Raw genomic sequence first — 1,153,433 nt, forward strand, 5'->3', positions numbered from 1 at the left:
AGATTGTCCTTTAGGAAAATTCGTCCTTTGGGTGTCCTTGATATTTGTTAAAAGTTCCTGTTTTTAATATTCCCACTCCTGTTAATAATATTGGGACATCTCTACCGAGGTCCTTTGATGAGACTCATGTGATACAAATTCACTTAAGAAGGCATTTGGGCTTTAATATCGATTATGTGACTGATACAATACGTCCCGCAAAGAATATGGAAAGCTCGCATTTCTTAGTGAATATTCGTCTGTAATCTAAGCGCAAAATACAAATTAATGAGGATTTATGAATTTAATAATCAGAAAAAGTTATTTTTGTTGCATCTGCCTGGAATTGTTTTACTCAAAATATAACGTATGCGGGCCACGGGTAATAATGAATAAATCAAATTTACTGGATCGATTTGAATAATTATTTTAGTGAGTGACATAGGCATACCATTTATACCCGTGCGAAGCCGGAGTGGGCCGCTATGTTTTAATATATAACGTCCACAGTTTTTCAGTAGTGTATTGAGAATCAGCAGTGCACCCGTACGAAAATGGCTCGGGCCGCTAGTAATGCATATAATACCAATATTTATGTACATACTTTTGTCAAACCTTAGACCTTGTTGAATTTGCTCCATATTGACTGGTCCGATTGCTTTGCGCTTAAAGTAAAAAAAATGCGTGCATTATTTCCATTAAATCATCACTTTTATAACACAATATGGCTTTGCAATTTTTTCTTTTAATAAACATTAAAGGATGTGAATATTTTAATGGCAAAAGCAGTTGTTTCACAAATCTTCAACAGCAGTGAGGACAGTATAGATTGGTGAATATATTTTACGTATTCTAATCACTTAAAATTTGATGGAAATAATTCGCTGGGGATGATTCCTTTTTTTGGTTATGTTAAGTTAATTCGATTCTCTCTCCTAGGTCGATTGTGAAAAGAGGATTTCACTTGGACAGCTGTTAACTCCGGTCCGTTATGGCACTTAGAACTCCTATAAAAATTTGTCATAAAGACCTCATAAACCAACATAGCGTCCGAGATATCACTGCCGAGATATATCTGCCTCAGTCTTGTGAAAGCTGGACAATGGAGGGGAAAATGACCGCATGTTTCCACCTCATCTTCTTCCATACAACTTTTACAATTTGCGTCCGCCGACAATCTCCAGTTAAAACTCCTACGATTTATACAAGATGTACTTGGCTAAGGACAAACAGTTTAGTTGATTTCTTACGTTTTACTCTAGGCCAGAAGGATCTGGTAGTCGCACAGCCGCTGAACATCGACCAACGCCTGCAAAGCGTACGCGAGGTGCATAGGTCCAGTGCAAGAGCGCACGATGACAATGGAGATCCGATTCGTACCTACTCCGATGTGAGCAGGGTACGGGTGACTAGCTTGTCGGCTAAGCTAGTTTACAGTAATTCTACTGTGCCAAAGGCACCCAAACGAGTCTGATGATGAAGTAGCATTATGTTCCTTGACTAACATTGAGCGCAGAGTTAACGAGTTCAATGCCAATATCTGCTGTTAGATTAAATGCTTACCTCCCTGAAAGAAGCTTTCTATCAAGAATAAGCTCCAGGTATTTTACCTTAGCAACAGGTTAAGGCGTGAGCCTTGGAAATAGGGGAGATCTGGGATTTTGTACCTCCAAGTAAATAAAACCATTATATTTTTTACTTTGGTTTACAGCTAAGCCGCTTCTATCGCCTACTTGGATACCACGCTGAGGTACTCGTGAGTTAGCTCGTAGACGGTACTTAGAAGAAAGAAACTAAAAGCAACGTCGTGTTACGCAGGCTGTCACCCGACAGGCTCGTTCTTCGAGTTCCTTAAGTAATTCATTATCACCAAGAGCAATGGGAAAAGTATCCCACCATTGTGCACTACCCCACACCGCTATGACCGTTCTGTCACAGAAAAGAACGCTGAGGTTCGATTTCACCTCAAACTTTTCGAAGGCTTTGATCATTGCCTGTGAACGCACATTGCTGAATGCCCCCTCGACGTCGAAAAAGCTGCCTACAGAAAATTTCTTGTGCATATGAGCTCTCTTCTGCCATGACACTACATCGAGTAGAGGTATTTATCGATTTGAATTTGCTGTAGGCATGCTGGGCGCTTAAACGTTTACCGGTAGTTTACAATTGCGCCGGAATAATGCCATAAGTGACAGGAATCTTTAAGGGTTTCAATTGACCCAGGTGACGTTCAACCGAAAGGCCCAAGAAGGCTGAACAGTCCTCTCTAAACTCCCCCAGTGGTACTTCTTCAGCCGAGTGGTTCGACGTAAAGTGATCATCTAGGAGTAGCTTCAACGATTGCTCACTGCTCACGGTCCATTTACCATCAGCATTCCATAGATGAGCTAGTGGAGTAGCTTTTACCCAAGAATGCGCCTAAGCCGTGAGGACTAATGACAGGTACACTTTCGCAGGCTCTCTTAGCTTTCTTCACCCAATCGTCTCCAGAGTAAATTCTACGGGGTTTGTTGAAAGGTCTGCTGCTCGAACATCTGATCTCTGTTAGCTCCGATATCCATCAAAGATATTTCTTTTTCCTTTCTGAGTTTTCGAAGAACAGGAGCTCTCAAGAGTAGTCCTACACGCAAAGCCACGAAGACCTCGACGAGCCACACACGGTGATAAGATCGAGTCTCTGTTGGGTGCGGTTGGAAGAGCTGATCGAAGTTTCTTGCAATATAGGTCCCAATTTGTATTCCTGAAAGTTTTATAGGTTCTGCGTTCTGGGCGTAAAGCATCCAAACTGAATAGAGCGTCTCTGTGATCAGAGGGGGAATGATCGTCTAGAACTTTCCATTCCGAAATTAAGGGAATAATATCCATAGAGGCTAGTGTAACTTGAAGGACCTCCGTTCTGGTAGCAGTCAAAAAAGTGGGGAAGCTCTATTACAAAAAGAAAGGTTTTCACTGCATTTAAATTCAAAAAGTGGCTCACTTCTTGCATTTGTGTCCGAGCTTCCCCCGACGGAGTACCTAAAGCTGACATCTGAGTCAATTATCACGCCGGCTCTTCTTCATCTGGCCTCTACTAGAGCGCTCCTCAGAGATCCGAAGGTAGCTCCACTTCGTCGTCCTGCCGCATGTAGGCTGAGACAAGCCAGAGTTTTCCTGCATAGTTTTGCAGCTTAGTGGGAATGACATGTTCGTTGCTGAAATCAGGTAGAAGAAAGCTTTTAGTTCATTTCTGACCAACAAACAAGTACTGATTCTACCTGTATTACTGGCTGCACAGAGCTTGTGTCTCCTTGTCTTTAAATCAGAAATGCCGTTTTGCTCTTCTCTTCCGTCCCTACTGGAGGCAGCGTGTCATTAGATCTGGCTTTCGTGGGGAGTATTCTGAGGATCACTCTCTCGAAATCATAGCTTTTGGCCTCTTAGAGACACTGAGAGGAGTGAGAGATTCTTTGTTTAGGAGTTTCAGAGATTGCCGATGTGACTTTTCAGTCCTGTCCAGCCTTTTCACTTTCTGGTCTTGGGTGAGAACAGAAGGATTGCAATAACGCAACATCTCCTCGATTTCAACTGGGGTGGAGGGTTCGACTGGAAGCTAGACAAGAGCCCGAGACCGCATCGGGAGATCCGTTCATCGGCACATCTTCCATACTGATGTGCCAAGCGGAACTCTTGCACCTCGGCAGTGGCCAAGGATTTCCCCTGACCACCTTCATGAAAACAGCGGAAGTAGCAATCGCTACCCGCTTCTACTCCTCATCAGAAATGGTCCCATATTCCTTGCTGCGGTCGAAAACGCCAGGTTCTACTGAGCTGCAAGTTTAGCCAGTTCGTTAAACATTGGAGCCGCTCCAAACCGTGGCGTATTGCCGAAGGAGGATTCCTTTGGGCCCTGGTTGATTCCGCTTTTTCATCGTTCGAGCCACAAAACACCCTTTTGATCCATTCAAGTGTGCTAGCATGCTGCTCAATTCCTGTTTAGCCTGATTGCCACCGTATCACTCAAAAATCTTGGCCGCCAACCTGTTTAGCAGCGATCTATCTTCCGGTAAGGTAAGGCTATAAGATGCCAAGGTTATCTTAGTTACGAGGCCAAGGCGAGGGTTGACGCATGCAATGCATTCAGAGCCGACCACCCGAAAGGAGAAGTCATCTCTATGTATACTTACCACACCAACTTAATGATATGCATAAAAGTAAATAGTAATAAGAATATAAGCATATTAATAGAAAGTAGTCATTTGCTTAATTGTCTTCAAAGCATTAACTTGAAAAAACTGCTTTAAAAATTTTGGTGAATGCTTTTTAAAACAGAAGCGATAGGTAACCGTATATTCATTGACACCAAAATTTCTAACTAATTATCTACTCAAACATGAGCAGACAGTTGCGGTACGTAAAAAGATTAGAAGGGTGTTCTTGGTAGATACTCTAAGTACTTATAAACTTATTACTAATTTCTTATAAACATAAAATTGTGTAATATTCTGCTAATGTATCCGTAAATAAGTTACCTGAGGAGTGAAGTATTAATTTTATTGAAGAAAGCTAAATTTTTTATTTTACATAGTTTAGTCCTATTGTATTAGAACCAGACCAAGGATAAAATTTCCCTGAAAGCAGAGTAGAACTTGGGAGCATACTTTCCAAACCATGACGGACAATCCTATAACACTGTAAATGTTAAAATAATTCATTTATCTATTTTGATAAACTGTTTATAAATATTTAAGTATACCTAGACTAGGAAATTATGAAGTATGAAATTTCTTTGAGCAAACAATTTCGATAGAAACATTCAGAAAATATAAAATACAGATAATCGCGCAAATTACAGGCTTTGTTAGTTCCAAAATATGTCAGTGCGAGCAAACGAACAATTCAATAAACTCTTCAACATAGTAGCCAACGTCAAAATCCTAAAATTCGCTCAGAAGAACAATATAGGAATACTCAGTTACTTGGGTCCCGGCGGAAAAATATGTACCGTTACAGAGGAACACAACGTCGGCAGCTTAGTACGAGGGGCAAAAGGGAAGAAGTTTTGAAACAGAGACGTCGTCAGCAGAGTCAGATCCGCCTTCTTGGAGGCAATTTATTCAATCGACAAATTGAAAACGAAAGGCAGTTCCAACGAATATAAAGAATGGTCCGGCCGAAATATGTACTTGCTGTGACGGATTAAAGTTTTCATAGTACAATAAATAATAATTTCAAAACTATTGCTCAAGGTCATCCGAATGCTGCATCAGCCTCTTTTTTGATGCACAAGATAGATTTTTAGAAATACTATATTGGTTGGAGGATTTAAACCCAATTGAAGAACGGCTAATAATGCCTAGATTGTCCTTTAGGAAAATTCGTCCTTTGGGTGTCCTTGATATTTGTTAAAAGTTCCTGTTTTTAATATTCCCACTCCTGTTAATAATATTGGGACATCTCTACCGAGGTCCTTTGATGAGACTCATGTGATACAAATTCACTTAAGAAGGCATTTGGGCTTTAATATCGATTATGTGACTGATACAATACGTCCCGCAAAGAATATGGAAAGCTCGCATTTCTTAGTGAATATTCGTCTGTAATCTAAGCGCAAAATACAAATTAATGAGGATTTATGAATTTAATAATCAGAAAAAGTTATTTTTGTTGCATCTGCCTGGAATTGTTTTACTCAAAATATAACGCATGCGGGCCACGGGTAATAATGAATAAATCAAATTTACTGGATCGATTTGAATAATTATTTTAGTGAGTGACATAGGCATACCATTTATACCCGTGCGAAGCCGGAGTGGGCCGCTATGTTTTAATATATAACGTCCACAGTTTTTCAGTAGTGTATTGAGAATCAGCAGTGCACCCGTACGAAAATGGCTCGGGCCGCTAGTAATGCATATAATACCAATATTTATGTACATACTTTTGTCAAACCTTAGACCTTGTTGAATTTGCTCCATATTGACTGGTTCGATTGCTTTGCGCTTAAAGTAAAAAAAATGCGTGCATTACTTCCATTAAATCATCACTTTTATAACACAATATGGCTTTACAATTTTTTCTTTTAATAAACATTAAAGGATGTGAATATTTTAATGGCAAAAGCAGTTGTTTCACAAATCTTCAACAGCAGTGAGGACAGTATAGATTGGTGAATATATTTTACGTATTCTAATCACTTAAAATTTTTGATCGAAACTTGGTATTAAGTGAAGAACTATATCTACAATAAAATTTGATGGAAATAATTCGCTGGGGATGATTTCTTTTTTTGGTTATGTTAAGTTAATTCGATTCTCTCTCCTAGGTCGATTGTGAAAAGAGGATTTCACTTGGACAGCTATTAACTCCGGTCCGTTATGGCACTTAGAACTCCTATAAAAATTTGTCATAAAGACCTCATAAACCAACATAGCGTCCGAGATATCACTGCCGAGATATATCTGCCTCAGTCTTGTGAAAGCTGGACAATGGAGGGGAAAATGACCGCATGTTTCCACCTCATCTTCTTCCATACAACTTTTACAATTTGCGTCCGCCGACAATCTCCAGTTAGAACTCCTACGATTTATACAAGATGTACTTGGCTAAGGACAAACAGTTTAGTTGATTTCTTACGTTTTACTCTAGGCCAGAAGGATCTGGTAGTCGCACAGCCGCTGAACATCGACCAACGCCTGCAAAGCGCACGCGAGGTGCATAGGTCCAGTGCAAGAGCGCACGATGACAATGGAGATCCGATTCGTACCTACTCCGATGTGAGCAGGGTACGGGTGACTAGCTTGTCGGCTAAGCTAGTTTACAGTAATTCTACTGTGCCAAAGGCACCCAAACGAGTCTGATGATGAAGTAGCATTATGTTAATCTAAGTGAGGACAGACCCTCCTTGACTAACATTGAGCGCAGAGTTAACGAGTTCAATGCCAATATCTGCTGTTAGATTAAATGCTTACCTCCCTAAAAGAAGCTTTCTATCAAGAATAAGCTCCAGGTATTTTACCTTAGCAACAGGTTAAGGCGCGAGCCTTGGAAATAGGGGAGAGGGACGTCTGGGATTTTGTACCTCAAAGTAAATAAAACCATTATATTTTTTACTTTGGTTTACAGCTAAGCCGCTTCTATCGCCTACTTGGATACCACGCTGAGGTACTCGTGAGTTAGCTCGTAGACGGTACTTAGAAGAAAGAAACTAAAAGCAACGTCGTGTTACGCAGGCTGTCACCCGACAGGCTCGTTCTTCGAGTTCCTTAAGTAGTTCATTATCACCAAGAGCAATGGGAAAAGTATCCCACCATTGTGCACTACCCCACACCGCTATGACCGTTCTGTCACAGAAAAGAACGCTGAGGTTCGATTTCACCTCAAACTTTTCGAAGGCTTTGATCATTGCCTGTGAACGCACATTGCTGAATGCCCCCTCGACGTCGAAAAAGCTGCCTACAGAAAATTTCTTGTGCATATGAGCTCTCTTCTGCCATGACACTACATCGAGTAGAGGTATTTATCGATTTGAATTTGCTGTAGGCATGCTGGGCGCTTAAACGTTTACCGGTAGTTTACAATTGCGCCGGAATAATGCCATAAGTGACAGGAATCTTTAAGGGTTTCAATTGACCCAGGTGACGTTCAACCGAAAGGCCCAAGAAGGCTGAACAGTCCTCTCTAAACTCCCCCAGTGGTACTTCTTCAGCCGAGTGGTTCGACGTAAAGTGATCATCTAGGAGTAGCTTCAACGATTGCTCACTGCTCACGGTCCATTTACCATCAGCATTCCATAGATGAGCTAGTGGAGTAGCTTTCCGTGAGGACTAATGACAGGTACACTTTCGCAGGCTCTCTTAGCTTTCTTCACCCAATCGTCTCCAGAGTAAATTCTACGGGGTTTGTTGAAAGGTCTGCTGCTCGAACATCTGATCTCTGTTAGCTCCGATATCCATCAAAGATATTTCTTTTTCCTTTCTGAGTTTTCGAAGAACAGGAGCTCTCAAGAGTAGTCCTACACGCAAAGCCACGAAGACCTCGACGAGCCACACACGGTGATAAGATCGAGTCTCTGTTGGGTGCGGTTGGAAGAGCTGATCGAAGTTTCTTGCAATATAGGTCCCAATTTGTATTCCTGAAAGTTTTATAGGTTCTGCGTTCTGGGCGTAAAGCATCCAAACTGAATAGAGCGTCTCTGTGATCAGAGGGGGAATGATCGTCTAGAACTTGCCATTCCGAAATTAAGGGAATAATATCCATAGAGGCTAGTGTAACTTGAAGGACCTCCGTTCTGGTAGCAGTCAAAAAAGTGAGGAAGCTCTATTACAAAAAGAAAGGTTTTCACTGCATTTAAATTCAAAAAGTGGCTCACTTCTTGCATTTGTGTCCGAGCTTCCCCCGACGGAGTACCTAAAGCTGACATCCGAGTCAATTATCACGCCGGCTCTTCTTCATCTGGCCTCTACTAGAGCGCTCCTCAGAGATCCGAAGGTAGCTCCACTTCGTCGTCCTGCCGCATGTAGGCTGAGACAAGCCAGAGTTTTCCTGCATAGTTTTGCAGCTTAGTGGGAATGACATGTTCGTTGCTGAAATCAGGTAGAAGAAAGCTTTTAGTTCATTTCTGACCAACAAACAAGTACTGATTCTACCTGTATTACTGGCTGCACAGAGCTTGTGTCTCCTTGTCTTTAAATCAGAAATGCCGTTTTGCTCTTCTCTTCCGTCCCTACTGGAGGCAGCGTGTCATTAGATCTGGCTTTCGTGGGGAGTATCTGAGGATCACTCTCTCGAAATCATAGCTTTTGGCCTCTTAGAGACACTGAGAGGAGTGAGAGATTCTTTGTTTAGGAGTTTCAGAGATTGCCGATGTGACTTTTCAGTCCTGTCCAGCCTTTTCACTTTCTGGTCTTGGGTGAGAACAGAAGGATTGCAATAACGCAACATCTCCTCGATTTCAACTGGGGTGGAGGGTTCGACTGGAAGCTAGACAAGAGCCCGAGACCGCATCGGGAGATCCGTTCATCGGCACATCTTCCATACTGATGTGCCAAGCGGAACTCTTGCACTTCGGCAGTGGCCAAGGATTTCCCCTGACCACCTTCATGAAAACAGCGGAAGTAGCAATCGCTACCCGCTTCTACTCCTCATCAGAAATGGTCCCATATTCCTTGCTGCGGTCGAAAACGCCAGGTTCTACTGAGCTGCAAGTTTAGCCAGTTCGTTAAACATTGGAGCCGCTCCAAACCGTGGCGTATTGCCGAAGGAGGACTCCTTTGGGCCCTGGTTGATTCCGCTTTTTCATCGTTCGAGCCACAAAACACCCTTTTGATCCATTCAAGTGTGCTAGCATGCTGCTCAATTCCTGTTTAGCCTGATTGCCACCGTATCACTCAAAAATCTTGGCCGCCAACCTGTTTAGCAGCGATCTATCTTCCGGTAAGGTAAGGCTATAAGATGCCAAGGTTATCTTAGTTACGAGGCCAAGGCGAGGGTTGACGCATGCAATGCATTCAGAGCCGACCACCCGAAAGGAGAAGTCATCTCTATGTATACTTACCACACCAACTTAATGATATGCATAAAAGTAAATAGTAATAAGAATATAAGCATATTAATAGAAAGTAGTCATTTGCTTAATTGTCTTCAAAGCATTAACTTGAAAAAACTGCTTTAAAAATTTTGGTGAATGCTTTTTAAAACAGAAGCGATAGGTAACCGTATATTCATTGACACCAAAATTTCTAACTAATTATCTACTCAAACATGAGCAGACAGTTGCGGTACGTAAAAAGATTAGAAGGGTGTTCTTGGTAGATACTCTAAGTACTTATAAACTTATTACTAATTTCTTATAAACATAAAATTGTGTAATATTCTGCTAATGTATCCGTAAATAAGTTACCTGAGGAGTGAAGTATTAATTTTATTGAAGAAAGCTAAATTTTTTATTTTACATAGTTTAGTCCTATTGTATTAGAACCAGACCAAGGATAAAATTTCCCTGAAAGCAGAGTAGAACTTGGGAGCATACTTTCCAAACCATGACGGACAATCCTATAACACTGTAAATGTTAAAATAATTCATTTATCTATTTTGATAAACTGTTTATAAATATTTAAGTATACCTAGACTAGGAAATTATGAAGTATGAAATTTCTTTGAGCAAACAATTTCGATAGAAACATTCAGAAAATATAAAATACAGATAATCGCGCAAATTACAGGCTTTGTTAGTTCCAAAATATGTCAGTGCGAGCAAACGAACAATTCAATAAACTCTTCAACATAGTAGCCAACGTCAAAATCCTAAAATTCGCTCAGAAGAACAATATAGGAATACTCAGTTACTTGGGTCCCGGCGGAAAAATATGTACCGTTACAGAGGAACACAACGTCGGCAGCTTAGTACGAGGGGCAAAAGGGAAGAAGTTTTGAAACAGAGACGTCGTCAGCAGAGTCAGATCCGCCTTCTTGGAGGCAATTTATTCAATCGACAAATTGAAAACGAAAGGCAGTTCCAACGAATATAAAGAATGGTCCGGCCGAAATATGTACTTGCTGTGACGGATTAAAGTTTTCATAGTACAATAAATAATAATTTCAAAACTATTGCTCAAGGTCATCCGAATGCTGCATCAGCCTCTTTTTTGATGCACAAGATAGATTTTTAGAAATACTATATTGGTTGGAGGATTTAAACCCAATTGAAGAACGGCTAATAATGCCTAGATTGTCCTTTAGGAAAATTCGTCCTTTGGGTGTCCTTGATATTTGTTAAAAGTTCCTGTTTTTAATATTCCCACTCCTGTTAATAATATTGGGACATCTCTACCGAGGTCCTTTGATGAGACTCATGTGATACAAATTCACTTAAGAAGGCATTTGGGCTTTAATATCGATTATGTGACTGATACAATACGTCCCGCAAAGAATATGGAAAGCTCGCATTTCTTAGTGAATATTCGTCTGTAATCTAAGCGCAAAATACAAATTAATGAGGATTTATGAATTTAATAATCAGAAAAAGTTATTTTTGTTGCATCTGCCTGGAATTGTTTTACTCAAAATATAACGCATGCGGGCCACGGGTAATAATGAATAAATCAAATTTACTGGATCGATTTGAATAATTATTTTAGTGAGTGACATAGGCATACCATTTATACCCGTGCGAAGCCGGAGTGGGCCGCTATGTTTTAATATATAACGTCCACAGTTTTTCAGTAGTGTATTGAGAATCAGCAGTGCACCCGTACGAAAATGGCTCGGGCCGCTAGTAATGCATATAATACCAATATTTATGTACATACTTTTGTCAAACCTTAGACCTTGTTGAATTTGCTCCATATTGACTGGTTCGATTGCTTTGCGCTTAAAGTAAAAAAAATGCGTGCATTACTTCCATTAAATCATCACTTTTATAACACAATATGGCTTTACAATTTTTTCTTTTAATAAACATTAAAGGATGTGAATATTTTAATGGCAAAAGCAGTTGTTTCACAAATCTTCAACAGCAGTGAGGACAGTATAGATTGGTGAATATATTTTACGTATTCTAATCACTTAAAATTTTTGATCGAAACTTGGTATTAAGTGAAGAACTATATCTACAATAAAATTTGATGGAAATAATTCGCTGGGGATGATTTCTTTTTTTGGTTATGTTAAGTTAATTCGATTCTCTCTCCTAGGTCGATTGTGAAAAGAGGATTTCACTTGGACAGCTATTAACTCCGGTCCGTTATGGCACTTAGAACTCCTATAAAAATTTGTCATAAAGACCTCATAAACCAACATAGCGTCCGAGATATCACTGCCGAGATATATCTGCCTCAGTCTTGTGAAAGCTGGACAATGGAGGGGAAAATGACCGCATGTTTCCACCTCATCTTCTTCCATACAACTTTTACAATTTGCGTCCGCCGACAATCTCCAGTTAGAACTCCTACGATTTATACAAGATGTACTTGGCTAAGGACAAACAGTTTAGTTGATTTCTTACGTTTTACTCTAGGCCAGAAGGATCTGGTAGTCGCACAGCCGCTGAACATCGACCAACGCCTGCAAAGCGCACGCGAGGTGCATAGGTCCAGTGCAAGAGCGCACGATGACAATGGAGATCCGATTCGTACCTACTCCGATGTGAGCAGGGTACGGGTGACTAGCTTGTCGGCTAAGCTAGTTTACAGTAATTCTACTGTGCCAAAGGCACCCAAACGAGTCTGATGATGAAGTAGCATTATGTTAATCTAAGTGAGGACAGACCCTCCTTGACTAACATTGAGCGCAGAGTTAACGAGTTCAATGCCAATATCTGCTGTTAGATTAAATGCTTACCTCCCTAAAAGAAGCTTTCTATCAAGAATAAGCTCCAGGTATTTTACCTTAGCAACAGGTTAAGGCGCGAGCCTTGGAAATAGGGGAGAGGGACGTCTGGGATTTTGTACCTCAAAGTAAATAAAACCATTATATTTTTTACTTTGGTTTACAGCTAAGCCGCTTCTATCGCCTACTTGGATACCACGCTGAGGTACTCGTGAGTTAGCTCGTAGACGGTACTTAGAAGAAAGAAACTAAAAGCAACGTCGTGTTACGCAGGCTGTCACCCGACAGGCTCGTTCTTCGAGTTCCTTAAGTAGTTCATTATCACCAAGAGCAATGGGAAAAGTATCCCACCATTGTGCACTACCCCACACCGCTATGACCGTTCTGTCACAGAAAAGAACGCTGAGGTTCGATTTCACCTCAAACTTTTCGAAGGCTTTGATCATTGCCTGTGAACGCACATTGCTGAATGCCCCCTCGACGTCGAAAAAGCTGCCTACAGAAAATTTCTTGTGCATATGAGCTCTCTTCTGCCATGACACTACATCGAGTAGAGGTATTTATCGATTTGAATTTGCTGTAGGCATGCTGGGCGCTTAAACGTTTACCGGTAGTTTACAATTGCGCCGGAATAATGCCATAAGTGACAGGAATCTTTAAGGGTTTCAATTGACCCAGGTGACGTTCAACCGAAAGGCCCAAGAAGGCTGAACAGTCCTCTCTAAACTCCCCCAGTGGTACTTCTTCAGCCGAGTGGTTCGACGTAAAGTGATCATCTAGGAGTAGCTTCAACGATTGCTCACTGCTCACGGTCCATTTACCATCAGCATTCCATAGATGAGCTAGTGGAGTAGCTTTCCGTGAGGACTAATGACAGGTACACTTTCGCAGGCTCTCTTAGCTTTCTTCACCCAATCGTCTCCAGAGTAAATTCTACGGGGTTTGTTGAAAGGTCTGCTGCTCGAACATCTGATCTCTGTTAGCTCCGATATCCATCAAAGATATTTCTTTTTCCTTTCTGAGTTTTCGAAGAACAGGAGCTCTCAAGAGTAGTCCTACACGCAAAGCCACGAAGACCTCGACGAGCCACACACGGTGATAAGATCGAGTCTCTGTTGGGTGCGGTTGGAAGAGCTGATCGAAGTTTCTTGCAATATAGGTCCCAATTTGTATTCCTGAAAGTTTTATAGGTTCTGCGTTCTGGGCGTAAAGCATCCAAACTGAATAGAGCGTCTCTGTGATCAGAGGGGGAATGATCGTCTAGAACTTGCCATTCCGAAATTAAGGGAATAATATCCATAGAGGCTAGTGTAACTTGAAGGACCTCCGTTCTGGTAGCAGTCAAAAAAGTGAGGAAGCTCTATTACAAAAAGAAAGGTTTTCACTGCATTTAAATTCAAAAAGTGGCTCACTTCTTGCATTTGTGTCCGAGCTTCCCCCGACGGAGTACCTAAAGCTGACATCCGAGTCAATTATCACGCCGGCTCTTCTTCATCTGGCCTCTACTAGAGCGCTCCTCAGAGATCCGAAGGTAGCTCCACTTCGTCGTCCTGCCGCATGTAGGCTGAGACAAGCCAGAGTTTTCCTGCATAGTTTTGCAGCTTAGTGGGAATGACATGTTCGTTGCTGAAATCAGGTAGAAGAAAGCTTTTAGTTCATTTCTGACCAACAAACAAGTACTGATTCTACCTGTATTACTGGCTGCACAGAGCTTGTGTCTCCTTGTCTTTAAATCAGAAATGCCGTTTTGCTCTTCTCTTCCGTCCCTACTGGAGGCAGCGTGTCATTAGATCTGGCTTTCGTGGGGAGTATTCTGAGGATCACTCTCTCGAAATCATAGCTTTTGGCCTCTTAGAGACACTGAGAGGAGTGAGAGATTCTTTGTTTAGGAGTTTCAGAGATTGCCGATGTGACTTTTCAGTCCTGTCCAGCCTTTTCACTTTCTGGTCTTGGGTGAGAACAGAAGGATTGCAATAACGCAACATCTCCTCGATTTCAACCGGGGTGGAGGGTTCGACTGGAAGCTAGACAAGAGCCCGAGACCGCATCGGAAGATCCGTTCATCGGCACATCTTCCATACTGATGTGCCAAGCGGAACTCTTGCACCGCGGCAGTGGCCAAGGATTTCCCCTGACCACCTTCATGAAAACAGAGGAAATAGCAATGGCTACCCGCTTCTACTCCTCATCAGAAATGGTCCCATATTCCTTGTTGCGGTCGAAAACGCCAGGTTCTACTGAGCTGCAAGTTTAGCTAGTTCGTTAAACATTGGAGCCGCACCAAACCGTGGCGTATTGCCGAAGGAGGATTCCTTTGGGGCCTGGTTGATTCCGCTTTTTCATCGCTCGAGCCACAAAACACCCTTTTGATCCATTCAAGTGTGCTAGCATGCTGCTCAATTCCTGTTTAGCCTGATTGCCACCGTATCACTCAAAAATCTTGGCCGCCAACCTGTTTAGCAGCGATCTATCTTCCGGTAAGGTAAGGCTATAAGATGCCAAGGTTATCTTAGTTACGAGGCCAAGGCGAGGGTTGACACATGCAATGCATTCAGAGCCGACCACCCGAAAGGAGAAGTCATCTCTATGTATACTTACCACACCAACTTAATGATATGCATAAAAGTAAATAGTAATAAGAATATAAGCATATTAATAGAAAGTAGTCATTTGCTTAATTGTCTTCAAAGCATTAACTTGAAAAAACTGCTTTAAAAATTTTGGTGAATGCTTTTTAAAACAGAAGCGATAGGTAACCGTATATTCATTGACACCAAAATTTCTAACTAATTATCTACTCAAACATGAGCAGACAGTTGCGGTACGTAAAAAGATTAGAAGGGTGTTCTTGGTAGATACTCTAAGTACTTATAAACTTATTACTAATTTCTTATAAACATAAAATTGTGTAATATTCTGCTAATGTATCCGTAAATAAGTTACCTGAGGAGTGAAGTATTAATTTTATTGAAGAAAGCTAAATTTTTTATTTTACATAGTTTAGTCCTATTGTATTAGAACCAGACCAAGGATAAAATTTCCCTGAAAGCAGAGTAGAACTTGGGAGCATACTTTCCAAACCATGACGGACAATCCTATAACACTGTAAATGTTAAAATAATTCATTTATCTATTTTGATAAACTGTTTATAAATATTTAAGTATACCTAGACTAGGAAATTATGAAGTATGAAATTTCTTTGAGCAAACAATTTCGATAGAAACATTCAGAAAATATAAAATACAGATAATCGCGCAAATTACAGGCTTTGTTAGTTCCAAAATATGTCAGTGCGAGCAAACGAACAATTCAATAAACTCTTCAACATAGTAGTCAACGTCAAAATCCTAAAATTCGCTCAGAAGAACAATATAGGAATACTCAGTTACTTGGGTCCCGGCGGAAAAATATGTACCGTTACAGAGGAACACAACGTCGGCAGCTTAGTACGAGGGGCAAAAGGGAAGAAGTTTTGAAACAGAGACGTCGTCAGCAGAGTCAGATCCGCCTTCTTGGAGGCAATTTATTCAATCGACAAATTGAAAACGAAAGGCAGTTCCAACGAATGAGGTTAAGGAGAGAAAATAATGTAAAAAAAACTGATTAAACAGATCTCAGAAATGTTTATTTTGAAAATATAAAGAATGGTCCGGCCGAAATATGTACTTGCTGTGACGGATTAAAGTTTTCATAGTACAATAAATAATAATTTCAAAACTATTGCTCAAGGTCATCCGAATGCTGCATCAGCCTCTTTTTTGATGCACAAGATAGATAGGATTTAAACCCAATTGAAGAACGGCTAATAATGCCTAGATTGTCCTTTAGGAAAATTCGTCCTTTGGGTGTCCTTGATATTTGTTAAAAGTTCCTGTTTTTAATATTCCCACTCCTGTTAATAATATTGGGACATCTCTACCGAGGTCCTTTGATGAGACTCATGTGATACAAATTCACTTAAGAAGGCATTTGGGCTTTAATATCGATTATGTGACTGATACAATACGTCCCGCAAAGAATATGGAAAGCTCGCATTTCTTAGTGAATATTCGTCTGTAATCTAAGCGCAAAATACAAATTAATGAGGATTTATGAATTTAATAATCAGAAAAAGTTATTTTTGTTGCATCTGCCTGGAATTGTTTTACTCAAAATATAACGCATGCGGGCCACGGGTAATAATGAATAAATCAAATTTACTGGATCGATTTGAATAATTATTTTAGTGAGTGACATAGGCATACCATTTATACCCATGCGAAGCCGGAGTGGGCCGCTATGTTTTAATATATAACGTCCACAGTTTTTCAGTAGTGTATTGAGAATCAGCAGTGCACCCATACGAAAATGGCTCGGGCCGCTAGTAATGCATATAATACCAATATTTATGTACATACTTTTGTCAAACCTTAGACCTTGTTGAATTTGCTCCATATTGACTGGTTCGATTGCTTTGCGCTTAAAGTAAAAAAAATGCGTGCATTATTTCCATTAAATCATCACTTTTATAACACAATATGGCTTTACAATTTTTTCTTTTAATAAATATTAAAGGATGTGAATATTTTAATGGCAAAAGCAGTTGTTTCACAAATCTTCAACAGCAGTGAGGACAGTATAGATTGGTGAATATATTTTACGTATTCTAATCACTTAAAATTTTTGATCGAAACTTGGTATTAAGTGAAGAACTATATCTACAATAAAATTTGATGGAAATAATTCGCTGGGGATGATTTCTTTTTTTGGTTATGTTAAGTTAATTCGATTCTCTCTCCTAGGTCGATTGTGAAAAGAGGATTTCACTTGGACAGCTATTAACTCCGGTCCGTTATGGCACTTAGAACTCCTATAAAAATTTGTCATAAAGACCTCATAAACCAACATAGCGTCCGAGATATCACTGCCGAGATATATCTGCCTCAGTCTTGTGAAAGCTGGACAATGGAGGGGAAAATGACCGCATGTTTCCACCTCATCTTCTTCCATACAACTTTTACAATTTGCGTCCGCCGACAATCTCCAGTTAGAACTCCTACGATTTATACAAGATGTACTTGGCTAAGGACAAACAGTTTAGTTGATTTCTTACGTTTTACTCTAGGCCAGAAGGATCTGGTAGTCGCACAGCCGCTGAACATCGACCAACGCCTGCAAAGCGCACGCGAGGTGCATAGGTCCAGTGCAAGAGCGCACGATGACAATGGAGATCCGATTCGTACCTACTCCGATGTGAGCAGGGAACGGGTGACTAGCTTGTCGGCTAAGCTAGTTTACAGTAATTCTACTGTGCCAAAGGCACCCAAACGAGTCTGATGATGAAGTAGCATTATGTTCCTTGACTAACATTGAGCGCAGAGTTAACGAGTTCAATGCCAATATCTGCTGTTAGATTAAATGCTTACCTCCCTGAAAGAAGCTTTCTATCAAGAATAAGCTCCAGGTATTTTACCTTAGCAACAGGTTAAGGCGCGAGCCTTGGAAATAGGGGAGATCTGGGATTTTGTACCTCCAAGTAAATAAAACCATTATATTTTTTACTTTGGTTTACAGCTAAGCCGCTTCTATCGCCTACTTGGATACCACGCTGAGGTACTCGTGAGTTAGCTCGTAGACGGTACTTAGAAGAAAGAAACTAAAAGCAACGTCGTGTTACGCAGGCTGTCACCCGACAGGCTCGTTCTTCGAGTTCCTTAAGTAATTCATTATCACCAAGAGCAATGGGAAAAGTATCCCACCATTGTGCACTACCCCACACCGCTATGACCGTTCTGTCACAGAAAAGAACGCTGAGGTTCGATTTCACCTCAAACTTTTCGAAGGCTTTGATCATTGCCTGTGAATGCACATTGCTGAATGCCCCCTCGACGTCGAAAAAGCTGCCTACAGAAAATTTCTTGTGCATATGAGCTCTCTTCTGCCATGACACTACATCGAGTAGAGGTATTTATCGATTTGAATTTGCTGTAGGCATGCTGGGCGCTTAAACGTTTACCGGTAGTTTACAATTGCACCGGAATAATGCCATAAGTGACAGGAATCTTTAAGGGTTTCAATTGACCCAGGTGACGTTCAACCGAAAGGCCCAAGAAGGCTGAACAGTCCTCTCTAAACTCCCCCAGTGGTACTTCTTCAGCCGAGTGGTTCGACGTAAAGTGATCATCTAGGAGTAGCTTCAACGATTGCTCACTGCTCACGGTCCATTTACCATCAGCATTCCATAGATGAGCTAGTGGAGTAGCTTTCCGTGAGGACTAATGACAGGTACACTTTCGCAGGCTCTCTTAGCTTTCTTCACCCAATCGTCTCCAGAGTAAATTCTACGGAGTTTGTTGAAAGGTCTGCTGCTCGAACATCTGATCTCTGTTAGCTCCGATATCCATCAAAGATATTTCTTTTTCCTTTCTGAGTTTTCGAAGAACAGGAGCTCTCAAGAGTAGTCCTACACGCAAAGCCACGAAGACCTCGACGAGCCACACACGGTGATAAGATCGAGTCTCTGTTGGGTGCGGTTGGAAGAGCTGATCGAAGTTTCTTGCAATATAGGTCCCAATTTGTATTCCTGAAAGTTTTATAGGCTCTGCGTTCTGGGCGTAAAGCATCCAAACTGAATAGAGCGTCTCTGTGATCAGAGGGGGAATGATCGTCTAGAACTTTCCATTCCGAAATTAAGGGAATAATATCCATAGAGGCTAGTGTAACTTGAAGGACCTCCGTTCTGGTAGCAGTCAAAAAAGTGGGGAAGCTCTATTACAAAAAGAAAGGTTTTCACTGCATTTAAATTCAAAAAGTGGCTCACTTCTTGCATTTGTGTCCGAGCTTCCCCCGACGGAGTACCTAAAGCTGACATCCGAGTCAATTATCACGCCGGCTCTTCTTCATCTGGCCTCTTCTAGAGCGCTCCTCAGAGATCCGAAGGTAGCTCCACTTCGTCGTCCTGCCGCATGTAGGCTGAGACAAGCCAGAGTTTTCCTGCATAGTTTTGCAGCTTAGTGGGAATGACATGTACGTTGCTGAAATCAGGTAGAAGAAAGCTTTTAGTTCATTTCTGACCAACAAACAAGTACTGATTCTACCTGTATTCCTGGCTGCACAGAGCTTGTGTCTCCTTGTCTTTAAATCAGAAATGCTGTTTTGCTCTTCTCTTCCGTCCCTACTGGAGGCAGCGTGTCATTAGATCTGGCTTTCGTGGGGAGTACTCTGAGGATCACTCTCTCGAAATCATAGCTTTTAGCCTCTTAGAGACACTGAGAGGAGTGAGAGATTCTTTGTTTAGGAGTTTCAGAGATTGCCGATGTGACTTTTCAGTCCTGTCCAGCCTTTTCACTTTCTGGTCTTGGGTGAGAACAGAAGGATTGCAATAACGCAACATCTCCTCGATTTCAACCGGGGTGGAGGGTTCGACTGGAAGCTAGACAAGAGCCCGAGACCGCATCGGGAGATCCGTTCATCGGCACATCTTCCATACTGATGTGCCAAGCGGAACTCTTGCACCGCGGCAGTGGCCAAGGATTTCCCCTGACCACCTTCATGAAAACAGAGGAAATAGCAATGGCTACCCGCTTCTACCCCTCATCAGAAATAGTCCCATATTCCTTGCTGCGGTCGAAAACGCCAGGTTCTACTGAGCTGCAAGTTTAGCTAGTTCGTTAAACATTGGAGCCGCACCAAACCGTGGCGTATTGCCGAAGGAGGATTCCTTTGGGGCCTGGTTGATTCCGCTTTTTCATCGTTCGAGCCACAAAACACCCTTTTGATCCATTCAAGTGTGCTAGCATGCTGCTCAATTCCTGTTTAGCCTGATTGCCACCGTATCACTCAAAAATCTTGGCCGCCAACCTGTTTAGCAGCGATCTATCTTCCGGTAAGGTAAGGCTATAAGATGCCAAGGTTATCTTAGTTACGAGGCCAAGGCGAGGGTTGACGCATGCAATACATTCAGAGCCGACCACCCGAAAGGAGAAGTCATCTCTATGTATACTTACCACACCAACTTAATGATATGCATAAAAGTAAATAGTAATAAGAATATAAGCATATTAATAGAAAGTAGTCAAAATTTTTAAAGCAGTTTTTTCAAGTTAATGCTTTGAAGACAATTAAGCAAGTCTTCAAAGCATTAACTTGAAAAAACTGCTTTAAAAATTTTGGTGAATGCTTTTTAAAACAAAAGCGATAGGTAACCGTATATTCATTGACACCAAAATTTCTAACTAATTATCTACTCAAACATGAGCAGACAGTTGCGGTACGTAAAAAGATTAGAAGGGTGTTCTTGGTAGATACTCTAAGTACTTATAAACTTATTACTAATTTCTTATAAACATAAAATTGTGTAATATTCTGCTAATGTATCCGTAAATAAGTTACCTGAGGAGTGAAGTATTAATTTTATTGAAGAAAGCTAAATTTTTTATTTTACATAGTTTAGTCCTATTGTATTAGAACCAGACCAAGGATAAAATTTCCCTGAAAGCAGAGTAGAGCTTGGGAGCATACTTTCCAAACCATGACGGACAATCCTATAACACTGTAAATGTTAAAATAATTCATTTATCTATTTTGATAAACTGTTTAGAAATATTTAAGTATACCTAGACTAGGAAATTATGAAGTATGAAATTTCTTTGAGCAAACAATTTCGATAGAAACATTCAGAAAATATAAAATACAGAAAATCGCGCAAATTACAGGCTTTGTTAGTTCCGAAATATGTCAGTGCGAGCAAACGAACAATTCAATAAACTCTTCAACATAGTAGCCAATGTCAGAATCCTAAAATTCGCTCAGAAGGGCAATATAGGAATACTCAGTTACTTGGGTCCCGGCGGAAAAATATGTACCGTTACAGAGGAACACAACGTCGGCAGCTTAGTACGAGAGCAAAAGGGAAGAAGTTTTGAAACAGAGACGTCGTCAGCAGAGTTAGATCCGCCTTCTTAGAGGCAATTTATTCAATCGACAAATTGAAAACGAAAGGCAGTTCCAACGAATGAGGTTAAGGAGAGAAAATAATGTAAAAAAACTGATTAAACAGATCTCAGAAATGTTTATTTTGAAAATATAAAGAATGGTCCGGCCGAAATATGTACTTGCTGTGACGGATTAAAGTTTTCATAGTACAATAAATAATAATTTCAAAACTATTGCTCAAGGTCATCCGAATGCTGCATCAGCCTCTTTTTTGATGCACAAGATAGATAGGATTTAAACCCAATTGAAGAACGGCTAATAATGCCTAGATTGTCCTTTAGGAAAATTCGTCCTTTGGGTGTCCTTGATATTTGTTAAAAGTTCCTGTTTTTAATATTCCCACTCCTGTTAATAATATTGGGACATCTCTACCGAGGTCCTTTGATAAGACTCATGTGATACAAATTCACTTAAGAAGGCATTTGGGCTTTAATATCGATTATGTGACTGATACAATACGTCCCGCAAAGAATATGGAAAGCTCGCATTTCTTAGTGAATATTCGTCTGTAATCTAAGCGCAAAATACAAATTAATGAGGATTTATGAATTTAATAATCAAGAAAAAGTTATTTTTCGGAAAACGAAACAGATTTCCCATGATAATATCTCATGTAATAATGTTTTCGTTCTTTCCAAAATATTCTTATTTTCACTTATACTCATTTATTTTAACTTAACTCTCTTTATACGGTACATATTTCTTATGATAATCTTTTAGGTAATAATATTTCCATGCGACCTGTACCTGCAGAGCTATTTCAAAGACAGAGAAGAGCGGACAAAAGTCTCTTTTGGACAATATTCCTGTAAAAAACTTGGAATATAACCGTTTAGTTATAGTGCTAGGTGAAGGACAAGGACTAATTAATATACCATAAATTAAAATAATAATTGAGAAGAATTGTCATTTGGAGCAATGACAGTTGTGCAGAAATAAAGGGTGTTTTTTTTTAGAGGTATAGAACTTTAAATTGCAATAAAACAACGATGACATGAATTTTATTTATCCAAAAGATAATATTGTGGCATTACATTTTAAATATGATTTCTGGCATATGACCGCCACGGCTCGCTCGGATGTAGTCCAATCTGTCTGTAGTCTTTCAATAAATCGATTATGGCACGAGCTGTGTGACATGTTGCGCCGTGGACATCATGGTGGTTCAATTCAGGAATAAAAAAGTTAGTAATGGCTCTATATCGATCACCACTGACTGTAACGTTGTGGCCATCAACGTTTTTGAAGATGTACGAACCACTGATTCCACCAGCTCATAAAGCGCACCAAACAATCAGTTTTTCTCGATGTGACGTTGTTTCGACATACACTTGAGGATTAGCTTCACTCCAAATGCGGCAGTTTTGTTTGTTGACGTTGCCATTCAACCAGAAGTGCACTTCATCATAAAATGAACGTAGTGCTCGATACGTATTCCGCACAGAACCATTATTTTCTGCGTGAGTCTATTCATGATGAATTTCCAGGCCATACTGAGAATAAATCACTTGACAGCTGTTAAATCGGTCGCTATCTTGAACAGTAATGCCAACTTAAAGTTCTATACCTCGAAAAAAACACCCTTTTATAGTATGATAGTACGTTCTGAAATTCGCCGCTTTGACAGGAGAGACTAGATTTTAGTCTAAACCTCATATCGCTAATAAATGAATTTCTGTCCTCTGGTTAACGTTTTCCACATCAACTCAATAAACATATTTATACAATATTAAATTTATCCTTTTCGGTTGAGTTGATATCACATATATCTAATTTGAAGATGTTTTTGTAAAATTTTGGCTGACGCGAACTAAAATATGGCAGTAAAATTAAGTCAAAGCTAACTTATTCACGGCTTCTTTGAATAATGAATGCTAATTCTTTTGCAACATTTTTATACTCTCGCAACTTGTTGCTACAGAGTATAATAGTTTTGTTCACCTAACGGTTGTTTGTATCACCTAAAACTAATGGAGTAAGATATAGGGTTATATATATATAAATGATCAGGATGAAGGGACGAGTTGAAATCCGGGTGACTGTCTGTCCGTCCGTCTGTGCAAGCTGTAACTTGAGTAAAAATTGAGATATCTTTATGAAACTAAGGTTCAAAATTAGTTAGTGGGCCTGGCACCGCCCACTTTTAGGTGGAAACCCATATATTGGGATCTGCTTAACCGATTTCAACCAAATTCGGTACATAATATTCTTCTCATATTTCTATGTTATAGTACGAAAGTGGGCAAAATCGGATTACAACCACTACTATTTTCCATATAACATCATTTTAAATTCCATCTGATTTTTCAAATCAAGCAACAATGATTATATCGGCGTAAAACTTTGCGTAAATAATACGTTTAAGGCATGCCACCATGCCATGTGACCAAAAATTATCTAAATTGAACCAAAACTTTTCAAGCTCCTAGGTACTGAATATGTGGACCCCAGTGCCTATAGTTGACTTATAAAATGTTCGGTTACATCCGAACTTAGCCCTTCCTTCCTTGTTTAATATAAAGTTTTGCCAGCACCTGAAGGAATTTTCCGCGCTTTAATTATTGCAAGTTGCAAGAATATAAGATTTTCGGTTACACCCTTTCTTACTTGTTTAGTAATATTTTTGTAGCTTGCAACTGGGTGTCGCATGAGTTTCAAAGCATTTTTATTAGTCGATTTCTTACCAACACGGTTATAAAAAATTGTTCTTATTTGTTAGATGTGTTTCCGATCGTAACATTATATCGAATTACATCGATATTTTTTTTCATTTAGAAATCTAATGATCTCCAATTTATGTTGGTTAACACCGTTGGCATTCCATATACAAATATTAAATTGCGCTTTGATTAAATCTTGAATCATATTTTGCATTGTATTGTGTCATATATTAGGTAAGATTTAAAATCATATTTTAAACACTTCCGCTTGGTTGATTTTGAGGCAATTGCATTTGACCGGTATTTCCTTTCACCGCCTTTGCAAAACGTCCATGGACTACATTATTCTTAACATAACCAGGCTGTGATTCCCCCGTATGTCCAAAAAATTAGGTGAATAGTTAAAAATTAGATTGCTTTTGATAGGTGATTAATTCGAACATTTATTTAAACGTTGTGATCATTTATAAAAGAATGTTTTCTCGCTTTTGTAGATTATCATGAAAAAAATGGCGTAGCTATTGCCACTTTAATTTTCAAAACATTGGAAAATCACAACATTCCTTTGGAAGATTGCTGTGAATAGGGCTACGATAATGGTAGTAATATGAGCGGTAAATATAAAAGAACGAAAAATTACATCCAGCTTAAAAATAAGCAAGCAGTTCTTTCCCCCTATGGTGCCCATACGCTGAATTTGACTGGAGTGACTCGGCTAAATGCTGCCCTGAAGCAATAACTTTTTTTGGTGCCGTTCAAAAATGTTTCAATATTTTCGATAGCATCACATATATTTTGAAATTCTGAAATCCAAAAGCCCCAATTCATTTCCCTCCCTTTCTAATACAAGGTGGTCTACCAGAATGGTGGCCGTCAAGTCATTTGCAAAAAATGTTCCCGAGTTGATAAACGTTTTGAACGAAGTTAAAAAACTCAACCTTACAGCAGAAACTCGTCGGGACGTTGATGGAATTTTGAAATAAATGAGCAAATTAGACTGCGTTTTGAAGGCATTCATATGGTTTAACATCCTTCAGTCAGTCAATGAAAGAAACTTAGTTCTTCAAGAGATCAATGCCACCTGAAATTAGAAATAAAGAAAGCCTTCTTGTGGATTTAAAGCACGGAAATGACATACATACATGAAGAAGTGGATGGAAATTGCAGTAAAGAAGAAATTGAATTCAAAAGAAACACTCTCTATGTCATACTTGACAGCGTTGTCTCTGGAATAAAGAGAAGTTGCCCAATGAAACTATTCACCTCAGACACGTTTACGATCAAAATTTTGTAACCCGGTTTACTCCATAAAACTTATAGAATGACAACTTATTCAATGCTCGAATATTAGTAAGACTTTTCCAAAATATTTGCATCGCTTTGAGAATATTTTGCACTTCTGTGTTGTTGTTATTAAAGATATAGTATAAAAAATTTTGAGGCCTAAACTTTACCGCGATAGTTACTTTTTACGATTTTTTAAAAATTTTAATTTTTTCATTTTGGCAAGTTTTTAAAAGTTTTTTTCAAACAAATTTTTTTCTCATACCTCTAAGTGTTCTCTTAAAACGCATCAGCTTTCTCTATTTAATATACAGTAGTTTCTGATATATTGAATAGATAAACTCATAAAATCGGAAAAACAAAGAAATTTTCAGTTTTGCATAGCACTTAGGAAACATTTTTTCTTTTGGCGAAATTTCGTTTTATGATAAGACAAAACTTTGCACTATAATTGATTCGATTCGGTGGGGGTCCCGTCCAACTATTTTTAGCTACACTGTACCTAGATGTAGAATTAGCCAAGAAGTTGGATTTGCAAACTATTATGGACGCATTCACTGTTGCCAAAGCTCGAAAAGTTCATTTCTAAGTTTCAAATAATTGAAGATTGGAGTGTTTTAAACTGCATGTTCAAAATCTTATTCATGGTCAACATATTTCAAACGAATTATTTTTTCATTAATTAGATCGATAATTCATACATTCTGGTATTATCTGAAATATTTTTTTGGACTGAAAATATAGTTGGGAACTGATTTATACATAATTGATTTTCAAAATCGTACAAAACAAATTTGTTCCACCCAACATCAACAAGAAAGCAAATTTAATACAGGTGTGATGAGAGCATAAACGTTGTATTTGACTTATTCTTCAAAAAAACTCATTGAAGTAGTAAGTGAGATGATATTAGAAACATTGCTGTAGAGGGGTGTCCCCACCTTTCCATCCCTGGTCCCGGTTTTTCTCTCGGCAGACCTGCTTGTTGGGTGGTTTTTTTTGTTGGAAATATGTATCTGGCACAGAAACATCTGCGCAAGTGGCAGTCTATTGCTGCATTGGGCTCCATCTTTCGGAAGCAAGTAACGCCGAAATATTTATAAATACCTCTAATCCTACGGAACGTGTTCGAATGGTAAACCCTACAGCGGAACTTCGGAACCTTCTTTCAGGTTCCACTGAAATGTTCGTAGCTGGTATTTCAGACAATTATGTTCAGCGACCCAATCAGTTAGAATCTCTTTGCTTAGCTGATTTTGCATCAATGTACAAATTTGTTAAATCCAATAGAAGAGCTAAAACAGTGATCTTGAGGAAGAAGAGGAGGAAGATGATAATTTACCAGAAAGTAGTGTTGTTATGTTTCTTAGAGATGGTAGTAAGCTTGTTAAAAAATAATCCAAACCATTTATAATAGGGTATAAAGGTATAGAAGATTTAGCTCAGATGGAGCCAGAGTAGAGTATTTCCGCGAAATGGTTATGCTTTGCTATCCACGACGGAATTAACAGCAAGATTTTACTTAAAACGATAACGAACGGACTTGCATAATACATTATATTTTAATTGAGGAAAATCAAAATAAAAGGAATATGTCTTAGAAAGTCTTTATAATGAAACAGAATTATGACAAGGTGCGTAAGATGAACTGCCTATTGTGGAAAATGAATTCAGAATGTTAGCACTTCCGAAAAAAAAACCCAAATATAAATATGCTGGAGTTGCATGGTGAAAATTCAAGAAATAATGCGACTGAGTGCAATATGAGACTTATTAAACAACCCCTTTTAATTCCAGTAGGGAAATTATTTTCATTAGTTCAAAGTCTAAATATTAAATAAAGAATCCAGCTATTACATTTGATGCAACAGATAAAAGAAAGTGGCCGATTTTATGAGTTCGTTGGTGGCGGAGCATGTGTAGGACAGATTCGTTGGATCTCTACAATGTATCAAACCCTTGACCATCGATTCAATTATACATCTGGATCCAATCCAAGCATTTTGAAAATTATATTTTGCGCATCTCCAGGTAAATCAGCATGCACATAGACTTACACTGCACTTAATATTTGCTTTACCTGTTAATCAATTGAAGCCACTTAGCAATGATATAATCAATTCAATGTTTTTTAGACATAATTGATAAAATACCGATGGTAGGTCCTCGTATGTTTAGCTTTGTTTATGCAAGATTGAAACAAGTTTTCACAATAAACAGACCTTTCGGTTGCATACCGATCATAGTGTTTGGTAATTTGAAGCAACACTCATTTGTTGGAGATAAGAGGATATTCTCTCCCAATCCCAATGATGCATACAGCATGTTAGTTGGTTCCCCTTTGTGGGAGATGTTAAAATACTTTGAATTAACAGAAATAATGAGACAACGGATGGATCAGGCCTTTGCAATTGCATTAAACCATATCTGGTACTATGACAAATGAGGACATATCACTCATTAAAATTCAAGTTAATTTCGAGGAAGTTCCCGATGTTGTAATACATTTATTTTGGTCCAATGAAGATACAAATAATTTCAATGCCCTTAAGCTCAATCGAACCCCAACTGTAGCTATCCTTTAACTGCAAAAGGAATTGGTGTAAGTGCAAATGAGAATATTTTGGAAAGAGTTAAACTTTTCAAAACTTCTAAAACGCAATGACTGCCCTATGAATTGACCCTAAAAACAATGAATTTAAACACGTGTGATGGCTTGGTTAATAGGGCAGCTGGACATCTTGTGTTTATTTAAATTGTTTTAAATTTATTTTTTCCAGCTACTCTGTGGGTTAAATTCTTGAAAACTTCTGTTGGTTTGTTAGCGCGATCAAAAAAGCTTCATCCTCTTACAAGTTATTTTACACCAATTACAAAAGTTCTAAGATATTTTCAATATAAAGACGACATTGATCTGTGGAACAATACCCTAATATATGCAACTGACACCGCAGCCTGCAGTGACCTGAATAAAATCCCACAAGCTGCCTGAATATGTCTCTGCATCTGCTAATGGCGTAGACCTCAGTTTGAAATATGCTTGGAAAATTGAATAGTAGGCACTGACAGTTTAGTACGTGGTTCATACCAGCTCCAATCCCATCTGCCGTTTTCGAGCCGTCTGTATAGCATTGTTTTGTACTACTCCGAAGGTACTCCTTAAGAATGTTGTCTTCCCAATAACTTTTGCTGCCCAGTGAGACTTTGAATCCCTTTTCAAAGTAAATTCTCTTGGTAATGTCGTCTCTGCACTTCATCTTGCTATAAGGACAATAGCGTCCGCGTAGCCTTGGCAGTGGATACTATTTGAGGATACTGCCTGAGCCTGAATTGTTTCAACAGTTCTTGTTCTGAAAGCCACATTCACCCACCTTATGTTGGGTGGATTTACTTGTCCCCTTTACAGTGCTCGGGTTTTCCTTGTCGAGAAAGTAGTACCGCTTCCCCGTTTACAAAAGCATTCTCTACGTCAGTAACCAGACTGTACAGAGCAGTGTCCGCGGACCTACCAGCTCTGTACGCGTGCTGGTTTGGATGCAGTAGATTTCGCTCCATTCTCATTTCGTTTCTCCATTATCTTTAGTGGGAAGGAAGTAAGACTAATCGGCCTGTATGATTTGGCCAGAGAGTAGTTCCTCCACAATTTTTTCGACAACCAAAGATTTCTGTTTTTCTTCTTGGGGGCAGTCAGAGGATACCTGCCATGGAAGGCATCCAGGATGATATCTTATAGAACCTATGTTCTTCAGAGTAATATCAAGTACTTCTTCTCTAACCACAATCAGGAAGGATTGCAGCCAACATTGCTTATTTCAAGGTTGCTCTCAAAAATATATTCTAATAAAGACTCACCTCGTGTGTTCGAGATGACAGCCGAAGCTTCCATTGCTCAATGCAGGATCACCTGGGATACAGCCATGTGGGTAGTGTTAGAGAGAGGAAGTCTCTTCCCAGCACTCTTCAGTGTGCATAGCTACCGCGGATAGTCCGTCTAAGAACTCTTGGATTGTGGGCAGGGCATCTTCGGTCAACGTCTTCTATGAGAGCAACGCTCATTAGCATTCTCCTTGACCTTGTCGTTTTTATTGCGTTTTACCGCTATTCTGGTGCTTTTAAGGGCATCATAGTAACGGCCTACGTTACCTACTTGTGCACCAACTGCCGCTTGTACTGGCCCACCCCTTGGTACGGCCGCTGGTACCTCTTCCTCTCAGGTGATTTTGGCGTAATTTGCCCGCTTAGTCGCTTTTTAGCGGGCTCGGATTTTTGTGTTGCTTAGTTCTTTTAATGGAGTCGTTATCGCCTCTGTACCTGTTCAATGTCAAAGCCCTTGCTCCTTTAGGTGATTTGCCCTCCCTCAGGTGACTGAGGTACAATTCGACACTGGCTCCGCTCATACCAGCTCTCATTGAGTGATCAAAACCTCCTTTATAATCGTCCGCCGACAATGGTGCTGGTCTTTTCCTTCTCCGGCTTAATTTTTTACCCTTAGCGACGGCTTTGCACACCAGCCGCTCCTTGTTCAAGTGGCGTCCCCATTGGCTGCGTTTGATGGTGTTAACTCGCCTGCATCCTTGATTTTGTTGTTTCCTTTTTCGTTGCCGTATCCGTTGTCAATTGTTCCTGTGATTGCTTTTTGCTTTTATTACTCATGTTACTTTTTTCCTTACGACCATGCCCCGTCAAGGTGCTTGCCAATCGCATAGGAAAGAGTGAATTACAATAAAGTGGATAAGCCTAGAATGGTACGAGTTCAAGCACGTCGATCAAAAATGAACTTGAAAATGAAATTGATCCACTCCTCAGACGTAATTTTCAATCCAGTGTATCTGGAACGAGGAGTAGTCTCTTACAACCCGGAAATATATTAGAGTGCCGATAAATTTGTAATAATTGGGGATTGGGCGTTTTTGGGATGAAAACCCTCGTCCATTTGATAGACTTCAACGACCTACTATGTTAGGTCGATTTGTCTTCGACGCTGTCAGCAGTTTCAGATAATAAAGTTGTTGTGCACTAATAATGGTATCTATAATGGTAACAGGTCGACAAATCAAGTTATATTCAGTGTATGGATTTGTATATCTAACCTTTAACAATGACTTTTACAGTTCATATTCGGAATCAGATTTTGTTAAAATAACTTTACTCGTAGTATATTTCAGAACCCACCCAACAGAACAACCAAGTGCCATTAAAGTGTCATTATTTTACATGTTTTAAATCTAAATACGCGATAATCCGCCTATTACGTTTATATGTGATCGATTCCAAACTTTTATTTAATCTAGATCTATATGTAATTTTTCCAAAACTATCGAACCGATGGGACGAAATCAGTTTGTCTGGAAAAATAACAATAATAATAACATGTCCTTTTTAATATTATATATTCCTAACAACTCTCTCATATTTTATTATTTCAATACTAAAATTAATCAAAACGGCTCAGCTGCTCTGGAGTTTTAGCGAGACTAACGAACAGCAATTAATTTATATAGTTATATAAATATTTACCATAGATAACATACATATAGGTACATATATATTACGTATCATATTTTTTTCCGCGCTAAAAGCTCTTGAACCGTTTATATTTGTGTGCTAAAAATGCTTGAAAACATAATTTCCAGATACTACAATCGTCCCCAAGCTGATGTCTCTTAAATCATTCGATACTGTTTTTGTTGACGTGTAAACTTTCCTAATGAAATATTTTTTAAAGCAACCTTTTTGAATGACAACTTTAAAGTGAAAATGGTCCTATAACCAAGTATGCCATTTGAAAACATAATTTCCAGATACAACAATCGCTGCGAAGCATTCTCATGTCTTCTAAATCATTTGATACTATTGTAGCTGAAAAGGAACGTGTAAATTTTCCAATTGAAAAATTTTAAAGCAACAATTTTGAATGAAAACTTTAAAGTGAAAGTGGTCCTGTTGCCAAGCATGCCAATGATATCATCTGAATCTGCTATTGTATTCAGAAGGCTACAGTTTCCCATTCGTTGCCATGTCTATAAATACATAAGTCTTAAGACTAAACAATGTCCATTTGCTGTTTACATTTGAAAAGTTCATATTTTTCTTAGGCGTACCAGTATGAAGTGAGCGTTAAGATACAGATGTGTTGGTAAAGAATATTTGTTGCGATCAAACCTTAATATTTTTTCTGTTTGGTTGGCATGACATCTGTCAAAAATATTGGTCAAGCTCGTTCAGTTTTTTATTGATTTTTCAAAAGATGATAACTTTGTGTACGTTTTGTTCGTAAACTTTTTGCCAATGAGATGCCAACTTCATTATACCCCTCTCGTAGAAGACTGCGTCCCTATTGGCAAAAAAATCGGAGGCCAATTTTCACAGGCCTCTCTTGAGGCCTACTTTTCACTATTAAGCGCGTTCGCCATGGACAGGAAAAGATGTTTATCACTTGGTGCCAGGTCCGGACTATAAGGTGGGTGCATTAGGACCTCCCATTCGAGCTCACGGAGCTTCTGGCGCGTCACCAAAGACGTGTGTGGCCAGCCGTTGTCCTGATGGAACACAATTTAGCCTCTGTTGATCAAAGATGGAATTAATTTTTTCTGTCAATCAATCGAAAAACTGTCAAAGACAAACTTTTAGAGCGAATAAACACGTTTTCAGCGCCGTATAGTATGACAAGATGCGACACGTAATTCTAGTACTATGGCCAATAACGCCCTCTCTTAGATTGTTCATGCGACTTCTAATCCCGCGACATTTTTACAGCTAAGCTCACAACCACCGTACAACATCATACCATACACAATGCAACATCATACACCACCTACAACACACCATATCACTCACCAACACAACCATATAGAATTAACCAACCACACTATACACCCACACTGCAACCACCGTTTTTTCTACCACCCGAATGATCAAAAGGGATCAGTCAGACCGGGATGGGCTCTCTTTTCAATTTCATCCGTGACCTATAAGGTTCTACATTAAAAACGTTCCCGCAGAGTGATTTTCGTCTCATAAAATAAAAGTGAAATTATAAATTGGAAGTGTATTATAAATTATTTAAAACCACAAATATAAGAAAGTTAACTTTTTATATTATAAAGTATTATCAAAAAATATATTATATAATACTAACGTTTAAAAAATTAATTAAAGAGTTTTTCACTAAAAGTAGTGCAATAGTAAAAGTGAGTATAACACCGCACTCAAGGTGAAAAAATAAGTGAAGTCAACAAATGGTCCTTCGAGCCTCTTTGAAAGGCACCTAAAGAAAAAAAAGGAAAAACGTAAAAATTAAAGTGAAAGGTATAAAAAAAAGTTCAAAAACGAAAAGTACAAAAGTACTAATATATGTACATATATGCATACCTAAATACATACTAACAGTGGTTAAACAAAATTACTACAACGGGCGCGAAATCAATTGATATACAAAACTAACACAAAAAATCACCAAAAATTAAAAACGGGCGCGATTTAACCAAAACTAAGAGAAAAAATCAACAAAAAGCACGGGAATTAAATCCACCAAGCACGCAGAGAGGAGGACAGTAACGCACAGGAAAAATGCCGGAGACAAAAACAAAATTAAAACAGAGAAAAACGAGAATAGCATACACATTCATAAGTACCTATTACTCCCAAAAACCCTTGGCGGAAAAAAAGTGAGTCCATTCCAATTACATTTCAAAATAGAGGCATTTGATGCACATACCTATGTATGTTGATTTACAGTTTTATCGGTATTTCGTTAGAAATAAATAACCGAACAAAATAACTGAAAAAGAAAACAATATACGGTATCTGCCTCAGCTTATTTTGTGTCTCCAAACACACCGTTATATTCTTTCAAAAAAAACAATTTTTTGCAAAGTCAAGTATTCCTACTTGCAATATTTCCAGCGATACCCCTTGGGCTAATCAAGCAGCAAGCAGGATCGCCTAGAGCACATAAGCAAAGGCTAAGAAAAACAAAAAATTAAACATATTACAGAAATACATACATACGTATGTGCATACATACATATAATTTAAATACAAAATTTTTTGGGCTTTAAAACTTTGCCTTTTGCTATTAATCGCAAGTAACATATTTTCTAACATGCCTACATAATCATATGGTACATACATAAATTAACTAATTCTAAAAGTTCCAAAATAAATTACTGTTGTTCAAATACCTGCCTGCTTAATTCGTGTCTCCAAACACACCACAAGACAAAATACAAAAACAATTTTATAAGTCAAGTTCATCGACTTGCAAACTTTCCAGCGATACCCCTTGGGCCCATAAAGCAACAAGCAGGATCGCTCAGAACATATAAGCAAAGGCAGAAAGAAAAAAAAACAACAACAACATTATCGGCATTTATGTATGTACACATATTTTCTTTTCTTTTGCTCTTCTCATTTCTCTTAAAAAATATACATAAAAATTAATATATTTACAAGTATATATATATATAAATATAGGCACTCAGCAAAACTTTACAAAAACGCGTTACATGTATGCATGTACATATATGTATATGTACACATGCCAATATAACTAAAAAGTATACGGTCAAAACGGATTAGCATATATGTACAAACATATGAAAATTAAAATTAACATACATAGGTATGCAGATATATATACATTTGTTGTTAAGAACAATTTTATTTTCGCGTTCCTTTTAAACAAATGTATATAGATACATATAATAAAAACGAATATACATACATCCAAAATATACATATCCTTCGCGAGTGAAACGAATACCCAGTAAGCAATTTCGGCAATTTTTAAGATAATAATAATACGGACATACATTTTAATAAAATCTAAATTGACTTGTCCGATAAAAAACATAAAAAAAAAATTATAACAGACTAATTTTACAATCAGTTTCAACAAAAAAAAAAAATTTTTTAACTACAGTTTTGGGCAGCAAACTAAAATTTTTTACTACAACCGTATTATAGCAAATATTTAATACAAAACTATTTTAATAGCTAGCTAATAGCTTTCAATTTAATTCAAAGAGTTATAAATGCAATCTGATAAATCAAAAGAGGTTAAACCACGAACACCTCTATCATTAGAAATTCTAAAAATGGCTGATGATGATAAAGCACAAGGCACACCCGCAGAAGCTACACGCTCAAAGCAGGGTGCAAAACAAAAAAGAACCAAAGACAATTCACTGTCAAAGTTCATAACTGAAAGTGACAGTTTTATTAGATACTGCACACGGTTTTCGGCTTCGCCTATTAACGACAATACAGAATCAGTCCTAAATTTAAAAATTCAAAGCATAGATTATATTATATATTTCGTACCAAAAACAGTGTTTTTTCATTTCGAGCGCAGAAACTTTTCAACCAGCCTGTATTGTGGGTACATGAGGAACTAATCAACCAGTGAAATGCAACAGGTTTATAATATGCTTAATGGGTTTAGACAACCGTCTATATGGTCTTTATATTCTTGCAATTTGGAAAGATCAAAGCCGAGAAATTACTTTGAGGTGTTGAAAAAACTTTTTATTAGACAAGTAAGGAAGTACCTTCAGGTCTTTCCAAACCTTTATATTAAAAACTGTTGAGAAAGAATTTAACCTTCATTGTTCGTCGAAATTCTGAAAGTATTACCAGAATGTAAATGAACGAGAAAGTGCAAATTGAATTTTGTATGGCGCTAGTTAATACTTTAACCTTTAACCACAACCTTATGTTTAAGTAAACATTAAAGAAAAATCATCAAAACAACTTTATCTTAGAACAATAGAAGCGCACTATCAGTACAACAAACAATAACAACTCAAATAGTTATTTACTAGTAAACAACCAACATCTCAATAGTATGAGCAGCGACAAGCATAGCCTATATAAGCAACTGGAACAATAGTCTCGGGGTCACTTTATCATTATCGACTGCCGAGTAACAAGTTACCACTTGTAACACTTGTACAATTTAAGTGTAATATATTCAATATTAAAGTACATGTGAATACGGTGAAATATTATACAAATAAAGGATCAGTCAGAACCAATCTCATTGGCTGACTTAAAATTATATATTTATTTTATTCCTAACGAGTAAATAAATTAACTAGCGCCCAACAAAAAAGGATCATCAATAATATCCTTAGTCAGTCTGCTTGAAAGGGAAGAACCTAGTCCCTGGAAACTAAAAAAGGATTCATTTGAACCATCCAAGAAGTTTACCAGTGCATCATCCCACACAACGTCAATCAAAAGGGATTCACATAAAAATCCTAATACGACAACAAATTGAAAGTAAAGGATCAATATACCATCCAAACAACACGCTGTAATAGAAAGAATACCATATCAAGCAGCGCTCCAAGAATACAACTGGAGACCGATCTTTAGTAAAATAAATCAACAAATAAATCAGCAAGATGACAGAACAAGCTAATTTAATTGCATTAACCAACGCAGTCGCCGATCTGCAACGACAATTATCCGAACTACAATTAGGAAGAAGTGCAACCATTCCACAACGAACAGAACAAATATGTTCTTACACCAGACCAGAAGAAGTGGATCTGAATATGTTTAAATCAATAACACAATTTAATGGTGATTACAACGAATACAGGAATTGGAGGAAAGTAGCAACCACATTAATGGAAGACATACGACAATTCGAAGGACATAATATAAATGCCCAAGCATTAATAATGATCAGAGGAAAAATTGCTGGCAAAGCAGCACAGATCCTGATCAACCACAACGTAAAGAGAAACTTCCAAGACATCATCGATAGGCTAGGCGAAAATTCAACAAAAAGAACTACCACTGCATGTATATTATGACAATCTGAATCAAGCATTGAATGTAGTGCTATCCAAGATTGAGATGACACACAAGGAAGAACGAATAGTCCAAGTATTGACACAAGAAATCCAAGCTAAAGCAATCAGAACATTCGTCACTGGATTGAGAAGTGTAGCTATCAAGAATGCCATCTATACACGAGCCTGCACAACATTAGCAGATGCCTACAGTATCTCCCGTACAATGCAACATGATTCACGCCATCAGAACCTCGAGTACATTCCACGATACAATCATCATCGGAATCATAAATTCAGCAATCAATATCAAAATAATTATTCTTGTCAACAACAACCCCCAGTTGAACCAATGGATATCGATACATCCACCATATTCCGTAGACCAACGAGACAAGGTTACAACAAGAGTCAGCAACAACCACCACGAAATCCGCAGCCTCGACAGAATTATCAAAATCCATTTAGGAAAGTAGCAGGAGCATTGGGATACAAACAAGAACGGGATAATACAAGTCATGCTAATATACAACCGAAGAATCAACGGATCAACCAAATTACACACGATCAACAATCAAATACAGAATATGAACAGGAAGAATATTTTTTATTCTAAGGCATGGGTTACCAACGCTTGTAAGGACCACAGAAGAAGGTAACTCAGTGTATATTTTCATTGATAGTGGTGTAGAAGAAAATTATCTAAATCCAAAATTCCCTCACGCAAAGAAAAAACAAGCCGCTACTTTACACGGTAAATAATTAATTAAATATAAAAAGAAAGTGAATATAATAGGATTCAGTATAGAATTTTTAGAACTCGATACCTTACAAGATTTCGATTTCTTGATAGGAATTAAAGGTTTAAAGCAAATGAAAGCAATGATAGATACAGAAAGAAATATATTAATTGTGAAAAAGAATAAATTAACAAGATTAAATTATATGATAGGAGAAGAAATGTATAAAAAAGAAATACATGAATTAATGAAAAGAAATGAGCAGAGTAAAACATTACCCTACGTAACTACAGTAGAGGCAGAAATCAGAACAGAAACAAATAATCCTATTTGGGTCAGACAGTATCCATACCCCCAAGCGGATAGAGCATTTGTAGAAACTGAAATAAAAAAATTATTAGATAATGAAATATTACAGCCAAGCAAAAGCCCGTACAATTCACCCATATGGACAGTTTCTAAAAAAGGGAATGACGAGCAAGGCAACCCAAAAAGACGCATGGTTATTGACTTCCAGAAGTTAAATGCGCAAACAATCGCTGATAGATATCCCATTCCGGACATCACCATGATGCTCCAAAACTTAGGAGAAGCACAGTACTTCACGATGTTAGATTTGAATCAGGATTTCATCAAGTTAAAATAAAAAATGAAGACAGGGAAAAAACAGCATTTTCAATATATAATGCCAAATATGAATTTCTACGACTACCATTTGGACTGAAAAACGCACCGTCGATCTTTCAAAGATGCGTTAACGACATCCTGAGACCATTCAGAGGAGTATGCGCATACGTGTATATAGATGATGTCCTAATATATTCAGCTAACCCTGAACAACATATGAAAGATATCACCAATATAATACACACTTTACACGCAGCCAACATGAAAATCTCGGATGAAAAGTCAAAATTTTTTCAAAGACAGACAGAATTTTTAGGACATATAATTAAAAACGGTAGAATTACAGTAGATCCAGGAAAAATAGAAGCTATAGATAGGTACAAAACCCCTACAAATTTGAAAGACTTAAGTTCTTTCTTGGGAATGACCTCATATTATAGAAAATTTATAAAAAGATTTGCATCCATAACGAAACCATTAACACTCTACCTACGAGGAGAGAATGGTAATATTTCAAATAATAAAAGTAGCTCAGTACATGTAAAATTAGATGCCGAAGCACTTAAAGCAGTTGAAACACTAAAAAATAAACTACAAGAACAAATAGAAATATTCCAACCAGATTTTGGAAAATGATTTGATTTGACCAGACGCAAGCAATCATGCGATTGGAGCTGTATTGTCACAAGGCAAGAAACGTATAGCATTCATTTCACGTACATTAACGCGAACTGAACAAAATTACTCAACAAACGAAAAAGAAATGTTAGCAATCGTTACGGCACTCAAGAAACTTAGGAATTATCTGTATGGTCTCACTAGTAATACTACTATTTACACCGATCGTCAATCAGAATTAAAGATGTCAACGCTCCACTGAACCAATTTAAAACACAAATTGTGATAAAAAAATGTGAACAAAATGCATTAGAAAGAGCAACAATTTTGGCAAACCACGAGAGATTTTATGTTAATTAAGTCACACCACAAGACTTGATAGATACACTAACGAAAATTATCAAACCTAATATCACGACCGCATTTCACACTACACTAGAAACCTGGTATGAAATTCATGATATTATAAACTCTTCATTTAATAAAGAGAAAAAGGTTTTTTGTCAAAATCTATTAAAGGACATTACGAGTGAAGAGGATAGAGAAAATATAATTAAACATACGCATGAAAGAGCACATAGAAAAGCAAGAAATAATATATAAGAGATACTAGAAATTGTAGCATTTGTAAAGAGAACAAATACGAACGCCACCCGTTTTTGCAAAAACACCCATACCCGAAGGTATAGAAATGGACATATTTGAAATCGATGGAACAATGTATCTCTCACGCATAGATGGATACTCAAAATACGCATATATGAGAAAATTAAACGACAAAAGAGAATTCTACAAAATATTAGAGGAAGTACTCATATATATATTCCCATTTTTTAATAAACTAATGATAGATAACGAGACTACAAGTATATTTAATAGCATAGCAGCAAAAGCTCTATTCCAACGGCTATATATTGAGCATTCAATGACCGCAGCAAACCATTCAACATCGAACGCTTAAGTTGAACGACTGCATTCAGCCATTCTGGAAATTACTAGAATCCGCATTAAACAAAATAGATCAACCGCGACTGAAGAACTACTCAACGCAATCAAGAAATAAAATAGCACAATACATTCCGTTACAAAAAGGAAACCTATCGAATTATTTTTTGAAAGGAGCAAGACTGAAGTAATAAAAGAACTGATCGAAAATAAGCAGGAGTATATGCTATCATACCACAATAAAAAACGAACAACAGGAATATAAAACAGGACAAACAGTTTATGTGAAACAAAACCGACGAAATAAAACAAATCCACGCTATTTGACAAAAACAGTACAAGAGAATCGTGAGGACACAATTTTAACAACGGAGGGGAAGATTGTACACAAGGACAACCTCAGAAACAATGATGAAGATAACGCTAACATTAATCCTAGCAACATCCTTAGCTCAGGAAATAACCGACTTACAAAATCGCAAGTACGTGTTAACCGAGACTGACCCATCATTTTTGTATCAAGAACATGAGTACCTATTCCATATGACGAACTTAAGCAAAATACTTAAACCATACTACGAGATCGCCGAACATAAAGGAGAGATGCCTAGTGAAGACGCAACAGAAACAGCATTGTTCAACAGAATATCACAGGAGTCCCAGACCACGACGACCTGATTTAAATTAAAACAATACTCAACGGCATAATTGAAAATAATAACAAACAAAGACAAATTAGTTCCAACTTTGAAATAATGATAAAACATTTAATATTGAGACGATTAAACAAAAGGTTATATTGCAAGAATTATACAAGGAATTAATTTTTCGAAGAACGGAAATTTTTATTCAGCAGCAATAAATACGGACGAGATTGAAAGGATATTAGAAAAGGAACAAACTAGTATACCGGTTATTGACATAGTCGAATATGCAGACACGCATGTAGGTAGATAAGACGACACTTTCATTGTAATTTATAAATATCCAGTCATTGAAAAGAAATGCACAACATACAAAGTTACTCCATTATCCTATCTTCAAGGCATTTTGGATATGAATAAAATCGTAAATAAATGTGAAGATAAAATAGTATTAACATCTAAATGTAACTTTTAAACGAAAAATCAATTGAAGGATTGAATTTAATCCAATTTAATGAAACAATTAATATTGACTCAGAAGTATTCCACAACCAGGAACAAGCAATTAAAGATTATATTATAGCTAATGGAGACGAAAGAATTAACATTCTTGAAATATTGAAATCAGAAAACGAATATCAATTTGACAACATTAAAAAATTAAATACATTTTGAAGAAGACCCAATCAAGAATATGTTCATAACTATAGGAGTACTTGTAGTCCTAGGATTAAGTATATTTGTAATATTCAATCTATATATAATTTATCAAAACCCTGTATATCTGAGAAACTACAAAGCTACCATAGAACGTGTAGGAATGACTCATCTACTCAAGACTCAAGTATAGATCAGGAGATCTATTTTTCACAAGAGAGGGGAGAGTTAATACTTTAACCTTTAACCACAACCTTATGTTTCAGTAAACATTAAAGAAAAATCATCAAAACAACTTTATCTTAGAACAATAGAAGCGCACTATCAGTACAACAAACAATAACAAACCAAATAGTTATTTACTAGTAAACAACCAACATCTCAATAGTATGAGCAGCGATAAGCATAGCCTATATAAGCAACTGGAACAATAGTCTCGGGGTCACTTTATCATTATCGACTGCCGAGTAACAAGTTACCACTTGTAACACTTGTACAGTTTAAGTGTAATATATTCAATATTGAAGTACATATGAATATGGTGAAATATTATATAAATAAAGGATCAGTCAGAACCAATCTCATTGGCTGACTTAAAATTATATATTTATTTTATTCCTAACGAGTAAATAAATTAACTAGTTCGTGCAGCTTGCTGTCGGCGGCGACGAATCGCTATATTGTCGCTGTATATCGTTTGGAGTATCCATCCGCAGCCAATGAACCTTTTGAGGGCGAAAATAAAGGAATTAGTCGATAAGTCAGAAACTAATTCTAAATGTACTGCTTTTGAAGTGAAGCAAACGAAAACTGCGATATACGTTTTCGCGGGTGGTCGACCGCGTATTTTTAATGTAGTATATATTGAATCACAAAAATCTACGCCACATATAAGAAAGGGTCGTAGTGCTCAAAGTCTTTCGACTGGCAAATTTCCCATTATTTAGGTTTGCAACTTCGGCTTGTAATGAAAACAGTGTGTACAGTTTCTTATGGTTCTACTGTATGCTTCTCTGGCATTAATCAGCCATATATGTTCTCGAAGAAGCGCAACCAACGCTTTTGCCCCAGCGTGGTGATTTTGAAAGTGCAGGAACCGTAAATAAGTGATAACGAAGTGCGAATTTTTATTAAGTAATTATGGAAATTTGGCATCGTATGGGAGAGGTGCATTTAAAAGGCGACCTCCTACTCGGATTAATTTGAACGAAAGCGACATATCCGAGTACTCATGCAAAAACGGATTGAGTTTTTGCAATTTTGCGGGTAGCGTGGTGCCTTTAGTCAGTTTTTTGATTTCATTCGCAAATTCTGAATGTTGGACCACCTGAACAATTTTCAAAAAACTCAAGTGTAATCGTCTGATGTCAGATCCCTTCCCACAGTAAGCATTTTCGTCTAATCCACCGAAATAAATATGCGACCACACGAAGGAAATTTTGATAAGAAGAGATTTTTTCGATAAGGTCCATTATTGCATTATCTTTCACATTTGCAGCTAGTGTGAAAGTATTTTTCTTCTTCTCTAATGCTTCGTCTTCTGGAGAGAGCTGATAGTGAGTGTTAATTGGCCACAAAGCGGGGTCTTCTAGGAGGAACTGTAAACCGCCAAACCATATCGAATTATTCAATTCGTCCACGTTGCAACCCTGAGACACTTGATCCGCATGATTTTGTTTTTTGGCACTTGTCGCCAATGGACTTTGTCAGTCAATTCTTAGATTTCGGACACTCTATTTGCGACAAGGTTTGTAAGAAGATGTGCTGCTGAGATTTCGAGATGCAGAAGAGACTTGGTCTTCAGCGGAGCCACTCTAGACTTTGCAGTAAGCAGCATACATTTGACACCACTAGCAGATTGGCTTCGTTTGTATATGCAGCATCCGTACGCTCTTATTGAAGCGTCGGAGAAGCCATGTATTTGGCAGATAGCACTCGACTCTAGGTTTACGTACCAAGGAATGCTAATAGATGAGAGCTGCAGTAAGTTGGCTTTGAAATTCTGCCAGCTAGTGTCAAGGCGCAATGGAATCGACTCATCCCAATCTGGTTTTTGGATCCAAAGCTCTTGCAACAAGATTTTTGCTTTGGTGACTAGTGAGGCTAAGAATCCCAGAGGATCGAAAAGGCGAGCAGAGACTGACAATATGTTTCGTTTAGTGGCTCGCAGATCATTAAAATTGGCATCTAAACCAAATCGAAACAAGTCTCTTTTGGCAACCAATGGATTCCTAGTGTTTTAGTTGTGTTTTTGTCATTGAAGCTTAATGACTTTTCAGTACAGTCACTGTCGAATAATTTAGGGTGGTTCGAAAACCACTTCGTTAAGGTGAATCCGGCCGCGTTTAATAATTTAATTACCTCACTTCTTATAAGATCTAGAGACTCAAAATTTTCAGATCCTGTTAATATGTCATCAACTTAAAAGTCTCTTTTTATGGCCAATGAACCGAGTGGATACTTCGTTGTATTAGCGTCGCTGAGCATTTGTAAATATCGTGTTGCGAGAAATGGTGTAGGCACAGTGCCGTAAGGGACGGTGTTAAGTTGAAAAATCTGAATTTGCTCTGAGGGATACTCTCTCCACACAATAAGCTGACAGTTTCTTTCTTTTTTATGCATGATTATTTGGCGGTACATTTTAGTAATGTCTGCCGTTAAAGCGTACTTGTGTAAGCGAAAACGAGGAAGAGTTGAGTATAGGTTTGGCATAATGTGCTAGTAACAGAAGGAGGAGGACTTAGATTACTGACATATTTGCCAGACACAATCCACCCTAAAAGGGTTTTCTGTAGCGTTGGTTAATGAGGACCGTTTTTAATTTGGCCAACCGCTAACAGATCGAAAAAGGTTTCTGCACCCAATATGATATCAATCTTATTTGATTAATGGAATTCTGGATCCTTTAATTCAATATTGTGCGGAATTTTCCAGCCATTAACATTGATGTTATGGTCTGGATGATTAGCCGAAATACACCGCATTATCCAGAATTCCGCCGAAAATTCGTAATTATTTACCCGCGACTTAACAAATGCGCTTAATTTTGTCCCCACTTTCGTATGGTATTTCCAATTCCAATTATGCTTAAAGGTTTGTGTTAGCGTCGAATCCGCAACTTCTGTGCCAAGTCCTCCGTCATAAAGTTGACTTGGGAGCCTGAGTCCAGCAACGCTCTTGCAGGCAGGTATTCTCCATAACTGGTCCTCACTTGAATAACTGCTGTCGCCAACATTACCCGTACATATGAATATGGTGAAATATTATACAAATAAAGGATCAGTCAGAACCAATCTCATTGGCTGACTTAAAATTATATATTTATTTTATTCCTAACGAGTAAATAAATTAACTAGTTCGTGCAGCTTGCGGTCGGCGGCGACGAATCGCTATATTGTCGCTGTATATCGTTTGGGGTATCCATCGGCGACCAATGAACCTTTTGAGGGCGAAAAAAAAGGAATTAGTCGATAAGTCAGAAACTAATTCTAAATGTACTGCTTTTGAAGTGAAGCAAACGAAAACTGCGATATACGTTTACGCGGGTGGTCGACCGCGTATTTTTAATGTAGTATATATTGGATCACAAAAATCTACGCCACATATAAGAAAGGGTCGTAGTGCTCAAAGTCTTTCGACTGGCAAATTTCCCATTATTTAGGTTTGCAACTTCGGCTAGTAATGAAAACAGTGTGTACAGTTTCTTATGGTTCTACTGTATGCTTCTCTGGCATTAATCAGCCATATATGTTCTCGAAGAAGCGCAACCAACGCTTTTGCCCCAGCGTGGTGATTTTGAAAGTGCAGGAACCGTAAATAAGTGATAACGAAGTGCGAACTTTTATTAAGTAATTATGGAAATTTGGCATCGTATGGGAGAGGTGCATTTAAAAGGCGACCTCCTACTCGGATTAATTTGAACGAAAGCGACATATCCGAGTACTCATGCAAAAACGGATTGAGTTTTTGCAATTTTGCGGGTAGCGTGGTGCCTTTAGTCAGTTTTTTGATTTCATTCGCAAATTCTGAATGTTGGACCACCTGAACAATTTTCAAAAAACTCAAGTGTAATCGTCTGATGTCAGATCCCTTCCCACAGTAAGCATTTTCGTCTAATCCACCGAAATAAATATGCGACCACACGAAGGAAATTTTGATAAGAAGAGATTTTTTCGATACGGTCCATTATTGCATTATCTTCCACATTTGCAGCTAGTGTGAAAGTATTTTTTTTCTTCTCTAATGCTTCGTCTTCTGGAGAGAGCTGATAGTGAGTGTTAATTGGCCACAAAGCGGGGTCTTCTAGGAGGAACTGTGAATCGCCAAACCATATCGAATTATTCAATTCGTCCACGTTGCAACCCTGAGACACTTCATCCGCATGATTTTGTTTTTTGGCACTTGTCGCCAATGTACTTTGTCAGTCAATTCATAGATTTCGGACACTCTATTTGCGACAAGGTTTGTAAGAAGATGTGCTGCTGAGATTTCGAGATGCAGAAGGGACTTGGTCTTCAGCGGAGCCACTCTAGACTTTGCAGTAAGCAACATACATTTGACACCACTAGCAGATTGGCTTCGTTTGTATATGCAGCATCCGTACGCTCTTATTGAAGCGTCGGAGAAGCCATGTATTTGGCAGATAGCACTCGACTCTAGGTTTACGTACCAAGGAATGCTAATAGATGAGAGCTGCAGTAAGTTGGCTTTGAAATTCTGCCAGCTAGTGTCAAGGCGCAATGGAATCGACTCATCCCAATCTGGTTTTTGGAGCCAAAGCTCTTGCAACAAGATTTTTGCTTTGGTGACTAGTGAGGCTAAGAATCCCAGAGGATCGAAAAGGCGAGCAGAGACTGACAATATGTTTCGTTTAGTGGCTCGCAGATCATTAAAATTGGCATCTAAACCAAATCGAAACAAGTCTCTTTCGGCAACCAATGGATTCCTAGTGTTTTAGTTGTGTTTTTGTCATTGAAGCTTAATGACTTTTCAGTACAGTCACTGTCGAATAATTTAGGGTGGTTCGAAAACCACTTCGTTAAGGTGAATCTGGCCGCGTTTAATAATTTAATTACCTCACTTCTTTTAAGATCTAGAGACTCAAAATTTTCAGATCCTGTTAATATGTCATCAACTTAAAAGTCTCTTTTTATGGCCAATGAACCGAGTGGATACTTCGTTGAATTAGCGTCGCTGAGCATTTGTAAATATCGTGTTGCGAGAAATGGTGTAGGCACAGTGCCGTAAGGGACGGTATTATGTTAAAAAAATCTAAATTTGCTCTGAGGGATGCTCTCTCCACACAATAAGCTGACAGTTTCTTTCTTTTTTATGCATGATTATTTGGCGGTACATTTTAGTAATGTCTGCCGGTAAAGCGTACTTGTGTAAGCGAAAACGAGGAAGAGTTGAGTATAGGTTTGGCATAATGTGCTAGTAACAGAAGGAGGAGGACTTAGATTACTGACATATTTGCCAGACACAATCCACCCTAAAAGGGTTTTCTGTAGCGTTGGTTAATGAGGACCGTTTTTAATTTGGCCAACCGCTAACAAATCGAAAAAGGTTTCTGCACCCAATATGATATCAATCTTATTTGATTAATGGAATTCTGGATCCTTTAATTCAATATTGTGCGGAATTTTCCAGCCATTAACATTGATGTTATGGTCTGGATGATTAGCCGAAATACACCGCATTATCCAGAACTCCGCCGAAAATTCGTAATTATTTACCCGCGACTTAACAAATGCGCTTAATTTTGTCCCCACTTTCGTATGGTATTTCCAATTCCAATTATGCTTAAAGGTTGTGTTAGGTATTCTCCATAACTGGTCCTCACTTGAATAACTGCTGTCGCCAATATTACCCGATCCGGCATACTCGCTGTATGCATAGCATGTGTAGTTGTTGTTGCTTGCGGAAGAGGTGCAAAAGCAAATGAAACGGGATACTGGTGCAGTAACGTATGGTGGGATCGATTGCAGACGCAACATCGATCTGCCCTGCACTTGGAGACCGTATGTCCCTTACGCAAGCAATTTATGCATAAGGGTACCGATTTAACAAACTCAAATCTCTGTTGCACAGAGAGAGTTTTGAAAGTGGGACAGGCGGTTAAATAATGGTCCTTTGATTTGCACTGTTAACACGTTGGCTGCTTAGTATTTGCAGCAACTAAAGCTGACTTCATCCTGTCCATGTGTTGCTGCTTCATGTGATTCGAGCTGGTTGCGGCTACGGGTTTCGTCCTCGAACACGACGCTCCTTCTGCTGATAGGTGCTGGTACCGTCTGTTCAAGGTGGCTTCGCAATCCTTCCACAATGTTAGCTTGTCGTAATCCAGCTGTTCTTCCCACATTGATCGGGTGGCAGAGTCAACCTTTGTCATGACTATGTTTATAATAATGGCGTTTGTGATTTGTTTCTCATCGCCAAGAGATAGCAATGAGTCATAAACAGCAGACCCTTCATCGATCATCGCGCGCTGTGAAGGTACTGATGGCTTTGGGATAGTTGGCAGCTCAAAAAGTTTCGAAATTGTATTGAAAAATATCAATATCGATATTTGAAACGCTTTCACTGTTCCCAAAGCTTCCCCAGATAGGCAATTAACCAAGTGGTTAAATTTTTCAATATATGGGATATTTGGATCATTATGAACCAAACTCTCAAACAAACTCATGGAATTTTTAAATTCCGAATATTCTCCCTTGAATTTCGGCAAATTCATTTTTGGGAGTCTTGAGTTGTGAGACGTTACGAAAGATGTTTCGGCAATTGATGTTCTATTTTTGGCTAAAATAGTTTTAATTATTGATTTCGTTTCAACAATTATGTCCTCTAACTCCCCTCGGGCCATGTCGTCTTCATCAATCTCTTCAATTCTTAGATTGGCATTTCATTAACTTTTCACTGTGTGAATTTAATATGTCGAGCCGGCATTCCAATTCAACTGGATCTAACGACATGGTTTTTTCTAGAAGGCCCGTTTTAATACGTAAAATGCTACTTTTCGCCACCGTCCTTTGACGCTTTAACGATTTTTAGTCTGTAAACTCCCTACTTGGAGAAAAGTTGGCGATAGTTGGCTTTGGCTTGTTGAATAAAAGTCAGGATAAATTGAAAAACTTTGGCAACAGGAATAAATCTGGAAATATTGGGAATCGATTGACGAGAACGAAAAAGAATGATATCAATTCCCAATTACTCGAAAAGTCAAACGAAAGAAATAAACTCAAAATGAGCAATAGCACAATTGTAAAAATTGAAGGCGAAAAAATTTTGTTCGAGAATTAAATTTGTGAAAAACCGAGATAATCTGCGGAAAACTGACCGTATTACAAATTTTAGATTATGCAATTTACAAAAAGGTCGCACCTTAATGTAAATGAAAATGCTACCGCAATCCCAGAATCCCTTCACATTCACTTCAATACAGTATATATCTATGTATATAATATGTGTATATAGATAATAGGTATATGTATGTATATAATATTATATAATTGTATGTGAAAAAGGGAGGGCCAAAAACTGAAAGAGTGCGTTTAATTTGTGTTAATTTTATTGTTTTTTTCTTATTTGCTCCACTTTCAGTAAATCGCACCCGTTACCTAGTGCGTCGGCTGTTTGCCGGCGTTTACGTCCCTTTGCACAGGATGCAGCGGCAGCTCATTCCCACGACGGCAGCGGCATGATAGCAGCAACGCAGCGATAGCAGCACCGGCGAGATGGCAGTAGCAGCAAGATGTCAGCAGCGGAATATAGCGGCAACACAGAGATGGCAAAAAAACAAACGGTTTTTAGTTATACCGGCACTTTAAACGGCCCGTTTTTTTATGCTTAAAGTGCTGCGGTGCTTTTTTTGTTAACAGCTCTGAAAAACTGTAACTTAAACTTTTTTTAGAGCAAACACGTTTTGTGCTTTTATTTGTACACATCACTGTACTGTAAATCACTTTGCGCACTTGCACGTATGTATGTATTTTTGTATTTTCTATTTTTCGTACACTTATTCGTGGTTTCTTTAAACTGTACACCTTATGTGATCGCCTTGTTTTTCATTTTTCTTGTGTTTTAGGTATGTGTTCACTTTTATAATTTTTAACTTATTGCACCTCTTTACCACTTTGTTGTTTTTTATGTTTAACAGGATTTTAGCACACTCCACGATACTGATCATATATCAGTATATATATGTATATATGTTTGGATTTTAATCCTTTTTATAATTTTTTTTTTTTTTAACTAATGATTTCTTTTTGTCACTCTCATTGAACTACAAAAAGCCGAAAACCGAAAAGTTTAACACAGGCATTTGGTTGCGAAAACAATTTTATGTACTATTAATAGCACTTTAATGTATATATTATATTATATAATATATTAAATTTTACAATCACGCACTAGTCCCTGCTCGGGCGCCATGAAAATTCTCAAAAGTTTTTAAAAAACGAAAAGAAGTTCTTAATAGGGGTGCGCGATTATAAAAGGAAATACTAATTGCCTGCAATAATGAAAGTTAAAAAATCCGATATAAATAAATTACGTCCGCACCAGAGAACGTATATCATAGAGAAGGTTCACAGTGCGGCCATTATCAAAATATTTCATGCTTCGCAGGGGAACTGAAAAAGATGAGCGTGTTTCACCACATTTGGAAGGGGTACTGAACACGATGAGCGTGTTTCACCAAATGTCCACAATTAACAGCAAGAGCCCATATAAAGCTGGATCGAGGGGTAAATGAGAAATAATATGTTAATATATAAATCGAAAAGTATCAATGTGGACAAAGCTATTATATGTATACATAAGTAGATTTTTTCTAAGTCTAATTCACATATGTATGTTTTACTGGGGAAATTTAGCTTTTTTCTAAGCTAATGCACATATGTATCCTTTGTTGCGCCAAATTCAATTGGAACAAAGCTAATATATACATATATATGTATTTATATGCAAGTGTTTTATGGTTGGTTGGAAAAGTTCATATATACTATATGTAAGTAGTTAGATTTTTTCTACTAATACACATATGTATATTTTACTGGAGAAATTGCGCCAAATTGAAAGTTAAAGAGGGAATTCTGCTTTTGATTTAAAAAGTTCTTATGTACTATATGCAAGTCGTAACATTTTTTTCTAAGTTTAATATGTCGTTTACTGGGGAAATTGCGCCAAAAATTAAAGTTGAAGAAGAAATTTCGTCGCGGAAGGTTGAATTCGTTCTTTAATTCGATTTTTCGCTTATTAGTTTTAAAAGTTTAATAGTTATTATAATAATAAAATGGCAAGTAAGAATGTAAGAAAGTGTCGCGTTCGGGAGTGCACGACAGAATCTTGCGGAAGATTCTTTTCTTTCCCTAGGAACAAGGAGGACTACCAGAAGTGGGTGGAAAATTTGAGGATCCCACCAACGCAGGATTTACCCACCCACAATGCATTCGTTTGCATTAACCACTTCGAACGAAATGCAGTGGGTGTGAAGAAGTTGAAGGCACATGCTGTGCCCACCCTCCACCTTGGTGAGTGCTCCTTATTTTAATTTAAAAGTTGCATTAGTTATTTTGATACTTTCGCAACATGTTGCTAAGGATTATAATAGTTTTGTTAATCTAACGGTTGTTTGTATCATCTAAAACTAATCGAGTTAATATATAGTGTTATATACATATATAAATGATCAGGATGAAGAGACGAGTTCAAATCCGTGTGACTGTCCGTATGTCCGTCCGTCCGTCTGTGCAAGTTGTAACTTGAGTAAACATGAAATAATTTCCCGGGCTTTTATCCTTGCTAGTTGCGAGAGTATAAAATGTTCGGTTACACCCGAACTTAGTTCTCCCTTACTTGTTTAAATATCGCAGATAATTTAATATATGTATGTATGTGTAAGCTCTATACGTTGTATAAGTTAGTTTACGGTTTGAGGTGTCATCATATGGTGATATATGTATGTGTACGGTGTGGTTATGAGTGGTGGTCCCGGGTGTGGTAGGTAGTATTAGGGTGTGTCAGATTTTGTTCCGAGTGATGTTGTGTGATATGTATTACGGGGGTAGAGTAAACCTATATAGAATATGCAATATTATTATTATTTATATTTATTTTTTCTATACTTAATTATATTATATTATTTATATGAACAAGATAACATTTTTTTATTTTAATTGAATTATATACATACATATGGGGAATTAATTTTAAAAAAATTTTATGTATGTAATTAGGATACGAAGAACCCCCAAAGCATTTGTGGACGGTCCAAATGCCTATTAGAAGATGCTGTATTAGCAGCTGCGTTAAGAGTGCGACAACGCTTTTTAAATTTCCGCGAGAGGAAGATGTTCGACAGAGTTGGGCAAAGGCTTGCAACTTAGTCGTATCGCCTTCCGATACCCTTTTTATTTGCCGAAATCATTTTGATTCGCAGTACGTCACTAAGTACAAACTTTTGTCTGGGGCTTTTCCCTGTTTGAGATTAGAGCCAGCACTAAGTCGTAGCTCATCTAGTGCTGACTCTAGTTGGGTGTGCCCGCCCGTCACTGTCACTTATGGACGTCCTAAAGTAGCTTTAAGAAGTAGAGAAGAAGAGGACGACATAACTTTGAAGGAATTCGAAAGATATTCCATTTTAGAGGACACTAGATTAGAATTAGGACCACAAAGTAACGACGAGGGCTGTGCATTAGATAGCCGCGAACGATTTGCTCGCTCAGCACGTTACTATCAAAGTAATGCGCTTAAATTGAATAGAAAGATCGAAGAGTTAGAGGGGGTGATTAGAGATTTAAAAACTAAATATGAAGATCTTAGAAAAAGTGCAATAATTGCGGATGAATCTTCAAGCTCTGATGCTAAAACATTCGCTAGGATGATCGTCACGAAGCGCACTGTTTTTAGTGATGAGGAAAGGACATTGGCACAAAATATTAATTATATGTCCAACAAATCTTATAGTTTTATGCGTGACGATTTAGGTTTCGCTTTACCAAGCAAGAGCTCCCTTTTGCGATGGCGCCCCATTAGGTATGTTGTCCCTGGCTTCGATGCCAATGTCATGGGAAATTTGGAAAAAATTTCCAAAAAAATGTCCGTTTTAGAACGAAATTGCCTTCTGTTATTTGACGAAATAACAATAAAGTCCGACCTAACTTATAATAGAGTTAGAGATGTTATTGATGGGTTTGTGGATTTTGGGGAAGGCCATCGTGAAATGACTTTAGGTAATAAGTGTTGTTTTTTATGATAAAAGGGTTAAGTTCACATTGGAAATATGTGTTTTCATACTATATTTCCAAAAATGGACTTACTACAAAAAATTGGAAGAAATTCTCAATAAAAATATTGCAGCACTAAAGTCAATTGATCTAAATGTAAAGGCTTTAGTCTGCGATCAAGGGCCTGCAAATTCTTCACTTTTCAATTTGCTAAAAATTTGTGAAGAAACCCCCTTTTATATGCACGAAAATTCTAAGATATATTGCTTATATGATTATTGCCATCTCTTGAAGTCCGTCCGTAATACATTTATGAAATACGATATTTTAACTCCTCAAGGAATAGCCAGTTTCAAAGTTATACAAAAACTTTACTCTATCGATCAGAGCAATATGCATTTTAAAATATGTCCAAAATTGACAGAGGCCCACGTCTATCCTAGCGTTTTTGAAAAAATGTCCGTAAAACGTGCAACCCAAGTTCTGAGCAATTCGGTTGCAGCTGGCATAGAAATGGTCTATAGCCAAAGCCTATTCGGCTCCGACGAATATATATTAAAATGTGCACAGCCTACGCAGTTTTTTGTTAAAAAAATGAATGACCTTTTTGACGATTTAGATTGCAAAAATTTTGTTTCAAAAAATCCGTTCAAATATCCGCTGTTAAAGAACGACTCCGGGAAGGTCCAACGCCTCTATGATTACATAAAGTATCTTAAGTCAATGAAACTTCCGTCCAATGCTCAAGTAAAATGTATTAATGGGTTCTGTTCCACAATAATTGGAATGATAAAGTTGAGCGAAGAGCTATTTAGGGATCAAAAGGAATTAAATTATATATTCCTTGGGAAAATGAATCAAGATGCGTTGGAAAATTTTTTTTATAGAGTCCGGGCAAGTCAGGGTATCAATACCCACCCCTCTGCCTATGAAATCCAATATATTGTAGGTCGTTTAATTTCAATGAAAATTGTGAGAAAAAATTTTCAGGATAAGGAGGCTAATTGCGAGGATGATGACGATATAAAATTAGATTGGAACCTAGGCCCCGAAGATCGTCATCTAGATATAGAGGGAAACGAACCGGAATATGAGCAACTCGACTTGAAAACATTAACAATTCCAGACGAGAATTTTGTTGAAGAGGACGACAAAGCTGACGTCCAAATCAAGCGGTATTACACAGGCTATGGTATATACCAGAAAATTCTGTGTAAGATCCATTGCGAAAAATGTACTAAGGCAATGACGAAGACACAAAGCGATTTAACGCTGTATTCGGAGGCCCTAATCAGAGCGAAAAATTATAAGGATGACAGCGATTTAAGGCTAGTCAATCCTAGTGATAGGGTCTTCGAAGTGTGTCGACTGCAGATGATGTGGTACGTCAAGCTCTTCAACAAATACGCGCATTATTCAAATGTTCGGTGTCTGATGTTGTCCGCAATAAAAGAAAAAACGGAAAATGTTTTTCCCCATTGGTTTGACCCAACTGATGAGTGTTTCGCTCATAAAATGAAATTGTTAGATTACTTAGTCACGGTACTTTTGTATAAAAATTCAAAATGGTTTGTGAAGCAAGAGGTAAATAGGGAACGACATCGGAAGCGCGATGCTAAACTAAAAAAACTTAAATAAGTTGCAAGTCAAGACCCTTTGTTTAACGAACATCTTACTTTTGGGTGAGTAATAAATTTATGAAATAAATATTTACATTTTCTAATGTTTATCATTTTATTCTATTTACAGGTTTTTTTATTTACACTTTTTTCTCTACTTTCAGTTTTCTTTATGTACTTCCAGGTGTTTTTTTATTCTTTTTTTTTAGCATGACAACTGAGCCTAGCTTTTTTAAACACTAACGTTGAACTTAATCAAGATGGATTAAATTGTGTTTAAAAAAGCAGGTGAAATAAATGACTTATTTTAATTAATAAGTCGTGTGAGAAATTTCCATTGTAAATGGACAATTTCGTAATTCGGCATTATTATTATTTTATATTTTTGTTTAACATTTAATTTCATAATTTTACAAAAATTGTTTTAATTATTGTTAATTACTTTAAGTAAAAACAATTAATCAATAAAATTTGCATATATTTTCTGAAAATAATACACTTGTCTTTGATTTATACTATAGTACAAACATACATTTATTTGTATAAACATATAATACGTGTAAAAAGCATATTGGAATATACTTGTACATACATATTTACGTAGGAACATTCTCTAACAATATATTGAATATATTCTTTAAAAAGTTTTACATATATACTTAGTTATGTGTACATGTAAAGAAATATGAAAGAAAAATATTTGTAAATTTGTCTACAAACAACATATGTATGTATGTAAATATATATATAAACTAATTGCTTCATGTGCAATCTCCGTTGTCACGGACAACCAATTGCGGAAGGTCATGGTTTTTGTTTTCATGTCAAAAAGTCAATGTGTCGAAGGACTGACGCGACGACAAAGCGTCACAACATTGTGTTGTTGGTAGAAAATCCGAGCTGTGCCGAAAAAATATTAACGAACGGCCGCCGATTGTCACCGCTTCCCTTGCCGCTCTAACAGCTTTGCCTACAAACTATCGTAAATATGTATGTTTCTGTATGAGCATGCATACATATTGACGCAGATTTTTGTGAGACACGGAAAAATATTTAAATCGCTTTGTTGCCAGTTTTGTCAATTTTTTCTGTGTTTTGTGGGCTTGCGTGGTTGCAACTTTTCCCTGCTAGAGGGAATATCAGAAATTTGTTCAATTTATGATTTTTAGCTTTTGCCATCGTCGCGAAAAGATGCTTGTTGGCAAACGCATGCTCGGGGAGATGAGAGGGTGTCTTTATGAATGAAGCGAGGTTGCTTGTTGAAAGTACGCCTGCGTTCATGAATGAAAATGTTGTTGTTGTGTGATTTACTATAAATTTGGGCTTCGCCTATTTGGCTGACATATTGACTTGTGACGATTGTTGTTTTTGTAGAACAATGTTTGTAGTTTTTGCGAGTGACATATTTACGAATATATGAATGTAGGTTTGTGTATCCATTATTTGTGTAGCAATGTCATAAGCACATATGTATGTATGTACATATAGAGCAGTGCGCGCAAATGTTATTACTGATAAATGATTTAAGATATTATTTTAGTATGTTATATACTTATGTATGTATGTATATAGTAGAACATAGCAGATACATATACATACATTATAAAATTATGATTTGATTTTCTGAATCCGCACATTCAAATGTGCTTGTGCAGATATACATATGATTATATGTAAGATTAATATGATAAAAGATGTACATATGTACCTATACATATATTGTAATAAATTTAATCTCTATTAGGAAAGTACATATATTATGTAATAACTAAATAAAATCATTAAATTCCCAAATTGACTACATACATATAATAATTTTAAAATTACATAATTTAATTAGAATGTTATCAGTTTTGCATGTTTTCATAAAAATTCGCAAAATGATATTCATATCAATAAATATGATTGCATATAAGCGTATAAAAATATAAACCAAAAGAGTAACATGCGGCTCTAAAATCAACGCAAGTCCTGAGCATAATTTTTATTCAATGCTCAGCTCTGTTCACTCGCCACTGTTAAAATTTCTCCTTCCGAGCCGACTGTGGTGAAACACTCTCATCGCATTTTGTTAGGTTTTGACAATTCACACGCTGGTCCGTAGTTGGACCTTCTCTGTATTTTACGTTCTCTGTCCGCACGATTCTCCGTTTAGAATTATAATGAATCTTTATTCCGTTTCTTAGTATCGCTTAGCCTAAACTTAAACTAACGGCTTAAATTAGTGGTAATGTAAATATGTACAAAGAGGGGTAAGTAGCATATGATTGCATTTCGAACTTCCATTAATTATTGAAATAGATTAAGGTGAGTATTTTACATAGGGTTGCCAAGTAAGTACTTTTTTTTATAAAAAAAAACTTTATAATTCAATTACAATATTTTACTAATTCATTTTATATTTTAAATTAATTTAATATTTAAGTTAGTAAACACGAAGCTTGACGCAACAAACAGTATATCATTTTTCGATAAATAGTGAATTTGCACTTATATTGTTAAATTTTATATCAACTAACATGTCATTTCATATTAAATAGTGCACAAATTGCTTTAAATCATAATTAAATATTTTCTTAAATTCAAATTATTTGAAAATTATTTTAAAAAATAGAACAAGGAGTTAGGGCTTAGTACGGATGTAACCCAACATTGTATACTCTCTCCAATTTAAAGGTGTTGCAAAACTTTATTTTAAAAATGTCGCGAAACAATTTAACATGCACTATTCTCAGTGATGGATTTCCGGCTAGGCCCGTGAGGCCCCGGCCTACGGCTTGATTTAGGGGGCAGCAAACTTTCAAAACGTTAAAAGTTCAGAGCCGAAGAAATATACCAAATTTTTTTATTTCTTAATTTTGATTATATGCGATTCTAAAGAAAATTTACTATGAACTATAATTTAATTTATGAGGCATGAGTGCCTATTGGACAGTGTCCAGTGAGAACTCCTACCATAACGGCGAGATGCACTTTGCTCAGGGCGAGAAGTTCCCCCGACCTCCCCCCCGCGCTCCACTCTTGGCCAGAAGGAACTCGCGGTCGCACAGAAGTTGGTCGTCGACCAAGTCCATTGATCCAAAGCTAGAACGCAAGACGTTAACGGAGATCCAACTCGATCCCATTCCGATGTGAGCGGGGCAAGGGTGCCCCCTCTGGCTAGCTCATCGGCTTTGCAGTTTCCAGCGATTCCACTGTGACCAGACACCCAAACGAGCCTGATGTTAAAATAGCCAGATGCTATCTCCAGTAAGGACAGACACTCCTTGACTAGCTTTGAGCGCGCGAACCGTGCAATAGTATTGCCGCCCTACTATCGGAGTGGATGCTCACTTCTACAAACGAGTCTGCACTACGCAGCAGTACTTCAACCACCACCTTGATAGCAGCCACTTACGCCTGAAAAACACTATAGTGGTCTGGTAGCCTGAAGCAAAGATTGACGGAGAGCTCTTTACAGAAAACCCCCCCTCCAACTTTCCCTCCTAGCTTCGTCCCATCCGTGAAAAAACTCACCGCGCCTCTTCTCCAGCGCCTTCTTCCCATCCACATTTCCCTCGTTGGAATATGAGCGGAGAAAGAGCCTCGAGTGCCCTCAGTGACTCAGTGATCTAAATTTTCTGGAATGCAGCTGAAGGAGGAAAGAGTTTCGGAGTGTCCTTGTTCGGACCTCTTTATAAGCCCAGCTTCCCTGAGCCTTAGAGCACACTTCGCAGCGATGCACCTACCGGCAATGTCCACAGGTGCTATGTTTAAAATAGCATTAAGAGCTATTGTAGGTGTGGTCCGCAGTGCACCGGTAATTCCGATGAGCGCCGCTCTTTGGACCCGCTCAAGCTTTTTAGCCAGTGTGGACCTATCGAGCGCCCTCCACGAGACGAACACACCATAGAACATTATTGGCTTAACCACGGTTTCGTAGAGCCAGAACACCACCTTAGGTGAGAGTCCCCACCTTTTCCTTATAGCCCCTTTGCAGCAGTATAAGGCGACCGATGCCATCTTCACTCTCTCCTCAATGTTTGGCCTCCAGGAAAGTTTTCTATCGAGGATAAGCCCTAGGTATTTCACTTTATCAACAGGTTGAAGAAGTGAACCCCCGAAGGAGGGGAGAGGCATATTTGGAATCTTATACCTCCTAGTAAATAAAACCATTTCGGTTTTACTTGGGTTGACGGCCTGGCCGCTTCTATTCGCTTAGCTATATACCACGTTCAGGTACCCCTCGGTGAGCTCGTAGACGGTATTCAGGAATTTTCCCTTAACCATAAGAGCCACATCATCAGCATAGTCTGTCACCCGACAGCCTTGCGCCTCGATTTCTATAAGTAGGTCGTTTACCATCAAGATCCAGAGCAGTGGGGAGAGTACTCCCTCTTGCGGAGTTCCCCTATTCACTTTTCTGGTTTTCTTGGCACCACCCCACTCCGCTGCGACAGTTCTGTCGCAAAGAAGACTAAAATTAAGGTGCTTGAGGTTCGATTCCACCTCAAACTTTTCGAGGGCTTTAACCACTGCCTCCGGTCGCACATTGATTTCGAGAAAGGTGCCCACAGCAAATTCCTTGTGCTTGAGAGCTATCTCCAGCCATGACACTACAACATGCAAAGCAGTGTCGACCGACCTGCCTTTGATATAGGCATGCTGCGCCCGTAACAGTTTACCCCTCGGTATTCTGCTTCTGATGTACAGATCCATAAGCCTCTCCAATGTTTTCAACAGAAACGAGGATAGGCTGATGAGTCTGAAATCTTTTGCCCCGATGTGAGACCTTTTGCCGGCCTTCGGAATAAAAGTAACCTTAACCTGTCTCCAGACCTTCGAGACATGGCCCAATCTAACACAGTTCGCGTAGATGGGGGCCAGCCAGCTGCATGACATCTTAATCGTACGCTGTAATTGCGCTGGAATAATGCCATCGGGTTCCAGGGACTTAAAGGGTTTGAAGGATTTTAACGCCCAGGTAGTACAGTACAGCCTTCCTGCAGCTCCCCCAGTGGCACTTCTTCAGCAGAGTGATTTAGTGGAAAATGAACATCCAGGAGTAGTTTCAACGACTCCTCGCTGCTCGTTGTCCAACTACTATCTGCATTTTTTAGATACCCCACTGGAGAAGGATTTTTTGCAAGAATGCGCCTGAACCGTGAGGACTCACACTACCGCAGAAGGCTTTCCACGAAGCCCTCTTGGCTTTCTTCAACTCGGACTTGTATTAGCATCCGAGCCTATTAAGACTCCTTCTCCTTTGTGCTGGCCTCTTCCAGAGCCCTTCTCAGTAGGTACGGAGGTGGTGGTTGCTGAAATTAGGCAAAAGAAAAACGTTAAGTTCGTTTCTGATCAACAAGCAGGCTCTGGTTCTACCTGTGCTGTTTGCCGCCAGGAGCTTGTGGATTTTTGTCCTTATACCAGAGATACGGTTGCTGCTCAGCCACGGTTCCTGGATAAAGACAACGTCGGCTTCGTCCCGTCCTAGACGAAGCAATAGATCGGCGGAGGCCGCTTTGAGTGCTGGAGGTTAATTTGGAGGATCCTCATCCTCTAAACTCCTCTTCGAACAGGCGCTCGAGACTGAAGACGGATCCATCATCGTCTGACGATCCGCCACCCATACTCACCATATCCGAGAGGAAACCATTAAATATTAGTTACATTTACAAACTGTGAAACTCATGATAAAGATGGAATCGATAATAGAATGACTGAAGATAATTGAAAAACGGAAATGAATCAACGATTATAAAATATTGTTTTCAGTTTTACAAGTGAAAATTTTTAATATGTGGATATCATCTATATAATTGTTAAGTATTATGTATGCCGTACTCTAAGACACACAGTTCAATAAAACACGTAAGGGCTAAGTTTATACTCTCGCAAAGTCAAATGGTATACTCGTTTGAGATTTCTTTGTGGATTGACCGATATTTTCGGCCTAGGGGCTTGAACAGTTTTGGTTCGATTTAGACAATTTTGGTCACAATTTGGCATACTTTAAACGTATTATTCACGCAAAGTTTTACCCCGATTTAATCATTGTTGCTTGATTCGCATACTGGAAAGTGAAAAAATCAGATGTAATTTAAAATGGTGTTATATGGGAAATAGGCGTGGCAGATTACAATCTGATTTCGCACTATCACATAGAAATATGAAAAGGATGTTATGTACCGAACTTGGTTGAAATCGGTTAAGCTGATCCCATGATATGGGTTTTTACCAACAAATGGGCGGTTTCACGCCCTCTGGCTGAACGTGGTTCCTATAAAGTCATCTCATACCATCCTAGAGACAAAATTTAATGTCTCTGGCGTGTTTAGTGCTTGGTTTATCGCGATTTTAGTATTTTTTAACAGTACCGTTATATGGGTGTGGGCGGGGTTGTCACCTGATTTCCCCCGTTTGCACACCGTCAATAGAGATGCTAAAAATTTTTGTTCCCACTGAATTTTGTTATTATAGCTTCAGTGGTATAGGAAATATGCACATTAAACCTATTAGGGAGCGGGACCACGCCCACTTAAAAACAAAATTTTTAACTGCAGATGCTTCTCCCTAATGTGATCCTGTATACCAAATAAGAGTCTTGTATCTTGTTGTGGAGCTTAGTTATGGCAATTTCTTTGTTTTGATTAATGGCGTTTTTTAGGCGTGGTAATGGTCCGAATACGCCCTCCAAAAATACCAACCGCCTTACGGTATCAAGAAACATGTGTTCCAAATTTCATATAGATATCTCAATTTTTACTCAAGTTACAGCTTGCACAGACAGACGGACAGACAGTCACCCGGATATCAACTCGTCTCTTCATCCTGATCATTTATATATACATTGTACATAACCCTATATCTAACTCGATTAATTTTAGGTGATACAAAGGACCGTTAGGTGGACAAAACTGTTCTACTCTGTAGCAACAAGTTGCGAGAGTATAAATATTAGTTGGAGACGTAGTCTACTTTTATCATTTCCCGTTTTCCAAGATTAAGATTGATCAAGCGATTTTTATTTAAATGTCTATAATATGAAAAAAAGTTTCACTTCTACCGTGGTTTCAAAAGACCATCCTTTTTATAATGTTTGCAGTAGAAATTTATTTTGGAGATTTTAGCGTGTTCTTGACCTGATGCTGATTGTAAAGTAACGTTTTGAAATTATTTTCTATCACTTTTTGTTCATCGGTGTCCATTAACCAGAACATCTGTTATATATAGAAGCACCCCATTCTTATGGATCATTTTTCTGCCTTTTATTGTGTACAACTAAATTATGATTGTGGCTTAAATCTTCGAAGCGCTTTTCCAGTGATAATGATACAGCTTTGCATGCATCTTCAAACTTTGATAAAAGCTGACAACGATCTTTTATTCGATGAATGCGATTCGGTAATATGCACGAAGATCATATAGGTATTAGCAAGTTCCAGATAGATGTAATTACGTCCATTTTTCCTAGTGAGTCTAGGTAGATTGTAGTATTTGTAGAAAGATTGCTCACTGTTGCACTCTTTTTTTGGAAAATTGATGATTTCACGCTATGACTATTTGTTATCATAAAAAGCATTATCATAATTAAGCCTTCAAATATACTTTTATTTATTGTTTGCTTTTGTGTTAGTACCTTCTGCTCAAATATAAACGAGACTGGCTCAAACAACAAAAACGGTTAATTATTCTTCAATATTTATTTTATCCCCTTTAAAATAGTCACCATTAGAGGCGATACACATATGCCACCTTTTTTTTCCAATCTTGCTAACACTTCTGGTAGGCCGCTTTAGGTATGGCTTTCAGTTCCTTCTTCGAATTCTCTTTTATGACTTAAATCGACTGAAAATGCTTTCCACGAAGCGGCAATTTGAGTTTAGGGAAAAGAAAAAAGTCACACGGTGCTTGCGGAACAATATTTACGTTGTTTTTGGTCAAATAATCGCGTACAAGACGAGACGTATGAGCTGGATTTTGGAACAAGTCGAGCAGACACACGTCTCATGCCCAAAACATCGTGAATAATGCTATGAGCGGATCCATTTGATATGTTGAGCTCACTAGCTATCTCTCTTTCAGTCACACGACGATTTTCCAACACAATTTTCTTTACTTTTTCGACGTTTTCTTCGTTTATTGACGTTGCTGGACGACGATCATAGGGCATGCGATGTACGGCCGTCCTTGAACGACTTATACCAATCAAAAATACATGCACGTGATAGGCAAGACTCCCCATATGCCTTCTGCCACATTTTCATTGCGTCCGTCGCACTTATTCCATTGGAATAACAAAATTTCAAACAAACACTTTTTGCTCAACGTTAATTTCCATAGTAAAATTCGAAAAACACACTCGAAGTTGACTTGTTTATAGTGCCTTAAAAAAAAACTATGTGACAGATCGCGCTCAAATTTGACATGTAAACATATAACAGTCCTGCCAACCTAAGCAAAAAAAAGTATGGCCATATGTCATGTCCTTGTCGAGTTATGGATAAAGTCTCGTTTTGCGTTGAGCAGAAGGTATTATTGTTTTTACAGCAGCTTTTATTTCGCGATGACTTTTTGAATTAATTTCCCATTTATTCAACGAGGAAATGTTTAAGTCTGTTCCCGAAGAGGGGGTAGATAGTATTGGTTTACCTATTAAGAAATGTCCTGGTGTTAACGCATCTGTTCTGTTTATCAATCTATCATTGTCGGAGTATATGTGAAGACTCTTTCCTCTTCTAGCGAAAAACCTTCTTAACGCTGCTATAAAAGCATCTGTTGACAAATCACTGCTTCTAGATGTCTGGCTTTTGTTGAAAGATGTACAAAAATATATATGTTCTTGTAATTTAATAATTTATTCATTTCATCTTCTTAATAGTTGCTTCTGAGTTTCTCGAATGATCTGCAGATAAATTTACGGATTGATCATTTCCTTGCTTTTTCTCAAATCATAATATAATATATATTCTATCACTTTTTGTAGCTTCAAGCAATCATAATATCTGCTTACTATATTTTCCATAAATTCCGTTTGACTCTTCGATGGTAACAATATTCTTACTGAATCTTGTATTGAGCCATTTTGGCTCACATCACCAGATATCTACATTCGATATTTTGTCAAATGGACTTGATGCAAAATCTGCTGGGTTGTCTTTAGAGTTTACATGTTTCCACTTTACTTGTAAAGTAAGCCTTTTGATGTCTTCAACTTAACGTCTTATAAATTTGTCCTTGTTCTTTGAATTTTCAATCCAACTTAGAGTTGAACCACTCCGTGCAAAGAATTTATGACTAATGGTAATGGTTTTTATCACTTTACTAATCAGTTTAGTTAACAAATGTGCTGCACAGGGTTTTAATTTAGGAATTGTGTTTAGATTTTTTAACGGATTTACTTTTGTTTTTCCGTTAAAAGCTTAACATTGTTACCTTTTTTATGTATATTACTGCTGCGTAAGCTCTGGAGCATCACATAACCCATGTATTTGAATCTTAGAATTCATACAGGTTCCTATTTTGTTGTTTCCAGAATTTGCAATGTTTTTAGTGATGCTGTTGTTATTGTAGTTGATAACCACTTCCTGAGTTGAATTGTAAGCTCTTGAAGGTGTCATCCAATTAAAAATCTTCTTCTAATATTTTTTATGTTATTATATATTATTATATTTTTCGATCTAAAATAATGTATGCACAGCTAGATATGGTGCTGGTATCACCATCTCGCTTGGTAGTTTCCTCAAACTGCTTTAAGGTAATGTCATCTTCTTGCATATCTTCACCAGTTGGAATGCCTTCTTATTCCAAAAATCGTTCTATATTTGTTACTGCGTTTTTTTCCGTATATTTAATTATGTAATAATAAATTTTAATATTATATAAAAATTTTATTAGAAAAAGTAGTAGCAACAAACGCGTTCGTGTATGTATGTATATGTGTGTGGGTATTAAAATAGGAGTAGCGCAGCAGATTACTTTGCATTTTAGCTTACTTTGCATTTCAGCTGAATTTATGTATATCGTTTAAAAAGCGGTCAATTCATGCGTCAATTCCTATGCGCAGTTATAATGTAATATCCAGCCGAATTTTGTCGCCTGTCCAAGAACGCCGCAATTATTAGATCAATTCTATCTGATTTGTTGAATAACGGATCAGCCAGTGTGTAGTTTTCCCATATTTGAAAGTTGTAGTTAAAAGATTGATCAAGTTGTGCGCTGGCAAGAGTTGGTAAAACTACTGCATTTACTTTTTCAGTATGTTGACTTAAAAGCTTTGGTTTAACTTCCACTTGAATTGTGGACTTTGATTTGCATACTACAGCGTCACATATGATAAACTATAAATTTTGGTTTTTACTTATTCCTCGGTAGCTGCTTCTATGAGTATTGATCTGATTTGCGATCCTTGATCTATGAGTGTCCGTAGCAAGATAGATTCACCCACATGCTGTCTTTGCTCTTGATTGATTTTTTGCATTTGATGTTGCTGTTGCATTTTTCTCCCTTTTATGATTTAGACATTTGTAGCAGACATTGTTATCTTTTACATGTTTTCGTATTTCATCAATTGGTACACTTATGAAATTTCTGCATTGTGATAATACGTAACTTCTAATGTTACAATAGGTACATATCTGCTTGATTAGCTGTTTTGCATTAGTCAGTGTGTAGTTGACCTTGAACACATGTCGCTTACAATTTGTATAAACTTCTTCTTTACTAGTCACTGCTTTCAATGTTTAAAAATGTTTCCCAAAAACCCCATATGTCTGATAATTTTTGAATCTCTCGGGTGTTCTTGACTGTTTCCTCATATAATTTTACACCTTTTTTTGTCCAATTTACGAACTATTGTACGTGCAATAAATTGATCAGCTTCTTCAGTGCTTATACCTTGCGACTCTATAGCGTTAAGATACTCATTCGTAGTATCTAGCAATTGTCTTGGTTGATCCAATACTCTGTCCCACTGTATTTTAAACAGAATTCGCTTATTGTTATACCTTTGTTTTAGTAGACTCCATGCCGCTTGATAATTTTGAGGCGAAACATGCAGGTGCTGTATTAGGCGCACAGCTTCACCTTTTTAGCAAATACGAAGACGTAGCATTTTTTCCGTAATTGATAATTTCTCGTTGTTATATACCATATCTTGGAACGCATTATAAAAATTGGCTAAAGAATGGATTCGCCGTAGAACATTGAAATTAAACATTTTTGAGTGAGTGACTGAGTTTTTTTTTAATTTCAGAAGTTTTTAGCAAGAATCCTTCGTAATATCATCCACTTCTTCATTAAAATACTTTGACATTTCTGTTACATACATATTTTACCTACCTAAGAATAACGTTTCCAATTATTATTATATTAATTGGTCGCTATTGACTAATGTTTCAAAGCTAAGATTGTCCATTTTTATTTTGAATCTTTTTATTACCTTCTTAAAAATTGGAATTTACGATCCGATTCTGATTAGATATCTTTAATATGTATTAATTATTGTACTCTTTCCATTTTTCTACTTTAGCATTTTTCTGAAACGGCTTATGTGATCAATTAGAACTGCGGAATATACACCCATCTTATTGTTTTTTATTTAAATTTGCCTGTAATTTTTAAATGGCTTTTTTTGGACGAGCGATTTTTTATTCTCGAAGGACCAATTTTTATATATTGCCTATAAATATCAGGACTTTTTTGTATATTGTTGGTTTTTTTGGCAGAGCCAAATATAGAGAGCCTCGAAGGACCAATGTTTAAACTCAAGAAAATATTATTAAAATCTTACCGCTTGTGGGGGATAGAAAAGACCTGTACTTGAGTGAGAATATATTCATTCTGATTTTTATTTGGTTTTCCTCTTCCTCTTATATAATTTTTAAAATAATAATTTTTATATAAATGTGAAGAGTTTAAACCAAAAAAGAATTTTTTTGTCTTCTAAATTTACTTTAAAAGTGAGCCGTCTCTAGATGTTAAAAATTTTTTTTCCAAAAATTTTTTTTTTTATAATCTACAAATTTTACCCACAGGCTAAGAAAATAACAGAAAAAAAATTTCGCTCCACCCTAGTGTATATGTGCATGTTGTGTATATATAACGTGCACCTGCCATCGACGGCCTTATCTCACGGTGCTCAAAAGCACAGCGAATCAATACAATGCGTTGATTAGCGTCCCGAAAATGCCAGGCATTTTTCAGTACCGATTGGTAGTGTGGAATGGACACACTACACACCTTGGTGGGGTTCGAGGCCTATCTAAAACCTCTGCCGTACTTTGGGTCCGGCAGCCGGTTGCAATGCAACTCCACATTCAACTGACAAAACGTCAGTTCCTCCCGCATTTGGGTAAGAACACAACCACCACGATACTCTCCGAAGGGCCAGTCCGCATGAGCATACCCTCTAGATCCCTAATGTCCGAGTACATCGGGCACTCAACGATCAAGTGAACCCAGTCTTCACATCGCGCCCCACACAAACACCCCAACCTATCAGAAAGGTGCCTCTGAAGCAAAAATGCATTCAGAGGCCCATGCCCGTTAACAAAAAAACATAAGTCACCCGACCGTTAGGACTATTGTCCCACCTACTCCTAACCCTATCATCTAGAAGCCTCTTGCTCCCTAGAAATCCCTCCCTCTCCACGTCATCATTGGAAATCCAATCCAAGATTCCGCGGCAATGACACATTCAAGCCCCTTCTTAACCTGAATGCAACAGCTCGCTGTACAACAATCAGGTCAAAAGGGGGTGTACCTAATAAAACCTGCATCGCATCCGTTGAAAAGGTGCGACATACAGGCAAACATTCGAGCATCATGCAACGTTGCACCGAGAGAGGTTTTCGGCGACCAGAGACCGTCATCGCTGATTTCCACCATATTGCGGCTTCATAAGTGGCACAAGCCACATATAAAACGCGGTATATGGTGCGAACAGCACGGTGTCCAAAGCCCCAATCGCTCCTCAAAATGCGTATGCCAAGCACATATTTGTTGATATTCTCCCTAACAACAACTTGAACATAGAACCACGCAACCTCTACACTGCGTCCGTTCCTGGAGCCATACTGTCTATCCGATCACATACCCCGCGTTAGCTCCTGAAGCCGTTCCACCATAACTCTTTCCAGCACTTTTCCAAGTACTGGAAGGAGACTGATGCTCCGATAAGAGCGAGGATGACTCCTGATCTTATCAGGGGACTTCAGGAGAGGAACAACCTTAGCAGTCTTCCACTCACGTGGAAAATAACCCTCCCACACGCACTTGTCATAAATGGCCTCCAAGTATTCCGGAATGAACTTCCACAAGCTTTTACACATCTCCCCGTTCAAACCATCAAAACCTGGGGACCGTTGAAACCTGACCAGGCCAAAGGCGTACCCTAACTCACTATCATCTAATGGAGAGAGGGGTACCTCTTGTACCTGAACCTCCGCCCTAGGAAAGAACGCTACTAACAAATCCCGCGCACATTCTCTGCACGTTGATAACATAGTCTCACCTCCGAAAACTAAGCCGCTAAGTTCGCCCGTAATTCGTTTTACGGCAGCAATATGGCTAACCGCCCCCGACAACAACACCCCCCTTAGGAGGGGCTTTTCGGTTGCTCGCATCACCCTTGCCCGAACTCGCCTTGCTAGCGTGTGCTTTCTTCTCACCCACATCCACGCTAGCAACACCCTTCTCACCCTCGCCCGACTTTGCGGGGTGAACAGCCGCTTTTCTAGCGGTGTCACCCTTACCGCAACCGCTACAACTACCACTCCCGCCCTCTTCATCTCCCGTTTCTCCCGGCGACCCCAAATGCGCCTTCCGCAGTGGCGGAGAACTAACTGGTGGTCCTGCAGCTTCATCGCCCGACGTGGTGTCCATCGTAATGGTTGATGGCCCGGATTCGTCACTCCCAGCGAGGGATTTAACCCTCCTAATCCTTGGAGGAGGCATTCTTGCCTTCGAACGGCCTTTGATTGGCTGATCCGCCGAACTTTCCACTGACGCAGATAACACTAATTCAACAAATGCCGAAAACAGCAGCTCGCCAGGTACGTGCAACTGAACGCGCTGGAGAAGGTGTCTCTAGCGTAGACGCGCTCTATAGCAGCGACGACCCAAGAGGACGATTAATGGGTTCTCACTAGGGTACAGCCCACAACCCTAACCAAAAGGCCTGGACAGAGGTCACTAAAATTGACCGCCGAACGGATCAATGTCCCCGTAACGGCCGCGAGTCGACCGATGTGTGGATACACTCCTTCAGCACTGGACAGTCGCCGGTACTTTTTGAGCAATCCTGCTCAGCACCTACAGAAACCGGCCAACTGAACGCCAGATGCCCAACACAACACTCCAAATGGACAGTCCAGCCAGCAAATAATGCCAACAACACGGTATAATACTGGGACCATGTGAAGAGTCCACCAACAACCACGTTGCGTAAGTACACTATGTGTACTTACCGCCCAAAACACGTCCAAAAATATGCACAAGAATGTACAAATGCGCAAAAATGTGCACCTCGAAAATAACTCACGCGGTCACTAACCGAGCGACAACAGTACTCAACGCCGATCGTACCAACAAATCGCACTACCACTATAAGCACGCGCAGCAATAATAGTGCCAACTCACGCGCGTAAACAAATACCGCACAAAAGAGAATCGAAAAAATCACTAATAAATCGTGCACGCACGTCTATTCGCGTCGGAATCCAAATAACGAATGGTGTCAGTGATACAGTCAAATCCATGCCCAGTCCGAGAAGACATGATGACTGGGTGGAAAATCGGAAGAGTAGATCCATCACTGAAACCTCGGAAACCGGTCAACTAAGGGGGGGTATTGTCGTCCGACAACTCTACCTTACTCAGTTGTATAGCCACTTGAGTTCTTGTTACAACCGACTTTCACACTCCATCTAATCATAGCAGAATATTAACATGACTTCCGTAAAGTGCGTAGTACCATTATAGCACTTAGCATCATAAACGCCTTGATAATTCGTGACATAAATCAAAAACTACTCTAAGGAGAATATCCTATTTGGCGTTGATGTCTCCCATCGGCCAGATGTTTTGCTGGGATGTTTCACAGAAACCATCCTTCCTTGGAGTGAAGCCGCCTACACCGAGAATATTCCTACACTTTGTCGACAAACACCTTCCCGACCAGACTACCGACGCAACTAACTTCAGACAACTCTTGAATGCCATTCGCAGTGGAGCTATTAACATTTTCACTTACTGCATGCCAGTGAATGGGGTCCTTGAAGTTCAACCACAATCCATTGCAGAAAAAAAGAGTTGCCTCGCGAATCTAGAGTGACCCACGCGCATTGTCGTTCTGGTTACTGAAGCAGGTGACAATCCTTCTTATATAGAATCAACCCTGCCATAAGAACCGTTAGACTACTTCGATGGAAATCAATTTCCGGAATCGAACTATTTACATATCAACACAAACATGCATATATGACAGTAGACTACGTGCGACTTAATGTAAATGTCAACATCGGATCATAGTTTTTTCTACAGCTTTAGCTCTTGCGTCGTTTCGGGTAACTTTATCATTATTACGAGGTTGAAGGTCTGTAATTTTTGATTTGGGGTTGCCGTTGAACTTACAACCGCATATAATACGTAATATTTCAAAAGCATCTGGAATGCCAAAAGTATTACAATACTATGAAAAACTAAGCAAACACTATTTTTGGTAAATTCATAGTTTAAGTCCCCCAACTAAGGAGGCCTCAAAAATTCTTTTTTTTTTTTAAACCGTCTTATTTTGACGCGAATATTACAAATCCGTGAGCGGAAAGTGGATTTTTTCAATAATTTAATTTACAAATATGTATAACGCACTTATATATTTTTTAAGTTACTTAGTTGTTGTTCTTGTTGTAGCGGCAAAATTCTTCAGAATTCAGATTACTTAGCCGTCATTACCAGTTCAGCGAGTAAAACATTTTCAACAAAAAAATACTGATGAAATGTAACAGTGACAATTTCCTTTGCGCCGCACTGGCGGCCTGGTCGGTTCAACACCGGGGGGTTCATAATTCAATCGCGTCAAACCCCTTTATGTACTGGAGGCCTTCGGCCGCGCTTCAAAAAATTAACCCTAGTCGGTCCAACACTGGGGTGTTCATAGTTCAATCACGTCAAACTCCTTTCCGCACTGGCGGCCTTCGCCGCGCATCAAAAAAATAAACTTAGTCGGTCCAACACCGGGGTGTTCATAATTCAATCGCGTCAAACTCCTTTCTGTACTGGCGGCCTTCGGCTGAGCTTCAAAACAATTATCGTGGTCGGTCCAACAGCGGGCTGTTCATAGTTCTTTTGCACCAAACTCCTTTCAGCAGCGGAAATAATTAATTTTAATATATCATCTTTTTTTATTTTTAATGTATATGTATTAAAAAAACGTTTTTTTTTTTGAAAAAAATAATATAATTAATAAACAATTCACTTTCCGCTCACGGATTTGTAATATTCCCGTCAAAATACGATTTAAAAAAAATATTATTTTTGAAGCCTCCTTAGTTGGGGGACCTAAACTATACATTTACCATACTTTTCATAAAAGCGTTGAATTTAATAAATTTATTGAGTATATTGTGTATTTATTTCGAAAGGATATGGTATTTTCATATTTTTCTTTTGGGAACATGATTTTCATTTTATACTTTATACATATTTTAATTGATTCATTATTATTTATTAAATGATATTTCTTTCAAGAGCGTTCAAATTCTTTAAGCAAGATTATATACTGTCAGCATCAAAAGAAAGTGTACACCATTTTCTCATACATTTCAGTCTTTATCTCAGTATAAAAATATCTAAAAATTTTCAAATAAATTATCATTTATGAATGATTAAATATTGTTCTTACAAAAAATTAACAGCAATCCAAAAAAAAAGCCATAAATACAAAAACAATGCGAACAAAATCAAATATTCTCAGTATTTCACGCGTCAAAACAAAGTGTACAGTTACGGTAATAGGCCTCGCATACTTATTTTACGCAAAAAAATATATCGTTATCCATAGTTATTTCTTTGTAATTGCTTCATTCTAATGTTATTTAGTATCCTTGTGTAGATAGAATTTTATTTGCGTTTGGAAATTTGCCAAGAACACATCAATTTGACAATGGGTAAGCAAACTTCATTGGATGTAAGAAAACTAGTGATCAATTTTAGGAAAGACGGAAAATTTTTCCGCGAAATTGCTTCGATAATTGGAAGAAGCCATAACACAGTGAAAAAATTATTGATAAGCAAAAAAAGTTAGGAGAATTAGAAGATCCGACACGTTCGGGTAGGCCAAAGCGGCTCAGTGATACAGAAATGCGATCAGTTGTGAGAGCTAAAGATAGATCCAACGGTCAGTGCCGTAAAAATGTCTGAGGAAATGTCCAGAATATCCGAACTGAACGTAAGTACCAGCACGATCAGGCAAGCGTTGCATGCCAATGGTTTCTATGGCCGGGTACCGAGGAAAAAACCATACATCTCTACACAGAAACAAAAGCGACGATTGCAATTTCCGGAAAAATATAAAAATAAGGACAAATCGTTCTGGAATAACGTAATTTTTTACGAAAGCACGTTCGAAGGTTTCAGGAAGAAAAAAAGTACTAAAATTTGGAGAAACAAAAATCAAGAGTTTGAACAGAAAAATATTACATCCACTGTATAGCATTGTGGGGGTTCGGTGATGGTTTGGGGGTGTATGGCGGCAAGTGGAGTGTAAAGGCTGGTGTTGATTGATAGCACAATGAACTAAATAAATTATCTAAACATTTTAAAAGAAAATTTGCTCCCCAGTATTGAAAAATTGGGCTTAGATCAATCCTGGATCTTCCAACAGGATAACGATCCTAAGCATACGGCAAGAATAATAAAGGAATGGTTGCTTTACCGTACACCTAAACAGCTGGATAGTCCCCCACAATCACCGGACCTAATCCCCATTGAGCATCTGTGGGAACATTTGGACCGGAAAGTAAGAAAAAGGAGCATAACCAGTAAAAATTCTCTGAAGGACATTTTACAAGAGGAGTGGTCCAAAATTTCCCCGGAAGTAGTGTCCAACTAAGTGGAATCAATGCCAAGGAGGTTGGAAGCAGTTATCCATGCAAAGGGAAGACAAACAAAGTATTAGCTTTTGAATTTTTTAATTTTTCTTAAACTGTACACTTTGTTTTGACGCGTGAAATATTGAATATATTTGGTTTTGTATGTGTTGTTTTGTACTTGTGGATTTTATTTTGGATTGCTGTTAAGTTTTTGTAAGAACAATATTCAATAATTTATAAATGATAATTGATTTGAAAAAAATTTAATATTTTTATATTGAAATAAAGAGTGAAATGTATAAGAAAAAGGTGTACACTTTCTTTTGATGCTGACAGTATATATTATATTTAAAATATTTGTTATAGTAAGAAACAGCAATTTTGGCACTAAATGTGACTATATTATACAAAGAACTTTCTAGGATTAGAATTCAACATTTTTTCACAAAGGCAACACCATTCAACCCCATAAAAGTTTGACATATTGCTAACATTACGTTCATAGTGAGAAGTCAGAATTAAAATAGCTTGTTGAAATGGACTAAGCCCATAGCACATTTCATACAGTATGCATCCAAGAGACCAAACATCCGATTTAAATTCATATGGTTCCCCTTTCATAATTTCTGGTGCCATATAAAGGAATGTGCCTATGAGACTTTTAGTTGATTTATTACTAGAATGTATGGTTGATATACCAAAATCATCGATCTTAAAATTATTATCTCTGTCTACTAGAATATTTTCAGGCTTAAGATCTCTGTGAATTATATGACGAATACACTTGAAATGTACAACACACATTGTAAAATATAAATATCAGAGATAAGAACATATAACAATAGAAATGCACTATCAATAACAACCCAAATATAACAATAGAAACGAATAGTTCTATCTGTTAGTACACAGATAACTATGGATACAGCTCAATAGTATAAGTAGCACTAAGATTTATGTAAACTAGTTAGTCTAAAGATTATGAATAAAGAACACGCACTTCGGCGAAGTGAAAACATATTTCTTTTTTCTCATATCGTAAAAATCGATAATAACTGGGGGCTCAACCGGGATAACTCTTGACTGCTGCCAAATATCCTCAAACTAAAGGATAATAAAAATTCCACGGCTTTGAAGAAAAGCATAAATCTCTGAAAAAGTGAGATATTAAACAAATTCATAACGCGTAACAGCAGACCTTGAAATAACAGGCAGCATAAACCATTTTGAACAAATCAAATCTCTGAAAAGGCGAGATATAACAAATTAATAAACGTGTAAAAGCAAACCTTAAAATAACAGACAGCATAAACCGTTTGAACAAAACAAAAATCTCCGAAAAATTAAGAAAAAAGTGGAAAAAATTAAAACTGGATACATTACGAAGACTTAAGAATAAAAAAAGGCAGAAATCATACGACGACCACAGAAAAATAAATAACTCTACAATGGAGCAACAACTAGCCCAACTAAGCGCCCAAATGACCATGTTGATAAACCAGATGCAGCAACAAACAGCTGACTTCACGGAGAGAATAGTTTCGCTAGAACAACAAAACGCTCCGCACGAATTAGTTTTATACGACGAAGAAAAATTAAATATCAGTGACCCCAAGGATATCGACCTTGAGTTATTCAAATCTCTACCCAAATTTGACGGGATTGAATAGCAGTACAGATCATGGAGATCACAGGTTTGGACCTTCATGGAAGCTATAAAAATCTTCCAGAATCATCCAAAATATTATAGTGCGCTGGGAATATTACGAACAAAAATCACAGGACCAGCTGCTAATATTCTGACGAACCACAACACCAAATTGAATTTTTATTCAATAATTAACAGATTAGACTATACGTATGCGGACCAACGCCCATTATATGTGCTTCTCGACGAAATGAAGAGAATCACCCAGGGTAGAAAAACCCTTTGCCGAGTTTCACAGTGAGGTTTCTAAGGCCCTTAACTTAGCCTTAACAAAAATTGAGATGTCCAATGATGACAATAACGAGGGAATGAAAACATACACTAACCAGGAAGCAGTAAGAACTTTCATTCTTGGGTTAAACTCTAAATATACCAGCGGTACATTGTATAGCCATAACTCAGGAAATCTAGAATCAGCATACGCGACAGCCTGCACCATTTTTCACGACAACGTGAGAGGAACTTGAGACACAGTTCAGACCTCTAAACCAACGTCAACATCATTCAAACCAGAATCAACCACCACATAGAGAAGAGAGGGAGTATAAACCAAACCTAAGGATACAGAGGAATAATTACCAACCAACTTCATCGAGATCCAACAACAACCATCAGGGATACAATGCACGATATAGCCAAAATAATCACCCACATCGAGAAGAGAGGTACCAAAATCAGTATAGACCGAACTTCAGCATGCAGAGAAATCAACATCACCAAGTAAAACAGCTACAACCACAACCTGCACCAATACCCATGGACGTGAACGACTCCAGGCAATACATACAGACAACCAGGAATAATAATGCTGTAAATGCCAATTATAATAATAATTATAGTAATACATATAAGATAGGACACCTAACTACACTAAAACGACTTCTCCGCAAGATAGGAAATTCCAAAGGATAAATAAATTAAACAGAGAAGATCTAGAATCAGTAGTTGTATCAAATTACGAAGAACAATATGAAACAGGCAGTACTTTTTTAGGCGAGTAAACGGGTTGCCCTGCTTACAAACAAAATGCGACCTAACTGGCACACCCGTTACCTTATTAATCGACACTAACAATTACATAAATATAAATTGTAATATAGGAATATCAATTAAATTGAAACCATTTAAAACCAAAACCTTACATGGTAACTCAATCATAAATTCTAAAAAAATAATAACAATGTACGGACATCATTTAACATTTTACGAAATTAGGGAATTAAACGACTTTGAATTATACTCGGAGAACAGGAATTACGCCAAATGAAGGCAGAAATTAATTTATTTGACTATAGGTTGAAGTATAAAAAAAAGAAGACTTTAGAAGTAGAACCAAAAATTAATTACACAATAAATAATGAAAAACTTAAAGATCAAGTAGAAGAACTAATGAAAAGAAATAATAATACTAATGGAAAGTTGCCCTTTACAACCACAATACAAGCAACTATCAAGATTGAATCAGAAGACCCCATATGGACAAAACAATATCCATATCCCATGTCCGATCACGACTTTGAGAAACTTTTAAATGACGGTATAATACAACCAAGCAAAAGCCCATATAATTCACCTATATGGACTGTTCCAAAAAAGGGTACCGATGACCAAGGGAAACCCAAGCGAAGAATTGTTGTGGGTTTCCAAAAAATAAATTCCCATACGATTACTGACAGATATCCAATTCCAGATATTAATATGACAATACAAAACCTTGGAAAAGCAAAGATTTTTTCCACAAGAGACTTAGAATCAGGCTTTCATCAAATATTAATTAAAGAATCTGATCGAGAAAAAACAGCATTCTCTGTCAACGGCGCGAAGTATGAATTTATAAGAATGCCATTTGGATTAAAAAATGCATCCTCAATCTTTCAACGATGCATTGACGACATACTAAGAGAATACATTGGAAAGTTCGCATATGTTTATATTGATGATGTGTTAATTTATTCATCTACTGCAGAAGAACATATGGAACACCTTCGGATTATAATCAACGCTTTACATAATGCAAATATGGAAATTTCTGACGAAAGTCACATTTTTTCCAAGATTCAGTCGAATACCTTGGACATATTATAAAACATAATAGGATAACAGCCCGTAATTCGTTTTACGGCAGCAATATGGCTAACCGCACCGCCCCCGACAACAACACCCCCCTTAGGAGGGGCTTTTCGGTTGCTCGCACCACCCTTGCCCGAACGCGCCTTGCTAGCGTCTGCTTTCTTCTCACCCACATCCACGCTCGCAACACCCTTCTCACCCTCGCCCGACTTTGCGGGGTGAACAGCCGCTTTTCTAGCGGTGTCACCCTTACCGCAACCGCTACAACTACCACTCCCGCCCTCTTCATCTCCCGTTTCTCCCGGCGACCCCAAATGCGCCTTCCGCAGTAGCGGAGAACTAACTGGTGGTCCTGCAGCTTCATCGCCCGACGTGGTGTCCATCGTAATGGTTGATGGCCCGGATTCGTCACTCCCAGCGAGGGATTTAACCCTCCTTATCCTTGGTGGAGGCATTCTTGCCTTCGAACGGCCTTTGATTGGCTGATCCGCCGAACTTTGCACTGACGCAGATAACACTAATTCAACAAATGCCGAAAACAGCAGCTCGCCAGGTACGTGCAACTGAACGCGCTGGAGAAGGTGTCTCTAGCGTAGACGCGCTCTATAGCAGCGACGACCCAAGAGGACGATTAATGGGTTCTCACTAGGGTACAGCCCACAACCCTAACCAAAAGGCCTGGACAGAGGTCACTAAAATTGACCGCCGAACGGATCAATGTCCCCGTAACGGCCGCGAGTCGACCGATGTGTGGATACACTCCTTCAGCACTGGACAGTCGCCGGTACTTTTTGAGCAATCCTGCTCAGCACCTACAGAAACCGGCCAACTGAACGCCAGATGCCCAACACAACACTCCAAATGGACAGTCCAGCCAGCAAAAAATGCCAACAACACGGTATAATACTGGGACCATGTGAAGAGTCCACCAACAACCACGTTGCGTAAGTACCTAAAGGTACAGTACACTACAAATACACTATGTGTACTTACCGTCCAAAAATATGCACAAGAATGTACAAATGCGCAAAAATGTGCACCTCGAAAATAACTCACTAACCGAGCAACATCAGTACTCAACGCCGATCGTACCAACAAATCGCACTACCACTATAAGCACGCGCCAGGCAATAATAGTGCCAACTCACGCGCGTAAACAAATACCGCACAAAAGAGAATCGAAAAAATCACTAATAAATCGTGCACGCACGTCTATTCGCGTCGGAATCCAAACAACGAATGGTGTCAGTGATACAGTCAAATCCATGCCCAGTCCGAGAAGACATGATGACTGGGTGGAAAATCGGAAGAGTAGATCCATCTCGAAACCGGTCAACTAAGGGGGGGTATTGTCGTCCGACAACTCTACCTTACTCAGTTGTATAGCCACTTGAGTTCTTGTTACAACCGACTTTCACACTCCATCTAATCATAGCAGAATATTAACATGACTTCCGTAAAGTGCGTAGTACCATTATAGCACTTAGCATCATAAACGCCTTGATAATTCGTGACATAAATCAAAAACTACTCTAAGGAGAATATCCTATTTGCCGTTGATGTCTCCCATCGGCCAGATGTTTTGCTGGGATGTTTCACAGAAACCATCCTTCCTTGGAGTGAAGCCGCCTACACCGAGAATATTCCTACACTTTGTCGACAAACACCTTCCCGACCAGACTACCGACGCAACTAACTTCAGACAATTCTTGAATGCTATTCGCAGTGGAGCTATTAACATTTTCACTTACTGCATGCCAGTGAATGGGGTCCTTGAAGTTCAACCACAATCCATTGCAGAAAAAAAGAGTTGCCTCGCGAATCTAGAGTGACCCACGCGTATTGTCGTTCTGGTTACTGAAGCAAGTGAAAATCCTACTTATATAGAATCAACCCTGCCATAAGAACCGTTAGACTACTTCGATGGAAATCAATTTCCGGAATCGAACTATTTACATATCAACACAAACATGCATATATGACAGTAGACTACGTGCGACTTAATGTAAATGTCAACATCGGATCATAGTTTTTTCTACAGCTTTAGCTCTTGCGTCGTTTCGGGTAATTTTATCATTATTACGAGGTTGAAGGTCTGTAATTTTTGATTTGGGGTTGCCGTTGAACTTACAACCGTATATAATACGTAATATTTCAAAAGCATCTGGAATGCCAAAAGTATTACAATACTATTAAAAACTAAGCAAACACTATTTTTGGTAAATTCATAGTTTAAGTCCCCCAACTAAGGAGGCCTCAAAAATTCTTTTTTTTTTTTAAACCGTCTTATTTTGACGCGAATATTACAAATCCGTGAGCGGAAAGTGGATTTTTTCAATAATTTAATTTACAAATATGTATAACGCACTTATATACTTTTTAAGTTACTTAGTTGTTGTTCTTGTTGTAGCGGCAAAATTCTTCAGAATTCAGATTACTTAGCCGTCATTACCAGTTCAGCGAGTTAAACATTTTCAACAAAAAAATACTGATGAAATGTAACAGTCACAATTTCCTTTGCGCCGCACTGGCGGCCTGGTCGGTTCAACACCGGGGGGTTCATAATTCAATCGCGTCAAACCCCTTTATGTACTGGAGGCCTTCGGCCGCGCTTCAAAAAATTAACCCTAGTCGGTCCAACACTGGGGTGTTCATAGTTCAATCACGTCAAACTCCTTTCCGCACTGGCGGCCTTCGGCCGCGCATCAAAAAAATAAACTTAGTCGGTACAACACCGGGGTGTTCATAATTCAATCGCGTCAAACTCCTTTCTGTACTGGCGGCCTTCGGCTGAGCTTCAAAACAATTATCGTGGTCGGTCCAACAGTGGGCTGTTCATAGTTCTTTTGCACCAAACTCCTTTCAGCAACGGAAATAATTAATTTTAATATATCATCTTTTTTTATTTTTAATGCATATGTATTAAAAAAACGTTTTTTTTTTTTGAAAAAAAAAATATAATTAATAAACAATTCACTTTCCGCTCACGGATTTGTAATATTCGCGTCAAAATACGATTTAAAAAAACATTTATTTTTAAGCCTCCTTAGTTGGGGGACCTAAACTATACATTTACCATACTTTTCATAAAAGCGTTGAATTTAATAAATTTATTGAGTATATTGTGTATTTATTTTGAAAGGATATGGTATTTTCATATTTTTCTTTTGGGAACATGATTTTCATTTTATACTTTATACATATTTTAATTGATTCATTATTATTTATTAAATGATATTTCTTTCAAGAGCGTTCAAATTCTTTAAGCAAGATTATATATATATTATATTTAAAATATTTGTTATAGTAAGAAACAGCAATTTTGGCACTAAATGTGACTATATTATACAAAGAAACCCGCTTTCTAGGATTAGAATTCAACATTTTTTCACAAAGGCAACACCATTCAACCCCATAAAAGTTTGACATATTGCTAACAATACGTTCATAGTGAGAAGACAGAATTAAAATAGCTTGTTGAAATGGACTAAGCCCATAGCACATTTCATACAGTATGCATCCAAGAGACCAAACATCCGACTTAAATTCATATGGTTCCCCTTTCATAATTTCTGGTGCCATATAAAGGAATGTGCCTATGAGACTTTTAGTTGATTTATTACTAGAATGTATGGTTGATATACCAAAATCAGCGATCTTAAAATTATTATCTCTGTCTACTAGAATATTTTCAGGCTTAAGATCTCTGTGAATTATATGACGAATATGTAAATATTCAAGTCCCAATAAGATATCATATACACGAATTAAATATCTGTTTTGAAACAGCTGGGCGACGGTTACTATTCGCATTAATTATATCGCGTAAGGTTCCTTTTGAAGCAAATTCCATTACAATATTTACAGTTCCATCGAATACAAATGAGCGGACAAATCTAATAATGCTTGGATGCTTAAGTTGGGAAATTATATAAATCTGTGAAATCAAATCATTCAATAATTAGAAAAGCATTTCATATTGCTCACATATTCAATGCCTATACCTCATCCATCAACATTTTAATTTCTGATTTTGGTTTCCGAATCACAATCCGCTTTACACAAACATTCTTGTGGTCATTTGAATTAGACCTACAAAGAAACACCTGCCCAAAAGATCCTTCACCTAAAACTTTAATAGGACATAAGCTTAAATCTCCAATATCCATCGTTATTTACTTTATAATTATAGTACAGAGTGTAATGAAGTTACACTACCTTTGCAGTATTTGTTACAAAATGATTTAACATATAGGGTTGTCGTGCCTTTGATAACTAAAATAAACCAAAGTATCGTTTAAAATGGGTACTGGTTATCAAATCGGCGTATTGCTGTTAATTACGTTTACGTTGACGTAAAGAAAAACCATCATGCACACGCCAAGGAAATCGATGTGTAAAAATACCTAATAACATAATACGTATATGGCTATTTTCAGTGGCATGTCGCAAATCAGCTATTAATTCAAAGCTCGCGTTAATATCTTCAGGTGTTGATAAAATCTAATTTAAAGGAATATTGCGAAAGAATTCAATATTCATTATTCGCGAAAATATTGAAAAGATTAAAATTATGTTTGGTATCTTAATCAATTATATTATCGGTCGTACTCATCTTACTTAGCCGCATTACTATATTTGGCTTCATAACAGAGATATTGGTACTAAAATCAACATAGTTAACTCTCATGAGATATGTACATAAGTATATGTGATATAAACTCAACCAAAATGGCTAAGATAATAATATTGGGTGTATGAGGAACAAATCGCCCAGTAGAACGGAAATCATTTCACCGAACCACAGCATTTTTCCGCACGGGTTATGCATACAATATTTTTTTTCGAATTAAGAATATGAATAAAATAAAGCTCTGCATTTGCTTTTAGGTATGAAAAATAGAAAAATTCAACTCAATTAAAACACAAAAAGAGTTTATGTATAAATAATTTATTACATCATATCGATCGTCCATTTATAATTCATTCTTACAATAGACATTTTATATTAGACTCCAAATGTTTAAAAATTATTAGTTTTACTTTACCTGTCATGTATCCGCAGATGTTTCTCTTGTATTGTTTTCAATACGGTATAATGGCCTTGGTAACGTCTCTCATATTCCATTATATATTGATTAAATCGTTCTCCTTATCCTTCAGAATAAGCCCCCAAATTATCTTTATCTAAATCCATATCCCATCATAGAGAAATTTGTGATCAGCTCGTCATAATTGTCAGCCTTATGATGTCCAAAGAAATCATGCACTACTGGGAGTACATCTGCAAGAGTTACATGACACATGTCCACGCCCATTATTTTTTTTTGATTTTTAACAGGTAGATTGAAGTAAGATTGGTATGCTTCGCCAATCTTTAAGTTTTTATTTAAATTCTACCTTTTCTCTCTCTTTTTTTAAATTCGCCGCAAATATCAGCATTTCAAATTTATCAAACGTTTCCAAATTTATTCATTTGCAAGTTTTGTCACAATAGTAAACAGCTGATTCGAATATTGGTTTTGCATATTTTCGAAAAGACGAAAATCCAATCAGATTCTGTGACACCATTATAATCAGAATTGGTTTTCAATTCTGCCAACTACGCAAATCTGTCTTGGATTCCACAACACCCCTGATTATTCCTCTGCAATTTGCAAACTCATACCAGAGATAAAGAGATGCCTCTCTGCTGTAATTGGAAATGAGAGAGCAACTCACCTACCCGACTTTGACAGTTGATTGAATCGAGGAGGTTGTTTCGTAATTAGAACTACTGGAATGGCCAGATTAAAATTCTACAAAAAATATATGTGAACGGAGAGAGTTGTTGCCGCCGTTCAAGATCACAAATAAAAAATGTAAAATAATTAAAATTAAAGAAAGTGGGAAATGTATATATATTTGATGAAATGTTTTGTTATATGATGCATAATAGTCTCAATTTTCAATTGTAAATGATTAAAAACATTTTAAAATTGAGAGCTAACAAGCTTGTATCACTTTATGAAGTATTGCAAATCCAAAAGTCAGTTGTTTAATATAGCATAAAATCATAAAATAAAGGTTAAATAGTTTTTTCACATATTAAACGTCCAACATATACTAATCTTAATCGCAATAAATGTTGGATGTTTTAATTTAAAAGCCTAAAACCTATAATTTTGTACGATCTGGCTACAATGGAAAATGTTATAAAAAACGCTAATTTTGAGGCGTTGGAATAAGTTGGGCATCCCTTTATCCCTGCACATACTTTTTTACACAATGAGCATTGTATAAGCCTACAGGTAACCAAAGAATCAGCTGTTTTCCTATGTGTGGCACAGCTGGGATCACCTGATCGAATCTGCCTTTTTTAGACACAGAGATGTAAATAAAAGAAATGTAGTTAAAAAGCATATGTAAACATATCTATCAGCTAACACACTTGAAATGTACAACACACATTGTAAAATATAAATATCAGAGATAAGAACATATAACAATAGAAATGCACTATCAATAACAACCCAAATATAACAATAGAAACGAATAGTTCTATCTGTTAGTACACAGATAACTATCGATACAGCTCAATAGTATAAGTAGCACTAAGATTTATGTAAACTAGTTAGTCTAAAGATTATGAATAAAGAACACGCACTTCGGCGAAGTGAAAACATATTTCTTTTTTCTCATATCGTAAAAATCGATAATAACTGGGGCCTCAACCGGGATAACTCTTGACTGCTGCCAAATATCCTCAAACTAAAGGATAATAAAAGATTCCACGGCTTTGAAGAAAAGCATAAATCTCTGAAAAAGTGAGATATAACAAATTCATAACGCGTAAAAGCAGACCTTGAAATAACAGGCAGCATAAACCACCGAGATATAACAAATTAATAAACGTGTAAAAGCAAACCTTAAAATAACAGACAGCATAAACCGTTTGAACAAAACAAAAATCTCCGAAAAATTAAGAAAAAAGTGGAAAAAATTAAAATTGGATACATTACGAAACTTAAGAATAAAAATGCAGAAATCCTACGACGACCACAGAAAAATAAATAACTCTACAATGGAGCAACAACTAGCCCAACTAAGCGCCCAAATGACCATGTTGATAAACCAGATGCAGCAACAAACAGCTGACTTCACGGAGAGAATAGTTTCGCTAGAACAACAAAACGCTCCGCACGAATTAGTTTTATACGACGAAGAAAAACTAAATATCAGTGACCCCAAGGATATCGACCTTGAGTTATTCAAATCTCTACCCAAATTTGACGGGATTGAATAGCAGTACAGATCATGGAGATCACAGGTTTGGACCTTCATGGAAGCTATAAAAATCTTCCAGAATCATCCAAAATATTATAGTGCGCTGGGAATATTACGAACAAAAATCACAGGACCAGCTGCTAATATTCTGACGAACCACAACACCAAATTGAATTTTTATTCAATAATTAACAGATTAGACTATACGTATGCGGACCAACGCCCATTATATGTGCTTCTCGACGAAATGAAGAGAATCACCCAGGGTAGAAAAACCCTTTGCCGAGTTTCACAGTGAGGTTTCTAAGGCCCTTAACTTAGCCTTAACAAAAATTGAGATGTCCAATGATGACAATAACGAGGGAATGAAAACATACACTAACCAGGAAGCAGTAAGAACTTTCATTCTTGGGTTAAACTCTAAATATACCAGCGGTACATTGTATAGCCATAACTCAGGAAATCTAGAATCAGCATACGCGACAGCCTGCACCATTTTTCACGACAACGTGAGAGGAACTTGAGACACAGTTCAGACCTCTAAACCAACGTCAACATCATTCAAACCAGAATCAACCACCACATAGAGAAGAGAGGGAGTATAAACCAAACCTAAGGATACAGAGGAATAATTACCAACCAACTTCATCGAGATCCAACAACAACCATCAGGGATACAATGCACGATATAGCCAAAATAATCACCCACATCGAGAAGAGAGGTACCAAAATCAGTATAGACCGAACTTCAGCATGCAGAGAAATCAACATCACCAAGTAAAACAGCTACAACCACAACCTGCACCAATACCCATGGACGTGAACGACTCCAGGCAATACATACAGACAACCAGGAATAATAATGCTGTAAATGCCAATTATAATAATAATTATAGTAATACATATAAGATAGGACACCTAACTACACTAAAACGACTTCTCCGCAAGATAGGAAATTCCAAAGGATAAATAAATTAAACAGAGAAGATCTAGAATCAGTAGTTGTATCAAATTACGAAGAACAATATGAAACAGGCAGTACTTTTTTAGGCGAGTAAACGGGTTGCCCTGCTTACAAACAAAATGCGACCTAACTGGCACACCCGTTACCTTATTAATCGACACTAACAATTACATAAATATAAATTGTAATATAGGAATATCTATTAAATTGAAACCATTTAAAACCAAAACCTTACATGGTAACTCAATCATAAACTCTAAAAAAATAATAACAATGTACGGACATCATTTAACATTTTACGAAATTAGGGAATTAAACGACTTTGAATTATACTCGGAGAACAGGAATTACGCCAAATGAAGGCAGAAATTAATTTATTTGACTATAGGTTGAAGTATAAAAAAAAGAAGACTTTAGAAGTAGAACCAAAAATTAATTACACAATAAATAATGAAAAACTTAAAGATCAAGTATAAGAACTAATGAAAAGAAATAATAATACTAATGGAAAGTTGCCCTTTACAACCACAATACAAGCAACTATCAAGATTGAATCAGAAGACCCCATATGGACAAAACAATATCCATATCCCATGTCCGATCACGACTTTGAGAAACTTTTAAATGACGGTATAATACAACCAAGCAAAAGCCCATATGATTCACCTATATGGACTGTTCCAAAAAAGGGTACCGATGACCAAGGGAAACCCAAGCGAAGAATTGTTGTGGATTTCCAAAAAATAAATTCCCATACGATTACTGACAGATATCCAATTCCAGATATTAATATGACAATACAAAACCTTGGAAAAGCAAAGATTTTTTCCACAATAGACTTAGAATCAGGCTTTCATCAAATATTAATTAAAGAATCTGATCGAGAAAAAACAGCATTCTCTGTCAACGGCGCGAAGTATGAATTTATAAGAATGCCATTCGGATTAAAAAATGCATCCTCAATCTTTCAACGATGCATTGACGACATACTAAGAGAATACATTGGAAAGTTCGCATATGTTTATATTGATGATGTGTTAATTTATTCATCTACTGCAGAAGAACATATGGAACACCTTCGGATTATAATCAACGCTTTACATAATGCAAATATGGAAATTTCTGACGAAAGTCACATTTTTTCCAAGATTCAGTCGAATACCTTGGACATATTATAAAACATAATAGGATAACAGCCCGTAATTCGTTTTACGGCAGCAATATGGCTAACCGCACCGCCCCCGACAACAACACCCCCCTTAGGAGGGGCTTTTCGGTTGCTCGCACCACCCTTGCCCGAACGCGCCTTGCTAGCGTCTGCTTTCTTCTCACCCACATCCACGCTCGCAACACCCTTCTCACCCTCGCCCGACTTTGCGGGGTGAACAGCCGCTTTTCTAGCGGTGTCACCCTTACCGCAACCGCTACAACTACCACTCCCGCCCTCTTCATCTCCCGTTTCTCCCGGCGACCCCAAATGCGCCTTCCGCAGTGGCGGAGAACTAACTGGTGGTCCTGCAGCTTCATCGCCCGACGTGGTGTCCATCGTAATGGTTGATGGCCCGGATTCGTCACTCCCAGCGAGGGATTTAACCCTCCTTATCCTTGGTGGAGGCATTCTTGCCTTCGAACGGCCTTTGATTGGCTGATCCGCCGAACTTTCCACTGACGCAGATAACACTAATTCAACAAATGCCGAAAACAGCAGCTCGCCAGGTACGTGCAACTGAACGCGCTGGAGAAGGTGTCTCTAGCGTAGACGCGCTCTATAGCAGCGACGACCCAAGAGGACGATTAATGGGTTCTCACTAGGGTACAGCCCACAACCCTAACCAAAAGGCCTGGACAGAGGTCACTAAAATTGACCGCCGAACGGATCAATGTCCCCGTAACGGCCGCGAGTCGACCGATGTGTGGATACACTCCTTCAGCACTGGACAGTCGCCGGTACTTTTTGAGCAATCCTGCTCAGCACCTACAGAAACCGGCCAACTGAACGCCAGATGCCCAACACAACACTCCAAATGGACAGTCCAGCCAGCAAAAAATGCCAACAACACGGTATAATACTGGGACCATGTGAAGAGTCCACCAACAACCACGTTGCGTAAGTACCTAAAGGTACAGTACACTACAAATACACTATGTGTACTTACCGTCCAAAAATATGCACAAGAATGTACAAATGCGCAAAAATGTGCACCTCGAAAATAACTCGGTTAGTGAGCAACAACAGTACTCAACGCCGATCGTACCAACAAATCGCACTACCACTATAAGCACGCGCCAGGCAATAATAGTGCCAACTCACGCGCGTAAACAAATACCGCACAAAAGAGAATCGAAAAAATCACTAATAAATCGTGCACGCACGTCTATTCGCGTCGGAATCCAAACAACGAATGGTGTCAGTGATACAGTCAAATCCATGCCCAGTCCGAAAAGACATGATGACTGGGTGGAAAATCGGAAGAGTAGATCCATCTCGAAACCGGTCAACTAAGGGGGGGTATTGTCGTCCGACAACTCTACCTTACTCAGTTGTATAGCCACTTGAGTTCTTGTTACAACCGACTTTCACACTCCATCTAATCATAGCAGAATATTAACATGACTTCCGTAAAGTGCGTAGTACCATTATAGCACTTAGCATCATAAACGCCTTGATAATTCGTGACATAAATCAAAAACTACTCTAAGGAGAATATCCTATTTGCCGTTGATGTCTCCCATCGGCCAGATGTTTTGCTGGGATGTTTCACAGAAACCATCCTTCCTTGGAGTGAAGCCGCCTACACCGAGAATATTCCTACACTTTGTCGACAAACACCTTCCCGACCAGACTACCGACGCAACTAACTTCAGACAATTCTTGAATGCTATTCGCAGTGGAGCTATTAACATTTTCACTTACTGCATGCCAGTGAATGGGGTCCTTGAAGTTCAACCACAATCCATTGCAGAAAAAAAGAGTTGCCTCGCGAATCTAGAGTGACCCACGCGTATTGTCGTTCTGGTTACTGAAGCAAGTGAAAATCCTACTTATATAGAATCAACCCTGCCATAAGAACCGTTAGACTACTTCGATGGAAATCAATTTCCGGAATCGAACTATTTACATATCAACACAAACATGCATATATGACAGTAGACTACGTGCGACTTAATGTAAATGTCAACATCGGATCATAGTTTTTTCTACAGCTTTAGCTCTTGCGTCGTTTCGGGTAATTTTATCATTATTACGAGGTTGAAGGTCTGTAATTTTTGATTTGGGGTTGCCGTTGAACTTACAACCGTATATAATACGTAATATTTCAAAAGCATCTGGAATGCCAAAAGTATTACAATACTATTAAAAACTAAGCAAACACTATTTTTGGTAAATTCATAGTTTAAGTCCCCCAACTAAGGAGGCCTCAAAAATTCTTTTTTTTTTTTAACCGTCTTATTTTGACGCGAATATTACAAATCCGTGAGCGGAAAGTGGATTTTTTCAATAATTTAATTTACAAATATGTATAACGCACTTATATACTTTTTAAGTTACTTAGTTGTTGTTCTTGTTGTAGCGGCAAAATTCTTCAGAATTCAGATTACTTAGCCGTCATTACCAGTTCAGCGAGTTAAACATTTTCAACAAAAAAATACTGATGAAATGTAACAGTCACAATTTCCTTTGCGCCGCACTGGCGGCCTGGTCGGTTCAACACCGGGGGGTTCATAATTCAATCGCGTCAAACCCCTTTATGTACTGGAGGCCTTCGGCCGCGCTTCAAAAAATTAACCCTAGTCGGTCCAACACTGGGGTGTTCATAGTTCAATCACGTCAAACTCCTTTCCGCACTGGCGGCCTTCGGCCGCGCATCAAAAAAATAAACTTAGTCGGTCCAACACCGGGGTGTTCATAATTCAATCGCGTCAAACTCCTTTCTGTACTGGCGGCCTTCGGCTGAGCTTCAAAACAATTATCGTGGTCGGTCCAACAGTGGGCTGTTCATAGTTCTTTTGCACCAAACTCCTTTCAGCAACGGAAATAATTAATTTTAATATATCATCTTTTTTATTTTTAATGCATATGTATTAAAAAAACGTTTTTTTTTTTGTGAAAAAAATAATATAATTAATAAACAATTCACTTTCCGCTCACGGATTTGTAATATTCGCGTCAAAATACGATTTAAAAAAACATTTATTTTTAAGCCTCCTTAATTGGGGGACCTAAACTATACATTTACCATACTTTTCATAAAAGCGTTGAATTTAATAAATTTATTGAGTATATTGTGTATTTATTTTGAAAGGATATGGTATTTTCATATTTTTCTTTTGGGAACATGATTTTCATTTTATACTTTATACATATTTTAATTGATTCATTATTATTTATTAAATGATATTTCTTTCAAGAGCGTTCAAATTCTTTAAGCAAGATTATATATATATTATATTTAAAATATTTGTTATAGTAAGAAACAGCAATTTTGGCACTAAATGTGACTATATTATACAAAGAACTTTCTAGGATTAGAATTCAACATTTTTTCACAAAGGCAACACCATTCAACCCCATAAAAGTTTGACATATTGCTAACATTACGTTCATAGTGAGAAGTCAGAATTAAAAATTTTAAATCATCTAAGTTCTTAGCTTGTTGAAATGGACTAAGCCCATAGCACATTTCATACAGTATGCATCCAAGAGACCAAACATCCGATTTAAATTCATATGGTTCCCCTTTCATAATTTCTGGTGCCATATAAAGGAATGTGCCTATGAGACTTTTAGTTGATTTATTACTAGAATGTATGGTTGATATACCAAAATCAGCGATCTTAAAATTATTATCTCTGTCTACTAGAATATTTTCAGGCTTAAGATCTCTGTGAATTATATGACGAATATGTAAATATTCAAGTCCCAATAAGATATCATATATACACGAATTAAATATCTGTTTTGAAACAGCTGGGCGACGGTTACTATTCGCATTAATTATATCGCGTAAGGTTCCTTTTGAAGCAAATTCCATTACAATATTTACAGTTCCATCGAATACAAATGAGCGGACAAATCTAATAATGCTTGGATGCTTAAGTTGGGAAATTATATAAATCTGTGAAATCAAATCATTCAATAATTAGAAAAGCATTTCATATTGCTCACATATTCAATGCCTATACCTCATCCATCAACATTTTAATTTCTGATTTTGGTTTCCGAATCACAATCCGCTTTACACAAACATTCTTGTGGTCATTTGAATTAGACCTACAAAGAAACACCTGCCCAAAAGATCCTTCACCTAAAACTTTAATAGGACATAAGCTTAAATCTCCAATATCCATCGTTATTTACTTTGGAATTATAGTACAGAGTGTAATGAAGTTACACTACCTTTGCAGTATTTGTTACAAAATGATTTAACATATAAGGTTGTCGTGCCTTTGATAACTAAAAAAAACCAAAGTATCGTTTAAAATGGGTACTGGTTATCAAATCGGCGTATTGCTGTTAATTACGTTGACGTTGACGTAAAGAAAAACCATCATGCACACGCCAAGGAAATCGATGTGTAAAAATACCCAATAACATAATACGTATATGGCTATTTTCAGTGGCATGTCGCAAATCAGCTATTAATTCAAAGCTCGCGTTAATATCGCGATAAAATCTAATTTAAAGGAATATTGCGAAAGAATTCAATATTCATTATTCGCGAAAATATTGAAAAGATTAGAATTATGTTTGGTATCTTAATCAATTATATTATCGGTCGTACTCATCTTACTTAGCCGCATTACTATATTTGGCTTCATAACAGAGATATTGGTACTAAAATCAACATAGTTAACTCTCATGAGATATGTACATAAGTATATGTGATATAAACTCAACCAAAATGGCTAAGATAATAAGATTGGGTGTATGAGGAACAAATCGCCCAGTAGAACGGAAATCATTTCACCGAACCACAGCATTTTTCCGCACGGGTTATGCATACAATATTTTTTTTCGAATTAAGAATATGAATAAAATAAAGCTCTGCATTTGCTTTTACGTATGAAAAATAGAAAAATTCAACTCAATTAAAACACAAAAAGAGTTTATGTATAAATAATTTATTACATCATATCGATCGTCCATTTATAATTCATTCTTACAATAGACATTTTATATTAGACTCCAAATGTTTAAAAATTATTAGTTTTACTTTACCTGTCATGTATCCGCAGATGTTTCTCTTGTATTGTTTTCAATACGGTATAATGGCCTTGGTAACGTCTCTCATATTCCATTATATATTGATTAAATCGTTCTCCTTATCCTTCAGAATAAGCCCCCAAATTATCTTTATCTAAATCCATATCCCATCATAGAGAAATTTGTGATCAGCTCGTCATAATTGTCAGCCTTATGATGTCCAAAGAAATCATGCACTACTGGGAGTACATCTGCAAGAGTTACATGACACATGTCCACGCCCATTATTTTTTTTTGATTTTTAACAGGTAGATTGAAGTAAGATTGGTATGCTTCGTCAATCTTTAAGTTTTTATTTAAATTCTACCTTTTCTCTCTCATTTTTTAAATTCGCCGCAAATATCAGCATTTCAAATTTATCAAACGTTTCCAAATTTATTCATTTGCAAGTTTTGTCACAATAGTAAACAGCTGATTCGAATACTGGTTTTGCATATTTTCGAAAAGACGAAAATCCAATCAGATTCTGTGACACCATTATAATCAGAATTGGTTTTCAATTCTGACAACTACGCAAATCTGTCTTGGATTCCACAACACCCCTGATTATTCCTCTGCAATTTGCAAACTCATACCAGAGATAAAGAGATGCCCAACTCTGCTGTAATTGGAAATGAGAGAGCAACTCACCTACCCGACTTTGACAGTTGATTGAATCGAGGAGGTTGTTTCGTAATTAGAACTACTGGAATGGCCAGATTAAAATTCTACAAAAAATATATGTGAACGGAGAGAGTTGTTGCCGCCGTTCAAGATCACAAATAAAAAATGTAAAATAATTAAAATTAAAGAAAGTGGGAAATGTATATATATTTGATGAAATGTTTTGTTATATGATGCATAATAGTCTCAATTTTCAATTGTAAATGATTAAAAACATTTTAAAATTGAGAGCTAACAAGCTTGTATCACTTTATGAAGTATTGCAAATCCAAAAGTCAGTTGTTTAATATAGCATAAAATCATAAAATAAAGGTTAAATAGTTTTTTCACATATGAAACGTCCAACATATACTAATCTTAATCGCAATAAATGTTGGATGTTTTAATTTAAAAGCCTAAAACCTATAATTTTGTACGATCTGGCTACAATGGAAAATGTTATAAAAAACGCTAATTTTGAGGCGTTGGAATAAGTTGGGCATCCCTTTATCCCTGCACATACTTTTTTACACAATGAGCATTGTATAAGCCTACAGGTAACCAAAGAATCAGCTGTTTTCCTATGTGTGTGACACAGCTGGGATCACCTGATCGAATCTGCCTTTTTTAGACACAGAGGTGTAAATAAAAGGAATGTAGTTAAAAAGCATATGTAAACATATCTATCAGCTAACATCTTGATATGTACAACACACATTGTAAAATATTAATATCAGAGATAAGAACATCGTTTCGGGTAATTTTATCATAATTACGAGGTTGAAGGTCTGTAATTTTTGATTTGGGGTTGCCGTTGAACTTACAACCGTATATAATACGTAATATTTCAAAAGCATCTGGAATGCCAAAAGTATTACAATACTATTAAAAACTAAGCAAACACTATTTTTGGTAAATTCATAGTTTAAGTCCCCCAACTAAGGAGGCCTCAAAAATTCTTTTTTTGTTTTAAACCGTCTTATTTTGACGCGAATATTACAAATCCGTGAGCGGAAAGTGGATTTTTTCAATAATTTAATTTACAAATATGTATAACGCACTTATATATTTTTTAAGTTACTTAGTTGTTGTTCTTGTTGTAGCGGCAAAATTCTTCAGAATTCAGATCACTTAGCCGTCATTACCAGTTCAGCGAGTTAAACATTTTCAAACAAAAAAATACTGATGAAATGTAACAGTCACAATTTCGGCTTCGGCCGCGCTTCAAAAAAATAAACTTAGTCGGTCCAACACCGGGGTGTTCATAATTCAATCGCGTCAAACTCCTTTCTGTACTGGCGGCCTTCGGCTGAGCTTCAAAACAATTATCGTGGTCGGTCCAACAGTGGGCTGTTCATAGTTCTTTTGCACCAAACTCCTTTCAGCAGCGGAAATAATTAATTTTAATATATCATCTTTTTTTATTTTTAATGCATATGTATTAAAAAAACGTTTTTTTTTTTGAAAAAAATAATATAATTAATAAACAATTCACTTTCCGCTCACGGATTTGTAATATTCGCGTCAAAATACGATTTAAAAAAACATTTATTTTTAAGCCTCCTTAGTTGGGGGACCTAAACTATACATTTACCATACTTTTCATAAAAGCGTTGAATTTAATAAATTTATTGAGTATATTGTGTATTTATTTTGAAAGGATATGGTATTTTCATATTTTTCTTTTGGGAACATGATTTTCATTTTATACTTTATACATATTTTAATTGATTCATTATTATTTATTAAATGATATTTCTTTCAAGAGCGTTCAAATTCTTTAAGCAAGATTATATATATATTATATTTAAAATATTTGTTATAGTAAGAAACAGCAATTTTGGCACTAAATGTGACTATATTATACAAAGAAACCCGCTTTCTAGGATTAGAATTCAACATTTTTTCACAAAGGCAACACCATTCAACCCCATAAAAGTTTGACATATTGCTAACATTACGTTCATAGTGAGAAGTCAGAATTAAAAATTTTAAATCATCTAAGTTCTTAGCTTGTTGAAATGGACTAAGCCCATAGCACATTTCATACAGTATGCATCCAAGAGACCAAACATCCGATTTAAATTCATATGGTTCCCCTTTCATAATTTCTGGTGCCATATAAAGGAATGTGCCTATGAGACTTTTAGTTGATTTATTACTAGAATGTATGGTTGATATACCAAAATCAGCGATCTTAAAATTATTATCTCTGTCTACTAGAATATTTTCAGGCTTAAGATCTCTGTGAATTATATGACGAATATGTAAATATTCAAGTCCCAATAAGATATCATATATACACGAATTAAATATCTGTTTTGAAACAGCTGGGCGACGGTTACTATTCGCATTTATTATATCGCGTAAGGTTCCTTTTGAGGCAAATTCCATTACAATATTTACAGTTCCATCGAATACAAATGAGCGGACAAATCTAATAATGCTTGGATGCTTAAGTTGGGAAATTATATAAATCTGTGAAATAAAATCATTCAATAATTAGAAAAGCATTTCATATTGCTCACATATTCAATGCCTATACCTCATCCATCAACATTTTAATTTCTGATTTTGGTTTCCGAATCACAATCCGCTTTACACAAACATTCTTGTGGTCATTTGAATTAGACCTACAAAGAAACACCTGCCCAAAAGATCCTTCACCTAAAACTTTAATAGGACATAAGCTTAAATCTCCAATATCCATCGTTATTTACTTTGGAATTATAGTACAGAGTGTAATGAAGTTACACTACCTTTGCAGTATTTGTTACAAAATGATTTAACATATAAGGTTGTCGTGCCTTTGATAACTAAAAAAAACCAAAGTATCGTTTAAAATGGGTACTGATTATCAAATCGGCGTATTGCTGTTAATTACGTTTACGTTGACGTAAAGAAAAACCATCATGCACACGCCAAGGAAATCGATGTGTAAAAATACCCAATAACATAATACGTATATGGCTATTTTCAGTGGCATGTCGCAAATCAGCTATTAATTCAAAGCTCGCGTTAATATCTTCAGGTGTTGATAAAATCTAATTTAAAGGAATATTGCGAAAGAATTCAATATTCATTATTCGCGAAAATATTGAAAAGATTAGAATTATGTTTGGTATCTTAATCAATTATATTATCGGTCGTACTCATCTTACTTAGCCGCATTACTATATTTGGCTTCATATCAGAGATATTGGTACTAAAATCAACCTAGTTAACTCTCATGAGATATGTACATAAGTATAACTCAACCAAAATGGCTAAGATAATAATATTGGGTATATGAGGAACAAATCGCCCAGTAGAACGGAAATCATTTCACCGAACCACAGCATTTTTCCGCACGGGTTATGCATACAATATTTTTTTTCGAATTAAGAATATGAATAAAATAAAGCTCTGCATTTGCTTTTATGTAAGAAAAATGGAAAAATTCAACTCAATTAAAACACAAAAAGAGTTTATGTATAAATAATTTATTATATCATATCGATCGTCCATTTATAATTCTTTCTTACAATAGACATTTTATATTAGACTCCAAATGTTTAAAAATTATTAGTTTTACTTACCTGTCATGTATCCGCAGATGTTTCTCTTGTATTGTTTTCAATACGGTATAATGGCCTTGGTAACGTCTCTCATATTCCATTATATATTGATTCAATCGTTCTCCTTATCCTTCAGAATAAGCCCCCAAATTATCTTTATCTAAATCCATATCCCATCATAGAGAAATTTGTGATCAGCTCGTCATAATTGTCAGCCTTATGATGTCCAAATAAATCATGCACTACTGGGAGTACATCTGCAAGAGTTACATGACACATGTGGAGCCCATTATTTTTTTTTGATTTTTAACAGGTAGATTGAAGTAAGATTGGTATGCTTCGCCAATCTTTAAGTTTTTATTTAAATTCTACCTTTTCTCTCTCATTTTTTAAATTCGCCGCAAATATCAGCATTTCAAATTTATCAAACGTTTCCAAATTTATTCATTTGCAAGTTTTGTCACAATAGTAAACAGCTGATTCGAATATTGGTTTTGCATATTTTCGAAAAGACGAAAATCCAATCAGATTCTGTGACACCATTATAATCAGAATTGGTTTTCAATTCTGACAACTACGCAAATCTGTCTTGAATTCCACAACACCCCTGATTATTCCTCTGCTATTTGCAAACTCATACCAGAGATAAAGAGATGCCCAACTCTGCTGTAATTGGAAATGAGAGAGCAACTCACCTACCCGACTTTGACAGTTGATTGAATCGAGGAGGTTGTTTCGTAATTAGAACTACTGGAATGGCCAGATTAAAATTCTACAAAAAATATATGTGAACGGAGAGAGTTGTTGCCGCCGTTCAAGATCACTAATAAAAAATGTAAAATAATTAAAATTAAAGAAAGTGCGAAATGTATATATATTTGATGAAATGTTTTGTTATATGATGCATAATAGTCTCAATTTTCAATTGTAAATGATTAAAAACATTTTAAAATTGAGAGCTAACAAGCTTGTATCACTTTATGAAGTATTGCAAATCCAAAAGTCAGTTGTTTAATATAGCATAAAATCATAAAATAAAGGTTAAATAGTTTTTTCACATATGAAACGTCCAACATATACTAATCTTAATCGCAATAAATGTTGGATGTTTTAATTTAAAAGCCTAAAACCTATAATTTTGTACGATCTGGCTACAATGGAAAATGTTATAAAAAACGCTAATTTTGAGGCGTTGGAATAAGTTGGGCATCCCTTTATCCCTGCACATACTTTTTTACACAATGAGCATTGTATAAGCCTACAGGTAACCAAAGAATCAGCTGTTTTCCTATGTGTGTGACACAGCTGGGATCACCTGATCGAATCTGCCTTTTTTAGACACAGAGGTGTAAATAAAAGGAATGTAGTTAAAAAGCATATGTAAACATATCTATCAGCTAACATCTTGATATGTACAACACACATTGTAAAATATTAATATCAGAGATAAGAACATCGTTTCGGGTAATTTTATCATAATTACGAGGTTGAAGGTCTGTAATTTTTGATTTGGGGTTGCCGTTGAACTTACAACCGTATATAATACGTAATATTTCAAAAGCATCTGGAATGCCAAAAGTATTACAATACTATTAAAAACTAAGCAAACACTATTTTTGGTAAATTCATAGTTTAAGTCCCCCAACTAAGGAGGCCTCAAAAATTCTTTTTTTGTTTTAAACCGTCTTATTTTGACGCGAATATTACAAATCCGTGAGCGGAAAGTGGATTTTTTCAATAATTTAATTTACAAATATGTATAACGCACTTATATATTTTTTAAGTTACTTAGTTGTTGTTCTTGTTGTAGCGGCAAAATTCTTCAGAATTCAGATCACTTAGCCGTCATTACCAGTTCAGCGAGTTAAACATTTTCAAACAAAAAAATACTGATGAAATGTAACAGTCACAATTTCGGCTTCGGCCGCGCTTCAAAAAAATAAACTTAGTCGGTCCAACACCGGGGTGTTCATAATTCAATCGCGTCAAACTCCTTTCTGTACTGGCGGCCTTCGGCTGAGCTTCAAAACAATTATCGTGGTCGGTCCAACAGTGGGCTGTTCATAGTTCTTTTGCACCAAACTCCTTTCAGCAGCGGAAATAATTAATTTTAATATATCATCTTTTTTTATTTTTAATGCATATGTATTAAAAAAACGTTTTTTTTTTTGAAAAAAATAATATAATTAATAAACAATTCACTTTCCGCTCACGGATTTGTAATATTCGCGTCAAAATACGATTTAAAAAAACATTTATTTTTAAGCCTCCTTAGTTGGGGGACCTAAACTATACATTTACCATACTTTTCATAAAAGCGTTGAATTTAATAAATTTATTGAGTATATTGTGTATTTATTTTGAAAGGATATGGTATTTTCATATTTTTCTTTTGGGAACATGATTTTCATTTTATACTTTATACATATTTTAATTGATTCATTATTATTTATTAAATGATATTTCTTTCAAGAGCGTTCAAATTCTTTAAGCAAGATTATATATATATTATATTTAAAATATTTGTTATAGTAAGAAACAGCAATTTTGGCACTAAATGTGACTATATTATACAAAGAAACCCGCTTTCTAGGATTAGAATTCAACATTTTTTCACAAAGGCAACACCATTCAACCCCATAAAAGTTTGACATATTGCTAACATTACGTTCATAGTGAGAAGTCAGAATTAAAAATTTTAAATCATCTAAGTTCTTAGCTTGTTGAAATGGACTAAGCCCATAGCACATTTCATACAGTATGCATCCAAGAGACCAAACATCCGATTTAAATTCATATGGTTCCCCTTTCATAATTTCTGGTGCCATATAAAGGAATGTGCCTATGAGACTTTTAGTTGATTTATTACTAGAATGTATGGTTGATATACCAAAATCAGCGATCTTAAAATTATTATCTCTGTCTACTAGAATATTTTCAGGCTTAAGATCTCTGTGAATTATATGACGAATATGTAAATATTCAAGTCCCAATAAGATATCATATATACACGAATTAAATATCTGTTTTGAAACAGCTGGGCGACGGTTACTATTCGCATTTATTATATCGCGTAAGGTTCCTTTTGAGGCAAATTCCATTACAATATTTACAGTTCCATCGAATACAAATGAGCGGACAAATCTAATAATGCTTGGATGCTTAAGTTGGGAAATTATATAAATCTGTGAAATAAAATCATTCAATAATTAGAAAAGCATTTCATATTGCTCACATATTCAATGCCTATACCTCATCCATCAACATTTTAATTTCTGATTTTGGTTTCCGAATCACAATCCGCTTTACACAAACATTCTTGTGGTCATTTGAATTAGACCTACAAAGAAACACCTGCCCAAAAGATCCTTCACCTAAAACTTTAATAGGACATAAGCTTAAATCTCCAATATCCATCGTTATTTACTTTGGAATTATAGTACAGAGTGTAATGAAGTTACACTACCTTTGCAGTATTTGTTACAAAATGATTTAACATATAAGGTTGTCGTGCCTTTGATAACTAAAAAAAACCAAAGTATCGTTTAAAATGGGTACTGATTATCAAATCGGCGTATTGCTGTTAATTACGTTTACGTTGACGTAAAGAAAAACCATCATGCACACGCCAAGGAAATCGATGTGTAAAAATACCCAATAACATAATACGTATATGGCTATTTTCAGTGGCATGTCGCAAATCAGCTATTAATTCAAAGCTCGCGTTAATATCTTCAGGTGTTGATAAAATCTAATTTAAAGGAATATTGCGAAAGAATTCAATATTCATTATTCGCGAAAATATTGAAAAGATTAGAATTATGTTTGGTATCTTAATCAATTATATTATCGGTCGTACTCATCTTACTTAGCCGCATTACTATATTTGGCTTCATATCAGAGATATTGGTACTAAAATCAACCTAGTTAACTCTCATGAGATATGTACATAAGTATAACTCAACCAAAATGGCTAAGATAATAATATTGGGTATATGAGGAACAAATCGCCCAGTAGAACGGAAATCATTTCACCGAACCACAGCATTTTTCCGCACGGGTTATGCATACAATATTTTTTTTCGAATTAAGAATATGAATAAAATAAAGCTCTGCATTTGCTTTTATGTAAGAAAAATGGAAAAATTCAACTCAATTAAAACACAAAAAGAGTTTATGTATAAATAATTTATTATATCATATCGATCGTCCATTTATAATTCTTTCTTACAATAGACATTTTATATTAGACTCCAAATGTTTAAAAATTATTAGTTTTACTTACCTGTCATGTATCCGCAGATGTTTCTCTTGTATTGTTTTCAATACGGTATAATGGCCTTGGTAACGTCTCTCATATTCCATTATATATTGATTCAATCGTTCTCCTTATCCTTCAGAATAAGCCCCCAAATTATCTTTATCTAAATCCATATCCCATCATAGAGAAATTTGTGATCAGCTCGTCATAATTGTCAGCCTTATGATGTCCAAATAAATCATGCACTACTGGGAGTACATCTGCAAGAGTTACATGACACATGTGGAGCCCATTATTTTTTTTTGATTTTTAACAGGTAGATTGAAGTAAGATTGGTATGCTTCGCCAATCTTTAAGTTTTTATTTAAATTCTACCTTTTCTCTCTCATTTTTTAAATTCGCCGCAAATATCAGCATTTCAAATTTATCAAACGTTTCCAAATTTATTCATTTGCAAGTTTTGTCACAATAGTAAACAGCTGATTCGAATATTGGTTTTGCATATTTTCGAAAAGACGAAAATCCAATCAGATTCTGTGACACCATTATAATCAGAATTGGTTTTCAATTCTGACAACTACGCAAATCTGTCTTGAATTCCACAACACCCCTGATTATTCCTCTGCTATTTGCAAACTCATACCAGAGATAAAGAGATGCCCAACTCTGCTGTAATTGGAAATGAGAGAGCAACTCACCTACCCGACTTTGACAGTTGATTGAATCGAGGAGGTTGTTTCGTAATTAGAACTACTGGAATGGCCAGATTAAAATTCTACAAAAAATATATGTGAACGGAGAGAGTTGTTGCCGCCGTTCAAGATCACTAATAAAAAATGTAAAATAATTAAAATTAAAGAAAGTGCGAAATGTATATATATTTGATGAAATGTTTTGTTATATGATGCATAATAGTCTCAATTTTCAATTGTAAATGATTAAAAACATTTTAAAATTGAGAGCTAACAAGCTTGTATCACTTTATGAAGTATTGCAAATCCAAAAGTCAGTTGTTTAATATAGCATAAAATCATAAAATAAAGGTTAAATAGTTTTTTCACATATTAAACGTCCAACATATACTAATCTTAATCGCAATAAATGTTGGATGTTTTAATTTAAAAGCCTAAAACCTATAATTTTGTACGATCTGGCTACAATGGAAAATGTTATAAAAAACGCTAATTTTGAGGCGTTGGAATAAGTTGGGCATCCCTTTATCCCTGCACATACTTTTTTACACAATGAGCATTGTATAAGCCTACAGGTAACCAAAGAATCAGCTGTTTTCCTATGTGTGTGACACAGCTGGGATCACCTGATCGAATTTGCCTTTTTTAGACACAGAGGTGTAAATAAAAGGAATGTAGTTAAAAAGCATATGTAAACATATCTATCAGCTAACATCTTGAAATGTACAACACACATTGTAAAATATAAATATCAGAGATAAGAACATCGTTTCGGGTAATTTTATCATTATTACGAGGTTGAAGGTCTGTAATTTTTGATTTGGGGTTGCCGTTGAACTTACAACCGTATACAATACGTAATATTTCAAAAGCATCTGGAATGCCAAAAGTATTACAATACTATTAAAAACTAAGCAAACACTATTTTTGGTAAATTCATAGTTTAAGTCCCCCAACTAAGGAGGCCTCAAAAATTCTTTTTTTGTTTTAAACCGTCTTATTTTGACGCGAATATTACAAATCCGTGAGCGGAAAGTGGATTTTTTCAATAATTTAATTTACAAATATGTATAACGCACTTATATATTTTTTAAGTTACTTAGTTGTTGTTCTTGTTGTAGCGGCAAAATTCTTCAGAATTCAGATCACTTAGCCGTCATTACCAGTTCAGCGAGTTAAACATTTTCAAACAAAAAATACTGATGAAATGTAACAGTCACAATTTCGGCTTCGGCCGCGCTTCAAAAAATTAACCCTAGTCGGTCCAACACTGGGGTGTTCATAGTTCAATCACGTCAAACTCCTTTCCGCACTAGCGGCCTTCGGCCGCGCATCAAAAAAATAAACTTAGTCGGTCCAACACCGGGGTGTTCATAATTCAATCGCGTCAAACTCCTTTCTGTACTGGCGGCCTTCGGCTGAGCTTCAAAACAATTATCGTGGTCGGTCCAACAGTGGGCTGTTCATAGTTCTTTTGCACCAAACTCCTTTCAGCAGCGGAAATAATTAATTTTAATATATCATCTTTTTTTATTTTTAATGCATATGTATTAAAAAAACGTTTTTTTTTTGAAAAAAATAATATAATTAATAAACAATTCACTTTCCGCTCACGGATTTGTAATATTCGCGTCAAAATACGATTTAAAAAAACATTTATTTTTAAGCCTCCTTAGTTGGGGGACCTAAACTATACATTTACCATACTTTTCATAAAAGCGTTGAATTTAATAAATTTATTGAGTATATTGTGTATTTATTTTGAAAGGATATGGTATTTTCATATTTTTCTTTTGGGAACATGATTTTCATTTTATACTTTATACATATTTTAATTGATTCATTATTATTTATTAAATGATATTTCTTTCAAGAGCGTTCAAATTCTTTAAGCAAGATTATATATATATTATATTTAAAATATTTGTTATAGTAAGAAACAGCAATTTTGGCACTAAATGTGACTATATTATACAAAGAAACCCGCTTTCTAGGATTAGAATTCAACATTTTTTCACAAAGGCAACACCATTCAACCCCATAAAAGTTTGACATATTGCTAACATTACGTTCATAGTGAGAAGTCAGAATTAAAATAGCTTGTTGAAATGGACTAAGCCCATAGCACATTTCATACAGTATGCATCCAAGAGACCAAACATCCGATTTAAATTCATATGGTTCCCCTTTCATAATTTCTGGTGCCATATAAAGGAATGTGCCTATGAGACTTTTAGTTGATTTATTACTAGAATGTATGGTTGATATACCAAAATCAGCGATCTTAAAATTATTATCTCTGTCTACTAGAATATTTTCAGGCTTAAGATCTCTGTGAATTATATGACGAATATGTAAATATTCAAGTCCCAATAAGATATCATATATACACGAATTAAATATCTGTTTTGAAACAGCTGGGCGACGGTTACTATTCGCATTAATTATATCGCGTAAGGTTCCTTTTGAAGCAAATTCCATTACAATATTTACAGTTCCATCGAATACAAATGAGCGGACAAATCTAATAATGCTTGGATGCTTAAGTTGGGAAATTATATAAATCTGTGAAATCAAATCATTCAATAATTAGAAAAGCATTTCATATTGCTCACATATTCAATGCCTATACCTCATCCATCAACATTTTAATTTCTGATTTTGGTTTCCGAATCACAATCCGCTTTACACAAACATTCTTGTGGTCATTTGAATTAGACCTACAAAGAAACACCTGCCCAAAAGATCCTTCACCTAAAACTTTAATAGGACATAAGCTTAAATCTCCAATATCCATCGTTATTTACTTTGGAATTATAGTACAGAGTGTAATGAAGTTACACTACCTTTGCAGTATTTGTTACAAAATGATTTAACATATAAGGTTGTCGTGCCTTTGATAACTAAAAAAAACCAAAGTATCGTTTAAAATGGGTACTGGTTATCAAATCGGCGTATTGCTGTTAATTACGTTGACGTTGACGTAAAGAAAAACCATCATGCACACGCCAAGGAAATCGATGTGTAAAAATACCCAATAACATAATACGTATATGGCTATTTTCAGTGGCATGTCGCAAATCAGCTATTAATTCAAAGCTCGCGTTAATATCGCGATAAAATCTAATTTAAAGGAATATTGCGAAAGAATTCAATATTCATTATTCGCGAAAATATTGAAAAGATTAGAATTATGTTTGGTATCTTAATCAATTATATTATCGGTCGTACTCATCTTACTTAGCCGCATTACTATATTTGGCTTCATAACAGAGATATTGGTACTAAAATCAACATAGTTAACTCTCATGAGATATGTACATAAGTATATGTGATATAAACTCAACCAAAATGGCTAAGATAATAAGATTGGGTGTATGAGGAACAAATCGCCCAGTAGAACGGAAATCATTTCACCGAACCACAGCATTTTTCCGCACGGGTTATGCATACAATATTTTTTTTCGAATTAAGAATATGAATAAAATAAAGCTCTGCATTTGCTTTTACGTATGAAAAATAGAAAAATTCAACTCAATTAAAACACAAAAAGAGTTTATGTATAAATAATTTATTACATCATATCGATCGTCCATTTATAATTCATTCTTACAATAGACATTTTATATTAGACTCCAAATGTTTAAAAATTATTAGTTTTACTTTACCTGTCATGTATCCGCAGATGTTTCTCTTGTATTGTTTTCAATACGGTATAATGGCCTTGGTAACGTCTCTCATATTCCATTATATATTGATTAAATCGTTCTCCTTATCCTTCAGAATAAGCCCCCAAATTATCTTTATCTAAATCCATATCCCATCATAGAGAAATTTGTGATCAGCTCGTCATAATTGTCAGCCTTATGATGTCCAAAGAAATCATGCACTACTGGGAGTACATCTGCAAGAGTTACATGACACATGTCCACGCCCATTATTTTTTTTTGATTTTTAACAGGTAGATTGAAGTAAGATTGGTATGCTTCGTCAATCTTTAAGTTTTTATTTAAATTCTACCTTTTCTCTCTCATTTTTTAAATTCGCCGCAAATATCAGCATTTCAAATTTATCAAACGTTTCCAAATTTATTCATTTGCAAGTTTTGTCACAATAGTAAACAGCTGATTCGAATACTGGTTTTGCATATTTTCGAAAAGACGAAAATCCAATCAGATTCTGTGACACCATTATAATCAGAATTGGTTTTCAATTCTGACAACTACGCAAATCTGTCTTGGATTCCACAACACCCCTGATTATTCCTCTGCAATTTGCAAACTCATACCAGAGATAAAGAGATGCCCAACTCTGCTGTAATTGGAAATGAGAGAGCAACTCACCTACCCGACTTTGACAGTTGATTGAATCGAGGAGGTTGTTTCGTAATTAGAACTACTGGAATGGCCAGATTAAAATTCTACAAAAAATATATGTGAACGGAGAGAGTTGTTGCCGCCGTTCAAGATCACAAATAAAAAATGTAAAATAATTAAAATTAAAGAAAGTGGGAAATGTATATATATTTGATGAAATGTTTTGTTATATGATGCATAATAGTCTCAATTTTCAATTGTAAATGATTAAAAACATTTTAAAATTGAGAGCTAACAAGCTTGTATCACTTTATGAAGTATTGCAAATCCAAAAGTCAGTTGTTTAATATAGCATAAAATCATAAAATAAAGGTTAAATAGTTTTTTCACATATGAAACGTCCAACATATACTAATCTTAATCGCAATAAATGTTGGATGTTTTAATTTAAAAGCCTAAAACCTATAATTTTGTACGATCTGGCTACAATGGAAAATGTTATAAAAAACGCTAATTTTGAGGCGTTGGAATAAGTTGGGCATCCCTTTATCCCTGCACATACTTTTTTACACAATGAGCATTGTATAAGCCTACAGGTAACCAAAGAATCAGCTGTTTTCCTATGTGTGTGACACAGCTGGGATCACCTGATCGAATCTGCCTTTTTTAGACACAGAGGTGTAAATAAAAGGAATGTAGTTAAAAAGCATATGTAAACATATCTATCAGCTAACATCTTGATATGTACAACACACATTGTAAAATATTAATATCAGAGATAAGAACATCGTTTCGGGTAATTTTATCATAATTACGAGGTTGAAGGTCTGTAATTTTTGATTTGGGGTTGCCGTTGAACTTACAACCGTATATAATACGTAATATTTCAAAAGCATCTGGAATGCCAAAAGTATTACAATACTATTAAAAACTAAGCAAACACTATTTTTGGTAAATTCATAGTTTAAGTCCCCCAACTAAGGAGGCCTCAAAAATTCTTTTTTTGTTTTAAACCGTCTTATTTTGACGCGAATATTACAAATCCGTGAGCGGAAAGTGGATTTTTTCAATAATTTAATTTACAAATATGTATAACGCACTTATATATTTTTTAAGTTACTTAGTTGTTGTTCTTGTTGTAGCGGCAAAATTCTTCAGAATTCAGATCACTTAGCCGTCATTACCAGTTCAGCGAGTTAAACATTTTCAAACAAAAAAATACTGATGAAATGTAACAGTCACAATTTCGGCTTCGGCCGCGCTTCAAAAAAATAAACTTAGTCGGTCCAACACCGGGGTGTTCATAATTCAATCGCGTCAAACTCCTTTCTGTACTGGCGGCCTTCGGCTGAGCTTCAAAACAATTATCGTGGTCGGTCCAACAGTGGGCTGTTCATAGTTCTTTTGCACCAAACTCCTTTCAGCAGCGGAAATAATTAATTTTAATATATCATCTTTTTTTATTTTTAATGCATATGTATTAAAAAAACGTTTTTTTTTTTGAAAAAAATAATATAATTAATAAACAATTCACTTTCCGCTCACGGATTTGTAATATTCGCGTCAAAATACGATTTAAAAAAACATTTATTTTTAAGCCTCCTTAGTTGGGGGACCTAAACTATACATTTACCATACTTTTCATAAAAGCGTTGAATTTAATAAATTTATTGAGTATATTGTGTATTTATTTTGAAAGGATATGGTATTTTCATATTTTTCTTTTGGGAACATGATTTTCATTTTATACTTTATACATATTTTAATTGATTCATTATTATTTATTAAATGATATTTCTTTCAAGAGCGTTCAAATTCTTTAAGCAAGATTATATATATATTATATTTAAAATATTTGTTATAGTAAGAAACAGCAATTTTGGCACTAAATGTGACTATATTATACAAAGAAACCCGCTTTCTAGGATTAGAATTCAACATTTTTTCACAAAGGCAACACCATTCAACCCCATAAAAGTTTGACATATTGCTAACATTACGTTCATAGTGAGAAGTCAGAATTAAAAATTTTAAATCATCTAAGTTCTTAGCTTGTTGAAATGGACTAAGCCCATAGCACATTTCATACAGTATGCATCCAAGAGACCAAACATCCGATTTAAATTCATATGGTTCCCCTTTCATAATTTCTGGTGCCATATAAAGGAATGTGCCTATGAGACTTTTAGTTGATTTATTACTAGAATGTATGGTTGATATACCAAAATCAGCGATCTTAAAATTATTATCTCTGTCTACTAGAATATTTTCAGGCTTAAGATCTCTGTGAATTATATGACGAATATGTAAATATTCAAGTCCCAATAAGATATCATATATACACGAATTAAATATCTGTTTTGAAACAGCTGGGCGACGGTTACTATTCGCATTTATTATATCGCGTAAGGTTCCTTTTGAGGCAAATTCCATTACAATATTTACAGTTCCATCGAATACAAATGAGCGGACAAATCTAATAATGCTTGGATGCTTAAGTTGGGAAATTATATAAATCTGTGAAATAAAATCATTCAATAATTAGAAAAGCATTTCATATTGCTCACATATTCAATGCCTATACCTCATCCATCAACATTTTAATTTCTGATTTTGGTTTCCGAATCACAATCCGCTTTACACAAACATTCTTGTGGTCATTTGAATTAGACCTACAAAGAAACACCTGCCCAAAAGATCCTTCACCTAAAACTTTAATAGGACATAAGCTTAAATCTCCAATATCCATCGTTATTTACTTTGGAATTATAGTACAGAGTGTAATGAAGTTACACTACCTTTGCAGTATTTGTTACAAAATGATTTAACATATAAGGTTGTCGTGCCTTTGATAACTAAAAAAAACCAAAGTATCGTTTAAAATGGGTACTGATTATCAAATCGGCGTATTGCTGTTAATTACGTTTACGTTGACGTAAAGAAAAACCATCATGCACACGCCAAGGAAATCGATGTGTAAAAATACCCAATAACATAATACGTATATGGCTATTTTCAGTGGCATGTCGCAAATCAGCTATTAATTCAAAGCTCGCGTTAATATCTTCAGGTGTTGATAAAATCTAATTTAAAGGAATATTGCGAAAGAATTCAATATTCATTATTCGCGAAAATATTGAAAAGATTAGAATTATGTTTGGTATCTTAATCAATTATATTATCGGTCGTACTCATCTTACTTAGCCGCATTACTATATTTGGCTTCATATCAGAGATATTGGTACTAAAATCAACCTAGTTAACTCTCATGAGATATGTACATAAGTATAACTCAACCAAAATGGCTAAGATAATAATATTGGGTATATGAGGAACAAATCGCCCAGTAGAACGGAAATCATTTCACCGAACCACAGCATTTTTCCGCACGGGTTATGCATACAATATTTTTTTTCGAATTAAGAATATGAATAAAATAAAGCTCTGCATTTGCTTTTATGTAAGAAAAATGGAAAAATTCAACTCAATTAAAACACAAAAAGAGTTTATGTATAAATAATTTATTATATCATATCGATCGTCCATTTATAATTCTTTCTTACAATAGACATTTTATATTAGACTCCAAATGTTTAAAAATTATTAGTTTTACTTACCTGTCATGTATCCGCAGATGTTTCTCTTGTATTGTTTTCAATACGGTATAATGGCCTTGGTAACGTCTCTCATATTCCATTATATATTGATTCAATCGTTCTCCTTATCCTTCAGAATAAGCCCCCAAATTATCTTTATCTAAATCCATATCCCATCATAGAGAAATTTGTGATCAGCTCGTCATAATTGTCAGCCTTATGATGTCCAAATAAATCATGCACTACTGGGAGTACATCTGCAAGAGTTACATGACACATGTGGAGCCCATTATTTTTTTTTGATTTTTAACAGGTAGATTGAAGTAAGATTGGTATGCTTCGCCAATCTTTAAGTTTTTATTTAAATTCTACCTTTTCTCTCTCATTTTTTAAATTCGCCGCAAATATCAGCATTTCAAATTTATCAAACGTTTCCAAATTTATTCATTTGCAAGTTTTGTCACAATAGTAAACAGCTGATTCGAATATTGGTTTTGCATATTTTCGAAAAGACGAAAATCCAATCAGATTCTGTGACACCATTATAATCAGAATTGGTTTTCAATTCTGACAACTACGCAAATCTGTCTTGAATTCCACAACACCCCTGATTATTCCTCTGCTATTTGCAAACTCATACCAGAGATAAAGAGATGCCCAACTCTGCTGTAATTGGAAATGAGAGAGCAACTCACCTACCCGACTTTGACAGTTGATTGAATCGAGGAGGTTGTTTCGTAATTAGAACTACTGGAATGGCCAGATTAAAATTCTACAAAAAATATATGTGAACGGAGAGAGTTGTTGCCGCCGTTCAAGATCACTAATAAAAAATGTAAAATAATTAAAATTAAAGAAAGTGCGAAATGTATATATATTTGATGAAATGTTTTGTTATATGATGCATAATAGTCTCAATTTTCAATTGTAAATGATTAAAAACATTTTAAAATTGAGAGCTAACAAGCTTGTATCACTTTATGAAGTATTGCAAATCCAAAAGTCAGTTGTTTAATATAGCATAAAATCATAAAATAAAGGTTAAATAGTTTTTTCACATATTAAACGTCCAACATATACTAATCTTAATCGCAATAAATGTTGGATGTTTTAATTTAAAAGCCTAAAACCTATAATTTTGTACGATCTGGCTACAATGGAAAATGTTATAAAAAACGCTAATTTTGAGGCGTTGGAATAAGTTGGGCATCCCTTTATCCCTGCACATACTTTTTTACACAATGAGCATTGTATAAGCCTACAGGTAACCAAAGAATCAGCTGTTTTCCTATGTGTGTGACACAGCTGGGATCACCTGATCGAATTTGCCTTTTTTAGACACAGAGGTGTAAATAAAAGGAATGTAGTTAAAAAGCATATGTAAACATATCTATCAGCTAACATCTTGAAATGTACAACACACATTGTAAAATATAAATATCAGAGATAAGAACATCGTTTCGGGTAATTTTATCATTATTACGAGGTTGAAGGTCTGTAATTTTTGATTTGGGGTTGCCGTTGAACTTACAACCGTATACAATACGTAATATTTCAAAAGCATCTGGAATGCCAAAAGTATTACAATACTATTAAAAACTAAGCAAACACTATTTTTGGTAAATTCATAGTTTAAGTCCCCCAACTAAGGAGGCCTCAAAAATTCTTTTTTTGTTTTAAACCGTCTTATTTTGACGCGAATATTACAAATCCGTGAGCGGAAAGTGGATTTTTTCAATAATTTAATTTACAAATATGTATAACGCACTTATATATTTTTTAAGTTACTTAGTTGTTGTTCTTGTTGTAGCGGCAAAATTCTTCAGAATTCAGATCACTTAGCCGTCATTACCAGTTCAGCGAGTTAAACATTTTCAAACAAAAAATACTGATGAAATGTAACAGTCACAATTTCGGCTTCGGCCGCGCTTCAAAAAATTAACCCTAGTCGGTCCAACACTGGGGTGTTCATAGTTCAATCACGTCAAACTCCTTTCCGCACTAGCGGCCTTCGGCCGCGCATCAAAAAAATAAACTTAGTCGGTCCAACACCGGGGTGTTCATAATTCAATCGCGTCAAACTCCTTTCTGTACTGGCGGCCTTCGGCTGAGCTTCAAAACAATTATCGTGGTCGGTCCAACAGTGGGCTGTTCATAGTTCTTTTGCACCAAACTCCTTTCAGCAGCGGAAATAATTAATTTTAATATATCATCTTTTTTTATTTTTAATGCATATGTATTAAAAAAACGTTTTTTTTTTGAAAAAAATAATATAATTAATAAACAATTCACTTTCCGCTCACGGATTTGTAATATTCGCGTCAAAATACGATTTAAAAAAACATTTATTTTTAAGCCTCCTTAGTTGGGGGACCTAAACTATACATTTACCATACTTTTCATAAAAGCGTTGAATTTAATAAATTTATTGAGTATATTGTGTATTTATTTTGAAAGGATATGGTATTTTCATATTTTTCTTTTGGGAACATGATTTTCATTTTATACTTTATACATATTTTAATTGATTCATTATTATTTATTAAATGATATTTCTTTCAAGAGCGTTCAAATTCTTTAAGCAAGATTATATATATATTATATTTAAAATATTTGTTATAGTAAGAAACAGCAATTTTGGCACTAAATGTGACTATATTATACAAAGAAACCCGCTTTCTAGGATTAGAATTCAACATTTTTTCACAAAGGCAACACCATTCAACCCCATAAAAGTTTGACATATTGCTAACATTACGTTCATAGTGAGAAGTCAGAATTAAAATAGCTTGTTGAAATGGACTAAGCCCATAGCACATTTCATACAGTATGCATCCAAGAGACCAAACATCCGATTTAAATTCATATGGTTCCCCTTTCATAATTTCTGGTGCCATATAAAGGAATGTGCCTATGAGACTTTTAGTTGATTTATTACTAGAATGTATGGTTGATATACCAAAATCAGCGATCTTAAAATTATTATCTCTGTCTACTAGAATATTTTCAGGCTTAAGATCTCTGTGAATTATATGACGAATATGTAAATATTCAAGTCCCAATAAGATATCATATATACACGAATTAAATATCTGTTTTGAAACAGCTGGGCGACGGTTACTATTCGCATTTATTATATCGCGTAAATCTGTGAAATCAAATCATTCAATAATTAGAAAAGCATTTCATATTGCTCACATATTCAATGCCTATACCTCATCCATCAACATTTTAATTTCTGATTTTGGTTTCCGAATCACAATCCGCTTTACACAAACATTCTTGTGGTCATTTGAATTAGACCTACAAAGAAACACCTGCCCAAAAGATCCTTCACCTAAAACTTTAATAGGACATAAGCTTAAATCTCCAATATCCATCGTTATTTACTTTGGAATTATAGTACAGAGTGTAATGAAGTTACACTACCTTTGCAGTATTTGTTACAAAATGATTTAACATATAAGGTTGTCGTGCCTTTGATAACTAAAAAAAACCAAAGTATCGTTTAAAATGGGTACTGGTTATCAAATCGGCGTATTGCTGTTAATTACGTTTACGTTGACGTAAAGAAAAACCATCATGCACACGCCAAGGAAATCGATGTGTAAAAATACCCAATAACATAATACGTATATGGCTATTTTCAGTGGCATGTCGCAAATCAGCTATTAATTCAAAGCTCGCGTTAATATCTTCAGGTGTTGATAAAATCTAATTTAAAGGAATATTGCGAAAGAATTCAATATTCATTATTCGCGAAAATATTGAAAAGATTAGAATTATGTTTGGTATCTTAATCAATTATATTATCGGTCGTACTCATCTTACTTAGCCGCATTACTATATTTGGCTTCATATCAGAGATATTGGTACTAAAATCAACCTAGTTAACTCTAATGAGATATGTACATAAGTATAACTCAACCAAAATGGCTAAGATAATAATATTGGGTATATGAGGAACAATTCGCCCAGTAGAACGGAAATCATTTCACCGAACCACAGCATTTTTCCGCACGGGTTATGCATACAATATTTTTTTTCGAATTAAGAATATGAATAAAATAAAGCTCTGCATTTGCTTTTATGTATGAAAAATGGAAAAATTCAACTCAATTAAAACACAAAAAGAGTTTATGTATAAATAATTTATTACATCATATCGATCGTCCATTTATAATTCTTTCTTACAATAGACATTTTATATTAGACTCCAAATGTTTAAAAATTATTAGTTTTACTTACCTGTCATGTATCCGCAGATGTTTCTCTTGTATTGTTTTCAATACGGTATAATGGCCTTGGTAACGTCTCTCATATTCCATTATATATTGATTAAATCGTTCTCCTTATCCTTCAGAATAAGCCCCCAAATTATCTTTATCTAAATCCATATCCCATCATAGAGAAATTTGTGATCAGCTCGTCATAATTGTCAGCCTTATGATGTCCAAAGAAATCATGCACTACTGGGAGTACATCTGCAAGAGTTACATGACACATGTGGAGCCCATTATTTTTTTTTGATTTTTAACAGGTAGATTGAAGTAAGATTGGTATGCTTCGCCAATCTTTAAGTTTTTATTTAAATTCTACCTTTTCTCTCTCATTTTTTAAATTCGCCGCAAATATCAGCATTTCAAAATTATCAAACGTTTCCAAATTTATTCATTTGCAAGTTTTGTCACAATAGTAAACAGCTGATTCGAATATTGGTTTTGCATATTTTCGAAAAGACGAAAATCCAATCAGATTCTGTAACACCATTATAATCAGAATTGGTTTTCAATTCTGCCAACTACGCAAATCTGTCTTGAATTCCACAGCACCCCTGATTATTCCTCTGCTATTTGCAAACTCATACCAGAGATAAAGAGATGCCCAACTCTGCTGTAATTGGAAATGAGAGAGCAACTCACCTACCCGACTTTGACAGTTGATTGAATCGAGGAGGTTGTTTCGTAATTAGAACTACTGGAATGGCCAGATTAAAATTCTACAAAAAATATATGTGAACGGAGAGAGTTGTTGCCGCCGTTCAAGATCACTAATAAAAAATGTAAAATAATTAAAATTAAAGAAAGTGCGAAATGTATATATATTTGATGAAATGTTTTGTTATATGATGCATAATAGTCTCAATTTTCAATTGTAAATGATTAAAAACATTTTAAAATTGAGAGCTAACAAGCTTGTATCACTTTATGAAGTATTGCAAATCCAAAAGTCAGTTGTTTAATATAGCATAAAATCATAAAATAAAGGTTAAATAGTTTTTTCACATATTAAACGTCCAACATATACTAATCTTAATCGCAATAAATGTTGGATGTTTTAATTTAAAAGCCTAAAACCTATAATTTTGTACGATCTGGCTACAATGGAAAATGTTATAAAAAACGCTAATTTTGAGGCGTTGGAATAAGTTGGGCATCCCTTTATCCCTGCACATACTTTTTTACACAATGAGCATTGTATAAGCCTACAGGTAACCAAAGAATCAGCTGTTTTCCTATGTGTGTGACACAGCTGGGATCACCTGATCGAATCTGCCTTTTTTAGACACAGAGGTGTAAATAAAAGGAATGTAGTTAAAAAGCATATGTAAACATATCTATCAGCTAACATCTTGAAATGTACAACACACATTGTAAAATATAAATATCAGAGATAAGAACATCGTTTCGGGTAATTTTATCATTATTACGAGGTTGAAGGTCTGTAATTTTTGATTTGGGGTTGCCGTTGAACTTACAACCGTATATAATACGTAATATTTCAAAAGCATCTGGAATGCCAAAAGTATTACAATACTATTAAAAACTAAGCAAACACTATTTTTGGTAAATTCATAGTTTAAGTCCCCCAACTAAGGAGGCCTCAAAAATTCTTTTTTTGTTTTAAACCGTCTTATTTTGACGCGAATATTACAAATCCGTGAGCGGAAAGTGGATTTTTTCAATAATTTAATTTACAAATATGTATAACGCACTTATATATTTTTTAAGTTACTTAGTTGTTGTTCTTGTTGTAGCGGCAAAATTCTTTAGAATTCAGATCACTTAGCCGTCATTACCAGTTCAGCGAGTTAAACATTTTCAAACAAAAAAATACTGATGAAATGTAACAGTCACAATTTCGGCTTCGGCCGCGCTTCAAAAAATTAACCCTAGTCGGTCCAACACTGGGGTGTTCATAGTTCAATCACGTCAAACTCCTTTCCGCACTGGCGGCCTTCGGCCGCGCATCAAAAAAATAAACTTAGTCGGTCCAACACCGGGGTGTTCATAATTCAATCGCGTCAAACTCCTTTCTGTACTGGCGGCCTTCGGCTGAGCTTCAAAACAATTATCGTGGTCGGTCCAACAGTGGGCTGTTCATAGTTCTTTTGCACCAAACTCCTTTCAGCAGCGGAAATAATTAATTTTAATATATCATCTTTTTTTATTTTTAATGCATATGTATTAAAAAAACGTTTTTTTTTTTTGAAAAAAATAATATAATTAATAAACAATTCACTTTCCGCTCACGGATTTGTAATATTCGCGTCAAAATACGATTTAAAAAAACATTTATTTTTAAGCCTCCTTAGTTGGGGGACCTAAACTATACATTTACCATACTTTTCATAAAAGCGTTGAATTTAATAAATTTATTGAGTATATTGTGTATTTATTTTGAAAGGATATGGTATTTTCATATTTTTCTTTTGGGAACATGATTTTCATTTTATACTTTATACATATTTTAATTGATTCATTATTATTTATTAAATGATATTTCTTTCAAGAGCGTTCAAATTCTTTAAGCAAGATTATATATATATTATATTTAAAATATTTGTTATAGTAAGAAACAGCAATTTTGGCACTAAATGTGACTATATTATACAAAGAAACCCGCTTTCTAGGATTAGAATTCAACATTTTTTCACAAAGGCAACACCATTCAACCCCATAAAAGTTTGACATATTGCTAACATTACGTTCATAGTGAGAAGTCAGAATTAAAAATTTTAAATCATCTAAGTTCTTAGCTTGTTGAAATGGACTAAGCCCATAGCACATTTCATACAGTATGCATCCAAGAGACCAAACATCCGATTTAAATTCATATGGTTCCCCTTTCATAATTTCTGGTGCCATATAAAGGAATGTGCCTATGAGACTTTTAGTTGATTTATTACTAGAATGTATGGTTGATATACCAAAATCAGCGATCTTAAAATTATTATCTCTGTCTACTAGAATATTTTCAGGCTTAAGATCTCTGTGAGTTATATGACGAATATGTAAATATTCAAGTCCCAATAAGATATCATATATACACGAATTAAATATCTGTTTTGAAACAGCTGGGCGACGGTTACTATTCGCATTAATTATATCGCGTAAGGTTCCTTTTGAGGCAAATTCCATTACAATATTTACAGTTCCATCGAATACAAATGAGCGGACAAATCTAATAATGCTTGGATGCTTAAGTTGGGAAATTATATAAATCTGTGAAATCAAATCATTCAATAATTAGAAAAGCATTTCATACTGCTCACATATTCAATGCCTATACCTCATCCATCAACATTTTAATTTCTGATTTTGGTTTCCGAATCACAATCCGCTTTACACAAACATTCTTGTGGTCATTTGAATTAGACCTACAAAGAAAAACCTGCCCAAAAGATCCTTCACCTAAAACTTTAATAGGACATAAGCTTAAATCTCCAATATCCATCGTTATTTACTTTGGAATTATAGTACAGAGTGTAATGAAGTTACACTACCTTTGCAGTATTTGTTACAAAATGATTTAACATATAAGGTTGTCGTGCCTTTGATAACTAAAAAAAACCAAAGTATCGTTTAAAATGGGTACTGGTTATCAAATCGGCGTATTGCTGTTAATTACGTTTACGTTGACGTAAAGAAAAACCATCATGCACACGCCAAGGAAATCGATGTGTAAAAATACCCAATAACATAATACGTATATGGCTATTTTCAGTGGCATGTCGCAAATCAGCTATTAATTCAAAGCTCGCGTTAATATCTTCAGGTGTTGATAAAATCTAATTTAAAGGAATATTGCGAAAGAATTCAATATTCATTATTCGCGAAAATATTGAAAAGATTAGAATTATGTTTGGTATCTTAATCAATTATATTATCGGTCGTACTCATCTTACTTAGCCGCATTACTATATTTGGCTTCATATCAGAGATATTGGTACTAAAATCAACCTAGTTAACTCTCATGAGATATGTACATAAGTATAACTCAACCAAAATGGCTAAGATAATAATATTGGGTATATGAGGAACAAATCGCCCAGTAGAACGGAAATCATTTCACCGAACCACAGCATTTTTCCGCACGGGTTATGCATACAATATTTTTTTTCGAATTAAGAATATGAATAAAATAAAGCTCTGCATTTGCTTTTATGTATGAAAAATGGAAAAATTCAACTCAATTAAAACACAAAAAGAGTTTATGTATAAATAATTTATTATATCATATCGATCGTCCATTTATAATTCTTTCTTACAATAGACATTTTATATTAGACTCCAAATGTTTAAAAATTATTAGTTTTACTTACCTGTCATGTATCCGCAGATGTTTCTCTTGTATTGTTTTCAATACGGTATAATGGCCTTGGTAACGTCTCTCATATTCCATTATATATTGATTCAATCGTTCTCCTTATCCTTCAGAATAAGCCCCCAAATTATCTTTATCTAAATCCATATCCCATCATAGAGAAATTTGTGATCAGCTCGTCATAATTGTCAGCCTTATGATGTCCAAATAAATCATGCACTACTGGGAGTACATCTGCAAGAGTTACATGACACATGTGGAGCCCATTATTTTTTTTTGATTTTTAACAGGTAGATTGAAGTAAGATTGGTATGCTTCGCCAATCTTTAAGTTTTTATTTAAATTCTACCTTTTCTCTCTCATTTTTTAAATTCGCCGCAAATATCAGCATTTCAAATTTATCAAACGTTTCCAAATTTATTCATTTGCAAGTTTTGTCACAATAGTAAACAGCTGATTCGAATATTGGTTTTGCATATTTTCGAAAACACGAAAATCCAATCAGATTCTGTGACACCATTATAATCAGAATTGGTTTTCAATTCTGCCAACTACGCAAATCTGTCTTGAATTCCACAACACCCCTGATTATTCCTCTGCTATTTGCAAACTCATACCAGAGATAAAGAGATGCCCAACTCTGCTGTAATTGGAAATGAGAGAGCAACTCACCTACCCGACTTTGACAGTTGATTGAATCGAGGAGGTTGTTTCGTAATTAGAACTACTGGAATGGCCAGATTAAAATTCTACAAAAAATATATGTGAACGGAGAGAGTTGTTGCCGCCGTTCAAGATCACTAATAAAAAATGTAAAATAATTAAAATTAAAGAAAGTGCGAAATGTATATATATTTGATGAAATGTTTTGTTATATGATGCATAATAGTCTCAATTTTCAATTGTAAATGATTAAAAACATTTTAAAATTGAGAGCTAACAAGCTTGTATCACTTTATGAAGTATTGCAAATCCAAAAGTCAGTTGTTTAATATAGCATAAAATCATAAAATAAAGGTTAAATAGTTTTTTCACATATTAAACGTCCAACATATACTAATCTTAATCGCAATAAATGTTGGATGTTTTAATTTAAAAGCCTAAAACCTATAATTTTGTACGATCTGGCTACAATGGAAAATGTTATAAAAAACGCTAATTTTGAGGCGTTGGAATAAGTTGGGCATCCCTTTATCCCTGCACATACTTTTTTACACAATGAGCATTGTATAAGCCTACAGGTAACCAAAGAATCAGCTGTTTTCCTATGTGTGTGACACAGCTGGGATCACCTGATCGAATCTGCCTTTTTTAGACACAGAGGTGTAAATAAAAGGAATGTAGTTAAAAAGCATATGTAAACATATCTGTCAGCTAACATCTTGAAATGTACAACACACATTGTAAAATATAAATATCAGAGATAAGAACATCGTTTCGGGTAATTTTATCATTATTACGAGGTTGAAGGTCTGTAATTTTTGATTTGGGGTTGCCGTTGAGCTTACAACCGTATACAATACGTAATATTTCAAAAGCATCTGGAATGCCAAAAGTATTACAATACTATTAAAAACTAAGCAAACACTATTTTTGGTAAATTCATAGTTTAAGTCCCCCAACTAAGGAGGCCTCAAAAATTCTTTTTTTGTTTTAAACCGTCTTATTTTGACGCGAATATTACAAATCCGTGAGCGGAAAGTGGATTTTTTCAATAATTTAATTTACAAATATGTATAACGCACTTATATATTTTTTAAGTTACTTAGTTGTTGTTCTTGTTGTAGCGGCAAAATTCTTCAGAATTCAGATCACTTAGCCGTCATTACCAGTTCAGCGAGTTAAACATTTTCAAACAAAAAATACTGATGAAATGTAACAGTCACAATTTCGGCTTCGGCCGCGCTTCAAAAAATTAACCCTAGTCGGTCCAACACTGGGGTGTTCATAGTTCAATCACGTCAAACTCCTTTCCGCACTGGCGGCCTTCGGCCGCGCATCAAAAAAATAAACTTAGTCGGTCCAACACCGGGGTGTTCATAATTCAATCGCGTCAAACTCCTTTCTGTACTGGCGGCCTTCGGCTGAGCTTCAAAACAATTATCGTGGTCGGTCCAACAGTGGGCTGTTCATAGTTCTTTTGCACCAAACTCCTTTCAGCAGCGGAAATAATTAATTTTAATATATCATCTTTTTTTATTTTTAATGCATATGTATTAAAAAAACGTTTTTTTTTTTGAAAAAAATAATATAATTAATAAACAATTCACTTTCCGCTCACGGATTTGTAATATTCGCGTCAAAATACGATTTAAAAAAACATTTATTTTTAAGCCTCCTTAGTTGGGGGACCTAAACTATACATTTACCATACTTTTCATAAAAGCGTTGAATTTAATAAATTTATTGAGTATATTGTGTATTTATTTTGAAAGGATATGGTATTTTCATATTTTTCTTTTGGGAACATGATTTTCATTTTATACTTTATACATATTTTAATTGATTCATTATTATTTATTAAATGATATTTCTTTCAAGAGCGTTCAAATTCTTTAAGCAAGATTATATATATATTATATTTAAAATATTTGTTATAGTAAGAAACAGCAATTTTGGCACTAAATGTGACTATATTATACAAAGAAACCCGCTTTCTAGGATTAGAATTCAACATTTTTTCACAAAGGCAACACCATTCAACCCCATAAAAGTTTGACATATTGCTAACATTACGTTCATAGTGAGAAGTCAGAATTAAAAATTTTAAATCATCTAAGTTCTTAGCTTGTTGAAATGGACTAAGCCCATAGCACATTTCATACAGTATGCATCCAAGAGACCAAACATCCGATTTAAATTCATATGGTTCCCCTTTCATAATTTCTGGTGCCATATAAAGGAATGTGCCTATAAGACTTTTAGTTGATTTATTACTAGAATGTATGGTTGATATACCAAAATCAGCGATCTTAAAATTATTATCTCTGTCTACTAGAATATTTTCAGGCTTAAGATCTCTGTGAATTATATGACGAATATGTAAATATTCAAGTCCCAATAAGATATCATATATACACGAATTAAATATCTGTTTTGAAACAGCTGGGCGACGGTTACTATTCGCATTAATTATATCGCGTAAGGTTCCTTTTGAGGCAAATTCCATTACAATATTTACAGTTCCATCGAATACAAATGAGCGGACAAATCGAATAATGCTTGGATGCTTAAGTTGGGAAATTATATAAATCTGTGAAATAAAATCATTCAATAATTAGAAAAGCATTTCATATTGCTCACATATTCAATGCCTATACCTCATCCATCAACATTTTAATTTCTGATTTTGGTTTCCGAATCACAATCCGCTTTACACAAACATTCTTGTGGTCATTTGAATTAGACCTACAAAGAAACACCTGCCCAAAAGATCCTTCACCTAAAACTTTAATAGGACATAAGCTTAAATCTCCAATATCCATCGTTATTTACTTTGGAATTATAGTACAGAGTGTAATGAAGTTACACTACCTTTGCAGTATTTGTTACAAAATGATTTAACATATAAGGTTGTCGTGCCTTTGATAACTAAAAAAAACCAAAGTATCGTTTAAAATGGGTACTGGTTATCAAATCGGCGTATTGCTGTTAATTACGTTTACGTTGACGTAAAGAAAAACCATCATGCACACGCCAAGGAAATCGATGTGTAAAAATACCCAATAACATAATACGTATATGGCTATTTTCAGTGGCATGTCGCAAATCAGCTATTAATTCAAAGCTCGCGTTAATATCTTCAGGTGTTGATAAAATCTAATTTAAAGGAATATTGCGAAAGAATTCAATATTCATTATTCGCGAAAATATTGAAAAGATTAGAATTATGTTTGGTATCTTAATCAATTATATTATCGGTCGTACTGATCTTACTTAGCCGCATTACTATATTTGGCTTCATATCAGAGATATTGGTACTAAAATCAACCTAGTTAACTCTCATGAGATATGTACATAAGTATAACTCAACCAAAATGGCTAAGATAATAATATTGGGTATATGAGGAACAAATCGCCCAGTAGAACGGAAATCATTTCACCGAGCCACAGCATTTTTCCGCACGGGTTATGCATACAATATTTTTTTTCGAATTAAGAATATGAATAAAATAAAGCTCTGCATTTGCTTTTATGTATGAAAAATGGAAAAATTCAACTCAATTAAAACACAAAAAGAGTTTATGTATAAATAATTTATTACATCATATCGATCGTCCATTTATAATTCATTCTTACAATAGACATTTTATATTAGACTCCAAATTTTTAAAAATTATTAGTTTTACTTACCTGTCATGTATCCGCAGATGTTTCTCTTGTATTGTTTTCAATACGGTATAATGGCCTTGGTAACGTCTCTCATATTCCATTATATATTGATTAAATCGTTCTCCTTATCCTTCAGAATAAGCCCCCAAATTATCTTTATCTAAATCCATATCCCATCATAGAGAAATTTGTGATCAGCTCGTCATAATTGTCAGCCTTATGATGTCCAAATAAATCATGCACTACTGGGAGTACATCTGCAAGAGTTACATGACACATGTGGAGCCCATTATTTTTTTTTGATTTTTAACAGGTAGATTGAAGTAAGATTGGTATGCTTCGCCAATCTTTAAGTTTTTATTTAAATTCTACCTTTTCTCTCTCATTTTTTAAATTCGCCGCAAATATCAGCATTTCAAATTTATCAAACGTTTCCAAATTTATTCATTTGCAAGTTTTGTCACAATAGTAAACAGCTGATTCGAATATTTGTTTTGCATATTTTCGAAAAGACGAAAATCCAATCAGATTCTGTGACACCATTATAATCAGAATTGGTTTTCAATTCTGACAACTACGCAAATCTGTCTTGAATTCCACAACACCCCTGATTATTCCTCTGCTATTTGCAAACTCATACCAGAGATAAAGAGATGCCCAACTCTGCTGTAATTGGAAATGAGAGAGCAACTCACCTACCCGACTTTGACAGTTGATTGAATCGAGGAGGTTGTTTCGTAATTAGAACTACTGGAATGGCCAGATTAAAATTCTACAAAAAATATATGTGAACGAAGAGAGTTGTTGCCGCCGTTCAAGATCACTAATAAAAAATGTAAAATAATTAAAATTAAAGAAAGTGCGAAATGTATATATATTTGATGAAATGTTTTGTTATATGATGCATAATAGTCTCAATTTTCAATTGTAAATGATTAAAAACATTTTAAAATTGAGAGCTAACAAGCTTGTATCACTTTATGAAGTATTGCAAATCCAAAAGTCAGTTGTTTAATATAGCATAAAATCATAAAATAAAGGTTAAATAGTTTTTTCACATATTAAACGTCCAACATATACTAATCTTAATCGCAATAAATGTTGGATGTTTTAATTTAAAAGCCTAAAACCTATAATTTTGTACGATCTGGCTACAATGGAAAATGTTATAAAAAACGCTAATTTTGAGGCGTTGGAATAAGTTGGGCATCCCTTTATCCCTGCACATACTTTTTTACACAATGAGCATTGTATAAGCCTACAGGTAACCAAAGAATCAGCTGTTTTCCTATGTGTGTGACACAGCTGGGATCACCTGATCGAATCTGCCTTTTTTAGACACAGAGGTGTAAATAAAAGGAATGTAGTTAAAAAGCATATGTAAACATATCTATCAGCTAACATCTTGAAATGTACAACACACATTGTAAAATATAAATATCAGAGATAAGAACATCGTTTCGGGTAATTTTATCATTATTACGAGGTTGAAGGTCTGTAATTTTTGATTTGGGGTTGCCGTTGAACTTACAACCGTATATAATACGTAATATTTCAAAAGCATCTGGAATGCCAAAAGTATTACAATACTATTAAAAACTAAGCAAACACTATTTTTGGTAAATTCATAGTCCCCCAACTAAGGAGGCCTCAAAAATTCTTTTTTTGTTTTAAACCGTCTTATTTTGACGCGAATATTACAAATCCGTGAGCGGAAAGTGGATTTTTTCAATAATTTAATTTACAAATATGTATAACGCACTTATATATTTTTTAAGTTACTTAGTTGTTGTTCTTGTTGTAGCGGCAAAATTCTTCAGAATTCAGATCACTTAGCCGTCATTACCAGTTCAGCGAGTTAAACATTTTCAAACAAAAAAATACTGATGAAATGTAACAGTCACAATTTCGGCTTCGGCCGCGCTTCAAAAAATTAACCCTAGTCGGTCCAACACTGGGGTGTTCATAGTTCAATCACGTCAAACTCCTTTCCGCACTGGCGGCCTTCGGCCGCGCATCAAAAAAATAAACTTAGTCGGTCCAACACCAGGGTGTTCATAATTCAATCGCGTCAAACTCCTTTCTGTACTGGCGGCCTTCGGCTGAGCTTCAAAACAATTATCGTGGTCGGTCCAACAGTGGGCTGTTCATAGTTCTTTTGCACCAAACTCCTTTCAGCAGCGGAAATAATTAATTTTAATATATCATCTTTTTTTATTTTTAATGCATATGTATTAAAAAAACGTTTTTTTTTTGAAAAAAATAATATAATTAATAAACAATTCACTTTCCGCTCACGGATTTGTAATATTCGCGTCAAAATACGATTTAAAAAAACATTTATTTTTAAGTCTCCTTAGTTGGGGGACCTAAACTATACATTTACCATACTTTTCATAAAAGCGTTGAATTTAATAAATTTATTGAGTATATTATGTATTTATTTTGAAAGGATATGGTATTTTCATATTTTTCTTTTGGGAACATGATTTTCATTTTATACTTTATACATATTTTAATTGATTCATTATTATTTATTAAATGATATTTCTTTCAAGAGCGTTCAAATTCTTTAAGCAAGATTATATATATATTATATTTAAAATATTTGTTATAGTAAGAAACAGCAATTTTGGCACTAAATGTGACTATATTATACAAAGAAACCCGCTTTCTAGGATTAGAATTCAACATTTTTTCACAATGGCAACACCATTCAACCCCATAAAAGTTTGACATATTGCTAACATTACGTTCATAGTGAGAAGTCAGAATTAAAAATTTTAAATCATCTAAGTTCTTAGCTTGTTGAAATGGACATTTCATACAGTATGCATCCAAGAGACCAAACATCCGATTTAAATTCATATGGTTCCCCTTTCATAATTTCTGGTGCCATATAAAGGAATGTGCCTATAAGACTTTTAGTTGATTTATTACTAGAATGTATGGTTGATATACCAAAATCAGCGATCTTAAAATTATTATCTCTGTCTACTAGAATATTTTCAGGCTTAAGATCTCTGTGAATTATATGACGAATATGTAAATATTCAAGTCCCAATAAGATATCATATATACACGAATTAAATATCTGTTTTGAAACAGCTGGGCGACGGTTACTATTCGCATTAATTATATCGCGTAAGGTTCCTTTTGAGGCAAATTCCATTACAATATTTACAGTTCCATCGAATACAAATGAGCGGACAAATCTAATAATGCTTGGATGCTTAAGTTGGGAAATTATATAAATCTGTGAAATCAAATCATTCAATAATTAGAAAAGCATTTCATATTGCTCACATATTCAATGCCTATACCTCATCCATCAACATTTTAATTTCTGATTTTGGTTTCCGAATCACAATCCGCTTTACACAAACATTCTTGTGGTCATTTGAATTAGACCTACAAAGAAACACCTGCCCAAAAGATCCTTCACCTAAAACTTTAATAGGACCTAAGCTTAAATCTCCAATATCCATCGTTATTTACTTTGGAATTATAGTACAGAGTGTAATGAAGTTACACTACCTTTGCAGTATTTGTTACAAAATGATTTAACATATAAGGTTGTCGTGCCTTTGATAACTAAAAAAAACCAAAGTATCGTTTAAAATGGGTACTGGTTATCAAATCGGCGTATTGCTGTTAATTACGTTTACGTTGACGTAAAGAAAAACCATCATGCACACGCCAAGGAAATCGATGTGTAAAAATACCCAATAACATAATACGTATATGGCTATTTTCAGTGGCATGTCGCAAATCAGCTATTAATTCAAAGCTCGCGTTAATATCTTCAGGTGTTGATAAAATCTAATTTAAAGGAATATTGCGAAAGAATTCAATATTCATTATTCGCGAAAATATTGAAAAGATTAGAATTATGTTTGGTATCTTAATCAATTATATTATCGGTCGTACTCATCTTACTTAGCCGCATTACTATATTTGGCTTCATATCAGAGATATTGGTACTAAAATCAACCTAGTTAACTCTCATGAGATATGTACATAAGTATAACTCAACCAAAATGGCTAAGATAATAATATTGGGTATATGAGGAACAAATCGCCCAGTAGAACGGAAATCATTTCACCGAACCACAGCATTTTTCCGCACGGGTTATGCATACAATATTTTTTTTCGAATTAAGAATATGAATAAAATAAATAATTGTCAGCCTTATGATGTCCAAAGAAATCATGCACTACTGGGAGTACATCTGCAAGAGTTACATGACACATGTGGAGCCCATTATTTTTTTTTGATTTTTAACAGGTAGATTGAAGTAAGATTGGTATGCTTCGCCAATCTTTAAGTTTTTATTTAAATTCTACCTTTTCTCTCTCATTTTTTAAATTCGCCGCAAATATCAGCATTTCAAATTTATCAAACGTTTCCAAATTTATTCATTTGCAAGTTTTGTCACAATAGTAAACAGCTGATTCGAATATTGGTTTTGCATATTTTCGAAAAGACGAAAATCCAATCAGATTCTGTGACACCATTATAATCAGAATTGGTTTTCAATTCTGACAACTACGCAAATCTGTCTTGAATTCCACAACACCCCTGATTATTCCTCTGCTATTTGCAAACTCATACCAGAGATAAAGAGATGCCCAACTCTGCTGTAATTGGAAATGAGAGAGCAACTCACCTACCCGACTTTGACAGTTGATTGAATCGAGGAGGTTGTTTCGTAATTAGAACTACTGGAATGGCCAGATTAAAATTCTACAAAAAATATATGTGAACGGAGAGAGTTGTTGCCGCCGTTCAAGATCACTAATAAAAAATGTAAAATAATTAAAATTAAAGAAAGTGCGAAATGTATATATATTTGATGAAATGTTTTGTTATATGATGCATAATAGTCTCAATTTTCAATTGTAAATGATTAAAAACATTTTAAAATTGAGAGCTAACAAGCTTGTATCACTTTATGAAGTATTGCAAATCCAAAAGTCAGTTGTTTAATATAGCATAAAATCATAAAATAAAGGTTAAATAGTTTTTTCACATATTAAACGTCCAACATATACTAATCTTAATCGCAATAAATGTTGGATGTTTTAATTTAAAAGCCTAAAACCTATAATTTTGTACGATCTGGCTACAATGGAAAATGTTATAAAAAACGCTAATTTTGAGGCGTTGGAATAAGTTGGGCATCCCTTTATCCCTGCACATACTTTTTTACACAATGAGCATTGTATAAGCCTACAGGTAACCAAAGAATCAGCTGTTTTCCTATGTGTGTGACACAGCTGGGATCACCTGATCGAATCTGCCTTTTTTAGACACAGAGGTGTAAATAAAAGGAATGTAGTTAAAAAGCATATGTAAACATATCTATCAGCTAACATCTTGAAATGTACAACACACATTGTAAAATATAAATATCAGAGATAAGAACATCGTTTCGGGTAATTTTATCATTATTACGAGGTTGAAGGTCTGTAATTTTTGATTTGGGGTTGCCGTTGAACTTACAACCGTATATAATACGTAATATTTCAAAAGCATCTGGAATGCCAAAAGTATTACAATACTATTAAAAACTAAGCAAACACTATTTTTGGTAAATTCATAGTCCCCCAACTAAGGAGGCCTCAAAAATTCTTTTTTTGTTTTAAACCGTCTTATTTTGACGCGAATATTACAAATCCGTGAGCGGAAAGTGGATTTTTTCAATAATTTAATTTACAAATATGTATAACGCACTTATATATTTTTTAAGTTACTTAGTTGTTGTTCTTGTTGTAGCGGCAAAATTCTTCAGAATTCAGATCACTTAGCCGTCATTACCAGTTCAGCGAGTTAAACATTTTCAAACAAAAAAATACTGATGAAATGTAACAGTCACAATTTCGGCTTCGGCCGCGCTTCAAAAAATTAACCCTAGTCGGTCCAACACTGGGGTGTTCATAGTTCAATCACGTCAAACTCCTTTCCGCACTGGCGGCCTTCGGCCGCGCATCAAAAAAATAAACTTAGTCGGTCCAACACCAGGGTGTTCATAATTCAATCGCGTCAAACTCCTTTCTGTACTGGCGGCCTTCGGCTGAGCTTCAAAACAATTATCGTGGTCGGTCCAACAGTGGGCTGTTCATAGTTCTTTTGCACCAAACTCCTTTCAGCAGCGGAAATAATTAATTTTAATATATCATCTTTTTTTATTTTTAATGCATATGTATTAAAAAAACGTTTTTTTTTTTGAAAAAAATAATATAATTAATAAACAATTCACTTTCCGCTCACGGATTTGTAATATTCGCGTCAAAATACGATTTAAAAAAACATTTATTTTTAAGCCTCCTTAGTTGGGGGACCTAAACTATACATTTACCATACTTTTCATAAAAGCGTTGAATTTAATAAATTTATTGAGTATATTGTGTATTTATTTTGAAAGGATATGGTATTTTCATATTTTTCTTTTGGGAACATGATTTTCATTTTATACTTTATACATATTTTAATTGATTCATTATTATTTATTAAATGATATTTCTTTCAAGAGCGTTCAAATTCTTTAAGCAAGATTATATATATATTATATTTAAAATATTTGTTATAGTAAGAAACAGCAATTTTGGCACTAAATGTGACTATATTATACAAAGAAACCCGCTTTCTAGGATTAGAATTCAACATTTTTTCACAATGGCAACACCATTCAACCCCATAAAAGTTTGACATATTGCTAACATTACGTTCATAGTGAGAAGTCAGAATTAAAAATTTTAAATCATCTAAGTTCTTAGCTTGTTGAAATGGACATTTCATACAGTATGCATCCAAGAGACCAAACATCCGATTTAAATTCATATGGTTCCCCTTTCATAATTTCTGGTGCCATATAAAGGAATGTGCCTATAAGACTTTTAGTTGATTTATTACTAGAATGTATGGTTGATATACCAAAATCAGCGATCTTAAAATTATTATCTCTGTCTACTAGAATATTTTCAGGCTTAAGATCTCTGTGAATTATATGACGAATATGTAAATATTCAAGTCCCAATAAGATATCATATATACACGAATTAAATATCTGTTTTGAAACAGCTGGGCGACGGTTACTATTCGCATTAATTATATCGCGTAAGGTTCCTTTTGAGGCAAATTCCATTACAATATTTACAGTTCCATCGAATACAAATGAGCGGACAAATCTAATAATGCTTGGATGCTTAAGTTGGGAAATTATATAAATCTGTGAAATCAAATCATTCAATAATTAGAAAAGCATTTCATATTGCTCACATATTCAATGCCTATACCTCATCCATCAACATTTTAATTTCTGATTTTGGTTTCCGAATCACAATCCGCTTTACACAAACATTCTTGTGGTCATTTGAATTAGACCTACAAAGAAACACCTGCCCAAAAGATCCTTCACCTAAAACTTTAATAGGACCTAAGCTTAAATCTCCAATATCCATCGTTATTTACTTTGGAATTATAGTACAGAGTGTAATGAAGTTACACTACCTTTGCAGTATTTGTTACAAAATGATTTAACATATAAGGTTGTCGTGCCTTTGATAACTAAAAAAAACCAAAGTATCGTTTAAAATGGGTACTGGTTATCAAATCGGCGTATTGCTGTTAATTACGTTTACGTTGACGTAAAGAAAAACCATCATGCACACGCCAAGGAAATCGATGTGTAAAAATACCCAATAACATAATACGTATATGGCTATTTTCAGTGGCATGTCGCAAATCAGCTATTAATTCAAAGCTCGCGTTAATATCTTCAGGTGTTGATAAAATCTAATTTAAAGGAATATTGCGAAAGAATTCAATATTCATTATTCGCGAAAATATTGAAAAGATTAGAATTATGTTTGGTATCTTAATCAATTATATTATCGGTCGTACTCATCTTACTTAGCCGCATTACTATATTTGGCTTCATATCAGAGATATTGGTACTAAAATCAACCTAGTTAACTCTCATGAGATATGTACATAAGTATAACTCAACCAAAATGGCTAAGATAATAATATTGGGTATATGAGGAACAAATCGCCCAGTAGAACGGAAATCATTTCACCGAACCACAGCATTTTTCCGCACGGGTTATGCATACAATATTTTTTTTCGAATTAAGAATATGAATAAAATAAAGCTCTGCATTTGCTTTTATGTATGAAAAATGGAAAAATTCAACTCAATTAAAACACAAAAAGAGTTTATGTATAAAGAATTTATTACATCATATCGATCGTCCATTTATAATTCTTTCTTACAATAGACATTTTATATTAGACTCCAAATGTTTAAAAATTATTAGTTTTACTTACCTGTCATGTATCCGCAGATGTTTCTCTTGTATTGTTTTCAATACGGTATAATGGCCTTGGTAACGTCTCTCATATTCCATTATATATTGATTAAATCGTTCTCCTTATCCTTCAGAATAAGCCCCCAAATTATCTTTATCTAAATCCATATCCCATCATAGAGAAATTTGTGATCAGCTCGTCATAATTGTCAGCCTTATGATGTCCAAAGAAATCATGCACTACTGGGAGTACATCTGCAAGAGTTACATGACACATGTGGAGCCCATTATTTTTTTTTGATTTTTAACAGGTAGATTGAAGTAAGATTGGTATGCTTCGCCAATCTTTAAGTTTTTATTTAAATTCTACCTTTTCTCTCTCATTTTTTAAATTCGCCGCAAATATCAGCATTTCAAATTTATCAAACGTTTCCAAATTTATTCATTTGCAAGTTTTGTCACAATAGTAAACTGCTGATTCGAATATTGGTTTTGCATATTTTCGAAAAGACGAAAATCCAATCAGATTCTGTGACACCATTATAATCAGAATTGGTTTTCAATTCTGACAACTACGCAAATCTGTCTTGAATTCCACAACACCCCTGATTATTCCTCTGCTATTTGCAAACTCATACCAGAGATAAAGAGATGCCCAACTCTGCTGTAATTGGAAATGAGAGAGCAACTCACCTACCCGACTTTGACAGTTGATTGAATCGAGGAGGTTGTTTCGTAATTAGAACTACTGGAATGGCCAGATTAAAATTCTACAAAAAATATATGTGAACGGAGAGAGTTGTTGCCGCCGTTCAAGATCACTAATAAAAAATTTAAAATAATTAAAATTAAAGAAAGTGCGAAATGTATATATATTTGATGAAATGTTTTGTTATATGATGCATAATAGTCTCAATTTTCAATTGTAAATGATTAAAAACATTTTAAAATTGAGAGCTAACAAGCTTGTATCACTTTATGAAGTATTGCAAATCCAAAAGTCAGTTGTTTAATATAGCATAAAATCATAAAATAAAGGTTAAATAGTTTTTTCACATATTAAACGTCCAACATATACTAATCTTAATCGCAATAAATGTTGGATGTTTTAATTTAAAAGCCTAAAACCTATAATTTTGTACGATCTGGCTACAATGGAAAATGTTATAAAAAACGCTAATTTTGAGGCGTTGGAATAAGTTGGGCATCCCTTTATCCCTGCACATACTTTTTTACACAATGAGCATTGTATAAGCCTACAGGTAACCAAAGAATCAGCTGTTTTCCTATGTGTGTGACACAGCTGGGATCACCTGATCGAATCTGCCTTTTTTAGACACAGAGGTGTAAATAAAAGGAATGTAGTTAAAAAGCATATGTAAACATATCTATCAGCTAACATCTTGAAATGTACAACACACATTGTAAAATATAAATATCAGAGATAAGAACATCGTTTCGGGTAATTTTATCATTATTACGAGGTTGAAGGTCTGTAATTTTTGATTTGGGGTTGCCGTTGAACTTACAACCGTATATAATACGTAATATTTCAAAAGCATCTGGAATGCCAAAAGTATTACAATACTATTAAAAACTAAGCAAACACTATTTTTGGTAAATTCATAGTTTAAGTCCCCCAACTAAGGAGGCCTCAAAAATTCTTTTTTTGTTTTAAACCGTCTTATTTTGACGCGAATATTACAAATCCGTGAGCGAAAAGTGGATTTTTTCAATAATTTAATTTACAAATATGTATAACGCACTTATATATTTTTTAAGTTACTTAGTTGTTGTTCTTGTTGTAGCGGCAAAATTCTTCAGAATTCAGATCACTTAGCCGTCATTACCAGTTCAGCGAGTTAAACATTTTCAAACAAAAAAATACTGATGAAATGTAACAGTCACAATTTCGGCTTCGGCCGCGCTTCAAAAAATTAACCCTAGTCGGTCCAACACTGGGGTGTTCATAGTTCAATCACGTCAAACTCCTTTCCGCACTGGCGGCCTTCGTCCGCGCATCAAAAAAATAAACTTAGTCGGTCCAACACCGGGGTGTTCATAATTCAATCGCGTCAAACTCCTTTCTGTACTGGCGGCCTTCGGCTGAGCTTCAAAACAATTATCGTGGTCGGTCCAACAGTGGGCTGTTCATAGCTCTTTTGCACCAAACTCCTTTCAGCAGCGGAAATAATTAATTTTAATATATCATCTTTTTTTATTTTTAATGCATATGTATTAAAAAAACGTTTTTTTTTTTGAAAAAAATAATATAATTAATAAACAATTCACTTTCCGCTCACGGATTTGTAATATTCGCGTCAAAATACGATTTAAAAAAACATTTATTTCTAAGCCTCCTTAGTTGGGGGACCTAAACTATACATTTACCATACTTTTCATAAAAGCGTTGAATTTAATAAATTTATTGAGTATATTGTGTATTTATTTTGAAAGGATATGGTATTTTCATATTTTTCTTTTGGGAACATGATTTTCATTTTATACTTTATACATATTTTAATTGATTCATTATTATTTATTAAATGATATTTCTTTCAAGAGCGTTCAAATTCTTTAAGCAAGATTATATATATATTATATTTAAAATATTTGTTATAGTAAGAAACAGCAATTTTGGATTAGAATTCAACATTTTTTCACAAAGGCAACACCATTCAACCCCATAAAAGTTTGACATATTGCTAACATTACGTTCATAGTGAGAAGTCAGAATTAAAAATTTTAAATCATCTAAGTTCTTAGCTTGTTGAAATGGACTAAGCCCATAGCACATTTCATACAGTATGCATCCAAGAGACCAAACATCCGATTTAAATTCATATGGTTCCCCTTTCATAATTTCTGGTGCCATATAAAGGAATGTGCCTATGAGACTTTTAGTTGATTTATTACTAGAATGTATGGTTGATATACCAAAATCAGCGATCTTAAAATTATTATCTCTGTCTACTAGAATATTTTCAGGCTTAAGATCTCTGTGAATTATATGACGAATATGTAAATATTCAAGTCCCAATAAGATATCATATATACACGAATTAAATATCTGTTTTGAAACAGCTGGGCGACGGTTACTATTCGCATTAATTATATCGCGTAAGGTTCCTTTTGAGGCAAATTCCATTACAATATTTACAGTTCCATCGAATACAAATGAGCGGACAAATCTAATAATGCTTGGATGCTTAAGTTGGGAAATTATATAAATCTGTGAAATCAAATCATTCAATAATTAGAAAAGCATTTCATATTGCTCACATATTCAATGCCTATACCTCATCCATCAACATTTTAATTTCTGATTTTGGTTTCCGAATCACAATCCGCTTTACACAAACATTCTTGTGGTCATTTGAATTAGACCTACAAAGAAACACCTGCCCAAAAGATCCTTCACCTAAAACTTTAATAGGACATAAGCTTAAATCTCCAATATCCATCGTTATTTACTTTGGAATTATAGTACAGAGTGTAATGAAGTTACACTACCTTTGCAGTATTTGTTACAAAATGATTTAACATATAAGGTTGTCGTGCCTTTGATAACTAAAAAAAACCAAAGTATCGTTTAAAATGGGTACTGGTTATCAAATCGGCGTATTGCTGTTAATTACGTTTACGTTGACGTAAAGAAAAACCATCATGCACACGCCAAGGAAATCGATGTGTAAAAATACCCAATAACATAATACGTATATGGCTATTTTCAGTGGCATGTCGCAAATCAGCTATTAATTCAAAGCTCGCGTTAATATCTTCAGGTGTTGATAAAATCTAATTTAAAGGAATATTGCGAAAGAATTCAATATTCATTATTCGCGAAAATATTGAAAAGATTAGAATTATGTTTGGTATCTTAATCAATTATATTATCGGTCGTACTGATCTTACTTAGCCGCATTACTATATTTGGCTTCATATCAGAGATATTGGTACTAAAATCAACCTAGTTAACTCTCATGAGATATGTACATAAGTATAACTCAACCAAAATGGCTAAGATAATAATATTGGGTATATGAGGAACAAATCGCCCAGTAGAACGGAAATCATTTCACCGAGCCACAGCATTTTTCCGCACGGGTTATGCATACAATATTTTTTTTCGAATTAAGAATATGAATAAAATAAAGCTCTGCCTTTGCTTTTATGTATGAAAAATGGAAAAATTCAACTCAATTAAAACACAAAAAGAGTTTATGTATAAATAATTTATTACATCATATCGATCGTCCATTTATAATTCATTCTTACAATAGACATTTTATATTAGACTCCAAATTTTTAAAAATTATTAGTTTTACTTACCTGTCATGTATCCGCAGATGTTTCTCTTGTATTGTTTTCAATACGGTATAATGGCCTTGGTAACGTCTCTCATATTCCATTATATATTGATTAAATCGTTCTCCTTATCCTTCAGAATAAGCCCCCAAATTATCTTTATCTAAATCCATATCCCATCATAGAGAAATTTGTGATCAGCTCGTCATAATTGTCAGCCTTATGATGTCCAAATAAATCATGCACTACTGGGAGTACATCTGCAAGAGTTACATGACACATGTGGAGCCCATTATTTTTTTTTTTTTTTTAACAGGTAGATTGAAGTAAGATTGGTATGCTTCGCCAATCTTTAAGTTTTTATTTAAATTCTACCTTTTCTCTTTCATTTTTTAAATTCGCCGCAAATATCAGCATTTCAAATTTATCAAACGTTTCCAAATTTATTCATTTGCAAGTTTTGTCACAATAGTAAACAGCTGATTCGAATATTGGTTTTGCATATTTTCGAAAAGACGAAAATCCAATCAGATTCTGTGACACCATTATAATCAGAATTGGTTTTCAATTCTGACAACTACGCAAATCTGCCTTGAATTCCACAACACCCCTGATTATTCCTCTGCTATTTGCAAACTCATACCAGAGATAAAGAGATGCCCAACTCTGCTGTAATTGGAAATGAGAGAGCAACTCACCTACCCGACTTTGACAGTTGATTGAATCGAGGAGGTTGTTTCGTAATTAGAACTACTGGAATGGCCAGATTAAAATTCTACAAAAAATATATGTGAACGGAGAGAGTTGTTGCCGCCGTTCAAGATCACTAATAAAAAATGTAAAATAATTAAAATTAAAGAAAGTGCGAAATGTATATATATTTGATGAAATGTTTTGTTATATGATGCATAATAGTCTCAATTTTCAATTGTAAATGATTAAAAACATTTTAAAATTGAGAGCTAACAAGCTTGTATCACTTTATGAAGTATTGCAAATCCAAAAGTCAGTTGTTTAATATAGCATAAAATCATAAAATAAAGGTTAAATAGTTTTTTCACATATTAAACGTCCAACATATACTAATCTTAATCGCAATAAATGTTGGATGTTTTAATTTAAAAGCCTAAAACCTATAATTTTGTACGATCTGGCTACAATGGAAAATGTTATAAAAAACGCTAATTTTGAGGCGTTGGAATAAGTTGGGCATCCCTTTATCCCTGCACATACTTTTTTACACAATGAGCATTGTATAAGCCTACAGGTAACCAAAGAATCAGCTGTTTTCCTATGTGTGTGACACAGCTGGGATCACCTGATCGAATCTGCCTTTTTTAGACACAGAGGTGTAAATAAAAGGAATGTAGTTAAAAAGCATATGTAAACATATCTATCAGCTAACATCTTGAAATGTACAACACACATTGTAAAATATAAATATCAGAGATAAGAACATCGTTTCGGGTAATTTTATCATTATTACGAGGTTGAAGGTCTGTAATTTTTGATTTGGGGTTGCCGTTGAACTTACAACCGTATATAATACGTAATATTTCAAAAGCATCTGGAATGCCAAAAGTATTACAATACTATTAAAAACTAAGCAAACACTATTTTTGGTAAATTCATAGTTTAAGTCCCCCAACTAAGGAGGCCTCAAAAATTCTTTTTTTGTTTTAAACCGTCTTATTTTGACGCGAATATTACAAATCCGTGAGCGGAAAGTGGATTTTTTCAATAATTTAATTTACAAATATGTATAACGCACTTATATATTTTTTAAGTTACTTAGTTGTTGTTCTTGTTGTAGCGGCAAAATTCTTCAGAATTCAGATCACTTAGCCGTCATTACCAGTTCAGCGAGTTAAACATTTTCAAACAAAAAAATACTGATGAAATGTAATAGTCACAATTTCCTTTGCGCCGCACTGGCGGCCTGGTCGGTTCAACACCGGGGGGTTCATAATTCAATCGCGTCAAACCCCTTTATGTACTGGAGGCCTTCGGCCGCGCTTCAAAAAATTAACCCTAGTCGGTCCAACACTGGGGTGTTCATAGTTCAATCACGTCAAACTCCTTTCCGCACTGGCGGCCTTCGGCCGCGCATCAAAAAAATAAACTTAGTCGGTCCAACACCGGGGTGTTCATAATTCAATTGCGTCAAACTCCTTTCTGTACTGGCGGCCTTCGGCTGAGCTTCAAAACAATTATCGTGGTCGGTCCAACAGTGGGCTGTTCATAGTTCTTTTGCACCAAACTCCTTTCAGCAGCGGAAATAATTAATTTTAATATATCATCTTTTTTTATTTTTAATGCATATGTATTAAAAAACGTTTTTTTTTTTTTTTGAAAAAAATAATATAATTAATAAACAATTCACTTTTCGCTCACGGATTTATAATATTCGCGTCAAAATACGATTTAAAAAAACATTTATTTTTAAGCCTCCTTAGTTGGGGGACCTAAACTATACATTTACCATACTTTTCATAAAAGCGTTGAATTTAATAAATTTATTGAGTATATTGTGTATTTATTTTGAAAGGATATGGTATTTTCATATTTTTCTTTTGGGAACATGATTTTCATTTTATACATATTTTAATTGATTCATTATTATTTATTAAATGATATTTCTTTCAAGAGCGTTCAAATTCTTTAAGCAAGATTATATATATATTATATTTAAAATATTTGTTATAGTAAGAAACAGCAATTTTGGCACTAAATGTGACTATATTATACAAAGAAACCCGCTTTCTAGGATTAGAATTCAACATTTTTTCACAAAGGCAACACCATTCAACCCCATAAAAGTTTGACATATTGCTAACATTACGTTCATAGTGAGAAGTCAGAATTAAAAATTTTAAATCATCTAAGTTCTTAGCTTGTTGAAATGGAGTAAGCCCATAGCACATTTCATACAGTATGCATCCAAGAGACCAAACATCCGATTTAAATTCATATGGTTCCCCTTTCATAATTTCTGGTGCCATATAAAGGAATGTGCCTATGAGACTTTTAGTTGATTTATTACTAGAATGTATGGTTGATATACCAAAATCAGCGATCTTAAAATTATTATCTCTGTCTACTAGAATATTTTCAGGCTTAAGATCTCTGTGAATTATATGACGAATATGTAAATATTCAAGTCCCAATAAGATATCATATATACACGAATTAAATATCTGTTTTGAAACAGCTGGGCGACGGTTACTATTCGCATTAATTATATCGCGTAAGGTTCCTTTTGAGGCAAATTCCATTACAATATTTACAGTTCCATCGAATACAAATGAGCGGACAAATATAATAATGCTTGGATGCTTAAGTTGGGAAATTATATAAATCTGTGAAATCAAATCATTCAATAATTAGAAAAGCATTTCATATTGCTCACATATTCAATGCCTATACCTCATCCATCAACATTTTAATTTCTGATTTTGGTTTCCGAATCACAATCCGCTTTACACAAACATTCTTGTGGTCATTTGAATTAGACCTACAAAGAAACACCTGCCCAAAAGATCCTTCACCTAAAACTTTAATAGGACATAAGCTTAAATCTCCAATATCCATCGTTATTTACTTTGGAATTATAGTACAGAGTGTAATGAAGTTACACTACCTTTGCAGTATTTGTTACAAAATGATTTAACATATAAGGTTGTCGTGCCTTTGATAACTAAAAAAAACCAAAGTATCGTTTAAAATGGGTACTGGTTATCAAATCGGCGTATTGCTGTTAATTACGTTTACGTTGACGTAAAGAAAAACCATCATGCACACGCCAAGGAAATCGATGTGTAAAAATACCCAATAACATAATACGTATATGGCTATTTTCAGTGGCATGTCGCAAATCAGCTATTAATTCAAAGCTCGCGTTAATATCTTCAGGTGTTGATAAAATCTAATTTAAAGGAATATTGCGAAAGAATTCAATATTCATTATTCGCGAAAATATTGAAAAGATTAGAATTATGTTTGGTATCTTAATCAATTATATTATCGGTCGTACTGATCTTACTTAGCCGCATTACTATATTTGGCTTCATATCAGAGATATTGGTACTAAAATCAACCTAGTTAACTCTCATGAGATATGTACATAAGTATAACTCAACCAAAATGGCTAAGATAATAATATTGGGTATATGAGGAACAAATCGCCCAGTAGAACGGAAATCATTTCACCGAGCCACAGCATTTTTCCGCACGGGTTATGCATACAATATTTTTTTTCGAATTAAGAATATGAATAAAATAAAGCTCTGCATTTGCTTTTATGTATGAAAAATGGAAAAATTCAACTCAATTAAAACACAAAAAGAGTTTATGTATAAATAATTTATTACATCATATCGATCGTCCATTTATAATTCATTCTTACAATAGACATTTTATATTAGACTCCAAATTTTTAAAAATTATTAGTTTTACTTACCTGTCATGTATCCGCAGATGTTTCTCTTGTATTGTTTTCAATACGGTATAATGGCCTTGGTAACGTCTCTCATATTCCATTATATATTGATTAAATCGTTCTCCTTATCCTTCAGAATAAGCCCCCAAATTATCTTTATCTAAATCCATATCCCATCATAGAGAAATTTGTGATCAGCTCGTCATAATTGTCAGCCTTATGATGTCCAAATAAATCATGCACTACTGGGAGTACATCTGCAAGAGTTACATGACACATGTGGAGCCCATTATTTTTTTTTGATTTTTAACAGGTAGATTGAAGTAAGATTGGTATGCTTCGCCAATCTTTAAGTTTTTATTTAAATTCTACCTTTTCTCTCTCATTTTTTAAATTCGCCGCAAATATCAGCATTTCAAATTTATCAAACGTTTCCAAATTTATTCATTTGCAAGTTTTGTCACAATAGTAAACAGCTGATTCGAATATTGGTTTTGCATATTTTCGAAAAGACGAAAATCCAATCAGATTCTGTAACACCATTATAATCAGAATTGGTTTTCAATTCTGACAACTACGCAAATCTGTCTTGAATTCCACAACACCCCTGATTATTCCTCTGCTATTTGCAAACTCATACCAGAGATAAAGAGATGCCCAACTCTGCTGTAATTGGAAATGAGAGAGCAACTCACCTACCCGACTTTGACAGTTGATTGAATCGAGGAGGTTGTTTCGTAATTAGAACTACTGGAATGGCCAGATTAAAATTCTACAAAAAATATATGTGAACGGAGAGAGTTGTTGCCGCCGTTCAAGATCACTAATAAAAAATGTAAAATAATTAAAATTAAAGAAAGTGCGAAATGTATATATATTTGATGAAATGTTTTGTTATATGATGCATAATAGTCTCAATTTTCAATTGTAAATGATTAAAAACATTTTAAAATTGAGAGCTAACAAGCTTGTATCACTTTATGAAGTATTGCAAATCCAAAAGTCAGTTGTTTAATATAGCATAAAATCATAAAATAAAGGTTAAATAGTTTTTTCACATATTAAACGTCCAACATATACTAATCTTAATCGCAATAAATGTTGGATGTTTTAATTTAAAAGCCTAAAACCTATAATTTTGTACGATCTGGCTACAATGGAAAATGTTATAAAAAACGCTAATTTTGAGGTGTTGGAATAAGTTGGGCATCCCTTTATCCCTGCACATACTTTTTTACACAATGAGCATTGTATAAGCCTACAGGTAACCAAAGAATCAGCTGTTTTCCTATGTGTGTGACACAGCTGGGATCACCTGATCGAATCTGCCTTTTTTAGACACAGAGGTGTAAATAAAAGGAATGTAGTTAAAAAGCATATGTAAACATATCTATCAGCTAACATCTTGAAATGTACAACACACATTGTAAAATATAAATATCAGAGATAAGAACATCGTTTCGGGTAATTTTATCATTATTACGAGGTTGAAGGTCTGTAATTTTTGATTTGGGGTTGCCGTTGAACTTACAACCGTATATAATACGTAATATTTCAAAAGCATCTGGAATGCCAAAAGTATTACAATACTATTAAAAACTAAGCAAACACTATTTTTGGTAAATTCATAGTTTAAGTCCCCCAACTAAGGAGGCCTCAAAAATTCTTTTTTTGTTTTAAACCGTCTTATTTTGACGCGAATATTACAAATCCGTGAGCGGAAAGTGGATTTTTTCAATAATTTAATTTACAAATATGTATAACGCACTTATATATTTTTTAAGTTACTTAGTTGTTGTTCTTGTTGTAGCGGCAAAATTCTTCAGAATTCAGATCACTTAGCCGTCATTACCAGTTCAGCGAGTTAAACATTTTCAAACAAAAAAATACTGATGAAATGTAATAGTCACAATTTCCTTTGCGCCGCACTGGCGGCCTGGTCGGTTCAACACCGGGGGGTTCATAATTCAATCGCGTCAAACCCCTTTATGTACTGGAGGCCTTCGGCCGCGCTTCAAAAAATTAACCCTAGTCGGTCCAACACTGGGGTGTTCATAGTTCAATCACGTCAAACTCCTTTCCGCATTGGCGGCCTTCGGCCGCGCATCAAAAAAATAAACTTAGTCGGTCCAACACCGGGGTGTTCATAATTCAATCGCGTCAAACTCCTTTCTGTACTGGCGGCCTTCGGCTGAGCTTCAAAACAATTATCGTGGTCGGTCCAACAGTGGGCTGTTCATAGTTCTTTTGCACCAAACTCCTTTCAGCAGCGGAAATAATTAATTTTAATATATCATCTTTTTTTATTTTTAATGCATATGTATTAAAAAACGTTTTTTTTTTTTTTGAAAAAAATAATATAATTAATAAACAATTCACTTTTCGCTCACGGATTTGTAATATTCGCGTCAAAATACGATTTAAAAAAACATTTATTTTTAAGCCTCCTTAGTTGGGGGACCTAAACTATACATTTACCATACTTTTCATAAAAGCGTTGAATTTAATAAATTTATTGAGTATATTGTGTATTTATTTTGAAAGGATATGGTATTTTCATATTTTTCTTTTGGGAACATGATTTTCATTTTATACTTTATACATATTTTAATTGATTCATTATTATTTATTAAATGATATTTCTTTCAAGAGCGTTCAAATTCTTTAAGCAAGATTATATATATATTATATTTAAAATATTTGTTATAGTAAGAAACAGCAATTTTGGCACTAAATGTGACTATATTATACAAAGAAACCCGCTTTCTAGGATTAGAATTCAACATTTTTTCACAAAGGCAACACCATTCAACCCCATAAAAGTTTGACATATTGCTAACATTACGTTCATAGTGAGAAGTCAGAATTAAAAATTTTAAATCATCTAAGTTCTTAGCTTGTTGAAATGGACTAAGCCCATAGCACATTTCATACAGTATGCATCCAAGAGACCAAACATCCGATTTAAATTCATATGGTTCCCCTTTCATAATTTCTGGTGCCATATAAAGGAATGTGCCTATGAGACTTTTAGTTGATTTATTACTAGAATGTATGGTTGATATACCAAAATCAGCGATCTTAAAATTATTATCTCTGTCTACTAGAATATTTTCAGGCTTAAGATCTCTGTGAATTATATGACGAATATGTAAATATTCAAGTCCCAATAAGATATCATATATACACGAATTAAATATCTGTTTTGAAACAGCTGGGCGACGGTTACTATTCGCATTAATTATATCGCGTAAGGTTCCTTTTGAGGCAAATTCCATTACAATATTTACAGTTCCATCGAATACAAATGAGCGGACAAATATAATAATGCTTGGATGCTTAAGTTGGGAAATTATATAAATCTGTGAAATCAAATCATTCAATAATTAGAAAAGCATTTCATATTGCTCACATATTCAATGCCTATACCTCATCCATCAACATTTTAATTTCTGATTTTGGTTTCCGAATCACAATCCGCTTTACACAAACATTCTTGTGGTCATTTGAATTAGACCTACAAAGAAACACCTGCCCAAAAGATCCTTCACCTAAAACTTTAATAGGACATAAGCTTAAATCTCCAATATCCATCGTTATTTACTTTGGAATTATAGTACAGAGTGTAATGAAGTTACACTACCTTTGCAGTATTTGTTACAAAATGATTTAACATATAAGGTTGTCAGGCCTTTGATAACTAAAAAAAACCAAAGTATCGTTTAAAATGGGTACTGGTTATCAAATCGGCGTATTGCTGTTAATTACGTTTACGTTGACGTAAAGAAAAACCATCATGCACACGCCAAGGAAATCGATGTGTAAAAATACCCAATAACATAATACGTATATGGCTATTTTCAGTGGCATGTCGCAAATCAGCTATTAATTCAAAGCTCGCGTTAATATCTTCAGGTGTTGATAAAATCTAATTTAAAGGAATATTGCGAAAGAATTCAATATTGAAAAGATTAGAATTATGTTTGGTATATTAATCAATTATATTATCGGTCGTACTGATCTTACTTAGCCGCATTACTATATTTGGCTTCATATCAGAGATATTGGTACTAAAATCAACCTAGTTAACTCTCATGAGATATGTACATAAGTATAACTCAACCAAAATGGCTAAGATAATAATATTGGGTATATGAGGAACAAATCGCCCAGTAGAACGGAAATCATTTCACCGAGCCACAGCATTTTTCCGCACGGGTTATGCATACAATATTTTTTTTCGAATTAAGAATATGAATAAAATAAAGCTCTGCATTTGCTTTTATGTATGAAAAATGGAAAAATTCAACTCAATTAAAACATATGTATATTTATGTATAAATAATTTATTACATCATATCGATCGTCCATTTATAATTCATTCTTACAATAGACATTTTATATTAGACTCCAAATTTTTAAAAATTATTAGTTTTACTTACCTGTCATGTATCCGCAGATGTTTCTCTTGTATTGTTTTCAATACGGTATAATGGCCTTGGTAACGTCTCTCATATTCCATTATATATTGATTAAATCGTTCTCCTTATCCTTCAGAATAAGCCCCCAAATTATCTTTATCTAAATCCATATCCCATCATAGAGAAATTTGTGATCAGCTCGTCATAATTGTCAGCCTTATGATGTCCAAAGAAATCATGCACTACTGGGAGTACATCTGCAAGAGTTACATGACACATGTGGAGCCCATTATTTTTTTTTGATTTTTAACAGGTAGATTGAAGTAAGATTGGTATGCTTCGCCAATCTTTAAGTTTTTATTTAAATTCTACCTTTTCTCTCTCATTTTTTAAATTCGCCGCAAATATCAGCATTTCAAATTTATCAAACGTTTTCAAATTTATTCATTTGCAAGTTTTGTCACAATAGTAAACAGCTGATTCGAATATTGGTTTTGCATATTTTCGAAAAGACGAAAATCCAATCAGATTCTGTGACACCATTATAATCAGAATTGGTTTTCAATTCTGACAACTACGCAAATCTGTCTTGAATTCCACAACACCCCTGATTATTCCTCTGCTATTTGCAAACTCATACCAGAGATAAAGAGATGCCCAACTCTGCTGTAATTGGAAATGAGAGCAACTCACTACCCGACTTTGGCAGTTGATTGAATCGAGGAGGTTGTTTCGTAATTAGAACTACTGGAATGGCCAGATTAAAATTCTATAAAAAATATATGTGAACGGAGAGAGTTGTTGCCGCCGTTCAAGATCACTAATAAAAAATGTAAAATAATTAAAATTAAAGAAAGTGCGAAATGTATATATATTTGATGAAATGTTTTGTTATATGATGCATAATAGTCTCAATTTTCAATTGTAAATGATTAAAAACATTTTAAAATTGAGAGCTAACAAGCTTGTATCACTTTATGAAGTATTGCAAATCCAAAAGTCAGTTGTTTAATATAGCATAAAATCATAAAATAAAGGTTAAATAGTTTTTTCACATATTAAACGTCCAACATATACTAATCTTAATCGCAATAAATGTTGGATGTTTTAATTTAAAAGCCTAAAACCTATAATTTTGTACGATCTGGCTACAATGGAAAATGTTATAAAAAACGCTAATTTTGAGGTGTTGGAATAAGTTGGGCATCCCTTTATCCCTGCACATACTTTTTTACACAATGAGCATTGTATAAGCCTACAGATAACCAAAGAATCAGCTGTTTTCTATGTGTGTGACACAGCTGGGATCACCTGATCGAATCTGCCTTTTTTAGACACAGAGATGTAAATAAAAGGAATGTAGTTAAAAAGCATATGTAAACATATCTATCAGCTAACACACTTGAAATGTACAACACACATTGTAAAATATAAATATCAGAGATAAGAACATATAACAATAGAAATGCACTATCAATAACAACCCAAATATAACAATAGAAACGAATAGTTCTATCTGTTAGTACACAGATAACTATCGATACAGCTCAATAGTATAAGTAGCACTAAGATTTATGTAAACTAGTTAGTCTAAAGATTATGAATAAAGAACACTCACTTCGGCGTAGTGAAAACATATTTCTTTTTTCTCATATCGTAAAAATCGATAATAACTGGGGGCTCAACCGGGATAACTCTTGACTGCTGCCAAATATCCTCAAACTAAAGGATAATAAAAAATTCCACGGCTTTGAAGAAAAGCATAAATCTCTGAAAAAGTGAGATATAACAAATTCATAACGCGTAAAAGCAGACCTTGAAATAACAGGCAGCATAAACCATTTTGAACAAAACAAATCTCTGAAAAAGCGAGATGTAACAAATTAATAAACGTGTAAAAGCAAACCTTAAAATAACAGACAGCATAAACCGTTTGAACAAAACAAAAATCTCCGAAAAATTAAGAAAAAAGTGGAAAAAATTAAAATTGGATACATTACGAAACTTAAGAATAAAAAAGGCAGAAATCCTACGACGACCACAGAAAAATAAATAACTCTACAATGGAGCAACAACTAGCCCAACTAAGCGCCCAAATGACCATGTTGATAAACCAGATGCAGCAACAAACAGCTGACTTCACGGAGAATAGCTTCGCTAGAACAACAAAACGCTCCGCACGAATAAGTTTTATACGACGAAGAAAAACTAAATATCAGTGACCCCAAGGATATCGACCTTGAGTTATTCAAATCTCTACCCAAATTTGACGGGATTGAATAGCAGTACAGATCATGGAGATCACAGGTTTGGACCTTCATGGAAGCTATAAAAATCTTCCAGAATCATCCAAAATATTATAGTGCGCTGGGAATATTACGAAGAAAAATCACAGGACCAGTTGCTAATATTCTGACGAACCACAACACCAAATTGAATTTTTATTCAATAATTAACAGATTAGATTATACGTATGCGGACCAACGCCCATTATATGTGCTTCTCGACGAAATGAAGAGAATCACCCAGGGTAGAAAAACCCTTTGCCGAGTTTCACAGTGAGGTTTCTAAGGCCCTTAACTTAGCCTTAACAAAAATTGAGATGTCCAATGATGACAATAACGAGGGAATGAAAACATACACTAACCAGGAAGCAGTAAGAACTTTCATTCTTGGGTTAAACTCTAAATATACCAGCGGTACATTGTATAGCCATAACTCAGGAAATCTAGAATCAGCATACGCGACAGCCTGCACGATTTTTCACGACAACGTGAGAGGAACTTGAGACACAGTTCAGACCTCTAAACCAACGTCAACATCATTCAAACCAGAATCAACCACCACATAGAGAAGAGAGGGAGTATAAACCAAACGTAAGGATACAGAGGAATAATTACCAACCAACTTCATCGAGATCCAACAACAACCATCAGGGATACAATGCACGATATAGCCAAAATAATCACCCACATCGAGAAGAGAGGTACCAAAATCAGTATAGACCGAACTTCAGCATGCAGAGAAATCAACATCACCAAGTAAAACAGCTACAACCACAACCTGCACCAATACCCATGGACGTGGACGACTCCAGGCAATACATACAGACAACCAGGAATAATAATGCTGTAAATGCCAATTATAATAATAATTATAGTAATACATATAAGATAGGACACCTAACTACACTAAAACGACTTCTCCCCAAGATAGGAAATTCCAAAGGATAAATAAATTAAACAGAGAAGATCTAGAATCAGTAGTTGTATCAAATTACGAAGAACAATATGAAACAGGCAGTACTTTTTTAGGCGAGTAAACGGGTTGCCCTGCTTACAAACAAAATGCGACCTAACTGGCACACCCGTTACCTCATTAATCGACACTAACAATTACATAAATATAAATTGTAATATTGGAATATCTATTAAATTGAAACCATTTAAAACCAAAACCTTACATGGTAACTCAATCATAAATTCCTAAAAAAATAATAACAATGTACGGACATCATTTAACATTTTACGAAATTAGGGAATTAAACGACTTTGAATTATACTCGGAGAACAGGAATTACGCCAAATGAAGGCAGAAATTAATTTATTTGACTATAGGTTGAAGTATAAAAAAAAGAAGACTTTAGAAGTAGAACCAAAAATTAATTACACAATAAATAATGAAAAACTTAAAGATCAAGTAGAAGAACTAATGAAAAGAAATAATAATACTAATGGAAAGTTGCCCTTTACAACCACAATACAAGCAACTATCAAGATTGAATCAGAAGACCCCATATGGACAAAACAATATCCATATCCCATGTCCGATCACGACTTTGAGAATCTTTTAAATGACGGTATAATACAACCAAGCAAAAGCCCATATAATTCACCTATATGGACTGTTCCAAAAAAGGGTACCGATGACCAAGGGAAACCCAAGCGAAGAATTGTTGTTGATTTCCAAAAAATAAATTCCCATACGATTACTGACAGTTATCCAATTCCAGATATTAATATGACAACACAAAACCTTGGAAAAGCAAAGATTTTTTCCACAATAGACTTAGAATCAGGCTTTCATCAAATATTAATTAAAGAATCTGATCGAGAAAAAACAGCATTCTCTGTCAACGGCGCGAAGTATGAATTTATAAAAATGCCATTCGGATTAAAAAATGCATCCTCAATCTTTCAACGATGCATTGATGACATACTAAGAGAATACATTGGAAAGTTCGCATATGTTTATATTGATGATGTGTTAATTTATTCATCTACTGCAGAAGAACATATGGAACACCTTCGGATTATAATCAACGCTTTACATAATGCAAATATGGAAATTTGTGACGAAAGTCACATTTTTTCCAAGATACAGTCTGCCTTGGACATATTATAAAACATAATAGGATAACAGTTGATCCAAAAAAAATTGAAACAATAAAAAATTACCCACAACCAACAAATTTAAAAGAATTGAGATCTTTTCTAGGACTTGCTAGTTATTACATTTAAGAGGAGAATTAGGTATGATAAAAAAGAACCAAAGTAATAAGATACTTGTGAATTTAGACACAGCAGCTGTAGAAGCTTTACAAAAAATAAAAAATGCATTACAAGAACAGGTTGAACTTTTCCAACCAGATTTCTCTAAACCTTTTAGTTTAACAACAGATACAAGCAATGTTGCCATTGGTGCACAAAATCGTCAACCAATTGCATTTATTTCACGCACATTAAATAAAACAGAGCAAAATTATAGTACTAATGAGAAGGAATTATTAGCAATTGTATTGTCTTTACAAAAACTTAGGAATTATTTATATGGCGTGGCAGATTTAACAATCTACACTGATCATCAATCCTTAATATTTTCTATTTCCGAGAAAAACCCAAATACAAAATTGAAAAGGTGGAAAAATTTAATCGAAGAATATGGTGCTAAGTTAGTCTATAAACCTGGACACCAGAATGTCGTTGCAGATGCGCTTTCGCGTCAGCAAATCAACAATACAACAAATTGTTCCGATCACTCACTACAAAGTTCCCCTGTCGAAACTTTGAAAAAAGTTAAACAACCACTTAACTCTTTCAAAAATCAAATAATTATTTTACAAGATAATGAAAGGAATGAAGTCCTCAATCAAACAATATTTCCCGGGCAATTTAGACACACAATATTTTATAAAGATACCCCAGATTTACTATCTAAACTTAAAGATGTAGTTAATCCAAAAGTTACTAATGCGATGAAGATAGATGAGGAAATACTATTTCACTTAAAAGAAGAAATTATCTCCGCCTTCCCAAACTATAACCTGGTGCTAGCCCAAAATAAATGACGTAACTTCCATAAATGAACAAAGAGAAATCGTCACACAAACACATCAACGTGCTCACAGGAAGTACAAAAATAATAAGCAAGAAATATTGTTGTCCCATTACTGGCCCAATATTAAAGAAATGTGTATTAAACTAGTCGTAGGCTGTGAAATATGTCTACAGCACAAATACGAAAGAAAACCAAATAAACAACCTATATGAAAAACTCCAATACCAACTCCAGTAGGAGAATATATACAAATGGACATATTTCATATAAACAATATGCTGTATCTTAGCTCAATAGATAGGTACTCCAAATATTGTTATTTACGAAAACTAAATACAAAGATAGATTGCCATGAATCAATAGAATAAATATTCACACAAGTTTACCCAAATGCTAAATATCTCATGACTGATAACGAAAGTATATTTAATGGAAACATAGTAAAATCTTTATACAATGGATTAGATATAATACATTCAGTTACTCCAGTACACCATTCAACTTCCAACGCTCAAGTAGAACGGTTACATAGCACAATTATAGAACTTTGTCAAAGTTTAGCAGCTGAAAACAAAACCGCGCCTGGTGAAGAAATTTTCAACGCTGTTCGAGAATACAATAGGACTATTCACTCTTCCACAGGACACAAACCTGAAGACATATTTTTCAATAGGGAAAAATATACCAATATCAAGGATATATTGGAGCAAAAACAGGATAAACTACTAAAATATCATAACAAAAGCAGAAAAAATATAACATATAAAACAGGTTATCTTATATATAGCAAGACAGATCGACGTAATAAGCTTGCAACAAAATATAATAAACACAAAGTGAAAGAAGATCGCGGAGACACGATTTTAACAGTGAGGGGAAAGGTTATACATAAAGATAACATTAGGAAGCAAAGTACACAATGCAAAGAATAAGAGTCATTAACTTTTGCCTATTTATTTTATTGGCTTCATTTGCATTTGCTGAAAAGATAACAAACCTTTCAGGTAGAAGATATATTTTAACCGAAACGGACGACGTTTATACATATAATACCTCAGCCTACCTGTATCATATAGCCAACCTTTCGACAATATTAGCGCCTTATGAAAATATAATGAGAACAAAATACAGTAACATACAATCCCAGGAAGAAAGTATTCTCATTAATAAAATAGAAACACTGAAAACACAACTGATACCATCCGAGCATCGTATCAAACGTGCCCTTAATTTTTTAGGCTCAATTTTGAAATTTATAACAGGTACGCCAGACCACGACGACCTAATAGAAATAAAATCAGGTCTTAACCAGTTAATAGAAAATAACAACCTACAAAGACAAATTAATTCACAGTTTGAGAAAATCCTAGAAACTTTAGATCCAAAATCTATAGCAGAAACATTTATAATTAGGGAAGTATATAAAGAATTAGAATCAATAACAAACACAATTTATTTTGCGAAAACAGGTCTTTTTTATTCAGGCACTCTTAACCTTAAAGATATTAAAGAAATCATTAAAACAGAATCATATGACATTCCAATAATAAATATCTTAGAATACTCCAATATCCACGTGTGTATTTTTAATAGTGCCATTGTGACAATTTATAAATATCCAATAATAACCAATAAATGTAAAATGTATAATTTAATTCCATTAGCATTTAAACACGGAAAATATGAGCTAAAAAATAAAATTGCTAAATGTAATAATAATTTCACAAATCTATCAAATTGTAAAAATTATATAGGAACTAATATCTGCAAAATATAATTAAAAGATAAATGTACAATCCCATTATTATTGAACCAAAAAGCTCAATGTAACGTGATACAAGAAAATAATAATCCTTTACAAATATTAGATCATGGTAATATTATAGTTGATAATGTTCATATATGGAATGGGCAAAAAATAAATGGTCTACATTTAATCCACTAAGACCATAGCACCACCATTGATAATAAAACATATATAAACCATGAACAAGAAATAAAAGATATAATCCATGCTCATGAAAATGAAAAAAAAAAAAATATTGAATATATTATCTTCTGAAAGTAATTATAAATTTAGTAATATACAAAAAATTTACAAGTTCTTAATACCTATAGAAGAACACCCCTTTAAATTTATTTTATACCTTATTTTAATTAGTATAATATTAGTTTTAATCGTGTATTCATGTGTAAAAATATATATCTATCGACAAGTACAAACAAATAACCAACGTAAAAGAAATTTCGAAGAAATATTCGAAACAGAATTACGCCGACTTCAGTCATAGATGTCTCGAAATGAGGACATTTCATTTTAACACGGGGGAGAGTTAACGACATAGCCGCACACCGCATACATATGTACATACATACAAACATACACATGTACATACATACATAAATATCATAAATACTTATATATAAGTGACATAACACTTATTAGACACAAATGCATAAAACCAAAATAAGCATATGTAAACATATCTATCAGCTAACATAAATATCAGAGATAAGAACATATAACAATAGAAATGCACTATCAATAACAACCCAAATATAACAATAGAAACGAATAGTTCTATCTGTTACTAAACAGATAACTATCGATACAGCTGAATAGTATAAGTAGCAGAGAACGTATATCATAGAGAAGGTTCACAGTGCGGCCATTAGCAAAATATTTCATGCTTCGCAGGGGAACTGAAAAAGATGAGCGTGTTTCACCACATTTGGAAGGGGTACTGAAAACGATGAGCGTGTTTCACCAAATGTCCACAATTAACATCAGGGGCTGAAAAATAGCAGAATTGAGCATTTTCAATGTTAATTGAGAAAAATAATGCTAATTTCAATGTTAAGAAATGTACGCTTACAGATTCATATATTTACAATGCGCAAACGACTTTGCATATAATTTGAAGATATTCTGCCTATACAGGGTGGCTAACGAATCGTGCTACAAAATTAAACCGCAATAAATTTCTTTTTAGTAATTGCATTACATATATTTTTTTTATTGTATAGAAAATTTTATTTTATTTAAACAATTAATTATTCTTCCATACTCAACCACGCATATGCGATACCTAATTCGGGATTGCCTCAATTATCTATTTAATGGACTGCTTCAGTTCAGTCAGATTTCTGGGTTTGATTTTGTACACCTCTTGCTTGACATAACCCATAAGAAAAGACCAAGCGGTCGCAAATATTCGTTTACATTATATATGTATAATTATGTGTGCATGTAAACAAATATGAAAGTACCCATTATAATTATTAATTTGTCTACATGCAACATATGTATGTCAATATGTACACTCATTTTTTCATGGGAAATCTCCGTTGCCCTGGACAACCAATGGCCGAAGCTCACGTTTTTTGTTTTCTTGTCAATGAGTCACTGTGTCGAAGGACTGACGCGACGACAAAGCGTCACAACATTGTGTTGTTGGTAGAAAATCCGAACTATGCCGAAAAAAAATAACGAACGGCCGCCGATTGCCACCGCTTCTTGCCGCTCTAACAGCTTTGCCCACAAACTATCGTAAATATGTATGTTTCTGTATGAGCATGCATACATATTGACGCAGATTTTTGTGAGACACGGAAAAATATATAAAAATTGTAAATTTAAATTGTAAAATATTTTTAATCGACAAAAGCTTTGTTGCCAGTTTTGTCAATTTTTTATGTGTTTTGTGGGCTTGCGTGGTTGCAACTTTTCCCTGCTAGAGGGAATATCAGAAATTTGTTCAATTTATGATTTTTAGCTTTTTCCATCGTCGCGAAAAGATGCTTGTTGGCAAACGCATGCTCGGGGAGATGAGAGGGTGTCTGTTTTTATGAATGAAGTGAGGTTGCTTGTTGAAAGTACGCCTGCGTTCATGAATGAAAATGTTGTTGTTGTGTGATTTACTATAAATTTGGGCTTCGCCTATTTGGCTGACATATTGACTTGTGACCATTGTTGTTTTTGTAGAACAATGTTTGTAGTTTTTGCGGGTGACATATTTACATGTGTACGGATATTCATATGTATGTATGTTTGTTTGTGTATGCATTATTTGTTGTATATTATATTGATAAGTGATAAAATTATGATTTGAATTTCTGAATCCGTACATTAAAATGTGCATGTGCAGATATACATACATATGACTATATAAGATTAATTTGATAAAAGACGTATGTATATGTTGTAATAAATTTAATCACTATTAGTAACAATTATAATACAAAATATTTATTAAGAATGTATATTATGTAATAATTAAATAAAATTATTAAATGCCCAAATTAACTATAAATATTATTTTGAAAATTTCATTATTTAATTAGAATGTTATCAGTTTAGCATGTTTTCATAAAAATTTCGCATATTCATATCAATAAATATGATTGCATATACGCGTATAAAAATATAAGCCAAAAGAGTAACATGCGGCTGTAAAATCAACACAAGTCTCTGAGCATAATTTTTATTCAATGCTCAGCTCTGTTTACGCGCCACTGTTAAAATTTCTCCTTCCGAGCCGACTGTGGTGAAACACGCTCATCGCATTTTGTTAGGTTTTGACAATTCACACGCTGGTCCGTAGTTGGACCTTCTCTGTATTTTACGTTCTCTGTAAGTAGCACTAAGATTTATGTAAACTAGTTAGTCTAAAGATTATGAATAAAGAACACGCATTTCGGCGTAGTGAAAACATATTTCTTTTTTCTCATATCGTAAAAATCGATAATAACTAGCGCGTTACTGATATTTTTGGGTGTTCAGTTCCTCAGGAGGCCTATATAAACCCATATAAAGTATACAGTTCTAAAACAATTTACTTTTCGAACATATATAACTCGAACAGATATATACAAGTACATAATATCAGGTACATGAATCAGGCTCATGAATATTAATTACATTAACAATATAAGTTGAAATTTTCAACTTTATTGACACAAAAACGAAAATAAATATATAAAATAGATGAGGTACAATTCAGGAACAACAATAATAATAAGCAAAACAATGTACCAATTAATAAATAGCATAATAAATACTTATTAAATGTAAATTTAAGAAAACTTTGGTTAAGCATCCCACGATTTCAGGGTTAAGAGGGCTATAGTTGGATAGAGGAGATTCTCCTGATCACGAAAATATATAATTATTGCCGTTGGAAACTTATAGTTTTCAAGATATTTGCATTTTAAGTTGAAGATTTCACAAATTTTATTTTACAATTTCTCGATTTATGGTTAACTTTTCTTTTATGTTATGCATTTATTATACACTAACTCTTCACTACAATGTTTCTACATATTTATTTTATATAAAATATTTAAATATTGGCTTTAAATAAGCATTTTATTTTTACACAATTTTCGTTATATGAACAATAACAAATGGGTTTCATGTTGTCAGATAATACGTGTTGCCATATCCAAACAAATGAAAGCAATCAAAATAAATAAAAGACCCAATTACCCATCTACAAAATATTATGATCTAAATTTTCCATTTTAATAAAAGAAAAAGGCTTTATGGCTTAAACGTATGTTTTATGGCATCTGATAATTTCACAAATGGATCATGATGCTGATTTGCTATATTTTTATGCCATATGTATTCATATATCAAATTTTCCAAATCTTCACTGTTATTATAATTACCCTTAATAAAAATTGCAGTTTAAAGAGACTGATATACCCTCTTCAACATTACTTTTTTTTTTGTTTTTTGTTGGTCGGTCCAACACCGGCGCATTCATAATTCAATCGCGTCCAACATCTTTCCGCACTGGCGGCCTTCGGCCGCGTTTAAGAAAACTAACCCTGGTCCGTCCAACACCGGGGTGGTCATAATTCAATCGCGTCAAACTTCTATCCGCACTGGCGGCCTTCGGCCGCGCTTCAAAAAAATAACCCTGGTCGGTCCAACAGCGGGGTGTTCATAATTTAATCGCGTCAAACTTCTTTCCGCACTGGCGGCCTTCGGCCGCGCTTAAAAAAAATAACCCTGGACAATCCAATACCATAATTTATCAATAGAAGGGAATGAACAAAATTATAGTTCATGTATTTGGGGTATAATCCTCTTTTATTATTCATTTTCGCTCTCAAAATATAAATATATATATTATATATATATAATATAATAGATATGGCAACACTTGTTAGCTGTCAACATGGAACCCATTTGTTATTGTTCATATAACGAAAATTGTGTAAAAATTAAATGCTTATTTAAAGCAAATACTTAAATATTTAATATAAAATATATATGTAGAAACATTGAAGTGAATTGTTAGTATATAATAGGCGCATAATTATATATATTCGTGATATGGAGAATCTGCTCTATCCAACCATACCCCTCTTAACCCTGAAATCGTGGGATGCTAAAGTAAAGCCGAGCCTAAATTTAATCTTTAGGAATTTTAATAATCGGAAATCATTTGAATTTGTAATAAAAACATTCTTAAAGTTATAAATTTTAAACCATAACACGGCAACATACTGTAGCTGACTTGAGTCAACCAAGTGTGACTTTAGTAGTAGAATATAAGCAACCCGTACCAAGTGGGCCATTTTTGCGTGTGTATTAGTGAAAGTCTTAGGATTGGTTACTTGTAGATTTATACATAGACAACGAGCGATGTAAGCAACTCTATCTCCTGTACTCTTCCCTCTCTTTTGACTGCAACAGCTTACGAAAACCGACTTTATATGGGTGCGAGAATCAAAAATGGTCTAATCGCTATAACTGCTTAAAAAGTAAATATTTTCGATTTATAATCGTCCTTTTCCATATGTGTACATAAATATATTTACTCATACAGGTTGGCTCACGAATCGTGCTACCTAAACAAACCGTAACAAGAAAAAAAGTTAACTTCGGTTGCACCGAAGCTACATATAATACTTCACAGTTCCTTACAATAACTTGACTCCGTTCTAATTTCGTGAAGATACTTCGTCAAATAAAAAAGTTTTCCATGCTAGCACTTTATTCCGATCGTTCAGTTAATATGGCAGCTATATCCATTATTGCCTTAAATAATAATCCATGCCAAATTTCGTGAAGATACCTCGTAAAATGAAAGAGTTTTCCATATAAGCACGATCGTGCAGTTAAAATGGCAACTATATGCTATAGTGACCGATCTAAACAATTTCTTCGGAGATTACATTACTGCTTTAGGAAAAAACTTATACCAAATTTCGTGAAAATATTACGTCAAATAAAAAAGTTTCTCATGCAAGCACTTGATTCCGATTGTTTAGTTTGTATGGCAGCTATATGCTATAGTGGTTCGATATCGGTCGTTCCAAACAGGTTTAAGTCATCACGAATTATCCGTTGTAATGACCGTCTACTAACTCCAAGTTGCACCGATAAGTTGCGAGTCGAAACTCTTGGATTTACCTGAATTGACGGTGCAACAGCCGCGATTGTTTTTTGAACACGAACATACGGATATCTATAATACGGTCATCTTGCGATGCTTCCAGATTCGGCAAATATGTTTACCAATCTTTTAATGCACTATCTACCCGGTCGAGTGCCGCCAAAATCCCGTCTGAATTACCTTTAGACAGAAATGACGGATCGCAAACAGGCTGCAAACGCTGCACTATCCAAGCCTTCTTTTCGGTATCCTTAGCATTCCTTTTTAAAAAACTTAAATAATAACCTGACAACTAAAAAAATATATAAGTCGATTATTTACACAAAAAAAAGTTATTCTAGTTTGTTTTTGTAGAGTGATTATGTATGGTAGTAGGTATGTATTTATTTAATGCTTCACATACACCCTAACCACTGCGTGTTAAACGTTTAAATCAACCTTTTTCGAAACTCCCATTAGAAGATTCACTTCAGAAACACGAATTCAAGTACTTTACTTGCACAAATAACATAGGCATATATATATGTATATGAATATACATATAGCGAACAAAAATGAAAGCAGAGATAAAGGTAAAGAAAATCTCCTAAAGAAATACATATGTACATACATATATTTTACTTCCATAACATACATACATTCGTACATATTTACGTTATATACCAATAGTGCACATTTACGAACAGAAGTGCGCATACAGATAATTTTGTGTTTTCAATTCAGTTTATATACAAGTGTGTACTCTATATACAAACTGATTCGCTTATAGGCACTCCCTATAAGACATACGAACACAGAATGAATTAATTAAATAAATAAATCATTTTTTAATATATATGTAAATAAACGATACAACCGAGACAAATAATAAATAAATACTGTTTTATTTCCGAGATTGATAAAAACGAAAAAAAAGAAAAAATTGCACATTTTCTTAATGAACGCATATTCTAATGCATCTAAATCTACACAAAGTACCAAAAATGATTTCGGACGAAAAAAGTTCATGTTCACCTGCAGAAGCTACACGCTCAAAGCAAGTTGCTACAAAACAAAAAAATGGAAAAGACATTACATACAGTAAATTTATTGCTACGAGTGACTGTTTAATAAGACGCTGCACTCAATTTTCATCATCGGCGATTAAAGACAACTCTGAATCGGCATTAGAAATCAAAAACGGAAATCTCGCAAATTTTTGGATACGTTTCCAAGCTTCATATGACGCAATAGTATAATCTGACAACTCAGATCTACCAGAAAATTTTAAATTCTCGGCCTACGCCAAATATGAAAACTGCTTAGTCTAGTTTGATGAAAATAAAGCAATGATTACAGACTAATTAAAACTAATTACAGCAATTACACATACTCCACATGAGTAGAGCTGCCACAAGTACAAGTCGAAAGGCAAGTTGAGGTAAGTCCATCTCAAGGCGCCCGCATGAGACAATATTTCATGGAAGTTATGAATAGTGGCCGCCCTTCTGGGACATGTTTACAGCCGCTTACATCAAAAATCTAAAGCTATCAAAAGCGCAAAAATTGTATCACATCCGATACAAAAAAAAAAAAAAACGTGAAGCAGGCGTAGCAGTTCGCACTAAATGACGATAATTTTAATTTGGCTTGGGAAGCTTTGAAATCTAGATATGAAAATGAAAGAATTTTGGCCGATATGCAAGTAACGATAATAATGAACTTGTCTGGGATTTAAAGGGAAACAAGTGAAGAATTTATAAAACTAACTTCAATCCACTGTTTCTAATTGCTTGTCGGTTCTACTGACACAAAACATTCCCACAGACAACTAGGACCGTATACTGCACCGCCGCTTTATCAGAGAAATTGAGAGCAATCTCTCTCATCTCGAAAAAAATTACCAACGTGGAAACAAATGAACGACTTTCTAATTACCCAGTACGAAATCGGTACGAAAGGATAGGCAAAAAAATATCTAAACCAAAAGATATTCAATACGAAATCGAAGCTTTTACAGACCCCAACCAGTAGAAACAGCAATTTAAATAGAAGCTTCTTTAAAACACAATCGTTCTCGTCTGAACAGAGTAAATATATATCTTGTAAACTCTGTACAGGAGGGCATAAGCTCAAATCTTGCGGGAAATTCAAAAAATTGAACATTATCGACCGAAACAGTTTTGTAAAAACAGAAACACTTTGTACAAACTATTTGTCACATGCGCATGCGCTTAAAGATTGTGAAAGCAAATTTAATTGTGGTTACTGTCATAAATGGCATAATTCTATGCTTTATTATAAAAAATTTTCCAGCTCACCCCCAAACAGCGCAAATGTGAAAAGAGTTACGGGCCAAGAAGCCCTATGCTGCTCAAAGGCATTATAAACTCAAACGCTACATAGCGAAAACCAAAGTAGGATACTACTACCGACAACGATCACTTATACCGTTTAAAGCACAAAATAGGCTACAACTGGTAACCAAACAATCCAACTTGGAAATGGGAATGGGCAGAAGAGTAGTTCAAAACTCAAACAAAATCTGCATAATTACCCTAATAATCGAACGTGTTCAGAAGATTTCGAACACACTTCTGGCACAAAATACTATTTTCGGTTGGATCATAAGTGGACAAGTTATGGAACCAGTTACCACCATGACAACTCAAGTTGAGGAAATCTTTAACGAATACTCAGTTCACAATATTGAGAATTAGAAGAACTCCCTCGCTTATCGATCACAGATAATGGTAGGTAAGTCGTATGACTACCACTAAAACAATAATTTCCCAACACACTCGTCTTAGGTCCCTCTCGCGCCTCCGCAATTCGGCAGTTCCTAAGTATGGAAAAAAACCTACTTAAAAAAGGTGAGCTTAAACCAGAATATGACGATGTGTTAGAAGAATACCTTCATTTAGACCACATGGAGTAAGTAAGCGTAGGCGAAAAGATTGTAATTATAAACATCAAATACTACTAATTTTACTTGCGACATAACGCGATAAAAAAAGAAGGTAAGAGTTGTCTTAAGATCCACTAGCTCAGGGAATTCCCTAAAAGATATTCTATTTACGGGACCCACGCTCCAACCAGATTTAATGCTACTTATTTTAAATCGGCGTATATTCAAATACGTATTCAACGGAGACGTCGAAAAAATGTATAGACAAATAGTCGTACATAAAGACGATCAAGACTTTCAGCGAATTATTTTTCGAAAATAGTCGACTACGCGGCTACAAATTAAAAACAGTGATTTTCGCCGTTAACTGTGCTCTATAAACAGCCATTCAAACACTGCATGAGTTGGTTGAAAGTTCAAAATTTCCCCTGGCAACCCAGGTGTTAAAAACAGAAACCTATGTAGACGATATCCTGTCTGGAAGTCACAGCCTTCCACAAGCGTATGAGTCACTATCACAAGTGGTACAAGCCCTCAAAACTGCAGGATTTCTGTTGAAAAAGATATTACTAAATGAAAATTTGTTATATACTAATTTCCTTAAATTCTAAAAGGAAAGTACAACAAAAACTCGGATCCAATGGAATGCGATATATGACCAGTTTTCATAAAATCGAAAATTCGAAAATTCGACTCTGTACACGCAACATCTAATGATACCGACATCTTTGAGCGATTGTCATCGTTCCCCCGAACCATCAGAGTAGTTGACTACATGCTCAAATTTTTAGAGTGACTCAAAAGTAAAGTTAAGGGAGTACCTCCAATATACCCCCGATGCGATACATTGACGCACCTAGACTTACAAAAAGCAAAGAATGCTCTTATCGCATCTACTCAAGCGCCCTATTTCAGCCGAGAGATATCATTGCTAAGATAATTGAAGTCGATTGATAAAAAGAGCTCACTCTTATTACTAAACAATTTTCTGGACACAAAAGGTCTGCTTAATCATACCAGAAAAAACATGATACATGCCGAGCACCGCCTCATGCAACAAATAGTCCGCTCAGAGTTTTATCAACTTCGCTCTGCCTTTCACCATAACAGGTGTTGATTTTGCTGGGCCTTTCCACATAAAGGCTTCAGTGTTAAAGTTTCAACCTTAACGAAAGGCTATGTGGCAGTTCTTGTTTGTTTTACGACACAAGCTGTTTATCTTGAGCTGTGTGCGAAAAGATCTCACCGCCCTAAGCCCACGAGGCCGAAGAACAGCATCCTCTCCTGAGTGTCGTCCATGGCGCCAGCAATAGGCGTCGTGGTCAAAGGCCGCAACATCGCCGCCCCTCCGGGCTGAGCAACGTTGCCACAACATCCAGGGACTCTTAGGCTGAACGTTCGCCTAGAGGGAGCGGGACGGCTAAATGAGTTAAGCTTCCCGTCCTGATACACTAAAACCTTCACCGTACCAGATAACACTCAACAGGAAACAGCAGCACACACCAATACACCACATCTGGAAGCAGCAGTATACAAGCACACACACCAGTACTCGCGGGCTACCAACTCCACCGCCCAACGAGCAAAAACGTGTGTCTTCGAAGCAGACAGCCTTTTTTCACATCGACTGGTGATCCCGTTGCATCGGGAGACTTGCGCGCGCAATTTTTTAAGCAGGTTTTTAAATTATACGAGTACAAAAATAATTATAATGGGAGTACTACGTCATCGATTAGTAATACATATCCCTTTTATAATTTGTACACATTAAGCTTTCAACTCGAAACTTTACGGTATATTTTATTTTGTTTAATCTCGAGTGGTGAGTGCTCCCAGTAATTCGGTTAGTTCTTAAAACGGTTTATAAACCGAATCCATCCATTTTCACAGAGTGAGTAAGAATACTAAGACGATTTGTACTGAGCTAATTTGGTTATTATACCTTCAATGATTCAGGATATACTTATGTTACATTAAACATAGAAAAGGGCGGGACTAAACCTTTTTTTATATTTTTTAAACCATAGATTGCAATTAGTTGTACTAAGTATCAGCTCTGCGCCTTAGTTATGGCACTTTATATGTTGTCTATTAATGGCGTTCTTTGGTCATGGTAATGGTCCGAATCCACGAAACATGTGTATCAAGTTTAATGCAGATATTTTTACTCAACTTATCGTTTGCACACAGTCACTCGAAATTCAAATCGTCTCGTCATCCTGGTTAGTTATATATAATATATACAACTCCATATCTATCTCGATTAGTTTTAGGTGATACAAATAACCGTTAGGTGAACAAAATTATTACACTCTTGCAACATGTTACAAGAATATACAAACCGATATAATAAGTGCAAAATACATATATTTGTACATAGAGCATTAAATTTAATACAAAATCGCAAAGTCTATGAAACAAAATATGTTTTCAAGTATTGGGTAGCGAGAAATGAATTTTTCTATCTGATAATAAGAAAAAAATCTAAAACCGTTAGGCGGAGGACCTTCCGGTTACAATTAAAAGCTTAAATGCAGACAGACATCACCATTTCGAGGTCTTCTAATATTTTAAAGTAAAAACACAGAAAATTAAAATTTTATGGGGAATGTTTATTATCATTCGAAAGATTATTCTTTGGTATTTTTAATGACTCGTTCGAGCATTTTGACTGGTAACTAGCGAATGACACCCGTGATGTCTTGCTCTGACATCTCTACATATCCTCACAGAAAAAAGTCTAACGTGCAAAAGTCTATCACATCACACGTTTTTGGTGGCCAATCGATCGGGCCAAAATGTGAAGTTATCTACTCACCGAAGTGTTCTCTCAATAAATCTATTGAATGATAGGATTGTAATAATTGGCGTAGTCTTATTGAAACCAAATATCGCCGGGCTCACGAGGTTTAATTTTAGGCATTAAAATGTCGGTTATCATGGCGCGATAACGGTCGCCATTGACGGTTACTGGATGAAATGGCATCTCTTGAATCCCTTTAGGGTGATTTTCATCCCGAATATGGCAATTTTGCTTGTTAACTGTTGCTGCTGTTGAGGCAGAAATAAGGCTTATCGCTGTACAAAATGGCTCGAAAATGTCGGATCTTCTTAGAACTTTTCAATAGCTTATAGAGCGAAGCGATTCCGCTTGGGAAGGTCGAGCGCCTTCAGTTCTTCTACAAGCTGTATTTTGTACGCTTTCAATTTAACATCTCGACGTCAAATGTGCCAAGTCGTTCCATACGACAGTCCGAGTTGCTGCGAATGGCGCCGAATCGACTCTCCACGGTCTTCGTGTACACTCTCCGCTATGGCCACTATATTTTCATCACTACATGCAGTACGTGGTCTATTCGGTCGAATATTATCCAATAATGAATGCTGCGTCTCCAGATGGAATGGTGTTGTTGTGATGTTGACCATAATATGAGCGAAGCGCGCAAAACACATTCTTTGCAGAACGTGAATTTTCGTAATAAAGTTGAAACGTAAGTAAACGTTGTTCAGGCGTAAGTCTTTCCATGATAAAATGTCAAACAATACTGAACAAAAATAACATGACAGCTTGACACGACTAACGCGTGATTACAGCAACATGACGCAAGAGTATAAAAATTTTCCGAAAGAATTCAACATTCATAATTCGACGAAAACGTGATTAGATGACGATCAAATTTGGTATTTTATTAAGTTCTATTATAGGTAGAGCCAGCCGGAGACAATTTACCGCCCCAGGCAAATGCTAAATTTTGCACCCCTTCTAAGAATATTTTGCCTTATTTATTGTGTAAAACTTGCCAGGAGACTGAACCTTCCAAATGGGTACCAGAACTAAAGAAATATATAAGTACACTTTGATTTATTATATTCATTCGCAATTACCTATCCATTTTCGACACCAATTTGCAAATATGAATAAATATAATTTACCGTTAAAACAGCGCGCGCTAAATAAGTTTTTTGTTCTGCCGTTATTTTTGTTATTTTGGGCGGTTAGCTGTTCCTCTTTTCTTTTTTGGCTCGTGCATGATCAATCATCGAAAACAGAAGCGTTTGCTGTTCCCTTATTTTTGGTTTTGGCATTGTTAACCATACTATATTTAAGTTAGGAATTAAAGTTAGGGACTGAACGTATGTATACATCGACGGGTGTTCCCAAACAATTTTTTCGTTGAGGTTTCTATATATATAGTATTGGGCGAACACCAGATAGTCCTTTTCGAAGGATTTAAAAATTTATGAGGAGTCTGCCACTTCTGGACCAACTAAACATTGCGATACTACCGATCAAGTAAGTAAAGAGGGCCAATCGGAGGAATTACGATTACGTGCAAAGACTTGGATGAAATAACAACTCCTGAAGAAATTAGCGAAGCGTTAAAAATTACTGCGGAATCCAAAATCTGGATATATTGATGATTTGCTAAACCAGACAATCATAGAATAGAACATTGATGTCGTCATACCAAGTAAATAATACTCCCAACATCCGAAAGTACATGGATTTCAGACAAAACCGGCATGGCAGCATTATGGTCCTACAAGAGACAACCTTTTAAGACCAGCTCCAGAGAAGGGTGCTCCAACATCAGGTGACGACGCCGCCCACATGGTATCTGCTGTACGAAAGGAACTGGTCGCAGCTCTGTGAATGTGAGAATAGTGTCACATTATCTCTAAATTTTATGAAGATAACTCCCACATTGGCCGATGTATGTGGTATAAAGTCAACTAGAAGTTCAAAAATCTGTATACCAGGTATATGGGTATATTTTAATCTTTTTAACAAGGGTATATTATTATCAAAGAAACATTTTCTCCGAATTTCTATTACATATCTCACAGATTGACCGATTTTCGGCAAAAAGTCAGCCATACGCACTTGGGTCCATATATCGGTGTGCGAAGGCTTTAACAGTTATGGTCCAATTTAGACCATTTTTAGACTCGAAACAGCATACCTCAGAATCACTATTAGTGCAAAGTTTTATCCAGATACATTTTTTGTTTTTGATTTGTATACTAGAAAGTGAAAAAATCAGATAGAATTTAAAACAGTTTTATATGGGACTTAAGCGTGGTTTTTATCTGATTGTGCTTATTTTCACACTGTAATGTACAACAAAAATATGATATGATATGGATTTTCACCTAAATTTGGGCGGTGCCACGCCCATCGTACAACTTTGATACGGGCTCCTATAAAACCCTATCGTAAAATTTTATGTCTCTGATGCATTTAGTTAATGTTTTATCGCGCTTTTAGTAGTTTTTAAAAAAACCCTTATATGCGGACGGGCGGGGTTATTATCCGATTTAATTTATTTTCGTACTGTCGTTAGGGGCTATTCAGAGGTTTGTTTCAAAGGAATTTTATTATTGTAGCTTAAGTGGTTTAGGAGATATGTACATTACACCTAGTAGAGGGCGGGGCCATGCCCATTTTTTCAAAATTTTTGGCCCATAAGGGTCCTTTGCTACTGCAATCACATACACTTAATTACAGTTTTATATAAAAATTAGTGCTTAGGTATGGTGTTTTATTGATTTTCGATTAATGACGTTTGGTGGGCGTGGCAGTGGTACGATTTCGTCCATCTGCGAGCTACCAAGTTTCATTACCACATCTAAATTTTTACTCAAGTTACAGCTTGCACAGACGAACGCATAGACAGACGGATACTCACTCGGATTTCAACTAGCTTTGTCGTTCTGATCATTTATATATAAGTACGTATATAACCTTAAATCTAACTCGATTTTTTTTTTTGTGATACAAACAACCGTTAGGTGAACAATACTATTGTACTCTGTAGCAATATGTTGCAAGAGTATAAAAATTAGTTTAACAAAAATAAAAGCTATAATTGAGGTGAAAAAAGCACATATATTGGTACAAAAACAATTGTATATATTTTTCGGGCCTTTGTACAGCGCTTATACCCCTTATAAACACTTTTTTGAGACAAAGTGGCCTCACCGAATGCCACAGTCAAGCCAGAACACATTCCCTTGTTCTTCTTAAAACAGAAACAAGCAGAATTGCAAACAAAACATTTGAGCATATTATATGCTCATATATACGCACATATTATGCACTCTTATGTAGGTTAACAAAATAAAAATTTTATTACACAGTGTACTGCACTATGCTTAAAGGTGCCTTCAAAGCGAACGCTCAAATCCAAGCCGTGCGTACAGCTGACGAATGTGATATATCAGCTTTAAAGCTGTGCACGTACAGTTTCATACGAAATCGCACAGGTGTCGGAGAGTGGAATCTGAGAGTAAAGCTTATCAATGCGAAAACCCAGTTTTGGAGCGCTATTCGGCGTCGACTCGCGTGTTCATTTGCATGATTGTCTCATATTTTGCTTACAAGGAATTACCATGAATGTGGTAGAACTATATTTAGAATACCCGCTATTAATATTTTCTAAGGAAAACTTATGACGGAAATACCCTTATTCATCAGAATTTATTAAATACCTACTATTAATATTTTAAAGGCTAAATTTATGACGGGAATTTCTTAATATCTATCAAAACTATCATTAATTAAATGCATTTCTTGTTTTAAATAAAATGATATTCGAACTAAATCCTTTGCAGCTAAAATAAACTGTTACGAACAAGAAACAGAACAGAACTGAACAGAACAGTATAATAGCTACGTACGCGCGGGTTTCAGCGCTGAATCTCGCATTCACTCTGGGGTACTTAAAATAAATCACCGCTGATCGAAATCAGCTTAGCGCTTGATTCGGCTTTAAGCGTCCACTCTGCAGGCACTCGAAGAATGCTCAGGAGTGCAGGTACACAATTCGGCAAAACGCATCACCCGCTTTAGCGCTAACCACTGTAAAAGTTGTAATCTACAAATAGAGGAATTTAATCACGCCACTAACACTGTGAGTCGCTGCTGACGTCTCGCACTGAGACTTAAAATTAGTTAACTGGCGCCCAACGTGGAGCGGTTGGGTGTGCAATAATGGAAACAAGGAACATAAGTCAGCCTAAAGAAGCCAGTCGTTTTAAGAAGACCTGCTCCAAGCCGATCTTCCAGCACTGAATCTACCTTTCAATCTCTTACCCATTCATGAGGAAGAGAAGCGTGCTAAAAGTGGCAATCGGAATAACCCTAGTAAAGACCAAACGCATTGAACGGGACCCTTCTTCCAGCCATGCAAGATTTAATGTAAAACATTAATTCTAAACGTTACTTAAATTAATATTTTGTATTTGTGGAAATTTAATTATACGAAGAAGTGTTTTTAAAAGGTATCGTTTTTGATGAGAAAAGTGAAAATAGTATAAAATTTGATTTTTATAAAAAGTACATGCGAAAAATTTTATTACAACTACAACATCATTAAATAATAAAATAAGAAAAGGAACCCAAGTCCTATTAATAAATAAGGTGTTATTACTAAATTAGTTAATGTAATAAGTGATAGTGTTATACCAGTAACAAACACAAATCTAACAAGTAAAGAAGGGCTAAGTTCGGATGTAACCGAACATTTTATACTCGTTTGAGAAAAAATATATTAATACTCACTGACCGACATATTCGGCATAAAACTGGTTAGAATAACGAAAAGCATTATAAGTATTTATGGAAGTTGAGGGTAGTATTAATCCGATTTTGTAAATTTTTGCACCTACTATAATACTACTAACATGCCACAGACAAATAAAATGCTCCCACTGTTTCATTAAGGTACCTCACATACCATCACCAATCAAATGGAGTAAAGTCAGACGAATGTTGGAAAACCCTGATTTTAGTTTTATGGGGGCTAGGTACAATTTTCGCCCGATTTGATCCATTTTAGGCACATATATACTTTGTTATACGTAAAACACGCTCTCTCATTTTCATTGAAGTAACTTACATATTGTCCGATATGTGCGGTATAAAGTCACGCGGAAGCTCAAAAATGTTTGTATTAAGTCTATGAAGGCTATAGGAAGTATTGATTCGATTCAACCCATATTTGACAAAAAAACATACTATTATCGAGAGTTTAATTTATTTATTTTTTTATATGAATTTCAATTATATATCTTGCACATTGACCGATATTTTCGGTAAAAAGTCAACTATTGGCACTGGGGTCCACATATTTAATACCTAGGGTCTTAAACTGTTTTGGTTCGATTTAAACAAGTTTTGGTCACAATGTGGCATACTTTTAACGCATTATTCACTCAAAGTTTTACCCCGATACAATAATTGTTGCTTAATTTGCATAGTGAGTGGTGAAAGAATCAGACGGAAATTAAAATGCTGTTATAGGCGTGGTTGTAATCCGATTTCGCCCATTTTCGCACTATACCATAGAAATATGAGAAGAATGTTATGTACCGAATTTGGAAGATTGGTTAAGCAGATCCCAAGATATGGGTTTTCACGAAAAAGTGGGCGGCCACTATCTTATTTTGAACGCGGTTCCTATAAAGTCAATATACCATCCCAGAGATAAAATTTAATGTCTATGGCATGTTTAGTGCTTGATTTACGGCGCTTTTAGTAGTTTTTAACAGTACCGTTATTTGGGGAGTGGGCGGGGTTGTCACCCGATTTCACTTATCTTCACACTGTCGATAGAAGTGCTAAAAATATTTGTTCTCAGTGAATTTTGTTAATATAGCTTTAGCGGCTTAGGAGATATGCACATTAAACCTATTACAAAGCGGGACCACGCCTACTTTTTAAAAAAATTTAACTGAAGTTGCCTCTCCCTAATGTATACCAAACAACAGTTTTGTATCTTATTATGGAGCTTAGTTACGGCCATTTATTTGTTTTTGACGGACGGACGGACAGACAAACAGTCACCCGGATTTCAACTCGTCTCTTCACCTTGATCATTTATATATATATATAACCCTATATCTACCTCGATTAGTTTCAAGTGATACAAACAACCGTTAGGTGAACAAAAATATTATACGCTGTAGCAGCATGTTGCGAGAGTATAAAAATGTTTCTAATGTGAATCGTTTACTTAAAAAATGTTAAAAAACAAAAATTATTATATAGAAAAAACAATTTAATTTTCATAAAACTTGCACATGCGAAAAAAATTTATATTTAATATAAGAAAGCAAAATAAAAAAGGACACTATAGTACTTACAATAAAAGAGATCGGTAAACCAAACGAAAAAGAACATATAACAAAAATGTATAATAAAATAAATAAAATAAGAATGTAAAATTATTAAAAGCTTTATAAGTTAACTGAATAAATAACATCACAATATATATATTAACTATGTATTAAATAATCAAAATGACTAACCCAAACAATCTTATGCGTCCACCAATAATAAATATCCCATCCATACCCTCTCCAGCTAATAAACCAATTACTGAGCAAGTAAACGCGACAACAGAATTAGAAGCTCTGATTAGAAGAATAGTGAAAAATGTCTGCGTCTTAGAGATATCAGGCCCATTAGACATAGCGAACTTGACTGTACAGATGAAATATTTAATAGTGAGTATAGGCAAAATATATGTGAACTAGGCAAAATTCCTGAAAGAGTTCGCTGTTTCAGGGAACTCAATCGAATATAGTTCTTGGAAGACGATCGTTGATCGAATTTTAAAGTTATATGAACCTATCAAAGGAGCACGCAAATAATTTGGCATCATAAATACAATAAGAAATAAGATAACAGGAACTGATGATAATGTTTTGGAATCGTATAATACTCCACTAAACTGAAACAGCGATTCACGTGTTTGAATCTGCATTATGCACACAAGCGCGATCTCGGCAGACTTGAGTACCAAATGACTACTCTTGTTCAAGGCAACAACACGGTGGAACAATTGTACTAAACCGTGTATCAACTATTGTTTTTTTGAATTTGAATAAAATTTCGGGTATGGATATCGACAGTAAGCCCATGAATGTCTTAACATATGTGTCTCAGCTTTAGATACTTTTATTAGAGGTCTTAAATTTGACCTTATTGAGAATGAGATAACCAATAGACCAACAATAGGCTTTATATCTCTGTACAAAATTAGAGAATCAAAACTTTAGGGTTCAGTATGACAGACATACTAGTAGTTTCATTGGAAAAAGGATAGGCACATAACCACTACAATTTTTTCCTATAGTTCTTACCCCAATACACCTCATCATATACACCTCAACACATTTAACCAATAAATAAATCCCTCATCGATACTGCATCGAATAGAATTACATACAACCCAGCTTTGTTTAAAAATACATTCCTAATAAAAATAGCTTGTAATGTAACGATATAAAATTCTTCGTATTGCCATATCTTAAGTCCTTCGACGGAATATTGGGAAATGAGAGCCCAAATGAACTATGACCCATCATTCATTCGTAAGAAAACTATATGCTTATTTGCAATAACTACAAAATTAAGCAACAATCTGCAAATTCCTTAAATAATCAATAAATAATTCCTTAAATAATTCCTTCATATCAAAAGATTAGGATACGTATTGTCTTACGTGACCTTATTTGCTGACCCAGACGAAAAGCTAACATTCACAACCTCCTAAAAAGTGCAATTGGAACTACAACCGAAAAGCCAATATATTCAGCATACTAGCCATATCCCATTACCCCGAAAGATGAAGTTGAAAAACAAATACAAGAACATGTTGATGATAACATAATTCAACCTTCACGGTTCGACCTTATAACTCTATGGATAGTACCGAAGAGAGATGACGCTTCAGGAAAGGAAAAGGTCGCGTGCAGCAAAGTACACGTCATGGAAGTGAATACTTCTATACCGATTCATTAAGAGTACATATTAAAGTGATAATCAAGCATGATAGAATACAGGATTACGCCAGCCACCATGTTGTGACGAAATTCTTTTGAGTTAAGAATAAGAAACATTGACCACCATGTAAATTGTAAACAAAAACGTAAACACTTTTGTTAATTCGGAAAATAGACTTAATCTATTAGTGAAAAATTTTTGGTGAAATAAATAGAATAATGTTGTGTGAAAATACTTTGACCAATTTTTATACTCTCGCAACCTGTTGCTAGTAATAGCTTTGTTCACCTAACGGTTGTTTGTATCACCTAAAACTAATCCAGTTAAATATAGGGTTATGTATATATAAATGATCAGGATGAAGAGACGAGTTGAAATCCGGGTGACCGTCTGTCCGTCCGTCCGTCTGTCCGTCCGTCCGGGCAAGCTGTACCTTGAGTAAAAATTGAGATATCTTTATGAAACTTGGTAGACACGTTTCTTGGTACCGTGAGACGGTTGGTATTGCAAATGGGTGTAATCGGACCACTGCCACGCCCACAAAACGCCATTAATCAAAAACAAATAAATTGCCATACCTAAGCTCCGCAATAAGATACAAGACTGTTATTTGGCACACAGGATCACATTAGGGAGGGGCATCTGCAATTAAAAATTTTTTTTAAGTGGGCGTGGTCCCGCCCCTAATAGGTGTAATGTGCATATCTCCTAAACTACTAAAGCTATAATAACAAAATTCACTGGAAGCAAATGTTTTTAGCACCTTTACCTACGGTGTAAAAATGGGTGAAATCGGGTGACAACCACGCCTGTTTTCCATATGACAACACTTTAAATTTCACTTGATTCTTTCACTTTCCACTATGCAAATCAAGCAACAATGAGTATATCGGCGTAAAACTTTGCGTGAATAATACGTTTAAAGTATGCCATCTTGTGACCAAAAATTCTCTAAATCGAACCAAAACTGTTCAATCCCCTAGGTACTGAATATGTGGACCCCAGTACCTATAGTTGACCGTTTACCGTAAATATCGATAATAGTATGTCTTTGTTTCAAAAATGGGTTGAATCGGATCAATAGTTCTTCTAGCCCTCATATATCTAATATAAATATTTTTGAACTTCCGCGTGACTTTATACCGCATAAGTGAGTTATCTCAATGAAAATGAGAGAGTGTGTTTTACTCATAACAAGATCAAATTGGGTGAAAATTTTCCTTAGCCCCCATGTAACTAATATCAGGATTTTCGAACATTCGTCTGACTTTACTCCATTTGATTGGTGATGGTATGTGAGGTACCTTAATGAGACAGTGGGAGCATTTTATTAGTCTGTGGCATGTTAGTAGTATGTGGTATTGGAAAAAATTAATAAAATCGGGTTAATACTACCCTCAAATTCCATATACTACTTATAATGCTTTTCGTTATTCTAACCAGTTTTATGCCGAATATGTCGGTCAGTGAGTATTAATATTTTATTTTATATATAAAATTGCTTCAAAATATGTTCTCGAGTATAGCTGAGCAATGTCAAAATTAATATATTTTTCTATCCCCAATATATATATGATTTCCGTCTTTCCACCTGACTTTACACCGTTCCGGTTGATCAACGTGATATTTTAATGAAATTAAGTGGAAAAGATTTCTTAAAAATGGTTTGACGCTGAATTAGAATGAAATTAGTATATACTAAGTCTTAACCTCACACCTTCATATAATGAATTCCGATTCTCTGGTTGAAGTTTGCCACCTAAGCTTATAATATAAAATTTAGCCACTTTGGTGGAGTTAATATCACATTCATACTTATGTATATCTCACTTCAAGCAATAAAACTGAGACTCAGTTTATGGCCTTTAATATAAGTCAAGAAGATACCAAATTTGATTGTAATTTAATCACGATATCATTTAATAATGGATGTTTAATTCAACATTTTTTAATATACGGTTTGGAGGAATTTTCTGGTCTTTGATTTTCCCAGCTCAAATGTACTACTTATGGTATAATTTTTTCGTCAATTTGATAATTTAATGAAATTAAATGGACAGTTTTTCTTAAAAATAATGTATATCGCTGCATATGAATGAAATTGGTCTAGACTTTGTTTAAACCTTATAACCCTAATATACTGATTTCCGCTCCTCTGGTACAACAGCAACCTCATATACCCCACATATTAAATCTAACCCCTTTGGTTCAGTTTATATCACATATACCATGTTTGAGTTAAATAGCTTCTTTTTATAAAAATTAACATTTCGGAGAAAAAAATAGTATTGACACAAAATAAATCTATGATCAATAACATAAGTTAATAAGATACCAAATAATAATCGAGTAATGAATGTTGAATTCTTTCGCAACATTTTTATACTTTCGCAACATGTTGCAACAGAGCATAGTTTTGTTCACCAAAGAGTTGTTTGCATCACCTAAAGTGATAGATATAGATTTCTATATACATATATTTCTTCTAATATTTGGTGATAATCAGTGGTTAGGTATATTTTCTCAGCCATCATGCTGAACTTATTATAAAATATACCAGATAACAATGCTAAAAAAGTTTCTTAGAGTGCTGGACTTTGTATAGAGCAAAAAAATCTTTCTAGAAAAAATTGCATGAAATAAATATTAGTAATGTAGTATCAAAAGGGCTAAGGACCCTTTTTATGTGGTTATAGATAAACTGCGACCCCATCGGTTTACATGCTACTGTCTATTATTTCAGTTTTGCGACACATTTTAATATGAAGGTCATGAGGTGAACTGTAAACTCAAGAAAATTACATTTTTACCTAGCGCCGTTGGCAGCTTATGAAAGGTTTAGATATTAAGACAGAAAGAAGAAAATCTACATACCTGCTCTACATATATGTATACCATACTTAATTATATGTAAGTTATTGTTAATTTAGCCTTCATGGGTAGACCCTTCAAAATAGGTACTATAGATCCCCCTGTTTTAGAAAGCGTTTAACAAAAGTAATTTACGGAGGGGTTTTCCGAGAACTTAATTTCAATATAATGAAATAAACTACTAATTTCTGAAATATAAATATAACTAAATATTATGTATTATTATGTTAGTGAACAGCTAAGTAATATATAGGTATACAAAAGTACGTAAGCTGTACCAACATGTTGCAAGGGTATAATAAATATCAGTACACTGTGTTTGTAGTTTCAGTTTCACTAGATGTCTTTACCAGCAAAGTGCTTTATTTAACCTAATTTTATTGTTTTAGTTATATAGTGTTTAACACCAGTATACCATAGTACGTATACACGGAACAGGAAAGGAGTAATAGCAACGACTTACAAGGAATTACAGTGAAAGAGAGTTGAGTCGTATGAGAGTTCTTGGTGCAAACTCTTTATATAGAAAAAGTGAGCAGTCACAAAATACTGTAAGTCACGCTAATCGTAGATTAGATTCCGATGTACGTCTGTCCGAACAAATTATCAATACAAATCAACATAGAACTAGGCGGGAAAATCTCGAGGTACAGTCTTTTGAACAAAATTTAAATACTGTTCAACATAGAACAAGGCGGCAAGATCCGCAAATTCGCTCTGAATGGCAAATAAGAGATACTCGAGGTCATAGGTCTCGGCGTGAAGACCCCGAGGTTCGATTTGTTGAGCAAGTTGCAAATACTGTTCAACATATAACAAGGCGGCAAGATCCCCAAATTCGCTCTGAAGAGCAAATAAGAAATACTCGAGGTCATAGATCTCGGCGTGAAGACCCCCAGGTTCGATTTGTTGAGCAAGTTGCAAATAGGTGATCAAATGCAAAGGGAACATGCAAGAAGAAATCCTGAAATAAGGAGAGAGGAGCGTGATAGATAAACACAACGTCGACAGCTTAGTAGGAGGGGTATGAGGGAAGAAATTTTGAATTAGAGACGTCTTAGACAAGGTCAAGTTCGCCTTCGTAGAGATAACCCACTTAATAGACAAATTGAAAACCAAATGCAGTCCCAACGAATCCGATTAACGAGAGAAAAAAATGTTATAGAAACTGATTATAGTGGCAATTTAACAGATTTCAAAAATATTTATTTCCAAAATATAAATAAGGGCCCTACTGAAATATGTATTTGCTGCGGCGGCTTATGGTTTTCACACCAAGTTCGCAAATCAAATTTCGAAACTATTGCACAAGGTCACCCGAATGCTGCATCCGCCTTCTTTGTAATGCAAAAATTTCCTTCAGAAGATGGAAATTACGATTTTTGTGCTACTTGCAAAAATGCGATTGTTAAAAAGAACGTTCCAAAAATATGTTTAGCTAACGGTCTAGACTTTTCTGAAATACCGGATTGTTTGAAAGGTTTAACCCCAATTGAAGAACGTCTCATAATGCCTAGATTGCCTTTTATGACAATCCGTCCGTTAGGATATCAAGGTCAGAGTTTGCTCAAAGGTGCTGTTGTTAATATACCAATTTTGTTAACAATATTGTGACATCTCTACCAAGGTCCTTTGATGAGGCTCATGTTATACAAATTGACTTAAGAAGGCGTTTGAAATACAATCATGATTACATGATCGATACCATACGCCCCGCAAAGATTATGGAAGCTTTGCAGTTCTTAGTGAATACCCCTCTGTATCGTGAGCACAATATACATATTAATTAAAACTGGATTTCAGAATTTAATAACCAAGAAGAAGTTCCGTTAGTTGCATCAGCAGAGGTTTCCCAATTGTTTCAATCTTTTCATGTGGCACAAACTTCTCATGATAATCCCTTAGGTAATAATATTCCCACGGGTCTTTTACCTTCAGAGCTAAATCCAGGCGGTCAAGAAACTATTTTGGACAATATTCCTGTAGAAAACTTATACTATAACCGTTTAGTTATAGCGCCAGGTGAAGGACAAAGACCAATTGACATAATTCAAGATAATAATTCAGAAGAGTTGTCATTTGGAACAATATACGTTGGGCAGAAGCGTACATGCTCTGAAACGTTTAGCAAGATAAGACGTTCTGAAATTCGCCGTTTTGACAGAAGAGCGTGTACCATTCCAAAGTTGTTCTATGATTACAAAAAATTAGAACTGCTACAAATTAAGAATAATACATCCATTTGCCTTAGAAAGTTTTCAGGTCGCAACCGAGTTACGGCCCAAAATCTATTAAACGAAAACTTTGTTCAAAACTTGATTCAACACGATGATGGTTACAAGGTTTTGAAAGGCGTTAGATCCTCACCTGCGCACTGGGAAGCTGCGAATAAAAAGGCAATCGCTATGATTCGCCAATTTGGGCTTCCAACCTTCTTAATCACTTTATCGGCTGCAGAATCTAAGTGGGTTGAGTTTAACAAAACCCAAAATTTTTCTAAAAAGAAAATTACAGGATCGTTTTATAAACTTACAATCCTTTGATTTTGGAACTCCATAGAGCAAATATGGATATCCAATATATACTGGATGCATATGCTTGCTGTTCATATATAATTAATTATATTAACAAGTCTAACAGAGGAATTTCTAGGCTCTTAAATGATGCTGTATCAGAGGTAAATGCTGGAAATTATACTATTAAGCAAAAACTTAAACATATAGGTCACAAATTTATATCAGGCACCGAAATATCTGCACAAGAAGCAGAATATTTATAAATACCTCTCGACCTGAGGAACGTGTTAGAATGGTAAAACCTAGAGCGGAACTTCAGAACCTTCCTTTAGGTTCGACTGAAATATTCGTAGCCGGTATTTTAGACCGTTATGTTCAAAGATCCGATAAGTTAGAGACTCTTTGTTTAGCTGATTTTGCATCTAAGTATAAATACTTTAAATCTAGTAGAAGAGCACAAGACAGCGATCATGAAGAAGAAGAGAGGGAAGACGATAATTTACCAGAAAGCGGGGTTGTCATGCCTCTTAAAGACGGTAGCGGTTTTGTGAAAAAACGTACCAAACCTTGTATTATTCGGTATAGAAGGTTTAACCCAGATTTGGCCAGAGTTGAGTATTTCCGCGAAATGTTAATGCTTTACTATCCTTGGCGGAATAACAGCAAGATCTCATTGAAAACGATAATTGAGGAAAATTAAAGAAAATATGATGTTTTTGAGCAAAGAGAACTTGAAAATGTTCTAGAAAGTCTTTATAATGAAATTGACTTGGACGAAGGTGCTCAAAATGAACTACCTATCGTGGAAAATGAGTTCAGAGTGTTGGCACTTCCAGAAATAAACCGAAATATAAATTTGCTGGACTTGCATGGCGAAGGTTCAACGGATAATGGCACTGAATCTGATTGCAATATTAGACTTATTAAACTACCCCCTTTAATTCCAGTTGAGTTTTCTTTAGTTCAAAGTCTAAATACTAAGCAAAGAACCTATTTGACACATTTGATGCACCACCTAAAAACAAATCTCCCATTTTATGAGTTCATTGGCGGCGGTGCAAGTGTAGGAAAGAGTCGTTTGATATCTGCAATATATCAAGCTCTTAACCATCGTTACAATTCTACACCTGGATCCAACCCAAGTCCATTAAAAGTTCTTCTTTGCGCACCTACGGGTAAAACAGCATTCGGAATAGGAATAGGTGGAATGACACTTATTCAATATTCTCTTTACCTGTTAATCAGTTGAATAGAGAGTTGAGACCACTTAGCAATGACACAGTTAATTCATTGTATTCCAGACTTATCGATTTAAAATTAATCATAATTGATGAAATATCGATTGTAGGTGCTCGTATGTTTAGCTCTGTTGATGCGAGATTAAAAAAAATTTTCAAAACAGACAGCCCCTTCGTTGGTATACCGATCATAGTGTTTGGTGATTTGAAGCAACTCTCACCTGTTGGAGATAGGTGGATATTCTCTGCTAATCCCAATGATGCATACACCACTTTAGTGGGTTCCCCTTTGTGGGAGTTATTTAAATACTTTGAATTAACAGAGATAATGAGACAACGGGAGGAACAGGCCTTTGCTATTGCATTAAATCATATGGCATCTGGTACTATGATAAATGAGGACTCTTGAATCGGATCAATAGTTCTTCTAGCCCTCATATATCTAATATAAATATTTTTGAACTTCCGCGTGACTTTATACCGCATAAGTGAGTTATCTCAATGAAAATGAGAGAGTGTGTTTTACTCATAACAAGATCAAATTGGGTGAAAATTTTCCTTAGCCCCCATGTAACTAATATCAGGATTTTCGAACATTCGTCTGACTTTACTCCATTTGATTGGTGATGGTATGTGAGGTACCTTAATGAGACAGTGGGAGCATTTTATTAGTCTGTGGCATGTTAGTAGTATGTGGTATTGGAAAAAATTAATAAAATCGGGTTAATACTACCCTCAAATTCCATATACTACTTATAATGCTTTTCGTTATTCTAACCAGTTTTATGCCGAATATGTCGGTCAGTGAGTATTAATATTTTATTTTATATATAAAATTGCTTCAAAATATGTTCTCGAGTATAGCTGAGCAATGTCAAAATTAATATATTTTTCTATCCCCAATATATATATGATTTCCGTCTTTCCACCTGACTTTACACCGTTCCGGTTGATCAACGTGATATTTTAATGAAATTAAGTGGAAAAGATTTCTTAAAAATGGTTTGACGCTGAATTAGAATGAAATTAGTATATACTAAGTCTTAACCTCACACCTTCATATAATGAATTCCGATTCTCTGGTTGAAGTTTGCCACCTAAGCTTATAATATAAAATTTAGCCACTTTGGTGGAGTTAATATCACATTCATACTTATGTATATCTCACTTCAAGCAATAAAACTGAGACTCAGTTTATGGCCTTTAATATAAGTCAAGAAGATACCAAATTTGATTGTAATTTAATCACGATATCATTTAATAATGGATGTTTAATTCAACATTTTTTAATATACGGTTTGGAGGAATTTTCTGGTCTTTGATTTTCCCAGCTCAAATGTACTACTTATGGTATAATTTTTTCGTCAATTTGATAATTTAATGAAATTAAATGGACAGTTTTTCTTAAAAATAATGTATATCGCTGCATATGAATGAAATTGGTCTAGACTTTGTTTAAACCTTATAACCCTAATATACTGATTTCCGCTCCTCTGGTACAACAGCAACCTCATATACCCCACATATTAAATCTAACCCCTTTGGTTCAGTTTATATCACATATACCATGTTTGAGTTAAATAGCTTCTTTTTATAAAAATTAACATTTCGGAGAAAAAAATAGTATTGACACAAAATAAATCTATGATCAATAACATAAGTTAATAAGATACCAAATAATAATCGAGTAATGAATGTTGAATTCTTTCGCAACATTTTTATACTTTCGCAACATGTTGCAACAGAGCATAGTTTTGTTCACCAAAGAGTTGTTTGCATCACCTAAAGTGATAGATATAGATTTCTATATACATATATTTCTTCTAATATTTGGTGATAATCAGTGGTTAGGTATATTTTCTCAGCCATCATGCTGAACTTATTATAAAATATACCAGATAACAATGCTAAAAAAGTTTCTTAGAGTGCTGGACTTTGTATAGAGCAAAAAAATCTTTCTAGAAAAAATTGCATGAAATAAATATTAGTAATGTAGTATCAAAAGGGCTAAGGACCCTTTTTATGTGGTTATAGATAAACTGCGACCCCATCGGTTTACATGCTACTGTCTATTATTTCAGTTTTGCGACACATTTTAATATGAAGGTCATGAGGTGAACTGTAAACTCAAGAAAATTACATTTTTACCTAGCGCCGTTAGCAGCTTATGAAAGGTTTAGATATTAAGACAGAAAGAAGAAAATCTACATACCTGCTCTACATATATGTATACCATACTTAATTATATGTAAGTTATTGTTAATTTAGCCTTCATGGGTAGACCCTTCAAAATAGGTACTATAGATCCCCCTGTTTTAGAAAGCGTTTAACAAAAGTAATTTACGGAGGGGTTTTCCGAGAACTTAATTTCAATATAATGAAATAAACTACTAATTTCTGAAATATAAATATAACTAAATATTATGTATTATTATGTTAGTGAACAGCTAAGTAATATATAGGTATACAAAAGTACGTAAGCTGTACCAACATGTTGCAAGGGTATAATAAATATCAGTACACTGTGTTTGTAGTTTCAGTTTCACTAGATGTCTTTACCAGCAAAGTGCTTTATTTAACCTAATTTTATTGTTTTAGTTATATAGTGTTTAACACCAGTATACCATAGTACCTATACACGGAACAGGAAAGGAGTAATAGCAACGACTTACAAGGAATTACAGTGAAAGAGAGTTGAGTCGTATGAGAGTTCTTGGTGCAAACTCTTTATATAGAAAAAGTGAGCAGTCACAAAATACTGTAAGTCACGCTAATCGTAGATTAGATTCCGATGTACGTCTGTCCGAACAAATTATCAATACAAATCAACATAGAACTAGGCGGGAAAATCTCGAGGTACAGTCTTTTGAACAAAATTTAAATACTGTTCAACATAGAACAAGGCGGCAAGATCCGCAAATTCGCTCTGAATGGCAAATAAGAGATACTCGAGGTCATAGGTCTCGGCGTGAAGACCCCGAGGTTCGATTTGTTGAGCAAGTTGCAAATACTGTTCAACATATAACAAGGCGGCAAGATCCCCAAATTCGCTCTGAAGAGCAAATAAGAAATACTCGAGGTCATAGATCTCGGCGTGAAGACCCCCAGGTTCGATTTGTTGAGCAAGTTGCAAATAGGTGATCAAATGCAAAGGGAACATGCAAGAAGAAATCCTGAAATAAGGAGAGAGGAGCGTGATAGATAAACACAACGTCGACAGCTTAGTAGGAGGGGTATGAGGGAAGAAATTTTGAATTAGAGACGTCTTAGACAAGGTCAAGTTCGCCTTCGTAGAGATAACCCACTTAATAGACAAATTGAAAACCAAATGCAGTCCCAACGAATCCGATTAACGAGAGAAAATAATGTTATAGAAACTGATTATAGTGGCAATTTAACAGATTTCAAAAATATTTATTTCCAAAATATAAATAAGGGCCCTACTGAAATATGTATTTGCTGCGGCGGCTTATGGTTTTCACACCAAGTTCGCAAATCAAATTTCGAAACTATTGCACAAGGTCACCCGAATGCTGCATCCGCCTTCTTTGTAATGCAAAAATTTCCTTCAGAAGATGGAAATTACGATTTTTGTGCTACTTGCAAAAATGCGATTGTTAAAAAGAACGTTCCAAAAATATGTTTAGCTAACGGTCTAGACTTTTCTGAAATACCGGATTGTTTGAAAGGTTTAACCCCAATTGAAGAACGTCTCATAATGCCTAGATTGCCTTTTATGACAATCCGTCCGTTAGGATATCAAGGTCAGAGTTTGCTCAAAGGTGCTGTTGTTAATATACCAATTTTGTTAACAATATTGTGACATCTCTACCAAGGTCCTTTGATGAGGCTCATGTTATACAAATTGACTTAAGAAGGCGTTTGAAATACAATCATGATTACATGATCGATACCATACGCCCCGCAAAGATTATGGAAGCTTTGCAGTTCTTAGTGAATACCCCTCTGTATCGTGAGCACAATATACATATTAATTAAAACTGGATTTCAGAATTTAATAACCAAGAAGAAGTTCCGTTAGTTGCATCAGCAGAGGTTTCCCAATTGTTTCAATCTTTTCATGTGGCACAAACTTCTCATGATAATCCCTTAGGTAATAATATTCCCACGGGTCTTTTACCTTCAGAGCTAAATCCAGGCGGTCAAGAAACTATTTTGGACAATATTCCTGTAGAAAACTTATACTATAACCGTTTAGTTATAGCGCCAGGTGAAGGACAAAGACCAATTGACATAATTCAAGATAATAATTCAGAAGAGTTGTCATTTGGAACAATATACGTTGGGCAGAAGCGTACATGCTCTGAAACGTTTAGCAAGATAAGACGTTCTGAAATTCGCCGTTTTGACAGAAGAGCGTGTACCATTCCAAAGTTGTTCTATGATTACAAAAAATTAGAACTGCTACAAATTAAGAATAATACATCCATTTGCCTTAGAAAGTTTTCAGGTCGCAACCGAGTTACGGCCCAAAATCTATTAAACGAAAACTTTGTTCAAAACTTGATTCAACACGATGATGGTTACAAGGTTTTGAAAGGCGTTAGATCCTCACCTGCGCACTGGGAAGCTGCGAATAAAAAGGCAATCGCTATGATTCGCCAATTTGGGCTTCCAACCTTCTTAATCACTTTATCGGCTGCAGAATCTAAGTGGGTTGAGTTTAACAAAACCCAAAATTTTTCTAAAAAGAAAATTACAGGATCGTTTTATAAACTTACAATCCTTTGATTTTGGAACTCCATAGAGCAAATATGGATATCCAATATATACTGGATGCATATGCTTGCTGTTCATATATAATTAATTATATTAACAAGTCTAACAGAGGAATTTCTAGGCTCTTAAATGATGCTGTATCAGAGGTAAATGCTGGAAATTATACTATTAAGCAAAAACTTAAACATATAGGTCACAAATTTATATCAGGCACCGAAATATCTGCACAAGAAGCAGAATATTTATAAATACCTCTCGACCTGAGGAACGTGTTAGAATGGTAAAACCTAGAGCGGAACTTCAGAACCTTCCTTTAGGTTCGACTGAAATATTCGTAGCCGGTATTTTAGACCGTTATGTTCAAAGATCCGATAAGTTAGAGACTCTTTGTTTAGCTGATTTTGCATCTAAGTATAAATACTTTAAATCTAGTAGAAGAGCACAAGACAGCGATCATGAAGAAGAAGAGAGGGAAGACGATAATTTACCAGAAAGCGGGGTTGTCATGCCTCTTAAAGACGGTAGCGGTTTTGTGAAAAAACGTACCAAACCTTGTATTATTCGGTATAGAAGGTTTAACCCAGATTTGGCCAGAGTTGAGTATTTCCGCGAAATGTTAATGCTTTACTATCCTTGGCGGAATAACAGCAAGATCTCATTGAAAACGATAATTGAGGAAAATTAAAGAAAATATGATGTTTTTGAGCAAAGAGAACTTGAAAATGTTCTAGAAAGTCTTTATAATGAAATTGACTTGGACGAAGGTGCTCAAAATGAACTACCTATCGTGGAAAATGAGTTCAGAGTGTTGGCACTTCCAGAAATAAACCGAAATATAAATTTGCTGGACTTGCATGGCGAAGGTTCAACGGATAATGGCACTGAATCTGATTGCAATATTAGACTTATTAAACTACCCCCTTTAATTCCAGTTGAGTTTTCTTTAGTTCAAAGTCTAAATACTAAGCAAAGAACCTATTTGACACATTTGATGCACCACCTAAAAACAAATCTCCCATTTTATGAGTTCATTGGCGGCGGTGCAAGTGTAGGAAAGAGTCGTTTGATATCTGCAATATATCAAGCTCTTAACCATCGTTACAATTCTACACCTGGATCCAACCCAAGTCCATTAAAAGTTCTTCTTTGCGCACCTACGGGTAAAACAGCATTCGGAATAGGAATAGGTGGAATGACACTTATTCAATATTCTCTTTACCTGTTAATCAGTTGAATAGAGAGTTGAGACCACTTAGCAATGACACAGTTAATTCATTGTATTCCAGACTTATCGATTTAAAATTAATCATAATTGATGAAATATCGATTGTAGGTGCTCGTATGTTTAGCTCTGTTGATGCGAGATTAAAAAAAATTTTCAAAACAGACAGCCCCTTCGTTGGTATACCGATCATAGTGTTTGGTGATTTGAAGCAACTCTCACCTGTTGGAGATAGGTGGATATTCTCTGCTAATCCCAATGATGCATACACCACTTTAGTGGGTTCCCCTTTGTGGGAGTTATTTAAATACTTTGAATTAACAGAGATAATGAGACAACGGGAGGAACAGGCCTTTGCTATTGCATTAAATCATATGGCATCTGGTACTATGATAAATGAGGACATATCACTCATTGAAACTCGAGTAGTTAATTTAGAAGAACTTCCTGATGATGCTATACAATTATTTTGGTCCAATGAAGAAACAAATAATTTCAATGCCCTTAAGCTCAGTCGAATCCCAACAGAAGCTTTCCTTTAAACTGCAAAAGACTCAGTTAAAGGAATTGGTATAAATGAAAATGATAATATTTTGGAAAGAGTTAAACTTTTCAAAACTTCTGAAACGCAGGGACTGCCCTATGAATTGACATTAAAAACCTCCGCCAAATATATGATTACAGTGAACATAAACACGTGTGATGGCTTGGTTAATGGGGTAGCTGGACAACTTATGAAAATTGATTTCCATTGTTTTTTTCCAACAATTCTGTGGATTAAATTTTTGGAACCTTCTGTTCGTTTGATAGCACGATCAAAAAAGCCTCATCCTCTAGAAAGTTCTTGGACACCAATTGAAAAATTTCTAAAATATTTTCAATATAAAAGAAATGAACAAATTTCAATTGAAAGAAATCAGTTTCCAGTTGTTCCGGCTGAGGGAATAACTATTCATAAAAGTCAGGGTGATATATATAATAAAGTTGTAGTTCATACTCGACCCAGAATGCCTAGAGCTTCAATATATGTCGCTTGTAGTCGAGCTACTTCTGCAGAAGGTCTATTCATCATAGGAAATTTTATTCCTCCTAACAAATTTTCTGAATCGGATCCCGTATTTAGGGAACTGAGGGAATTGAACACAAATAAAGCTTTGACAACAAGTTTCAATTTTATGATTTCACGAAGATCAGGACATCAAATTTTATTCCATAATGTTCAGAATCTTCACGTTCACATTAATGATATTAAAAGCGACTGTTTGATGCTATCTTCAGATATTTATGTTTTGTAGAAACTTGGAGTTATCCTTGCGAAAGTTTTGATATACCAGGATTTACTCCAATTAACGAGCTGAGGATAGATAGCACGGAAACAACCAACAGAAATAAACGGGGCATTATAATATATGCAAAGCAATGATATAAATGATGCTTGGTTTTGTTTAAATGTTTCAATATTAATATTCTGGTTCTATATAGAAATTCAGCTTTCTCTGTCAGACAATTAATTGTAGAACTTCTGGAAGTCCTTACTTCTGAGTTAGGCAATCAAAATGTGCTAATTGTTGGAGATTTTAACATTTGTTTAATGTCTACAGGGACTGCAATAAGAAATCTGCTCCAAGATAAAAACTTTAGTTCCCTGCTTGGTGCAGAATATTCAACTACACCTGCCGGTACACAAATTGATTGGGCATTTTTAAACATGGATCCTTCCCGTGTAAATGCAATTACTTTTGAGACAGTACACAGCCATCATGACAGTATTTGAGTCTCTATTTCGAACTAAAGTTTTCAGACTTAGTGCAATAGTTCTTCATTTTTTTTCCAAATAAAATCGAATTGAAATGGTATAGGAATTTTGACAGTAGTTTTTAAGACAATTTTAAGAAAAATATGTAAAGAATCTAATTAAGAAAATTTAAATTATATATATAATTTGTTATTATATATGACATTATTGTATAAATATATGATAGAAATTAAATAGTATAAGGAAAAAAGAAATATAATTTGGATATATGTATAAGAATCTCTACAAAAATTTATGTTTAATATTGTAAATATTATATACAAATTAATATAATAATATTATATCATTGTTAAAGTTGTTAATATTTATTATTTTTAAGCTAAACATGTATAATAATATCGAATGGTATACAAATTTAATATTTTATTTATTTCTTCAATTTGTAAATTATCTTCAGTCGAAACAGGTATAGGTATAGCGGATAATATGGCTTCAGTATGAAACATATGTTCGTGATTCTAAATAGTGTAGATTTCTGAAGAATATCGCATCAATCGTTGTTCCTGATTTAGTCGTGGCATTTTCCCGGTTGTTATTCATATCTAAACCGAGTTTTTCACGAAGAAAGTGAAGTAGTAACAATGGGAGTGTATATAATCAACGAACTATGTATGAAATGCATGATATCCTCAATTTTTTTTGGTTAGGAGATATATAGATCGCTCTAATGACAATTTCAATAAAGGGTGTATATTGATTATCCTTTCAATTGGCGAATAAAATAAAGCATTTATTTATCAACAGTTTCTAAACAATTCATCGAAAGTCTTCGTCAACTGTTGTAATTATCCATAATCCATTGAAACTAGCTACACGTGACACAGCGACATATATGTTACTAAAGATTGCGACTGTTTTTTTATCATACTCATTTATAACTTCAGAATAAATATAATACTTCCTGGAGATATATGTATAGTAATTGCACAGCACAAAGTGATGGCATATGTGATCATTTCGCATGGATTCTTTTGTTAATATTGAGAGGTGTAGTAGCTGCTTTTCTACGGATTGTTACTTCTGTTTTACTTATTTGATTTGCGCTTACATACCCTGAAACTTTTTTCTAATTCTTTCACCAAATTTTAATAAATGAATGAAGAGGTCACAACCTCTAACCTGGCGATCGTGATTCCACCTGTAGCATCCCAAACAATATTGACTAGTTTCCCACGGCACCATTTGCTAAACCATCTGTCACATCAATACTTGTAGTTATCACATAAAATATACCATTAACAAACACAGTGTCATATGGTAGTCCTGCAGAATCAATGAGTGACATTTTATGGAGCTTCTGACGTACAAAGGCTTCTTGTTCTGCATATGTGCGTCCAATATATATATGTATTCCATGCGGATAACATTTGCTTCTTCAACTGTGCAAAATCTCGATTCCGATTCGTAAATTTTCGTTAAAATTGATGAAAATTGTTAATTGGCCTGCCTTATTACTTGTACTAATTTGAAAAATTTAAGACCTCTCCACAAGAGGGGTCCAACAATCTTCTGTTTCACTGGCTTGTAGATTGGTGTAGCTCTAATAGGCGGTAACTGGCGCAAATCACCAAAAAAAGATGACTACCAAACCATCGAAGATGATGTTATATTGTCCAGTAATTTGTTTTAGGCGTTCATCGATTTGTGTAAGTAATTCCGCGCCATTCATACTTACTTCGTCTACTTTAACATACTTAAATAATGCTCGATATTGACGAGCTACTTCCACACTCACTGGAAGCAATTTTGAAAGTGCCGTGTGTACAGTGGTACCATCAATAGCTACGGTAGCTTTACCAGTTGAAGCCATGTAATGTATCCAATGTAATGTCCGTCATTATTGGTGAGGCGATTATAAATGTCCATTATAAGTTTGATCACAAATGTTTTGCCGCAACCAGATGGTCCCAATAAAAATATTTGAAATGGTTTGAGATTTCCAGATAATAAATGTAAAATTACATTTCGCCATAGTTCATTTCGCTTTTCGTTCGCCATTCTCATGCGCTCACAGAAGGATGCGTTTTCATCATATATTATAATTTTAATTATGCTAGTATTTCAGCATCTTCATTGCGAAATGGATAATGTAAAGAAACCATCTCTCCCTTATAGTTATTTAAGGCTTGTCCCATGTCATATTTGCTATAACGTATAAGGGGGGGTTAGTCTGATACTTTTGTAATGAGCATAATCATGAAAACCAGGTTCTTCTCTCTGCATTGGCGATACAATTATTGTCTTTCGGCAGAGCATAAAAGGTGCTTCAAATCTGCATTGTTGAGGTCCATTTTTTATAGCATGTCAACGTATGTGTCTGTAATTTTATATTTCCTGAAGCTTCTGCGCTTGAAACCGATATTAAATTGTCACTTAATGCTACTGAAACGTTTTTATTTTTAGCGAGTGCTTTGCATGGAGCATTTGCCAGCCACAGTAAAATGTGTGCATGTGGACTCCCTCGATGTTGGAACTCGATTCTCTTGAAGTAATCAACAACATAGTAGCTGCCAAATGGGCTAAACTTATTTGACTGTAAAATACCTATTAAGATAATACTAATTTATTGAAATAAATGGCACATGTCACAGCGATGTTTCAGTTTGTATATTTTCTTGAGCAAGTCATTCCAGCCAATTTCATTAGCTCTTACTGTCAAAACTAAAGTTGGTTTGCCTAACTGTCTTATCATAGGGAAGAGGTTTTCTTTACGATTACTCCAATACCACATAGAGTTGGGAATCGATCGCAGAAACGCGAGATTAGATTCAATGCAATTGTTGATGTATTGATCATCTATCGATTTGTTGACGTGTGATTAAGGTATTTTTACCAATATGATTTTCATAGCCATATACAACAAGTCATATGGCGTTATGTTGGGACGATCCGATCTTCATAGCTCACTTGATGCCATCATAAATGGTGTCACTCTTACGTCTTCTTTGAAGATTCGAAATTGACCTAAATATGTCGATGGAAAGGAAAACTCTTCCGCATGTTTATCGAACAATAAACTTTGCGGAATATTATGTTCTACTGGCGCAATTCGTAAGTATTGGTCTTCGTTCCATAACAGCGTTTGCTGTTGAGCAGTAAGAATCTCTTCAATCTAAATATGTTCACTGACATAGAGTTGCAGGGAGAATTGTATTGTTATTGAAAAATTACTGATTGACTGTAATGGCATATATTTTATACAATGGTAGTAGTTGGTACATTTATATATATATCATCATCGATGTTGCTGGCAGACGTTTTATCATTGTATTCACTAAAACGGAAACATTTATGACTTGTCCGTGTTGACCGTTAACGTGTCGTAATCTCCTGAAGGAAATACGTGGTGAAATAGGTCTCTCAGTAACCAAATCCCGCAGTGGTAAATAATCAGGAATTTCGGGATATTTGAATCCGTTGTAGACAGACATAACTGGAATTTTTTTCCTTTTCAATGATAACGAGCAAGTGTTGCAACTTATTATATCATTCATAGACAAATTGGTTAATATTGTTAGTAAAATTTCTTCATGCTCAGGCGACGGATATTTCAGATCAGCTTTAAACCACAACCTGTCACTAACAGTGCAGATATGTCTAAATTAATTGTGAAGGAATTTTGTTCTTAATTCCATGTGAGCTTTTTTATGACGATTATAATCACTATAAGGCACGTGTGGTGCTTCAGTACATGTTTCACTAATCTCAAGATCACTAATTCTCAAGATCGCCGACGATGGTTAAAATTGTTGATTTGTGGATTGAAGGTATTTTCGCTGTGCTTTCTTGATTGAAAGGATCATTATGCACAATACATATGCCATCATTTAGCAAAGTAAGCTTTGATATTGTATTTTAGCCTTTTTTCGCATATTATATTCATATTATCAGTAAATTATTCGGGATTGTATTTTCAACAAGATGTTGTGAGGGCAAATATCACTCTTGGAGATGGATGTCAGCTTGAACAATAATTAAGCGATGATCATTTTGTAAATTTTGGGAACAATCTTGATTATGAAAATATCAACGAAACTAAAAATGACTATTGCCCATTGAAATATCATTTGTGATTGCATTTTGCTGTGATTGCATTGCATTTTGCTGTGATGCCTTCATAATCAATTCGTTGTTGTTGGTTGAAGAGCTACATGCAATCCGTGCTCCGTATTCTCGATTATGCTCCGCTATTGATTTAGCCGTTCGATCAATGAAAGTTAATTACGAATAGTATGGAACGGGTTTTTGTATGCTTCGTTCACGTAGCGTGTCTGTCACTCTCACGTATGTAGACACGTATTCCAATTATATACATAGATGCCCTGAAGACACGTACACTAAATGTAAATAGACAACTACTTTTATGTAACTAAGTCAAAAAATAAATTACTCTTTATATAATATTATAAAAATGAGGATACTTACGTTATTATTTGTTTCGAAGATTTTATAAAAGTTAAACTATCATTCATCACAAAATATTAAATTTCAAACTCAGTAAGAGTGCAATTATCGAAAAACAGTGCACGCGGTCAGCTGCCAATATGTTGTTAATTCTTCCATTCCAACGGGGGATCTCGAAAGGCAATTAAAGATTGCTAAGAATTTGAATTTCTAGCAATATTACCAATGGAGATTGCACATTGCTAATGTTTAGCCCTTAGTGGCATGATGCCAGCAAAAAAGAAATGCCAATCTTTTATATTTTGTTGTAAACTTCAATTTATCCAAGTAATATTCAAAACATAAATTTTAACAAAACATGGGAAATAGTTATTAAATACATACATACAAATATATGTATATGTATGGTTAATATTATTATGATAATTGTTAGCATATATAAATATCATTGCTCATACATGCTTGAATTAGTAACATTGTGCAACAATTATTTAAGTCTTAAAATATGAAATCTTATTTATCCAAAAAAATACGTTTGTGGAAAATAGTACAATAGATTTCTACTTTTTCATTCTCCACATAAATTTTTGTCATCATCATAAAATTTTTAAACGGTGCAAGAGGTCAAACATGCGCTATATCAACTCGCAAATACACACCCGACGTCATTTCGAGAATGATTATTTAATTATAGCAAATGCCCACATAAGAACATTGCTAACTTCAATTCGATAACAAGAATGATAGAATGCAAGATTACGAAAGAATTGTGATTGCGAAGGTTGTATTTAAATTTTTATGTATAAAATACAATATATGGATTTTGAAAAATCAAGACGACTGCACGACGGCGAAATTTTCTTTTCGGCAAATTTCGTCTTGAAGCCAGCTTCTTGAACATTTTGAAGACGGCAGCGACATATCAAACATCTTATGTACGTTGTTGCCGTACTAAAATTTTACACTCCGATGAAATTTAATATTTTGTTCTAAGTGAAATTTTTTGTGCAAAAAATAAGTAAATATGTCGATTAATTTGTTTTAAATTATCAATTTTTATTACAAATGATATATCAGTGCTATTTTATGTATTTGTTATATACTAGTGGTAACACTATAGCTGCCCATTGACGCCGGTTTAAGGCTTAATTTAGTGACTGCGACAACTATAAGGCTGTTGTTGTAAGGCAGGGATGGTGTATGATATGGTGTATTTTAATTATGCCGAGTTTAGTCCAAAAAATTTGCAAAAATGTAGTTGGGAGTGCCGAAATTAATCAAATTCGAATTATTTTTTATATAAAAGAATTTTGTTTCAACAATTCATTAACACAAAAAAATTAAACGTATTTGTACTACTTCTTATATGTATACATAAATTAACAAATAAGTCTCCCATACTTCATTATTTCCCTGCAAGCCATCTATCGGTTAAGTCATCGGTTCCTTTCTGTTAAAAGAGAAAACAGTATCGCAATATACATATATGCCCTGCACGCAATTTCATAAAAACAACTTGTTGCCTATCCTACTAAATTTCGTAATTTCGTAAGACACGAAAAATACGAAATCAGGATCTCAAAAATTCACCGTAAATTTTTTAATGTGTTCTCGACTTTATTTTACGTGAGTATATAGGAAGATACCGAATCCCATTTGTAGAATATCGAAACCATATTTCGATCTGTACAAATCACAAATGTGAATTCTTGAAAACAGAATTCGAATTCTTTGGATTTATTGTATCTCCAAATGGAGTACGAACCAACCCAAAAAAAGTAGAAGCAATAAAAAACTTTTCCTGTCAAAGAACCTTAAAAGACCTCAGGTCATATCTAGGACTGTTCGAGTTTTGTCGTCATTTCATAAAAGAGTATGCCAAGTCAGCGATATTCTTGACATCCCTTTTAAGGAAGGACGGATATCCAAGAGACTTTCTAGTAAGAAGTCCTAGCTATAATTTGCGCTCTGAAATGCTTGCGAAACTACCTGTACGGGGTTGCTCAAGTAAAGATATTTAAAGACCATTGACATACGCCTTTTCTAATAAAAACTCTAATTCTAAAATAAAGCGATGAAAAGCCTGTTTGAAAGAATACCATTACGAATTACAGTTCAAAATCGGAACTATGAATAAAGTTGCAGATGCACCTTTCGTCCACCTTACAATTCACAAATCAACCTGCCGTAGACGCAGGGACGAAAGCTTCCCAAAAACCAAATCATTCTTCATGTAGGAAATAGTACTGACCTATAATAGCAGAAGTAACTTTTGAGGAAAAAAAATTAGCAAACATCCTTAAATCATATTTGAACCCATCGGTCATTAATGGCCTCAAAACAGACGAAAGAACATTAGGTATAGTACAAAAGATGTATGCCCGTTTCAACAGCTTTAAAATACGGTTCACTAGAAAATTAGTAAGAGATTTAACAAATTCTGTCGATCGAAATTAAGCTATTAGTAACGAACACAATCCTGCCTACCAAAATAGCGAAGAAAACAAGTTGCAAATGCCAGAAAAGTTCTATTTTTCACAAATACGAACCAAGGTTGAAAAAATCGTAAAACAATGCAAAACATGTAAGCTTAATAAATATGACCGTCACCCTTGTAACCACGCTATACAAAGTACACCAATACCTGAGTACCCTTGGCTTATTGTTCACATCAATATCTACCACACTAACAAGCGAAATCTACCACACGAATGAGCTCGTACTGCCATAGATAGTTAAATTTTCGAAATACGCTCTCATAAAACTGATTAAATCACGAGGATTTAAAACCACCTCTTAGAGACATTATAATTTCATTAGGATACCAAAAGTTATTATATTCGATATTGTAAAATCTTTTAATTTCGTTTCAATCACGTTCATGCTGACTGATTCAATATAGAGATGCACAAAGCTCTACCTTACAGCTGATTAAATTTATTTTTACACTATTACCGAAATAAATACCTTAAATCAGAAAATACGCAATATTCGTTTGTGGAACTTCTAGATAAATCCATTTTTGAGTACAATAGCTCAATCCATTCTACAACTTTTACATACTTCCCGATCTCTTCTTTGGCACAATAACAATTTCAAATCCAAACAAGCGGTTACGGCCTACGAAAAAAACAATAAGTCGACTTAAAAAATAAAGCAAAACGCCGATGGCTAATTACGATATAGGTGACACAATTTATGTGAATATAAATAAAAGATTAGGAAATAAACTAACTCCACGATATAAAGAAGAAATAGTCACTAGAAATTTAACAGTACTGTCCTCACAAAATCAGGTAATACTGTCCATAAAAATTTAATTGAAATCTGTTTTAAAAAAAAAAGTTATAACGTTACGAAAATTTCAAAAACGATATGTATTTAAATTAGTAAAAGGCTAATTTGTTCTCAAAAAAAAAAAAACAAATTGAAATTTTAAAATAAAATCGTTAAACATAGCTTATGTTATTAACGGAACAAAGGCCAATATTGTAATTTCGTGGACATTAAAAAAATAAGAAACATTTAGAGTAAGCACCACTTTTAAAATCAAAATGAATGGTAAATTTGTTAATTTTTTTGTTTTAATTTAAAAATCTTAACCAATAAATCATGCATACCTATGTCTTATACATATAGTACTTAATTAGGAATTACAGTATTCATTTATAGCGTCTAGGGTACAAAATAGGCACAAACTGCGAACAAAACAAGATAATTTTGAACTTATGGGAATGAGTCCAAAACTCTAATAATCCCCCCAAGCGGATAAGCGAATTAAAAAACAAGCTATAATCTTACCGTAACTTACTAACATGCTTCCAAGGTATCACGTAAATAGCAAGCATTGGTAAAAGGTTTCCCACCTAAGGCTAGCAAGTCCTAACTGCAGCACCCCCGCTCAAATAGATATTCTATTACGCAGCGAATTGATTGAGAGGTTAAAAAATTTCAAACCCCATTCTTGCTTAAAATACAACAGTTTTCGGTTGGAAACTAAGTGGACAAATTACAGAAACAGCTTCCATGATGACAACTCAAGTTAAAGAAATTACAAATGAATACCTTTTTTATTTGTTTTTTAGTTTTGTTTATTTGATTAAAATTAATAAACTTAATTACCACAATAAACAATAGTGCATCGATAACATATACTACGTACAGTGCCTCTAGACGAGCTCTCGAGTACTCCGCTATCAATAATTAGTAACATTTTATTAACTAATGATATTATTTATATCTTAACTTAGTAGATATTATATATAGTATATACTTGTATTTGCGGCAAGGAAAAAGTAAAAAAAAAACGATGCATAGATGATTTTATAATATAAAATGGTTAAAAGAAGAACAAGAAATCAGACCAGATGTATCATGGAGTGAATTAGTTTCCAATATCACTTAATAGCCACCAGCAGTACTGTCTCGTCAAAGTGGTTTCAGTTTTGTCCCTAAACGGGATGTATGTGTCAAATCGTTTGTTTTCAGCAGTGAGTATTTTCGAAGTGACTACTTTGTTGTTAGCTCTTCTAAATATGTGATAGATTAAAGGGATGTTGTCTTCGTTTTGGATGAAGCCATTTTTGTCCAAGTAGAGAAAGGATTCTTATTAAAGTGCTATTGTCATAATATAGGCAGCGACTTATATGCTTTCTAATTAGATTTATGATGTGACAATCAATTCTGGGAACTTTTGCAGTGTCGTATAGTTTAGAGTTAGAAATAAATTTGGTGAAATTACTATTCTGTGACCTATGCAGCGATGTGCATGATCGGAGTATTCATCTCTCAAATTTTCTGAATATTTCTATATATGAAGGAGAGATATTAAACCAAATTGAACATCCATATAAAAGTATTGGTTTCACTAGTGATTGATACATGATAATTTTTAGCCTGTTATATAGCAGTTTTGAAGAAAACATTTTTTTATAAGTATAAAGAGCTCTATTTGTTTTTACGATTTGTATGTTGATATGATCATTAAAATATAAAAACTTATCGAGGTGAATACCAAGATATTTGGTTCTCTCCTTGCGCTGTATTTGGATATTTGCTACACTGGATTTTATATTAAATTCCTTCCATTCTTTTAACGTTTGAGTTACATTTATTAACGGGAGGATGAAAAAGAATACTTTCGCATTTGTTAATATTTATTTTGAGATGCCAGTTTATTGTATAATCCTCAACAGTATTGTATTTGAGTTGCAGGTTTATATTCCCGCTGTCGATCGTTCTGTCGGAGTGGTAAATGACAATGTCGTCTGCGAAGGTTGTCCATTTTTTGTACTAAGTCGAGGATGAAAAGATTAAACAGAATTGGAGCATTTACTGTCCCTTGTTGCAGACCATTTACTACGTGAAATTCGCGACTGCTTTTTGTATTATTTATATGAATTAGCTTTTTTGCCGGATATCATGTTGTAAAAAAGTGTAATCAGATGGAGAGGAAATTTCTAGCTTACCTCAACCCTTCGGTCCATACATGATCGAATGCTTTCTCAAGGTCAAAGTAGCATGCACCTGTGACATATTTCTTATTCCAGTTCCAGTTTATATCGGAGACGAGAAGTTTAATAGCATGTGTAGTCGAATGCCTGTATTTGAACCCAAATTGCTTAGGACTTATTAAGTTGTTGATTCTAGTAATTTTATTTATATTTATATTAACCAAAACTTTATTAATATTTGGTAGCAGGCTAATTGTCCGAAGGTTTTTCAAGTTATTTTTGTCCTTATCTTTCTTCGGTATCGCAATTAGTTTAGCTGTTTTCCAGTTAGCCGGGAAGTAGGCATTGTTTAACCAGAGAACTTAAAACAATGAGAAGGTGCAAATTGAATTTTGTATGATGTTCGATTGGTTGGCTGAAAATTTGAGATCAAGGAGTTCACCACTTTCTGTATAGTTTTGCTGTTATTTAACAGAAATGAGAATTTTTAACAACGTTCTCTGACAAAATACGTATCTACCAATATAAAGGGAAAAATTAAATGAAATGAATGAGAAAACAAGAAATACAAATGCCACTTCACATATGCATGATTATTTTTTGCCATATAAACGATTTTTATGATGAAAAATTGATAAATTATTATTTTTTTGCACAAATGCTACATTGAGAAAATGTGAAAGATTATGCAAAAAATGATATTTTACTATTTTCATAATTTTCAAATTTCAATTTTTACAGAATTAATAATTTATGTATGTACATCAATATGTTATATTATATAATATAATAATATATTATCAATTATCAATAAATACATGTGAGCGCACTGCTCTATATGTAAGTATGTATGTACAAATATGCATATGACCGCGCAAAATAAGTAATGCATACACAAATATACATACATTTAAGCGTACAAATGTAAGTACGTCAGCCAATAGGAAAAATACAAACATTGTTGTACAAAAACAACAATTGTCTCAAATAGCATCAGCACCAGAAATGAATATGGCAGCCAAATTGACAAATCCTAAATTTTTAGTAAATCACACACCAACAACATTTTCATTCATGAACGCTGGCGCACAAGCAATAAGCTAAGTCGTTTCATTCATAAAAGCAAACGCCTCACACATCTCCCCGAGCATGCGTTTGCCTACAAGCGTCTTTTCGCGACGATGGCAAAAGCTAAAAATCATAAATTGAACAAATTTCTGATATTCCCTCTAGAAGGGAAAAGTGACAACCCCTCAAATATGAGTATTCAAATATTTTAGAATAAAAGTGACAACATAGTAAATTTGTCGATTTACAATTCAAGAGACTTTTTAGAGAAAATATTCGATATTCCTCTGATTTATGTATACAGTAAACCCCGGTTAAGTATCACTCCTCCAATCCCTCTTATCTGCCGGTGTCTTGCTGCATCTCACTTTTTTTTCTTAATTTTTTAAAGAAAACGGTAATTTTTTTTAAATACATAGAAATAATTTTTTTTTGGTACCACTCGCTTAAGTACCACAATCGCTTATGTACTACAAAGCACAAAAAATCTGCATCTTTGGTTTTGGCACTTAACCGGGATTGACTGTATTTGTCAAAGAATTTACGTAAGTACGTTTGAATTTTTTGTACACACATTGACTTTACACTTGTCCATATGCGATGTATGTTTGTAAGAGTGTGTATGGCACATCTCGGATTTTCTACCAACAACACAATGTTGTGACGCTTTGTCGTCGCGTCAGTTCTTCGACAGATTGACTCTTTGACATAAAAGCAAAGAACGTGAGCTTCGATCATTGGTTGACCGTGTCAACGGAGATTTCACATGAAGTAATGAGTGTTCATATCTACATACATATGTTGTTTGTAGACAAATTTACAAATATTTTTACACATGATATGAAAATGCCGACGGCAAAACATAATTCTGTACTTTTATGACTCCATAATGGTGTCAAGCACTTATTTTAAGAAATACATCAAAATATGTTTAAATTATTATTAATCTCATAAGAAGGTAAAAATTAATTAACATAAAATAATTTAAAAATAATAATAAATAATAGTTCAATAAAAGGTAATATGTTTCAAATAGCATATCAATATTCCCAGTTTGACATACATACCTATATATTCTCTTCAATATTCGCCGTTTGGTTATGTTAAGAGAGCGTATGTTTACAGATTCACCGCTGTTATAAAAGCGAGAAATGTTATTTGTTTCTCGTGCATGTGAGGTGAACTCCTTGATAAAATCCTACAAATTGTTTGCTGTCGAACCTGCACCTTCTCGTTGTTTTAAGTTCTCTGGTAGAACAACTTTAGCAAATTAATAATCACATTTTACTTTTACGAAACCATGTCGATGACATTCGACAGATAATATTTTCCAGTAAACTTGAAAGAATTCCTACGGATATTCTAACAGACACAGAACTTGATTTGATAAACGATTTTGACAGTTGTACAAATATCAAAGTAGTCATAACCTTTAATAACAACAATATAGTAATAATCCTCCAAATCCCACAATATTCAGTGGAAATTTTATCAAAAGTTTAAATACTTGTAGATTCAAAAAATAATATTTACGATGTTATCATTAAAGATAACCTTAAGGAAAACCTTATACAAATATCTAATAAATGACTTTAAAATATATTAAGCTCTGAAGAAGCATACTGCGATATGCGAACATTTGGAGAATCAATTGTAACTGAAATTCTACCAGGTATATTAATATTTAAAAACTTCTATTCCAAAATTGAACATAATTGTAATAAAATTGATATCAAAATAAATGGTAACTATAATAAAAATGTAAAATTGTGAAATTAACACAGCAAACAAAACCTCTACTAATGTCAAAATAAAACATTATGACCAATTAATTCTACCTAATGCCATAACTAAAGTAAAAGAAAAATTTAATACAACTTTCGCTAATTTAAAATTAGAACCATTATTATTTTTGTTTTTTTGTATAAACATAAGTAGAACCATATACATTTTTTTTACCATCATAATGTTAATGTTTTTTGCTATTTATAAGACAAAGTGTCCATCGGTAGGGGTGTTATAGCAAAACCCTTTAACAAATATTCCACTCTAGAATTTGTTTACACATAATAAATCGGTGCAATGTAGACATAATTATTAGTATATAAGTTAAGATTTTATTTATTAAATTATTTCTAAAAAAAAAGCGGACTCGCGTCCGCGGTCTTTATTATTTTGTTGTTAATTTAAGACTAAATATACTTAATTGCTTAATTCTAAATTAAACCAAAGTCCGTACCGGGTCACGTTGCCTAAAGTTACAGCGTCCGCAGTCGATCGGACGCGCGTGTGGAGTCGTCAACTTAATATCACTGATGCAGCTTCAGCAATTGGTCGGTTTCGGTTCAAGTTACTGACCGATGGTGAGAATTGGCTGACCGTGTGAACTGCTGTGTTAACTCAGAGAACTTAAATGAACGAGAAGGTGCAAATTGAATTTTGTATGATGCTCGATTGGTTGGCTGAAAAATTGAGATCAAGGAGTTCACCATTTTCTGTAATATTTGCTGTTATTTAACAGAAATGAGATTTTATAACAACGTTCTCTGACAAATTACGTATCTCCCAACATAAAGAGAAAAATAAAGCGAAATGAATGAGAAAACAAAAAATACATATGCATGATTATTTTTTGCCATATAAACGATTTTTATGATGAAAAATTGATAAAATATGATTTTTTCGCACAAATGCTACATTGATAAAATGTGAAAGATTATGCAAGAAATGATATTTTACTATTTTCATAATTTTCTAATTTCAGTTGTTACAGAATTAATAATTTATGTATGTACATATGTATGTACATCAATATGTTATATTATATAATATACTTGTAATAATATTATATATTACCAATTATCAATGAAAACATGTGAGCGCACTGCTCTATATGTAAGTATGTATGTACAAATATGCGTACGACCGCAATGCATAACATGCATACACAAATCTACATACCTTTAGGCGTACAAATGTAAGTACGTCAGCCAATAGGCAAAATACAAACATTGTTGTACAAAAACAACAATTGTCTCAAATAGCATTAGCACCAGAAATCAATATGGCAAATTTTTAGTAAATCACACACCAACAACATTTTCATTCATGAACGCTGGCGCACAAGCAATAAGCTAAGTCGTTTCATTCATAAAAGCATACGCCTTACACATCTCCCCGAGCATGCGTTTGTCTACAAGCGTCTTTTCGCGACGATGACAAAAGCTAGAAATCATAAATTGAACAATTTTTTTATGTTCCCTCTAGAAGGGAAAAGTGACAACTCTGCAAGCCCACAAAACACAGAAAAAAGTGGCAACAAAGCTTTTGTCGATTTAAAATATTTTACAATTCTAAAATATTTTTCCGTGACAAAGCTGTTAGACCGGCAAGGGAAACGGTGACAATCGGCGAGCGTTCGTTTATTTTTCGGCACATCTCGGATTTTTTAACAACAACACAATGTTGTGACGTTTTGTCGTCGCGTCAGTCCTTCGACAGATTGACTCTTTGACATAAAAGCAAAAAACGTGTCAACGGAGATTTCACATGAAGTAATGAGTGTACATATATACATACAAATGTGCAAACGACATAATATATGTATGTCCTGTTGTACATTTGCTTCTACGCCAGTCAAATTTCTGTAGGAAAATCAACTGAAATTAATATTGAAATAAAATAGACTTTTGAGCAAGAATATATTTTTTTGGCGCAATAACTGACACTTGCTTTAATAAATACATATGTAAAATGGGCCAAAACGAAAAAGAAGTACATATTTACGTACATAATTACTTTTACACATGCATTTGAAAATAAAATTGAAGCATAAATGTAAAATGCCGACGGCAAAACACAATTCTGTACTTTTGTAACTCCATAATGGTGTCAAGTAAATGAATTATTTTAGGAAATATATCAAAATATGTTTAAATTATTATTAATAACTCACAATAAAGTAAAAATGAATTAACATAAAATAATTTAAAAATAATAATAAATAATAGTTCAATAAAAGGGAATAATTTCAATTGGCATATCAATATTCCCAGTTTTGCTTACATATTATATTCTCTTCAATATTCGTCGGTTGGCTATGTTAAGAGAGCGTATGTTTACAGATTCACCGCTGTCCTCCTCCTTGATAAATTCCTACAAATTGTTCGCTGTCGAACCTGCACCTTCTCGTTCATTTAAGTTTTTTGGTTAACTCCTCCCCGCTTAAATATGATAGTCCCCGATCATCAATAGAAAGATAAATCGATAAATTTTATATGATTTGGAAAATTGTTATTTGCTACCGGCGGGAAAACTCTTTTTTAATATTTTAATTTTTAAACTAATATTTGGCTTTTTTGACTCTTTTTCGACATAGGTTATTTTAATATTTCTTCTTCGTACCAAGGTTAGTAGTACAATGGTGGTAATTAAAGCTACCCATGTCAGACTGCCAATAGATAACGTTGCTTTCTTGAGGAAATTTATTCGTTTGATGTTAGTTAGGTGTAACTCTTTTAGAGCTCTCAATGAAAGGAATTCGATTCGTTCTTTTTCCCGTGGGGCTCGATTTTGCTAAATATTTGAATGTTAATTTTGATTGTTGAGTTGTAGAATATTACAACATGCGTTCCATTCACTTCTTGAGTTGTCCCATCCGCTTCTATTTTTCAATTGAATTGATTTAGTAGTATTATTCCTGTTTTTGTTTCTTCTATTGTTGGCATGTGATTCCCGTTTGTTAATGTACATGTGGAATTTAAACTATTTACTATTCTACTTATACATTCATCATTACTTAAATCTATTAAATTTGCTTCATTATTTCAGAAAGTGTACTATGGAAAACCTTTCAACTTGTCCGTTGCTAGTGCTACTATAGGTTGTGGTATAAACATTGATAGATATTTGGTCTTTGAGTAAGATTGATTATTATAGAATTAAGGAATTTTTCGTTATCTACTATTACTTGTTTTGGTATTCCGAATGCTATCATTAATTCTCGAATTGGGTTTTTTATATGTTCTATTGACTTAGACTATATACTTTTAACCTGTCCGTATTTGGAAAATTTAGTCTTTTTTCTGTCGAGTAAATGTCGATATGTACGATTTCTCCTGGCAACTGCGGAATGGGAGTGTTTTGTATCTGTGGTTTTGGAAGATGTTTGTCATATTTATGCTCGCGGCATGTTTTTTCGATTTTCGAATGCATGCTTGGAAAGTAAAATTTCTGTAATACAATATTTGTGTTTTATTTTCGCGATTATTTCTATGTGCTCTTGGATGTTTCCTAATAATTATTTCTTCCTGTTCTATTTCTGACACGATATCCTGTAGTAGAAATTGTGTAAATCGAGTTTTGATATTTGCAAAGTGAAGTGGATATATTTCCTGAATTTTTCCCATTAAGCTTTCTGTGTGTATAGTCCGTTGGCTAATGCTGGGTCAAGGTGTCGTTTGAATATGTCTATAATGTCTTGTGTTGAATAGTCTCGTTTGGTATTGTAATTTTGTGTCTGTGAAAACTGGAAAATGGTATTTCGAACGTCACAGAGTAGGATGAATAGCTTGTCTTTGAAGACATTTATTGGTGCTTCTGTAGCAGGGATGAGCCGATGTACGGAACTTTCGTCGCTATGGTCAGTAGTCGTTAGAGTATTAACGTCAGTCTATGGAGGTCTAGATAGCGCGTCTTCTACCATATTTGTCTTTCCTGGTTTGTCCTTCATTTCATAGTTGTACTCTTCAAGGATGCATTTTCATATTTTCATTTTTCCGTTATAGTTTTTATTACTCAATGCAAAGGTTAAGGGTGGGTGATCTGTGAAAATTATTACTTTGGGTGAATCATACAAATAACTTCTGAAACTATTAAGTGCCCATATTATAGCCAGCATTTCTTTTTCATTTGCTGCGTAATTTTCTTCGGCTTTACTTAGTGAACGGGATATGAATGCTATGGGTTTGCCTGATTGTTCTAAAACTGCTCCGAGGGCATAACAGCACAAGATGCATCGGTGGTAAGGTGGAAGTCTTGATTAAAGTCAGGATATGCCAGTATAACTTCTTTTGATACAAGTGAGGATATTTTCGAACATGGGAATTTTTGTAAAGCTTCAACTTTTGAAGTGTGTGTAAAAACACACCATTTGTTAAAATAAATAAGCCTAGAAATTCGACGTCATTTCGGAAGAATTCGTACTTTTCCAGTTGCACTTTCATATTTGCTTCTTTGAGAGTGCGAAATCTTTCGTGCGAGTGCGGCTCTCTTTGTTTTCTCCGAAAACTATTATGTCATCGATATAGCAGATTTTACCTGCAGTGAAGCAATTAAGTTTAGGTACAGAGGCATTTTCTCTAAAAAACCTCTAATTTCTTTATTTAAATTATTAAAAAGTAAATTTTTTGTTTGGTAATTCAAGTAGCGAACATATTTTAATGCATTTATTTCAAAATCAGTAACACTTTTTATAGACACAAAAAAATATAATAACAAAAACATCAAATCCATTAATTTCCCGTCAAAATAGTTTTGATACAAAAACGAGAGTGAGTTAAAAAATTATTTATACCGAAAACATATGATAATTTTAATACTTTGTTGGTCCGCCTTTAGCTTTAATTATTGCTTCCAAACGCCGATGTATGCTTTTTACTAGCACCTGAGTGTCAGACTTTGTAATTTTGGCCCATTCAATCTCTATAGCGGTTTTTAACCTGTATTGTGTTTTCGCACTCTTGGACGCAAATTTTCCTTCAGAATGTTGAGATATATATATATTTGTCCATTTTATCTGTAATAAACTTCAAATTACGCCAGATGCAGCCATACACCCCCAAACCATGATGTTTCCCCCACCATATTTGACTATAGGAATAAAGTTATTTTCTTGCATCTCTGCATTGGCACGCCTCCACGCTTTCATTACTCCGTCCGTTCCTAAAAATATTGAATTTTGATTCGTCGGTGAATACAACATTCTCCCAAAACGAATCTGGCTTATCAAGATACGCTTTAGCAAATTTTAACCGTTTTTTTCTTATTTGCTTTTGATATAAATGGTTTACGTCGCGCAGTTCGTCCGTAATAACCACAGCAGGACATTCCTCACAGTTTGAGGATTTGCACATTTTTGAAATTCAACGTTTAGATTATTCGTAATCTTTACTGCTGAAATACGAGGATTTTGTTAAACTGCAACGATGGCATTGCGTTCTTTTTCGCCGAAAGCGTCTAGTTTTTTTGGGATAACCCACACAGGTGAGTTATATGGAGAACGTGATGGTCTTATGATCCCATCTTTGAGTAAGGTTTGGATTCCTTTAGTGACAAACTCTCTCATGCCAGTAGGATATGGATAATATCTAGTGTATACGGGTGTATTTGAAAATGTTCTGATTTCGCCTACTACCGTGGTAGTGTAGGTCAGTCTTTCATTTGGATCGAAAACTAACTGAGAATATTTATTTGCAAGTTTATGAATATGAAATTTCTGAGAAGGTATCATATGTTCTGTTCTAATGTCAATATTATTTACCGTAGGAGAAAGTTTGTGTTTCTCAATGAGGCATTTGAGGCTATTGTTTCCGATAATACCATCAAAAGATTTCAGTCCTGGTAGAATATAAAATTTTAAATTCGAATTATCTATGTGGACTAGATTAAGTATAGTATGATGGGTAATTTAGATTTTTCCTGCTATGGAATTTGCAAAAAAAGGTTCTTCATTCGAAATGGGTTTTGCTAAAAGCTCTGGTTGTTTGTAGTTTTTGCTTTATTCTGTATCTATAAGTATTTTTAAAAATTTTCCGTTCTTCGTTCTAAATTCTATATATGGCAAGAATTTTTCATCCAAAAAAATTAACATCTATGTAGTCGGGTTGGTTATGTTGGGATTACTCTTGGACTAGTGATCAATCTGTTCATTGCCTAGTATTGTTTCGTATTCTTGTTCGGTTAAATTCAAATTCTGTTCGTCATGTTGGTATTGTTGATCGTATGTGGCTTGTTGGAAGTATGGACCTTCCGTACCGGTTTCTATATGAAAGTTCCTCTGTTGTTCCTCTGAACTAATGATGTCATTTAATACTCTAAGGTACCTACGTCCCTTTTATCCGCGTAATGGAGAGTAAGACATTTTGAAACAGCCTTCCACTCTAAAGGTGTGTTATATGATTCAAGAGCAATGTCTGCGTTGCCCACGATTTTGCTTCCTATAACGTTAAGGATACCATAGTATTTTGGCGATCCTCTTTGAGGCTCGTATATTTCTAGTATTCAGTCTACACTCTTCTTCCATGAATTGAATCCGCCAGGATTCCCGGAAAATTCGCGAAGGCACCTTACCACATCGGTGATTTTGTCTAGTTCGCTAATGTTGTTTGTTAATGTGGGGTCTATGGCGACGTCCGTCCCTGCTCGGGCGCCAGTTAAGTTTTTTATTTATTAAATTGTTTTTTAAAAATAAGCGGACTCGCGTCCGCGGTCTTTATTACTTTGATGTTATTTGAAGACTAAATTCAATTAATTTATTAACTCTGAATGAAACCTAAGTTAACTTAATATCGCTGATGCAATTCTGTCAGCAATTGGTCGGTTTCGTTTCATGTTACTGACCGATGGTGAGAATTGTCTGACCGTGTGAACTGCTGTATTAACTTATACAAACCACTAGTTATAAGTTACGAGTTACTTGTAAAATGATAAACAAAACAGCTAGTTGTAAGAACAGCATTTCACAAATCACTACACTGACAACCCCCTTGACACCACGCTTGGGAACACCAACACACACAGGACATCATAACACTTCACAACTCTACACGACCTAATTTGTACAAAGGGATTGTCTTCGATGGAAAGCGTTTCTTTTCGCATTGGATTTCGTCCGTGAAACCGCATCGCTCACCTTCTGCATTTGTTTTCGACCACCCCCATCATCGGCTTTAGAGCTCGTCATCAATTTGATCTCGTTTACATTGGAGCATTATTTTGAACGAAAAACAAAATACATATACAATTTAATTAAACGATTTTCGAAATCGTATTGGAAAATATGTGTTTTAATTTGAGCAAGAACAGCATTGTGTAAAGAGTTAACAGTAAGTATAATGCAAAACTGTTGAAAAAAAGTAGTTTTAGTTAATAATGACATATTTTGAAATCTTTCTTCAAAAATATGAAAGGTGTTTTTTTCTATACTACTACTTTTACTATACTTATATTATAAACATTTTAATGCAAAAATAAATATTTTATTATTTTCTTATCTTATTTTCCTTTTGCTTATTACACATATTTCAATTTTATTGACATTATTATGATTTGATTTTAAACAGTTTAAATCCAATGGGTTAGCTGCATTGTTCCGTCAATATTTCTCTGAGTATCCATGACGCTCATTTGCCGCACTAAACGTTTTATTGAAGCTCCTTCAGACCGATCGATTGCTATCGGGTATTGATTTGATGATTTGGAGTCACTACTTATTTTGGAGGAAAGGACATGAAGGTTTTCGTACGATTCTTGTTTTGATACTAATTTCCTAAAAAGAAAAATATATAATTTCATTTGTAAAGCAAAATTATTACTTATTTAAATTTTACTTAACTGTGTTGAATAACAACTGAAACATCGCTTTATTGACCAATCCTTTCCGAAACTCTCGCCCTCCTCAAGAGTCTGAGGGAGCCGTTCATGAAGGGTTTCGGGTAATCTTAAACTTGTGAGCCCGCCAATCATTGATATTATCCCCATTATGACGAGAGGAAGTTTTAGATTATCTCTTCCCTACACAGAAAAATATGTAAAAGAAAATTAAATTTGGATAACAATTGCTTGCAGATATACTTTATGTATTGAATTATTGAAAAAGAAAAATATTATTCTAAAAGAAGATGCTTAATTTTTAGTCGGGAGAAAAAAATAAAAAGAAGAGACAGATTTTTAAATATACAATACGCTTACTTCAATTAATGCTCCAACTATTTCTGAAGAAGATATTATGTCCTCACGCTTCCTCAATAATACACTTTGGTGATTTCTAAGATATGTGGATTAAACTTATAATGGGTGAGACCCACGAGACCACGCAAAAATTTTCAAACCACAGATGTCTCTTTCTACTACGACGTACGGGTGGACAGAAAGTCAACCGGAATTCAGCTTATCTCGTCATACTGATCATATAAATATATTACGGCTAGGTGAATAAAATTATAATACACTTTATCAACATGTTGCGAGAGTTAGTGAGCACCGATCAATATTGCGGAATTCACGATTATAAGGATGCACAAGTCTTCAATTCCGGCTGATATTTATAAGCTTGTATCAATGATCAAAACAATGCCAAATGTGTCATTATACATTTCTAATAAATTCGTCTTCTGTTTTTTTTCTTGCTTTTGTTTAAGAAAATATTTGTATATGAAATCTTTACTCTTCTAACCTTATACTTTTTAAAGTGAAACTACTTTGCGCTCGGTGGGCTGTAATTCCAGTATCGAATAAAACGAAAAAGCGACAGGAAAAGAGTGGGGTTGGCGCGCGTGGTGGGGCAGTAGGACAGAAGGCGACATGGGAGAGAAACGAAAACGCGACAGGATCAGAGTAGGAAATTGAAGTGAAACTTCTTTGAGCTCGTTTGGCTGTAATTCCAATATCGATTGAAACGAAAAAGCGACAGGAAAAGGGAGGGGCTGGCGCGCATGGTGGGGCAGTCGGACAGAAGGAGACATGGGAGAGAAACGAAAACGCGACAGATTCGGAGTAGGAAATTGAAGTGTAACTTCTTTGCGCTCGTTGGGCTGTAATTCTAATATCGAATGTACGAAAAACCGACAGGAAAAGAGTGGGGTTGGCGCGCGTGGTGGGGCAGTAGGACAGAAGGAGACATGGGAGAGAAACGAAAGCGCGACAGATTCGGAGAAGGAAATTGAAGTGTAACTTCTTTGCGCTCGTTGGGCTGTAATTCTAATATCGAATGTACGAAAAAACGACAGGAAAAGAGTGGGGTTGTCGCGCGTGGTGGGGCAGTAGGACAGAAGGAGACATGGGAGAGAAACGAAAGCGCGACAGATTCAGAGTAGGAAATTGAAGTGAAACTTCTTTGAGCTCGTTTGGCTGTAATTCCAATATCGATTGAAATGAAAAAGCTACAGGAAAAGGGAGGGGATGGCTCGCAAAGATTTTCGGAGTAGGAAAAAACGAGAGTAGCATCCGTGGAGGGGCATTAGGCACGGTAGGTAACTCCACAATGAAGGTACGTGTACGCACAGAATATCGTACTATTGACCCGAGTATGGCGAGTTCTTATAGGAATTTATATGGGTGTTTAAATGAGATAAGCCACCTCTACATATACACACCACTCTACTCGGGGAAAACGGGCACACCCAAATGAAACACACCACACCGCACTTAACATTTGAGAACACTACACATGATGACACCACCACACTCAACCTCTGAAGACACCAACAAAAAGGACGGGATCATCGCTAAATCAGCATTCGCTTATTAGACAGCTAATACAGCGATCCTACACATTCGCAAAGATTCGCTTATCGTCTACGAGCCTGAGCGCCACCTCACCCCTTTCGTTTTCGTTCCGCCGCGTCGACTTTCAACGATCCAATTTAATTATATTGTCAAACTCTTTTATTTTATAATTAGCTCTTAATAAAATAAGATGGTCGTTTATTAATTATTATAATGTGTTAATATCTCGGTGGTGTTCACCAAAACACTTGTAGTACATACACATTCACCAAAACCTATAAAAACGAAAAAAGAAATTAAAAATAAGTTTATATAACTAAAGTGAAGAAAAAATTGAAGTGGCTAAGCGTTAATATATACATACATATGTATATAACAAGTGACTAAAAAGTGCGGTGCAGTGAACTGACATACATATACACTTAGAAGAAAACAAAAACAAAGTGTTAAATAGAAGAAAGTGTGGAGTGACACAAACATAACGGGCGCAAAAGAAAGCTTCATACGGGCGCGAATAGGAACAAAAAACAACAAAACATAATCACCTCAAAAGGACACAATAACAAACACACCAGCGTAAATTAGCACAGCGAAGCAGAAACTGGGAGAGAGCCACAACAGAAAAAGCATCTCACAAGTATACCATACACACATATGGTATACAATATCGTCCCCAAAACCCCTTGGCGGACCCCAAAGTGAGTCGTATCGACTCCTTTTAATATTTGTATATATCCTAATATTATATGTATGTTAAAGTTTATGCTTTTGCGGGTTAATTATTACATAAGCCCGCCTTAATAAAAGCAATAACAAAAAAGAGCGGTTTCCAAACTGTTTCAATATTTCGGTTTATTTTCCGGTAAAAACCGAAATACCGCGAACAGAGAAAATAGTTTGACAAAAAATATATAATCAAATATATTGCCTAACTGCTTACCGTTGTGTTTAAATACACAACATTATCTGTACAACAAAACAATTCAAGTATTTACTTGCATCTATTTCGACAATACCTCTTATACTTTATCAAGTATAAGCAGGATTGCGTAAAATAAGCAAAAGGACAAACATATAACAAAAATTAAAAGACAAAGAAAGGGAAACAAAAAAAATACAAACATACATATTTACTAAATTACATATTTTCATACATATAAGTACATACGGGAATACCTGCACATTATCAATTCTTTTCTCGCGCTCTCTCTGCGTATTGCGAACATACGTACGAACGTTTACATAAAATAATACGGGATAGAATTTGCTTATCTCTTGATACTCTACACTGGGAATAATTACATTAAATTTTAAAATAATTTCTAAAAATATACATATAAAATTCGCAAGTAATTTAACAGCGGTAAAGTAAAAACGAATTCACTGAATCAAAATTATTAAAAACAAAACACAAAAAAAAAAAATTTCCAACAACATACTTACATACATATGTTACATGTATTGATATACACAATTTTACATATATTCCTCATAGGCAATTATCCGGCAATACCCCTTGTTCTTTGGCAAACAAAAACAAGCAGGATTGCATACAAAAAGAAGCGCATTGATCTTTAAAACGAGCTCTCAATTGCAAAAGAACATAACTGCGTACAAACACGTTCATATTAGAGTGTACCTACATTCTTTAACGTAAGGATATAAAAGGTATTAATAATTAAAAGTGCGGTTTCATGAAAAAAAATTTATATGTAATAATAACAATAATAATATTGCATGTAAATACGAAACTGTCTTCATCAACGTTTTAACAATATAATATAAGTAACAAATACTTATTTAATCTTTTATAATAGTAGAAACTGAGTCATCAGATCTATCACAAAATTTTAAAACCTCGGTTTTCGCCAATTATATAAAGTCATCAGATCTACCACAAAATTTTAAAACCTCCGCTTTCGCCAATTATGTAAACTGCTTAGACCAGTCTGAAGCTACAAAAGCTATGATCTCCGGTCAATTAAAGCTAATAAAAGCTGTTGCACCTACTCCACATTCGAGAGTAGAGCTGCCACAAATTCAAAGTCAAGAGGCAAGTTCATGCATCCATCTCGAGGTGCCCGCATGAGACACAGACATATTCAATGGAGGTTATAAAGATTATACGTCCTTCCATGTTTCAGCCGTATACATTAACCATCGAAAATAATCAAAATCGCAAAATTTTTATCACTTCCGATACAAAACTAAAGTTCAAGCAGGCGCAATAGTAAAACAGTTCGCACTAAATAAAGACAATTTCAATTTGGCATGGGAAGCTCTAAAATCCAGATATGAAAACGAGGGAATATTGGTCCATAAACAAGTAACGACACTAATAAACTTGCTTAAAATTCAAAAAGAAAAAGTGAAGAATTTATAAGACTACAATCCACTGTTTCAAATTGTTTGTCGGTTTTGTCGACACAGAATATTCCCAGACAGCGGGTCCCTATACTGGTAAACATATGCACCGCCGCATTACCAGAAAAATCGTTACTTTTATGGGAGAAATCGCTCTCATCACGAAAGAAATGACCTACGTGGCAACAAATGAAAGACTTTCTAACTATCCAGTACGAAAGGGTAGACACAAAAATTATTAAAACCAAAAACTATCGAAATTACCTCAATAGAAGCTTAGTGAACGAAATAATTTTGTCAATTGTTTCTATTGTCATCAAAGACACCACTCAATGCTTCATTACAGCACATATCCCAGCCTCAAACCTCAAAGCAGCGCTTATAAGAAAAAAACCACGGGTTTAGTTGCAACAGCAAATCCCGAAGTGCGAAATCCCGAAAATTGCCAAGAAGCACCATGTTGTTCAAACGCTTTAAAAACACAAGGGTATTACTAGCCACAGTAGTCATCTCCATCGAAGATCGCGGACAACTCTACAAACATAGAGCCCTAGTAGACCAAGGATCACAACGAACCTTCATAGCGTCTAGGGTCCAAAATAGGCTAAACTTTCCATCAAAACAATAGAATTTTATAATTACGGAAATGGGCGGAAGAGTAGTCCAAAACTCAAAAACAATCTACCCCATTACCCTAATTTCCCCCCAAGCGGAAAGGCACGTCAAAGCAGAAGTTATAGTTTTACCGCAACTTACAAATAAGCTTCTAAGCTATCATACAAATAGCAAGCATTGACAAAAGGTTTCAAACCAGAAGCTAGCAGATTCCAACTGCAATATAATAGTAGGCAGCGACCTTATACCGCAAATAATGCTTGAAGGTGTTGAAAATATTTCAACGACCCTTCTAGCCCAAAATACTATATACGGTTGGATTCTAGGTAGACTAGTTACTGAACCAGTTTCCATATCAACAACTCAAGTTGACGGAAATTCAAAATAATACCTTAATTCACGATTAAGAAAACTTGGGGAGTTAGAAAAATGCTCCCTCATATCAATTACATCCCCAGAAGATCAGTATTGTGAAAACTTCCACAAAGCCACAACTACTCTATCAAATAATGGCCGCTACGTCGTACGACTACCACTAAAGCAACAACTTTCCAACACTCCACAAATTGGCACAAAAGACCAAGTCAGAGCTGCTTCTGACAACCCCAGTGTTAAAAACACAAATATTATATATATAATTCAACCAAATGATCCAAATATATTACAAAATATTCCAAAAGAAAATTTGTTGTGCTCTAATTTCATTAAATTCGAAAAGGGCAGTACAACAAAAATGAAGGAGATCCAATGAAATGCGATATTTGACCAGTTTTCATATCTCACTGAGCCAATATCCGCGTTATCCGCAACAACAATTTCGCCCTCGCGGGATGGCTTTCGCCAATTATGACACAAGCGAAAATCCAATTCTTCTTCACTTAGAAAAATGGTCACAATTCTCAAACAATCTTAACGATATCCGAAGCTACCGATTTTTGGCCACAATCGCCCATTTCCATACATATTATCGTCCACAACATACGAGTAATTGTCCTAGAAAGTCCAAAAATCGACACCTCTCTTACTATAGTGCCGCATAGTTGCCAAAATTGTCATAATCAACTAATAATTCAAAATTACAGTTAAGGGATCAACATACTTCCAATGTGATACAGTGACGCACCCAGACTTACAAAAAGCAAAGGTCGCACTTATCGCATCTATTTAAGCACTAATCATATGGGTAGGATATGGGAAACACTTGTGAAAGTTGCAAATCTCTTCAAAAAAGTGAGCGAACATCACAAATCTCACTCTAGCAAGATCCCTCATTCTGGCCATATCTGAGCCAGGCGTGGAGTCGCTACGGTTAGCGACCGGTAAAGAAATTTTAAACAATCAATACAAATAATAAAACTATAAAAGAAACAACCGCAAATACAGTAAGTACGAAAAGCAAATACATCCTCAAAACCCGTAAAATAAAGTTACATATCTTTTGCATGCACAGCAAAATGCATACCAAATATGCCTTCTGCCCATACAGATAAATATGGATATAACTCTTTCACCAATATAAGCATATACCTGTAATACTAGGCAAAACATTCGACTAGGGGGCCCAGGATGTTTAAATGAGTTAAGCCACCTCTACATATACACAAGACTCTACTCGGGTAAAACGGGTACACCCTAATGAAACACACCACACCGCACTCAACATTTGAGAACACTAAACATGATGACACCACCACACTTAACCTCTGAGTAAAACATACACGAAGACACCTAACAAAAAGGACGGGATCATCGCTAAATCAGCATTCGCTTATTAGACAGCTAATACAGCGATCCTACACATTCGTAAAGATTCGCTTATCGTCTACGAGCCTGAGCGCCACCTCACCCTTTTCGTTTTCGTTCCGCCACGCCAACTTTCAACGATCCAATATAATTATATTGTCAAACTCTTTTATTTTATAATTTGTTATTAATAAAATTAGATGGTCATTTATTAATTATTATAATGTGTTAATATCTCAGTGGTGTTCACCAAAATAGTATATATACATTTAAATAATGGATATTAGCTATGTTGTAAAGTATCCCTAGCACGTGTCGTCAATCGTGCAGCATTTGTTGTTTATCGAGGTTTTATAGTGTTTCTAAATGTTCGAGGTTATATAGAAAAGTAAGTAGTACTATTAAATAGTGTAAATATTAATCAGAACTGTAAATCATGCCTAAATCAAATGCTCATCCGTGTAAAGAATACAGAGATCGACTGCGTGCTAAACTAAATAAAGTGAAGAAAACCCCTAAAATAGTACTGACCGTGTCCGGGATTATAGAGCAAGGAAGAGGGCTATCAATTTACAACCACCTCCGAACCTTTCACTGGCAGAAGAAATCGAACAGACCGATAATTTGGGCGATGGTAATGAGCCTTCGGCGCCGTTAAACGCTCCAATAGATGTTCCACATGTTGATGCAGACATCCCATGGATATCAACAAGGAAGGATGACGTGAGAGGCATAACAGTGAACCCTGACCTCCCTTGCAAAGACTTCACTCGATACATAAGGAATTCGATAAAAAATTCAAAAATAATTCTTTCGGTTTTCCTTGCTCCATCTGTGATCGATTGTAGTTCCAAGAGGATTTGAGAGCTCTAGACAATCAACATAGTGAGATTTTACTTTACAAATTCCTGCCCATCTTTCACCCCTCGATTTGGTATCAGCAAGACTGACGGACAATATATATATGGACAGATCTTCAACGTTCCAGTTGAAGCAGATACAGTGGGGAAACATCTTCCACGACATATTGATGACGATCATTGCATCAATGAGCACATCAGTTCAGTTATTTGAGTGCTCTCATCAACAAGAGAAAAATTAAAGATTGGCTGCAGCATCTAATAACGACACCACTATATCAACTGTATGACATCAAAGTTGATGACTAATTTTTTAACAATAGAGCCAATGAGAGCTCGAGAAGAAATCAGCGAAGACATTACCATCGAATAGAGTATGCTTGCCCAACAACAGACTTTGCTGTGGAATGATGACAAATATTTGCGAATTGCACCAGGAGAGATTAATGTTCCACAAAGTGTACTCTTTGATGAACACGCTGAAGAGCTCTCATTTCCTTCAATCTATTGTGGCCAATTCCGAACCTACAAGGAAGAAGTGCGAGTAACATCGTTCATGATAGCAACAAGTAAATTGAGGCGCTCTGATCAACGTGGAGTTACACCTTACCACCTGTTCTACATGGCTATAAAAATCATGAGAATCAGAGTCGTGATAGTTTTTGCATAAACATAACTCGCCGGCTGATTGAATCGGAAGAGTATGTAAACAATTGTATCGAGAGTAATCTCGCTTTTCTGCGTACTATCCCCGATTCTGCTTGGTATTGGGCTCAACAAAAAAGGGATATCTTCGCTATGATCCGGCAATTGGGGAACCCACCATATTCCTCCCTGTGAATGTCCACGAGATCGGGTGGGAGAAGCTATTACAACTTTTATATATATTGAAAAATAATGGGGCTTAAATACCAGCAGACATTGCTGCACAGTTGAATTTCATTGAAAAGGGTACCCTAATTAATGGGGACGCAGTGACTTGTGCTTTATACTTCAACAAATTGGTGAATGTGCTGATGACTATTTTGCAGTCTAAGAAGAATAGCCTTTTATCCAGGCCAGTATCGTGTAGTCCATTATTTTAAATCCTCATGCTCATATTTTTTTTGGCTAGACAATGCACCAGAAGATCCACTTGTGAGTGATAAAGAGAAAGCTATAGACTTGATTGACAAATTATCTTCAGTATCACTCCATCGCGAGTTTTTGTAAAAAGACAACTATCTGAAAAATGGATCAACGCGTTCAACCCCTTCATTTTCAACGTCTTGAAATCGAATATGAATATTCAATTCATGACTGATGAATATTCATGTGCACAATCTGTTGTTGAATATGTTAACAAAACCAACAGAGGGGTGAGTAATTTACAAAGGCAGATTATAACGCTCATAGATGAGCACCCGGAATTTGACATCGTAGAGATAACCAGAAAAATTAGTGTAGATGTTCTCAACACCGTTGAAATTTCGAGTCAGGAGGCTGTCTGGTATTTACTACAAGAAGCAATGTCCAACAGCTCAGCCTCAATTGTCTACATTCCATATACGAGAATGAGTCGAAGATTAAATTGATATATGGAAAGAGAACTGGTTCACTGGCCTGAAGAACTGGAAAATACAGCATTTGCTCAGTTTATCGCTAATTATACACAATCTCCCCGAGGAGGATGGATTCAAAGAAATGAGCCACACGTAATACGTTATAGGAATTATGATTATAACGAGTATAAGCGTGAGATGGTCACATTAAATCTGCCATTCAGGAATATAAATAGCAAATCCCTGCTGACATGAAATTCATCGAAATACATGATGAAGATGAACAAACGATTTGCAGCCACCCGTAAAAAAACACACTAATTGCTAAGGAAATTCGAATGTTTTTTATTTAATGGGAAGTACAATCGATACAATTAAGTTCTGAATATAACATCATTCAAATGGCCTCCACGACTTCTTTTGCAGGAACGAATTCAATGAATCCAATTTTCGAGTACTTTTTTCACTAAATCAAATCGTATGTCATGAATAGCACGTTCAATATTGCCATCTACAGCTTCAGGAGAGTCTGGTTTATTGCCAAAGGCTAATAATTTCAAATAACTTGGAGGCTATTTAATGTCACAATTTCTTGAAATTATCGAATCTCCGAACTTTTCCGGCAATAATTTGGTTGTTGCACATGCTGTGTGGCACGTAACACCGTCTTGTTGAAACCAGATCTTGTCAAGATCAACTTTGCCATAAAAAGTTGGTTATCATCGATCTATACCGCTCTCCAGATCAAAAACCATACCAAACTGTCAGTTTAGGTGAATGTAATGGGTGCTCTTTAATAATTTGTGGACTTTCTTCGCACAAGAATCGACAGTTCTGTTTATTTACCTCACGAATAGCGAGCACATTACGACCATAAAATGGCAAAAACGTAAAGTTGCAATTGGAGAACGAATATTTGATCATAAAACTGGATAATTTGTAAACGTAGTTCTTGCGTATATCTTTCCATGATGAAATTGTAAACATTAAACGGAGCGAACACAACGCAAAAAAAAATTACAGATCAGGACATAATAAAAATGACCAAAACGATACTTAGAAATCATATCATTCCTATTGGAAAACCCGATACTTGTTAGTTCCCTTTCAGTATCTAATGCAAATTTTCTTAATAAGGTTTTTTTTAAATTTGCGGTTTTTCTATGCTAGTTATTTCAGCTGATGATTCAAGGTCCACTACAAACTGTTGACAAACCTATGTTTTCTACAAAACTCTGCCCTGAATATTTTGTTTAATTCAAAGAAATCGTTCTTTTCCTTCTAAGCCAATATGACTTCAAGTCTATTAGAAACATGAAAAAATAGTCAAAAAATCGAATGTAGGCTCTTAAAACTTTTTTTCGTAAGTATTTGTCAATATATGTACAATAGTTCATTCTAGTAGATTTGGCATATGTAACACTTTGCAGATTTAGTTTCAGTTAAGACATGGTCGACTTTGCCACCACCACAGCTAGTTGCGGTATACAATCGATATATAACTTTCGGTTGGGAGCTGTTTTGAATTCAGTGGGAGTCAATTCTTGAAACAAAATATGCATTTAAGCAAGAACTTACACGTGCATACATGCACACACATATAACCAAGACAACACAAAACACTTGGTAGAAACACAAGAATAACACAGAGGGACAATTGGTGGCAGCTGAATTTAATTATATAGACCAAGAAACTATTATCTAATATTAAAAAAAAATATTTAATTTGATGGCAAACGAGGCATCACAACTTTTTGTCTAACTCAAATCAACACATTAAGAACAACTAAGGAAGGGCTAAGTTCGAGTGTAACTAAATATTTTATAGGTTAATAATTAACATACATATTTATTTGAATAAAGTTCAATCTCCTCTGTCACAATTCGATTGCTGACACATTTCCGTTTGTTCCAAATTTAATTATTTACCTTTCTCACAATATTTACTTAAAGTGCTGACGATATGTCTACATTGAATGCACCTCAAATAGCTCACGTTGCATTCAATGTGATGATTGCTGTTCGATAGTTATAATATTAAGTATTTAGTAAGTAAACATTCAATTATCAATTAACAGTCCGAATAAGAAGACATATTCTAAGCAAAAATATTTTACTATAGTAAAAATTAAGAACGTGAAAAAAAATATTTTACCAAGCAAATAAAAATTAAAATATGTGTATAGTTTTTTATTAAAACCAATTCTAAATACTATTATGGCTAATCTGAACAACCTAATAAAACCACCTGTTCTTAACACTCCTAACTCCGACCCAATCAAAAACCAAACCCATCAGTAGAGCCACACAATTTCCAAATGAATGCCGAATTATGGAATAGGATAGCTTTTATTTGTGCACAACAGTGTAGGAGTATTGTACAATCTATAATAAACCAAAACGCAGACCTAAATCAACGGAAATGACAAAACCATAGAGGAAATATATAGGGACAATTAAAACGAGTTAGACAAAATACCGGACATAGTAAGAAGTTTGAGAGAATTTTCTGGAAACCCTTCCGAGTTTAACTCCTGAAAAAAAAGTGTCGCTAGGGTACTACAAATCATCAACTCAATGAGGGGACTCCAAAATACTATGGAATTCTAAGCGTAATTAGGAATAAAGTAATAGAAAATGCAGAGATTGCATTGAAGTCGTATAATACGCCACTAAACTGGAATAGTATAGTAAGATGTTTGATATATTGTGCTGATAAACGTGACTTAGGCACACTGGAGTACCAAATGACTTCACTTATCCAAGGAAGAATATTCAAACCTTTTATCAACAAGTCTATTCGCACCTATCCTTGATTTTGAATAAAAGTGACTGCATGGAAATGGGGAAAGAGTCTTTGCAATTTTTGACTCAGACATATCGAGATAAAGCTCTTGATACTTTTATAAGAGGCTTAAACGGAGACCTACCGAGACTCCTAGGCATTCGTGAACGTGAATCATTGCTTGAAGTTGGAATACCATCAAGATAGATCAGAGTACGCGAATAAACACCAAAACCATAAACATCGTCAGCAGCCACCACTTCCTTCAATGCGTAATTTAAACACACAAAATTATAATAGACAGTTAACGATTCTAAACAAAACGAAAACCCTTGTTTTTGCCAACTCAGTCTCTGGCGACATTCAAATCACACTTCAAACATTTGCGAATCTATTTAATTTACCCCATCATCCTATTAAATTTTATATTTTACCCTTTTTAAAATCATTTCATAGTATCAAAATGAAATTTAGAACTAGTCATATGGATGAGGTTTAAAAATCTCAATTAGCAGAAATTATAATCATCCCAATTTATTCAAAGACCCTAATCAAAAACTTACATTTACTTCTCGAATCAAAGGTGAGATTCGAACCACATCTGACTCACTGATATATTGCAAATCATATCCTTACCCCATGGCAATCAAAAACGAAGTTGGAAAGCATATAAATGAACTTTTAAGCGATATATAATGCACCCGTCTGGATTGTCCCGAAAAAACTTTACGTATGCGGCTTAATAAAATTCAGAATGGTCATTGACTACAGGAAGCTGAATGCGATCACTGTAGCCGATAGATACCATATTTCGGAAATTAACATAGTTGTTGCAAATTTCGGAAAAAATTAGTACTTTTCAGTGGTACACCTAAATAGTAGTTTTCACCAAATTGCGGAAAATTTGAAATCGTCCGACTTCCATTCGGAATAAAAAACTAGCCATCAATTTTCCAACGTATTTTAGACTATGATTTAAGAGACCACATAGGTAAAATTTGCTATGTGTACATATATAACATAATTTTATTTTCCAAAACTGAAAAAAACACAAAATATTTGAAACATTAGAATCCGCAACCACCAAACTACTAAATACAGCTCGACACGAGTGAATTTTTTAAAACAGAAATTGAATTTCTACGATTTATTGTAGGAACCGAGGGAATAAAAGCTAACAAAAAAAAGGAAAAGCAATAGCCCAACTGCAACCCCCAAAAACTCTAAAAGATTTAAGAAGTTTTCTAGGCATGCCAGGTTATTATAGGCGCTTCATCCAAGATTACGCGAAACTTGCCATGCCCCTGACATCCCTTTTAAGAGGGTAGAAAGGGTGCATTTCAAAAAATGCCTCCAAAATTCAAAAATATCTTCAGACCAGAATGCTCTGGATACATTTCAAAAATTAAAAAACTCGTTAGTCTCTAGTGATATAGTTCTCTCGATGTTGTTTCGAGTTAACGACAGCTGCTTCCGACTACACAATCCGCGGAGGCTTATCGCAAAACAAAAAGCCTAAAACCTTTCTTTCGCGAACACCAAGTAAAACCGAAGAAAATTATGCCACCAATGAGAAAGAAAAGTTGGCTATAATTTGGTCGTTAAATTCGCTGGGAAATTATCTGTACGGATCCTGAAGGGTAATCATATTCATAGACCACCAACTTTGGACTCTTAGTAGTAAAAATACTAACAGCAAAATGAAGAGATGGAAAGCTTTCTTTGAAGAATATGATTATGAACTCAGATATCAACCCGGTAAAACAAACGTTGTAGCATATCTACAACCTAGACCACACCAATCGTCCTAATAAACCACAATCCCAACAGACACCAATTCCACAAAGTCCTGGAGAAATCGTCCATACATTACTCCACCGAAGGGAATCTTTCACTATCAGCAATAGACATATTCTCAATATACGCTTTAGTCAAAATTTTAAAATTTAGGGCAATAGAAGATTTTAAATAACCGTTAAAAGAATTAGTTTTAGCTTTTGATATCCCTAAGTCCATAGTCATAGATAATGCAAAATTCTTAAATTCCGTATCAATAAATTTTCTTTTTAAAGCTCAATTTCGAATCCTACACTACACCACCCTACTCTAGTTCAGTTAATGGTCAAATAGAAATTTCAATCTACTCTTTCAGAAATTATGAGATGCTTAAAACCAGACGAACTGCATACTACTTTTCATGATTTCACTCCACCACCCCAATAGGCACAAAATAAACATTTATATACCAGGAGAAAAACTTTTGTCAAAATTAACAAAAGACTAGGTTCAAAACTAACTCCAAGGTATAAAAAGGAAGTTATCAAAGAAGATAGAAACTCCACTGTTTTAACAATGACAGGCAGAACTGTTAAAAGTAATATTAAAAGGTAATAAATTACCTTTACCAATTAATAGTGGTACAGTAAAAATTAAGCAAGAAACTTTTACTATTTTACATTAAATAGATCTGCCAACGTACGCAATATCCGTATCCAATATTCATACAAGTATAACACCCACTATAAAAAAGAGCAATAAATGCCATAGATACTATTTGGAAATATGTCGCAGGATCTCCAGACCACGACGACTTCGAAATGATAGCTAGTAACATAAATGCCAGTGCCTATAGTTGTCCTTCTACCAAAAATATCAGTCACAAAGAAATCTCAAACGAGTATACCATTTGACTTTGCGAGAGTTTAAATGTTCGGTTACATCCGAACTTAGCCCTTCCTTACTTGTTATTAATCGAATTTATTTTAAAAACGATTACAAGTATAAGTATGAATTTATGTATATTTATATTTTTACGTATATTATTATTATATAATATTACGGAAATAAGTCATAAGTGCATCAGTATTTTTCAATACAAATTAAGCAAAATATTAATTATAATATATATATATTATGAGCCCTCACTTAACACGCCTCTGTACATGGTGGCAAGCCAACGAAATAACGGCGAGTTCGCGCGGACATGTGTTGTTGAAAAAAAACTAAATGACGACTTTGTCGACAAACACACATATATACAAACTGGAGATATGTCCTACAGTGACATACTGAGAGCGGTCAAAAAGGATGGAAACAGGAAACAGCTCGGAGAAAACGTGTCGAGGATAGGAAAGACTGCCAAGGGAGAGATGTTGCTCGAGCTAAGAAGAGCACAAACAGGGAGTATCCATGAATACCGGAAGGAAATAGACAGGATATTAGGAGACCAGGCGCAGACTAGAGCTGTGACTCATGAGTTAACTATTGAAATTCGCGATTTGGACGAAATCACAACGAAGGATGACATAGTCGAGGCCATTCGCTTACAAATTAAAGAAATGAATCTCTTCTGCGTCGATTCAATAAAACATGTAAAGATGGCATACGCAGGTACACAGAAGGCGGAGATAAGTATCCCAGTGCAACAGGCATGGCACCTACTAGGCGCACAAAAATTCAAGATTGGCTGGGTAGTATGTAGAGTTCGAGAAAAAGTAAACGTAAAAAAGTGTTACCGATGCTTTGAATTCGGGCATGTCGCAAAAATGTGCTCGAACCCTGATGACAGGAGTAAATGTTGCATGAAATGCGGAGAAACTGGACACTATGCGAAGGACTGTCGTAAAGAGCCACTCTGTGTCTTGTGTAAAAGCAAAGGAAGAGCGAGTACGAACCATTAAATTGGGAGCCGGAGATGTCCCATTTTCTTAGAAGCCTGCCAAAAGAAAAGGAAATGAAAATATTACAGATCAACCTAAACCACTGCGAAGCCGCACAAGAACTGTTGACGCAAACCGTGTACGAAAGGAACGTCGATGTTGTAATAATATGTGAGCAATACAAAAACCTGAGCTCTGATTCGTGGGTTTCTGATAGCACCAAAAAAGCAGCAATCTGGACCTGTGGTGATAAAATGATGCAGGACAAACCACTGACACATAAATCCTTCTACACGAGAGTAAAAATCGGCGGAATACACTTTTACAGTTGTTACTTGCCACCAAGCCTTCCACAGTCGGTTTTCGAAAAGGTTCTCGATGAGTTGGTTGGGGATGCCCATGCAACCAAACCAAACATAATAGCAGGAGACTTCAATGCATGGGCCTTAGAATGGGGAAGCAGAAGCACAAACCAGCGAGGACATGCGTTACTGAAAGCCTTCGGGCTACTTGATATTGTCCTGTTAAACACAGGGTTTAGGAACACATTCGAAAAAAATGGTCGTGGTTCCATTATTGACATAATGTTTGTCAGTAAATCTCTGGCACGAACGGAAGAGAGGCAGGTGTGTGACACGTACACACACAGTAACCATTTCGCAATTATAATAGATGTAAGCAACTGCTCCGTAAGACAAAGAAGAGGTGCACGTGTAAAAAAGGTACAAGCTAAATGGTGGAAGGAAAACACAATCGATGAGGATTTGTTCAAACTCGTATTGAATGAAGACATACCCGTTTTAGAAGACACCAACCAACAGGCTAAGTTGCTTGTTCAACATATCTGGAGAGCCTGTGACGCCGCCATGATTCGAAGGAAACAAAACCCCAAACAAAAGCCAGTATACTGGTGGAATAATGATATCCAACAATTGCGAGCTGATTGTAATAAAGCGAGGTGACAGAACCAGAGAAGTACAGGCACGGCAGGTCAAGATTGTTTACGTGAAAACTTCAAGGCCAAACGCAAGCAACTAAAAAAAGCTATTAAAAATAGCAATGCTGTGTGTTTTAAAGAGCTTTGTAATAAACTCGATGAAAATCGAGAGTACTAAAGGAAAAGCGCCAACCTACCCAGCCCTATTGAAAAGTGTTGTGGAAACACTCTTTCCAACACAGCCCACGCGAGAAGAAGAGCGGTTTCTCCCCGTAGAATCAGACCGCATAGCTATACCAGTAGTTACCGATATGGAGGTTATAAATGCTGCTACACGTTTCGGCAATGCTAAAGCACCGGGCCTGGATGGCATCCCAAATCGTGCTCTGAAGATTGCACTAAAGCAAAATCTAAAATGCTTCCCCCAGCTATATACGAAGTGCTTAACCGATGGTACTTTCCCAAAAATATAGAAAAAAAAACGTTTGGTCTTAATACAGAAGCCAAACAAAACAGTTGGGGATCCTAGTGCATATCGACCACTGTGCATGATAGACACAATTGGGAAAATTCTGGAGCGGTTGATCTGTGAACGTCTTGAAGCACACCTGGAAGAGGTTTAAGATGGCTTATCTAGCAACCAATACGGGTTTCGCAGGAAGCGCTCGACTATCGACGAAATCAAGAAGCTGACCGAAAATAGCAGATAAAGCAATTGAAGGTACTAGGTGGATGCATGGCACAAAAGAATACTGCGCAATCATCACTTTCGACGTGAAAAATGCGTTTAATGCAGCATACTGGCCACACATAATACGAGCCTTAGAGAACCTCAATACTCCGGTATATTTATTGCGGATTATAAGATGTTACTTGTCCGACAGGCTGTTGTTATACGACACTGAGGAGGGGGTGAAAAGTTATGCAGTAACTGGGGGAGTTCCACAAGGCTCTGTTTTGGGCCCAATGTTATGGAATATCTTATACGATGGAATATTGCGCCTCCCCTACCAAAAAAAGCAAAAATAATTGGATATGCGGATGACATTGCTGTGGCAATAGTAGCAAAAGAGCTGCACCAAATCCAAAGCGTTTGTGTAGCTACGTCTCAGAAAATTAAAAACTGGCTCGACGCGTCAAAACTTCAGCTGGCGGGGCAGAAGACAGAAGCAGTCCTGATCTCGAGCAGAAAAAAACTAGAGACCATTACTCTGAACATTGACGGGCATGAAATTAGAACTCAGCCATCTCTAAAGTACCTGGGTGTCATAATCGATGCGAGACTCAACTACAAGATGCATCTTTAAAAAACCTGCGAAAAAGCTTCCCGAGTGATTTCGGCACTAGCGCGAATTATGGCTAACATAGGTGGACCAAATCAAGCGAGAAGGTTACTTTTAGCAAAAGCCAGCCAATCAGTTATGTTGTATGCGGCAGCCGTATGGGCACAAGCGCTGACCCCTAAAATATTTGCCAAAATGATGATTTCAATGTTCAGACTAAGCGCCATCAGAGTAGCCAGTGCATTCCGCACAGTACGCAAGAAGCTGTTAGCATTATATCCGGTATAATGCCACCAGATATAATGGCACTTGAGCTCAAACGAATATACGATACCAGCAAAATACTCGGCAGGTCATTGGCATTAGAGGAACAAAAAGAAAAAAGACGAAAGAGTCTAAACGAGTGGCAAAACCGTTGGGACGAAACAACCAAAGGGCGGTGGACGCACCGGCTTATCAAAAATGTGAAAACCTGGGTGGAAAGAAAGCACGGACAAACGGACTTTTATATGACGCAATTATTAACTGGCCATGGCTGCTTTAGAGAGTACCTGTACAAGTATGGCCATGATAACGGAGTGACGTGTTCCTTTTCTGGTAATAGTAATCAGAATGCTCTACACATTTTTTTCTATTGCCCGCGATATAATGTGGAAAGGACCTTGCTAGAACAACAGATAGCAGAACCCGTATCACCGAATAACTTAGTACCACATATGCTGCGGTCTGAGCAGGTGTGGCGCGCCGTAAAAGACCTGGCCGCAAAAGTTCTAATAGAGCTGAGAAGAGCAGAACGGCTGCGAAAGAGAGAAATGAGAGCAATAGATAGTACACTGAGATGGAAGAGCCCATAGGCTAAGCTAACCTTGCGAAGAAATACTTTACGGTAGTCCCGTAAGGCACATACGAAGCTGACGGAATTAAGGGTTTAGCACGTAGGCGTACCGCTGCGCGAGTTCGGCATATTAAAAAATATGGACCGGGCGTGGTCCCGAAAGAGGTGCACTTACCGTACGGTATGAATCGTGCATGCTGTCACTTGTGGCAGTATCTTTCAGAAGATTCCCCCTTCCCACCCGCAAATAATACAAACATTGTTCTACAAAAACAATAATCGTCACAAGTCAATATGTCAGCCAAATAGCCGAATCCCGAATTTATAGTATATCACACAACAACGTACACATTCCCTTTGCGTATCGTGCATCTGCAGACCTGAGCCGGACAGTTCCATTTTTTCTTAGAATCTAAGGCATTTCTATACACTTTTCTTTCTGCGCTGCGTTGCAAGTGATTGTTATATTAAGTGGGTGTAAAATATACGATAATTTAATTTTATTCCATTGTTACTACACGTTATTGAAGAGTGATTGGTGAGTGCAATAATTCCAAAGGGATGGAATTTAAATATGGTCCTTCGAGCCTAAAAGAAAGGCACTATCGATTTACCAAAAAAAAAAACCCAAAATTATATATTATATATATATATGCATATACAAAAAACCAAAATGCAGTGAAACAGTGAAAAACAAGAAAAAACGTTAACTTCGGTTGCACCGAAGCTATAATACCCTTCACAAATACAAAGGCCCCTTACAAGAACTTGATTCCGAACGTTCAATTTGTATGGCAGCTATATGATATAGTGATCTGATCTGACCAATTTCTGTGGAGAATAATTTGTTGCCTTAAGCAATAACTCGTGCTTAATTTCGTGAAGATACCTCGTCAAATAAAAAAATTTTCCATGCAAGCACTTTACTCCGATCGTTCAGTTAAGATGGCAGCTATATGCTATAGTCATCCGATCTGTACAATTTATTCGGAGATTAGATTAATGCTTTAAATAATAATACATGCCAAATTTCGTGAAGATACCTCGTCAAATGAAAAAGTTTTCCATGCAAGCACTTTACTCCGATCGTTCAGTTAATATGGCAGCTATATGCTATAGTCATCCGATCTATACAATTTATTCGGAGATTATATTAATGCTTTAAATAATAATACACGCCAAATTTGATGAAGATACCTCGCCAAATGAAAGAGTTTTCCATACAAACACTTGATTCCGAATGTTCAGTTTGTATGGCAGCTATATGCTATAGTGGTCCGATATCGGCCGTTCCCACAAATGAGCAGCTTCTCTGTTAGAAAAGGACAGGTGCAAAATTTCAGATCGATAGCATAAAAACTGAGGGACTAGTTTGTATATATACAGACGGACAGACAGACTGACGGACATGGCTAAATCAACTCAGCTCATCATGCTGATGATTTATGTATATATTTTATAGGATCTCCGACGTTTCCTTCTGGGTGTTACAAACTTCGTGGCAAACTTAATATACCCTGTTCAGGGTATAAAAACAAAGCTACCTAAAGTGACAGTACAGTGCAGTGTTAAAACAAAAAAAAAAACATCCAAAGTGCTGTGCAGTGTACTAAACAATTATGCTTGCAAACATATATACAGATAGTAATATATATACATATATATATATACGGTGTTTTCCTTGAGGAAAAAAAAACCCATGTGTGCATATGACGAAACAAACAAAAAATAATTAAGACTTAAACTGGTGTGACAAACAACAAAAAAACAGGAGATAAAAACTTAAACTAATTTACATACAAATAACCACAATAAACACAAAGCGGGCGCGAAAATAAACCCAAAGTCATAGCGGGCGCGATCCTAAAACCAAATTTAAACCTACAAGTATGGTATACAAATATCACATACGGGCGCGAATTAACAAAAAAGATATACACAAACACATAGCACACCTAGCACACAAAATCAGAAACAACAGAGGACAAAGGAATTGGAAAGAAACACAGAAGCACACATAGACGTGTGTACCGTTTATTGTAATATATATGTACATTCATACACATACATTTCATATATAATATATAATAATTGACTACCTGTACATGCTTACCTTGGTGTATTCAAACACAATATACAAAAAAAAAAAACTAAAAATTTAAGTATTTTAATACTTACAAAATACCCCTTACGCTTAATTAAGCAGTAAGCAGGTTTGCGTAATATATGTGAGCAAAGGTAAAGTCAAACTTAAAGCATAAAAGGCAAAATAAATATACATACATATATACAATAAACGAAGTTAAACGAAAAAAAAAAATATATATATATATTTACGTACAAAAAGGAGTACTTTTATTTACTTCTAACGTATATATAACAATTACATATATAAAATTATATACAGCGTGCATAACTACTTATACATACATATGTATTTTAAATATTAAATATTATATACAATCCGCTTATACTTATATACCCTACATATGTACATAGGGTACAACTATAAGAAAACCAATCGGAACATTTCGCGTAAATACGGTTCGGTAAATAAAACGCGGATTATTTAATAAAAATCATACTATATTATATAAAAAATACAGAATTTTGAACAATATACATACATATTGGTTCCAACTTATTTATATTTTATATTCAAAAGTCCAGTTTGGCATATATCCCGCAATACCCCTTGCAGCAAGGAAGCAGGATTGCGTACAAAATTTTTCAGCACAAATAATTCGTGCTGACTAGTACAACGAGCTCTCAATTGCACAAGTACATATATATACATACCTCCAAGTTCACGCATTAGGGTGTACCTACATACCCCTAAATAAGGACATCACAAAAAAAAAAAATAGATAAAAAATTCTTCCATACTATAACAAATAAATCCGGGTATTTCAGTTATTTATTTCAAATTAAGAACGATAATTAACAAAAAAAAAATGTATATACGAAAATTAATATTAGTTTTGTTCAAAGTGAAAAACTCTATTCACTCAAAAGAGCTTTCGTTCACACATTTATATATACGAAGATATTTCCTAAATTTTCCATCAGTCGACACTGAGGAATTTTTAATTTATTTCATACAATTTCTAAATGAGCTCAGACTCAAAAGATTCAAAAACAACACAGTCTCTAAAAGTACCAAAAATGATTTCGGACGAAAAAAGTCCATGCACACCAGGTGAAGCTACACGCTCAAAGCAAGGTGCTATAAAATAAAAAAGGGGTAGACCTATTTCTTACACAAAATTCATTTCGGAAAGTGACAGTTAAATAAGATACTGCACTAGATTCTCATCTTCGCCGAATCAGGACAATTCTGAATCGGTATTAGAAATCAAAAAAGACAACCTTGACAATTTTTGATCACGTCTCCAAGCTGCATATGACGCAATTGTAAAATCTGACGACTCAGATCTACCAGAAAATTTCTTTACGCTAAATACGAAAACTGCTTAGACCAGTTCGAAGAAACTAAAGCAATGATTTTTGATCAACTTAAGCTAATAAAATCAAATGCATCTACTCCACATCAGCGAGTAGAGCTGCTACAAGCACAAAGTCATGAGGCAAGTTCAGGCATCCATCTCAAGGTGCACACATGTGATACAGAAATCTTTCATGGTGGTTATGAACAATGGCCGTTATTCCGGAACATGTTTACAGCCGTTTACATAAATCATCCTAAATTATGAAATGCACAAAGATTGTATCACCTCCGTCATAGTCAAACAGTTCGCACTAAATTACGATAATTTCAATCTGGGAAGCTCTAAAAGCAAGATACGAAAATGAAAGAATATTGGTCGATAAGCAAGTAACGATACTAATGAACTTGCCTAAAATTCAGAAAGAAACCAGTGATGAATTTATTAGACTACAATCCACTGTTTCAAATTGTTTGTCGGTTTTATCGACACAAAATATTCCCACAGACAGCTGGGACCCTATTCTAGTAAATATAAGCACCGTGGCATTAGCAGAAAAATCGTTACTTTTGTGGGTGCAATCGCTCTCATCTCGGAAAAAATGCCCAACGTGGCAGCAAATGAAAGAATTTCTAACTACCCAATATGAAATAGCAGAAAGGGTAGACAAAAAACTAGTTAGAACTAAAAACGTTCAAAATTACCTCAATAGAAGCTTTAAAAGACCCCAAACCAGTAGCAATAACAATTTAAACACAAGTTTTTTTTTAAAACCAATCGTTCACATCCGAACAGTATAAACAAACGTCATGCGAACTGTGAACAGGAGGGCATAAACTTAAATCTTGTGATAAATTCAAAAAATTAAATATTTTCGATAGGAACAATTTTGTGAGAACAAAAACACTTTGCACAAACTGCTTGTCACGTTCGCATACTCTAAAAGAGTGTGAAAGCAAGTTCAATTGCGTTTATTGTCCTAAACGACATCATTCTATGCTTCATATAAATAATTTTTTCAGTTCACCCCCAAACAGCGCAAATATGAAAAGAGCCACGGGTTTAGTTGCAACAGCAAATCCCGAAGTGCGAAATCCCGAAAATTGCCAAGAAGCACCATGCTGCTCAAAGGCAATAAAAACCCAAACGCTACACAGCGAAAATCAAAGTAGAGTACTACTACCCACAGCAGTCGTCTGCATCGAACACCGAGGAGAACTGTTTAAACTTAGGGCCTTAATAGACCAAAGACTACTGCCAACAAAACTAGCCAATTTTGAAATCACGGGAATGGGCGGAAGAGTAGTTCAAAACTCACATAAAATCTGCCCCACAACCCTAATTTCCCCCCATGCGGATAAGCACATACAAGCAGAAGCTATAGTCTTACCGCAACTTACAAATATGGTTCCAAGCTATCACATAAATAGCAAGCATTGGCAAAAGGTTTCAGACCTAAGCTTGCAGATCCCAACTGCAACACTGCTGCGCAAATAGATCTTCTATTAGGCAGCGATCTCATACCACAGATAATACTCGAGGGTTTGAGAAAATTTCAAATACACTATTGGCACAAAATACTATTTTTGGTTGGATCCTAAGTGGACTAGTTATGGAACCAGTTACCACCATGACCACTGAAGTTGAGGAAATCTCAAACGAATACCTCAATTCACAATTAAAGAAATTTTGGGAGTTAGAAGAGCTCCCCCCATATCAATCACAACCCCTGAAGATTAGTATTGTGAAGATTTTTACAAAGCCACAACTACTAGATCAGATAATGGTCGGTATGTCGTACGACTACCACTAAAACCATAATTTCCTAACACACTTGCCTTAGGTCACTCTCGCACCTCCGCAATACAGCAGTTTTTAAGTATGAAAAAAAACTTACTTAAAAAAGAAGAATACCTCCATGTAGACCACATGGAGGAAGTAAGCCCATGCGAAAAAACCATAAATGGCAAATATTACTCATTTTACTTGCCTCATCACGCAGTAGTAAAGCCAGACAAAAAAACCACTAAAGTAAGAGTTGTCTTTAATGCATCAAGATCCACCAGCTCGAGGAATTCACTAAATGATATCCTATTTACGGGACCCACGCTCCAACCAGATTTACTGCTACTAATTTTAAATTGGTGTATATTCAAATACGTATTTAACGGAGACGTCGAAAAAATGTATAGACAAATAGTCATACAATAAAACGATCAATATTTTCAGCGAATTATTTTCCGAAAATCTCCCAATAGTCCACTCCGCGACTATAAATTGAAAACAGTTACCTTTGGCGTCAACTGTGCTCCATATTTAGCACTGGACGAATTGGCGGAAAATACCAAGTCAGAATTTCCTCTGGCAACCCAGGTGTTAAAAACACAAACGTATGTAGACGATATCCTGCCTGGAAGTCACAGTCTTCCACAAGCATACGAATCACTATCACAAGTGGTAAAGCCCTCAAAACCGCAGAGTTTCCGTTGACCAGTTTTCATACACTACAGAGTCAATATCTGCATTATCCACCATAACGAAGCGACAAATTCTATCCTCTGTGGCCAAACTTTTCGACCCCGCAGGATAGCTTTCGCCAGTTATGATGCAAGCCAAAATCCTAATACAAAGAATTATGGTTAGATGGAACAAATCCCACGTTGGGTAAATTATGCCCCAAAGCACAAAGTCGAACTACACGGCTTCTGTGACGCTTCTAAAAAGGCATATTGCGCAACTATATATGTTCGTACACAAAGCGACACTGCGACCACAAGCCACTTATTAGTAGCAAAGGCAAAAGTTGCTCTTTTAAAAACAATAAGTCTACCACGACTTGAGATATGTGGAGCGCTATTACTAGCCAAACTAGTGTCCATCGTACAAACGCATTTAAACATGGCACAATATAAAATATCTATGGTCCGATTCCGAAATTGTATTAGCATGGTTAGAAAAATCACCACATACATGGAAGACGTATATTTCCAATCGAACGTCTCAAGTCTCTGACCTAGTAGAATCAGCCACTTGGCGAGATGTGGCCAGTGCTGATAATCCTGCTGTTTTAGGTACAAGAGGGTGCAAACCCCTGTATCTTGCCACCACCACCCTCTGGTGGAATGGCCCCTGCTGGTAAACAGAATCTAACGATTCTTGGCCACAAACGCCCATGTGCAATATAATTGCTCCAGAAAGTCGAAAAATCGACTCTTTTCATGCAACATCGGATGATACTGACATCCTTGAGCGATTCTCATCGTTCCCCGAGCCCTCAGAGTAGTTGCCTACATGATCAAATTTATAGAGCAGCTCAAAACTAAAGTTAACGAAATACCTACAATGCGATACATTAACACACCTACACTTACAAAGGCGCTCTTATCGCTACTACTCAAGCGCTCTACTTCAGCCGAGAAATATCATTGCTAAAAGATTAGAAGCCGATGGATAAAAAGAGCTCACTTTTAGTACTACAAGTACAAGTAAGTCCATTTCTGGACACAAAGGGTCTGCTTCGTGCGAATGGTCGGCTTGTCAACTCCAGCCTGACATACAACGAACGACATCCCATAATCATACCAGAAAAAGCACGGCTTGCCACATTATATCTGCATTATGTCCACATACTGATGATAAACGCCGAGCACCGCCTCATGCAACAAATAGTCTGCCAAGAGTTTTATATTCCCCATCTTAAGCCTCAAATAAAGAAGTGCATTTACATGAGCAAAGTTTGCACAACGCACAAGCAAAAAATGCGAACGCAGATAATGGCAGCACTTCCACCTGAACGCTGCAACTTTGCTCTGCCCTTCACAACAACAGGTGTCGATTTTGCTGGGCCTTTCCAGAAAAAAGATTCAATGTTAAGATCTCCCACTTTAATGAAAGGCTATGTCGCAGTTTTTGTTTGTTTTACGACAAAAGCTGTTCACCTTGAGCTATGTACAAATCTGACGACAGAGGTTTTTCTCGCGGCATTCGCTCGCTTCGTCGGACGGCGTGGTTTTCCCTCAAAAATAATGAGTGACAACGGCAAAACGTTCGTTGGAGCCAAAAGAGCCACTGAGAAACAGTTTGTGGACTTTATCAAACAAGTCTCACCTGAGATTGTACAGAAGTACGCACCCCAAGGCATTAATTGGCAGTTTATCCCCCCAAGAGCTCTTCATATGCTGTTCACCTTGAGCTATGTACAAATCTGACGACAGAGGTTTTTCTCGCGGCATTGGCTCGCTTCGTAGGACGGCGTGGTTTTCCCTCAAAAATAATGAGTGACAACGGCAAAACGTTTATTGGAGCCAAAAGAGCCACTGAGAAACAGTTTGTGGACTTTATCAAACAAGTCTCACCTGAGACCTCAGCTGTAAAAAGTTTCAAATCCCACTTCAAAAAAGTAGCTGGAAACTACAAGTTTAATTATGAAGAATTCACGACCTTATTAATTCGAATTGAAGCCGTACTCAATTCACGGCCAATCACAATCCTCTCGCAAGATCCCTCCGATTTCACCGCCCTAACTCCTGGGCATTTTCTCAAAGGAGCACCCATTCTGGCCATACCTGAGCCAGACGTGGAGTCGCTATCCTTATTAAACCGATGGGAAAGAATCAAAATTCTCCATCACAACTTAAGCCGCCGATGGAAAGAAGATTATCTAAAGGACCTCCACAAGAGGTACCGCTGGAAAGCTCCAGAAAAGGCGCCGAAGCTTGGAGATTGCGTGCTAGTACACGATGATTTTCTCCCCCCTACCGAATGGCGGCTTGCCCGCATAGAAAACCTTCACCATGGTTCCGACGGTCATATTCGAGTAGTCGATCTCCGTACGTCCTCCAATCGCTCCTCGTAGTAGCACGCGGCCACTAACCCCGTCAACATCGCTGTCTGCGGAGCAGCACCGTCTCCGATGCCCGCTATGTCGTCGCCCACACCGGTTGCAACATTGCGGCATGTTTAAAGGTATGCCACCAGTCCAACGACAGCAAATCGCCCAGGGACATGGCCACTGCCTGAATTGTCTGGCGCACACCCATGCAACAACCGCATGTAAGTCAAGGGGCCTTTGTCAGATGTGCGGTGAGCAACATCACATACTCCTTCACCGTACCGCGAGGCGTGACAGTAGTCGACTAACTGCCTCCCACCGCCGCGGCGTAGTCAGGCCGCTCCCTAGACACGCATCAGCACGACCTCGCCGATTGGCCCCCCTCCGGAGCCGCGTTCCTGGCGCCCACGCAACGAAGCAATTACGCGCCGTAGTCAGCTTCGGTCACCACCCCGCCGTGCCACTGGGCTGAGCAGCGTCGTATACACGCTGCAACAACTTCAGCGTCTGCTAGGCTAATATTCGCCTAGGGGGGCTGGGATGGCTAAATGAGCCTACGTCGTCCCGAAAACGTACACACCAACACACCTCCCACATCAACTAACACAATCTACATCACACATCAGCAAAATTCACCACATCACCTTTCGCAACATTCACCACCTCACCTCACGCAACATACACCTCACACAACGTTACTACCACCCAGGATATCCAACACACCGGCCGATCACCTCACCAACCATCAAAAAAACCAAAACATTGGAAGCGGCTGACCTCTTTTTGCGTATCAAATTCGAATCAGATACCTCGTCAACGTACAGATTCCCGTCTGTGATTGTTATATTAAGTGGGTGTAAAATATACGATAATTTAATTTTATTCCATTGTTACTACACGTTATTGAAGAGTGATTGGTGAGTGCAATAATTCCAAAGGGTTGGAATTTAAATAGGATAATTTCGGTCGGCTATGTTGTCTTGTTTGTCCATTTTGCAGAGCTTTGCTATTGAAAATTGAGTTATGCTCTTTTGAAATACTACGATTACCAATTGGACTGCATTTTAATAGCGTTATTTTTAGGTTAAATGGGCTAAATCGAAAAACTATGAAATACTGATAATAAGTAAACATATAAAAGTACTATATGCAGTGTGTTTAGAATATATAGAAGTAGTTATAGATTTCCTATGAATGGCAATTTTATATAAATTTTGTAATGTAATGCCATTAAAAGTGCATAATATGAAAAAAATTAAAATATTATTTTAACTCGCTAATAGGTCATTTTGCCAATTCTCCTTTCTGAAGTGAATATCACATAAATTCTTCAATTTCAGATTTTTAGCATCGTCGTGAGGAAGCAGCTTGTGGGCAACATACAAATGCGAGGGGAATGGTAGGATTTTCAGTGGTGGTTGTCAAATATGTAAAATAGAATTTTTCTCGTTTTACTGAAATATTCAAATTTAATTTCATTCATTATTTTATTTTACAAACTTAATTTTTCGCATTTGCATAGGAATTCTATATGAAAACCAAATGTGGTTTACCAGGCGCACAGAAAAAATAGCGTCTGTTTGTGTTGAATGTTTGATTTTTTGCGAAAGACATATTGAGGGACATACATATGTGCATATGTGTACATATATGCAAATATATTTGGACATGCGAATGCAGGAAGGCAATTTCAAGAATATTCACATATAGACATATGAACATTTAAAGCTAGTAAACAACAATAGCTGTTTGAGTTCACAGATTAGACAAAATTGCTCCAATATCGTATGTGGTGCTGCTGCTATAGCACACTTACTTATTGCAATGTGAAATATTTTGCCTAAGTTCAAATCCTATCAGATATTTTTTATACTCTTTTTTATAGCCCTTTTTTATTAAATGATATTTTAATTCTAATTTCATTATTATTTCCCTCATTATTCCTCAATTATTCTCCATTTTATTACTTTAATTTTTGTTTATGCGCATACCAAAGAACATCTGTGCATATGTAGGTATATACATTTTGCTTATAGAGTGGTGTAATTCGTTGCGTCGCCTGATAGGATGGTGAAATTTTATTTTCGAACTTGTGCGTTTTCGATGTTCCCTCATCGTAATTAATATTTTAGTACAGCTAACATTTGCGCCTTCTCTATTCATTAACATTCTCTGGTAATACTATTTGTGAGTCTGTCCAAAGAAAAATGTTAAAAGATTTGTTCGAAATTGTTGGTTTAATTTTTGCTAAAAGACGAGCAAGAAGAAGATCGTAGCAAAGTTCTAATTTGGGTAACGATTGTTTTTTGGTAGGTGCCACTCTGTACTTCGCAGTGAGTAGGCGAATGGTAGAAGTAGTGTCACATTTGTTGATAACGCGAGTATATATTGTGCAGCCATATGCACGAATCGATGCGTCACAAAATCCATGTATCTGAAGAGATTCCACATCTGTCGAAAAAAAGGACCTCGGCACTTTAATTATTGAAAGATCCGATAAGCAATTAAGAAACTTTTCCCAAGCAAATTCAATGTTCTGTGGCACAGATTCATCCCAATTCAACTTTAGTAGCCATATTTCTTGCAACAAAATTTTTGATGTTATAATAACAGGAACTAAAAGTCCAAGTGGGTCGTAAAGTGATGATGCAACAGAAAGAATGGAACGTTTTGTAAGTCGGCCAGTCAGTGCGAGTTTTGCTTCAAATGAAAAAATAAAACAATCAAATTTTGGTTCCATTTTAGTCCAAGTTAACTAGTGATGGATGTATCTACGTTTAGATCATTTATAGAGTCGTCTTTTCTGAATTGATGGTAATTGGAATGCCACTTTGTTAATTTAAACTGTCCTTACTCTAACTGTCCTTACTTTATCTGTACAAGTTCGGTTAGAGTATCAGCACCACAGAGTAGGTCGTCTACGTAGAATGATGACTTCAAGATTTTTGCGCCAATTGTAAATTGTTCTGAATGCTACTCAGCTAAATAGAACAAACTCCGTATAGCAAGATACGGTGCAGCAGCCATTCCATACGTTGCAGTATTAACTTGATACGTGCGAATATCTTCACTTGGTAAACTCCTCCACAGAATATACTGGAACTATCGATCATCATCGTGCGTTAATACTTGGCGATACATCTTGAATATGTCGGCAGTGAGTGCAAACCTGTGGAATCGAAATCGAAGAAGAAGAAGAAAAAAAAGTTCGCATAGAATTGTAGGGCCAACCATCTGAATATCGTTTAATGATTTTTGAGATGTGGTTCGACAGGAAGCGTCAAATACAACTCGAAGCTTTGTTGTTGTACTTGTTGGTTTTAGCACACAACGATGTGGTATATAATAATGCGGTTCGCTGTGATGTGGATTTTTAACAACGCTCATATGATCCAAATTCTCGTAGTCCTTCATAAATTCAACGTATTATGCTTTCAATTGGGTGATTTGTCTAATCGACGTTCTTGTGCATTGAATCGTCTCAATGCCGTAGTATATGACTCGCCCAAACACGTCGGATCATCCTTGAAGGGTAATTTGACAACTATTCTGACGCAAGGTCTTCTTGACACAGTTGAATTGTATATGTGATCGCAACTTTGTTGTTCACGAGTCCATGCCTCTGGTATGGTAGTGATTTCTTTCAATTTCCACAACTTTTCGAATTTGGCATCTAAAGATTCATTGTCTAAAAATAAAAAAGATGGTTTATATATATTTTTACTGTCCGTATTTTATCGTCCCGAAACAATCCAGCCTAAGAGTGTTTTTTGTAAGATGGTTAAATTAGATCCAAGATTGATTTGACCTACAGATAGAAGACTGAAGAACGTTTCTGTACCCAGCAACATGTCGATTTTCTTTGGTATATAAAATGCATCATCAGCGAACTCTATATTATGTGGAATATTCCATGTTGAAATATTGATTTCAGGATCTGGTTGATAAACAATGTGCGATGTAATACAAAAAGTCAATGGAAGTTCGAAGCCAGTGACTTACTTACGACTTGATGTTAGTTGAGGTTTTGAATTTAATATTTGTTGACGATGAACAGAAGCAACTGTGAACAGGAATCTAATAATACCGTACCTTCAACCGTTCTAACGCCTTCGGATAGTTTTCATTTGTCACTTGAAACGCATTTACAGTTTCTAAGGCTTGACCTTAGAGACAATTTCGCAAATGGTTGAATTTTTCAATATTAGTTAAATTGAACTCACGATCAATTATTTGCTTGAACGAGGTGATAAAATTTTGATAATTTGAATACTTGCCATCAAACGTAGGACGCTTAGGTGGTGGAAGTTTTGAACTTGATTGTACTACGCAAGTTGTGTCCGAAAGTGAAACGTTGTTATCTTCTGCCAGTTGCGATTGGATAATCAATATAGTTGTGATGTAAAGTTCTTCTAGGTCAGCACGTCCTCCATCATCAGCATCCAATCTTTCGATGTCAGTTTGAATTGAGAGAATCTGCTTAAAATAGGACTCCAGGATGCCCAAACGGCATTTGTATTCCGCAGCTGAAAGAGCCTTTCCACCTGGTCGCAAGCTGGTTCCATTCTTGGTGCTGGTACTTTGTTGTCTTAGCTCATCCAAAGACATTGCAGAACAGGATCTTGTATGTGCTTTATAGAGGCTTCAAAATTATTATTTTAAAAAACAATACTTCTACTTCTAGTGAGTAGTTAAGCAATAAGTGATTAGTTAATTTTATCGAAAAAAATGTATTAAACCAAGTTATACTTATGTATGGGTATGCAACGATCATACAAATATGAGCTGCAGGCAGTGGTTACGACAAGACTTAGCGGCGGCAAACTGGTGTGCTGTGTGCGAGTAATGCTGGTGACTCCAATGGTAAAGATTTCCAACGGTGGCGAAGTTTAATGATGACAAAGTCCAATGACGGTAATTTCCAATGATGATAATGAACAATGACGATATTGCCCAATGACGATAATGTCCAATGACAATAATGTCCAACGATGCAGTCTAATACTGACCACACTCCGAAATGATGTGCGAAACAAAAAACTCACTCGTGCCCCACGTCAGGCGCCAAAAAATGTAGGTCTACAAAGCTTTTTTTGTAACCGCGGAAATATTGAAAAAGCGAAAAGTTTAAGCGAAGTTGTAACAGCGATAAAATACAAAGGGCCGAGTAATGATGCTATGTGTGGTCAGCTATTAGACTAACTTTATTTGCAATACTCTTCTCCTTAAATAATATTCTAAGCGATATTTCAATACCGTTATATACATAGTTACGTTATACATAAGTATGTAAGTTATATACCTTTAACAGTTCATAAAAGGAGAAAAACCCAAGTACATATTTTACGCTATTGCTCCTTCGTATACTTTTATAATATATCATTGTTATTAAGAACAAGTAAGGAATGGCTAAGTTAGGATGCAACCGAACATTTTATACTCTCGCAAAAGTAAATGGTATACTCGCTTGAGATTTCTTTATATATTTTAATAATTAGAAGTAGGAACTGTTGCCTTAGTTATTTACATTCACAGTGAAAATAATTAGAGCAATTTCTAAACTAAATTTACTCAAATTATGAGAAATCGTTCTTGTGTTTTTTGTATACGCTAATAATTGATTTTATATAGAATGCATTACAACTGTTACATATATAGATATTATTATACATGTTTAGCTTAAAAATAATAAATATTAACAACTTTAAAACTTATATTATTATATTAATTTGTATATAATATTTACATTATTAAACATAAATTTTTATAGAGATTCTTATACATCTATCCAAATTATATTTCTTTTCTCCTTATACTATTTAATTTCTATCATATATTTGTACAATAATGTCATATATAATAACAAATTATATATACAATTTAAATTTCCTTAATTACAATAGATTATTTACATATTTTTCTGAAAATTGTCTTAAAAACTACTGTCCAAATTCATCAAAACTTTCGCAAGGATAACTCCAAGTTTCTACAAAACATAAAATAACTGAAGTAGCTTTTTAGAGACTCTGAACATTATGGAAAAAAATTTGATGTCCTGATGTTCGGGAAATCATAAAATTGAAACTTGTTATCAGAGCTTTATTTGTGTTCAATTCCTTCAGTTCCCTAAATACAGGATCCATTTCAGAAAATTTGTTTGGAGGAATAAAATTTCCTATGATGAATAGACCTTCTGCAGAAGTAGCTCGACTACAAGCGACATATATTGAAGCTCTAGGCATTCTGGGTCGAGTATGAACTACAACTTTATTAAATGTGGCACCCTGGCTTTTATGAATAGTTATTCCCTCAGCCGGAACAACTGGAAACTGATTTCTTTCAATTGAAATTTGTTTCTTTTGTTTTATATTGAAAAGATTTTAGAACTTTTTCAATTGGTGTCCAAGAACTTTCTAGAGGATGAGGCTTTTTTGATCGTGCTATTAAACCAACAGAAGGATCAATTTGCATAAGTTGTCCAGCTGCCCCATTAACCAAGCCGTCACACGTGTTTATATTCACTGTAAAAATATATTTGGCGGAGGTTTTTAGGTCAATTCATAGGCAGACCCTGCGTTTCAGAAGTTTTTAAAAGTTTAACTTTTTCCGAAATATTCTCATTTTCACTTATACCAATTCCGTTAACTGAGTCTTTTGCAGTTGAAAGAAAGTGGGATTCGACTGGCCTTAGGGGCATTGAAATTATTTGTCTCTTCATTGGACCAAAAGAAATGTATGACATCATCAGGAACTTCTTCGTAATTAACTACTCGAGTTTCAATGAGTGATATGTCCTCATTTGTCATAGTACCAGATGCCAAATGGTTTAATGCAATTGCAAAGGCCTTATCTCCATATTAATTCAAAGTATTTAACTCCCACAAAGGGGAACCAACTAAAGTGCTGTATGCATCATTGGGATTAGGAGAGAATATCCACCTATCTCCAATAGGTGAGAGTTGCTTCAAAGCACCAAACACTATGATCGGTATACCACCGAAGGGGCTGTCTGTTTTGAAAATTTGTTTTAATCTCGCATCAACAGAGCCAAACATACGAGCACCTACCATCGGTATTTCATCAATTAATCGATAAGTCTGGAATAAAATGAATTAACTGTGTTATCGCTAAGTGAGCTCAACTCTCTATTCAAAGAAGAACTTTTAAGGAACTTGGATTGGATCCAGGTGTAGAAATGTAACGATGGTTAAGAGCTTGATATTGCAGAAATCAAACGACTCTTTCCTACACCTGCACCGACGCCGATGAACTCATAAAATGGGCGATTTTTTTTAGCTGGTGAATCAAATGTGTCATATGGGTTCTTTGCTTAGTATTTAGACTTTGAACTTAAGAAAACTCAACTGGAATTAAAAGGGTAGTTTAATAAGTCTAATATTGCAATCAGATTCAGTGTCATTATCTATTGAATTTTCACCATGCAAGTCCAACAAATTTTTATTTGGGTTTATTTCTGGAAGTGCCAACACTCTGAAAATGTTCCACTATAGGTAGTTCATTTTGAGCACCTTCCTCCAAGTCTATTTCATTACTAAGACTTTCTAAAACATTTTCAAGTTCTCTTTGGTCAAAAATAATTATAAAACGATGATGCAAGTCTGCTCATTATCGATATCAATGAGATCTTGCTGTTTATTCCGCCATGGATAGTAAAGCATTACCAATTCGCGGAAATACTCAACTCTGGCCAAATCTGGGTTAAACCTTCTATACCGAATAATACAAGGTTTGGTACGATTTTTCACAAAACCGCTACCATCTTAAAGAGGCATGACAACCCCGCTTTTTGGTAAATTATCGTCTTCCCTCTCTTCTTCTTCGTGATCACTGTCATGTTCTCTTCTACTAGATTTAAAATATTTATACCTAGATGAAAAATAAGCCAAACAAAGAGTTTTAACTGATCGGATCTTTGAACATAACGGTCTAAAATACCGGCCACGAATATTTCAGTCGAACCTGAAGGAAGGTTCTGAAGTTCCGCTTTAGGTTTTACTATTCGAACACATTCCTCAGGTCGATAGGTATTTATAAATATTTCTGCATTACTTGCTTTCGATAGATGGAGCCCAATGCAGCAATATACTGCTTCTTGTGCAGATATTTCTGTGCCTGATTTAAATTTGTGACCTATATGTTTAAGTTTTGGCTTAATAGTATAATTTCCAGCATTTACCTCTGATATAGCTTCATTTAAGAGCCTAGAAATTCCCCTGTTAGACTTGTTTATATAATTAAATATGTATGAACAGCAAGCATATGCATCCAGTATATATTGGATATCCATATTTGCTCTATGGAGTTCCAAAATCAGAGGAGTATAAGCGTTTATAAAACGATCCTGTAATTTTCTTTTTAGAAAAATTTTGGGTTTTATTAAACTTGACCTAAGGGCTAACAAATAGTCATCAAAAGACATATTTATTCTACTATCAGACAGATAGTGTTCAAAATCGTTTAAATTAGAAATGTCTTCTGTAGTCATATTTGAATTTAAAACGTTTTGAATTTTGAAAAAGTTTTCCTTGTGTCTTTCTGAATTTTGACTTGTTTCTGTAAGAGATAACAGTATTTGCGTTGAAGGCATTGGTGGATATGGTATACCCAAACGACAAAACTGTTGTCCTCTTATTTCCCTAGTACGAGACCGACTGTGGTAATGCTTTTGATTACCCAAATAATTTTCTAAGTGGCTGATCGAACCATCTGTAGAAATATAATTGTCAATAAAACTAATGACATCAGGGAATGTCTGAGGATCTTGAAGGTTGATCCTGGGAGCATTATTAAGCCAATACATGCCATGTACATGCGGGGAACCTCTCTGTTGAAACTCCACTCTCCAGTAGAAATTTGTAACAAAATGCTCTCCAAAAATGCTGGCATTATCTTTGAAAAGTTTAAGAATTTGTCGAACGCGGTAGTCAAAATATCTAGTACAAGTAACCGCGTCTGACCGAATTAGGCGATATCTGTCTTGGGTTGTTAACCTGTTGGCTTCCTCTTCCGAAATATGTTTAGAATCAACAGTTTTAGAGAGGATGACCTAAGAGTTCAACCCACTGAGATTCTGCACCCGATAAAGTGATAAAGAAGGTTTGAAGCCCAAATTGGCGAATCATAGCGATTGCCTTTTTCTTCTCAGCTTCCCAGTGCGCAGGTGAGGATCTTACGCCTTTCAAAACCTTGTAACCATCATCGTGTTGAATCAAGTTTTGAACAAAGTTTTCGTTTAATAAATTTTAAGCCGAAACTCAGCAACGTAACCGTAAAAGCATGTACCCTTCTGCCCAACGTATAATGTTCCGAATGACAACTCTTCTGAATTATTATCTTGAATTATGTCAATTGGTCTTTGTCCTTCACCTGGTGCTATAACTAAACGCTTATAGTCTAATTTTTCTATAGGAATATTGTCTAAAAGAGTTTCTTGACCGCCTAGATTTAGTTCTGAAGGTAAAAGACCCGTGGGAATTATATTACCTGAGGGATTATCATTAGAAGTTTGTGCCGCATGAAAAGATTGAACCAATCGGGAATCCTCTGCAGATGCAACAAATGGAACTTCTTCTGGTTACTAGATTCTGAAATCCAGTTTTCATTAATATGTATATTGTGCTCATGATACAGAGGGGTATTCACGAAGAACTGCAAAGCTTCCATAATCATTGCGGGGCGTATGGTATCGATCATGTAATCATGATTGTATTCCAAACGCCTTCTTAAGTGAATTTGTATAACATGAGCCGCATCAAAGGACCTTGGTAAAGATGTCACAATATTGTTAGCAGAAATTGGTATATTAAGAACAGAACCCTTGGGCAAACTCTGACCTTGATATCCTAACGGACGGATTGTAATAAAAGGCAATCTAGGCGGTATTTCAGGAAAGTCTAGGCCGTTCGCTCAACATATTTTTAGAATGTTCTTTTTAACAATCGCATTTTTGCAAGTAGCACATAAATTGTAATTTCCATCTTCTAAAGGAAATTTTTGCATTAAAAAGAAGGCGGATGCAGCATTCGGTTGACATTGCGCAATAGTTTCGAAATTTAATTTGCAAACTTGCTGTGAAAACCATAATCCGCCGCAGCAAATACATATTTCAGTAGGGATCTGTTTTATATTTTGGAAATAATAGTTTTGAAATCTGTTAAATTTCCACTAATATCAGCTTCTATAACATTATTTTCTTTCGTTAATTGGATTCGTTGGAACTACCTTTGCTTTTCAATTTGCCTATTGAGTGGGTTATCTCTACGAAGGCGAACTTGACCTTGTCTAAGACGTCTCTGATTAAAAATTTTTTCCCTCATAGCCCTCCTACTAAACTGTCGACGTTGTGTTTCTCTATCAGGCTCGTCTCTATTTATTTCAAGATTTCTTCTTGCATGTTCCCTTTGCATTTGATCACGAGTGCGCTCTAAAGTCCTATACTCAGGAGTTCTCTATGACCCCTAGTGTTTCTACTTTGTTCATCATAACGTACCTCGGGATTTTTTCGACGAGATCAATGATCTCGAGTATTTCTTATTTGCTCTTGAAAGTGAATTTGTGGATCTTGCCGCCTTGTTCTATGTTAAACAGTATTTAAAACTTGCTCAACATATTGTACCTCGGGGTCTTCGCGCCGAGATCTATGACCTCGAGTATTTCTTATTTGCTCTTCAGAGCGAATTTGGGGATCTTGCCGCCTTGTCCTACGATGAACAGTATTGAAAACTTGCTCAACATATCGTACCTCGAGATTTTCTCGACGAGATCTATGATCTCGAGTATTTCTTATTTGCTTTTCAGAGCGAATTTGGGGATCTTGCCGCCTTGTTCTATGTTGAACAGTATTTACTACTTACTCAACACTTCGAACCTTGCGGCCTTCACGCCAAGATCTATGACCTCTAGTATTTCTTATTTGCTCTTCAGAGCGAATTTGGGGATCTTGCCGCCTTGTTCTACGATGAACAGTATTGAAAACTTGCTCAACATATCATACCTCGGGATTTTCTCGACGAGATCTATGACCTCGAGTATTTCTTATTTGCTCTTCAGAGCGAATTTTGTGGATCTTGCCGCCTATCAGATATATGTTAAACAGTATTTAAAACTTGTATAATTCAGTCCGTCCGGGTGTTAAAAGTTTGACCAAGGTGCTGCTCTCTTTCACTGTAATTCCTTGTAAAACCTTGCTATGACTCCTTTCCTGTTCGGTGTATAGGTACTATGGTATACTGGTGCGCATATATATATGTGTTTGCTCTCCACTTTATATAATAATACTTACACTATATAACTAATACACTAAAATTAGTTTGAATAAAGCACTTTGCTGGTAAAGAAATCTAGTTTAACTGAAACTACAACCACAGTGTACTGATATTTATTATACTCTTGCAACATGTTGCTTCAGAGTATAATAGTTTTGTGATGGTATATTTTTGTACACACACTTTACGTACCTTTGTATACATATATATTACTTAGCTATTCACTATACATAATATCTAGTTATATTTATAGTTTAGAAATACGTTGTTTATTTCATTGTTTTGAAATTAAGTGCTCGGGAAACCCTCAGTAAATTGCTTTTGTTTAACGCTTTATAAAACAGAGGAATCTATGGTACCTATTTTGAAAGGTCTGCCCATGTAGGCTAAATTAACAATAACTTATATATAATTGAGTATGGTATACACACATGTAGAGCAGGCATGTAGATTTTCTTAATATCTAAACCTTTCATAAGCTGCCAAAGGCGCTGGGTAAATCCCAAAATGTACTTAAATGTAATTTTCTTGAGTTTACAGTTCACCTTATGACCTTCGTATTAAAATGTGTCGCAAAACTGAAATAATAGATAATAGCATTTTAACCGATGGGGTCGCAGTTTATCTATTACCACATAGAAAAGATCTTTAGCCCTTTTGATACTACACTACTAATATTTATCTCACGCGATTTTTTCTATAAAGATATTTTTCCTCTATTCAAAGTCCAGCACTCTAAGAAACTTTTTTACATTGTTGTCTGGTACAATATATTTTGTTATAAGTTCAACATGATGGCTGAGAAAATATACTTACCCACTGATTATCACCAAATATTAGAAAAAATATATGTATATAGAAATCTTTATCTATCTCGATTAGTTTTAGGTGATGCAAACAACCGTTTGGTGAACAAAACTATACTCTGTTGCAACATGTTGCGAAAGTATAAAAATGTTGCCAAAGAATTCAACATTCATTATTCGATATTATTTGGTATCTTATTAACTTATGTTATTGATCATAGATTTATTGTATTTAGTTTCAATATTATTTTTTTCTCTGAAATGTTAACTTTAATAAAAAGAAGCTATTTAACTCAAACATAATAGGTATATGTGATATAAACTGAACCAAAGGGGTTAGATTTAATATGTGGGGTATATGAGGTTGCTGTTGTACCAAAGGAGCGCAAATCAGTATATTAGGGTTATAAGGTTTAAACAAAGGTCTAGACCAATTTCATTCATATGCAGCGATATACATTATTTTTAAGAAAAACTGTCCAATTAAATTCATTAAATTATCAAATCAACGAAAAAAATTATACCATAAGTAATAGTATACCGTTCAGGTGGAAAGACGGAAATCATAAATATATTGGGGAAAGAGAAAGATATTAATGTTGACATTGCTCAGCTATACTCGAGAACATATTTTGAAGCAATTTTGTATATAAAAAAAATAGTAATACCAGAGAATGTTAATGAATAGAGAAGGAGCAAATGTTAAATGAAATCTTTTTGAGTACTAATTTGTAATTCCACATGAGGGAACATCGAAAAATAAGACTTCGAAAGAGAAAAATACACCACACAATATGCGAAATGCTATAAATAGACACAACGAATATTCCTATATGAAAAATCGTTGCGTATACCTATTTAGATTTATGTTTTCAATTTCTATGATATGACAAATTTATAATTATGAAAAGCCTTCTGAATTAAAAGTCTGTATTACCGGTATCAGAGAATGTTAATGAATAGAGAAGGAGCAAATGTTAAATGAAATCTTTTTGAGTACTAATTTGTAGTTCCAGATGAGGGAACATCGAAAAATATTATTTCGAAAAAGAAAAATACACCACGCAATGTGCGAAATGCTATAAATAGACACAACGAATATTCCTAAATGAAAAATCGTTGCGCATACCTATTTAGATTTATGTTTTCAATTTCTATGATATGACAAATTTATAATTATGAAAAGCCTTCTGAATTAAAAATCTGTATTACGGGTGAAAACCCCAGAATTCATAATAAAATAAACATTTATTAAGCAATTTTTCCAACTTATGTATGTGCGCTGCGTGAGTGATTGCTTATTAAACAAAGGATAACAATAAAACGGTGGCTAAGCGGCCGCGTTTCCACTTTTGTGGTGGCTGAGGTCGTCAGCGGGAAGGGGTTAAGCACAATCCGAATACGAGCCTATACGTTCGAATCCTAAAACTGAAATTTTATTTAATTTTTTTATTTTATTAATTGGAGTCTAAGCATATCATAATTCAATTTCTTTAATAGCATATTTTACTTCCTGAGATAATTAAAATATATCAGGAAAATATAATATGTTCATATGTTTAGGTTTATTGAATATTTCCTTATTATGCGTATTTACACAAATGTGATAATCACACATACATTCTTAAATACACGTACGCTGATGCTTGCTTCTTCTTGCCGCGCACAAGCAATGACTTTTGTCTACGCTTTTTGCTTTTTGCGAGTTGAACGATCGCAGGCAAGGAGGGATTGGGGCGCACTGCCACATAATTATTTCAGATATATATTTTATTTATCGAATTTAGTTTAAAAACGATTATAGGTATGAATTTATTGGTATATATATATATATATATATATATAATATATATTATATTACGAAAATAATTCATAAATGCATTAGTATTTTTCAATACAAATTAAGCAACATATCAATATATTATGAGCCCTCACTTGACACGCCTATGTGCATGGTGGCAAGCCAACGAAATAACGGCGAGTTCGCGCGGACATTGTGTTGTTGAAAAAAACCAAATGACGACTTTGCCGACAAACATACATATTTATATACATACGTACAAATGAGCTCGCATACATATTGACGCCAAATTTTTCGCATCGTCGCGGAGTTGACAAAATTTGCTTCAATCGACAATTTTGCGACAATGTCGATCGGCTATGTTGTCTCGTTTGTCCTTTTTGCAGTGGTTTGCTATTGAAAGTTGACTTATGCTCTTTTGAAATATTGCGATTACCAATTGGGCTGCATTTTCATAGCGTCGTATTTAGATAAAATGGGCTAAATCGAAAAACTATGAAACAATGATCATAAGTAAACATATAAAAGTACTATATGGACTGTGCTTAGAATATATAGAAGTAGTTAATGATTTCATATGAATGTCAATTTGATATAAATTTTATAATTTAATGCCATAAATAGTGCATAATATGAAAAAATATAAATATTATTTAAACTCGCTAATAGGTCATGTTGCCAATTCTCCTTTCTGAAGTGAACATCAGACAAATTCTTCAATTTCTGATTTTTAGCAAATGTTGTGAGGAAGCAGCTTGTGGACATACAAATGCGAGGGGGATGGTAGGATTTTCAGTGGTGGCTGTCAAATTGTAAAATTGAATTTTTCTCGTTCATGGTGCTGCTTGTATAGCAGACTTGTTTATTGCAACGTGAAATATTTTGCCTAAGTTCGAATCCTATCATATTTTTATATACTATTTTTTATTTTTATAACCCTTTTTTATTAAATGATATTTAAATTCTATTTTCATATTATTTCCCTGATTATTAATATTTTCCTATCAGAAGTCAATTTCTTTCGTTTTTATTATTTCAATTTTTGTTTATGCGCATATCAAAGAACATCTGTGCATATGTATGTGTATACATTTTGCTTATAGAGTGGTGTAGTTTGTTTCGTACCCTGATAGTTGTGGTGAAATTTTATTTTCGAACTTGCGCGTTTTCGATGTTCCTTCATCGTAATTAACATTTTAGAACAGCTAACATTTGCCAGAGAACGTAAATGAATAGAGAAGGAGCAAATGTTAAATGAAATCTTTTTGAGTACTAATTTGTAGTTCCAGATGAGGGAACATCGAAAAATATAACTTCGAAAAATAAAAATACACCACGCAATGTGCGAAATGCTATAAATAGACACAACGGATATTCCTAAATGAAAAATCGTTGCGCATACCTATTTAGATTTATGTTTTCAATTTCTATGAAATGACAAATTTATAATTATGAAAAGCCTTCTTAAAAATCTGTATTACCGGTAAAAACCCCAGAATTCATAATAAAATAAACATTTAATAGGCTATTTTTCCAACTTATGTATGTATGTGCGTTATGTGAGCAATTGATTGCTTATTAAACAAAGGATAACAATAAAACGGTGGCTAAGCGGCCGCGTTTCCACTTTTGTGGTGGCTGAGGTCGTAAGCGGGAAGGGGTTAAGCACAATCCGAATACGAACCTATACGTTCGAATCCTAAAACTCATGAAACTGAAATTTTATTTAATTTTTTATTTCATTAATTGGAATCTAAGCATATCATAATTCAATTACTTTAATAGCATATTTAACTTCCTAATATAATTAAAATTTTTCAGGAAAATATGTTCATATGTTTGGGTTTATTGCATATTCCTTTATTTATGCGTATTTACACAAATGTGATAATCACGCATACATTCTTAAATACACGTACGCTGATGCTTGCTTCTTCTTGCCCCGCACAAGCAATGACTTTTGTCTACGCTTTTTGCTTTTTGCGAGTTGAACGATCGCAGGCAAGGAGGGATTGGGGCGCACTGCCACATAATTATTTCAGATATATATTTTATTTATCGAATTTAGTTTAAAAACTATTATAGGTATGAATATATGTGTATTTATAATATATATTATATTACGAAAATAATTCATAAATGCATCAGTATTTTTCAATACAAAATAAGCAACATAATAATAACTAAGAGTCTTCAGTTAGAACGCCTCTGTGTATAGTGGCAAGCCAACGAAATAACGGCGAGTTCGCGCAGACATTGTGTTGTTGAAAGTAACCAAATTACGATTTTGTCGACAAACATACATATATACATATGAGCTCGCATACATATTGACGCCGAATTTTGCGCATCGTGGCGGAGTTGACAAAATTTGTTTCAATCAACAATTTTACGACAATGTTGATCGGCTATGTTGTCTCGTTTGTCCTTTTTGCAGGGCTTTGCTGTTGAAAAATTACTTATGCTCTTTTGAAATATTGCGATTACCGATTGGGCTGCATTTTCATAGCGTCGTATTTGAATAAAATGGGCAAAATCGACAAACTATGAAATAATGATAATAAGTAAACATATAAAAGTACTATATGGACTGTGCTTAGAATATATAGAAGTAGTTAATGATTTCATATGAATGGCAATTTAATATAAATTTTGTAATTTAATGCCATAAATAGTGCATAATATGCAAAAATATAAATATTATTTAAACTCGCTAATAGGTCATGTTGCCAATTCTCCTTTCTGAAGTGAACATCAGACAAATTCTTTAATTTCTGATTTTTAGCAAATGTTGTGAGGAAGCAGCTTGTGGGCAACATACAAATGCGAGGGGGATGGTAGGATTTTCAGTGATACAAATTGTAAAATTGAAATTTTGCTGATTCTTCAATTTCATTCATTTTTATTTTTGCGCATTTGCGGTAGGAATTCTATATGAAAACCAAATGTGGTTTACCAGGCGCACAGAAAAAATAGCGCGGCGCAGAGTTATGAACGAGCGAACTTTGCTTTGAAGCAGACGCACGTTCCTTATGAATGAATTTGTTGTCGTTGTAATATGAAATACTTAGAAAATAAGCCGCGAGTTCGCTTGAATATTATTGGCCGATGGTGGTGCGTCTACGTTTTTTTGTCACTTGCGCGATTGTTTGATTTTATGCGAAAGACATATTGAGGGACATACATATGTATATGTACATATGTGTTCATATATGGAAATATATTTGGACATGCGAATGAAGGAAGGCAATTTCAAGAATATTCACATATAGACATATGAACATTGAAGCAAGTAAACAACAATAGCTGTTTGAGTTCACAGATTAGACGAAGAAGCATGAATATCGTCTGTGGTGCTGCTTGTATAGCACACTTCCTTATTGCAATGAAATGCTTTGCCTAAGTTCAAATCCTATCATATTTTTATATGCTATTTTTTATTTTTAATAACCCTTTTTTATTGAATGATATTTTAATTCTATTTTTATATTATTTCCCTCACGATTTATATTTTCTTGTCGGAAGTCAATTACTTTCGTTTTTATTATTTCAATTTTTGTTTATGCGCATATCAAAGAACATCTGTGCATATGCATGTGTATACATTTTGCTTATAGAGTGGTGTAGTTCGTTTCGTACCCTGATAGTTGTGGTGAAATTTTATTTTCCAATTTGCACGTTTTCGATGTTCCTCCATCGTAATTAACATTTTAGTACTGCTAACATTTGCTCCTTCTCTATTCATTTACGTTCTCTGGTTTCGTACCCTGATAGTTGTGGTGAAATTTTATTTTCCAATTTGCGCGTTTTCGATGTTCCTCCATCGTAATTAACATTTTAGTACTGCTAACATTTGCTCCTTCTCTATTCATTTACGTTCTCTGCATTTGCTCCTTCTCTATTCATTAACATTCTCTGGTAATACTCACTGACCGACATATTCGGCATAAAACTGGTTAGAATAACGAAAAGCATTATAAGTAGTATATGGAAGTTGAGGGCAGTGTTAACCCGATTTTATCAATTTTTGCCAATACCACATACTACTACCATGCCACAGACTAATAAAATGCTCCCACTGTTTCATTAAGGCACCTCACATACCATCCCTAATCATATGGAGTAAAGTCAGACGAATGTTCGAAAATCCTAATAAATAGTTACATGGGGGCTAAGGAAAATTTTCACCCGATTTGTTATGAGTAAAACACGCTCTCTCATTTTCATTGAGATAACTCACATATGCGGTATAAAGTCACGCGGAAGTTCAAAAATATTTATATTAGATATATGAGGGCTACAAGAACTATTGATCCGATTCAACCCATTTTTGAAACAAAGACATACTATTATCGATAGTTTCATTTATTTATTATATTATATGAATTTCAATTATATAGCTTACACAATGGCCGATATTTACGGTAAAAAGTCAACTATAGGTACTGGGGTCCACATATTCAGTACCTAGGGGCTTGAACAGTTTTGGTTCGATTTGGAGAATTTTTGGTCACAAGGTGGCATACTTTAAACGTATTATTTACGCAAAGTTTTACGCCGATATAGTCATTGTTGCTTGCTTTGCATAGTGGAAAGTGAAAGAATCAAGTGGAATATAAAATGGTGTTTTATGGCACTATAACATAGAAATATGAAAATAATGTCATGTACCGAATTTGGCTGTAATCGGTTAAGCGGATCCCAAGATATGGGTTTTCACTTAAAAGTGGGCGGTGCCACGCCCACAGACTAATTTTGAACGCGGTTCTTATAAAGTCATCTCATACCATCCTAGAGATAAAATTGAATGTCTCTGACTTGTTTAGTGCTTGGTTTATCGCGCTTTTAGTATTTTTTAACAGTACCGTTTTATAGGTATTAGGCGGGGTTGTCACCCGATTTTACCCATTTTCACACTGCGATATATTATATAAAAGAGCGAAAATTTACAAGATAAACCCATCAAGGAGAAAACTCCCGTTTGCAACATTAAAGTAAATGTGTATTTAAAAATACAAACATACATATATTACCAGAGAATGTTAATGAATAGAGAAGGAGCAAATGTTAGCTGTTCTAAAATGTTAATTACGATCAGAGAACGTAAATGAATAGAGAAGGAGCAAATGTTAGCAGTACTAAAATGTTAATTACGATGGAGGAACATCGAAAACGCGCAAATTGGAAAATAAAATTTCACCACAACTATCAGGGTACGAAACGAACTACACCACTCTATAAGCAAAATGTATATACATACATATGCACAGATGTTCATTGGTATGCGCATAGACAAAAATTGAAATAATAAAAACGAAAGTAATTGACCTCCGACAAGAAAATATAAATAATGAGGGAAATAATACTAAAATAGAATTCAAATATCATTTAATAAAAAAGAGTTATAAAAATAAAAAATAGTATAATATATAAAAATATGATAGGATTTGAACTTAGGCAAAACATTTCATTGCAATAAGGAAGTGTGCTATACAAGCAGCACCACAGATGATATTAGAACATATTTGTCTAATCTGTGAACTCAAACAACTATTGTTGTCTATATGTGAATATTCTCGAAATTGCCTTCCTTCATTCGCATGTCCAAATATATTTGCATATATGTACACATATGTACATATGTATGTCCCTCAATATGTCTTTCGCAAAGAATCAAACATTCGCGCAAGTGACAAAAAAACGTAGACGCACCATCATCGGCCAATAATATTCAAGCGAACTCGCGGCTTATTTTCTAAGTATTTCATATTATAACGACAACAAATTCATTCATAAGGAACGTGCGTCTACTTCAAAGCAAAGTGCGCTCGTTCATAACTCTGCGCCGCGCTATTTTTTCTGTGCGCCTGGTAAGCCAAATTTGGTTTTCATATAGAATTGCTACGCATATGCGAAATAAGAATGAACGAGAAAAATTCAATTTTACAATTTGACAGCCACCACTGAAAATCCTACCATCCCCTTCGCATTTGTATGTCCACAAGCTGCTTCCTCACAACATTTGCTAAAAATCAGAAATTGAAGAATTTGTCTGATGTTCACTTCAAAAAGGAGAATTGGCAACATGACCTCTTAGCGAGTTTAAATAATATTTATATTTTTGCATATTATGCACTATTTATGGCATTAAATTACAAAATTTATATTAAATTGCCATTCATATGAAATCATTAACTACTTCTATATACTCTAAGCACACTGCATATAGTACTTTTATATGTTTACTTATTATCATTGTTTCATAGTTTTTCGATTTAGCCCCCATTTTATCTAAATACGACGCTATGAAAATGCAGCCCAATTGGTAATCGCAATATTTCAAAAGAGCATAAGTCAACTTTCAATAGCAAACCACTGCAAAAAGGACAAACGAGACAACATAGCCGATCGACATTGTCGTAAAATTGTTGATTGAAACAAATTTTGTCAACTCCGCCACGATGCGCAAAATTCGGCGTCAATATGTATGCGAGCTCATATGTATATATGTATGTTTGTCGACAAAATCGTCATTTGGTTACTTTCAACAACACAATGTCTGCGCGAACTCGCCGTTATTTCGTTGGCTTGCCACTATACACAGAGGCGTTCTAACTGAGGACTCTTAGTATATTATTATGTTGCTTAATTTGTATTGAAAAATACTGATGCATTTATGAATTATTTTCGTACTATAATATATATTATACATATATATAAATACACATAAACTCATACCTATAATCGATTTTAAGCTAAATTCGATAAATAAAATATATATCTGAAATAATTATGTGGCTGTGCGCCCCAATCCCTCCTTGCCAGCGATCGTTCAACTCGCAAAAAGCAAAAAGCGTAGACAAAAGTCATTGCTTGTGCGGGGCAAGAAGAAGCAAGCATCAGCGTACGTGTATTTAAGAATGTATGTGTGATTATCACATTTGTGTAAATACGCATAATAAGGAAATATTCAATAAACCTAATCATATGAACATATTTTCCTGATAAATTTTAATTATATTAGGAAGTAAAATATGCTATTAAAGAAATTTAATTATGATATGCTTAGACTCCAATTAATAAAATAAAAAAATTAAGTAAAAATTTTAGTTTTATGTATTTTACGATTCGAACGTATATGCTCGTATTCGGATTGAGCTTAACTCCTTCACGCCTACGACCTAAGCCACTATTTAAATGGAAACGCGGCCGCTTAGCCACTGTTTTATTGTTATCTTTTGTTCAATAAGCAATTACTCACTCAACGCACATACATAAGTTGGAAAACTATGTATACGCAACGTTTTTTCATATAGGAATATTCGTTGTGTCTATTTATAGCATTTCGCATATTGTGTGGTGTATTTTTCTTTTTCGAAGTTATATATTTCGATGTTCCCTCATCTGGAACTACAAATTAGTACTCAAAAAGATTTCATTTAACATTTGCTCCTTCTCTATTCATTTACGTTCTCTGTTACGATGAAGGAACATCGAAAACGCGCAAGTTCGAAAATAAAATTTCACCACAACTATCAGGGTACGAAACAAACTACACCACTCTATAAGCAAAATGTATACACATACATATGCACAGATGTTCTTTGATATGCGCATAAACAAAAATTGAAATAATAAAAACGAAAGAAATTGACTTCTGACAGGAAAATATTAATAATCAGGGAAATAATATGAAAATAGAATTTAAATATCATTTAATAAAAAAGGGTTATAAAAATAAAAAATAGTATATAAAAATATGATAGGATTCGAGCTTAGGCAAAATATTTCACGTTGCAATAAACAAGTCTGCTATACAAGCAGCACCACAGACAATATTCAAACTCTTATGTCTAATCTGTGAACTCAAACGGCTATGGTTGTTTACTTGCTTCAATGTTCATATGTCTATATGTGAATATTCTTGAAATTGCCTTCCTTCATTCGCATGTCCAAATATATCTGCATATATGTACATATGTATGTCCCTCAATATGTCTTTCGCAAAGAATCAAACATTCGCGCAAGTGACAAAAAAACGTAGACGCACCATCATCGGCCAATAATATTCAAGCGAACTCGCGGCTTATTTTCTAAGTATTTCATATTACAACGACAACAAATTCATTCATAAGGAACGTGCGTCTACTTCAAAGCAAAGTGCGCTCGTTCATAACTCTGCGCCGCGCTATTTTTTCTGTGCGCCTGGTAAGCCAAATTTGGTTTTCATATAGAATTGCTACGCATATGCGAAATAAGAATGAACGAGAAAAATTCAATTTTACAATTTGACAGCCACCACTGAAAATCCTACCATCCCCCTCGCATTTGTATGTCCACAAGCTGCTTCCTCACAACATTTGCTAAAAATCAGAAATTGAAGAATTTGTCTGATGTTCACTTCAGAAAGGAGAATTGGCAACATGACCTATTAGCGAGTTTAAATAATATTTATATTTTTTCATATTATGCACTATTTATGGCATTAAATTATAAAATTTATATCAAATTGACATTCATATGAAATCATTAACTACTTCTATATATTCTAAGCACAGTCCATATAGTACTTTTATATGTTTACTTATTATCATTGTTTCATAGTTTTTCGATTTAGCCCATTTTATCTAAATACGACGCTATGAAAATGCAGCCCAATTGGTAATCGCAATATTTCAAAAGAGCATAAGTCAACTTTCAATAGCAAACCACTGCAAATAGGACAAACGACACAACATAGCCGATCAACATTGTCGCAAAATTGTCGATTGAAACAAATTTTGTCAACTCCGCGACGATGCGAAAAATTTGGCGTCAATATGTATGCGAGCTCATTTGTACGTATGTATATAAATATGTATGTTTGTCGGCAAAGTCGTCATTTGGTTTTTTTCAACAACACAATGTCCGCGCGAACTCGCCGTTATTTCGTTGGCTTGCCACCATGCACATAGGCGTGTCAAGTGAGGGCTCATAATATATTGATATGTTGCTTAATTTGTATTGAAAAATACTAATGCATTTATGAATTATTTTCGTAATATAATATATATTATATATATATATATATATATATACCAATAAATTCATACCTATAATCGTTTTTAAACTAAATTCGATAAATAAAATATATATCTGAAATAATTATGTGGCAGTGCGCCCCAATCCCTCCTTGCCTGCGATCGTTCAACTCGCAAAAAGCAAAAAGCGTAGACAAAAGTCATTGCTTGTGCGGGGCAAGAAGAAGCAAGCATCAGCGTACGTGTATTTAAGAATGTATGTGTGATTATCACATTTGTGTAAATACGCATAATAAGGAAATATTCAATAAACCTAAACATATGAACATATTATATTTTCCTGATATATTTTAATTATCTCAAGAAGTAAAATATGCTATTAAAGAAATTGAATTATGATATGCTTAGACTCCAATTAATAAAATAAAAAAATTAAATAAAATTTCAGTTTTAGGATTCGAACGTAGAGGCTCGTATTCGGATTGTGCTTAACCCCTTCCCGCTGACGACCTCAGCCACCACAAAAGTGGAAACGCGGCCGCTTAGCCACCGTTTTATTGTTATCCTTTGTTTAATAAGCAATTACTCACGCAGCGCACATACATAAGTTGGAAAAATTGCTTAATAAATGTTTATTTTATTATGAATTCTGGGGTTTTCACCCGTAATACAGATTTTTAATTCAGAAGGCTTTTCATAATTATAAATTTGTCATATCATAGAAATTGAAAACATAAATCTAAATAGGTATGCGCAACGATTTTTCATTTAGGAATATTCGTTGTGTCTATTTATAGCATTTCGCACATTGCGTGGTGTATTTTTCTTTTTCGAAATTATATTTTTCGATGTTCCCTCATCTGGAACTACAAATTAGTACTCAAAAAGATTTCATTTAACATTTGCTCCTTCTCTATTCATTAACATTCTCTGATATTACTAATATCTCGCTATACATACATATATTCCGCATAACTATATAACGTGACATACAAATATACTTAAATTTTAAGAAAATTAACTGCGGTAAATTATTTTCCTTTTCGCGGTCTCTTAATACTCGGAATATATATACTTGTACACACGCATTTATACATACATACGGTAAAAGAGTACTCGGTCAAACATACGAGTACACACGGAAATTGGAAACGTTCTTTTTTTTTAAATTTTATTCGAAACTCTTATTTACTTCAAAGAGTCTTCTCTACAAAACATATAACTACATACATACTAGAAGATTTGTGAAATTTCATCAGTTTACACTGATAAACTTTTTATTTAATTTAACACATCTTTTAAATGAGCTCAGTCTCCAAAGATTCTAAAACCACTCATTTGTTAAAAGTTCCAAAAATGATTTCTGACGAAAATAGTCCATATACACCTGCAGAAGCTACAGAAGCAAGGTCCACAAAACAAAACAGGATGGAAGATATTTCATACAGCAATTTCCGAAAGTGACAGCCTAATACGATACTGGACTCAATTCTCATCTTGAAGACTGAGGACAATTTTGAATCTGTCTTAGAAATGAAAAAAGAAAATCTTGACAATTTATGGACACGTCTTCAAGCTGCATATGACGCAATCGTAGAAGCTGACGAATCAGATTTACCAGAAAACTGCTTAAACCAGTTTGAAGAAACTAAAGCAATGTTCTGATCAACTAAAGCTAATTAAAGCAATTGCACCTGCTGCACATCAGCTAGTAGAACTGCCACAAGTACAAAGTCAAGAGGCAAGTTCAAGCATCCATCTCAAGGTGCCCGCAGGTGACACATAAGTCTTTCCTGGTGGTTATGAACAAAAGCCGTCCTTCCAGGACATGTTTACTGCCGTTTACATAAACCATCCTAAATTATGAAATGCACAAAAATTGTATCACCTCCGATACAAAACGAAAGGTCAAGCAGGCGGCATAGTCAAACAGTTCGTACTAAATGACGGTAATCTCAATTTGGCTTGGGAAGCTCTGAAAGCAAGATACGAAAATAAAAGAATATTGGACGATAAACAAATATCGATATTAATGAACTTCAAAAATTCAAAAGGAAACAAGTGAAGAATTTATGAAACTTCAATCCACTGTTTCAAATTGTTTGTTTGCACATGGCAACAAATGAAAGTTTTCTTAACTTCTCAATACGAAATCACAGAAAAGGTAGACAAAAAAATAGTCAGAGCGAAAAGCGTTCAACACGGCTTAAATAGAAGCTTCAATAGACCTCAAGCCAGTAGAAACAACAATTTAAATAGAAGCTTTTTTAAAAATCAGTCGGTTACATCCAAGCAATACAACAAATGTCATGCGAGCTGTCTGTACAGGAGGGCATAAGCTCAATTCTTGCGAGAAATTCAAAAAAATGAATTTTATCGAAAGAAATAATGTCATAAACGACATCATTCCACGGGAGAGAACTGTTTAAGCTTAAGACCTTATTAGAGCAAAGATCATTTATTGCGTCTAGGGCACAAAATAGGCTACAATTGTCAACTAAACTAGCTTATTTTGGAATTACGGAAATGGGAGGAAGAGTAGTCCAAAAGTCAAACCTAATCTGCCCCATTACCCTAACTTCCCCCAAAGCAGAAACACAACTAAAGAAATTTTGGGAGTTAGAAGAGCTCCCCCCCATATCAATCACAATCCCTGAATATCAGTATTGTGAAGACTTTTACAAAGCCACAACTACTATTGTAGATCAGATAATGGTGGGTACGTCGTACGACTACCACTAAAAGAACAATTTTCTAACATACTCGCTTTAGGTCACTCTTGCACCACTGCAGTACAGTAGTTTTTAAGTATGGAAAAAACTTAAATTAAACAAGTAAGGAAGGGCTAAGTTCGGTTATAACCGAACATTTTATACTTTTGCAACGTCAAATGGTATACTCGTTTGAGATTTCTTTGTGGACTGACCGATATTTTCGGTAGAAGGTCAACTATAGGCACTGGGGTTCACATATTCAGAACCTAGGGGCTTGAACAAGTTGGGGGCATACTTTAAACGTATTATTCACGCAAAGTTTTACCCCGATATACCATTGTTGCTTGATTTAAATACTGGAAAGTGAAAAAATCAGATGAAATTTAAAATTTTCATTTTCGCACCATAGCATAGTAATATAAAAATAATGTTATGTACCAAATTTAGTTGAAGCAAGTCACAAGATATAGGTTTTCATCTAAAAGTGGGCGGCGCCACGCCCACTGACTAAGTTTAAACGCGGGTCCTATAAAGTCATCTCATACCATCCTAGGGATGAAATTAAATGTCTCTGGCGTGTCTAGTGCTTTGTTTATCGCGCTTTTATTATTTTTTAACAGTATCGTTATATGGGGATTGGGCGGGGTTGTCACCTGATTTCACCAATTTTCATACTGTAGGTACAGGTGCTAAAACAATTTGCTTAACGGTTTAGAAGATATGCACATTAAACCTATTATCTTTTTAAAAAACATTGAAACTGCATATGCCCCTCCCTAATTTGATCCTGTGTACCAAATAACAGTCTTGTATCTTATTGCGGAGCTTAGTTATGACAATTTATTTGTTTTTGATTAATGGCGTTTTGTGTGCGTGACAGTGGTCCGATTCTGCCCATCTGCAATACCAACCTCTTAAGGTACCAAGAAACATGTGTACCAAGTTTCATAAAGATATCTCAATTGTTATTCAAGTTACAGCTTGCATAGGCGGACGGACAGACAGTCACCCGGATTTCAACTCGTCTCTTCCTCCTGATCATTTATATATAATATATATAACCCTATATCTAACTCGATTAGTTTTAGGTGATACAAACAACCGTTAGGTGAACATAAGTATTATACTCTGTAGCAACAGATTGCGAGAGTATAATAATAATAATAATAACCCCAACGATTACCCTCCTCCCGCCCAACCGACGCGAGGGGCGCAATCCGCATACGTGCGGAATTAGCCGAGTCAGAAAAGGCAGGAGAGTTTTTTAAGTGTTGAGATCTAAAACTGCTCAGCTACAGAAACAAAAATTTCCACAGCTAAGATCTAAAGTTACAATACAATAAATTGTTACATTTTTATTTATTAAGAGAAAACAATTAAGTCTTTTTAATTTTAAAAAGTGAGTCAGATAAGTCAAATGTGCTGGAATGAGAATTAAAATCATGACATATACGGCGCAATGGCTCGTTTAGTTCAAAATTTGATCTACAGGATTTTAGCAGTAAAGGTCTAAACTGCCTCGAAAGGCGAACTGGGATATTAAATTTAATTTCAGACAGGAGAAAAGAACTGCAAACAGTTCCATTCAAAAGTTTCACTAAGAATGTTATGCCAAGCATTTCCTTACGACTAGAAAGTGTAGGTAGATTAATAAGTTTTAAACGACTAGTGTATGGAGGTAGACTTACCCTAACATCCCATCGGAAATGCGCTAAGGCGAAAAGTAAAAATTGTTTTTGAACCGACTCTAACTTGTCAGAATGGATTTGGTAGCTAGGGTTCCATACCACAGAGCCATAATCCAATATAGGTCTAACCAAAGTTGTATAAAGTGTTTTAGTAATATACGGATCTCTAAATTCTTTAGACCAACGTTTAACAAAACAGAGGACAGCTTTTGCTTTTAAGAAGAGGGGTGCACAGATATACGGGAAAAGCACATCGTCTTACATTTATTGAGATTCAATGGCAAATCATTTCTATCACACCATGCAACCAAATTGTTTAAGTCTGTTGGCAACAGACACCTTTCCTCAGTTGAAGTGTATGACTAAAAAAGCCTTACGTCGTCAGCGTATAATAAAATTTTTGAGAATTCTATTACTGAAGAGATAACGATATCTATAAACAACAAGAACAGAATCGGGCCAAGATGACTACCTTGCGGAACACCTGAAGAAACATTAATTGTATCTGAAGGTGTATGCTCAAATATCACTCGTTGTGTTCTATTATAAAGATAGGAAGATACCCATTGACGAAATCTTGGCTGAAAGCCCAGCAGATCAAGTTTATGTATGGGAATCGAGATATTTACTTTATCGAAAGCTAAAGTCTGTTTATATAACATCCGTATGCTTATGTTCCCTAAAACATAATGATACACGGTTTACAAATTCAAGTAAGTTTGTTATAGTCGAATTCCTTTTACGAAATCCTTGCTGAGATGAGGAAATTAACGGAGAAATCGAAAAGGTTATATGGTCAGTGATGATAGCTTCAAAAAGTTTAGGTATAACTGATAGTTTTGCGATACCTCTATAGTTTTCAATGTTGGATCTAAATCCACTTTTATGCAAAGGGATTATAAATGACTGTTTCCATATAGCAGGAAATATACCGTGCTTAAGAGAGGAATTAAATATCCTTGTCAAAGGCAAGTAAATATATTTGGCACTATTTTCAAGGAAGCATGAGGGTATCATGTCTGGGCCATAACTAAAAGATGGTTTTAACTTATTTAAATTAAAAAGGTCGTCTTCTTCAGAAATAATTGGAGCGTTAATTAAAGTATTCGAACACAACACCTGCTGATAAGAAAAAGTTTTGGAAGAATTATTACAGTAGTTTGACTTGAAAAATTCTGCAAACATATTGGATATAATATCATTGTCACTTGAAATGATAGATTTGTATTTCATTGCGGACGGAAATTTGGAAATCCTGCGTTTGGAGTTGACGAAATCATAAAACGATTTTGGATTACTTACAATATTTTTTTTTACTTTATTTAAGTAATTAATATAACATTTTTTGTTTAGGTCAAAATATTGTCGACGCAGAAGAGAATATTTAGAATAGTCGACAAGTGAACCGGTTTTTTGAAAATCTTTAAAGGCTCGAGTTTTTCTGTTTTTCAATTTATATAACTCTTTCGAAAACCACGGACTTATACTTTTGCTTTTATTAACAATTACTATTGGAACATACTTTTCAAATAATTTCATAATAATGTTATTAAAATTAGAGACACTCAATTCAATGTCACCATTATAATTAGGCCATGTTATTGTAGAAAGTTCTGTATTTAATTTTTTAAATTAGCTTTTGCAAAGTTAAACCGAGTACAGAAGCACGAAGTTTGATGATTATTATCCCGTACAATACCTGAGATTTCGACAGATATTTCCAAAGCAGGATGATATGAGTCCTCTGGTAGAACAAGAGGATTACTCTGAATAACGGAACACTTTGCAGAGGTATCAACGTATACTAAATCTAAGCATTTACCAAATTTATTCGGAATCAAATTAATTTGGTTCAGACCCAACTCGGACATTTTTTCGAAAAACTCATTAAAACATGACCGATTGCAAATCGGCACGATATAGTCATCGAAAGGTTTCCACGAAGCCCACGGTAAATTGAAATCACCTAATACAATTATTGAATCTGCATTATTTGCCATCGAGGTAGCACTATTTATTAAAGAAGCATGCTGCATGTATACAGATAAGTCCGAATGGGGTGGTATATAAGATAAGGTTAAATAAATAAAGCAACTATTAACGTATACTCTAATACATTTAAATTCAAATGAGTCGGTCCCTGGAACAAGAATATTTTCAGATGGGATAGAGGAATGCACGGCAAATAGAACACCTCCACCTATTCTATTCAGTCGATCAAATTTAAAAATTTGAAATGCGCTGTTTAAAATCTCATTATCAAAAATGTGAGGTTTTAACCAAGTTTCTGTAAATCCAATTATATGGAAATTAAAATTGGAACTGTTCAAATACAAGTCAGTTAATTTTGTATTAAGACCTCTAACATTTTGATAATAAATGCTTAGCGAATTTCTACCAATCAGTTTTTTATATCGGTGGTTGCTTTTGGTAATTTAACAATGTTTTCCTCAGTTTGACTTCTAAGTTTAGGTTTAAATTCGCGTACAAAAGCCCCAGGTAGCCAGAATGAACTATCTAAGATCTTTTTGAATGTTTCAAGAGATACGTCTATTTTAAACGATGATATACTTCTATCATAATTGAAGTTAAATTTACGGATATTGATATCATCGATTTTTAAACGTGACGAAATGTAAGATTTAATGTCCTCCACCAAGGTATCTTTGGCAAGTCTCGAAATAAATATAGACTTTTTAGGTGGAATAATCAAATTATTAACTAATGCTACTATGTTATTAGGGGGAGCCTCTGGAATTGTGAGACACTTATTACTATTAGATAGAGCTTTAGGGGAATTGAGCTCTTTGGAAGTTGACGGCTTATCACCTTGAGGGCAAGGAGAAGAGAGATTTATTAGGTCATTGGGAGGAGACGTTCTTTTCTGTACAGAAGAACTAAGTGTTACTTCATCGGAAGGACGTTTACGCTTAGGAGCAGGTTTAGAGGATTCGTGAGAATCCTTCAGGCACTTAAAAGATTTGAACAATTTTTCATAGTGCTTAAATTTGTCAGTGAGGGTTACAGGATCACGACCGATCTCATTAAAGCCATTGCGTGTCTCCCTATAATCTTTAAATAGATCGATTTCAATAGATCTACAATTTAAACAGGACCAACGCAATCCCTTACAGTCGAGAATAGAATCTAAGATTCTACCAGTCAGTCCAGCGCATTTAATATGGGCAAGCCCATCACAAAGCCAGCATGAAACGTAGCGATCTGACTCGCCTTTAATGTTACAATTGGGGAAGTTACAAGTCATAATTAATAACAAGAATAAAGATCAAATAAAAGAGTAAGTAGAACAAAATTTAATAGATATATAATAAATTAGTGTGTTAACAAAATATTAATAATAATAAATTCAATTAAGAATAAACGCAAAAATAATAGCAATTTTTTTTTTTTTTATCAAAGTTTAAAACCAGTTTGACACTTTGAAAAAGCAATATAGCGAGCAGTTTTAGAAGCACTGTAACAAATAAAAAGCTAAACGCAACACAGCTGTGAATAAAGACATAAATGAAGATAAATAAAGAAAGACAATAGAATAAAATAAAACAAAATGAAACGAAACGAAAAGCTGACTCGGCACCAAAAATTAGAAAGTTTTAACTTTTTAATGCTGCACAAAACTGAAGAACATTTAATACATATCTTGCAGCTCCGAGTTAAAATCACTAAATATTGAACTAAATCACTAAAAAATCAATTAAAGTTTGAGAAATTTTGCAAAATTAGACACAATAGTTCAGAGCAAAAAAAGTACAACTTTACAGCTTGAAGTGTTGCCACACAATGAGTGATTCACATAATAAGGTGAGCTTAAACCAGAATACGATGGCGTGTTAAAAGAATACCTCCAATTAGATCACATGGAGGAACGAAGCGCAGGCGAAAAAATCATAAACGGCAAATACTACTCATTTTACTTGCCTCATCAGGCAGAAGTAAAGCCAGATAAAAAAACATCAAAAGTCAGAGTGGTCTTCAATGCTTCAGGATCCACCAGCTCAGGAAATTCCCACACTCCAACCAGATTTAATAGTCCTCATATTCAATTGTCGTATATTCAAATACGTATTCAATGGGGACGTTGAGAAAATGTATCGACAAATAGTCATACCTACATAAAGACGACCAAGATTTTCAGCGAATTATTTTCAGTGTTGACAATACTGCCAAGGTACAAGAGGGTGCAAACCGCTGCTCCTTACTACCACCACCCTCAGGTGGAATGGTCCCCGATGGTTAACAGAATCTCCCGAATCTTGGCCGCAATCGCCCATGCGCAATATAATAATATAAGAGTAGTCGCCTATATATTGTATTAAAGTTCATAGAGTGACTTAAAATTAAAATTAAGGGAGTTATCTCAGAGTACCCCCAATGCGATACATTGACGCACTTATAATTGCATAAGGCCAAAGTTGATCTAATCGCATCCACTAACTTACTTTTGCTTCACGCGGAACATCGCCTAATGCAACAAATAGTCCGTCAAGAGTTTTATATTCCAAGACTTAAGCCCAAAATAAATAATTGCATTTTCATGTGCAAGATCTGCACTATGCATAAGCAGAAGATGCGAACCTAGATTATGGCGGCACTTCCAACGGAACGCTGGAACTTCGCTCTGCCTTTCACACTTACAGGGATCGACTTTGCTAGGCCTTTTCAAATAAAGGCGTCCCTGCTAGGGTCGCCCACCATAATGAAAGGCTATGTTGCTCTCTTTGCCTGTTTTGCTACAAAAGCAGTGCACCTCCAGCTATGTAAGAATCTGACTAAGGAGGCTTTTCACGTGGCTTCTGCTCAAAACTAATGATGACAAAACTTTCAATGAAGCCCAAAGAGCCACTAAAAACCAGTTTGTGGTTTTTTTTTGAACGAGTATCACCTGAAATTGTTCAGAAGTATGCTCCTCAAGGCAGTTTATCCCCTTAAGTAGTGCTCATATGGGTGGTTTATGAAAATCAGCTGTAAAAAGCTTCAAATTCCACTTCAAAAAGGTAGCTGGTAATTACAAATTCAATTATGAAGAATTCACTACAATATTAATTCGCATTGGTCGCATGATTTCTCTGATTTCGCCCTCCGGATCGACTCGGAAGGCCAGCAGCTCCTCCTTCATTCAGACCGAGGCGAAATGAGGCATCAACGCGGCGTCGGGAGCTCAGACCATCATACCGTCGATCCACTGGCCTCAGCAGCGTTGTTGCCACGCTGCAAATGAGCGATTGCTAGGCTAGAATTCGCCTAGGGGGACCGTGATGGCTAGATGAGTTACGCCTCCCACTCCACGCACGCCACTGAGAGCCAACACACCACATCAACACAATCCACAAGACAGAAGAAGACACACAAACATACACCACGCGGACCACGCAGACCACCCACACATACACATCACATCACACCACAACTCTACACTACCCAACTATCAAAACGAACTGTCCAAGAGCGAGACCGACGCTTTTTCCTTTTGGACATCAAACCGACCACAGCGTTCGTCATAGTATCACCAGGTAGTGAACAAAATTAATAAATCTGTTTCTTTTTTTTAAATCGTTTTTCTTTCCGAAAGTTAAGTGCCGGTAAGTGGCGATTATTTATTATATTATTATTATTATTTAATAAAAATAATAATAAACAAGTGTACATAAACGAAGTTTTAATAAAAGATTAAAAAGCTTAACAGATATAGTAAATAAAATTTCAAATGTAATAAGAAAAGATGTATTATTAGAAAACTTAATAGTTATAAATTTACAAAATAGAGTAAGACTAGTTAAGGAAGAGTTTAGGAGTTTTAAAATGGAGTTGAATGGGCAAAGCTTCAAATTGTTTATTAATTAATATTAGATAAAAAAGAAAGTGAAATTGCTACAAGTAAAATTAGAAAATAAAATATTGTGTTCGTGAGTCCAATGAGGCACTCCAATTTGCCAAAGTATCATAAAAAATATTATATTTGGATAAGATTCCCTTAACAAAAAAGGAAATCTATGAAAACGTAATTTAAGACCGGTAAAAAATTAAAACTCTGTAATTAATCTAGAATTTAAGCAGATTTAAAAAAAAAAACTATATATGGTATAAAAAATGATTGTGAAAAAAACAATAACATTCGAATTTGAAAAGAAAACCAAATGTATTCCTAAGCTTACAAGTACTCAAAATTCTACATGTGTAACGAGCAACAATCATCATATCCCATTAATTGAAGAGATCGAGTCCGGGGTTAAGAAATATATCTGGAACGCTTTTTATTAAATTCCATTAATGCAGTCCGCTCCACTTGAAAGCGACCATATTAATATCTTATCACTTGAAGCTCTTAACGAATTACAGATTAATAATACGGAAGTAATTTTAACTATTCAGAAACATTTGAAAATTTTAGGATGGTCAATCTCTGTTACCCATAGTCTAATTATCATTTCCATAGCATGCTTAAAATTTTTCTTTAAAAATACAAAAAAAATAAATGTTTGGGAATCTCAAATTCCACACACTAATAACGAGCCTTAGGCGACAATAAGTGTTCAACATTGTGCTGACTCCCCTAAGCCAGTAGCATTAAAAGCTCCCGACAAACCACCAAGACTGAACAATATTCCATTTTTTTAAAAGATTGAGGACAATCAATTTGGGAAAGGAGGAGTTAATTATTAATATATTTATTTGAATAAAGCTCAATCTCCCCTATCGCAATTTAATTACTGACACATGTCCGTTTGTTCCAAATTTGATTATTTACCTTTCTCACTGGTTAACTGAGTTAAGTCACACGATACTAATACACACCACACCTGAGAACACCAACACACTCAGCAAGATGTCACCGCACGACAACACCCCACACCGCCAACCAAAAACAAGGATGGACAACAGGACAGCCTTCATCATTCGCTAAAACATTTTCGCTTATCGTGTACGGGCCTGAGCGCCACATCAACATTCGTTAGTACACTGCGTAGCGTCAATACGAACGCGATCCAGCCTCCGCGCCTACTTTCAACGATTCTGCGCGATACACGATTCAATTATAATACAAACTATTTTATTTTATAATTGATTATTTATCAAAAAACGGATGGTCATTCATTAATTATTATAACGGATGTCAATAATAAAATTTTATTGCGATTGTAAATGCGGTGTTAATATCTTTAAAGGGGTTATTATCCCGGTGGTGTTCACCAAAATAGTGGGCTCACATCTATACACTCACAATATTTACTTAAAGTGCTGATGAAATGTCTGCATTGAATGTACCCCAAATAACTAAAGTTACATTCAATGTGATAATTGCTGTTCGGTAGCTATAATATTAAGTATTTAGTAAGTAAATATTCTATTTATTAACAGTCCGAATAAGAAGACATAGTCTTCCGGCAATATTATAATTCAGAATAAAAAGACATAGAAGACATAGTCTTCTTTTTAATAAGTTAAATAAATATAGAAATAAAATAATTAATTAAAGATATAGAAGACGTAATCTACTCTTAAAAAATAAAAACAAATTAACAAGCATTTTATTAAATTATACTCTTGCAATTTGCCAGGATCAAAGCCGGGGAAGTACCTTCAGGTGTTGTCGATGTTAAAAAATGTAGCAAAAGGATTCAACTTCATTGTTTAACGAAATCGTAAATAGATTTAGTATAACATTAATTTATATTTAAGGTCATAGACTCACTTAGTTTTAATACTATATTTACCCGTCAGCAAAACCTATATTAAATTCATCCTTAAATGAAATATATGTGATATAAACTCAATATATTAGGTAAAGTAAAAAGTTCGTTCGGTTTTTTATTGATTTTGCAAAAGATGATAATTTTGTGTACATTTGTCCGATTTAAGTCAAATATGCGCCGTTTTGTTCGTAAACTTGTTGCCAACGCGATGCTAACCTCATTATACCCCTCTCGTAGAAGGCTGCGTCCCTATTGGCAAAAAACTCGGAGAGCTAATTTTCACAGGCCTCTCTTGAGGCCATTAAGCGCGAGTTTTGGTTGTTCGAGCGGAGGAAAAGTAAAAATGCCGACGATGTTACTTCTGTGACATTATATTTTATTCTGTTTCTTTTTCAAATTATGTTTTGCTTATATAACTACTAAAGTGATTACAATTTTCTTAATCTATTTCTTTGTTTTTCTCTTTTCTTATGAAATACAATATTTGTTAAATGTAATCTTATTTTCTATTGAATGCAAACAAACATGATTGTGTGGTTTACCCGATAATGTCTGGGTTATCATTACAGTCAAACATAAGGACCAAAACATGTTTGTATGCATTTGCATTATGTTCTTTATTTCTACTTGTTATCTTATTTTTTGTAATATTTACTTGTTTTTCTTTAATCTTTTATTTTGTCCAATTTACAATATTTTGTTGTGTGGTGTCTGGTTGGGATGATAGTGTACACATAACTACTCCCTCCCTTAATTGAAAACTCTCCTGAGTTTGAATAGTATTGTTATTCTTTTTTATTAATTTTACAAGATATTAAAATTATTATTATAATCACAATAAAACTTAAAATTGATATTCCAATATGAGAGATATTTTTGTGATATTTTAATCCATTAATTTCTTTTAAATTTTCTTCGTTTTTAAATACAAGGTAGTTAATTGTAATTTTGTTAGTGAAATTGTGAGTATCATTGAGAATGTTTGGTATAGGATCTTAATTGTGCAGTTATTATAATGAATCAATATAGTGTTTTTCAACTTAATTTTTCTGTTGTCGCAGTTCTGGAGTAGTTCTATGCCATTTGCATTTTTTATTAAAATAGTTTCTTCATCAATTTGTAAAATTTCTGTAATGCTATTTTTGATAAGTTCACAATTTAATAAGTAGATGCAATGATTAGAAATTTGTAGTTCATTGAGTGTTTTAGCTTCTTCGAATTTATAAGTGACATTTTTGTATTCAAAAACATTTTAATTTTCTGCTGTTATTTCTTTACCTGCTGTATTTGGTATAGGAATACTAGTTTTTAATTGTACCGATTGAAAATCTTTTGGGATTTTGACCACGAACCTTAACAAATTTTCTTTATATTCCAAGGCGCATAATTTTATATATTGAAGTTTGTTGAGGTTTATGTTGTAATTATAATTTACTTCATTTGTTAAAATGCTTGGGTGAAAAATACCACTTTTTGCTGAAATAATGTTTTCCTGAATCTGGTTTACTGCGTCTTTATCGAATGTTTATCTTTATTGTTTGTTCATGAAGAATCAACATTTTGTCTGATCTCTCTTAATACATTAAATAATTCTTTCTTTCGTCTTCAATAATTTTGTGAACGTGTTCGAAAAGAAATTATAAGTTTTTATTTGGTGGTTGAGAGCTGTAATTGAATTATGTAAATTTTCATCTACTTTCTTAAAGCGATTTTCAATATCTATTCTATCTCCATCATCAAAGTTTCAAATAGAAATTTATGTACAGAACCTATCCCGTAATTAAACCTCTCTTTTTTCTACTAACTTCTTTTCTTGGGATTAATGTTTTGATTTTACCTCTCAAGATTTCAATTTCATTAGATAAGGTGTAGTAATGTAGATGTGAATATGTTTGCGAGATTTTTGTTATATTATTTAGTATGTAAAGAATTTCACGAGGGTCAATTATCTGAATTACGAGGTCAGATGATGTAACAATCTGTTTAGTGTTGGTGATAATTTCTGCGTATCCATTGTCGGTATGTATTTGATGTACTTCCAGTTTGGCTGCATTACTAATTATTACAATTGCTATCATCAATATTATTTTGAAGATGTATTTGAAAAAATTTGTTTGGACGTTTAATATTTGTCGGGTGAATATTATCTAATGGCAATTTTCTATACCTTGGTGCGTATTTGTGCCGAACTGCTTTATAATTTTTTACGTAACCTTCTTTTTGAGTGTTATTAAACTCTTCTCTATTTCTATTTAGTTTTCCTATGCATTTTTCTTTAGTCTTCTGAATAGTGTCTTTAATCAAATTTTTATCAGTTTTTCCATTTATAACCTCAAGAGGTGTGGTTTTAATTGTAGAATGATAAGATTTGTTATACCATTCTATGCTTTGAAATACTTTTTCCGCTGTCGAAAGGCTTGTTTTTTCAATTTCTAGGACTCGAATTCTTTCGGAGAGAGTACTATGAAATCTTTTGATATCTGAATTCCCAGTATGACTGTTTGGTTTTGTAAAATGAACTTCTATTTCTTCTTTCCTAAAAAAATATGTTATGGTAATTGAGTTGAATTCATTATCTAATATTAACTTTCTGGGTCTTCCTTTGATAGAAACGAATAATCTAAGCTTTTCTATAATAGTTATACTGTTTCTATCTTCTAGCTGAAATGCCATAGCAAATTTGTCTATAAAAGTAAGGAAGTAACATTTTTTATTTATGTATATATCTGCGTGAACTATTTCATTTATATCTGATGGTGTTTTCGTTAATTGAAATTTTGGTTTTAAAGTTTTTCTATCATATTTTGCTCTATTTTAAACATCGCAATTATTTATATATCTTTGAATCAAAACTTTCAAATTTTTCCAGTATATTAGTTTTTTCAATTTTTTATAATTTTCATTAATACCTGCATGGCCTGTTTCATTTCTATGATATTGAGCAATTTGTTTATAAACTTGTTCTTCATTTTTCATATTTTTAGCATGGAATTCACATCTAAAAAACTTTACCTGTCTATTAAATATTTGGATAAGATTTTGCTGAACTATATTGTACTGATTATCGGTTAAATAAGAAAAAAAAACCTACTTTTCCACTATTTATGTGCCTACGACAAAGATCTATGAAATTATTATTTTTTATATCTTCTGCGCTAATAAAAATTTTCTTCGTGTTGCCTAGTTCTTCAGATTCCATAATTTTCATTTTTGTTAAAATGATTTGTGTTTTGAAGCGATTTACAAAAGTATGTAAAATTGGAAAATGATCATTTAGTTCCTCCTCTTGAGAGTGGATTGTAGCATTTGTGCTTATGCTGTCTTCTTCCGATAAATGAATCTCGCCTGTGTTACTATCTATTCTACTTAGAAAATCGGCTACGTTATTTTCCTTTCCTTTCACGTAATTTATATTAATATTGTATTCACCTAGTTTAATTAACCATCTTTGCAATCTTGGGTTAATGTCTTTTCCCTTGTTTTTTATTTGGAGCCACTTAAGTGGTTGGTGATCGGTTAAGAGATCAAATGCTCTGCCGTAAATGTATGGTCTATAATATCTCACTGCCCAGACAATAGCTAGTAGTTCTTTTTCTGTAGTGAAATAACTTCTTTCGTGTTTGTTAAGTGTTCGACTAGCATAGCTTATAGGATGACTGTCCTGGGTTAATACTGCGCCAATTGCAAAGTCACTTGCATCAGTTGAAATGCCAAATTTTTTGTTAAAGTCTGGATATTTCAATATTGGTGGGCTTACTAATAGATTTTTAAGTTTTTCAAAGGATGATATGTACTGAGGATCGCAAGTGTTTATTTTAATATCCTTTTTTAAATATTTTGTTAAACTATGTGCTACTTTAGCGTAATCTCTTACAAATTTTCTATAATAACCTGTTATACCTAGGAATGATTTAATTTGCTTTGATGTAGTAGGCAACTTTAGTTTTTGTATGTTTTCGATTTTGCTTAAATTTGGTTTTATCCCTTCTGTTGTTAAAGTGTGACCTAGAAATTCAGTTTTTTTCGCGAAAAATTTGCATTTATCTACCTGAATCTTTAAATTATGTTTTCTTAATGCTGAAAATATTTTGTTGATATTTTGGGTATGTTCTTCAATACTTGAACTAAAAATTAAGATGTCGTCTAAATAAACTACACATATCTTGTTGATATATTCCCTAAGAACTGAATTCATTAAACGTTGGAATGTTGCTGGTGCCTTCTTTAGTCCGAAAGGCATTCTTACAAATTCAAAGTGTCCTTGGGGTGTAGAGAAAGCTGTTTTTGGTCTATCTTCTTCTTTTATTAATACTTGATGAACGCCTTTTGCAAGATCTAATGTTGTAAAATACTGAGCTCTTCCAAGTTTGCTGAGTATTGTTTCTATATGGGGTATTGGAAATTTGTCATCTATAGTGACTTCGTTTAGCTTCCTGTAGTCAATAACTATTCTCCATTTTTTCTTCATTGAATTGTCTTGCTTTTTCGGTACAATCCAAAGAGGCGAGTTGTACGGGGAATTACTTTCTTTAATTATACCTTGGCGCAACATCTCGTTCATCTGTCTACTAATTTCTTCTTCATGAATTTGGGGATATCTATAAATTTTATTATAAGTTGGTCTACTTATTTTGTAACAATTTCATGCTGAATTTCATGAGTATGAGAAAGGTTTTTACCTTCTTGGAAAAATACATCGCTATATGCTTTTACAATGTATTCTAACTTTTGCTTTCCTTCTTCATTCATGTCACTATTTGATAAAATTTCTAGCAAATTCTCTTTACATTCTGTAAGTATATTAATATCTTCGTAATTGTAAGGGCATGAGTTTATAAATTTAATTTTGTTGCCGTTTATTTCTACATACTCCTTTTCTAAATTAATTAATGCTTTAATAGGTTTTAAAATATTCTGTCCTATTATAGCATCAAAGTTATTATTTTTTATATTGGTTAGTTTCCAATGTATATAACTTTTTCATTGAATTCGTTTGGGGTTGGGGTGTCTAACTCTTTATTTAGGGAAAAAATTTCCTTAATGGTGATAAAGTGTATTGGTTTATCAAGCTCAATGCATTCATAATCTTTTAACACATTATATTTTAATAATGATGTGTAGACCCTGTGTCAATAAGACATTTAATTTTTGAATTTTTTATGGTCACTTCTATTATTGGTAACGATTGTTTTGGGCTGGCAACCGAAAATTTGCTTGTTCTTGAACGTGATCTATTTCCATCGGTTCGGGGGGTTTTGTCTCCTTTGGTCTGAATTATATCTTCTAGATTGTTGAGAATTATTTTGCCTATTTTGCCCGAAGCTAAATTGCTGATAATTGTCATTACGAAATTCTCTCTGTTGATTTTGTCCAAATTGAAAATTATTGGAATTTTGCATATACTGTTTATTATTGAAATTGCCAAAACTGTGAGCCAAAGAATTTCTATTTAAAAAATTTCTATAATTATGTCTTTGATAATTGTTTTGTGTGTATTGTTTTATCAAATTGTATTAGCAAACCTGTCTCTTGAAGAACGCTAAAAGCCTCTCTAATGGTGCTTATATTTCTACTAATCACTACACTGCTTAAGTTGGGGTGTATCCCATTTAAAAATGTTTTTAGAATTAAACTTTCGTTGTTAATTGAAGAAAATTCTATAGGCTTTATCCTATCGAATTCATGTTTTAAATTTAGTTTATCTAAAATATCTTTTAAATTTTGAAAATATTGACTTACGTTATAGTTTCGTAGTACAATCGCCAGATTGTAAAGGGTGTGGTACGACTCCTTTACTCCAAAATTCTTCTCTCATTTGCTGCCACGTTGGTGTAGGTCCCAAAGCCCGGATGACACTTGCTGCTTTGTTTTGACGTGTCGCTGCGGTACAAATTCCAACATTGATGGGTTGGGGTTGAATATTGGAAGGATCATGTCAACTTATCTGATGAACGATGATAAATCTCTGCCGTCAAAGTCCATGATTCTTGAAGCTTCCTTCGAAATTTGCGATCCTGTCATCTGAAGTGGTTGCTGCTCGCCTGGATTCATTTGCTGATGTATCCTCTTTTGATACAACTGAACTTGTTGTTGTTGCTTTGTATGGTGCACTTCGCTCTCTCTGCGTCTTCTGTGTGTGGGGCATTAATCTTTAATCCCACTTTTCCTGGTAATGTTGACGGGCGGAATGAAGCTATTCGTCGCCTTCACAAATTGTAATCCTCGGAGTCGCTCTCCGACGTTCCAGATAACTTGTGTAGAAACTTAAGTTTCTTAAACTTTGCTATCTGTGCCGACCGACTTATATATTTATATATATATAAGAGATCTTTAATATGGGAGCTAATCTTAGGATTTGCTTCCCGTTGCTAAAGCTTACGAAACTTAAAAACTTCAGTTTTTAGTATCGCTTAACTTTGAAGTTTGTTTTTACCGACTGCGCCAGTTTTCGTTGTTTGAGCGGAGGAAAAATAAAAATGCCGACGATGTTACTTCTGTAACATTATATTTTATTCTGTTTCTTTTTCAAATTATGTTCTGCTTATATAACTACTAAAGTGATTACAATCCTCCTACCGCCCAACCGACGCGAGGGGCGCAATCCGCATACGTGCGGAATTAGCCGAGTCAGAAAAGACAAGAGAGTTTTTTAAGTGTTGAGATCTAAAACTGCTCAGCTACAGAAACAAAAATTTCAACAGCTAAGATCTAAAGTTACAATAAAATAAATTGTTACATTTTTATTTATTAAGAGAAAACAATAAAGTCTTTTAAATTTTGAAAAGTGAGTCAGATAAGTCAAATGTGCTGGAATGAGAATTAAAATCATGACATATATGGCGGAATGGCTCGTTTAGTACAAAATTTGATCTACAAAATTTTAGCAGTAAAGGTCTAAACTGCCTCGAAAGGCGAACCGGGATATTAAATTTAATTTCAGACAGGAGAAAAGAACTGCAACAGTTCCATTCAAAAGTTTCACTAAGAATGTTATGCCAAGCATTTCCCTACGACTAGAAAGTGTAGGTAGATTAATAAGTTTTAAACGACTAGTGTATGGAGGTACACTTACCCTAGCATCCCATCGGAAATGCGCTAAGGCGAAAAGTGAAAATTGTTTTTGAACCGACTCTAACTTGTCAGAATGGATTTGGTAGCTAGGGTTCCATACCACAGAGCCATATTCCAATATAGGTCTAACCAAAGTTGTATAAAGTGTTTTAGTAATATACGGATCAATATGAAGACTGAAATTAAGCTTAGGGTCCATATTAACCCCCAAATCAACATAGTTTAAAACTTGCTCTAGAATATGGTGTTTTATTACATAAGAAGAGGGGTGCACAGATATACGGGAAAAGCACATCGTCTTACATTTATTGAGATTCAATGGCAAATCATTTCTATCACACCATGCAACCAAATTGTTTAAGTCTGTTTGCAACAGACACCTTTCCTCAGTTGAAGTGTATGATTTAAAAAGCTTTACATCGTCAGCGTATAATAACATTTTTGAGAATTCTATTACTGAAGAGATAACGATATCTATAAACAACAAGAACAGAATCGGGCCAAGATGACTACCTTGCGGAACACCTGAAGAAACATTAATTGTATCCTCAAATATCACTCTTTGTGTTCTATTATAAAGATAGGAAGATACCCATTGAAGAAATCTTGGCTTAAAGCCCAGCAGATCAAGTTTATGTATGAGAATCGAGATATTTACTTTATCGAAAGCTTTGCTAAAGTCTGTGTATATAACATCCGTATGCTTATGTTCCCTAAAACCCAATGATACATGGTTTACAAGTTCAAGTAAGTTTGTTATAGTCGAGTTCCCTTTACGAAATCCATGCTGAGATGAGGAAATTAACGGAGAAATCGAAAAGGTTATATGGTCAGTGATGATAGCTTCAAAAAGTTTAGGTATAACTGATAGTTTTGCGATACCTCTATAGTTTTCAATGTTGGATCTAAATCCACTTTTATGCAAAGGGATTATAAATGACTGTTTCCATATTGAAGGAAATATACCGGGTTTAAGAGAGGAATTAAATATCCTTGTCAAAGGCAAGTAAATATATTTGGCACTATTTTTTAGGAAGCATGAGGGTATCATGTCTGGGCCATAACTAAAAGATGGTTTTAACTTATTTAAATTAAAAAGGACGTCTTCTTCAGAAATAATTGGAGCGTTAATTAAAGTATTCGAACACAACACTTGCTGATAAGAAAAAGTTTTGGAAGAATTATTACAGTAGTTTGACTTGAAAAATTCTGCAAACATATTGGATATAATATCATTGTCAGTTGAAATGATAGATTTGTATTTCATTGCGGACGGAAATTTGGAAATCCTGCGTTTGGAGTTGACGAAATCATAAAACGATTTTGGATTACTTACAATATTTTTTTTTTACTTTATTTAAGTAATTATTATAACATTTTTTGTTTATGTCAAAATATTGTCGACGCAATAGAGAATATTTAGAATAGTCGACAAGTGAACCGGTTTTTTGAAAATGTTTAAAGGCTCGAGTTTTTCTGTTTTTCAATTTATATAACTCTTTCGAAAACCACGGACTTATACTTTTGCTTTTATTAACAATTACTATTGGAACATACTTTTCAAATAATTTCATAATAATGTTATTAAAATTAGAGACACTCAATTCAATGTCACCATTATAATTAAGCCATGTTATTGTAGAAAGTTCTGTATTTAATTTTTTAAATTAGCTTTTGCAAAGTTAAACCGAGTACAGAAGCACGAAGTTTGATGATTATTATCCCGTACAATACCTGAGATTTCGACAGATATTTCCAAAGCAGGATGATATGAGTCCTCTGGTAGAACAAGAGGATTACTCTGAATAACGGAACACTTTGCAGAGGTATCAACGTATACTAAATCTAAGCATTTACCAAATTTATTCGGAATCAAATTAATTTGGTTCAGACCAACACCGATTCTGTTCAGTCGATCACATTTAAAAATTTGAAATTCGCTGTTTAAAATCTCATTATCAAAAATGTGAGGTTTTAACCAAGTTTCTGTAAATCCAATTATATGGAAATTAAAATTGGAACTGTTCAAATACAAGTCAGTTAATTTTGTATTAAGACCTCTAACATTTTGATAATAAATGCTTAGCGAATTTCTACCAATCAGTTTTTTATATCGGTGGTTGCTTTTGGTAATTTAACAATGTTTTCCTCAGTTTGACTTCTAAGTTTAGGTTTAAATTCGCGTACAAAAGCCCCAGGTGGCCAGAATGAACTATCTAAGATCTTTTTGAATGTTTCAAGAGATACGTCTATTTTAAACGATGATATACTTCTATCATAATTGAAGTTAAATTTACGGATATTGATATCATCGATTTTTAAACGTGACGAAATGTAAGATTTAATGTCCTCCACCAAGGTATCTTTGGCAAGTCTCGAAATAAATATAGACTTTTTAGGTGGAATAACTATCAAATTGTGAGACACTTATTACTATTAATTTTGATGATTTATTAGGTCATTGGGAGGAGACGTTCTTTTCTGTACAGAAGAACTAAGTGTTACTTCATCGGAAGGACGTTTACGCTTAGGAGCAGGTTTAGAGGATTCGTGAGAATCATTCAGGCACTTAAAAGATTTGAACAATTTTTCAAAGTGCCTAAATTTTTCAGTGAGGGTTACAAGATCACGACCGATTTCGTTAAAGCCATTGCGTGTCTCCCTATAAACTTTAAATAGATCGATTTCAATATATCTACAATTTAAACAGGACCAACGCAATCCCTTACAGTCGAGAATAGAATCTAAGATTCTACCAGTCAGTCCAGCACATTTACTATGGGCAAGCCCATCACAAAGCCAGAATGAAACGTAGCGATCTGACTCGCCTTTAATGTTACAATTGGGGAAGTTACAAGACATAATAAACCACAAGAATGAAGATCAAATAAAAGAGTAAGTAGAACAAAATTTAATAGATAAATAATAAATTAGTGTGTTAATAAAATATTAATAATAATAAATTCAATTAAGAACAATTTTTTTTTTATCAAAGTTTAAAACCAAGACAATTTGAAGAAGCAATATAGCGAGCAGTTTTAGAAGCACTGTAACAAATAAAAAGCTAAACGCAACACAGCTGTGAATAAAGAAGTAAATAAGATAAACAAAGAGAGAAAATAGAATAAAATAAAACAAAATGAAACAAAAGGCTGACTCGGCACCAAAAATTTGGAAAGTTTAAACTTTTTAATACCGCACAAAACAGAACATTTAATACTTATCATGAATCGTGTTTTCTTAATATATTTTTTTGTTTTTCTATTTTCTTATGAAATACAATATTTGTTAAATGTAATCTTATTTTCTATTGAATGCAAACAAACATGATTGTGTGGTTTACCCGATAATGTCTTGGTTATCATTACAGTCAAACATAAAGACCAAAACATGTTTGTATGCATTTGCATTATGTTCCTTATCTCTACTTGTTATCTTATTTTTTGTAATGTTTACTTGTTATTCTTTAATCTTTTATTTTGTCCAATTTACATTATTTTGTTGTGTGGTGTCTGGTTGGGATGATAGTGTACACATAACTCGCGTTCGCCATGGACAGGAAAATATGGTAATCACTTGGTGCCAGGTCCGGACTATAAGGTGGGTGCATTAGAACCTCCCATCCGAGCTCCCGGAGCTTCTGGCGCGTCACCAAAGACGTGTGTGGCCTGGCATTGTTCTGATGGAACACAATTCGGCCGTTGTTGATCATAGATGGCCTCTTCTGGATGAGTGCTGCCTTCAAGCGGTCTAGTTGTTGGCATTAGAGGGCTCAATTGAGCGTTTAGCCATAGGGGAGCAGCTCGTAGTAAATAATGTATAATAATAAATTTATATATATATAAGAGATCTTTAAAATGGGAGCTAATCTTAGGATTTGCTTCCCGTTGCTAAAGATTACGAAACTTAAAAAACTTCAGTTTTTAGTATCGCTTAACTTTGCAGTTTGTTTTTACCGACTGCCCAGTTTTCGTTGTTTGAGCGGAGGAAAAATAAAAATGCCGACGATGTTACTTCTGTAACATTATATTTTATTCTGTTTCTTTTTCAAATTATGTTCTGCTTATATAACTACTAAAGTGATTACAATCCTCCTACCGCCCAACCGACGCGAGGGGCGCAATCCGCATACTTGCGGAATTAGCCGAGTCAGAAAAGACAAGAGAGTTTTTTAAGTGTTGAGATCTAAAACTGCTCAACTACAGAAACAAAAATTTCAACAGCTAAGATCTAAAGTTACAATACAATAAATTGTTACATTTTTATTTATTAAGAGAAAACAATAAAGTCTTTTTAATTTTGAAAAGTGAGTCAGATAAGTCAAATGTGCTGGAATGAGAATTAAAATCATGACATATATGGCGGAATGGCTCGTTTAGTACAAAATTTGATCTACAGGATTTTAGCAGTAAAGGTCTAAACTGCCTCGAAAGGCGAACCGGGATATTAAATTTAATTTCAGACAGGAGAAAAGAATTGCAAACAGTTCCATTCAAAAGTTTCACTAAGAATGTTATGCCAAGCATTTCCCTACGACTAGAAAGTGTAGGTAGATTAATAAGTTTTAAACGACTAGTGTATGGAGGTAGACTTACCCTAGCATCCCATCGGAAATGCGCTAAGGCGCTAAGGCGAAAAGTGAAAATTGTTTTTGAACCGACTCTAACTTGTCAGAATGGATTTGGTAGCTAGGGTTCCATACCACAAAGCCATATTCCAATATAGGTCTAACCAAAGTTGTATAAAGTGTTTTAGTAATATACGGATCAATATGAAGACTGAAATTAAGCTTAGGGTTCATATTAACTCCCAAATCAACATAGTTTAAAACTTGCTCTAGAATATGGTGTTTTATTACATAAGAAGAGGGGTGCACAGATATACGGGAAAAGCACATCGTCTTACATTTATTGAGATTCAATGGCAAATCATTTCTATCACGCCATGCAACCAAATTGTTTAAGTCTGTTTGCAACAGACACCTTTCCTTAGTTGAAGTGTATGATTTAAAAAGCTTTACATCGTCAGCGTATAATAAAATTTTTGAGAATTCTATTACTGAAGAGATAACGATATCTATAAACAACAAGAACAGAATCGGGCCAAGATGACTACCTTGCTGCCTTCAAGCGATCTAGTTGTTGGCATTAGAGGGCTCAATTGAGCGTTTAGCCATAGGGGAGCAGCTCGTAGTAAATAATTTCTGGCGAATCCCACCAAACACGCAGTAAAACCTTCCTGGCCGTCTATCCGGTCTTGGCCACCGTCTGGGCCGCTTCCCCGAGCTTTGACCGTTTGCGCTCAATATTGTCGTAAGAGACCCATTTTTCATCACCAGTCACAATCCGCTTCAGAAACGGGTCGATTTTATTGCGATTCAGCAGCGATTCGCAGATGGAAATTCGGTCCATCATGTTTTTTGCGTTAGTTCGTGTGGCACCCAAACATCGAGCTTTTTTTGAATTCAAGGTTATGCAAATGGTTCCAAACGGTTTTTGGCTTATCTTTATTTCCTCAGAAATTAAATAAGTGCTCACGTGACGGTCTGTTTCCACTATTTCCATGATTTTATCGCAATTTTTGACGACAGGCCTCCCGACGCGTGGTGCATCTTTGACATCGAAATTACCGGAACGGAACTTAGCAAATCACTTTTGTGCTACACGTTCGTTTACAGTATCGGGCCCATAAACTAAATTAATTTTTTTAGCCGCTTTGGCTGCTTTTTCGCCTTGATCGAAGAAAAATTGTAAAATATAGCGAATTTTCTCTTTGTTGGTGTCCATCTTTGACGAGCGGTCACAAAGTACTGAGTCAATCAATCGAAAAACTGTTAAGGACAAACTTTTAGCGCGAATAAACACGTTTTCAGCGCCGTATATTATGACATAATGCGACGCGTAACACTAGTACTATGGACAATAACGCCATCTCTTAAATAAAAACCAAACGAGGGATTCTCTATATAATTACGCTAACAGTTTGTATTCCCTTTTTGGCGATGTTGCCGTTGACATATATGGATAAAATGTATACCGTGGGAAAGGAAAAGACGTGCATAAGTGCACATCGTTATTTTCGTTATTTCGCATATACGTCAACGGGAACACAGGTTAAAATGCGTTAGCGCAAATTTTGCGACTATAACAACCATTGGTCGATGTTATTTCTCCTTTGCGCGTCACACTTAACAGAAGTATACAGAAGTACATTTCGTCGCCGTTCTGTATAAGTTGAAAATACACATATCGGATAATTGTGGATTGTTTACGGCGGATTTGTGGTTGCTATTTTTTCCACTTTCTTTATTATTGGTTATACATTCAATTTGTAAACATAATTTATATGTTCGGTAGGTTATATATATTGCTAATCAGTCATTCATTCAATTATTTAATTTTTTTTTGAAAGTGTAGTGTCGTCGATGTGCACACATTTCTATTTCATCATGTCTTATCGTAAATCACTTACAGAGACAAAGAAATACAGCAAATACGCAATTGAGTAGAACACGAAATGTAATTAATACTACAAATTAAAATTTAATTGAAATTGATGATAATGTTGATAATAATTCAGTTCCTTTGCGAAGTTCGTTCAAATGTGCATTGGTTGATAGACCGCCTAATTTTTATTTCTTTCATATTGGTTCTATGAACTTTATTTGTAGGCATTGCTTGGCTAATCATTTTGTTTCAGAGTCTATATTGCGTGAAACAAATTCCTTCACTACACTGTAAGTAAGGCTGAGCTCAGGCTACTCTATCGGGGTCACAGTTGGCGGATAGTGGACGGCCTACGCTAAGTAGGTTAGCTGCGAATAGTAATACGCAGCCTTAGACCAAGAGCTGCAGGAGAGGAGGGCTTGGCTCAAAATGTCTCACGCGCCCAATGAACCTCCGGCGAAGAGGCGAACAGATGTCGCCTTTAAATAAGCGTCCACAACCCCCACCGAGGGAGAACCTACCCACAAAATAGAGGCAACAAAGCGACGAGGGATCAATACAGCGACAGTACCCAATGTGTACGGATGACGATGAGAACCCTGGCAAGCGCCCATCAGAATCGGGGCCAGTAAGATTCTGATTATGGTATACTGGAAATCCGGAAAGGATTAGATTGACAAAGGGCTGGTGAGAGCAGCATTCTACCACCTCAGTAGGTAAGAGTGACATCTCACCGAAATGGCTGGTAGGCTAATGCTGTCCTCATCTCCGTCTCGTTAAAACCATGGCAGGTCTTCAAGTACGTTCAATGCACGTCGCCATATATTCTTGGCCGTACAGTTTCAGTTGAGACGAGCTCCTGATTTGTGCCCGAACCTGGCTCTGAACATAAGCTCCCATAAGGACTTGTGTCAACCCTCGCGTGGCCTCCCTGCTTGCATAGATAACCACGGGGTTCATATAGGGCAACTGTTACAACGCGCGGAGATATCGGCTTGAAGCGGAGACCCATCAGAACAAAATGAAAATACCACAACAACAACAAAAACCCCAACAAAAAGAACAACAAGAAAAAACACGACAAAATAAAGATGGCCAAGACGTGGAATACGGGACCGTCTTCCGTAGGAAGTAGGATTCTTAGATCCCCTATACTTTCCACCACTCCAAAACAGCTGGATAAAACCCCGGCTACGCAAACAGGATCGGCAAAACAAGGTGAAGGGAAGCGCACCCCAGCTGCCATCATAGAAGAACTTCGGCCCACTCAAAACTCACCGAAACAGGAGTATATCACCCAAATGAGACAGGCAGAAGAGGAATTCTTAGAAAAGTGCAAGGGCATCGTGCAAATAATGAAGATGGCCAAACAGAAAAATGTCAACATGAACGTTAAGAATGGAGCGGCACAGCTAGACGAACTCTTTGACGTAATCAAGAGTTACCGCAAAAACTGGCTCATCGCTGAAGCCGAGAAAAGACGGGGACATTCAAGCAGGCGCATCACGACCCCCGAGCCAATAGCTTCGAAGCGGCGCGCGACAAGCCCTGTGGAGCCTCGAGAAACAGTGCGACCACGGAATGAAAAGGAGGGCCAGTGGCAGTAAGTTTTGCACAAAAGGACGAAGAAGACCCACGTAGAAGGGGGCAAGGTGGTGGAAGCACTCAAAACCACAGAAGAGAAGCAACAAGGGAAGAATATCGCTGCAAGTCAGAGAGCATATTATAAAGCCAAGCGACAATCAGAGGCCGTGATTATTAAGCCAACAGAAGGCAATAGCTACGCCGAGGTCCTTAAGAACATCCCTAGCAAAGTAAATATAAAAGAGGCAGACTGCAAAAGCCAACTTCTGTGAGGCACTCCAGCACACCCTTCAAAAATCCGCAACAGTGGCCGACCTTAAACCAAAGGCTACTATTGAGATTAGAGACCTCGATTCACTCACAACAAAAAACGAAGTCGCAGAGGCCGTAAAAGAAGTGGTACAGGACCCCATCGAAGACTTGACAATAAACATAACTGCACCTAACACAACAGAGCGGGTAAGGGCGTATATAACGCTTCATCAGGATAAAGCTGACACACTGATGCGAAAGACACGAATTAAAATTGGCTGGGTTAACTGCAGGCTGCGACTGAAAAGGGTCCGACAGGAGAGGGCAAGGTATTTGCATAAAATGCGGCCAACCAGGTCACAAGTTAAAAGAGTGCACAAAACCCTCCTCATGCTGCCTCTGCGAAGAGGCTAAACACGAAAAAGTCGACCATACCCCGGGTTCCGCAAAATGTACGGTATATAGGAATCATCAGAACAAATGAATATTCTACAGGGCAATATGCATAGATGCAAGGCTGCTAACGCTTTACTCTCGCAAATGGTGACGGAGAACGGTTACGACTTAATCGTCAAAAGCGAGCAATATAAAAAGTGGTATTTTCACAGTAATTAGCTGCTACCTGATGCCAAGCGACAGCATACAAGAATTTCAAGAAAAGCTCGACAATATAGAGGATACAGCCAGGTCTATTGAAGGTCAATTAATAATCGCCGGAGACCTGAATTCGAAAGCCAAGGGTATGCCAAACACAGACTCGAGAGGAAAGCGCATTCTAGAAACGGCTGCGCGGCTTAGTCTAATAGTGCTTAATACGGGAAATGCAACCACGTTTAGAAGAGCGGGTTGCGAGGAAACCACATCAGATATCACCCTGTCAACAGAACGCATGGATGGCTTAATAAAGAAATGGAGAGTCTTAGAAGATTATACTGGCAGCGATCATCAGTACATCTCTTTTGAGGTGGACACCGGAACAAACGCCCACCAGTACAGAAAAATTACTGGAGCCCGAAAATGGAACGTCTCGAAACTAAACACTTTGAAATTAATCTCCGCAATAGACGACCATACCCATCCAGCAGCTCCCCTAAAAATGCAAGAAAAGTTGTCGAGCACACAATGCTTAATATAACAAGAGCATGTCACAAATTGATGCCTAAGGCTTCCCACAGCAAACATAAAGCGGCAGTTTACTGATGGACAGAAAATATTGCTCAACTCAGACGCACATGCCTTCGCCTTCGTAGGTCGTATAAGAGATCCAGGATAAGAGCAGCCGCATCTCAAGAAGCCGAACAATATCAAGCGACGAAAAAGGAGCTGAAGCACGCCATCGATGATAGCAAAAAGAGAAAATGGAAGGAACTACGCGAGGACGTTAACAAAAACCCCTGGGGACTCGGGTACAAAATAGTAATGAAGAAACTCGGAGTTCGAGCAAAACCACCTCACTTAACCGTTAAAGAGCTGCAACTGGCCACTGGCAAGTTCAAAACTAATAAATCACTCGGCCCGGACGGGATCCCAGCAGAAACCCTTAAAAAAATCGCCGCAGAGCGACCGGCATTACTTCTGAATATGTACAACGCCTGCCTCAAAGCCGGAGTATTCCCTGAACTTTGGAAAAAACAACGGCTGGTGCTAATCAGTAAAGGAAATAGTGATCCCAACTTACCATCAGCATACCGTCCACTATGTATGCTTGACACAGCGGGAAACCTTTATAAAAGTCTACTTAAACCCAGACTCGAACCGGCCATCAGCGAAGCCGGAGGACTCTCCCCTAGACAACATGGCTTTAGACCCGGCAAGTCAACTTTAGGAGCTATAAGATGCATCATTGAAAGTGTAGAAGCCGCACAGCGTAGATGCCATAAATACAAAAGAATAGTTTTGCTGGCGACTCTAGACGTCCGAAACGCCTTCAACGGCGCTAGATGGGCGGACATGATCGAAGCTCTTGAAAAAAGTTTTAAAATCCTCAACTACCTCAGAGCTGTGGTGCAGAGCTACCTCAGCAATAGATATCTGCTGTATCAAACTAGAGAGGGATCGCGACAGATATCGGTTACGTCAGGAGCTGCACAAGGATCCATTTTAGGCCCAGACTTGTGGAACATCAACTACGACGGAATACTAAAACTCGAAATGCCAGACGAACCGTACCTAATTGGCTACACGGACGACATTGCAGCAGTAATTACAGCCCGAGACACAGAAGATGCGCGAAGAAAGCTAAACCAGGTCATGATACGGACACAAACTTGGCTTGACTCACACAACCTCCGGCTCGCTACGGAGAAAACAGAACTACTACTGCTAACAAATAAGCACATACCTCTCTAAATAAGTATGCAAACGATTACGGACACTCTAAGGACACAAAAAGCGGTGAACTACCTAGGCGTAAGACTGAACCCCAGATTAACTTTCTGGGTACAAATCCAGCACGCCGCAGGAAAAGCAGTGAAAATCACCTCTCAACTCATCAGATAAATGGCCAATATAGGGGGGCCTAGCCAAGAAAAGAGAAAGCTTCTAATGTCCACGACCATCAGCGGCCTTTTATACGGAGTAGAGATTTGGGCAGATGTGTTAAAAAAGGAAAACCGGCGGAAGGTATTGGCTAGAGTATACCGCACAGCAGCCTCAGAGTTGCATCAGCTTACCGAACGGTGTTAGGTGATGCAATATTAGTCATAAGCGGAAATGCATCAATTGACCTTCTGGCATACGAAAGGAATAAGCTGTGGGAGCTAAAGAAAATGTCTGAATACAACAAGAGCGCATTAGACCAAAATAAAGAAAGACACCATATCAGGCAACGAAGATGGGAGAATGAGAGTCGCGGCAGATGGACGGCCAGACTTATAAGAGACCTAAACTTATGGACAAGTCGTAAATTCGGAGAAGTCGACTTCTACATAACGCAGCTACTATCCGGACATGGATACTTCAAAAAGTATCTCTACAGAATGGGAAAAGTCGAAGAGCCGGCATGCCTATACAACGATGCGACCTAAAACGACGATGAACACACATTCCTTAAATGTGAGCGATGGCAAAGGGAACGTACCGCCGTAGAAGACCTGGTCGGTCCAATAAGCGCAAATAACTTAATCAGCGTCATGATGCAGAGCGAAGCAAACTGGTCTATTATCCAGAAATTCGCAGAAACTTAACGTAGCAAAAAGCGGGACCTGGACGCAAAAAGCAAAAAAAAAAAATAATTTCCTTCACTATGTGTTATCATAAGGGTAAAGTTCATCTTACACTATTAACACAAAATGGTTTTTTTTAATTCATTATGTGACGGTCTCATATCAAATGATAAAAAAAATAAAAATAATCCAAAAATTATTTCGTCAATATACGAGCTACAATTTGGCCTATGCTATGGTCAGTTCGGAAGCTAATATTTCTGGCACAGTTTTAAGAGGAATTTATCATTTCAAATTTCACGACATATTTTATCACAGAGCAAAACCCATGGTCACAGCATATGGTCGTATGGCAAATTATGCCCAGTTGTATTATATTTTAACAATTTAATGAGACGAATTTCTGTTGAATTTTATAGAATTAATCTATTTATTCGTTCCTTTCGTACAATGAAGGAACATTGTGATAGAGTATGCAATGCACAGAAAGAGATTTGTATGGCAATTACCGTGAATCGTGATACAGAGATACGAAGATACTATGATGCAACTCGAACTGATGTTGCCGTTATATTTACGACTGTAGATTGTAAACCACCATTTGACAGCGATATCATATCTTTTTCAAAAACAAATGATGTGATTAAAAATGTACCATTATTAGATTCTGCTTTAGATGCATTGTCCTATCCTTTACTATTCCCAAATGAAGATTTTGGTTGGCACGTTTAAATATCGCATACGTGCATCATAATTCTAATGGTAGACATATTCGAAATAAAGTTGCCATGTTACAATTTGCATATATCAGATTTGCAATAAGGGATCAATTTAGCATTTTACATAAATCCCAAAAGCAATTTTTACAGTACATTGTTGATATGAATGTGAGAATAGGAGGATGTCACTAGATTTTATAAGACAGAATCAAGTGAATTTTAGGGCAGATGTGTATAATAATATTACTGATTATTTGCTAACGAATCAAGTAGGAGATGTTAGCTTAGGTCGTAAAGTGATTTTGCCTTCATCCTTCACTGCGTTTCCGAGAAACAAGTATCAAATTACTTATATGCAATGTCAATTGTTCCGCACTTCGGCAAGCTATCGCTTTTTGTTACAATTACTTGCAACCCAAATTGACCGGAGATTATAATGAATCATCTCATTGTAGACCTGATAGTTTTGCGTGTATTTAAATTGAAGTTAAAAGAATTCATATCTGATATTTGGAATAAAGATTTTTTTGGCAAAGTTGAGGCTATTATATATACAACCGAATTTAAAAAAAGAGGTTTGCCTCATGCTCACATTTCGATAACTTTACGTGAAAAGAAAAAAATTGTCGGGCCGGCTGATATTGTTAAAATTGTTTGTGCAGATACCGGATACAAATTTACCGTCAAAATTACATGAATGTGTTGTCCCACGGTCCATGGGATGTTTTAAATCCAAGTAATGTATGTAAGCATGTTGGAAAATGTTCAAAATAACTTCCAAATATTTTGTACTATCAACGGAAGAATCAGTTAATGGTTATCCGTTCTATTATTTTGGCATCCTTTCGCACGTGCGTACGTGGCCACATACATATGACGAAAATTCAAATTGCCCGATTTGATTCGATTGTTCATTCAAGGTATAAGTAAGCCAAAACCAGAAACAGAACAAATGATTTCATATAAAGTTATATAGTTATACAATTTTTTTTTTAAATTTATGTTTGTAAATTGTTCTCTACAACTTTCTTTAGATTTTGTTCGCATTTTGCTCAAATCCTTCAATAAAATTTAAATACTATTGTTATTAAATTGTTTTTCTTTTGGTCGGATTTCGACCACTGGCGACCCTAGTTAATATAATTTTGTAACTTTTAAGAAAACGTGTTCACATAATTTCATTAAAATATTAGAAAATTTTGACCAACCTAAACTGTTTAAAGTCATGTGAGAAGTCAGAAATCATTATATAGAATATTATTGAGGCAAAGAAATGGAAGGTGTTTAAATGAGATAAGCCTCCCCTACACATACACGCCACTCTACTCGGCAAGAACTGGCGCACCCTAGTATAACCCACTACAATACACCACACTCATACATCACCACACGGGACAACTCAACACACCACAGCATCGCGCCCTTCAGCAATCAAATAGGATGGTCTCCGCAGCATATCCACCTCATTCGAAGTAATAGCGATCCTGCGCGCACCTCATTCGTTATCGACTACGGGCCTGAGCGCCACATCATCTTTCGCTTATTAGACCGCTAATACACCACGTGACCACATAATATTTTTCGCAAAACCAGACTTGTTCGGCAACCTTATTCAACATATCAACGATTCCGATAGACATCGTTCCACCGTAAGAGTAACCTTCGCCTTCATCAACTTCATTTTTGGATATAAACGTCACCACAACAATCCCGCGCGCTCCAATTTAATACGACACCGATGCACTACTTTGAACAATTATACACTTACTCGATACATTTACTTGTGTAAAATTAATTTCAAAAAAATTAAGTCAAATAAAGTGTATACGTCTAAAGCGCTGTCATTTTTCTTTGTGAAAGTTCAATAGGGGAATATAGTTGACACCCCAAATATTCATGGTCCTTCGAGCCTTACCGAAAGGCACCTTCGGATTTTTATAAAAAAAAAAAAAACACTTATACAAACAGTGCGGTGTGGTGATCAAATATACATAGTGAAAATAAAATACATAATTATGTATACCCATACTTAACACAAAGTTTAGTGACAGAACATATAATAAAAATAAAAAAAAACAACGAAAAGAGTGCAGTGAAACAAAACAGTTAAAAACACAAAGTGCATTTAAAAAACAAAAACTACAAAACAGTATAAGCAAACAAAAAAAAAACTAAAAGACATATCGGGCGCGAAACCTAAAAGCACTTAAACACAAAACAGAAATAAAAACAAAATAAACGGGCGCGGATTTAAACACATAAACTCAAATTGTTTAAACAACAAATAACACAACACTGCTGGAAGACATCAAAAGAAGGGGAAGGAATGAATTGGAACAAAACGCCCAGGCTCATAAACATACACATATAATATATTTTCATGGATGGAATACCAAGTGAGCGTATTCACTCCTTAAATATTTATTATACGAAAATGCCCATATGTATGTACAATTTATAGGTTTATATATAACTATATAATACCTGTAATACCAAATCCGTTTAACAATTTAATACGGTTACCAAACTGGTTCAATTTTCGGGTTTAATTTACGGGAAAACCGAAAACAGTTTGGTGTAATATATAGACACAAATATCTAATTATTTAATGCCTATCTACTAGCTTACCTTTGTGTATTCAAACACACCAACTAACAAACACAAAAAACTAATTCAAGTATATACTTGCACATTAATCCAGCAATACCCCTTATGCTTAATAAAGCAATAAGCAGGATTGCATTGAATAAGTAAGCAAAGGCAAAATATCAAACCTAAAACAAACAGAGAAAGAAATAAAAATACAACATGTATGCATATTGAATTAACGTTTACATATTATATCTATATATGTCGTTATATATATATTTACTAAACAAATATATATAGACAAAAATATATTTACAAAGTGCATAAGGGAAAATACCTGCACATTATTCACTTCGCTTTCGCGCTCTCTTCGCAGTGCGAACATACATATTTATACATACGGCATATAATCTATGCCTATGCTTATATACCCTATATACATTAGGTCAATTACACATTGAAAATTTACAAAATTACAAAGTTGTAAAATTAAATGAAAAATAAAACAATAAACGTTGTGGTAAAGATAACACTACTAGATATTTAAAAATTAAAAATAATAAATAACATATTAAAACATATACAATTATAGTTGTACATATTTTCAAAGTCCACATTGGCATACACCCCGCAATACCCCTTGTAACAAACAAGCAGGATTGCGTACATAAAAAACTAAAAGCACATTGATCTCTTCAACGAGCTCTCAATTGCATTAGAAAGTATACATACATACGCACAACCAATTGATCTCTTCAACGAGCTCTCAATTTTACGAGCACATAAATATATACTAACAAGTCCGTTTATTAGGGTGTACCTAAATACAACAATATAAGGACATAAAAAGTATTATTGAATTAAAAGTGCGATTTTTAATAATTAAATAAATTAAAGCAATACATTCAAAATAAAACCACAACAATATCATATTGCTAGCAAATACAGTTTACACTGAGAAAATTTTAATAAATTTTGACAAATATTTTAACATACAAAAAAAAAATGATGAATGTGGATAAAATTCAAATTACACCTGCAGAAGCTATACGCGCAAGACAGGTTACCACAAAGCAAACAAAAGGCAAAAGTATTTGTGCCACCACATTCATTTCTGAGAGTGACAGATTAACACGATACTGCACTCGATTTTCATCTTCACCGATTCAAGACATCTCTGAATCGTTATTGGAAATAAAAAACAAAATATTGACAATTTTTGGACTCGTCTCTAAACGGCTCATGACGCCATAGTAGATTATGACAATTCAGATCTACCACACGATTTTAAATCATCGGCTTACGCACTATACGAAAACTGCTTAGACCAGTATGAAGAAACAAAAGCTATGATTTCTGATCAATTAAAGCTAATAAAAGCGATTGCACCTACTCCGCATCCGAGAGTAGAGCTGCCACAAATTCAAAGTCAAGAGGCAAGTTCGGGCATCCATCTCGAGGTGCCCGCATGTGACACAGAAATATTTTATGGAGGTTATGAAGAATGGCCGTCCTTCCGGGACATGTCCACTGCCGTATACATCAACCATCCAAAATTATCAAAAGCGCAAAAATTGTATCACCTCCGATACAAAACTAAAGGTCAAGCAGGCGCAATAGTAAAACAGTTCGCACTAAATGACGACAATTTTAATTTGGCTTGGGAAGCTCTAAAATCCAGATATGAAAATGAAAGAATATTGGTCGATAACCAAGTAATGACACTATTAATCTTGCCTAAGATTCAAAAAGAAACCAGTGAAGAGTTTATAAGACTACAATCCACTGTTTCAAACTGTTTGTCGGTTTTATTGACACAAAATATTCCCACAGACAGCTGGGACCCTATACTGGTAAACATATGCACTGCCGCATTACCAGAAAAATCGTTACTTTTATGGGAGCAATCGCTCTCATCACGAAAGAAATGCCCCACGTGGCAACAAATGAAAGACTTTCTAACTACCCAGTACGAAATCGCTGAAAGGGTAGATAAAAAACTAATTAAAACAAAAATTGTTCAAAACGACCTAAAAAGAAGCTTCAATAGACCCCAAGCTAGTAGCAAAAACAAATTAAACAGAAGATTTTACAAAACGCAATCGTTCACATCCGAACAGAATAAGCATACGTCATGCGAACTATGCACAAGAGGGCATAAACTACAATCTTGCGAGATATTTAAAAAATTAAAAATTCACGAAAGAAACAATTTTATAAGAACAAAAAGATTATGTACAAATTGCTTGTCACATACGCATACTCATAAAAATTGTAAAAGCAAATTCAATTGCATCTACTATCGAAAAAGACATCACACAATGCTTCACTACAGCACATTTCCCAGCTCACCCCAAAAGAGTGCATATATTAGTATAAAAAGAACCACGGGTTTAGTTTCAACTACAAATCCCGAAAACCACAATACCGAAAATTGCCTAATGACACCATGTTGCTTAAAGGCACAAAACACTCAAACGCTACACAGCGAACACAAAATAGGGCATTACTACCCACAGCAGTCATCTCCATCGAACACCGAGGAGAACTGTTTAAACTTAGGGCCTTAATAGACCAAGGATCACAACGATCTTTCATAGCGTCTAGGGTACAAAATAGGCTACAACTGCCAACAAAACAAGCCAACTTTGAAATCACGGGAATGAGCGGAAGAGTAGTCCAAAACTCAAATAATATCTGCCCCATTACCCTAATTTCCCCCCAAGCGGATAAGAGAATTAAAGCAGAAGCTATAGTCTTACCGCAGCTAACAAATATGCTTCCAAGCTATCATACAAATAGCAAGCATTGGCAAAAGGTTTCACACCTGAAGCTAGCAGATCCCAACTGCAATACCCCCGCTCAAATAGATATAATAGTAGGCAGCGACCTTATACCGCAAATAATGCTTGAAGGTGTTGAAAAAATTTCAACGACCCTTCTAGCCCAAAATACTATATTCGGTTGGATTCTAAGTGGACTAGTTACTGAACCAGTTTCCACATCAACAACTCAAGTTGACGAAAATTCAAAAGAATATCTTAATTCACAATTAAGGAAATTTGAGGAGTTAGAAAAATGCCCCCTCATATCAATTACAACCCCAAAGGATCAGTATTGTGAAGACTTCCACAAAGCCACAACTACTCGATCAAATAATGGCCGGTACGTCATACGACTACCACTAAACTTCCAATGTTCCAACACTCCACTAATTGTCAGAAAAAACCAAGTTAGAGTCCCTTCTGACAAAATCAGGTTTAAAAACACAAATATGTAACTTTTCGACCCCGCAGGATGGCTTCTGCCAATAATGATACAAAAATCCTGCTTCAAAAATCTTGAGTTATGTGGCGCGCTACTACTTGCCAAAATCGCACTTAACATAACATATAACAAAATTTTCCAAAGGTTGTCGAAAAATCGACACCTCTCTTACTATAGTGCCTGATAGTTGACAACATTTTCATAATTTATAAAACTTCAAAAATAAAGTTAAGGGATCACCTTATTAACAATGTGATACAGTGACGCACCCAGACAAAAAGCAAAGGTCGCACTTATCGCAACTATCTAAGCGCTCATCAAACGGGTAGTTTATGGGAAGCACTTGTAAAAGTTGTAAATCTCACTTCAAAAAAGTGAGCGAAAATCACAAATCTCACTCTCGCAAGATCCCTCTTCAAAGGTTTCAAAGGAGCACCCATTCTGCCCATATCTGAGCCAGGCGTGGAGTCGCTATCCTTACTAAGTCATAATAAATAAATGGTAAATAACCGGCAATAAAAATTATAAACACAAAAGTTATATACTTTTACTAAAATAACAAGTCGTCAAAATAGTGAATCAAATAAACACGCAAAATAAATTTGCTTACATTAAGCGCCCTCGGCTACTCTACCAGCAGCACGCCGAAATGCTTCCAACATTTACAGCCAATATGGGTAATACCAGGTAAAATATTCGCCAGGGGGGCCCAGGATGTTTAAATGTGATAAGCCTCCACTACACATACACGCCATTCTACTCGGCAAGAACTGGCGCACCCTAGTATAACCCACTACAATACACCACACTCATACATCACCACACGGGACAACTCAACACACCACAGCATCGCGCCCTTCAGCAATCAAATAGGATGGTCTCCGCAGCATATCCACCTCATTCGAAGTAATAGCGATCCTGCGCGCACCTCATTCGTTATCGACTACGGGCCTGAGCGCCACATCATCTTTCGCTTATTAGACCGCTAATACAGCAATCCACGTTGCTGAGCACCATATGATATTTTTCGCAAAACCAGACTTGTTCGGCAACCTTATTCAACATATCAACGATTCCGATAGACATCGTTCCACCGTAAGAGTAACCTTCGCCTTCATCAACTTCATTTTTGGATATAAACGTCACCACAAAAATCCCGCGCGCTCCAATTTAATACGACACCGATGCACTACTTTGAACAATTATACACTTACTCGATACATTTACTTGTGTAAAATTAATTTCAAAAAAATTAAGTCAAATAAAGTGTATACGTCTAAAGCGCTGTCATTTTTCTTTGTGAAAGTTCAATAGGGGAATATAGTTGACACCCCAAATATTCAGAACGGCTGACTGCATTAATTTTTGACATTGCTCAGGTATACATACAGGCATACGCACTGGGGTTCACATACGCACTGGGGTTCACATATTCGGTATGTGGGGGCTTGAACAGTTATACCATATATAATATTATATTAATATTTTAAATAGTGCTTGTTTTGTATACTGGAATATACCATTTTCACAATGCAACATAGCATCGCCAGGAAAATTTTATGTACTGAATTTGGTTGAAATTGGTCGAGTAGGTTCGAAGATATGTGACTTAAATATGGGCGGTGCCACGCCCATTGTCTAAGCTTGACATCTGCTCCTATAAAGCCCTTTTGTGACATCTCGAATGTAAAATTTAATGTCTCTGACACATTTCGTTACTGATTTACCGTATTTGTAGTAATTTTTAACAAAACTCTTATCATCCGATTTCACCTTTACATGTTGTCGCAAGAGGTGTCGAAATGGTATGTTTTGTGTAAATTTTAGCGATACAGCTTGAAAAGTTCAGATCATATATACATTAAACATATTGGGGAGCGGAGCTACGCCCACTATTAAACAATTTTCAAGTCAAAGGTGCCCCTTATTATTACGATTCGTTTTACCAAATTTCAGTTTACGCTTAATGGCGTTTTGTGTCCTCTCTTATTTGCCAGGAAACACGTGTAACAAGTATCATTAAAATATATAAATTTTTACTCAAGTTATCGCTTGCACAAACGGTCAAACGGACGGACGGACAGATAGAAAATCACCCGGATTTCAACTCCTCTCATCATCCTGATCATTTATATATGCTATATATAACCCTGTTCACGTCTTTTTTAACTATGTACTTATCTCGCTTTTTTCCTTCACGAAAACGTTCACCGATTTATAAAAAATTCCAAAGGAAACTGAGAGTTAGAAAACGTCGCAAACGTTATAAATAAATTTATTCACCACGTGTATAATAGAGTTTTTTTTTAATTACAAGGTTTTAAAAAAAAATCGAAATAGACGATCGTGGAAAAAAAGCGGAACTTCAAAACGACTTCTCTGCTATCGCTTTCGAGTATAAGGAGGCCCATCGCGATCGCCCTTCCTCCTTTTGTTCATGTTGGTGTGTAGAGTTATTCTCCTGTGTGTGGGTGTATGCTGCTGCTTTCAGCTAGGTTGCCTTGGTACGTGATGTGTGAGTGTACTGCTGTTTCCAGGTGTGGTGTGCCAGTGTTGTCTTGTAAGTGGTGTGTTCTGCGGTGTTGTTGACTGCATCAGGGCGGGAAGCTGAACTCATTTACCCATCCCGGCCCCTAGGCGAATGTTCAGCGTAGTAGTCGCTGAAGCTGTTGCAACGTTGCCAGGCCTGGTAAGGCCTGTCCTGCGGCGAGTCTGCGGCCTGAAGGGTTGGTATTGCGTCGAGGTGCCATTGAGTTGACGCCAAGAACAGGGTACGGGTGGGCTTGGCAGCGGACGACGTGCTGTATCATGGCTGCGGTGTACTGAGGGCCGTGCGACAGGGCGTCTTGGGTTTCTGTGCAGCCAGGTATGATGCGGCCGGTCGCAGTGTTGGCACACGATATCGGATACGCATTCCTGCGTGTCATTCGTTTGAGCCAAACATTTCAAACAATGCCCATGTGCCTGGGCCACCTGCTGGCGTTGATTGGGTGCCATACCCTTAAAAATGGGGCAGTGCTGCAGCCGCTTAGAACGGCAACAGAGCGGGCATCGGAGGCGAGGCAGCTCCGAAACTAAAGTTGGCGTTGGGCGCATATCACTTCGTGCAGGGTCGGTGCAGTTGTTGCTGGTGTTGTTCGAGGCGCTGCTACGGGGGTAGTCCCAGGGCGCGGCACAGTGACAGTCGAACGTATGGTTGGCGCTGGTGTAACCGACATTTCATCGTCCATAACTACCTGTGTGGAGAAAAGGGCGAGTTTAGTTACGACTCAGTGATATAGATAATGGATGTCCTTTTATATGTAACCAACTTTATTTGGTTGTGGGGGTCCACCCATTATTGTATTAGTATATATGGTTGTGATTTATCATATTTGCGATTTATTTCGGTTTTAGGTTATTAGACGGATGTTTTGATTTCTGCGTTTATATATTATAGTACGAATGTTTAATTACTTGAGTTTTCGCTATTATCTGCGTTTGGTAGGAAGCATAGTTTAACGTGCGATCTGGTTAGCGTTCCGTTTTGAGTACGGAGGTCAACTACTCGTATGTGACCGTCGGAACCATGATGTAGCTTCTTTATACAACCAAGCCGGCATTCTGTAGGGGGGAGACAATCGTCATAGATTAGGACAAAATCTCCAAGCTTTGGCGCCTTTTCGGGAGTTTTTCAGCGGTACCTTTTATGAAGGTCCTTTATATACTCCTCCTTCCATCGGCGATTGAAATCATGATAGAGATTTTAATTCTTTCCCATCTATTATGTAAGGACAGTGACTCCACGCCTGGCTCAGGTATGGCCAGAATGGATGCTTCTTTTAGAAAGTGACCTGGAGTTAGGGCTGTGAGATCTGAGGGACCTTGCGAGAGTGTCGTTAGTGGCCGTGAATTGAGAACGGCTTCAATGCGAATTAATAATGTTGTAAATTCTTCAAATTGAAATTTGTAGTTTCCAGATACTTTTTTAAAGTGGGATTTGAAGCTTTTTACAGGTGATTCCCATATGAGGAGCGCTTAGATGGATGAACTGCCAGTTAATATCTTGGGGAGCGTACTTTTGTACAATCTCAGGTGCGACTTGTTTGACAAAATGCACGAACTGTTTTTCTGTGGCTATTTGAGATCCTCTAAATGTTTTGCCATTGTCGCTCATGAGTTTTGACAGAAAACCGCGTCGTCCGACGAAGTGAGCAAATGCCGCGAGAAAAGCCTCGTTTGTCAGATTCGTACATAGCTCGAGATGTACTGCTTTTGTCGTAAAACAGACAAAGATAGCCACAACATGGATGCCTTTATTTGAAAAGGCCCAGCAAAGTCGACACCAGTAATAGTGAAAGGCAGAGCGAAATTACAGCGTTCTGGTGGAAGTGCTGCCATAATTTGCGTTCGCATCTTCTGCTTATGCATAGTGCAGATCTTGCACATTAAAATGCATTTCTTTATTTTGGGCTTGAGTCTTGGAATATCAAACTCTTGACGGACTATTTGTTGCGTGAGGCGATGTTCTGCGTGTAGCAATAGCACGTGGACATAGTTAAGGAATAAGGTGGCAAGTTGGGATTTCTCTGGGATAACTATGGGATGACGTTCGTTATACGTCAGGATTGAATTGGCTAGCCGACCATTCGCACGAAGTATACTTTTCGTGTCTATGAATGAATTTAGTACTAAGAGTGAGCTCCTTTTATCAATCGGCTTCGAATCTCTTAGTAATGATACTTTCCGGCTGAAATAAACCGTTTGAATAGATGCGATAAAAGCGACTTTTGCTTTTTGTAAGTGCGTCACTGTATCGCATTGGGAATATAATGACGTTACTATCTTAAGTGTGCTCGGGGTCATAGTTTACCCATCGAGGGATTTGTATCTGTGAGATATCATTTAGATTGCTCGCAAAATGGGACCACTTTTCTAAACGAAGTGGTTTTACTTGTTCATCCCAGTCGGTCCCATCTAATTATAATTATTGTATTTAAATTTTAGCTTGTATCATAATTGGCGAAAGCCACCTTGAAGGGTCGAAAAGTTTTGCCACAGACGATAGAATTTATGGCTTTGTTATGGCGGATAATGCAGATATTGACTCTGTAGTGTATGAAAACTGGTGGTACTTTCCTTTTCGAGTTTTAGGGTATATTTTTTAGAATGTTAGGGTGGTTTGCCGTTATCTTTTTCAACGGAAACCCTGCGGATTTGTGGGCTTGTATCGCTTGTGATTGTGATTGGTATGCTTGTGGAAGACTGTGCCTTCCAGACAAGATATCGTCTACATAAGTTTGTGTTTTTAACACCTGGGTTGCCAGAGGAAATTCTGACTTGCTGTTTTCTGCCAATTCATGCAGTGTTCGATTGGCTAGATATGGAGTTGATGCCAAAGGTAACTGTTTTGAATTTATAGTCGCATAGGGGACTATTGGGGGACTTTCGGAAAATAATTCGCTGAAAATCCTGATCGTCTTTATGTACGACTATTTACCTATACGTATTTAAATATACGCCAATTTAAAATGAGTAGCATTAAATCTGGTTGGAGGGTGTGTCCCGTAAATAGGATATCAATTAGGGAATTCCCCGAGCTAGTGGATCTTGATGCATTATAGACACCACTGCATGATACGGCAAGTTAAATGTAAAAACACACCATCATATTCTGGTTTGAGTTCGCCTTTTTTAAGTAGCTTTTTTTCCATACTTTGAAACTGCTGTGTTGCAGAGGTGCGAGAGTGACTTAAGGCGATTGTGTTTGGAAATTGTTGTTCACAATACTGATCTTCTGGGATTGTAATTAAAATGGGGGTGTTCTTCTAACTCCCACAATTTTCTCAATTGTGTATTGAGGTATTCGTTTGAGATTTCCTTAACTTGAGTGGTCATGGTGGTAACTGGTTCCCTAACTAGTCCACTTAGGATCCAACCAAAAATAGTATTTTGTGCCAATAGTGAGTTTGAAATTTTCTCAACACCATCGAGTATTATCTGAGGTATGAGATCGCTGCCTAATAGAAAATCTATTTGAGCGGGGGTGTTTCAGTTGGGATCTGCTAATTTGAGGTGTGAAACCCTTTCCCAAAGCTTGCTATTTATATGATAGCTTGGTATCATATTTGTTGGCTGCGGTAACATTATAGCTTCTGCTTTAATTCTCCTATCCGCTTGGGGGGAAATTAGTGTAATGGGACAGATTTTATTAGAGTTTTGAACTACTCTTCCGCCCATTCCTGAAATTACAAAGTTGGCTTGTTTTGTTGCCAGTTGTAGCCTATTTTGTGACCTAGAGGCTATGAAGGATCGTTGTGATCCTTGGTTCTTCGGTGTTGGATGGAGACGACCGCTGTGGGTAGTAGTACGCTACTTTGGTTTTCGCTGTGTTTTTGTGTGGTTTTCTTGTTTGAGTTTTGAATGCCTTTGAGCAGCATGGTGGACGGGATTTGCTGTTGCAGCTAAACCCGTGGCTCTCTTTTAATATTTGCGCTATTTTGGGGTGAATTAAATTTGCTTTCGCACTTTTTAAGTGTATGCAGATGTGACAGGCAGTTTGTACAATGTCTTTTTGTTTTTGCGAAATTATTTCGGTCGATAATATTCAAGTTTTTGAATTTCTCGCAAGATTTGAGCTTATGCTTCCCTGTACATAGTTCGCGTGACGTTTGTTTGTACTGTTCGGATGTGAACGTTTGATTTCTGAAGAAGCTTTTATTTAAATTGTTGTTGCTACTGACTTGGGGTCTTCTATTTAGGTCGTGGTTAACGGTTTTCGTACTGTTTTAATTTGCGAACTGTTACGAATACTTTTTCGCACGATTGTACCCTATGTATTTAGGGTATACAGGCATAAGCACATTGTATACTGTATGTAAAAATGTATATGTATGTATATATGCGTATTATTTCCGAGGTGCGAATTAAGAGCAGAGAATTGATAAATCGGTATTTTACCGACTGCACTTATGTATGTATAGCTATTAGTGAATGTAGTGCGTATGCAAATGAGCAGCTGCTTTAGCTTTCGCCTTCGCTTTGCTATTTTGCACTTAGGAATTAAGTATGTATATATGTATGTATATATTGATTGTGAATATACGCGTATAATGGATATATAATATGTATATATGTATGTAAATATGTTTACTCAAATTTGTTTCTTTTGTATTTTCTTTTATTGTGTTTAAATTGTTATTTTGCCTTTGCAGACCTGCTTATTGCTTTGTTAAGCCTAAGAGGTCTATTTGAAATTTTTCGCGAGTAAATGCTTGAAATTTTTTTTTTGTATTTAGAAAATTGAAGTCTTTTAACACAATGGTAAGCTTATAGGCATTGATTTATTATGTATGTATTTGAGTTTATATATGTATTTATATACATACATAATACCAATTGTACCAAACTGATTTGCGTGATATCGGTATTTCCAGTTTTCCCGTAAAATAACCGTAAATTGAAACAGTTTGGTTCCCGTTTGTCTTGACCGTTAGCGGATATATTCCTGATTCTATATGATCTATATAAAATCGTAATTCAACATACTACATACATATGTATATACAATATAATGAGTAATATAAACCATACAACTCACTTTGCATTGCTCCAGGGGTTTTGGGGTGTAATATACAATATATTTATTAAGTATTAAGGTGAGCCTATCTGTGTTGTAGAGTTCTTTCCTCTGTGTTCCTGATTGTTGATATATTAATTGTTGTAAAATCCTTGTCTGTTTGTTTGGATGTTATGTGCTTTTATCCTTTCTGTTTTAGTTCGCGCTCGCTTAAGTTTATTGTTCATTTTGTTCTTACTTTCGCGCCCGCTTATATGGGTTATTTGGTTTTATTTCGCGCCCGCTTTGTTGTTTTTCACTTTATTTGTATTTGTTTGTTAAGGCAGCTTTGTTTGGTATGCGTTTTAAGTATCTTTTAAATATATATACGTTGCCCAAATGAAATAAAATTTTGTTAAATTATTTTTTTTTGTTTTCCCTTCACAAGGTAAAAAACCTTTGTTGCCGACCAAACGCACGAAACTTTGGACCGGTACATATGTATACCTTAATTAATTTGCTTTCTATAACTGCACTTGTTATATGTACATATGTATGTATATATGTATTTTTATTTTTTGTAAATGCACTTCACGCCGGTTTTTATTTTCCGGTACTTGTTTTTTTGGTTTTTTTTTTTGTTTTTTTTTACAATTTCACTTTACTTTGGTCAGTTTATATACATATATCTATTTTTAATTTACTGGTTTTGTCACTGTTTCACTGCATTTAGGTCATATATGTAATTTTTTGGTTTTTTGTTTTTTATAAATCGATAGTGACTTTCTTTTATATATGGGTTAATCTCACTTTTTGCCTCCACTAAAACGCTCACCGATTTATAAAAAATTCCAAAGGAAACTGGGAGTTGGAAAACGTCGCAAACAGTATTAATAAATTTATTTCAGTTTCGTAAAACTTATAACTCCACGTGTATAATAGAGTTTTTTTAAATGCAAGGTTTTAAAATAAAATCGAAATAGACGACTATTCTATTCCTTTTCGAATACTTCAAAAATTGCAACATTTTTGGTTCAATTAACCGTGGAATCTATTAACTACTCGTTTAATTAAACAATTCTTTCAATTATAGGAATCCCACTCAATTAAGCAAACTAATAAATTAAATTTAAGTATTTATTTAGTTTTTAGTGATGATATTTCAATAATATTTTTAACTTTAAGCCGAGAAAATATAAGGAACAAAGACAAGACAATGTACTTATAAATTTGGAGATCATTGTTATATATAAAAAGTAAAATAAACTTAAGGAAAAAAACAATTTATAGTATGTATAGCAGCACTTGCCTTCACACATGTATAGATCGTACTTACATTTTTGAAGTGTATTTTGTTTATCTTGTAGATTCCATATTCTCTATTTCATACTAAAATTATTTTTCTGAATAAAAATTCGCTACTAGAAGTCAATTTTCTTGTATGTATATTAAAACTTCTTCTTTCTCTTGCTTTTCAACATCAGCAAAATGGCTTCACCAATAAACGTATTGTGGTGAACATGAGTCCAGAAAAAAATATAATCGGGGATAAAAGACTAGAGTCAACTAAACAGCAAAATTCGTAGTTGCCAAAATTTCGAGTGGCGAAATTTTGTTAACAATCTACCGGATTGTGCAACAGACACAATTATAATTAGAGTGCTGCTTAGTAAAGCACTGCAGCAATAAGCTTTTAAACTCGAACAACGAGTAAAAAGTGTTAAGTTGTTAGAATTAGAATTAAAGATAAGTGTATAGCATTATATTGGAACTTTTATTTAACAATTTAGTGATCGAACTCAGGAGTGAGTTATAAGGTAGACAATTTATCGAGAAATCCGTTACAATTTGTGTCTGAAAAGTCCAATTACTTGAAAATATTTACAACATGCAGAAAGCAGCAAAATCTAGAGAAACGCATAAGAAAAATGATGATTTGGTAAAATGATTCAACTGCAGAAAAATTGGCTATATTGCATGGGCTGATTCCCGCAAGCAAATGCCCTTTAATTTCTATTTCACAAATAAGCATTAATACGAGTAGCGTTACCATTAGTATGTGTAAATGGCGAAGAAGCGCATATTGAATGTGGATACGGGCGCATCACATTCCATAATTCGATCTGATCTAGTTAATAAAGAAGTAAGACCATTAGCCAGGGCAAAGTTCTCGGAGAAGTAACGTTCGAGATCGTAATAGAAAGGCAGCCGTGTTACACAATTTTATAGTGGCAGATATCGTCGACGAAGTCATAATTGGAGTAGACTTTCTAGTGAATCAAGGAATAAGATAAACGTTTTACAGTAAGAGTACGTAATGAGTGCAAATCACCAATCAAACTCTTCAAAGGAGTTATATTATGCCAGTGTCAAGAGATAGAGGCCGTGATAAATTGCGAAATATGTCTTGAGGAAGATTCCATGGACGAAAACCACATATGGAGCGAAATTAGCGCATGGACCGCGAATCTAAAGGCAAACAATCAAAATAAGGCTAAACAACGCCTTCTCAGATACCCATATATAATATAATATATTCTATAAAGACGATTCCAAACCAGGAAGAACCAAAGTTGTGAAACATTTCATTAACACAGGTGATGCAAGACCAATCCGCCAGGTCCCTCGAAGCGTGACTTTGGCAAAATGATAATTTGTAAGACAGACCATACGTGAAATGAAAGAAAGCGGCGTTATCGAACCATCAGTCCATGAAGTTCCCCTGTGGTACTTGTGAACAGTGATCGCAACCGTACGATAATTATCGTACATATGCGATAATTTCATGCCTACGTACGATGTACGATACCATATCATTATCGTACGCAGATTTTCATTATGATGCATTAAAAATGTATCTTATTTCTACCCTCGCAGACAATTAGGCGATTTTTTTTTATAGGAAAAAAAAGGAGTTGGCGCGAGCTCTTGGCTCTTACCGCTAGCAAATATTTCCTCCGTCTTATTGCTCACAACGCCATCTACTGGTTCGTTCAACGAACAAATAATATCGATATTGTGGTTTGATTTCGATTATGTTCAGACTTCACAGACTTTGCATATTTAGTGTTCGAATGTTGGCTGTTATTCTTGTTATTGTATTGAGCTAACGTTCTCGCGTTCAAGATTTAAAATAGTAATTCGAAAAAAACTGTAACTGGAAGCTCAACGCGATTATGCTTCTATATTAAATGATTGTGTTTTTATATTAATGAGTAAGTATGTCAATCGAAAACTTTAATTCATTGGCTATAAATTATATATAAAATATCATTTTCACTCTGTAGCTGTAAAGTGAAAAATGAGTTCTTTACGTGAAGATTCCGAAGAAATTAATAATACTAAACCAACTGATGTTGATTTGGACATTACACCTCCAAGAAAAATTGCAAAAATTAGCAATAATTATAGTCATTCTTTTTAAAAGTACGATAATTTCGTTTCATGTACGATAATTCCACGCTACTGGTACGATAATCGCCTCATTTCAAGATTTGAACACTGCTTGTGAATAAGAAAGATGGCAACATGACCTACTGTGTGGACTATAGAAGATTGGATGATGTAACGGATAAAGACAGTTATCCACTACCAAGAATCTTTGACACTCTGGACTCATCAGGCACAAAATGGTTCTCTTGATATGAAAAGTGGTAATTGGCAAGTGAAGGTAAACGAAGACAAACAAAAGACGGCTTTCAGCGTTAAAAATGGTCTATGAAAATTTATCGTAATGCTCTTTGGAATATGTAACGCTGATGTTATCTTCGAGAGATTTATGAACCAGGAATTATCAATATTACACTGGAAGACCTGTTTGGTATACCTCAACGATATCATCGTGTTGAGTAAAAGCTTCGATGAACACCTTAAGAACTTGGAAGAGGTTTTTCAACGGATAGCCAGCGCTGATTTAAAGCTGAGTCAGAGGAAGTGTTCCTTTTTCAAAAAGGAAGTAAGCTACTTGCGGGCATTTGCACAGCTAATGAAAAGATAGAGACAGTGAAAGATTGGCCGACTCCTAAAAATGTACATCAATTGCGTAGATTACTTAGACTTTGTACTTATTATTCGTTCCAAACATTGTCAGCATAGCTAGTAGCCGCCATGAACTCACGAAAAATTGCAGAGATTTTGAGCGAAAAAACAACAAGAAGTGGCTTTCCAAACTCTGAAGAAACGGTTAAGTACTGCGCCAATGTTAGCATATCCCGTCTCAGGATCAGCGTTTATTCTGGATGTTAGTGGGCTTGCAGTAGGATGCGTTCTATTACCAGTCATTGATGGGCATGAGAAAGTGGTTGCGTATTACAGCCGGACAATAAGCAAGCCAGAGAGAAATTATTGTGTAACTCAGAGGGAATTACGGGCATTGGGGAAATGCATCAAACATTTTCATAAGTTCAAATGGCCAGAGTTATACGCAATTCCTCATTAATGGGCAAAAACAGTAGCTGACGTATTCATCCGCAATTGGGTATCGAGATATTTTGTTCCAATTACATTCTTACCAAGGGAACAATTTTGAATCAGCGCTAATTCAGGAGATGTGCCAGAAACTCTTTATCCGGAAAACACTGTATTAAAAACTTTACTATTGTATAATCAATTTCATGTATACCTTAGCCACAAAAACTCGTGGCCAGTTCTTCTAGTAATTTATATATGTATGTATGAGTATGTATAAAATAAGGAACATGAGTACCTACTAAGCGTCTATGTTAATCTATTAACTTACCAAATATGTTACAAAAGGGATTACAACCAAACCAAGTCCGCCAATGTAACTTGAGGCTCCGATTCCGATACCTCGAACTTGGGTGGGATACAATTCGCCAGCAAAGGGATAAATAATTAAAAACGAGGCTGAAAGTAAAGCTTTCGAAATGAGGTATATAACTAAAGTTTCATTAATTGCATCTTCTGGAATCGAAACAGTTATAACGCAAGCAGCTCCTCTAAAAATTATTAAGTTTGTGTGTAAATATATTGAATGAATTTACTTCTTACCCTAAAATCATAGACAAACTTAAAGGCCAGCGACGTCCAAAAGTGTCCATTAAATACCAGCAACATGCGTAACTTGGTAATTCGACTGCCGCGGACAAAAAGAAGCTAAAGTACTGATCATTGCCTAATGATGGACCATAATAGCTTAATCCCAAATACACGGTTTCATTAGCAAACCAACTTAATGTTATCAAAATAGTCTTTAGTCTCATGTTCGGCGTTCTATAAAAAAATTAGTTGCTTATTTATATATAATATTAAATAATAAATAAGATTATATGGAAATAAAATTATATATAATATATGCGGCTATATCGTAAAGCACCCTGAAATTATAACGAACTCTTTCATTTTGAGATTGAGATCACATAGAAAAACACAGAATAACATGTAAGGAATGGCGTTGTTCTGGAGTAACCGAACATTTTATACTCTAACAATTTTCAAACGTAAAGGTCGGGGAAATACTTTCAGGTGTTGCAAAACTTTTTATTAAAAAGTGTTGCGTATGAATACTATATGCATTATTTGAAGAAACCTTGTAATCCATTCGGTATCTTATCAATACATAGAATTAAACAAAGTCGGTCTCTTTGCCCCTATATCCCTATGTAAGTTAACAATAGTTAACTAAGTCAGTCTTTGAACTGCCAAAATTGCAACCTATGCAGTTTGGATTTCTGAATGACCGACAGCCGCAATTCAACACCTTGCAGTAGCCACCGAACGTGTGACCGGCGGATGTAACGCAATGCCTTACACAAGCTTAGGCGTCAGCAGAAACTTAGATAAGCAGCGTCAATGGCAGTAGCGGCGATAGTAATAGTAGGTTATAAATAAGAGAAACGTAATTTTAATGTGTTTATTTAAAATAACATAATTCCGTGGTAGTCGACAACACCGTCTTTTTTAAATAGTTAGTGGGTAGTCGACAACACCGTCGCTACCAATCACAACGCACATAAATATTCAAACTACTTATAGTAAAAAAAATAACTATTATTTAAATAGTTCGTGGTAGTCGACAACACCGTCGCTACCGAATAAAGGAACAATAAAAGCCAAAATATAATAAAAATATAACTTGTATGCTTAAATCTTTAAAACTACGCAACGGATTTTGATGCGGGTTTTTTTTTAATAGATAGAGTGATTGAAGAGGACTGTTTATACTTGTATGTATAATAACATCCATTAAATAGTCGGAAAATACTGTTATGTTAAAGGTTTCCCATGTGATGTCGTAAATAATAAAATTTTTTCCGCTTACATTGCAAACGCAGGCTGAACTCTACGATATTTATCAAAATAATGTACTAAGTATTGTACACATTGAAAATGTATAGAGAAAACTCCGCGATGGTATTTATCTATCTCTTCAGCATATCCCACAATAACATTTTTTTGTCATTTACTGTTTACGACAAATAATGACTAATTTTCGAAACGATTTTAACCAATACAGCATTAATCCTTATCCAATTAAATACCTTAAATACGTTGTTGATTTAAAATAGATCTACATGGCCCTCTACAAAATATGATTTAAATTAATATTTTGAGAATATTACACATTTAAAAATTACGGGAGCAGCGTTTGCGGCGGTCTTGGCCGGCCGGCCGGCGGAAGCGTGCCTTTAAATAGCGCGTCGGAGGCCGCGGGTCTCCCTATGGTACTTTGAATTTAGTAGCGATCGGACGCGTTTATTATCGAAGCTTTCTAGGAAAATAACAGTACTTGATGAAAACGTGCTTTTTAGTGCGACAACGTATCAGTAATTATAAGTAGGTTACGATAAATAACTGTATGATGAGAGTTTTAATATTGTATATAAATGATATTCTATCCTAAGGTTAATATTTAAATCGCACTTAAAGTAATTATGACTACACAAGGTTAGATAAGATTAGATTAAATAAAACCATCATTAATGGATTGGAATTTCCTATTAAGATCTTGGCTAAAGTTAAGAGTTAGATCAATTTAATATTAGGGAAATTATATTCAAAAATCGAAATTTAAGGTGAGGTATGTAAGCCCAGAAAAAGAACTTATATAATAGGTCTCTTTTGTTGTTGATGATCTTTTGTTTTTAGTCGCACGAATAGCAAACAAAATTTTTTAAGTATTTTTAATTAAACTAAAATCGTAGTTTGACTTGAGGTATTTCAGTTAAAAAAAAAATAACTTATATTTTTTTCTTAATGGTAAGTAGTTACTCACTTTGCTTTATTTTTTCCGCAATACAATTTCACTTAAATATAATATAATATTTTAAAGTATTTAATGTTAAATGCACTTGACTTTGATTTGATATAAAATTTCAAAAATTTTAAATTCTTTAAGTTTCAATACACTTTATTTTGGTTTGATATAAAATTTCACTTTTATATATAATATTACAAAATTTTAAATTCTTTTAGGTTCAATACACTTTGGGGCACTTCCGAACAAACTTCGCTGCTACTATTTTTCCTTTTCGAACTGGTGTCGAGAAACGAAAAGAAGAGAATTCTGGTCTGAACAATCCTTTTTGTTTATTTGGGTGGTGAAAAGATGATGATTGAAGTGTCGGTGTATAGTGTGGTTGGTTAGTTGTACAAGTATATGGTTGTGTTGGTGGGTGATATGGTGTGTTGTAGGTGGTGTATGATGTTGCATTGTGTTATGTTGTGTTGTATGATGTTGTACGGTGGGTTGTGAGCTTAGTTGTCGCGGGATTAGAAGTCGCATGAACATCCCGGCCCCCCTAGGCGAATTAATTGCCTAGAAGTCTCTGCAACTGTTGCAGAGTGCTCACTACGGCGTTCAATCCGGTTGCCCTTTGCCGCTGGTTGCGATGACCATAGGGTGGTGGAGGTGGCCGCGAGCGTGCCCCTCTGGATGGCTTCGGGCGATGTATTCTTTGGCGCTGGACGGGATTCCCTTGTTGTCTGTGCCGGTGACTGGTCTGCGTGGTGGACGGATTTGCTCGTCGAGGGAATCGATGGAACAGAGTATGATGCGGTCGTTGGCAATATTGGCACGATCCGTCGGTTATACACTCAAAGGTGGAGTGACTATCTGCCAAGCAAGTCATACAGTGTCCGTGGGCTCTGGCGATCTGTTGGCGTTGAGCGGGCTTCATGCTTTTGAAGATGGTGCACCTCTTCAGGACGTGAGGTCGATGGCATAGACTGCATCGTGGAGGCAGATGCTCATCAAACTGCTCCTCGTTTGCATCCCTGACTGCTGCTGCAGATGATTGGCTGTGTGGTGCCGTGGCGCTTTGCATCCTTGGTGCTGCGATGGGTGGACCAGATGCTCTAGGCGCAGCAATTACGGACCTCACAGTCTTGGGAGCGCTGTGTATATCTTCTACGTCCATTTCTATTGGAATAGGAATATATTAACATATGGTTTGGCTCATAATTTTGAATTATGATATTTGTTACTTGGCTTAAAAAAATATATATATATATATATATATATATATATATATGTATATGTGACTATATATGTTGTCGTTAATTTTTAATCGCGTTTGTTAGTGTTAGATTTGCATGTACGGATTATAAAACGGTAGTATTTCGAGTTAAACGAATTAATTGTCGGTTTTGATTTTATTTATGCGCTTGTCTTGGCGGGGTTTGTGTAATCGCTTCTTCGGTGTTCGGAAGAAAACACAATTTTACTAATGGTCGAGTTAGTATACCAGTTTGCGTTCGTACGTCTACTATTCTTATGTGACCATCTCGTCCCCGATGGACCTTTTCAATGCGGCCTAGTCGCCATTCTGTTGGAGGAAGACATTCATCATGTATGATGACGCATTCGCCCGTATTTGGTTCCTTCTGGATCGTTTTCCACCGATGTCTCTTATGGAGATCTTTAAGGTAATCTTCCTTCCATCTATGGCTGAATTCATGATGAAGTATCTTAATTTTTTCCCATCGGTCTATTAAATTGAGTGAGTCTCCTTCTGCCTCAGGTATGGCGAGAAGTGGAGCTCCTCTGAGGAAATGTCCAGGTGTAAGAGCTGTGAAATCGGAGGGATCTTGCGAGAGTGGTGAGATGGGTCTTGAATTTAGTACGGCTTCTATACGAGCGAGTAGTGTGGTAAATTCCTCATAATTGAATTTATGATTACCTGCCGTTTTCTTTAAATGGGACTTAAAGCTTTTTACAGCTGATTCCCAGAGTCCGCCCATGTGGGGAGAACAGGGGGGTATAAACTGCCAATCGATTCCTTGTGGTGCATATTTTTTAACAATTTCTGGGGAGACTTCTTTAGTAAATTTTACAAATTCTTTCTCTGTGGCTCTTTGAGCTCCGATAAAGTTTTTCCCATTGTCGCTCATAATTTTTGATGGAAATCCGCGTCGTCCGACAAAGCGTGCAAATGCTGCGAGAAAAGCCGCAGTAGACAGATCTGAACATAGCTCGAGGTGTACTGCCTTTGTTGTGAAACATACAAAGACAGCCACATACCCTTTTCTGAATGAGGAAGACCTTAACATAGAGGCCTTTATCTGGAAAGGTCCAGCAAAATCGACCCCAGTAATGGTAAAGGGAAGAGCAAAATTGCAGCGTTCAGGTGACAAAGCTGCCATGATCTGCGTGCGTATTTTGTGCTTGTACAATGTGCATTGTTTACACATAAAAATCGTTCTTTTAATTTGTGGCTTTAGGCGCGGTATATAAAATTCTAGTCGGACCATTTGTTGCATCAAGCGATGCTCACCATGTAATGTAAGTTGGTGAAGATATATTAAAAATAAATAAGTAAAACGGGATTTCTCGGGAATTATAATGGGATGTCGTTCGTTATAACTAAGGCTGGAATTCACTAGTCTTCCATGTGCCCGGATTAATCCTTTAGTGTCCAAAAAAGGATTTAAAACGAGAAGTGAGCTTCCCTTATCGAGGGGTCGTCTTTCGACTAACTTTGATTTCTCCCGCATGAAATAGCGAGTTTGTGTATATGTAATAAGGAGGACCTTGGCATGTTGCATGTCGGAATGCGTTAGTTGTACGGAAGGATCATTTGTTATTCCTTTAACCTTTTGTTTGAGTCTTTGGATAAATTTAAACATGTAAGCGACTACTCTTAGTGCTTTTGGGAATGATGAAAATCGATGTAATATATCATCTTCATCAGGAGTGATATGAAAGTTTTCAATTCTCCGAATTTCAGGAGCTATTATATTGCGAGCGGGAGACTTTGGCCAGACTTCTTGTGATTCTGTTAACCACGTAGGACCGTTCCACCAGAGTGTAGTGCTGGTGAGATGAAGTGGTTTGCAGCCTCTTGTCCCAAGATCCGCTGGATTATCTGCACTTGCAACATGTTGCCATTGTGCTGGGCCAACTAAGTCTAATATTTGAGATATACGGTTAGATACATAAGTCTTCCAGGTATATGGTGGTTTTTCTAACCATGCTAAAACTATTTCTGAATCTGACCAAAGGTACATTTTGTGATTGGTTAATTTCAGATGGGTTTGGACAATTGAGACTAGTTTTGCAAACAGAAGTGCCCCATTCAGTTCAAGCCGTGGAAGGCTTAGTGTCTTCAGCGGAGCAACTTTGGCTTTGGCTACTAAAAGACGCGAAGATATTTTGTTATCATATTCAGTGCGTACGTAAACTGTTGCACAATAGGCCTTTTCAGAGGCATCACAGAAGCCATGTAATTCGACATTATAGTCAGGTGCGAAATTTACCCATCGAGGAATTCGAATTTCCGAGATGGTATGTAGATTGTTTGCAAATTGAACCCACTTTGTTAAACGTATGGGTTTTACTTGCTCATCCCATTCAGTGCCGTCTTGCCACAGTTCTTGAATGAGGATTTTTGCTTGAATCATTATTGGCGAAAGCCATCCTGCGGGGTCGAAAAGTTTTGCCACCGAGGAAAGTATTTGACGTTTGGTTATGGCGGATATTGCAGATATTGACTCAATTGTATATGAGAATTGATCTGTTATCGCATTCCATTGAATCCCGAGAGTTTTTGTAGTACTGGCCTTTTCAAATTTAAGGAAGTTAGTATCTAATAAGTCTTCCCCTTTTATGTTTTTTATTATCTCAGGATGATTGGATGTAATTTTCTTTAGGGGGAACCCGGCTGAATTTAGTGCTTTGATCACTTGAGATAGTGATTCGCAAGCTAATGAGAGGCTGTGGCTACCTGATAGAATATCATCAACGTATGTTTGTTTTTGTAGCACAGAAGTTGCTAAAGGCAAATTTGTTTGACAGGTTTTTGCCACTTCATGTAATGTCCTAATCGCTAAATAGGGTGCACAATTGATGCCAAAGGTAACTGTTTTAAGTTTGTAGTCGCTGATTGGACTATTACTTGATTTTCCGAAGACTATCCGCTGGAAATCTTGGTCATCTTTATGTACTAAAATTTGTCTATACATTTTCTCTACATCTCCATTGAAAACATATTTAAACATGCGCCAATTTAGTATTAGCAGCATGAGATCAGGTTGTAATGTTGGCCCTGTGTATAGTACATCATTGAGTGATTTGCCTGAGCTCGTACACTTTGAGGCATTAAAAACAACTCGTACTTTTGTTGTGATTTTATCTGGTCTTATTACCCCGTGATGTGGAAGATAAAAAGATAGATATCTACCTTTAGATATTTTTTCATATGGTACAGCTTCTTACATATGATTGAGGTCAAGATATTCATCCATCACGTCATCATATGCTGATTTAAGCTCGCTTTTCTTTATCAAGCTTTTTTCCAAGCTTAGGAATTGCTGGACTGCTGATATTCTCGAGTGGCCTAGAGCTATCGTTTCTGGAAAGGTGGGCTTGAATGGGAGTCGCACAACATAACGACCATGTTCGTTTCTTGTTGTTGTGGACTGGTAATAGGCTTCGCATGCCAGGTCTTCTTCTGAAGGTTTTGTGATTTGGGGTAGTTCTTCTACTTCCCAGAATTTTTTGAGTTGATTATTTAAATATTCGTTTGAAATATTTTCAACTTGAGTTGTGAAGGAGTTAATTTTTTCTGTGACTTGGCCACTTAATATCCATCCAAAGATTGTGTTTTGGGCTAACAATTTATTAGAGATTTTCTCTATACCTTCAAGAATTATTTGAGGTATTAAGTCGCTGCCCAATAATATGTCGATTTGTGATGGGGTATGGCAGTTGGGATCTGCTAATTTGAGATATGAGCATTTTTCCCACTGTTTTTTATTTACTTCATAGCTTGGAAGCAAATTAGTGAGCTGCGGTAGAACAATGGCTTGTGCATCTATTCGTATATCCGCGTTTGGAGAGACTATGGTGATTGGGCAAACTTTATTTGAATTTTGTATTATTCTTCCGCCCATTCCCGAAATTTGAAAACTAGAATTTTGGACTGGCAATTTTAGCCGATTCTGAGCTTTTGATGATATAAAGGATCTTTGAGAGCCTTGATCTATTAATGCTCTTAATTTGAATAAATCTCCTTTATGTTCTATAGAAATGACCGCTGTGGGTAAAAGAATTTCTTTTCATTCTCAGAATGAAGCGCTTGAACTTTTGCTGCTTTTGAGCAACATGGGTGTTCCTCTTTATTTTCGGGATTCGGGATTTCGGGATTACCTGATTTGGTTGTCGCGACTAGGCCCGTAGTTTTATGTATATGATTTTGCTTCATATTTGTAAAATTGGTTATGTGAAGCAATGAGTGATGTCGTCGTTGACAGTACACACAACTGAATTTGCTTTCACAGTCTTTTGTCCCGTGAGAGTTGGACAGACAGTTGATGCAAAGTTTATGTTGTCGGACAAGATTGTTTCTATCTGAAACGGACATTTTTTTAAATTTCTCGCAAGATCTTATATTATGTCCTCCTTTACAGATTTCACATAATGATTGCCAATGGTTTGTTTGATTTGACACGAATGTTTGGCTTCTATTAACGTGTCTATTATATTGTGTGTTATTACTGACTTGGGGTTTAAAAAAGTTTTTATTTGAGTCATTTTGATGACCTTTTGGCTTAACTACCTTTTTATCTACTCGCTCAGCTATTTCGTACTGAGTTGTTAAAAATTCTTTCATTTGATGCCATTTTGGCGATTTCTTTCTTGCCACTAATGATTGCTCCCATCGTAGCAAAGCAGCATCAGGTAGTGTCGCTGCGCATATATTTACTAGGATAGGGTCCCACGATTCTGTGGATACATTTTGTGTTTCTAACACAGATAAGCAATTAGTCACTGTCGAGTATAGTTTTTGAAATTCTTGGCAGGTTTCTTGTTGAATTTTTGGTAAATTCATTAAAATAGTTATTTGGTTATCTACCAATACTCATTCGTTTTCGTATCTTTCGACCAGTGCATCCCAAGCCAGATTAAAATTTTCGTCATTCAAAGCGAAACGCTTGACAATACTGCCTGCTTCCCCTTTTGTTTTGTACCTGAGATGGTACAGCTTTTGTGCTCGTGAAAGTTTAGGATGGTTGATATACACGGCAGTGAACATGTCCCGGAAGGACGGCCATTGATCATAACCTCCATGAAAAACTTCAGTATCACAAGCTGGTACTTTTAAAAATATACCTGTATCTAGGTTTTCTTTTGAATTTGTAACTTCTCTCGGAGGAGGAGTAGTGGCTCTACATGGCCTTAATAAATTTATTTGGTCTAATATCATTGCCTTCGTAGTTTCGTATTGATCGAGGCAGTTTTCATATTTGGCTGATGCCGAAGCTTTAATGTTTTCTGGAAGTTCAGCATCGTCACTATCTAATATCGTATCGTACGCTGTCAGAACGCGTGCCCATATATTATCTATGCTTTGAATTTTTAAATTTAGGACTGATTCTGTATTGTCGTTAATGGGCGAAGCCGAAAACCGTGTGCAGTATCTAATAAAACTGTCACTTTCAGTTATGAACCTTGACAGTGAATTGTCTTTGGTTCTTTTTTGTTTTGCACCCTGCTTTGAGCGTGTAGCTTCTGCGGGTGTGCCTTGTGCTTTATCATCATCAGCCATTTTTGGAATTTCTAATGATAGAGGTGTTCGTTGTTTAACCTCTTTTGCTTTATCAGATTGCATTTATAAATCTTTGAATTAAATTAAAAGCTATTAGCTAGCTATTAAAATAGTTTTGTATTAAATATTTGCTATAATACGGTTGTAGTAAAAAATTTTAGTTTGCTACCCAAAGCTGTAGTTAAAAAAAAAAAAATTTTTTGTTTTTTTTTGTTGAAAATAATTGTAAAATTAGTCTGTTGTAATTTTTTTTTTTTTATCGGACAAGTCAATTTATTTTATTAAAATTTATGTCCGTATTATTATTATCTTAAAAATTGCCGAAATTGCTTACTGGGTATTCGTTTCACTCGCGAATAATTTGTATATTTTGTATGTATGTATATTCGTTTTTATTATATGTATCTATATACATTTGTTTAAAAGGAACGCGAAAATAAAATTGTTCTTAACAACAAATGTATATATATCTGCATACCTATGTATGTTAATTTTAATTTTCATATGTTTGTATATGCTAATCCGTTTTGACCGTATACCTTTTAGTTATATTGACATGTGTACATATACATATATGTACATGCATACATGTAACGCGTCTTTGTAAAGTTTTGCTGAGAGCGCCTATATTTATATATATATATATTTGTAAATATATTACTTTTTATGTATATTTTTTAAGAGAATATATAAGAGAAATGAAGAGCAAAAAGGTTGGGTTGCGGTATATATGTAGCGCGGGAAATATGCCAATGTTTAAGAAAATATGTGTACATACATAAATGCCGATAATGTTAGTGTTGTTTTTTTTTCTTTCTGCCTTTGCTTATATGTTCTAAGCGATCCTGCTTGTTGCTTTATCGGCCCAAGGGGTATCGCTGGAAAGTGTGCAAGTCGATGAACTTGACTTATAAAATTTTTTGTACTTTTTCTAGTGGTGTGTTTGGAGACACGAATTTAGCAGGAAGGTATTTGAACAACATTGAACTTTTAGAAGTAGTTAATTTATGTATGTACCATATGATTATGTATGCCTATATGTATGTTGTTAAAAGGATGTTACTTGCGGTTAATATTTTTCGCGGTAAAGTTTTAAAGCCCAAAAATTTTGTATTTAAATTATAGGTATTTGCACATATGTATGTATATATTTCTGTAATATATATGAGTTTTTGTTAGCCTTTGCTTATGCGTTATAAGCGATCCTGCTTGTTGCTTTATTAGCCCAAGGGGTACCGCTGAAAATATCGCAAGTAGGAATACTTGACTTTGAAATTTTTTTTTTTTTTTTTTTTAAAGAATATAACGGTGTGTTTGGAGGCACGAAATAAGCTGAGGCAGGTACCGTATAATATATATATATATATATATTTTTGTTCTTTTTCAGTTATATCGTTCGGTTATTTATTTCCACCGAAAACCGATAAAACTGTATCTAACATACATACATATGTACATATGCGCATAAAATCAAATCGGAATGGACTCACTTTTTTTTCCGCCAAGGGTTTATGGGTGGCAATACTTCCTTTCTCTTCTTTTTTTTTTATTATGGGTTTTTTGTTGTTGTCTCCGGCGTTTTTCCTGTGCGTTACTGTCCTTCTCTCTGCTTGCTTGGTGGATTTAGTTCCCGTGCTTTATGTTGATTTTGTTTCTTAGTTTGTGTTAAATCGCGCCCGTTTTTAATTTTTTGGTCTTTTTTTTTTTTTTATATATTTTAGTTGGTTTCGCGCCCGTTTGTTGTAATTTAATTTAACCACTTAGTATAGTATGTATATTAGTACTTATGTTTTGAAAAGATTTCACTTTTTTATTTTATTTTTATTTTTTTTGATAGGTGCCTTTCAAGGAGGCTCGAAGGACCATTTAGTTACTCACTTTGCTTTATTTTTTCCGCAATACAATTTCACTTAAATATAATATAATATTTTAAAGTATTTAATGTTAAATGCACTTGACTTTGATTTGATATAAAATTTCAAAAATTTTAAATTCTTTAAGTTTCAATACACTTTATTTTGGTTTGATATAAAATTTCACTTTTATATATAATATTACAAAATTTTAAATTCTTTTAGGTTCAATACACTTTGGGGCACTTCCGAACAAACTTCGCTGCTACTATTTTTCCTTTTCGAACTGGTGTCGAGAAACGAAAAGAAGAGAATTCTGGTCTGAACAATCCTTTTTGTTTATTTGGGTGGTGAAAAGATGATGATTGAAGTGTCGGTGTATAGTGTGGTTGGTTAGTTGTACAAGTATATGGTTGTGTTGGTGGGTGATATGGTGTGTTGTAGGTGGTGTATGATGTTGCATTGTGTTATGTTGTGTTGTATGATGTTGTACGGTGGGTTGTGAGCTTAGTTGTCGCGGGATTAGAAGTCGCATGAACAGTAAGTATTTATATATATTTTACTGCGAAACATAATAATAATATGGCAATTTGTGCATAGGTAATCATACATATACTTGTAGAGCTGAGTAAATTTTGTACAGAAGTTATAAAGTAATGTCGTTCGAACATAGGTCGTAGTACTGTGAATGCCAGAAGAGTACGTTCGAGATAGTTATAGAACCACAGCCGGGATCGAGATAGACATACGATTCAGAGGGACAGAGAATCGTCAGTAAAGCGTGAGGCTCGATATAGCTTCGGGCTTCGGGATAGATATAGAGTTAAGAGAGAGAAATAGGGAATCTTCAGTAGAGCGTGGGATTCGCCGCATCCGTGATAGGGATAGACATCGAATACAGAGAGCAGCACGAGTTACCAATTCATGGATAAATAAAGAAAATTCTGCAATGAATTACGGTCCTTCCATTTCTTACAAGGACGATCGTATAGTATCAATAGGTAATATGTTAGTAGTGTGTGAACATTGCTTGGCATTGAAATTCAAGGACGAATCGAAAGGCATGTGTTGCTTACAAGGAAAAATCAAATTAGAAGAAATTCTCCCTCCACCTAAACCACTTCACTCTCTTCTTACGGGTGATCATCAGAAATCCTAACAATTCATGCGCAACATACACCGTTATTATAACGCATTTCAAATGAACTTTTTTTAGGAGTAAGCAAGTCGTTGAGCGTGGGTTCATGCCTACATTTAAAATTGAAGGGCAGGTGTACCACTTAGCTGGGAGCTTGCTACCACTTCAACCCGATGATAACAAATTCCAGCAAATATATTTTATTGCAGATCCTCTGACTTTAGTAGCAGTGGTGATAGCTGGACAGCAATTTGACAAAAGAGATATTATATTGCATAGTCGTGATAATAATTTGCAAAAAGTTTTAGAGTTACACAGATCTTATAACAGTTTACAATATCTTTTGATGCTACGTAGCGGAGAAAATGGTTATATCATTAATATTTCTCATGTTGACCAAATCGGTGGTACACCTCTGCCTATAACAGTGTCATGTATGAACTACTATTGCTACCGAATAATGGCAAGACGTCACAATTTCAACACTTGCTTAGATATGGAATGTTAACAAACCAATACTTGGTAGATTAATATGCGAAAATTAAATCTGAGAGATTGGCCTACATCCGTAATAATCAAACTAAATTCAGAGCGGAAAATTACGTTCATTTTCAGGATGCTTTACAAGCAAATAAACACCGTACCGGCATTGGGCAGTTGGTTATACTGCTTTCATCATTCACAGGCGGACCTCGTGTAACTGAAAAATCACAAGACGCCATGACTTACGGGCCGATATCAGCTAATACTTCTAACTCAGATTGAACTAACAGTGCCGAACACACAAAAGAAACATCATACGATCAAACGAGACTTTTACAAAATATAGCTCAAGATGAGCCACGATTAAACGTCGATAAGAAAAAAGTATTCAATGCAATATAGGGAAATTGTACAGGAAAAACATTTTTAATCAATCTGCTTTTAAAAAGGAAGCGAGATCTAACTGTTGAACTGGAAAATTGCGTTCGCTGTTGCGTCACCCGGAATTGCCGCTACGCTTTTGGTAGGAGGCCGAGCCGCACACTCTTGAATGTAGATCTAGAGCAACCTCTAGAGAAAACATCTTTATATTGTCTAATGACAAGAAAGCTGTGAACGTTGTATATAACAACATTCTGTAATATAAGGTTGGAAGGTATCTCCCTTCCGCTTTTTTGCTCTTCATTCAATGCTTTATAAAAAGTGTTACAGTGATCGGATTTTGTTAAAATATGCGCCGTTTTGTTCGATGATCTGTCTGTCCGTCTGATTTATACGGCAACTTCATAATACCTTCCTCGTAGAAGCCCCCCTCTTTATTTGCGAAGAATTCGGACAGCCACTTTTCACAAGCCTCTTTTGAGTTCAACTTCACACCACCAAGGGCATTTGCCATGGACAGGAACAGGTGGTAATCACTTGGCGCTACGTCCGGGCTACATGGTGGATGCGATAAAACCTCCCATCCGAGCTCCCGTAGCTTCTGACGAGTCATCAACGAAGTGTGTGGTCTGGCGTTGTCCTGGTGGAACACTACACCCTTCCTGTTGGCCAATTCTGGACGCTTCTGGTCGATCGCCTGCTTCAAGCGGTCCAGTTGTTCGCAGTAGATGGTAGAATTAAGCGTTTGGCCATATGGGAGCAGCTCATAGTGGATGATTCCCTTCCAATCCCACCAGACATACAGAAAAACCTTCCTGGCCGTCAATCCCGGCTTGGCCACTGTTTGGGACGGTTCACCGGCCTTCGACCACGACCATATTGTCGTATGTGATCTATTTTTCGTCGCCAGTCACCATCCGCTTCATGAATGGGACGAGTTTGTTCCGTTTCAGCAGCATATCGCAGGCGTTGATTCGGTCCAGAAGGTTTTTTTGCGTCAAATTATGCGGCACCCAAACATCAAACTTTTTTTTGTATCCAGCCTTCTGCAGATGGTTCAAAATGGTTTGGTGACTAACTTCCATCTCCTGGTCGATGTCACGAGATGCCATATGCCGGTCTAACTCGATGTATTCCATGATTTGATCGGTATTTGTCGTCACAGGTCTTCCGCCGGCTGGCTTATCCATGGTGTCGTTTTCACCGGCTCTGAATCGTCGAAACCATTCCTCCGCGGTTCGAAGTGATAGAGTACCATCCCCAAAAACACCATTAATCTCACGGAACGTTTCTCTAGCGGATTTGCCTTTAACGAAGGAAAACTTTAAAATAGCGCGAATATCGGCGTTAGTGAACCCCATGTTTACACGTCTATAACTGTTGAACGCAATATCCAAACTTTGTAGGTTATGTCAAGACCTTTCAAATTATGTATAGTGTTGCCAGATACGAGCTCTGTAGCGCTTTGTACATAGCCGCGAAATTCAAAAGACAAAAAAGCGGAAGGGAGATACCTTCCAACCTTATATATAATTGTTGTAAAAATAAAATAAATAGGTAAAAAATGAAAAAAGTAAATAAGTAAAAATATAGGCTATTAATTTAGATATTCCAAAGATAGCAGGAAATCTTCATGGTATAGGAAAAGTGGAAATGTTTTACTCCAAAATTAACGCGTGCGGGCCACGGGCAGTAATAAATAAATCAAAACTACGGGATCGATTTTAATCATTTTTTCAGCTTTATATTTATATTCACAGTTTTTCTGTAGTGTATTTAGTATAAGCATTGCACTCGTGCAAAGCCGAGGCGGGTCGCTAGTTAATTTAAATTATTGAGGTGTAGACCAATTCAGTTATATTCGGCGCTAAACTGCACTAATTTTAAGGAAACATTCCACTTGGTGTCAATAAAATATCCAATCTTTTAAGTCAGATGGAATGTCAATATGGATGACAATCACTATATCGCGTATATTGGGGCTAGATGAAGATCTGGACTGATTTCATTAACTTTTGACATAATTCAAGTATATTTGGGTGGTTTTTTTTAAACGTGTGGTTTTTAAGAAGAAATAAAACGCATATGATTGGAAATAATGGCTTGTAATTTGTCATCAGTCCAAACGCGACTATTTTGTTTATTAACGTACCCATTCAACCAAAAGTGAGCTGAACATGATTATCTAGTGAAAATTGACGGAAAATAGACTCATTTAAGTATTGTTCGATACTCTGCTCCACAGCAGCAATAGCGTCTTCGGTGCGCACTGTACGGCGACTCTGATGATGCGCATTATGTATACAAGTAATCACTTCACCAAATGTAATACGATGCCAATCATGCCACAGAAGTATGAGAGCACTGCTGAACGTGAAGGAATCTCACAAGTCAGCATTTTCTAACAACTCTTTGACACATACATATACTACTTATTTCTAAGCTTAAAAAATCTGTGATTGAATAATAAAATTAGTCGTAAAATAGAAGTCAAAGAATGTGTTGGATTACTGTAACACTCAACTCGTCAAGCGGACGTTTAACGAGTACATATCCCGGTGGTTGAAGATACCTAGAAAACGAAAGGCTTGTTATATATCCATAACAGTAAAGCAAGTCACCACAGCAATATAATAGCGATACGTTAGGCAAATATTAGTGTCAATCAACAGCAATTACAACAGCATTTGTTTAGTCACTCAGTTATTACAGCAAAACGCTGCCCAAAATGCAACCACAGTCAGGCAAAGGGTTGAAAAAGACCTAAAGTATTTGAAACATTTTGAGGGTAACGTGACGAAGTTAGTTTCGTTTATAGAAACTATTGAAAGAATCCTGGGAGACTATAGAGAACAGGAACAAGCAGTTTTCAGTTGTATGACTTAAGAATAATTTTGTCGGCAAAAATTTGTTTGCTTTGAATCCGCCACAAAATAGGAGAGCAAGTAAAACTAAATTGAAACAACATTTTAGGCCCTCAACGGGAGGGAACTCTATAGAAAATCAAAAAAAAAACGCAGAAAATTCGAACTAAACGTGGAATTATAAAGCATTGCTTATTATCATTCGAAAGAACATTCTTTGGCATTTTCGATGACTCGTTCGAGCATTTCGACTGGTAACTGGCGAATGACACGCGTGATGTCTTGCTCCAAGACCTGAATCGAAGCGGGATTGTCCGCATAGACTTTAGACTTAACGTATCCTCACAGGAAAAAGTGTGATATCACACGACCAATCTGCCGCCCCAAAACATGAAATTATCTGCTCACCGAATTGCTCTCTCAATAAATCCATTGATTGATGCGATGTGTGGGAAGTGGCGCAGTCATGTTGAAACCAAATGTCCCCGAGATCACGAGATTCAATTTCAGTCATCAAACACTCGGTTATTATGGCGCGATAGCGGTCGCCTATGAAGGTTACGTTTTACGGCATAATTTTGAAGAACCAATGATTCCACAGGTTCACAAACCACACCAAACCGTTTTTTTTTCTGGACGAAATGGGAGCTCTTGAATCTCTTAAGGTTGCTCTTCGTTCCAAATGCGGCACTTTTTGCTTGAACAAATTTTGACTCCAAAACGTCGGATCTTCTTGGAACTTGCAAATGTTGAGCGGCTTCTGTTCTGGCACAAGTTGTATTTTGTACGCTTTCAATTTAAAATCTCGACGTAGAATGCGCCAAGGCGTTCCATTCAAATCGACTCTCCACGGTCTTCGTGTATACTCTCCGCTACGGCCGTTATATTTTCATCACTACGTGCAGAACGTGGTCTATTCGATCGAATACTATCTAATAATAAATGCTGGGTCTCAAGATGCGTGATAGTGTTGCGAATAGTACGCTCAGTAGGCCGATTATGTTGACCATAATTTGAGCGAAGCGCGCGAAACACATTCTTTACTAACCGTAAAATTTCGTAATAAAGTTGAACAATTTTTAAACGTTGTTCAGACATAAGTTTTTCATTATGAAATTCCAAACAATTTTGAACAGAAATAACATGATAGCCTGACACGACTCACGCGTGATCCGTTATGATAATCCAGTTTTTTGTGACAGCTACATATTAATTTCTGACCTCATATAGGTGTCTTTTTTTAAATAACTTCATTTATACGATTGTATAACTATTGCATTTGATTAACTACATCATGTATACGTTTGTTACATTGCAAACATGCCACAAAAGTGTTCTACCGACCTCGACAGTTTCTGTTATGTATGTGGAGAATTTTAAATTTCAGCGTCGTAATTTCACGTCATTGATTGAACAGTGTTATTTAGACTATTGTATTTTCGGTTTCCTGTTAGGAATCATGATTATTACTGGGTTTCACATAAATGTTGTGTAAAGTATATGAGACTGCTATTAGGTTTAGCTAAACAAAAACCCAGACATAAGCTTTTGCTATCCCAATGATTCGGACCGAACCAAAGGATCATGCAAGTGATTTTTGTTTTCATTTGATTTAAACAAAAGCCACTTAGTTGTAGTCCAACCACACTACCTAGTACCCAAACTTGTCTTCGGCTAACAGATCTATCTTACAAAGTGTCGCACTGGCTGCCCCAAAGCGTCTAAGTCGATTTGTATATCTGAAAGAGAAATTCCCAAACTTATAATATAATGTCATACAAAGCTTTGGGATGTAATATGTCCTTAAAAATACATATGCTGGACTCTTATCTGGATTTTTTTCTGGCAAGTTTGGGTGTTGTGAGTAACGAACAAGGCGAGAGGTTCCATCAGGACTTTTGCTTAATGGAGAAGCGCTATTAAGGGAAATGGAGCGGAGGAATGCTAACAGATTTCTGTGGGTCCTTTGATATGTCCTTAAAAATACATATGCTGGACTCTTATCTGGATTTTTTTCTGGCAAGTTTGGGTGCTGTGAGTAACGAACAAGGCGAGAGGTTCCATCAGCACTTTTGCTTAATGGAGAAGCGCTATCAAGGGAAATGGAGCGGAGGAATGCTAACAGATTTTTGTGGGAGACTTAAAAAACCTTTCAAAAGCCAAATATTCACGAAAATCATAAGTATTATACATAAATTTATCTCTAAATGTAGCTGAGGTTTGTACTTATAGATTTTGGAAATAAATAGATGATGAAAATTCAAATATAACGGTAAAGTAGGGATTTTCTCAGAAGTTTTCAAGTCGGATGACAACAAAATTTAAATGGTTCTAATAATATTATTTGGTTTTGACAACAAAATTAAGTTTATAAAATGCACAAAAAAGGGCTACGGAAATAGTAATAGAAAAAGAACTTCATTAGCAAATTTCACTTTATCATAGAAATGTTAACATATTAAATACAACCGCAAACCCGTTAAAGCTAAATTTAATCTAACTCAAACACCCACTGATAAAAAGGAAGTTATATAATACATATAGACATATTTCATCTAAACAAACATTCGCATTATTTTACCATCGCTATAATATTATATGTTCGCTAAAGATAACGTTTGTCCATCCATATTAGAAGAAACAAGTTTTCTTTAATGTTCAGTTAAACAAATTAAGGTACTTAGTAGAAACAAGTAAGAAAGGGTCAAGTTCGGGTGAAAAATAACATTTTATACTCTTGCAACTGGCATGAATCAAAGCCGGCGAAACAACGAAAATCATTTATGTAGTACATATATGGGAGTTTCAGTTAATTTTGCTTAGATATCTTACTCATGGACCAATATATACGGTATAAAGCCATGAAAGATAGAGATAGTATTGACCCGTTTTTATTTATTTTATACATTAACGTTCTAAGACTTTCTAAGGCGTTCTCTGTGTTTCATTAATAGGAGTATATAGGGAATAAAGTCAACCGGATTTTTGAAAATCATGATATTAATAATACGGGGGCTAGGGCAAGTCTCCATCTGATTAAAAAAATTTTAGGCACACAAACGCACCGTCATTAGAAAAATACGCTCTCTAATTTTCATTGAGATAGCCCACATATTGATCGGTATATGCTTACACCGCACCGGAAGTTCAAAAATCTTTATATTAGATATGTGGTTGCTAAGGGAAGTATTAAACCGATTCAATTCATTTTTGACATACAGATAATAGTAGGTAAAGTAAAAAGTTCGTTCGGTTTTTATCTAAGAGATGACGTTATTGTCCATAGTATTAGTGTTACGTGTCGCATCATGTCATACTATACGGCGCTGAAAACGTGTTTGTCTTTGACAGTTTTTCGATTGATTGACTCAGTACGTTGTGAGCGCTCTTCAAAGATGGACACCAACAAAGAGAAAATTCGCTATATTTAACAATTTTTCTTCGATCAAGGCGAAAAAGCAGCCAAAGCGACTGAAAAAATTAATTTAGTTTATGGGCCCGATACTGTAAACGAACGTGTAGCACAAAAGTGGTTTGCTAGGTTCCGTTCCGGTAATTTCGATGTCAAAGAAGCACTACCCGTCGAGAGGCCTGTCGTCGAAAATTGCGATAAAATCATGGAAATAGTGGAAACAGACCGTCACGTGAGCACTTATTTAATTGCTGACGAACTAAAGATAAGCCAGAAAACCGTTTGGAACCATTTGCATAACCTTGGATTCAAAAAGAAGCTCGATGTTTGGGTGCCACACGAACTAACGCAAAAAAACATGATGGACCGAATTTCCATCTGCGCATCGCTGCTGAATCACAACAAAATCGACCCGTTTCTGAAACGGATTGTGACTGGCGATGAAAAATGGGTCACTTACGACAACATCGAGCGCAAACGGTCGTGATCAAAGCTAGGGGAAGCGGCCCAGTCGGTGGCCAAGACCGGATTGACGGCCAGGAAGGTTTTGGTGTGTGTTTGGTGGGATTGGCAAGAAATCATCTACTACGAGCTACTCTCCTATGGCCAAACGCTCAATTCGGCCCTCTACTGCCAACAACTGGACCGCTTGAAGGCAGCACTCATCCAGAAGAGGCCATCTTTGATCAACAGAGGCCGAATTGTGCTCCATCAGGACAACGCCAGGCCACACACGTCTTTGGTGACGCGCCAGAAGCTCCGGGAGCTCGGATGGGAGGTCTTAATGCACCCACCTTATAGTCCGGACCTGGCACCAAGTGATTACCATTTTTTCCTGTCAATGGCGAACGCGCTTAATGGTGAGAAGTTGGCCTCAAGAGAGGCCTGTGAAAATTGGCTCTCCGAGTTTTTTGCCATTAGGGGCGCAGCCTTCTACGAGAGGGGTATAATGAAGTTGGCATCTCGTTGGCAACAAGTTTATGAACAAACGGCACATATTTGACTTAAATCAGACAAATGCACACAAAGTTATCATCTTTTAAAAAATCAATAAAAAACCGAACGAACTTTTTACTTTACCTAATATTATCAGGAAATGGTTCTCTATAAATTCCAACTATATATCTCATACATTAAACGGTAGTTTCGGTAAAAAATCAATCATGGACACTTGGGTCCACATCTTCGGTATATGGGAGCTTCAACAGTTATGGCGCAATTTTTTTGACTTCAGATGGCATTTCGTGAAGCAACTTTTTTGCAAAGTTTTATTTCAATATGCATTTTCATTAGTGCTTGATTTGTATACCGGAAAGTCAAAATATCAGATGGAATTTAGATTTGTGTTATAAGGGGAGTAGGCGTGATTGTAATCCGCCCATTCTTGCATTGTAACTTATAAGGATAATGTTACTTGTACTAGCCAAATTCGGTTGAAATTGTTTAAGTAGATCTGGAGATATGCATTTTCACCTAAAGGTGGGCGGTGTATTGGTTTCAATAAACCTTAATTGTACGATCCTATGTGCAAAAATTAAAGTCTATGACGTGTTTTTTCTAAGTTACCGCATTTTTAGTAGTTTTATTCAAAACCGATATATGGGGAGGGGCGGGGTTATCAGCCGATTTCACCCATTTTCATACTGTCGGTAAAAATGCTAAAAGAAATTATCCTGAGTGAATGGGGTTATAGCTTTAGTGGTTTAAGAGATATGCACTTTTAACCTATTAGAGGCCGGTGTCACGCTCATTTAAAAAAAAATTAAAACTGCAGATGCCCTTCTCTAATGCGATTCGTTGCACCAAATAACTGTCTTGTATCTTATTGTGGAGCTTAGTTATAGGTCGAGTAATCGCGTTTTGCGGGCGTTGCAGTGGCCCGATTACGTTTACTTACAATACCAAACTTTTTATGGTGCCAAGAAACATGTGTATCAAGTTTCATCAAGATATATCATTTTTTACTCAAGTTACAGCTTTCGCAGACGGACGGACGGGCAGACAGACTCGGATTTCAACACGTCGAACAAAACTATTATTTTCTCTAGCAACATGTTGCTAGAGTATAAAAATTGTATTAAGCAACTGTTTAAAGGGGTAGGGATTCCGGATTATCCCCTTATTACACACACCACTGCAAGTATTATGACAAAAAATAAAATTAACTTGTTATTTTGAATGATAATTAAAAAGCAAATTTTTGTTATTTTACATTTTACAATAAAGTATGAAAGAAAAAGGAGAATGTACTCGCTACAGGGGAAGGTACGAATGAAATAAATGACGATCGGACGAGTCAGTATTCGAATGAAACTATGTAACGTACAGGATCGCGGTCGAATTAGGTTGAACGTAGCACAGATCCGTATTGTGACCAAGTTTATAATCAAATCGAAATATTTAAGACGCCTTCGAAGCGGTGTCGAGACCCTTAAGACATTTGCGTCTCTGCGTTTTGGTATAACATTTTTAATTCATAATGCAAAAATTTCTTAAATTAATTTATAATCGTGTTTTAACATTTTAATTAATTTGTCATACATTTTTTGTTTTGTTTGGAACATTGTATAAAATATCTTGAATTGCATATCACTTCCACCCTTAAGAAACTGCGTCTCTGCAAATACTTGGTATAAAATTTTTAATTCATATTACTTAAGTATTTTAAATTTATTTATAATCGTATTTTAACATGTTTAAAATTTTTCATAACATTTTGGAATTTGTTCTTGTATTTTAAGTGCGTTTTATAGTATTTTGTTCTCCTTTTATTTGATGTGTCCACCATATAATTACCATGACCCTCATATTTTTGTAATTATTTGTATTTAGGTTTATTCTTTGCAATTTCTCTGTTAATTGGTTAATTGGTATTTGGGTTTTTAGTTAAACTGAGACTTTTTCTTCTTCGTATTTTCTAGATAAATTCTAAATCGATTCTTTGTCATAATTTTTAATTATAAAATAAATCGGCCTCATTCTTGTTGTTGAATGTATTGTGTTATTATACGAGTTAAATATTTTGAGCAGTTTGCCACTTAAACCGTTTGTCTTATTGCTTTACATGCTTCTATTATTCGAAAATATTCGTTTAATTTACCGTGTAGGCGTTCGATGTCAGAGTTACCCGTTTTGTGCCATGGGGTGGTTACATGTTAAGCAATGTTTTTCTCTTCCAAAAATAATCTTACCCTATTTTAATTGTATACGTTGCTACCAATATCCCTACCCAATTCTGTCGTTCGTGGAATGTTACATATTTTGAAAATTTATCTATTTTTATGAGATATGATGACGTTTCTGTTTGGAAACCAAATATCTATGTAAAGTACGTCGTAAAAATACTTTGGGGTTTCTGTCATTTGATTACGATATTTAACTGGATTTCTGTCGTGTTTTGCTATTTTACAAACTGAACAATTATTCATTATTTCTCTGTGATTGTTAGGAATGTGATTATTTTCTATTATAGTTAGTATATAACGAGTATACCATTTGACTTTGGGAGAGTAAAAAAGATTCGGTTACATCCGAACTCAGCCCTTCCTTACTTGTTCACTCTTATTTTATAAAATTCACCGCAAATATAGCAAAACGAGTCAGCGTAAAAAGTGAAAAAAGGCCGTTATATTAATTTTCATAACGGAATGAAATTAATTTTTAAAAATCCAGTTTTCTACAAAAAATTAAATAACTCCTTTTTCGAGGACAAAAAAAAAATTTTATAGTTTACATAAATAGACATTTTAACACTTTTCTTCCTAATACTGTGTATGTGCACCTTTGCCCAGTGACATTGTTTGCAGTCTTTTATTCATAGAAAGCACCAAATTTTGTTTATGGTTAGTTCAAGATGTATATTTGCCCATATTTCCTGAAGAGTAGCTTTAATCTAATTTTTTCTATTAACTTTGCGTTCTCGTAACTTCGGCTCCATATAGTTCCGCAGGTGTTTCACGGGGTTGAGGTCTCGACTCTGGGGGGGATGTGGTAGCACTTTTTCCACGTTGTACAACAACCATTCCTTGATTACTAAAGAATGCCTCGGGTTTAAATTGCAGTATGCGATTTTTGGAAAATATTGCTTATTTCGCGTACTCTTATTATCTTGCCCATATTTGACTACCAGAGCATGTCAATCTCTAGATGTTTGTTTATTCACCAGTTTATCTTTAAAAACTAAAAAAAAAAAAATAATTTTAAATGTAATAATAAACCTCCCATAATCAGAAAATTTTCCGGGCAGTGCGAAGAAATTCACGTTGTATTATTAGACTAGTGTAGACAATCCATACAAAACAGTGCGTTTGAACATAAGAAAGTACGTTCACACTAAATTTCGTGAAAGAAAAATAATTTTTATACAAGATAAAATGAAAAAACCCAAACACTGGGATAAATTTTGAGGTTATGTGAAAAAATTGTATACATCTTTTGATTACCTATAACAATGCTACATAACTTTTTTCTATAGGACCCGTAGTTTTGCCGAAAATCGCGATAAACCGTTTTAAATCCCTAAAAATTCAAATACGCCCTCCCTTTCTTTTCCCGATCTCAGATTGCCCGTAAATTATTTTTCCTTTAATGTTTGTCATTTTATCTATCGTTTCTGATTTCATCCAACTATTCTTTTTTTTGGTTTTCAAAAATTATCTACCCTGGGCTTTGCGCTACATCTATGCTTTTCTTTTGAGGGAACTAAAAGACTAATTTCAACCAAATTTGGTGCATGGCATTATTTGGACAACCGTTACGTTGTGAAAATTGTCGAGATCGAAGAAAAACCACGCCTAATTCCCATCTACAAGGTGGCCCTCAAATCGCGCTACAAGAACAAACCGTAATAACTGTTTTTTAATAAATGCATTACATTTATTATTGTTTTTATTGTATAGCTAATTTTATTTTGTTTTATATAATTTATTAATTTTAAAAATTATGGACCGTAAATGACCTCTATGCTCGGTCAAAATGAAAGACCGCTTAGCAAGAATAAGTGAAAGCATAATGTTGGATATGTTACAGGACCCTCCGCAATGTGTCGACTAATAATATATACCACAGTATCACGGCAATGGCAAAGCCGAGCTGGAAAAATTCGCCTCTTTTGCAGTTCGGAGTTATCTAGCTAAGGTCCAACTTTATAGGGGCTTTAGTTTTAGACCTGGGGTTTCCAATGAGTTGGTCCTTTTTAACAGCTGTTACTTGATTTATACTCAGTTTGGTTTGCAATTTCATCAAGAACAGCCGAACGACCATCAAGACCGTCGCACGTCCGGTAAATGGGTCCAAGAGGAAATGGCCACCGATCCCGATTTCACAATAAAATTTTGTTCAGCTCTCCTTTGTGATGAAACCTTTAAACCATTGGGTATGTTTTATCGACAACGTGAATCATTGGTTCATTTTTTTTCAACCAACTAAGCTGGTCAAAATGTGACAGGTACTAGGGAACGCTATAGAGCCATGATTTATGAATTTTTCTTCCCTGAATTGGACGACTTTTGATTACAACAAGACCGCGCTACATGCCATACAGCCAACGAAAAAACAAATTTATTGAAGAAAACTTTTGGTGAGTGCATTATCTCGCGTCGAGGACCTGTAGTGTGGAATCCAAGATCGTGCGATTTAAGATCACTGTACTATTCTTTGTGGAGTCGCTGATATACGGCCCCACTTACCCAAAATAAGGTATAAGATAGTCTTACTGCCGTAGCGGCCGTAGAGGCTATGCGCAACGGACCTACTTTTCCCTACACTCGAGGGTCCAGATTAAGAACAAGAACAACAAAAATATAATATTAAAGAAGTCAAGCTTTGCTGGAAAAAGCAGAGCCAGCACAAAGACAAGAGCTAAGATTGCTCTTGGTGCAAGGGCTGGTACCAACTCTGGAGCTGAGCCTAGCTCCAGGAAAGCAACAACACCAGCAGCAGTCGGAAACAAACCTTGTAGCCAAAATATGGTCAAAAAACACACCATCGTGAAGTCTTCAATAATTTTCCACTTGTATTCCATATTTAATTGACGTTAATAGCATTTTAATACTGTTCTAATATTCTTTAAATTTATGCCAAAAGAATAAGTGGAAATTTGTTTCCATTGTGTAGTATAATAGCGTTTAGACTTTTTGTTGAGCTATCAATAAATTGGCCCCATTTATTTGTATGACAGGGAATACCAACTTCTTCAAATAAACCTTTCATGTCATGACAAAATCAGAGTCCATGTTCCTTGCTGAAGAAACAAGAACATTTTTCATGTGGTGTTCTTTGTGGTAATATTCGAAAATACTCAGTAAAGCCATTGTTTTAATCGCGATACCAATAATTCTGCTTTATATTTTGAGACTTAGATATGCCTCTTATTAAATCATTGAATTGATGAGAAGTGGTATTTTTGGTTCAGATTCCAGAACGAATTCGGAATGTATACGAATACCAGTTAGTAATCGTCTTTTCAATTCAGACCAATTAGTCGTTCCTCATTCCTTTTAAAAACGTTGCAAAGAGTAATACACATAAGAAACAAACAAGGAAAACTGGCAGTTTCGCTTTTCTAAAGTAAAATTTACAGAAACAACACTAAACTCAGTGGTAGCAGAAGTTGAAAAATCTCGGGAGATAAAAAAAACCTCGTAGCCTTCCTTGACAAAAAATACGCTTTCAGTAACATACAGCCATACTGAGCGCGTTTAAAGATCTGGGCCTCTCCGAATCTCTCGCGAAATTGATTGAGCAGATGCTCATAGGCCGGTTCATAATTTCAATTCCGAAATACCATCACTACTTATGCACACAATATTAAACAACATAAATTGATGGGGCGTATCGTGTGGACTAAACGTAAATGCTTGTAAGACAGAGCTGGTATTGGAACTAGTATTGTTCACAACACAGAATTTCGGAAGATATGCCCCCATTAATAGGTGATACCAGGTTATCAATAGGAAATAAAACAAGGTACTTAGGACACATTATTGACAGGAAGCTTTCGTGTAAATCAAACTTAAACGATAGGGTAACTAATGCTTCTTATAACTCATGTTCTGATACAGTGAATCGCTGCCAGAAGGTGATAAAATACACTTCATAAATTACCGCGGATATTGCGCGGATTGTGATCAAAAGACTCATAAACCTTACATGAAAAGCCCTCCCTAATTTTTAGTACGGATTTTGACCCAGAAGGTCAAGAGTAGATCAAATTCTTTCCCTCAAACAGTCCATGGAAAAATATTACGAGTGCATTATTGATTTACATATGCTGTTAATTAATTTTAAACAACTATTCGATAGCATTAATAGGATGACTATCCCCACAACATTTCGGACGTACATAATACCAGAAAACTTATTAGAATTGTAATTATGGCTTTACGTAAAACCGTATCCAAAGTAATGAAACAATACAATAAGTCCGAATTCTTCAGAATTAAGTCTAAAGTGAGACAATTAGATACATTATCATCCACACTATTTAACACAATGTTGTGCTGAAATAGGTGACGCAAATAGAACTGGGCTCATTTTAAATAACTAACTACTAATACAAAACCATCATTCGACCAGTATTGTGATAGGAAGCAAAATCATGGACGCTACTCGAAAAGGAAAAACACCAAACTGCAAATCTTCGAAAAAAAGATTCTAAGATAATTCTTTGGAAACTTCATTACTTTAATATTGCAATCGATATTAGATGCTTACCCCAAGTGCTTTTGGATATACTTTTCAGAAATAAATACAATGCGCCAGTGATAGGGTTAAAAACATGTTGCTGCAAGTAAGAAAGATCCTAAGAAAATACTTTGGAGCAATAAACTTAATTATTAAATAAATTCTTACTGAATGTGCGTTTGGAAATTCTTTTCCAAATATTGCAAAAGAATTCAACATTCATTTTTCGACGAAAGCTTCAAGATTTTAATCATGTTTGGTATCTTATTGACTTATATTACGGGTTCTAGACTCACATGGTTTTATGTGCGAGATGATTATATTAGAACCAACCTCATCAATTCAAATGATATACATGTATGTATATCTGATATAAACTCAAAAGTAATAAAAGTAGTTACATAAAATTAATACAATAGGCATATGGAAAAAAAGTCAACCAGAGGAACGGAAATCAATATATTGGGATAAGGGACTTCGACCACGGTCTAGACCGATTTCTTTCAAATTCAGCGCTAAATCTTATTATGTTTAAGAAAGCATATCTATTTCATATCATTGAATAAATATATTAATATTATATATCATATATGATATATGCATATGTATTGAGGAATATAGACGGTTTAAAGTCAGCTGGAAAATAAGAAAACATTCTCTCGAAATCGTTAGTATAAAATTTGTCAGCAATGAAGACTTTAATTCGCGAATTGATTTTTCGCAAAAAACTTGAAAACCCAGGCATGTCTCATACCGACATAACTAGATATAGTGACTGTTTATCTTTTAAAAGAAAGGCCGGTAGTGGTATAAAACAAGGATTTGAATTTCCGATTACAGAAAAAAAGTGTCCGGTATTGCGATTCTAAAAACTATGCCTTAAAAAAGGAGCAACACTGCAGACAAACGTCAAACAAATATTAACAGCTGTTAGAAAATGACAAATGAATACCGGAAAAATATATATAAATTGTATTATTGAATTGATAAACAACATAATATGGAATTATTAGCATTGTTATAGAAACGTAATAGGGATTAAAGGATTGAGCGAAGGATTCTTAGAGACCAAAGGAACATAATGGGTAAAATGTGCTTAGAATGTGTTACTGTAGATTAATTTGTAAATTATAGCTTTTCCCAAAATATCTGGTTCTGCAAAGATGTCTTCATATCCGTGTTAAACGAAATCTCGTCCAACTTAGGGAGAATAGCACCGTCTGTTGTTGGAATTTCGACTATGTGTAAGCTCACAGGAAATTGGCAGCGATCTTCATATTGTTTGTCTCAACAGCCTATGTCGACTTGCCTAAATAAAGTATGCAGAGGCATTGATAAAACTCTGTGGCCAAAACCCATAACCTTTTAAATGACTATGCAAGACGAAAGGAATGCGAAGAGGTACTTTTCAACAATTTGGCTTTCAACACTAATTTTTTCATCGTGTTTAAATTTCCTTGATGTATAATTTGATTTTCTACCTACCTTTTAAAGATTTCGTCACGTCCGGCCAGATTGTTTACAGACAACGCCCTACTGTTGCGGACTGGCGACGTGGTGTCCTTGTGGTGAGATTTTCCTCACATACCGAATCACCTTGATCTACTGCAGCCGTCTCAGCCACAGACATGCTGTTATCCGGAGCACTATCGATGCAGTCAAACCTCTCAGAATTACTGCTTTCATTCGCCGCCTCATCAATGGACAACAGTTGCACTACTCTTTCCTCCAATGGGGAAAAATATTGGAAGGTCGATGGTCCGCCGCCCGTGCTAGAGATGCTCCCCCAAAACCATGATTTTTTCAATTCCTGGTTGAGGAAGGTTACTTCTTTATTATTTTTCCTTTAAAATAAGTAAATGAACTTGTGTTACCTACATTATTGTTTTCTTTCCGACCGTTATGCTAACGAATAAAATTCGCTTATTTTGAAAGATTTTGGCAGTTCAGAGGACCAAAAATTCGAAAACGAAATAGTTGGAAATATAGAAATTCGAAAATAGCTGATTAGAGTACCGAATGTGCGAATTCTAATATAATATTGTCAGAATCGCAATAGAGCGTATACCCCTTTATTATCGGTACGAGACGTCGCAGAAAAAGTGTCAAAAGTCCCCTACACATGTACAAGAAGTACCAAATCGCAATGATAATCAACATATTTTAATAGCTCAATAAATCCCCAAACAAATTCTTGTTTTGCCAGTGCGACTTTAAAAGCGAACCGTTTATTGGCTATGGAGGTATAATCAAGAAATTTATGTAGAAACTAAGCTTTATAAGGCCCTAGTACTCTTGTGCCCTGTTCTCGCGACATGTCATTACGGAAAACAAAGACTTTAATAAGGACTCTATGCAACCGCTTATGAAGGATGTTAAGTTAAAATTGCGATTGTTGGCATATAACAAAAACAAGTGACAATTTTTTCTAAATTTCTATAAACATATTGTATATATGAACTATATCTTGTATAATTATTTTTAAAATTTAATAATAAATATACGCTTATAATGCTATTGATACCACCAATTATTTTCATGCACATACTTTAATATATGGGAGCTGGGGTTATTTGAGAATCGATTTCATTAAACTATCATACGTACCAGTGTTATACGTTCACTTAATTTGATTGATCCGTTTTTATCAATTTTTTGTACCACGACATACTATTGCCAGAAAAAGATCTTCGTTGACTTTCGATAAGATACTTCATATATTGACCAATATATAATATAAGCAGAAAAAATAGGAGGATGTTTGAAAACCCTGATGTTAGTTATACGGGGGCTAGGGCAACCTTTCACCCCCCGTAAAAAGTCAACTATTATTCGGTTTTTTTCTGAATTTCAATAAGATATTTCTGATTGACCGATATTTTTAGTATAAAGCTAGCTATAGGCACGTGGGTCCATATAATCGGTATCATTGGCATTGGTAAGTTATACGACAATTTCGACAATTTTTAGACATGAGATGGAATACCTTAAAAGCCCAATTATAACAATTTTCAAACTAGAGATGCTTTTCTCTATTGCAATTTACTGTACTAAATTACAGTTTTATATCTTACTTTTCGGCTGTTATAGGTTTTCCATTAACGGCTTTTTATGAGCGTGGTAGTGCGCTGATTACGCCTAGCTACAATACCATGTATTACTCAAGTTGCAGATTGCATGGGAGGACGGACGGACAGACCTTAATTCAACTCGTCTCTTCATCTTGATCATTCACAATATATAATAACTTCATTTCTATTTATAAGATTATTACTACAAACCACCGTTAGTGGAAACAAAATTACAATAAACTGTAGCAATATATTGCGGAAGCATATATTGATAAATCAAACAAAAACAACAAAACAGCTATTTACGGGACAAAAAACTTCAGGAGCTCTCGGAAACGTTGGAAATTCTAGGTAAAGTTATATTTTTAATAAATCTATTCATATGAATGCATGTATTGAATGTTTTAGCTGAGAAATTGAAGACACGCCACATAAAAGGAACCAGATAGCCTAATGTTCTTTAAAGATGTTTAGCTAATTTTATATGTTTAGAGTTGTCAGCACTTCGACTCCAAATGTCTGAATCATTTCACCCGTTTTTACTAAAGAGAACAATGTAATTTTTGCTGTTACTCACATTTTTTATCTCTTTATTTTGAATAATAATCATTAAAAATAAAACAAAATTAATCCATGTAAAATTAAGTAAAATTGAAATTAAAAGAAAAGTTTTTAAAATAAAGTAAATAACATAAAATAAAAATGTAAATCTAGTTTATTATTTATTAGAGAAAATTTAATTTATAAGAATTTGCCGGACTCAACTGCCCTTCTATTAATGTGACACTTTCATTTACGTGGTCAACAAAGTGTGTGATAGAATAGGGAGCAGAAAATTAAAAAAATATTATTACAAAATTATTATTGTTGCTTTTACTATTTTATTGGCATTTTCGGGAAACACATCCAAAGAATTGTTGAGAACTCGCCATCTAGCTACCAAAATACCAAAGGCATTTTCAATTGTAAGCCGCGCTCTGGATAAACATTAATTGAAATGGTCTCTTTTTTGCTTTCAAACACTTTCCCGGATATGGCCACATGAAATGGTTTGTCGAAGGAAAAGCAGCATCTCCTAAATAATAAAATGGGAATTTTATCGCACTGCATGGGAAATTTATATTTCCTTCAGGTTTATTATTCCGTTTAGAATTTTATTGCCAAAACCAATGACTGAATGTGTATTTGCCGTCACACATGGTTAATAACATAATACTAAAATATAGCTTATAATTGTAATACATTGATCCGAATTTTCTCAAACACTTAATTTGTATGTAATTTGCCGTCAACAGCTCCTACAAGATGAGACATTCGTGACTTCAGGTAGAATGAATCGGCTTTTTCCCTTCACTCATATTCATTTCGTAACGTCAAGTATATACCGGAATTTTTATCCCAAATGGCTGCGCATGTAATGCCAGCCGACATTCTGCTGGTATATATTGGGTGACGTATATGGAATTGTATATATTTATTAAATTACAATAAGAAGTATGTTAAATTAATCCACTTCGAATCGCGTAGCCTTTGGAATTGAGCGGAGTATTTTTTTTATAGGAGTTTACAAATTGTTGAAAAATCCATGCAAGTAGTAGAAAAATGGGGATCCTACCCCACTTGGTGAAAGAAAACCATTCACTCCCATTGATGTTATGGGGATCCTACCCCACTTGGTGAAAGGAAAACTGGTGAAAGGAAAATATATTGTTTTTTGCACCAAGGTGGGGTAGGACCGCCATTCACCAGGAAAGGAAAATATTGGTTTTCTTGCACCAAGGTGGGGTAGGTCCGCCATTTATGGAATGGGGATCCTACCCCACTTGGTGAAAGGAAAACTGGTGAAAGGAAAATATATACATACACACATATATATATTCGTGACCGCAGGTGTATATTTTGTGGTTTTGTGATTTTGCGCTTTTGCGTTTTTGTAGTATTAAGAAATCGCTCGCGTTTTACCTAAACGTGTGTGTGTATGTGTGGTGGGACTTTTGTTTCGTATAGTTGTAGTATTAAGAAAGCGCTCGCGTTTTAACTGAAACAAAGTTTGGTGACAAGGTGATGCTAGAACTAGACGAAAATTTTCTTTTTCTTCCAGAATCCTACAACTCATTAAAAGATTCAACTATTGAAGCCATAAACGATAATACATTTTATATCAAATTGATTAAACCTGGTGGAAAATTTACTTCACCATTATTTCAATTTCATACAGAATAAAAAATAAATAAAAATATAATGTATCCGTGCAGTTTTTGTGAAAATATATATGTTCGGAAGAGTAGTTTAAGCAAACATATTACAATGGAACATCAAATTTCAAATAAATAATTTTTTGTGAGCAATGTAAGATTCAAGTGAAAGTAAATGTATGGACAGCACACGTGAGAACAAACATATATAAAAAAAATGTATGTATAGTGTAAATAGTAATGTTAAATGTATTAATGCCATGTTTAATAATAGTATTGAAACATACGTTTTGGATAACGATCAGCCCAATGATTAAATTGTTGAACATTTTTTTGAAAAACATGTAAATGAGTTATCTGAACTTAACCAGAAATCAATAGAAAAGCATAAAAGCATCAAATTTAACTTTGAACTATTTTGTAAATATATTCATATTAAAGAAACTATTGATGCTCCAAAACATTTTTTTAAAATTATTTTAGATGATGTTTTAGATATTTACAATCTATATTTGTGTAAACCAGTCAGAATACTTCCATTAACTGTCAACCAAATTATACGTCAAAAAGAGGATATAGTTTGTCATTTTGTGGAATGGAACTTTTATTAAATGATAGGGTAGCAGACCATTTTCATTTAAGTGGTGCATATAGAGGTCCGGCACATAGAAAATGTAATTTAGAATATCAGATAGCAAATTTTATTCCAATATTTTTTCATAATTTATCGAAAATTGATTGCCATCTATTTATAAAAAAGTTGTCGTCTGTTAAGGGGGATATAAATATAATTCCCTTAAACAAAGAATTATATATTTCGATATCAAAGAAGATATACATATGTTAATGTAAAACATATTATTGAACTTCGGTTTTTAGATTCATTTCGATTCATGCCTTCTAGTTTAGACAGTTTAGCTAAGAGTTTAAACAATAATGATATAGAAATAACAAAGGCTTTTTTCCCTAACGATCACCACTTTATATAATGCAACGTAAAGGTATTTTTCCATATGACTACTTAGATTCGGAAGAACGTCTCAACGAAACACAATTACCAGTTCGTTCACATTTCTTTAATAAATTAACAAATGAGTCATGTAGTATCGACGATTATCAGCATACACAAAATGTTTGCACAATATTTAATTGTTCCAAGTTATTAGATTATTTGTTCCTGTGCTTCTCCTCAGTGACATTTTTGAAAATTTTAGAAAGTTATGCAAAGGAATTTATTAACTAGACCCATGTCAATATTATACATCCCCGGGTTTATCTTGGGAAGCAATGCTTAAAATAACTAAAATAGAATTAGAATTATTGACTGATGAAAACATGTATAATTTTATTTTGTCTGGGATTAGGGGAGGTATTGTTCAATGTTGTAAACGACAATCAATTGAAAACAATAAATATTTAAGTGATTACGATGTGCCTAAGCTTTCAAATTATATAATTTATTTAGATATTAATAATTTATATGGCTATGCTATGTTACAATATATCCCTCATAACAATTTTGAATGGGTTGAAAACGTAGAGGAGTTTAACGTTTTTAGTATACCAGAAGATTCTTCAGTTGGTTACATATTAGAAGTAGATTTAGATTATCTCATAACCATTCACAATATTCGTAATGACTTACCATTTTGTTTTGAAAATAAAAAAGTTGGTTCAATGAAACACTCAAAGTTGTTCATTATAAAAAATTGCAACAATGTATAAAATATGAACTTATATTAAAGAAAATTCATAGAATTCTACTATTTAATCAATCGGATTGGTAAAAAAATTATATTGATTTAAATAATTATCATAGAACATTAGCTGCAAATAAGTTTGATTAAAATTTCTTTAAATTATTAAATAATGCGGTGTATGGGAAAACTATGGAGAATGTCAATAAAAGAGTAAATGTTAAATTAGTACAAGATTAGGAACATACTAATACTGGGGAAAGAGGTAGAAACAAAATAGGTGCTATAGCCTTAATAGCAATAACCAAATTTCCACAGTCTATCCAAATTTTCTGATAATTTAATAGCGATTCAAATGAAACAAGCGATAATTCTGAATGAAAAAACCGATATATATTGGTTTTATTGTTTTAGAACTTTTTAAATTGAAAATGTATAGTTTTCATTATGATTATATTAAAGAGAAATATAAAAATAATATTGCATTGAATTATATGGATACTGATTCATTCATATATGATATCCAAACTGACGACTTTTAGAATGATATTCGGGTTGACAGTTCAAAATTTTTCGATACTTCTAGGTATGATGAAGGATGAATGTAATGGAAAGTTAATAAAAGAATTTATTGGTTTAAGAGCGAAAATTCGTTTAGAATTGATAATGACATAAATGAAACTAAGAAAAATAAGGGAATAAAAAAGTGTGCAACTTCTGCACTGAATTTGAGTGATTTTAGAAAATATCTGTTGGAATATAAGCTGTATAATGAATCAATGTATACATTTAGATCTAAATTACATACGATTTCAAAATATTTATAAAGTAGCTCTAAGCAATATAGATGATAAGCGAATTGTACGGGGAAATCATATTGATACTTATGCTTATGATCATTTTGAAACATTATAGTAGTTCTTTATTATTGTAATTTAAAAAATAAATAAATAATCAATTTATATTTTTCATTATTATTTTTTATTAAATAAAAATTTTAAACATAATTGACCACATATTACTGTGTTATAATTTTGTTTCTGTTCATAATTGTAATATATTGGTGGCTTCCAAAACTATCAAAATATTCTTTATAATTTTTGTTTTTATAATATGCTACCCAATGAGTACCAGGAACATCAGCATCATATAAATTAGGAATTCCACATTCTTGAGATTTCGGTTTAATCGGTAAAGAATTTCGCATAAAAATTCCACTAAAATGTTTAAGATGTTTACAATATTTCTTTAAATCTACATCGGTTAACAGTCCTTTGGGTAGTTGTTTTATTAGTTTTTTGAATTGGGTCGTAAATATAAACCATATCCCTTTTTATATGGGTTGAGGAATTGCGATTGATTCCATATATCTCTTATGGCGGCTAGTCTTATTCAATTGTTCATTTCCATTCTTGATATCATTCAAAACTTTTGATATAGCTGATCCACCAGATGCTATACCACCAAGTGCACTTAACGCCGTTAAAATAATCCCAATTTTTGGGACTGGAGTTATTCTCGATATGTTAATTTTTTTATTTTTAAAGCTAAACTTTATAGCATCCTGAGAACTTTTATAAGCCTCATTAAATTACTGCGGCTTCTTTTTGTTAAGCATGTTGGTACCTTTTTTAACTGCCATCAAAAAAAATATGTTAGATGTCACTTTTCCTTTTTTCATCTTTTTACGTTTTTTACATTTAGATGTCTTTCTTTTCTTACTTTTAATACCCATTCCCAATTTGAGTTTTGCTTTCATTGCATTTGTAACGAACCAAGCGTTTGCTCGTTCTTTGAAATCACTGTCCTTACTTTTTCAGCTTGATGTCTGATATTTATATCTTTTGCTTAGGAATATGCATCATGTTCTCTGCAGGCTCGATCTAAAGGATTTATACCCTTATCTCCTCTTTCCAACCGTTGTCGGAATTTTGTTCCAGGACCACATAATTGATATCAGGGTAAATAAGTTCAATAGGCAAAGAATTAATCAAAGTATTTACAAAACCCTGCCCAATCGTTTTATGTATTAGTCCCATTAGGTGATTTTTTTTTCTCAATAATAATATGGATGAGTGTGGGTGAGTTATATCTAAATGATGTCTTTATTATAAAAGTGATGGTTTATATTGCTGTAAATCTAGTAAACAAAATGAAAGTAGTTAAAACATAACTAATGTTATGCTCAGTTTAATTGAAAGCCCAAACGGGCTTAAATATATACATTTATTCAAAATCATTATATCAGCCGAAATATATCTATTTAAAAAGGCTTATTGATCCGATAAAAGTAATAAATCTTTATACATTTAGTGAAAACGTTGATGTTATCAAGCCCACTGAAGCCAAAGCATACTCAATTTTTATATTTGATGATGTAATATGTGGAAAACAAAGTACAATACGAGATTATTTTTGTATGGGTCGTCATAAAAACATTGATTCCTTTTATTTATGTCAAACTTATACAAAACTTCCTAAACACTTAATTCGTGATAATGCAAACATGATTATTGTGTTCAAGCAAGATAAAATGAATCTTAAGCATATCTATAATGACCATGTTATTGGAGATATGTATGTTATACAAAACATTTGTAAAAATGTGTACCGAGTCTTGGAGAAATAAATACGGCTTTGCTGTTATAAGTAAAGATGATCCTATAAGCAATGGTCCATATCGAAAGGGTTTTGATCACTCACTCCTTAAAGACCATGTTAAATAATCAAATGACTGTATTAGCAAATATTGCTAAAACGTGGAAAGCATTAGAAGAAAATATTAAAAGAATAAAATTGGGAGAATTGGATAGAATAAGCTTGTTGGAGGATACATTTAAACCCATTTTAAAACCATTAAATGAATAAGTTGATAATTTAAAAAACCCTAATAAATATAATGTTACTAATTATAATCGTAATGATCAAATTTGGAAGGCGGACAGTCTCAAAGAAAGTGAAAACATGAAAGTTGATACATTACCAACCGTTGGCAATTATATAAATGCTTTTGATTTAGAATATTCTGCAGATAGTTCTCGGAAACAAAATGTTAAGAAGCGAAATCCTATTAATATCATTAATAAAGAATGCTTTGATAAAAAACAAAAAATAGATAAGGTTGTTAAAAATAAATTTTATGAATAACCCCGAGAGGCCAGCATCGTATACTCCAAGTAAACCAAACGATAAACAATTACTAAACAAGGTAGTAGAAAGTCAAAATCAAGCTGAAACGAATAATGATAATACTTCTCCAACTGAACATCAAATCAGAGAAATAAATGTAATTCTGAATAATAGTATTAAAAATGATGTATCAATTCTGGAGGATCTAATAGACCAACGAATAAAACGTGCATGTGGGGAAGAATTATATAATATAAACCACTATTTATTAACTATTGAGGATTATTTGATGCGTTTCGTTGTATCTAAATAACATCCTACTGAAAAAGACGTTGAAGTGCTAAAAATAAAGTTCTCTACCATAAAAGGATTAGCAAAATGAATACTAAAAGAGCTATTGTAGAAGAATTACATAAACAAGCTAGAAAAAGTTTTAAACGAAGACGTGTTATTATTAAAGGAATTATGGAAAATAAATAATGACTCGGTATTCAAATAGTAATAATCAATATCAATATCTTTTAACTTAAATCGATACATTTTCCAAAAAAGCTTGGATCAAAGCAGTTAAAAATAAAACTAAAGAAAATGTAACAAATGCAATGGCTAAGATTTTAAACTCAAGTAACCGAATACCGAAAAACCTACAAACAGATGATGGAAAGTAATTTTATAATAGTAATTTTAAGAGATTATTACAAACAAAATATATTTATCATTATTCAACATTTTCATCATTAAAAGCATCTATAATAGAGCGATTCAATAGAACATTAAAAGGAATGATGTGGAAAGAGTTTAGTTTTCGGTGAACTTATAAATAGATTGACATCAATAAAAATGTAGTCAATTATTATAATTTAATAATTCACAGAACCTTCAGAATGACTCCAAATGAGGTAAATTCCTCGAATGGACAACATTTATTGGACACTGGGTGAATGGTAATGACTTAAATTTAAAAAAAATAAATAACTATGTATGTATTATAAATAAAAAAGTGTTTTAAAAGTTATTTCAGTTAAGTATAAAATGATAACCAATCAACATGTCCATTGCATTAACAATAAATGGTAATTAATTTATACTGTTTGTGTTATCCTGTGGATAAAACAAAAATAAACACAATATCCGTTAAATGTAATATCATCAACGGCTCATATATAAACGAAATATCTACGCATACGTAGAGTTAGTCCAGGATATAAAATCTCATAAATCTAATGTTATATATTTACCAGTTAATACTCATCAAATAAGTACTCTAGTTGTTAAAGTTGTTGATCAAACGGGTGACCTGATTAATTTTCGTGGAGAAGACATATCAATAAGACTACATTTAAAACATATCTATAGAAAAAAATGATAATTTTTAATAAAAAGCAGCTGCATACAGATTTATGAATAGTTTTCAATCATCCTCAAAAGTATTGGCTACAAAAATAAAGGATCTACGCACTAAAGAGGAAAATTCTCTTATTCAACATACAATTGAGTTAACCCCATCGAATAAGGAGTTTCTAATAAGTCTAGGATTTAATTTGAAAAAATGATGATATAATAAACGTTTTATACAAGCCCAAAGGAAAAAAGAATTATAATAGCTACACCCATGCTTACAATCGTTTCAAAACAATGATGAAATTCGGATCCCCATACCAAATCAAGACCTATATGTGCTACCAAATGAAAGTATTTTATACACTGAAGGGTTCATATCAAATAGTGATTCACTAGCTTCAAAAACTGTACAGCTGCTAAAAAATTATATGTCCTATTTATTCGAGGAGATACGATATGAAATAAATGGAATAGAAATTGATCGCACTAGAAAGTAGGGTATTGCAACAGAAATGAAAAATTATATATCACTTAACACATTTGAAAGTACAAATCTAAAAAATGCAAGGTGGTGCTCTTTTGAAAATATTCCCCTAAAAACTGGTAATTTCAATTTTTGTATACCATTGAAAAATCTGCTTGGATTTTGGAATGCTGAAGATTTTGATAAAATTATTGTTAGTTGTAAACATGAATTAGTTTAAATACGAGCTAAAGAAGATGATGCTGTTATGAATACAACTACAGAAAAGAAAAGACCACCAAACCACTAAACATTTCGTTTAGAAGTTGGGATGTTTACCACATCCATTCCATTTACAAATAGGGCTAAAAATATTATTTAAAAAAAAATACATAAAAAATTACAATTTTATTCTTAACCACAACATTATAATACCTATCGCACAAAAAAAAATCAAGAAGGGCTTATTATTTTTACTATAAAATCTCAGCTCAGCTCTACTTTAAGTTCCTCAAACAACAGCGTTGAAAATGATTAGCACTCAAAACGGAAATAGGTATAATAACAATGAAGGCGATTGTTGTTAGAGCTGAGCTCGATATGAACTCATTCTCCCGTTGGCAATCTATCCTTGAGCGTACCTGAGTCAACAGCCAAAATTTTCATCTAGCAGCTTATCAATGGACTTTGAGGACATTGATTTGAGTGATACGGAGACGAGGAATATTGCGATATCCGTATCTCTTAGTGAAATATGGGAGCTATCCTTGCAAATGGTGAGCTATTCTTTTTGGAGGGAGAAATAAAATTATCTTTAGTTTATTGAAATAAAATAAAAATCAATTAAATTTATATATAAAATAAAAATTGTGTTTAAAAAAAAAAAAGAAAGTATTTACAGATGGAATTTATTTACAATGTTTACAGCGAAATTGGTTAAAAATTTTAGTATAAGTGTCCATAATGTTGTAGGCTTTCTCATCCAGCAGATGGTGCTTTAAGAATATACAATTACAAGTGTCTGGATCATCTCTACAATTAGAATTCGACCAAATGCAGTTTTCGTAATGTTCACCGAAACGATTCTTTATTTTTCTTAATTTATCTCTATAGTTTTTAAATTATCTCAAAGTTTTTTATAAAATTAAATATATCTACTGATGTCGATGACATGTCTTGGATAACTGAACTTTCATATACAATATTTGATAATAATGATCAATATTAATTATTGTTGGGTTTATATGGTATGAAGCGCGCTCTTTTAATGCATTTCGTTCATGTAATTTCTCCGTATTGTTTTTCGAATATTCAAAGCAATAGATATTTAGAGTACGCTGAACATGATTGCTATAATAAGAGTATTTAATTCGAATTTCACAATTATCGTAAACTAAATTGAAATGTCGATGGAAAACACCTCAAGAATACCTCCAATTCTGTTTTCCTTCTCAACTAAATCTTTTTAAAAGCGTCAATAGCATCGAGTACGGTGTATACACTTCTTTACGCATTATACGACTCATTTCTTTGATCGGAGTAAGTTGGTCTAAAATACCCCCAAGGACTTTTCGTTGTTGTTGTTGCTGTTTTTATTAATGATGCGTTCTGCTCAGGGTAACTTTTATCATTCATTAGAATTGTAATATTTATTTTTAAAAGTAATTAAGTGTTTGCCATATTGAATTCTAAACTAGCCTGTTTACTATTTTCAAAATTTCTAAAGCTGCTTATATTTTGATTTTGATCCATAAATAGATTATAGTAGTAGCTTGTTCCATAACTTAAAGATAACAGGTGTAGTAGTAGAATTTTTCTTAAATGAGCCAATTTCATCTTTTTTTATATACGTCTAACGTACGTTATACAATGACCATACAAGTATTATATGTTTGTCTATAGTTTTTAACATCAATTATTTCTACATTTGGTCTTTTATATGAATTATCTTGGACTAGAACCTTTTCAATGTCACCATTACTTAGAATTCGTTCAGTTTCAATTTTACGATATTCAAAGCACTTGATACTCAACAGTTTTTCAATATATACTGTCATAAGTACAACGAATCGGTATATCAAAATTATCATATTTCAATTTGAAATGTCGACAAAATGCTTGTTTTTCCCAATGATTCCTCCAATATCAGATTCCTTTTCAATAATCTTTCTACGAAATGCCTCTATAGCTTCATCTATAGTAAAAATTCTCATAGGCTTCCCTTCAGTTGTAAAGTTAACTATAGACAACACTTCAATTTCTTCTTTGGAGCCTTGATGTGAAAACAATGAAATTCTTCATTGTTGCAGACCACAGCTATTTGCTTAACAATAAATCTATCTATCTATGCTTTGAACATCTACTGTCACAAACATTATGAAAATCCTTAATAATGAAATATATTTTTAATGGAAGGCTTTTTATACGTTCAGTAAGAACTAAACAAAATAATGAAATATATTTTTAATGGTAGGTTTTTTATATGTTCGTTAGGCTTTATTTACGTTTTTTCAAAAAATTCTACTAAAATTCTCAAGTAGGTAAAATTCTCAAGAATGTTAAATTTATGGGTGGTTTCATAAAATTCTCACGAATGTAAATATTAAAAATATCAACAAAATGTGGTTTCAGAAAATTGTCATGCACTTTTACAATACGAAAAAAAAAGTCCCACCACACACACGTTTAGTTAAAACGCAAGCGCTTTCTTAATACTACAACTATACGAAAAAAAGTCCCACCACACACACACAAGTTTAGGTAAAACGCGAGCGATTTCTTAATATTACAAAACCGCAACATCACAAAACTACAAAATATACACCTGCGGTCACACATATATATATGTGTGTATGTATATATTTTCCTTTCACCAGTTTTCCTTTCACCAAGTGGGGTAGGATCCCCATTACATAAATGGCGGTCCTACCCCACCTTGGTGCAAGAAAATATATTTTCCTTTCGCCACTTTTTCTTTCCCCAAGTGGGGTAGGACCGCCATTTTTCTACTACTCATGCAGCGCTCTGTCCTGTTCGGTGCTCTTCTCTCTTCATTCAATGCGCACAAGCTCAGAAGATCAATAATTTTTTTTTTGAGCTACTAGAAGTAAAAGCAATCATTGTATTCTTGTTTTTTTTTCCACTTCCATTTCTATCTAATTTTAATTCAAAATTATATACGCTAATCAGCTGATTGTGAAAAATCACTGCACAATTATTCACAGTTTAGGAATTTGTGCAGATCTGCATGCAGAATATCTAAATGTGAATTTTAATAATATTTTAAAGGTTGTCATTATTGTTAAGACATTTTTGTCATTGTGTTGAAATATTTTGAGGATTGAAATTGAGTTAAATCAGGACTGAATTAAATAACGTTGCGTCGATAGCCCAGAAACAAAAATTTCTCAAAAATGTGTTAATTCATAATGTCAAAATCAGCTATTTTGTTTTTTATCGTTCAAAATATATTTGTCAAACATTTCAGCCAACAGACATGTGATTTTGATTGATACCTGTATACGAATATATTATAAACACATCAAAATGCAAACAAGAAAATCATTAGAAAAACAAACAAAAAATTGACATTATGGGTTAAATTTTTATTCGTAGGAGGAAGCCCGAAGTAACACAATCCGTATATAATTGAACCATGATTGGAATGGTTCCGACTTATCATTAGTCGTGCCAACTACTAGAGTAGCTCGGGACGATGCGCATTGAAATATTGCTGCCAAAGATTCCGTTCTATCTTCATCGTTGCATCAGATTTGAACATTGGAAGGTTTGTAGATGAAATCTAGGGATGACATGTGTTACATCACGTTCGTTGTCGAACTTTTATACACTACAAAATACTACAGAAATTTACAATGAGACAATGATTATGATATGTTTTTATGAGGTCAAATAAAGTATTGTCGTGTTTGGGCCTGACAGCACTAATCGTTCTTTGCAAGATGTATTTTACCATCAGTTAAAAAGAGGACAGCAGTACGATACTGAAACATTGGCCGAAAAACATTTCGCACTTGTGTTCCGGGGGTTCTGGACAAAACGATTCTCATTTCATTGCTAATGGTAAAGAGCCGATCGCAAAATGAAGTAGTTCCAGCGTTGGAAACGCAACGCCAGTTTGCAACAACGCCAAAAATAGCGCTATGGGAAGTTTTACCGGACCTTTTTAGTTATTCCTCGATCAACTGATGCTGAAGAACTAAGAATATTCATGTCTGAAATCGTCTAATTTAGGACGGCACGTAAAACGTTGGAAATCCAAATAACGACTAAGATGCGAGCGTTTCTGTAACAAGATCAAACTGTGATTGTATTTTCGAACTCAAACGGATTAACAACATTTTCCTCAGATTTCTGTCACTTTTTAGACTCGAAAAGGAAGATTATTCAGCGTTTTTTTGGACACAAAACAATAATAAATAACCATAATTGGCTGAGTGATTGAGCAATACTGGCGGCAAAAACACAAAGATGTCGACGATCTCAATACGACAATTCAGAATTTCCTCAGCTACAAACCAGGTTAACGTAGTCAACTATCCCAAAGAATTTTCAAATTCATTGGAATTGCCTGAACCATCACAACATAATTTGCAGCCTCAACTTTGCAATCGGATAAGCCTAGTTGTATGGAAGCTAAAGAATAACGTCATCGAAGCCAAGATCATACAGGGAAAATTCAAAAGAGACGATGTCTCGATCCCGCGTATGCCGATGATTTCAACGGATTTTCCAAAAATTTTAAGCGTTTTCCATTGCATCTGGCGTTTGCAACGATCATCATAAAATCGCATGTCCAGGCGTTACACGTCTTCGAAATTTGTATTATTATGACCATATTTCTCAATATAAACATACTACTGCAACGATTGTAAGACCAATTCTGCTCTACGGTGCAGTAGTGTGGTGGACAAACAGAAATCTACCTACCGAACGCCAATGGAGAGGTTCAGTAGCTCGTTGCGCTGTACATAACGGGAGCTTTGAGAATCACTTCAACTGCGGCTCTTAAACTACTGCAAAATCTGCCACCTATAGACCTCTTTGCTGAAAACTTCGAGTAAAAATCGGTTGGGCGACTACTGGCTGCAGGACACTTTACATATACAACCTTCAGGTATAGCACGATGAGTGGTGGCACGAACTACATGATCAAACTTTTCAATTGATAAAGAATTTTCAGAGAAAACATAGGAAAAGATGGTTGTCGTAAAGGCATGTTAGCTGCGCGCAACACACTGAACATTTATACGGATGGCCCGAAAATGGAGGACAAAGTTGGTGCAGGGATACACTGTTCAGAGCCATAAGTCAGCCCTTTAAGCTGGCGCACCACTGCAGTATATTTTGAGCAGAAGTTTTTGCTATTGTCCTCGTTTTGCATATCGGCCAGATCTTGGAAAGCAGGGCAGCAGAGGACATTGTCGCCCGAAGCAAGCGACTTCTCTTCTGATAGGTGCTACAAAAAAAGCTATCGAAGGCAATGAGATAGTGAACGACGGCTGGCACTCGGAAATGGGGTCAAAATTGGAAAATCCATGCATTGTCTATACGACGATCTGTACAGAAGCATGGTAAGGCAAATCCAAACACGGTGGATCGATCTACTTGGGTGCAAAACTGCAAAAGTCATGTGTAAAACGGTAGATCGGAAATACACAAAATTCCTACTGGCACATGATAGAAAGGACTGTAGGAACATGATGGGAATACTTACTATTTCGCTTACTAGTCTCGCTAAGACTCGAGAAAGTCTAAATCGATATAGCTGCTTTTGGGCTTGGAATGTTTCCAAGAAGGTTTAAAAAGCAAGAAAATATAGAAAAATTGCGAGAAAGATAATAAAAAGATAATTTTATGTGAGTTCACAACATAAATTAAAAGCAGAAAACATAAAAATTATATTTTGAAGGTTGTCATTGTATTGAAATATTTTGATGATTGGTCAAAAGTGTTTTAAGCCATAATGCCAAAATTTTACAAACATTCTAGCCAATAAATATGAGTTTTTTTGAGTGATAACTGAACACGAGTAGATTGTAAACACAACAAAATGTAAACAAAAAATTAATGAGAAAAAGAAAAACAAAAATTGGCGTTATGGGTTAAATCGTAAGAGGAAGCATGTCCGAAGTAACACAACCAATATAATATAATCATGGTCGAGAGTAAAGTTTAAAATCTCTGCATTTAGTTACTGATTGATTGCGCTTTAAGAAGTTGTTTACAGTACCAGTTGGGTCACCGATTGAGAACCACTGCATTCTACGGTTATATGTTCTAATATATTTTTTGCTATTTCGTGTTCTCTATTTATTTGTCTAATATTCAATGGAAAGCATTAGAAGTCATTCAACTCAATACAGTTAACAATTGTATTTGCATTGAGTTCCCACATCTGCTCAAATATAAACGAGACTGGCTCAAACAACAAAAACGGTTAATTATTCTTCAATATTTATTTTATCCCCTTCAAAATAGTCACCATTAGAGGCGATACACATATGCCACCTTTTTTTCCAATCTTCATAACACTTCTGGCAGGCCGCTTTAGGTATGGCTTTCAATTCCTTCTTCGAATTCTCTTTTATGACTTCAATCGACTGAAAATGCTTTCCACGAAGCGGCAATTTGAGTTTAGGGAAAAGAAAAAAGTCACACGGTGCCATGTCGGGTGAATACGGTGCTTGCGGAACAATATTTACGTTGTTTTTGGTCAAATAATCGCGTACAAGACGAGACGTATGAGCGGGATTTTGGAACAAGTCGAGCAGACACACGTCTCATGCCCAAAACATCGTGAATAATGCTATGAGCGGATCCATTTGATATGTTGAGCTCACTAGCTATCTCTCTTTCAGTCACACGACGATTTTCCAACACATTTTTCTTTACTTTTTCGACGTTTTCTTCGTTTATTGACGTTGCTTTACGACGATCATGGGGCAAGTTCTCCAGCGGTGTACGGCCGTTATGTTATGTTATGGATAAAGTCTCGTTTATATTTGAGCAGAAGGTATTTCCATGCTTCCTCTTGCTTTGTACACATATGCTTCCGTTTTCGTCCACGCAATTATATTAATATTTGTTTGTACACATTAGCGAATTCCATTTAACATGGACCAAGCTTAATCTGTAAGCAGCTTCTTACAATGCTGCGTTCCCATTTTTGACATTTCTCTTTTTCTAAATAACTACATTATATACGAAGGAGACATAGCGTAAAGTATGTACTTGGGTTATTCTCCTTTTATGAACTGTTAAAGGTATATAACTTACATACTTATGAATATACTTGTATGCACCAATACAAATCTAAACTATGTATTTAGCGGTATTGAAATATTGCTTAGAATATTATTTAAGGAGAAGAATTTTGCAAATAAAGTTAGTCTAATCACTGACCACACATAGCGTTATTACTCGCCCCTTTGTATTTTATCATTGCTGCAACTTCGCTTAAACTTTTCGCATTTTCCATATTTGCGCGATTACAAAAAGCCCTACAATACTGTCATATAAGTGGGTGGGACTATAACAGATTTCATCTATTTTTACACTGTCGGTACGGGTGCTTAAAGGATTTGTTCTGAGCGCATTTGGTTATCTAAGCTTGAATGGTTTAGGAGATATGTACATAAAACTTTTTAGAGGACGGGGCCACACCCATTTTAAAAAAAATTTTTACCCATAGGTGCCCTTACTAGTATGATATCCTGTGCCAAATTACAGTTTTATATCCTAATTCAGTGCTTAGTTATGGTAAAAACGCCATCGGTTTATTTTCAGGTGATTTCTAGTTCTCACTAGACGACGTGTCTGTGTCCCCCACCAGAGGTAAGATAATATTGTTCAGCTCGTCATCATTTGGTTCTTCGAATCGAATTAGAAGCTCAAGCCAAAAATAAAAAGTCCTGTATTAAGAAGCATACAGGCAATATTAAAGATTTGGTCTAAACGAGCCAAGAGGGCTTAAGCCAAATCTTAAGCCCTGGTATTGATACAAATACAGGCAAGAAAAATACTTTAATAAGGAAATATTTATATAATATATAAATAAAAGACCAAACAGCCTGGAAAGCTCGATTAATAAAAATATATCTGAAACAAGTAAGGAAGTGCTAAGTTCGGATGTAACCGAACATTTTATACTCTCGCATAGCAAATGGTATACTCGTTTGAGATTTCTTTGTGGATTGACCGATATTTTCGGTAGAAGGTCAACTATAGGCACTGGTGTCCACATATTCAGTACTTAGGGCTTGAACAGTTTTGGTTCAATTTAGACAATTTTCGGTCACAAGTTGGCATACTTTAAACGTATTATTCACGCAAAATTTTACCCCGATATAATCATTGTTGCTTGATATGCATAATGGAAAGTGAAAGAATCAGATGGAATTGAAAATGGTGTTATATGGAAAATAGGCGTGGTTGTAGTCCGATTTCGCCCATTTTCGCACTATAACATAGAAATATGAAAAAAAACGTTATGCACTGAATTTTGTTAAAATCGGTTAAGCAGATCCCGAGATATGGGTTTTCACCAAAAAATGGGCGGTGCCACGCCCAATGGATAATTTTGAACGCGGTTCCTATAAAGTCATCTCATACCATCCCAGTGATAAAATTTAATGTCTCTGGCGTGTTTAGTGCTTGGTTTATCGCGCTTTTAGTATTTTTAAACAGTACTGTTATATGGGAAGTAGGCGGGCTTGTCATCCGATTTCACCTATTTTACACCGTCAATAGAAGTACTAAAACCATTTGCTCCCAGTAAATTTGGTTATTATAGCTTTAGCGGTTTAGGAGGTATGCATATTAAACTTATTAGGGGGGGGACCACGCCCATCTTAAAAAAAAAAGTTAACTGCAGATGCCACTCCCTAATGTGATCCTGTATACCAAATAAGAGTCTTGTATCTTATTGCGGAGCTTAGTTATGGCATTTTTTTTTGTTTTTGATTAATGGCGTTTTGTAGGCGTGGCAGGGGCCCGATTACGCCCATCTGCAATACCAACCGTCTCACGGTACCAAGAAACATGTCTACCAAGTTTCATAAAGATATTGTACTATATTATACTCTGTAGCAACAGGTTGCGAGAGTATACCATTGACCCCTCCTTGCTTGCGATCGTTCAACTTGCTTCGTTCGCGTAAAAAGCAAAAAGTGTAGACAAAAGTAGTTGCTTGTGCGGGGCAAGGAGAAGAAAGCATCAACGTACGTGTACTTATGAATGGATGTATGATTCTCACATTTGTGTAAATAACCATCAATAAGGCAATATAAATAAAACAAAACATCTGAACATATTTTCCTGAAATATTCTTATTTTTTCAGGGAGTAAAATATGCTATTTAAGTAACTAAATAAAATAAATAAAAATAAAAATTAAGACTTATGATTTACAGGATTTGATCGTGCCTATAAGCGATGAACTGAAGAAAGGCGCGATAAGCGTAGAAGACATTACCGATGATGCTAATAGTGTGAGCACCGAAATTGCAATGAAAGAATGTGCAAACAGGAAAGAGACATATGAGGAGAAAGAGGTAGCTCAAAAGCCGGTTTTGCACAAGCTAACACAATGCCGAAAAAGCGCGAAGATGTTTTTGGTAAGCAAAATCCAAATTTCATCGCAGAACTTCTATTAATTATATAGACGATGGCTAGCAGCCAACATGTACGACACGCGAAAATGCTAAAACGGTGAATTAGGTTGATGAAAACCACTATCGCGTCTGTACCAGCAAGGAAGATCTAAACAGCCTTTTCAATGTTATCAATAAACAAACAAAAGACGATGAACTGATGGAAATATATCCGACAGTGTCCATTGCTACAACCAAAAAGAAACGTCTTCGACTTGGTGCTAGGGGTACACATGATAAACGTGAGTTAATGACCGCATTAACACGGAACCCAAACGTCAAGGAGAAGGAACGTATAAGACGTACGCCAAGCAGTGAAGAGGAGTATGGTAAGCCACAAAGGGTACAGCGCCGTCCGATGAGAAAGAAGGAAAGCCGCCAGAACACTCTTGCGACAAATATGAACAAAAAGTTACGATAAAACTATCATTAATACAACACAAAAAGGTGCATAATCATCTTGAACCGTTATGTGACATGTCAACATTTAAATGGCAGAAATATGTAGCCACCAGCTACGACGTCAAGCTACGAATACAAGCTGCGGGAGTATGTCTAAATATGAAGATATACGTTGGTGCCAATGAGCGCCGCTTAGTCAGGGCGCTTGAGCATAGGTAATATTTATTTGTTAAAATGTTAATCCTAACTATCTTACAGTCCTCTAATTGTATTTAATTATTTTGTCCTCGGCAATATGTTCAAATATCCTTGCATATGTTTATCTTCGACAATTTTGAGACAAAAAAAAAATAACATAAACAAACATATAGATGCAATACACATGCATTCAACACTTAACAATAAAAAAAAATATACCTTTTTAAAAACTTTCAGATGAACAAACATACCTTGTATATTCTATGCAATACACATGCACATGCATTTTTTGTTACTCTTTTTTTATTGAATCTTTCCTTAAGAAGTGTACAATCATATATTCAAATCTTAAGACTAGTTTTAAGAATTACAGTTAGCACCAGCGTGTCAACTTTTATGTATTCAAATCTTACAATATATCTTAATTTTCTATAACCACGGTTAGTAGATGTATCGAGCAAGGTTCAATATGTCACTTCGTTTCAACCTCTGAAGGACTTCGAATAAAAGCAAGTCCCCTGCTAGGGTGTTGGGATGAGTCGTTTGCTTACCGACGTATTTGATGGCGTATTTTTTAATTTTTTAGACGGAAATTAGACGGATTTCAGCTTAATGGTAGCTAATTTGGCCTTGATATGACGGGACAGTAATTTTATTTATTTTTGTTTGTGGGCAATCTTGTCTTCTGAGTGTGAAGGTTACATGAGCACACTTAGATGGATTTTCTTTTATTCTCCACTCTTCTAACCATTTTTCTAAATCATATATGTGATATTGCAGTTGGGTTTATGCTGCCTTCGAATCTTTGTTGACGCTTATAAATGCGGTGTCGTCTGCATATGTTGATGTGTATGTGTTAGGATTTGTGGGCATGTCTGATGTATAAATTAAATATAGGTAAAGGCCTAATATGCTTCCTTGGGGAACAAATGTAGAGATTTTTTTTGGTGAGGATAGTTCGTCTTTCAATCTGACCTTATGAGTTCTATCAGTTAAATAGCTTTTAAGAAGTTTGCGTGTGTTCTCGGGTAGCAGTCGAATTATTTTGCTGATCTGCCCGTCATGTCATACCTTATCGAATGCCTGGGATATGTCAATAAAGAAAGCTGAACAATACTGCTTGTTTTTAAAAGCCGATCTAATGATAGTAACGATTCTGTGTACCTGTTCAATAGTACCGTGATTAGCTCGAAATCCAAACTGATGTTCAGGGATTATTTATCGCTCATTGAGGAACCGAGCTAAACTTTGAAGAATAATTTTTTCTAATACTGTTGATAATATTGGTAGCAACCTCATATAGACCATTATATGATGCAATTAAGGGAATTAGCGTCTTTTCCCGACTTGGGAATCATAACAATTTTAGAATTTTTCTTCCAAGATGGTGGAAAGTAACCAATTCTTAACATTGCGTTAAAAATTAATAGTAAAATTCGTATAGCACAAGATTCATTAAGCCTGTATTGCCATGTGGCCCTGCTGACTTTTTCACGTCAAGGCTCTTAAAAGCGACCTGTACGTGAGAAAGCCGAAATTTCATAGTGCGTTAACAATATTACTTATGTTTGGTGGGCTGATATGAGCATTTATGTCGTGTGGTGTGAAGACTTTTTCCAAACTGTTTGCAAGAGCGTTAACTTTTTTACTGGGGGTTTTGGGCCCAAGAGTGGTGTGGTTTCCCAATCTCAAAAGTGATTCGTGAGTGATAGGACATTTCATGTGCCTTACGGCTTCCCAGAGACTATAATTTGTGTTCTTTGTTGTATTCAAATTCTGAAGGTACTTTGCGCGTCCATTTTCTCTTCAGCTGCAGCATGTTTCGCAGTAACGTAGTACAACTATTAAGCTGCGCCTTCAGGAGGGAAGAGCGACTGTTTTGCCACTGCTTTTTAAGAATTCTTTTTTCTCTTATAAGAGTCTGAATATCTTCACAGGATTGATAAGAATTTTTACTTAAACCAAGCTTCACCGCCGTTGCCACTTTCGCCGCCAAAGTCATTGAATAAATGTGTGTCTACTAATAATACTTTAAATAAAAGGCGATGTGTTTCGTATAAGTACGCAAAAGTTTTTTGTCCGACATCCGTTATTATAATTAATATAAATGGTAACCTTTTCTTTATAAATAATTAATTATAAAAGAAAAGAGCTTGATACAGATATCGATACAAATAGCTGCGCGCGGAGCTGTCGTATCGAATGAGGAAACATGTTCATGTGGCACTCAGGCTCGTGGACGAAAAAAAAAAAATGAGAAAAATTGAAGATCCAATCCCTATTATTGTTGATTGTGTGGGGTGTCACCGTGTGTGGTGGAAACTTGTGTGGTGACATCCTGTGTAGTGAGGTCGTGTATGCTCTGAGTATGAGTTGTGTTCCAAGATGTGTTGTATTAGGTTGTGTTATTATTTACCCTGATGGCGCGGTGTACTTGGAGCGGGGAGTTTATAGTAATTTAAAAATCCTGGGCTCCCTTGTCGAATATTTTGCCTAGTAGAACATATATGCTGAAAATGTCCCAGGTATCACGGTGCCCTGCTGGTGGAGTAGCCGCGGGCGCGGTATGCATGATAATGCAGTAGTGGTATATCCATATTTATCTGTAGGTATAACATAAGAGGCGATTTTGGTTTTATATCAAAATTTGTATTTTTATGTTGGTACTAGTGTTTAGATAAGATAGAAACTTTATTGTGCGTGAGGGGAAAAAATTGATAAACCATTAATATGAATTTTCTGGCTGGACGACTTATTATTATGTGATATTTGTATATATAATATAATACGTTATTTTTATTGGCGGTTATTTATTATTTCTGAATTATCGGCTTATAGGATAACGACTCGACGCCTGACTCAGATATGGTCGGAATGGGTGCTCCTTTCAAACTTTTGAAGAGGGATCTTGCGAGTGTACAGTGATTAGCCGTGAATTGAGAATGGCTTCATTTCGAGTTAGTTATATGGTAAATTCTTCATAGTTAGATTTGTACGCTAAATTCCCATTAGCCACCCATATAAGGAGCGCTTATATAGATGGGATAAGTACGACCTTTGCTGTTTGTAAGTCTAGGTGCGTCACTGTATCACATTGGTAGTGTAGTGATCCATTAACTTTATTTTTGAATTATTAAATACATAATTATGAAAAATAGAGGTGTCGATTTTTCGACTTTTTTCAGACAATTTGGTTACATGTTATGTTAAGTGAGTATGCACTAATTCGGCAAGTAGTAGCGCGACATATAGCTAAAGATTATTGAAGCAGGATTTTTGTATCATTATTGGCAAGAGCCATTCTGCGGGGTCGAAAAGTTACATATTTGTGTTTTTAAAACTGATTTTGTCAGAAAGGACTCTGACCTTGTTTCTTCTGCCAATTCGTGAAGTGTTGAAGTTGTATGTATGACGTACCGGCCATTATTTAATCTATTAGTTGTGGCTTTGTAGAAGTCTTCACAATACTGAATACTTTTGCCAATGCTTGCTATTTATGTGATAGCTTGGAAGCATTTTCGTAAGTTGCGATAGGACTATAGCTTCTGCTACAATTCGCTTATCCTCTTGGGGGGAAATTAGGGTAATGGGGCAGATTTTATTTGCGTTTTGGACTACTCTTCCGCCTATTCCCGTATTTTCAAAATTTGATTGATTTTTTGTCAGTTTTAGCCTATTTTGTGCCTTAGACACGATGAAGAATCGTTGTGCTCCTTGGTCTACTAGGGCTCTAAGTTTGTAGAGTTCTCCTCGATGTTCGATGGAGATGACTGCTGTGGATAGTAATACCCTACTTTAAATTTCGCTTTTAGAGTTTGTGTTTTTAAGGCCTTTGGCAGCATGGTGCTTCTGAGTCATATTCGGGATTTGCTTTTGCAATTAAACCTGTGGTTCTTTTCTTACAAGTATAAGCGCTGCTTTGAGGTAGGCCGGGAAATTTGCTGTAATGACGCATTGAGTGGTATCTTTTGTGACAATATAAGCAATTGAATTTGCTTTTGCAATTTTTATGTGTATGCGTATGTGACAGGCAGTTTGTACAAAGTCTTTTAGATCTGACAAACTTATTTCTTTCGTTAACTTTTAAGTTTTTAAACTTCTCGCAAGATTGTAATTTATGCCCTCTTGTGCATAGTTCGCATGACGAATGTTTTTTTTGTTCATATGTGAATGATTGCGTTTTATAAAAGCTTCCGTTTATATTGTTGTTGCTTCTAGCTTGGGGTCTGTGGAAGCTTCTTTTTAGGTCGTGTTGAACAAGTTTTGTTTTAATTAGTTCTTTTTCTAGCCTTTCAGCGCTTTCGTACTGGGTAGTTAGAACGTCTTTCATTTGTTTTCCCGTGGGGCATTTCTTTCGTGGTGAGAGCGATTGCTCCCATAAAAGTTACGATTTTTCTTGTAATGCGGCGGTGCATATGTTTACCAGTATAGGGTCCCAGCTGTCTTTGGGAATATTTTGTGTCGATAAAACGGACAAACAGTTTGAAACTGTGGATTGTAGTCTTATAAATTCTTCACTGGTTTCTTTTTGGAATTTTATGCAAGTTTATTAGTGTCGTTACTTGTTTATCGATCAATATTCTTTCATTTTCATATCTTGCTTTTAGAGCTTCCCAAGCCAAATTGAAATTGTCGTCATTTAGTGCGAACTATTTTACTACTGCGCCTGCTGGACCTTTAGTTTTGTATTGAGGGAGATACAATTTTTGCGCTTTTGATAATTTTGGATGGTTGATGTGGAATTTTATGCAAGTTTATTAGTGTCGTTACTTGTTTATCGATCAATATTCTTTCATTTTCATATCTTGCTTTTAGAGCTTCCCAAGCCAAATTGAAATTGTCGTCATTTAGTGCGAACTATTTTACTACTGCGCCTGCTGGACCTTTAGTTTTGTATTGAGGGAGATACAATTTTTGCGCTTTTGATAATTTTGGATGGTTGATGTGGCTGTAAACATGTCCCGGAAGGACGGCCATTCTTCATAACCTCCATAAAATGTTTCTGTGTCACATGCGACCACCTCGAAGTGGATGCCAGAATGCGTTTCTTGATTTCGTACTTGTGGCAGCTCTACTCTTGGATGTGGAGTAGGTGCAATTGCTTTTATTAGCTTTAACTGATCGGAGATCAAAGCTTTTGTAGCTTCGAACTGGTCTAAGCAGTTTTTGTATTTGGCGTAAGCTAATAATTTAAAAATTAATTTTAGATATGAATCGTCACATTCTACTATGGCGTCATGAGCCGCTTGGGGTCGTGTCCAAAAATTGTAAAGATTTTTAATTTTGATATCTAGTACCGATTCTGAGTGGTCTTAAATCGGTGAAGATGAAAATCTAGTGCAGTATCTTATTAGCCTGTCACTTTCTGAAATAAATAAAGCCACCTGTTTGGAGCGTGTAGCTAATGCAGGTGTATTTTGATTTTTATTATCATTCATTATTTGTTTTTTATATGATGTTCCAATGAATTATACGTTTTTTTTGTTGTCAGTGTAAACTGTATTTACTTGAGATATGATTTTGTTGTGGTTTTATTTTGAACGTATTGCGTTATTTAATTTAATTATTAAAAATCGCACTTTTAATTAAGCAATATTTTTTACGACCTTATGTTGATGTATTTCGGTACACCCTAATACACGGACTTGTATGTATATATTTATGTGCTCGTGCAAATGAGAGCTCGTTGAATAGATCAATACATTTTGTACATAAGTATGCACGAATTGTTTGTGCGTATGTATGGTTGTGTTTAAATGCAATTGAGAGCTCGTTGAAGAGATCAATGTTTTTTGTACGCATTCCTGCTTGTTTGTTTCAAGGGGTATTGCGGGATGTATGCCAATGTGGACCTTGAAACGATGTACAACCACAATTGTATATATTTTAATATGTATGTACGTATATTGTTCAAATTAATAATTCTTGTTTAACCGCGCTCTTTGAATTTTTATATATTTTATTATATTATATTTATTAATATTAAATTCATTATTTATTATTATTATTTTTTTTAGTTGCTAATAGTGTTAATTTTACCATAACTTTTCTTATTTAATTTTTTTTGTATTTTTATAGAATTGAATAACGCGCAGGTAATTTCCCGTATGCACGTATATTTATGTACAATTATGTTTTAGTATGTAAGTATATATATCAAAAATATATGTAGAGATAAGATGTAAGCATTAAGTAAATATGCATTAATATATGTTTTTTTTTCTCTTTTTTTTATTAGAATTTTGATTTATATTTGTGCCTTTGCTTACTTAGTTTATGTAATCCTGCTTATTGTATTTTTTTTTTTAAACATAAGGGGTATTGCTGAAGAAATGGGCAAGTATATACTTGATTTGTTTTTTATGTTTGTTAATTGGTGTGTTTGAATACACAAAGGTAAGCTAGTAGATAGGTATTACGTAATTATATTATCACCTCAATGTTATATGTATGTATAAGTATGTGGATTTTATCTTTTTTTTTGTGTTTTCACAATGTTAGATTTTGTATTTCCACAGTGCCTTTCTTTACGGCTCGAAGGACCATGAATAAATGTGTGTCTACTATCTGGGGGAACACCACCGAGATATTAACACTTAAAATCGCGTGAATACTTTAAATAAAAGGCGATGTGTTTTGTATAAGTACGCAAAAGTTTATTGTTGACATCCGTTATTATAATTAATATAAATGGAACCTCTTTTTTTAAATAATTAATTATAAAAGAAGAGTTTGAAATACGGAACGATGTCGATCGAAAAGCTGCGCGCGGAGCTGTCGTATCGAATGAGGCAAAAATTTTGATGTGGCGATGTGATGTGGTTTGATAAGGCTCGTAGTCGAAAAACGAATGAGATAAATTGAAGATCCAATCCCTATTATTGTTGATTGTGTGCGGTGTCATCGTGTGTGGTGGTAACTTGTGTGGTGACATCGTGTGTAGTGTGGTCGTGTATGCTGTGAGTGTGAGTTGTGTTCCAAGGTGTGGTGTGTTGTATTAGGGTGTGTCATTATTTACCCTAATGCCGCGGTTAACTTGGAGCGGGGAGTCATTTAAACAGTCATGGTTTCAGTGAGCTGCTCGGTAGCTGACTGAATATTTGCTGCATTTCTCAGAGTAATGTTCGGTGAGAGGTGTGAACTTATATACAATTTGTATTTTCACCAGTCCGTGTTTTTGATTGGGTAGAAATGCAACTGTTCACGTTGTATGATAACATTGTTGTGCATGGTGATAATTTTAAGTGAGTGATCAGAGGATAAGTCGTATGATGAAGTAACTGTGTACTCGTTACGTTTAATGCTTTTAACAAAAGCAATCAAACAAATAAAGTGCGTTGGCCAGTAAGTCGGTTTCCCGCAAGAGGCAACGTCGAGATTATTTGTTATTACTGTATCATACAGCTGCCTAAGTCTAGGGCTTATGAGTCTAGTATCATAAGTGTAGTAGCCTTTGATTCTAAATCAGTTTTTATCGGTAAAGTTTATTTCCGAGACCAGAAGTATATCGATACTTTCTTTGCGTGGTTTTCCAGAGTTAAAAGAACAATATAATAACCATAATTGGCTGAATGAACGAAAAATAATGGCGGCAAAAAACAAAAATGTCGTTGATCTCAATCCTTCCAAAGAGTTTAATACTTACAAATGAGTTAACACAACTACAAACCAGGTAACGGAGACAACTATCCTACAGGATTTTTAAATTCGTTGAAATTGCCTGACTACAACCAAATAATTTGCAATTAAAAGTGAGACCAGTTCTCATCATGCTGATCAACTCCGACGTTTGATGGAACGAGACTGACTCTGAGGAAGCAATGAATAACATAATCGAAGCCAAGATCATCAAGGGAATATACAAAGAAGGAGAAGTCTTGAACGCGCGTATACCGATGATTCCAATGGATTTGCTATTCGATTTTAGGCATCATAAATTCTCGTGCGTCTGGCTTTTGCAATGACCATCAATAAATCGCAAAGCCTTTACGTTTTTACTTACGCACCGTAAAAAAATAAAAAAAATGTAGTTTAAAAGAAAGCTTTAAATTAATTAACAGTACAACCAGCTACATTGTACAACAATGCATATCTTTTGGTCAATATGATAATGATAACTCCGTTGTAGACAAAAATATTGGGTTAGTTCTAAATTTTTAGTAATTGAAATTGTACGAAGCTCATAATATTAAAAATTACATATCATCAAATATCAATTTTGTAATTTATTTATTTGTTACAAACTTGAATATAAGTTTAAGTTAACATTTTATGTTCGTAGTCTTTAAATATTTGTGAAAATGAAATTGTTGTAAAGCTTTAAAATACAGCACTGAATCTGCAGGATTATGTTGTGCTGGTGGTAAAGTAAAATTACCACAAGTAGTGCCACCACCTTATCTGCACTCATTAGTTTTGGGATGGACACTTTTTGACCAAGATACAAAATATAACAGCTGCTTTCAAATAACGTCGTTTAGCGCAACGCATATTGTACAATTTCATGCCCACTTTCAAGGAAATATACCATAATTGTTCTCTCTCACATTGGAATAAGTTCTTTATCACTGCCTTCCTGGGCATTTTAAAAATAAGATTTGGATATTTCGGAATTTCGATGCGTGTTGTTGTGCTTGCATCGAAACTTCGAGTGATGCAATGTACTTATGCAAACGCATTTAAGGGTACAGGTCCCCTAACTGTTGTAACGGACAACTGCAAAGGTTGCGGATCCGGTAACGAGTCTAACGGACACCGAGGGCAGCTGAACGCAAATAGACGAGTCGACTGCAGCGTGGGAAAGCGAAGAATACAATAGTTACAGAGACAACACAAACAAAGCAAACGAAGGCTGAACAACAACAAGTAGTGTACAAGGTACAATACACGGTAAACAGTATCAGCAGCAGAGCGCAAGTAGCCAATTTGTCTGCAGAGTGGGAAAGCGAAGCCCGCAACGCAGATAAATAGAAATTCGTTATACAAATTTAAAATTATAAAAGAAATTGCTAAGCCTTGTACAGTTGTGTTGTCTTATATAAAACTAATTTTTATAAATAATAAGTAATATAAAGAAGTTGTTAATGGCGAACTACTGTAAATTAAAAATTAATTTAGAGAAAATTTAAAATATAAAAACGTAACTTTAAAGTTTTTTTTTTGGAAAATTAAAATTTTGGGAAAGTTGTAAAGGTTATAACGGAGAATGTTAAAATTGTAACGAAAGAAAATAATCTTACTTTTGATATTTTAAGAAATATACTACTTGTATACAGATGCTAAAGAATTAGCAATTCAGCTAAGCGTGCGTGAGATTAGGGTACTCTCCGCGTCATCCTAGCTTCGAGCAATGGCGCAAGAACATTGCGACAAACACATCAGCGGTACGTTGGAACGATCTACAGAAATTCATTTACGCGAAACCACTTTTGAAAAGAGGAACCAAAACTGTTTTACGAAGACAAAGCTGTTTAAAGCTGGAATTCATTAAACGTAGCAGTCCGGCAGGAATTTGGGGTTGCGACCTCCTTTTAATGGAGTTAGAAAAACCGATAGATTTAGACGACGCTTGCTTAGTCGAACACATTCCGGACTCCAAGTCAAAGAAAGTAAAAAATACCAAGCCAAAAATATTCGGGACTTGAAAGAGCAAATCAAGGTATGTGAGAAAATTCAATTCAGACAACCACAACTCACGATTGTCAACCATGAGTCATCAAACAAGGTTTTCCAGAAAGCAGATCCATCCACCAAAAAGTGTACATATCACATTTCGTCAGAAGTTCTCCACGCAAACAGAATTCTTGTTACAGTTGAGATAAAGAAGGTCATCGTGCAGCTGAAAGTAATTCAAGGGGTAAAACACCCGAATCAGAATTTTTTTTTTAATATGAAACATTTTTAAAACGATAACAATGTATAATAGCACTACAACTAGTTTTATTTAATAGCTTACAAAGATACGAAAGAAATTCGTAATTATTTAAATTTCTTGGTATTCTAACTACCAGCTGTGGTTTTTTTCTCGACATAAGCGACATCTGTCTAAGAGGAGATTTCTCGCTTCCTCATTCTCATGTTCATTAAGCCTTTTGTAGTGGGCCTCTGCCTGCAATCTTATTTCTTCGGCGACTGTATTTACTTTTAGGTCGCGCTAAATATCAGCATTTCTGATTTACCAGGAGGCCTTAACAATACTCCTTAGCGCCTTATTTTAAAAACATTGAATAATATTTATGCTTCTATCATTGGCGTAACCCCACAGTTGCGCACCATATGACCATACCGGCTTGATGATTTGTTTGTATAAAAGTAATTTGTTATGTATGGACAGGTTTGATCTGCGTCCAATTAGACATTTCATTTTTGACCATTTCAAGTTAAGTTCAATCCTTTTCATCCTAATGGGCTCTTTCCATGGTTATTTAGTATCGATCGTAAAGCAAAAATATTTGGCTGTATTGGCATATGGTATGCAAACATCAAAAAGACTTATAGGGTGATATGTGATTCTTTTGTTCGTGAAATTCACATTAACCGACTTGCCACCGTTTAGTTTTATTCTCCATGCTTTAGTTCATTTGACTGAGGAGTTGTTAGCATGTTGCAGATGTATCGCAACATTTTCATACTATGTTTTCGAAGCATGTTGTTGTTTCTGAAACCGAACTGATTCGGTGGGGTTAACTGCATTTTAGCGATGATAGATTTTAATCTTTGGAGGATTAATTTTTCAAAAAGTTTTGAGATTTGTGGAAGTAGTGAAATTGGTCATTATGTCGGCACTGTGTGTGGATGCTAGGATGATCCAGGTTTAAGAACCATGACAATTTCTGCAACTTTCCAAAGACTTAGAAAATGCGTCAGGCGAGTTGATCAATTGAAGAGATAAGTGAGCTTTAATTCACTTTTGTGTGGTAACTGCTTTAATACTTCAGCTGTTATTAAATCAAATCCGGGTGCTTTCTTAGCTTTAAGCCTTTTAATTTAATTTCGAGCTCTCAAATGGAGATTGCTGGGATGTTGCATGATATGGTTCAACATTTCGGAGGAACGTATTTTCACTACTGTAATTCGGACGAAAAGTTTTATTTAGGTGGGTTGCGAATGCATTTACTTTATCACAATCATTTCTAGCCCAGGTATTACTGTTAATTTTTAATAGCGCAACGTGGCATGTTGAACGCTTAAGATACTTCATACTTTTCCAGAGCGGGTAGTAATTTTTTTGTCAGCCGAGAGTTGAGAAAAGGACTTGTGTATTAACTCATTTTTAATATGAGTAATTTCTCGTTTTAATTCAGCTGTTGCTCTGTTAAGGTTGGTTTTGTCAAGTGGAGAGCGCGTTTGTTGCCATTTCCGTCGTAACTTTCTTTTCCTGGTTAGGAGAATTTTTATTTCTTTAGGGTAATTTGATAATTTGATCCCAAGCAGCTTGTTGAATTTCTATTGTAAACATTGAAGTACTTGTATGAACGAAGTCCAGTCCGTATTTTTGTTGTATAGTTTCAAATTTAGTTCTTTTATAATAACTGTTCCACTTAGAGTTAAATACATTGTGGAATGATGAGAGCTCTATTTCGATGAAATTTCGGGATACTTTCCTAGTAGTAAAAAAACTCCACCACATTTTTGTGGTATCCATGGGCCATTAAGTTGGTGTTCTGCTTGTTCTGGTTAGACACACACGTTCTGTTTCTTGAGCCGTAAATGTCGTTAGGCGCGACCCACAATGGACATGCAGTCATCACCGATAATATATTTGTGGGTGTGCTTGTTGAAAAGTTCGGATTACAACCACGCCTACTTCGCATATAACACCATTTTTAACTCCATCTGATTCTTTCACTCCCCACTGTTCAAATCAAGTAACAATGATTGTATCGGAGTAAAACTTTGCGTGAGTAATGCGTTTAAAGTATGCCACCTTGTGACCAAAAACTATCTAAATTGAACCAAAGCTGTTCAAGCCCCTAGGTACTGAATATGTGGACCCCAATGCCTAAAGTTGACTTTTTACCGAAAATATCGGTCAACATAGAACAAGCCGGCAAGATTCACAAAGAAATCTAAACCGAGTATACCATTTGAGTTCGCGAGAGCATAAAATATTCGGTTACATCCGAACTTAAGCCGTTCTTACTTGTTTATATAGAAAATTGATTCAAAATATGTTCTCTATGCTCGAGTACAGCTAAACAATATTAAAATTAATATCGTTCTCTATCCTCAATATATATATTATATGATTTCCGTTTTTCCACCTGATTTTAAACCGTAGCAAGCTTATAAAATAAAATTTTGCCACTTTTTTTGAGTTAATATCACATTCACACTTATGTATATCTCCCTTCAAAATGGTTTTTGTTTTAATTAATATAATTTTCGCTGACGCGAACTAAAATATAGCAATAAAACTAAGACTAAGTTTATGGCCTTTAATATAAGTCCAGAAGATATCAAATTTGATTGTTCTCTAATCACGATTTCATTTAATAATGGATGTTTAATTCTTTTTCAACATTTGTTAATATATGGTTTTGCCACACCTGAAGGAATTTCCTGCAAATTGCAAGGGTACAAAATTCTCGGTTCCGCCTTAGTACCCATTTTCGGGAATATATTGATCGTAGCTCTTTATGTAAAAAACTCTAACTTTCGTTTGGCTTTATATAAACGTAAAATATTAGAAAGACAATAGTTTAATGCCGTAAAAGGTGTGAAATCGGTCCACGAATTTCCCCAGTTCACATGTACTACTTATGGTAAAAGTTTTTTAGTTAATTTGATAATTTAATGAACTGAAATGGGCAGTTTTTCTTAAAAATAATGTAGCTTATCGCTGCATATGAATACAATTGGTCTACACCTTTGTTTAAACCTTATAACCCTAATATACTGATTTCCGCTCCTTTGGTACAAAGCAACCTCATACTCGTATACCCCACATATTAAATCTACTCTTTTGGTTCAGTTTATATCACATACTAGTATATCATGTTTGAGTTAAATAGCTTCTTTTTGTTAAAGTTAACATTTCGGTGAAAAAAAACAGTATTGACACTAAATAAATCTACGATCAATAACATAAGTTAATATGATACCAAATAATCATCGAATAATAAATGTTGAATTCTTTCGCAATATGAACTTATAACAAAATATACCAGACAACAATGTAAAAAAGTTTCTTAGAGTGCTGGACTTTGTATAGAGCAAAAATATCTTTCTAGAAAAAATCGCGTGAGATAAATATTAGTAGTGTAGTATCAAAAGGGCTAAAGACCCTTTTTCTGTGGTTATATTTCAGTTTTGCGACATGTTTTAATATGAAGAAAATGAGGTGAGCTTTAAACTCAAGAAAATTACATTTAATTACTTTTGGGGATTCACCCAGCGCCCTTGGCAGCTTATGAAAGGTTTAGATAATAAGACAGAAAGAAGAAAATCTACATACTAATACTAAATCTATGTACCATAGATCCCCCTGTTTTAAAAAGCGTAAGACAAAAGCAATTTACGTAGGGTAGTATTTCAATACAATGAAATAAACTACTAATTTCTAAAATATATTAGTAGTATTATGTATTATTATGTAAGTGAATATCTATGTAATATATAGGTATATAAAAGTACGTAAGCTGTGTGTACAAAAATATATAAATAATTGTACACTGTGTTTGTGGTTTCAGTTACACAAGATTTCTTGACCTGCAAAGTGTTTTACTCAAACTTATTTTAGTGTATTAGTAATATAGTGTTTAAATTTTATATATTAAGCTATTTATTGTTAATTAATTATGCCTAGATTAAGTAGAAAATCTGTATTACTAAGTTGCCTTCAGAATAGAAGACGTATGAGAGTACTTCGTGTAAACTCTTCATATAGAGATAGCGAGCAGTCACAAAATACTCTAAGTCACACTAATCATAGGCTAGATTCTGAAGAACGTCTGTCCGAACAAACTATCAATACAAATCAACATAGAACCAGGCGGAAAAATCTCGAGGTACGGTATTTTGAACAAAACTTAAACACTGTTCAACATAGGGCAAGACGTCTAAATCCCCAAATCCGCTCTGAAGAGCAAAGCAGAAATACCCGGAACATAGATTTCGGCGCGAAAATCCCGAGCAAGTTGTAAACACTGTTCAAAAATAGTACAAGGCGGCAAGATCCACAAATTCGCTTTGAAGAGCAAATAAGAAATACTCGAGGTCAGGTCAGTTAGATCTCGTCGAGAAAATCCCGAGGTACTTTATGATGAACAAAGTAGGAACACTAGGGATCGAAGAGAACTTTGCGCAAGAAATCCTGAGTATAGGAATTTAGAGCGCATTCGTGATCAAATTCAAAGGGAACATGCATGAAAAAATCCTGAAATTAGGAGAGAGGAGCGTGATAGAGAAACACAACGTCGACAGCTTAGTTAAGGGTATGAGGGAAAAAATTTAGAATCAGAGACGTCTTAAACAAAGTCAAGTTCGCCTTCGTACAGATAACCAGCTCAATAGGCAAAATGAAAACAACGAGAGAAAATAATGTTATAGAAACTGATAATAGTGGCAATTTAACAGATTTCAAAAACGATTATTTCCAAAATATAAAACAGATCCCTACTAAAATATGTATTTGCTGCGACGGGTTATGGTTTTCACAGCAAGGTGCTGTTGTTAATATACCAATTTCTGTTAACAATATTGTGACTTCGCTACCAAGGTCCTTTGATGAGGCTCATGTTATACAAATTCACTTAAGAAGGCGTTTGAAATACAATCATGATTACATGATCGATACCATACGCCCCGCAAAGATTATGGAAGCTTTGCATTTCTTAGTGAATACCCCTCTGTATCGTGAGCACAATATACATATTAATGAGAACTGGATTTCAGAATGTAGTAACCAAGAAGAAGTTCCGTTTGTTGCATCTGCAGCGGATTCCCGATTGGTTCAATCTTTTCATGCGGAACAAACTTCTCATGATAATCCCTCAGGTAATAATATTCCTACGACCCGTTTACCTTCAGAGCTAAATCCAGGTGGTAAAGAAACTATTTTGTACAATATTTCTGTAGAAAACTTAGACTATAACTGTTTAGTCATAGCGCCAGATGAAGGGCAAAGACCAATTGACATAATTCAAGATAATAATTCAGAAGAGTTGTCATTTGGAACAATATACGTTGGGCAGAAACGTACATGCTCTTAAACATATCGCAAGATAATACGTCTTGTAATGCGCCGTTTTGACAGAAGAGCGTGTGCCATAAATTTTTCTATGATTACAAAATATTAGAACTGCTACAAATTAAGAATAGTTCATCCATTTTCCTAAGAAAGTTTTCAGGCCGCAACCGAGTCACGGCCCAAACCTATTAAACGAAAACTTTGTTCAAAACTTGATTTAACACGATGATGGTTACAAGGTTTTGAAAGGCGTTAGATCTTCTCCTGCGCACTGGGAAGCTGAGAAGAAAAAGGCAATCGCTACGATTCGCCAATTTGGGCTTCAAACCTTCTTTATCACTTTATCGGGTGCAGAATCTCAGTGGGGCTCTTGGTCATCCTCTCTAAAACTGTTGATTCTAAAGATATTTCGGAAGAGGAAGCCAACAGTTTAACAACCCAAGATAGATATCGCTTAATTCGGTCAGACGCGGTTACTTGTGCTAGATATTTTGACTACCGCTATCGACAAATTCTTAAGCTTTTTAAAGATAACGCCGGAATTTTTGGAGTGCATTTTGTTACAAATTTCTACTGGAGAGTGGAGTTTCAACAGAGAGGTTCCCCGCATGTACATGGCATCTATTGGCTTAATAATGCTCCCAGGATCAACCTTCAAGATCCTCAGACATTCCCTGATGTCATTAGTTTTATTGACAATTATATTTCTACAGATGGTTCAGTTAGAAACTTAGAAAATTATTTGGGTTATCAAAAGCATAACCACAGTCGGTCTTGAACAAGGCAAATAAGAGGGCAACAGTTTTGTCATTTTGGTATAACATATCCACCAATGCTTTCAACGCAAATACTGTTACCTCTTACAGAAACAAGTCAAAATTCAGAAACACAAGGAAAACTTTTCTTAAAATTTAAAACGTTTTAAATTCAAATATGACTACAGAAGACATTTCTTATTCAAGAGATTTTGAACATTCCTGTCTGATAGTAGAATAAATATGTCTTTAGCTGACTATTTGTTAGCCTTAGATCAAGTTTATCAAAACCCAAATTTTTTCTAAAAAGAAAATTACGGGACCGTTTTATAAACGCTTACAATCCTCTGATTTTGGAACTCCATAGAGCAAACATGGATATCAATATATTCTGGATACATATGCTTGCTGTTCATATAGAATTAATTATATTAACAAGTCTAACAGGGGAATTTCTAGGCTCTTAAATGAAGCTTTATCCGAGGTAAATGCTGGAAATTATACATGTCCATGGTGGAATGAACAGCAAGATCTCATTGAAAACGATAATGAGCAGACTTGCATAACACATCGTATTCTAATTGAGGAAAATCAAAGAAAAGATGATCTTTTTAAGCAATGAGAACTTGAAAATGTTTTAGAAAGTTTTTATAGTAAAATAGACTTAGAGAAAGGTGCTCAAAATGAACTACCTATCGTGGAAAATGAGTTCAGAGTGTTGGCACTTCCAGAAATAAACCCAAATATAAATTTGCAGGAGTTGCATGGTGAAAATTCAATAGATAATGACACTGAATCTGATTGAAATATTGGACTTATTAAACTACCCCCTTTAATTCCAGTTGAGGAATTATTTTCCTTAGTTCAAAGTCTAAATACTAAGCAAAGAACCCATTTGACACATTTGATGCACCAGCTAAAAACAAATCGCCCATTTTATGAGTTCATTGGTGTCGGTGCAGGTGTAGGAAAGAGTCGTTTGATATCTGCAATATATCAAGCTCTAAACCATCGTTACAATTCTACACCTGGATCCAATCCAAGTTCCTTAAAAGTTATTTTTTGCGCATTTACGGGTAAAGCAGCATTGAGGTCACTTAGCAATGACACAGTTAATTCATTGTATTTCAGACTTATCGATTTCAAATTAATCATAATTGATGAAATATCGATGGTAGGTGCTCGTATGTTTAGCTCTGTTGATGCGAGATTAAAACAAATTTTCAAAACAGACAGCCCCTTCGGTGGTATACCGATCATAGTGTTTGGTGATTTGAAGCAACTCTCACCTGCTGGAGATAAATGGATATTCTCTCCTAATCCCAATGATGCATACAGCACTTTAGTTGGTTCCCCTTTGTGGGAGTTATTTAAATACTTTGAATTAACTGAAATAAGGAGACAAAGCACTTACTCCAATTAACGAGCTGATGATAGATAGCACGGAAGCAAGCAACAGAAATAAACGGGGCATTATAATATATGCAAAGCATAGTATTGCTAGCTCTACAGAACCAAAGGCTGTAAAGAAAATTTATTCAGGCCGCAAAGTTTTAGAAGCGGTTATGTTTAAATGTTTCAATGTTAATATTCTGGTTCTATACAAAAATTCAGCTTACTCTGTCAGACATTTAATTTTAGAACTTATATTATTATTATGCAATCAAAATGTGCTAATTGTTGGAGATTTTAACATTTGTTTAATGTCTACAGGGACTACAATAGGAAATCTGCTCCAAGAAAAAAGCTTTAGTTCACTGCTTTGTGCAGAATTTTCAACCAGAGAACTTAGAAGAATGGGAAGGTGCAGGTTCGACAGCGAGCATTTGTAAAATTTATCGGTGAGTTCACCTCACACGCAGGAGAAACAAATAACATTTCTCGCTTTTATAACAGCGGTGAATCTGTACGCATACGCTCTCTTAACATAACCAAACGTCGAATATTGAAGAGAATATATACATAGGTATGTATGCCAAGCTGGGAACATGAATATGCCATTTGAAATATATTCCCTTTTATTGAACTATTATTTATTATTTTTTAAATTATTTTATGTTAATTAATTTTTACTTTATTATGAGAAATATATTAAAATACTTTTATTATTACTAATAAAGTTTTATTATCACTAATAAATTATTTAACATACTTACATACTTACGCATAGAGCCGTGCACGCACATGTATTTATTGATAAGTGATAGTATCAAATATTCTATTTCTCAATGTGTGAAATTAGAAAATTACTAAAAAAGTAAAATATATTTTTTTTTGCATAATCTTTCGCATTTTATCATGCCCCATTTGTGCAAAAAAATTATATGTTATCATTTTTTATTATAAAAATCATTTATAGTATGACACAAAATAATCATGCATATGTGAAGTGGCATTTATATTTTTTGTTTTCTCATTCATTTCATTTCAATTTCCTTTTTATTTTGGGAGATCGATATTTTGCCAGAGAACGTTGTTATAAATTCTCATTTCTATTAAATAACAGCAAATACTACAGGAAATGGTAAACTCCCTGATCTCAATTTTTCAGCTCTGTTAGCTGTCCAATCGAGCATCATACAAAATTCAATTTGCACCTATACATACAAGTAAGGAAGGGCTAAGTTCGGATGTAAACGAACATTTTATACTCTCGCAAAGTTAAATGGTATATTCGTTTGAGACTTCTTTATATATTTTAATAATTAGAAGTAGGAACTGTTGCCTTAGTTATTTACTTTTCACTCACAGTGAAAATAATTAGAGCAATTTGTAAATTAAATTTACTCAAATTATGAGAAATCGTTCTTGTGCTTTTTCAATACGCTTATAATTGATTTTATATAGAATGCATTACAACTGTATTGGGAAGTAGGAAAAGAAATCGTTTTTGGACAATGAATAACATTTTTTATTTATTATATCGATATTATTATACATGTATAGCTTAAAAATAATAAATATTAACAACTTTAAAAATGATATAATATTATTATATTAATTTGTATATAATATTTACAATATTAAATATAAATTTTTGTAGAGATTCTTATACATATATCCAAATTATATTTCTTTTTTCCTTATGCTTTTTAATTTCTATCATATATTTATACAATAATGTCATATATTATATAATAACATATTATATATAATATTTAATTTAAATTTTCCTAATTAGATTATTATACTGTCAAAATTCCTATACCATTCCAATTTGATTATATTTGGAAAAAAAAAATTAAGAACTATTTAGTGCAATCTGAAAACTTTAGTACGAAATAGAGACACAAATACTGTCGTGATAGCTGTGTACTGTCTCAAAAGTAATTGCATTTACACGGGAAGGATCCATGTTTGAAAATGCCCAATCAATTTGTGTACCGGCAGGTGTAGTTGAATATTCTGCACCAAGCAGGGAACTAAAGTTTTTTTCTTGGAGCAGATTTCATATTGCAGTCCCTGTAGACATTAAACAAATGTTAAAATCTCTAACAATTAGCACATTTTGATTGCCTAACTCAAAAGTAAGGACTTCCTGAAGTTCTACAATTAATTGTCTGACAGAGAAAGCTGGATTTCTATATAGAACCAGGATATTAATATTGAAACATTTAAATAAAACCGCTTCTAAAACTTTGCGGCCTGAATAAATTTTCTTTACAGCCTTTGATTCTATAGAGCAAGCAATACTATGCTTTGCATATATTATAATGCCCCGTTTATTTCTGTTGGTTGTTTCTGTGCTATCTATCCTCAGCTCGTTAATTGGAGTAAATCTTGGTATATCAAAACTTTCGCAAGGATAACTCCAAGTTTCTACAAAACATAAAATATCTGAAGATAGCATCAAACAGTCGTTTTTTATATCATTAATGTGAGCGTGAAGACTCTGAACATTATGGAATAAAATTTGATGTCCTGATGTTCGGGAAATCATAAAATTGAAACTTGTTGTCAAAGCTTTATTTGTGTTCAATTCCCTCAGTTCCCTAAATACGGGATCCGATTCAGAAAATTTGTTAGCAGGAATAAAATTTCCTATGATGAATAGACCTTCTGCAGAAGTAGCTCGACTACAAGCGACATATATTGAAGCTCTAGGCATTCTGGGTCGAGTATGAACTACAACTTTATCATATGTGGCACCCTGACTTTTATGAATAGTTAGTCCCTCAGCCGGAACAACTGGAAACTGCTTTCTTTCAATTGAAATTTGTTCATTTCTTTTATATTGAAAAAATTTTAGAAATTTTTCAATTGGTGTCCAAGAACTTTCTAGAGGATGAGGCTTTTTTGATCGTGCTATCAAACCAACAGAAGGTTCTAAAAATTTAATCCTCAGAATAGTTGGAAAAAACTTTTAGAAAAGTTTAACTCTTTCCAAAATATTATCATTTTCATTTATACCAATTCCTTTAACTGAGTCTTTTGCAGTTGAAAGGAAAGCTTCTGTTGGGATTCGACTGAGCTTAAGGGCATTGAAATTATTTGTCTCTTCATTGGACTAAATAAATTTTTGGCATCATCGGGAACTTCTTCGAAATTAACTACTCGAGTTTCAATGAGAGATATGTCCTCATTTGCCATAGTACCAGATGCCATATTATTTAATGCAATTTCAAAGGCCTGATCCTCCCGTTGTCTCATTATCTCTGTTAATTCAAAGTATTTAAATAACTCCCACAAAGGGGAACCAACTAAAGTGCTGTATGCATCATTGGGATTAGGAGAGAATATCCACCTATCTCCAACAGGTGAGAGTTGCTGCAAATCACCAAACACTATGATCGGTATACCATCGAAGGGGCTGTCTGATTTGAAAATTTGTTTTAATCTCGCATCAACAGAGCTAAACATACGAGCACCTACCATCGATATTTCATCAATTATGATTAATTTTAAATCGATAAGTCTGCAATACAATGAATTAACTGTGTCATTGCTAAGTGGCCTCAACTCTCTATTCAACTGATTAACAGGTAAAGAGAATATTGAATGAAGGGTCATTCCACCTATTCCGAATGCTGCTTTACCCGTAGGTGCGCAAAGAAGAAATTTTAAGGAACTTGGATTGGATCAAGGTGTAGAATTGTAACGATGGTTAAGAGCTTGATATATTGCAGATATCAAACGACTTTTTCCTACACCTGCACCGCCGCCAATGAACTCATAAAATGGGAGATTTGTTTTTAGGTGGTGCATCAAATGTGTCAAATAGGTTCTTCGCTTAGTATTTAGACTTTGAACTAAAGAAAATAATTCCTCAACTGGAATTAAAGGGGGTAGTTTAATAAGTATAATATTGCAATTCAGTGCCATTATCTGTCGAATCTTCGCCATTCAAGTCCAGCAAATTTATATTTGGGTTTATTTCTGGAAGTGCCAACACTCTGAACTCATTTTCCACGATAGGTAGTTCATTTTGAGCACCTTCGTCTAAGTCTATTTCATTATCAAGACTTTCTAGAACATTTTCCAGTTCTCTTTGCTCAAAAACATCATATTTTCTTTGATTTTCCTCAATTATAATACGATGTGTTATGCAAGTCTGCTCATTATCGTTTTCAATGAGATCTTGCTGTTCATTCCGCCAAGGATAGTAAAGTATTAACATTTCGCGGAAATACTCAACTCTGGCCAAATCTGGGTTAAACCTTCTATACCGAATAATACAAGGTTTGGTACGTTTTTTCACAAAACCGCTACCGTCTTTTAGAGGCATGACAGCCCCGCTTTCTGGTAAATTATCGTCTTCCCTTTCTTCTTCTTCATGATCACTATCTTGTGCTCTTCTACTAGATTTAAAATATTTATACCTAGATGCAAAATCAGCTAAACAAAGAGTTTCTAACTGATCGGATCTTTGAACATAACGGTCTAAAATACCGGCTACGAATATTTCAGTCGAACCTGAAGGAAGGTTCTAGGTTTTACCATTCTAACACGTTCCTCAGGTCTAGGGGCTTTTATAAATATTTCTGCATCACTTGCTTCCGAGAGATGGAGCCCAATGCAGCAATATACTGCTTCTTCTGCAGATATTTCTGTGCCTGATATAAATTTGTGACCTATATGTTTGAGTTTTTGCTTAATAGTATAATTTCCAGCATTTACCTCTGATATAGCTTCATTTAAGAGCCTAGGAATTCCCTGTTAGACTTGTTAATATAATTAATTATATATGAACAGCAAGCTTATGCATCCAGTATATATTGGATATCCATATTTGCTCTATGAAGTTCCAAAGTCAGTGGATTATAAGCGTTTATATAACGATCCTGTAATTTTCTTTATAGAAAAATTTTGGGTTTTGTTAAACTTGACCTAAGGGCTAACAAATAGTCATCAAAAGACAATAAATATGTCTATCTACTATCAGACAGGAAGTGTTCAAAATCGTTTAAATTACAAATGTCTTCTGTAGTCATTTGAATTTAAAACGTTTTGAATTTTAAGAAAGCTTTCCTTGTGTCTTTCTGAATTTTGGCTTGTTTCTGTAAGAGGTAACAGTGTTTGCATGTTGCGCAAGTATAAAAATGTTGCGAAAGAATTCAACATCCATTACTCGATTATTATTTGGTATCTTATTAACTTATGTTCTTGATCATTTATTTATTTTGTGTCAATATTATTTTTTTCTCCGAAATGTTAACTTTTATAAAAAGAAGCTATTTAACTCAAACATGGTATATGTGATATAAACTGAACCGAAGGGGTTAGATCGAATATGTGGGGTATATGAGGTTGCTGTTGTACCAATTTCATTCATATGCAGCGATATACATTATTTTTAAGAAAAACTGTCCATTTAATTTCATTAAATTATCAAATTGACGAAAAAATTATACCAGAAGTAGTACATGTGAGCTGGGAAAATCAAAGACCAGAAAATTCCTCCAAACCGTATATTAAAAAATGTTGAATTAAATATCCATTATTAAATGATATCGTGATTAAATTACAATAAAATTTGGTATCTTCTTGACTTATATTAAAGACCATAAACTTAGTCTCAGTTTAATTGCTTGAAGTGAGATATACATAAGTATGAATGTGATATTAACTCCACCAAAGTGGCTAAATTTTATGTTATAAGCTTAGGTGGCAAACGTCAACCAGAGAATCGGAATTCATTATACGAAGGTGTGAGGTTTAGACTTAGTATATACTAATTTCATTCTAATTCAGCGTCAAACCACATAATTTTTAAGAAACCTTTTCCACTTAATTTCGTTAAAATATCACGTTGATCAACCGGAACGGTGTAAAGTCAGGTGAAAAGACGGAAATCATATATATATTGGGGATAGAGAAATATATTAATTTTGACATTGCTCAGCTATACTCGAGAACATATTTTGAAGCAATTTTATATACAAAAAAAAAATATTAATACTCACTGACCGACATATTCGGCATAAAACTGGTTAGAATAACGAAAAGCATTATAAGTAGAATATGGAATTTGAGGGTAGTATTAACCCGATTTTATTAATTTTTTCCAATACCACATACTACTTACATGCCACAGACTAACACACATACCATCACCAATCAAATGGAGTAAAGTCAGACGTATGTTCGAAAATCCGGATATTAGTTACATGGGGGCTAAGGAAAATTTTCACCCGATTTGATCTTGTTATGAGTAAAACACGCACTCTCATTTTCATTGAGATAGCTCACATATGTGACATAAAGTCACGCAGAAGTTCAAAAATATTTATAATAGATATATGAGGGCTACAAGAACTATTGATCCGATTCAACCCATTTTTGAAACGAAGACATACTATTATCGATATTTCCATTTATTTATTCTATTATATGAATTTCAATTATATATTTTACACAATGGCCGATATTTACGGTTAAAAGTCAACTATATGAACTGGGGTCCACATATTCAGTACCTAGGGGCTTGAACAGTTTTGGTTCGATTTGGAGAATTTTTGGTCACAAGGTGGCATACTTTAAACGTATTATTTACGCAAAGTTTTACGCCGATATAATAATTGTTGCTTGATTTGCATAGTCGAAGGTGAAAGAATCAGATGGAATTGAAAATGGTGTTATATGGAAAATAGGCGTGGTTGTAGTCCGATTTCGCCTATTTTCGCACTATAACATAGAAATATGAAAAAAACGTTATGCACTGAATTTTGTTAAAATCGGTTAAGCAGATCCCGAGATATGGGTTTTCACCTAAAAGTGGGCGGTATCACGCCCACTGTCTAATTGTGAACGCGGTTCCTATAAAGTCATCTCTAACCATCCCTGAGATAAAATTTAATGTCTCTGGCGTGTTTAGTGCTTGATCAATCGCGCTTTTAGTAATTGTTAACAGTACCGTTACATTTGGAATGGGCGGGGTTGTCACCCGATTTCACCCATCCGTATCACACCGTAGGTAGAGGTGCTAAAAACATTTGCTTCCAGTGAATTTTGTTATTATAGCTTTAGTAGTTTAGGAGATATGCACATTAAACCTATTAGGGCCGGACCACGCCCACTTAAACAAAAAAACTTTAACTGCAGATGCCCCTCCCTAATGTGATCTCGTGTACTAAACTTGTCTTGTATCTTATTGCGGATCTTAGATATGACAATTTATTTGTTTTTGATTAATGGCGTTTTGTGGACGTGGCAGTGGTCCGATTACGCCCATCTGCAATACTAACCGTCTCACGGTATCAAGAAACATGTCTACCAAGTTTCATAAAGATATCTCAATTTTTACTCAAGTGAGAGCTTGCACGGACGGACGGACAGACAGCCACCCGGATTTCAACCCGTCTCTTCATCCTCATCATTTATATATACATAACCCTATATCTAACTCGATTAGTTTTAGATGATACAAACAACCGATAGGTGAGCAAAACTATTATACTCTGTAGCAACAAGTTGCGAGAGTATAATAAGATTGCAAATATATATTATATATGTCAGCCAATAGGAAAAATACAAACATTGTTATACAAGAACAACAGTTGTCTCAAATAGCAGGAGCAGCGTCAGAAATCAATTTGGCAGCCAAATTGACAAATCCAAAATTTGTAGTAAATCACACAACAACAACGTTTTTATTCATGAATGCTGGCGCACATGCAATAATCTAAGTCGTTTCTTTTTTATGATTCCTCTAGAAGGGAAAAGTTACAACCCTGCAAGCCCACACAACACAGAAAAAACTGACAAAAGTGGCAACAAAGCTTTTGTCGATTTAAAATATTTTACAATTCTAAAATATTTTTCCGTGACTTGCAAAAATCTGCGTCAATATGTATGCAAGCTCATATCTAAACGTACAGATTTACGATGATTTGTGGGCAAAGCTATTAAAGCGGCAAGGGAAGCGGTGAGAATCGGCGACCGTTCTTTTTTTTCGGCACATCTCGGATTTTCTGCCAACAACACAATGTAGTGACGCTTTGTCGTCGCGTCAGTCCTTCGACAGATTGACTCTTTGACATAAAAGCAAAAAACGTGAGCTTCGATCATTAGTTGACTGTGTCAACGGATATTTCACATGAAGCAATGAGTGCACATATCTACATACATATGTTGTTTGTAGACAATTTTACAAATATTTTTCTTTCATATTTCTTTACATGTACACATGATATGAAAATTCCGACGGCAATTCTGTACTTTTATGACTCCATAATGGTGTCAAGTACATGAATTATTTTAAGATATATATCAAAATACTTTATTAAATTAAAATAATTTTAAGTTAAATGGTATATTCGTTTGAGACTTCTTTATATATTTTAATAATTAGAAGTAGGAACTGATGCCTTAGTCTACTTTTCGCTCACAGTGAAAATAATTAGAGCAATTTGTAAACTAAATTTACTCATATTATGAGAAATCGTTTTTGTGCTTTTTGTATACGCTTATAATTAATTTTATATAGAATGCATTACAACTGTATTGAGAAGTAGGAAAAGAAATCGTTTTTGAACAATGAATAACATTTTTTATTTATTATATCGATATTATTATACATGTATAGCTTAAAAATAATAAATATTAACAACTTTAAAAATGATATAATATTATTATATTAATTTGTATATAATATTTACAATATTAAACATAAATTTTTGTAGAGATTCTTATACATATATCCAAATTATATTTTTTTTTCCTTATACTATTTAATTTCTATCATATATTTATACAATAATGTCATATATAATAACAAATTATATATAAAATTTAAATTTTCTTAATTAGATTATTTACATATTTTTCTTAAAATTGTCTTAAAAACTACTGTCAAAATTCCTATACCATTCCAATTCGATTATATTTGGAAAAAAAATGAAGAACTATTGCACTGAGTCTGAAAACTTTAGTTCGAAATAGAGACACAAATACTGTCATGATAGCTGTGTACTGTCTCAAAAGTAATTGCATTTACACGGGAAGGATCCATGTTTGAAAATGCCCAATCAATTTGTGTACCGGCAGGTGTAGTTGAATATTCTGCACTAAGCAGGGAACTAAAGTTATTTTCTTGGAGCAGATTTCTTATTGCAGTCCCTGTAGACATTTAACAAATGTTAAAATCTCCAACAATTATCTTGTTTGATTGCCTAACTCAAAAGTAAGGACTTCCTGAAGTTCTACAATTAATTGTCTGACAGAGAAAGCTGGATTTCTATATAGAACCAGAATATTAATATTGAAACATTAAAACAAAACCGCTTCTAAAACTTTGCGGCCTGAATAAATTTTCTTTACAGCCTTTGATTCTATAGAGCAAGCAATACTATGCTTTGCATATATTATAATGCCCCGTTTATTTCTGTCGGTTGTTTCCTTGCTATCTATCCTCAGCTCGTTAATTGGAGTAAATCTTGGTATATCAAAACTTTCGCAAGGACCACTCCAAGTTTCTACAAAACATAAATATCTGAAGATAGCATCAAACAGTCGCTTTTTATATCATTAATGTGAGCATGAAGACGCTAAGCATTATGGAATAAAATTTGATGTCCTGATGTTCGGGAAATCATAAAATTGAAACTTGTTGTCAGAGCTTTATTTGTGTTCAATTCCCTCAGTTCCTTTATACAGGATCCGTTCAGAAAGTTTGTTAGGAGGAATAAAATTTCCTATGATGAATAGACCTTCTGTAGTAGTAGCTCGACTGCAAGCGACATATATTGAAGCTCTAAGCATTCTGAGTCGAGTATGAACAACAACTTTATTATATGTGTCATCCTGACTTTTATGAATAGTTATTCCCTCAGCCGGAACAACTGGAAACTGATTTCTTTCAATTGAAATTTGTTCATTTCTTTTATATTGAAAAGATTTTAGAACTTTTTCAATTGGTGTCCAAGAACTTTCTAGATGCTGAGGCTTTTTTGATCGTGCTATTAAACCAACAGAAGGTTCCAAAAATTTAATCCACAGAATTGTTGGAAAAGAAAAATGGAAATAAATTTGCTTAAGTTGTCCACCTGCCCATTAACCAAGCCATCACTCGTGTTGCATTCATTGTAATCATATATTTGGCGGTTGTTTTTAGTGTCAATTCATAGGGCAGTCCCTGCGTTTCAGAAGTTTTGAAAAGTTTAACTCTTTCCAAAATATTATAATTTTCATTTATACCAATTCCTTTAACTGAGTCTTTTGCAGTTGAAAGGAAAGCTTCTGTTGGGATTCGACTGAACTTAAGGGCATTGAAATTATTTGTCTCTTCATTGGAGCAAAATAAATGTATGGCATCATCGAAAACTTCTTCGAAATTAACTACTCGAGTTTCAATGAGTGATATGTCCCCATTTGTCATAGTACCAGATGCCATATGATTTAATGCAATTGCAAAGGGCTGATCTTCCCGTTGTCTCATTATCTCTGTTAATTCAAAGTATTTAAATAACTCCTACAAAGGGGAACCAACTAAAGTGCTGTATGCATCATTGGGATTAGGAGAGAATATCCACCTATCTCCAACAGGTGAGAGTTGCTTCAAATCACCAAACACTATGATCGGTATACCACCGAAGGGGCTGTCTGATTTGAAAATTTGTTTTAATCTCGCATCAACAGAGCTAAACATACGAGCACCTACCGCCGATATTTCATCAATTATGATTAATTTTAAATCGATAAGTCTGGAATACAATAAATTAACTGTGTCATTGCTAAGTGGCCTCAACTCTCTATTCAACTGATTAACAGGTAAAGAGAATATTGAATGAAGGGTCATTCCACCTATTCCGAATGCTGCTTTACCCGTAGGTGCGCAAAGAAGAAATTTTAAGGAACTTGGATTGGATCAAGGTGTAGAATTGTAACGATGGTTAAGAGCTTGATATATTGCAGATATCAAACGACTCTTTCCTACAACTGCACCGCCGCCAATGAACTCATAAAATGGGAGACTTGTTTTTAGGTGGTGCATCAAATGTGTCAAATAGGTTCTTTGCTTAGTATTTAGACTTTGAACTAAAGAAAATAATTCCTCAACTGGAATTAAGGGGGGTAGTTTAATAAGTCTAATATGGCAATCAGATTCAGTGCCATTATCTGTTGAATCTTCGCCATGCAAGTCCAGCAAATTAATATTTGGGTTTATTTCTGGAAGTGCCAACACTCTGAACTCATTTTCCACGATAGGTAGTTCATTTTGAGCACCTTCGTCTAAGTATATTTCATTATCAAGACTTTCTAGAACATTTCCAAGTTCTCTTTGCTCAAAAACATCATATTTTCTTTGATTTTCCTCAATTATAATACGATGTGTTATGCAAGTCTGCTCATTATCGTTTTCAATGAGATCTTGCTGTTCATTCCGCCAAGGATAGTAAAGTATTAACATTTCGCGGAAATACTCAACTCTGGCCAAATCTGGGTTAAACCTTCTATACCGAATAATACAAGGTTTGGTACGTTTTTTCACAAAACCGCTACCGTCTTTAAGAGGCATGACAACCCCGCTTTCTGGTAAATTATCGTCTTCCCTCTCTTCTTCTTCATGATCACTATCTTGTTCTCTTCTACTAGATTTAAAATATTTATACCTAGATGCAAAATCAGCTAAACAAAGAGTTTCTAACTGATCGGATATTTGAACATAACGGTCTAAAATACCGGCTACGAATATTTCAGTCGAACCTGAAGGAAGGTTCTGAAGTTCCGCTCTAGGTTTTACCATTCGAACACGCTCCTCAGGTCGAGAGATATTTTTAAATATTTCTGCATTACTTGCTTCCGAGAGATGGAGCCCAATGCAGCAATATACTGCTTCTTCTGCAGATATTTCTGTGCCTGATATAAATTTGTGACCTATATGTTTAAGTTTTTGCTTAATAGTATAATTTCCAGCATTTACCTCTGATATAGCGTCATTTAAGAGCCTAGAAATTCCCTTGTTAGACTTGTTAATATAATTAATTATATATGAACAGCAAGCATATGCATCCAGTATATATTGGATATCCATATTTGCTCTATGGAGTTCCAAAATCAGAGGATTATAAGCGTTTATAAAACGATCCTGTAATTTTCTTTTTAGAAAAATTTTGGGTTTTGTTAAACTTGACCTAAGGGCTAACAAATAGTCATCAAAAGACATATTTATTCTACTATCAGACAGGAAGTGTTCAAAATCGTTTAAATTAGAAATGTCTTCTGTAGTCATATTTGAATTTAAAACGTTTTGAATTTTAAGAAAGCTTTCCTTGTGTCTTTCTGAATTTTGACTTGTTTCTGTAAGAGGTAACAGTATTTGCGTTGAAGGCATTGGTGGATATGGTATACCAAAACGACAAAACTGTTGTCCTCTTATTTCCCTAGTACAAGACCGACTGTGGTTGTATGTATGTATGTGCATATACATATATTCTCATAAATTTAATCTCTATTAGGAAAGTATATTATGTAAAAACTAAATAAAATTATTAAATGCCCAAACTGACTATAAATATTATTTCGAAATTACATAATTTAATTAGAGTCTTATCAGTTTTGCAAGCATTCATAAAAATTCGCAAAATGATATTCATATGAATAAATATGATTGCATATAAACGTATAAGAATATAAGCCAAAAGGCTAACATGCAGCTGTAATATCAAAGCAAGTCTCTGAGAATAATATTCATTGAATTCTCAGCTCTGTTCACTCTCCACTGTTAAAATTTCTCGTTCCGAGCCAGTTTTGGTGAAATTCACTAATAAAATCTTGTTAGGTTTTGACAATTCACACGCTGGTCCGCAATTGAACCTTCTCTATGATACAGTACATACAGTGATGTACAATTTTATAAAAATCCTTCAATTGTTAGTTTTAAGTAAAAATATAAATAATAAAATTTACATATTTTATTTTAAAACAATAAAGTTGTCTTTACTTTAGAAGGAATACTCATTTTGGATTGAATTCAATTCAATGTCATGCATATGCCAATATGCCAAAAAAAACTTACATAAATTTGACCAACAGAACCATAAACACTTTTACAAATATACATCGCATATTTGCAAGTGCAAAATCAACCCCTATTCATATACAACGTGGCATGCGTAAATGGAAACAAAGTCAACAAGTCGTGTGCATATGTCTATACGGGCAGATGTGTGTACAACAAACTCGAATATTTACATACGCACATTCTTTGACAAATACAGTCAATCCCGGTTAAGTGCCAAATCCAAGGATGCAGATTTTTTGTGATTTGTAGTACATAAGCGATTGAGGTACTTAAGCGAGTGGTACCAAAAAAATAATTACCGTTTTCCTTAAAAAATTAAGAAAAAACAAGTAAGAAAGGGCTAAGTTCGGATGTAACCGAACATTTTATACTCTCGCAAAGTCAAATGGTATACTCGTTTGAGATTTCTTTGTGGATTGGCTGATATTTTCGGTAGAAGGTCAACTATAGGCACTGGAGTCCACATATTTAGTACTTAGGGACTTGAACAGTTTTGGTTCGATTTCGACAATTTTTTGTCACAAGGTGGCATACTTTAAACGTATTATTCACGCAAAGTTTTACCCCGATATAATCATTGTTGCTTGATACGCATAGTGGAAAGTGAAAGAATCACATGGAATTGAAAATGGTGTTATATGGGAAATAGGCGTGGTTGTAGTCCGATTTCGCCCCATTTATATCATAGAAATATGAAAAGAATGTTATGTACCAAATTTGGTTGAAATCGGTTAAAAAGATCCCAAGATATGAGTTTTCACCTAAAAGTGGGCTGTGCCACTCCCACTGTCTAATTTTGAACGCGGTTCCTATAACGTCATCTCATACCATCCTAGAGATAAAATTTAATGTCTCGGGCGTGTTTACTGCTTGATTTATCGCGCTTTTAGTAGTTTTTAACAGTACCGTTATATGGGGAGTGGGCGGATTTGCCACCCGATTTCAACTATTTTCACACCGTCAAAACATTTGCTTCCAGTGAATTTTGTTATAGTAGCATTAGCGGTTTAGGAGATAGGCACATTAAACCTAGTAGAGGCGGGACCACGCCCACTTTAAAAAAAAAAATTTTAACTGCAGATGCCTCTCCCTATTGTGATCGTGTATACCAAATATTACTCTTGTATCTTTTTGCGGAGCTTAGTTATTTGTTTTTGATTAATGGCGTTTTGTGGGCGTGGCAGTGGTCTGATTACGCCCATCTGCAATACCAACTGTTTCACGGTACAAAGAAACATGTCTACCAAGTTTCATAGAGATATCTCAATTTTTACTCAAGTTAGAGCTTGCACGGACGGACGGACGGACAGACAGTCACCCGGATTTCAACTCGTCTCTTCATCCTGATCATTTATATATACATAACCCTATACCTAACTCGATTAGTTTTAGGTGATACAAACAACCGTTAGGTGAACAAAACTATTATACTCTGTAGCAACAGGTTGCGAGAGTATAAAAACGTGAGATCAGCAAGACACAGGCAGATAAGAGGGATTGGAGGAGTGATACTTAACCGGGGTTTGCTGTATACATAAATCAGAGGAATATTGAATATTTTCTTTAAAAATTGCTTGAATTGTTAATCGACAAATATACTATGTTGTCACTTTTATTCTAAAATATTTTAATACTCATATTTGCGGGGTTGTCACTAATCCCTTCTAGAGGGAATATCAGAAATTAGTTCAATTTATGATTTTTAGCTTTTGCCATCGTCGTGAAAAGACACTTGTTAGCAAAAGCATGCTCGAGGGGATGTGAGGGTTCTATTTTTAAGAATGAAGCGAGGTTGCTTGTATAAGTACGCCTGCGTTCATGAATGAAAATGTTGTTGTTGTGTAATTTACTATAAATTTGGGCTTCGCCTATTTGGCTGACATATTGACTTGTGACGATTGTTGTTTTTGTAGAACAATGTTTGTAGTTTTTGCGGGTGACATATTTACATGTGTACGCATATACATGTGTATGTGTGTTGGTTTATGTATGCATTATTTGTATCGCAACATCATATATACAAGTACATATGTATATGATCATATAAATCAATGCGCGCACATATAGTGGTGTGTCTGTGGTGTGTCTTTCAAAGTAAACAGGACTTTAGAAAAAAAGACAGAACAAATGGTTTTATCGGCAAAATCAATTCAAAATAGTCTCCTTCTGTTTTAATACATCTTTTTGCCCGGTCCAAAGCATGTTGAACGAGTGTTTTAGCTCCTTCCAAGCCGTTTGAATGGTCTCCACGTCTGCATAACGCTTTCCGGTGGTGCAATAACAGGCGAATACGGGGAGTGATTGATAGTTAAAATGTGATTTTTGGTCAAATAATCGGCCACAGCCGGCGATCGATGAGACGGCGCATTATCGTACAACAAACGCCATCTTCCATCCTCGCGATATTCGGGGCGAACACGTCGAATACGGCGCACCAAACGCTTCAAAACTTCAAGTTAGAATACCGCATTAACGTTTTGGCTGGGTGGAACAAATTCTTTGTGTCAATACTCCTGGAATCATAAAAACAAATCAGTATTTTCTTCACTTTTGACTTTTTTCACGGATTTTGGTTGACCCACATGTTCTTCGTCATTTCTGTCCTCACGCAAACCACTCGTGCCCTCTGCTACGGGATAGGCAATCATCGCCATAAACTTGTTTCATCAACTGAAACGTTTCGGTAAAAGTTTTACCAATTTTAAAACAAAATTTAATGTTGGCTCTTGACAAAAACATACTGACACTTAAAACGCAATAACTTCACTTCCAATAGATGAAATATCATGAAACTTTTACTGGAAGTCGATAAAGGATAACAGATTCTAACGCACTAGTCGACATATAGATGGCGCCAATAGAGTTTACTTTGTTACTTTTTTACTGTTTACTTTGGAACGGACCTTGTACATATGATTATATAAGATTAATATGATAAAAGATGTACATATGTACATATACATATATTGTAATAAATTTAATCTCTATTATTAGAATACAAAATATTTAATGGGAAAGTATATTATGTAAAAACTAAATAAATCAATAAATTTTCAAATTGACTATAGATACTATTTTGAAAATGCCATAATTTAATTAGTCTTATCAGTTTTACATGCATTCATAAAAGCTCGCAAAATGATATACAATCAATAAATATGTTTGCATATATGTAAGCGTATTAAAATATAAGCCAAAAGAGTAATATGCACTTTACACTCGCCACTGTTAATATTTCTCCTTCCGAGCTAGCTGAGGTGAAATCCACTAATAAAATCTTGTTAGGTTTTGACAATTAACACGCTAGTTCGCAATTCAACCTTCTCTATGATATCAGTTAACACAGCCGTTCACACGGTCAGCCAATTCTCACCATCGGTCAGTAACTTGAACCGAAACCGACCAATTGCTGACGCTGCATCAGCGATATTAAGTTGATGACTCCACACTCGCGTCTGATCGACTGCTGACGCCGTAACTCTAGGCAACGTGACCTGGTACGGACTTAGGTTTAATTTAGAGTTAAGAAATTAATTGTATTTAGTCCTAAAATAATTTAAAATAATAAAGACCACGGAGGCGAATCCGCTTATTTTTAAAAAACAATTTAATAAATAAAAAACTTAACTGGCGCCTGACCAGGAATCAGCTGAAGTTTGTGTCTAAGTGCGGTGTTAGAATCGTGTTGTGATAATATCCGAATCGCCCGTGGAAGAACGGCCGAAGGAAATTCAACATAAAAATCACCCGTGGAAACGAGCTGGTTCGTCAACCACGCGTTAGGATCCAGTGGAAGAAAACGCACCCTCTATACGTGCGCAACGAGGGAGCTTTAGAAGTAAAGAACAAACGGAGGACATCCCATGCGCCAGGAGGCTAGTAATAAGTAAGCACCTAATATTAAGAAAAGAGCATTTAAATAAAACAAAGTGAGAGGAAAACTGAAAAGATTTAAATTTATTTAAAGGAAAAATTTTAAGAATTTAAACAGTATTCTGTTGAAATTTTTTAAGCATTTTAATAAAACAAAAGTAAGAAGGAAACTGAAAAGGAAAAAATATTTAAAGAAAACTTTAAGAATTTAAAAAGTATTTTGTTTTGCGACTTACTATTAATTAAATTTAAATCTAAAACTTGTATATTTACTAACCCAAGGGACCCTCCAGAGAACTATAAATTATAAATCAAAATAAAAAAGGCTTGTACAGCCAATAACTTACAAGAATAAAAAAGAGCCGCGATTCATAGCCTAACGGGGGACCCTCCGGTTCTAAATAACTACACTCCAACTCTGCGATTCACCACCAAAGGGGATTTCCAGATCATAAGAACACCTAACCAAAATAAAATAAAATCATTGCAAATATCTGTCAAAATATGCCAACCAATCCCATAAGACCTGGTGTGCTAACCGCACCCACTGCAGGCAATACTCAACCATCCCATCCTATTCCTAATCCTAACGAAATGAATTTAGAATTGACAAACATTATAAGTGGCGTAGTCACAAATATTTTAAGACAAGAGAGACGGAACCTAGTTCAGGCCACCCTTAATCCGAATACAAACTTTTCAAACACAACGGACCTCACCATAGACCCCACATTAACAAACAACATTAGTGAACTAGACAAAATCACCGATGTGGTAAGATGCCTTCGCGAATTTTCTGGGAATCCTGGTATATTCAATTCATGGAAAAAGAGTGTAGACCGAATACTAGAAATATACGAACCTCAAAAAGGATCGCCAAAATACTATGGTATCCTTAACGTTATAATAATAATAACCCAACGATTACCTCCCTCCCGCCCAACCGACGCGAGGGGCGCAATCCGCAAACATGCGGAATTAGCCGAGTCAGAAAAGGCAAGAGAGTTGTTTAAGTGTTGAGATCTAAAACTGCTCAGCTACAGAAACAAAATCGTGGGCAACGCTGACATTGCTCTTGAATCATATAACACACCTTTAGAGTGGAAGGCTATTTCAAAATGTCTTACTCTCCATTACGCGGATAAAAGGGACGTAGGTACCTTAGAGTACCAAATGACTTCATTAGTTCAGGGTAGCTATACCATTCAGGAATTCTACCAAAGGGTATATTCGAACCTATCTCTTATTCTTAATAAACTTGGTAGCATGGAAGTCAGTGCTGAATCCATGCATTTACTTACACGAACATATCGTGACAAAGCCCTTGATTTGCTTAGACTCCTTGGCATGAGGGAACTCGTAGACCTCCCTTAAGCCCTTCACTTATGCCTTAAGTTGGAGAATCAGAAATTCCGTTCGCATTACGCTATCAATAATAATTCCCATATTAAGAAAGCCCAAGACTTTAAGGCACCTCCTCCACCTATGAAAGTAACCAACGAGTTCTATCCACAAGTGGCTTATATTGCTAAACCATATTTACCTAAACAGAAATGCATGCCGCAGCAACGGCCACAGCATACTTTTAATTATCGCAATTCTCCAAATTTTCGGCCAACATATCAACCTCCTGCTAGGCCACAACACCCACGACCTTTCGGACTCCCACGTCCAGAGCCAATGGACGTAGACCGCTCTCTACATTCAAAAGTGGTTAACTACATGAATAGAAATGCACCCAATAACCAAGCATGGAAACGACCGTCAAATTCATCTCAACAGAAGCCTTTCAAACCACAGAGGAACTTTCATATAGAAACCGGTACGGAAGATTCATACTTCCAACAAGCCACATACGACCAACAATATCCATATGATCAACCAACATGACGAACAGAATTTGGATTCAACCGAACAAAAATATGAAACAATACTAGACAATGAAGATTGAACAACTAGTCCAAGAACAATCCGAACATAACCAACCCGACTACATAGAAGTTAATTTTATAGGATGAAAAGTTCTTCGTTGCCATATATAGAATTTAGAACGAAGAACGGAAAATTTTTAAAAATACTTATAGATCAATATACATATAGATAGATCAAGCAAAAATTACATACAATCAGAGCTTGTAGCAAAACCCATTCCATATGAAGAACCTTTTTTTGCAAATTCCATAGTAGGAAAAATCCAAATTACCCATCATACCATACTTAATCTAGCTCACATAGATGATTCAAATTTGAAATTTTTCATTTTACCAGGACTGAAATCTTTTGATGGTATCTTTCTCCTAAGAAATGACTCTCTTGTACATGATAAAAATTCCATTAACACTATATGCAAACATTTAAAAGAATAATTATAAGACCGGTTAAAAAAGAAAATATTGTTATAATTAAAACCGACTACAAAAAAATTCTAAAAGGAAGAAATAAAATATACGGAAATAAAAATGATTGTGAAAATATTAATGAACTAGCAATTGGTAAGGAAGAAAATTTAATAGATTTGAGTAACGATGAATGTATAAAGTAGAATAATAAATAGTTTAAATTCCACATGTACATTAACAAACGGGAATCACGTGCCAACAGTAGAAGAAACAAAAATAGGAATAATACTACTAAATCAATTTAATGGAAAGATAGAAGCAGATGGGACAACTCAAGGAGTAAATGGAACGCATGTTGTAATATTCTACAACACAACAATCAAAGCAAAATTATTTGAAGGAATTTCCACAATTTTGCAAACAGCCTCACGGGAAAAAGAACGAATCGAATTCCTTTCATTGGGAGCTCCAAAAGAGTTACACCTAACTAACATCAAACGTATGAATTTCCTCAAGAAAGCTACGTTATCTATTGGCAGTCTGACATCGGTAGCTTTAATTACCACCATTATACTACTAACCTTGGTACGAAGAAGAAATAATAAAATGAATTATATCAAAAAAAAGACCAGGAGTTTTTACGCCAGTCGCAAATAACAATTTTCCAAATCATATAAAATTTACCGATTTATCTTTCTATTATGATCGAGGACGATCATATTTAAGAGGGGAGGAGTTAACACAGAAGTTCACACGGTCAGCCAATTCTCACCATCGGTCAGTAACTTGAACCGAAACCGACCAATTGCTGACGCTGCATCAGCGATATTAAGTTGACGACTCCACACGGGCGTCCGATCGACTGCAGACGCCGTAAAATTAGGCAACGTGACCCGCTACGGACTTAGGTTTAATTTTAAGTTAAGAAATTAATTGTATTTAGTCTTAAAATAACATCAAAACAATAAAGACCGTGGACGCGAATCCGCTTATTTAAAAAAAAAAAAAAAAACAATTTAATAAATAAAAAACTTAACATATACGTTCTCTGCAAGTACTGACAAGTTCTGATACAAATCTTCACGGGTTATCGTAATCCTACTTACACCAAACTTAGTTTCTAATTGTTTCAACATGATTAAAACAAGTTAAGAGGGTATGTGTCACAAAAAAAGCTTTAATTTTTTTGGGACCCCTACTGTCCCTGTAAGCAATGACTGGAGTAAAACTTTGTTATCTAGCGAGGATGGTATTACATATGGGCGGTATCGGACTATTGCCACGCCACAAAATGCCGTTAATCGAAATCTTTAAAGTGCCATAACTAAGCCACAAATTAAGATTAAAAACTTTAAGCGGTCCTGGCGGCACCCTTTAATAGGTTCAATGATTATATCTTACAAGCCGCTAAAGCCATTTCAACGAAAATTGAGGAGTAAAAGTGTTTTTATAACGGCGATTCACATCCTATCAGTTGAAAGGTTGGTTACATCCCTCAATTGTGGCAAATGTATATATATGTATATGTACTGACATTCGAAGTGCACATTGACAAATGTTTAGCAATTTCCCGAAAAATAAGCGTACAAAACATAAAAAGCGAATACTTATTTATGTATATGCCCAAGTAGCACATGTTTCGGTTTGGAAGGTAATCCTGGATCTCACGATAGAGGATGTCCTATGAGCTATTATGTCGGATCACTCCTGGATAATCTTCAGCTTTCCCGAGTGCTGCAGAAGCTAAAAGAACCGTGTTAACCCTAGTAAAACGGAACTGATGCTTTTCACGAATAAAACCAAACTGAAATAAAACATTAACATTGAAAAAAGAACAAATAAAGCGTATATGGGTAACTACACCTGCAAAAGAATACTTAGCAGGTACTGGGTCCTTAAACCAAATATAGTTATTAAATCAGACTATATTCTCCCAGGGTTAGATTTCAATGGCCACTTCCAGGAGGGGATACCTTCTAGACGGGAATGGAGAAGAGCTTTGGGAGGATATGATCACGGCCTCTGTCTATATTGACGAGTCCAAAATGCACTGCGGTGTAAGGGTGGGTGTATACTCCGATGATCTCATGATCTCTCTATTGAATAACTATGGGAGGATACAGAAAGCAACCATATACACGGATAGTCTGCAGCACTGCTGGTCTTGGCGCTTCTTATTAATTCCAGCGTAGTTGACATTTGCCAAATGGCTTTAAGCTCACTAGCAGGTCAACTGCACACGTTCTTAATTTGGATTCCCGACAACAGGAACGTTTTCAGTAACGAAAAAGCAGACGAGTTGGGCAAACTAGGACTCTTTAGATGAATCCGAAGCGGAGTTGATACCATGTCTATTGGGAACGATCAAAAGCGAGCTTTATACTCACTTTGAACAAATAGCTCAGTGCCGATAGAAATCAATAACCAACTGCAAGATAACGAAACATATATGGTCTAGGTATGATAAGACTAGAACCAAGGATTTATTACATAGATCCAGGAGCAGTATTTTCAGACTTACAGCTATTATAACGGGGCACTGGCCGCTTGGTGAACACGCGATTAATATGGGTCTGCTCTCTAACAATATATGCCGCAGCTGCAAGCCAAAAGGGAATAAGGAAACTTGTTTCCACTTTCTTTTTGAATGCCCAGCTCTAACTCAAACTAGACACAGAATATTTGGAAAAATCAAGCACCAAATCTTGAATGGCTGTCCACAAAAAGCAAAGCGGACATAAGTAGTTTCATTGGGAGCACCAAATGGTTTGAGCGCAAAGGCGAAACGAGATATCAAGATTATAGAGGTCCGACAATAGTGCATCGAAAATCCACGTCCAGCGCTAATTAAGCCCGAAGGGGCAGCACTCCTACTAACCTACCTACCTTTAACGGATGCCACGGCATGTTTTCTGAAAGAGGTTAGAAACTTAAAGATTTTAATCCGAATCTCATACAAATAACTTGGCACACGATATAAGTTTAATCGTTTATATCATGTGGAAAAAACGTTTATGGAATTCCGCTCAGAATACAACACTAATTAATGGTTTACCCCCAGAACTGATCAAAACAAGATGAAGTCCCTGTGTTGAAGGGCGGCATCATTTTGTGCAGATAACATGTAATGAATAACAGAAGTAGGATATCAAAAGACAATATTTCAAATACAATATATTGTAGCATCGTTTGCATCGTATACATTTTAACAAGTTTTTTTTGTCTGTGGTGTAGAACTAATTCACTTTAGGTTCTCCTGGAAAATAATGGAACACCCCGATAACCCATTATTTTTGACAATAACGATATGTCTTTACTTTATTTTTATTAACAAAACAAAAAAATATAAATTTGCCTTTAAGGTGCTTCAAACATTGAAACCAGTAGATGCAGAATCTATAAAGCTATTAAAAAAGCTAATAAAAAATCCTCAACTATATCGGAGTTTGATATATACAAAATCGAATTTCTAGACATTTTCCGCAATCATAACTTTCTTGGAAACAGGTTTGCGAATTTTTTAATTAAAAAAATTTTATTTTTTAATCCCGATGTTGGGATTAAAAATAAGTTTTTAATTTTTTAATCCCGATGGAATTTTATTCAATTGTTAATTCATTTATTTTTTTAATGCATGCTTGGAAGCGAAGGGTTTGCTTAAACCAGTCACAAACGAAAATATCAATAAATATAAATTTGCTGCAATTACTTCCTGTGACGGGTGAAATAAGCTTTTCACTTACAAAATGGTTCCTAGAGAAAAACGGCAAAGTCTCTTAATTGATAATTTAGAGTAAATTATGGTTATAAATATTGTATATTATTATACCAATTATCTTGAATAGTTACCAGCTAACCATTAATAACCACTTTCTTCAGAAGTTTCAACACAATTACATATTTTTTCTTCAAGCACAAACCCAACGCACTTTTTTATTTCTTTTTTAATCAATTTCCAATTTCCCAAACAAATAGAACTTGCCATCTCACTTCATAATCTTATTGAATGAGTGCAAAATAAGAAAACATATTTGTCATTAGTGTTAATAGAGAAAAGCCAAAATGGCAACTAAAAAATTCGAATGACAGATGCAAGGCATTTGCAAAATACACTAGGAATGTAAGTAGAGAAAATTATGTGTAATTTCATAAATGTATATCTTAATTGATTCATATTTTTTAGTATAAATAAAGTAACTGTTCTATCCAACTGAGGGTCAGATAATTCTCCAGTGCTCTACATTAAAGGTTTAACAAAATTACGCTACATTGAAAATTTACGAAGAACTCAGGTCTTCGATCCATTCCTGCGTAACTGCGTATACTTTCAAACCCGCTAATCGAAATTGATTGAGGTTTGTGGCTTAGCCATGATGGTGTGCCTCCAATTATACGAAAATGAGCAGGTAAGTTTGAATGTACTACATGCTTAGCAATAAAAACACCATTTTTCTGTACCCACTTTCAGATTCGGTTAATCACTTGTTGATGTTTCAAAAAAATTATCGGAATTTTGGAGCATGTCATGACAGCGAGCCATTTAAAGCCGACAATAATCAAATGAAGGCCGCTTGTGCGCACACATTTGGTAGTTCCTTACATTTTAAAAATCGATAATCTTATGTATTATGTATCAAATAATGCTGAAAATAATATTAGGTCAACTAAAAAGTTTGTCTTTGACAGTTTTTCGATTGATTTACTCAGTTCGTTGTGAGCGCTCGTCAAAGATGGACACCAACAAAGAGAAAATTCGCTATATGCAACCGCTCAATTCGGCCCTCTACTGCCAACAACTGGACTTGAAGGCAGCACTCATCCAGAAGAGGCCATCTTTGATCAACAGAGGCCGAATTGTGTTCCATCAGTACAACGCCATGCCACACACGTTTTTGGTAACTCGCCAGAAGCTCCTGGAGCTCGGATGGGAGGTTTTAATGCACCCACCTTATAGTCCGGACCTGGCACCAAGTGATTACCATCTTTTCCTGTCCATGGCGAACGCGCTTAATGGTGAGAAGTTGGCCTCAAGAGAGGCCTGTGAAAAGTGGCTCTCCGAGTTTTTTGGCAATAGTATTATATTAATATTATATTAATTTAGTATGTAATTTTAATATTTGTAACTGAGTTTGTACGAAAAAGGTAATATAATCTCAAATTTAAAAATTTTGTTTAAAATTTAATAAATATTTTAAATAAGGATTCCGAATATGCAACCCTGCGTTAGCTTACGATTAGGGAAATTAGAGGAGTTCAGCTCTATGTTGTTTTTATGACACTAATGAATGAGTGCATCAGGAATGCTTGCTCACACGTATACGTACGTTTACCACGTTTGTCTGGCAGGGTTGTTAAGCCTTCTATGTATATTTGACGTATTATTTACTTTACTTTAATATCTGACAATTACTAATAAAATTTTAATATATTATATACCACCCCTCAGTCGCGTTTTTTTTTTATTTGTTTCAAATAAGAAATGTTTTGCATATTTTGCATATTATTTGTATAACACACACATTATGCATATACATTATGGAATTACCGTTGAAGAATCCCATAAAAGAAATGGTCCGGTACAATGCATAAATTGTCAAAAATATGGGCACTCCAAATCATATTGCACTCTACGCTGTGTTTGTGTAGTATGTGGCGATTTACTCTACGCCCGAATGAACACATAAAAAGAGCATTTAACGAAAAAATTTTGCGTTTGTGAAAGAAATGACACTGTTAACTAGAGAAGTTCTCCTGTATATAAAGGCTTGATCGAAGTTGTCGCCACCAAATGACAAACACTCCACGTAATTTTTTAATTCACTGACCAGGGGTCAAATCCTGGCAATGTTAATTAATTATGTGGTGAAAAAAAGCTATTATACCCTGTAGCACTATAATGCGAGAGTATAGATGTAATGTTATTCTCGGAAACACATTTTACAAATAAGAAGAATATATTTATACTCTCGCAACTTGTTGCTACAGAGTATAATAGTTTTGTTCACCTAACGGTTGTTTGCATCACCTAAAACGAATCGAGTTAGATATAGGGTTATATATATAAATGATTAGGATAAGAGACGGGTTGAAATCCGGGTGACTGTCTGTCCGTCCGTCCGTCCGTGCAAGCTCTAACTTGAGTAAAAATTGAGATATCTTTATGAAACTTGGTAGACATGTTTCTTGATACCGTGAGACGGTTGGTATTGTAGATGGGCGTAATCGGACCACTGCCACGCCCACAAAACGCCATTAATAAAAACAAATAAATTGCCATAACTAAGCTCCGCAATAAGATACTAGACTGTTATTTGGTACACAGGATCACATTAGGGGCGGGCATCTGCAGTTAAAATGTTTTTTTAAAGTGGGCGTGGTCCCGCAACTAATAGGTTTAATGTGCATATCTCTTAAACTGCTAATGCTATAATAACAAAATTCACTGAAAGCAAATGTTTTTAGAACTTTTACCTACACTGTGAAAATAGTTGAAATCTGGTTGCAACTCTCCCCACTCCCCATATAACGGTACTGTTAAAAACTACTAAAAGCGCGATAAATCAAGCACTAACCCACTTTTAGGCGAAAATCCGCCCACTTTTAGGCGAAACCCCATATCTTGGGATCTGCTTAACCGATTTCAACCAAATTCGGTACATGACATTCTTTTCATATCTCTATGTTATAGTGCTAAAATTAGCGAAATCGGATAACAACCACGCCTACTTCCCAAATGACACCATTTTCAATTCCATCTGATTCTTTCACTTTCCACTATGGAAATCAGGCAACAATGACTGTATCGCCATAAAACTTTGCGTGAATAATGCGATTAAAGTATGCCACCTTGTGACCAAAAATTGTCTGAATCGAACCAAAACTGTTCAAGCCCCTAAGTACTAAATATGTGGACCCCAGTGCCTATAGTTGACCTTCTACCGAAAATATCAGTCAATCCACAAAAGATCTCAAACGAGTATACCATTTGACTTTTCGATAGTATAAAATGTTCGGTATCATCTGAACTTAGCCCTTCCTTACTTGTTATACTTGACTTAAATCACTATGTTACAAATCACCCAGATGGAAAGGCGCATGGTGAAACAGCAGTGTTGGGTAGAAAAATATTAAACATCCATGCTTTAGAACCTCATGCTACAGCCGAGTTACAAGCTACAACAATATCCTTAAAAGATCGCGATAGGGATTTACAAGTGACGGCTATATACTGTCCACCTCGTTTCAAAATTACAGATAACAAATTCAAGGACATTATGCAAAGCATATGTATGTATAGGGGCACACGTCTAATAAACCCAAAAGGCAACTGTATTACAGTATTATGCTTAGGCAAAATAACCTTGAAACAAAATACAGATTGTATTGATTTTGGTGTAATCAAAAATGTAGATAGATCGCTCATAACTGCTGATACATGTACTGACTTATCTTCCGACTACTACTAATAAAGCTATAATATATGAACATGTCTTGATGGTATCACCAAAAGTACGTCTAACATCCCATAAAACGAACTGGTTGAAATACAAAAAATATGTCAGTAGCCATACCTAATAAAAAAAGAAGCAGCCTGTCATAAGAAAAATCTCAAATAGAGAAGCTAGTAGATTGAAAAAGGCGAGCTAGACGGGAATGGCAAGTAAATCGATCACCTTTTACACAGCTGTAATTGAAGGACGCTATACGTCAACTAAGAAAAGTGCTTAAGAGCCCGGAAGTAATAGCTCTGAAAATTGTATAAAGAGACCAAATTCAACCAACAATCAAAACTCCCTTTGGAAAGCCCAAAAGCATAAAAAGCTATTGGTAGATTTCCATATGCCCATTAGAGACGTTAGTAATAATTGGGTTCGAAATAATGAGGAAAGGCAACTTGCTTTGTAAATCACCTAAAGAAGGTATTTCAGTCTAATTGCCTAAAAAACGACTTTCTGCTGCCAACTTTTCCCGACACTGAACTTTTGATTGACATGATAAAATTACTCCAGAGCTGCTCAAGAAGCTACCAAATATTGCTGTTGTAATGCTCTCCTTACTTTTTAAGGCAATTTTTAGTTTCGGACATTATCCAAATTCATGAAAACGGTCGCAGATCATCACTGGCAACTTTCTACCCTGCCTTTCCAAAATATTTAAAAAAGTGTTACTATCAAAGATATCTCCTTTCCTCTATGAAAATAATACAATTCCACCGCACCAATTTGGGTTTCGTGCTGTAGAGCAAGTAAATAGAATTACTAACGAAATTAGAAAGACGTTCGAGTGCAGAATGTATTGCTCAGCCATATTTCCTGAAGATCTTTTATATAAAATTAAAACATTACTGCCCTTCGAATTGTATAAAATATTGGGGTCTTATTTAAAAAGTTGGAAATTTACTGCTAATGTGTCAGCTGATTGAAATGAATTATATATTAATATTAAAAGTAAATGATGTTACTTATCTTGGCATTCACTTGGGCAGAAGGCTCACATAGAGAAAACATATATCCAGCAAAATATCCAGCTTTGATGTCATCAGAATTTACTCATCTTAATTCTTAAAATATGCAATTATGCAAAAACCCGTTGTAATAGTATAAAATATGGTACTAATCAAATCCGAAACAAAAAACTCTTATTTACTAAAAGAGCGTTCGGCTTATCGCTCCATTCAAATCAGCTTACACTAAAAAAATTTAATCCATTTGACATACCTATACAATATTTTAACATGCTAGAAGACCCGGCCATGCGTTTTTGTGGCTACGATAAAGATTAAATTATATTAAGACGAGCCGGTAAATTGTAAAATGATTAATATAAATTTTCGTAGATCTGTGTTAAGCACAAAGCAACATAAAATGTAAAATTTTATATGTTATTAATCTAATAATCAAGTTTGTAATAAATGAGTAAATCACAAAGTTGTTAGTTCATGATATGCCACTTTTAATATAATGAATGAGGTAAGTAGGGTAGACCATTCTATATTTTTTTTCAACTGAAAAATAATAGCTTTGAATTATAAACATTTTCACTTCGAAGACCATATTCTGGCGATAAGCGTTGCTCCGATCTATTTGCCTCGCAGCAATATTCGGGAAAATATGTGAACTGGCATGGAGGATCCCAATCGCCTTCTCCGCTAACAAATTAAGAGTATCTGTTTCATAGCCGGCTACATTTTCAGCTCCTATTTCTGCCGCTGCATCATAAGCAGCTTGATCGTATTAATTTTTGTATTGGGATACATTTTTTCTTGTGTCAAATAATTCACGCTATGGCGTCTGTAATCAGACATTCTTTGAGATGCTGCCTCCCGCCAGGACACATATAGTTCCTGTGAGCCATCGAACTCTGGGACCGACTTAACTGCATCCAGCCCTTCATGACATTCGACACCATCTATAATTTTTATTGGCTCGTAGGCCTTGATTTCGGGGGCTGTCACAGTTGTGGATTGGTTTGTAAGCTGCTCTATCCTGGCTTCGAATTCTTTTCTTTGAACCTGCAGTGCGGCACTAACGGCCGCATATATAATACCTTGCAACTGCTGTTCATTCATATCTTGCCCGTGCTTGATTCGTTAGTTTAAGTCGACAGTTACACAGTCATACAGTTACAGTCAATACAAATACTACTAAAGAGTCGATATATGGCGGATATGAAAAGGGGTTTCACTTACATAATTATATTGAGATTTTCTTTTTTCTACGTTGATAGTGATCTTCTTTCTTCCTCCTTGGTTGCGATCTTCCTTCTTGCACGTTGCTTGTAATCTTTCTTCCACGTTGGAATGGCAATTTGCGGATTAATAATTCAGTACTTTTCTCGTAACGACGAATTTCATGTACTGGGATAATAACGATGGGGTTTTGTTATTATTATTTTTTTTTTTTGTGACACCACTTTTCACGAGCCTTCACGTTGGGCGCCAGTTATAATTTTATTATCAGTTTTACTGTTCCTTTATTCGGTAGCGACGGTGTTGCCGACTACCCACGAACTATTTAAATAATAGTTATTTTTTTATTATCACTACTTTCACTTTAAGTAGTTTGAATATTTATGTGCGTTGTGAGTGGTAGTGACGGTGTTGTCGACTACCCACGAACTATTTAAATGATACTACGTTTATACGATAGCGACGGTGTTGTCGACTACCACGGAATTAAGTTATATTAAATAAACACAAGTTGAGTTGCGTTCTAAAACTGTTTTATTAAAATTACATTTCTCTTATTTATAACCTACTATTACTATCGCCGCTACTGCCATTGACGCTGCTTATCTAAGTTTCTGCTGACGCCTAAGCTTGTGTAAGGCATTGCGTTACATCCGCCGGTCACACGGTCGGTGGCTACTGCAAGGTGCTGAATTGCGGCTGTCGTTCATTCAGAAATCCAGACTGCATAGCTTGCAATTTTGGCAGTTCAAGAGACTGACTTAGTTAACTATTGTTAACTTATATACTTGTATATGTATTTAACTTTGTATATGTGGGACACAGGCCTAATAGGGAACCGTGTACGTAAAAATAATATCTTAATTCCAAAATACCCAAATATTATTTTTTAAATGCCCGGAAAGGCAGGAATAATGAGATAGTTGACTTGTTCCAGTGCAGTGGGCATGAAACTGTTCTGCACAATATGCGTTGCACCAAACGACGTCCTCTGAATGAAATTGTTATATTTTTGTATGTTGGCCAAAAAGTGTTACGAGTCATTTTCCATCCCAAAAATTAATGAGTGCAAAGGATCAGGTGGTGGGACCAACTGTGGTATTTTACTTTACTACCATACAAGAAGGGATGTAGAGCAGGTTCGCCTCCGCGTGGTGCATCCTGGGTAACGCCAAATGACCTGCGGCCTTTACGGCCTTGAAACTCCTGATCTTGACCTTTGCTCGACCTGGACTTTGCTTGGACAATTAGATGGATTCGGTGGAACCCTGGGCTGGTGGTCTTGGTATTCTGTCACCTGAGTATGCAGGGGTGATACCCTGCAGAAATGGCTGATGGGCTAATGCCAAGGTCGCCTCCGTCCCGTTAAAACCATGGCAGGCCTCGGAGTACGTTCCCCTCCCGTAATCATTAAGTTGGTGTGGTAGGTGTTTGTTGAGATGACTCCTTCTTTGCGCTGGTCGGCTCTGAACGCATTGCCCCATTAGGGCGTGCGTCAACCCTCGCCTTGGCCTCGTAACTGAGACAACCTTGGGACCATAAAAGGCGACTACCTTTCCGGGAGACGGATAGCGGCTCTGAGTGGGGACCCAACAAAACAAAATGCAGACAAACAACACTAAGGACGAGGGAGGAAGCGGGTCGAAACCGACCTCCGCTGTAGTGGACGGTTCCCTGGGAGGGACACCTTCACCGAAGGGGACGAAATCGTCCCTGGTTAAGGGTGAGAATGGAAATCCAGGGGGTGCCTGGCGTACCGTCACGGGGGGCGGTAAGGTAGGGGGAGTCGGCAGGAGTCTGCCGACGGCAACCCTGGGTAGGGCGGTAGTGCGAGGCGGAATCGCCAGCACTAGCAGAGGAACCTCTGCCAAGTTCATGGGGGTCACGGGGTCCTCGGCGAGCGCTAAGGGCCCGGTGGGGAAGCGAGTGACTGCAGCTAAAAAGCTGAAGTCTGATCGTCGACTGGCTGCCAAAATTTTGGAGCGCTACGGTGGCGAGCAAGCTGATCAGAAATCTGACCAGCATGCTAGCACACTGGAGTGGGCCAAAAAGGTGCTGAGCGACGTGGGCGACGGTAAAGTGGGGCCGAGCGGACCCCAAACCTCAATAAAGCGGCAGAGATCGCAGGAGGGGGAATCCTCCCTCGGCAAAAAGCCTCGGGTCGGACCCGCACCCATGTTTAGCGATGGAGCCATCTCCCATGATGAGTGGAAGCGGGTAGCGGCTGCTATCTCCGCTGTATTTATGAAGGTGGTCAGGGGAAGCCCTGGACCACCCCCTAGATGTGAAAGTGCTGGGTGGAACCTCGGCATTCACAAGTTGATTAGGTGTGCCGACGAACGGTCGGCTCTCCTTTACAAGGAGGCGGTAGCCAGGGTAGGGGAGGTTTGGAAAGGAGCAAGGCTCGAGGCGGTGGCCAAATCGGATCTCCCGATATGGCCTCCGGCTCGGGTCTGGCTTCCGGCCGAACCTTCCACCCCGGCCGAAATTGAAGAGATGTTGCGGTACTGCAACCCATCTCTCCCCACCCAAGACTGGAGGGTGATCAGGCTGGAGAGGACCGAGGCACCATATCGGCAAGCGCTGATACTCCTGAACAAGGAGTCCCTCGCTCCTCTCAGTGTCACAAAGGGGGCCATAAGCTATGGCTTCGAGAGGGTCGTTCTCAAGACGCAGCTGTAGCTCCGGGCGTTGGGGACATGGCACGTTGGTAGCCGACCGCACAGTTGGCGTTGGAGTCATTGGCGTATCCACATCTATGTTAATCTGTATAAAAAAGTTGTTTGATTATGCAAATTTTTCCCATAAACGATATGGATGATCGTGCCACGCTATGTGGTTTGAATGGGTTGTCGTATTGATCGACCATTTTTTATTAGTTATTTGTTATATTTAACGGTTATTAACGACTTGTTCGGGTTTTTACTTCTTGATTTGATTATTTTATTGTATTGCGGTAGTATCAGCTGATTGTTTGCGATTTGCTGTCTCGCTACTATCGGCGGTTGGTAAAAATCATAGCTTCACGAGCGGTCTGGTTAGCGTTCCGCTTTGCGTACGAAGATCAACTACTCGTATGTGACTGTCGGAACCTTAATGTAGCTTTTCTATGCGCCCAAGCCGCCATTCGGTAGAAGGTAGACAATCATCATGGATGATGACACAATCTCCAAGTTTTGGCGCTTGTTCACGAGTCTTATCCTTTTTATATTCTTCTCTCCAGCGGCTGAAATCGTGATGGAGAATTTTAATTCTATCCCAGCGATTTAATAAGGATATCGACTCCACGCCTGGCTCTGGTATGGCCTGAATGGGCGTTTCTTTGAGAAAGCGCCCTGGAGTTAAGGCTGTAAAATCTGAGAGATCTTGCGAAAGGATTATGAGAGGCCTTTCTTCGTAATTGAATTTGTAATTACTAGCTGCCTTTTCAAAGTGGAATTTGAAGCTTCTTACAGCTGATTCCCATAAACAACCCATATGAAGAGTACTTGGGTAGAGACTTGTTTGATAAAATCCACAAACAGTTTTTCAGTGGCTCGTTGAGAGCCGATAAATGTCTTACCATTGTCGCTCATTATCTTCGATGGAAAGCCGCGTAGTCCGACGAAGCGAGCAAATGCCGCAAGGAAAGCCGGCATTGTCAATAGTACAAAGCTCAAGGTGCACTGCTTTTGTCGTAAAACAGACAAAGTCAGCCACATAGCCTTGCATCAGAGTGGTAGACCTTAACACGGACGCCTTTTTTTGAAAAGGCCCAACAAAATCGTCACCTGTGAGGAAGAAAAGCAGAGCAAAGTTGCAGCATTCCGGGGGAAGTGCTGCCATAATCTGTGTTCTTTTGCTTATGCGTGGTGCAGATTTTGTACAAGAAATTTATTTGGGGCTTAAGTCGGGGAATGTAAAATTCCATATGTTGCATGAGGCGATGTTCGGCATGAAGCATTAATATGTGGATATAACTGATGAGTAATGTGGCACGTCGAGACTTCTCTGGTAAAATTATGGGATGGCGTTCGTTATACTTTAGGCTTAATTTGGCAAGCCGACCATTCACACGAAGAAGACCTTTCGTGGCGAGGAATGGGTTTGGAACTAATAGGGAACTTCTCTTATCAATAGGTTTTGATTCTCTCAATAGTGATATATCGCGGTTGAAGTAGTCCGGTTGAGTATATGCGATAAGAGCGACCTTTGAGGTTACTCTCTTAAGTTTAATTTTGAGTCGCTCTATGAACTTGAGCATATAAGCGATTCCCATAAGGGCTGGGGGGTACGGGGAAAATCGCTCGAGGATGTCATTATCCTGCAATGTTGTGTGAAAGGATTCGATTTTTCGACGCTCTGGGACAATTATGTTACGCAAAGGCGATTGTGGCCAAGAATCGGTAGATTCTATCAACCATCGGGGGCCATTCCACTAGAGGGTGGTGGTGGCAAGGTGTAGGGGTTTGCACCCTCTTTTACCTAGATCAGCTGAATTGTCAGCACTGGCTACGTGTCGCCAAGTGGCTGATCCTACTAGGTCAAGTATTTAAGACGTTGCCATGTTTAAATGCATTCACACCATGGATACTAGTTTGGCTAGTAGTAGTGCTCCATATAGTTAAAATCGTGGTAGACTTATTGTTTTTAAAAGAGCTACTTTTGCTTTTGCTACTAGTAAGCTTTGTGTGCGTACGTACATAGTGGCGCAATATGCCTTTTCGAAGGCGTCGCAGAAACCTTGTAGTTCAACTTTATGCTTTGACATAGTTTACCCATCGAGGGATTTGTATTTGTGAGATATCATTTACAATAGATGGCTCACAAACTGGGACCACTTTTTTAAACGAAGTGGTTTTACTTGTTCATTCCAGTCGGTTCCATTTAACCATAACTCTTGTATTAGGATTTTGGCTTGTATTATAATTGGCGAAAGCCATCCTGCGGGGCTGAAAAGTTTTGCCACAGAGGATAAAATTTGGTGTTTTGTTATGGCGGATAATTCTGATCTTGACTCTGTAGTATATGAAAACTGGTCAGATATCGCAGTCCATTGTATCCCCACAGTTTTTGTTGTACTTTCCTTTTCGAATTTAAGGAAATTAGTGTCCAACAAATTTTCTTGTGGTATGTTTTTTAAGATACTACGGTGGTTCGTCGTAATTTAACGGAAACCCTGCTCATTTAAGGGCTTGTGTCACTTGCGCTAGTGGCTCGTATGCTTGTGAAAGACTGTGACTTCCAGACAGGATACCGTCTACATACGTTTGTGTTTTTAATACCTGGGTGGCCAGAGGAAATTCTGACTTGGTATTTTCTGCCAATTTGTGGAGTGTTCGATGTGTAAATATGGAGCAAAAAGTTGACGCCAAAGGTAACTGTTTTTAATTTATAGTCGCGGGAGAGGACTATTGGGAGATTTTCGGAAAATAATTCGCTGAAAATATTGGTCGCCGTTTATGAATTTTTCGTCTGCGCTTACTTCCTCCATGTTTATTTAAGTACGTTTTTTTCCATACTTTGAAACTGCTGTATTGCAGAGGTGCGAGAGTGACCTAAGGCGGGTGTGTTAGGAAATTGTTGTTTTAGTGGCAGTCGTACGACGTACCAACCATTATCTGATCTAGAAGTTGTGGCTTTGTAAAAGTCTTCACAATACTGATCTTCTGCGATTGTAATTGAAATAGGGGTGTTCTTCTAATACCCACAATTTTCGCAATTGTGTATTGAGGTATTCGTTTGAGATTTCCTCAACTTGAGTTGTCATGGTGGTAACTGGTTCCGTAACTAGTCCACTTAGGATCCAACTAAAAATAGTATTTTGTGCCAGAAGTATTTTCTCAATGTCTTCGAGTATTATCTGTGGTATGAGATCGCTGCCTAATAGAAGATCTATTTGAGCGGGAGTGTTGTAGTTGGGATCTGATAGCTTAAGGTGTGAAACCTTTTGCCAATTCTTTCTGTTTATTAGAAGTGGAAGTTAGGATAATGAGACAGATTTTATTAGAGTTTTGAACTACTCTTCTGCCCATTCCCGTGATTAAAAAATTGGCTAGTTTTGTTGACAGTTGTAGCCTGTTTGTGCCCTAGACGCTATGATCTTTGTGATCCTTGGTCTATTAAAGCCCTAAGTTTAAACAGTTCTCCCCGATGTTCGATGGAGACGACTGCTGTGGGTAGTGGTACCCTACTTTGGTTTTCGCTGTGAAGTGTTTGCATTTTTAATGCCTTTGAGCAGCATGGTGCTTCTTGTCGATTTTCAGGATTTCGTATTTCGGGTTTTGTTGTTGCAATTAATCCTGTATTCCTTTTAACATTAATTTGAGGAGAGCTGGAAAAATTTGTGATATGTAACACTGAATGATGTCTTTTGTGGCAATATATGCAATCGAATTTGCTTTTACACTCTTTTCGAGTATACGAACGTGACAAGGAGTTTGTGCAAAGTTTTTTTGTTCTCCCAAAATTGTTCCTATCGACAATATTTAATTTTTTGAATTTCTCGCAAGATTTGAGCTTATGCTCTCCTGTACATAGTTCGCATGACGTTTTTGAGAGCGATTGCTCCCACAAAAGCAACGATTTTTCTGGTAATGCTGCGATGCATATATTTATCAGAATAGGGTCCCAGCTGTCTGTGGGAACATTTTGTGTCGATAAAACCGACAAACAATTAGAAACAGTGGATTGTAGTCTAATAAATTATTCACTTGTTTCTTTCTGAATTTTAGGTAAGACAGCAATTGTTCAAAACCACCATGAAAAATGTCTGTGTCACATGCGGGCACCTTGAGATAAATGCGTGAATTTGATTCTTGACATTGAATTTGTGGCAGATCTACTCTCGTTTGTGGAGTAGGTGTAATTGCTTTAATTAATTTTAATTAATCCGAAATCTTTGATTTTGTTTCTTCAAACTGATCTAAGCAGTTTTCGTACTTGGCGTAAGCCGAGGATTTAAGATGTTTTCATAGTAGCATCTTGCTTTGAGTGTGTAGTTTCAGCAAGTGTACATGGACTCTTTTCTTCAGAAATCCTTTTCTGTACTTTTAGAGACTGTGTTGTTTTGGATTCTTTTGAATTTGAGCTCATTGAGAAAAGATTGAAATAAATTTAAAATTCCTCAGTGTCGACCGATGAAATTCAAGCTATATGCTTGTATATAACGAAACTCTTTTAAGTTAATAGATTTCTTTTCCGACAAAATTAATTTTAACTTCCGTATATGTGTATTACCGCAAACTCTTTTAGTTAATAAGAGTTTTTAATTCGAATTAGGTTTCTTAAATACGCGGATTGAGTTTTTTATTATTATCGGTCGTATTTATTTTTTAATTTATTAACAATCGAAGTTGTATTTATTTATCATTTTTATGTCTTTATGTAGGGGTATGTAGGTACACCCTAATGCGTGGACTTGTAGATATGTTTTTATGTACTTGTGCAATTGAGAGCTTGTTTAAGAGATCAATGCACTTTGTACCTAGGTATACAAAAATTATTGTGCTAAAATGTATGTTCGCAATCCTGCTTGTTTTTGTTTGCCAAAGAACAAGGGGTACTGCGGGATATATGCCAAAATGGACTTTGAAGAGATTTTTATTTGAGTAATTTTTTATTGTTGTTTTTAGCTTTATTTTGGCATTTTTTTTTTATTATGGAATATCTTATTTTTGTGTTTTTATTATTTAACCGCACCGTTAATTTAGTTTCAAAATAACCGATTTTTAAATGATGAAATGAAATAAAACTGTGAAATTGTACCCACTGTATATGGGGTATGTGAGCATAGGCCGATCGTATGCCGTATGTACAAGTGTGTATATGTATGACTGTGCGCGCGTGATATTTTTCGGCGTGAGAGAAGAATGTGGAGAAAAAAATAAAAATTGTAATACGCAGGTATTTTACCGACTGCGGTTATGTTAATATACTCGGGTATAATTATATATTGTATTTAAATATATAAATGAATGTTTAGTTATAAGATTTATCGGTAAAGGCAATTTGCATATTGTTTGCCGATTAAATGTATATGTATGTACCTTCTGCTCAACGCAAAACGAGACTTTATCCATAACTCGACAAGGACATGACATATGGCCATACGTTTTTTTGCTTAGGTTGGCAGGACTGTTATAGGTTTACATGTCAAATTTGAGCGCGATCTGTCACATAGTTTTTTTTAAAGCACTATAAACAAGTCAACCTCGAGTGTGTTTTTCGAATTTTACTATGGAAATTAACGTTGGGCAAAAAGTGTTTGTTTGAAATTTTGTTATTCCAATGGAATAAGTGCGACGGACGCAATGAAAATGTTGCAGAAGGCATATGGGGAGTCTTGCCTATCACGTGCACGTATTTTTGATTGGTATAAGTCGTTCAAGGACGGCCGTACATTGCTGGAGAACTTGCCCCATGATCGTCGTCCAGCAACGTCAATAAACGAAGAAAAAGTCGAAAAAGTAAAGAAAATTGTGTTGGAAAATCGTCGTGTGACTGAAAAAGAGATAGCTAGTGAGATCAACATATCAAATGGATCCGCTCATAGCATTATTCACGATGTTTTGGGCATGAGACGTGTGTCTGCTCGACTTGTTCCAAAATCCAGCTCATACGCGATTATTTGACCAAAAACAAAGTAAATATTGTTCCGCAAGCACCGTATTCACCCTACATGGCACCGTGTGACTGTTTTCTTTTCCCTAAACTCAAATTGCCGCTTCGTGGAAAGCATTTTCAGTCGATTGAAGTCATAAAAGAGAATTCGAAGAAGGAACTGAAAGCCATATCTAAAGCGGCCTACCAGAAGTGTTAGGTAGATTGGAAAAAAAGGTGGCATATGTGTATCGCCTCTAATAGTGACTATTTTGAAGGGGATAAAATAAATATTGAAGAATAATTAACCGTTTTTGTTGTTTGAGCCAGTCTCGTTTATATTTGAGCAGTGGATGTGAATTGGTGTAGTGTGACAGTGTCTTTCGGTGCGGGGGGATTGAGTGGTCATTTAGCCATCCCGGCCCCCCTAGGCAAATTTTTAGCCTAGTAGTCGCTGCAGCTGTTGTAACGTTTCCACAACGCTGCTCAGACCATTGGAACGACGTGGTGGCGGTCTAGGCTGTCGACGCCGTGGTGTTACATTCCGCGGGTGTACCGCACGAGTTGAGGGTCGAGGTCCTGTTGCGCGGCTTCGCAGAGTAGGTGGCCGACCAACGTCGCGCCTCGAGATGCGATGAAGTAGTGTGTGATGTGGTCTGCTGCAAATGTGGCACAGACCCGTGGACACACACTCTTGAGTCCCATGCGTGTGCGATAGGCAGTTTAGATAGTGCCCGTGTGCCTGGGCAACTTGCTGTCGTTGCCATGGTCGCATACTTCTGAAAATCCCACAATGTTGCAGGCGATGTGGGCGCCGACAAACAATATATATATTATACATGGCGTGGTTTTCGGAAGAAGCGTACAGTAGCGCCGAGAAGTTGTTGCAGCGTTGAAATTGTCGAAATCGCTTAGCCAAAAGTTGAGTTGGTGCTAAACCAACTGTCGTGTTGTTGGAGTTGCTAAGCAAAAGTCGCTGGTTGTTTTTGGTAAGCGGCTAAGCGGCGTCAGTTTCTAAAGAATAACGGACCTACCTCAGTATTTTTCCAAGGCGTCGGTGGACAAAATATTACCGTTGGAGCGCGAACGCAGATGAGTACAATTAGAAAGAAGTAGAATATATAATATGTATGTCAAATTACGTTTTTTCCATATAAAAAACTAAAACAATACTTAAAAATAACGGTCACCAAACTGTTTAATTTACGGAAACTGTTTAAAAAGCGGAAAATAGTTTGGTATATATTATTTATATATACAATATATCCACATATTTGTATATATAGATATATATACGTATATCGAAAAAACATATTACATAAAGTGATTGCCTTATATGCTTACATTTGTGTATTCAAAACACACTTTACGTTTCCAACAATATACCAAAAAATTTCAAGTATTTGCTTGCACACTTTTCCGGCAATACCCCTTATGCTTAACAAAGCAATAAGCAGGATTGCGTCAAAACAAGTAAACTAAGGCAAATTAAGAATTTAACAGAAAAGAAAAAAAGAAGAGAGATATTTATTTACAAAAAACATATACATATGTACATAAATTCAATTTTTATCTATTTTAATACTTGTACAATATTATAAATTGATACATATAGACATCAGTGCATACGGTAAAATATCGGCATAATAACAACTTCAATTTCTCGCTCTCTCCGCACTGCGAACATTGTCGAAATCGCTTAGATCGCATACATATATACGGATATTTCGAAATGCATAAAACAGAAAATCTGTCTATCGCTTAATACCCTACATAGGGTACAATTAAAAAAAAAACCAAAAAAATGTAATAAAAAATTTAAAAAAATCTATAAATGGTGCGGTAAATTACATACGGATTATTAATAACAAAAGTTAAAACTAATATATAATATTATAATCATTTTGTAAATCATATACATATATACACATTGGTTCATATATTGTATAATATACGTTTAGTCCAGTCATTATAGTAAGTTCACCTCGGAATTCAGATACCCAGCTGTAAGTCTGTAAATACTTGTATATTGACACCCTAAAAGTTGTCTCAAAACCTACATATGGTAGGGTGTACGCAACTATTAAATTTCAAGGTAAAAGGTCACAAAAATCGGGTTTTTGCGCTTTTTTTTGTAAATATCTCATTTCCTATGGGTTTTTTGCTGTTGGTATTTATTATCAATATTGTAGAATACAAAATTCTCTACAAATTTTGTTTAAAATTTTTTTTTATACGGTGAACCGTTTTCGAGATAGAGGGCTTAGAGCGCGCGGTCACAGCATCACTTCAGGTCAACTGGTGCCTCCGATTAAAAACGCGCCATATGAAGTTGATGAACTATCGATAAATCAATGATTATAAATATTTGTCAATTTTTTATTAACTTTGTGTCAGAAGTGGGGCGCGCACTTACATACGCATACTATAAGTCGAGGTACAAGTAGTCTGGTGCGTCGAAGGAACTGTGGCGTCAGTGCAACCGTACATTTCATTGAAAAACTGCTGCGTATGTTATATACACATGTGTATATATGTACTTAGAGGTATTCGATCACCGCGTCGCAAGCACACAGCCAACAAAAGTTCACCCTGCCAAATACCGACCATTGGCATTTAAATACCAATGTACAGTTGCGTTTAAAAGTTTTGGGCTGCTCAACCAAACGTTTGTATCGGTAGCAGAACGGCGTTTGTATATATATATGTATATATTATATTATATATATATACATATATACCTTCTGCTCAACGCAAAACGAGACTTTATCCATAACTCGACAAGGACATGACATATGGCCATACTTTTTTTTTTGCTTACGTTGGCAGGACTGTTATATGTTTACATGTCAAATTTGAGCGCGATCTGTCACATAGTTTTTTTGTTTTTAGGCACTATAAACAAGTCAACCTCGAGTGTGTTTTTCGAATTTTACTCTGGAAATTAACGTTGAGCAAAAAGTGTTTTTTTAGGGTTTTTTGGTTTTCCCTTTTTTCCTTAACGCCAGCTTTTCCGATGCCTGTTGTGCAGCTCTCTCCCTGTGTTTTTGCTGCTGTATATATATTTTGTTATATATATATACTAATATTTTCCTTATGTACACATATAACATATATATATATGTATATATTTCTTTATGTTACACTGCACTGTTTTCTTTTTTTCCAATAACTGTCACTGCACCTTTTTGGTTTTGTTCACTTTTTGTCACCGCACCTGTTTATTTTTTTTCCAATAAATGCACCGGTTTTTTTCAACTGTTTGTTCATTTTTTGGCACATAATTTTTTTTTTCTTTTATGTTTAATAACCCATAGTGCTAGGGCTCGAAGGACCATAAATAACCAATTACGATATTAATTTTGATTCCACTCATCGCTAGTGATAAAAACGAGGTGAATTTAGGGTAGGGTAGTTCTCGAACCGAAAGATGTTCCGTCGTAAGCGAATCGATGCTAAAAAGAAGCGTACAGGATCCTTTTTTAGCCCCTTATATATCTATTGATGTCTTCATGGTAGTGTGATCGTGGTGATGTTGTATTTGTGTGCATGTTGGTGCATGGTGTAGTGATGTGGAATGTATGGTAAGGAGGTGTGGTGATGTGGATGTGAATTGATGTGGTGAATGTGCTGTGACAGTGTCTTACGGTGAGGGGGACTGAGTGGTCATTTAGCCAATACGAAACTATTAACACGATCTTAGCAGAAGCTTCCTAGTAACAAAAATCATTTAAACAGAAGCTTTTGCAAAATGCAATCGTTCACATCCGAACAGAAGCATAAAATCTTTTGAGACGTTTAAACAATTTAAAATTAACGAAAGAAAGAATTTCATCAGAACAAAAAGACTTTTTACAATAGCTTGTTCCGTGCACATACTTATAAAGATAGTAAAAGCAAATTCAATTGCATCTATTGTCAAAAAAGACATCATTCAATGTTCCATTACAGAAAATTTCTCAGCTCACCCTAAAGCTGCGCTTATAATAAAAGCAAACATAAGATCCTCTTAATCTACACTAACAAAAGGTCGCTCTTATCGCATCTATCTAAGCGCTCCTCATATGGGTGATTTATGGAAATTCATCCCTAAAATTCCGCTTCAAAAACGTTGCTGGAAATTACCGCATTACTAACTCGAAATGAAGGCGTTCTAAATTCATGGAAAATCACTGTACTCTCGCAAGATCCCTCCGATTTCATAGCCCTAACCACAGGGCCTGTTCTGAAAGTGGCACTCATTCTAGCCATATCGGATCCTATCCTTAAAAAGATGATTGTAAAAAAAATTTTAAATAAACAATAAAAATAATGAACAGATAAAAGAAAAACAAACGCAAATACAATGAGTGGAAAAAGTAAACACAATTTCAAAAAATCCGTTAAATAAAGTTGATTAATTTGTGCACCTGCATGCATACCAAATATGTTTTAAAACAAAAGCCCTTTTCTACACATACAGTTATATATGGACATATTTCAACTCCATCATCAAATAATCCTCCGGCTTCCATGTGTGCCGTGCCTCGGCTTTTTTTTTTTTTTTTGTTTTTTTTATAGTAGGGGGAAGCATCGAAAGCCGAAGTGCGGAACTTTAATCCGCTAAACCTAACCTACTCCTAACCCAAATCTCTCCCACGGAACCACTGGACAAAGTATTACTTCATGGGAGAGAAGAAGACATTTAAGTCTCCTCTACGGTACGGACTAACTGACTCCTAATCTGTTGTAAGTGTCTCAATCTTGTCATTATCACAGCTGACGCTTCGCTGACTGCTTTCCATTCAACTCGCACATAAGTGCTGTCAAATTTTCCACATAGAAACTACCGCCAAGTGTGGTTTTCAGATTTTCTCTTATACTGGAGAACCGAGGGCAATGGTAAAAAACATGTTCAGAGTCTTCAATACATTCTGTACACGTCGGACAGTACGGACTGTAGTCATGATGAAATTTGTAAAGGTAGCTTCTAAAGCACCCATGTCCACTTAGCATTTGGGTCAGGTGGAAATCCAGGTCCCCATGCTGTCTATCTATCCACGGTCTGATGTCTGGTATCAGTCTGTGAGTCCACCGTCCTTTGGATGAGGTTTGCCACCGTTGCTGCCACAGCGTAATGCTCTTGGTTCTTTCCTCTCTTTTTGTTGCTGTAGAGATATCCGATTGCTGGTATAAGCGCGCGAATTCATTTCCTTGGATGTCGATGGGCACCATACTGGCTAATACTTCCGCAGCGTCGGTTGATACGGTTCGGAAAGCACTTATCACGCGTATTGCAGAAAGCCTATGCACTGTGATTATTGGTTTAGCATATGATTTTGTGTCTAGCGCCTGGATCCATATTGGAGCCGCATGCAGTATAACGGATCTCATTGCCTTAGCTATTAGAAATCGTCGGCTGGAACGCACACAGCCTCTATTTGCCATCATTCTAGATAAATAATTATAAATTTAATTTGCTTTACTCGTCGTGTTTTCCAAGTGCTCTTTAAATTTTAGCCTTGAGTCCAATATAACGCCAAAATACTTTAGCTGTGGCTGTGAAGTTATCTGACATTCTCCTATGGTTAGCGATAGTTTTTCTTCAATTTTCCTGGAGCTAATGAGCAAGACCTCTGTTTTCTGCTCAGCCAACTCTAGACTCATGGTTGCGAACCACCGTCGTATACCATTTATGCAATCATTGCATATGACCCGGAGGTCATCTAGATGTTTCGCTACTGCTACCACTATGAGGTCATCCGCATAGGCAATTAGTTTCACGGATTGTTGTTGATGTAGTCTTAGCACCCCGTCGTACATCAGGTTCCAAAGAAGGGGGCCTAAGACCGAACCTTGTGGTACTCCACTCGAGATAGAGTAGCTCTTGGTACCCTCATCTGTGTCGAAAAGCAGCCTTCTGTTCTCAAAATAATATTTATAAGGTATTGGGGAGCGCGTATTTCGTGCAGGGCCTTGATGATATTTGCCCATTTCGCAGAATTGAATGCATTCTTCACATCCAGGGTAATTAGCGCGCAATATTCTTTGGTGCCACCTTTCCATCTTTTGCCACTTATTGCACATTTCGCAATAGCAACGACTTCACTTAGTGCGTCAATAGTGGACCTCTTTTTTATAAAGCCGTATTGTCTCTCTGATAATCCGCCGGCTGTTTGGATTGCTAACTCCAAGCGGTTTCTTACTATGCTTTCGTACACTTTACCAATCGTGTCGAGCATGCACAGAGGTCGATATGATGAAGGTTCTTCAGGTGGCTTTTTCGGTTTTGGAAGTAGAACCAGACGCTGCACCTTCCACGGGTCGGGAAACACGCCTTCCAGTATACACGCATTGTACATTTTAACGAACAAACTGGGTCTCAGAGTCATGGCTTCTTTTAGGGCTCTATTTGGTATACCATCTATTCCAGGCGCTTTGGAGTTTTTAATTCTTTTCGCAATGGCCAGTAGTTCTTCTTGTGTAACTAATAGAGGGGGCTCTGTAACATCGTTACGCATAGCATAGGACATGGTCTCATGTGATGGAAATAATACGTCGACGACTTTCCTCATAAATGATGCGTTCTTAGGTTGCTGCGGCATATTTTTAAATTTTGACATACATATTTTGTACGCGGTTCCCCAGGGGTCTATGTTTGCTTCTTCACAAAGCTTTTCGAAACAACCTCTTTTGCTACGAGTGATTGCTGACCTCAGGAGCTTTTTTTGGCGTTTAAATGCTTCTCTGAGTCGATTTCCATTCTCCCCTCCTTGATTACGCTGGAAGCGACGTCTAGCTGAGTGACAGAGCTTTCTCAGCGTGGCGATTTCTTCGTTCCACCAGTACACTGGTTTTCGCTTGTTATTGTATCTCGTCCTGCGCATAGTTGCGTCGCATGCTGCAACTAGTTCCTTCTGCACAGCGGATACCAAGTGGGCGGCGTCGCCGCCTGGTGCCTTTGCCGTACCCCAGATGATATCGAAAACGTCGGTATCGAACTCCTTTTGTCTCCAACTTCGTTTTCGAGAGGTATTTCTACTGAGGGGTTCCGTTTCTTGGGAGAACAAAACTTCAGCAATTATGGCCATGTGGTCACTATTTGTGTATATGTCTGACACCCCCCACTTAATGTGCCTGCTAAGCGCGTCGTTAGCGAACATTAGGTCTATTACGGAACCATTATTGCCCTTTTGAAAGGTATTTTGCGTGCCACTGTTTATTACTGTAAGGTTCGTTTGACTCAAGAATTCTAGGACCAATCGTCCACGATGATTTGTGCTTCTGCTACCCCAAGCAGTAGACCAGGCATTAAAATCTCCCGCTATTATTACCGGAGATTTGCTTCTTATCATTAGAGACAGCTGCAGGAGAAAGTGTTCGAACTCATTTATTGACGCACTAGGGCGAGCATAGCAACTTACAAGATATATTCCATGTATATTCGCCCATGTGAAGCCGTTTTGGGCATCTCTGGAGCACGATGTGAAGGCTTGTCCTTTGCAAGACCATATTGCTGCCTTGCCACTTATATCTTTAATCCAAGTGCTTTCCGAACGCTGAGTATATTGTTCGCTTGTGTGCCTCGGCTACTATGTACTAATTGCAGTAAATATGTGTATGAGCAAGCCTCCACCTACATATGTTCTACACATCACTTTACTCGGTAAATACTGGTGCACCCTAATATAACACAACACAATATACCACACATCTATATCACCACACAGGAAAATACAACACACCACAAAACCGCATCTGTGCACCACTCACACAACCAAAAGAATAGACCACCCGATCCGAAAAATATTCGATGAGGCCTTCGACTACGACAACTGCATGCTACTTTATTATTTGAAAATATTGAAAAATCTGAGCGTAACAGTTTTAAACTAAAATTAAATAGTGAAAAATTTTTTATTTTGCTTTTGATTTCCTAATATGACCAACATATTAGCAACATTTAACCAATCGCAAGGGTGATTTACAATTATTGCCAAAATTTTACCAGAGATCGTGATGCTATGTCATAAAAGTAAACACTGCGGTAATTTTTTTCTACCTACATGAAGAATGGGATGAAAATAGCAGTAAAGAAGTAATTGAGTTCAAAAGAAATACTTTCTACGTCATACTTGACAGCGCTATCTGTGTAACGAAGAGAAGATTCGTCGCAGTGAGTGACATAAACGAATCGTTCTAATAGAAATGGCAGTTCCATGATATCACAGAAGATGAACTCAACGCAGCTGCAAGAAATTTTGCAAAAAAAATATTCCGTTGATGCATCTGAAAAGTTGCCTTCAGAAACGTTTATGATGCAAACTTTGAAACTAGTCTTACTCCATACAAGTTATTGAATGCCATCAATGCTCGAAAATTAGGAATTTTCCTAAATATTTACATCGCTTTGAAAATAGTTTGCACTTTTGCCGTTGCAGTTTCAAGTGATGAGCGTTCGTTTAGTGCTTTAGCAAGGATCAAAAATTTTCATCGATCATGCTCGTCACAGGGCAGGATTTCAGGACTAGCTACATTGTTCTAGAGGCAGAATTTGCCAATAAGTTGGATTTTTAGACTATTATCGACGAATTCGCTGCCGCCAAAGCTCACTTCTAAGTTCCACAAAATTGAAGATTGGAGGATTTTAAACTGCATGTTGAAAAACTTAGTCATGATAGTCAACAGATTTAGAACTTAGCCTTTCCTTACATGTTTAATATAAAGTTTTGCCAACAAAAAGCACGCGAAAAGCCAGTTGTTAATTTAGATCAAATTTCGGTTATTGCAGTAGTTATGTCAATGCATTTTCGATCCTTATCAATTGTCTTCTAAAGTTTAACGAAAGCACTAACCCCTTTAATATTGCTTAACTCGAGACTCCGCGGAGACTCCGAACAACTTGATTGTCTTCACTTAAAAGTTTTTAAGGGAACCATCATTTATGTCATAGAGTCTTACCGTATTGTAATATTCAATCATGTTTAACATTGTGGTGGCACACCCTCACCGTGCTGCCTTCATACTGTTTAGCGACTGAATTGTATCTTTCTGAACCCTGAAACTCAAATCCAGCCCTATCTATCCACTACACATTAATCACATTACACCAAAACTTTAAAGGCTTAAAGAGTTGCGTTCGCTTTGCTTCCATCACTTTACACACGACGTAGGTGTTTATGTTAATTTCTTTTCATATTCAGTTCATTTAGTGTAGCAATAAAGTCGATCGAAGTTGCTGCAATCTTTATTGGATTTATTGTGGGATTAACTGTGCTATTAATCTCCTGCATTATCTTTCTCGTCTCTCTCTTTGAATAGTTTCAACAGAGAAGTAAATGATGTTCTAGTTATAGATGGAAACAATATGGACGATAACGAACAAATATTAAGATATACAACAATTTAATAATAAAGCGAATGTTTTATCACAGAAACTGTTCCCTAAGATTATTTTATTTTTAACTTATTCTTAAATTACAATTTGTGTTGTACTAAACTAAGAATTTTTCGTTCCTATTTTGTTTTTTTATTTAAACTTTAGTTGTTACTGGCGCAACAAATGTCAAAAAATGTATGAAATATATTCGTTTATACCAAATAAATGTGCAATATATGTATGTAGATATTTTGGGTAGAGATATATTTTCTTTTAAATTTTTGTATCCCGAAAGAAAAACGATAGAGTTGATTTATATAAAACTGAAGTTGCTATTAAACGGTTTTGAACACTGTACATATTTTGTCCCCCTAAACCTTGTTGATCTCCTGTACATTTCGCTTCGCACGCCTAGTATTCTTGTATATCGGATGGACGGTCCGAGAATTTAATGAAGATTTTCTCCATGTCTTGAGCGTAATCTGAGGTTACACTAATTACGACTAACTAATATGTTGTTTTATGACGGGGAGTGGCAATTGGTATCTGCTAAATTAAATTAAGAAAATTTTATGGTATACTCTCAAAACATTTGCTTCACTTGTAATATGTAGTTTGGTTCATTTAGCGGTTGTTTGTATCACTTAAAATAATCGAGGTTGATATTGAGTTATATATTTGTAAATAATTATGATAACAAGACGAGTTGAATTCCGAGTGACTGTCTGTCATATATAATATGTATAAACAAAGTACCAATGAAAATATCGAGATAAAACTATATACAGAGAGTGCCTTGGGGACATGCCATCCTATATCAAAAATGGTCGAAATCGGACAGCTTAGATTTCGAATATGTGGACTAAAAACTTTTCTGTCTGAAAAAATGTTATTGCAATTCAAAGAGTGTCATTTCCCGATTATATTGCTCATTTGCCCAGAAGTGGATAACACTGGTTATTGGTTAACATTGGATTCCTCTTGCCCCTGTATACCTAACATAATAATTTTCGAACTTTTGGTTGACTTTATACTGTATATATCGGTTAATATGTGAGGTATCTTTGTAAAACTCAGCAATCTCAAATCTCTTTGTAATAACTATGTATTCTTGTGCTTAAAATGTATAAAATCTGGTAATCTTTCTCGATCTCTACATATACCCAATATGAGGATTTTCAAACGTCTGGTTGACTTTATGTCTTGTTCGGTTGACTTATATCTTATTGGTCAATATGTGTAATAGTATGTCATGACGCCAAAAATTAATAAAATCAAATTAACGTATAACCCAGGATTTATAATAGTTTAAAGTCGAAATGTGTGAAATCGATCAACTATTATAAATAGGAAAGATTTGTGTGTATGTTTGTAATAAATAAGCTCACAAACTCTATTGCCGATTTCAAAATTCCTTTCACCATTGGAAAGCTACATTCTACCTGAGTAATATACAATATTTATTGCTAGAAAAAGCTCAGGATCCTTACTAAAACTTAAGTAACGTAACCCAAGGTGTAAAAAAGAGACTTAAAATGTCTTTCGTCCCATGAGTTGCGGAAGCTATTGATGAGAGAATGAAAATATGTTCTACAATATTAAAGAACATATCAATCATATCGAGTAATCCAAATCTTCATTATCACTATCCAATTTGATTATATCAGGACTTTTATCCATTGTAAATAAAAAAAATACACAAATAAGCTTTTAATGAAAGTAAACTGCAATGAAAATGAGTTCGAGTTATGGAAACGAAGTGAAATCAGAGCAGCACAAGAAAGAGAAAAAATATAACAGTAGGAAATTGAGAATGTTACATTTTTACATATGTTTAAAAATATACTTGTAATAGTCACCCTTAAAGTTGGTTTAGTAAACTTTTTATCATATATTAGTAATTAGTAGTAATAACAATATTATGCTAGTATTGAAGGCTTCAATGTGTATATGTCAGTGTTGAGGAAAAATTCAATCATAATTTGGGACGAGTATATAATGACTCACAAATACTCTCGAAGCATTGCACAGAAAACTGCGAGACGATTAATTCAAGATTGAAGTTTAAACAATAGTTCTTATGGTGAAGTGTTGAGACGATTTGATAGACCATATATATGCGTATGCAATTACAAATTAATTAACCAGAACAAATATTTTCCGAACAATTGCTAAAAATTGGGAATGGTATAAAATAACTGCAACCAAATAATCAATGCTTTAAATTGCCAGACAATTTCTGCACTCCTGTTCATGACAAAAATTTATTAATTGAGAGTATTTTCCTGAAAATAAAATTTAATTACTTGGATCATAACAGGATCAGTATTCAAGCAGCACCAAATGTAGATGTTGATGAAATTTATTTCTAGATACAACAGTTTTTGCCAGGTGATCTGATGTATTTTAAATCAGTCGCTAATTTTGTTGACAATGAAAATGAAATAAAAAATGTCAAATTGTGTTTCTTAATTCTCTAGATATACCCGTAATGGCATTATACGGTCAAAAGTTAGTTGAATCCATTTATAATATGTAACGGTACACGTTTGATTATCAAAGAGATTACAGAAGTTTTTAATGAAGTAACCACTATGACTTGGAAAATGAATGGAATAATGGTCCTGTTCTCACTTATTCCAATGGTACTGTACAGCATATAACGTTTTCGTCTTTATTCATCAATACCATTTACTATATTGAATAGTTTATAATAATATTGTATAATTTAATATATACATAAGCTACATCAGTGGGTGGTCGGGTCTTCTACAAGAACGAAAAGTGCCCTTTAGGTATATCATCTCTAGTCTTAAAATTGTCAAAGTCGGACTATAACTTTACAAAGCTCAAGACACTGAATACACTCAAATGTGTATGGTTGACATTCGCATCCGCATTAGAAAACAAAAAGTAATGTACACGAAAAGTAATACATTTGTCAACCAGATCAACATCAAGATTTATTCCAGATGACCTTCACATGAAAGCCCCTTGTAGGTTAACTGGTCATCTTTCGACAACACATTTTAAGCAAATTGGGCTCAACAGATTCAAGTGGCTTCTTCAGTGACAAGCAGTCAGCGGACATGACAGTATTCTGTTTACTCGATAGTTTAAAAAATACTATCGAAATTAGCGATAGTTTAACCCCTTAAAATCTACTTACTTTTCACTGATTTAAATTAAGAGACTTTGGCTTTGTTCACTTCATTTTCATAAAACAATCTTTTGATTTATTTACAAAAAAAACATGAACAATAACGTAAAGTACAAAAAAGAGGTAATAAAGTTACATATACAATTTTTCATTTTATTTAATATATTATTTTTCATTAAATTTCTGATATATTTACTAATTTAATATGGGGCCAAGAAATTTATACTTAAAATACGTTTCGGTAAAATACTTTATTCCTCAATGATCCACTTGGATTTGTATGAGAAAAAGCAATTTTTCTTTCAATTTTAATTTCATTCTTCAAACCCAGGAGTACTAAATAGAATGAAGGTTTCTTTATTCTGATTGGCGGCTGCATGTATGAATAACTGGGGTTATGTGCAGCCTGCTTCTCAAAACATTAGAAGTTTTTATCTAACGCTGCAGTTACACGATCAAGAACTTGTTGTCAAGTTGATCATACAGACAACTTGTCAAAATTGATTTAAATTGACAGCCGTAACGAATGTTAGGCTACAAGCAACTTGATAATCAATTAGTTTCAAGATGCCGTTGTCATAGACTTGAATGAGAAAATTGATATTATAACGGATTTCTATCGATAAATCGTCTATCTTGTAACTCACTCTTGAGTTTGATCACTGGATTGTTAAATTAAAGTCCCAATTTAATGCTATACACTTGTATTTATTTCTAATTCCAACAACTTAACACGTATTGCTCGTTATTCGAGTTTACAACTTATTGCTCTTTACACGGCAACACTCTAATTAGAACTGTGGGTGTTGCACAATCCGACAGCCATTATATAGTAAATCTTTAACAAAAGCTCCCTACTAGAATATTCTGCCAACTGGGAATTCGCTGTCCAGTTGCTTCTGGCAATTTATCGGCGGTTCGAATTTGTTCTATCATCCGTGTTCGTCACAATATCAAGACGGAATATGGTAAATTCGACGTAGCTAATTTTCTATTGTAATTTCCAGCCACGTATGAACCTCTTTTGGTGGGAGACTAAGCGGTTTTAAAGGAAGTACTCTTTCTTTTGCTACTAGTAAGTGGCGTGTGGTCGCGGCATCGTTTTGGGTGCGCACATAGATAGTTGCGTAATATGCGACCGCTTTAGACCATTTTTCTAAAATGATATAAGTTGTTCGTTCCAGTCTGTTCCGTCTCGCCAAAATTCTTGAACCAGGATTTATGCTTCTATCATAATTTGCGAAAGAAATTTGTTGGAATTTCCAAGAAATTATAATCTTTTGAACTATTTTTATCATATTTGGGTGATGTGTCGTAATCTTTCAGTTCACCTTTTTTAAGTAGGTTTTTTCCGTACTTAAGATCTGCTGTATTACAGAGGTACGAGAATTACCCAAGGCGAGTGTGTTTGGAAATTGTGGCTTTAGTGGTAGTCGTGTTAGTCGTACGACATGCCGGCTTTTATCTGATCGAGTAGTTGTGCCTTATAGAAGTTTTCATAATACGAATTTTCTGAGGGAGCATTTGATATGTGATGGATGGATCAAACTTCCAAAATTTCTTTAATTGTGAATTAAAGTAACCGTATCCAACCAAAAATCGCATTTAGAGTTTGTATGAAAGTTTTTGAAAATCTTTATTATTTGCGGTATAAGATTTCTTTCCAACTGCGGAGGAATCTGCTAGCTTTAGGTGTGAAACCTTTTGCCAATGCTAACTTATTTTTAAGTTGCGGTAGGACTATAGCTACCTCGGCTGGGGGGAAAATTAGGGTAATGGAAAAGATTTTCTTTGAGTTTTGGTCTACTCTTCCGTCCATTCTCGTAATTTCAATATTTGATTTGGTAAATATGTGTACTTAGTCTTAGTAAATTATTGTACTCTATGGTTTTTTAAATAACTCACTTAAACTATGGTCTATATAGTCCGTACTATAGTTGCAAGAAACCATTAAAATTATGTCGGGTTGTGGAATGTAATATAATGGATTTTTTGACACAATCACATGATTTCTGGCATTTAACAAAAAAATCAAATTTCCAAATTAAAGTGAAAATTAAAAAACCAAAGGTTTATAAAAATTTCGTTTCAAACCACATTCGTTTTAAAACAATCTTCCTCATTTTTAATGCTAATAGAACTCGTGTTACATATATATGTATGTGGTATTAGCGAAAATTGATAAAATTGGGTTAATACAACCCCCAACTCCCATATAAATACTACTTATTAATATTTTCGTTCTTTTAACAAGCTTTATGCCAATCACTGAATATAATTTATATTGTATATAGAAACTTGAAACTAAGCTCTCGAGTATACATGAGCAAGTCAAAATTAATGCAATCATCCCGTCCCTTTATCTATCTCTAATATACCCCCTAAAATTATTTCCGTCATACCAGTATTAACTCAATATATAATAAATTTGGCCTCTTTGGTCGATTTAAATCACATACGCACATACATATATATCATTTTAAGTTGTTTTCAATATAATTTTTATTTAATTTCACGATTTCATCCAATAATGGATTTTTAATTCTTTCGCAACATTTTTTAATACAAAGTTTTGCCAGCACCTAAAGGAATTTCCCGGGCTTTGTTTCTTATAAGTTGCAAGAGTATAAAACATTCGGTTACACCCGAAATTCGCCTTCCTTATGAAGAATGAGACAGTTATTTTATTTCAGCGGTTAAATACCATAGTTGGAGGCTTAATTTCTGTAAAGTATCTTTCGAGACCTGTGTATCGATTTTTTCATAAGTGTTCATCGACTTCAAAAAGCACAAATCCTAGTAAGGTGCTTTTACAGCCAAAATTCATTGGAACTATGGCTAAACGTAGGATGTCACATTCGATTTCAGTTGAGCTCTCCCCATCCACTTGGCTTGGTCCATGGTACCTGGAGGTCGACGTTAAATTTTCGAGTTTTATCTTCAAGAACATGAATGGTGTATTTCATAATTTAGTGACACATCTCTTGCGCCGCTACTGAGGCGTGTCCTCATTTGTTTTTATTAAGTGCAGCAAATTGTCGAAGTTTCTGACAACACTTGTCGCTGCGGTCTTGGGCTTTTTGTGTTCTTTTTTGGAAATCCCTCCAAATTTTATAAAAATTCACAAATTTCTTCACAAAATTAGGTAATTAGGTTTTATAGTTATCCGAGCATGCAAATGAGTGCAAGAAATGCACTCGCGAATGCTGAGATTTGCCTATTCATTTATATTTAAAATCACTTGACGAATGTTGTAGAATAACACTACTAAAACATGTTTATTTTTATGTTTTGCATGACCAACAAAAATCTTGAAGTGATTATATTACATTAAATCTGTTGACTAATTTAGACTGTCCAAACTGCCTTTGGAGATTTATGAAACAGCGGTCTTTTAGATTAAAAAAATCATGCCGTTTAATGTTTATTAAAAGAATACATAGTAATGTCGTATTTTGTTATAAAAGTCGTCTTCTTTTGAATATTTTCCATTTAATTGAAATTAACGCATTTTTTGATTTGGTAAGTTGATTGCCAGGTGAATTTTACTTTTTTTATTTGCTTGTTTTTAATTTATTTATTTGTTAACATCTTTTTTCTCTTTGTAGTGTCTAAATCAACTGTGATAATGTGACGGATTTCCCTACTGACAAACGGATGGCGCTAAGAGATAATAAGGTAAACAAGTGTCAGTTTTGTATGGCGAAATTTTGCTTAATCTAGTGAGATAATATACTTTACAGCTAAAATCTCGTGATTAAGCGTCTGTCGGCACTTGGTATTAAAAATATATAGTTATACTTATACTTGTAAACAAATAAATAACAAGGAAAAATTTAAGTAAGGGCTAAGTTCGGGTGCAAGCGAACATTTTATACTCTTGCAACTTGTATGTTAAGAATGAAAGCCCGGCAAATTCCTTTAAGTGCTGGCCAAACTTTATATTAAACATGTAAGGAAGGGCTACTCGTTTGCGATTTCTTTGTGGGTTGACTGATATTTTCGGTAGAAGGTCAACTATAGGCACTGGGGTCCATATATTCAGTATTTAGGGGCTTGAACAGTTTTGGTTCGATTTAGACAATTTTTGGTCACAAGGTGGCATACATTAAACGCATTATTCGCGCAAAGTTTTACCCCAATACAATCATTGTTGCTTGATATGCATAGTAGAAAGTGAAAGAATCAGATGGAATTGAAAATGGTGTTATATGGGAAATAGGCGTGGTTGTAGTCATAGTTCGCCCCTTTTCGCACTATAACATTGAAATATGAAAAGAACGTTATGCACCGAATTTGGTTGAAATCGGTTAAAAAGATCGCAAGATATGGGTTTTCACCTACAAGTGGGCGGTGTCACGCAGACTGTCTAATTTTAAACGCGGTTCCTATAAAGTCATCTCATACCATCCCAGAGATAAAATTTGATGTCTCTGGCGTGCTTAGTGCTTGATTTATCGCGCTTTTAGTAGTTTTTAACAGTACCGTCATATGGGGAGTGGGCGGAGTTGCCAATCGATTTCACTCATTTTCACATTGTAGGTAGAGGTTCTAAAAATATTTGCTTCCACGCCTACTTTAAAAACTGCAGATGCCCCTCCCTATTGTGATCCTGTATACCAAATAAGAGTCTTGTATCTTGTTGTGGAGCTTAGTTATGGCAATTTATTTGTTTTTGAATAATGGCGTTTTGTGGGCGTGGAAGTGGTCCGATTACGCCCATCTGCAATACCAACCGTCTCACGATACCAAAAAACATGTCTACCAAGTTTCATAAAGATATCTCAATTTTTACTCAAGTTAGAGCTTTCACGGACGGACGGACAGACAGTCACCCGGATTTCAACTCGCCTCTTCATCCTGATCATTTATATATTATATATATAACCCTATATCTAACTCGATTAGTTTTAGGTGATACAAACAACCGTTAGGTGAACAAAACTATTATACTCTGTAGCAACAGGTTGCGAGAGTATAAAAATGTTGCGAAATAATTAAAGATCTATTATTAGATGAAATCGTGAATAAATCGCAATCAAATTTGGTATCTTTTTGATTTATATTGAGGGTAATTAACTTAGACTTAGTTTTATTGCTATATTTTAGTTCGTGTCAGCTAAACCATAATATTATATATTAAAAATATCTGAAAATGATATGAAACATATATACTTGTATGTATGTGATATTAACTCGACCGAAGAGGCAGAATTTATTATATAAGACCTATATTGAGTTGATATAATGGAAATAATTTTAGGGTTTATATTAGGGATATGTTATATAATATAACGAGACGGGATTGATTTTGACATTGCTCAGGTATACTCGCGAACTCAGTTTCAAGTAATTTTATATAATATATAATTTATACTCACTGATTGGCATAAAACTTGTTATAATAACGAAAATATTTATAAATAAGTAGTATGTAGATGGGATTTGGGGGTAGTATTGACCCAATTTTTACATCATACCACAGACTAATAAAATGCTGTCAGGGTTTCATTAAAGTACCTCACATACCATCACCAATTATATGTAATAAAGTCAGCCGATTGTTTGAAAATTTTGATATTAGTTATATGGGGCAGGGGTCAAGTTTTAGTCCAATTTTATCATATTGGCCGATATATGCGGTATAAAGTCACCCGGAAGTTGAAAATCTTTGTATTAGGTATATGGGCGAAGTGAAATATTTACCCGATTCAACCAATTTTTGACATTTAGAGTAGTAGTAGTATTATCAGGTATTCTCTTTGAAAGTCATTATATATTTTGCACATTGGCCGCTATTTTCGGTAAAAAAGTCAACTATATTCATTGCTGTCTAAATATTCGGTACCTAGGGCCTTGAACAGTTTTGGTTTGATTTGAACAACTTTTGGTCATAACGTGGCATACTAAAATGAAATCCTATATCTCAGACCCTACTTAACCGATATCAACTAAAATATGTAAATAAGATTATCCTGACATTCCTATATTACTACTTCCTATATACAACAATTTTTAATTCCATATGATCCACTTTTACACTTTACAATATATAAATCAAGTACGAATGAATGTATCGGAGTAAAACTTTGCCCAGATATTGCAAGTCTAAAAAATAAAAAAATCGGCTTATGTTTCTTAATGAAACTCATATAGCATCTTTTCCTGGTAATAATATATCGTAATATCAAAAATGGATAAAATCCTTTATCCCCATATACCAAATACAAGAATTTCAAACTTCTGGCGTCCTTTATAACGTATATATCGGTCAATATGGGATATATTTATCTTGGAAAAATTTAGTGAACGTATTATATTGGATTTATTATTGTTTTAAATCAGAAATTTTTTTTATATGCCCAATATATTAAATTTAGCCTCTATGATTAAGTTTATATCACATCATCTAACTTGAGAGTAAGTGAGTCTGCGATCTGTATTATAAGTTAATAAGATACCAAACATAATTAAAATATTTTCACGGTCAGATTTTGCGCAGCGTGTTCGCACATATTATTGTACAGTAAAAATTTATTTGCGCGGCGTGGCATTTTAGTTTTGGATAATATAGTATAGTATAGAAAAAAATAAAAAACACAACACGAAACTCGCAAATGAAATATAAAAAAATAGCAACAACAAAATAGCGACCAACGAAAAGGCAGAGGCAACAGAGATTGCAGCATAGCTATTGCGAAGTTGTAGTAAAAAATTATTTACAGCAACAAAAAGAGACAACTTAAGCACAGCATAGCACGAGCGAGACAGAAGCAGCGTTGTCGGCGACGTCAACTTCGTTTCGGTAGAAGGCGGACGCGCTTCTCCTCGCTTTGCATTGTTTTGTACTACATTTTGCTTTGCGTTTGTTGTGCCAATGTTGCTTAAGACACTCTTGTTGTTGTTATGCTCACAATTTTTTTACAATGTATTTTTGTTTTCTGATTTATGGCTATTTGATTGAAATGGACGCGAGCTTTTTTTTATTAGAATTAACGACGCAGTGAGATTGTCCTGGTTATGCGCAGTTTTACAGACGTCAGCGCCGTCACGTACATCTCCCATGCATGCATACGTGGAATCATTGCGGTGCGGTATATAAAGTATTTATATTTTATAACTACAATTGCAAATTTATTTTATTATTATTATTATTATTATTATTATACTTAAACTTATCACTACAAACTTATTCAATCATAATTCCATATACGACAAGGCGAGCAGCAGAGGTAGCGAAACTCTTGCAGCCCAACCGCGGACACGTACAACGCAAAATATAATATAATACATGGTTTAATTTTTGGGTTGTAAACGGAAATAATATATGGAATTTTACTATACACCATACGTTTTCCCGTCTGTGAAGCCATATTTGGTTATTGTGGCTTAAATAGCGGCTGCGTTATAGCTCATTTTGTTATTCAAAATAACGTCATTTTGTGGGTGGGGCCATAATTCGTTTCCGCTCATTAGCAAAACTAAGGGACATGTAGAGAAACATCAGGAAATAAATTTGCCCTTTTCATTTTATCATTTCGATATATTATATATAACACTATAGTAAGTTATATGTATAAACTTTATCAATCTGTAAATCCACTTCAAAATGTTCACAAAACGTCATGTATTGTAAGTACATACATGCTGTCCATTATAAACACAAAAATATTAATGACGGTTGTTATTGTAATTATTATTTATTATATTTATTAAGAAATTACCTGAATAAGTCAATTACTCCCACATTGACGGTATTCTTATTCGAATCTTTTTTTTGAGCTATTTTCGCTTCCAAATTAGTTTTAATTTTGTTTGGTAGTTTTCTGCCGTTTATTTTTGCCATGTTTTCTAAGACTTTAAGTGCTTCTTCTAAACGACCCCGCATTAATAACCATCGAGGTGATTCCGGCATTATAAAAATGTATAAAAAATATAAAGTAAACGGTACGGAAGTGTACAAAGAAAGTTTCACCCAATCGCGTTCCATGTAAGTAATTAATGACAATAACATAATGCCTGTTGTATAAAAAGTACAAGTCATTACAGTCACAAACGATCTATAATTTTCTCCCACGAGTTCCAATGCTGAAAAATTAAAAATGTGAATTAAAAAAAAATAAATGTTTATTACCATTGCACCTAAAATTCACATTTTTTACCTACTGTACATATATGTATGTATATACGATATATTGACTCTTATACCTTCGCAACTTGAGACATTTTGAATAGATATAGAGTTATTTATAACAAAATTATGGCTCCTATGGATTTCCGGAAATTGGCGTATGTACTACGCAATTGATTTTGTTTTATTCAATAGAGTGTGAATGTTTTTTTTTTTTTATTTCAAGTTAACTATGAAAAGTAAAAATAAAATATTGTCGAAGCCTATTTGTCCAAAGACCGACACTTATACATGTTTTAAATCTTAAAGAAACTTATAAACTAGAAAGCAGCTGTCTATTAATTGTTTTTAAACAAATATATAGACATTAAACAGCTGCACAAGTCGACTTACAGCGCACTGCAAGTCATTCGTTTGTTTGTTTTGTTCTGAACAAGCAATTCAATTCATGTAAGTACTGAGAGCAGCAAATGCAATATCATGCATGACAATTTTCTTTCCAAGCACTGTTGTTTCAAAGCTGGCTAAATGACCACTCAGTCCCCCCTCAACATAAGACACTGCCACACCACATTCACCACATCAATTCACATCCACATCACCACACCATTCACCAACACGCACACAAATTCAACATCACCAAGATCACATGAAATGAAGACATCAATAGATATATAAGGGGAAAAAAAGGATCCCGTACGCTTCTTTTTAGCATTCGATTCGCTTACGATCACATCTTTCGGTTGGAGCACCCACCTAAATTCACTTCGTTTTTTTTTGTTCTTTATCAACTGATTTTACGAACGGTGAGCGAAATTAAAACTAATTTCGTACTTGGTTACTTATGGGCCTTCGAGCCCTAGTGGACGGCACTATGAGTTATTAAACAAAAATCAAAAGTATTAAAATAATAACGTGAACAAAAAAATTGTAAATTGAACAAAAAATATTGTGCCAAAAAATGAACAAAAAGTGAAAAAACAACCAAAACGGTGCATTTATTGAAACAAAGAGCAAACAAAAAAGAGTGCACTGTACCATATAAAGACAAGTATATGAACATATATATACATACATACGTACATATGCATAAATTAGAGGATATGACATAAAAGTGAAAAAGCGGCAAAACAGTTTAATGTGCCAAAACACATAAAATCAAAAGTACTTAAACACAAAAACAAACGGGCACGAAACCAAAAACAAAACAAAAATCAAAACCGGCGCGGATCACAAAAAACAATAATAATTAAAATCGGACAACAACAATCGGATTAACAACAAAAATATATACCTATATAGCAGCTAAAACACAGACAGGTAGCTGCACAACAGGCAGCGTAACAGCTGGCGTTCAGGAAAAAAAGGGAAAACCCTCAAAAACACTCACATACATTCTCCCCACAACCCCCTTGAAGCGAGACAAAGTAAGTGTATCGTTTTCATTTTTTTTTTATTATATATGTATGTTTGTAAATCCTATATACTGTTAAAACTAGGAAAATCCGTTTTAACAGGTTGAAAAAACGAATACAGGAAACGTTAAGGGAAAATATATAAAAAAAAGGAACTGACAATTTGAGGACTATATACTTATAGTTTTCCTAACGTTAACGGAAATTATAAAAAACCGATTTACAAAAAAAAATCGGGTGAATATACTTATATACATATATACTTATATTTACATATATTGTATATGTATATATATAATATATATATTATATTAACAAATTATTGCTTGCCTCAACTTATGCGCTTAAATTTGTTTATTTATATATACACAACAACCACAAAATAAAAATAGAAATTCAAGTATTTACTTGCAAAGAATTTCCGGCAGTACCCCATAGACATAATAAAACAATAAGCAGGACTGCATAACACTAAGTAAGCTAAAGGCGCATTAACAATTAAAGCTAGAATCTACAGCAAAAGGACAAAAATACAAACATACATACATATACATTTAATCGGCAAACAATATGCAAATTGCCTTTACCGATAAATCTTATAACTAAACATTCCTTTATATATTTAAATACAATATATAATTATACCCGAGTATATTAACATAACCGCAGTTGGTAAAATACCTGCGTATTACAATTTTTATACTCTCGCAACCTGTTGCTACAGAGTATAATATATCTCAATTTTTACTCAAGTTATAGCTTGCACGGACGGACAGACGGACGGACGGACAGACAGTCACTCGGATTTTAACTCGTCTCTTCATCCTGATCATTTATATATTATATATATAACCCTATATCTAACTCGATTAGTTTTAGGTGATACAAACAACCGTTAGGTGAACAAAACTATTATACTCTGTAGCAACAGGTTGCGAGAGTATAATAGTTTTGTTCACCTAACGGTTGTTTGTATCACCTAAAACTAATCGAGTTAGATATAGGGTTATATATATAATATATAAATGATCAGGATGAAGAGACGAGTTAAAATCCGGGTGACTGTCTGTCCGTCTGTCCGTCCGTGCAAGCTGTAACTTGAGTAAAAATTGAGATATCTTTATGAAACTTGGTACACATGTTTCTTGGTACAGTAAGACGGTTGGTATTGCAGATGGGCGTAATCGGACCACTGCCACGCCCACAAAACGCCATTAATCAAGAACAAGTAAGGAAGGGCTAAGTTCGGATGTAACCGAACATTTTATACTCTCGCAAAGTCAAATGGTATACTCGTTTGAGATTTCTTTGTGGATTGGCTGATATTTTCGGTACAAGGTCAACTATAGGCACTGGGGTCCACATATTTAGTACTTAGGGTCTTGAACAGTTTTGGTTCGATTTAGACAATTTTTGGTCACAAGGTGGCATACTTTAAACGTATTATTCACGCAAAGTTTTACCCCGATATAATCATTGTTGCTTGAAGTGCATAGTAGAAAGTGAAAGAATCAGATGGAATTGAAAATGGTGTTATATGGGAAATTGGCGTGGTTGTAGTCATAGTTCGCCCCTTTTCGCACTATAACATAGAAATATGAAAAGAACGTTATGCACCGAGTTTTCATCTAAAAGTGGGCTGTGTCACGCCCACTGTCTAACTTTGAACGCGGTTCCTATAAAGTCATCTCATACCATCCCAGAGATAAAAATTTAATGTCTCTGGCGTGTTTAGTGCTTGAATTATCGCGCTTTTAGTAGTTTTTAACAGTACCGTTATATAGGGAGCGGGCGGTGTTGCCGTAGCCGTACCGTAGGCAAAGGTGCTAAAAACATTTGCTTCCAGTGAATTTTGTTATTATAGCATTAGCGGTTTAGGAGATATGCACATTAAACCTATTAGAGGCGGGACCACGAATTAATACTTAATCAGGTGGTTCCGTGGGAGGGATATGCGGTGGGAATAGGTAAAGTTTAGCGGATTAAAGTTCCGCACTTCGGCTTTCGATGCTTCCCCCTACTTAAAAAAAAAAAAAGGCGGGACCACGCCTACTTTATAAAAAAAAATTTTAACTGCAAATGCCCCTCCTTAATGTGATCCTGTGTACCAAATAACAGTCTTGTACCTTATTGCGGAGCTTAGTTATGGCAATTTATTTGTTTTTGATTAATGGCGTTTTGTGGGCGTGGCAGTGGTCCGATTAGGCCCATCTGCAATACCAACCGTCTCACGGTACCAAAAAAAATGTCTACCAAGTTTCATAAAGATATCTCAATTTTTACTCAAGTTACAGCTTGCACGGACGGACAGAAGGACGGACGGACAGACAGTCACCCGGATTTCAACTCGTCTCTTCATCCTGATCATTTATATATATATAACCCTATATCTAACTCGATTAGTTTTAGGTGATACAAACAACCGTTAGGTGAACAAAACTATTATACTCTGTAGCAACAGGTTGCGAGAGTATAACAAATAAATTGTCATAACTAAGCTCCGGAATAACATACAAGACTATTGTTTGGTCCACGAGATCACATTAGGGAGGGGCATCTGCAGTTCAATTTTTTTTTAAGTGGGCGTGGTCCCGCCTCTAATAGGTTTAATGTGAATATCTTCTAAACTACTAAAGCTGTAATAACAAAATTCACTGGAAGCAAATGTTTTTAGCACCTCTACCTACGGTGTGAAAATGGGTGAAATCGGGTGAAAACCCCGCTCACTCCCCATGTAACGGTACTGTCAAAAGCTGCTAAAAGCGCGATAGATCAAGCACTAAACACCCCAGAGACATTAAATTTTATCTCAGGGATGGTATGAGATGACTTTATAGGAACCGCGTTTAAAATTAGACAGTCTGCGTGACACCGCCCACTTGTAGGTGAAAACCCATATCTTGCGATCTTTTTAACCGATTTCAACCAAATTTGGTACATAACATTCTTTTCATGTTTCTATGTGATAGTGCGAAAATGGGCGAAATCGGACTACAACCACGCTTACTTCCCATGTAACACCATTTTCAATTCCATCTGATTCTTTCACTTTCCACTATGCAAAGCAAGCAACAATGACTATATCGGCGTAAAACTTTGCGTGAATAATACGTTTAAAGTATGCCACCTTGTGACCGAAAATTCTCCAAATTGAACCAAAACTGTTCAAGCCCCTAGGTACTGCATATGTGGCCTATAGTTGACTTTTTACCGTAAATATCGGCCATTGTGTAAGATATATAATTGAAATTCATATAATAGAATAAATAAATAAAACTATCAATAATAGTATGTCTTTGTTTCAAAAATGGGTTGAAGCGGATCAATAGTTCTTGTAGCCCTCATATATCTAACATAAATATTTTTGAACTTCCGCGTGACTTTATACCACATATGTGAGTAATCTCAATGAAAATGAGAGAGCGTGTTTTACTCATAACAAGATCAAATCGGGTGAAAATTTCCCTTAGCCCCCATGTAACTAATATCAGGATTTTCGAACATACGTCTGACTTTACTCCATTTGATTGGTGATGGTATGTGAGGTACCTTAATGAAACAGTGGGAGCATTTTATTAGTCTGTGGCATGTTAGTAGTATGTGGTATTGGAAAAAATTAATAAAATCGGGTTAATACTACCCTCAAATTACATATACTACTTATAATGCTTTTCGTTATTCTAACCAGTTGTATGCCGAATATGTCGGTCAGTGAGTATTAATATTTTTTTTTGTATATAAAATTGCTTCAAAATATGTTCTCGAGTATAGCTGAGCAATGTCAAAATTAATATATTTCTCTATCCCCAATATATATATGATTTCCGTCTTTTCACCTGACTTTACACCGTTCCGGTTGATCAACGTGATATTTTAACGAAATTAAGTGAAAAAGATTTCTTAAAAATTATGTGGTTTGACGATGAATTAGAATGAAATTAGTATATACTAAGTCTAAACCTGACACTTTCATATAATGAATTCCGATTCTCTGCTTGCCGTTTGCCACCTAAGCTTATAATATAAAATTAAGCCACTTTGGTGGAGTAAATATCACATTCATACTTATGTGTATCTCACTTCAAGCAATAAAACTGAGACTCAGTTTATGGTCTTTAATATAAGTCAAGCAGATACCAAATTTTATTGTAATTTAATCACGATATCATTTAATAATGGATGTTTAATTCAACATTTTTTAATATACGGTTTGGAGGAATTTTCTGGTCTTTGATTTTCCCAGCTCACATGTACTACTTATGGTATAATTTTTTTCGTCAATTTAATAATTTAATGAAATTAAATGGAAAGTTTTTCTTAAAAATAATGTATATCGCTGCATATGAATGAAATTGGTCTAGACTTTGTTTAAACCTTATAACCCTAATATACTGATTTCCGCTCCTCTGGTACAACAGCAACCTCATATACCCCACATTTTAAATCTAACCCCTTTGGTTCAGTTTATATTACATATACCATGTTTGAGTTAAATAGCTTCTTTTAATAAAAATTAACATTTCGGAGAAAAAAATAGTATTGACACAAAATAAATCGATGATCAATAACATAAGTTAATAAGACACCAAATAATAATCGAGTAATGAATGTTGAATTCTTTCGCAACATTTTTATACTTTCGCAACATGTTGCAACAGAGTATAGTTTTGTTCACCAAAGAGTTGTTTGCAGCGCCTAAAGTGATAGATATATGTCATCATGTTGAACTTATTATAAAATATACCAGTCAACAATGCTAAAAAAGTTTCTTAGAGTGCTGGACTTTGTTTAGGTCATTTTGCGTATTGTCGACGTAATAGAGAATATTTAGAATAGTCGACAAGTGAACCGGTTTTTTTAAAATGTTTAAAGGCTCGAGGTTTTCTGTTTTTCAATTTATATAACTCTTTCGAAAACCACGGACTTATACTTTTGCTTTTATTAACAATTACTATTGGAACATACTTTTCAAATAATTTCATAATAATGTTATTTAAATAAGAGACACACAATTCAATGTCACCATTATAATTAGGCCATGTTATTGTAGAAAGTTGTGTATTGAACTTTTTAAAATTAGCTTTTGCAAAGTTAAACCGAGTACAGAAGCACGAAGTTTGATGATTATTATCCCGTACATTGCCTGAGATTTCGACAGATATTTCCAAAGCAGGATGATATGAGTCCTCTGGTAGAACAAGAGGATTACTCTGAATAACGGAACACTTTGCAGAGGTATCAACGTATACTAAATCTAAGCATTTACCAAATTTATTCGGAATCAAATTAATTTGGTTCAGACTCAACTCGAACATTTTTTCGAAAAACTCATTAAAACACGACCGATTGCAAATCGGCACGATATATTCATCGAAAGGTTTCCACGAAGCACACGGTAAATTGAAATCACCTAATACAATTATTGAATCTGCATTATTTGCCATCGAGGTAGCACTATTTATTAAAGAAGCATGCTGCATGTGTACAGATCCGAATGGGGTGGTATATAAGATAGGGTTAAATAAATAAAGCAACTACTAACGTATACTCTAATACATTTAAATTCAAATGAGTCGGTCCCTGGAACAAAAATATTTTCAGATGGGGTAGAGGAATACACGGCAAATAGAATATAGAGCAAAAAAATCTTTCTTGAAAAAATTGCATGAAATAAATATTAGTAATGTAGTATCAAAATGGCTAAAGACCCTTTTTATGTGGTTATAGATAAACTGCGACAATCGGTGTACATGCCACTGTCTATTATTTTAGTTTTGCGACATATTTTAATATGAAGGTCATGAGGTGAACTGTAAATTCAAGAAAATTACATTTTTATCTAGCGCCGTTGGCAGTTTATGAAAGGTTTAGATATTAAGACAGAAAGAAGAAAATCTACATACCTGCTCTACATATGTGTATACCATACTTAATTATATGTAAGTTATTGTTAATTTAGCCTTCATGGGTAGACCCTTCAAAATAGGTACCATAAATCCCCCTGTTTTAGAAAGCGTTTAACAAAAGTAATTTACGGAGGGTTTTTCCGAGAACTTAATTTCGATACAATTAAATAAACTACTAATTTCTAAAATATAAATATTTATAACTAAATATTATGTATTATTATGTTAGTGAATAGCTAAATAATAGGTATACAAAAGTACGTAAGTTGTACCAACATGTTGCAAGAGTATAATAAATATCAGTACACTGTGTTTGTTGTTTCAGTTTCACAGATGTCTTTATAAGCAAAGTGCTTTATTCAATTTAATTTTACTGAATTACACAGTATGGTGTATAGTGACGAGCAATAGCATAGCAAGGACTTACAAGGAATTACAGTGAAAGAGAGCAGCACCTAGGATCCAACTTTTAACACCCGGACGGACTGAATTATATATATATATATATAAAATCCTGAGTATAGGAATTTAGAGCGCATTCGTGATCAAATGCAAAGGGAACATGCAAGAAGAAATCCTGAAATAAGGAGAGAGGAGCGTGAAAGAGAAACACCACGTCGACAGCTTAGTAGGAGGGGTATAAGAGAAGAAATTTTGAATCAGAGACGTCTTAGACAAAGTCAAGTTCGCCTTCGTAGAGATAACCCACTCAATAGACAAATTGAAAACCAAAGGCAGTCCCAACGAATCCGATTAACGAGAGAAAATAATGTTATAGAAACTGATAATAGTGGCAATTTAACAGATTTCAAAAACATTTATTTTTAAAATATAAATAAGGGCCCTACTGAAATATGTATTTACTGAGGCGGCTTATGGTTTTCACACCAAGTTCGCAAATTAAATTTCGAAACTATTGCGCAAGGTCACCCGAATGCTGCATCCGCCTTCTTTTTAATGCAAAAATGGAAATTACAATTTTTGTGCTACTTGCAAAAATGCGATTGTTAAAAAGAACGCTCCAAAAATATGTTAAGCTAACGGTCTAGACTTTCCTGAAATACCGGATTGTTTGAAAGGTTTAACCCCAATTGAATAACGTCTCATAATGCCTAAATTGCCTTTTATAACAATTCGTCCGTTAGGATATCAAGGTCAGAGTTTGCTCAAAGGTGCTGTTGTTAATATACCAATTTCTTTTAACAATATTGTGACATCTCTACCAAGGTCCTTTGATGAGGCTCATGTGATACAAATTCACTTAAGAAGGCGTTTGGAATACAATCATGATTACATGATCGATACCATACGCCCCGCAAAGATTATGGAAGCTTTGCAGTTCTTAGTGAATACCCTTTGTATCGTGAGCACCATATACATATTAATGAAAACTGGATTTCAGAATTTAATAACCAAGAAGAAATTCCGTTTGTTGCATCTGCAGAGGATTCCCGATTGGTACAATCTTTTCATGCGGCACAAACTTCTCATGATAATCCCTCAGGTAATAATATTCCCACGGTTCTTTTACCTTCAGAACTAAATCCAGGCGGTCAAAAAACTCTTTTGGACAATATTCCTGTAGTAAACTTAGACTATAACCGTTTAGTTATAGCACTAGGTGAAGGATAAAGACCAATTGACATAATTCAAAATAATTATTCAGAAGAGTTTTCATTTGGAACAATATACATTAGGCAGAAGCGTACATGCTCTGAAACGTATAGCAAGATAATACGTTCTGAAGTTCGCCGTTTTGACAGAAGAGCTTGTACCATTCCAAAGTTGTTCTATGATTGCAAAAAATTAGAACTGCTACAAATTAAGAATAGTACATCCATTTGCCTTAGAAAGTTTTCAGGTCGCAACCGAGTTACGGCCCAAAATCTATTAAACGAAAACTTTGTTCAAAACTTGATTCAACACGATGATGGTTACAAGGTTTTGAAAGGCGTTAGATCCTACCCTGCGCACTGGGCAGCTGATAAGAAAAAGGCAATCGCTATGATTCGCCAATTTGGGCTTAAAACCTTCTTTATCACTTTATCGGCTGCAGAATCTCAGTGGGTTGAGCTTTTGGTCATCCTCTCTAAAACTGTTGATTCTAAAGATATTTCGGAAGAGGAAGCCAACAGTTTAACAACCCAAGATAGATATCGCTTAATTCGGTCAGACGCGGTTACTTGTGCCAGATATTTTGACTACCGCTATCGACAAATTCTTAAGCTTTTTAAAGATAACGCCGACATTTTTGGAGAGCATTTTGTTACAAATTTCTACTGGAGAGTGGAGTTTCAACAGAGAGGTTCCCCGCATGTACATGGCATGTATTGGCTTAATAATGCTCCCAGGATCAACCTTCAAGATCCTCAGACATTCCCTGATGTCATTAGTTTTATTGACAATTATATTTCTACCGATAGTTATATTAGCCACTTAGAAAATTATTTGGGTTATCAAAAGCATAACCACAGTCGGTCTTGTACTAGGGGAATAAGAGGACAACATTTTTGTCGTTTTGGTATACCATATCCACCAATGCCTTCAACGCAAATACTGTTACCTCTTACAGAAACAAGTCAAAATTCAGAAAGACACAAGGAAAACTTTTTCAAAATTCAAAACGTTTTAAATTCAAATATGACTACAGAAGACATTTCTAATTTAAACGATTTTGAACACTTCCTGTCTGATAGTAGAATAAATATGTCTTTTGATGACTATTTGTTAGCCCTTAAGTCAAGTTTAACAAAACCCAAAATTTTTCTAAAAAGAAAATTACAGGATCGTTTTATTAACGCTTATGATCCTCCGATTTTGGAACTCCATAGAGCAAATATGGATATCCAATATATACTGGATGCATATGCTTGCTGTTCATATATAATTAATTATATTAACAAGTCTAACAAGGGAATTTCTAGGCTCTTAAGTGAAGCTATATCAGAGGTAAATGCTGGAAATTATACTATTAAGCAAAAACTTAAACATATAGGTCACAAATTTATATCAGGCACAGAAATATCTGCACAAGAAGCAGTATGTGCTGCATTGGGCTCCATCTTTCGGAAGCAAGTAATGCAGAAATATTTATATATACCTCTCGACCTGAGGAACTAGGTATAAATATTTTAAATCTAGTAGAAGAGCACAAGATAGTGATCATGAAGAAGAAGAAAGGGAAAACGATAATTTACCAGAAAGCGGGGTTGTCATGCCTCTAAAAGACGGTGGCGGTTTTGTGAAAAACGTACCAAACCTTGTATTATTCGGTATAGAAGGTTTAACCCAGATTTGGCCAGGGTTGAGTATTTTCGTGAAATGTTAATGCTTTACTATCCTTCGCGGAATGAACAGCAAGATCACATTGAAAACGATAATGAGCAGACTTGCATAACATATCGTATTATAATTGAAAAAAAATGAACTACCTATCGTGGAAAATGAGTTCAGAGTGTTGGTACTTCCTGAAATGAACCCAAATATAAATTTGCTGGACTTGCATGGCGAAGATTCAACAGATAATGGGACTGAATCTGATTGCAACATTAGACTTATTAAACTACCCCTTTTAATTCCAGTTGAGGAATTATTTTCTTTAGTTCAAAGTCTAAATACTAAGCAAAGAACCTATTTGACGCATTTGATGCACCACCTAAAAACAAATCTCCCATTTTATGAGTTCATTGGCGGCGGTGCAGGTGTAGGAAAGAGTCGTTTGATATCTGCAATATATCAAGCTCTTAACCATCGGTACAATTCTACACCTGGATACAATCCAAGTTCCTTAAAAGTTCTTTTTTGCGCACCTACGGTTAAAGCAGCATTCGGAATAGGTGGAATGACCCTTCATTCATTATTCTCTTTACCTGTTAATCAGTTGAATAGAGAGTTGAGGCCACTTAGCAATGACACAGTGAATTCATTGTATTCCAGACTTATCGATTTAAAATTAATCATAATTAATGAAATATCGATAGTAGGTGTTCGTATGTTTAGCTTTGTTAATGCGAGATTAAAACAAATTTTCAAAACAGATAGCCCCTTCGGTGGTATACCGATCATAGTGTTTGGTAATTTGAAGCAACTCTCACCTGTTGGAGATAGGTGGATATTCTCTCCTAATCCCAATGATGCATACAGCACTTTAGTTGGTTCCCCTTTGTAGGAGTTATTTAAATACTTTGAATTAACAGAGATAATGAGACAACGGGAGGATCAGGCCTGTGCAATTGCATTAAATCGTATGGCATCTGGTACTATGACAAATGAGGACATATCACTCATTGAAACTCGAGTAGTTAATTTCGAAGAAGTTCCCGATGATGCCATACATTTATTTTGGTCCAATGAAGAGACAAATAATTTCAATGCCCTTAAGCTCAGTCGAATCCCAACAGAAGCTTTCCTTTCAACTGCAAAAGACTCAGTTAAAGGAATTGGTATAAGTGAAAATGATAATATTTTGGAAAGAGTTAAACTTTTCAAAACTTCTGAAACGCAAGGACTGCCCTATGAATTGACACTAAAAACCTCCGCCAAATATATGATTACAGTGAACTTAAACACGTGTGATGGCTTGGTTAATGGGGCAGCTGGACAACTTATGCAAATTGATTTCCATTGTTCTTTTCCAACAATTCTGTGGATTAAATTTTTGGAACCTTCTGTTGGTTTGATAGTATGATCAAAAAAGCCTGATCCTCAAGAAGGTCTTTAGGACACCAATTGAAAAAGTTCTAAAACCTTTTCAATATAAAAGAAATAAACAAATTTCAATTGAAAAAAATCAGTTTCCAGTTATTCCGGCTGAGGGAATAACTATTCATAATATAATAAAGTTGTAGTTCATACTCGACTCAGAATGCTTAGAGCTTCAATATATGTCGCTTGCAGTCGAGCTACTTCTGCAGAAGGTCTATTCATCATAGGAAATTTTATTCCTCCTAACAAATTTTCTGAATCGGATCCCGTATTTAGGGAACTGAGGGAATTGAACACAAATAAAGCTTTGACAACAAGTTTCAATTTTATGATTTCCCGAACATCAGGACATCAAATTTTATTCCATAATGTTCAGAGTCTTCACGCTCACATTAATGATATAAAAAGCGACTGTTTGATGCTATCTTCAGATATTTTATGTTTTGTAGAAACTTGGAGTTATCCTTGCGAAAGTTTTGATATACCAGGATTTACTCCAATTAACGAGCTGAGGATAGATAGCACGGAAACAAACAACAGAAATAAACGGGGCATTATAATATATGCAACGCATAGTATTGCTTGCTCTATAGATTCAAAGGCTGTAAAGAAAATTTATTCAGGCCGCAAAGTTTTGGAAGCGGTTTTGTTTAAATGTTTCAATATTAATATTCTGGTTCTATATAGAAATTCAGCTTTTTTTGTTAGACAATTAATTGTAGAACTACAGGAAGTTCTCACTTCTGAGTTAGGCAATCAAAATGTGCTAATTGTTGGAGATTTTAACATTTGTTTAATGTCTACAGGGACTACAATAAGAAATCTGCTCCAAGAAAAAAACTTTAGTTCCCTGCTTGGTGTAGAATATTCAACTACACCTGCCGGTACACAAATTGATTGGGCATTTTCAAACATGGATCCTTCCCGTGTAAATGCCATTACTTTTGAGACAGTACACAGCTATCATGACAGTATTTGTGTCTCTATTTCGAACTAAAGTTTTCAGACTAAGTGCAATAGTTCTTAATTTTTTTTTTTCCAAATATAATCGAATTGGAATAGTAAAGGAATTTTTTTAACTATAAATGACATTTGTTATTAATAGATTAGTACTTAATTATAATAAACTAATATTACCAGGCCTATGTACAGGTGTTTTTTAACACCTCTATAGGTGCATACTTTGTATGTAATATGTACTTTGTATCCTGGAATAAATAAATAAATAAATACAAAAAGCACAAGAACGATTTTTCATAATTTGAGTAAATTTAGTTTACAAATTGCTCTAATTATTTTCACTGTGAGTGAAAGGTAAATAACTAAGGCAACAGTTCCTACTTCTAATTATTAAAATATATAAAGAAGTCTCAAACGAATATACCATTAACCTTTGCGAGATTATAAAATGTTCGGTTACATCCGAACTTAGCCCTTCGTTACTTGTTTTTCTCCACATTCTTCTCCCACGCCAAAAAATATCACGCGTGCACAGTCATACATATACACACTTGTACATACGGCATACGATCTGCCTATGCTCACATACCCTATATACAGTGGGTACAATTTCACAGTTTTATTTCATTTAATCATTTAAAAGTCGGTTATTTGGAAACTAACTTAACGGTGCGGTTAAATAATAAAAACAAATAAATAAGTTATTCCATAATAATGAAAAAAAACTCAAATACAAATCTCTTCAAAGTCCATTTTGGCATATATCCCGCAATACCCCTTGTTCTTTGGCAAACAAAAACAAGCAGGATTGCGAACATACATTTTGGTACAATACATCCAGTGGCGATAGCCGGAGACTTCCTGAGCAGTATACTGGGGTAGCCAGCAAACTAAGGCACGAGGTAAAGTACTACTAGAAGCTTTTACTGCACTAAATGTAGTTTTACTCAACAGTGGTGACGCGCCAACTTACACCAAAGGCGAAGCAAATTCTATTATAGAAATTACCTTCGTCAGCAGCAGCCTTGCCAGAAGCAACTACAACTGGAGAGTGATGGACATCTACACTGCCAGTGACCACAATGCGATTCTCTGGGAAATATCAAACTACTATACTAGCAGTTCCCAACTGCAACACCCCCTGTGAAATAGATATTCTAATAGGCAGCGACCTTATACCGCAAATAATACTTAAAGACATTGAGAAAATTTCAAACACATTTCTGGCACTGTTCATGCGACTTCTAATCCCGCGACATTTTACAACTACACCGTACACACCATATCATTCACCAACACAACCATATACAATTAACCAACCACACTCTACATCTACACTATACACCCACACTGCAACCACCGTCTTTTCCACCACCCGAATGATCAAAAGGGACCAGTCAGACCAGAATGGCTCTCTTTTTCGCTTTCATCCGTGACCTATAAGGTTCTAACTAAAAACGTTCCCGCAGTGTGATTTTCGTAGCCTAAAGTAAAAGTGAAATTATAAATTGTATTCCAAATTATTTAAAACCCAAAATATAAAAAAAGTGAAAGTATAAATTGTATTACAAATTATTTAAAACCCAAAACATAAAAAATGAAATTTATATTATAAAGTATTTTCGAAGCGTGAGATTAATTAAAGAGTTTTAAAAGAAATTAATTAAAGTCTTTTTAATTAAAAGGAGTGCTATAGTGCAAGTGAGGATAACACCGCACCCAAGGTGAAAAAATAAGTGAAGTCAACAAATGGTCCTTCGAGCCTCTTTGAAAGGCACCTAAAGAAAAAAAAAAAGGAAAATCGGAAAAATTAAAGTGAGAAACTAAGAATTATATTATATATAAGTGAAATTTTATTTCGGAAAGAATAAAAGCAAAGTGAGTAACCAAATGGTGAAAAGTACAAAAAAAAAAGTTCAAAAACGAAAAGTACAAAAGTACTAATATATGTACATATATGAATACCTAAATATATACTAACAGTGGTTAAACAAAATTACTACAACGGGCGCGAAATCAATGGATATACAAACTAACACAAAAATCACCAAAAATTAAAAACGGGCGCGATTTAACCAAAACTAAGAGAAAAAATCAACAAAAAGCACGGGAATTAAATCCACCAAGCACGCAGAGAGGAGGACAATAACGCACAGGAAAAACGCCGGAGACAAAATTAAAACAGAGAAAAACGAGAAGAAGCATACAAATTTATAAGTATTACTCCCAAAAACCCTTGGCGGAAAAAAAAGTGAGTCCATTCCAATTACATTTTAAAATAGAGGCATTTTATGCACATATGTATGTTGATTTACAGTTTTATCGGTATTTCGTTAGAAATAAATAACCGAACAAAATAACTGAAAAAGAAAACAATATACGGTATCTGCCTCAGCTTATTTTGTGTCTCCAAACACACCGTTATATTCTCTCAAACAAAAATAATAAAAAAATTTTTACAAAGTCAAGTATTCCTACTTGCAATATTTCCAGCGATACCCCTTGGGCTAATCAAGCAACAAGCAGGATCGCCTATAGCACACAAGCAAAGGCTAAGAAAAACAAAAAATTAAACATATTACAGAAATACATACATACATACCTATGTGCATATACTTATAATTTAAATACAAAATTTTGGGCTTTAAAACTTTGCCGCGAAATATTATATATTAACCGCAAGCAACATCTTTTCTAATTTGCCTACATAATCATATGGTACGTACATAAATTAACTAATTCTAAAAGTATCAAAAAAAATTACTGTTGTTCAAATACCTGCCTGCTTAATTCGTGTCTCCAAACACACCACAAGACAAAATACAAAAACAATTTTATAAGTCAAGTTCATCGACTTGCAAACTTTCCAGCGATACCCCTTGGGCCCATAAAGCAACAAGCAGGATCGCTCAGAACATATAAGCAAAGGCAGAAAGAAAAAAAAAAAAAACAATACAATTATCGGCATTTATGTATGTACACATATTTTCTTAAACATTGGCACATTTCCCGCGCTATATATATACCGCAACCCAACCTTTTTGCTCTTCTCATTTCTCTTATATATGCTCTTAAAAAAGAAAAAAAATATATATACATATAAAATAATATAGTTACAAATATATATATATAATAATAATACAAGGCACTCTCAGCGAAACTTTACAAAACGCGTTAGATGTATGCATGTACATATATATTTACAAATATATAAATATATAACTAAAAATATACGGTCAAAACGGATAATCATAACCACACATATGAAAATTAAAATTTACATACATATGTATGCTAATATATATACACATATATATACATTTGTTTTTTAGAACAATTTTATTTTCGAGTTCCTTTTATACAAATGTATATAGATACATATAATAAAAGCGAATATTACCTACATACAAAATATACAAATTATTCACGAATACCCAGTAAGCAATTTCGGCAATTTTTAAAATAATAATAATACGGACATAAATTTTAATAAAATAAATTGACTTGTCCGATAAAAAAAAAAAATTACAAAAGACTAATTTCACAATCATTTTCAAAAAAAAAAAATTGTTTTTTAACTACAGCTTTGGGCAGCAAACTAAAATTTTTTTTACTACAACCGTATTATAGCAAATATTTAATACAAAACTATTTTAATAGCTATCTAATAGCTTTCAATTTAATTCAAAGAGTTATAAATGCAATCTGATAAATCAAAAGAGGTTAAACCACGAACACCTCTATCATTAGAAATTCCAAAAATGGCTGATGATGATAAATCACAAAGCACACCCGCAGAAGCTACACGCTCAAAGCAGGGTGCAAAACAAAAAAGAACCAAAGACAATTCACTGTCAAGGTTCATAACTGAAAGTGACAGTTTTATTAGATACTGCACACGGTTTTCGGCTTCGCCTATTAACGACAATACAGAATCAGTCCTAAATTTAAAAATTCAAAGCATAGATAATATATGGGCACGCGTTCTGACAGCGTACGATACAATATTAGATACTGACGACGCTGAACTTCCAGAAAACATTAAAGCTTCGGCGTCAGCCAAATATGAAAACTGCCTCGATCAGTACGAAACTACGAATTCAATGATATTAGACTAAATAAATTTATTAAGGCCATGTAGAGCCACTACTCCTCCTCCGAGAGTAGTTACAAATTCAAAAGAAAACCTAGATACAGGTATATTTTTAAAAGTACCAGCTTGTGATACTGAAGTTTTTCATGGAGGTTTTGATCAATGGCCGTCCTTCCGGGACATGTTCACTGCCGTGTATATCAACCATCCTAAACTTTCACGAGCACAAAAGCTGTACCATCTCAGGTACAAAACAAAAGGGGAAGCAGGCAGTATTGTCAAGCGTTTCGCTTTGAATGACGAAAATTTTAATCTGGCTTGGGATGCACTGGTCGAAAGATACGAAAACGAAAGAGTATTGGTAGATAACCAAATAACTATTTTAATGAATTTACCAAAAATTCAACAAGAAACCAGCCAAGAATTTCAAAAACTATACTCGACAGTGACTAATTGCTTATCTGTGTTAGAAACACAAAATGTATCCACAGAATCGTGGGACCCTATCCTAGTAAATATTTGCGCAGCGACACTACCTGATGCTGCTTTGCTACGATGGGAGCAATCACTAGTGGCAAGAAAGAAATCGCCAAAATGGCATCAAATGAAAGAATTTTTAACAACTCAGTACGAAATAGCTGAGCGAGTAGATAAAAAGGCAGTTAAGCTAAAAGGTCATCAAAATGACTCAAATAAAAACTTTTTTAAACCCCAAGTCAGTAATAACACACAATATAATAGACACGTTAATAGAAGCCAAACATTCGTGTCAAATCAAACAAACCATTGGCAATCATTATGTGAAATCTGTAAAGGAGGACATAATATAAGATCTTGCGTGAAATTTAAAAAAATGTCCGTTTCAGATAGAAACAATCTTGTCCGACAACATAAACTTTGCATCAACTGTCTGTCCAACTCTCACGGGACAAAAGACTGTGAAAGCAAATTCAGTTGTGTGTACTGTCAACGACGACATACTCATTGCTTTACATAACCAATTTTACAAATATGAAGCAAAATCATATACATAAAACCACGGGCCTAGTCGCGACAACCAAATCAGGTAATCCCGAAATCCCGAATCCCGAAAATAAAGAGGAACACCCATGTTGCTCAAAAGCAGCAAAAGTTCAAGCGCTTCATTCAGAGAATGAAAGCAAAATCCTTTTACCCACAGCGGTCATTGCTAGAGAACATAAAGGAGATTTATTCAAATTAAGAGCATTAATAGATCAAGGCTCTCAAAGATCCTTTATATCATCAAAAGCTCAGAATCGGCTAAAATTGCCAGTCAAAAATTCTAGTTTCCAAATTTCGGGAATGGGCGGAAGAATTATACAAAATTCAAATAAAGTTTGCCCAATCACCATAGTTTCTCCAAACGCGGATATACGAATAGATGCACAAGCCATTGTTCTACCGCAGCTCACTAATTTGCTTCCAAGCTATGAAGTAAATAAAAAACAGTGGGAAAAATGCTCATATCTCAAATTAGCAGATCCCAACTGCCATACCCCATCACAAATCGACATATTATTGGGCAGCGACTTAATACCTCAAATAATTCTTGAAGGTATAGAGAAAATCTCTAATAAATTGTTAGCCCAAAACACAATCTTTGGATGGATATTAAGTGGCCAAGTCACAGAAAAAATTAACTCCTTCACAACTCAAGTTGAAAACATTTCAAACGAATATTTAAATAATCAACTCAAAAAATTCTGGGAAGTAGAAGAACTACCTCAAATCACAAAACCTTCAGAAGAAGACCTGGCATGCGAAGCCTATTACCAGTCCACAACAACAAGAAACGAACATGGTCGTTATGTTGTGCGACTCCAATTCAAGCCCACCTTTCCAGAAACGATAGCTCTAGACCACTCGAGAATATCAGCAGTCCAGCAATTCCTAAGCTTGGAAAAAAGCTTGATAAAGAAAAGCGAGCTTAAATCAGCATATGATGACGTGATGGATGAATATCTTGACCTCAATCATATGGAAGAAGCTGTACCATATGAAAAAATATCTAAAGGTAGATATTTATCTTTTTATCTTCCGCATCTCGGGGTAATAAGACCAGATAAAATCACAACAAAAGTACGAGTTGTTTTTAATGCTTCAAAGTGTACGAGCTCAGGCAAATCACTCAATGATGTACTATACACAGGGCCAACATTACAACCTGATCTCATGCTGCTAATACTAAATTGGCGCATGTTTAAATATGTTTTCAATGGAGATGTAGAGAAATGTATAGGCAAATTTTAGTACATAACGATGACCAAGATTTCCAGCGGATAGTCTTCGGAAAATCAAGTAATAGTCCAATCAGCGACTACAAACTTAAAACAGTCACCTTTGGCATCAATTGTGCACCCTATTTAGCCATTAGGACATTACATGAAGTGGCAAAAACCTGTCAAACAAATTTGCCTTTAGCAACTTCTGTGCTACAAAAACAAACATACGTTGATGATATTCTATCAGGTAGCCGCAGTCTCTCATTAGCTTGCGAATCACTATCTCAAGTGATCAAAGCATTAAATTCAGCCGGGTTCCCCCTAAAGAAAATTACATCAAATCATCCGGAGATAATAAAAAACATAAAAGGGGAAGACTTATTAGATACTAACTTCCTTAAATTTGAAAAGGCCAGTACTACAAAAACTCTCGGGATTCAATGGAATGCGATAACAGATCAATTCTCATATACAATTGAGTCAATATCTGCAATATCCGCCATAACCAAACGTCAAATACTTTCCTCGGTGGCAAAACTTTTCGACCCCGCAGGATGGCTTTCGCCAATAATGATTCAAGCACAAATCCTCATTCAAGAACTGTGGCAAGACGGCACTGAATGGGATGAGCAAGTAAAACCCATACGTTTAACAAAGTGGGTTCAATTTGCAAACAATCTACATACCATCTCGGAAATTCGAATTCCTCGATGGGTAAATTTCGCACCTGACTATAATGTAGAATTACATGGCTTCTGTGATGCCTCTGAAAAGGCCTATTGTGCAACAGTTTACGTACGCACTGATTATGATAACAAAATATCTTCACGTCTTTTAGTAGCCAAAGCCAAAGTTGCTCCGCTGAAGACACTAAGCCTGCCACGGCTCGAACTGAATGGTGCACTTCTGTTAGCAAAACTAGTCTCAATTGTCCAAACCCATCTGAAATTAACCAATCACAAAATGTACCTTTGGTCAGATTCAGAAATAGTTTTAGCATGGTTAGAAAAACCACCATATACCTGGAAGACTTATGTATCTAACCGTATATCTCAAATATTAGACTTAGTTGGCCCAGCACAATGGCAACATGTTGCAAGTGCAGATAATCCAGCGGATCTTGGGACAAGAGGCTGCAAACCACTTCATCTCACCAGCACTACACTCTGGTACCTACGTGGTTAACAAAATCACAAGAAGTCTGGCCAAAGTCTCCCGCTCGCAATATAATAGCTCCTGAAATTCGGAGAATTGAAAACTTTCATATCACTCCTGATGAAGATGATATATTACATCGATTTTCATCATTCCCAAAAGCACTAAGAGTAGTCGCTTACATGTTTAAATTTATCCAAAGACTCAAACAAAAGGTTAAAGGAATAACAAATGATCCTTCCGTACAACTAACGCATTCCGACATGCAACATGCCAAGGTCATCCTTATTACATATACACAAACTCGCTATTTCATGCGGGAGAAATCAAAGTTAGTCGAAAGACGACCCCTCGATAAGGGAAGCTCACTTCTCGTTTTAAATCCTTTTTTGGACACTAAAGGATTAATCCGGGCACATGGAAGACTAGTGAATTCCAGCCTTAGTTATAACGAACGACATCCCATTATAATTCCCGAGAAATCCCGTTTTACTTATTTATTTTAAATATATCTTCACCAACTTACATTACATGGTGAGCATCGCTTGATGCAACAAATGGTCCGACTAGAATTTTATATACCGCGACTAAAGCCACAAATTAAAAGAACAATTTTTATGTGTAAACAATGCACATTGTACAAGCACAAAATACGCACGCAGATCATGGCAGCTTTGTCACCTGAACGCTGCAATTTTGCTCTTCCCTTTACCATTACTGGGGTCGATTTTGCTGGACCTTTCCAGATAAAGGCCTCTATGTTAAGGTCTTCCTCATTCAGAAAAGGGTATGTGGCTGTCTTTGTATGTTTCACAACAAAGGCAGTACACCTCGAGCTATGTTCAGATCTGTCTACTGCGGCTTTTCTCGCAGCATTTGCACGCTTTGTCGGACGACGCGGATTTCCATCAAAAATGATGAGCGACAATGGGAAAAACTTTATCGGAGCTCAAAGAGCCACAGAGAAAGAATTTGTAAAATTTACTAAAGAAGTCTCCCCAGAAATTGTTAAAAAATATGCACCACAAGGAATTGATTGGCAGTTTATACCCCCCTGTTTTCCCCACATGGGCGGACTCTGGGAATCAGTTGTAAAAAGCTTTAAGTCCCATTTAAAGAAAACGGCAGGTAATCATAAATTCAATTATGAGGAATTTACCACTATACTCGCTCGTATAGAGGCCGTACTAAATTCAAGACCCATCTCACCACTCTCGCAAGATCCCTCCGATTTCACAGCTTTCACACCTGGACATTTCCTCAGAGGAGCTCCACTTCTCGCCATACCTGAGGCAGAGGGAGACTCACTCAATTTAATAGACCGATGGGAAAAAATTAAGATACTTTATCATGAATTCAGCCATCGATGGAAGGAAGATTACCTTAAAGATCTCCATAAGAGACATCGGTGGAAAACGATCCAGAAGGAACCAAATACGGGCGAATGCGTCATCATACATGATGAATGCCTTCCTCCAACAGAATGGCGACTAGGCCGCATTGAAAAGGTCCATCGGGGACGAGATGGTCACATAAGAATAGTAGACGTACGAACACAAACTGGTATACTAACTCGACCATTAGTAAAATTGTGTTTTCTTCCGAACACCGAAGAAACGATTACACAAACCCCGCCAAGACAAGCGCATAAATAAATCAAAACCGACAATTAATTCGTTTAACTCGAAATACTACCGTTTTATAATCCGTACATGCAAATCTAACACTAACAAACGCGATTAAAAATTAACCACAACATATATAGTCACATATACATATATATATATATATATATATATATATAAGCAACAAATATCATAATTCAAAATTATGAGCCAAACCATATTTTAATATATTCCTATTCCAATAGAAATGGACGTAGAGGATATACACAGCGCTCCCAAGACTGTGAGGTCCGTAATTGCTGCGCCTAGAGCATCTGGTCCACCCATCGCAGCACCAAGGATGCAAAGCGCCATGGCACGACACAGCCAATCATCTGCAGCAGCTGTCAGGGATGCAAACGAGGAGCAGTTTGATGAGCATCTGCCTCCACGATGCAGTCTATGCCATCGACCTCACGTCCTGAAGAGGTGCACCATTTTCAAAAGCATGAAGCCCGCTCAACGCCAACAGATCGCCAGAGCCCACGGACACTGTATGACTTGCTTGGCAGATAGTCACTCAACTTTTGAGTGTATAACCGACGGATCGTGTCAATATTGTCAACGACCGCATCATACTTTGTTCCATCGATTCCCTCGACGAGCAAATCCGTCCACAACACAAACCAGTCACCGGCACAGACAACAAGGGAATCCCGTCCAGCGCCAACGAGTACATCGGCCGAAACCATCCAGAGAAGCACGCTCACGGCCACCTCCACCACCCTATGGTCATCGCAACCAGCGGCAAAGGGCAACCGGATTGAACGCCGTAGTAAGCACTCTGCAACAGTTGCAGAGACTTTTAGGCAATTAATTCGCTTAGGGGGGCCGGGATGTTCATGCGACTTCTAATCCCGCGACATTTTACAACTAAGCTCACAACTCACCCTACAACATCATACAATACAACATAACCAACGCAACATCATACACCACCTACAACACACCATATCACTCACCAACACAACCATATACAATTAACCAACCACACTCTACATCTACACTATACACCCACACTGCAACCACCGTCTTTTCCACCACCCGAATGATCAAAAGGGACCAGTCAGACCAGAATGGCTCTCTTTTTCGCTTTCATCCGGGACCTATAAGGTTCTAACTAAAAACGTTCCCGCAGTGTGATTTTCGTAGCCTAAAGTAAAAGTGAAATTATAAATTGTATTCCAAATTATTTAAAACCCAAAATATAAAAAAAGTGAAAGTATAAATTGTATTACAAATTATTTAAAACCCAAAACATAAAAAAGTGAAATTTATATTATAAAGTATTTTCGAAGCGTGAGATTAATTAAAGAGTTTTAAAAGCAATTAATTAAAGTCTTTTTAATTAAAAGGAGTGCTATAGTGCAAGTGAGGATAACACCGCACCCAAGGTGAAAAAATAAGTGAAGTCAACAGGCACAAAATACTATTTTTAGTTGGATCCTAAGTGGACTAGTTATGGAACTAGTTACCACCATGACATGTATGCATCATTGGGATTAGGAGAGAATATCCACCTATCTCCAACAGGTGAGAATTGCTTCAAATCACCAAACACTATGATCGGTATACCACCGAACGGGCTGTCTGTTTTGAAAATTTGTTTTAATCTCGCATCAACGGAGCTAAACATACGAGCACCTACCATCGATATTTCATCAATTATGATTAATTTTAAATCTAAAATACCGGCTACGAATATTTCAGTCGAACCTGAAGGAAGGTTCTGAAGTTTCGCTCTAGGTTTTACCATTCGAACACGTTCCTCAGGTCGAGAGGTATTTATAAATATATCTGCATTGCTTGCTTCCGAAAGATGGAGCCCAATGCAGCAGTATACTGCTTCTTGTGCAGATATTTCTGTGCCTGATATAAATTTGTGACCTACATGTTTAAGTTTTTGCTTAATAGTATAATTTCCAGCATTTACCTCTGATATAGCTTCATTTAAGAGCCTAGAAATTCCCTTGTTAGACTTGTTAATATAATTAATTATATATGAACAGCAAGCATATGCATTCAGTATATATTGGATATCCATATTTGCTCTATGGAGTTCCAAAATCAGGGGATTATAAGCGTTTATAAAACGAACCTGTAATTTTCTTTTTAGAAAAATTTTGGGTTTTGTTAAACTTGACCTAAGGGCTAACAAATAGTCATCAAAAGACATATTTATTCTACTATCAGACAGGAAGTGTTCAAAATCGTTTAAATTAGAAATGTCTTCTGTAGTCATATTTGAATTTAAAACGTTTTGAATTTTGAAAAAGCTTTCCTTGTGTCTTTCTGAATTTTGACTTGTTTCTGTAAGAGGTAACAGTATTTGCGTCGAAGGCATTGGTGGATATGGTATACCAAAACGACAAAACTGTTGTCCTCTTATTTCCCTAGTACAAGACCGACTGTGGTTATGCTTTTGATAACCCAAATAACTTTCAAAGTGGCTGATCGAACCATCGGTAGAAATATAATTGTCAATAAAACTAATGACATCAGGGAATGTCTGAGGATCTTAAAGGTTGATCCTGGGAGCATTATTAAGCCAATACATGCCATGTACATGCGGGGAACCTCTTTGTTGAAACTCCACTCTCCAGTAGAAATTTGTAACAAAATGCTCTCCAAAAATGCCGGCGTTATCTTTAGAAAGCTTAAGAATTTGTCGATAGCGGTAGTCAAAATATCTAGCACAAGTAACCGCGTCTGACCGAATTAAGCGATATCTATCTTGGGTTGTTAAACTGTTGGCTTCCTCTTCCGAAATATCTTTAGAATCAACAGTTTTAGAGAGGATGACCAAAAGCTCAACCCACTGAGATTCTGCAGCCGATAAAGTGATAAAGAAGGCTGGAAGCCAAAATTGGCGAATCATAGCGATTGCCTTTTTCTTATCAGCTTCCCAGTGCGCAGGTGAGGTTTTAACGCCTTTCAAAACTTTGTAACCATCATCGTGTTGAATCAAGTTTTGAACAAAGTTTTCGTTTAATAGATTTTGGGCCGTAACTCGGTTGCGACCTGAAAACTTTCTAAGGCAAATGGACGTACTATTCTTAATTTGTAGCAGTTCTAATTTTTTGTAATCATAGAACAACTTTGGAATGGTACACGCTCTTCTGTTAAAACGGCGAATTTCAGAACGTATTATCTTGCTATACGTTTCAGAGCATGTACGCTTCTGCCCAACGTTCACCTGGCGCTATAACTAAACGGTTATAGTCTAAGTTTTCTGCAGAAATATTGTCCAAAAGAGTTTCTTGACCGCCTGGACTAAGCTCTGGAGGTAAAAGACCCGTTGGAATATTATTACCTGAGGGATTATCATGAGAAGTTTGTGCCGCATGAAAAGATTGAACCAAGCGGGAATCCTCTGCAGATGCAACAAACGGAACTTCTTCTTGGTTATTAAATTATGAAATCCAGTTTTCATTAATATGTATATGGTGCTCACGATACAGAGGGGTATTCACTAAGAACTGCAAAGCTTCCATAATCTTTGCAGGGCGTACTAAGTTTCATAAAGATATCTTAATTTTTACTCAAGTTACAGCTTGCACGGGCGGACGGACAGACGGACGGACGGACAGACCGTCACCCGGATTTCAACTCGTTTCTTCATCCAGATCATTTATATATACATAACCCTATATCTAACTCGATTAGTTTTAGGTGATACAAACAACCGCTAGGTGAACAAAACTATTATACTCTGTAGCAACATGTTGCGAGAGTATAAAAATAAACTCACTAATAATAAGGAAAGTAATGGGATAATTTTTGAGATAATATTAGGGATTGAGAAAAGGTCATTGCTGAGGTATACTAGAGAACGTATTTTCGAAAAATTTTATGTTCTATATATATTATACTCACTGATTGGCATACTTGTAAAACTTGTTTGGATAACAAAAATATAATATATATAATTTGTTTATGGGAGTTGGCGGTATTATTGACCCTACTAACATGCCACAGAATAATAAAATGCTCTCAGGGTTTCAAAAACTTCCCACACATATCATCACCAATCAAATGGATTTATTAGTAAAAAACTATGCTCATTTTCATTGGAAGTTCGAAAATCTTTATTAAGGTATATGGTTTCAACGTATTTTTAACATTTCAACATACTATTATCAGGAAAGGTATTATTACTTAGATTTTCGGTAAAAAGCTCTGGGGTCCACTTCGGTACCTAAAGGCTTGAACAGTTTTGATTCCATGTGAACAACTTTTGGTCATAAGATGGCATACTTTAAAGGAATTATTCATGCAAAATTTTATCCTGATACATTTAGTGGGGCTCGATTTGAATACTGGAAAGTGAAAGGTTGTAGTCCGAGAAATGTGATTTCACCTAGAAGTGGGCGGTGCAACGCCCATTGTCCAACTGTGAGCGGGACTCCTATAAAGGCCGCTCATACCATCTCGAGAGTAAGATTTAGTATTTCTGACGTATTTACTTATTGATTTATTGCGCTTTAAGTAGTTTTTAAAAATACTGGGGAGTGGGCGGGACTATTAATAGAGTTCATCCATTTTTACACAGTCGGTAGGGGTGCTTAGGGATTTGTTCTGAACGAATTCGGTTATTTAAGCTTGAATTGTTTAGGAGACATGTACATTAAACCTCTTATAGGGTTTTTCTAAATTTATTACTCACAGGTGCCATTCCGATCTTCTGGCATAAATTACGGTTTTATATATTAATTTAGTGCTTACCATAGTTATGGAACTTTATTATTTCGTGATTAATGTCGTTTTGTAGTCGTGGCAGTGGTCCGATTACCCCCATCTACCAACTGGCCCTTTCTTTTTTGCCAAGGAAGACGTGTGTCAAGTTTCATCACGATATCTCAAGTTTTACTCAAGTTACAGCTTGCACAGACAGACGGACGGACGGACATTAGGATTTTAACTCGTCACGTCATTTAGATCATTTACCATATACTCGTATTTATATAACTTTATATCTAACTAAATTATTTTTGCATGATACAAACAACCGTTAAGTAAAAACACTTTTACACTCGGTGGCAACAGGTTGCAATAGTATAAAAATAAACCAGAAATTTTCAAGATTTAATAAATTTCAATTCACAATTTATGCGTTTCAGTGTTTTAACTGTTAACAATATTTTTATAAAAAATACTTCCGCGGTCGGAAAGCAGTAGCGACGATGTAATAGAAGATAAAAATTGCAAGATGAAAGTTGCCGCCAAAAACTTCCGCCGATGTTGGACGATCGCAATTCGATGAAAAAAGGGGCTGTCTGCTTCGTGGACAGAGGTTTTGGCTTGCTGGACGGTGAAAACTTATGGGTTGGTATTGGTGTCGGTGTGTACTGCTGTTTGCAGATGTGGTGTATGTGCCAGAGTTGCGTTGTAAGTAGTGTGTTGTTGTCACAACGTTGCTCAGCCTGGAGCTGCGAGATATTGCGGTCTTTGACGTTGACGCCTTGTCGGTGCTGCGTTTGTGAGGGTACAGTTCTTCGATGGCGTGCGACACGATTGGTTTGCAGAGGTCATTTTTTGCCGCGGATGCGTGGGACAGGTGGCCGACCGACCTCGCGTCTCAGGATGTGGTGAAGTATGGTGCTGCCTGTCATATAGTTGGCACAGACCCACGGACTCACATTCTTGAATCACATGCGTATGCGCCAGCGAATTGAGGCTATGCTGTTGTGTTGGCGACATACCCTTGTTCGGGCTGCTGCTGTTAGAGTAGTTCCAAAACGAGATTCATTGATGGCGTTGGAATTGAAACCATCTCTGGATGCATATCTACCTGTATATAGGAAAGGGCGAGTTTTGTTTCAATTAAATTGTATATATTATGGACATTGTGCTTCACGTAACCAATTTTATTTGGTTTGTGGAGGTCGTACAAATATACCCATTATTTAATACTTGCCTTTGTGACGTATTGTATTTGGGTTTTCGATTATTAGACAGATGTTTCAATTTTTTCGTGTCGGTATCATTCTACGGATTGTTTGTTACTTGCATTTTCTCTATTATCTTCGGTTGGCAGAAAGCATAGTTTAACGAGCTGTCTGGTTAGCGTTCCACTTTGAGTACGGAGGTCAACTACTCGTATATTACCGTCGGAGCCATAACGTAGCTTCTCTATGCGACCAAGCCGCCATTTGGTAGGGAGAAGACAATCGTCATAGAATATAACAAAACACGTTCACTTCCTTTAATTAAGATAACTCACATATTGACCGCTTCAACCAATTTTTGTCATACAGAAATATTATTATCATGAAAGGATTATCTCATAATTTCAATTATATATCTCACACATTGACCGTTATTTTCAGTAAAACGTCAGCCAAAGGCTTTGGGGTACACACTTCCGGTATCTGATCCGCCCATGAGAATAATCATAATCATCAACTCTGACAGATTGACTGAGCTCAACGAGACACTTGCAACGGACACTAACGGACGACAGCAGAACAGAAGACAAAAATCATCAGTTTTTTCAGTTTTAAAATAGCAGCCGCCGAGAATATCGGCTAAATACAAATTAAAATGTGTAAATTGAATTTAAAACTATTGTTAAACTTAAAACTATTGATTAAGTGTAAATTAAAACTAATAAATACAAATTAAAATGTGTTAAATAAATTGAATTTAAATTTATCAAAGTTAAACTTAAAACTATTGTTAAACTTAAAACTATTAGTTGAGTGTAAATTTAGTATATGAGTTCAACAAAAGAAACCGAATAAACGTTTAAAAAAGTAAGAACAAACGAATGGTGGTTACATTTTCTATAAAATTGGTGTCAGAAACGAATGGTGGTTATATTTTCTACAAAATTGGTGTCAAAAGTGGGGCGCGCACTTACATACGCATACTATAAGTCGAGGTACAAGTAGTCTGGTGCGTCGAAGGAACTGTGGCGTCAGTGCAACCGTACATTTCATTGAAAAACTGCTGCGTATGTTATATACACATGTGTATACATGTACTTAGAGGTATTCGATCACCGCGTCGCAAGCACACAGCCAACAAAAGTTCACCTTGCCAAATACCGACCATTGGCATTTAAATACCAATGTACAGTTGCGTTTAAAAGTTTTGGGCTGCTCAACCAAACGCTTGTATCGGTAGCAGAACGGCGTTTGTATATATATATGTATATATTATATTATATATATATACATATATACCTTCTGCTCAACGCAAAACGAGACTTTATCCATAACTCGACAAGGACATGACATATGGCCATACTTTTTTTTTTCTTAGGTTGGCAGGACTGTTATATGTTTACATGTCAAATTTGAGCGCGATCTGTCACATAGTTTTTTTTCTAAGGCACTATAAACAAGTCAACCTCGAGTGTGTTTTTCGAATTTTACTATGGAAATTAACGTTGAGCAAAAAGTGTTTGTGTGAAATTTTGTTATTCCAATGGAATAAGTGCGACGGACGCAATGAAAATGTTGCAGAAGGCATATGGGGAGTCTTGCCTATCACGTGCACGTATTTTTGATTGGTATAAGTCGTTCAAGGACGGCCGTACATCGCTGGAGAACTTGCCCCATGATCGTCGTCCAGCAACGTCAATAAACGAAGAAAAAGTCGAAAAAGTAAAGAAAATTTTGTTGGAAAATCGTCGTGTGACTGAAAAAGAGATAGCTAGTGAGATCAACATATCAAATGGATCCGCTCATAGCATTATTCACGATGTTTTGGGCATGAGACGTGTGTCTGCTCGACTTGTTCCAAAATCCAGCTCATACGTCTCGTCTTGTACGCGATTATTTGACCAAAAACAAAGTAAATATTGTTCCGCAAGCACCGTATTCACCCTACATGGCACCGTGTGACTTTTTTCTTTTCCCTAAACTCAAATTGCCGCTTCGTGGAAAGCATTTTCATTCGACTGAAGTCATAAAAGAGAATTCGAAGAAGGAACTGAAAGCCATATCTAAAGCGGCCTACCAGAAGTGTTAGGAAGATTGGAAAAAAAGGTGGCATATGTGTATCGCCTCTAATGGTGACTATTTTGAAGGGGATAAAATAAATAAATAAGAATAATTAACCGTTTTTGTTGTTTGAGCCAGTCTCGTTTATATTTGAGCAGTGGATGTGAATTGGTGTAGTGTGACAGTGTCTTACGGTGCGGGGGGATTGAGTGGTCATTTAGCCATCCCGGCCCCCCTAGGCAAATTTTTAGCCTAGTAGTCGCTGCAGCTGTTGTAACGTTTCCACAACGCTGCTCAGACCATTGGAACGACGTGGTGGCGGTCTTGGCTGTCGACGCCGTGGTGTTACATTCCGCGGGTGTACCGCACGAGTTGAGGGTCGAGGTCCTGTTGCGCGGCTTCGCAGAGTAGGTGGCCGACCAACGTCGCGCCTCGAGATGCGATGAAGTAGTGTGTGATGTGGTCTGCTGCAAATGTGGCACAGACCCGTGGACACACACTCTTGAGTCCCATGCGTGTGCGATAGGCAGTTTAGATAGTGCCCGTGTGCCTGGGCAACTTGCTGTCGTTGCAATGGTCGCATACTTCTGAAAATCCCACAATGTTGCAGGCGATGTGGGCGCCGACAAACAATATATATATTATACATGGCGTGGTTTTCGGAAGAAGCGTACAGTAGCGCCGAGAAGTTGTTGCAGCGTTGAAATTGTCGAAATCGCTTAGCCAAAAGTTGAGTTGTTGCTAAACCAACTGTCGTGTTGTTGGAGTTGCTAAGCAAAAGTCGCTGGTTGTTTTTGGTAAGCGGCTAAGCGGCGTCAGTTTCTAAAGAATAACGGACCTACCTCAGTATTTTTCCAAGGCGTCGGTGGACAAAATATTACCGTTGGAGCGCGAACGCAGATGAGTACAATTAGAAAGAAGTAGAATATATAATATGTATGTCAAATTACGTTTTTTCCATATAAAAAACTAAAACAATACTTAAAAATAACGGTCACCAAACTGTTTAATTTACGGAAACTGTTTAAAAAGCGGAAAATAGTTTGGTATATATTATTTATATATACAATATATCCACATATTTGTATATATAGATATATATACGTATATCGAAAAAACATATTACATAAAGTGATTGCCTTATATGCTTACATTTGTGTATTCAAAACACACTTTACGTTTCCAACAATATACCAAAAAATTTCAAGTATTTGCTTGCACACTTTTCCGGCAATACCCCTTATGCTTAACAAAGCAATAAGCAGGATTGCGTCAAAACAAGTAAGCTAAGGCAAATTAAGAATTTAACAGAAAAGAAAAAAAGAAGAGAGATATTTATTTACAAAAAACATATACATATGTACATAAATTCAATTTTTATCTATTTTAATACTTGTACAATATTATAAATTGATACATATAGACATCAGTGCATACGGTAAAATATCGGCATAATAACAACTTCAATTTCTCGCTCTCTCCGCACTGCGAACATACATATATACGGATATTTCGAAATGCATAAAACAGAAAATCTGTCTTTTGCTTAATACCCTACATAGGGTACAGTTAAAAAAAACACCAAAAAAATGTAATAAAAAATTTAAAAAAATCTATAAACGGTGCGGTAAATTACATACGGATTATTAATAACAAAAGTTAAAACTAATATATAATATTATAATCATTTTGTAAATCATATACATATATACACATTGGTTCATATATTGTATAATATACGTTTAGTCCAGTCATTATAGTAAGTTCACCTCGGAATTCAGATACCCAGTTGTAAGTCTGTAAATACTTGTATATTGACACCCTAAAAGTTGTCTCAAAACCTACATATGGTAGGGTGTACGCAACTATTAAATTTCAAGGTCAAAGGTCACAAAAATCGGGTTTTTGCGCTTTTTTTGTAAATATCTCATTTCCTATGGGTTTTTTGCTGTTGGTATTTATTATCAATATTGTAGAATACAAAATTCTCTACAAATTTTGTTTAAAAATTTTTTTCATACGGTCAACCGTTTTCGAGATAGAGGGCTTAGAGCGCGCGGTCACAGCATCACTTCAGGTCAACTGGTGCCTCCGATCAAAAACGCGCCATATATAGTTGATGAACTATCGATAAATCAATGATTATAAATATTTGTCAATTTTTATTAACTATTATATTATATTTTATCATTTTTTCCTAACCTATCCACTTTTTATTCAGTATTAATTTATTTAACAACACTTACCTGCCCATGAAATTGCAGAATTGTTAATGAAAATATAGGAATTATATTTGAATTTAAACCTTATTAATATTAATAACTTCTTACATGATAAAAAAAAAATAAAAAAAATTTATTAAAAAATATCATTCAATACATTTATTTTTATTAGAAGTAAAAAAATGGAATAAAGGGTAAAAAACTACAATTTATAATTTTAATCATCTTCTTCCTCTTCATCGTCGTCTTCCGGCTGCTGGTAAACTTCAAACTGGTCTTCATTATCGTCTTCAACGACATTTGTTTCAAGTTCTTCCATGATTTCGGGGTCAAAAGTTCCATATTCGTTAATGTCGCTCTGATATGGTAGAGCATTGAGACAAGCTTGCCCATTACATTGGCCACAAGCTAAAGAGCATTGCAAGCCCGCTTTCCTGCATCCGCATCGCGAACCACAACCACTCTTGCAGTTGCAGAAAATTGTATTTAGCAAATGTTCTGGAACAGGTGGTAAAATTGTCATGAATGGATCCAGAAAATCGTTTCGCATTGCCCAACCCCATACCTGGGGTTCCAAATCATGACCTAACCAAGTTTGAACTTGATAATATATACGTTCGAAATGTTGATGAGCAGCTGCACTTGTTGGTGGAATATTTGAAAGCTGCACAGGTTTATTAAGTTTTGTAGACTTGACGTAATGCATATAACGAAGATGATCGAGACTTTTCACAGATTTCGGAGCATTATAGACTGCCAATAAGGTTTGAGTTCCACTCTCTAATAATCTCTGGGCCGAACAATTTTCTTCCTCAAATGCTGCAGCTAGTTCATCCAAATTGGTCAGTTTCTCAAAAACTTTTAAAAATGTTTTTTTTCCCTTTTTAAAAAGCGCAGAAGTTGTTTCACATCCACTTAATGCGTGCAGAAATAAAATATGTGTTTTGGAATGAGGATAATTATCAAAACTTTTAGTGGAGTATATCTCCGTTTTTACATTGCCTTTCCCAACTTTTTTAAAGAAAATTTCTTGTTCGTAAGACAGTGTACGCCCAATTAAAATGATGAGTAAATCAATATCTTGTCCTATTATTTACAAATTTACAGATTTTAAAGAAGATGCACTTAATTATTTTATAATTAAAATGTCATTAGTGTTAATGGGAATATAATTATAGTAAGATTTAAGTTTTTCCCTTCATTATTTTTTAATTTTAGGAAACGGTGATCAGTATTATTGAATAGATAAAGATTTAAGGCATGAAGAAAATGATACAATATAATATAATAGTTAATAAAAATTGACAAATATTTATAATCATTGATTTATCGATAGTTCATCTACTATATATGGCGCGTTTTTGATCGGAGGCACCGGTTGACCTGAAGTGATGCTGTGACCGGGCGCTCTAAGCCCTCTATCTCGAAAACGGTTCACCGTATGAAAAAAATTTTGAAACAAAATTTGTAGAGAATTTTGTATTCCACAATATTGATAATAAATACCAATAGCAAAAAACCCATAGGAAATGAGATATTTACAAAAAAAAGCGCAAAAAACCGATTTTTGTGACCTTTGACCTTGAAATTTAAGAGTTGCAACACCCTACCATATGTAGGTTTTGAGACAACTTTTAGGGTGTCAATATACAAGTATTTACAGATTTACAGCTGGGTATCTGAATTCCGAGATTCTTACCTAATTTAAGCTTAAATGGCTGGACTAGTTTGTACTTTTTACATTCAAAGTCCATATTGGCATACATCCCGCAATACCCCTTGTCCTTTGGAAAACAAGAACAAATAAGATTGCGTATATTATTCGGCAATACCCCGTGCATCGTATGAAGTGCACAAGTACGGACGTGTTTTGTGAGTGCACTTTTACACAGGGATTCAAAAGAGTCTGATTTTTTTCAAATTTTCTTTTGGTGTCGCTCTGGGCATTCACACGGTCAAAAAGAGTCCAGCAACTCGAGTCTAGTTTTTCTGCATCCCTTTTCACAAAATGTTCGTAAATATTTGTGCGGTTCGACTGCGCAACACTGCGTGCTGCGTATTTCATTTGTATGTTGAGATGATGGACACACATTTTGCTTGCAATGAATTACCAAGAATATGGTAGAACAATATGCATAATACAAGTACCTATCCGCTAAATAGTTTCAAAAAAATACTAAAGACGGGAATTCCCTAATCCACAAGAATGTATTGAATATCCGCTACTAATATTTTCAAGGCCAAATTTATAATAGGAATTTCCTAATCTTTAAGTATTAAAAACTCATAATTTCTTTACTCCATAATCTATATTTTAATTTTCTCCTTATTTACAATTTGTCATAATATTTCTATTATTCTATGCATACATATTTGCATATTACATACAAAAATAGATAAAAGAACTCTAATTTGCGATCGAATTCATTTGAAACCGAGCGCTCTTGCAACCATTCAAAGAATTTGAAAGTGAAAAGGAATGCTGAAAAGGGTAGCAGCGAGCTGTTACGAACAAGAACACAAAGCGTGCCACCCGAACACGAGTGGCACGGTCCCTTCGTCTTTCCTCGTCGTCCCCTCGCCCACAATAAACTGGTTTGAGACTCTTTTGAATCCCTGTGTGAAAGTGCATTAAGTGTCCCAACCTAAGTTTACAAAAGTTTTTAAAGTACGCAAGTGCGCGAAAAAGTAGAGTGCAAACGCAACTAGCAAACCGTTACTAAATCCAATCGACAGTAAAGTCGTACAAGCGGTGAGTGCTATTTCTATTTAAAAATATTAATTTATTTCGGGTAAAGGTCCGCACAAAAGTGAATACGCAAAGAGCGCCTTCTCAGCTGCTCATATTGCCGTCTCTCTTTTTTAATTCTTTTCACACCCTCTTGAAACCCACAATCCACATTGAGAGAAATTCCTGAGGTCTGATCCTGAGAAATTTCTGCTCAACATCAGCGCTAGAGGATTTCTGTTTATGTAGCTACAAAAATGTCAACTAAAGCGTAAACAGCAACTACCATAGTCGACAACAAGGAGAAAAGTGAAATTAATGGTTGGAGTTAGTCCATTTACACGGAGCAGAAAAACTGCCCGATCACACGAGCGACGGGAAATAACACCCGGCACACAATCGGTCAACGCTGCAACGCTAACTGCGCTTGATATGATCCCTTCCAATAAACCAAAGCGAACAGCTGATAACTTGATCGTAGTCACTGCATTGGGAGTGCTCATAGATGAACTAATCGCTCTCACACATGGCCAAAAACCAAGACATATGAACCAGAATATGAAATAGATAGGATATCGCAGCTACAAAAACGAGAACTAGCTGAATTCAAAGAGTCAATAACTCACTCAATCATTCAGCAAAAAGAGACCGCACTATGAACACTGATGAACCAATAGCAGATGAGCACACTCAGCAACAAATTAAGCGAACATGCACAAACTCACCATAAACTCGCGCGAATACAAGTTTGATTGGTCAAGCTAAGCGATCAATAATAACAAATGACCGCGCTATACCTCACACTTTTGAAGGCGCTGTAAATCCATCATCAACGAGACCCAAGGAAACCCAACAAAATATAGATAATAGCTCAAATGACCCTCAAAGTCCAAAACACTGGTGTGGAATATTGAAGCTAGAAAAGCTAAACCACAAACCGCAAATCCCCCAAAAACAAAACCCCAGGCGATATTAATTTCTAAGAATGGAAATCTTACTTATGCCGAAATTCTTAGGAAAATTAAGTCCGATTCCACTCTCAGCGAGTTCGAAAATTGTAATGCTGCCGAAACTAATTGGTTCAGCAATGTCAGCCGACTCGTAGGAAATAATAAGAAAATGCCTTGGTGACCAAGCAAATATAAAAGTTCTGACCCATGAGACATTTATAGAGTGTAAAGACTACAACCAAGGAAGAAGTACTTTATGCTCTACAGAGAGAGTTGGGTAACAACGATATGACGATCTCAGCTATTAAGAGCCTAAGAAAGTCCTACAAAGGCAACCAAACAGCGCTTATTACACTCCCAGTTGAGAATGCCAGGAAACTGTTTCAATCCAAGGAATTAAAAATAGGGTGGGTAATATCAGAGAATACAGGCAGCCACAACGGTGCTACTGATGCCTCGATTATGGCCACACAGCGAAAAGCTGCGAAAGCGAGGGCAGGTCTAAACTATGTAGAAGATGTGGTGAGGGTGAACACCAAGCTACGGACTGTATATACCAATAAGCCAAAATGCTTGCTTTGCTTGAAAGTAGGCTCTGGTGAAACTGATCACTTTACTGGGAGCGTCAGATGCCCGGTACACAAGAAAGCGGCTCAAACTCGAAAATTAATATGAGGTATTTAAAACTTCACCTAAACCACTGTCAAGCAGCACATGACCTATTAAAATAGTTTGTGCTTGAGAAGCAGATCGATGTGGTCTTACTCAGTGAACCCTATAAAATCATTGAAGGTGCCAACTGGAAGTGCGATTCGAGGAATAAAGCGGCTATATGGAAATGCAACCCTAACTTTCCACAGCTGGAAAACCCTTACTCTTCTAATGGCTTTGTTCGAGTACCAATTAGTGATGTTAATATCTATAGTACCTATTTGCCTCCCAGTATCAATGACGAAGAATTTGAGAACATCATCGACCGTCTAGTGACTGATGCCAGAAGTAAAACTAATCTAGTAATAGCCGGCGACTTTAATGCCTGGGCTATTGAATGGGATGCAAAAGAACTAATAGTAGGGGTAAAGCCTTACTAGAAGCCTTTTCTTCGCTTGACCTTGTGCTCTTAAACACCAACCAACCCACATTCAACAAAGATGGGCGGCAGACGGTGATAGATCTGACTTTCGTCAAATCAAATCTTGTCAAGCAAGATCCACCATCGACGCGGTGACTCGAGTAAAGACACTGGCCGAAAAGGGAATTCCCTAATCCACAAGAATGTATTGAATATCCGCTACTAATATTTTCAAGGCCAAATTTATAATAGGAATTTCCTAATCTTTAAGTATTAAAAACTCATAATTTCTTTACTCCATAATCTATATCTTAATTTTCTCCTTATTTACAATTTGTCATAATATTTCTATTATTCTATGCATACATATTTGCATATTACATACAAAAATAGATAACAGAACTCTAATTTGCGATCGAATTCATTTGAAACCGAGCGCTCTTGCAACCATTCAAAGAATTTGAAAGTGAAAAGGAATGCTGAAAAGGGTAGCAGCGAGCTGTTACGAACAAGAACACAAAGCGTGCCACCCGAACACGAGTGGCACGGTCCCTTCGTCTTTCCTCGTCGTCCCCTCGCCCACAATAAACTGGTTTGAGACTCTTTTGAATCCCTGTGTGAAAGTGCATTAAGTGTCCCAACCTAAGTTTACAAAAGTTTTTAAAGTACGCAAGTGCGCGAAAAAGTAGAGTGCAAACGCAACTAGCAAACCGTTACTAAATCCAATCGACAGTAAAGTCGTACAAGCGGTGAGTGCTATTTCTATTTAAAAATATTAATTTATTTCGGGTAAAGGTCCGCACAAAAGTGAATACGCAAAGAGCGCCTTCTCAGCTGCTCATATTGCCGTCTCTCCTTTTTGATTCTTTTCACACCCTCTTGAAACCCACAATCCACATTGAGAGAAATTCCTGAGGCCTGATCCTGAGAAATTTCTGCTCAACACCAGCGCTAGAGGATTTCTGTTTATGTAGCTACAAAAATGTTAACTAAAGCGTAAACAGCAACTACCATAGTCGACACCAAGGAGAAAAGTGAAATTAATGGTTGGAGTTAGTCCATTTACACGGAGCAGAAAAACTGCCCGATCACACGAGCGACGGGAAATAACACCCGGCACACAATCGGTCAACGCTGCAACGCTAACTGCGCTTGATATGATCCCTTCCAATAAACCAAAGCGAACAGCTGATAACTTGATCGTAGTCACTGCATTGGGAGTGCTCATAGATGAACTAATCGCTCTCACACATGGCCAAAAACCAAGACATATGAACCAGAATATGAAATAGATAGGATATCGCAGCTACAAAAACAAGAACTAGCTGAATTCAAAGAGTCAATAACTCACTCAATCATTCAGCAAAAAGAGACCGCACTATGAACACTGATGAACCAATAGCAGATGAGCACACTCAGCAACAAATTAAGCGAACATGCACAAACTCACCATAAACTCGCGCGAATACAAATTTGATTGGTCAAGCTAAGCGATCAATAATAACAAATGACCGCGCTATACCTCACACTTTTGAAGGCGCTGTAAATCCATCATCAACGAGACCCAAGGAAACCCAACAAAATAAAGATAATAGCTCAAATGACCCTCAAAGTCCAAAACACTGGTGTGGAATATTGAAGCTAGAAAAGCTAAACCACAAACCGCAAATCCCCCAAAAACAAAACCCCAGGCGATATTAATTTCTAAGAATGGAAATCTTACTTATGCCGAAATTCTTAGGAAAATTAAGTCCGATTCCACTCTCAGCGAGTTCGAAAATTGTAATGCTGCCGCAACTAATTGGTTCAGCAATGTCAGCCGACTCGTAGGAAATAATAAGAAAATGCCTTGGTGACCAAGCAAATATAAAAGTTCTGACCCATGAGACATTTATAGAGTGTAAAGACTACAACCAAGGAAGAAGTATTTTATGCTCTACAGAGAGAGTTGGGTAACAACGATATGACGATCTCAGCTATTAAGAGCCTAAGAAAGTCCTACAAAGGCAACCAAACAGCGCTTATTACACTCCCAGTTGAGAATGGCAGGAAACTGTTTCAATCCAAGGAATTAAAAATAGGGTGGGTAATATCAGAGAATACAGGCAGCCACAACGGTGCTACTGATGCCTCGATTATGGCCACACAGCGAAAAGCTGCGAAAGCGAGGGCAGGTCTAAACTATGTAGAAGATGTGGTGAGGGTGAACACCAAGCTACGGACTGTACCAATAAGCCAAAATGCTTGCTTTGCTTGAAAGTAGGCTCTGGTGAAACTGATCACTTTACTGGGAGCGTCAGATGCCCGGTACACAAGAAAGCGGCTCAAACTCGAAAATTAATATGAGGTATTTAAAACTTCACCTAAACCACTGTCAAGCAGCACATGACCTATTAAAACAGTCAGTGCTTGAGAAGCAGATCGATGTGGTCTTACTCAGTGAACCCTATAAAATCATTGAAGGTGCCAACTGGACGTGCGATTCGAGGAATAAAGCGGCTATATGGAAATGCAACCCTAACTTTCCACAGCTGGAAAACTCTTACTCTTCTAATGGCTTTGTTCGAGTAACAATTAGTGATGTTAATATCTATAGTAGCTATTTGCCTCCCAGTATCAATGACGAAGAATTTGAGAACATCATCGACCGTCTAGTGACTGATGCCAGAAGTAAAACTAATCTAGTAATAGCCGGCGACTTTAATGCCTGGGCTATTGAATGGGATGCAAAAGAACTAATAGTAGGGGTAAAGCCTTACTAGAAGCCTTTTCTTCGCTTGACCTTGTGCTCTTAAACACCAACCAACCCACATTCAACAAAGATGGGCGGCAGACGGTGATAGATCTGACTTTCGTCAAATCAAATCTTGTCAAGCAAGATCCACCATCGACGCGGTGACTCGAGTAAAGACACTGGCCGAAAAGGCAATTAGTGTAAAAAGATGGAGGGGCAGCACAGTACAATATAGCATGGTCGTAACACTCGACGTTAAAAATTCTTTTAACTCAGCATCCTGGTATAGCATATTATCTGCCCTAAAAAGTTTCTCCGCGCCCCCATACCTTTACAACATAATCGTAAGCTACTTTAATGAAAGAATTCTGAGCTACTACACAAGCAACGGCTATATGGAATATAAAGTCACATTTGGTGTACCACAAGGATCTCTACTGGGATCATGTACGACGGAGTACTGCGACTAAAGGTACCCAAAATTTTCACATAATAGGATTTGCAGATGACATTGCTGTTGTGGTGACAGCTAGGCACATAGAAGATATTGTTGAAATCACCAGAGCAAAACGGAAGCCGTGCTTATTACTGGCAGAAAAACCCGAGCGACTGCTACATTCAGACTAAAAGGTGTGTGTATAACTACACAACCAGCGCTGAAATACTTAAGAATTTCTCTTGATGCAAGACTTTCTTTTAAAGAACACCGCGAAAAAGCTTCGAAAATATGTAGAGCCTTAACCCGAATGATGCTTAATACCCATGGACTGAGGCAAAATAGGAGAAGACACCTGGCTGGAGTTCTGAAGTCCGTCACACTCTATTACCGACGTGACCTTTTTTCCATTTATGTAATTTGCGCACTCAGAGTATGCTCAGCTTTTCGTACTGTGTCAGAAGATATTGCCCTTATAATTGCGGGCTTACATCCATTAGATCTCTTAGCCAAAGGGACTAAAAAGCTTGTAACGGACTTACCACCCAGAACCGTAAAATTAAATGCTCGAGCGGATACGGTGGAGAGTTGGCAGAGACGATGGTAAGTCAGTAAAAAAGGACGTTGGACGTTTCGACTGATTCCTAACATTGACCAATGGCTGAAAAGACCACACGGCGAGGTAGAATTTTATTTAACTCAAATTCTCACAGGGCATAGCTGTTTCAAAGCTTATTTAAAACGCTTTCATCACAAAAATTATGATATATGCGATAAATGCGGTGGCGAGACAATTGAGAATGTAGAGCATACGTTGTTCCATTGTCCGCAATACGAGCAAGAGAGACGATTCCTCAAGAGTACATTCAGTATAGACCCAACCCCTGAAAACTTAGTAGACCAAATGGTTGAATCAAAAGCTAAGTAAAATGCGGTGTGCGAAATAGCCGCCAAAATCATGCAAATTTAATAGCCCGAGAGAAAGCGGACCAAACAAACGCATTAAAACAAAGGTGTAAAATCATAAGAGAAGGGTTTGGCGACAAACATTGCACGAGGGTTAAATACCAACAGAGGTGGGGCCAAGTAAATGCAACTTGTAACTGAATGCATTGAGACTACTACAAACGTATGACCACTGCTCAACCATCCTCCCGACGGAATACTTAATGTTGGCACCGGGGGGAAAGGTACATGACGGTAGGAGATTTAGTTGGATTAAAGTTCCATACTGACATGGGGTTCAGGCTTTCGATGCTTCCTCCTCGTAAAAAAACAAAAAACAAACCCTTGCAAAATCAAGCAGGGTTGCGTACAAACACCAAAGTACAAACAATTTGTGCATACATAGATATGAAGTGCATTGATCTCTTCAACGAGCTTAAGACTGCACAAGCACATAAATACATACCTACAGGTCCACGTATATAAGGACATAAAAAATATTAATACATAAAAAGTTCGGGTTAGTAACTAAATTACATACAAGCGGGAGATATTAAAAAAAAAAATTCTAATAATAACAAGTAAGGAAGGGCTAAGTTCGGATGTAACCGAACATTTTATACTCTCGCAAAGTCAAATGGTATACTCGTTTTAGATTTCTTTGTGGATCTTGCCGCCTTGTTCTATGTTGACCGATATTTTCGGTAAAAAGTCAGCTATAGGCACTGAGGTCCACATATTCATTACCTAGGGGCTTGAATAGTTTCTACTCGATTTAGACAATTTTTGGTCACAAGGTGGCATACTTCAAACCCATTATTCACGCAAAGTTTTACGCCGATATAATCATTCTTGCTTGATTTGCATACTGGAAAGTGAAAACATCAGATGGAATTTAAAATGCTATTATATGGGAATAAGGCGTGGTTGTAATCCATTTTCGCACAATAGCATAAAAATATGAGAAGAACATTATGTACCGAATTTGGTTGAAATCGGTACAGCAGATCCCAAGATATAGGTTTTCACCTAAAAGTGGGCGGTGCCTAATTTGAACGCGGTTCCTACAAAGTCATCTCATACCATCCCTGAGATAAAATTTAATGTCTCTGGCGTGTTTAGTGCTTGATTTATCGCGCTTTTAGTAGTCTTTAACAGTACCGTTATATGGGGAGTGGGCGGAGTTGCCACCCGATTTCAATTATTTACACACTGTAGGTAGAGGTTCTAAAACCATTTGCTTCCAGTGAATTTTGTTAGTATAGTTTTAGGTGAAACAAACAACCGTTAGGTGAACAAAACTATTATACTCTGTAGCAACATGTTGCGAGAGTATAAAAATAAATAAAAACAAGTAAGGAAAGGCTAAGTTCGGATGTAACCGAACATTTTATACTCTCGCAAAGTTAAATGGTATATTCGTTTGAGACTTCTTTATATATTTTAAAAATTAGAAGAAGGAACTGTTGCCTTAGTTATTTACTTTTCACTCACAGTGAAAATAATTTGAGCAATTTGTAAACTAAATTTACTCAAATTATGAGAAATCGTTCTTGTGCTTTTTGTATACGCTTATAATTGATTTTATATAGAATGCATTACAACTGTATTGAGAAGTAGGAAAAGAAATCGTTTTTGAACAATGAATAACATTTTTTATTTATTATATCGATATTATTATACATGTATAGCTTAAAAATAATAAATATTAACAACTTTAAAAATGATATAATATTATTATATTAATTTGTATATAATATTTACAATATTAAACATAAATTTTTGTAGAGATTCTTATACATATATCAAAATTATATTTCTTTTTTCCTTATACTATTTAATTTCTATCATATATTTATACAATAATGTCATATATAATAACAAATTATATATATAATTTAAATTTTCTTAATTAGATTATTTACATATTTTTCTTAAAATTGTCTTAAAAACTACTGTCAAAATTGCTATACCATTCTAATTCCATTATATTTGAACAAAAAAAATGAACAACTATTGCACTAAGTTTGAAAACTTTAGTTCGAAATAGAGACACAAATACGGTCATGATAGCTGTGTACTGTCTCAAAAGTAGTTAAGTTAACACGGGAAGGATCCATGTTTGAAAATGCCCAATCAATTTGTGTAAGGGCAGGTGTAGTTGAATATTCTGCAATAAGCAGGGAACTAAAGTTTTTTTCTTGGAGCAGGTTTCCTATTGTAGTCCCTGTAGACATTAAACAAATGTTGAAATCTCCAACAATTACCTCTTTTTTATTGCATAACTCAGAAGTAAGGACTTCCTGAAGTTCTACAATTAAATGTCTGACAGAGAAAGCTGAATTTCTGTATAGAACCAGAATATTAATATTAAAACATTTAAACAAAACAGCTTATAAAACTTTGCGGCCTGATTGAATTTTCTTCACAGCCTTTGGTTCTATAGAGCCAACCATCCTATGCTTTGCATATATTATAATGCCCCGTTTATTTCTGTTGCTTGTTTCCGTGCTATCTATCCTCTGCTTGTTAATTGGAGTAAATCCTGGTATATCAAAATTTTCGCAAGGATAACTCCAAGTTTCTACAAAAAATAAGATATCTAAGATAGCATCAAAAAGTCTGCTTTTTATATCATTAACGTGAGCGTGAAGACGCTAAACATTATGGAATAAAATTTGATGTCTTGATGTTCAGGAAATCATAAAATTGAAACTTGGTGACAGAGCATTATTTGTATTCAATTCCCTCAGTTCCTTAATACAGGATCCGTTCAGAAAATTTGTTAGGAGGAATAAAATGTCCTATGATGAATAGACCTTCTGCAGTAGTAGCTCGGCTGCAAGCGACATATATTGAAGCTCTAGGCATTCAGGGTCGAGCATGAACGACAACTTTATTATATATAGCACCCTGACTTTTATGAATAGTTATTCCCTCAACCGGAACAACTGGAAACTGATTTCTTTCAATTGAAATTTGTTCATTTCTTTTATACTGAAAATATAATATTTTAGAACTTTTTCAATTGGTGTCCAAGAATTTTCTAGAGGATGATGCTTTTTTGATCGTGCTATTAAACCAACAGAAGGTTCCAAAAATTTAATCCACAGAATTGTTGGAAAAGAACAATGGAAATCAATTTGCATAAGTTGTCCACCTGTCCATTAACCAAGCCATCAGGAGGTTTTTAGTGTCAATTCATAGGGCAGTCCCTGCGTTTTAGAAGTTTTGAAATGTTTAACTCTTTCCAAAATATTCTCATTTTCACTTATACCAATTCCTTTAACTGAGTCTTTTGCAGTTGAAAGAATAGCTTCAGTTGGGATTCCACTGAGATTATGGGCATTGAAATTATTTGTCTCTTCATTGGACCAAATAAATGTATGGCATCATCGGGAACTGCCTCGAAATTAACTACTCGAGTTTCAACGGGTGATATGTCCTCATTTGTCATAGTACCAGATGCCATATGATTTAATGCAATTGCAAAGGCCTGATACTCCCGTTGTCTCATTATCTCTGTTAATTAAAAGTATTTAAATAACTCCCACAAAGGGGAACCAACTAAAGTGCTGTATGCATCATTGGGATTAGGGGAGAATATCCACCTATCTCCAACAGGTGAGAGTTGCTTCAAATTCCCAAACACTATGATCGGTATACCACCGAACGGGCTGTGTGTTTTGAAAATTTTTTTTAATCTCGCATTAAAAGAGCTAAACATACGAGCACCTACCATCGATATTTCATCAATTATGATTAATTTTAAATCGATAAGTCTGGAATACAATGAATTAACTGTGTCATTGCTAAGTGGCCTCAACTCTCTATTCAACTGATTAACAGGTAAAGAGAATATTGAATGAAGGGTCATTCCACCTATTCCGAATGCTGCTTTACCCGTAGGTGCGCAAACAAGAACTTTTAAGGAACTTGGATTGGACCCAGGTGTAGAATTGTAACGATGGTTAAGAGCTTGATATATTGCAGATATCAAACGACTCTTTCCTACACCTGCACCGCCGCCAATGAACTCATAAAATGGGAGATTTGTTTTTAGGTGGTGCATCAAATGTGTCAAATAGGTTCTTTGCTTAGGATTTAGACTTTGAACTAAAGAAAATAATTCCGCAACTGGAATTAAAGGGGGTAGTTTAATAAGTCTAATAATGCAATCAGATTCAGTGCCATTATCTGTTGAATCTTCGCCATACAAGTCCAGCAAATTTATATTTGGGTTCATTTCTGAAAGTGCCAGCACTCTGAACTCATTTTCCACGATAGGTAGTTCATTTTGAGCACCTTCGTCCAAGTCTATTTCATTATAAAGACTTTCTGGAATATTTTCAAGTTCTTTTTGCTCAAAATATCATATTTTCTTCGATTTTCCTCAGTTAGAATACGATGTGTTATGCAAGTCTGCTCATTATCGTTTTCAATGAGATCTTGCTGTTCATTCCGCCAAGGATAGTAAAGCATTAACATTTCGCGGAAATACTCAACTCTGGCCAAATCTGGGTTAAACCTTCTACACCGAATAATACAAGGTTTGGTACGTTTTTTCACAAAACCGCTACCGTCTTTAAGAGGCATGACAACCCCGCTTTCTGGTAAATTATCATCTTCCCTCTCTTCTTCTTCATGATCACTATCTTGTGCTCTTCTACTAGATTTAACATATTTATACCTAGATGCAAAATCAGCTAAACCAAGAGTTTCTAACTGATCGGATCTTTAAACATAACGGTCTAAGATACCGGCTACGAATATTTCAGTCAAACCTGAAGGAAGGTTCTGAAGTTCCGCTCTAGGTTTTACCATTCGAACACGCTCCTCAGGTCGAGAGGTATTTATAAATATTTCTGCATTACTTGCTTCCGAAAGATGGAGCCCAATGCAGCAATATACTGCTTCTTGTGCAGATATTTCTGTGCCTGATATAAATTTGTGACCTATATGTTTAAGTTTTTGCTTAATAGTATAATTTCCAGCATTTACCTCTGATATAGCTTCATTTAAGAGCCTAGAAATTCCCTTGTTAGACTTGTTAATATAATTAATTATATATTAACAGCAAGCATATGCATCCAGTATATATTGGATATCCATATTTGCTCTATGGAGTTCCAAAATCAGAGGATTATAAGCGTTTATAAAACGATCCTGTAATTTTCTTTTTAGAAAAATTTTGGGTTTTGTTATACTTGACCTAAGGTCTAACAAATAGTCATCAAAACACATATTTATTCTACTATCAGACAGGAAGTGTTCAAAATCGTTTAAATTAGAAATGTCTTCTGTAGTCATATTTGAATTTAAAACGTTTTGATTTTTGAAAAAGTTTTCCTTGTGTCTTTCTGAATTTTGACTTGTTTCTGTAAGAGGTAACAGTATTTGCGTTGAAGGCATTGGTGGATATGGTATACCAAAACGACAAAACTGTTGTCCTCTTATTTCCCTAGTACAAGACCGACTGTGGTTATGCTTTTGATAACCCAAATAATTTTCTAAGTGGCTGATCGAACCATCTGTAGAAATATAATTGTCAATAAAACTAATGAAATCAGGGAATGTCTGAGGATCTTGAAGGTTGATCCTGGGAGCATTATTAAGCCAACACATTCCATGTACATGCGGGGAACCTCTCTGTTGAAAATCTACTCTCCAGAAATTTTTAAAAAAATGCTTTCCAAAAATGCCGGCGTTATCTTTAAAAAGCTTAAGAATTGGTCAAACTATCTAGCACAAGTAACCGCGTCTGACCGAATTAAGCGATATCTATCTTGGGTTGTTGGCTTCCTCTTCCGAAATATGTTTAGAATCAAGTGTTTTAGAGAGGATGACCAAAAGCTCAACCCACTGAGATTCGGCAGCCGATAAAGTGATAAAGAAGGTTTTAAGTCCAAATTGGCAAATCATAGCGTTTGCCTTTTTCTTATCAGCTTCCCAGTGCGCAGGTGATGATATAACGCCTTTCAAAACCTTGTAACCATCATCGTGTTAAATCAAGTTTTGAACAAAGTTTGCGTTTAATAAATTTTAGGCCGCAACTCGGTTGCGACCTGAAAACTTTCTAAGGCAAATGGATGTACTATTCTTAATTTGTAGCAGTTCTATTTTTTTGTAATCATAGAACAACTTTTCTGTTAAAACGGCGAATTTCAGAACGTATTATCTTGCTATACGTTTCAGAGCATGTACGCTTCTACCCAACGTATATTGTTCCAAATGACAACTCTTCTGAATTATTATCTTGAATTATGTCAATTGATCTTTGTCCTTCACCTGGCGCTATGAGTAAACGGTTATAGTCCAAATTTTCTGCAGGAATATTGTCCAAAAGAGTTTCTTGACCGCCTGGATTTAGCTCTGAAGGTAAAAGATCCGTGGGAATATTCTTCTTGGTTATTAAATTCTGAAATCCAGTTTTCATTAATATGTATATTGTGCTCACGATACAGAGGGGTATTCACTAAGAATTGCAAAGCTTCCATAATCTTTGCGGGGCGTATGGTATCGATCATGTAATCATGATCGTATTCCAAACGCCTTCTTAAGTGAATTTGTATCACATGAGCCTCATCAAAGGACCTTGGTAGAGATGTCACAATATTGTTAACAGAAATTGGTATATTAACAACAGCACCTTTGAGCAAACTCTGACCTTGATATCCTAGCGGACGGATTGTTATAAAAGGCAATTTAGGCATTATGAGACGTTCTTCAATTGTGGTTAAACCTTTCAAACAATCCGGTATTTCAGGAAAGTCTAGACCGTTAGCTATATTAGAACGTTCTTTTTAACAATCATCATCAAAACATTTTTTTGGAACGTTCTTTTTAACAATCGCACTTTTGCAAGTAGCACAAAGATTGTAATTTCCATCTTCTGAAGGAAATTTTTGCATTAAAAAGAAGGCGGATGCACCATTCAGGTGACCTTGCGCAATAATTTCGAAATATTATATAATTTGCGAACTTGGTGTGAAAACCATAATCCGCCGCAGCAAATACATATTTCAGTAGGGCCCTTATTTATATTTTTGAAATAAATGTTTTTGAAATCTGTTAAATTGCCACTATTATCAGTTTCTATAACATTATTTTCTCTTGTCAATCGGATTCGTTGGGACTGCCTATGGTTTTCAATTTTCCTACTGAATGGGTTATCTCTACGAAGGCGAACTTGACCTTGTCTAAGACGTCTCTGATTCAAAATTTCTTCCCTCATACCCCTCCTACTAAGCTGGCGACGTTGTATTTCTCTAGCATGCTCCTCTCTCCTTATTTCAGCATTTCTTCATGCATGTTCCCTTTGCATTTGATCACAAATGCGCTATAAATTCCTATACGCGAAGTTCTCTATGGTCCCTAGTGTTCGTACTTTGTTCATCATAACGTACCTCGGGATTTTCTCGACAAGATATATGACCTCAAGTATTTCTTATTTGCTCTTCAGAGCGAATTTGTGGACCTTGCCGCCTTGTTCTATGTGGAACAGTGTTTAAAATTTGCTAGGGATTTTCGCGCCGAAATCTATGTCCCCGAGTATTTCTGCATAGCTCTTCAGAGCGGATTTGGGGATTTAGGCGTCTTGCCCTATATTGAACAGTATTTCAAACTTGCTCAACCTTTGAACTCGAGTATTTCTTATTTACTCTTCAGAGCGAATTTGGGGATCTTGCCGCCTTGTTCGATGTTGAGCAGTATTTAAATTTTGTTCAAAAGACCGTACCTCGAGATTTTCCTGCCTGGTTCTATGTTGATTTGTATTGATAATTTGTTCGGACAGACGTACATCGGAGTCCAATTTTACGATTAGCGTAACTTACAGTATCTTGTGACTGCTCACTATCTCTACATGAAGAGTTTGCACTTAGTAATACAGATTTTCTACTTAATTTAGGCATAATTAATTAATAATAAATGGAATAATATACATAATATTCATAGATAATACTTATATAATTAAGTCCGTCCGGGTGTTAAAAGTTGGTTCCTAGGTGCTGCTCTCTTTCACTGTAATTCCTTGTAAGTCCTTGCTATGACTCCTTTCCTGTTCGGTGTATAGGTCCTATGGTATACTGGTGCCCTTTGTATATGTGTTTGCTCTGCACTGTATACAATAATACTTTAAACACTATATAACCAATACACTAAAATTAGTTTGAATAAAGCACTTTGCTGTTAAAAAAAACTAGTGTAACTGAAACTACAACCACAGTGTACTGATATTTATTATACTCTTGCAACATGTTGCTACAGTGTATAATAGTTTTGTGATGGTATATTTTTGTACACACAGCTTACGTACTTTTGTATACCTATATATTACTTAGCTATTCACTATACATAATATTTAGTTATATTTATATTTTAGAAATTAGTAGTTTATTTCATTGTTTTGAAATTAAGTGCTCGGAAAACCGTCAGTAAATTGCTTTTGTTTAACGCTTTTTAAAACAGGTGGATCTATGGTACCTATTTTGAAGGGTCTGTCCATGAAGGCTAAATTAACAATAACTTACATATAATTAATACACATATGTAGAGCAGGTATGTAGATTTTCTTAATATCTAAACCTTTCATAATCTGACAAAGGCGCTGGGTAAATCCCAAAATGTACTTAAATGTAATTTTCTTGAGTTTACAGTTCACCTTATGACCTTCGTATTAAAATGTGTCGCAAAACTGAAATAATAGATAATAGCTTTTTAACCGATGGGGTCGCAGTTTATCTTTTTCCACATAAAAAGGATATTTAGCCCTTTTGATACTACACTACTAATATTTATCTCACGCGATTTTTTCTAGAAAGATATTTTTGCTCTATTTAAAGTCCAGCACTCTAAGAAACTTTTTTACTTTTTGTCTGGTATATTTTGTTATAAGTTCAACATGATGGCTGAGAAAATATACTTACCCACTGATTATCACGAAATATTAGAAGAAATATTTGTATATAGAAATCTATATCTATCTCGATTAGTTTTAGGTGTGCAAACAACCCAATTTTACACAAATTATGAGAAATCGCTATGATATAGATATATACATTCCAGTTAAAAATTTGGCCTTGAAATATTAATAGCGGGTATTCAATACATTCTGGTGGATTAGGGAATTCCCGTCTGAAGTATTTCCTCGAAACTATTAAGCGGGTAGGTATTATGCATATTGTTCTACCACATTCATGCTAATTCACTGCAAGCAAAATGTGAGACCATCATCCCAACATACAAATGAAATATGCAACACACTCTAAGTGTTGCGTTGCCGAACCGCTATACCTGCAGCGCTATACCGGCAGCGCTGACCGCAGGTCATAAAATTTTTTTTTTGCTTAATCTAATCGCGATCAGTCAAATTTTTTTGCGGATTTCGTTACTTTAATGTTTATTGCAAAATACTAAAAAAAAATTTTTAATTTTTTGAGGGAGAAGTCATGAAAATTTTCATTTCTTAACTTAAAAGTTAATTAAGAATTTGAAAAAAAAAAATTATTTAAATTCATACATATTTTTTCAAAGTAAAAGTTTTAAACTATAACTTCTGAAAATTTCATTAAAAAACCACCAATAGTTTTCTAGTTATTAATTTTTTAATTAAAAGTAGAAAAACTTTCAATTAAAAAAAAATTGTTGTTAAAATTAAAATTTTAAAAAACTGAGCGGGGGACTACTTGCTCATGATGACTACTTTATGAAAAAATACTCACATTCAAATTCGATGATCAAGTGGAAAATGGGGGGTCCACTTGACGTGTTTTTACTTAGAGATAATATATTTATTTTGTCCTTATACAAGTACTATTTAATTTCTATCATATATGATAACAAATTAAACATATAACTTAAATTTTCTTATTTAGATCAGTTACATATTTTACTTAAAATTGTCTTAAAAACTATTGTCAAAATTGCTATACCATTTCTTTATATATATTTATAAAAAAATGAAGAACTATTGCAATAAGTCTGAAAACTTTAGTTGGAAATAGAGACACAAATACTGTCATGATAGATGTGTACTGTCTCAAAAGTAATTGCATTAACATGGGAAGGATCCATGTTTGAAAATACCCAATCAATTTGTGTACCGGCAGGTGTAGTACAATATTCTACATCAAGCAGGGAACTAAAGTTTTTTTCTTGGAGCAGATTTCCTATTGTAGTCCCTGTAGACATTAAACAAATGTTGAAATCTCCAACAATTACCACTTTTTTATGGCATAACTCAGAAGTAAGGACTTCCTGAAGTTCTACAATTAATTGTCTGACAGAGAAAGCTGAATTTCTGTATAGAACCAGAATAATAATATTCAAACATTTAAACAAAACCGCTTCTAAAACTTTGCGGCCTGAATAAATTTTCTTTACAGCCTTTGGTTCTATAGATCTAGCAATACTATGCTTTGCATATATTATAATGCCATGTTTATTTCTGTTGCTTGTTTCCGTGCCATCTATCCTCAGTCCGTTAATTGAAGTAAATCCTGGTATATCAAAACTTTCGCAAGGATAACTCCAAGTTTTTACAAAACATAAAATATCTGAAGATAGCCTCAAACAGTCGCTTTTTATATCATTAATGTGAGCATGAAGACGCTAAGCATTATGGAATAAAATTTGATGTCCTGATGTTCGGGAAATCATAAAATTGAAACTTGTTGTCAGAGCTTTATTTGTGTTCAATTCCCTCAGTTCCTTTATACAGGATCCGTTCAGAAAGTTTGTTAGGAGGAATAAAATTTCCTATGATGAATAGACCTTCTGTAGTAGTAGCTCGACTGCAAGCGACATATATTGAAGCTCTAAGCATTCTGAGTCGAGTATGAACAACAACTTTATTATATGTGTCATCCTGACTTTTATGAATAGTTATTCCCTCAGCCGGAACAACTGGAAACTGATTTCTTTCAATTGAAATTTGTTCTTTTCTTTTATATCGAAAAGATTTTAGAACTTTTTCAATTGGTGTCCAAGAACTTTCTAGATGCTGAGGCTTTTTTGATCGTGCTATTAAACCAACAGAAGGTTCCAAAAATTTAATCCACAGAATTGTTGGAAAAGAAAAATGGAAATAAATTTGCTTAAGTTGTCCACCTGCCCATTAACCAAGCCATCGCTCGTGTTGCATTCATTGTAATCATATATTTGGCGGTTGTTTTTAGTGTCAATTCATAGGGCAGTCCCTGCGTTTCAGAAGTTTTGAAATGTTTAACTCTTTCCAAAATATTCTCATTTTCACTTATACCAATTCCTTTAACTGAGTCTTTTGCAGTTGAAAGTATTCAGTTGGGATTCCACTGAGATTATGGGCAATGAAATTATTTGTCTCTTCATTGGACCAAATAAATGTATGGCATCATCGGGAACTGCCTCGAAATTAACTACTCGAGTTTCAACGGGTGATATGTCCTCATTTGTCATAGTACCAGATGCCATATGATTTAATGCAATTGCAAAGGCCTGATCCTCCCGTTGTCTCATTATTTCTGTTAATTCAAAGTATTTAAATAACTCCCACAAAGGGGAAACAACTAAAGTGCTGTAGGCATCATTGGGATTAGGAGAGAATATCTACCTATCTCCAACAGGTGAGAGTTGCTTCAAATCACCAAACACTATGATCGATATAGCACCGAAGGGGCTGTCTGTTTTGAAAATTTGTTTTAATCTCGCGTAAATAGAACTAAACATACGAGCACTTACCATCGATATTTCATCAATTATGATTAATTTTAAATCGATAAGTCTGGAATACAATGAATTAACTATGTCATTGCTAAGTGGCCTCAACTCTCTATTCAACTGATTAACAAGTAAAAAGAACATTGAATGAAGGGTCATTCTACCTATTCAAAATGCTGCTTTACCCGCAGGTGCGCAAAGAATAACTTTTAGGGAACTTGGATTGGATCCAGGTGTAGAATTGTAACGATGGTTAAGAGCTTGGTATATTGCAGATATCAAACGACTTTTTCCTACACCTGCACCGCCGCCACTGGTGCATCAAATGTAGTAGTTAATAAGTCTAATATTGCAATCAGATTCAGGGCCATTATCTGTTGAATCTTCACCATGCATCTCCAACAAGTTTATATTTGGGTTTATTTCTGAAAGTGCCAACACTCTGAACTCATTTTCCACAATAGGTAGTTCATTTTGAGCACCTTCCTCTAAGTCTATTTCATTATAAAGACTTTCTAGAACATTTTCAAGTTCTTTTTGCTCAAAAACATCATATTTTCTTTGATTTTCCTCAATTAGTATACGATGTGTTATGCAATTCTGCTCATTATCGTTTTCAATGAGATCTTGCTGTTTAGTCCGCCAAGGATAGTAAAACATTACCATTTTGCGGAAATACTCAACTCTGAACAAATCTGGGTTAAACCTTCTATACCGAATAATACAAGGTTTGGTCCTTTTTTTCACAAAACCGCTACCGTCTTTAAGTGGCATGACAACCCCGCTTTCTGGTAAATTATCGTCTTCCCTCTCTTCTACTTCATAATCACTGTCTTGTGCTCTTCTACTAGATTTAAAGTATTTATACTTAGATGCAGAATCAGCTAAACAAAGAGTCTCTAACTTATCGGATCTTTGAACATAACGGTCTAAAATACCGGCTACGAATATTTCAGTCGAACCTGAAGGAAGGTTCTGAAGTTCCGCTCAAGGTTTTTCTATTCGTTCCTCACGTTCCTCCTTTCTACACGTTCCTCAGGTCGACTGGTATTTACAAATATTTCTGCATTACTTGCTTCCGAAAGATGGAGCCCAATGCCCGATGTAAATATGTGACCAATATGTTTAAGTTTTTGCTTAAAAGTATAATTTCCAGCATTTACCTTTAACATAGCTTCATTTAAGAGCTTAGAAATTCCCCTGTTAGACTTGCTATTATAATTAATTATATATGAACAGCAAGCATATGCATCCAGTATATATTGGATATCCATATTTGCTCTATGGAGTTCCAAAATCAGAGGAGTTTAAGCGTTAATAAAACGACCCTGTAATTTTCTTTTAAGAAAAATTTTGGGTTTTGTTAATCTTGACCTAACGGCTAACAAATAGTCATCAAAATCGTTTAAATTAGAAATATCTTCTGTAGTCATATTTGAATTTAAAACGTTTTGAATTTTTAAAAAGTTTTGCTTGTGTCTTTCTGAATTTTGACTTGTTTCTGTAAGAGGTAACAGTATTTGCGTTGAAGGCATTGGTGGATATGGTATACCAAAACGACAAAACTGTTGTAGTCTTATTTCCCTAGTACAAGACCGACTGTGGTAATGCTTTTGATTACCTAATAATTTTCTAAGTGGCTGATCGAACCATTTGTAGAAATATAATTGTCAATAAAAGTAATGAAATCAGGGAATGTCTGAGGATCTTGAAGGTTGATCCTGGGAGAATTATTAAGCCAACTCATTCCATGTACATGCGGGGAACCTCTCTGTTGAAACTCCACTCTCCAGAAATTTTTAACAAAATGCTTTCCAAAAATACCGGCGTTATCTTTAAAAAGCTTAAGAATTTGTCGATAGCGGTAGTCAAAATATCTAGCACAAGTAACCGCGTCTGACCGAATTAAGCGATATCTATCTTGGGTTGTTAAACTGTTGGCTTCCTCTTCCGAAATATGTTTAAAATCAAGAGTTTTAGAGAGGACGACCAAAAGCTCAACTCACTGAGATTCTGCAGCCGATAAACTGATAAAGAAACCTTGTAACCATCATCGTGTTGAATCAAGTTTTGAACAAAGTTTGCTTTTAATAGATTTAGGGCCGTAACTCGGTTCTAATTTTTGTAATCATAGAACAACTTTGGAATGGTACACGCTCTTGAATGGAATGGTACACGCTCTGAAATCAAGTTCCCAATAATATGTATATTGTGCTCACGATACAGAGGGGTTTTCACTAAGAATTGCAAAGCTTCCATAATCTTTGCGAGGCGTACGGTATCGATCATGTAATCATGATCGTATTCCAAACGCCTTCTTAAGTGAATTTGTATCACATGAGCCTCATCAAAGGACCTTGGTAGAGATGTCACAATATTGTTAACAGAAATTGGTATATTAACAACGGCACCTTTGAGCAAACTCTGACCTTGATATACTAGCGGACGGATTGTCATAAAAGGAAATCTAGGCATTATGAAACGTTCTTCAATTGGGGTTAAATCTTTCCGACAATCCGGTATTTCAGGAATGTCTAGACCGTTAGCTATATTAGAACGTTCTTTTTAACAATCATCATCAAAACATATTTTTGAAACGTTCTTTTTAACAATCGCACAAATATTGTAATTTCCATCTTCTGAAGGAAATTTTTGCATTAAAAAGAAGGCGGGTGCAGCATTCGGGTGACCTTGCGCAAGAGTTTCGAAATATTATATAATTTGCGAACTTGGTGTGAAAACCATAACCCGCCGCAGCAAATACACCTCCCAGTAGGGCCCTTATTTATATTTTGGAAATAAATGTTTTTGCAATCTGTTAAAATGCCACTATTATCAGTTTCTATAACTATATTTTCTCTCGTCAATCGGATTCGTTGGGACTGCCTATGGTTTTCAATTTGCCTATTGAATGGGTTATCTCTACAAAGGCGAACTTGACCTTGTCTTAGACGTCTCTGATTCAAAATTTCTTTCCTCATACACCTCCTACTAAGCTGTCGACGTTGTATTTCTCTAGCATGCTCCTCTCTCCTTATTTCAGGATTTCTTCATGCATGTTCCCTTTGAATTTGATCACAAATGCGCTATAAATTCCTATACTTAGAATTTCTTGCGCGAAGTTCTCTATGGTCCCTTGTGTTCCTACTTTGTTCATCATAACGTACCTCGGGATTTTCTCGGCAAGATATATGACCTCAAGTATTTCTTATTTACTCTTCAGAGCGAATTTGTGGATCTTGCCGCCTTGTTCTATGTGGAACAGTGTTTAAAATTTACTCGGGATTTTCGCGCCGAAATTTATGTCCCCGAGTATTTCTGCATAGCTCTTCAGAGCGGATTTGGGGATTTAGGCGTCTTGCCCTATATTGAACAGTATTTCCAACTTGCTCAACCTTTGAACTCGAGTATTTCTTATTTACTCTTCAGAGCGAATTTGGGGATCTTGCCGCCTTGTTCGATGTTGAGCAGTATTTAAAACTTGCTCAAGAAATTCTCGACGAGATTTGCGACATCGAGTATTTCTTATTTGCTTCTCTTTTGCAATTCCTTGTAAGTCCTTGCTATGACTCCTTTCCTGTTCGGTGTATAGGTACTATGGTATACTGGTGCCTTTTGTATATGTGTTTGCTCTCCACTGTATATAATAATACTTTAAACACTATATAACTAATACACTAAAATTAGTTTGAATAAAGCATTTTGCTGTTAAAAAAACTAGTGTAACTGAAACTACAACCACAGTGTACTGATATTTATTATACTCTTGCAAGATGTTGCTACAGAGCATAATAGTTTTGTGATGGTATATTTTTGTACACACAGCTTACGTACTTTTGTATACCTATATATTACTTAGCTATTCACTATACATAATATTTAGTTATATTTATATTTTAGAAATTAGTAGTTTATTTCATTGTTTTGAAATTAAGTGCTCGGAAAACCGTCAGTAAATTGCTTTTGTTTAACGCTTTTTAAAACAGGGGGATCTATGGTACCTATTTTGAAGGGTCTGCCCATGAAAGCTAAATTAACAATAACTTACATATAATTAAGTATGGTATACACATATGTAGAGCAGGTATGTAGGTTTTCTTAATATCTAAACCTTTCATAAGCTGCCAAAGGCGCTGGGTAAATCCCAAAATGTACTTAAATGTAATTTTCTTGAGTTTACAGTTCACCTTATGACCTTCGTATTAAAATGTGTCGCAAAACTGAAATAATAGATAATAGCATTTTAACCGATGGGGTCGCAGTTTATCTATTACCACATAGAAAAGATCTTTAGCCCTTTTGATACTACACTACTAATATTTATCTCACGCGATTTTTTCTATAAAGATATTTTTCCTCTATTCAAAGTCCAGCACTCTAAGAAACTTTTTTACATTGTTGTCTGGTACAATATATTTTGTTATAAGTTCAACATGATAGCTGAGAAAATATACTTACCCACTGATTATCACCAAATATTTGAAGAAATATTTGTATATAGAAATCTATATCTATCTCGATTAGTTTTAGGTGTGCAAACAACCGTTTGGTGAACAAAACTATACTTTGTTGCAGCATGTTGCGAAAGTATAAAAATGTTGCGAAAGAATTCAATATTTATTATTCGATTATTATTTGGAATCTTATTAACTTATGTTATTGATCATAGATTTACTATTTAAGATAGATACCGAAATGTTAACTTTAACAAAAATGGTATGTGATATAAACTCAACCAAAGGGGTTAGATTTAATATGTGGGGTATATGAGGTTGCTGTTGTACGAAAGGAGCGGAAATCAGTATATTAGGGTTATAAGGCTTAAACAAAGGTCCAGACCAAATTTATTCATATGCAGCGATATACATTATTTTTAAGAAAAACTGTCCATTTAATTTCATTAAATTATCAAATTGACGAAAAAAATTATACCATAAGTAGTACATGTGAGCTGGGAAAATTCGTGGACCGTCAAACGGAAGTTTTAATTTTTTACATCAAATATGTTGGAGCTATCCCTAATAATGGGTACTATTGTAATTCACAAGAATCAAAGGACACGAAATTCCTTCAAACCTTATATTAAAAAATGTTGGGAAAGAATTAAACATCCATTATTAAATGATATCGTGATTAAATTACAATCAAATTTGGTATCTTCTTGACTTATATTAAAGGCCATAAACTTAGTGGCTAAATTTTATATTATAAGCTTAGGTAGCAAACGTCAACCAGAGAATCGGAATTCATTATATGAAGGTGTAAGGTTTAAACTTAGTATATACTATATTTCATTATTTCAGCGTCAAACCACTTAATTTTTAAGCATAAAGTCACGCGGAAGTTCAAAACTATTTATATTAAATATATGAGGGCTATAAGAACTATTGATCCGATTCAACCCATTTTTGACACAAAGCCATTCTATTATCTATGGTTTCATTTATTTATTCTATTATATGAATTTCAATTATATATCTTACACATTGACTGACTCATTTACGGTAAAAAGTCAACTGTAGGTACTGGGGTCCACATATTCAGTACCTAGGGGCTTGAACAGTTTTGCTTCAATTTAGACAATTTTAAGTCACAAGGTGGCATACCTTAAACGCATCACTCACGCAAAGTTTTACCTCGATACAGTCATTGTTGCTTGATTTGCATAGTGGAAAGTGAAAGAATCAAGTGGAATTTAAAATGGTGTCATATGATAAATAGGCGTGGTTGTAATGTAATGCGGGCGTGGCAATGGTCTGATTACGCCCATCTGCAATACCAACCGTCTTACGGTACCAAGAAACATATGTACCAAGTTTCATAAGGATATCTCAATTTTTACTCAAGTTACAGCATGCACAGACGGACAGACAGACAGGAACCCTGATTTTAACTCGTCTCTTAATCCTGATCATTTATATATATATAAACATATATATAAATCGATTAGTTTTAGGTGATACAAAGAACTGTTAGGTGAAGAAAACTGTTATACTCTGTAGCAAGAGTACAAAAATTGTTTTTATTTGCTTCTATGTACACATAGCCAACAAAGTCTGCGTTCACCAGACACATTTTTTTAAGTGAAGTAAAAACACAATGTAAATAGGTAATTCCGTTCAAATTTTCTGCATGAATATCTTCTTTATATTCCTAAGTTCATAATGCAAAAACAAAAATGTACAATAATGATAACGGGATTTTAGTGTAAGAACAAGTAAACATAGGCACCATTAAGTCTGCGTTCAATTAGTTTGAATTGGAAATACCGTTACTTCTCATGAATGGTCGTTTAAAGAGCTCGTGACGAGTTTTAATAATTTTTTAAGAAATGGAAACCAAAGGAAAAGAAATTAGTCTGTCGGAAAAAAAAATTATCATTAAGTTTTGAAAAGATGGCGAAAGTTTCAAAAAAATCGGGCAAACTATTGGAAGAACGTATTCTTCTGTCTTAATGGTAGAGTCGCTCGAAAGAAACCATATATTTCACTTGTAAACAGGTGAAAGCGCATTGAGTTTACTCATAATTATACAAATAAGTCGCCGGAATTCTGGAGACAAGTAGTATTTTCGATTTATTGAATCCAGAATGGATAAATGGGGTTATTGGAACATTTTAAAAAACAATTTGAAACAAAGTATAGAGAATCTTGGATTATCTTCGACGATTTTTCCAACAAGATAATGACCCGAAGCATACTGCGGTATAGTTAGACTTTAGCTCTTAGCATACATATACAAGTAAAGAGGCTTTGCGAAGTGTTATGAAAGAAGAATGGTCCCAGATTACAGCTGAGGAAACAGATACGTGTGTAAAATCAATGCCAAATCGATTGAGCGAGGTTTTAAAATAACGCGGCTATCCAACAAAATATTGAATTAAATTTTTCTTTATCATTTTTAATACTTTTGTAACTAATTTTAAAGCTGAACGCAGACTAAATGGTGCCTATGTTTACTCCTCCTTACACTAAAATCCCGTTATCACAAAAATGAAAATAGGAATATACATTTTTGTTTTTGCATTTTGAACTTAAAAATATAAAGAAATACATGTAGGAAATTTGAACTGAATTACCTATTTACATTGTGTTTTTACTTCAATTAAAAAAATAGTGTCGGGTGAACGCAGACTTTATTGGCTATGTGTGTGTATAAAAAACGAATATATTCAATTCAATATCAAGGAAATAAGAGCAAAGTTCGGGTGCAACCGAACATTTTATATTATTAAACCTTCAAAGAGCTAAAACATTGATTTTTCGATGAAGTCGTGCTGGATTGCAATTAAATTTCTATCATATTAACTCATAGGTCATAGACTAAATTAGTTTCAAACATTTCGGCAATTTACCACGCAGCAGTGTGGAAAAGTCTTTGCACTTTTCCAACAACACCAATCAAAAATCTTTAAGCTGAATCTTGACTCCTTGAACTTAAAGATCGCACCACCCATGGTACCGCCCGACTTAATTCAAAGCTTTTTGTGTCTAATATCCGAATATTGAACAACGATATAAAAAGGGCCCTGAACAGGAAACCAATCCTAAGGCGGCCATCAACAATATGTAGAATCTCTCTGCTATCCAAAGACGCCGAAATTCCGTTAAAACCAACTCTGATCAGAGTATCTCGATTGCCACCTTGGAAGCTTCCAACGTCATCTTTTATAAATACAATACTTTCTCATTCAAAACACAACACTTCATCTTTGATATACCAAAAAAACTTTTTCCAAATCAGAAGTAATTTGACAGCGCTCGGATGGAAATTTATTTATACTGATGGATCCAAATACAGTGACACTGTTTCATTTGCCATAGTGTCCGAAGAAGGTAACACAATTAGGACCGGATTACTCTTTCGACATTGTTCTATTTTTACTGCCGAAGTCCTAGCTATAAGCCACGCTACAGAATATGCAGCCACATCCAAAGGTAAATATGTTATTTGCTCGGATAGTAAATCGGCAGTAGAAGGACTACAAAATATAAAAAACCACGAACCTTTGATCCAAAGGATACGTGACAAATTAATACAACAAAGCTCCAAAATAAAAATGTTGTGGACCCCTGGCTACTGTGGAATTTCTGGTAATAAATATGCTGATGTAGCAGCCAAACAAACTTTCCATTCCCTAAGCGAAACTGTTGCCATCTATGTTGGATCAGACATTCGAAAATCTGTCGAAAACTGCATAAAAAGAAAGTCAGCGGAAATCTGGTCAACATATAAGCACGCTTGCACACAAATATGGCATCGCACCCTCTATTCCAATTAGATCTTCTACAGAGCAAATAAAAATATTCACTAGGTTACGTCTACGACACACAGCAATCACACATCAACATCTCCTAAGTGGCTCTGCTGCTCCATTTTTCCAAGCATGCAATTGTCCTCTGACAATCAACCACATCCTTGCAGAAAGTACTCAAACGCGAGGAACAGGATATTCCAGAACAAAACTCCATCAAATCTGCTAACAGAATTTTCTTTAGATAATGTAAAAGATTTGCGTAAGTTTATATACCAAACTAGATTACTGTATCATATTTAAGTTATATTTATCATACTGACAGACATCTTGTAACTCAAGGACCTTCCTTTTAGATCTTTATCCTTTTTTTTACCTAGTTAATTACCCAATATATATTATATTATCGTCAGGCCGATAGCCTTCGTTGCTAGTGCCTTTAAACTGTAATATAATTATTTATAATTATCTTTCTGTTAAATAAACAAATAAATAAATAAATTAGTTTAATACCTATATATTAATTCATGTCAACGAAAAGTATATTGAAATCATCGTCAAATAAGACATTCAACCCATTTTTGGCATACGGGAATACTATTAATAGAAAAGGATTTTCTCCAAATTTCTTTAATATATCCCACAGATTAACCGATATTTTCGATAAAAACTTCACAACAGGAACTGTGGTTCACATATTGGGTATCTGGGGCTTGAATATTTTTAGTCCAACTTTGCACGAATAGTGCCTAAACAATTTTTGATCATCAAGTGGCACATCATAAAGGCACTAACTATTCGTGCAAAGTTTTATCCCGATACATTGATTGGTTCTTCATTCGTATACTGAAAAGTGAAAGAATCAGATGGATTTTAAAACTGTGTTATATGAAAAATAAGCGTAGTTTTTGTACGATTTCACGCACTGTAATATAAGAATGTGAGGATAATAAAACCAACCAAATGTGGTTGATATCGGTCAAGTACGTCCCGAAATATGGGTTTTCCCCAAATTTGGACGGTGGCTCGCCCATATATTTACCGCACTTTTAGTAATTTTTAACAAAACCGTTATAATGGGAGAGGGCTGGGTTAAAATCCGATTTCAACCATTTTCGCGCTGTCGGTAGGGGTTCTTAAAGAATTTGCCCTGAGTGAATTTGGATATTCTAGCTTAAGTGGTTTAAGTTGTAATCCACATGTTCACCGTTCTACTGCGATCCCCTGTACCACTTTACAGTTTTATATCTTAATTAAGTGCTCAGTTATTTTATAAGTATTCAATTAATGGCGTATTGTGGGCATTGCAGTGCTGCGATTACGCATATCTACGAACTCGTCTTTTCTTTTTTGCAACGAAACACGTGCACAAAGTTTCATTACGATATTTCAATTTTTATTCAAGTTATCGCTTGAACAGACGGACGGACTCACACTCGGAATTCAACTCGTCTCGTTATCCTGATCAGTTTTATATGTATCCATGTCCCACTCGATTAGTTTTAGGTGATACAAAGAACCGCTAGGTAAACAAAACTATTATACTCTACAGCAACATGTTGCGAAAGAACTCAACATTAATTTTTCAATGAAACCGTGGCTGGATTACCATCAGTTTTGGTATTTTATTAACTTATATTGAAGGTCAAAAAATCACTTAGTTTTATTATTATATTTTACTTCGTTTCAACGAAAATAAAATTAAATACACCCTTTAATGAGCTTTCAATAATGATGATGATGTCAAATCGTACCTGCTTCAGTTTTTTTGCTGATAAAAATCAGAAGTTTTATGAACGTGGGATTATGATGCTGCTTGAATGATGGTAAAAGGTCATTAATCAAAATGGGCAATACATTACAGAATAAAGTTATTTACTTCCATGAAAAAATTGTCTTTGATTTTTTTAAAAATCCGCAATTACTTAGTTGCCAACCCAATAATATTATATAATGAGTTGATGTGAAAACGTCAACCAACCAACAATTAAATATCTTACGCATATAAGGTTTACACCAAAGTCTGGACCGATTTCCTTCATATTCAGCGGTAAACCACAGAATTTTTAAGAAAACTTGTTCATTTAATTTTATTGAAGTATACCATATCAGGTGGAAAGTCGGAAATTTTTATATAGGCTATCAGAAAAGGGGATTGAATTAATTTTGACATTGAGAATTTATTTTCAAGCAATTTTATAAATATATAACTCTCACATTGAACGAATAGTTTGTTAGAATAACGAAAATCAATACATATATATATTTAGTATGGTACCATATATGGGAGTGAGGATAAATTCACATATTTTCGGGATTAAACTGCGGTATGTCCAATATTATACGTTTAGTTAAATTTGCAAAGATATCTTACATATTGATGCTATTTATGGTATAAGACCAACCGGAAGTTTGAAAATCTTATATTAGTTATATGGGGGCTAGGGCAAGTTTTCACTTCGATTTTACTCATTTTAGACACAAAGATGCACCATTAACCAAAAACACACCCACTTATTTTTATTAAGATAGCTTGCATATTGACCGATATATGCGGTATAAAGTAAACCGGACGTTCGAAAATATTTCAATTAGGTTTACGGGGGCTAAGGGAAATATTGACCCGATTCAATCCATTTTCCATATACAGACATACGATTATCAGAAAGTGACTATCTCCTAATTGCAGTAATATATCTCACAGATAGACCGTTCTTTCCGGTAAAATATTAGCACCAGGAACGGGGGTTCCCATATTCAGTAACTGGAGGCTTAAGCAGTTATGACCCGATTTTGACATTTTTTAAACGTGAGATTGTATTTCGCAAAGGCATCATTTCAGCAAAGTTGTATCCCGATATATTCATTGGCTCTTGATTTGTATACTGGAAAGTGAAAGAATCAGATGAAATTTAAAATTGTGCTTTATTAGAAGTAGATGTGAATGTAGTCCGATTTCACCAATTTTTACACCGTACACCGTACCACTCGAATGTTACAATAATTTTATGTATCGAATTTGCTTGAAATTGGTTTATCGAACTTTTAGTAGTTTTTAACAAAATCGTTTAATGGGGAGTGGGCGGAGTGACGTACATTTACAACACCAAACTTATTTTGGTGCCAAGGAACATGTGTACTAAATTTCATCTTCATATTTACTCAAGTTACAGCTTGCACAGACAGTCAACCAGATTTCAACCTCGTCATCCTGATCATTTAGGTATATAACGCTATATCTATCCCGATTAGGTTTAGGTGATAACTATAACCGTTAGGTGAACAAAACTATTATACTCTGTAGCAACATGCTGAAAGGGTATAAAAATACACAAACATTTTACATACAAATAATTTATTAAAAGATACTGATCATCTTACAATGAGTATAGTAGTATTTTACAATGAGCATATAAAATTGACTCCAAATATTTAAAAATTAACAATTTTACTATTCCTGTCATGTTCCGTAGAAGTTTCTCTTATTTACCCCCAAATATAGTTCCCCATCATGCTTTCAATATACTGGCCATGGTAACGTCTTTTAAATTTCATTATATCTGTTAGAGGGCGGGGCCTGGACTCGTCACGTTCTCCTTGTTCTTCTGAATAAACTCCCATATTATCTTATATTTATCTAAATTAGAATGTAACATGTGCATCTTTAGAGACTTTCTACATCCGATAATAGAGAAATTCGTAATCAAGTCAGGGATCAGCTCGTCATAATTATCAGCACAATAGTTTCCAAGGAAACAATGCACTACTGGCTTAAAAATGTTCCATGTATCACAATCTATACTTTTTTTATTTAAGACATTCCCACAAAGGTGACAGATTTTATTTTCGCCTCTAAAAGCTTTGGAAAAAATTCTTCAAATATTTGAAAGTTTCGGACTCATGATTAATACAGTTTTAAGATCGACAGTTGTTTCCCATTTAATATTGGCAAAGATAATAGGACTATTTAGTATACCTAAGTTACAATCCAGTCAAAAAACACACCATCTTGAAGTCTCCAATTACTTCCACTTGTATTCCATATATTATATTTAATTGACGTTAATATCATTTTTATACTGTCGTAATTTTCTTTAAGATATACGGAAGGTGTCAATGGAATAGATAGAAATTTGTTCCCATTGTGTAGTATAACATCTTTTTTACTTTTTGTTGAGCTATCAATAAAAAGGCGCCATTCAATTTTATGACAAGGAATACCAATTTCTTTAAATTGACATTTCACGTCATGACAAAAACAGAGTCCATCTTCCGTATCGAAGAAACAAGAACATTTTTAATGTCGTTTACGTTGATGGGATATTCGAACATTATAATTTAGTAAATTCCATTGTTTTAATCCCGATATCAATATCTCTGATTTAATTTTTGACAGCTTTAAGTCTTTTATTAAATCATTGAAGTCTTCAGAGTTGATGAGAGGTGGTATTTTTGGTTCAGATTCCAGAACAAATTCGGGATGTAGACGAAGACCGAGATTATATGAAAGCGAAAAGCAAATATGATCAAATCGCTCTAATTGTACAATATAAAAAGGAAATATTTACAATTAGTAATCGTTCTTTCCTATAAACATTTGCTTATATAACCAGAATGTGTTAAGTAAAACCCATGCGCACAAAAAATTAAATTGTGTTGACCTATGTTATTCACTTCCACTGTTCATGAAATTATAAATGTGTAAGAATGTTTTAATTGTACTATTACAAATTACTATTTTGATTTCTTTTGCTATTTTTCATACATAGATCATGCGCTTTTAGAAGTAAGTACATGGTGCAGTATTGTCTTTTAGCTAGGCAATGAAGGCAATGTTTTACATTGCATTGCCTTTCAAGGATCAAAACAAAGTATAGTATTATGTTACTGTTCGTTGCTATGTATTGTTATGTGTATCCCGGTTGGTCTTGTGATGTAAAGTAAAATTTAATAGAAATTTAAATATTAAAAATAAATAGCATCGAGCACATAAATAATCACAAGAAAATTACGCTTTACAAATCTTCGAAACTATGACTATATGCATATAATATATCAATGCATCGGTAAATATGCGTTATTTGTTAAACGGTTCGCGAATAGGGATACAAATCAATTGGGCAATTCACAAGCTTCGTCTTTCAATAGTCTCAAAAATATGACGCTTGTGAGTTGAGGTTTCTTGATCATAACTTTATTGAATAATGTATAAAAAATTTAAATGTATGGCTTTTATACAAAAATTTGTTGACTTACTCATTCATAAATTTGTATGTAAACATTAAACTTCACCACTTCAAATTACTTTGTAAACAAAAAAATAATGGTAGCAACAATGTTGCAGCACAAATTGATTTGTAACATTGTTGTGACAAAGAATAATTCGAAATGCAATTAAACATGATATCAATACAATAACCAATGAAATTTGAGATTGGCAACAACAAAGATGCAAACAAAAAATATGAACTACGGTGATTGCTTTGCGATATACATATGTATTGCTGAGTGGTATTTTTATTCATAAAAGGAACTTAGTGACATATTGCCCTATATTTCATGTTTAAAATAACTTGCAGTGGATTGCATTGTTATAATAGGTTGAGTCTCTGACGATAGTAAAATATCATCAAACATTAATTTTTAATTTTGTATCTTTATTTCATTAACATCATAAATATTTTGTATAGTTTGTATGAAAATGTTATTATTATTTTTCCAGACTTTATTTTCTATATCAATTGAACAATTAGTAAATGATATTATAATTTCCAGTTAAGTTATTTGTGTTTTTATTACATGTATTATTTTTTTGATTGTGTTTACAATTTTTTAATAAAAATATAACATCATTAATTTCAAAAACATCTGTTAAATTGTTAAATATATATATGCAATTATTTTTGTATAAACAGTTTTCCGTTGGCACTAATTTTCGTAAATCTTTATTTTCTTCATAAAATAAAGTCTAATTTTTATACTTTACAACTTTTAATGGTTCAAACATTAATTATCTATTCTTATTGTTTGTTAAGGGCATAATCATTGAAATCGGTAATTTTATTGTATGTTTTGGGATTCATATAACAAATATGATGTTTTCATTACTTGTAAGTAGTGTTCCAATTTTTATATTTTCTAATTTATTTATATCGATATTGTAATAATCAATTTCTTCATTTGGTAGCATATTACTAAAAAGCAATCCTATTCTGGCAGCTGCAATATTATCTTGAATGTGTTCCACATTGTCTTGTAAAACTTTTAATTCAATATTCATTTTCAAATTCAATCTTTCAGAAAAAAAATTGTCAACCGCTCTGACTTTTTATCAGCGAAGTTGATGTTGAAAACGCCACTGAAGATGAGTGGAAATTTGTTACCATTGAAATTCTGATTGAAATACCTAATTTCAATTGTATTGTTCAATTCAAACGAGATACAATTTAAACGATATTCCAAAAGGTGGGGTACCTATTTACCAAATAATAACGTTACTAATATTATGAATCCGAATATTGAATAATTTATTTTTTATTAAATTCCATATTTTGATCTGCCATTAAAAAAATGTATCTTTAATATTATTATTTTTGTTCTGTCTGTTCAGTTGATTTGTTCCGTTTGAGATGTCAAAATATGCTTAAAAGTATGCAAACATTTTGAGCATACTTTGTAATCGTGTTAGGTTTAGTTTGGTTAAGGCTAACGTAAGAAAGTTATTCAATAGCTTAAAAAAAATTGTTTGAGACAATCATGACATGAAAATAAAAATTTTTATGCAAAATCCTTTGTTTTCAATATTTATTGAAAGTAAGATAAGTGTTGCGATGGCTATCGAACAACTATCACTTAATATACAATAAATATAGTTTAAAAAAACTAAAGACACACGCTTTTAAAGAATATCGAACTAAAAAGTTTAACATAATTTTAAAAATTAATTTAAAAAAATTTTATATAAAAAATCCTAGTATAATTGAGGAAAAAGGTTGGGACGCTTTGTGCCATATTTTTCGTATATCGAGCGCTTCACGCCTTTCCTCAATTATACTAGTCTTTTTTATATACTATTTTTTTTAAGTTAATTTTTAATTAACACCCTTCTATTAGCTTCACTTGTATGTCTTTCTGTCAGTTTGTAACTCGCTTTTGGACTTAGAGTGAGTGGGGGTAAAGTGAAAGGCGCTTGACAGAGCAACATGATTAATTAATCATGAATGCTTCAAACAAATCATGAAAGAAATTTACAAATTAAAAAACAATATGCAATTTGCTTCAACCGAGCCATTTCAGAAGGACCTTAAATTATTGGTTGATACAATCAAAAATGAAATTTAATAAGAATTGTAAAATAGATTGAAGAGGTTAAGAAGCCGCTGGAAGTTGTCGGGATAATACAGGCAAAATTTTACTTTTTCATGTAATCGCTAAGATATTTTTAAATTCAGAAAAAAGTCACCAAGGAACAGCACATAACAAAACTGAGATCTATAAATTTATTGGTGGGTAATGATATTCATAAAATTACGTAATATGAATTGACCAATTGTACGTAACGAATTTGAACTGACGAAATCATTAGATACTTAAATATTTTCAATAATAGAATACTAAATATAGTTTAAAAAAACTAAACAAACACGCTTTTCAAGAAAAACTAAAGACACACGCTTTTAAAGAATTTTTTTTTTTTTATTTTGTAAAAACACCCCTTTGGAGAATTTATTTTATAGCAATCTATTAAATTAATACTAATAAACTATTTGTTTCTGACTTAAATTTATACGGTTTTAAAATTACAAAATGCTTATCCTATGATATTCATTTCAGATGTTAAACTTATACATATGTATGTATTATAGTCACTATTTTAGTGAGACCTGAACAATTATTATTTTATTTTATAGTTAATTTTTTTTTTTTTTTTTTTTGTTACACAAGTTCGAAAGGTTTTACTCGCTTTAATCTTCTGGTAAGGCCATCATTATTAAGGAGCTGGAGAGCCTCAATGTTGATATGTTGTTGAAGTCGTTGTGCATGACTTTGAGCATACTTTTTGATGACGGTGTCAACAGTTTCTACATTCAGATCCGTATGCAAGTTGTCATTGCGAATGTACCAGGGTGCATTAACAATACCACGAAGTACTTTGTTTTGAAATCTTTGGATAATTAATCTGTTGCTTTGACTGGTACATCCCCAGAGTTGAATACCATAAGTCCAGATCGGTTTAAGGACTTGTTGATACAAGAGTAGCTTGTTGTATATTGACAAGGCAGAATATCTGCCTAATAGCCAGTACATTTTTCTGTACTTAAGTTTTAATTCTTCTCGTTTTTTTTTGACATGTGATTTCCACCTAAGTTTAGTATCAAGGGTCATACCAAGATATTTTGCTGTATTCTCATACGGAACTATTTTTTGGTTCATAAATATTGGTTTGTGCTGTATACGTTTATTGGTGAAATCGATATGCACTGATTTGGTTTCATTCAGCTTAATGCGCCAAGTAGTTGTCCAGCGTTGTACTTCTGCAATGGCTTTTTGTAATTTTTCTGTTGACTCAATATTATTGTTGCCAACGGCTAAAATTGCAGTATCATCAGCAAATGTAGCAACAATATTTTCGTTAAATGTTGGTAGGTCACTAGTATATAAGAGATAAAGAACCCAATACACTACCTTGCGGAACTCCCGCTTGGATTTTTTTTAGGACAGAAAAAGCGTCCTCTTGTTTTATTCTGAAATAGCGTTCTGATATATATGATTTCAGAATTTTCGAGAATTGTGTTGGAAGTAACATTTTAAGTTTATAGTTCAATCCTGCATGCCAAACTTTATCGAAAGCTTGTGCTACATCAAGGAATATTGCTGAGCACACTTTTTTTTCTTCTAATGTTTTTTCAATTGTATCAGTTATTCGATGAACCTGATCAATCGTAGAGTGTTGATTCCGAAAACCAAATTGGTTTTAATCTTTTCAATAAAAGTTTTTCAAACAATTTGGACATAACCGGAAGCAGAGAAATTGGTCGGTATGATGTGGTTTCTTGGGGTGGCTTTCCAGGTTTGGGTATCATAATAACTTCAGCCACTTTCCATAATGACGGTACATATTGTAGTCTGAATAATGCATTAATCAGATTGGTTATTTTAAGTAATGCTTTCCTTGGTAGTTCTCTAAGTATCTGGCCGGTGATCAGGTCGAAACCAGGAGCTTTTTTAGGGTTCATGGTATTTTTAATTTCTTTTTTGATTTCAGCTAGAGTGACCCGTGGTATTTCCATATTTTCTTGTGCAATAATGTTTGGTAACAGTGTAGTGTCATCCATCGTGTTGGGTTGAAAAATCGTTTCAAGGTGTTCAGCAAATCTGGATGCTTTCTCATAGTTATTTCTAGCCCAGCTACCATCAATGTTTTTAATTGGAGGGGTTTACATAATTGGTCTTTTTAGTCTTTTGGTAGACTTTCAAAGTGAATATTCAGTACTTGAGTCATTTGTAAGTTCACATAGAAACGCACTCATGGTATCGTTCTTAAATTGTTTAATTTCGTTTCTCAATTGAGACGTTAAGTTATTCAGTCTAGTTTTATCTAGTGGGACTCTGGATTGTTGCCATTTTTTCCTCGCTTTTCTTTTTAAAAATTAGTTCCAATATTTCTTTAGGATAATTGTTACCTTTTGGTCTTAAACAAACTTCAGATGTATTTTGCCACGCTGAATACTGGATATCATTGGTCAGTTTTTCTACATCCAGATTTAACTGTTCTTCAGATTGTAATGGAACTGCTAATTCAATTCTTTGGTCAAGTAAAATTCTAAAGCTTTCCCAATCAGTCCATTTGTTAGTCAGATATGGGTTAGCTGGCTTCATTATAATGTTTTCACTTAAAGTTAGAACAATCGGCGAATGATCTGAATTTAAATCGAAAAGATCTTCTATTTTCATGTAATTGCTTCAAACATCTTTTATGATAAAGAAATCAATAAGATCAGGAACCTTGTTTGAGTCGGTAGGCCAGTATGTGGGTTTGCCCGTTGATAAGGTTTCACACCCATATATTTGAACCGCTTTTAATAACTCCCTTCCTTTAGTTGTGATGAGCCTCGATCCCCAGTGCGTGTGTTTAGCTTTAAAATCACCACCAATGATGAATCGTTTTCCTATGTTTTTGAAGAACTCTTCATATTTATCACACTTAATATTGTGTTTCGGGGGGCTGTACAAGCTAACTACCGTAATGTTACCATTCTTTGTTTTAATGTTTATTGCCGTTGCTTGTATATCTTCCGCTTCCAGTTTCATTTGCTCATTATGGTTGAGATTTTCATTGATTATTACCGCACTTCCTCCCCTTGCTGCATTTTCCGGATGTATAGTGTGGTAGACTTTATATCCTTTAAATCTAATGAAAGATTGTTTAGTAAAGTGCGTTTCTGATATCAGGCACACGTCTAGTTTATTTATGTCCAGGATTGCCTGTACTTCTTGGTGATGGTTGAGCAACCCATTTGCATTCCATGACATAATTTTAATTGTTTTAGCCATCAAGACCTTCTTTTTTGATTAGGTGCAGTCTTTTTAGTACTGCCCTCAAGTTTATTAACCCTTTTATTGATTTTAGAAAAAGAGTCTTCTAGGTTGGTCATTTTATCAAGAATGAGTTGAAGGGTTTGGCTAATATCCCCTTTTTTGGTATCAATACCTTGCATTTCAGTACCTGATACAGCTACAGAGGCATAGGTTGGTTTTTTTTTGAACGTTGTCCGTTTTATTTTGAACGCTGGCAGCTTTATTTATTTCTGATGCATCTTTTACAATATTTTTTGGGATATGTTTGTTCAAATTAGGATTATCAATCTTTTTATTTTTGATTTTTTGCAGTTCTTTGGCTACAACGCATCCCCTGTAATTCGCTGGATGTGGCTCGCCACAATTGACGCATTTTACTCTTTGCACATCTTGGCCCTTTGCAGCAATAATTTTGCGTGTGACCAAAGGCCTGGCATTTTTTACATTGGGGGATTAGTTTATTTCCTTTCATTGGTTGGATTTCCACTTTACACCCAAGTATATGACTTATTTTCATTATTTTTTCTATGTTTTCTTCGTTGCTAAATGTCAACATAAACATATTCAATGGCTTTTTTTCTTTCCATGACAATTTATTGATAGCAGAGATAATTTTAAACCCTTTTTCAGCTAAAAATGATCCAACAACGATAGGATTACATGAGTGGTGCAGCTTTTTAGCCATTACCCTTACTGGTCTTTTTTGTTTATTTTCATATGAATAAAAATCCAAATTATTTTCTTTAAGTAGCTTAATTGCTTCTTTATAATCATTTGACTCTCTACAATTCATTTTGACTGTTGAGTCGTTGATTAATTTCATTTGAAAGGAACTTTCATTTATATGTTCTTTCATCAAGCAGTATAAGGTTTCATACGATTTGATTCCATTTACAACAATAGGCGGTGGTAATGGCTCTTTTTTAGTTTTTTTGGGAGTTTGCATATTTTTCTTTATAGTGGTTGGTGAGGGTGTTGTATTTATTTTTCGTTTTTTATTTTTATGTTTTTCTCTAATCCATTCTGTTTCTTTAGCCAGCTCATCTTCATCCGTCCCATATTCAGTATCACATTCTTTTACTGGAGCTGGTGTACTAGCTCTAGAGGATGCAGGAGTTCCGGTTCTCGAGGCACTTAGAAAAGGCCTTCCTTTAGGTAGATTTGCCTTGAGCATATCAATTTGTTTTTGCATGTCCATAAGTTGGGAATTAAGACGAGCAATTTCGCTATCTGCATGTTGCCATCGACTTGAGGCATATTGCCATTGATTAAACAACTGATGTTCATTTTGGGTGCGTTGTTGATCCTCTTGGAACAGTACTTGGTTTTGCTGGATGAGTATGTACTCATTTGATGTAGTGGCTGTTTTATTATTGAGACTCATGTCACATAGTAAAATATGATTTATCCCACACAGAACTCTTTTCTAGCCACTCTTGTGATATTACATATTTATTTGTATTCATAGATTTTTATAGCAGGCTTTTAGGCTTGACCTTAATAAAAGCTCTACTGGTTTGTGTCCGTGCTTACACGATCTTTTATATAAAAGCTTTTATAGGGGTATTTTACAATTTAAAAAGATCAAAGTCCACTGCTCGTTTGACAGCTCTGAATAGGATTCCCTGGGCTTGTTTGTTTCTTTTTGTTCACTTATTATATGTTTATGTTTATTTTTATTATTATTTGAATAATGTTTTGTTTTAGTTTACACTTTGTGACAACTGTTATTTGTTTTTTGTATCACTTGTTTGTGTTTTTATTTATTTGATCGGTTTTGTTTAAACATTCACGGAGCGAATTAAATACACGTCCGCACTCTTTGACACACAGTTTAAAACAAGAATGTCGAACCAAAAAGTTGAAAATAATTTGAAAAATTAACTTAAAACAAGTAAGGAGGGGCTAAGTTCGGATGTAACCGAACATTTTATACTCTCGCATTGTCAAATGGTATACTCGTTTGAGATTTCTTTATATATTTTAATAATTAGAAGTAAAAACCGTTGCCTTAGTTATTTACATTCACAGTAAAAATAATTAGAGCAATTTGTAAACTAAATTTACTCAAATTATGAGCAATCGTTCTTGTGTTTTTTGTATACGCTCATAATTGATTTTATATAGAATGCATTACAACTGTAGTCAGGAGTACGAAAAAAAATCCTTTTCTGACATATAATAACATTTTTATTTTTTATATCGATATTATTATACATGTTTAGCTTAAAAATAATAAATATTAACAACTTTAAAATTTATATTATTATATTAATTTGTTTTAACATAACCTTTTATAGAGATTCTTATACATATATCCAAATTATATCTGTTTTCTCCTTATACTATTTAATTTCTATCATATATTTATACAATAATGTCATATATAATAACAAATCATGCATATAATTTTAAATTTTCTTAATTAAATTATTTACATATTTTTCTTTAAATTTGTCTTAAAAACTACTGTCCAAATTCCTATACCATTCTAATTCCATTATATTTGAAAAAACAAATGAACAACTATTGCACTAAGTCTGAAAACTTTAGCTCGAAATAGAGACACAAATACTGTCATGATAGCTGTGTACTGTCTCAAAAGTAGTTGCATTAACACATGAAGGATCCATGTTTGAAAATGCCCAATCAATTTGTGTAAAGGCAGGTGTAGTTGAATATTCTGCACTAAGCAGGGAACTAAAGTTTTTTTCTTTGAGCAGATTTCTTATTGCAGTGCCTGTAGACATTAAACAAATGTTAAAATCTCCAACAATCAGCACATTTTATTGCCTAACTGAGAAGTAAGGACTTCCTGAAGTTCTAAAATATCCAAGAATTTTCTAGAGGATGAGGCTTTTTTGATTGTGCTATTAAACCAACAGAAGGTTCCAAAAATTTAATCCACAGAATTGTTGGAAAAGAACAATGGAAATCAATTTGCATAAGTCCACCTGCCCATTAACCAAGCCATCACTTGTGTTGCATTCATTGTAATCATATATTTGGCGGTTGTTTTTAGGGTCAATTCATAGGGCAGTCCCTGCGTTTCAGAAGTTTTTTAATGTTTAACTCTTTCCAAACTATTCTCATATTCACTTATACCAATTCCTTTAACTGAGTCTTTTGTAGTTGAAAGGATAGCTTCAGTTTCAACTGAGATTATGGGCATTGAAATTATTTGTCTCTTCATTGGACCAAAATAAATGTATGGCATCATTGGGAACTTCCTCAAAATTAACTCCTGGAGTTTCAATGAGTGATATGTCCTCATTTGTGATAGTACCAGATGACATATGGTTTAATGCAATTGCAAAGGCCTGATCCCCCCGTTGTCTCATTATTTCTGTTAATTAAAAGTATTTAAATAACTCCCACAAAGGGGAACCAACTAAAGTGCTGTATGCATCATTGGGATTAGGAGAGAATATCTACCTATCTCCAATAGGTGAGATTTGCTTCAAATCACCAAACACTATGATCGATATAGAACCGAAGAGGCTATCTGTTTTGAAAATTTGTTTTAATCTCGCATCAACAGAACTAAACATACGAGTACCTACCATCGATCTTTCATCAATTATGAATAATTTTATATTGATAAGTCTGGAAAACAATAAATTTACTGTGTCATTGCTAAGTGGCCTCAACTCTCTATTCAACTGATTAACAGGTATAGAGAAAATTGAATAAAGGGTCACTCTACCTATTCTAAATGCTGCTTTACCCGTAGGTGCGCAAAGAAGAACTTTTAAGGAACTTGGATTGGATTCAGGTGTAGAATTATAACGATGGTAAAGAGCTTGATATATTGCAGATATCAAACGACTCTTTCCTACACCTGCACCGCCGCCACTGGTGCACCAAATGTAGTAGTTAATAAGTCTAATATTGCATTCAGATCCAGGGCCATTATCTGTTGAATCTTCACCATGCAACTCCAATTAATTTATATTTGGGTTTATTTCTGGAAGTGCCAACACTCTGAACTCATTTTACACGATAGGTAGTTAATTTTGAGCACCTTCCTCCAAGTCTGTTTCATTATAAAGACTTTCTAGAACATTTTCAAGTTCTCTTTGCTCAAAAACATCATATCAGCAAAATCAGCTAAAGAAAGAGTTTCTAACTGGTCGGATCTTTGAACATAACGGTCTAAAATACCAGCTGCGAATATTTCAGTCGAACCTGAAGGAGGGTTCTGAAGTTCCGCTCTAGGTTTTACCATTCGAACACGCTCCTCAGGTCAAGAGGTATTTATAAATATTTCTGCATTACTTGCTTCCGAAAGATGGAGCCCAATGCAGCAATATACTGCTTCCTGTGCAGATATTTCTGTGCCCGATATAAATTTGTGACCTATATGTTTAAGTTTTTGCTTAATAGTATAATTTCCAGCATTTATCTCTGATATAGCTTCATTTAAGAGCCTAGAAATACCCTTGTTAGACTTGTTAATATAATTAATTATATATGAACAGCAAGCATATGCATCCAGTATATATTGGATATCCATATTTGCTTAATGGAGTTCCAAAGTCAGAGGATTATAAGCATTTATAAAACGATCCTGTAATTTCCTTTTTGAAAAATTTTGGGTTTTGTTAAACTTGATCTAAGGGCTAACAAATAGTCATCAAAAGACATATTTATTCTACTATCAGACAGGAAGTGTTCAAAATCGTTTAAATTAGAAATGTCTTCTGTAGTCATATTTGAATTTAAAACGTTTCGAATTTTGAAAAAGTTTTCCATGTGTCTTTCTGAATTTTGACTTGTTTCTGTAAGAGATAACAGTATTTGCGTTGAAGGCATTGGTGGATATGGTATACCAAAACGACAAAACTGTTGTCCTCTTATTTCCCTAGTACAAGACCGACTGTGGTTATGCTTTTGATAACCCAAATAATTTTCTAAGTGGCTGATCGAACCATCTGTAGAAATATAATTGTCAATAAAACTAATGAAATCAGGGAATGTCTGAGGATCTTGAAGGTTGATCCTGGGAGCATTATTAAGCCAACACATTCCATGTACATGCGAGGAACCTCTCTGTTGAAACTCTACTCTCCAGAAATTTAAAAAAAAATGCTTTCCAAAAATACCGGCATTATCTTTAAAAAGCTTAGGAATTAGCGATATCTATCTTGGGTTGTTAAACTGTTGGCTTCCTCTTTCGAAATATGTTAAGAATCAACAGTTTTATAGAGGATGACCAAAAGCTCGACCCACTGAGATGCTGCAGTCGATAAAGTGATAAAGAAGGTTGGAAGCCCAAATTGGCGATTCATAGCGATTGCCTTTTTCCTCTCAACTTCCCAGTGCGCAGGTGAGGATCTAACGCCTTTCAAAACCTTGCAACCATCATCGTGTTGAATCAAGTTTTGAACAAAGTTTTCGTTTAATAGATTTTGGGCCGTAACTCGGTTGCGACCTGAAAATTTTCTAAGGCAAATGGATGTACTATTCTTAATTTGTAGCAGTTCTAATTTTTTGTAATCATAGAACAACTTTGGAATGGTACACGCTCTTCTGTTAAAACGGCGAATTTCAGAACGTATTATCTTGCTATACGTTTCAGAGCATGTACGCTTCTGGCCAACGTATATTGTTCCAAATGACAACTCTTCTGAATTACTATCTTGAATTATGTCAATTAGTCTTTGTCCTTCACCTGGCGCTATAACTAAATGGTTATAGTCTAAGTTTTCTAGAGGAATATTGTCCAAAAGAGTTTCTTGACTGAATGGATTTAGCTCTGAAGGTGAAAGACCCGTGTCAATATTATTACCTGAGGGATTATCATGAGAAGTTTGTGCCATACGAAAAGATTGAACCTATCGGGAATTCTCTCCAGAGGCAACAAACGGAACTTTTTCTTGGTTATTAAATGCTGAAATCCAGTTTTCATTAATATGTATATTGTGCTCACAATACAGAGGGGTATTCACTAAGAACTGCAAAGCTTCCATAATCTTTGCGCGGCGTATGGTATCGATCATGTAATCGTGATTGTATTCCAAACGCCTTCTTAAGTGAATTTGTATAACATGAGCCTCATCAAAGGATCTTGGTAGAGATTTCACAATATTGTTAACAGAAATTGGTATATTAACAACAGCACCTTTGAGCAAACTCTGACCTTGATGTCCTAACGGACGGATTGTCAAAAAAGGCAGTCTAGGCATTATGAGACGTTCTTCAATTGGGGTTAAACCTTTCAACCAATCCGGTATTTCAGGAAAGTCTAGACCGTTAGCTTAACATATTTTTGGAACGTTCTTTTTAACAATTGCATTTTTGCAAGTAGCACAAAAATTGTAATTTCCATCTTCTGAAGGAAATGTTTGCATTAAAAAGAAGGCGAAGAGTTTCAAAATTTAATTTGCGAACTTGGTGTGAAAACCATAAGCCGCCGCAGCAAATACATATTTCAGTAGGGCCCTTATTTATATTTTGGAAATAAATGTTTCTGAAATCTGTTAAATTGCCACTATAATCAGTTTCTATAACCTTATTTTTTCTCGTTAATCGGATTCGTTGGGACTGCCTTTGGTTTTCAATTTGACTATTGAGTGGGTTATCTCTACGAAGGCGAACTTGACCTTGTCTAAGACGTCTCTGATTCAAAATTTCTTCCCTCATACCCTCCTACTAAGCTTTCGACGTGGTGTTTCTCTTTCACGCTCCTCTCTCCTTTATTCAGGATTTCTTCTTGCATGTTCCCTTTGCATTTGATCCCGAATGCGCTCTAAATTCCTATACTCAGGATTTCTTGCGCGAAATTCTCTATGATCCCAAGTGTTCCACTTTGTTCATCAGGACTTTCTCGGCGAGATCAATAACCTCGAGTAGTTCTAATTTGCTCTTCAGAGCGAATTTGTGGATCTTGCCGCCTTGTTCTATGTTAAACAGTATTTGCAACTTGCTCAAAAGATCGAACCTCGGGGCCTTCACGCCGAGGCCTATGACCTCGAGTATCTCTTATTTGCTCTTCAGAGCGAATTTGCGGATCTTGCCGCCTTGTTCTATGTTGAACAGTATTTAAATTTTGTTCAACAGATCGAACCTCGGGGTCTTCACGACGAGATCTATGACCTCGAGTATTTCTTATTTGCTCTTCAGAGCGAATTTGGGGATCTTGCCGCCTTGTTCTATGTTGAACAGTATTTGCTACTTGCTCAACAGATCGAACCTCGGGGTCTTCACGCCGAGACCTATGACCTCAAGTACCTCTTATTTGCTCTTCAGGGCGAATTTGCGGATCTTGCCGCCTTGTTCTATGTCGAACAGTATTTAAATTTTGTTCAAAAGACCGTATCTCGAGATTTTCCCGCCTGGTTCTATGTTGATTTGTATTGATAGTTTGTTCGGACAGACGTACTTCAGAATCTAGCCTATGATTAGCGTGACACGTATTTTGTGACTGCTCACTATCTCTATATAAAGAGTTTGCACGAAGAACTCTCATACTCTCATCTTCTATTCTGAAGACGACTTAGTAATATAGATTTTCTACTTAATCTAGGCATAATCAACTAATAATAAATGGATTAATATACATAATATTCATAGATAATACTTATATAATTCAGTCCGTCCGGGTGTTAAAAGTTGGACCCTTAGTGCTGCTCTCTTTCACTGTAATTCCTTGTAAGTCCTTGCTATGACTCCTTTCCTGTCCCGTGTATAGGTACTATGGTATACTGGTGCACATATGTATATGTGTTTGCTCGCCACTGTATATAATACGGTTTTGCTCGTCACTGTATATAATAATACTTTAAACACTATATAACTAATACACTAGAATTGCTGGTAAAGACATCTAGTGAAACTGAAACTACGAACACAGTGTACTGATATTTATAATACTCTTGCAACATGTTGGTACAGCTTACGTACTTTTGTATACCTATATATTACTTAGCTATTCACTAACATAATAATACATAATATTTAGTTATATTTATATTTTAGAAATTAGTAGTTTATTTCATTGTATTGAAATTAAGTTCTCGGAAAACCCCTCCGTAAATTACTTTTGTTAAACGCTTTCTAAAACAGGGGGATCTATGGAACCTATTTTGAAGGGTCTACCGATGAAGGCTAAATTAACAATAACTTACATATACCTAATTAAGTATGGTAAACACATGTGTAGAACAGGTATGTAGATTTTCTTCTTTCTGTCTTAATATCGAAACCTTTCATAAGCTGCCAACGGCGCTAGGTAAAAATGTAATTTTCTTCAGTTTACAGTTCACCTCATGATATTAAATATGTGTCGCAAAATTGAAATAATAGACAGTAGCATGTAAGCCGATGGGGTCGCAGTTTATTTATAACCACATAAAAAGGGTCTTTAGCCCTTTTGATACTACATTATTAATATTTATTTCTTGCAATTTTTTCTAGAAAGATTTTTTTGCTCTATACAAAGTCCAGGACTCTAAGAAACTTTTTTAGCATTGTTGTCTGGTATATTTTATAATAAGTTCAACATGATGGCTGAGAAAATATACCTAACCACTGATTATCACCAAATATTTGAAGAAATATATGTATATAGAAATCTATATCTATCACTTTAGGTGATGCAAACAACTCTTTGGTGAAAAAACTATACTCTGTTCCAACATGTTGCGAAAGAATTCAACATTCATTACTCGATTATTATTTGGTATCTTATTAACTTATGTTATTGATCATAGATTTATTTTGTGTCAATACTATTTTTTTCTCCGAAGTGATAACTTTTATAAAAATAAGCTATTTAACTCAAACATGGTATATGTGATATAAACTGAACCAAAGGGGTTAGATTTAAAATGTGGGGTATATGAGGTTGCTGTTGTACCAGAGGAGCGGAAATCAGTATATTAGGGTTATAAGGTTTAAACAAAGTCTAGACCAATTTCATTCATATGCAGCGATATACATTATTTTTAAGAAAAACTGTCCATCTAATTTCATTAAATTATCAAATTGACGAAAAAAATTATACCATAAGTAGTACATGTGAGCTGGGAAAATCAAAGACCAGAAAATTCCTCCAAACCGTATATTAAAAAATGTTGAATTAAACATCCATTATTAAATGATATCGTGATTGAATTACAATCAAATTTGGTCTCTTCTTGAGTTATATTAAAGGCCATAAACTTAGTCTCAGTTTTATTGCTTGAAGTGAGATATACATAAGTATGAATGTGATATTAACTCCACCAAAATGGCTATTCTTTTATATTATAAGCTTAGGTGGCAAACGTCAACCAGAGATTGGTTCGATCGTCATTATATGAAGGTGTGAGGTTTAGACTTAGTATATACTAATTTCATTCTAATTCAGCGCCAAACCACATAATTTTTAAGAAATCTTTTCCACTTAATTTCGTTAAAATATCACGTTGATCAACCGGAACGGTTTAAAGTCAGGTGGAAAGACGGAAATCATATATATATTGGGGATAGAGAAATATATTAATTTTGACATTGCTCAGCTATAGCTAGAAAATATTTTGAAGCAATTCGGCATAAAACTGGTAAGAATAACGAAAAGCATTATAAGTAGTATATGGAATTTGAGGGTAGAATTAACCCGATTTTATTAATTTTTTCCAATACCACATACTACTAACATGCTACAGACCAATAAAATGCTCCCACTGTTTCATTAAGGTACCTCTCATACCATCACCAATCAAATGGAGTAAAGTCAGACGAATGTTCGAAAATCCTGATATTAGTTACATGGGGGCTAAGGAAAATTTTCACCCAATTTGATCTTGTTATGAGTAAAACACACTCTCTCATTTTCATTGAGATAACTCACATATGCGGCATAAAGTCACGCGGAAGTTCAAAAATATTTATATTTGATATATGAGGGCTACAAGAACTATTGATCCGCTTCAACCCATTTTTGAAACAAAGACATACTATTATCGATAGTTTCATTTATTTATTCTATTATATGAATTTCAATTATATAGCTTACACAATGGCCGATATTTACGGTAAAAAGTCAACTATAGGTACTGGGGTCCACATATTCAGTACCTAGGGGCTTGAACAGTTTTGGTTCGATTTGGAGAATTTTTGGTCACAAGGTGGCATACTTTAAACGTATTATTCACGCAAAGTTTTACGCCGATATAGTCATAGTGGCTTGATTTGCATAGTGGAAAGTGAAAGTATCAAGTGGAATATAAAATGGTGTCATATAGAAAATAGGCGTGGTTGTAATCCGATTTCGCCCATTTTCGCACCATAACATAGAAATATCAAAAGAATGTGATTGAAATCGGTTAAAAAGATCCCAAGATATGGGTTTTCACCTAAAAGCGTACGGTGTCACGCCCACTGTCTAATTTTGAACGCGGTTCCTATAAAGTCATCTCATGCCATCCCTAAGATAAAATTTAATGTCTCTGGCGTGTTTAGTGCTTGATTTATCGCGCTTTTAGTAGTTTTTGACAGTACCGTTACATGGGAAGTGGGCGGAGTTGCCACCCGCTGTCAACTATTTTCACACCGTCAATAGAAGTGCTAAAAACATTTGCTTCTTGTGAATTTTGTTATTATAGCATTAGCGGTTTAGGAGATATGCACATTAAACCTATTAGAGGCGGGACCACGCCCACTTTTTAAAAAAAAGTTTTAACTACAGATGCCCCTCCCTAATGTGATCCTGTGTACCAAATAACAGTCTTGTATCTTATTGCGGGGCTTAGTTATGGCAAGTTATTTGTTTTTGATTAATGGCATTTTGTGGGCGTGGCAGTGGTCCGATTACGCCCATCTGCAATACCAACCGTCTCACGGTACCAAGAAACATGTCTACCAAGTTTCATAAAGATATCTCAATTTTTACTCAAGTTAGAGCTTGCACGGACGGACAGATGGACGGACGGACGGACAGACAGTCACACGGATTTCAACTCGTCTCTTCATCCTGATCATTTATATATATATAACCCTATATCTAACTCGATTAGTTTTAGGTGATACAAACAACCGTTAGGTGAACAAAACTATTATACTCTGTAGCAACAGGTTGCGAGAGTATAATAAAGAAAGTAATGAGATAATTTTTGAGATAAAATTAGGGATTGAGAAAGGGTCATTGCTGAGGTATACTAGAGAACGTATTTTCGAAAAATTTTATGTTGTATATAAATTATACTCATTGATTGGCATACTTGTAAAACTTGTTTGGATAACGAAAATATAATATATATAATTTGTATATGGGAGTTGGCGGTATTATTGACCGTACTAACATGCCAAAGAATAATAAAATGCTCTCTGGGTTTCACAAAGTTCTCTCACATATCATCACCAATCATATGGATTTATTTAAGCTGTCCAAGTGTGATCCTTCTTAGGATCGACCCTCTAACCTAACCTAACCTAACAAATTTTGGTCATAAGATGGCATACTTTAAAGGAATTATTCATGCATAAATTTTATCCTGATACATTTAGTGGTGCTCGATTTGCATACTGGAAAGTGAAAGGTTGTAGTCCGAGAAATGTGATTTCACCTAGAAGTGAGCGGTGCAACGCCCATGGTCCAACTGTGAGCGCGACTCCTATAAAGGCCGCTCATACCATCTCGAGAGTAAGATTTATTTATTATTTACTTATTGATTATAGTAGTTTTTAATAATACTGGGGAGTGGGCGGGACTATTATCAGAGTTCATCCATTTTTACACAGTCGGTAGGGGTGCTTAGGGATTTGTTCTGAGCGAATTCGGTTATTTAAGCTTGAATTGTTTAGGAGACATGTACATTAAACCTCTTATAGGGTTTTTCTAAATTTATTACTCACAGGTGCCATTCCGATCTTCTGGCATAAATTAAGGTTTTATATATTAATTTAGTGCTTACCATAGTTATGGAACTTTATTATTTCGTGATTAATGTCGTTTTGTAGTCGTGGCAGTGGTCCGATTACCCCCATCTACTAACTGGCCCTTTCTTTTTTGCCAAGGAAGACGTGTGTCAAGTTTCATCACGATATCTCAAGTTTTACTCAAGTTACAGCTTGCACAGACAGACGGACGGACGGACATTAGGATTTTAACTCGTCACGTCATTTAGATCATTTACCATATACTCGTATTTATATAACTTTATATCTAACTAAATTACTTTTGCATGATACAAACAACCGTTAAGTAAAAACACTTTTACACTCGGTGGCAACAGGTTGCAATAGTATAAAAATAAACCAGAAAGGTTCAAGATTTAATAAATTTCAATTCACAATTTATGCGTTTCAGTGTTTTAACTGTTAACAATATTTTTATAAAAAATACTTCCGCGGTCGGAAAGCAGTAGCGACGATGTAATAGAAGATAAAAATTGCAAGATGAAAGTTGCCGCCAAAAACTTCCGCCGATGTTGAACGATCGCAATTCGATGAAAAAAGGGGTGACACGATTGGTTTGCAGAGGTCATTTTTTGCCGCGGATGCGTGGGACAGGTGGCCGACCGACCTCGCGTCTCAGGATGTGGTGAAGTAGCGTATGGTGCTGCCTGTCATATATTTGGCACAGACCCACGGACTCACATTCTTGAATCACATGCGTATGCGCCAGCAAATTGAGGCTATGCTGTTGTGTTGGCGACATACCCTTGTTCGGGCTGCTGCCGTTAGAGTAGTTCCAAGACGAGATTTATTGTTGGCGTTGGAATTGAAATCATCTCTGGATGCATATCTACCTGTATATAGGAAAGGGCGAGTTTTGTTTCAATTAAATTGTATATATTATGGATATTGTGCTTCATGTAACCAATTTTATTTGGTTTGTGGTGGTCGTACAAATATACCCATTATTTAATACTTGCCTTTGTGAAGTATTGTATTTGGGTTTTCGATTATTAGACGGATGTTACTTTCAAAAAACCAATTTTTTTTTCTTATCTTTTCTCTTTTCTTATTGTTTAACATTTCAAGAATATGTCCTTAAAATTTTAGGTCGATAGAAATAATACTCTTGAAGTTATTGTCTTAATAATCTCCTGGCCTTTAACGCTCCAACCAATAGTTCATAAACTTTAGACGCGTTTTTCTCAAAACTACTTTTTCAAAGTCCGTGTTCACTGTCATTTCAAAACTTCTTGACCAATTCATTTCAAACTTTATACACATTTTCGCTCCCCTACGTTTAGTAAAAAATTTTTTATATTAAGGGTGTTTTCCACCCCCAAAATGGCGAAATTTTTAAGTTGAAAATAACAGTTTACACTTTAAATAGCCGCCAAAAAAAGTGAAAAAACAAATTATCAGAGAACGTAGGGGGGAAGATTTGATCATAAATTAATTTTTCTTCTTTTTTTTTCTTTCGGATAATTTCCAGCCGAGTTATGGTGAACACCGCAAATTTTTTTTTCTCAAGACGTTCTGGTGGAAGCTCCGTTATAGTGTGCAAATGGATGAAATCTGATGACAGCCCCGCCCACTGCCCATATAACGGTACAGTTAAAAACTACTTAACGCGTGATAAAGCAATAACTAAATACGCCAGAGGCGTTAAATTCTATCCCCGAGATGGTATGAGAGGAGTTTAATTGGAAAATGTAAAAAAATGAACGATGGGCTTGGCACGATCCAGTTTTAGGTGATGTCTCGGGATCTACTCAATCGATTCCAATCAAAATCGGTACATAATATGCTTCTGAAATTTCTATGATTTAGTGCGAAAATGTGCGAAATCGGAGTCTTGAATTGTTCAAATGTACTATGTATATGTGTGCGCGTACCTTTTTCTCACTTTTTTAGCGAGCCGTTGGTGTTTCATTACAGCGTCGATTTAAAAATGAATTATTTAATGACATTTTTATATATGTACATTGACGTATGCAATCATATGTATGTATATATTTTCATTGACACATATACGCCCAGGTATATATACTGATACACCACTATTAAGGTAGCAAATTATTTAAATTTGATTCATTCTATTTTATATGAAGAAGAAATTACACGAGCCAGACGAGACAATAAAGGTCGCGAACGCGTAATGCAAATGATGTGGCACTACTAGCACGATCACAGACTACAGATGAACGCACACAAGCTAATGCATCGCAACGTGAACGTAATGCACGAAATAGATCTGTTAACCCTGTACCTGCACTTGCACGGCGATCACGAATACGTCGTGCTGTTTTGACTTAAATGATGCGTGCTGTTTTTATTTAAAACAGTCAGATTGATTATAGATTATAGTCAGATTGTGTATAGTATGTATGATACATTGGAATGATGGACGCAATATGTCCACCTTGTGATGCTCTCCAGGTGAAACGCCCGGCATGTGTTGTACTAATGCCAAATTGAGATTGCCAGCATTAGGAACAAAGAAGAGCAACCGCTGGGGATCCAGGCATAGAATTTTCCAAACAGATGCAATTAGGAGAATATATACAGAATATCCAAATAATGCTGAGTGTTTTTATTTGCGATGGTTATTAGTTAACGTCAATGGTCCAAAATCATTTCAAGAATTGAGAACAGTCAACGGTCATTTGGGTCGAACATATCGTGAAGCATATCTACACTTACATTTGGAGGATGATGCACATTGGGATTCAACAATTCATGATTCGTCTACTACAGCACATCCACAACAAATACGAATGCTATTTGCAATTATATTATCAACATGTATGCAATCAAATCTACGCAAGAAATCCTGATTTGTTGATTAACTTGGAAATGTACAACGAGGTTTTGATAATAATTGAAGATATGTGTCTAACGATTGAAAATAAAGCATTATGACCGCACCAAATCGTGAGATGCATGATTTGTTTGATCGTGAATTGCAACGAGAGCAGGAATTCAATTCTAATGATTTGCGTGTATTTGTACAATCGAATATAACCAAATTGAATATTCAGCAAAACATGTATATGACACAATCATGCAAGCCGTTACCAATAGTGCAGGTATCAATGTCATTATTTTGAAATTCAAGCGAAATGCCAGTTGTAGTCACGACATATAAATCAATTAACAGTGTTATGATTCAAGATGAGGCAATGAATTTCCAATTAAATTTTTAGATTCATTGGAACCCGCTGGTATGCCACCGCATTGCTTGAATCTGAAAGTTGGTTCTTTGATTATATTATTGCGAAATATTAAGCCACCAAAACTGTGTAATGGCACCAGATTGGCATTGATAAAGTTAATTCCTCTCTTAAACACGGTATATTTCCTTCAATATGGAAACAGTCATTTATAATCCCTTTGCATAAAAGTTGATTTAGATCCAACATTAAAAACTATAGAGGTATCGCAAAACTATCAGTTATACCTAAACTTTTTGAAGCTATCATCATTGACTATATACTCTTTTCGATTTCTCCGTTAATTTCCTCATCTCAGCATGGATTTCGTAAAGGGAACTCGACTATATCAAACTTACTTGAATTTGTAAACCATGTATCATTGGGTTTTAGGGAGCATAAGCATACGGATGTTATATACACAGACTTTAGCAAAGCTTTCGATAAAGTAAACCTCTCGATTCTCATACATAAACTTGATCTACTGGGCTTTCAGCCAAGATTCCTTCAATGGGTATCTTCCTATCTTTATAATAGAACACAACGAGTGATATTTGAGGATACACCTTCAGATACAATTAATGTTTTTTCTGGTGTTCCGCAAGGTAGTCATCTTGGCCCGATTCTGTTCTTGTTGTTTATTAACGATATCTCTTCAGTAATAGAATTCTCAAAAATTTTATAATACGCTGACGATGTAAAGCTTTTTAAATCATACACTTCAACTGAGGAAAGGTGTCTGTTGCAAACAGACTTAAACAATTTGGTTGCATGGTGTGATAGAAATGATTTGCCATTGAATCTCAATAAATGTAAGACGATGTGCTTTTCCCGTAGATCTGTGCACCCCTCTTCTTATGTAATAAAACACCATATTCTAAAGCAAGTTTTAAACTATGTTGATTTGGGAGTTAATATGGACCCTAAGCTAATTTTAGTCTTCATATTGATACCATGGTCTTGAAAGCAAAAGCTGTCCTCAGTTTTGTTAAACGTTGGTCTAAAGAATTTAGAGATCCGTATATTACTAAAACACTTTATACAACTTTGGTTAGACCTATATTGGAATATGACTCTGTGGTATGGAACCCTAGCTACCAAATCCATTCTGACAAGTTAGAGTCGGTTCAAAAACAATTTTTACTTTTCGCCTTAGCGCATTTCCGATGGGATTCTAGGGTAAGTCTACCTCCATACACTAGTCGTAGGGAAATGCTTGGCATAATATTCTTAGTGAAACTTTTGAATGGAACTGTTTGCAGTTCTTTTCTCCTGTCTGAAATTAAATTTAATATCCCGGTTCGTCTTTCGAGGCAGTTTAGACCTTTACTGCTAAAATCCTGTAGATCAAATTTTGAACTAAACGAGCCATTCCGCCGTATATGTCATGATTTTAATTCTCATTCCAGCACATTTGACTTATCTGACTCACTTTTCAAAATTAAAAAGACTTTATTGTTTTCTTTTAATAAATGAAAATGTAACAATTTATTATATTGTAACTTTAGATCTTAGCTGTTGAAATTTTTGTTTCTGTAGCTGAGCAGTTTTAGATCTCAACACTTAAAAAACTCTTTGGCTTTTCTGACTCGGCTAATTCCGCACGCATGCGGATTGCGCCCCTCGCGTTGGTTGGGCGGGAGGACGGTAATCGTTGGGTTATTATTATTATTATAGCCCTCATATGCCTAAGATGAGCGTGTTTTACTCATAACAAGGTATCTTTGTGCCTAAAATGGATGAAATCGGGTGAAAATTTCACCTAGCCCCCATGTTACTAATATCAGGATTTTCGAACATTCATCTGACTTTACTCCATATGATTGGTGATGGTACTGAGGTACCTAAATGAAACAGTGGGAGCATTTTATTAGTCTGTGGCATGTTAGTATTGTAGTATGTGGTATTGGCAAAAATTGATAATATCGGGTTAATACTACCCTCTACTTCCATATACCAATTATAATACTTTTCGTTATTCTAACCAGTTTTATGCCGAATATTTCGGTTAGTGAGTATTAAGATTTTTTCTACAATCTCGCAACATGTTTATTTTTAAAATTGATTAAAAATATGTTCTCTATGCTCGAGTATAGCTGAGCAATAAAATTAATAGTCTCTATCCTCAATATATATATGATTTCCGTTTTTCCACCTGACTTTAATTCGTAACAAGCTTATTATATAAAATTTAGCCTCTTTGGTCGAGTTAATATCACATTCATACTTATATATATCTTACTTCAATATGTTTTTTTGTTTTTTTTTTTAAATAAAATTTTCGCTGACGCGAACTCAAATATAAAAATAAAACTGAGACTAAGTTTATGGCCTTTAATATAAGTCAAGAAGATACCAAGTTTTATTATGATTTAAACACGATTTCATTTAATAATGGATGTTTAATTCTTTCTCAACATTTTTTAATATAAGGTTTTGCCACACCTGAAGGAATTTCATGGCCTTTGATTCTTGCAAATTGCAAGAGTACTAAATTCTCGGTTCAGCCTTATCGGGGATATATTGACCCTACTACCCTACCTACTCTACATACTTTATGTAAAAAATTCCAACTTCCATTTGGCTTTATATAAACGTAAAATATTAGATATTCAATAGTTTAATGCCGAAAATGTGTGAAATCGGTCCACGAATTTCCCCAGATCACATGTACTACTTATGGTATAATTGTTTTCGTTAATTTGATAATTTAAAGAAATTAAATGGACAGTTTTCCTTTAAAAATAATGTAGTTTATCGCAGCATATGAATAAAATTGGTCTAGACCTTTGTTTAATCCGTATAACCCTAACATACTGATTTTCACTCCTCTTGTACAACAGCAACCTCATATACCCGACAAATTAAATCTAACGTCTTTGTTTCAGTTTATATCACATGTAGGATGTTTGAGTTAAATAGCTTCTCTTCGTTGAAGTTAATATAATGGTTGTTTGTATCCCCTCTAACTAATCGGGATAGGTACAGATTTCTATATACAAATATTTCTTCTAATATTTATTAATAATCAGTGAATAAGTATATTTTTTCTGCTATCATGTTGAACTTATAACAAAAAATACCAGAAAACAATGTAAAAAAGTTTCTTAGAGTGCTGGACTTTGTATAGAGCAAAAATATCTTTCTAGAAAAAAACGCGTGAAATAAATATTAGTAGTGTAGTACAAAAGGGATAAAGATCGTTTTTATGTGGTAATAAATAAACTGCAACCCCATCTGTTTAAATGCTATTGTCTATTATTTCAGTTTTGCGACACATTTTTATATGGAGGTCCTGAGGTTACATTTAAGTACTTTTTGGCATGTACCCAGCGTCGTTGGCAGCTTATGAAAGATTTAGATATTAAGACAGCAAGAAGAAAATTTACATTCCTGCTCTACATCTGCGTATACCATACTTAATTTTATGTCAGTTATTGTTATTTTAGCCTTCATGAACAGACCTATTATCTATAAGAATTTTATATTAAGCCAACAAAATACTGAATTCACGCTAATTAAAGGTTAGATTCTGATGTATGTACGTCTGTCCGAACAAATTATCAATACAAATCAACATAGAACCAGGCGGGAAAATCTCGAGGTACGGTCTTTTGAACATAACGTAAATAATGTTCAACATAGCGCAAGACGTCTAAAACCCCAAATCTGCTCTGAAGAGCAAAGTAAATACTCGGGGACATAGATATCAGCGCGAAAATCCAGAGGTTTAATCTGTTGAGCAAGTTGAAAATAATGTTCAACATAATCCCTCAGGTAATAATATTGCCACGGCTCTTTCATCTTCAGAGCTAAATCCAGGCGGTCAAGAAACTCTTTGGACAATATTAATGTAGAAATGTCTATAAACGTTTAGTCATAGCACCAGGTGAAGGACAAAGAACAATTGTCATAATTCAAGATAATAATTCAGAAGAGTTGTCATTTGGAACAATATACGATGAACAGAAGCGTATATGCTCTGAATTACATAGCAAGATAATACGTTTTAAAATTCGCCGGAAGAGCGTGTACCATTCCAAAGTTATTCTATAATTACAAAATTAGAACTGCTACAAATTAAGAATAGTACATTAATTTGTTTTCAGGTCGCAATCGAGTTCCCAAAATTTATTAAACGAAAGCTTTGTTCAACACGATGATGTTTACAAAGTTTTGAAAGGCGTTAGATCGTGTCCTGCGCACTGGGAAGCTGAGAAGAAAAAGGCAATCGCTATCATTCGATAATTGGGGCTTCCTTTCTTCTTTATCACTTTATCGGCTGCCGAATCTCAGTGGGTTGAGCTTTTGGTCATCCTCTCTAAAACTGTTGATTTTAAAGATATTTCGGAAGAGGAACCCAACAGTTTAGCAATCCAAGATAGATATTGCTTAATTTGGCCAGACGCGGTTACTTGTGCTAGATATATTGACTACCGCTATCGAAAAGTTCTTAAGCTTTTTAAAGGTATTTCCGGCGTTTTTGGAGAGCATTTTGCCACATATTTCTACTGCAGAGTGGAGTTTCAACAGAGAGGTTCCCCGCATGTACATGGAATGTGTTGGCTGAATAATGCTCCCAGGATCAACCTTCAAGATCCTCAGACATTCCCTCATGTCATTAGTTTTATTGACAGTTATATTTCTACCGATGGTTCGATCAGCCACTTTGAAAGTTATTTGGGTTATCAAAAGCATAACCAAAGTCGGTCTTGTACTAGGGAAATAAGAGGACAACAGTTTTGTCGTTTTGGTATACCATATCCACCAATGCCTTCAACGCAAATACTGTTACCTCTTACAGAAACAAGTCAAAATTCAGAAAGACACAAGGAAAGCTTTTTCAAAATTCAAAACTTTTTAAATTCAAATATGACTACAGAAGACATTTCTAATTCAAGAGATTTTTGTTAGCCCTTAGATCAAAATTTTTCTAAAAAGAAAATTACAGGATCGTTTTATAAACGCAAATATGGATATCCAATATATACTGGATGCATATGCTTGCTGCTCATATATAATTAATTATATTAGCAAGTCTAACAGGGGAATTTCTTGGCTCTTAAATGAAGCTATATCAGAGGTAAATGCTGGAAATTATACATGTCCATGGTGCAATGAACAGCAAGATCTCATTGAAAACGATAATGAGCAGACTTTTATAACACATCGTATTCTAATTGAGGAAAATCAAAGAAAATATGATGTTTTTAAGCAATGAGAACTTGAAATTGTTTTAGAAAGTTTTTATAGTAAAATAGACTTAGAGAAAGGTGCTCAAAATGAACTACCTATTGTGGAAAATGAGTTTAGAGTGTTGGCACTTCCAGAAATAAACCCTAATATAAATTTATTGGAGTTTCATGGTAAATATTCAACAGATAATGGTCCTGAATGTGATTGCTGTATTAGACTTATTAACTACTACATTTAGTGCACCAGTGGCGGCGGTGCAGATGTAGGAAAAAGTCGTTTGATATCTGCAATATATCAAGCTCTTAACAATCGTTACAATTCAACACCTGGATCCAATCTAAGTTCCTTAAATATTCTTCTTTGCGCACCTACGGGTAAAGCAGCATTTGGAATAGGTAGAATGACCCTTCATTCAATATTCCCTTTACTTGTCAATCAGTTGAATAGAGAGTTGAGGCCACTTAGCAATGACACAGTTAATTCATTGTATTCCAGACTGATCGATTCAAAATTAATCATAATTGATGAGATATCGATGGTAGGTGCGCGTATATTCTCTGTTGCTCTGTTGATGCGAGATTAAAACATATTTTCAAAACAGACTGCCCTTTCGGTGGTATACCGATCATAGTGTTTGGTGATTTAAAGCAACTCTTGGCATCTGGTACTATGATAAATGAGGACATATCACTCATTGAAACTCGAATAGTTAATTTCGAAGAAGTTTCCGATGATGCTATACATTTATTTTGGTCCAATGAAGAGACAAATAATTTCAATGCCCATAATCTCAGTGGAATCCCAACTGAAGCTATCCTTTCAACTGCAAAAGACTCAGTTAAAGGAATTGATATAAGTTAAAATGAGAATATTTTGGGAAGAGTTAAACTTTTCAAAACTTCTGAAACGCAGGGACTGCCCTATGAATTGACACTAATAACCTCCGCCAAATATATGATTACAGTGAATATAAACAGGTGTGATGGCTTGGTTAATGGGGTAGCTGGAAAACGTATGCAAATTGATTTCCATTGTTCTTTTCCACCAATTCTATGTATTAAATTTTTGGAACCTGCTGTTGGTTTAATAGCACGATCAAAAAAGCATCATCCTCTCTCTGAAAAAGTTCTAAAATATTATATTTTCAGTATAAAAAATATGAACAAATTTCAATTGAAAGAAGTCAGTTTCCAGTTGTTCCGGCTGAGGGAATAACTATTCATAAAAGTCAGGGTGCTATATATAATAAAGTTGTCGTTCATGCTCGACCCAGAATGCCTAGAGCTTCAATATATGTCGCTTGCAGCCGAGCTACTACTGCAGAAGGTCTATTCATCATAGGACATTTTATTCCTCCTAACAAATTTTCTGAACGGATCCTGTATTAAGGAACTGAGGGAATTGAATACAAATAATGCTCTGTCACCAAGTTTCAATTTTATGATTTCCTGAACATCAAGACATCAAATTTTATTCCATAATGTTTAGCGTCTTCACGCTCACATTAATGATATAAAAAGCAGACTTTTTGATGCTATCTTAGATATCTTATTTTTTGTAGAAACTTGGAGTTATCCTTGCGAAAATTTTGATATACCAGGATTTACTCCAATTAACAAGCAGAGGATAGATAGCACGGAAACAAGCAACAGAAATAAACGGGGCATTATAATATATGCAAAGCATAGGATGGTTGGCTCTATAGAACCAAAGGCTGTGAAGAAAATTCAATCAGGCCGCAAAGTTTTATAAGCTGTTTTGTTTAAATGTTTCAATATTAATATTCCGGTTCTATACAGAAATTCAGCTTACTCTGTCAGACATTAAATTTTTGAACTTCTGGAAGTCCTTACTTCTGAGTTATGCAATCAAAATCTGCTAATTGTTAGAGACATTTGTTTAATGTCCACAGGTACTGCAATAAGAAATCTAGTCATAGAAAAAAACTTTAGTTCCCTGCTTATTGCAGAATATTCAACTACACCTGCCCTTACACAAATTGATTGGGTATTTTCAAACATGGATCCTTCCCGTGTTAACTTAACTACTTTTGAGAAAGTACACAGCTATCATGACCGTATTTGTGTCTCTATTTCGAACTAAAGTTTTCAAACTTAGTGCAATAGTTGTTCATTTTTTTGTTCAAATATAATGGAATTAGAATGGCATAGCAATTTTGACAGTAGTTTTTAAGACAATTTTAAAAAAAATATGTAAATAATCTAATTAAGAAAATTTAAATTATATATATAATTTGTTATTATATATGACATTATTGTATAAATATATGATAGAAATTAAATAGTATAAGGAAAAAAGAAATATAATTTGGATATATGTATTTATTACATGTTATGTTTAATATTGTAAATATTATATACAAATTAATATAATAATATTATATCATTTTTAAAGTTGTTAATATTTATTATTTTTAAGCTATACATGTATAATAATATCGATATAATAAATAAAAAATGTTATTCATTGTTCAAAAACGATTTCTTTTCCTACTTCTCAATACAGTTGTAATGCATTCAATATAAAATTAATTATAAGCGTATACAAAAAGCACAAAAACGATTTACAAATTGTTCTCAATAGGCACTGGGGTCCACATATGCAGTACCTAGGGGCTTGAACAGTTTTGGTTCGATTTAGACCATTTTTGGTCAAAAGGTGGAACACTTGTTTTTAATTTGATTTATTATTTTTTACATGAAGCAGACGAGCAAATATAGGTCGGCGAACGCGTAATGCAAATGATGTGGCATTACTAGGACGATCACAGAATGCAGATGAATGCGCACAAGCTAATGCATCGCAACGTGAAAGTCATGCACGAAATAGGTCTGTTAACCCTGTACCTGTACTTGCACGGCGATCAGGAATACGTCGTGCAATTTTGATTAAAATGATGCGTACTGTTTTTAACAGTCAGATTGATTATAGATTATAGTCAGATTGTGTATAGTATGTATGATACATTGGAATGATGGACGCAATATGTCCACCTTTTGATGCGGCTAACTTTGCAGGTGAAACGCCCGGCATGTGTTGTGCTAATGCCGAAGTGAGATTGCCAGCATTAGAAACAAGGAACAGTAATCGATAGGGATCCAGGCATAGAATCTTGCAAGCAGATTCAATTGGGAGAATATTTACAGTAAATCCAAATAATGCTGAGTGTTTTTTTTCGCGATTGTTATTAGTTAACGTCAATGGCCCAAAATCATTTCAAGAATTGAGAACAGTCAACGGTCATTTGGGTCAAACATATCGTGAAGCATATCTACACTTGCATTTGCTGGAGGAGGATGTACTTTGAGATTCGTATACTTCAGCACATCCACAACAAATACGAATATTTGCAATAATATTATCAACATGTATGCAATCAAATCCACGCAAGAAATCTTGATTTGTTGATTACCTTGGAAATGTACAACGAGGCTTAGATAATAATTGAAGATATGTGTCTAACGATTTAAAATAAAGCATTATGACCGCGACAAATCGTGAGATGCATGATTTGTTTGATCGTGAATTGCAACGAGAGCAGGAATTCAATTCTAATGATTTGCGAGTATGTGTACAATCGAATATAACCAAATTGACTATTCAGCAAAACATGTATATGACACAATCATGCAAGCCGTTTCCAATAGTGCAGGTGGATTATATTTCTTGGATGCACCTGGTGGTACCGGCAAAACGTTCGTTAACTCATTGAGTTTAGCGACTATTCGATCGGAACAGAAAATTGCATTGGCACTTGCATCTTCGGGGATCGCTGCTACATTACTGGAAGGTAGTCGGACCGCACACTCTGTATTAAAATAAAGTGATTGAAATTGCCATCGTCAATCAATCTCCTGCCAATCCCACCAAACACAGAGCAAAATCTTCTTGACAAACAATCTTGGTTGAACTTAATTATATTCTAATTGCTTAATTCAACGGTAAAGCCACTTATTCAAAGGAAAACAATCAAATAGTTGGCACACTATCCTATCACAAGGATAAATAAACCGTGACTTAAACGAAATTTAATGTCTTAAGCAAAATTCCAAATGCATCAATCAGGTATACCAAAAAGAGCAGGATGTACGAAATTTGTAGTAGCAAAGAGCATTAAAAATTCCACAAGTATTTTTCAGGGTTTAGGTTGCTGGTCTGTGATAAAGTGAAAAAAAGTGATATTTTCGAAGAATACAAAAATTATGTAAGCTTTTGTTCTCGATATCCAGCTTGATTGCTAACTTTTTTCTATTCGCCATTTCTCTGCTCATTCGCCATCTTCTACAGAATTACAGATATCATGATTGGTTGAGAGGACGCGAAGACCGTGGAGAGTCCATTTGGTGCCGTTCGCAGCAACACGAACTGACATATGGAACGACTTGGCGCATTTAACGTCGAGATCTTAAATTGAAAGCGTACAAAATACAGATTGTGCAAGAACGGAAGTCGCTCGACCTTCACAAGCGACATCGCTTCACTGTCGGTGCTCTTGAGAAGTTCCAAGATGATCCGACGTTTTCGGGCCAATTTTGTTCAGAGATGAGACACATTTCTGGCTTAATGGATATGTAAACAAGCTAAATTGCCGCATTTGGGACGAAGGAAAATCTGAACAGATTCAATAGCTGCAATTTCATCCAGAAAAATAACGGTTTGGTGAGGTTTGTGGGCCGGTGGAATCATCGTATATACCAAAATTAATGCAATCAGCTCGTCCCTTTCTCCGTCCTCAATATTTGTATAAAATGATTTCCGCTTTGCCACCTGCCTTTTATCCGTTTAAGTTGGTCAAATGGTGTGATATTTAAATGAAGCAATTGGTCAAGTTTTGTTTTAATTATGTGATTTAGCGCTGAATTAGAATGACAATATCTTAGTCTAAACCTTATATCCTTAATCTAATAAATTCCAAACCACTGGTTGATGTTTTCCACATAAGCTTAATCTATTAAGCCTCTTCGATCGAGTTATTATCACTACATACATATGTATATCTAACATGAAGATGTTTTTATTATAATTTTAGCTGACACGAACTAAAATATAGCAATAAAACTGAGTCTATATTGACGATTTCTTCGAATAATGGATGTTTAATCCTTTCGCATATTTTTATACTCTCGCAACCTGTTGCTACAGAGTATAATAGTTTTGTTCACCTAACGGTTGTTTTTATCAACAAAACTAATCGATTTAGATATAGGGTTATATATATAATATATAAATGATCAGGATGAAGAGACGAGTTGAAATCCGGGTGACTGTCTATCTACTACTAAAAGCGCGATAAATCAAGCACTAAACACGCCAGAGACATTTAATTTTATCTCTGGGATGGTATGAGATGACTTTATAGGAACCGCGTTCAAAATTAGACAGTGGGCGTGGCACAGCCCACTTTTAGATGAAACCCCATATCTTGAGATCTGCTCAACCGATTTCAACCAAATTCGGTGCATAACGTTTTCATGTTTCTATGTCATAGTGCGAAAATGGGCGAAATCGGACTACAACCACGCCCACTTCCCATATAACACCATTTTAAATTCCATCTGATTCTTTCACTTTCCTCTATGCAAATCAGGCAACAATGACTGTATCGGGATAGAACTTTGCGTGAATAATACGTTTAAAGTATGCCACCTTGTGACCAAAAATTGTCTAAATCGAACCAAAACTGTTCAAGCCCCTAAGTACTAAATATGTGGACTCCAGTGCCTATAGTTGACCTTCTACCGAAAATATCAGTCAATCCACAAAGAAATCTCAAACGAGTATACTATTTGACTTTCCGAGAGTATAAAATTTTCGGTTACATCCGAAGTTAGCCCTTCCTTACTTGTTTAATTATATCTCTTAGCAGAAGCATTGAATACTTTCGTAAGGTTGTTCGAAATACTATGTCGTATGAGTTTCAGATTATCCGTAGAAATTAGTGGTTCGGTTTTTAATGAGTCTAGCTTTCTAATTAATGGATAATCTTTTGCATTGTGGATAATCACTTGGCCTAGAAGAGAACAATAAGGACTAAAACCAATTATTTGATGATAAGAGCTATGTACGAATTCTGCTATCGCGGGTATATAATGGTCCCAATTGGTTTATTATTATATTTAGAATCATAGGTACTTACAGAGGTTATTATTGAACGATTAACTCTTTCGCGTTAGCGCGTGTACTATAAAGCGCTGTATAGACGTGGTTCATGTTTCTGTTATTGAACCGAGAGCATTTAATTTGTTTAACGTTGTCACTTAAAATAACTCCAGGTGTTCAAAAAATAGTAATTACTTGCTCACGTATATGTCTTATTATTAATAATGAATTTAGCTTCTTCAATGGAATTAAAAATAGAAACTTAGTCATATGGTCAACTATATTAAGCATACCTATATTTCCGGCTTTCGTTCTTAGATATGGGCCTAATAAGTCCATATAGATATAACATTTCGAATTAGCGAGGAACTTGTAATCTGTTCGTCATTGGAGGTCTAAGCACGGTATTTGGCTAAGATTGCAGCTAAGTATTCTAGTTCGGTTACACTGTAGCTAGGTAAAATTTGCACCCGATTTAATCCATTTTAGGCACAAAGATACGTTGTTATGAGTAAAAATATTTATATTAGGAAGTATTGATCCGACTCAACCCAATTTTGACACAAAAATATACCATTATCGATAGTTTGATTTATTTTTTTATTTTATAAATTTCAATTATGTAACTTACACATTGACTGATATTTTCGGTAAAAAGTCAACTATAGGCACTGGGGTCCACATATTCAGTACCTAGGGGCTTGAACAGTTTTGGTTCGATTTAGACAATTTTTGGTCACAAGGTGGCACACGATAACGCATTATTAACCCCCGATGCAATCATTGTTGCTTGATTTGCATAGTGGAAAGTGAAAGAATGAGATGGAATTTAAAATGATGTTATCTGGGTAAAAGGCGCGGTTGTAATTCGATTTCGCCCATTTTCGCACTATAACATAGAAATATGAGAAGAATGTTATGTACGGAATTTGGTTCAAATCGGTGGTAGACGGTGCCACGCCCATTATATAATTTTGAACGCTTAATATAAAGTCATCTCATGCCATCCTAAAGATAAAATTTAATGTTTCTGGCGTGTTTAGTGCTTGATTTATCGCACTTTTAGTAGTTTTTAACAGTAACGTTATATGGGGATTGGGTGGGGTTGTCACCTGATTTCACACTGTCGATAGAGGTGCCAAAAACATTTTTCCTTAGTGAATTTGGTTAATATAGCTTTAGCGGTTTTATGCACATTAAACCTATTAAGGTGCAGGACCACGTGTACTTTTTAAACAAATTTTAAACTGCAGATGCACCTCCCTAATGTGATCCTGTTCCAATTACGATTACGCCCATCTGCAATACCAACCGTATTATGGTACCAAGAAACATATGACATGTGTGTGTATTTTTTGCTTATATTGAAGGTCATTAACTTAGACCTAGTTTAATTCCTATATTTTAGTTCGTGTTAGCTAAAATATATTGAAAACATCTTCAAATGAGATATATGTATGTATGTGATATTAACTCGATCGAAGAGGTAAAATTTATTATATATTAAGTTGATATGACGGAAATAATTTAGAAATAGAGAAAGGGACTGGCTGATTGCATTAAATCTGACATTGCTCAGGTATAATCGAGAATTTATTTTCAAGCAATTTTATATTGTTATTATACTGTATATATATATATATACTTATATTGTTATACTCACTGATTGGCATAAAACTTGTTAGAATAACGAAAATAATTATAAGTAGTATACTACTAACATACCACAGACTAATAAAATGCTCTCAGGGTTTCAATAAGGTACGTCACATACCATCACCAATCGAATGGAATAAAGTCAGCCGGATGTTCGAAAATCGTGATATTTGTTATATGAGGGCGAGGTCAATTATATATCTCGCATACTGATTGTTCCGGTAAAAAGTCAACGATAGGCAGTGAGGTAGTTAGACCTAGAAGCTTGAACAGTTTCGGTTCGATTTGAAAAATTTGTGGTCATAAGATGGCATACTTTAAATGCATTATTCGTGCAAAATTTTATCGCGATTTATTCAGTGGTGCTTGATTTGCATACTGGAAAGTGAAAGAATCATATGGAATTTAAAATTGTGTTTTATGGGAAGTAGGGGTGGTTGTAGTCCGATTTCGCCCAGGGGAATGTCAAAAGACTGTTATGCTCCGAATTTGGTTGAGATATGTTATTGCACTTAAAACTTAATGAACTTGGTATAACGTAAGATTTTCAATTTAAATTTCATCACTTTCGCGATAAGAGTTGGCGTTATAGAATAGCGCCATCTGTACTTCATCTCTTGATATTGAAACAGATAAAAATCATACAAGTATGCTCTTAATACTTCTAGACTTTCTATTATTCTATTGTTATTTTCGTTGACCGGAGATTTTCCTGTTATTTGGACTTTTGAAAATATACGTCATTTGATTATATACTAAATATTTTTTCTAACATGTCTGTATATTTACATCCACTGTTATTTAAAGCAGGGGTAGAAGGTTTCTCAAATAAAACACCTAAGGTTTGTCAACAAGAGTCAAACTTGTGCTGGAAAACCAACAACAAAATATTTTGCAGTGACAACAGTGCTTTTGGAAAATTTATATCTCAGAAAATAAATGATTTGATACAACTTGCGGCTGCAGTTGTACTGAATTTCTGCATACTTATTTCATTATAATATTACTGTTTTAATGTTATTTCCAAGTCATTATTGTCAATCAAATTCTATTCATTATACTTTCAAGTTGTGCAAATTTTGGTTTGTGTTATAAACTATAATCTAAATCACTTTTTACAGCAAAATGTGTCTAGTGGACCTTTTGCTTTGATGGATAAAAACTTTACAGATTCCTCTGTGGCATTATGCACTAGATAAGTAGATAAAGCACACGAACTGATACCAAAAGAGACAGTTCCTGATAAATCACAATCAACATCTGATTCCACTCCAGCACAAGATGCCATTGAACAAAAAAATTCATTGATAGAAATTGAGTTGAATACCAGTCTTTTATGTCCGGATTCGGGTCTTGTAGCGCTACAGATTATTCAAGAAATAACTAAATTGCAAAAAAATCTTGATGGATCGAGAAAACTACTTAGAAGCAAAAAATGAAACGCTGAATATAAAAAAAAAATTTTAGAAAAAAAAGACAGTATCAAGGATCCAGTAGTAAAACAACAATTAAATGTGCACAAGACAGTTGGTCGCCCCCGTTTGGAAGACTCTCAACCTGAGTTGTTGAAAGTTTTAGCAGAAATTGCAATCTTTGGACGTGGTGCAGATGAGAGACGTCGGACTGAAATGGTAAGAAGCTATCGAACTTTAGATTACTTGGTTAAAGAACTACAAGCGACTGGATATAATTTATCACGAAGTGCTACGTATCTTTTACCTAGATACTTTACTCCAGATGGTAAATTTTGCACTGCTTCGATTCGGGCTATCGAGTCTCTCGCTTCAATGCCTGGACCTGCTCAGGTTTTCTTCTTATCACAGGACGACAAAGAACGTATTATAATCGGTAAAACTGTTGTAGAAAAACAAACACCCTTTCTGATGCACATGGAATATCGAGTGCGGCTACCAGAACAAAATTGGGTCGTGGCAGAAATATATAAATTAATACCTTCAGTATATACTGGTATTGAAATTACTGTTGATGGAATGGGCAGGCCTAAAGCAGTGACATACAGTGGACCTACATACATTTCAATCAGATCTGGGAAATATTCAGCATCATCAGTATGCTCTCATAGCATTGATTTAGAGCATCTCATGGAACTAAAAGAATTACAATCACTGGCCAAAACGGAAGATAATGGTGGAAAAGCAGTTATGATCACGACTGTTGACGGAGGACCTGATGAAAATCCACGCTTTCCTTAAGTTATCTCTCAGGCCGTGTCTCAATTTGAGCTTGATGCTCTGTCACGAATGCTCCAGGGAGAAGTTGTTTTAATTAAGAAGAGTATAGAATGGCTCCATTTAGTCATCAATTATCGGGACTTGTGTTACCGTATAATTCTTTTGGTAATCATCTTGATGATCAACGACGTACAGTTGATATGAATTCCTGTTTGAACCGCTCTTTCTCTCTTTTTTTCACTATAAATTCCAAAATTATGCGAACATTTATCTAGATTATTGCAGCGATAGTCTAACTTGATACTCAAATTTGCTCCTATAGTCTGACAATTTGTTAGCATAGTTTGCACAATTTCTTCATAATTTGGTATTTTAAGGTTACCTATAAAATTTTCGGCTCTCAACATAAAACTTTTACACGATTCACTTTCCAGAACAGTCATTTAAAAAAATTTGCATCTTTCATTATCTACTGTATTTGAAGAACATCAAGTATTCCACCTCTCAGTTTTTATTTACTAAGCTTTGGAAATTTTCCATAAACCTAATTAACATAACATCCTTCCACGTCCAACGGTTTGACAAATTGTTTTATATTTCCTAACTTGATCACGTACTAAAACACTGAGTTGATTTTGAGAATATGACTTTGGCGTAGATGTTTCAGATCCCTCCCTGTCACTTCCCCTGATAGATTATACCGATTTCACCGAATTTGGCGACATCATTGCTTCTGAGCGCATGGTAATTACTTTTGAAAAGCAAATGGAGAACTTATTTGAGTAAAAGTGGGCATTTAGTAGACTTTAGCTTTAGATATGTCCATGTTTGGATATTAATAAAATCTGCAAACCCTTCGCTTAATTTATCGCATATTTTCGGTAAAGAGCTCGAGAGTAGGGATAACGAGAGCTTTTATGAGCGAAAAATGGGCGACGAAGCCTAATCATGACTGGAAAAATAAATTTTATTACTAATATGCCTATAATTGGTCAAATATAAGAAGTGCCGTAATTATAAACACAAGAGCACATTCAATACTTTCTTGAATAAATTCGTTATCTGGACACTTGAAACCATCGAAATTTGCAAAATTATCCAGTTCAACAAGAAAGTATATGTTTTTTGTAGAGCTGTGTTATTGATGATAGACCAGTCATTACTGAATACATAGATCCGGAACGTGATAATGTTGATGTAAGCTCAGCAGAATGGACTTCTGATTGGTACTGTAGGCACGTGCGAGAGTCTCAGTATTTGCTGCAAAATAGCAAATGCACAAAATTAAAATGCTTTGAAAAATTAAGAAGTATTTTGCAAATGATTTTATTAGATGGATTTATTCCACCACCTCATTCTCTTCGACATGCGCAAACTTTAGATATTCCCCTTCGTGAAGACCAATAAATTACTAATTTTTGTCTTTTATTTGCGCAGTTATCTCTACGCATTCAGATTCCTAGCCGTCCAAACTTCATTTTAACATCCACATAACGATTTTTATTGTCCTACAGTTCAAACATAGTTGATCGCACGTACATGTCCGACGTGTGGATTCTACTTCGCAACAAATAAAAATATGAGAACTTATCGTCAATCAGCTCATAAGTATCAGTGTGCTCGCACTGAGAATGTTCAACTGATTAAATTATTACGTCGTCAAGCTCAACGTAGCCACATCGTACAACAATAATACTCATGATATAGAATGGTATGACAATGAAGATGTTGATATCGAAAAGTTAGAAGAGTCTATAGAAGAACAAAAAGAATCCGTCATTTCGGTAATCGAATCAATATCAGACTGGTTAGTTAGCCCGTGGGTAAATAACAATTTAATTTTTAAATTGTTTTCTATTTTATTCAACATCTTAGGTTTTACTGAACTAATTCTGGTCAAAACTGTGATAGATTGATAAAAAAATTGTTATTGCAGTAAGTAAAGGATATCTGGTTGATAGATTGTAATAAAAGATGTCTTCATAATAAACTGAGTTATATTTTATTAGTATGACCTTTTCTTACGAAAAATTCTTATAAAAGGGAGGAGGGAAAAATTGTCATCTTATGATGTCTCACAGTAGGAGGGGAGAGGGCTAAATCATTTTTCAAAATGCCTTACTTAATTTATGAACGGCCTTAAGCCCTGTGCCTTTTGATTGCCGATACCACATCCACATGTACTTAGCATGAGCGTACATACATATATAATATATGCTTTTTGTATTACTATAAATGTATATATGTAAATACTTGTATATGTATGTCCAGTGAGATGAATTCACTAAGCTCACAAGCAAGAGGAATAAAGTAGTAATTATTACAGATGGGAAGAATTTTAAATTAAATTGAAACAGCATTTTTGATCAACAAAGGACCAAATGGAAATTACAAATGAAATTTTCAATTTTAGAGTATGAAGTATTAATGAATTGAAGAAGAGAGTTCTATTAATTTTTTTATTATAACTTCATTGGATTCGATCATGCGTTTCTTAACCCAATATACAAAAAAAAAAAGAATGTACTAGTGAGCACATTGAATGGAAACGTAAAAAGTGCAAATGAAAGGGTTAAAACCCCATGCCCTTTAGAATTTAAATATGGTGATAATGCCAAGATGAAATGGTTGAAGATGGATTTCAGAAAACCATATGATCTCCTACTATGGAATGATTTTACAATATATCTAATAATTTTAGGATAATCGATGTTGAAATGGAAGAAATTGAAATTAAATATGGTGTTAAAATTCCGTTTTATTGAAAAACATGTCAAGAATAGGTTTATGCATTGAAGTCAAGCAGAATGCAAAAGATTCAATTGAATCATCTAAAATCAGGTGAACGCAAAGGAGTTGAGAAATTGCTTAAGCAATATGAAAAATTAATATACATAGAAGGAGACACTTTAACAAATATGAAAACGGTAGTTCATGAAATAAAAACCACTACAAGCCAACAAATCAACTCAAGGATATATAGGTTACCTCACAAGCATGAGGAAGAAGCAGTCAAACAAATTAGGAAACTAGAAAGGAAAGGTATAATTCGAAAAAGCAGGAGTAAATATAGTTCACCCATAATGATAGTAGCTCAAGGTGGCAACACTTTAAAAAATCTGTAATTTTTTGCTGTGAACTTTTGTGTCTTTTATACATTGAATACTTAGGGATTTGATTCTGAGTTGCAAGCTAAGTATAAATATTCCAAGTTTTGTTTAGTTTAGAAGTATATCATCGTTTAAAATACACGTATCTCTTGAAACATTCAAAAATATCTTAGATAGCTCATTCTGGCCACCTGGGGCTTTTGTACGCGAATTTTAGCCTAAACTCAGAAATCATACTGAGGAAAACATTGTTAAATTACCAAAAGCAACCACCGATATAAAAAACTTGTTGGTAGAAATTCGCTAAGCGTTTATTATCAAAATGTTAGAGGTCTTAAGACAAAATTAACCGACTTGTACTTAAACAGTCCCAATTTTAATTTCCATATAATTGTAAAACCTCACATTTTTGATAATGAGATTTTAAACATCGAATTTCAAATATTTAGATGTGATCGACTGAACAGAATCTGATTTGCAATCGGTCATGTTTTAATGATTTTTTTGAAAAAATGTCCGAGTTGGCTCTTAACCAAATTAATTTGATTCCGAATAAATTTGGTAAATGATTAGATTTAGTATACGTTGACACCTCTTCAAAGTGTTCCGTTATTCAGAGTAATCATCTTGTTCTACCAGAGGACTCGTTACATCCTGCTTTGAAAATATCTGTCGAAATCATAGGCAATACACTTCAAACATCATCAAATACCTAGCATCTGTAAAAAGCTTAATAGAGAACTTTCTACAATAACATGGCCTAATTATAATGGTGATATTGACTTGAGTGTAAAGTAAAAAAGAATATTGTAATTAATTCAAAATCGTTTTATGATTTCGTCAACTCCAAACGCAGGATTTTTAAATTATCGTCCGCGATGAAATACAAATCTATTATTTCTAGTAACAATGATATTATATCCAATATGTTTGCAGAATTTTTCAAGTCAAACTACTGTAATAATTCTTCCGAAACTTTTTCTTATCAGCACGTGCTGTGTTCGAATACTTTAATTAACGCTCCAATTATTTCTGAAGAAGACGTCCTACTTAAATTAAATAAGTTAAAACCGTCTTTTAGTTACGGCCCAGACATGATACCCTCATGCTTCCTAAAAAATAGTGCCAAATACTTGTATACTTACTTGCCCTTGACAAGGATATATAATTCATCTCTTAAACACGGTATATTTCCTTCAATATGGAAACAGTCATTTATATTCCTTTGCATAAAAGTGGATTTAGATCCAACATTGAAAACTATAGAGGTATCGCAAAACTATCAGTTATACCTAAACTTTTTGAAGCTATCATCATTGACCATATAACCTTTTCGATTTCTCCGTTAATTTCCTCATCTCAGTATGGATTTCGTAAAGGGAAATCGACTCTAACAAACTTGCTTGAATTTGTAAATCATGTATCATTGAGTTTTAGGGAACATAAGCATACGGATGTTATATACACAGACTTTAGCAAAGCTTTCGATAAAGTAAACCTCTCGATTCTCATACATAAACTTGATCTACTGGGCTTTCAGCCAAGATTTCTTCAATGGGTAGCTTCCTGTCTTTATAATAGAACACAACGAGTGATATTTGTGGATACACCTTCAGATACAATTAATAATTTCTTCAGGTGTTCCGCAAGGTAGTCATCTTGGCCCGATTCTGTTCTTGTAGTTTATTAACGATATCTCTTCAGTAATTGAATTCTCAAAAATTTTATTATACGCTGACGACGTAAAGTTTTTTTAATCATACACTTCAACTGAGGAGAGGTGTCTGTTGCAAACAGACTTAAACAATTTGGTTGCATGGTGTGATAGAAATGATTTGCCATTGAATCTCAATAAATGTAAGACGATGTGCTTTTCCCGTAGATCTGTGCACCGCTCTCCTTATGTAATACATCACCATAGTCTAGAGCAAGTTTTTAACTTGATTTGGGAGTTAATATGGACCCTAAGCTTAATTTTTGTCTTCATATTGACACCATGGTCTTGAAAGCAAAAGCTGTCCTTAGTTTTATTAATCGTTGTTCTAAAGAATTTGGAGATCCCGATATTACTAAAACACTTTATACAACTTTGGTTAGACCTATATTGGAATATGGCTCTGTTGTATGGAACCCTAACTACCAAATCCATTCTGACAAGTTAGAGTCTGTTCAAAAACAATTTTTACTTTTCGCCTTAGCGTATTTCCTATGGGATTCTAGGGTAAGTCTACTTCCATACACTAGTCGTTTAAAACTTGTTAATCTACCTACACTTTCTATCCTGATTCGATTTTCGAGGCAGTTTAGACCTTTACTGTTAAAATCCTGTAGCTCAAATTTTGAACTAAACGAGCCATTTCGCCGTATATGTCATGATTTTAATTCTCATTCCAGCACATTTGACTTATCTGACTCACTTTTCAAAATAAAAAAGACTTTATTGTTTTCTCTTGTAACAATTTATTATATTGTAACTATAAATCTTAGCTGTTGAAATTTTTGTTTCTGTAGCTGAGTAGTTTTAGATCTCAACACTTAAAAATCTCTCTTGTCTTTTCTGACTTGGCTAATTCCGCACGTATGCGGATTGCGCCCCTCGTAACGGTTGGGCGGGAGGAGGGTAATCGTTGGGTTATTATTATTATTATTATAAATAATATGCGATGTACATACCTACATCAACGGGGTCGGAGCGAAGCGCTTTCCTCGTTGCTGTCGAGATGAGGCTGTAGGTTTTAAAAAGGTTATATTTATACAAATTTCTGCTCTTTTTTTTTCCCCTTTTGTTTTTGAAGTGAAACTTCGGGAAAAGGTTACGTTAAACGTTTAAGATGCAGTGGTTAGAGCAGAGAACTTAAAACAATGAGAAGGTGCAGGTTCGACAGCGAACAATTTGTAGGAATTTATCAAGGAGTTCACCACAGATGCACGAGAAACAAATAACATTTTTCGCTTTTATAACAGCGGTGAATCTGTAAACATACGCTCTCTTAACATTACCAAACGGCGAATATTGAAGAGAATATACTATGTATGCCAAACTGGGAATATTGATATGCTATTTGAAACATATTCCTTTTATTGAACTATTATTTATTATTTTTTAAATTATTTTATGTTAATTCATTTTTACTTTATTATGAGAAATATATCAAAATACTTTTAAATTATTACTAATAAAGTATTTTGATATATTTCTTAAAATAATTCATTAATTGTACTTGACACCATTATGGAGTCATAAAAGTACAGAATTGTGTTTTGCCGTCGGTATTTCACATTCATGCTTCAATTTTTCTTTTCAAATGCATGTGTAAACATATGTAACAGGACATACATATATTATGTCGTTTACACATTTGTATGTATTTTTATGTAGATATGTACACTCATTACTTCATGTGAAATCTCCGTTGACACATTTTTTGCTTTTATGTCAAAGAGTCAATCTGTCGAAGAACTGACGCGACGACAAGGCGTCACAACATTGTGTTGTTGGTAGAAAATCCGAGATGTGCCATACACACTCTTACAAACATACATCGCATATGGGCAAGTGTAAAGTCAATGTGTGTACAAAAAATTCAAACGTACTTACGTAAATTCTTTGACAAATACAGTCAATCCCGGTTAAGTGCCAAAACCAAAGATGCAGATTTTTTGTGCTTTGTAGTACATAAGCGATTGTGGTACTTAAGCGAGTGGTACCAAAAAAAATTATTTCTATGTATTTAAAAAAAATTACCGTTTTCTTTAAAAAATTAAGAAAAAAAAGTGAGATGCAGCAAGACACCGGCAGATAAGAGGGATTGGAGGAGTGATACTTAACCGGGGTTTACTGTATACATAAATCAGAGGAATATCGAATATTTTCTCTAAAAAGTCTCTTGAATTGTAAATCGACAAATTTACTATGTTGTCACTTTTATTCTAAAATATTTGAATACTCATATTTGAGGGGTTGTCACTTTTCCCTTCTAGAGGGAATATCAGAAATTTGTTCAATTTATGATTTTTAGCTTTTGCCATCGTCGCGAAAAGACGCTTGTAGGCAAACGCATGCTCGGGGAGATGTGTGAGGCGTGTGCTTGTGCGCCAGCATTCATGAATGAAAATGTTGTTGGTGTGTGATTTACTACAAATTTAGGATTTGTCAATTTGGCTGCCATATTGATTTCTGGTGCTGATGCTATTTGAGACAATTGTTGTTTTTGTACAACAATGTTTGTATTTTTCTTATTGGCTGACGTACTTACATTTGTACGCTTAAATGTATGTAGATTTGTGTATGCATTACTTATTTTGCGCGGTCATATGCATATTTGTACATACATACTTACATATAGAGCAGTGCGCTCACATGTATTTATTGATAATTGATAATATATTATTATATTATATAATATAACATATTGATGTACATACATAAATTATTAATTCTGTAAATATTGAAATTAGAAAATTATGAAAACAGTAAAATAACATTTTTTGCATAATCTTTCACATTTTATCAATGTAGCATTTGTGCAAAATATTAATAATTTATCAATTTTTCATCATAAAAATCGTTTATATGGCAAAAAATAATCATGCATATGTGAAGTGGCATTTGTATTTCTTGTTTTCTCATTCATTTCATTTCATTTTTCTCTTTATATTGGTAGATACGTATTTTGTCAGAGAACGTTGTTAAAAATTCTCATTTCTGTTAAATAACAGCAAAACTATACAGAAAGTGGTGAACTCCTTGATCTCAAATTTTCAGCCAACCAATCGAGCATCATACAAAATTCAATTTGCACCTTCTCATTGTTTTAAGTTCTCTGTTTGTACATACATACTTACATATAGAGCAGTGCGCTCACATGTATTTATTGATAATTGATAATATATTATTATATTATATAATATAACATATTGATGTACATACATAAATTATTAATTCTGTAAATATTGAAATTAGAAAATTATGAAAACAGTAAAATAACATTTTTTGCATAATCTTTCACATTTTATCAATGTAGCATTTGTGCAAAATATTAATAATTTATCAATTTTTCATCATAAAAATCGTTTATGTGGCAAAAAATAATCATGCATATGTGAAGTGGCATTTGTATTTCTTGTTTTCTCATTCATTTCATTTCATTTTTCTCTTTATATTGGTAGATATGTATTTTGTCAGAGAACGTTGTTAAAAATTCTCATTTCTGTTAAATAACAGCAAAACTATACAGAAAGTGGTGAACTCCTTGATCTCAAATTTTCAGCCAACCAATCGAGCATCATACAAAATTCAATTTGCACCTTCTCATTGTTTTAAGTTCTCTGTTTGTACATACATACTTACATATAGAGCAGTGCGCTCACATGTATTTATTGATAATTGATAATATATTATTATATTATATAATATAACATATTGATGTACATACATAAATTATTAATTCTGTAAATATTGAAATTAGAAAATTATGAAAACAGTAAAATAACATTTTTTGCATAATCTTTCACATTTTATCAATGTAGCATTTGTGCAAAATATTAATAATTTATCAATTTTTCATCATAAAAATCGTTTATATGGCAAAAAATAATCATGCATATGTGAAGAAGTGAATGAGAAAACAAGATATACAAATGCCACTTCACATATGCATGATTATTTTTTGCCATATAAACGATTTCTATGATGAAAAATTGATAAATTATTAATATTTTGCACAAATGCTACATTGATAAAATGTGAAAGATTATGCAAAAAATGTTATTTTACTGTTTTCATAATTTTCTAATTTCAATATTTACAGAATTAATAATTTATGTATGTACATCAATATGTTATATTATATAATATAATAATATATTATCAATTATCAATAAATACATGTGAACGCACTGCTCTATATGTAAGTATGTATGTACAAACAGAGAACTTAAAACAATGAGATGGTGCAAATTGAATTTTGTATGATGCTCGATTGGTTGGCTGAAAATTTGAGATCAAGGAGTTCACCACTTTCTGTATAGTTTTGCTGTTATTTAACAGAAATGAGAATTTTTAACAACGTTCTCTGACAAAATACGTATCTACCAATATAAAGAGAAAAATGAAATGAAATGAATGAGAAAACAAGAAATACAAATGCCACTTCACATATGCATGATTATTTTTTGCCATATAAACGATTTTTATGATGAAAAATTGATAAATTATTAATATTTTGCACAAATGCTACATTGATAAAATGTGAAAGATTATGCAAAAAATGTTATTTTACTGTTTTCATAATTTTCTAATTTCAATATTTACAGAATTAATAATTTATGTATGTACATCAATATGTTATATTATATAATATAATAATATATTATCAATTATCAATAAATACATGTGAGCGCACTGCTCTATATGTAGGTATGTATGTACAAACAGAGAACTTAAAACAATGAGAAGGTGCAAATTGAATTTTGTATGATGCTCGATTGGTTGGCTGAAAATTTGAGATCAAGGAGTTTACCACTTTCTGTATAGTTTTGCTGTTATTTAACAGAAATGAGAATTTTTAACAACGTTCCCTGACAAAATACGTATCTACCAATATAAAGAGAAAAATGAAATGAAATGAATGAGAAAACAAGAAATACAAATGCCACTTCACATATGCATGATTATTTTTTGCCATATAAACGATTTTTATGATGAAAAATTGATAAATTATTAATATTTTGCACAAATGCTACATTGATAAAATGTGAAAGATTATGCAAAAAATGTTATTTTACTGTTTTCATAATTTTCTAATTTCAATATTTACAGAATTAATAATTTATGTATGTACATCAATATGTTATATTATATAATATAATAATATATTATCAATTATCAATAAATACATGTGAGCGCACTGCTCTATATGTAAGTATGTATGTACAAACAGAGAACTTAAAACAATGAGAAGGTGCAAATTGAATTTTGTATGATGCTCGATTGGTTGGCTGAAAATTTGAGATCAAGGAGTTCACCACTTTCTGTATAGTTTTGCTGTTATTTAACAGAAATGAGAATTTTTAACAACGTTCTCTGACAAAATACGTATCTACCAATATAAAGAGAAAAATGAAATGAAATGAATGAGAAAACAAGAAATACAAATGCCACTTCACATATGCATGATTATTTTTTGCCATATAAACGATTTTTATGATGAAAAATTGATAAATTATTAATATTTTGCACAAATGCTACATTGATAAAATGTGAAAGATTATGCAAAAAATGTTATTTTACTGTTTTCATAATTTTCTAATTTCAATATTTACAGAATTAATAATTTATGTATGTACATCAATATGTTATATTATATAATATAATAATATATTATCAATTATCAATACATACATGTGAGCGCACTGCTCTATATGTAAGTATGTATGTACAAACAGAGAACTTAAAACAATGAGATGGTGCAAATTGAATTTTGTATGATGCTCGATTGGTTGGCTGAAAATTTGAGATCAAGGAGTTCACCACTTTCTGTATAGTTTTGCTGTTATTTAACAGAAATGAGAATTTTTAACAACGTTCTCTGACAAAATACGTATCTACCAATATAAAGAGAAAAATGAAATGAAATGAATGAGAAAACAAGAAATACAAATGCCACTTTACATATGCATGATTATTTTTTGCCATATAAACGATTTTTATGATGAAAAATTGATAAATTATTAATATTTTGCACAAATGCTACATTGATAAAATGTGAAAGATTATGCAAAAAATGTTATTTTACTGTTTTCATAATTTTCTAATTTCAATATTTACAGAATTAATAATTTATGTATGTACATCAATATGTTATATTATATAATATAATAATATATTATCAATTATCAATAAATACATGTGAGCGCACTGCTCTATATGTAGGTATGTATGTACATCAATATGTTATATTATATAATATAATAATATATTATCAATTATCAATAAATACATGTGAGCGCAATGCTCTATATGTAAGTATGTATGTACAAACAGAGAACTTAAAACAATGAGAAGGTGCAAATTGAATTTTGTATGATGCTCGATTGGTTGGCTGAAAATTTGAGATCAAGGAGTTCACCACTTTCTGTATAGTTTTGCTGTTATTTAACAGAAATGAGAATTTTTAACAACGTTCTCTGACAAAATACGTATCTACCAATATAAAGAGAAAAATGAAATGAAATGAATGAGAAAACAAGAAATACAAATGCCACTTCACATATGCATGATTATTTTTTGCCATATAAACGATTTTTATGATGAAAAATTGATAAGTTATTAATATTTTGCACAAATGCTACATTGATAAAATGTGAAAGATTATGCAAAAAATGTTATTTTACTGTTTTCATAATTTTCTAATTTCAATATTTACAGAATTAATAATTTATGTATGTACATCAATATGTTATATTATATAATATAATAATATATTATCAATTATCAATAAATACATGTGAGCGCACTGCTCTATATGTAAGTATGTATGTACAAACAGAGAACTTAAAACAATGAGAAGGTGCAAATTGAATTTTGTATGATGCTCGATTGGTTGGCTGAAAATTTGAGATCAAGGAGTTCACCACTTTCTGTATAGTTTTGCTGTTAATTAACAGAAATGAGAATTTTTAACAACGTTCCCTGACAAAATACGTATCTACCAATATAAAGAGAAAAATGAAATGAAATGAATGAGAAAACAAGAAATACAAATGCCACTTCACATATGCATGATTATTTTTTGCCATATAAACGATTTTTATGATGAAAAATTGATAAATTATTAATATTTTGCACAAATGCTACATTGATAAAATGTGAAAGATTATGCAAAAAATGTTATTTTACTGTTTTCATAATTTTCTAATTTCAATATTTACAGAATTAATAATTTATGTATGTACATCAATATGTTATATTATATAATATAATAATATATTATCAATTATCAATAAATACATGTGAGCGCACTGCTCTATATGTAAGTATGTATGTACAAACAGAGAACTTAAAACAATGAGAAGGTGCAAATTGAATTTTGTATGATGCTCGATTGGTTGGCTGAAAATTTGAGATCAAGGAGTTCACCACTTTCTGTATAGTTTTGCTGTTATTTAACAGAAATGAGAATTTTTAACAACGTTCTCTGACAAAATACGTATCTACCAATATAAAGAGAAAAATGAAATGAAATGAATGAGAAAACAAGAAATACAAATGCCACTTCACATATGCATGATTATTTTTTGCCATATAAACGATTTTTATGATGAAAAATTGATAAATTATTAATATTTTGCACAAATGCTACATTGATAAAATGTGAAAGATTATGCAAAAAATGTTATTTTACTGTTTTCATAATTTTCTAATTTCAATATTTACAGAATTAATAATTTATGTATGTACATCAATATGTTATATTATATAATATAATAATATATTATCAATTATCAATAAATACATGTGAGCGCACTGCTCTATATGTAGGTATGTATGTACAAACAGAGAACTTAAAACAATGAGAAGGTGCAAATTGAATTTTGTATGATGCTCGATTGGTTGGCTGAAAATTTGAGATCAAGGAGTTTACCACTTTCTGTATAGTTTTGCTGTTATTTAACAGAAATGAGAATTTTTAACAACGTTCCCTGACAAAATACGTATCTACCAATATAAAGAGAAAAATGAAATGAAATGAATGAGAAAACAAGAAATACAAATGCCACTTCACATATGCATGATTATTTTTTGCCATATAAACGATTTTTATGATGAAAAATTGATAAATTATTAATATTTTGCACAAATGCTACATTGATAAAATGTGAAAGATTATGCAAAAAATGTTATTTTACTGTTTTCATAATTTTCTAATTTCAATATTTACAGAATTAATAATTTATGTATGTACATCAATATGTTATATTATATAATATAATAATATATTATCAATTATCAATAAATACATGTGAGCGCACTGCTCTATATGTAAGTATGTATGTACAAACAGAGAACTTAAAACAATGAGAAGGTGCAAATTGAATTTTGTATGATGCTCGATTGGTTGGCTGAAAATTTGAGATCAAGGAGTTCACCACTTTCTGTATAGTTTTGCTGTTATTTAACAGAAATGAGAATTTTTAACAACGTTCTCTGACAAAATACGTATCTACCAATATAAAGAGAAAAATGAAATGAAATGAATGAGAAAACAAGAAATACAAATGCCACTTCACATATGCATGATTATTTTTTGCCATATAAACGATTTTTATGATGAAAAATTGATAAATTATTAATATTTTGCACAAATGCTACATTGATAAAATGTGAAAGATTATGCAAAAAATGTTATTTTACTGTTTTCATAATTTTCTAATTTCAATATTTACAGAATTAATAATTTATGTATGTACATCAATATGTTATATTATATAATATAATAATATATTATCAATTATCAATAAATACATGTGAGCGCACTGCTCTATATGTAAGTATGTATGTACAAACAGAGAACTTAAAACAATGAGAAGGTGCAAATTGAATTTTGTATGATGCTCGATTGGTTGGCTGAAAATTTGAGATCAAGGAGTTCACCACTTTCTGTATAGTTTTGCTGTTATTTAACAGAAATGAGAATTTTTAACAACGTTCTCTGACAAAATACGTATCTACCAATATAAAGAGAAAAATGAAATGAAATGAATGAGAAAACAAGAAATACAAATGCCACTTCACATATGCATGATTATTTTTTGCCATATAAACGATTTGTATGATGAAAAATTGATAAATTATTAATATTTTGCACAAATGCTACATTGATAAAATGTGAAAGATTATGCAAAAAATGTTATTTTACTGTTTTCATAATTTTCTAATTTCAATATTTACAGAATTAATAATTTATGTATGTACATCAATATGTTATATTATATAATATAATAATATATTATCAATTATCAATAAATACATGTGAGCGCACTGCTCTATATGTAAGTATGTATGTACAAACAGAGAACTTAAAACAATGAGAAGGTGCAAATTGAATTTTGTATGATGCTCGATTGGTTGGCTGAAAATTTGAGATCAAGGAGTTCACCACTTTCTGTATAGTTTTGCTGTTATTTAACAGAAATGAGAATTTTTAACAACGTTCTCTGACAAAATACGTATCTACCAATATAAAGAGAAAAATGAAATGAAATGAATGAGAAAACAAGAAATACAAATGCCACTTCACATATGCATGATTATTTTTTGCCATATAAACGATTTTTATGATGAAAAATTGATAAATTATTAATATTTTGCACAAATGCTACATTGATAAAATGTGAAAGATTATGCAAAAAATGTTATTTTACTGTTTTCATAATTTTCTAATTTCAATATTTACAGAATTAATAATTTATGTATGTACATCAATATGTTATATTATATAATATAATAATATATTATCAATTATCAATAAATACATGTGAGCGCACTGCTCTATATGTAAGTATGTATGTACAAACAGAGAACTTAAAACAATGAGAAGGTGCAAATTGAATTTTGTATGATGCTCGATTGGTTGGCTGAAAATTTGAGATCAAGGAGTTCACCACTTTCTGTATAGTTTTGCTGTTATTTAACAGAAATGAGAATTTTTAACAACGTTCTCTGACAAAATACGTATCTACCAATATAAAGAGAAAAATGAAATGAAATGAATGAGAAAACAAGAAATACAAATGCCACTTTACATATGCATGATTATTTTTTGCCATATAAACGATTTTTATGATGAAAAATTGATAAATTATTAATATTTTGCACAAATGCTACATTGATAAAATGTGAAAGATTATGCAAAAAATGTTATTTTACTGTTTTCATAATTTTCTAATTTCAATATTTACAGAATTAATAATTTATGTATGTACATCAATATGTTATATTATATAATATAATAATATATTATCAATTATCAATAAATACATGTGAGCGCACTGCTCTATATGTAGGTATGTATGTACATCAATATGTTATATTATATAATATAATAATATATTATCAATTATCAATAAATACATGTGAGCGCAATGCTCTATATGTAAGTATGTATGTACAAACAGAGAACTTAAAACAATGAGAAGGTGCAAATTGAATTTTGTATGATGCTCGATTGGTTGGCTGAAAATTTGAGATCAAGGAGTTCACCACTTTCTGTATAGTTTTGCTGTTATTTAACAGAAATGAGAATTTTTAACAACGTTCTCTGACAAAATACGTATCTACCAATATAAAGAGAAAAATGAAATGAAATGAATGAGAAAACAAGAAATACAAATGCCACTTCACATATGCATGATTATTTTTTGCCATATAAACGATTTTTATGATGAAAAATTGATAAATTATTAATATTTTGCACAAATGCTACATTGATAAAATGTGAAAGATTATGCAAAAAATGTTATTTTACTGTTTTCATAATTTTCTAATTTCAATATTTACAGAATTAATAATTTATGTATGTACATCAATATGTTATATTATATAATATAATAATATATTATCAATTATCAATAAATACATGTGAGCGCACTGCTCTATATGTAAGTATGTATGTACAAACAGAGAACTTAAAACAATGAGAAGGTGCAAATTGAATTTTGTATGATGCTCGATTGGTTGGCTGAAAATTTGAGATCAAGGAGTTCACCACTTTCTGTATAGTTTTGCTGTTAATTAACAGAAATGAGAATTTTTAACAACGTTCCCTGACAAAATACGTATCTACCAATATAAAGAGAAAAATGAAATGAAATGAATGAGAAAACAAGAAATACAAATGCCACTTCACATATGCATGATTATTTTTTGCCATATAAACGATTTTTATGATGAAAAATTGATAAATTATTAATATTTTGCACAAATGCTACATTGATAAAATGTGAAAGATTATGCAAAAAATGTTATTTTACTGTTTTCATAATTTTCTAATTTCAATATTTACAGAATTAATAATTTATGTATGTACATCAATATGTTATATTATATAATATAATAATATATTATCAATTATCAATAAATACATGTGAGCGCACTGCTCTATATGTAAGTATGTATGTACAAACAGAGAACTTAAAACAATGAGAAGGTGCAAATTGAATTTTGTATGATGCTTAATTGGTTGGCTGAAAATTTGAGATCAAGGAGTTCACCACTTTCTGTATAGTTTTGCTGTTATTTAACAGAAATGAGAATTTTTAACAACGTTCTCTGACAAAATACGTATCTACCAATATAAAGAGAAAAATGAAATGAAATGAATGAGAAAACAAGAAATACAAATGCCACTTCACATATGCATGATTATTTTTTGCCATATAAACGATTTTTATGATGAAAAATTGATAAATTATTAATATTTTGCACAAATGCTACATTGATAAAATGTGAAAGATTATGCAAAAAATGTTATTTTACTGTTTTCATAATTTTCTAATTTCAATATTTACAGAATTAATAATTTATGTATGTACATCAATATGTTATATTATATAATATAATAATATATTATCAATTATCAATAAATACATGTGAGCGCACTGCTCTATATGTAGGTATGTATGTACAAACAGAGAACTTAAAACAATGAGAAGGTGCAAATTGAATTTTGTATGATGCTCGATTGGTTGGCTGAAAATTTGAGATCAAGGAGTTTACCACTTTCTGTATAGTTTTGCTGTTATTTAACAGAAATGAGAATTTTTAACAACGTTCCCTGACAAAATACGTATCTACCAATATAAAGAGAAAAATGAAATGAAATGAATGAGAAAACAAGAAATACAAATGCCACTTCACATATGCATGATTATTTTTTGCCATATAAACGATTTTTATGATGAAAAATTGATAAATTATTAATATTTTGCACAAATGCTACATTGATAAAATGTGAAAGATTATGCAAAAAATGTTATTTTACTGTTTTCATAATTTTCTAATTTCAATATTTACAGAATTAATAATTTATGTATGTACATCAATATGTTATATTATATAATATAATAATATATTATCAATTATCAATAAATACATGTGAGCGCACTGCTCTATATGTAAGTATGTATGTACAAACAGAGAACTTAAAACAATGAGAAGGTGCAAATTGAATTTTGTATGATGCTCGATTGGTTGGCTGAAAATTTGAGATCAAGGAGTTCACCACTTTCTGTATAGTTTTGCTGTTATTTAACAGAAATGAGAATTTTTAACAACGTTCTCTGACAAAATACGTATCTACCAATATAAAGAGAAAAATGAAATGAAATGAATGAGAAAACAAGAAATACAAATGCCACTTCACATATGCATGATTATTTTTTGCCATATAAACGATTTTTATGATGAAAAATTGATAAATTATTAATATTTTGCACAAATGCTACATTGATAAAATGTGAAAGATTATGCAAAAAATGTTATTTTACTGTTTTCATAATTTTCTAATTTCAATATTTACAGAATTAATAATTTATGTATGTACATCAATATGTTATATTATATAATATAATAATATATTATCAATTATCAATAAATACATGTGAGCGCACTGCTCTATATGTAAGTATGTATGTACAAACAGAGAACTTAAAACAATGAGAAGGTGCAAATTGAATTTTGTATGATGCTCGATTGGTTGGCTGAAAATTTGAGATCAAGGAGTTCACCACTTTCTGTATAGTTTTGCTGTTATTTAACAGAAATGAGAATTTTTAACAACGTTCTCTGACAAAATACGTATCTACCAATATAAAGAGAAAAATGAAATGAAATGAATGAGAAAACAAGAAATACAAATGCCACTTCACATATGCATGATTATTTTTTGCCATATAAACGATTTGTATGATGAAAAATTGATAAATTATTAATATTTTGCACAAATGCTACATTGATAAAATGTGAAAGATTATGCAAAAAATGTTATTTTACTGTTTTCATAATTTTCTAATTTCAATATTTACAGAATTAATAATTTATGTATGTACATCAATATGTTATATTATATAATATAATAATATATTATCAATTATCAATAAATACATGTGAGCGCACTGCTCTATATGTAAGTATGTATGTACAAACAGAGAACTTAAAACAATGAGAAGGTGCAAATTGAATTTTGTATGATGCTCGATTGGTTGGCTGAAAATTTGAGATCAAGGAGTTCACCACTTTCTGTATAGTTTTGCTGTTATTTAACAGAAATGAGAATTTTTAACAACGTTCTCTGACAAAATACGTATCTACCAATATAAAGAGAAAAATGAAATGAAATGAATGAGAAAACAAGAAATACAAATGCCACTTCACATATGCATGATTATTTTTTGCCATATAAACGATTTTTATGATGAAAAATTGATAAATTATTAATATTTTGCACAAATGCTACATTGATAAAATGTGAAAGATTATGCAAAAAATGTTATTTTACTGTTTTCATAATTTTCTAATTTCAATATTTACAGAATTAATAATTTATGTATGTACATCAATATGTTATATTATATAATATAATAATATATTATCAATTATCAATAAATACATGTGAGCGCACTGCTCTATATGTAAGTATGTATGTACAAACAGAGAACTTAAAACAATGAGAAGGTGCAAATTGAATTTTGTATGATGCTCGATTGGTTGGCTGAAAATTTGAGATCAAGGAGTTCACCACTTTCTGTATAGTTTTGCTGTTATTTAACAGAAATGAGAATTTTTAACAACGTTCTCTGACAAAATACGTATCTACCAATATAAAGAGAAAAATGAAATGAAATGAATGAGAAAACAAGAAATACAAATGCCACTTCACATATGCATGATTATTTTTTGCCATATAAACGATTTTTATGATGAAAAATTGATAAATTATTAATATTTTGCACAAATGCTACATTGATAAAATGTGAAAGATTATGCAAAAAATGTTATTTTACTGTTTTCATAATTTTCTAATTTCAATATTTACAGAATTAATAATTTATGTATGTACATCAATATGTTATATTATATAATATAATAATATATTATCAATTATCAATAAATACAGGTGAGCGCACTGCTCTATATGTAAGTATGTATGTACAAACAGAGAACTTAAAACAATGAGAAGGTGCAAATTGAATTTTGTATGATGCTCGATTGGTTGGCTGAAAATTTGAGATCAAGGAGTTCACCACTTTCTATATAGTTTTGCTGTTATTTAACAGAAATGAGAATTTTTAACAACGTTCTCTGACAAAATACGTATCTACCAATATAAAGAGAAAAATGAAATGAAATGAATGAGAAAACAAGAAATACAAATGCCACTTCACATATGCATGATTATTTTTTGCCATATAAACGATTTTTATGATGAAAAATTGATAAATTATTAATATTTTGCACAAATGCTACATTGATAAAATGTGAAAGATTATGCAAAAAATGTTATTTTACTGTTTTCATAATTTTCTAATTTCAATATTTACAGAATTAATAATTTATATATGTACATCAATATGTTATATTATATAATATAATAATATATTATCAATTATCAATAAATACATGTGAGCGCACTGCTCTATATGTAAGTATGTATGTACAAACAGAGAACTTAAAACAATGAGAAGGTGCAAATTGAATTTTGTATGATGCTCGATTGGTTGGCTGAAAATTTGAGATCAAGGAGTTCACCACTTTCTGTATAGTTTTGCTGTTATTTAACAGAAATGAGAATTTTTAACAACGTTCTCTGACAAAATACGTATCTACCAATATAAAGAGAAAAATGAAATGAAATGAATGAGAAAACAAGAAATACAAATGCCACTTCACATATGCATGATTATTTTTTGCCATATAAACGATTTTTATGATGAAAAATTAATAAATTATTAATATTTTGCACAAATGCTACATTGATAAAATGTGAAAGATTATGCAAAAAATGTTATTTTACTGTTTTCATAATTTTCTTATTTCAATATTTACAGAATTAATAATTTATGTATGTACATCAATATGTTATATTATATAATATAATAATATATTATCAATTATCAATAAATACATGTGAGCGCGCTGCTCTATATGTAAGTATGTATGTACAAACAGAGAACTTAAAACAATGAGAAGGTGCAAATTGAATTTTGTATGATGCTCGATTGGTTGGCTGAAAATTTGAGATCAAGGAGTTCACCACTTTCTGTATAGTTTTGCTGTTATTTAACAGAAATGAGAATTTTTAACAACGTTCTCTGACAAAATACGTATCTACCAATTTAAAGAGAAAAATGAAATGAAATGAATGAGAAAACAAGAAATACAAATGCCACTTCACATATGCATGATTATTTTTTGCCATATAAACGATTTTTATGATGAAAAATTGATAAATTATTAATATTTTGCACAAATGCTACATTGATAAAATGTGAAAGATTATGCAAAAAATGTTATTTTACTGTTTTCATAATTTTCTAATTTCAATATTTACAGAATTAATAATTTATGTATGTACATCAATATGTTATATTATATAATATAATAATATATTATCAATTATCAATAAATACATGTGAGCGCACTGCTCTATATGTAAGTATGTATGTACAAACAGAGAACTTAAAACAATGAGAAGGTGCAAATTGAATTTTGTATGATGCTCGATTGGTTGGCTGAAAATTTGAGATCAAGGAGTTCACCACTTTCTGTATAGTTTTGCTGTTATTTAACAGAAATGAGAATTTTTAACAACGTTCTCTGACAAAATACGTATCTACCAATATAAAGAGAAAAATGAAATGAAATGAATGAGAAAACAAAAAATACAAATGCCACTTCACATATGCATGATTATTTTTTGCCATATAAACGATTTTTATGATGAAAAATTGATAAATTATTAATATTTTGCACAAATGCTACATTGATAAAATGTGAAAGATTATGCAAAAAATGTTATTTTACTGTTTTCATAATTTTCTAATTTCAATATTTACAGAATTAATAATTTATGTATGTACATCAATATGTTATATTATATAATATAATAATATATTATCAATTATCAATAAATACATGTGAGCGCACTGCTCTATATGTAAGTATGTATGTACAAACAGAGAACTTAAAACAATGAGAAGGTGCAAATTGAATTTTGTATGATGCTCGATTGGTTGGCTGAAAATTTGAGATCAAGGAGTTCACCACTTTCTGTATAGTTTTGCTGTTATTTAACAGAAATGAGAATTTTTAACAACGTTCTCTGACAAAATACGTATCTACCAATATAAAGAGAAAAATGAAATGAAATGAATGAGAAAACAAGAAATACAAATGCCACTTCACATATGCATGATTATTTTTTGCCATATAAACGATTTTTATGATGAAAAATTGATAAATTATTAATATTTTGCACAAATGCTACATTGATAAAATGTGAAAGATTATGCAAAAAATGTTATTTTACTGTTTTCATAATTTTCTAATTTCAATATTTACAGAATTAATAATTTATGTATGTACATCAATATGTTATATTATATAATATAATAATATATTATCAATTATCAATAAATACATGTGAGCGCACTGCTCTATATGTAAGTATGTATGTACAAACAGAGAACTTAAAACAATGAGAAGGTGCAAATTGAATTTTGAATGATGCTCGATTGGTTGGCTGAAAATTTGAGATCAAGGAGTTCACCACTTTCTGTATAGTTTTGCTGTTATTTAACAGAAATGAGAATTTTTAACAACGTTCTCTGACAAAATACGTATCTACCAATATAAAGAGAAAAATGAAATGAAATGAATGAGAAAACAAGAAATACAAATGCCACTTCACATATGCATGATTATTTTTTGCCATATAAACGATTTTTATGATGAAAAATTGATAAATTATTAATATTTTGCACAAATGCTACATTGATAAAATGTGAAAGATTATGCAAAAAATGTTATTTTACTGTTTTCATAATTTTCTAATTTCAATATTTACAGAATTAATAATTTATGTATGTACATCAATATGTTATATTATATAATATAATAATATATTATCAATTATCAATAAATACATGTGAGCGCACTGCTCTATATGTAAGTATGTATGTACAAACAGAGAACTTAAAACAATGAGAAGGTGCAAATTGAATTTTGTATGATGCTCGATTGGTTGGCTGAAAATTTGAGATCAAGGAGTTCACCACTTTCTGTATAGTTTTGCTGTTATTTAACAGAAATGAGAATTTTTAACAACGTTCTCTGACAAAATACGTATCTACCAATATAAAGAGAAAAATGAAATGAAATGAATGAGAAAACAAGAAATACAAATGCCACTTCACATATGCATGATTATTTTTTGCCATATAAACGATTTTTATGATGAAAAATTGATAAATTATTAATATTTTGCACAAATGCTACATTGATAAAATGTGAAAGATTATGCAAAAAATGTTATTTTACTGTTTTCATAATTTTCTAATTTCAATATTTACAGAATTAATAATTTATATATGTACATCAATATGTTATATTATATAATATAATAATATATTATCAATTATCAATAAATACATGTGAGCGCACTGCTCTATATGTAAGTATGTATGTACAAACAGAGAACTTAAAACAATGAGAAGGTGCAAATTGAATTTTGTATGATGCTCGATTGGTTGGCTGAAAATTTGAGATCAAGGAGTTCACCACTTTCTGTATAGTTTTGCTGTTATTTAACAGAAATGAGAATTTTTAACAACGTTCTCTGACAAAATACGTATCTACCAATATAAAGAGAAAAATGAAATGAAATGAATGAGAAAACAAGAAATACAAATGCCACTTCACATATGCATGATTATTTTTTGCCATATAAACGATTTTTATGATGAAAAATTAATAAATTATTAATATTTTGCACAAATGCTACATTGATAAAATGTGAAAGATTATGCAAAAAATGTTATTTTACTGTTTTCATAATTTTCTTATTTCAATATTTACAGAATTAATAATTTATGTATGTACATCAATATGTTATATTATATAATATAATAATATATTATCAATTATCAATAAATACATGTGAGCGCGCTGCTCTATATGTAAGTATGTATGTACAAACAGAGAACTTAAAACAATGAGAAGGTGCAAATTGAATTTTGTATGATGCTCGATTGGTTGGCTGAAAATTTGAGATCAAGGAGTTCACCACTTTCTGTATAGTTTTGCTGTTATTTAACAGAAATGAGAATTTTTAACAACGTTCTCTGACAAAATACGTATCTACCAATTTAAAGAGAAAAATGAAATGAAATGAATGAGAAAACAAGAAATACAAATGCCACTTCACATATGCATGATTATTTTTTGCCATATAAACGATTTTTATGATGAAAAATTGATAAATTATTAATATTTTGCACAAATGCTACATTGATAAAATGTGAAAGATTATGCAAAAAATGTTATTTTACTGTTTTCATAATTTTCTAATTTCAATATTTACAGAATTAATAATTTATGTATGTACATCAATATGTTATATTATATAATATAATAATATATTATCAATTATCAATAAATACATGTGAGCGCACTGCTCTATATGTAAGTATGTATGTACAAACAGAGAACTTAAAACAATGAGAAGGTGCAAATTGAATTTTGTATGATGCTCGATTGGTTGGCTGAAAATTTGAGATCAAGGAGTTCACCACTTTCTGTATAGTTTTGCTGTTATTTAACAGAAATGAGAATTTTTAACAACGTTCTCTGACAAAATACGTATCTACCAATATAAAGAGAAAAATGAAATGAAATGAATGAGAAAACAAAAAATACAAATGCCACTTCACATATGCATGATTATTTTTTGCCATATAAACGATTTTTATGATGAAAAATTGATAAATTATTAATATTTTGCACAAATGCTACATTGATAAAATGTGAAAGATTATGCAAAAAATGTTATTTTACTGTTTTCATAATTTTCTAATTTCAATATTTACAGAATTAATAATTTATGTATGTACATCAATATGTTATATTATATAATATAATAATATATTATCAATTATCAATAAATACATGTGAGCGCACTGCTCTATATGTAAGTATGTATGTACAAACAGAGAACTTAAAACAATGAGAAGGTGCAAATTGAATTTTGTATGATGCTCGATTGGTTGGCTGAAAATTTGAGATCAAGGAGTTCACCACTTTCTGTATAGTTTTGCTGTTATTTAACAGAAATGAGAATTTTTAACAACGTTCTCTGACAAAATACGTATCTACCAATATAAAGAGAAAAATGAAATGAAATGAATGAGAAAACAAGAAATACAAATGCCACTTCACATATGCATGATTATTTTTTGCCATATAAACGATTTTTATGATGAAAAATTGATAAATTATTAATATTTTGCACAAATGCTACATTGATAAAATGTGAAAGATTATGCAAAAAATGTTATTTTACTGTTTTCATAATTTTCTAATTTCAATATTTACAGAATTAATAATTTATGTATGTACATCAATATGTTATATTATATAATATAATAATATATTATCAATTATCAATAAATACATGTGAGCGCACTGCTCTATATGTAAGTATGTATGTACAAACAGAGAACTTAAAACAATGAGAAGGTGCAAATTGAATTTTGTATGATGCTCGATTGGTTGGCTGAAAATTTGAGATCAAGGAGTTCACCACTTTCTGTATAGTTTTGCTGTTATTTAACAGAAATGAGAATTTTTAACAACGTTCTCTGACAAAATACGTATCTACCAATATAAAGAGAAAAATGAAATGAAATGAATGAGAAAACAAGAAATACAAATGCCACTTCACATATGCATGATTATTTTTTGCCATATAAACGATTTTTATGATGAAAAATTGATAAATTATTAATATTTTGCACAAATGCTACATTGATAAAATGTGAAAGATTATGCAAAAAATGTTATTTTACTGTTTTCATAATTTTCTAATTTCAATATTTACAGAATTAATAATTTATGTATGTACATCAATATGTTATATTATATAATATAATAATATATTATCAATTATCAATAAATACATGTGAGCGCACTGCTCTATATGTAAGTATGTATGTACAAACAGAGAACTTAAAACAATGAGAAGGTGCAAATTGAATTTTGTATGATGCTCGATTGGTTGGCTGAAAATTTGAGATCAAGGAGTTCACCACTTTCTGTATAGTTTTGCTGTTATTTAACAGAAATGAGAATTTTTAACAACGTTCTCTGACAAAATACGTATCTACCAATATAAAGAGAAATATGAAATGAAATGAATGAGAAAACAAGAAATACAAATGCCACTTCACATATGCATGATTATTTTTTGCCATATAAACGATTTTTATGATGAAAAATTGATAAATTATTAATATTTTGCACAAATGCTACATTGATAAAATGTGAAAGATTATGCAAAAAATGTTATTTTACTGTTTTCATAATTTTCTAATTTCAATATTTACAGAATTAATAATTTATGTATGTACATCAATATGTTATATTATATAATATAATAATATATTATCAATTATCAATAAATACATGTGAACGCACTGCTCTATATGTAAGTATGTATGTACAAGCAGAGAACTTAAAACAATGAGAAGGTGCAAATTGAATTTTGTATGATGCTCGATTGGTTGGCTGAAAATTTGAGATCAAGGAGTTCACCACTTTCTGTATAGTTTTGCTGTTATTTAACAGAAATGAGAATTTTTAGCAACGTTCTCTGACAAAATACGTATCTACCAATATAAAGAGAAAAATGAAATGAAATGAAATGAATGAGAAAACAAGAAATACAAATGCCACTTCACATATGCATGATTATTTTTTGCCATATAAACGATTTTTATGATGAAAAATTGATAAATTATTAATATTTTGCACAAATGCTACATTGATAAAATGTGAAAGATTATGCAAAAAATGTTATTTTACTGTTTTCATAATTTTCTAATTTCAATATTTACAGAATTAATAATTTATGTATGTACATCAATATGTTATATTATATAATATAATAATATATTATCAATTATCAATAAATACATGTGAGCGCACTGCTCTATATGTAAGTATGTATGTACAAACAGAGAACTTAAAACAATGAGAAGGTGCAAATTGAATTTTGTATGATGCTCGATTGGTTGGCTGAAAATTTGAGATCAAGGAGTTCACCACTTTCTGTATAGTTTTGCTGTTATTTAACAGAAATGAGAATTTTTAACAACGTTCTCTGACAAAATACGTATCTACCAATATAAAGAGAAAAATGAAATGAAATGAATGAGAAAACAAGAAATACAAATGCCACTTCACATATGCATGATTATTTTTTGCCATATAAACGATTTGTATGATGAAAAATTGATAAATTATTAATATTTTGCACAAATGCTACATTGATAAAATGTGAAAGATTATGCAAAAAATGTTATTTTACTGTTTTCATAATTTTCTAATTTCAATATTTACAGAATTAATAATTTATGTATGTACATCAATATGTTATATTATATAATATAATAATATATTATCAATTATCAATAAATACATGTGAGCGCACTGCTCTATATGTAAGTATGTATGTACAAACAGAGAACTTAAAACAATGAGAAGGTGCAAATTGAATTTTGTATGATGCTCGATTGGTTGGCTGAAAATTTGAGATCAAGGAGTTCACCACTTTCTGTATAGTTTTGCTGTTATTTAACAGAAATGAGAATTTTTAACAACGTTCTCTGACAAAATACGTATCTACCAATATAAAGAGAAAAATGAAATGAAATGAATGAGAAAACAAGAAATACAAATGCCACTTCACATATGCATGATTATTTTTTGCCATATAAACGATTTTTATGATGAAAAATTGATAAATTATTAATATTTTGCACAAATGCTACATTGATAAAATGTGAAAGATTATGCAAAAAATGTTATTTTACTGTTTTCATAATTTTCTAATTTCAATATTTACAGAATTAATAATTTATGTATGTACATCAATATGTTATTGTTAGTTATAGTTGGCATCACTGAAAGAGCAAACCAAATACCAAGTATATGTACATAATTTACTTTCTTATGTATTACAACTGTTACTCTATACTATTGTTATTTTTACATACTAAGTACAGTTTTTGTTCACTTCAATAAAACATTTTGTATCGAACGGACGTCTTTGAATTAAATATTCTAACAAGGTTATGGGCCCAGACCCAACACGTGTTTCGATATAGTCGCTTCAGTCAGAAAAAAATCGGTCGATATAATTAATATCGTGTATTTTTTATGTAATTGTTTTATTGAAAATAAAAATGAGCGGATCGGTTTTAAATATTGAAAAATTAAATGGTGAAAATTATGAGAGCTGGGCTATGCAAATGAAAAGCCTCTTAATTACCATGGATTATTGGGAAACAGTCATGTCACCTGTACCAGAGGATACATCTGGAGAAGTTAAGATTAAGTGGTTGGCAAACGATCAAAAAGCGCTGGCAACTATTACGTTGTGTTTGAAACCGTCGGAACTCATTCATGTGAAAAATTGCGTACATGCTGCAGAAGCATGGATTAAGTTGAAAGAAATATATCGTGCAAAAACACCATCAAGAAAAGTTAATTTATTTAAAAGTCTGTTTCGATTCCAAATTAAAAATGACGAAAAAATGGCAGTTCAAATTAATAATTTTTGTAGCATCGCGGAAAGTCTGAAAGAAATGGACATTGCTGTACCAGAGGATCTGCTATGTGTTTTGTTGTTGTGCAGTTTGCCAGACGATTTGGAGAGCTTTGTTGTTGCTATTGAAAGTCGCGATGATTTACCTTCATTAGGTCAACTCAAGGTGAAAATATTGGAAGAGGAGCAGCGTCGAGGAAGTCGGGTAGACAGCAGTGGAGCTGAAAAAGTGTTTGCAGCGAAAATAGAAAAAAAGAGAAGCGAGAACGCTGGAAGGTCAAACTACACCGGTGACAGCGGCAACAACTTAAGCATCAGCAGCAGTACGAGCGGTAATTACAACGGCAGAAACAATGAAATTCGAAAGAGAAACATTCAATGCTATGCATGTGGGCGGCGCGGTCATATTAGGTCAGAATGCAACAGTAGATCTGCACAAGCAAAAGTAATGAGTGTATTTGGAATAAAATTTAGCACAAACAAAAACGTGTGGATTTTAGACAGTGGTGCTTCTTCTCACTTGTGTTGTAACGGGGAATTATTTAATAAATTAGAAAAGAGCACACAATCCGTACTATTGGCATCGGGTGAAAGTGTAAATGCTCAAGGCGTAGGTGATGTATTTCTACAGTCGGGAAATACGGAGATCACTCTGCGTAATGTACTTTTTGTGCCGGACTTACATTCTAATATTTTGTCGGTCAGCAAAATAATTAGTTATGGACATTGTGTGACATTTGGTAAAAATACAGCGCGTGTGGTAGATAGCTACGGTAAAGATTGTTTTGAAGCTAAATTAATTGCTGGTATATTTTGTGTTAATATGAAAAAAAGGCAAGAACGTGTATTAACAGTAATTCAACTTGAAGAGAATAAACGTTGGCACTCACGATTTGGTCATTTAAACTTTCATGATTTGGCAACATTATCAAAACAAAATATTGTGCGCGGTATGAAATTGAATTTTAGTAACGAAATTTCCTGTGTTATATGTGCGGAGTGTAAAATAAAGGTTAATCAATTCAAAACTAATAAAACTATTTACACTAAAAATTGCTTAGAACTTATTCACTCCGACATTTGTGGACCGATGCGTATATCGTCCCAGAGCGGTTCAAGGTACTTTATAACGTTTATTGACGATTTTTCTAGGTACATTTCTACCTATTTCTTAAAAAATAAGTCAGAAGCGCTGCGTGCTTTTAAAGATTTTGTAACGCGATCAGAAAACCGAACCGGGCAAAAAGTGAAGAATATCCGCAGCGACAATGGGCGCGAATATTTGAGTGGCGAATTTGAAAGTTTTTTAAAAGAAAAAGGTATCAATCATCAACTTACAACCAGTTATACGCCACAGCAAAACGGAATTGCAGAGCGGGCTAATAGGACTTTAGTGGAGATGGCTAGATGTATGCTAGCTGAATCAAAATTGCCGCAGTGTCTGTGGACAGAAGCTGTCAATACAGCTACGTACTTGCGCAACAGATCTCCTACAAAGCTGCTAAAGAAAACTCCATACGAATGCTGGTTCAATAAAAAGCCAAATGTTTTACACTTGAAAGTTTTTGGGTGCGATGTCGTGTATTTAGACAAAAAACCGGGTAAATCGAAATTTCTTCCAAAGGGTAAAAAATGTTCATTTGTCGGTTATTCAGAGCATTCAAAGGCGTATAGATTATACAATAAAATTGATAAATCTATAACTATTTCTCGCGACGTTATTTTTTTTGAAAAATCATTTTCATATCACAATGTAGCTGGTGAAACTGGTGAAGAGTTCGTAAGTTTTAACGTTAAAGCAGGTGATACCAGCTCGGGTGCATATACTAACACAAGCAAACAAGCTAATTCTGAGCCAAGTATAGTGGGAAGTGATGCAGATTCAGTTTCAAGTTATGAAGAAGCTTATGTTCCAACAGCTAATGTTAAACGCAAGAGAGGGCGTCCAAAACTTATGAGAGAGGGAAAAGTCGGAAGGCCGCGAAAAAAGTATGCGAGTGAACAGTCACTAGAGTTGTTAAGTCAGGTAACAACTTGTGCACGTGATCCGAAAACTGTGGCAGAAGCAATGTCAGATGGCTGTTCTCAGTTTTGGAAAGACGCGATGAAGTTGGAATATGATTCTTTAAAAAAAAACAATACGTGGGAGTTGGTAAATATACCTGAATCGAAGAATATTATTGGGAGCAAGTGGGTGTTCAGTACAAAACGGCACGCTGATGGAACTGTGGAGAAACACAAAGCGCGTTTAGTTGCCCAAGGCTGTGCCCAAAAATACAAAGTTGACTATAGTAATACTTACTCACCAGTAGCACGGTACTCTACAATCAGGCTAATTTTGGCGTTATCAGCGCAGCATAAATTATTCGTCAACCACATTGATATTGTGGCAGCGTATCTCAACGGGGAACTAGAAGAAGAAGTTTTTATGCGGCAGCCGGAGATGTTTGTAGATAAAGCTAATCCACACAAAGTATGTAAGCTCAAAAAAGCGTTGTACGGACTAAAACAAGCAGGGCGGGAATGGAATCGTAAAATCGACGACATTTTACGGAGCATTGGGTTTGAAAGAAGTTTCACCGATGGTTGCGTATATCATCGTATAAAAGCTGATAACATCGCCGTTATAGTATTATACGTTGATGACATGTTGGTAGCATGCTCTTCAGAAAAGCTGATAGAAGGCATAGTATCCGATCTCAATGCAAATGTGGAAGCCATAGATCGAGGCCCAATCCAGTATTTTTTAGGCATGGAAATTTCGAGAGACTCTCCATGCGGAAATATTCAGCTTCATCAATCTCGTTTTACAGAGGATCTATTGAAAGAATGGGGTATGTTCGATTGTAAATCGTCATCAACTCCGTTGACATGTGGAACAGTCTTGATTAAGTGCGAAAATAAAAACTGCAGTGAATTTTTCGACACACAGACATATCAGAGTCTCATTGGATCATTGACTTACTTAGCCATGATATCTAGACCTGATATCGCTCACACTGTTTCAAAATTGTCTCAAATTAATTCACATCCCCACAATGAGCATTTTGTAGCAGCAAAGCATGTACTTCGTTATCTAAAAAGCACAACGAAAGGTATATTGCCCTATATTTCCAATAATGATTGTTTAGTTTGTTTCACAGATGCCGATTGGGGGTCCGATGCTACGGATCGAAAATCATATAGCGGCTATGCAGTCTTCTGTGCTGGTAGTCCGGTAGCGTGGGAGTCAAAGAAACAAACGGTAGTATCATTGAGTTCAATGGAAGCAGAATATGTAGCCATGTGCCAGGGATCCAAGGAAGTTGCCTTCTTAAGGAGTCTATTAAAGGAAATTGGCTTCCTTTCATATGTAAATTCTGCTACTAAATTTTTCTCGGACAACCAAGGTGCGCAATTTGCAGTGAAGAATCCAATAGTCCACAAAAGAAGCAAACATATGGATATCAAGTTCCACCATATACGAGAGAAATTCAACAACAGAGAAATTGACATTCAATATATCTCGACTGCAGAAAATGTAGCTGATATTTTCACGAAATCTCTTCCAAAAGAGAAACATAAACGTTTTTGTAAATTGCTCAACATAAGGTTCTGTTAAATACCTATGTAATTAGAGTTTGTTATTCTCATATGTAATTAATAATGTGGATTCAAATGTTAAATGAATATTATTTTTTTTTGTTTGAAGATAATTTGGTTTGAGTCGGAGTATGTTAGTTATAGTTGGCATCACTGAAAGAGCAAACCAAATACCAAGTATATGTACATAATTTACTTTCTTATGTATTACAACTGTTACTCTATACTATTGTTATTTTTACATACTAAGTACAGTTTTTGTTCACTTCAATAAAACATTTTGTATCGAACGGACGTCTTTGAATTAAATATTCTAACAGTTATATTATATAATATAATAATATATTATCAATTATCAATAAATACATGTGAGCGCACTGCTCTATATGTAAGTATGTATGTACAAACAGAGAACTTAAAACAATGAGAAGGTGCAAATTGAATTTTGTATGATGCTCGATTGGTTGGCTGAAAATTTGAGATCAAGGAGTTCACCACTTTCTGTATAGTTTTGCTGTTATTTAACAGAAATGAGAATTTTTAACAACGTTCTCTGACAAAATACGTATCTACCAATATAAAGAGAAAAATGAAATGAAATGAATGAGAAAACAAGAAATACAAATGCCACTTCACATATGCATGATTATTTTTTGCCATATAAACGATTTTTATGATGAAAAATTGATAAATTATTAATATTTTGCACAAATGCTACATTGATAAAATGTGAAAGATTATGCAAAAAATGTTATTTTACTGTTTTCATAATTTTCTAATTTCAATATTTACAGAATTAATAATTTATGTATGTACATCAATATGTTATATTATATAATATAATAATATATTATCAATTATCAATAAATACAGGTGAGCGCACTGCTCTATATGTAAGTATGTATGTACAAACAGAGAACTTAAAACAATGAGAAGGTGCAAATTGAATTTTGTATGATGCTCGATTGGTTGGCTGAAAATTTGAGATCAAGGAGTTCACCACTTTCTGTATAGTTTTGCTGTTATTTAACAGAAATGAGAATTTTTAACAACGTTCTCTGACAAAATACGTATCTACCAATATAAAGAGAAAAATGAAATGAAATGAATGAGAAAACAAGAAATACAAATGCCACTTCACATATGCATGATTATTTTTTGCCATATAAACGATTTTTATGATGAAAAATTGATAAATTATTAATATTTTGCACAAATGCTACATTGATAAAATTTGAAAGATTATGCAAAAAATGTTATTTTACTGTTTTCATAATTTTCTAATTTCAATATTTACAGAATTAATAATTTATATATGTACATCAATATGTTATATTATATAATATAATAATATATTATCAATTATCAATAAATACATGTGAGCGCACTGCTCTATATGTAAGTATGTATGTACAAACAGAGAACTTAAAACAATGAGAAGGTGCAAATTGAATTTTGTATGATGCTCGATTGGTTGGCTGAAAATTTGAGATCAAGGAGTTCACCACTTTCTGTATAGTTTTGCTGTTATTTAACAGAAATGAGAATTTTTAACAACGTTCTCTGACAAAATACGTATCTACCAATATAAAGAGAAAAATGAAATGAAATGAAATGAATGAGAAAACAAGAAATACAAATGCCACTTCACATATGCATGATTATTTTTTGCCATATAAACGATTTTTATGATGAAAAATTAATAAATTATTAATATTTTGCACAAATGCTACATTGATAAAATGTGAAAGATTATGCAAAAAATGTTATTTTACTGTTTTCATAATTTTCTTATTTCAATATTTACAGAATTAATAATTTATGTATGTACATCAATATGTTATATTATATAATATAATAATATATTATCAATTATCAATAAATACATGTGAGCGCGCTGCTCTATATGTAAGTATGTATGTACAAACAGAGAACTTAAAACAATGAGAAGGTGCAAATTGAATTTTGTATGATGCTCGATTGGTTGGCTGAAAATTTGAGATCAAGGAGTTCACCACTTTCTGTATAGTTTTGCTGTTATTTAACAGAAATGAGAATTTTTAACAACGTTCTCTGACAAAATACGTATCTACCAATTTAAAGAGAAAAATGAAATGAAATGAATGAGAAAACAAGAAATACAAATGCCACTTCACATATGCATGATTATTTTTTGCCATATAAACGATTTTTATGATGAAAAATTGATAAATTATTAATATTTTGCACAAATGCTACATTGATAAAATGTGAAAGATTATGCAAAAAATGTTATTTTACTGTTTTCATAATTTTCTAATTTCAATATTTACAGAATTAATAATTTATGTATGTACATCAATATGTTATATTATATAATATAATAATATATTATCAATTATCAATAAATACATGTGAGCGCACTGCTCTATATGTAAGTATGTATGTACAAACAGAGAACTTAAAACAATGAGAAGGTGCAAATTGAATTTTGTATGATGCTCGATTGGTTGGCTGAAAATTTGAGATCAAGGAGTTCACCACTTTCTGTATAGTTTTGCTGTTATTTAACAGAAATGAGAATTTTTAACAACGTTCTCTGACAAAATACGTATCTACCAATATAAAGAGAAAAATGAAATGAAATGAATGAGAAAACAAGAAATACAAATGCCACTTCACATATGCATGATTATTTTTTGCCATATAAACGATTTTTATGATGAAAAATTGATAAATTATTAATATTTTGCACAAATGCTACATTGATAAAATGTGAAAGATTATGCAAAAAATGTTATTTTACTGTTTTCATAATTTTCTAATTTCAATATTTACAGAATTAATAATTTATGTATGTACATCAATATGTTATATTATATAATATAATAATATATTATCAATTATCAATAAATACATGTGAGCGCACTGCTCTATATGTAAGTATGTATGTACAAACAGAGAACTTAAAACAATGAGAAGGTGCAAATTGAATTTTGTATGATGCTCGATTGGTTGGCTGAAAATTTGAGATCAAGGAGTTCACCACTTTCTGTATAGTTTTGCTGTTATTTAACAGAAATGAGAATTTTTAACAACGTTCTCTGACAAAATACGTATCTACCAATATAAAGAGAAAAATGAAATGAAATGAATGAGAAAACAAGAAATACAAATGCCACTTCACATATGCATGATTATTTTTTGCCATATAAACGATTTTTATGATGAAAAATTGATAAATTATTAATATTTTGCACAAATGCTACATTGATAAAATGTGAAAGATTATGCAAAAAATGTTATTTTACTGTTTTCATAATTTTCTAATTTCAATATTTACAGAATTAATAATTTATGTATGTACATCAATATGTTATATTATATAATATAATAATATATTATCAATTATCAATAAATACATGTGAGCGCACTGCTCTATATGTAAGTATGTATGTACAAACAGAGAACTTAAAACAATGAGAAGGTGCAAATTGAATTTTGTATGATGCTCGATTGGTTGGCTGAAAATTTGAGATCAAGGAGTTCACCACTTGCTGTATAGTTTTGCTGTTATTTAACAGAAATGAGAATTTTTAACAACGTTCTCTGACAAAATACGTATCTACCAATATAAAGAGAAAAATGAAATGAAATGAATGAGAAAACAAGAAATACAAATGCCACTTCACATATGCATGATTATTTTTTGCCATATAAACGATTTTTATGATGAAAAATTGATAAATTATTAATATTTTGCACAAATGCTACATTGATAAAATGTGAAAGATTATGCAAAAAATGTTATTTTACTGTTTTCATAATTTTCTAATTTCAATATTTACAGAATTAATAATTTATGTATGTACATCAATATGTTATATTATATAATATAATAATATATTATCAATTATCAATAAATACATGTGAGCGCACTGCTCTATATGTAAGTATGTATGTACAAACAGAGAACTTAAAACAATGAGAAGGTGCAAATTGAATTTTGTATGATGCTCGATTGGTTGGCTGAAAATTTGAGATCAAGGAGTTCACCACTTTCTGTATAGTTTTGCTGTTATTTAACAGAAATGAGAATTTTTAACAACGTTCTCTGACAAAATACGTATCTACCAATATAAAGAGAAATATGAAATGAAATGAATGAGAAAACAAGAAATACAAATGCCACTTCACATATGCATGATTATTTTTTGCCATATAAACGATTTTTATGATGAAAAATTGATAAATTATTAATATTTTGCACAAATGCTACATTGATAAAATGTGAAAGATTATGCAAAAAATGTTATTTTACTGTTTTCATAATTTTCTAATTTCAATATTTACAGAATTAATAATTTATGTATGTACATCAATATGTTATATTATATAATATAATAATATATTATCAATTATCAATAAATACATGTGAACGCACTGCTCTATATGTAAGTATGTATGTACAAACAGAGAACTTAAAACAATGAGAAGGTGCAAATTGAATTTTGTATGATGCTCGATTGGTTGGCTGAAAATTTGAGATCAAGGAGTTCACCACTTTCTGTATAGTTTTGCTGTTATTTAACAGAAATGAGAATTTTTAGCAACGTTCTCTGACAAAATACGTATCTACCAATATAAAGAGAAAAATGAAATGAAATGAAATGAATGAGAAAACAAGAAATACAAATGCCACTTCACATATGCATGATTATTTTTTGCCATATAAACGATTTTTATGATGAAAAATTGATAAATTATTAATATTTTGCACAAATGCTACATTGATAAAATGTGAAAGATTATGCAAAAAATGTTATTTTACTGTTTTCATAATTTTCTAATTTCAATATTTACAGAATTAATAATTTATGTATGTACATCAATATGTTATATTATATAATATAATAATATATTATCAATTATCAATAAATACATGTGAGCGCACTGCTCTATATGTAAGTATGTATGTACAAACAGAGAACTTAAAACAATGAGAAGGTGCAAATTGAATTTTGTATGATGCTCGATTGGTTGGCTGAAAATTTGAGATCAAGGAGTTCACCACTTTCTGTATAGTTTTGCTGTTATTTAACAGAAATGAGAATTTTTAACAACGTTCCCTGACAAAATACGTATCTACCAATATAAAGAGAAAAATGAAATGAAATGAATGAGAAAACAAGAAATACAAATGCCACTTCACATATGCATGATTATTTTTTGCCATATAAACGATTTTTATGATGAAAAATTGATAAATTATTAATATTTTGCACAAATGCTACATTGATAAAATGTGAAAGATTATGCAAAAAATGTTATTTTACTGTTTTCATAATTTTCTAATTTCAATATTTACAGAATTAATAATTTATGTATGTACATCAATATGTTATATTATATAATATAATAATATATTATCAATTATCAATAAATACATGTGAGCGCACTGCTCTATATGTAAGTATGTATGTACAAACAGAGAACTTAAAACAATGAGAAGGTGCAAATTGAATTTTGTATGATGCTCGATTGGTTGGCTGAAAATTTGAGATCAAGGAGTTCACCACTTTCTGTATAGTTTTGCTGTTATTTAACAGAAATGAGAATTTTTAACAACGTTCCCTGACAAAATACGTATCTACCAATATAAAGAGAAAAATGAAATGAAATGAATGAGAAAACAAGAAATACAAATGCCACTTCACATATGCATGATTATTTTTTGCCATATAAACGATTTTTATGATGAAAAATTGATAAATTATTAATATTTTGCACAAATGCTACATTGATAAAATGTGAAAGATTATGCAAAAAATGTTATTTTACTGTTTTCATAATTTTCTAATTTCAATATTTACAGAATTAATAATTTATGTATGTACATCAATATGTTATATTATATAATATAATAATATATTATCAATTATCAATAAATACATGTGAGCGCACTGCTCTATATGTAAGTATGTATGTACAAACAGAGAACTTAAAACAATGAGAAGGTGCAAATTGAATTTTGTATGATGCTCGATTGGTTGGCTGAAAATTTGAGATCAAGGAGTTCACCACTTTCTGTATAGTTTTGCTGTTATTTAACAGAAATGAGAATTTTTAACAACGTTCTCTGACAAAATACGTATCTACCAATATAAAGAGAAAAATGAAATGAAATGAATGAGAAAACAAAAAATACAAATGCCACTTCACATATGCATGATTATTTTTTGCCATATAAACGATTTTTATGATGAAAAATTGATAAATTATTAATATTTTGCACAAATGCTACATTGATAAAATGTGAAAGATTATGCAAAAAATGTTATTTTACTGTTTTCATAATTTTCTAATTTCAATATTTACAGAATTAATAATTTATGTATGTACATCAATATGTTATATTATATAATATAATAATATATTATCAATTATCAATAAATACATGTGAGCGCACTGCTCTATATGTAAGTATGTATGTACAAACAGAGAACTTAAAACAATGAGAAGGTGCAAATTGAATTTTGTATGATGCTCGATTGGTTGGCTGAAAATTTGAGATCAAGGAGTTCACCACTTTCTGTATAGTTTTGCTGTTATTTAACAGAAATGAGAATTTTTAACAACGTTCTCTGACAAAATACGTATCTACCAATATAAAGAGAAAAATGAAATGAAATGAATGAGAAAACAAGAAATACAAATGCCACTTCACATATGCATGATTATTTTTTGCCATATAAACGATTTGTATGATGAAAAATTGATAAATTATTAATATTTTGCACAAATGCTACATTGATAAAATGTGAAAGATTATGCAAAAAATGTTATTTTACTGTTTTCATAATTTTCTAATTTCAATATTTACAGAATTAATAATTTATGTATGTACATCAATATGTTATATTATATAATATAATAATATATTATCAATTATCAATAAATACATGTGAGCGCACTGCTCTATATGTAAGTATGTATGTACAAACAGAGAACTTAAAACAATGAGAAGGTGCAAATTGAATTTTGTATGATGCTCGATTGGTTGGCTGAAAATTTGAGATCAAGGAGTTCACCACTTTCTGTATAGTTTTGCTGTTATTTAACAGAAATGAGAATTTTTAACAACGTTCTCTGACAAAATACGTATCTACCAATATAAAGAGAAAAATGAAATGAAATGAATGAGAAAACAAGAAATACAAATGCCACTTCACATATGCATGATTATTTTTTGCCATATAAACGATTTTTATGATGAAAAATTGATAAATTATTAATATTTTGCACAAATGCTACATTGATAAAATGTGAAAGATTATGCAAAAAATGTTATTTTACTGTTTTCATAATTTTCTAATTTCAATATTTACAGAATTAATAATTTATGTATGTACATCAATATGTTATATTATATAATATAATAATATATTATCAATTATCAATAAATACATGTGAGCGCACTGCTCTATATGTAAGTATGTATGTACAAACAGAGAACTTAAAACAATGAGAAGGTGCAAATTGAATTTTGTATGATGCTCGATTGGTTGGCTGAAAATTTGAGATCAAGGAGTTCACCACTTTCTGTATAGTTTTGCTGTTATTTAACAGAAATGAGAATTTTTAACAACGTTCTCTGACAAAATACGTATCTACCAATATAAAGAGAAAAATGAAATAAAATGAATGAGAAAACAAGAAATACAAATGCCACTTCACATATGCATGATTATTTTTTGCCATATAAACGATTTTTATGATGAAAAATTGATAAATTATTAATATTTTGCACAAATGCTACATTGATAATATGTGAAAGATTATGCAAAAAATGTTATTTTACTGTTTTCATAATTTTCTAATTTCAATATTTACAGAATTAATAATTTATGTATGTACATCAATATGTTATATTATATAATATAATAATATATTATCAATTATCAATAAATACATGTGAGCGCACTGCTCTATATGTAAGTATGTATGTACAAACAGAGAACTTAAAACAATGAGAAGGTGCAAATTGAATTTTGTATGATGCTCGATTGGTTGGCTGAAAATTTGAGATCAAGGAGTTCACCACTTTCTGTATAGTTTTGCTGTTATTTAACAGAAATGAGAATTTTTAACAACGTTCTCTGACAAAAAACGTATCTACCAATATAAAGAGAAAAATGAAATGAAATGAATGAGAAAACAAGAAATACAAATGCCACTTCACATATGCATGATTATTTTTTGCCATATAAACGATTTTTATGATGAAAAATTGATAAATTATTAATATTTTGCACAAATGCTACATTGATAAAATGTGAAAGATTATGCAAAAAATGTTATTTTACTGTTTTCATAATTTTCTAATTTCAATATTTACAGAATTAATAATTTATGTATGTACATCAATATGTTATATTATATAATATAATAATATATTATCAATTATCAATAAATACATGTGAGCGCACTGCTCTTTATGTAAGTATGTATGTACAAACAGAGAACTTAAAACAATGAGAAGGTGCAAATTGAATTTTGTATGATGCTCGATTGGTTGGCTGAAAATTTGAGATCAAGGAGTTCACCACTTTCTGTATAGTTTTGCTGTTATTTAACAGAAATGAGAATTTTTAACAACGTTCTCTGACAAAATACGTATCTACCAATATAAAGAGAAAAATGAAATGAAATGAATGAGAAAACAAGAAATACAAATGCCACTTCACATATGCATGATTATTTTTTGCCATATAAACGATTTTTATGATGAAAAATTGATAAATTATTAATATTTTGCACAAATGCTACATTGATAAAATGTGAAAGATTATGCAAAAAATGTTATTTTACTGTTTTCATAATTTTCTAATTTCAATATTTACAGAATTAATAATTTATGTATGTACATCAATATGTTATATTATATAATATAATAATATATTATCAATTATCAATAAATACATGTGAGCGCACTGCTCTATATGTAAGTATGTATGTACAAACAGAGAACTTAAAACAATGAGAAGGTGCAAATTGAATTTTGTATGATGCTCGATTGGTTGGCTGAAAATTTGAGATCAAGGAGTTCACCACTTTCTGTATAGTTTTGCTGTTATTTAACAGAAATGAGAATTTTTAACAACGTTCTCTGACAAAAAACGTATCTACCAATATAAAGAGAAAAATGAAATGAAATGAATGAGAAAACAAGAAATACAAATGCCACTTCACATATGCATGATTATTTTTTGCCATATAAACGATTTTTATGATGAAAAATTGATAAATTATTAATATTTTGCACAAATGCTACATTGATAAAATGTGAAAGATTATGCAAAAAATGTTATTTTACTGTTTTCATAATTTTCTAATTTCAATATTTACAGAATTAATAATTTATGTATGTACATCAATATGTTATATTATATAATATAATAATATATTATCAATTATCAATAAATACATGTGAGCGCACTGCTCTATATGTAAGTATGTATGTACAAACAGAGAACTTAAAACAATGAGAAGGTGCAAATTGAATTTTGTATGATGCTCGATTGGTTGGCTGAAAATTTGAGATCAAGGAGTTCACCACTTTCTGTATAGTTTTGCTGTTATTTAACAGAAATGAGAATTTTTAACAACGTTCTCTGACAAAATACGTATCTACCAATATAAAGAGAAAAATGAAATGAAATGAATGAGAAAACAAGAAATACAAATGCCACTTCACATATGCATGATTATTTTTTGCCATATAAACGATTTTTATGATGAAAAATTGATAAATTATTAATATTTTGCACAAATGCTACATTGATAAAATGTGAAAGATTATGCAAAAAATGTTATTTTACTGTTTTCATAATTTTCTAATTTCAATATTTACAGAATTAATAATTTATGTATGTACATCAATATGTTATATTATATAATATAATAATATATTATCAATTATCAATAAATACATGTGAGCGCACTGCTCTATATGTAAGTATGTATGTACAAACAGAGAACTTAAAACAATGAGAAGGTGCAAATTGAATTTTGTATGATGCTCGATTGGTTGGCTGAAAATTTGAGATCAAGGAGTTCACCACTTTCTGTATAGTTTTGCTGTTATTTAACAGAAATGAGAATTTTTAACAACGTTCTCTGACAAAATACGTATCTACCAATATAAAGAGAAAAATGAAATGAAATGAATGAGAAAACAAGAAATACAAATGCCACTTCACATATGCATGATTATTTTTTGCCATATAAACGATTTTTATGATGAAAAATTGATAAATTATTAATATTTTGCACAAATGCTACATTGATAAAATGTGAAAGATTATGCAAAAAATGTTATTTTACTGTTTTCATAATTTTCTAATTTCAATATTTACAGAATTAATAATTTATGTATGTACATCAATATGTTATATTATATAATATAATAATATATTATCAATTATCAATAAATATATGTGAGCGCACTGCTCTATATGTAAGTATGTATGTACAAACAGAGAACTTAAAACAATGAGAAGGTGCAAATTGAATTTTGTATGATGTTCGATTGGTTGGCTGAAAATTTGAGATCAAGGAGTTCACCACTTTCTGTATAGTTTTGCTGTTATTTAACAGAAATGAGAATTTTTAACAACGTTCTCTGACAATATACGTATCTACCAATATAAAGAGAAAAATGAAATGAAATGAATGAGAAAACAAGAAATACAGATGCCACTTCACATATGCATGATTATTTTTTGCCATATAAACGATTTTTATGATGAAAAATTGATAAATTATTAATATTTTGCACAAATGCTACATTGATAAAATGTGAAAGATTATGCAAAAAATGTTATTTTACTGTTTTCATAATTTTCTAATTTCAATATTTACAGAATTAATAATTTATGTATGTACATCAATATGTTATATTATATAATATAATAATATATTATCAATTATCAATAAATACATGTGAGCGCACTGCTCTATATGTAAGTATGTATGTACAAACAGAGAACTTAAAACAATGAGAAGGTGCAAATTGAATTTTGTATGATGCTCGATTGGTTGGCTGAAAATTTGAGATCAAGGAGTTCACCACTTTCTGTATAGTTTTGCTGTTATTTAACAGAAATGAGAATTTTTAACAACGTTCTCTGACAAAATACGTATCTACCAATATAAAGAGAAAAATGAAATGAAATGAATGAGAAAACAAGAAATACAAATGCCACTTCACATATGCATGATTATTTTTTGCCATATAAACGATTTTTATGATGAAAAATTGATAAATTATTAATATTTTGCACAAATGCTACATTGATAAAATGTGAAAGATTATGCAAAAAATGTTATTTTACTGTTTTCATAATTTTCTAATTTCAATATTTACAGAATTAATAATTTATGTATGTACATCAATATGTTATATTATATAATATAATAATATATTATCAATTATCAATAAATACATGTGAGCGCACTGCTCTATATGTAAGTATGTATGTACAAACAGAGAACTTAAAACAATGAGAAGGTGCAAATTGAATTTTGTATGATGCTCGATTGGTTGGCTGAAAATTTGAGATCAAGGAGTTCACCACTTTCTGTATAGTTTTGCTGTTATTTAAGAGAAATGGGAATTTTTAACAACGTTCTCTGACAAAATACGTATCTACCAATATAAAGAGAAAAATGAAATGAAATGAATGAGAAAACAAGAAATACAAATGCCACTTCACATATGCATGATTATTTTTTGCCATATAAACGATTTTTATGATGAAAAATTGATAAATTATTAATATTTTGCACAAATGCTACATTGATAATATGTGAAAGATTATGCAAAAAATGTTATTTTACTGTTTTCATAATTTTCTAATTTCAATATTTACAGAATTAATAATTTATGTATGTACATCAATATGTTATATTATATAATATAATAATATATTATCAATTATCAATAAATACATGTGAGCGCACTGCTCTATATGTAAGTATGTATGTACAAACAGAGAACTTAAAACAATGAGAAGGTGCAAATTGAATTTTGTATGATGCTCGATTGGTTGGCTGAAAATTTGAGATCAAGGAGTTCACCACTTTCTGTATAGTTTTGCTGTTATTTAACAGAAATGAGAATTTTTAACAACGTTCTCTGACAAAAAACGTATCTACCAATATAAAGAGAAAAATGAAATGAAATGAATGAGAAAACAAGAAATACAAATGCCACTTCACATATGCATGATTATTTTTTGCCATATAAACGATTTTTATGATGAAAAATTGATAAATTATTAATATTTTGCACAAATGCTACATTAATAAAATGTGAAAGATTATGCAAAAAATGTTATTTTACTGTTTTCATAATTTTCTAATTTCAATATTTACAGAATTAATAATTTATGTATGTACATCAATATGTTATATTATATAATATAATAATATATTATCAATTATCAATAAATACATGTGAGCGCACTGCTCTTTATGTAAGTATGTATGTACAAACAGAGAACTTAAAACAATGAGAAGGTGCAAATTGAATTTTGTATGATGCTCGATTGGTTGGCTGAAAATTTGAGATCAAGGAGTTCACCACTTTCTGTATAGTTTTGCTGTTATTTAACAGAAATGAGAATTTTTAACAACGTTCTCTGACAAAATACGTATCTACCAATATAAAGAGAAAAATGAAATGAAATGAATGAGAAAACAAGAAATACAAATGCCACTTCACATATGCATGATTATTTTTTGCCATATAAACGATTTTTATGATGAAAAATTGATAAATTATTAATATTTTGCACAAATGCTACATTGATAAAATGTGAAAGATTATGCAAAAAATGTTATTTTACTGTTTTCATAATTTTCTAATTTCAATATTTACAGAATTAATAATTTATGTATGTACATCAATATGTTATATTATATAATATAATAATATATTATCAATTATCAATAAATACATGTGAGCGCACTGCTCTATATGTAAGTATGTATGTACAAACAGAGAACTTAAAACAATGAGAAGGTGCAAATTGAATTTTGTATGATGCTCGATTGGTTGGCTGAAAATTTGAGATCAAGGAGTTCACCACTTTCTGTATAGTTTTGCTGTTATTTAACAGAAATGAGAATTTTTAACAACGTTCTCTGACAAAAAACGTATCTACCAATATAAAGAGAAAAATGAAATGAAATGAATGAGAAAACAAGAAATACAAATGCCACTTCACATATGCATGATTATTTTTTGCCATATAAACGATTTTTATGATGAAAAATTGATAAATTATTAATATTTTGCACAAATGCTACATTGATAAAATGTGAAAGATTATGCAAAAAATGTTATTTTACTGTTTTCATAATTTTCTAATTTCAATATTTACAGAATTAATAATTTATGTATGTACATCAATATGTTATATTATATAATATAATAATATATTATCAATTATCAATAAATACATGTGAGCGCACTGCTCTATATGTAAGTATGTATGTACAAACAGAGAACTTAAAACAATGAGAAGGTGCAAATTGAATTTTGTATGATGCTCGATTGGTTGGCTGAAAATTTGAGATCAAGGAGTTCACCACTTTCTGTATAGTTTTGCTGTTATTTAACAGAAATGAGAATTTTTAACAACGTTCTCTGACAAAATACGTATCTACCAATATAAAGAGAAAAATGAAATGAAATGAATGAGAAAACAAGAAATACAAATGCCACTTCACATATGCATGATTATTTTTTGCCATATAAACGATTTTTATGATGAAAAATTGATAAATTATTAATATTTTGCACAAATGCTACATTGATAAAATGTGAAAGATTATGCAAAAAATGTTATTTTACTGTTTTCATAATTTTCTAATTTCAATATTTACAGAATTAATAATTTATGTATGTACATCAATATGTTATATTATATAATATAATAATATATTATCAATTATCAATAAATATATGTGAGCGCACTGCTCTATATGTAAGTATGTATGTACAAACAGAGAACTTAAAACAATGAGAAGGTGCAAATTGAATTTTGTATGATGTTCGATTGGTTGGCTGAAAATTTGAGATCAAGGAGTTCACCACTTTCTGTATAGTTTTGCTGTTATTTAACAGAAATGAGAATTTTTAACAACGTTCTCTGACAATATACGTATCTACCAATATAAAGAGAAAAATGAAATGAAATGAATGAGAAAACAAGAAATACAGATGCCACTTCACATATGCATGATTATTTTTTGCCATATAAACGATTTTTATGATGAAAAATTGATAAATTATTAATATTTTGCACAAATGCTACATTGATAAAATGTGAAAGATTATGCAAAAAATGTTATTTTACTGTTTTCATAATTTTCTAATTTCAATATTTACAGAATTAATCATTTATGTATGTACATCAATATGTTATATTATATAATATAATAATATATTATCAATTATCAATAAATACATGTGAGCGCACTGCTCTTTATGTAAGTATGTATGTACAAACAGAGAACTTAAAACAATGAGAAGGTGCAAATTGAATTTTGTATGATGCTCGATTGGTTGGCTGAAAATTTGAGATCAAGGAGTTCACCACTTTCTGTATAGTTTTGCTGTTATTTAACAGAAATGAGAATTTTTAACAACGTTCTCTGACAAAATACGTATCTACCAATATAAAGAGAAAAATGAAATGAAATGAATGAGAAAACAAGAAATACAAATGCCACTTCACATATGCATGATTATTTTTTGCCATATAAACGATTTTTATGATGAAAAATTGATAAATTATTAATATTTTGCACAAATGCTACATTGATAAAATGTGAAAGATTATGCAAAAAATGTTATTTTACTGTTTTCATAATTTTCTAATTTCAATATTTACAGAATTAATAATTTATGTATGTACATCAATATGTTATATTATATAATATAATAATATATTATCAATTATCAATAAATACATGTGAGCGCACTGCTCTATATGTAAGTATGTATGTACAAACAGAGAACTTAAAACAATGAGAAGGTGCAAATTGAATTTTGTATGATGCTCGATTGGTTGGCTGAAAATTTGAGATCAAGGAGTTCACCACTTTCTGTATAGTTTTGTTGTTATTTAACAGAAATGAGAATTTTTAACAACGTTCTCTGACAAAATACGTATCTACCAATATAAAGAGAAAAATGAAATGAAATGAATGAGAAAACAAGAAATACAAATGCCACTTCACATATGCATGATTATTTTTTGCCATATAAACGATTTTTATGATGAAAAATTGATAAATTATTAATATTTTGCACAAATGCTACATTGATAAAATGTGAAAGATTATGCAAAAAATGTTATTTTACTGTTTTCATAATTTTCTAATTTCAATATTTACAGAATTAATAATTTATGTATGTACATCAATATGTTATATTATATAATATAATAATATATTATGAATTATCAATAACTACATGTGAGCGCACTGCTCTATATGTAAGTATGTATGTACAAACAGAGAACTTAAAACAATGAGAAGGTGCAAATTGAATTTTGTATGATACTCGATTGGTTGGCTGAAAATTTGAGATCAAGGAGTTCACCACTTTCTGTATAGTTTTGCTGTTATTTAACAGAAATGAGAATTTTTAACAACGTTCTCTGACAAAATACGTATCTACCAATATAAAGAGAAAAATGAAATGAAATGAATGAGAAAACAAGAAATACAAATGCCACTTCACATATGCATGATTATTTTTTGCCATATAAACGATTTTTATGATGAAAAATTGATAAATTATTAATATTTTGCACAAATGCTACATTGATAAAATGTGAAAGATTATGCAAAAAATGTTATTTTACTGTTTTCATAATTTTCTAATTTCAATATTTACAGAATTAATAATTTATGTATGTACATCAATATGTTATATTATATAATATAATAATATATTATCAATTATCAATAAATACATGTGAGCGCACTGCTCTATATGTAAGTATGTATGTACAAACAGAGAACTTAAAACAATGAGAAGGTGCAAATTGAATTTTGTATGATGCTCGATTGGTTGGCTGAAAATTTGAGATCAAGGAGTTCACCACTTTCTGTATAGTTTTGCTGTTATTTAACAGAAATGAGAATTTTTAACAACGTTCTCTGACAAAATACGTATCTACCAATATAAAGAGAAAAATGAAATGAAATGAATGAGAAAACAAGAAATACAAATGCCACTTCACATATGCATGATTATTTTTTGCCATATAAACGATTTTTATGATGAAAAATTGATAAATTATTAATATTTTGCACAAATGCTACATTGATAAAATGTGAAAGATTATGCAAAAAATGTTATTTTACTGTTTTCATAATTTTCTAATTTCAATATTTACAGAATTAATAATTTATGTATGTACATCAATATGTTATATTATATAATATAATAATATATTATCAATTATCAATAAATACATGTGAGCGCACTGCTCTATATGTAAGTATGTATGTACAAACAGAGAACTTAAAACAATGAGAAGGTGCAAATTGAATTTTGTATGATGCTCGATTGGTTGGCTGAAAATTTGAGATCAAGGAGTTCACCACTTTCTGTATAGTTTTGCTGTTATTTAACAGAAATGAGAATTTTTAACAACGTTCTCTGACAAAAAACGTATCTACCAATATAAAGAGAAAAATGAAATGAAATGAATGAGAAAACAAGAAATACAAATGCCACTTCACATATGCATGATTATTTTTTGCCATATAAACGATTTTTATGATGAAAAATTGATAAATTATTAATATTTTGCACAAATGCTACATTGATAAAATGTGAAAGATTATGCAAAAAATGTTATTTTACTGTTTTCATAATTTTCTAATTTCAATATTTACAGAATTAATAATTTATGTATGTACATCAATATGTTATATTATATAATATAATAATATATTATCAATTATCAATAAATACATGTGAGCGCACTGCTCTATATGTAAGTATGTATGTACAAACAGAGAACTTAAAACAATGAGAAGGTGCAAATTGAATTTTGTATGATGCTCGATTGGTTGGCTGAAAATTTGAGATCAAGGAGTTCACCACTTTCTGTATAGTTTTGCTGTTATTTAACAGAAATGAGAATTTTTAACAACGTTCTCTGACAAAATACGTATCTACCAATATAAAGAGAAAAATGAAATGAAATGAATGAGAAAACAAGAAATACAAATGCCACTTCACATATGCATGATTATTTTTTGCCATATAAACGATTTTTATGATGAAAAATTGATAAATTATTAATATTTTGCACAAATGCTACATTGATAAAATGTGAAAGATTATGCAAAAAATGTTATTTTACTGTTTTCATAATTTTCTAATTTCAATATTTACAGAATTAATAATTTATGTATGTACATCAATATGTTATATTATATAATATAATAATATATTATCAATTATCAATAAATATATGTGAGCGCACTGCTCTATATGTAAGTATGTATGTACAAACAGAGAACTTAAAACAATGAGAAGGTGCAAATTGAATTTTGTATGATGTTCGATTGGTTGGCTGAAAATTTGAGATCAAGGAGTTCACCACTTTCTGTATAGTTTTGCTGTTATTTAACAGAAATGAGAATTTTTAACAACGTTCTCTGACAATATACGTATCTACCAATATAAAGAGAAAAATGAAATGAAATGAATGAGAAAACAAGAAATACAGATGCCACTTCACATATGCATGATTATTTTTTGCCATATAAACGATTTTTATGATGAAAAATTGATAAATTATTAATATTTTGCACAAATGCTACATTGATAAAATGTGAAAGATTATGCAAAAAATGTTATTTTACTGTTTTCATAATTTTCTAATTTCAATATTTACAGAATTAATAATTTATGTATGTACATCAATATGTTATATTATATAATATAATAATATATTATCAATTATCAATAAATACATGTGAGCGCACTGCTCTTTATGTAAGTATGTATGTACAAACAGAGAACTTAAAACAATGAGAAGGTGCAAATTGAATTTTGTATGATGCTCGATTGGTTGGCTGAAAATTTGAGATCAAGGAGTTCACCACTTTCTGTATAGTTTTGCTGTTATTTAACAGAAATGAGAATTTTTAACAACGTTCTCTGACAAAATACGTATCTACCAATATAAAGAGAAAAATGAAATGAAATGAATGAGAAAACAAGAAATACAAATGCCACTTCACATATGCATGATTATTTTTTGCCATATAAACGATTTTTATGATGAAAAATTGATAAATTATTAATATTTTGCACAAATGCTACATTGATAAAATGTGAAAGATTATGCAAAAAATGTTATTTTACTGTTTTCATAATTTTCTAATTTCAATATTTACAGAATTAATAATTTATGTATGTACATCAATATGTTATATTATATAATATAATAATATATTATCAATTATCAATAAATACATGTGAGCGCACTGCTCTATATGTAAGTATGTATGTACAAACAGAGAACTTAAAACAATGAGAAGGTGCAAATTGAATTTTGTATGATGCTCGATTGGTTGGCTGAAAATTTGAGATCAAGGAGTTCACCACTTTCTGTATAGTTTTGTTGTTATTTAACAGAAATGAGAATTTTTAACAACGTTCTCTGACAAAATACGTATCTACCAATATAAAGAGAAAAATGAAATGAAATGAATGAGAAAACAAGAAATACAAATGCCACTTCACATATGCATGATTATTTTTTGCCATATAAACGATTTTTATGATGAAAAATTGATAAATTATTAATATTTTGCACAAATGCTACATTGATAAAATGTGAAAGATTATGCAAAAAATGTTATTTTACTGTTTTCATAATTTTCTAATTTCAATATTTACAGAATTAATAATTTATGTATGTACATCAATATGTTATATTATATAATATAATAATATATTATCAATTATCAATAAATACATGTGAGCGCACTGCTCTATATGTAAGTATGTATGTACAAACAGAGAACTTAAAACAATGAGAAGGTGCAAATTGAATTTTGTATGATGCTCGATTGGTTGGCTGAAAATTTGAGATCAAGGAGTTCACCACTTTCTGTATAGTTTTGCTGTTATTTAACAGAAATGAGAATTTTTAACAACGTTCTCTGACAAAATACGTATCTACCAATATAAAGAGAAAAATGAAATGAAATGAATGAGAAAACAAGAAATACAAATGCCACTTCACATATGCATGATTATTTTTTGCCATATAAACGATTTTTATGATGAAAAATTGATAAATTATTAATATTTTGCACAAATGCTACATTAATAAAATGTGAAAGATTATGCAAAAAATGTTATTTTACTGTTTTCATAATTTTCTAATTTCAATATTTACAGAATTAATAATTTATGTATGTACATCAATATGTTATATTATATAATATAATAATATATTATCAATTATCAATAAATACATGTGAGCGCACTGCTCTATATGTAAGTATGTATGTACAAACAGAGAACTTAAAACAATGAGAAGGTGCAAATTGAATTTTGTATGATGCTCGATTGGTTGGCTGAAAATTTGAGATCAAGGAGTTCACCACTTTCTGTATAGTTTTGCTGTTATTTAACAGAAATGAGAATTTTTAACAACGTTCTCTGACAAAATACGTATCTACCAATATAAAGAGAAAAATGAAATGAAATGAATGAGAAAACAAGAAATACAAATGCCACTTCACATATGCATGATTATTTTTTGCCATATAAACGATTTTTATGATGAAAAATTGATAAATTATTAATATTTTGCACAAATGCTACATTGATAAAATGTGAAAGATTATGCAAAAAATGTTATTTTACTGTTTTCATAATTTTCTAATTTCAATATTTACAGAATTAATAATTTATGTATGTACATCAATATGTTATATTATATAATATAATAATATATTATCAATTATCAATAAATACATGTGAGCGCACTGCTCTATATGTAAGTATGTATGTACAAACAGAGAACTTAAAACAATGAGAAGGTGCAAATTGAATTTTGTATGATGCTCGATTGGTTGGCTGAAAATTTGAGATCAAGGAGTTCACCACTTTCTGTATAGTTTTGCTGTTATTTAACAGAAATGAGAATTTTTAACAACGTTCCCTGACAAAATACGTATCTACCAATATAAAGAGAAAAATGAAATGAAATGAATGAGAAAACAAGAAATACAAATGCCACTTCACATATGCATGATTATTTTTTGCCATATAAACGATTTTTATGATGAAAAATTGATAAATTATTAATATTTTGCACAAATGCTACATTGATAAAATGTGAAAGATTATGCAAAAAATGTTATTTTACTGTTTTCATAATTTTCTAATTTCAATATTTACAGAATTAATAATTTATGTATGTACATCAATATGTTATATTATATAATATAATAATATATTATCAATTATCAATAAATACATGTGAGCGCACTGCTCTTTATGTAAGTATGTATGTACAAACAGAGAACTTAAAACAATGAGAAGGTGCAAATTGAATTTTATATGATGCTCGATTGGTTGGCTGAAAATTTGAGATCAAGGAGTTCACCACTTTCTGTATAGTTTTGCTGTTATTTAACAGAAATGAGAATTTTTAACAACGTTCTCTGACAAAATACGTATCTACCAATATAAAGAGAAAAATGAAATGAAATGAATGAGAAAACAAGAAATACAAATGCCACTTCACATATGCATGATTATTTTTTGCCATATAAACGATTTTTATGATGAAAAATTGATAAATTATTAATATTTTGCACAAATGCTACATTGATAAAATGTGAAAGATTATGCAAAAAATGTTATTTTACTGTTTTCATAATTTTCTAATTTCAATATTTACAGAATTAATAATTTATGTATGTACATCAATATGTTATATTATATAATATAATAATATATTATCAATTATCAATAAATACATGTGAGCGCACTGCTCTATATGTAAGTATGTATGTACAAACAGAGAACTTAAAACAATGAGAAGGTGCAAATTGAATTTTGTATGATGCTCGATTGGTTGGCTGAAAATTTGAGATCAAGGAGTTCACCACTTTCTGTATAGTTTTGTTGTTATTTAACAGAAATGAGAATTTTTAACAACGTTCTCTGACAAAATACGTATCTACCAATATAAAGAGAAAAATGAAATGAAATGAATGAGAAAACAAGAAATACAAATGCCACTTCACATATGCATGATTATTTTTTGCCATATAAACGATTTTTATGATGAAAAATTGATAAATTATTAATATTTTGCACAAATGCTACATTGATAAAATGTGAAAGATTATGCAAAAAATGTTATTTTACTGTTTTCATAATTTTCTAATTTCAATATTTACAGAATTAATAATTTATGTATGTACATCAATATGTTATATTATATAATATAATAATATATTATCAATTATCAATAAATACATGTGAGCGCACTGCTCTATATGTAAGTATGTATGTACAAACAGAGAACTTAAAACAATGAGAAGGTGCAAATTGAATTTTGTATGATGCTCGATTGGTTGGCTGAAAATTTGAGATCAAGGAGTTCACCACTTTCTGTATAGTTTTGCTGTTATTTAACAGAAATGAGAATTTTTAACAACGTTCTCTGACAAAATACGTATCTACCAATATAAAGAGAAAAATGAAATGAAATGAATGAGAAAACAAGAAATACAAATGCCACTTCACATATGCATGATTATTTTTTGCCATATAAACGATTTTTATGATGAAAAATTGATAAATTATTAATATTTTGCACAAATGCTACATTAATAAAATGTGAAAGATTATGCAAAAAATGTTATTTTACTGTTTTCATAATTTTCTAATTTCAATATTTACAGAATTAATAATTTATGTATGTACATCAATATGTTATATTATATAATATAATAATATATTATCAATTATCAATAAATACATGTGAGCGCACTGCTCTATATGTAAGTATGTATGTACAAACAGAGAACTTAAAACAATGAGAAGGTGCAAATTGAATTTTGTATGATGCTCGATTGGTTGGCTGAAAATTTGAGATCAAGGAGTTCACCACTTTCTGTATAGTTTTGCTGTTATTTAACAGAAATGAGAATTTTTAACAACGTTCTCTGACAAAATACGTATCTACCAATATAAAGAGAAAAATGAAATGAAATGAATGAGAAAACAAGAAATACAAATGCCACTTCACATATGCATGATTATTTTTTGCCATATAAACGATTTTTATGATGAAAAATTGATAAATTATTAATATTTTGCACAAATGCTACATTGATAAAATGTGAAAGATTATGCAAAAAATGTTATTTTACTGTTTTCATAATTTTCTAATTTCAATATTTACAGAATTAATAATTTATGTATGTACATCAATATGTTATATTATATAATATAATAATATATTATCAATTATCAATAAATACATGTGAGCGCACTGCTCTATATGTAAGTATGTATGTACAAACAGAGAACTTAAAACAATGAGAAGGTGCAAATTGAATTTTGTATGATGCTCGATTGGTTGGCTGAAAATTTGAGATCAAGGAGTTCACCACTTTCTGTATAGTTTTGCTGTTATTTAACAGAAATGAGAATTTTTAACAACGTTCTCTGACAAAATACGTATCTACCAATATAAAGAGAAAAATGAAATGAAATGAATGAGAAAACAAGAAATACAAATGCCACTTCACATATGCATGATTATTTTTTGCCATATAAACGATTTTTATGATGAAAAATTGATAAATTATTAATATTTTGCACAAATGCTACATTGATAAAATGTGAAAGATTATGCAAAAAATGTTATTTTACTGTTTTCATAATTTTCTAATTTCAATATTTACAGAATTAATAATTTATGTATGTACATCAATATGTTATATTATATAATATAATAATATATTATCAATTATCAATAAATACATGTGAGCGCACTGCTCTATATGTAAGTATGTATGTACAAACAGAGAACTTAAAACAATGAGAAGGTGCAAATTGAATTTTGTATGATGCTCGATTGGTTGGCTGAAAATTTGAGATCAAGGAGTTCACCACTTTCTGTATAGTTTTGCTGTTATTTAACAGAAATGAGAATTTTTAACAACGTTCTCTGACAAAATACGTATCTACCAATATAAAGAGAAAAATGAAATGAAATGAATGAGAAAACAAGAAATACAAATGCCACTTCACATATGCATGATTATTTTTTGCCATATAAACGATTTTTATGATGAAAAATTGATAAATTATTAATATTTTGAACAAATGCTACATTGATAAAATGTGAAAGATTATGCAAAAAATGTTATTTTACTGTTTTCATAATTTTCTAATTTCAATATTTACAGAATTAATAATTTATGTATGTACATCAATATGTTATATTATATAATATAATAATATATTATCAATTATCAATAAATACATGTGAGCGCACTGCTCTATATGTAAGTATGTATGTACAAACAGAGAACTTAAAACAATGAGAAGGTGCAAATTGAATTTTGTATGATGCTCGATTGGTTGGCTGAAAATTTGAGATCAAGGAGTTCACCACTTTCTGTATACTTTTGCTGTTATTTAAAAGAAATGAGAATTTTTAACAACGTTCTCTGACAAAATACGTATCTACCAATATAAAGAGAAAAATGAAATGAAATGAATGAGAAAACAAGAAATACAAATGCCACTTCACATATGCATGATTATTTTTTGCCATATAAACGATTTTTATGATGAAAAATTGATAAATTATTAATATTTTGCACAAATGCTACATTGATAAAATGTGAAAGATTATGCAAAAAATGTTATTTTACTGTTTTCATAATTTTCTAATTTCAATATTTACAGAATTAATAATTTATGTATGTACATCAATATGTTATATTATATAATATAATAATATATTATCAATTATCAATAAATACATGTGAGCGCACTGCTCTATATGTAAGTATGTATGTACAAACAGAGAACTTAAAACAATGAGAAGGTGCAAATTGAATTTTGTATGATGCTCGATTGGTTGGCTGAAAATTTGAGATCAAGGAGTTCACCACTTTCTGTATAGTTTTGCTGTTATTTAACAGAAATGAGAATTTTTAACAACGTTCTCTGAAAAAATACGTATCTACCAATATAAAGAGAAAAATGAAATGAAATGAATGAGAAAACAAGAAATACAAATGCCACTTCACATATGCATGATTATTTTTTGCCATATAAACGATTTTTATGATGAAAAATTGATAAATTATTAATATTTTGCACAAATGCTACATTGATAAAATGTGAAAGATTATGCAAAAAATGTTATTTTACTGTTTTCATAATTTTCTAATTTCAATATTTACAGAATTAATAATTTATGTATGTACATCAATATGTTATATTATATAATATAATAATATATTATCAATTATCAATAAATACATGTGAGCGCACTGCTCTATATGTAAGTATGTATGTACAAACAGAGAACTTAAAACAATGAGAAGGTGCAAATTGAATTTTGTATGATGCTCGATTGGTTGGCTGAAAATTTGAGATCAAGGAGTTCACCACTTTCTGTATAGTTTTGCTGTTATTTAACAGAAATGAGAATTTTTAACAACGTTCTCTGACAAAATACGTATCTACCAATATAAAGAGAAAAATGAAATGAAATGAATGAGAAAACAAGAAATACAAATGCCACTTCACATATGCATGATTATTTTTTGCCATATAAACGATTTTTATGATGAAAAATTGATAAATTATTAATATTTTGCACAAATGCTACATTGATAAAATGTGAAAGATTATGCAAAAAATGTTATTTTACTGTTTTCATAATTTTCTAATTTCAATATTTACAGAATTAATAATTTATGTATGTACATCAATATGTTATATTATATAATATAATAATATATTATCAATTATCAATAAATACATGTGAGCGCACTGCTCTATATGTAAGTATGTATGTACAAACAGAGAACTTAAAACAATGAGAAGGTGCAAATTGAATTTTGTATGATGCTCGATTGGTTGGCTGAAAATTTGAGATCAAGGAGTTCACCACTTTCTGTATAGTTTTGCTGTTATTTAACAGAAATGAGAATTTTTAACAACGTTCTCTGACAAAATACGTATCTACCAATATAAAGAGAAAAATGAAATGAAATGAATGAGAAAACAAGAAATACAAATGCCACTTCACATATGCATGATTATTTTTTGCCATATAAACGATTTTTATGATGAAAAATTGATAAATTATTAATATTTTGCACAAATGCTACATTGATAAAATGTGAAAGATTATGCAAAAAATGTTATTTTACTGTTTTCATAATTTTCTAATTTCAATATTTACAGAATTAATAATTTATGTATGTACATCAATATGTTATATTATATAATATAATAATATATTATCAATTATCAATAAATACATGTGAGCGCACTGCTCTATATGTAAGTATGTATGTACAAACAGAGAACTTAAAACAATGAGAAGGTGCAAATTGAATTTTGTATGATGCTCGATTGGTTGGCTGAAAATTTGAGATCAAGGAGTTCACCACTTTCTGTATAGTTTTGCTGTTATTTAACAGAAATGAGAATTTTTAACAACGTTCTCTGACAAAATACGTATCTACTAATATAAAGAGAAAAATGAAATGAAATGAATGAGAAAACAAGAAATACAAATGCCACTTCACATATGCATGATTATTTTTTGCCATATAAACGATTTTTATGATGAAAAATTGATAAATTATTAATATTTTGCACAAATGCTACATTGATAAAATGTGAAAGATTATGCAAAAAATGTTATTTTACTGTTTTCATAATTTTCTAATTTCAATATTTACAGAATTAATAATTTATGTATGTACATCAATATGTTATATTATATAATATAATAATATATTATCAATTATCAATAAATACATGTGAGCGCACTGCTCTATATGTAAGTATGTATGTACAAACAGAGAACTTAAAACAATGAGAAGGTGCAAATTGAATTTTGTATGATGCTCGATTGGTTGGCTGAAAATTTGAGATCAAGGAGTTCACCACTTTCTGTATAGTTTTGCTGTTATTTAACAGAAATGAGAATTTTTAACAACGTTCTCTGACAAAATACGTATCTACCAATATAAAGAGAAAAATGAAATGAAATGAATGAGAAAACAAGAAATACAAATGCCACTTCACATATGCATGATTATTTTTTGCCATATAAACGATTTTTATGATGAAAAATTGATAAATTATTAATATTTTGCACAAATGCTACATTGATAAAATGTGAAAGATTATGCAAAAAATGTTATTTTACTGTTTTCATAATTTTCTAATTTCAATATTTACAGAATTAATAATTTATGTATGTACATCAATATGTTATATTATATAATATAATAATATATTATCAACTATCAATAAATACATGTGAGCGCACTGCTCTATATGTAAGTATGTATGTACAAACAGAGAACTTAAAACAATGAGAAGGTGCAAATTGAATTTTGTATGATGCTCGATTGGTTGGCTGAAAATTTGAGATCAAGGAGTTCACCACTTTCTGTATAGTTTTGCTGTTATTTAACAGAAATGAGAATTTTTAACAACGTTCTCTGACAAAATACGTATCTACCAATATAAAGAGAAAAATGAAATGAAATGAATGAGAAAACAAGAAATACAAATGCCACTTCACATATGCATGATTATTTTTTGCCATATAAACGATTTTTATGATGAAAAATTGATAAATTATTAATATTTTGCACAAATGCTACATTGATAAAATGTGAAAGATTATGCAAAAAATGTTATTTTACTGTTTTCATAATTTTCTAATTTCAATATTTACAGAATTAATAATTTATGTATGTACATCAATATGTTATATTATATAATATAATAATATATTATCAATTATCAATAAATACATGTGAGCGTACTGCTCTATATGTAAGTATGTATGTACAAACAGAGAACTTAAAACAATGAGAAGGTGCAAATTGAATTTTGTATGATGCTCGATTGGTTGGCTGAAAATTTGAGATCAAGGAGTTCACCACTTTCTGTATAGTTTTGCTGTTATTTAACAGAAATGAGAATTTTTAACAACGTTCTCTGACAAAATACGTATCTACTAATATAAAGAGAAAAATGAAATGAAATGAATGAGAAAACAAGAAATACAAATGCCACTTCACATATGCATGATTATTTTTTGCCATATAAACGATTTTTATGATGAAAAATTGATAAATTATTAATATTTTGCACAAATGCTACATTGATAAAATGTGAAAGATTATGCAAAAAATGTTATTTTACTGTTTTCATAATTTTCTAATTTCAATATTTACAGAATTAATAATTTATGTATGTACATCAATATGTTATATTATATAATATAATAATATATTATCAATTATCAATAAATACATGTGAGCGCACTGCTCTATATGTAAGTATGTATGTACAAATATGCATATGACCGCGCAAAATAAGTAATGCATACACAAATCTACATACATTTAAGCGTACAAATGTAAGTACGTCAGCCAATAAGAAAAATACAAACATTGTTGTACAAAAACAACAATTGTCTCAAATAGCATCAGCACCAGAAATCAATATGGCAGCCAAATTGACAAATCCTAAATTTGTAGTAAATCACACACCAACAACATTTTCATTCATGAATGCTGGCGCACAAGCAATAAGCTAAGTCGTTTCATTCATAAAAGCAAACGCCTCACACATCTCCCCGAGCATGCGTTTGCCTACAAGCGTCTTTTCGCGACGATGGCAAAAGCTAAAAATCATAAATTGAACAAATTTCTGATATTCCCTCTAGAAGGGAAAAGTGACAACCCCTCAAATATGAGTATTCAAATATTTTAGAATAAAAGTGACAACATAGTAAATTTGTCGATTTACAATTCAAGAGACTTTTTAGAGAAAATATTCAATATTCCTCTGATTTATGTATACAGTAAACCCCGGTTAAGTATCACTCCTCCAATCCCTCTTATCTGCCGGTGTCTTGCTGCATCTCACTATTTTTTTCTTAATTTTTTAAAGAAAACGGTAATTTTTTTTAAATACATAGAAATAATTTTTTTTGGTACCACTCGCTTAAGTACCACAATCGCTTATGTACTACAAAGCACAAAAAATCTGCATCTTTGGTTTTGGCACTTAACCGGGATTGACTGTATTTGTCAAAGAATTTACGTAAGTACGTTTGATTTTTTTGTACACACATTGACTTTACACTTGCCCATATGCGATGTATGTTTGTAAGAGTGTGTATGGCACATCTCGGATTTTCTACCAACAACACAATGTTGTGACGCTTTGTCGTCGCGTCAGTTCTTCGACAGATTGACTCTTTGACATAAAAGCAAAAAATGTGTCAACGGAGATTTCACATGAAGTAATGAGTGTACATATCTACATAAAAATACATACAAATGTGTAAACGACATAATATATGTATGTCCTGTTACATATGTTTACACATGCATTTGAAAAGAAAAATTGAAGCATGAATGTGAAATACCGACGGCAAAACACAATTCTGTACTTTTATGACTCCATAATGGTGTCAAGTACAATTAATGAATTATTTTAAGAAATATATCAAAATACTTTATTAGTAATAGTTTAAAAGTATTTTGATATATTTCTCATAATAAAGTAAAAATGAATTAACATAAAATAATTTAAAAAATAATAAATAATAGTTCAATAAAAGGAATATGTTTCAAATAGCATATCAATATTCCCAGTTTGGCATACATAGTATATTCTCTTCAATATTCGCCGTTTGGTAATGTTAAGAGAGCGTATGTTTACAGATTCACCGCTGTTATAAAAGCGAAAAATGTTATTTGTTTCTCGTGCATCTGTGGTGAACTCCTTGATAAATTCCTACAAATTGTTCGCTGTCGAACCTGCACCTTCTCATTGTTTTAAGTTCTCTGGTTGAACAGTCACTGACATTCCTCCTTTCCGTATGCAACGTTCTCCTTTGTTTTCATTTCACCAATGTTGCCATTGTTCTATTAGTATAAACGATTTTTCACATATTTAGTTTTTTAGTTATCATAACGTAAAAGCTTAAATCCAAATTACAACTATAAAAAGTAGTTTAAGAATATTTCAAATATATTCAAGTGCGTTGCAAGAGCTCACTCGTTTATGAGGAAAAAATCCAATTTTCGCAGATATCCTACCATACGGTCTGTAGAAGCGTTGGGGAGTGTTAATTTACATCATAAGATAGCTCGTATCAGCTGATTCACGGTTTTTTGTCGGTGACATGCTTGAACTATTAGCCATTGCACATCGGCTGTAATTTTTGGTAGCTGGGAATGGTGTTCGCGCTGTCTTGACTTATAAATACAACTTGTGTGGCTTTGGAAGAGGAAGAATGCCAAATAACGCTAAACAACGACTAATTTTACTACAAACTATTCATCACTTAACATAACAGCAACTTTAACCATTGTTCATATTCCTGACGGCCCAGCTGGATGTGGAAATCCTTCGTGATCCATCTCATCATTGAAATCTATAACTAATATGGTTTGTCGTTATCAACCAGTACTGGTAGTGATTTCAGTTCTGAGGCAATACAGTAATTCTGATCACTGTTTTAACACAATCGCTTGATTTTGATTGGCGAAGTTAGTATGGTTGGCGCGAAGCTCTAAGAAAGAATCGATAGAAGATTACTAAGAACAGGCAAATCAGATACGTGTTTTGTCGAGCTTGACGTTATTCTAGTTGTAGATTTGAGGTAACTTCAACCTGTTAAAGCTACGTGAAAATGATGAGCAACTTGAAAGCGCACGTAAAGTAAACGTTGAAAAGGAAAAATTATCAGCTGACACCGATGGATTACTACAACGATTAACACTTGTCATGGGGAAGTATTACATCATAACTACAAATATCGCAGTTGCTGATGGATTAGCAAACGATGCCATAGGAAAATTGAATTACGTTGAAAGAAGTGATAATGGAGAGGTTACGTCGGTATGGCTGATATTTCCCAATAGCGATAAAACTGGAGTAAAAGCTCGTTTAGAGGCACGTGCATTCGTAACAAACACAAGAAATTTTACTATGAATACGGTAGTAACGATCGCTCGTGCGTTGCTTTGCAGTATGAGATGATCAAATTGATGAACAAGTATTCGACTTTATTAACTCGAAAATTTACATTGCGAATAGTAGTTAATTGTCAAAATCAAAGTGCACACGCCAATGATTTTACCCATCGATTCTTCCAAAATACGAATATTTTGATGTTATCACGAAATTCGAAATTCAGGTGTTTCCATCTATCGTAATGAAAAGCACAGATATTACGTTTTTACTCCTCATTTGCGAATAAAAGCTTCTTACTTAAGTGTGCCTTATGTCACGGTATCTACCTCAGCAATAACAATAGTAAGAAATTAATTCAGATAGTTTTTTTTATCTATCACCATATGCTTCATATGCAATTCCCTAAAGAGAAATTCTTTTTATAAATGGTTAATGGTAGGAATAATCCAACGACAAACGGGGGACCACTATTGATGCAGCTTTCGCCAGAAAAATTAATAAAATAGAAATTAAACATTTCATATCGTATTTTAGCTCATAATCATAATACACTTGTAAATGCTATTAATATAATTACAGCGCCCGTTGAAAGTGAGAATTAAATTACAAAAATTTGTATGTCAAGTAGGTGATTCGTTTAATAATTCTTCCTAATAATTTCGGGGCCGAGTTTAGTTGAAATATCACTATTTTAAAAAAATGGTAAGGGATTCCTTTAATAATTCTTTTGAATTATTTCGCGACCGACTGCGACAGTAAAAGAAATGACTAGTTGTGGTTTCTTGATTATTACTTTATTGAATAATGTATAAAAGATTTAAATGTATGGCTTTTATACAAAAATTTTCTTAACTTACTCATTCATAAATTTTTATGTAAACATTAAAATAATGGTAGCAACAATGTTTCAACACAAATTGATATGTAACATTGTTGTGACAAAGAATAATTCGAAATAAGCAATGAAACATGATATCAATACAATAACCAATGAAATAAAATTAACCAATTTGCGATATAAATATGTATTGCTGAGTGGTCTTTCTAATCATAAAAGAAACTTAGTAACATATTGACCTATATTTCATATTTAAAATAATTTGGATTACATTGTTATAATAGGTGGAGTCTCTGACATAACTCCCGCGCTTAGCCGTACAAAGCTCAACAATTGCAATTTTAATAACTATGTTTACCCAAGAGAGTGTATACTGATGTATGTTGGTCTAAAGAATTTAGTGATCCGTATATTACTAAAACATTTTTTACAACTTTGGCTAGACCTATATTGCAATATGGATCTGTTGTATGGACTACAAAAATCCATTCAGAAAAATTAAAGTCTGTTCAAAAACAATATTTACTTTTCGCCTTAGGGCATTTCCGATGGGTTCTTAGGATAAGTCTATCTCCGTGCACTATTCGCTTAAAACTTGTAAATCTACCTACACTTACTAGTCGTAGGGAAATGCATGGCGTAATAGTCTTGAATGGAACAGCTTGCAGTTCCTTTCCCCTGTATGAAATTATATTTAATATCCCAGTTTACTTTTCGAAGCAGTTTATACCCTTACTGTTAAAATCTTATAGATCAAATTTCGAACTAAGCGAACTTCCGGCGTATATGTCATGATTTTAATTCTCATTTCTGCAAATTTTATTTATCTGCTGTCCGAGTTTCGCGGATAATGGCATATTGACTCAGTACTATATGAAAACTTTAAACTCATATATTGCTTTGCTTTTCGAATTTAAAGTAATATTTTTTAAGGAGAACCCTGTGGTTTTAAGTGCTTTTATGACCTGTGATTGGACTCGTATGCTTGTACTTTTCGGGCCGAAGGTCGTCTACATACGTTTGTGTTCTTAACATCCTGCTTGCCAGAAATTCAGACTTTGTGTGTTCTATCAATTAGTGGTATGTTCGAATGGCTAAAAATGGCGCGCAGTTGGCGCCGAAGGTCAATATTTTAAATTTATAGTCGCGTAGTGGAAGTCTTTCGGAAAATAATTCGTTGGAAATCTTTTATGTTCGGATTTGAGTTCACCTTTTTAAGTAGATTTTTTCCATAGTTAAAATCTGCTGTATTGCAGAATTTAGAGATTAACTGTCGCCTCAAAATGTTTGTTTTCAGAAATTATGGTAGTACTACGATGTACCGACCATTATCTGGTCGAGGAAATTTGTCTTTGTAGAAGTACTCACAATACTGATCTTCTGGGGTTGTATTTGTATTATATAACCCAAAAATTAACCTAGCTGTGAATTATATAATTCATTTGAAATTTAGTCACTTTGCGTTTTAACGGGGAAACGTTTCTATAACTTGTTCACTTACGTTCAAAATCAAATCGAAAATAATATTTTAAGTTAGAAATGTGTTTGACATTTTTTTAAAACCTTTAAGTTTTATTTAAGGTATAATGTCGCTACTTAACAGAATGTATATTTGAAGTGAAATGTTACGGTTAGGATCTGTTAGCTTTAGGTGGGAAAAATTTTTTTTGTTTTATTGGTACCCTTTTGTACATATTTGCTTTCGATATTAAATGTTTAATTTGTATTTTACTATAGAAATAAGTAGGAATAGTAATTAAATTAATTATTGAAATCGATAACTAATAATATATTTATATATTTTCGAATCTTCTATAGGGTACGCATTTTATGAACATAGGCTATGCTTTTAATGTTTGTATGCAATCGTTCGTGTTTTTGTTTGTTAAAATACAAGGGGTATTGCTGAATATATGACAATATAAGTTAAAAATGTTGTGTTCAGAATTCAAGTCGATGGGACAATATTGACGAGGTCATAAGTATTTTTATGCCTGTCTTATTAACGTTTTACATCAGATATCCAAAGTTAAAAGCATTTATTTCCAACTCACGTGTTCAACGTCGATGCCTATGATTACGAATTTACGAGGTAACGCTGGAAAGCGTTTTTTTTTTCCAATTTGTTAATGTCTCTTATTTTACAATAACAAATTAACCGATCTTATTGCAACAAACAAATTTTTTCTTCAAAGTGTTCCTAAAACGTGCAAAATTTAAATTCGGCAAACCTCCCAGCGATACTTGGGTAAAGCGATTATCTAATGATTTAATTATAATTTTTATATTCTTGCAACATGTTGCTACAGAGTATAATAGTTTTGTTCAACTAACGGTAGTTTGTATACCTAAAACTAATAGAGATAGATATGGAGTTATACAAGTACATATAATGCCAGTTGGCAGTTCTTTTCTCCTGTCTGAAATTAAATTTAATATCCCGGTTCGCTTTTCGAGGCAGTTTATTACCTTACTGTTAAAATAATGTAGATCAAATTTCGAACTAAACGAATCATTCCACCGAATATGTCACGATTTTAATTCTCATTCCTGCAAATTTGATTTATCTGTTGTCTGAGTTTCGCGGGCTTTGATTCTTACAAGTTGCAAGAGAGAACTTAACCCTTACTTATTAAAATATATTTTAAATGTTTTATAAAATACAAGTAAGGAAGAGCTAAGTTCGAGTGTTACCGAACTTTTTATACCCTCGAAATTTCAAAAGATCAATGGCAGGGAAATACTTTCAGGTTTTGGCAGTACTTAATATTAAATAAGAAGGAAGAGCTAAGTTCGGGTGTAACCGAACATATTGTATTCTCGCAAGTTGCAAAATAACCAAATTATAAAATCAAGCGGATGTTTGAAAATCCGAATATAATATACTTTTAGTATATTGGGGAATATTGCCGTTCCCCTCGTTCCAATGGGTAAATGTCAAAACGTACCCGATTCAGTCAACTTTTAAAGTCGGGTAGATGAGTTGCTCTCTCTTGGTTTCTTTATCTCTGTTATTAACTTAGGTATATCATGAGTCATTGATTACTTGGTTTCATTAATACATTTTGCATGACTGAAATATTAATAAAGGGTGATCCAAGTAGAGGTACTATTTCCAACAGACTTTTCTTGACAGATCACTGCTTCTGTAAAGAATGTGTTTCGCGCGCTTCGCTCAACTTATGGCCAACATAATCGGACTACTGAGCGTACTATTCGCAACACCATGACCCATTTGAGACCCAGCATTCATTACTGGATAATATTCGACCGAATAGACCGATATATACGGTATAAAGCTAACCGAAAGCTTGAGATACTTATGTAATTCTTATAAATTTTTGTTATTTTAGGTAGATGGGAGTAGGGAATATTTTGACCGATTTTTTCCAGTTTTAGTATTTCGACATATCATTACCAGAAATAGAGATAGAAATAATTAAAGTATAAAATGAAGCGGATGTTTAAAAATTCGTATATAAGGTATATGGGATTAGGGAAGGGGATACTCTGTTATAGAAAGATATTCTTTCTGATTTTAATTTTGTGTTGGCTAATAGATGCGATACAGGGTAAGCGATATGTACATAAAATAAAATAGTGGGTATGTGCGGGCAACGGGGAGTATTGACCCTATTTTACTTATATTTGGCACAAGGGCATGTCATCAAAAAATATTATCCTCGAATTTCAATAACAGACATCACAAATTGGTCGATATGTTCTTTTAAAAATTACCCATATTCACTGTGGACCACATATTTGGTATGTATTGTAAAGTGAAAAAGTCAGAGAGAATGTAAAAGTCATTTCAATACTATACCTCACTGATTGGCCGTATTCACTGTGGACAACATATTTGGTGTCTGGGTCCTTGAAAAGTTATTGTCAGATTTCGGCAATTTTTAGGAAAGCATGACGTCACTATTTGTGAAAAGTTGTAGTCTGATAACCTCATTGATGCTTAATTTATGGTATGTACTGTAAAGTTAAAGAGTCAGAGGGAATTTAAAAGTTGGTAATATGGGAAGTAGACATGGTTGTCATCCGATTTCGGGCATTTCTACAGGGTATGATAGGAATGTTTTGTGTAACCTCACGTTCCAAATTTGGGTAAAATTGTGCAAGTAGTTCCTGAGATTTAGGATTTGACCTAAAAGTGGACGGTATCATGCTCATTGTTCAATTTTTACACGAGCTCCTATAAATCAGTAAAGTTAATGCTTATGGGGCATTTGTTCATTCGCACTTCTAGTAGTTTTCAATGTAACCGTTAAATGGCGAGTGCTCGTGGTTATTATCTAATTTTACAAATTTTCACAGCATAGAAATGCTAAAATGACTTATTCTCAGCAAGTTCGGTTGAGTAAGCCTTAGAGGTATGGAAAATATGCATATTTAACCACTTAGGTGCGGGATCATGCCACTTTTAAAAAGTTTTTACCCCAATGGTATCCCTCGTTACTGCAATCCCCTGTATCAAATTACCGTTTTGTTTCTTATTTTAGTGCTTTATAGATTTTCATCTCATCTCATCTGCAATTCCGAAATCTCTTTGTTGCCAAAGAATATATGTAAAAAGATCACCAAGTTATCTAATTTTTGCTCAAGTTATCGCTTGCTCGGACACACGGACGGTCGGACAGTCCCCCGGATTTCAACTCGTCTCGTCATCCTGATCATTTATGTATACATAAATCCATATTTGTCTTGGGAGGCAAACAACCCATAGCTGAAGAAATGTGCTGTAATCTGTAGCAACATGTTGCGAGAGTATAAAAATTTTGCGAAAGAATTCAACATTCATTATTCGATGGAAGAGGAGTGCAATCATATATGTACATAATTAATTTATGCTATAGTTAGTGTACTCACATAGTTTCAATACTACATTCTGCTTCGTGTCCTAAAAGTTAATATTCAAATCAACTTAATTAACTCAAATATTGTATGTATGTATGTATGTGCATTAACCTTTGATAATTCGGCTACACCCGCAAACATGTTTCAACGGGATTTTGTGAGGATAACTCACACGCTGTTTGGCATATTCGACAATAAGTATGCTGTAATAAAGATAAGTATATGTCGAATATGGGAGTGGCGTAATTTGTGGATCAATTTTACACATTTTGTGCATTAAACTTTTGCATATATATTATTATATGTTCTCTTGGTTTTTCTAAACTGACTGATATATAGGGTATAGAGCCCACTGTAGGGCTGAAATTCTTGTATTATGTATCTACATACATATCTATTCCGAGTAGGTTTAGTATCGTCCCGATTTTATCAATCTTTGGCATCACGACATACAATTACCAAAAAACGATGCCCGCAAACTTTTACTAAGATATCTCACATCTTGACCAATATACAAATAAGGCATAAGAATAACCGAACGTCTGAATATTTATACGGAGGCTAGGGAAAGTATTCACCCGACCTGATCCATTTTAATCACCAAGAAACAATGTTATTAGAAAAAGACTCTCTATTAGTTTTATTAAGACAACTCACTTTTTGACCGATATTCGGTATAAAGTCAACCTGAAGTTCGATAATCTTTATATGAAGTATATGGGGCCTTGGGGAAGTTTTGACCCGATTTCACAAATTTTTGGGACGAGGGCACATTATTATCAGAATTTTTTTTTTAAATTTCAATAAGATATTCAAGATATGTATCTATAATTAAAGCAAAATAAGTGTTATAAGCACTGAGGTCAACATATGCTGTAGCTGGTTCGAAAAGTTATGGTCCGATTTCGACAATTTCTAGACGTCAGATGCCTCACACCTAGGACAATTTTTGTAAAAAGTTTTATTCAAAAAGGTCTGTGCTGATTGCATTATTTTTTGGCATTGCTCAGGCATTCCAATGTGTTTTCAGAATCTTTCAAGTCAAACTACTGTAATAATTCTCCTAAAACGTTTTCTTATCAGCACGTGCTGTGTCCGAATACTTTAATTAACGCTCCAATTATCTTCGAGGAAGACGTCCAACTTAACTTAAATAAATTAAAACCATCTTTGAATTACGGCGCAGACATGATACTCTCATGCTCTCTGAATAATAGTGCCAAATATATTTACTTACCTTGAGAACATCTAGTTCCTCTACTAAAAACCCTGTATATTTCTTTCAATATGAAAACAGTTATTATTGATCCCTTTGCATAAAAAGGGATTTAGGTCCAACATTGAAAACTATATGGGTATTGCAAAACTATCAGTTATACCTAAACTTTTTGAAGCTATCATCGCAGACCATATAACCTTTTCGATTTCTCCGTTAATTTCTTCTTCTCAGCATGGATTTCGCAAAAGGAAATCGAAACCGATTTACTTGAATTTGTAAAAAATGTGTTAATTGTAGGGTTTAGATCTCAACGCTTAAAAAACTCTCTTGCCTTTACTGACTCAGTTAATTCGGCACGTGTGAGGATTGCGACCCTCGCGTCGGTTGGGCGGAAGGAGTATAATCCTGGATTCATATTATACTCGAGAACATATTTTCTAGCAATTTTATTAATATCAGGATTTTCAAACTTCCAGTTGACTTCACTCAGAGAGCATCTTTTTCTGTTAACAATAACGCCAAAATAAATAAAATCGGGTCATTAATACCCCCATCTCCCATTTACCTACATACATATAAAAGATTTCAATTTTGTGGCTTTATAATAAAAAAAAGTAAGGAAGAGCTAAGTTCGGATGTAACCGACCATATTTAACTCTCGCAAAGTCAAATGGTATACTCGTTTGAAATTTCTTTGTGGATTGACCGATATTTTCGGTAGAAGGTCAACTATAGGCACTGGGGTCCACATATTTAGTACTTAGGGGCTTGAACAGTTTTGGTTCGATTTAGACAATTTTTGGTCACAAGGTGGCATACTTTAAACTTATTATTCACGCAAAGTTTTACCCCGATATAGTCATTGTTGCTTGATATGCATAGTGGAAAGGGAAAGAATCAGATGGAATTGAAAATGGTGTTATATTGGAAATAGGTTTGGTTGTAGTCCGATTTCGCCCATTTTCGCACTATGACATAGAAATATAAAAAGAACGTTATGGACCGAATGTGGTTGAAATCGGTTAAGCAGATCCGAAGATATGGGTTTTCACCTAAAAGTGGGCTGTGACACGCCCACTGTCTAATTTTGAACGCGGTTCGTATAAAGTCATCTCATACTATCCCAGAGATAAAATTTAATGTCTCTGGCGGTTTAGTGCTTGATTTATCGCGCTTTTAGTAGTTTTTAACATTACCGTTATGTGCGAATTGTTCGGAGTTGTAACCCGATTTCAACTATTTTCACACTGTAGGTAGAAGTTCTAAAAACATTTGCTTCCAGTGAACTTTGTTATTATAGCTTTAGCAGTTTAGGAGATATGCCCCTTCTTAATGTGATCCTGTCTACCAAATAACAGTCTTGCGGAGCTTAGTTATGGCAATTTATTTGTTTTTGATTAATGGCGTTTTGTGGGCGTGGCAGTGGTCCGATTACGCCCATCTGCAATCCCAACCGTCTCACGGTACCAAGAAACATGTCTATCAAGTTTCATAAAGATATCTCAATTTTTACTCAAGTTAGAGCTTGCACGGGCGGACGGACAGACAGTCACCCGGATTTCAACTCGTCTCTTCATCCTGATCCTGATGATGATATATATATAACTTTATATGTAACTCGATTAATTTTAGGTGATACAAACAACCGTTAGGTGAACAAAACTATTACACTCTGTAGCAACAGGTTTCGAGAGTATACAAATTTAATTGGAATATTAAATTAATTTATTCACATAAAAATATTTTATTAATTGCTAGATATCCAAAATATTTGGATAATAAATATTTTTTGTTTTTCCATTTTGAGCATGAACAAACAAGCGGCAGGGGGTACCGACTTAGCCCTTGGGCCTTGTTGCTGGACAGCGCAAATGATAAACACACAGAATATTGTATTGTTTGAACCAAAATGGCATATCAGTTGGAATCATAGGAATACGCGGTATCAAACAAACTTCTCCTTTTGATTTAGCAGTTAAGATTGTAGCTTGAATCCAATTTGGAATAACTTTTTCAATGGCAATCTGGTGCTATTACACAGTTTTGGTGGATTAATATTTCGCAATGATATAATCAAAGAACCAACTTTCAGATTCAAGCAATGCGGTGTCATACCAGCCGGTTCCAATGAATCTAAAAATTTAATTGGATAATCCATTGCCTCATCTTGAATCATAACACTGTCAATTGATTTATATGTCGTGATTACACCTGGCAGTTTCGCTTGAATTTGAAAAATAATAACATTGATATGAATGTTCATGATTTCTGTAATTCTGTTGAATAACACATTAAATCAATTTATTTTAATGCAGAGTGTGCCGTCCGACTACCTTCCAATAATGTAGCAGCAATTCCCGAAGAGGCAAGTGCCAATGCAATTTTCTGTTCCGATCGAATAGTCGCTAAACTCAATGAGTTAACGAACGGTTTACCTTGATCAAACAAATCATGCATCTCTTGATTTGGTGCGGTCATAAGGCTTTATTTTGAATCGTTAGACACATATCTTCAATTATTATCAAAGCCTCGTTGTACATTTCCAAGTTAATCAACAAATCAGGATTTCTTGCGCGGATTAGATTGCATACATTTTGATAATATAATTGCAAATATATTCCGTATTTGTTGTGGATGCGCTGAAGTACATGAATCATGAAGTGTTGAATCCTAATGTGCATCATCCTCCAACAAATGCAAGCGTTGAAATGCTTCTCGATATATTTGACAGAAATGAACGTTGCCTATTTTCTATTCTTGAAATGATTTTGGGCCATTGACATTAACTAATAGTAATCGTAAATAAAAACACTCAGCATAATTTGGATGTACTGTATACATTCTCCCAATTGCATATGTTTAGAAAATTCTATGCCTGGATGCCCATTATCTGGTGTTCCTTGTTTCTAATGCCGGCAATCTCACTTTGACATTAGCACAACACATGCCGCGCGTTTCACCTACAAAGTTAGCCGCATCACATGATCGACATATTGCGTCCATCATTCCAATGTTTGCATTACGCGTTCGCCGACCTATACTTGGTCGTCTGGCTCGTGTAATTTTTTCCTCATATAAAAAAGAATAAATCAAATTAAAAACAAATTGATGTATTAATAGTGGTGTATTAATATTTATATATGTGCGTATATGTATGAATGGAAATAAATATGACTGCGTACGTCAATGTATATAAGAATGTCATTAGATAATTCATTTTTAAATCGACGCTGTAATGAAACATCGACGGCTCGCTAAAAAAGTGAGAAAAGAACACGCACACATATACATAGCACATTTGAACAATTCAAAACTCACCGTTTGTATGAATGCGCTCAACAACATGTGTAAAAATATATATATAATATAAAGCAACTTCTGACTATTTGAAATATATTGTGCTGTTATTATATTTTACGAGCAGTCTATCAAATTAATGCCCACTATAAGTGTGTAAGTTATATATTTTTAAAATTTCTTGAAAATATGTTCCCAATTATGGTATACTTTGGCAGTGTCAAAAATGAATGCAATCAGCCAAGACCGTTCTATGCTTCCAGTATACCTATATAGTGTTTTTCGACTTTCCACCTGACATTAATCCTTCAGGTTGCTCAAAATATGTGATATGTATATAGTATAAAGGAAATTAAGTAGGCATGTTTTCTTAGAAATTATGTGGTATAGCTCTGAATATTAATGAAATTGGTCTGGACTTTTCTCCAAATGTCATATCCCTAATACAATATAATGAATTCTGATCCTTTGGTTGACGTTTTGCACATCATTTCAAAATATTAAATATAACCTCTTCGGTTAAGTTTATATCACATATATCTCATTTGAGGATGGTTTTAATATACTTTTCGCTGACGGGAAGTAAAATATAGCCATAAATCTAAGTGTGCATATATAAGTGCGGGGTATGCTGTTTTATAAAATATTTCATAAGAAGAACCATTTTACACATTTTTTATAAACTTATAATCAGAGCTGTGTTAATAGATTCACTCGTTATGAATGTATAATTTCACTAGGCATGACATACTACATAATGTGAGTTATACTATCCACTTCCACTATTCATGAAATTCTGCCCACAGGCACCGTTCACTTGTGGGATCCTCTATACTAAATTCGCCAATTAAGATTATCCACAATACAGTCCTCCCGACATGTTTTATAACAATTTCTTAATTTTTACTTACTTGCACAGAGAGACGAATAGATGGACAGACAGACACCCGTATTTCAACTCGTCTCGTCATCGTGATCATTTATATTATATATACACATATATAACTCCATATTTAACTTTACGATTAGATTTAGGTGATACAAAAACCTTTAGGTGAACAAAACTGTTATACTCTGTAGAAACATGTTGCAAGAATATAAAACAAATGTACGGAGAGACGTTATACTCGTAACTATTTGTTGGTTGAATTGATTCCTGATAAATTATTAGTTCCATTATTTAAGTTTTGTTGTGTATATTGATATTTCCTGGTTTATAAAAAATGTTTGAAGCATATTTTTCAATAATGGAATGCCACCTTTTAATTTTTACATTAGGATTTCTCGAAGAGACAGCTAGTTGTGTAGGTTGATGATCTGTATGTATACCTTAATCTGATAATTTTTTAAAGTTTTAAAGTTTTTTAATGCATGATTCTTTTACGTGGAATTCAATGTTTAGCCTAATACGCCTTTTAACGTATTATTTGAGGCATCGGTTGTAAATATAAATTTTATATTAAAGTCGGGTAGAGTTTATTCTTCTTGGTTGGTTAGTAATTGTTTTAATTTGTTGAAAGCATAAGTTGCATCCTGCTCAAATAGAACTTATAATTTATTAAACATACTTATGCTGAGGCACATGTCATTTTCTCCAGATAAATGTTTGTTAAATGCCTTCGCTGCAAAATCTTTGATCGTCTAAATTGGTCGTGGTTATTTTTACGTAGGTTGTATTTTATAATTCAGGATTTGGCAACCAAAAACTTTTTTGTAAAGTTTGGCATTGAACATCAAGCGCTATTTGTGTTGTTAACAGTAACTTAAAATATTTATCTTGGTCAAAAAAATTGCATCAATGAACTTAATTCAAATTTGGCGAAGAAGCTCCATCAAAGACCAGTGATTCTCGATGGTATGGTGAATTCAATCGAGGTCGTAGATCACTTCAAAACGTATTTCGTGAAGATCGTCCAAAAATAGTTGTTGTTCCGGAAACTATTGATGCTGTGCGCAAATAGGCATTAGTGGGACCAGCGTATATTCGATATAGCAGCAACATTTGACTGTAAAAAACAAATCGCTCAAAAAAGGCTCGTGCCGATTAGTAGAGAATAATGTTAAAAAAAATACGTTAGCTCTGCTTCGAAACACATCTACGACATCGTGACAGATAACAGATCGTGGATTCACGCGCTTTAGTCCGAAAGTCGACAGCAGTCGATGCTTTGACAATTGGCGATTTTCGATGTTTTTGTGCTTTAATACCGAAATATAAATGGCAAACCGTAGTGAATTGTCGGAGTACATGTTGGCTAGTACTTCAGACAAACATTCCCCCAAAAATCTTTGTTGGGTGCTTTAGGAACTTTTTGTTCCAAAGGATTTAAGAACCTTTAATATAATTTACTTTTTTTTCTAATTCGTTTTTAAAATTATTGTTGGAATATAATTCGCTAAGGCTTCAAAGGGTCTTTCCTTCAAAAAAATTTTATTTAAATAGTTTTCCTTATTGTCGGTATATACATTAGACCGGGTTATTTTACAGGGAGCCAAAACATCGGAAAAATCGCGTATGCGGGAAATACATATTCGTCGGTTCGATCTGAACAACTTTGCCTAAGAGAATATGGGACTAAACCCGGTTTCGAAAATATTACATTTCGACCAGCCTGAATGATTTAAAGTCAGGTGGAAGGACAGAAAAAATTATATGAGTAATATTGGGGGCAGATACATTTTATAAAATAAACCAACAATTAATATATAGGGATAAAACTTTCCACTAATTGTGCCTTTGAAGTGACCAAACCACATCGAACCAAAACTACTCCAGCCCTTAGGTACCGAATATGTGAACCCTTCTGCCTATAGTTAACTTTTTCACGAAAATACCGGTCGATGTGTGTATTTAAATTTCATTTTTAAATTTTATGTAATTAAAATTCAGAAAGAAACCTTTCCTGATAATACTATGTCTGAATATCAGAAATGAATCGTGTTAATACTTCCCTTAGACCCTATATACCTAATATAAAGACTTTTGAACTTCCAGGTCACTTATATTGTATCTTTGTGCCTAAAATTGATAAAATTTGTGAAAAAAGTGATAACTCTTAAAATAAACAAACCAAAGGCTTTAAATTTTACACATAGCTTAGTCGGAGAAAAAACAAAAATTGGACAATGGCCCAGCTTTAGGTGAAAACCCATATCTCGGGATCTACTTGACCGACTTCAACCAAAATTGGTAAGAAACATCTTCCTGGCATGCCTATGTTACGGTGTGAAAATGGAATCGGATTACAACCGCGCCTACTTCCCATGTAACACAAATTTAAACTACATCTGATTTCTTGACTTTCCAGTGTACAAATGAATATATCGAAATAAAACTGTGCAAAAAGAGTACTCTTAAGATATGCCATCTCAACACTAAAAATTGTTACAATCCGGCTATAACTTTAAACCGCCGATATACCGAAGATGTGAACCACAGTATTGATGGTTGAATTTTTACCGAATTAATTTTATATAATTTTATATAATTTATTTTGATAATATAATATTATGTCTGTACGTCAAAAATGGGTTAAATCGGATCAATACTTCTCTTAGCCCTCATATACCTAATAGAAAGATTTTCGAACTTCCGCCTAACTTTATACCACATATATCGGCCACTATGTAAATTATCCTAATAAAGTGAGTGGACGTGCTTTTCTAATAACGGTGCATTTGTGTGCCTAAAATGGATAAAATCGGATGATAACTTACCCTAGCCCCCTTATCACTCAAATCAGGATTTTCAAGCTTTCGGTTGACCTTACTCTTTAATATTTTTGAAGGTATGTGAGGTACCTGAATGAAACTCATTCTTTCTCATTTCAATCTCAATGATAAATAGATAAAATTGGATACCTTGGGTGAAAATTGAGATATCCTACTGAAATTTCGTACACGTAGAAATGTGTACCGTATGCGCATAACTAAGCACTTAATTAAGATACAAAATGTAATTTAGTACAGGGGTTCGCATTAGCAAGGACACACTAATGTGTGCATATCAATGTACATATCTCCCAAACTATTTAATCTAAAATAACCAAATTTGTTCCCATCCCCATATTACAGTACTGTTAAAAACTACTTAAAGCGCTATAAATCAATAACAAAATTGGACAATGAGCGTGGCACCGCCCACATATCGGTGAAAACCCATTTTTCACGACCTATGGATTAAATCGAGCGAACACTTGCCTTAGCCCCACATAACTGATATACACGACTGTGAAACATCCGGCTGACACTACTCCACATATATACAAGTATTATAAATTTCTTGAAAACAAGCTCTCAAGTATATTTGAGCAATGTCAAAAATTAATGCAGTCAGCCCTTCCTTTTCTCTGCTATATTAATGTCCTTTATAATCTGACTCTTCACTTCAATTTAAACCATTTAGTTTGCTCAAAATGTGTAATATCTTTATGAAATCAAGTGAACACATGTCTTAAAAGTTATAAAAGGATATTATTTTTAAAATAAAGAACTTCAATCCTTTGGTTGACGTTGTCCACATCAATTCAATATATTAAATTCAGCATCTACGGTTGAGTTGAGGTTGGGAGAAAATAGAGCTAACCACTCTGCAAAACCTAGTAGGGTCCATGCCACGAAAACTGTTGTTGGGTCACCGATTGAAAACCAATGATAGAAGACCATTATACGGTTAGAGAATGTTAATGAATAGAGAAGGAGCAAATGTTAGCTGTTCTAAAATATTAATTACGATGAAGGAACATCGAAAACGCGCAAGTTCGAAAATAAAATTTCACCACAACTATCAGGGTACGAAACAAACTACACCACTCTATAAGCAAAATGTATACACATACATATGCACAGATGTTCTTTGATATGCGCGTAAACAAAAATTGAACTAATAAAAACGAAAGAAATTGACTTCTGACAGGAAAATATTAATAATCAGGGAAATAATATGAAAATAGAATTTAAATATCATTTAATAAAAAAGGGTTATAAAAATAAAAAATAGTATATAAAAATATGATAGGATTCGAACTTAGGCAAAATATTTCACGTTGCAATAAACAAGTCTGCTATACAAGCAGCACCACAGACAATATCCAAACTCTTATGTCTAATCTGTGAACTCAAACGGCTATGGTTGTTTACTTGCTTCAATGTTCATATGTCTATATGTGAATATTCTTGAAATTGCCTTCCTTCATTCGCATGTCCAAATATATCTGCATATATGTACACATATGTACATATGTATGTCCCTCAATATGTCTTTCGCAAAGAATCAAACATTCGCGCAAGTGACAAAAAAACGTAGACGCACCATCATCGGCCAATAATATTCAAGCGAACTCGCGGCTTATTTTCTAAGTATTTCATATTACAACGACAACAAATTAATTCATAAGGAACGTGCGTCTACTTCAAAGCAAAGTGCGCTCGTTCATAACTCTGCGCCGCGCTATTTTTTCTGTGCGCCTGGTAAGCCACATTTGGTTTTCATATAGAATTGTCGATTGAAACAAATTTTGTCAACTCCGCGACGATGCGCACAATTTGGCGTCAATATGTATGCGAGCTCATTTGTACGTATGTATATAAATATGTATGTTTGTCGGCAAAGTCGTCATTTGGTTTTTTTCAACAACACAATGTCCGCGCGAACTATTTCGTTGGCTTGCCACCATGCACATAGGCGTGTCAAGTGAGGGCTCATAATATATTGATATGTTGCTTAATTTGTATTGAAAAATACTAATGCATTTATGAATTATTTTCGTAATATAATATATATATATTTCAGATATCTGAAATAATTATGTGGCAGTGCGCCCCAATCCCTCCTTGCCAGCGATCGTTCAACTCGCAAAAAGCAAAAAGCGTAGACAAAATTCATTGCTTGTGCGGGGCAAGAAGAAGCAAGCATCAGCGTACGTGTATTTAAGAATGTATGTGTGATTATCACATTTGTGTAAATACGCATAATAAGGAAATATTCAATAAACCTAAACATATGAACATATTATATTTTCCTGATATATTTTAATTATCTCAAGAAGTAAAATATGCTATTAAAGAAATTGAATTATGATATGCTTAGACTCCAATTAATAAAATAAAAAAATTAAATAAAATTTCAGTTTTATGATTCGAACGTATAGGTTCGTATTCGGATTGTGCTTAACCCCTTCCCGCTTACGACCTCAGCCACCTCAAAAGTGGAAATGTGGCCGCTTAGCCACCGTTTTATTGTTATCCTTTGTTTAATAAGCAATTGCTCACATAACGCACATACATAAGTTGGAAAAATAGCCTATTAAATGTTTATTTTATTATGAATTCTGGGGTTTTCACCGGTAATACAGATTTTTAATTCAGAAGGCTTTTCATGATTATAAATTTGTCATATCATAGAAATTGAAAACATAAATCTAAATAGGTATGCGCAACGATTTTTCATATAGGAATTCGCATATTGTGTGGTGTATTTTTATTTTTCGAAGTTATATTTTTCGATGTTCCTTCATCTGGAACTACAAATTAGTACTCAAAAAGTTTTCAGTTAACTTTTGCTCCTTCTCTATTCATTTACGTTCTCTGACATAAGCTAGTCCCATTAAACATGTACTAAGCTTAATATGTAAGCAGCCTCTTGCAATGCTGCGTTCCCATTTTTTATATTTCTCTTTTTCTTAACAACAATAATATATAATATTATATACGAAGAAGCAATAGCGTAAAATATGTACTTGGGTTATTCTCCTTTTATGAACTGTTAAAGGTATATAACTTACATACTTATGTATATATGCATTAATACAAAACGAAACTATGTATTTAACGGTATTGAAATATTGCTTAGAATATTATTTAAGGAGAAGAATTTTGCAAATAAAGTTAGTCTAATAGCTGACCACACATAGCATCATTACTCGGCCCTTTGTATTTTATCGCTGTTACAACTTCGCATAAACTTTTCGCTTTCTCGTTATTTGCGCGGTTACAAAAAAAGCTTTGTAGCCCTACAACTGTGTATGGTATAAGTACATAAGAGTAATACTATTAGGTACTGAAAATATTTAAAATTTTAATGACTTAAAGTTAATTTCACCATATACTTGCTATAATAATATTTTATATGAATTTAAAGGAATTTTGCAGAAATAATTATTTTCTATGCAATTTAAGCAATATATAATATGTTTTGTTATAAAAAATGCAAATATAATTTGAAAAAAGCCAGAAGTATTGTTTTCCATCCGATCGTCAAAAAATTTTAACCGCTCTTTCAGATTCTTGTCGGACAATGCAGGCTTTTTTTGCTTGATAGCTGAGACTAAAAAAATTCGTCAAAGGCCTTTGACTAACACTCTTGTTAATTCGTTTTTCAGCTTATTTGGATGTTTTGGAATCGCGACGTCTAATTATTCGATCCATAACTCGAGCATCTTCTGCCGTAAGTAACATACGGCGGTCTCTACTATTCGAAGCGGGTTTCTCATTTCGTCTTTTTTGTGCGCATAAGACCGTACACGTACATACGTGCGTAGGGTATCGACATATTTTTAATTTCTTTGCAATTTCTTGTGATGAATGCCCATCTTTTGTCAATCTACAAATTTTTAATTCCATCGATATTTTCCGCATTTTTCTATGTTTTACAGAAACTGTGGACGTACTGTGGACTACGTACGATTAAATCGCCCTCAGTACACTTTCACAACAGATGCTCTGTAAACATAACACAATACAACGAGATACGGATTGAACACTTACAAATTATCCGGTAACTGTAAAAAAACGCTCTTAACGAAATGCACATTCTGCTTTAAAATTTTCACTAATACTGCAAATAAACGATTAACCTGTATGCAACATCACTGAAAACAGCGCAATGACGAAGATTCTCCAAACAAAAAAACTCTTGTCTGACTGTTCCAGTTATCCCCGATCACTTGACGAACTAATCGTTTGCCGTGACGGCGTATATGACGGCCGACTTTGATCCTTGCAAGTGTCAAGTATAAAATGTTCGGTTACACCCGAACTTAGAACTTCCTTACTTGTTTTATTTGCTATTTAATTTCGAGCCCGATTATTATATTAAGGTATGCTGGTATTTTTGTTAAAAAATTCGCCCCCGTTTGTTTTGTTTGAGATGTTTTCTACATAGGTTTCTCGACCGATTTTCGCAATGTTTTGTATTTCAATTTGTTGTTGGGTTTTGCCACTTAATCTAACTTTTTTGCCAATATAATATGTGGATGTGTGTGCCACTCAGTAACTGCACTTGTTATAAATCTATATACAATATCCCAAGTAAGGAAGAAAGTCGGCGAAATACTTATGCGATAGGTGTTCGAAAACTTTATTTAAAAAAAATAAAATGTTATCATCGGTTGCACCGAATCTATAATATAATACCCTTCACATATACCAGGTTTTACAATAAGAGTTTTGTGATTTCTTTTCAAAAAAAACACACTGATTGTTAAGAAAATTCAAATGTTTTTTATTTAGTATGAAGTACAATCGATACAATTATGTTTTGAATATAACATCAATCAATTCGCATTCACGATTTCTTTTGCAGGCTTTAAATAACCCCACAAGAAAAAGCCTAATGGTGTTAAATCACAGAACTTAGAAAAACGAGAAGGTGCAAATTGAAATTTGTATCATGCTCGATTGGACGGCTAACAGAGCTGAAAAATTAAGATCAGGGAGTTCTCCATTTCCTGTAGTATTTGCTGTTATTTAAAAGAAATGAGAGTTTATAACAACGTTCTCTTGCAGAAATACGTATCTCCCAACATAAAGAGAAAAATGAAATACTTTAAACAAAAAATACAAAGCCACTTCACATATGCATGATTATTTTTTGTCATATAAACTATTTTTATGATAAAAATTGATAATATATGATTTTTTTTTTGCACAAATGAGGCATGATAATATGCGAAAGATTATGCAAAAAAAAAATTCACTTTTTTAATATTTTCTAATTTTAATTGTTACATAATTAATAATTTATGTATGTACATCTGTACATCAATATGTTTGTTTAAATAGGTAAGCGCATACCACTGTAAAGTTTTGATGTGGCACTTACACTCGCAGTTAATTTGACAAATGAAAAGCAGATTTCTTTCTGATCCGAAATAAGTAATTTATTTATTGTTAACGATATTTAATTAATTTATTACTTAAATATATTATTTAAGTAATTTATATATCGAACAAAATGATGGCAGTTGACGGTTACAGGATCGAAGCGAATTATAGCGCACTTGATCGATTTCGTATTGATGTGTTAATAAAACGAAACGAATGTGTTTTAGCGAATGAAGGTAGCCCGCTGGATCGCGTTCGTAATGAAGGTGTTGTTTACGCGGCGCAGTGTGCTAACGAAAGTAGATTTAGCGATAATCCCGTCATTTTTATACTCTCGCAACCTGTTGCTACAGAGTATAATAGTTTTGTTCACCTAACGGTTGTTTGTATCACCTAACACTAATCGAGTTAGATATAGGGTTATGTATATATAAATGATCAGGATGAAGAGACGAGTTGAAATCCGGGTGACTGTCTGTCCGTCCGTCCGTCTGTCCGCCTGTCCGTCCGTGCAAGCTGTAACTTGAGTAAAAATTGAGATATCTTTATGAAACTTGGTAGACATGTTTCTTGGTACCGTTAAACGGTTGGTATTGCAGATGGGCGTAATCGGACCACTGCCACGCCCACAAAACGCCATTAATCAAAAACAAATAATTTGCCATAACTAAGCTCCGCAATAAGATACAAGACTGTAATTTGGTACACAAGATCACTTTAGGGAGGGGCATCTGCAGTTAAAACTTTTTTTAAAGTGGGCGTGGTCCCGCCTCTAATAGGTTTAATGTTCATATTTCCTAAACCGCTAATGCTATAATAACAAAATTCACTGGAAGCAAATGTTTTTAGAACCTCTACCTATAGTATGAACCTCTACCTAAATAATAGAAATCGGGTGGCAACTCCGCCCACTTCCCATATAACGGTACTGTTAAAAACTACTAAAAGCGCGATAAATCAAGCACTAAACACGCCAGAGACATTAAATTTTATCTCTGGGATGGTATGAGATTACTTTATAGGAACCGCGTTCAAAATTAGACAGTGGGCGTGGCACAGCCCACTTTTAGGTGAAAACCCATATCTTCGGATCTGCTTAACCGATTTCAACCAAATTCGGTGCATAACGTTCTTTTCATGTTTCTAAGTCATAGTGCGCAAATGGGCGAAATCGGACTACAACCACGCCTACTTCCCATATAACACCATTTTCAATCCCATCTGATTCTTGCACTTTCCACTATGCATATCAAGCAATAATTTTTATATCGGGGTAAAACTTTGCGTGAATAATACGTTTAATGTATGCCACCTTGTGACCAAAAATTAATTAATTAAGTACTAAATATGTGGACCCTAGTGCCTATAGTTGACCTTCTACCGAAAATATCAGCCAATCCACAAAGAAATCTCAAACGAGTATACCATTTGACTTTGCGAGAGTATAAAATGTTCGGTTACATTCGAACTTAGCCCTTCCTTACTTGTTTTTGTTATATGTTCGTGCCTTTGTTTACTTATTTTAGGCAATCCTGCTTACTGCTTTATTTAGCATAAGGGGTATTGCCGGACAAATTTGCAGGTAAATACTTGAATAACATTTTTTCGGTTTTTTGTGTTTGCGGAATGGATGTGTTTGTATAAATAAAGATAAGCATAAGGGCAGCCGATAATTATTTATTTTTAATTGTATATATATTTGGATATATATTGTACCAAACTGTTTTCGGTTTTTCTTATAAATTAAGCCCGAAAGTTTGACAGTTTGGTAACCGTTCTATATGTTGTTAAAACGGCTTTTTGTTAAGAGTTTTTTAGTCAGTAAGCATACATATTTACATATAATAAATAAAAGGTGAAATCAATACGCTCACTCTGTTTTGACTGTATATATGTATGTGCGAGTGGTAAAATTCCTATGCTTCTCTCTGCAATGTGTCCACCTGATATTCCTGTAGTTTTTGTTGTTTGTATTTTTGCGGATAAATTTTTTCGCACCCGAATATGTGTTTTTGTTTAGGTTTTGTTGTATGGTGCTTTAGTTTCACGCTCACTTTATGTATGCTTTTAGTTTAATTTTTTTTTTGTTGTTTTAGGTTCCGCGCCCGCTTGTGTGGATTTTTGTTTGTTTTTATTACATATCCATATGTATGTAACATATAATGGTAGGTTTGTATTATTTTTGTATTTCTTTTCACAATTTAAACATTTTGTTCTAGCTCTTCTCTATTGCTTTTGCTCTTCTTTAGTATTTACATCTTTTTGGTAATTTTGGCTACATGCATGTATGTGTGAATATATTATATTTTTCGAGTCACTGCACTTTCTTTGTTTTTAACTCCACTGCACTCTTTTGGGTTTTTTTTTCACAAAACTGTTTTAATTTTTTCCTAGGACGTAAAATTATAGTGGCTTTCGTTTAAGCTCGAAGGACCATGTTTAAATAGGTAAGCGCATACCACTGTAAAGTTTTGATGTGGCACTTACACCAGAGAACGTATATCATAGAGAAGGTTCAATTGCGGACCAGCGTGTGAATTGTCAAAACCTAACAAGATTTAAAACCTAACAAGATTTTATTAGTGAATTTCACCACATCTGGCTCGGAAGGAGAAATTTTAACAGTAGCGAGTGAACAGAGCTGAGCATTCAATGAAAATTACGCTCAGAGACTTGCTTTGATATTACAGCTGCATGTCAGCCTTTTGGCTTAAATTCTTATACGCTTATATGCAAACATATTTATTGATATGAATATTATTTTGCGAATTTTTATGAATGCATGCAAACCTGATAAATCTATTAAATTATGGAATTTCGAAATAATATTTATAGTCAATTTGGGCATTTAATAATTTTATTTAGTTTTTACCTAATTAACATTCCTAATAAATATTTTGTATTATAATAATAGAGATTAAATTTATTACCCCTAAGTCACAGCGACTCATCTAGCCCCAGCATATTGATGAACTCTAATATGCTGCTAGGTGCTAATGAGGTGATGCGATCCCTGTTTGGAAACATGGATCCCAGGGCCTTGACTCTACGTCTGCAGACTGCTGTACAGTCCACAAGTAGATGTTCTGGGGTTTCCGACTCCATGTCGCAGAACCGGCAGTTTGCAGAGGAGACCAAGCCCATGTTAAATAAATGCTTGTTAAGCCTGCAGTGTCCGATTGATTACGGTTTTAAACCGTCTGAGGTTATAACCCCTCATTAGCAACTTGGCATGGCGCATGCCTTGGAGATGTTTCCAATGTCTCTCCTTGCCTGTTCTTTCCTCTTTACGGAGCAGCAATTTAAGGGTATGTGGACCAACTGCTTCGCACGGTTCTAGTAGTACCATATTTGTAGAGGCTGCAGAGCGGGCCAACTCGTCAGCAAGTTCATTTCCTGCTATACCCCTGTGACCAGGCACCCAGATGAGGTGCACTCTGTTGAGACTTGATAGGCTGTTCAACCGTTCTATACACTCCTGCACTAGTAGCGATTTGACCTCAAAAGCCGAGATCGCTTTAAGTGCTGCCTGACTATCGCTGAGTATGGCGATGCTTTTATTGCGGTAGTCGCGTTGGAGGTTTATCTCTACACACCGACTTATAGCATATACTTCCGCCTGGATTATGCTAGGAAAACTGAACTTCCTAGTGAAGCTTACTGTTTTGGTAGTGCTGTCCCTTGGAAGAAGGGCCAGTGGCATTGCGTCACTTAGGGCCTTCATCTACTGGGACGAGATTTCCTTCGCTTTGCCAACCCCTTCTGCTGACATTTGAAGCAAGGTCTGTTTGGCCGTCTGCTCGATTACTATATGTAACAGTGTTAGCTCCAGCATTACTTCCAGTGCTGCAGTCGGACACGTACGCATCGCGCCCGACGCGCAGATGCAGGCAAGTCGTTGAAGCCTCGATAGTCGAAGTCCTACCGAGGTCTACAATGCTTTGGAACCCCAGGCCACCGCTCCATATGTTATGATCGGTCTCACAATCATGGTGTACAACCATCTGATAATCCTGGGGTTGCAGCCCCATGATTTCCCAGCAAGTCGATTGCACACCATGAGCGCTTAGGTCCACATGCTGCTTCCACCGTAAAGTGGAGTCTAGCGTGAGGCCCAGGTACTTTACCGTGCTGACCATCTGCAGCTCCGTACCGCCTAGGGATATGTTTCTGAGGCCTGGCAGCAACCTGCGTCTGGTAAACGGTATGATTGTAGTTTTGGAGGGGTTGATGTTAAGGCCAACCCTACTACACCATTTCTTTTGCCAGCCTCAATCCCCTTTGTACAATAACGCAGAGAGTGTCTGCGAATTTACCCCTAGCTAATATAACAATATCGTCCGCATATCCCTGACAGCGGTTTCCGTTGCTAGTTAGCAGCTCGAGAAGATCGTCCACAACTAGTCTCCAAAGTAGGGAGGATAGCACTCCACCCTGTGGACAGCCTCTTGTTGTGCCAAGACGAATTCTAGTGTCACCTACTGTGGTTTCGGCAATCCTGGTACACAGTACTGCTTCAAGCCATCTGCGCACCGGCACCGCCCCACCCTTTTCTCTAGTGCACCTTCGATCTTATTTTGTGGTCAATGATCTTTGCCATACTTTTCAGTAGGAACGAAGTTAGACTTATTGGCCTGAAGGAGTTTGCCAACGAATAGTCTTTCCTTCCTACCTTGGGTATGAAGATCACCTTTGCAGTGCTAGGTTAACAATAAATAAATTACCACTTATTTCGGATCAGAAAGAAATCTGCTTTTCTTTTGTCACATTAACCGCGAGTGTAAACAGAGAACGTATATCATAGAGAAGATTCATGGTGTGCCGATTGTCAAAATGTTCCTCTTGACGGAGGGTTACTCGCCAAGACTAGAGCATTTCACCACAAACAAATTATAAGCTGAATAAGTTTCTTTTTTTATCAATTTTTTTCGTATTGTATGGAAACCTTTAATTTTATTTTATACAATTAATTATTCCTTCATGCTCAACCACGCATATGCGACACCTAATTAGAAAATTAATGCGGGCTGAAGGGTTGAAGTCGGGATTGCCTCAAATATGTATTTAATGGGCTGCTTCAGTTCAGTCAGATTTCTGGGTTTGATTTTGTTCACCTCTTGCTTGACAACCCGATAAGAAAAGACCAAGCGGTCGCAAATGTTATTATACACAGATATATATATAATTATGTGTGCATGTAAACAAATATGAAAGTACCCATTATATTTGTTAGTTTGTCTACATACACCATATGTATAGAAATATGTACACTCATTGTTTCATGGGAAATCAGAACCATACACACTCTTACAAACATACATCAAACATGGCAAGTGCAAAATCAACCCCTATTCATATACAATGTGGCATGCGTAAATGGAAACAAAGTCAACAAGTCGTGTGCATATATACGGGCAGATGTGTGTACAAAAAATTCAAATATTTACATACGCACTTATCTTATCTTGGGTTGTTAAACTGTTGGCTTCCTCATCCGAAACATCCTTAGAATCAACAGTTTTAGAGAGGATCACCAAATTGGCGAATCATAGCGATTGCCTTTTCCTTCTCAGCTTCCCAGTGCGCAGGTGAGGATCTAACGCCTTTCAAAACCTTGTAACCATCATCGCGTTGAATCAAGTTTTGAACAAAGTTTTCGTTTAATGGATTTTGGGCCGTAACTTTGTTGAGGACTGAAAACTTTCTAAGGCAAATGGATGTACTATTCTTAATTTGTAGCAGTTCTAATTTTTTGTAATCATAGAACAACTTTGGAATGGTACACGCTCTTCTGTCAAAACGGCGATATTCAAAGCGTATTATTTTGCTATACGTTTCAGAGCATGTACGTTGCTGCCCAGCGTATATTGTCCCATATGACAACTCTTCGGAATTATTGTCTTGAAGTATGTCAATTGATCTTTGTCCTTCACCTGGCGCTATGACTAAACGGTTATAGTCCAAGTTTTTTACAGGAATATTGTCCAAAAGGGTTTCTTGACCGCCTGGATTTAGCTCTGAAGGTAAAAGACCCGTGTTAATATTATTACCTGAGGGATTATCATGAGAAGTTTGTGCCGTACGAAAAGATTGAACCAATCGGGAATTCTCTGCAGATGCAACAAACGGAACTTCTTCATGGTTATTAAATTCTGAAATCCAGTTCTCATTAATATGTATATTGTGCTCACGATACAGAGGGGTATTCACTAAGAATTGCAAAGCTTCCATAATCTTTGCGGGGTGTATGGTATCGATCATGTAATCATGATTGTATTCCAAACGCCTTCTTAAGTGAATTTGTATAACATAAGCCTCATCAAAGGACCTTGGTAGAGATGTCACAATATTGTTAACAGAAATTGGTATATTAACAACAGCACCTTTGAGCAAACTCTGACCTTGATATCCTAACGGACGGATTGTCATAACAGGCAATCTAGGCATTATGAGACGTTCTTCAATTGGGGTTAAACCTTTCAAACAATCCGGTATATCAGAAAAGTCTAGACCGTTAGCTAAACCTATTTTTGGAACGTTCTTTTTAACATTCGCATTTTTGCAAGTAGCACAAAATTTGTAATTTCCATCTTCTGAAGGAAATTTTTGCATTAAAAAGAAGGCGGATGCAGCATTCGGGTGATCTTGCGCAATAGTTTCGAAATTTAATTTTCGAACTTAGTGTGAAAACCATAAGTCGCCGCAGCAAATACATATTTCAGTAGGGCCCTTATTTATATTTTGGAAATAAATGTTTTTGAAATCTGTTAAATTGCCACTATTATCAGTTTCTTTAACATTATTTTCTCTCGTTAATCGGATTCGTTGGGACAGCCTTTCGTTTTCAGTTTGCCTATTGACCGGGTTAACTCTAAAAAGACGAACTTGACTTTGTCTAAAACGTCTCTGATTCAAAATTTCTTTCCTCATACCCCTCCTACTAAGCTGCCGACGTTGTGTTTCTCTATCACGCTCCCCTCTCCTTATTTCAGGATTTCTTCTTGCATGTTATTTTTGCATTTGATCACAAATGCGCTCTAAATTCCTATACTCAGGATTTCTTGCGCGAAATTCTCTATGATCCCTAATGTTCCACTTTGTTCATCAGGACTTTCTCGGCGAGATCTATGACCTCGAGTATTTATTATTTGCTCTTCAGAGCGAATTTGTGGATCTTGCCGCCTTGTTCTATGTTGAACAGTATTTGCAACTTGCGCAATAGATCAAACCTCGGGGTCTTTTCGCCGAGATCTATGACCTCAAGTATTTCTTATTTGCTCTTCAGAGCGGATTTGGGGATGTAGACGTCTTGCCCTATGTCGAACAGTATTTAAATTTTGTTCAAAAGACTGTACCTCGAGATTTTCCCGCCTCGTTCTATGTTGATTTGTATTCATAATTTGTTCGGACAGACGTACATCGGAATCTAATCTACGATTTGCGTGACTCACAGTATCTTATGACTGCTCACTATCTCTATATAAAGAGTTTGCACGAAGAACTCTCATACGTCTTCTATTCTGAGGCATAATTAAGAAATAATAAATGGCTTAATATATAAAATACTTATATATAATACTTTTATAATTCCGTGTGTCCGGGTCTGAAAAGTTGGATCCTAGGTGCTGCTCTCTTTCACTGTAATTGAATCCTTGCTATGACTCCTTTCATGTTCGGTGTATAGGTACTATGGTATACTGGTGCACATATGTTTATGTGGTTGCTCGCCACTGTATATAATACGGTTTTTCTTGCCACTGTATATAACAATAGTTTAAACACTATATAACTAATACACTGAAATTAGTTTGAATACAGCACTTTGCTGGTCAAGAAATCTAGTGTAACTGAAACCAGAGAACGTATATCATAGAGAACGTATATCATAGAGAAGGTTCATGGTGTGCCGATTGTCAAAATTTTCCTCTTGACGGAGGGGTACTCGCCATCTTAAGAGGATCTCACTTACGTTAATGAGAAAAATAATGCTAAATTCAATGTTAAGAAATGTACGCCAACAGATTCGTATATTTACAATGCCCAAACGATTTTGGATATAATTTTGAGATATTCTGCATATACAGGGCGGCTCACGAATCGTGCTACAAAAATAAACCATAATAAGTTTATTTTTTATCAATGCATTACATTAATTTTTTTTGTATTGTATAGAAAATTTTATTTTATACAATTAATTATTCCTCCATGTTCAGCCACGCATATGCGACAAATAATAAGAAAATTAATGAAGTCGGGATTGCCACAATTATCTATTTAATGGACTGCTTCAGTTCAGTTAGATTTCTGGGTTTGATTTTGTACACCTCTTGCTTGACATAACCGCATAAGAAAAGACCAAGCGGTCCCAATTGTTATTATACACAGATATATATATAATTATGTGTGCATGTAAACAAATATGAAAGTACCCATTATATTTGTTAGTTTGTCTACATACACCATATGTATAGAAATATGTACACTCATTGTTTCTTGGGAAATCAGAACCATACACACTTTTACAAACATCGCATATGGCAAGTGCAAAATCAACCCCTTTTCATATAGAACGTGGCATGCGTAAATGGAAATAAAGTCAACAAGTCGTGTGCATATATACGGGCAAATGTGTGAACAAAAAATTCAAATATTTACATACGCACTTACGTACATTTTTTGACAAATACAGTCAATCCCGGTTAAGTGCCAAAACCAAAGTTGGAGATTTTTTGTGCTTTGTAGTACATAAGCGATTGTGGTACTTAAGCGAGTGGTACCAAAAAAATTATTTCTATGTATTTAAAAAAAATTACCGTTTTCCTTAAAAAATTAAGAAAAAAAAACGTGAGATGCAGCAAGACACAGGCAGATAAGCGGGATTGGAGGAGTGATACTTAACCGGGGTTTACTGTACACATAAATCAGAGGAATATTGAATATTTTCTTTAAAAAGTTTCTTGAATTGTAAATCGACAAATATACTATGTTGTCACTTTTATTCTAAAATATGTTAATACCCATATTGGCGGGGTTGTCACTTTTCCCTTCTAGAGGGAATATCAGTAATTTGTTCAATTTAAGATTTTTAGCTTTTGCCATCGTCGTGAAAAGACGCTTGTAGGCAAAAGCATGCTCGGGGGGATGTGAGGGTATCTGTTTTTATGAATGAAGCGAGGTTGCTTGTTAAATGTACGCCTGTGTTCATGAATGAAAATGTTGCTGTTGTGTAATGTACTATTAATATATACATATTGACTTGTGACGATTGTTGTTTTTGTAGAACAACGTTTGTAGTTTTTGCGTACGCATGTACATATGTATGTATGTTGGTTTGTGTATGCATTATTTGTTCGGCAATGTTATATATACAATCATATATATGTTGACATATAAATCAATAATAGACCTAATGTTTACAAATGACACATTGAGCAGACGCATTAAGTGGGAAGTGTCAGATATCTACACAAATAGCGATCACTCGGCTATAATTGCTGAAGTTCTGTTCTCTAGGGAAGCGTTTCCCCCCCCCCAGAAATTCTTCACAGAGGCAAAGCTGGAGACAAAAAGATTTCGATAAAGACGTTTTCGAGGTAGTCTGGAGTGCGGCAAAGACACAAGGTGAAGACGCCGCCCACTTGGTATCCGCAGTGCGGAAAGAACTGGTCGCAACATGCGACGCAACTATACGTAGGACAACACAACGGAATAAACGAAGGCCAGTATATTGGTGGAACGAGGAAATAGCCACGCTTAGGAAACTTTGTCACTCAGCCAGACGTCGCCTACAGCGTAACCAGAATGGCACAAACGATATTGAGTTCAGGGAAACGTTTAAAAGACATAAGAAGCTCCTGAAGTCAGCAATTACCCGCAGCAAAATAAATAGTTTCGAAAAGCTTTGTAATGAAGCGAACATAGACCCATGGGGAACTGCGTACAAAATTTGCATGCCCAAATTTAAAAATAAGTCCCAGCAGCCTAATAGCGCATCTTTTATGAGAAGAGTAGTCGGGTCACTATTTCCGACACATCACCCTATCTCCTACGCTAAGCTACGAAACGATGATGCAGAGCCACCTTTGTTGGTCACTGAAGATGAAATATTGACCATAGCTAAAAGAATAAAAACCAACAAAGCGCCTGGAATAGATGGCATACCCAACAGAGCCCTAAGGGAAGCCATGACCATAAATCCCAGTTTGTTTGTAAAAATGTACAATGCGTGTATAACAGAGGAGGTGTTCCCCGACCCCTGGAAGATACAACGTTTGGTACTGCTCCCAAAGCCAAAAAAGCCACCGGAAGAACCTTCATCTTATCGACCATTGTGCATGCTCGACACGGTTGGTAAAGTGTACGAAAGCATTGTAAGAAACCGCTTGGAGCTAGTCATCCAAAAAGCCGGCGGATTATCAGAAAGACAATACGGCTTTACAAAAAAGAGGTCCACTATTGACGCACTAAGAGAAGTCGTTGATACTGCGAAATGTGCAGTAAGTGGCAAAAGATGGAAAGGTGGCATAAAACAGTATTGCGCGCTAATTACTCTGGATGTTAAGAATGCGTTCAACTCCAAATATAATCAAAGCTCTATACGACATACGCGCTGCCCAATATCTCGTGAACATTATAACGAGCTATTTTAAAAATCGCATTTTGCTATTCGACACCGACGAGGCCACTCAGAGCTACACTATCTCGGGTGGAGTACCGCAAGGTTCGGTCTTAGGCCCCCTACTATGGAACTTGATGTACGACGGGGTACTAAGAATACATCAACCAAAAAACGTGAGAACAACAGCGTATGCGGATGATCTCATAGTGGTAGCAGTGGCTAAACATTTAGACGATCTCAGGATCAAATGCAACGATTGCATAAATGGTCTGCGCCAATGGTTTGCTACCATGAGCTTAGAGCTGGCCGAGCAGAAAACGGAAGTTTTGCTCATAAGCACAAGGAAGGTGGAAGAAAGACTGTCACTCACCATAGGGGAGTGTGAGATTACTTCACAGCCGCAGATGAAGTATCTGGGAGTAATAATTGACTCCAAATTAAAATTTAAAGAACACCTGGCGCATACTTCCGGTAAAGCGAATAAAATCTATAATGCTCTATTGAGAATGATGGCTGCGTGCGCTCCAGCCGGCGGTTTTTAATAGCAAAAGCAATGAGTTCGGTGATATTATATGCAGCACCAATATGGATACAAGCGCTAGACATAAAATCATATGCTAGACAAATAAACGCAGTGCATAGGCTTTCTGCAATTCGGATAATAAGTGCTTTCCGAACGATATCAAGTGATGCTGCTGAAGTATTAGCCAGCATGCCGTCTATTGACATCCAGGGGGACGAATTCGCGCGACTGTACCAGCGCTCAGTGCCGTCTTCAGGAGTAAAAAAAGAAGAGAGAACCAAGAGCCTAACAATGTGGCAACTGCCACCGTTGCTCATCTAAGGGACGATGGACCCACAGACTAATTCCGGACATTCATTCGTGGATAGACAGACGATACGGGGACTTAAATTTCCACCTAACCCAAATACTGAGTGGGCATGGATGCTTTAGAAAGTATCTATTCCAATTTCATCATGATGTTAGTTCGTTTTGTCCGACGTGTACAGAGTGCATAGAAGACTCTGAACACGTATTTTTTCAGTGCCCCCGTTTTTTGAACATTAGGGAAAAGTTAAAATCTACACTCGGTAGTCTAACGGTGGAAACCTTGACAGCACATATGTGTCAGTCCTCTGATAAATGGAAAGCTGTCAGCAAATCGTCAGCTTTAATTAAGACAAAACTGAGATACTTACAACAGATTAGGAGTCAGTCAGTCCGTACGGTAGAGGAGACTTAAATGTCCTTTTCTTTCCCATGAAGTAATACTTAATCCGGTGGTTCCGTGGGAGAGATATGAGATGGGAGTAGGTTAGGTTTAGCGGATTAAAGTTCCGCACTTCGGCTTTCGATGCTTCCCCCTACTATAAAAAAAAAAAAAATATATATATATAAATCAATGTGCGCACATATAGCAGAGAATGTTAATATATGAATATTTATGTATTTACTAACATTCTCTGCATATAGTGTATTGATAACTGATAAAATTATAATTTGAATTTCTGAATGCGTACATTCAAATGCGCATGTTCAGATAAATGTACATATGACTATATAAGATTAATATGATAAAAGATATACAATTATATAGGAATTCATATTATGTAAAAACTATATAATATTATTAAATGCCCAAATTGACTATAAATATTATTTCGAAATTCCATAATTTAATAGATTTTTATCAGTTTTGCATGCATTCATAAAAATTTGCAAAATGATATTCATATCAATTAATATGTTTGCATATAAGTGTATAAGAATGTAAGCCAAAAGGCTAACATACAGCTGTAATATCAAAGCAAGTCTCTGAACATAATTTTCATTGAATGCTCAGCTCTGTTCACTCGCTACTGTTGAAATGTCTCCTTCCGAGCCAGATGTGGTGAAATTCACTAATAAAATCTTGTTATGTTTTGACAATTCACACGCTGGTCCGCAATTGAACCTTTTCTATGATATACGTTCTCTGACAAAACACAGAAAAAAGTGACAAAAGTGGCAACAAAGCTTTTGTCGACTTAAAATATTTTACAATTCTAAAATATTTTTCCGTGACTCGCAAAAATCTGTGTCAATATATATGCATGTTCATATTTAAACATATGTACATATTTACAATGATTTGTTGGCAAAGCTGTTAGAGCGGGAAGGGAAGCGATGACAATCGGCGAGCGTTCGTTTATTTTTAGGCACATCTCGGATTTTCTACCAACAACACAATGTGGTGACGCTTTGCCGTCGCGTCAGTCCTTCGACAGATTGACTCTTTGACATGAAAGCAAAAAACGTGAGCTTCGGTCATTGGTTGACCGTGTACATATCTGCATGTGTACATATGTATGTGATTTTTAGACAAATTTACAAACATTTTTCTTTCATATTTCTTTAAATGTACACATGATATGAAAATGCCGACGGCAAAACACAATTCTCTACTTTTGTGACTCCATAATGGTGTCAAGTACATGAATTATTTTAAGAAATATATCAAAATATTTTTAAATTATTACTAATAACTCACAATAAATTAAAAACAAATTAGCATAAAATAATTCAAACAACTAAGGAAGGGGTAAGTTCGGATGTAACCGAACATTTTATACTTTCGCTAAGTCAAATGATATACTCGTTTTAGATTTCTTTGTGGATCTTGCCGCCTTGTTCTGTGTTGACCGATATTTTCGGTAAAAAGTCAACTATAGGCACTGGGGTCCACATATTCAGTACCTAGGGGCTTGAACAGTTTTGGTTCAATTTAGATAATTTATAGTCACAAGGTGGCATACTTTAAACGTATTCTTCACGCAAAGTTTTACGCTATACGATATAATCATTGTTGCTTGATTTTTATACTGAAAAGTGAAAACATCAGATGGAATTTAAAATGATGTCATATAAGAAATAGGCGAGGTTGTAATCCGATTTCGCCCATTTTCGTACTATAACATAAGAATATTATGTACCGAATTTGGGTGAAATCGGTTAAGCAAATCTCAAGATATGGGTTTTCACCTTAAAGTAGGCGGTGCCACGTTTACTGCCTAATTTTGAACGTGGTTCCTATAAAATCATCTTATACCATCCCAGAGATAAAATTTAATGTCTCTGGCTTGTTTAGTGCTTAATTTTCCGCGATTTTAGAAGTTTTTAACAGTACCGTTATATGGGGATTGGGCGAGGTTGTCTCCACTGTAGGTAGAGGTGCTAAAAACATTTGCTTCCAGTGAATTTTGTTATTATGGCCTCAGTGGTATAGAAGATATGCACATTAAACCTATTATGGGGCGGGACCACGCACGTATACCAAATAAGAGTCTTGTATCTTGTTGTGGAGCTTAGTTATGGCAATTTATTTGTTTTTGATTAATGGCGTTTTGTGGGCGTGGTAGTAGTCCGATTACGCCCATCTGTAACACCAACCGTCTTACGGTAACAAGAAACATGTCTACCAAGTTTCATAAAGATATCTCAATTTTTACTCAAGTTAGAACTTGCACGGGCGGACGGACAGACAGTCATCCGGATTTCAACTCGTCTCTTCATCCTGATCATTTCTATATACATAACTCTATATATAACTCAATTAGTTTTAGGTGATACAAACAACCGTTAGGTGAACAAAACTATTATATTCTGTAGCAACAAGTTGCGAGAGTATAAAAAAATTAGTTCAATAAAAGGGAATATATTTCAAATGGCATATCAATATTCCCAGTTTGGCATACATATTATATTCTCTTCAATATTCACCTTCGGGAATGTTAAGAGAGATATATGTGTACAGATTCACCGCTGTTATACAACCGAGAAATGTTATTTGTTTCTACTGCGTGTGAGGTGAACTCCCCGATAAAATTTTACAAATGTCCGCTGTTGAACCTGCACCTTCTCATTATTCTACGTTCTTTGGTTAAATCACAGCTTCGTGAAGGCCATTCACTATACCGCTATCTATTGACAGTAAGGGTATCACCACCTTCATTTCAAATAACGTACTGATGATTCCACCAAAACAAAAATCACACCAAACTGTCAATTAAACTAGAAGAATGTAATGCTTGTTCATAAGTAGTTTGTGGACCACTCCGGCTACCATAAAATGGCAAAAGCGCACGAAAAGTTGCAATTGGAGAACGATAATTTTGATAATAAAATTGAATACTTTGTAAACGTTGTTCTTGCGTATATCTTTCCACGATGAAATTGTAAACATTACTAAATACAATGAAAAAAATTAGAGATAATTTAGTGAAGATACTTCGTCAGCTAATGCTATAGTCACCCGATCTATACAATTTCTTCTGAGATTGCATTATTGCCCTAAATCCATGCCAAATTTCGTGAAGATACCTCGTCGAATGAAAGAGTTTCCCATACAAGTACTTTATTCCGACTGTTCAGTTTGTATGGGAGCTATAGGCTATAGTGGTCCGATGTCAACCGTTCCGACAAATGAACAGCTTCTTAGTGAGAATTTCAGATCGATAGCTTAAAAACTTAGGGACTGTGCATATTTACAGACAGATGGACATGACTAAATCAACTCAGCTCATCATGCTGATCATTTAAGTATATATTTTATAGGGTCTCCGACGTTTCTTTCTGGGTGTTTCAAACTTCGTGGCAAACTTAATATACCCTGTTCAGGGTATAAAACTGTTGCGAAAGAATTCAATATTCATTAAATTTGGTATCTTGTTAACTTATATTGAAGGTCATTAAATTTATTTGCTTCAACGAAAATTAAATTAAACTCATCCTTAAATAAAAATTGTGTGATATAAACTCAACCGAAGATGCTAAATTTAATATTGTATATTGAATTGATGTGGAAAACGACAACCAGAGGATCGAATTGTTTATCATGTGCTTGCATTAGGAGCCGTTTAATTTGTGTTCTTGGCAACAGAAAAGGTTAGCACATTTTTGTGCGCTTTTGATTTTTGGACATAAAACGTGTGGCAGCGAAATTTATTCCGAAATTCCCAAATTTTGAGCCAAAGCTATGTCGCATTAGTATCGTTTAGGAGTTGTTGAATGACGTCAAAAGCGATCCGGGTTTGCTCAAACGGGTCATAACTGATGACAAAGTGTGGCTATATGGTTATGACGTCAAAATTAAGACCCAATCCTCCCAATGGAAGCTGCCAGATAAGCCAAGACCGAAAAAGGCACGCCAAGTTCGATCAAATGTGTAGGTTATGCTCACTGTTTTCTTTGATTACAATGGTGTGGTGCATCATGAGTTCCTGCCAATAGGTTCTAGAGTTAATAAGGAATACTACAAGGAAATTATGCAATGTTGGCGTGAAACTATACGACTCTAACGATCGGAATTATGAAAAAGAAATGGTGGATTCTGCATCACGATAATGCACCAGCTCACATATCAATGCTTATTCGTGTTTTTTTTGGTCAAAAACAAAACTTTAATGATGCCTCAATCACCAGATTTGGCTCCATGCGACTTTTTCTTATTCTCAAAACTGAAGAAACCAATGAAAAGAAAGCGTTCTGCCACAATTGATGAGATCAAGTCAGAATCGAAGAAAGAGCTGATGGCACCACAGTGCTTCGAGGATTGGAAAAAGCGTTGGCACAAGGGTATTATATCCGAGGGGGATAACTTTGAAAGGGACAAAATAGATATTGATAAATAAATAAGTACTTTTCAAAAAAATTCAAAATTCACCTTTTCCTTTGAACACACCTCGTATATGCTAAATTTGTGGCAGAGAAAGTGAGGGCTGCTTGCATAAATTTTTACATTGCTCAGGTCTACATGAGAACTTATTTTCAAGCAATTTAAAAATATATAACTCACACACTGAACGACATATTCGTTATAAGGCTTGTTAGAAAAACGTTAGGTATATGGGGTCTAAGGGATGTATTGGCCCGATTTTGTCAATGGCATGTGGCATGATATTAGCATCGCATATATAGTATTAATAATATGCTCTCTGGTTTTATTAAAGTACACTTACTATCACCATTATATATGGAGCAAAGTCAGCTCAATGTTCAAAAATCGTGATATTAGTTATATAGAGGCTAGGTTAAAGTTTTCACCCTATTTTATTCATTTCTTGCATGAATAATGCGTTTAACGTATGCCTTCTTGTGACCAACAATTGTCTAAATCGAACATCTCCTAGGTACTGAATATGTGGACCCCAGTGCCAATAGTTGATTTTTTATCGAAAATATCGGTCAATGTGTAAGATATAGCTATAATTTAAATTTATATAATAAAATAAATAAATAAAACTGTCGATAATAGTATGTCTTTGTGTCAAAAATGGGTTGAATCGGATCAATACTTCCTTTAATATAAAATTTTGAACACCTGAAGTAATTTAATTCTTTGATCCTTGCAAGTTGCGAGAGTATAAAATGTTCAGTTACACCCCAACTTAGAACTTCCTTACTTGTTTATTGTTATCGTTGTTACGTAAAAACCCAAATACTGTGGGGTTTGAGCTTGAGGAGTGGTTTATTTCTATTGCATTTATAACAAACTAAAAACTAGTAAATACCAAAAATATAGGCCGATTGAAACTCGAACTAAGTGTGTTACCAAATTTAAGATTGGTGATTCGGCCTCGGGGTTAGTAAAACATTTAGGTTGTATGTAAAGTGATCGACTTTTCCGAAATTCACAAGACGAGACGCCTCCAAATTTATCTTTTATTAAACCCATAAAAGTTCAGAATTAAAAATAATAATATTTATTATTTTATTTCATTCATTTCTTTACCATACTCAATACTATTGTAAAAAAATGTTTTTAAATTGAATATGACCTTTCGAATGGTTTTTGCGCTATTGTCATACAAAAACACGCGTTAACTTAGGTTGCACCGAAGCTATATTACTCTCCACAATACAAAAAATACCTTAAAAGAACTAGATTTCGATCGGCCAATTTGTATGACAGTAATATGGTGAATAATGCCCAATTTCGTCAAATGAAAAAATTTTCCATGCGAGCACTTGATTCCGATCGTCCAGTTTGTATAAACTATTATCTATATTATCTTACTATCATTAAAGGATTTTTTCGAACATCGATATTATATCTCACAGATTGACCGACAATTTCGATAAAAAGTTCACAATATTAACTGGGGTCCTCATATTCGGCATCTAGGGGCTGGAACAGATTTAGTCCGATCTTGACAGTTCTTGGTTATAAGGTGGCACACCTTAAAGACACTATTCCAAATTTGGTTAAAATTAGTCGAGTGGGTTCTGAGATATGATTTTTCACCTAAATATAGGCAATGCCACACCCATTGTTAATTTTGGTACCGGCTCTTATAAAGCTTTTTTGTATCACCTCGGGTGCGAAATTTGGTGTCTCTAACGCTATTATTTTTTGAGTTATCGCAATTTTAGTAAAAGGTATACCGTTGTTAGTTCATTGGCATAAGACTTTGATTTAACACACACCCAGAGATCTACATCACACCCAAATAATCTACAGGCGTTAAATCGCGGGGAACCGAAGCCTCCGACTACCCCGGCCGGCCGGTACCGCTGCGTCCCGCATTTTTAAATATGTAATACCTTCGAAAATATTCATTTAAATCATATTATGTAGAGGCCCATATAGATCTATATTAAATCAACGACGTATTTAAGGTATTTAATTGGATAAGGATTAATGCTGTATTGGTTAAAATCGCTTCGAAAATTAGCCATTATTTGTCGTAAACAGTAAATAACAAAAAAATGTTCTAATGGAGTTTTCTCTAGACCTTTTCACCAAACATTAATCACTGAAGCATTTATGTAGAAAAATAATATTATTGATATAATTAAGGAAAAGTTTAGTAAATTGAAACAATGAACACAGTTCAAGAGCGAGACAGTGGTTGGAGTCTAAGTGAAATATTCATCTAGAAGTTAACATAAATTATAACCAACCAATTAGAGGCTCGTTATATACTTGTATACCACTACCAAAAATAATTGCAAATAAAAAACCATGTGTTAATATTGTCAATAATATAATTAAATCATAATTTCAGAGAAAGATTCTCTTCATATAACAAGAGAAATATCCAAATTCCATTATAACTTTAAATAATGACAAAGTAGTCAACTTTGAAAATTTAAAATTTCCATTACAAATAAAAGTTTTTAAATATTTGAATCAAATAATCGAAATATAAGTGGAAAAGAGTTTGGTATAGAGGACAATTTAGTAGTAGCCCTTTTTTATTTAACAAAAGAAGGAAAATCGCATCACGTTAATTTTATTTCTTTATATAGTGATGATTTTATTGAAAGTCATTATGTTTCGATAAAAAATTTAAATAAGTTACTTAGGTCTCAAGTTACAAGACATAAGAAAAATTTATATATTTGTAATACGTGTCTAATACGATTTTATAAGAAAGAAGAATTATTGCTTCATAAAATGCATTGTAGAAAAATTGTAACACGTATGCCTAAACCTGAAAAAAAAAAAATTAAAATTTGAAATTTTCAAAAAACAAATGGATGTACCATTTGTTATACATGCAGATTTTGAATGTATTCTAAAGCCAATAGATATTCAAAATTCTATTACAACTCAAGATGTACAAGAACACATTCCTTATGCTTATTGTTATTTTATTAAGTGTTCGTATAATAACCAAATCGTTTTAAAATATATAGCGGTATTAATGCTCCAAAATATTTTTTTAAAAGCATTTTAGATGATGTTTTAGATATTTACAATCTATATTTGAGTCAACCAGTCAGAATACTTCCATTAACTGTCAAACAACTTAGACGTCAAAAAGATGATATAGTTTGTCAATTTGTGGAATAGAACTTTTATTAAATGAAAGGGTAGCAAACTATTGTCATTTAACTGGTGAATATAGAGGCCCGTCGCATAGAAAATGTAATTTAGAATATCAGATAGCAAAATTTTATTCCAATATTTCTTCATAATTTATCGTAATATGTGTTTTAATTGTTCCAATTTATTAGATTATTTGATTTTATATTTAAAAGTAGATGTGCTACTCCTCAGTGACATCTTTGAAAACTGTAGAAATTCATGTAAAAGAATTTATCACTAGACCCATGTCAATATTATACATCTACAGGTTTATCTTCTGGGATTAGGGGAGGTATTGTTCAATGTTGTAAACGGTTTTCAATTGCTAGCAATAAATATTTAAGTGATTACGATGCGATTAAGCTTTCAAATTATATAATTTATTTAGATGGTAATAAGTTATATGGCTATGCTATGTTACAATATATCCCTCATAATAATTTTGAATTGGTGGAAAAGAGGAGGTCTAACGTTTTCAATATACCAGAAGATTCTTTAGTTGGCCACATATTAGAAGTAGATCCCACAACAATTCACAATATTCACAATTACTTACCATTTTGTTTTGAAAAAAAAAGTGGTTCAATGAAACACTCAAAGTGTACATTATTCAATATAAAAATTTACAATAATGTATAAAACATGGTCTTATATTAAAGAAAATTCATAGAAGTCTACAATTTAATCAATCGGATTGGTTAAAAAAATATATTGATTTAAATAATTATCATAGAACATTAGCAGCAAATAAGTTTGACGAAAATTTCTTTAAGTCATTAAATAATGCGGTGTATGGGAAAACTATGCAGAATGTAGATAAAAGAGTTAATGTTAAATTAGTACAAGATTGGGAAAATACTAGTATTGGGAGAAGCGGTAGAAAAAATTAGGTGCTAGAGCCTTAATAGCAAAACCAAATTTCCACAGTCTAAGCAAATTTTCTGATAATTTAATAGCGATTTAAATGAAACGAGTGTCAATTCTGTACAATAAACCGATGTATAATATATTGGTTTTACCGTTTTAGAACTTTTTAAATTTAAAATGTATAGTTTCCATTATGATTATATTAAAGAGAAATATAAGAACAATATTGCCTTGAATTATATGGATACTGATTAATTTATCTGTTAACGGCCCTTTGGGAAGCTTTTTAATTGGTTTTTTGGATAGAATCGTAAATATAAATCATATCCTTTTTATATGGCTTGGGGAATGAACCTCTCCCCATAGCGATTGATTCCATATATCTATTATGGCGGCTAGCCTCAGCCAACTGCTCCTTTCCATTCCTGACGTCATTCAAAACTTTTGCTATAGCTGATCCACCAGATGCTATACCACCAAGTGCACCTAACGCCGTTAAAATAGGAAGTAGTGGTAAAATTCCACCAGTTTTTGGGATTGGACTTATTCTAGGTATGTTAATTTTTTTATTTTCAAAGCTATACTTTATAGTATCCTGAGAAATTTTAAAAGCCTCATTAAATGACTGCGGCTTCTTTTTGTTAAGCATGTTGATACTTTTTTTAACCGCCATCAAAAAAAAATTTGTTAGATGATTCTTTTTCGTTTTTCATCATTTTACTTTTAGCGCTCAAAAAATATATTATATGAATAATTGTGAACGATCAGAACCATATATTCCTAGTAAACCAAACGATGAACAATTACTAAAAAAGGGTTGTAGAAAACCAAAATCAGGATTCAAATGGTCGATGGCGATTTGAACTCAAACCATTAAAACTTAATTCTAAAGATGTTACACAGATCGGAAAGGATAAATGGAAAATAACACCAGGTCTGTTTGAGTTAATATTTCATAAAAACCCACAACATTATAAAAAGTGTGATTTGAAGATTTATCCACAGATTTTATTAGTACAAGTGCTCACAAACGTAATTATAACCCAAATTGTCAAATTAAGGGAACCAAATCATTTAAACATCTATATATTATCAGGAAATTATTCGATTATAATTCACAATATTGGGATTACCCTAATGAGTTGGTGGATTGATTGAGATTGATTTTATCTTCAACAAGTACCGGTCATAACAACCATCAAAACGAGATTATATCAATTATTGAAGAGTTGCGAGAAGCAAATATTATTAAATATTATGAGTATAAATAAATTTGGACATTTCTCATTTAACAATAATAGGTCAAAAAAGAAAACAATTCTAGACCTAAACAAAAATCTAAATTCAACAAGAAAATAATAGTATTAAAAATTTGTATCAATTCTTGAGGATCTAATAGACCAACGAATAAAAGGTGCATATGGGAAAGAATTGTATAATATAACCAACTATTTATCAACTATGGAGGATTATTTGATACGTTTTGTTGTGTTGAAACAACATCCTACTGAAAAAGACGTTGAAGTGCTAAAAATAAAGTTCCCTACTATAAAAGGATTAGCAAAATGAATAACAAAAGAGCTATTGTAGAAGAATTACATAAACAAGCTTGAAAAAGTTTTAAACGAAGACGTGTTGTTAGTAAAGGATTCGATGATCAGTAATCAAATAGTAATAATCAATATCAATATCTTTTAACTTAAATCGATACATTTTCCAAAAAAGCTTGGGTCGAAGCAATTAAAAATAAAACTTTAGAAAATGCAACTTATGCAATGGCAAAGATTTTAAACTCAAGTAACCGAATACCGAAAAACCTACAAACAGATGACGAAAAGGAATTTTATTATACTAACTTTAAGAGATTATTACAAACAAAAAATATCAATTATTATTTAACATTTTCATCATTAAAAGCATCTATAATAGAGCGACATTAAAAGGAATAATGTGGAAAGTTTTCGGGGAACTAATAAATGGATTGATATCTATAAAAATTTAGTCAATTATTATAATATAATAATTCACAGAATCTTCAGAATGACTCCAAATGAGGTAAATTCCTCGAATGGACAACATTTATTGGACACTGCATACAACAATTTAAAAGTGAACCAAAATTTAATATAAACGATGAGGTTAGAATAAGTAAATATAAACGTGTATTTGAAAAGGGGTATACACCAAATTGGACAACAGAAGTTTTTAAAATAAAATCAACTAAAAACACAAATCCGACAACATATATACTTCAAGACTATCTAAGTAATACTATTAAGGGGGGATTTTACGAATATGAACTAATGAAAACTAAGCTCCCTCATGTATATTTATGTTAGGAGTTTCTTCTGAACACAATTCCTGAGTGAATGTTAATGACTTAAATTTAAAAAAATGAATAAATAAATAAATATATATGTATTATACAATAAATAAAAAAGTGTTTTAAGAATAATTTCAGTTCAGTATTTTATGATAGCCTAGCAACAAGTCGATTACATTAACAGTAAATGGTAATTCATCTATACTGGTTGCAAATTATTTCTCTCCCATAGAACTCAAACAAGATTTTGTTTGTGGGTTAATAAGTTTTGACTCGTATTATACAATTCGAAATGTAGACACAGAAAATAATTTGTTTCACATTGGATCGAGTGTTATTGAAATACCTACATATTGGAACATATGAACTGGATGATATAGTTGAGAAAATTACCAACACATATGAACCTTTGAATCTCGAGTTTATTGATATAGGTACAAGCTAATCCTAATACATTTCGATCCGAAATTATGAGGAATTACGAAGAAGTTAATTTTGAGAAAAATTTCTCAATTGGTCCATTGCTAGGTTTCAGTAAAAGAATATTGGAGCCAGGGATTGTTCATTACTCTGACAATCCAGTGGATATAACAGAAATAAAAACAATATCCGTTGAATGTAATATCACAACGGCTCGTATATAAACGAATAATTTATGCATACAATACATCAACTTCATTTTCTTTATAATAATGCGTTAAAAGAGGCTCACTTTGTTTAAGTAATAACAATGAAATATTTATTTGTAAAATATCATTACTACTCGGTAATATTAAATTAAATTAAATATTTTTTGAGTTGATATTTATTATCTAGTTTTTCCCACAATGGTGCACAATAGGCAGCTTTGAAAGCAAGTAATAATGAAATATAAAGCTTAAATTCAATTGTGTCATATCCCTTAGTCCACGACAATTTAAAATGAGGTTGATATTTAAAACAAAAATTTATTTATATACTTACTTTTCTTCTTAGCAAAAAACACTAAGCTTAAAATTTCTAATTTTACTTAATTTCATTATAACTTAAATTACTATCGAGTATGTACTTGAACAAAATATATGCCCTTTTTAAAAAACAACGAATTTGTAGCCGGTTGATTTTCGTAATAGAATCATTATGAAAATGATACTGACAACGCACAACATCTGGATGTAAACTCAATAATCTAGAAAGATTCATTCCATTACATTCTGTACTCTCCGCTTCCATGTTAATCACTGGCTTTTGAAGGAACTCCGCTATCCACTGTTGCTTTTCTTGCCCCTTAACATAAACTTTTAAGTTTTTTAACGCTGATATCAAATAGTTCCTTACAACTTTAAAACTATCATCCATAGGATAAAAATAAATTAGGTGGTGTAATATTAACCAATTAGCTTGCCGTTGATTATCCTTACTTAGGTCTGAAAACTCAAACGGAGCTTTGATGTGGAAACAGTGAAATTCTTCATTGTTGAAGACGACAGCTATTTCCCTAACAATAAATTTATTATTACAGGCTTTGAAGCTTCATTTTAATAATGAAATATATTTTTAATGGTGGGTTTTTTATACGTTCTTAATAATAACAAGTAAGGAAGGGCTAAGTTCGGTTGTAACCGAACATTTTATACTCTCGCAAAGTTAAATGGTATATTCGTTTGTGACTTCTTTATATATTTTAATAATTAGAAGAAGGAACTGTTGCCTTAGTTATTTACTTTTCCCTCACAGTGAAAATAATTAGAGCAATTTGTAAACTAAATTTACTCAAATTATGAGAAATCGTTCTTGTGCTTTTTGTATACGCTTATAATTGATTTATGCATTCTATAGCATTACAACTGTATTGAGAAGTATGAAAAGAAATCGTTTTTGGACAGTGAATAACATTTTTTATTTATTATATCGATATTATTACACATGTTTAGCTTAAAAATAATAAATATTAACAACTTTAAAAATGATATAATATTATTATATTATATTATATAATATTTACAATATTAAACATACATTTTTGTAGAGATTCTTATACATATATCCAAATTATATTTCTTTTCTCCCTATACTATTTAATTTCTATCATATATTTATACAATAATGTCATATATAATAACAAATTATATATATAATTTAAATTTTCTTAATTAGATTGATTAAATATTTTTCTTAAAATTGTCTTAGAAACTACTGTCAAAATTCCTATACCATTCCAATTCGATTATATTATATTTGAAAAAAAAAATGAAGAACTATTGCAGTAAGTCTGAAAACTTTAGTTCGAAATAGAGACACAAATACTGTCATGATAGCTGTGTACTGTCTCCAAAGTAATTGCATTTACACGGGAAGGATCCATGTTTGAAGATGCCCAATCAATTTGTGTACCGGCAGGTGTAGTTGAATATTCTGCACCAAGTATGGAACTAAAGATTTTTTCTTGGAGGAGATTTCTTAATGTAGTCCCTGTAGACATTAAACAAATGTAAATCTCCAACAATTCGCACATTTTGATTGCCTAACTCAGAAGTAAGGACTTCCTGAAGTTCTACAATTAAATGTCTGACAGAGAAAGCTGAATTTCTGTATAGAACCAGAATATTAATATTGAAACATTTAAACAAAACCGCTTCTAAAACTTTGCGGCCTGAATAAATTTTCTTTACAGCCTTTGGTTCTATAGATCTAGCAATACTATGCTTTGCATATATTATAATGCCATGTTTATTTCTGTTGCTTGTTTCCGTGCCATCTATCCTCAGCTTGTTAATTGGAGTAAATCCTGGTATATCAAAACTTTCGCAAGGATAACTCCAAGTTTCTACAAAACATAAAATATCTGAAGATAGCATCAAACCGTCCCTTTTTTTATCATTAATGTGAGCGTGAAGACTCTGAACATTATGGAATAAAATTTGATGTCCTGATGTTCGGGAAATCATAAAATTGAAACTTGTTGTTAAAGCTTTATTTGTGTTCAATTCTCTCAGTTCCTTAAATACGGGATCCGACTCAGAAAATTTGCTAGAAGGAATAAAATTTCCTATGATGAATAGACCTTCTGCAGAAGTAGCTCGACTACAAGCGACATATATTGAAGCTCTAGGCATTCTGGGTCGAGTATGAACTACAACTTTATTATATGTGGCACCCTGACTTTTATGAATAGTTATTTCCTCAGCTGGAACAACTGGAAACTGATTTCTGTTTTTTCCAATTGAAATTTGTTCATTTCTTTTATATTGAAAAGATTTTAGAAATTTTTCAATTGGTGTCCAAGAACTTTCTAGAGGATGAGGCTTTTTTGATCGTGCTATCAAACCAACAGAAGGTTCCAAAAATTTAATCCACAGAACTGTTGGAAAAGAACAATGGAAATCAATTTGCATAAGTTGTCCAGCTGCCCCATTAACCAAGCCATCACACGTGTTTATGTTTACTGTAATCATATATTTGGCGGAGGTTTTTAGTGTCAATTCATAGGGCAGTCCCTGCGGTTCAGAAATTTTAAAAAGTTTAACTCTTTCCAAAATATTATCATTTTCATTTATACCAATTCCTTTAACTGAGTCTTTTGCAGTTGAAAGGAAAGCTTCTGTTGGGATTTGACTGAGCTTAAGGGCATTGAAATTATTTGTCTCTTCATTGAACCAAAATAATGTATGGCATCATCGGGAACTTCTTCGAAATTAACTACTCGAGTTTCAATGAGTGATATGTCCTCATTTGTCATAGTACCAGATGCCATATGATTTAATGCAATTGCAAAGGCCTGATCCTCCCGTTGTCTCATTATCTCTATTAATTCAAAGTATTTAAATAACTCCCACACAGGGGAACCAACTAAAGTTCTGTATGCATCATTGGGATTAGGAGAGAATATCCACCTATCTCCAACAGGTGACAGTAGCTTCAAATCACCAAACACTATGATCGGTATACCACCGAACGGGCTGTCTGTTTTGAAAATTTGTTTTAATCTCGCATCAACAGAGCTAAACATACGAGCACCTACCATCGATATTTCATCAATTAAGATTAATTTTAAATCGATAAGTCTGGAATACAATGAATTCACTGTGTCATTGCTAAGTGGCCTCAACTCTCTATTCAACTGATTAACAGGTAAAGAGAATATTGAATGAAGGGTCATTCCAACTATTTCGAACGCTGCTTTACCCGTAGGTGCGCAAAGAAGAACTTGTAAGGAACTTGGATTGGATCCAGGTGTTGAATTGTAACGATGGTTAAGAGCTTGATATATTGCAGATATCAAACGACTCTTTCCTACACCTGCACCGCCGCCAATGAACTCATAAAATGGGAGATTTGTTTTTAGGTGGTGCATCAAATGTGTCAAATAGGTTCTTTGCTTAGTATTTAGACTTTGAACTAAAGAAAATAATTCCTCAACTGGAATTAAAAGGGGTAGTTTCATAAGTCTAATATTGCAATCAGATTCAGTGCCATTATCTGTTGAATCTTCGCCATGCAAGTCCAGCAAATTTATATTTGGGTTTATTTCTGGATGTGCCAACACTCTGAACTCATTTTCCACGATAGGTAGTTCATTCTGAGCACCTTCGGCCAAGTCTATTTCATTATAAAGACTTTCTAGAACATTTTCAAGTTCTCTTTTCATCATTTCATTTTCCACGATAGGTAGTTCATTTTGAGCGCCTTCGTCCAAGTCTATTTCATTATAAAGACTTTCTAGAACATTTTCAAGTTCCTATTGCTCAAAAACATCATATTTTCTTTGATTTTCCTCAATTACCTATAATACGATGTGTTATGCAAGTCTGCTCATTATCGTTCTCAATGACATCTTGCCGTTCATTCCGCCAAGGATAGCAAAGCATTAACATTTCGCGAAAATACTCAACTCTGGCCAAATCTGGGTTAAACCTTCTATACCGAATAATACAAGTTTTGGTACATTTTTTCACAAAACCGCTACCGTCTTTAAGAGGCATGACAACCCCGCTTTCTGGTAAATTATCGTCTTCCCTCTCTTCTTCTTCATGATCACTATCTTGTGCTCTTCTACTAGATTTAACATATTTATACCTAGATGCAAAATCAGCTAAACCAAGAGTTTCTAACTGATCGGAACTTTAAACATAACGGTGTAAAATACCGGCTACGAATATTTCAGTCAAACCTGAAGGAAGGTTCTGAAGTTCCGCTCTAGATTTTACCAATCGAACATGTTCCTCAGGTCGAGAGGTATTTATAAATATTTCTGCATTACTTGCTTCCGAAAGATATTGGGCTCCATATAGCAATATACTGCTTCTTGTGCAAATATTTCTGTGCCTGATATAAATTTTTGACCTATATGTTTAAGTTTTTGCTTAATAGTATAATTTCCAGCATTTACCTCTGATATAGCTTCATTTAAGAGCCTAGAAATTCCCCTGTTAGACTTGTTAATATAATTAATTATATATGAACAGCAAGCATATGCATCCAGTATATATTGGATATCCATATTTGCTCTATGGAGTTCCAGAGGATTATAAGCGTTTATAAAACGATCCTGTAAGTTTCTTTTTAGAAAAATTTTGGGTTTTGTTAAACTTGACCTAACGGCAAACAAATAGTCTTCAAAAGACATATTTATTCTACAGGAAGTCAGTTCAGACAGGAAGTGTTCAAAATCGTTTAAATTAGAAATGTCTTCTGTAGTCATATTTGAATTTAAAACGTTTCCCTTGTGTCTTTCTGAATTTTGACTTGTGTCTGTAAGAGGTAACAGTATTTGCGTTGAAGGCATTGATGGATATGGTATACCAAAACGACAAAACTGTTGTCCTCTTATTTCCCTAGTACAAGATCGACTGTGGTTATGCTTTTGATAACCCAAATAATTTTCTAAGTGGCTGATCGAACCATCGGTAGAAATATAATTGTCAATAAAACTAATGACATCAGAGAATGTCTGAGGATCTTGAAGGTTGATCCTGGGAGCATTATTAAGCCAATACATGCCATGCACGTGCGGGGAACCTCTCCACTCTACAGTAGAAATTTGTAACAAAATGCTCTCCAAAAATGCCGGCACTATCTTTAAAAAGCTTAAGAATTTGTCGATAACTGTAGCCAAAATATCTAACACAAGTAACCGCGTCTGACCGAATTAAGCGATATCTTTCTTGGGTTGTTAAACTGTTGGGTTCCTCTTCCCAAATATGTTTAGAATCAACAGTTTTAGAGAGGATGACCAAAAGCTCAACCCACAGCCTATAAAGTGATAAATAAGGTTGGAAGCCCAAATTGGCGAATCATAGCGATTGCCTTTTTTTCTCAGCTTTCCAGGGCGCAGGTGAGGATCTAACGCCTTTCAAAACCTTGAAACCATCATCGTGTTAAATCAAGTTTTGAACAAAGTTTTCGTTTAATAGATTTTGGGCCGTAACTCGGTTGCGACCTGAAAACTTTCTAAGGCAAATGGCTGTACTATTCTTAATTTATAGCAGTTCTAATTTTTTGTAATCATAGAACAACTTTGGAATGGTACACGCTCTTCTGTCAAAACGGCGAATTTCAGAACGTATTATCTTGCTATACGTTTCAGAGCATGTACGCTTCTGGCCAACGTATATTGTTCCAAATGACAACTCTTCTGAATTATTATCTTGAATTATGTCAATTGGTCTTTGTCCTTCACCTGGCACTATATCTAAACGGTTATAGTCTAAGTTTTCTGCAGAAATATTGTCCAACAGAGTTTCTTGACCGCCTGGATTTAGCTCTGAAGGTAAAATACCCGTGGGAATATTATTACCTGAGGGATTATCATGAGAAGTTTGTGCCGCATGAAAAGATTGAACCACTCGGGAATCCTCTGCAGATGCAACAAACGGAACTTCTTCTTGGTTATTAAATTCTGAAATCCAGTTTTCATTAATATGTATATTGTGCTCACGATACAGAGGGGTATTCACTAAGAACTGCAAAGCTTCCATAATCTTTGCGGGGCGTAAGGTAGCGATCATGTAATCATGATTGTATTCCAAACGCCTTCTTAAGTGAATTTGCATAACATAAGCCTCATCAAAGGACCTTGGTAGAGATGTCACAATATTGTTAACAGAAATTGGTATATTAACAACAGCACCTTTGAGCAAACTCTGACCTTGATATCCTAACGAACGGATTGTCGTAAAAGGCAATCTAGGCATTATGAGACGTTCTTCAATTGGGGTTAAACCTTTCAAACAATCCGGTATTTCAGGAAAGTCTAGACCGTTAGCTAAACATTTTTCTGGAACGTTCTTTTTAACAATCGCATTTTTGCAAGTAGCACAAAAATTGTAATTTCCATCTTCTGAAGGAAATTTTTGCATTAAAAAGAAGGCGGATGCAGCATTCGAGTGACCTTGCGCAATAGCTTCGAAATTTAATTTTCGAACTTGGTGTGAAAACAATAAGCCGCCGCAGCAAATACATATTTCAGTAGGGCCCTTATTTATATTTTGGAAATAAATGTTTTTGAAATCTGTTAAATTGCCACTATTATCAGTTTCTATAACTATATTTTCTGTCGTCAATCGGATTCGTTGGGACTGCCTTTGGTTTTCAATTTGCCTATTGAGTGGGTTATCTCTACGAAGGCGAACTTGACCTTGTCTAAGACGTCTCTGATTCAACATTTCTTCCCTCATACCCCTCCTACTAAGCTGTCGACGTTGGGTTTCTCGATCACGCTCCTCTCTCCTTATATCAGGATTTCTTCTTGCATGTTCCCTTTGCATTTGATCACGAATGCGCTCTAAATTCCTATACCCAGGATTTCTTGCTCGAAATTCTCTATGATCCCTAGTGTTCCGCTTTGTTCATCATAACGTACCTCAGGATTTTCTCGACGAGATCTATGACCTCGAGTATTTCTCTTCAGAGCGAATTTGTGGATCTTGCTGCCTTGTTCTATGTTGAACAGTATTTGCAGCTTGCTCAACAGTTCGAACCTCGGGGTCTTCACGCCGAGACCTATGACCTCGAGTATCTCTTTTTTGCTCTTCAGAGCGAATTTGGGGATCTTGCCGCCTTGTTCTATGTTGAACAGTATTTGCAACTTGCTCAACAGATCGAACCGCGGGGTCTTCACGCCGAGACCTATGACCTCAAGTATCTCTGTTTTGCTCTTCAGAGCGAATTTGGGGATCTTGCCGCCTTGTTCTATGTTGAACAGTATTTGCAACATGCTCAACAGATCGATCCTCGGGGTCTTCACGCCAAAACCTATGACCTCGAGTATATCTTATTTGCTCTTCAGAGCGAATTTGCTGATCTTGCCGCCTTGTTCTATGTTAAACAGTATTTGCAACATGCTCAACAGATCGATCCTCGGGGTCTTCACGCCAAAACCTATGACCTCGAGTATCTCTTATTTGCTCTTCAGAGCGAATTTGCTGATCTTGTCGCCTTGTTCTATGTTGAACAGTATTTAAATTTTATTCAAAAGACCGTACCTCGAGATTTTTCCCGCCTGGTTTTATGTTGATTTGTATTGATAATTTGTTCGGACAGACGTACATCGGAATCCAATCTACGATTAGCGTGACTTACAGTATTTTGTGACTGCTCACTATCTCTATATAAAGAGTTTGCACGAAGAACTCTCATACGTCTTCTATTCTGAAGACGACTTAGTAATATAGATTTTCTACTTAATCTAGGCATTAATAACCGACAAAAATAAAACCTTAAAAAAAAAATATTATAACAACTTTTTTGAACTTTAATAAACGCAAACTTACCAATCTTCAATTTAATTGAAAAAACTTTTTTTTATTTTTAATCACAAACACGTTGTCGGCTTCTCTAATCAGATGCGTTTAAACGAATATGTGCCTGTTTTTGCTATTTGATTTAAAATGCAACGATTTAAATATAACAACAACAACAAAAGTGGGGGTTTGCACTCAATACGAATTTCCGTTAGTTTAACAAACAATATGAAAGAGAATTTGTTGTAATTAGTGCAATGCAAAGAAAGAGAGAAGTTAGCAAAATTAAAATTAAAAGTGCGTTTATACGTATATGTGGCACTGTATATATTACTTAGCTATTCACTAACATAATAATACATAATATTTAGTTATATTTATATTTTAGAAAGTAGCAGTTTATTTCATTGTATTGAAATTAAGTTCTCGGAAAACCCATCCGTAAATTACTTTTGTTAAACGCTTTCTAAAACAGGGGGATCTATGGTACCTATTTTGAAGGGTCTACCCATGAAGGCTAAATTAACAATAACTTACATATAATTAAGTATGGTATACACATATGTAGAGCAGGTATGTAGATTTTCTTCTTTCTGTCTTAATATCTAAACCTTTCATAAGCTGCCAACGGTGCTAGGTAAAAATGTAATTTTCTTGAGTTTACAGTTCACCTCATGATATTAAATATGTGTCGCAAAATTGAAATAATAGACAGTAGCATGTAAGCCGATGGGGTCGCAGTTTATTTATAACCACATAAAAAGGGTCTTTAGCCCTTTTGATACTACATTATTAATATTTATTTCTTGCAATTTTTTCTAGAAAGATTTTTTTGCTCTATACAAAGTCCAGGACTCTAAGAAACTTTTTTAGCATTGTTGTCTGGTATATTTTATAATAAGTTCAACATGATGGCTGAGAAAATATACCTAACCACTGATTATCACCAAATATTAGAAGAAATATATGTATATAGAAATCTATATCTATCACTTTAGGTGATGCAAACCGCTCTTTGGTGAACAAAACTATACTCCGTTGCAACATGTTGCGAAAGTATAAAAATGTTGCGAATGAATTCAACATTTATTACTCGATTATTATTTGGTATCTTATTAACTTATGTTATTGATCATAGATTTATTTTGTGTCAATACTGTTTTTTTCTGCGAAATGTTAACTTTTATAAAAAAAAGCCATTTAACTCAAACATGGTATATTTGATATAAACTGAACCAAAGGGGTTAGATTTAAAATGTGGGGTATATGAGATTGCTGTTGTACCAGAGGAGCGGAAATCAGTATATTAGGGTTATAAGGTTGACGAAAACAATTATACCATAAGTAGTACATGTGAGCTAAGAAAATCAAAGACCAGAAAATTCCTCCATACCGTATATTAAAAAATGTTGAATTAAACATCCATTATTAAATGATATCGTGATTGAATTACAATCAAATTTGGTCTCTTCTTGACTTATATTAAAGGCCATAAACTTAGTCTCAGTTTTATTGCTTGAAGTGAGATATACATAAGTATGAATGTGATATTACCTCCACCAAAGTGGCTAAATTTTATATTATAAGCTTAGGTGGCAAACGTCAACCAGAGAATCGGAATTCATTATATGAAGGTGTGAGGTTTAGACTTAGTATATACTAATTTCATTCTAATTCAGCGTCAAACCACATAATTTTTAAGAAATCAACCGGAACGGTGTAAAGTCAGGTGGAAAGACGGAAATCATATATATATTGGGGATAGAAAAATATAATACTTACTGACCGACACATTCGGCATAAAACTGGTTAGAATAACGAAAAGCATTATAAGTAGTATATGGAATTTGAGGGTAGTATTAACCCTATTTTATTAATTTTTTCCAATACCACATACTACTAACATGCTACAGACTAATAAAATGCTCCCACTGTTTCATTAAGGTACCTCACATACCATCACCAATCAAATGGAGTAAAGTCAGACGAATGTTCGAAAATCCTGATATGAGTTACATGGGGGCTAAGGAAAATTTTCACCCGATTTGATCTTGTTATGAGTAAAACACGCTCTCTCATTTTCATTGAGGTAACTCACATATGCGGTATAAAGTCACGCGGAAGTTCAAAAATATTCATATTAGATATATGAGGGCTACAAGAACTATTGATCCGATTCAACCCATTTTTGAAACAAAGACATACTATTATCGATAATTTCATTTATTTATTCTATTATATGAATTTCAATTATATATCTTACACAATGGCCGATATTTACGGTAAAAAGTCAACTATAGGTACTGAGATCCACATATTCAGTACCAAGGGGCTTGAACAGTTTCGGTCCGATTTAGACAATTTTTTGTCACAAGGTGGCATACTTTAAACGTATTATTCACGGAAAGTTTTACGCCGATATAATCATTGTTGCTTGATTTGCATAGTGGAAAGTGAAAGAATCAAGTGGAATTTAAAATGGTGTCATATGGAAAATAGGCGTGGTTGTAATTCGATTTCGCCCATAACATAGAAATATAAATGTTATGTACCAAATTTGGTTGAAATCGGTTAAAAACATCCCAAGATATGGGTTTTCACCTAAAAGTAGGCGGTGTCACGCCCACTGTCTAATTTTGCACGCGGTTCCTATAAAGTCGTCTCATACCATCCCTGAGATAAAATTTAATGTCTCTGGCGTGTTTAGTGCTTGATTTATCGCGCTTTTGGTAGTTTTTAACAGTACCTTTACATGGGGAGTGGGCGGGGTTGTCACCCGATTTCACCCATTTTCACACCGTAGATAGAAGTGCTAAGAACATTTGCTTTCAGGGAATTTTGTTATTATAGCTTTAGTAGTTTAGGAGATATGCACATTAAACCTATTAGGGGCGGGACCACGCCCACTTAAAAAAAAATACACTGCAGATGGCTCTCCCTAATGTGATCTCGTGTACCAAATAACAGTCTTGTATCTTATTGCGGAGCTTAGTTATGACAATTTATTTGTTTTTGATTAATGGCGTTTTGTCGGCGTGGCAGTGGTCCGATTACGCCATCTGCAATACCAACCGTCATACTGTACCAAGAAACATGTGTACCAAGTTTCATAAAGATATCTCAATTTGTACTCAAGTTACAGCTAGCACGGACGGACGCACAGACGGACGGACAGACAGTCACCCGGATTTCAACTCGTCTCTTCATCCTGATCATTTATATATACATAACCCTATATCTAACTCGATTAGTATTAGGTGATACAAACAACCGTTAGGTGAACAAAACTATTATACTCTGTAGCAACATGTTGCGAGAGTATAAAAATACTTTTAATGAAACAAAACAATATCAGCAATCTTCAATATGTGGTTTTAAAAACTTACACTTAAATTAAAAATATCAACAAAATGTGCTTTCAAAAAGTTCTCATGCACTTTTACCATGCGAAAAGAAAAAAGTCCCACCACACACACACACACGCCGAAAAGAACTTAAAGCAGCAATTAGGAAAAGCAAATCCACATGCTTTAAAGAGCTCTGTGACAAACTAGATGAAAACCCATGGGGTGAAGCGCGTAAGGCTGTAATGTCAAAAATTAGAGGCGATAAAGGGCAAATGCCCACCTGCCCTGTATTATTAAAGTCTGTATTAGAAACCCTGTTTCCAGCACAACAAACGCAAGCAAGGGGAGGACAACCCTCTGACAACCTAGAACCCCCCGTTTTTCTACCAGTCGATGATAATGAGGTAGTGCAAGCATCGGAACGTTTTCCGAATATATGGAAACGACAACGTTTGGTTCTGCTATCAAAACCAAACAAGCCACCAGGAAACCCAAGTTCGTACAGGCCACTTTGTATGATCGAACGGATCATAAGTGATCGGGTAGAAAAAAACCTTGAAGAAGTAGAGGGCCAATCTGACTATCAATACGGTTTTCGCAGAAGACGCTCGACAATTGACGTGATAAAAAAACTGACCGAAATAACAGGCAAAGCCATTGACGGTACTGGGTGGTTGTATGACTCCAAGAAATACTGAGCAGTCGTTACCTTGGATGTTAAAAATGCGTTCAATTCTGCGTGTTGGGCCCACACACCATAAGCTTTAGAGACCCTTACAACGCCATTGTATATCCTGCGGATTATAAATAGTTATTTATATAATAGAGTGTTGCTATATGACACAGATGACGGTATCAAGCGGTACAAAGTGACTGGTGGAGTACCACAAGGATCGGTACTGGGTACATATTATACGACGGAATCCTTCGCCTTCCAATGCCGAAAGAAGTGAAAATAATTGGGTATTCTGACGATATTGCGGTGACAATCGTGGCAAAAGAACTACACCAAATTGAGCGCATATGCAATACTGTTGCGCTGAAAATTAAAGTATGGCTAACAACAGCGAATTTGCAACTGGCAGGGCAAAAAACAGAAGCTTTATTAATTTCAAGCAGGAAGAAAATGGAAGCCATCACCCTAAATATTAACAGACATAGCATCACGTCACAGCCAAGTCCTAAATATTTAGGCGTAATAATTAACGCGAATAAGCTATAAAACAAATGTCGAGAAAGCTTGCTAAAAAGCTGTAGGCCGTGTTTAAGTCGAATAATGGCTAACATAGGCGGACCTAGTCAGAACAGAAGGCTACTATTGACAAAAGTAACCAAATCAATAGTAATGTATGCAGCGTCTGTGTAGGCCAACGCTCTAAAGCAAAAATCATACGCCAAACCAGTTAGATCCTTGTTCAAGTTAAGTGCACTTAGGGTTGCCAGCGCTTTCCGCACAGTCTCGCACGAAGCCGCTGGAGTGATATCTGGTATAATGCCACCTGACATAGTGGCTCTGGAGTATAAGAGAGCTTACGATAAAAGTAAAAATCTAGGCAGGCCTCTAACAGCTAAAGGAAGAAGAAAGACAGCAGAGTGTAAATGAATGGCAAGCAAATTTTTGAGTGACTGATGTCAGCAAATCTGGTTCTACACATGCAACGGTCAAAACAGGTAGACCAACAAACGCTGGCGGCTTAGCCCCGAATCAATTTGGATTCAGAAAAGCAAGATCCACCATCGACGCTGTGACCCTAGTAAAGACACTGGCCGAAAAGGCAATTAGGTGAAAACAATGAAAGAGTGGCATAATACAATATTGCATGGTTGTAACTCGACGTTAAAAATGCTTTTAACTCAGCATCCAGGCATAGCATATTAACTGCCCTAAAAAGTTTCTCCGTGCCTTCATACCTTTACAACATAATCGTAAGCTACTTTAATGAAAGAATTCTGAGCTACCACACAAGCCACGGCTATAAGGAATATAAAGTCACCGGTGGTGTACCACAAGGATTTGTACTCGGACCGTTCTCTGGAACATCATCTACGACGGAGTACGGCGACTCAAGGTATCCAAAAATGTTCACATCATAGGATTTGCAGATGACATTGCTGTTGTAGTGAAAGATAAGAACATCTTTAATTAGTGAAGCAGAGAGGAGAATGGAAGCCGTGCTTATTACTGGCAGAAAAACCCGAGAGACTGCTACATTTGGAATAAAAGGTACGTGTATAACTACACAATCAGCGCTGAAATACTTAGGAATTGTTCTTGATGCTAGACTTTCCTTTAAAGAACACTTAGCCTACACCTGCGGAAAGCTTCAAAAACATGTAGAGCCTTAACCGAATAATGCTCAATACCCGTGGACCGAAGCAAAATAGAAGAAGGGTCCTGGCTGGAATTCGTCACTCTATATAGCGCCGAGGTATGGGGAAAAACCATCGAAACAAAATCTTACCGACGTGGTCTTTTTTCCATTTATGCCATTTGCGCACTCAGAGCTCAGTTCAGATTTTCGTAAAGTGTAAGAAGATGCTGCCCTTGTAATTGCGGGCTTACACCCATTAGATCTCTTAGCCAAAAAGACTATAAAGCCTGTAACGAACTTACCACCCAGAATCGTAAAATGAAATGCTCGAGCGCAGACGGTGGAGTGGAGTTGGCAGAGACGATGGCAAATCAGCCAAAAAGGATATTTGACGTTCCGACTGATTCCCAACATTGATCCATGGCTAAAAAGGCCACACGGCGAGGTAGACTTTTATCTAACTCAAATTCTCACAGGCCATAGCTGTTTCAAAGCATATTTAAAACGCTTTCAAGACGAGAATGATGATATATGCGATAAATGAGGTGGCGAGACAATTGAGAATGTAGAGCATACGTTGCTCCATTGTCCGCAATACGAGCAAGAAAGACGATTCCTCAAGAGTGCATTCAGTATAGGCCCAACCCCTGAAAACTTAGTAGACCAAATGGCTGAATTAAAAGCTAAGTGGAATGCGGTGTGCTAAATAGCCGCCAAAATCATGAAAATTTAATAGCCCGAGAGAAAGCGGACCAAACAAACGCATTAAAACAAAGGTGTAAAATCATAAGAGAAGGGTTGGGCGACAAACATTGCACGAGGCGGGTTCAAGACCCACCTCTGTTGGACAAAGTAAATGCAACTTGTAACTGAATGCATTGAGACTACTACAAACGTTTGAGCACTGCACAACCATTCTCCCGACGGAATACCTGACGGTGGTACCGGGGGGAAAGGTACATGACGGTAGAAGGTTTAGTTGGATTAAAGTTCCACACTGACGTGGGGTTCCGGCTTTTGATGCTTCCTCCTCGACAAGAAAAAAAAACAAAGCACACTTTACGAACTACAAAACCGCAAAAAAACAGTCCCGCCACACACACACACACACTTTACAAACCACAAAACCCTGCTGGCGAACGGTTTTCTTTTACCAAATGGGGTAGGATCCCAATTTTTATACTACTGTCCAAGAACTGATGCGATGACAAAGCGTCACAACATTGTGTTGTTGGTAGAAAATCCGAGCTGTGTCGAAAAAAAACAAACGAACGATCGCCGATTGTCACCGCTTTTTTGACAATAAACCATCGTTAATATGTATGTTTATGTAGGACACGAAAAAAGTTTGAAGACCGAACTGCATGCAATATTGGATGACGATGATACTTTGGGTCAAAAGCAAATGGCAGCCATGTTAAATGGTGCACAACAAACAATTTCAGACCATTTGAAAGCTGCTGCTGGTGCCCCATGAATTGAATGATAGACAAATGGAAAACCGAAAAGAGCTTGTGAAATTTTGCTTCAAAGACCCGAAAGAAAATCAGTTTTGCATCGAATTGATTCGAGAAAATCAAGCGCTAATCCCAGACAACTATCAGCATCGACTGCAAAAACAGTTCGATTCGGTAATAAGGTGCTCTGTATTTGGTGGGATCAAAAGGGTGTGGTATATCATGAGCTTCTAAAACCTAGTGAAACTGTTAATAATGATCGTTAAAGACAACAAATGATCACTTTGAATCATGCATTGATCGAAAACATCGCACCAGCACGCAAAATCGGTTCAGGATACAATCAAAGTACTTGGCTGGGTGCTGCCATCGCACCCGCCATGTTCACCAGACTTAGCACCTTCCGATTACCATCTTTTTTCATCGATGTGAAACGCATTGGCTGAGCAGCACTTCGATTCCTACGCAGAAGTCGAAAATTGGGTGTCTGATTGGTTTGCTTCAAAAGACGAACATGGTATCCACAAATTATTTTTTACTTTCCCATTCAAAATTAGTTTTTCATTTTCACAATCGTCAATACTTTTTATACATTTTTGTTTGCTTTTAGATTCAAAATTGGTATTTAATTTGAAGGAATGACATATTTAAATAAGTCAAATCCGTTAAAAAATTTGTAAATTCGTGGCGGCTGCACATTGTTTATAAAAAATTAACATGAAAGTCGATTTCTGAAGTGGTAGATCCTTAAATTTTGCAAAAATCGCTTTTAAAATACGAAACGAGGATGAAGTGTACAGTGGGATGTTCTTAACAATGTTATGGACAAATGAATGTTATAAAGAAATTTAAAAATCAGTATTTCCCACAATTCAAATATATATTTTTTGAGATTTCCTAGAAATAATAATTTTAAAAAGCGTTGGGTTATCTTTTACGCCGCAAAGGTTAGTCAAAATTTAAGAATTTGCTGCAATCATTTTAAAGTGGATGATTTCGAAAGAGAGATCCAATTCAAATTGGGAAAGGTCGTTTTACATATGTATGTATGTAGTTGTGTTTATCTTATGCCAAAGCCAGACATATAGTACATATTGTAGTATGCTACAGAAACCATATGTCTGTCAACCGTATTTTCAATTTTCGTTCCAAAGCAAATGGAGTTCTGTACTATAAGTGCTCAAAAAACCATTGAAGTTATGTGGTGTTCTGTTATGTACTACAATGGATTACACTGAACACACCCAAAGCTCTAAGCTCTTCTACCACTTTTTCCTAACTCTTTGTAAATGAAGTAAGTTCACCGTCCTACATTAGTAATCGCAAAACATAACAGCCTGACGTGAGGTAGCATCATATTTTATAGCTATCTATGATATACTACTAAAATGGTGAACAATATCTAAATGACAATGCTGGAACGGTGAGAAGTGTTATTTATATATTAGAATTACATAAGAACCCTTTTGATTTTTTTTCCTAAAAACACTCAGAACCAGAACAAGAATAATAACATTATTATCTGACCAAAATCCAACAATGGCCATTTCAACAGGTAAATTGAGGAAAGGGAAAGAGGAAAAAATAATCGGTTGACTATTTGGTGTGAATCTTTTTAACAAGTAGTACAGAACCAGTAAGTTTAACTACATGTTATCATTTACGAGTAAGTATGTAGTCAACATATTTTTTTAATGACTTTCATCGCAAAATTTATCGATGAATGAAAATGATTTTTACTATAAAAAATACTGTTTACACTCAAACCAATTGCCGGCACTCATTTTATCTTCGAACGCATATTTCCGGCGTAACTAAAACGTGTCTCTGCCGGAACTATGGCGGAACGAATAGTTGACATTTGCACTGTCCGCTGCCATAGCAAGGATGCCTCAGCTACCGCCGTTGGCGAATAGCGGTTTTCTTTTAATGCACGAGCTACACTAGTGTTTTCGTTGCACACCTCGTGACACGCTTCACCAGCAAAATGTCACCAAAATTTTAGAGTGTGTATAATGGCTTTGATGGATTAAAATCATATGTTTTCTGTTACTTTGAGATACATAACAATTAAAATTCAAAATGAACGAATAAATTAATATTAAAAAAAAAAGAAAAAATGTTGTTGCAAAGCCTTTTTCTTTCATTATCAATCTTTTATATTGCTTGGTCCTTTTTTAAGCACGTAGAGATAGAGTAAAATATTTCCTTTCCCGCCTCAAGTAATAAAATATTTTAAGATTTTTTGCAGTTATAAGCAACTTGGCTTAATGGTCCTTCTTTATATTTATTTTCATTTAGTTGATTTTAAATTTTTTGCATCAGCTGATGAGTATTAAACTCATATAATACGATATGTGTCTCACTATGCTGGTACATGATTTCCTGGACTTTTATTGTAGTACTAATTGTAGTACGGAAACCATATGACTGTCTTTAACATAAATGTGCAAAGACGAAGTAAGAGTTAATTATTTTTTATGTCGAAAAGTTTTAATTTAAGTTGAAATCATAAAAAGAAAAACAAGAATTTAAAATAAATTTCGTCTTCGTACCTTTTCGGTAATAATGTGCATCATTAACTGATTGCGAAAAAGGGGAAGGTGACGAAATACTCGATTTAAAAAGGACAAGCTTGCCTCTTACTGGTGGGTATAAGCTTCAGTTAGATTATTAGCAAATATGCATGACTTCATTGTATCAGATAGAGGTATACTATTACGAAACCTGCTAGTTGAAATCCCTAAGGAATCAAATGTTGACAAGGATTTATTGTATCTCGAATTCGACGATCTAGAGCATCTGGTGGGACATATATGTAAACATTTAAAAACTGAAGTTTTTGAGTGTTCAGGGAAGAATAAATATATTTATTATATATATTTAACAGAATAAGTAGAGTATACGTGGGTTAATCACATAAACGAGGGCGAACGGTGTAAAAACAGATAAATGGCAATCAATTTTAATACCAAAAAATTGCATCCGATAACTTTTGAAATAATCTAATTGCCTAGAATGCAGTTATAAAATTATATGTTAACTTTTGATAATTTATGTAAATATTTTGATATTTCTCTTCGTACATTAGATAATGCGTTGAACAAAAAATGCAAAAATAAAATAACATAATTTATGTTATTTTTCTAAATTGTTGATGTTGGTTCAATGGCGTCAACGGTTATCGTAACCTTGCAACGTTCATAGAATACAAGGTTCCGACAATCATATGTTTGTTGATGAAATTGGTTCAAAATGGTTGGTTGACACAGTCTTTTTGACATGTTTATGTTTTATCTTTGAAACCGCTTGAAACATTAATCACAAAAAGCTATAAACTGATATTTTACTTGTAAATAATTCATAATAAATAATTTGTATCAGTGATGTTATAAAGTAGTTTTGCATTTAAAAAACTTATTTTAGTCTTCAAAAATATTTCAATTTAAAATGAAGTTTTAATTTTTTATAAAAAATTTATACCCATAGCAACTCTAATTGCCTGATGACGTTTGAAAGAATGACATATGTATTTATATAAGTCAAATCCGTGTTTGTATTGTTTATGAAAAACGAAATTTTCTACAAATTTTTTTATAAGATCAAGTGCGTTTGTGAAATGGTAGAGCCTTACATTTTGCAAAAATTGCTTTTAACAAATCGAATCGAGGTTGAAGTGTACAGTGGGTTGTTGTTAACAAAAATATGGATAAAAATCGTGTGATCGTGAATATGAATGTTATGAAGAAATTTAAATATTAAAATTTCGCATAACTTTGCGAAACATAAGGCGGACGAAACTACCATAATGTAAAATTTTGAATAATAGGATAAAACAGTGTCATTTTTGTATCAGTATATTACAGAAATACTTTTTCCTCTTACATTTCTTAAGATTTCGCATAAACGATAGTTTGAAAAAGCTTTGGGTTGTCTATTGCGACGCAGAGCGTAGTCAAAATTCAAGATTTTGTTCCAATTATTTTAAATTGGATGATTTCAAAGAAATCATACTATTCAAATTGGGTAAGCTTCATATACATAGTTGTGTTTAATTCTATCATAATGCGTATAGATATAATATATAACGCAAAAATTAAAAACAGTAAAAGAACCAATGCTTTTTTTTCAAATTCGTCTCACTGTAGGTATGACGATGTTGGTTCAATGACGTCAATATTATCGTAAACTTGTTTTCTTGGAACGATGGGTTGTGTTACTACAGTGTTCGTGCTTTCTCTTACGGAAAAATTTTCATCGATAATGTCAAAAATACTTTTTATTTGTTTTTCTTATTAATTTCTGGTTTACATTTTAATGTCAATTTACAATCATGCAAATATTTCAATATAATGCCAAATTGCATTAGCAACAATGATAACCTTTAACATATGTATGTTTTATAAAAAGTTTTTGCAATTTTTTCATATTTTCTCACCGTTTAAACCTTCCATCGACTTCCACAATATTTCAAGACTAAAATTAGCCAAATCGGGAGACTAACGAACAGAAAATAATTTGTATGCTCTCGCAACATGTTACTACAAAGTATAATACTTTTGTTTCCCTAACGGTTGTTTGTAATAAATCGAGATAGATATAGAGTTATTATTAAATAAATGAAGGCGTAATCGGATCACTGCCACGCCCACAAATGGTTAATACTACTTGCGTTTTCGCTATTATTAGAGATTGGCAGGAAGCAGAGTTTAAGGAGCGGTCTACTACTCGTATATGACCGTCGGAACCATGATGTAGCTTCTCTATGCAAGCAAGCCGCCATTCTGTAGGGGGGAGACAATCGTCATGGATTAGAACAACATTCCCAAGCTTTGATGCCTAGTTTTCCAGCGGTACTTTTTATGTAGGTCCTTTATATACTCCTCCTTAAGTCAGCGGAGGATGTAAGGATAGTGACTTCACGCCTGGCCCATTTATGGCCAGAATGGGTGCTCCTTTAAGAAAGTGCCCTGGAGTTAGGTAGTGGTAAGGTGCAGCGGTTTGCACCCACTAGTCCAATTTCAAAATCGGACCAGGGATACAATCTATATTTTTTCATGTTTAAATGGGTCTGCACCATGGAAGTTGATTTTTCGAGTAGTAACGCGCTACAGAGCTTCGAGGTAGACTTAACATTTTTAGAGGAGCCATCTTTGCTCCTAATAAGTGGCTTGTGGTCGCGGTATCGCTTTGTGTGCGCACATAGATAGTGGCACAATATGCCTTCTCAGAGGTATCACAGAATGCGTGTATTTCGACTTTGTGTTCGGAGAACCAGTTTACCCATCGTGGGATTTGTATCTCGGAAATGTCTCCCAGATTATTTGTTAACTGGGACCATTTTTCTAAGCGAAGTGGTTTCACCTGTTCGTCCCAGTCGGTTCCGTCTACCATAAATCTTGTATCAAGATTTTCGCTTGTATCATAATTGGCGAAAGCCAGGATGGGGTCGAAAAGTTTTGCCACAGAGTATAAAATTTGGCGTTTTGTTATGGCGGATAATGCTTATATTGACTCTTTAGTGTATGAAAACTGATCAGATATCGCATTCCATTGGATCCCCAGAGCTTTTGTTGTACTTTCCTTGTCCAATTTAAGGAAATTGGTGTGCAACTAATTTTCTTTTGATATATCGTATTTCTTTCTATATTTGGGTGATTTGCAGTAATTTTATTTAAAATAAACCCTGCGGTTTTGAGGGATGCTATAACCTGAGATACGGATTCGTATGCTTGCGGAAGACTGTGACTTCTAAACAAGATATCGTCTACATATGTTTGAGTTTTTACCACTCCGGTTGCCAGAGGAAATTCAGACTTTGTGTTTTCTGCCAATTAGTGGGGTGTTCGAATGATTAAATATGGAGCACAGTTGACGCCACAGGTCACTGTTTTTAATTTGTAGTCGCATAGCGGACTATTGGGTAATTTTCGGAAAATAATTCGCTAAACATGTTGGTCGTCTTTACGTCCGACTATTTGTCGATACATTTATTCGAGGTCGCCATTAAATATATATTAGAGTAAACGACAATTTAATATGAGGAGCCTTAAATCTGGTTGGAGAGTGGGTCCTGTAAATAGAATATTATTTAGGGAATTTCATGGGCTAGTGAATCTCGATGCTTTAAAGACAACTCTGACTTTTGTTGTTTTTTCGGCTTTACTACTGCATGACGAGGCTAGTAAAATGAGTATTACTGGCCGTTTATGATTTTTTCGCCTGCGCTTACTTGTTCTACGTGGTCTAAATGGAGGTGTTCTTTTAACACGCCATCGTATTCTAGCTTAAGCTCACCTTTGTAAGTAGGTATTTTTCCATACTTTGAAACTGCTGTATTGCAGAGTTATGAGAATAATTAAAGGCGATTGTGTTGAGAAATTGATGTTGTAGTGGTAGTCGTACGACGTACCAACCATTATCTAGTAGTAGCTTTGAAAAAGTCTTCACAATACTGATCTTCTAGGGTTGTAATTGAAATAGGGGGAAGTTCTTCTAAAAAAAAAATTGCAAAATTTTCTCAATTGTGAATTGAGGTATTCGTTTGAGATTTCTTCAACTTGAATTGTCATGGTGGTAACTGGATCCGTAACTAGTCCACTTAGGATCCAACCGAAAATAATATTTTGCGCCAATAGTGTGTTTGAAATTTTCTTAATACCTTGGAGTATAATTGAGTATTATTGTGCTATGAAAGATCGTTGTGATCCTTGGTCTATTTAGGACCTAAGTTTAAACAGTTCTCCTCGGTGTTCGATGGAGACGACTGCTGTGGGTAGTAGTACTCTACTTTGGTTTTCGATATGTAGCGTTTGAGTTTTTAATGCCATAGAGCAGCTTGGATCTTCTTGGCAATTTTCGAGATTTCGCACTTCGGTATTTGTGCTGTTTGGTTGTTATCACATAATTATAAAAGTTAATTAGAATGATTTTCAATTATTTTTTCTCATATTTAAACGATTAATTTATTATTTTCAGTCAAATGCCACCGAAAAAATCTAACCTCAACACCGCGAGCACCAGAGAGGCACGACGCAAACGTGTTAAAAGAGCCCATCAGTTGGCAGAACAAATTGAATCAAGAAATCCAGCTCAAAGAATCAGGACAGCAGAAGGTCATGCACAAGAATCTCAAGAACAGTGTAACGAACGTCTTCAAGAGAATATCATGAGAACAAGAGCAGCAGGAGAACGAGACATAGCCACAGTAGGAGTACAGGAACAATAATTTCAATTTATACATGTAAGTAATATCACATAGTTTTATAAAAGTTAATTAATATATCAATGAGAAAATGGCACAAAGCTCCCCACACTTTTATAATAATTGTACAAAAATTTTATATTATTTTTATATAACCTCCATTGAAAATTATTTTGCACTTATTATTTCAATGCGCTATGATAACATATTTTTCAGTTCCTCTTTCTAATATTTAAACGCTTAAATTATTATTTTCAGTCAAATGCCACCGAAAAAATCTAACCTCAACAACGCGAGCAGCAAAGGGTCACGACGCAAACGTGTTGAAAGAGCTCAGCAATTACCAGAACAAATCGAAACAAGAAATGCAGCTCAAAGAATCAGGACTGCAAAAAGTCGTGCACAAGAATCTCAAGAACAGCGTGACGAACGTCTGCAACAGAATATTACGAGAACAAGAGCGGCACGAAAACGAAACATAGCTACAGTACGAGTACTAGATCGGCTTGCCTTTGAATATGCACCAGATATTAACTACTGAGCGCATTCAAAAATTGCTATCGGTGGAATGGATAAAGTATGTCAATATTGTCGGGCATTGAAATTTCGGAATGAAGCAGCCGGCATGTGCCTTCTTACTGGCAATTCAGATGATTCCAAATTATTTTTGCGTATGATACGCAAATTTAATTCTTGCTTCCAAATGACGTCATTTGGGGCAACTAAAATTTGCGATCGTGCATCCGATGGACGTAATTTTGAAACTACATTCAAAATTCAAGGCCAGGTGTACCATAAAATCGGATCACTGATGCCAATGCCTGATAACAATCCGAAATTTCTTCAAATTTATTTTATGGGCGATTGTGAAGAGCGCGTGACGACTTGGTGCCTGTATAATTTTATTGAAAAAGCAGAGGAAAGAGCAATTGTGATATTATTGGAAAATTTTTTAGAAGATCACAATCAACTAATTCATTTGATCAAAAGAGTTTTGCCACGACTGCAAAATGACAATTAGGTGAACATGCTGGTAGATTCAACGCTCCAACTGTTGATGAGGTTGCTGTTATCATGGTTGGTGATCCAGTTGACAAAAGATCTATAAAAATGACACGGCGAGACAATACTGTCAGTACGATTTCGGATCTACATCCGAATTCCGATTCCGTTCATATGACGCACTACAATATCCATTGATATTTTGGCAAGGACAAGATGAATATCACCTTAATATCAAACAGTATGATCCAAATACCGGTAAATTTGACAATTATCTATTTACTTTCTTACTGTATGTATAGATTTTAATTTCGTATTGCATTTTATTTTTTATTTTTTTAGGTGATTACAGAAATAAAAAAGTTAGCTCAATGAACTACAACGCACACCGAATATTGGTTAGACAACATCAAAACAATTATATCCTTCGATATCGTCAGCTATTCCATCAATACATTGTTGATATGTATGCTAAGGTCGAAAGCGAACGCTTGCGATTCCTTCGATTCAACCAGGCAAAACTACGATCGAAAGAATATATTCACTTACGACATGCTGTTGCTGGAAACATCGATGGAAATTTAAATCCCAAGGACATCGGTAATGCTTTCACTTTACCTTCAAGCTACATCGGCAGTCCACGGAACATGCAGGAATACATACAAGATGCGATGACTTACGTACGTCATTACGGCCGACCGGATTTATTTATTACATTCACATGTAATCCGAATTGGGAAGAGATACAAACTTTACTATTGCCAGGACAACAAGCCATTCATCGTCATGATTTAACTGCACGTGTGTTTAAACAAAAATTGAAATCCTTAATTGATTTTATTGTTAAATATTCAATTTTTGGCACACACGTTGTTGGCTGTATACGATAGAGTGGCAAAAGCGAGGGTTGCCTCATGCCCACATTTTGGTTTGGCTTAAAGATAGAATCCGTCCTGAAAAAATCGATGAAATAGTTTTAGCCGAAATTCCAGACCCATTAATTGATCAAGAATTATTATATTTATTATTATACGTCACCGTGCATGGAAAATGGAAAATGTAAAAAAAACTTCCCAAAGCCGCATACGAATGACAAGATCACGGATATTGATTATTATCCAATGTATCGCCGCAGAAGTACTGAGAATGGTGGCCACACATTTGCAATGCGACTGCCGAACTTTCCAAATCAAGTTGAGTTTGATAATCAGTGGGTGGTACCATACTCACCACTACTTTCAAAAACTTACAAAGCTCATATCAATGTTCAGCTTTGCAGTTCTGTTAAATCAATTAAGTATATTTGTAAATATGTAAACAAAGGCAGTGATTTGGCCATATATGAAGTACAAAACGTAAATAAAAACAAGTAAGGAAGGGCTAAGTTCGGATGTAACCGAACATTTTATACTCTCGCAAAGTCAAATGGTATACTCGTTTGAGATTTCTTTGTGGATTGACTGATATTTTCGCTAGAAGGTCAACTATAGGCACTGGGGCCCACATATTTAGTACTTAGGGGCTTGAACAGTTTTGGTTCGATTTAGAAAATTTTTGGTCACAAGGTGGCATACTTTAAACGTATTATTCACGCAAAGTTTTACGCCGATATAATCATTGTTGCTTGATTTGCATAGTGGAAAGTGAAAGAATCAAGTGGTATTTAAAATGGTGTCATATGGAAAATAGGCGTGGTTGTAATCCGATTTCGCCCATTTTCGCACTATGACATAGAAACATGAAAACGTTATGCACCGAATTTTGTTGAAATCGGTTAAGCAGATCTCAAGATATGGGTTTTCACCTAAAAGTGGGCTGTGCCACGCCCACTGTCTAATTTTGAACGCGGTTCCTATAAAGTCATCTTATACCATCTCAGAGATAAAATTTAATGTCTCTGGCGTGTTTAGTGCTTGATTTATCGCGCTTTTAGTAGTTTTTAACAGTACCGTTATATGGGGAGTGGGCGGAGTTGCCACCCGATTTCAACTATTTTCACACCGTCAATAGAAGTGCTAAAAACATTTGCTTCTAGTGAATTTTGTTATTATAGCATAAGCGGTTTAGGAGATATGCACATTAAACCTACTAGAGGCGGGACCACGCCCACTTTTTAAAAAAAAATTTTAACTGCAGATGCCCCTCCCTAATGTGATCCTGTGTACCAAATAACAGTCTTGTATCTTATTGCGGAGCTTAGTTATGGCAAGTTATTTGTTTTTGATTAATGGCGTTTTGTGGGCGTGGCAGTGGTCCGATTACGCCCATCTGCAATACCAACCGTCTCACGGTACCATGAAACATGTCTACCAAGTTTCATAAAGATATCTCAATTTTTACTCAAGTTAGAGCTTGCACGGACGGACGGACAGACGGACAGACGGACGGACGGACAGACAGTCACCCGGATTTCAACTCGTCTCTTCATCCTGATCATTTATAATTATATAACCCTATATCTAACTCGATTAATTTTAGGTGATACAAACAACCGTTAGGTGAACAAAACTATTATACTCTGTAGCAACAGGTTGCGAGAGTATAATGACGAAATAGCACGATACCAAATGGGCAGATACATTAGCAGCAATGAAGCTATTTGGTATATTCTCAGCTTTCCCATTCACGAAAGAGATCCTGCTGTCTAACATCTGGCAATACATCTTGAAAACGGTCAACATGTATACTTCACTGAAGAAAATGTTCTCTAAAGAGCGTTCGAAGCTCCGAAAACGACTCTAACTGAGTTGTTTACATTGTGTCAAAAACCTGATTTGTTTGGCCAATTCGCGAAGACATTGGTGTATGGTGATGTTCCACGTTATTTCACATGGAACAAATCCAGTAAAAAATGGGAGCCACGGAAACAAGGAAAACCACATCCTTCCATTACAGGCATATTCAAAGCTAAGACATTGGGGAGACTTTACACGGTACCTCCAAAGCAACGTGAGTGCTTCTATTTACGTTTGTTATTGGTGAATGTTCCCGGACCAACGTCTTTTAAATTTTTACGAACAGTTAATGGTCGAGTATTCAATACATACCAGGATGCATGTCGTGAACTGCAATTGCTAGAAGACGATAACCATTGGGACTTAACGCTTGCTGATGCTGCGTTGACATCAACACCGAATAACATTCGTCAGTTGTTTGCAATTATTTTGACGACATGTTATCCCTCGCAAGCACAAACTTTGTGGGAAAATTATAAAAATTGTATGACAGAAGACATCTTGCACCGAATTAGAGAAACAAATCAATGCCAAAACATAGATTATACACCAGAGATGTACAATGAAGTATTGGTCTTGATCGAGGATTTATGTGTTCTTATTTCAAATTTACCACTTAATCATTATGGTATGTCATCACCTAATCGTCCAGCCACCGACTTAGTCAATACCGATTTACAACGAGAAAAGCAATATGACCATGGAAGTTTAGCAACAATTACCATGAGCAGTGAACCATTACTGACAGCAGAACAAAAAATTATTTATAATCGGATTATGCTGGTTGTTGCTGCTGAACAAGGCGGCTTTTTTTCTTGGATGCACCCGGTGGAACCGGTAAGACGTTTTTAATATCGTTGATTCTTGCCAAAATACGGTCGCAACAAAAAATCGCATTAGCAGTATCATCGTCAGGCATTGCGGCTACTTTACTGGATGGTGGGCGAACAGCACATTCAACATTCAAGCTGCCATTGGACGTTCATAATAAACCAGATGCAATGTGTAACATCAAAAAGAATAGTGGAATAGCTGCAGTGTTGCGGAAGAGTTCTATAATAATTTGGGATGAGTGCACAATGGCACACAAATATTCACGTGAAGCATTAAACAGAACTATGCAAGATTTAAACAGCAATAATAAACTTTTCGGTGGTGCTATCTTACTTTTGTCTGGTGACTTCCGGCAGACCTTACCGGTTATACCTCAATTGCAAAATGATCCATCAGCACAAATATTTTCCCAACAACTACTAGATATTGGGAACGGTAAAATAGAACTGCAACCAAATACGCAATGCATTAAACTACCAGACAATTTTTGCACTGTTGTTCAGGATAAAAATGAATTGATTCAGAGTATTTTCCCGGATATACAGAATAATTATTTGAATCATGAATGGCTTAGATTTTGGCAGCCAAAAACGTTGATGTTGACGAAATTAACTTCCAAATACAACAGTTGTTACCAGGCGATCTGATGTTTTTTAAATCAATCGATACTGTTGTTGATGAAAATGAAAGTGTAAATTTTCCGATTGAATTTTTAAATTCATTAGATATCCCTGGAATGCCACCACATAATCTTCGATTAAAGATTGGTTCCCCTATTATTCTCCTCCGTAATTTGAATCCACCTCAATTATGTAACGGTACGCGTTTGGTCATCAAAAAGATCACCGGAAACATTCTTGAAGCAACCATTTTGGCTGGGAAGTTTAAAGGAAAAGTGGTCCTGCTGCCACGTATTCCGATGATACCATCAGATTCTACCATACCCTTCAAAAGGCTACAGTTTCCAATTCGTTTAGCTTTCGCCATGTCTATAAATAAATCTCAAGGTCAAAAAATGTCCGTTTGTGGTTTAGATTTGGAAAATCCATGTTTTTCTCATGGGCAACTATATGTTGCGGGTTCACGTGTTGGGAAACCGTCGAATCTATTTGTGTTAGCTAAAGACAGGTTAACCAAAAACATTGTGCACCGATTGGTGTTAAATTAAATTGAAATTGAAAGTATTTATAATTCAAAAAAATAGATATTAATGTTTAAAAGTTTAAGACTGTCTGCCTTGCCTACCTCATTCATGAGTTTAAGCGTAACATGTTATTTACTGTATTATACTGTAATATACTTATTTGTTATAAAATTAAATGGAAATAATAAATCTGATAAATTTTTACTTTGTATGGATTTCTGCTAAATATCAAGTGTAAGAACATTTTAATTAATTGTGTTCAACGTACTTCCCTCTTCAAATCTCAATCCAGGGAATTTGTATACCAACACCAACATTTTCGTCTTTGTTCGTAAAGCATTTCACTGTACTAAAGGGTTATAGTAGTAGAAAGTCAAATAAGGAGATCACCATATTTTTTTACAAATACCATCTGTGTGAAAAAGCATAGTGGACTCCGTGACTGGTGTTCTCTTATTGTTCCTCTTAGATTGTTTACTATAATGTAATATAACAAAAACTTTAGCCACAGCACACGTAGCCAGGTCAGCTAGTATATATATAAATGATCAGGATGAAGAGACGAGTTGAAATCTGGGTGACTGTCTGTCCGTCCGTCCGTCCGTGCAAGCTCTAACTTGAGTAAAAACTTAGATATCTTTATGAAACTTGGTAGACATGTTTCTTGGTTTCGTGAGACGGTTGGTATTGCAGATGGGCGTAATCGGACCACTGCCCCGCCCACAAAACGCCATTATTCAAAAACAAATAAATTGCCATAACTAAGCACCACAACAAGATACAAGACTTTTATTTGGTATACAGGATCACAACAGGGAGGAGCATCTGCAGTTAACATTTTTTTTGAAAGTGGGCGTGGTCCCGCCCCTAATAGGTTTAATGTGCATATCTCCTAAACCGCGAAGCAAATATTTTAGAACCTCTACCTACAGTGTGAAAATGGGTGAAATCGGGTGGCAACTCCGCCCACTCCCCATATAACGGTACTGTTAAAAACTACTAAAAGCACGATAAATCGAGCACTAAACACTCCAGGGACATTATATTTTATCTCTGGAATGGTATGAGATGACTTTATAGGAACCGCGTTCAAAATTAAACAGTGGGCGTGGCACAGCCCACTTTTAGGTGAAAACCCATATCTTGAGATCTGCTTAACCAATTTCAACAAAATTCGGTACATAACGTTCTTTTTACATTTCTATGTTATAGTGCGAAAAAAGGCGAAATCGGTTTACAATCACGCCTATTTCCCATATAACACTATTTTAAATTCTATTTGATTCTTTCACTTTCCAGTATGCAAATCAAGCAACAATGATTATATCGGCGTAAAACTTTCCGTGAATAATACGTTTAAAGTATGCCACCTTGTGACAAAAAATTGTCTAAATCGAACCAAAACTGTTCAAGCCCCTTGGTACTGAATATGTGGATCTCAGTACCTATAGTTGACTTTTTACCGTAAATATCGGCCATTGTGTAGGATATATAATTGAAATTCATATAATAGAACAAATAAATGAAATTATCGATAATAGTATGTCTTTGTTTCAAAAATGGGTTGAATCGGATCAATAGTTCTTGTAGCCCTTATATATCTAATATGAATATTTTTGAACTTCCGCGTGACTTTATACCGCATATGTGAGTTATCTCAATGAAAATGAGAGAGCGTGTTTTACTCATAACAAGATCAAATCGGGTGAAAATTTTCCTTAGCCCCCATGTAACTTATATCAGGATTTTCGAACATTCGTCTGACTTTACTCCATTTGATTGGTGATGGTATGTGAAGTACCTTAATGAAACAGTGGGAGCATTTTATTAGTCTGTAGCATGTTAGTAGTATGTGGTATTGGAAAAAATTAATAAAATAGGGTTAATACCCTCTGCTTCCACATACTACTTATAATGCTTTTCGTTATTTTAACCAGTTTTATGCCGAATATGTCGGTCAGTGAGTATTAATGTTTTTTTATATATAAAATTGCTTCAAAATATGTTCTCGAGTATAGCTGAGCAATGTCAAAATTAATATCTTTCTCTATTCCCAATATATATATGATTTCCGTCTTTCCACCTGACTTTAAACCGTTCCGGGTGATCAGTGGATAAGATTTCGTAAAAATTATGTGGTTTGACGCTGAATTAGAATGAAGTTAGTGGCCTAAACCTCACATCTTCATATAATGAATTCCGTTTCTCTGGTAGACGTTTGCCACATAAGCTTTTATAAAATTTAGCCACTTTGGTAGAGTAAATTTCACATTCATACTTATGCATATCTCACTTCAAGCAATAAACCTGAGACTAAGTTTATGGCCTTTTATATAAGTCAAGAAGATACCAAATTTCATTGTAATTCACTATTTCATTTAATAATGCATGTTTAATACTTTCTCAACATTTTTTTAATATAGAATTTCCTGGCCGTTGAACCTATCTTTAACATATTTTATGTAAAAAATTAAAACTTCCGTTTGGCGAAATTGGTCCACGAATTTTCCAGCTCACATAGGTATACTACTTGAGGTATAATTTTTTTCGTTAATTTGATAATTCAATGAATTTAAATGGACAGTTTTTCTTAAAAATAATGTGGTATATCACTCCATGTGAATGAAATTGGTCTAGACCTTTGTTTAAACCATATAACCCTAATATACTGTTTCCGCTCCTCTGGTACAACAGCAACCTCATATACCGCACATATTAAATCTTACCCCTTTGGTTCAGTTTATATCACATATATAATATAATGTTTGAGTTAAATAGCTTTTTTTATTAAAGTTAACATATTGACACTAAAAAAATCTATGATCAATAATATAAGTTAATAAGATACCAAATAATAATCGAATAATGAATGTTGAATTCTTTCGCAACATTTTTATACTTTCGCAACATGTTGCAACAGAGTATAGTTTTGTTCACCAATTCGGTTGTTTGCATCATTTGATACTACACAAAGTGCTAAAGACCCTGTGGTTATAGATAAACTGCGACCCGATCGGTTTAAATGCTATTGTCTATTATTTCAGTTTTACATCGCATTTTAATATGAAGGTCATGAGGTGAACTGTAAACTCAAGAAAATTACATTTTTACCCAGCGCCGTTGGCAGCTTATGAAAGGTTTAGATATTAAGACAGAAAGAAGAAAATCTACATACCTCCTCTACATATATGTATACCATACTTAATTATATGTAAATTATTGTTAATTTAGTCTTCATGGGCAGACCCTTCAAAATAGGTGCTGTTTTAAAAGTGTTAGACACAAGCAATTTAAGGAAGGTTTTCCGAGTACTTAAGTTCAATACAATGAAATAAACTACTAATTTCTAAAATATAAATATAACTAAATATTATGTATTTTATGTTAGTGAATATAAAAGTAATATATAGGTATACAAAATTACGTAAGCTGTGTTTACAAAAATATAACATCACAAAACTATTATACTCTGTAGCAATATGTTGCAAGAGTATAATAAATATCAGTACACTGTGTTTGTAGTTTCAATTACACCAGATTTCTTTACCAGTAAAGTGCTTTATTCAAACTAATTTTAGTGTATTAGTTATACAGTGTTTAAAGTATTATTATATACAGTGGTGAGCAAACACATATACATATGTGCACCAGTATACGAGAGTACCTATACACCGAACAGGAAAGGAGTCATAACAAGGACTTACAAGGAATTACAGTGAAAGAGGGCAGCACCTAGGATCCAACTTTTCACACCAGGACATACTGAATTATATATGTATTATCTATAAGTATTTTATACATTAATTCATTTTATATTAATTAATTATGCCTAGATTAAGTAGAATATCTGTATTCCTAAGTCGTCTTCAGAATAGAAAGACGTTGTTCGTGCAAATTCTTTATATAGAGATAGTGAGCAGTCACAAAATACTGTAAGTCACGCTAATCGTAGGTTAGATTCCGATGTTCGTCTGTCCGAACAAATTATCAATACAAATCAACATAGAACCAGGCGGAAAAATCTCGAGGTACGGTCTTTTGAACAAAATTTAAATACTGTTCCACATAGGACAAGACGTCTAAATCACCAAATCCGCTCTGAAGAGCAATGCAGAAATACTCGGGGACATAGATTTCGGCGCGAAAATCTCGAGGTTCGATCTGTTGAGCAAGTTGCAAATACTGTATAACATAGAACAAGGCGGCAAGATCTACAAATTCGCTCTGAAGAGCAAATAAGAGATACTCGAGGTCATAGATCTCGGCGTGAAGATCCCGAGGTTCGATCTGTTGAGCAAGTAGTAAATACTGTTCAAGAGAGCAAATAAGAAATACTCGAGGTCATAGATCTCGTCGACCAAATTCCGAGGTACGATCTGTTGAGCAAGTTGCAAATACTGTTCAACATAGAACAAATCGGCAAGATCCACAAATTCGCTCTGAAGAGCAAATAAGAGATACTCGAGGTCATAGATCTCGGCGTGAAGATCCCGAGGTTCGATCTGTTGAGCAAGTAGTAAATACTGTTCAACATAGAACAAGACGGCAAGATTCCCAAATTCGCTCTAAAGAGCAAATAAGAAATACTCGAGGTCATAGATCTCGGCGTGAAGATCCCGAGGTTCGATCTGTTAAGCAAGTAGTAAATACTGTTCAACATAGAACAAGGCGGCAAGATCCCCAAATTCGCTCTGAAGAGCAAATAAGAAATACTGGAGGTCATAGATCTCGGCGTGGAGACCCCGAGGTTCGATCTGTTGAGCAAGCAGTAAATACTGTTTAAGAGAGCAAATAAGAAATACTCGAGGTCACCGAGGTACAATCTGTTAAGCAAGTAGTAAATACTGTTCAACATAGAACAAGGCGGCAAGATTCCCAAATTCGCTCTGAAGAGCAAATAAGAAATACTCGAGATCATAGATCTCGTCGAGAAAATCCCGAGGTACGTTATGATGAACAAAGTAGGAACACTAGGGATCATAGAGAACTTCGCGCAAGAAATCCTGAGTATAGGACTTAAGAGCGCATTCGCGATCAAATGCAAAGGGAACATGAAAAAGAAAAAATCCTGAAATAAGGAGAGAGGTGCGTGATAGAAAAACACTACGTCGACAGTTTAGTAGGAGGGAAGAAATTTTGAATCAGAGACGTCTTAGACAAGGTCAAGTTCGCCTTCGTAGAGATAACCCACTCAATAGGCAAATTGAAAACCACATGCAGTCCCAACGATTCCGATTAACGAGAGAAAATAATGTTACAGAAACTCATAATAGTATTTATTTCCAAAATATAAATAGGGGCCCTACTGAAATATGTATTTGCTGCGGCGGCTTATGGTTTTCACACCAAGTTCGCAAATTAATTTCGAAACTCTTGCGCAAGGTCATCCGAATGCTGCATCCGCCTTCTTTTTAATGCAAAAATTTCCTTCAGAAGATGGAAATTACAATTTTTGTGCTACTTGCAAAAATGCGATTGTTAAAAAGAACGTTCCAAAAATATGTTTAGCTAACGGTCTAGACTTTCCTGAAATACCGGATTGTTTTATGACAATCCGTCCGTTAGGATATCAAGGTCAGAGTTTGCTCATAGATGCTGTTGTTAATATACCAATTTCTGTTAACTATGTTGTGACATCTCTACCAAGGTCCTTTGATGAGGCTCATGTTATACAAATTCATTTAAGAAGGCGTTTGGAATACTATCGTGATTACATGATCGATACCAAATGCCCCGAAAGATTATGGAAGCTTTGCAGTTCTTCGTGAATACCCCTCTGTATCGTGAGCACAATATACATATTAATGAGAACTGGGTTTCAGAATTTGATGACCAAGAACAAGTTGTGTTTGTTGCATCTGTAGAGGATTCTAGATTGGTTCAATCGTTTCATGCTGCACAAACTTCTCATGATAATCCCTCAGGTAATAATATTCCCACAGGTCTTTTACCTTCAGAGCTAAATCCAGGCGGTCAAGAAACTCTTTTGGATAATATTCCAGTAGAAAACTTAGACTATAACCGTTTAGTTATAGCGCCAGGTGAAGGACAAAGATCAATTGACATAATTCAAGATAATAATTCACAAGAGTTGTCATTTGGAACAATAAACGTTGGGCAGAAGCGTACATGCTCTGAAACGTATAGCAAGATAATACGTTCTGAAATTCGCCGTTTTGACAAAACAGCGTGTACCATTCCAAAGTTGTTCTATGATTACAAAAAATTAGAACTGCTACAAATTAAGAATAGTACATCCATTTGCCTTAGAAAGGTTTTAGGTCGCAACCGAGTTACGGCCCAAAATCTATTAAACGAAAACTTTGTTCAAAACTTGATTGAACACGATGATGGTAACAAAGTTTTGAAAGGCGTTAAAACCTCACCTGCACACTGGGAAGCTGAGAAAAAAAGGCAATCGCCATGATTCGCCAATTTTGGCTTCCAACCTTCTTTATTACTTTATCGGCTGCAGAATCTCAGTGAGTGAGCTTTTGGTCATCCTCTCTAAAACTGTTGATTCTAAAGATATTTCGGAAGAGGAAGCCAACAGTTTACCAACCCAAGATAGATATCGCTTAATTCCGTCAGACGCGGTTACTTGTGCTAGACATTTTGACTACTGCTATCGACAAATTCTTAAGCCTTTTAAAGATAACGCCGGCATTTTTGGAGCGCATTTTGTTACAAATTTCTACTGGAGAGTGGAGTTTCAACAGAGAGGTTCCCCGCATGTACACGGAATCTATTGGCTTAATAAGGATCCCGGAATCAACCTTTAAGATCCTCAGACATTCCCTGATGTCATTAGCCACTTAGAAAATTATTTGGATTATCAAAAGCGTAACCACAGTCGGTCCTGTACCAGTGAAATAAGAGGACAACAGTTTTGTCGTTTTGGTATACCATATCCACCAATGCCAACGCAAATACTGTTACCTCTTACAGAAACAAGTCAAAATTCAGAAAGACACAAGGTAAACTTTTTCAAAATTCAAAACGTTTTAAATTCAAATATGACTACAGAGGAAGTTTCTAATTTAAACGATTTTGAACACTTTCTGTCTGAACTGACTTCCTGTAGAATAAATATGTCTTTTGAAAACTATTTGTTAGCCGTTAGGTCAAGTTTAACAAAACCCAAAATTTTTCTAAAATGAAAATTACAGGATTGTTTTATAAACGCTTATAATCCTCTGATTTTGGAACTCCATTAAGCAAATATGGATATCCAATATATACTGGATGCATATGCTTGCTGTTCATATATAATTAATTATATTAACAATGTCTAACAGGGGAATTTCTAGGCTCTTAAATGAAGCTATATCAGAGGTAAATGCTGGAAATTATACTATTAAGCAAAAACTTAAACTAATAGGTCACAAATTTATATCAGGCACAGAAATATCTGCACAAGAAGCAGTATACTGCTGCATTGGGCTCCATCTTTCGGAAGCAAGCAATGCAGATATATTTATAAATACCTCTCGACCTGAGGAACGTGTTCAAATGGTAAAACCTAGAGCGGAAGTTCAGAACCTTCCTTCAGGTTCGACTGAAATATTCATAGCCGGTATTTTAAACCGTTATGTTCCAAGATCCAATCAGGTAGAAACTCTTTGTTTAGCTGATTTTGCATCTAGGTATAAATATTTTAAATCTAGTAGAAGAGCACAAGATAGTGATCATGAAGAAGAAGAGAGGGAAGACGATAATTTACCAGAAAGCGGGGTTGTCATGCCTCTTAAAGACAATAGCGGTTTTGTGAAAAAACGTACCAAACCTTGTATTATTCGGAGATTTGGCCAGAGTTGAGTAATTTCGCGATATGTTAATGCTTTACTATCCTTGGCGGAATGAACAGCAAGACCTCATTGAAAATGATAATGAGCAGACTTGCATACCACATCGTATTATAATTGAGGAAAATTAAAGAAAATATGATGTTTTTGAGCAAAGAGAACATGAAAATGTTCTAGAAAGTCTTTATAATAAAATAGACTTTGAGGAAGGTGCTCAAAATGAACTACCTATCGAGGAAAATGAGTTCAGAGTGTTGGCACTTCCAGAAATAAACCCAAATATAAATTTGCTGGACTTGCATGACGAAGATTCAACATATAATGGCACTGAATCTGATTGCAATATTAGACTTATTAAACTACTCCCTTTAATTCCAGCTGAGGAATTATTTTCTTTAGTTCAAATTCTAAATACTAAGCAAAGAACCTATTTGACACATTTGATGCACCAGCTAAAAACAAATCGCCCATTTTATGAGTTCATTGGCGGCGGTGCAGGTGTAGGAAATAGTCGTTTGATATCTGCAATATATCAAGCTCTTAACCATCGTTCCAATTCTACACCTGGATCCAATCCAAGTTCCTTAAAAGTTCTTCTTTGCGCACCTACGGGTAAAGCAGCATTTGGAATAGGTGGAATGACCCTTCATTCAATTTTCCCTTTACTTGTCAACCAGTTGAATAGAGAGTTGAGGCCACTTAGCAATGACACAGTTAATTCATTGTATTCCAGACTTATCGATTTAAAATTAATCATAATTGATGAAATATCGATGGTAGGTGCTCTTACGTTTAGCTCTGTTGATGCGAGATTAAAACTAATTTTTAATACAGACAGCCCCTTCGGTGGTATACCGATCATCGTGTTTGTATTTGAAGCAACTCTTACCTGTTGGAGATAGGTGGATATTCTCTCCTAATCCCAATGATGCATACAGCACTTTAGTTGGACCCCCTTTGTGGGAGTTATTTAAATACTTTGAATTAACAGAAATAATGAGACAACTGGAGGATCATTCCTTTGCAATTGCATTAAACCATATGGCATCTGGTACTATGACAAATGAGGACATATCACTCATTGAAACTCGAACAGTTAATTTCGAAGAAGTTCCCGATGATGCCATACATTTATTTTGGTCCAATGAAGAGACAAATAATTTAAATGCCCTTAAGCTCAGTCGAATCCCAACTGAAGCTATCCTTTCAACTGCAAAAGACTCAGTAAAGGAATTGGTATAAGTGAAAATGAGAATATTTTGGAAAGAGTTAAACTTTTTAAAATTTCTGAAACGCAGGGACTGCCCTATGAATTGACAATAAAAACCTCCGCCAAATATATGATTACAGTGAATATAAACACGTGTGATGGCTTGGTTAATGGGGCAGCTGGACAACTTATGAAAATTGATTTCCATTGTTCTTTTCCAACAATTCTGTGGATTAAATTTTTGGAACCTTCTGTTGGTTTGATAGCACGATCAAAAAAGCCTCATCCTTTAGAAAGTTCTTGGACACCAATTGAAAAAGTTCTAAAATCTTTTCAATATAAAAAAAAAAAAAAAATTTCAATTGAAAGAAATAAGTTTCCAGTTGTTTCGGCTGAGGGAATAACTATTCATAAAAGTCAGGGTGCCACATATAATAAAGTTGTAGTTCATACTCGACCCAGAATGCCAGAGCTTCAATATATGTCGCTTGTAGTCGAGCTACTTCTGCAGAAGGTCTATTCATCATAGGAAATTTTATTCCTCCTAACAAATTTTCTGAATCGGATGCTGTATTTAGGGAACTGAGAAAATTGAACACAAATAAAGCTCTGACAACAAATTTCAATTTTATGATTTCCCGAACATCAGGACATCAAATTTTATTCCATAATGTTCAGAGTCTTCACGCTCACCTTAATGATATAAAAAGCGACTGTTTGTTTCTTCAGATATTTTATGTTTTGTAGAAACTTGTCCTTGCGAAAATTTTGACATACCAGGATTTACTCCAATTAACGAGCTGAGAATAGATAGCACGGAAACAAGCAACAGGAATAAACGGGGCATATGCAAAGCATAGTATTGCTTGCTCTATAGAATCAAAGGCTGTAAAGAAAATTTATTCAGGCCGCAAAGTTTTAGAAACGGTTTTGTTTAAATGGGTCAATATTAATATTCTGGTCCTATACAGAAATTCAGCTTTCTCTGTCAGACATTTAATTGTAGAACTTCAGGAACTCCTTACTTCTAAGTTAGGCAATCAAAATGTGCTAATTACTGGAGATTTTAATATATGTTTAATGTCTACAGGGACTGCAATAAGAAATCTGCTCCAAGAAAAAAACTTTAGTTTCCTGCTTATATATATGAAATTTGTTATTATATAATAATAGATGAATGGTAAAGTACTTAAATATTTATATACATATACCTACAATATATATCAAATATTTGTTTATATAATTTGGAATATTTTGTGTTTAAATACACGAAGGTTAGCATTCATAGACAATAAAAAATATGTGTATATTTAGATATATATATACATATATGTATATTATCTTAATATATATAAATCTCTTGTCACAATGTTTGTGCTCAATGGACTCCTAAACCACTTAACCGATTATAATCAAATTCGCACACCATGTGCAGTTTGATCCAACTTGAGAGATAGGATAGTTTAAATCTCAAATTATAATCGCAATTTTAATTTATTGCTAATAATAATTGTCTGTTATTATTTGACTTATATATTATTATTTGAGTAAGTAATCAATAGATGGCGCTGCTATGGTAAATCTACGAACGTGTCATATAAGCTACATTTTAACAGCATAATTACCACGTGTTGTTGACGCTATAAAATTAATTAAATTTATTTTGTAGTGAACGAAATGCCGTATAATTCAATTATTTCCACTTTTTAAATTTTTGGTGTTAGCATAGCAGGCCACGTGTTACTTAGACTAAAGTGTAAATTGAATTCATATTATAATGAAGATAATACAGTGAAATTAATCCTGTTTTTTACTTATTTGTGCTTCATTGATCAAAATTTTATAATTTAATTTGAATATATATATGTAAGCATTATCACATAATTATAAAATTTAATTAAAACGTCAATGAAAACATGATACACAATTTCCTACACTTTTTCAATAGTTGTACAAATATTTTTTTTTATTGTTTTTATTTAACCTCTATTAAAAATTATTTAGCACTTATTATTTCAATGTGCTATGATAACAAGTTTTTCAGATTTTTTTTCTTATATTTAAACGAATAAATTAGTATTTCAATTCTTACTGAAATTATTATTTAAACTCTATAATTTAAATATGTATATGTCAGAATAATCACATAATTATAAAAGTTAATTAGAATGATTTTCAATTATTTTTTCTCATATTTAAACGATTAATTTATTATTTTCAGTCAAATGCCCATCAGTTGGCAGAACAAATTGAATCAAGAAATCCAGCTCAAAGAATCAGGACAGCAGAAGGTCATGCACAAGAATCTCAAGAACAGTGTAACGAACGTCTTCAAGAGAATATCATGAGAACAAGAGCAGCAGGAGAACGAGACATAGCCACAGTAGGAGTACAGGAACAATAATTTCAATTTATACATGTAAGTAATATCACATAGTTTTATAAAAGTTAATTAATATATCAATGAGAAAATGGCACAAAGCTCCCCACACTTTTATAATAATTGTACAAAAATTTTATATTATTTTTATTTAACCTCCGTTGAAAATTATTTTGCACTTATTATTTCAATGTGCTATGATAACATGTTTTTCAGTTCCTCTTTCTAATATTTAAACGATTAAATTATTATTTTCAGTCAAATGCCACCGAAAAAATCTAACCTCAATAACGCGAGCAGCAAAGGGTCACGACGCAAACGTGTTGAAAGAGCTCAGCAATTACCAGAACAAATCGAAACAAGAAATGCAGCTCAAAGAATCAGGACTGCAAAAAGTCGTGCACAAGAATCTCAAGAACAGCGTGACGAACGTCTGCAACAGAATATTACGAGAACAAGAGCGGCACGAAAACGAAACATAGCTACAGTACGAGTACTAGATCGGCTTGCCTTTGAATATGCACCAGATATTAACTACTGAGCGCATTCAAAAATTGCTATCGGTGGAATGGATAAAGTATGTCAATATTGTCGGGCATTGAAATTTCGGAATGAAGCAGCCGGCATGTGCCTTCTTACTGGCAATTCAGATGATTCCAAATTATTTTTGCGTATGATACGCAAATTTAATTCTTGCTTCCAAATGACGTCATTTGGGGCAACTAAAATTTGCGATCGTGCATCCGATGGACGTAATTTTGAAACTACATTCAAAATTCAAGGCCAGGTGTACCATAAAATCGGATCACTGATGCCAATGCCTGATAACAATCCGAAATTTCTTCAAATTTATTTTATGGGCGATTGTGAAGAGCGCGTGACGACTTGGTGCCTGTATAATTTTATTGAAAAAGCAGAGGAAAGAGCAATTGTGATATTATTGGAAAATTTTTTAGAAGATCACAATCAACTAATTCATTTGATCAAAAGAGTTTTGCCACGACTGCAAAATGACAATTATCAAATCGTTATAAAGGCCGACAAAGTACCATTAGGTGAACATGCTGGTAGATTCAACGCTCCAACTGTTGATGAGGTTGCTGTTATCATGGTTGGTGATCCAGTTGACAAAAGATCTATAAAAATGACACGGCGAGACAATACTGTCAGTACGATTTCGGATCTACACCGTTCATATGACGCACTACAATATCCATTGATATTTTGGCAAGGACAAGATGAATATCACCTTAATATCAAACAGTATGATCCAAATACCGGTAAATTTGACAATTATCTATTTACTTTCTTACTGTATGTATAGATTTTAATTTCGTATTGCATTTTATTTTTTATTTTTTTAGGTGATTACAGAAATAAAAAAGTTAGCTCAATGAACTACTACGCACACCGAATAATGGTTAGACAACATCAAGACAATTATATCCTTCGATATCGTCAGCTGTTCCATCAATACATTGTTGATATGTATGCTAAGGTCGAAAGCGAACGCTTGCGATTCCTTCGATTCAACCAGGCAAAACTACGATCGAAAGAATATATTCACTTACGAGATGCTGTTGCTGGAAACATCGATGGAAATTTAAATCCCAAGGACATCGGTAATGCTTTCACTTTACCTTCAAGCTACATCGGCAGTCCACGGAACATGCAGGAATACATACAAGATGCGATGACTTACGTACGTCATTACGGCCGACCGGATTTATTTATTACATTCACATGTAATCCGAATTGGGAAGAGATACAAACTTTACTATTGCCAGGACAACAAGCCATTCATCGTCATGATTTAACTGCACGTGTGTTTAAACAAAAATTGAAATCCTTAATTGATTTTATTGTTAAATATTCAATTTTTGGCACACACGTTGTTGGCTGTATACGATAGAGTGGCAAAAGCGAGGTTTGCCTCATGCCCACATTTTGGTTTGGCTTAAAGATAGAATCCGTCCTGAAAAAATCGATCAAATAGTTTTAGCCGAAATTCCAGACCCATTAATTGATCAAGAATTATTTGATATTGTCACCAAACACATGATCCATGGGCCATGCGGTGACGTCACCGTGCATGGAAAATGGAAAATGTAAAAAAAACTTCCTAAAGCCGCATACGAATGACAAGACCACGGATATTGATGATTATCCAATGTATCGCCGCAGAAGTACTGAGAATGGTGGCCACACATTTACAATGCGACTGCCGAACTTTCCAAATCAAGTTGAGTTTGATAATCAGTGGGTGGTACCACACTCACCACTACTTTCAAAAACTTACAAAGCTCATATCAATGTTGAGCTTTGCAGTTCTGTTAAATCAATTAAGGATATTTGTAAATATGTAAACAAAGGCAGTGATTTGGCCATATATGAAGTACAAAACGTAAATAAAAATGACGAAATAGCACGATACCAAATGGGCAGATACATTAGCAGCAATGAAGCTATTTGGCATATTCTCAGCTTTCCCATCCACGAAAGAGATCCTGCTGTCTAACATCTGTCAATACATCTTGAAAACGGTCAACATGTATACTTCACTGAAGAAAATGTTCTCTAAAGAGCGTTCGAAGCTCCGAAAACGACTCTAACTGAGTTTTTTACATTGTGTCAAAAACCTGATGTGTTTGGCCAATTCGCGAAGACATTGGTGTATGGTGATGTTCCACGTTATTTCACATGGAACAAATCCAGTAAAAAATGGGAGCCACGGAAACAAGGAAAACCACATCCTTCCTTTACAGGCATATTCAAAGCTAAGACATTGGGGAGACTTTACACGGTACATCCAAAGCAACGTGAGTGCTTCTATTTACGTTTGTTATTGGTGAATGTTCCCGGACCAACGTCTTTTAAATTTTTACGAACAGTTAATGGTCGAGTATTCAATACATACCAGGATGCATGTCGTGAACTGCAATTGCTAGAAGACGATAACCATTGGGACTTAACGCTTGCTGATACTGCGTTGACATCAACACCGAATAACATTCGTCAGTTGTTTGCAATTATTTTGACGACATGTTATCCCTCGCAAGCACAAACTTTGTGGGAAAAATATAAAAATTGTATGACAGAAGACATCTTGCACCGAATTAGAGAAACAAATCAATGCCAAAACATAGATTATACACCAGAGATGTACAATGAAGTATTGGTCTTGATCGAGGATTTATGTGTTCTTATTTCAAATTTACCACTTAATCATTATGGTATGCCATCACCTAATCGTCCAGCCACCGACTTAGTCAATATCGATTTACAACGAGAAAAGCAATATGACCATGGAAGTTTAGCAACAATTACCATGAGCAGTGAACCATTACTGACAGCAGAACAAAAAATTATTTATAATCGGATTATGCTGGTTGTTGCTGCTGAACAAGGCGGTTTTTTTTCTTGGATGCACCCGGTGGAAAATACGGTCGCAACAAAAAATCGCATTAGCAGTATCATCGTCAGGCATTGCGTCTACTTTACTGGATGGTGGGCGAACAGCACATTCAACATTCAAGCTGCCATTGGACGTTCATAATAAACCAGATGCAATGTGTAACATCAAAAAGAATAGTGGAATAGCTGCAGTGTTGCGGAAGAGTTCTATAATAATTTGGGATGAGTGCACAATGGCACACAAATATTCACTTGAAGCATTAAACAGAACTATGCAAGATTTAAACAGCAATAATAAACTTTTCGGTGGTGCTATCTTACTTTTGTCTGGTGACTTCCGGCAGACCTTACCGGTTATACCTCGCTCTACTTTCGCGGATGAGATTAATGCATGTTTGAAACAATCATTCTTATGGCGTAGTGTTGACCATAAATATGCGAGTACAATTGCAAAATGATCCATCAGCACAAATATTTTCCCAACAACTACTAGATATTGGGAACGGTAAAATAGAACTGCAACCAAATACGCAATGCATTAAACTACCAGACAATTTTTGCACTGTTGTTCAGGATAAAAATGAATTGATTCAGAGTATTTTCCCGGATATACAGAATATTTATTTGAATCATGAATGGCTTAGTCAACGGGCGATTTTGGCAGCCAAAAACGTTGATGTTGACGAAATTAACTTCCAGATACAACAGTTGTTACCAGCCGATCTGATGTTTTTTAAATCAATCGATACTGTTGTTGATGAAAATGAAAGTGTAAATTTTCCGATTGAATTTTTAAATTCATTAGATATCCCTGGAATGCCACCACATAATCTTCGATTAAAGATTGGTTCCCCTATTATTCTCCTCCGTAATTTGAATCCACCTCAATTATGTAACGGTACGCGTTTGGTCATCAAAAAGATCACCGGAAACATTCTTGAAGCAACCATTTTGGCTGGGAAGTTTAAAGGAAAAGTGGTCCTGCTGCCACGTATTCCGATGATACCATCAGATTCTACCATACCCTTCAAAAGGCTACAGTTTCCAATTCGTTTAGCTTTCGTAGATATTAATGTTTAAAAGTTTAAGACTGTCTGCCTTGCCTACCTTATTCATGAGTTTAAGCGTCACATGTTATTTACTGTATTATACTGTAATATACTTATTTGTTATAAAATTAAATGGAAATAATAAATCTGATAAATTTTTACTTTGTATGGATTTCTGCCAAATATCAAGTGTAAGAACATTTTAATTAATTGTGTTCAACGTACTTCCCCCTTCAAATCTCAATCCAGTGAATTTGTATACCAACACCAACATTTTCGTCTTTGTTCGTAAATAATTTCACTGTACTAAAAGGTTATAGTAGTAGAAAGTCAAATAAGGAGATCACCATATTTTTTTACAAATACCATCTGTGTGAAAAAGCATAGTGGACTCCGTGACTGGTGTTCTCTTATTGTTCCTCTTAGATTGTTTACTATAATGTAATATAACAAAAACTTTAGCCACAGCAACGCGTGGCCGGGTCAGCTAGTATGTATTATATATTATGCCAAACTGTTGTATTTGAGGTATTTGGGTTTTTACTGAAATTAAAACTTATAACCGTTATTTTTTTTGTTTTCTTTGTTATCCAAACGGGTTTGAGATTAAATGTAAATCGTAATAAATATATATATACCCTGCAGAAATAAAATACAAAACGGAATCGATACGACTCATTTGAATATCCATCAAAAGGTTTTGGGGACTATAGTTTGTGTATGTGTGTAGGCGTCCTGTGGGTGCGGGATGTTGTGCTTTTTGCTGTTTTAACTTCGCGCCCGTTTTATGTGTTATTATGTATATACAAGGTGCGTTCCAAAATAAGCAGTAAAAAAGTAACAAAGTAAACTCTAGTGGCGCCATTTATAGCCGACTAGTGCGTTAGAATCTGCTATCCTTTATTCCAGTAAAAATTTCATGACATTTCATCTATTGGAAGTGAAGTTATTGCGTTTTAAGTGTCAGTATGTTTTTGTCATCGGTGCGAAAATGAGCTTCGAACAAAAAGCCAACATTAAATTTTGTTTTAAAATTGGTAAAAATTCAATTGATGAAACAAGTTTATGGCGATGAATGCCTATCCCGTAGCAGAGTGCACGAGTGGTTTCAACGTTTTCAAAGTGGTCGTGAGGACATAAATGAGAAATGAGCCGAAACCCAAAAAATCGCGCCTGGAGAAGTCAAAAGTGAAGACAAAGCTGATTTGTTTTTATCAATTATCGCGAAGATGGAAATTGGCGTTTGTTGCACGATAATGCGCCGTCTCATCGATCGACGCTTGTGGCCGATTATTTCACCAAAAATCACATTTTAACAATCAACCACTACCCGTATTCACCTGATTTGTTACTTTTGTACTGTTTACTTTGGAACGCACCTTGTATATATACTTATATATTTATTTTTGTTGTTGTCACTGCACTATTTTGTCTTCTGCTTTTTTTTGTCACCGCACTTTATGTACACAACATTATTGCGTTTTTTTTTCAATGCAGTAAACTTTGCTGTTGGGCTTCTCACCAACACACAGGTATTGTTTAATTTTTTTTTTAGATATATGTATGTAATACACTGTTCAATCTCTTGTGAGCACTTTTAATATTTTTTTTATTTGTTTGTAACCAAATTTTGTTTTAGTTTAACACTTAATATGTTACAACTTTACTTTCTTTTTATGTTTAAATTTTCAAGTTTTTCACCATTATTATTATTATTATTTTCTTGTTTCCCACAATAGGGCCATTCAGAATGACTCGAAGGACCTTTTGTTAACACCACTACTTACTTGTTGCAATAACTACGCGTATGTGGATATGAGATTAAAATTAAAATGGTTTTTTCTTTAAAAAGTTCACAAAATTTATATTTTCTATTTATACAAAAGTTGATTTTAAGAAGTCACTCGCTGGTCGTATACCAATGGAGAGGTGAAAGGTATGTAGTATAAGTAAATGAAAAAATAGGAAAAGACGAGATGAGTCGCGCGCCAAGTGTCTGCTTCGTGGACAGATGTTTTGTTCGCTGGGCTGTGTAGAGATCCTACTGTGTGTGTGTGCGTATGCGGCTAGTGTTGCATTGGTGTGTAGGTGTACTGCGGTTTCCAGGTGTGGTGTGTGTGGCAGTGCTGCCAGTGAATGGTGTGTTGTGCGGTGTAGTTGAGTTCTTTAGTGCGGGAAGCTTAACTCATTTAGCCACGGCTCATGTTCCATTCCTGCCACGTTTGCCGGCTACACAAGAGGCCAGAGGCATAAGAATTCCCTTTTTTCAGAGGATAATTGTAGAGTGATGCCTATTCTGCCTAGTTGATCTGCTTCGCAGTTACCAGGGATATCACAATGCTCTGAAACCCATTGCAGGTTTTTCGTGAAGTAGGATGTTAAATCCTCTAGACAATATTTCACCAACTTTAATGAGACCATAGGAGACTTGAGTGATTACGAGGCCGCTTGGCTATCCGTGAAAATATATATGCTTTGTTCCAGCCCAAAAATAAATGAATGTCCAATTTTAAATTTATTTAATTTTATTTTATTTCCATTCCACTCTTCATGTACAAATCATAGAAAATCGTAACATATGTAAGAATTTGTGTGCATATGCATAAGCGGTGTTCTTACAGAGGTGAATAGCCTAACTCATGGTCACGGTCATCCGATTTTGCACAGTGTCATACTTCTGACCAAACATGCTCCCCCCTGCCGCTTCAACCACTTGGAGCGTTGTTGTAGGATAAGAATATAGCCGTGTGCTCATAGGTCCCAGAAACGCTGCTTCAAATACGTCAACCGTTGCCATTGCATTAACGAAGATACAGTGTTGATATTGATGGCTTTGTCTGGCATCGACAGTAATGACGTTCCGATCAATAGATGAGCTGGGGTTAACACTTCGCCATCATTAGGATCATTTGAAAGAGGTGTCAGCGGGCGAGAGTTTAAGATATCTTCAACTTCAACCACAACGGTCTGCAGTTCTTCATACGTCAGGTGTGCATTTGACATGTTTTTTATCAAAATGGATTTCATCGATTTTGCTGCCGCCTCCCATAAACCTCCAGAATGCGGATCCCAAGGCGAAATGAAACGAAACTCGAAACCAGTATTGGTGCTATAATTAGTGATGTCATCAGTAACCGCATTATTGAAGAACTGTTGATGAAGATCCTTCAATTTGGCTTGAGCACCGACGAAATTTGTGGCGTTGTCGCAGTAAATGCGTTGAGGTATTCCGCGTCTTCCTATAAAACGCTTTAGACAAAGTATAAAATTATTAGTAGACAAATCGGATACTAATTCTGCATGTATGGCTTTAGATGCAAAGCATACGAATATCGCTATGTATGTTTTGTTTGGAGCTCTTCCACGAAAACGATGGGTCGTACTGAAAGGGCGACAAAAGTCGACACCGCTAACTAGAAATGGGCGTTGCATTTGCAAGCGATTAGCAAGAAGATCCCTAGTGATTTGATTCATTAGTTTAGGTTTGTAATGGAAACAAGGCACGCAATTTCGAACAATTTTTCTTACGATTTCGAGGGCATTTATAACCAATACTCGCTGACGCAACATGTAAATGCTTTCGGTGAAGATACTCTATGTACAATGATGTAAATCTATGATCTTTCGAAGTGCGGGAAATTTTGCATCAAAAGGAATGGGTGCTTTTGACAAACGGCCACCGACTCTGAGCACTGAAACTGCCACTCCGTTAGGATTCATTTGATGTAGAAAAGGAGTCAGCTTCTATATGAACGATGTAACTTGTTGTTGTCTTTGAAGTCTTTCAATTTCATCCGCGAATTCGATCTGTTGAATAGCGATGATGATTCTCCACCAAGTCTGATCAAGTTCCTCTACCGGTAGATGAAGTATCATTGCTGGCGTGAGTTGCTTGTTGACAGCATTTTTGTTGAAAACACGACAAATACATGTAACTGTGCGAAGTAATCGGTGGTACGATGAACAGCGGTTAATAATGACGTTGATAACATTTCCCTCGTTGCTGTTTTGCTTCACTTCAGGTTGATTCCTTTTCGCTGTTCCATGTCGTGCATTTTAATGTTAGCTTCCTTCTTGCTTACAGGCCATTCTTACGAATTTTTCATTAGAAACTCTGGGCCAGAGAACCAAATTGTCCCTACAAGATTTTGAGCGCTGCACTCACGTGAAACAATGTCTGCAAGATTATGTTTCCAGTTAATGCCAGATGAAATTTAAGGTGGCCGCATGAGTGAGCCGCATGAGTGAGCCACTTCAGCACTATTTCTGAGTCAGTCCAAAAATAAACAAGGAAGCGATTGTGCTTTAATAGGGGCTACTTTAGATTTCGCAATAAGTAATGTTGTATTGTAGGTGTGATTTATCTTAGAACGTACATAAATGCAACACCCATACGCGCGCGTTGATGCGTCAGCGAAACCATGAAATTTACAATCAGAATTTGATGTTGTTTATACATAGCGGGGAACTTCGATTTTATTAATGAATTTTAAATTGGCTTTTATCTGCAACCAAATGTTATGTAGATCCGAGGATATCAAATATTTTGGAGATAATAGATAAGACAGATCGCTTAGTGACTGACTGCATATCTGGTAACTCATAGCGATAACAAAGGGTGTCAGCTAAAAGTTTCCACGACGTACCTAGAGCTTTGGTAATGTTTTCTTCAGTTGTTTTAATTCTGACTTCCTTATGAGATGCGTCAGATAATTGTGTAGAATTCGAGTGCCATTTAGTAAGAAAAAGACCATGAGAACGAAAAACTTCTATAATTTCAATTTTTAATTTTTGTAAATTGTCTATGCTTTCTGCACCAATTAACAAATCGTCAACATAAAAACTTTCACGAATAGCTGACGATGCAAGTGGAAAGGCATCTATATTAAACTGCGAATCGCGAGGAATGGTATGGAATGGCTCATAGGGTTCGTTTCTCCATAAAATTAGTTGATATCGTTGATCTTGTCCGTCAATCAAAAATTGCCGATACATTTTTGATATATCGGCGGTTAATACGTAAGGATACAAGCGAAATGACAATAAGGTCATGATTAGTTCTGGTTGACCATAAATATTTCATTTAATGAGCGATCAAAAGTAGTGCGCGCAGAGGCGTCGAATACAACCCGAAGCTTGGTCGTAGTACTATGTGGACGGAGTATACAATGATGTGGAATTATATAGTGTGAACTATTTAAATCAAAGTTTTTTATAGCAACCATGTGCCCAAGTTAAATGTTTTCTTTTATAAAATCTGCATACATATTTTTTAATAATTTGTTGTTAGATAGACGTCATTCAAGAGCGAGAAATCTCTTCCTGGCATTGTGGAAAGAGTTGCCTAATATTGTAGGCGAAACCTTAAATGGTAACCGAACTTGTACACGTCCATCAATTTTCACTTGAACGTTTTGAATGAAATGTTGTTCACATAATCGTTCTTCTTCGGGCAATGTTGATGTTTTTTCAGTGAAATTTTCAATTTCCTAAAATCGTTGAAGAATCGAGTCGATGTTAGATGGATTTGAATTTAATGTGATATTACAAATGGATAGCCGAGAATTCGAAAGCGTTTCAAAATTACCACCTACAATCCACCCTAATTTCTTGAAGGCTTTCAAAAAATATTTCTGCATTAAGCAATAAATCTATACGTTGCGGTTTGTAGAAGTAAGGATCCGCAAGCTGAAGGTTTACAGGAATATCCCATTTAGAAGTGTTAATAAAACTACTTGGTAGTTGTGTCGTGATCTGTTTAGTTATAGCAAATTGCGATATACAAGTAAAATCTCCGATTCGAGATTTGATTTTCGCATTTACTGCATACTTTGAATTAGAACGAATTTCTGAAATACCTGAGATTTCCTGATGTGAGAAAATCCTTTTAAGCTGCAACCGTTTCGCTGTTTCCTCGCTGATGAAATTTAATTCGGAACATGAATCCAATAATGCACGAGCTGTCTGCATCACTCCAAATTTGTCCTGTATATAAATTAAGGCTGTTGGTATTATCGCTCTTTTGCGTGTGCATGCGATGAGTGAAACTGATGGATTGGTTGGTGAATGATGCGATGGATTCGACGAAGTAAATGGCACAGGTGTTTGGTCTTTCTCTTTAGGTTCTAACTTTTGTACAAATGGATAATTTGTAGCTCCAACGGTGGCGAAATGTAGATGAGAGTGGTGCGATTGATGACATATACGGCAACGAGACTTCGATGGGCATTTAGATACTGTATGTCCTTTGCGTAAGCAATTGATGCAAGCACTTGTTTGCTTCATCCAATCAAAACGCATTTTAGCTGATAACTGTAGAAATGAAGGACAATTGTTTAGGCTATATTCTGCATTATTGCAATGTATGCAATTTGACATCGCGTTAATGAATGAAGTTGCATTTTTCTTACCGAGTAGCTAACAATCTCGCTGCGTTACCTTTGAGTTTTCCCCGTTTGAACATGTTTCTAATACTGACAGTGCCGATTTAACCAGTTGTAGCAATCGTCCCATGATGGCAAGTAATCAAACTCTTGCTTTTGATTGTATGCCGATTTTGAATCAGAATCAATTTTAGTTAAGACGATATGAATTAGCATTAAAATCATTATATCGCCTTCTGAGTCCAACAAGAGTAACGAACCTCGCAGTGCTGCAACATTGTCAATGATATTACGTAGACTTGCTGCGTCAGATCTTTTCATAACTGCAGTATTGAAAAGCGATATAATGTGATCTTGAAAAATCAATACGTTATTGTCGTATCGTTCTTTGAGCCATTGTATAGCCTTCGGATAATTTTCTTCGGTTACCTGAAAGGGTTCGATTACGCAAAGGGCTGCTCCTGAAAGACAGTTCATAAGATAATTAAATTTGTCCACCTTTGGCATTGTTGGGTCATCGTGCACCATGCTGCAAAAGGTGCGGAAAAAGCGTTTATATTCCGCATATTTGCCATCAAATTTTGGCAATTTTGAATATGCTAGTGTTCAACTCAGAAACGCGGTTTCTGGGGTTGATTAACGAAAGTATTTTAGATTTTGTTGAAATGTACGTTTCTTCAACTTCTGCTCTTGATTTGTCTGACGGAGAAAGAGCTTCAATATTGTTCTGAACGTCGCAAATATGTTGAAATTAGGACTCAACAATTTGTAATCGACATTCGAGAAAATGCGTATCACTGTCGACTTCTTCACAAGCAATTCGTTGCTTTATACTATGTAGGTTGCGAAGAATCGTTGAACGTGTTTAAATTAGCGAGGACAAAGGTAATTGTTCCTCATCAGCCATGTTAGGCATAATGGCTTTACTGTTATTAGGCATTTGAAGGCAAAAATAAAATATAATATATACGAGTACCTGAGCTATGAAAAATATGATGATGTTGATGTAGCAAAAGCAGATCTGCAATCCGATGAAACTGTACTGTAAAAAGTCCCGTATGCTGGCACTGTGACTTTGACGAGTTGACTAACTGTCGGTAACTTCGACAGATGTTGATGAAAAGAAGGTCTCGAATGAATGTTGAAAACCACGTGTAATCTGTATGTACGTTTACAGTGGATACTACTATGATATGTGGCAAGAGTTGCTATCTGAGCTTACACAGAATGTTGCCCGGGCACAACCATCCGAATGATCCGTTGATTCAGGTTGTTGGATTCCGCTACACTGCTACAGACGATAGATAGTGTAGGCGAATATCGTATGGTTGAACAAACGCAGAGCCAGCTCTTCCCAGTATTCACACTATTGGCTTTCTTTGATCGAAATATTAAATTTAGAACACATAGTCCTGTCACGGTCGCCAAATTATGTTCCAGCCCAAGAATAAATGAATGTCCAATTATGAATTAATTTTATTTTATTTTCCACTCTTCACTCCTAATGCTCTATTAATAATGTATTTAATCTTATGCTAGCACGGGTTTTTATCCCATCTTGTGCTTATTTTCTTATTACCTACGTACATATGTAAGCATATATGCTTATGGGGGCGTAGGTATGAAAATATGTATTTTTTGTGTGTATGTATATATGTACCGACTTACAAATTGCAAAACAAAAAGTGAGAACATAAAAAATGCAATTATGTACAAATCATAGGAAATCGTAACATATGTATATGAATGTAAGAATTTGTGTGCATTTGCATAAGCGGTGCTCTCACAGAAGTGAATAGCCTAATTCATGGTCACGGTTATCCGATTTTGCACAGTGTCATAGTTCTGACCAAACAATCAGTACTGTGACGACTTCTACAAAGCCACAACTACTAGATCAAATAATGGATGGTACGTCATACGACTACCACTAAATTCACTATCTTCCAACACTCCACGAATTGGCAAAAAATAAAGTTAGAGTACCTTCTGACAAGATCAGGTTTAAAAACACAACTATGTAACTTTTCGACCCCGCAGGATAGCTCTTGCCACTAATGATACAAAAATTTTGCGTCAAAAATCTTGAGTTATGTGGCGCGCTACTACTTACTAAATTAGTACATACGCATTTAACATACCATATAACAAAATTATCCTAAGAAAGTTGAAAAATCGAAACCTCACATACAAAAGTGCCTCATAGTTGTCAAAATTGTCATAAGTATAAAATAATTCAAAAATCAAGTTAGAGGATCACCATACTCCCAATGTGATACAGTGACGCACCTAGACATATAAATAGCAAAGGTGGCACTTATCGCATCTATCTAAGCGCTCCTAATATGGGTGGTTTATGGGAATCAGCTTTAAAAAGCTTCAAATCCTACTTCGAAAAAGTAGATAGATATTACAAATATAAATATATCAAATTTAACACATTACTTCCTCTAGAAAAAATCATTTTCCATTCACGGCTAATCACTGTACTCCCGCAAGATCCCTCTTCAAAGGTTTGAAAGGAGCACTCATTCTGGTCATATCTGAGCCAGGCGTGGAGTCGCTATCCAATAAGCCGATAAAAAATAAATAATGAATAACCGCCAATAAAAATAACATATATACAAGTATCACATAATAATAAGTCGTCAAGCCAGAAAATTCATACTAAGGGTATATGACCCCCTCACGCACAATAAAGTTGCTTATCTTATCAAAGCACTTGTACCAACATAAAAATACAAATTTTGATATAAAACCAAAATCATCTCTTATGTTATATCTACAGATAAAATTGGCTTAAACAATTCGTTTCTTCAACAGGCCTGAGCGCCAAGTCAATATTCGATGCGATAGCTCCCGCGCGCTACTACTTCGTCACAACACCGCACGTTCCGCACTCGTTGACGCTACCAGAGAACGTAAATGAATAGAGAAGGAGCAAATGTTAGCAGTACTAAAATGTTAATTACGATGGAAGAACATCGAAAACGCGCTAGTTCGAAAATAAAATGTCACCACACCTGTCAATTTACGCAACGAACTACACCACTCTATAAGCAAAATGTATATACATACATATGCAGAGATGTTCTTTGATATGCGCATAAACAAAAATTGAAATAATAAAAACGAAAGTAATTGACCTCCGACAAGAAAATATAAATAATGAGGGAAATAATATGAAAATAGAATTAAAATATCATTTAATAAAAAATATCATTTAATAATAAGGGAAATAATATTAAAATAGAATTCAAATATCATTTAATAAAAAAGGATTATAAAAATAAAAAAACAGTATACAAAAATATCTGATAGGATTTGAACTTAGGCAAAATATTTCACGTTGCAATAAACAAGTCTGCTATACAAGCAGCACCACAAACAATACTGAGGCTGTTTTGTCTAATCTGTGAACTCAAACAGCTATTGTTGTTTACTTGCTTCAATGTTCATATGTCTATATGTGAATATTCTTGAAATTGCCTTCCTTCATTCGCATGTCCAAATATATTTGCATATATGTACACATATGTACATATACATATGTATGTCCCTCAATATGTCTTTCGCAAAAAATTTAACATTCGGGCAAGTGACAAAAAAACGTAGACGCACCACCATCGGCCAATAATATTCAAGCGAACTCGCGGCTTATTTTCTAAGTATTTCATATTACAACGACAACAAATTCATTCATAAGGAACGTGCGTCTGCTTCATAGCAAAGTGCGTTCGTTCATAACTCTGCGCCGCGCTATTTTTTCTGTACGCCTGGTAAACCACATTTGGTTTGCATATAGAATTCCTACGCAAAAGTTTATAAAAAATGAATGAATGAAATTGAATTTTAAATGTCTTCAGTAAAATTGAAGAAGTTTCAATTTTACAACTGATCCTACCATTCCCCTCGCATTTGTATGTTGCCCACAAGCTGCTGCCTCCCAACATTTGCTAAAAATCAGAAATTGAAGAATTTGTCTGGTGTTCCCTTCAGAAAGGAGAATTGGCAACATGACCTCTTAGCGATTTGAAATATTATTTTAATTTGTTTCATATTATGCACTATTTATGGCATTAAATTATAAAATTTATATAAAATTGCCATTCATATGAAATCATTAACTACTTCTATATATTCTAAGCACCCTCCATATAGTACTTTTATATGTTTACTTATTATCATTATCTCATAGTTTGTCGATTTAGCCCATTTTATCTAAATACGACGCTATGAAAATGCAGCCCAATCGGTAATCGCAATATTTCAAAAGAGCATAGGTCAATTTTCAACAGCAAAGCCCTGCAAAAAGGACAAACGAGACAACATAGCCGATCGACATTGTCGATTGAAACAAATTGTCAACTCCGCCACGATGCGGAAAATTCGGCGTCAATATGTATGCGAGCTCATATGTATATATGTATATTTGTCGACAAAATCGTCATTTGGTTACTTTCAACAACACAATGTCTGCGCGAACTCGCCGTTATTTCGTTGGCTTGCCACTATACACAGAGGCGTTCTAACTGAGGACTCTTAGTATATTATTATGTTGCTTAATTTGTATTGAAAAATACTGATGCATTTATGAACTATTTTCGTACTATAATATATATTATATCATACCTATAATCGTTTTTAAACTAAATTCGATAAATAAAATATATATCTGAAATAATTATGTGGCAGTGCGCCCCAATCCCTCCTTGCCTGCGATCGTTCAACCCGCAAAAAGCAAAAAGCGTAGACAAAAGTCATTGTTTGTGCGGGGCAAGAAGAAGCAAGCATCTGCGTACGTGTATTTAAGAATGTATCATTTGTGTAAATACGCATAATAAGAAAATATTCAATAAACCTAATCATATGAACATATTTTCCTGATATATTTTAATTATATTAGGAAGTAAAACATGCTATTAAAGAAATTGAATTATGATATGCTTAGACTCCAGTTAATAAAATAAAAAAATTAAATAAAATTTCAATTTTACGTATTTTACGATTCGAACGTATATGCTCGTATTCGGATTGAGCTTAACTCCTTCACGCCTACGACCTAAGCCACTATATAAATGGAAACGCGCGCGCTTAGCCACTGTTTTATTGTTATCTTTTGTTCAATAAGCAATTACTCACTCAACGCACATACTTAAATTGGAAAAATTGCCTATTAAATGTTTATTTTATTATGAATTCTGGGGTTTTTACCGGTAATACAGATTTTTAATTCAGAAGGCTTTTCATAATTATAAATTTGTCATTTCATAGAAATTGAAAACATAAATCTAAATAGGTATGCGCAACGATTTTTCATTTAGGAATATTCGTTGTGTCTATTTATAGCATTTCGCACATTGCGTGGTGTATTTTTATTTTTTGAAGTTATATTTTTCGATGTTCCCTCATCTGGAACTACAAATTAGTACTCAACATTTGCTCCTTCTCGATTCATTTACGTTCTCTGCTATTATCTTCTGTACCATCATGTTGCAAGAGTAAAAAATGTTGCGAAAATGTTTAGCCTCCATTATAACACAATAATATTTGGTATCTACTTTACTTCTATTAAAGGCCATAAACTTAGACTTATTGCTATTTTTTAGTTCGCATCAGCTAAACTTATATTAAAAACATCTTCAAATAATCTCTATGTATATGATATTAACTCGAGTAAACTTAATATATTAAGTTGATGTGGAGAACGTCAACCAGAGGATTGGAATTCATTACATTAGGGATATAAGGCTTAGACCAAGGTACAGATACATTCCAATTTAATTTAGCGCTTAACCACATACTTTTCTAGAAAACGTGTCCATTTAGTTTTATTAAAATATCACACATGTTGACCAACCTAAAGAGTTTAAATGCAGGTGGAAAGATAGAAACAATTTTATCAGGTATATTGTGGATAGAGAAAGGAACGTGTTGATTGCATTATTTTTACATTGCTCAGGCATACCTGAGAGCATATTTTGAAGCAATTTTATATATAAATAATACTAACTGACCGACATATTCGTCATATAATTTGTTCGTAAATCATTATACGTAGTATATGTGAGTTAAGGATAGTATTAACCCAATTTTATAAATTTTTGCCAATATCGCATACTACTAACATGCCAGAGACTAATAAAATGCTCCCACTGTTTCAGTAAGGTACCTCACATACCATCACTAAAAGTCAGTCGAATGTTCGAAAATCCTGATAGTAGTTACATGGGGGATAGGTAAAATTTTCATTTGGGCAAAAAAATACCTTGTTATGAGTAAAATAAACTCTCTCATTTTCATTGAGATAACTCACATATTATGCGGTATAAAAACACGCGGAAGTTCAAAAATCTTTATACAAGTATTAGGTATATGAGGGCTATTGGAAGTATAGATCCGATTTAACCCAAAACATACTATTATCGAAAAGTTCATTTATTTATTTTATTATTGACCAATATTTTCGTTAAAAAGTCAACTGAAGGTACTGGGGTCTAAGGGGCTGGAATAGTTTTAGTTCGATTTGGACAATTTTTGATCATGAGGTGGCATACTTTAAACGCATTATTCACGCAAAGGTTTACCCCGATACAATCATTGTTGCTTGATTTGCATAGTGGAAAGTGAAAGAATCAGTTTTCAATCAATTTTCGCACCATAATATGGAAATATGGGAAGAATATTATGTACCGAATTTTGTTGAGATCGGTTTAGCAGATCCCAAAATATGGGATTTTACCTAAAAGTGGGCGGCAACTGTTTAATTTTGAACGCGGTTAATACAAAGCATCATTATATGGGGAGTGGGCGGAGTTGTCACCCGAGTTCACCTATTTTTACACTGTCGATAGAGGTGTTTTCAGTGAATTTTGTAATTATAGCTTTAGCGGCTTAGGAGATATGCTTATTAAATTTATTAGGGGGCGCGACCACACCCACTTAAAAAAAATTTACGCTGCGGATGCTCCTAATTAATATGATCTTGTATACCATATAACTGTCTTGTATATAGTAGAGCTTAGTTATGGCAATTTATTTGTTTTTGATTAATAGAGTTTTGCGGGCGTGACAGTGGCCCAATTACGCTCATCTGCAACACCAACCGTCCTACGGTACCAAGAAACATGTGCAGCAAGTTTCATAACGATATCTTAATTTTTACTCAAGTTACTGCTTGCACAGACGGACGGACGAACGGACAGACAGACAGTCACCCGGGTTTCAACTCGTCTCTTCATCCTGATCGTTTATAAATGCATAACTCCATATCTAACTTGATTAGTTTTAGGTGATACAAACAACTGTTAGATAAACAAAACTATTATGCTCTGTAGGAACATGTTGCGAGAGTATAAAATTATTGATCACGACATATCAAAAATGGCCAAAACGACACTTAGAAATCATATCATCCTTATTGGAAAACCCGATATATATTTTTATCTATCTAATTATTTGGAACACTCCTCCAAGTTATTAAATGTTACTAACATGGTAACTAAAAACAGTAATTTTGCAATGTTTCTTCAGTGTTGGTCGCCTTGTCGTGGAGTAGGGGCTTAAGTAATAGTAATTTCTCGGATGGAACTGCACATTCTGAAAATTCAAATGTTTTATTCCACTCACTATCGCACTGAATATGTTAGGGAAAATCTCCAAGTATTTATATTATTATTTATATGTATTTTCGCATAATTACAATATTATTCAGTAACACAATTATTATAAACTTGATGTCGAAAGATATCCGGGATTGCTTTTATGAAACGATGTGACGTGTCGGTCCAATCGCCGGTGTATCTGGAAACGCTGCCGGTGTATCGGATGCCTGCTCTAGTTAGACGCGTGCGGTGGGATGCTGTATCGAATGATGTTGATGTGGCTCTCAGGCCCGTAGACGATAAGAGAATGAAATGGTATGTTGTGTTGTCCTGTGTGGTGTCATCTGGTGCGGTGTCATCTGGTGTGGGGTGAAATTCCTTGAGTGTTCACAGGTGTGGTGAGTTTCATTAAGGTGTGTCAGTTTTTCCCGAGTAGAGCGGTGCACTTGGAGGAGGCAGTTAAAACTCATTTAAACATCCTGGGCCCCCTAGGCGAATATTTTGCCTAGTATTACACGTATATGCTTATATTGCATGTATTTCGGCGTACTGCTGGTTGAGTAGCCGAGGACGCGGCATACATGGTGATAAAGTTATATCCATATATATGTACCTGTATGGGCAGAACGCATATTCGGTATGCATTTTGCTGTGCGTGCAAAAGATATATAACTTAATTTTGCGGGTTTTGAGGTTGTATGTGCTTTTCATACTTATTGTATTGCGGTTGTTTCTTTTATAATTTTATTATCTGTATTGTTTGTTTAAAATTTCTTTACCATCGGTTTATTACGGTTAGCGACTCCACGCCTGGCTCAGATATGGCCAGAATGAATGCTCCTTTTAAACCTTGAAAAGGGATCTTGCGAGAGTGAGATTTGTGATTTTCACTCAGTTTTTTGAAGTGAGATATACAACTTTTACAAGTGTTTCCCATAAACTACCCGTTTGATGAGCGCTTAGATAGTTGCGATAAGTGCGGCATTTGCTTTTTGTAAGTCTGGGTGCGACACTGTGTCACATTATAAATATGGTGATCCCTTAACTTTATTTTTGAAGTTTTATACATTATAAAAATGTTGTCAACTATCAGGCACTATAGAGGTGTCGATTTTTCGGCTTTCTTAGGACAATTTTGTTATATGTTATGTTAAGTGCGATTTTAGCAAGTAGTAGCGCGCCACATAACTCAAGATTTTTGAAGCAGGATTTTTGTATCATTATTGGCTGGAGCCATCCTGCGGAGTCGAAAAGTTACATATTTGTGTTTTTAAACCTGATCTTTTCAGAAAGGACTCTGACTTGATTTTTTCTGTCAGAACGTTGTGTTGGAACGTTGGGAATTTAGTGGTAGTCGTATGACGAACCGGCCATTATTTGATCGAGTAGTTGTGGCTTTGTAGAAGTCTTTACAATACTGATCTTCTGGGGTTGTAATTGATATCAGGGGGCGTTTTTCTAACTCCCGAAGTTTCCTTAATTGTGAATGAAGGTATTCTTTAGAGTATTCGTCAACTTGAGTTGTTATTGTGGAAACTAGTTCTGTAACTAGTCCACTTAGGATCCAGCCGAAAATAGTATTTTGTGCCAACAGTTTGTTTGAAATTTTCTCAACACCTTCGAGTATTATCTGAGGTATGAGATCGCTGCCTAATATAATGTCTATTTGAGCGGCGGTGTTGCAGTTGGGATCTGCTAGCTTTAGGTGTGAAACCTTTTGCCAATGCTTGCTATTTATGTGATAGCTTGGAAGCATATTTGTAAGTTGCGGTAAGACTATAGCTTCTGCTTGTATGTGCTTATCCGCTTGGGGGGAAATTAGGGTAATGGGGCAGATTTTATTTGAGTTTTCGACTACTCTTCCGCCCATTCCCGTGATTTCAAAATTGGCTAGTTTTGTTGGCAGTTGTAGCCTATTTTGAGCCCTAGACGCTATGAAAGATCGTTGTGATCCTTGGTCTATTAAGGCCCTAAGTTTAAACAGTTCTCCTCGGTATTTGATGGAAATGACTGCTGTGGGTAGTAATACCCTATTTTGTATTTCGCTGTGTAGCGTTTGAGTTTTTTGTGCCTTTGAGCAACATGGTGTCTTTTGGCAATTTTTGGGATTTCGGTTTTTGGGAGTTGTTGTTACCACTAAACCTGTGGTTATTTTTGTATAAGCACTTCTTTGGGGTGATATGGGAAATTTGAAGCATTGAGTGGTGTCTTTTGTGACAATATAAGCAATTGAACTTGCTTTTGCAATTTTTATACTTATGCGCATGTGACAAGCAATTTGTAGAAAGTCTTTTTGATCTGACCAAATTATTTCGTTCGTTAACTTTTAAGTTTTTAAACTTCTCGCAAGATTGTAGTTTATGCCCTCTCGTGCATAGTTCACATGACGTATGATTATTCGGATGTGAACGATTGAGATTTGTAAAAGCTTCTGTTTAATTTATTTTTGCTACTAGCTTGGGGTCTATTGAAGCTTCTTTTTTGGTCGTGTTGTACATTTTTTGTTTTAATTAGCTTTTTGTCTACCCTTTCAGCGATTTCGTACTGGGTAGTTAGAAAGTCTTTCATTTGTAGCCACGTGGGGCATTTCTTTCGTGATGAGAGCGATTGCTCCCATAAAAGTAACGATTTTTCTGGTAATGCGGCAGTGCATATGTTTACCAGTATAGGGTCCCAGCTGTCTGTGGGAATATTTTGTGTCGATAAAACCGACAAACAGTTTGAAACAGTGGATTGTAGTCTTATAAACTCTTCACTGGTTTCTTTTTGAATCTTAGGCAAGGTTATTAGTGTCGTTACTTGGATATTGACCAATATTCTTTCATTTTCATATCTTGCTTTTTGAGCTTCCCAAGCCAAATTGAAATTGTCGTCATTCAGTGCGAACTGTTTGACTATTACGCCTGCTTGACCTTGCGTTTTGTATCGGAGGTGATACAATTTTTGCGCTTTTGATAATTTTGGATGGTTGATGTAAACGGCACCTCGAGATGGATGCCTGAACTTGCCTCTTGATTTTGTACTTGTGGCAGCTCTACTCTCGGATGTGGAGTAGGTGCAATAGCTTTTATTAGCTTTAATTGATCAGAAATCATAGCTTTTGTTTCTTCGTACTGGTCTAAGCAGTTTACGTATAGTGCGTAAGCCGACGATTTAAAATCGTGTGGTAGATCTGAATTGTCATAATCTACTATGGCGTCATGAGCCGTTTGGAGACGAGTCCAAAAATTGGCAATATTTTGTTTTTTTATTTCCAATAACGATTCAGAGATCGTAGATCAGTATCGTGTTAATCTGTCACTCTCAGAAATGAATTTGGTGGCACACATATTTTTGCCTTTTATTTGCTTTGTGGTAACCTGTCTTGCGCGTGTACCTTCTGCAGGTGTAATTTGTAATTGTAATTAATTAAAATTGTCTCAGTGTTAACTGATTTAAACGCAGCAATAAATGATAATTAATACCGAATACTCTTTTACGTATACTTGTATACGAGTTTTTTTCGGACTAGATAAATATTTAAATGCGAAATAAATTTTTTAATTTGTAAATTATTTTAAATATTTTGTTGTGAGTGTAATTTAAATTTTCTTAATTTTATTATTAAGAATCGCTCTTTTAATTTAACAATATTTTTTATGTCCTTATTGTTGATGTATTTAGGTACACCCTAATACACGGACTTGTTAGTATATATTTATGTGCTCGTGAAATTGAGAGCTCGTTGAAGAGATCAATACACTTTGTACATAAGTATGCACGGATTGTTTGTGCGTATGTATGTATATTTTCTAATGCAATTGAGAGCTCGTTGTAGAGATCAATTTGCTTTTACTTTTGTGTACGCAATCCTGCTTGTTTGTTACAAGGGGTCTTGCGGGATGTATGCCAATTGTATACTTTGAAAATATGTACAATTATAATTGTATATGTTTTAATATGTACATATATATATTTAAATATTATTTTTGTTTGTGTGTAATTGAGAGCTCGTTAGAGAGATCAATGCAATCCTGCTTGCTTGTGTTTTAACAAGAGCAAGAGGTTTTGTTGAATAGATGTACATATGCGTATGTACTTTAGTTCTTGTTAAAAGAATATTTTATGTATTTATATATATATATTTTTTTTTATTTTAAGTTTTTTTTTATGAGTTTGTTTGCTTTAAAAAAAAAAATTAAGGAAATTTTATTTTACTTTGTTTATTTATTCGCAATTTGAAAATCACTTTTTAGTGAATGTTTAAAATTTTAATAATTTAATATTACCCAATGGTGAGTATGGTATAAAAATATAGGTAGATTGTATGCCGTATGTATGTATAAACTGGGCTTCTATATTTTGCAATAGAAAGAGAGCGTGAACAAGGAATTCATAATGTGCAGGTATTCTCCGTATGCACATATATGGATGTAAATATGTACTTGGTTTTTGAAAATATATAAATATGTCGTTTGTATTTATTTTGTTTCTCTTTCTTTGTCTTTAAATTTTTGTTATATGTTTATGCCTTTGCTTACTTATTTTAGGCAATCCTGCTTACTGTTTTTGTTAAAAATAAGGGGTATTGATGGAAAATATTGCAAGTAAATACTTGAATTCTGTTTTTGTGTTTGTGAAATATGTGTGTTTGAAAACACAAAGGTAAGCTTATAGGCATACATCAATTATTTACATAATATTTATTTGTATATATATATTGTACCAAACTGATTTAATGTCAGCGGTATTTCGATTTTTACCGTGATCTACACCAGTTTGGTAATCTTTTTTATATTAGTATATAAAATAATAAGTGAAATAAATACGCTCACTTTGGTTTTCCTCAAGGGGCTTTTGGAGGGCGTATATCTGTATATACAAGTATACGTGCTTGTGCGTTTGTCCCAGTGTCTGTTCTCTTCGGCATCCAGCTGGCTAGCTCCTTATGCGTGTTTGTTGTTTGTATTTTTGTGGATAAATTTGCGCCCGTTTGCTTTGTTTTTATTTATGTTATTGTCTATACTGTGTTTTTAAGTTTCGCGCCCGTTAATTGCTTTTGTCTTTTGGTTTCGCGCCCGATTGTGTTGTTTTTTATTTGTTTAAGATGTTTAGCAAATTTTGCACTGTATATTTATGTATTTGTTATTTTCACCGCACTTATTTTTGTCACAGCACTTCAACCTTTTCGATAAGTTATATAGGTATGTATGTTTATGTTTATTTTGTTTGGTTCGTATTTGGTCACCGCACTGTGTATATGTAACTAAATTTTTTTTTTTTTAATGTTTTTTTACTCCATAGTGCCTCTCACTATGGCTCGAAGGACCATGAATAATTGGGGACCCAATTTATTGGAAAACTTCTCAATATATTTCAAATGTTTTATTCCACTCACTATCGCACTGAATATGTTAGGGAAAATCTCCAAGTATTTATATTATTATTTATATGTATTTTCGCATAATTACAATATTATTCAGTAACACAATTATTATAAACTTGATGTCGAAAGATATCCGGGATTGCTTTTATGAAACGATGTGACGTGTCGGTCCAATCGCCGGTGTATCTGGAAACGCTGCCAGTGTATCGGATGCCTGCTCTAGTTAGACGCGTGGGGTGGGATGCTGTATCGAATGATGTTGATGTGGCTCTCAGGCCCGTAGACGATAAGAGAATGAAATGGTATGTTGTGTTGTCCTGTGTGGTGTCATCTGGTGCGGTGTCATCTGGTGTGGGGTGAAATTCCTTGAGTGTTCACAGGTGTGGTGAGTTTCATTAAGGTGTGTCAGTTTTTCACTAGTAGAGCGGTGCACTTGGAGGAGGCAGTTAAAACTCATTTAAACACATTCCTTTTACGAACTAATGGGGATACTTCATAAATCTCGTAATGGGGACAAAGAGAAACAAACCTTCGGTTTCACGCCCATCTGCTATTGTGGAAGTGTGAGGATACATGCATCAATTCTCTAAGCAAATGTGTCGAGCTACCTTGGCTGATGGCTGATAGATAGTAATCGAATAGCTGATTATTTTCGTAATTATTTATTATATTCTCTACATGCACCGTTTTTGTGGGCGAGTGAGCAACCCTTTCCGTTTGACTCGTGTGACCAACTATGAACGTGAATAACAACAACCAAAAGGAATCTCAGGCGATGAAGCGGAAATCAAGCGCCAAAAGCAGATAGAGGACGAATATGAAAGTTTCCTGAAAAATAAAGAGCAAACAATAAAACCTCCTGCTTACACCAAACATAGCCTCCAGAACTCAGCAATAAAAGCCCAACCTGGGGGAACCGAGCAGAATATCGCAAAAATAGTAAGAGTAGAGCCTGCAGATGGCAGTAATAGACGAACACTCCTCCTCATATAGGAGAGATCGTGATGGTTTTAAGCTATGTACTCTACAATCTGGTGGATCCCATTTCGGAGTTTGCCTTGTCAGAAATCCCTAGGGGCCACATGGTGTTCTTGGATTTCTTGACGAGTTCTGAAGACCTTCCAAAAGAGGCCGACGACGCAAGCCAGTTGCTAAGGGATGTGATATTAAAAGAAGAAAGAAATTGCCAAAAAACTGGCATAAGTACTAATAAATCTAAAAGGATTACAGCCAATCTGACAACGCTCATAAATTAGAAGGGCATCGACATCAGTCTTGGTTCAAAGATGGCATAATCAATAGCTAAATAGCAGAAACTGCAACATTTTCCACAAACGGAATGAAGGGAAAGTAAGGGTATGCGTTATCACCAACAAAGATATAAATGCATTTCTTTGTTCTAACTACACTGATAAATGTCAAACAAAAAGGAAAATAATATTTTTTTGTTATCGGCGCACGACAGGGAAGTACCGCATGAATATCGTAAAAGACTATCAGATAATAACAAAAGAGCAAATATCCTAAGAGATAATAGACGTTGCAAGGGTAAATACACGTTAGAAAAAAGCTCCAGCACTAACACCAGAGGTGAAGAAGGAGAAGAAGTCGTATACGCTATTTATTTTTTTCTTTTGTTTAAAAATATTCTTATAGGCCAAATTTTAGAATAAAGTCACATGTGCTTTAATGCTAATCTGTTGCATAATCTCACAGAATTTAAGGCAGTTATATGATAGTTTTATCGATAAATTTACACAAAATTGTCATTTAGCAGCGCAGAAAAAGTGTGCGTATAAGTAGTAAAATGGGAATTATTTGCATTAAAACCAAGAGTAGTTAGAGTTTAATGGACAAGTCGCACACAGGAAGTCATTCATATCGTCAGTCAATAGGCAAGTCCATAATGCTTTCGCGAATGAGCAATATAAACAGCACCGGGAGTTTTGGTAGAGGTTATTTTGTCCGATGAAAACAAGTTTTGGGCCTTTGGAATCAAAGGCCGTAAGATTTTGTGGCGAAATACAAGCAAGGCACTCGATAAGGAAATCTTGATGCATACTGTGAAGCATGGTGGTGAAGAAGTAATGTTATGGGCGTGCAAATGTGCATACCTTTATATCTTAAAAATAAATTTGAAGCAAAGAGCGGAAGAACTGCGTCTTGGAAGTAACTACTATTCTACAGGATAACGACCCGAAGCATACAGCATAGACATAGTTAAGTGTTAGTTACTCTACGACGTTCCCAAGTAGCTTCAAACACCATCAGAATCACCAGATTTGAATCCTAGAAAGCATCTTAGGGATTCACTGGAACGTGAAACCTACCAACGCAAAATTATTTTAAATTATATGCTCAAGGATGTGCAGAACGAGGAATGGGCTCACGTCCCTTCGACATTAACCTCTGAGCGTGTCTATTTCATGCCAAAACCTTTGGTGGAAGTTTTCAAACGTTGGGGATATCCGCGTTGTTGTATTGACAAAAAGTGTGCTCACAACAAGGAGCATATATATTTATACGGATAGCCAAGCGGCCCTGAAATCACTCAAGTCTCCTATGGTCTCATCAAAGATAGTGAAAGAATGTCTTGATCTATTATATAGTGATATCCCTGGTAACTGCGAAGCAGATGAACTAGCCAGAAAAGGTACCACTTTACAATTAACCCCTGGAAAAGAGGGTATTTTTATGTCTCTGGCAACTTTCAAATACTTAATCAGCGAAAATGCTATAAATCTAGCTGACTCGCGGTGGAGATAATCAATAACCTGCTCAACCAGCAAACTAACGTGGCAGGAATGGAGCGTGAGTCGCACAAGCCGACTACTAAAATTCAAAAGAAATGACATAAGAACTCTGATAGGAGTAGTAACAGGTCACTGTCTAATTGGCAGACATGCCAGCAGGCTAGGCGTACCTTACAACGACTATTGTATACGATGTCAGGAGGTAGAAGAAGAGGAGTCTGTAAAACATCTTCTATGCGAATGTAAAGAATTGACCCGGATTTTATCCGGCCAAGGGCTGTTATTTCGGCGATCTAACCCTGTTTGGATCGGTAAGTTTTAGATTAAGTTTGTCGTCATTGGAGCAACGCCTAGCAGCAGGGTTGCTCCGTATCCACCTGACCCGTGCTGGCATCGAGTCCAACCCGGGCCCCGAGGAATTTTACTGCTGCGTATGCGCAAAAAGGCTCCATCCAAATTCCACCTCGGTTAGGTGCAATACATGCAATGGATGGAGCCATCTTAAGACCTGCTCAGGCCTTAAGACACACAGGGAGTGGACCACGAGTTACGTGGCCCCATGCTGTCAACGCAATAATGCGACATCTGCCTCAACGGCTGTGCAACCTGCACCATGTGCAGGTTTCAACGTTTGACGTAAGGATCGCGAGCGGGATAATGGTCGAGGCCTAGCCTTCATATTGCACAACACCGTGCAATACCGTCTAATCGATGTTGACATCGACCGCAGGGACACCACCCTAGAATGTCAGGGTATAGCTGTCCGGTCATGCGATGTCGAGCTCGAAATATTTAATATATACATCCCCCCAGTTACATGTTGCCCAACAGGATATCACCCGAATATAGATGCGCTACTTCGTGGTGAAAACCGTTTGGTGCTAGGCGACTTTAACGCGCATCACGATCTTTGGCATTCCTGCCTGTCAAATGATCGTAGGGGGATGGAGCTGGCGGAACAGATAGACGATTCGACATTCTGCACAATGAATGACGAAGCCCCCACCAGAATTATGGGCACCTGTAATAGCTCGCCAGATATTACCATCGCTAGCGGTGGTCTGATAAATAGTATAACCTGGCGACCTATGCTAACACTTGCATCAGACCATCTGCCCATAATTATCTCGATCGAGAAACCTCCTGACTTTATTTCTGTGGACAACCGCACTTATGTTAACTTTAACAAAGCTAACTGGGTCGGCTTCACAGAATTTACTGAGAGCACCTTCAACGCACTATCTATTCCTACCGACGTCATCGTTGGCGAGCGTCAATTCCGCAAGGTGATCGCTGCTGCTACTGCTCGCTTCATAACGGCTGGAAGAATCGCGGAACTCCGCCCCAATTTCCCAGCCGAAGCAGCTGTATTAGCAAATGAGCGCGACACCTTACGCCATGCCGATCTCTGTGATCCCCGAATAAGGGATCTCAATTTGGAGATTCGGCAAATGGTAAATCATCATAAGCGGACAAAATGGATAGAGCACCTGAAGTCCTGCAACCTCTCCACCGGTGTGAGTAAGCTTTGGACTACTGTCAAGGCCCTGTCAAATCCGAGGAGACATGACGATCGGGTTGAAATTCAATTCGATGGCCATGCCTCCTCGGACCCGAAGAAGTGCGCGAGCTACTTTAGTCGGCACCCTTCGACCGGCAAGGCGACAAGGCCAAACGATGTGTTACCCGACGGCTGCGCAAAGGCGGACCCAACGGGAGTAAACTACCTCACCAAGGTCCGCAATCTGTCGATATCCACTCTTTAAATACCCGATGTGTGGAAAGTCTAAGCTATGTACTCTACAATCTGGTGGATCCCATTTTGGAGTTTGCCTTGTCAGAAATCCCTAGGGGCCACATGGCCATCAAATGCGCGGACCTCGTGTTCTTGGATTTCTTGACGAGTTCTGAAGACCTTCCAAAAGAGGCCGACGACGCAAGCCAGTTGCTAAGGGATGTGATATTAAAAGAAGAAAGAAATTGCCAAAAAACTGGCATAAGTACTAATAAATCTAAAAGGATTACAGCCAATCTGACAACGCTCATAAATTAGAAGGGCATCGACATCAGTCTTGGTTCAAAGATGGCATAATCAATAGCTAAATAGCAGAAACTGCAACATTTTCCACAAACGGAATGAAGGGAAAGTAAGGGTATGCGTTATCACCAACAAAGATATAAATGCATTTCTTTGTTCTAACTACACTGATAAATGTCAAACAAAAAGGAAAATAATATTTTTTTGTTATCGGCGCACGACAGGGAAGTACCGCATGAATATCGTAAAAGACTAACAGATAATAACAAAAGAGCAAATATCCTAAGAGATAATAGACGTTGCAAGGGTAAATACACGTTAGAAAAAAGCTCCAGCACTAACACCAGAGGTGAAGAAGGAGAAGAAGTCGTATACGCTATTTATTTTTTTCTTTTGTTTAAAAATATTCTTATAGGCCAAATTTTAGAATAAAGTCACATGTGCTTTAATGCTAATCTGTTGCATAATCTCACAGAATTTAAGGCAGTTATATGATAGTTTTATCGATAAATTTACACAAAGTTGTCATTTAGCAGCGCAGAAAAAGTGTGCGTATAAGTAGTAAAATGGGAATTATTTGCATTAAAACCAAGAGTAGTTAGAGTTTAATGGACAAGTCGCACACAGGAAGTCATTCATATCGTCAGTCAATAGGCAAGTCCATAATGCTTTCGCGAATGAGCAATATAAACAGCACCGGGAGTTTTGGTAGAGGTTATTTTGTCCGATGAAAACAAGTTTTGGGCCTTTGGAATCAAAGGCCGTAAGATTTTATGGCGAAATACGAGCAAGGCACTCGATAAGGAAATCTTGATGCATACTGTGAAGCATGGTGGTGAAGAAGTAATGTTATGGGCGTGCAAATGTGCATACCTTTATATCTTAAAAATAAATTTGAAGCAAAGAGCGGAAGAACTGCGTCTTGAAAGTAACTACTATTCTACAGGATAACGACCCGAAGCATACAGCATAGACATAGTTAAGTGTTAGTTACTCTACGACGTTCCCAAGTAGCTTCAAACACCATCAGAATCACCAGATTTGAATCCTAGAAAGCATCTTAGGGATTCACTGGAACGTGAAACCTACCAACGCAAAATTATTTTAAATTATATGCTCAAGGATGTGCAGAACGAGGAATGGGCTCACGTCCCTTCGACATTAACCTCTGAGCGTGTCTATTTCATGCCAAAACCTTTGGTGGAAGTTTTCAAACGTTGGGGATATCCGCGTTGTTGTATTGACAAAAAGTGTGCTCACAACAAGGAGCATATATATTTATACGGATAGCCAAGCGGCCCTGAAATCACTCAAGTCTCCTATGGTCTCATCAAAGATAGTGAAAGAATGTCTTGATCTATTATATAGTGATATCCCTGGTAACTGCGAAGCAGATGAACTAGCCAGAAAAGGTACCACTTTACAATTAACCCCTGGAAAAGAGGGTATTTTTATGTCTCTGGCAACTTTCAAATACCTAATCAGCGAACATACTATAAATCTAGCTGACTCGCGGTGGAGATAATCAATAACCTGCTCAACCAGCAGACTAACGTGGCAGGAATGGAGCGTGAGTCGCACAAGCCGACTACTAAAATTCAAAAGAAATGACATAAGAACTCTGATAGGAGTAGTAACAGGTCACTGTCTAATTGGCAGACATGCCAGCAGGCTAGGCGTACCTTACAATGACTATTGTATACGATGTCAGGAGGTAGAAGAAGAGGAGTCTGTAAAACATCTTCTATGCGAATGTAAAGAATTGACCCGGATTTTATCCGGCCAAGGGCTGTTATTTCGGCGATCTAACCCTGTTTGGATCGGTAAGTTTTAGATTAAGTTTGTCGTCATTGGAGCAACGCCTAGCAGCAGGGTTGCTCCGTATCCACCTGACCCGTGCTGGCATCGAGTCCAACCCGGGCCCCGTCTGCCCCGCAATCACATACAGTGGCGTCGCCAACCAACACCACAGTGCGACAACCGCCCATGCGGATAGCACAGCTGCAACAACCACCACCTACATGCACCCCACTCACCCCTAGGATCACGACTGGATACCCGCAACAAACGCGACTCTTACAATTTAACTGCAACGGACTCCAGAGCAAGATCGAGGAGATAGTTGCATTTATGAGCCGGGAGCGCGTAACGATAGCTGCGGTCCAAGAAACCAAGCTAAACAGCCACTCAGATCTTCTGAGTTGTGCAGGTTTCAACGTTTGACGTAAGGATCGCGAGCGGGATAATGGTCGAGGCCTAGCCTTCATATTGCACAACACCGTGCAATACCGTCTAATCGATGTTGACATCGACCGCAGGGACACCACCCTAGAATGTCAGGGTATAGCTGTCCGGTCATGCGATGTCGAGCTCGAAATATTTAATATATACATCCCCCCAGTTACATGTTGCCCAACAGGATATCACCCGAATATAGATGCGCTACTTCGTGGTGAAAACCGTTTGGTGCTAGGCGACTTTAACGCGCATCACGATCTTTGGCATTCCTGCCTGTCAAATGATCGTAGGGGGATGGAGCTGGCGGAACAGATAGACGATTCGACATTCTGCACAATGAATGACGAAGCCCCCACCAGAATTATGGGCACCTGTAATAGCTCGCCAGATATTACCATCGCTAGCGGTGGTCTGATAAATAGTATAACCTGGCGACCTATGCTAACACTTGCATCAGACCATCTGCCCATAATTATCTCGATCGAGAAACCTCCTGACTTTATTTCTGTGGACAACCGCACTTATGTTAACTTTAACAAAGCTAACTGGGTCGGCTTCACAGAATTTACTGAGAGCACCTTCAACGCACTATCTATTCCTACCGACGTCATCGTTGGCGAGCGTCAATTCCGCAAGGTGATCGCTGCTGCTACTGCTCGCTTCATAACGGCTGGAAGAATCGCGGAACTCCGCCCCAATTTCCCAGCCGAAGCAGCTGTATTAGCAAATGAGCGCGACACCTTACGCCATGCCGATCTCTGTGATCCCCGAATAAGGGATCTCAATTTGGAGATTCGGCAAATGGTAAATCATCATAAGCGGACAAAATGGATAGAGCACCTGAAGTCCTGCAACCTCTCCACCGGTGTGAGTAAGCTTTGGACTACTGTCAAGGCCCTGTCAAATCCGAGGAGACATGACGATCGGGTTGAAATTCAATTCGATGGCCATGCCTCCTCGGACCCGAAGAAGTGCGCGAGCTACTTTAGTCGGCACCCTTCGACCGGCAAGGCGACAAGGCCAAACGATGTGTTACCCGACGGCTGCGCAAAGGCGGACCCAACGGGAGTAAACTACCTCACCAAGGTCCGCAATCTGTCGATATCCACTCTTCAAATACCCGATGTGTGGAAAGTCTAAGCTATGTACTCTACAATCTGGTGGATCCCATTTTGGAGTTTGCCTTGTCAGAAATCCCTAGGGGCCACATGGCCATCAAATGCGCGGACCTGGTGTTCTTGGATTTCTTGACGAGTTCTGAAGACCTTCCAAAAGAGGCCGACGACGCAAGCCAGTTGCTAAGGGATGTGATATTAAAAGAAGAAAGAAATTGCCAAAAAACTGGCATAAGTACTAATAAATCTAAAAGGATTACAGCCAATCTGACAACGCTCATAAATTAGAAGGGCATCGACATCAGTCTTGGTTCAAAGATGGCATAATCAATAGCTAAATAGCAGAAACTGCAACATTTTCCACAAACGGAATGAAGGGAAAGTAAGGGTATGCGTTATCACCAACAAAGATATAAATGCATTTCTTTGTTCTAACTACACTGATAAATGTCAAACAAAAAGGAAAATAATATTTTTTTGTTATCGGCGCACGACAGGGAAGTACCGAATGAATATCGTAAAAGACTAACAGATAATAACAAAAGAGCAAATATCCTAAGAGATAATAGACGTTGCAAGGGTAAATACACGTTAGAAAAAAGCTCCAGCACTAACACCAGAGGTGAAGAAGGAGAAGAAGTCGTATACGCTATTTATTTTTTTCTTTTGTTTAAAAATATTCTTATAGGCCAAATTTTAGAATAAAGTCACATGTGCTTTAATGCTAATCTGTTGCATAATCTCACAGAATTTAAGGCAGTTATATGATAGTTTTATCGATAAATTTACACAAAATTGTCATTTAGCAGCGCAGAAAAAGTGTGCGTATAAGTAGTAAAATGGGAATTATTTGCATTAAAACCAAGAGTAGTTAGAGTTTAATGGACAAGTCGCACACAGGAAGTCATTCATATCGTCAGTCAATAGGCAAGTCCATAATGCTTTCGCGAATGAGCAATATAAACAGCACCGGGAGTTTTGGTAGAGGTTATTTTGTCCGATGAAAACAAGTTTTGGGCCTTTGGAATCAAAGGCCGTAAGATTTTATGGCGAAATACGAGCAAGGCACTCGATAAGGAAATCTTGATGCATACTGTGAAGCATGGTGGTGAAGAAGTAATGTTATGAGCGTGCAAATGTGCATACCTTTATATCTTAAAAATAAATTTGAAGCAAAGAGCGGAAGAACTGCGTCTTGAAAGTAACTACTATTCTACAGGATAACGACCCGAAGCATACAGCATAGACATAGTTAAGTGTTAGTTACTCTACGACGTTCCCAAGTAGCTTCAAACACCATCAGAATCACCAGATTTGAATCCTAGAAAGCATCTTAGGGATTCACTGGAACGTGAAACCTACCAACGCAAAATTATTTTAAATTATATGCTCAAGGATGTGCAGAACGAGGAATGGGCTCACGTCCCTTCGACATTAACCTCTGAGCGTGTCTATTTCATGCCAAAACCTTTGGTGGAAGTTTTCAAACGTTGGGGATATCCGCGTTGTTGTATTGACAAAAAGTGTGCTCACAACAAGGAGCATATATATTTATACGGATAGCCAAGCGGCCCTGAAATCACTCAAGTCTCCTATGGTCTCATCAAAGATAGTGAAAGAATGTCTTGATCTATTATATAGTGATATCCCTGGTAACTGCGAAGCAGATGAACTAGCCAGAAAAGGTACCACTTTACAATTAACCCCTGGAAAAGAGGGTAGTTTTATGTCTCTGGCAACTTTCAAATACTTAATCAGCGAACATACTATAAATCTAGCTGACTCGCGGTGGAGATAATCAATAACCTGCTCAACCAGCAGACTAACGTGGCAGGAATGGAGCGTGAGTCGCACAAGCCGACTACTAAAATTCAAAAGAAATGACATAAGAACTCTGATAGGAGTAGTAACAGGTCACTGTCTAATTGGCAGACATGCCAGCAGGCTAGGCGTACCTTACAACGACTATTGTATACGATGTCAGGAGGTAGAAGAAGAGGAGTCTGTAAAACATCTTCTATGCGAATGTAAAGAATTGACCCGGGTTTTATCCGGCCAAGGGCTGTTATTTCGGCGATCTAACCCTGTTTGGATCGGTAAGTTTTAGATTAAGTTTGTCGTCATTGGAGCAACGCCTAGCAGCAGGGTTGCTCCGTATCCACCTGACCCGTGCTGGCATCGAGTCAAACCCGGGCCCCGTCTGCCCCGCAATCACATACAGTGGCGTCGCCAACCAACACCACAGTGCGACAACCGTCCATGCGGATAGCACAGCTGCAACAACCACCACCTACATGCACCCCACTCACCCCTAGGATCACGACTGGATACCCGCAACAAACGCGACTCTTACAATTTAACTGCAACGGACTCCAGAGCAAGATCGAGGAGATAGTTGCATTTATGAGCCGGGAGCGCGTAACGATAGCTGCGGTCCAAGAAACCAAGCTAAACAGCCACTCAGATCTTCTGAGTTGTGCAGGTTTCAACGTTTGACGTAAGGATCGCGAGCGGGATAATGGTCGAGGCCTAGCCTTCATATTGCACAACACCGTGCAATACCGTCTAATCGATGTTGACATCGACCGCAGGGACACCACCCTAGAATGTCAGGGTATAGCTGTCCGGTCATGCGATGTCGAGCTCGAAATATTTAATATATACATCCCCCCAGTTACATGTTGCCCAACAGGATATCACCCGAATATAGATGCGCTACTTCGTGGTGAAAACCGTTTGGTGCTAGGCGACTTTAACGCGCATCACGATCTTTGGCATTCCTGCCTGTCAAATGATCGTAGGGGGATGGAGCTGGCGGAACAGATAGACGATTCGACATTCTGCACAATGAATGACGAAGCCCCCACCAGAATTATGGGCACCTGTAATAGCTCGCCAGATATTACCATCGCTAGCGGTGGTCTGATAAATAGTATAACCTGGCGACCTATGCTAACACTTGCATCAGACCATCTGCCCATAATTATCTCGATCGAGAAACCTCCTGACTTTATTTCTGTGGACAACCGCACTTATGTTAACTTTAACAAAGCTAACTGGGTCGGCTTCACAGAATTTACTGAGAGCACCTTCAACGCACTATCTATTCCTACCGACGTCATCGTTGGCGAGCGTCAATTCCGCAAGGTGATCGCTGCTGCTACTGCTCGCTTCATAACGCCTGGAAGAATCGCGGAACTCCGCCCCAATTTCCCAGCCGAAGCAGCTGTATTAGCAAATGAGCGCGACACCTTACGCCATGCCGATCTCTGTGATCCCCGAATAAGGGATCTCAATTTGGAGATTCGGCAAATGGTAAATCATCATAAGCGGACAAAATGGATAGAGCACCTGAAGTCCTGCAACCTCTCCACCGGTGTGAGTAAGCTTTGGACTACTGTCAAGGCCCTGTCAAATCCGAGGAGACATGACGATCGGGTTGAAATTCAATTCGATGGCCATGCCTCCTCGGACCCGAAGAAGTGCGCGAGCTACTTTAGTCGGCACCCTTCGACCGACAAGGCGACAAGGCCAAACGATGTGTTACCCGACGGCTGCGCAAAGGCGGACCCAACGGGAGTAAACTACCTCACCAAGGTCCGCAATCTGTCGATATCCACTCTTCAAATACCCGATGTGTGGAAAGTCTAAGCTATGTACTCTACAATCTGGTGGATCCCATTTTGGAGTTTGCCTTGTCAGAAATCCCTAGGGGCCACATGGCCATCAAATGCGCGGACCTGGTGTTCTTGGATTTCTTGACGAGTTCTGAAGACCTTCCAAAAGAGGCCGACGACGCAAGCCAGTTGCTAAGGGATGTGATATTAAAAGAAGAAAGAAATTGCCAAAAAACTGGCATAAGTACTAATAAATCTAAAAGGATTACAGCCAATCTGACAACGCTCATAAATTAGAAGGGCATCGACATCAGTCTTGGTTCAAAGATGGCATAATCAATAGCTAAATAGCAGAAACTGCAACATTTTCCACAAACGGAATGAAGGGAAAGTAAGGGTATGCGTTATCACCAACAAAGATATAAATGCATTTCTTTGTTCTAACTACACTGATAAATGTCAAACAAAAAGGAAAATAATATTTTTTTGTTATCGGCGCACGACAGGGAAGTACCGCATGAATATCGTAAAAGACTAACAGATAATAACAAAAGAGCAAATATCCTAAGAGATAATAGACGTTGCAAGGGTAAATACACGTTAGAAAAAAGCTCCAGCACTAACACCAGAGGTGAAGAAGGAGAAGAAGTCGTATACGCTATTTATTTTTTTCTTTTGTTTAAAAATATTCTTATAGGCCAAATTTTAGAATAAAGTCACATGTGCTTTAATGCTAATCTGTTGCATAATCTCACAGAATTTAAGGCAGTTATATGATAGTTTTATCGATAAATTTACACAAAATTGTCATTTAGCAGCGCAGAAAAAGTGTGCGTATAAGTAGTAAAATGGGAATTATTTGCATTAAAACCAAGAGTAGTTAGAGTTTAATGGACAAGTCGCACACAGGAAGTCATTCATATCGTCAGTCAATAGGCAAGTCCATAATGCTTTCGCGAATGAGCAATATAAACAGCACCGGGAGTTTTGGTAGAGGTTATTTTGTCCGATGAAAACAAGTTTTGGGCCTTTGGAATCAAAGGCCGTAAGATTTTATGGCGAAATACGAGCAAGGCACTCGATAAGGAAATCTTGATGCATACTGTGAAGCATGGTGGTGAAGAAGTAATGTTATGGGCGTGCAAATGTGCATACCTTTATATCTTAAAAATAAATTTGAAGCAAAGAGCGGAAGAACTGCGTCTTGAAAGTAACTACTATTCTACAGGATAACGACCCGAAGCATACAGCATAGACATAGTTAAGTTTTAGTTACTCTACGACGTTCCCAAGTAGCTTCAAACACCATCAGAATCACCAGATTTGAATCCTAGAAAGCATCTTAGGGATTCACTGGAACGTGAAACCTACCAACGCAAAATTATTTTAAATTATATGCTCAAGGATGTGCAGAACGAGGAATGGGCTCACGTCCCTTCGACATTAACCTCTGAGCGTGTCTATTTCATGCCAAAACCTTTGGTGGAAGTTTTCAAACGTTGGGGATATCCGCGTTGTTGTATTGACAAAAAGTGTGCTCACAACAAGGAGCATATATATTTATACGGATAGCCAAGCGGCCCTGAAATCACTCAAGTCTCCTATGGTCTCATCAAAGATAGTGAAAGAATGTCTTGATCTATTATATAGTGATATCCCTGGTAACTGCGAAGCAGATGAACTAGCCAGATAAGGTACCACTTTACAATTAACCCCTGGAAGAGAGGGTATTTTTATGTCTCTGGCAACTTTCAAATACTTAATCAGCGAACATGCTATAAATCTAGCTGACTCGCGGTGGAGATAATCAATAACCTGCTCAACCAGCAGAAATGACATAAGAACTCTGATAGGAGTAGTAACAGGTCACTGTCTAATTGGCAGACATGCCAGCAGGCTAGGCGTACCTTACAACGACTATTGTATACGATGTCAGGAGGTAGAAGAAGAGGAGTCTGTAAAACATCTTCTATGCGAATGTAAAGAATTGACCCGGATTTTATCCGGCCAAGGGCTGTTATTTCGGCGATCTAACCCTGTTTGGATCGGTAAGTTTTAGATTAAGTTTGTCGTCATTGGAGCAACGCCTAGCAGCAGGGTTGCTCCGTATCCACCTGACCCGTGCTGGCATCGAGTCCAACCCGGGCCCCGTCTGCCCCCGCAATCACATACAGTGGCGTCGCCAACCAACACCACAGTGCGACAACCGCCCATGCGGATAGCACAGCTGCAACAACCACCACCTACACGCACCCCACTCACCCCTAGGATCACGACTGGATACCCGCAACAAACGCGACTCTTACAATTTAACTGCAACGGACTCCAGAGCAAGATCGAGGAGATAGTTGCATTTATGAGCCGGGAGCGCGTAACGATAGCTGCGGTCCAAGAAACCAAGCTAAACAGCCACTCAGATCTTCTGAGTTGTGCAGGTTTCAACGTTTGACGTAAGGATCACGAGCGGGATAATGGTGGAGGCCTAGCCTTCATATTGCACAACACCGTGCAATACCGTCTAATCGATGTTGACATCGACCGCAGGGACACCACCCTAGAATGTCAGGGTATAGCTGTCCGGTCATGCGATGTCGAGCTCGAAATATTTAATATATACATCCCCCCAGTTACATGTTGCCCAACAGGATATCACCCGAATATAGATGCGCTTCTTCGTGGTGAAAACCGTTTGGTGCTAGGCGACTTTAACGCGCATCACGATCTTTGGCATTCCTGCCTGTCAAATGATCGTAGGGGGATGGAGCTGGCGGAACAGATAGACGATTCGACATTCTGCACAATGAATGACGAAGCCCCCACCAGAATTATGGGCACCTGTAATAGCTCGCCAGATATTACCATCGCTAGCGGTGGTCTGATAAATAGTATAACCTGGCGACCTATGCTAACTCTTGCATCAGACCATCTGTCCATAATTATCTCGATCGAGAAACCTCCTGACTTTATTTCTGTGGACAACCGCACTTATGTTAACTTTAACAAAGCTAACTGGGTCGGCTTCACAGAATTTACTGAGAGCACCTTCAACGCACTATCTATTCCTACGGACGTCATCGTTGGCGAGCGTCAATTCCGCAAGGTGATCGCTGCTGCTACTGCTCGCTTCATACCGACTGGAAGAATCGCGGAACTCCGCCCCAATTTCCCAGCCGAAGCAGCTGTATTAGCAAATGAGCGCGACACCTTACGCCATGCCGATCTCTGTGATCCCCGAATAAGGGATCTCAATTTGGAGATTCGGCAAATGGTAAATCATCATAAGCGGACAAAATGGATAGAGCACCTGAAGTCCTGCAACCTCTCCACCGGTGTGAGTAAGCTTTGGACTACTGTCAAGGCCCTGTCAAATCCGAGGAGACATGACGATCGGGTTGAAATTCAATTCGATGGCCATGCCTCCTCGGACCCGAAGAAGTGCGCGAGCTACTTTAGTCGGCACCCTTCGACCGACAAGGCGACAAGGCCAAACGATGTGTTACCCGACGGCTGCGCAAAGGCGGACCCAACGGGAGTAAACTACCTCACCAAGGTCCGCAATCTGTCGATATCCACTCTTCAAATACCCGATGTGTGGAAAGTCTAAGCTATGTACTCTACAATCTGGTGGATCCCATTTTGGAGTTTGCCTTGTCAGAAATCCCTAGGGGCCACATGGCCATCAAATGCGCGGACCTGGTGTTCTTGGATTTCTTGACGAGTTCTGAAGACCTTCCAAAAGAGGCCGACGACGCAAGCCAGTTGCTAAGGGATGTGATATTAAAAGAAGAAAGAAATTGCCAAAAAACTGGCATAAGTACTAATAAATCTAAAAGGATTACAGCCAATCTGACAACGCTCATAAATTAGAAGGGCATCGACATCAGTCTTGGTTCAAAGATGGCATAATCAATAGCTAAATAGCAGAAACTGCAACATTTTCCACAAACGGAATGAAGGGAAAGTAAGGGTATGCGTTATCACCAACAAAGATATAAATGCATTTCTTTGTTCTAACTACACTGATAAATGTCAAACAAAAAGGAAAATAATATTTTTTTGTTATCGGCGCACGACAGGGAAGTACCGAATGAATATCGTAAAAGACTAACAGATAATAACAAAAGAGCAAATATCCTAAGAGATAATAGACGTTGCAAGGGTAAATACACGTTAGAAAAAAGCTCCAGCACTAACACCAGAGGTGAAGAAGGAGAAGAAGTCGTATACGCTATTTATTTTTTTCTTTTGTTTAAAAATATTCTTATAGGCCAAATTTTAGAATAAAGTCACATGTGCTTTAATGCTAATCTGTTGCATAATCTCACAGAATTTAAGGCAGTTATATGATAGTTTTATCGATAAATTTACACAAAATTGTCATTTAGCAGCGCAGAAAAAGTGTGCGTATAAGTAGTAAAATGGGAATTATTTGCATTAAAACCAAGAGTAGTTAGAGTTTAATGGACAAGTCGCACACAGGAAGTCATTCATATCGTCAGTCAATAGGCAAGTCCATAATGCTTTCGCGAATGAGCAATATAAACAGCACCGGGAGTTTTGGTAGAGGTTATTTTGTCCGATGAAAACAAGTTTTGGGCCTTTGGAATCAAAGGCCGTAAGATTTTATGGCGAAATACGAGCAAGGCACTCGATAAGGAAATCTTGATGCATACTGTGAAGCATGGTGGTGAAGAAGTAATGTTATGGGCGTGCAAATGTGCATACCTTTATATCTTAAAAATAAATTTGAAGCAAAGAGCGGAAGAACTGCGTCTTGAAAGTAACTACTATTCTACAGGATAACGACCCGAAGCATACAGCATAGACATAGTTAAGTTTTAGTTACTCTACGACGTTCCCAAGTAGCTTCAAACACCATCAGAATCACCAGATTTGAATCCTAGAAAGCATCTTAGGGATTCACTGGAACGTGAAACCTACCAACGCAAAATTATTTTAAATTATATGCTCAAGGATGTGCAGAACGAGGAATGGGCTCACGTCCCTTCGACATTAACCTCTGAGCGTGTCTATTTCATGCCAAAACCTTTGGTGGAAGTTTTCAAACGTTGGGGATATCCGCGTTGTTGTATTGACAAAAAGTGTGCTCACAACAAGGAGCATATATATTTATACGGATAGCCAAGCGGCCCTGAAATCACTCAAGTCTCCTATGGTCTCATCAAAGATAGTGAAAGAATGTCTTGATCTATTATATAGTGATATCCCTGGTAACTGCGAAGCAGATGAACTAGCCAGATAAGGTACCACTTTACAATTAACCCCTGGAAGAGAGGGTATTTTTATGTCTCTGGCAACTTTCAAATACTTAATCAGCGAACATGCTATAAATCTAGCTGACTCGCGGTGGAGATAATCAATAACCTGCTCAACCAGCAGAAATGACATAAGAACTCTGATAGGAGTAGTAACAGGTCACTGTCTAATTGGCAGACATGCCAGCAGGCTAGGCGTACCTTACAACGACTATTGTATACGATGTCAGGAGGTAGAAGAAGAGGAGTCTGTAAAACATCTTCTATGCGAATGTAAAGAATTGACCCGGATTTTATCCGGCCAAGGGCTGTTATTTCGGCGATCTAACCCTGTTTGGATCGGTAAGTTTTAGATTAAGTTTGTCGTCATTGGAGCAACGCCTAGCAGCAGGGTTGCTCCGTATCCACCTGACCCGTGCTGGCATCGAGTCCAACCCGGGCCCCGTCTGCCCCCGCAATCACATACAGTGGCGTCGCCAACCAACACCACAGTGCGACAACCGCCCATGCGGATAGCACAGCTGCAACAACCACCACCTACACGCACCCCACTCACCCCTAGGATCACGACTGGATACCCGCAACAAACGCGACTCTTACAATTTAACTGCAACGGACTCCAGAGCAAGATCGAGGAGATAGTTGCATTTATGAGCCGGGAGCGCGTAACGATAGCTGCGGTCCAAGAAACCAAGCTAAACAGCCACTCAGATCTTCTGAGTTGTGCAGGTTTCAACGTTTGACGTAAGGATCACGAGCGGGATAATGGTGGAGGCCTAGCCTTCATATTGCACAACACCGTGCAATACCGTCTAATCGATGTTGACATCGACCGCAGGGACACCACCCTAGAATGTCAGGGTATAGCTGTCCGGTCATGCGATGTCGAGCTCGAAATATTTAATATATACATCCCCCCAGTTACATGTTGCCCAACAGGATATCACCCGAATATAGATGCGCTTCTTCGTGGTGAAAACCGTTTGGTGCTAGGCGACTTTAACGCGCATCACGATCTTTGGCATTCCTGCCTGTCAAATGATCGTAGGGGGATGGAGCTGGCGGAACAGATAGACGATTCGACATTCTGCACAATGAATGACGAAGCCCCCACCAGAATTATGGGCACCTGTAATAGCTCGCCAGATATTACCATCGCTAGCGGTGGTCTGATAAATAGTATAACCTGGCGACCTATGCTAACTCTTGCATCAGACCATCTGTCCATAATTATCTCGATCGAGAAACCTCCTGACTTTATTTCTGTGGACAACCGCACTTATGTTAACTTTAACAAAGCTAACTGGGTCGGCTTCACAGAATTTACTGAGAGCACCTTCAACGCACTATCTATTCCTACGGACGTCATCGTTGGCGAGCGTCAATTCCGCAAGGTGATCGCTGCTGCTACTGCTCGCTTCATACCGACTGGAAGAATCGCGGAACTCCGCCCCAATTTCCCAGCCGAAGCAGCTGTATTAGCAAATGAGCGCGACACCTTACGCCATGCCGATCTCTGTGATCCCCGAATAAGGGATCTCAATTTGGAGATTCGGCAAATGGTAAATCATCATAAGCGGACAAAATGGATAGAGCACCTGAAGTCCTGCAACCTCTCCACCGGTGTGAGTAAGCTTTGGACTACTGTCAAGGCCCTGTCAAATCCGAGGAGACATGACGATCGGGTTGAAATTCAATTCGATGGCCATGCCTCCTCGGACCCGAAGAAGTGCGCGAGCTACTTTAGTCGGCACCCTTCGACCGACAAGGCGACAAGGCCAAACGATGTGTTACCCGACGGCTGCGCAAAGGCGGACCCAACGGGAGTAAACTACCTCACCAAGGTCCGCAATCTGTCGATATCCACTCTTCAAATACCCGATGTGTGGAAAGTCTAAGCTATGTACTCTACAATCTGGTGGATCCCATTTTGGAGTTTGCCTTGTCAGAAATCCCTAGGGGCCACATGGCCATCAAATGCGCGGACCTGGTGTTCTTGGATTTCTTGACGAGTTCTGAAGACCTTCCAAAAGAGGCCGACGACGCAAGCCAGTTGCTAAGGGATGTGATATTAAAAGAAGAAAGAAATTGCCAAAAAACTGGCATAAGTACTAATAAATCTAAAAGGATTACAGCCAATCTGACAACGCTCATAAATTAGAAGGGCATCGACATCAGTCTTGGTTCAAAGATGGCATAATCAATAGCTAAATAGCAGAAACTGCAACATTTTCCACAAACGGAATGAAGGGAAAGTAAGGGTATGCGTTATCACCAACAAAGATATAAATGCATTTCTTTGTTCTAACTACACTGATAAATGTCAAACAAAAAGGAAAATAATATTTTTTTGTTATCGGCGCACGACAGGGAAGTACCGAATGAATATCGTAAAAGACTAACAGATAATAACAAAAGAGCAAATATCCTAAGAGATAATAGACGTTGCAAGGGTAAATACACGTTAGAAAAAAGCTCCAGCACTAACACCAGAGGTGAAGAAGGAGAAGAAGTCGTATACGCTATTTATTTTTTTCTTTTGTTTAAAAATATTCTTATAGGCCAAATTTTAGAATAAAGTCACATGTGCTTTAATGCTAATCTGTTGCATAATCTCACAGAATTTAAGGCAGTTATATGATAGTTTTATCGATAAATTTACACAAAATTGTCATTTAGCCGCGCAGAAAAAGTGTGCGTATAAGTAGTAAAATGGGAATTATTTGCATTAAAACCAAGAGTAGTTAGAGTTTAATGGACAAGTCGCACACAGGAAGTCATTCATATCGTCAGTCAATAGGCAAGTCCATAATGCTTTCGCGAATGAGCAATATAAACAGCACCGGGAGTTTTGGTAGAGGTTATTTTGTCCGATGAAAACAAGTTTTGGGCCTTTGGAATCAAAGGCCGTAAGATTTTATGGCGAAATACGAGCAAGGCACTCGATAAGGAAATCTTGATGCATACTGTGAAGCATGGTGGTGAAGAAGTAATGTTATGGGCGTGCAAATGTGCATACCTTTATATCTTAAAAATAAATTTGAAGCAAAGAGCGGAAGAACTGCGTCTTGAAAGTAACTACTATTCTACAGGATAACGACCCGAAGCATACAGCATAGACATAGTTAAGTTTTAGTTACTCTACGACGTTCCCAAGTAGCTTCAAACACCATCAGAATCACCAGATTTGAATCCTAGAAAGCATCTTAGGGATTCACTGGAACGTGAAACCTACCAACGCAAAATTATTTTAAATTATATGCTCAAGGATGTGCAGAACGAGGAATGGGCTCACGTCCCTTCGACATTAACCTCTGAGCGTGTCTATTTCATGCCAAAACCTTTGGTGGAAGTTTTCAAACGTTGGGGATATCCGCGTTGTTGTATTGACAAAAAGTGTGCTCACAACAAGGAGCATATATATTTATACGGATAGCCAAGCGGCCCTGAAATCACTCAAGTCTCCTATGGTCTCATCAAAGATAGTGAAAGAATGTCTTGATCTATTATATAGTGATATCCCTGGTAACTGCGAAGCAGATGAATTAGCCAGATAAGGTACCACTTTACAATTAACCCCTGGAAGAGAGGGTATTTTTATGTCTCTGGCAACTTTCAAATACTTAATCAGCGAACATGCTATAAATCTAGCTGACTCGCGGTGGAGATAATCAATAACCTGCTCAACCAGCAGAAATGACATAAGAACTCTGATAGGAGTAGTAACAGGTCACTGTCTAATTGGCAGACATGCCAGCAGGCTAGGCGTACCTTACAACGACTATTGTATACGATGTCAGGAGGTAGAAGAAGAGGAGTCTGTAAAACATCTTCTATGCGAATGTAAAGAATTGACCCGGATTTTATCCGGCCAAGGGCTGTTATTTCGGCGATCTAACCCTGTTTGGATCGGTAAGTTTTAGATTAAGTTTGTCGTCATTGGAGCAACGCCTAGCAGCAGGGTTGCTCCGTATCCACCTGACCCGTGCTGGCATCGAGTCCAACCCGGGCCCCGTCTGCCCCCGCAATCACATACAGTGGCGTCGCCAACCAACACCACAGTGCGACAACCGCCCCAGCCGGGAGCGCGTAACGATAGCTGCGGTCCAAGAAACCAAGCTAAACAGCCACTCAGATCTTCTGAGTTGTGCAGGTTTCAACGTTTGACGTAAGGATCACGAGCGGGATAATGGTGGAGGCCTAGCCTTCATATTGCACAACACCGTGCAATACCGTCTAATCGATGTTGACATCGACCGCAGGGACACCACCCTAGAATGTCAGGGTATAGCTGTCCGGTCATGCGATGTCGAGCTCGAAATATTTAATATATACATCCCCCCAGTTACATGTTGCCCAACAGGATATCACCCGAATATAGATGCGCTTCTTCGTGGTGAAAACCGTTTGGTGCTAGGCGACTTTAACGCGCATCACGATCTTTGGCATTCCTGCCTGTCAAATGATCGTAGGGGGATGGAGCTGGCGGAACAGATAGACGATTCGACATTCTGCACAATGAATGACGAAGCCCCCACCAGAATTATGGGCACCTGTAATAGCTCGCCAGATATTACCATCGCTAGCGGTGGTCTGATAAATAGTATAACCTGGCGACCTATGCTAACTCTTGCATCAGACCATCTGCCCATAATTATCTCGATCGAGAAACCTCCTGACTTTATTTCTGTGGACAACCGCACTTATGTTAACTTTAACAAAGCTAACCTTCAACGCACTATCTATTCCTACGGACGTCATCGTTGGCGAGCGTCAATTCCGCAAGGTGATCGCTGCTGCTACTGCTCGCTTCATACCGACTGGAAGAATCGCGGAACTCCGCCCCAATTTCCCAGCCGAAGAAGCTGTATTAGCAAATGAGCGCGACACCTTACGCCATGCCGATCTCTGTGATCCCCGAATAAGGGATCTCAATTTGGAGATTCGGCAAATGGTAAATCATCATAAGCGGACAAAATGGATAGAGCACCTGAAGTCCTGCAACCTCTCCACCGGTGTGAGTAAGCTTTGGACTACTGTCAAGGCCCTGTCAAATCCGAGGAGACATGACGATCGGGTTGAAATTCAATTCGATGGCCATGCCTCCTCGGACCCGAAGAAGTGCGCGAGCTACTTTAGTCGGCACCCTTCGACCGACAAGGCGACAAGGCCAAACGATGTGTTACCCGACGGCTGCGCAAAGGCGGACCCAACGGGAGTAAACTACCTCACCAAGGTCCGCAATCTGTCGATATCCACTCTTCAAATACCCGATGTGTGGAAAGTCTAAGCTATGTACTCTACAATCTGGTGGATCCCATTTCGGAGTTTGCCTTGTCAGAAATCCCTAGGGGCCACATGGCCATCAAATGCGCGGACCTGGTGTTCTTGGATTTCTTGACGAGTTCTGAAGACCTTCCAAAAGAGGCCGACGACGCAAGCCAGTTGCTAAGGGATGTGATCTTAAAAGAAGAAAGAAATTGCCAAAAAACTGGCATAAGTACTAATAAATCTAAAAGGATTACAGCCAATCTGACAACGCTCATAAATTAGAAGGGCATCGACATCAGTCTCATACAGAAGCCTTGGTTCAAAGATGGCATAATCAATAGCTAAATTGCAGAAACTGCAACATTTTCCACAAACGGAATGAAGGGAAAGTAAGGGTATGCGTTATCACCAACAAAGATATAAATGCATTTCTTTGTTCTAACTACACTGATAAATGTCAAACAAAAAGGAAAATAATATTTTTTTGTTATCGGCGCACGACAGGGAAGTACCGCATGAATATCGTAAAAGACTAACAGATAATAACAAAAGAGCAAATATCCTAAGAGATAATAGACGTTACAAGGGTAAATACACGTTAGAAAAAAGCTCCAGCACTAACACCAGAGGTGAGTTGATCTTACAAAATATACTAAACAGCAATTTAAATATATGTATGGCAGAAGAAGTCTGCGTATACGCTATTTATTTTTTTCTTTTGCTTAAAAATATTCTTATAGGCCAAATTTTAGAATAAAGTCACATGTGCTTTAATGCTAATCTGTTGCATAATCTCACAGAATTTAAGGCAGTGATATGATAGTTTTATCGATAAATTTACACAAAATTGTCATTTAGCAGCGCAGAAAAAGTGTGCGTATAAGTAGTAAAATGGGAATTATTTGCATTAAAACCAAGAGTAGTTAGAGTTTAATGGACAAGTCGCACACAGGAAGTCATTCATATCGTCAGTCAATAGGCAAGTCCATAATGCTTTCGCGAATGAGCAATATAAACAGCACCGGGAGTTTTGGTAGAGGTTATTTTGTCCGATGAAAACAAGTTTTGGGAATTTGGAATCAAAGGCCGTAAGATTTTATGGCGAAAAACGAGCAAAGCACTCGATAAGGAAATCTTGATGCATACTGTGAAGCATGGTGGTGAAGAAGTAATGTTATGGGCGTGCAAATGTGCATACCTTTATATCTTAAAAATAAATTTGAAGCAAAGAGCGGAAGAACTGCGTCTTGGAAGTAACTACTATTCTACAGGATAACGACCCGAAGCATACAGCATAGACATAGTTAAGTTTTAGTTACTCTACGACGTTCCCAAGTAGCTTCAAACACCATCAGAATCACCAGATTTGAATCCTAGAAAGCACCTTAGGGATTCACTGGAACGTGAAACCTACCAACGCAAAATTATTTTAAATTATATGCTCAAGGATGTGCAGAACGAGGAATGGGCTCACGTCCCTTCGACAGGAACCTCTGAGCGTGTCTATTTCATGCCAAAACCTTTGGTGGAAGTTTTCAAACGTTGGGGATATCCGCGTTGTTGTATTGACAAAAAGTGTGCTCACAACAAGGGGCATATATATTTATACGGATAGCCAAGCGGCCCTGAAATCACTCAAGTCTCCTATGGTCTCATCAAAGATAGTGAAAGAATGTCTTGATCTATTATATAGTGATATCCCTGGTAACTGCGAAGCAGATGAACTAGCCAGAAAAGGTACCACTTTACAATTAACCCCTGGAAGAGAGGGTATATTTATGTCTCTGGCAACTTTCAAATACTTAATCAGCGAACATGCTATAAATCTAGCTGACTCGCGGTGGAGATAATCAATAACCTGCTCAACCAGCAGACTAACGTGGCAGGAATGGAGCGTGAGTCGCACAAGCCGACTACTAAAATTCAAAAGAAATGACATAAGAACTCTGATAGGAGTAGTAACAGGTCACTGTCTAATTGGCAGACATGCCAGCAGGCTAGGCGTACCTTACAACGACTATTGTATACGATGTCAGGAGGTAGAAGAAGAGGAGTCTGTAAAACATCTTCTATGCGAATGTAAAGAATTGACCCGGATTTTATCCGGCCAAGGGCTGTTATTTCGGCGATCTAACCCTGTTTGGATCGGTAAGTTTTAGATTAAGTTTGTCGTCATTGGAGCAACGCCTAGCAGCAGGGTTGCTCCGTATCCACCTGACCCGTGCTGGCATCGAGCCCAACCCGGGCCCCGAGGAATTCTACTGCTGCGTATGCGCAAAAAGGCTCCATCCAAATTCCACCTCGGTAAGGTGCAATACATGCAATGGATGGAGCCATCTTAAGACCTGCTCAGGCCTTAAGACACACAGGGAGTGGACCACGAGTTACGTGGCCCTATGCTGTCAACGCAATAATGCGACATCTGCCTCAACGGCTGTGCAACCTGTACCATGTTCGCGCACTGCGCAGCCACTCCAGTCGAGTGGCCAAGATAGGGCCTCCACGGTCCCAAGAAGCTCACACAGACAGCATAACTCCCAATCTGACCAACCCCCCCTCCCAACCTTCATCCAGCTCCAATCCTCGTGCGAGAACCACCCAGCAACTCCTGGTTCCTCGCACAGTCTGTTCCGTGTGTCAGACCATAATACGCCGGAAAGTCACATCAGTCAAGTGCAATTCTTGTACTGGCTGGTGTCACTTTCTGTCGTGTTCTGGTCTGCGCACCACACGAGAGTGGAGTGCGTCGTATGTTGCCCTATGCTGTAGGAGTCTGCCCCCGCAATCACATACAGTGGCGTCGCCAACCAACACCACAGTGCGACAACCGCCCATGCGGATAGCACAGCTGCAACAACCACCACCTACACGCACCCCACTCACCCCTAGGATCACGACTGGATACCCGCAAGCAAGATCGAGGAGATAGTTTCATTTATGAGCCGGGAGCGCGTAACGATAGCTGCGGTCCAAGAAACCAAGCTAAACAGCCACTCAGATCTTCTGAGTTGTGCAGGTTTCAACGTTTGACGTAAGGATCGTGAGCGGGATAATGGTGGAGGCCTAGCCTTCATATTGCACAACACCGTGCAATACCGTCTAGTCGATGTTGACATCGACCGCAGGGACACCACCCTAGAATGTCAGGGTATAGCTGTCCGGTCATGCGATGTCGAGCTCGAAATATTTAATATATACATCCCCCCAGTTACATGTTGCCCAACAGGATATCACCCGAATATAGATGCGCTACTTCGTGGTGAAAACCGTTTGGTGCTAGGCGACTTTAACGCGCATCACGATCTTTGGCATTCCTGCCTGTCAAATGATCGTAGGGGGATGGAGCTGGCGGAACAGATAGACGATTCGACATTCTGCACAATGAATGACGAAGCCCTCACCAGAATTATGGGCACCTGTAATAGCTCGCCAGATATTACCATCGCTAGCGGTGGTCTGATAAATAGTATAACCTGGCGACCTATGCTAACTCTTGCATCAGACCATCTGCCCATAATTATCTCGATCGAGAAACCTCCTGACTTTATTTCTGTGGACAACCGCACTTATGTTAACTTTAACAAAGCTAACTGGGTCGGCTTCACAGAATTTACTGAGAGCACCTTCAACGCACTATCTATTCCTACGGACGTCATCGTTGGCGAGCGTCAATTCCGCAAGGTGATCGCTGCTGCTACTGCTCGCTTCATACCGACTGGAAGAATCGCGGAACTCCGCCCCAATTTCCCAGCCGAAGCAGCTGTATTAGCAAATGAGCGCGACACCTTACGCCATGCCGATCTCTGTGATCCCCGAATAAGGGATCTCAATTTGGAGATTCGGCAAATGGTAAATCATCATAAGCGGACAAAATGGATAGAGCACCTGAAGTCCTGCAACCTCTCCACCGGTGTGAGTAAGCTTTGGACTACTGTCAAGGCCCTGTCAAATCCGAGGAGACATGACGATCGGGTTGAAATTCAATTCGATGGCCATGCCTCCTCGGACCCGAAGAAGTGCGCGAGCTACTTTAGTCGGCACCCTTCGACCGACAAGGCGACAAGGCCAAACGATGTGTTACCCGACGGCTGCGCAAAGGCGGACCCAACGGGAGTAAACTACCTCACCAAGGGGTTCAATCTGTCGATATCCACTCTTCAAATACCCGATGTGTGGAAAGTCGGAAGAGTGGTCCCACTGCTGAAACCTGGGAAACCCGCCAACAAAGGGGAGTCTTATCGCCCGATAACTCTCCTTTACCCAGTAGTGAAGACACTTGAGGCCTTGTTACTCCCGTCATTCACCCACCACCTGAGCCTAGCAGATCATCAGCATGGCTTCCGTAAAGTGCACAGTACCACCACAGCACTTAGCGTCATAAACGCCCAGATAGTTAATGGCCTGAACCATAAGCCACCCTGCGAGAGGACGATCCTCGTAGCGTTGGACTTGTCAAAAGCTTTTGCCACAGTCAATCCGCAACGCTACTTGAGGTCCTGAAACAATCAACGCTCCCTCCATGGCTGAAGCGGTGGACTATGAACTACCTGAGCGGTCGGCATTCATCCGTACTGTTTCGAGGTCAAAACTCCAAACTCAGGAAAATTAAACAGGGGGTTCGGCAGGGCAGTGTCCTCTCCCCGCTACTGTTTAATTTCTATATTTCAAAACTCCCCCAGCTACCAGCGGGAATTTCAATGACCTCGTACGCTGATGACTGTACGATATTGACGTCGGGCAATGGAATCGATGGCATGTATTCAAAAGTAAACGGCTACCTCTCCGATCTTTCTCGCTTCTTTTCTGCAAGGAACCTAACACTCTATCCCACCAAATCCACAGCGACCATCTTCACAAATTGGACGAAGGAGTACAGACTGGACCTGAACATTTCAGTCGATGCCACAAAAATTCCGACAGTAAATAACCCTAGAATTTTAGGCGTCACTTTGGACAGTCTGTGCTCTTTCACTCCTCATACGACCGCGATAACTGCCAAAGTACAGAGCCGCAACAAAATCCTCAAGTCGCTTGATGGCAGCTCATGGGGAAAAGACAAAAAAACGTTGTTGGCAACATACAAGGCAGTCGGCCGGCCGGTCCTTAATTATGCAGCCGCAATATGGTCGCCTGGATGCTGTGACACGCAGAAGAAGAAGCTTCAGACTTGTCAGAACACTGCACTCCGGACTATCACGGGATGCCTCTTGATGTCTCCAATCGAACACCTACATAGTGAGGCCCGTATGCTTCCGGTTAAGGAACATAACGAACTCCTCTCCAAGCAGTTTCTGCTGGGATGTTTTCGTAGAAACCACCCCTGCAGTCGCCTGCTTGTAGCGGAGCCGCCTCCTAGGAACATCAAGAGGTCCTTCATTGACTACGTCGACGACATTAGACAGTACGCCGACCAGACTTCGGACGCAACTAACTTCATACAGGCACTGACCGCCATTCACAGTGGAGCCATTAACACCTTCACCGACTTCCTCTTAGTGAATGGCGTAATACGAGTCAAACCACCACCCATAGTAGACACAGAGCTCGAGTTGCCTCGCGAATCTAGAGTGACCCTCGCGCAACTTCGTTCTGGATACTGTAGCAGGTTAAACTCCTACCTATCCATAATAGACCCTGACATACCAAACACATGTCCTGCATGCAATGAGTCTCCGCATGACACTAACCACTTCTTTGCATGCCCAACAAACCCCACTCATCTAACACCCCTCTCCCTATGGTCCGACCCCGTCGAAACAGCTCGTTTCCTGGGCCTACCGTTAGATGACCTCGACGACAATGAATCTAGAATTTATCACCCAAACGGGGATTAGGTAACCGTTACAACAACAACAAGTTGAATGATTATAGCAACAAACGGCACAGTGACATGAACAAGCTATGCAAGCAATGGGACCCCTCAAGAAGATTACTTTTCCCCAATTTTATGGGTGGTGGCGCTGAACAAAATACTAATTCAACCCAACGGATGTTGTGTGAAAGCAATGGCATATACAGACGACATAGTTGATGGTATCAGGGCTCTTCCTTCCAAAATCAGTGAGATTATGGAAATAGTCTTACGAAATTTACACTCATGGGCCACGAAAAACGAACTGACCCTGTTTACAAGTAAGACATAAAGAAGCTATACAATATTAGAAAATTAAATGGAATAACATCTTACAAGCGGAAACATTAGACATTGAGAAGCACGGTCGCAGGAATCAACCATATACGGAGACAGCCAGGCGACATTGTTGGCCTTGTTGTCGCCAAAGATTAATTCCAGAGTAATTGCCGGAAGGCTTTAAGCTCACTGGTAAACCAACTCTACTTGTCCATAATCTGCGTTCTTGATCACAAGAACATTTTCGGCAATGAAAAGGCAGACAAGTTGACTGAGTCAGGGACCTCTTAATACGAATCAAAGTGAAAAAGTTAGTACCATGCCCGCTAGGAACGATCAAGGAGAGCTTTATACACAAATTAAAAAAAAACTCTGAACAGACGGAAATCTTTAACCAAATGCAAGATAAGGAAACAGATATGGCTTAAATATGACAGGAAAATAAAATAAAAAGGGCCAGAAAAAGTATATGTAGACCTACAGCTACTATAATGGGGTATAGGCAATTTGGAGAACATGCGCAAAAATATCTGCCATATAATAATTTTTACCGCAGCTGCAAACAAGCAGTGAATAAGGAACAATCAGATATAGAACACTTGGAATCTAGTAAGTTCTAAACCTTGGCAATCTACAAAACTCCTAACGGATATACGTAACTTCACGATTTTACGATTTGAACGTAAGGATGAAACAAGATAGAACATAAAAGTGCATCAAAATGGGACTTCTAGTGCTAACTGAAAACGGGGAGGCTAAACTCCGGCCTACCTACGGATCTGACTTTTCTCCTATTAAACCTAAATTAGTCTAGCAACTAGAACCTCATTTTCGCTTTTTGCAGCCATGTTTAAAAATTTTGTTTTAGTTTTACTATAAATATTTAATTTTTCTTTTACTTTTCCTTCTCTTTAAATAAAATCAATTTTCAATTAGATGTTTGCCCTCACAATAATAAGAATAATAATAAAACCTAAACATTTTTCTTCTTCTTTGATTCTAATGTCTCCTAATTATAGAAATCCTAAACAGTGGCCTTTTTTCTTTTACTTACACTTAAAGAATCATCTTCAACGAGCCTATCTATTTCGTCATAGTCCAACTCAGTAGGTAGGGCGTCTGCCATTGTTTATAAATCTACTAGTATATTTATTTTGATTGCGGTTTCAAAATATTTTATTATTTGGATGGTGAAGCATGAATTCAATTTTTATACTCTTGTAACATGTTGCTACAGAGTATAATAGTATGTTCTCCTAACAGTTGTTTGTATCACCTAAAACTAATCGATATAGATATTATATATATATAAATGATCAGGGTAACGAGACGAGTTGAAATCCGTGTGACTGTCTGTTCGTCCGTCTGCCCGTGCAAGCGATAACTTGAGTAAAAACTGAGATATCTTGATGAAGCTTTATATACGTATTCCTTAGCACGCAAGGGGGTTGGTATTGCAAATGAGCGTAAACGGACTAAGGACATTCCCACAAAGCGCCATTAATCGAAAACTTGTAGAGTGTCATAAATAAGCACTAAATTAAAATGCAAAACTGTAATTTGGTGCAGGGGATCCCAGCGGTGAGGGGCATTTGTGTGCTAAACATTTTTTTAAGTGGGCGTAGCCCCGCCTTCTAAATGGTTAAATGTACATATCTTCCGAACCACTAAAGCTATATCAACCAAATATAGTCTTTCTAGTATATCTTTATACATGAAAATGGAGAAAGTCAGTTATAACCATGTTAACTCCCTATATAACAGTTTTGTTGAAAATTACTAAAGTACTAAAGTGCGATAACTCACTGAATATAAAAGCCACAAGCATTAGATTTGACAGCCAGGATGGCAGGCAAGGGCTTAATGGAAGCCGGTGTAAAAATATTACAATATGCTTTTAAGTGAAATCCTATGTCTCAGCAAATACGTAACCAATTTCGACCAAATTTGGTGTGTGAGGATTATTAGAATATTATCCTATTACTACTATCCTATATTATGCAAATGGGCGGAATCGGTTGACAACTACGCCTATTTCCCATATAACAAATTTTTTAATTTCAGCTGATTCTTTCATTTTACAGTATGCAAATCGTACATCAATGAAGTTATTTTTGTAAAGCTTTGCACAAATGGCATGCTTAGGTTACGAAAAAATTGAAAGAGACCATTTTGTAAAGCCCATTTGTAGAGTACATATGCATGTGTTAAAACTTTTAAATAACGACATTCATAAAATAAGTGTGACATTAAGTGATATCTACAGATCGGTTACAGAAATGTTGACTGCATCGGGAGTATCGTGGTATTCCTACGAAGGCAAACAAACGCGCCCTATAAAAATTATAATTAACAACCTCCATCATTGGTGTAGTATTAGTCCAATTGTGTCTGATCTAATGAAACAAGGGTTAAATGTCGTAAACAAACTCAAATGGAAAACACGAGAGCCATTAAACATGTTTCTATCTACCTTTGAAACTAATGAAGTTGTCAAGAATATTTATGAAATTATACATATTCTTCACACCATAGTTTTCATTGATCCTGTTAGAAATTCTAAACTTATTCCTCAATGCAAAAACTGCCAGGCATTTGGACATACCAAAATTTCTGCGGCAAAATGTCAAAATGCCTTAAATGCAGTGGTAAGCACAAAACTAACGAGTGCCAAAAACCGAAAAACCCAAATGCTGTAATTGTGACGAAAGCCATTCGGCAAACACAGGGGATGTATTGTCGCCAAAGAGCTTCAAAGAATTCGAAACAAAACCATGCAGAAACAAAAATTCTATTAATTTGTTCAGTACATCAAGTAATTCACCCACCGTAAATGAAAGAATGTCAACAACCCGCATCGAGTACAGACGAGTAAGCTCACTATTTCCGAAGTTGTAACTCAAAAGTAATGAACGCAAAAACCACTAAGTTGAATGAACCTATTGACTAATAAACTATTGTTAAATAAACAAGAAAAATTAAATTTCGATATCTGCGTCGTTCAGATAACCTTGAAGAAAAAAAAAACAAAATTTAAGATATAAATGGTACTCTCCGGGCTATGACATGGAACGCGAATGGATTATTAAAGCACCAAGAATAACTTCAAACTATTTGGAAAAAGGAAAATAGATATATGTCTGATATCCGATACTCATTCTACGAGGCAGAGCCACATTACTTTCAAAAACTACGATGTTTATCACACGATTCACCTTAGCAATTGTCCGAGGAAAGGTATTGCTGTTAGTAATAAATTAATATTGAGCATTATGAGTACGGAAAAACCAGCACGCAAAATATTCAAACCACAAATATTACATTAAAAACAATGAACCAACCCTTATCAATTACTGCAATATATTGCCCGCCGAGGTACAAAATTCTCGTTGATGAATATTAAGAACTTTTCAACATGCACACCCACAAACTTATTATCGGTGATGACTTTAACTTATGACTTGCGAAGCATGTCTATTGGGTGTCGCGCGGAACAACATCAAAAGGACGAGACTTATTACAGGCGGCTCAGGAAACAGAATGTGAGTATCTATCGAGCAGAACACCAACTTACTGGCTAATGGATACCACAAAAATACCCGACGTGATAGACTTTTTTATTACTAGGAAATTATCCCGAAATTTCATCGAAATAGAGGGGGGCTCTCTCTAAGCTCTGATCATTCTACAATGTATTTAACTCTAAGTAAAACAGTCATTATAAAATAACTAAATTTGAAACTATACAACAAAAATACGGACTGGACTTCGTTCAAACAAGTACTTCAGGCTAAACTAAACTGTCCACGAATCACAACCATCGAACAACTAGAGCTAGAAATTGACAAGTTTACAAAAGAAATTCAACAAGCTGCTTGGGATAATACTCCGAAGATGAAGTGAAAATTATAGGTTCAAATTACCCTAAAGAAATAAAAATTCTCCTAACCAGGAAAATAAAGTTACGACGGAAATGGCAACAAGCGCGCTCTCCACTTGACAAAACCAACCTTAACAGAGCAACAGCTGAATTAAAACGAGAAATTACTCATATTAACAAGTAAGGAATTGCTAAGTTCGGGTGTAACTCTCGCAAAGTCAAATGGTATACTCGTTTTAGATATCTTTGTGGATCTTGCCGCCTTGTTCTATGTTGACCGATATTTTCGGTAAAAAGTATACACATATTCAGTACCTAGGGGCTTGAACAGTTTTGATTCGATTTAGACAATTTTTGGTCACAAAGTGGCTTACTTTAAAAGTATTATTCACGCAAAGTTTTACCCTGATACAATCATTGTTGTTTGATTTGCATACTGGAAAGTGAAAACATCAGATGGGATTTCAACTGCTGTTATATAGAAAATAGGCGTGGTTGTAATCCGATTTCGCCCATTTTCATACTATAATATAGAAATATGAGAAGAATATTATGTACCGAATTGGGTTGAAATCGGCTATGCAGATCCCAATATATGGGTTTTCACCTAAAAGCCACGACCACTGACTAATTTTGAACGTGGTTCCTATAAAGTCATCTCATACCATCCCAGAGATTAAAATTTAATGTCTCTGACATGTCTAGTGCTTGATTTATCGCGCTTTTAGCAGTTTGTGATAGTACTGTTATATGGTGAGTGGGCGGGGTTGTCACCCGATTTCACCCATTTTCACACCGTCGATAGAGATGCTAAAAACATTTGTTACCAGTGAGTTTTTTTTATTATGGCTTCAATGGTATAGAAGATATGCACATTAACACAACCTATTAGGGGGCGGGACCACGCCCCTCCCTAATGTGATCCTGTATACCAAATAAGAGTCTTGTATCTTTTCGTGGATCTTAGTTATGGCAATTTATTTGTTTTTGATTAATGGCGTTTTGTGGCCGTAGTAGTAGTCCAATTACGCCCATCTACAACACCAACCGTCTTACGATACCAAGAAACATGTGCACCAAGTTTCATAAAAATATCTCAATTTTTTCTCAAGTTACAGCTTGCGCAGACAGACGGACACACGGACGGACAGACAGACAGTCACCCGGATTTCAACTCGTCTCTTCATCCTGATCATTTATATATACATAACCCCATATCTAACTCGATTAGTTTTAGGTGTTACAAACAACCGTTAGGTGAACAAAACTATTATACTCTGTAGCAACAGGTTGCGAGAGTATAAAAAGTAAGGAAGAGCTAAGTTCGGATGCAACCGAACATTTTATACTCTCGCATAGTCAAATGGTATACTTGTTTGAGATTTCAATAATTAGAGCAATCGTTCTTGTGTTTTGTTGTATACGCTTATAATTTATTTTATATAGAATGAATTACAACTACATTGAGGAGTATGAAAATAAATCGTGTTTTGACAATGAATAACATTTTTATTTATTTTAACGACATTATTATACATGTTTAGCTTAAAAATAATAAATATTAACAACTTTAAAAATTATATTATTTTATTAATTTGTATATAATTTCTTTACAAATTATATTTCTTTTCTCCTTATACTATTTAATTTCTATCATATATTTATACAATAATGTCTTATATAATAACAAATTATACATATAATTTAAATTTTCTTAATTAGATTATTTACATATTTTTCTTAAAATTGTCTTAAAAACTACTGTCAAAATTGCTATACCATTTCTTAATATATATTTGAAAAAACAAAAAATGAAGAACTATTGCAATAAGTCTGAAAACTTTAGTTGGAAATAGAGACAGGCATGATAGCTGTATATTGTCTCAAAAGTAATTGTATTAATATGGGAAGGAACCATGTTTGAAAATGCCCAATCAATGGTGTACCGGCAGGTGTAGTTGAATATTCTACACCAAGCAGGGAACTAAAGTTTTTTTCTTGGAGCAGATTTCCTATTGAATTCGCTATAGACATTAAACAAATGTTGAAATCTCCAACAGTTTGCACATTTTGATTGCATAACTCAGAAGTAAGGACTTCCTGAAGTTCTACAATTAAATGTCTGACAGAGAAAGCTGAATTTCTGTATAGAACCAGAATATTAATATTGAAACATTTAAACAAAACCGCTTCTAAAACTTTGCGGCCTGAATACATTTTTTTACAGCCTTTGGTTCTATAGAGCTAGCAATACTATGCTTTGCATATATTATAATGAATCGTTTATTTCTGTTGCTTGTTTTCGTGCTATCTATCCTCAGTTCGTTAATTGGAGTAAATCCTGGTATATCAAAATTTTCGCATGGATAACTCCAAGTTCCTACAAAACATAAAATATCTGAAGATAGCATCAAACAGTCGCTTTTTATATCATTAAAGTGAGCATGAAGACTGAACATTATGGAATAAAATTTGATGCCCTGATGTTCGGGAATTCATAAAACTGAAACTTGTTGTCAGAGCTTTATTTGTGTTCAATTCCCTCAGTTCCTTAAATACAGGATCCGATTCAGAAAATTTGTTAGGAGGAATAAAATTTCCTATGATGAATAGACCATCTGCAGTAGTAGCTCGACTACAAGCGACATATATTGAAGCTCTAGGCATTCTGAGTCGAGTATGAACTACAACTTTATTATATGTGGCACCCTGACTTTTATGAATAGTTATTCCCTCAGCCGGAATAACTGGAAACTGATTTATTTCAATTGAAATTTGTTCATTTCTTTTATATTGAAGAGATTTTAGAATTTTTCAATTGGTGTCCAAGAACTTTCTAGAGCACGAGGCTTTTTTAATCGTGCTATTAAACCAACAGAAGGTTTTAAAAATTTAATCCACAGAATTGTTGGAAAAGAACAATGGAAATCAATTTGCATAAGTTGTCCAGCTGCCCCATTAACCAAGCCATCACACGTGTTTCTGTTCACTGTAATCATATATTTAGCGGAGGTTTTTAGTGTCAATTCATAGGGCAGTCCCTGCGTTTCAGAAGTTTTGAAAAGTTTGACACTTTCCAAAATATTCTCATTTTCACTTATACCAATTCCTTTAACTGAGTGTTTTACAGTTGAAAGGATGGCTTCAGTTGGGATTCGACTGAGATTAAGAGCATTGAAATTATTTGTCTCTTCATTGGACCAAAATAAATGTATGGCATCATCGGCAACTCCTTCGAAATTAACTATTCGAGTTTCAATGAGTGATATGTCCTCATTTGTCATAGTACCAGATGCCATATGGTTTAATGCAATTGCAAAGGAATGATCCTCCAGTTGTCTCATTATTTCTGTTAATTCAAAGTATTTAAATAACTCCCACAAAGGGGGTCCAACTAAAGTGCTGTATGCATCATTGGGATTAGGAGAGAATATCCACCTATCTCCAACAGGTAAGAGTTGCTTCAAATACAAACACGATGATCGGTATACCACCGAAGGGGCTGTCTGTATTAAAAATTAGTTTTAATCTCGCATCAACAGAGCTAAACGTAAGAGCACCTACCATCGATATTTCATCAATTATTATTAATTTTAAATCGATAAGTCTGGAATACAATGAATTAACTGTGTCATTGCTAAGTGGCCTCAACTCTCTATTCAACTGATTAACAGGTAAAGGGAAAATTGAATGAAGGGTCATTCTACCTATTCCAAATGCTGCTTTACCCGTAGGTGCGCAAAGAAGACCTTTTAAGGAACTTGGATTGGATCCAGGTGTAGAATTGTAACGATGGTTAAATGCTTGAAAAAATGCGTCTAATGTGTCAAATAGGTTCTTTGCTTAGTATTTAGACTTTGAACTAAAGAAAATAATTCCTCAACTGGAATTAAAGGGGGTAGTTTAATAAGTCCAATATTGCAATCAGATTCAGTGCCATTATCTGTTGAATCTTCAACATGCAAGTCCAGCAAATTTATATTTGGGTTTATTTCTGGAAGTGCCAATACTCTAAACTCATTTTCCACTATAGGTAGTTTTTTTGAGCACCTTCCTCTAAGTCTATATCATTATAAAGACTTTCTGGAACATTTTCAAGTTCTCTTTGCTCAAAAACATCATATTTTCTTTGATTTTCCTCAATTATAATACGATGTGTTATGCAAGTCTGCTCATTATCGTTTACAATGAGAGCTGGCTGTTCATTTCGCCATGGATAGTGAAGCATTACCATTTCGCGGAAATACTCAACTTTGTCCAAATCAGGGTTAAACCTTCTATAGCGAATAATACAAGGTTTGGTACGTTTTTTCACAAAACCGCTATTGTCTTTAAGAGGCATGACAACCCCGCTTTCTGGTAAATTATCGTCTTCCCTCTCTTCTTCTTCATGATCACTATCTTGTGCTCTTCTACTAGATTTAAAGTATTTATACCTAGATGCAAAATCAGCTAAACAAAGAGTTTCTAACTGATCGGATCTTTGAACATAACGGTCTAAAATACCGGCTACGAATATTTCAGTCGAACCTGAAGGAAGGTTCTGAAGTTCCGCTCTAGGTTTTACCATTCGAAACCGTTCCTCAGGTCGAGTGGTATTTATAAATATTTCTGCATTACTTGCTTCCGAAAGATAGAGCCCAATGCAGCAATATACTGCTTCTTGTGCAGATATTTTTGTGCCTGATATAAATTTGTGACCTATATGTTTAAGTTTTTGCTTAATAGTATAATTTCCAGCGTATACCTCTGATATAGCTTCATTTCAGAGCTCAGAAATTCCACTGTTAGACTTTTTAATATAATAATTATATATGAACAGCAAGCATATGCATCCAGTATATACTGGATATCCATATTTGCTTAATGGAGTTCCGAAATCAGAGGATTATAAGCGTTTATAAAACGATCCTGTAATTTTCTTTTTAGAAAACTTTTAGGTTTTGTTAAACTTGACCTAACGGCTAACAAATAGTCTTCAAAAGACACATTTATTTTACAGGAAGTCAGTTCAGACAGGAACTGTTCAAAATCGTTTAAATTAGAAACTTCTTCTGTAGTCATATTTGAATTTAAAACGTTTTGAATTTTGCCATGCACATGCGGGGAACCTCTCTGTTGAAACTCCACTCTCCAGTAGAAATTTGTAACAAAATAATCTCCAAAAAGGCCGGCATTATCTTTAAAAAGCTTAAGAATTTGTCGATAGCGGTAGTCAAAATATCTAGCACAAGTAACCGCGTCTGACCAAATTAAGCGATATCTATCTTGGGTTGTTAAACTGTTGGCTTTCTCATCCGAAACATCTGTAGAATCAACAGTTTTATGACCAAAAGCTCAACCCACTGAGATTCTGCAGCCGATAAGGTGATGAAGAAGGTTGGAAGCCAAAATTGGCGAATCATAGCGATTGCCTTTTTCTTCTCAGCTTCCCAGTGCGCAGGTGAGGATCTAACGCCTTTCAAAACCTTGTAACCTTTCGTTTAATAGATTTTGGGCCGTAACTCGGTTGCGACCTGAAAACTTTCTAAGGCAAATGGATGTACTATTCTTAAGTCGTAGCAGTTCTAATTTTTTGTAATCATAGAACAACTTTGGAATGGTACACGCTCTGCTGTCAAAACGGCGAATTTCAGAACGTATTATCTTGCTATACGTTTCAGAGCATGTACGCTTCTGCCCAACGTATATTGTTCCAAATGACAACTCCTCTGAATTATTATCTTGAATTATGTCAATTGGTCTTTGTCCTTCACCTGGTCTAAGTCTAAGTTTTCTTCAGGAATATTGTCCAAAAGAGTTTCTTGACCGCCTGGATTTAGCTCTGAAGGTAAAATACCCGTGGGAATATTATTACCTGAGGGATTATCATGAGAAGTTTGTGCCGCATGAAAAGATTGAACCAATCGGGAATCCTCTGCAGATGCAACAAACGGAACTTCTTCTTGGTTATTAAATTCTGAAATCCAGTTTTCATTAATATGTATATTGTGCTCACGATACAGAGGGGTATTCATAAAGAACTGCAAAACTTCCATAATCTTTGCTGGGCGTATGGTATCGATCATGTAATCATGATTGTATTCCAAACGCCTTCTTAAGTGAATTTGTATAACATGAGCCTCATCAAAGGACCTTGGTAGAGATGTCACAATACTATTAACAGAAATTGGTGTATTAACAACAGCACTTTTGAGCACACCCTGACCTTGATATCCTAACGGACGGATTGTCAGAAAAGAAAATCTAGGCATTATGAGACGTTCTTCAATTGGGGTTAAACCTTTCAAACAATCCGGTAATTCAGGAAAGTCTAGACCGTTAGCTAAACATATTTTTGGAACGTTCTTTTTAACAATCGCATTTTTGCAAGTAGCACAAAAATTGTAATTTCCATCTTCTGAAGGAAAGTTTTGCATTAAAAAGAAGGCGGATGCAGCATTCGGGTGACCTTGCGCAAGAGTTTCGAAATTTAATTTGCGAACTTGGTGTCAAAGCCATAAGCCGCAGCAGCAAATACATATTTCAGTAGGGCCCTCATTTATATTTTGGAAATAAATGTTTTTGAAATCTGTTAAATTGCCACTATTATCAGTTTCTATAACATTATTTTCTCTCGTTGTTCGGATTCATTCGGACAGTCTTTCGTTTTCAATTTGTCTATTGACCGGGTTAACTCTACAAAGGCGAACTTGACTTTGTCTAAAACGACTCTGATTCAAAATGCCCTATGTTGAACAGTATTTAAATTTTGTTCAAAAGACTCTTCCTCGAGATTTTCCCGCCTGGTTCTATGTTGATTTGTATTCATAATTTGTTCGGACAGACGTACATCGGAATTTAATCTACGATTTGCGTGACTCACAGTATCTTATGACTGCTCACTATCTCTATATAAAGAGTTTGCACGAAGAACTCTCATACGTCTTCTATTCTGAGGCATAATTAATAAATAGCTTAATATATAAAATACTTATATATAATAATTTTATAATTCCGTGTGTCCGGGTCTGAAAAGTTGGATCACACTTTGAAACACTATATAACTAATACACTGAAATTAGTTTGAATCAGAGATAAAGAGATGCCCAACTCGTCTCTCACTGGAAATGAGAGCGCAATTGATAAACGTCAAAACCTACTGAACTCAAGCAACTGTCAAAGTTCAGTAGGTCTGACGTTTAGCAATTGGAAAAAGAGGGACGGCCAGATTAAAATCCTACAGAAAAATATGTAAACAGAGAGATTTGTGCTGCTGAAGATCACTAACAAAAATTGGAAAACAATGAAAATCAAAGAAAACGCGAAATTGAAATGTATGTGATGATATCTTTTATGATGTCATGCTATGTGGTATTGATTTTCAATTGAAAATGTTTAAAAACATTTATTAATTGAGAGCTAATACATTTGTTCTTTTGATTACGTATTGAAAGTTCAAAAATCAACTGTTTAATATATCACAAAATCACAAAAAAGAGTATAAAAACTTTCTGCATATGTTTAACGAATACATGTATAATAACATTTAATCTTTATAAATGATGGGTATTTTAATTTAAATTCTCAAAAATTATTATTTTGTCCGATCTGGCTACAATGGATAATGTTATAAAAAACGCTAATTTTGAGGCGCTCTCACACTGGAAAGAGTTGGGCATCCCATTATCCCTGGTTTGAATACAGCACTTTGCTGGTCAAGAAATCTAGTGTAACTGAAACCAGAGAACGTATATCATAGAGAAGGTTCATGGTGTGCCGATTGTCAAAATGTTCCTCTTGACGGAGGGTTACTCGCCTACTTAAGAGGATCTCACTTATGTTAATAAGAAAAATAATGCTAAATTCAATGTTAAGAAATGTACGCCAACAGATTCGTATATTTACAATGCCCAAACGACTTTGCATATAATTTTAAGATATTCTGCATATACAGGGCGGCTCACGAATCGTGCTACAAAAATAAACCGTAATAAGTTTATTCTTTATCAATGCATTACATTAATTTTTTTTTGTATTGTATAAAAAATTTTATTTTATTTTATACAATTAATTATTCCTCCATGTTCAGCCACGCATATGCGACAAATAATAAGAAAATTAATGCGGGCTAAAGGGTTGAAGTCGAGATTGCCTCAAATATCTATTTAATGGACTGTTTCAGTTCAGTTAGATTTCTGGGTTTGATTTTGTACACCTCTTGCTTGACATAACCGCATAAGAAAAGACCAAGCGGTCCCAAATATTATTATACACATATATAATATATGTATAATTATGTGTGCATGTAAACAAATATGAAAGTACCCATTATATTTGTTAGTTTGTCTACATGCAATATATGTATAGAAATATGTACACTCATTGTTTCATGGGAAATCAGAACCATACACACTTTTACAAACATACATCGCATATGGCAAGTGCAAAATCAACCACTATTCATATACAACGTGGCATGCGTAAATGGAAACAAAGTCAACAAGTCGTGTGCATATAAGTTAAGTTTTTTATTTAATTAATGGTTTTTTAAAAATATTTTGATGTTATTTTAAGACTAAATATAATTCATTTCTTAACTCTAAATTAAACCTAAGTCCGTGCCGGGTCACGTTGCCTAAAGTTACCGCGTCAGCAGTTGATCGGACGCGCGTGTGAAGTCGTCAACTTAATATCGCTGATGCAGCGTCAGCAATTGGTTGGTTTCGGTTCAAGTTACTGACCGATGGTGAGAATTGGCTGACCGTGTGAACTGCTGTGTTAACTCCTCCCTTCTTAAATATGATCGTCCTCGATCATCAATAGAAAGGTAAATCGGTAAATTTTATATGATTTGGAAAATTGTTATTTGCTACCGGCGGGAAAACTCCTTGACTAATATTTGGCCTTTTTGTCTCTTTTTCGATATAGTTTATTTTAATATTTTTTCTTCGTACCAAGGTTAGTAGTATAATGGTTGTAATTAAAGCTACCGATGTTAGACTGCCAATAGATAGCGTAGCTTTCTTGAGGAAATTTATTCGTTTGATGTTAGTTAGGTGTAACTCTTTTAGAGCTCCCAATGATAGTAATTCGATTCGTTCTTTTTCCCGTGGGGCTGGTTGCAAAGTTGCGGGAATTGCTTCAATTGATTTTACTTCAATATTGGCAAATATTTGATTATTAATTTTGATTGTTGTGTTGTAGAATAGTACAACATGGGTTCCATTTACTTCTTGAGTTGTCCCATTTGCTTCTATCTTTCCATTGCATTGATTTAGTAGTATTATTCCTGTTTTGATTTCTTCAACTGTTGGCACGTGATTCCCGTTTGTAAATATACATGTTGATTTTAGACTATTTACTATTCTACTTAAACATTCATCATTACTTAAATCTATTAAATTTGTTTCTTTACAAATTGCTAGTTCATTAATATTTTCACAATCACTTTTAATTTCATATATTTTATTTCTTCCTTTTAGAATTTCTTTATAATCGGTTTTAATTATAACATTATTTTCTTTTTTAACCGGTCTTATAATGTTTCGTATAATGTTAATGGAATTTTTATCATGTACAAGATAGTCATTTCTTTACTTAATACATTTATTTTTGAAAATTTTAATGCTTCTTCGGCATTTTTAAAAGGCATTTTTTCTTCTTTATGGAAAGTTTAATTTCGTCATTGCTTAAAATTATTGAGTTTACTATATTCTTCTTTGCCCATTGAATGGCATATTTTATATTAATTAATTCCTCTTTTATCAATCTGATTCTATTCTGTAGATTTATCATTATTTCTGTTATGATGTCTTCGTCTTTTTTTATAGTATTTAGCATTTTATTGACAATATTTGTTATATTATTTATGCGTTTTTCGAATAAATTGCTAATAATTATTTGATTATTATTATTTTGGTTTAGATTATTCAAATTATCATTTATGATATTAAGATCATTGTGATCAGGAGATCCGGCTATATATTTCCATGCCGTTCCTAGTATGTCAATTGATCTTCTTCTTTTGCTGTTTTCTATGGGTTTAAGGGTGTTAAGGATTTCGAATGTTTGGGTGGTTTCGTGTTGGAGGATAGGATAAAGGAAATGATCTTTAGGGACTTGTGTCGTTATTTCGTCATAAGTTTGTCTTAAGAAATGTTTGTAACGGTCTAGGTCAATGAGGGGTATCAGTCTTAGGGTACCGTCTTGTATTTTTGCATTTCCGTTGTCTATTGTAACAAGTTGAGCCATACTGTAATCCAAAATTTTTACATCTGCTTGTAAAGATGTAATTGCAGTGGAAATAATTATAAGTTTTAATTAATCCATTTCTCCTAAAAAAGATAGTTCAAGTTTTTATTAGGGATTTATGTATTACACGTCCTGATATTGTTTTCACAGTTGTTCTATTGTTTTCGGATACTATTTCTTTTCTAAATTTTTTGTTAATTTTAAACCAATTCTTTTATTTATTTTCGCGTATATTATATCACCTGGAGAGTAATCTTTAGGTTCTGTTCTTTTACTGTTGTGATAAGCAAGATCTTGTTCCTGTTTTTTTCCTGAGTAATCTAGTAATTTCGTTCCTTTGCTCTTCTAAGTGTAGGGGGTCTGTAAAAATTCTATTTCCAAAGAATGTGGCTAAAGGTTTATTTTTGGTTGTTGAGTGTATTGATGCATTGTATTCTTGCACCGATTTGAATAATAGTTCTTCGAATGTGATTCCTATATTGTTAGCTTTTAAGCATCTCATAATTTCGGAAAGGGTGCTATGGAATCTTTCAATTTGTCCGTTGCTGGTGCTACTGTAGGGTGGTGTGGTATAAACATTTATAGACATTTGGTCTTTGAGTAAGGTTGATATTGTGGCAGAATTAAGAGATTTTTCATTATCTACTATAACTTGTTTTGGTGTACCGAAAGCGATCATTAATTCTCGTATTGGGTTTTTAATATGTTCTATAGCTTTAGACTGTATAATTTTGACCTGCGCGTATTTGGAAAATTTATAAATGGCCGTGAGTATTAGCCTTTTTTCTGTCGAGTAAATGTCGATATGTACAATTTCTCCTGGAAACTTCGGAATGGGAGTGTTTTGTATCTGTGGTTTTGGAGGATGTCTGTCATATTTATGCTCGCAACATGTGGAACATTGTCTAACTACTTTTTCAATTTTAGAATGCATACTTGGAAAGTAAAATTTCCGTAATATTTGTGTTTTATTTTCACGACTATTTCTATGTGCTCTTTGATGTTCCCTAATAATTATTTCTTCCTGTTCTGTGTGTGACACGATATCCTGTAGTAGAGATTGTGTAAATCGAATTTTTATATTTGCAAAGTGAAGTGGGTATATTTCTTGAATTTTCCCCATTAAGCTTTCTGTGGTGTATAGTCCATTGACTAATGCTGGGTCAAGGTGTTTGAATATGTCTGTAATGTCCTGTGTTGAATAGTCTCGTTTGGTAATTGTGTGTCTGTGAAAACTGGGAAATGGTATTTCGAATGTATAGTTGTCTTCGACACCAAGTAATATGAATAGCTGGTTTTTGAAGGCATTTATTGGTGCTTCTGTGGCTGGGATAAGCCGATGTGCGGAACTTTCGTCGCTATGGTCAGTGGTCGTTAGAGTATTAACGTCAGTCTGTGGAGGTCTCGATAGCGCGTCGGCTACCACGTTTGTCTTTCCTGGTTTGTACTTTATTTCATAGTTGTACTCTTCAAGGATGCATTTCCATCTTTTCATCTTTCCGTTATAGTTTTTATTACTCAATGCATAGGTTAAGGGTTGGTGATCTGTGAAAATTATTACTTTGGGTGAACCATACAAATAACTTCTGAAACTATTAAGTGCCCATATTATCGCCAGCATTTCTTTTTCATTTGCTGCGTAATTTTCTTCGGCTTTACTTAGTGAACGAGATATGAATGCTATGGGTTTGCCTGACTGTTCTAAAACTGCTCCGAGAGCATAATTAGATGCATCGGTGGTAAGGTGGAAGTCTTTATTAAAGTCAGGATATGCCAGTATTACTTCTTTTGAAACAAGTGAGGATTTTATTTTGTTTAAGGCTTCTAGTGCTGCGTTATTGAGTATTATCTGCTTTTTACTGGATGCATTTTTTGAAATGCGTCCATCCTCCCCTCTTAAGAGCGAAGTAAGGGGTTTTGCTAACTTAGCATAGTCCCTTATGAAGCGGCGATAATAGCCGGAAAGGCCAAGGAAAGATCTTAAGTCTTTCAAAGTTTTCGGACATGGGAATTTTTGTATAGCTTCAACTTTTGAAGGGTTATTTTTTACACCATTTGGTGAAATGATGAAGCCTAGAAATTCGACTTCATTTCGGAAGAATTCGCATTTATCAAGTTGCACTTTCATATTTGCTTCTTTGAGAGTGTGAAATATTTGTTCAATATTTTGGAGATGGCTTTCTTCGTTTTCCCCGAAAACTATTATGTCATCGATGTAGACATAGCAGATTTTACCTATATAGTTTCTTAGAATATCATCTAAGGCTCTTTGAAATATTGAAGGCCGTGTAAACTCATATTTGCCATTATTGACAGAAAATGCTGTTTTCTCAATGTCGGATTCTTTTAAAGGAATTTGGTGGAATCCGCTTTTTAGATCCAATACGGAAAAGTATTTATTATTCCCTAATTGCGCAATGATTTCATTTATTTCGGGTATGGGTATTTGTCGGAAATAGTGACATTATTTAATTTCCTATAATCAATTACAAGTCTAAATTTTTTTTCGCCAGAAGCGTCTAGTTTTTTTGGGACAACCCACACGGGTGAGTTGTATGGAGAACGTGATGGTCTTATTATCCCATCTTTGAGTAAGATTTGGATTTCCTTAGTGACAAACTCTCTCATGCCAATAGGATATGGGTAATATCTAGTGTAAACGGGTGTATTTGAAGAAGTTCTGATTTCGCCTACTACGGTGGTAGTGTAAGTCAGTCTTTCATTTGGATCGGAAAATAACTGAGAATATTTATTTGTAAGTTTATGAATATGAAATTTCTGAGAAGGTGTCATATGTTCTGTTCTAACGTCAATATTATTTACTGTAGGAGAAAGTTTCTGCTTGATATTTATTTCTTCACCATTGCCAAACCTAATTATGTCATCACGAATGTTTATAGTAACATTGAGGTATTTGAGGCTATCGTTTCCGATAATACCGTCAAAAGATTTCAGTCCTGGTAGAATGAAAAATTTCAAATTCGAATTATCTATGTGGGCTAGATTAAGTATGGTATGATGGGTAATTTGGATTTTTCCTGCTATGGAATTTGCAAAAAAAGGTTCTTCATTCGGAATGCGTTTAGCTACAAGCGCTGGTTGTATATAATTTTTGCTTGATCCTGTATCTATAAGTATTTTTAAAAATTTTCCGTTCTTCGTTCTAAATTCTATATATGGTAACGAAGAACTTTTCATCCTAAAAAATTAACATCTATGTAGTCGGGTTGGTTATGTTCGGATTGTTCTTGGACTAGTTGTTCAATCTGTTCATTGTCTAGTATTGTGTCGTATTCTTGTTCGGTTGAATTCAAATTCTGTTCGTCATGTTGGTATTGTTGATCGTATGGATATTGTTGGTCGTATGTGGCTTGTTGGAAGTAAGGACCTTCCGTACCGGTTTCTATATGAAAGTTCCTCTGTTGTTTGAAAGGCACTTGTTGAGATAAATTTGATGGTCGTTTCCATGCTTGGTTATTGGGTGCATTTCTATTCATGTAGTCAACCACTTTTGAATGTAGAGAGCGGTCTACATCCATTGGCTCTGATTCAGCACTAACTTCCATGCAACCAAGTTTATTAAGAATAAGAGGTAAGTGGGAATATACCCTTTGGTAGAATTCCTGAATGGTATAGCTACCCTGAACTAATGATGTCATTTGGTACTCTAAGGTACCTATGTCCCTTTTATCCGCGTAATGGAGAGTAAGACATTTTGAAATAGCCTTCCACTCCAAAGGTGTGTTATATGATTCAAGAGCAATGTCTGCGTTGCCCACGATTTTGTTTCTTATAACGTTAAGAATACCATAGTATTTTGGCGATCCTCTTTGAGGTTCGTATATTTCTAGTATTCGGTCTACGCTCTTCTTCCATGAATTGAATTCGCCTGGATTTCCGGAAAATTCGCGAAGGCATCTTACCACATCGGGGATTTTGTCTAGTTCGCTAATATTGTTTGTTAATGTGGGGTCTATGGTAACGTCCATTGTATTTGAAAAGTTTGCATTCGGATTAAGGGCGGCCTGAACTAGGTTCCGTACCTCTTGTCTTAAAATATTTGTGACTACGTTACTTATAATGTTTGTCAATTGTTCTAGATTCATTTCGTTAGGATTAGGAATAGGATGGGATGGTTGGGTATTGCCTGCAATAGGTGCGTTCAGAACACCAGGTCTTATGGGTCTTATGGGATTGGTTGCCATATTTTGTTAAATATTTGCAATGATTTTATTTTATATTGGTTAGGTGTCCTTATACTCTGGAGGGTCCTTTTGGTGGTGAATCGCAGAGTTGGACTCTAGTTATTTAGAACCGGAGGGTCCTCCGTTAGGTGGTGAGTCGCGGTTCCTTTTTTATTCTTGTAAGTTATTGGCTGTACGAGCCTTTTTTATTTTGATTTGTAATTTATAATTCTCTGGAGGGTCCCTTGGGTGGTGAATCGCAGAGAATTTTATTTTTATAAGCTGGAGGGTCCCCCCGAAGGTGGTGAATCGCAGCTTCTATTTTTTTTTTTATTGGCTGTACGAGCCTGTTATTATTTATATGTATTATTTAAGGTTAGTAAATATACAAGTTTTAAATTTTAATTTAATTAATAGTAATTCGCAAAACATACATTTTAAATTCTTAAAATTTTCCTTTAAATATTTTTTTCCGTTTAAGTTTCCTTCTTACTTTTTTTTTTTTAAATGCTTTAAAAATTTCAACAGAATACTTTTTAAATTCTCAATCTTTTTTCTTTAAATATTTTTCTTTTTCAGTTTCTTTCTTACTTTGTCTTATTTAAATGCTTAAAAAATTTCTTAATATTAGGTGCTTACTTATTACTTTACTATTAAGGTTCCCTCGTTGCGCACGTATAGAGGGTGCGTTTCCTTCCTACTGGATCCTAACGCGTGGTTGACGAACCAGCTCGTTTGGTCCGGGTGCCTTGGTGTCTTTACTTCTCGGCCGTCCTTCCACGGGTGATTTTTATGTTGAATTTCCTTCGGCCGTCCTTCCACGGGCGATTTGGATATTATCACAACACGATTCTAACACCGCACTTAGACGCAAACTTCAGCTGGTCCCTGCTCGGGCGCCAGTTAAGTTTTTTATTTAATTAATGGTTTTTTAAAAATAGCGGACTTGCGTCCGCGGTCTTTAATATTTTGATGTTATTTTAAGACTAAATATAATTCATTTCTTAACTCTAAATTAAACCTAAGTCCGTGCCGGGTCACGTTGCCTAAAGTTACCGCGTTAGCAGTTGATCGGACGCGCGTGTGAAGTCGTCAACTTAATATCGCTGATGCAGCGTCAGCAATTGGTTAGTTTCGGTTCAAGTTACTGACCGATGGTGAGAATTGGCTGACCGTGTGAACTGCTGTGTTAACTTATATACGGGCAGATGTGTGTACAAAAAATTCAAATATAATATTACGTGCATTTTTTGACAAATACAATCAATCCCGGTTAAGTGCCAAAACCAAAGTTGCAGATTTTTTGTGCTTTGTAGTACATAAGCGATTGTGGTACTTAAGCGAGTGGTCCAAAAAAATATTTCTATGTATTTAAAAAAAAATTACCGTTTTCGTTAAAAAATTAAGAAAAAAAAACGTGAGAAGCAGCAAGACACAGGCAGATAAGAGGGATTGGAGGAGTGATACTTAACCGGTGTTTACTGTATATATAATATGAATCAGAGGAATATTGAATATTTTCTTTAAAAAGTTTCTTGAATTGTAAGTCGACAAATATACTATGTTGTCAATTTTATTCTAAAATATTTGAATACTCATATTTGCGGGGTCATCACTTTTCACTTCTAGAGGGAATATCAGAAATTTGTTCAATTTATGATTTTTAGCTTTTGCCATCGTCGTGGCGAATGTAGGCAAAAGCATGTTCGGGGGGATGTGTAATATCAAAGCAAGTCTCTGAGCATAATTTTCATACAATGCTCAGCTCTCTAAGCTTAATTTTCATACAATGCTCAGCTCTGTTTACGCGCCACTGTTAAGATTTCTATTTCCAAGCCAGATGTGGTGATCTCCACTATTAAAATCTTGTTAGGTTTTGACAATTCACACGCTGGTCCGCAATTGAACCTTCTCTATAATATACGTTTTCTGCTGAAACTACAAACACAGTGTACTGATATTTATTATACTCTTGCAACATGTTGCTACAGAGTATAATAGTTTTCTTGTGGTATATTTTTGTACACACAGCTTACGTACTTTTGTATACCTATATATTACATAGATATTCACAAACATAATAATACAGATTATTTAGTTATTATGTATTTATATTTTAGAAATTAGTAGTTTATTGCATTGGTATATGTGATATAAACTGAACCAAAGGGGTAAGATTTAATTTGTGGGGTATATGAGATTGCTGTTGTACGAATGAAGCGGAAATCAGCATATTAGGATTATAAGGTTTAAACAAAGGTCTAGACCAATTTCATTCATATGCAGCGATAAATCACATTATTTTTAAGAAAAACTGTCCATTTAATTTCATTAAATTATAATATTAACGAAATAAATCATACCATAAGTAGTACATGTATGCTGGGGAAATTCGTGGATCGATTTCACACATTTTCGCCATTAAACTGTTGTATATCTAATATTTTACGTTTATATAAAGCCAAACGGAAGTTTGAATTTTTTACATAAAGTATGTTTGAGCTAGGGTCAATATATACCCGATAATGGGTACTAGGGCAGAACCAAGAATTTTATACTCTTATAATTCGCAAGAATCAAAGGCCGGAAATTCCTTCAGGTGTGGCAAAGTTGAGAAAGAATTAAACATCCATTATTAAATGAGATCGTGATTAAATTGCAATCAAATTTAGTATCTGCTTGACTTATATTAAAGGCCATAAACTTCGTCTCAGTTTTATTGCTATATTTTGGTTTGCGTCAGCGAAAATTATATTAAAGAAAAAACAGAAAACATCTTGAAGTGAGATATACATAAGTATGAATGTGATATTAACTCGACCAAAGTGGATAATTTTTATATTATAAGCTTGTGTGGAAAACGTCAACCAGAGAATCGGAATTCATTATATGAAGGTGTATGGTTTAGACTTAGTATATACTAATTTCATTCTAATTCAGCGTCAAACAATATAATTTATAAGAAAACTTATCCACTTAATTACATTAAAATATCACATTTTGATCAACCGGAAGGGTTTAAAGTCAAGAGGAAAGACGGAAATCATATATATATTGGAGATAGAGAAAGATATTAATTTTTACATTGCTCAGCTATACTCGAGCATAGAGAATATATTTTGAAGCAATTTTGTATATAATTTTAATATTCACTGACAACATACGAGAAGTATTATAAGTAGTATATGGAAGTAGAGGGTAGCATTAACCCGATTTGATCAATTTTTGCCAATACTACATACTACTAAGATGCCACAGACTAATAAAATGCTCCCACTGTTTCATTAAGTACTTCACATACCATCATTAATCAAATGGAGTAAAGTCAGATGAATGTTCGAAAACCCTGATATTAGTTACTAGGGGGCCAGGTAAAAGTTTCACTCGATTTCATCCATTTTAGGCACAAAAATACCTTGTTATGAGTAAAACACGCTCTCTCATTCTCATTGAGATAACTCACATATTGGCCGATATATGCGTACTAAATATGTGGATCCCAGTGCCTATAGTTGACCTTCTACCGAAAATATCAGTCAATCCACAAAGAAATCTCAAACGAGTATACCATTTGACTTTGCGAGAGTATAAAATGTTCGGTTACATCCGAACTTAGCCCTTCCTTACTTGTTTTTTTTCCTTTGGTTGTTTTTGAATAATACGAGTAATGTTTTTAATAACAATATTTATGATACTTACATATAATGAATGGGATTTGATACACTGCAGGTATAGTCAAGCCTACTACTACTCTGGTGGTGAATCGCAGAGAATTTTATTTTTATAAGCTGGAGGGTCCCCCCGAAGGTGGTGAATCGCAGCTTCTATTTTTTTTTTATTGGCTGTACGAGCCTATTATTATTTATATGTATTATTTAGGGTTAGTAAATATACAAGTTTTAAATTTTAATTTAATTAATAGTAATTCGCAAAACATACATTTTAAATTCTTAAAATTTTCCTATAAATATTTTTTTCCGTTTAAGTTTCCTTCTTACTTTTTTTTTTAAATGCTTTGAAAATTTCAACAGAATACTTTTTAAATTCTCAATCTTTTTTCTTTAAATATTTTTCTTTTTCAGTTTCTTTCTTACTTTGTCTTATTTAAATGCTTAGAAAATTTCTTAATATTAGGTGCTTACTTATTACTTTACTACTTAGGTTCCCTCGTTGCGCAGGTATAGAGGGTGCGTTTCCTTCCTACTGGATCCTAACGCGTGGTTGACGAACCATCTCGTTTGGTCCGGGTGCCTTGGTGTCTTCACTTCTCGGCCGTCCTTCCACGGGCGATTTTAATGTTGAATCTTCCTCAGCCGTCCTTCCACGGGCGATTTGGATATTATCACAACACGATTCTAACACCGCACTTAGACGCAAACTTCAGCTGGTCCCTGCTCGGGCGCCAGTTAAGTTTTTTATTTAATTAATGGTTTTTTAAAAATAGCGGACTTGCGTCCGCGGTCTTTATTATTTTGATGTTATTTTAAGACTAAATATAATTCATTTCTTAACTCTAAATTAAACCTAAGTCCGTGCCAGGTCACGTTGCCTAAAGTTACCGCGTCAGCAGTTGATCGGACGCGCGTGTGAAGTCGTCAACTTAATATCGCTGATGCAGCGTCAGCAATTGGTTAGTTTCGGTTCAAGTTACTGACCGATGGTGAGAATTGGCTGACCGTGTGAACTGCTGTGTTAACTTATATACGGGCAGATGTGTGTACAAAAAATTCAAATATAATATTACGTGCATTTTTTGACAAATACAATCAATCCCGGTTAAGTGCCAAAACCAAAGTTGCAGATTTTTTGTGCTTTGTAGTACATAAGCGATTGTGGTACTTAAGCGAGTGGTCCAAAAAAATATTTCTATGTATTTAAAAAAAAATTACCGTTTTCGTTAAAAAATTAAGAAAAAAAAACGTGAGATTAGCAAGACACAGGCAGATAAGAGGGATTGGAGGAGTGATACTTAACCGGTGTTTACTGTATATATAATATAAATCAGAGGAATATTGAATATTTTCTTTAAAAAGTTTCTTGAATTGTATGTCGACAAATATACTATGTTGTCAATTTTATTCTAAAATATTTGAATACTCATATTTGCGGGGTCGTCACTTTTCCCTTCTAGAGGGAATATCAGAAATTTGTTCAATTTATGATTTTTAGCTTTTGCCATCGTCGTGGCGAATGTAGGCAAAAGCATGTTCGGGGGGATGTGTAATATCAAAGCAAGTCTCTGAGCATAATTTTCATACAATGCTCAGCTCTCTAAGCTTAATTTTCATACAATGCTCAGCTCTGTTTACGCGCCACTGTTAAGATTTCTATTTCCAAGCCAGATGTGGTGATCTCCACTATTAAAATCTTGTTAGGTTTTGACAATTCACACGCTGGTCCGCAATTGAACCTTCTCTATAATATACGTTTTCTGCTGAAACTACAAACACAGTGTACTGATATTTATTATACTCTTGCAACATGTTGCTACAGAGTATAATAGTTTTCTTGTGGTATATTTTTGTACACACAGCTTACGTACTTTTGTATACCTATATATTACATAGATATTCACAAACATAATAATACAGATTATTTAGTTATTATGTATTTATATTTTAGAAATTAGTAGTTTATTGCATTGGTATATGTGATATAAACTGAACCAAAGGGGTAAGATTTAATTTGTGGGGTATATGAGATTGCTGTTGTACGAATGAAGCGAAAATCAGTATATTAGGATTATAAGGTTTAAACAAAGGTCTAGACCAATTTCATTCATATGCAGCGATAAATCACATTATTTTTAAGAAAAACTGTCCATTTAATTTCATTAAATTATAAAATTAATGAAATAAATCATACCATAAGTAGTACATGTATGCTGGGGAAATTCGTGGATCGATTTCACACATTTTCGCCATTAAACTGTTGTATATCTAATATTTTACGTTTATATAAAGCCAAACGGAAGTTTGAATTTTTTACATAAAGTATGTTTGAGCTAGGGTCAATATATACCCGATAATGGGTACTAGGGCGGAACCAAGAATTTTATACTCTTATAATTCGCAAGAATCAAAGGCCGGAAATTCCTTCAGGTGTGGCAAAGTTGAGAAAGAATTAAACATCCATTATTAAATGAGATCGTGATTAAATTACAATCAAATTTAGTATCTGCTTGACTTATATTAAACGCCATAAACTTAGTTTCAGTTTTATTGCTATATTTTGGTTTGCGTCAGCGAAAATTATATTAAAGAAAAAACAGAAAACATCTTGAAGTGAGATATACATAAGTATGAATGTGATATTAACTCGACCAAAGTGGATAATTTTTATATTATAAGCTTGTGTGGAAAACGTCAACCAGAGAATCGGAATTCATTATATGAAGGTGTATGGTTTAGACTTAGTATATACTAATTTCATTCTAATTCAGCGTCAAACAATATAATTTATAAAAAAACTTATCCACTTAATTACATTAAAATATCACATTTTGATCAACCGGAACGGTTTAAAGTCAAGAGGAAAGACGGAAATCATATATATATTGGGGATAGAGAAAGATATTAATTTTTACATTGCTCAGCTATACTCGAGCATAGAGAATATATTTTGAAGCAATTTTGTATATAATTTTAATATTCACTGACAACATACGAGAAGTATTATAAGTAGTATATGGAAGTAGAGGGTAGCATTAACCCGATTTGATCAATTTTTGCCAATACTACATACTACTAAGATGCCACAGACTAATAAAATGCTCCCACTGTTTCATTAAGTACTTCACATACCATCACTAATCAAATGGAGTAAAGTCAGATGAATGTTCGAAAACCCTGATATTAGTTACTAGGGGGCCAGGTAAAAGTTTCACTCGATTTCATCCATTTTAGGCACAAAAATACCTTGTTATGAGTAAAACACGCTCTCTCATTCTCATTGAGATAACTCACATATTGGCCGATATATGCGTACTAAATATGTGGATCCCAGTGCCTATAGTTGACCTTCTACCGAAAATATCAGTCAATCCACAAAGAAATCTCAAACGAGTATACCATTTGACTTTGCGAGAGTATAAAATGTTCGGTTACATCCGAACTTAGCCCTTCCTTACTTGTTTTTTTTTTCCTTTGGTTGTTTTTGAATAATACGAGTAATGTTTTTAATAACAATATTTATGATACTTACATATAATGAATGGGATTTGATACACTGCAGGTATAGTCAAGCCTACTACTACTCTGGTGGTGAATCGCAGAGAATTTTATTTTTATAAGCTGGAGGGTCCCCCCGAAGGTGGTGAATCGCAGCTTCTATTTTTTTTTTTATTGGCTGTACGAGCCTATTATTATTTATATGTATTATTTAGGGTTAGTAAATATACAAGTTTTAAATTTTAATTTAATTAATAGTAATTCGCAAAACATACATTTTAAATTCTTAAAATTTTCCTATAAATATTTTTTTCCGTTTAAGTTTCCTTCTTACTTTTTTTTTTTAAATGCTTTGAAAATTTCAACAGAATACTTTTTAAATTCTCAATCTTTTTTCTTTAAATATTTTTCTTTTTCAGTTTCTTTCTTACTTTGTCTTATTTAAATGCTTAGAAAATTTCTTAATATTAGGTGCTTACTTATTACTTTACTACTTAGGTTCCCTCGTTGCGCAGGTATAGAGGGTGCGTTTCCTTCCTACTGGATCCTAACGCGTGGTTGACGAACCAGCTCGTTTGGTCCGGGTGCCTTGGTGTCTTTACTTCTCGGCCGTCCTTCCACGGGCGATTTTAATGTTGAATCTTCCTCAGCCGTCCTTCCACGGGTGATTTTTATGTTGAATTTCCTTCGGCCGTCCTTCCACGGGCGATTTGGATATTATCACAACACGATTCTAACACCGCACTTAGACGCAAACTTCAGCTGGTCCCTGCTCGGGCGCCAGTTAAGTTTTTTATTTAATTAATGGTTTTTTAAAAATAGCGGACTTGCGTCCGCGGTCTTTATTATTTTGATGTTATTTTAAGACTAAATATAATTCATTTCTTAACTCTAAATTAAACCTAAGTCCGTGCCAGGTCACGTTGCCTAAAGTTACCGCGTCAGCAGTTGATCGGACGCGCGTGTGAAGTCGTCAACTTAATATCGCTGATGCAGCGTCAGCAATTGGTTAGTTTCGGTTCAAGTTACTGACCGATGGTGAGAATTGGCTGACCGTGTGAACTGCTGTGTTAACTTATATACGGGCAGATGTGTGTACAAAAAATTCAAATATAATATTACGTGCATTTTTTGACAAATACAATCAATCCCGGTTAAGTGCCAAAACCAAAGTTGCAGATTTTTTGTGCTTTGTAGTACATAAGCGATTGTGGTACTTAAGCGAGTGGTCCAAAAAAATATTTCTATGTATTTAAAAAAAAATTACCGTTTTCGTTAAAAAATTAAGAAAAAAAAACGTGAGATGCAGCAAGACACAGGTGTTTACTGTATATATAATATAAATCAGAGGAATATTGAATATTTTCTTTAAAAAGTTTCTTGAATTGTATGTCGACAAATATACTATGTTGTCAATTTTATTCTAAAATATTTGAATACTCATATTTGCGGGGTCGTCACTTTTCACTTCTAGAGGGAATATCAGAAATTTGTTCAATTTATGATTTTTAGCTTTTGCCATCGTCGTGGCGAATGTAGGCAAAAGCATGTTCGGGGGGATGTGTAATATCAAAGCAAGTCTCTGAGCATAATTTTCATACAATGCTCAGCTCTCTAAGCTTAATTTTCATACAATGCTCAGCTCTGTTTACGCGCCACTGTTAAGATTTCTATTTCCAAGCCAGATGTGGTGATCTCCACTATTAAAATCTTGTTAGGTTTTGACAATTCACACGCTGGTCCGCAATTGAACCTTCTCTATAATATACGTTTTCTGCTGAAACTACAAACACATTGTACTGATATTTATTATACTCTTGCAACATGTTGCTACAGAGTATAATAGTTTTCTTGTGGTATATTTTTGTACACACAGCTTACGTACTTTTGTATACCTATATATTACATAGATATTCACAAACATAATAATACAGATTATTTAGTTATTATGTATTTATATTTTAGAAATTAGTAGTTTATTGCATTGGTATATGTGATATAAACTGAACCAAAGGGGTAAGATTTAATTTGTGGGGTATATGAGATTGCTGTTGTACGAATGAAGCGGAAATCAGTATATTAGGATTATAAGGTTTAAACAAAGGTCTAGACCAATTTCATTCATATGCAGCGATAAATCACATTATTTTTAAGAAAAACTGTCCATTTAATTTCATTAAATTATAAAATTAACGAAATAAATCATACCATAAGTAGTACATGTATGCTGGGGAAATTCGTGGATCGATTTCACACATTTTCGCCATTAAACTGTTGTATATCTAATATTTTACGTTTATATAAAGCCAAACGGAAGTTTGAATTTTTTACATAAAGTATGTTAGAGCTAGGGTCAATATATACCCGATAATGGGTACCAGGGCGGAACCAAGAATTTTATACTCTTATAATTCGCAAGAATCAAAGGCCGGAAGTTCCTTCAGGTGTGGCAAAGTTGAGAAAGAATTAAACATCCATTATTAAATGAGATCGTGATTAAATTACAATCAAATTTAGTATCTGCTTGACTTATATTAAACGCCATAAACTTAGTTTCAGTTTTATTGCTATATTTTGGTTTGCGTCAGCGAAAATTATATTAAAGAAAAAACAGAAAACATCTTGAAGTGAGATATACATAAGTATGAATGTGATATTAACTCGACCAAAGTGGATAATTTTTATATTATAAGCTTGTGTGGAAAACGTCAACCAGAGAATCGGAATTCATTATATGAAGGTGTATGGTTTAGACTTAGTATATACTAATTTCATTCTGATTCAGCGTCAAACAATATAATTTATTAGAAAACTTATCCACTTAATAACATTAAAATATCACATTTTGATCAACCGGAAGGGTTTAAAGTCAAGAGGAAAGACGGAAATCATATATATATTGGGGATAGAGAAAGATATTAATTTTTACATTGCTCAGCTATACTCGAGCACAGAGAATATATTTTGAAGCAATTTTGTATATAATTTAAATACTCACTGACCGACATACGAGAAGTATTATAAGTAGTATATGGAAGTAGAGGGTGGCATTAACCCGATTTGATCAATTTTTGCCAATACTACATACTACTAAGATGCCACAGACTAATAAAATGCTCCCACTGTTTCATTAAGTACTTCACATACCATCACTAATCAAATGGAGTAAAGTCAGATGAATGTTCGAAAACCCTGATATTAGTTACTAGGGGGCCAGGTAAAAGTTTCACTCGATTTCATCCATTTTAGGCACAAAAATACCTTGTTATGAGTAAAACACGCTCTCTCATTCTCATTGAGATAACTCACATATTGGCCGATATATGCGTACTAAATATGTGGATCCCAGTGCCTATAGTTGACCTTCTACCGAAAATATCAGTCAATCCACAAAGAAATCTCAAACGAGTATACCATTTGACTTTGCGAGAGTATAAAATGTTCGGTTACATCCGAACTTATCCTTTCCTTACTTGTTTATTTTTGCCATGATACTTTCTTAATGGAACATTATTATAAGAATAATTTTACATCTTTTTTCGCACAATGGTATTTTATTACGCTTGTTTTCTATAAACAGGACCCAGGGGAAGAATAAAATAAGGAGTTATCGTGAGGAATTCAAGAAAATATAACCTGTTTTAATTTGATAGTAGCGGAGAATTCGACTGTTATAAAATCTATGTTACGATTATTATTAATTTGAATATGTGCGAGATGAAACAATTAATAGTGTTTGCTGGTGTTTTTCAATAATAACTGCTTTGCACAGAAATTTTTATACTCTCGCAACCTGTTGCTACAGAGTATAATAGTTTTGTTCACCTAACGGTTGTTTGTATCACCTAAAGCTAATCGAGTTAGATATATGGTTATATATATATAAATGATCAGGATGAAGAGACGAGTTGAAATCCGGGTGACTGTCTGTCCGTCCGTCCGTCCGTGCAAGCTCTAACTTGAGTAAAAATTGAGATATCTTTATGAAACTTGGTAGACGTGTTTCTTGGTACCGTGAGACGGTTGGTGTTGCAGATGGGCGTAATCAGACCACTGCCACGCCCACAAAACGCCATTAATCAAAAACAAATAACTTGCCATAACTAAGCTCCGCAATAAGATACACGACTGTTATTCGGTACACAGGATAACATTAGTGGGGGGCATCTGCAGTTAAAACTTTTTTTAAAAAGTGGGCGTGGTCCCGCCTCTAATAAGTTTAATGTGCATATCTCCTAACCCGCTAATGCTATAATAACAAAATTCACTAGAAGCAAATGTTTTTAGCACTTCTATTGACGGTGTGAAAATAGTTGAAATCGGGTGGCAACTCCGCCCACTCCCCATATAACGGTACTGTTAAAAACAACTAAAAGCGCCATAAATCAAGCACTAAACACGCCAGAGACATTAAATTTTATCTTTGAGATGGCATAAATTGGCTTTATAGGAACCGCGTTCAAAATTAGTCAGTGGGCGTGGTTCAGCCCACTTTTAGGTGAAAACCCATATCTTGAGATCTGCTTAACCGATTTCAACCACATTCGGTGCTTAACGTTCTTTTCATGTTTCTATGTGATAGTGCGAAAATGGGCGAAATCGGACTACAACCACGCTTACTTCCCATGTAACACCATTTTCAATTCCATCTGATTCTTTCACTTTCCCCTATGCAAATCAGGTAACAATGATTATATCGGTGTAAAACTTTGCGTGAATAATGAAATTAAAGTATGCCACCTTGCGGCCAAAAATTGTCTAAATCGAACCAAAACTGTTCAAACCCCTAAGTACTAAATATGTGGACCCCAGTGCCTATAGTTGACCTTCTACCGAAAATATTAGTCAATCCACAAAGAAATCTCAAACGAGTATACCATTTGACTTTGCGAGAGTATAAAATGTTCGGTTACATCCGAACTTAGCCCTTCCTTACTTGTTTTTTTTTCCTTTGGTTGTTTTTGAATAATACGAGTAATGTTTTTAATAACAATATTTATGATACTTACATATAATGAATGGGATTTGATACACTGCAGGTATAGTCAAGCCTACTACTACTCTGCTTCCAGCCCAAGTCCAAAAATCTCTACTTATAGATGTTAATAGGCTACCAAAGAGTAATGTAGCTAAGCAAGTAAAATACGATGTGCGCCTTCCCATTCTATCGTTGAGTAACCCAAATAGATAAACTCCTATCGGACCTCCAACGTTTAGAGCCGATAAACCAATTGTTGGATAAATATCCTTATCGCATACTAAATCAAACTAAAAGTATATTGTTTTATAAGATTGATTAAAAAATTGTTTAAAGAATGTTAGAGTAGGCCTGCTTATTTACAATTTATTTATAGATTCTAGTTAACAATTATATGTTTAAAATAAATTAGATAATTCCATCCCATACCAATGTTTTTGAAATATTTTATTAATTTATTTTCTAAGAAGTGTAAATATTTTTTTAACGAACGAAGTATCCTGCACATGGTACGATAAATTTACAAGCTAAAGGTAATTTTGTGCATGCAAAAGTTTAACAGATTAGCAGAATAAACATGTTCCTACATACTCTACCTCTTAACTGAATTGGTTCATGAGCACCGAGGCAGGAATTAGTCTATAATTTCTTAACCAAAATTCTAACCACATAAAAAATAGTTTCCATAATTTTCAAACATTTTTAGGTTTAGAGGCCACGGTATGATTTTCATATTACGTTTATTATTTCTTAGTTATTTATTTTTCTGAAAGAGTAACGCAGCCGATAATATTTTTCTAAGTCATCTGAATAGTCCGGTCAAATATGAAAAATAAGAGTGAGGTTACATAAATTTCGGCTTCATCGAAGTACCCTTCACAGGTGCATTTTTATCCGCATAAAAAGGTATACAAGCTCTTTATTTTTATCGGGCAGTTTGAATGGCAGCTACTTGGTATAGTTGTCCGATCTCAACAATTTCCTAAATGAGCAGCTTCTTGAAGAGAAGAGGGCGTCCATAAAATTTTAGATCGACATCTCAAAAACTGAGGGACTACGCCTAATACAGACAGAGATACAGATAGACCTAGAGACAGACGGACGTGGCTAAATCGATTCAGGTCATCATGCTCATCATTTATAACGCCGCCTACTCTCCATATAACGGTTGTGTAAAAAACTACTTAAAGTACGATAACTCACTAAATAAATGCGTCAGAGACATTAAGTTTCCCACGCTTTATGGTACGAGAGGTCTTTATAGGGACCTGTGTCAAAATTGGGCGAAGCACCACCACCCTTTAGTTGTAATGACATACCTCAGAACTAATTCTACCGATTTAAACCGAATTCTGTTTATACTTGTAATATTATCCTGACATTCCCATGTCACAGTGCAAAAAGAAGCCAAATCGTACTACAATCACGACTACTTCCCATATAACACAATGTTAAACTCCATCTGATTCTTTTACTTTCCAGTATACAAATCATGTACCAATGAAAAAATCAGTAAAAAATTTTGCACGAATAGTGCCTTTAAGGTGTACCACCATATGAATAAAAATTGTCAAAATTAACTACAACTGTTCCTGACACGGAATATGTGACCTCAGTTCCTTTTACGAACTTTTAACACAAAGGTTTTCGAGCTTTCGGTTGACTATATACCTTATACATTGACTGTTTATTCGTATATCGGTCAATATACAATACATATGAGTTAATTTTAAGAAATTGGGAGAGCGCGTTCTTCCAATAACAGTGTGCATTTCTGCGTAAAACGAATAAAATCGGATGAAACCTTTATTGGTGGCTAGGCCATATAACTGACATCAGGGTTTTAAAACATCCGGTTGATTTTACTCCTTATATATTCGTGATGGTACCTTAATATATAATACTCATAGAGCTTATTTTCCTGTTAATAATATGTAGATAAAATCGATTCAATTCTAGCCGTATCTCCCATATACCTAATATAAGATTTTATATTTCCGGTTGACTTTATACCATATCGGTCAATATGTAAGATATCTTAGCAAAATTAACTGAGCGTATCATTTTAGATATACCATAGTTTAGTGCCGAAAATATTTGAAATTTGTCCAGGAATTGCTCCGACTGCCATATAATACATATAATAAATTTCGTTTTTGTTACAAACTTTATACCGAATATGTCGGTCAGTGGCTGAGTTATATATTTATAAGCTTGCTTGAAAATATGTTCTCTGGCATACTTGAACAATTTCAAACGTTAATGCAATCCGCCTAGACCCTTTTCTGTCCCCAATATACCCTAATATTGATTTCCGACTTTCCACTTGTATTCAATGAAATTGTTCCAAACCTCATATCCCTATTATAGTAAATTCTGATTATCTGGTTGACACTTTTGCACATCAACGAAATATTATATATAAATTTTAGCCTCTCCTCGTTTGAGGATGATTTTAAAATAATTCTCTCTTTTTTATGATTAGGCGTTATTGTTTGCAACATACTATTATATTACAACTGCAGTGAAATTGTCAGCCATTTGTGAATGGCTCATTTGAAAAATTGATTGGCACCGAATGACAGCTTTGCGCATACTTTGTATTGTTTTGTTTATGTTAAACGCTGTGAGGTAATACGATCCGCTGACCCTTTCGACCATGTTGTTCTCGCTACCGCGTATGCGGTTGTTTCTTTATGTGTATATTACCTGAGGCCCATTAACTCGCAATTTTTAATACAGAACTCCTCGAAAGATGCATTAGAATTCCAGCCCACAGGCACATTTCCGTAGCCCCTTCTGAATCGAATAACATAGACCCTGAGCAGTTTAGAATGATAGTGCAGGCGGCTGTCAGAGCGCTTTAGCTGAGCAAGTATCCCTGAATAAAATTAATAAGCTGACTGATAGAGCCGCAGCATCGTACATTACACCTCCAGAAGTGCAGGCGTATGCTGTTATAGGAATAAGAAATTATTTTGGTTATGACCATCTATAAGATGTCGTCAAATGCCTTCCCGATTTTTCAGGGCCAGGTGTCTAATGTGGCTGCTTATCACATTTTTAAACCGTAAAATGGCAGTCCTCGGCACTACCAGCCGGTTATTGTAATTAAAATGCAATATGAGGGGCCCCACCGATACGATGCTGGCTTCGTTTGGCTGCCTTTGGCTGTAGCTCTTGCACAAGAGTAAAATTGTGAGCATTTTTACACAGCACGTATTTTTATACTCTTGCAACATGTTGCTACATAGTACCCCGCCTACTCCCATAAACCACAATTTTTAATTCCATATGATTTTTTAACTTTACAGTGCCCAAATCAAGCAGTAATGAATGTATCGGGATAAAACATTGTACGAATAGTACCTTCGAGGTGTGTCACTTTATGATAAAAAATTGCCCATATCGGAACAAAACTGTTGAAGCCCCAGATACCGAATAAATGGACCCCGTTCCTATTGCGAACTTTTTATCGAAAATATCAGTCAATCTGTGAGATATACTCGTATTATTGCAATTTGAAAATAATATTTTTCTGATAATAGTATGCCTCTATGTTAATATGTTAAATATACTTGTAATATAAAGATTTTCGAACTTCCAGTTCCATACAAAATTAACTGAACGTATAATATTGAAGATGCTATAGAGTTTTATGCCAAAAATATGTGAAATTGGTCCACGAATCACCCCAACTCCATATGCTACAAATAGCGATGTTACATTTTATTCTAACAAACCTTACGTCGAATAAGTCGGTCAGTTATAGTGTGAGTTATCTTAATATACTTATATACATCTCTTGTCACAATGTTTGTCCTCAATGGACTCCTAAACCACTTAACCGATTATAATCAAATTCGCACACCATGTGCAGTTCGATACAACTTGAGAGATAGGATAGTTTAAATCTCAAATTATAATCGCAATTTTAATTTATTGCTAATAATAATTGTCTGTTATTATTTGACTTATATATTATTATTTGAGTAAGTAATCAATAGATGGCGCTGCTATGGTAAATCTACGAACGTGTCATATAAGCTAGATTTTAACAGCATAATTACCACGTGTTGTTGACGCTATAAAATTAATTAAATTTATTTTGTAGTGAACGAAATACCGTATAATTCAATTATTTCCACTTTTTAAATTTTTGGTGTTAGCATAGCAGGCCACGTGTTACTTAGACTAAAGTGTAAATTGAATTCATATTATAATGAAGATAATACAGTGAAATTAATCCTGTTTTTTACTTATTTGTGCTTCATTGATCAAAACTTTATAATTTAATTTGAATATATATATGTAAGCATTATTACATAATTATAAAATTTAATTAAAATGTCAATGAAAACATGATACACAATTTCCTACACTTTTTCAATAGTTGTACAAATATTTTTTTTTATTGTTTTTATTTAACCTCTATTAAAAATTATTTAGCACTTATTATTTCAATGTGCTATGATAACAAGTTTTTCAGATTTTTTAATTAAATTAGTATTTCAATTCTTATTGAAATTATTATTTAAACTCTATAATTTAAATATGTACATGTCAGTATTATCACATAATTATAAAAGTTAATTAGAATGATTTTCAATTATTTTTTCTCATATTTAAACGATTAATTTATTATTTTCAGTCAAATGCCACCGAAAAAATCTAACCTCAACACCGCGAGCACCAGAGAGGCACGACGCAAACGTGTTAAAAGAGCCCATCAGTTGGCAGAACAAATTGAATCAAGAAATCCAGCTCAAAGAATCAGGACAGCAGAAGGTCATACACAAGAATCTCAAGAACAGTGTAACGAACGTCTTCAAGAGAATATCATGAGAACAAGAGCAGCAGGAGAACGAGACATAGCCACAGTAGGAGTACAGGAACAATAATTTCAATTTATACATGTAAGTAATATCACATAGTTTTATAAAAGTTAATTAATATATCAATGAGAAAATGGCAAGAGCCGGCATGTGCTGCGCATCAGGAAAAGTTGTGCTGTCACCTCTACCCGCTCCGCTGGAGCCTTTATTATCCCTTCTTACTGGCAATTCAGATGATTCCAAATTATTTTTGCGTATGATACGCAAATTTAATTCTTGCTTCCAAATGACGTCATTGGGGCAACTAAAATTTGCGATCGTGCATCCGATGGACGTAATTTTGAAACTACATTCAAAATTCAAGGCCAGGTGTACCATAAAATCGGATCACTGATGCCAATGCCTGATAACAATCCGAAATTTCTTCAAATTTATTTTATGGGCGATTGTGAAGAGCGCGTGACGACTTGGTGCCTGTATAATTTTATTGAACAAGCAGAGGAAAGAGCAATTGTGATATTATTGGAAAATTTTTTAGAAGATCACAATCAATTAATTCAATTGATCAAAAGAGTTTTGCCACGACTGCAAAATGACAATTATCAAATCGTCATAAAGGCCGACAAAGTACCATTAGGTGAACATGCTGGTAGATTCAACGCTCCAACTGTTGATGAGGTTGCTGTTATCATGGTTGGTGATCCAGTTGACAAAAGATCTATAAAAATGACACGGCGAGACAATACTGTCAGTACGATTTCGGATCTACACCGTTCATATGACGCACTACAATATCCATTGATATTTTGGCAAGGACAAGATGAATATCACCTTAATGTCAAACAGTATGATCCAAATACCGGTAAATTTGACAATTATCTATTTACTTTCTTACTGTATGTATAGATTTTAATTTCGTATTGCATTTTATTTTTTATTTTTTTAGGTGATTACAGAAATAAAAAAGTTAGCTCAATGAACTACTACGCACACCGAATAATGGTTAGACAACATCAAGACAATTATATCCTTCGATATCGTCAGCTGTTCCATCAATACATTGTTGATATGTATGCTAAGGTCGAAAGCGAACGCTTGCGATTCCTTCGATTCAACCAGGCAAAACTACGATCGAAAGAATATATTCACTTACGAGATGCTGTTGCTGGAAACATCGATGGAAATTTAAATCCCAAGGACATCGGTAATGCTTTCATTTTACCTTCAAGCTACATCGGCAGTCCACGGAACATGCAGGAATACATACAAGATGCGATGACTTACGTACGTCATTACGGCCGACCGTATTTATTTATTACATTCACATGTAATCCGAATTGGGAAGAGATACAAACTTTACTATTGCCAGGACAACAAGCCATTCATCGTCATGATTTAACTGCACGTGTGTTTAAACAAAAATTGAAATCCTTAATTGATTTTATTGTTAAATATTCAATTTTTGGCACACACGTTGTTGGCTGTATACGATAGAGTGGCAAAAGCGAGGTTTGCCTCATGCCCACATTTTGGTTTGGCTTAAAGATAGAATCCGTCCTGAAAAAATCGATCAAATAGTTTTAGCCGAAATTCCAGACCCATTAATTGATCAAGAATTATTTGATATTGTCACCAAACACATGATCCATGGGCCATGCGGTGACGTCACCGTGCATGGAAAATGGAAAATGTAAAAAAAACTTCCCAAAGCCGCATACGACTGACAAGATCACGGATATTGATGATTATCCAATGTATCGCCGCAGAAGTACTGAGAATGGTGGCCACACATTTGCAATGCGACTGCCGAACTTTCCAAATCAAGTTGAGTTTGATAATCAGTGGGTGGTACCATACTCACCACTACTTTCAAAAACTTACAAAGCTCATATCAATGTTGAGCTTTGCAGTTCTGTTAAATCAATTAAGGATATTTGTAAATATGTAAACAAAGGCAGTGATTTGGCCATATATGAGGTACAAAACGTAAATAAAAATGACGAAATAGCACGATACCAAATGGGCAGATACATTAGCAGCAATGAAGCTATTTGGCATATTCTCAGCTTTCCCATCCACGAAAGAGATCCTGCTGTCTAACATCTGTCAATACATCTTGAAAACGGTCAACATGTATACTTCACTGAAGAAAATGTTCTCTAAAGAGCGTTCGAAGCTCCGAAAACGACTCTAACTGAGTTTTTTACATTGTGTCAAAAACCTGATGTGTTTGGCCAATTCGCGAAGACATTGGTGTATGGTGATGTTCCACGTTATTTCACATGGAACAAATCCAGTAAAAAATGGGAGCCACGGAAACAAGGAAAACCACATCCTTCCATTACAGGCATATTCAAAGCTAAGACATTGGGGAGACTTTACACGGTACATCCAAAGCAACGTGAGTGCTTCTATTTACGTTTGTTATTGGTGAATGTTCCCGGACCAACGTCTTTTAAATTTTTACGAACAGTTAATGGTCGAGTATTCAATACATACCAGGATGCATGTCGTGAACTGCAATTGCTAGAAGACGATAACCATTGGGACTTAACGCTTGCTGATGCTGCGTTGACATCAACACCGAATAACATTCGTCAGTTGTTTGCAATTATTTTGACGCCATGTTATCCCTCGCAAGCACAAACTTTGTGGGAAAAATATAAAAATTGTATGACAGAAGACATTTTGCACCGAATTAGGGAAACAAATCAATGCCAAAACATAGACTATACACCAGAGATGTACAATGAAGCATTGGTCTTGATCGAGGATTTATGTGTTCTTATTTCAAATTTACCACTTAATCATTATGGTATGCCATCACCTAATCGTCCAGCCACCGACTTAGTCAATACCGATTTACAACGAGAAAAGCAATATGACCATGGAAGTTTAGCAACAATTACCATGAGCAGTGAACCATTACTGACAGCAGAACAAAAAATTATTTATAATCGGATTATGCTGGTTGTTGCTGCTGAACAAGGCGTTTTTTTTTTCTTGGATGCACCCGGTGGAACCGGTAAGACGTTTTTAATATCGTTGATTCTTGCCAAAATACGGTCGCAACAAAAAATCGCATTAGCAGTATCATCGTCAGGCATTGCGGCTACTTTACTGGATGGTGGGCGAACAGCACATTCAACATTCAAGCTGCCATTGGACGTTCATAATAAACCAGATGCAATGTGTAACATCAAAAAGAATAGTGGAATAGCTGCAGTGTTGCAGAAGAGTTCTATAATAATTTAGGATGAGTGCACAATGGTACACAAATATTCACTTGAAGCATTAAACAGAACTATGCAAGATTTAAACAGCAATAATAAACTTTTCGGTGGTGCTATCTTACTTTTGTCTGGTGACTTCCGGCAGACCTTACCGGTTATACCTCGCTCTACTTTCGCGGATGAGATTAATGCATGTTTGAAACAATCATTCTTATGGCGTAGTGTTGACCATAAATATGCGAGTACAATTGCAAAATGATCCATCAGCACAAATATTTTCCCAACAACTACTAGATATTGGGAACGGTAAAATAGAACTGCAACCAAATACGCAATGCATTAAACTACCAGACAATTTTTGCACTGTTGTTCAGGATAAAAATGATTTAAATCGAATTCTGTTTATACTTGTAATATTATCCTGACATTCCCATGTCACAGTGCGAAAAGAAGCCAAATCGTACTACAATCACGACTACTTCCCATATAACACAATGTTAAACTCCATCTGATTCTTTTACTTTCCAGTATACAAATCATGTACCAATGAAAAATCAGTAAAAAATTTTGCACGAATAGTGCCTTTAAGGTGTACCACCATATGAATAAAAATTGTCAAAATTAACTACAACTGTTCCTGACACGGAATATGTGACCTCAGTTCCTTTTACGAACTTTTAACACAAAGGTTTTCGAGCTTTCGGTTGACTATATACCTCATACATTGACTGTTTATTCGTATATCGGTCAATATACAATACATATGAGTTAATTTTAAGAAATTGGGAGAGCGCGTTCTTCCAATAACAGTGTGCATTTCTGCGTAAAACGAATAAAATCGGATGAAACCTTTATTGGTGGCTAGGCCATATAACTGACATCAGGGTTTTAAAACATCCGGTTGATTTTACTCCTTATATATTCGTGATGGTACCTTAATATATAATACTCATAGAGCTTATTTTCCTGTTAATAATATGTAGATAAAATCGATTCAATTCTAGCCGTATCTCCCATATACCTAATATAAGATTTTATATTTCCGGTTGACTTTATACCATATCGGTCAATATGTAAGATATCTTAGCAAAATTAACTGAGCGTATCATTTTAGATATACCATAGTTTAGTGCCGAAAATATTTGAAATTTGTCCAGGAATTGCTCCGACTGCCATATAATACATATAATAAATTTCGTTTTTGTTACAAACTTTATACCGAATATGTCGGTCAGTGGCTGAGTTATATATTTATAAGCTTGCTTGAAAATATGTTCTCTGGCATACTTGAACAATTTCAAACGTTAATGCAATCCGCCTAGACCCTTTTCTGTCCCCAATATACCCTAATATTGATTTCCGACTTTCCACTTGTATTCAATGAAATTGTTCCAAACCTCATATCCCTATTATAGTAAATTCTGATTATCTGGTTGACACTTTTGCACATCAACGAAATATTATATATAAAATCCTCGTTTGAGGATGATTTTAAAATAATTCTCTCTTTTTTATGATTAGGCGTTATTGTTTGCAACATACTATTATATTACAACTGCAGTGAAATTGTCAGCCATTTGTGAATGGCTCATTTGAAAAATTGATTGGCACCGAATGACAGCTTTGCGCATACTTTGTATTGTTTTGTTTATGTTAAACGCTGTGAGGTAATACGATCCGCTGACCCTTTCGACCATGTTGTTCTCGCTACCGCGTATGCGGTTGTTTCTTTATGTGTATATTACCTGAGGCCCATTAACTCGCAATTTTTAATACAGAACTCCTCGAAAGATGCATTAGAATTCCAGCCCACAGGCACATTTCCGTAGCCCCTTCTGAATCGAATAACATAGACCCTGAGCAGTTTAGAATGATAGTGCAGGCGGCTGTCAGAGCGCTTTAGCTGAGCAAGTATCCCTGAATAAAATTAATAAGCTGACTGATAGAGCCGCAGCATCGTACATTACACCTCCAGAAGTGCAGGCGTATGCTGTTATAGAAATAAGAAATTATTTTGGTTATGACCATCTATAAGATGTCGTCAAATGCCTTCCCGATTTTTCAGGGCCAGGTGTCTAATGTGTCTTGGAGACAGCCGCACTGGCTGCTTATCACATTTTTAAACCGTAAAATGGCAGTCCTCGGCACTACCAGCCGGTTATTGTAATTAAAATGCAATATGAGGGGCCCCACCGATACGATGCTGGCTTCGTTTGGCTGCCTTTGGCTGTAGCTCTTGCACAAGAGTAAAATTGTGAGCATTTTTACACAGCACGTATTTTTATACTCTTGCAACATGTTGCTACATAGTACCCCGCCTACTCCCATAAGCCACAATTTTTAATTCCATATGATTCTTTAACTTTACAGTACCCAAATCAAGCAGTAATGAATGTATCGGGATAAAACATTGTACGAATAGTACCTTCGAGGTGTGTCACTTTATGATAAAAAATTGCCCATATCGGAACAAAACTATTGAAGCCCCAGATACCGAATAAATGGACCCCGTTCCTATTGCGAACTTTTTATCGAAAATATCAGTCAATCTGTGAGATATACTCGTATTATTGCAATTTGAAAATAATATTTTTCTGATAATAGTATGCCTCTATGTTAATATGTTAAATATACTTGTAATATAAAGATTTTCGAACTTCCAGTTCCATACAAAATTAACTGAACGTATAATATTGAAGATACTATAGAGTTTTATGCCAAAAATATGTGAAATTGGTCCACGAATCACCCCAACTCCATATGCTACAAATAGCGATGTTACATTTTATTCTAACAAACCTTACGTCGAATAAGTCGGTCAGTTATAGTGTGAGTTATCTTAATATACTTATATACATCTCTTGTCACAATGTTTGTCCTCAATGGACTCCTAAACCACTTAACCGATTATAATCAAATTCGCACACCATGTGCAGTTCGATCCAACTTGAGAGATAGGATAGTTTAAATCTCAAATTATAATCGCAATTTTAATTTATTGCTAATAATAATTGTCTGTTATTATTTGACTTATATATTATTATTTGAGTAAGTAATCAATAGATGGCGCTGCTATGGTAAATCTACGAACGTGTCATATAAGCTAGATTTTAACAGCATAATTACCACGTGTTGTTGACGCTATAAAATTAATTAAATTTATTTTGTAGTGAACGAAATACCGTATAATTCAATTATTTCCACTTTTTAAATTTTTGGTGTTAGCATAGCAGGCCACGTGTTACTTAGACTAAAGTGTAAATTGAATTCATATTATAATGAAGATAATACAGTGAAATTAATCCTGTTTTTTACTTATTTGTGCTTCATTGATCAAAACTTTATAATTTAATTTGAATATATATATGTAAGTATTATTACATAATTATAAAATTTAATTAAAATGTCAATGAAAACATGATACACAATTTCCTACACTTTTTCAATAGTTGTACAAATATTTTTTTTTATTGTTTTTATTTAACCTCTATTAAAAATTATTTAGCACTTATTATTTCAATGTGCTATGATAACAAGTTTTTCAGATTTTTTTTCTTATATTTAAACGATTAAATTAGTATTTCAATTCTTATTGAAATTATTATTTAAACTCTATAATTTAAATATGTACATGTCAGTATTATCACATAATTATAAAAGTTAATTAGAATGATTTTCAATTATTTTTTCTCATATTTAAACGATTAATTTATTATTTTCAGTCAAATGCCACCGAAAAAATCTAACCTCAACACCGCGAGCACCAGAGAGGCACGACGCAAACGTGTTAAAAGAGCCCATCAGTTGGCAGAACAAATTGAATCAAGAAATCCAGCTCAAAGAATCAGGACAGCAGAAGGTCATACACAAGAATCTCAAGAACAGTGTAACGAACGTCTTCAAGAGAATATCATGAGAACAAGAGCAGCAGGAGAACGAGACATAGCCACAGTAGGAGTACAGGAACAATAATTTCAATTTATACATGTAAGTAATATCACATAGTTTTATAAAAGTTAATTAATATATCAATGAGAAAATGGCAAGAGCCGGCATGTGCTGCGCATCAGGAAAAGTTGTGCTGTCACCTCTACCCGCTCCGCTGGAGCCTTTATTATCCCTTCTTACTGGCAATTCAGATGATTCCAAATTATTTTTGCGTATGATACGCAAATTTAATTCTTGCTTCCAAATGACGTCATTGGGGCAACTAAAATTTGCGATCGTGCATCCGATGGACGTAATTTTGAAACTACATTCAAAATTCAAGGCCAGGTGTACCATAAAATCGGATCACTGATGCCAATGCCTGATAACAATCCGAAATTTCTTCAAATTTATTTTATGGGCGATTGTGAAGAGCGCGTGACGACTTGGTGCCTGTATAATTTTATTGAACAAGCAGAGGAAAGAGCAATTGTGATATTATTGGAAAATTTTTTAGAAGATCACAATCAATTAATTCAATTGATCAAAAGAGTTTTGCCACGACTGCAATATGACAATTACCAAATCGTCATAAAGGCCGACAAAATACCATTAGGTGAACATGCTGGTAGATTCAACGCTCCAACTGTTGATGAGGTTGCTGTTATCATGGTTGGTGATCCAGTTGACAAAAGATCTATAAAAATGACACGGCGAGACAATACTGTCAGTACGATTTCGGATCTACACCGTTCATATGACGCACTACAATATCCATTGATATTTTGGCAAGGACAAGATGAATATCACCTTAATGTCAAACAGTATGATCCAAATACCGGTAAATTTGACAATTATCTATTTACTTTCTTACTGTATGTATAGATTTTAATTTCGTATTGCATTTTATTTTTTATTTTTTTAGGTGATTACAGAAATAAAAAAGTTAGCTCAATGAACTACTACGCACACCGAATAATGGTTAGACAACATCAAGACAATTATATCCTTCGATATCGTCAGCTGTTCCATCAATACATTGTTGATATGTATGCTAAGGTCGAAAGCGAACGCTTGCGATTCCTTCGATTCAACCAGGCAAAACTACGATCGAAAGAATATATTCACTTACGAGATGCTGTTGCGAGATGATGCTGCTGGAAACATCGATGGAAATTTAAGTCCCAAGGACATCGGTAATGCTTTCATTTTACCTTCAAGCTACATCGGCAGTCCACGGAACATGCAGGAATACATACAAGATGCGATGACTTACGTACGTCATTACGGCCGACCGTATTTATTTATTACATTCACATGTAATCCGAATTGGGAAGAGATACAAACTTTACTATTGCCAGGACAACAAGCCATTCATCGTCATGATTTAACTGCACGTGTGTTTAAACAAAAATTGAAATCCTTAATTGATTTTATTGTTAAATATTCAATTTTTGGCACACACGTTGTTGGCTGTATACGATAGAGTGGCAAAAGCGAGGTTTGCCTCATGCCCACATTTTGGTTTGGCTTAAAGATAGAATCCGTCCTGAAAAAATCGATCAAATAGTTTTAGCCGAAATTCCAGACCCATTAATTGATCAAGAATTATTTGATATTGTCACCAAACACATGATCCATGGGCCATGCGGTGACGTCACCGTGCATGGAAAATGGAAAATGTAAAAAAAACTTCCTAAAGCCGCATACGAATGACAAGACCACGGATATTGATGATTATCCAATGTATCGCCGCAGAAGTACTGAGAATGGTGGCCACACATTTACAATGCGACTGCCGAACTTTCCAAATCAAGTTGAGTTTGATAATCAGTGGGTGGTACCACACTCACCACTACTTTCAAAAACTTACAAAGCTCATATCAATGTTGAGCTTTGCAGTTCTGTTAAATCAATTAAGGATATTTGTAAATATGTAAACAAAGGCAGTGATTTGGCCATATATGAAGTACAAAACGTAAATAAAAATGACGAAATAGCACGATACCAAATGGGCAGATACATTAGCAGCAATGAAGCTATTTGGCATATTCTCAGCTTTCTCATCCACGAAAGAGATCCTGCTGTCTAACATCTGTCAATACATCTTGAAAACGGTCAACATGTATACTTCACTGAAGAAAATGTTCTCTAAAGAGCGTTCGAAGCTCCGAAAACGACTCTAACTGAGTTTTTTACATTGTGTCAAAAACCTGATGTGTTTGGCCAATTCGCGAAGACATTGGTGTATGGTGATGTTCCACGTTATTTCACATGGAACAAATCCAGTAAAAAATGGGAGCCACGGAAACAAGGAAAACCACATCCTTCCATTACAGGCATATTCAAAGCTAAGACATTGGGGAGACTTTACACGGTACATCCAAAGCAACGTGAGTGCTTCTATTTACGTTTGTTATTGGTGAATGTTCCCGGACCAACGTCTTTTAAATTTTTACGAACAGTTAATGGTCGAGTATTCAATACATACCAGGATGCATGTCGTGAACTGCAATTGCTAGAAGACGATAACCATTGGGACTTAACGCTTGCTGATGCTGCGTTGACATCAACACCGAATAACATTCGTCAGTTGTTTGCAATTATTTTGACGCCATGTTATCCCTCGCAAGCACAAACTTTGTGGGAAAAATATAAAAATTGTATGACAGAAGACATTTTGCACCGAATTAGGGAAACAAATCAATGCCAAAACATAGACTATACACCAGAGATGTACAATGAAGCATTGGTCTTGATCGAGGATTTTTGTGTTCTTATTTCAAATTTACCACTTAATCATTATGGTATGCCATCACCTAATCGTCCAGCCACCGACTTAGTCAATACCGATTTACAACGAGAAAAGCAATATGACCATGGAAGTTTAGCAACAATTACCATGAGCAGTGAACCATTACTGACAGCAGAACAAAAAATTATTTATAATCGGATTATGCTGGTTGTTGCTGCTGAACAAGGCGTTTTTTTTTTCTTGGATGCACCCGGTGGAACCGGTAAGACGTTTTTAATATCGTTGATTCTTGCCAAAATACGGTCGCAACAAAAAATCGCATTAGCAGTATCATCGTCAGGCATTGCGGCTACTTTACTGGATGGTGGGCGAACAGCACATTCAACATTCAAGCTGCCATTGGACGTTCATAATAAACCAGATGCAATGTGTAACATCAAAAAGAATAGTGGAATAGCTGCAGTGTTGCAGAAGAGTTCTATAATAATTTAGGATGAGTGCACAATGGTACACAAATATTCACTTGAAGCATTAAACAGAACTATGCAAGATTTAAACAGCAATAATAAACTTTTCGGTGGTGCTATCTTACTTTTGTCTGGTGACTTCCGGCAGACCTTACCGGTTATACCTCGCTCTACTTTCGCGGATGAGATTAATGCATGTTTGAAACAATCATTCTTATGGCGTAGTGTTGACCATAAATATGCGAGTACAATTGCAAAATGATCCATCAGCACAAATATTTTCCCAACAACTACTAGATATTGGGAACGGTAAAATAGAACTGCAACCAAATACGCAATGCATTAAACTACCAGACAATTTTTGCACTGTTGTTCAGGATAAAAATGATTTAAATCGAATTCTGTTTATACTTGTAATATTATCCTGACATTCCCATGTCACAGTGCAAAAAGAAGCCAAATCGTACTACAATCACGACTACTTCCCATATAACACAATGTTAAACTCCATCTGATTCTTTTACTTTCCAGTATACAAATCATGTACCAATGAAAAAATCAGTAAAAAATTTTGCACGAATAGTGCCTTTAAGGTGTACCACCATATGAATAAAAATTGTCAAAATTAACTACAACTGTTCCTGACACGGAATATGTGACCTCAGTTCCTTTTACGAACTTTTAACACAAAGGTTTTCGAGCTTTCGGTTGACTATATACCTCATACATTGACTGTTTATTCGTATATCGGTCAATATACAATACATATGAGTTAATTTTAAGAAATTGGGAGAGCGCGTTCTTCCAATAACAGTGTGCATTTCTGCGTAAAACGAATAAAATCGGATGAAACCTTTATTGGTGGCTAGGCCATATAACTGACATCAGGGTTTTAAAACATCCGGTTGATTTTACTCCTTATATATTCGTGATGGTACCTTAATATATAATACTCATAGAGCTTATTTTCCTGTTAATAATATGTAGATAAAATCGATTCAATTCTAGCCGTATCTCCCATATACCTAATATAAGATTTTATATTTCCGGTTGACTTTATACCATATCGGTCAATATGTAAGATATCTTAGCAAAATTAACTGAGCGTATCATTTTAGATATACCATAGTTTAGTGCCGAAAATATTAATAATATAATAAATTTCGTTTTTGTTACAAACTTTATACTGAATATGTCGGTCAGTGGCTGAGTTATATATTTATAAGCTTGCTTGAAAATATGTTCTCTGGCATACTTGAACAATTTCAAACGTTAATGCAATCCGCCTAGACCCTTTTCTGTCCCCAATATACCCTAATATTGATTTCCGACTTTCCACTTGTATTCAATGAAATTGTTCCAAACCTCATATCCCTATTATAGTAAATTCTGATTATCTGGTTGACACTTTTGCACATCAACGAAATATTATATATAAATTTTAGCCTCTCCTCGTTTGAGGATGATTTTAAAATAATTCTCTCTTTTTTATGATTAGGCGTTATTGTTTGCAACATACTATTATATTACAACTGCAGTGAAATTGTCAGCCATTTGTGAATGGCTCATTTGAAAAATTGATTGGCACCGAATGACAGCTTTGCGCATACTTTGTATTGTTTTGTTTATGTTAAACGCTGTGAGGTAATACGATCCGCTGACCCTTTCGACCATGTTGTTCTCGCTACCGCGTATGCGGTTGTTTCTTTATGTGTATATTACCTGAGGCCCATTAACTCGCAATTTTTAATACAGAACTCCTCGAAAGATGCATTAGAATTCCAGCCCACAGGCACATTTCCGTAGCCCCTTCTGAATCGAATAACATAGACCCTGAGCAGTTTAGAATGATAGTGCAGGCGGCTGTCAGAGCGCTTTAGCTGAGCAAGTATCCCTGAATAAAATTAATAAGCTGACTGATAGAGCCGCAGCATCGTACATTACACCTCCAGAAGTGCAGGCGTATGCTGTTATAGAAATAAGAAATTATTTTGGTTATGACCATCTATAAGATGTCGTCAAATGCCTTCCCGATTTTTCAGGGCCAGGTGTCTAATGTGTCTTGGAGACAGCCGCACTGGCTGCTTATCACATTTTTAAACCGTAAAATGGCAGTCCTCGGCACTACCAGCCGGTTATTGTAATTAAAATGCAATATGAGGGGCCCCACCGATACGATGCTGGCTTCGTTTGGCTGCCTTTGGCTGTAGCTCTTGCACAAGAGTAAAATTGTGAGCATTTTTACACAGCACGTATTTTTATACTCTTGCAACATGTTGCTACATAGTACCCCGCCTACTCCCATAAGCCACAATTTTTAATTCCATATGATTCTTTAACTTTACAGTACCCAAATCAAGCAGTAATGAATGTATCGGGATAAAACATTGTACGAATAGTACCTTCGAGGTGTGTCACTTTATGATAAAAAATTGCCCATATCGGAACAAAACTGTTGAAGCCCCAGATACCGAATAAATGGACCCCGTTCCTATTGCGAACTTTTTATCGAAAATATCAGTCAATCTGTGAGATATACTCGTATTATTGCAATTTGAAAATAATATTTTTCTGATAATAGTATGCCTCTATGTTAATATGTTAAATATACTTGTAATATAAAGATTTTCGAACTTCCAGTTCCATACAAAATTAACTGAACGTATAATATTGAAGATACTATAGAGTTTTATGCCAAAAATATGTGAAATTGGTCCACGAATCACCCCAACTCCATATGCTACAAAAAGCGATGTTACATTTTATTCTAACAAACCTTACGTCGAATAAGTCGGTCAGTTATAGTGTGAGTTATCTTAATATACTTATATACATCTCTTGTCACAATGTTTGTCCTCAATGGACTCCTAAACCACTTAACCGATTATAATCAAATTCGCACACCATGTGCAGTTCGATCCAACTTGAGAGATAGGATAGTTTAAATCTCAAATTATAATCGCAATTTTAATTTATTGCTAATTATAATTGTCTGTTATTATTTGACTTATATATTATTATTTGAGTAAGTAATCAATAGATGGCGCTGCTATGGTAAATCTACGAACGTGTCATATAAGCTAGATTTTAACAGCATAATTACCACGTGTTGTTGACGCTATAAAATTAATTAAATTTATTTTGTAGTGAACGAAATACCGTATAATTCAATTATTTCCACTTTTTAAATTTTTGGTGTTAGCATAGCAGGCCACGTGTTACTTAGACTAAAGTGTAAATTGAATTCATATTATAATGAAGATAATACAGTGAAATTAATCCTGTTTTTTACTTATTTGTGCTTCATTGATCAAAACTTTATAATTTAATTTGAATATATATATGTAAGTATTATTACATAATTATAAAATTTAATTAAAATGTCAATGAAAACATGATACACAATTTCCTACACTTTTTCAATAGTTGTACAAATATTTTTTTTTATTGTTTTTATTTAACCTCTATTAAAAATTATTTAGCACTTATTATTTCAATGTGCTATGATAACAAGTTTTTCAGATTTTTTTTCTTATATTTAAACGATTAAATTAGTATTTCAATTCTTATTGAAATTATTATTTAAACTCTATAATTTAAATATGTACATGTCAGTATTATCACATAATTATAAAAGTTAATTAGAATGATTTTCAATTATTTTTTCTCATATTTAAACGATTAATTTATTATTTTCAGTCAAATGCCACCGAAAAAATCTAACCTCAACACCGCGAGCACCAGAGAGGCACGACGCAAACGTGTTAAAAGAGCCCATCAGTTGGCAGAACAAATTGAATCAAGAAATCCAGCTCAAAGAATCAGGACAGCAGAAGGTCATACACAAGAATCTCAAGAACAGTGTAACGAACGTCTTCAAGAGAATATCATGAGAACAAGAGCAGCAGGAGAACGAGACATAGCCACAGTAGGAGTACAGGAACAATAATTTCAATTTATACATGTAAGTAATATCACATAGTTTTATAAAAGTTAATTAATATATCAATGAGAAAATGGCAAGAGCCGGCATGTGCTGCGCATCAGGAAAAGTTGTGCTGTCACCTCTACCCGCTCCGCTGGAGCCTTTATTATCCCTTCTTACTGGCAATTCAGATGATTCCAAATTATTTTTGCGTATGATAAGCAAATTTAATTCTTGCTTCCAAATGACGTCATTGGGGCAACTAAAATTTGCGATCGTGCATCCGATGGACGTAATTTTGAAACTACATTCAAAATTCAAGGCCAGGTGTACCATAAAATCGGATCACTGATGCCAATGCCTGATAACAATCCGAAATTTCTTCAAATTTATTTTATGGGCGATTGTGAAGAGCGCGTGACGACTTGGTGCCTGTATAATTTTATTGAACAAGCAGAGGAAAGAGCAATTGTGATATTATTGGAAAATTTTTTAGAAGATCACAATCAATTAATTCAATTGATCAAAAGAGTTTTGCCACGACTGCAATATGACAATTACCAAATCGTCATAAAGGCCGACAAAGTACCATTAGGTGAACATGCTGGTAGATTCAACGCTCCAACTGTTGATGAGGTTGCTGTTATCATGGTTGGTGATCCAGTTGACAAAAGATCTATAAAAATGACACGGCGAGACAATACTGTCAGTACGATTTCGGATCTACACCGTTCATATGACGCACTACAATATCCATTGATATTTTGGCAAGGACAAGATGAATATCACCTTAATGTCAAACAGTATGATCCAAATACCGGTAAATTTGACAATTATCTATTTACTTTCTTACTGTATGTATAGATTTTAATTTCGTATTGCATTTTATTTTTTATTTTTTTAGGTGATTACAGAAATAAAAAAGTTAGCTCAATGAACTACTACGCACACCGAATAATGGTTAGACAACATCAAGACAATTATATCCTTCGATATCGTCAGCTGTTCCATCAATACATTGTTGATATGTATGCTAAGGTCGAAAGCGAACGCTTGCGATTCCTTCGATTCAACCAGGCAAAACTACGATCGAAAGAATATATTCACTTACGAGATGCTGTTGCTGGAAACATCGATGGAAATTTAAATCCCAAGGACATCGGTAATGCTTTCATTTTACCTTCAAGCTACATCGGCAGTCCACGGAACATGCAGGAATACATACAAGATGCGATGACTTACGTACGTCATTACGGCCGACCGGATTTATTTATTACATTCACATGTAATCCGAATTGGGAAGAGATACAAACTTTACTATTGCCAGGACAACAAGCCATTCATCGTCATGATTTAACTGCACGTGTGTTTAAACAAAAATTGAAATCCTTAATTGATTTTATTGTTAAATATTCAATTTTTGGCACACACGTTGTTGGCTGTATACGATAGAGTGGCAAAAGCGAGGTTTGCCTCATGCCCACATTTTGGTTTGGCTTAAAGATAGAATCCGTCCTGAAAAAATCGATCAAATAGTTTTAGCCGAAATTCCAGACCCATTAATTGATCAAGAATTATTTGATATTGTCACCAAACACATGATGCATGGGCCATGCGGTGACGTCACCGTGCATGGAAAATAGAAAATGTAAAAAAAACTTCCCAAAGCCGCATACGAATGACAAGACCACGGATATTGATGATTATCCAATTTATCGCCGCAGAAGTACTGAGAATGGTGGCCACACATTTACAATGCGACTGCCGAACTTTCCAAATCAGTGGGTGGTACCATACTCACCACTACTTTCAAAAACTTACAAAGCTCATATCAATGTTGAGCTTTGCAGTTCTGTTAAATCAATTAAGGATATTTGTAAATATGTAAACAAAGGCAGTGATTTGGCCATATATGAAGTACAAAACGTAAATAAAAATGACGAAATAGCACGATACCAAATGGGCAGATACATTAGCAGCAATGAAGCTATTTGGCATATTCTCAGCTTTCCCATCCACGAAAGAGATCCTGCTGTCTAACATCTGTCAATACATCTTGAAAACGGTCAACATGTATACTTCACTGAAGAAAATGTTCTCTAAAGAGCGTTCGAAGCTCCGAAAACGACTCTAACTGAGTTTTTTACATTGTGTCAAAAACCTGATGTGTTTGGCCAATTCGCGAAGACATTGGTGTATGGTGATGTTCCACGTTATTTCACATGGAACAAATCCAGTAAAAAATGGGAGCCACGGAAACAAGGAAAACCACATCCTTCCATTACAGGCATATTCAAAGCTAAGACATTGGGGAGACTTTACACGGTACATCCAAAGCAACGTGAGTGCTTCTATTTACGTTTGTTATTGGTGAATGTTCCCGGACCAACGTCTTTTAAATTTTTACGAACAGTTAATGGTCGAGTATTCAATACATACCAGGATGCATGTCGTGAACTGCAATTGCTAGAAGACGATAACCATTGGGACTTAACGCTTGCTGATGCTGCGTTGACATCAACACCGAATAACATTCGTCAGTTGTTTGCAATTATTTTGACGACATGTTATCCCTCGCAAGCACAAACTTTGTGGGAAAAATATAAAAATTGTATGACAGAAGACATTTTGCACCGAATTAGGGAAACAAATCAATGCCAAAACATAAACTATACACCAGAGATGTACAATGAAGCATTGGTCTTGATCGAGGATTTATGTGTTCTTATTTCAAATTTACCACTTAATCATTATGGTATGCCATCACCTAATCGTCCAGCCACCGACTTAGTCAATACCGATTTACAACGAGAAAAGCAATATGACCATGGAAGTTTAGCAACAATTACAATGAGCAGTGAACCATTACTGACAGCAGAACAAAAAATTATTTATAATCGGATTATGCTGGTTGTTGCTGCTGAACAAGGCGTTTTTTTTTTCTTGGATGCACCCGGTGGAACCGGTAAGACGTTTTTAATATCGTTGATTCTTGCCAAAATACGGTCGCAACAAAAAATCGCATTAGCAGTATCATCGTCAGGCATTGCGGCTACTTTACTGGATGGTGGGCGAACAGCACATTCAACATTCAAGCTGCCATTGAACGTTCATAATAAACCAGATGCAATGTGTAACATCAAAAAGAATAGTGGAATAGCTGCAGTGTTGCAGAAGAGTTCTATAATAATTTAGGATGAGTGCACAATGGTACACAAATATTCACTTGAAGCATTAAACAGAACTATGCAAGATTTAAACAGCAATAATAAACTTTTCGGTGGTGCTATCTTACTTTTGTCTGGTGACTTCCGGCAGACCTTACCGGTTATACCTCGCTCTACTTTCGCGGATGAGATTAATGCATGTTTGAAACAATCATTCTTATGGCGTAGTGTTGACCATAAATATGCGAGTACAATTGCAAAATGATCCATCAGCACAAATATTTTCCCAACAACTACTAGATATTGGGAACGGTAAAATAGAACTGCAACCAAATACGCAATGCATTAAACTACCAGACAATTTTTGCACTGTTGTTCAGGATAAAAATAATTTAAACCGAATTCTGTTTATACTTGTAATATTATCCTGACATTCCCATGTCACAGTGCAAAAAGAAGCCAAATCGTACTACAATCACGACTACTTCCCATATAACACAATGTTAAACTCCATCTGATTCTTTTACTTTCCAGTATACAAATCATGTACCAATGAAAAAATCAGTAAAAAATTTTGCACGAATAGTGCCTTTAAGGTGTACCACCATATGAATAAAAATTGTCAAAATTAACTACAACTGTTCCTGACACGGAATATGTGACCTCAGTTCCTTTTACGAACTTTTAACACAAAGGTTTTCGAGCTTTCGGTTGACTATATACCTCATACATTGACTGTTTATTCGTATATCGGTCAATATACAATACATATGAGTTAATTTTAAGAAATTGGGAGAGCGCGTTCTTCCAATAACAGTGTGCATTTCTGCGTAAAACGAATAAAATCGGATGAAACCTTTATTGGTGGCTAGGCCATATAACTGACATCAGGGTTTTAAAACATCCGGTTGATTTTACTCCTTATATATTCGTGATGGTACCTTAATATATAATACTCATAGAGCTTATTTTCCTGTTAATAATATGTAGATAAAATCGATTCAATTCTAGCCGTATCTCCCATATACCTAATATAAGATTTTATATTTCCGGTTGACTTTATACCATATCGGTCAATATGTAAGATATCTTAGCAAAATTAACTGAGCGTATCATTTTAGATATACCATAGTTTAGTGCCGAAAATATTTGAAATTTGTCCAGGAATTGCTCCGACTGCCATATAATACATATAATAAATTTCGTTTTTGTTACAAACTTTATACCGAATATGTCGGTCAGTGGCTGAGTTATATATTTATAAGCTTGCTTGAAAATATGTTCTCTGGCATACTTGAACAATTTCAAACGTTAATGCAATCCGCCTAGACCCTTTTCTGTCCCCAATATACCCTAATATTGATTTCCGACTTTCCACTTGTATTCAATAAAATTGTTCCAAACCTCATATCCCTATTATAGTAAATTCTGATTATCTGGTTGACACTTTTGCACATCAACGAAATATTATATATAAATTTTAGCCTCTCCTCGTTTGAGGATGATTTTAAAATAATTCTCTCTTTTTTATGATTAGGCGTTATTGTTTGCAACATACTATTATATTACAACTGCAGTGAAATTGTCAGCCATTTGTGAATGGCTCATTTGAAAAATTGATTGGCACCGAATGACAGCTTTGCGCATACTTTGTATTGTTTTGTTTATGTTAAACGCTGTGAGGTAATACGATCCGCTGACCCTTTCGACCATGTTGTTCTCGCTACCGCGTATGCGGTTGTTTCTTTATGTGTATATTACCTGAGGCCCATTAACTCGCAATTTTTAATACAGAACTCCTCGAAAGATGCATTAGAATTCCAGCCCACAGGCACATTTCCGTAGCCCCTTCTGAATCGAATAACATAGACCCTGAGCAGTTTAGAATGATAGTGCAGGCGGCTGTCAGAGCGCTTTAGCTGAGCAAGTATCCCTGAATAAAATTAATAAGCTGACTGATAGAGCCGCAGCATCGTACATTACACCTCCAGAAGTGCAGGCGTATGCTGTTATAGAAATAAGAAATTATTTTGGTTATGACCATCTATAAGATGTCGTCAAATGCCTTCCCGATTTTTCAGGGCCAGGTGTCTAATGTGTCTTGGAGACAGCCGCACTGGCTGCTTATCACATTTTTAAACCGTAAAATGGCAGTCCTCGGCACTACCAGCCGGTTATTGTAATTAAAATGCAATATGAGGGGCCCCACCGATACGATGCTGGCTTCGTTTGGCTGCCTTTGGCTGTAGCTCTTGCACAAGAGTAAAATTGTGAGCATTTTTACACAGCACGTATTTTTATACTCTTGCAACATGTTGCTACATAGTACCCCGCCTACTCCCATAAACCACAATTTTTAATTCCATATGATTCTTTAACTTTACAGTACCCAAATCAAGCAGTAATGAATGTATCGGGATAAAACATTGTACGAATAGTACCTTCGAGGTGTGTCACTTTATGATAAAAAATTGCCCATATCGGAACAAAACTGTTGAAGCCCCAGATACCGAATAAATGGACCCCGTTCCTATTGCGAACTTTTTATCGGAAATATCAGTCAATCTGTGAGATATACTCGTATTATTGCAATTTGAAAATAATATTTTTCTGATAATAGTATGCCTCTATGTTAATATGTTAAATATACTTGTAATATAAAGATTTTCGAACTTCCAGTTCCATACAAAATTAACTGAACGTATAATATTGAAGATACTATAGAGTTTTATGCCAAAAATATGTGAAATTGGTCCACGAATCACCCCAACTCCATATGCTACAAATAGCGATGTTACATTTTATTCTAACAAACCTTACGTCGAATAAGTCGGTCAGTTATAGTGTGAGTTATCTTAATATACTTATATACATCTCTTGTCACAATGTTTGTCCTCAATGGACTCCTAAACCACTTAACCGATTATAATCAAATTCGCACACCATGTGCAGTTCGATCCAACTTGAGAGATAGGATAGTTTAAATCTCAAATTATAATCGCAATTTTAATTTATTGCTAATAATAATTGTCTGTTATTATTTGACTTATATATTATTATTTGAGTAAGTAATCAATAGATGGCGCTGCTATGGTAAATCTACGAACGTGTCATATAAGCTAGATTTTAACAGCATAATTACCACGTGTTGTTGACGCTATAAAATTAATTAAATTTATTTTGTAGTGAACGAAATACCGTATAATTCAATTATTTCCACTTTTTAAATTTTTGGTGTTAGCATAGCAGGCCACGTGTTACTTAGACTAAAGTGTAAATTGAATTCATATTATAATGAAGATAATACAGTGAAATTAATCCTGTTTTTTACTTATTTGTGCTTCATTGATCAAAACTTTATAATTTAATTTGAATATATATATGTAAGCATTATTACATAATTATAAAATTTAATTAAAATGTCAATGAAAACATGATACACAATTTCCTACACTTTTTCAATAGTTGTACAAATATTTTTTTTTATTGTTTTTATTTAACCTCTATTAAAAATTATTTAGCACTTATTATTTCAATGTGCTATGATAACAAGTTTTTCAGATTTTTTTTCTTATATTTAAACGATTAAATTAGTATTTCAATTCTTATTGAAATTATTATTTAAACTCTATAATTTAAATATGTACATGTCAGTATTATCACATAATTATAAAAGTTAATTAGAATGATTTTCAATTATTTTTTCTCATATTTAAACGATTAATTTATTATTTTCAGTCAAATGCCACCGAAAAAATCTAACCTCAACACCGCGAGCACCAGAGAGGCACGACGCAAACGTGTTAAAAGAGCCCATCAGTTGGCAGAACAAATTGAATCAAGAAATCCAGCTCAAAGAATCAGGACAGCAGAAGGTCATACACAAGAATCTCAAGAACAGTGTAACGAACGTCTTCAAGAGAATATCATGAGAACAAGAGCAGCAGGAGAACGAGACATAGCCACAGTAGGAGTACAGGAACAATAATTTCAATTTATACATGTAAGTAATATCACATAGTTTTATAAAAGTTAATTAATATATCAATGAGAAAATGGCAAGAGCCGGCATGTGCTGCGCATCAGGAAAAGTTGTGCTGTCACCTCTACCCGCTCCGCTGGAGCCTTTATTATCCCTTCTTACTGGCAATTCAGATGATTCCAAATTATTTTTGCGTATGATACGCAAATTTAATTCTTGCTTCCAAATGACGTCATTGGGGCAACTAAAATTTGCGATCGTGCATCCGATGGACGTAATTTTGAAACTACATTCAAAATTCAAGGCCAGGTGTACCATAAAATCGGATCACTGATGCCAATGCCTGATAACAATCCGAAATTTCTTCAAATTTATTTTATGGGCGATTGTGAAGAGCGCGTGACGACTTGGTGCCTGTATAATTTTATTGAACAAGCAGAGGAAAGAGCAATTGTGATATTATTGGAAAATTTTTTAGAAGATCACAATCAATTAATTCAATTGATCAAAAGAGTTTTGCCACGACTGCAAAATGACAATTATCAAATCGTCATAAAGGCCGACAAAGTACCATTAGGTGAACATGCTGGTAGATTCAACGCTCCAACTGTTGATGAGGTTGCTGTTATCATGGTTGGTGATCCAGTTGACAAAAGATCTATAAAAATGACACGGCGAGACAATACTGTCAGTACGATTTCGGATCTACACCGTTCATATGACGCACTACAATATCCATTGATATTTTGGCAAGGACAAGATGAATATCACCTTAATGTCAAACAGTATGATCCAAATACCGGTAAATTTGACAATTATCTATTTACTTTCTTACTGTATGTATAGATTTTAATTTCGTATTGCATTTTATTTTTTATTTTTTTAGGTGATTACAGAAATAAAAAAGTTAGCTCAATGAACTACTACGCACACCGAATAATGGTTAGACAACATCAAGACAATTATATCCTTCGATATCGTCAGCTGTTCCATCAATACATTGTTGATATGTATGCTAAGGTCGAAAGCGAACGCTTGCGATTCCTTCGATTCAACCAGGCAAAACTACGATCGAAAGAATATATTCACTTACGAGATGCTGTTGCTGGAAACATCGATGGAAATTTAAATCCCAAGGACATCGGTAATGCTTTCATTTTACCTTCAAGCTACATCGGCAGTCCACGGAACATGCAGGAATACATACAAGATGCGATGACTTACGTACGTCATTACGGCCGACCGGATTTATTTATTACATTCACATGTAATCCGAATTGGGAAGAGATACAAACTTTACTATTGCCAGGACAACAAGCCATTCATCGTCATGATTTAACTGCACGTGTGTTTAAACAAAAATTGAAATCCTTAATTGATTTTATTGTTAAATATTCAATTTTTGGCACACACGTTGTTGGCTGTATACGATAGAGTGGCAAAAGCGAGGTTTGCCTCATGCCCACATTTTGGTTTGGCTTAAAGATAGAATCCGTCCTGAAAAAATCGATCAAATAGTTTTAGCCGAAATTCCAGACCCATTAATTGATCAAGAATTATTTGATATTGTCACCAAACACATGATCCATGGGCCATGCGGTGACGTCACCGTGCATGGAAAATGGAAAATGTAAAAAAAACTTCCCAAAGCCGCATACGAATGACAAGACCACGGATATTGATGATTATCCAATGTATCGCCGCAGAAGTACTGAGAATGGTGGCCACACATTTACAATGCGACTGCCGAACTTTCCAAATCAAGTTGAGTTTGATAATCAGTGGGTGGTGCCATACTCACCACTACTTTCAAAAACTTACAAAGCTCATATCAATGTTGAGCTTTGCAGTTCTGTTAAATCAATTAAGGATATTTGTAAATATGTAAACAAAGGCAGTGATTTGGCCATATATGAAGTACAAAACGTAAATAAAAATGACGAAATAGCACGATACCAAATGGGCAGATACATTAGCAGCAATGAAGCTATTTGGCATATTCTCAGCTTTCCCATCCACGAAAGAGATCCTGCTGTCTAACATCTGTCAATACATCTTGAAAACGGTCAACATGTATACTTCACTGAAGAAAATGTTCTCTAAAGAGCGTTCGAAGCTCCGAAAACGACTCTAACTGAGTTTTTTACATTGTGTCAAAAACCTGATGTGTTTGGCCAATTCGCGAAGACATTGGTGTATGGTGATGTTCCACGTTATTTCACATGGAACAAATCCAGTAAAAAATGGGAGCCACGGAAACAAGGAAAACCACATCCTTCCATTACAGGCATATTCAAAGCTAAGACATTGGGGAGACTTTACACGGTACATCCAAAGCAACGTGAGTGCTTCTATTTACGTTTGTTATTGGTGAATGTTCCCGGACCAACGTCTTTTAAATTTTTACGAACAGTTAATGGTCGAGTATTCAATACATACCAGGATGCATGTCGTGAACTGCAATTGCTAGAAGACGATAACCATTGGGACTTAACGCTTGCTGATGCTGCGTTGACATCAACACCGAATAACATTCGTCAGTTGTTTGCAATTATTTTGACGACATGTTATCCCTCGCAAGCACAAACTTTGTGGGAAAAATATAAAAATTGTATGACAGAAGACATTTTGCACCGAATTAGGGAAACAAATCAATGCCAAAACATAAACTATACACCAGAGATGTACAATGAAGCATTGGTCTTGATCGAGGATTTATGTGTTCTTATTTCAAATTTACCACTTAATCATTATGGTATGCCATCACCTAATCGTCCAGCCACCGACTTAGTCAATACCGATTTACAACGAGAAAAGCAATATGACCATGGAAGTTTAGCAACAATTACAATGAGCAGTGAACCATTACTGACAGCAGAACAAGAAATTATTTATAATCGGATTATGCTGGTTGTTGCTGCTGAACAAGGCGTTTTTTTTTTCTTGGATGCACCCGGTGGAACCGGTAAGACGTTTTTAATATCGTTGATTCTTGCCAAAATACGGTCGCAACAAAAAATCGCATTAGCAGTATCATCGTCAGGCATTGCGGCTACTTTACTGGATGGTGGGCGAACAGCACATTCAACATTCAAGCTGCCATTGGACGTTCATAATAAACCAGATGCAATGTGTAACATCAAAAAGAATAGTGGAATAGCTGCAGTGTTGCAGAAGAGTTCTATAATAATTTAGGATGAGTGCACAATGGTACACAAATATTCACTTGAAGCATTAAACAGAACTATGCAAGATTTAAACAGCAATAATAAACTTTTCGGTGGTGCTATCTTACTTTTGTCTGGTGACTTCCGGCAGACCTTACCGGTTATACCTCGCTCTACTTTCGCGGATGAGATTAATGCATGTTTGAAACAATCATTCTTATGGCGTAGTGTTGACCATAAATATGCGAGTACAATTGCAAAATGATCCATCAGCACAAATATTTTCCCAACAACTACTAGATATTGGGAACGGTAAAATAGAACTGCAACCAAATACGCAATGCATTAAACTACCAGACAATTTTTGCACTGTTGTTCAGAATAAAAATGAATTGATTCAGAGTATTTTCCCGAATATACAGAATAATTATTTGAATCATGAATGGCTTAGTCAACGGCCGATTTTGGCAGCCAAAAACATTGATGTTGACGAAATTAACTTCCAGATACAACAGTTGTTACCAGGCGATCTGATGTTTTTTAAATCAATTGATACTGTTGTTGATGAAAATGAAAGTGTAAATTTTCCGATTGAATTTTTAAATTCATTAGATATCCCTGGAATGCCACCACATAGTCTTCGATTAAAGATTGGTTCCCCTATTATTCTCCTCCGTAATTTGAATCCACCTCAATTATGTAACGGTACGCGTTTGGTCATCAAAAAGATCACCGGAAACATTCTTGAAGCAACCATTTTGGCTGGGAAGTTTAAAGGAAAAGTGGTCCTGCTGCCACGTATTCCGATGATACCATCAGATTCTACCATACCCTTCAAAAGGCTACAGTTTCCAATTCGTTTAGCTTTCGCCATGTCTATAAATAAAACTCAAGGTCAAAAAATGTCCATTTGTGGTTTAGATTTGGAAAATCCATGTTTTTCTCATGGGCAACTATATGTTGCGTGTTCACGTGTTGGGAAACCGTCGAATCTATTTGTGTTAGCTAAAGACAGGTTAACCAAAAACATTGTGCACCGATTGGTGTTAAATTAAATTGAAATTGAAAGTATTTATAATTCAAAAAAATAGATATTAATGTTTAAAAGTTTAAGACTGTCTGCCTTGCCTACCTCATTCATGAGTTTAAGCGTCACATGTTATTTACTGTATTATACTGTAATATACTTATTTGTTATAAAATTAAATGGAAATAATAAATCTGATAAATTTTTACTTTGTATGGATTTCTGCTAAATATCAAGTGTAAGAACATTTTAATTAATTGTGTTCAACGTACTTCTCCCTTCAAATCTCAATCCAGTGAATTTGTTTACCAACACCAACATTTTCGTCTTTGTTCGTAAATAATTTCACTGTACTAAAGGGTTATAGTAGTAGAAAGTCAAATAAGGAGATCACCATATTTTTTTACAAATACCATCTGTGTGAAAAAGCATAGTGGACTCCGTGACTGGTGTTCTCTTATTGTTCCTCTTAGATTGTTTACTATAATGTAATATAACAAAAACTTTAGCCAGAGCAACGCGTGGCCGGGTCAGCTAGTATATTTATAAAATTGCTTGAAGATATGTAGGTTCTCTAGAATACCTCTGCAATGTCAAATGTTAGTGTAATCAGCTCAGACCTTTTCGGCGCTCAACATACTCTGTATAGTGATTTTTGGCTTTCCAGGTGGCTTTAAACCATTTAAATTTGTGAAAAAGTGTAATGTTTAAATGAAATTATGTGGACAAGTTTTCCTAAAAATTATGTCTTCTAGAGTTTAATATGAATGCATTTTCTGGTTCACGTTTTGCACATCAACTCAATATATTAAATATATCCTCTTCGTTTGAGTTTATATCAGATATATCTCATTTGAAAATGATTTTAATATAATTTTCGCTGAGGGAAGAAAAAAAAGTCCTTCGGTGACAATCATAAGTCCTTGGAGATTCATCTACAAGGTGCGTTCCAAAGTTAACAGGACTTTTAAAAAAAAGACAGAACACATGGTTTTATCGGCAAAATCAATTAATTTTATTCAAAATAGTCTCCTTCTGCTTTAATACAGCTTTTTGCATGGTCCAAAAGCATGTCGAACAAGTGTTTTAGCTCATTGCCCGGTATGACCGACAGTATGCCAGTGCAAGCCTTTTGAATGGCCTCCACGTCTGAACGGTGAAAGTTTTACCAGTTTTAAAACAAAATTTAATGTTAACTCTTTGTTCGAAGCTCATCGCACCGTTGACAAAAACATACTGACACTTAAAAAGCAATAACTTCACTTCCAAAAGATGAAGGTAAACATGGGGCCACTAGAGTTTACTTTGTTAGTTTTTTACTGTTTACTTTGGAACGCACTTTGTAAAATCAATCGGACAAAATAAATTTGTTTTATAAATAGATAATCCTGGGCCTGATCGAAGTTTTTTTTTCAATATTAACAAAATGGTGGCCTCAGGAAACTTCTTTCTAGATTTTTGGGAAAAAATCAACAGCTAATTCGTAATTTTTTTAAAAAGAAAATCCTTTATCAGGCCCGAGTTTATTATGTATTCTAAAAGCTGTGAAAATTTCATTAAAATCTACTAAGCGGTTTTCAAATTTCGATTGTCAACAAATCGAAAAACATTGTTTGAAGAAAAACGCTGTTTAAATGCTATAAGCCACCCCTACATACACACCATTCTACTTGGGTAAAACTGGCACACCCTACTAATACACACTACACCTGAGAACACCACCACACTCAGCAACATGTCACCACACGACGATACACCACACCGCCAAGCAACAAAAAGGATGGTCCCCACATCAGAGGATCAACATTAGTTTCGAACGCGATCCAGCGCGCTACCCGCATTCAACAAAACAACTTCGTCTCGTCAACAGGCCTGAGCGCCAAGTCAACATTCGATACAAAAGCGATTAAGCGCGCTACTTCTGTTTTCGATGATACGAGAGCTCCTGCGCGCAACTTCATTCGACCAACAGCGCTCCGTATTCTTCTGCGATACTTCAACGATTTCATCTGAGTTGTGTAGAAATCCACCTCACCATGTTCCCTGTTAGACCATTCTTTTATGTTTCGGTATGCCGATGCTACTCTTAGAACAGCTGTACGATACACTTTTTCGAGGGATTTGCCTCGATTATTTTTTCTTAATGTGTCTGCCCATAACTCTGCTCCGTAGAGCAAGACATTTAGTGTTGTTGACATCAAAAGCTTCCGTTTTTCCTGTCTCGGTCCCCCGATATTAGACATCAGCCTGCTCAGTTGGCTAGTTATTATAGACGCTTTTTTCGCAGCGTGTTGAATTTGTGCCCAGTAGGTAAGCCTGGAATCTATTCTTACCCCCAGGTAGTTGACCACCTTTTGTGTCCTTAGTGTTTCTGTTGTTGTCCTCATGTCTACTATAGTCGGAATATGCTTCTTTGTTAGCAGTACCAGCTCGGTTTTTTCAGTGGCAAGTTTGAGACCTTTCGCATCAAGCCACATTTGTGCTCTGATCATCACCTGGTTTAACTTCCTGCGCGCATCTTCGGTGTCTCTCGTAGTGATTATCGCGGCAATGTCATCGGTATGCTGATGGACTATCTGGATCACCTTCTCCTTTACTGATTAACACGATCTGTTGTTTTTTCCAAATTTCTGGGAATACGCCGGCTTTGAGACAGGTATTAAACAATCCGAGTAGCACATTTGGGCGGCTTTCGGCGATTATTTTTAGTACCTCTGCTGGTATTCCGTCTGGTCCGCGTGCTTTGTTGGGTTTAAGTTTTTTTGCCGCCGTTTGCAACTCTTCGATGGTGAAGAGGGGTGCGTCGTTGGGTGATTCCGTCGATCTTATTTTCTCGGCTCTTGTTTCATGTATGGGAAATAAGGCATTGACGATTTTATCCATTTTATATGCGTTCAGTTGGGGGGGTGGGGCCCGGCCACCTAGTTTTTTCATAACGACTTTATACCCTAGACGCCACGGGCTTATGTTTAGGTCATTCCAAAGCTCTTCCCATTTTGCTTTTTTGCGAATTTCGATAGCCCGATTTAGTTCCTTTTTCGCGGCGTGGAGATTATACACTTCTGTTGTTGCATTACCTCTTCATCTGTTTTTTGTGTAGACCCGTCTTAGGTGAAGGCACGCTCTTTTTAACTGAGCAATGCTCTCTGTTCACCAGTATGCAGCGCGTTTTTGTCTCTTGCTTTGGCTCCGAGGCATTCCTTTACTACATGCTTGGGTGATTAGCCTCATTGTCTTCTGTACGTTTTCTCTTGCGTCGCCTATGCCGTATTTTGGGAGGTCATGCTTATCAATTTCTGAGATGAGTGCCTCGCTATTAAGTTTAGATACATTCCAGTTTCTTGTGGTACCGTGTAAATTATTCTGGGTGACTGTGTTTTAAGGGTCAATTTCGAAGGTTATGTACTGGTGGTCACTGCCAGTGTAGTCCTCCATAACCTCCCAGCGCTTTACTATGCTTGCTATGAGCTCTGACGCTAGTGTGATATCTGGTGTAGTTTCTTTGCAGCCTGGTCTCCTAATTCACGGTCCTTCAAGCCATTCCGAATGGCACTATTGGTTTTGTCCAGCAAAAACATTTAAACAGTGGTGACAAAAATTGAAAAGACAAAATAAAACAAAAACAAAAAAAAAGTGCAGTGCGGTGAAGTGCAGTGGCAAACAAAATAACAAATATATTGTACAACAAAACACAAAAATATACACATATGTATAAACAGTGCGGTGTTATAAAGTTCAGTTACCCAAAAATATATAATATATAGGGGTACATACAACATACATATTAACAAATATGCATTCCAAATTAGGATCTCAAACCACACAATAAAACAAAAAAAAAGTGCGGTAAAGCGCAGTGACATAAAAAGAAAAAAAGTATAAAAACAAAGTGCAGTGGAGTTGTTGAAAAATATCCATACTCGTATCTATACCTATAAAATTCTTTGTCTGTCTGTCTGTTCCGGGTAATCTCCGAAACGGCTGAACCGATTTTAATGAAATTGTGCAGACATGTAAAGGAAGTTTTTGGGAGTAACATAGGTTATATTTTATGTAAATAAACGCAGTTTGCTTTTTTAGTTGAGTTACAGCGATTACAAGATGATCGTATACGACATGCAAATACACGAAATCAAGAGTCAGATGAATCAAGAGAACATCGACTACAAGATGATCGTATACGACATGCAAATACACGAAATCAAGAGTCAGATGAATCAAGAGAACATCGACTACAAGACGATCGCATACGACATGCAAATACACGAAATCAAGAGTCAGATGAATCAAGAGAACATCGACTACAAGACGATCGTATACGACATGCAAATACACGAAATCAAGAGTCAGATGAATCAAGAGAACATTTGATAACGGGATCTATTCAACGGATTTAAGTTTTTTCAACGCAGTTTGCTTTTTTAGTTGAGTTACCAAACGATGAGACATGAACTAAAACATATAATTATTGTTTAATAACGAAATATATTGATATGGACAAATAGTATTTTCCTCAGGTTAAGTTCAAATGTAAGTAACGCTTTTGTAGTCACCGAAAACATTTTCCGTAAAAAAAAACCAAATTCATTCAATAGAGTCGATATTCAATTCTTTCTAAGAAATTATATTGTTATAATCTATACCTATAAAATTCTTTGTCTGTCTGTTCACAGAAAACTATCCGCCTAAGCGGCTTCCTATAGATACTTATTCAAATTTGAATCAATAAAATTAAAAAATAACGCACATAAATTTGTGAAATAGCTATGCCTAGAAAAAAGTCAAATCTTTCGAAGAACACTAATAAAGCAAGAAAAATACAATCCATTCGAGCTACTGAGTCTGAAGCGGTCAGATGTCAACGATTAGAAGAAGATCGCAAACGACATGCAATAACTCGAATGCAAGAATCACATGAATTTAAAAAACAGCGATTACAAGATGATCGTATACGACATGCAAATACACGAAATCAAGAGTCAGATGAATCAAGAGAACATCGACTACAAGACGATCGTATACGACATGTAAATACACGAAATCAAGAGTCAGATGAATCAAGAGAACATCGACTACAAGACGAGCGTATACGACATGCAAATACACGAAATCAAGAGTCAGATCAATCTAGATCACGACGCCTTAGAAATGATCAAATAAGAAAAACTACTGGACGTAATAGTCTATGGCAAGGTAAATATAATAGCGGATTTGAATATGATCCCAATGTAAGTTATTCCACTGAAGCAGAAATTGGTTCAATGACTGACGTGTGCAAGTATTGTAAAGCTTTGAAATGGAAAGAAGAATCAACTGGTATTTGTTTTTCTGGAGGAAAAGTACGTCTAGATCCAATTGAGCAGCCACCTGAACCACTTCAATCATTATTGTGCGGTGATCACATATATTCGCAGCATTTTCTTAACAACATTCGACGTTATAATTCTGCCTTCCAAATGACATCATTTGGTTCAAAAGAAGCAAATGAAGGGAATTTTATGCCAACGTTGAAAGTGCAAGGACAAGTGTATCACTTAATCGGTTCCCTTCTCCCAAAGAATAATCAGCGAGAATCATTCTTACAAATATATTTTCTGAGTGATTATAAGCAGCAAAGGGATACGAGATTACATCATTTTCCAGTTCTGAATGCTTCGTTGCTAGAGTGCTTACAGTCAATGCTTGATGAAACGAATCCTTACGTCCGTGATTTCAAAACGGCGCTTCAGTTATTCCCAACTGACTCAAATGAATGTAATTACAAAATTGTTATAAATACGGATCATCGTCCATCAACAGAGCATAGAGGCCGCCATAATGAACCAGCAACAAACGAAGTGTCTATACTCTTGGTAGATCAACAATGTGATAAACGAGATATTATACTTCATAGAAAAAATGGCAGTTTGCAAAGAATTGCAGAAACACATAGATCATATGATGCATTACAATATCCGCTCATGTTTGTTCGTGGTGAGGACGGATACCATATCCCAATTTATCAAGTTAATCCCAATACAGGTAGAACAGTTTTCAATAAAAAAGTTTCCGCACTACAATATTATTGCTACCGATTAATGATTCGAAAAAACGAATACAATCATTTACATCGGTACAAACAATTATTTAATCAATACATAGTAGATGTATATGCAAAAATTGAAACAGAAAGACTATTGTATTTTCGATGTAATCAGAAAAAACTCAGAGTCGAAAATTATATTCACCTACTAGATGCTTTGAATCAAAATGAAGATGCGGATAACTTAGCACGGTTGGTTATTTTGCCCTCATCTTTCACGGGAGGACCTCGGTACATGCATGAACGTACACAAGATGCATTCTGTTATGTTAGAAAGTATGGACGGCCTGATCTATTTATAACTTTTACAACAAATCCTAAATGGGATGAAATCACCCGTGAATTATTCACGGGACAATTAGCTTCCGATCGTCATGACATAGTGTCGAGAGTTTTTAAACAAAAATTGAAACGAATGATGGATCTTTTAGTGAAAGGAAAAATTTTTGGTTCTGTCCGCTGTTATATGTACAGTGTTGAATGGCAAAAACGTGGATTACCACATGCTCATATTTTAATATGGTTAGAAATAAAAATTACAGCAGAACAAATTGATGATGTTATTTCTGCAGAATTGCCAGATAAAGAAGATGATCCCGAATTATTTGAAGTTGTAAAAACGCATATGGTGCATGGTCCATGTGGCGCTCATAATCCACAGTGTCCATGTATGAAAAATGGTATCTGTAGTAAGAAGTTTCCAAAGACGTTTACAACAGAAACTGTCACAGGTGAAGATGGATACCCATTTTATAGACGTCGATCACCTAAAAATGGCGGCAGACAAGCATCAATTCAGTCACGGACGAACACTTTTTATATCGACAATCGGTGGATTGTTCCTTTTTCACCAGTATTATTACGAGCATTTAAGGCACATATCAATGTCGAACTTTGCAATAGCTATATTCAGTGTACAAAATGATAAAGATGAAATAACTTCATATCAAAATGGAAGATACATTAGTACTTCTGAAGCAGTATGGCGTATGCTATCGTTTTCTATTCATGAACGCTTTCCACCAGTTACACACTTAGATGTACATTTGGAAAATGGTCAAAGAGTTTACTTTGATCCAAGTAATATCCAAGAAGCAATGGACAATCCAAAAAATACAACATTGATGGCATTTTTCAAGTTATGTCAGAGCGACGAATTCGCAACTACCTTACTTTATGAAGAGGTACCAGCTTACTATACATTTAACAAGAACAATGGAACGTTTCAACGGCGACGCCGTGGTACTCCTGTCAATAATTATCCTGGTATTTTTCATGAGCATACTCTTGGAAGAGTTTATACAGTACACCCAAACAATCAAGAATGCTATTATCTACGAATGTTATTGTATATTGTCAGAGGTCCAATTTCATTTGAAAAATTAAGACCAGTAAACGGTATCGCATATCCAACATATCAAGCAGCATGTTTAGCTCTTGGTTTATTAGAAAATGATAATCACTGGCACGATACATTAGCAGATGCCACGATAAGCAGCAGTGCGTCTAAGCTGCGCGAATTATTCGCTATCATATTGGTTTTTTGCAATACTTCTTATCCACTAGAATTATGGAATAAGTTCAAAAGTCACTTTATAGATGATTTTAGAAGAAATCTTGAACGTCAATACCCAGATGCTGATATAAATTCTTATATTGATGATATAACTAATCGTGCACTTCTTGCATTACAAAACGTAGTACTGTCAATAGGTGGAAACACCATTGATCATTATGGTTTACCATCTCCATATTTAGTTGACGAATCTATTAATACATTAAATAGAGAATATATTGAGCAAACTAATTTCAATCCAATTGAACTTCAACATACGAGAAAAAACTATTGTGTGGTTTTATGAAACCACGGTAAAAGTGAAACTTATTTTCATATCGTAGACATTAAATTAATAATTTTTGGAATAATATTCTATTAAGGGTATTGAAATGGCATGATCATTAAAAGCTTTGATAACATCTGAAAAGACCAAGCGGTCGCACATATGCTCATATATATATAAATATATGTATATAATTATGTGTGCATCTAAACAAATATGAAAGAACGCATATTTTATGTATATCTGTCTACCTACAACATATGTACATATGTATGTAAATATGTATACTAATTGCTTTATGCGAAATCTCACGTTTTTTTGGTTTCATTTCAAAGAATCAATGTGTCGAAGCCAAATGTATAGTAAATCACACAACAACAAAATTTTCATTCATGAACGCAGGCTTACTCTTAACAAGCGAAGTTGATTCATTCATAAAAGTAAACGTTATACACATCTTTCCGAGCATGTGTTTGCCCACAAGCGTTTTTTCGCGACGATGGCAAAAGCTAAAAATCATAAATTGAACAACTTTCTGATGTTCCTTCTTGAAAGGAAAAGTGTCAACCCGGCAAACGCAGGAAAAAGTGACAAAAATGGCAACATAGCTCTTGTCGATTTAAAATATTTTACAATTTTAAAATATTTTTATATGGCTCGCAAAAATCTGCGTCGATATACATATATGCATGCTCTTACATAAACATACATATTTACGATGGTTTATTGGCAAAGCTGTTAGAGCGGCAAGGGAAGCGGTGACAATCGGCAATCGTTCGTTTGTTGTTTCCGACACAGCTCGGATTTTCTACCAACAACACAATGTTGTGACGCTTTGTCGTCGCGTGAGTCGCTATACCAATTTGGCTGTCATATTGACATGTGTGTGTGCTGCTTATGCTACTTGAGACGATTGTTGTTTTTGTAGAACAATGTTTGTAATTTTTGCCGGTGACGTATTTACATGTGTACGCATATGTGTACGTAGGTTTGTGTATGCATTATTTGTTCGGCACATATGTATGTACATATACACATATGTACAGAGCATTACAAAAACGACATGCAAACGCAGCCCAAAAAATTTGAGACGATGTAATAAAAGTTTCACTTTAATAATAATGAACCAAAATTAAATAATAAACAAAATCAAATCTATCAACTTATTATCGAAAAAGTAAATACAAATAATGGAGGTGTATATTTTTTAGATACTCCAGGTGGTACTGGTAAAACATTTTTGTTTAACCTTATATTAGCAAAAATACGCTCAGAGAAGAAAATTGCTATAGCGGTAGCATCATCAGGAATAGCTGCAACTCTTCTTCCCGGAGGGAAAACAGCCCATTCTATGTTCAAGATTCCTATAGAAGTTATCCATATGGAAAATCCAGTCTGTGGTATATCAAAAAATAGTTATAAAGCCAAAGTTTTACAAGATTGTGTTTTTGTTGTGTGGGATGAATGCACTATGGCCAACACAGTATCTATTGAAGCAGTGAATATAACAATGAAAGACTTAAGAAATAATAATCAATATTTTTATTTGCAGGAGATTTTAGACAAACATTACCTGTTATAGCTAAAGGCACACGAGCAGATGAGGTTAATGCATGTTTGAAACGTTCAGTAATATGGAATAATATCGAGAAGCTTCATCTAAAAGAAAATATGAGAGCACAATCCAGTGGCGCAGAATTTTGTAAAATTCTCCTAGATATTGGCGAAGGAAAATATCCAGAAATAAATACTAACCACGACATTGAAATCCCATCTGCTCTCTGTCATGTCGTTGCCGATACTCAAACTTTAATATCAGATTTTTATGACGATATTCACAATCTAATCTCCAAAGAAGATTCGTGGTTGTGCGAGAGATCTATATTAGCACCAAGAAATTATCGAGTATCGTTACTTAATACGCTTATAATGGAAAAGATTCCTGGCAATTCAACAACATATTTATCTATAAACACAATATGTCAATCAGAACAAGCCGTGCATTACCCGGTAGAATTTTTAAATAGCATAAACGCACCTGGTCTTCCACAACATCAAATAGATTTGAAAATTGGTATTCCTATTATGCTACTGCTAAATTTAAATCCACCAAAACTCTGCAATGGAACGAGATTACGAGTAATTTCTCTACTTAAAAATATCATCGAAGCAGTAGTTATGACTGGTTATGGTAAAGGCGAAACAGTATTTACCCAGAATACCTATCATTCCATCAAATTATCCATTTCAATTCAAAAGATTACAATTTCCAATTAATGTTAGCTTTGCAATGACAATTAATAAATCGCAAGGTCAAACTTTAAAAAAAAATGGTATTGATTTGAGTCAAGGATGCTTTAGTCATGGACAATTATATGTTGCATGTTCACGTGTAAGTGAAGCCTCAAATATTGTTATGTTAACAAATGATAACTGTACACCTAATATTGTTTATAAGGAGGCATTAAAATAAGTTTATTATAATCATTTTTAAAGTTTTTATAAGTTTATAAATATATATATCCTATTTATTTGTTTTTATTTTTATTGTTTTTATGTTTTTATTTAAATAGCATATAGATTTAATTGAAAGTGAAAAAATTTATATTTTATTTTGTAAATTGTATAGATTATTTAAGTTGTGTAATTAAAAAAATTATATGAGCTATAAAAAAACCATTTTTTTAACTTTTTTAAAAACAATACGTATCTCTAAAAAACACGTTTTAACTTATACTTAATTGTTTAATTTATTCATAATAAAAAACAAAATGAGGGACTAAATATGAATGTCACGAATTTTGGACAGATTATTCAAGGGTTTGCAACCACGCAGACGAAGTCGCGGGTATCAGCTAGTGTATATATATATACTATATAAAGAAAAGGTGCGTGTATCCCAAAACATAAAGACAACAACAAATATAAAAGGTTTAAACAAACAAAAATTCACACAACTGGGCAGGAAACCTAAGCACAAAATATAAATAAGAACAAACGGGCGCGAATTTTCAAACTAAAACAACAAACACGCACAAGGAGCTAACCAGCTGGAAGCCGAAGAGGATCGACACTGGACACTGCAAAAGACATAAACACACATGCGTACATACATATAGAATCCTACCTCTGCAAAACCAAAGTGATCGTATTTATTTCACTTATTATTCTAGGTATATACATATGTAAAAATGTTTGCTTGAATACGGTTTTAAAAAACATAAAACCTGTAGCAGTAAATCCGTAAATAAAGTAACACCAAATATAAAAAAATACATTTGTTACAACGCAAACAAAAAAAACAAACACAAAAAAATAAATATATAAAATATTCTTTTAACAATAACTTAAGTACATTCGCATATGTACATCTATTCAAAGTCCACATTGGCACATTTCAAGCAAAACCTCTTGTTCTTGTTAAAACACCAGCAAGCAGGATTGCGAACCAAACAAATACGCATTGATCTATCTAACGAGCTCTCAATTGCACACAAACAAAAATAATATTTAAATATAATATATATACATATTAAAACATAAACAATTATAGTTGTACATCTTTTCAAAGTTCACATTGGCATACATCCCACAATACCCCTTGTAACAAACGAGCAGGATTGCGTACAAAAAAGTAAAAGCACATTGATCTCTACAAGTACAACGAGCTCTCAATTGCTCTCAATTCGTGCATACTTATATACAAAGTGTATTGATCTCTTCAACGAGCACTCAATTTCACGAGCACATAAACATATATGTACATACAAGTCCGTGTATTAAGGTGTACCTAAATACGCCAACATAAGGACATAAAAGTATTGTTAAATTAAAAGTGCGATTCTTAATAATTAAATTAAGAAAATTTAAATTACACTCACAACAACATATTTAAAATAAAATACAAATTAAATAATTTATTTCGGAAGTAAATATTTATCTAGTCCGAAAAAAACTCGTATATACGTAAAAGAGTATTCGGTATTAATTATCATTTATTACTGCGTTTAAATCAGTTTACACTGAGAAAATTTTAATTAACTTTGACACATATACAAGGTGTGTTTCAAAGTAAACAGGACTTAAAAAAAAAGACAGAACAAATGGTTTTATCGGCAAAATCAATTTATCTTATTCAAAATAGTCTCCTTCTGCTTGAATACAGCTTTTTGCGGCCCAAAAACATATCGAACGAGTGTTTTAGCTCGTTGCCCGGTATGGCCGCCAGTATGCCGGTGCAAGCCTTTTGAATGGCCTCCACGTCTGCATAAGGCTTTCCTTTCATCGGCAAATGTGGTTTTACGAAAAGATAGAAGTCGCACGGTGCCATATCAGGTGTATAAGGGGAGTGGTTGATTGTTAAAATGTGATTTTTGGTTAAATAATCGGCCACAAGCGTCGATCGATGAGACGGCGCATTATCGTGCAACAAACGCCAACTTCGATCTTCGCGATATTTGGGCCGAACACATCGAATACGGCGCACCAAACGCTTCAAAACTCTTAGGTAGAATACCGCATTAATGTTTTGGCCGGGTGGAACAAATATTTCCATGAATTTCAATGATGATTTCGGCTGATTTTTTATGAATTCACGCACAGTTTCGATGGAATTTTCGGTGATCACGGATTTTGGTTGGCCCACATGTTCATCGTCATTTATGTCCTCACGATCACTTTGAAAACGTTGAAACCACTCGTGCATTCTGCTACAGGATAGGCAATCAGCGCCATAAACTGGTTTCAACAATTGAAACGTTTCGGTAAAAGTTTTCCCAATTTTAAAACAAAATTTAATGTTAACTTTTTGTTCGAAGCTTATTTTCGCACCGATGACAAAAACATACTGACACTTAAAAGCAATAACTTAACTTCCAATGAATGAAATGTCATAAAATTTTTCCTGGAAGTTGATAAAGGATAGCAGATTCTAACGCACTAGTCAACATATAGATGGCGCCACTAGAGTTTACTGTGTTACTTTTTGACTGTTTACTTTAGAACGCACTTTTTATCAATAAATAACATAACAAAAATGGTTAATGACGACAAAAATCAAACTACACCTGCAGGAGCTACATGCGCAAGACAGGCTACCACAAAGAAAATAAAAGGCAAAGATATTTGTGCCACCAAATTCATTTCTGAGAGTTACAGATTAACACGATACTGCACTCGATTTTCATCTTCACCGATTCAAGAGAACTCCGAATCGTTATTAGAAATAAAAAAGCAAAATTTTAACAATTTTTGGACTCGTCTCCAAGCGGCTCATGACGTCATAGCAGAAACTGAGTCATCGGATTAACCACAAAATTTTAAAACCTCGGCTTTCACAAAATATGAAAACTGCTTAGACCAGTACGAAGCCACAAAAGCTATGATCTCCGATCAGTTAAAGCTAATAAAAGCTATTGCACCTACTCCATATCAAGTACAAAATCAAGAGGCAAGTTCTGCATGTCACACAGAAATATTTCATGGAGGTTATGAAGAATGGCCGTCCTTCCGGGACATGTTTACAGCCGTTTACATCAACCATCCAAAATTATCAAAAGCGCAAAAATTGTTTCACCTCCGATACAAAACAAAAGGTCAAGCAGGCGCAATAGTAAAACAGTTCGCACTAAATGACGACAATTTCAATTTGGCTTGGGAAGCTCTAAAAGCAAGATATGAAAATGAAAGAATATTGGTCGATAAACAAGTAGCGACACTAATAAACTTGCCTAAAATTTAAAAAGAAACAAGTGAAGAATTTATTAGACTACAATCCTCTGTTTATAATTGTTTGTCGGTTTTATCGACACAAAATATTCCCACAGACAGCTGGGACCCTATACTGGTAAACATATGCACCGCCGCATTACCAGAAAAATCGTTACTTTTATGGGAGCAATCGCTCTCATCACGAAAGAAATGCCCCACGTGGCTACAAATGAAAGACTTTCTAACTACCCAGTACGAAATCGCTGAAAGGGTAGACAAAAAGCTAATTAAAACAAAAATTGTACAACACGACTTAAAAAGAAGCTTCAATAGACCCCAAGCTAGTAGCAAAAACAAATTAAACAGAAGCTTTTACAAAACGCAATCGTTCACATCCGAACAAAATAAACATACGTCATGCGAACTATGCACAAGAGGGCATAAATTACAATCTTGCCAGAAGTTTAAAAACTTAAAAGTCAACGAACGAAATAATTTTGTCAGATCAAAAAGACTTTGTACAAATTGTTTGTCACATGCGCATACATATAAAAATTGCAAAAGCAAATTCAATTGCCTATATTGTCACAAAAAACACCACACAATGCTTCATTACAGCAAATTTCCCATATTACCCAAAAGAAGCGCTTATAAGAAAGAGAACCACGGGTTTAATTGCAAAAGCAAATCCCGAAAATTGCCAAAAGACACTATGTTGCTCAAAGGCACAAAACACTCAAACGCTACACAGCAAAATATAAAATTGGGTATTACTACCCACAGCAGTCATCTCCATCGAACATCGAGGAGAACTCATTACCCTAATATCCCCCCAAGCGGATAAGCGAATTGTAGCAGAAGCTATAAGCCTACCGCAACTTATGTAAATGATTTCAAGCTATCATATAAATAGCAAGCATTGGCAAAATATTTCACACCTAAAGCTAGCAGATCCCAACTGCAATACCCCCGCTCAAATAGATATAATAGTAGGCAGCGACCTTGTACCGCAAATAATACTTGATGGTGTTGAAATATGTTAACCACCATTCTAGCCCAAAAGAGTATATTTGGTTGGATTCTAAGTGGACTAGCTACGGAACCAGTAACCAAAATGACAACTCAAGTAGAGGAAATCTGAAACGAATACCTCAATTCACAATTGAAAAAATTTTGGGAGTCAGAAGAACTCCCCCCCCCATTTCAATTACAACCCCAGAAGATCAGTATTGTGAAAACTTCTACAAAGCCACAACTTCTCGATCAAATATTGGCCGGTACGTCGTACGACTACCACCCAAGTCACAATTTTCCAACACTCTACAAATTGGCACAAAAAACCAAGTCAGAGCTTCTTCTAACAACCCCAGTGTTAAAAACATAAATATATATAACTCAACCAAATCATCCAAATATATTACTAAATATTCCAAAAGAAAATTTGTTGTACACTAATTTCACTTATTAATTTGAAAAGGGCAGAACAACATAAAAATACAGGGGATCCAATGGAGTGCGATATCTGACCAGTTTTCATATCCTACTGAGTCAACATCCGCATTATCCATCATTTTTGACCCCGCAGGATGGCTTTCGCCAATTAGGATACTAGCGAAAATCCTGGTCACAATTCTCAAACAATCTGAATGATATTCGAATCTCCCGATTCTTGGCCATAATAGTGCCTCATAGTTGCCTAAATTTTCATAATAAAATACAATTCAAAATTAAAGTTAAGGGATCACCATACTTCCAATGTGATACAGTGACGCACCCAGACTTCCAAAAAGCAAAGGTCGCACTTATCGCATCTATCTAAGCGCTCATTATATGGGTAGATTATGGGAAACACTTGTGAGAGTTGCAAATCTCACTTCAAAAAAGTGATCGAAAATCACAAATCTCACTCTCGCAAGATCCCTCTTCAAAGGTTTCAAAGGAACACTCATTCTGGCCATATCTGAGCCAGGCATGGAGTCGCTAACCGTAATAAACCGATGGTACCAGAAGTTTTAAACAAACAATACAAATAATAAAATTATAAAAGAAACTACCGCATATACAATAAGTATGACAAGCAAATACAACCTCAAAACCCGAAAAATAAAGTTAGACATCTTTTGCACCACAGCAAAATGCATACCGAATATGTCTTCTGCCCATACAGGTAAACATGGATGTAACTCTACCACAATGTATGCCGCGCCCTCGGCTACTCAACCAGCAGCACGCCGAAATACATGCAATATAAGCACATTCGTGTAATACTAGGCAAAATATTCGCCTAGGGGGCCCAGGATGTTTAAATGAGATAAGCCACCCCTACATATACACACCACTCTACTCGGGTAAAAATCTCGGTGGTGTTCCCCAATATATTAGATACAAATTATTCATGGTCCTTCGAGCCTAAAAGAAAGGCACTATAGATATACAAACAAAGTTAAAAAAAATATATATATGTATATAAAGTGAACAAAACGCAAAGTGCAGTGGAACAATAAAAACAAAAAGCTATCTACAGAGAAGAACAATTTCAGTGCAGTGTTAAAAAAAAGAAAAGAAACAAGTAAGGAAGGGCTAAGTTCGGATGTACCAAACATTTTATACTCTCGCAAAGTCAAATGGTATACTCGTTTGAGATTTCTTTGTGGATTGGCTGATATTTTCGGTAGAAGGTCAACTATAGGCACTGGGGTCCACATATTTAGTACTTATGGACTTGAACAGTTTTGGTTCGATTTAGACAATTTTTGGTCACAATGTGGCATACTTTAAACGTATTATTCACGCAAAGTTTTACCCCGATATAATCATTGTTGCTTGATATGCATAGTGAAAAGTGAAAGAATCAGATGGAATTTAAAATGGTGTTATATCGGAAATAGGCGTGGTTGTAGTCCGATTTCGCCCATTTTCGCACTATAACATACAAATATGAAAATAACGTTATTTACCGAATTTTGTTAAAATTGGTTAGGCAGATCTCGAGATATGGGTTTTCACCTAAAAGTGGGCTGTGCCACGCCCACTGTCTAATTTTGAACGCGGTTCCTATAAAGTCATCTCATACCATCCCAGAGATAAAATTTAATGTCTCTGGCGTGTTTAGTGCTTGATTTATCGCGCTTTTGAAATTTTTAACAGTACCGTTATATGGGGAGTGGGCGGAGTTGCCATCCGATTTCAACTATTTTGACACTGCCAATAGAAGTGCTAAAAACATTTGCTTCCAGTGAATTTTGTTATTATAGCATTAGCGGTTTAGGAGATATGCACATTAAACCCATTAGAGGTAGGACCACGCCCACTTTTTAAAAAAAATTTTAATTGCAGATGCCCCTCTTTAATGTGATCCTGTGTACCAAATAACAGTCTTGTATATTATTGCGGAGCTTAGTTATGGCAATTTATTTGTTTTTGATTAATGGCGTTTTGTGGGCGTGGCAGTGGTCCGATTACGCCCATCTGCAATACCAACCGTCTCACGATACCAAGAAACATGTCTACCAAGTTTCATAAAGATATCTCAATTTTTACTCAAGTTAGAGTTTTGCACAGACGGACAGACGGACGGACGGACGAAAGTACAGACAGTCACCCGGATTTCAACTCGTCTCTTTATCCTGATCATTTATATATACATAACCCTATATCTAACTCGATTAGTTTTAGGTGATACAAACAACCGTTAGGTGAACAAAACTATTATACTCTGTAGCAACAGGTTGCGAGAGTATAAAAACAAAAAACATCCAAAGTGCGCTGAGGAGTATTAAACACATATACAAAAAGTTATTTATATACATATATACACTGTGTTTCCGACAAAAATACATATATATAAAAAAAAATAAAGAGTGGCTAAAAAGTGGTGTGACAAAAACCAAAAAAACAGAGAGATAAAAATTTAAATTACATTTTAATTTACATTTAAATAACAACAGTAAAAACAAAACGGGCGCGAAAATAATCCAAAAATCAATCCTAACAACAAAATTTCATCTCATATACAAATATACATTCGGGCGCGGAGTAACAAAAAACACCACAAAAAAGCACCACCTAGCACACACAAAATCCAAAGGAAAGGACAGGAATTGGAAGAAACACTGAAGCACACGTATACGTACATACACGTAATTATATACACTCGCAAATTCATATATTCCCCAATTTCTTATATTTATGCACATACATATGTATATTCATTGCGAATTACAGATTATATTTTGTACAAAAAACTGTAATAAAACACAAAAAAAACGTTTATTACCTTGGTAACGGTTGGCAATTTGGTCTAATTTACCGGTTTCAGTTGCGGGTTCAAATTACGAAAAATCGTTTATTGTAATATATATGTACATTCATACATAAAATATATAATTTAAAAAAAAAAAATAAACAAAATTTAAGTATTTCAATACTTACAAATTTTTCCGACAAAACCCTTTACGCTTAATTAAGCAGTAAGCAAGTTTGCGTTATATATGTGAGCAAAGGTAAAGTCAAACATAAAGCATTTTTATAAATTTTTTTTATGCAGCGTCGCAAGTGATTGTTGTATTAAGTGGTTGTTAAATATACTATAATTTAATTTTATTCAATTGTTGCGATACAATATTGAAAAGTGAGTGGTGAATGCAATAATTCCAAAAGGTTGGAATAAATACATAATTTAAAGTTTCTTGCAGCTGCCGCTAGCTACCTGCTCCCGAGCGCTCTTTGTTATTTGTCGAATAACTCAAAAAGTAATTATCAGATCAACTTGAAATTTTAGAGAATATTAGAAAATGCCAAAAAAAAAAACAAAACGAGTTTTTGAAAATTCTGACTACCCTTAACCCCTTATGCTGACCTGTTTAGTTAATTTTTGATAGCTGTTTTGCTTGGACGCGTTTGGGGTCGTTTTCGAGTTTTTATTATTCCAAAAAATTGATCAAAGAATTTGTATCAAATTTAGGAAAACTGAAAAATTATCAAATTCCATCCCGTATGCCAACGAGGCCCTTAGCGCAGAGGCGCATATTGTAGACGACGTTAGCACCAGTTATAACTCTGATGCCGGAAAATTGTTTGGGGTAAATCTCTGCTGCCCGTCATCAGACAATGAGTAGTGGAGACAGATGTGAAATTTCTAATAAACACGGACGCATCCCAACTTTATCAAACCAAATAAGGTGTTAAGGGGCGTTAGATAAATAGAGTCCCTACTTACCATTCACTCAAACACGGCGCGACCGAAATAACGCAAAAATGTTTTGTCTCAATTTTCAATTTAAGGGCAACATTTTTCCTTATGTGGGAGCTATCAACGTTCGATTGAATAATATTGATTGATCAGGCGCAACTTCTTTGATAAAGAATGCATTCATATAAATGCTCAGTGATAGTAAAAGGGCTTTTGCAGTCATAAGAATGACATAATTCAAAGTAAGCTTCCACGTACAATAAACCAATATAGGTTGTGGATAAAAAAGGCACTGATGAGGCAGGCAATGGCAATATGCGTCTATTCATGTTCTTTCGCACACTTAATGATAGGCCATGCCTAATATCTTAATCATTTTCGATAGATGGAGGAAAGTACGAGTTTCGAAGACTTCCTTTCAGTATGAAGAATGCTGACGGAATCTTCCAGAGGGCTATTGATTGTATATTACTTGAGAAAATCGGTAAGTTTAGTTATGCTTTCATTGCTGATCTTCTTCATGGTTTTAAAGAATCTAGAGCACAAAAGAATTTTTGAGGTTTAATCATATCTGAGCTTCGCTAGTTACTATAGGTGTTACATAAAAGACTTCGCCTATTTCGGAAATGTTGAAAGAGGAAAATGGAAAAGTGAATAAACATAAATGGAGAAATATTCCAGAGCAGTTACCGAAGCTCAATGACAGGAGCTATATAAGCTGTGCAATATCTGGGTATCAGATTTCATGCTTATGTATCGAGATTTTATGAAACCATTTGATGTAACGACCAATGCTTCAGCCTATGGCAAAGGGGCTATACTACCCCAAGAAGAAATAGGACGTCGACAATGATTTCAAGAACATTGAAAGACAGAGAAATTAAGAACGCCACTAACAAAAGAGAGTTACCAGCTATTATGCGGGCACTGGCCAAATTGTAGCACTATATAGAGTTGAAAATATGAACATTTTTACTAACCATTAACCTTTCACCCTCGCAATATCGCAGTCTAACCCTGTTGCGAAGATCAAAAGGGGCAAAGCAAGCGTTGACGAATCCAATGCTAAAATATTCTAAAAAACAGGCCGAATTTTACACAGAAACGGTCCAGAGTGAAGTCTCATTTACCCACACTATTGAAACAACGAATTTCAAAATCAGATAGTTATGTAAGATGCGCGCCTCCCGTCAAAGCGTTGCTTTATTTTGTTGGGAAAAGAGACGTCACCCAATTGGTTTTACCTGCAGGGAATCCTTTTTGGGCGAGCTAGAGTACATTATCACACCTTGGAGTGTAAAAGCTTTCCATTGAGATTTGCATAGACTCGTAATGATACAGGATAAAGTTATTCGGAGGATTCCAGCCACAAAGTTTTGGCACTGCGTGAATCGTATAGTCAATATAATCGGGTTATGAAGAGAAATCGGCACCATTGAATATAATACAGCTCACAGATCAGCTCAGGAAAATGTGAATTAGGTGCTGTCCGAGTACTACTTCCTGAAGATGGCCAAACTAGCCAAAGGGATTGTGTAAAACTGCAACACATGTGTTATATCCTGTTATCACTAAAAATTTGAAGTGCTTAGATTAGTGAATGCATATAATATAAAACTCGTGGCCAAATGTTTTGGGAAGTCGATTGCTAGATGAATTCAGATGCATCTTTTAAAAGCAACTTCTGAATGAAACGCCAATCTCTCAATAAATTGTGTATTATGTTGAAAGGCTTGAAGAGGTTAAACGCTTACTACCGGAAGGAAATTCCATTATAAAAACGCATTGCAATTGCTTTATACGCTCTTGGCACTTTTGCAGAACACCGAATAATTGGAAATATGTTTGGAATTGGCAAAAGCTCTGTCTGCACTATTCAAATTGAGTTCTGCCATGAAGTCTGCCGATGTTTATGGCCTTTGTATTTGAATAAATTTCCAATGAACGAAATTCAATTGCGGGAGTATTTAAATGGTTTCGAGTCATTGGGTTTCTCAAAGTGTTAGGATTGGTAAGAAGTTCAACTCTTTACAGTGAAGTTTGTTTTAAGTTTTAGATGGATGTTACGTAGGAGTACGCCGAGCAGCAGAAGATGCTTCTGTCTACTATAATCATACAGGCTTATATTCCACAATTCTTCTGGCTTTAATAGTTAGATGCAAAATAAGTTCTTTTATGAGGCTTGTTTAAGCCCCTAAATATTTGTTTATTATTATAGATGTCGCTTTACTGTACAACAACATTGGTAGTCCAGGTCGTTGTACGGACTCTTCAATATTTGAGAGTTCATTTTTGAAATGCCAGTTGGTACAATATAGCTTATTTAAAGACATGAGGAGGCAAATATCGGCAGTTAATGGTCCAGTCTTTTTGTTGGGCTACTCTGCGCTTAAACTTGATGAACTTTTATTGAAACCGTACCCATTTTGTATAAATCAACTTTTAAATACAATAAAAAAAATTTAACTGTGCACTCTCGAAAAGCCGAAGAGTCGTCAATAATGCTTTTGGTTATTTAAAGGCAAGGTTTAGGCGGGTTGGCAAAGGCTTGGATAACCACATGGTCACCACGAAAGCTGTCACTAAAGAGTGCTGCATTTTGCACAAATTTTCAAATGAGGATAATCATGAAAATAATGAAATGTGGATTGCCGCACAACAAATCGAAAACCAAACTTTGCAGTTGCCAGAAAACGTCCATAACATTTCTGGAAATGTTAACCCAAGGGCAGAGGCAATAAGACAAGCGTTCGTTTCATATTTCAGTAAGTTATTGCATTCAACTTTGAAATATTGTTACAACTCAAACACTACCTACGAATTCAGCAACTGATCCATATTTATGGTACATATACATACGTTTCCAGTTCTCAAACACAGATAATTTAAAATAATACGCACGCTGTACATACATACTTAGATATTACGAACTATATCATACATAAAAACACAGAAAACTAAAGTTTAATGGGGAATGTTTATTATCATTCGAAAGAACATTCCTTGGCATTTATTTTGTTTGCCGTGGCTACGTCTCAAATGGCCCATCCGTTGAGTCCAATTTTCGATGACCCGTTCGAGCATTTCGACTGGTAACTAGCGAATGACACTGGTGATGTTTTGCTCCAAGATCTGAATAGAAGCGGGATTGTCCGCATAAACTTTAGACTTTACATATCCCCACAGGAAAAAGAAATCACACGATCTTGGTTTCCAATCGACCGGCCCAAAACGTAAAATTATCAGCTCACCGAAGTGTTTTCTCAATAAATTTGTTGATTGATGCGATCTTGTTGAAACCAAATGTCACCGAGATCACGAGATTCAATTTCAGTCGGTCAAATAGTCGGTTATCATAGCGCGATAACGGTCGCCATTGACGGTTACGTTTTCACAGACATCATTTTTGATGAAATATGGACCGATGATTCCACCGGTCTCTAAACCGGCGCCGAATCGACTCTCCACGGTCTTCGTGTACACTCTCAGCTACGGCCGCTATATTTTCTTCACCGCGTTCTGGTAGTGGTCTATTCGGTTGAATATCAATCAATAATGAGGTCTCAAGATGGGTGATGGTGTTGCGAGTAGTACGCTCAGTAGGCCGACTATGTTGACTATAAGATACGCGAAACATGCGAAACACATTATTTACAGAACGAGAATTTTAGTAATAAAGTTAAACGATAAGTAAACGTTGCTCAGGTCTTTCCATGATAAAATGCCAAAGAATGCTGAACAAAAATAATATGATAGCTTGACAGGACTTGATCTGTCAAAAAAAGGCTATTGAAAAAGGAACCTCTACTTGGATAACCCGTTACATACCATACATATATATTTGTACACGTAAAAAAATGGCATTTTTCATCGGCCGAAAGGTATCGGAAGACAGCCATATCAGGCAGAATTTGGCAGTGGCGATTCTCATTCGATTTCAGCCCCACATAAATTGACTATGTTGTCAATCTCAACTGAAAATATACATAAATATAAAAGACAATATCAACAAACTAATAACTGAGACTGAGAAATATTCCATAAAACGCCGTTTCATTAAATATTCTATAGAAGCTGGTGGCATAAACTTTATATATATATTTATTTAAAAAAGACGGCAGATTATGGAACCAATACACTTAGAACTTACCCGTTATGCTGTCCTCCACCAGCTCGCCCGAGCAAAATCTTTTGTAGCCGTTTACTGCTTCGTGAACCGCAGCAAAATGTTTCCACACTGTTGTTGTTCTGTTCTCTTGGCTAAAAATATATAACAAATAATATTTAATAATCATATTTTACATTTTAATTTATTACCTACCTGTATTTTTTTGAGAAATTTTGTATTTTTATTTTAATTTCTGTGGCCGTATAATTATGGCCAACAGTATTCAATCTACTCTATCACTATCTCTTCATATGTAGATATGCCTGCTCTTTCGAATCTGTGGTATTTTTTTTCGCCACAACTCTATTCGGTCGGCTTCTTTTTTTATAAGATTTTCACTGGCCATTTTTACTTATTAACGTAATTAAAAATTAACTTTATAAATTTAGATTTTTTTCTTTTTTCTTCATTTGTCTCACTTTGACAGTTTTTGGCATCAAAATCAGCTGTGATAAAATAAAATGCGACAAGCAGATGGCGCTTAATCATAGTCGCACAGTGTGTTTTAATGCAGGTTAGAATGAAATCACATCGGTGACGAGATTATCAAGTGTCATTTTAATATGGCAAAATATTACTTATTTTAGTAGATTAGTGAGATAATCTACTCAACAGCCTAAATCTTGTGACTAGGTGTCGGTCGGAACATGATATTAGCGCTATATACGATAAACACCCTAAGAAACATGAATTTGGTGATATCTTCTCTACGGACAAAAAATTGTTCCTCACCTACATTGACAAGTTCTCCCAATTTGCTGTTGTATAGCCCATCTAACTTAAGACCAGAGCGATCTACTGTAAAAATGTACCAGCATTGAACTTACAGACAATCTCTGCTATGCTAGTCAACAATTTTGGCATTAGTATTTCAAATTCGCCACCCTTACATAGTGTATCAAATAACTAAGTAGAATGTCATAGCACTTTGCTGGAACTGGTCGGGCGTTTAACGATCGATAAGAGTATAAGAGACACTGTAGAAGTCATTATTCCACTAAGTCAATCCACTCCCGTATCAACAGGAGACCGGTTGATATTTTTCAGTGCCTTCTGGAGGAGATAATACTGAATAAGATCTGAGACGCCCAAGGCCAGAGAAAATACCTTTCGACAAAACAGAGTTTTTGAGGTAGACAAAAAAGTTTTAGTTTAGTTATTAGTAACAAGCTCACGCTTTTCTCCGTAGAGAGCTGTACAGGTGAAGACCACGGTACTCATTAAAGGGAGAGTGATTCACATGGATAACCTAAATTGACTCCGTCAGCGCGATTTTTTTTTAAATTTTTTTTTCTTAAAGATATTCAATGTAATTAAAACTTTAAAGTTCGCAAAATTCAGTATGTAACTGCTTAAAAGTAATTTCCTACTTATGACATTTCAACTTACTATTACAAGGAATGATAGTATTCGATACAAATAGCCGTGATGACAACAGACGATTCAATTGCCAGCGGTAGGAATCGATATTCACTCGTAAAGTAAGATGGAAGTAAGAGATTGCCCAAAAACAAACAAAATTTTCCAGTTGATTACGAACACAATTACATTGGCTTTAATTTCCAGTTGAATAGGGACAACGTTAAATCAGAGAGATTCGAGAAGAATTTATTTTGAAAGCCAGTAAAAGGCGGTAAGCTAATTTTTTTTTGATAATCTTTTATTTGAAAATAATTTATTTCACTTTCTATATAGAAAAATATGAAGGATCACATTTGCAGGCATATTGCAGAATTGGAACAAAGGAATAAATACAGATGAAAAATTTATAAACTAAAATATTATATATAATAGATTTTTAGCATTATTTAGTAAGTTTGTGCAAATGTAAAAAATATAAATGAATTGGGCAGTGTCAATATAAACCACATGGGTTTCGAGTGGACTTTAGAACACCATCTGAGGATTTCGGGGGTAAAATAGGTATGGGCGGATCCAAATCAATAAAAGTTACAGAGCCGCGGAAAACTAATAGATTTTGAGATATTTGCATTTAAAGTTCAACAATTTAAAGTACGTATTTTTCGATTTATAACGAATTTTACACTTTTAACCCCGGTGTTGAATGGACCAAGGTATTCTACGCGAAAAAACTGAGGATACCCTGGTATTGAACCGACCAGGGTTTTTATTACTTTCTCTAAAGTTTTCCTCTAGATGGGGTGAGAAAATATGGATGAAATTGGATCATAACCCCAGCGCGATTAATAAATAGGTGTATACATTAATTCGTGCGGTTTTCTAAGAGAGGGCTCTACTAGTATTATTTCGCGTCGTATTCATCTGTGGCTATATTCATTTCAAAGGTACTGCCATTTCGCGTCGTTTTCAGTAGATATAAATTGTTTGAGCGTGAACAACAATTTGTTTCATTCATTTGAAAATGTCGAAATTTATACCAGATAAAGTGTTTTTGCGGGGAGTTCTTCTTCATTATTTTAACATGAAGAAAAGTGCTGCCGAAAGCCATCGTATTTTACTGGACGTTTATGGTGACCACGCTTTAGCCGAACGAACATGCCAAAAGTGGTTTGCACGGTTTAAAAGTGGCAATTTAGACTTAGACGACGGAGAACGACCCGTACAGCCAAACAAACTTCAAGACGAAGAATTGGAGACATTGCTCGACGCAGATGCATGCCAGACGCAAGAAGAACTTGCAAAAGTATTAGGAGTTGATCAAGCAACCGTTTCCAGACGATTAAAATCATTAGGATTCATCCAGAAGCTTGGAAATTGGGTGCCTTATGAATTAAAGCCAAGAGACGTCGAACGTCGATTCTGCATGTCGGAAATGTTGCTTCAACGCCACCAAAAGAAGTCGTTTTTGCATCGGATTGTCACTGGCGATGAAAAATGGATTCATTATGATAACCCAAAGCGCAAGAAATCGTATTTGAAGCCCGACCAACCATCAACATCCACGGCAAAGCCGAATATCCATGCTGCTAAGGTTATGCTATGTATTTGGTGGGACCACAAGGGTGTGCTCTATTATGAGCTATTGAAATCGGGTCAGACGATCAAACCGAAACCGAAAACAATTGATTCCTTTGAAAAAGGCCATCGCGGAAAAATGACCAGAATATGCGACCAGACACGAATCAATAATTTTTCATCATGACAACGCTCGGCCACATGTTGCAAGGCCAGTTAAAAACTATTTGGAAAACTGTGGGTGGGAAGTTCTACCTCACCCGCCTTATAGCCCAGACATAGCACCTTCCGATTACCACTTGTTCAGATCAATGCAGAATGCCCTCGCCGGAGTACGCTTCTCTTCAGAACAGGGTATCAGAAATTGGATTGATTCTTCTTGACCTCCAAGCCGGAGAAGTTCTTTTGGAATGGGATCCACAAACTGCCAGAAAGATGGGCAAACATCATAGCTTCCGATGGGCAATACTTTGAACATTAAATGTATAACAATTTTTTCACAATAAAGTCTTAATTTTCGTAAAAACACCGCACGAATTAATGCATACACCAATAAATAAATGAGGTATAACCGGAAGTTTGAAAATCTTTTATCATAAACATATATGAGAGAAAGGGTTAGTATTGAACCACTTTTATCTATTTTTGCTATTACCCAATATTATTAACAGAAAAAGATGATCTGTGAGTTTCATTGGGGTAACTCACCCTATATGGCGGCTAGGACAAGTTTTCCGACAATTTTATCCATTTTATGCACAAAGACACATTGTCATTAGAAAAACACGCTTCTTCAATTTCATTAAGATAACTGACATACTGATATATATTTTATGTATAAATTCAGCTGAAAGTTCAAAAATTTTTCAATGAGGTATACTAAGGGAATTATTGATCCGATTCAACCAATTTTTGGCACTCAGGCATATTAATATCAGATAAGGATTCTCTTTCAGTTTCTATAATCTATCTTTTTCATATTTTCGATAAAAATTTCGCAAGAGGAGCAGGGGTCCATATATTCGGTACCTGGGGGCTTGAACAGTTTTGGCTGGATTTGGACAATTTTTAGTCATAAGGTGGTACACCCTTAAAGGTACTATTCTGATTATTTATTTGTATACTGGAAAGTAAAAGAATCAGATGGAATTTAAAATTGTGTTATATGGGAAGTAGGCTTGGTTTTTGTCTGATTTCGCCTATTTTCACAATGTAAAGTAGAAATGTCAGAGTAATGCTACCTAATGAACTTGGTAAAATCGGCTCCTATAAAGACTTCCCCTATGTTTATAGTTTTTAACTCATAAATATGTAACGAAATTAACTTAATGTATAATATTGGATATATGCTATAATTTAATTCCGAAATATTTGATATTGGGATCCGAATCACTCAAACCCCCATATACTACAATACATATAATGATTTTCGTTATTCTAACAAACGAAATGAATATTTTGGCCAGTGTTTGAATTTTATATTTACAAAATTTGTTGAAAATATTGAATCTACCTGACCAATGTCAAAAGTTGGGGAAATCAGCCCAGATCTTCAATGCCCCAATATACCCTATATAATCACCAATAATATAAATTTATAGAATACAAATTTGATCGTAAACCATTCAGTTTCGTCGAACAATAAATGTTGAATTATTTCGCAACATTTTTTAAAATAAAATTTTGCCAACACCTGAAGGTATTTCCCCGGAATTGATCCTTGCATCTTGCACTAGTATGAAATTTTCGGTTGCACCCGAACCTAGCCCTTCCTTACTTGTTTGAAACTATATTTATTTCTTGTTATATTATATTACATTCGATCAGACTCTACTTTCATCATATTAGTGGAGGAGAAATGTACATACCAGGGTACCGCAGCGGGACACCGCAACAAGGAGTACATCACATGCTTACTTGTGTATTTTTCTTACTTATGTATCCAAAACACTCAACCAAATACGAATTGGGGGTTTTTTTACTTGTAATGTTTTTACTTAGCTCAATACGTACATATTTAAGCCTAAGTACCAACAAAAAGAATAAACAAAAACACAAATCGGGTGCGAAGTCTAAAAGCACCTAAACAAACAGACATAAACCACGGAACAGTTTCACCAACAAAAAATACAAACCGGTCGCGAAACTAATATACAAAGCAAAAAAGTAAAGTAAAATAAAGGGAAAGAAAAATATAAACCAACAAGTAAGAAAGGGCTAAGTTCGGGTGCAACCACACATTTTATACTCATGCAACTTTCAAGGATCCAATACTTCATATTAAAAAATGTTTTGAAAGAATTAAACATTCATTATTCGGCTCATAAACTCAGTTAGTCTTATAACTATCAGTTAGTCTATTAATTCTATTATATTATAATTAATTAGGATATCAAATTCATTTATTCAAACAATAGAAATTTAATAATTGCTAGCTATCCAAAACATTTGGATAAAAAATATTTTTTGTTTTTCCGTTTTGATCATGAATAAACAAACGACTGGGGGTACCGACTCTGGAACAGGACACATACAGTTGGCCATGTGAAAAACATGATTCCTCCAAATCCACACCACAACGTGAAGTGTTTGCCCTTGAGCCTTGTTGACGGACATCGCAATAACATAATCATACCCAATTGTACAATGCTTTAGTTGCAATCGTTAGACACATGTCGTCAATTATTATCAAAGTTTCGTTGTACATTTCCAAGGTAATCAACAAATCAGGATTTCTTTACATAATGACGCATACGAATTAAAATTCAAAGGGATTTGATGGCATATATATTGATAATATAATTGCAAATAGCATTCGTATTTGTTGTGGATGAGCTGAAGCAGATGCATCATGAGGTGTTGAATCCCAATGTGCATCATCCTCCAACAAATGCAAGAGTTTACATGCTTCACGATATGTTTGACACAAATGGCCGTTGACTGTTCTCAATTCTTGAAATGATTTAGGGCCATTGACTTTAACTAATAACAATCGCAAATAAAAACACTCAGCGTTATTTGGAAGTACTGTATATATTCTCCTAATTGCATCTGTTTGGAAAATTCTTTGTCTAGATGCCCATCGACTACTGTTCCTTGTTTCTAATGCTGGTAATCTCACTTTGCCGTTAGTACAATATATGCCGGGCGTTTTATTTTAGCAGCATCACAATGTGGACATATTGCGTCCATCGTTCGAATGTATCCGTACATACTATAATCAATCTGACTGATGTAATTTAAAGCAGCACGCATCATTTCAGCCAAAACAGCACGACGTATTCGTGATCGCCGTGCAAGTACAGGTACAGGGTTAACAGATCTATTTCGTGCATTACGTTCACGTTGCGATACATTAGCTTGTGCGCGTTCATCTGCAGTCTGTGATCATCCCAGTAATGTCACATCATTTGCATTACGCGTTCGCCGACCTATATTTGCTCGTTTGGCTCGTGTCATTTTAAAAAAGAATAAATCCAATTAAGCTAAGTTCGGATGGAACCGAACATTTTATACTCTCGCAAAGTCAAATGGTATACTCGTTTGAGATTTCTTTGTGGATTGGCTGATATTGTCTGTAGAAGGTCAACTATAGGCACTAGGGTCCACATATTTAGTACTTAGGGGCTTGAACAGTTTTGGTTCGATTTAGACAATTTTTGGTCACAAGGTGGCATACATTAAACGTATTATTCACGCAAAGTTTTACCCGATATAATCATTATTGCTTGATATGCATAGTGGAAAGTGAAAGTATCAGATGGAATTGAAAATGGTGTTATATGGGAAGTAGGCGTGGTTGTCCGATTTCGCCAATTTGCGCACTATGACATAGAAACATGAAAAGAACGTTATGCACCGAATTTGGTTGAAATCGGTTAAGCAGATCCGAAGATATGGGTTTTCACCTAAAAGTGGGCTGTGTCACGCCCACTGTCTAATTTTGAACGCGGTTCCTATAAAGTCATCTCATACCATCCTAGAGATAAAATTTAATGTCTCTGGCGTGTTTAGTGCTTGATTTATCGCGCTTTTAGTAGTTTTTAACAGTACCGTTATATGGGAAGTGGGCGGAGTTGCCACCCGATTTCAATTATTTAGGTAGAGGTTCACACTGTAGGTAGAGGTTCTAAAAACATTTGCTTCCAGTGAATTTTGTTATTATAGCATTAGCGGTTTAGGAAATATGCACATTAAACCTATTAGAGGCGGGACCACGCCCACTTTAAAAAAAGTTTTAACTACAGATGCCCCTCCCTAAAGTGATCTTGTGTACCAAATAACAGTCTTGTATCTTATTTCGGAGCTTAGTTATGGCAATTTATTTGTTTTTGATTAATGGCGTTTGTGGGCGTGGCAGTGGTCCGATTACGCCCATCTGCAATACCAACCGTCTCACGGTACCAAGAAACATGTCTACCAAGTTTCATAAAGATATCTCAATTTTTACTCAAGTTACAGCTTGCACGGACGGACAGACGGACGGACGGACAGACAGTCACCCGGATTTCAACTCGTCTCTTCATCCTGATCATTTATATATATATAACCCTATATCTAACTCGATTAGTTTTAGGTGATACAAACAACCGTTAGGTGAACAAAACTATTATACTCTGTAGCAACAGGTTGCGAGAGTATAAAAATTGCTACATTAATAGTGGCGTATTAATATCTATACATGTGGGTATATGTGTGAATGGAAATATATATGACTGCATACGTGAATTTATATAAAAATGTCATTAAATAATTAATTTTTAGATCGACGCTGTAATGAAACACCGACGGCTCGCTAAAAAAGTGAGAAAAGTACACGTGCAAGTTAACGGCAGCCTCCACACAGTAGCTTTACGCTTATTATAAACAAAACTGTATCTTTGCACTTAGCAATTATACAGCCTCTTAATAAGCATATTTGTTTATTTAAGTAATTGATATTATTTTTCGTTCAGCTAAGACCACCCACAAAATATAAACAATACAACTAATTACTGAATACAAAATGTAAACAATAGCAAATATAAAACCAATTACTGAATAAGCTAATATTGTAACTGACACTATCTTTATTGTAAGAATTAAGCATATAAGAAAAATGAATAAATAAGAGTAAATTGAAATAAAGAGATCAGTTATCCATCCGGAAAACGATATATTTTTTAACACTTCCTAATCGAAGGAAGTTAATTTGCACATATATATAGTACATTTGAACAATTCAAGACTCACAGTTTGCACTCAACAATATGTTTAAATATATAAACACAAAGCAATAATTATCGCTGAAATTTTGCTTTAACCGAGGCAGGTGTTTTTTTTACAATTATACTTTGTATATAAAAACCAAATACTAGCCAACAATTATTTTCTAGGCTTCATGCGTTTCAACCAGATTTTTCGCCCAGCAGTTTCGATGAGTCTGGAAGCCTCCTTATTAACATGCTGTCTAAGCCTCAGTACGTGAGGCTTTGTAATGCCACTAAATTCACGCCTAGATCACGGTGTAGGTCAGTATATCTAACGTACCAAGAAGCATTAACTAAAGACCTTAGTACCTTACTTTGAAAGCGCTGAATGCAGGCAATAGAGCTTTGACTTGAGCAACCCATAACTTAATTGTATCTTAACAATTTGTTTTGAACTGATCTCCTGCCAACTAGGTGGTAACGTTTAGCAAATTTCATATCAATCTCACTTCATTTTTTTTGACATGCTCTTTCCAGCGACGCTTAGCATCTAATCTAGATACTTAGCACTATTATGATGTTTGGTATTATTTATATAAATTGGACGATATGCCGATTTTTTCGATGTAAAGTCGACGTGAAATTATTTGGAGTCGTTTAATTTGATGCGCTACTTAGATGCTCACTTGGTAATTGCATTGACTGCTGTCTGCAATCGTCGAATAGATACATCATTTCAGCCATTTTTTAGCTGCTAACAATGCTGTGTCATCCGTAAATGTCGCTGTTACATAACTTTGGTCAGTAGGGAGCAAATAAAGCATTGGACCCAACATGCTTCCCTGGGGAACACCCGCTTCTATCGATTAGTATCATTCTTTTGTTTAATGCGGAAGTATCTATCTTTTAAATAGGAAGGAGTTATTTCGCAATATTGTATGGTTAACATGCATTTTAATTTGAGCAGCAGTCCCGAATGCCAAACTTTGTCAAAAGCTTGAGACACGTCCAAGAATGCCGCCGAACAAACATTCTTTTTATCCATTGTATTTTCAAAGAAATTAACAATTTGGTGCACCTGATCAATTGTTGAATGGTTGTCACGAAAGCCAAATTGATATGCTTGTATGAGATGTTTACGATCGAGTATTGGTTTGAGCCTATTTATGAGTACATTCTTAAATATGTTGGGTAACGCTGGCAACAGCGATATTGGCCTACATGACAACGTGTAATGGTTTAAGCGGCTTAGATATAATATGACTTCAGATACTTTCCAAAGCGATGGGAGGTATCTTAGACATAATGCACAGTTTATAATGTTTACGAGTTTCTTTATTGAATTCTTTGGTAAGTTGCGTAATATTTCTCCGGTTATTAAATCGAACCCAGGTGCGTTTTTGAGCCTTGTGTTTCCGATAAGATTTTTAACTTCTTTACTGGTAACTGGAGAAATGCTGATGTGTGGATCCAATCAACTATTCTCACATTTTATCTCATATCCATCGTTGGGCGTAAATGTGGTTCTCAAATGCTTTGCAAATACGGCAGCCTTATGTTCACTCGTTTTGGCCCATTTAGTTTCGTTTAGTTTTATTTGTTTATTAAGTTTTCTTGCAGCTTTCCAGAAAGAATACTCATTGGATTTATCAGCTGTAAGTTTAGCCAGTTAAGTTTTAATAATAATTTTTAAACTGTTTAATTTGTGTCCTTAGTTGGGGTGTACATTTATTAAGCTTAGTTTTGAGAGCAGAGGACCTAGTTTGCTGCCATCTAGAATTTTGCGCTTTTTTATGGATACTTTCTAAAATATATTTTGGGTATTTGTTTCCACTTAGGTTCAAGATAATCTTCCACGCAGCAATTTCAATTATTTTTGTGAAATATTCAACTTCGCAGTCCAAGGCAATACCTATCGATATCTGTTTAAGCTTCGAGTCGACTGTATTCAGTATAGTCTTAAATTTATACCAATTGGTATGTTTATTGCATAACGTAGGCGTGTCGGTCGAAAGTATTGGCTTTTAGTACAGGGTTAGTAAGACTGGTGAATAATCAAAGCTTAGGTCTGAGCTATCTTTAATACTTAATTTGATTTTCGGTAGTTTATTGACTATGAAGAAGTCAAGAAGGTCTGGTAATTTCCTACTATCTGTAGACTAATAAGTGGGTCTACGTGTAGAAACAATATTGCATCTAAATGCTTGTATGGCTTTGAGAAGTTCTCGGTCTTTGGTTGTAGTTAAACGAGAACCCCAATAAGTCTGCTTTGCATTAAAGTCGCCAATCATGATGTACCTTCCGTCATATTTTTTTTTAGTAAATTCATATACGTAACTATTTCTTTATTGTGTCTAGGCGGACTATACAGAGCAATATTAAATATTGGGTGTTTGTGTATAATCTTAATCAGTTCTTCCTCGCAGTGACCATTATTGCTTTTGATTACAATCGCGCTCCCGGATCTCCACTAGAAACGCGGAGGCAGCTAATTGCTCCCAAAAGAGAGCAGCGTTTGGAACGAGCTCGGCAGCAATCAGCCAGAACTGCTATAGCCAAGGTAGGGGAGGTATACCCCGCTGCAAAATTGGTAGCAGTGGACAAAAAAGACATACCATCCAGAAGGGTATGGATCCCGGCTACACCATCACAGCCGGACCAAATTATGCCACTTATAAGAGCCTGCAACCCGAGTCTGCCTACGGAGGGGTTAAGGAATTTGAGAACACCGTAGCAGAATCTAGTGTGGAGACCAAAAAGGCCACGATACAGAGTTTGCTGTTACTAACGAAAGAATCTATCGAACCACTGGCGAAAAGTGGCGGGTGAGTGAGTTTGCTGACAGACTCTCAATCCCTTATATTGAGAGAGAGCTTTCAAGCGACTCTCAAGAGGACGAAGAAATAGCAATAGTTAATGCATCTTCTACATATTAATCTTCATTACAGCAAACTAGCTTCAGCAGCCCTAATTAACCGCGTGATAACAGAACAGCCTGAATTTGTCCTCATTCAGGAGCCATGGGTTAATGGGGAGCGTATTTGCGGATTGAAAAAACCGAATTATAAGCACTTTATGGCAAATTGTGAAGGTAAAGTGAGAGCATGCATAATGGCAAAAAAAATCTTATCGTTTTTATAGTACATCATTACAGCAACAACATATAAATTTATTTATACTGATGAACTTCATCAGAAGCACAGGTTGGTTCAGAGAGGACACAATAGAGTGAGAGAACATTAGTCCCGGCGGTGTCTTAATGGGCCTCCTATAGATCTAGGTGCGTCGTCAGAAAGCCACTTTACCTACCTACCTATTGTTCATCAGTAAATAGTAGATGGAATTCAAGAGCGTCAAGTCGCTGATTTATGACAGTTTCTCTTGCTCATTTAGTTTATTCCAAATTTGGGATAACATATTACTTTTTTAAATTGTATTTGTATGACCTTGTTTAGCCATTTGCGCAAATGTAACTTTATAAATGGTAGAAAGGGAATTTACTTAACCTGTGTTCACAGTGGGTTTGTTCCTCAGAGCATTGGCATTATCCTCAACTATGTTGCCATTCTTTTTATCACTAATTTTTTCCAGTTCTTTTGCAACGACACAGCCACGGTAGTGTGCAGGATGAGAATTGCCACAGTTAGAACATTTAGCAGGATGAAAGATGAATAAATGACATAACAACATGCTGAACTGAACACTAAAAAATGTTTCAATTTGACAGCAAAATCCGCAGTAACAAAATGATCTGCCATTTATTGAATTAATTTGTAACAAAAATGTGATAAATGAAGAACCGCTCGACCTGTATTGTAATAGTCCGAGTAAAGCCTAAACATTTGGTTTGGATAGGTGAGCCCGTTCTTGAGTTAAAAAATTACAAAGAAAAGTGGCATTGAGCATTGCGGGCTAAGGAAATATTAACACGATTCAACCAATTTTTTACATATAGACATATTATTATGAAGAAATTATTCTTTCTTAATTTCAATAATATGTTTCATTGACCGATATTTTTGGTCGTAAGTCAGCCAGGCTTGAAATTTACTTAGATATCATACCATAAAAGCAATATTTGTGCAAAATTGTATCCCAATATATTAATTGGTGCTTGGTTTGCTTACTAGAAAGTGAAAATATCGGATGGAATTTAAAGTTGTGATATATGGGAGGTTGGCGTGGTTATAATCGGATTTCGCCCATTTTCGTACCGTGACAATGTCAAACTAGCCAGGTGATAAATTTTATAATTAATTATTTTGAAACCAGCTCCTATAAAGCACTCTCATGTCTTCTCGGGTGAAAAATTTTATTTCTTTGGCGCATTTAGTTATAGATTTATCGCACTTTTAGATTTTTTAATAAAACCTTTTGAATTGAATTGATACTAATTTGCACAAAGCCTTTAACACTTATTTCCGAATAAAGCAAGGAAAATGTGATGAAAAAAATTTACAAATTTAAAATTTATTAAAATCTTTCAATACAAGTAAATTGAACTTTAACAAATTAAATTAAATATTCCGCAGAGAAAGAGTCGAAAAAAACGATGTTCACTTCCCAGGTTAACGATGACGGCGGACGATCGAAAAGTTGCACACAGGAGCTTTCGTATCAAAAATGTTGACTTGGCGCTCAGGCCTGTGGACGAAACGAATGATATATAGCGAATAAGAATGGTATGTTGTGTTGTCCTGTGTGGTGTCATCTGGTGTGGGGTGAAATTCCTTGAGTGTTCACAGGTGTGGTGAGTTTCATTAAGGTGTGTCAGTTTTTCCCGAGTAGAGCGGTGCACTTGGAGGAGGGAGTTAAAACTCATTTAAACATCCTGGGCCCCCTAGGCGAATATTTTGCCTAGTATTACACGTATATGCTTATATTGAATGTATTTCGGCGTACTGCTGGTTGAGTAGCCGAGGGCGCGGCATACATGGTGATAAACTTATATCCATATTTACCTGTATGGGCAGAACGCATATTCGGTATGCATTTTGCTGTGCGTGCAAAAGATATGTAACTTAATTTTGCGGGTTTTGAGGTTGTATGTGCTTTTCATACTTATTGTATTGCGGTTGTTTCTTTTATAATTTTATTATCTGTATTATTTGTTTAAAATTTCTTTACCATCGGTTTATTACGGTTAGCGACTCCACGCCTGGCTCAGATATGGCCAGAATGGGTCCTCCTTTGAAACCTTGAAGAGGGATCTTGCGAGAGTGAGATTTGTGATTTTCACTCACATTTTTGAAGAGAGATTTACAACTTTTACAAGTGTTTCCCATAAACTACCCGTTTGATGAGCGCTTAGATAGTTGCGATAAGTGCGGCATTTGCTTTTTGTAAGTCTAGGTGCGACACTGTATCACATTGTAAATATGGTGATCCCTTAACTTTATTTTTGAAGTTTTATACATTATAAAAATGTTGTCAACTATCAGGCACTATAGAGGTGTCGATTTTTCGGCTTTCTTAGGACAATTTTGTTATATGTTATGTTAAGTGCGATTTTAGCAAGTAGTAGCGCGCCACATAACTCAAGACTTTTGAAGCAGGATTTTTGTATCATTATTGGCTGGAGCCATCCTGCGGGGTCGAAAAGTTACATATTTGTGTTTTTAAACCTGATCTTTTCAGAAAGGACTCTGACTTGATTTTTTCTGCCAATTTGTGGAGTGTTGGAACGTTGGGAATTTAGTGGTAGTCGTATGACGAACCGGCCATTATTTGATCGAGTAGTTGTGGCTTTGTAGAAGTCTTTACAATACTGATCTTCTGGGGTTGTAATTGATATCAGGGGGCGTTTTTCTAACTCCCGAAGTTTCCTTAATTGTGAATGAAGGTATTCTTTAGAGTATTCGTCAACTTGAGTTGTTGTTGTGGAAACTAGTTCTGTAACTAGTCCACTTAGGATCCAGCCGAAAATAGTATTTTGTGCCAATAGTTTGTTTGAAATTTTCTCAACACCCTCGAGTATTATCTGAGGAATGAGATCGCTGCCTAATAGAATGTCTATTTGAGCGGGGGTGTTGCAGTTGGGATCTGCTAGCTTTAGGTGTGAAACCTTTTGCCAATGCTTGCTATTTATGTGTTAGCTTGGAAGCATATTTGTAAGTTGCGGTAAGACTTTATCTTCTGCTTGTATGTGTTTATCCGCTTGGGGGGAAATTAGGGTAATGGGGCAGATTTTATTTGAGTTTTGGACTACTCTTCCACCGATTCCCGTGATTTCAAAATTGGCTAGTTTTGTTGGCAGTTGTAGCCTATTTTGAGCCCTAGACGCTATGAAAGATCGTTGTGATCCTTGGTCTATTAAGGCCCTAAGTTTAAACAGTTCTCCTCAGTGTTCGATGGAGATGACTACTGTGGGTAGTAATACCCTATTTTGTATTTCGCTGTGTAGCGTTTAAGTTTTTTGTGCCTTTGAGCAACATGGTGTCTTTTGGCAATTTTTGGGATTTCGGTTTTTGGGAGTTGTTGTTACCACTAAACCTGTGGTTCTTTTTGTATAAGCGCTTCTTTGGGGTGATATGGGAAATTTGCTGTAATGAAGCATTGTGTGGTGTCTTTTGTGACAATATAAGCAATTGAACTTGCTTTTGCAATTTTTATACTTATGCGCATGTGACAAGCAATTTGTACAAAGTCTTTTTGATCTGACCAAATTATTTCGTTCGTTAACTTTTAAGTTTTTAAACTTCTCGCAAGATTGTAGTTTATGCCCTCTCGTGCATAGTTCGCATGACGTATGATTATTTTGTTCGGATGTGAACGATTGAGATTTGTAAAAGCTTCTGTTTAATTTATTTTTGCTACTAGCTTGGGGTCTATTGAAGCTTCTTTTTTGGTTGTGTCGTACATTTTTTGTTTTAATTAGCTTTTTGTCTACCCTTTCAGCGATTTCGTACTGGGTAGTTAGAAAGTCTTTCATTTGTAGCCACGTGGGGCATTTCTTTCGTGATGAGAGCGATTGCTCCCATAAAAGTAACGATTTTTCTGGTAATGCGGCAGTGCATATGTTTACCAGTATAGGGTCCCAGCTGTCTGTGGGAATATTTTGTGTCGATAAAACCGACAAACAGTTTGAAACATTGGATTGTAGTCTTATAAACTCTTCACTGGTTTCTTTTTGAATCTTAGGCAAGGTTATTAGTGTCGTTACTTGGTTATCGACCAATATTCTTTCATTTTCATATCTTGCTTTTAGAGCTTCCCAAGCCAAATTGAAATTGTCGTCATTAAGTGCGAACCTGCTTGACCTTGCGTTTTGTATCGGAGGTGATACAATTTTTGCGCTTTTGATAATTTTGGATGGTTGATGTAAACGGCAGTGAACATGTCCCGGAAGGACGGCCATTCTTCATAACCTCCATAAAATATTTCTGTGTCACATGCGGGCACCTCGAGATGGATGCCTGAACTTGCCTCTTGATTTTGTACTTGTGGCAGCTCTACTCTCGGATGTGGAGTAGGTGCAATAGCTTTTATTAGCTTTAATTGATCAGAAATCATAGCTTTTGTTTCTTCGTACTGGTCTAAGCAGTTTTCGTATAGTGCGTAAGCCGACGATTTAAAATCGTGTGGTAGATCTGAATTGTCATAATCTACTATGGCGTCATGAGCCGTTTGGAGACGAGTCCAAAAATTGTCAATATTTTGTTTTTTTATTTCCAATAACGATTCAGAGATGTCTTGAATCGGTGAAGATGAAAATCGAGTGCAGTATCGTGTTAATCTGTCACTCTCAGAAATGAATTTGGGGGCACAAATATCTTTGCCTTTTATTTGCTTTGTGATTTGAATTTTTTATCCACATTCATAATTTTTTAGTATGATAAAATATTTGTCAAAACGAATTAAATTTGTCTCAGTGTAAACTGATTTATGTATAATATATGAAGCGATAGATGATAATTTTTGCCGAATACTCTATTAGGTGAATAAGAGTTTGATATTTCTATTTATAGTTTTAAAACGTGTATTTAGTGTTAATAATACCGTTTTGTATGTACTTGCGTATATTTTTATTATTTATTCCGATGATAAATTATATTTTCTTTATTTAGTTATTAAGAACCGCACATTTAATTGAACAATACTTTTTATGTCCTTATGTTGAAGTATTTTGGTACACCCTAATATAAGGACTTGTATGTATATATTTATGTGCTTGTGCAATTGAGAGCTCGTTGAAGATATCAATACACTTTGAACGTAAGTATACACGAATTGTTTGTGAGTATGTATGTATATTTTCTAATGCAATTGAGAGTTCGTTGTGGAGATCAATTTGCTTTTACTTTTGTGTACGCAATCCTGCTTGTTTGTAACACGGGGTATGCGGGATGTATGCCAATTGTGGACTTTGAAAATATGTACAATTATAATTGAATATGTTTTAATATGTATATATATTTAAATAGTATTTTTGTTTGTGTGCAATTGAGAGCTCGTTAGAGAGATCAATGCGTTTTTGTTTGATTCGCAATCCTGCTTGCTTGTGTTTTAACAAGAACAAGAGGTTTTGTTGAATAGATTTACACATGCGTATGTACTTTAGTTCTTGTTAAAAGAATATTTTATGTATTTACATATATATATATATTTTATTTTTTGGTTTTTTTTTAAGAGTTTGTTTGCTTTAAAAAAAAAAATTAAGGAAATTTTATTTTACTTTGTTTATTCATTCGCAATTTGAAAATCACTTTTTAGTGAATGTTTAAAATTTTAATAATTTAATATTACCCAATGTTGAGTATGGTATAAAAATATAGGTAGATTGTATGCCGTATATATGTATAAACTGGGCTTCTATATTTTGCAATAGAAAGCAGGTATTCTCCGTATGCACATATATGGATGTAAATATGTACTTGGTTTTTGAAAATATATAAATATGTCGTTTGTATTTATTTTGTTTCTCTTTCTTTGTCTTTAAATTTTTGTTATATGTTTGTGCCTTTGCTTACTTATTTAAGGCAATCCTGCTTACTGTGTTTGTTAAAAATAAGGGGTATTGCCGGAAAATATTTGCAAGTAAATACTTGAATTCTGTTTTTGTTTTTTGTGTTTGTGAAACATGTGTGTTTGAAAACACAAAGGTAAGCTTATAGGCATACAATAATTATTTACATAATATATATTTGGATATAAATATTGTACCAAACTGGTTTTAATGTCAGCGGTATTTCGATTTGTACCGTGATCTATACCAGTTTGGTAATCTTATTTTATATTAGTGTATAAAATAATAAGTGAAATAAATACGCTCACTTTGGTTTTCCTCAAGGGGCTTTTGGAGGGCGTATATCTGTATACACAAGTTACGTGCTTGTACGTTTGTCCCAGTGTCTGTCTTTTTCGGCATCCAGTTGGCTAGCTCCTTATGCGTGTTTGTTGTTTGTATTTTTGTGGATAAATTTGCTCGCGCCCGAATATGAGTTTTTGTTTAGATTTTGTTGTATGGTGCTTTAGTTTCGCGCTCAATTTATGTATGCTTTTAGTTTATTTTAGTTTTCGCGCTCGATTTGTGTTGTATTAGTTAGTTGAACCCTTTTTTGTTTGTGTTTTGACATGCACTTTATATAAATTCGTTATTTAATATGTTTTTTTTTTTTTGTATTTTACTGCACTTGTTAGACCTATATGTCAGGTTATTGGTGATTTTTTTTTGAAGTTGGCTTTGTATATTTTAAAATATTTGTATATGTAGCCATGCATGTACATATGTATGTACATATATTATTATTTTTTCGTGTCACTGCACTTTTTGGCTTTTTAGCTCACTGCTCTCTTCCGATTTATATATTTCGTATAATTTTTCTATATGTTTCTTAATAGTTTTTATTTTTTTTTATAACAATCCGCAGGTGCCTTTCAGTAAGGCTCGAAGGACCATGGATAAATTGATACTAATTTGCACAAAGCCTTTAACACTTATTTCCGAATAAAGCAAGGAAAATGTGATGAAAAAAGTTACAAATTTAAAATTTATTAAAATCTTTCAATACAAGTAAATTGAACTTTAACAAATTAAATTAAATATTCCGCAGAGAAAGAGTCGAAAAAAACGATGTTCACTTCGCAGGTTAACGATGACGGCGGACGATCGAAAAGTTGCACACAGGAGCTTTCGTGTCAAAAATGTTGACTTGGCGCTCAGGCCTGTGGACGAAACGAATGATATATAGCGAATGAAAATGGTATGTTGTGTTGTCCTGTGTGGTGTCATCTGGTGTGGGGTGAAATTCCTTGAGTGTTCACAGGTGTGGTGAGTTTCATTAAGGTGTGTCAGTTTTTCCCGAGTAGAGCGGTGCACTTGGAGGAGGGAGTTAAAACTCATTTAAACACCTTTATATGGGGAGTACATGTGGTTCTCATCCGATTTCACCTGTTATCAAGCTGACACAAGAAATGTTGAGATGATTTAGCCCGTGCAAATTTGTGTGATATAGCTTGAATGGTTTAGGCGATATATACATTTCGCTTAATAGGAGGCGGGGCTACACCCACTTTTAAACAACTTTTTCAACCATAGATGCCCCTCCCCAATACAAACTCCTGTACCAAATTAAAGATTTATATCTTAATTTCGTGGTTATTTATGGCATTTTAGTGGTTTTCGATTAATGGCGTTTTGTGAGCGTCGGAGAGGTCCAATTACGCCTATCTACTATACCAAACTTTTTATGGTGCCATGAAACATGTGTACCAAGTTTCATTAAGAAATCTTAATTTTTACTTAAATTACAGCGTGTACAGACGGACGGACGGACAAACAGACAGACAGTCACTCGGATTTCAACTCGTTTCGTCATCTTGATAATTTGTATACATATGTCGAATTTTCCAATAAGGATGATATTAATATTTGAATAAATTATTCAGTTTCATAATCAAATTTTCTTAAGATAATGTTCAAGTGCCAAAAAGACAAAGAGTCGGTTGAAGTAATGAAAATATTGCTGTCGTTCAGGCAAGTGTTGCTAAAGACGGCAATTTGTCGATTCTAAGGCGTTACTAAAAATTGGGACTGTCTCAAACAACAACCTTGCGAATTTTGAAAAAGGATTTGGGCTTGCATTCATAAAAAATTGTTCTCACTCAAGAACTGAACCCATTGGACCACCGCAAACGTTGTGAATTTGTCGACACAGTACGTGCATCAACCGAATTATTGCGAGAAAAGTTTGGAGATTCGATAATTACAAGAAGTTGTGACTACTAGTGAGACTACTCCTTGTAGGGTTATTTGAAGGCATTGATCGTTGGTAAGAGACCAGAATCTCTTCAAGCTTTAGAAGTCAATATTAAACGTGTCATGAATAACATACGACTTAATTTAGTGGAAAAAGTACTAAAAAATTGCGTTCATCGTACTTGTTCCTGTAAAGATATATTCAGAACATAATTGTAAGGATTGTACTTCATACTAACTAAAAAACATTTGAATTTCCTTAACAATTAATTTTTTTCTTTTAAATCATATCACTCTTATTGAATACATTTTTATTTACCCGCATACATATCCCAGAAGAAAGGCCATTCTTCATGACCTCCATTAAATGTTTCTGTGTCACATGCGTGCTCCTCGGGGATGCCTGAACTTACCTCTTGACTGTGTATTAATGGCATCTCTACTTTCGGATGTGAAGTAAGTGCAATTGATTATATGGGGTAATCTATTTTGAGGCTCTCTACTATCTTAAAAAAAGAACATTCTTTGGCATTTATTTTTGTAAGATTTTCTCTTTCAAATGTTGTCCGCGGCTACGTCTCAGATTGTACATCCGTTGAGTCTAATTTTCGATACTAGTTTCAGCATTCCGACTGGTAACTGCGGAATGACACGCGTGATGTTTTGCTCAAAGGCCTGAATCGAAGTGGGATTGTCCACATAGACTTCAGACTTTACATTTCCCCACAGGAAAAAGTTTAACAATATGATATCACACGATCTTGGTGGTCAGTCAACCGGCCCAATATGTGGAAACTCCGTTTTGTTAAAACCAAATGTCGCCGAGATCACGAGTTTCAATTTCAGGCATCAAATAGTCGGTTATATTTAGAACCCCAAAAGGGAAGCGATGTTGCTTGTGAAAATCGAGCGACTTCAGTTCTTGCCCAAGTTTTATTTTGTACGCCTTAAATTTAAGATCTGGACGTATAATGCGCTAAGTCGTTCCATACGTCATTCCGAGTTGCTACGAACAGCGCCGAATCGACTCTCTACGGTCTTCGTGTACAGTCTCAGCTACAACTGCTATTTTCTTCACTGAGTGCTGGACGTGGTCTATTTAATCGGATATTATCCAATAATGAATGCTGCGTCTCAAGATGGGTGATGGTGTTGCGAATAGTACGCTCAATATGCCAATGTTCACCATAAGTTGAGCGAAGCGCACGAAATATATTCTTTACAGAAGATGAATTTTCGTAATAAAGTTGAACAATTTGCGAACGTTGTTCAGGCATAACTCTATCCATGATAAAATGCTGAACAATACTGAACAAAATTAACATGACAGCTTGACATGACTTACGCGAATTACGTATTGAACCCTTTTGTTTGATTTAAAAAACTACGTAAAAACACCGTACTGTGCGGCTTACCGTCTAATTTGTTATTAGTTTTTCTACTTATTATAAAATTTCATTTTGCTTAATTTACTTGGAGCCGTTGTGCTGACTCGATAATTTAATATATGTATATACCCAACAGTGGCATCGAATTTCATCATGCTATTGCAATAGAATTATACAATGTTTAGTGCCTATACTTTTTGGTATGACACATATTAAAAAATACTTCTTTTTGGCAGTTTAAGAATGGTGTATCGTCTGATGACGCAACTCCCCCAGCGTTGCTGTAAAAACTCTCCTGACTTTTATTTAAGATTTTTATACTCTCGCAACCTGTTGCTACAAAGTATAATAGTTTTGTTCACCTAACGATTGTTTGTATCACCTAAAACTAATCGAGTGAGATATAGGGTTATATATATAGAAATGATCAGGATGCAGAGACGATTTGACCGTGACTGTCTGCCCGTCCGTCTGTACAAGCTCTAACTTGAGTAAAAATTGAGATATCTCTATGAAACTTGGTACACATGTTTTATGGTACCGTTAGACGGTTGGGATTGCAGATGGGCGTAATCGGACCACTGCCACACCCAAAAAACGCCATTAATGAAAAAAAAAAATTGCTATAACTAAGTTCCACAATAAGATACAAGACTCTTATTTGGTATATAGGATCACATAAGGGAGATGTGTGAAAATGGGTGAAATCGGGTGACAACCCCGCACACTCCCCACATAACGGTACTGTTAAAAACTACTAAAAGCGCGATAAACCAAGCACTGAACACGCCAGAGACATTAAATGTTATCTCTGGGATGGTATAAGATGACTGTTGGGTCACCGATTGAGAACCAATGCATTATACGGTCATATGTGCTATATATTTTTGCTATTTCTTGTTCTCTTCTTATTTGCCTAATATTCAAGGGCAAGTATTAGAAGTCATTCGCCTCAATGCAGTTAATAATTGTATTTGCATTGTGTACATACTTACATATTTATTGCTTGCTTGCGCTTGCTTTCTACACTTATGCTACCGCTATGTTTTCGTCCACGCAATTATATGAATATTTCTCTTTTGTTAATAACTACATTATATACGAAGGAGCAATAGAGTAAAGTATGTACTTGGATTATTCTCTATTTATGAACTGTTTTTATATAACTTACATACTTATGTATAGCTATATGCACTAATAGAAAACGAAACTTTGCACTTAGCGGAAATGATGTATTGAACGGTATTGCAATATTGCTTAGAATATTATTTAAGGAGAAGAATTTTGCAAATAAAGTTAGTCTAATAACTGACCACACATAGCATCATTACTCGGCCCTTTTTATTTTATCGCTGTTACAACTGCGTTTAAATATTTCGCTTTTTCGATATTTGCGCGGCTACAAAAAAAGCTTTGTAGCCCTACGTTTTTTGGCGCCCAACGTGGGGCACGAGTGTACCTCATATTCGCATGTTCGTTGCATACCCACACATAAGTATAACTTGATTTTATAAATTTTGCGGTAAAATTAACTAATCACTTATTGCTTAACTACTCAGTAGAAGTAGAAGTATTGTTATTTAAAATAATTTTGAAGCCTCTATAAAGCACATACAAGATCCTGTTCTGCAATGTCTTTGGACGAGCTAAGACAACAACGCGCCAGCACCAAGAAAAATATTACGCGCATTAAAAATATCGTCGACCCCAGCTTCCGACCAGGTGGAAAGGCTCTTTCAGCTGCGGAATACAAATGCCGTTTGGGCATCCTGGAGTCTTATTTTAAGCAGATTCTCTCAATTCAAACTGACATCGAAAGATTGGATGCTGATGATGGAGGACATGTTGACCTGGAAGAACTTTACATCACAACTAAATTGATTATCCAATCGCAACTGGCAGAAGATAACAACGTTTCACTTTCGGACACAACTTGTGTGGTACAATCAAGTCCAAAACTTCCACCACTTAAGCTTCCTACGTTTGATGGCAAGTATTTGAATTATCAAAATGTTATCACCTCGTTCAAGCAAATAATTGATCGTGAATTCAATTTAACTAATATTGAAAAATTCAATCATTTGCGAAATTGTCTCCAAGGTCAAGCCTTAGAAACTGTAAATGCGTTTCAAGTGACAAATGAAAACTACCCGAAGGCGTTAGAACGGTTGAAGGTACGGCATGATAACAAAACACTAGTTTTTTTGGAAAGAATAAATTCGTTATTTGATTTACCAGCAGTTTTGAAACCAAATGGCATTCAGCTAAGATGTTTAATTAATAAAGCTTCAGCTATTTATGGTTCCTTGACATCACTAGGTACCGACAGCCAAATATCGCAAGCTATGCTTATTCATTTAATTTTACAGAAGTCTGATGAACAGACCAACAAAAAGTGGAAGGAGTCGCTAGATTTCAGAACGCTGCCGTCATGGGAGAGTTGCATCGCAGTTTTGGAAAGACACTGGCAATACCTGGAATCACTGGACAACACGCATGTTAGTACCTCGTCAACTCAAGGTTCTAACAAATACTCCACTTCGAAATCAAGGAATCAACCACGAGGCTATACATTTTCCTGCTCCAACATAACTTGTACTTTCTGTTCCAGTAACAACCATCAGGTTTTTAATTGCGAACGCTTTAAGTCACTAAACATTCCTCAACGTTTCGAACATGCAAAGCAAATTGGACTTTGCATCAATTGCTTATCAAAGGGACATCGAGTAGCCAATTGTCCATCATCACACAGGTGCAAGGTTTGTGCACGACAACACCACAGTTTATTCCATCGCGTTTCTACTTCAGTCCAACAAACACCTACTCAGGTATTTACAACACAAGAGGCAGTCGCGCATACACACAGGAATAATTCATCGTTGTATAACGTCATCCTTGCAACAGCAAAAATTTTCGGTCGTGATGCATCGGGGAGCTACAGATTGGGTACAGCACTGCTAGATTCCTGTTCACAGGTAAATTTTATCACAGAGGATATTTCGCAAAAGTTGCTTCTGCCAAGTAAGCAAAACATACAGATTCAAAGCATCGGTTCATCGTCAACATATATTAAATTCAAAACCTTAACTAATATCAAGTCGCAAGTCACTGGTTTCGAACTTCCATTGACTTTTTGTATTACATCGCACATTGCTTATCAACCAGATCCGGAAATCAATATTTCAACATGGAATATTCCACATAATATAGCGCTCGCCGATGATGAATTTTATATAGCAAAGAAAATCGACATGTTGCTGGGTACAGAAACGTTCTTCAGTCTTCTATCTGTAGGACAAATCAATCTTGGATCTAATTTACAGTTAATTACAATTAATTTGCAGTAACAACATATCCAAACCATCTTGTTTATTTTTAGCCAATGAATCGTTGATGCCAAATTGGAAAAGTTGTGGAAATTGGGAGAAATCACTACCATACCAGAGGCTTGGAGTCGTGAACAACAGAGTTGCGATCACATATACAATTCAACTGTGTCAAGAAGACCTTGCGGCAGAATAGTTGTCAAATTACCTCTCAAGGATGATCCGACATGTTTGGGCGAGTCATATACTACGGCATTGAGACGATTTAATGCACAAGAACGGCGATTAGCCAAATCACCACAATTGAAAGCACACTACGTTGAATTTATGAGCGACTACGAAAATTTGGGTCATATGAGCGTTGTAAAAAATCCAAATCTCAGCGAACGGCATTATTATATACCACATCATTGTGTGCTAAAACCAACAAGTACAACAACAAAGCTTCGAGTTGTATTTGACGCTTCCTGTCGAACCACATCCCAAAAATCATTGAACGATATTCAGATGGTTGGCCCTACAATTCAATGCGAACTTCTTCTTATTCGTTTTCGATTCCACAGGATTGCACTCACTGCCGACATAGTCAAGATGTATCGCCAAATATTAATGCACGAAGATGATCGAAAGTTCCAGTATATTTTGTGGAGGAGTTCACCAACTGAAGATATTCGCACGTATCAACTAAATACTGTAACGTATGGAATGGCTGCTGCACCATATCTTGCTATACGGAGTTTGTTATATCTAGCTGAACAGCATTCAGAACAATTTACAATTGGCGCAAAAATCGTGAAGTCATCATTCTACGTAGACGACCTACTCTGTGGTGCTGATACTCTAACCGAACTTGCACAGATAAAGCCAGAGGTAATACAACTGTTAGAATTAGGACAGTTTAAATTAACAAAGTGGCATTCCAATTATCATCAATTCAGAGAAGACGACTCTATAAGGATCTAAACGTAGATACATCCATCACTAGTACACTTGGACTAAAATGGAACCAAAATCTTGATTGTTTTATTTTTTCATTCGAAGCCAAACTAGCACTGACTGGTCGACTTACAAAACATTCCATCCTTTCTGTTGCATCATCACTTTACGACCCACTTGGACTTTTAGTACCTGTTATTATAACATCAAAAATTTCGTTGCAAGAAATATGGCTACTAAAGTGGGATTGGGATGAATCTGTGCCACAGAATTTGAACAGAATTTCTTAACTGCTTATCGGATCTTTCACAAATTAAAGTGCCGAGGCAATGTTTTTCGACAGATGTGGAATCTCTTCAGATACATGGATTTTGTGACGCATCGATTCGTGCATATGGCTGCGAAATGTATACTCGCGTTCTCAACAAATGTGGCACTACTACTACCATTCGCCAACTCACTGCGAAGTCCAGAGTGGCACCCACCAAAAAACAATCGTTACCCAAATTAGAACTTTGCGACGCTCTTCTTCTTGCTCGTATTTTAGCAAAAATTAAACCAAAAACTTCTAAGAAATCTTTTAACATTTTTCTTTGGACAGACTCAGTTAGTAGTATTACACTGGCTTAAGATGCATTCTGCAACACTTTCGACTTTTGTTGGTAATCGAATTTCGGAAATTCAAGATTTAACCAAGGGCGCCCATTGGAGACATGTACCAACGCATTGTAACCTGGCGGATTAGCCTCTAGAGGATGTACTGTAAAGGAACTTGTTAATTCCAAACTTGTTAATGGCCAAAGAACAGCTGCGATGATACCGACATTGAAGTTGTCGATAGGGAGAAACGAAAATCAGCATTCAATACAATTGTTAGCACCAATTACATTTTGGAAATTGTGAATCAGCGGAGTAACTACAACAGCAGACGATTAATAGCTTGGATGTTCCGCTTCATCAATAAATTTCGACATAGATCTAATCTTAATGACTCATTAACACTTTCACCACAAGAGTTACATCACGCCTTTCTTTGCATAATTTGGAATATTCAACACATACATTTCGCTAATGAAATTCATCTTTTACAGAAAGAGCTTACGATAAATGTCCCGTTACGTTATTTAAATCCTTTTCTCGAGTATATCGAAAGATTTCAAATACTCAAGGTTGGAGGTCGATTGGAATCAGCAGATATTCCAGAAGAAAGGAAACACCCAATGCTGTTGCCAAACAAATGCGAATTTGTTGTGCATTACGTTCGTCATTTACATCGGAAACACTACCATGCAGGACCAAAGGCACTCGTAGCACTGATTAGACTTCAGATTTGGATAGTCAATGCGCGCAATTTAGCAAGACGTATCGTCAGATCGTGTACACATTGTATACGCTACAAGCCAAAGCTGATGAGCCAAGTAATGGGACAGTTACCTGTCGAGCGTTTAACTCCATCTCGCCCTTTTGCGCGATGCGGTATTGATTTCTGCGGACCAGTCAACGTATATTTGCGTATTCGAGGCAAAACACCTTATAAAGCGTACATTGGGATCTTCGTTTGTCTAGCGACAAAGGCGGTTCACATCGAACTAGTATCGGATCTATCAACCGACGCATTCTTAGCGTCATTGAAGCGCATGATTGGAAGAAGAGGTCTACCCTCTGACATCGTTTGCGATAACGCAACAAATTTTTTTGGGTGCTTGCAACAAACTAGCTGAATTAAAGTAATTTTTATTTAAAACCGAAAACAAAGATGCAATTGTAAAATATTGTGCTAATGAATTTATAAATTTCAATTTTATTCCTCCAAGAGCACCTCATTTCGGTGGTATTTGGGAGGCAGCAGTCAAATCGGCACCTCAACCGCACCATAAAAATGCAAGACTCACAGCTGAGGAACTAACAAAAGTCCTGGTTGAGATAGAAGCTGTATTAAATTCTCGTCCAATAACACCAATGTCATCGGATCCAAATGATTATAAAGTATTAACTCCGGGGCATTTTATTATTGGTAGTTCACTTAGGGCACTCCCAGAGCGGAGATTGTCAGCTAACATCAGCAACGTACAACGATGGAATCAGGTCACAAGCATTAAACAGATGTTTTGGAACTGGTGGTCAAATGAATACATCAACGAACTTCAAGTACGACCAAAGTGGTTTACGGAGCGATCAAACATCAACAACAACTCAATGGTTATCATCCATGAAGACAATTTACCACCACAAAAATGGCATATTGGAAGAGTTATAAACTGTATTCCAGGAAAGGACTCTAAAGTGCGTGTGGTGGACATTCGAACAACGAAGGGAATCATTCGGCGACCAATTCACAAGCTAGCCCTTCTACCTGTTTGAAATGTCTTTCAAAGGGGCCGGGATGTTGGGTCACCGATTGAGAACCAATGCATTATACGGTCATATGTTCTATATATTTTTGCTATTTCTTGTTCTCTTCTTATTTGCCTAATATTCAAGGGCAAGCATTAGAAGTCATTCGCCTCAATGCAGTTAATAATTGTATTTGCATTGTGTACATACTTACATATTTATTGCTTGCTTGCGATTGCTTTGTACACTTATGCTACCGCTATGTTTTCGTCCACGCAATTATAGGAATATTGGTTTGTGCACATTAGCTAGTCCCATTTAACATGTACTAAGCTTAATATGTAAGCAGCCTCTTGCAATGCTGCGTTCCCATTTTTATACTCTCGCAACCTGTTGCTACAGAGTATAATAGTTTTGTTCACCTAACGGTTGTTTGTATCACCTAAAACTAATCGAGTTAGATATAGGGTTATGTATATATAAATGATCAGGATGACGAGACGAGTTGAAATTCGTGTGACTGTCTGTCCGTCCGTCCGTCCGTGCAAGCTCTAACTTGAGTAAAAATTGAGATATCTTTATGAAACTTAGTACACATGTTTCTTGGTACAGTAAGGCGGTTAATATTGCAGATGGGCGTAATCGGACCACTGCCACGCCCACAAAACGCCATTAATCAAAAACAAATAACTTGCCATAACTAAGCTCCGCAATAAGATACAAGACTGTTATTTGGTACACAGGATCACATTAGGGAGGGGCATCTGCAGTTAAAACTTTTTTTTAAATAGTGGGCGTGGTCCCGCCTCTAATAGGTTTAATGTGCATATTTCCTAAACCGCTAATGCTATAATAACAAAATTCACCAGAAGCAAAGCACTTCTATTGACGGTGTAAAAATAGTTGAAATCGGGTGGCAACTCCGCCCACTCCCCATATAACGGTACTGTTAAAAACTACTAAAAGCGCGATAAATCAAGCACTAAACACGCCAGAGACATTAAATTTTATCACTGAGATGATATAATTTGGCTTTATAGGAACCGCGTTCACAATTAGTCAGTAGGCGTGGCACAGCCCATTTTAGGTGAAAACCCATATCTTGAGATCTGCTCAACCGATTTCAACCAAATTCGGTGCATAACGTTCTTTTCATGTTTCTATGTGATAGTGCGAAAATGGGCGAAATCGGACTACAACCACGCTTACTTCCCATGTAACACCATTTTCAATTCCATCTGATTCTTTCACTTTCCACTATGCAAATCAGGTAAAAATGATTATATCGGGGTAAAACTTTGCGTGAATAATGCAATTAAAGTATGCCACCTTGCGGCCAAAAATTGTCTAAATCGAACCAAAACTGTTCAAACCCCTAAGTACTAAATATATGGACCTCATTGCCTATAGTTGACCTTCTACCGAAAATATCAGTCGATCCACAAAGAAATCTCAAACGAGTATACCATTTGACTTTGCGAGAGTATAAAATGTTCGGTTACATCCGAACTTAGCCCTTCCTTACTTGTTTTATGTAATATATTTCTCTTTTGTTAATAACTACATTATATACGAAGGAGCAATAGAGTAAAGTATGTACTTGGATTATTCTCTATTTATGAACTGTTTTTATGTAACTTACATACTTTTGTATATATGCACTAATAGAAAACGAAACTATTGAACGGTATTGCAATATTGCTTAGAATATTATTTAAGGAGCAGAATTTTGCAAATAAAGTTACAACTTCGCTTAAATATTTCGCTTTTTCGATATTTGCGCGGCTACAAAAAAAGCTTTGTAGCCCTACAATGATTTTATAGGAACCACGTTCAAAATTTGACAATGGGAGTGGCACCGCCCACTTCGAAAACCCATATCTTGGGATCTGCTTAACTGATTTCAACAAAGTTCGGTGCCTAACATTCTTCTCATATTTCTATGTTATATTACGAAAATGGGCAAAATCTGATTACAACCACGCCCAGTTCTTATGTAACACCATTTTAAATTCCATCTGATTTTTTCACTTTCCAGTATGCAAATAAAGCAACAATGATTATATCGGCGTATAACTTTGCGTAACTTTATGACTAATTATTGTCTGAATCTAACCAAAATTGTTCAAGCCCCTAAGTATTGAATATATGGAGTCCAGTGCCTATAGTTGACTTTTAAGCGAAAATATCGGTCAACATAGAACAAGGCGGCAAGATCCACAAAAAAAACCTAAAATGAGTATACCATTTGACTTTGCAAGAATATAAAAAGTTCGGTTACATCCGAACTTAGCCTCTCCTTACTTGTTATTTTTGTTGTTTTCTTCTTTGCCATTCTACAAGGATTACTACTACCACCAATTCTATGATTATCAATGTTATACTAATACCGTAGATACATTTTTATGATATTTGAATTCTGTATTTTTGTGGTGGCATTGAATTTCCTTATGCTACTGCAATAGCATATTACAATGTATAGTGCCTACACATTTTGGTATGACACATATTAAAAAATACTTCTTTTTGGCAGTTTAAGAATGGTGTAGTCGTCTGATGACGCAACACGCGTGATCTGTCAAATAAAGGCTATTGGAAAAAGTACATCTACTTTAGTTGATCGTAGATCATAGCTTTTGTAGCTTCATACTGGTCTAAGCAGGTTTGGTATTTTGCGTAAGCCGATACTCTAACATTTTCCGGTAGATCTGAGTCATCGGTTTCTATTATGGCGCCATTAGCCGCTTAGAGACGAGTCCAAAAATTGTTGAGATTTTTATTTTTAAATTCTAACACCGATTCAGAGTTTTCTTGAGGAAAATCTAGTACAGTATCTTAAAAAAATGTCACTTTCCGAAATAAATTTAGCAATTCAACATGTTTGCTGAAAGGCGTATTGCGGGATATATGCCAATATGGACTTTGAAAATTAGTATATATGTATAAATATGTACGTATACTTAGTTTACGCAATTATTTAGGAGTTTTTTTTTTTTGGTTTCGTTTTTTAATAAATTTATTTTGGTGATCTCTCTTTAACGCCGTTTAATTATGAAAATGCGAATTTTAAGGTAACCTTTTTCGAAAGTATATAAATATTTAATAATTTACTAATACCCAGTGTAGGGTAAGAAGCAATAGGCAAAATTTCATCTTTATGTTTGTATAAAAATATTCGTATTGATGTTCTCAATGCGAAAAGAGCGCGAAAGGAAATCGGTAAAGCAGATATTTTTTGCATGTACTATATAAAGTGTTTTGCTATAAGAGTGATATTATTAAAAAAAAACACACTAATTGTTAAGGAAATTCAAATCATAATTCGGTTGTTGCACATGCTGTGTGATACGTAGCCGCGTCTTGTTGGAACCAGCTGTTGTCAAAATCAACTTCCTCCAATTGTGGCCATAAATAGTTGGTTATCATCTATACCGCTCTCCATTGACAGTAACGGTGTCCCCAGCTTCATTTCGAAAGAAGTATGGACCGATAGTTCCACCGGACCAAAACCTAACACACTATCCATTTAGGTGAATGAAATGGTTGTTTATGAATAATTTGTGGATTTTCTTCGGACCAGAATCGACAGTTTTGTTTATTTACCACACTATTCAGATGAAAGTGAGCCTCATCGCACGAAAAGTTGCAATTGGAGTACGAAAGTGAATTATTTATAAACGTTGTTGTTGCATATATTGTTCCATGATGAAATTGTAAACATTACTGAATACAACGAAAAAAAACTTAGATCCTAATATATTAAAAATGGTCGAAGCGACACATAGAAATCATATCATCATCATTGGAAAACCCGATGTACCGCATTACACGAGCAATCACGAAAGAAGTGCCCAACGTGCCAACAAATGAAATACTTTCTGACTTCCCCATATGAAATTGCGGAAAGGGTAGAGAAAAAGATAGTCAGAACTAAAAACATTCAATACGACCAAATCGAAGCTTCAGTGGACCCAAGCTAATAGCAAAAACAAATTAAACAGAAGCTTTTACAACACACAATCGTTCATATCCGAACGGAATAAATATATGTCATGGGAAAAATACACAAGAGGGCATAATGTACAATCTTACGAGAAGTAAATATCTAAAAATTGTCAAGAGAACATGGTAGCTCAAAGGCACAAAAATCCCAAACGCTACACAGCGAAATACGAAATATAATAGAATACGAAAACTAAAACTGCCAACAAAACAATCAAATTTATGAATTACGGGAATGGGCGTAGTTCAAAACTCTAACAAAATCAGTCCCATTACCCTAATTTCCCCTCAAGCGGATAAGCACATTCAAGCAGAAGCTATAGTCTTACCGCAACTTACAAATATGCTTTCAAGCTATCATATAAATAGCAAGCATTGGCAAAAGATTTCACACCTTCTGAGAACTAAATATCCATATGGAATTTAGCCCACACAACGCATGAAAACGCATCATGTTAAACAAATGCAACATAGCAAGGATATACAAGAAGAAGAAAAAACGAAACATAGAAAGCATCAGGCAGTCAGCACAGGACTGTAACATCGAGCACATGTACGACACTAGACTCAGCAGTGAGTCGATCCTCTGGCTAGTCTTAGTGTCTTAAGTTGTGAACACCGTTTATTAAGGGTAAGCGCGGTAGTGAGTTGATCCTCTGTCTGACTCAACCCTTAACTTTCGGTCGCCAACACAGTCTCCTGTGGTCCGTGATTATTTTTCCACGGCTATACACCAGCGCCGGAAGGAACATCCGAGCGTCAACGCATGCAGAAGGACATCGTCATCTAAGCCTACACGGGCACCGGCAGAAACATCCGAGCGTCGTCGTCGTAGCACCCACGAGCATGGACGCACGCACCGGTACATCGTCGTCTAAGCCTACACGAGCGCCGCAGAAACACCCGAGCGTCGTCGTCGTTGCACACACGAGCGTCAACGCACGCAGCGGTAGAATTGCCGTCGAAGCCTACACGAACAGCGGCAAAATCGTCGTTGTAGCACGTATCAGTCGGACATCATCACCACAGGACGCAAACTTAAGTCATTCTAAGTCGCTTAGCACCCCCAGAGCGCGGCAGAGTAGAATACGCTATCGTATAATAGCTACTCAACGGGAGCGCGGAGAAGCGGATGACGCTACTGCGGTAAGGAGCGAATGTCTCGCAGTGAGTAGAGGATCGGCAGGCATTTCACTTTTTACCGTGCGAAGGCTGAAAATCACGCGTGAAGTGGGTAGTGAGTCGATCCTCTGACCTGCCCCTCGCTTGGCATCGCGGCCGCTGCCACTGTCCTCCGTAATTCTGCGTGATAGTGACGCGCTAACGGGCCATGCAAACAGCTACTCTGCCATAGCGCTATCCTTGGGTGACGCCACTACAACGCGGAAGACACCATTTTGTACAGTAAAGTAAACGCAGCAGAAATTTTAGATGTATGGAAATTTAATAAAATACGATTTGTAAAAGACCCCATAGTTTACAAATTTATTGTAGCGAACCCTGGACACGGCGAGTATACCTCAGCAAATCACAAGAAACAGGGCCAGCAAAAAAAGCTTCGTTACAACCTAAAGCTAGCAGATCCCAACTGCAACACCCTCGTTTAAATAGATATACTACTAGGCAACACCTTATACCGCATATAATACTTGAAGGTGTTAAAAATATTTCAACCACCTTTCTAGCCCAAAATACTATATTCGGTTAGATTCTAAGTGGACTAGTTACAAGACCAGTTACCACCCCAACAACTCAAGTTAAGGAAATCTCAAACGAATAGTTCAATTCTCAACTGAGAGTTAGAAAAACCCTTATATCAATTACAACTCCTGAAAATAGGTATTGTGAAGAATTTTCTAAAGCCACAACTGCTCAATCAAACAATGGCTGGTATGTCGTACTACTACCGCAAAAGCCAGCAATTTTCCAACACTCCACGAATAGGTAGAAGAAATTAAATAAAGTCAGAAATCCCTTTGACAGTCCCAGTATTAAAAATACAAATATATGTAACTTTTCCATGCTTTGCAGTTCGGCACATCCGTCCAAATAGAATATATACTGGATTGGGCGGCATTCCCCGACTAGAGGAACCATTATGAGGTTGGTAAACATGTTTGTCGAATGTGGAAGTATCGCAAGAAGATCGTACCATCGACATCCGTATGTTCATGCTCATGGAACAGTCGCGGCTGTTGCATCGTCAATTCAGGCAAAACCAAGAGTTTCGACTGGCAACTTATCGAAGAAAGTTGGACTAGTAGATGGTCATAATCACGGATAATGTTTCCGTACAAAGTTCAAATAACAAGCCGGTTAAACCCTGTAGATTTGCCTATTTTCCTCGAATTCGGCCTTAAAATAATTGAAATGGACAATAACTTGATAAATTGCCTGTTTATGTCTGATGAGGCCCATATAAACAAGCCACAGTTGTAAACAAAATTGCCACATGTGGAGTGAATCAAATCCCGAAATAGTCCATGAGACAGAGCTTCATCCAGAACGAGTCACTGTGTGGAGCGCAGTTTTATCAAGGTGTATTGTTGGGCCTTACTTCTTGGAAAAAACAGTGTAAGAGTAACTGTCAATTAGCACCGTTGCTTAAAGATGTTGAATGTGTTTTTTTACCTAGAACTGGGCTAAAGACATATTCCTTTAAATAGCGTTTGGTTCCAGCAAGACAGAGCAACTGCACACATAGCCACACCGGTTATTCCGCAAAAAATTTGAAAACAAATTAATATCAAGAAACTCCACTTTCCGCTGGCCTACAAGGTCACCTAAGCTGACTGCACCAGACTTTTTTTATTTCGTTATGTCAAGCAAGAGGTGTCAAAAATAAAATGAAGAAATCTAACTGAATTGAAGCAACTCATTAAATCGTGGTAATCAAGACTTCAACCCTTCAGGCCGCAATGAATAATTTTCTAGTTAGGTGTCGCATATGTGTGGCAAATGTAATGCTTTCATTTAAAAAAAGCTATTACGGTTTTTTTCGGTAGCACGATTCGTGAGCCACCCTGTATATGGGAGATAAGTGTAATATTGATCCAATTATATCTATTTTGGCATTACTACATATTATTATGAGAAATAGATGCTCTCTGAGTTTCATTGAGGTACCTCACAGACCCTCAACATTATGTGAGGAGTAAAGTCAACCCGATGCTTAAAAATCCTGATATTAGATATAGACATTAGGGAAGGTGTTTACCCAATTTTATCCACTTTAGGCACACAGGTGCACTAGGGGCATACTCCAAGGGCACTACCCAATTTCGATTGTTACATAAAAAAATCACAAAAATGTTATCTGCCGAATGTGTTTAAAATTGGTCGCATAGGTTTCGATGTACATATGGGTTTAAATCTAAATGTAGGCGCTGTAAGGTATTTTGACAGGGGCTTTAATAAAACCCTCTTGTTCTATCTCGGTTGTAAGATTTTATGTCTCTGACGCATTTATTTATAGACTTATCGAACTTCAAGCAAACAAAACATTTGTATAAATAACCTTATATCTAACTCGATTAGTTTTAGGTGATGTAAACAACCGTTGGGTGAATAAATCTAATATACTCTGTACCAACATATTGCAAGAGTATAATATATACAGCATCCACTGATGAATGTTATTTCAACAGTGTCAAGGCATGAATCGACAATTTGCCCCACTTGTAAAAGCTGCAAATCTCACTTTCGCAAGATCCCTCCATATAGCCCTAACCCCAGGGAATATTCTCAAAGAAGCATCCATTTTGGCCATACCTGCGCCAGGCATCGAGTTGCTATTTTAAAAAAGTTGATTAAATAGAAATTGTAAATAACCGCCAAAGAAATCAATCAACAAAAACACTCATATATAGTATAATATATCGATAAGTCAAGATAAAAAAAAACCATAAACACGCAAAATAAACTTGCTTTTCTCAAGCCCCAATTCCAGCATCAAAATACATACATCAAATGCACTTAAAACCAAAAAAAATTGCTTCCTATACATACAGGTGAATATGGATACACTACGACTCCATCATTATATATGCAGCCCCTCGACTACTCCACCAGCAATACTCCGAAACACATTCATGTACCATTTACATTATTTAAATGAGCTTTGCATCAGTACATATGCACTCTATATACACTCCCACCTAAGCCTGGGTACCCACACACGCTACTCAGCAAACACTGGCACACCTTAATAAAACACACCACACCTGATAACACTTCCAAGATTGCAACATGCACGAAGACATCACACAATTCTACGCATCAACTAACAAAACGGGATTAGATCATCGATTCACCTCAATCGTTTTGTTTACGGGCCTGGGCGCCACATGATCTGATTCGAAACAATGATTCAACGCATTTGCATTTTATATAGACATGATACCGATCCTGCACGCTACAGACATAAAATTCGATGTTCAGCGATGCTGTGCGCTACGTTCGATTTGATCCACAACGCCCCACTCGTCGACATATCATTATTTATTATTTTAATAACATAATTACAATGCATTTTTATGTAGATATTGCGGAATAAACCAATTTGAGATTCCCTACTTTTTAAAGAAAACAAGTAAGGAAGGGCTAAGTTTGGATGTAACCGAACATTTTATACGCTCGCAAAGTTAAATACTCGTTTGAGATTTATTTATATATTTTGCTTTGCATAGTGGAAAGTGAAAGAATCAGATGGAATTTAAAATGGTGTTATATGGGAAATAGGCGTTGTTGTAATCCGATTTCGCTCATTTACGTACTATAACATAGAAAATATAATAGAAGAATGTTATGTACCGAATTTGGTAGAAATCGGTTAAGCAGATCCCAAGGTATGGGTTTTCATCAAAAAGTAGGCGGTGCCACGCCCACTGTCTAATTTTAAACGCGGTTCCTATGAAGTCATCTCATACCATCCCAGAGATAAAATTTAATGTCTCTGGCGTGTTTAGTGTTTGATTTATTGAGATTTTAGTAGGTTTTTAACAGTAAAGGTACTAAAAGCAATTGTTTTCAGTGAATGTCGTTATCATAGCTTTAGCGGTTCAGGAGATATGCACATTAAATCTATTAGGAGGCACGACCACGTTGTAGTCACTTCCAAGACACAATTCTTCCGCTCATTGTTTCAAATGTAGTTTTAAGATATTGAGGTAGGCATATTTATCCATGGTGGCCCACACCAATAATAGCTATGCACCCGCATAGCATTACTTCTTGACCATCGTGCTTCACAATATGCATCGAGATTTCCTTATCGAGTGCCTTGCTCGTTTTTCAACATAAAATTGTTCGGCATTTGATTCCAAAGACCAAAAACATGTGTTCGAGTTGAAATCCGGATGTCTGTCAGTCCGTCCGTCCCGAACACCCGAACTTATGTTTTTATCCCTTTCTTACTTGTTTTATTTTTATACTCTTGCAACATGTTGCTACAGAGTATAATAGTTTTGTTCACCTAACGGTTGTTTGTATCACTCACTTAGGGTTATGTATATATAAATGATCAGGATGAAGTGACGAGTTGAAATCTGGATGACTGTGTGTCCGCCCGTGTGTTCGTGAGCTGTAAAAATTAAGATATTTTGATAAAACTGCGTACAGATGTTCCCTAGCAAAAAATTAAGGACGAGTTCGTAGATGGGCGTAATCAGACCACACCCACAACTTATAAAGTGGCATAACTAAGCTGTAAATTAAGAAACAGAACTCAAATTTAGCACAACGAATCACGTTAAGAAGGGCTACTTGTCATTTAAAAATTTTTAGAAGCTGGGCATCGCCCCACTCCCTAATAAGTTTAATGTATCTATCCTCTAAACGAATACAGCTATACCACCCAAATTTGCAGAGGAAAAGTTTTTTCAACCATTACGAAAGTGGGAAAATGGGTATAATTGGATCTTAACCCCGCCCACTGTTTCTTGAGTCGGGTCAATACTTCCCTTAGCCCCTGTGTACTTAATATAAAGATTTTCGAGCTTCCGTATAAATTTATACTACATACATCGATCAATATGTGAGTTATCTCAATAAAGATAACAGAGCGTGTTTTACTAATAACAGTGTATCTTTGTGCCTAAAATGGATAAAATTGGGTGAAGGCTTGACCAAGGCCCTGAATAACAAATATCACAATTTTTGAACATCTGAACATGGCTGACTTTACTTCATCTGTGGGGTACCTTAATGAAACCCTGGGATTATCTTGTTAGTCTGTGGCATGTTAATAGTATGTGGTATTGGCGATAATAGATGATTTTCGTTTTTCTAACAAGTTTTATGGGGAAAATGTCATTCAGTGTGTAAGTTATATATTTACATAAGTAAGAAAGAGCTAAGTTCGGGTGTAACCGACTATTTTATTCTATAGCAACTTGCAAGGATCAAACGAGGGGAATACGGACTTTTCAAAATCGTGTGTATCAATTCTATGGGGCTAAAACAAGTTTTCGACCGATTTTATCCATTTTAGGTACAAAGATACAGCATAATTAAAAAACCTCTTTTTTAATTTCATTAAAATAACTGGCGCATTGGCCGACATACAAGGTTTGATCAGAAAATATTTCGAATTTAAAATTTTCGCGGGCTGCATGTATTTGATTTCCGATTGTTTTGTCGAGCACGATAAACGTTGCTTTTGTCCAAGTATGTCACAGTCAACATTCGGTATGTGCCCATGCACTTAATTTGGGTTTTCACACAAAATTTTATACGTGTTCTTTGATCCATATTTTGTAAAAACTGCTGTCAAAAATTAATTAAACATTACAAATGGCCGATCTTGTCAGCATAAGTAAGGGATATGAGTACCAACTTAACGCAACAAAACAATCGAATACACGTAGCTCGCGAAAATTGAAAATTCGCAATACTTTTTGAACAAACTCTTATGTGGTATAAAGTCAACTGAAAGTATAGAAAATTTTTATATCAGGTAAATGGGGGCTCAGCGAAATATTGATCCGATTCAGCCCATTTTTGACACGAGGGTTTATAATTATCAAAAAATCATTTTCTTCGAATTTCAATTATATGGCTCACAGAGTGACTGATATTTTCAACACAAAGTCAGACGTAGGCTCTGAGGTCCACATTTCCGGAATCTAGGGATTTGAATAGTTATGGTCCATTTTAGACAATTTTTAAACCTGATGGCATACTTTAAAGGAAACATCCGTGCAAATTTGTATCCCGATATATTAACCAATGCTTGATTTGTTACCTTGAAAGTGAAAAAATCATATGGAATTTAAAGTTGTGATGATTACTTTCCGATTCCGCTCTGTAAGATGAGAACGTCAAAGTAATTTTATAAACCAAATGTGGTTGAAATTGGTGGAGTTGATTCGGAGATATGTGGGCGGTTTTACTCAAGTTACCGCTTGCACGGACAGACAGACGGACGGACAGACAGATAGTTACCCGGATTTCAACTCGTCTCATCATCTTCATCATATACAAACTCTCTATACTCTGTAAAAACATGTTGCAGGAGTACAAAAATTGCTTGAAAATATGTTCTCAAGTATACTTGAGCAACGTCAAAATTATTGCAATCAGTCCGTCAAAATGTGATATTTTAATGAAATTAAACGGAAAAGTTTTCTTAAAAAGTGTGTGGCTTAGGGCAGAATATGTAAGGAAATGTTCGGTTACACCCGAACTTAGCCCTTCCTTACTTGTGCTATTTGAAAATATGTCATTTGACGATTTGAAGACTTTTGTGATGTTACATATATGTAATTCAAAGATTTAACTCTCCTTTAGCAATTTTAAAGTGTGTAATATGATGCATCATTTTCTAAATTTTTACAAATATTATATATAAAATATATATAAATATAAATTTTTGGTTTCTTAATGAATGTGAAAATATGTAATTTAAATTTATCGTTTCTCTAATGTATTTTGAAGTAAAAATATAAAATATCCGCAAAATTTGAACTATCGCACTTTTAATTTAATAAACGTTATGAATTGTAGGACCCAACCTATGCTCCAAAGAATCATACGATCTATATGATGATCGCAGATGACAAATTATTCATATAGTTATAGTAATGTACTTGATTTAAGTTAGTTACAAGTATCCAGCCGGTTGCACTTGTATTATCTTATGGTAGAGTTCTGTGATCCTTTATGTCCTTGAACAAACTTTTTCTTAATTTAAATCGATAAAAAATGTAGTAGGTGTCATGAATTTATATAGTTATTATTGGTGTGGGGAGTCATCGAACCAATTGTATTGGTTTTGTTATCAGAAACAAAGTAAGAAGATATTCGTTGACAACTTTAAAAAGTGCGTTGTTATTCAGTTCGGTTTGAAAAAATTTTAGTTAAAAAATTATTTTATTGTTACGAATAAACTTATCTTTATTTCAATAGCGGAAAACATAAGTGTAATATAATATAATATATAGTTTATGGAAAAAAAATCCAGATATGTAGTTTAAGAGGATTCACAAAAGTTATAGTCACTTATGGATTCGTTATGGCAGGAGATAATACAATTCCTTAATGCTGCAGGGCCTCAACATAAGGATGTCACCAGGTGAAAAAGGGTAAATAAATAAACTTAAGGCGTATATACCAAATAATTGAAAATAATAATGAAACTGCTGGAAGGGCTATTACCGAAATGAAAGATCAGTTTGTTAGTCGAAAAATAAAAATACAAGAGAGAAACTGAATCTCCACATTTTAAAGGTTGAACACAAAAGACAAACCAACGCAAAAAAAAAATCAAGGAAAACCGTTAACTTCGGTTGCACCAAAGCTATAATACCCTTCACATAAACAAAGGTTCTTTACAAGAACTTGATTCCGATTGGTCAGTTTATAAGTCAGCTATATGCATATGTGAGGAAAGGACAGGTGCAAAATTATAGATCGATAGCTTAAAAACGGATTAATTAGTTTGTATATATACAGACAGACTCAGCTCATCATGTTGATCATATATGTATATGTCTATATTTTATTGGGTCTTCGACGTTTCCTTCTGGGTGTTACAAACTTCGTGGCGAAATTATAATTATATGTATATATTCAGGGTATAAAAAGTATAGTATGTAATTAAAGAAGAAGAATGAGAAGGTGCAGGTTCGACAGCGCAAATTTGTAAAATTGTATCGGGGAGTTTACCTCACACGCAGTACAGAAACAAATAACATTTCTAGCTTTTATAACAGCGGTGAATCTGTACACGTATAGCTCTCTTAACATTCCCAAAAGTGCATATTGAAGAGCATATAATATATATGCCAAACTTGGAATATTGATATGCCATTTGAAATATATTCCCTTTTATTGAACTAATATTTATTATTTTTAAAATTATTTTATTTTAATTCCTTTTTACTTCATTATGAGAAATATATCAAAATACTTTTAAATTAGTACTAATAAATTATTTTGAAATATTTCTTGAAATAATTCATGTACTTCACACCATTGTGGAGTCATAAAAGTACAGAATTGTGTTTTGCCGTCGGCATTTTCATATCGTGTGTACATGTAAAGAAATATGAAAAAAAAAATATTTGTAAATTTGACTACAAACAACATGTGTATCTAGATATGAACACTCATTTCTTCATGTGAAAGCTCCGCACATTTTTGCGAGTCACGGAACAATGTTTTAGAATTGTGAAATATTTTAAATCGACAAAAGCTTTGTTGCCACTTTTGTCATTGATTTCTGTGTTTGCAGGGTTGTCACTTTTCCCTTCTAGCGGGAACATCAGACAGATGTTCAATTTAAGATTTCTAGCTTATGCCATCGTTGCGAAAAGACGCTTGTAGGCAAACGCATGCTCGGGGAGATGTGTAAGGCGTTTGCTTTTATGAATGAAACGACTTAGCTTATTGCTTGTGCGCCAGCGTTCATGAATGAAAATGTTGTTGGTGTGTGATTTACTACAAATTTAGGATTTGTCAATTTGGCTGCCATATTGATTTCTGGTGCTGATGCTACTTGAGACAATTGTTGTTTTTGTACAACAATGTTTGTATTTTTCTTATTGGCTGACGTACTTACATTTGTACGCTTAAATGTATGTAGATTTGTGTATGCATTACTTATTTTGCGCGGTCATATGCATATTTCTACATACATACTTACATATAGAGCAGTGCGCTCACATGTATTTATTGATAATTGATAATATATTATTATATTATATAATATAACATATTGATGTACATACATAAATTATTAATTCTGTAAATATTGAAATTAGAAAATTATGAAAACAGTAAAACAACATTTTTTGCATAATCTTTCACATTTTATCAATGTAGCATTTGTGCAAAATAATAATAATTTATCAATTTTTCATCATAAAAATCGTTTATATGGCAAAAAATAATCATGCATATGTGAAGTGGCATTTGTATTTCTTGTTTTCTCATTCATTTCATTTCATTTTTCTCTTTATATTGGTAGATACGTATTTTGTCAGAGAACGTTGTTAAAAATTCTCATTTCTGTTAAATAACAGCAAAACTATACAGAAAGTGGTGAACTCCTTGATCTCAAATTTTCAGCCAACAAATCGAGCATCATACAAAATTCAATTTGCACCTTCTCATTGTTTTAAGTTCTCTGATATATGTATGTCATAATATATGTAAGTACATATTTACGTACATAATTACTTTTACACATGCATTTGAAAAGAAAAATTGAAGCATGAATGTGAAATGCCGACGGCAAAACACAATTCTGTACTTTTGTGACTCCATAATGGTGAATTATGAATTATATATGAATATGTTTAAATTATTATTAATAACTCACAATATAATAAAAATTAATTAACATAAAATAATTTAAAAATAATAATAAATAATAGTTCAATAAAAGGGAATATATTTAAAATGGCATATCAATATGCCCAGTTTTGCTCACATATCATATTCTCTTCAATATTCGACGGTTGGTTATGTTAAGAGAGCGTATGTTTACAGATTCACCGCTGTTATAAAAGCGAAAAATGTTATTTGTTTCTCGTGCATCTGTGGTGAACTCCTTGATAAATTCCTACAAATTGTTCGCTGTCGAACCTGCACCTTCTCATTGTTGTATAACCAGAGAACTTAAAACAACGAGAAGGTGCAAATTGAATTTTGTATGATGCTCGATTGGTTGGCTGAAAATTTGAGATCAAGGAGTTCACCATTTTCTGTAATATTTTCTGTTATTTAACAGAAATGAGAATTTATAACAGCGTTCTCTGACAAATTACGTATCTCCCAACATAAAGAGAAAAATTAAATGAAATGAATGAGAAAACAAAAAATACAAATGCCACTTTACATATGCATGTTTATTTTTTGCCATATAAACGATTTTTATGATGAAAAATTGATAAAATATGATTTTTTTGCACAATTGCTACATTGATAATATGTGAAAGATTATGCAAGAAATGATTTTCATAATTTTCTAATTTCAGTTGTTACAGAATTAATAATTTATGTATGTACATATGTACATCAATATGTTATATTATATAATATACTTGTAATAATATATTATCAATTATCAATAAAAACATGTGAGCGCACTGCTCTATATGTAAGTATGTATGTACAAATATGCGTATGACCGCGCAAAATAAGTAATGCATACACAAATCTACATACATTTAAGCGTACAAATGTAAGTACGTCAGCCAATAGGCAAAATACAAACATTGTTGTACAAAAACAACAATTGTCTCAAATAGCATTAGCACCAGAAATCAATATGGTAGCCAAATTGACAAATCCTAAATTTGTAGTAAATCACACACCAACAAAGTTTTCATTCATGAACGCTGGCGCACAATCAATAAGCTACTTAAGTCGTTTCATTTATAAAAGCAAACGACTTACACATCTCCCCGAGCATGCGTTTGCCCACAAGCGTCTTTTCGCGGCGACGGCAAATGCTAGAAATCGTAAATTGAACATCTTTCTGATGTTCCCTCTAGAAGGGAAGAGTGACAACCCTGCAAACACAGAAATCAATGACAAAAGTGGCAACAAAGCTTTTGTCGATTTAAAATATTTCACAATTCTAAAATATTTTTCCGTGGCTCGCAAAAATCTTCGTCAATATGTAGGCATGTTCATATAAAAACATACATACCTACAATGATTGTGGGCAAAGCTGTTAGAGCGGCAAGGGAAGCGATGACAATCGGCGAGCGTTCGGTTATTTTTCGGCACATCTCGGATTTTCTACCAACAACACAATGTTGTGACGCTTTGACGACGGCGTCAGTCCTTCGACAGATTGACTCTTTGACATAAAAGCAAAGAACGTGAGCTTCGATCATTGGTTGACCGTGTCAACGGAGATTTCATATGAAGTAATGAGTGTTCATATCTACATACATACATATGTTGTTTGTAGACAAATTTACAAATATTTTTACACATGATATGAAAATGCCGACGGCAAAACACAAAAAATTCTGTACTTTTATGACTCCATAATGGTGTCAAGCCCTTGAATTATTTTAAAAAATATATCAAAATATGTTTAAATTATTATTAATAATTACTCACAAGAAAGTAAAAATGAATTAACATAAAATAATTTAAAAATAATAATAAATAATAGTTCAATAAAAGGGAATATATTTCAAATGGCATATTAATATTCCCAGTTTGGCATACATATACATATATTCTCTTCAATATTCGCCGTTTGGTTATGTTAAGAGAGTGTATGTTTACAGATTCACCGCTGTTATAAAAGCGAGAAATGTTATTTGTTTCTCGTGCATGTGAGGTGAACTCCTTGATAAAATCCTACAAATTGTTCGCTATCGAACCTGCACCTTCTCGTTGTTTTAAGTTCTCTGGTTATACTACCTTCATCATTCCCAGGTGGACTTCGATAGTTACACGAAAAATCGCAAGACGCCATGACTTACGGGCCGATGTCAGCTAATACTACTAACTCAGATTTAACTAACAGTGCCGAATACACAAGAGAAATTTCATACGATCAAACGATACTTTTACAAAATATAGCTCAAGATGAGCCACGATTAAACATCGATCAGAAAAAAGTATTCAATGCACTGAAGGGAAATTGCTTTTCCTTGATGCCCCAGTAGGTACAGGAAAAACATTTTTAATCTAACTGCTTGTAAAAAGATGGGATAGGACCGGAAAAATTTCGTAAGCTATTGCGTCTTCCGGCATTGCCGCTACGCTTTTAGAAGGAAGCCGAACCGCACACTATACATTCAAGCTCCCGCTGATGGCAACCAATGATAATAACAGCGTCTGTTGTGTTTCTAAACAGAGCAATCTGGAAAGAAGCTACCATGTCAAACAAGACGTCTGTGGATGCACTGGATAGGACAATGCGCGATTTGCGCAGAAAAAAATTCACTTATGGGTCGATGTACAATTCTGTTCTCCGGAGATTTCCGTCAAACCCTACCAGTAGTGACTCAAGGAACACGTGCTGACGAAATAAACAATTCCCTAAAAAGATCTAACCTTTGGCTATATGTCAATAAATTAGAGCTTAAAACTAATATGAGGGTTTCGTCATTTTCACGTGAGAACAGGATATTTCCAGGGATGCTGCTCAAAGTTGGCAATGACGAGTTAACACAAAGTGTGAGAAGGAATGACATACAAATGTGTAGAGCGATTCTGTTACCAACTAACGAAGAAGTAGATAAGGTCAATAATATGATTCTTTCAAAGATTTAAGCGTCGACGAAAACGTCCTACTCGGTCAGTCTGTTCATTTTCCTACAGAATGTCTAAAGTGTTTGAACGCGTCTGGACTCCGTCTTCACAAGATGCTGTAGAAAATAGGTTGTCCTATTATTTTATTAAAAACTGTGCACAGTACTCACAGGATGTGATACCGAAAAAGATGTATTGATTCCCCGAATCCCTCATATACCATCGTATTTACACTTCCAATTTAAACGTTTACAGTTTCCGGTAAAGATATCTGCTGAAATGGCCAAATGTATGTCGCTCTTTTAAGATTAAGCTCTAGAGAAAACATCTTTGTATTGTCTAATGACAAGAAAGGCGTGAACGTTGTATATAACGACATTCTATAATATGTTAATTGTTGTAACAATAAAATAAATAGGTAAAAGTGTAAAAAGTAAATAGTAAAAATGTAGTTTATGAATTTAGATATTCCAAAGATAGCAGGAAATCTTCATTGTATAGTGTTTAAATGACTATAAACTCCCCTTCCAACTACACCGCTTCTTCAGGGTAAATAATGTCACACCCTAATACAACACACCACACCTTGGAACACAACACGCACTCACAACATAAACGACCACACTGCACACGATGTCAGCACAGAAGTTACCACCATACACGATGACACCCCACACAATCAACAAAAAGAGGGATTGGATCTTCAATTCAACACATTCGAAATAATTCCGATCTCTTTGCGCAACGTAAATGTATGAAATCGCTATCTCCGCTACCAACCGTCAAAACTTTCTGAGTTTAAAATCGTAGTATTAATTTTTATCACAAAAGTGTTAAACCAATAAAAAACTTGTGAAACATTCAATAAAAAAATAAAGAATATTTCAATTTAAACCTTAAAAAGGCGTTTGTGAAAGAAACGGGAAGTAATAATGTCAATGTTGAGTGCTAACATTATAGCATAATTATTCATGGTCCTTCGAGCCTTACCGAAAGGCACCTTCGGATTTTTACAAAACTGTGTTAAGAAACACAATTAATAATTATTACAAACAAGTAACAAAGAGCAGTGCAGTGGAACAACAAAAAAGTAACAAAATTTGCAATTTAAGTCAAAAAATGTTAAAAATGGTGCAGTGACAAAATAACAATTATTAAATTTAAAAATGTAACACAAACCTCACCAAAGATACAGTGCTAATGTATATATATATGTATTTCAGCAAACATATAAACATTTTAAACAAACAAAAATTCACACAACCGGCCGCGAAATCTTAGCACAAAACATAAATAGAACAAACGGGCGCGAATTTTTAAACAAAAAACAACAATAAAGCATACCTGTAAGCAGCTGGAGAATAAACACACGAATTGGCACAAAAGGAAATATAAATAAATATATGTATATGTAAAAACCGTATACCCTACAAAGTGAGCGTATTTATTTCATTTACATATCTTATTTTATGCGTATATGTATGTAAAAATTTCAGTTTTATATATTATAACATAAAACCTGTAACAGAAAATCCGTTTCAACAGCATAAAAAAACGGTTACCAAACTGACACAATTCCGAGTGTATTTCAAATACATACTTATATATTTAAAAAAAAAAAAAAAACAAATGGATCTTAACTTATTGCCCAATTAAAAGCTTACCTTCGTGTGTTCAAACACACCATCAAGAACCAAAAACAAAAAAACAAAAAAAAACAAAAAAAAAAAAAACCAATTCAAGTATACACTTGCACATTAATCCAGCAATACCCCTTATGCTTAATATAGCAATAAGCAGGATTGCATTCAATAAGTAAGCAAAGGCAAAATATCAAACATAAAACAAACAGAGAAAGAAATAAAAATACAACAGACAAACATACATATATGCATATCGAATTAACGTTTACATATTATATCTATATATGTCGTTATATATATATTTTTACTAAACAAATATATATAAACAAAAATATATTTACAAAGTGCATAAGGGAAAATACCTGCACATTATTCACTTCGCTTTCGCGCTCTCTTCGCAGTGCGAACATACATATTTATACATACGGCATATAATCTATGCCTATGCTTATATACCCTATATACATTGGGTCAATTACACATTGAAAATTTACAAAATTACATGAAAAATAAAACAATAAACGTTGTGGTAAAGATAACACTACTAGATATTAAAAATAAGAAATAATTTATTAAAAACAAAAGTTTCAAAGTCCACATTGGCATACATCCCGCAATACCCCTTGTAACAAACAAGCAGGATTGCATACACAAAAGTAAAAGCAAATTGATCTCTACAACGAGCTCTCAATTGCCCTAGAAAATAAAAATATTACATACGCACAAACAATTCGTATTGATCTCTTCAACGAGCTCTCAATTTCACGAGCACATAAATATATATGTACACACAAGTCCGTGTATTAGGGTGTACCTAAATACACCAACATAAGAACATAAGTATTATTAAATTAAAAGTGTCATTCTTAATAACTAAATTAAGAAAATTTAAATTACGCTGACAAATATATATTTAAAATAAAATACAAATTAAAAAATTATTTCGCAAGTAAATATATATCTAGTCCGAAAAAAAAAAAATCGTATATACGTAAAATAGTATTCGGTATTAATTATCATTTATTGCTGCGTTTAAATCAGTTTACACTGATAAAATTTTAATTAACTTTGACACATATAGTAATAAATAACAAAACAAAAATGGTTAATGACGATAAAAATCAAATTACACCTGCAGAAGCTACACGCGCAAGACAGGTTACCACAAAGCAAATAAAGGGCAAACATATTTGTGTTGCCAAATTCATTTCCGAGAGTGACAGATTAACACGATACTGCACTCGATTTTCATTTTCACCGATTCAAGACATTTCTGAATCGTTATTGGAAATAAAAAAACAAAATATTGACAATTTTTGGACTCGTCTCCAAACGGCTCATGACGCCATAGTAGATTATGACAATTCAGATCTACCACACGATTTTAAATCATCGGCTTACGCACTATACGAAAACTGCTTAGACCAGTACGAAGCTACAAAAGCTATGATCTCCGATCAATTAAAGCTAATAAAAGCTATTGCACCTACTCCACATCCGAGAGTAGAGCTGCCACAAGTACAAAATCAAGAGGCAAGTTCAGGCATCCATCTCGAGGTGCCCGCATGTGACACAGAAATATTTTATGGAGGTTATGAAGAATGGCCGTCCTTCCGGGACATGTTCACTGCCGTTTACATCAACCATCCAAAATTATCAAAAGCGCAAAAATTGTATCACCTCCGATACAAAACGCAAGGTCAAGCAGGCGTAATAGTCAAACAGTTCGCACTTAATGACGACAATTTCAATTTGGCTTGGGAAGCTCTAAAAGCAAGATATGAAAATAAAAGAATATTGGTCGATAACCAAGTAACTACACTAATAACCTTGCCTAAGATTCAAAAAGAAACCAGTGAAGAGTTTATAAGACTACAATCCACTGTTTCAAACTGTTTGTCGGTTTTATCGACACAAAATATTCCCACAGACAGCTGGGACCCTATACTGGTAAACATATGCACTGCCGCATTACCAGAAAAATCGTTACTTTTATGGGAGCAATCGCTCTCATCACGAAAGAAATGCCCCACGTGGCAACAAATGAAAGACTTTCTTACTACCCAGTACGAAATCGCTGAAAGGGTAGACAAAAAGCTAATTAAAACAAAAAATGTACAACACGACCAAAAAAGAAGCTTCAATAGACCCCAAGCTAGTAGCAAAAATAAATTAAACAGGAGCTTTTACAAATCTCAATCGTTCACATCCGAACAAAATAATCATACGTCATGCGAACTATGCACGAGAGGGCATAAACTACAATCTTGCGAGAAATTCAAAAAATTAAAAATTATAGAAAGAAACTATTTCGTGAGATCAAAAAAATTATGTACAAATTGCTTGTCACATGCGCATACATATAAAAATTGCAAAAGCAAATTCAATTGCCTATATTGTCACAAAAGACACCACTCAATGCTTCATTACAGCAAATTTCCCATATCACCCCAAAGAAGCGCTTATACAAAAAGAACCACAGGTTTAGTGGTAACAACAACTCCCAAAAACCGAAATCCCAAAAATTGCCAAAAGACACCATGTTGCTCAAAGGCACAAAAAACTCAAACGCTACACAGCGAAATACAAAATAGGGTATTACTACCCACAGCAGTCATCTCCATCGAACACCGAGGAGAACTGTTTAAACTTAGGGCCTTAATAGACCAAGGATCACAACGATCTTTCATAGCGTCTAGGGCTCAAAATAGGCTACAACTGCCAACAAAACAAGCTAACTTTGAAATTACAGGAATGGGCGGAAGAGTAGTTCAAAACTCTAATAAAATCTGCCCCATTACCTTAATTTCCCCCCAAGCGGATAAGCACATACAAGCAGAAGCTATAGTCTTACCGCAACTTACAAATATGCTTCCAAGCTATCACATAAATAGCAAGCATTGGCAAAATGTTTCACACTTAAAGCTAGCAGATCCCAACTGCAACACCCCCGCTAACATAGATATTCTAATAGGCAGCGACCTTATACCGCAAATAATGCTTGAAGGTGTTGAAAAAGTTTCAACGACCCTTCTAGCCCAAAATACAATATTCGGTTGAATTCTAAGTGGACTAGTTACTGAACCAGTTTCCACATCAACTACTCAAGTTGACGAAAATTCAAAAGAATACCTTAATTCACAATCAAGGAAATTTCGGGAGTTAGAAAAATGCCCCCTCATATAAATTAAAACCCCAGTAGATCAGTATTGTAAAGACTTCTACAAAGCCACAACTACTCGATCAAATAATGGTCGGTACGTCATACGACTCCCACTAAATTCACAATGTTCCAACACTCCAAGAATTGGCCGAAAAATTAAACTCAGAGTCCCTTCTGACAAGATCAGTTTGAAAAAACACAAATATGTAACTTTTCGACCCCGCAGGATGGCTCTTGCCAATAATGATACAAACATCCTGATTCAAAAAGCTTGAGATATGTTGTGCCCTCCTACTTGCCAAATTAGTGCATACGCACTTTAACATACATATATCCAAATTATCCCAAAAAAGTCAAAAATTTGGACACATAACAAATTATGCTCTAGTAGCTTACTTTTTCAAAATTATAAAACAATTTAAAAATAAAGTTAAGCGATCAGCATGCTCCCAATGCGATACAATGACGCACCAAGCCTTACAACAAGCAAAGGTCGCTCTAATCGCATATATCTAAGCCCCCTTCGTATTGGTGGTTTATGGGAAATACTTGTAATACGTGTACAAATCCACTTAAAAAGTAGCCGTAAATCACAAATCTTACGCTCGCAAGATCCCTCTTCAAAGGTTTCAAAGGAGCACCCATTCTGGCCATATCTGAGCTAGGCGTGGAGTCGCCATCCTATAAGCCGATAATAAAATAATAGTAGATAACCGGCAATAAAATGAATAAACAAAATTATACCATCTAATAATACGTCGTCACAACAACAAATCGAATAAATGCAAAACAACGTTGCTTGCTTAACGCACTAACTTCTAAATCAAAAAACATAATACCCATTTCAAAATAAAGATTCCATCCTACACGTACAGGTAAATATGGATCTACCACTACTGCATTATCATGCATACCGCGCCCTCGGCTACTCCAATTGCAGTACGCCGTGATACCTGGGACATTTACAGCATATCTGTACTACTAGGCAAAATATTCGCCTAGGGGGCCCAGGATGTTTAAATGACTATAAACTCCCCTTCCAACTACACCGCTTCTTCAGGGTAAATAATGTCACACCCTAATACAACACACCACACCTTGGAACACAACACGCACTCACAACATAAACGACCACACTGCACACGATGTCAGCACAGAAGTTACCACCATACACGATGACACCCCACACAATCAACAAAAAGAGGGATTGGATCTTCAATTCAACACATTCGAAATAATTCCGATCTCTTTGCGCAACGTAAATGTATGAAATCGCTATCTCCGCTACCAACCGTCAAAACTTTCTGAGTTTAAAATCGTAGTATTAATTTTTATCACAAAAGTGTTAAACCAATAAAAAACTTGTGAAACATTCAATAAAAAAATAAAGAATATTTCAATTTAAACCTTAAAAAGGCGTTTGTGAAAGAAACGGGAAGTAATAATGTCAATGTTGAGTGCTAACATTATAGCATAATTATTCATATAGGGAAAGTGAAATTGTTTTACTCCAAATTTAACGCGTAATCATTTTTTCAGTGAATGCCATAGGCTTTATATTTTATATTCACAGTTTTTCTGTAGTGTATTTAGTATCAGCATTGCACACGTGCAAAGCCAAAGCCGGTCGCTAGTATAATATAAAATTTAGACACTGTGGTCGAGTTAATATCACATTCATACATATCTATATCTCTCTTCAAGATGTATTTTTTTTAAATAAAATTTTCGCTGACGCTACCTAAAATAAAGAAAAAAACTAAGTATGCCATTTGACCTCGCGAGAGTATAAAATGTTCAGTTACATCCGAACTTAGCCTTTACTTCTTGTTAATAGTTGGATTTTTTTGATCTTTTACATTGCTAAAAATTGTAACTGAAAAGCTATACGAATTCAAAACCATGTAGACAAATTGAGCAAAGGTAACATTTTTAAAACCGAACGCTAATTCAGTATACTCATATCAAAAATCAAGGAAAACCGTTAACTTCGGTTGCACCAAAGCTATAATACCCTTCACATAAACAAAGGTTCTTTACAAGAACTTGATTCCGATTGGTCAGTTTATAAGTCAGCTATATGCATATGTGAGGAAAGGACAGGTGCAAAATTATAGATCGATAGCTTAAAAACGGATTAATTAGTTTGTATATATACAGACAGACTCAGCTCATCATGTTGATCATATATGTATATGTCTATATTTTATTGGGTCTTCGACGTTTCCTTCTGGGTGTTACAAACTTCGTGGCGAAATTATAATTATATGTATATATTCAGGGTATAAAAAGTATAGTATGTAATTAAAGAAGAAGAATGAGAAGGTGCAGGTTCGACAGCGCAAATTTGTAAAATTGTATCGGGGAGTTTACCTCACACGCAGTACAGAAACAAATAACATTTCTAGCTTTTATAACAGCGGTGAATCTGTACACGTATAGCTCTCTTAACATTCCCAAAAGTGCATATTGAAGAGCATATAATATATATGCCAAACTTGGAATATTGATATGCCATTTGAAATATATTCCCTTTTATTGAACTAATATTTATTATTTTTTAAATTATTTTATTTTAATTCCTTTTTACTTCATTATGAGAAATATATCAAAATACTTTTAAATTAGTACTAATAAATTATTTTGAAATATTTCTTGAAATAATTCATGTACTTCACACCATTGTGGAGTCATAAAAGTACAGAATTGTGTTTTGCCGTCGGCATTTTCATATCGTGTGTACATGTAAAGAAATATGAAAAAAAAAATATTTGTAAATTTGTCTACAAACAACATATGTATCTAGATATGAACACTCATTTCTTCATGTGAAAGCTCCGCACATTTTTGCGAGTCACGGAACAATGTTTTAGAATTGTGAAATATTTTAAATCGACAAAAGCTTTGTTGCCACTTTTGTCATTGATTTCTGTGTTTGCAGGGTTGTCACTTTTCCCTTCTAGCGGGAACATCAGACAGATGTTCAATTTACGATTTCTAGCATTTGCCGTCGTCGCGAAAAGACGCTTGTAGGCAAACGCATGCTCGGGGAGATGTGTAAGGCGTTTGCTTTTATGAATGAAACGACTTAGCTTATTGCTTGTGCGCCAGCGTTCATGAATGAAAATGTTGTTGGTGTGTGATTTACTACAAATTTAGGATTTGTCAATTTGGCTGCCATATTGATTTCTGGTGCTGATGCTACTTGAGACAATTGTTGTTTTTGTACAACAATGTTTGTATTTTTCTTATTGGCTGACGTACTTACATTTGTACGCTTAAATGTATGTAGATTTGTGTATGCATTACTTATTTTGCGCGGTCATATGCATATTTCTACATACATACTTACATATAGAGCAGTGCGCTCACATGTATTTATTGATAATTGATAATATATTATTATATTATATAATATAACATATTGATGTACATACATAAATTATTAATTCTGTAAATATTGAAATTAGAAAATTATGAAAACAGTAAAATAACATTTTTTGCATAATCTTTCACATTTTATCAATGTAGCATTTGTGCAAAATAATAATAATTTATCAATTTTTCATCATAAAAATCGTTTATATGGCAAAAAATAATCATGCATATGTGAAGTGGCATTTGTATTTCTTGTTTTCTCATTCATTTCATTTCATTTTTCTCTTTATATTGGTAGATACGTATTTTGTCAGAGAACGTTGTTAAAAATTCTCATTTCTGTTAAATAACAGCAAAACTATACAGAAAGTGGTGAACTCCTTGATCTCAAATTTTCAGCCAACAAATCGAGCATCATACAAAATTCAATTTGCACCTTCTCATTGTTTTAAGTTCTCTGATATATGTATGTCATAATATATGTAAGTACATATTTACGTACATAATTACTTTTACACATGCATTTGAAAAGAAAAATTGAAGCATGAATGTGAAATGCCGACGGCAAAACACAATTCTGTACTTTTGTGACTCCATAATGGTGAATTATGAATTATATATGAATATGTTTAAATTATTATTAATAACTCACAATAAAATAAAAATTAATTAACATAAAATAATTTAAAAATAATAATAAATAATAGTTCAATAAAAGGGAATATATTTCAAATGGCATATCAATATGCCCAGTTTTGCTCACATATCATATTCTCTTCAATATTCGACGGTTGGTTATGTTAAGAGAGCGTATGTTTACAGATTCACCGCTGTTATAAAAGCGAAAAATGTTATTTGTTTCTCGTGCATCTGTGGTGAACTCCTTGATAAATTCCTACAAATTGTTCGCTGTCGAACCTGCACCTTCTCATTGTTGTATAACCAGAGAACTTAAAACAACGAGAAGGTGCAAATTGAATTTTGTATGATGCTCGATTGGTTGGCTGAAAATTTGAGATCAAGGAGTTCACCATTTTCTGTAATATTTTCTGTTATTTAACAGAAATGAGAATTTATAACAGCGTTCTCTGACAAATTACGTATCTCCCAACATAAAGAGAAAAATTAAATGAAATGAATGAGAAAACAAAAAATACAAATGCCACTTTACATATGCATGTTTATTTTTTGCCATATAAACGATTTTTATGATGAAAAATTGATAAAATATGATTTTTTTGCACAATTGCTACATTGATAATATGTGAAAGATTATGCAAGAAATGATTTTCATAATTTTCTAATTTCAGTTGTTACAGAATTAATAATTTATGTATGTACATATGTACATCAATATGTTATATTATATAATATACTTGTAATAATATATTATCAATTATCAATAAAAACATGTGAGCGCACTGCTCTATATGTAAGTATGTATGTACAAATATGCGTATGACCGCGCAAAATAAGTAATGCATACACAAATCTACATACATTTAAGCGTACAAATGTAAGTACGTCAGCCAATAGGCAAAATACAAACATTGTTGTACAAAAACAACAATTGTCTCAAATAGCATTAGCACCAGAAATCAATATGGTAGCCAAATTGACAAATCCTAAATTTGTAGTAAATCACACACCAACAACGTTTTCATTCATGAACGCTGGCGCACAATCAATAAGCTACTTAAGTCGTTTCATTTATAAAAGCAAACGACTTACACATCTCCCCGAGCATGCGTTTGCCCACAAGCGTCTTTTCGCGGCGACGGCAAATGCTAGAAATCGTAAATTGAACATCTTTCTGATGTTCCCTCTAGATGGGAAGAGTGACAACCCTGCAAACACAGAAATCAATGACAAAAGTGGCAACAAAGCTTTTGTCGATTTAAAATATTTCACAATTCTAAAATATTTTTCCGTGGCTCGCAAAAATCTTCGTCAATATGTAGGCATGTTCATATAAAAACATACATACCTACAATGATTGTGGGCAAAGCTGTTAGAGCGGCAAGGGAAGCGATGACAATCGGCGAGCGTTCGGTTATTTTTCGGCACATCTCGGATTTTCTACCAACAACACAATGTTGTGACGCTTTGACGACGGCGTCAGTCCTTCGACAGATTGACTCTTTGACATAAAAGCAAAGAACGTGAGCTTCGATCATTGGTTGACCGTGTCAACGGAGATTTCATATGAAGTAATGAGTGTTCATATCTACATACATACATATGTTGTTTGTAGACAAATTTACAAATATTTTTACACATGATATGAAAATGCCGACGGCAAAACACAAAAAATTCTGTACTTTTATGACTCCATAATGGTGTCAAGCCCTTGAATTATTTTAAAAAATATATCAAAATATGTTTAAATTATTATTAATAATTACTCACAAGAAAGTAAAAATGAATTAACATAAAATAATTTAAAAATAATAATAAATAATAGTTCAATAAAAGGGAATATATTTCAAATGGCATATTAATATTCCCAGTTTGGCATACATATACATATATTCTCTTCAATATTCGCCGTTTGGTTATGTTAAGAGAGTGTATGTTTACAGATTCACCGCTGTTATAAAAGCGAGAAATGTTATTTGTTTCTCGTGCATGTGAGGTGAACTCCTTGATAAAATCCTACAAATTGTTCGCTATCGAACCTGCACCTTCTCGTTGTTTTAAGTTCTCTGGTTATACTACCTTCATCATTCCCAGGTGGACTTCGATAGTTACACGAAAAATCGCAAGACGCCATGACTTACGGGCCGATGTCAGCTAATACTACTAACTCAGATTTAACTAACAGTGCCGAATACACAAGAGAAACTTCATACGATCAAACGATACTTTTACAAAATATAGCTCAAGATGAGCCACGATTAAACATCGATCAGAAAAAAGTATTCAATGCACTGAAGGGAAATTGCTTTTCCTTGATGCCCCAGTAGGTACAGGAAAAACATTTTTAATCTAACTGCTTGTAAAAAGATGGGATAGGACCGGAAAAATTTCGTAAGCTATTGCGTCTTCCGGCATTGCCGCTACGCTTTTAGAAGGAAGCCGAACCGCACACTATACATTCAAGCTCCCGCTGATGGCAACCAATGATAATAACAGCGTCTGTTGTGTTTCTAAACAGAGCAATTTGGAAAGAAGCTACCATGTCAAACAAGACGTCTGTGGATGCACTGGATAGGACAATGCGCGATTTGCGCAGAAAAAAATTCACTTATGGGTCGATGTACAATTCTGTTCTCCGGAGATTTCCGTCAAACCCTACCAGTAGTGACTCAAGGAACACGTGCTGACGAAATAAACAATTCCCTAAAAAGATCTAACCTTTGGCTATATGTCAATAAATTAGAGCTTAAAACTAATATGAGGGTTTCGTCATTTTCACGTGAGAACAGGATATTTCCAGGGATGCTGCTCAAAGTTGGCAATGACGAGTTAACACAAAGTGTGAGAAGGAATGACATACAAATGTGTAGAGCGATTCTGTTACCAACTAACGAAGAAGTAGATAAGGTCAATAATATGATTCTTTCAAAGATTTAAGCGTCGACGAAAACGTCCTACTCGGTCAGTCTGTTCATTTTCCTACAGAATGTCTAAAGTGTTTGAACGCGTCTGGACTCCGTCTTCACAAGATGCTGTAGAAAATAGGTTGTCCTATTATTTTATTAAAAACTGTGCACAGTACTCACAGGATGTGATACCGAAAAAGATGTATTGATTCCCCGAATCCCTCATATACCATCGTATTTACACTTCCAATTTAAACGTTTACAGTTTCCGGTAAAGATATCTGCTGAAATGGCCAAATGTATGTCGCTCTTTTAAGATTAAGCTCTAGAGAAAACATCTTTGTATTGTCTAATGACAAGAAAGGCGTGAACGTTGTATATAACGACATTCTATAATATGTTAATTGTTGTAACAATAAAATAAATAGGTAAAAGTGTAAAAAGTAAATAGTAAAAATGTAGTTTATGAATTTAGATATTCCAAAGATAGCAGGAAATCTTCATTGTATAGGGAAAGTGAAATTGTTTTACTCCAAATTTAACGCGTAATCATTTTTTCAGTGAATGCCATAGGCTTTATATTTTATATTCACAGTTTTTCTGTAGTGTATTTAGTATCAGCATTGCACACGTGCAAAGCCAAAGCCGGTCGCTAGTATAATATAAAATTTAGACACTGTGGTCGAGTTAATATCACATTCATACATATCTATATCTCTCTTCAAGATGTATTTTTTTTAAATAAAATTTTCGCTGACGCTACCTAAAATAAAGAAAAAAACTAAGTATGCCATTTGACCTCGCGAGAGTATAAAATGTTCAGTTACATCCGAACTTAGCCTTTACTTCTTGTTAATAGTTGGATTTTTTTGATCTTTTACATTGCTAAAAATTGTAACTGAAAAGCTATACGAATTCAAAACCATGTAGACAAATTGAGCAAAGGCAACATTTTTAAAACCGAACGCTAATTCAGTATACTCATATATACCCTATATTTTTGATGTCGTTTCAATTTATCTTGAATTATTGATGACGGAAGTAAGGTCCTTTAAATGACGGACCTGGTTTTGTTACAATCCACAATGGGAGTTGTAGGGATTCTCCATTGGCCAATTTTTAAATTCGTTTAATTGCTTGTTGGGTAACGATTGTTTGTAAGACCTTAAAATAATCGGGATAATTATAAAGCCATAATATATAAATGAGCAATGTTTAATACAAACAAATATTTCCCTGCATTACTAGTACATACTCCGGAAAGTAATAGAGGTATAATGCAGAGGAAAAAACTACTGCACCAACTTCACTTACCACAAGACGAAGAAAAAAAACGACACACGAAAAGGACACACTTTTTCCCGCGTTTTTAAAGCGAACACATAAAAAGTGAAAGTCCAACCCGCCAAAAATTAAAAGTGAAATAAATATAAACAAGTAAGGAAGTTCTAAGTTCGAGTGTAACCGAATATTTTATACTCTCGCAGCTAGCAAGGATCAAAGCCCGGGAAATTACTTTAGGTGTTGGGAAAATTTTCTATTAAAGGAAGTCTTGATCTGATTCAACCAATTTTTGACACAGAAACATACTAATATCGAGAGTTTCATTTATTTATTTTATTATATGAATTTGAATTATATATCTTACACATTGACCGATATTTTCGGTAAAAAGACAACTATAGGCACTTGGGTCCATATATTCAGTACCTAGGGGATCGAACAGTTTTGGTTCGATTTAGACAATTTTTTGTCACAAGGTGGCATACCTTAAGCGCATTATTCACGTTTTACCCCGATACAATCATTGTTGCTTGATTTTCATAGTGGAAAGTGAAAGAATCAGATGTAATTTAAAATGTTATTACATGGGGAATAGGCGTGGTTGTAATCCGATTTCATCCATTTTCGCACTAAAACATAGAAATATGAGAGGAAAGTTATGTACGGAATTTGGTTGAAATCGGTTAAGCAGGGCCCATGATATGGGTTTTCACCTAAAAGTGAGCGGTGCCACGCGGACTGTCTAATTTTGAAGTCAGTTCCTATAAAGTCATCTCATACCATCCCAGTGATAAAATTTAATATCTCTGGCGTGTTTATTACTTGATTTATCGCGCTTTTAATAGTTTTAAACAATACCGTGATATGGGGAGTGGGCGGGTTTGTCACCCAATTTCACCCATTTTCACAATGTTGATAGAGGTGCTAAAAGCATTTGGTCTCAGTGAATTTTGTTATTATACCTTTTTTATTTTAGGAGATATGGACATTATTTCGATTAGGGGGCGGAACCACTCCCACTTTGTAAAAAAAATTTTTACTGCGGGTGCCACAAATGAATATGATCCTGTATATTAAATAACAGTCTTGTATCTTATTATGGAGCTTAGTTATAGCAACTTATTTGTTTTTGATTAATGGCGTTTTGTGTTACAGCTTCCACAGATGTAATGAACATCATTTCACGGCACAATACTTGTATAAGAGAACACGTAAACTATACACGGATACACAGAACATCTATCCCCAATACAAGAAGATAACCCAACATACCATAGGTTATCATATAAAGAATTATAAATTAACTAAATCTAAATTATAAGAATATATATATAAAAAAATTAACCGAATATTGTTAACACACACATCCATATATATTACATATGCATATATAAACCCGTAATGTATCAATATTGAATTATAACGTTGCAACAAAAACACTAATTCTCTTTATTTAATCGGAATTCATGAATAATATATTTGGATATTAAATTAGTTACTGACATATTTTTAAATTAGTTTTCTACGTTTCCTAAAACTTTTACTTACATCAATGACGATAGATGACGATACTACCGATTTATTGTATTCCCATCCAAAATCACACTTTGTGTAGGACCAGGTTTCATTTGGTGTATTTATATCATAGTAATTTAAATCAAGAACACCAGTCCAATTAAAATCGTAGCGGTAGCATTTACTGTAGCCGTCAAATTTTTCCTAAAACAAAAAACTATACATGTAATATATATATGCTTTATATTTGAACAAATAATAATTTCTGTAAGTATTGATTGAATTTATTTACATTGGAAATAAATTAAAAATTCAGTAAAACTTAAAATTTTTAAATAATGATAAATGACTTTTTAACACTCGCTGTATTTAAATGTTCGGTTATCACAATGGGGAAATTGATGCACTCATAGCTAAATAATTGTGAAAAGGGAGGTAACTAGAACGCATGAGTGCAAGCGGCAGCAGTTAAGCCATTATTTGGGGCTCTCCCAACTATTCATCATTTGAAAACTCGGTGGATTGATGTAACTCGTATGCTTTTTCCATCCTAGACCATTTTTTTTTAAATTGAACCATTGCGTTTTGTGAAAAATATCCTGCCTTAGTCGGCTGAATATACATTATTTGTTATTATGTGAAAAAAATGAAGTTTAAAAAAAATAATAGTTTTGTTCCCCTGACAGTTACTTGTAACTTCTAAAACGAATCGAGATAGATATTTAGTTATACCAGAGAACTTAAAACAATGAGAAGGTGCAAATTGAATTTTGTATGATGCTCGATTGGTTGGCTGAAAATTTGAGATCAAGGAGTTCACCACTTTCTATATAGTTTTGCTGTTATTTAACAGAAATGAGAATTTTTAACAACGTTCTCTGACAAAATACGTATCTACCAATATAAAGAGAAAAATGAAATGAAATGAATGAGAAAACAAGAAATACAAATGCCACTTCACATATGCATGATTATTTTTTGCCATATAAACGATTTTTATGATGAAAAATTGATAAATTATTATTTTTTTGCACAAATGCTACATTGATAAAATTGAAAGATTATGCAATAAATAATATTTTACTATTTTCATAATTTTTTAATTTCAATTTTTACAGAATTAATAATTTATGTATGTACATCAATATGTTATATTATATAATATAATAATATATTATCAATTATCAATAAATACATGTGAGCGCACTGCTCTATATGTAAGTATGTATGTACAAATATGCATATGACCGCGCAAAATAAGTAATGCATACACAAATCTACATACATTTAAGCGTACAAATGTAAGTACGTCAGCCAATAAGAAAAATACAAACATTGTTGTACAAAAATAACAATTGTCTCAAATAGCATCAGCACCAGAAATCAATATGGCAGCCAAATTGACAAATCCTAAATTTGTAGTAAATCACACATCAACAACATTTTCATTCATGGACGCTGGCGCACAAGCAATAAGCTAAGTCGTTTCATTCATAAAAGCAAACGCCTTACACATCTCCCCGAGCATGCGTTTGCCTACAAGCGTCTTTTCGCGACGATGGCAAAAGCTAAAAATCATAAATTGAACAAATTTCTGATATTCCCTCTAGAAGGGAAAAGTGACAACCCCTCAAATATGAGTATTAAAATATTTTAGAATAAAAGTGACAACATAGTAAATTTGTCGATTTACAATTCAAGAAACTTTTTAAAGAAAATATTCAATATTCCTCTGATTTATGTATACAGTAAACCCCGGTTAAGTATCACTCCTCCAATCCCTCTTATCTGCCGGTGTCTTGCTGCATCTCACTTTTTTTTTCTTAATTTTTTAAAGAAAACGGTAATTTTTTTTTAAATACATAGAAATAATTTTTTTTGGTACCTCTCGCTTAAGTACCACAATCGCTTATGTACTACAAAGCGCAAAAAATCTGCATCTTTGGTTTTGGCACTTAACCGGGATTGACTGTATTTGTCACACAGTAAGTACGTTCGAATTTTTTGTACAGACATTGACTTTACACTTGCCAATATGCGATGTATGTTTGTAAGAGTGTGTATGGCACATCTCGGATTTTCTACCAACAAAACAATGTTGTGACGCTTTGTCGTCGCGTCAGTTCTTCGACAGATTGACTCTTTGACATAAAAGCAAAAAATGTGTCAACGGAGATTTCACATGAAGTAATGAGTGTACATATCTACATAAAAAGACATACAAATGTGTAAACGACATAATATTATATATGTATGTCCTGTTACATATGTTTACACATGCATTTGAAAAGAAAAATTGAAGCATGAATGTGAAATACCGACGGCAAAACACAATTCTGTACTTTTATGACTCCATAATGGTGTCAAGTACAATTAATGAATTATTTTAAGAAATATATCAAAATACTTTAATAGTAATAATTTAAAAGTATTTTGATATATTTCTCATAATAAAGTAAAAATGAATTAACATAAAATAATTTGAAAAATAATAAATAATAGTTCAATAAAAGGGAATATATTTCAAATGGCATATCAATATGCCCAGTTTTGCTCACATATTATATTCTCTTCAATATTCGTCGGTTGGTTATGTTAAGAGAGCGTATGTGTACAGATTCACCGCTGTTATAAAAGCGAAAAATGTTATTTGTTTTTCGTGCATCTGTGGTGAACTCCTTGATAAATTCCTACAAATTTTTCGCTGTCGAACCTGCACCTTCTCATTGTTTTAAGTTCTCTGGTTATACATATATAAATAATCACGATGCAAGCTGTACGTAGGTAGAGTGGCTGTCTTATGACACACCTAGCCCTTTAGGAGGCCCATTGTGATTCCCCTCACTCTATTGGCTGCTCTCTGAACCACCGTACTTCTAATGAACTTCATCAGTACGACAAGCGTTATCTGTGCAACCTCCGAAATGTCCTCAAGAACCCTCGACCGATGGCTGGGACTCTTTTTCTATAAAGAACCTCACAATCGCATAGAAGCTGTTGAATGATCTCCTCCTCTTCTACCTCCTTACAGCTTCTACAATAGTCATTCATATTGATACCATGGTGTTGAAAGCAAAAGCTGTCCTCAGTTTTGTTAAACGTTGGTCTAAAGAATTTAGAGATCCGTATATTACTAAAACACTTTATACAACTTTGGTTAGACCTATATTGGAATATGGCTCTGTGGTATGGAACCCTAGCTACCAAATCCATTCTGACAAGTTAGAGTCGGTTCAAAAACAATTTTTACTTTTCGCCTTAGCGCATTTCCGATGGGATGCTAGGGTAAGTCTACCTCCATACACAAGTCGTTTAAAACTTATTAATCTACCTACACTTTCTAGTCGTAGGGAAATGCTTGGCATAATATTCTTAGTGAAACTTTTGAATGGAACTGTTTGCAGTTCTTTTCTCCTGTCTGAAATTAAATTTAATATCCCGGTTCGCCTTTCGAGGCAGTTTAGACCATTACTGCTAAAATCCTGTAGATCAAATTTTGAACTAAACGAGCCATTCCGCCGTATATGTCATGATTTTAATTCTCATTCCAGCACATTTGACTTATCTGACTCACTTTTCAAAATTAAAAAGACTTTATTGTTTTCTCTTAATTAATGAAAATGTAACAATTTATTATATTGTAACTTTAGATCTTAGCTGTTGAAATTTTTGTTTCTGTAGCTGAGCAGTTTTAGATCTCAACACTTAAAAAACTCTCTTGCCTTTTCTGACTCGGCTAATTCCGCACGTATGCGGATTGCGCCCCTCGCGTCGGTTGGGCGGGAGGAGGGTAATCGTTGGGTTTATTATTATTATATAACGTTCCATGTCTACAGGCATGTCTGCCTATCAGACAGTGGCCTGTTAGACGGCCCCAAGAACACTTCGACCGATGGCTGCGATTCTTTCCCTATAGAAAGCCTGACAATCGCATAGAAGATATTTACTGGTTTTTTCCTCTTCTGCCTCCTGACAGCTTCTACTATAGTTATTATATGGCGTTCCAAGTCATGTCTGCCTATTAGACAGTGGTCTGTTAGTACTCCTACTCGAGTCTTTATAACACTCCGTTTGAATTTGAGCAAACACTGCAGTGGTCTGGAAGCCGAAAGGCGGTTTCGGTATCTAGTTTAGCTGAGAAGAAACCGCCGCCCACTCGGTTATCTTACTTGGAACCATCCGAATAGATCCTTATCCCTTACCGAATTGTTCACCTCGCCCCTTTCCCACTCTGCTCTGGAAGTGAAGGTAATATTAGGGACCGGATTTAGATTTCAACTCTGTAGGAGCCCTGGTTATGAGAAGAAATGGGAACTTCCTAAGTATAATAGAATGACCCTTGTTACTGGCGACTAGTAGGGAGGATTTCCTCAGTCTAAGAGCTGAATTCGCTGGCATTTTTTTGCAAAATTACGTTTACTGCCTGTCTTGGTGTAGTTCTGAGAGCTCCACTGATGCAAACACTGGCTGCTCTTTGTATGCTTTCCATACGTCTTACCGCGCATTTCTTTTTCGTTAATGGCCACCATACCAATATACCGTAAGTCATAATCGGCCTTACAATTGCTGTGTAGAGCCACTGTGCTACCCCAGGCGTTAATCCTCTACTGCCCCCCCCCCCCCCCCATTATTTTACATGTGTAAAGGGTAGTAAGTGTTTACATAAGTAAAGTGAGAATAACAGGAATACGCTTTTTTAGCTCTTGCAGATGCAACAGTCAGTTCGTTTTCCTATGATTCCTGAAATTTTCTACATCCTCTTCACTTATGCATTCAATGTAGCGGTGGTCCAAAAAGGAGTGTTTTTCAAGAACTCTAAATTGGGTTAATCTATTTATAAGTTCTTCTGACACAAGTGTGATGTCGAATACTTCTTGTCGGTTTCTTGTGATAAACCAGAGAACTTAAAACAATGAGAAGGTGCAGGTTCGACAGCGAACAATTTGTAGGAATTTATCAAGGAGTTCACCACAGATGCACGAGAAACAAATAACATTTTTCGCTTTTATAACAGCGGTGAATCTGTACACATACGCTCTCTTAACATAACCAACCGACGAATATTGAAGAGAATATAATATGTGAGCAAAACTGGGCATATTGATATGCCATTTGAAATATATTCCCTTTTATTGAACTATTATTTATTATTTTTCAAATTATTTTATGTTAATTCATTTTTACTTTATTATGAGAAATATATCAAAATACTTTTAAATTATTACTATTAAAGTATTTTGATATATTTCTTAAAATAATTCATTAATTGTACTTGACACCATTATGGAGTCATAAAAGTACAGAATTGTGTTTTGCCGTCGGTATTTCACATTCATGCTTCAATTTTTCTTTTCAAATGCATGTGTAAACATATGTAGCAGGACATACATATATAATATTATGTCGTTTACACATTTGTATGTCTTTTTATGTAGATATGTACACTCATTACTTCATGTGAAATCTCCGTTGACACATTTTTTGCTTTTATGTCAAAGAGTCAATCTGTCGAAGAACTGACGCGACGACAAAGCGTCACAACATTGTTTTGTTGGTAGAAAATCCGAGATGTGCCATACACACTCTTACAAACATACATCGCATATTGGCAAGTGTAAAGTCAATGTCTGTACAAAAAATTCGAACGTACTTACTGTGTGACAAATACAGTCAATCCCGGTTAAGTGCCAAAACCAAATTTGCAGATTTTTTGCGCTTTGTAGTACATAAGCGATTGTGGTACTTAAGCGAGAGGTACCAAAAAAAATTATTTCTATGTATTTAAAAAAAAATTACCGTTTTCTTTAAAAAATTAAGAAAAAAAAAGTGAGATGCAGCAAGACACCGGCAGATAAGAGGGGTTGGAGGAGTGATACTTAACCGGGGTTTACTGTATACATAAATCACAGCAATATTGAATATTTTCTTTAAAAAGTTTCTTGAATTGTAAATCGACAAATTTACTATGTTGTCACTTTTATTCTAAAATATTTTAATACTCATATTTGAGGGGTTGTCACGTTTCCCTTCTAGAGGGAATATCAGAAATTTGTTCAATTTATGATTTTTAGCTTTTGCCATCGTCGCGAAAAGACGCTTGTAGGCAAACGCATGCTCGGGGAGATGTGTGAGGCGTTTGCTTTTATGAATGAAACGACTTAGCTTATTGCTTGTGCGCCAGCGTTCATGAATGAAAATGTTGTTGGTGTGTGATTTACTACAAATTTAGGATTTGTCAATTTGGCTGCCATATTGATTTCTGGTGCTGATGCTATTTGAGACAATTGTTGTTTTTTTTTCGATTTAAAATATTTCACAATTCTAAAATATATTTTCGTGGCTCACAAAAATCTTCGTCAATATGTAGGCATGTTCATATAAAAACATACATACCTACAATGATTTGTGCGCAAAGCTGTTAGAGCGGCAAGGGAAGCGATGACAATCGGCGAGCGTTCGTTTATTTTTCGGCACATCTCGGATTTTCTACTAACAACACAATGTTGTGACGCTTTGACGACGGCGTCAGTCCTTCGACAGATTGACTCTTTGACATAAAAGCAAAGAACGTGAGCTTCGATCATTGGTTGACCGTGTCAACGGAGATTTCACTTGAAGCAATGAGTGTTCATATCTACATACATACATATGTTGTTTGTAGACAAATTTACAAATATTTTTACACATGATATGAAAATGCCGACGGCAAAACACAATTCTGTACTTTTATGACCATAATGGTGTCAAGCACTTAAATTATTTTAAGAAATATATCAAAATACCTATGTTTAAATTATTATTAATAACTCACAAGAAAGTTAAAATGAATTAACATAAAATAATTTAAAAATAATAATAAATAATAGTTCAATAAAAGGGAATATGTTTCAAATAGCATATCAATATTCCCAGTTGGGCATACATAATATATTCTTTTCAATATTCACCGTTTGGTTATGTTAAGAGAGCGTATGTTTACAGATTCACCGCTGTTATAAAAGCGAGAAATGTTATTTGTTTCTCGTGCATGTGAGGTGAACTCCTTGATAAAATCCTACAAATTGTTCGCTGTCAAACCTGCACCTTCTCGTTGTTTTAAGTTCTCTGCTTGGATGTCTTGCTGTCTATTTTACCAGCTGAGATGGTACTTACTTCTCATCGTACGGCATACGAGTATAACCTGACCCCAACCGGTAACAATTTCTGCCCTGCACTAAAGGCCCCTGGAGACGATCAAATAAAGTCATCAAAACTTTAAGTGTATTGGTGTCATCTTATGTCAGCTGCACGTACGCTACACCGACTTGTTGTCGGATCTGCTTGACGGATATCAAACCAGTTCATTTGCATAGTGACAGTTAAAAGACGAACAAGTGCGGGGGCGAAATAAAAATTAATCTTGCAGTTTACCGATACTTAACGGCTTTGTGAAACCTGAAAGCATACAGTGATCGAGATGAGATAAAGAAACAGTAAAAAGCATTTACAAAGAAGTACTCGACTACAACTATAGAGGATGTTAAAAAAATGTATCTCCTGCCAACAAATTTTCGGCAAATCAAAAAATACAACGGTAAATAAAAAAAATTCTATTAACTGTTTATTTCAATGCATTGGTATGTAATTATTAAATATTAGTTTATGCTTGTTAATTTGTGAATTTTCTTTGCCAAGATACTGTCCCTGAATACTGATACTGAAATATTCAGCAAAGTATTGCGAATTTGTTTCACTTCATTTGATGATTTACACTTTTACGTAGATTCTGGCGCATCTTGTTCTCTGCGCCAGGTTCCTTCAATTAAATTTCCTTCTTGGTCAATTAAATTTGTGAATGCATACGTTTTTTTGTCAAACTAACAAGTTAAAACAAAAGTTTTTGATTTTTCTGATGTGAGTGCAATGGTGGTTTGTTGTACGCCAAATCTAGATACCATTATTACAAACACATTTTCTACAATTCTGCGAACTCTGCTCAATCTAGAATGAAAAATGTGTTCTTTTGGTATAAAACTCAAACCAGAAAATGGTTCTAAAAGATTTTCCTGCTTTTGAAAAGCATTCTCTCACACAAAAACATTCGGCAGCTCCTTGTCGCTGTTTAAAAGTTGCGATGGTGGAGGTAATGATTAAGCTTTATTATAAAGCACTTTTCCAAATTCGATATTTTTTTAACTCAACCGTCCGAAATTCGACCATTCGTGCCAACATCTGCTACAATACATTAAGCGTTGCAATGAGTACAATACAATAAATTTTTTTTTATAGCTGTCATAGAATGAGGCGGATTTTGGAGCGAGGTTGCCGATTTGATCCGAGCAAAATTGGTGGTTTTATTTTCCGTTGGTAGTTTGGTTGGCAGGAATAAGGTTTTTGATCAGATATTTAGACTGATACTTAATCTTAAGATTTTTTCGCTCAAAATTGCATACTTTCTTGCTAGCTATTCATACTAACTAAGTCAAGATGGAACCATGTATTCAATTTTAATTTCAATCATTTTTCAAATTTAGAGATCTAGCTGACATTTTCGCGCTATTCTTCAATATCAATATCATGAATCAAATGAAAGAAAAAGCTCATGGCTAAGTAAATACTTTAGTTTTACCATAAATAATTGTTAATGTTATACTTTTCAACAGGTTTTTTAGGTATAACAGTGTAAAGTACATAAAACCTCCACAGCAAGAGAACAAAATGATATATATGTCAGGTAAATGACGTTTGTGAAATGTCAATTAAGAACTTGAAAATTCTTGATAGCCTGACCTTCAAAGCAAATGATTAAAAATATTCGATTGGCTTGAAGTGAAGAAAAAGTGTGCATGTCGCTAAATTTAATTGACTCTAAGGTTCATTTGTATATACATATAAATATATTTTCCAAATGTGAAGTGAAATAAAACCAAATATTCTGATGTTAGAAAAATTGGGTAGTTTTGCAGCAGATATGGTAGGCATTTTGGTATCCAAAGATTTTCTCAAGTGGCAACACTGTTACGGAGCTTTTTTATTGCAATGTGTTTCCTGTCGATAGCAGAGAACGTATATTATCATAGAACGTATATCATAGAAAAGGTTCCTCTTGACTGAGGGTTACTCACCAACATTAGAGCATTTCACCACAAACAAATTATAAGCTGATTTCACCAGAGTTTTACCCCTGCGGAGCGCAAAATAGCAGAATTGAGCATTTTGAATGTTAAATGAGAAAAATAATGCTAAATTGAATGTTAAGAAATGTACGCTTACAGATTCGTATATTTACAATGCGCAAACGACTTTGCATATAATTTAAGATATTCTGCATATACAGGGCGGCTCACGAATCGTGGTACAAAAATAAACCGTAATAAGTTTCTTTTTTATCAATTTTTTTGTATTGTATAGAAAATTTTAATTTTATTTTATACAATTAATTATTCCTCCATGCTCAGCCACGCATATGCGACACTTAATTAGAAAATTAATGCGGGCTGAAAGGTTGAAGTCGAGATTGCCTCAAATATGTATTTAACGGACTGCTTCAGTTCAGTCAGATTTCTGGGTTTGATTTTGTTCACCTCTTGCTTGACATAACCCGATAAGAAAAGACCAAGCGGTCGCAAATATTATGTATAACTATGTGTGCATGTAAACAAATATTATATGAAAGTACCCATTATAATTGTTAATTTGTCTACATACAACTATGTAGGTAAATATGTACACTCATTGTTTCATGGGAAATCAGAACCATACACACCCTTACAAACATACATCGAACATGGCAAGTGCAAAATCAACCCCTATTCATATACAACGTGGCATGCGTAAATGGAAACAAAGTGAACAAGTCGTGTGCATATATACGGGCAGATGTGTGTACAAAAAATTCAAATATTTACATACGCCCATTCTTTGACAAATACAGTCAATCCCGGTTAAGTGCCAAAAAAGATGCAGATTTTTTGCGCTTTGTAGTACATAAGCGATCCTGGTACTTAAGCGAGTGGTACCAAAAAAATAATTTCTATGCATTTAAAAAAAATTACCGTTTTCCTTAAAAATTAAGAAAAAAAACGTGAGATGCAGCAAGACACAGGCCGATAAGCAGGATTAAAATTGTGATACTTAACCGGGGTTTACTGTATACAAAAATCAGAGGAATATTGAATATTTTTTTAATAAGTTTCTTGAATTGTAAATCCACAAATATACTATGTTTTCACTTTTATTCTAAAATATTTTAAAACTCATATTTGCGGGGTTGTCACCCTTCCCCTTCTAGAGGGAATATCAGAAATTTGTTCAAATTATTTACTATTTTTATACTCTCGCAACATGTTGCTACAGAGTATAATAGTTTTGTTCACCTAACGGTTGTTTGTATCACCTAAAACTAATCGAGTTAGATATAGGGTTATGTATATATAAATGATCAGGATGATCCGGATTGTCCGCCCGTGCAAGCTAGAACTTGAGTAAAAATTGAGATATCTTTATGAAACTTGGTACACATGTTTCTTGGTACAGTAAGACGGTTGGTATTGCAGATGGGCGTAATCGGACCACTGCCACGCCCACAAAACGCTATTAATCAAAAACAAATAAATTGTCATAACTAAGCTCCGCAATAAGATACAAGACTGTTATTTAGTACACGAGATCACATTAAGGAGGGGCATCTGCAGTTAAAATTGGTTTTTTTAAGTGGGCGTGGTCCCGCCCTAATAGGTTTAATGTGCATATCTCCTAAACTACTTAAGCTATATTAACAAAATTCACTGGAAGCAAATGTTTTTAGCACTTCTATTGACGTTGTGAAAATGGGTGAAATCGGGTGACAACCCCGCCCACTCCCCATGTAGCGGTGCTGTTAAAAACTACTAAAAGTGCGATAAATCAAGCACTAAACATGCCAGAGACATTAAATTTTATCTCAGGGATGGTATGAGATGACTTTATAGGAACCGCGTTCAAAATTAGACAGTGGGCGTGACACCGCCCACTTCTAGGTGAAAACCCATATCTTGGGATCTTTTCAACTGATTTCAACCAAATTTGGTACATAACATTTTTTTTTATATTTCTAATTTCACTTGATTCCTTCACTTTCCACTATGCAAATCAAGCAACAATGAGTATATCGGCGTAAAACTTTGCGTGAATAATACGTTTAAAGTATGCCACCTTGTGACCAAAAATTCTCTAAATCGAACCAAAACTGTTCGAGCCCCTAGGTACTGAATATGTGGACCCCAGTACCTATAGTTAACTTTTTACCGTAAATATCGGTCATTGTGTAAGATATATAATTGAAATTCATATAATAAAATAAATAAATGAAATTATCGATAATAGTATATCTTTGTTTCAAAAATGGGTTGAATCGGATCAATAGTTCTTGTATCCCTCATATATCTAATATAAAAATTTTTGAGCTTCCGCGTGACTTTATACCGCATATGTGAGTTATCTCAATGAAAATGAGAGAGCGTGTTTTACTCATAACGAGATCAAATCCGGTGAAAATTTTCCTTAGCCCCCATGTAACTAATATCAGGATTTTCGAACATTCGACTTACTCCATTTGATAGGTGATGGTATGTGAGGTACCTTACCTTTGAAACAGTGGGAGCATTTTATTGGTCTGTAGCATGTTAGTAGTATGTGGTATTGGAAAAAATTAATAAAATCGGGTTAATACTACCCTCAAATTCCATATACTACTTATAATGCTTTTCGTTATTCTTACCAGTTTTATGCCGAATATGTCGGTCAGTGAGTATTAATATTTTTTTTGTATATAAAATTGCTTCAAAATATTTTCTAGCTGTAGCTGAGCAATGTCAAGATTAATATATTTCTCTATCCCCAATATATATATGATTTCCGTCTTTCCACCTGACTTTACACCGTTCCGGTTGATCAACGTGATATTTTAACGAAATTAAGTGGAAATATTTCTTAAAAATTATGTGGTTTGGCGCTGAATTAGAATGAAATTAGTATATACTAAGTCTAAACCTCGATCAAGATATATATAGATTTCTATATACATATATTTCTTCTAATATTTTGTGATAATCAGTGGATAGGTATATTTTCTCAGCCATCATGTTGAACTTATTACAAAATATACCAGACAATAATGTAAAAAAGTTTCTTAGAGTGCTGGCCTTTGTATAGAGAAAAAATATCTTTCTAGAAAAAATCCCATGAAATAAATATTAGTAGTGTAGTATCAAAAGGGCTAAAGACCCTGTGGTTATAGATAAACTGCGACCCGATCGGTTTAAATGCTATTGTCTATTATTTCAGTTTTACATCGCATTTTAATATGAAGGTCATGAGGTGAACTGTAAACTCAAGAAAATTGCATTTTTACCCAGCGCCGTTGGCAGCTTATGAAAGGTTTAGATATTAAGACAGAAAGAAGAAAATCTACATACCTGCTCTACATATGTGTATACCATACTTAATTATATGTAAGTTATTGTTAATTTAGCCTTCATGGGCAGACCCTTCAAAATAGGTACCATAGATCCCCTTGGCGTATAGCGTAAGCTGTACCAACATGTTGCAAGAGTATAATAAATATCAGTACACTGTGTTTGTAGTTTCAGTTTGACTAGATGTCGTCACAAGCAAAGTGCTTTATTCAAACTAATTTTAGTGTATTACACAGTACATTGTATAGTGACGAGCAATAGCATAGCAAGGACTTACAAGGAATTACAGTGAAAGAGAGCAGCACCTAGGATCCAACTTTTAACACCGGACGGACTGAATTATATAAGTATGATCTATAAGTATTTTATATATTAATCCATTAATTATTAATTAGTTATGCCTAGATTAAGTAGAAAATCTATATTACTAAGTCGTCTTCAGAATAGAAGACGTATGAGAGTTCTTCGTGCAAACTCTTTATATAGAGATAGTGAGCAGTCATAAAATACTGTAAGTCACGCTAATCGTAGATTAGATTCCGATGTACGTCTGTCCGAACAAATTATCAATACAAATGATCATAGAACCAGGCGGGAAAATCTCGAGGTACGGTCTTTTGAACAAAATTTAAATACTGTTCAACATAGAACAAGGCGTTATGATGAACAATGTAGGAACACTAGGGATCATAGAGAACTTCGCGCAAGAAATCTTGAGTAAAGGAATTTAGAGCGCATTCGTGATCAAATGCAAAGGGAACATGCAAGAAGAAATCCTGAAATAAGGATATATAAATAAGGGCCCTACTGAAAAATGTATTTGCTGCGGAGGCTTATGGTTTTCGCACCAAGTTCGCAAAATAAATTTCGAAACTATTGCTCAAGGTCACCCGAATGCTGCATCCGCCTTCTTTTTAATGCAAAAATTTTCCTTCAGAAGATGGAAATTACAATTTTTGTGCTACTTGCAAAAATGCGATTGTTAAAAAGAACGTACCAAAAATATGTTTAGCTAACGGTCTAGACTTTCCTGAAATACCGGATTGTTTGAAAGGTTTAACCCCAATTGAAGAACGTCTCATAAAGCCTAGATTTTCTTTTCTGACAATCCATCCGTTAGGATATCAAGATCAGAGTTTGCTCAAAGGTGCTGTTGTTAATATACCAATTTCTGTTAACAATATTGTGACATCTCTACCAAGGTCCTTTGATGAGGCTCATGTTATACAAATTCACTTAGAACTGCTACAAATTAAGAATAGTACATCCATTTGCCTTAGAAACTTTTCAGGTCGCAACCGAGTTACGGCCCAAAATCTATGAAACGAAAACTTTGTTCAAAACTTGATTCAACACGATGATGGTTACAAGGTTTTTAAAGGCGTTAGATCCTCACCTGCGCACTGGGAAGCTGAGAAGAAAAAGGCAGAATCTCAGTGGGTTGAGCTTTTGGTCATCCTCTCTAAAACTATTGATTCTAAAGATATTTCGGAAGAGGAAGCCAACAGTTTAACAACCCAAGATAGATATCGCTTTATTCGGTCAGACGCGGTTACTTGTGCTAGATATTTTGACTAGCGCTATCGACAAATTCTTAAGCGTTTTAAAGATAACGCCGGCATTTTTGGAGAGAATTTTGTTACAAATTTCTACTGGAGAGTGGAGTTTCAACAGAGAGGTTCACCGCATGTACATGGCATGTATTGGCTTAATAATGCTCCCAGGATCAACCTTCAAGATCCTCAGACATTCCCTGATGTCATTAGTTTTATTGACAATTATATTTATACCGATGGTTTGATCAGCCACTTAGAAAATTATTTGGGTTATCAAAAGCATAACCACAGTCAGTCTTGTACTAGGGAAATAAGAGGACAACAGTTTTGTCGTTTTGGTATACCATATCCACCAATGCCTTCAACGCAAATACTGTTACCTCGTACAGAAACAAGTCAAAATTCAGAAAGACACAAGGAAAACTTTTTCAAAATTCAAAACGTTTTAAATTCAAATATGACTACAGAAGACATTTCTAATTTAAACGATTTCGAACGCTTCCTGTCTGATAGTAGAATAAATATGTCTTTTGATGACTATTTGTTAGCCCTTAGGTCAAGTTTAACAAAACCCAAAATTTTTCTAAAAAGAAAATTACAGGATCGTTTTATAAACGCTTACAATCCTCTGATTTTGGAACTCCATAGAGCAAATATGGATATCCAATATATACTGGATGCATATGCTTGCTGTTCATATATAATTAATTATATTAACAAGTCTAACAGGGGAATTTCTAGGGTCTTAAATGAAGCTATATCAAAGGTAAATGCTAGAAATTATACTTTTAAGCAAAAACTTAAACATATAGGTCACAAATTTATATCAGGCACAGAAATATCTGCACAAGAAGCAGTATATTGCTGCATTGGGCTCCATCTTTCGGAAGCAAGTAATGCAGAAATATTTATAAATACCTCTCGACCTGAGGAACGTGTTCGAATGGTAAAACCTAGAGCGGAACTTCAGAACCTTCCTTCAAGTTCGACTGAAATATTCGTTGCCAGTATTTTAGACCGTTATGTTCAAAGATCCGATCAGTTAGAAACTCTTTGTCTAGCTGATTTTGCTTCTAGGTATAAATATTTTAAATCTAGTAGAAGAGCACAAGACAGGGATTATGAAGAAGAAGAGAGGGAAGACGATAATTTACCAGAAAGCGGGGTTGTCATGCCTCTTAAAGATGGTAGCGGTTTTGTGAAAAAACGTACCAAACCTTGTATTATTCGGTATAGAAGGTTTAACCCAGATTTGGCCAGAGTTGAGTATTTCCGCGAAATGGTAATGCTTTACTATTCTTGGCGGAATGAATAGCAAGATCTCATTGAAAACGATAATGAGCAGACTTGCCTAACACATCGTATTCTAACTGAGGAAAATCGAAGAAAATATGACATTTTGAGCAAAGAGAACTTGAAAATGTTCTAGAAAGTCTTTATAATGAAATAGACTTGGACCAATGTGCTCAAAATGAACTACCTATCGTGGAAAATGAGTTCAGAGTGTTGGCACTTCCAGAAATAAACCCAAATATAAATTTGCTGGACATGCAAGGCGAAGACTCAACAGATAATGGCACTGAATCTGATTGCAATATTAGACTTATTAAACTACCCCCTTTAATTCCACTTGAGGAATTATTTTCTTTAGTTCAAAGTCTAAATACTAAGCAAAGAACCTATTTGACACATTTGATGCACCACCTAAAAACAAATCTCCCATTTTATGAGTTCATTGGCGGCGGTGCAGGTGTAAGAAAGAGTCGTTTGATATCTGCAATATATCAAGCTCTTAACCATCGGTACAATTCTACACCTGGATCCAATCCAAGTTCGTTAAAAGTTCTTCTGTGCGCACCTACGGGTAAAGCAGCATTCGGAATAGGTGGAATGATCCTTCGTTCAATATTCTCTTTACCTGTTAATCAGTTGAATAGAGAGTTGAGGCCACTTAGCAATGACACAGTGAATTCATTGTATTCCAGACTTATCGATTTAAAATTAATCTTAATTGATGAAATATCGATGGTAGGTGCTCGTATGTTTAGCTCTGTTGATGCGAGATTAAAACAAATTTTCAAAACAGACAGCCCCTTCGGTGGTATACCGATCATAGTGTTTGGTGATTTGAAGCAACTCTCACCTGTTGGAGGTAGGTGGATATTCTCTCCTAATCCCAATGATGCATACAGCACTTTAGTTGGTTCCTCTTTGTGGGAGTTATTTAAATACTTTGAATTAACAGAGATAATGAGATAACGGGAGGATCAGACCTTTGCAATTGCATTAAACCATATGGCATCTGGTACTATGACAAATGAGGACATATCACTCATTGAAACTCGAGTAGTTAATTTCGAAGAAGTTCCCGATGATGCCATACATTATTTTGGTCCAATGAAGAGACAAATAATTTCAATGCCCTTAAGCTCAGTTGAATCCCAACAGAAGCTTTCCTTTCAACTGCAAAAGACTCAGTTAAAGGAAGGAAGTATAAATGAAAATGATAATATTTTGGAAAGAGTGCCCTATGAATTGACACTAAAAACCTCCGCCAAATATATGATTACAGTGAACATAAACACGTGTGATGGTTTGTTTAATGGGGCAGCTGGACAACCTATTCAAATTGATTTCCATTGTTCTTTTCCAACAATTCTGTGGATTAAATTTTTGGATCCTTCTGTTGGTTTGATAGCACGATCAAAAAAGCCGCATCCTCTAGAAAGTTCTTGGTCACCAATTGAAAAATTTCTAAAATCTTTACAATATAAAAGAAATGAACAAATTTCAATTGAAATAAATCAGTTTCTAGTTGTTTCGGCTGAGGGAATAACTATTCATAAAAGTCAGGGTGCCACATATAATAAAGTTGTAGTTCATACTCGACCCAGAATGCCTAGAGCTTCAATATATTTCGTTTGTAGTCGAGCTACTTCTGCAGAAGGTCTATTCATCATAGGAAATTTTATTCATCCTAACAAATTTTCTGAATCGGATCCCGTATTTAGGGAACTGAGGGAATTGAACACAAATAAAGCTTTGACAACAAATTTCAATTTTATGATTTCCCGAACATCAGAACATCAAATTTTATTCCATAATGTTCAGAGTCTTCACGCTCACATTAATGATATAAAAAGCGACTGTTTGATGCTATCTTCAGATACTTTATATTTTGTAGAAACTTGGAGTTATCCTTGCGAAAGTTTTGATATACCAGGATTTACGAGCTGAGGATAGATAGCACGGAAACAACCAACAGAAATAAACGGGGCATTATAATATATGCAAAGCATAGTATTGCTAGAGAACTTAAAACAATGAGAAGGTGCAAATTGAATTTTGTATGATGCTCGATTGGTTGGCTGAAAATTTGAGATCAAGGAGTTCACCACTTTCTGTATAGTTTTGCTGTAATTTAACAGAAATGAGAATTTTTAACAACGTTCTCTGACAAAATACGTATCTACCAATATAAAGAGAAAAATGAAATGAATGAGAAAACAAGAAATACAAATGCCAATTCACATATGCATGATTATTTTTTGCCATATAAACGATTTTTATGATGAAAAATTGATAAATTATTAATATTTTGCATAAATGCTACATTGATAAAATGTGAAAGATTATGCAAAAAATGTTATTTTACTGTTTTCATAATTTTCTAATTTCAATATTTAAAGAATTAATAATTTATGTATGTACATCAATATGTTATATTATATAATATAATAATATATTATCAATTATCAATAAATACATGTGAGCGCACTGCTCTATATGTAAGTATGTATGTACAAATATGCATATGACCGCGCAAAATAAGTAATGCATACACAAATCTACATACATTTAAGCGTACAAATGTAAGTACGTCAGCCAATAAGAAAAATACAAACATTGTTGTACAAAAACAACAATTGTATCAAATAGCATCAGCACCAGAAATCAATATGGCAGCCAAATTGACAAATCCTAAATTTGTAGTAAATCAGACACCAACAACATTTTCATTCATGAATGCTGGCGCACAAGCAATAAGCTAAGTCGTTTCATTCATAAAAGCAAACGCCTCACACATCTCCCCGAGCATGCGTTTGCCTACAAGCGTCTTTTCGCGACGATGGCAAAAGCTAAAAATCATAAATTGAACCAATTTCTGATATTCCCTCTAGAAGGGAAAAGTGACAACCCCTCAAATATGAGTATTAAAATATTTTAGAATAAAAGTGACAACATAGTAAATTTGTCGATTTACAATTCAAGAGACTTTTTAGAGAAAATATTCAATATTCCTCTGATTTATGTATACAGTAAACCCCGGTTAAGTATCACTCCTCCAATCCCTCTTATCTGCCGGTGTCTTGCTGCATCTCACTTTTTTTTTCTTAATTTTTTAAAGAAAACGGTAATTTTTTTTAAATACATAGAAATAATTTTTTTTGGTACCACTCGCTTAAGTACCACAATCGCTTATGTACTACAAAGCACAAAAAATCTGCATCTTTGGTTTTGGCACTTAACCGGGATTGACTGTATTTGTCAAAGAATTTTCGTAAGTACGTTTGAATTTTGTGTACACACATTGACTTTACACTTGCCCATATGCGATGTATGTTTGTAAGAGTGTGTATGGCACATCTCGGATTTTCTACCAACAACACAATGTTGTGACGCTTTGTCGTCGCGTCAGTTCTTCGACAGATTGACTCTTTGACATAAAAGCAAAAAATGTGTCAACGGAGATTTCACATGAAGTAATGAGTGTACATATCTACATAAAAATACATACAAATGTGTAAACGACATAATATATGTATGTCCTGTTACATATGTTTACACATGCATTTGAAAAGAAAAATTGAAGCATGAATGTGAAATACCGACGGCAAAACACAATTCTGTACTTTTATGACTCCATAATGGTGTCAAGTACAATTAATGAATTATTTTAAGAAATATATCAAAATACTTTATTAGTAATAATTTAAAAGTATTTTGATATATTTCTCATAATAAAGTAAAAATGAATTAACATAAAATAATTTAACAAATAATAAATAATAGTTCAATAAAAGGAGTATGTTTCAAATAGCATATCAATATTCCCAGTTTGGCATACATAGTATATTCTCTTCAATATTCGCCGTTTGGTAATGTTAAGAGAGCGTATGTGTACAGATTCACCGCTGTTATAAAAGCGAAAAATGTTATTTGTTTCTCGTGCATCTGTGGTGAACCAGAGAACTTAAAACAATGAGAAGGTGCAAATTGAATTTTGTATGATGCTCGATTGGTTGGCTGAAAATTTGAGATCAAGGAGTTCACCACTTTCTGTATAGTTTTGCTGTTATTTAACAGAAATGAGAATTTTTAACAACGTTCTCTGACAAAATACGTATCTACCAATATAAAGAGAAAAATGAAATGAAATGAATGAGAAAACAAGAAATACAAATGCCACTTCACATATGCATGATTATTTTTTGCCATATAAACGATTTTTATGATGAAAAATTGATAAATTATTATTTTTTTGCACAAATGCTACATTGATAAAATTGAAAGATTATGCAATAAATAATATTTTACTATTTTCATAATTTTTTAATTTCAATTTTTACAGAATTAATAATTTATGTATGTACATCAATATGTTATATTATATAATATAATAATATATTATCAATTATCAATAAATACATGTGAGCGCACTGCTCTATATGTAAGTATGTATGTACAAATATGCATATGACCGCGCAAAATAAGTAATGCATACACAAATCTACATACATTTAAGCGTACAAATGTAAGTACGTCAGCCAATAAGAAAAATACAAACATTGTTGTACAAAAATAACAATTGTCTCAAATAGCATCAGCACCAGAAATCAATATGGCAGCCAAATTGACAAATCCTAAATTTGTAGTAAATCACACACCAACAACATTTTCATTCCTGGACGCTGGCGCACAAGCAATAAGCTAAGTCGTTTCATTCATAAAAGCAAACGCCTTACACATCTCCCCGAGCATGCGTTTGCCTACAAGCGTCTTTTCGCGACGATGGCAAAAGCTAAAAATCATAAATTGAACAAATTTCTGATATTCCCTCTAGAAGGGAAAAGTGACAACCCCTCAAATATGAGTATTAAAATATTTTAGAATAAAAGTGACAACATAGTAAATTTGTCGATTTACAATTCAAGAAACTTTTTAAAGAAAATATTCAATATTCCTCTGATTTATGTATACAGTAAACCCCGGTTAAGTATCACTCCTCCAATCCCTCTTATCTGCCGGTGTCTTGCTGCATCTCACTTTTTTTTTCTTAATTTTTTAAAGAAAACGGTAATTTTTTTTTAAATACATAGAAATAATTTTTTTTGGTACCTCTCGCTTAAGTACCACAATCGCTTATGTACTACAAAGCGCAAAAAATCTGCATCTTTGGTTTTGGCACTTAACCGGGATTGACTGTATTTGTCACACAGTAAGTACGTTCGAATTTTTTGTACACACATTGCCTTTGCACTTGCCCATATGCGATGTATGTTTGTAAGAGTGTGTATGGCACATCTCGGATTTTCTACCAACAAAACAATGTTGTGACGCTTTGTCGTCGCGTCAGTTCTTCGACAGATTGACTCTTTGACATAAAAGCAAAAAATGTGTCAACGGAGATTTCACATGAAGTAATGAGTGTACATATCTACATAAAAAGACATACAAATGTGTAAACGACATAATATTATATATGTATGTCCTGTTACATATGTTTACACATGCATTTGAAAAGAAAAATTGAAGCATGAATGTGAAATACCGACGGCAAAACACAATTCTGTACTTTTATGACTCCATAATGGTGTCAAGTACAATTAATGAATTATTTTAAGAAATATATCAAAATACTTTAATAGTAATAATTTAAAAGTATTTTGATATATTTCTCATAATAAAGTAAAAATGAATTAACATAAAATAATTTGAAAAATAATAAATAATAGTTCAATAAAAGGGAATATATTTCAAATGGCATATCAATATGCCCAGTTTTGCTCACATATTATATTCTCTTCAATATTCGTCGGTTGGTTATGTTAAGAGAGCGTATGTGTACAGATTCACCGCTGTTATAAAAGCGAAAAATGTTATTTGTTTTTCGTGCATCTGTGGTGAACTCCTTGATAAATTCCTACAAATTTTTCGCTGTCGAACCTGCACCTTCTCATTGTTTTAAGTTCTCTGGTTAGACTTAGACAATAGTTCTTCATTTTTTTTCCAAATATAATCGAATTGGAATGGTATAGGAATTTTGACAATAGTTTTTAAGACAATTTTAAGAAAAATATGTAAATATTCTAATTAAGCAAATTTAAATTATATATATTGTATAATTTGTTTTTATATATGACATTATTGTATAAATATATGATAGAAATTAAATAGTATAAGGAAAAAAGAAATATAATTTGGATATATGTATAAGAATCTCTACAAAAATTTATGTTTAGTATTGTAAATATTATATACAAATTAATATAATTATATTATATCATTTTTAAAGTTGTTAATATTTATTATTTTTAAGCTAAACATGTATAATAATATCGATATAATAAATAAAAAATGTTATTCATTGTTCAAAAACGATTTCTTTTCATACTTCTCAATACAGTTGTAATGCATTCTATATAAAATCAATTATAAGCGTATACAAAAAGCACAAGAACGATTTCTCATAATTTAAGTAAATTTAGTTTACAAATTGCTCTAATTATTTCCACTGTGAGTGAAAAGTAAATAACTAAGGCAACAGTTCCTACTTGTAATTATTAAAATATATAAAATGTTCGGTTACATCCGAACTTAGCACTTCCTTACTTGTTTAATATACGGGTTGGAGGAATTTTCTGTTCTTTGATTATCCCAGCTCACATGTACTACTTATGGTATAATTTTTGTCGTCAATTTGATAATTTAATGAAATTAAATGGACAGTTTTTCTTAACAATAATGTATATCGCTGCATATGAATGAAATTGATGTAGACTTTGTTTAAACCTTATAACCCTAATATACTGATTTCCGCTCCTCTGGTACAACAGCAACCTCATATACCCCACATATTAAATCTAACCCCTTTGGTTCAGTTTATATCACATATACCATGTTTGAGTTAAATAGCTTCTTTTTATAAAAGTTAACATTTCGAAGAAAAAAATAGTATTGACACAAAATAAATCTATGATCAATAACATAATAAGATACCAAATAATAATCGAGTAATGAATGTTGAATTCTTTCGCAACATTTTTATACTTTCGCAAAATGTTGCAACAGAGTATAGTTTTGTTGACCAAAGAGTTGTTTGCATCACCTAAAGTGATAGATATAGATTTCTATATACATATATTTCTTCTAATATTTGGTGATAGTAAGTGGTTAGGTATATTTTCTCAGCCATCATGTTGAACTTATTATAAAATATACCAGATAACAATGCTAAAAAAGTTTCTTAGAGTGCTGGACTTTGTATAGAGCAAAAAAATCTTTCTAGAAAAAATTGCATGAAATAAATATTAGTAATGTAGTATCAAAAGGGCTAAGGACCCTTTTTATGTGGTTATAGATAAACTGCGACCCCATCGGTTTACATGCTACTGTCTATTATTTCAGTTTTGCGACACATTTTAATATGAAGGTCATGAGGTGAACTGTAAACTCAAGAAAATTACATTTTTACCTAGCGCCGTTGGCAGCTTATGAAAGGTTTAGATATTAAGACAGAAAGAAGAAAATCTACATACCTGCTCTACATATATGTATACCATACTTAATTATATGTAAGTTATTGTTAATTTAGCCTTCATGGGTAGACCTTTCAAAATAGGTACCATAGATCCCCCTGTTTTAGAAAGCGTTTAACAAAAGTAATTTACGGATGGGTTTTCCGAGAACTTAATTTCAATACAATGAAATAAACTACTAATTTCTAAAATATAAATATAACTAAATATTATGTATTATTATGTTAGTGAATAGCTAAGTAATATATACAGTGCCACATATACGTATAAACGCACTCTTATTTTTAATTTTGCTAACTTTTCTCTTTCTTTGCATTGCACTAATTACAACAAATTCTCTCTCATATTGTTTGTTAAACTAACGGAAATTCGTATTGAGTGCAAACCCCCACTTTGTTGTTGTTGTTATATTTAAATCGTTGCATTTTAAATCAAATAGCAAAAACAGGCACATATTCGTTTAAACGCATCTGATTAGAGAAGCCGACAACGTGTTTGTGATTAAAAATAAAAAAAAGTTTTTTCAATTAAATTGAAGATTGGTAAGTTTGCGTTTATTAAAGTTCAAAAAAGTTGTTATAATATTTTTTTGTAAGGTTTTATTTTTGTCGGTTATTAATGCCTAGATTAAGTAGAAAATCTATATTACTAAGTCGTCTTCAGAATAGAAGACGTATGAGAGTTCTTCATGCAAACACTTTATATAGAGATAGTGAGCAGTCACAAAATACTGTAAGTCACGCTAATCGTAGATTGGATTCCGATGTACGTCTGTCCGAACAAATTATCAATACAAATCAACATAAAACCCGGCGGGAAAAATCTCGAGGTACGGTCTTTTGAATAAAATTTAAATACTGTTCAACATAGAACAAGGCGACAAGATCCGCAAATTCGCTCTGAAGAGCAAATAAGAGATACTCGAGGTCATAGGTTTTGGCGTGAAGACCCCGAGGTTCCATCTGTTGAGCAAATTGCAAATACTGTTTAACATAGAACAAGGCGGCAAGATCAGCAAATTCGCTCTGAAGAGCAAATAAGAGATACTCGAGGTCATAGGTTTTGGCGTGAAGACCCCGAGGATCGATCTGTTGAGCATGTTGCAAATACTGTTCAACATAGAACAAGGCGGCAAGATCCCCAAATTCACTCTGAAGAGCAAATAAGAGATACTCGAGGTCATAGGTCTCGGCGTGAAGACCCCGAGGTTCGATCTGCTGAGCAAGTTGCAAATACTGTTTAACATAGAGCAAGGCGGCAAGATCCACAAATTCGCTCTGAAGAGCAAATAAGAAATACTCGAGGTCATAGGTCTCGGCGTGAAGACCCCGAGGTTCGATCTGTTGAGCAAATTGCAAATACTGTTCAACATAGAACAAGGCGACAAGATCCGCAAATTCGCTCAGAAGAGCAGATAAAATATACTAGAGGTCATAGGTCTCGGCGTGAAGACCCCGAGGTTCGATCTGTTGAGCAAATTGCAAATACTGTTTAACATTGAACAAGGCGGCAAGATCAGCAAATTCGCTCTGAAGAGCAAATAAGAGATACTCGAGGTCATAGGTTTTGGCGTGAAGACCCCGAGGATCGATCTGTTGAGCATGTTGCAAATACTGTTCAACATAGAGCAAGGCGGCAAGATCCACAAATTCGCTCTGAAGAGCAAATAAGCAATACCCGAGGTCATAGATCTGGTCGAGAAAATCCTGAGGTACGTTATGATGAACAAAGTAGGAACACTAGGGATCATAGAGAACTTCGCGCAGGAAATCCTAAGTATAGGAATTTAGAGCGCATTCGTGATCAAATGAAAAGGGAACATGCAAGAAAAAATCCTGAAATAAGGAGAGAGGGGCGTGATAGAGAAACACAACGTCAAAAGCTTAGGAGGGGTATGAGAGAAGAAATTTTTAATCAGAGACGTCTTAGACAAAGTCAAGTTCGCCTTCGTAGAGATAACCCACTCAATAGACAAATTGAAAACCAATGGCAGTCCCAACGAATCCAATTAACGAGAGAAAATAATGTTATATTGTAGAAACTGATAATAGTGGCAATTTAACAGATTTCAAAAACATTTATTTCCAAAATATAAATAAGGGCCCTACTGAAATATGTATTTGCTGCGGCGGCTTATGGTTTGAACACCAAGTTCGCAAATTAAATTTCGAAACTCTTGCGCAAGGTTCCCCAATGCTGCATCCGCCTTCTTTTTAATGCAAAAATTTCCTTCAGAAGATGGAAATTACAATTTTTGTGCTACTTGCAAAAATGCGATTGTTAAAAAGAACGTTCCAAAAATATGTTTAGCTAACGGTCTAGACTTTCCTGAAATACTGGATTGTTTGAAAGGTTTAACCCCAATTGAAGAACGTCTCATAATGCCTAGATTGTCTTTTATGACAATACATCCGTTAGGATATCATGGTCAGAGTTTGCTCCAAGGTGCTGTTGTTAATATACCAATTTCTGTTAACAATATTGTCACATCTCTACCAAGGTCCTTTGATGAGGCTCATGTTATACAAATTCACTTAAGAAGGCGTTTATAATAAAATCATGATTACATGACCGATACCATACCAGTGAATACCCCTCTGTATCGTGAGCACAATATACATATTAATGAAAACTGGATTTCAGAATTTAATAACCAAGAAGAAGTCCCGTTTGTTGCATCTGCAGAGGATTCCCGATTGGTTCAATCTTTTCATGCGGCACAAACTTCTCATGATAATCCCTCAGGAAATAATATTCCCACGGGTCATTTACCTTCAGAGCTAAATCCAGGCGGTCAAGAAACTCTTTTGGACAATATTCCTGTAGAAAACTTAGACTATAACCGTTTAGTTATAGCGCCAGTTGAAGGACAAAGACCAATTGACATAATTCAAGATAATAATTCAGAAGAGTTGTCATTTGGAACAATATACGTTGGGCAGAAGCGTACATGCTATGAAACGTATAGCTATGTTCTATGATTACAAAAAATTAGAACTGCTACAAATTAAGAAGAGTACATTCATTTGCCTTAGAAAATTTTCAGGTCGCAACCGAGTTACTGCCCAAAATCTATTAAACGAAAACTTTGTTCAAAACTTCATTCAACACGATGATGGTTACAAGGTTTTGAAAGGCGTTAGATCCTCACCTGCGCACTGGGAAGCTGAGAAGAAAAGGGCAATCGCTATGATTCGACAATTTGGGCTTCCAACCTTCTTTATCTCTTTATCGGCTGTGGGTTGAGCTTTTGGTCATCCTCTCTAAAACTGTTGATTCTAAAGATATTTCGGAAGAGGAAGCCAACAGTTTAACAACTCAAGATAGATATCGCTTAATTCGGTCAGACGCGGTTACTTGTGCTAGATATTTTGACTATCGCTATCGACAAATTCTTAAGCTTTTTAAAGATAACGCCGGCATTTTTGGAGAGCATTTTGTTACAAATTTCTACTGGAGAGTGGAGTTTCAACAGAAAGGTTCACCGCATGTACATGGCATGTATTGGCTTAATAATGCTCCCAGGATCAACCTTCAAGATCCTCAGACATTCCCTGATGTCATTAGTTTTATTGACAATTATATTTCTACCGATGGTTCGATCAGCCACTTAGAAAATTATTTGGGTTATCAAAAGCATAACCACAGTAGGTCTTGTACTAGGGAAATAAGAGGACAACAGTTTTGTCGTTTTGGTATACCATATCCACCAATGCCTTCAACGCAAATACTGTTACCTCTTACAGAAACAAGTCAAAATTCAGAAAGACACAAGGAAAACTTTTTCAAAATTCAAAACGTTTTAAATTCAAATATGACTACAGAAGACATTTCTTATTTAAACGATTTCGAACGCTTCCTGTCTGATAGTAGAATAAATATGTCTTTTGATGACTATTTGTTAGCCCTTAGGTCAAGTTTAACATAACCCAAAATTTTTCTAAAAAAAAAATTACAGGATCGTTTTACGCTTACAATCCTCCGATTTTGGAACTCCATAGAGAAGATATGGATATCCAATATATACTGGATGCATATGCTTGCTGTTCATATATAATTAATTATATAATATTAACCAGTCTAACAGGGGAATTTCTAGGGTCTTAAATGAAGCTATATCAAAGGTAAATGCTGGAAATTTTACTATTAAGCAAAAACTTAAACATATAGGTCACAAATTTATATCAGGCACAGAAATATCTGCACAAGAAGCTGTATATTGCTGCATTGGGCTCCATCTTTCGGAAGCAAGTAATGCAGAAATATTTATAAATACCTCTCGACCTGAGGAACGTGTTCGAATGGTAAAACCTAGAGCGGAACTTCAGAACTTTCCTTCAGGTTCGACTGAAATATTCGTAGCCGGTATTTTAGACCGTTATGTTCAAAGATCCGATCAGTTAGAAACTCTTTGTCTAGCTGATTTTGCTTCTAGGTATAAATATTTTAAATCATGAGAGAGCACAAGATATTGATCATGAAGAAGAAGATAGGGAAGACGATAATTTAACAGAAAGCGGGGTGTCATGCCTCTTAAAGACGGTAGCGGTTTTGTGAAAAAGCGTACCAAACCTTGTATTATTCGGTATAGAAGGTTTAACCCAGATTTGGCCAGAGTTGAGTATTTCCGCGAAATGTTAATGCTTTACTATCCTTGGTGGAATGAACAGCAATATCTCATTGAAAACGATAATGAGCAGACTTGCATAACATATCGTATTATAATTGAGGAAAATCAAAGAAAATATGATGTTTTTGAGCAAAGAGAACTTGAAAATGTTCTAGAAAGTCTTTATAATGAAATAGACTTGGACGAAAGTGCTCAAAATGAACTACCTATCGTGGAAAATGAGTTCAGAGTGTTGGCACTTCCAGAAATAAACCCAAATATAAATTTGCTGGACTTGCATGGCGAAGATTCAACAGATAATGGCACTGAATCTGATTGCAATATTAGACTTATTAAACTACCCCCTTTAATTCCACTTGAGGAATTATTTTCTTTAGTTCAAAGTCTAAATACTAAGCAAAGAACCTATTTGACAGATTTTATGCACCACCTTAAAACAAATCTCCCATTAAATGAGTTCATTGGCAGCAGTGCAGGTGTAGGAAAGGGTCGTTTGATATCTGCAATATATCAAGCTCTTAATCATCGTTACAATTATACACCTGGATCCAATTCAAGTTCGTTAAAAGTTCTTCTTTGCGCACCTACGGGTAAAGCAGCATTCGGAATAGGTGGAATGATCCTTCGTTCAATATTCTCTTTACCTGTTAATCAGTTGAATAGAGAGTTGAGGCCTCTTAGCAATGCCACAGTGAATTCATTGTATTCCAAACTTATCGATTTAAAATTAAGCTGGACAACTTGTGCATATTGATTTCCATTGTTATTTTCCAACAATTCTGTGGATTAAATATTTGGAACCTTCTGTTGGTTTGATAGCACGATCAAAAAAGCCGCATCCTCTAGAAAGTTCTTGGACACCAATTGAAAAATTTCTAAAATCTTTACAATATAAAAGAAATGAACAAATTTCAATTGAAAGACATCAGTTTCTAGTTGTTTCGGCTGAGGGAATAACTATTCATAAAAGTCAGGGTGCCACATATAATAAAGTTGTAGTTCACACTCGACCCAGAATGCCTAGAGCTTCAATATATGTCGCTTGTAGTTGAGCTACTTCGGCAGAAGGTCTATTCATTATAGGAAATTTTATTCCTCCTAACAAATTTTCTGAATCGGATCCTGTGTTTAAGGAACTGAGGGAATTGAACACAAATAAAGCTCTGACAACAAGTTTCAGTTTTATGAATTCCCGAACATCAGGGCATCAAATTTTATTCCATAATGTTCAGAGTATTCATGCCCACATTAATGATATAAAAAGCGACTGTTTGATGCTATCTTCAGATATTTTATGTTTTTTAGAAACTTGGAGTTATCCTTGCGAAAGTTTTGATATACCAGGATTTACTCCAATTAACGAGCTGAAGATAGATAACACGGAAACAAGCAACAGAAATAAACATGGCATTATAATATATGCAAAGCATAGTATTGCTAGATCCAAAGGCTGTAAAGAAAATTTATTCAGGCCGCAAAGTTTTAGAAGCGGTTTTGTTTAAATGTTTCATTATTGATATTCTGGTTCTACATAGAAATTCAGCTTTCTCTGTCAGACAATTAATTGTAGAACTTCAGGAAGTCCTTACTTTTGAGTTGGGCAATCAAAATGTGCTAATTGTTGGAGATTTAAACATTTGTTTAATGTCTACAGGGACTGCAATAAGAAATCTGCTCCAAGAAAAAACCTTTAGTTCCCTGCGTGGTGCAGAATATTCGACTACACCTGCCGGTACACAAATTGATTGGGCATTTTCAAACATGGATCCTTCTCGTGTAAATGCAATTACTTTTGAGACAGTACACAGCTATCATGACAGTATTTGCGTCTCTATTTCGAACTACAGTTTTCAGACTTAGTGCAATAGTTCTTCATTTTTTATTCCAAATATAATCGAATTGGAATGGTATAGGAATTTTGACAGTAGTTTTTAAGACAATTTTAAGAAAAATATTATATGTAAATAATCTAATTAAGAAAATTTAAATTATATATATAATTTGTTATTATATATGACATTATTGTATAAACATATGATAGAAATTAAATAGTATAAGGAAAAAAGAAATATAATTTGGATATATGTATAGGAATCTCTACAAAAATTTATGTTTAATATTGTAAATATTATATACAAATTAATATAATAAGATTATATCATTTTTAAAGTTGTTAATATTTATTATTTTTAAGCTAAACATGTATCGATCGATACAATAAATAAAACTTTCGCAACATGTTGCAACAGAGTATAGTTTTGTTGACCAAAGAGTTGTTTGCATCACCTAAAGTGATAGATATAGATTTCTATATAAATATATTTCTTCTAATATTTGGTGATAGTAAGTGGTTAGGTATATTTTCTCAGCCATCATGTTGAACTTATTATAAAATATACCAGTCAACAATGCTAAAAAATTTCTTAGAGTGCTGGACTTTGTATAGAGCAAAAAAATCTTTCTAGAAAAACTTGCATGAAATAAATATTAGTACTGTACTATCAAAAGGGCTAAAGATCCTTTTTATGTGGTTATAGATAAACTGTAAACTCAAGAAAATTACATTTTTACCTAGCACCGTTGGCAGCTTATGAAAGGTTTAGATATTAAGACAGAAAGAAGAAAATTTACATACCTGCTCTACATATGTGAATACCATACTTAATTATATGTAAGTTATTATTCATGGGTAGACCCTTCAACAAAGGTACCATAGATCCCCCTGTTTTAGAAAGCGTTTAACAAAAGTAATTTACGGAGAGGTTTTCCGAGAACTTAATTTCAATACAATGAAAATAAACTACTAATTTCTAAAATATAAATATAACTAAATATTATGTATTATTATGTTAGTAAATAGCTAAGTAATATATAGGTATACAAAAGTACGTAAGCTGTACCAACATGTTGCAAGAGTATAATAAATATCAGTACACTGTGTTTGTAGTTTCAGTTTCACTAGATGTATTTACAATCAAAGTGCTTTATTCAAACTAATTTTAGTGTATTAGTTATATAGTGTTTAAAGTATTATTATATACAGTGTCGGGAAAACCGTATTATATACAGTGGCGAGCAAACACATATACATATGTGCACCAGTATACCATAGTACCTATACAAGGAACAGGAAAGGAGTCATAGCAAGGACTTACAAGGAATTACAGTGAAAGAGAGCAGCACCTAGGATCCAACTTTTAACACCCGGACAGACTGAATTATATAAGTATTATCTATAAGTATTTTATATATTAATCCATTTATTATTAATTAATTATGCCTAGATTATATAGAAAATCTATATTACTAAGTCGTCTTCAGAATAGAAGACGTATGAGAGTTCTTTGTGGAAACTCTTTATATAGAGATAGTGAGCAGTCACAAAATACTGTAACTCACGCTAATCGTAGATTAGATTCCGATGTACGTCTGTCCGAACAAATTATCAATACAAATCAACATAGAACCAGGCGGGAAAATCTCGAAGTACGGTCTTTTGAACAAAATTTAAATACTGTTCAACATAGAACAAGGCGGCAAGATCCGCAAATTCGCTCTGAAGAGTAAATAAGAGATACTCGAGGTCATAGATCTGGTCGAGAAAATCCTGAGGCACGTTATGATGAACAAAGTAGGAACACTAGGGATCATAGAGAATTTCGCACAAGAAATCCTGAGTATATGAATTTAGAGCGCATTCCTGATCAAATGAAAAGGGAACATGCAAGAAAAAATCCTGAAATAAGGAGAGAGGGGCGTGATAGAGAAACACAACGTCAACAGCTTAGTAGGAGGGGTATGAGGGAAGAAATTTTGAATCAGAGACGTCTTAGACAAAGTCAAGTTCGCCTTCGTAGAGATAACCCACTCAATATACAAATTGAAAACCAATGGCAGTCCCAACGAATCCGATTAACGAGAGAAAATAATGTTATAGAAACTGATAATAGTGGCAATTTAACAGATTTCAAAAACATTTATTTCCAAAATATAAATAAGGGCCCTACTGAAATATGTATTTGCTGCGGCGGCTTATGGTTTTCACACCAAGTTCGCAAATTAAATTTCGAAACTCTTGCGCAAGATGGAAATTACAATTTTTGCTCAGAAGATGGAAATTACAATTTTTGTGCTACTTGCAAAAATGCGATTGTTAAAAAGAACGTTCCAAAAATATGTTTAGCTAACGGTCTAGACTTTCCTGAAATACCGGATTGTGTGAAAGGTTTAACCCCAATTGAAGAACGTCTCATAATGCCTAGATTGTCTTTTATGACAATCCATCCGTTAGGATATCAAGGTCAGAGTTCTCTCAAAGGTGCTGTTGTTAATATACCAATTTCTGTTAACAATATTGTGACATCTCTACCAAGGCCCTTTGATGAGGCTCATGTTATACAAATTTACTTAAGAAGGCGTTTGGAATAAAATCATGATTACATGATCGATACCATACGCCCCGCAAAGATTATGGAAGCTTCGCAGTTCGTAGTGAATACCCCTCTGTATCGTGAGCACAATATACATATTAATGAAAACTGGATTTCAGAATTTAATAACCAAGAAGAAGTTCCGTTTGTTGCATCTGCAGAGGATTCCCGATTGGTTCAATCTTTTTATGCGGCACAAACTTCTCATGATAATCCCTCAGGTAATAATATTCCCACGGATCTTATACTTTCAGAGCTAAATCCAGGCGGTCAAGAAACTCTTTTGGACAATATTCCTGTAGAAAACTTAGACTATAACCGTTTATAGGTCAGGTGAAGGACAAAGACCAATTGACATAATTCAGGATAATAATTCAGAAGAGTTGTCATTTGGAAAAATATACGTTGGGCAGAAGCGTACATGCTCTGAAACGTATAGCAAGATAATAGTTCTGAAATTCGCCGTTTTGACAGAAGAGCGTGTACCATTTCAAAGTTGTTCTATGATTACAAAAAATTAGAACTGCTACAAATTAAGAATAGTACATCCATTTGCCTTAGAAACTTTTCAGGTCGCAACCGAGTTACGGCCCAAAATCTATTAAACGAAAACTTTGTTCAAAACTTCATTCAACACGATGATGGTTACAAGGTTTTGAAAGGCGTTAGATCCTAACACTGGGAAGCTGAGAAGAAAAAGGCAATCGCTATGATTCGCCAATTTGGGCTTCCAACCTTCTTTATCACTTTATCGGCTGCAGAATCTCAGCGGGTTGAGCTTTTGGTCATCCTCTCTAAAACTATTGATTCTGAAGACATTTCGGAAGAGGAAACCAACAGCTTAACAAGCCAAGATAGATATCGCTTAATTCGGTCAGACGCGGTTACTTGTGCTAGATATTTTGACTATCGCTATCGACCAATTCTTAAGCGTTTTAAAGATAACGCCGGAGTTTTTGGAGAGCATTTTGTTACAAATTTCTACTGGAGAGTGGAGTTTCAACAGAAAGGTTCACCGCATGTACATGGCATGTATTGGCTTAATAATGCTCCCAGGATCAACCTTCAAGATCCTCAGACATTCCCTGATGTCATTAGTTTTATTGACAATTATATTTCTACCGATGGTTCGATCAGCCACTTAGAAAATTATTTGGGTTATCAAAAGCATAACCACAGTCGATCTTGTACTAGGGAAATAAGAGGGCAACAGTTTTGTCGTTTTGGTATACCATATCCACCAATGCCTTCAACGCAAATACTGTTACCTCTTACAGAAACAAGTCAAAATTCAGAAAGACACAAGGAAAACTTTTTCAAAATTCAAAACGTTTTGAATTCAAATATGACTACAGAAGACATTTCTAATTTAAACGATTTCGAACACTTCCTGTCTGATGGTAGAATAAATATGTCTTCTGATGACTATTTGTTAGCATTAGGTCAAGAAGAAAATTACAGGATCGTTTTATAAACGCTTACAATCCTCTGATTTTGGAACTCCATAGAGCAAATATGGATATCCAATATATACTGGATGCATATGCTTGCTGTTCATATATAAATAATTATATTAACAAGTCTAACAGGGGAATTTCTAGGCTCTTAAATGAAGCTATATCAGAGGTAAATGCTGGAAATTATACTATTAAGCAAAAACTTAAACATATAGTTCACAAATTTATATCAGGCACAGAAATATCTGCAGAAGAAGCAGTATATTGCTGCATTGGGCTCCATCTTTCGGAAGCAAATAATGCAGAAATATTTATAAATACCTCTCGACCTGAGGAACGTGTTCGAATGGTAAAACCTAGAGCGGAACTTCAGAACCTTCCTTCAAGTTCGACTGAAATATTCGTAGCCGGTATTTTAGACCGTTATGTTCAAAGATCCGATCAGTTAGAAACTCTTTGTATAGCTGGGTATTTTGCAACTAGGTATAAATATATTAAATCATGAGAGAGCACAAGATAGTGATCATGAAGAAGAAGAGCGGGAAGACGATAATTTACCAGAAAGCAGGGTTGTCATGCCTCTTACAGACGGTAGCGGTTTTGTGAAAAAACGTACCAAACCTTGTATTATTCGGTATAGAAGGTTTAACCCAGATTTGGCTAGAGTTGAGTATTTCCGCAGCAAGATCTCATTGAAAACGATAATGAGCAGACTTGCATAACACATCGTATTCTAATTGAGGAAAATCAAAGTAAATATGATGTTTTTGAGCAAAGAGAACTTGAAAATGTTCTAGAAAGTCTTTATAATGAAATAGACTTGGACGAAAGTGCTCAAAATGAACTACCTATCGTGGAGAATGAGTTCAGAGTGTTGGCACTTCCAGAAATAAACCCAAATATAAACTTGCTGGACTTGCATGGCGAAGATTCAACAGATAATGGCACTGAATCTGATTGCAATATTAGACTTATTAAACTACCCCCTTTAATTCCAGTTGAGGAATTATTTTCTTTAGTTCAAAATCTAAATACTAAGCAAAGAACCTATTTGACAGATTTGATGCACCACCTAGAAGCAAATCTCCCATTAAATGAGTTCATTGGCGGCGGTACAGGTGTAGGAAAGAGTCGTTTGATATCTGCAATGTATCAAGCTCTTAACCATCGTTACAATTCTACACCTGGATCCAATCCAAGTTCCTTAAAAGTTCTTCTTTGCGCACCTACGGGTAAAGCAGCGTTCGGAATAGTTGGAATGACCCTTCATTCAATATTCTCTTTACCTGTTAATCAGTTGAATAGAGAGTTGAGGCCTCTTAGCAATGCCACAGTGAATTCATTGTATTCCAGACTTATCGATGGTACGTGCTCGTATGTTTAGCTCTGTTGATGCGAGATTAATACAAATTTTCAAAACAGACAGCCCCTTCGGTGGTATACCGATCATAGTGCTTGGTGATTTGAAGCAACTCTCACCTGTTGGAGATAGGTGGATATTCTCTCCTAATCCCAATGATGCATACAGCACTTTAGTTGGTTCCTCTTTGTGGGAGTTATTTAAATACTTTGAATTAACAGAGATAATGAGACAACGGGAGGATCAGACCTTTGCAATTGCATTAAACCATATGGCATCTGGTACTATGACAAATGAGGACATATCACTCATTGAAACTCGAGTAGTTAATTTCGAAGAAGTTCCCGATGATGCCATACATTATTTTGGTCCAATGAAGAGACAAATAATTTCAATGCCCTTAAGCTCAGTCGAATCCCAACAGAAGCTTTCCTTACATACTGCAAAAGACTCAGTTAAAGGAAGGAAGTATAAATGAAAATGATAATATTTTGGAAAGAGTGCCCTATGAATTGACACTAAAAACCTCCGCCAAATATATGATTACAGTGAACATAAACACGTGTGATGGTTTGTTTAATGGGGCAGCTGGACAACCTATTCAAATTGATTTCCATTGTTCTTTTCCAACAATTCTGTGGATTAAATTTTTGGATCCTTCTGTTGGTTTGATAGCACGATCAAAAAAGCCGCATCCTCTAGAAAGTTCTTGGTCACCAATTGAAAAATTTCTAAAATCTTTACAATATAAAAGAAATGAACAAATTTCAATTGAAAGAAATCAGTTTCTAGTTGTTTCGGCTGAGGGAATAACTATTCATAAAAGTCAGGGTGCCACATATAATAAAGTTGTAGTTCATACTCGACCCAGAATGCCTAGAGCTTCAATATATTTCGTTTGTAGTCGAGCTACTTCTGCAGAAGGTCTATTCATCATAGGAAATTTTATTCATCCTAACAAATTTTCTGAAATAAAGCTCTGACAACAAGTTTCAGTTTTATGAATTCCCGAACATCAGGGCATCAAATTTTATTCCATAATCAGAATCTTCATTCTCACATTAATGATATAGAAAGCGACTGTTTGATGCTATCTTCAGATATTTTATGTTTTGTAGAAACTTCGAGTTATCCATGCGAAAATTTTGATATACCAGGATTTACTCCAATTAACGAGGTGAGGATAGATAGCACGGAAACAACCAACAGAAATAAACAGGGCATTATAATATATGCAAAGCATAGTATTGCTTGCACTATGGAATCAAAGGCTGTAAAGAAAATTTATTCAGGCAGCAAAGTTTTAGAAGCGGTTTTGTTTAAATGTTTTAATATTAATATTCTGGTTCTATATAGAAATTCAGCTTTCTCTGTCAGACATTTAATTGTAGAACTTCTGGAAGTCCTTACTTCTGAGTTATGCAATCAAAATGTGCAAACTGTTGAAGACTTCAACATTTGTTTAATGTCTATAGGGAATTCAATAGGAAATCTGCTCCAAGAAAAAAACTTTAGTTCCGAGTTATGCAATCAAAATGTGAAAACTGTTGAAGACTTCAACATTTGTTTAATGTCTATAGGGAATTCAATAGGAAATCTGCTCCAAGAAAAAAACTTTAGTTCCCTGCTTTGTGTAGAATTTTCAACTACACCTGCTGGTACTCGAATTGATTGGGCATTTCCAAACATGGTTCCTTCCCATGTTAAAGCAATTACTTTTGAGACAGTACACAGCTATCATGACAGTATTTGTGTCTCTATTTCCAACTAAAGCTTTCAGACTTATTGCAATAGTTCTTCATTTTTGTTTTTTCAAATATAGGTATATTAAGAAATGGTACATATTAGCCCTTCCTTACTTTTTATACTCTCGCAACCGGTTGATACAGAGTATAATAGTTTTGTTCACCTAACGGTTGTTTGTATCACCTAAAACTAATCGAGTTAGATACACCCCCTATCTAACGGTACTGTTAAAAACTACTAAAAGCACGATAAATCAAGCACTAAACAAGCCAGAGACATTAAATTTTTATCTCTGGCATGGTATGAGATGACTTTCTAGGAACCACGTTCAAAATTAATCAGTGGGCGTAGCACCGCCCACTTTTAGATGAAACCCCATATCATGGGATCTACTTAACCGATTTCAACCAAATTCGGTACATAATATTCTTCTCATATTTCTATGTTATAGTACGAAAATGGGAGAAATCAAATTACAAGCACGCTTATTTCCCATATAACAGCATTTTAAGTTCCATCTGTGTGCAAATCAAGCAACAGTGATTATATCGGCGTAAAACTTTGCGTGAATAATACGTTTAAAGTATGCCACTTTGTGACCAAAAATTGTCTAAATCGAATCATAACTGTTCAAGCCCCAAGGTACTGAATATGTTGCGTGAATAATACGTTTAAAGTATGCCACTTTGTGACCAAAAATTGTCTAAATCGAATCATAACTGTTCAAGCCCCAAGGTACTGAATATGTGGACCCTAGTGCCTATAGCTAACCTTTTACCGAAAATATCGGTCAACATAGAACAAGGCGGCAAGATCCACAAAGAAATCTAAAACGAGTATACCATTTGCGAGAGTATAAAAAAAGTTTGGTTACATCCGAACCTAGCCCTTACTTACTTGTTTTATATAATAATATAACATAAATAGCTAAAAAAATTTTGTGGCAAAGGACCTCCTTACCACTGCTTATTTGCGATCGTTGAACTTGTTTCGTTCTAACTGTTCTAGCATAAAAGCAAAGAAGCTTGGATCATTGTTTGCACGGGGCAATATTGTCATAATTGTATACAATCACATAAATAAGAGAAAATATTTTGTTGCAATATTTGAATTATTTCAGGACGACGATATGATATTAAAGTAACTGATCTGAAATCTGCCAGTTAATAAAAAGAAAAAGAAAATTTAAGCTTCGTGAGTTTCAGGATTTGAACGTAAATGCGTATTCGCATTGAGCTGAACTTCATTACGCTTGCGACCTAAGGTACTTCAAAAATGGCAACGGGGCGCTTTATCCACTGTTTTATTGTTATCCTTTGCCTATTAGATATTGTTCACGCAAGACACGCAAGGTTTTTTCTATATATTTCTGCTAAATAATAGCGAATACGATGAATTCCCTATTCGGTGTTTTTCAGCTGTGTTAGCCATCCAATCGAGCATCATGCAAATTTGCATTTGAACCTTTTCTATATTTTACGTTCTCTGTATGTGTACATCCGTTATGCTCTCTTTTGGGCTTGTTCCTAGCTACTGATTAAAAAGTCGAATTTTTTCGTTTAATGCTTCTTTTTTTTGACACTTTTCACTTTATCGCAATGATGGGAAACTTATAAAATTTTCGTTTGAAGGAGTCATTAAAATATGTGCCGTTTGATCCCACACATCATAGTTTTATTTAGAAACTAAAATGCGGATATTGTGGTTCACAAAGATGTTTCATGTTCATAATAATTTAAAATCTATATATTTAAAAAGTGAATAATTTTAATATTTCAAAATGCGGTTTATTAATAAAAACACTTCTTCTGTCGTCCATGTCGGAAAAGCGTATAGAACATCGTCCCCATTACAGAATTTCGACCATGGTTTTATAAATTCTGCACAAATCGTTGTTTGATTAAAGTTTTCAGCCGCACGTATGATGTTATAAATTAGTATTATTAGTTTTGACTTCGGTAATTCGGTACGGACTGAAATACACCGCCGCTTAACTGTGTTGCCTTTACAGCGACTAACGAATAACGTGTATTTGCGGCAAGTTTCAGTTACAGGGATATGGAAAAATCTAGTTTTAACGTAAATATCACACATAATTTTGGGCTACCGTCTGGTTTTTTTTACCAATTTTAACCAAAACTCTTGTGTACCTGCGATCATTCATCTCTTATCCAAAAACCGTATGAGTTGCACGGTGTTCATGTGTTAGTTTCCGAGCTAATTAGAGTTTCCGTAGCCTTGACTTACTGTGTACGAGATGCCATGTCGTTTAACGCTTGCGCTAAGAAATTGGTATAGTAAGACTGATGTTAAATCTGCAAAACAAGACATGGTAGCATTGAAGGTATCGGCTATACCACTTCAATGACGAATCGGCATACTTGTACGAATTCAACTCGACAATTTTGTTGTCAGCGATCAGAAATCAGCGCGCACAGATAGATAGATCAAATAAACAAACATATATTTTGCTGCCAATAAACACTGCTTTGTTCATTATAAAAAATTTACGCGAGTGGACGGGTGTTGTTTTTTGAGGAATCCTTAGAAATGTGGCCTATTTTTTGTAGTGAAAACACTTGGTGCCTATTGCCTTATCTTTACACTTTGCACTTTTGTCAACTCTTGTGCCACAACAAGATACAGTGAACCAAAAAACAACAAAAAAATTTTAAAAAGATTGTTTTGGCTGTGAAGTGATTTTTCTCTTAAACTATTCCAGCTTTTAAACTGCAACTGCATTTTTATACTCTCGCAACCTGTTGCTACAGAGTATAATAGTTTTGTTCACCTAACGGTTGTTTGTATCACCTAAAACTAATCGAGTTAGATATAGGGTTATATATATATAAATGATCAGGATGAAGAGACGAGTTGAAATCCGGGTGACTGTCTGTCCGTCCGTCCGTCTGTCCGTCCGTCCGTCTGTCCGTCCGTCCGTCCGTGCAAGCTCTAACTTGAGTAAAAATTGAGATATCTTTATGAAACTTAGTAGACATGTTTCATGGTACCGTGAGACGGTTGGTATTGCAGATGGGCGTAATCGGACCACTGCCACGCCCACAAAACGCCATTAATCAAAAACAAATAACTTGCCATAACTAAGCTCCGCAATAAGATACAATACTGTTATTTGGTACACAGGATCACATTAGGGAGGGGCATCTGCAGTTAAAATTTTTTTTTTAAAAGTGGGCGTGGTCCCGCCTCTAATAGGTTTAATGTGCATATCTGCTAAACCGCTAATGCTATAATAACAAAATTCACTGGAAGCAAATGTTTTTAGCACTTCTATTGACGGTGTGAAAATAGTTGAAATCGGGTTGCAACTCCGCCCACTCCCCATATAACGGTACTGTTAAAAACTACTAAAAGCGCGATAAATCAAGCACTAAACACGCCAGAGACATTAAATTTTATTTCTGAGATGGTATAAGATGACTTTATAGGAACCGCGTTCAAAATTAGACAGTGGGCGTGGCACAGCCCACTTTTAGGTGAAAACTCATATCTTGAGATCTGCTTAACCGATTTCAACCAAATTCGGAGCGTAACGTTCTTTTCATGTTTCTATGTCATAGTACGAAAATACGCCTATTTTCCATATGACACCATTTTAAATACCACTTGATTCTTTCACTTTCCACTATGCAAATCAAGCAACAATGATTATATCGGCGTAAAACTTTGCGTGAATAATGCAATTAAAGTATGCCACCTTGCGGCCAAAAATTGTCTAAATCGAACCAAAACTGTTCAAACCCCTAAGTACTAAATATCTGGACCCCAGTGCCTATAGTTGACCTTCTACCGAAAATATCAGTCAATACACAAAGAAATCTCAAACGAGTATACCATTTGACTTTGCGAGAGTATAAAATGTTCGGTTACATCCGAACTTAGCCCTTCTTTACTTGTTTTATATTTAAAAATTAATGATTTTAAAGTTAACCATTGCAACAATCTCATTTTGAGCAACACTTAACCATAAATGCAGTTATCTAGTAGACACCGTTATTTTTTTCTGGTTTTCTGGTAAGCGTCGTTTTTCCTTTTGAGCGGTTGCAGTTTTCGAAGATGAGGTGGATGAACAAACTAGCTCTATTGGCACGAGATCAAAAGGTCTCGCTTAATGGGACACATTGTCAAAAAGCACATACTATTGCTCAGTACAGTTGTGCTAAATTCAAAAAGACTGGTGAAATTGGAAGACTTGATGGAAGTGGAAAGTATAAAATTAATTTGTACGTCTCAGGCTGAAAGTTAAAGTTGCTTCCAGTATCAAAGAACACCCCAAAATGTCCACTGTCCCTAACGCCATAGAGTCGATTAGTATTTTAATTTAAATAGTACTGTCAAGCATGGAGGACGCTGCATTATGAAGTGGGGTGCAATGGGAGCAAATGGCGTTGGTAATCTTGGTTTCATCGAAGGAATTATGAAAAGAATGGATTACTTGGCAATAATAAAAAATAATTTGGCTCCGTCAGGAGATAAACTCAATTTAAATGGTGGTTACTGCTTTATTCTGGATAACGACCCGGAAATAGTTGTTGTACGTTCAAAAAAAAGGGCTGCCACAGCATTCCCAGAGTCCATGTCTCAATTCCATTGAACACCTGTGGGCCTATATGGAGACGAAGTTACGAGACCGCCAAGTTAATAACACAAATAAGGCTAAGCCTGCTCTTCATCAAATATTGACACATATACTATGTATGCTTACCACCTGAACTTGAAAAAAGGTGGTGCATTTTAAGAATAGAAGTATGTTAATCTCGATAGAGGCAGTAATTTTCGTCCTTCTGCCCGTCTGGCAAGCCATAGCTTTTCAAAATTGAGATATAATGATGAAACTTGGTACAACAAAGTGGGGGTTGATATTGCAGATGGGCGGCATCGGAAATTAATCGAAAACATACATATAATATATAGCGCCATAAGTAAGCTCCACATTAAGTAGCAAAACTGCAATTTGGTAATATTGTATATGAAGATTTTGAAATGTGGGCGAGGGCGGTGTTTTAAAAGTTTTAATGAACATATCCTCCTTAGCGCTAGAAAACTTGACACATATTATTATCCTTTTATTTCTATGTTACAGTAGAAAAAATGGGCAAAATTGGACATGTTACGAAACTTAAAAATCCATTTGATTCTTTGACATTTCATAATACAAAATAGCAGTGAATGTAATAGGATAAATCTTTGTCCAAATAGTTCCTTTAAGGTGTGCCACTTTATGAGTAAAAATTGTCTAAATCGGACTACAACTCTTTCAACCCACAATATACCAAATATGAACTTTTTATCAAATATCGGTGAATCTGTGAGATATATTATCGAATTTTGGACAATACCTTTACTGATAATCCCCAGATCCCCAATGTCAAAAATACGTTGAATCGAATCAATACTTTACTTAGCCCCCATATACCTAATAGATATATGCATCGGACTACAGTTTGTGGTCAGCGTTGGAGAACATGGCCTGTCGAATATCCCACACAATCTCCAAAACTATTTGATTCGAGCAGCGTCGTCAATACCAATAGAAACTGTGCGTGCTACAAATGATCAATGGCAAAAGCGTTTGAGGACTTGCGTGAAAGCAAAAGGTAATGACTGCCGTCAATAATAAAATTGTGTAACTAGGGAATTTGGATAAGGCAACAAGAGAATGAATGACTTCTACGTGCAGTTTTTATACTCTCGCAACCTGTTGCTACAGAGTATAATAGTTTTGTTCACCTAACGGTTGTTTGTATCACCTAAAACTAATCGAGTTAGATATAGGGTTATATATATATAAATGATCAGGATGAAGAGACGACTTGAAATCCGGGTGACTGTCTGTCCGTCCGTCCGTGCAAGCTCTAACTTGAGTAAAAATTGAGATATCTTTATGAAACTTGGTAGGCGTGTTTCTTGGTACCGTGAGACGGTTGGTATTGCAGATGGGCGTAATCGGAAAACTGCCACGCCCACAAAACGCCATTAATTAAAAACAAATAGCTTGCCATAACTAAGCTCCGCAATAAGATACCAGACTGTTATTTGGTACACAGGATCAAATTTTGGGAGGGGCATCTGCAGTTAAAACTGTTTTTTAAAAAGTGGGCGTGGTCATGCCTCTAATAGGTTTAATGTACATATCTCCTAAACCGCTAATGCTATAATAACAAAATTCACTGGAAGCGAATGTTTTTAGCACTTCTATTGACAGTGTGAAAATAATTGAAATCGGGTGGCAACTCCGCCCACTCCCCATATAACGGTACTGTTAAAAACTACTAAAAGCGCGATAAATCAAGCACTAAACACGCCAGAGACATTAAATTTTATCTCTGAGATGGTATAAGATGACCTAATAGGAACCGCGTTCAAAATTAGTCAGTGGGCGTGGCACAGCCCACTTTTAGGTGAAAACCCATATCTTGAGATCTGCTCAACCGATTTCAACCAAATTCCGTGCATAACGTTTTTTTCTTGTTTCTATGTCATAGTGCGAAAATGGGCGAAATCGGACTACAACCACGCTTACTTCCCATGTAACACCATTTTCAATTCCATCTGATTCTTTCACTTTCCACTATGCAAATCAGGTAACAATGATTATATCGGGGTAAAACTTTTCGTGAATAATGCAATTAAAGTATGCCACCTTGCGGCCAAAAATTGTCTAAATCGAACCAAAACTGTTCAAACCCCTAAGTACTAAATATGTGGACCCCAGTGCCTATAGTTGACCTTCTACCGAAAATATCAGTCAATCCAAAAAGAAATCTCAAACGAGTATACCATTTGCCTTTGCGAGAGTATAAAATGTTCGGTTACATCCGAACTTAGCCCTTCCTTACTTGTTAAAATTGTTTTTAATTTAAAAAAGAAAATTATAATAAAAATAAAAAAATATAAAAATGTGTACATACATATATGTCGGATAGGATTTAAACTTTAGCAAAATATTTGACGTTGCAATAAGGAATTGTGCTATACGAGCAGCACTAGAGATAATATCTAAACAAAATAGTCTAATGTGTGTACTCTAACATCTAAGATTTTTACATACTTCGAATTAGATATTTTTATGTGTATATTTTTGAAATTGCCTTTCCTTAATGTGCATGCACAAATATATTTATACATACTCGTACATATACAACATTCGGGTAAGCGACAAAAGAACCGCAGACGCACCATCATCGACAAATAAAATTCGAACACGCTCGCGCCATATTTTTGAAATATTGTACATATTTCATATTATTGTACAACGAAAACAAATCTTCATATTTAACGTGCACATGCTATAAAACAAAGTGCGTTCGTTGATAACTGTGCACTGCGCTTTTTTTCTGTGCGCCTGGTCAACAAATATTGGTTTTAATATCGAATTGCTTCTCGCAAAAAGAAATTTAAATAAACCAAATGAATGATTTCAGTAAAACTGAACAAATACCGTCAATTTCGATTTTATAATTCTAATCCTACCATCCCCCGCATTTGCATTTTACTTCTTCATGACGATGCTAAAAATTTGAAATTGAACAATTTACTGAGGTTTCACATATTATACTAGGTATATATCTTTAAATTATAAAATTTTTATAAAATTGATATTTGTACTCATATATGTTCTATGCACACTCCATATAGTGCTTCTATAGGTTTACTTATTATCATTATTAAATAGCTCTCGATTTAGCCCATTTTATCTAAATACGACACTATGAAAATGCAGCCCGATCGGTAATCGCATTACTTCAAAAGCAGCATAAATAATTTTTCGATAACAAAGCACTGCCGAAAGGTCAAACGTGACAACATAGCCGACATTGTCACAAGATTTTGTCAACTTCGCGACGACGCGCACATTTTTGCGTCAATATGTATGTATGTTTGTTTGGTTTTTTCAACGTTATGTCAGAAGTTTTTTTTTTACCAACATGGCACATACACAGAGGCGTTTTATTTAAGGCTACACTATTAATGATATCGATTGATTTGTATGGAGGAATACATATTGAAACATTAAGGGGTTATTTTTTAATATTAATATTGAGTAATAATTTAAAAAGCTGAAAGAATTTTGTGACAATGGACCTCCTGACCCCTCCTTATATGCGATCGTTCAACTTGTTCGTTCTAACTGTTCTAGCATAAAAGCATAGAAGTTTGATACATTGTCATATTTGTATACAATCATAATATTGGAATTATTTCAGAAAGATGATATGATATATTAGTAACTGATCTGAAATCTGCCAATTAATAAAAAGAAAAAGAAAATTTAAGCTTCATGAGTTTCTGGATTTGAACGTAAATGCGTATTCGTATTGAGCTTCATCACGCTTACGACCTAAGCTACTCCAGAAATGGGAACGGGGCGTTTTAGCCACTGTTTTATTATTATCCTTTGCCTATTAGATATTGTTCAGACAAGACTCGCAGGGTTTTTTATATATTTCTGCTAAATAATAGCTAATATGTTAGAAAACGATGAATTCCCTACTCGGTGTTTTTTGCATAATTGCATTTGAACCTTCTCTATATTTTACGTTCTCTGTATGTGTACATCAGTTATGCTCTGTTTTGGGATTGTTCCTAGCCACCGTTAAAAAAAGTGGAATTTCTTCGATTTATGCTTCTTTTTTTTGACACTTTTCAATTTATCGCAATGATGGGAAACTTATAAATTTTCCTTTGGAGAAGTCATCAAAATGTGTGCCATTTGATCCCACATATCATAGTTTTATTTAAAAACTAAAGGACGGATATAATGTTTCACAAAGATGTTTCCCAACGTTAAGTTTATATTAATTTAAAATCAATATATGTATGTAGAAAGTGAATAGTTTCAAAATTTAAAAATGCGGTTTATTAATAAAAACACTTATTCTGTCGTCCATGTCGGAAAAGCATATAGGACGTCGTCCCCATTACAGAATTTTGACCATGGTTTTATAAATTCTGCACAAATCGTAGTTTGATTAAGGCTTTCAGCCACACGTATGATGTTATGAATAAGTATTATTAGTTTTGACTTCGGTAATTCGGTACGGGCTGAACTACACCGACGGTAAAATGTATTTTTAACGTTAATTTTACACATAATTTTGGGCTACCGTCTGTTTTTTTTTTACTAGAACCACGACACTACTAAAGTCAGAGTGTGACCTTTCGTTTATGCCGTCTTTGAACAAATGCAATATGCAAAACAAAACATGGTAGCATTGAAGGTATCGGTTATACCAATTCAATGAGGAATCCGCATACTTTTACGAATTCAACTCGAGAATTATGTTGTCAGCGATCAGGAATCAGCGCGCACAGATAGATAGACCAAATAAACAAACATATATAAGGTTGTCAAATATCTCCCTTTCCGCTTTTTTGTCTTTTGAATTTCGCGGCTATGTACAAAGCGCTACAGAGCTCGTATCTGGCAACACTATACATAATTTGAAAGGTCTTGACATAACCTACAAAACAACGCTATGCATGATTAGTTTGGATATTGCGTTCAACAGTTATAGACGTGTAAACATGGAGTTCACTAACGCTGAAATTCGCGCTATTTTAAAGTTTTCCTTCGTTAAAGGCAAATCCGCTAGAGAAACGTTCCGTGAGATTAATGGTGTTTTGGGGGATGGTACTCTATCACTTCGAACCGCGGAGGAATGGTTTCGACGATTCAGAGCCGGTGAAAACGACACCATGGATAAGCCAGCCGGCGGAAGACCTGTGACGACAAATACCGATCAAATCATGGAATACATCGAGTTAGACCGGCATATGGCATCTCGTGACATCGCCCAGGAGATGGGAGTTAGTCACCAAACCATTTTGAACCATCTGGAGAAGGCTGGATACAAAAAAAAGTTTAATGTTTGGGTGCCGCATAATTTGACGCAAAAAAACCTTCTGGACCGAATCAACGCCTGCGATATGGATCACATACGACAATATCAAGCGAAAACGGTCGTGGTCGAAGGCCGGTGAATTGTCCCAAACAGTGGCCAAGCCGGGATTGACGGCCAGGAAGGTTTTGCTGTGTGTTTGGTGGGATTGGAAGGGAATCATCCACTATGAGCTGCTCCCATATGGCCAGACGCTTAATTCTACCATCTACTGCGAACAACTGGATCGCTTGAAGCAGGCGATCGACCAGAAGCGTCCAGAATTGGCCAACAGGAAGGGTGTAGTGTTCCACCAGGACAACGCCAGACCACACACTTCGTTGATGACTCGTCAGAAGCTACGGGAGCTCGGATGGGAGGTTTTATTGCATCCACCATATAGCCCGGAAGTAGCGCCAAGTGATTGCCACCTGTTCCTGTCCATGGCGAATGCCCTTGGTGGTGTGAAGTTGAACTCAAAAGAGGCTTGTGAAAAGTGGCTGTCCGAATTCTTCGCAAATAAGGAGGATGCTTCTACGAGGAAGGTATTATGAAGTTGCCGTCTAGATGGAAACAGATCATCGAACAAAACGGCGCATATTTTAACTAAATCCGATCACTGTAACACTTTTTATAAAGCATTGAATGAAGAGCAAAAAAAGCGGAAAGGAGATATTTGACAACCTTATATTTTGCTGCCAATAAACACTGCTCTTTGTTCATTATAAAAAATTTACGCGAGTGGACGGATATTGTTTTTTGGGGTATCTTACACTTTGCACTTTTGTACACTTTCGTGCCACACCAAGATACAGTATTATTATTTTTGCCAGGTTTTATTTGCGCATCGTCAAACTGTATTTTTTGGTTAACGTCTTTTCTCTGGTGAAGTTGCACGCCTCAGGCTGAAAGTAAAGTTGCTTCCAGTATCAAAGAACACCCCAAAATGTCCACTGTCCCTAACGCCATAGAGTCGATTAGTATTTGGATTTAAATAGTACTGTCAAGCATAGAGGACACTGCATTATGGAGTGGGATGCAATGGGAGCAAATGGCGTCAGTAACCGTGGTTTCATCGAAGGAATTATGAAAAGAATGGACTACTTGGCAATAATAAAAAATAATTCGGCTCCGTCAGGAGATAAACTCAATTTAAATGGTGGTTACTGCTTTATTCTGGATAATGACCCGAAGTATTCTGATTTATTGGTTAAACAAAAAAAAACGTTAGCTTCGGTTGCACCGAAGGTATAATACCCTTCAGAAATACAAAGGCTCCTTACAACAACTTGATTCTGAACGTTCAATTTGTATGGTAGCTATATGATATAGTGATCTGATCTGACCAATTTCAGCGGATAATAATTTGTTGCCTTAAACGATAACTCGTGCCTAATTTCGTGAAAATACCTCGTCAAATAAACAAATCTTCCATGCAAGCACTTTACTCCGATCGTTCAATTAATATGGCAGCTATATGCTATAGTCATCCGATCTATACAATTTCTTTGGCGATTAGATTATTGCCTTAAATAATAATCCATGCCCAATTTCGTAAGGTACCTCGTCAAATGAAAGAGTTTTCCATACAAGCACTTCATTGCGATTGTTCAGTTTGTATGGCAGCTATATGCTATAGTCATCCGATCTATACAATTTCTTAGGAGATTAAATAAATGCCTTAAATAATAATATGTGACAAATTTCGTGAAGATACCTCTTCAAATGAAAGAGTTTACCATACAAACTCTTTGTATGGCAGCTATATGATATAGTAGTCCGATATCGGCTGTTCCGACAAATGAGCAGCTTCTTTGTGAGAAAAGGACAGGCGCAAAATTTTAGATCGATAGCTTAAAAACTGAGGAACTAGCTTGTATATATACAGACAGACGGACATGGCTAAATCAACTCAGCTCATCATGCTGATCATTAATGTTTTTAAATTCAGGGTATAAAAATAGTTGTTGTATAACCAAAAAAAAGGGCTGCCACAGCATTCCCAGAGTCCAGATCTCAATCCAATTGAACACCTGTAGGCCTATATGGAGACGAAGTTACGAGAGCGCCAAGTTAATAACACAAATAAGGCTAAGCCTGCTCTTCATCAAATATTGGTACATATACTATGTATGCTTACCTCTTGAAAAATGTGGTGCATTTTAAGAATAGAAGTATGTTAACCGTGATAGAGGCAGTAATTTTCATACTCTTGAAACATGTTGCCACACGGTCTAATATTTTTGTTCACCTAACGGTGTTTGTATCACCTAAAAGTAATCGAGTTATATGTGGGGTTATTGTATAAATGATCAGTGTGACGTGACGAGTTGAATTCCGAGTGACTGTCCGTTCGTCCTCCTGCCCGTCCGTGAAAGCCATAGCTTTTCAAAATTGAGATATAATGATGAAACTTGGAGATATTGCTTGTCAACAAAGTGGGGGTTGATATTGCGCATATATAGCGCTATAAGTAAGCTCCACATTAAGTAGCAAAACTGCAATTTGGTAATATTGTATATGAAGATTTTGAAATGTGGGCGAGGGCGGTGTTTTAAAAGTTTTAATGAACATATCCTCCTTAGCGCTAGAAAACTTGACACATATTATTATCCTTTTATTTCTATGTTACAGTAGAAAAAATGGGCAAAATTGGACATGTTACGAAACTTAAAAATCCATTTGATTCTTTGACATTTCATAATACAAAATAGCAGTGAATGTAATAGGATAAATCTTTGTCCAAATAGTTCCTTTAAGGTGTGCCACTTTATGAGTAAAAATTGTCTAAATCGGACTACAACTCTTTCAACCCACAATATACCAAATATGAACTTTTTATCAAATATCGGTGAATCTGTGAGATATATTATCGAATTTTGGACAATACCTTTACTGATAATCCCCTGATCCCCAATGTCAAAAATACGTTGAATCGAATCAATACTTCCCTTAGCCCCCATATACCTAATAGATATATGCATTGGGCTACAGTTTGTGGTCAGCGTTGGAGAACATGGCCTGTCGAATATCCCACAGAATCTGCAAAACTATTTGATTCGAGCAGCGTCGTCAATACCAATAGAAACTGTGCGTAATACAAATGATCAATGGCAAAAGCGTTTGAGGGCTTGCGTGAAAGCAAAAGGTAATGACCGCCGTCAATAATAAAATTGTGTAACTAGGGAATTTGGATAAGGCAACAAGAGAATGAATGAATTCTACGTGCAGTTTTTAAAATTGTTTTTTAATTTAAAAAAGAAAACTATAAGAAATAAAAATAAAAAATTATAAAAATGTGTACATACATATATGTCGGATAGGATTTAAACTTTAGCAAAATATTTGACGTTGCAATAAGTAATTGTGCTATACGAGCAGCACTAGAGATAATATCTAAACAAAATAGTCTAATGTGTGTACTCGAACATCTAAGATTTTTACATACTTCGATTGAGATATTTTTATGTGTATATTTTTGAAATTGCCTTTCCTTAATGTGCATGCACAAATATATTTATACATTCTCGTACATATACAACATTCGGGCAAGCGACAAAAGAACCGCAGACGCACCATCATCGACAAATAAAATTCGAACACGCTCGCGCCATATTTTTGAAATATTGTACATATTTCATATTATTGTACAACGAAAACAAATCTTCATATTTAACGTGCACATGCTATAAAACAAAGTGCGTTCGTTGATAACTGTGCACTGCGCTTTTTTTCTGTGCGCCTGGTCAACAAATATTGGTTTTAATATCGAATTGCTTCTCGCAAAGCAAAATTTAAATAAACCAAATGAATGATTTCAGTAAAACTGAACAAATACCGTCAATTTTGATTTTATAATTCTAATCCTACCATCCCCCGCATTTGCATTTTACTTCTTCATGACGATGCTATAAATTTGAAATTGAAGAATTTACTGAGGTTCACTTCAGGAAAGAAAAGTGGTAACGTGGTCCAATCGGTAATCGCATTACTTCAATAGCAGCATAAATAATTTTTCAATAACAAAGCACTGCCGAAAGGTCAAACGTGACAACATAGCCGACATTGTCACAAGATTTTGTCAACTTCGCGACGACGCGCACATTTTTGCGTCAATATGTATGTATGTTTGTTTGGTTTTTTCAACGTTATGTCAGAAGTATTTTTTTTACCAACATGGCACATACACAGAGGCGTTTTATTTAAGGCTACACTATTAATGATATCGATTGATTTGTATGGAGGAATACATATTGAAACATTAAGGGGTTATTTTTTAATATTATTATTGAGTAATAATTTAAAAAGCTGAAAGAATTTTGTGACAATGGACCTCCTGACCCCTCCTTATATGCGATCGTTCAACTTGTTCGTTCTAACTGTTCTAGCATAAAAGCATAGAAGTTTGATACATTGTCATATTTGTATACAATCATAATATTTGAATTATTTCAGGAAGATGATATGATATATTAGTAACTGATCTGAAATCTGCCAATTAATAAAAAGAAAAAGAAAATTTAAGCTTCATGAGTTTCTGGATTTGAACGTAAATGCGTATTCGTATTGAGCTTCATCACGCTTACGACCTAAGCTACTCCAGAAATGGGAACGGGGCGCTTTAGCCACTGTTTTATTATTATCCTTTGCCTATTAGATATTGTTCAGACAAGACTCGCAGGGTTTTTTATATATTTCTGCTAAATAATAGCTAATATGTTAGAAAACGATGAATTCCCTACTCGGTGTTTTTTGCATAATTGTATTTGAACCTTCTCTATATTTTACGTTCTCTGTATGTGTACATCGGTTATGCTCTGTTTTGGGATTGTTCCTAGCCACCGATAAAAAAAGTGGAGTTTCTTCGATTTATGCTTCTTTTTTTTGACACTTTTCAATTTATCGCAATGATGGGAAACTTATAAATTTTCCTTTGGAGAAGTCATCAAAATGTGTGCCATTTGATCCCACATATCATAGTTTTATTTAAAAACTAAAGGACGGATATAATGTTTCACAAAGATGTTTCCCAACGTTAAGTTTATATTAATTTAAAATCAATATATGTATGTAGAAAGTGAATAGTTTCAAAATTTAAAAATGCGGTTTATTAATAAAAACACTTATTCTGTCGTCCATGTCAGAAAAGCATATAGGACGTCGTCCCCATTACAGAATTTTGACCATGGTTTTATAAATTCTGCACAAATCGTAGTTTGATTAAGGCTTTCAGCCACACGTATGATGTTATGAATAAGTATTATTAGTTTTGACTTCGGTAATTCGGTACGGGCTGAACTACACCGACGCGAAACTCTCTTTACAGCAACAAATGAATAACGTGTAATTGCGGCTAGTTTCAGTTACAGGGTTATGGTAAAATGTATTTTTAACGTTAATTTTACACATAATTTTGGGCTACCGTCTGGTTTTTTTTACTAGAACCACGGCACTACTAAAGTCAGAGTGTGACCTTTCGTTTATGCCGTCTTTGAACAAATGCAATATGCAAAACAAAACATGGTAGCATTGAAGGTATCGGTTATACCAATTAAATGAGGAATCCGCATACTTGTACGAATTCAACTCGAGAATTACGTTGTCAGCGATCAGGAATCAGCGCGCACAGATAGATAGACCAAATAAACAAACAAATATTTTGCTGCCAATAAACACTGCTCTTTGTTCATTATAAAAAATTTACGCGAGTGGACGGATATTGTTTTTTGGGGAATCTTACACTTTGCACTTTTGTACATTTTCGTGCCATACCAAGATACAGTATTATTATTTTTGCCAGGTTTTATTTGCGCATCGTCAAACTGTATTTTTTGGTTAACGCCTTTTCTCTGGTGAAGTTGGAAGGTTGCACGCCTCAGGCTGAAAGTAAAGTTGCTTCCAGTATCAAAGAACACCCCAAAATGTCCACTGTCCCTAACGCCATAGAGTCGATTAGTATTTGGATTTAAATAGTACTGTCAAACATAGAGGGCACTGCATTATGGAGTGGGATGCAATGGGAGCAAATGGCGTCAGTAACCTTGGTTTCATCGAAGGAATTATGAAAAGAATGGACTACTTGGCAATAATAAAAAATAATTCGGCTCCGTCAGGAGATAAACTCAATTTAAATGGTGGTTACTGCTTTATTCTGGATAATGACCCGAAGTATTCTGATTTATTGGTTAAACAAAAAAAAACGTTAGCTTCGGTTGCACCGAAGGTATAATACCCTTCACAAATACAAAGGCTCCTTACAACAACTTGATTCTGAACGTTCAATTTGTATGGTAGCTATATGATATAGTGATCTGATCTGACCAATTTCAGCGGATAATAATTTGTTGCCTTAAACGATAACTCGTGCCTAATTTCGTGAAGATACCTCGTCAAATAAACAAATCTTCCATGCAAGCACTTTACTCCGATCGTTCAATTAATATGGCAGCTATATGCTATAGTCATCCGATCTATACAATTTCTTTGGCGATTAGATTATTGCCTTAAATAATAATCCATGCCCAATTTCGTAAGGTACCTCGTCACATGAAAGAGTTTTCCATACAAGCACTTCATTGCGATTGTTCAGTTTGTATGGCAGCTATATGCTATAGTCATCCGATCTATACAATTTCTTAGGAGATTAAATAAATGCCTTAAATAATAATATGTGCTAAATCTCGTAAGATACCTTGTCAAATGAAAGAGTTTTCCATACAAGCACTTCATTGCGATTGTTCAGTTTGTATGGCAGCTATATGCTATAGTAATCCGATCTCAATATTTTTTTCGGAGATTTCATTGTTGTCTTAATTAATCATCCATGCCAAATTTCGTGAAGATACCTCTTCACATGAAAGAGTTTACCATACAAACTCTTTGTATGGCAGCTATATAATATAGTAGTCCGATATCGGCTGTTCCGACAAATGAACAGCTTCTTTGTGAGAAAAGGACAGGTGCAAAATTTTAGATCGATAGCTTAAAAATTGAGGAACTAGCTTGTATATATACAGACAGACGGACATGGCTAAATCAACTCAGCTCATCATGCTGATCATTGATGTATTTAAATTTAGGGTATAAAAATAGTTGTTGTACAACCAAAAAAAAGGGCTGCCACAGCATTCCCAGAGTCCAGATCTCAATCCAGTTGAACACCTGTGGGCCTATATGGAAACGAAGTTACGAGAGCGCCAAGTTAATAACACAAATAAGGCTAAGCCTGCTCTTCATCAAATATTGGCACATATACTATGTATGCTTACCTCTTGAAAAATGTGGTGCATTTTAAGAATAGAAGTATGTTAACCGCGATAGAGGCAGTAATTTTCATACTCTTGAAACATGTTGCCACACGGTCTAATATTTTTGTTCACCTAACGGTGTTTGTATCACCTAAAACTAATCGAGTTAGATGTGGGGTTATTGTATAAATGATCAGTGTGACGTGACGAGTTGAATTCCAAGTGACTGTCCGTTCGTCTTTCTGCCCGTCCGCGAAAGCCATAGCTTTTCAAAATTGAGATATAATGATGAAACTTGGTACAGATATTGATTGTCACAAAGTGGGGGTTGATATTGCGCATATATAGCGCTATAAGTAAGCTCCACATTAAGTAGCAAAACTGCAATTTGGTAATATTGTATATGAAGATTTTGAAATGTGGGCGAGGGCGGTGTTTTAAAAGTTTTAATGAACATATCCTCCTTAGCGCTAGAAACACTATTGATTGCACCTGCTCAATTAATTTCAAACGAACTTGACACATATTATTATTCTTTTATTTCTATGTTACAGTAGAAAAAATGGGCAAAATTGGACATGTTGCGAAACTTAAAAATCCATTTGATTCTTTGACATTTCATAATACAAAATAGCAGTGAATGTAACGGGATAAATATTTGTCCAAATAGTTCCTTTAAGGTGTGCCACTTTATGAGTAAAAATTGTCTAAATCGGACTACAACTCTTTCAACCCACAATATACCAAATATGAACTTTTTATCAAATATCGGTGAATCTGTGAGATATATTATCGAATTTTGGACAATACCTTTACTGATAATCCCCTGATCCCCAATGTCAAAAATACGTTGAATCGAATCAATACTTCCCTTAGCCCCCATATACCTAATAGATATATGCATCGGACTACAGTTTGTGGTCAGCGTTGGAGAACATGGCCTGTCGAATATCCCACACAATCTCCAAAACTATTTGATTCGAGCAGCGTCGTCAATACCAATAGAAACTATGCGTAATACAAATGATCAATGGCAAAAGCGTTTGAGGGCTTGCGTGAAAGCAAAAGGTAATGACCGCCGTCAATAATAAAATTGTGTAACTAGGGAATTTGGATAAGGCAACAAGAGAATGAATGAATGCTACGTGCAGTTTTTAATACTGTTTTTTAATATAAAAAAGAAAATGATAATAAAAATAAAAAAAAATTGTAAAAATGTGTACATATATGTCAGATAGGATTTGAACTTTAGCAAAATATTTGACGTTGCAATAAGGAATTGTGCTATACGAGCAGCACTAGAGATAATATTTAAACAAAATAGTCTAATGTGTGTACTCTAACCAGAGAACGTATATCATAGAGAAGGTTCATTTGCGGACCAGCGTGTGAATTGTCAAAGCCTAACAAGATTTTATTAGTGAATTTCACCACATCTGGCTCGGAAGGAGAAATTTTAACAGTAGCTGAGCATTCAATGAAAATTATGCTCAGAGACTTGCTTTGATATTACAGCTGCATGTTAGCCTTTTGGCTTATATTCTTATACGCTTATATGCAAACATATTTATTGATATGAATATCATTTTGCAAATTTTTATGAATGCATGCAAAACTGATAAAAATCTATTAAATTATGGAATTTCGAAATAATATTTTTAGTCAATTTGGGTATTTAATAATTTTATTTAGTTTTTATCTAATATGCATTCCTAATAAATATTTTGTATTGTAATAATAGAGATTAAATTTATTACAATATATTTATATGTACATATGTACATCTTTTATCATATTAATCTTTTATAGTCATATGTGTGCGTACACATGTAAATATATCAAAAACTACAAACATTGTTCTACAAAAACAACAATCGTCACAAGCCAATATGTCAGCCAAATAGGCGAAGCCCAAATTTACAGTAAGTTACACAACAACAACATTTTCATTCATGAGCGCAGGCGTACTTTTAACAAGCAACCTCGCTTCATTCATTAAAACACATACCCTCACATCCCCCCGAGCTTTTGCCTATAAGCGCCTTTTCACGACGATGGCAAAAGCTAACAAGTAAGGAAGCACTAAGTTCGGATGTAACCGAACATTTTATACTCTCGCAAAGTTAAATGGTATATTCGTTTAAGACTTCTTTATATATTTTAATAATTAGAAGAAGGAACTGTTGCCTTAGTTATTTACTTTTCACTTGCAGTGAAAATAATTAGAGCAATTTGCAAACTAAATTTTCTCAAATAATGAGAAATCGTTCTTGTGCTTTTTGTATACGCTTATAATTGATTTTAAATAGAATGCATTACAACTGTATTGAGAAGTATGAAAAGAAATCGTTTTTGAACAATGAATAACATTTTTTATTTATTATATCGATATTATTATACATGTTTAGCTTAAAAATATTAAATATTAAAAACTATAAAATATATATAATATTATTTTTCTTAAAATTGTCTTAAAAACTACTGTCAAAATTCCTATACCATTCCAATTCGATTATATTTGGAAAAAAAAATAAAGAACTATTGTACTAAGTCTGAAAACTTTAGTTCGAAATAGAGACACAAATACTGTCAAGATAGCTGTGTACTGTCTCAAAAGCAATTGCAATTGTGTACCGGCAGGTGTTGTTGAATATTCTGCACCAAGCAGGGAACTAAAGTTTTTTTCTTGGAGCAGATTTCCTATTGCTGCCCCTGTAGACATTGAACAAATGTTAAAATCTCCAACATTTAGCACATTTTGATTGCCTAACTCAGAAGTAAGGACTTCCTGAAGTTCTACAATTAATTGTCTGACAGAGAAAGCTGAATTTCTATGTAGAACCAGAATATTAATATTAAAACATTTAAACAAAACCGCTTCTAAAACTTTGCTGCCTGAATAAATTTTCTTTACAGCCTTTGATTCTATAGAGCAAGCAATACTATGCTTTGCATATATTATAATGCCCCGTTTATTTCTGTTGGTTGTTTCCGTGCTATCTATCCTCAGCCCGTTAATTGGAGTAAATCCTGGTATATCAAAACTTTCGCAAGGATAACTCCAAGTTTCTACATAACATAAAATATCTGAAGATAACATCAAACAGGTGCTTTTTATATCATTAATGTGAGCGTGAAGACTCTGAACATTATGGAATAAAATTTGATGTCCTGATGTTCGGGAAATAATAAAATTGAAACTTGTTGTCAAAGCTTTATTTGTGTTCAATTCCCTCAGTTCCCTAAATACGGGATCCGATTCAGAATATTTGTTAGGAGGAATAAAATTTCCTATGATGAATAGACCTTCTGCAGAAGTAGCTCGACTACAAGCGACATATATTGAAGCTCTAGGTATTCTGGGTCGAGTATGAACTACAACTTTATTATATGTGGCACGCTGACTTTTATGAATAGTTATTCCCTTAACCGGAACAACTGGAAACTGATTTCTTTCAATTGAAATTTGTTGTTTTAATTAAAAAGATTTCAGAACTTTTTCAATTGGTGTCCAAGAACTTTCTAGAGGATGAGCCTTTTTTGATCGTGCTATCAAACCAACAGAAGGTTCCAAAAATTTAATCCACAGAATTGTTGGAAAAGAACAATGGAAATCAATTTGCATAAGTTGTCCAGCTGCCCCATTAACCAAGCCATCACACGTGTTTATGTTCACTGTAATCATTCATATGGCAGTCCCTGCGTTTCAGAAATTTTGAAAAGTTTAACTCTTTCCAAAATATTATCATTTTCATTTATACCAATTGTTTTAACTGAGTCTTTTGCAGTTGAAAGGAAAGCTTCTGTTGGGATTCGACTGAGCTTAAGGGCATTGAAATTATTTGTCTCTTCATTGGACCAAAATAAATGTATGGCATCATCGGGAACTTCTTCGAAATTAACTACTCGAGTTTCAATGAGTGATATGTCCTCATTTGTAATAGTACCAGATGCCATATGATTTAATGCAATTGCAAAGGCCTGATCCTCCCGTTGTCTCATTATCTCTGTTAATTCAAAGTATTTAAATAACTCCCACAAAGGGGAACCAACTAAAGTGCTGTATGCATTATTGGGATTAGGAGAGAATATCCACCTATCTCCAACAGGTGAGAGTTGCTTCAAATCAACAAACACTAGGATCGGTATACCACCGAAGGGGCTGTATATTTTGAAAATTTTTGTTAATCTCGCACTAACAGAGCTCATCATATGAGCACCTACCATCGATATTTCATCAATTATGATTAATTTTAAATCGATATGTCTGGAATACAATGAATCCACTGTGTCACTGCTAAGTGGCCTCAACTCTCCATTCAACTGATTAACGGGTAAAGAGAATATTGAATGAAGGGTCATTCCACCTATTCCGAATGCTGCTATACCCGTAGGTGCGCAAAGAAGAACTTTTAACGAACTTGGATTGGATCCGAGTAACGATGGTTAAAAGCTTGATATATTGCAGATATCAAACGACTCTTTCCTACATCTGCACCGCCGCCAATGAACTCATAAAATGGGAGATTTGTTTTTAGGTGGTGCATCAAATGTGTCAAATAGGTTATTTGCTTAGTAATTAGACTTTGAACTAAAGAAAATAATTACTCAACTGGAATTAAAGGGGGTAGTTTAATAAGTCTAATATTGCAATCAGATTTAGTGCCATTATCTGTTGAATATTCGCCATGCAAGTCCAGCAAATTTATATTTGGGTTTATTTCTGGAAGTGCCAACACTCTGAACTCATTTTCCACGATAGGTAGTTAATTTTGAGCACCTTCGTCCAAATCAATTTCATTATAAAGACTTTCTAGAACATTTTCAAGTTCTCTTTGCTCAAAAACATCATATTTTCTTTGATTTTTCTCAATTATAATACGATGTGTTATGCAAGTCTGCTCGTTATCGTTTACAATGAGATCTGGCTGTTGATTTCGCCATGGATAGTAAAGCATTACCATTTCACAGAAATACTCAACTTTGGCCAAATCAGGGTTAAACCTTCAATAGCGAATAATGCAAGGTTTGGTACGTTTCTTAGCAAAACCGATACTGTCTTTAAGAGGCATGACAACCCCGCTTTCTGGTAAATTATCGTTTTCCCTCTCTTCTTCTTCATGATCACTATATTGTGCTCTTCTACTAGATTTAAAATATTTATACTTAGATGCAAAATCAGCTTAACAAAGAGTCTCTAACTTATCGGATCTTTGAACATAACGGTCTAAAATACCGGCTACGAATAATTCTCTCGAACCTGAAGAACCATTCGAACACGTTCCTCAGGTCGAGAGGTATCTTGTATAAATATTTCTGCATTACTTGCTTCCGAAAAATCGAGCCCAATGTAGCAATATACTGCTTCTTGTGCAGATATTTCTGTGCCTGATATAAATTTGTGACCTATATGTTTAAGTTTTTGCTTAACAGTATAATTTCCAGAGTGGATTATGCTTTTGATAACCCAAATAATTTTTTAAGTGGCTGATCGAACCATCGGTAGAAATATGTTTGTCAATAAAACTAATGACATCAGGGAATGTCTGAGGATCTTGAAGGTTGATCCTGGGAGAATTATTAAGCCAATACACGCCATGTACACGCGGAGAACCTCTCTGTTTAAACTCCACTCTCCAGTAGAAATTTGTAACAAAATGCTCTCCAAAAATTCCGGCGTTATCTTTAAAAAGCTTAAGAATTTATCGATAGCGGTAGTCAAAATATCTAGCACAAGTAACCGCGTCTGACCGAATTAAGCGATATCTATCTTGGGTTGTTAAACTGTTGGCTTTCTCTTCCGAAATATCTTTAGAATCAATAGTTTTAGAGAGGATGACCAAAAGCTCAATCACTACTATTCTTAATTTGTAGCAGTTCTAATTTTTTGTAATCATAGAACAACTTTGAGATGGTACATGCTTCTGCCCAACGTATATTTTTCCAAATGACAACTCTTCTGAATTATTATCTTGAATTATGTCAATTGGTCTTTGTCCTTCACCTGGTGCTATAACTAAACGGTTATAGTCTAAGTTTTCTACAGTAATATTGTCCAAAAGAGTTTCTTGACCACCTGGATTTAGCTTTGAAGGTAAAAGACCCGTGGGAATATTATTACTTAAGGGATTATCATGAGAAGTTTGTGCCGCATGAAAAGATTGAACCAATCGGGAATCCTCTGCAGATGCAACAAACGGAACTTCTTCTTGGTTATTAAATTCTGAAATCCAGTTCTCATTGGTAGAGATGTCACAATATTGTTAACAGAAATTGGTATATTAACAACAGCACCTTTGAGCAAACTCTGACCTTGATATCCTAACGGATGGATTGTCATAAAAGACAATCTAGGCATTATGAGACGTTCTTCAATTGGGGTTAAACCTTTCAAACAATCCAGTATTTCAGGAAAGTCTAGACCGTTAGCTAAACATATTTTTGGAACGTTCTTTTTAACAATCGCATTTTTGCAAGTAGCACAAAAATTGTAATTTCCATCTTCTGAAGGAAATTTTTGCATTAAAAAGAAGGCGGATGCAGCATTCGGGTGACCTTGCGCAAGAGTTTCGAAGTTTAATTTGCGAACTTGGTGTTAAAACCATAAGCTGCCGCAGCAAATACATATTTCGGTAGGGCCCTTATTTATATTTTGGAAATAAATATTTTTGAAATCTGTTAAATTGCCACTATTATCAGTTTCTATAACATTATTTTCTCTCGTTAATCGGATTCGTTGGGACCGCCATTGGTTTTCAATTTGTCTATTGAGTGGGTTATCTCTACGAAGGCGAACTTGACTTTGTCTAAGACGTCTCTGATTAAAAACTTCTTCCCTCATACCCCTCCTACTAAGCTGTCGACGTTGTGTTTCTCTATCACGCTCCTCTCTCCTTATTTCAGGATTTCTTCTTGCATGTTCCCTTTGCATTTGATCACGAATGCGCTCTAAATTCCTATACTCAGGATTTCTTGCGCGAACTTCTCTATGATCCTTAGTGTTCCTACTTTGTTCATCATAACGTATCTTAGATTTTTCTCGACGAGATCTATGACCTCGAGTATTTTTTATTTGCTCTTCAGAGCAAATTTGTGGATCTTGTCGCCTTGTTCTATGTTAAACAGTATTTGCAACTTGCTCAACAGATCGAGCCTCGGGGTCTTCCCCAGGACCCTAGGTGCTGCTCTTTTTCACTGTAATTCCTTGTAAGTCCTTGCTATGACTCCTTTCCTGTTCCGTGTATAGGTACTATGGTATACTGGTGCACATATTATATGTATATGTGTTTGCTCGCCACTGTATATAATACGGTTTTGCTCGTCACTGTATATAATAATACTTTAAACACTATATAACTAATACACTAAAATTAATTTGAATAAAGCACTTTGCTTGAAAAGACATCTAGTGAAACTGAAACTACAAACGCAGTGTACTGATATTTATTATACTCTTGCAACAGGTTGGTACAGCTTACGTACTTTTGTATACCTATATATTACTTAGCTATTCACTAACATAATAAAACATAATATTAAGTTATATTTATATTTTAGAAATTAGTAGTTTATTTCATTGTACTGAAATTAAGTTCTCGGAAAACCCCTCCGTAAATTACTTTTGTTAAACGCTTTCTAAAACAGGGGGATCTATGGTACCTATTTTGAAGGGTCTACCCATGAAGGCTAAATTAACAATATCTTACAAATAATTAGGTATGGTATACACATATGTGGAGCAGGTATGTAGATTTTCTTCTTTCTGTCTTAATATCTAAACCTTTCATAAGCTGCCAACGGCGTTAGGTAAAAATGTAATTTTCTTGAGTATACAGTTCACCTCATGAACTTCATATTAAAATGTGTCGCATAAAAATGGTCTTTAGCCCTTTTGATATAATACTACATTACTAATATTTATTTCATGCAATTTTTTCTATTAAGATTTTTTTGCTCTTTACAAAGTCCAGCACTCTAAGAAACTTTTTTAGCATTGTTGTCTGGTATATTTTATAATAAGTTCAACATGATGGCTGAGAAAATATACCTAACCAAACAACTCTTTGGTGAAGAAAACTATACTCTGTTGCAACATGTTGCGAAAGTATAAAAATGTTGCGAAAGAATTCAACATTCATTACTCGATTATTATTTGGTATCTTATTAACTTATGTTATTGATCATCGATTTATTTTGTGTCAATACTATTTTTTTCTCCGAAATGTTAACTTTTATAAAAATAAGCTATTTTACTCAAACATGGTATATGTGATATAAACTGAACCAAAGGGGTTAGATTTAATATGTGGGGTATATGAGGTTGCTGTTGTACCAGAGGAGCGGAAATCAGTATATTAGGGTTATAAGGTTTAAACAAAGTCTAGACCAATTTCATTCATATGCAGCGATATACATTATTTTTAAGAAAAACTGTCCATTTAATTTCATTAAATTATCAAATTGACGAAAAAAATTATACCATAAGTAGTACATGTGAGCTGGGATAATCAAAAACCAGAAAATTCCTCCAAACCGTAAAGAGTATAATAGTTTTGTTCACCTAACGGTTGTTTGTATCACCTAAAATTAATCGAGTTAGATATAGGGTTATATATATATAAATTATCAGGATGAAGAGACGAGTTGAAATCCGGGTGACTGTCTGTCCGTCCGTCCGTCTGTCCGTCTGTCCGTCCGTCCGTGCAAGCTCTAACTTGAGTAAAAATTGAGATATCTTTATGAAGCTTGGTAGACATGTTTCATGGTACCGTGAGACGGTTGGTATTGCAGATGGGCGTAATCGGACCACTGCCACGCCCACAAAACGCCATTAATCAAAAACAAATAACTTGCCATAACTAAGCTCCGCAATAAGAGACAAGACTGTTATTTGGTACACAGGATCACATTAGGGAGGGGCATCTGCAGTTAAAATTTTTTTTTAAAAAGTGGGCGTGGTCCCGCCTCTATTAGGTTTAATGTGCATATCTCCGAAACCGCTAATGCTATAATAACAAAATTCACTGGAAGCAAATGTTTTTAGCACTTCTATTGCCGGTGTGAAAATAGTTGAAATCGGGTGGCAACTCCGCCCACTCCCCATATAACGGTACTGTTAAAAACTACTAAAAGCGCGATAAATCAAGCACTAAACACGCCAGAGACATTAAATTTTATCTCTGAGATGGTATAAGATGACTTTATAGGAACCGCGTTCATAATTAGACAGTGGGCGTGGCACAGCCCACTTTTAGGTGAAAACCCATATCTTGAGATCTGCTCAACCGATTTCAACCAAATTCGGTGCATAACGTTCTTTTCATGTTTCTATGTCATAGTGCGAAAATGGGCGAAATCGGACTACAACCACGCTTACTTCCCATGTAACACCATTTTCTATTCCATCTGATTCTTTCACATTCCACTATGCAAATCAGGTAAAAATGATTATATCGGGGTAAAACTTTGCGTGAATAATGCAATTAAAGTATGCCACCTTGCGGCCAAAAATTGTCTAAATCGAACCAAAACTGTTCAAACCCCTAAGTACTAAACATGTGGACCCCAGTGCCTATAGTTGACCTTCTACCGAAAATATCAGTCAATCCACAAAGAAATCTCAAACGAGTATACCATTTGACCTTGCGAGAGTATGAAATGTTCGGTTACATCCGAACTTAGCCCTTCCTTTCTTGTTTAATATACGGTTTGGAGGAATTTTCTGGTCTTTGATTTTCCCAGCTCACATGTACTACTTATGGTATAATTTTTTTCGTCTATTTGATAATTTAATGAAATTAAATGGTTAGTTTTTCTTAAAAATAATGTATATCGCTGCATATGAATGAAATTGGTCTAGACTTTGTTTAAACCTTATAACCCTAATATACTGATTTCCGCTCCTCTGGTACAACAGCAACCTCATATACCCCACATATTAAATCTAACCCCTTTGGTTCAGTTTATATCACATATACCATGCTTGAGTTAAATAGCTTCTTTTTATAAAAGTTAACATTTCGGAGAAAAAAATAGTATTGACACAAAATAAATCTATGATCAATAACATAAGTTAATAAGATACCAAATAATAATCGAGTAATGAATGTTGAATTCTTTCGCAACATTTTTATACTTTCGCAACATGTTGCAACAGAGTATAGTTTTGTTCACCAAAAAGTTGTTTGCATCACCTAAAGTGATAGATATAGATTTCTATATATTTACATATATTTCTTCTAATATTTGGTGATAATCAGTGGTTAGGTATATTTGCTCAGCCATCATGTTGAACTTACTATAAAATATACCAGTCAACAAAAAAATCTTTCTAGAAAAAATTGCATGAAATAAATATTAGTAATGTAGTATCAAAAGGGCTAAAGACCCTTTTATGTGGTTATAGATAAACTGCGACCATCGGTTTACATGCTACTGTCTATTATTTCAGTTTTGCGACACATTTTAATATGAAGTTCATGAGGTGAACTGTAAACTCATTTTTACCTAACGCCGTTGGCAGCTTATGAAAGGTTTAGATATTAACAGAAAGAAGAAAATCTACATACCTGCTCTACATATGTGTATACCATACTTAATTATATGTAAGATATTGCTAATTTAGCCTTCATGGGTAGACCCTTCAAAATAGGTACCATAGATCCCCCTGTTTTAGAAAGCGTTTAACAAAAGTAATTTACGGAGGGGTTTTCCGAGAACTTAATTTCAATACAATGAAATAAACTACTAATTTCTAATATATAAATATAACTTAATATTATGTTTTATTATGTAAGTGAATAGCTAAGTAATATATAGGTATACAAAAGTACGTAAGCTGTACCAACATGTTGCAAGAGTATAATAAATGTCAGTACACTGTGTTTGTAGTTTCAGTTTCACTAGATGTCTCTACAAGCAAAGTGCTTTATTCAACCTAATTTTAGTGTATTAGTTATATAGTGTTTAAAGTATTATTATATACAGTGACAAGCAAAACCGTATTATATACAGTGGCGAGCAAACACATATACATATGTGCACCAGTATACCATAATACCTATACACGGAACAGGAAAGGAGTCATAGCAAGGACTTACAAGGAATTACAGTGAAAGAGAGCAGCACCTAGGATCCAACTTTTCACACCAGGACAGACTGAATTATATAAGTATTATCTATAAGTATTTTATACATTTCTTCATTTTATATTAATTAATTATGCCTAGACTAAGTAGAAAATCTATATTACTAAGTCGTCTTCAGAATAGAAGACGTATGAGAGTTCTTCGTGCAAACTCTTTATATAGAGATAGTGAGCAGTCACAAAATACTGTAAGTCACGTTAATCGTAGATGTACGTCTGTCCGAACAAATTATCAATACAAATCAACACAGAACCAGGCGGGAAAAACTCGAGGTACAGTCTTTTGAACAAAATTTAAATACTGTTCAACATAGGACAAGGCGGCAAGATTCAAAAGCATATTCGCTCTGAAGAGCAAATAAGAAATACTCGAGGTCATAGATCTCGGCGCAAAGACCACGAGGTTCGATCTGTTGAGCAAATAAGAAAAACTGTTCAACATAGAACAAGACGGCAAGATCCACAAATTCGCTCTGAAGAGCAAATAAGAAATACTCGAGGTCGTAGGTCTCGTCGAGAAAATCCCGAGGTACGTTATGAGGAGCAAAGTAGGAACACTAAAGATCATAGAGAATTTCGCGCAAGAAATCCTGAGTATAGGAATTTAGAGCGCATTCGTGATCAAATGCAAAAGGAACATGCAAGAAGAAATCCTGAAATAAGGAGAAAGGAGCGTGATAGAGAAACACAACGTTGACAGCTTAGTAGGGTATGAGGGAACAAATTTTGAATCAGAGACCTCTTATACAAGGTCAAGTTCGCCTTCGGAGAGATAACCCACTCAATAGACAAATTGAAAACCAAAGGCAGTCCCAACAAATCCGATTGACCAGAGAAAATAATGTTATAGAAACTGATAATAGTGGCAATTTAACAGATTTCAAAAACATTTATTTCCCAAATATAAATAAGGGCCCTACCTTAATATGTATTTGCTGCGGCGGCTTATGGTTTTCACACCAAGTTCGCAAATTAAATTTCGAAACTATTGCTCAAGGTCACCCGAATGCTGCATCCGCCTTCTTTTTAATGCAAAAATTTCCTTCAGAAGATGGAAATTAAAATTTTTGTGCTACTTGCAAAAATGCGATTGTTAAAAAGAACGTTCCAAAAATATGTTTAGCTAACGGTCTAGACTTTCCTGAAATACTGGATTGTTTGAAACGTTTAACCCCAATTGAAGAACGTCTCATAATGCCTAGATTGTCTTTTATGACAATCCATCCGTTAGGATATCAAGGTCAGAGTTTGCTCAAAGGTGCTGTTGTTAATATACCAATTTCTGTTAACAATATTGTGACATCTCTACCAATGAGAACTGGATTTCAGAATTTAATAACCAAGAAGAAGTTCCGTTTGTTGCATCTGCAGAGGATTCCCGATTGGTTCAATCTTTTCATGCGGCACAAACTTCTCATGATAATCCCTCAGGTAATAATATTCCCACGGGTCTTTTACCTTCAAAGCTAAATCCAGGTGGTCAAGAAACTCTTTTGGACAATATTACTGTAGAAAACTTAGACTATAACCGTTTAGTTATAGCGCCAGGTGAAGGACAAAGACCAATTGACATAATTCAAGATAATAATTCAGAGGAGTTGTCATTTGGAACAATATACGTTGGGCAGAAGCGTACATGCTCTGAAACGTACAGCAAGATAATACGTTCTGAAATTCACCGTTTTGACAGAAGAGCGTGTACCATTCCAAAGTTTTCTATGATTACAAAAAATTAGAACTGCTACAAATTAAGAATAGTACATCCATTTGCCTTAGAAAGTTTTCGCAACCGAGTTACGGCCCAAAATCAAGCCCAATTTGGGCTTCAAACCTTCTTTATCACTTTATCGGCTGTGGGTTGAGCTTTTGGTCATCCTCTCTAAAACTGTTGATTCTAAAGATATTTCGGAAGAGGAAGCCAACAGTTTAACAACCCAAGATAGATATCGCTTAATTCGGTCAGACGCGGTTACTTGTGCTAGATATTTTGACTACCGCTATCGACAAATTCTTAAGCGTTTTAAAGATAACGCCGGCATTTTTGGAGAGCATTTTGTTACAAATTTCTACTGGAGAGTGGAGTTTCAACAGAGAAGTTCCCCGCATGTACACGGCATGTATTGGCTTAATAATGCTCCCAGGATCAACCTTCAAGATCCTCAGACATTCCCTGATGTCATTAGTTTTATTGACAATTATATTTCTACCGATGATTTGATCAGCCACTTAGAAAATTATTTGGGTTATCAAAAGCATAACCACAGTCGATCTTGTACTAGGGAAATAAGAGGGCAACAGTTTTGTCGTTTTGGTATACCATATCCACCAATGCCTTCAACGCAAATACTGTTACCTCTTACCGATCATAGTTTTTGGTGATTTGAAGCAACTCTCCCCTGTTGGAGATAGGTGGATATTCTCTCCTAATCCCAATGATGCATACATCACTTTAGTTGATTCCCCTTTGGGGGAATTATTTAAATACTTTGAATTAATGGAAATAATGAGACAACGGGAGGATCAGGCCTTTGCAATTGCATTAAACCATATGGCATCTGGTACTATGACAAATGAGGACATATCACTCATTGAAACTCGAGTAGTTAATTTCGAAGAAGTTCCCGATGATGCCATACATTTATTTTGGTCCAATGAAGAGACAAATAATTTCAATGCCCTTAAGCTCAGTCGAATCCCAACAGAAGCTTTCCTTTCAACTGCAAAAGACTCAGTTAAAGAAATTGGTATAAATGAAAATGATAATATTTTGGAAAGTGTCAAACTTTTCAAAACTTCTGAAACGCAGGGACTGCCCTATGAATTGACACTAAAAACATCCGCCAAATATATGATTACAGTGAACAGAAACACGTGTGATGGCTTGGTTAATGGGGCAGCTGGACAACTTATGCATATTGATTTCCATTGTTCTTTTCCAACAATTCTGTGGATTAAATTTTTGAAACCTTCTGTTGGTTTGATAGCACGATCAAAAAAGGCTCATCCTCTAGAAAGTTCTTGGACACCAATTGAAAAAGTTCTAAAATCTTTTCAATATAAAACAACAAATTTCAATTGAAAAAAATCAGTTTCCAGTTGTTCCGGCTAAGGGAATAACTATTCATAAAAGTCAGCGTACCACATATAATAAAGTTGTAGTTCATACTCGACCCAGAATGCCTAGAGCTTCAATATATTTCGTTTGTAGTCGAGCTACTTCTGCAGAAGGTCTATTCATCATAGGAAATTTTATTCATCCTAACAAATTTTCTGAATCGGATCCTGTATTTAGGGAACTGAGGGAATTGAACACAAATAAAGCTTTGACAACAAGTTTCAATTTTATGATTTCCCGAACATCAAGACATCAAATTTTATTCCATAATGTTCAGAGTCTTCACGCTCACATTAATGATATAAAAAGCGACTGTTTGATGTTTTCTTCAGATATTTTATGTTATGTAGAAACTTGGAGTTATCCTTGCGAAAGTTTTGATATACCAGGATTTACTCCAATTAACGAGCTGAGGATAGATAGTACGGAAACAACCAACAGAAATAAACGGGGCATTATAATATATGGAAAGCATAGTATTGCTTGCTCTATAGAATCAAAGGCTGTAAAGAAAATTTATTCAGGCCGCAAAGTTTTAGAAGCGGTTTCTTTTAAATGTTTCAATATTAATATTCTGGTTCTATATAGGAATTCAGCTTTCTCTGTCAGACAATTAATTGTAGAACTTCAGGAAGTCCCTACTTCTGAGTTATGCAATCAAAATGTGCAAACTGTTGGAGATTTTAACATTTGTTTAATGTCTACAGGGACTGCAGTAAGAAATCTGCTCCAAGAAAAAAACTTTAGTTCCCTGCTTGGTGCAGAATATTCAACTACACCTGCCGGTACACAAATTGATTGGGCATTTTCAAACATGGATGCAATTACTTTTGAGACAGTACACAGCTATCATGACAGTATTTGTGTCTCTATTTCGAACTATAGTTTTCAGACTTAGTGCAATAGTTCTTCATTTTTTTTTTCCAAATATATTCGAATTGGAATGGAATAGGAATTTTGACAGTAGTTTTTAAGACAAAAACTATGTAAATAATCTCATTAAGCAAATTTAAATTATATATATAATTTGTTATTATACCTATATGACATTATTGTATAAATATATGATAGAAATTAAATAGTATAAGGAAAAAAGAAATATAATTTGGATATATGTATAAGAATCTCAACAAAAATTTATGTTTAATATTGTAAATATTATATACAAATTAATATAATAATATTATATCATTTTTAAAGTTGTTAATATTTATTATTTTTAAGCTAAACATGTATAATAATATCAATATAATAAATAAAAAATGTTATTCATTGTTCAAAAACGATTTCTTTTCATACTTCTCAATACAGTTGTAATGCATTCTATATAAAATCAATTATAAGCGTATACAAAAAGCACAAGAACGATTTCTCATAATTTGAGTAAATTTAGTTTACAAATTGCTCTAATTATTTTCACTGTGAGTGAAAAGTGAATAACTAAGGCAACAGTTCCTACTTCTAATTATTAAAATATATAAAGAAGTCTCAAACGAATATACCATTTAACTTTGCGAGAGTATAAAATGTTCGGTTACATCCGAACTTAGCCCTTCCTTACTTTCCTATTAGGGGACGGGACCACGCCCACTTAAAAAAAAATTAAACTGCAGATGCCCCTCTCTAATGTGATCTTTTATACCAAATAAGAGTATTGTATCTTGTTGTGGAGCTTAGTTATGGCAATTTATTTGTTTTTAATTAATGGTGTTTTGTGGGTGTGGCAGTTGTTCGATTACGCCCATCTGTAATACCAACCGTCTTACGGTATTAAGAAACATGTGTACCAAGTTTCATAAAGGTATCTCAATTTTTACTCAAGTTACAGCTTGCACAGACGGACAGACAGTCACCCGGATTTCAACTCGTCTCTTCATCCTGATTATTTATATATAGATAACCCTATATCTAACCCGATTAGTTTTAGGTGATACAAACAACCGTTAGGTGAACAAAACTATTATACTCTGTAGCAACAGGTTGCGAGAGTATAAAAAGTAAGGAAGGGCTAAGTTCGGATGCAATCGAACATTTTATACTCGTTTGAGATTTCTTTAATTAGAGCAATCGTTCTTGTGTTTTGTTGTATACGCTTATAATTTATTTTATATAGAATGAATTTCAACTGTATTGAGGAGTATGAAAATAAATCGTTTTTTGACAATTAATAACATTTTTTATTTATTTTATCGATATTATTATTCATGTTTAGCTTAAAAATAATAAATATTAACAACTTTAAAAATTATATTATTATATTATTTTGTATAGAATATTTAATAATATTTACAATATTAAACATAAATTTATACTATTAAATTTCATTCATATATTTATACAGTAATGTCTTATATAACAACAAATTTTTTAACATATATTTGAAAAAACAAAAATGAAGAACTATTGCAATAAGTCTGAAAACTTTAGTTGGAAATAGAGACACAAATACTGTCATGATAGCTGTGTACTGTCTCAAAAGTAATTGCATTTACACGGGAAGGATCCATGTTTGAAAATGGCCAATCAATTTGTGTACCGGCAGGTGTAGTTGAATATTCTGCACCAAGTAGGGAACTAAAGTTTTTTTCTTGGAGCAGATTTCTTATTGCAGTCCCTGTAGACATTAAACAAATGTTAAAATCTCCAACAATTAGCACATTTTGATTGCCTAACTCAGAAGTAAGGACTTCCTGAAGTTCTACAATTAATTGTCTGACAGAGAAAGCTGAATTTCTATATAGAACCAGAATATTAATATTGAAATATTTAAACAAAACCGCTTCTAAAACTTTGCGGCCTGAATACATTTTCTTTACAGCCTTTGATTCTATAGAGCAAGCAATACTATGCTCTGTATATATTATAATGCCCCGTTTATTTCTGTTGCTTGTTTCCGTGCTTTCTATCCTCAGCTCGTTAATTGGAGTAAATCCTGGTATATCAACTTTCGCAAGGATAACTCCAAGTTTCTACAAAACATAAAATATCTGAAGATAGCATCAAACAGTCGCTTTTTATATCATTAATGTGAGCGTGAAGACTTTGAACATTATGGAATAAAATTTGATGTCCTGATGTTCGGGAAATCATAAAATTGAAACTTGTTGTCGAAGCTTTATTAGTGTTCAATTAGAATAATGAATATACCTTCTGCAGTAGTAGCTCGACTGCAAGCGACATACCTTCTGCTTAACGCAAAACGAGACTTTATCCATAACTCGACAAGGACATGACATATGGCCATACTTTTTTTTGCTTAGGTTGGCAGGACTGTTATATGTTTACATGTCAAATTTGAGCGCGATCTGTCACATAGTTTTTTTTTAAGGCACTATAAACAAGTCAACCTCGAGTGTGTTTTTCGAATTTTACTATGGAAATTAACGTTGAGCAAAAAGTGTTTGTTTGAAATTTTGTTATTCCAATGGAATAAGTGCGACGGACGCAAGAAGGCATATGGGGAGTCTTGCCTATCACGTGCACGTATTTTTGATTGGTATAAGTCGTTCAAGGACGAACGTACATCGCTGGAGAACTTGCCCCATGATCGTCGTCCAGCAACGTCAATAAACGAAGAAAACGTCCAAAAAGTAAAGAAAATTGTGTTGGAAAATCGTCGTGTGACTGAAAGAGAGATAGCTAGTGAGCTCAACATATCAAATGGATCCGCTCATAGCATTATTCACGATGTTTTGGGCATGAGACGTGTGTCTGCTCGATTTGTTCCAAAATCCAGCTCATACGTCTCGTCTTGTACGCGATTATTTGACCAAAAACAACGTAAATATTGTTCCGCAAGCACCGTATTCACCCGACGTGGCACCGTGTAACTTTTTTCTTTTCCCTAAACTTAAATTGCCGCTTCGTGGAAAGCATTTTCAGTCGATTGAAGTCATAAAAGAGAATTCGAAGAAGGAACTGAAAGCCATACCTAAAGCGGCCTACCAGAAGTGTTAGGAAGATTGGAAAAAAAGGTGGCATATGTGTATCGCCTCTAATGGTGACTATTTTGAAGTGGATAAAATAAATATTGAAGAATAATTAAACGTTTTTGTTGTTTGAGCCAGTCTCGTTTATATTTGAGCAGAAGGTATATTGAAGCTCTAGGCATTCTGGGTCGAGTATGAACTACAACTCTATTATATGTTGCACCCTGACTTTTATGAATAGTTATTCCCTCAGCCGAAACAACTAGAAACTGATTTCTTTGAATTGAAATTTGTTCATTTCTTTTATATTGAAAAGATTTTAAAACTTTTTCAATTGGTGTCCAAGAACTTTCTAGAGGGTGAGGCTTTTTTGATCGTGCTATCAAACCAACAGAAGGTTCCAAAAATTTAATCCACAGAATTGTTGGAAAGGAACATTGGAAATCAATATGCATAAGTTGTCCAGCTGCCCCATTAACCAAGCCATCACACGTGTTTCTGTTCACTGTAATCATATATTTGGCGGATGTTTTTAGTGTCAATTCATAGGGCAGCCCTGCGTTTCAGAAGTTTTGAAAAGTTTAACTCTTTCCAAAATATTCTCATTTTCACTTATACCAATTCCTTTAACTGAGTCTTTTGCAGTTGAAAGGATAGCTTCAGTTGGGATTTGACTGAGCTTAAGGGCATTGAAATTATTTGTCTCTTCATTGGACCAAAATAAATGTATGGCATCAGCGGGAATTTCTTCGAAATTAACTACTCGAGTTTCAATGAATTGCAAAGGCCTGATCCTCCCGTTGTCTCATTATTTCTATTAATTCAAAGTATTTAAATAACTCCCACAAAGGGGAACCAACTAAAGTGCTGTATGCATCATTGGGATAAGGAGAGAATATCCACCTATCTCCAACAGGTGAGAGTTGCTTCAAATCACCAAACACTATGATCGGTATACCACCGAAGGGGCTGTCTGTTTTTAAAATTTTTGTTAATCTCGTACCAACAGAGCTAATCATATGAGCACCTACCATCGATATTTCATCAATTAAGATTAATTTTAAATCGATAAGTCTGGAATACAATGAATTAACTGTGTCATTGCTAAGTGGCCTCAACTCTCTATTCAACTGATTAACAGGTAAAGAGAATATTGAATGAAGGGTCATTCCACCTATTCCGAATGCTGCTTTACCCGTAGGTGCGCAAAGAAGAACTTTTAACGAACTTGGATTGGATCCAGGTGTATAATTGTAACGATGGTTAAGAGCTTGATATATTGCAGATATCAAACGACTCTTTTCTACACCTGCACCGCCGCCAATGAACTCATAAAATGGGCGATTTTTTTTTAGCTGGTGCGTCAAATGTGTCAAATAGGTTCTTTGCTTAGTATTTAGACTTTGAACTAAAGAAAATAATTCCTCAACTGGAATTAAAGGGTGTAGTTTAAAAAGTCTAATATTGCAATCAGATTCAGTGCCATTATCTGTTGAATCTTCACCATGCAAGTCCAGTAAATTTATATTTGGGTTTATTTCTGGAAGTGCCAATACTCTGAACTCATTTTCCACCATAGGTAGTTTTTTTTGAGCACCTTCCTCTAAGTCTATTTCATTATAAAGACTTTCTAGAACATTTTCAAGTTCTCTTTGCTCAAAAACATCATATTTTCTTTGATTTTCCTCAATTAGAATACGATGTGTTATGCAAGTCTGCTCATTATCGTTTACAATGAGATCTTGCTGTTCATTTCGCCATGGATAGTAAAGCCTTACCATTTCGCGGAAATACTCAACTTTGGCCACATCTGGGTTAAACCTTCTATAGCGAATAATACAAGGCTTTCTTAGCAAAACCGCTACTGTCTTTAAGAGGCATGACAACCCAGCTTTCTGGTTTATCGTTTTCCCTCTCTTCTTCTTCATGATCACTATCTTGTGCTCTTCTACTAGATTTAAAATATTTATACATAGATGCAAAATCAGCTAAGCAAAGAGTTTCTAACTGATCGGATCTTTGAACATAACGGTCTAAAATACCGGCTACGAATAATTCAGTCGAACCTAAAGAACCATTCGAACACGTTCCTCAGGTCGAGAGGTATCTTGTATAAATATTTCTGCATTACTTGCTTCCGAAAGATGGAGCCCAATGCAGCAATATACTGCTTCTTGTGCAGATATTTCTGTGCCTGATATAAATTTGTGACCTATATGTTTAAGTTTTTGCTTAATAGTATAATTTCTAGCATTTACCTCTGATATAGCTTCATTTAAGAGCCTGGAAATTCCCCTGTTAGACTTGTTAATATAATTAATTATATATGAACAGCAAGCATATGCATCCAGTATATATTGGATATCCATATTTGCTCTATGGAGTTCCAAAATCAGAGGATTGTAAGCGTTTAAACCATCCTGTAATTTTCTTTTTAAAAAAATTTAGTGTTTTGTTAAACTTGACCTAAGAGCTAACAAATAGTCATCAAAAGACATATTTATTCTACTATCAGACAGGAAGTGTTCAAAATCGTTTAAATTAGAAATGTCTTCTGTAGTCATATTTGAATTTAAAAGGCTTTGAATTTTGAAAAAGGTTTCCGTGTGTCTTTCTGAGTTTTGCGTTGAAGGCATTGGTGGATGAGCGACAAAACAATTGTCCTCTTATTTCCCTACTACAAGACCGACTGTGGTTATACTTTTGATAACCCAAACTGAAAACTTTCGAAGGCAAATGGATGTACTATTCTTAATTTGTAGCAGTTCTAATTTTTTGTAATCATAGAACAACTTTGGAATGGTACACGCTCTTCTGTCAAAACGGCGAATTTCAGAACGTATTATTTTGCTATACGTTTCAGAGCATGTACGCTTCTGCCCAACGTATATTGTTCCAAATGACAACTCTTCTGAATTATTGTCTTGATTTATGTCAATTGGTCTTTTTTCTTCACCTGGCGCTATGACTAAACGGTTATAGTACAAGCTTTATACAGGAATATTGTCCAAAAGAGTTTCTTGACCACCTGGATTTAGCTTTGAAGGTAAAAGACCCATGGGAATATTATTACCTGAGGGATTATCATGAGAAGTTTGTGCCGCACGAAAAGATTGAACCAATCGGGAATCTTCTGCAGATGCAACAAACGGAACTTCTTCTTGGTTATTAAATTCTGACATCCAGTTCTCATTTATATGTATATTGTGCTCACGATACAGAGGGGTATTGACTAAGAATTGCAAAGCTTCCATAATCTTTGCAGGGCGTATGGTATCGACCATGTAATCATGATTGTACTCCAAACGCCTTCTTAAGTGAATTTGTATCACATGAGCCTCATCAAAGGACCTTGGTAGAGATGTCTCAATATTGTTAACAGAAATTGGTATATTAACAACAGCACCTTTGAGAGAACTCTGACCTTGATATCCTAACGGATGGCTTGTCATAAAAGGCAATCTAGGCATTATGAGACATTCTTCAATTGGGGTTAAATCTTTTAAACAACCCGGTATTTCAGGAAAGTCTAGACCGTTAGGTAAACATAGTTTTGGAACGTTCTTTTTAACAATCGCATCTTTTCAAGTAGCACAAAAATTGTAATTTCCATCTTCCGAAGGAAATTTTTGCATTAAAAAGAAGGCGGATGCAGCATTCGGGTGACCTTGCGCAATAGTTTCGAAATTTAATTTGCGAACTTGGTGTGAAAACAATAAGCCGTCGCAGCAAATACATATTTCAGTAGGGCCCTTATTTATATTTTGGAAATAAATGTTTTTGAAATCTGTTAAATTGCCACTATTATCAGTTTCTATAACACTATTTTCTCTCGTTAATCGGATTCGTTGGGACTGCCTTTGGTTTTCAATTTGTCTTTTGAGTGGGTTATCTCTACGAAGGCGAACTTGACCTTGTCTAAGACGTCTCTGATTCAAAATTTCTTCCCTCATACCCCTCATACTAAGCTGTCGACGTTGTGTTTCTCTATCACGCTCCTCTCTCCTTATTTCAGGATTTCTTCTTGCATGTTCTCTTTGCGTTTGATCAGGAATGCGCTCTAAATTCCTATACTCAGGATTTCTTGTGCGAAATTCTCTATGATCCCTAGTGTTCCTACTTTGCTCCTCATAACGTACCTCGGGATTTTCTCGACGAGATCTATGACCTCGAGTATTTCTTATTTGCTCTTCAGAGCGAATTTGTGGATCTTGCCGTCTTGTTCTATGTTGAACGGTTTTTCTTATTTGCTCAACAGATCGAACCTCGGAGTCATTGCGCCGAGATCTATGCACTCGAGTATTTCTTATTTGCTCTTCAGAGCGAATTTGCTTTTGAATCTTGCCGCCTTGTCCTATGTTGAACAGTATTTAAATTTTGTTCAAAAGACTGTACCTCGAGATTTTCCCGGCTGGTTCTGTGTTGATTTGTATTGATAATTTGTTCGGACAGACGTACATCGGAGTTTAATCTACGATTAACGTGACTTACAGTATCTTGTGACTGCTCACTATCTCTATATAAAGAGTTTGCACGAAGAAATTTCATACGTCTTCTATTCTGAAGACGACTTAGTAATACAGATTTTCTACTTAATCTAGGCATAATTGATAAATAATTAATGGTTTAATATATAAAATACTTATATACAAGGTGCGTTCCAAAGTAAACAGGATTTAAAAAAAAAAGACAGAAACAATGGTTTTATCGGCAAAATCAATTAATTTTATTCAAAATAGTCTCCTTCTGCTTTAATACAGCTTTGTGCACGGTCTAAAAGCATGTTGAACGAGTGTTTCAGCTCATTGCCCGCTATGGCCGCCAGTATGCCGGTGCAAGCCTTTTGAATGGCCTCCACGTCTACATAACGCTTTCCTTTCATCGGCAAATGCATTTTTCCGAAAATGTAGATGTCGCACGGTGGCATATCAGATGAATACGGGGAATGGTCTAGACCAATTTCATTCATATGCAGCGATAAACCACATTATTTTTAAGAAAAACTGTCCATTTAATTTCATTAAATTAAAAAATTAACGAAAAAAATTATACCATAAGATTCTACCATAAGTTGTACATGTATCCTGGGGAAATTCGTGGATCGATTTCACACAATGTCGGTATTAAACTGTTGTATATCTAATATTTTACCTTTATAGAAAGCCAAACGGAGGTTTGAATTTTTTACATAAAGGCCAATGTTGGAGCTAGGGTCAATATATACCCGATAATGGGTACAAGGGCGGAACTAAGAATTTTATACTCTTGTAATTTGCAAGAATCAAAGGCCAGAACATTCCTTAAGGTGTGGGAAAGTTAAGACAGAATTAAACCTCCATTATTAAATGAAATCGTGATGAAATTACAATCAAATTTGGCATCTTCTTGACTTATATTAAAGGCCATAAACTTAGTCTTAGTTTTATTGCTATATTTTAGTTTGCGTCAGCGAAAACTATATTAAAAAAACAAGTAAGGAAGGGCTAAGTTCGGATGTAATCGAACCTTTTTTACTTCGTTTGAGATTTCTTTGCGGATTGACCGATATTTTCGGTAGAAGGTTAACTATAGGCACTGGGGTCCACATTTTATTTAGACAGTTTTTGGTCACAAGTTGGCTTACTTTGAACGTATTATTCACGCAAAGTTTTACCAAGATTAAATCATTGTTGCTTTATTTGTATACTGGAAAGTGAAAAAATCAGTTGAAATTTAAAATGGTGGTATATGGAAGAGAGACGTAGTTGTAATCCGATTTCGCCCTTTTTCCCACTATAACATAGAAATATGAGAAGAATATTATGTACCGAATTTGGTTGAAATCGGTAAAGGAGATCCTAAGATATGGGTTTTCGCCTAAATGAAGGCAGTGCCATGCCCATTGTCTAATTTCGAACGCGGCTCCTATAAAGTCAGCTCATACGATTGCTGTGTTAAAATTTAATGACTCTGACGTGTTTAGTGCTTGATTTATCGCGCTTTTAGTAATTTTTTACAGTACCGTTATATGGGGAGTGGGCGGGGTTGTCACCCGATTTCATTTTCCATTCCATTCCATTTTCACACCGTAGATAGAAGTGCTAAAAATATTTGTTCTAAGTGAATTTTATTATTATAGCTTTAGCACTTTAGGAGACATACTATTAAACCTATTAGGGGCGGAACCACCAAAATTTAACCGCAGATGCCCCTCCCTAATGTGATCCTCTGTACCAAATAACAGTCTTGTATCTTATAGCTTAGTTATGGCAATTTATTTGTTTTTGATTAAAGGCGTTTTGTGGGCGTGGGAGTGGTCCGATTACGCCCATCTGCAATACCAACGGTCTTACGATATCAAGAAACATGTGTAGCAAGTTTCATAAAGATATCTCAATTTTTACTCAAGTTACAGCTTGCACAGACGGACGGACGGACGGACAGATAGTCACCCGGATTTCAACTCGTCTCTCAACCCTGATCATTTATATATACGTAACCCTACATCTAACTCAATTAGGTTTAGGTGATACAAACAACCGTTAGGTGAACAAAACTATCATACTCTGTAGCAACAGGTTGCGAGAGTATAAAAATTAACGGGTTATTTTCTAATTTACTAATCGAGTTAGATATAGGTCCGTCCGTCTGTCCGTCCGTCCGTGCTAGCTGTAACTTGAGTAAAAATTGAGATATCTTTATGAAACTTGGTACACTTGTTTCTTGGTACAGTAAGGCGGTTGGTATTGCAGATGGGCGTAATCGGACCACTGCCACGCTCACAAAACGCCATTAATCAAAAACAAATAAATTGCCATAACTAAGCTCCGCAATAAGATACAAGACTGTTATTTGGTACACAGGATCACATTAGGGAGGGGCATCTGCAGTTAACTTTTTTTTTTTTAAAAAGTGGTCGTGGTCCCGCCACCATTTTAAATTCCATCTGATTCTTTCACTTTCCACTATGCATATCAAGCAACAATAATAATATCGGGGTAAAACTTTGCGTGAATAATACGTTTAAAGTATGCCACCTTGTAACCAAAAATTGTCTAAATCGAGCCAAAACTGTTCAAGCCCCTAAGTACTAAATATGTGGACCCCAGTGCCTATAGTTGACCTTCTACCGAAAATATCAGCCAATCCACAAAGAAATCTCAAACGAGTATACCATTTGACTTTGCGAGAGTATAAAATGTTCGGTTACATCCGAACTCAGCCCTTCCTGTATGTGCCATGTTGGTAAGTAAAAAAAATTACTTCTGACAAAACGTTAAAAAATCAAATGACAACTTTGCCGACAACATATGTACATACATATTGACGCAAAATTGTGCGTGTCGTCGAGAAGTTGTCAAAATCTTGTGACAATGTCGGCTATAATGTCACGTTTGACCTTTAGGCAGTGCTTTGTTATTGAAAAATAACTTATGCTGCTTTTGAAGTAATGCGATTATTGGGCTGCATTTTTATACTTGTAGTGTCGTATTTAGATAAAATTGGCTTAATCGAAAGCTATTTAATAATGATAATAAGTAAACCTATAGAAGCACTACATGGAGTGTGCTTAGAACATATATGAGTACAAATGTCAATTTTATAAACATTTTATAATTTAAAGCTATATATACCTAATATAATATGTGAAAGAAAACAAATATCGTGGGTGGGCATGGACCACGTTACCACTTTTCTTTCCTGAAGTGAACATCAGTAAATTCTTCAATTAAAAATTTTTAGCATCGTCATAAAGAAGTAAAATGCAAATGCGGGGGATGGTAGGATTATAATTATAAAATCGAATTTGAGCGTTCCTTATGAATGAATTTGTTTTCGTTGTAATATGAAATATGTATTGTATTTCAAAAATATGGCGCGAACTTGTTCGAATTTTATATTTCGATTATGGTGTGCTAGCGTTTTTTTTGTGGCTTGAGCGAATGTTTTATATGTTCGAGTATGTATAAATATTATATATATGTGCATGCGCATTAAGGAAAGACAATTTCGAGAATATTCACATAAAAATATCTCATTCACAACATATAAAAATTAAAGATGTTGGAGTACACACATTAGACTATTTTGTTTAAATATTATCTCTAGTGCTGCTCTTATAGCACAGTTCCTTATTGCAACGTCAAATATTTTGCTAAAGTTCAAATCCCATCCGACATATATGTTCACATTTTATAATTTTTTATTTTTATTATCATTTCCTTTTATACTCTCGCAACATGTTGCTACAGAGTATAATAGTTTTGTTCGCCTAACGGTTGTTTGTATTACCTAAAAAAAGGTGGCAACACTTCAAGCTGTTAAGCTGCAATTTTTTTAGCTGTGTACATTTGTGTTTTTATTTTAAAAAATTCTCGAAGTTTAACTGATTTTTATTACCGTGTTAATACAAATTTTTAGTGATTAAACTCTCAGTTTCATGATAAGTATTTTATGTTCTGTTTTGTGCGGTATTAAAAAGTATTAAAAAGTTTAAACTTTCCAATTTTTTGTGCCGAGTCAGCCTTTCTTTCATTTTGTTTTATTTTATTCTATTTTCTCACTTTGTTTATCTTATTTACTTCTTTATTCACAGCTGTGTTGCGTTTAGTTTTTTTATTTGTTACAGTGCTTCTAAAACTGCTCGCTATATTGCTTCTTCAAATTGTCTTGGTTTTAAACTTTGATAAAAAAAAAAAAAAAAAAAAAATTGTTCTTAATTGAATTTATTATTATTAATATTTTATTAACACACTAATTTATTACTAATCTATTAAATTTTGTTCTACCTACTCTTTTATTTGATCTTCATTCTTGTGGTTTATTATGTCTTGTAACTTCCCCAATTGTAACATTAAAGGCGAGTCAGATCGCTACGTTTCATGCTGGCTTTGTGATGGGCTTGCCCATATTAAATGTGCTGGACTGACTGGTAGAATCTTAGATTCTATTATCGACTGTAAGGGATTGCGTTGGTCCTGTTTAAATTGTAGATCTATTGAAATCGATCTATTTAAAGTTTATAGGGAGACACGCAATGGCTTTAACGAAATCGGTCGTGATCTTGTAACCCTCACTGAAAAATTTAGGCACTATGAAAAATTGTTCAAATCTTTTAAGTGCCTGAATGATTCTCACGAATCCTCTAAACCTGCTCCTAAGCGTAAACGTCCTTCCGATGAAGTAACACTTAGTTCTTCTGTAAAGAAAAGAACGTCTCCTCCCAATGACCTAATAAATCTCTCTTCTCCTTGCCCTCAAGGTGATAAGCCGTCAACTTCCAAAGAGCTCAATTCCCCAAAAGCTCTATCTAATAGTCATAAGTGTCTCACAATTCCAGAGGCTCCCCCTATTAACTTAGTAGCATCAGTTAATAACTTGATAGTTATTCCACCTAAAAAGTCTATATTTATTTCGAGACTTGCCAAAGATACCTTGGTGGAGGACATTAAATCTTACATTTCGTCACGTTTAAAAATCGATGATATACATATACGTAAATTTAACTTCAATTATGATAGAAGTATATCATCGTTTAAAATAGACGTATCTCTTGAAACATTCAAAAAGATCTTAGATAGTTCATTCTGGCCACCTGGGGCTTTTGTACGCGAATTTAAACCTAAACTTAGAAGTCAAACTGAGGAAAACATTGTTAAATTACCAAAAGCAACCACCGATATAAAAAACTGATTGGTAGAAATTCGCTAAGCATTTATTATTAAAATGTTAGAGATCTTAATACAAAATTAAGTGACTTGTATTTGAACAGTTCCAATTTTAATTTCCATATAATTGGATTTACAGAAACTTGGTTAAAAACATGTTTGATAATGAGATTTTAAACAGCGAATTTCAAATTTTTAGATGTGATCGACTGAACAGAGTCGGTGGAGGTATTCTATTTGCCGTGCATTCCTCTATCCCATCTGAAAATATTCTTGTTCCAGGGACCGACTCATTTGAATTTAAATGTATTAGAGTATACGTTAATAGTTGCTCTATTTATTTAACCCTATCTTATATACCACCCCATTCGGACTTATCTGTATACATGCAGCATGCTTCTTTAATAAATAAAGCTACTTCGATGGCAAATAATGCACATTCAATAATCGTATTAGGAGATTTCAATTTACCGTGTGCTTCGTGGAAAGCTTTCGATGACTATATCGTACCGATTTGCTATCGGTCATGTTTTAATGAGTTTTTCGAAAAAATGTCCAAGTTGGGTCTGAACCAAATTAATTCGATTCCGAATAAATTTGATAAATGCTTAGATTTAGTATACGTTGATACCTCTGCAAAGTGTTCCGTTATTCAGAGTAATCCTCTTGTTCTACCAGAGGACTCATATCATCCTGCTTTGGAAATATCTGTCGAAATCTCAGGCATTGTACGGGATAATAATCATCAAACTTCGTGCTTCTGTACTTGGTTTAACTTTGCAAAAGCTAATTTAAAAAAATTAAATATAGAACTTTCTACAATAACATGGCCTAATTATAATGGTGACACTGAATTGAGTGTCTCTCATTTTAATAATATTATTATGAAATTATTTGAAAAGTATGTTCCAATAGTAATTGTTAACAAAAACAAAAGCATAAGTCCGTGGTTTTCGAAAGAGTTATATAAATTGAAAAACAGAAAAACTCGAGCCTTTAAACATTTTAAAAAAACCGGTTCACTTGTCGACTATTCTAAATATTCGCTATTGCGTCGACAATATTTTGACCTAAACAAAAAATGTTATAATAATTACTTAAATAAAGTTAAAAAAAATATTGTAAGTAATCCAAAATCGTTTTATGATTTCGTCAACTCCAAACGCAGGATTTCCAAATTTCCGTCCGCAATGAAATACAAATCTATCATCAAGTGACAATGATATTATATCCAATATGTTTGCAGAATTTTTCAAGTCAAACTACTGTAATAATTCTTCCAAAACTTTTTCTTATCAGCAAGTGCTGTGTTCGAATACTTTAATTAACGCCCCAGTTATTTCTGAAGAAGACGTCCTTTTTAATTTAAATAAGTTAAAACCATCTTTTAGTTATGGCCCAGACATGATACCCTCATGCTTCCTAAAAAATAGTGCCAAATATATTTACTTGCCTTTGACAAGGATATTTAATTCCTCTCTTAAACACGGTATATTTCCTTCAATATGGAAACAGTCATTTATAATCCCTTTGCATAAAAGTGGATTTAGATGGAACATTGAAAACTATAGAGGTATCGCAAAACTATCAGTTATACCTAAACTTTTTGAAGCTATCATCACTGACCATATAACCTTTTCGATTTCTCCGTTAATTTCCCCATCTCAGCATGGATTTCGTAAAGGGAACTCGACTATATCAAACTTACTTGAATTTGTAAACCATGTATCATTGGGTTTTAGGGAACATAAGCATACGGATGTTATATACACAGACTTTAGCAAAGCTTTCGATAAAGTAAATATCTCGATTCTCATACATAAACTTGATCTTCTGGGCTTTCAGCCAAGATTCCTTCAATGGGTATCTTCCTATCTTTATAATAGAACACAACGAGTGATATTTGAGGATACACCTTCAGATACAATTAATGTTTCTTCTGGTGTTCCGCAAGGTAGTCATCTTGGCCCGATTCTGTTCTTGTTGTTTATTAACGATATCTCTTCAGTAATAAAATTCTCAAAAATTTTATTATACGCTGACGATGTAAAGCTTTTTAAATCATACACTTCAACTGAGGAAAGGTGTCTGTTGCAAACAGACTTAAACAATTTGGTTGCATGGTGTGATAGAAATGATTTGCCATTGAATCTCAATAAATGTAAGACGATGTGCTTTTCCCGTAGATCTGTGCACCCCTCTTCTTACGTAATAAAACACCATATTCTAGAGCAAGTTTTAAACTATGTTGATTTGGGAGTTAATATGGACCCTAAGCTTAATTTCAGTCTTCATATTGATACCATGGTCTTGAAAGCAAAAGCTGTCCTCAGTTTTGTTAAACGTTGGTCTAAAGAATTTAGAGATCCGTATATTACTAAAACTCTTTATACAACTTTGGTTAGACCTATATTGGAATATGGCTCTGTGGTATGGAACCCTAGCTACCAAATCCATTCTGACAAGTTAGAGTCGGTTCAAAAACAATTTTTACTTTTCGCCTTAGCGCATTTCCGATGGGATGCTAGGGTAAGTCTACCTCCATACACAAGTCGTTTAAAACTTATTAATCTACCTACACTTTCTAGTCGTAGGGAAATGCTTGGCATAATATTCTTAGTGAAACTTTTGAATGGAACTGTTTGCAGTTCTTTTCTCCTGTCTGAAATTAAATTTAATATCCCGGTTCGCCTTTCGAGGCAGTTTAGACCTTTACTGCTAAAATCCTGTAGATCAAATTTTGAACTAAACGAGCCATTCCGCCGTATATGTCATGATTTTAATTCTCATTCCAGCACATTTGACTTATCTGACTCACTTTTCAAAATTAAAAAGACTTTATTGTTTTCTCTTAATAAATGAAAATGTAACAATTTATTATATTGTAACTTTAGATCTTAGCTGTTGAAATTTTTGTTTCTGTAGCTGAGCAGTTTTAGATCTCAACACTTAAAAAACTCTCTTGCCTTTTCTGACTCGGCTAATTCCGCACGTATGCGGATTGCGCCCCTCGCGTCGGTTGGGCGGGAGGAGGGTAATCGTTGGGTTTATTAAAACTGATTGAGTGGTTATATAGATATAAATGATCAGGATGAAGAGACGAGTTGAAATCCGGGTGACTGTCTGTCCGTCCGTCCGTCGGTCCATCTGTGCAAGCTGTAACTTGAGCAAAAATTTAGATATCTTTATGAAATTTGGTACACATGTTTCTTGATCCACCACTGCCACGCCTACAAAACGCCATTAATCAAAACCAAAGAAAGTGTCATAACTAAGCTTCACAATAGGATATAAGGCTGGTATTTGACACACAGGATCGCATTAGGGAGGGGCATCTGCGTTAAAAAACTTTTTTTTAAAGTGGGCGTGGTTCCGACCCTAGTAGATTTAATGTGCATATCTCCTAAACTGCTAAAGCTATAATAACAAAATTCATTGACAACAAATGGTTTTAGCACCTCTAGCACGATAAATCAAGCACCAAACACGCCAGAGTCATTAAATTTTAACACTGGGATCGTATAAGCTGACTTTATAGGAGCCGCGTTCGAAATTAGACAATGGGCGTGGCACCGCACACATTTAGGTGAAAACCCATATCTTAGGATCTGCTTTACCGAGTTCAACCAAATTCGGTACATAATGTTCTTCTCATATTTTTATGCTATAGTGCGAAAACGGATTACAACCACGCCTTATTCCCATATAACAGCATTTTAAATTCCATCTGTTGTTTTCACTTTCCAGTATGCAAATCAAGCAAGAATGATTATATCGGCGTAAAACTTTGCGCGAATAATACGTTTAAAGTATGCCACTTTGTGACCAAAAATTGTCTAAATCGAATAAAAACTGTTCAAGCCCCTAGGTACTGAATATGTAGGCCCCAGTGCCTATAGTTGATTTTTTACCAAAAATATCGGTCAACATAGAACAAGGCGGGAAGATCCACAAAATAATCTGAAACGAGTATACCATTCGACTTTGCGCGAGTATAAAATGTTCGGCTACATCCAAACTAAGCTCTTCCTTACTTGTTTAAATTAAAAAACAATTTTAAAAAATGCACGTGGCATTCATTCATTCTCTGGTTTCCTCATCAAAATTGCCTAGTTACACAATTTGATTATTGACGGCGCTCATTACCTTTTGCATTCACGCAGGCCCTCAAACGCTTTTGCCATTGATCATTAGCAGCACGCACAGTTTCTATTGGTATTGACGACTTGAATCAAATAGTTTTTGAGATTCTGTGGGATATTCGACAGGCCATGTTCACGCTGACCGCAAGCTGTAGTCCAATGGATATATCTATTAGTTATATGGGGGCTAAGGGAAGTATTGATCCGATTCAACGTATTTTTGACATTGGGGATCTGGGGATTATCAGTAAAGGTATTGTCCTAACTTCGATAATATATCGCACAGATTGACCGATATTTTATAAAAAGTTTATATGTGGTATATTGTGGGTTGGAAGAGTTGAAATCCGATTTAGACAATTTTTAGTCATAAAGTGGCTCACCTTAAAGACACTATTCGGACTGAGGTTTATGCCGTTACTTTCATTGGGAATTTAAAGTTTTGTTTCATGTAAAGTAGGTGTGGTTGTAATCCAATTTTGCCCATTTTTGTACTTAACATAGGAATAAAAAGATAATAATGTGTGTCAAGTGCGTTTAAAATTAATAGAGCAGGTCGCGACTCCTACAAAGCTTTTTTAGATCAATGCAATGAATGGTGTTCTAGCGCTAAGGGGGATATGTTCATTAAAACTTTTAAAAGACGGGACCTCGCCCACTTTTCATAATTTTCATACTTGTATATTACCAAATTGCAGTTTTGCTACTTATTGTGGAGCTTACTTATGGCGCTATATATGTATGTTTTCGATTAATTTCCAATTCGACCATCTGCAATATCAACCCCCCTTTGTTGACAAGCAATAAGTGTACTAATTTTCATCATTATATCTCAATTTTGAAAAGTTATGGCTTGCACGGACGGGCAGAAGGACGAACGGACAGGCACTCGGAATTCAACTCGTCTCGTCAACCTGATCATTTATACAATAACCCCACATCTAACTCGATTAGTTTTAGGTGATACAAACACCGTTAGGTGAACAAAAATATTATACTCTGTGGCAACATTTTGCAAGAGTATAAAAATTACTGACTCTATCGCGGTTTACAGACTTCTATTCTTAAAATGCCCCCCATTTTTTGTAATTTCAAGAGGTATACATACATACGAGGTTTGTTCAAAGCAAAAGGTGAATTTTAAAGCTTTTTGAAAGTACTTATTTATTCATCAATATCTATTTTGTTCTTTTCAAACTAATCCCCCGCCGATATAATACACTTGTGCCAACGCTGTTTCAAGTCCTTGAAGCACATCTGAAATGCGCTTTTCGGTATGGCCATCAGCTCTCTCGTCGATTCTGACTTGATCTCATGAATTGTGGCAAAACGCTTTCCTTTCATTGGTTTTTTCAGTTTAAGGAATAGGGAGCCAAATCAGGTTGAGGCATGGTTATGGTTTTGTTTTCAGACAAAAAATCACCAAATATCCTTGACGTGTGAGCTGGTGCATTTAGCAATTTTGGAACCAACTTCGCTGCCACACATTTCATGCCCAAAACATTCGAGAAAATTGAATTGCATTAGCCGATTGATATGCCAACATCCTCTGCAACTTCCCTAATAGTCATTCGACGATTTTCAAGAACAAGTTTTTCACGGTTTCGATCTTTTCTTCGCTTGTTAACGTGGTCGCACCTCAACATTTCAAGTGCCTTGAAGCACTTTATTCCAGTTTTAACGCAAAATTTTATACATATTTTTTTATCCATTTCTTTCAAAAGCCAAAAATAGAAGAGCACACAAAAACGTGACTAACCTTTGTCAAAAACAAACTACTAATCGAAATTGGCTTCTAAAGCAAGTACATGATGAACATGTGTCCGATTATAACAAAAACAAAATATCGATAATTGAATGTACACAATTCGTGAACAATAAAAATTCAGCTGAACGCTCCTCGTTGCTACCATATTTCATTAAGAGCAGGTGTTGAATGGGATTGAGATCTGGACTCTGAAGAGGCTGCGGCAGTTGTACAACAACTGATCCTTAACCACTAAATCAGAATAGTTTAGGTCATTATCCTGAATAAAGCAGTAACCACCTTATCTACTGACGGAGCCAAAATATTTTTCAATATTGCCAAGTAGTTCATTCTTTTCATAATTAATTCGGTGAAACCAACGTAACCGTCATAATTCCTTCGGTGGAACCAACGTATCCCTCAGTACTAAGCCCTTCTTATGCCACACTTATCGACTCGTTGGCGTTAGGGACAGCGGATATTTTGGGGTGTTCTTTGATACCGCGAGCAACTTAACTTTCAGCCTGAGGCGTGCAAATTAGTTTTTTGCCTTCCACTTCCATCAAGTCTTCCAACTTCACCAGTCTTTGGCCTATTTCGCGAGAGCTTTTGTTCTGTTGCCAATATTTGACTACCAGAGCTTGTTTGTTCATCCACCTCATCTTCGAAAACTGCAACCGCACAAAAGGAGAAACGACGCTTTGCAAAAAATACAGTTTGACGATGCGCAAATAATGCCAGATAAATATAACGGTATCTACTAGATAACTGCATTTATGGTAAAGTGGTGTCCAAAAATGAGATATTAAAATTTTTTGCAACGCTAAACATTAAAATGAAATACATACAATATGTAAAAAAATGCGATAAATACATAAGATTCATATAATCTTTGTCCACACTTATGTATGTACTCTTTTATGAATCACACGATTGTGAATAAAAAAAGCAAACACTGAGCTGATTATTATATATACATAAAATAAGTTTTAAAAGTATTCTCAAACATATTTTTGAAATTACTCCTGCATTCGGAAAAAACTTTCCGAAAAGTTATAAATTTCAATTAAAAGCTCGAAGAAACAAGCAAAAGTAATTTATACAATCACTGTCATTGTTAAGTATATACTTACATATATTAGACTATTCTGCAAAATTACCAGCTCTTTGCTTTTTAATTGAAGGCATTATACCGGAAAAAATGTCAATAATCGCTTATATAGAAGATATATGTCGGTAAACTTGTCTTTATAAAAAATATAATTATATAACAACTATTCTAAGCATACCACCGAAACAGTTCGCCTGTCGATCTTATTTAACACGCCTCACACCTTAAAAACACCACAAGAACACAGGAACATATTATATTATACTTTTGGAACACCATTTGAGAACTGTATTGCAAGAAGATCTTTCGGCCGCACCTGACAAGAACTCGATCCTGTCCGCGGGTGTGATTGATCTTAGTGGTAAATGTCATACTGAAAGAGCTTGAAGAACGTGGCTGTCAGACAGTCTACTCTTAAGGTAAGAGAAAATTTTCTAAACTACCGTCTATGAGCTAACTCAAAAGTATTTCAATGTTGTATCCAACCGGGCGAACAGAAGCGGCTTAGCAGTCAATCTCAGACATCTCTAACCCCTCATTAGGGTGTCCTGCCTTCAATATGTTGACAGGGTGAAGTACCTGAAGCTTATACTTAATTGAAAGAAAGGATTCGGTTGTCTTATACTGCTGTAGAGGAACTATTATGAGGTGAAGCCCCTTACCAAAGATGGTGTTTTAACGAAACCATGGGCATGCCAATATTGTCCTATTGTACTGTACGCTCAAAGTTAGTGAACGAATATCTGTTCTCATTATCAATAGCATTAAGCTTCATTATAAATCTTGTTGTAGTACCTGATAATAAAGGAGTCGGTGGAAACTACGAAACCGATAAGCTTGGAAGAGGAAACAGCCTTGTATCAATTACATTGGATTGGGAACGAACTGGATCTCCGTGGTTTTCTTGTGTGCTATCGTTGGACGTTTGGACTTCGCGTGAGCTTAGCAGGTGCTGATTAACGACCAGATCACGTATGCAACTGTGAGATTTTTCTGATTCAGAGTAAAATGCAGGATATCGACTGAACTATATTATTTGCTGTTAGCAAAGTTCATCTTGCCGTAATTGCTGGAGTTTTTACTGGACTTTGTCCACAAGCCATTCATGCGGTAAGCCTAAAAATATTGTCGGACGCAAATTGTGAAAGCTGTATGGGGGAAGGTGGGTAGGAAATATACTGGCAGTTCTTTCACCATCATCCTCATAATGTTCTGTAACATATTTTGAAACGCATTAACCCGGTAGTCGATGTACAGTGACAGAGAAAACCATCAATAACGCCATCACAATTAATGTTTATTCTTTTTGACATTAACTTATGCAACGACGGTTGAAAGATAAGCATTAATTTCAATAAATGCAGTGAGTATGACAAAAAATTTACTTGTAAGAGTAAGAATATAATATATTTTCGTATATATTTGAATAATGTTTGTGCTTCTATTTTCGATAAAATCAAAAAAATTATATACTTTTTTATCTCTGTAGAGAAACAAAGTGATCATAATCGGATCATAATTGTTTAAGCTTGTGCCTGACTTTTTACTGAAAATATATGAATGATAATCTCGGAAGAAGTATTGCAGATTGAATCAAACTATTGGCATGACCATAAAATGCCGTTTAGTAAAAAAACTAAAAAGTGCTACAGTTAAGTCACAAAACTTAAAAAAATATGATACGGAGGAAAATAATGCAATAAATATAATTATTGTGTCACAATAAAATTAATAACAAACAATTTTATAATTACAATTTATTAATTTGAATGTTTTCTGAATTTTGCGGGATTACTATTTATAGTGAGAAATAAATTAAACAGTTTTACAAATAAATATTTATGAAGGAAAACTGGAACGACATGGACTGAGTATACTTTATTGATTTTTATAAATATATATTCACATATTATATAAATATGTATGTACTATTTTTAGTTATTATTGAATCGAATTTAATTATTATTATTATTTTGCATATCTATCTAAGCGCATGTATTTATTTAAATATAATAATTTATTGGCAGAATTTGAGTTATGTTTGGTATAATCGAAATATCTGTTTTATTTTTATGTTGTCATGTTGAATTTTTTAAATGTTTTGTGAGTTTACATTACATATGAAAACTAAATTAGGTATAGCGCTTTCGAATATCTCGGTGGTAGTACGGAAACTGCATAATTTCCAACAATTTTAATTAAACTAGCTACTTATACTTTTATAAATACCTTTGTGGGTAACATGTTAACTCTGGCATTGGGGGATAACTGCTTAAAGCAATGAATATGCTACCAATATGTTGTTCAAGAGTATAATAGTTGCCTTCAGCTTACACCTTTAGATTGATGAAATCGAACTACTGCATTGTCTATGAAAATTTTCTTAAATGCACATTACTTGCCATAATTTAGTAACGAACTAAGCTGCAAAAGTTCGCACAGATCGTCTTTGGAATCATGTGTGTTTTTAATTGGAAAATAACTGGAATATGTCGAAAAAACTGGGAGGAAACATCAAATCATCTTATGGTACAACAACAACAAAGTTTCAATTGGTTATGCGAAATTAATATGATGAATAACCACATGCCTTGTGGTAAATCAGAATATTCATTCCTTTCCCAATCGCCATTACCCAACATAGTAATTTCTCTTACACTTGAATGTATTATGAAACACATTAATCAACATATACATAATATTTTGCACTTATCAGTTAGTAGGAAGGTAGCGGATATATTTGATACTGATACTAAAATTTTTACACGTTTCAGCATAATGCAATAATATTTTCCAACCATCATATCTTCTAAATTGGGAGTTTATACCATATATGTAGATACAAATATGCACTAAAAATGGTTAAGTTGTTCAATCTTATAAAAATTAAATGTACCATGTTATAAATAAAAACTCTATTACATGATTGATTAATCACATAATTTTTTCTCACCATGTTCTTTGGAATCGCTAAAAGCTTCCGGTTTTCTATTGGTATGTCCAATAGCTCTGGCACTTTGCACCAATAATCATTAGGAACATTTGCCATAAAAATTTGATTAAAGGCGCAAAATCCACAAGGTATACATGCTGGTAGGCAAATTCCAAAAACCAGCATTTTTTGATATATTCCAAACTCTCCTATTGATGGCAATAAGTCATCTAAATCAAGAGATTCCTACAACGAATTTAATAATTGTTAATTCAGAGGTTTAAAATTATGGATGTATACATACATCAAGCTTTTCGTTATCATTTCTTAAATTATTTCCTTCACAAATGTCGGCCACAATTTCGTTTCCATAATCCATATTCGCTTTATTAATTATTTTATATAATTAAATTTCTTCTATTGTTTGTTAGTACGGCGGTATGAAGACCTAAAAGTTTCTACTGGAACTTTATATGCGAAATGTATTAGGGTAAACTATCTTTGTACAAAGTACAAACGTATTTATAGTTACATATTTCAACAACTTGAATAATTAATGATTTCAACTCATTCACCATCCTGATCACTTATAGAAATACAACTCTATAGCTAACTCGCTTACTTTTAGGTGGTACAAACAACCGTTAGGCGAACAAAACTATTATACTCTGTAGCAACATGCAAATGTTCAAATTAAGAAAGAAGTCACAAATTTAGAAAGAAAACTGTAGTTCAGTAGTCAAGGAAACTTGTGGGCGAAAAATACTTTACAAATGGGCGTAGCTCCGCGTTCTAAATGGTTTAATGTACATATCTTCCAAACCACTTGAGCTGTATCAACCGAACTGCTGAGTGTCATTTTATCAGCTTTCCAAACTCTGGTAAAATGGATAAAATCGGATAATGTACGATTGTGATTACTCACTGAATAAATGAGCGAAAAGCATAAAATTTCACAACCAGGATGGTAGGGTAGGGTTTCGTAGGATCTGGCGTAAGAATTGGACAATAGGCGTGGTACTGCCCACCTTTGAGTGAAATTATATATCTCAGGAACTACTTGTGAGATTACCCAAACATTTCCATTACACACTGCAAAAAGTGTCGTCTGAATTTTTCACTTTACAGTATACAAATCAAACATCAATAAATTTATCAGAATAACGTTAGAACTTCGTTCAAAAATTGTCGGAATCGAACTATAACTTAAGCCCAAAATGCGTAAAAATTGATTTTAATGAAATTCAGAAATAATCTCTTTCTAATAACAGTGTCTCTTTTTACTTAAATGGATGCAATAACGGCGATACTTCTCTTAGTTCGATATAAAGTACTGTCAATACAAGAAAGAATATCCCCGGCTTTGATTCTTGATCAAGTTGCAAGAGTATAAAATGTGCGGTTATACCTGAACTTAGCCCGTTCTTACTTGTTTTTTGCGTTTTCTCAAAAAACTTACCATAATAATGTATATTTGTTTTACACCATCAAAAAGCAGAGACTTTATTAAATATAAATCCTACTGACTTTAAAAAAATTTAAAAAATCGTAAATTTTGACATGAAATATTTTTTATTGAAAATTAGGGTGTTTTTTTGCTATAAGGTCAATATAAGGAGAAAAAATATATATTTTAATTTTATACAGTGTATTTGGGACATAAGAGTTAAAAATAAAAAACCCAAAAACTGGGTTATTTGAACTTTTTACATAAATTTTGAGGTAATTAAAAAAAGTCTGTATACAAGAGTTATAGATCTTTTCATTACCTACAAGATTGCCATACCGCTTTTTTCTATAGAACCTGTAGTTTTGCCGGAACTCGAGCTAAGCCGTTTTAAGCCCTTAAAGAGTCAATCACGCCCCTACCCTTCCTTTTGCTGACCTCAAACCGCCCGTAAATTATTTTTCTTTTAAGATTGATTGCTGCTCATTTGTCGGAATGGCCAATATCGGACCACTATAACATAAAACTGAACGATCTGAATGCTTGTATGGAAAACTCTCTCATTTGACGAGGTATCTTCATGAAATTCGGAAAGAATTATTATCCAAAGTAATCTCCGAAGAAATTGTTCAGATCGGGCAGATAGCATATAGCGGTCATACAAGCTGAATGATCGGAATCAAGTTCTTCTAAGGAACCTTTTGTGTTTGTTAAGGGTATTATAGCTTCGGTGCAACCGAAGTTACCGTTGTTTCTTGTTTTTTTTTATCATATCCAAAAGCACTAGTCTAATATTGAAATCATGTGAAACAACTTCAACCAAAGGATTGGAATTCATTATACATGGTTTTTCAATAAGAGTGATATGATTTTTTTTCAAAAAAAGTTATTGTAAAGTACAATCGATCCAATTAATTATATAATATAACATCATTCGAATGGCCTCCATGACTTCCTTTGCAGGAATGAATTCGATGAACCCAATTTTCGAGTGATTTTTCCACTAAATTAAGTCGTATCTCATGAATGGCACATTCAATATTGACTTCTAAAGCTTGAAGAGAGTCTGGTTTATTGCTAAAGACCAATGACTTCAAATAACCCTCCAAGAAGTAGTCTAATGGTGTTAAATCACAACTTCTTGGAGACCATACAATGTTACCATTTCTTGAAACTATTGAATCTAAAAACTTTTTTCGCAATATTTCTTTTGTTGCAACTGCTGGGTGGCACGTAGCCCAGTCTTGTAGGAACCAGATGTTGTACCGATCAACTTCTTCCAATCGCGGCCATAAAAAGTTGGTTATCATCGATCCATACCGCTCTTCATTGACAGTAACGATGCCAACAGCTTCATTTCGGAAGAAGTACGGACTGATGGTTCCACCAGGCCATAAACCACATCAAACTATCAATTTAGGTGGACGATAAAATGGCAAAAGCGCACGAAAAGTTGTAATTGGAGAACTATTAATTTGAAAGTAAAATGGAATTATTTGTAAACGTAGTTTTGCGTTTACTGAATACAATGAAAAAAAATTACAGATCATGACACATTAAAACTGACCGCAACGACACTTCGAAATCATATCATCCTTATTGAAAAACCCGACATAAGATATATCAGCGCAAAATTACAGAGCATGACACATTAAAAATGGCCGAAACGACACTTCGAAATCATATCATCCCTATTGAAGAACCCGACATTAGATATATCAGCGCCAAACCATAACTATAATTTTATAACTTTTAAGAAAACGTGTCCGCTTAATTTTATTAAAATACGACACATTGTGACTAACCTAAACGGTATAAAGTCAGATGGAAAATCGGAAATCATTATGTAGGATATTGGGGGCGGAGAAATCGAATGATTGATTGCATTATTATTTGACAATATTTAAGTCGGAAATCATTATATAGGATATATTGGGGCAGAGAAATTAATAGGGCGGATAGCATTATCTTTTGACAATGTCCAGGTATACTTGAGGACTTATTTTCAAGCAATTTTATAAAAACTATATAAATGTAAACATACCTACAAGTATATATGGAGGCAAGTCAGCCGGAAGTTTAAAAATACTGAATATCAGTTATATGTGGGCTAAAGCAAGTTTTCACCCGATTTTATCCATTTAGAGCTATTCTATAGATTGGCAGATATTTTCGGTGGGGTATGTGGGAGCTTGAACAGCTTTGGTCCGATTTTGACAATTTTTGTACTGGAAAGTAAAAGAGTCATATGGCATTTAAACTAGTGCTATCTTGAAACTAGGCGTGGTTGTCCGATTGTGCTCATTTTTACAACTTAACATAAGATCGTCAGAATAATGTTTTGACCCCAGCTCCCATAAGACCCTCATATGTAAACCTGTATGTGAAATTTAATGTCGTCGGTGCATTTACTTATTGATTTATCGCAGTTTTAGTAGTTTTTAACAAAACCGTTATGTGGTAAGAGGGCGGGGTTATAATTCGATTTAATTCATTTTCACACTGTCGATAGGCGTTCTGATAGGAATTGTGATGAGCGAATTTGGTTATTATAGCTCCTAAACCACTAGGATATACACTAAACCAAATAGAGGAAGATGCTACGCCATTTTTTCAAAATTTTTAGTTCACAAGTGCCCCTTACTACTGCAATCCCTTGCACCTAAATACAGGTTTATTTCTTAATGCGCATGTACCAAGTTTCAATAAGATATCTTAATTTTTACTCAAGTTGTTGATTGCACAGACGGACGGACGGACGGACGGACAAACAGACAGTCAGTCGCTTCAAATCATCTCATTATACTGATCATTTATAGGTATATGGTATATATTAGGCCCAGTAAAAAGTTCATTCGGTTTTTTATTGATTTTTCAAAAGATGATAACTTTGTGTACATTTGTTTGTAAACTTGTTGCCAACGAGATGGTCACTTTATTATACCTCTCGCGGTGAGGGATGCGTCCCTATTGGCAAAAAACTCGGAGAGCCAATTTTCACCTCCTCCTCTATTGAGGCCAACGTCTCACTATTAAGCGCGTTTGAAATGGACCGGGAGCTCGGATGGGAGGTCCTAATGCACCCACCTTACCTGACCAAGTAAGATGGTAATCACTAGCTTCTAGCTCGTCACCAAAGACGTGTGTGGCCTGGCGTTGTCCTGATGGAACACAATTCGGCTTCTGTTGATCAAAGTTGGCCTTTTCTGGATGAGTGCTGCCTTCAAGCGGTCCAGTTGTTGGCAGTAGAGGGTCGAATTGAGCGTTTGGCCATAAGGGGGAAGCTCGTAGTAGATGATTCCTTGCCAATCCCAGCAAAACCTTCCTAGCCGTCAATCCGGTCTTGACCACGACCGTTTGGCTCGATGTCGTCGTAAGTGACCCATTTTTCATCGCCAGTCACAATCCGCTTCAGAAACGGGTCGATTTTGTTGCGATTCAGCAGCGATTCCAGATGATAATTTGGTCCTTCATATTTTTTTGCTTTAGTTCGTGTGGCACCCAAACATCGAGCTTCTTTTTGAATCCAAGGTTATGCAAATGGTCACGCTCAGTGCTCACATCTGTTTCCATTATTTCTATCATTTTATCGCAATTTTCGACGACAGGCCTCCCGACGCGTGGTGCATCTTTGACATCGAAATTACTGGAACGGAAACTAGCAACCCACTTTTGTGCTACACGTTCGTTTACAGTATCGGGCCCATAAACTAAATTAATTTTTTCAGCCGCTTTGACAGCTTTTTCGCCTTGATCGAAGAAAAATTGTAAATATAGCGAATTTTCTCTTTGCTGGTGTCCATCTTTGACTAGCGCTCACAACGTACTGAGTCAATCAATCGAAAAACTGTAAAAGACAAACTTTTAGCACGAATAAACACGTTTTTTGCGCCGTATAGTATGGCATGATGCGACACGTAACACTAGTACTATGGACAATAACGCCATCTCTTAGATAAAAACCTCGATTATATTGAGGTAATACAAAAAACCGTTAGGTAAACAAAACTACTATACTCTGTAGCAACATATTGCAAGCGTATAAAAATGTAAACTTCGGTTGCACCGAAGCTATAATACCCTTCAGAAATACAAAATGTTCTTTATAAAAACTTGATTCCGATCATGCAGTTGGTATGGCAGCTATATATTATAGTGATGCAATCTGAACAGTTTTTTCGGAGATTGCATTTCTGCTTTAGAAAATAGCCCATGCGAAGTTTCGTGAAGATATCTCGTCAAATAAAAAAGTGGCAAGTCCTAATTGCCATTGTTCAGTTTGTATGGCAGTTATATTCTATAGTGATCCGATCAGATTAATTTCTTATTGCATTAAAGAATGCTCCCCGAAAATGTTCGTGAATATACTATTTATATTCTATAGTGATCCGATCCGATTAATTTCTTATTGCATTAAAGAATGCTCCCCGAAAATGTTCGTGAATATACTTCGTTAAATGAAAAATTTCCATACAAGCACTTGGTTCCGATCGTTCAGTTTGTATAGCAGCTATATGCAAGTGATCCGATTAGATAATGCATTATTGTCTTAGATAATGATCGCTGCTAAATTTCGTGATGCTATCTCAACAAATGAGAAAGTTTTCCATGCAAGAACTTTATTCCGATTGTTCCGTTTGAGGGGATGCTATATGCTATAACGGCGGCTTCGACAAATGAACATCTTGCTGAGCATGAGAAGAAAAGAATATGTGCAAAATTTCAGATCGATATCTCAAAAAATTTAGATTCTAGTTCACGAATAAACAGACAGACGTACTTAGCTAAATCAACTCAGCTCATCATGCTGATCATTTATATACATATTCGTAGGTATGTAAATATATATTTTACCGCGTCTCCGGTGTTTCCTTTTGGGTGTAACCAACTTCGCGGCAAATTTAATATACCCTGTTCAGAGTATAACTAACTAATTGATGAATGATTTCTTACTAAACGATTTTTCATTTCATCGCTTTTTCACTTCCTGGGCTGCTGCATACACTATATAACCCATTATCTATCTCGATTTTGTTTGTTTGGTGCAAGTGTCAAACACTCTTCAAGTATTTCTTAATATCTGCATGCAAATAGATACAGTCCTGGTTTTCGAGAAGTTGGTTAGCCGTTAAAGAGGAAATTTTGATATTGCGTATAAATATAAGAACTTTAAATAAAATAACCAAAATTCTGGTTTAAAAGCAAGGTTAATATGATGAAGTCAAAACTTTTAAGTATTCTGGCGGTCATCAACCGAGATGGCGCCGAAAGGCTTCATAAGAGCCAATACCAAAATTGGAAAACGGGCGTGGCACCGCCCTCCTTTATGTGAAATTTTATATCAAAATATTAATCGACTAATTACCACCAAATTTGGTGTACAACATTAGCTCAAAATTCCTTGTAAAAGTGAGACACTTACTTCCCATATAGCACAATATTAGTTAAAGTGTGATCTCATGCCAAAAATATTTTGACTTTATACTGTACCATATAGGTATATCGGTCAATACATAAGTTATCATAATAATCTCAGAAAGCATCTCTTTTTAATAAAAGTTGTTGTTGTAGCGGTTATCTAGTCCCCGCTTGCGATGTAAGGCTCGGGTTGGTTATCATCGAAGTCATCCAAAGGTAAGCTCAAGAAACGTGTTGTTTCGACGTACCATACGGAGAGGGGTGTTAGATGAGTGGGACTCATTGCACGCTGGACACATATATACAGTATCTGCCATGGTAGTGGTTTCACTCCAAGTACGCCATTTACTGGGAGGGAGTCGATGAAGGTGTTTACTATGAATAGCGTGTCTAAAGTTTGTTGCGTCAGAAGTCTGGTCGGCGTACTGTTCGATGTCACTGAAGTAGTCAAGAAAAGACCTCCTGATGATTCTAGGATCCCGATCCGCTTCACGCAGGTGACTAAATGTATGGTTTTCGCGAAAACATTCGAGCAGAAATTGCTCTGAGGGGAGTACATTATGTTCCTTTACCGGAAGCATGTGGGCCTCGCTATGTAAGTGTTAAACACGAGATATCAAAGGGCATCCTGTAATAATTCGGAGGGCAGTGTTTTGACAAGTCTTCTTCGTCTGCGTTTCACTACATAAAGGCGACCATATCCATGCAACGTAGTTTATGGCCGACCCATTGCCTTATACAAGTATGTTGCCAACAAAGTTTATGTGTTCTTTCCCCTGAATTCTCTCTGAAATTTAGCAGTAATCGTGGTCGTATGAAAAGTGAAGGAGCACAGGCTGTCGAATGTAGCACATCAAACTTTAGGATGATATTAACATACAGTCTGTATCCTTCGTTTAGTTAGTGAGTATGGTCGCTGTGGATTTATTGGGGGAGAGTGTCAAGCTCCTTGCAGAGAAGAAGCGAGAAAGATCGGATAAATAGATGTTTACTTTCGAACACATGACAACGTATGAGGTGATGGAAATTCCCCCTGGTGGTTGAAGTAGTTTCGAAATATAGAAGTTAAACAGTAGCGGGGAGGGGACACCACCCTGCGGAATCCCCTGTTTAATTCTTCTTAACTTAGAGTTTTGTCTGGGCGTTTATGCCGTTAAGTGCTTTGGTGAATATGTGCAATTTTCGGGAGCTATGTTGATGGTATGGTAGACTCAGGTGTTGAGTAAACATCGGCAGTAATAAGGCCTCAAGTGTCTTCCCTACTGGGAAAAGGAGAGTTATCGGACTATAAATCTTCCCTTGGTTGCCGGTGAAAGTAAGTAGCGCGCAGTCTCTTGGCATTTTGCGCAGCTTCCGGGAAACACAGTTTTGACCTTGTCAGTTGAGAAGTCCAGTGTAAACGGCCGGCTTTGCCGCTTTAATTTGCAAAACATTGGACAAAACAAACATTAAACATTCCTTTGGATGATTGCCGATAATGGTAGTTATATGAGCTGTAAATATAAAGGAGCGTAAAATCATATCCAACGTAAAAATAAGTATGCAGTTCATTCGCGCTGTGGTGCCCACATTCTAAATTTAACTGGGGTCGACTCAGCAGAAACTTGGTTTTACAAGAAATGAATGCCATCATCGACGCTGAAGTTAGAAAAATAGAAAGCCTTCTTATGGATTGCCAATCTCTGCGCAATTTATAATGAACGCATGTCGAGACGATGTTACCATCAACAAAAAAAAAACACACGGAAACGACCTACATGAAAATTGAAGTAAAGAAGAAATTGAATTCAAAAGATATCGTTCTTATTTCTATGGTAGTTCCATGATATAAAATAAAATGACCTCAACGCCACTGCAAAAAAAATTTGCAAAAAAGTATTCCGTTGATGTGTCTTATAAGTCGTGTCATAAAGCTATTCACCTCAGATACGTTTACGATGTAAGTTTTGAAACCCGTCTTACTCCATATAACTTATCGAATGCCGTAAATACTCGAAAGTTAAGAAGACTTTTTCCAAATATTTGCATCGACTTGAGAATATATTGCACTTTATTCGTTTCTATTTCAAGTAGTAAACAATCGTATAGTGCTTTAGCAAGGATCACAAAATTTAATCAGGGCAGGATTTCAGGACTAGCTACACTGAACCTAGAGACAGAATTAGCCAAGAAATTAGATTTCCAGACTTTTATACCATAGACGCATTCGGTGCCGCCAAAGCTCGAAAAGCTCAATTGATTTTAAACTGATTTTTTATTAATCAGATCGATAAATAAACGTTTCAATGAGATGTCATCTTATTAACCTTCAAGCGGGCGGGCAGTCATTAGTAACGGCAGCTGTCGCGCGTAACCTAAAATAACTATTGTATATATCAGAGAAATATAGTGTTTTATTTAATCAATATCTTTTCGTTTTTTTATAATTAACATTATTCATTGTCTAGAACATGAAATGTTGAAAAAAGACTTAACTTTAGGTAAAAACTAAATTATACCAATAAATGAAAAAAAAAAATAACTTAACTTCTCTTTGCATTAAAGTATCAGTTTTAGGAACAAAAAAAACAATTATAACTGGTAGAAACTAGATATGAATATCTAGTAAATAATAACCAAAAATAAAATTATAAAATCAGTTGGCTGCATGAGATCACATAATTTAAATAACCATCATCGTAGATCTAGTTTCTTCGTAATAGGTGTCTTCACCAAGATAAAATTCATTGCAAATGACGTCTCGACGTTTGCGACATGAATGAAATAAATGTACTGCGACAGGTTAGGGGGCGCTGGGAGTAAGAGTGTTTATTTCGTAGGTAGTGAAACCAAGACAAGGTAATTAGGACATGGTATGCATTCGATGAAAATTATTATTACTATCAGCGAAAATGTGTTGAATGCGGTCGAATCGACGTCGCTCGATTGCTTTAAGGTTAACTGTCAAGTCATGCTATCCCTATAGTCATATACATACTCTTGCACCAAGTTGCTACAGAGTATAATAGTTTTGTTCACCTAACGGTGCTTTATATCACCTATAAATAGTTGAGTTAGATATAGAGTTATACATATATAAATGATCAGGATGATTAAATGAGTTGAAATCCGAGTGACTGTCTGTCCCTCCGCCCGTGCGATAACTTGAGTAACAATTGAGATATCTTAATGAAACTTGGTGCACGTGTTTCTTGGCAAAAATATGAGAACGAGTTCGTAGATAAGCGAAATCAGACCACTGCCACGCCCACACAACGCCCCTAATCAAAAACCTATAAAATTCCATAACTAAGTCGGAAATTAAGATACAAAACCGAAATTTGGTATAACGAATCACAGTAATGAGGAGCACCTGTGGTTTGAAAAGTGTTCAAAAGTGTGCGTGACCCCACCCTCTAATATATTTAATGTATATATCTCTCAAACTATGCAAGCTATATCACTCAAATTTGCACAAAACATATCATTTCGACACCTCTTGCGACAGCATGAAAAATGGGGACCCCAGTGGGAATAGTTAACTTTTTGCAGAAAATATCGGTCAATATGTGTTATATGTTATTAAAATTCGAGGAATATGTTTCTTTGATAATAATATACCATTACATATATCTAAAATGGGTTGAATCGGGTCTATACTTGTCTTAGCCTCCATATACCCAATATAAAGATTTTCGCACTTCCAGTTGACTTTATACCACATATATCGGCCAATGCGGGAGTTATTTTAAAGAAATTGAATGAGCGTGTTTATCTGATGCCAGTGTATCTTTGTGCCTAAAATGCATAAAATCGGATGAAAAATTGGTTTAGCCTCCATATAATTGATATTCAGGACTTTCAAACACGAGATATCAAAGGGCATCCTGTAATAATTCGGAGGGCAGTGTTTTGACAAGTCTTCTTCGTCTGCGTTTCACTACATAAAGGCGACCATATCCATGCAACGTAGTTTATGGCCGACCCATTGCCTTATACAAGTATGTTGCCAACAAAGTTTATGTGTTCTTTCCATTCCTTTGGATGATTGCAACGTAAAAATAAGTATGCAGTTCATTCGCGCTGTGGTGCCCACATTCTAAATTTAACTGGGGTCGACTCAGCAGAAACTTTGTTTTACAAGAAATGAATTCCATCATCGACGCTGAAGTTAGAAAAATAGAAAGCCTTCTTATGGATTGCCAATCTCTGCGCAATTTATAATGAACGCATGTCGAGACGATGTTACCATCAACAAAAAAAAAAACACACGGAAAAGACCTACATGAAAATTGAAGTAAAGAAGAAATTGAATTCAAAAGATATCGTTCTTATTTCTATGGTAGTTCCATGATATAAAATAAGATGACCTCAACGCCACTGCAAAAAAAATTTGCAAAAAAGTATTCCGTTGATGTGTCTTATAAGTCGTGTCATAAAGCTATTCACCTCAGATACGTTTACGATGTAAGTTTTGAAACCCGTCTTACTCCATATAACTTATCGAATGCCGTAAATACTCGAAAGTTAAGAAGACTTTTTCCAAATATTTGCATCGACTTGAGAATATATTGCACTTTATTCGTTTCTATTTCAAGTAGTAAACAATCGTATAGTGCTTTAGCAAGGATCACAAAATTTAATCAGGGCAGGATTTCAGGACTAGCTACACTGAACCTAGAGACAGAATTAGCCAAGAAATTAGATTTCCAGACTTTTATACCATAGACGCATTCGGTGCCGCCAAAGCTCGAAAAGCTCAATTGATTTTAAACTGATTTTTTATTAATCAGATCGATAAATAAACGTTTCAATGAGATGTCATCTTATTAACCTTCAAGCGGGCGGGCAGTCATTAGTAACGGCAGCTGTCGCGCGTAACCTAAAATAACTATTGTATATATCAGAGAAATATAGTGTTTTATTTAATCAATATCTTTTCTTTTTTTTATAATTAACATTATTCATTGTCTAGAACATGAAATGTTGAAAAAAGACTTAACTTTAGGTAAAAACTAAATTATACCAATAAATGAAAAAAAAAATAACTTAACTTCTCTTTGCATTAAAGTATCAGTTTTAGGAACAAAAAAAACAATCATAACTGGTATAAACTAGATATGAATATCTAGTAAATAATAACCAAAAATAAAATTATAAAATCAGTTGGCTGCATGAGATCACATAATTTAAATAACCATCATCGTAGATCTAGTTTCTTCGTAATAGGTGTCTTCGCCAAGATAAAATTCATTGCAAATGACGTCTCGACGTTTGCGACATGAATGAAATAAATGTACTGCGACAGGTTAGGGGGCGCTGGGAGTAAGAGTGTTTATTTCGTAGGTAGTGAAACCAAGACAAGGTAATTAGGACATGGTATGCATTCGATGAAAATTATTATTACTATCAGCGAAAATGTGTTGAATGCGGTCGAATCGACGTCGCTCGATTGCTTTAAGGTTAACTGTCAAGTCATGCTATCCCTATAGTCATATACATACTCTTGCACCAAGTTGCTACAGAGTATAATAGTTTTGTTCACCTAACGGTGCTTTATATCACCTATAAATAGTTGAGTTAGATATAGAGTTATACATATATAAATGATCAGGATGATTAAATGAGTTGAAATCCGAGTGACTGTCTGTCCCTCCGCCCGTGCGATAACTTGAGTAACAATTGAGATATCTTAATGAAACTTGGCGCACGTGTTTCTTGGCAAAAATATGAGAACGAGTTCGTAGATAAGCGAAATCAGACCACTGCCACGCCCACACAACGCCCCTAATCAAAAACCTATAAAATTCCATAACTAAGTCGGAAATTAAGATACAAAACCGAAATTTGGTATAACGAATCACAGTAATGAGGAGCACCTGTGGTTTGAAAAGTGTTCAAAAGTGTGCGTGACCCCACCCTCTAATATATTTAATGTATATATCTCTCAAACTATGCAAGCTATATCACTCAAATTTGCACAAAACATATCATTTCGACACCTCTTGCGACAGCATGAAAAATGGGACCCCAGTGGGAATAGTTAACTTTTTGCAGAAAATATCGGTCAATATGTGTTATATGTTATTAAAATTCGAGGAATATGTTTCTTTGATAATAATATACCATTACATATATCTAAAATGGGTTGAATCGGGTCTATACTTGTCTTAGCCTCCATATACCTAATATAAAGATTTTCGCACTTCCAGTTGACTTTATACCACATATATCGGCCAATGCGGGAGTTATTTTAATGAAATTGAATGAGCGTGTTTATCTGATGCCAGTGTATCTTTGTGCCTAAATCGGATGAAAAATTGGTTTAGCCTCCATATAATTGATATTCAGGACTTTCAAACACGAGATATCAAAGGGCATCCTGTAATAATTCGGAGGGCAGTGTTTTGACAAGTCTTCTTCGTCTGCGTTTCACTACATAAAGGCGACCATATCCATGCAACGTAGTTTATGGCCGACCCATTGCCTTATACAAGTATGTTGCCAACAAAGTTTATGTGTTCTTTCCCCTGAATTCTCTCTGAAATTTAGCAGTAATCGTGGTCGTATGAAAAGTGAAGGAGCACAGGCTGTCGAATGTAGCACATCAAACTTTAGGATGATATTAACATACAGTCTGTATCCTTCGTTTAGTTAGTGAGTATGGTCGCTGTGGATTTATTGGGGGAGAGTGTCAAGCTCCTTGCAGAGAAGAAGCGAGAAAGATCGGATAAATAGATGTTTACTTTCGAACACATGACAACGTATGAGGTGATGGAAATTCCCCCTGGTGGTTGAAGTAGTTTCGAAATATAGAAGTTAAACAGTAGCGGGGAGGGGACACCACCCTGCGGAATCCCCTGTTTAATTCTCTTAACTTAGAGTTTTGTCTGGGCGTTTATGCCGTTAAGTGCTTTGGTGAATATGTGCAATTTTCGGGAGCTATGTTGATGGTATGGTAGACTCAGGTGTTGAGTAAACATCGGCAGTAATAAGGCCTCAAGTGTCTTCCCTACTGGGAAAAGGAGAGTTATCGGACTATAAATCTTCCCTTGGTTGCCGGTGAAAGTAAGTAGCGCGCAGTCTCTTGGCATTTTGCGCAGCTTCCGGGAAACACAGTTTTGACCTTGTCAGTTGAGAAGTCCAGTGTAAACGGCCGGCTTTGCCGCTTTAATTTGCAAAACATTAGAAAATTTAAACATTCCTTTGGATGATTGCCGATAATGGTAGTTATATGAGCGGTAAATATAAAGGAGCGTAAAATCATATCCAACGTAAAAATAAGTATGCGGTTCATTCGCGCTGTGGTGCCCACATTCTAAATTTAACTGGGGTCGACTCAGCAGAAACTTGGTTTTACAAGAAATGAATGCCATCATCGACGCTGAAGTTAGAAAAATAGAAAGCCTTCTTATGGATTGCCAATCTCTGCGCAATTTATAATGAACGCATGTCGAGACGATGTTACCATCAACAAAAAAAAAAACACACGGAAACGACCTACATGAAAATTGAAGTAAAGAAGAAATTGAATTCAAAAGATATCGTTCTTATTTCTATGGTAGTTCCATGATAAATAAGATGACCTCAACGCCACTGCAAAAAAAATTTGCAAAAAAGTATTCCGTTGATGTGTCTTATAAGTCGTGTCATAAAGCTATTCACCTCAGATACGTTTACGATGTAAGTTTTGAAACCCGTCTTACTCCATATAACTTATCGAATGCCGTAAATACTCGAAAGTTAAGAAGACTTTTCCCAAATATTTGCATCGACTTGAGAATATATTGCACTTTATTCGTTTCTATTTCAAGTAGTAAACAATCGTATAGTGCTTTAGCAAGGATCACAAAATTTAATCAGGGCAGGATTTCAGGACTAGCTACACTGAACCTAGAGACAGAATTAGCCAAGAAATTGGATTTCCAGACTTTTATACCATAGACGCATTCGGTGCCGCCAAAGCTCGAAAAGCTCAATTGATTTTAAACTGATTTTTTATTAATCAGATCGATAAATAAACGTTTCAATGAGATGTCATCTTATTAACCTTCAAGCGGGCGGGCAGTCATTAGTAACGGCAGCTGTCGCGCGTAACCTAAAATAACTATTGTATATATCAGAGAAATATAGTGTTTTATTTAATCAATATCTTTTCTTTTTTTTATAATTAACATTATTCATTGTCTAGAACATGAAATGTTGAAAAAAGACTTAACTTTAGGTAAAAACTAAATTATACCAATAAATAAAAAAAAAATAACTTAACTTCTCTTTGCATTAAAGTATCAGTTTTAGGAACAAAAAAAACAAACATAACTGGTATAAACTAGATATGAAATTCTGGTAAATAATAACCAAAAATAAAATTATAAAATCAGTTGGCTGCATGAGATCACATAATTTAAATAACCATCATCGTAGATCTAGTTTCTTCGTAATAGGTGTCTTCGCCAAGATAAAATTCATTGCAAATGACGTCTCGACGTTTGCGACATGAATGAAATAAATGTACTGCGACAGGTTAGGGGGCGCTGGGAGTAAGAGTGTTTATTTCGTAGGTAGTGAAACCAAGACAAGGTAATTAGGACATGGTATGCATTCGATGAAAATTATTATTACTATCAGCGAAAATGTGTTGAATGCGGTCGAATCGACGTCGCTCGATTGCTTTAAGGTTAACTGTCAAGTCATGCTATCCCTATAGTCATATACATACTCTTGCACCAAGTTGCTACAGAGTATAATAGTTTTGTTCACCTAACGGTGCTTTATATCACCTATAAATAGTTGAGTTAGATATAGAGTTATACATATATAAATGATCAGGATGATTAAATGAGTTGAAATCCGAGTGACTGTCTGTCCCTCCGCCCGTGCGATAACTTGAGTAACAATTGAGATATCTTAATGAAACTTGGTGCACGTGTTTCTTGGCAAAAATATGAGAACGAGTTCGTAGATAAGCGAAATCAGACCACTGCCACGCCCACACAACGCCCCTAATCAAAAACCTATAAAATTCCATAACTAAGTCGGAAATTAAGATACAAAACCGAAATTTGGTATAACGAATCACAGTAATGAGGAGCACCTGTGGTTTGAAAAGTGTTCAAAAGTGTGCGTGACCCCACCCTCTAATATATTTAATGTATATATCTCTCAAACTATGCAAGCTATATCACTCAAATTTGCACAAAACATATCATTTCGACACCTCTTGCGACAGCATGAAAAATGGGGACCCCAGTAGGAATAGTTAACTTTTTGCAGAAAATATCGGTCAATATGTGTTATATGTTATTAAAATTCGAGGAATATGTTTCTTTGATAATAATATACCATTACATATATCTAAAATGGGTTGAATCGGGTCTATACTTGTCTTAGCCTCCATATACCTAATATAAAGATTTTCGCACTTCCAGTTGACTTTATACCACATATATCGGCCAATGCGGGAGTTATTTTAATGAAATTGAATGAGCGTGTTTATCTGATGCCAGTGTATCTTTGTGCCTAAAATGCATAAAATCGGATGAAAAATTGGTTTAGCCTCCATATAATTGATATTCAGGACTTTCAAACACGAGATATCAAAGGGCATCCTGTAATAATTCGGAGGGCAGTGTTTTGACAAGTCTTCTTCGTCTGCGTTTCACTACATAAAGGCGACCATATCCATGCAACGTAGTTTATGGCCGACCCATTGCCTTATACAAGTATGTTGCCAACAAAGTTTATGTGTTCTTTCCCCTGAATTCTCTCTGAAATTTAGCAGTAATCGTGGTCGTATGAAAATGAAGGAGCACAGGCTGTCGAATGTAGCACATCAAACTTTAGGATGATATTAACATACAGTCTGTATCCTTCGTTTAGTTAGTGAGTATGGTCGCTGTGGATTTATTGGGGGAGAGTGTCAAGCTCCTTGCAGAGAAGAAGCGAGAAAGATCGGATAAATAGATGTTTACTTTCGAACACATGACAACGTATGAGGTGATGGAAATTCCCCCTGGTGGTTGAAGTAGTTTCGAAATATAAAAGTTAAACAGTAGCGGGGAGGGGACACCACCCTGCGGAATCCCCTGTTTAATTCTTCTTAACTTAGAGTTTTGTCTGGGCGTTTATGCCGTTAAGTGCTTTGGTGAATATGTGCAATTTTCGGGAGCTATGTTGATGGTATGGTAGACTCAGGTGTTGAGTAAACATCGGCAGTAATAAGGCCTCAAGTGTCTTCCCTACTGGGAAAAGGAGAGTTATCGGACTATAAATCTTCCCTTGGTTGCCGGTGAAAGTAAGTAGCGCGCAGTCTCTTGGCATTTTGCGCAGCTTCCGGGAAACACAGTTTTGACCTTGTCAGTTGAGAAGTCCAGTGTAAACGGCCGGCTTTGCCGCTTTAATTTGCAAAACATTAGAAAATTTAAACATTCCTTTGGATGATTGCCGATAATGGTAGTTATATGAGCGGTAAATATAAAGGAGCGTAAAATCATATCCAACGTAAAAATAAGTATGCGGTTCATTCGCGCTGTGGTGCCCACATTCTAAATTTAACTGGGGTCGACTCAGCAGAAACTTGGTTTTACAAGAAATGAATGCCATCATCGACGCTGAAGTTAGAAAAATAGAAAGCCTTCTTATGGATTGCCAATCTCTGCGCAATTTATAATGAACGCATGTCGATACGATGTTACCATCAACAAAAAAAAAGGGATCACAAAATTTAATCAGGGCAGGATTTCAGGACTAGCTACACTGAACCTAGAGACAGAATTAGCCAAGAAATTTTATTTCCAGACTTTTATACCATAGACGCATTCGGTGCCGCCAAAGCTCGAAAAGCTCAATTGATTTTAAACTGATTTTTTAGTAATCAGATCGATAAATAAACGTTTCAATGAGATGTCATCTTATTAACCTTCAAGCGGGCGGGCAGTCATTAGTAACGGCAGCTGTCGCGCGTAACCTAAAATAACTATTGTATATATCAGAGAAATATAGTGTTTTATTTAATCAATATCTTTTCTTTTTTTTATAATTAACATTATTCATTGTCTAGAACATGAAATGTTGAAAAAAGACTTAACTTTAGGTAAAAACTAAATTATACCAATAAATGAAAAAAAAAATAACTTAACTTCTCTTTGCATTAAAGTATCAGTTTTAGGAACAAAAAAAACAATCATAACTGGTAGAAACTAGATATGAATATCTAGTAAATAATAACCAAAAATAAAATTATAAAATCAGTTGGCTGCATGAGATCACATAATTTAAATAACCATCATCGTAGATCTAGTTTTTTCGTAATAGGTGTCTTCGCCAAGATAAAATTGAAAAGTGTTCAAAAGTGTGCGTGACCCCACCCTCTAATATATTTAATGTATATATCTCTCAAACTATGCAAGCTATATCACTCGAATTTGCACAAAACATATCATTTCGACACCTCTTGCGACAGCATGAAAAATGGGGACCCCAGTGGGAATAGTTAACTTTTTGCAGAAAATATCGGTCAATATGTGTTATATGTTATTAAAATTCGAGGAATATGTTTCTTTGATAATAATATACAATTACATATATCTAAAATGGGTTGAATCGGGTCTATACTTGTCTTAGCCTCCATATACCTAATATAAAGATTTTCGCACTTCCAGTTGACTTTATACCACATATATCGGCCAATGCGGGAGTTATTTTAATGAAATTGAATGAGCGTGTTTATCTGATGCCAGTGTATCTTTGTGCCTAAAATGCATAAAATCGGATGAAAAATTGGTTTAGCCTCAATATAATTGATATTCAGGACTTTCAAACACGAGATATCAAAGGGCATCCTGTAATAATTCGGAGGGCAGTGTTTTGACAAGTCTTCTTCGTCTGCGTTTCACTACATAAAGGCGACCATATCCATGCAACGTAGTTTATGGCCGACCCATTGCCTTATACAAGTATGTTGCCAACAAAGTTTATGTGTTCTTTCCCCTGAATTCTCTCTGAAATTTAGCAGTAATCGTGGTCGTATGAAAATGAAGGAGCACAGGCTGTCGAATGTAGCACATCAAACTTTAGGATGATATTAACATACAGTCTGTATCCTTCGTTTAGTTAGTGAGTATGGTCGCTGTGGATTTATTGGGGGAGAGTGTCAAGCTCCTTGCAGAGAAGAAGCGAGAAAGATCGGATAAATAGATGTTTACTTTCGAACACATGACAACGTATGAGGTGATGGAAATTCCCCCTGGTGGTTGAAGTAGTTTCGAAATATAGAAGTTAAACAGTAGCGGGGAGGGGACACCACCCTGCGGAATCCCCTGTTTAATTCTTCTTAACTTAGAGTTTTGTCTGGGCGTTTATGCCGTTAAGTGCTTTGGTGAATATGTGCAATTTTCGGGAGCTATGTTGATGGTATGGTAGACTCAGGTGTTGAGTAAACATCGGCAGTAATAAGGCCTCAAGTGTCTTCCCTACTGGGAAAAGGAGAGTTATCGGACTATAAATCTTCCCTTGGTTGCCGGTGAAAGTAAGTAGCGCGCAGTCTCTTGGCATTTTGCGCAGCTTCCGGGAAACACAGTTTTGACCTTGTCAGTTGAGAAGTCCAGTGTAAACGGCCGGCTTTGCCGCTTTAATTTGCAAAACATTAGAAAATTTAAACATTCCTTTGGATGATTGCCGATAATGGTAGTTATATGAGCGGTAAATATAAAGGAGCGTAAAATCATATCCAACGTAAAAATAAGTATGCAGTTCATTCGCGCTGTGGTGCCCACATTCTAAATTTAACTGGGGTCGACTCAGCAGAAACTTGGTTTTACAAGAAATGAATGCCATCATCGACGCTGAAGTTAGAAAAATAGAAAGCCTTCTTATGGATTGCCAATCTCTGCGCAATTTATAATGAACGCATGTCGAGACGATGTTACCATCAACAAAAAAAAAACACACGGAAACGACCTACATGAAAATTGAAGTAAAGAAGAAATTGAATTCAAAAGATATCGTTCTTATTTCTATGGTAGTTCCATGATAAATAAGATGACCTCAACGCCTTTGCAAAAAAGTATTCCGTTGATGTGTCTGATAAGTCGTGTCATAAAGCTATTCACCTCAGATACGTTTACGATGTAAGTTTTGAAACCCGTCTTACTCCATATAACTTATCGAATGCCGTAAATACTCGAAAGTTAAGAAGACTTTTTCCAAATATTTGCATCGACTTGAGAATATATTGCACTTTATTCGTTTCTATTTCAAGTAGTAAACAATCGTATAGTGCTTTAGCAGGGATCACAAAATTTAATCAGGGCAGGATTTCAGGACTAGCTACACTGAACCTAGAGACAGAATTAGCCAAGAAATTTTATTTCCAGACTTTTATACCATAGACGCATTCGGTGCCGCCAAAGCTCGAAAAGCTCAATTGATTTTAAACTGATTTTTTAGTAATCAGATCGATAAATAAACGTTTCAATGAGATGTCATCTTATTAACCTTCAAGCGGGCGGGCAGTCATTAGTAACGGCAGCTGTCGCGCGTAACCTAAAATAACTATTGTATATATCAGAGAAATATAGTGTTTTATTTAATCAATATCTTTTCTTTTTTTTATAATTAACATTATTCATTGTCTAGAACATGAAATGTTGAAAAAAGACTTAACTTTAGGTAAAAACTAAATTATACCAATAAATGAAAAAAAAAATAACTTAACTTCTCTTTGCATTAAAGTATCAGTTTTAGGAACAAAAAAAACAATCATAACTGGTATAAACTAGATATGAATATCTGGTAAATAATAACCAAAAATAAAATTATAAAATCAGTTGGCTGCATGAGATCACATAATTTAAATAACCATCATCGTAGATCTAGTTTCTTCGTAATAGGTGTCTTCGCCAAGATAAAATTCATTGCAAATGACGTCTCGACGTTTGCGACATGAATTAAATAAATGTACTGCGACAGGTTAGGGGGCGCTGGGAGTAAGAGTGTTTATTTCGTAGGTAGTGAAACCAAGACAAGGTAATTAGGACATGGTATGCATTCGATGAAAATTATTATTACTATTAGCGAAAATGTGTTGAATGCGGTCGAATCGACGTCGCTCGATTGCTTTAAGGTTAACTGTCAAGTCATGCTATCCCTATAGTCATATACATACTCTTGCACCAAGTTGCTACAGAGTATAATAGTTTTGTTCACCTAACGGTGCTTTATATCACCTATAAATAGTTGAGTTAGATGTAGAGTTATACATATATAAATGATCAGGATGATTAAATGAGTTGAAATCCGAGTGACTGTCTGTCCCTCCGCCCGTGCGATAACTTGAGTAACAATTGAGATATCTTAATGAAACTTGGTGCACGTGTTTCTTGGCAAAAATATGAGAACGAGTTCGTAGATAAGCGAAATCAGACCACTGCCACGCCCACACAACGCCCCTAATCAAAAACCTATAAAATTCCATAACTAAGTCGGAAATTAAGATACAAAACCGAAATTTGGTATAACGAATCACAGTAATGAGGAGCACCTGTGGTTTGAAAAGTGTTCAAAAGTGTGCGTGACCCCACCCTCTAATATATTTAATGTATATATCTCTCAAACTATGCAAGCTATAGCACTCAAATTTGCACAAAACATATCATTTCGACACCTCTTGCGACAGCATGAAAAATGGGGACCCCAGTGGGAATAGTTAACTTTTTGCAGAAAATATCGGTCAATATGTGTTATATGTTATTAAAATTCGAGGAATATGTTTCTTTGATAATAATATACCATTACATATATCTAAAATGGGTTGAATCGGGTCTATACTTGTCTTAGCCTCCATATACCTAATATAAAGATTTTCGCACTTCCAGTTGACTTTATACCACATATATCGGCCAATGCGGGAGTTATTTTAATGAAATTGAATGAGCGTGTTTATCTGATGCCAGTGTATCTTTGTGCCTAAAATGCATAAAATCGGATGAAAAATTGGTTTAGCCTCCATATAATTGATATTCAGGACTTTCAAACACGAGATATCAAAGGGCATCCTGTAATAATTCGGAGGGCAGTGTTTTGACAAGTCTTCTTCGTCTGCGTTTCACTATGGCTAAATGAGTTACGCCTCCCCCCTCCATACGCGCCACTGAGCGCCAACACACCACACCAACACGATCCACAAGAAGACTCCACCCACTAACACACACCATCACACCACGCAGACATCACACCCCACAGACACCCACACATACACATCACATCACACAACTCTACACAACTCAACCTTCAAAAGGGGCTAACAGAGGACAAAACGGCTCCTTTCTCATCAGCGAATCGCCCCGATCAGACGTCCGCAAGTTTCCGCCCGTGTTCCCCTTTCATACGCCGTATCATTTTAAGTTAAAGTGAAAAAAGGTGAGTGTATAAGTGAAACGAATAAATATTGGTCCTTCGAGCCCTAGTGGACGGCACTATGGGCAATTAAACATAAAAAAAAAAAAAAAAAAACAACAAAGTGCAGTGACAAAGTGCCAAAAAGTGAACAAAAACGAAAAAAGTGTGAGAAACAAAACAAAAAAAAAAAAAAAATAACAAACATATAGTGCAGTGCAGTGACACAAACATACATATATACATAGCTATATAAAAAACAAAAAAACATAAGTGCTGTGCAGTGCAGTGGAAAAACATATACACATACAAAAAACAAAAAAGAAAAAAAAAAATATATATATATATATATATATACATATATAAACATATATGAAAGAAGTGCGGTGCAAAGTGGCATACATATAATACATACACACATAGAAAAAAAACAACAAAACCAACAACGTGCGCGAAATAATAAAAAAAAAAAAAAAAAATTACAAACGGGCGCGAATTTCAACAAAAAAAAAAAAAACAACAAAATTACATACAAAAAAAAAAAAAAACGGGCGCGAATTAAATAAAAAAAACATGCCACTCTACAATAACAACCACACCAGCTCAACATAGTCAGCGCAGCCAAGCAGCAGAGGACTGGGCCACAGAAAGCACACGCACAAGCACATACGCATACAAATACCCCCAAATACCCTTGAGGCGGTACAAAGTGAGTTGTATCGATTCCATTTAGCATATGTATATATTCTCTTTTTGTATGTATGTTGAAATTTATGCCTTTGCGGTTTATTTTTTACAAAAACCCATCTTAATAAAGGCAATAACAAAAAAGAGCGGTTACCAAACTGTTTCTATATTTCGGTTTATTTTCCGGTAAAAACCGAATTACCGCTACAAGATAAAACAGTTTGGTAAAAAATATATATCGAACGAACTCTTGATTGCCTAACTGCTTACCGTTGTGTTCAAATACACAAAATATCTCTAAAACAAATAATTCAAGTATTTACTTGCACAAATTTCCAGCAATACCCCTTATACTTTATCAAGTATAAGCAGGATTGCGTAAAATAAGCAAAGGCAATCAAAAGCAAAAAAAAAAAAAAAACAAAAAACAAAAAAAATCGAAAACGTACAAAATAAATTTAAACATACATATACATATTATATTTAACATATATAAATATATACATACATACTATATTAGGAGAAAAACCTACAACATACATATAATACTAATACTTGCTATATACATATATTATTAATAATTGATATACATACGTATATACATAAATTTCAATCGTATACCTGCGGTACATTTTTCTACTTTTCGCGGTCTTTTCGCACTGCGTACATATATTCCGCACAAATATATTACGTGATATACATACACATATACATACATTTACAAGAATACCTGCGGTATATTTTTTTCCTTTTCGCGGTCCTTTCGCACTGCGTATATATATACACGCTCAGGTACGTTAATACTTCGCTTCAAAGTCCACATTGGCAAATATTCCGCAATACCCCTTGTTCTTTGTTAAACAAAAACAATGTAGGAAATACACTACATAAAGGCGACCATATCCATGCAACGTAGTTTATGGCCGACCCATTGCCTTATACAAGTATGTTGCCAACAAAGTTTATGTGTTCTTTCCCCTGAATTCTCTCTGAAATTTAGCAGTAATCGTGGTCGTATGAAAATGAAGGAGCACAGGCTGTCGAATGTAGCACATCAAACTTTAGGATGATATTAACATACAGTCTGTATCCTTCGTTTAGTTAGTGAGTATGGTCGCTGTGGATTTATTGGGGGAGAGTGTCAAGCTCCTTGCAGAGAAGAAGCGAGAAAGATCGGATAAATAGATGTTTACTTTCGAACACATGACAACGTATGAGGTGATGGAAATTCCCCCTGGTGGTTGAAGTAGTTTCGAAATATAGAAGTTAAACAGTAGCGGGGAGGGGACACCACCCTGCGGAATCCCCTGTTTAATTCTTCTTAACTTAGAGTTTTGTCTGGGCGTTTATGCCGTTAAGTGCTTTGGTGAATATGTGCAATTTTCGGGAGCTATGTTGATGGTATGGTAGACTCAGGTGTTGAGTAAACATCGGCAGTAATAAGGCTTCAAGTGTCTTCCCTACTGGGAAAAGGAGAGTTATCGGACTATAAATCTTCCCTTGGTTGCCGGTGAAAGTAAGTAGCGCGCAGTCTCTTGGCATTTTGCGCAGCTTCCGGGAAACACAGTTTTGACCTTGTCAGTTGAGAAGTCCAGTGTAAACGGCCGGCTTTGCCGCTTTAATTTGCAAAACATTAGAAAATTTAAACATTCCTTTGGATGATTGCCGATAATGGTAGTTATATGAGCGGTAAATATAAAGGAGCGTAAAATCATATCCAACGTAAAAATAAGTATGCAGTTCATTCGCGCTGTGGTGCCCACATTTTAAATTTAACTGGGGTCGACTCAGCAGAAACTTGGTTTTACAAGAAATGAATGCCATCATCGACGCTGAAGTTAGAAAAATAGAAAGCTTTCTTATGGATTGCCAATCTCTGCGCAATTTATAATGAACGCATGTCGATACGATGTTACCATCAACAAAAAAAAAACACACGGAAACGACCTACATGAAAATTGAAGTAAAGAAGAAATTGAATTCAAAAGATATCGTTCTTATTTCTATGGTAGTTCCATGATATAAAATAAGATGACCTCAACGCCACTGCAAAAAAAATTTGCAAAAAAGTATTCCGTTGATGTGTCTTATAAGTCGTGTCATAAAGCTATTCACCTCAGATACGTTTACGATGTAAGTTTTGAAACCCGTCTTACTCCATATAACTTATCGAATGCCGTAAATACTCGAAAGTTAAGAAGACTTTTTCCAAATATTTGCATCGACTTGAGAATATATTGCACTTTATTCGTTTCTATTTCAAGTAGTAAACAATCGTATAGTGCTTTAGCAAGGATCACAAAATTTAATCAGGGCAGGATTTCAGGACTAGCTACACTGAACCTAGAGACAGAATTAGCCAAGAAATTTTATTTCCAGACTTTTATACCATAGACGCATTCGGTGCCGCCAAAGCTCGAAAAGCTCAATTGATTTTAAACTGATTTTTTAGTAATCAGATCGATAAATAAACGTTTCAATGAGATGTCATCTTATTAACCTTCAAGCGGGCGGGCAGTCATTAGTAACGGCAGCTGTCGCGCGTAACCTAAAATAACTATTGTATATATCAGAGAAATATAGTGTTTTATTTAATCAATATCTTTTCTTTTTTTTATAATTAACATTATTCATTGTCTAGAACATGAAATGTTGAAAAAAGACTTAACTTTAGGTAAAAACTAAATTATACCAATAAATGAAAAAAAAAAATAACTTAACTTCTCTTTGCATTAAAGTATCAGTTTTAGGAACAAAAAAAACAATCATAACTGGTAGAAACTAGATATGAATATCTAGTAAATAATAACCAAAAATAAAATTATAAAATCAGTTGGCTGCATGAGATCACATAATTTAAATAACCATCATCGTAGATCTAGTTTTTTCGTAATAGGTGTCTTCGCCAAGATAAAATTCATTGCAAATGACGTCTCGACGTTTGCGACATGAATGAAATAAATGTACTGCGACAGGTTAGGGGGCGCTGGGAGTAAGAGTGTTTATTTCGTAGGTAGTGAAACCAAGACAAGGTAATTAGGACATGGTATGCATTCGATGAAAATTATTATTACTATCAGCGAAAATGTGTTGAATGCGGTCGAATCGACGTCGCTCGATTGCTTTAAGGTTAACTGTCAACTCATGCTATCCCTATAATCATATACATACTCTTGCACCAAGTTGCTACAGAGTATAATAGTTTTGTTCACCTAACGGTGCTTTATATCACCTATAAATAGTTGAGTTAGATATAGAGTTATACATATATAAATGATCAGGATGATTAAATGAGTTGAAATCCGAGTGACTGTCTGTCCCTCCGCCCGTGCGATAACTTGAGTAACAATTGAGATATCTTCATGAAACTTGGTGCACGTGTTTCTTGGCAAAAATATGAGAACGAGTTCGTAGATAAGCGAAATCAGACCACTGCCACGCCCACACAACGCCCCTAATCAAAAACCTATAAAATTCCATAACTAAGTCGGAAATTAAGATACAAAACCGAAATTTGGTATAACGAATCACAGTAATGAGGAGCACCTGTGGTTTGAAAAGTGTTCAAAAGTGTGCGTGACCCCACCCTCTAATATATTTAATGTATATATCTCTCAAACTATGCAAGCTATATCACTCAAATTTGCACAAAACATATCATTTCGACACCTCTTGCGACAGCATGAAAAATGGGGACCCCAGTGGGAATAGTTAACTTTTTGCAGAAAATATCGGTCAATATGTGTTATATGTTATTAAAATTCGAGGAATATGTTTCTTTGATAATAATATACAATTACATATATCTAAAATGGGTTGAATCGGGTCTATACTTGTCTTAGCCTCCATATACCTAATATAAAGATTTTCGCACTTCCAGTTGACTTTATACCACATATATCGGCCAATGCGGGAGTTATTTTAATGAAATTGAATGAGCGTGTTTATCTGATGCCAGTGTATCTTTGTGCCTAAAATGCATAAAATCGGATGAAAAATTGGTTTAGCCTCAATATAATTGATATTCAGGACTTTCAAACACGAGATATCAAAGGGCATCCTGTAATAATTCGGAGGGCAGTGTTTTGACAAGTCTTCTTCGTCTGCGTTTCACTACATAAAGGCGACCATATCCATGCAACGTAGTTTATGGCCGACCCATTGCCTTATACAAGTATGTTGCCAACAAAGTTTATGTGTTCTTTCCCCTGAATTCTCTCTGAAATTTAGCAGTAATCGTGGTCGTATGAAAAGTGAAGGAGCACAGGCTGTCGAATGTAGCACATCAAACTTTAGGATGATATTAACATACAGTCTGTATCCTTCGTTTAGTTAGTGAGTATGGTCGCTGTGGATTTATTGGGGGAGAGTGTCAAGCTCCTTGCAGAGAAGAAGCGAGAAAGATCGGATAAATAGATGTTTACTTTCGAACACATGACAACGTATGAGGTGATGGAAATTCCCCCTGGTGGTTGAAGTAGTTTCGAAATATAGAAGTTAAACAGTAGCGGGGAGGGGACACCACCCTGCGGAATCCCCTGTTTAATTCTTCTTAACTTAGAGTTTTGTCTGGGCGTTTATGCCGTTAAGTGCTTTGGTGAATATGTGCAATTTTCGGGAGCTATGTTGATGGTATGGTAGACTCAGGTGTTGAGTAAACATCGGCAGTAATAAGGCCTCAAGTGTCTTCCCTACTGGGAAAAGGAGAGTTATCGGACTATAAATCTTCCCTTGGTTGCCGGTGAAAGTAAGTAGCGCGCAGTCTCTTGGCATTTTGCGCAGCTTCCGGGAAACACAGTTTTGACCTTGTCAGTTGAGAAGTCCAGTGTAAACGGCCGGCTTTGCCGCTTTAATTTGCAAAACATTAGAAAATTTAAACATTCCTCTGGATGATTGCCGATAATGGTAGTTATATGAGCGGTAAATATAAAGGAGCGTAAAATCATATCCAACGTAAAAATAAGTATGCAGTTCATTCGCGCTGTGGTGCCCACATTCTAAATTTAACTGGGGTCGACTCAGCAGAAACTTGGTTTTACAAGAAATGAATGCCATCATCGACGCTGAAGTTAGAAAAATAGAAAGCCTTCTTATGGATTGCCAATCTCTGCGCAATTTATAATGAACGCATGTCGAGACGATGTTACCATCAACAAAAAAAAACACACACGGAAACGACCTACATGAAAATTGAAGTAAAGAAGAAATTGAATTCAAAAGATATCGTTCTTATTTCTATAGTAGTTCCATGATATAAAATAAGATGACCTCAGCGCCACTGCAAAAAAGTATTCCGTTGATGTGTCTTATAAGTCGTGTCATAAAGCTATTCACCTCAGATACGTTTACGATGTAAGTTTTGAAACCCGTCTTACTCCATATAACTTATCGAATGCCGTAAATACTCGAAAGTTAAGAAGACTTTTCCCAAATATTTGCATCGACTTGAGAATATATTGCACTTTATTCGTTTCTATTTCAAGTAGTAAACAATTGTATAGTGCTTTAGCAAGGATCACAAAATTTAATCAGGGCAGGATTTCAGGACTAGCTACACTGAACCTAGAGACAGAATTAGCCAAGAAATTGGATTTCCAGACTTTTATACCATAGACGCATTCGGTGCCGCCAAAGCTCGAAAAGCTCAATTGATTTTAAACTGATTTTTTATTAATCAGATCGATAAATAAACTTTTCAATGAGATGTCATCTTATTAACCTTCAAGCGGGCGGGCAGTCATTAGTAACGGCAGCTGTCGCGCGTAACCTAAAATAACTATTGTATATATCAGAGAAATATAGTGTTTTATTTAATCAATATCTTTTCTTTTTTTTATAAATAACATTATTCATTGTCTAGAACATGAAATGTTGAAAAAAGACTTAACTTTAGGTAAAAAGTAAATTATACCAATAAATGAAAAAAAAATAACTTAACTTCTCTTTGCATTAAAGTATCAGTTTTAGGAACAAAAAAAAACAATCATAACTGGTAGAAACTAGATATGAATATCTAGTAAATAATAACCAAAAATAAAATTATAAAATCAGTTGGCTGCATGAGATCACATAATTTAAATAACCATGATCGTAGATCTAGTTTCTTCGTAATAGGTGTCTTCGCCAAGATAAAATTCATTGCAAATGACGTCTCGACGTTTGCGACATGAATGAAATAATTGTACTGCGACAGGTTAGGGGGCGCTGGGAGTAAGAGTGTTTATTTCGTAGGTAGTGAAACCAAGACAAGGTAATTAGGACATGGTATGCATTCGATGAAAATTATTATTACTATCAGCGAAAATGTGTTGAATGCGGTCGAATCGACGTCGCTCGATTGCTTTAAGGTTAACTGTCAAGTCATGCTATCCCTATAGTCATATACATACTCTTGCACCAAGTTGCTACAGAGTATAATAGTTTTGTTCACCTAACGGTGCTTTATATCACCTATAAATAGTTGAGTTAGATATAGAGTTATACATATATAAATGATCAGGATGATTAAATGAGTTGAAATCCGAGTGACTGTCTGTCCCTCCGCCCGTGCGATAACTTGAGTAACAATTGAGATATCTTAATGAAACTTGGTGCACGTGTTTCTTGGCAAAAATATGAGAACGAGTTCGTAGATAAGCGAAATCAGACCACTGCCACGCCCACACAACGCCCCTAATCAAAAACCTATAAAATTCCATAACTAAGTCGGAAATTAAGATACAAAACCGAAATTTGGTATAACGAATCACAGTAATGAGGAGCACCTGTGGTTTGAAAAGTGTTCAAAAGTGTGCGTGACCCCACCCTCTAATATATTTAATGTATATATCTCTCAAACTATGCAAGCTATATCACTCGAATTTGCACAAAACATATCATTTCGACACCTCTTGCGACAGCATGAAAAATGGGGACCCCAGTGGGAATAGTTAACTTTTTGCAGAAAATATCGGTCAATATGTGTTATATGTTATTAAAATTCGAGGAATATGTTTCTTTGATAATAATATACCATTACATATATCTAAAATGGGTTGAATCGGGTCTATACTTGTCTTAGCCTCCATATACCTAATATAAAGATTTTCGCACTTCCAGTTAACTTTATACCACATATATCGGCCAATGCGGGAGTTATTTTAATGAAATTGAATGAGCGTGTTTATCTGATGCCAGTGTATCTTTGTGCCTAAAATGCATAAAATCGGATGAAAAATTGGTTTAGCCTCCATATAATTGATATTCAGGACTTTCAAACGTCCGCTTGACTTTATTCTACATATATTTATTAAGCTGCTTGAAAATAAGTTCTCAAGTATATCTGAGCAATGTCAAAAACTAGCGCAGTCAGTCAATTTCTCCGCCCCAATAATATCATATATAACGATTTCCGTCTTTCCACTTGACTTTAAACCGGTTATGTTGGTCATGATAAAAAACGTTCGGTTACACCAGATCTACGCCCTTACTTACTTATTTAAAATATTTTTGACTGAAATGCTATATATGAACTGATTTATACATTATAGAGTTTCAAAACAAATTTGTTATATCCAACATTAACTAGTTAGTAAATTTAATACAGATGGGATGGATGCATAAAACACTTGGCTGGATGAGTTACGCCTCCCTCTCAACGTACGACTCTGAACGCCAACACACCACACCACCACATCAACACAATCCACTCTTGAAGACCCCACCCCTACAAGAAACTGCTGATGCGTTCTCCAATACACTCACATTTATTATGTCAGTACTGACAGTCAAATGAACAGTAAAATGACTGTCAATGTTCACGATTTTTCCAAAAGCAAATTCTGTATACGTCGAAAAGAAACAGCATATATTTCCATAGAAGTTTCGAGAAGTTGTGAAATACCTATGTAGCTGTTATTTCGGGCGATAAAACAAAAGTGTTGCGTGCTCCTGTGCAATAACAATTTTTGTTTTATTAAAAATAAATAAATAACGAAGGAGTTTTCAAATATAATATACGTTAAGTTTAAAATAAAATTATATTTTTAGTTAATTTTTGGAGAAACACGTACAGCAGAGCTTTTGAGAGGAGCAAGCATGAAATTAAGTGAAAATTTCTTTTCATAATTTATTTTTTAATTAGATAATATTTTTGTTGCACTCCCTTTTTATATATGTATATGTAAACTATTATTATTAATTTTGAAAGTTTTGCATTTATTTAAGAAATAAAAATTATATTATCTTCTGCGCAAAAGAACTTTTTACTTGTGATAGATTTCCAGTCATAACTGACAAATTGCAGCTATGATAGCGTTTCAGTCATAACTGACAATTTTCAGCTATGATGGCTATGACAAGGCTTTTAAAAAAATTATAGAAACTTTGTTCTTCGCGCTGCTTTTTTCAGCTATGACTGTCATATTACCAGTCAGATGACTGTCAGTTTTCTTATAGGGACAAACATACACCACCCATGAACAAAATAAAATCTCATATCAAATAAAATCTATAATTCTTTATCTAAAATGATGGCAAATAGAGGCTATTTGCGTTCCAACCAACGATTTTTAATAACTAAGGCAATGACATCAGTTATACTTTATGCAGCTCCAATATGGATCCAGGCGCTAGACACAAAATCATATGCTAGATCAATAAGCATAGTGCATAGGCTTAGTGCAATAACCATATCAAGCAACGCTGCTGGAGTATTAGCCAGTATGGTGCCCATTGACTTCCAGGGAACTGAATTTGCGCGCTTTTACCAGCTATCGGAACCCTCTACAGCAACAAAACAAGAGGAAAGAACCAAGAGCATCACAATGTGGAAGCAACGGTGCCAAACCTCATCCAAAGGACTGGACCCACAGACTGACACCAGACATCATACCGTGAATATATAGACAACAGGGGACCCTGGAGCTTTAGAAGCTATCTTTACAAATTTCGTCATGTCTATAGTCCGTACTGTCTGACGTGTACAGAGTGTATAGAAGACTCTGAACACGTTTTTTACCATTGCCCTCGGTTCTCAAGTATAATAAAAAATCTGAAGACTACACTTGGCGGTAGTTTCATGTTGGAAAATTAGATAATACTTATGTGTGAGTCCTCTATTAAATGGAAAGCTGTCAGCGAAGCGTCAGCTCTGATTATGACAAGATTGAGACACTTACAACAAATTAGGCATCAGTTCGTACTATAGAGGAGACTTAAATGTCTTCTTCCCTCCCATGAAGTAATACTTAGTCCAGTGGTTCCGTGGGAAAGATATGAGATGGAAGTAAGTTAGACTTAGTGGATTACAGTTCCACCCAAGAACACATTACACACCACCTACACGTACACATCACTTAACACTACAACTCTACACAACCCAAAAATCAAATCGGACTGCCCAAGAATCAGAATCCCTTTTCGTTTGCATTTTTCGGGCCGTCAGCACGTCCGTCGCAACACATTTCATTTTGCCCGATTCCGGATATTGCCACTGTTACCAAAATTTGTAACAATTTTCATGTTTTTTTTAAATTACTAAATACATTAACTTAAAGGACTCCTTTGTGTCCCATTGTTTTTAACCGGTGTTGAGTGTTAAAGTGAAAAGAGTAAACATGATTCTTCGAGCCATAGTGATAGGCAATATGGAGTTTTAAAATAAATTAAAAAAAAAAAAACTAAGAACAAATACCTTTTGTACGGTGCAGTGACATAGTGACATACATATACACAAAAAGCAGAAACAAAATAAAGTTTCAGTAAAAAAACAAAAAAAAAACAAAAAAACAAAATACTAATAAATCAAATAAAAGTTTTAAGAACAGATTAAGGCGAAACTAAACAAAAGTGCAGCGTAGAAAAATATATGGCGAGATACAAACATTGGTGGCTATAGTGGAGTGCAAAGTTATATAGAAATATACAAATTGTGTATATTTATACATTCATTTAATATATAATATATACATATATATTTCCATAAAACAAATACAGTGTGCAGCGAAAAAAAAATACAAAACAATTATAGCTGAAATACAACAAAAAGCGGAGCGAAAAATACAAAATTAAAGTTATATATATAAGCAGAGCAAACCTCAACAAAACACACACATAACTACAACAACGGGAGCGAATTTAATCCTACAAAAACCAAAAATCAGCAACCAGGCCAGATCACACATCAGCACAGCAAAGCAGGAAAGGAGCGAGAGAGAAAAGTACAAAGACTCACTCACACATGCACACGTATGTACATATAAACGATTTCAGGCTGTCCCCAAAACACCTTGGCGGAAATCAAAGTGAGTATGTTGTATACTTTCACATATACATATGGATGTTTTAAAAATTTTAAATTTGCAGTTCTTACCATAAATAAGAAATAATAAAACGGTTGCCAAATTGTTTTAATATTCGCATTATTTTCCGGTAACCAAAATACCTTTAACAGGTAAAACAGTTTGATTATGTTTACGCACACAAAATTTCCCAATCAACAAAAAATTCAAGTATTTACATGCACCAATTTCCGGAAATACCCTTATACTTGATCAAGTATAAGCAGGATTGCTTACAATAATCTAAGGCACATCAAAAGCATAAAACAAACAAAACATTAATAGCATAATCCCAAACATACATACATATATGCTAATAAAATGTTTATTATATATTTATTATATATATATCTCACAAATATATTGTTATTTATATTTTGGTTAAAAAGTTTTTGTGCTCGAAATGAAAAAAATACTGTTTTTGCTCCCTGTAATGACTTTCCGGAAGCTCTGAAAAATACCCGCCTAGGGCTATAATATCTTCTTCATTCGTCAAAAAACACTTTCCACGAAGGAATTGCTGCAAACCTGGACTTTTCTCACCATTTTTTTCATCCAGCTGATCCAAAAGGCTGCAATAATATTCACAGTTTTGTGTATTAACTTTCTGCAGAATGTCAATCAAAAAAATTCCTTTTGCATCCCAAAAAACTGATGCCATAACCCTTTTTGCTGATCGTTGTGACTTCACCTGCTTTGGAGCTGAACAACCAGCTTCAGTCCACGGTTTTGTTTCAACTTAGAAAAAGATTTTTCAAACAATCGATTTTTTGTATGTATCTTTTTCTTAATGTACATATATTTAATCGTTCCGGTTAATATTTTCGAAGTTACACGCAAATTTGAAAAGACGTTTCAGAATTGTTTATCCCATGTAAGGTGCATTCCAAACTTTAAACGCGTTTTTCTCACAATAGTGTTTTGAAAGTTGGTGACCAACATTACTCGAAAACGGCTAAACCGACTAGTCTCAAATTTTAACACAAGCTTCTTAAATATATTTTTTAGTAATTAGTCTTAGATTTTTTCTCTCCGAGAAATATTTTTGTTTTTATAAACAATTTAAAGCCGAAATTTCTGAGCAAAATCGATTTTTTTTTTTTTTAATTTTATTTTGCTTCCTTCCTTCGATTACTTACTAGTTTTAGAATTACTTTAACGAAATCTGTTTGGTTTTATAATTTCACATGATCCAGTTCAGAGATATAGTGGTCAACGGAAATCGTCTTTTTTGAAAGGAGGTCCTTGCCAAATAAATATTTTTACTAGTACTAAATCTTTAAATATAGCTAAAAGATACCATAATATATTTTTAAATTTTTAGATCTATAAATTTACAATTTTTCTCAGTAAAACTTCTGGAAAATTGACTTTTTTCGGCCTTCTAACTCTATAAAACCTCTTAGGATCATGGTGGTAGATGCAAGTCTCAACCGTAGTTATAAAACAACGCAAGAAGTCGGTTTTATTCTGCCTAAAACGCTCCAAATTATACTGAGAAATTTGTTTTCGATCCAGTTTTTGTTGAATTGCTAATGTGTGCGTCACTAACTTTCCAAACATCTTTTCATATGTAATTCACCATGTAAAATATGAAGTACTCATTGGTCTGATAAAAAAATCAATAAAAAAAAATATTGATTTTCTTTTTTTAGTACGTATACTTTTACAGTATACAAAAAAAAATTACAATAATAATTTTTTGTAAAACAAAAAAAGAAGTACGCTGTCAAATATAAATAATTTATCATACATATTCTCGTATATCCCGCAATACCTCTTGCTGAGAAAATCTCTATTTATTTCAACACATCTTTTAAGAGCTGAGTAAAAACACGTCAAGTGGACCCCCCATTTTCCACTTGATCATCGAATTTGAATGTGAGTATTTTTTCATAAAGTAGTCAGCATGAACAAGTAATCCCCTGCTCAGTTTTTTTATACTCTCGCAACCTGTTGCTACAGAGTATAATAGTTTTGTTCACCTAACGGTTGTTTGTATCACCTAAAACTAATCGAGTTAGATATAGGGTTATATATATATAAATGATCAGGATGAAGAGACGAGTTGAAATCCGGGTGACTGTCTGTCCGTCCGTCCGTCCGTCCGTGCAAGCTCTAACTTGAGTAAAAATTGAGATATCTTTATGAAACTTGGTAGACATGTTTCTTGGTACCGTGAGTCGGTTGGTATTGCAGATGGGCGTAATCGGACCACTGCCACGCCCACAAAACGCCGTTAATCAAAAACAAATAAATTGCCATAACTAAGCTCCGCAATAAGATACAAGACTGTTATTTGGTACACAGGATCACATTAGGGAGGGGCATCTGCAGTTAGAACCTTTTTATAAAAAGTGGGCGTGGTCCCGCCTCTAATAGGTTTAATGTGCATATCTCCTAAACCCTAATGCTATAATAGAAGCAAATGTTTTTAGCACTTCTATTGACGGTGTGAAAATAGTTGAAATCGGGTGGCAACTCCGCCCACTCCCCATATAACGGTACTGTTAAAAACTACTAAAAGCGCAATAAATCAAACACGAAGCACGCCAGAGACATTAAATTTTATCTCTGGAATGGTATGAGATGACTTTATAGGAACCGCGTTCAAAATTAGTCAGTGGGCGTGGCACAGCCCACTTTTAGGTGAAAACCCATATCTTGAGATCTGCTCAACCGATTTCAACCAAATTCGGTGCATAACGTTCTTTTCATGTTTCTATGTCATAGAAAATGGGCGAAATCGGACCACAACCACGCTTACTTCCCATGTAACACCATTTTCAATTCCATCTGATTCTTTCACTTTCCACTATGCAAATCAGGTAACAATAATTATATTGGGGTAAAACTTTGCGTGAATAATGCAATTAAAGTATGCCACCTTGCGGCCAAAAATTGTCTAAATCGAACCAAAACTGTTCAAACCCCTAAGTACTAAATATGTGGACCCCAGTGCCTATAGTTGACCTTCTACCGAAAATATCAGTCAATCCACAAAGAAATCTCAAATGAGTATACCATTTGACTTTGCGAGAGTATAAAATGTTCGGTTACATCCGAACTTAGCACTTCCTTACTTGTTAAATTTTAATTTTAACAATAATTTTTTTTTAATTGAAAATTTTTACTACTTTTAGTTATAAAATTAATAATTAAAAAACTAATGGTGATTTTTTTAATGAAATTTTCAGAAGTGATAGTTCAACACTTGTACTTTGAGAAAATATGTATGAACTTAAATTCTTTTTTTCATATTGTTTAAGTTTACAAATAAAAATTTTAAAAACTTCTCCCTCAAAAACTTGAACTTATTTTTTTCAGTATTTTGCAATAAACATTAAATTAACGAACGAACGCGAAAAAATTTGACTGATCGCGATTAGATCAAGCAAAAAAAAATGTTTATGACGGGCGGTCAGCGCTGCCGGTATAGCGGTTCAGCAATGCGACACTTAGAGTGTGTTGCATATTTCATTTGTATGTTGGGATGATGGTCTCACATTTTGCTTGCAGTGAATTAGCATGAATGTGGTAGAACAATATGCATAATACCTACCCGCTTAATAGTTTCAAAGAAATACTTAAGACGGGAATTCCCTAATCCACCAGAATGTATTGAATACCCGCTATTAATATTTCAAGGCCAAATTTTTAACTGGAATGTCCTATTCTTTAAGTATTAAAAATCCATAATTTTTTTACCCCATATTTTTTTCTATTCATTATAAAACATCCAATTAACATTACAATTCTTGTTTTAAATAAAATGATATTCGAACTAAATCCTTTGCGGTTAAAAGAAATAAATATGAAAGCATCTTAATATTTTATGTCCCAGTATCTACAAGTATGTGAACAACAAAGGAATATCTCGAGCCATTCGTAATTTCGTTGATAATTAATCATGAGCCTCGTTAAGAAATGCTGCAATCCATTTAAAAAAAAAATCATAAAAAAGTCATTAAAAACTTAGTTTTAATAACAAAAAACCGCCCTCATGATTTTAAAGATTTTATTGGGAATTATATGTGCAATTCATGTGAACGGACAATTTATTCAAGCCGAAAACCTGAAATTCTTGGTGAATTATCAGTGAATAAATTTCCTGAAGCCAACAAGCCTGAGAAGTTAAATGATGTGATCGAAGATGACGAAGAAAAAGATCCTACTTTTCAATGCAAACCGGCAGATAACAAATTAGAAATTGATCGCAGAAAATCTAAAAATAAAAACAATTATTATTATATAATGTTCACGAAATACACAAAATATTTACTAAAGCTTAAGTAGGTAGGGAGGTAGAGTGGCTGTCTTACGACACACCTAGGCCTTTAGGAGACCCATTGGGATACCACCGGGACTAAGGTCCCCTCACTTCTGATGAAATTCATCAATGAGACAAGTTTTATCCGTGCAACATCCGAGACGTCCTCAAGAAACCCACAACCGATGGCTGTGATTCTTTTCTTATATAGTGCCGCGCAATCGCATAGAAGATGTTTAATGGTCTCCTCCTCTTCTACTTCCTGACAGTTTCTACAATAGTCGTAATATGGCGTGCCAAGTCTACTTGCATGTCTGCCTATTAGACAGTGGCCTGTTAGTACTACTACTACTAGAGTTCTTATATTATATCATTCCGTTTGCAGTCGGCATGTGCGGCTCATATTCCATTCATGCCACGTTTGTCTGATAGTTGAGCAAGTCAGGGACTGATTCCACTGACACTCGGCTATGTTAATGACATGTTTGTTGATTAAGTATCTACAAGTAGCCAGAGGCATATATATGTCCTCCTTTCCAGGATAGAGTTGTAGGGTGGTGCCTGTTCTGGCTAGTTTATCTGCTACACAGTTCCCGGAGATGTCACTGTGTCCTGGGACCCATTGCAGGTTTACCGTGAAATAGGATGTCAGATCCGCTAGAAGATCATGGCATTCTTTCACTGTTTTCGACGAAATCCTATGAGACATCAGAGATTTCAAAGCCGCCTGGCTGTCTGTATATGTATATAAATATATTTCTTGTTGTAAGTACACTTCTTGTGTGTACAAAAGGCTTTCTTTAATTGCGGTGACCCCCGCTTGGAAGACAATGCAGTGGTCTGGTAACCGGAAGGCGATTTTGGTATTTAGTTTAGCTGAGAAGACACCGCCGCCTACTCATTTATCCAATTTGGAACCATCCGTATAGAAGCTTATCCCTACTTCCTTGTCCGTGGTTATGGGAAGAAACTGAAACTTCTTTAGTAACATAGAATTCCCCTTGTTACTGGTGACTAGTAGGGAGGATTCCCTCAGTCTCAGAGCTGACTTCGCTGCCATTTGCTTCCAAAACATATCTGTTAGCAGTAAATGTAAAATATCGTTGAGTGTATGGCTTGGCGTAGTTCTGAGAGCTCCACTGATGCAAATACTGGCTGCTCTTTTTATACTTTCTATGCTTCTAATCGCATATTTCTTGTCTGTATTTGGCCATATACCGTAAGTCATGATCGGCCTTACAATTGCTGTGTAGAGCCAGTCAGCTAACCGAGGCATCAGTCCCCACCAGGGCCCCACCATTCTTTTACACGTGTAAAGTGCTGTAGCTGCTTTCTTTACCCTAGCTTCCAAGCTTTGTTTCCAAGAAAGCTTCCTGTCCAACTTTAGTCCCAAGTAGCTTGCTTTATCTCCTGGTGACATTTAAAGATGGCGGCGTGATTTCTGGAGTACTGTGTTTCTTAGTAAACAATGATGACAACATGATCCGGCCCATCGATTAATATCGTTTAATATTGTCTACATAAACACAAAGTTAGTTTGCCCCTTATATGTATTTCTATTAGTCTCTCCAGCGTTTTTAAAAGAAATGATGAAAGACTAATTGGTCTGAAATCCTTTGGATTAATGTGGGAGCTTTTGCCAGCCTTAGGTATATATATCACCTTGACTTCCCTCCATACCGAGGGAATATAGCTTTATTGCTGTGACCCTTTAAGCATGATTGTTAACCAGTTTATTGTGTAGCTCAAGGACTGCTGTAACTGAGTCGGGAATAATCCATCTGGTCCCGGCGATTTATAAGGCTTGAAGCTGCCTATCGCCTAATAAACATAACTATCTGACACTATTTCGAGCGGAGGAGACTCTGACCCCACTTCACTCTCCAGTGTATGCTCCCCTGTGTGATTCTCGGAACTGTCTGGGAAATGAGTATCCATTAGTAGGCCTAGAGTCTCTTCACTGGATATGGTCCAGCTATGGTCTGGCTTCTGAAGGTATTCGATTTATGTTTCGACTGTGCCATTATTTTTCTAAGTGGAGACGCTTCTGCCGTATTCTCGATGTCATTACAAATAGATTTCCACGAATTTCTTTTTGCCTTCCTTACCTCCTTTTTATATGACTGTAGGAGATTATAATAGTTATCCCACTCTCCTTCTCTTTGGGATAGTATGGCGAAATTGAATTGCTTCCTGCAATCTTTCTGTATGTTCTTAAGTATGGGAGACCACCAAAGCGGCCTAATTCTTCCCCTACTTTTCGTTAATGGCAGATGCGGATGTCTAGGTCCTCTTTGTTCTTTGATTGAAATGGTGGAATCATAAGTATACGCTTTTTTAGCTCCTGTATGTGCATCTGCCAGCTCACCCCTTTCATTGATGTCCGTGCTGCCCCATAGTGTATGGTGTGCGTTGGAGTCGCACCCAAGTATAATCAAGCACTTGGATGCTTCGCTGTCTTGTACCAGCTTTTTGATCAGCTGCGATGGTACTGCTACCTCGTCATATGGCATGTAGCATAATGCCAGCCGGTATTTCTTTCCGCCCGTCTCTCAGCTTACTGCTGCAGTGTCGTTATTACTGTAACTGTGTAATAAAAAGACATCAAGCTTTTTACTAGCCAATATACATGTCCTAGCCTTACCTACGCAGCCAGCCACGTATAAATTATACCTCGGTATCCTCAGACCGCAAATACACTCTCCATTAACCCATGGCTCCTGAATGAGGACGAAGTCAGGCCGTTCTTATGCCATGCGGTTAACTAGGGCTAGAGACGCTAGTTTGCTGTGGTGTAGATGAATTTGGAGAAAACGCATTAATTAGTGTCTTCTCTGAGTCTTCTTGATAGTCGCTTAAAAACTCACTCTCAGTGTAAAGTTTAGAGAGCCTGTCTGCAAGCTCAGACCCCGAAGTACACGCACCTTGTTCAGTGTGCCCCACATCACTCAAGGACTCCATGTGGTCCGGCAGCGATGATGTAGCCGAGATCCATACCCTTGCCCTCGGTCTAGCCTGGCTCCGTGGTAAACCTCCCCCGCATAAGCCTTATATAGCTGGACCGATCTCTCGTCGTCACACGCTATCATTTTTATCTGACATCCGGCATCCGTCATGTACGGGGTGGACCAGGATTGCTTAGAAGCACTTCCAACGCCACATTCGTCAGTGCGACTTGCACCCACTTCCATTGGGCTCTGGGGATTTTTCGTTCGAGATCACTCTCATCCAGCACCCCAATGACAATGCAGTTCCGGACCACATCAGCAAAAGATTTTGCGGGCCTCATGCACTTAGTCTTCGGTCTCTTAGCTGACGGCTTAGCCTTTTCAGCTGACCTTTTCCGGCGCTTCCAGCTTGAAGTTAGGTAAGACAGCTCTCGCGAAATCAATGGATTCCTGGAGCTCTTTTGTAAGCTCCTCATTGGTTGGCGCTTGCAGCTTCACCTTTCTAAGCAGGTATGCAGCGCGTCATTTCCCTGCATTCCTTGCCTTCGCTGAGTCGTCAATATTAAAGGTAGGCCATTCTCTGGCTGACCCACTACTGGCAGCATCACTTTTGGCATCTCCCTCCTTCCCCTGCTTAGCAGCCCAGCCTTGGGTACAGGGATTGGTATGGGCTGCCTCCATTGCTGGTACTTTCCTGACGCCAGTCTTGGCTTCTGCTCCTTTAGTGTTTGCCTTTGCTCCAGGACCAAGCTTCGCTCCTGTCCTCGCCGATCAGAATTTCCTCTTGCGAAGTGTTAAAAGCTCATAAATATGAAAACGATATCCTATCTGGAAGTCACAGTCTTCCACAAGCATACGAATCCTTAGGTTATATAAGTCCTCAAGAAAGCAAGGTCTCTTTAAAAAAAATTACCAAAAGAAAATTTGTTGGAAAGTAATTTCCTTAAATACGAAAAAGAAAATACAACAAAAACTCTGGTCACTCAATGGAATGTGATATATGACCAGAGTTATATCAGTATTATCCGCCATAACAAAGCGCCAAGTTTTATCCTCTGCAAAACTTTTTGACCCCACTGGATAGCTTTCACCAATTATGATACAAGCGCAAATCTTGATACAAGAAATATGGTTCGACGGAACCAAACAAGTGAAGTCTCTTCGCTTAGCAAAATGGTCCGAGTTCGCAACCAATCTGGAAGATATTTCCCAGATACAAATCCCACGATGGGTAAACTATTTCTCCGAACACAAAGTCGAACTATACGGCGCACACACAGCGGTACCGAAACCACAAGCCATTTATTAGAAGCAAAAGCAAAGGTGGCTCCTTTAAAAACGACTAAGTCTACCTTGCCTTGAGCTCTGAGCGCGCTACTACTTGCAAAGTTAGCTTCCATAGTGCAGACCCATTTAAATATGAAGTAATATAGATTGAATATCTGGTCCGATTCTGAAATTGTTCTTTCCTGGTTGAAAAAACCACCACATGCATTGAAGAAATACAGGTCGCAATAATCGCATCAACTCAAATGCGCTATTTCAGTCGCGATATAACACTATTAAGAGAATCAAAATCCATTGACAAAAGTCAACTCCTTTAAACCCCATTCCTAGACACGAAAGGTCTGCTTCGTGTGGATGGGGTGTGAACGGCATGCCAATTCAATTTTCACGTATAGGGTTTTCCAATAAGAGTGATATAATTTTACTTAAAAAAAAAACACACTAATTGTTAAGGGAATTCAAATGTTTATTATTTAATGTGAAGTACAATCGATACAGTTAAGTTACGAATATAACATCATTCAAATTGGCTCCATGACTTTATTTGCAGGAATAAATTCGATGAACACAATAGCACGTGCAATATTGACTTAAAAAGCTGGTCTTCATACTTCTGGGTTATTGCTAAAGATCAATTACTTCAAATAACCACACAAGAAGTAATCTAATCGTGTTAAATCACAACTTTTTGGAGCCATTCAATGTCACAATTTCTTGAAATTATCGAATATTCAAACTTTGCTCGCAATAATTCGGTTGTTGCAAGTGCTAGGTGGCACGCAGCCCCGTCTTGTTGAAACCAGATGTTGCCAAGATCAAAATTTTCCAATTGCGGTCATCAAAAGTTGGTTATCATCGACTTATACCGCTCTCCATTGACAGTAACGGTCTCACCAGCTTCATTTCGAAAGAAGTACGGACTGATGATTCCACCAGAACAAAAATCACACCAATCTGTCAATTTAGGTGAATGCAATGGTTGTTCATGAATAATTTTTGGATTTTCTTCGCCGCAGAATCGACAGTTTTGCTTATTTACCGCATAAAGACGACCATAAAAGGCAAAAGCGCACGAAAAGTTTCAATTGGAGAAAGATTATTTTGTTAATAAAATTTAATAATTTGTAAACGTTGCTCTTGCGTATATCATTCCATGATGAAATTGTAAACATTACTGAGTACAATTAAAAAAAATTAAAGATCATGACATATTATAAATGGCCGAAACGACATTTAGGAACAATATCATGCCTAGTAGAAAGCCCGATATACCTAATTATATCAGAGAAGTCTCGACTTGCCACAGTACTCCTCAGTTATTCCAATTCTGCTTTACGCGGAATATCGTCTAATGCAACTTATAGTCCACCAAGTGTATATTTTCCCCGACTTAAGCCCTAAAAAAAAATGCATTTTCTTGTGCAAAATCTGCACTATGGCAGCACTTCTACCGGAACGCTGCATCTTAGATCTGCTTTTCAAAATTACAGGTGTCGATTTTCTGTACCCTTTCAGATAAAGGCGTCCATGCTAAGGTCGCCCACCACAATGAAAGACCTTGTCTTGCCTTTGTCGACTACCTCGACACCTCGAGCTAAGTACGAATCTGACAAAGGGGGATTTTATTGCGCATTTGCTCGCTTCGTCGGACGGTGTGGTTTTCCCACCGAAAAACAGATTGTGAACTTTATTAAACAAATCTCACCTGAGATTGTACAAAAGCACGCGCTTCAAGCCATAATTGGCTATTTATCCCCCAATTATGAAAATTCACTACATTATTAATTCGAACTGAAGCCGTTCTCAATTCCCGCCCACTCACAACACTCTCACAAGATCCCTCTGACTTCACAGCCCAAACTCCAAAGCATTTCCTCTTAAGGCAACCCAGCAAAAAGTGCCTTAAGTTGTGCTTATGACTAAAAATTTTCAAAATCGGACTACAACTGTTCAAGCCGTCATATACCGAATATGGGGACCCCTATTCCTATTGCAAACTTTTTACCGAAAATGTTGGTCATTCTGTGAGATACATACTTGTATACCGAATGTAAAGATTTTCGAATTTTCGCTTGACTTTATACCGTTTAGATCGATCGATATGTGAGTTATCTTAATGAAACTCAGAACGAAACTCTTTCCAATAACAGAGTATATTTTTGCATGATATGGTTTAATTAAGGTGAAAACTCTCCCTTTTCCCACATAACTAATAGCTTTTCTCAATATACATTCATATATAATTCTGATGGTATGTGAGCTACCTTAATCAAACATATTTTTCTATTTATCATATGTGGTCATGCCAAAAATATACACAATCGGTTCAATACTGCCCCTATCTCCAATATAGCTATTATAAGATAAATACATTTCCGGTTGGCTTTATAATGTGTGTATCGGTCAATATGTTAGTTAGCTAAGCAAAATGTTACGAACTAAGCCAACTCCCATATACTAAATAAATGATTTTTGTTAATCGAACAAACTTTATACCGACTATGTCGGTCAGTGAGTAGGTTATATATTTATTAAATTACTTAAAAATATGTTTTTGAGTACACTTGGGCAATGTTTACGACTTTTAAGCCGTTTAGGTTGCCATTTTGACCAATGTGATATTTTAATGAAGTGGACAATTCTTCTTAAAAAATACATATATGGTTTACAACTGGTTATAAATAAAATTTGAAAATATAATCAATTCCGATCTTCTCTTTAACTTTTTGCAGTTCAACTCAACATATGTAATTTAGCCTCTTCAGTTGAGTTTATATCACATATTTCTCATTTGCTTATGATTTCAATATTATTTCGCTGACGAAAAGTAAAATATAAGTACAACAATTGAGGAAGGGCTAAACTCGGGTGTAACCGAACATCGATAGTTGAAGTCTACCGAAGTCTGCGAAGCTTTTGAAGCCCAAGCCACCGCCCCATATGTACTAATCGGTCTCAGGATCATAGTGTACATCCACCAGATGATCCTTGGGTTGCAGTCCCAGGACGTCTCGGCGAGCCGATAACACACCATGAGTGCTTTTGTAGCCTTGACTATGGTCACTGTTCCACCGAAGAATGGAATCCACCGTGAGGCCACATGGTTAAGTATCACCTGGTTAATCATCTCCAACTCTCTGCCTCCAAATTATTAAATATAATATTATATTAGGTAAAGTAAAAAGTTCGTTCGGTTTTTTATTGATTTTTCAAAAGATGATAACTTTGTGTACATTTGTCCGATTCAAGTCAAATATGCGCCGTTTTGTTCGTAAACTTGTTGCCAACGAGATTCCAACTTCATTATACCCCTCTCGTAGAAGACTGCGTCCCTATTGCCAAAAAACTCGGAGACCCAATTTTCACAGGCCTCTCTTGAGGCCAACTTCTCACCATTAAGCGCGTTCGCCATGGACAGGAAAAGATGGTAATCACTTGGCGCCAGGTCCGGACTATAAGGTGGGTGCATTAGAACCTCCCATCCGAGCTCCAGGAGCTTCTGGCGAGTCACCAAAGACGTGTCTGGCCTGGCGTTGTCCTGATGGAACACAATTCGGCCTCTGTTGATCAAAGATAGCCTCTTCTGGATGAGTGCTGCCTTCAAGCGGTCCAGTTGTTGGCAGTAGAGGGCCGAATTGAGCGTTTGGCCATAGGGGAGCAGCTTGCAGTAGATGATTCCTTGCCCATCCCACCAAACACACAGCAAAACCTTCCTGGCCGTCAATCAGGTCTTGGCCACCATCTGGGCCGCATTTTTCATCGCCAGTCACAATCCGCTTCAAAAACGGGTCGCTATTGTTGCGATTCTGCAGCGATTTGCAGATGGAAACTAAGTCCATCATGTTTTTTGCGTTAGTTCGTGTGACACGCAACCATCGAGCTCCTTTTTGAATCCAAGGTTATGCAAATGGTTCCAAACGGTTTTCTGGCTTATCTTTAGTTCCTCAGCAATTAAATAAGTGCTCACGTGACGGTCTGTTTCCACTATTTCCATGATTTTATCGCAATTTTTGACGACAGGCCTCCCGACGCGTGGTGCATCTTTGACATCGAAATTACCGGAACGGAACCTAGCAAATCACTTTTGTGCTACACGTTCGTTTTCAGTATCGGGTCCATAAACTAAAATAATGTTTTCAGCCGCTTTGGCTGCTTTTTCGCTTTGATTGAAGAAAAATTGCAAAATATAGCGAATTTTCTCTTTGTTGGTGTCTGTTGACTTCACTTATTTTTTCACCTTGGGTGCGGTGTTATACTCACTTTTACTATTGCACTACTTTTTGTGAAAAACTCTTTAATTAATTTTTTAAACGTTAGTATTATATAATATATTTTTTGATAATACTTTATAATATAAAAAGTTCACTTTCTTATATTTGTGGTTTTAAATAATTTATAATACACTTCTAATTTATAATTTCACTTTTATTTTATGCGACGAAAATCACTCTGCGGGAACGTTTTAATGTAGAACCGTATAGGTCATGGATGAAATCGAAAAGAGTGCCCATCCCGGTCTGACTGGTCCCTTTTGATCATTGTATTGTGTGATCAGTGTAGGTGTATAGTGTGGTTGATTAATTGTATATGGTTGTGTTGGTGAGTGATATGGTGTGCTGTAGGTGGTGTATGATGTTGCATTGTGTTATGTGTATGGTATGATGTTGTACGGTGGTTGTGAGCTTAGTTGTAAAAATGTCGCGGGATTAGAAGTCGCATGAACATCCCGGCCCCCCTAGGCGAATTAATTGCCTAGAAATCTTTGCAACTGTTGCAGAGTGCTCACTACGGCGTTCAATCCGGTTGACCTTTGCCGCTGGTAGCGATGACCATAGGTGGTGTTAGATTTACATGTACGGATTATAAAACGGTAGTATTTCGATTTAAACAAACTAATTGTCGGTTTTGATTTTATTTATGCGCTTGTCTTGGCGGGGTTTGTGTAATCGGTTCTTCGGTGTTCGGAAGAAAACACAATTTTACTAATGGTCGAGTTAGTATACCAGTTTGTGTTCGTACGTCGACTATTCTTATGTGACCATCTCGTCTCCGATGGACCTTTTCAATGCGGCCTAGTCGCCATTCTGTTGGAGGAAGGTATTCATCATGTATGATGACGCATTCGCCCGTATTTGGTTCCTTCTGGATCGTTTTCCACCTTGTCTCTTATATAGATCTTTAAGGTAATCTTCCTTCCATCTATGGCTGAATTCATGATGAAGTATCTTAACTTTTTTCCATCGGTCTATTAAATTGAATGAGTCTCCTTCTGCCTCAGGTGTGGCGGTATGGAAGTGGAGCTCCTCTGAGGAAATGTCCAGGTGTAAGAGCTGTGAAATCGGAGGGATCTTGCGAGAGTGGTGAGATGGGTCTTGAATTTAGTAGGGATTCTATACGAGCGAGTAGTGTGGTAAATTCCTCATAATTGAATTTATGATTACCTGCCGTTTTCTTTAAATGGGACTGAAAGCTTTTTACAGCTGATTCCCAGAGTCCGCCCATGTGGGAAGAACAAGGGGGTATAAACTGTCAATCGATTCCTTGTGGTGCAGGAATATTGTCCAAAAGAGTTTCTTGACCGCCTGGATTTAGCTCTGAAGGTAAAATACCCGTGGGAATATTATTACCTGAGGGATTATCATGAGAAGTTTGTGCCGCATGAAAAGATTGAACCAATCGGGAATCCTCTGCAGATGCAACAAACGGGACTTCTTCTTGGTTATTAAATTCTGAAATCCAGTTTTCATTAATATGTATATTGTGCTCACGATACAGAGGGGTATTCACTGGTATGGTATCGATCATGTAATCATGATTTTATTATAAACGCCTTCTTAAGTGAATTTGTATAACATGAGCCTCATCAAAGGACCTTGGTAGAGATGTCACAATATTGTTAACAGAAATTGGTATATTAACAACAGCACCTTGGAGCAAACTCTGACCTTGATATCCTAACGGATGTATTGTCATAAAAGACAATCTAGGCATTATGAGACGTTCTTCAATTGGGGTTAAACCTTTCAAACAATCCAGTATTTCAGGAAAGTCTAGACCGTTAGCTAAACATATTTTTGGAACGTTCTTTTTAACAATCGCATTTTTGCAAGTAGCACGCTCCTCATATCCATAAAATTCCTACAAACCGTATATTAAAAAATGTTGAATTTAACATCCATTATTAAATGATATCGTGATTAAATAACAATCAAATTTGGTATCTTCTTGACTTATATTAAGAAAAATATTTTGAAGCAATTCGGCATAAAACTGGTAAGAATAACGAAAAGCATTATAAGTAGTATATGGAATTTGAGGGTAGTATTAACCCGATTTTATTGGCCACAGACCAATAAAATGCTCCCACTGTTTCATTAAGGTACCTCACATACCATCACCAATCAAATGGAGTAAAGTCAGACGAATGTTCGAAAATCCTGATACTAGTTACATGGGGGCTAAGGAAAATTTTCACCCGATTGGATCTTGTTATGAGTAAAACACGCTCTCTCATTTTCATTGAGATAACTCACATATGCGGTATAAAGTCACGCGGAAGTTCAAAAATAGTTATATTAGATATATGAGGGATCCGATATTGATCCGATTCAGCCAATTTTTGAAACAAAGACATACTATTATCGAAAATTTCATTAATTTATTCTATTATATGAATTTCAATTATATATCTTACACAATGGCCGATATTTACGGTAAAAAGTCAAATATAGGTACTGGGGTCCACATATTCAATACCTAGGGGCTTGAACAGTTTTGGTTCGATTTAGAGAATTTTTGGTCCCAAGGTGGCATACTTTAAACGTATTATTTACGCAAAGTTTTACGCCGATATAATTATTGTTGCTTGATTTGCATAGTGGAAAGTGAAAGAATCAAGTGGAATTTAAAATGGGGATATATGGAAAATAGGCGTGGTTGTAAGCCGATTTCGCCCATTTTCGCACCATAACATAGAAATATAAAAAGAATGTTATGTACCAAATTTAATTGAAATCGGTTGAAAAGATCCCAAGATATGGGTTTTCACCTAAAAGTGGGCGGTGTCACGCCCACTGTCTAATTTTGAACGCGGTTCCTATAAAGTCATCTCATACCATCACTGAGATAAAATTTAATGTCTCTGGCGTATTTAGTGCTTGATTTATCGCGCTTTTAGTAGTTTTTAACAGTACCGTTACATGGGGAGTGGGCGGGGTTGTCACCCTATTTCACCCATTTTCACACCGTCAATAGAAGTGCTAAAAACATTTGCTTCCAGTGAATTTTGTTAATATAGCTTAAGTAGTTTAGGAGATATGCACATTAAACCTATTAGGGGCGGGACCACGCCCACTTTAAAAAAAATTTAACTGCAGATACCACTCCCTAATGTGATCTCGTGTACCAAATAACAGTCTTGTATCTTATTTCGGAGCTTTGTTATGACAATTTATTTGTTTTTGATTAATGGCGTTGTGTGGGCGTGGCAGTGGTCCGATTACGCCCATCTGCAATACCAACCTCCTTGCTGTACCAAGAAACATGTGTACCAAGTTTCATAAAGATATCTCAATTTTTACTCAAGTTACAGCTAGCACGGACGGACGGACAAACGGACAGACAGTCACCCGGATTTCAAGTCGTCTCTTCATCCTGATCATTTATATATACATAACTCTATATCTAACTCGATTAGTTTTAGGTGATACAAACAACCGTTAGGTGAACAAAACTATTATACGCTGTAGCAACATGTTGCGAGACTATAAAAATCATAAATTGGACAAATTTCTGATATTCCCTTTAGAAGGGAAAAGTGACAAACCCGCAAATATGAGTATTAAAATATTTTAGAATAAAAGTGACAACATAGTATATTTTTCGATTTACAATTCAAGAAACTTTTTAAAGAAAATATTCAATATTTCTCTGATTTATGTATACAATCCCTCATATCTGCCTGTGTCTTGCTGCATCTCACGTTTTTTCTTAATTTTTTAAGGAAAACGGTAATTTTTTTTAAAATATATAGAAATTATTTTTTTGGAACCACTCGCTAAAGTACCCCAATCGCTTATGTACTACAAAGCACAAAAAATCTACAACTTTGGTTTTGGCACTTAACCGGGATTCACTGTATTTGTCAAAAAATGTGCCTATGTAAATATTCGCATTTTTTGTACACACATCTGCCCACATATATGCACATGACATGTTGACTTTGTTGCCATTTACGCATGCCACGTTGTACATGAATAGGGGCTGATTTTGCACTTGCCCATATGCGATGTATGTTTGTAAAACTGTGTATGGTTCTGATTTCCCATGAATGTGTGTACATATTTACATACATATGTTGCATCTAGACAAATTAACACATATAATGGGTACTTTCATATTTTTTTATACATATATACATATTTATAAGAATATTTGCGACCGCGTAGTCTTTTCTTATGGGATTATGGCAAGCAAGATATGTACAAAATCAAACCCAGAAATCTGACTGAACTGAAGCAGTCCATAAAATAGATAATTGAGGCAATCTCGATTTCAACTTTACAGCCCACAATTAATAATTTTCGAATTAAGTGTCGCATATGCGTGGCTGAGCATGGAGGTCATTTCTTTTACAATAAGAAAAAATAAATGTAATGCATTGATTAAAAAGAAACTTATTACGGTTTAGTTTTGTAGCACGATTCGTGTGCTTCCCTGTATATGCATAATATCTTAAAATTATATGCAAAATCATTTGGGGATTGTAAATATACGAATTTGTAGGCGTACATTTCTTAACATTGAAATTAGCAATATTTTCTCATTTAACATTCAAAATGCTCAATTCTGCTATTTTGCGCTCCGAAGGGTAAAATTCTGGTGAATCAGAGAACGTATATCCAGAGAATGTAAAAGAACGAGAAGGTGCAGGTTCGACATCGAACAATTTGTAGGAATTTATCAAGGAGTTCACCACACATGCGCGAGAAACAAATAACATTTCTCGCTTTTATAACAGCGGTGAATCTGTACACATACGCTCTCTTAACATAACCAACCGACGAATATTGAAGAGAATATAATATGTATATATGCAAAACTGGGAATATTGATAAGCCATTTGAAATTTGAAATATATTCCCTTTTATTGAACTATTATTTATTATTATTTTTAAATTATTTTATGTTAATTCATTTTTACTTTATTGTGAATTATTAATAATAATTTAAACATATTTTGATATATTTCTTAAAATAATTCATGTACTTGATAGCATTATGGAGTCACAAAAGTACAGAATTGTGTTTTGCCGTCGGCATTTCACATTCATGCTTCGATTTTTCTTTTCAAATGCATGTGTAAAAGTAATTATGTACGTAAATATGTACTTCTTTTTCGTTTTGGCCCATTTTACATATTTATTAAAGCAAGTGTCAATAATTGCGCCAAAATCAAAGAAATACACATTTACATATCACATATGTACATACCAGAGAGAACTTGTAACAATTTTCTTCTTGTATGTTCTATGTAAATGTGTATTGAACGTGTCTAGCTTTCTTTGTTCTGCATAGGTGAAATTGTCAAGTGTCGATAATTTCGCCAAAATCAAATACATTATGTATTCATTTACATATGTTTTAAGCTTATATAAAATTGAGAAGTGTCAATAATTCCAATTTGTATGTAGATATGTACACTCATTACTTCATGTGAAATCTCCGTTGACACGTTTTTTGCTTTTATGTCAAAGCGTCAATCTGTCGAAGGACTGACGCGACGACAAAGCGTCACAACATTGTGTTGTTGGTAGAAAATCCGAGATGTGCCATACACACTCTTACAAATATTATAAGAGAATAATAAAAAAATTCAATTTGTATATTTCCGCTAACGAAAATGCAACTGTTAACAAAAATGTATCGTTAATTCCAAATAATTTTGTTACTTATTTGCCCAAGTGCATTAATTCCAAAGAACTTTAATAGCTTTATTTTCAAGTGCATTTCCGCTAACGAAAATGCAACATTAGCGAATTGTTACACTTTTTGTAAACGCACCAGACAAATTTCTTAAGAATTATTGTACAAACATTTATCTTTATCAACAAAATAATAGTATATAAGAAAGTGGAAAATAAAGAATAAGAATAAGCGGCAGTTATTGATCGAACCTTAAACCGAATTGTTTTATTTTTTGGTGTTTCTCATTAGAAGAAAAAAAAAAGTGGCGCAGTCGGTAGGATACCCGTGTATCCTTGTGTGTAAATCATTTCAATTCGAGTTACATGAGAAAGGATATTGGATATTTTAATATCCGTAACGGGTAAACGAAAATAACAACGAATCCTTTAAAAGATTAAAGGACGTACAAAGTTTTTGTGCCATTCGAACTTCATAAGATTGAAGAACACATCCTTTAAAAGATTAGAGGACATATACAATTTTTTTTGTGACATTTGAACTTCATAAGATTGAAGAACACATCCTTTAAAAAATTAAAGGACATATAAAATTTTTTGTGACATTTCAACTTCATAAGATTGAAGAACAGATCCTTTAAAAGATTAAAGGACGTACAAAATTTTTGTGATATTTGAACTTCAAAAGATTGAAGAACAGATCCTTTAAAATCTTAAAGTGCAAAACTCTTAGACTTCATAAGATTGTGGATCCTTTAAAAATTTAAAGGACACATACAAAATTTAAAAAAAGAGAAAAAACAACACAACGGAAGAAAGTGACAACTTTTTTCCTAATCAACTTTAAACTCAACATAGTGACAACTCTTTATCCTCATCAACTTTAAACTCAACATAGTGACAACTTTTTCATCCCAATCAACTTTAAATCCAACGGTAGAAGCACAGACTCAAGCAGACAGCAATATATATATTTTCAACAATAGTATCAGAAAGTAAGAATTTGATTAACTATATTATACTATTTATATTGTTTTATATCCATTAATATTATTATTAAATGTATGTAACTCAAAAGATAAGCACAAAATTCGAAATTAAAAGAAAACTACTGTATACGTCAGAAGAACAAGAAATCAAAAATTTGCAAGAACTCCTACATAATATAACATTGATAAAAACTAGAGCAAAGAAAAACTATTTAAGGCATAAAAATAAAAGAGAAAACCGCATTCGTGTGTAAGAAACAATTTCTTTTTCCTTTTCCTATATTTTTTCTTAAAAATGGCAGTACAGGCTGAAAACTTAATGAACAGATTAACTATAAACCCTCTGAAATACTTAAACAATTTACCTGAATTCTATGGCGACTCAGGAGACCTACAGACATTCACCACACTCATTGACCGAGTACACTCACACCTACAAACATACGACGAAATGTCCCAACTACTTTTTTCGGACATAATAAAGTCAAAACTCAAAGGAAGGGCAAGACAGGCGATAGAAATAAACTGCCACGCGACTTCATGGGCAGAGATTAAAACCATACTACAGAATAATTTTGGAGATAGACGTTCCTGTGAAGAACTCTTTGACGAATTACGCAGCGTGACCTTTAGAACAAATACCCTAGATTTCTATAACGATATGAAAACAAAGTTACACAGATTAAATAACAAACTAGTGGTTATTTTAGGGGAAACCGAAGCGACTAGAGAGAGCGCGATAAACAACAAGCGCACTGCCCTTAACATCTTTAAAAACAAAATCCCTGAACCAATGAAGTCTATCCTATTCTGCAGAAACCCAGGAGATTTGGAACAGGCTATGGACATACTATTCCATGCCGGATACGCTCATGCAGGGAATAATAACGGTAACGGCCCGGAATTTAAAACTCATTCGGGTAATAGGAATAATAACTACAGAAATAGTACACAATACAATAGGAGAGATAGTAGGAATATAATACAACACAGGAACCCCCAACAACCATTCAACAGACAAAATTCCCAACCAATGCCCCAAAATAACAACACCAACCATCCCAACAACACCGACCATACCAACAACCATTCCAACAACACCGCCCATACCAACAAGTAAACCCACATAACCCCAACCAAAATCCATCATTCCAAGGACCAAATTCTAGAAACCAATCAGAACCTATGGACATAGGAAAAATAGAAGTGGCTGAAAATTTTCAGGAACTAGCCTCAAAAATAAATTACCATTTATAATAATAAGGACAAGGATAGGATTTATAAGACTTATAATAGACACAGGCGCAACAAATTCAATTTTAAATCCGGGGATCTGCGATCCCAAAAGAATTCATTCAACCAGCCCACTTCTAATCAAAACTCTTCAACATCAAATTTACGTTCACGAAAAAGCCATGTTCGAAGAATTTAGCGACACTGAAAAGGATAAAACACTGTAATTCTATATAATAAGATTTCATAAATTTTTTGACGGTCTGATAGGTAATGATATATTGAGACCATTAAATGCCTGCATCAATTATGGAAAAAAGGAAATAACCATCGGTAACAAGACACTCCCTATGCACTTCGAAGACGGAAACTTAAATAAGAAAAGGATAATAACACCAGATAACTCTGACCTAGTTTATTATAAGGAAGAAAAGGACGGAAAGATTGTAATAGAAGGAATTTTTAATGTGGAAAATGGAGAAGTAGAAATGAACTTGCTATCCGAAACTAACCAGGTGACTACGCAAAAGGTAGATCATGAAAATTTTCGCATAATTGAGAACAAAGAATTTAAACCATTGAATGATCAAATTAGAATAGGACACTTAAACCCTGAGGAAAAATCACAACTATTACAATTAATAAATAGATATCATAGTATTTTTTACCAGGAGGGCGATAGACTTTCGTTTACTTCCGCAATAAAGCATAGAATTAGAACTACAAACAATATACCCATATTTTCCAAGTCATATAGATACCCGTACGTACACAAAAAGGAAGTTATAGATCAAATCCAAGAGATGTTGAAAAATAAAATAATTAGGAATAGCAATTCTCCCTATTCAGCCCCAATTTGGATCGTGCCGAAGAAGGCCGATGCCAGCAGAAAACCAAAATGGAGACTTGTGATCGACTATCGTAAGCTGAACGAAGTAACGATCGATGACAAGTTCCCTATCCCGAACATAGATGAGATTCTCGAAAAACTGGGAAGAAGCCAGTATTTCACTACACTCGATCTAGCGAAGGGTTTCCACCAAATCGAGATAGAGGAGGAAGACATCCACAAAACCGCATTTAGTGTCGAAGGAGGACACTACGAATTTCTGCGAATGCCTAAAAACAGCCCCTGCAACGTTTCAGAGATTGATGAACAATTTACTCCAGGACTATATCAATAAAATCTGCCTAGTATACCTGGACGACATAATCATATTTCCAAAATCCCTACAGGAACATATGAACTCACTCAGACTTATATTCGCAAGATTACAGGAAGCAAACCTGAAAATCCAACTGGATAAGTCGGAATTTTTAAAAAAGGACACAGAGTTCCTTGGACATATAATCACAACGGAAGGAGTCAAGCTCAATCCTAAAAAGATAGAATGCGTTGTTAACTTTTCCATACCAAAAACGGCAAAACAGATCAAGCAATTCTTAGGACTCACAGGCTACTATAGGAAATTCATAAAAGACTACTCATCTATCGCTAAACCAATGCCTAAATACTTAAAGAAAGATTCAAAGATAAACATAAATGACCCAGAGTATGAAAAAAGTTTCCATACTCTCAAGACCCTACTAACACATGATCCAATATTAGCATATGCAGACTTTTCTAAAACATTCATATTGACAACGGACGCGAGTAATTTCGCTTTGGGAGCAGTGCTTTCGCAAGATAATCACCCAATATGCTATGCAAGCCGCACCCTTAATACACACGAAATAAATTATAGTACAATAGAGAAAGAATTGTTGGACATCATCTGGGCTAAAAAATAGTTTAGGCCCTACCTGGCTCTTTTCTATAAATAATAATAATAACCCAACGATTACCCTCCTCCCGCCCAACCGACGCGAGGGGCGCAATCCGCATACGTGCGGAATTAGCCGAGTCAGAAAAGGCAAGAGAGTTTTTTAAGGGTTGAGATCTAAAACTGCTCAGCTACAGAAACAAAAATTTCAACAGCTAAGATCTAAAGTTACAATATAATAAATTGTTACATTTTTATTTATTAAGAGAAAACAATAAAGTCTTTTTGAAAAGTGAGTCAGATATGTCAAATGTGCTGGAATGAGAATTAAATTCATGACATATACGGCGGAATGGCTCGTTTAGTTCAAAATTTGATCTACAGGATTTTAGCAGTAAAGGTCTAAACTGCCTCGAAAGGCGAACCGGGATATTAAATTTAATTTCAGACAGGAGAAAAGAACTGCAAACAGTTCCATTCAAAAGTTTCACTAAGAATATTACGCCAAGCATTTCCCTATGACTAGATAGTGTAGGTAGATTAATAAGTTTTAAACGACTTGTGTATGGAGGTAGACTTACCCTAGCATCCCATCGGAAATGCGTTAAGGCGAAAAGTAAAAATTGTTTTTGAACCGACTCTAACTTGTCAGAATGGATTTGGTAGCTAGGGTTCCATACCACAGAGCCATATTCCAATATAGGTCTAACCAAAGTTGTATAAAGTGTTTTAGTAATATACGGATCTCTAAATTCTTTAGACCAGCGTTTAACAAAACTGAGGACAGCTTTTGCTTTCAAGACCATGGTATCAATATGAAGACTGAAATTAAGCTTAGGGTCCATAATAACTCCCAAATCAACATAGTTAAAAACTTGCTCTAGAATATGGTGTTTTATTACATAAGAAGAGGGGTGCACAGATCTACGGGATAAGCACATCGTCTTACATTTATTGAGATTCAATGGCAAATCATTTCTATCACAACATGCAACCAAATTGTTTAAGTCTGTTTGCAACAGACACCTTTCCTCAGTTGAAGTGTATGATTTAAAAAGCTTTACGTCGTCAGCGTATAATAAAATTTTTGAGAATTCTATTACTGAAGAGATATCGTTAATAAACAACAAGAACAGAATCGGGCCAAGATGACTACCTTGCGGAACACCTGAAGAAACATTAATTGTATCTGAAGGTGTATCCTCAAATATCACTCGTTGTGTTCTATTATAAAGATAGGAAAATACCCATTGAAGGAATCTTGGCTGAAAGCCCAGCAGATCAAGTTTATGTATGAGAATCGAGATATTTACTTTATCGAAAGCTTTGCTAAAGTCTGTGTATATAACATCCGTATGCTTAAGTTCCCTAAATCCCAATGATACATGGTTTACAAATTCAAGTAAGTTTGTTATAGTCGAATTCCCTTTACGAAATCCATGCTGAGATGAGGAAATTAACGGAGAAATCGAAAAGGTGATATGGTCAGGGATGATAGCTTCAAAAAGTTTAGGTATAACTGATAGTTTTGCGATACCTCTATAGTTTTCAATGTTGGATCTAAATCCACTTTTATGCAAAGGGATTATAAATGACTGTTTCCATATTGAAGGAAATATACCGTGTTTAAGAGAGGAATTAAATATCCTTGTCAAAGGCAAGTAAATGTATTTGGCACTATTTTTTAGGAAGCATGAGGGTATCATGTCTGGGCCATAACTAAAAGATGGTTTTAACTTATTTAAATTAAATAGGACGTCTTCTTCAGAAATAATTGGAGCGTTAATTAAAGTATTCGAACACAGCACTTGCTGATAAGAAAAAGTTTTGAAAGAATTATTACAGTAGTTTGACTTGAAAAATTCTGCAAACATATTGGTTATAATATCATTGTCACTTGAAATGATAGATTTGTATTTCATTGCGGACAGAAATTTGGAAATCCTGCGTTTGGAGTTGACGAAATCATAAAACGATTTTGGATTACTTACAATATTTTTTTTAACTTTATTTAAGTAATTATTATAACATTTTTTTGTTTAGGTCAAAATATTGTCGACGCAATAGAGAATATTTAGAATAGTCGACAAGTGAACCGGTTTTTTTTAAATGTTTAAAGGCTCGAGTTTTTCTCTTTTTCAATTTATATAACTCTTTCGAAAACCACGAACTTATACTTTTGCTTTTATTAACAATTACTATTGGAACATACTTTTCAAATAATTTCATAATAATGTTATTAAAATGAGAGACACTCAATTCAATGTCACCATTATAATTAGGCCATGTTATTGTAGAAAGTTCTGTATTTAATTTTTTTAAATTAGCTTTTGCAAAGTTAAACCGAGTACAGAAGCACGAAGTTTGATGATTATTATCCCGTACAATGCCTGAGATTTCGACAGATATTTCCAAAGCAGGATGATATGAGTCCTCTGGTAGAACAAGAGGATTACTCTGAATAACGGAACACTTTGCAGAGGTATCAACGTATACTAAATCTAAGCATTTATCAAATTTATTCAGAATCGAATTAATTTGGTTCAGACCCAACTTGGACATTTTTTCGAAAAACTCATTAAAACATGACCGATAGCAAATCGGTACGATATAGTCATCGAAAGCTTTCCACGAAGCACACGGTAAATTGAAATCTCCTAATACGATTATTGAATGTGCATTATTTGCCATCGAAGTAGCTTTATTTATTAAAGAAGCATGCTGCATGTATACAGATAAGTCCGAATGGGGTAGTATATAAGATAGGGTTAAATAAATAGAGCAACTATTAACGTATACTCTAATACATTTCAATTCAAATGAGTCGGTCCCTGGAACAAGAATATTTTCAGATGGGATAGAGGAATGCACGGCAAATAGAACACCTCCACCGACTCTGTTCAGTCGATCACATCTAAAAATTTGAAATTCGCTGTTTAAAATCTCATTATCATTATTTTTAACCAAGTTTCTGTAAATCCAATTATATGGAAATTAAAATTGGAACTGTTCAAATACAAGTCACTTAATTTTGTATTAAGATCTCTAACATTTTGATAATAAATGCTTAGCGAATTTCTACCAATCAGTTTTTTATATCGGTGGTTGCTTTTGGTAATTTAACAATGTTTTCCTCAGTTTGACTTCTAAGTTTAGGTTTAAATTCGCGTACAAAAGCCCCAGGTGGCCAGAATGAACTATCTAAGATCTTTTTGAATGTTTCAAGAGATACGTCTATTTTAAACGATGATATACTTCTATCATAATTGAAGTTAAATTTACGTATATGTATATCATCGATTTTTAAACGTGACGAAATGTAAGATTTAATGTCCTCCACCAAGGTATCTTTGGCAAGTCTCGAAATAAATACAGACTTTTTAGGTGGAATAACTATCAAATTATTAACTGATGTTACTAAGTTAATAGGGGGAGCCTCTGGAATTGTGAGACACTTATTACTATTAGATAGAGCTTTTGGGGAATTGAGCTCTTTGGAAGTTGACGGCTTATCACCTTGAGGGCAAGGAGAAGAGAGATTTATTAGGTCATTGGGAGGAGACGTTCTTTTCTTTACAGAAGAACTAAGTGTTACTTCATCGGAAGGACGTTTACGCTTAGAAGCAGGTTTAGAGGATTCGTGAGAATCATTCAGGCACTTGAAAGATTTGAACAATTTTTAATAGTGCCTAAATTTTTCAGTGAGGGTTACAAGATCACGACCGATTTCGTTAAAGCCATTGCGTGCCTCCCTATAAACTTTAAATAGATCGATTTCAATAGATATACAATTTAAACAGGACCAACGCAATCCCTTACAGTCGAGAATAGAATCTAAGATTCTACCAGTCAGTCCAGCACATTTAATATTTGCAAACCCATCACAAAGCCAGCATGAAACGTAGTGATCTGACTCGCCTTTAATGTTACAATTGGGGAAGTTACAAAACATAATAAACCACAAGAATGAGGATCAAATAAAAGAGAAAGTAGAACAAAATTTAATAGATAAATAATAAATTAGTGTGTTAATAAAATATTAATAGTAATAAATTCAATTAAGAACACTTTTTTTTATCAAAGTTTAAAACCAAGACAATTTGAAAAAGCAATATAGCGAGCAGTTTTGGAAGCACTGTAACGAATAAAAAGCTAAACGCAACACAGCTGTGAATAAAGAAGTAAATAAGATAAACAAAGAGAGAAAATAGAACAAAATAAAACAAAATGAAACAAAAAGCTGACTCGGCACCAAAAATTGGAAAGTTTAAACTTTTTAATACCGCAAAAAACTTAAGAACATTTAATACTTATCATGAAACGGTAAAAATATCAATTAAACTTCAAGAATTTTTTAAAATAAAAACACAAATGTACACAGCCAAAAAATTACAGCTTAAGAGCTTGAAGTGTTGCCAAACCTAAAGGAACTCATTTCAAAACTTGTTAGGTGGAGATTAAGATTATCTGAATACGATTACGAAATTAGGTACAAGACAGGAACAAAGAATAGTAATGCCAACGCTTTATCAAGGATTGAAACTGAACCCAGCATTAATACACTGGAATGCGACAGTGTAACGATAAAAAGTACTACTTCACCAATTAATATGTTTAAAAACCAAGTAGTTATATTGAAAACAACCTCCGGATCTTTAAAAATAAAAAAAAAACTGTTTTTAAAAATAAAAGAAGAAGAATTTATTTGAAGGAGATGGACAGAGAAACAGCAATTACAATACTAAAGAATCATTTTAACCCAACACAGCTGAACGCTATTTATATCGAAGAAGAATTTTATAAAATGTTTAAAAATGCTTATGACAAACTATTTTCAAATAACACAAATTTTAAAGTACTTAGGTCTACACTCATGACGAAAGACATAGAGGATGAAAATCAGTTAACGGAAATTGTTAAAAATGAACACCTTAACAAAAATCATAGAGGGATTCAAGCGGTACATAAGGAATTAATTACGCGAATTTACAATCCTAAATTGAAACAAAGGATAACTCAATTCATAAATAATTGCGAAATTTGTAATATAGAAAAATACGACAGGAAACCTCCAAAGATCCCTTACAAAATTACGGAAACCCCACATAAACCTCTCGAAGTATTACAAATTATATTTATACCTTAAATAAGTAACTCTTTATGACAGCAATCGACAAATTCTCAAAATTCGCTTTAGCATTCCAGATAAACAGTAGAAACTGGACAGAATTCAAAACGAAACTATTGCTGATAATCAATACCTACGGGAGAATGGATAAAATTATCGTAGACAATGAGTTAGGCTTTAAGGCTATACCGATGCAAGAATTTTTAAAAAAGGAGAACATAGATATTCACTATACATCAAATAGTAACCATACGTCCAATGCCGATATTGAAAGATTATACAACACAATCAATGAACACATACGCTTACTAAGACATGATAAGGAAAACATGGATAAAAGTATGGAAGATAAAATAATGAGAATAATAGGTTTCTATAATAACACAATACATGGGACGACCGGCATTAGGTCAATTGATTTTGTAAATTGCAAGGTACATGAAGATAGATATACGGAAATTCGTGATCTTATTACCTAAAAAAGAAAAAATATATTCAGAAGTTAAACGAGAACAGGAAGGATTTTGAATTGGAAGGAGGACTAAATTATGTTAAGGAGATCAGGGGTGGGGAAAACCACAGGAAATATAGGAAAATTAATGCGGAAAAACGACGATAGGAACTGGACATAAATATTACAAAACTCACGTTAGACCTACTAAGAAATACCAAGATAAGAATAATCCCATAATCAGGGCAACAAGTAAATGAATATTTTTTTTTAGATGATTAAATGGATTATGATAATGATAACAATTGTTCCAACCGTCAGGGCCCAAACCATTGACGTACAGGACCTATCATACAATAACGGCTATATACCGATAAAAACAGGGGAGACCAAAATCATTGAACACTACATCAAAATACTACGCATAGTAAACACAACAGAATACGAACGTACTTTGGAAATAATCAAGACCAACATGGACATCCTTAAGACATCAAGTACTATGCTATTAAGAGCAAAGATAGAAAACCTTAACCCACATTCTCGAAGAAAACGGGCATTACTAAACATTATGGGTAAAGGCCTGAAAATAATTGCAGGTACAATGGACAGCGACGACGAAGAACAAATAAGTAAAACTCTTAAATTACTACACACAAACGACGAAAACTTAACATACAGGATGGACCATTTAACTTATATTAATAATATCATGAACTCCCAAATCCAAAATATTACCAGTCACATAAATTACCAACAAAAGACAATTGGAGATTATTTAACTAAATTCAAAAATATTATAGGAAATAAAATTGCAACCATAGAAGACGAGATAACATTTATAGAAAACATATATCAGATTAATAACGACATCTCACTCCTACGCCAACATGTAGATGACATCGGACAAATTATTTTCTCCGGGAAACTGGGAATTATCCCCACAGATATTCTTACTCAAACCGAACTTAACCTAATCTCAGACTTTGACAGTTATACCAACATTAAGGCACTTCATGACGGTAGCATCATCATTATCCTCCTTATACCACAATTTTCAAATATTTAATAGACAGGAAATAGTGGAAATAATTCCAGACATATTAGTTCTCAAACAATTCAATAGTAACATATCGCACAATTGCAGTAAGGCTAACCTAAAAATTTCGGGAAATTACTTGATAAAATTTGAAAATTGTGAGATAAACACGTTAAACAAAACTTTTACAAATGTTAAACTTAAAATACAAGACAAATTTATCCTACCTAATCTCATAACGAAAATCAAAGACAACAGTAATACAACGCTTGCAGACATAAAAATTGAATATTTATATCTAAAACAAGTAGAATACGAAATAACATTGAAACAAGTACTATATACAGATAAGAACTCGAAAATACTTAGTTTTAGCATAGATATCTCAATTATTATATCAATATGTATCTTAATTATTTTTATATACTTCTTCAGGAATACAAAAACATATATTCCGAACGTACAATTAAAAAACGAATTTCGTCGGAGCCTCAAACTAACGGTGGGGGTGTTATAGTGTCTTCCACTATTCCCTTAACTTTACTTTGACCATACACACATACACATGCTATTTTAACTCATTAAGAATATTATCAATTGTCTTTTGCAAAGTATACTAATTTCTAAGAATTTTAATATGTATATTTATAACTTTGTTAATTGTATTTTCGCAAAGAATTATGAAATATATTTATAAATTGTACTTTACAAAGAATTGTTGTCCAAGTGTATTTCCGCTAACGAAAATGCAACTGTTAACAAAAATGTATCGTTAATTCCAAATAATTTTATTACTTATTTGCCCAAGTGCATTAATTCCAAAGAACTTTAATAACTTTATTTTCAAGTGCATTTCCGCTAACGAAAATGCAACATTAGCGAATTGTTACACTTTTTGTAAACGCACCAGACAAATTTCTTAAGAATTATTGTACAAACATTTATCTTTATCAACAAAATAATAGTATATAAGAAGGTGGAAAATAAAGAATAAGTGCAATAACTGCCGCCGTCGACCCTTAAATCGAATTGTTTTATTTGTTGGTGTTTCTCATTAGAAGAAAAAAAAGTGTGAATCTCACTAATAAAATCTTGTTAGGTTTTGACAATTCACACGCTGGTCCGCAATTGAAACTTTTCTATGATATACGTTCTCTGGTTGTTCACTCAGAGAACTTAGAAGAACTAGAAGGTGCAAATTGAATTTTGTATGATGCTCGATTGGACGGCTAACAGAGCTAAAAAAGAAGAAGCACAGTTTCAAGTTTATTATTCAAAAAATCATTTAAAAAACAGCAGTTATAGTCCGATTCAAATTGTAGATCAAACGAATGTGCAACCAAAATATTTCGAATATGTTTCCAAATGAAAAAGTTTTCATGTTCAGGAACAAAAAGTGAAGCGATAATAACCATTTTTTTTGCCACCATGCGCATTAGAATGCCTCCAGTCTGATTTATAGAAAACCCGATTCATTTGTTTATCGATCAACGTTTCCAATCGCAAAGCAATCAAGATATTTTCCGTCGTCATTCGTTATTTTCTTCTATTATCTAGAGTGAATGTTAAAATAATTGAACTCTCACAAGAAAAGGGTGAAACGTCGGATATGATTTTTTCATTGATTAAAATAGTCTTGGAAAATTTTGATTTGACTAATAAATTGATCGCTTAATGTGGTGACAATGCGCCAATTAATTTCGGTCGCGTTGATGGAAAAAGTAAAGGAAATGTTTTTGCAAAATTGAAGAAATTAAAATCAAACATAGTTGGTGTAGTTTTGCAGCGTATTTCGTGCATAATGCGATTCGTAACGCATGTAATTCACTTGATGTTGAAATAGGAAACATTGTTGTTCAGATCTACACACATTTTTACATCCACACTCTTCGCATAGAAGCATTAAAGTCAATCTGCAAGATTTCTGAAGATGAATACGATCAACTGGTTGGTTCCTGCAAAACTGGGTTCATTGGCGTGAGAAAAGCTTTGGGGAAAATCATTCGAATGTTCAAACCTTTGAAAACGTATTTCGACGACTTTCCTTCACCCCTCAAAAAAGCTAGATGTATCCGCCATTTATTTAGTAATCCACTTTGGATGCTTTTGTTCATGAACAGGAAAATATATTTTTATTACTTGAAATTTTTCCAAAGTCGAGAAATTATTTAATTATTATCTCACTAATTTTAGGCCATGATTTTCGAAGAAGCAATAAGGAAAATTGAAGGCGATGATATTCCAGCAGTTGCAATTTACAAAAACTTGCAACATTTAATGAACAATGTGCAAACATCTAACCAACACAATTACTTTTCGTTGCAAGTAAAAGAAGAATTGGAGAACCTGAAGAAAGAAAACTATAACTTGAAGCGGCGAAACAATTTCGAATTAAATATTTCATTTTACACCTCACCGTTTTCTCATTTTTAGTTATCTTCAACATGTCAGTCAGGTGATTGCTGCGAATATATTAAGGCATGGACTCAACAGTTTGCTCATGTAAACCTATTTTGTTGAGTGCTAGATAAACTCGACGAAAATTAAAGAACGTTTATTTTCCTCGCAGAAAAAAATATTTTAAAAGCATCAAACACTACTTCACATAATCTTTTCGCACAATTCACTTATATTTCTCAGTATAAAGGTGAAAAAACGAATTGATGGATGGAGCAAAGAGCATACGTTCAAAAATCGATGATTAAAAAAGTCGTCACGGACTTTGCTGGAAAAACCTAAATTTAACATTTTGTTTATTTATCTAACCATAGGTAACCTATGCTAATCATTTCTTTGGTTACCAAAACAATTTTAAGGTAAACAAACAAAATGTTACGGGAAGTAAACAATGTTAAAATTTCAGTACAATTTTTGACGTTTCTTAATGTGTAGACAAGGTAACCGCCATAGATAACACACATTTGTTTGTTAAATAGCATGTTAAATTTTGTTGCCCTCAACTTTTTATATGAGTTGTGTACAAACTTGCATGCATTTATTTCTAAAATATAATGTAGATACTTTACATTAGCAAATACAAATAAAATTTATTTTTTATTCACTTCAGCTATTTTCAAATTTGGATGGAAAGTTTTTAAGCTGGACTTCAATATAACCATTATAGGTGTTAAATTATAAAATTTATGTTACCTATTAGTATTAAGTACTAAACTAATTAATTGAAAATAAAAATTTTTAATTAGGGTACATGTATGTACCTAATGAGCTAATATTAAAAATTAGTAAAATAATGTAATTAATACTGTAAACTGTAAAAGTTTAATAATCAATATTAACTAAAAAAAAAACTCTAAACCAAATATAAGGTTTTTAACAAACTATAATGATAATATAGCATATATTATATATAAATTAAATTATTGTAAGAAGGAAAATTTAGCTTGTAACGTTTATATGTATATATGAAAATATGTATATATCTATAAATGCTAATAATTAAAAGCTAAACTAAAATAAGTACTAAAAGTTTGTAAAAATAGTAAGAAAAAATAGATCCATATTGTATAACCATGTTAATTCAAAATGAAAATTAAATGAGTATTTCAATTGTTTTATTTATAAGGAAAAAGGTAGCCGATCCGTTAGACAGTGGTAACCAATGAATAACCAAACAAATAACCCATAGAAGGTGGCGAGGTAACCGATCAACCATTTTTTTGTAACCAATGGCTAACCAAACAAATAACGTATAAACCAGTTTCCTACAACTTATGTTTAACCAATATGAGCCAATGAAAAGGACACTCAGATCTACTACTATCATGTGTTTTAGTTATGAATTTTGTACCGTTTTTTAATAATACTACCAGGCCTTATAGTGGGGATGGATCATGTATAGATAATATGTTCGTTAAAACAAATATTCCCAACGTAAAATCAATTACATATAAACAAATGATCACTGATCATTATATTTTGTTTTTTTCATTAAATACGTATAAACTATTAAATCACAAAGAACCAAAGAATTATCTCAGTTATAAAATACTGGAGAAAAATACTAAAAATGTACTTTTGGACATATGAAATATACAGGATCCAAGTATTGCTACTAATAGTCTCATAGCTAAAATACAAAACTTGATAAAAAATGCTCATGTAAAACCAAAACACAACAAGCGTAAATTTAAACGGCGTAAAAATTACGATTGGCATTATGAAGTCATGTCATACTAAAGAGAAGTTATATAATAAATGGAAAAAAAATAAAGATATTATAGAACTAAAAACTAAATACAATACTTACTGTAAAAAACTGGGCAAAGTAATAAAAATTGCTAAGTGTAATTATGAGAGACTAATTCGATAAATAGTAAATCTAATTGTAGTAAAGACTTATGGTATGGTTATGGACTTTTTTAGTAATGTGGGTATAGATTTAGCTGCTAAAATGAAAAAAACAGATAACAGTACGGTTTATAATATAGAAAATAATGCTAAGTCAATTTTCTTTAAGCTAACTGATGAACAAGAAATTGAAAAGTAATCAGAAACTTAAAAGACAAAGCTGGGGGAGCTGATGGAATTAACACTAAAGTCTTAAAAATAATAAGTAAATTTATTAGTAAACCATTGGAATTTATCTTTAATAACTGTGTGGCTATAGGAATATGGCCAAATGGATTAAAATGTGCAGAAATCCTACCAATCCATAAAGCAGGAGGCAAATTAAAACTAATAACTATCGTCCAATATCCTTAATTTCTAATATAGCAAAAGTTTTTGAAAAAATTATTCATAAACGAATTTATAACTTCATAACAGACTCAAAAATGATTGCGAAAAACCAATATGGCTTCTTAAAAAATAAAGGCACTAAGGATGCAATTGTAGCAATTACCAGTTTTATATACACTAATATTGATAAAAATAATTCAACAGTGATAGCTTTCCTGGATTTAGCAAAAGCTTTTGTGACGGTAGTTCATGTTTTATTGCTGGATAAATTATATAAATATTGAATCAGAGGAATCGCTGTTGGTTTTTTCGTGACTACCTTAAAAACAGATATCAAGTAGTTAAAGTAACGGGGTAAAAAGCAAATCATGTAAAGTTCAAATAGGGGTGCCGGAAGGTACAATCTTGAGGCCACTGCTTTTTCTTCTATACAAGTATGTAAATGATATCTTTAAGGAACTACCTGAAAACTGTTTGGCAGCTTATGCAGATGATACAATATTAAATATTACAAAATTATTAAGTTCAATAGGGAATTGGATGTGTAATAATTACTTAACTCTAAATGTTGAAAAAACTAATTATATAACTTTCGGTTCATATAAAGACAGTATTCCAGAAAGTTTTGGGTTAAAAATTTATGATAAGACCATTAATGGAACTGATAATTATAAATACTTAGATATATATTTTGATAGTCACATGAGATGGGATATTCATATCAAAGAGCTCATAAAAAAAACTAGATATTTTCTATTTATATTCTCAAAGTTTAAAAATATAATGAACAAGAAAGCACAATTTATTACGCATTATTCGATAGTATAGTCAACTAAGGAATTATTGCCTGGGGAGGTAGTTATAGGAATGTTACAAAATTGTTAATAACAAGTAAGGAATGGCTAAGTTCGGATGTAACCGAACATTTTATACTCTCGCAAAGTTAAATGGTATATTCGTTTGAGACTTCTTTATATATTTTAATAATTAGAAATAGGAACTGTTGCCTTAGTTATTTACTTTTCACTCACAGTGAAAATAATTAGAGCAATTTGTAAACTAAATTTACTCAAATTATGAGAAATCGTTCTTGTGCTTTTTGTATACGCTTATAATTGATTTTATATAGAATGCATTACAACTGTATTGAGAAGTAGGAGAAGAAATCGTTTGTGAACAATGAATAACATTTTTTATTTATTATATCGATATTATTATACATGTTTAGCTTAAAAATAATAAATATTAACAACTTTAAAAATGATATAATATTATTATATTATATTATATAATATTTACAATATTAAACATAAATTTTTGTAGAGATTCTTATACATATATCCATTTTATATTTCTTTTTTCCTTATACTATTTAATTTCTATCATATATTTATACAATAATGTCATATATAATAACAAATTATATATACAATTTAAATTTTCTTAATTAGATTATTTACATATTTTTCTTTAAATTGTCTTAAAAACTACTGTCAAAATTCCTATATCATTCCAATTCGATTATATTTGGAAAAAAAAATGAAGAACTATTGCACTAAGTCTGAAAACTTTAGTTCGAAATAGAGACACAAATACTGTCATGATAGCTGTGTACTGTCTTAAAAGTAATTGCATTTACACGGGAAGGATCCATGTTTGAAAATGCCCAATCAATTTGTGTACCGGCAGGTGTAGTTGAATATTCTGAACCAAGCAGGGAACTAAAGTTTTTTACTTGGAGTAGATTTCTTATTGCAGTCCCTGTAGACATTACACAAATGTTAAAATCTCCAACAATTAGCACATTTTGATTTCCTAACTCAGAAGTAAGGACTTCCTGAAGTTCTACAATTAATTGTCTGACAGAGAAAGCTGAATTTCTATATAGAACCAGAATATTAATATTGAAACATTTAAACAAAACCGCTTCTAAAACTTTGCGGCCTGAATAAATTTTCTTTACAGCCTTTGATTCTATAGAGCAAGCAATACTATGCTTTGCATATGTTATAATGCCCGTTTATTTCTGTTGGTATTCTGTATCAAAACTTTCGCAAGGATAACTCCAAGTTTCTACAAAACATAAAATATCTGAAGATAGCATCAAACAGTCGCTTTTTATATCACTAATGTGAGCGTGAAGACTCTGAAGATTATGGAATAAAATTTTATGTCCTGATGTTCGGGAAATCATAAAATTGAAACTTGTTGTCAAAGCTTTATTTGTGTTCAATTCCCTCAGTTCCCTAAGTACGGGATCCCATTCAGAAAATTTGTTAGGAGGAATAAAATTTCCTATGATGAATAGACCTTCTGCAGAAGTAGCTCGACTACATGCGACATATATTGAAGCTCTAGGCATTCTGGGTCGAGTATGAACTACAACTTTATTATATGTGGCACCCTGACTTTTATAAATAGTTATTCCCTTAGCCGAAACAACTAGAAACTGATTTCTTCCAATTGAAATTTGTTCATTTCTTTTATATTGAAAAGATTTTAGAACTTTTTCAATTGGTGCCCAAGAACTTTCTAGAGGCTTTTTTGATCGTGCTATCAAACCAACAGAAGGTTCCAAAACTTTAATCCACCGAATTGTTGGAAAAGAACAATGGAAATCAATTTGCATAAGTTGTCCAGCTGCCCCATTAACCAAGCCATCACACGTGTTTATGTTCACTGTAATCATATATTTGGCGGAGGTTTTTCGTGTCAATTCATAGGGCAGTCCCAGCGTTTCAGAAGTTTTGAAAAGTTTAACTCTTTCCAAAATATTATCATTTTCATTTATACCAATTCCTTTAACTTAGTCTTCTGCAGTTGAAAGGAAAGCTTCTGTTGGGATTCGACTGAGCTTAAGGGCATTGAAATTATTTGTCTTTTCATTGGACCAAAATAAATGTATGGCATCATCGGAAACTTCTTCGAAATTAACTACTCGAGTTTCAATGAGTGATATGTCCTCATTTGTCATAGTACCAGATGCCATATGATTTAATGCAATTGCAAAGGCCTGATCCTCCCGTTGTATCATTATCTCTGTTAATTCAAAGTATTTAAATAACTCCCACAAAGGGGAACCAACTGAAGTGCTGTATGCATCATTGGGATTAGGAGAGAATATCCACCTATCTCCAACAGGTGAGAGTTGCTTCAAATCACCAAACACTATGATCGGTATACCACCGAAGGGGCTGTCTGTTTTGAAAATTTGTTTTCATCTCGCATCAACAGAGCTAAACATACGAGCACCTAACATCGATATTTCATCAATTATGATTAATTTTAAATCGATAAGTCTGGAATACAATGAATTCACTGTGTCATTTCTAAGTGGCCTCAACTCTCTATTCAACTGATTAACGGGTAAAGAGAATATTGAATCAAGGGTCATTCCACCTATTCCGAATGCTGCTTTACCCGTAGGTGCGCAAAGAAGAACTTTTAAGGAACTTGGATTGGATCCAGGTGTAGAATTGTACCGATGGTTAAGAGCTTAATATATTGCAGATATCAAACGACAATTTCCTACACCTGCACCGCCGCCAATGAACTCATAAAATGGGAGATTTGTTTTTAGGTGGTGCATCAAATGTGTCAAATAGGTTCTTTGCTTAGTATTTAGACTTTGAACTAAAGAAAATAATTCCTCAACTGGAATTAAAGGGGGTAGTTTAATAAATCTAATATTGCAATCAGATTCAGTGCCATTGTCTGCTGAATCTTCGCCATGCAAGTCCAGCAAATTTATATTTGGGTTTATTTCTGGAAGTGCCAACACTCTAAGCTCATTTTCCACGATAGGTAGTTCATTTTGAGCACCTTCGTCCAAGTCTATTTCATTATAAAGACTTTCTAGAACATTTTCAAGTTCTCTTTGCTCAAAAACATAATATTTTCTTTGATTTTCCTCAATTGTAATACGATGTGTTATGCAAGTCTGGTCATTATCGTTTTCAATGAGATCTTGCTGTTCATTCCGCCAAGGATAGTAACACATTAACATTTCGCGGAAATACTCAACTCTGGCCAAATCTGGGCTAAACCTTCTATACCGAATAATACAAGGTTTGGTACGTTTTTTCACAAAAAACCCCGCTTTCTGGTAAATTATCGTCTTCCCTCTCTTCTTCTACATGATCACTGTCTTGTGCTCTTCTACTAGATTTAACATATTTATACATAGATGCAAAATCAGCTAAGCAAAGAGTTTCTAACTGCTCGGATCTTTGAACATAACGGTCTAAAATACCGGTTACGAATAATTCAGTCGAATCTGAAGAACCATTCGAACACGTTCCTCAGGTCGAGAGGTATCTTGTATAAATATTTCTGCATTACTCGCTTCCGAAAAATGGAGCCCAATGTAGCAATATACTGCTTCTTGTGCAGATATTTCTGTGCCTTATATAAATTTGGGACCTATATGTTTAAGTTTTTGCTTAATAGTATAATTTCCAGCATTTAACTCTGAGCTTCATTTAAGAGCCTAGAAACTCCCCTGTTAGACTTGTTAATATAATAATTTATATTATATATGAACAGCAAGCATATACATCCAGTATATAATATGGATATCCATATTTGCTCTATGGAGTTCCAAAATCAGAGGATTATAAGCGTTTAAACGATCCTGTAATTTTCTTTTTAGAAAAATTTTGGGTTTTGTGAAACTTGACCTAAGGGCCATCAAAAGACATATTTATTCTACTATCAGACAGGTAGTGTTCAAAATCGTTTAAATTAGAAATGTCTTCTGTAGTCATATTTGAATTTAAAACGTTTTGAATTTTGAAAAAGTTTTCCTTGTGTCTTTCTGAATTTTGACTTGTTTCTGTAAGAGGTAACAGTATTTGCGTTGAAGGCATTGGTGGATATGGTATACCAAAACGACAAAACTGTTGTCCTCTTATTTCCTTAGTACAAGACCGACTGTGGTTATGCTTTTGATAACCCAAATAATTTTCTAAGTGGCTGATCGAACCATCGGTAGCAATATAATTGTCAATAAAACTAGTGACATCAGGGAATGTCTGAGGATCTTGAAGGTTGATCCTGGGAGAATTATTAAGCCAATACATGCCATGTACATGCGGGGAACCTCTCTGTTGAAACTCCACTCTCCAGTAGAAATTTGTAACAAAATGCTCTCCAAAAATGCAGGCGTTATCTTTAAAAAGCTTAAGAATTTGTCGATAGCGGTAGTCAAAATATCTAGCACAAGTAACCGCGTCTGACCGAATTAAGCGATATCTATCTTGGATTGTTAAACTGTTGGCTTCCTCTTCCGAAATATCTTTAGAATCAACAGTTTTAGAGAGGATGACCAAAAGCTCAACCCACTGAGAGTCTGCAGCCGATAAAGTGATAAAGAAGGTTGGAAGCCCAAATTGGCGAATCATAGCGATTGCCTTTTTCTTCTCAGCTTCCCAGTGCGCAGGTGAGGATCTAACGCCTTTCAAAATCTTGTAACCATCATCATGTTGAATCAAGTTTTGAACAAAGTTTTCGTTTAATAGATTTTAGGCCGTAACTCGGTTGCGACATGAAAACTTTCTAAGGCAAATGGATGTACTATTCTTAATTTGTATCAGTTCTAATTTTTTGTAATCATAGAACAAACTTTGGAATGGTACACGCTCTTCTGTCAAAACGGCGAATTTCAGAACGTATTATCTTGCTATACGTTTCAGAGCATGTACGCTTCTGCCCAACGTATATTGTTCCAAATGACAACTCTTCTGAATTATTATCTTGAATTATGTCAGTTAGTCTTTGTCCTTCACCTGGTCTAAGTCTAAGTTTTCTACAGGAATATTGTCCAAAAGAGTTTCTTGACCGCCTGGATTTAGCTCTGAAGGTAAAATACCCGTGGGAATATTATTACCTGAGGGATTATCATGAGAAGTTTGTGCCGCATGAAAAGATTGAACCAATCGGGAATCCTCTGCAGATGCAACAAACGGAACTTCTTCTTGGTTATTAAATTCTGAAATCCAGTTTCATTGTATATTGTGCTCACGATACAGAGGGGTATTCACAAGGAACTGCAAAGCTTCTATAATTTTTGCGGGGCATATTGTATCGATCATGTAATCATGATTTTATTCCAAACGCCTTCTTAAGTAAATTTGTATAAGATGAGCCTCATCAAAGGACCTTGGTAGAGATGTCACAATATTGTTATATTAACAACAGCACCTTTGAGCAAACTCTGACCTTGATATCCTAACGGACGGATTGTCATAAAAGGCAATCTAGGCATTATGAGCCGTTCTTCAATTGGGGTTAAACCTTTCAAACAATCCGGTATTTCAGGAAAGTCTAGACCGTTAGCTAAACATATTTTTGGAACGTTCTTTTTAACAATCGCATTTTTGCAAGTAGCACAAAAATTGTAATTTGCATCTTCTGAAGGAAATTTTTGCATTAAAAAGAAGGCGGATGCAGCATTCGGGTGACCTTGCGCAATAGTTTCTATAACATTATTTTCTCTCGTTAATCGGATTCGTTGGGACTGCCTTTGGTTTTCAATTTGTCTATTGAGTGGGTTATCTCTACGAAGGCGAACTTGACCTTGTCTAAGACGTCTCTGATTCAAAATTTCTGCCCTCACGCTCCTCTCTCCTTATTTCAGGATTTCTTCTTGCATGTTCCCTTTGCATTTGATCACGAATGCGCTCTAAATTCCTATACTCAGGATTTCTTGCGCGAAGTTCTCTATGATCCCTAGTGTTTCTACTTTGTTCATCATAACGTACCTCAGGATTTTCTCGACGAGATCTATGACCTCGAGTATTTCTTATTTGCTCTTCAGAGCGAATTTGTGGATCTTTCCGCCTTGTTCTATGTTGAACAGTATTTGCAACTTGCTCAACAGATCGAACCTCAGGGTCTTCACGCCGAGACCTATGACTCGAGTATCTCTTATTTGCTCTTCAGAGCGAATTTGGGGATCTTGCCGCCTTGTCCTATGTTGAGCAGTATTTGCAACTTGCTCAACAGATCGAACCTCGGGGTCTTCACGCTGAGACCTATGACCTCGAGTATCTCTTATTTGCTCTTCAGGGAGAATTTGGGGATCTTGCCGCCTTGTTCTATGTTGAACAGTATTTGCAATTTGCTCAACAGATCGAACCTCGGGGTCTTCACGCCGAGACCTATGACCTCGAGTATCTCTTATTTGCTCTTCAGAGCGAATTTGCGGATTTTTCCGCCTGGTTCTATGTTGATTTCTATTGATAATTTGTTCGGACAGACGTACATCGGAATTTAATTTACGATTAGCGTGACTTACAGTATTTTGTGTCTGCTCATCTCTATATAAAGAGTTTGCACGAAGAACTCTCATACGTCTTTTATTTTGAAGACGACTTAGTAATATAGATTTTCTACTTAATCTAGGCATGATTAATTAATAATACATGGATTAATATATAAAATACTTATAGATAATACTTATATAATTCAGTCCGTCCGGGTGTTAAAAGTTGGATCCTAGGTGCTGCTCTCTTTCACTGTTTCCTTGTAAGACCTTGCTATGCTATTGCTCGTCACTGTACTGTAAAGCACTTTGCTTGTAAAGACATCTAGTGAAACTGAAACTACAAACACAGTGTACTGATATTTATTATACTCTTGCAACATGTTGGTACAGCTTACGTACTTTTGTATACCTATATATTACTTAGCTATTCACTAACATAATAATACATAATATTAAGTTATATTTATATTTTAGAAATTAGTAGTTTATTTCATTGTATTGAAATTAAGTTCTCGGAAAACCCCTCCGTAAATTACTTTTGTTAAACGCTTTCTAAAACAGGGGGATCTATGGTACCTATTTTGAAGGGTCTACCCATGAAGGCTAAATTAACAATAACTTACATATAATTAAGTATGGTATACACATATGTAGAACAGGTATGTAGATTTTCTTCTTTCTGTCTTAATATCTAAACCTTTCATAAGCTGCCAACGGTGCTAGGTAAAAATGTAATTTTCTTGAGTTTACAGTTCACCTCATGACCTTCACATTAAAATGTGTCGCAAAACTGAAATAATAGACAGTAGTATGTAAACCGATGGTCGCAGTTTATCTATAACCACATAAAAAGGGTCTTTAGCCCTTTTGATACTACATTACTAATATTTATTTCATGAAATTTTTTCTAGAAAGATTTTTTTGCTCTATACAAAGTCCAGCACTCTAAGAAACTTTTTTAGCATTGTTGTCTGGTATATTTTATAATTAGTTCAACATGATGAACCTAACCACTGATTATCACCAAATATTAGAAGAGATATATGTATATAGAAATCTATATCTATCACTTTAAGTGATGCAAACAACTCTTTGGTGAACAAAACTATACTCTGTTGCAACATGTTCCGAAAGTATAAAAATTTTGCAAAAGAATTCAACATTCATTACTCGATTATTATTTAGTATCTTATTAACTTATGTTAATGATCATAGATTTATTTTGTGTCAATACTATTTTTTTCCCCGAAATGTTAACTTTTATAAAAAGAAGCTATTTAACTCAAACATGGTATATGTGATATAAACTGATCCAAAGGGGTTAGATTTAATATGTGGGGTATATGAGGTTGCTGTTGTACCAGAGGAGCGGAAATCAGTATATTAGGGTTATAAGGTTTAAACAAAGTCTAGACCAATTTCATTCATATGCAGCGATATACATTATTTTTAAGAAAAACTGTCCATTTAATTTCATTAAATTATCAAATTGACGAAAAAAATTATACCATAAGTAGTACATGTGAGCTGGGAAAATCAAAGACCATAAAATTCCTACAAACCGTATATTAAAAAATGTTGAATTAAACATCCATTATTAAATGATATCGTGATTAAATTACAATCAAATTTGGTATCTTCTTTACTTATATTAAAGGCCATAAACTTAGTCTCAGTTTTATTGCTTGAAGTGAGATATACATAAGTATGAATGTGATATTAACTCCACCAAAGTGGCTAAATTTTATATTATAAGCTTAGGTGGCAAACGTCAACCAGAGAATCGGAATTCATTATATGAAGGTGTGAGGTTTAGACTTAGTATATACTAATGCTCAGCTATACTCGAGAACATATTTTGAAGCAATTTTATATATAAAAAAAAAAAATTAATACTCACTGACCGACATATTCGGCATAAAACTGGTTAGAATAACGAAAAGCATTATAAGTAGTATATGGAATTTGAGGGTAGTATTAACCCGATTTTATTAATTTTTTCCAATACCACATACTACTAACATGCTACAGACCAATAAAATGCTCCCACTGTTTCATTAAGGTACCTCACATACTATCACCAATCAAATGGAGTAAAGTCAGACGAATGTTCGAAAATCATGATCTTAGTTACATGGGGGCTAAGGAAAATTTTCACCCGATTTGATCTTGTTATGAGTAAAACACGCTCTCTCATTTTCATTGAGATAACTCACATATGTGAGGGCTACAAGAACTATTGATCCGATTCAACCCATTTTTGAAACAAAGACATACTATTATCGATAATTTCATTTATTTATTCTATTATATGAATTTCAATTATATATCTTACACAATGGCCGGTATTTACGGTAAAATGTCAACTATAGGTACTGAGGTCCACATATTCAGTACCTAGGGGCTTGAACAGTTTTGGTTCGATTTAGAGAATTTTTGGTCACAAGGTGGCATACTTTAAACGTATTATTCACGCAAAGTTTTACGCCGATATAATCATTGTTGCTTGATTTGCATAGTGGAAAGTGAAAGAATCAAGTGGAATTTAAAATGGTGTCATATGGAAAATAGGCGTGGTTGTAATCCGATTTCACCCATTTTCGCACCATAACATAGAAATATAAAAAGAATGCTATGTGACAAATTTGGTTGAAAACGGTTAAAAAGATCCCAAGATATGGGTTTTCACCTAAAAGTGGGCGGTGTCACGCCCACTGTCTAATTTTGAACGCGGTTCCTATAAAGTCATCTCATACCATCCGTGAGATAAAAATTTAATGTCTCTGGCGTGTTTAGTGCTTGATTTATCGCGCTTTTAGTAGTTTTTAACAAAACGGTTACGGGGAGTGGGCGGGGTTGTCACCCTATTTCACCCATTTTCACACCGTAGGTAGAGGTGCTAAAAACATTTGCTTCCGGTGAATTTTGTTATTATAGCTTTAGCAGTTTAGGAGATATGCACATTAAACCTATTAGGGGCGGGACCACGCCCACTTTAAAAAAAAAGTTTAACTGCAGATGCCCCTCCCTAATGTGATCACGTGTACATAACAGTCTTGTATCTTATTGCGGAGCTTAGTTATGACAATTTATTTGTTTTTGATTAATGGCGTTTTGTGGGCGTGGCAGTGGTCCGATTACGCCCATCTGCAATACCAACCGTCTTACTGTACCAAGAAACATGTGTACCAAGTTTTATAAAGATATCTGAATTTTTACTCAAGTTACAGCTTGCACGGACGGACAGACGGACGGACAGACAGACAGTCACCCGGATTTCAACTCGTCTCTTCATCCTGATCATTTATATATATATAACCCTATATCTAACTCGATTAGTTTTAGGTGATACAAACAACCGTTAGGTGAACAAAACTATTATACTCTGTAGCAACATGTTGCGAGAGTATAAAAATACTTGAGAAATTAATTAGTCATTTATGTGATAAAAACGAGAGAACACCCACACTGGGTATTAAACAGAAACTTATTTCTGAGTCACTATGTTATCATTATTCCGATTGTAGAGAGTTATTTAGTGAATATAAAGGTAAGGCTAGAGCGTTACAGTTACCAAAGATTAATAAAAATATATCTTACAAAGCCTCGAAATATATAGCAATTAAATACTACAATATGTTACCGCTGAGTCTAAAGTTGTTGAATATTGAAAATAAAGCAAGCAGAAAGAAAATAACTGAGTGGATTGTAAACAGTGATATTTAAAAATACTATGTTTTCTTTTGTTTTTTATTATAAATGACATTGTTATTAATAGATTAGTACTTAATTATAATAAACTAATATTACCAGGCCTATGTACAGGTGTTTTGTAACACCTCTATAGGTGCATACTTTGTATGTAATATGTACTTTGTATCCTGGGATAAATAAATAAATAAATAAAAAATGAACCAGAGAGTAACAGATAGTTTTCCAAAATAGTTGGCAAATTAGAGCAGTAGACTATATTTTGCATTTGCGCAAAAGCAATGAGAGAGAGCGAGTAAGATAATCACATGGACGTGTAGTGAAAGAGGAGAAATAGTAACTTTTTTCCCGAGGCTAGACCAAAGGTAACCTATCGGATAACTAATGCATTAATTACTGATAACCAATCGGTACCCAGTTAGCTAACTTTTACCCGTCTTATAAGATAGTTTGGCAAACAAATACATAAGTGCAATCTTTCAGCATGAAAATTGAGTAAACTCTACATTATATAATTACTAACATGATTTGTATTCTATCGAACGAACAACGCCGACGATTATCTTACACATTCCCAAGGTCTTCCCACGTTTGGAATCAGAACCCTGAAAATTTGGAAATAAACACACCCCCAGCTAACGAGCTGCGATAAGTCTTATTGAAAAAATATAGAGCTAAAATTTTAAAGTTGTAGATGTTGCAGAGGAAGAACTACTTTAGCAAATGGACTGAAGAATATCTTGTTCCAAATCAGGAAGCTGAAACTGTAACAAATTAATTCACCCAAAAGTGGGTTCCGAGTAACGCGTTTGAACGAACAGTACACTTAAAACCACCTTGCAAAGATTAAGGCTTGGCCGGCTTAATTCAGGTGTTGGCAATATAAAAAAATTTCAACTTCATTGTTCGACGAAAACGTAAATGGTATACAGTCAAATTAAGTTTCATATTAACTTATTATGAAGGTCATGGACTCCCTTATATAAAATAAATGGGGGGTACAGAAATGGAAGGTCTGATTGCACTAATTTTTGACATTGCTCAGAAATACATCAGAACTTATTTTCAAGATATTTTATAAATATATGTATAAACATATATATAGAGTAAAGTCAACCGAACTTTTCAAAATCCAGAATAACAGTTACATGATAGCTAAGGCAAGTTTTCGCCCAATTTTATGCAATTTAGGCACAAAGATACACTGTTACTACAAAAATACGCTCTCTCCATTTTATTAAAATAGCTGGCACATTGGCGGATATATGTGGAGTAAAGTCAACTGGAAGTTCGAAAATCTTTATATATTCCCGATAGGGCTAAAGGAAGTATTGTTCCGATGCAACCCATTTTTAACACAAGGGTATATTATTACCAATGAAAAAATTGTTCTTGAATCTCAATAATGTAACTCACAGATTGACCAATATTTTCGACAAAAAGTCAGTCATACTGTTGTCCACATATTTGGCATCTGGGTCCTTGAAAAGATATAGTGCGATTTCGACCAATTTTGGGCGTAAAATGAAGGGCACTATTTGTGCAAAGTTTTATCTGATTGGTTCTTAAGTTGTGTACTGAAAAGTGAAAGGTACATATAGAAATTAAAATTGTGTTATATTGGGAGTAGGCATGGTTTTTGTCGGATTTCGCCTTTTTTGCACTGTACTGTAGAAATGCCAGGATAATATTACATATCAAATTTTAGAGAAATCGGTCGAGTAGGTCCCGAGATATGGATTTTCACTTATTTGTGGATTTGGATAGTGCAGCGATATCATGCTTTGCAGTACGTCATTGCCGTCCAAAGGAAATTCAGACGGGATTTTGGCGGCACTCCTTCGAGTAGATGGACCATTATGAGGATGGTAAATAATTTGCCGATTGCGGCTATTGCATCGTCATTTCAGGCAAAGCCAAGAGCTTCGACTCGCAACTTGTAGTTAGCAGGCCTTCATTGCGACAGATAATTCATGATGACTTAAGCCTGTTTCCATACAAAGTTCAAATAACAAGCCGATTAAACCCTCTACATTTGCCTATTCGCCCGTAATTTCGCAAAAAGTTATTGAAATGGCCGAAGAAGACAATATCTTGATAAATTGCCTGTTTATGTCTGATGAGGCCCATTTTGATCTAAACGGAAATGTAAACAAGCAAAATTGCCGTATATGGAGTTAGTCAAATCCAGAACGAGCCAGTGTGTTGTGCAGTTTCATTAAGGTGTATTGTCGGGCCATACTTCTTTGAAGAAACAGGCAATGGGCACCGAAATTTAAATTTTTTTTTTTTTTTACCCAGAACTGCGGCGAAGACGTATCCTTTGCAACAGCATTTCATTCCAGCAAGATGGTGCTACTGCAGTCATAACCAGACCGGTTATTGCGGAGCTCCAACAAAAATTTTAAAACATATTAATATCATGAAACTCCACTTTTCGCTGACCCTCAAGGTCACCTGATCTCACTGCACCAGAATTTCTTTTTATGGGGTTATGTCAAGGAAGAGGTATACAAAACAAAACCCAGAAATCTGACTGAATTGAAGCAGTGCGATAAATCGATAATTGAGGCAATCCCGATTTCATCCCTTCAGGCCGCAATTAATAATTTTCTAATTAGGTGTTGCATAAGCGTGGCTGAGCGTGTAGGTCACTTACATAATTTTTAAAAGTAATATATTTTATATAAAAAAACACTAAAATTTGCTATACAATAAAAAGAAATAAATGTAATGCATTGATTAAAAAAACGGTTATTACGGTTTGTTTTTATAGCACGAGCCACCCTGTATTTCATATAATTAAATTGTAAGTAAAATCTTTTTAATAGGATACTTATTTATAATTATCATAAATAGTAGTTCCTTATATAAAAATAAATGTTCTCATATCATCATTAAAAGTTTTTAAAATATCTTTAAACGGCCATAGCCATATATTATATGTTCACATGAAAATAAATATAATACTATAGTAATATGAATTTATACTATACATATGCAAATGTTCAAGTGTAATAGCTTAGGAGTGCTTATGTAGAATATTTGTAGGGATATCGCGTGAATATTTCAATATTTTTGTATGCTATTTATATTAAGTAAATCGGGACGTGTATAGTAATATACTTCGAGACAGTTGATATGTCAATAGACATTCCACAAATTTAATAGCTAAAATATAGAAGTATTATCGCTACTGAAATTTCAAAGCCACGGTATTGACGCATGAGCAGACGTCCGGAATTCGTTTCATCCTCCTAATCATATTGATCCTTATTTCTCTATATTTCTCTCGATTACTTAAATTTATTAAATTTATTAAATAGTGAAAATAAGTAAATTTAAACCGTTTCCCTAATGCTCTCGTGCCCTTTCAATACTATTCATCAGATTAGTGCTAGGAATATATGGCTCAATATCACTAATTTTAGAAGTCAAACCCATACTTCGAAGGGAAATATTATCATTCGAATTATGGAGATATCTACGATAAGGAGTCAAACAATCAATTTAGTCGCAACTCATTATATTTGGTATATGAGGGTTAAACAATCGAATAAACAGATTTAATTAATTTTTATAGTATACCACATAATGCTAATTGTATGCTAATCTAATTTCGCTACGATATCTGACTCACTTACCGTAGCTTATACTTCAAGTTAGACGATATTGTGTTAAAAAAAAGCATACATATATCAAAAGGGCATGCCATCTCACTTTTTGTCTGATCTATACAATGTAAAGTCAAGCTGAGGTTCAATGACAAAACTGGAATGTCTGGACAAATTTAAATTATGGAACACATATTGAGCAATGGCAACTAAATAAACAGTTTAATACTAAACACACACATTGCACACACCTAGCTTTTTAGTTTAGTCATATTTTAATTACTACAAAATATCGAGATTGGCAATCCTGCGTAGCAAGAGATTGCTCTCTCACTCTTAGCTCACTCCTTTCTACGGAAAAAATCAAATTTTCGCGGATATCCTACCATACGTTCTGTTGAAGCGGACAGTAGAAGCGGTGGTGACTGTTCATTTACATTGCGCTCTCATAAGATAGGTCGTATCAGCTGATTCGGTCCACGGTTTTGCGTCGGTGACTGTTTGTGCCATTAATTGTGGGAGAAGAAGAGCTGCAATCAGTTGTTTTCAAATTGTAGACCAGTGTTAGGTATGAGAGAAATTGAGAGTGTGTTGGTGAGAACGAAACTGATTAATGTGAGAACTTTTAAGCATTCATAATTATAACCTGTGATGGTCACGTCCTCAGTATACAGTAAACAAGCCGTTGGCAGTATTCTTAACATACAAGTATTTGACAATGTATACATGAACGGGTTTTTATGTATAAGTAATTTTCTCTCATTAACCGATAGAACGCACCTTGTTTAAAAACATCACTAACAATTTTTTTTATGTGATTGTAATGCAAAGTTGAATCTTTGAATTATTAGAAGGTTTTTCGTTTTCATTTATTTTCTGATAAACAATTTCACATCCAAAAACCAAAAAATGTTTACTTTGGGTTAACACAAATGACAACTATGAGCGAAATATTAACCAATCCAAACAAATAATTAGTCAAAAAAGCATATTTACATTTATTGTTTATCTCAGCTCATATGTAAGCCTGGGTGTAAATTTAATGTCCTTGGTGCATTTACTTATTAATGTAATTTTAGTAGTTTTTAACAAAACTGTTATGTGAGAATAGGGCGGGGTTATAATCCGATTTCACCATTTTCACACTGTCAATAGGAGTTCATATAGTATTATTTCTAAACGAATTTGGTGATTGTAACTATAGTGTTTTAGGTGCGGGGTCACTATCATTTTTTAAAAATGTTTATACCACAAGTGCCTCTTGCTATTGCAACCCCCTGTACCAAATTACAGGTTTATATCTAAATTGAGTGCTGATTTATGACATTTTATAGGCTTTTGATTAATGGCGTTGTATGGGCGTGGTCTGATTACACTCATCTACGAACTCATCCTCAGTTTTTTTTCCAAGGAGCACGTGTACCAAGTTTCATTGAGATATTTTAATTTTACTCAAGTTATCGTTTGCACAGACAGACAGACGGACGGACGGATAGATGAACAGACTGACAGTCACTCGGACTTAAGCTCGTCTCATCATCCTGATCTCTTGTATATACATTAACCTATATCTATTATTATTTTTAGGTGATACAAACAGCCGTTAGGTGAACAAAACTATTATACTCTGTAGCAAGGTGTTTCAACAGTATAAAAATAATTATAATTTTCAGTCAAATGTCTTATAGAAAATTCATTATTCGACTATGGCGAACCTCACACTCTACTCTCTTTCTCTAAGCTCTATACTATCCCGAACGTACTCTTTTGGCCTTCACTGTACTACGACCTATGTTCGACTAATTATGGTTTTATTTAATCTACTTGTAATCTTATCTAACCTTATGTACTTATAATTACTATAAGTGCGATTTAAAAATTAACCTTAAAATAGAATATCATTTATATTAAAAAACTACTATCAAACAATTATTTATCGTAACTTACTTATAATTACTGATACGTTGTCGCACTAAAAAGCACGTTTTCATTAAGTACTGTTATTTTCCTCGCTAGAGAGCTCCGATAATAAACGCGTCCGATCGCTACTAAATTCAAAGTTTTTTAGGGAGAAACGCGGCCTCCGACGCGCTATTTATAGGCACGCTTCCGCCGCCACGGCCAGCCGGTGCTACGTCCCGCAATTTTTACATCTGTAATATCTTCGAAAATATTCATTTAAATCATGTTTTGTAATGGGCCATATATATCTATATTAAAGCAACACTGTATTTAAGGTATTTAATTGAATAAGGATTATTGCTGTATTGGTTAAAATCGCTTCGAAAATTAGCCAATATTTGTTGTAAACAGTAAATGACAAAAAAATGTTATTGTGGGATATCCTGAAGAGATAGATACTTATATACCATCGGGGGGTTTTCTGTAGACCTTCTCAATGTGTACAATACTATGAACATTATTTTAATTAATATCGTAGGGTTCAGCCTGCGTTTGCAATGTAAGCGGAAAAAATTGTATTATTTACGACATCACATAAGAAGCCTTAAACATAACAGTATTTTCCCATTATTTTATTGGATGTTATTATACATATAAACCTTCCTCTTCAATCTCTCTATCTATTAAAAAAAACCGCATCAAAATCCGTTGCGTAGTTTTATAGATTTAAGCATACATAGCGATATAGGGACAGAGAAAGTGACTTTGTTTTATACTATGTATTGATATCATATATATAATAATTATGAACAAAAGCATCAGTACATATTTATGTACCTATAATCTACTCATCTAAGGTGCGTTCGTTATGTAGGGTATTTAGTTTGTTAAGGATAGGACAGATAGACAGAAAATTATGCTAAATATTTTTGCGGTTTGAAATAATTTATCATCACAATTAAAGTTGAGGCTTTTTGACATTTTTATACGCAACGATGGCGATGATTAATTAGCTTCTTATAAATTGTTTTTCTTAATTTGTACTAATTTTGCATTAAACTCAGAGCTTAAAGTAAAAAAATTTGGTTTTATATTAATATTATATTTTTTATCCTTATACGCCCGCAAAAACAAAACAGCTTTCTGCGAAAGTAAGCTTTGCAGTAAAAGTGTTCAATATAAAACGCAATGTTTTGCAATGTTGTTTCACCTTAAATGTAGTCCAGTAGTACGTTTTCGAAGTCAGCCAAAAATTTAAAAGTATACATATAATACATATAAACACATTGATAGACACTAAAAACAAATAAATGCGAAAATTAACACTATATAGAGTTTTGTAATTTTAGAACATTACAATTATAGTTTTAATCTTTAATGAGTTTAATGAGGTTTTGCTTTGTGTTTAATAAAGTATTTTTGGGAGATTTACACAAAATATTAGTTCATAATCAAACAAAAACATAATAGATGAATGACAAAACCATAACAATACTAAAGTTGCAACTGCCGGGTGTAAAACTAAATTCAATCTAAAAAATTGCTTCCAAAACTAGAATCTTGGCTTCTACTTGTTGCCGGTAATTGCATATTTGTACCGATATAACCGTAATTTCTATAAACGACCGTTTCGTTTAATGCTGCTATATATAACTGCAAGTATTCGTGTTAGATATGTACATAACATATTAGAAAATATATTTTTAACTCTTAATTTTCGAGATATAATGCAAGACAGTTATTATCGCGTTTCACGCACATGATAACATTACATTCTTGCAAATCACATATGATTTTTTCGTACAACCAGGCATTTTACAATGCCCTGTATACCTGATCTTACATTTAACATGATATGAACACGAAAGTTCAATGAGTCCACAAATTTTAGTTATCTTACGTTTCTGACAAACCTTGCGATCTGTGATCGGAAAAGAGGAATATGTCATCCCGTTGGCACTGGACCAGGAAGTCGACGCAAATAATGAACGCAATTTTTGCAAATAGGTCAAAATTGGTACAATTTACATTAGAGACAGAATAGGGTTGATAACCATAATAATGAGCTTGGAGGCGGCAATAGATATAGTCCTTAGCTACGGTTCAACCGCGAATGTTTACAGCGCCCATAGGATCCAATTTCTATGCATCATATATCTCGAGTACGGCAAATCACTTATCACTCAGGAAACAAAAACGGACAGTTTCGTAAGACTCCCTCGAATCGTAGTACAGGATCCAAATTTCAATAGGATGCACCATTTAAATCAGGACATAGATGAATCTTTTACGGAACCATACGAAACTTTAGTTTGGAAAGCTTGGAATGATTTAAATAATGAAGAAGTTACTAAAAGTAATAGGCGGCTTTTTAGTGAAATTCATACATGAATACACTTCCAACAAATATAAGTTATTTCTGTTCGGGGTGGTATCGGAATTTTTTCATTTTGACAGGCCTGACTATGTTTGAAAGTATAGTACGCCTTAACTTGGTTAATTAAGCTCATGCAAATATGAGAAATCAATACAATTGAATACGAGAGTGGTAACAAACGATTAGATTCTTTACGTATCAACATGTAAATCTTTCTTTGTGTTTGTCCCAACGAAACTTAAAAAACAACTTTAAAATTATAGTAAAACGAGTATCACTTATAAGGTATAAGGAGCGGTCACCTTATAATACCCCAATTATGGGTAGTAGACATGAATGGTCTTGATGAAAATCGAATACAAAAATAATACTAGTTATAGATAAAACCAGGGAGCATTCCCAGCATTAAAAATGTCGGGGTAATATTATAGTACTTGGGCGATATCCAACTCTTTACATGCTTAGATCTTAAGTCCGGGAAACAGCTTTTCCAAATGGCAGATACGAATTTTAACATCATTTTTCAGAGGGCAATCGACAATCTTCTTAAAGAACATATCGGTAAACATTGTCTTGTTTATATCGATAATGTTATCATATATCTTCAGGATAAGGAGTATTACTTAGTTCACGTAGGAGCCGTGTTAAGTAGTTTACTAGAAACAAACTTTGAAGTTTCTGTTGAAAAATCAAGACAAAACTTGAAAACCTTGGTTCGGATATCAAAAGAAGGATTAAAGTCTATGTAAGCAGAAAAATTAAGCAGTCGAAATTTTTCCAAATTACCAAACTTAAAAGGTATTAGGTTAGGTTAGTCTGGTAGGCTAAGGGATTGCGCATTACACATGGGCTGAAAAGGAAACACGGTTTTTATTTATTCGAAACGGCTTTATTCATCAAAACGGCTTTATTCATCATCAATTCATGCATTTTTGTCATTGTTTTGATTGACTTGTGACACGTCGCGTTGTCTTGATGAAACAACATATTTTTCTTTGCCATTTGCGGTCGCTTTTTTACAATTTCTGACTTCAGACGTTCTAATAACGCTATATATAATAGCCACTATTGATGGTTTTCCCTTCTCAAGATAGTCGATGAATATTACACCTTTCTTATCCCAAAATACCTTTCCAGCTGATTGTTGTGCTTTCGGGCGCTTTGGACGAGGTTCACCAGCTCCGCTCAGATGACTATCGTTTTGATTCCGGAATAAAATGATGGATTTAGGTTTCATCCATTTTCACACGTCGATTCAAAAATTCCAGTTTGTTACATTTAAACATGACCAAACAGTGCTCAGAATCAGCAACGCGTTGCTGTTTTTGAACAGTCAGCAAACGCGGCATCCACTTTGAACAGAACTTTTCCATGGAAAAATGCCTCATGCAATATAAAGCCAACACATTCTTTTGAAATTCTTACGATGTCAGCTATATCACGCAACTTCACTTTCCGATTATTCAAAACGAATTTGAAAGTTTTTTTTAATGTTTTCTGGTGTTACAGCTTCATTTGGACGCCCACTGTGTTTTGCATCATTGGTCTACGACCAACGTTTTATTGTGGTTTCTGATGATGCGGAATCCCTATAACACTTTTCAAGCCATTGCTTCGATTGAACGGTATTTTTTCCCATCAACAAGCAGTGTAAAATTAAAACCCGAAATTGTTTATCTTCCATGGTTTTTAAAATGACAAAAGAAGCGTAACTCTTAGTACAATAATTCGCTAATAAATATATTGTTATAAAATTTTAACAGCTGTCTATTAGATTAGTACTAATGAAAATGAGGTAAATTTAATAAAACTAGGGGCATCTATGTGTGAGGCCCATGTGTTAGACCAGTTTTGGTACTTTGCGATACAAGATGGAGTGCCATTACGTAGTCCATGAAGAAAATTCATCCTTTACGATGCCTGCGTTTGACATGAATTTCAACAGACTCATACCGTAGAGCCCCGAAATACTTGATGCTAATGCCATGATCTTGACATTTCCTTTAGTATTCTCGATCATTTTTAAAAGGCTGATCCATGCCTAACTCTAGACTGTGTATCCCCGCACCAATTCCGTCCAAAATTTTCGAGCCATTCGTTCCAAATGTTTAATGTGTGAGCGGTGATCATAATACTGCTAATGGTGTGTTGAATCTGCTCTTATCAGAATGGCATATGCAGACGATTTTAACATCTTAATAACGGGAAGGGAATAAGAGCTCTTTCGATATTAAATACCAATGTATTGAGTGCAGTCTTAACTGATCTGCTCATTTATGTATGCGTGTTGCGTTTTAAACAAGTTTTCAGGAGGCTTGATGTACACGTCAAATGTTTTCAGCGAAAGGAAGTTAAACTTATAGGTCTAAACTGTTTCGAATAGGTTGGATTGTTTTTCCGTGCCTTCGGTACAAAAACTACCTCAGCCTCTCTCCATGAGTGCTGTAGGCCACATAGCAGCTGAACTTCAGGAATCCTATTAAAATCGCCTTTAGCCTGTGCAGTGAATGTCAAAACACATTCTGTAGGATTGCTGGAATGATTCCGTCCGTACCGGGAGATTTATATAGCTCGAAGGAGCGGATTACTTATTTTATTTTACTCTGTAATATGTAGTCGCCTTAAAATTCATATACTCTGCGTCTGCAAGACCCAAGCTCCTTGTTTCTCCAAGGGGGCTTCATTTTGTGCTTGAGTCGCACCGTAAGGCAAGCTTTATATCTAATGAATAAGTAGATTTACTTATGGTTAGAGGATACTTATTTACTTATACTTAAAAAGGAAAGGCTCATCCTTGACATCATTTACTGCCATAACCGTCAGGTCATCTGTGGAGAGACTTAAGTCCATATGGGAATATAGATTTTTGTTCTTAACTTGTAAGTTCCCGTTTCTATTCACTACCACGAATCCTCGAATTGAAATCATATAGAATAGAAACTAAACTCGGTCCCCAATATTTCCTTCCCTTCCCGAGCAGAGTGAAAAAGGGACGATGTGGACAAAAAATGTGATAAAAACAACCGTGAGGTGAACAAAACTATTATACTCTTTGTTGCAACATGTTGGGAGAGTATAAAAATCATCACAAACTTCGTGTGACAAAAACAGTATTTACCAGTGTTATAGGTTATAGACTCAATTAGTTTTTTAACTATATTTTAATTCCCCTCAATGAAAATTATGTTAAAATCATCCTCAAATGAGATATATGTGACAACCTCTCAACCGAAGAGGCTAAATTTATTATATTATATAATGAATTGATTTGCATAGCGCCAACCAGAAGATCGGAATTGATTATATATGTTAGGGATAGTGTAGGGTTTCATCCAGTTCCATTAACCATTAAAATTCGGTATTATAGTTATCCACTCAAACCTTCAAAAAAAGTTCAGTTGAACTCTTGTCAAACTTCAACTTTTTTTGGTACTATGATTTTCAACAGGAGTTGATTAGTATATAAAATATTCGTGCAATTTGTTTCGGAAAAATACTGATGAAAAATGAAGAGCGGGTAAATAAACTATTTTAAAAAAATTTAAACTAATTTTTAATCAATAATTTTTTTATTATTGTTTATGGAAAAAATAAGGTGACGACAAAAGAGCAGTTTAAAAAATTGATTTCGGAAAAAATTCCGACAGCTGGCCGAGGCAAACCACAATTCGGAAGTAGTAAAAATAAAAACAAAGAATTGTGAGAATGTGTTGCACTAGAATTAAACAGTTTAGGTCCCCCGAGAAGAATTACGCATGAATGGGGTGGTGTTTGGATACATTACATGGCAAGCTTGAAAAAGAAAGTTGCCAACAACCGTGTGTATGGCGCAGCTCATCCAAATTAGGAAGCAAGTTGTGTCAAGCCTTTGGAGTGGAATACATACTGACGGAGACTTCCGACTTACTCGTTGAATCCTTGCACTCCGATATGAAGTTAATGACTCCACTCTACAATATATTGGGCCTTTGACTGTACTCTATTATAGTGGGCTTGTGGTGAAGACGCTTCCGCCATGCGGCGCAGCAAGTTTAAAAACTTGTACAGAGGATAATCAGCATCGCCTTTAAGAGTTAATTGTAACAATTTATCTTGCAATACAAGGCGCGTTCCAAAGTAAACAGGACTTTTAAAAAAAGACAGAACAAATGGCTTTATCGGCAAAATCAATTAATTGTATTCAAAATAGTCTTCTTCTGCTTTAATACAGCTTTTTGCATGGCCAAAAACCATGTCGAACGAGTGTTTTAGCTCGTTGCCCGGTATGGCCTCGAGTATACCGGTGCAAGCCTTTTGAATGGCCTCCACGTCTGTGTAGAAGTCGCACGGTGCCATATTAGGTGAATACGGGGAGTGGTTGATTGTTAAAATGTGATTTTTGGTCAAATAATCGGTCACAAGCGTCGATCGATGAGACGGCGCATTATCGTGCAACAAACGCCAACTTCCATCTTCGCGATACAAGTCGAATATGGCGCACCAAACGCTTCAAAAATCCAAGGTAGAATACCGCATTAACGCTTTGTAGACAATACCCTTGGAATCATAAAAACAAATTAGCATTGTCTTCACTTTTGACTTCTCCAGGCGCGATTTTTTGGGTTTCGGCTCATTGTCATTTATGTCCTTACGACCACTTTGACACGTTGAAACCACTCGTGCTCTCTGCTACAGGATAGGCAATCATCGCCATAAACTTGTTTCATCAATTGAAACGTTTCGGCAAAAGTTTTACCAATTTTAAAACAAAATTTAATGTTGGCTCTTTGTTCGAAGCTCATTTTCACACTGATGACAAAAACATACTGACACTTAAAACTCAATAACTTCACTTCCAATAGATGAAATGTCATGAAATTTTTACTGGAAGTCGAGTTTACTTTGTTACTTTTGTACTATTTACTTCGGAACGCACCTTGTAAATATGGTACCACACCACAGTCTTACCTAAGATCCAAGTTTTACTCTGGATGTTGTTTTACAAATGCATTTTTAAATCGCGCACATTAAAAAAGAAAGAGACGTGATTTGCGCCTGCGTATCTAGTATCCACATATCGGATAACCTTTTTATAATCACAAAGCTAAAAATTGTCATATATAATACAATAATAGTTTGGTTTTAAAATATTATTTAATTTAACATTTTTACTTACAATCATCACATTTAAGCTGTAGAATTCCTTTCTGGTTAGATAAAGAAGTTGAACTTATTTTCTTGGTGAAATGATGCCAACATGAGTCAACCACCAACCAACCACTCCTGGGTAACCACTTTTGGCGTAGAATTAAATTTTGTAAGCGTTTTGTTCCTATTCCGGCACTTTCTTCACAACCTACCATATGTTCCAGCTCCACCTTGAAATCATTTTTCATAACTACCGTCAACAAGTAAGCAGAGAGTTGCGCATAAATTTAGTATATTGTAGGTAGTACCGCACTCATCGCATTTAGAAGAAAACAAAATACTTTCTTATTTAAACTTTATAACTCTGGCTTTGTCAATAATATTTTAACTTACTTGGTGTTAAGAAGTTCCCATCAGTTTAGCACAAATAATAATATACCCATTACATATCAAAAATAATGGCAATTTTAATAATGTTTCATCTTTTCACATTCAATTACTGAATTCAATGTTTGATTTTTTGTTTAAAAGTTTTCATCCGTTTAATTATCTGTCAAATCCTCATTTTTTAGGTTGGTCGATTAAAAATAGTTGAAGTTCGTAATACCAAAAAGGAGTTGGGCTGATCTGAAGTTGAATTGCTTCAACTTCAACTCAACGGAGTGGAGTTGAAACCGTAATAGGGGTATTCATTAAAATTTCACACATTTCGACCAAACTAAACAGTTTAAAGTCAGCTGCAAAGTCGGAAATAACTACACAGGGTATATTGAGGCCAGAGAAAGGTTTGGGTTTATTGCATTAGCCTTTGACATTGCCCAGGTAAACTCAAGAACTTATTCGGCATAAGGTTTGTTAGAATAACGAAAATCATCGATTGAAAAACTCAGATCAGATGAAATTTAAGAATGGCATAAGGTCCAAACATATGTATTTGATTTTACTTTACGGTGGGCGGTGCCACGCCCTTTCTTAAATTTTGACACCTGCTTCTATAAAGCCTTCTTGTACCATCCTGGGTCTAAAATTTTAAGAGTCTGACAGGTATAATAATTGATTTTTCGCACTTTTAGTAGGTTTTAACATAACTGTTATATGTGGAGTAGGTTATTATTCGATTTTCACACTGTTGTAACTGTTGTCTATTAATGGGCGAGGCCACGCCTGCTTTTAAAAAATGTTTAAGTCCAAGACGCCTCTTCCTGAAGCGAATTGTTTTACCAAATTACAGTCTTGTATCTTATTGTAGAACTTAGTTATGGCAATTTTTATGTTTTTAGTTATTTGCATTTTGTGGGTCCGGCAATGTTCCAAACACGCCCATCTGCAATACCAACCTTCTAACGGTACCAAGAAACATGTGTACCAATCATTATCAGACAATATTATTAAGATATCTCAATTTTTGCTCGAGTTACAGCTTGCCCAGACGGTCCGACAGACACCCGAGTATTGATTCCCTTAAAAATTCTTTCAACATATTTGTGTTTTGTGTAGTCGCGAATGGCATAACAATCGCAATATAATAGAAAACGCATACAACATACCTGAATTTACAATTCTTGAGAATACGCGAAAGTGAATTATCATGAATGAAAATGTCAACGATGCCTCTATCTGAAATGTCAAACAGCATAGAAATCAAAGTTTAACAGACTTCTATGTCATGTCCTGCGTTCGCTAATGAAATGCATGCAAAACCCATTCCATTGAAAGTACTCATGTATGACAGTGCTGGGCCTTCATATGAACAAAAGAGCGAAAAATATCAGAATTGCTCAAAAGAACCCGAGCGTATTAGATTCAACAAAATATGTTGATGCAGAAACAAATACGTTCAATATTCTTAATATTAGAGTGTGACATAAAAAATTGAGCAAGTCACTAAGTTGCAAAAAAAAAACGTTGCATTTAAATATTGGAGCGCAAATAGGGGTTTTCTGATTTTTAAGGAAATTGTTTAAAAATTATTTTGAAAAAATAGTCAATGAATTGTAGAATCGAATAGTTGTCGGAATCAGAATTAAAGCCGATAAAAAAATATAGTAGGTGTCATGAATGCAAATATTATTGGTTTAACGGAAATTATATCGGTTCTGGGTGTCACGGAAACCAATTTCATCGGTTTTGTTATCAGAAACAAAGCAAGAAGATAGTCCCTGACACATTTGAAATGTAAGGTAAGAAATTTTTTATATTATTATTACGATTTAATTTATCTTTATTTCTAAATTGAAAACATAAGAATAAAACACAAAATTTCATAATTATTGAGGTTTGGAAAAAATCCAGATATTTTAAGAGGATTTACAAAACGTAATTTAACACCCAAATGAGTCTTTATTCAGTCGATAATAATAGGGAAGATCGAAATGGATCACCCTATAAATCTGTAAAGTAAGTATGTATACAAACATACAAGTAAATGCAAACCAAATTTCACATGCGATTCCCCTGAAGCAGCAAGTGGATTACTGTGATCTTAAAATGTCATCCGTTTAATTTTTGTAAATTTTAGAAGTAAACTAACTTTAAACTAAAGATTTTAAAAGTATTTTAAATTAATCAAACGCTTCCAAATTCATTTATTTGAAACTTGCATTAGTAAACAGTTGATTGAATATTGATTTGGCGTATGTTCGAACAGACGAAAATCCAATCAGATCCTGTAGCACAATTAAAAATCAGAATTGGTTTGCAATTCCGACAACTACGCTTATCTGTCTTGGATTCCACAACAATCCTGATTATATTCAGACGATTTTCCTAAGCCTAACTACCTTTTACTATTATAATCATCAATAAAGTGTAGGCTTGTAAAAACCGGCAAGTAACAAATCCCCAATTTTTCATTAAAACACACGAAAGCGAATGAGTTCGGAATGACAAAAATTACGATAGGAGTTCTAAGCGGTTTGCTTAAATATGCTAAAATGGCCAAATGCCCCAATAAAGATTCGAATCTGCGAATACTATGTTACCGTGTTATGATATATAGGGTGTGTTCGTGCTGTATGATAATATTTAATTACCGGAATACTGCAACTCTGTAACTAACTTCACTACAAGAAAGATTGCACTTATGTTTTCAAAAGTACCTTACAAGACGGGTAAAAGTTAGCTATCTGGTTACCAATACGTTATCAGTCACTAAGCTGAAAAAAAATTGTTGCATTTAAATATTGGAGCGCAAATATGGTTTTTTTTATCTTAAAGGAAATTGTTTAAAAATTATTTAAAAAAAAAGTCAGGGATATTGTAGAATCCAATAGTTGTCGGAATCAGAATTGAAACCGATAAAAAAATTTAGTAGGTGTCATGAGTTCAAATATTATTGGTTTGACGTTCGAAACAGAAATTGTATCGCTAAAGTTAGCATGTATACAAGTAAATGCAAGCCAAATTTCAGATGCGATTCCCCTGGAAAATAACGAAAATCATTGGGTCTAATCATTGAATCCGTTTCAGTCGAAAAACTTTCCGATTCGGACGAAAGAAACCACATTAAAATCATTAAGACCGTATCGAAAACAAAATTTTCGACGAAGTTCAACTCATTACCGACTCGATAAAATAAATTTCGTTGCTAATAGATGGCGCTAATTTCGAAATCATTGAAACCAAAATCGAGTATATTTGTGGACATCTATTCTTTGATGAGTGAGTTGCGGAAATTTAAAAAATTGAACATTTTTAAATGTGTCTCTTAGAGACAATAGTAAAAAACACACCAACAAAAATATATTTGAAGTAAATATTTAAGTGATTTTCATAAAGATGGAAAAAGGTACGAAAAATTATCACGCGTTTATATTATCGATTCCTTAACAGGTTTGGATCGATTTTAAGTTTGCAATTAAAAAGAAAATGGTAAAAAATGCAACGAGCAATGGAAAATAATGCAAGTACTGATGTATCCTGTATACCATACAAAAAACACAAAGCGAACAAAGTAACTACTCAAAAAGAGATGAAGGAAAATGTTTCAAAAGTGTACTTGTAGTATAATATAATTTCACATATTTTCGACATATCCAATATTATACGTTCAGGCAATTTTGCTAAGATATCTTGCATATTGACCTATATATACGGTATAAAGCCAACGGAAATTTTTAAAATAATTTATTAGGTATATGGGAAATTTGGGTAGTATTGAGCTGATTTCAACTGATATTGGCAATACCGCATACTATTAACAGAAGAAGATGCTTTCTGAGTTTCATTAAGGTACCTCACATATTATTACCAATATATATGGAGTTAAGTCAACCGGAAGTTCAAAAATCTTTATATTAGGTATATGGGGCTAAGGGAAGCATTGACCCGATTCTACTCATTTTTGACACAAGGGTTTATTATTATTTGAAAAACATTCTAACCGAATTTCAATAATAAATCTCACGGTTTGACCGATATTTTCGGCAAAAAATTTTCAATACGCACTGAGATATCTGGAGCCTTGAACAGTTTTAGTCCGGTCTTAACAATTTTTAGACGCGTAATGGCATACCCCAATGGCAATTTTATCCCGATATATTCATATAACTTTGATTCATATACTGAAAAATGATAAAATCAGATGGAATTTAAAAATGGCATAAGGTCCAGAGATATGTATGTGATTTCACCTTACGGTGGACGGTGCCACGCCCATGGTCCAATTTTGAGACCTGCTCCTATAAGGTCGTCTTCTATCATGCTGGGTGTAAAATTTAATGAGTCTGACCGTTATATGGGAAGTGGGCGAGGTTATCATTCGATTTCACCTATTTTCACACTGTCGTAAGTGTTGTCGAAAAATTTATCCCGTGCAAATATGGGTGTTATAGCTTAACGGGTTTGAGATATATAATATATACATTAAGCCTACTAGTGGGCAAGACCACGCTTACTTTTTCAAAATTTTAAAACCAAGACGCCTCTTCCTTTATCGAATCGTCGTACCAAAATACAGCCTTGTATCTTATTGTAAGACTTAGATTTGGCAATTTATAATTTTTTGATTATTTACGTTTTGTGGGCGTGGCAATGGTCCAATCACGCCCATCCGCCATACCAACCTTCTTACGGTGCCAAGAAACATTTTGGCTAAATGAGCCTCAACACACCACAATAGCACACAACGTTATTCGATCGCACAACACTGACACGCCGTAGTCACCACTTCACAATTCACATTCCACATCATTACCATACGCACCAACACACCCCGAAACACAATACAAAATCCACTGGGACGGCGATCGCCCTGGCTTTTTTCTCGATACAGCGATAGCACGGACACTACGTTTACAAGTTGAGCCTTTTTCCTCAGTCGGCCGCATATTTCGTTTGCAAAATTTTAATGATTATATTTTACAAAAATTAACCAAATTATCAAGTTCGAAAGAACAGTGCGGCTTTTTCCTCTTCTTTAACGTTTAGAATGTTTGAAATTTTATTAACAAAGTGAGCGTTTTGTGAAAAAAGGTGACCTTCGTTACATAAAATAAACTATACCAGAAGAAAAATTAAAAAGTTTATATATATATATTGTATATGTATGTTAAGTGACCAAAAAGTCAAAGTGCTGTGAAACAGTTAAAAAAAAATTATTACCGCAAAATAAAAAACTGCGAAACGAAAGCAGTGCATTTACAAGAGTACAAAAAAAAAGATATAACGGTTTTTTTCTAGAGGTATAGAACTTTAAATTGAAATAAAACAACTATGTATTATTCGATTGACAAACATTTTATTTATCCGAAAGATAATCTTGTGCCATTACATTTTAAATATGATTTCTGGCATATGATCGCCACGGCTTTTTCCAACATTTGTGGCTGTATCGGCAATAACACGGCGAATGTCTTCCAAATGTTTAAGCGTTTGTGGCTTATGCGCATAGACCAATGACTTTACATAACCCCGCAGAAAGCAGTCTAGCGGTGTTAAATCACAAGATCTTGGAGGCCAATTCACAAGTCCAAAACGTTAAATTAGGCGGTCAATAAACGTGTCTTTCAATGAATCGATTGTGGCACGAGCTGTGTGACATGTTGCGCCGTCTTGTTGGGACCACAGCTCCTGGACATCATCGTTGTTCAATTCAGGAATGAAAAAGTTAGTAATCATGGCTCTATACCGATCAGCATTGACTGTAACGTTCTGGCCATCATCGTTTTTGCAGAAGTACGGACCAATGAATTCACCAGCCCATAAAGCGCACCATGCAGTCAGTTTTTCTGGATGTAACGATGTTTCGACATACACTTGAGGATTAGCTTCACTCCAAATGCGGCAGTTTTGTTTGCTGACGTAGCCATTATTGCGCTTCATCACAAAATAAATGTAGCTCGTGATACGTATTCCGCACAGAACCAGCATTTTCGAAACAAAATTACACTATTTTCAAGCGTTGCTCAGGCGTGAGTCTATTTATGACGAATTGCCAAACCAAATTAAGAATAAATCACTTGACAGCTGTTAAATCGGTCGCCATCTTGACAGTAATGCCAACTTAAAGTTCTACACCTCGAAAAAAACACCCGATATTATATATATATAGTCGACATATAGATGGCGCCACTAGAGTTTACTTTGTTACTTTTGTCCTGTTCACTGTGGAACGCACCTTGTATATATATATATGTATGTTTGCAAACATACATATATGCTCCTTATTTAAACAAAAGAAATAAGTGCAGTTATAGAGTATAAGTAACTATATATGTGGCAACATCATACACTACCGACCGGCAACCTTTTACTACATTTTTATACTCTCGCAACCTGTTGCTACAGAGTATAATAGTTTTGTTCACTTAACGGTTGTTTGTATCACCTAAAACTAATCGAGTTAGATATAGGGTTATGTATATATAAATGATCAGGATGAAGAGACGAGTTGAAATCCGGGTGACTGTCTATCCGTCCGTCCGTGCAAGCTCTAACTTGAATAAAAATTGAGATATCTTCATGAAACTTGGTACCGTAAGACGGTTGGAATTGCAGATGGACGTAATCGGACCACTGCCACGCCCACAAAACGCCATTAATCAAAAACAAATAAATTGCCATAACTAAGCTCCGCAATAAGATAAAAGACAGTTATGTGGTACACAGGATCACATTAGGGAGGGGCATCTGCAGTTAAAAAATTTGTTAAAAAGTATGCATGGTCCCGCCCCTAATAGGTTTAATGTCATATCTCCTAAACCGCCAAAGCTATAATAATCTACAGTGCGAAAATAGTTGAAATCGGGTGGCAACTCCGCCCACTCCCTATATAACGGTACCGCTAAAAACTACTAAAAGCGCGATAAATCAAGCACTAAACACGCCAGAGACATTAAATTTTATCTATGGGATGGTAAGAGATGACTTTATAGGATCCGCATTCAAAATTAGTAGGTGGGCGTGGCACAGCCCACTTTTAGGTGAAACCCCATATCTTGAGATCTGATTAACCGATTTTAACCAAATTCGGTACATAACATTCTTCTCATATCTCTATGTTATAGTGCGAAAATGGGAGAAACCGGATTACAACCACGACTATTTCCCATATAACACCATTTTAAATTCCATCTGATTCTTTCACTTTCCAGTATGCAAATCAAGCAACAATGATTGTATCGGGGTAAAACTTTGCGTGAATAATGCGTTCTAAGTATGCCACCTTGTGACCAAAAAATGTCTACATCGAACCAAAACTGTTCAAGCCCCTAAGTACTAAATATGTGGAGCCCAGTGCCTATAGTTGACCTTCTAACGAAAAGATCAGTCAATCCACAAAGAAATCTCAAACGAGTATACCATTTTACTTTTGGATAGTATAAAATGTTCGGAAGTATAGTTTTAGTTGTAAAATAAATTAAGAAAACTTTTTTTATAAACGCAACTGTTAAAACTGGTGACCACGGTGAAGCAAAGTTAGTTTTCAGAAGGCACAACAAGGTGAAAATAATGCGCAAACATTATCACCAACTAACGTTTGATAGGTAGTGCCGCAGACCGCAGTGCATTAGAAGGTGGATCAGCTCGAATTCAACATGGACGCAGCTGTGGTTCCACGTATAAGCCCACACAGTATGAACGAAACAAACATCGATTCGTTTTTTTGTCATTGGAATTCAGGTTCGCAGCTACCGGTGTGACACACGACGCAAGGAAATACAACCTGGTCAAGGCACAAGTTCCTCCAAGCAAGCTAATAGAGTTAAAGGCAGTCATCGATTCAGCACCTTCGCTTCACCACTACGAAAACATTAATTCTAAACTAATAGCACATTTTGCTGACAGCAATTGTGCAACGTGTTCTTTCGAATATGCCTTAGGGTGATTTAAAGACAAGCCAACTCTTCAACAATATGCGACGGGTGGCTGGCACCGCGCTATGCGAAACAGTATTTAGCGATCTGGGGGCCTCACGTCTACCATCCCACGCTCAGGCTGCGGTTATCGCATCAAAGGCTTACGTCGCAGATAAAATCGCAATTGCAGATGCCATTGCCGATTGTATGAATTTTCGGCAAATTAACGTAGTAGCTAATCAACAACCGGCAATAAGTGCTCCCAAGCAGACCAGTGATAAGCCAATTACATTACAAGAGATCTGAAAAGAAATCGCTCAGCTGACAAAGCAGATGGAAGTTATAAATTCGCAACGATCGAGGAGACGTAGCCAAAGCCGACAATTATGCATCAGAAGTCTACGCACACGAACGAGTTATGTTGGTATCACCATAAGTTCGGCGCCAACGCTCGAACATGTAGAAAACCCTGCTCATACAACAACCGGGAGAAAAGCAAATGACTATCCGCATCGACGACTGCAATGGACATCGTACTTACTCCTACAGCCACACACCGCCTGAAACTTTTTGACAGGCTCACCATATATAAATTTTTGATAGGAACCGAAGCAGACGCCTTCATAATTCCTAAAGTTGTCTAAAACAACATGAAGTCATCGACGGTAAAGTTATACTCAGCGAACGGTACACCGACCACCGTATACGGCGAAGTTCTCCTTAATATCGATTTAGGCCTAAGACGCGAATTCCTTTGGAGTTTGCTCAACGCTGATGTTACGTGCAGTATTATAGGAGCCGACTTCATAAGTCATTATAAGCTACTCGTCTACTTAAAAAGTAAACAATTAGTCGACACTTTAACATCAGTAGCGTCGATAGGAAAACTTATTAGTAGCAAAGCTTTATTATAAAGACATTTGACTCGTCCTGCGCATATACTATGTTCAAAGTGGTCCATCACATCGACACTCGCGTTCCGCCCTTATCAGCACTACCAATACGTCTTTCTCCAAATAAACTGGCAGCGGCTAAGGCAAAATTCGACAGTCTAATAAAACTGTACATTTGCCGCCCATCGAGCAACAGATGACAGTACAATTTTAAGAATATCAAATGTGTGAAAAATATGTCGTACTATAATGTAATATATTAGAATATAATAACCATATATTAACTAAAAGATTAAGCCAAAGTACTTAAATGTGTATATTCTGTAAATGAAAATGTTAAGAATACATACTTTGTAAAAAAGATGTCATAATTGCTTGTCTGATGACTATTCCACTGCTGCAGTCATTTCTATCTGCATGGCTCCTATGAGGCTGCCTTGCGCTTTTTTCGGTGCTTACTTGTTCAATCCATTTCTGATTAATGTTGTAATTTCTGTTGTTGCATATGTTATGTAAAACGCAACAAGCCTTTATACAATAATTATGTTAACGTTTTTTATACTGACTTCCAGACCTGTTTTTGTTTATTTTAATAGTATCAATTATAAATTATCAATAGTGGAACTTTCTTACCTATATAATATTTTAATCTTGTCTGCAGTTATAACTAAGATTGGATCCATTTTCCCGCTTCATGTTTATTTTTTTTTTATTTGATTTTAATTTTTTTTACATCAGCTGATGAGTGTCAAACTTATAGAATACTATCAATAGTGGAACTTTCTTACCTATATAATATTTTAATCTTGTCTGCAGTTATAACTAAGATTGGATCCATTTTCCCGCTTCATGTTTATTTTTTTTTTATTTGATTTTAATTTTTTTTACATCAGCTGATGAGTGTCAAACTTATAGAATACCATATGTGTGTCACTATGGTGGTATGGTATGGTACGTGGTTTCCTGAGCTTTTATTGTAGTACGGAAACAATATGTGTGTCTTAGGCATTACACAGGATCTCCGATCATAAGCGATTGCCCAGTCTGGAGGGGGATATTGCAGCAAGATCATACACTACTGACTATGTTGAACCGACCATCAAGAACTCACTACACTACCGACCGACAACCCTTAACTACAGTTTTATATTTATATTTATAAGCAACCCCATTCTTCTGCATCCTTCAATTTTCCCTTTTTCTCACGGACTCCGAGCGGACTAGACGTATCAGCAGAAGCAACCGCCAGCAGCAAGCAGTTTATTTGTGAACGGTGGAAGATGGTTTTTATTGTAATTAAACCTTTTACGTGCATTTGATCGGCAACGACGTTTTTTACTTTTGTCTTGTCTTTATAAAAGTGCAGTGAAAGCCAAAACGAATATACATACATTATAGTCTAATAAGCATACGAAACAAAGGTGAAGTAATAAACAAAAACAAATAAAGTGAAACAAACAAAAAATAATTTTAAAAAAATTACTAAATAAAATATTAAGCGGGCACGAAACTTAAACCAAATAACTCATATAGGTATGTTCTGAATATAACATCATATATAAGTGCAGACGGTAAAATTCCTGCATTTTATCAATTCTCTGCTCTCTTAATTCGTACCGCGAATACAATACACATATACATATATATGTACAATACATACCTACATACAGCATACAATGGGCTTATGCCTGTATACCCTAAATACATAGGGTACAATCGTTCAAAAAATAATCGTGACATTTCGCTAATTACACGATACGATAAACGGAAATTAGACAAATTTTAATTGGTCCATAACACAAAATATAGAGCGGGTTAGTAATAAATATAAAAATATATATTTATATATACCCATATGTATGTACTTGTATATTGATTTTGCAACAACTAAATTATATTCAAAGTCCACTTCGGCATCTATACGGCAATACCCCTTGCAGCAAGCAAGCAGGATTGCATACAAAACTTCAAAGCACAAACAAATCGTGCATACAACTGTATAAAGTAATCTCTTCACAAGCTCTCATTTGTACATGAATACAAATACAGCGGATCAGTTTATCGTTTATAGGTATACCCCATAGGACTTGCGGACACAAAAAATAAATAATTGTGGTTACCAATAAACAATTTAGTATAAACATTTGTAATCAATACAAATAATGAAATAAAATACAAATTACTATTTGAGTTTTCAAAATATAATCCGAATCAGTACTAATAAAAAAACAGTAAAAACGCGTATCTTTAGTAATTTTATGCAAATTAAAAACTCTTATTTACGTAAAAGAGTTTCGGTTGCAGTTATTATTTACAAAAAATTGTTTATTTTATTATATACAAGTATGTACTGAAAAAATTATTTGATTAATTTTCCATTTTTCTATTGTAAATGAACACAGATACTAAAAATCTAAAGTTTGAAAATATTTACAAATACCACAGATTCACCGGAAAATTTAAAATTCTCGATTTCCGCCAAATACGAAAACTGTTTAGACCAGTCTGAAGAAACTAAATCAATGATTTTTGATCAACTAAAACTAATTAAAGTAATTGCACCTACTCCACATCAGCGAGTACAGCTGCCACAAGTACAAAGTAAGAGGCAAGTTCAGGCATCCATCTCAAGGTGCCCGCATGTGACACAGAAATATTTCATAGAGGTTATAAACAATGGCTGTCCTTCCTATCCTATTCCTATCACCTCCGATACAAAACTAAAGGTCAAGCAGGCGTAATAGTAATTCGCGCTAAATGACGTTAATTTTAATTTGGCTTGGAAAGAAATATTGGTCGATAAGGAAGTAACGATATTAATGAACTAAAAAGTCGTTACTCTTGTAGGAGCAATCGCTCTCATCTCCAAAAAAAATGCCCACCGTGGCAACATATGAAAGACTTTCTAATTACCCAACATGAAATCGAAGAAGGGTCTAGGGAACAAAATAGGTTACACCAGCCAACAAAATTAGTCAACTTTGAAATTACTGAAATGGGCAAGAGAGAAGTTCAAAACTCTAATAAAATCTGCCCCATTACCCTAATTTCCCCCCAAGAAGGTATTGAGAAAATTTCTAACACACTTCAGCCAATGCTATTTTGGTTGGATCCTAAGTGGACTAGTTACGGAATCAGTTACCACCATGACAACTCAAGTTGAGGAAATCTCAAATGATTACCTCAATTCACAATTAGAGAAATTTTAGGAGTTAGAAGAACTCCCCCATATCAATCACAAACCCTCAAGGTCAGTATTACTAGATCAGATAATGGTCAGTACGTCGTACGATTACCACTAAAACAAAAATTTCCTAACACACTGCAGCAGTTTTTAAGTATGGAAAGATACTAACTTAAAAAAGGTGAGCTGAAACCAGAATACGATGGCGTGTTAGAAGAATATCTCCATTTAGATCACATGGAGGAAGTAAGCGCAGGCGAAAAAATCATAAACGGCAAATACTACCCATTTTACTTGGCTTATCATGCAGTCGTAAAGCCAGATAAAAAAACAACAAAAGTCAGAGATGCCTTGAATGCTTCAAAATCCACTAGCTTAGGGAATTCCCTAAACGACATTTTATTTACAGGACCCACGCCCCAGCCTTTAATTCTGCTTATTTTAAATTGGCGGATATTCAAATACGTATTCAACGGGAACGTCGAAAAAATATATATATGCAAATAGTCGTACATAAAGACGATTAAGATTTTCAGCGAATTATTTTCCGAAAAGCCCCTAATATTTGTAGTCTACTATGCGACTAGAAATTAAAAACAGTGATCTCCGGCGTTAGTTGTGCACCATATCTAGCCATTTGAACACTGCACGAATTGGCAGAAAACACAAAGTCAGAATTTCTTCTCGCAACCCAGGTGTTAAAAACACAAACATATGTAGACGATATCCTGTCTAGAAGTCACAGTCTTCCACCAGCATACGAGTAACTAGCACAAGTGACACAAATACTCAAAACCGCAGGGTTTCCGTTAAAAAAGACAACGGAAATTTATTACATACAAATTTCCTTTTCGAAAAGGAAAGTACAACAAAAACTTTGGGGATCCAATGGAATGCGATATCTGACCAATTTTCATACACTACAGAGTCAATATCTGCATTATCTACCATAACAAAGCGAAAATTTTTATTCTCTAAAGCAAATGATGACGGCTATCTGTCCTATCCTTAACAAAGGACATACCCTACATAACGAACGCACCTTAGGTGAGTAGATTATAGGTACATAAATATGTATTGATGCTTTTGTGCATAATTATATATGTATGAATATCAATGCATAGTATAAAACAAAGTCGCTTTCTCTGTCCCTATATCCCTATGTATGCTTAAATCTAGAAAACTACGCAACGGATTTTGATGCGGTTTTTTTTAATAGATAGAGAGATTGAAGAGGCAGGTTTATTTGTATAATAACATCCAATAAAATAGTGGGAAAATACTGTTATGTTTAAGGCTTCTAATTAGGGATGTGCAAATGAAAAAATATATCGATATTTGATATATCGATATAGATCGTGTAAAAATATCGATATTTTGATATATCGATATTTATCTATATATATATCGAAATATTTGCACAAAGTTAGTGTAGTAGGTATCGAAAATTAAATACGAATTGGTAGTCATGTAGTTTTATTTATTCAAAACACAATATAATCATTTAGTCAAACCAATAATTGTCAGATATCGACATGAGAAGCACTCTCTGTTTTATGTGCTCCCCTGTCAATCTGCTTCTATTGTCTGGCACTGCCAAGTTAATAACAGACGATAATCTGTCATTTCTTCTGTACTTGTACTTGGCACCACCTGTAAATAAATAAATAGATAGTAATTAGTAAGAAAACATCCACAAAAGTTAAACTCATACTTACATAACCTAAAAAAAATATTATAGTATTGAATTGAAATATTGATATACTTCCATCTACACTGTTACTACTGTTCTCATTGCCTACTGAGTCTACTGACATAGCATCTTCGAGTTCTGGTTCATTCTCATTGCCAGATTTTGTTGACTTCTGCATGTTAAGTAATTGCAAATAAGCAAAATGGTGTTTTACTTTGAGATGGGTAGCTAAATTTGTGGTATTCCCGCATGTTTTATATGACTTGTTGCACAAATTGCACGTCACGGGTTCTTGGTTATTCTTTTTTTTAAAGATTTTCCACACTGCCGACATTGCCGATGGATGTGGATAGCAAAAACAAAACCAATACAATTATATTCACACAATCCACTCACTCATACGTCCACCCACGTAACTACAGACTTCGCTGACTAACCTCAGTAAAATTGATTTTTATGAATGACAACACTCCGAACCTATACCGATTTACTTACTCTTTCATTCATTCATTGCTCTCTTTTTAGGTCGCGTTCGCAAACAAGTTAAATTCTCTCGGTAAAGAGTAAAGTGAAGGATAGCTTTATGCAAAACATTACGGTTTTTAAACGCGGCCCTAATCGAGAACTGAAGTCGAACAGGAGCTCATAAAAAAAATCGAATTTGATATCCGGAAAAAAATATCGAATATTGATATATCAAGATTTAAAATATCGACGATAACTATCGATTATGATATATCGATATTTTTTACCCAAGCCTACTTCTAATCTAATGTCGTAGATAACACAATTTTTTCCGCTTACATTGCAAACGCAGGCTGAACCCTACGATATTAATTAAAATAATGTTCTTAGTATTGTACACATTGAGAAGGTCTACAGAAAAACCCCCGATGGTATATATCTATCTCTTCAGGATATCCCACAATAACATTTTTTGTCAATTACTGTTTACGACAAATATTGGCTAATTTTCGAAGCGATTTTAACCAATACAGCATTAATCCTTATCCAATTAAATACCTTAAATACAGTGTTGCTTTAATATAGATATATATGGCCCATTACAAAATATGATTTAAATGAATATTTTCGAAGATATTACAGATGTAAAAATTGCGGGACGTAGCACCGGCTGGCCGTGGCGGCGGAAGCGTGCCTATAAATAGCGCGTCGGAGGCCGCGGTTCTCTCTAAAAAACTTTGAATTTAGTAGCGATCGGACGCGTTTATTATCGGAGCTCTCTAGCGAGGAAAATAACAGTACTTAATGAAAACGTGCTTTTTAGTGCGACAACGTATCAGTAATTATAAGTAAGTTACGATAAATAATTGTTTGATAGTAGTTTTTTAATATAAATGATATTCTATTTTAAGGTTAATTTTTAAATCGCACTTATAGTAATTATAAGTACATAAGGTTAGATAAGATTACAAGTAGATTAAATAAAACCATAATTAGTCGAACATAGGTCGTAGTACAGTGAAGGCCAAAAGAGTACGTTCGGGATAGTATAGAGCTTAGAGAAAGAGAGAATCTTCAGTAGAGTGTGAGGTTCGCCACAGCCGAATAATGAATTTTCTATAAGACATTTGACTGAAAATTATAATTATTTTTGAAACACCTTGCTACAGAGTATAATAGTTTTGTTCACCTAACGGCTGTTTGTATCACCTAAAAATAATAATAGATATAGGTTAATGTATATACAAGAGATCAGGATGATGAGACGAGCTTAAGTCCGAGTGACTGTCAGTCTGTTCATCTATCCGTCCGTCCGTCTGTCTGTCTGTGCAAACGATAACTTGAGTAAAATTAAAATATCTCAATGAAACTTGGTACACGTGCTCCTTGGAAAAAAAACTGAGGATGAGTTCGTAGATGAGTGTAATCAGACCACGCCCATACAACGCCATTAATCAAAAGCCTATAAAATGTCATAAATCAGCACTCAATTTAGATATAAACCTGTAATTTGGTACAGGGGGTTGCAATAGCAAGAGGCACTTGTGGTATAAACATTTTTAAAAAATGATAGTGACCCCGCACCTAAAATACTATAGTTACAATCACCAAATTCGTTTAGAAATAATACTATATGAACTCCTATTGACAGTGTGAAAATGGTGAAATCGGATTATAACCCCGCCCTATTCTCACATAACAGTTTTGTTAAAAACTACTAAAATTACATTAATAAGTAAATGCACCAAGGACATTAAATTTACACCCAGGCTTACATATGAGCTGAGATAAACAATAAATGTAAATATGCTTTTTTGACTAATTATTTGTTTGTATTGGTTAATATTTCGCTCATAGTTGTCATTTGTGTTAACCCAAAGTAAACATTTTTTGGTTTTTGGCTGTGAAATTGTTTATCAGAAAATAAATGAAAACGAAAAACCTTCTAATAATTCAATGATTCAACTTTGCATTACAATCACATAAAAAAAATTGTATGTGATGTTTTTAAACAAGGTGCGTTCTATGGGTTAATGAGAGAAAATTACTTATACATAAAAACCCGTTCATGTATACATTGTCAAATACTTGTATGTTAAGAATACTGCCAACGGCTTGTTTACTGTATACTGTGGACGTGACCATCACAGGTTATAATTATGAATGCTTAAAAGTTCTCACATTAATCAGTTTCGTTCGCACCAACACACTCTCAATTTCTCTTATACCTAACACTGGTCTACAATTTGAAAACAACTGATTGCAGCTCTTCTTCTCCCATGATTAATGGCACAAACAGTCACCGACGCAAAACCGTGGACCGAATCAGCTGATACGACCTATCTTATGAGAGCGCAATGTAAATGAACAGTCACCACCGATTCTACCGTCCGCTTCAACAGAACGTATGATAGGATATCCGCGAAAATTTGATTTTTTCCGTAGAAACGAGTGAGCTAAGAGTGAGAGAGCAATCTCTTGCTACGCAGGATTGCCAATCTCGATATTTTGTAGTAATTAAAATATGAACTTGAATATATTTTAAATATTCTTAAAATAACTCAAATTCTCTGTCGACAACATGTATTTATAAATAGGTTTAATTTTGAGCTTTTACATTATGAAAAATTATAACTAAAAAGCTAGGTGTGTGCAATGTGTGTGTTTAGTATTAAACTGTTTATTTAGTTGCCATTGCTCAATATGTGTTCCATAATTTAAATTTGTCCAGACATTCCAGTTTTGTCATTGAACCTCAGCTTGACTTTACATTGTATAGATCAGACAAAAAGTGAGATGACATGCCCTTTTATATATGTATGCTTTTTTTTAACACAATATCATCTAACTTGAAGTATAAGCTACGGTAAGTGAGTCAGATATCGTAGCGAAATTAGATTAGCATACAATTAGCATTATGTGGTATACTATAAAAATTAATTAAATCTGTTTATCCGATTGTGTAACCCTCATATACCAAATATAATGAGTTGCGACTAAATTGATTGTTTGACTCCTTATCGTAGATATCTCGATAATTCTAATGATAATATTTCCCTTCGAAGTATGGGTTTCACTTCTAAAATTAGTGATATTAAGCCATATATTCCTAGCACTAATCTGATGAATAGTATTGAAAGGGCACGAGAGCATTAGGGAAACGGTTTAAATTTACTTATTTTCACTATTTAATAAATTTAATAAATTTAAGTAATCGAGAGAAATATAGAGAAATGAGGATCAATATGATTAGGAGGATGAAACGAATTCCGGACGTCTGTCTGCTCATGCGTCAATACCATGGCTTTGAAATTTCAGTAGCGATAATACTTCTATATTTTAGCTATTAAATTTGTGGAATGTCTATTGACATATCAACTGTCTCGAAGTATATTACTATACACGTCCCGATTTACTTAATATAAATAGCATACAAAAATATTGAAATATTTACGCGATATCCCTACAAATATTTTACATAAGCACTCCTAAGCTATTACACTTGAACATTTGCATATGTATAGTATAAATTCATATTACTATAGTATTATATTTATTTTCATGTGAACATATAATATATGGCTATGGCCGTTTAAAGATATTTTAAAAACTTTTAATGATGATATGAGAACATTTGGTATTTTTATATAAGGAACTACTATTTATGATAATTATAAATAAGTATCCTATTAAAAAGATTTTACTTACAATTTAATTATATGAAATACAGGGTGGCTCGTGCTATAAAAACATACCGTAATAACCGTTTTTTTAATCAATGCATTACATTTGTTTCCTTTTATTGTAAAGCAAATTTTAGTGTTTTTTTATATAAAATATATTACTTTTAAAAATTATGTAAGTGACCTCAGCCGCGCGTATGCAACACCTAATTAGAAAATTATTAATTGCGGCCTGAAGGGATGAAATCGGGATTGCCTCAATTATCGATTTATCGCACTGCTTCATTTCAGTCAGATTTCTGGGTTTTGTTTTGTATACCTCTTCCTTGACATAACCCCATAAAAAGAAATTCTGGTGCAGTGAGATCAGGTGACCTTGAGGGTCAGCGAAAAGTGGAGTTTCATGATATTAATATGTTTTAAAATTTTTGTTGGAGCTCCGCAATAACCGGTCTGGTTATGACTGCAGTAGCACCATCTTGCTGGAATGAAATGCTGTTGAAAAGGATACGTCTTCGCCGCAGTTCTGGTTAAAAAAAAAAAAAATTTTTAAATTTCGGTGCCCATTGCCTGTTTCTTCAAAGAAGTATGGCCCGACAATACACCTTAATGAAACTGCACAACACACTGGCTCATTCTGGATTTGATTAACTCCATATACGGCAATTTTGCTTGTTTACATTTCCGTTTAGATCAAAATGGGCCTCATCAGACATCAACAGGCAATTTATCAAGGTATTGTCTTCTTCGGCTATTTCAATAATTTTTTGCGAAATTACGGGCGAATAGGCAAATGTAGAGGGTTTAATCGGCTTGTCATTTGAACTTTGTATGGAAACATGTTTAAGTCATCATGAATTGACGATGCAACATCAACTCGAAGGAGTGCCGCCAAAATCCTGTCTGAATTTCCTTTGGACGGCAATGACGTACTGCAAAGCATGGTACCGCTGCAATATCCAAATCCACAAATAAGTGAAAATCCATATCTCGGGACCTACTCGACCGATTTCTCCAAAATTTGATATGTTATATTATCCTGACATTTCTACAGTACAGTGCAAAAAAGGCGAAATCAGACAAAAACCATGCCTACTACGCATATAACACAATTTTAAATTCTATATGAACCTTTCACTTTCCAGTACACAAATTAGGAACCAATTAGATAAAACTTTGCACAAATAGTGCCCTTCATTTTACGCCCAAAATTGGTCGAAATCGCACTATATCTTTTCAAGGACACAGATGCCAAATATGTGGACAACAGTATGACTGACTTTTTGTCGAAAATATTGGTCAATCTGTGAGATATTATTGGGATTCAAGAAAAATTTTTTCTTTGGTAATAATATACCCTTGTGTTAAAAATAGGTTGCATCGGAACAATACTTCCTTTAGCCCCATATACCCGATATAAAGATTTTCGAACTTCCAGTTGACTTTATTCCACATATATCCGCCAATGTGCCAGCTATTTTAATAAAATGAAGAGAGCGTATTTTTCTAGTAACAGTGTATCTTTATGTCAAAATTGCATAAAATTGGGCGAAAACTTGCCTTAGCTATCATGTAACTGTTATTCTGGATTTTGAAAAGTTCCCTTGAGTGCGTTCCAAAGTAAACAGGACTTTTAAAAAATAATACAGAACAAATGTTTTTAACGGCAAAATCAATTAATTTTATTCAAAATAGTCTCCTTCTGCTTTAATATAGCTTTTTGCATGGTCCAGAAGCATGTCGAATGAGTGTTTTAGCTCGTTGCCCGGTATGGCCTCGAGTATACCGGTGCAAGCCTTTTGAATAGCTTCCACGTCTTCATAACGCTTTCCTTTCATCGGCAAATGCATTTTTCCGAAAAGGTAGAAGTCGCACGGTGCCATATCAGGTGAATACGGGGAGTGGTTCATTGTTAAAATGTCATTTTTGGTCAAATAATCGGCCAAAAGCGTCGATCGATGAGACGGCGCATTATCGTGCAACAAACGCCAACTTCCCTCTTCGCGATATTCGGGCCGAACACGTCGAATACGATGCACAAAACGCTTCAAAACTCCAAGGTAGACAATACCCTTGTAATCATAAAAACAAATCAGCATTGTCTTCACTTTTGACTTCTCCAGGCGCGACTTTTTGGGTTTCGGCTCATTTCTCATTTATGTCCTCACGACCACTTTGAAAACGTTAAAATCACTCGTGCACTCTGCTACGGGATAGGCAATCTCGCCATAAACTTGTTTAATCAATTGAAACGTTTCGGTAAAAGTTTAACCAATTTTAAAACAAAATTTAATGTTGGCTCTTTTGTACTGTTCACTGTGGAACGCACCTTGTATATATATGTTTATATTTATTTATAAAATAGCTTGAAAATAAGTTCTGATGTATTTCTGTGCAATGTCAAAAATTAATGCAATCAGACCTTCCATTTCTGTACCCCCCATTTATTTTATATAAGGGAGTCCATGACCTTCATAATAAGTTAATATGAAACTTAATTTGACTGTATACCATTTACGATTTCGTCGAACAATGAAGTTGAAATTTTTTTATATTGCCAACACCTGAATTAAGCCGGCCAAGCCTTAATCTCTGCAAATTGTTTTCAAATGTAATGTTCGTTCAAACTCGTATCTTGGAACCCACTTTTAGGTGAATTCATTTGATACAGTTTCAGCTTCCTGATTTGGAACAAGATATTCTTCAGTCCATTTGCTAAAGTAGTTCTTCCCCCGGTTGCTCATAGTCCTGCGACATCTACAACTTTTAAATCTTTGCTCTATATTTTCAATAAGATTTATCGCTGCTCCTTGGTTGGGGGTGTGTTTATTTCCAAATTTTCAGGGTTCTGATCCCAAACGTCGGATGACGTGTAAGATAATCGTCGGCGTTATTCGTTTGATAGAATACAAATCATGTTAGTAATTATATAATGTAGAGTTTACTCAACTTTCATGCTGTAAGATTGCACTTATGTATTTGTTTGCCAAACTATCTTATAAGACGGGTAAAAGTTAGCTAACTGGGTGCCGATTGGTTATCAGTAATTAAAGCATTAGTTATCCGATGTCTAGGATGCATTAGTTATCCTTTGGTCTAGCCTCGGGAAAAAAGTAACTGTTTCTCCTCTTTCACTACACGTCCGTGTGATTATCCTACTCGCTCTCTCTCATTGCTTTATCGCAAATGCAAAATATATTTTACTGCTCTAATTTGCCAACTATTTTGGAAAACCATCTGTTACTCTTTGGTTAACAGCGTCTTTTTCATTGGCTATTTGTTTGGTTAGCCATCTGTTATTGAAAATGTTTGTTAGGCTCTTGCTATGGTTACCTATAAGTTACAGAGAACTAGTTCATAGGTTATTTGTTTAGTTAGCCATTGGTTACAGAAAACTGGTACATCGATTCCCTTCTCACTTGCTATTGGTTATTTGCTTGGTTACCACTGCCCAACGTATCGGTTACCTTTTTCCTTATAAATAAAAGAATTGACATTCTAATTTTTTTTTTTGTTAAACTTACAGAGAAATACATTAAAGTTATATTTTTCCCTTATATGTTTACAAATTTTCATACATTACAAACTAAGTTTTCCTTCTTACAATCATTTTTGAAGCAAACATTTACATATATATATTTATATACTATATTATTATTTATTTTTTGATAAAAGCTTATATACTTGTTATAGATAGTTTATATTACTTGTTATACTTTTTATAACTTATTGTACAATAATGGTTACATTACTTTACTAATTCGTAATATTCGCACATTATGTACATATGTATATGTAAGCTATTGTAGTTTAACAATGGGACGTAGAGCAGGTTCGCCACCACGCGGTTCCTCCTGGGTAAGGGTAAATGACCTGCGGCCTGTACGTCCTTTTTAAAACTTCTACGGATTTGACCTTTGCTCGACACGGACATAGCTTGGACTATTAAATGGATCAGTTTGAGGCCTAGGCTGGTGGTCCTGGTATTCTGTCACCTGAATATGCAGGGGTGATACCCTGCAGAAATGGCTGAGGGGCTAATGCCAAGGCCGCCTCCGTCCCGGTAAAACCATGGCAGGCCTCAGAACACGTTCCCCTCTCACTCGGTAAGAAGTCTCGGGTCGGAGCCACACCGTTGTTTAGCGAAATCGCTAAACTCACCAGCTCAATGGAGCTTGGTGTGCACGACCGCAGCAGGGGAGACGGAGCCATTTCCCATGATGAGTAGAAGCGGGCAGCGGCTGCTATCTCCGCTGTCTTTATGAAGATGGTTAGGAGAAGCCATGGATCACCCCCTAGATGTGAAAGTGCCGGTTGGAACCTCGGCATGCACAATCTCATAAGGGTGGATAGTCTTGGGGGCGGATAGTCAGGTGATAATGGATCCGTCTTCAGTCTCGAGAGCCTGTTCGAGGAGGCTGGCGTCGATGATGGTACGGAACTCGCACTGCTGGAGAGGAGTTTGGAGGATGAAGATCCAGAACCAGCCTGTTTGGTGATCAGTAACAATCTTCACGTTTTTCTTTTACTTAATTTCAGCAACGAGGATGTCGTCACTGCTAGGCTGGAGGACAGCGCTGAAGAACACTGGCTTGCCTCAGCCTACATGGCGCACGACGACGTGGTAAAGCCACTTCCGGATAATTTAAGGCACACCGTTTGGGGGAACTCGGACATTAACACAAGAGGTGAGTCACTTTTAAATGGAAACTGTCCTACTTTTGTCACAGCTAGCGGGCGGAAGTCCTTGACGTTACGCTAGCGTCTAGAGAAATTACCCTCTTGATCTCGGAATGGACAGTTCTAGACTACCATTCCTTTTCCGATCATAAATACATTGGTTTTACGTCCGTAGCTCAAAACATATAGAAATTTCAGGAATACCAACTGGGTCCTGTATTGCAGGAAGGTTCGATCAGCTCTTCCAACCGCACCGGATAGTAGAACTACTCCTCAAGCTCTTGTCCTCTGAGAACTTAGAAAAGTAAAGGGAAACCTCCTTGGTGAACTTCAAAGCTGACGGAGATCAGATCTTCGAGCAGAAGAACTTTCAACAAAGCGGGGGCTGTACAGCCTTCTGTATAGCTGTATGAACGTCGCCTTACCTGGGCGTTGAAATCATTCAAACCCTTCAAGTCCCCGGGGCCTGATGGCATTATACCGGCGCAACTTCAACGTACGGTCAAGGTATCATGCAGCTGGCTAACCCCCATCTACGCGAACTGCCATGTTTCGAAGTCCTGGAGACAGTACCTTAGAACTCGGGGAACAAGGCGTCGGGCGATAGGGAAAATTGGGAAGGAAAATAAGGCAATACTTTCTCTGAGCACACGAACCGTGCAATCAAAGCTACTCAAGGAGTGTCTGTCCTCACTAGAAATAGCATCTGGCTAATTCAACATCAGGCTCGTTTGGATGCCTGATCACAGCGAAATCGCTGAAAACTGGAAAGCCGATGAGCTAGCCAGGGGGAGGCACCCTTGCCCCGTTCACATCGGAATGAGATCGAGTTGGATCTCCATTAACGTCTTGCGTTCTAGCTCTGGATCAACGGACCTCGCGTGTACTCAGCAGACGCTGGTCGTCGACCAACTCCTGTGTGACCGCGAGATCCTTCTGGCCAAGAGTATATCGCAGGAGGTCGGGGGAACTTCTCGCCATGAGCAAAGTGCATCGCGCAGCTATAGTAGGCTTTCTCAATGGACACTGTCCAATGGGCACTCATGTACGGCTTAGAATACTACCCGATGCTAGTTGCCAAAGTTGTATGGAGGAGGGTGAGGTGGAAACATCCCGGCACTTTCTCCTCTTTTTTTATCGGACCTGAATACTTAGCCGAAATAGATATTGGCCGTCTCAACAAGTTTGTTATAGACACAAAACGGTTTGTCGACTTGTAAGGGTCTTTTGATCCAGCTTACAGGAGTTTTTAGGTACCACAACGGACCGGCGTTTAAGCTGTCCAAGTGTGATCCTTCTTGGGATCGAAACTAGTTTAACAGTAATATTTAAAATTAATAAATTTAGAACTATAAAATAATAAATTTAGAACTATCAGTATTAAATAATTTAACTTACCATAATTTAAGAACTGAACGGTGATGGAGTCCAGCATGAGAATTTTCGCAAATATCTAAGATGAATAAAAAAGTATTTTGTTTGTTTGTATTTGTTAATACATATTTTAAAAATAAATATATATCAGTTTGTACCTAATTGTTATAAAAAGCCACCTTTGTTAGAAGGGAGGTGCTGGACGTCACTCTTAGTAACGAGTCTATCACAGGGCTGATCTCACAATAGAGAGTGGCATCGGAACCCTCCATGTCGGATCACCGTATCATAAGATTCGCACTGGGGATAGAGGTCAAACAACTCCCTCCCAAGCGTATCCCTAGAAACACGGACTGGTCCACTTTTAGGGACTCGCTTGAAACTAATGTTAGTAGTAAGGGACAGCTGGATAGAAGTTCAACGCCTTCTGGATTGGAAAGCAGATTTTCTGCTCTAAACCAATCCATTATAGAGGCATGTCACAGCAGCTCTCCTCTAAAGACAACCACCAAGAGCCGCAACTGCTCCTGGTGGTCTAGTAAACTCTCAGAATTAGGAAAAACGGTACGGTACGGAAAAACGGTAACAAGGCTAAGCGCACCGGAAACTATCCTCCCAGTTGCAGCCTAACTGCTTACAATAAGATTAGGGCAGCAAAGCAGAAGAACTTCAGGAAGTTCTGTGAAAGCGTCTCCTCAACGCCAGAGGCAGCAAGGCTGCATAAGGTTCTGGCTAGAGGCAAGACGGACACAGTACTGGCAATTTAAAGATCGGATGCGACCTATACGTCCAGCGCAGAAGAAATAGCCACGGGTCTTCTACTTGCGCATTTCCCGGTGACAATTCAAGAAACCAGATCCGACCTATGGTCGAACGAAGGCCATCACGCTTAGACTAGATAGTCGCAAAACAACGCTTCACTGCAGACTCCATCAAGTGGGCTTTGGCCTCCTTTGAAAAATATAAGTCTCCGGGTGCGGATGGCATCCTTCCAGCATTTCTGCAACAGGGGAACTGGTACTACTACAAAGTAGGAAGGAAAGACTCATTGGCGAAATCGTTCAGACCAATCAGTCTTACTTCCTTCCTGCATAAGAGTATGGAAAAGATCATACACCACGAAATACGATCGAAGGTGCTGACGGCTTCACTGCTTCATGCGATGCAGCATGCTTACAGAGCAGGCATCAACAAATACTGCTTTGTATCAGCTAAACTCGGAGATCCAGAGTTCGTTAGATGGGGGTGAGGTGATGTTATGCGCCTTCCTTGACATCGAAGGTGCTTTTGACAATACGTCTCACGAAAGCGTGTCAAGAGCACTGGAGAAAAGGAGTGTGGCAGCACCAGTGCGCAGATGGATCACAACCGTACTGCACACTAGGGTAGCTGAAACCTCAGTAGGATATACCAAAATTCGACTTTGGAGCCTAGTTGTGGACGATCTCCTTGAGCTGCTAACTAGCAATGGAATTCGCTGTCAGGGATATGCGGATGACATTGTTATCTTAGCTAGGGGTAAATTCGTAGACACACTCTGCGATATCGTACAGAGGGGACTTGGGCTGGCAAAGGGATGGTGTAGTGGGGTTGGTCTATACATCAACCCCTCTAAAACTACAATCATTCCCTTTACTAGACGGAGGTCTCTGCCAGGCCTCAGAAATCTATCCCTTCACGGTAAAGTGTTGGAGATGGCCAGCACGGTCAAGTACCTGGTTCTCACGATGGATTACACTCTATGGTGGAAGCAGCATGTGGACCTGACCCTAACCAAGGCTACGAAAGCACTCATACTGTGAATCCGACTTGCTGGGAAATCCTGGGAGTGCTCCCCAAGGACTATTTGGTCGATGTACACCATGATCGTAAGACCGATTATCACGTATGAAGCGGTGTCTTGGGTTTCTAAAGAATCGCAGACTTCGGTAGGACTTAAACTGTCGAGGCTGCACAGACTTGCCTGCATCTGCGCGTCGGGCGCAATGCGTACGTGTCCGACTGCAGCACTGGAAGTGATGCTGGAACTTACACCGCTGCATATGGTAATCAAACAGACAGCCAAACAGACTCTGCTCCAAACGACAGCAGAGGGAAGGTAATCTCGTCCCAGCAGATGAGGGCGCTTAGTGAGAAAATGCCAATGGCCCTTCTCCCAAGGGAGAGCATTACCAAAGTAGTAAGCTTCACTAAGAAGTTACCCTTCGCAGCAAGGCAGAATGGAATGATTCATCACTGGACCTGCAGCTAAGGGAAAGCACTATCAAGTGGTACACCGACGGCTCGAAAACGGCGGAAGGGATTGGTGCAGGGGTCGCTGGGCCAAGCAGCAAACTCTCCATTCCCACGAGAAGTTTTCCAAGCATTTTCCAAGTCGAAGTCTATGCTATAAGTCGGTGTGTAGAGATTAACCTACAACGCAACTATCGCAACAAAGGAATTGCTAGACTCAGCGTAGGTCAGGTGGCACTAAAAGAGATCTCTGCCTTAGAGGTCAGATCGCTTCTACTGCAGGAGTGTATAGAACGGCTGAATCAAACCACAACCGAGTGCACCTTATTTGGGTGCCTGGCTACAGGGGTATAGCCGGGAACGAACTGGCTGACGAGTTGGCCCGCTCTGCAGCCTCCACAAAAATGGTAGGACCGGAACCATGCATAGCGGTTGGTCCACATACCATTAAAGAGCTGCTCCATAGGGAGGAAAGAGCAGGCAGGGAGAGACATTGGCACCATGCCAGGTTGCTAATGGGGGGTTACGACCGCAAACGGCTTAAAGTCGTAATCAACCTCCCGAGGAACAAATTCCGGCTGCTTGTCGCGTTTTACACCGGCCATTGCAGGCTCAAGAAGCATCTCTTCAACGTGGGCTTAGCCTCCTCTGCAAACTGCCGGTTCTGTGACATAGAGGCAGAAACCCCAGAACATCTGCTAATGAACTGCACAACAGTCTGCAGCTGCAGGATCAAGGCCCTGGGATCCATGTTTCCAAACAGGGATTGTATCGCTTCACTAACACCCAGCATAATATTGGAGTTTATCAACATGCTGGGGCTAGATGAGTCGATATGACTTAGAGGAGGGCACAATAGACCATAGGTCGCGGTGCATACCTCAAAACTAATCTATCTATCTATCTAACATATGTAGATATGTATCTACGGTGATTACCATGTCAAGAAATTTTAAAAATTCTACTGAAATTTCAACATAGAATCTTTTGTTTGGTTACCTTATCCAAACAAATGATTAACATGGATTACCTAAGTTAAGGTAACCAAACAAAATGTTCAAATTTCAGCTGACGACATTTTCTAACCAAACAAAATATTTTAAGTTAAAATGAAGAAATCTTCCACTTTCAATTTTGTGCTAAAAAAAACCAGAAAAAAACAATTTTTGATAACAATTCCCATAAATAAAGTATATATACATATTCAACATGGAAATATACAATATTGGCCAGTTATGATTAAATTATTTAGGATTTTATATTATTAGAAGAGTTGCAATGTCATGTCTGAGAGCAGTTGACTTCATCTTCGTCATTGAAATTAGTTTCCTCATTATTCATGATACGTATGCGTAGCACCTATTTGTCAGCGTTGTCATTAATAAAATGGAGCACCTGATAATAGACATTTACGATTTCTTGATCCACAGAGATGAGTCAGTAAAGAATACTGTTAGAGAGGGTGTTTTAGTTTCAATGCTACGTTATTTGGCGACACACCAGTAAATGAAAAGTGTTGTGTGTTATCTTAAAACCATACAAAATACACAATGTAAATGAATTAGTTAATTTAAGATTTGGGCAGCCATGCATACCTATCTAGCAGGTTCATGCAAACTTTGCGCGACCGGAGCTGCTACTATTTCGCCAGGGTTGGTTAATGCCTGCTGAAAACGCGTTTCAATATTACCAATCAACCATTAGAACGCCTCGACCGATGGACGGAACTCCTCGGCTACATATTGTACTTCGTGCAAAGCATCGAGCCAACTAAACACTGAAACAACAGTGTGACGTTCTCATTGGACAAGATGACACAGCTGGACAAGATGACACAGCTCTGCAAGAGATCGCCTATGTCGCTAATTACGCGCGGCGGCGACAGATTTGTGGGCATTCGCTTATTGAAGTGGAAAATCTATCGCACATTCCAAATCATGCGCTGCAAATTGCAAGGCAATACAGCCTAGAGGTAGCAAGCTAATGTAAGTAATTGGTCTTTCCAACCTTAAATCAGAATATAAGACAACCTGTCTTGAAATCACCATTGAGAAAAATATCACAAAACGCTTCACGATCGCGACAAAATAGATCCCACTCGATTTCCAGCTCGGGCAGCGCATTGAGAGTTTTCCTCCGTCTATGCAATTATATTTAATTACTTCTTTCGAAACAACATACAATTCAAGAACATAAAAAGTGCTTACCTCAAACAATTTTTCCAAATAATGCCGGCTATTGTTGATGGAAAATGGTATATCTGTATGTGCGTCTTATTTCTACGCATACAAAAATTATGCATGATGAATGTTGCTACTCTTACAACGTTAGTTTTAGATAGTCTATTGCTGATGCTTAGCTGATAGTGTGTTGCAATATTGCACTTAAAAATATGAAAATTTTAACGTATATAAATGCAGACATTCCGTCCGTTGGAAAAGGAAGGTCACAATCTTTTGATAAATACGAACAAAAGAAGTCAAAGAAATCGGTTTTTTTATAAAAATAAATATTATTAATAAAAATAAATTTATAAAAATAAATAAAAATCAAATAATTAGTTATAACGAATACAAAATTAATTATTACTACAAATTTCCCTCACAATTCCTCCTCTATATAAGAACGCAGTCAAAACTTTTGTTGCGTTTTTTATTTGCTAATGATGCATAACAGATTATGGATTTGTTAAATATGCGAGAAGCATAATATTTAGAAAGCACCCAGATACCGAACATTTGGACCCAAGTGTATATTGCTAAATTTTTACCGAATATATTTTTTAAAAAATCTCATGTTGGTGTTTTCTCATATACCCAATATATTTCATTTAGCCTCTTCGGTTGAGTTTATATCACATATATCTCATTTCAGTTAATTAGTTTAATTTTAATATAAATATTTCGGACAAGAAAAATAGAATGTTGAAACTAAGTTAGTCTACGGCCTATAATCTTAGAAGTTAATAAGATACCAAACATGATTGTAAAACTTTCAGACTTACGTCAAATAATGAATTCTTTCGCAACATTTTTTTTTTTATAAAGTTTCGCAAACCTGAAAATTTCCCCGCCTATCCAAATTGCGAGAGTATAAAATGTTCGGTTAACTCGAAATTGGCCTTTCATTATTTGGTTTTATTATAATATTATTATATCTACTGATTTACATGCTAGGTATAATTTCATTCGTCGCTTAATGTTTACTTAAAATACTTCTTTGCGGTGGTTCATTTCAATTCGTTTATTCATGAATGCATATCTGAATTATAATTTATAAGTTGAAAAATTTACCCAGCTTTTGAGCATGGTAAAAATTTGACGTTCTGATTTGCTACGAAAATTGTTAAAATTTAACTTTCACCCTTCAGAAGTTTTATTTTTCTTACTTTCCTACCGTTGGAACACAGCCTCTGTCGACAGGAGTTCGTGGAGCGTAAACGTTATCGAACACTGTCACGATACAGCATTTCTTGTAACTACTTTATTTACATTTTTGAAAATTCATAGACGCTTCTACCACTATAAAGGTATACATTATACTTACTTATAAACCTTTTTCCTTTTCATTCTGTAATTTTCGCGATCCAATAGGTCTTCAAAGCGCTAGAGGAAAAACGCATTTAGAAATTTTAGCTACCCTACTATTTGTATAATTATTCCGACAAACAGTACACCGTAATTGTTAAGAAAACAAACTTTTAGTGTAATATAAAAGATGTCAACCGGGCATTATTTAGCCGTAACCATTCAAGTCTTGGCTACGTATAAGGTGACTAAGAAAATAAAAGAATTGGTTCGTTATTTTTGAAATTTTATACATTTTTAATTTTACATTCCATCTAACTGTAATATTCAGCTTAACAACACTTCTGAAGTATGAATACTCTCTCCTGAAATACAAAGGAATTAAAAACTTATTTTTTGCTTCATATATATATATATATATATATATACATATATTATAAAAGTTACCTTTATTCTTTCGCCGCTGGTATACCCAACTCAGAATTAGTCCATGAAGAAGTGCTAGGGTATGGAAATTCACCCTAAAAATATACATTAAATATATATTTGGCTCGTTCTATAACCGTATCGAAAATTATTAGGAAATCTACTTGACTTAATAAAAACTTCGAATCTAAACTAAACTTCATAAAACATGTCAATTTGTTGAAATTATTGGCAACTTGAATTTTATTAGTAATAATATAATATGTGGTTAAATAATTAGTTGGCTTCAATAATCGCCTTTTTCTTTTTATCAAAGGAATAATTCAAATGCAGCTGTAAATGTCACCCGGAATATATAATCTAATTTTCTATTAGGTTTTAGCTCTTATAATGATACTGAATTTTATAAGAAGTATTATATACTTCTCGCATAAATTGAAGTAACAAAAAAATTTTGCAAATTTTTTGCCAATTTTCAACAGGCTGCATTTCAGTGAAAAATGGTCGTACAGGAAATAAAAAAAACCTTGATTTTGAAGCCTGAAGACTCTAGTTTAAGAATTTTTTGGTTAAAAATTTTTTTGAGCCCCAGTAGCCATGAAATTCTTGGATAAAGCACGAAAAAAATATTTTCAAAATGTTTTTCATTTTTGTTTTCGCTCTACGGGCATGAAACAAATTTTTCGAGCTAAACCAATGTATAGGTCGCATAGCTGGTTAATTCAGCTTCAATTTGATTTTTGCAGAAGTCAGATACGACCATTTGTCTTCGAGATATCGAATTTTGAATGCAAAAGGATCCTTTTTCACTCAACTGCCGATATCTCTGAAACTACTGGTCGCCTGGCAAGTAGACGGGCGGTTTCGTTTTCTTTACAAAATTTCCTACAAAAATCTGTTATGGTTGATTGAAAAAAAAATTTGTTTCCACCTGAAACGGTAACGTAAAAAAACAGCAAAAAAAAATGCCATTTTCTCCTTATTTGATTAATCGACTGTGTCTTCGACAATATTGGGGCAAAAGCTTAGGTTAGAAGAAAGTTTTATAGTCTAATGTACCCCCAAGACCCCCTTAAATTTTTAGACCGATCGGTTCAGCGGTTGACCCGGACCGATTGATTGAAATTTTGAAAAAATTAAGGGAACAAGATTTTGTTTCTTAAATTTGACCTAATCTTTTTCAAATTCAATTTTTTAATTTTTTTTCGACTTTTTACTCAATTTTGAAGATTGAGTATAAAAAAAAATATCAAAAATTTTTTTTTCAAAAATTCGAAATTTTCGAAATTTTTTTTTTGAAAATTTAAAAAAAACTTGAAAAAAAATTTATTTCGTTTTTAAGAAATACAAAGTTTTTGACAAACGTTTTTATTGATGATTGATTCACCGCCAGCATTAGCGTTATCCAAAGCATACCACGTGGAGGTTGCACGGTCGGATTTACGCTTCTTTTGAGAAAGAACGATTATTTTCTCAGCGATTTTTTTTACGTGCCATTACGCGTTACAAAACAGTTTTTTTTCAAAACTAACCCTTTTTCGATATTTTTAAAGAAGAAATTACTGATAGCAGATTTTAAAATTTGATCCGTGCCATAATGCCTCCCAGGCGACATTTATCTGTCCCAGAAGTCGCTCGGCTTGTGACTCTTGTTCTGGAGGGATACAGATATCGGCAGGTAGGTGAACAACTCGGTGTAAGTGCTTCGGTTGTATCTCGTGCAGTTGACTTCATCTTCGTCATTGAAATTAGTTTCCTCATTATTCATGATACGTATGCGTAGCACCTATTTGTCAGCGTTGTCATTAATAAAATGGAGCACCTGATAATAAACATTTACGATTTCTTGATCCCCAGAGATGAGTCAGTAAAGAATACTGTTAGAGAGGGTGGTTTAGTTTCAATGCTACGTTATTTGGCGACACACCAGTAAATGAAAAGTGTTGTGTTTTATCTTAAAACCATACAAAATACACAATGTAAATGAATTAGTTAATTTAAGATTTGGGCAGCCATGCATACCTATCTAGCAGGTTCATGCAAACTTTGCGCGACCGGAGCTGCTACTATTTCGCCAGGGTTGGTTAATGCCTGCTGAAACCGCGTTTCAATATTACCAATCAACCATTAGAACGCCTCGACCGATGGACGGAACTCCTCGGCTACATATTGTACTTCGTGCAAAGCATCGAGCCAACTAAACACTGAAACAACAGTGTGACGTTCTCATTGGACAAGATGACACAGCTGGACAAGATGACACAGCTCTGCAAGAGATCGCCTATGTCGCTAATTACGCGCGGCGGCGACAGATTTGTGGGCATGCGCTTATTGAAGTGGAAAATCTATCGCACATTCCAAATCATGCGCTGCAAATTGCAAGGCAATACAGCCTAGAGGTAGCAAGCTAATGTAAGTAATTGGTCTTTCCAACCTTAAAGCAGAATATAAGACAACCTGTCTTGAAATCACCATTGAGAAAAATATCACGCAACGCTTCACGATCGCGACAAAATAGATCCCACTCGATTTCCAGCTCGGGCAGCGCATTGAGAGTTTTCCTCCGTCCTAATCAATTATATTTAATTACTTCTTTAGAAACAACATACAATTCAAGAACATAAAAAGTGCTTACCTCAAACAATTTTTCCAAATAATGCCGGCTATTGTTGATGGAAAATGGTATATCTGTATGTGCGTCTTATTTCTACGCATACAAAAATTATGCATGATGAATGTTGCTACTCTTACAACGTTAGTTTTCAGTATTTAGTGATGTAAGAGTTTTACAAGTGTAGGAGTGCATTGGTTACCTCTGCCTTGTAGGGCTGATAGTCTATTGCTGATGCTTAGCTGATAGTGTGTTGCAATATTGCACTTAAAAATATGAAAATTTTAACGTATATAAATGCAGACATTCCGTCCGTTGGAAAAGGAAGGTCACAATCTTTTGATAAATACGAACAAAAGAAGTCAAAGAAATCGGTTTTTGGTAAAAGAAATAAGAGTCATAAAAGTGAAAAAATGGTTTAGAAGTATTGAACTACGCTAAGTTTTACGCTAAAAAAAAAACAAATAATTAGTTATAACGAATACAAAATTAATTATTACTACAAATTTCCCTCACAATTCCTCCTCTATATAAGAACGCAGTCAAAACTTTTGTTGCGTTTTTTATTTGCTAATGATGCATAACAGATTATGGATTTGTTAAATATGCGAGAAGCATAATATTTAGAAAGCACCCAGATACCGAACATTTGGACCCAAGTGTATATTGCTAAATTTTTACCGAATATATTTTTTAAAAAATCTCATGTTGGTGTTTTCTCATATACCCAATATATTTAATTTAGCCTCTTCGGTTGAGTTTATATCACATATATCTCATTTCAGTTAATTAGTTTAATTTTAATATAAATATTTCGGACAAGAAAAATAGAATGTTGAAACTAAGTTAGTCTACGGCCTATAATCTTAGAAGTTAATAAGATACCAAACATGATTGTAAAACTTTCAGACTTACGTCAAATAATGAATTCTTTCGCAACATTTTTTTTTTTATAAAGTTTCGCAAACCTGAAAATTTCCCCGCCTATCCAAATTGCGAGAGTATAAAATGTTCGGTTAACTCGAAATTGGCCTTTTATTATTTGGTTTTATTATAATATTATTATATCTACTGATTTACATGCTAGGTATAATTTCATTCGTCGCTTAATGTTTACTTAAAATACTTCTTTGCGGTGGTTCATTTCAATTCGTTTATTCATGAATGCATATCTGAATTATAATTTATAAGTTGAAAAATTTACCCAGCTTTTGAGCATGGTAAAAATTTGACGTTCTGATTTGCTACGGAAATTGTTAAAATTTAACTTTCACCCTTCAGAAGTTTTATTTTTCTTACTTTCCTACCGTTGGAACACAGCCTCTGTCGAAAGGAGTTCGTGGAGCGTAAACGTTATCGAACACTGTCACGATACAGCATTTCTTGTAACTACTTTATTTACATTTTTGAAAATTCATAGACGCTTCTACCACTATAAAGGTATACATTATACTTACTTATAAACCTTTTTCCTTTTCATTCTGTAATTTTCGCGATCCAATAGGTCTTCAAAGCGCTAGAGGAAAAACGCATTTAGAAATTTTAGCTACCCTACTATTTGTCTAATTATTCCGACAAACAGTACACCGTAATTGTTAAGAAAACAAACTTTTAGTGTAATATAAAAGATGTCAACCGGGCATTATTTAGCCGTAACCATTCAAGTCTTGGCTACGTATAAGGTGACTAAGAAAATAAAAGAATTGGTTCGTTATTTTTGAAATTTTATACATTTTTAATTTTACATTCCATCTAACTGTAATATTCAGCTTAACAACACTTCTGAAGTATGAATACTCTCTCCTGAAATACAAAGGAATTAAAAACTTATTTTTTGCTTCATATATATATATATATATACATATATTATAAAAGTTACCTTTATTCTTTCGCCGCTGGTATACCCAACTCAGAATTAGTCCATGAAGAAGTGCTAGGGTATGGAAATTCACCCTAAAAATATACATTAAATATATATTTGGCTCGTTCTATAACCGTATCGAAAATTATTAGGAAATCTACTTGACTTAATAAAAACTTCGAATCTAAACTAAACTTCATAAAACATGTCAATTTGTTGAAATTATTGGCAACTTGAATTTTATTAGTAATAATATAATATGTGGTTAAATAATTAGTTGGCTTCAATAATCGCCTTTTTCTTTTTATCAAAGGAATAATTCAAATGCAGCTGTAAATGTCACCCGGAATATATAATCTAATTTTCTATTAGGTTTTAGCTCTTATAATGATACTGAATTTTATAAGAAGTATTATATACTTCTCGCATAAATTGAAGTAACAAAAAAATTTTGCAAATTTTTTGCCAATTTTCAACAGGCTGCATTTCAGTGAAAAATGGTCGTACAGGAAATAAAAATAACCTTGATTTTGAAGCCTGAAGACTCTAGTTTAAGAATTTTTTGGTTAAAAATTTTTTTGAGCCCCAGTAGCCATGAAATTCTTGGATAAAGCACGAAAAAAATATTTTCAAAATGTTTTTCATTTTTGTTTTCGCTCTACGGGCATGAAACAAATTTTTCGAGCTAAACCAATGTATAGGTCGCATAGCTGGTTAATTCAGCTTCAATTTGATTTTTGCAGAAGTCAGATACGACCATTTGTCTTCGAGATATCGAATTTTGAATGCAAAAGGATCCTTTTTCACTCAACTGCCGATATCTCTGAAACTACTGGTCGCCTGGCAAGTAGACGGGCGGTTTCGTTTTCTTTACAAAATTTCCTACAAAAATCTGTTATGGTTGATTGAAAAAAAAATTTGTTTCCACCTGAAACGGTAACGTAAAAAAACAGCAAAAAAAAATGCCATTTTCTCCTTATTTGATTAATCGACTGTGTCTTCGACAATATTGGGGCAAAAGCTTAGGTTAGAAGAAAGTTTTATAGTCTAATGTACCCCCAAGACCCCCTTAAATTTTTAGACCGATCGGTTCAGCGGTTTACCCGGACCGATTGATTGAAATTTTGAAAAAATTAAGGGAACAAGATTTTGTTTCTTAAATTTGACCTAATCTTTTTCAAATTCAATTTTTTAATTTTTTTTGGACTTTTTACTCAATTTTGAGATTTTTGAAGATTGAGTATAAAAATCGAAATTTTCGAAATTTTTTTTTTGAAAATTTAAAAAAAACTTGAAAAAAAATTTATTTCGTTTTTAAGAAATACAAAGTTTTTGACAAACGTTTTTATTGATGATTGATTGACCGCCAGCATTAGCGTTATCCAAAGCATACCACGTGGAGGTTGCACGGTCGGATTTACGCTTCTTTTGAGAAAGAACGATTATTTTCTCAGCGATTTTTTTTACGTGCCATTACGCGTTACAAAACAGTTTTTTTTCAAAACTAACCCTTTTTCGATATTTTTAAAGAAGAAATTACTGATAGCAGATTTTAAAATTTGATCCGTGCCATAATGCCTCCCAGGCGACATTTATCTGTCCCAGAAGTCGCTCGGCTTGTGACTCTTGTTCTGGAGGGATACAGATATCGGCAGGTAGGTGAACAACTCGGTGTAAGTGCTTCGGTTGTATCTCGTGCAGTTGACTTCATCTTCGTCATTGAAATTAGTTTCCTCATTATTCATGATACGTATGCGTAGCACCTATTTGTCAGCGTTGTCATTAATAAAATGGAGCACCTGATAATAGACATTTACGATTTCTTGATCCCCAGAGATGAGTCAGTAAAGAATACTGTTAGAGAGGGTGTTTTAGTTTCAATGCTACGTTATTTGGCGACACATGTAAATGAATTAGTTAATTTAAGATTTGGGCAGCCATGCATACCTATCTAGCAGGTTCATGCAAACTTTGCGCGACCGGAGCTGCTACTATTCCGCCAGGGTTGGTTAATGCCTGCTGAAACCGCGTTTCAATATTACCAATCAACCATTAGAACGCCTCGACCGATGGACGGAACTCCTCGGCTACATATTGTACTTCGTGCAAAGCATCGAGCCAACTAAACACTGAAACAACAGTGTGACGTTCTCATTGGACAAGATGACACAGCTGGACAAGATGACACAGCTCTGCAAGAGATCGCCTATGTCGCTAATTACGCGCGGCGGCGACAGATTTGTGGGCATGCGCTTATTGAAGTGGAAAATCTATCGCACATTCCAAATCATGCGCTGCAAATTGCAAGGCAATACAGCCTAGAGGTAGCAAGCTAATGTAAGTAATTGGTCTTTCCAACCTTAAAGCAGAATATAAGACAACCTGTCTTGAAATCACCATTGAGAAAAATATCACGCAACGCTTCACGATCGCGACAAAATAGATCCCACTCGATTTCCAGCTCGGGCAGCGCATTGAGAGTTTTCCTCCGTCCTATGCAATTATATTTAATTACTTCTTTAGAAACAACATACAATTCAAGAACATAAAAAGTGCTTACCTCAAACAATTTTTCCAAATAATGCCGGCTATTGTTGATGGAAAATGGTATATCTGTATGTGCGTCTTATTTCTACGCATACAAAAATTATGCATGATGAATGTTGCTACTCTTACAACGTTAGTTTTCAGTATTTAGTGATGTAAGAGTTTTACAAGTGTAGGAGTGCATTGGTTACCTCTGCCTTGTAGGGCTGATAGTCTATTGCTGATGCTTAGCTGATAGTGTGTTGCAATATTGCACTTAAAAATATGAAAATTTTAACGTATATAAATGCAGACATTCCGTCCGTTGGAAAAGGAAGGTCACAATCTTTTGATAAATACGAACAAAAGAAGTCAAAGAAATCGGTTTTTGGTAAAAGAAATAAGAGTCATAAAAGTGAAAAAATGGTTTAGAAGTATTGAACTACGCTAAGTTTTACGCTAAAAAAAAAAACAAATAATTAGTTATAACGAATACAAAATTAATTATTACTACAAATTTCCCTCACAATTCCTCCTCTATATAAGAACGCAGTCAAAACTTTTGTTGCGTTTTTTATTTGCTAATGATGCATAACAGATTATGGATTTGTTAAATATGCGAGAAGCATAATATTTAGAAAGCACCCAGATACCGAACATTTGGACCCAAGTGTATATTGCTAAATTTTTACCGAATATATTTTTTAAAAAATCTCATGTTGATGTTTTCTCATATACCCAATATATTTAATTTAGCCTCTTCGGTTGAGTTTATATCACATATATCTCATTTCAGTTAATTAGTTTAATTTTAATATAAATATTTCCGACAAGAAAAATAGAATGTTGAAACTAAGTTAGTCTACGGCCTATAATCTTAGAAGTTAATAAGATACCAAACATGATTGTAAAACTTTCAGAGTTACGTCAAATAATGAATTCTTTCGCAACATTTTTTTTTTTTATAAAGTTTCGCAAACCTGAAAATTTCCCCGCCTATCCAAATTGAGAGAGTATAAAATGTTCGGTTAACTCGAAATTGGCCTTTTATTATTTGGTTTTATTATAATATTATTATATCTACTGATTTACATGCTAGGTATAATTTAATTCGTCGCTTAATGTTTACTTAAAATACTTCTTTGCGCTGGTTCATTTAAATTCGTTTATTCATGAATGCATATCTGAATTATAATTTATAAGTTGAAAAATTTACCCAGCTTTTGAGCATGGTAAAAATTTGACGTTCTGATTTGCTACGGAAATTGTTAAAATTTAACTTTCACCCTTCAGAAGTTTTATTTTTCTTACTTTCCTACCGTTGGAACACAGCCTCTGTCGAAAGGAGTTCGTGGAGCGTAAACGTTATCGAACACTGTCACGATACAGCATTTCTTGTAACTACTTTATTTACATTTTTGAAAATTCATAGACGCTTCTACCACTATAAAGGTATACATTATACTTACTTATAAACCTTTTTCCTTTTCATTCTGTAATTTTCGCGATCCAATAGGTCTTCAAAGCGCTAGAGGAAAAACGCATTTAGAAATTTTAGCTACCCTACTATTTGTATAATTATTCCGACAAACAGTACACCGTAATTGTTAAGAAAACAAACTTTTAGTGTAATATAAAAGATGTCAACCGGGCATTATTTAGCCGTAACCATTCAAGTCTTGGCTACGTATAAGGTGACTAAGAAAATAAAAGAATTGGTTCGTTATTTTTGAAATTTTATACATTTTTAATTTTACATTCCATCTAACTGTAATATTCAGCTTAACAACACTTCTGAAGTATGAATACTCTCTCCTGAAATACAAAGGAATTAAAAACTTATTTTTTGCTTCATATATATATATATATATACATATATTATAAAAGTTACCTTTATTCTTTCGCCGCTGGTATACCCAACTCAGAATTAGTCCATGAAGAAGTGCTAGGGTATGGAAATTCACCCTAAAAATATACATTAAATATATATTTGGCTCGTTCTATAACCGTATCGAAAATTATTAGGAAATCTACTTGACTTAATAAAAACTTCGAATCTAAACTAAACTTCATAAAACATGTCAATTTGTTGAAATTATTGGCAACTTGAATTTTATTAGTAATAATATAATATGTGGTTAAATAATTAGTTGGCTTCAATAATCGCCTTTTTCTTTTTATCAAAGGAATAATTCAAATGCAGCTGTAAATGTCACCCGGAATATATAATCTAATTTTCTATTAGGTTTGAGCTTTTATAATGATACTGAATTTTATAAGAAGTATTATATACTTCTCGCATAAATTGAAGTAACAAAAAAATTTTGCAAATTTTTTGCCAATTTTCAACAGGCTGCATTTCAGTGAAAAATGGTCGTACAGGAAATAAAAATAACCTTGATTTTGAAGCCTGAAGACTCTAGTTTAAGAATTTTTTGGTTAAAAATTTTTTTGAGCCCCAGTAGCCATGAAATTCTTGGATAAAGCACGAAAAAAATATTTTCAAAATGTTTTTCATTTTTGTTTTCGCTCTACGGGCATGAAACAAATTTTTCGAGCTAAACCAATGTATAGGTCGCATAGCTGGTTAATTCAGCTTCAATTTGATTTTTGCAGAAGTCAGATACGACCATTTGTCTTCGAGATATCGAATTTTGAATGCAAAAGGATCCTTTTTCACTCAACTGCCGATATCTCTGAAACTACTGGTCGCCTGGCAAGTAGACGGGCGGTTTCGTTTTCTTTACAAAATTTCCTACAAAAATCTGTTATGGTTGATTGAAAAAAAAATTTGTTTCCACCTGAAACGGTAACGTAAAAAAACAGCAAAAAAAATGCCATTTTCTCCTTATTTGATTAATCGACTGTGTCTTCGACAATATTGGGGCAAAAGCTTAGGTTAGAAGAAAGTTTTATAGTCTAATGTACCCCCAAGACCCCCTTAAATTTTTAGACCGATCGGTCAAAATCAAAATCAAAAATTTTTTTTTCAAAAATTCGAAATTTTCGAAATTTTTTTTTGAAAATTTAAAAAAAACTTGAAAAAAAATTTATTTCGTTTTTAAGAAATACAAAGTTTTTGACAAACGTTTTTATTGATGATTGATTGACCGCCAGCATTAGCGTTATCCAAAGCATACCACGTGGAGGTTGCACGGTCGGATTTACGCTTCTTTTGAGAAAGAACGATTATTTTCTCAGCTTTTACGTGCCATTACGCGTTACAAAACAGTTTTTTTCAAAACTAACTCTTTTTCGATATTTTGGCACTGCAAGAACGATTATTTTCTCAGCGATTTTTTTTACGTGCCATTACGCGTTACAAAACAGTTTTTTTTCAAAACTAACCCTTTTTCGATATTTTTAAAGAAGAAATTACTGATAGCAGATTTTAAAATTTGATCCGTGCCATAATGCCTCCCAGGCAACATTTATCTGTCCCAGAAGTCGCTCGGCTTGTGACTCTTGTTCTGGAGGGATACAGATATCGGCAGGTAGGTGAACAACTCGGTGTAAGTGCTTCGGTTGTATCTCGTGCAGTTGACTTCATCTTCGTCATTGAAATTAGTTTCCTCATTATTCATGATACGTATGCGTAGCACCTATTTGTCAGCGTTGTCATTAATAAAATGGAGCACCTGATAATAGACATTTACGATTTCTTGATCCCCAGAGATGAGTCAGTAAAGAATACTGTTAGAGAGGGTGTTTTAGTTTCAATGCTACGTTATTTGGCGACACACCAGTAAATGAAAAGTGTTGCGTTTTATCTTAAAACCATACAAAATACACAATGTAAATGAATTAGTTAATTTAAGATTTGGGCAGCCATGCATACCTATCTAGCAGGTTCATGCAAACTTTGCGCGACCGGCGCTGCTACTATTTCGCCAGGGTTGGTTAATGCCTGCTGAAACCGCGTTTCAATATTACCAATCAACCATTAGAACGCCTCGACCGATGGACGGAACTCCTCGGCTACATATTGTACTTCGTGCAAAGCATCGAGCCAACTAAACACTGAAACAACAGTGTGACGTTCTCATTGGACAAGATGACACAGCTGGACAAGATGACACAGCTCTGCAAGAGATCGCCTATGTCGCTAATTACGCGCGGCGGCGACAGATTTGTGGGCATGCGCTTATTGAAGTGGAAAATCTATCGCACATTCCAAATCATGCGCTGCAAATTGCAAGGCAATACAGCCTAGAGGTAGCAAGCTAATGTAAGTAATTGGTCTTTCCAACCTTAAAGCAGAATATAAGACAACCTGTCTTGAAATCACCATTGAGAAAAATATCACGCAACGCTTCACGATCGCGACAAAATAGATCCCACTCGATTTCCAGCTCGGGCAGCGCATTGAGAGTTTTCCTCCGTCCTATGCAATTATATTTAATTACTTCTTTAGAAACAACATACAATTCAAGAACATAAAAAGTGCTTACCTCAAACAATTTTTCCAAATAATGCCGGCTATTGTTGATGGAAAATGGTATATCTGTATGTGCGTCTTATTTCTACGCATACAAAAATTATGCATGATGAATGTTGCTACTCTTACAACGTTAGTTTTCAGTATTTAGTGATGTAAGAGTTTTACAAGTGTAGGAGTGCATTGGTTACCTCTGCCTTGTAGGGCTGATAGTCTATTGCTGATGCTTAGCTGATAGTGTGTTGCAATATTGCACTTAAAAATATGAAAATTTTAACGTATATAAATGCAGACATTCCGTCCGTTGGAAAAGGAAGGTCACAATCTTTTGATAAATACGAACAAAAGAAGTCAAAGAAATCGGTTTTTGGTAAAAGAAATAAGAGTCATAAAAGTGAAAAAATGGTTTAGAAGTATTGAACTACGCTAAGTTTTACGCTAAAAAAAAAACAAATAATTAGTTATAACGAATACAAAATTAATTATTACTACAAATTTCCCTCACAATTCCTCCTCTATATAAGAACGCAGTCAAAACTTTTGTTGCGTTTTTTATTTGCTAATGATGCATAACAGATTATGGATTTGTTAAATATGCGAGAAGCATAATATTTAGAAAGCACCCAGATACCGAACATTTGGACCCAAGTGTATATTGCTAAATTTTTACCGAATATATTTTTTAAAAAATCTCATGTTGATGTTTTCTCATATACCCAATATATTTAATTTAGCCTCTTCGGTTGAGTTTATATCACATATATCTCATTTCAGTTAATTAGTTTAATTTTAATATAAATATTTCGGACAAGAAAAATAGAATGTTGAAACTAAGTTAGTCTACGGCCTATAATCTTAGAAGTTAATAAGATACCAAACATGATTGTAAAACTTTCAGAGTTACGTCAAATAATGAATTCTTTCGCAACATTTTTTTTTTTTATAAAGTTTCGCAAACCTGAAAATTTCCCCGCCTATCCAAATTGCGAGAGTATAAAATGTTCGGTTAACTCGAAATTGGCCTTTTATTATTTGGTTTTATTATAATATTATTATATCTACTGATTTACATGCTAGGTATAATTTAATTCGTCGCTTAATGTTTACTTAAAATACTTCTTTGCGGTGGTTCATTTAAATTCGTTTATTCATGAATGCATATCTGAATTATAATTTATAAGTTGAAAAATTTACCCTGCTTTTGAGCATGGTAAAAATTTGACGTTCTGATTTGCTACGGAAATTGTTAAAATTTAACTTTCACCCTTCAGAAGTTTTATTTTTCTTACTTTCCTACCGTTGGAACACAGCCTCTGTCGAAAGGAGTTCGTGGAGCGTAAACGTTATCGAACACTGTCACGATACAGCATTTCTTGTAACTACTTTATTTACATTTTTGAAAATTCATAGACGCTTCTACCACTATAAAGGTATATATTATACTTACTTATAAACCTTTTTCCTTTTCATTCTGTAATTTTCGCGATCCAATAGGTCTTCAAAGCGCTAGAGCAAAAACGCATTTAGAAATTTTAGCTACCCTACTATTTGTATAATTATTCCGACAAACAGTACACCGTAATTGTTAAGAAAACAAACTTTTAGTGTAATATAAAAGATGTCAACCGGACATTATTTAGCCGTAACCATTCAAGTCTTGGCTACGTATAAGGTGACTAAGAAAATAAAAGAATTGGTTCGTTATTTTTGAAATTTTATACATTTTTAATTTTACATTCCATCTAACTGTAATATTCAGCTTAACAACACTTCTGAAGTATGAATACTCTCTCCTGAAATACAAAGGAATTAAAAACTTATTTTTTGCTTCATATATATATATATATATACATATATTATAAAAGTTACCTTTATTCTTTCGCCGCTGGTATACCCAACTCAGAATTAGTCCATGAAGAAGTGCTAGGGTATGGAAATTCACCCTAAAAATATACATTAAATATATATTTGGCTCGTTCTATAACCGTATCGAAAATTATTAGGAAATCTACTTGACTTAATAAAAACTTCGAATCTAAACTAAACTTCATAAAACATGTCAATTTGTTGAAATTATTGGCAACTTGAATTTTATTAGTAATAATATAATATGTGGTTAAATAATTAGTTGGCTTCAATAATCGCCTTTTTCTTTTTATCAAAGGAATAATTCAAATGCAGCTGTAAATGTCACCCGGAATATATAATCTAATTTTCTATTAGGTTTGAGCTCTTATAATGATACTGAATTTTATAAGAAGTATTATATACTTCTCGCATAAATTGAAGTAACAAAAAAATTTTGCAAATTTTTTGCCAATTTTCAACAGGCTGCATTTCAGTGAAAAATGGTCGTACAGGAAATAAAAATAACCTTGATTTTGAAGCCTGAAGACTCTAGTTTAAGAATTTTTTGGTTAAAAATTTTTTTGAGCCCCAGTAGCCATGAAATTCTTGGATAAAGCACGAAAAAAATATTTTCAAAATGTTTTTCATTTTTGTTTTCGCTCTACGGGCATGAAACAAATTTTTCGAGCTAAACCAATATATAGGTCGCATAGCTGGTTAATTCAGCTTCAATTTGATTTTTGCAGAAGTCAGATACGACCATTTGTCTTCGAGATATCGAATTTTGAATGCAAAAGGATCCTTTTTCACTCAACTGCCGATATCTCTGAAACTACTGGTCGCCTGGCAAGTAGACGGGCGGTTTCGTTTTCTTTACAAAATTTCCTACAAAAATCTGTTATGGTTGATTGAAAAAAAAATTTGTTTCCACCTGAAACGGTAACGTAAAAAAACAGCAAAAAAAAATGCCATTTTCTCCTTATTTGATTAATCGACTGTGTCTTCGACAATATTGGGGCAAAAGCTTAGGTTAGAAGAAAGTTTTATAGTCTAATGTACCCCCAAGACCAAAGCATACCACGTGGAGGTTGCACGGTCGGATTTACGCTTCTTTTGAGAAAGAACGATTATTTTCTCAGCGATTTTTTTTACGTGCCATTACGCGTTACAAAACAGTTTTTTTTCAAAACTAACCCTTTTTCGATATTTTTAAAGAAGAAATTACTGATAGCAGATTTTAAAATTTGATCCGTGCCATAATGCCTCCCAGGCGACATTTATCTGTCCCAGAAGTCGCTCGGCTTGTGACTCTTGTTCTGGAGGGATACAGATATCGGCAGGTAGGTGAACAACTCGGTGTAAGTGCTTCGGTTGTATCTCGTGCAGTTGACTTCATCTTCGTCATTGAAATTAGTTTCCTCATTATTCATGACACGTATGCGTAGTACCTATTTGTCAGCGTTGTCATTAATAAAATGGAGCACCTGATAATAGACATTTACGATTTGTTGATCCCCAGAGATGAGTCAGTAAAGAATACTGTTAGAGAGGGTGTTTCAATTCCCACAACAGCCGGTTCTGCGATACCGGAATTGACCCGGATTTTATCCGGCCAAGGGCTGTTATTTAAAAAAAAAAAAAAAAAAAAAAAAAAAAAAAAAAAGAGGGTGTTTTAGTTTCAAATGCTACGTTATTTGGCGACACACCAGTAAATGAAAAGTGTTGTGTGTTATCTTAAAACCATACAAAATACACAATGTAAATGAATTAGTTAATTTAAGATTTGGGCAGCCATGCATACCTATCTAGCAGGTTCATGCAAACTTTGCGCGACCGGAGCTGCTACTATTTCGCCAGGGTTGGTTAATGCCTGCTGAAACCGCGTTTCAATATTACCAATCAACCATTAGAACGCCTCGACCGATGGACGGAACTCCTCGGCTACATATTGTACTTCGTGCAAAGCATCGAGCCAACTAAACACTGAAACAACAGTGTGACGTTCTCATTGGACAAGATGACACAGCTGGACAAGATGACACAGCTCTGCAAGAGATCGCCTATGTCGCTAATTACGCGCGGCGGCGACAGATTTGTGGGCATGCGCTTATTGAAGTGGAAAATCTATCGCACATTCCAAATCATGCGCTGCAAATTGCAAGGCAATACAGCCTAGAGGTAGCAAGCTAATGTAAGTAATTGGTCTTTCCAACCTTAAAGCAGAATATAAGACAACCTGTCTTGAAATCACCATTGAGAAAAATATCACGCAACGCTTCACGATCGCGACAAAATAGATCCCACTCGATTTCCAGCTCGGGCAGCGCATTGAGAGTTTTCCTCCGTCCTATGCAATTATATTTAATTACTTCTTTAGAAACAACATACAATTCAAGAACATAAAAAGTGCTTACCTCAAACAATTTTTCCAAATAATGCCGGCTATTGTTGATGGAAAATGGTATATCTGTATGTGCGTCTTATTTCTACGCATACAAAAATTATGCATGATGAATGTTGCTACTCTTACAACGTTAGTTTTCAGTATTTAGTGATGTAAGAGTTTTACAAGTGTAGGAGTGCATTGGTTACCTCTGCCTTGTAGGGCTGATAGTCTATTGCTGATGCTTAGCTGATAGTGTGTTGCAATATTGCACTTAAAAATATGAAAATTTTAACGTATATAAATGCAGACATTCCGTCCGTTGGAAAAGGAAGGTCACAATCTTTTGATAAATACGAACAAAAGAAGTCAAAGAAATCGGTTTTTGGTAAAAGAAATAAGAGTCATAAAAGTGAAAAAATGGTTTAGAAGTATTGAACTACGCTAAGTTTTACGCTAAAAAAAAAACAAATAATTAGTTATAACGAATACAAAATTAATTATTACTACAAATTTCCCTCACAATTCCTCCTCTATATAAGAACGCAGTCAAAACTTTTGTTGCGTTTTTTATTTGCTAATGATGCATAACAGATTATGGATTTGTTAAATATGCGAGAAGCATAATATTTAGAAAGCACCCAGATACCGAACATTTGGACCCAAGTGTATATTGCTAAATTTTTACCGAATATATTTTTTAAAAAATCTCATGTTGATGTTTTCTCATATACCCAATATATTTAATTTAGCCTCTTCGGTTGAGTTTATATCACATATATCTCATTTCAGTTAATTAGTTTAATTTTAATATAAATATTTCGGACAAGAAAAATAGAATGTTGAAACTAAGTTAGTCTACGGCCTATAATCTTAGAAGTTAATAAGATACCAAACATGATTGTAAAACTTTCAGAGTTACGTCAAATAATGAATTCTTTCGCAACATTTTTTTTTTTTATAAAGTTTCGCAAACCTGAAAATTTCCCCGCCTATCCAAATTGCGAGAGTATAAAATGTTCGGTTAACTCGAAATTGGCCTTTTATTATTTGGTTTTATTATAATATTATTATATCTACTGATTTACATGCTAGGTATAATTTAATTCGTCGCTTAATGTTTACTTAAAATACTTCTTTGCGGTGGTTCATTTAAATTCGTTTATTCATGAATGCATATCTGAATTATAATTTATAAGTTGAAAAATTTACCCTGCTTTTGAGCATGGTAAAAATTTGACGTTCTGATTTGCTACGGAAATTGTTAAAATTTAACTTTCACCCTTCAGAAGTTTTATTTTTCTTACTTTCCTACCGTTGGAACACAGCCTCTGTCGAAAGGAGTTCGTGGAGCGTAAACGTTATCGAACACTGTCACGATACAGCATTTCTTGTAACTACTTTATTTACATTTTTGAAAATTCATAGACGCTTCTACCACTATAAAGGTATACATTATACTTACTTATAAACCTTTTTCCTTTTCATTCTGTAATTTTCGCGATCCAATAGGTCTTCAAAGCGCTAGAGCAAAAACGCATTTAGAAATTTTAGCTACCCTACTATTTGTATAATTATTCCGACAAACAGTACACCGTAATTGTTAAGAAAACAAACTTTTAGTGTAATATAAAAGATGTCAACCGGACATTATTTAGCCGTAACCATTCAAGTCTTGGCTACGTATAAGGTGACTAAGAAAATAAAAGAATTGGTTCGTTATTTTTGAAATTTTATACATTTTTAATTTTACATTCCATCTAACTGTAATATTCAGCTTAACAACACTTCTGAAGTATGAATACTCTCTCCTGAAATACAAAGGAATTAAAAACTTATTTTTTGCTTCATATATATATATATATATACATATATTATAAAAGTTACCTTTATTCTTTCGCCGCTGGTATACCCAACTCAGAATTAGTCCATGAAGAAGTGCTAGGGTATGGAAATTCACCCTAAAAATATACATTAAATATATATTTGGCTCGTTCTATAACCGTATCGAAAATTATTAGGAAATCTACTTGACTTAATAAAAACTTCGAATCTAAACTAAACTTCATAAAACATGTCAATTTGTTGAAATTATTGGCAACTTGAATTTTATTAGTAATAATATAATATGTGGTTAAATAATTAGTTGGCTTCAATAATCGCCTTTTTCTTTTTATCAAAGGAATAATTCAAATGCAGCTGTAAATGTCACCCGGAATATATAATCTAATTTTCTATTAGGTTTGAGCTCTTATAATGATACTGAATTTTATAAGAAGTATTATATACTTCTCGCATAAATTGAAGTAACAAAAAAATTTTGCAAATTTTTTGCCAATTTTCAACAGGCTGCATTTCAGTGAAAAATGGTCGTACAGGAAATAAAAATAACCTTGATTTTGAAGCCTGAAGACTCTAGTTTAAGAATTTTTTGGTTAAAAATTTTTTTGAGCCCCAGTAGCCATGAAATTCTTGGATAAAGCACGAAAAAAATATTTTCAAAATGTTTTTCATTTTTGTTTTCGCTCTACGGGCATGAAACAAATTTTTCGAGCTAAACCAATATATAGGTCGCATAGCTGGTTAATTCAGCTTCAATTTGATTTTTGCAGAAGTCAGATACGACCATTTGTCTTCGAGATATCGAATTTTGAATGCAAAAGGATCCTTTTTCACTCAACTGCCGATATCTCTAAAACTACTGGTCGCCTGGCAAGGCAATCAAAAATTTTTTTTTCAAAAATTCGAAATTTTCGAAATTTTTTTTTGAAAATTTAAAAAAAACTTGAAAAAAAATTTATTTCGTTTTTAAGAAATACAAAGTTTTTGACAAACGTTTTTATTGATGATTGATTGATCGCCAGCATTAGCGTTATCCAAAGCATACCACGTGGAGGTTGCACGGTCGGATTTACGCTTCTTTTGAGAAAGAACGATTATTTTCTCAGCGATTTTTTTTACGTGCCATTACGCGTTACAAAACAGTTTTTTTCAAAACTAACTCTTTTTCGATATTTTGGCACTGCAAGAACGATTATTTTCTCAGCGATTTTTTTTACGTGCCATTACGCGTTACAAAACAGTTTTTTTTCAAAACTAACCCTTTTTCGATATTTTTAAAGAAGAAATTACTGATAGCAGATTTTAAAATTTGATCCGTGCCATAATGCCTCCCAGGCAACATTTATCTGTCCCAGAAGTCGCTCGGCTTGTGACTCTTGTTCTGGAGGGATACAGATATCGGCAGGTAGGTGAACAACTCGGTGTAAGTGCTTCGGTTGTATCTCGTGCAGTTGACTTCATCTTCGTCATTGAAATTAGTTTCCTCATTATTCATGATACGTATGCGTAGCACCTATTTGTCAGCGTTGTCATTAATAAAATGGAGCACCTGATAATAGACATTTACGATTTCTTGATCCCCAGAGATGAGTCAGTAAAGAATACTGTTAGAGAGGGTGTTTTAGTTTCAATGCTACGTTATTTGGCGACACACCAGTAAATGAAAAGTGTTGTGTGTTATCTTAAAACCATACAAAATACACAATGTAAATGAATTAGTTAATTTAAGATTTGGGCAGCCATGCATACCTATCTAGCAGGTTCATGCAAACTTTGTGCGACCGGCGCTGCTACTATTTCGCCAGGGTTGGTTAATGCCTGCTGAAACCACGTTTCAATATTACCAATCAACCATTAGAACGCCTCGACCGATGGACGGAACTCCTCGGCTACATATTGTACTTCGTGCAAAGCATCGAGCCAACTAAACACTGAAACAACAGTGTGACGTTCTCATTGGACAAGATGACACAGCTGGACAAGATGACACAGCTCTGCAAGAGATCGCCTATGTCGCTAATTACGCGGGGCGGCGACAGATTTGTGGGCATACGCTTATTGAATTGGAAAATCTATCGCACATTCCAAATCATGCGCTGCAAATTGCAAGGCAATACAGCCTAGAGGTAGCAAGCTAATGTAAGTAATTGGTCTTTCCAACCTTAAAGCAGAATATAAGACAACCTGTCTTGAAATCACCATTGAGAAAAATATCACGCAACGCTTCACGATCGCGACAAAATAGATCCCACTCGATTTCCATCTCGGGCAGCGCATTGAGAGTTTTCCTCCGTCCTATGCAATTATATTTAATTACTTCTTTAGAAACAACATACAATTCAAGAACATAAAAAGTGTTTACCTCAAACAATTTTTCCAAATAATGCCGGCTATTGTTGATGGAAAATGGTATATTTGTATGTGCGTCTTATTTCTACGCATACAAAAATTATGCATGATGAATGTTGCTACTCTTACAACGTTAGTTTTCAGTATTTAGTGGTGTAAGAGTTTTACAAGTGTAGGAGTGCATTGGTTACCTCTGCCTTGTAGGGCTGATAGTCTATTGCTGATGCTTAGCTGATAGTGTGTTGCAATATTGCACTTAAAAATGTGAAAATTTTAACGTATATAAATGCAGACATTCCGTCCGTTGGAAAAGGAAGGTCACAATCTTTTGATAAATACGAACAAAAGAAGTCAAAGAAATCGGTTTTTGGTAAAAGAAATAAGAGTCATAAAAGTGAAAAAATGGTTTAGAAGTATTGAACTACGCTAAGTTTTACGCTAAAAAAAACAACAAATAATTAGTTATAACGAATACAAAATTAATTATTACTACAAATTTCCCTCACAATTCCTCCTCTATATAAGAACGCAGTCAAAACTTTTGTTGCGTTTTTTATTTGCTAATGATGCATAACAGATTATGGATTTGTTAAATATGCGAGAAGCATAATATTTAGAAAGCACCCAGATACCGAACATTTGGACCCAAGTGTATATTGCTAAATTTTTACCGAATATATTTTTTAAAAAATCTCATGTTGATGTTTTCTCATATACCCAATATATTTAATTTAGCCTCTTCGGTTGAGTTTATATCACATATATCTCATTTCAGTTAATTAGTTTAATTTTAATATAAATATTTCGGACAAGAAAAATAGAATGTTGAAACTAAGTTAGTCTACGGCCTATAATCTTAGAAGTTAATAAGATACCAAACATGATTGTAAAACTTTCAGAGTTACGTCAAATAATGAATTCTTTCGCAACATTTTTTTTTTTTATAAAGTTTCGCAAACCTGAAAATTTCCCCGCCTATCCAACCTCTGTCGAAAGGAGTTCGTGGAGCGTAAACGTTATCGAACACTGTCACGATACAGCATTTCTTGTAACTACTTTATTTACATTTTTGAAAATTCATAGACGCTTCTACCACTATAAAGGTATACATTATACTTACTTATAAACCTTTTTCCTTTTCATTCTGTAATTTTCGCGATCCAATAGGTCTTCAAAGCGCTAGAGCAAAAACGCATTTAGAAATTTTAGCTACCCTACTATTTGTATAATTATTCCGACAAACAGTACACCGTAATTGTTAAGAAAACAAACTTTTAGTGTAATATAAAAGATGTCAACCGGACATTATTTAGCCGTAACCATTCAAGTCTTGGCTACGTATAAGGTGACTAAGAAAATAAAAGAATTGGTTCGTTATTTTTGAAATTTTATACATTTTTAATTTTACATTCCATCTAACTGTAATATTCAGCTTAACAACACTTCTGAAGTATGAATACTCTCTCCTGAAATACAAAGGAATTAAAAACTTATTTTTTGCTTCATATATATATATATATATACATATACTATAAAAGTTACCTTTATTCTTTCGCCGCTGGTATACCTAACTCAGAATTAGTCCATGAAGAAGTGCTAGGGTATGGAAATTCACCCTAAAAATATACATTAAATATATATTTGGCTCGTTCTATAACCGTATCGAAAATTATTAGGAAATCTACTTGACTTAATAAAAACTTCGAATCTAAACTAAACTTCATAAAACATGTCAATTTGTTGAAATTATTGGCAACTTGAATTTTATTAGTAATAATATAATATGTGGTTAAATAATTAGTTGGCTTCAATAATCGCCTTTTTCTTTTTATCAAAGGAATAATTCAAATGCAGCTGTAAATGTCACCCGGAATATATAATCTAATTTTCTATTAGGTTTTAGCTCTTATAATGATACTGAATTTTATAAGAAGTATTATATACTTCTCGCATAAATTGAAGTAACAAAAAAATTTTGCAAATTTTTTGCCAATTTTCAACAGGCTGCATTTCAGTGAAAAATGGTCGTACAGGAAATAAAAATAACCTTGATTTTGAAGCCTGAAATTCTTGGATAAAGCACGAAAAAAATATTTTCAAAATGTTTTTCATTTTTGTTTTCGCTCTACGGGCATGAAACAAATTTTTCGAGCTAAACCAATGTATAGGTCGCATAGCTGGTTAACTAGCTTCAATTTGATTTTTGCAGAAGTCAGATACGACCATTTGTCTTCGAGATATCGAATTTTGAATGCAAAAGGATCCTTTTTCACTTAACTGCCGATATCTCTGAAACTACTGGTCGCCTGGCAAGTAGACGGGCGGTTTCGTTTTCTTTACAAAATTTCCTACAAAAATCTGTTATGGTTGATTGAAAAAAAAATTTGTTTCCACCTGAAACGGTAACGTAAAAAAACAGCAAAAAAAAATGCCATTTTCTCCTTATTTGATTAATCGACTGTGTCTTCGACAATATTGGGGCAAAAGCTTAGGTTAGAAGAAAGTTTTATAGTCTAATGTACCCCCAAGACCCCCTTAAATTTTTAGACCGATCGGTTCAGCGGTTTACCCGGACCGATTGATTGAAATTTTGAAAAAATTAAGGGAACAAGATTTTGTTTCTTAAATTTGACCTAATCTTTTTCAAATTAAATTTTTTAATTTTTTTTCGACTTTTTACTCAATTTTGAGATTTTTGAAGATTGAGTATAAAAAAAAAATCAAAATTTTTTTTTTCAAAAATTCGAAATTTTCGAAATTTTTTTTTTGAAAATTTAAAAAAAACTTGAAAAAAAATTTATTTCGTTTTTAAGAAATACAAAGTTTTTGACAAACGTTTTTATTGATGATTGATTGACCGCCAGCATTAGCGTTATCCAAAGCATACCACGTGGAGGTTGCACGGTCGGATTTACGCTTCTTTTGAGAAAGAACGATTATTTTCTCAGCGATTTTTTTTACGTGCCATTACGCGTTACAAAACAGTTTTTTTTCAAAACTAACCCTTTTTCGATATTTTTAAAGAAGAAATTACTGATAGCAGATTTTAAAATTTGATCCGTGCCATAATGCCTCCCAGGCGACATTTATCTGTCCCAGAAGTCGCTCGGCTTGTGACTCTTGTTCTGGAGGGATACAGATATCGGCAGGTAGGTGAACAACTCGGTGTAAGTGCTTCGGTTGTATCTCGTGCAGTTGACTTCATCTTCGTCATTGAAATTAGTTTCCTCATTATTCATGATACGTATGCGTAGCACCTATTTGTCAGCGTTGTCATTAATAAAATGGAGCACCTGATAATAGACATTTACGATTTCTTGATCCCCAGAGATGAGTCAGTAAAGAATACTGTTAGAGAGGGTGTTTTAGTTTCAATGCTACGTTATTTGGCGACACACCAGTAAATGAAAAGTGTTGTGTGTTATCTTAAAACCATACAAAATACACAATGTAAATGAATTAGTTAATTTAAGATTTGGGCAGCCATGCATACCTATCTAGCAGGTTCATGCAAACTTTGCGCGACCGGAGCTGCTACTATTTCGCCAGGGTTGGTTAATGCCTGCTGAAACCGCGTTTCAATATTACCAATCAACCATTAGAACGCCTCGACCGATGGACGGAACTCCTCGGCTACATATTGTACTTCGTGCAAAGCATCGAGCCAACTAAACACTGAAACAACAGTGTGACGTTCTCATTGGACAAGATGACACAGCTGGACAAGATGACACAGCTCTGCAAGAGATCGCCTATGTCGCTAATTACGCGGGGCGGCGACAGATTTGTGGGCATGCGCTTATTGAAGTGGAAAATCTATCGCACATTCCAAATCATGCGCTGCAAATTGCAAGGCAATACAGCCTAGAGGTAGCAAGCTAATGTAAGTAATTGGTCTTTCCAACCTTAAAGCAGAATATAAGACAACCTGTCTTGAAATCACCATTGAGAAAAATATCACGCAACGCTTCACGATCGCGACAAAATAGATCCCACTCGATTTCCAGCTCGGGCAATTATATTTAATTACTTCTTTAGAAACAACATACAATTCAAGAACATAAAATGTGCTTACCTCAAACAATTTTTCCAAATAATGCCGGCTATTGTTGATGGAAAATGGTATATCTGTATGTGCGTCTTATTTCTACGCATACAAAAATTATGCATGATGAATGTTGCTACTCTTACAACGTTAGTTTTCAGTATTTAGTGGTGTAAGAGTTTTACAAGTGTAGGAGTGCATTGGTTACCTCTGCCTTGTAGGGCTGATAGTCTATTGCTGATGCTTAGCTGATAGTGTGTTGCAATATTGCACTTAAAAATATGAAAATTTTAACGTATATAAATGCAGACATTCCGTCCGTTGGAAAAGGAAGGTCACAATCTTTTGATAAATACGAACAAAAGAAGTCAAAGAAATCGGTTTTTGGTAAAAGAAATAAGAGTCATAAAAGTGAAAAAATGGTTTAGAAGTATTGAACTACGCTAAGTTTTACGCTAAAAAAAAACAACAAATAATTAGTTATAACGAATACAAAATTAATTATTACTACAAATTTCCTTCACAATTCCTCCTCTATATAAGAACGCAGTCAAAACTTTTGTTGCGTTTTTTATTTTCTAATGATGCATAACAGATTATGGATTTGTTAAATATGCGAGAAGCATAATATTTAGAAAGCACCCAGATACCGAACATTTGGACCCAAGTGTATATTGCTAAATTTTTACCGAATATATTTTTTAAAAAATCTCATGTTGATGTTTTCTCATATACCCAATATATTTAATTTAGCCTCTTCGGTTGAGTTTATATCACATATATCTCATTTCAGTTAATTAGTTTAATTTTAATATAAATATTTCGGACAAGAAAAATAGAATGTTGAAACTAAGTTAGTCTACGGCCTATAATCTTAGAAGTTAATAAGATACCAAACATGATTGTAAAACTTCAGAGTTACGTCAAATAATGAATTCTTTCGCAACATTTTTTTTTTTTTTATAAAGTTTCGCAAACCTGAAAATTTCCCCGCATATCCAAATTGCGAGAGTATAAAATGTTCGGTTAACTCGAAATTGGCCTTTTATTATTTGGTTTTATTATAATATTATTATATCTACTGATTTACATGCTAGGTATAATTTCATTCGTCGCTTAATGTTTACTTAAAATACTTCTTTGCGGTGGTTCATTTAAATTCGTTTATTCATGAATGCATATCTGAATTATAATTTATAAGTTGAAAAATTTACCCAGCTTTTGAGCATGGTAAAAATTTGACGTTCTGATTTGCTACGGAAATTGTTAAAATTTAACTTTCACCCTTCAGAAGTTTTATTTTTCTTACTTTCCTACCGTTGGAACACAGCCTCTGTCGAAAGGAGTTCGTGGAGCGTAAACGTTATCGAACACTGTCACGATACAGCATTTCTTGTAACTACTTTATTTACATTTTTGAAAATTAATAGACGCTTCTACCACTATAAAGGTATACATTATACTTACTTATAAACCTTTTTCCTTTTCATTCTGTAATTTTCGCGATCCAATAGGTCTTCAAAGCGCTAGAGCAAAAACGCATTTAGAAATTTTAGCTACCCTACTATTTGTATAATTATTCCGACAAACAGTACACCGTAATTGTTAAGAAAACAAACTTTTAGTGTAATATAAAAGATGTCAACCGGACATTATTTAGCCGTAACCATTCAAGTCTTGGCTACGTATAAGGTGACTAAGAAAATAAAAGAATTGGTTCGTTATTTTTGAAATTTTATACATTTTTAATTTTACATTCCATCTAACTGTAATATTCAGCTTAACAACACTTCTGAAGTATGAATACTCTCTCCTGAAATACAAAGGAATTAAAAACTTATTTTTTGCTTCATATATATATATATATATACATATATTATAAAAGTTACCTTTATTCTTTCGCCGCTGGTATACCCAACTCAGAATTAGTCCATGAAGAAGTGCTAGGGTATGGAAATTCACCCTAAAAATATACATTAAATATATATTTGGCTCGTTCTATAACCGTATCGAAAATTATTAGGAAATCTACTTGACTTAATAAAAACTTCGAATCTAAACTAAACTTCATAAAACATGTCAATTTGTTGAAATTATTGGCAACTTGAATTTTATTAGTAATAATATAATATGTGGTTAAATAATTAGTTGGCTTCAATAATCGCCTTTTTCTTTTTATCAAAGGAATAATTCAAATGCAGCTGTAAATGTCACCCGGAATATATAATCTAATTTTCTATTAGGTTTTAGCTCTTATAATGATACTGAATTTTATAAGAAGTATTATATACTTCTCGCATAAATTGAAGTAACAAAAAAATTTTGCAAATTTTTTGCCAATTTTCAACAGGCTGCATTTCAGTGAAAAATGGTCGTACAGGAAATAAAAAAAACCTTGATTTTGAAGCCTGAAGACTCTAGTTTAAGAATTTTTTGGTTAAAAATTTTTTTGAGCCCCAGTAGCCATGAAATTCTTGGATAAAGCACGAAAAAAATATTTTCAAAATGTTTTTCATTTTTGTTTTCGCTCTACGGGCATGAAACAAATTTTTCGAGCTAAACCAATGTATAGGTCGCATAGCTGGTTAATTCAGCTTCAATTTGATTTTTGCAGAAGTCAGATACGACCATTTGTCTTCGAGATATCGAATTTTGAATGCAAAAGGATCCTTTTTCACTCAACTGCCGATATCTCTGAAACTACTGGTCGCCTGGCAAGTAGACGGGCGGTTTCGTTTTCTTTACAAAATTTCCTACAAAAATCTGTTATGGTTGATTGAAAAAAAAATTTGTTTCCACCTGAAACGGTAACGTAAAAAAACAGCAAAAAAAAATGCCATTTTCTCCTTATTTGATTAATCGACTGTGTCTTCGACAATATTGGGGCAAAAGCTTAGGTTAGAAGAAAGTTTTATAGTCTAATGTACCCCCAAGACCAAAGCATACCACGTGGAGGTTGCACGGTCGGATTTACGCTTCTTTTGAGAAAGAACGATTATTTTCTCAGCGATTTTTTTTACGTGCCATTACGCGTTACAAAACAGTTTTTTTTCAAAACTAACCCTTTTTCGATATTTTTAAAGAAGAAATTACTGATAGCAGATTTTAAAATTTGATCCGTGCCATAATGCCTCCCAGGCGACATTTATCTGTCCCAGAAGTCGCTCGGCTTGTGACTCTTGTTCTGGAGGGATACAGATATCGGCAGGTAGGTGAACAACTCGGTGTAAGTGCTTCGGTTGTATCTCGTGCAGTTGACTTCATCTTCGTCATTGAAATTAGTTTCCTCATTATTCATGACACGTATGCGTAGTACCTATTTGTCAGCGTTGTCATTAATAAAATGGAGCACCTGATAATAGACATTTACGATTTCTTGATCCCCAGAGATGAGTCAGTAAAGAATACTGTTAGAGAGGGTGTTTCAATTCCCACAACAGCCGGTTCTGCGATACCGGAATTGACCCGGATTTTATCCGGCCAAGGGCTGTTATTTAAAAAAAAAAAAAAAAAAAAAAAAAAAAAAAAAAAAGAGGGTGTTTTAGTTTCAAATGCTACGTTATTTGGCGACACACCAGTAAATGAAAAGTGTTGTGTGTTATCTTAAAACCATACAAAATACACAATGTAAATGAATTAGTTAATTTAAGATTTGGGCAGCCATGCATACCTATCTAGCAGGTTCATGCAAACTTTGCGCGACCGGAGCTGCTACTATTTCGCCAGGGTTGGTTAATGCCTGCTGAAACCGCGTTTCAATATTACCAATCAACCATTAGAACGCCTCGACCGATGGACGGAACTCCTCGGCTACATATTGTACTTCGTGCAAAGCATCGAGCCAACTAAACACTGAAACAACAGTGTGACGTTCTCATTGGACAAGATGACACAGCTGGACAAGATGACACAGCTCTGCAAGAGATCGCCTATGTCGCTAATTACGCGCGGCGGCGACAGATTTGTGGGCATGCGCTTATTGAAGTGGAAAATCTATCGCACATTCCAAATCATGCGCTGCAAATTGCAAGGCAATACAGCCTAGAGGTAGTAAGCTAATGTAAGTAATTGGTCTTTCCAACCTTAAAGCAGAATATAAGACAACCTGTCTTGAAATCACCATTGAGAAAAATATCACGCAACGCTTCACGATCGCGACAAAATAGATCCCACTCGATTTCCAGCTCGGGCAGCGCATTGAGAGTTTTCCTCCGTCCTATGCAATTATATTTAATTACTTCTTTAGAAACAACATACAATTCAAGAACATAAAAAGTGCTTACCTCAAACAATTTTTCCAAATAATGCCGGCTATTGTTGATGGAAAATGGTATATCTGTATGTGCGTCTTATTTCTACGCATACAAAAATTATGCATGATGAATGTTGCTACTCTTACAACGTTAGTTTTCAGTATTTAGTGGTGTAAGAGTTTTACAAGTGTAGGAGTGCATTGGTTACCTCTGCCTTGTAGGGCTGATAGTCTATTGCTGATGCTTAGCTGATAGTGTGTTGCAATATTGCACTTAAAAATATGAAAATTTTAACGTATATAAATGCAGACATTCCGTCCGTTGGAAAAGGAAGGTCACAATCTTTTGATAAATACGAACAAAAGAAGTCAAAGAAATCGGTTTTTGGTAAAAGAAATAAGAGTCATAAAAGTGAAAAAATGGTTTAGAAGTATTGAACTACGCTAAGTTTTACGCTAAAAAAAACAACAAATAATTAGTTATAACGAATACAAAATTAATTATTACTACAAATTTCCCTCACAATTCCTCCTCTATATAAGAACGCAGTCAAAACTTTTGTTGCGTTTTTTATTTGCTAATGATGCATAACAGATTATGGATTTGTTAAATATGCGAGAAGCATAATATTTAGAAAGCACCCAGATACCGAACATTTGGACCCAAGTGTATATTGCTAAATTTTTACCGAATATATTTTTTAAAAAATCTCATGTTGATGTTTTCTCATATACCCAATATATTTAATTTAGCCTCTTCGGTTGAGTTTATATCACATATATCTCATTTCAGTTAATTAGTTTAATTTTAATATAAATATTTCGGACAAGAAAAATAGAATGTTGAAACTAAGTTAGTCTACGGCCTATAATCTTAGAAGTTAATAAGATACCAAACATGATTGTAAAACTTCAGAGTTACGTCAAATAATGAATTCTTTCGCAACATTTTTTTTTTTTTATAAAGTTTCGCAAACCTGAAAATTTCCCCGCATATCCAAATTGCGAGAGTATAAAATGTTCGGTTAACTCGAAATTGGCCTTTTATTATTTGGTTTTATTATAATATTATTATATCTACTGATTTACATGCTAGGTATAATTTCATTCGTCGCTTAATGTTTACTTAAAATACTTCTTTGCGGTGGTTCATTTAAATTCGTTTATTCATGAATGCATATCTGAATTATAATTTATAAGTTGAAAAATTTACCCAGCTTTTGAGCATGGTAAAAATTTGACGTTCTGATTTGCTACGGAAATTGTTAAAATTTAACTTTCACCCTTCAGAAGTTTTATTTTTCTTACTTTCCTACCGTTGGAACACAGCCTCTGTCGAAAGGAGTTCGTGGAGCGTAAACGTTATCGAACACTGTCACGATACAGCATTTCTTGTAACTACTTTATTTACATTTTTGAAAATTCATAGACGCTTCTACCACTATAAAGGTATACATTATACTTACTTATAAACCTTTTTCCTTTTCATTCTGTAATTTTCGCGATCCAATAGGTCTTCAAAGCGCTAGAGCAAAAACGCATTTAGAAATTTTAGCTACCCTACTATTTGTATAATTATTCCGACAAACAGTACACCGTAATTGTTAAGAAAACAAACTTTTAGTGTAATATAAAAGATGTCAACCGGGCATTATTTAGCCGTAACCATTCAAGTCTTGGCTACGTATAAGGTGACTAAGAAAATAAAAGAATTGGTTCGTTATTTTTGAAATTTTATACATTTTTAATTTTACATTCCATCTAACTGTAATATTCAGCTTAACAACACTTCTGAAGTATGAATACTCTCTCCTGAAATACAAAGGAATTAAAAACTTATTTTTTGCTTCATATATATATATATATATATACATATATTATAAAAGTTACCTTTATTCTTTCGCCGCTGGTATACCCAACTCAGAATTAGTCCATGAAGAAGTGCTAGGGTATGGAAATTCACCCTAAAAATATACATTAAATATATATTTGGCTCGTTCTATAACCGTATCGAAAATTATTAGGAAATCTACTTGACTTAATAAAAACTTCGAATCTAAACTAAACTTCATAAAACATGTCAATTTGTTGAAATTATTGGCAACTTGAATTTTATTAGTAATAATATAATATGTGGTTAAATAATTAGTTGGCTTCAATAATCGCCTTTTTCTTTTTATCAAAGGAATAATTCAAATGCAGCTGTAAATGTCACCCGGAATATATAATCTAATTTTCTATTAGGTTTTAGCTCTTATAATGATACTGAATTTTATAAGAAGTATTATATACTTCTCGCATAAATTGAAGTAACAAAAAAATTTTGCAAATTTTTTGCCAATTTTCAACAGGCTGCATTTCAGTGAAAAATGGTCGTACAGGAAATAAAAAAAACCTTGATTTTGAAGCCTGAAGACTCTAGTTTAAGAATTTTTTGGTTAAAAATTTTTTTGAGCCCCAGTAGCTATGAAATTCTTGGATAAAGCACGAAAAAAATATTTTCAAAATGTTTTTCATTTTTGTTTTCGCTCTACGGGCATGAAACAAATTTTTCGAGCTAAACCAATGTATAGGTCGCATAGCTGGTTAATTCAGCTTCAATTTGATTTTTGCAGAAGTCAGATACGACCATTTGTCTTCGAGATATCGAATTTTGAATGCAAAAGGATCCTTTTTCACTCAACTGCCGATATCTCTGAAACTACTGGTCGCCTGGCAAGTAGACGGGCGGTTTCGTTTTCTTTAAAAAATTTCCTACAAAAATCTGTTATGGTTGATTGAAAAAAAAATTTGTTTCCACCTGAAACGGTAACGTAAAAAAACAGCAAAAAAAATGCCATTTTCTCCTTATTTGATTAATCGACTGTGTCTTCGACAATATTGGGGCAAAAGCTTAGGTTAGAAGAAAGTTTTATAGTCTAATGTACCCCCAAGACCCCTTTAAATTTTTAGACCGATCGGTTCAGCGGTTTACCCGGACCGATTGATTGAAATTTTGAAAAAATTAAGGGAACAAGATTTTGTTTCTTAAATTTGACCTAATCTTTTTCAAATTCAATTTTTTAATTTTTTTCGACTTTTTACTCAATTTTGAGATTTTTGAAGATTGAGTATAAAAAAAAAATCAAAAATTTTTTTTTCAAAAATTCGAAATTTTCGAAATTTTTTTTTTGAAAATTTAAAAAAAAATTGAAAAAAAATTTATTTCGTTTTTAAGATATACAAAGTTTTTGACAAACGTTTTTATTGATGATTGATTGATCGCCAGCATTAGCGTTATCCAAAGCATACCACGTGGAGGTTGCACGGTCGGATTTACGCTTCTTTTGAGAATTTTCTCAGCGATTTTTTTTACGTGCCATTACGCGTTACAAAACAGTTTTTTTCAAAACTAACTCTTTTTCGATATTTTGGCACTGCAAGAACGATTATTTTCTCAGCGATTTTTTTTACGTGCCATTACGCGTTACAAAACAGTTTTTTTTTCAAAACTAACCCTTTTTCGATATTTTTAAAGAAGAAATTACTGATAGCAGATTTTAAAATTTGATCCGTGCCATAATGCCTCCCAGGCGACATTTATCTGTCCCAGAAGTCGCTCGGCTTATGACTCTTGTTCTGGAGGGATACAGATATCGGCAGGTAGGTGAACAACTCGGTGTAAGTGCTTCGGTTGTATCTCGTGCAGTTGACTTCATCTTCGTCATTGAAATTAGTTTCCTCATTATTCATGATACGTATGCGTAGCACCTATTTGTCAGCGTTGTCATTAATAAAATGGAGCACCTGATAATAGACATTTACGATTTCTTGATCCCCAGAGATGAGTCAGTAAAGAATACTGTTAGAGAGGGTGTTTTAGTTTCAATGCTACGTTATTTGGCGACACACCAGTAAATGAAAAGTGTTGTGTGTTATCTTAAAACCATACAAAATACACAATGTAAATGAATTAGTTAATTTAAGATTTGGGCAGCCATGCATACCTATCTAGCAGGTTCATGCAAACTTTGCGCGACCGGAGCTGCTACTATTTCGCCAGGGTTGGTTAATGCCTGCTGAAACCGCGGAACGCGGACGGAACTCCTCGGCTACATATTGTACTTCGTGCAAAGCATCGAGCCAACTAAACACTGAAACAACAGTGTGACGTTCTCATTGGACAAGATGACACAGCTGGACAAGATGACACAGCTCTGCAAGAGATCGCCTATGTCGCTAATTACGCGGGGCGGCGACAGATTTGTGGGCATGCGCTTATTGAAGTGGAAAATCTATCGCACATTCCAAATCATGCGCTGCAAATTGCAAGGCAATACATCCTAGAGGTAGCAAGCTAATGTAAGTAATTGGTCTTTCCAACCTTAAAGCAGAATATAAGACAACCTGTCTTGAAATCACCATTGAGAAAAATATCACGCAACGCTTCACGATCGCGACTTAAAAGTATGAAAATTTATATAAATGCAGACATTCCGTCCGTTGGAAAAGGAAGGTCACAATCTTTTGATAAATACGAACAAAAGAAGTCAAAGAAATCGGTTTTTGGTAAAAGAAATAAGAGTCATAAAAGTGAAAAAATGGTTTAGAAGTATTGAACTACGCTAAGTTTTACGCTAAAAAAAAAACAAATAATTAGTTATAACGAATACAAAATTAATTATTACTACAAATTTCCCTCACAATTCCTCCTCTATATAAGAACGCAGTCAAAACTTTTGTTGCGTTTTTTATTTGCTAATGATGCATAACAGATTATGGATTTGTTAAATATGCGAGAAGCATAATATTTAGAAAGCACCCAGATACCGAACATTTGGACCCAAGTGTATATTGCAAAATTTTTACCGAATATATTTTTTAAAAAATCTCATGTTGGTGTTTTCTCATATACCCAATATATTTAATTTAGCCTCTTCGGTTGAGTTTATATCACATATATCTCATTTCAGTTAATTAGTTTAATTTTAATATAAATATTTCCGACAAGAAAAATAGAATGTTGAAACTAAGTTAGTCTACGGCCTATAATCTTAGAAGTTAATAAGATACCAAACATGATTGTAAAACTTTCAGACTTACGTCAAATAATGAATTCTTTCGCAACATTTTTTTTTTTTATAAAGTTTCGCAAACCTGAAAATTTCCCCGCCTATCCAAATTGCGAGAGTATAAAATGTTCGGTTAACTCGAAATTGGCCTTTTATTATTTGGTTTTATTATAATATTATTATATCTACTGATTTACATGCTAGGTATAATTTCATTCGTCGCTTAATGTTTACTTAAAATACTTCTTTGCGGTGGTTCATTTAAATTCGTTTATTCATGAATGCATATCTGAATTATAATTTATAAGTTGAAAAATTTACCCAGCTTTTGAGCATGGTAAAAATTTGACGTTCTGATTTGCTACGGAAATTGTTAAAATTTAACTTTCACCCTTCAGAAGTTTTATTTTTCTTACTTTCCTACCGTTGGAACACAGCCTCTGTCGAAAGGAGTTCGTGGAGCGTAAACGTTATCGAACACTGTCACGATACAGCATTTCTTGTAACTACTTTATTTACATTTTTGAAAATTCATAGACGCTTCTACCACTATAAAGGTATACATTATACTTACTTATAAACCTTTTTCCTTTTCATTCTGTAATTTTCGCGATCCAATAGGTCTTCAAAGCGCTAGAGCAAAAACGCATTTAGAAATTTTAGCTACCCTACTATTTGTATAATTATTCCGACAAACAGTACACCGTAATTGTTAAGAAAACAAACTTTTAGTGTAATATAAAAGATGTCAACCGGACATTATTTAGCCGTAACCATTCAAGTCTTGGCTACGTATAAGGTGACTAAGAAAATAAAAGAATTGGTTCGTTATTTTTGAAATTTTATACATTTTTAATTTTACATTCCATCTAACTGTAATATTCAGCTTAACAACACTTCTGAAGTATGAATACTCTCTCCTGAAATACAAAGGAATTAAAAACTTATTTTTTGCTTCATATATATATATATATATACATATATTATAAAAGTTACCTTTATTCTTTCGCCGCTGGTATACCCAACTCAGAATTAGTCCATGAAGAAGTGCTAGGGTATGGAAATTCACCCTAAAAATATACATTAAATATATATTTGGCTCGTTCTATAACCGTATCGAAAATTATTAGGAAATCTACTTGACTTAATAAAAACTTCGAATCTAAACTAAACTTCATAAAACATGTCAATTTGTTGAAATTATTGGCAACTTGAATTTTATTAGTAATAATATAATATGTGGTTAAATAATTAGTTGGCTTCAATAATCGCCTTTTTCTTTTTATCAAAGGAATAATTCAAATGCAGCTGTAAATGTCACCCGGAATATATAATCTAATTTTCTATTAGGTTTTAGCTCTTATAATGATACTGAATTTTATAAGAAGTATTATATACTTCTCGCATAAATTGAAGTAACAAAAAAATTTTGCAAATTTTTTGCCAATTTTCAACAGGCTGCATTTCAGTGAAAAATGGTCGTACAGGAAATAAAAAAAACCTTGATTTTGAAGCCTGAAGACTCTAGTTTAAGAATTTTTTGGTTAAAAATTTTTTTGAGCCCCAGTAGCCATGAAATTCTTGGATAAAGCACGAAAAAAATATTTTCAAAATGTTTTTCATTTTTGTTTTCGCTCTACGGGCATGAAACAAATTTTTCGAGCTAAACCAATGTATAGGTCGCATAGCTGGTTAATTCAGCTTCAATTTGATTTTTGCAGAAGTCAGATACGACCATTTGTCTTCGAGATATCGAATTTTGAATGCAAAAGGATCCTTTTTCACTCAACTGCCGATATCTCTGAAACTACTGGTCGCCTGGCAAGTAGACGGGCGGTTTCGTTTTCTTTACAAAATTTCCTACAAAAATCTGTTATGGTTGATTGAAAAAAAAATTTGTTTCCACCTGAAACGGTAACGTAAAAAAACAGCAAAAAAAATGCCATTTTCTCCTTATTTGATTAATCGACTATGTCTTCGACAATATTGGGGCAAAAGCTTAGGTTAGAAGAAAGTTTTATAGTCTAATGTACCCCCAAGACCCCCTTAGATTTTTAGACCGATCGGTTCAGCGGTTTACCCGGACCGATTGATTGAAATTTTGAAAAAATTAAGGGAACAAGATTTTGTTTCTTAAATTTGACCTAATCTTTTTCAAATTCAATTTTTTAATTTTTTTTCGACTTTTTACTCAATTTTGAGATTTTTGAAGATTGAGTATAAAAAAATATCAAAAATTTTTTTTTCAAAAATTCGAAATTTTCGAAATTTTTTTTTTGAAAATTTAAAAAAAACTTGAAAAAAAATTTATTTCGTTTTTAAGATATACAAAGTTTTTGACAAACGTTTTTATTGATGATTGATTGACCGCCAGCATTAGCGTTATCCAAAGCATACCACGTGGAGGTTGCACGGTCGGATTTACGCTTCTTTTGAGAAAGAACGATTATTTTCTCAGCGATTTTTTTTACGAGCCATTACGCGTTACAAAACAGTTTTTTTCAAAACTAACTCTTTTTCGATATTTTGGCACTGCAAGAACGATTATTTTCTCAGCGATTTTTTTTACGTGCCATTACGCTTTACAAAACAGTTTTTTTTCAAAACTAACCCTTTTTCGATATTTTTAAAGAAGAAGTTACTGAAAGCAGATTTTAAAATTTGATCCGTGCCATAATGCCTCCCAGGCGACATTTATCTGTCCCAGAAGTCGCTCGGCTTGTGACTCTTGTTCTGGAGGGATACAGATATCGGCAGGTAGGTGAACAACTCGGTGTAAGTGCTTCGGTTGTATCTCGTGCAGTTGACTTCATCTTCGTCATTGAAATTAGTTTCCTCATTATTCATGATACGTATGCGTAGCACCTATTTGTCAGCGTTGTCATTAATAAAATGGAGCACCTGATAATAGACATTTACGATTTCTTGATCCCCAGAGATGAGTCAGTAAAGAATACTGTTAGAGAGGGTGTTTTAGTTTCAATGCTACGTTATTTGGCGACACACCAGTAAATGAAAAGTGTTGTGTGTTATCTTAAAACCATACAAAATACACAATGTAAATGAATTAGTTAATTTAAGATTTGGGCAGCCATGCATACCTATCTAGCAGGTTCATGCAAACTTTGCGCGACCGGAGCTGCTACTATTTCGCCAGGGTTGGTTAATGCCTGCTGAAACCGCGCTTCAATATTACCAATCAACCATTAGAACGCCTCGACCGATGGACGGAACTCCTCGGCTACATATTGTACTTCGAAATTTTTTTTTTGAAAATTTAAAAAAACTTGAAAAAAAATCCAAAACTTTTTTAAGAAATACAAAGTTTTTGACAAACGTTTTGATTGATGATTGATTGATCGCCAGCATTAGCGTTATCCAAAGCATACCACGTGGAGGTTGCACGGTCGGATTTACGCTTCTTTTGAGAAAGAACGATTATTTTCTCAGCGATTTTTTTTACGTGCCATTACGCGTTACAAAACAGTTTTTTTCAAAACTAACTCTTTTTCGATATTTTGGCACTGCAAGAACGATTATTTTCTCAGCGATTTTTTTTACGTGCCATTACGCGTTACAAAACAGTTTTTTTCAAAACTAACCCTTTTTCGATATTTTTAAAGAAGAAATTACTGATAGCAGATTTTAAAATTTGATCCGTGCCATAATGCATCCCAGGCGACATTTATCTGCCCCAGAAGTCGCTCGGCTTGTGACTCTTGTTCTGGAGGGGTACAGATATCGGCAGGTAGGTGAACAACTCGGTGTAAGTGCTTCGGTTGTGTCTCGTGCTTACAACCGATTTCTGGAAACAAACGGATATGAACGACGTGCTGGGCAAGGTCGCCATCGAGCAACGACTCGTCGAGATGACCGAGCAATCATTCGACAGGCTATCCAAGACCCTTTTGCTCCAGCCAACGTCATCGCTCGAAACTTCCCAAACCGTCAACAACAACGACAACGATAGCCGCGAAACATTTCTCGATCAACAGTCAGAAATCGTCTTCGCGAATCTGAACTCTGTGCTAGAACTGCTTCTCGTGGACCGATGTTGACCGTTGCACATCGTAGAGCTCGTCTGCAGTATGCTCGCGACCATGTGAACTGGCAAATGAGAAATTGGAACAACGTTTTTTTCTCGACCTCGAACTTGGCGTCGTACAGGTCAACGTTATGAACAACGTTTCATTCGTCCCGTAGTTGCTTACGGTGGAGGTTCGGTGATGGTTTGGGCTGCAATTTCACGGAATTCTCGAACTCCTTTAGTAATTGTTCGAGACAATCTCAATGCTAGGCTCTATATCGACCGAATATTGCGACCTCACGTGTTACATCTAGCAAGAAACAGGAGACGATTTATTTTTATGCAAGATAATGCTAAGCCTCTTACAGCCAATATTACACGCCGATTTTTTCAGAGAAACAACATTATATTATTGAGGCATCCTGCAATGAGTCCTGACCTGAATTCCATAGAGCACGTCTGGGACATATTCGGCCGCCGATTGCGGTGAATCAATCATCAATCAAAATGTTTGTCAAAAACTTTGTATTTCTTAAAAACGAAATAAATTTTTTTTCAAGTTTTTTTTAAATTTTCAAAAAAAAATTTCGAAAATTTCGAATTTTTGAAAAAAAAATTTTTGGATTTTTTTTTTGATACTCAATCTTCAAAAATCTCAAAATTGAGTAAAAAGTCGAAAAAAAATTAAATTATTGAATTTGAAAAAGATAAGGTCAAATTTAAGAAACAAAATCTTGTTCCCTTAATTTTTTCAAAATTTCAATCAATCGGTCCGGGTAATCCGCTGAACCGATCGGTCTAAAAATTTAAGGGGGTCTTGGGGGTACATTCGACTATAAAACTTTCTTCTAACCTAAGCTTTTGCCCCAATATTGTCGAAGACACAGTCGATTAACCAAATAAGGAGAAAGTGGCATTTTTTTGCTGTTTTTTTACGTTACCGTCATGCCCGTAGAGCGAAAACAAAAATGAAAAACATTTTGAAAATATTTTTTTCGTGCTTTATCCAAGAATTTCATGGCTACTGGGGCTCAAAAAAATTTTTTAACAAAAAATTCTTAAACTAAAGTCTTCAGGCTTCATAATCAAGGTTTTTTTATTTCCTGTACGATCATTTTTCACTGAAATACAGCCTGTTGAAAATTGGCAAAAAATTTGCAAAATTTTTTTGTTCCTTTAATTTGTGCGAGAAGAGTATAAGAATATCAAAAATGTCAGATTAATCGGAAACTAGGCTATTCGAATGTGTTAGCATCTTGAATGCTATAATTTGCTAATAAATCAACAAGTTGTTTGATTCACCTTTTTAGAAGTTTGCTATTCGCGTTCACAAAGCACGAAGATCACATATTATACAAAGTTCATATTGGCAATATTGTTTATTTGATAAAATAGACAATAAACTTATTCAGATTAATAAGAACCGATATAAGCTTGTGAGGATTTTATATGAAGTTTTTATTAGCTTCTACATCATATTCTTCTAAGTCTGCATTAAGAATTTTATGAATTCTATGCTGTTTTAGCAGATGGTGTCTGGTACTGGTACTGGTTTCAGTTATTGTTTTAAAAGTTTTAAAAACAGTAACTTTAAAGTAATTAATTACTCTGCTGAACTGGAACTCCGGTGTTGATCTAATAGGATGTTTCAAACTTTTAAATATGTAAATCTCTAGATTTCTTAAAAATCTCTGACTGAAACTTAAAAGACTGAAGCTGAAATTTTTCTAGCCAAAATTTAGCAATTCTGTTCAGGTATTGCTCATGAAAGGGTGAATAAATATTAAAATGGACATTCGATTAGTTTTAACTGATATTGACAGAAATGTTTGGGCAAAACTAATGAGCTACACATATGAAAAAGCCGTTGTGATCTCGAAAATCCATTGGAACTTCCTAACACCAAATTAAAAAAATTTTATTGACATAGATATGTGGATGTACGCAAATTGAATCATTAAATAATGGTTTTTGCAGATTTATAGAGCATCTATAGCAGATTTTGTTCTTTTAAATAAGGAAGTGTTTTGTTTTTTGCCAAATGAAATAAGTGAATATTTCTTCAAACGTGTGTGAGAAACATGCGTACCTCCTATATTAAAATAATACGCAACTCTCCGTTTCCTTGCTTACGGTAGGTATTAACCTATGATAAGAAAAATTATTTCCATTACTCCGATTTTCGTCTGTATCTGTGTTGTTTGAATTTATTGTTAAACTACATATTTAATCCGCTACCAATTAACTAGCATGGATTTGGGTGAGGTAGATCAACCAGAGAACTTAAAACAACGAGAAGGTGCAGGTTCGACAGCGAACAATTTGTAGGATTTTATCAAGGAGTTCACCTCACATGCACGAGAAACAATTAACATTTCTCGCTTTTATAACGGCGGTGCATCTGTAAACATACGCTCTCTTAAAATAACCAACCGGCGAATATTGAAGAGAATAGAATATGTATGCCAAACTGGGAATATTGATATGCTATTTGAAACATATTCCCTTTTATTGAACTATTATTTATTATTATTTTTAAATTATTTTATGTTAATTCATTTTTACTTTCTTGTGAGTTATTAATAATAATTTAAACATAGGTATTTTGATATATTTCTTAAAATAATTCAAGTGCTTGACACCATTATGGTCATAAAAGTACAGAATTATGTTTTGCCGTCGGCATTTTCATATCATGTGTAAAAATATTTGTAAATGTGTCTACAAACAACATATGTATGTAGATATGAACACTCATTACTTCATGTGAAATCTCCGTTGACACGGTCAACCAATGATCGAAGCTCACGTTCTTTGCTTTTATGTCAAAGAGTCAATCTGTCGAAGGACTGACGCGACGACAAAGCGTCACAACATTGTGTTGTTGGTAGAAAATCCGAGATGTGCCGAAAAATAAACGAACGCTCGCCGATTGTCATCGCTTCCCTTGCCGCTCTAACAGCTTTGCCCACAAATCATTGTAGGTGTGTATGTTTTTATATGAACATGCCTACATATTGACGAAGATTTTTGCGAGCCACGGAAAAGTATTTTAGAATTGTGAAATATTTTAAATCGATAAAACCTTTGTTGCCACTTTTGTCATTGATTTCTGTGTTTGCAGGGTTGTCACTTTTCCCTTCTAGAGGGAACATTATAAAATTGTTCAATTTATGACTTTTAGTATTTGCTATCGTCGCGAAAAACCACCTATAGGCAGCGCATGCTCGGAGAGATGTGTATGGCGTTTGGTTTTATGAATGAAACGACCTAGCTTGGTGCATGTGTTCTTAAATGAAAATGATGTTTGTTTTTGCAGTTAAATTTTTTGTTGGTGACATACTAACAGTGAACTCATATATGGATGTAGGTTTGTATATGCATAATTTCGGCAATGTCTTACATATATATATATATATATATGTATGTATGTACATACAAATGAATGCGCGTACATGCAGTGTATTGATATTTAATTTATATGCTTTTTGACGTTTCGTATGCAACGGTAACGGACTTAGATTGGTAAGCCTACTTTTTACCTACCTTCTTCTTTTTTTTATTTTCTATAGATATCTTGTCAAATAACAACAATTTCGATTAAATAACGTGGTCAGTTTGTATGGCAGTTATATGTTATAGTCTTCCGATCTGAACAATTTTTTCGGAGATTCTAGCATAACCTTGGGCAATAACCTATGCCAATTTTTTGTGTCAAATAAAACAGTTTTCCTTTCAAAGACTTGATTTTGATTGGCCGTATTGTATTTTATTCCACCAAATGAGCAGCTTCTTAGGGAGGAATCGATACAGCTCGTCACGCTGATAATTTATATTACTTTATAGGGTCTCAGACGTTTCCCTTTGGGAAACCTAATAATTGCAGCAGTACAGCCAGTGTTGTGTATACTCTGCTGATGTGCAAACAAAAATTTAGTGTTGCCGATTATTTGCATAAATTGCGTGCAAAAAGTGACAGTAGAACGTGATGCTGTTGCAAGCGTTGCCAAAAATTCACCCAGAACGTGATACTTTCACAAATTTGCAACACTGCTGTCGCGATTGCCATCTCAAACACACCCTTTATTACGAAAATTCACGTACTGTAAAGAATGTGTTTCGCGCGAGTAAAGGAACGTATTACTTATCACATTATACCACCAATATCTCAAACAAACATGAAAATCCCCTTATGTTTCTGTAAAAAAAATTTAACAAAACAACATCATCTCTGAATGAACAGAATGTATCAAAACAACCTTATCTTAGAACAATGCAAATGTATCTGAACAAACAATAAGTTATATGTAAGGACATCAATTAACAAGTAATAAGTAAACACACTACTTAGTATAAATAGCAGTAAGATCTAGCAATTAGTCTTAAAAATATCAATAAAGAGTACACATTTCGGTGCAGCTCAAAAGTATATTTTTAATGACTCATATCGTGTACGCGATATTAACTCTCGTTTTGCTCAACTTATGGTCAACATAATCGGCCTACTCAACGTACTATTCGTAACACCAACACTCATCTTGATACCCAGCATTCATTTATAAATAATATTCGATCGTAGACAACAAGTCCAGCACGCAGTGAAGAAAATATAGCGGCCGTAGCTTAGAGTGTAAACGAAGACAGTGGAGAGTCGATTCGGTGCCGTTCGCAGCAAACTCGGACTCACGTATGGAACGACTTGGCGCAGTTTACGACGAGATCTTAAATTTAAAGCTTACAAAATACAGCTTGTACAAGAACTGGAGCCACTCGACCTTCTCAAGCTACATCGCTTCTCTTTATGGGCTCTTGAAAAGTTCCAAGAAGATCCGACGTTTTCGAGCCAAATTTTGTTCAGCGATGAGGCCCTTTCTGGCTGAATGGTTATGTTATCAAGCCAAATTGCCGCATTTGGGATGAAGAGCAACCTGAAGAGATTCAAGAGCTGCCATTTCATCCAGAAAAACAACGGTTTGGCATGGTTTGATGCCGGTGAAAACGTAACCGTCAATGGCGACCGTTTTTTTTTTGTGCGTTGATATCAGCGACATTTGGTTTCAAAAAGACGGCGCTACTTCCCACACATCGCATCAATCAATAAATTTATTGAGAGAACACTTCGGTGAGCAGAAATTTTCACGCCTTGGGTAGGTCGATTGGTCACCAAGATCGTGTAATATCACACCGTTAGACTTTTTCCTGTGGGGATATGTAAAGCCTAAAGTATATGAACCAAAACATCACGCGTATCATTCGCCAGTTACCAGTCGAAGTGATCGAACGAGTCATCGAAAATTGGACTCAACGGATGGATCATCTGAAAGGTAGCCACGGCCAACATTTGAAAGACATAATCTGTTTAAATGAGTTTAAACTCCCTCCTCCAAGTGCACCACTCTACTCGGGAAAAACTGACACGCCTTAATGAAACACACCACACCTGTAACACTCAAGGAATTTCACCCCACACTAGATGACACGACACCAGATGACACCACACAGGACAACACAACATACCATTTATCATTCGCTTATCGTCTACGGGCCTGAGCGCCACATCAACTTCCCGCTTTTTAGAATTTTCGACTCGCTAGAGATCAGATCTTCGAGCACCCGCCTAAATCGACTCCCTTTTTTCATCGACTCGCTAGCGATCAGTTCTTTGAGCACCCGTCGAAATCGACTCTCTTTCCTTTTTGATTATTATTTGCTAACGGTGAGTGAAGTTAAAATTAACTTATTAGTTACTGAAATATGGTCCTTCGAGCCCTAGTGGACGGCACTATGGGTAGTTAAACATAAACGAAAAAAAATATATATATATATTAAAATAACGTGAACAAGATTGTAACGTGAACAATAAATAATGTGAAAAAAAAAAATTTAACAAACAGTTAAAACAAAAAAAAAAAAAAAAAAAAAAGGAGCAGTGACAAAAGTGCGGTGCCAAAAAGTGAACGACAAAACACAAAATATATATATATTGTACGTTCATAAAGTGAACAAAACGCAAAGTGCAGTGGGACAGTGAAAACAAAAAGATATCTACAGAGACGAACAATTGCAGTGCAGTGTTAAAAAAAATAAGAGGAAAAACAAAAAACATCCAAAGTGCGGTGAAGTGTATTAAATACATATATACAGAAAGCTATATATATACATATATACACGGTGTTTTCCTTGAGAAAAAATAAAAACCCTTATGTGCATACTGACAACAAAAAATAAGTGGCTAAAAAGTGGTGTGACAAAAACAAAAAAAAAAAGAGATAAAAGCTTAAATTACATTTAAATAACAACAATAAAAACAAAACGGGCGCGAAAATAATCCCAAAATCAAACCGGGCGCGATCCTAACAACAAATGTAATATAATATACAAATATACATTCGGGTGCGGAGTAACAAAAAACACCACAAAAAGCAACACCTAGCACGCAAAATCAGAAACAACAGAGGACAAAGGAATTGGAAAGAAACACAGAAGAACACATAGACGTACATACACGTAACTATTGTATACAAGTATACACGCAATACATATATTCCCCAAAAGCCCTTGGAGGAAATCAAAGTGAGTCCATTTGATTCCATTTCTTATATTTATGCACATACATATATATTTATTGCGAATTGCAGTTTACATTTGTACAAAAAACTGTAATAAAATACCAAAAAAACCGTTCAATATCTTGGTAACGGTTGGCAATTTGGTATAACTTACCGGTTTTAATTGCGGGTTCAAATAACGAAAAACCGTTTATTGTATTATATATCTACATTCATACACATACATATATACGACAGACATATATATGTATATAATATATAATAATTGACTACCTGCTTACCTTCGTGTATTCAAACACAATATACAAAAACAAAAAAACCAAATTTAAGTATTTCAATACTTACAAATTTTTCCGGCAATACCCCTTACGCTTAATTAAGCAGTAAGCAGGATTGCGAAATATAATATATGTGAGCAAAGGAAAAGTCAAACTTAAAGCATAAAAGGCAAAATAAATATACATACATATATACAATAAACGAAGTTAAACGAAAAAAAAGGAAAAAAAAATATATATATATACGTACCAAAAGGAGTACTTCATTTACTTCTAACGTAAACATAACAATTATATATATAAAATTATATACAGTGCATAGTTACGTATACATACATATGTATTCTAAATATTAAATATTAAACATTAATATCGTATACAACATATCATATTTTACATACATATGTATATATCTTATACATCATTTATACATACAATAAAAACCTTACATACGTACATACAGTGCTTATAGAAAATTGCGACATTACCTGCTATTGCCAATTTCTCTCTCGCGCTCTTTTAAGATTATACATAATTCGCTTTTTTACATTACTTACAGTATACAATACGCTTATACTTATATACCCTATATATGTACATAGGGCAAATACGGTTCGGTAAATAAAACGCGGATTATTTAATAAAAATCATACTACTTTATATAAATAATACAAAATTTTGAACAATATACATACATATTGGTTCAAACTAAATTTATATTTATATTCAAAGTCCACTTTGGCATATATCCCGCAATACCCCTTGCAGCAAGCAAGCAGGATTGCGTACAAAATTTTTCAGCACAAATAATTCGTGCTTACTAGTCCATAGGTACAAAGTGCATTGATCTCTTCAACGAGCTCTCAATTGCACAAGTACATATATACATAGCTACAAGTCCACGCATTGGGGTATACCTACATACCCCTAAATAAGGACATCAAAATATTAAAAATAAAATAGATAAACAATTTATTCAATAAATTGTTAAATTAAATTAAAAATAAATACGAACCGGTATTTATAACAACTGAATCCGGGTATTTCAGTTATTTATTTCAAATTAAGAACGCTAATTAACAAAACAAAAACAAAAAAAATAAGGTTGTACATATACCTATACGAAAATCAATCTTAATATTGTTCAAAGTGGTAAACTCTATTCACTAAAAAGAGCTTTCGTTCACACATTTCTATATACGAAGAAATTTCCTGAATTATCCATCAGTCGACACTGAGGAATTTTGAATTTATTTCATACAATTTTTAAATGAGCTCAGACTCAAAAGAATCAAAAACATCTCAATTGCTAAAAGTACCTAAAATGATTTCTGACGAAAAGAGTCCATGTACACCTGCAGAAGCTACACGCTCAAAGCAAGGTGCTACAAAACAAAAACGGGTGAAAGATATTTCATATACCAAATTTATCTCGGAAAGTGACAGTTTAATAAGATACTGCACTAGATTCTCATATTCGCCGATTCAGGACAATTCGGATTCGGTATTAGAAATCAAAAAGGAAAATCTTGATAATTTCTGGACACGTCTCCAAGCTGCATATGACGCAATAGTAGAATCTGACAACTCAGATCTACCTGAAAATTTTAAATCCTCGGCTTACGCCAAGTACGAAAACTGCTTAGACCAGTTTGAAGAAACAAAAACAATGATTTCGGATCAATTAAAATTAATTAAAGACATAGCACCTGCTCCACATCCGAGAGTAGAGCCGCCACAAATTCAATGTCAAGAGTCAAATTCAGGCATCCATCTCAAGGTGCCCACATGTGATACTGAAGTCTTTCATGGTGGTTATGAACAATGGCCGTCCTTCCGGGACATGTTTACAGCCGTTTACATAAACCACCCAAAATTAATAAATGCACAAAAATTGTATCACCTCCGATACAAAACAAAAGGTCAAGCAGGCGTCATAGTCAAACAGTTCGCACTAAATGACGACAATTTCAATTTGGCTTGGGAAGCTCTTAATACAAGATTCGAAAACGAAGGAATATTGGTCGATAAACAAGTAACGACACTAATAAACTTGCCTAAAATTCAAAAAGAAACAAGTGAAGAATTTGTTAGACTACAATCCACTGTTTCTAATTGTTTGTCGGTTCTATCGACACAAAATATTCCCACAGACAGCTGGGACCCTATACTGGTAAACATATGCACCGCCGCATTACCAAAAAATCCTTACTTTTATGGGAGCAATCGCTCTCATCACGAAAGAAATGCCCCACGTGGCAACAAATGAAAGACTTTCTTACTACCCAGTACGAAATCGCTGAAAGGGTATACAAAAAGCTAATTAAAACAAAAATCGTACAACACGACCTAAAAACAAACTTCAATAGACCCCAAGCTAGTAGCAAAAACAAATTAAACAGAAGCTTGTACACAACGCAATCGTTCACATCTCAACAGAACAATCATACGTCATGCGACCTATGCACGAGAGGGCATAAACTACAATCTTGCGAGAAATTTAAAAAATTAAAAATTATAGAAAGAAACTATTTCGTGAGATCAAAAAAATTATGTACAAATTGCTTGACACATGCGCATACATATAAAAATTGCAAAAGCAAATTCAATTGCTTATATTGTCACAAAAGACACAACTCAATGCGTCTCAACAGCAAATTACCCCAAAGAAGCGCTTATACAAAAAGAACCACAGGTTTAGTTGTAACAACAACTCCTAAAAACCAAAATCCCGAAAATTGCCAGAAGACACCATGTTGATCAAAGGCACAAAAAACTCAAAAGCTACACAGCGAAATACAAAATAGGGTATTACTACCCACAGCAGTCGTCTCCATCGAACATCGAGGAGAACTCTACAAACTTAGAGCCCTAATAGACCAAGGATCCCAACGATCCTTCATAGCGTCTAAGGTACAAAATAGGCTACAACTGCCAACAAAACTAGCCAATTTTGAAATCACGGGAATGGGCAGAAGAGTAGTCCAAAACTCAAACAAAATCTGTCCCATTACCCTAACTTCCCCCAAAGCGGATAAGCGCATTAAAGCAGAAGCTATAGTCTTACCGCAACTAACAAATATGCTTCCAAGCTATCACATAAATAGCAAGCATTGGCAAAAGGTTTCACACCTAGAGCTAGCAGATCCCAACTGCAACACCCCCGCTCAAATAGACATTCTATTAGGCAGCGATCTCATACCTCAGATAATACTCGAGGCTGTTGAGAAAATTTCAAACAAACTATTGGCACAAAATACTATTTTTGGGTGGATCCTAAGTGGACTAGTTTCGGAACCAGTTACCACCATGACCACTCAGGTTGAGGAAATCTCAAACGAATACCTCAATTCACAATTGAAAAAATTTTGGGAGTTAGAAGAACTCCTTCCCATATCAATCACAACCCCTAAAGATCAGTATTGTAAAGACTTCTACAAAGTCACAACTACTCGATCAAATAATGGCCGGTACGTCGTACGACAACCACCAAAGCCACAAACTTCCAACACTCTACAAATTGGCACAAAAAACCATGTGAGAGTATGTTCTGACAACCTCAGTGTTAAAAACACAAATATCTATAATTCAACCAAATCATCGAGATTTATTACTAAGTATTCGAAAAGAAAATTTGTTGTACACTAATTTCCTTAAATTTTAAAAGGGCAGTACAACATAAAAATACAGGGGATCCAATGGAATGCGATATCTGATCAGCTTTCATATCCTACTGAATCAATATCCGCATTATCCATCATTTTTGACCCCGCAGGATGGCTTTCGCCAATTATGATACAAGCGAAAATCCTAATTCTTCTTCACTTAGAAAAATGGTCACAATCCCCAAACAATCTTAACGATATCAGAATCTACCGATTCTTGGCCACAATCGCCCACTTCCATACATAATATCGTCCGCAACATACGATTAATAGTCATAAAATGTCCAAAAATCGACACTTCTCTTACTATAATGCCTCATATTTGCCTAAATTTTCATAATCAAATACAATTCAAAATTAAAGTTAAGGAATCACCATACTTGCAATGTGACACAGTGAAGCCCCCAGACTTACAAAAAGCAAAGGTCGCACTTATCGCATCTATCTAAGCGCTCATCATACGGGTAGTTTATGGGAAACACTTGTAAAAGTTGAAAATCTCACTTCAAAAAAGTGAGCGAAAATCACAAATCTCATTCTCGCATGATCCCTCTTCAAAGGTTTCAAAGGAGCACCCATTCTGGCCATATCTGAGCCAGGCGTGGAGTCGCTAATCGTAATAAACCGATGGTAAAGAAATTTTAAACAAACAATACATATAATAAAATTATAAAAGAAACAACCGCAATACAATAAGTATGAAAAGCACATACAACCTTAAAACCCGCAAAATTAAGTTACATATCTTTCGCACGCACAGCAAAATGCATACCGAATATGCCTTCTGCCCATACAGGTAAATATGGATATAACTTTATCACCATGTATGTCGCGACCTCGGCTACTCAACCAGCAGTACGCCGAAATACATTCAACAGCACATATGTGTAATACTAGGCAAAATATTCGCCTAGGGGCCCAGGATGTTTAAATGAGCTAAGCCTCAGTACCACCACTTTCTCCGGTAACAACTGGCGCACCCTAATGAAACACACCACACCTGTGAACACTCAAGCAATTTCACCCCACACCAGATGACACCACACAGGACAACACAACATACCATTTATCATTCGCTTATCGTCTACGGGCCTGAGCGCCACATCAACTTCCCGCTTTTTAGAATTTTCGACTCGCTAGAGATCAGATCTTCGAGCACCCGCCTAAATCGACTCCCTTTTTTCATCGACTCGCTAGCGATCAGTTCTTTGAGCACCCGTCGAAATCGACTCTCTTTCCTTTTTGATTATTATTTGCTAACGGTGAGTGAAGTTAAAATTAACTTATTAGTTACTGAAATATGGTCCTTCGAGCCCTAGTGGACGGCACTATGGGTAGTTAAACATAAACGAAAAAAAATATATATATATATTAAAATAACGTGAACAAGATTGTAACGTGAACAATAAATAATGTGAAAAAAAAAAAAATTTAACAAACAGTTAAAACAAAAAAAAAAAAAAAAAAAAAGGAGCAGTGACAAAAGTGCGGTGCCAAAAAGTGAACGACAAAACACAAAATATATATATATTGTACGTTCATAAAGTGAACAAAACGCAAAGTGCAGTGGGACAGTGAAAACAAAAAGATATCTACAGAGACGAACAATTGCAGTGCAGTGTTAAAAAAAATAAGAGGAAAAACAAAAAACATCCAAAGTGCGGTGAAGTGTATTGAACACATATATACAGAAAGCTATATATATACATATATACACGGTGTTTTCCTTGAGAAAAAATAAAAACCCTTATGTGCATACTGACAACAAAAAATAAGTGGCTAAAAAGTGGTGTGACAAAAACAAAAAAAAAAGAGATAAAAGCTTAAATTACATTTAAATAACAACAATAAAAACAAAACGGGCGCGAAAATAATCCCAAAATCAAACCGGGCGCGATCCTAACAACAAATGTAATATAATATACAAATATACATTCGGGTGCGGAGTAACAAAAAACACCACAAAAAGCAACACCTAGCACGCAAAATCAGAAACAACAGAGGACAAAGGAATTGGAAAGAAACACAGAAGAACACATAGACGTACATACACGTAACTATTGTATACAAGTATACACGCAATACATATATTCCCCAAAAGCCCTTGGAGGAAATCAAAGTGAGTCCATTTGATTCCATTTCTTATATTTATGCACATACATATATATTTATTGCGAATTGCAGTTTACATTTGTACAAAAAACTGTAATAAAATACCAAAAAAACCGTTCAATATCTTGGTAACGGTTGGCAATTTGGTATAACTTACCGGTTTTAATTGCGGGTTCAAATAACGAAAAACCGTTTATTGTATTATATATGTACATTCATACACATACATATATACGACAGACATATATATGTATATAATATATAATAATTGACTACCTGCTTACCTTCGTGTATTCAAACACAATATACAAAAACAAAAAAACCAAATTTAAGTATTTCAATACTTACAAATTTTTCCGGCAATACCCCTTACGCTTAATTAAGCAGTAAGCAGGATTGCGAAATATAATATATGTGAGCAAAGGAAAAGTCAAACTTAAAGCATAAAAGGCAAAATAAATATACATACATATATACAATAAACGAAGTTAAACGAAAAAAAAGGAAAAAAAAAAATATATATATACGTACCAAAAGGAGTACTTCATTTACTTCTAACGTAAACATAACAATTATATATATAAAATTATATACAGTGCATAGTTACGTATACATACATATGTATTCTAAATATTAAATATTAAACATTAATATCGTATACAACATATCATATTTTACATACATATGTATATATCTTATACATCATTTATACATACAATAAAAACCTTACATACGTACATACAGTGCTTATAGAAAATTGCGACATTACCTGCTATTGCCAATTTCTCTCTCGCGCTCTTTTAAGATTATACATAATTCGCTTTTTTACATTACTTACAGTATACAATACGCTTATACTTATATACCCTATATATGTACATAGGGCAAATACGGTTCGGTAAATAAAACGCGGATTATTTAATAAAAATCATACTACTTTATATAAATAATACAAAATTTTGAACAATATACATACATATTGGTTCAAACTAAATTTATATTTATATTCAAAGTCCACTTTGGCATATATCCCGCAAAACCCCTTGCAGCAAGCAAGCAGGATTGCGTACAAAATTTTTCAGCACAAATAATTCGTGCTTACTAGTCCATAGGTACAAAGTGCATTGATCTCTTCAACGAGCTCTCAATTGCACAAGTACATATATACATAGCTACAAGTCCACGCATTGGGGTATACCTACATACCCCTAAATAAGGACATCAAAATATTAAAAATAAAATAGATAAACAATTTATTCAATAAATTGTTAAATTAAATTAAAAATAAATACGAACCGGTATTTATAACAACTGAATCCGGGTATTTCAGTTATTTATTTCAAATTAAGAACGCTAATTAACAAAACAAAAACAAAAAAAATAAGGTTGTACATATACCTATACGAAAATCAATCTTAATATTGTTCAAAGTGGTAAACTCTATTCACTAAAAAGAGCTTTCGTTCACACATTTCTATATACGAAGAAATTTCCTGAATTATCCATCAGTCGACACTGAGGAATTTTGAATTTATTTCATACAATTTTTAAATGAGCTCAGACTCAAAAGAATCAAAAACATCTCAATTGCTAAAAGTACCTAAAATGATTTCTGACGAAAAGAGTCCATGTACACCTGCAGAAGCTACACGCTCAAAGCAAGGTGCTACAAAACAAAAACGGGTGAAAGATATTTCATATACCAAATTTATCTCGGAAAGTGACAGTTTAATAAGATACTGCACTAGATTCTCATATTCGCCGATTCAGGACAATTTGGATTCGGTATTAGAAATCAAAAAGGAAAATCTTGATAATTTCTGGACACGTCTCCAAGCTGCATATGACGCAATAGTAGAATCTGACAACTCAGATCTACCTGAAAATTTTAAATCCTCGGCTTACGCCAAGTACGAAAACTGCTTAGACCAGTTTGAAGAAACAAAAACAATGATTTCGGATCAATTAAAATTTATTAAAGACATAGCACCTGCTCCACATCCGAGAGTAGAGCCGCCACAAATTCAATGTCAAGAGTCAAATTCAGGCATCCATCTCAAGGTGCCCACATGTGATACTGAAGTCTTTCATGGTGGTTATGAACAATGGCCGTCCTTCCGGGACATGTTTACAGCCGTTTACATAAACCACCCAAAATTAATAAATGCACAAAAATTGTATCACCTCCGATACAAAACAAAAGGTCAAGCAGGCGTCATAGTCAAACAGTTCGCACTAAATGACGACAATTTCAATTTGGCTTGGGAAGCTCTTAATACAAGATTCGAAAACGAAGGAATATTGGTCGATAAACAAGTAACGACACTAATAAACTTGCCTAAAATTCAAAAAGAAACAAGTGAAGAATTTGTTAGACTACAATCCACTGTTTCTAATTGTTTGTCGGTTCTATCGACACAAAATATTCCCACAGACAGCTGGGACCCTATACTGGTAAACATATGCACCGCCGCATTACCAAAAAATCCTTACTTTTATGGGAGCAATCGCTCTCATCACGAAAGAAATGCCCCACGTGGCAACAAATGAAAGACTTTCTTACTACCCAGTACGAAATCGCTGAAAGGGTATACAAAAAGCTAATTAAAACAAAAATCGTACAACACGACCTAAAAACAAACTTCAATAGACCCCAAGCTAGTAGCAAAAACAAATTAAACAGAAGCTTGTACACAACGCAATCGTTCACATCTCAACAGAACAATCATACGTCATGCGACCTATGCACGAGAGGGCATAAACTACAATCTTGCGAGAAATTTAAAAAATTAAAAATTATAGAAAGAAACTATTTCGTGAGATCAAAAAAATTATGTACAAATTGCTTGACACATGCGCATACATATAAAAATTGCAAAAGCAAATTCAATTGCTTATATTGTCACAAAAGACACAACTCAATGCGTCTCAACAGCAAATTACCCCAAAGAAGCGCTTATACAAAAAGAACCACAGGTTTAGTTGTAACAACAACTCCTAAAAACCAAAATCCCGAAAATTGCCAGAAGACACCATGTTGATCAAAGGCACAAAAAACTCAAAAGCTACACAGCGAAATACAAAATAGGGTATTACTACCCACAGCAGTCGTCTCCATCGAACATCGAGGAGAACTCTACAAACTTAGAGCCCTAATAGACCAAGGATCCCAACGATCCTTCATAGCGTCTAAGGTACAAAATAGGCTACAACTGCCAACAAAACTAGCCAATTTTGAAATCACGGGAATGGGCAGAAGAGTAGTCCAAAACTCAAACAAAATCTGTCCCATTACCCTAACTTCCCCCAAAGCGGATAAGCGCATTAAAGCAGAAGCTATAGTCTTACCGCAACTAACAAATATGCTTCCAAGCTATCACATAAATAGCAAGCATTGGCAAAAGGTTTCACACCTAGAGCTAGCAGATCCCAACTGCAACACCCCCGCTCAAATAGACATTCTATTAGGCAGCGATCTCATACCTCAGATAATACTCGAGGCTGTTGAGAAAATTTCAAACAAACTATTGGCACAAAATACTATTTTTGGGTGGATCCTAAGTGGACTAGTTTCGGAACCAGTTACCACCATGACCACTCAGGTTGAGGAAATCTCAAACGAATACCTCAATTCACAATTGAAAAAATTTTGGGAGTTAGAAGAACTCCTTCCCATATCAATCACAACCCCTAAAGATCAGTATTGTAAAGACTTCTACAAAGTCACAACTACTCGATCAAATAATGGCCGGTACGTCGTACGACAACCACCAAAGCCACAAACTTCCAACACTCTACAAATTGGCACAAAAAACCATGTGAGAGTATGTTCTGACAACCTCAGTGTTAAAAACACAAATATCTATAATTCAACCAAATCATCGAGATTTATTACTAAGTATTCGAAAAGAAAATTTGTTGTACACTAATTTCCTTAAATTTTAAAAGGGCAGTACAACATAAAAATACAGGGGATCCAATGGAATGCGATATCTGATCAGCTTTCATATCCTACTGAATCAATATCCGCATTATCCATCATTTTTGACCCCGCAGGATGGCTTTCGCCAATTATGATACAAGCGAAAATCCTAATTCTTCTTCACTTAGAAAAATGGTCACAATCCCCAAACAATCTTAACGATATCAGAATCTACCGATTCTTGGCCACAATCGCCCACTTCCATACATAATATCGTCCGCAACATACGATTAATAGTCATAAAATGTCCAAAAATCGACACTTCTCTTACTATAATGCCTCATATTTGCCTAAATTTTCATAATCAAATACAATTCAAAATTAAAGTTAAGGAATCACCATACTTGCAATGTGACACAGTGAAGCCCCCAGACTTACAAAAAGCAAAGGTCGCACTTATCGCATCTATCTAAGCGCTCATCATACGGGTAGTTTATGGGAAACACTTGTAAAAGTTGAAAATCTCACTTCAAAAAAGTGAGCGAAAATCACAAATCTCATTCTCGCATGATCCCTCTTCAAAGGTTTCAAAGGAGCACCCATTCTGGCCATATCTGAGCCAGGCGTGGAGTCGCTAATCGTAATAAACCGATGGTAAAGAAATTTTAAACAAACAATACATATAATAAAATTATAAAAGAAACAACCGCAATACAATAAGTATGAAAAGCACATACAACCTTAAAACCCGCAAAATTAAGTTACATATCTTTCGCACGCACAGCAAAATGCATACCGAATATGCCTTCTGCCCATACAAGTAAATATGGATATAACTTTATCACCATGTATGTCGCGACCTCGGCTACTCAACCAGCAGTACGCCGAAATACATTCAACAGCACATATGTGTAATACTAGGCAAAATATTCGCCTAGGGGCCCAGGATGTTTAAATGAGCTAAGCCTCAGTACCACCACTTTCTCCGGTAACAACTGGCGCACCCTAATGAAACACACCACACCTGTGAACACTCAAGCAATTTCACCCCACACCAGATGACACCACACAGGACAACACAACATACCATTTATCATTCGCTTATCGTCTACGGGCCTGAGCGCCACATCAACTTCCCGCCGATCAGTTCTTTGAGCACCCGCCTAAATCGACTCTCTTCCTTTTTTTAATTATTATTTGCTAACGGTGAGTGAAGGTAAAATTAACTTATTAGTTATTTAAATAGACCAAGATCGTGTAATATCACACCGTTAGACTTTTTCCTGTGGGGATATGTAAAGTCTTAAGTATATGAACCAAAACATCACGCGTATCATTCGCCAGTTACCAGTCGAAGTGATCGAACGAGTCATCGAAAATTGGACTCAACGGATGGATCATCTGAAAGGTAGCCACGGCCAACATTTGAAAGACATAATCTTAAAAAACAAAATTTCACAGAATGTTCATTCGAAAGATAATCAACATTCTCCATTATATATGAATTTCTGTTTTTGTTTTTCCTTAAAAAAAAAAAGGAGGGAGCCTCGAAACGGATCATCCTTTATATCCTGTTGAGGGTATAAAAACCGCGTATTGCGAAAGTAAACTTTGCAGTAAAAGTGTTCTATTTATATTGTAAAGGATTTCTCAATATATCGTCTACCTATAACTCACTTTTGAGTTCGATTACTGGATTTTTAAATAAAAGTCCCAATTTAATGGCTATCCACTTATCTTTATTCCTAATTTCAACAACTTAACACGTATTGCTCGGTATTACAACTTCTTGCTTTTGTCTCAATTGCTCTTAACACGACAACACTCTTACTAGAACTGTGTTTGCTGCACAATCCGGCAGCCCTTATATACTTTTACAAGTAGTAGATTGTTAACTAAACTTCGCTACTCGAAGATTCTGGCAACTACGAACTTCGCTGTCTAGTTGGTTCTAGCAGGTTATCGTCGATTTTGATTTGTTCTTGCATTCGTGTTCGCCACAATATGTACATACAACGTATCGTTTTGCTAGCTCGCTAAAGATTTTTTCTTATATCATTTTTTTAATGGCGTGAGATGACGAATTTGGAGGAAAAAACATTACCGATACCTTAATGACCTTTTTATACCCTGAACAGGGTATATTAACTTTTAACTGTAAAATCCAGAAGGAAACGTCGGAGACCCTATGAAATATATACATATATGATCAGCATGATGAGCTGAATTGATTCAGCCATGTTCGTCTATCTGTCCGTCCGTCTGTCTGTATATATGCGAACTAGTCCCTCAGTTTTTAATAATTTTTCACCGCTCTCTTTCTCACTAAGAAGCTACTTATTTGTAGGAACGGCCGATATCGGACTACTACAGCATATAGCTTCCTGGCAACCGATGACTTTTACGCTAGTTCTACTAGAGTAAATATGTGAATATAGACCATTTTTGATTGATTTTGAACTTGACTTGCTATACTATGTTTGAAAGAAGATATAACTGAATATTAAACACACTTGTATGAATGTACTACAACAAAATATAGGTAAACCATTTACAACCAAGCCGGGGAAATACTTTCAAGAGCTGCAAAACTTTATATTAAACGTGTAAGGAAGGGCCAAATTCGGGTTTAACCAAACCTTTTATACTCATTTGCACAGGCCAAAGGCGGGGAAATACTTTCATTCTTTCAAGTGTTGCACAACTTTATAATAAACAAGGAAGAGCTAAGTTTGGATGTTTGGATTGTGAAAGAATTCCACATTCATTATTCAACAAAATCCTGCATAGAATACAATCAAATTAGATGAGATGATGTGGAAAACGTCAACCAGAAGATTAGGTATGTGGGGTTTGAACCAAGATCTAGACCAATTCCTTTCATATTCAGCGCTAAATCATTAATATGACTTTCAAGGAAACTTGTTCACTTAATTTCATTAAAATACGATATATTATTTTGACATACGGTTTAAAGTCAGCTGGAAAGTTGGAAATCACTATACAGGGTGTATTGGGGGTCTGTGCTTGTTGTATTAACCTTTGACATTGTTACAGTATACTCGAGAACAGATTTTCAAGCAATTTTATAAATAAATAACTCACACACTGACCGATATATTCGGAATAAGATTTTTAAAAATAACAGAAATCATTTTATTTACCCGGTTTGATCTATTTTTGACATTACTACATATTGCGAACGGAAAATGCTGTCCGAGTTTCATTCAGGTACCTCACATACCATTACCAATATATAAGGAGTAAAGTCAACTGGATGTTTGAAAATTCTGATATTAGTTATATGGGGGCTTTTATCAATTTTAGGCACGCAGGGTCAAAGGTCAACCAAGGACACCAACATTTTTTTTAAATTCGATTTATCTCATTTTTGCACTGTAACATATGTCAGGATAATGCCACAAATTTGGTTAAAATCTGTCAAGCAGATCCCTAGATATATGGGGTTTTCACCTAAACGTGGGCAGTAGTTTTAATCAAAACCGTTCTATGAGAAGTGGGCGGGATTTCTCCCGATTTAACCGATTTTCACTTTGTTAGTAGGGGTGCGAAAAAGATTTGTCCTCAGTGAATTTGGTTATTACAGCTTTAGTGACCTAGATATTAGAGATATGCACATTCAACCTTTTAAGGGCGCAATACCATACGTTTGGTTTTTTGGTTTGTAATATCAATTTTCGATGTGTAAGTCACATCGCCGCCAGACTTCAACGATTTCGCCAAGCATGGATAACAGTGCTCTTGCATCATCTTCAGCATCGTCATACCCAGCTACTGTAACAATGCGTCAAGCACAGCCAATATAGCCAGTGATTTACCAGCCACTCCTACAGCCACCGGTGTCACAACTCGATCATATCAAAATCCAGCCAGGGTAGAAATGCATCAGCAGCCGCAAATATAGCCAGTGATTTAACCGCTGCTCCTACATCCACCGGGGGCATCACTCGAGCATCATCAGCTGCTGCTATCTCACGCCCAGAAAGTGTTATTACCGCTCTACAGAAACGCATCGCCATGCTAGAGAGCAGTTTGTCCCATATCAAAAAAATGAAAGAGTGAAACGCCTAACTGGATACACTTAACGACATTGTTGTTAAAGCCGAGGTTCCAGTATCGCAAATATTGTGGATTACAACCCAATTGCGAAGGGTTCAATTAAAACAGCAATCGGTAGCTTTAGTTAACAATTTAACTAATTTAGGGATTGATACGCCTTCGATCCACTCTAATTCAACGACTATGCCTTCATTCGCCAATATAAGTTATACAACTACACAGTCATCGGTCCACCCGAACAATGTCGCTAATATAATTAATTTGTTAAAATTTTTGTTTGGACGGCCGGAGCCGTTGATTCGTATTCAACTGACCCAACTAAAGTAAATCGCATCCATTTCGGAGAATGCAATGTCGAAAATCATACCATCATAATATCACTATAATATTTGTGTATTTCTACAATCTGCTCATAGTAATGTACATAATTCGACGAACTTGGGTCAAAATAACCTATGAGCAAACGTGTTGAGTGGGCAAGCTTCGCCCCGCTTATACAGCCTGATTAAATAGGTAAGCGCATACCATTGTAAAGTTTTGATGTGGCACTTACACTCGCGGTTAATGTGACAAATGAAAAGCAGATTTCTTTCTGATCCGAAATAAGTGGTAATTTATTTATTGTTAACGATATTTAAGTAATTTATTTATCGAACGAAATGATGGCAGTTGACGGTTACAGGATCGAAGCGAATTATAGCGCACTTGATCGATTTCGTATTGATGTGACGAACGAAACAAATGTGTTGTTTACGCGGCGCAGTGTGAACGAAAGTAGATTTAGCGATGATCCCGTCCTTTTTGTTAGGTGTCTTCGTGCATGTTGTTCTCAGAGGCAGAGTGTGGTGGTGTCGTTGTGTGGGGTGAAATTGCTTGAGTGTTCACAGGTGTGGTGTGTTTCATTAGGGTGTGTCAGTTTTTTCCGAGTAGAGTGGTGCACTTGGAGGAGGGGGTTTAAACTCATTTAAACATCCTGGGCCCCCTAGGCGAATATTTAGCCTAGTATTACACGTATGTGCTGTGGAATGTATTTCGACGTACTGCTGATGGAATAGCTGAGTGCACGGTGATGAAGTAGTGGTATATCCATATACTGTGCGTATAAAACGGCTTTGGTTTTAAGAACATATTTTGTACACATTTTGAAGTGAATGTAAGTGCTTTAAGGTAAGCAACTTTATTTTGCGGGTATATTTGGTTGTAGTTGCTTTTCGTACTTGCGGTACTTGTATTTGCGGTTGTTTCTTTTATAATTTTATTATTTGTTTAAAATTTCTTTACAATCGGTTTATTAAGGTTAGCGACTCCACGCCTGGCTCAGATTTGGCCAGAATGGGTGCTCCTTTGAGAAAATGCCCTGATGTTAGGACAAAGAAATTAGAGTGGTACTTGCGAGAGTACAGTGATTTGCCGTGAATTGAGAACGGTTTCTTTTCAAGTTAGTAATGTGGTAAATTCGATATATTTATATTTGCAATATACATCTACTTTTTTGAAGTAGGAGAATAGCTTTTTATAGCTGATTCCCATATACTACCCATATGAGGAGCGCTTAGATAAATGCGACGTTTGCTTTTTGCAAATCTAGGAGCATCGCTGTATCACCTTGGGAGTATGGTGATCCCTTAATTTTTATACTCTCGCAACCTGTTGCTACAAAGTATAATAGTTTTGTTCACCTAACGGTTGTTTCTATCACCTAAAACTAATCGAGTTAGATATAGGGTTATGTATATATAAATGATCAGGTGCAAGCTCTAACTTGAGTAAAAATTGAGATATCTTTATGAAACTTGGTAGACATGTTTCTTGATACCGTGAGACGGTTGGTATTGCAGATGGGCGTAATCGGAACAATGCCACGCCCACAAAACGCCATTATTACAAAAGATACAGGATCACAATAGGGAGGGACATCTGCAGTTAAAATTTTATTTTAAGTGGGCGTGGTCCCGCCCCTAATAGGTTTAATGTGCATATCTCCTTAACCGCTAATGCTATAATAACCAAATTCACTGGAAGCAAATGTTTTTAGCACTTCTATTCACGGTGTGAAAATAGTTGAAATCGGGTGGCAACTCCGCCCACTTCCCATATAACGGTACTGTTAAAAACTACTACAAGCGTGATAAATCAAGCACTAAACACGCCAGATTATCTCTGGGATAGTATGAGATGACTTTATAGGAACCGCGTTCAAAACTAGACAGTGGGCGTGGCACAGCCCACTTTTAGGGGAAAACCCATATCTTGAGATCTGCTTAACCGATTTCATTCGGTGCATAACGTTCTTTTCATATTTCTATGTCATAGTGCGAAAATGGGCGAAATCGGACTACAACCACGCCTACTTCCCATATAACACCATTTTAAATACCATCTGATTCTTTCACTTTCCACTATGCAAATCAGGCAACAATGACTGTATCGGGATAAAACTTTGCGTGAATAATGCGATTAAAGTATGCTACCTTGTGGCCAAAAATTGTCTAAATCGAACCAAAACTGTACAAACCCCTAAGTACTAAATATGTGGACCCCAGTGCCTATAGTTGACCTTCTACCGAAAATATCAGTCAATCCACAAAGAAATCTCAAACGAGTATACTATTTGACTTTGCGAGTATAAAATGTTCGGTTACATCCGAACTTAGCCCTTCCTTACTTGTTTTATTTTATTTTTTTGCCAATTCGTGGAAAGTTGGGAAATTGTGGCTTTAGCGGTAGTCGTACGACGTGCCGACCATTATTTGATCGAGTAGTTGTGGCTTTGTAGAAGTCTTCACAACACTGATTTTCTGGGGTTGTAATTGAAATGGGGGGAAGTTGTTCTAACTCCCAAAATTTTTTCAATTGTGAATTGAGGTATTCATTTGAGATTTCCTCAACTTGAGCTGTCATAGTGGTAACTTGTTCCGTAACTAGTCCACTTAGGATCCAACCGAAAATGGTATTTTGTGCCAATAGTGTATTTGAAATTTTCTCAATACCTTCGAGTATTATCTGTAGTATGAGATCGCTGCCTATTAGAATATCTATTTGAGCGTGGGCGTTGCAGTTGGGGATCTTTTGGTGTGAAACCTTTTGCCAATGCTTGCTATTTATGTGATAGCTTGGAAGCATGTTAGTAAGTTGCGGTAGGACTATAGCTTCTGCTACAATTCGCTTATCCGCTTAGGGGGAAATTAGGGTAATGGGGCAGATTTTATTTGAGTTTTGGACTACTCTTCCGCGCATTCCAGTAATTTTAAAATTATATTGTTTTTATGGCAGTTTTAGCCTATTTAGTGCCCTAGACGCTATGAAGCATCGTTGTGATCCTTAGTCTATTAAGGCTCTAAGTTTGTAGAGTTCTCCTCGATGTTCGATGGAGATGACTGCTGTGGGTAGTAATGCCCTATTTTGTATTTCATTGTGTAGCGTTTGAGTGTTTTGTGCCTTTGAGCAACATGGTGTGATTTGGTAATTTTCGGTATTGTGGTTTTTGGGATTTGTAGTTGAAACTAAACCCTATGTGCTCTTTTGGGGTGAGCTGGGAAATGCGCTGTAGTGAAGCATTGTATGATGTCTCTTCCGACAGTAGATGCAATTGAATTTGCTTTTACAATTTTTATGAGTATGCGTATGTGACAAGCAATTTGTACATAATCTTTTTGATCTTACAAAATTGTTTCTTTCGTGAATTTTTAATTTTTTAAATATCTCGCAATATTGTAGTTTATGCCCTCTTGTGCATAGTTCGCATGACGCAAGTTTATTCTGTTCGGATGTAAACGATTGCGTTTTGCAAAAGCTTCTGTTTAACTTGTTTTTGCTACTAGCTTGGGGTCTATTGAAGCTTCTTTTTAGGTCGTGTTGAACAATTTTTGTTTTAATTAGTTTTTTATCTACCCTTTCAGCGATTTTGTACTGGGTAGTTAGAAAGTCTTTCATTTTTTGCCACGTGGGGCATTTTTTTCGTGATGAGAGCGATTGCTCCCACAAAAGTAACGATTTTTCTGGTAATACGGCGGTGCATTTGTTTACCAGTATAGGGTCCCAGCTGTTTGTGGGAATATTTTGTGTCGATAAAACCGACAAACAATTAGAAACAGTGGATTGTAGTGTAATAAATTCTTCACTTGTTTCTTTTTGAATTTTAGGCATGTTTATTAGTGTCGTTACTTGTTTATCGACCAATATCCTTTCATTTTCATATCTGGCTTTTAGAGCTTCCCAAGCCAAATTGAAATGGTCGTCATTTAGTGCGAACTGTTTGACTATTACGCCTGCTTGACCTTTTGTTTTGTATCGGAGGTGATACAATTTTTGCGCTTTTGATTATTTTGGATGGTTGATGTATACGGCAGTGAACATGTCCCGGAAGGACGACCATTCTTCATAACCTCCATAAAATATTTCTGTGTCACATGCGGGCACCTCTAGATGGATGCCTGAACTTGCCTCTTGACTTTGAATTTGTAGCAGCTCTACTCTCGGATGTGGAGTAGGTGCAATCGCTTTTATTAACTTTAATTGATCAGAAATCATAGCTTTTGTTTCTTCGGACTGGTCTAAGCAGTTTTCGTATAGTGCGTAAGCCGATGATTTAAAATCGTGTGGTAGATCTGAATTGTCATAATCTACTATGGCGGTAAAGATGAAAATCGAGTGCAGTATCGTGTTAATCTGTCACTCTCAGAAATGAATTTGGCAAACTGTTTTGAGCGTGTAGCTTTTACAGGTGTAGTTTGACTTTTGTCGCCATTAACCATTTTTGTTATGTTATTTATATAATGTTTCAATGAATTATTAATATATAACCTTTTATTTATTTTTTCAGTGTAAACTGAATTTACGTGCGATAAGATTTTGTTGTGGTTTTATTTTGAATATATTGCTTTATTAAATTTAATTGGTAAAAATCACACTTTTAATTCAATAATATTTTTTATGTCCTTATGTTGATGTATTTAGGTACACCCTAATACACGGACTTGTTAGTATATATTTATGTGCTCGTGAAATTGAGAGCTCGTTGAAGAGATCAATACACTTTGTACATAAGTATGTACGGATTGTTTGTGCGTATGTATGTATATTTTCTAATGCAATTGAGCGCTCGTTGAAGAGATCAATGTGCTTTTAGTTTTTTATGTACGCAATCCTGCTTGTTTGTTACAAGGGGTATTGCGGTGTGTATGCCAATGTGGACTTTGAAAATATGTACAACTATAATTGTATATGTTTTAATGTGTATATATTTAAATATTATTTTTGTTTGTGTGCAATTGAGAGATCGTTAGAGAGATCAATGCGTTTTTGTTTGGTTCGCAATACTGCTTGACTGTGTTTTAAGAAGAACAAGAGGTTTTGCTTGAATATATGTACTTATGCGTATGTACTTAAGTTCTTGTTAAAATAATATTTTATGTATGGTTTTTTTTTATATTTTTTTTTTGTTTTTTTATTTGCGTTGTAAAAGAATTTATTTTTTAATATTTGGTGTTACTTTATTTACCAAATCATTTAATCACCTCTTTTGTAAGATTTAAAAGTTAATTTTGTAGTTCAATAATACCCAATGTAGGGTGTAGAAAGATAGGCAGATTCTTTGCCGTAAGTTTTTAAAAATTTGCATATATATTTAAGCGACGTAAAGAGAGCGCGAAAATAGAATTAGTAAAACACGATGTTTTCCCGTATATGCACTTGCATGTGTATGTAAATATGTAATTTGGTTTAATAAGTATGTAAATATGTATGTTTGTATTTATTTTGTTTCTCTTCCTTTGTCTTTTAATTTTTATTATATGTTTGTGCCTTTGCTTACTTATTTTAGGCAATCCTGCTTACTGTTTTGTTAAAAAAAGGGGTATTGCCGGAAATATTTGCAAGTAAATACTTGAATTATGTTTTTGGTTTTTATGTTGGTGGAATAGGTGTGTTTAAAAACACAAAGGTAAGCTTATAGGCATACAATAATTATTTAAATATGATTAATATTTGGACATACAATATTGTACCAAACTGTTTTCGGTTTTTCTTATAAATTAAGCCCGAAAGTATGACAGTTTGGTAACCGTTCTATATGTTGTTAAAACGGCTTTTTGTTAAGAGTTTTTAAGTCAGAAAGCATACATATTTACATATAATAAGTAACAGGTGAAATCAATACGCTCAATCTGTTTTGTTTGTATATATGTATGTATGTATATGCGAGTGGTAAAATTCCTGTGCTTCTCTCTGCAATGTGTCCAGCTGATATTCCTGTAGTTTTTGTTGTTTGTATTTTTGTGGATAAATTTGTTCGCGCCCGAATATGTGTTTTTGTTTAGGTTTTGTTGTATGGTGCTTTAGTTTCGCGCTCAATTTATGTATGCTTTTAGTTTATTGTTTTTTTTTGTTTTAGGTTCCGCGCCCGCTTTTGTGGGTTTTTGTTTGTTTTTATTACATATCCATATGTATGTAACATATAATGGTAGGTTTGTATTATTTTTGTATTTCTTTTCACAATTTCAACTTTTTGGTCTAGCTCTTCTCTAGTGCTTTTGCTCTTTTTTAGTTTTTACATATTTTTGGTAATTTTGGCTATATGTATGTATGTGCGAATGTATTATATTTTTCGAGTCACTGCACTTTCTTTGTTTTTAACTCCACTGCACTCTTTTGGGTTTTTTTTCACAAAACTGTTATAATTTTTTTCTATGACGTAAACATATAGTGCCTTTCGTTTAGGCTCGAAGGACCATGATTAAATAGGTAAGCGCATACCATTGTAAAGTTTTGATGTGGCACTTACACTCGCGGTTAATGTGACAAATGAAAAGCAGATTTTTTTCTGATCCGAAATAAGTGGTAATTTATTTATTGTTAACGATATTTAATTAATTTATTATATATTAATTTATTAATTAAATATATTATTATATTTATGTTTAAGTAATTTATTTATCGAACGAAATGATGGCAGTTGACGGTTACAGGATCAAAGCGAATTATAGCGCACTTGATCGATTTCGTATTGGTATGACGAACGAAACGAATGTGTTGTTTACGCGGCGCAGTGTGAACGAAAGTAGATTTAGCGATGATCCCGTCCTTTTTGTTAGGTGTCTTCGTGCATGTTGTTCTCAGAGGCAGAGTGTGGTGGTGTCGTTGTGTGGGGTGAAATTGCTTGAGTGTTCACAGGTGTGGTGTGTTTCATTAGGGTGTGTCAGTTTTTTCCGAGTAGAGTGGTGCACTTGGAGGAGGGAGTTTAAACTCATTTAAGCACAGCCATATGCAATAGTGAAACATTTGAGTGAGTGGCTGTAGAAATTTGCTAATATAATTTGTACGACTTGTGTTGATAATTCCTAACAGGAATCAAAGTACCGCACAATTCTAATTACAGCCTAGCAACTACGATCAACGAAATGTCCTATTGTATTTTTAAAATATGTTCATTGTACATTTGTCAAACCCAACATAATTCGACGAATTCAGGTCAAAATTACCAATGGGCAAACGTGTTGAATGGGCAAGCTTTTTCATTAGGGTGTGTCAGTTTTTTCCGAGTAGAGTGGTGCACTTGGAGGAGGGAGTTTAAACTCATTTAAACACAGCCATATGCAATAGTGAAACATTTGATCGAGTGAAAGTTAAAAGGCGAATGTTTTTAACTTTATTGATTGCGATATCTTTATTGATATATATATAAAGAACAAAAATAAGTGCTGCTAGTTAAAGCAACGTTCCCATCAGGATGTCGATCTTTGCTGACTGCTGAATGCTGACTGCTCGATGGTAATTGATTTGCCACAGGGTGGTCATTCGTTTACAGTCGGCCTTTCCTGACCAACTTGAGCGACCTCGATCAATTCGTTGTTGTCGATATCTTCTTCTTTGGCATCGTCATCTTCTGGTAACTGACACCAGCGTTTTAACTTGTCGATTGAATAAACAGAAGAATAATGTTTTCTAGTTCGTCGAGTTTGGGGAAGATCTTCGACCACATAACGATCGTGATCAAGAACTTTGGTAACTACGAATGGTCCTTTGAATCGTGGCTCGAGTTTTCTTGACGTGCCTGTACTCGGTGGTTCATTTTCAGCTAAGACTAAGTCACCTTCTTGGAAAATACTCGGAGATCGATGCTTTGCGTCAAAACGAGATTTCGCAGCTGCCCGTGTTTCGTTAATTCGTTTGGTTGCCGTTTCACGAAGATTCGTTAATTGTATTCCATCTAATGCTTCATCCTTTGCTTGTAAATTAAGAATAATTCTGTTGCGTAAAATATCACGTGGTTTATACCCATATAACAACTCATGAGGAGTGCAACCCGTGGTACTGTTCTTCATCGTGTTTATGCACCACTGTACACAGCGTATGTTTTCGTCCCATTTTTTATCGGTAGAATTCGTCGGTAACAGCATTGACAATATTGTACGATTTGTTCTTTCTGCATGACCGTTTGCTCTCGGTGTACGAACTGCCGTAAGAATGTGTTTTATGTCATTTTCGAAACAATACTTTTCGAACTCTCGGGAGGTAAAAGCGGAACCTTTGTCCGTCACGATACGTAATGGCATACCAACATAACTACTTGCTTCATTTAATGCTTCGATTACGTACTTCGTTGATGTATTTTTAACAGGATATAACATTGTAAATTTTGTGAATGAATCGACGATAACCAGGAGATGTTCCTTTGCTTTTGAGCTTTTTGGAAACGGGCCCAAGTGATCCATATGAATAGTTCTGAACGGAATCGGTTCTATTTCGTCGTAATGATACTGCATTTCGGTTTTCCCACCTTTACGATTATTGTAGGCGCAATCCATACACGATAAAATGAATTGTTTGAAAAAAGTTGCGCATTCGTGGAAACCACATGTAAGATTTCAATCGTTCTAACGTTTTTTCGACACCCATGTGTCCTGCTTTTGTATGACAATCTTGAACCACTCTATAACGTAGTGCTCGCGGTACAACCCATAGAAGTGCATCGTCAACCTTTCGCAAAAGTCTTCCGTTCTGCAATATATATTCCTTATCTTCAACTTTACTATTTGTTTTAAGATTGTGTACAATTTTACATATGCGCCCATCTTGTAATTGCATACTAAAAAGCCAGTCATCCTCATCGATAACTGCTTTATCAGTACGCAAATCTGCTACTTCGATTGTTTGTGATTCTTCATACGGAGTTCGACTCAGTGCATCCAAATGTTCCATACGACTGCCCGGTCGATGTTCTATTTCGATTTCAAAATCCTGGATTCGTAGCCACCATCTGGCAATTCGTGGTATAAGCTCTTTCTTTTGCATAGTCGTTCTTAATGCGCTACAGTCTGTCTTGACTGTAATCTTTTTACCGTAGATATAATATCGGAAACGTTCTAGAGATTCTACAACAGCCAGAGTCTCGAGTTCATAACTGTGAAACTTTTGTTCGTCAACGCTAGTGGCTCTACTATAATACGCTACCGGTTTAAAATCATCTTTTTCGCGCTGTAATAATACACCAGCCAAACCTACTGCACTTGCATCTGTGTGTACTTCATGTTCTGTGTCGATACGATATGCTGCTAGTACTGGTCGTGACACTAATTTGGATTTTAATTGTTCGAATGCGACTTCTTGTGTTTTTGTCCACTCAAATTTTTCGTCTTTGCAGTTTGCGCAGTGGTTCTGAAATTATAGCGTATCCAGGGACGAATTTTCTAAAAATAACCACTTAAACCTTAAAATCGTCGTATATCAGCCACATTAGCTGGTGTAGGAAATTTTGATACGGCCTGAGTTTTGATTTTACCAGGTAAAATACCATCTGGCGTCAACTCATGACCCAGAAATGTAATCGCGCTTTTCATAAATTCACATTTTCTGATATTTAGGGTTAAGCCCGCTTTTCGTAAAACTGTTAAAACTCTGTTTAACTTTTCTAACATTTCCTCGAACGTTTGGCTACCTATTAAGATATCATCCATGTAAATTATAAGGTCATCTTCGTGTACTTGTTCTTTAATTTTTAGCATCAAGCGTTGAAAAACAATAGGCGCGTTTTTTAACCCAAAAGGCATGCGCTTGAATTCATACAAGCCATCCGGAGTTATGAAAGCTGTATATTTTCGACTACCAGGTACGATTGGGATCTGATAATATCCACTATTCAAATCTAATATCGTGAAAAATTTATATTGTTTAGCTTGGTGCAATTGCTCCTCTATATTTGGAACAGGAAAATTCTCTTTTTCAATTATGGAATTCAACCGACGGTAATCTACGCAAAGTCTATCGCTTCCATTTTTCTTTTTAACTACTACAATAGGGCTTGCGAATTCGGATGAGGATTTTGTTATAATATCGTTATCTTCGAGGTCTTTGATCATTTGCGTTACTATCATTCGCTTTGGAGCTGGCACTCGATAAGGCGCTTGCGCAATAACCTTTTTCGATTGTACGACTATTTCAAATTCAATTAAGTGTGACTTACCGATACCCTTCAATCCGTCTGAGAATACATCATTGTAGTTTGTTAGTAAATTTTGAAGTTTTAGTTGCTGATCTTCTTCACTCACATTTTCCGTTAACTTGGTCATTAACTCATCATTAGGAAAAACAGCACCATAATGACAATCAGCTATGAACTTCGATTCACCATTTTTCACCGTGAACAATAAACCTTTACGCGCTATCACGTCCTGACCCAGTAGGAAATCCGTATTTAACATGTTATCGGCAACAATATATACCAACGTATTAACCTTTACTTCTCCAATCACTATATCGAGCACACACCTCTCTTTCATCGTATATCTTCCACCGCTTATACCGTTTAAATGTATACAACACTCTTCATACTTCAGTTTCAATATATCTGCTGTTGACTTTCGAACTAAACTGCACTCACTACCGGTATTTTTCATTTTGCTTCATTTCAGCTTTTCGAACGTTATGCGTAGACTGCTTAAGACCACAATTGACCGGTTCCCCTCGTTTGTGTACTTTACCACAATCAGGGCATCTCGAACGCTTCTGCTCTTTTGTACATTTATTTGATATGTGGCCTAACTCACCACAATTATAACATATAATTTGCTTGTTTTCATCAATCGTTACTCTCTGAGGCGGTGCGTTCACTACTTTAGCTTGACTTTCAAAATTACGTTTAGGGGTGGTATTTTTGATACGATTTGTTAGCCATTCTTCAACTATTTCGCGCATTTGTTTAGCATTTTCAAATCTTTGCGCTGCTATAGCAATTTGCAGGTCACGATGATTTAACCTTTGCCGTGTATATTGAATAATAGCAGGCTCACTCAGTTGAAAACGTTTTCCTAATGCATAAACTCTAAAACAGTAGTCAGATATACGTTCACCTGTTTTGCGTACCGACTCATTCATAATTCGATGCACTTGCGCTTCATCGTAATTTACACAAAATTCTTTTTTCAATTCCGCAACGAACTCATTCCATGTCGTGTGTACAATTGGTAATGCATCTAACCATATGCGAGCTACTCCTTTTAATCGACCATAAACTGCTAATAAAACACATTTTTCGTCTAACTGGTAAGCGCTCATAACGCTACTGACTCGATCAATAAACTGTTGTACTGTTAACGACTATGTATTTGTTGGATCAAACTCCGGAATCATGTCTGATATTTCTTTAACCGACTGAAAACCCCTAACATACGTATTTGTAGGGCTTGACGGCGTTACGACTTGTCTAACATTTTCGTTTTGGTATTGATTATTTACGCTCGGTTGTATTACAATTGGGTCACTTATCTGTTGCCTGTTTTGCTGTAACATGCCTACAATAGTTTCCATCATACCACGTAAGTCATTGATCTGCTCCTGCAACCATTCCCATATAGTTCCATTAAACGTAGTTCCAATTCCGCTCTGGTACCAGACGTAGATACCCCTTTTTCCCGCAAGATAACTTTTAATTGATCAGTTTTTAATTCACTTATTTTCGGCATTGTTGATTTTTATATTTGTATCGTAGATTTATATCAGTTTCGTTTTTTAATGTCTATTGTAACTTCTCGTTTACCATATGTTCACTCGTTCTTATGTTTTAGATTTGTTTTGACTACAAATCACAACTCGTTGATTTTCGTTTCGTTTTCTTTCGTTTTTGTTATTTCGTTGGAACTCGTTTATTTTAAAATTCGTTTCTCGTTATATAACGTAGCTCGTTCGCTGTTATCGTTTAACATTGCTTCCTCTCTTCGTTGATCGTTTAGTGGTTCGTTGTCGCTGCAGATCGTAGATACATATTTACATAAATGTGATAGCTTTCCGTTTCACCTCGATGCTTCGTTTTAGTTGACGTTGATTGGTTTTGCCTGATTACATGACTGATTCTTTCGCACTCATTATCAAATTAGCCTTTTAAATGTAACTGCTGAATCGCCGCTTGCTTGCACGTAATGGGAATGTCGGAGCGCTAGGGCTCCTGCACTTTTATGGCTATACTTTTCTTATTTGAACAACTTTACATGCGTTTGTGCGTTCACGTATACTTTTAGCACTCAGATTCATCCCACTTCTGAACTGAAAGTTAAAAGGCGAATGCTTTTAACTTTATTGATTGCGATATCTTTATTGATATATATATATAAAGAACAAAAATAAGTGCTGCTAGTTAAAGCAACGTTCCCATCAGGATGTCGATCTTTGATGACTGCTGAATGCTGACTGCTCGATGGTAATTGATTTGCCACAGGGTGGTCATTCGTTTACACGAGTGACTATAGAAGTTTGCTAATATAATTTGTACGGTTTGTGTTGATAATTCCTAAAAGGAATCAAATTACCGCACAGTTCTAATTACAGCCTAGCAACTACGATCAACGAGATGACCACATTATTCGGCGAACATGTGTCAAACTTCTACTTATCCAGAATAGACCCCGACATACCAAACACATGTCCTGCGTGCAATGAGTCTCCGCATGACACTAACCACCTCTTTCCATGCCCAACAAACCCCACTCATCTAACACCCTTCTCGCTTTGGTCCGACCCCGTCGAAACAGCTGGTTTCCTGGGCCTCCCGTTAGATGACCTCGACGACAACGAGTCTGGAATTTATCACCCAAACGGGGACTAGGTAACCGTTACAACAACAAAAACAACAACGAACTTGTGTCAAAATTGCCTATGATCAAACGTGTTTAGTGGGCAAGCTTCCCGCCGCTTATACAGCCATATGCAATAGTGAAACATTTCAACGAGTGGCTATCGAAGTAAGCCAATATACAAGTAATTTGTACGGTGTGGAGATGATAATACCTAAAAGGAATCAGTACCGAATTGTTATATACACAGTCTAGCAACTAAGATTAACGAGATGTCCACTTTGTTAGGGGCATCATAAGCCAGGAGTGTGCGCGTTTTTTAGAATATTCAGTGCCAAACAGATGGAGGCGAAACGACATCGTTTGTGTTTTTCTTGTCTCAATTTGCATGTTGACGAAGAGTGCATCATAAGCTCTTATATGAAGCTGTGGCGAATACTACAAGTTCGTCAACTCAGATCACCATGTTTTCCTCCCCTGCGAATACACGCGTTAATCGTAGGCCTAGATCAACACAGTATCCACTCAACAGCCAGCAGCCATCAAAAGAAGCAGGGCCAGCAGTCTTAAGTTGCAGTTCCACCGATAGTAAGCTTCTGTTCCGTATTTTGCCAGTTACCCTAAACCCTATACACAAACCAAAGGCGTGTGGACACTTACGCACTCCTGAACGAAGGTTCAACCATCACGATGATTCACAGTAAATCGTTTTTCAGTATAGCCTTACCCCAGGTCAGGCCAAAGATATTGATTGGTCTTGATCATTGCCATTTGGGATTATCATCAACAAGTATGATGGCAAAGCAGAATAGTCCATTTATTGCTAATACAGAGTTGGAATGGATGGTGTTTGGCCAATACGTACTCAACCACTTTGTTTGTTTAATGAACCGCCAAGCTGATCAGTCTCTCCATAGTATCGTAGCTGACTTCTTCGAGACCGAGAATTTCGCTGTCAGTGCGGTACCATCTATGGGACTGAAGCGTCAGAAAAAAATACGCTCGCCAGAAGAAGCCGCTATGCCTATACCTACGACTTGGTATTTGCCACACTTTACCGTTGCTAATCCCAACAAGCCCGGAAAGCTTCGCATGGTATTTGACGCCGCAGCTGAGGTAAGTGGAATCTCCTTCAATTGCCGCGATTGCCGTATGCGGAGACATCAATGAGAAAGATGTGCACAGACGTTTCTCATGTTTACGAAATGTGCACGAAGACGTTTGGTGATGCCTCTTCACCATGTGCTGCAATTTATATCAAAAAAGTCAAGGCGTTAGAGAAGAAATATGATCGCAGAGCCCCCGCCTATGCAGTTGAAGCGATATTGGACCATCACTATGTCGATGACTTCGATGATAGCTTCTGCTCGGAACAGGAAGCTATTTCTGTATCTGAACAGGTCCGAGCGATTCATATGGATGCTAGGTTTGAGCTTCGCAATTTTACATCCAATACACCAAAGGTAGTTGGCGCACTCAATGGTACTGATACCTTACGTCCAATTGACAAGAAAGAATGCTTCGAGCTACTAACCATGGTTATGTCGATTTTCGATCCCCTGGGATTTCTGAGCAACTTCGTCATTGACTTATGCGAGAGTTGTGGAAACACGACATCTATTAGGACGACCCGTTGCCAAGCGAGGTTAACACTGTCTTGGAGAAGTGGCGTAAAAACTACCAGAGTTTGTGAAATAAGCAATACCTTATTTTATTTTGGAAACGGTGTACTTCAAACGCGTATTCGACGCCTTCGAAGTTATTGCCT

At 34.9% G+C, this 1,153,433-nt stretch overlaps 13 protein-coding genes, 13 long non-coding RNA genes, 1 other non-coding gene and 5 pseudogenes across 33 annotated transcripts in view; 4 read left to right on the top strand and 28 right to left on the bottom strand.

Annotated features, from left to right (window-relative positions):
- Positions 1-3,646: 3,646 nt before the first annotated feature.
- Positions 3,647-8,762, bottom strand: LOC138856149 (uncharacterized). Its single transcript, XR_011395210.1, has 4 exons — positions 8,604-8,762; positions 8,327-8,540; positions 6,592-8,274; positions 3,647-6,534 (listed from the first exon to the last, which is right to left on the bottom strand). It is a non-coding gene; the product is annotated as an uncharacterized lncRNA (long non-coding RNA).
- Positions 8,763-9,240: 478 nt separating this feature from the next.
- LOC138856150 (uncharacterized) lies at positions 9,241-14,875 on the bottom strand. Its single transcript, XR_011395211.1, has 4 exons — positions 13,973-14,875; positions 13,696-13,909; positions 11,961-13,643; positions 9,241-11,903 (listed from the first exon to the last, which is right to left on the bottom strand). It is a non-coding gene; the product is annotated as an uncharacterized lncRNA (long non-coding RNA).
- Positions 14,876-16,811: 1,936 nt separating this feature from the next.
- Positions 16,812-20,313, bottom strand: LOC118680849 (uncharacterized). Its single transcript, XR_011395212.1, has 4 exons — positions 19,361-20,313; positions 19,084-19,297; positions 17,377-19,031; positions 16,812-17,319 (listed from the first exon to the last, which is right to left on the bottom strand). It is a non-coding gene; the product is annotated as an uncharacterized lncRNA (long non-coding RNA).
- A 4,017-nt stretch (positions 20,314-24,330) lies between these two features.
- LOC118680861 (uncharacterized) lies at positions 24,331-25,473 on the bottom strand. Of its 2 annotated transcripts, none has more exons than XR_004976473.2 (2): positions 25,060-25,473; positions 24,331-24,998 (listed from the first exon to the last, which is right to left on the bottom strand). It is a non-coding gene; the product is annotated as an uncharacterized lncRNA (long non-coding RNA). The 2 variants fall into 2 exon arrangements; XR_004976476.2 differs by having other exon boundaries at positions 25,056-25,473.
- Positions 25,474-78,025: 52,552 nt separating this feature from the next.
- LOC138856151 (serine/threonine-protein kinase nekl-2-like) lies at positions 78,026-79,142 on the bottom strand (annotated as a pseudogene).
- An 8,393-nt stretch (positions 79,143-87,535) lies between these two features.
- LOC138855696 (serine/threonine-protein kinase nekl-2-like) lies at positions 87,536-88,632 on the bottom strand. Its single transcript, XM_070106571.1, has 2 exons — positions 88,345-88,632; positions 87,536-88,277 (listed from the first exon to the last, which is right to left on the bottom strand). Exons 1-2 carry the CDS (start codon positions 88,507-88,509, stop codon positions 87,666-87,668), a joined length of 777 nt encoding a protein of 258 aa, XP_069962672.1. The 5' UTR covers positions 88,510-88,632; the 3' UTR covers positions 87,536-87,665.
- A 3,048-nt stretch (positions 88,633-91,680) lies between these two features.
- LOC138856152 (serine/threonine-protein kinase nekl-2-like) lies at positions 91,681-92,905 on the bottom strand. The gene is made up of 2 exons (XM_070106573.1): positions 92,613-92,905; positions 91,681-92,545 (listed from the first exon to the last, which is right to left on the bottom strand). Exons 1-2 carry the CDS (start codon positions 92,775-92,777, stop codon positions 91,829-91,831), a joined length of 882 nt encoding a protein of 293 aa, XP_069962674.1. The 5' UTR covers positions 92,778-92,905; the 3' UTR covers positions 91,681-91,828.
- A 3,039-nt stretch (positions 92,906-95,944) lies between these two features.
- LOC138856153 (serine/threonine-protein kinase nekl-2-like) lies at positions 95,945-97,169 on the bottom strand. Its single transcript, XM_070106574.1, has 2 exons — positions 96,877-97,169; positions 95,945-96,809 (listed from the first exon to the last, which is right to left on the bottom strand). The coding sequence occupies exons 1-2, from the start codon at positions 97,039-97,041 to the stop codon at positions 96,093-96,095; spliced, it is 882 nt and encodes a 293-aa protein (XP_069962675.1). The 5' UTR covers positions 97,042-97,169; the 3' UTR covers positions 95,945-96,092.
- A 3,129-nt stretch (positions 97,170-100,298) lies between these two features.
- LOC138856154 (serine/threonine-protein kinase nekl-2-like) lies at positions 100,299-101,505 on the bottom strand. The gene is made up of 2 exons (XM_070106575.1): positions 101,210-101,505; positions 100,299-101,142 (listed from the first exon to the last, which is right to left on the bottom strand). The coding sequence occupies exons 1-2, from the start codon at positions 101,372-101,374 to the stop codon at positions 100,447-100,449; spliced, it is 861 nt and encodes a 286-aa protein (XP_069962676.1). The 5' UTR covers positions 101,375-101,505; the 3' UTR covers positions 100,299-100,446.
- Positions 101,506-104,545: 3,040 nt separating this feature from the next.
- LOC138856155 (serine/threonine-protein kinase nekl-2-like) lies at positions 104,546-105,770 on the bottom strand. Its single transcript, XM_070106576.1, has 2 exons — positions 105,478-105,770; positions 104,546-105,410 (listed from the first exon to the last, which is right to left on the bottom strand). Exons 1-2 carry the CDS (start codon positions 105,640-105,642, stop codon positions 104,694-104,696), a joined length of 882 nt encoding a protein of 293 aa, XP_069962677.1. The 5' UTR covers positions 105,643-105,770; the 3' UTR covers positions 104,546-104,693.
- Positions 105,771-108,899: 3,129 nt separating this feature from the next.
- LOC138856156 (uncharacterized) lies at positions 108,900-110,327 on the bottom strand. Its single transcript, XR_011395213.1, has 2 exons — positions 109,705-110,327; positions 108,900-109,637 (listed from the first exon to the last, which is right to left on the bottom strand). It is a non-coding gene; the product is annotated as an uncharacterized lncRNA (long non-coding RNA).
- A 2,802-nt stretch (positions 110,328-113,129) lies between these two features.
- LOC138856157 (serine/threonine-protein kinase nekl-2-like) lies at positions 113,130-114,358 on the bottom strand. Its single transcript, XM_070106577.1, has 2 exons — positions 114,062-114,358; positions 113,130-113,994 (listed from the first exon to the last, which is right to left on the bottom strand). Exons 1-2 carry the CDS (start codon positions 114,224-114,226, stop codon positions 113,278-113,280), a joined length of 882 nt encoding a protein of 293 aa, XP_069962678.1. The 5' UTR covers positions 114,227-114,358; the 3' UTR covers positions 113,130-113,277.
- A 3,126-nt stretch (positions 114,359-117,484) lies between these two features.
- Positions 117,485-118,717, bottom strand: LOC138856158 (serine/threonine-protein kinase nekl-2-like). The gene is made up of 2 exons (XM_070106578.1): positions 118,417-118,717; positions 117,485-118,349 (listed from the first exon to the last, which is right to left on the bottom strand). The coding sequence occupies exons 1-2, from the start codon at positions 118,579-118,581 to the stop codon at positions 117,633-117,635; spliced, it is 882 nt and encodes a 293-aa protein (XP_069962679.1). The 5' UTR covers positions 118,582-118,717; the 3' UTR covers positions 117,485-117,632.
- Positions 118,718-121,499: 2,782 nt separating this feature from the next.
- LOC106625841 (serine/threonine-protein kinase nekl-2) lies at positions 121,500-122,920 on the bottom strand. Its single transcript, XM_036362051.2, is given in 3 exon segments — positions 121,500-122,246; positions 122,248-122,684; positions 122,752-122,920. Coding segments are annotated over 3 exon segments (867 nt in total). The 5' UTR covers positions 122,917-122,920; the 3' UTR covers positions 121,500-121,981.
- Positions 122,921-125,809: 2,889 nt separating this feature from the next.
- LOC138856159 (serine/threonine-protein kinase nekl-2-like) lies at positions 125,810-126,896 on the bottom strand (annotated as a pseudogene).
- Positions 126,897-130,151: 3,255 nt separating this feature from the next.
- On the bottom strand, positions 130,152-131,333 carry LOC138856160 (serine/threonine-protein kinase nekl-2-like). The gene is made up of 2 exons (XM_070106580.1): positions 131,041-131,333; positions 130,152-130,973 (listed from the first exon to the last, which is right to left on the bottom strand). Exons 1-2 carry the CDS (start codon positions 131,203-131,205, stop codon positions 130,329-130,331), a joined length of 810 nt encoding a protein of 269 aa, XP_069962681.1. The 5' UTR covers positions 131,206-131,333; the 3' UTR covers positions 130,152-130,328.
- A 3,217-nt stretch (positions 131,334-134,550) lies between these two features.
- LOC138856161 (serine/threonine-protein kinase nekl-2-like) lies at positions 134,551-135,776 on the bottom strand. Its single transcript, XM_070106581.1, has 2 exons — positions 135,476-135,776; positions 134,551-135,408 (listed from the first exon to the last, which is right to left on the bottom strand). The coding sequence occupies exons 1-2, from the start codon at positions 135,638-135,640 to the stop codon at positions 134,692-134,694; spliced, it is 882 nt and encodes a 293-aa protein (XP_069962682.1). The 5' UTR covers positions 135,641-135,776; the 3' UTR covers positions 134,551-134,691.
- Positions 135,777-138,984: 3,208 nt separating this feature from the next.
- Positions 138,985-140,184, bottom strand: LOC138856162 (serine/threonine-protein kinase nekl-2-like). Its single transcript, XM_070106582.1, has 2 exons — positions 139,917-140,184; positions 138,985-139,849 (listed from the first exon to the last, which is right to left on the bottom strand). Exons 1-2 carry the CDS (start codon positions 140,079-140,081, stop codon positions 139,133-139,135), a joined length of 882 nt encoding a protein of 293 aa, XP_069962683.1. The 5' UTR covers positions 140,082-140,184; the 3' UTR covers positions 138,985-139,132.
- Positions 140,185-182,017: 41,833 nt separating this feature from the next.
- On the bottom strand, positions 182,018-186,464 carry LOC118683058 (uncharacterized). Its single transcript, XR_004978881.2, has 2 exons — positions 186,165-186,464; positions 182,018-186,076 (listed from the first exon to the last, which is right to left on the bottom strand). It is a non-coding gene; the product is annotated as an uncharacterized lncRNA (long non-coding RNA).
- A 15,435-nt stretch (positions 186,465-201,899) lies between these two features.
- On the bottom strand, positions 201,900-959,883 carry CarT (Carcinine transporter). The gene is made up of 9 exons (XM_070106583.1): positions 959,626-959,883; positions 959,343-959,567; positions 868,005-868,175; positions 754,965-755,223; positions 425,842-426,205; positions 301,735-301,956; positions 301,463-301,682; positions 202,278-202,456; positions 201,900-202,211 (listed from the first exon to the last, which is right to left on the bottom strand). Exons 1-9 carry the CDS (start codon positions 959,698-959,700, stop codon positions 202,007-202,009), a joined length of 1,920 nt encoding a protein of 639 aa, XP_069962684.1. The 5' UTR covers positions 959,701-959,883; the 3' UTR covers positions 201,900-202,006.
- LOC138856410 (uncharacterized) lies at positions 264,562-265,835 on the bottom strand (annotated as a pseudogene).
- Positions 304,057-313,118, bottom strand: LOC138856163 (uncharacterized). Its single transcript, XM_070106584.1, has 2 exons — positions 312,609-313,118; positions 304,057-305,104 (listed from the first exon to the last, which is right to left on the bottom strand). Exon 2 carries the CDS (start codon positions 305,100-305,102, stop codon positions 304,494-304,496), a length of 609 nt encoding a protein of 202 aa, XP_069962685.1. The 5' UTR covers positions 305,103-305,104; positions 312,609-313,118; the 3' UTR covers positions 304,057-304,493.
- LOC118683059 (uncharacterized) lies at positions 329,518-331,065 on the top strand. 2 transcript variants are annotated; one of them, XR_004978884.2, is made up of 4 exons: positions 329,518-329,629; positions 329,679-329,945; positions 330,039-330,399; positions 330,480-331,065. It is a non-coding gene; the product is annotated as an uncharacterized lncRNA (long non-coding RNA). The 2 variants fall into 2 exon arrangements; XR_004978883.2 differs by having other exon boundaries at positions 330,039-330,367.
- LOC138856411 (uncharacterized) lies at positions 448,555-449,205 on the top strand (annotated as a pseudogene).
- On the top strand, positions 805,870-807,074 carry LOC138856412 (uncharacterized; annotated as a pseudogene).
- On the bottom strand, positions 807,193-809,210 carry LOC106624281 (uncharacterized). Its single transcript, XR_004978887.2, has 4 exons — positions 808,563-809,210; positions 808,392-808,501; positions 808,070-808,215; positions 807,193-808,013 (listed from the first exon to the last, which is right to left on the bottom strand). It is a non-coding gene; the product is annotated as an uncharacterized lncRNA (long non-coding RNA).
- On the top strand, positions 809,138-810,254 carry LOC118683060 (uncharacterized). Its single transcript, XR_004978885.2, has 3 exons — positions 809,138-809,541; positions 809,599-810,042; positions 810,105-810,254. It is a non-coding gene; the product is annotated as an uncharacterized lncRNA (long non-coding RNA).
- A 120,705-nt stretch (positions 959,884-1,080,588) lies between the features above and the next one.
- On the bottom strand, positions 1,080,589-1,102,069 carry LOC118681219 (uncharacterized). 4 transcript variants are annotated; one of them, XR_011395216.1, is made up of 10 exons: positions 1,101,724-1,102,069; positions 1,098,300-1,098,373; positions 1,097,878-1,098,223; positions 1,094,051-1,094,124; positions 1,093,629-1,093,974; positions 1,089,635-1,089,708; positions 1,089,213-1,089,558; positions 1,085,236-1,085,309; positions 1,080,767-1,080,840; positions 1,080,589-1,080,684 (listed from the first exon to the last, which is right to left on the bottom strand). It is a non-coding gene; the product is annotated as an uncharacterized lncRNA (long non-coding RNA). The 4 variants fall into 4 exon arrangements; XR_011395217.1 differs by lacking the exons at positions 1,080,589-1,080,684; positions 1,080,767-1,080,840 and adding an exon at positions 1,085,064-1,085,159 and having other exon boundaries at positions 1,101,724-1,101,952; positions 1,102,012-1,102,026; XR_011395218.1 differs by lacking the exons at positions 1,080,589-1,080,684; positions 1,080,767-1,080,840; positions 1,101,724-1,102,069 and adding exons at positions 1,085,064-1,085,159; positions 1,099,514-1,099,935; positions 1,100,004-1,100,030.
- LOC138856166 (uncharacterized) lies at positions 1,095,711-1,097,278 on the bottom strand. The gene is made up of 3 exons (XR_011395222.1): positions 1,096,444-1,097,278; positions 1,095,831-1,096,376; positions 1,095,711-1,095,762 (listed from the first exon to the last, which is right to left on the bottom strand). It is a non-coding gene; the product is annotated as an uncharacterized lncRNA (long non-coding RNA).
- Positions 1,102,070-1,102,172: 103 nt separating the features above from the next.
- LOC138856164 (uncharacterized) lies at positions 1,102,173-1,114,871 on the bottom strand. 2 transcript variants are annotated; one of them, XR_011395220.1, is made up of 7 exons: positions 1,112,887-1,113,247; positions 1,112,397-1,112,818; positions 1,110,791-1,110,864; positions 1,110,367-1,110,712; positions 1,106,538-1,106,611; positions 1,106,116-1,106,461; positions 1,102,173-1,102,219 (listed from the first exon to the last, which is right to left on the bottom strand). It is a non-coding gene; the product is annotated as an uncharacterized lncRNA (long non-coding RNA). The 2 variants fall into 2 exon arrangements; XR_011395219.1 differs by lacking the exons at positions 1,112,397-1,112,818; positions 1,112,887-1,113,247 and adding an exon at positions 1,114,526-1,114,871.
- LOC138856167 (uncharacterized) lies at positions 1,108,199-1,110,360 on the bottom strand. The gene is made up of 4 exons (XR_011395223.1): positions 1,108,932-1,110,360; positions 1,108,754-1,108,864; positions 1,108,319-1,108,689; positions 1,108,199-1,108,250 (listed from the first exon to the last, which is right to left on the bottom strand). It is a non-coding gene; the product is annotated as an uncharacterized lncRNA (long non-coding RNA).
- Positions 1,114,872-1,114,947: 76 nt separating the features above from the next.
- LOC106621913 (uncharacterized) overlaps positions 1,114,948-1,153,433 on the bottom strand; it is a 63,220-nt gene continuing 24,734 nt past the window's right edge. Inside the window, exon 3 of the transcript XR_011395214.1 lies at positions 1,114,948-1,115,021. This is a non-coding gene — a transcript (uncharacterized protein). The remainder of the gene's footprint in view (positions 1,115,022-1,153,433) is intronic.

Source organism: Bactrocera oleae, chromosome 3 (genome assembly GCF_042242935.1).
Source record: "Bactrocera oleae isolate idBacOlea1 chromosome 3, idBacOlea1, whole genome shotgun sequence".
NCBI classification, from domain to species: Eukaryota; Metazoa; Arthropoda; class Insecta; order Diptera; family Tephritidae; genus Bactrocera; species Bactrocera oleae.

Bases quoted from the DNA above. Each gene is read 5' to 3' on its own strand.
- LOC138855696 (XM_070106571.1), bottom strand. From the start codon at position 88,509: ATGGATATTGGAGATTTAAGCTTATGTCCTATTAAAGTTTTAGGTGAA. The intron at 88,278-88,344 runs GTATAGGCATTG...TTGATTTCACAG, and splicing joins TTAAAATGTTGATGGATGAG to ATTTATATAATTTCCCAACT.
- LOC138856152 (XM_070106573.1), bottom strand. From the start codon at position 92,777: ATGGATATTGGAGATTTAAGCTTATGTCCTATTAAAGTTTTAGGTGAA. The intron at 92,546-92,612 runs GTATAGGCATTG...TTTATTTCACAG, and splicing joins TTAAAATGTTGATGGATGAG to ATTTATATAATTTCCCAACT.
- LOC138856153 (XM_070106574.1), bottom strand. From the start codon at position 97,041: ATGGATATTGGAGATTTAAGCTTATGTCCTATTAAAGTTTTAGGTGAA. The intron at 96,810-96,876 runs GTATAGGCATTG...TTTATTTCACAG, and splicing joins TTAAAATGTTGATGGATGAG to ATTTATATAATTTCCCAACT.
- LOC138856154 (XM_070106575.1), bottom strand. From the start codon at position 101,374: ATGGATATTGGAGATTTAAGCTTATGTCCTATTAAAGTTTTAGGTGAA. The intron at 101,143-101,209 runs GTATAGGCATTG...TTGATTTCACAG, and splicing joins TTAAAATGTTGATGGATGAG to ATTTATATAATTTCCCAACT.
- LOC138856155 (XM_070106576.1), bottom strand. From the start codon at position 105,642: ATGGATATTGGAGATTTAAGCTTATGTCCTATTAAAGTTTTAGGTGAA. The intron at 105,411-105,477 runs GTATAGGCATTG...TTTATTTCACAG, and splicing joins TTAAAATGTTGATGGATGAG to ATTTATATAATTTCCCAACT.
- LOC138856157 (XM_070106577.1), bottom strand. From the start codon at position 114,226: ATGGATATTGGAGATTTAAGCTTATGTCCTATTAAAGTTTTAGGTGAA. The intron at 113,995-114,061 runs GTATAGGCATTG...TTGATTTCACAG, and splicing joins TTAAAATGTTGATGGATGAG to ATTTATATAATTTCCCAACT.
- LOC138856158 (XM_070106578.1), bottom strand. From the start codon at position 118,581: ATGGATATTGGAGATTTAAGCTTATGTCCTATTAAAGTTTTAGGTGAA. The intron at 118,350-118,416 runs GTATAGGCATTG...TTTATTTCACAG, and splicing joins TTAAAATGTTGATGGATGAG to ATTTATATAATTTCCCAACT.
- LOC138856160 (XM_070106580.1), bottom strand. From the start codon at position 131,205: ATGGATATTGGAGATTTAAGCTTATGTCCTATTAAAGTTTTAGGTGAA. The intron at 130,974-131,040 runs GTATAGGCATTG...TTGATTTCACAG, and splicing joins TTAAAATGTTGATGGATGAG to ATTTATATAATTTCCCAACT.
- LOC138856161 (XM_070106581.1), bottom strand. From the start codon at position 135,640: ATGGATATTGGAGATTTAAGCTTATGTCCTATTAAAGTTTTAGGTGAA. The intron at 135,409-135,475 runs GTATAGGCATTG...TTGATTTCACAG, and splicing joins TTAAAATGTTGATGGATGAG to ATTTATATAATTTCCCAACT.
- LOC138856162 (XM_070106582.1), bottom strand. From the start codon at position 140,081: ATGGATATTGGAGATTTAAGCTTATGTCCTATTAAAGTTTTAGGTGAA. The intron at 139,850-139,916 runs GTATAGGCATTG...TTGATTTCACAG, and splicing joins TTAAAATGTTGATGGATGAG to ATTTATATAATTTCCCAACT.
- LOC138856163 (XM_070106584.1), bottom strand. From the start codon at position 305,102: ATGGACGTAGAAGATATACACAGCGCTCCCAAGACTGTGAGGTCCGTA.
- CarT (XM_070106583.1), bottom strand. From the start codon at position 959,700: ATGGATTATGGAAACGAAATTGTGGCCGACATTTGTGAAGGAAATAAT. The intron at 959,568-959,625 runs GTATGTATACAT...AATTCGTTGTAG, and splicing joins ATGATAACGAAAAGCTTGAT to GAATCTCTTGATTTAGATGA. The intron at 301,957-425,841 runs GTAATTTCTTAA...ATTTTTTTATAG, and splicing joins GGAGTAATTGACTTATTCAG to AACGCCGAACATGAGACTAA.